The sequence below is a fragment of the Bombus pyrosoma genome, linkage group LG6 (genome assembly GCF_014825855.1).
Source record: "Bombus pyrosoma isolate SC7728 linkage group LG6, ASM1482585v1, whole genome shotgun sequence".
NCBI lineage: Eukaryota > Metazoa > Arthropoda > Insecta > Hymenoptera > Apidae > Bombus > Bombus pyrosoma.
The window spans coordinates 13191440-14344872 of NC_057775.1; the positions used below are offsets into that span (position 1 = coordinate 13191440).

The window sequence follows — 1153433 nt, forward strand, 5'->3', positions numbered from 1 at the left end:
ACTTCGAATAAGATAACACGAGGTATTTGTTGATATTACTGGTTTACCGATGGTAACGTGTCCTGATTGCGTTTGTCACTCGGCGTTCGGAAAAATAAATATCGCGGGAGATTTAAACGACGCGTGGTTGCGAAATGGCGCTTTACGAGAACATCCTGTACATAGTAATAATTAAACTGTAAATGCAACGTGAAAGGATTTACGAACTGGAATTGGAAATGAAATGGAAAATGAAAAACTCACTGAAATGATAATTACAAGGTAATTTTCTACCCGTTGAAACAAATCATAAATCGTGCTACAAATCATTTATTGGAAACTGCGCAAGTTAATTAAATTCTTTTCCGCCGCGTGCTTCAAACAACAAACATTTCTCTGACAGCAATAAATTGCCGATTTTCATAAAAGTCTTTCCAAATGGCATAACGCGTGTTATTTATCGATTGGCTACGATACGTTTTTACTCGCCGTGAAATTGCGTAAAATGAAACTTGGGAAAACGTAAGTGCTGCGCGAGTACGAGTAACGATAGCTGCTTGAAATAGTAACGAATGCTCCTTTTGAGTTTCGAGCAGCGTACGAAATGTTCATTGATATTAACCTATATATTCGTCGATAACTTCGTGTTTTAATTGTATTTGCACTTGATGATCGGCGAAACAAATACCGGGTACAGTTTAAACGGAAGCATTGTTAAATCGATGTTCTGCACGTGAAAGAATTACTTTCGATGAAATAATGCGTGTCATTTATCGATATTAATAGTTGAGCGACGACAACGCGTTTTAATTCAGGCCAGGTTATCGCGCGCCGAAATAAATATTGCATGAATTTAAACTGTCGCAGATGATAAAACGTTATCATACATGCACAAAAAGACCGTCGAACGATGTAATACGAGACAATTATTCGTGTTAATAGTCACTACCAGCGACATATTTTAATTGCGTTTTAACATTGCTGTGTGGCAAAAAAAAAAAAAAGAAAAATCAATACGGCATTTGGGTTCGAACCTCCGAACGGATTCCTACTGAAATGTAAAAATAAAGGGGGAGAGGGAAAGATGATTTTAATTAAAATTAATAAGTCGTATGAGTAAAATATTCCAGTTTCACGAGGCATTCGAAAGCTCTGTCAGGTATGAATATTGTTTCAATTTTAACCGATGAGCTTTCTATGGAACTCCCTAAAAAAAACATCATACGCGTGGAAATCGATGTCCGCTAAAATTAATGCTAAAATACTAGTGGTTAACTGCTCCTCTCTCAGAATGCACGGACAAATCTCTCGAAAAAATACGTAATGAAAGAAGAAAAAGCGTTCGTTCGTATTTTTCGTGAAATATCGCCGAAAGCTTAAATAAATGTACCGCCATAAATTCAAATAATTTTTATACAAAAATATGAGAACAAAAGTACGAATTGACTGGTTGCTTCGTTCTAATATCAGGTAACGATCAGATATTTCAGTTTTATTTAACACGCAGGTTTTGAAGGAACGAACGCTGAAAAAATATCGTCGCTTTACATCGAGAATATACGAATTGGAAGGGAAAGAGAGAGAGAGGAAGAGTAAGAGAGGTTCCCTTAAAAGCCTGGAATCGAGGTTAACGATACAAGTTAGGTATGTGTATTGGCTACTGGTATCGAATGCATTAGAGAAATGATCGGCTACGTGATTCGCAAATCCATTACCGTAAAATTGTGCAGATTTTGCACGGCCTTAAAGTCGGACGTTGATATAACGATAGGTTTTTTTTTGTCTTTTCAAATAGGAAGCTGTGGCGAAACAATACCGTATGATTTATCATGGACCTTGGTGGCTCCTTTATTGTTGTTATCGTTGTGCACGGGTAATCTGTAGAGAGGAGAATGTGTTGTATGCGGAGGAATTTGCATTCGATGCACTTCGGATACAAAATGAGAGCGGAGAATGCAAATCGAATGTTCCACCGTCGGCATGATTGAGGTTTTTAATTTTACGCTACCGAGCAATTTCAATTTAACTAATGAAAAATAGCCAGGAATTAACCTGGTTGTTAAAACGTATTAAAAGAACAGAAAAGCGACTGAACTTTCTAATGAAACCTAATATGTTTCGTTTTCGTTATTAAAAGAGATAAAAAGAGCTAACAGATGTATCTGGACACTTCGCGTTAATGGTTCGGAACAACGACACATCACAGATAACACGAATGATAACTGGCCATTGTAGATACAGCTCACGATTTCCACGCGACAAGGGAACTTCTAGATTTCTGGTTTGCACTTGGGCGCAGGTTAACAGCGTGTCATGTTTAAACAGCTGTCACACGTTCAACTTTTTGTTGGCTGCCCCGATCAAATAAACGTCCCGATAGTTTCCATATCTAATCGTATTATCGCTGTTTACGCTATGTAAACGTTCGTCCGCCTACGTTCGCTCGTTTTTTTTTCCAGTTGTCCTTTTTCACGAATTCGCGCGATCCAGACTTAATTTGGTACGAGTCCGATTAAACGTAAGCATGTCGGTGCTAAGCCTTATACTGACCTGATTGAATCGATCATTAAACAAAGATGATTACACAATTATTTGAAATTTTATCTTTACGGGGAGAAAGCTTCTTATCTATTTATCTGATTTGAGAGGTGCAACTTTTCTCAAACGAACCAGGTTATTCTTCGTTCTTTATTTTAAATAGTTAATTAAAGATAACTTCGTCGGATGAATTCGCAGTCAGAACCATCCAGGAAGAAATGACCTAGATAAATCAATGAAATCAATTAATCGTCACTGTTGTAAGAATCAACTCTTCGAGAAGTCTGTTTATTAACCTTTGATCATAGTTAACAATCTGTTTATATAAAACGTTATAACAAGTCGAAAACACAAAGACGATGAAAGTCATATAAATTTTTCTATTTCTTAGAATGGATAGACCGTGATTTCCAAAAATATAATCAATTTCCCTACCTCGACCAATAACTGTATCGCTGAACTATAATATGAATAACTATAATATCAAATCAATTATAGTTATTCGTCAAATCGAAATACTAATTCCACCATATCTCCATTAACCGCCTCATAACTTCCCCACGAGATAACTCATAACTTCCTCATTACTATTACATCGCGCGTTTTATTTCTGACAAAACGCGATGATATTACTGAACGCTAGCGAGTACACGGTAGTAATAAAAGTAGAAGTATTTCCAGCGGAAACGGCGGTGGTATACGCGTCGTCGTTCGCTATCGTCGCGGGAACTTGAACGATTTACATCCGAAATATCTCACGGCAACTGCTCTCGTTGGCATTATTATTACAGAGGAGACGGGAACGGGTGGTCGCGTTGCACAGTTTGCCGCGACATCTCGCTTTGGTTTCGGGCTCTGGTACGCGATATTTGAAAGCCTGCACACACTGGCGCAGCGTCGCTTTCATTCCGGAAAGCTTGCCGTTGCGGGTGCTCGGTTCACGGGAATTCGACGCGTTGGCATCGGTGGAAAGGGGCTTGGTAGTTCACAGGAACGACGCGCGAGTCTCATCAGCGAGCTGAGACCCACGCCGATGACGACGACGTTGCTCGTGGATAGAAGCCAATTTTGTTGGCCCGTCTTTGTAACAAGTCAAAATGCTCATTGCCTGGGGTCACGTACTACCAGCCCGATGCATCGAAATGAACGCGAGTTTTGTCGCTCAAGGATTCGCTTATCTGGCCTCGAACAAGGTTGTTTCTCGCAACATCTCGCAGGCGCAGGGTATGCTACGAGAACGACAGCGAAAGGGAAACCGATTTTTGCTGAATAGAGACAAATTTGTGAATTGTAATTGTTCGAGTGCTGGGGAGCTTGGTAATTGCAGGCGACAGCTCTGAATGGAGAGATTACGAATATGGCTGGGAGGTAATAGTATGTAAAAGATGGTTGAGAATCGTCCTGTTTGCTTCGGTTCTTATGCATTGAAATCCCTGAAGATTTTGGTCTAATTAACTGTTGTCACAGACCTGGAGATACTACATTTCATATTGTCTAAAGGTATTTTAGTTATTAATTGTTGTAGCTCGTAGGTGGTAATTAAGACAATTTGGATTACATTTGAATTTGTTCGCTTATTTACGATTTAAAACGAAGTACTTCAAAAGTATCTAATGTTAATTTGATTAGAAGAAATTGTTACGAAAGAACGGTATGATATGATAGAAGATGCACGATATGATAAAAATAGTGCTCCCATTGTATGTAGATCGGAATGAGTACATTGTTATCAGTTTGAAGAACGTTCCTATTCAAGCAAGAGAATTATGCGAAACTTTTTGTTACTATCTAAATGAAATATTACTATTTGCCTGCGAATAATTTTAATCCGACGCTTTCGTTAACGTTTTAATTTGTATACATACGAGATAATATTTTACTGTAGAAGTACGGAAAAATTGTTACACGAGTATACGCTGTTGTCTGTATAGCTTGCAAATTGTAATGAATTTAAGAAGGTATGACGCTTTTATATTCATGAAAAGAATACAAAGTATGTCTATATCAGTTCACTGGAATTGGAAAAATTAATATTCTGCTGAAGCATTTTAATTCAATTCCAACCCTCCGTTCCCTTTCTTTTAATCTGAAAGATTCCACGAAGTGTTTATCATCGACCGCAATTTAGGATATAACAACAAAAATTAGCACGATTCGAATCGTTACATCTGAAGTTTTCTCAGTGCAGTCGTGCATCTCTAATCCTGTTCATTGATTAAAACCCGATAACTAAAGAGCAGACAAGAATGAAATCGCGTCTCGATCGATAGAGAGTCCCGTTCTCATTGCGATTTATTTCAAAGCAACTTGAAAAAGAATCGAGTTTCTCGTCAACAGTTACTGAAGTCTCGATACAAACGATTAATCAACGGTAGGCAAAGCAAGGTGTAAAATCATTTTATTTGATTTAACAATGTTCTCTGTAATTGTTTCTGTCGAAGCAACTCGTTGAAAAGTTGCAGTCAGGAAGAACTTTTTAATTTTTCTGGAGCAATCTGGAATATAACGCGAATTGATAAAAATGTCTACGAATAATTTTAATATTCTATCTTTTTACAAAATGAAATCGTCTCATCTTAAAGTTCTTTCAAGCTTTGTTCTTTAAGGTAACGATTATATTAAGGAATTTTTTTTTTAGATATCTCAAGGTCGTTTCTAAATAATTTCAAGTTCATTACCTAAGTGTTTTCAAGAAAATTTCATGGTCGTTTTTCATTCGTTTCTCATTGTTAAATTACACGCAACGCATTTAGCGGACGCACGCGATAGATTTAAACATCTCTTCGTTTGCACGAACCATTACGAACCACCAAGTGGTATCACAGAAACGTTTCCGCAAGAACTTTGATCGCATTCGCCCTGTACAAATCAACGATCACGTTTTCTGCTCCACGGAAGATAACTAATTAACAAAGTATCGTACTGTTGGCCAAGCTGTAATTAATTTACAGGTCGCCGATTAATTTAGTTGGTATAAAACAGAGTATTCCAACGTTTGTCGTTCCAGATTCGAACTTGAATATCATTTGGCAGCGATACCGTCTGCAGTGTCGTACTACAAACAGAAATTGTAGAGCGACCGTGGAAAAATAAAGGCGTGTTAAACACTGAAAGTAACTCTGCACGATTCGTCGTTTCGATTTCATCAGCTTGAGGCCAACTATGTGATAATTGATTAACGCAGTGACGGTTAATAAACAGTACGACGAGTAATAACGTTCGAACCACATCAAAACACCACACCGCGTCCGGTATACGCGAAATATCGAAATATCGAAAGTGATAAATTTACCTCGATGAAATTCCCTTTGGTCGAATTTCGATCGTTGCTCATTTCATTTTCCGAATTTTTCATGATCGTCACTGACGCTGCTCGTTTGTGTAAAAAACAGGGCAATAGAAAATGAAAGTTTTCGTTTATTCGTCAAAATTACGCATAATACGCGAGATATCGTGATAATGATACTTATCAATTATTAATGCACGCAGAGTACCAGCGGTAATTTTTTTTAATTATTTCGATGCACTCAGTATTCTCTTCGTGTTCGAATAAGATAATTATGCATTTTTCAAGCGTAGTATTAGCGTACTAAATAACTATACTGTAACATGATATTGTATGAGAATACAATACAACGAAATTCATATATGAATATGAAATAACAGATTTTCATACAATTTGAAATTCTGTATATCTCCATAATTACTCTACAAAGTAAACTAACAAATTAAATTAATATCTTCCGCTTGTTACGAAGGAATAGTTCGAAAGTTGCATTTCCGCAACTAATATCACAAACGAATCTCTCAAACCCCAGCAGCAACCCCAAGATCATTGCAACCCACGAAACACCTGAAACGCAGCTAAATTTACATACACGCGTCGAGCCAATTTTGTTTCTCCACGTAACGCACCACCATAATTTACAACATAACACGGGGTGCATTTCATATTCACTATCGCAGTAGTCTCCCTCGCGAAACATGACGCGTATATCACGTTACAATCGATAATTATTAAGACGAAATAATTTAATCAGTTTTGTCGGTTGTCTCGCATGTACCACAAATATTAAAAAAAATATTAATATCCTAGCTTTTCGTTCGTCGAAAATCCGACGCAAATGCGAAGCGGATGCAAATGTTTCGGCCGACGGGCGTTATTTTTCACGGTCGTGGAACACGTCCGCGGAAGTTTAATTTCGTGCTCTTTGAAACAGCCTATAGGCGCTTCTGGGTTCGCTCGAAGTAACGCCGCGAGATTAATTGTCTCGTCGTCCCGTTGTTTTTCACCTTTTCCGCATTGCCCAAGCGGTGAATATTTCTTTTCCCGCGGTTGTTTTTTTTTTTTTCGTTCCCCCACGTCGTCGTTTTGCTTCATTTCGACGATGTAAATATTGAATGAAATTGAGCGTCGGGATTTACGGCGCCTCGTGCACGCGTAACGAGTGTTTATTTTTCTCCGTCATGACCGTTCTTCCCCGCAAATAATACGTTTTTTATTGCTTGCCCGTGGCGAATAAGTAAAAAAGGCCTTAATGAACTGTTGTAGGTACTTGTAACGCGACACTATCAAATAGCGAAACGAAAATGCGTTTATACGTCGCTCGTATCCGCGTTTTGGGCGTGTCAACTTGTCGAAAATTGATAGGCGGTGGATAAAAGACTGTAAGATTGTAAGGTTTTTGTGTCTCTCGAGAGGAAAATAAATTTGCATTTCATTGGCTGCTTTAATGGATATATCGTAATTTCTCAAGCCCCAGAAGATCTCGTAACTAGAAACCTTAGTAAGAAACATTTCTGCTCCCGTCACAGGGTCTATGCTTATACAGACCATTTAATACCCACTTTACCCCAAAAACAATTAATCCTCAACGCACAACCCGAACCTATATCTTTCTGTACATATACCTTATTCACCGCAGCATTCCCTGTACAATACGTCTTTCACCAACCGCAACCCACCAAACCTCATCAAACCAAGATTTCCACAAACTGAATACCATTGGTTACGAATTTTCCAAGTCATGCTTACCCATAGCTTCTCTCAAACACCGTCAATCAACACCTTGAGATGCGAACTCGGACAAGCACCGTAACAAACCCGCTTAATCGAGATAGGGGCGGCAGGCAGAAAAGGGTAGAATCGTGTTATTCAACGGGTTGATTTGCCAGTCGGTTGGAAAACACACACAGGCTATCGAAAGTTGGGGCGACAGGGTAGTTAGATACAGGGGCCACGTAAGTTGGTAGTCACTTGGTAGCGAAGGACGCCTCGGAAGGGTGGCCACAGCAGGAGGAACACGCTCGTCCAATAGCCGTCCGGTAAAGTACAATATCTGGAGGGGCAGGCCAGCCCATTTAGATATCGATTTGCAATCTCGCCGACAATTACACGAGGCGCAGAATATGTTCGTATAGATTAGATCAGATTAAATTAATATTTACGAGGAGGCCCGCGCTGCGAACGGCCGACACTAGGTGCGTGTAATCTGCCTTGCAAACACCGCGATGCCGCCGTTCATTGCTACGCGCTTGCACCTTAACCCCAACAGAAATCAGAGTTTTTACCATTTCTCAGGTCGTTTGTTGCGTTCTTCGTGTCACTTTATTTGATTCTCAGCATAAAGTAAGAGGTAACTCGTGTAGTTTGAGAATAAGATTTGGAGTAGAACTTAAAATACCAGAATACCGAACATCGAAGGTGACGATGTTGAAAGAGTTAGGAAATTCAACTGTAATTGCTGAACTGCTGTAGCTGAGTTAGTAAATTTTGTCTCGTATAATGTATAAAATAAGCTTGTACGTAAAAATTTGATGAAAGATTGCGATGCCACTTTTCGAACCGACGTACAAGACTTAGTTTCATAAAGATTTCTGGGTCAATGGAAGAATAAAAGAATCTCTCATAAATCAATCATGAAATTTTCGACAGAACATATGGCTTATGAATAATCTGGTGCTTAATTCTTGTATAAATTAATAAACATTAGGTTTCGCTATATATAAATGATACTGGATTTTGAGTGCTTCATAAGGAAGCATCTTAACTTTAACTTCTTAACTTTATAGCGTCAAACAGCAATGCTAAATGAAACAGAGTCGAATGTACTCGTTCGATTTGGGGATTTGGGGAAATAGAACTTTTCTGCCGCGTTTTTGGGTTTTCCTGTCTCATTTCCTGTCACTTTTATTATTTATGGTTCTGTTTTCTGTCTCTCCCTTTTTTCTTCTTTTTTTTTTGTGAAGGGAGCTCTTTTGGTTTGATCGAGTTGGTCGAGAACGAAGGCAGAGGACGGAATGAGAGGGATTTTAGTTGTAAATTGGAAACACGATACACGGTCGGAGAAACAAAAGGAACAAGGGGATCGAATTGGAAATGGTATTTAGTCACGACGTTCCAACAACCGTGTCCTAACAATGTCCCTTTTTCGACGATGGTGCCTTTGTTCGTCTACGCATGTAGAGGGTGTCTCGAAACGAGCGTTACGCTAATAAAATGGTAGAGAAACAATTCAATATTTTTCTTCGTTATTTCTAGCCGAGGCGTTTCGTTATCTTGTATGAACCTGTTGCTTCGTTACTTCGAGTTTACATAATCTTATATATCTTTGAACGATTTCGCATTACGAAGAGCAGAAGGTAAATTTATTTCTGTATTCTTTTATTAGTTCTATGTAATGTCACATCTTCAAAACTGACTTTAAATTTTATCTCGAAACAATTGCAAATAAGTAAAAATCCAGATTCTATTAATATGACAGTTATCAACGAACAACAATAAAAAAGAACGAGATATATTTTCATCGCTGCACCAATTATACATCTACAAACGTTTCCTTTGTCTCGAAGTTTTAACCACTGCATGTTTGGTCACAGTGACCGTTTACAACCGAGCTTTATCATATTTATTCATTCTTTTCATCATTCCTATGTGCGCTTCAACGAAGGAAAATTACGAGAAATAATGGAAACTTATCCAAAAAAGCGACACTTACGTATCTATAGTTCGTACTATCATACAAAGTCATCTTCACGTTGTATTACGAATCAAGCATTATACGTAATATTCTATATATGTTGCTACAGCGGTGTTAATGGAGAACAAATGGTAAATTTCTAGTTATATATATAAATTAAGATTTTTCAATGACATGCGGTGATATCTGTAATTGATAAATACAGTGGCTACGAAAAGTATTTACACATACGCTTCTAATTCAATGAAGCGTTTCTTTGTTAGGCGAATGAAATAAAAAAACAAAACTAAAGAACAAATCGATAGATCTTTTCTCGTTTTTCAAAGTAGACACCCTGTATAGAGGATAACGGCGAACGTTTTCGATCATCTTGTATCGTGGACAGTGCGTGTTGGTCCCGGATTGTGCGTGCGTTGTACATACTGGTCGTTGTAATGGATTTTAACTCCTACATGAGCGTACAGTTTGCGCATGTACCAAACTAATCTGCGATAAATTTTCGAGGCCGCGTCGTTACATCGTTTACGATCGGGGAGATTTTACCGAAGAACTTTTGATTGCCATAAAATATGCTTCGCTGCGTTCCCTTCCTGTTCCTTCGTCCTCAACCTTTCCACTTTGTTTCACGAAGCCTGGCTGAGCCTCCAATCGACGAACGATATTGAGTTAACGGCGTGACGTCACGGGCAGAGGAGAATCGAGCTTTTCTATTTTATCCTCTAAATGATGCCTCGATAAACTCTTTTATTGAGTAACCAGGATCGGAAAGGAGAGAAGCAGAAAGAGGAAGGATATAGGTTTCTTGTAATACCGTGTACCGAGGATATTGTATCTACAGCCTCATCTTTATTTTCTTGCTATTCCCTACGGGATATGGCTGGATAACAACTCGATAATTAGGTAGAGCAACGAAGGCTTGTAATAATCCTGGAACAGCCGTTAATACTGGTAACCTTTGATACCGGCCTCGGTGATAGGATCAATGGAAGTATAGTGAGAATGTATAGCTTCATCTTTATTTATTCTTTAGGATGAATCGACTCTTCACGGGACGGTTGGCTATTGTCGTGTTTCTTTTTCTTTTCGTAAGACGTTAAGCGAATGGCAGTGCGGTAAAGTTAAGCCTTTCACTACGAACCATCGTAATTAACATTTAAATCAAAATATCACAATTTTCTTTCTTGTATCTTGAATAGAGAATTATCGGATATTTCGTCATTGATAGATGGCTACTTCCTGGCTTGTTCTTGTCACGTTTCACAAAGCAACGAGCATCGATCGTGCCACCAATGTCAATAACGCATATTACACGGCAGAGCATTATACACCAATATAGCTGATATATAGAATAGAGCTCTGCGCTTTCCGTATATACATTACGAAAGGGTTAAACGCAACCCTGGGAATATCGCGAGGATGTGATAGGGAGTAAAACGGTGCGGGGAGTACCTAGACCTATCGTAAATTCTGTTGCCGAATTATTAAAGACTCTCTGACAGAACGAGATGCTTCAGAACGACAATTTTCGTAATGGCAAGGAAAATTTTGACAGAACTGCTACGACAGCTACAGTGCGGTAAGATGATCTACGACAGAATCAGATACTTAACGAAAAATGAATCTATAGTTCCAAGTACGTTCGCAATCGGGAAACAAGCGGCTCGTGCCACGATTAAAATTTACTTTGCAGCAGGTTCGTAGCACCATGACCACGATTAGTTGCGTGACCAGCCTAGCTGATATCTAATGTCAATCCAGCGTGTTGTTTGGAATATATCGTACACGGGGACCGTGGCGATTCGCAACATGCCTGTAAATGGCGCGAACAAGTGCAACACGAAAGAAGAGGAAGAGAAGTAACCGAGAGAAAGTGTGATACAGTTGAAAAAGGGATGGAGAGAGTTCATACCTTTCGCAGGCGCACCTGTGTACCGCACGGGAACGTGATTTGTACACGGACCAAAAGGGGAAATCGATCGAAGCAAAGCCGGTAGCAGGCTGGGAGCGTTTTCAAGGATTTCCTCGATTGGTATTCCAACGATTTTTATCCACTCGTGCTAACCGATCTGATCCATTCGTGCGGGTAGCCGCCGCAAATTAGCATTTTACGAGCCACCGTCGGCACACCAGACCCTGTGGGGACAATGGAGGGCCGCGTTAAATTCGCTGGAAAGAAGGGCGGAGAGCAGAGAATCCATTATCTGGATTGAGGAAAGCCTGATACTGTCGGCTGTTTTATGCAAAACAAGACGTAAAATGCCGGATGCAAATGTCAGGATTCGGATTCCATCTGAAAACGTGGCCGAACGTAGAGACCCGGACGAAGGAGGAAGGAACGATGGGTTAACTTTCCCATCCTATCAAACAGTGTTTTTATCGTGTCCCATGTGAAATTAAATGGATCATCGTAGCCCATTTTCTTCTTTTTCATCTTTTTCCTTTTTATCCTTCTCTCTTCCTTCTTCTATTCTGATCGGTTTCCTGGGTTTATTTTCGTTCCATTCGCTCTTCTTTCTTTCCCTCTTCTTTTCTTCACGTTTGATTCGCTCGTTTCAAATGTGGAAAAGATTAGCCATTCGGTGCGTGGTGTAATTAAATTTTCTTTGCCGAGTTGAATTTTCAATTGGATTTCGGTGATTGAACGCATCCAACAAAATTATCGGCCCATTTTGTATCCGGCGACTGTCTGCGTTTGACGGAATCCATTACCTCGCAAGATCGGTTGAAGAATTTGCAAGCGCGAACAATATTACCGCGAGGAAACTGCCGCGCTACTTGTTTGGAAACGAGCTATTTAATAAACGCAGCTGAGATTTGTCGAGTGAATCGAGGTAAAAATAAAAATTCGATAGTAAAGTCTCTCTAACTAGCAACATTAAATTAGAATAAAAGTCAGGTATTCATCTTGCAATTTAATACTTGTTGAGGTTATTAGATGTATAATAAGAGAGACGCGTGGATAAATTATAAGGTAGAAAATATATTTGAAATACGTAAGTGAAAAAGATACAAAAGTTGAAATAATAATATGAGCTGGTCCAGATCCGCTGACTTAAAGAACCTCTCAAGTAATTTTACTGTTGAAAATATCAAAGCATCAAACTTTTCTCAAATTCCTTCTTAACGTCATCTACATGGAACTTGATCGTACAGAGTTCAATCGTGTAATTCTCTAAATAATATTCAAACTCGCAATCAAACCGGTTCATCATCAAAAAAAAAAAAAAAAAAAAAGAAATGAGAAATATTTCGCAACGAAATCATTCCTGAAACGCTTATTTAATAACGTACAATCCAGGTTAGCATTCGACGAGGTAATATCGGATTGTTGCTTCGGCGAGCGTAAACACGAGCAAATATAAGAAGGATCGGTGGCCGGGTCAGAGACTACGGTGTGTTTCCACGCGAAATTCATTTCGCTGAAGGCATTTTGAAAGGCTTTTTTCCATCAACATTCTTCTTATATCATTCACTTTTAATTCTCTTCGAACTACATTTATCTATGCTCTCTCTTTCGTATACTCACCTACCTAGGATGCGTCGATAAAATTCGAGGTTGTTTGAACGTTGCATAGATTCGTCGCGAAATAGTCTATTGCGCGAAAGCGGAGGTCGGTGCGTTGCAAGTGAGGAACGAATTGTTCGTTGAATGGTTCGTTCGATCTCTGCACCCCGACGTTCCGGTCACGGAGTTCGATGAAAATTTCACATATTCGAACGTTCTGAGTTCCCGATACTTTGTTGCTGCCTCGCATTGTGTCTGTATTTCCGCGTTGACGAATTTATGACGCGTGTGTCAAGAACTGATACAAGACATGGTCTTTTTTTGCGAAGAAGTCTCCATCGAACTGGAAATTTTGTCCCTTTGCACCGCCCCAGAACAATTACTTTTTTCGACCAACAAATATGTACAAGGATCTTTTGAATTTTGTTGCGTGTTTTTTCTGCGATGTAAATTTGATTCTATGTGAAATGCTTTATGATGGGATATTATTTTTTGATGTTTCTTATTTAAAATCCTCCCATGTTAATGTAATTATTTAACACTAAGCATCTTGTTAATCTTTATATTGATAACATTTTCTAATTTGTGAATTAATGGGATTGATAGAATTTCTTTTCCTTTTTTTTTCTTTTTTTTAAGTGAAAATGTCTTTGGCGCGGCCTTGAATTCAAGTTTAAACGACCTCGAAATAATTGGGTTAAATTCGAATTAGAGTGAAAACATTGTACAGTGACAGAACATTGTTCTGTTGTGCATTTGTAAACTTTTTTATATCTTTGTAATATTCTCTCGCCTTTGTACTGAAACATGTCGTAAGCTTTTAGACAGTATAAAAATCGCTGTTTTCAGCATAAAAATCTGCGGTCAAGGATGGAAGATACACATAGAATCTGGCAAAATAGAAAATCCTTTTTAGATTACTCGTCCCTTGATAAGAAGAATTTTAATGCGAAGGTCATGGGAATATAGCAAAGCTGGAAGATTCAACTGAAAGAGACTCTCCTTGATATATTGTTCGTGTAATCTGTTTCATTTTTCGCACCCACGAACTAAGCAATAACAAACAACACTATTTTTGTTTTGTTCCTTTTATTCCAAATTTATAGAAAATTGTCTTAACTACATTTTAGCCTTGACCAACGTTTCTTATACGTATGTAATGTCTATCTTTCTTCAAAGAAGACACGCAACATTATACGATATTTGAAATGGAAGGGGATAGAAGAGCTCTAAACACGCTTCGAAATAATACATAGTTTCTCTTTGTCATTTACATACATACGATCATCGGTCCGTTACAATCAAACATTAACAGACGTCAGTTAAAACGCGGTATAATCTATTTTTCTTGCGTTATAATTTATCCTCTTTTCCAGTGTCAGAAGTAAACGTAGCAAAAACATCTTGGCAAAAAAAGGAGGCGGTAGTGGCGGCACGATGGCAGCAAGGGAATGGGAAGAAAGATTTCAATGAGCATCCGTGGATAAAATCTTGAATAACGTTCTCGCCCTCTTAAAACAACGGTTGATTTATCTTCGAGAAACGTTTCCTCCGAGGACGGTTTCGTTTCGATTTTTTAAAAACTACACGCTGCATCGATTAGCTTGCGAACATCCCACTGCGGCGAACGTTAATTATTAAAAACGTGAAATCACGGTGAATGGCGATTACGTGTTTAAATGTGAAATGCGTTTGACGCGGCGATTAATTCAACGTGCCACACTGGATTGTTAAGTCGGCAATGTTTTGTCCCAAGGCGGAATAAATTACCCACGCCTGCATGAGACGTTCGCCGAACGGGATCTCTGATCGACCGAGGCTAATATTTTCTCTTGTTTGTTTCGTTGAATCAAGGTAATCTACAAATGCTTACAAATCAGATGATTAAATGAAGGTTCAACGATGTCCAGGTTCATCTTAAGTTCAGAATTTAATTATACAGTCAAAGAGATCGTGACTGGTTTGGTAGCTACGTACGAAATTTGTTTATAAATGAAGATCACGAAAGAAATATGAGAAGCAGAGCTCTCATTAAATTAACGTTTAATTAAATAAAGTTTAAATTTAAGCCTGTATTATAGGTAGATACAATAGGTGGAGTCCAATTTTCCATCTATTATGAATTTATACTAATCGTTTATATTGTTCCTCTTGGTATGTAGTATATGTTAATGGGCACGCTACGGTAACAATGGCCGGCAACCATGGATTAGAGAATAAACCGATGATAGTAACGATTAAGGAGCAAATTGTTCATTACGGTGCAGCTGTGTGCGACAGTTATATTTAGAACATCTGGAAATATTGTTTGCAAACTCTTGTCTCCATTCTCTTTGTCAAATGTCTCGCGTTCATTTCATTAAGACATTGAAAATTCTACGGTAGCTCGTTATCTAAAATGAATTGAAATTAGAAGTTCTCGACGGTTCAACAATTTTTCGTCATTTCGAAATTACTCAATGTTTAATATCCTGCATTTTCGATAAATTATGAAATATTCTATATTTACCGAAATATTGAACTATGCACGCTTGTAGTTTCTATATACATTTTCAGATTCGTTACGAATTTCGTTGATATAATTATATTTATGAAAATGTCAATTTATAAATAAAATGTATAATTTATTCAATACTCTTCCATGAGCCGCTGTATATAAAATTATAGAACGACAGAAATAGCGTTCGTATAAACTAATTTTCTTCGCAAATAAAGCTTTTTTACAAATATCTATCATCGGAGTATTATCGGAGAAACAATGCATTTCGCTTAACGAAATCGAAAGGCGATGAAATTTATGGAAGAAAAGGTCGATCCCTACGGATACCGATTATCCGGAATAAAACTTCAATAAGGAAGGTGGTGTAGCTATTCGACGAGTTAAATGTGCCATAAGTAATGCATCTCCGATCGAACGTGTGCTACGGAAAAAGATTACCTTCACTTTCCATTCGCTGAATTTTATTCGTCGATACTAAATACGTGTGCATAGTTTTAGAACAATTCGTCGATACTGTGGACAAAACTGTTGCTATATACTAGAACGTTGGTAGACGAGGTGATCTGTTTCTGTTCATTTATCGGGATATAAAAACGACAACGTAAGAGGAACGGAAGTGATTCGTTTGAAGGGAAAGTAATATCTCACCTAATTTCGGTCTCCGTTATTTGCAGGATTGATCGAATCGCGTAAAAAACTGCTTCTTACGTTTCCTCCTTTAATCGAGTCCACTGATTAGAGTTTCAACCCGACTTTACTTATAGCACACGATAATGGATAATGGAATTGTCAAAATAAAGCGTCTTCACAGAATGAGGATAATTTAGTATTTCAGATTGCAATTTATAACACGGTACTTCGTGGCTTCCCGGTATTCTTCGTACGTCTCTGCCTAGAATTACAAAGGGTTATTTCGATTATCTTCCGCTTTCAATTTTCGAGGTTTTAGTTTCTACATAATCGCTTATTATTTTACAATTATTACAATTGCATTCTAAATTACTTGTAATTTAATTTAGATTACATGCTGAAGGAAATTAAGCGATCTTTCACTTTCTTTTTTTCTATTAGATATCTAAAGAAACAGCAACGCATCAAAAAATTCTACGTCCATTAAGGTGAAATACGTCAACAGAAAATTATGTAAAAAATACAGAAATATTATGAAACATATCACGGTAGTAGCATTCATTCGATGTCGGTGATCCAAAGGTTCGCAAGATGAAGTCGGTATTTTTGTAACAAACAAAATCCTCTATCTCCCGACACAAAGAACTTGGAGAAATCCGTTCGAAGAAAGCAACCAAACCGATCCAGTTCACACCTCACTCGTTTGTTCACTTTAGAACACGTTTAGTGTCTCGTCGGCCATTACCCAAGGAAACAGACGGACTGGAGCACGCGACGATCTCGAGGAGGAGTCTTATCTCAGCCGTCGTGAACGCGACACGTGTGAGAGAGAGTTTTACGCTCGAACGTTACACCTGATGGATCTCATTTACCGCGCGTATCTACACTCGCGAGTGGAACTGTCAAGGATCGCATCGATTCACCTCTGAAACGCAATCTTGCTGGAACGGTTTCCGGTCGTTAGTACTTTTTCCAGGATTTAAAGCGTTCTTCGTTCGAGCTTTATTGAAATTGCGGCATCGATCCTTCAGCCAGCGCGTTCATTTGTTACAACTAAGACGCGCCGCGAAGAAAGCCAAAATACTCCCTTCGTTTTCATCGATTCGATAAAGAATTCTTCCTTTTTATTTCGTGTTTCAGTGAGCTTCAACGGAGTCCCTTTAAATTTCGACGATGGTCGTGAAACATTTTCCGAGAGATCACCGCGGTTACTTTTAGTTTATTTTTTTTGTTTGTAAATTATTTTTAGCACCGACCTTTTAGTGATAATTTCGACGGGTTACGGTAAATCGGAAGTTAAAAACGATAATTGTTATTGCATAAAATCGAAGGCTTCGTTTTTTGGGAAAAATTCGCTTGAAAATCAATGGATATATTCCTGACTGACATTACAACATCATTTGGCGCGACTTTTTATACCTTGAGCGTATAATTCTAAGACATTCTAGCCCAGCTATTTCTAGATATTTCACCATTCATATTATTACTTTACTCCATATTCCTTTTAGACATTCACGACTTTGCATTTTTGATTGTCGGTATTTATTTATTTTCATTATTAACAGATGTCAAAGTGATTTATTATACGAAACAAAATTGGCCGTGTCAGAGATGCCTCCTTAAAACGGCGCATTTAGCATGATGGGACGAGCAACGACCTGTCAGCCGACGATATACGACCGCCATTGAATTTTGCTTGTGCAATAACGCAAAGTCGCGGGAATATTTCTCGTTCTACTTGACGCGTGATAGAATCGGGTGAAATGAAAAATTGTGTGGCTGCGCGACCTGCGCGATGTAACGCATCAGTGTTTACGCATCAACCCCTTCCGTTCGTTTTCGAGTTGAGCATCGGAGGACTGAAAAGCAGCCGATTCACCACGACTGACACGATGGAAAGTTAATTGCGCGTGAAACGAACGGAATGGGTTGTGACAGGGTACTGGCCTCCATATATACGCAATATACATATGTATCCATAGTATAAGGAACGTCGCGAGTATTTTCATACAGAGCAAATGAGATTGCGTGGATAAAGCAGGTTAAAAAGAGGAAAAAGAGATAGGGTGCGTCGTTTGTTACGCGGTAGCTACTTTATCAATTCAGTTATTTAGGAGGCTTAGGGAATTTCTTTTAAAGAGGGAGGTTACGACCCTGGGGGAATGTTGTTTGAATAAAATTGGGCTTAAGTTGTAGGGGAGGATAAGTATAAAAGTGTATTGAAATATTTATTGCCTGTAACCGTGCCAATTTGTTTGTGAAAGCTTCTTTGAATATTGAACGTTTGAAGTTGTTGAATTTTACTTTTCAAGTTGTTAGATCGCGTTAGATTTTAGGAAGCAGAGGATTTCTGTCCGAAACATTTAGACGTCTTGTCTTTTTGTTTCCACGATTTTCATACAAATATTTTTTAGCACGTAACGAACATAGTAATTAATTTGTAATTTCTTCGTATATAGAAATTAAAAATTGAAGATATAATATCTGAGTATAAATAGAGAGTGAGAAACTTTCTATTTGTTATTCTACATAACAAATACTCTCTATAATAACGTACATTTCAACATCTGAAGAACGTCAGTTAATCATTCAGAAATTCTCAATCTACGCACCTCTTCCTTCCCGAAATATTGACAAACAGAAGTATTACAAATTATTACAGTTGTTAGAAATAAAATTAGATTTAACTAAATCAAACCAAGCTATATCAATGCCATAAATTCCCGTCTACTCGAAATCCATCGTGACAAGATTTTACATCCACGATATTATTCTTCTTCCTCCTTGCTTCAATCCTCCTTGAAAACATAAAAGTGGGGGTCGATTATCCGAAGAGTGGCACGTTTTAATAGCGTGGTTTCGCGTCGGAAAATAAGGTTAAACCAGAAGCGGGATGACGAAAGACGAAGTTTGTTGGCGAATAGTCGGAGGAACGATCTTTCGTGGCGACTTTTAGCAAGGTCTGTGTGCGAATCCGCGCAGAGCTCTCGTAAAAGCACTCGTCGGCGAAACAAACGCGCGAGCACAGCCTGCCGTGACTTCTGTTGCGAATTGCTCGCGTTTTGTAACGCTAATATGAAAACTTGGCCCCGGAATAATTCCTACGGCCAACCCCACGCGATATTAGTTTATTTCCCTCCTGTAACAGGGTGTTTCTAGCCAACATTTTTTAGTACGCAATGTATCATCTTTACGGTAACAATTTTTTCTTGTAAGAACAAATTGTAATAAGATAGGACTTTTTGAACCATAGAAGCTTCAACAACTTAAACTTCAATTTTGAATTTTTACATAGAATAAACAAATTTTGTATATTAGGAGACACCATTAATCTATAGTATAATGACAGAGATTGAGAGAATATCGCGTATTTTCTTTAGATACAGCAAGAGAAAGAAAGAAGGACGAGAAAATTATTTCGATAATAAATTATTTGAATAACTGTATGATAAATAAGCACGAGATAGTTATCTCACTTTATCCCACGTCAAGTAAAATAACTTTTATCGATTTATTACACTTAAAATACGTCGAAAATTTAAAGGTTTTTTTGCCATTAAGCATTTCAAGAGCAAAAGTTCCTTTTTTGCTTTTTCACGTGCCTTTGTCCCTTTCGCTAGTATACTACCAGCAGCCTTTATTTAATTACTTTCATCTTGTATCACGGCGCTCGCTGCTCTCCATGTTCTGACCACGGCCGAAATCCGCAGCCCTTCTCTCGTTTGCTTCTTTTCTCTATGCTTATACGGAAATTCAGTTATGCTCTGATACCAGCCTCTACTTGTCGATACTCGTTCCGCCCCGTAAATTCCGCTCGACGATGAGGAAGCTCGCGCTACCTCGGAAATCGAAACTTTTTATCACGAAACCTCGCCGAACTTGTTCGTCCCGCGCGAGTCCACCGTTGCAACTTGCGGCGTGGCATCTCGAAATCGCTGACCAAGTTCAGAGAAGAATTAGTGGATAAGGAATAATCGCATAAATATCCGTAAATATCCGTTTGCGACACTGTTTTCTTTTGGAATGCTATTTTGTTGCGGGATAATATTGCACGAGAGTGGAAGTTGAGGATATGTTGTTCTGTTTATGGTATGCGCAAAATTATTTGAAAGTTTGGTAGTACAAATAGTTCTACGTTAATTAGTGAGTATTTGAACGTGTACCACAGGAAAGTTTTATGTCCTGTAGTTAGAATGCTAGAATTTAATTATAGAATTCATTTTAACAAAGTTAACAATTATTTAATGAAACTATTTTGTAATCTTTGGATTGTAGGGCACAAAGATTTTGGAAATATATTATTCTGAATCCTACGATATTCCAATTGAAATCTCCTTGTATATTATTATAATATTATATAATATATAATATAATACAATATAATATACAATTTATATATATATATATAGTCAATTGTCCATAAAAAGCATCCTCTTCCATTCATCTCGCCCCAAGTTCTATCACACCATATACGATATTACTACAATACATTATTGTTTCCAAACTCGCCTCCCATACTCCATAACTATTGCTCCATCGAATCCATCACCCTGGAAAATCATGTTACACTTACGGAGACGTTTATATAGCTCATCGAAGGCATTAAGACGTAATAATAAATGGTCCTCTCCTATAAACCACAGCGATTAAGGTGAGTTAACGAGAATTAGCTGACGCGGCTTCTATTGCCCTACGAATTACGATGGGACAGTAGTTATATCTACTTTTTATTACTGGCACACTCTCAGTCTATTTACTCGTGACATACAACGTTTGCTGTAAAAACAGTAGAAAAAGAAGAAAAAAGCGGGTGTAAGTATAAAGACACGGAGAAACTTCTTATAGTGGCTGGTAATGTCTTCCCATTAACGTATCCTTTGGAACGATCGTGGAATCTTGGAGAAAGAGGGACTGAAATGACATCGCGGCGAAACTTCCGCGAAAGTTGTCGCGCAAGAAGACTTGGATGGTGTGCTAAAGCGGTCCGGTTGTTTCTATGCTAATGTTATGGAACCGTGGAAACGATTCTTCGGTGAATCTAAATGAAATCACCGATCATCGTCTTACTGCCGCTGGAACAAGTACGACACTCGAGTTTTGTTTCAGTGCTTGATAATTCGTTCAATTATGGTCTTTGTATGCTGTTGCGGAATAATCGGGGTTTATGCTATTTCTTTTTTCATCTCGTTTAAGAGTAACACTCAGCCCAAAAACGTTAATTGTTTAAGAGATGCGAAAAACTGTCTTCCAACATTATGACTGCCGGTGAAAAGAATAATGATCATAGAACGAGATGAAGTTTCAGTTTCGTTAGAAAATAGCACTATGTTTTAATTTTTCCAGTAAGAGGAATAATATTCATAAGAAAATCATCGTTAAAAATGTTCACCGAACTGATAGTTTTAAAGACACATTTGTAACAATGCTCGACAAAATAATTTCTATAAAGTTTAATAGTCAAAAGCAAAGCGACATGGCCATATATCAAGGTACTGCTTAGTATCTCCACTTCACTGTATCGTCGTTTATCTCCACTTGGTTTCCAAGTCTGAATGAAAGCACTGTTGTCATTGAATTTCGAATCGAAGCAATTGAATAAATCTAGGTTATCCCTAGGTTCTAACAAAGGTACCTTTGTCCGACGATTCTACTTTGCTCACAACGACCACTCTGTGCAGTTCGTCGTTCCTGGTAAATCCATCACGAGCGAGTTGCACAATCGCGTCATGTCGTAACTCCTAAGTATGCCGCATTTACGGCAACGCTTTTCCTTATTCACGAATATTCACGAATTAGATTAGCATTCAGTGGTGGTAAACGTGATAGCGTCGCCGAACGTCGGTACGTACCCGAGATAACTTCGAAACTCGTGCCGGAATTTCGTGATATCGTCAAAGATTTCGCGACTACTTGCATCTGGTTACACAAACGTTCACGTTCGTTTCAAATTCCAAAAAAAAAAAAAAAATAGAAAAAAGAGAAGAAGAAAAAACGTGAGTAAAAAGAAGATAAAGGAAGGTCGATTTTTTTTGTCGGAGTTACGATAACCGAGGTCGTTTTCCCTTTCTACGGATTGCGTTTCAGATATTAGCCTGGCTTTGTTCGCTGGGATACGAGACGAGAAGTTTGGAAAACAAAAATTGAAGCACTTTCGTTGGCCCGTTGAAATTCGAGCGGAAAAAATTAAAAGTGAAAGAGGGAAAAGCGAACTAGGAAAAGTTCCCGTTCCTGTGAAATTGTTTCTTTCGTTCGTTTCCACCGCTTCAGGGAAGCGAGTCGCGGCATGGAAAATAAGTTAATTCCAGAGGAAGAAAAATTAGGATTTAATTTTCAATTTGAAAACAATATTACAAATCTGTAACCGGGAAACTTTTCTCAAACTTCCGGGATCCGGCCTGTTCTTTATCTACTAAGAGAACACCGCTTAAACGGGTTTTCTTTTTGCCTCTGTCCGCGGTTATATGCGAGTTCTTACACTTTAACGGGTTTAGCAGCGGAGACGCTATTTCTTTCTTCGTTCCCGTCTTTGCATTAATCAGTGTTCAAGTTTTGGTTGATGAGTTTTGACTGAGCTTCGGATTTCTTTTTACCAATGTCGTAGGAGGACGGTTCTTGGAAGTTCTTCATAATTTAAACACATTATAAATAATTTAAAACGCGCCATGGTATAAGATAATTAAGTTTGTCACTCAGCTTATTCCTGGAAAGTTTTCCAGCGTCGTCCATGTATATTTTAAGCATCTTACTTCTACGCAATGTACTCTCGTAAAATCAAGTAATTAGCGAATTATATTACATTTATTTCAATCTCCCAAGATTCAAGCTCATCTTTTACTATTTTTATACCAAAAGACATTTTTAGCTAGCAACCGAATAAATAATTACAAAAGACCAAGCAACCTCGAATGTTATCACAATAATTTTATATTATATACATTAATATTTTTAACATTTATTATATTTATATGCATCAAAGAACCCACTCAAGAAATCTTCTTGAACAAAGACCAAAAGAATCGTCTCGTTTGTAAATCCCACTCTCCCTCAAAAAAGCAGGATAAAGGAAGGAAGGAAACACCCTTTGCCGGGATTAGAAGCAACCACCCTAGCTGGGGTACTTTAAAGCAGCCATAGGCAACCCCCTTCTCACCGCTAAGCTAAAACTACAAGCGAGTTCGTTACAAGGTATTCATCGATGAAACTTCCTCGACACATTCTTATCAAGCACGTCGATTCTTCGACGTGAATTAATTCCAGCGTGTAATCATTCGCGTCTTACGCCTTTACAGCGGTCGTTACGTTTAATTTCTGAGGGCATCGTGACCCGGTTTCGCGTTTCCTCCCTCTGCTCGTTATTACACCAGGAGAACGGTTGATCCACTCGACAGTTGGAGCAGCCACAGCTGCAACCTAGCCAACCGAGGCCCCGTATCTCTCTTTCTCCAGCAATGCTGGCTGCAACTGCTGTGCTACTGCTTCTCTACCGCTGTAGAATTCAAACCAGCCTCGTTCATGAGAATTGTATATATCCATGGAGCACCTGACGCCGGCGATCGCCTTCAAATTTGCACACTCGTTCATCTTTTATTCTATTTCGCCCCTCTATCATGCCTTCACACTCCCGTTCCATCGACGTTTCTTATTTCGTCTCAGCCATGTCGATCTTTTTCCTTTAACCCCGAGTCCATATCAAGCCGGGTAGCTGCCACCTGACCTTTCTTCCTCGAATAATTCTAAAGACAAGTATAGATTCTACATCTTTAGAACAGGAATGATTCAGCAACAGTGATAGACGCAAAGATTGTTTTCATCTGCATTTAATTCAGACTGAACAGTCGATATTCTGGATGAATGGAACGGCTGCTTTATTCATAGTAAAGCAACAGCGACAAGTCTAAACTTAACAAGTTTGGCAATAAGGAAACAATCGTTCGGACATCACACAGTTCTACGGATTAATTAATCGTGTCAACAATTTCAATAGTCGATAGTTTGAAAACTTATGAAACGAATTTCAATATTGAACTGAGGCATGAATACAGTTTTCACTTTTGACGTTCACCGTGGATGAATCATCTATGACGCACATCTGAAACGTAGAAGTGTAAATACGCCTTAACTCCGATAGATGGAAGATTTTTGCACGCACATGGAGCCATGAGTCTTCTCAAGCGGAAATTATAGCTTCTGGTTAGGCGGTTCTTCGCCCTGGCGATACCCTTCGCTTTTTCCTTCATTTACATCCAGCATAATTTACGCGAGCTAACTGCAGAAACTTCACGTCCCATTCCTCTCTCTCATGCAGGCCTGCTGTTGCATCGATCGATAACGGAAACTCGTTTCTTCCGTTTCCTTTTTCCTCATCATTTCTTTTTCTCTTTTGCTCTTTTGTTGTTCCTCGTTTCGTTTCAGTTTGTCGTTGCCTCTGTTCAAACGCGTTTTCATGCCGCTGCTTGTGAAACTAACATAGTTTTAGCAGATGTGGTTCGTGATGTCCGCAAATGTTCAAAAAACGGGAAACTTCTTGTAGTATTAAGGAGAAGTATTAAGTTTTTACACTGTCGATTTTTGTTTTTGATTCGTTGGAGCATGTTGCACAAAGGAGTTCGGTAACTCGAGACATCAGCTTTAACTTCTCGCTGTCTCGCTGGGCAATTTTGAACGAGAACGATTTGAGAAGCTTGTTGGGTTTTACACACTAAATGTTACTGACTAAGAATATAGAAGGAGTTTATATTATAATTTAATGATTTACAACTTCTTTGTAAAAACAAGATTTAAGTTTGTCTCCTTTGATACATTGTTACTTTCGTTTCTTTCTTTCCTCTCGCAAGGCAATGGAAAGCGGAAATATGTATATATTCCGTTTCTTTTTTCCATACATTAAATCCTATTTCTCATGCCTTTTGATTACATTTCCTATCTTTTATCTGAGACTGTATAAAATATATATTGATCTATAAATTGAAAAAAATGGAGATATTGAATGTACCGAGAAGTTCTTAACCTGACTTAAGAATTTATCTGACAAACAAATTAAATGAAGGATAGGTGACACCAAAGTTAGGCATTATTCGAATTGTCTCGAATAAATATTTATCCAAGATAATTATCTGAATAAATTCATATCAATCGAATAATTTATCTGTAGAATAATTACATCTTATCCGTAACAAATTATTTCCTATATTTATTCGAATAATAATTGCAGAATTATTGGAATACTAATAGGAATAATTGTTTGCTTCCACGTAATTTTTTATATTATAAGTATGTAGATACTGTAGAATTTTTACTATTAATTTATGTGAAATGAACAATTGTCAGGAGTAAATGTCAAATGAACAATTTACTAGAGAACAATAAACTTTTTAATTTGACATGTGAGAAAAATTGGTTATAAAAGTCGATATTATAAGTGGACAATATATCTCACGCTCAATACCATGTTCATCCTGATGTAGCATAAATATCTGTATATAATATATAATTTTATACGAATAAGATTTATTCGATTAAATTTTTATTCGGATAAATCTTTATACAAATAATTTCTTATTCAAATAAATTCTTGTTCAGATAAATACTTGCTCGAGCGCATATTTATTCACTAATGGCGAATAAAATATCATTTTTTATTTTTATTCTTTATCAGTTTTTCCCAACACTGGATAACACTACTTGTCCGCACACGTTCCCTTTAAAATGTTCACGATTCAAACATTCTCCTAACTGACTATTACTTTAGCCTCAAAAACGTTCAAAATAGCTACATCCAACGCAATAGATATTCCTACTACCACGTAGCAAAATTACAGTACAACATCGACTTCCAGCATCGATTTTCGAATTCCATAATGAACAATGATACACGCGACACAATCGAACGTGCCGTCGAAGATCAGCCGATCAGAGAAAGCTACTTACGTATTACAATCGAGTCACCGATGATACATGACTCTTTTTCGGTTTCGGATCAGTGTTACAGCCTTTTGGCAAGCTGCCCATCTTCTATGGCTCTTCTATAAGTCTCTACGAAGAGCGCCGTGGAAGTCCTCGCTGCCTTTGCCCTCTATAACGTTCAAGACATATAACTCCGGTGTCGTGATTGTGAACATAACTCGTGCCGAAATTTTTCAGCGCCCGTTGAATTGGAATATAAATCGTCTGTCGTCCGGGTGCGCGCCGTTTCCGCTGACGATCCACCACCACCACGATTAACCGTGTCTGTCACGCGTGCGTGTACCAGTAGTGCACCACGGCCACGAGAATTGTTAATGCCTATCGTACTGAGGATTATTGCGAATGTTTCCGATCGAAAAGCTGCCTCTTTTTAATTTGATTTTCTTGTTTCTTTTAGGTAATTGATCGAATGTATGGTTAGTGTCGGATGTGACGACGTTCATTATTGCTCATAATTAGACTACAGAGATTTATGTATTTATGAGAAAATTGTAAGTGCAAAAATGCAGGATGTAAATGATTTACAAAAATGTATACAATATTCAGAGTATAGCGATCTCTATAATATTTAATAAGTAAAACAATCTATCTAAGTTTAATTATCTCCGTAAGAACATGAATTTGCATAATAGCTAGAGATCCTTACTTAACTTACATAATACAAGTAAACTACAAGAAGTGCACAAGCTATTCAATAGATACGTTACATAGTAGACTAATAGTTGTATAATGATATCATTATGAATTATTTTATATAATTCCGTATAATATAATTTGGATGAATAATTGATTAGTTAGTTGCAAGCATTACATGAATCCTTTAATTTAAATTTGATGCATGTTGATGCATATTGAAATAATTCGTAAAACGGTATCCACAACTCAAAAATGAACATAATATAACAATTAAACGATGTTCACATTATAAATTGTAACAAGTTTTATTTGTACAACGAATATGGCTGTATATGAAAATAATTTATATAACGCGAGGAATGTCTTTGTTAATAGCAACATCATTAATAACTGACATTAAATTGCATTAAAGATTTAATTACGATTATCCAGGTACGTTAATTAAATTTAAAACGGGGATTATTAAAATATTAACATTGACTGCAATATCGAAATGCTATTAAATAAGGATGAATATTTAGACACGACGAATATTTTAATTCGGGACAATTAAATCTGATTTTTAAATAATACGCGCATTTTAATAATAATCCATCATACGTGACAAGATCTTAACTAATAACGTTAAAACGTTTGGTCGATTCTATTCATTATATGATTTATCGTTTAACTACCATAGTTTGAAATTTTTCTTCCACTCTTAAACGACAGAAGCCTTTCTATTCATGATCGTTAGAAGGCACCCTTCTATAGCTAAAGAAGACAAAGTACAGAGAAAATTGGCCTCGAATTAGTATTCTTCGAGCATAGAAATTAATTCCTGATCGATCACTATTTCGCTACGGGAATCATAATAAGGCAAAAGCTTATTCGGTCAATACTTTCTCTACGCATCAATAAAGTGCAGAAAATTTCATCGATCAATTACGGATATTATACTTTCAAAGTTATTCCACTGTAAATTAATTTCTCCTTTTCTCTTTTTCATCGTTCATTTGCTAGTTAATCAGTTATCAATTTTTCAGCTAATTTATTTACATTAAAAATTAATCGAAGTACATCTCGATAATTAATGATTTTTTAATTACACCACGAAGCATAGTTGAAAATAGCCAAGTTATTTGAATTCATGAGGGTAGTAACTTGCAAGGATATTTCAAGCCATCTAAATCACAAGTTCACACTAGCAACGTCGTTTCAGTTTGCTCGAATTTAGGTGACTTGACTAAACTAAACTAGACTTAATTGTTATTCACACAAACTTTGGGAATGAACTGTTATACATCTCCTTAAGAAAACTCGAAACCAGCTTCGTATCTTGACAAACAGAAGCAATATTATTTGTATCACAAAAGTCGCGGTAGCTTTTTTCAAAGTGTTTATAAAGGTGAAATAAAGATGTCTCTTCAAAGATTATTTCCCCAGTCTGTTGTCGACATTCAAAACGTTCTCGTATAGTGAGGAACGTTCGGTCATCCATGCGCTGGCACATCGTAATAATCTGGACGTGATAAAACATAGTTTTCGTTGCGTTTCATGCTGGAGAAAATACTGCTCCGTTTGCTGGATATACTTCCGTCTGTCCGCAAAGAATATTTTCTCCGTGTACACGAAACGTTCCGACGAAACTACGAAACGATGGATCGTCCAATAGCGAAACAGTTTATATTATTCTTCACTTCTCCATCCTTTCCACTCTAGATACCAAATGCAACAATAACAGTGGGCAAATATTAAAACACAGAACGTTTCATTCAATCGATATTGCAAGCGTAATTTATTTTATCAATTAGGTTCATAGCAAAATGGGGTATTTCTCTTCCTGTAGATATTCGGAAGAAGTTTTTAAGGATACCTATTTGAATATTCAATGTAACAAAATTTTTCAAATTTTTTCCTAGCAAGCATGACGAGCGTGCTAATACTCTCTAAAAATTCCCTTTTACAGTTCAAAAAACTTATCCTAAAATATGTATACACAGAAACATTTACATTGCGACTATTGAATATGCTGCATATATGTGCTTGTGTCCCTGGAATTCTAATTTCTAAATATCGTAGTCGTAGCCCCTTCAAAAAATTCTCTTACTGTTAATCTTACATGTTTTATAGTAACATAAAATTATTTTACTATATGTAATGTATTCTTAACGAATAAAAGAAATATGGGAACATAAAAAATATAACAGAGAACATATACGAAAAATGTACAGATCATACATCTTTTTTAGTGCTGTTAAAATTTTTTAATTTTTTTCCACTTTGCTTAATTATACTGAGCTTAATAAATAAATGAATAAAACATAACTCGGTAAAAAATTAAATCATTTTTTTTCCTTTAAACAAATCATCCCAGAGGTAGCTGTGTCCAGATACAATTTTCCTCGAAAGAAGATTTTTGAGGAGAATTTTTCACACGTTATCTCCAATAATGGATTAAAATACACGTTTATCGTCGATAAAATGTTACAGCTGCGCGATATTATAAGAATATATACAGCATCGAAGAACGTTTGGTATTCCCCTGTATTTATCTTTCGCGCCTTAAATCATCTTCGTGAAACAATCTATTATGGACCCGCGAAACACCCTGTATATCGGGTCTATTTTCCATCCGCAAAAAATTTATCGGTTGCGGAGTCGCCGATTCTAACCGGCTCGAAATCCAGGGATACAAAAATGCGTAGTCGATAGATCTAAATACAAAAAGCTGCAAACCTTTGAATCGCCTGTGATCAAAAAACGAATTCACGCGAGATATCGTGCAGTTGATCATCCTACACCGAGTTAACTGCGAACCATGTCCGTCGATTACAACAGAAAAAGAATGGAAAACAGACAGGCGAAAACTGTCAACGAGCCGATGTATCGGGTGTTTGAATAAAAAAAAAAAACAAGCAGAGGAGAGAGATTCCTTACGAATTATCGGAAATACGATGGAAAAAAACCCCTGGCTTCAGTTCAAACGAAACATGTAATTAACACCGGGAAACCGTGACGATTTACGCCAATTAACTGATAATCTATTTTCGCCCAGTTATTGTCGATGCTAACGCTATTCTTTCTGTTGCAGGTGTTTTTCACGAAGGATGGAGTATCATAGCTGTCGAGCTTATTCATTTCGAAGTTATGCATCGTAAGGTGAGTAGTTTAAGCAAATTTGTCATTCTAATTTCGGTGACATTCACTTGAAAGATCTTTTCATTGCATGTTAGTATTCATAAGGAATTTTTCATTTCACTTTGATTATCAGTATTTTCACTTATTAGAAATTATACGAGTATTCTGCTTTGCATATATTTTATGTAATTTTACATGTTACATGCATTCTATGCACTTTTGCAACTTTCGAACTTCACACGAATGCATAAAAATCCGCGATATAATTATCAGAACTTTGTTTAACAATATTTTTTTTAACCTTCGTTCTCACGACTGGCCACAAAATTTATTCCTCGCATTGAACGTCGCCTAATTTCGCCACTATCAGTTGATTCTGATAAACTATAACACAATTTACTTCACATATAAGGATACAAAGCGTCTGCCGTAGGTTTCCCGACGCGACTTTCATTCCCTAGTTCCGCGGAATAAATATTCCATTCGTGCAGTCGTCGGGGCTCACTGTCAATTCGGTGGCCTCTCAAACAATATTTATTTAGCCGGTATCGATTTTGTTGGCATGATATTGGTTTCCCGTACCGTTGCTTGTATTTTACCTCTCTCTTTCTCTCCCTATCCCTCTCTCCGTTTCGGTATTTTCGCTCGCTAAACCTCTGACCCGCGTTCGTTTTTAACCGTTTCCATCGTTATTTCTTACACGACCGATGAAAAATCGCGCAGAAGCTCTAGGGTAAACTGATTTATAAACATTCAAGATTCGGATCATCGTGTTCGTCGCGCGAGGAACGCCTTATAGGCTTATATATACGTACCGTATTTTCATGAAGAGACGGTAAAGATTTGTCACGGGGAAAAAGAGATGTTAACGGAATAAAAATAAGGGAAAAAGAAGAGAAAGGGAAAAAGCAAAATAGGAACGTCGAGTGTACTGAGAGAGGGATGAAAGCTGTTTCCGCGTGCACAATACTATTTCCGGCACAATGATGGATTCAATTTTCGATAGAAATACATTCGACTCGATGGGTACAATATTATCTTCCGGAACTGATATTGTATGAAAGAAACTTCGAAATAGTCTAGTTGCTTGTCCTCGTTTTCAGACGAGGAATCGAAAGACGATTAATTTCGGTCTTAATGTGTGTAATTAACCGCGTTATATTATCAGGTTAATGCGTAAGTTTGTATATTTCTATACGATAGATACGATACGTGAGGTACGATAAGAGATATATTTTTGAAATTTCGTATCGTTTTATTAAATTATTTCGAAGTAAAGGTCATAATCTTGAAATCTTGTATGTGGACCTGATTTCATTACGTCAATGAGATGCATTTAAGGAAACGATTTATTTAGAATACTTACACACGAATATGCTGTGTAGATTTTCGTATTGAAAATGGATTAATTGCCCAACGCATTAGAATTTCGCCGATGTAAATTTTAGCGTGCAAATATTTCTCTAAAACGGTAAATGTTGACTCGAGTATATTTGAATACGAATTCGATGTAATTGTATACGTATGAATCTAGCAGTGATTTTATTCTTACAAAATCTAAGTGATGACACTGAAATTACCGAGTGAAATTGAAGCAATGTCAGTTAAATATTCTGCTAAAAAGTATTCGAATGCTTTGCAACTTCGTAAAATTTAAAAATTTGTAGATCGTTTTTTATATTCGGATGCTTAGCAAATGCTTCTAAAAATTTGGGAACGTCTAATCATTCTCTAAAACACCAATTTGTCGTACTGTAACAAGCCGAATGGATTTCGTGATTTTCCCACTAGTCGCACGTTGCAGACCACGTGTAAAATATTAAAACAACCTGCTCGATAACACTGAAACGATTAGCCGCCAGATTCGTGCAGCGATTGCGGATGCATTTAAAAATTCGTTTAGATTGTCGTCTCAATTTTAATAACAGAGTACAAGTTTTCTTTTAGTCTTCGCATTATCACCGTTGACACGCGAAAACCGACACGGCTTAGCGTTTTTAATTAACGATATTAATGCATCTCGTCGCGAATGTGTAGTGGGTAACATAAGATACACAGCGCGCAGCCTGTAAAGCTTATTTTTGTTCCGATAACGTTGAAACGCGTCGAATACACCGTGACGCTATTCGTTCCGTTTTATACTTAATATAAAAATGTCAGCCGATACGCAATGTAAAATTTTCGAAATTAATCTTAGATGGCATCGCGTGCGTGACATAGGACATTTAACAAAGTTTTCACGTTTTTACCTGATAACTTGATTTATATCAACAAATGGTGCTGCTATACACGCAAAATGACACCCAGTCGATTTATTCGAAAGTAATTCAGCTTATGGATTGATTATGGCGGTAACAAATGTTTGCCAACGATACACATTCGAACAAGCTCGTTCTAATAAACGCGAATAATAGGTGTCACAGAGGGTTGTCACGCGAGCCTCTAACGATTTTATCGATACTGCGTATACGAACACCTCGTAATAAAACACTTGTTCATCTTCGTTAACCATGACCCTGTGTAACTACTGTCTTTTTTTAGTTATAATCGTAAAAAATTCGAGACTCTGACTGGAACGAAATCACAATATTAATATTTTGACCCGAAGGAAATTATAATCACATGTCGTTACTTATACACATTTATGTAATGAAATAAATGAGAAATCGAGGAGACATTGGTTGTTTTATGACTTTGTCGTCAGGATAATCACTTATCAAAATTAATTAAATATTCGGTTCGGGAGACGTACAAATGTTGATAATGGAAATTAGTGCATTAATTAATAAAGGTATTGTAAACATTTTTCGTTTAACGTGATATACTTCATAGGTGCAGCTTCGGAGAACCTCTCGAATCGGATACCAAGGACTAATTATCGAAGAAGCGTGTATTATAAGAGTAATTCTGAGATAATCGATCCTATTACCATCTATTAAATTGAACACTCACATATCCAGTGTCATCGTGTTATCGTGTGCGCCAACGATATATATAGTCGAATACGTAATTTTTCTTCCCAGACAAGTCACCGTAATGGCACGAAGGTGCGTCCTCAATATGTTGCGCGATGAAGCAACGCATTTGCATAACGATCGTCGTTATTGGAAGCCAAACTGTGTATCATAAATAGTCCAGCTTGAATTGGTCCAGACACAACGTGGTAATATTTTCCAAATACGCACCAATCGTATCGAATGACATTAGTAATACGAAAAGTGGGTTCTGGCCTGGACTAAAAGAGTACTTGGAGATATTTGGAATAATTTTAGAGTAATTCTTAATTAAGAGTCTCGGGTGACGTCGCTTATACAAATTCCGTAATCATCAAGCACGACCGATATATCGTGACTTCCGGTACTCCTAGCTATTTACATTGCCAGTCGAGGTCCACTCGTGAACGGTCGAGCAAATTGAAGGATCACTCGATGAACTTATCGGATAGGTCTCTGCAGTCGACATTGTTGCTGAAAATAGATTTCTCTGTATTTCTCTGCTTCGATCGCACGACAATATTACCTTCGCTTCTGAGAATTTTGTATCCAACAATGAAAAGAGGTTCCACGTTATCTTGTTTTAGCATCGAACGTAATCGAGGAAACTAACCGATTTTAACGTAACAACATTTCCAGCAATTATTTCATATATTCTTTAATAATCTATAGATATTAGGTTGTGTTTTAAAGATATTTGAAGGATAGTTGGACTGAGCTGCTTCTCTTTCAATTATAACGTATTGAATCTTCTGCTTGTAAAGCTTGTAAATGCTGCTTCTAAATTGTTATCTAATTAATTATCGTGATTAATATTTTCGAATACGTAAATGTAAGAAAGCAGGAGAAATTTTTCTATAGCCGCTTGTAATTCTTATTCGAAATATTCATTCGTTTTAAATGAATACAGATTAAGCATCTTCGAAGGATGCGTTTCATTTACGGTATGAAATTTCAACGATACAGGAGCTTTCCATTTAACCGGGGTGTTAAACGTCACGCGTCGTTCTATCAATCGTGCTTCGTCAGTTCGATTATCCTCTGTGTCATTCGATGTGATCTTCAAGCGTTTATGCGTCTGTCCGTCAGATAGGTTTCTCCCTCTGATTGGCTGTAAATAATCGCTTTCCCGTCACAGTGGCTCCTCGCCCGTACGTCATGCCACAGACATTCAAGATATTACATTGATTCTCCGAGTGCCAATCGTTTCGCGACGCTACCAACTTTTTGGATAAATTATCTGTTTCTTTTTCAATCTAACAAAACGATCATACGAAAGTGACACAGTTAAGTGCTTGACAAAGTTTTTACTGTTTTAATGGAAGAATCATATTGGCCTCTTTATACTTGGTTACGGTAATATCATTTATTTCTCGTACGACATTCTATTCGATATTCAAATGTAGGGAGAGAATGGATTGGCTAACTTGAAATTCTCTCCTTTCGAAAGAGATTACTTGTGATCCAGTCTTTAATTTGTTAAAAGAGAAATTCCTATGCTAAGAAGCTGACTTGATTTCATCATCGACAATTCGCAATTTAAAAGATACCAGCCTCTTAAAAGACAAACTGATCTAGTGCAATTGCTCTGAATTTCTCAATTTTGTTACGTAAGTACATAGTTAATATCCAATTCTCAGGAAAACAAATTATATACTTACTCCATGAGTTCTTTTGTGACAAAATAATTACATAAATAATAGCAAATTCCAAAGTAAATTCAAAAAATAGCTTTTCCAACATCATCACTCTTTTCTGTTTTTCAGCCAAAGGACTGTTTCACAGAATGATTTATTTTATCATTAAAAAATTCCTCCTTCTCGTTTTAACATCAGGGAAGAATTGCTAAAATCGTCACGCGAAATCTTGGAATCCTCGCTGTTCTCTCTCTCTCTCTCTCTCTCTCTCTCTCTGTAAAGCAATCCTCTACGATACAACGCAAGTACCATGGAGAGGTACTAGGAATTTATCAGTAGCCAGATATAATTAAGCGTGTAACGGATAACCGTTGCGCTCCTAAGTTCGACGGTGCATATACGTTTCGCTGCGCAAACAACGTGGGCCAGGCCACTGTTTCTGCACCTTGCAGCCGAATTCCGATGCTGTCGGCCAGCCACTTATCTCCGACTAATCTGAATGTAATTTTAAGTGAAACAGTTTCCGAGAGTTTAATAAAGCGGCTCTTTCTCTCTCTCTCTCTCTCCCTCTCTCTCCCTCTGTTTCTCTCGCGAGCGCTTACGGCAACAAGTGCAAATTACGCTGCTATTCCGGCAAGAGGACGGATCGGTGACTCGGTGAAGGTAATAATTCTCCACTGGTTCACCTAACACTTTCTACCACCCTTGTCTTATTATTTGCACGTTTTAGCGTTACCTATTAGTGAAACCATGTGTTTTTCTGAACGAATCTGTATCTTCTATCGCGAACATTTTCTCAAATAATGAATATTTCGAGAGATACTTGCGTTTTTCATTGTCTAGTGAAAACATCATAATCCTGAGATAGCGATTCATTAAAAATTTATATGTATAAGTTCCAAATTAAATTTAAAATTAAAATTAAAATTAAAGTTATAAATTTAATCGCCCACTTATTGGGTAACCATTTATCATTTTGGCATTTTGTTGGAATTTGGTTTGACCTTTTGTTCACCTACGTAGGGGTTAAAGTAAAGCTAAAACAAAAGTCTTAGAATTAAGAAACCTCTATAAGCAATTTTTTAATTAAATTTTACGCGATACCGAAATATTACATAAGAATTGACCAATCCACTTACAGCTGTTTTAGTATCTACTATATATTTTCTTACAATATTCATTTCGACACGAACCGGTGCCTTTCAAAATATTACTAGCTACCCTACGAGTATGGGATTTTCATGTAGTCTCGACGATGCCAGACTGCCGTCATTCGGGTGTACACCCTCGTTCCCTTCTTCGACAACACGAAACTGCTGTCGCAGTAGCCGAGGGTTGCCAACATGGGTGGTTGGTCGTCGAATTCGTTTTCTTCGCCGTGCACTCGTGGTACTGTTCTCTACACGGAATAAATGGCGCGTTTTGGACGCCCTTGCACGACCGTCTCTTCCCTCATTCCCGTCTCGACTGGTTTTTCCACTTTGTCACCTTAACGCCGGGTGTAAGAGTGGCTGGGCTGCAACGAGGGCCGGCTTTATATCCGTGGCCAGATAAGAGCGTAGGGCACGGAGATTTACATGGACAGAGTGAAATGCAGGCACACTGGAATGCGGGAACCGGGCCGGAATGCTTGGATTTTTCGCCAGCCGGAAACAAGGGTCTGCGAACGGCTATTCCGATGAGCTGCGTGCGAAGGGAAAGAAAGCGCCACCGGTCCGCAGATTTATCCATGTTAACGTCCACCCGCCACGCTGTTGGACCTGTCTTTTTACGGCTTTTTCCCTCGACCCTTGATCAACGTCTCTGTGAGATTTTTGTTTTTAATTGCAGTGGTTTAACGCTGAAATTAGCAAAGATTTTCAATTTTTTGGATTAATTGCTTTTACTATTATTATCAACCAAGATTTCTAACGCTGCAACTAGGAAAGATTTCAAGTTTTTTTAGATTAATTGTAATTGAAGAATTTTCAGGAATAAGACGGCAGTTTCAATTTGTTATTAAGGGAATGTTAAGGAATTTGACGAAATCAACATTGACTTGTATTGAGATAGACTCGTTGATTGTATAGGTATATCTATTTATTTCTTAATAATCTAAGTAGTAACATATAATATAATACTTATATACATATTACAGGTGAATAGTTTGGTTATACCTTTAAATCCTGGTTTCCCATGGTTCTGTTAATCTGATTTTCATTATCTGCTTCACATTCACCGTTGATCTGCTTTTCATTATCCTATACTATATGCTAATAACTCACACAGACAAATAATTCATACAAAATCTCAATTTACATACGTGCTTTAAATGAATTTATCATTAATTTTTTATTTTGCAACGTCACGTATAAAATTAAATACTTACGTGCTAACTGAAAGTCTTACGCTAAAGTTCTTGCACTTGTTTACTTTACTCTTCACATAGGACATTGTATTTGTTGAATAAATACAAATGTTACGAATATAAGTTTAGAATTATCATAATAATCGATACGTTTACTCACGGATTAAAAATTACTCGTTGCTTGTGTGGTATTTATTGACACGTACTGTTCCGATTCTCGTTGTTAGTGTTTAATTGGTTAATTAAGCGACTGGCGTTATCTCTTAGATAAATAGCGAGTGTGAAGTATGATACATTCTAAGTAGTGTAAATTGTATGTTCGACGAAACTAATTGTCCTTAAACGTGACCCGTTCGAGAGTTTCTAATAGTGTTAAATATGAAGTATTTGTATTTAGAAAATGGAATTTTTCTACAATTTCTAGGATTTTTTTTTAATTAGTTGCAATTTAATGCAGTTACGACTATATATAAGAATCTTTCTATTATTGACTTTTACTACTGAATATTATACGATATTGCTTTCAGTATCATATGCGAACAAAATTTGTCGCATCGAAGCGTAATAATTGAAGCGTAAGATATACGATCTTGAAAAGAAATACCCAACCAATCGCATCGCATATTATCGACATTTTCCATCTGCTTCGTTATCGATAAAGCGACAGACAGGCGAAAAGCGCAAAATAGGTCTTCGACCTACATTCTTGGTGATTCATCTTTGAAATGCGAAAGTTTTCCACTCGGTAACCTACGTCAGTTTCAGAGAGTACGTGGATTCGATCTGATAATTAGTAGCAATTTCCGATGAATCCGTTGCGGATAGATACGAGCGTGCATGAAAATGCGCGTCATGGATTGTAAAGCGCCTAATCTCTAAATTAAACTTCGTCGCCAATGCTCGTTAAAATCGCCTTTTATGTTTCTCCATTTTTTTCTTGAGTGGTGTGCCTTGACGTAATTAATTATACTCATATGCAATATGATATGCCACGCAGAAGCTAAACTGATTAACTCCATTTAAGACTAAGTTGTGAACAAAATTTTACTGTCATTAAAAAAATTAAAAATTTACTTGAAAATTTCCAGAAATACAAGTGATAGGAAAGCATGGAAATGTGATTCTCAAAACGAAACACTAGTTGTCTATTGGTATTAAAAATAATAAATATTCAGAATATGTACTTAATCGGTTGGATTTCTGAATGACTCTCATGTGTCACGCTCTTATGACGATAACTAATTCGAGATAATCGGAGCAACTTCTACCTACCGATATCCGAATTGAAATTAAATTCCTGGTTTAATTGATTAAACATTACTCGCTCGTTGTACGTACGCACGGCTCTTTAGCCGGCATGCAATAAATCTGTGAATAGCAACGAGACGACGCGTGATGATGCCTAATGTGTCTGGGGAAAATAGTTACGCTAAATATTATTTGCATTATTGTAATTGCCATTTGCATCGATGCAAATCGCCCGGATTTTAATGATGTTGGGGTGTGGCCCGTAATTAATGGCTTATACAGCGTGAGACATAATTAGAACCATTTTAATAATTCTATGATAATTTTACAACTGATTGATTTAGCTAAATGAGTTCATAGCCCGAAAGAAACCGTAATTTAATCTTTTCCCGTCGCTTACTACTTTCGAAGTTTCAACGTCAATTTTTTAATCTCTCAAATGGGAGCTAATTCTTTGTCTAATGATCAAAATTGTAAATTTGCATTTAACATGTAGGTTCATTATTCATATACGATTTATTCTATTACATAGTGAATATTTTGCAAATTGTTGAATTGGACGTAATGGATGTAATTGTCAGCACGTTTATCGGATTTGCCGCCATTAGATATTTATGCAAATTTCTTTTCAGATGGAAAATTTCTTTATCTATTATATTTTGGATATTTTATATATTTTTATATCTTCTACTCTTCTTCTCTTACTTCTGCATCTTCAAATTCTCCAGAAATACATAAAAGTGCGGAGTATATTAATAACTTATGTCATAAGCAAATTTAAATCATACCAAGATCTGACTACTGACCTATTTTTATAAATGAAAATACTCAGTGACCTATAAACAAGAATGTACGTACTTCCAGGAACTATTTCGCATTCATTGATATTACCGGATTCCGAGAACAACACTGCAATTTAATCTAATTCATCGTGGCGAAAGTTATTTCTTCGATCGTGAACATACCTCGTGCTGCACGTTGGCAGAAATATGATGCGTTAATAACCGTGTGGCAATCAGTCGGCGTTATTTCGTTTCGAGGAAATTGTCGGGACGAAACTTTCGAGATCTCTTATGTATGCGACTGGCTTTGTTATTTGTTCCATTAAATTGACTCGGGCCACGCATTCGCCCGCAGCTCAGATTATTTATGACGAGGACCAGTGCTATCTCCGTATCAGTGGTCACTGGGTGTCTCATTCGTGTCCGAAATTAGGAAAACAGTGGCGGTGTAATTTCCGGTCGTTGGCCAAATACCGGTGCACACAGACATTGCGCTGTTTCAATTTCGTCTACGCCTTTACTCGTCTTGTAAAGCCGAGCGGTCTTGTATCATTTGCATAGAATTAGCTTTATCCAAATTATTTTCGTGCGTACATTTCGCTAATCTTTACCACCGCGTGTTTACTCTCGTAGGAGCAGACTCTCCTCTGTGCTTTTTTGCTCCGATGCTTTTTCAAGCATTTTGGCTCATACATTTCATGTTTAGAAAATAATGTTGGTGATGGCATGTGTTGGAGATCGAGAAAGATAATTAAATGTGTTGAAGGTGATAATGATAACTATTGGTAGATGAAACTTTACACGTACTTGTAATTTGTAACACCTGCTTGTCAATTTGTTCAAGTCCAAATTTTACTATGAAAAGAGCTCGTTGAATAACGGTATACGTAGGCACACACAAAATGTAAAATGAACCTACGTCTGAACGTGAATTTGTGTTATATAATTTGCAGATATTATCTCTTGCTGAGATACCATCAGAATTATATCTTTTCTCAAAATCATCGCTTTCATAGTGATAGAACACCGAAACTCTTAGTTCGGAATTGCGACCAATTATACGCAAGTTAGAATATACAATTCGGAATGTGCGGTGATTGGGATGTGGATGTGGCAGGGAGGCATGCGGGTAAAACGCGTTCAGAAAATTAACAGTTCGTACCGGGTAGTTTATGTACGAGCGAAATCGTATTTCGCTCTAAAGTAACATTATTCGAGGCGAATAACGCTTTCGTTTCCGGGGGAACGCTACAAGTATAATGCAGTGCATCATTTGCCTGGGGTGGTGGGCCGCATTTAGCGTTGCCCCCTCAGGTACACATTCGAGTTTCCGGTTTTTCATTGCGCTCAACCAACTCCCAGGCGGCTTTTAACGTTAAAAACGTTATTCGATTATTCCCAGAACGAGAGGGGATCGCAATGAATCCGGTATGTGAAAATACGATTCGCGCGTTGCGATGTCTAACCGGTTCATACATATACATATTAGGTCGATAAAAAATACACATAGCGTGTGTTAACGGGTCGCTTATTTGCAGATATCGCGTCGTTCACCAGCAAGGGGTGGTGGGCTTAAAGTATTTCGGCGTCGAGCGCCACTAATTTAATCGCATCTAACTCTTTCCCGGAATCGACGCGTCACTCGCAGCTGTGCGCAATTTACCTTTAAAAGTAACGAATTATGTACGCCAGACGCCGCTGGATATAATTAATTTTTAGCTAGGACAGGGAGCGTCTTAGAGACGCGTCGTAGACCGTGTTCCTGTCGTTGGTACGCGACCATTTTCAAAACGGAGAAACTCCCCACGTTCTTGGATATTAACGTTAAAAGCGCTCGGGGTAAGTAAAGCGTCTTCTTCGTTCTGTGAACGCTTGGTGACCTTCATTAAGGAGTAAGCTCTAATCTTGTGGCAGCGTGTACGGATAGCCGGAAGTTCGCACGATTTCGACAACGATGATATTCGCAAGGTAGCCACAAGGTGGCAATTACCACGTGTTGGGTGGTCCGGTTCTAGCGCCCAGTGCACCACCGCTGAATTAACCAAGCCGGGACGAAATACTTCTGAAGTTTGCTCGCCGGCTGGATTGCTGGCTAGCTTTCTAGTTGTAGTTACACGTTGAAGCTATATTACAGAAGCGCCCAGACGACTTGTCTGGCAAATTCTCGAAATACCTGCCAGCTGCCACGGTCAAACGTCAAAGCGAGCTTCTCGTCGTCTCTTGGTTCTCTTCTGTTTCCCTCTACCCGCTCCTATCCAACGATCTCTATATGGCACGATATAATTCGAAACATTAATATTCCCAACTATTAAAATTTTTACCATATTTCTATGGATAGTCGTACTGTATAATTCGCCAGCTGCCTGCTAAAAATTAAACGCGTCACCGGCCTACGTTCGCTGCTTGAATTACACTCGAATCTGTGTAATTAAGTTTTCTCGCCCCCTATCAGACATTAAACGACTAGTTCCTTGAATTTTTGTCAGAATATGTATAATTTGCGGTCTATGACCCGTTATTTCAGGCGAAATTAATTGATTAATGCGGTCGTTCATTGGAAGAACGTGAATGAAGAAGTTTTCGAGGTAAATTTCGTTAAAGCGGCAGACCTCTAAAATCTTTTATGAAGGTGTTAATTATTTCTTTAATTATGAGGAAATTGTAATGGATTTTACTTTTTAATTGACACGAAGTTTTATAATATGTACGTGATGTCGAGTTTGAAGTGAGACGCAAGTGAACTTCGTATGAAAATTATTTACTAGCAAACAGCATGGCTAACAGACGTTTGTCATGTTAGTGAATATTAAGTTGTAAAGTAGGATTATTTTATATAGGAAACCATGTCGCCGTGGTTCCCTACTTTCTATAGTACAAACGAAGATTATTAGAGCATAAAACAATAGGGGATGATTTTCACAATTTCCATAAAAAGCGAACAGAATGGAGAAAGTTGGAAATAATATATTACATTAAAATCGTAAAGTAACATTTTCTGCGTAGAAAAATAAATATTTGTTTTCTGACCTCATTATAAAATTTATTTATTCGGAACTATCTGCAAGTCACACTATAAAATTCTACCTTCGTTAAGTACGTTTTAAAGTTTCTCATTGAAAATATTCTATGTCAAAATTATCTTAGTCCAGATTTGTTTAGATCAAGGAAGTTTAACAAAACACCATGGGATCATGGCATGGTCCAGGAAGTAATAGTCCAGCTGAATGGTATACGATTCTGTAGTTATTCTATACCTGGTGTTTACAAAAGATTCCAGGTGGTCGTGGTTGAATGCAAACTGAGAGGAGCTGGAGTGAATGATGGAATGAAATTGCCGGTTATTCGATTACTTTGAGCCACATGACAATCCCAGGTGAATATTTGGTATAACTCAATAGGACCAACTATTAGCACAGGCAAATAGTAAACATCTGTTCGAGGCGAGACAGAGGAAACGTACAATTAAATCACGGAATACCGAGGTTAACCACGTGATTATTACGTTATCGTGCTTTATCGCACTTTAACGTAGCTTTGTGCGGATTACATCTTTCTCTAATGTCAGAAAAAATAGGAAGAAAAGTGATAAAGATGAAGGGATCCCTATTTGTATGCGTCTGCTCACTGTCACAATCTTTGCTCTGATATAGCGTGAAACAGACCTCTCTTAAAGTACCACGCTTTGCCCAACGCACGTTTAATAATGTATATAACGGTACATGTATGGGACGCTGGAAAAGTTTGCGGAAAGGAAAGTTTTGTTGGGTATGTGCAAGGAGTTTCTGTTTCGGTTAGTATATTCGAACGGCGTCTAAATCGTACGAACTACGGTGGTTTATCTTTTATCTTGTTTTATTGTTTCGGATATTGATCCAGCATTCTCTGGAATTGTTTATTCTTTTTTACGAAATTTTGCGGTGCTTTTAAAGGCAGTGGCTACGAAAAGTATTTGCAACTCGTTTATCAGATTCTATGTTTCGTTTTCATAGTCACACGCGAATAATATCTATACTTTCTTAAATTATTTATGTACACATAGATACAACTTTCCATTACGATTCCAATGATATTTTATTCTTGTCCATTGCTAACAATCGTTTTCTAATAGCATAACTTCGTGGAAAAGTCGGTAAATTCGAGATTCGAGTCGCGTTGGTTCGGCTGGCAGCAGCATAATCTAACCTCGTTAGCGTTGCTCGCCGAGTGCTTCAACACTGTCGTCACTGTTACACTCGATGCACCATTAAGTTCGTCAACCTAATTCACGGTAGTTTACACTCGCCTGCTGGCATGCATAGCAGTCCGAAATCTCTTTGAACGACTCTCGCTAGCCTTCCTCGAAAGAACCCGGATTCCACCTTTCACGAACCACAGAAGCATATCGATCGTACTTTCGATTAACCAACGCCATAGTCTCTTTCCATTCCTTCCTCCTCTATTTTTTCTTTTTTTTTATCTTTTTCCTACTTCTCGTACTTTTTCTTTGTGTTTCTCTACCGCTGTTCTTTATATTTTCTCTCTAACTTCTACGATCGATCTACCATCCCATATCACTATTTTATTCCCCTTCTTTTTACCTTGGAGCTGGAATATTTTCATTCTTCAGTCTTTCAACGTCCTTTTCTATTTGTACTATTTTTTAACTATCTCACCATACCTTGCAGTTTTCTTATTTTCACCTAGTTCTTCTCTTCCTTTCGAATTTTTTAACTTTCTTACTCTCCTTTTGCCTTTCTTTTCTTCCACTCTTTTATGCTTCCCAATTCTCTTCAACTTTGATTTACTTTTCCTCCTCTTTATCTTTCTTTTGTCCGTTTCCTCTCTTCCCTTTTTCCTTCCTCATTTTATCCTATAATTCTATATAATATCCCTTCTTTGGTCCCGTCTATTTCCTCTGTACTATCATTCGCTGATTTCTTACTTTGTCTCTATGAGAGCCATATCGAGATGCAGTTTTAGGAAGTTGGTCCGCGCCGATTCGAGCGGTTCGCGTTCGAACTAAGGCATCGCTTTAAATCGTTCGATCCAGCCGCTGGGTGGTTCGCGTCGGTGTTTTCCGGCCACTCAATTTCTTCTCCTCACTTTCGATGCCCGTCCTTTTCGAGGGTGGTCGCCTGACTCGTGCCATTTCTTTGATATCCTTTGCTCTCACCACCCTCGCGCGATCAATTACAAACGAGGCGTTATTAAAGATTATCCAGTTCGAAGAAAGTGCACTAACTCGACCCGTTCGTTCGTTAAAGCTTAATAAATTCCCTTCTACTATATACGTTTATTACAAGTTTCCTGCTACTTGCTGGCTTGAAGCGAAAAATGATTTTTGAGTGAATCAACTGACTCGTTTAAACGTTTCGAATAAATAGCATTGTATTTGAAGCGAATTCAAAAAATATAATTATTCTGAGACCTGTAGATGCAGAAATATCATAATGAATCTTGTCTACAAGAAATACAACGAGAGAAAAATTTTTGGAAATAAATCAACATTTCTTACTTTTTAACTACTAGTATCGAAAATGCTTCTTCATCTTTCACATACATTACCTAGCAGCTCTATTATCGTGAATATTACACGAATAGTAACCAGCGTCAGCTCGGGGAAATCCGAACGGTTAAAATGGTTAAATCACGTTGCGATTTTCCGACTGCCAGAAACTGACGGTCACGAATATTCTTTCAGCATGTAGACGCCACCGAGTTCCTTCACCTGTCAACCTACCCCGTCCTCCCTTTGATTATTCACGAAGAAAATTCAGCACGAAGTCTGTCGAGAGATACTTTACGCGCCCTGTTCATTGTTCAATCTCGTATTTCTCTCGTAGCTTCGGTAACCAACCCTTAACCGTGTTATTTCGATATTCTTTCTATTATCAGTTGTTATACGTTCGATCCTCGTTCTGAACCAAATTCATATTTTATCCAAATGGTTGTGAGTCGCCTATAACCGAACGATACCACTTAAGGACTACAATAATTTATAGAAGTTTCTATTCTTTCATTTTCTATTATTGTAGAGAACTTCTGGATTTGTAAATTTTCAATTTTGTGAACTTCGCAGAGAAAATCGCACGAACAGACTTCTTTAAAATTAATTCTTTGGCGAAAATGCCACGAAAGAAATTCGTCACTAACATGTCCCCTGATATTGTTCGCGCTTTGTTGGATAATCCTGTCTTTATGACAGATCGTTCTTTGGTTGGATCGTAACGCATGTGTAATCCGATATCCAACTCTTTCGGCAACCAGACATAAGACATTTTGACATTTTCAATGACCACCCGTAGTTTTAGTATTAAACGCGTTTTAAAGACAAAAAACATTTGTTCTGCCTTCAACTTTCATATCTCATACGACATAAAACAATGTATTCGTCAGCATTTTAGTAAGTTTGAATCTTTGAAAACAACGGTATTTCATTAACGATGTCGGTGATAGACAAACAGATACGAAACAAATCCTCGTAAACTCGTCAACGTTGTGAAGCGCATTCCTTTCTAAAGGTATTGTATTTTATGGTGAACGAAACCAGCCACCGTGTATGCGTTTAACAACATTACGTTGCTGTACAAGCGTAGAACTTTTGTTCTGTGACAATATAACGCGGATACCTGTAATATCCGTCACATCCGGATTACAGATCCGCAACATTATCCGGATAACGCACACATCCAACGCTTGTCTGCTGCCGGATTACGAATGTACACACCGAACATCATCTCCCCAACGTTACATTGATATTATAATGCGTAGATGTTCGAACGTCTGAGGTATCTTGCCCGGTTTCGTCTCTTGCAACCTACCTACGCCGCACACGATGAAATTATCTTGAGCGAACATCGCGAAGGGAGATCGTTTCCCGAGAAGCTATTTCGTTGGTAACTTTGATATTGTAATATTGAATTTTGATAGGTTGATGCTGTTCAATTTCGTTGATAAAACGAGGGAGGAGGGATATTTTATGGTAAAGGTTCCATGAATACATTATTCGTGATTTTTGGATATTTTATTTTTGTGGTTGTAAAATATTCCTGTGGTTGCTTCTTGAGAGGGAAATTGATCTACCGAAGATAATCTTACTCGGTGTGAAAAAAATATTGTTCGTTATACTATACCTGGAATAATTGGTCTAAGTTATAGTATAACTAACTTTAGAGTAGAAAGTTGTAACCTGAATGTTATAACGTGTATGCGCGTAGTTACATCTGAGGATCAACTGGAACGTATTTTGCATTAATTTATCATATAGATGAGATTTCGTGCTGTGGCTGATGATCAACGCGAAAGATGTTATTAAATTTAGAAATTATACCCTTATTTATGACATGATTTACATCGGTGCGTGAACGGTGAACATAATACCTGTCAAAACAAATATCTCCGTTATTGAAAAAATTATTAAAAAATCGACGGAGCGTTCATTTAAGAAATTTTAAATAATAAATTTTATAGATTGCATTGTTAACTGTCATTTTTTAAATTGTCATAAATTCTTTTCGAATTTATTCTGACAAGTTGTATAAGTATATCATTACCATTACTTATGATACCCAGCAAAATCTCGTAGTCTCACGTCTCACAGAACTCGGATCGACGTTTACCATTTTTCAACTGACAAATACCATTTTATTTACATTAGTTTGATTGAAATCTCGCTTTAAATGTTTCCTTCATTCCATCACCGTTGAAGGAACATGTCCCGCAATGATATCTTCCCTCCCATCTTACAAAACCGACCCTCATGGTCGAATTAATATCTGCAAATCACGCGATACAAATAAGAGCTTCATTGTTCTTTGAAGAAGGGAAGATATTTTCTTTCAAAGACCGTTAAGTTCGCAGATCGTTGAAAAGCAGCGTTCGATCGACGTCGAACGGAATTATAATCCAAACTGTGGACAGCTTCATAAAAAATTCATTCAAACCAGACGTGACATTATACTCAAGAAACGAAAGATGTTGAGTGACATCTACTCGCGTGAGTAATGCACATATAAAAGCAATAATCCTGTAAGGGTATCTGGATCAATTTCAACTTTATAGTTTTCTTCGTTCGTTCAGAGATTTTTTAAATTAGGGAAATATGGAACAAATTTTTGTTAATACGCGAGTTCTTCGTCACGTTTAGATCTTTAACTGCAATAAAAATTTCTTTTAAAGAAACGACAGCGCGACATTGTGCCAAAGTAAATTTAGTAATTCGTACTTGCTTTACTTTGAATTTTACTATGCATTTTCGGACACAGCACAATTTCCAAATGTAAGAAATCGCTACTGCATAAAATTATTTATATTTTGCATAAAATTTCTTTTACTTACTAAGTAATATAATTTATAAATTTTGATTCAAAGAATTTTAAGTCAAAGAAAACTTAACGAAAGAAGGAAAAGGCAAAACTCTGTTGACAGAGCTTCTGATTGATCACATTCAATATGTATTTCCTTTGTTTCAATATGAATACCTCTATTAATTGCGATCCACGGAAGTCTCTTTTATTCTTGATCACAAAACCTGTGGTTTTCAGCTTTCTCGTTCAATATCATCGAGCACGATACAGCCAAGCCAGCAGCATAACACCCCAAATCATCCCTCCATGTGACACTTCGTTTCTCCATGGCGTCTCTATTATATTGCTTTCACGGCTGTCTTCCATCGAGTGTTCTTCTCTCGTCATTCGATTTTCTCATTTGATCGAGGAAAACGTCCGATATGTTGAACCAAGCCTTGCACCAATGTCTTCTCTCATCATTTTTATCCCCTTTCTCTATCTATCTATGAACGGCAATGGATGTTCGTTTCATGTTTATTCTATGGAAGCCATTATCATTTTGGGTCATGATACAATGCATTTCAATTTGAGTTTAATCATCTATACATTTGGTAACCCATTATGCGCGAACAATGCTCGACTATGGATGTGATTTCGTATTTGCCTTTTGAATGATATTCGATGTGAGTTCTGTGAGTCTGCTCGTTAGTCAGCCTGCTCGATCGCTTGTGTGTCTATTTGACACCGATTAATAGGCCGGGGAACCGTAGTGGTTTTGTTGAAGACCGACTAACCGAAGTGGCGATTATTTTTTGTTGTAATAGTTTGGTAGGAAATAAAATTTCCCTACATTTCCTAGAAAAATTAGAAGTTTGTTACCATTAAATATTCGTCTAGCTAGTTCATTCGTTTCTCACGAACATCTATCGTATTTTGAAGAACAGAGGGACGACATTTTAAATCTGGTTTTATTAAAGTACGTGTGATTTTTAAAAAATCTTGACATTTGTCTATCTTCACGTGTCATAATTCTCTTCAACCGACTTCGCTTTATTAATATTTCCCAAGCACATCGTATTTGTGCGTATTCAAATGCAAGATAAACACTCATTTCTACTGGCACACATTTCTCATTATATAATTTATATTATTCCATAGAATACCGAATTAAAACCGACGCATAAAAAATAGGAAGAGGCAAGTTTGTCGGAGTAACTAGCGACGGCTACCCAAAGAGTTGCGGTCAAATTAAGGAGCGAAGATTCGAGTGAAAATGCAGACAATATTTTTTACAATCCACGTCGCGACCGTTTTTCCAATCGCAGCTGCGAGAAATCCATTTCGACGGTAATAAAGCGCTGATTTTTTTGAGCATCGACGAAACGTCTGTTGCCGCTAACGATCATTCCGTGCGCGTTGCTCTACTTCTATTTTGCTGCTTAGCTCTAGTCATCCCTATCTACTAATCTTTCTCATTTTTGTTTATGAAAATTCATCGATATTTGCAATTTCGTCATATAATGTAAACCAAAGATGCTTCACCTAAAACATATTTACTTCTAGAAATCCATTTGACCAATGTATAATTTTAACTTAAAGCCTTTGGTACTTTAAACTCCACATCGATCATTTTAGTCGGTAGAAGCTGCCACTCACTAAACTTGATTAACATTAAATTCTAAGCCGTACTTGTGGTTAAATAACGTTATACGAGCAACTTGTTGGTATTCTGCCCCAATCCCAACCAGTTGCACGCCATTAAATTAGATCGTAACAATAGTAACATGTCTTTCTGCCGTATAATGTGCTGCAAGAGTAATTAAAACGTGGACAATTTACAAAATCAATAGGAAAAGAATTCTTTCAATAAATCTTATATTTAAAAAATTGTACTTTCATCATTTCAAAAATAGCATTAATATGATTTATTTTAAAAGTCATATACACTTTCTGGGAAAAGTTAAGAAACGTAATGATGCCTTTAAAATTACTATATACTTTGTATCTTCTGAGGTACGCTAGAATTAAAAATACCATAACGAGATAACAGTCCATACATGAATACACGATAGACTTTAATGTTAAATACTTAAAAAGAACGTGAAATTCGTTGATGATAACGCGATGGTATGAGCTTATTTCTGGCGTAATGGTTCTGGTACACTCGTGAAAATAAAAGAATCTATGAAAAGCTTGTTATTTCGTGATATTTTACAAACTCATACGTTATCATTCGTAAACGAGAGAATACCAACAAAATGTTCATTTCAACATGAAAATGATTCAAAGCATTCCTCTAAATTAATTAAAACGAAGATTTTTTTTCCAACAAAATATTAATATAATTCAGTGGTGAAGTTAATCTCTTGCCTTGAACCCATTTGAACACTTGATTATTTTAGTATGTTGTATTTTTGATGACTAATGGGTTCTTGTTCGTGCGAAAACATTTTAAAAGGACAAGAATAAAGATACGCAATTAACAGAGTAGGTTTACTAAACATTTGAAACACGTTGGCTGACAAATTAATTCTTCATCAACATCATCGTTAACATTGCATTTTAGATTCTTCGCAAAGATCACATTGGGTAAGTTAACAAATTGTTATAAACTCATTGAAATTGTTCAATTTTTGCACCGATTAGTCGGATATGCATAGAAACATAAAACTTCAACAAATGCGCTTTTTCTGAAAGGTAAACGTGTCCGACTTTTTGCACTAAAATTTACAATTTCACGGATGGAGGGAGTATGGTTTTTTAGCTACCGAGCACATAAAAATCAGAAAATCAACGAAAATGGACTTTTCATGTTTTTCTCTTGATATTTCTGCATATTACTGATAAATATATATTCATCGAGTTCCACGAAGTTACGTCTACGTCAACGATGAAAAGCATCGTTATGCAGTTTTAAGATGTACATATTCAGACTTGTCAAGCATCGTAGCGTGTTTAACTCTTTAATGTCAGTTTTGCATTCGTACGGCGAAGTAAGTATTCGATGGCAATATTTTTGCTTCTTTACTGATGTATTGTTAATGCGATTTTCAGACGCTTTAAAAGTTTTGCATACTTTTTCATATTCTTCAATTTGAAGCGATCAGCGAAATGGAAATATGCTGATACATCTGATTTCTCATGAAAAATCACAGTCTACTCGATACCATTATACATACTTTGTGAGACGCCTTAAATATCATCAATACTGTTATAAACACACATAAAATTTGTTGTTTAAAGAGTATTACTCTTCATTTTTTATTATTTTATTCTTTCATGAAAGATCACGTGTTACTCAATGATACTATACTTTGTAGGACATTTCGTAAATCAAATGTTATTAATGCTAAATTTAGGGAATATCTTTGCAGAAACAGGCTACAATAAATAATTCAAATTAATTTCCAAAAACAATTGGCTAACAAGCAAACAATTTCCATAACTACGTCCCAACTACAAATTGTTTCCCTTTCTCTCTTTCTCTTTCTACTAAAATGTTAACCGGTATCGCCTATTTTCGAGCACGACATTGCGAAAACCGGCACAAAGAGAGATCGTACTCCGTTTTAAAGGCGGCGTGAATTTGATGCTTATGAATTCACGATATATATATATATATATATATATATTCCGACGAGGCTGCGCAAATGAGCGAGAGACAGGTACATCTGAAGAGGAGAAAGTCGGAGAGAGAGGGATGGAGCAAGAAGTTGGAAGAGAGACACGAGAGAGCAGCGCAAGCTCGTAAGCTCTAATCGTTCAGGCCAGGGTATTACTACGCGATTCTGGAGTATGCGCTTCCTGCGAAAGCAACGTAATCCCGATTTCATACTGTTGCATGTTTAACCTGCGTGCAGTGTTTAACGATGCCATCGATCGGGATAACATAGTCTGTTAACGAAGAACCGTCGTGTCGCGAGAGTAAAATGCAAACGATGCATGTTTGAATAGGGACGAAGGTTCGATGCTCGTTTATACGCAACCGTTACGGTTTTCGACACTTCGCGATGCTCCGTCCGCTCTGTGACGCGTTGCGTGTTTAACTTCTTCGATGTTACAGTGGACTATAGTCGTTCGTCTTTAACACTTTAAGTACGAAATGTAGAGTTAAATGTATACAGTGAATGGCGCGAGGGTGCACTGCTTATTTGTGCAACTTCATTTTATAAATGTTGTCCAGTAAAACAAGATGCTTCTATGATACTACGATTACAGGAAAGTAGCTGTAATATCGAGTACATTGTCACTCAACGCTATGAATATTAAGTTCGTTATTGTTCTTTCTTTCTTTTTTGGTTACATCGATTCTTATAAATGAAACATACCTCGTTTGAATTTGATCAGCGCTGTTATGCAATTCGTAAATATGATAGATTACTGTTTGAAATTTCTAGGTATGATTATAGTGTGTAATAGGAAATTTCGCGAGATCAAATCGTAAAAATTAGAAGGATCACTTAGTTGCTACGATGGAGCATTAATAAGAAATATTGATTATTCGAGTTCTTTATTATCTGTGGATTGATTGCATTATTCGGGCGATAATTCGTATGAAGGATAAGCCATTATATTATTCGATGATATTTTGTGTCACAAATTCGCTGGAATATCGCCATTTTCCGTTTCGAAGTTTTTATAATTTCGTTCACGGAACATAAAAAAGAGCATTTCGACAAAATATCAATTTCAGGAAAATGTACAGTATAATGGTAGAAAAATATTGGAGAGGTAGATTGAAATACGAAGACACTGTTTAAAATGTAATCGTGTATCTATCGTCCAATTATCTGATTTTGGGCGCATTAATTAATTCGGATAATCGAGTGCATTAGCATTGCTACTATTGGCTATACAATATGTCCGATACAAATAGATCGCCGTAATACCTCTCATTCAATTGATGGTATCAAACATATATTATTGGAAGATTAAATTCGTTTCGTACCACTAAATGACTGTTTGAAATTTATTTGACACGCGGTTGAATGCACGAGTAACTTTATCCCTGTTCAAGCAATGTAAATTCTCAGAAAAGTTATTAAGAAAATACGACAGAGAAAAATAATAATAATATTTTCTTCTTGACTCAATCGATCAAACGCAGCAGGTAATTCTTTACTATTGATAAGATTCATTCGACTCCATTTTGTTCATCCCGGCGAAAGTTTCGAAAAGTTACGTGTCGTAATGATCAATTTAAAGTGTAAACGAGAAAGCGAGAATCATGGATGTCGAACGATTGATTATCATACTTTCGGTACATAAATTGTCCGAAACAAATGGGGTGATATTCCGATTGAAAATATCGATGGAAAAAGTCGTTGAATCTCTGGCATTGCCTTGAGCTTTTATTTAATTCAATTTTTTCTACATAAATTCAGATTCGATTTATGCACGATTATTATACACGATTTCTTTATAGAAAATCACTTTCAAAATTCAAAAGGGTCATAAAAACACCGAACATGAAGTCCATTCTTTTTACAAACTCTAATAATATTTCCTTTTCTACAAAACGAAACAAACGTACACGAATGTCACATTTCATCGATATTCCACGTCAAACTCGTACGAGTAGAATAAGAGTAATTTTCTACCTCGAATTGCCAGCAAGAATACACCTTTGAATACAAGGTTGCTCGTTCCACTTACGTGATTCAGTCCGTGTTTCTTTGCAAAACGGATAGCGTTTATTAAATATAACCTGCGTTTCTCACACACCGCGCGGCGTTGTACAGTCCGATGAAATGTCGTTCGACGAATTACTCGGAATTACACAAGAGACAAAAAAGAGGGGAAAAGAGAGATAGATACAGAGAGAGAGAGAGAGAGAGAGAGAGAGAGAGAGAGAGAGATCAGTGGTTCGAACGGTCGAAGAGTTTAAAATGTGAAATTAAATAACAAAACGGATAGCAGATTAATCGGGTCGACTGGTTAATGCTTGTGACCCAGTGGCATTCGAAGCTTCGATAGTAGAAGGGTTTTGGATGTGGATAATCGGTGCGCTAATCTGGCGGTAAGCCAGACGCGATATTCCAGATGTAACCACACCTCGTCGCGCGCTGTCAGGCCGAACTAATCGAAACTTTGTTGGTTAAGGCCAACTTTACGTCAAACTAATCGGTCTATAATTTTATGACCAACTTTATCCTCTCCTCGTGTTCATGCCGAACCATATTTTTCTTGTCTATGTACGTTCCGATGATTTATGGATTTTCACGTTGAAAAACCTGGGAAACAGGGTGCTGCACTGGAATTCATATTTCAGACGTCGCGTGACATCATCGATGTTGCTGAATTGAGAGATGAATATTCGGTGAGAAGAAAAAATGAGTTTTCCGATTACAATTATTTGTGATTTTTCGTGGAAAAATTTCCACTCTCCTTCAGGCGAAAGCAAGGACGTCGCGTAAAATTAACGGGCGAAACAAAACGACCTTTCCCCGAGCTACAAATTTTGATAGATACAGAATTTTTCTCGCGACGGAGGCAGGTTCTCGCGAACACGATTTACGATGTCACTACCGGTGTAATGCACTCTAGAAAGACACATCTTCTCTGCTGTAGGTAGCTCAGATCCATAAAAACTCGGAGCGGAATGAACTCGACTCTCCTCCCTCTAATCACGGCTGTTCGTAAAACAGCGAATTTTACATCTTTCGAGAGAAGAGCGTAATCATTCGATCTAAAACATCCTTGAGGTATAACGGTTCACTTTTTTGTGAACATTTATGCGAAGTATAACCAGAAGTATTGTGCAAGAGGTATCTGTATAAAAATAAATCGAAAGTGTTGTGATCGAAAAGGAAAAATCAGAGAAAAGTAATTTTGCATAAACGCTTATATATATATACAGGTTCACGAATGTATTTGAATTTGACATATTTTACAAGTATATCATATACGTTATACAGATTTACGAAGTGACATAATTAGATTGGTAATGACAGGAGTTTATTTTATCAGTAGCTTTAATATCTCTGAAAACGAAGTTTCTACGAAATGAAACCCCAAACGAAAATCTTCATCCTACTCTTTTGACGTACATTTACATAAAGAATCTTCTATCCGATTCTTCCAACGTACTTCCATGCCCTTTATGTGCATATAAGACACGCGGAGAATAAAACTCGCTCAGTATCGATTCTACATCGAACATTTTTGGATCCATTCGGTTCGACGGATTATCCGACATTGAGTCGACGGAATTCTCGAAGAAAATTGGATCACGACGCAGCCGGAATTCCTTGACCCGTGGTCGGCCTGCCGGAGCGTGCGCACGAGTGCTGATAGAAAAATTGCGCGACGCTCACGAACTCCGATCCGTTTTTTGTGAAGATGCATCTTGCTTCGTGGATCGCCCGGTATTTTCGCGTCTCATTGTGCATCGACGAGCGGGGAATGCCAGCTCGCGGCCATATTCCCTCCTCGTTTCCAACAGGTTCCAGGCTTTTTTCCTGCACCTCGAGTTCCAACGGTTCCGTGGAACGTGAGACGGCGCACACGGCAGACGCGAAAATTCCGCGGCCGATGACAAGTTTTTATTGCGTCATGGACGGAATGCGTGACTTGTTACGTTCCGGCAATCGTAACTTTCAGTGGCCATCAGCAGAACTTCGAATTCCGTTTCTTTCGTCTGTTTAACACATCGCGTTCAACCCATTTGCATCGAAATGTATAGAACGCGTTTGAAAATTTGCAACGTGTTGTTACGTCGGCTGACTTTGATTTCGTTTTTCAATGAATAATATAATCTTTATACTTTTGTTAATCTTTAAGCGCTTTTCTATGCGTGATTTATTATTATCCTGTTTTTAGATTTCAAACTTTAAATCCGAAAGATCTGTTCCTCTTTTTTTTAAGGAACGATATGCCAAGTAATCTGGAGGATTACGATGGTTACGAGAAAATACGAATTTCTGTAGTTAAAAGTTAACGTTAAATGATTTTTCTTCCGATGTTTATTCTCATTCCTTCTTTTTGCACCAAACAGAATTAACGCGAAGATTGTACTTTTCTGATCAATTGCTCGAAGGTTTAGTCTTTCGAGAAAACACGGACGAGCGAACAGAAAGAGAATATAACGGTCCAATTGGTCGACGATTGATACTCCAGGTTCGTCTCACAATCATCGTGGGTTGCATCACGCAACAACATCGTTACACGAAACAATGATCCCGGAGAAGGGGATCGTGCATCGGTGCATGTGCTTCATAATGCTATAATACATAGTGCATAACAATGCTTTTGTTATGCGAGGGTATCGTTACACGAACCCCGTGTTTTCTGATATTTCGTATCCCCTGGCAGCAGCGTGTTTTCCAAAAGGACCTCGTTATTATTTGTCGAAGCGTGGCTTATTTTCTTTGAACTTACCAATCCACCAGTGCTCCAAAACTGGCACCGTCTTCGTGCATATTTTCACGTTCATCGTTTCCAGATTATTCGAATTTATTAACAATCTTTACTTTTGTATTCCGAGCTTTTTTATTATTTTTAAAAAATATATACGAAGCATTCACTTTGCCATAGTTCCCGAATTTTTATGTACCAATCTCGTTATCATTTTAACGAGTAGAAAAAATGTTTCTCGTGTTTAAAAACTATTTTTAACGATAGAAAAACGCTATTAAATGGTAAATAACAGGGAAGAGTATAACAAAACTAAATCCTTTTAGGCCCAATTTTTCGGAGTGGTATGGCGTATACACTTCGAATAAAAAAATTGTATGTAAGAAAGCTTCTGTAACGATACTACTATAGTAACGCTAAGTTAGTATTATGGATTAATAAAGTCAACTCTTAAACTGGTGACAATGGTATATGGTACTACTTAATTCTTCGCAGAAGCAATTTAACAGGTAATGACTATCTATATCTCTCTATACCAGGATAATGGGGTCAAAGCATTAACTCTTTAGTTGTGTGCAAAGCTATTACATACTACGTATATGTACCCTTAGGAAGCTGTATCGTGTACATTAGAAGCTTACATATAAGGTGTGTACAAGAATTGAGTTCAACACGAAAGATGAAAAGAAATTCAATTAGGAATGATTATCCTATCCAATTATATATCTGAGGAATATAAAATAGCGTTTTATAATAAAAATTCTTGATACAGGTGTTTTTACGTATTAAATGAAACGATCAAAAATTCACGAAGAAATATTGAGAGCAATATTTTCGGAGTGTAAACGCCTATAAGATAAAAAGCAATCGTATCCAATCGATCGATCGTATCCAAGTCATTTACAAAATTGTGTTTATATATTGTTATACGTTTCATGGATATCTGATATATTTATTTACATAATCTTGAATATACCGATGCATACTGACTCCGAACATTGTATATCATTGTTAATAGTTGCCTTCGTTGAAACCTGACACAATCAAGGGATTAAGTGCAATTTTTCCAATGCGTTTACACAGTCTTCCACAGTTCTGCAGTTATATGCACTTGGCAATTCCTATCCCTCTCACCCTCTTCCTCTCTTTCTCCCTCTGAATATGCTGCATCGAATTTCGAGTAGAAGCGTATTCGCGTGTGAGACGAAATACCGGCTTAACTCTCGTTGGCATCCGTACTTCGTGGTTATTCGACGCCATCCTGGCAACCAGTAACGGAAATTGCTAACGACGGTCCTACGGATAATCAAAACCGTACACGCTGGTATATCATCATCAAGAGCGTGTGTTTCCGTTTCCAGCCACGAAATCATAGCCGATTGATCTTAAAGAGATTTGCGACTTATACAAAGTGATACCCCCGTTTCGCTTAATTAACGTTTCTCGTTATTCTTTGGATTTCCACGTACGATTGAATTAGACGAAATTAAGACTAAATATCTATAGATAGAGTTCACTTTAAAAAATAATACTAACATATAGATGTGATAAACGTTTTAATTTGAATGTTGAAACATTTTTATCAAGATCACCCATGTGTAATGCAACGCTCGATCGACTATCTAGTTCTCAAATTAATTGGTTATAGTTTTATACTAGAAATGAATTGCGCTTCAATTGTTTTAGCAAACTGATTCATCGAACCGATATAGGTTACGAAACACGAACAAATCGGATCGCTATTGCGAAATGTGAATCGTTTCGATATTTAAACCTAACTTTCTGACTCAAAGACATTTCCTTCTTTTTGTTTTTTAATAATTCAAATAAAGTATTAAAAAGATTCATAGAGATATGTATACAAATAAAAGATATCAGTTTATTAAATATCATTCCATTCACGTCAGTAGCAACAAAGATCCTTTAACGTGTCTTTAATCAGGAGACAATCATAGCGTCGCATCGAACAATTGTGAAAATTCGTATTTATCAAATATCGTTTCATTCGCATTAGAATGCACAAGGTTCACGATTTTTACACAAAAATTCCTCACCAGTCTGTAGTCAGAATAAATTCACAGGTTACATCAAACATCAAGTCATTTCTCTTTGCAGCTAGACCACTTCTCATCTGGCTCAAATTGGATCCTTTCTAAAATCGTTTTCCGTCAGGTCAGCCACGACTCCGGCAGTTGCCTCGTCGACAGAAAAAAAATCGATGAGGGCAGTTCTTTGGATGGAACGCGTTACCTTCTCCTTGCCTTATTCAACATGTCTGAGACACGTTAAGTTTTCACCGTACACCGAACGAATGACAACACTCCGTTAACGTCACCTCGCAACCTTTCTTCTTGCCTTGCTCTCTTTCCAGTTGTTCGTCGTGCGGAATCGTGAAAGTTTCAAGAGGATCGGTCGCACGTTCTCCGGTGCCCGTGTTTTACGCTTCCTTTTACGAGCCTTACAGCCGAGTAATCGCGTCCGAGAATTCGAATGCATTGTTAACGAGAAGCTTATTGAACACCCGACCGTCTATTAGTGTGTCTTAGTGTGACGGATTGAGCACGGTTACGTGCCACCGATCTATGTCTACGAAAACTTCCCAAGATAACAAAAGCACACCCGCGTAACTCGATTCTCTTATCCTGGCTAATATAATTATTCGGCTTTCATTGGATGTAGAATTTTGATGAAAAAGAAACGAAAAGAGGGAAAAGATTTTTCGAGTTTAGCTGCGAATTGTACTCTTGTTTCTTAGTGAGCGAAAGTATTTCCGATAGAAGAAGGGTATTGTCTCCGGCATGCTACTATAAACGTAAAGGAGGAGGTAGATAAAAATCGATTGTAGTTTAGCCAGTAGAACTAGGGAGAAAATTGGACCTGAGATGCGACACTGAAAAACAGGTCTCGAATTCTTTGTCTTTTATATACATTTGCCAAATTTTCCCAATTATTTCTTTGTTTATTTTTTAGCGATTACGATACGTGTATCAGTAGCATGAAACTTGTGCTGACTTCACTATTAATTACTATATTGCTTCTTGTAAATATCGTTACTTGGTTATTTGTTGGAAAAACACATCTATTTGTTTAATGGAAGTTTTACTTTTGCTAAACATCGTGGATAACTGGTAACCCAGGTGGCACCGTACCGGCTGCGTTAATGATAACGTGTTATATTCTATGCGAGTTTTCGTCAGAAACTAAACTCATTCGTAACTCCTATTTCGAATTTAAAACAAGATACTGTCCCCGGCTTTTTATTAATTAAAACATCAAATAGTAATCCGTTTTAGTTAGAGATTTTTATGCCTCGTAATAAAACAGTGAAGTTGATAATCACAAGGAGTACAGCTGCTTTCGTATTCAACAAGAAATTTATGTGTTTAGTGAGAGTGGAAATATTATAGCGAGAGACAAACAAAATGGAGAAGTTGGAAAAAATGTTGTTCATTGGAAGCAGACAATGCCCCACATAAGCTTTTATGTATTACTCTATTTAATGATGTGGAAGATATGTAAGCAAAGAGCAATATTTCCTTAACATCTTTTAATGTAATTTAAGATTTTGTAGCTCCACCTTTAAATTCCTAAAACAATAAAATTAATAATATAACATAAATTCCTAAACGATATTAATTTTTAATTACAGCGCATTCATATCTCAGACAAATTCTCTTTTTGTCTGCTGCGCATAATACGCTGCGCGAATCATCTTCTCACTTTTCCTCTACGTGTAATAATCGTGTTGGTATGAAACGTTTTCCCTTTGGTTCACCCTCTTTGTATACTTCGCACAAAGAGCCCCATGGCATCTTCGACTATTAATTGAATTGAACAATTCGAATGATGAAATGAGAATTTCGAGAAGGATGAACGTTTCAACACGAACATAATAGATTTAAATGCACACAGCGACAATACTCGTCGTTGTATTAGGCTATTAAGAGGCTTTCGAAAGAAGTTGAACCCGCTCGGATCTAATTTAGCATCATTAATTACAATTGTCGCTGTGGTCGTGGGAACGGCCAGCCCCCGGCGCACGTGACGAAAGCGCTTACTAGACTAGTAACTTCTGTTGTTGCGAGCACAATGGGTCGACTCTCTACCATGCTGCACCATTGCCACAATGTGCTTTTTAGAAGCGCCGCCATCGTCGAAGAACGCCACGGAATAATTGGCCGGCACTGGATAAGCGTGTAATGAAGCTAATTGCTCGATAGACGTGTGTAATTTCAATTAGAGCTGTGTCCAGCATCCAAGGCGAATTTCTTTATCTTCGAAGCAGGCAGAGATTGAGAAATGTTTGGCGAATGAAAAAACCATGTTAGTGTTCCGGAACGTCGAGCTTTTACAAGAATATAATCCGCTGGTGAAATAGGTGAAGCGATTTAGATATATCTTCTATATGGTTTAATCGATGACCAAGAATTATTTTCATTTCACAATTTAGGTTGTTTCTTAAAATAAATTTGTCTATGCTTTAATATAGGCACGAACGTCTACATAACGACAGGAAAGTGTAAAAATATGTATAAAGTTAAGAAGATATATTTCTATCGTTATCGCTATATGATACTCTGATTCGGAAGCTACATATTGTGACTACAACAGTATGCATAGTAGAATAGTAGAATAGTCGTAGATTCTTCGCTTCTCCTTTCACCACCCGTTCGTTAGAGTAATTTAATTAAAAACGATTCGTAATCCAAATAAATTGCGAAAGCTCGAAATCAAGCTCCGAACAACAAACTACATAACGTGGAAGACTGATTCATCACAGTCGACTCTGGTATCCTCGTCGCGTCTCCGTGCTCTAATCTCATCGTGTCATTAAATTCTCACGCGACGCGTACGTCGCAATCCGTAAAGTCGATAAAATAATTTTCTTCGTACGCTCTGCAGAGTATTATGATACAGGACGACATTAATAATTCATAAGTCTCAACAAGATAATCTGATACGCATTTAACGTAGAAACGGCGATTCAATTTCCATTTGTTATTCATTGTTTCACGGGATTGTCTTACTTTATGTGCTCTGCTAAGAACTGCCAGTCTCCGAAACACGGAGCTTGGTTACCTCCATGTTTTGACGTTCCTATTTTCTGTCTCGACATCATGACGAAACTTTCACTACGTGAGCACACGTACAAGCTTACGCCAAAGGATTTGTACGAGATTCGCCATGATTTGAGGGTTAAATTTTATAAGTTTATTCTATAGGTATAATCAAATGAAAAATGTTATATAGACAGAGAGCACTAAAGCATCGTGCTCCTTGTATTTTGTATTCTTACTAGAAAGCTTTAAGCTTTTAATAAAAATACTCTCGATGCAGTTTTAAATGAGCTATGTTTATATAATGTCTTTTGCTCTATACATAAAAAACGTTGACAAAGTTTGATTGTTATACCCTGCTACACCCCGTATAGATAGAAACCAGACAAAGAAATAGAAATGGCAAATTTCGTCAGCGCGTGCTCCTATTTCTCTAACTCTATTACTCCGTAGTGGTTGCTACCATTCCTTCTGCCTCCTTTCGTTCTCTACTCTGCTTCTTCCCTTTTGTACCCCTGTAATCGTACAATCGCTGGTTAAGCAAACGTGGAAGTGCACCAGCTAAATTATGGTAGACGATTCCTTGAATCTGAATCGGCACTGCGGAAAACGCAGCAGTTGCGCTTTTTGCGCTCTGTTTCGCAGCATATAAACGTAAAATACCGAACTAATTTCGTATTCCCCTTCGATTTCGCGACGCAACGTTGCTCCTTGCAGATGCGACCCCAGATAAAACAGCAACGCTTCCTCCTGGACCGTACCTTTCCACTTGCGTAAAATTATTTATGAATTTATATGGCTCTCGGAAGATAACTCCGTGGTTTATTACGTGCTCGCCGGTATCAAGCGCAAAAGTTGAATATAAGAAGTTATTAAATTGGTTATTCGTGATTTTGTTTCTTAATTACGATCGATTCTTGAAATTATAAACTACGTATATCTCCTCCTCTGAGTCGATCGATATTGAAAGATTTTTTTACTGATTAGTAAAGACTCGTTGAGGCGCATAAAACGCCATCGAACGCCATTATCATCTATGACCTTCTCAACATTTGATCGCTAACAAACGTGTCGAACCTGAACTTTAATTAACTCTTTGGGTTAAGTGGAAAGGTCAACGAATCTTGACTACACTCACCGATTCCAAGAGTTGTAACGTATTTCATTCAGTAATCACGTTTCATTCGTACACGAAACAGATCGGTTCGATTAACACAAATTCTGAAATACATGACCACCTTCTGACCTACTAATTACGACTAACCACTGTTGAAACCATTCACAAAATAGGGTCACTTGTTTGCGAACTCCCAAGCTGGTTCAGAGGCTCAGCCATTTCCAATAAACGCACGTTCCTTAATTCAATCCTCAATTACGCATTTGCATGCAACTGTACAATGGCATCAAAATAGGAATAGAAATAATGTAGATAAGTATGGTAACTAATTAGTCATTCAGTCGAGTCACGAAAGATGTGAATTCAGATTTTAAAGAGACATTCACTGATACGACGAATAAATGTCTAAAATTTATCTTTAGGATATCTTGAAGGTATTGAACACATCCACATATAATAAAAACATTGTTTAACTCAATCTTCGAACGAATTTAGTAAAAAATTTAGTCAAAAAATTATCCACAAAAGTGATCTAATTTCATCCAGTTATACGAACCATTCATTATAATAACACGAGCGTTAACAAGATTCTGCGAACCTATATTTCGCCATCGAAATATAATTTTCATTCAACATTTCATTAGGCTCGCGTTCGAAAACATATTCCACTTCGATATTGAAAGCAAATTCGGTTCTCGGAAAAATTTAACTATGAATCGTTTCAGAGAACAGGATAGGCCGCGGAGCAACAGGGTCGATTAAATGTGCGCTTGTATGCGGGAACAGCGGAACGAAGGAAAGAGCGCGGAATCCGCAACGACGGAAGTTGGAAACCACGTTCGCCGGCGTAGCAGAGGGTGGCCCGGTGAAATTTTCAATTCACTTTAACGCTTCAAGGCTCGCATAAATACGCGATGGCGCGGAATGCCAAATAGAGGCGGTCGATGCGCGTGCGTGCATACAAATTCTGTTCTGTCGCTTTTCGTAATTACTGGCCAAGCAAAGACCCCCGTCACCCTCCTCCCAGTCCATGTACATTTTTTCTGGCCAACGGTGCAACTCAGGCGACGAAACGAATTCCTCGTACCTTGGCTCTGGCTCCATGCTACCCTCTCGTCGTGTCTTTGCTCCAACACGATGTCGCACGCGCGTGAGCGATCTTTCCACGCTACTTCCTACGACTCTCCTCGAGGTTGCGTTAAATTATGTAGGAAATAAACAATTCGACTCTGGCAGATCCTTCGAAAGCGCGCCAGCTTACCAAGCATTCCGGCAGACATACGGCGCGGCGTGATTAAATCGTGCTTGTGGTGTTTTGGCAGATTTTCAAGTGTTTGCGTGCCACGCTTGCCAGTTCTAAGCCCCTCTGACTGTGTACACCGATAGGAGACACGTCAGCGACCAATGTTTGGGAAAAGAATCGAAAGCCATGTGTCTTCGTTCACCTTCTTTTTCTCGGAGCGGATTCGTTTAATGGAAATGTTTTCGTGGAAAGTCTTCCCTTCCAAACATAGATATTAATCATCGTAAACGGGCTTGAGGAAGTAGTATATAGAGGATTAACGAGTAACAGCATCTAGCTGAGTATGTCCTTTGTAAGAATCACAATGTGAAAGGGTTAAAAGATGTGTACATACGAGATTGGAATGCAGATGAATTACGAGGTTTGACGTCAGAAGCCTGTGTTCTTTGCATAGGTGTATTTTGTTAAACCCTATGGAGAGATATTTCGCGATACAATGTTCTTGTATGTAATTTATTTGCAGTGTTCTTGCATCCTCTTATGTCCGCTCTATGCGACGCTTTGCTTGGGATATCTCGTGTGTTCTTTCATTAAAACGCGAGATACGATGTCCATAGATTCAAGTAGAAAGCAATTCACGAGACACTTTACCCGCGGATAATACGTAGAACACGTTATATTTTTGAAAAGAAATATTTAAATTTTTTTTCTTTTGCATGAAATAATACACATTCGGTTAAACGTATCGACAAAAATAGAATTTTCGAAAATTTAAATTTAGATTGTGACTCGTTGCATTTTCGGAGTGAATGGTCCCAGGAGCGTGAAACGAATGAAAATGTATGCTAAGTAATGAAATACGATAAAGCTACAAAAACATTAGACGGCGAAGATAGAATGCCGGAAAAAGAGGTTGCGAAATCCGAAGCTAAATATGTTCATTAATTTTTCAAACATTAGCACACAGATTTGCACAGAATTATATTAAATGTGAACAGGAAAATGATTTTACACCTTGTAGTTTCGAAAATATCTTACACATAACTGTATTAATACAGAAAATATTTTCTTTCACATATTACTTGTACATAAAATATGATACAAAATTACACTTGCCAATTACTCCTCGTCTTATTTAAATCTGCAAGCTAGGATTTTATTTTTTGGCTACTGTGTAGTAAGACACAGAATCTCCTTGGAGGTCACGCAGCCTTAAGGACCACACAGATCTAAGCATTAGCTGGTAAGAATCCAGTAAGCGGGTTTACAGCGACCATATGGTACACCTGTATCCCCTAAAGTAAATCCGCCTAAGATGGTTTTACTAAATCGGAAGTTCAACTCTTTTAAACCATCTGCAATCCGGAAACTCAAAACCGCGTATTACTCTACGAACATTTATTATTGAAGCTATAGCATGTACCAAAACCAATTTCAGTAATAATTAAATAAAACTGATTCCACTTCAAATCTGGGACTTCCAATTCCATGTATCTACGATGTTAGTTTATCTTCTCTCAAACAGAAATGAAATCTCGAAACGCAACGGAGATTCCGAATTTCCAGCGGAAATTGAAACGCGACAGATGATAGCTCTTCGTGTATCAGGTTAAATCACCGGAACATCTTAATGAATCTATGAAAAATACAAATTCCTGAAACCACTATAGAATCGAAACAAAGAACAAAAGCTATCGAAACTCGTCGGCTGTTCATTGAACAGCTTGATGGATATCCTATTCGATAGAACGAGAACCTGTGGATTTTCGTTGCTGAGAATTTATGACAATTTTGCGAAGATAAAATGTGTTATGTTTGCGTTCTAATATTAGTGCACTGCACAATATCGTTTGCTGTTTGTGGTAACATCTTTTAGAATCTTTATGGTCATTATTCCGAATAAACGTAGCTCTTTGCCTGACGATCGTTCCAAACCTTCGAAATAAATTCTAGATTCTAAGTCTAATTTCTAAATTCGTCTTTTAAACAAATTTAAGATGCACTAAAGGTACAGGGGATTCTTCTCTGTAACACAAGCGATAAACAAACAATTAACTTGCAAAAAGTTCATTAGCAACTGGTTAAGTATGTATTCTAAAGATGTCACAGACATCTGGTGACAAAAGTAACACTCTAACGAGACAAATAAAAAATCTTTCAAAAAAATATCTTATATTAATGTCTTTACATCTATCAACGATTTGACCTGTACCATACTAATTAATATATTAATACAAAAATTTTAATTCTGTTATTGCATTACACAACTCAATTAATCCTCTCATTACATTACACAGACAGCCATCGGCTAATAATCAAAGCTCTGCAAAGTCGTGTCGTATGTTATAGTCACTTGGAATTCTGACGCGCGCACCAGAGATAGAACTCTGATATATTGATGGGCTCGCAGTTCCAGTATAATTAAATCCACGCGTCAGGTTGCGATGACTCTCATTGCGGATCAATCCTACTCACGGATATTTTACGTCTATTTGGATGGTCAGATAAGCGCCGTTGTAACTCGCGAACAGCTAACCTATAAACCCATCGAGCGTTGTCAATTCGCGGATTTGACCAATAACCTTCCGAAGAAAACGCGATTCCATCGGATGTGAAATTTGCATATTGTTCGAACGCGCAACTGATATTGTCATTGCTTCATCCCAAACAGCGTTTCGCATCGTTGTTCGAAGTGCAGGGGGATGTTGAATTTATTAGTTTATGAACTTAAAATACAATTTCGCGAGGTTGCAGGATAGTGAAGTTTGGTTGGGACAATTTGGGTTAAATATAGAGAAAAGAATTTTTCTTTGGACTTTTTCGTCTTCGTAGAATATTTAGAGATATAGTAATTTGTATACGCGAAGAGTAGCGCAAGGATTGAGACGAGATTGGATTAATAAAGTACTAGAAAATTTTTATTTCCACTCCTGTTAAAGCTAAGTTCATTATCAAAACAGACCTGCATAGTAAACATCATCCTATTCTACTGCAGATGCTAACGCGAGGGAAACAAAATTACTAGCAACCTCAAAGAAGTGATTAAAAATGTTAAAGCAAGTTGGAACGTCTTTAAATTCATCTTGAAATATGTTAAATCGTTTAATTTAATCTGATGTGTACATAGCTTAATGTCAGTGAAACTAATGACGCAGCCTTAAAAATTAAATTAAAAAAAAAAAAGAATTTATTTTGAAATATCTTTCGTAAATTGCAAATGACAAAGTGTTTATTCATGTGGTGATATGTTTATAGATACGGATGTTTTGTACGTCGAAAATTAGTTCGTCGAAACGTAGTTACGAGTTTTATGATGCACGCTATAACATTGCGCAAAACGATAAAATACGATGGCTGCTTTCGATCTCCCTTCAATTCCATCATTTCTCATTGCTTTTAATTACAAATTTCTGAATTAATTAATTAATGCAGGATTTCCATTGTACCGTACTTCGTGACTGCTCGTTACTAGTAAAATGATACAGAATGCTCAGACTAGACGTGAAAAAGAGAATAAACGATCACGCTAATAAAACGCGTAAAAGGAAAATATTTCCTATTTGCATGACACTGCTTGTTCACCGCATAGTTGATCGAGACCGCGCTTTGAATAAGAATTTATGGCGCATTTAAAAATCAGCCATAAAATATCGTACCGGTACACAATAATCTACTAAAGCTATTTATTATTAATCGCAACTCTGTAAGAACAGCTTTTCCCGTATTTACAAATTAATAAATCAATAATTGAAAGATAGTGATGAAACAACGAAAAATAATGAATACATATCGAAATTAATAATCAGAAAGTACAAATAATTCAATTCGAAATAAAGATAAAACATGTGACATAATAAAACAGAAGTTATTTTATATTTACCAAACCATATACCAAAACATACATTAGATATGTTATAATGTGCCATAAAAATTAAATATAATAGCTTCAATATTGCACAATTTTATTACTCGCAGTACAATTAGTATCCGATTAAAATTCAATATTTATATAAAATTCTAGTGTATTAAATATAAACTGTATCAAAAATTATAACGAAGTTTCGACGCATCATAAAAATGAGGCACAATTAATTCGATATAAGAATTAATAAAAAAAAGGAATGTAGCGACACATCTTGGAATCTTTCAAGATGTTGCACGACCCTTTAATCGTCGATTACTATTTACATTTGCATCGGTTCGAGTCCCTTTCCCCGTTTTTCCGTTTGTCTGCTCGAGAAAATGTATCGCTATTTTCAATTGGATTACGTACACAATTGTACGATAGGGAGAGAACTGGTTCCGATCAGGCGGATAAACACTGCATCCATATCTATCGGAAGTATCGACGAATGCACTCGGAGAGGAGGCCCTTCGCGCTCGTGTATTGCAAAGAAGGGTAAGGATCAAGTGCCATTTCCTCAAGATTTAGACTAACAGCGGGCCGAGCGAGTGTCGCTTTCCCTTTCCGAACAGAACGAACAATGTGTACACTTGAACCTCGTAAACAGAGAAGAGGAAAAGGATCGTGAGAATTTTCTTCTACATTGCCAGTTCAATTTATCGCGTTTAAAGCTACTAGTGCGTTAACAGTTCGTTCAACGACGGCCAGTAATTCTCGTGAATTGAGTAATTCCAAGGGCCGCGCGATATTCGACGTTTTCCACGGTTCGCTTGAGAGAAAATCTCCTACAAAAGCTCTCAACTGCCAGTGGTGTGTAGTGTACCTCGCGACAAACGTTTGCGATAGCGGTCAAATAAAACGGAATTAAAAGGAGTTATTTGGAAATTAAACTTTTGCACGTTATATTTCGAATAATTAAATGTTTCCTATTGGCATCGCTGTGTTGGAAATAAGTTGCGTGTGATTGTATAAAAGCCTTTTACAGGTTATATGTGGCATTCAAAGGGAGATTTGATAAGAATTGCATAAAAGATTCGATTTATATGTTCGATTCAGACCTTACAAGTCTATAATGTGAATTACATATGCAACATTGAAAGTTATTCGATCTTATGTGGAGGGTTAAAAGTTGTTAGTTATTCTATAAAATATTAACAATTTTGCTAACAATTTCACAATTTTATATCGAATGAGATAATCATTTAACTTAGAATTACTTATAACTTTGATAATTTTGATGGAGTTTTGTTATCCAGTAGGATAGATATAAATCCCGTGTATGCATGATAGCGAGAGTGAAATAGTGAAAAGAGAAACAGAGAGCAAAAGCGTGACTATGTCCCTTACCGATGGATCACATATCAGACCGCAAAATCAACTGACGCGTTCCGCCGTGACGCGTCCAGCTAGAATGCAAATCCTATTTTCGCTTCGCGGCAGCGTATTCAAGCGATAGAAAATGGCTGCTGAAAGCTCGACAAATACAGGAAGTTAAAGACCGAATCGAGCTACCGATTGCCGGAAATTAAGTGCCAATGGATCACGAAACTCTGCCGTACGATTTTACGAGCAACAAAAACCCTTGGCAAATCAAATTAGGTTACCCTAAGTTTCGGTTAATGTGTGCGATTTTTTATTTTTTCACCTTCTTCCCTTTCTCTCTTTCTCTCCCTCCCTCTCCTCCCGTCCTTCATCTCTCCTTCCTGGTTCGTTTGGTCGTTTTCCCAACCTTTCATCGAACTTCCTATATTTCCCATCGATTTTCTTCAGGCCACGCGACAGAAGCTCGAGAGTGGAGATTCGATTAACATTCGAGGTCGCAAATGGCTGGCGAAAAAGCGATAATTCGATTATTGCCGGGAACCGGAATTTTCAACGTAGAATGAGCGTGATAATGAAAAACAAATGGAAATTTAGGGCGTCCCTGGATCCTGGACGCTTTTAAAGATATTGAAACGATGTTTCACGTAGAGATGTCGATCGTGGCTGTCCACGGGGAACCAAATGAATTTAAAAACGACACGATCCTAAAGTGAGTTATCACGTCCCCGGAAAAATATGAATGCCCTCGATGCATGTTATGTTTGAGATACACGGAAAGCGGACTGGTTCTAAGTTTGTATAAGGATTTTTTAGTCGTCAGATGATTGTCTCGCAGGTTGCTTATACGTGACGTGGCTGAAAGAAATTTAAGGCGAATCGTAAATCCAGTCAGACGTCAAATGTCAGAGGATTTCACATATCGACGTTTCTTCAAACAGGGACGTATATATATATAGAGTCTTAAGATTAGAACATTTATGTTCCAAAACGAGAGCAATGAAAAAAGAATTCAGTTTAAAATTGAACTAAAATTTAAATGTTGAAAATCCTCTTTTTGGCTGCACATGTATATAATAAATGAGGCTGGAGACATGCATATATTTCATATTTAACGCTATTTGCGATTCGTTCTACATCCTTATCAGCAACGACGCATCAGTAGAGATAAATTTTTTACAAGATGTACGACGCATAACAAACCGGAAGTCTTTAACGAGATAATTTATAAGAAATCGGGAGAGCCAGGAAGAAAGCTCCTCCACGTCGCAAAAAGAGACCAAGAAGGTTTCCAAGAAGACTTGTTAGGAAAAGTTGATCAAGTTTATAATGAGTCTAACTCGACGTACTTGAGTGTATAATTTATGTAGAAGTAATATTTGAAATGAATGAATTTAGAAAAATTGTAAACTATAATCAACTTGATTATTATTAATTACCCGCTATTCTGAGGTTGAACTATGTTAACTTTCTTGCAAAGTTCTGGGATATTTAAGTAAAAAATTACAAAAAATTATGAAGATCACCCTAATTTAAAGTTAATGAAACATCATTATCATACGTTGCGTGTTACTTAGGAACGAAACGTTTGATATCCTTAAAGGACTAGTTAAATATTACAATTATTCCTTGTACATATAACATCTATTTAAAGCGATCCTTTCACAAGTGTTGCAAGTACATCGTGCAAATGTCGCGCAACGTCGACAATAAACCGCGCAAGAAACCGTTGCGCTGCAACTTTTTGGTAGCTAACCGAGAGTACGCGTATCTGTTATCGCGCCGCATATCGAGTAATCCTTGTTCACTCGGAATTTTTGCTATTTCACATCTCCAAGAACGCGAAAGGAAAAGAGAGACCTTGCGAACCGCACTCTGATTCGAGCGGGACGAAACGCAAAGGAACGAGGATCGCCGGGGTTAGGAGAAGAAAGTAACGTTAGAAAAGTTGGAAGGGAGAAGCTCGACCAGATAAGCTAGGGAATGGAAGAGGGATGAGTGGCTGGAGTAGGATAGAAAAAGTGTGCATTTAACGCTCGCGAAAGAAGAAACGGAGGGAGCTTGGCCGATAATCCTCTCGTTTATATTACTTTAACGGCGCACGGAGTTCCTCTTGGTTTCGTGCCGTTGCTCTTCCTCCTTTTCTTTCCTTCCTGTCTTGTTCTTCGTTCTAGCTCGCCTGATGGCAACGCAGCTTCGAAATGACAATAGTCTCCGGTTCTTTCATATTCCGTGGACCGGCAAGACGAAACGAACCGCGGGATACTGGGATTGGTGCTAATTAAATTTCTGCCATGGAACGCTGGTTTGCCGTTTTCTTTCAACCGAGCAAAAAGAGCTGGCTACTTGAAACGCAAAGCGCCATCTTGGAGAAATCACTAAGCGCTATGTGTGGTACCTGGGAGTTCACCGATGGCCATTCACTTTTTTTGCACTAGTGAAAGAATTCTTAGTGCAGCTGAAGATAAGTTGAAGTGACATGGGTGGGACGTGTTTATTAATAATAAGTCGTTTCGTGTTCGCGGTGTGTGAATGTTAGAAGATTGCTTTTGGCGGTCTTGTTATTTGTTCCGAGGATGTGAATATGATTGTTTGGGAAAATTATTCGAGATTTTTTGTTGAAGAGTTTTGAGAACTTGGAAAGTGGTATTGTTGAACGATCTGACTAGAACTTCTTATAGGTATGTACAAAACAATCTTTGACTTTCAATCAGTGAACTCCAATGTATATATCGGTTTTTACATTTTTTCCTGTAGGTATAAAGATTGATTGTGTCGTTGATATTGTTTAGAAATAATTAATTGATCTTCAAGTAGTAATATTATTCTCTATTTGAGTAATATTTATGACAAGTATCTTCGAAACAATACGTTAAACGAAAGGTAGTCCAGGGGAAACGAAACAGTCTTACTCAGAACCGAAAGGATGTATCGATTCCTCCTTCACCGATCGCTCTCGACGTGAGATTAATTTTCATGCAACATGTTACGAACGTTCAATGCTTTTAAGATTTACAATGCCAGCTTCAGTTCATAAATTCCGTGCTCGCCGCCTCGAAAAGAGTGTTTCTCATTTTTCTCTTCCGCTTCTCTTCCTCGACGTCGGACGTTCGTGTTTTCATTTTCCTGGATTATCGAGAACTGATCGGATAAGGAAGTTATGAAGGGCGCAGGTGTTCGAGATTAGGAAGCTTCTCACTCTCTTTCACTCTTTTTTTCCGTGATACCTTCATAACGTTCGAGAAGAATTCTCGCTTGCATCAGAAAAGAAAAAGAAAACAAAACGAAACCTTCAGTGAAAAATCCAGCGATTATGTTTCGTAATTCATAATATGATGTAGGAATCTCTCTTATCGGTAATGATAACGATATCATGATCGTATATTAATATATATTTTCTTTCGTGCAAAATTAGAACGCAAAATTAAATTACAAGGCAAATTACCTTGCTTGTCTCAAATATCCTTCTGACTCGAATAATCCTGTCTTACCTCATTTTTACAGATCAATGATAGTAAAAGATCTAGTTTCTTTTTCAGATTCGTGTTCACGATGACCACGATTCGACCACAATGAATGAAAATTTCGCGACGAAAGCACGAGTCTGTGTCGCGTTCCCATCGATCGACCGCGGGTAGTTTAAAATCACGCCCGTTCTCACCAAAGATTGCCGTTAACCGGCTTAATTAACTCGCCTTAACGAACTTACAAGTCGGTGTTTACACGTTAACGCGCCGTGGAAAGGATTATTATTGCGCTGGACGGAATACCGGCTTGAATCGAGTGAAAAGGAATTGGATAAATAACTCGTAGGGTTTGCGAAGTTGATCGAGTAACAGAAATTACTTTCGCAAGGATCGCTATTAAAATGTTTGAAGTCGTTAAATATTCGATACTTCATGAATATAAAGTTTAAAAATTGCTTTTAGTTTCATGGAAATTGTAATACTTCAAACACAACATTTTTCTCGAGATGATCCGATAGATGAGAAAGTAAATTCAATACAGAACAACGAAATAAAATTTGTGGTGAAAATTATTAACAGAGAACTTGTATCAAGTAAGTACGACAGTAACGAGACGAATTAATTCTACGTTATATAATTTTGTAATAGCACAAGAAACTGACTTCTTTCCTCTGAAGTTTTCAATTATACTAAACTCTTCGAAGCTTAAATCACAGAAAGCTACATGAAGATATATTCCGTAATAAGAATAACGATCTTGATTACAACAGAATATTACGTGGCATTCAAAACGTACTCAACAATCGTGGAACCGTACAAAGCAAGAAATGTACATTTTCTTCAAATACTGAAAAGAGGCGAAAAGAAGAGATCCAAAAAGGTATAATTCAATTTGTTACTTCTGGTACACAAGCATCCGCAGGAGGGTTATGTAAATTCTATTTGTTCCCGCAGAAACGTCGTGGAAAGAGTGCATTACATTTCATTTATCCCCGTTTAAATTACCGCACGCGAAAGGTATCCCGAGGCGTATTCTCGTTCCCGGAGCGTCGAGCTGGAAGCAATTTTGGAAGTTCTAAAAGGACCGGCAAGAATTTTCTCGTTCGCGTCTCGAAAAGAGGTTCTGGCAACGGTATGGCCGGCGTTATCCTTCGGGGAATTCGGAATGCTTCCCCCTTTTCTCTCGATCCTTCGAAAACCGTGGATCGGTACACCGCGAAATGGCAGTGTTCCTTTGTGCTCGCGAGAAAAGAGAGGCCAAGCCGTTACGTTGTTCCTTCCGCCTAATTCATTCCGTTAAAGCGTGCGCGCGGACAAGAAAAGGGCGAAGAAAGTCGTGAACACGGTCGTATAACGCGTGGAAAATAAGGAGCACGTGCGAATATGAAAGCGCGCCGGAGTAAAAAAAGAGCGAATAAAACTCGGTCGTACTAGCATAACAGAGAAACCGGGCACGAGGTGTTCTCGAAGAGGAGCCTTCTACTGCATTCTTTTTTCTTCCTCTTTTTAACTTTTTCTTTCTTCTTTTAAAAACTCGAACGTGTTCTGGTAGTAACCAGCGTTCCAGTGGGAGGTTCTTCGTGAAATTAAATCGGCTAGATCATCGAGTCGCAAATGGTTATTATCGCGCACTCGACCGTCCAGGAAACCAAAACGTCCTCGCGGCATTTAATTGTCCAATTCCGTTGTCGAACCAATGGAATTCCCGATTAAGGAATTCCGCGACGAGGGTAACTACATAAAGTCGCGGTTTAGGATAGTGCGTTCTACTTGTAGAGTGGAATGGTATATCTCGTCAACGAGTGAGTTTTAGTGTTCTTTCGGCTTTTCGGTTTTGCGATGTGGGATTGGACAAGTGTTATTTCTTCGAATTTCTGTGAGCTGGTTGAAAGATAAATCTAGAGGATATTTTCTGTTCTTATTTTTTTAACTATTAAGATAGAGGTTCTTCTGTGTTTTAAATTTCTGAACGTAATTGATTTGAGATCAAGATTTGTTGTATTACTATGCGAATTATTATACTTTAAAGGTGAAATAATTGTACAATCTATTATTATAGTAGTAATTATAGTAGTACAGTCTATTCGTGCCAAGAACTCGTATCAAGTAATCATACACAACATAGTTTTACACTATGTTGAATATAACTAAGAATTTTTTTATTTTAGGAAGGCGTGATGATTTATTAATATTACTTCACATGCTTCTCACTTAGATAAAGGATCATAATGACGTCGATAGAGTTTAGAAAGCTACGGTAGAATTAAAACGAATGGCTTCTACATATGTAACTACAAGCAAATCCTTGTGTGCAGTACAAACTTTCCCGTAAATTGACAAACACAAAACTTCCATAAAATTGATGAAAAGCAAATATTTCGAATGTTATAGTGTACAAACCGTCAAATTCGCAAGTGAAATGATTTCAAGCGACAAACTTCGTGTGCAGTTTCTAAATTCAGGGCCAGCATTTTTCTGAGAGCAGAACTCAAAATGTTCTTCCCTTAAAAATTAATACAAGATTGTAACCTCTGTTCCTCCCTCTGGAAATATCTCGGGTGCCAAACGTTGGTAAAATACTGAAAATTTCAATGAAAATTGTCAGAATTGGATTTTCTCAATTTTTGATGCCTCCCTGTATAAATCTTAGATACACACAATGCTAGAAATCCTGGTTCACGACTTCAAGTCGTCTCAAATAGCGTCTGCCATTGTCGTCCCTTTGCGATATATCAATTGCTTGGAGACTTCTATATCTATTCTGTTCATAATTTCAAAAATCACTTATCCTTTATATAGATCACTTCGTGAATCTGTTGAAATGAGGTGATAAATATATCTTTTTGAGAAGTTCAGAACTCACTTTATTATCACTTTTGTTGCAAACAGAAGTTACTAGATTCCTATTTAGAAAATATATAACACATTATCGTCCATAATATTTGGTATTATGTTTAATTTTGAGAAGTTTGTATCACCATAAATTATCGAAAATTTAGCTCCAAACTTTTACCATTATATATCATTTTTGTAAATTTCCATCTCGTCAGAAAAAACGGAAAGAGCAGAGATGAAACACTGGTAATGTAAGAACAGATAAAAGCAACCCCTATTTACCGTAGTCGAAACTATGTTGATCAAAATGAATTCCGATTCATAAATAAATCCGAGCGTTTTTAATTTTTCCTTTCGATTAAAAGAACAGTCGCGTAAAAATAGTAATATCATTTTTGTGTTAGTGTTTTAAAGCTCAAACCTTTGCGATCAAATGTCAAAAACAACAGTAGAATCGTACTTACACCATACGTTTTGATGCGTCAACGAGCTTCATCGAGCGCATGCAATTCGGAATATAAATCTCTAACATTCAGCAAAGCCAATTACACAACAGAGTGCGTTCGATCGTTGTAGCATTTTCTTGTGTGTGACTGTTTGCATAGGAAAATCCAGTGAAATCGATAAGCGGCTCGGAACGATGCGCGAAAGCTGACGCATACACACAGTTATCGCGATGAATGTTAAAGTGGCTAGTTTTTAATAATTCTTAGCGCGATCTGTCTGCGTTTGAACCTGGAGGAACGAAATGATATCGCGCAAGCCTGCGCTACATACGTTGCACGTCAAAGAGATGATGATGTGCAAACATTTTAGGGGAAATTTAGTATTATCCTCGCGAGTTCGTAACTTATGTTTCGCATATTAAATCGTGCAAACTAGGTCGTTCTACGACCAGTTCCTCGGCTTTGGTAAATTGTTGATCACTTGCGAAAATATTTTATTTCTTTTTGATTTAACCGGGTAGTCGAGATAGCAAAACTAACATTTAACGTACGACGTTTGTTATATAATGTAAGGATATAAATGTCACGAGTTTAAAATATTTCCATTCATTATTTCAATAAGATATCTCTATTTATACCTTCGAATACGGATGAATGTTTGAGAACTGATCTTTCTTTCCTGTCAGACATTATGAATAATCTTCTTGGTCATTTATCAAAGATATTATTGTTGACTTTTTCTAATTACGACTGTTATCTGACCCTCTTCATAACGTCATCCGAAGTCTGGTATAACGCCTCATTGGATTAACCCTTAGCAACGTCAACAAGTCACATGGTTCTTTATTACATCCTTGTCACAGTTGATTACATTTTGTAACGTATACGAAGCTCATAAAAGTTTCATACACGAGTTAGAATATCTCACAATTAGCTACCATAATTGTATTCCAAGAATACTTCACACAGGTACAAATACAGAGATCCAGGATTTTTCACTGTAACAAGGTTGCAAATGTGCAGCGACGAACGCGCGCAAAATACCTAACGAAGGAAGAGGAAGGAAAGTACGAATAGAACGAAGTCGGCGAATAAAAAGAAGAAAGAAAGAAGGAGGGAAAAAAGTTAGCAAAAGGAATAAGAAAAGGAAAGAGGAAACGAAATAGCCGGACTTTGCGCAGAGCATACCGACAGAACCGGTGAAAACTTGTCGTGTCTGATCCCTTCCGCTTTATACGGTGAAACCAGGTCAAGAAAATGCGGCGGAAAAATTCGTCTCTGCCTACGTAGACACGGACAGCTTTTCCTCCGTGGAAGGAGTGGAAACTGGGCCGGCCGCCTCGTTATCGAATACTCACGTTCTATTTTCTCTTTCCGCTGTCGGTGGCACGGGACACGGTCTCGGCGAGCGAGCTGGCATCTCGGAAGAGAAAAAGAAGAAATAGAGTACGGTGGTGGATGCCACGGCAGGAGAGACCCTCGGCTCGAAAAATATTCTTTGAACACGCCGCGAGAAATTCAAGGAACGAAAGGACGCGCGCGGTGAAGGCAAAAGAGGGCGAAGACGGAAGGCGAAGGTGGCGAGGGGGTTGGTGACGCAAGCCCGGGATTCTCTCGATGAACGGGGGTTGGAAAGCAGCGGAAACGGGGGAACAGAGAGGGAAGTCTAACAAGACGTTGCGATTTGAGATAAGCCTGGCGGTTTGCTTATGCCGTGGCTCTCTCTCGTCGAGGCCCTCGCCTAACCCAACAGCTTCATCACGCGCTTGATAAACGAGGCGGCCTGCCAGTGGCTTGAGGGAAATCTAGCCGCTCTTCCACTATATCCGACTCATCTGGAGAAACATCGCGCTCACGGCCGGTGGTCAGTAAAGTAACCTGGCTGTACGCGTCTAAAACATCGGCAACAACGATGCACACCAACGCGATGCTTCACCTATCGTTAGCGTCAACGTAGTTGTCTACGTAGTAGAGTCCTTACCAGCAGATATAGTTTCCTTCGTTCATTCGGTTCTAAACGTTATACTTGATTCAGCTTCTTTTCATTGAAGCGTGTGCATACGCGGTTGCATGAGGTTGTACGTCGGGATGCGCACTCGAACGAGTGAATGATGGATCGAACCGCGCCACTGTACATGGAACCAAGCGTGCGCGCTGCTGCAGCACCCAGCGCTGCCACCCTCGCAATGGCCATTCTATCGTTATCGCTGCTAAGATAACGATACAGCTTGAACCCGACGTTTCTTGGCCTACGTCAGCCAAGATAAAGCATGCTCACCTTATATTCCTCTTCCTTTGGTTCGTGCCATCTACCAACCACCCACGTCTCTTTCTTTCTGTCCGATCTATGCGCCGTGTAGTCTCGTCTCTTCAGCGCTAGCATTCTTTCGTCTTCCTTGTGACATCGAAAGTGGTTCGTCGAAAAACGAGAGCAATTGAACGACGGTATTGTTATGGCCACGAGAATGCTTTTCTTTCGTCTCGAGTGAAAATCCATATCGCGGCCTTCACGTACGCGGAACTATACACTATCAACCTTCCCGCAACTCCCTGGCTGAGTTCTTTGATCGGCTTATCGTAGCATCGCTCGCGTGGTTCTCGTAGTCTCCGAAGAAAGACAGGCGTCCATTTCGCATCTTATCACAGCTCCGGGGACGAGGCAGATTCTTTCCATCTCTTTCGCCAGAGGCCTACCTATTTTCGTAACCCTTCCTTGCCGCGATCGAATCGACATCCCTGCGACGCATCACCTTCGCAGTAGCTTCTCGGTTTCGGTGAAGTGGTAATCGAGAAACCCTTTCAAAAGCGTAAAAATTTAGATCAACGGTGAAAAATGAGATAGAGCTTGTCGTCTGAGAGATCTGCCACGATACCAGTTAACTCTTTAGTTAGAAAGCTATAAAATGGATTATGAATGTGCCATTTGTTAATGTCTGTGTCCTTCTGTTGGGATTTTATTAAATCGTAATGTGTTTTTTCAGGTATAGGTGAGAAATAAGAAAGGTGGAGAAAGTGGAGGGCAATTTTGCGCGTCTACTCAAAGAAAAATGGTAAGTACTGTATTTTAAAAGTGCTTGCAAGGTGTTTTAGTAGAATTTTAGGATAAATCACAATTTTTCTTGTTTAAATATAATTATGTGAGATTTAAAGATAATTATGTTGGGAATTGAAATATAATTTTTTGTATTCATGATTTTTCTGTATTCATGATTCGTCTTTGCCATAATGCATTATGGCAAATTAACATTTTCAAGACATTCACTTTTTTATTGAAAGTGACGTCTTACGCGCGGCGGAAAATTGTAATATTCTTCGCGTACTAAAATTTAAAAATTTTCAAACATTCAAATATTCAAATTCTTAAATATTCATACCTTCGACTTTTTAAACTTTTTCAAACTTTTAAATACTCAAATATTCAAACTTTCAAATTCGTATTTTCAAAATCTCATTCACTGGCATTGATTTCATCTGCGTCTCGAAAGCTAACTAAAAGGATACCATTTCGATCAATTGTATTTGTACCACTTCTGTTTAAAAATATTCCTCTCTATTAATAACAAATCATTCTACTTCCTAATAACTAACTCAAAGAATCCAATTTCATATCCGTCATTGACTTCTAACCTTGAAGTAACGAACTTCATCACGCTTGACCATAATACTTACTGCGTCGTGTGATCATCTACGTGTTCGAAGCTATTTTTCTCCGCTCGTAAAGACCGATAATAAGCCACACACTCATCGACGTGGAACGTTTTAATGAAACTATTATGGCGTTTCACCGGTCACCGGTCGTCGGTTCACCGGCGATAAAATAGTTGGCCGTGACGTGTGATCACCGGCCTACACTGGGACCGAAATTCGTCGCTTCCAATAATCGCCTCATTAATCCGTCCCGCCGTAACAAATTCGTCTCCGGGTCGCCGTTTCATTTCGCAGCAACCATCACGCTGTTAGAAACGCATCATTCGCGGTCGCGTTTATATCCACTTTTACGCATAAATTTCTCTTTCGCGTTGTTGAACTCAACCGTGTTCATATAGTTAACAGACTCGTTTTCAAACGTTGAAAATTAAAACTTTGTAACCCTTTAGGAAAGTTATACTTCTTTTTATGTACAACGAAGCTTTTTAATCCAAGTTAGAGAATTCAACTGAAATTTTTACGCGTTGGAAATTAAAATTTATGGCTCTTTAGAAAAATTGTAACCTTACAAGTAGCGAGGCTTATTAACAGGGGATAGAGAATGCAATTAAAAAAGGTTTAGGATGTGGAGTAGTAGTATTGTTCAAGTAGACTTACATTAAGTTCTGAAGATTTTTAAAACAGAAAAGAGATTTATATGTATGCGTTTGGGTTAGGTAGATAAGATGATATCGAAAATAACGAAGAATGGGGCTCTATTATAAATTTATAGATAATTTATTTATACAATTTTATTTTACAAATTTGTTTCACAACATTTTCTTTTTCATTGAGTATCTTTTCTCCAAAGAATATCGGCAGATAAATACAGAAAATATGGCACGATAGTTCCTCGGTCATCATTTCCTCGAATCAGATAAGTGTTTATAATTTTCGAAATAAGAGCTACTCGTCAGTTTTCCTATTAACAAATTGATAGTTGTTGCGATCATCGAAACGATTATTCTATCCACTATATGAAATTTAATAGCAGTTCCTATCAGCTAATGTAATTCAACAGTTCCCAATAGGCTTTTTCTCATCAAATTATCTCAACAATTATATCTTACGTTGGAACTATTTCACATTTTATCGCGTCAGTTTTTAAATTCTTGTGCGTCAAGGTGAATTATTAAACTGCGTGGAAACCGTGACAGATGAAAAATATCCTAAAACGTTAAAAAAGTCATATTTCAGCGTATAATATGCGTCCAAAACGTGACACGTGTTTCTTATATTCGACCATGTATTCCAATATCGCAAGATGATAATATAAAATTTTTATTTCAATTTTATCACATTTCCATTTTTCACTCCCACTTTATCGAACCTTAAACATGCAACAGTGGCGTGTATTTCTTGCATAGAATACACAGAGAGCGTGCACTGTGTCAGAAGAATATACAGTACTCGAGAAAATTACAACTTCAGTATAATAATTTTTTATGATTAATGTAAGCAGCATTTTATTTAATGGCTAATGCACTTTTACTACCTTTTAGTAACGTTTCAAAAGGGAAAAAGTGCGACATTTATCGACTAATTTATAAAATAAATTGAAAAGATTAATTTTCTGATATATAAGATTTACAATTTTCATTTTTCTTTTTACTAAATTAATAAGAGCTACATTGTTTAGTTTCTCCTACCAGATTAATTTTTTCAGGCCGCGTAAAATAATAAGGATTTTCATTATTTGATACCTATAATATTATCAATATTATTATTATAATAATATTATTAAAACATATTTCTCGTGTCTTAAGTGATTAGATGTACGAAACATTTAACGGGTTAAAGAGTTGATGAAATATTGAACGACTAGAGATAGAGGCGTGTTTTTTTTTTCCGGCGTCGATGGAAATTTCACGAGGCGTTTACGAAATAATCACAGTAAAACCGCATAAATATGAATGAGATTTATAAAGCTACACCGGCTAAACGGCGCGCGTCGTGTTTTCATTACGCGATCTCTCACGACGCGGGATATTCGCGATACTTTCTCGTTCGGTGTCCTTCGTCGTTCTGTTTCAACGAGAAAGTCGATACGCGTTTTTGGTGCCCGTTCCGTGACATTTTCATCGCGGTTCATTGTGTCACTTGTTCATTGCGATCGATACTGAATTCTTTTTTTTTTTTTTTAATTTACTTCATGCTCTCGTTTACTTTTTAATCGGCTTTGGCGAGAAACGCGGATAAGCTCGTTTGTTGAATTGCTAACTCCAAAATAACGAACGTTTATCATTTAACGAGGTGAATCAACGAGCTGGAAAGAGCCAGGTTTTCAATGAATGCCTAATTTCCCGTATAATTTCATTGAGAAAGAAATTTCGAGCATAATTTAGAACAGATCTACAATTTAGCATATTTTCAGGTTTCCATTTGAACTTATTGTAGTTTTTATTGAGATTTTTCGGCGTGAACTATGAAATATTTACTATGTGTAGCACTATTACGTATAAAACTATTGCTTAACGCTCGAGTAAATAATTTCCTTTCATTCGACCAGTCGTTAACCCCTGCAGTTGAGATTTATTTTATTTATGAAATGGAAATTACGATCGACTATAATTTTTTGTCGAAATGAAAGAAACGACTGCTAATAAGTATTATAAGTAAATTGCTTTGTAGTAGTAGGTAGCAGCGTGATAAAGTTTAATGGCACAGTGATAAGCATAGTAATTTTCAGGTTGTGACTCTTTAAATACACAATTTAAATTCATAATATATGAATTGATTTTATAAATAGATGACAAGTATTGCTTTTCGTCATCAATTTATCGCTAATTTATATATTTTAATACTATTCTCGCAACGTTATCGCATGAGTTGTGAATATAAATGTTAGATCAAATACGAATTACACAAGCACTACTCTCAATCTTATCCAATCATTTCCCAACGTCATAAGTACATTCCACTATATAGGGCGATCTAAAAATACGAAAGATAAGTAAAATATAAAAACAAAGAAATATTACACTGTCCTTTCTTATCTTTCATACGATAAGTTTTACAATATTAAAGTTAAAGGATCTCTTAGACTAACTATTTCTCGATCAAAGTACCTTCATACTTTTTTTTGTAGATAATTACAAAAAATGCATCGATTGACATATAAAAAATTGTATTGTTCAGTTTAGAAAAGTAGAGGTGACATTGAAACTTTTTAACGAAATCAAACTTCTTTTTAAATTCTTGATACTGCAATTTGTAGTAGTTCGAGAGTTGATCCACTTATACGCAAAACATTTTTTAGACCTTATATATACGATGATCTTATTACACCGTTATAAATGTACACGATGAAGAATAAAAACCAATGAAAACCTATAACAAGAATTTACAATTACTAATCTATTGTTCTAATTGTTACCAATTTTAACTCTAACGGCAAATGTAGGAGAATTATAATACAGAAGATAATTTTCCAACAGATATACTGACTAATCACAGTTGATTACAATTAAACGTTATTTTATCATGGATCGTGCATCGCTGGCCCAATTCTATGAGAATATTTCATAGCTCGAATCACGAGTATCGACGCGTTCATACCACTGTCCGGCCGATTACCAAAATACCACTGTAATAATATCGTATAGTATATATATATATTAAACATATTCGGTATTTTCGCGTGTACGTTGACACGGGCATTTCATGTGGCACGGATATTCGCTCAGTTATGTTACGTACCGCGCGTGTCACCTCAAATTTGCGAGACGGCGCGTCTAGCACCCGACAGTCGAGAGAATTCGTTGGAAACGTATGTTCAACAGATACTCCAAGGAAAATTCCACGGGAAGGAAATCGTTTCATAACGTGCATGCAGCTATGCGTGCTCTGTGATACAAATGCGGCCGATCTTGCGGCTTACGATTCCAATAGTCAAATTAAATCGAATAACTGATATTCCCTATGGACAGTTTCGATCCTTCCCACAGAGGTCTTCGACTTGTGGGCTGCATAAGGAGTTGTAATTGCGATTATGCGATTCTTAAGATGCTGCTTATGTAAAAATAATTCGAAAGTGTAGAACAAAATTGATATTGAAAATTCAGTAAGTACAGATGCATTTATACAATCCCAGATCTGCATTGTAGTTCATTTAACTAAATCCTACGTCTACTTTCTACCTACTTGCGATAGAGCTTAACAAAGACGAGTATATACTAAATTCAATTTACCGACACACAATAGCTCTTAACGTATTTTTATTTTTTGTCATTTATGTATTTCTATTTTCGCTCCAGTATTTATCCATCAAATAAGCCAATCATTCACACACGTTACATCTATACCTCAACACTGAAAATAATAGAACCGCCAGAAAATCAATTTACGCGTGTCCCATTCAACACGGCGAAAACTTTCGAAACGCTCCAAACAATATTTGGGAATAAATCAAAGTTCGTGTCTCGAAATTTCCATATTCACTGAATACGGAGGCAGAACCACATGGTATAGAGCAGATCTTTAATTTAGGAAGCAACGAATGCGCGAGAACATGGCGACGCGACGCGGTGTGGCGTGGCATGGCGCGTGGAACCCGATAGGCGCCCTAATGGATCGTGATTTACACGATGGATCCGTGCACCGCGGTTTATCCATCTGCGCTTTCACGTATCAGCGGATTCCCTTCCTTCCGGTTCATGGGGACATGCTCGCAGCGCAGCTATCGCTTCCCGGCGGAAACGCAACCGATATCGACGACAGTCACGACCTTTTATTGGCCGATACTCTGCCCGTAAAATAAAACAAGCCGGTACGAGATAAAAAGCGACATCGATATCGTCGCAGCGTCCAAACCTGTTAACGATAATTGCTTCCTCTGCGAGACGGATCGTAATTAGAAATGAGCGAAAACCAGTTCCGCCGATTGTGCAATTTAGTTGAAAGTACAATGGCTCCAAAAAGTAATCACATACTTGTAAAAATCTTGTCCGAATATATTATATACAACATTTGGAAATTTCATTAGCACCGTAATGAGACGCAACTGTCGCCATTATATTGGTTAAACTTAAAAACAATCTCGAGAAATACTCGTAGAAGCTACAAGATATTTAAATAGTCGATTATCTATTAGCATTAATAAATCTCAATGATCAATGGAACCTATTGTATTTGATATCTATTATGTATTTAAATTGGCTAATCATGCTGCGTACCTTCTTTTTTGAAACTTTGTAACTTTTTGTAAACTTTTTGTAACTTCTACACAAAGGTGTACATCTTCAGGTTAATGTCAAATTTGACCAATATAATTAATCGTGACAGTCATGCTACACTACAGCGTAACTGACATTTTCGAATTCTTTTGTGGGCTACCGCAAGCGTGGTGATACACGTGCGAGTTAGTCGCAGAGATTTCCCTTTGAAGCCTAGGGAGTTTCGGGATAAAACGACGGTCCCTTGCTGGGATCCTTGTTATTGGAAGGGGACCGACGATTTACGGGTAAAGTGTCAATCGTGAAGCGGATACCAGCGCTACAGTTAATTCGCTTTGATTCTTACCCTCGTATACGTATCCCACCCTACTCTTTCCTACACCCCTAGTCCTTTCGTACGACCAACCCTCAACGTCGCCAACTTCGTGCTTCCGAAAGGGCAATCGGTCGACTGCGTACCACTTTTTGACCCATTTAGAATTTTGTCGGGAATATCAGGACGTGAAGCAAAGTTTCGGAAAGCCAGATGGAAACCAGATTTTTCGACTACTTGTGTGATTTTATTTGCGGTTTGTGGTATTATAACGGGGAAACCGAGAAGGGAGATTGAATGAGTTGTATGCGGGTCGATGGGTTTTAGGTTAGTGGTGTAATATTCGAATTATTCTAATCGTGTTAGAGTGGATAAAATAATTGGTGAATGAAGTTAACAAATAAAAGTTTATGGTTTGATATAAATTAGTTTAATACTGGGATCATGTACGGATCTCCGACATGGTAAGGAAATTAACTTGTGCATGTACTTTGAGAAGCGAGATTATCAACAGAGATTTCTAAGAATATTTATGTATTTTGAAAACACCGATACATAATGTAGTTTACATATAACATGCAAATCTAGTCTGCAATGGTGTTGTAAGAAGCCCTTAATTCGAGGAAAAATACTAGTACGTTTGATATCAAGGACGGTGTTAGTGGGGCATTTTCTAAAAATATATTGATTTAACAGATCAAAGATACCACTTTCATTATGTCTCGTATTCACGAAATATTTTGTATAGCCGCATACAATGTTAGCAATTATTCGAAAAACGAAGATGTAGAACGATCTCGTTTACTGAGAGGAGGCTGTTACCATTTACAGCAAAATTCAAAGGCATAAAACTCGTGTGAACCACACGTGAAAAATCGTTGGAGAAGAATTTTTTACCTCGACGATGTGAAAGTCCGTACGGTAGAAAAATTTGAATATCGTCGACCCTGTACATAATTAAACGAAAACCACGCATGTGCCCCCAGAGCGAATAGTAGTGGGCGAATTAGGAACTTCGTCGTCCAGAAAGGTTCGCTTTTAATACCGACTAACCAACTGCTCTCGATTGCCCTCGAGTCAAACACATTTTTTTTGCCAATAAACCGCATAGTCAGAGCACGCGTATCACAAGTTAAAGCAAATGTAACAGTATTACACGAACCGTCTATATAACAGGCCGTTAAAATGCGCAGTATTCGTTAAGCGAGGACTGACACACTTCTAAAAAAGACCAATTTGCAAAGGGTCGGTCGATTTTCCACACAAAAATACAGGCACGTGTGTTCGCTATACAGAATATTTACTCTATAGAATAACGGATAATGTATACGAATAGATGTCTACGTTACAAAAACGTTTTTAATTATCGTCTTAAATAACTATTTAACTGCAATACCTGCGATTCTTTAGATTCAATGAATTTTTATACGAATTATTCTGTTCCGTTCGCTTAAAATAAATTTAGATCTTTTTCACCCTTGAATTTCCAATCCACCTATCGACGTACGAATCACGTTTACCGTTTCACATTTTGACGTGTGTTTCCCAACGTGATTCACGCGTTTAACGATGCACTTAAACGCGATGGTTTTCAGTGAACGAAACAAGGAACATGAATAATCGGCCCTAAAACGACCGTCTTTTCCACGAACGATTGACGGTCTCGCGTCTAATTCGCCGCGGTCGTTCGTGCCGGGGAAAATAGGTTGGATTTGAATAATAGTTCTCTTACATCCGTTTCACACTAGAGATCCCTGCACGGACATGCAAATTTTCAGTAACTGTTTTAGAATTTGTGCCGACGCGAGTGGCTCGTAAACTGCGAGCGTAGTCAACCGACATATACCGTACTACCCTATATAATATGTTAATGACACATCATTAGATCTCGACCTCACACAAACGATCTCGTCGAATGGTTATCAGATTTTTATGGCGAAACAAGATTAGGTGTGGAAAAGAGAAAGAGTAAAGGTATAACATTGTTATTGGATAAATCAAATTACATGTGATTGTCGTGCTATTTACATAGTAGCGATTTGCGATATTCTTTTCTTTCGAGAATTCCTTAAGTACTTAAGATTTATTTAGTCATTTATTCGTCATTCTCTAAACTTTTGCGGTTTGCCTTCTTGTACTATATTTTTTATATCTTGCACTATATACTATAAAATAATTTGTGCCACATGTAGATATAATGAAGTGATAGTATATATAGAAAAATAAAATAGAGGTGAGCTATATATAATGTTCCTTTATCCCGTGTTCCCAATTATTTCAATCATTTATCTTAGTAAAATATTACTCGAGCTTCGGATATGATCTTGGAACAGATTACTTCATGCCGTGGAAACAATATGACGTTTCGAAGGTGTCTGCATAAAAAATTGCACAAACGAGTTAAGAACGAGCTTTTTAACAATAAAACGTGGCTAGAAATTCGAAATTTGTGATAGTAAATATATACTTTTTCTTCAAACATAGTTTTAAGCTATTCAGTACAGCGTGTCGCACCATGAATTTGTCAGTTTAGTATGTTTGCTAACAGCCAACTCGTCGATCGATTGATCTTGTCTCCTTACAGACGAAAATGATTAATATCGACGTTTTACAGAGCATCGGCATAATATTAAATTTCATTCTTTAAATTCTTGCAAAATTCCTAGAAATCTGTCCATAGCAGACAGTTCGAAAGGCTTCAAACATCTAACACATTTCTGCTACATCGCTCACAAACAATCCCATGCGTGTCGCCAATCCAGAATCTTTTATATAACCCCAAACAAGCACGAAACATCTGAAAAACATTTCTACAACATCGTTTAAAAGCAATTTAATCATCATCAAGCTAAAAGGTTGGTACCCATCCGATCGTCATACATACTCAATTTGCTGATACAATGTCACCTAATGCAAGATCGTCTGTCGTAAAAAGCATAATGCATGTTCTCAAAGACAAGTGGTAGTAGTAGCAGTGTCGCGTTCCCTAGCGTTTCGCACCGACAGGAATTAATTAAAAATATGCCCGTCATTAAAGCGGCCAGCCACGTTCTTCCGCCTCACGTGGCCGTGTCGCGTTCGACCCGGTTTCTCCCGGAAAAATACGTCGCGTATAATTTACAATTACGGAGGGAATGCAGCGGAAAGAAAGATAGAGATGCGAGGGGATTTTTGCCAGAGCGCAACGTGGCGAAAATGCGAGCACGGAATTGTAAAAATTTCACAGGCTCGCGCCGCTATTTCTCCGGGGCAACAACGTCTCCATTACGAATAAAAACCGGTGGCCTAGCCGGGCGACCACGACAATGGGACGCTTTTATTGCCGCGATCCACAGTTCGGCAATCACGGTCGGGCAAACAGTATCGGTGTCGCGGGCCGAGGGATTCCCTTTTATATCCCGTGTGGATACGCGTGTTGCACGCGTGCACACCGCACGCTCCATCCCTTTCGCTGCGTTTAACTCATCGATCCGGCTGAAATACTTCAGGGCAACCAGTATGTAGGTCATCCGCTTAGAAAGCTTCCGTTTCGAACGTATCGCAAATTTGCTACTATTTCGAGAATTTTAAATTCGCATGCGTTTCCCACTGGTGCTGCGTGCGTCCATTTCGACATTTTTCGAATTTCTAAAGGAGTGTTGTATGTAATGTTACTAATGAATAACGGAGGATGGTCGAATGGTTTTTTGGTTCCATCGGCTGATTATAAATTGGCTGATACTCCATGCTACGCAATTTTATCTTAAAGAAGATTCGAAATAGTTTGTTTTATTTTTCTACAATATGATTTATGTGCTGAAATTAAATTTTAAATGAATAGTATACACACTCATAATTTTTCGTATTTATAAAACACCGTGAAATAAGCTTCGTATATAATCCCTTTAGAGAAGTATTAACTGTGGTTGAGAAAAGACAATTATTGCCCTGCTTTTCTGAAGAAAATCGTATACATACATAAAGGAGCAAAAGGATTCAATGTGAAATATACACGGTAGAAATATAATTAATTCTAGTTGTTTAAAGTATTATCTCGTTAGAAATTGAACCAAGAGATTAGAGATTAAATCAGTATATTTTAACATCCTTGCGATTGAATAACAAGCACAGTTCGCCGTACAATGAGCTCGATATTTCTCGTATAAAACGTTCTTCAAACACGTCTTCGAAATTCTCCCGTGGCACACCTATCGCACAAAGCGTCAAATTCTTCACGAAGCTAGCGGGTGCGGATTTTTACGAGTTCTTTTTACCTCAGTCGGTTTGTCGATTCACCAACATACACGGAAGAAGTAAAGAGCGTCTCGAACGTCGAACATTTCCGACATGGCCGCCACGGTTTGATTCTACGCGACGGGGATTACCCAGCAAACCGGGTGTACTTACACGAGATTCCTTGTCGTCTGGCGAATGAGACTCCACGTTGGAAACGACTCGACGCGACGCACCCTCGTTTACGCAATGGATTCGCGAGCACGGAATTCAGAATCGGAAAGCGATATTTATTATACGACCGAGCTGCTTTTATGACGATACTCGAACGAAATTATCGCGATACGTGCTTCCAGCTATCGTCGTGGATTTGATTCACGATTACTTCTCGACACGTAAGACCTCATTGATAGATGAAACTTTTTTTTGGATTCGATTTTATCCGGACATTGTTATGGATTTGATACGGCAGATTCGGCACAATAAAATAAAAGGAAACATTCGTATAAAAATGTGTTCGCTATATAACCTTGTTTCTGAGTTACAGATCATTTCGTAATGCTAGATATTACCTTGATCAACGATTTCTTCGCAAATGGATAAATCATGTTGATCTTACTTTCTGATTCCATTCGATTAGTTATGGGGCATTTAAAATCTTTTATCTATGAAACGTCAATCGACAACATCGTCAACGAGACGACCAAAGTCGCCGACAAATTCGTATGAGCTGTTCCAACAAATTTGACAACCTATGATGCCTTCACGCTTCTATTGAAACTGGACCTGGTCACTACGAACAATTTCTCTGAAGGCAGATAAGCAACTATTGCAACACAAAATAATTTGTTATTCGAAAACAAAGTCATAATTGGGCATATGTTTATATGAATTTTTCATCTTATTTTAGTGTACTGAATCAAGTTCTGCCGTACTTCACACGTTCTTTAAGTCACTCTGTACATAAGTGGGAGTTGCTAGAAAAAAATTCTCTTTTTTAGATTCGACATTATCCAACTGTTATTTACTTCTAGGTGGAGAACGTTGATGCTGGAAAAATAAATATATGTTTCCTTTATTCAATGTAGATTCTCAACGCGGAGAAACTCGCTTCTCGACAAAAAATATTTTGTTGAATTCTTCGTCGTAAATTCGATCCATCGATTTCTCAACGCCGGAGGATGTCGTTAGTAGGAAAAAGAAATTATTTTAGTTTCGATTTTATTCCCGTAATCGTCATGGATTTGATCCGTATTTACTTCTCGATACGGAGTACCTCGTTGGAACAAAATTTTTTTTTTATTTCGACCTTATCGTTTCCGCCTGTCGACCGCGAGTCGCTCGATCGTGCTTCCATTCGCTTTATCGAGTACACGGCTCGATAGCCGTGTGGCGTAACTCTCGTTGTCTCGACGCGTCGTCGATGTCTCTGCACGCGCAATTGAATCGAATCGCGACTCGTCTCGGCTCGCTCGAAAAAAACTGGGACACAACAACGTGAATCGCGTCCTTGTTGTGGTGGTCGCAGGATGAAATGTTAAAGAGACAGGGGATGATGGCATATAGTACTCAATTAAACTGACAATGGACAACTTTGGAAATTATACCAGCCCGATATGTCTCGCTTGTTACACTTTGACCGTGTTACCTATGCTTATGAGTTAACGTACTCTTGACCTGAATGGCGAATGTTGTTTCAAGCTTCGATCATCTATTTTGTTGCTCTATGTATACCGATGAAATGATATAGCTCTAGTAAATGAATGGCACTTGTTTAAGTTTTGTAACGAATATTAATCAGTATCAGCAATATACAAAACTTTATGATTATAACTAAAGAAGGGGAACCCAGGCAGAAATTTCTTTCACTCGTTAAATATTATAACAAGTACATATTCTAACTTTCATATTTTATATATTCTTGTACATTGTATGTATTCTGTATATTTCTACATCTCCAAATTTGTATTGATCGATCTGTGATTACACGAATTTTATGTCACAAATACGATATGATCACAGCAATTGTATTGAATATCGAAAATCTATGTTGCGAGATGTCAAACGTTGTGGAAGAATGGTTCTTACCACCTATCGATACATGAACGCAAGGGCTTAATCGATATTTAATGTAATTTACATGTATGGTCGTTGGTTCGGCTAGTCAGCGGACCCGTCTCGTTGTTTCAGTTGCAATCATTCCGTGATTTCCATTATATAATGACAATCAGGGCTGCGCAACTGTTACACAACGCTGTTGATATTGGGAAAATTGTTACTGTCGCGGTGAGTGACAGGTTTCGGGCATGGAAAATTGTTTTTTTGAAAAATATTCGATATTCCTTAGTGAAATATATATTTCCAAATAATATTGTGCCAAATTTGATATGTATTTTTTAATAATAGAAATCTTTCGATAACAACGGCCAACTGTATCATAAAAAATTATTTAAGTAAGTATTTTACTGAAAATCATGTACTGTTAAGTCGAAATTTAAAATAATATAATCCATTGTTTTGACGTGGCATGGATCGTGATACAGAACATGTTCGATAAACTTGAACAATATTGCATATCCTGTAAATTAAACAGGAATCCTCGTGACAACAGTTATGCAAAAATAGTTCCGATTTTTGCGTATAAATCTGCTACCATACAAAATATGGCAATACAAAATGAGAAAAGTATTCATGTAAATTCATAGTTTATAATCCGGATTCAATTTTCTGTACAGCATATGCAGGTTTACTTTTATCGGAGACCTGCATCCATGTTTATGACGCGTTAATCATCAATGAAAATAAAATATTCGCACGATTAAACTTCGGGGAACAGATGTGTACAGATTTTTTTTATTTAATACCAACGTCATGGGATCGATTTATTAAAAAAAAAATTGCTTCTCACGGATAAATTCAATTTATAATAATCTATAAAATATCTCTCGCGAATTCTAGTCAATATTATTCGGTTATACCAAATTTGTATGAATTTGTCGGATCAGTTTGATTTCCGAGAGACTCAATTATTGACTCATCCTTCTAAAAAAACACGACACGAATTACGTAGCAAATCCAATACGATCAAGATATATGCTAATTATTCGATCAAATCTCCCCCAAATAAGCAGACCATATATTCTTCCAATAAAATAGTAAACAATGAAACGAAAAGAAACATTCACTTTAAGTGGAAGCTACTTCACACTTCATGAGGAAAATCATTTACCGTATTCGAGAGACGATTCTTTTCTCTGCCAGTGCCTTGACCTTCGTACCGTTAAATCCAGATTTATAGGACACTATTAATTTCCATCGTGAATCCGGGCTGGCAGCCGCGTTCGCATGTTTCATGCTACGTTGGGTAATCAATTGGTCCGAGTATGATTAGCTCGTAAAGTTGTATAACGGTAGCACCTTATCGCGACGCCTCCACGCTGTCTATACGTCTGAATACGTTTAACGCTTCACCGGCGTGGAGGTCCCGGTGCAATAATTGAGCTATAGTCATGCACGGATGTAGGTATGTACATTGACGAGCGAAGGGTAAGTCGAGTGGCTAATGGAATTCATTTGTGCCTCGTTACGTGCCGTTTACCTTCGATAACTTTGTTGTCGTCGCTCCATGACCACCTATTATTCACTCGTATTTCATATTTACTTTCATGGAAAATCGATTGACAGTGTCATGATAAAAACGGAGAAAAAATTATGATAACGTTTCCACTACCTGGATATTGGAATTTCTCCGTGTGATAACATTCGCGTTTAACGAGACTATTTTGATAATGGAGATTTTTTAATATACATATTTGTAGCAAGCACGTACATATGTATGAATAAGTAAATAATATTTTGTGAAAATAAAATACCAAATGTCTAGGGGGAGGAGGAATTAGTTTGAAGAATTTATAATGGTGTCGTTCATAAATAACATTTCATAACTCCAGAATCACCAGCAGCTGCCTAAACACGGCTCAAACGTGTTCGCACGAATTTCCGTTCCATTTCTTCGAGTCTCTTTCATACACGTGCTATTCGAGCGCGGAGAACTATGCGTGGAGCAAATAACTGACGGCGTAGCGCAGGCGAGTATTGATTGAAATTGTCTGGAAGCAAAAAAAAAAAAAAAAAAAAAGAGGGGAAAAGGAAAAAAGAAGATCCACGATGTGCATCGTACTCGGGGAAATGCGTCGTCGCGAATGATTCCTCGAGAGATCCACTCGCGTAGAAAGCTTAGCGGACGCCGTGTTTTATTATTCGTGTCTTTCCGAATATTAAAATCGTTTATCGAGGCACGGCCACACTCGGTTATACGCTATACCGTACCCGGACACGTAATAATGGTTTGCCTCGCGGAACCAGCGGATGTGTCCATATTTCTTCCCTGACTGCTCTTTTCTTTCTCATCCTCGCTCGCCATCTTTCTACTCCACACTCTATATAGAATAGACCCTACTTTAGCCGGTGAAGTTCAAAATTGCGCGCCCAGAAAAAATTCTCAAATATCCGTTGGATGCATGTGTGCCGAAAAAAAAGGAAAATCTGATCAGCCAATCTTCCTATCTACTCTAACCTTCGATCAGCACGAAGCAGATTGGAGCTACAACAGGCCGAACTCTCGCACACTTGTCCGACTCCCACCCACCACGCTGATTCTGAATTCACTTTCCCGACGAGTTCCCGAACCAATTCTTGACTCTCGTCATCTCCTTTCCCTCCTTTGAAATACTTAATTAAAGTGGAAGAAGAGGCGAGCAGAAGGGCGAGAAAAGTCGAGGAGAATATACACGCGTGCGCGCACGTCTCTTAAAGTGGATGATCGACCACCGATAAATTGAGCAACGTTCCGCTACATTTATGAGAAACGAATCTATTATTCGACAAGATAATTACACCGCTTTTAGAGGGCTGTTTAAAAGGAAACATTTACTTTGCGCAACTCGCGAGCTCCGCTCCAGCTTCAAGCTATTGATTTTAAGCGCGCTATTTCTCCCTCTTTTTCGTCATCGAACGGCCGATACGATCCTATGATTATTTAATGAAACTCGAAAACGAGACGCGCGCGCCTCTTCACGATATAATTAGCCGGAATGAATTAGATTGTGTAGAGAAACGGAAGTTTGATTTTCACACGGCAATTTATAATGGATATGGAGGGCTGAGAATTATGATAGTGTACGTCAGTCCACTGATTTCTCTCTCTGCTATATAATTTTACTATACCTTTTTACTCCGCGTATTTATTCTTTCGAAACGTGCCTATATTTTAAACAATATTCCGCAATTTGTTTCCATCTATATATGAAGAGAACGTTAAAAAGATTTATCAAGTTGAGTGCTATGGTTCATAATTTATACGTACTTTTATACCAATTTGTTGACATAAAAGTCTCGAAATAAACAAAGTGTTCAACAATAAAACTCGGCTAGAATTTGTTGCGTCGTGAGCACCCATTTGAATTAAAACGATATAGACAAGCATCGAATAAATATCCAAAAATAAGCTTCGAAAGCGATACAAGCAAATTACCGTATACAGATAACTACTCTTTTCCAAATGCACATAAATTTTAGAAATAGCGCTTACTCCATGTTCTTTATACTATCCATTCCTTCCTTTAAACATAATAAACATATAACATCAATTAATAAAAAAAAAATGTATCTGAAAATTATTAGATAAATTGAACTTTAAGAATAATAAGTATTGAACATATTTTCTTACTTATACGCTTGCCAATATGAGTTGTGGAATATGCCTGATTCGACACGGTTTGACGTATTCTACTTATTACTTATTCTATTTAACACTTTGAGGGCTGTATTTTCTGCTAAGCATATAGCATGAATTCCCGCGTATTTTCGGAGTAATTGAAAAGATTCAAAGCAACCAATGTTATATCTCATATATTGAGAACGATTTCGTATTATTTAAGTATGTAATGTAAAAACACATTCATAATATTTTCTCTATAGTATCCATTGATTTTTGATTGTTTTATTTAACAGTAGTTAACATTTCTATAGGATACCGCAAGAAATATGTAAGACGCGAATTCGCGTCTCCGATTCTCAAAATGTTAAATTAAAAAAGCGTCGCTTGATATTATATCGTTTTTTTCTGACAGAGCATGTTTATTTGCACATCCCAGTAAACAAATAACTATTTAACTGTAAAATATACTCGGCCATTATCGTATAACGTAACACAAATAATTTCGACGAAGATTAAAATTGCTGTAATAAAAAAAAGAAGTCTAATTATTAATCAAACCAAAATCCTCCTACAGGTAATTAAAATTCTGCCCCAAAACGTTCTTCGATTCAATACCGATACCTCGAACTCTATTTTCAACCGTTCTCAAGGAAAATAATTCTTCGATTGTCCGATACGATTTTCCCGTAGCTAATTAAACCGCACACGGGATCTTCGATTCTCAATTACTTTCCTTAATCGGTTGGCATCGAAGTGTGGACCGGATTCGATTCTTCGCTGTGCTGTTACACGGCGTTGCAGGAATCAGGGGTTTCCACGGTGCGGCGTAGCCCGTGGCCAGACCGGTATCGATATTTATTGTATTTAATACCAGCTGCCGCGTTTACGTTAATTGCATCGCCTGCTGTGGTTACGTGCTGTGTGTGTAGGTCGATGCAACGGTCAGAGATAGTTCTCACAGTCGCAAACGAGCGAGATCTCCCATAGGTCTGCAATCACAGAACACAGACATAGAAACGAAGAGAATCTCGCCAGGTGTCTTGATCCAGGAGGCTGCAGCTCCGTTACCCGGTCGCGATAGAACAACACAGCTTGTCCGGCGTACAATTAGTAGAGCGGAAGCTACCAGTCGTCGAGGCGGAACAAGAGCTGACAGCTAAGCATCGTTCCGCTTAATATGTCTACTTAGCGGCACTATTCCATACACTGAGCGTGGGAACAAAGACGATCGATCATGGATCGGTGTTCTGACAGTGCCAGGCTAAGGAATGCGAGAAACCGAACCAAGGCGGCGAAGTTTCTCTTAGGATCGCGGATAGTATTCCACGTGAGAATGGCCAGGCTGAAAAGGCGAATCGGAAATCGATTTGCTTGGTGTACTTACGGATGAATGATGTTCTTCCCGAGGTTTCTAAACGGGCGACAATTTGGGTTCCGGAAATTGTTTGTTGTATTTAATTGAGATAGACATGGATTTTTTTGTGATGATTCAATTTCCTTATTTGGGCTCACAATCGAATAATGATCATGTTGACTAACGTATCATTACGATTAATTGAAACTCGAAAGATGACCATTCTATTAAAAAGAGAATGAAAAATCGCAAGATGAAATTAAGTAGCTTGTAGTCATTTGAAGGTACGATAAAGTTATTTGAGTTCAAATGAATTTGTCGTTCTTATACTCTCATTCGAAATATTATAAAATTTCTGTTTCTTATAACAGAAATGTTACTGTGTACTTTAACAATCTTCGATAAAAGGAAGATAAAAGAACGGTTCATACAAAAAAGGAAGAAACGGGAAAAGAAGGAAATAGATCCAATTAAACAGCAAGAAGGAAGGAGCCACTCATCGAGAACCTACCTTTATTTCAGGTATTAAAGTGAAATATAGCCCGTTGGTAGAACATTTAAAAAGAACCGAGTGACTCTTTAACCGGAACTCGGAGACGGTAAGGATCGACTCAGGCAGAATTTTTAATCGAAAAGTTCCAGCAAGGTTGTCCTCAACGGACAACTAATCGTGTTCTTCAACCTTTCATTCCTGTGTTCCGACAAAAAGCCTAGACTGCATAATTAGCAAAGGAAACGAACAGGTCTAATGAAACGGTCTAGGGGGATGATTAACTTCACGGCTAATATGTCTGTTTACGAAGTCTCTGTAAAGGCGTCTCACGGCCGATTCCACGCGCCTGTCGACGTTCGTTTGTCGTTTCTCTTCTCTTTGAGCTTGTACCATTGATTTTTCGATACGGAGATTGTGTCGCGATCAGAGAAGACTACTCGAGACAAAGGTAGATTTCATTTGTAAGGTTTAACGAAGTGATTTTTCTCGATTTGTGTTCCTGTGTCCGCAAATTGGCGAAATGGGTGCAACGTTGTGTTACACGGATCTTTGTCGGTGTTTGAATAATGCAGAATTGCAGGAATTAAGGAAGATCCAGAGTTATTAAGGCGATTTGGTTTATAATACGATTTAACACCATAATCCTAATGGACGTTAATTTTAACACGATTCAACGATACAACGTGCACACTCGACGTACATTAGCAATGTACCAATCATAGGCAATATAGAGACTAAAAGATATTCGTTTGAATATATTTATGTTCCCTTTCCAAAATCACGAGATAGTTTAAACTATACCGCGAAAATATTGTGTATTACAAAAATAAAAATTCTGAAAAGGTAATTTCAACGAATTCGCATTTCACCGGCCCAGATATTGAAAAGTATTCACACTTGAACGATTGAAGTGTATTGAGGCCACGATTTAACCACGAAATTTATAAAGAATTTTTCTATTTTTCATTGGCGGTTAGCTTGATCGTCATTCCAGCTCGAGTACCAAAAAACCCATTTCGACAAGCATCCTTGAAGCTTTCCACTAAAGAAAGCAAGTGAAAAAAGATCGGTTCACCGTGAATCGATTGAATTTTTCATCGTCGAGGGTACTTGGCGGAGGATGGCAAATAAAAAAATAACCGTGGAACGATATATACGTATATATCTACGATATATATTCGATATACATACCCGTAACCGGTCAGAGAATTGCCTATTCTTTTGTTTACATCGTATTCATGGGCACCGATCGCGGCACGCGTCATGGAATAAACGCCCCCGAGTTTTTCAATGGTGAAACGTGAGTTATTAACTTTTCAGCAAATACGAAATTGCTTTATTTGTATCGAACGTTGTATTTATCGCGATAATTTTCCACCAGAAAAACATTCCCAAGCGTCCGTTGTTGATATCAAATTGATACGCCGAGTAAATGACACGTTAAAAAAATTCTCGTATTTCGTGCCAAATTTACTTGAAAACTTTTCGAAAATAGCATTCAATTGCGGCTGAATAACGTATCGAATGTTTCTTTGTTTTAGAATTTATCTAACATATTGCAGAAAATAATTTTATCGATCTGTTTATAATTTATTAAAAAAAATCCAACGATGGCTGCTACGATCTCGTTCCATTCTTCTTCTCAAATTTGCGAGGTTTCAGGAGCGTGCGCTTCAAAAGAATCAGATGAAAGTAGTCTTCTGACGTAAGTAGTCACCAAGAGAACGGTAGGCAGGCATAATTTAAATTAAAACGATTCAACGCGTTAAATTGCCGAGATATGCAATAAGGATACGGGAAGTTCCAACGTAAATTTCCGCTGGTCCGCGAAAACAACTCTCGTAAAACGAGTATTTTATCAAGGTACTTTTAATTCCACGCGTCGAGTTATTTAACGTGCAGGTGATTAAGGGTTTTGCCCGGGTTTTATTCTTTCGTCGATACCTTCTTATGTATACAGCATTCGTGATGTCGTTTCTGTTAAGGATTTCTAATGCGCTTGTTAGAACGAGCAACTTTGGTAATGAAACTTTTATGAAATTATTTTTAACGTTCTTTTTACATTTCAGAATGTGCGATATCATTTTTATAATTTATTTACACTGATACTTGAATTTCACAAATGAATATATAAGATCAGAGCGATAGAGAATACATAGAGATAGATCTGTTGTAATCCGTCGATTACAACGCGTAGATGTGTTTGTATAATGCGTTTTTTCCCTCCTCGATCATTTACCAACTCTCCACGCAAACTAATTACGAGAAGAAGGTTGTATGGTGATAACGTGAACACCGTGTATACAGATTATGTACAATACCAATTACGGGCTTTACGTAATGCTAATGTACTACGTATGGTGTAGGCTAATTACTAGCATCAATCCTACATGTAGCGCCGGAACCCTTGTCATGATCATCAATAGATCATTAAATTGATGACGTTGTACCTGTGTAAATATGTATTGTTTTTACAGAACAGAAATATATAAAGAGTTCCGAACAGAAGATTTTTGTGATGGTAACGATATAATATTAAAATATAAATTAATTAAAAAATAAAGAAATATTCTTTAATTCCCCTAAAATTGTATATTTTTCTATCAACTTTTCTATTTCAATTCTGAAAAAACTTCGGTGGTAACAAGTTGCAATACTTTAAATTCAATTCTTAGGAAAACCACATTATATTATCATTAAACCACGATATATTATTATATTGAATAATCTAATATATATATAGAATATTTTAATACACTTATAATATAAACTATTTTTACACCAAAGTATATGAAGTTAGATATATTTATAGCTAAATTAAAATATATCTACCTTTATTTCAAATTAAAGACATAAAAATTATTATGTCTAAAGACTTCCATGTTACTGTGGTTAACTGTTAAATGTGGTGGCGTTGCAGAGTGTTAAGTCACGGATCGTTTAACGGCATTTCGTGTTATTCAGCCGCCGCGGACTTATTACGCGCGAACCTCCGGCCGAAATACGTCAGACCCTTATGAAATAACGTTGTTCAGCCCGTCCCCCGGACGACTGTTTGTGTCGTCTCGGGGCGCACATTAAACATTTACCGCGCGAAATATGTGTCAGGTTTTCACACGAGTTATTTTCCGTTTTGAGCCACTTCCGTGTTACGCCACCTTAGCCCCGCAGTCGCTGTTTCTTTCCTCTTCGTTCGTTCTTGTCGCTTCTTTGAATGCTTATCCGCACGGTTTCAACGTCGAGCGTCGCCCTTTTGGATAAGTGACTCGAACATGCGGCGTTGAGCTTGATAAATTTAAGATTTACTGCGTGGACCGCGAGAAAAATCGCCCCAACAATCCGACCAACGCTTATACAGACGATCTCCAGGCTTTTATGAGATTGTCTCTTCCTTAGCATCCCTTCACTCAATGAAGTTGTAGGTTAGAGGAATCGATGTAGCACAGCGTTAATTCATCGAGATATTCATCGTGGATTTAGGAAGAAATATTTATAAAATATTGAATGAAACTTTTCATGAAATTCTATTTGAATTATGAAGTGTTTCAAGTTAGGGTCCTTGTTGAAATTTTGCTATAATCAACTTCTCCCTTAGTGCGATTATAATTCTCAAATTTTTTATTGAATTTTCTTTGAATTATAAAAATATATACCGTATGAAATTTGAATTTTTCTTAAAATTGTATCACCTATCTATTTCTCCCTTATCAAGTGTAAAACTGTTGTTTTATGACGCGTCCACAATAATATGAGTTTTTGACCACTACAAGAGGTTTTACACGAGTACCCTAAAGTTGAAAAAGAGAGATGGATTGTTATAATATATTCAAACTTTTTAATTTTATTAATGATCTGTGAAGTCTATTCCGTTTTGCGTTTTTTTTTTTTTAGGGAGAAATACGGAAGATGCATAAGTTAGATTTCATCCATACACCAATAGCAGAGTATATTATATGTGCACATGTTAAAGGACTTATATGGATTGTAGCGAATGGAAAGAGCGAATGGAAACCGGTGGAAAATATTAAAGTACACGAGCAAATATATATGCTAACGAATCAGGTATAAGTTAACTACGGAGTAACTACGCAAACGCAACTGCTACTCGAAGTTCCCTCCTTTTTCTTTTTTCTTTTCTCTTTCTTTTTTGACTTGCATTACGCATAACCGTAAATTGCAATTTTCTGAGACTTTCTGTCATGTAGCCGTGTTCTAAATTGACTTTTTTACGAAATGTATGCCCTCGTTTACTCTCCAGAGGGATATTCACACATGTATATTCATATGAATCGAATTAGTTAACTTCTGAAGGTAAACGTATCATATATTGGACTTAGAGTATAGTTAATAAAAGCAATATTTGACTACCAATATTATATCAGAATTTTGTTCGTGTACAGTGAACTGTTCAAAGAATTTTCAGTCAATGAAATCCTATTTACTGCTTCGAATAATAAGCAATCTTTTATCTCCGTATCGTGTAGACCGTTTAATTAGTAGACTGCGAATATTTATAAAATCCTATATTTTTATAAGCATAACTAGGTAGAGATTCGCTTTGCCAAATATATGTTATAATCAATAGCTTACTTTCGATATTTTGTATATTATTGTAAATTATGTATATTCTATGTATTTTAATATTTCGAAATTTCTCATAAATGCATAAATAGCCTATTAATTGCTATAACTTTAAGAAATAACTAAAATAATAGAGGTCTCTAAGTATATCCTTTATCTATAACAGTATAGGAGAATTCAAAGTGACAAAAATGAATACAACGAAATAGAATCCGTAATCGTCTCAAGAATTTTACAGCCGTGTATTTCCAGTTAAAATATTTGAATTTCACCGGTTGGCACAGTTGGAGATTTTGAAGTCCACATTGTTGTACGCTTGAATTTCCGGAGTTTTGAGGTGTGACGGGTCGCATACAGGCGAGAAGGCAGGCTAAAATATCCTCGCGCTGCTGTCATAGGCTTGCTTAGGCGTGCCTGTGTTATTTCTAATTCACGAATTCGCTCAGGAGCTTGCAGTTCAGGCATGCAACCCGATGCGACACCGTGCACTCTCTTCCGAAATAGAATTTCACCTATTTTGCTAGTCGCGGAAACATTTAGGATGCCTGAAATTCCATTGGGCTCGGCGTTTTTAAGTCGACATTCATATCGAAAGAACTAACGATACTACCGGTTTAAAATCGAGAAAGAATTTATCAGTGGTCGTGTTAAATGATATTAGAATTACTTTGAGTTCTGAGAGTGATTCTTTCCTTTTCTATTAATCGTTTAACATCCTTGCTGAATACGACATGGATCTAAATCGGCATGTACTTTTAAATTACAACACTTCTCTGATTCTTATGATCTGACTCGCTGTTTGAAAAAAATTAACTCTGCAGACGACACGGTTTTAAAAGTTACTTGTTAGGTCGCGATGTATCTAAGAATTAATTTTTATAACCTTTGATCTGATAACAATTTACCAGAAGCAAAATTCGAAGAATTCGTAGCTTTATAAATCGGTTTACGAATTGCTACGCAGGCGCTACATTTATACATACACGGTAGCTTCTATTTACCTATGCCTGACGCTAGAAAATAAACGAACGTACGAAATCGACTTTGAGCCGTAGAATTGAAATTTACTCTCGTCAGAGGAGCATGTCAAAGGGGTTTTAATGTTGATCGAGCCAGACGAGCGCGGAATATTTGCGAATCCAGATTCGCGTATGCGTTATCGCTTTTTCTACGGTCTGTGATTGAACCCGCCAATAAATAAGGGAGGCTCCGTTGAAACGTTCATTGAAAATCAGCCAGGTTCAATTTCACGACTCGGCCTACCATATGTGCACGCTGCGCCTACAAACCGACAATATTAACTCCATTCGTTAAAATGTCACGACATTTTCCTTACTCGGAAGAACAATGATTTATTGTATTCAAGTTGAAATGTTACCTTATTGTGATATTATATTAGGCTGTGTCAAGAAAATGTCAATTTTTCGTTAAAGGTTGTAAATATAGTACTGGACAAAAATCTTAATAGTAGACCGCCTGGTTGCACCAGTAAATAGAAGGAAACGCATGACGCTGCTTTAATCTATCGTTCTTTGGAGGAGAAATTTAGGATTCGTGGAATCTAGGAATTACTGAGTGTCTAAGAAAATATTGATTCTGTTGGAGAATTTTACGTCAATATCGTGTATCAACTTCAATTACTTCAACATTCTCTAAAATTTCTATTCCCCACTCGTTCTCGAATGTCTGGAAACGTTTTACTCGTAGGACCGAGAACGAGTGAAATTTTCGGTCAAGCTCTTGGAAACTGGTTTCCAGACATGGATGGAACCGCCTCCACGCCGGTTCTTCAGGGTTCGAGTTTCGTTCGCACGCAGCGCGCGCTATAGAGGGCAATCGATCCGGTGCTCGAGGCTCCACCGCCTCGTCTTTCTCCTATCTTCGCCGATGCAGTGCTCAATGCAATTTACGTCTCTGCACTTTGCGTGGACGGATATTTTAGCGAAGTTCTTCTCTCCGACCAGAGGCCGTCCCGGCTATACTATAGGCAGTCCGCCTACTCGCCGCGTACATATAAAACTTTCAAATGGGGTGGAACCCGTCGACCGGATGCTTCATGCAGATATCTATATATTTATCCAGTCGACCTCGCATAGCTCACTATACCGTGACTGCTGCTAGCGAATCATCGCGCTTTATATACTTTATACGAGTTCGATGATAAAAATGGTCAGCTTTTTCTTAAAACGCGTTGGCGTTGTTGCTCATTGCCGATGTTTTCATTGGCCTAGACATGTTGATCAACTTTAGGGATAAATGGTTCCGTCGTTTGTAGGAGAACGGTATTTTTAGAGAGCGAGAGAAGACTATGGGATGTTTGGTTATTACGGTGCTTAAATTTCATTTGCTTTTACTTGGTATAAATAGGATTGAAATATCCGGTCTAGTTTTCGAGACCAACCTCCTCCGAATGTTTATTGCTTTTGCGATGATTTGATATTAAGAACGATATTTTAGCTTTTTCTACTGAACACGACTTCGACGTTGCCGGGTAAACACGCTATATTTCTACCGAAATTGTGTAAGAACTTAAACTGCTTCCGAATACATAAAAATGAGTTGCCTTGGTTGGTTAGTCACGACAACTGGGCAGATACTTCAGACTACGCTACACTTTACAGGAGAATTTGGAAAATAATTATTATTCGACAACTAAAATTCTAAATTAAATGCATAGAAGTTCTAAGCTAGATTCCATTAAAAAAAAAAAAAAAAAACACTTCTTCCAATAAAAAATGGTTCGAATTATAGCTAGAAATAACTTCAACAAGATAAACAGACAACGCAAACAGAACTTTCTCCGTATTTACTTCGTCATCGATAGTCAGCATTGTCATCGAATTCTCGATAATCACATGACACGTACTGCACGCGATAAATTCGAAGGCAGTTTATAAATGTCCATATAACCACATAGTGAACGTTGTGAAAGAAACTACTATATAACATCGTTCGTCAGAACTTTCATATCTATACATATATTCGCGCGACTAGTACACAAGCAACGATTCGTCGCGAGTATTTTCGCAAATTATCGTGCTCAGTGACGTCGAACGAGGGACGACAAATAGGAGAAATACAGGAGAAGACGGGGCCAGGCAAGTTTGCCAATTTCGCGGTGCGATTGAGCCGACGGATGTGCTCGGCAAGACGTGAGTAAGCCGCTTTATTACCAGCCGAGCGAAAGTTAAGTCCGCTTTTCAAACCCCTCGAATCTTTCTTGAAGTATCGATTAACTTCTCGACTGCGAAGCTTAAAGCGCCTTGCCTTAAACACAACCAACACGCGGGCCAAGCGCACGCCGGAATTTTCAAGAATTCCAGTGGGAAGAGGCGGTAGGAATTAGAGAGCTATACGAAGAGAACGCTTCAACCTCCCGAAGACCTTTAATTTATTTAACTTCACCCTGTAGAAGTGCCCGTTTGCTAACTTCGCTAGATAACGCCTTGACAAAGTGGCGTAGATTTGGACTTTCGAGAATGTTCTCGCCGCTTTCGGGAAGTTTTATTTCCGTTGATGAATTGGATTCTTCGGTACTGAGATTTCTATTCGGATGTGAGAATTATAGTCCTAATGTTCGCGGTGTTTTACTCGAACACGACTGCGTTATTTATGTTTATGCTTGTTCTGGAGATATTTTGAGTTTAGGAATGACAAAGGTAAGTGGTCTTTCTATATTCTTTATATGGTAAGTATCTTCCAACTTAAGTGGCTGATTTTAAAGTACTGTTCAAACTCATCAAAATATTGTACATAAGGGCGTTATAAAGGAAATTCTTCGTTCGACAACATCAAACGGGAATTAGCAGCGATATTAATTTTATATTAACGTCATTTATTTGAACCTATCAATGACGAAAATTTAATTAATTAGTCTATTTACTAGGATTATGTCAGTCATTCGTAACTTACCCGAGACGTGTGAACGTATCGCATTATCCTAATCCGACCATTGTGATACAACGCCGTTAGTATAAATCTTTCCAAGGTCATGCCGAACAGAACAGATTGAGAGAATTTATGCGAAAACGTAGGCGAAAATAAAAAAACTACTCAGCGGGAAGATACAAATAGCGTTCGAGATGTATGGTTCGGAAATGGAGGAGCGGTTGATGGATCGATGGGCTCGTGTGGGACGTAATAATTTACCGAAGAGCCAGAAGATAGAAAGGAGCGCGACAACGACGCGCAAGAGAGGTGAGGCGTCAATGACGTGCCGGAATCCAGAGTATTCGTTGAACGACCACCGACGCCAGCCGATGAAAGGAGGAACTTCGATCGTTTATCACACGGGTTTTGAGGCCAAAGTTTTGCTCAAGTTAAACTGTTTGGACGAGCACGAGGCATGTGGATTATGGATCCAAATCGTCGATTGTTATCGTCCCAACCGAACTTCTCGTGCTTTAATCCCGGCGTCTTTGAGAAACCAAGCTTCGTGACCATGCGATTTCCCTGTAACATTCGAATGCCGCACCCCATTTAGCTTTTAATAAGCAAACCTTTAAATTAAGCGACGTTAGGCTTTTCTACGTCCTTACGAACACCAATTTTTCCTTTATTACTGTACTTGTCGTTTTCTCGTGCCCTTTCCCGCTTATCCTTCCGAACATCTTGGCCTTTTGAAACACCACTTCACCACACCGCTTTCTTCGCTTCCTATTGGCTCAATCGAAATGTTCAATCGTGTTTTATTTCAGACGTTCGTTCTTCTTATTCGAGCTCTGTCCTTTGCCTTTTGATTGCGACGCTCTGATTGAAGCTGCGAATACGAATATAAGGTTGATTGTGAGCGTTGTACGATCGATTTTCAGATTCTCCAAGTGGATTCGTTATTTATTTTATATCCATGCTGAGGGCAGAGGAAGCAAATTAATAAACGTAGAATTGCTAAAGGCTGTAGAATGGAGTTGACAGGTTTATAGAATAATCTAGAGAGCACGAGATGAATCGCATTCGTGTCAATAAATCATATTCTTCAACAGGTGTATGTCACGTAATACAGTATTACTATGGTGCAGAATCCTTTAAGTTTCGGAGCTTACAATTGGAGCCAAGATTTTGATGAATAATTCTCCTCTTTCCCTGGAATTTCGTAATCCTATCATATCGTTTCATAATATCTCCACTATGATAGTTCCATCGTAGTTGACAATGAAATTATAATTTATTTTTAGAAGCTTACAACTCGCCGTTGCATCACTCGACGCATATATTTCCTCGGCGTTGAACCAATTTTCATTAAATTAACATAGCTTAGTCCGTTTCGTCCTTAAATCTTTCTGTCTACATTTGCATCTTTCTTTGCATTGTACTGTTTTCCAAAAACACAGTCGACAAATATTCTTGCAGCATGGAAACGCAGCTCCTCTCAAAGAAAAGAATTCTGGCTGCAGTAGGTCGGGTCAGTTAATCAAATCACGGAAGAGGCGTGACACCGGCTTTGAATATTCAGCTGACCGATATCGCGTTATAAAAACCAACGGTATATATGTTCGTTTAATCAGTTAATGACTTTCTCCACGCAGGAGGAACGCGGGTGGATCAACGTCGACCTTCGTAGCCCCGTTCCTGCTCGCGCGTCCCCTTCTAGATGGCCGGAAGTGTCGACTTGCGACCGAGGAACGCCTCTAGAACCGGCTCGCTCCGCTACTTCAGTTAATTCTGTTACGTATATTTGATCATGCCAAGTAATTGTTAAATCTGCTTGCGTGTCATCGATATTTTTTCATAATGCACTTTAGCATAATATGCATTCTCAACGCATTTTCGTTAAAGGCTCTCACGGGTGAAATTTCCACATGCAAATTTTCTGTCAATATTGTCTTTTAAGAATACAATGACAACGCAAACGATAATTTTACATTTTTCATTTAGTATCGAATAATAATAAAACATTTAATTCTCTGCTTTGAATATTCGTTAGTTCGTGATCCTTTTGGATATTTCTTTTTTGTATACAGAATGTTGGAATTGAAATAGTTCCACCGTATGTCTCTAACACTATTTTTCTAGCCACAAGTAAAGTGCGCTCGTATAAACTGACGGAGGTATGTTCGTTGGGAAATGGTATCGTTTACACTAGAACTTGATTTAACCACCCGGAAATTGCGACTGATTTGACAAATACACATAAAGTCTGATCTTAAATATTTTTAAGTTCATACTTTATATTTAAATTCGTAATTCTGTAGTTTATACGTACTGTAAATATATCAATGTATATTGTATTAATTTTAAATTATTTATTATTGCTATTTATTATTATTTTATGTTATTAATTGCGGTTATTATTTTAAAAAATAAGCACCGTAGCATAAATTTTAAGTTATCGTATCTCTCAGATATGACTTAATGCGACTTCTGAAGCAATTTTCACGATCGCGACCTCCGCAGGCTTAATGAAATATCATACGTGCATCGAGTTAGATTCTAACAATAATTCATATGTTAGAAATAGCCCTTTCTAGGAATTAAACAGAGACTGTTATTGCAGATTGTTAACACGAATGTACAGTTATTAAAATTTCAAATATTATGTACAATCAATATACACTGCATGCGTATAACACGCATAGTACGAATTTTTACAAATTTATGGAGATATTAGGAATACTAAAGCGTTCTCTTCGTAATATTCTCATTTCCGTGAAAATTGAAACAGAAAAATGAGAAATTTAAGAAACTAATGATTGAATAACGAAAATAGAAAATTTCAGCCAACGTTTATGGTAAAAGTCTGTCAATAACGGTAATACTTTTCAGCTTGTACAATTAACGGTCTATGCGTGCGCAATTCATAATAGAAAAGAACAGTTTTGAAAAATTAGCGGCCACGTGTATTTAACTTCAATTACATAGCATTAACTACAGCTACAACGCAAAAAGTACACGTCTCATTTGATTATCAAAGTTAAGCTGCTTTAACAACGGTTAGAGTTAAAATGGCTAGCTATCTAGAAACTACACTGGGCTATTAGTTGTCCAGTAACCGTAATAGCATTATTATCACAATGAAGGAAATAAACCAGCTGTAATTATAATAAATTATCGTATAATTCACGTAGTATTTATAACTACATAGATCCTGTCGATAATTTCTGTAATGAACTAAATAGAATATTTTCTATTCGCGTATTACATTCGACTCGATTTGTGCTGTAGGAGATTATAGTAAAATTAACCTGTAATTGAAATGAAACACAACATTAGGAGCTCGAATTACGAAGCCGTTTGAACATGAAACGTATGCTTTAGGAACGTATCCATTGAAGGCAGCTGAAATGTGATTCGTGCGCGTGAATGGGTGCAAACTGTACAGTAGTTTCGTTTGACGAGGCATTGATCTTGCGAGATGAGATAGACAAGAAAGTTCAAAATATCGAGAGAAATGTAAATACGATTTATTGGTCATGTGGTTCATTGATCAAACATTGGAAAGTTACAAATTGCTTTCGTATACCCCTTTTTGAAATCCATAGGATAATTTAATTTCTATTCTGGACAGTTAGTATAGTTATAACCCCGAGTACGTATGATAAATTGTGACAGAACATACAGTGAATATGATTTATTTGTCAGCAGAAAACGGCACACTTAAACACGAATATCGCAGTCGCCGAAGCACGAACTATGGAAATTAATTGATACATAAAACGAACAGTTTGCAATTCTTTGGTAAAGCCGAACCAAATTAAGTCCATTTATTAATTCATTCAACCCTATAGGAAGTAATCGCAGTAAAGAACCGGCACCTCGGTCGATAATTAAATCGTTCGATTTAACCGAACGTTTCATTTGTATCCGTAAACTCCAATCTCCAGCAACCCTCGAATCAATCGGTTCTTTCTCTCCTCTCGCTCCTCGAAGATCGTTTATAGCAAGTACACGAAGAAGTTTCTCGTCGGCAGACGAGCAATTTACCCTACCACTGCGAAAAAGAAGCCAAAATTACGTACGAAGTACGTCGAACAGCCCAGTGATATCCAATCTTTCATAAGGAAGACCTGAACGATATCGTAAGTTATACTCAGTTAAGGGTTTCATCGGGAAGCACCGCATCGCCATGGAAAATACATCGTGTCGGTCGAAATAGCGCGCCGATCGTCTCGATCTTAATTACGTAACCTGGGCGTGTATTTATCTCAGGCGGGAACGAATCGCGCGGAATTCGAGCGTTATCTAGCTGGCAATTAAGCGGTAGCGAAGAACGGAGAGAAGCTATTAACTCGCGACCATCCTGCGAGTCGAGGCCTCGGTTTGTTGCTATACTTTCATGATAATGGTGAATTAATAGAGTGGCAGTTAGGGGAGCGCAGCTCGGTGGGGTAAAAGTTCTCGATATCCGTCCTCTTCGTCGTTCTCTTCGTCGTCGTCTTCGTCGTTTTCGTCACGAGGAACGCGAACCGCGAGGCAGTACACGGTTAATTAAGGAAACCGTTAACTGAGGAGACCGACTTATCTGCGACGATTGGCTGCTAAGTTACCCAACGGAGCAAATGTTTCAGAGTTTCAATCAGCTTCCCTGTCGCGCTCCTCCCGGCCATCTCGGGCCTGCACCGCGTGGAATAGCTAGCTACTTTGCAGTCGTTGCCATAAGACGCTCTTGAATGCGATTATAATAAATTCTTCGCTGGAAGTTACCGAAGCGCTCGAATCCGCTTTCGATGATAATAGGAGAAAGAGGTAGGACCGAAAGAGAGGGATGCTCGTCGGTGGGGCCGCCTTTCAATCCTCGATGCCAGGATTACGATTTACATGACAAACCTTGAGGCTTCTTGTCCATGACGCTACTTAAAAGCCGTCGAAATTACATCGAGATCTTTCCATACGTTATAATCTTTTGTAGCCTTTTCTTATCGTACAATTTATTTTTTCGTGTTTATCGCTTTCTTGTTAATGCGTTAAATAAGACAACAGCTCACTCAATAGCTCAATGGTTAGGGAAGGTAATTGTTTGGCCAAGTGTTTGGCTGTGTTGTCAGTGTTGAATAAAGCAGTGATTAATTTGCAATGGATGGGATCGAGTAAAATATCGCTTATCTTTAATGTCTGCATATGTTATTTAATCTCGTTTATTTTCTTCTGTTCCAGGTGACTACATAGATTCTACTTACACGAAGATTACATGCAGGTATGCTTCTTGTTCTTTTCTTTCATGAAATCTACTCACGAGCAGATGTTGCGAATAGTAGCAAATATGCTATAATGCTTTAAACCTTTCCTACATTTTTACAATTTTAACCTCGAGTCATCGAACTTCGCACTAATTCCATAGATACTAAACAAAATACTTTGTGTCTATAGACTCGAATAACGTGTCAAAAGTTAATATGAACGTTACACATCCTATCTAATATGAAGCTGCAAGGTAGAATTTCAAACATTTGCTAATAATAGTTGCTTTGTCTCCAATTATCGTCGATCTAGATACGAACGTACATATGTGAGAAGACCGACGATGATTTATTCGTTTTTCTTTTATTATTAAGTGTCTTAATATAGTTATAATCGCAATGAAGGGATCACTGTCCGTCAAAGTTTCGCAGCCAACGAAATGGCTGGTGGTGAAACAATTTACCAAGTGAAAATTGTAATGAACAACGTATGAAGCCTATCAGTTTATTGTCTCGATAACAGGGTCCATTGGTACGCCGCATATTGTTCCACGTATCATTGCAAACGAATTAAAACTTCGTCTCTTATGCAACGTATAACAGGATGTTCTGTTTGCTTGGTCTCGACATAGGCGTTCGAAATGAAAAACTGTAGTAATATTTGTACAGTACATACTGTAAAAGCTTTTTGTGGACTCAAGTACACACTAGCAGAATAGTTTGTAAAAAATTATAGGTATATGTTCACTATAAACGTAAAAAGGTGACAGCTGAATACGAATAATCGCTCATTAACGACAATCGTGTTTCACGAAATTTTCACTTCGTTAAGAGATTAATTTGGAAACATATTTATGTTATGCTCACATGTGCAATAAAAAAAGATCGAAATACATGTAGTTAATCGACACGCTGTATATACTATGAGCTATGATTAGTGTAAGAATAATCGGAGCGACAGCGAGGCTATTGAGAATTAAATTGATGGAACGAAAATTGGGAAATTGCGTAATAAGCGATCCTTCGTTTTGTGCGTGTTAATGCAGGAAAATGCGATCGTGCGACACGCAGAATCTCATCGGCCCGACGAATATTTCCTGTATTTTCGAAAATGCGATTTCCTTGCGGGCGGTCGTTGGTTTTTTCGAGAAATACGATTGAACGTGAATTATTCAAATGTCAGCCGATGAGTCGCGTTTTTCGTTTCGATAGCAACTGGGATATCCGGCAAAGTGCCGAAAGCTATCGGTATCCAATTCGAGTAAATGTAGAAAGAAAAATAGCGAAAAAAATAAGAACTGTGGAAAGTATAGAGGGAAGGGAAAGGAAGAAAAAGCAAGGAAAAAGAAACAAAAATTATTTGCGGGTTGCCTTGATATAACGGGACGAAGCTTGAGAGAAACGAGGTCGCCGGCGCCGTATCCTATTGAACTTTCGTATCACAGTAGAAAAGAATTGTCTGTATCGTCGGGCTAACGATGCAGCCATCGTCGTTTCGAATCCCCGGATTTAGCTGTAGAATATTTTCTTCGGACTCGCTGGAACACAAATCGTTACCAAAATGACCTGATATCGTATTTTCCAACATTCCTTTAATAGATTTAATTAAATCTGCAATAAAGTTTTATCGGATTTTATTGGATATTTTTTTAGGAAGGAAGTAATTAAATTCAAATTACATAAAATAGTTCCTTCGATGAAAGATAATTTAGAATAGCTCGTGTGAGCAATCTATTTTAGTCTTATGAAAGAAGATCTATCGATTGAAGAAGATAAGATGTGCTACTAAAAGTAGAGGTTTAACGATTCTTGAAATTAATGGACCTTTTTGATGAAACTGAAATCTACGAATCAGCGTAAATCATCATCAAACGAATTAACCTATGATTAAATTGAAATTTATGTTCTGTAAAGACAGTTCAATTTGAATGTCCATATTTTATTAAAATCAATTTCATAGATAAACCGAATTTATAATTGAATATATACTTTAGTCTGTACGACTGTAACTTAACTTTTGACAATTACTCGTACATTCTCGTTATTGCTCCTTAGTTCGAAATTCTTCAATGGTGGTATCCGCCTCCACCTGCCGTTATACATTGACAGTGACGCATATCTAATGCTATAAACAGTGTCAGGACTACCGATTAGATCAAAAACGTTATATTTGATCATACTATTTCAACACAAACTCTACTTCAAAGTCTCCTTAGTTATACTATCTATTGTGATCATCAATAATCACTTCGTAAATTAGATGATCGAATGTGGATGCCAATATTTTAGGGCTACAGTATTGCAGAATTATCATATTATTCCAACTAAAATAAATATTATTGAAATATTTTTTAAAAATACCAAATATTTCTGCATTTATCTAATTACCATATTGTGATAAATACTTCGTCTGAAGCATCTAACTGAGGATTTGCGATTTTGCAGCTGTACCATGATTCTTCCGAGCTAACGATATATTTCTACCCTTAAAACGTACAAACTTGGCTTCTGACAAATTTTACGACCGCGCTATATCTATTCCAACTATAGCTATTTGTATAAAGTACTATTCCAAAGAAGCCTTTCGAAATGTACTTTCATTGCATTACGTATTCCTGTGTTTCCGTATCGCTTTACCTAATCCCGGTTCGAATCTCATCGGTTCCCAACTGGAGAAGGCGTTGCAGTTCCAAGTATAGACTATCCGAGCTGAAGCTCATATATTTCAACTCCGACGTTTCTTATCTCGGGTGAACTCTGCAGATTCGCGACAGAAAACAATGCCCGAAGCCGTTTCACGGGTCAAGGAGCCGCGAACCGGCCAGGTGAGCACGTGCTCGAGGAAGTCACGTTTTCGCACATGGGGGCCAACACATTCATCATAAAAAGCTCGTTACGACACCACTTGTTGTCCGAGCCTCAAGCCTTTCGACGTGTCTACCGTGCTACGAGCGAGTGACTCGCACGCGTCAGAGTGCCGTCGTTTTCTACCTAGCAAATTGAGGATAAAATTGCTCGCGGTGGATCACTTATTCCGTATCCTCTTTGTATATCGCGGCATCGTCCTAAACGTTGTCGAGTGTTGCTACCTGTCGCTCCTTCTGTTTTGCCTTTTCTTCTTCTTTCGTTTCTTTTCTACGGATGTGCTTCATTTTTTGACAATTTTATGTGTTTTGATGTGTTGGTAAAAGTCTTGAGATTCGAGGGGTCGCGGGATCATTTGATATACAGTGGTTAGAAAGCATTTGGACACTGGTCAATTTATCATAAAAGACTTTTACGTGTTGTCTGCGTTGATTTTGAAATTTTTAAATTACATTCGCGTGAGAAAGTCTCAGTTGTCGTGATTATACTGGTAAAATTTCCAGCCAATCTGAAAATGTAATATAGACTTGCAAGATATTTACTGAAAATATATATTTGGTAGAAAAGTAGTATACAACATAACTAGCCATCTTAAAGATACATTCATTGAGAAGTTTGTGTATCAAAATATTGAAAGAAGTGCATCATCCAAGGATGCTCAGCGAGCACTGCAATCGAATTCACGCGGTACTATAATGACAGTGATATAACGTCAGTTGGTGTCATCCGCCGGCAAACGGATTTACACGTTGATTTATTTGTCTCTGAAAGGCCTGGAGTCTGGTTCTCGAATCGAGTTCGAAAGTTCATCGCGTTATGTCTCGAAGCAACGGCCCGTGCAACGGTACGTCAACCGGATTTGATCGTTCGTGCGTGTGGTTTCGCGTGAGAATCGAATTTTTCCCGCAAAACACGAAGATTCATCTCGGCCACAAACAGGCGACCAACGCGCAACGTGACCATCCAACGAGAATGGTTTCATCGACCTTCACCACACGTATTTCTCCTTTTTTGGACGACACTCAGTGAGAAATGTTAATTACTATCGATCAAAAGTTTTACAAAGATATAGATCTAATTAAATGCAATTGTAGATTTGGAAACACAGCCACGAAGGATTTCACCGAATAGAAGCGCAAATTTCGAAATCTGGAATGGTAAAAAGAAAAACGATTAAAAATATAATTGAACAATATTGAATATATTCTGTAAATATAAACCCGTACGACCCATTTCAACTTGCCCCTCGCATCGGCATCGCACAATATTTACCCAAACTACATTCATTTTTAGTTTGCGAAGAAGAAAGAAAAAAGAAAGCACGATAACCGAGTCAATACTATCTTTTCTCTCTGCGTTTTTCCCGTGAAGTTTGCTACGATTCTCAATTTCCTCGTTTATTTACAACAGATATTAATATCTCTAATTACCAAGCAATCCGTTATTTACCCGACGACGTATTATTTGCACGATTATATTTAATGAACAATCTCGAAATATTGATTCGCTCGGCTATTTCCTGTACGTCGATGATCCTATCGTTCGAAGGGATGAAAGCTTTCACGCGCGTCTGCTCTCTGATCTGAAGGTTTCGAACCTGGCGTTTGTTCGTCCCTCGGTATCGTTCTAAAAAGAAAGAGAAGGAAAAGACAAAGCAGGAAACAAAAAACTGAACGAAAGGAAAATCAAATTAAAAAATAAAATAGATAGAAACAGGTTTACGAGATTCGGACGTTTCTACGCAGATCGCGATCTATGCCAGCTTTGAAATCGCCGTTTCACAGGGAATACGCGTGGCCATGGCAGTCGTAGATTCAGCTGCTTTTTTATCATCTATTTTGTCAGCGCGACAGAACGGGCCACAGGCGGCCTGCACCACGGTAGATGGATATAAAATGGGTAACGCGGCTGGAACGATAACACACAGCCACCGGCGCGTTCCCATTTTGCCTGAATATCGAGTGGCGGCAGCGGGAGCAGTCGACTTCTCGATTGTGTGTTATTGGGTGCTTTTGACGCGTCCGACTTCCAGCTGGGACGGTAGAGTCTAGAAAAAAAGAGGAGAACTTTCCCCCCTTACGCGTTCCATTTTCGCACAACGCGTACTCCGAAACACGAAGGGAAAACGAGAAATAAGACGAAGTTTCCGAGTCCCGGCACAACGCGAACTTCCATTCTTCGAGCTCGCCTACCTTGGCTGTGTTACATGATGCAGCTCTTTTTTTTCTTTTTTTTTTTTTGGAAAACCTTTGTGGAGCTGTTTCCTCGTTTCATTTTATTCTTTCCGAGATTGCATGTGTATTTCATATTGCAACCGCTGTGGGATAAATGTAATTTTGCAACGATGTACGCGAGTTACGTTTATACCCAAGTTGATGGAATATTGGATCCAATTAATAGTCGTGTGTCCAGCTGTTTCTAGGAGTGAACGATTCTGAACGATTTAGCAATTTTATCATAAACTACTTGGAATAGGTATAGCAATCTGTAACGTTTATCTGATCATAGATACTAACACAAATAAAAACTGAAGGATAGACGGTACCTAATTATCCGTATCTTACCTGATTGAAAGAGAATTGCGAAACGGAGTCATTGTATTGAAAAATCCTTTTACAGTATAAAATTCATCAGTATGATACAAAATTTATCACCGGATTTATTTTAACCGGTAATTAATAATAGTATTATCTATATATATATATATATCTATATAGTATTATCTATAGAAAATGTCAATTAAGTTCTAATTCCGACTGATCTACCTATTTTAATTTCTCATATTAAGGAAATGACATTTCCTCTGGTAAATTGCATTTCTCATTTTAAATTATGAAACTATGAAACATTCACGACTCGTTTCTCTATAATCGGAGCATACACGTATAAGATTCATTGCAAAACGTTTCTAACGATTTGAATCGGATCTGCATGGTACAGGATCGTTTATTCAATGTTCCGGGAGGCTGATTTTCATCAGCCGACAATATGCGGCATCTGGACGAATAAACTTCTCTGATAAATAAACGCGGGACAAGCGTGACGACAACGATGTCGACAAGGGTGACTAGGCTGAATTCGGGGTGAACAGGACATATTTGACGTCAATGAGGGGGAACAAAGTAAAGTGGAGCACCGTTCCTCGGTCTCTGGCTCGCAAATTTTTATCGACTCGACAAACTTTAACCCTTCGATTGTTTTCTGTATACCTCAGAAAGTTCGATTGATCCGACAGTGATCGCGCTTTAAATAATAACCGACATGTCACAAAGAACGCAAGTTCGTTCAGTCAGCTTCGATTCTTCCTTGCAACTGGCCTGACAACGTCGATCTTCTAAAGTAAGATAAGTTTTACACTGCTGCATTGTAAGGAAGAATTGAAGCTTAGCTAGAGAGGATCGATTTTCTGGAGAGAATCGTATTTTCCTCTGTATTTTTTACTCTTATTTTCAACTAATTTCATATTATCAAAATTGATCATTTACTTGATCCTGGAATTAAAATTAAATGCATTTTTCTTAATGAAATTTGATAAATTCGAGATGATTTTTAACATTGATCGTTCCTCTGAAACATTAGTGACTTTATTATACTTGCTTTTAAGGAATTGTATTGGAATTAGGGAAATCGAAAACAGCGCTGTTCATTCCAATGATATATATGTATAGAATAGAGAACGAATGGGAATGGAACTATACACTTGGAGCATGTATACTTCTCGGTGGTTGAGTGATTTCGAAATCTCTCACAGTTATAACAATGCAACTTTGTACAACAATGTACATTTCATCGTGCTCTAATGGCAATTGTAACAATTTCATTACTACCATAATTTATTTCGTCATTTGAGATTTCGGTAATAAGCTTCAATTTTCTACACACAATTGCGTTTAAAATATATCAACACTGTCAGGTCATTTTACTTTTCCAAAACTACGAAAATAATTAACCATTCAACAAGTTCGTAAAAACATTTAAGGCTTCTTGATTTCTTCTGAATTCTTTTTTGTCGAAATTGTTTCGATATTTCCCCGTAACGAGATATACGTTTTAAACATGACGATATGAATTTTCAATCGAATATCAAAAGTCTGTCAAGTGTCTTCCTTTCACCTCACTCCATCCGCATTAATCCATTTTTCAGCATGAAGGAGTAACTCTGTTTACGAAAGATTATCCAGGCTTACACACACGTAAATATATATTTTTAGTAAATATGGAAGGTGACTGGGAAGGCAGATTCGAGTACGCCAACTCTCAATCTATTTCACTGGAGAATTTCATTATGTGCTGCCGTCATTGTTCTATTTACATAATTTTAATGGATCACGACGGGGGAATTGAAACACCTAGGCGCGATTCAGCGGACCCGCGCTTACGGTTGAGAAACACTGGAACCAGGGGACAAAGATAGAGTAGCGAATTAAATGTTGGCGGGGATATAGTCGCGCCAAATTTGGAGAGGAAAATGAAATGTAAACTGGGGCGCGGGACGTTTATTTTTCTGTTCTTTTGCCTCGTTCTGCCACCTCCGTTCCTTTCCCTTCGCCACTTTCTATCCTTGCTAAACATAAAAACGCGCGACAAAGAAGTCAGTTTTCCGGATTAATTATTTACCCGCTATTATTGTAGATCAGTATGATACTACCGAGTGATCTTCTTTTCGTGCCTAACAAACCGGAACGGAAGCATGCGCGCTAGATAAAAATAAAGCCAAATTTACGCTGTTTCAGTTTGGAGTAACACGACGGATGAACGCTGCTTTTATCCTCGTTTCATCCACGAATGAAAGCAATGTTCATCCGCAGTGTTCCTCCAAACTAAAACCGTGTAAATTCTGCTAAACATATTCTTCAGTGTCGTTCCGTTTTTTCCTAGTGCACTCTAATGATCCAAAATATCGTTCGCTCTTAGTGAGGATGATTAAAAACGTTTGTTTGCCATCGATACGTTTTATTTCTTTTTAACACGTATGGTTTTTCAGGTAATAGTAATTATAAATATTTCGGATAAATTTTAGAATAATTATCATACCTGATAGAATTATTTAAATTCGAAATGTAGATAAAATTGAGATGAGAATTCGCTGCTGGTAGATGATTATTTTTGAAACTCAATCAATACAACAAACGGCAATTAAAAATCGAAATGGATTAAACGAACATTTTTCTGTACGAATTTACAAACGATAACTGTACAAAAAAAAAGGATATCTGGAATCTTGTAACGATTCCATTTAACTACAATTACTTACGTGTTCCATTAAAACTTCACATCTTCAAATGTACGTACTCGTCGAGTGAACTTTAAATAAAATCGTGAAAATCGTTCTACGAGATTCTGCAGCAATTTTCTCGTCAAATTATCGTTCGAGAAATAACGAGATGCGCGTTTCTCGAGCACGTTCGGGACACTTGTGGTATGACGACCGTCTCTCACGAAAAATGATGTCGGCCATTATGTCCGACAAACGTATGGATTTGCTATTTCTCAGCATAACTTCTGAGAATTATAATTACAAGTAATTTTGAAGCGAACTCTCCGAGAAATTGGAGAAATAGATATATTATTCGAAAAGCACCTTCAGCATCTAGAAACGCTGCGAATTTCCAGAAATTCTCTGTTTGAACCTCAATAACATCGTTAGATTGCGTTAGAAGATGCTTGACAAGAAGCGCTGAATATATATTTGATCCATAATATTCTGCGAAGCATATTGTCTTTTGACAGAGCCGGCTAAAAGCTTGAATCAACAATTTTACAAATTGCATTCAAATGTACAATGAAGCATTTTGTACGATATTCGCTGGACCCTGACATTCTAATGAAGATAGACTGGTAGAAGGTAACTTCGGATGAACTTGAATAAATGTAAATGGGTATAACAAACTCGAGAGAAAATATTATACGAAAGTAGCAAATGTTGCCAAAGGCAAAATTGATTTATGATATTTCTGCGAAATTATAGGAATTTACCATTTATGAAATTTTGTAGTTTTCTCCTTTCCATATTTTATTATGATACTCTAGTGAACTGTTGTTAAACGATATTAAACGACACCAAGTAATATTAAACAATATTAAATCAAGACGACGTAAAGTTATTATTCTATAATGAGAAATTAAAAAAATAGATAAAATACACCGAAAAATATCCATAATAATCAAATACTAATAAATAATAAAGAATAGTTCCGGATTTTTCGAATTCTCGACTTTCAACCCTAGTGGCGCATAACCCTGATTCCTATCTCGATACAGAAACTGAAGTTTCATTTTCGTTAGGTTTTAATAGCTTCTCCTCTGCACTTTACATCCCTGTGCAAACTAAAGTTGCTCGACATACAAATTAACAAGAAACCAAGGACAACGATCAACAGACCGCTTCGAAATTGAAACACGGGATTGAATGCATAAAAGCAAGATAGACATCGGGGATTGTATACATAACAAGAAAGAAAGAAATACGTCCTGTTGCTAGAATTTCGCGAAGAAAAAGTATCCAATTAGCATTGTTGTGCAAAGATCGCGTCGGAACAAAAATGCATCATCTCTCGTTCTGTTTTCAAAACTCGTGAGTTCACCCACTTCCACTCGCATATCTTCCTTTTTATGTTCATCGCGCTCTAAACGCCATCGCTGCTCCACATTCGAACGCTCTGCCGTCGTTTAATTTGCATTTTATCGCTTTGTAGCATATTGTTTTCTCCAATTTAGCCGCCATCGCATCTCGAAAAGAGATCTCCTTTCGTATAACTTGGCACCGAGCTCCGCTTTTCCCGCGAATTCGCGCATCTCTTTCGACCATCGCGAAACTATCAAATCTCAATTTCCTCGATCGCCGATGCCCGATGTTGATGCGATTGTGAACGAATCTCTTGGACCGTGAAGGTAATTACATTTTGATTTATGCATCGACATTTGGAAAATTGGATAAAATATTATGTAGATACTGATCTTCGAGAAAAATTGTTCTACTAATGAATAGGGAGTTGAAGACTCTAGCTTCATTTTACAAAATACACGAGGCTGGTAATCATGATATCTACTCATACATCGGCTATTAAAACATAATATCTGTTGTACAATTTATCCAGCAAAGAATTGTACAAGAAAGAACTGAAATTCTCTTAAGTGATATGATTGTATGATTGATCGTTTCTCTCCAACGCAGCGCAGTCAACTCAGCCCTTTGACGTGACTCTCCGTAGAACCGATACGAAGCAGCAAGCCATTTCAAGCTTCTGAAGAATTCTTATCGTCAATTGGTGGCGAGATAATAAAAAATGGTTGCTAAACCGCACGGTTCACGCACCGAAACCCACGACATTCCCTAGTGGGAGCATAAATTAGTGATTCCAAGCGGTAGAAGTGCTTCAGGCATAGCGATATCGATCGTGACACGCACGCGACGCATCGCACGCAACTAGAAAACTGCAGTTGTGGTTAAATTTTAATAATAACAGTAATATTGAGAATGATAACCACCTTTCCATCATACGCATAATACTCTATATTTATTAAATACAATTATTTAAATTGTAAAAAGCCAATGAAAGAGATTTTCATATCATAAAGATATCCAACCATCAAATATAAGTAACGAATCAACCCCTATAAAGCTAGAGGTGCACAAAATACAAAGTAAAATAATATTACAGCCTAAGAACACTGATACAAAAATAGAATTGGGCACTATAAGATAATATACGTGACAGAAATTTATTTCTTAAAAGCAGCATGCGAAATCTAGGATCGAATGCAAGTAGAGAAACGAATCAGAGAATTGTATAAACCAAAGAAAATTCGAACATTCGAAGAAACGAACAATGGATGATGATGATTTCGCGGTAGCAATCTGATGCGGTTTTTCCTATACCATTGATCCCATTTCTCTGTTCACGGAAGCGAGTTCCCGCGACATAGACCACCCGTGGATTTCCACACGACGGAGGAATGAGTAATGCTTAATTTGCATTTTGCGTGTGACTTTGTCTTCGACGTAACGGAGTTTATTAATAATGCAATGGACGCGACGCGAATACGCGAGAACGAAAGCGTCGACTCTTTTCTAGTATGTACATCGACGAGCGTATAACAGCCATCGCGTACTCATTTTTTCTTTTTTCTGTTTCTTTCTCTTTTTAACCCTCATTCTGTCTACTTTTTCTTCTTTATTTATTTATCTATGTTTTTGTTGTGTTCGTTTTGACTGGAATATAGCAATCAAGAGAGGAGGCTCGATAGAGTTTTCACAGAGGAGGTGTAATCCATGCGTTTTATTCCTTTGATGAATTTCCATTTTTGTATATTTTGCTTGTTCCGTGAATTTGAATTTTCAAAATATCGTGTTGGTGGAATTACTGAATAATAATAAAAAATTATTAAAGAACTTATTCGATTAAAAATATTAAAATGTCGGAATATTAAAAAGAAGAGAACTTAACAAATATTTAATTGCCTTCTGAAGAATACTTTTATATAAAGTCGCAAACATCAGCTGCTTTATCATGGTAACATCCTCCATCCTCAAAAACAACATAATAAAAATGTTGGATAAGAAGCTTCTACGAAAGCTTTTAAAAAACACAACTTACACTCCAGCAACCACTGACAGTGGAAAGTTGCAAAACCTTCCTTACACAGATTTCAAAGTGCAACTTTTGTTTTGTGCCCAGCTTAACCTCTGTTACAAGTTGTACCATATTTTCTTTAAAATCCCTTGAGTTCCCTGTAATACTAAAAGGTATGCAAACTCGACAATATCACTAATTAATCAAAAAATGTTATCAACACTTTTCCAAATTAATTAACTCAGACTGATAAAAGCACAGTAAATTTTTTTTATTTATTTAAAGTCGCTTGCACCTTTCCGTATACACGTTCAACATATTATATATTATATATGTCACGTAACGTATCCAAATTCATTTGCAAGTAACTCCAGTAACCACGAAAATTCTCTCGTCTCGTAAATTCCACGATATTAATAAAGATATATTCAATTAACAAGATGCTGCGTATACAGAAGTTCATCTCACGACATCTCCAAAACCCGTGAAATTCCTAAAATCGACTGGTCGCTCGTTTAAACACTCCGCCCACGTATTTCGCGAATTCCCAATTCCTCGACTAGAATCGCATTACGCGACAGAATAATCCTATGTCCCAAAAGAGCGGCAATTTTATTTCCACGGATATCGGTTCGAGATTATGGTACAATGGTTGGCAGCAAGCATCTAGTTAGTTGGAGGAAATAAAGAGCATCCCGCGGGATTTCAATAACCGGCTAAACCTTCCGGTGACTGTTGATCCTCTGTTATCAAATATCTGCTCCATTCACCAAAGTAGTTACTTATTTCACGCATCGATTCACCCGGCTTCGAACTTCTCCTCTCTTCTCTATCTGTGTTTCTTTTCCACCCCTTTTCGCTTACGCGAAGGCGCGCGGCATTCAAAGAGGTCGGAGCCACGACGATTTTACAGTTCGTACACCATTCACAAGCATCTCCGAAGTGTATGTCGATTCTTATCCGAACGACAATGTCGGCCGTGAGGGCGTGAGCGCGCAAAATAAGCTGCGAATCTCTTTCGGCCACGGTGAAAATTGTTCGACTCAAGAACCGGACCAACCCCCTCGGTTTCCCTCTGTTTCCGACGATGCTCCTCACTGGTAATACACTTCCCCGTTCCTGCTTCTCCGCTTTTATACGCGTCGATAAAACGCGTCTACGTGGTGAGAACTGTTTCTATATTTCCTGATATCCTGCCGCGCCGTTTCAGCCGCGCATCGAATTCTGCTCGATTCTTATCCGCCGTTTCGATGTGCACATAAATCCGTCGATATATGTATATGCCTATATTGGCTATATCAAGTGAGTTTTTTGCCTGACTGTCCGCACGAATTTTCGAGATACGTATGCCGACGAATTTTTGGACGGATACCACATTTGCGAGAGAATTTGTAATTATAGATGGATACGTTTTCGAATTCGCTCGGTATTCTTAGCGGGGAATTTTAATTTCATACGATGAAGTAATATAATAGTAGTACGTATAACAAAGCAAACAATGAGTTTAAATATCCTTCCATGAAAAATATATTGAGCGTACGAGTGTACGGTTTACGCTAAATAATCATATCTTTTTATATTTAATATCATGGTATTTTATTCTTGATGAATATAATTTTTATCATAATTTTCCATCTTCTGACTTTAACGGTTAGGTCATCATTAACTATTATTGATCATCATGAATTACCTACGTTAATGTAACCGTAATGTAATGCAAACTGTGTTGAGACGATGATGATACGTGTTACGAAGTAATTTCTACGACAGTTTGTTAACTTTGCGTAGGAAATATATTACCTTGGTAAAATCTCACATAATTAGAATCACAATGATATACATTTGGAATAGTAACATTCATCTTCGTTAACATATTGTGAGAATGAATAATGGATACATATATAATTATTGAATACTGTCAAAGGTATTTAAAAATAGTTTAAAAACATCACAGGAACCATCAATCTCGTAGATGGATGTAAAACAAGAGTTTTACCTTTCGTGCTTTTCTGTGATACATGCATCAATCCACGTTGATCGAGCGTACCATATCAGACACCGTGGCCTTTCAATCTCGATCATTTGTCTGGAGCGAGCGTCGTCACCTCGACTCGACTCTACTCGCTTGGAATCGAGACATCGGGATTAGATATTATCTAATGATTGTATGCAAGTTTCGAATCATCACACGTATCTCTCGAAATTGCAATTTTTTCAACGAAGTGGAAAATAAATCACGATTTATTCCTTTTTCTCTTTTTTTTTTTTTATTTTTTACCTTCTTCGCGTAAAAATGCTTGAACTCGAATCCAATAAAAATTCAGCAGAATTTATCATTCATCATTATAATATTGATATCTTACATTTCTCATCCACATTGCAAATTACAACACGAATCGCTGCTTAAATTACGGATCACGCAAATAAGTATGCGTAAAAATTACTTCTGTAACGTCTTTACGATATCGTAAAATTAGTTGAAATAGAACGCATTATCGTACTGACACCTTGCTCAAGAGTTGCTTAACAAGATTCGTATATTTGCATATAACAACGAGCGGTATGGGTGTTACAGTCCGACTGTGTTGCATCTATAACTTGTTAATGTGTTCTCCTGGTGCTTCGCTACGTTCTGTCCGTGCTGTCTCGATGTACTTTCAGCTATGATATTGATTTTCTTTCCTCGACGTTAATTCCACGGAAGATACCAATGAATATGCATCGTTTATTTATAAAACATGCGCTATAACAAATTATTCAATACTACATTCTTTTTCATCGACCTCAATTAAATTTCAATGAAAATAAGTTTAAAGTTATTCTATCTTTAAACTTTACATACGTAGGTAAACCTAATATATGTATAATTAAAAATTAATTTGCGTATGATTAAATATTCCAAGTAATTTCTAATATCCTAAAATACTCCATTTTTTGATCTTGAAATGTCTCTTGAATACATCTACGTTAATAATAGATACTTCACGTATCATTAGATACATAGACAATGTTGTAAATACAATTATAAATTCCAGCAAACAACCAAGAGGATCCCTATGGAATTGTTAAGCAAGATTTATCAAGAGTATGCATGTAGCTAACTAGTCTAACGTGCTTTCTAAGACGAACGTTCGAGAACCATCGATTATAATCGAGTCTAATCTGCTTCAGAGCAAACTATGTATTCATGAGCAATATTAGACGTAACCTCTAATGTTATACCAGACTCTTATCAGCTCCCTTCGAACATTCAATATAAATTAAATTAAAATATGAGTGGAAATTGATGCGTTGTGTTCGATGCATAGTTTAATACCTGAGCTAACATGAATTATTCAATACTCTTGTAACATATTAGGAAGGTATTAAAAATGTATAGTTGCTTGTAATTTATAATTGAATTTTAATCTTAAATGAAAATTCAGATTCGTAGAAATGTATATTCTAATAATATTAGTGACATCAGAAAATGATTCAGAGCATTCGATCACTCGAATTTTGAAATTTTCAGTTTTAATGTACGAACTTAAGTCAAACTATTAAATATGAAAATGGAAAAAAGTGGTAAAAAAGATTTTAACGCAAGCTTTAATCTTTGAAAATATGAATATTTATGAAATTAAATTATAAAAGATAATATGACACCGGTGATCGATCGAATTGCTTGGAAAGTACGCTTCTCAAATATTTTATAATCCGCGACAGACTGATCAAGTTTCCCAAAAATCGTCCACCACCGGGATAGAGTATCCCCATGACTGTCTTAAAAATGAATGTCGTTTTTAAAGAAAAGTAAACTTTCCAGTTATCTCATTTCGCTGGTAGCTGGCCGTTCTAGTCGCCCACGTTCGTTTATCTCTTTCGTTTTCCCGAGAATTAATGGAGCACCTTCTGTTACATTCACGTGGGAGGGAACGTCAAAGCAATACGGAACGAACGGTTCGATCCTCGTCGGACGATTCGCTTATTCAAGTTCCGAACCGCGAGAACTGGCTGTTAATTGGCTAATTAATTAATACATGCCAACAAAGCTTAATTATCATACCGAATGTGTTCTATTGATCCGCCATTCAACTACAGATTATCGTGTGCCGAATATTTCCGAAAATATTGTACTATTTAAATCGTAATGTAACTGATACAATCACTTACAATTGATATCGCTATGATAATTATGCGCTTCGCAATGGCCAATTTGGAAGAAAATGAATTGGTTCACTCACTAGCCTAGAGAAATATATCGTTAATTATCAGCGATTCGCAAACAGTCTAGTAATTACTGAATCTGTCTACTTGATATTTATATAGTTCCAAAGGTAATTTAATTTGGATTGAAATTCTTGTCGAATGAAAAGTACGTTTCAGTTATCTTCAAAGCAATGCTTAAAAAAAATATTTCAAACAGAGATATGTAAAGAATTAAGTACTATTAGATATCACTTGTAAATAGATATAGGTATGATCTATTTCGTATTTACTCATGTCCCAGAGGAGGAATTATTGGTAACAAAAGTTACCTTAAAACAAAATTGCCGTGTAATAAGATATAACCTCTTTAAGTTATAAAGTATTTATGGGTGGCTGTGCGCCAACCCATTTTTCTACGAGTGTCACTTTGCGCGCCGTGGATTCTTCGCTCTTCCTGTAAATCGCGAGCGAGTGACCAAGGAAGAAATTTTCCTTCTTACGACCCTATACGTCCTCGGATCTGAGCAATAAATTTAAACAAGGCTAGAATTTTATCGACGTGGATATATTATATTTTGGTTTCTGTTAACAGAAATATTTGAGGCTCGTTGTACAGACATTTCAAAGACTTTCAAATTTGTTATCGATTGTTTCAATCTGAATTCAATAATGTTACGAAAAATTACTCTATATAATATAATTTATTACATCAAGCCCGTTCCAAAATCAACTCTGTTAGTCCACATATGGCTGACGTAGTCTCACAGGAACTCAAGTGTGCTAACCATATATGACTGACTCAGCAGTCGACGTGTTAATGTTAATTGCACTTTCATGCGCGGTAATTCGCTTTGTTCTGTAATTTATTTTTGTTAGGAGCAATGTTCTGAAAATCTTTCGCTGATCAGGTTACCGCTTTTAATGTCACTTATGTGCTTCTAGTTAGAGTTATTTTCAGACGAAACTGTTACTAGTTAGCGACGTATAAAATCTTCGGAAGGTTTGATAATTTTCACATAAAGGAGAGTTAAGTCCAAAGGCAAAGAACTGTTGTCTCACACTCTCGTATCATTTCGCAACGATTAGCCGCGTTTTTAGTTAGTCGGATAGCCAAGAAAATCTCTACACCCCTAACAAGAAAGAGGACAAAAAAGAAATAGGAAAGAAAAGATTGCATTCCTTGGAACTGTCGACATATCTCGGACAATGTGCTTGTATCCCTTCTTATCGATAGCGACCTATTATTTCCGTTCCACATTCTTTCTCCATACTTCGTATCCGACGCGTAAACGTACAACGGTGAAACGTGCGTCGCATCGTTGACGATAAAGATGACTTCTCGTTACCCGCTAGAATTCAGAAAGATCGCATCTGGCGATAGGAGCGAGAAAGACTACCGAAGAAAAACGATAGTGAAAAGAGAAAGGCGAGTTGAAACGGACGGTTAGGAGACGTTGCAGGAATGGAAACTGTATAAAAGTCTGTAATATCTAAATGAAACGAGCGAGAAGAAAATTCAACCGGCAGGCGAGCACACGTCTGCTTTTCGATTTATCGTCTCTCCCTTCTTGTAGCTCCCACTTCTTTCCATCCTCGAGGAAACGTAGAACGGCACACACTTCTCATGCCGTTTTTCTCTGATGTTCCTCGCATATTTTTTCCGTCTTTCACGAGAGAAATCTCGGCGTATGATCGAACGACCGAAATACATCGGCGACGTTGGCTTCTCTTCGATAAAGACGAATGGATAAGATATCGAGTTTTCGTGTATTTGCGAGGCAAACGTTAAACGAACGAACTAAATCGTTTCCCATGTATCGAACATTTTAGAGTAGGTATTTAAAAGGACAGTGAGAACCGATGATCGACCGCCATACATCTAGTGGAAATGAAATTTCATTTTTCACGACTTTCATTGTTAACTATTTCTAACAAAACTTTATACGTCGAAATGTGTCGATATCCGAATATTGGCAGCGCAATCAGCGCGTGACCAACGGTCTTTTTATTTTTTTATTTCCTGTGTTTTTCGGATGAATAGAACCGTATGAATTGTGCCAAAATTGTGTATATGAAGTGTGCGATATTAAGAGGAATCGGTCGATCGTATTTCGATAGGAAATAGGTTTGAATAATTGAACGCAATTTCTTTTTTTTCAGCCAGATTAATCGCGAGGATAACAATCTCCTTTCCTCTGTTTTTTTTTTTTTATTTTTATGTTATGTGTATTGAAATTAGAAACTTTCTTGATGGCTGTATAAATATTTTCAGTGGCGTGACTCCAGATCAACCTTGCCGTTTTACGCGATGCTTTCGTTGAATATATCGTTTTTATAGGTATGTCCCGATTTCTCTGAACACTTGTAATACATAAATCAACTGAATTCGTGCTGTTTAAAGATCGATTGACATGATACATAGAACGTAAAACGGAGGAAGTCACTGGATGATACTTTCGAGCGTGTTGTGATAAGAACTGATATAATCGAATACGTTAAAGTGTGTGCAGAGTGCTGCAATTTGTGTGAATTTTTAAACTGATTAATTAGATACTCTATATAGCGACACAGATAATCGTTCATCTGTAAGCTAAAATGGAAAATCCATTTATGATTTCAACCGTCGCTTAGCTGTAAGGTATTATTAAAATAGCAACTGTTCGTATTCACATGACAGTATAAGACCATAATGCTCGATGCTATTCAGAATTATATATATATATATATGCATAATATGTAGTTCGAAATATAATTATTAATAGGATTAATCACGATCTCTTGTGACGCAATACTCTACTTATCGCATATATGACGTTAATAACAACGCATATGAAATTATCGAGCATACAATGCACCTTTTAAAATAAATAATGATGTTTTATTTAATACGTATATTAAAATTTTGTTTCATTTGTTTAATCTTGCTTAGTTAACTACTTGTTTGTGACTATTAATTGTCACAAAACGTTTGACAAGTTCTATCTTCATAACTTAAGATCAACTATCTCAATTATGTCGTAAGTCATAAGTACTGAAATTTATATCCTTCTTACTCCTTACGCCACTTGATAGTCACTCTTTATTTATAACTATTAAAAAAACTATCTTTCCTTCGAAAGAAATCTCCAGATCAAAAGCAACGAACCACTCTTTCCGTTGAAACCTTCTACGTCCCAATGATCGGACATTCATATCAATCGCTGTAAAAACGTTAACCAGCTCGACACTTTTCATTTCACACGCTATGCACCGTAATCACCAATCCACACATACGACGTGTCCCTGTCGTACGTTCTTTTTCATCTTTACGCGAGCTTCGTCATAGCAATCGATACGTGTTCCCTCGTTTTGCAATCGAGCACCTACACGATCCTTCGGATGCTAACAAATCGGAAGTGCAGATCGCTGGTCAAGTTATCCGTGTCATGATCTCTGATCCTTCCTGGGAAGGCTACGCTTAGCGCTACTTATCTCCTGACAAGTCTCATATCGCTATGGAAATCTAGGTGGCGGGAGGGGAAGGAATTGGAAACGATTGGACTGCATTATCTTTACTGTTCGCGCCTCATTCGTCACCAGGTTTAATCCTGACTTTTCCAATTGCGTGGCGGATATTATCGCAAACAATCGGCGATAACATAAATCAAGTCGCGCCAGGGACAGGAAAGACGAACGACCAGATGTATTATGGTGAACATCGGTCTTTTCTATCGGTTGGTTACAAGGTGGCTACAAGAAATCCCAACGAAACGGTTTAAGGAAATTCTAAGGATACTATTTCTTGGTGTCATTGTATGAAATTAAAATTCTGGTTTTGATATTTTAACTGAGAGAAGTGGTTAATAATGGCGATTGTTAGTTAGAAGATAGAGGACTGGCTCTCGAGCTAAGATGCTCTAAGAGTTCTTAACTCCAACTCTCAAGCATGGGCTTTAGAGTAACGTACTACTATCGTACCAACTGTACAGTGAATAATACAGATCGGTTTCGTTAGTTAGATGGACACTGAATATTTCTGTTTTTAAATATTGTTTTATGTCGTCCATTATACTACATTCCATATTGATACAAAGAAACTCATTGCTCTAAGTATTAGCTAAATGAACTGATTAATAGGCGAAGTGCAATTTATTCAACTCCTCATCCTCTGGTGGTGCCAGCTAATGAGTAGAGCGGTGATTTTGAGGTAACGTGAAAGCATTGCTACATATTAGAACGAACGTTGTCGTGGCAGAAGTTCGTTGAGTAGGAGACGGATATGTTAGTCAGGCAGAACAGAGCGCGCGAGAAGTAAAGGGACCAGAGAAACGATTCGAGACCATGCATCGTGAAACTCAACAGAGCGTATCTAGTCGAGTCGATACTAGCCGCGTATCGATTTCACCTCGGTTTATACGCCATCGGTAACCGATTCTGCATGATAGCTAGTGACTTCGATATATGTAGTGACTCCGATCGCGAGCCATGTTCGTCGCATCGCGCGCGCGAATTGGCTTCGAATGGCAATTTTCTAGCACCGCGAAGATTGATACGGGCGAGAGGTTCCGAGGTACTGACTGCTATATTTCAGAGATTGATCTCGAACAAATTTTTGAACGGTGTATGCGTAAGTCATTCATAGGAAGAAGAAAAAGACAGTTTATGAAATATGATATACTGTTCTTTATCTTATTTGTAATTCCACAGCTTCGTATTTTTTCTTTTTTTTTTTTTTTTTAAATTATGGATTCGATGAAATATCATACGTCACGTGTGCAAATGTAGCTTAAGTTTTAAAGTTCATGCACGCACACTACGCATCTGATATAATTTGAACGAATTGGGCAACGTTTCAGGGAGATTGAGGAATTAAATTATCGTTCTCCTTTCGGTCTTTCTTTCGACTCTTTTGTCCCGGAGAGCGGAGGAAGACTCACGTACATTCGATTTCAATCGATCGCAGTACAGAAAATTACGTGGTCCTTTGTCGTCTGGCTAGGTGAATGTATTAGTTCTAGCCACGCGCAACAGCCTTTGTATATTAACAATACGTTGTTTTATCGACATTGACTCAGGAAGGTATTATTTTAAAGGAAGACTTCCATGTTTGTAAAATTCCTAGTCTTCAAATATATTTAATAAAATACTTTAGTTTATGTTATACCTCTAACATTGCCCTTAAAATTTTGATATTCCTTCTCGTAGAAGAAATTTTCATTTAAATGATTCGTGCAAGCTCGTAGAGAGAAATGGATTTCTCAATCCAGTGGCACGTTATCGCGAATCAATCCGCCGATAGTTTGAAAAATTGGATTCCATCAGAGAGCTTCTTAAGTAAATGAGATAGACAATTTAGTAAAACAAATGAGTAGATCGGAAATGCCGTTATTTAAGGATTAAAATGTAAATACTCTTTCGTTTTGCTCTTTACTCAATTCTATCATAGATTTCATGGGAATCGATCGGTCGCAAAAGTGACATTTAGCTGATGAGGTATTCTGTAAGTAAGCAGCTATCAGACATTTTTTTTAGTAACGTGACATTTATAACTCGGCATTCAGAAAGTACCACAACGTGCGTTACCAATCGATACAAGTTTTTAAAAATGCATACCTGTAGGGAGAGATTACTAAAAATAGGTATAACATTAAACGTCATTCTTTTATAAACTAATTGGATTCTATTAACGACTAAAGAACATTGCATGTTATTTGCTCTGCGGCCCATATTTATAAAAAAAAGACAGTCGAACTGCAGTGCACTCGCTATGTAGTGCGCGTGTTTCGCATCGTAACTACTAAAGACAAAACGGAAAAGTTTAAATAATATTGAAAAACGTTAATTAAATTTTCCGTGGTTTTCGTGCTTTGAAAATTTCTGTATTCTGATAGAATCGATTTATTCTGTAACATACAAATGGAACCATTTTGAAAACTATGATGAAACCATGTCGAAAACTAAATCGATTGTGTACCTTGCGAAATTCAATGATATTTGTTTCTTTTAGCTTGATTGTTTCAATTTCTATACGTAACTAAATATTTCACTGTTGATTAGATATATCGATCAATGGAATATTTTACACCAAAAGCTTGCAATCGGAGATGTGAAAAATTTATGATGGTACATGCGAGTATATGCGATGGAAAATAGAACTATCAAGAGAAAAAATAATTTGGAAACATTGCGAGAACTTTCGAGGAAGAAATCCATAAAATGAAGCTCTGGTATTTCACCTAAATTTCGATTAACTAGGACGTTTCTGAATTAAAGGTATTCCCTGTACGTGTAGACGGCGTTTAATTACAATTTTTTAGCAGATACGCGTAATAGAGTTTATTATTTATCATTGGAACACTGTGACAGGTGAAAGACGTGGAAATGTAAAACAGGTTCAGAGTTCTCTATTTTATGAATTGAAACTGAAATTCCGCTATACGTTTCCAGCGTTTAAATCATAACCTGTGTCGTGAATACAATGTCTAAAGCTTTAAAACCATATAAATAGGAAACTTATCACAGTACACATAAACGTGTCACAGAATCGAAATGTAAACAATAAGCGTAAAAACGTACAGACAGAAAGCCACATGATAGTTTTAATCCTTTCAAATATGTCTCTCGTTCGAATTGAATTTTTATGACTAGTCACGTTCGCCGTAGTGAATTTCATCGCTGAACAAGGTAAAACTTTAACAGCAGTTGACAATGGTTTTTGGCAAATAGTACAGTTATCCGTTACGGGCGATTCGGCGGTAAGTACATCAAAGGAATATAAAGGACGACAATCAACACAGAAACACTATTCGGTAGTATTACGTCTTTCACGGCTTCTATTACGTACTAGATTTTACGATTTTCAATACGTTTTTATCATTGCAGAAAGTATAACGAATTTTTAATAATATGAAACGCGGAATACTATCTTATAAAAAAATAGCAACGATCTGACTTATGTCAGTGTGATTCTCAAGCTCTCAGATAGCAAAGAGGAAAGTGGAAAATAGAAAGTACAACCGAAACAGTAAATGTAGCAAGTCAAATTAGCTGACATTAAGTATGAAAGTTGCAGAAACATGGCAACCAGAAAAAGAAGGATCGAGTATAATTGCAAAAAACGGGAAGCGGAGTGAAGCGCGGCGGAAATGCGGTTCGATCGTATTTACATTATCAGACGGATAATCGACGATGCAGCGATTCCGCAACAGAACCCATTGTCTTCGGTTTAACAGCTTAAAATTGATTACGCTTTGAAACGCAGCACTCAGGGGAACCGAGACCCTGAATCGCGACGGCGACTTCCGGCCCGGGGGAAATCGAACGACACGAACGATACATCCGGCTGAGAAGATGGCGAAGGATTATGAGACTTTCAATACGGACTGGCTATTGTTACAAGCAAGATCGTTAACTTCATAATGACACAATTGATAAGGAGGCTGGTTCGCGTCCCGTGAGCACACGGGTCAGTGCCCTGCAGAGGAGCACGTTCTATTACGGTTCAGTGGTTCTCACGTGCCGGTTTCTTTATTCACTTACCAGTACCAAGTTCTTGCTTCGTTTCTATTCTCTGCCCATTTCACGATACAACGAACCATGGCAAAAAATTAGGAAACCTTCTCGCGATTGAGTTTATTGGGACGTGCTGTAACAATCGTGTTAATTATTTCGAGTCCCTACAGGTATTCGTGTTCTTATTATTTTATTTCCTCTCGTTATTTCCAGTAAGAATGTTTCTGATTACTAAATTTATATGGAAGTGAGTGAAATAAATCGTTTTTCTTCGTGTTCAAATTTTGTGTTAAAATTTCACTTTATAATAAAGAGATAGACTTTCTGAAGATGAAAGTTAATAGGTTAAGTCATCGTACACGTACTAAATAGCATGATGAATACGTCTTTGAATGTTAACACATCGTAATCTTGAGTCATGGCTCTCAGTTCTTAATCTTATTCTTTGTTTTCACTGTTTAATATAATGTGTCGGCTGATTTTCTCTGCAAAGCACTTAGTTCTCGTTAAAAGTTCATTAATTTGATTCATCCTCGAAATGCTCGCGCTGCAGCAAGAAACCGCCACCGGAATACGCTTCATTGTTACAACGAGTCTTTGAGCTTCTTGCCCGGATTCCCGTAGCTGGATCATTAACTGCTTAGTACTGGAGTTATGCTCGTATGTCGCTGTTTTAATTAAGGTCTCCTCGACAACGCTGTAATAAATTACCTTTACTTTCCTAGCGCTGTTTATTGAATCCAGCAAGAGAATTTCCAACGATACGTTTAATCATCGTGCTTTACAAAGAATAGATCGAAATTTATAGCTTTATCATCAATAGAACTATTCATCTACATAATGCACAGTATGTATTTTAGTGTCACCTAATTTTTTTCTCCTATGCATAGACGTCGAAAGTTTTGTTTTTTTTTTACGTTATGTGTGACCTTCTACCGTATTTAATACTTTCCTCAAAAGATTAGTGATATAATCTTGTATATGACTTTTATTAAATTTGGTATAATCTCGAGTAGTCTTGGCGTGACCCTAAAATAGTTTGCGGCGACTTTTAATAATTTTCAAATGACCTTAAACGAACTTGATTGCAACTGGATATCTGTTGTATAATCTTTAATTAACCTTGAAATCACTTTGGAATAACTTAAATGACTTTCTCCAGAAGAGACTTCCCGAACAGAAACGACCTTTGAAGCACGAAAAGACAATATCACAACTCATCATCTCGTGGCGAGGAAATTTATTTCACTCGCATTCGTATTGCATAAATTTTCTATTTCATATTTCGTTACAACCGAACTCTGATTCAGCTTGAGCCCGTATAATTCCACAGAAAAAATATTCATCAGAAATTTATTCATACGAGTGATTCAATTTAAATAATGTTTATTAATAATATTGCCAAAAAATGAAATCTGAAAATAATGAGGCTATGTCTTTTAATCGTACCAATTTAAATTTTTCAAGCAAAGAAAACTGAATTTCAGACGCAATATTCACTAGCGTTTGAAGTGTTCGACTCTCGTTTCCGCGTACTCCTTTTACTCGCAATAGCCAGGGGCATAATTACCAATTAAAATTGCCAATACAGTGCCGTTGGCCCGGCATTGATTGATCATATTGTGCGTTGAATCACCTTCTTCTAGGTACATTATATCCTGTTTACCAGTATATTACTCCGAATTAGTCCTTCGCGAATATTTTATGAGTCTCTTCGATGAAATTCCACGTTTTTCGTGACTCTTTTTCTGTCAATTACTAGTAATAACGAAGCTATCTTTTTCTTAAATTGTCCATTTCCCATCTAAGTTGCTTCTGCTTAATATCCCGTTAAAGCTTTTTTAAATAATTTCGCGTATTTATGCTTTGCTTCTCTGCTTGCAAGATAAAAGTGCTTTGTGAAAATAGATCCTTTTAAAATGAAAATATAGCGATCATAGCGTGCTATTTGCATAGATATCCAACTGATTTTATATGGGCAGTCTGAAGTGTTTTGTTTTTCATGTATTGCTTTTGAAATACAATAGTTCTTCGATACAGGTATATTAATATGTTGTACACATACTGCGCTATACCGATATGAGTTTCATCTGCAGTTTTTGCGCTGTGTATCACATAATCCTGTTTCCATACGCGTTAAATTACTAAATCGAAAGGAAATTCGAAATTAATGGACGAAAAACAAAACTATACTACGACACCTACAAAGTATAACATAAAATATAACAATAACTGTAAGATAGAAATGTGTTTCAATACTGCTGCGACCAAAAGTATAGTATTTCAATCATCCTACCCTTTCTCACCCTCCATCACCAACCCACACAATTATCAGTAATCTCACCACGGAAATTATCCCGATCCGTAGCATTGAGGGTGACCAGCCATTTATACGATATATATCACACAAATAACGTGTTTTAATCCGTACACTAAGCCATACTTTTACGCTAATCCGTATGATTTATTCATCGACCGTCGTTCATATACCTCAACTTGACACATGTCATCCGTGGACAGAGTCGTTCATCCATGTTCATCCTAGTCACACAGCAATCTCCTGTAGGGTCTTTCTTGGCCCCCGGTGACTCGTTCTCCAGGGCACAATCTGGCGGTTGTGTCGAGACGTCTACCTGACGGCCGCGATTTCAGCACGTATCCACGGCTGTAAATTGCATTTTGCAGGGGGCAGTGCGATTATGTGCACGTGGCCTGTCCCTACAAAGGCGTATTCAGGGACCGCATTATGTGTCGGTCTCTTGCATCCGTCGACAACGGCAGCGTGTCGCTAGAACACGAACACCGAGGCCGTTTGTGTGACACACTAGCTCATAGTGCATCACGGCTGCACTCATATCGTGTCACGGATGCACACACAAACTGTATCACGGATGCACTCATACCATGTTACGGATGCACGGATGCGTGCATCCAGGCTGTGAGGTCCGCGCGGATCTCTGGATCGACCGGATTTCAATGGATTCCGAAAACGGCGTTCTTTTGTGCGACTCTCGCTTTGGGATTCGATACTTGTTGCTTCCTTGCACGGCGGCTTTCGCGCGGCTGGCTGCGTTTATTGCACAACGTTCTCTCTCTCTCCAACGACGAACCAACGACACCGTGAAATTGTGCGCACCGTGTGGATGACCGACAAGCCGGGAATCGCCCGGGTAACGCCGATATCGCGATATTAACTCAATCGTATCACCTAGGAACGCGCCACGCACGCGGAATAATAATAGGATAGAGCGTCGTTGGTAAAGGCTAGTTGAAGTCGCCCTGTTTTCACCAAGATTTCCTAAGTCTCGAGGAGGATACGGGCGGCGCTTAGAAATGGCGCTGTAAGACGGTTAGCTGTTGGTCACGATACTGCTTGCTGAACTTTTCTGGGTATATATGGTGAGACTTAGCGAAAATTGAGGTTATCTTATTGCCAGGTTAACGATGGAAGAATTCGAGGTAATACGAAGGTGATGGAAATTTTTGGAAGGAAACGGAGCTATTGCAGTTTAAATTGGGAGATACTGAATGAAAATTGTAGAATCTGTGACAATAGTTTAGAGGAGAAATATGAACTGATATTCTATTTTGCCATTGATTTTCCATCGGTGTTCAAGCATATATATTTGTTAAAAATACAATTAAACTTCAATATCTTTTTTAAATACATATGTAAATACGTAGTTTAGACGCGTTCGCTGTATTGGAATTGAATAGAATCTATATTCCATTCAGTTTCATCAAAATAGTCGATAAAAAGATACAGTTCACTTTTAAACGCGATAACGTATGGAGATGATATCACGATATCCCATTTAATAAACAAAATATGTGGATATATCTCATACATATATTATATATATGTTTCCCGGACACTATCACAAATAAATAATGTAAAATACTGTCTTCTAATATAAACTTACATTTTCTACAATTGAATACTTTAAATACCTATCTAACAATACGTTCCGCTTATACATAGTTCTCAACAGACAAAGACATTACCATTTATTAACGACCACATAGACTACTGATAAAATCACCCCATTCCCAGTTCCACCACTTATTACGCGGTACCATGTACATCCGTAGTACTTTACTAAATTACTTCCACTGAGCACACGATACATCATTCAGCATCTTACTACGATCAGCGCAAAAAGTAGCGTATATCAGTATCCTACAACGGCATACCAATTTAACGTAGGAACGTTAGAATTTATAGACGCGCGATGGCGTGAAACTTGAAGCTGACACGGCGAGCACGCGATACGCGCGTACTTCAATTTTTTCGGGAGGCTAGTGTTTGTAGATTATCAGTGCGTGGTGGGGCGTGGGGTTCGCGACGTTGCAGCTGCTTGAATCAAACATTTAAGCTCGTCAGAGTGCTGAATGTCTGAACAGTCGCGCGCTTTCGTTGCACAAAAAAGTGGCGTGCGCGAAATTTGCTCGCGGGCTCGCGCGGAAACATGCATAATGCGGATTTAACCGCGCGGTCGGAACAAGCTTTCCAGAAGCTTCCGCCGCGAACGGTGCCGCCTATCGATCCACCGCTCGTCGAATTCAAATCGCCGTCCGTGGAAATTGTAATTTCGTTCGTCGACTCGTATTAAATCGCCCTGTCCGTTTGCCGACGCTTTTCCGCTGCAGCGAACAACTCTCGAGGCACATGGACGTATTAACGAGAGTCAAGCTCTCCCGCTTTTCCCTCGTCGATTCTCGTTTCGAGATGTTTGGCGTCCATTAAGATGTGAAAACAGTCTGTTCATCGGGGTGTTTGAATTGTTGCTGGAGAAATCTCGTTGCAACGTCGACATTTCTTTCTTTCGTGTTCTTGTTAACGTTCACGGGCCGTGAAAATGCTTGATAATTTTAGTTCTGTGTAGGGAAATGAAATAAATAAACGCATGTACTGTAGACCTTTTCCATTCCTTCTTTTTTCATATTAATTGGAGATTCGAGATTTCATGAGTTGGACTCTCTTGTGTAATAATATTTATCAACTAATAATATTAGTAAATTGAATATAGGTGAAGTGTATTTTTGGAAGAAATTTTATTTCGCAAGTGTTATAGCAGCTTCATCAAGAATTGCGAGTAGAATTCACCGACAATTAGTTTTTAATTTATCCACGTATAGTCCTTTTGCACCAATATTATCCTTCGAAAGTCTATTTCCAATGTTTCGTATAGAAGTTTTTTATTTAACGTTGTTTGTTTGTAATCCATTAAGCAGAGGGATTAAACTTACTTGTTTTCTCTTCCTACGTTGTTTCTTTCTTTTATAAAAAAAGTTAGAACTTCGTTAATGGATTTTATGATGAGAAATATTAGCATTGTCGGTACGGTTGACTGTGCAATTATTGTAATTTATGTATTTTATTTAAACCTTTGTTAACTATCTATTATTGCACAATTTTTTGGAATTGATACATTGGTACATATACTGAAATACATACACTCGGAACGATAACAACTCATTTGAATACTCTCTTCTACATACCCAATAAAGATTAATATCAACGATATAAACGAATGTGAAATATGCAAATTATAATTAACATATTTATTTATTTTTGCGAAAGAAAGCAATATTTTACTTACTCGATGACAACTAATTTCCATTTTAATTCAAAGTAGAACTCCATTTATTTAAGCACGTTGAGGGACAAACAGACCTATAATTGAAGTTCATGTAATAAGCATTCACCGACTACCCACGTTCAAATTACAATAATAGAAGTTCATGTTTAGATAAGTAGATTCAATCGTCACTAACTAAAATTTCCTCGCAATAAACTCTGGACATGTAAATGAGCTTCCACTATACTTTCAACCCTCGTACCTATCCTTCAACGCTTTCACGGAACCTTCTTCCCCAATTTATAAAAATCTCACATCGTCGCACACTACGTCCTACGTGTTTCTAAATTTATTCGCTGGTCGCTATACAAACATATACTATAGCTATACATATCCACACACGTACTCAGTCTCTCACCCACGACGTATTCTCCCTTAAAAAGCCTCACTCAGGCATTATCCTCGGTTGTCTCGTCTGCCACGCGTTTCCACCGGTGTTCCGACACGGTTACATCCCGTGAAGTCGTACATAGGATGGGGAGTACGTTCGTGGCCGGTTAATTCTAACCAGTGTTCGCGTGCGAATCGACGTTTACATCATTTCGCTCTTAACACGTCACTGTTGGCCCCGGTCGAAAAATAGGATTCATTTGAATAAATCGCAGCGAATCGCACCACTTCGAGCCACGTCGGTCCCGTTTAAAATAAAATCAGGGATTTTGAGCGCTACGAAGGGTTCGAGGAACGGCGGCTGATCGACTCGAGCCGGAATAAACCAGTGGCAATATCGGCCGAACAAGTTGCCTCCCGCAGAAATTGAAAATCCGCATTCTACGCTCGCTCACGGTATAAACGTTCCTTATTCGCTTATTCGCCGGCGTCGTTGAAATACCTCGCACGTTGTCCGATCGTCGACGCCGGTGTTTACCGAGAAACGAAAGTCTCGGTGAATTCGGGATGTTGCCAGCGCCAACAGCGACAGCCACGCACGGATCCCTGGGAAAATTCACCTCGTAACTTCGGACCTGGCTTCCTCTTCGCCTCGCTTTCTCTTCCCTGCTCTTTCTCTTGCTCTCCTGTCATTCGCTTTGATCTGCGAGTATTTGCGAATATGCAGGCAAATTCACGTGCGTGCCTACACGCAACCGTCTGCGCGCCTGTTCGAGTACGGGTTCTGGAAGATTACAGAATTCGCGGAATTAGGCGCCACCAAGGTGTACACGCGTGTTCTCGTTGCTGATGGCTTTGCGAGCTGCATGCACGATCGACCCTCGTGTAAAGAGATTCTTGATGGAAGTATAGAATCTTCGGGTGGAAGTAGAGAGAAAAGAAGAATCACTAAAATGAAATTCTTGTGCACGTTGACCTGCGGTATGATGGAGAAATATTGGAAACTAGAATTATTTGTTGTCAGACGTTTCGTTATAAAAATTTCACGTTTTAGAATCACTTTCGTTTCGATTTATATCGTTATTATGTTCCATGTCATATCGAATGCTATTGACAATATCGTATAAATTTCTACTGAAGTACAATTTGTATTCTTAAAAGTATAGACAGCTGATGACAGATTAATTGATTCTACTCTTTGCCACTATAAACCTAAAACACTCGAATGATCTTAACGTAAATTAAAAAATACATCCACTTCGATCGCTTTCTCGCGTCTTCCAAAATATATTAGCGGAACTATCGTAAACGAGTACGCGTCCGAATTCATGCCAACAACGTAAGTAAAGCGTAAGCAACTAAATGCATAGAACTACCTGTTTATCGTTGCATTATACGGTCCTCGGAAAAGCCGCATTACTTACGAGATAGCCTAATATTATCCTTGAGTTCTGGTTGAACAGCGACCGGAATTACGATGGAATGGGTGGCAGGCACGCAATACTCTCGACAGGCGCTCGCGGTAACTGCTCTATCCGGTGTTCTCTTTTTCGAGTGCATGGTCAGCGACTATGTATATTATTATGCGGAACTGACGATAACAATGACGGTAATAAAAGAAAAGATCGTATCTGGAGAATTGTTCATCGATTGGTTTTCGAACTTGCGACACGCGACTTTATTTTACGAAATAAAGTGAACGATGGAGAAGGAAAGTTTATTGACTAACATCATTTCGAGAATTTCATGTTGAGAATTCCGTTCATATTTAATGATTGAATCTTAATTACTATCAGTGTAAAGTAAAGTGTTAAAATGACACTGTAGGATGTCAGATCTTTGTTTTTATCAAAATAACGGCAATTTAAAATAACAATACATTTATTTTTATTCTTACTTTTTTTTATTAGTTCTGCAGTGATATTTATCCCCGAATGGGATCATTATTCATTAAGTCGATTAACGAAGTCTCTTCACTTTGAACAGAAGCTTCTTGATGGATTATTGTTGTAGAATATCATCTCATGGAAGATAATTTCCGTGTTTTTATAATTAACAGTACTTCCCCCCTTACTAGCTTGTTATTAGAACACGAAATTAAAAAGTCCAGAAAGGAGAATAAAAAGCAATCTTTATTTTTTCTGTTCCAGGTTGGTACACTATTTCCCTGACATGAAACTACAATCTAATTTTCGAGAATCAGATCCGTGTCTCAATTTTCCATATCGTGGGTTCTCATTTATAATTGGGTAAGAGTAGACGTTCGACATATTACGAATACACTTTGAACTATAATTCGTTTCGAAGTAGTTTGCGAGTCGTACCGAGTGAAATTGAATGTTAAGCCATGATCCCGCGTGATTTTTTCATCACAAGCACGATGAACACCGAGTTAACTTCGTTTAATTTCTCGCTAACATAATCAGATTTCGAAATATTACGAGCCGTGTTTGCCGTGCACGCAGTTTATCCGAATATTCAGTTAAATCAAGCACGTTAATCTTACCAAAGGGAACGCTGGTCGATTCGCGGTGCAAATTATTTTTAAACTCCACGTTCGAAAATTAACTTAATATATCCACGAGCTACCATTTTTTACTCTCCCCTTTCTTTCCTTTCTCTATTTTTACTTCACGCGCGTAGTATGTTAGTTCGACGACGAAAAAGGCACATATTTGCAGGTACAAAAGTTTGCTTAAAGCCACGCGTCCTACCCAATTAGGAGGCTTAACAACGCCAGCCAATAACGTAACAAACAAAAATGTTATTTTAAACGTATCCGTTAATGCGCATCGACGCGTTTTATTTAATTAAAATTCTACAAATCACTTGCCTTCCTGTTTGTGCGTTCGTCAGTCCTCTCCCCCTATTTACCACCGCTCCTCTTTCCGTCTATTTGGATGCGTTAATTAAAACCGGCAGTAAATTAATTTCGTGTTTTTTCTACGGCCGCTTTGACGAGAGGCACGGAGCGTCTCGAAAATTCGAAGGCTCATCAAATTACACCGTTAAACGTTGCAGCAAAATTTCTCTCCCCACCTTTGTTCTTCGTAATCGCGCACGTTCCTGTCTGCATTTAAAATATCACAAGGGACGAGGGGAACTCCGCGCGGATCAGAAGGGTCCTGTTGATGTGGTTCCTCGCGATTCTCCGTCCCCTGGAATGTCGGATTGACGTCGGAACACGTTTATATAATGAACGACGATTCATGTTGGATGTCCTCTTCGTGCTTGCACGAGGTTTATTTAAATGAACGGGATGAGATGTTACTACGGAAAACGTAACCGGGAGAGCCTTTTCAAAGGGGTGAAATTAGGTAGGGTGTAATCAGGTGGAAGATTGGTTGGTAACTGGTCAGAAATATGAACTGTAATTAACGTCAAAGCATATTGCGGTTTACAAGAATGGGAAGACAAAGGCTTTTTAAGGTGTTTTAATAATACTTGAAAATATCTAATGAAAGTTTTTTGACCGTGTAATCCTCAAGGGGATAATAAGAAATATAACGAAGTCGGCATTCTTGGCATTTGCCGCTATATTACGCAAGAAAATGAGAATCGCAGTTGAGCTTTTGACACTCCGACTTCTAATCTCATCTAAATTCCCATTACGTTAATCGCTTCTTAAAGATGTAATCAAAAGCGGAGCGTAAATCTCTCTTTCCGTTTCGTTATTATTATCGCGGTGTATTATGTAGTATTATGTAGCATGACAGTAATTTTCTTTCATACATCCCCTTTGTAAACGTAAAATTTATATATCAATTTATTTCATACTATACATCGAATAATGACTTAACAACAAAATATTTCAGAGTCACGACGCTATATTTATTTCAATCCGGCACCCTCGCCCTATCTAACAATATGTTCGTGAATACTTTGCCCAACCCCCAAACACCCCAATACGTCTTTCGTTTACATAAAAACCCTGCCATCAATCAATTTCATTTAAACAGAACACACACACCACCACAAAAAAGTGTCCATCCCATACATAGGACCCCGCAAGAAGTTTCAGCAAATCTGTCAGGAGACGGAGCTCTGTCCCTGTAGTCACAGCACATAGTGAGCGAGTGTTGTTTCGGACATTGACGAATTTGATTATTGAATATTAATTCTTCTTCGCTTATCAAATCGGAGATTCTCCCAAAGACAGACTCGTTAGTTTTGAAATATCGACACTGAGACCCAGTTCGACGCTTTCGTATCTCTAGATCTTCCCTTCGACAATTCATAGGAGAGTTAAAAAGAAAAATATATGTACTATTACGCGTCTGAAGACGAATACTCACAACAGGCGAGCGTATTAATGGATCGTTCGTTTTAACTATTTTACGCAACGGGAAAAGCTGTCGCGAATGAATAATAGCCTGGTACCCTACCCACCCATTTTTCGCCATCTTCGTCTGTGAACACGGTGAATTAATCGATAGTCGGCAAGTGTTTTCCTTTATTCGCGGCGAATCTGCCCACTTGCTCGATTTAATTGATCGTAGACAAGAACGCGCCGCCTCTTTGGTTCGGAGAACGCAAGACCCGCTCTATTCCGTGACGCTTTAACGCAGCCGGAATTATTCATGTCACGTAGCCCGCGTTTTATGCGGTATTGACGCCCTGCTCATACTCTCCTTTCGTATCTCCTCTCTTGTCCTCTCTGTCCCTCATGAGGCGGGGAAAAACGCGCGCCAAATGCTTCATGAAAAGAAGACCGTGCACGGTTTTATTCGTGTAATAGGGTATAGCTCGCAGCGTATGGAGCTTGTTGGAGCACCGAGACGAGCTATTGGATTCTCTCTGATTAATTTTATCGTTCCGAGGAAATTTGCGGGCGTTAACGATAATGGAGTTGCTTCCGACGCCGCTCGCCGCTATTATGTTGTGATCGTTCGTTCCCCGTTCCCTATTTACAGGCATATGAATTCGTTTTTGTTCTCGTGAAAACTTGACATTTAGGCTGCATTCTTTCACCGTGGCAAACTTTGCCTGTATAGATAGGGGAATTTTGCATTTCTACGTAGATGAAAATTCGCAATATCTGGTGATACGATATAATTGCCATCATACCTTCAATAACGAAATTTTCAGGATTTATAGAATCAACAATCGAACTAAATTTGATTTCAAAATCTTGCAATCCTTTTCCAAGATTTTGGTATGGTTTAAGCAAAAATCGCGAGCTTCGAATAGATCATATCACTCTGTTTCGATCACTAGGGTAAGTAATTAGAATTACTCGTGTTGATTTTTCCGATGCTGTACTTGTGAACAATGATAAATTAGACTGTGGACAGTTGTGAAAATTGATCACACCCAGCGATATCTCGTAGAGATAGCGGTTTATGGTAGCACTTTGTTATAGTCAGTACTGTATATCGTGGTGGTCTTCTTGGTCAAGCACGAAAATATTTTAGTACAATCGAGATATCTTGAGCTTGGGTAATTTTGAAATAAGTTATTTAGATGAGATAGATAGAAATTCTGATCTTGTGCTTTAAGCGCGTATTTGTATTATTCGTGTAAATCAAAATTCATTTATTTTGACAATATATAAGTTAATGAAACTATAGTAGCACAAATATCTTTTTAGATGTTTTAATTATTTCAAGCTTCATTATCTCTGATATCGTATTATTTATTAAATTTAATCAAATACCGTCTTCAGCGTTAATTAATCGTTGATTGATCTCTGTATTTCCAGAGGATTAAATAAACAGTATTTATCCAGAACTCTATCATGTTGTACCTACCTAGATCCCGAATAATATTTGTTTGACACTCGATCAGTACCGATACAGGATTAATTATTGAGATTTTAATTTCATTCAATTCATTTTACGATAAATTTATTCTACATATATAGATGAAGTCATTATGCCATGTTATGCATATTCGCATTAAAGATAATATAGACAGTAAATTTTGAAGATTCGTTTCTTCGATCACGTATTCTCTTAACATTCTTATCAAGTACCCATATCAAAGTAAATTTACCCAATTATCATCGAAACTCTGTCTGTCGAAACAATTCGGTCAGATTTCTCCTTTCGACAATTATACACGTTAACTTTCTTCGCAAGATGATAGACACAGGTGACGAGAAACTTTCGCAGAAAGGTGAGCGAATCTCGGTTCGGTCGTAGGAAACTCGAAAATATCGCGTCTGTCGCACTCGTTACTATACCCGCGCGAACTAATTACGACAAAAGGGAATATATGTTGCGTTACGGAATTATGAAAGTTCTGTTGTAGGTACTTGCCCGCGTCAACTAATTGCGACACTCTAAGACATATAGATACCTACGCCGAGACAACGAAGGAGCAACGTCGCGCAGACTTCCCGACCAAGTTTCCAACGGTGTTTTGTACGTTCTGTACGTGTACAGAGCCACGAACAACAGTAAAATACAGAGACGTTCTGGGCCTCTGTATCTAATTTAAATGCGAACACGTCTCAAAGTAAGGCTCTCTCGTGCCACCTCGATAACACCGCGCTTGTCATCGGTTGTAGTTGCTTGTTCACAAAGCTTGCCAAAGGCAACAGGTATACCTCTCGTTTAAGAAATTCGTGGATTTTTCAATCGAAAGTTAATTAGCGAATGACCTCTTAGGCTACTTCGAAATAAATAGATTAGAATAGAGCCAGAAACAGGCTCACGAAAAGTATACGAATGCTTTCACAAATACATTATGTGTGTTACGCGAAACATTTCAAAATTGTAACAGTGCTATTATGAATTGGTATTGGTAATATTTGAAACAAATCTGAAAATATATATGTAGAAATTGCGCGAAAGCTTTAACAGTGGTGTAATATCGTACGAACAAGAATCGTTTCAAATAGCACGTTCTTCATTTCTAAACGTTACATACGCGCGATAGCAACGAACTTTATCGTACATCGTCATCAATGCGTCAGCGTTCGACATATTCTTGACGTATCGAACAATGCAAACTTCAGATAATGCAACACCAAAGAATCGAGAAACCATACCAGATTAATCGAAATATTACTTTATCAAAGGATATATGAACAAGTATTCGAGGAATCAAAAGCATTAAATGCATCCACCTATCAATCTCCTACTGCTTTATTCATAAAAATTTTTTATATTTCTACAACTCGTTGTGGTATAGGTACTTCATGAAACGCGCGCTCTAATAAAAAGTTGTGGAAAAGGAAAATACGCAAAAAAGGTTGAAAAGAAAAGAAAGCTAGACCTTACACGTAGCTGTACAGAGTACATATGAACGATAAAAAGTAAGCCAAGAAATAAAACCAAATTATTCCCAACAAATGTTCGTGAAACAAATGTAAAATATATTATTCAATCTCGATATTAGGTTGATATTTTGTTAATCCTCGACATCTTCAATATTTTTCGCATAGAATATGCGGTTCTTTCATTTTCCTTCTTTTTTAATAAAGAAAACTTCTTTAAAGCAACGTCGCATAATCATACTTTTTTTTACCCCCATCGGTATAAATGGTTTTCTAAGCACGGCCGGGTTGAAGTTACGCTTTAGAATAAAAATTCTCATTATTCATGCACCGTCGGAATAATCCCGTGGCAAACACGGAACGTTTAAGCCGCGTTCTGGAAACGTATTCTTTACAATGCACATACGTGAATACGCGGCTAAAGAAGTTTGTCCGCTTGGATATTTCCTTCTTGTGTCGCTTCTCTGTTGCTTGTCTTACGTGTAAAGCAAGAAGAAAATAAAGGCCATGATAGAACGAGACGTAATTTTTTCTTGGATTTCTGAGACCTCCAAGAGACTCGCGGCGGCCGCCTACGAAAACCACCTTCTATTCTTCTTTACTCGCCGTGGGGAATTCATTACGCTTCAACTACAACCTTGTTGCATTCCTTTCCCCGTTTCTCCTATTATTTTTTCCTTCTCGCTCTCCCCCTCTTATCCCTTTTTCCTTTTTTCTTCCGTTTCTTCTTGCTCTTTTCCAGTTAGTAATTCGATATTTATACACGGTGATACAGTTGTCGCGTAAAACGCCTGGAATTAAACGAATTAACACATTCCACAATCATAAAACAGCCAGACACACGCTTAATTTCAGCTAATTTCACCTTTTAAAAATGTTACACCGTTCTCATTCTCGTTTAATTCGTCCTAATATCCCATCTTCCTCCTCGCCTTTAAAAACCAAGCATTTAATTAAAGTTTATTCTATCCATCATCTGTCTTCTTAAAACGTACCGGACTTACTTTTATTTCCTCTCACTGATCGTCGTTCCGTTTCCCTAGCATTCTTGCTATCACGCACAATCATCTGTCCATGTGATTTACATGGTTTTCTCCAATTCGAACAAGGTTATCCTAGTTTGGAAAAGAAATTTTTACAACACTTTTCGTAGCTCGATCGATGAGCCATAGAAATTTTACGATCGCTGTAGCTTTATTATCACCATCTCCATCCCCGTTTTACGAAACGAGGTCCGATTACCCACTGGCCGAACTGGTAACAAGAAATCTGCACAGAACTCGATTAGTTCGCGTTTGCTTCTATCGTTTACAAGATTATGTAAATTTGACCGCGATTTCACGGTCCAACTGCGTTCAAAGAGTTCGATTGAATCGTTTTTGGGGAGTTTTCAAGTTGCTAGTCACGGCGCGTATGGTTCTACGCTTTGCTACTACGTGATCCTCGCGAAGAATTCCGAAAGTTCGCTCCGATTAGAATAAAAGTACTTAAAACTGTTTTCTACTTGATATTAATAGTTTCTTTTCTACATCATTGATGATTTCTTAAGAATTAATATTATTACAGTGATCATCGTAAAAGTATGGAGTTTCAAAGTAATTATTTAAAGCTTCCGATTCATTTTTCCCTATTTATTATGAAATTCTATTTTTATACATAATCTAGAAATTTCGAGGTTTAACAAACCCGACAGAAGTTCCGAACGCAAGGCATGAAACTTCAAAGGCATAATTTTGAGAAATAAATCGATTTGAGCGAAAGGAGGGTAAGTTGATTTGAAGTATCAGGGAGTTCGGTTATGTGACAAAGAAAGTTGTTCCAAGAAATTAGTTTTGAAAATGATTAAAGAAGTTGAGGTCGTCAAAGGGTTTTGTTCGAAAGTTTAACACTTGATCGCGATTCTCGCATTTTCATAATTATTATAGCGAGGTAGACACGCAGAAATTCATAAAGTAATTATTATCGATCTGGTGATTTAAAAAATGCTCCATCATCGGATGTACATTCTTTAAACCCAACATCTTTGTCATTTTAACAACAAATCCGTTGATCGCCTTCCTGTTTTATTTCTCCTTTCTCCGACAAATACACGAACGAGCTCTTTACAATTCGATCGCCTTCGATCTCGCGCGAAAACATTATAATCCTGCGCGTTACGTACAGCAGCACGTTTTTTAATACGTCGTAATCAAATATTAAAAGAGCGGAAAAGAGGGCCAATTGGGATTTCTCTGTAAAAGATAAACCATCGGATATGAGAAAAAATCGTTGTTTGCCCAATCGATTTTGTATATTTTCGTTGTGTGTTAACAGCGTTGATCGTCCCTTGAAATTGAATCGCTATTTTGATGTAAAAACGTTTCTTCCGATCGAACGCTACGGATCACGGTACGATGGAAATTAAAGATACGGATACGAGAAAATATTCGTTGAAAGCGTTTTTCACCTATTGATCTTGCATTCGATAATACCCATTACCAAACGATAGAAAATATCTCGTTCCCACGAAATACTCTTTGCCATTCTGGAACTTGTCGATTCGTACTACTTCAACGCCAAGTATACCCCTCGGCGACGACCAGATTCGACATCCTTTTGTATATTTTATGACATACGACAATGGAATCGAATTTTTGGCCCAAACTTTCTGAGTCGATTGAGATATTTTTCTTACATCGTGTTTTTTTTTTTTATTGACAACACTTTCGAAGAAAATGCCAATCATTTCTGACTGACGCATATTATAAGAGAAGAAAGTATTAGCTAGTTTTTGACTGACACGATGTTCAAGGATTAATTGTTGCTGCTTGAGTTTCTGTTGTGAAATTATTGGAGTGGAATTATCGAAGCTAAGCGTTTAATTGCGATGGAAGATTTTGTTTCTCTTTAATCCGTAATAGGTAGCTCAAAGGGATGAAATAATAATTAAGTGTTGAAATAACGAAGAAATGATTGTATTGAAATTCATTTTACATGGAGATTGATTAATTCTCGATCGATTGATATAAAATTCAGTACTTAAGAAAAAAATCACATTTAATGACATTCGCATTGCAATCAATAAAGTAATATCGTCAATTTCGATAAATGATAACGCCTGGAAATGACAAAATAATGACGCACTTTGCAAGTACCTATTTTCCAAAATAACACAATAGGTATCGCGAGACAATTACTGTCCACCATAATTGCAGTTAAAAGCAACTTAATGTCCAAAACCGTCTATTAACCGACTGCTGTGACCTAACAAATTATCCGCCTTGCATTCAATGGTTAATGCGGGTCACCTCATCAATTATGATTGCGAAATAATGTAAAAGCGCGTCAAAAATTCCGATAAAGATTAAAGCGTATATAATGTACACAAAATTTATACCTTCTATGGTTATAAAATACCATATCTTTTTCCCAAATATATTGTTTACAAAAAATATATTAACTAGCAAAAATAGTAGCCAATTTATATTCAGCAGATTTTGAGACAAGAAGACTCGGTCCATCTTGAAATATTCTTTCCCTAAATTACGTTGCCAGTTTGAGTGTCCTTCAGATTCAGGCAGCAGGAGATGGAACATAAAATTCATCCTTTTATACCCCGTTACGAAATTCAAGATCGTATCATGCATTTCAGTTTCGTTCGAGCAGACAGTGAAGTTCGCGGTGAGGCGAAAGTCCGGCGTTACTGAATGCTTCCTGAAATCACGATGCGAAAGATTAATATTCTCGTTTCACCGCCTCCTTCGGCATAGAGGCATTCAGAGATATCCAACTAAGGTTCTCTTCGGACTTCGCTACGCAATTAGAACACGAGTAACTAACAACAAGGAGTTCGTAGCTCGCGTTGAAACCTACTGGATTTCGTTGCCGAATAAATGAAAACAATGCGAAACACATAGACTAAGGGAGAAATCACGCGAAGAAGATGAGGAGGTAGAGAGAAAGAGCGAAAGTAGAATGAGCATCGCTCGACTCTTCTCCTCATCAGATACTACGATATCGAATAGCCAACAGCGATTTTATAAACGTTACTTTTTCATGTGGTTAGATAGCGCCGACTTGACGCAATTTAACCGATCCTCCCGGTCTTTTTCGACGGTGGTGAAAATACAACGTCCGGCGGCGATCTAGCGTCCATTAAAACGCGAATAAAAGCGATCTGTTGGGGGAATGCGGGTGGAAATAGATTGAAATATACCGCCGACCTGCTTGAGCGGAATTTGTTGATCGTGTGGGTGTTAACCCTTTTCTAGCGTAGCACGAGAGTCCCGGGCAGCTTGTGAAATATAGTACTATAAAACTCATATCTTTTAAATATCGTTACACATAACACGATTGTTCAGATTTATTGCCCATAAAAGGCTGAAAATATGTATCTTTTGTGTACGGCGTTAGGAATGCAAGAGATCTTTCCGATGAAGAAATAATTATTTTCAAAGTTGTTCGTTCTGAATTCTTGGTTATTTTATTGCGTCGTGAAAAGATTAAGTTCCAAGAGAGATAATTATGCGTATATAATTAAAAGGGCACATAGATAATTATACTTTCAGCTAAATCAAAAAATTCGAGGATTCTTCATTGAGATGGAAGTAGATTTCAATCTATTTTGTTAAATTCGGAAATTGGTTTTATTTATGTTGTTTTTAGAGCTTTGGATTCTGTGTGTAATTGAGAGTAGCTGTGTCCATGCGATGGTTGGAACATAAACATTAAATATTTGAAAAAGCGTGCATACCACGGAGGAATTAATTGGCTTTTGTAATTGGATTTACTATTTTTGTTGTTGAATTAAATATTTATCTTGTTTTTCAAAAATTGGTTTCACCTTTTTAATTTTGCATTGCCTGATTAATTCATATTAATCGTTGAACATTATACGACTGATAGCCATTGAACAGTAGAAATTTATTGCCTTTCCACATGAGAATCAGCTAAACAGAGAATCGATCTATTGATACCGAAACAAACAAAAAATCTAACCACAAACCATACATTAAAAACAGCAAGATTAGGCTGCTATCTGACAGATAATCGTAAAGCAAGCTTGTATCAGGGCCATTCAACGTACGTAATTTAATCAGTTCGCGCAGAACGCCGCGGTCATCGGCTATTCAACATAGTTGACGGAACATTTCGACTTTTGAATTGATGATAATCTGCGAGCGTTCCTAGTCATGGAAATTTGCCTCTACAACTAGCTGTACAACCGAAGCCGCAGGGGACGTTTACTCGAGAATATGGAAATACGCCAAAGAGACGAGAAAGGAAAGCAGGTAAAGAAGGGAAGAAGAAAGAAAAGCACGAGAATGAGAAAGAAAAGATGGGAAAGATGAATCGGATGAAGAGACGTGAAAAGATGTCATCGAAGTGGCGCTTCATTTATCGAGGGACACGTTTACGTTCAAGACCGGGCGTGTTTCGAGTTCGTTTCAGCGTGCATAAATAATTAACAAGTCTTCTGTCCGGTGTGTACGTGTGTTCGTCACGACGATACCATTCGAATAAGTTCCCACGTTCTATGACGTTTCGATGCGTATTTTCAACGCGTACATCGCTAGAACCGGCGTGAAAATGCACGGCTGCCGAGAGGCGTTAAATGGAAAAAAGTGGCGGAATGGCGATCGAAGTCGGGAGCGTAATAAATAGAAAGAGGAGAAATTATAGGGTGGCCGATGATCGTCGACAATTGCGAAACCATAATGGCGGTGGCCGTTGTGAAAAAGGCAGAGTGTGAATACGCATACCCGATAGGCTGTCACATTCATAAACGGTGAGTACCGTGTAATGAAAAAAAAGACTAATCCGAATGGTGAAAAAGGAAGGGGTGGGATTGAAACCGGTGGGAAACACAGGGAACGGAAAAGAGCGTGCGAAATGAACCATGAAATTAACGAATGGCCCCGAATTCACATCCGCGAGTCCCATTTTGCTGGCCAATTAATTATTTAAAACGCTCGCGTCGCTGCGCTGGTAACAACACGACCCTGTTGATACTCATATTCCCGCTTGCAAGATAGATGATAGGCTACACCCCACCACCTGTCCCTACCGTCGACCTGGTCCTCTTCATCTATGCACAAATGCGTGTGTACGCTACTACTCCGCCAACCATCGAATAGCAATATTATTCGAGCGATGTTTATTTTCCATAAAATTTGATGTTATGCGAATTATAACTCTTTGCAGAGCCATAGTTTAAGGTTATAACGTTATTAGTAATGTTACTCCTAGCGGAGTATAGAGTTGCGAGTAGATACGCATGTATATTTCTAGTAGTATGTTTTCTTGTCAATATTCATTCCTGAGCTATGTTTGCGTGTGTGCAATGATATGAACATTGTAAGGCACTTGATTGATACATTTGGGTCGTACGAAATTAAGCTTCAGCATTGCAGTACGTGATACGAAATGTTAGAAGACTGTGTGCAAGGTATTTCAGATTAATATCGAATTTCTACATACGATATGTAATAATTGGCAAAGTAGCGAGGATCGTATTAAACCCAAAATTCTGTATTTCTGTCACGTGTGTGCGTACGGAATAAGAAACTGTTTCCTCGATTCGGAATTAAGCTTCGTTTCGAAGTTCAATTTATGGAAGATTGTTTAGACGGAAGATTCCTATGAATGGAACACGTGGTGTAGCATACTCGAGAGTAGAATACTCATTTTATACACAACCTAGGGAGTATATAGGGTGTACCGATATTCGTGGTACAAGTCGGAAGGAGAAGGTTCCGCATGCAACATGCACGCGTACCTGATGAAATTTCATCGCCGATTTTCTCGAAAACGAAGCCTTGTTTCAAAAATTGTTACTCTACGTTTTCGATATACTTTTGTATGGGGAATCACCTCGTTTCGACTCGTACCATGATTTTCGCCGCATACTGTATTGGCATACTAAAGTCTGTCGTATAGAGTGCTGGTACTTCAGAGTGTCTCATGAAACGTTAACCTTTTTAAGCAGACGTTTTCGATACAAAATTTATTTCTGGTTGCCATCTTACATTGCGGTAAGTCTTCCGTCAAGGACGTTTTTCAAGATTTTTTTTCTAATGAAACAATTTAATTCCCATATAACTCTCGAACTGATTTATCGAAATCGATAAAATAATTTCTTTCATCGCGCATCACGGTCGTTTGATTTGCTCGATAACGTTCCCGAAGAGTCACGTCTTACGATCTTGAACGGTATTAGAAGACCCTAGCGGATCACAGAAGTTTTAAGAACCCCATCCAATGATATTGCTGTCACAATACCAAATTGAAAAATGTCCTTGCAGCTGAACAGCCGTCTTGCTGCTTTTATGTTCTCCAGTACGTTTCGTCCGGAATTGGATTTTTAATAAGGGGCGACCTCGGTCGATCTTCGTCGGAGACAATCGCGCGACTGCAACGAATTAAATGAAATTATACATCATAATTCGATGGATTTCGTAACGGACATTATCGATACTTGTTAGTAGCGGTATACATAAAATGAATGAATATTATAACTATGACAATTATTAAAAATGATAATTCTTTATTGAACAGAAGTACGAGATGATATTAACGGAGATTCTGACATTGTCTTTCTTGTATTTGTTATATCTAGGAACTTAGTGCTGTATTCCGATTACTGAAATTAGTGATTAATTTCTTTTATAGAGAACGTCGAAAATTAGCTGACATATATTGAACGTTACATTACATTTTACTACAATTTGTTGTATAATTTATTATTAATTTCTATAATCTAAATATATCCTCTTTAACACGCAGTTGACTATTTGACCAGTTTCACCGTATTCAGTAGAAAATCACGTTAGGAAAAAAACAAAAATTTCGAAACAAGATATTAAAGGAAATCAATACAGGGAGAACTAGACCAGTAACAAATGGTTGGCGTTATCTATGCTTATTGGAAGTTCATCGATCGTGATTGGAAACTGGTGAATGAGACAAAGATTTTACAAATCGACCACCGTTGACTACTGGTTGTAAAACAATAAACGGAGCCAGCAATTTTGTCCGTATGGACATTCTGTTTTCCACGATTCAAAGCTAACGAGCGACGGACGCGAATCGACGCACTGGTATTTCAGATATTCAGTCGTATTGCAATCGACATTGTCAACGGCACGATAATACCCGATAGATAGGACGTGTCCAGTCAGCGTCCATTCTGTTCTCGATTAAATCACCGATAGACAAATTATTTTCAGAAAATCTAGCCTGTGAATATTGAACAGATGTTTGATATTTCATCAAAATTAATGGTGGAAATGTGCGGCAAAAAGAATCGATTAAATATTCCGTTTGAATCAAGTAGCAAAATCATAAAGTTTATCAACGAAAAGAAGATAGGAGGAAAGTAGAGAACGATGAGTAAAAGCAGGAGAGGAACGTGGGAAAAAGATGGCAATTATTTCTCTTTCATTCTTTCATTGTTTGTATTTCCCTTTAACAATAAATTTCACAAACAAGGTTCGTGAAATTCGGAGAATCAGATTCCACAAATCGACTTTACGTACATGTTTTACGAATGCATACAAGTAAAGATGAAAGCGCTGAATTAAAAATAACGATTGATCGTGCGTGCGTTGCGTATATCCGTGTCCGTCAGCCTTGCAGACCGTATTTCCAACGGAACGATGAGGCCACGGTATTGCCGAAACACGATCGTTCGTTTTCATCAGGCCACGTGCTTTCCAATCGAAACTGCGCCGATGAATTGATTCCAACCACTAAAAGCGCTCAACAACACGGGCGGTATACAGGATCGCGTGCCTGTCTATCATAATTACGCATAACCGCGTTGATGGGATGGGCATCTTCTATCAAATTTTTAAAAAAATATCTACTGATAGAAACTCGGAACTGAAATTGAAATAAAATAAAAGATAATTTCTTTTCTTGTGTCCACGAGTGTTTTCTAATATTGAGATTTTAAATGTTCTTGAGTCATATTTAACATGTTGATGACTAATCCTAAACAAATCGTGGAATTTCTAAGCTACACTGAATCTTAGCAAATACAATCTGAAATTGCCTAGACGAAAACAAAAACTTATTCATACGAATCACTTGTATTTTCTTTCACGGTTCTATCTCCTCGCATATTCCTATCACTTCGTCACCCAGTTGAAATCCTCTTCCATTTTCCTCATTCTTCCTTATTTACCTCAATGCCTCAGCACAAAACAGCAATATTCCTTTGACTTTAAACCGGACCTTTTTTCCAATACGTTGCACCTAACTTTGCAACAGAAAACCAGCGAAGTACGAGCAAACCATAAAATTCAGGAAGCAAATCTTCTAAACTTTACATCAAATTTGCAACATCATACGCTTCGAATATAGCGCGGTAACGATTTATCGAAAACTGAGTGTTTTTGAGAGGAATGAAGAAAGTTGTTATCTAACAAAGATTCATATTTGAACTGGTGATAGTCGAAATAACAATAACAGCAAAAATCTTACGAAAGGTATTATTTTTCATTGTATAATAAAACACAGTTAGACTTGCATTTGGACTAGGTTCCAGCTGGCTTGTACGAAACTGGTTTCAAAGCGAACGCTACGTGGAATTTATTATGAGGCACGTTCGATTGCCTTTGTGATAGGTAGTTATAGAACGTCGTCGTAGTCGGCTCGGATGAAAGGCAAAGCAAGAAGTATTCCTCTCACCGAAACCGTTTCGCTGCAGCGTTGGGATTCAGTTTTCGGTCTCCAAAGGCTGGAAATGTTCCTTTGTTTTCGTATAAATCGCTGTCGAAAAGCGTTCCACAGTGACGCCGATAACAAATAGGACAAAGGCAGATGCATGAAGGTACACAAACGCGGTAAATGCATCGCGCGTGGAACACAATTTCGAATTGTTTGGAAAAAGGATCGACGGAAATAGCGCGACGTAAAACATCGGGGCTGCCGTTCCATATCGAACACGATTTCCATTTTAAGCGACTACAAATTCGTCCGGGTAATTCTATGCGTGTATAATCTATGAGAAAGATTTTTGATTTTAGATCGAGAGACGGAAATATCATTTCATATTCTGCTGTACGTACATTGGAAATATTGGAAATCTGGAGTTGGTAAATGTGTTTTTAGCTACGTTGTGATAGCTAGGATTTTCAGCTAGTTCGCGTTCAATCCTGTTTATTTCACTTGTGCTGTCGAAAACTGTGCTGTATCTATTTAGTTATAACATATTTAATTTCTCGTTTGGTTAATAAAAGAATTATCATTTAACACGTTCACGCTTGCGATTAGTAACACAAACGCGTGCGTCATAGTAGTGTTGTGTAACGATGCAAAAGGAATTTGTGTACTGTACAATTATCAATTCACATCTGTCGCATAATTCCTCTTCAAATCAAGTCACATTCTATTTTATCAATTTTTTTTAATGCTGTCTGTAAGATATAAAAATTGTTGACAGATAAAGAATTTATAAATTCTTTTAGAAAAAAACCATCAATAATTCTTTCGCATTTTGCTGAACATTAAAGATAACGATTTCCGCGAAAGGGAAAAAGATATAAGCAACAGTTTGGACAAGTTCGGTAAACGTATAGAGGGGGTGAGTTTTAAACTAACCCTCTGCTGAATAATATAACCGATTCCCCTACGTGACGTCGTCAAAATATTTCATGATGTTTGCTCACTTTTTCTCTTCGCGCGTAATCACGCGTGAAAGGCTTTAAGAAACTTTTAACGCTTCCCAGGTTCGAACGGTTTCCTTTCCGCTGATTCGATTCGCCATAGTCACGTGTAAGTACATTAATATTAATGCCATAGAACTTAGTCATTCACTGGAACAAATCTGCCCTCTTAAAAAGCAGGAGAAAGAAAGAAAACTTTCGAACTCATCGAAACTTATAAATCTTCTTGAAGCTCTTTATACGATTTTCAGATTCGTATACCTTTTATAGGCTGTCAGCATGCAATAAAGTTTTCTGATGTACTTGTACGTGAAACAGTCATACAAAGTTATATAAAACCCTCGAATACCGAACTGATCAATTCCACTTTTTATTAATTTTTTCTTCACGTTACATAAAATGCGCGGTAATAATACTAGATCCTCGAGGACCAAGTTACGTATTCCTATAAGTTCATTCGCCGTAAGAATATGCCTTGAACAATGGTAAATTCTAAGGTATATTTGATGAACAGAATTTCCAACACCTATATCTTTTTGTATTCCTCAGTTTATAAAGTTGATCAATAAATGGCTTTTGAATAATCCATGTATTCGTTAATGCGTACACTTCTACGCTTTAATCCTATATTTACGTTATATCTACATACATATGATGCATTGTCAGCCAACTCTGTGTGGTAGTATGATATTATAGTACGAAGTAGCGTGGGAGAAGCTCTATAAGTTCCGGTGCTTAACTTATTCGCCAGGGGATTAGAGTTTTGAGTTAAACAAGAATCCGTGCGCGCTGAAAGCAAGTTCAGACGGCTGAAAAGCGGTGTTTAGAATCTAAGTGAATTACGAATCGACTTTAACATTCTAGAAACGAAACTCCAAATACAATTCGTGAGATCTAGAAGATATTATTACCCCATATGAAAATTCGAATGGTGACTATTACTTGTAGCAGACCTTTGTCGTCCTTCCCGAGAATTGATCTTGACAACGACCGGCCATCATCTCGTATGCCACCCAGAGGCCTACGTCGGAGAATGACGCGCAGCCTCATATACGCGCGAGAGGAGCACAGGAATGCGACGTTGAATGGGCAGAATTAATGGGAACGACGGAGACCGTGGTAATAACCGGCGGCTCTTGCATCTGGCCATTGTTGCTGGTCTTCTGATACGAATCTCGCGTTTGTCCTGCGACGTGCCCACTAAAAATCGCATTAATCGCGACAAACGTGGGGTACGTGATATGAAAGTCGTTATGGCTAAGCCACTAATTGGAGGATCGCCTGATGCGTCGTAATATCTTTTGATTGAAAGTTGCAGTTTTGTTGATAAGTTAAAAAGATTGTTTGAGGGAACGACGGGTGGAAGATTTTGGTCCAGCTTTCAGAAGTAAGATTACCCTACGTGAAGTTTTCGGAAGTAGGATTTACTTCCTCTGGATACGTTGTTTTTGCTTGACCTCCGTTTTACTTCGGATCTCTAGCTCTCTGCTACTGGATAAGAACGATCGTAACCAGGTGATTCAGATGTAACTTTCTAACGTTAAAGTTAAGAATAAGGATCTGTTGATATCTGGAAAAACTGTACTTTGATAAATAAAATGTAGCATTACTGATATTTGAGAAGAAAGTTGAATTTTGTTTTTGAATTTACGTTTGATATTACCAACTTCGAATTTTTCAAGCTGTTTGCGTTCTCCAACTTATAGAAGCTTTTTGAACACCGATCTCGCTGATAAGAAATTATGAAGTTTATCATTTAAGTATTATAGTTCAATAGATTAATGGAATTTTTGATAAGAGAAGAATTGGAAAACTTCCAATCTTCTCTCTTACGTGATAAAATATTTGTACAATTTAATACTCTTGGAAATTGGGAACAACTTTATTTCGTATTCTTTTTTTTTTGGTAATTAGATGGCTCGGTTCCTTCTGGATCGAATCTCAGACGGTTGCCAAGTTTTACGACTGCTTCGAATCGCATCGACGGAACGAATATACTTTGGTAAATGTTATCGTCTCTGAAATTGCATCGGGAACAAAGCTTTTTTATTTCTAGAAATCCGCGCAAACGGCTGGGAAAATTTTACGAGCGAATGCGAAACGAGTACGTTTTGAGGTAACTTGCGCTCACCCGAAACTTTCGTCGTACTAATAGAATGCAATTAAACTACGTGAGCGAGCGTAAACAACTCGTCCTGCCTAGATCTTTAAACAGTCTGTTATAAAAATAGTATAAAGCGGAATTTATGTAAAAATATAGTTTTTATATCTCCGTTATGTTTACTGTAAAAATATGAATAATATAGAATCGGCAACAAAAAAAGTATAAATGATGCTACAATCCACTAATAATAAGCCTCTTACTCGGCACAACAAACTATGGTAAACAGTCTTTAACTAGATGCAGAACTTCAAAGTATCTTATCATTATTCACGGTGCAATCAACTTTTCTACAAAACACTCGGTGATCACTAAAATACAAGTAAAAATCAAACGAACATTACATGCTTTTACCTGGAGAATTACATTAAGTACTTTAATGTACATAATTGAGCCTTTCAAAGGATTAATTAAAACCATAACAGGAATATCACAATTTCATATCATAAAAACGTATTCTCGGATAAAGAATTATAGGTCAAACAGGACATACTCCCAAATCTACAAGCGGATGAAGTATAATGCGCATTCATTAAACGATCCTTTTTTTTCGTCCAAATTACCGCGCCTTTAAATTCTCTACCAGCGTTTGCTTATCCTCAAAAAGCTCGATGGTAAAATAAGGTCAATGATTCGACCCGAGAAGTTTCGAGGTGATCGTTTTTTTTTTCGTCTGACGTAATTCGGTGTGGAAATTGGCTTAAGCTTTGGCTGTGCTTGCGCAACACGCGCACCACGTTTCACCACGTCAAACGATCCTGACATGTCGCTTTAATTACCGCTCGATCGTAACATCATCGCGAGGGCCGCTCGGAAATTAGATGTTTAAGTGAAAATCGGCGCGGCTTAATTGTCTCGAAAGCCGAATTGATCCCTCAAACCGATTAAATTGCTCCGTCACCGTGGTCCCAAAGCGATCTTGTCAACCCTCTGTCTCCTTTGTGAAATCGTTTATAACCGTTCGAATCAACGATACTGGCAATATCTCGTGTCGTTAAAATCCTGTTCCAGGAGGCTTCCATTCGTTAACATCAATTAGAAGATCGTTATTGTGAAAAATATTAAAGTATCTCGGCACTACGTTGAAAAATGGATAGAGATTGAACCAGCGCAATGACGCTTAGAAATGGTTTAAAATAAATTAGAATTGATGGAATTTATTTAGTTAGAATAGATTTAGGAATAGATATATAGGTTACTTGAAATTATTGTTGTTAACGAAGATGCTGAATTTTGAAGGGAAAGTGGAAAGTAGTAGCGACAGGTACAGTGTTGGAAATACTACGTAAAATAAGGAAGATACAGGAGAATCATTTAAAATCAATTAAGGCTATTGCGAAATTGATTTGAAAAAGGTACTGGTTGCGTTAACTCGAATTGGCTACTGTGCGCAATCTTTCAGACACCCTGTATCGATTTCTATATTTTTCTAATCAATTTTTACATTATACTGAAAAATATCGCAAAACATTTTCTGACAAAGCTCCGCTATTGTAATACGTCGAATTTTAATACATGAAATATTTACGTGGGATTTTATGCAAAAGTTGTAAATATTAGGTAAATCTAAGGCCCTAATAACCGCAAGATTTTGATTATCCGTATATAAGGTTAATAGTTTTAGGAGGTTACGCGCCGTTAATTGATGATACCCTCTAATCCTCTGCTATATGGATGGCTTTATCAACCCTCTATTATGTTTCAAGGCAGAATAGGCTATTATGATCAATAGAAGTATATTTGTCTTATATTTAAGATTGTGTCACGGAAAATAGTGAATAGGATCTTATTACACAATAAACCAATCAGACCTGCATTTCTTCTGGTAGTTAAGCTTCCAGCCACGAACAGTAGTTCGCTGGAAATAAATACCCTTTTAGCGTGTACGCGAAGATGGGGATGAGCACGGAGGGTTAACAAATCGCTGTACATTGGCCTATCGGAAAACCGTTCAGTATGGGGGAATATATTGAAGCACCGGAGACCCTCTGATCAATATGGAGACGACGTTACATTTGTAGCCAGTGCGTTCATGATATTGCGCGGCATGTTACGTTGCCATCGTACTCGTTCACGAGGAAGTGGTAGATCGTTGATCTTCCGAGGTGATGCGAGGGAAGATTCGGTATCTTTGCTGGAAGATGAAATGATGTCTTTTTGGGGACGTTTTGGAGGAAGATCGATATTTAAAGTTGAAAAGAGAATTCAAGGCAGTAGATCGTTTTATGGAGAGATGTACGAGGAAGCTGATTTTACGTATAAGAAAAAGTTCCATACTAGGGAGGAACGGTTTATCGTTTTAGTAGATTATTGTTAGACATTTTTATGTTTCTATGGAAAACAGACATATATATATATATACTCATTGCAATCAGGCTAAAAGCTTTGGCTCTCCAAGGATCCAAGGCTTTTCTAAGCTATTTCTTTAGCCATTAGGTTCGATTTTCCTATTGTCTTTCGTTTGTTCGCTATACCATGAGTAATAATTTAGCCGGATTCTAATAATAATTTATCAACACACGTAGATGACGTTATATCATTTATGTATGTGGAATTGATCAATGAAACGATACAATCTATGATCGAATGTACACGTATGGTACTCCTCAAACGAGAAACAGATTCTATATGAGAATACAAATTAAATATGTGAAAAAAGGTTTTCGTAGAAATAATTGGTTAGTAAATGTTGTTGTAAACTTGTAGTGTTGGATATAGAATGAATAACATACAAAAAAATATTCTACACCCTTGACTTATTTTTTCATGAAGAATAATCTCTTTTTATTTGTAGCTACCATTAATTACAGTACTCCCCATATTTATTCAAATATGTTACTATGTACTGCGATACTAGGTATGTATATGTTATCTAGATACGTTCAGACATAAAAAAAAAAACATCCTATCGAGAACATGATTCATTGCATTGCAAAAGGAGACTTATCCCGAAATTCCCATAACAATCTATCTTATACACTCACGCATCGATAACTCTATGTACGTCCTCACATACACGAAGGAAGCAAACAAATGGGACAAATAGCGATAGAAAGACGAAGTTTTATCCATATTTATGACACGAAGGGGACAGAAGAAATTCGGAGATCGAGAAACGGTGTACATCACGCAGAAAAACATCCCCAAAGTTAGTCCTTTAGACTGCTTCAATGATCAGGATATCATAAATAAAGACGGGGGCGACGACTAAAAGAGGCTTCGATGGCGTCATCGTTGTTTTCGTATGAGTTCCCACTGTTTGTTTCCGCGGAAAAGGAACTATCTGAACGTAAACCTTTCTCACGGTAAGCCTAATGTTCCGAAGAAAGTGGGGATCAACCACGGAAGCATCGATCTCTGTGCGAGTGCGGAGTCGTCCACGATATCAAACTCGTTCTTTCTCTAACGGCGAAGGTGGAACTCGGAGACCGATCTATTTCCTTTGTACGGAAATCTGAGTCACTTTACTTTACTGAAATAAAGTACGATGGTTTTCCAATGCGTAACACGTAACTAAAATTGGTAAAATCGTACACGAAGAAATCGGAACAGAGTTATAAGAAATTTTGTTTTCACAATTTCAGTGAGTAAGATCATTGGAAGTCCGATTACTAGAATCTGCTAATTTGATGTTATAAATTTTATAGTTCTAATCTTAATGATAGATAATTAATTTTACGGTAAAAGAAACATCGGGCATTGAAATTCGAGCAACATGGAATTAAATTGTCTAGATAACCGAGGAATTCTTTCCGGGCGAATGTTATAATCAAAATATCTGCCAGATGCGAACAGGAAATCTTGAATTGATCGAAGCCGCAGGTGCAAAACTAGACGCATGATAACACGCATGTACGATCGTGGTTGGCGTAACGAAATGCCAACGCCTGATGGTCGGTTGTTCCGAGTTTTTCGGTGGTACCGCAATCATGTTGTCGCAGCATTGCGCAATAAAATCAATAAACGGCGATTTGACAGCGAACGAACTTTCTGCAGACCGGAATCGAGCGTTGATTTATTTATTTATCCCAACGACAGACGGAACAAACGCTTTGGCACAATATCGCTGTGATATATTACAGTGTGATACTCTGCGGTATTTCGGCGTTTCACCGATACACGAACATTATTTCAATTATGCTTTGGTCGAGTGATTCGAACGAAAGCCCGTTTTTTATATAGTCGATAGAAAATATTCGTAATTTCTACGTGTGCGTTTCTCGAAACTATAACAGTTTATCATGATGCTATCGTAGTCGAGAACGTATTTCGAGATACATATGTCCATTAGGTTTCCTGCTATAAATCGTAAACTGCTGGTTTTGTAATTACTTTCATGGTTAATTATCGTATACAACTGAATTCCGTATAATGAAATTTGGCACAATTAAATACAATGTAAATCAATGAACGATATAAATTTAGGTAGAAAGCGATCATGAGATAATGGTATAAATGTAGTTGTTTCTCTTTGTGTACTAAATTCTTTAATATTCTGTTTAAATCTGAAAATATTATAAGCTCAGAATTTTCAAACTGAACATCAAAGTGCAATTTTCCGTTGTTCATATTTCATCTTCTCCTTTTTCCATGGGATTACCAGGAGAATTCAACCAAAAGAGATTTATGTCTTTACTAAATACACCTCGCAAAAAACAAATGAACATATTTCACTTGATTTCATGATTTAGTAATTTCACGGGCAGGGAAAGGATTGCGGGACTATCCGTCAACTAGCTGGCTCTCGACTTTTTTTATACACGCTGGTTATCCACCCAGTAAAATATCATACCACGAAGTACGTTTCTCAGTAGTTTATATTGCGAGTATAACGTACGCTCGGAAGTCGCAGCGCATTTGTTATCTGTACGGTTGCCTGCGAGATCTTTCGCGGCTCGTAATATCAACGGCACTCGGGATTCTCAAAAAACGGCGATACATCAGCGTAAAGCTTCCTGTGGACGTCGCGAAACCGACAAAATCAAGGATAAACAGAGAAACTCCAAGCCTGAACTCGAGTGTGTTTGAACCCGGATTATTAATTAACGTGGAAAATCTGGCTGCGTAAATATTTATGAACGTTGAAAAAAGACGATGGAAAAGAACGAGAGTTTATGAAAAATCGTGCTTGAAATTAATTAAATTTTTACGACTGATAAAAAAGGAGGACGCGGAGGAGAAAATATTCAGCTGCAATTTTAGTTAATCTCGTAATGATTTTAAATCCCTCCGATACGATTGGAATTACGTTCGAGCATAGCAATAAATGTGTTCAACTTACGACTTTGATGGCATACAGTCACGTTTGAGATTATCCGAGGGTTGCACGCGTTTCCTGGCTAGTCGTTAATTACGTCTAACGTCAACATCACAGAGCCTGGCAGATGTAACGTCCTGATTTCTGATGGAATGTAAATTAACTAATCGACTCAATCATTTGTGATATTCTCTGGATTCCCGATCGATCTACCATCGTTGATTGTGACGAACATGCTTGAGTATGTAAATTAATTTCGATGTTACGATAATTTACAAAGAGAAAAGATATACTTTGTTTAATATACAAGCAGAACATGAATTTTATTAAAGATACTATTATCACGTGAAAAAAAATACGTACATTTGGTAATACAAAAAGTAAGAAACGAGTTGTCATAACATAAGTAATGATACTAATAACGAATTTCGCGTATTATTTGTGTTGGTACAACTACGAAATTACCATTATTGACCGCTATAATTTTCGATTTCCTATATTTGTATGTATTACTTCCTGTCGCTAATAATTTTATCTCGTGCACGATATATTAAAGTCAGTGCATGGAATAAATGTGTTCCCTACATAAAACGGACACTTTAAACCGAATCAATTTCCCATGATCCATCTGAAGAGTATTTACTGCGTACATTCTAATAAATATCACCGGTTCCGACAATTACGCGTATTCCATTAGCGAGAACCATAAATTCTTCAGATTAAACCCCTCCATAAATCGAGCTTCTCCAAGCGGATCTCTTTTGTTCCATCTAATTGCTTCACACATTCGCAGCTCTTCGAGTCTTTCTTTCTCTCTCTCAAATTCGATAGATGGTTTGAACGGATGAAAGTGAGAGAGCGAGAGATCAGTGGGTGGAACTTTTCTCTCTCTCTCTCCCTCTCTCTCTCTCTCCCTCTCTCTCTCTCTCTCTCTCTCTCTCTTCTGGTACACACTCGCGAGGGTGAATAAGATATTTACATCAGCACATTCTACCGATTCGACGTCCGTACAGATATCCAGCCAGAACGTGGCCCTCTTGAAAGTGGGTAACTACCAGGACCAGTTCGAAACTACTGGCGAAGTTTCCAGGACTCTCCTGGCGATCTCCGAGCCAGTGTAGAGTCTCATTTCCTAACGCGACAAAGTAATCTTCGTCGAGGGGAAAGTGGAATTAAAGGGAAGTTATAATTAAACACGTATTCGAGCGTGCGAGGGGAGTTGAAAGAGCGAGAAGACACCGCGGGAATAACAATCGGCCTTTCTCTTTCAAGCGGTGCTGCTGTCGAGAGTTCGGACTCTCGTCGAAGATCATCAGCCTTTGTACGATTCAATGTTTTTCCGAGACCCGTTTGTCCGCTCTGAAGTTCCCACTCCCCAGACTTCGACCGTCTTATCTGCCGACTTCTAACGTCCTTTTCTCTTTTCCGGTTCTACTCTTTGTCCGCGTTTCTTTCACCTTCCACTAGTCTCTTTCTCTTTCCCTTATCGCGTTGTCGTTCACTGTCCGACCTCCCTCCTCTGCGTTCTCTGTATTTCTGTCTTTCAGCTATTTCAACCTTCTCGTCCCGAGGCAATTCTCTTTTCGCCTACCACGCTCCTCCACGTTCTCACCGTCTCGTCGCGCGTTCCTTCAGAGCTCGCGTCGTCTATCGCTTTTCTTCCACGTCTGGCAACCCTTTGTTTCTCACCGTGCTTCTTCGCCTTAAAAGGAGCTCCGCGGCACGATCCTCGCGATCGTTGCGAACGAATTTTCAGCGAGAAACTTTCGGCAATTTAATTATTAATTACAAAGGAAACACCAGAGCTTCGACTTTCGTGGCGAGCAGGAGTGACTAGCTGGCAAAGGATCGGGAAACAGTCGGGGAGACGCGTTTCGACGTGACAAGAACTTTAATATTAATAGATCAACTCGTCAAAAAGCGAGGAAGTCTGCAGGGGTAGAGATGTGCTCGGGTGAATTTCTACAGTCCTCGTTCGACTTCGTTCACTTTTCGTCGGGATGCATGTGATTAGACGGTCCGAAGCAAGGGGATGAAGGCGCGATAGAAGTTTCGCGAAACTTCTTCCCTGCGAACGACTTTTTCTCAGTCGTCGAATAACGACGAAGCGCGCAAACTTATTTCTTGACTAGCTTAATTTGCGACCACTCCTATATGCCACTCCTGATTGAACTCACTCGGATCGTCTTCGAAATCGAGTTACCGAGATAACGAGACACTGAGACGCAAAAGGGAACCGAAGGGCGGGATATATTTCTTGGTAGCACGCAATCGAACAGTTTGTAATTAGAGGGAAGCAGCCCTTCCTCCAGTTACCGTAGGACGGTTCGAAGGCGATATCCGCGGGGCTGCATCGGGAAAGCGGATCGTTCCATGGTCGCGTTACGCGTTAATTTAGGAAGTAAGAGTCAACCAGGTCGACAAAAGCCGCAGTTAAGGGAGCGGAGCACGCTCGAAAGGCCGTGGCCCGAGCTTTGGCCGATTGCCCGTGTCTTTAAGCCCTCAACTCCTGCTTTTATCCGCTGCCTCGCGCCCCTCCCTTATCCAGCTCGACGCCTAGAACCGCGTCGTTTCTCAAGGGGCCGGATGCTACGATGCGACGTTTAGACGGAAGGGACGTGACGTTAAATGGGTACACCTAATATCCAGCGACGAGGCTGAATTATACGACAGTCCTTACCGCTCATTTAGTATTCCGCGAAGATAATTTCACGTGAATCCATTAGGCAGCCAGCGGCGGCAGGCGTTAAGTTTCACCCTTTCTCCTTAGTCACGCCGAGCGGATGCTGAAGGAAACGCGGCCGGACGAGAAGAGACGGAGAACACCGTATTGTCGCGATGATCCGCATCCGTCCGTCACTCTCACGGGGGATGAAACTACCCGTGATTTACCGGTTGAGTCGGCGGGTTTACGTATTGAAAGATGCCATCGTGTGAACTTGGGGAATCGAAGGACTTAATGGGATTAAATGTTGGTAATTATTGTCGTGGGAGTTCAGTCATTTTGCGACGGTGGTTTGCGTTGTGTATTAATGTATTTATCTCCTGTAGACTAATTCCGAGGTCTCCTCTTTTTAGAATTTAATTACAGAATTCTTGTTTTCATATTTTATACTCTGTCTTCTTACGTTTTTTCTTCGTAACTCTGGTTGAATTTTGCTCTTTTTCTTTCCTATCTTTCTGTCGATCAGAATTGAAAGAAATTATTTTAAAATATTTGAATGAAGTAGTTTAATGGAAGCGTTTATTTTTGACAAGCTATAGATCTTTAAACGCGGATAATGAATTGTACATACGACTATCCAGGAATTCGTCCTAAATATATGCCGTTATACCTTCAATTTCAATGCAAATACAGTTCTTTTATTTAATGTATATACAGATAAACTATTTTTATGTCACACCGTTTGCGTAAGTTGTAGATACGCCCTTTGATATAACACGGCAAAGCTACTTTTCGTTCAGGAGGATTTGCGCCAGAGACAAGTTTAATTCGTAACATTATGTATATTCGTATGTGTAACATTGTCACAAGACAAAGAGATTTAAAATGATCTTCAATGGCTCTATTTGCATAATTAACCTGTATTCATTTCTTTCGTGTGTTAAACAAAAGGACATAATACCGTATCCATCTTTCATCTTAGAAATACTTCGTCCTACACGAACTGATCTCTTTTGTAATTATAATATCTAACAAGACAATTTGAATGAATAATTGCTCGAGCACTCTATATTCATAATACAGATACTACAATAATATTTATAAATCGCCCTGAGTCACATGAATCTAAAAAAAACTAGTTTATTGTTTCATATTCGTCATGTCAATAAAACTTACCTATTGTGTAAAAAACGCTTGATATTTTCCAAATATTTTATGTGCTTGTCCAAGTTTTGTCGCAATATCGAAAAAATGGACAGTTTTTAAAGGCAGAAATATGTAGATTTTCAACTTTTCGATATCGGTGCGATTTTAACAATTCGACCAATTGATACTTGTACACCGTGAAATATTTAAAACGTTCCGAAATAAAATTTGCAGGAAATATTTCTGCCCTTCTATTTTCATCGCGAAAAATTGCACGGAGGACAGGCTTCAGAGAGAATTAAGCGGTTCGTCGTAATTATTATCAACTGCGGTGGTCTTTCTCGTTTTTCCCCTTAAAACGATAATGACATTGAGGTAGACTTTTAAACGAGCTTACTAAGCATAGAGTGCTTAAAAAAGACCCGGTATCCGGCTACGATCGAGGCGTACTGATGTAATCTATCGAATTCTGGTTGTTATTATGTCATATCGTTAAACTGATGCGTTCTAACGAGCATGGTAGGAACTTCCACGTTATTATCGCGAGCGTTTCGGACAGTTTTTTGAAAGACGTGTATTGCGATTCAGATAAAACTGGTGGATGGAACGCTTTCGTGATGTAATATATTATAGTGTATATCTACTAATGCAAACGGTATGGATTGGTAGTATTCCAGGTTTTATTTATATCGAAGATCGAATGAAAAATATGGAAATTGACGAATGGATGCTATATTCTAAATAATAAAACGTATAATCCAAGTTTAGCTACTGTATGTGTTGAATGATCCAATTAAATTTCAGAAAATTGAGATCACGTCAATCTATCGTCCATTAGTTATTTCATGAATACATTTACTTCAATCGAGAGACGTGTCATTTTTTTATATAAGAGTGAAAATTTGAAGTAGGTCGTAAGTTCGATCCAACTGACACGAAAAAAAAGATGTGAAAATGAACATTCAAACAATTGAGGATCGCATAGATAATTCTAATTCTGATTTCTTTTGTCACTCGACTCTGTCTTCCCTAAATTGTCGTTACATACATTTCGGCCCATGATGCACATCTTGTAGAATTACGATAGCTATACAATTTCCCTGTTAGAAATAGCCCTCACCAAATTCAAACGCCCGTTCAATCTCTCCTAGCAAAGAATCACAGCAATCTGTTTTTCATGATGGCCGCAAAAACTTTTCGTGACTTTTCTTTCCCGCAATAACTGCCTCGAAGCTGGAGTCAGCGTCGTAGTCTTGTGCATCAACAGGTGTAGCCAGCAAACCAGTGCGCGTTTCTTTACAACTCCCGCGTGTGGTCTTCGTTTAAAAGGTCCCTTAATCGCCGATAAAGGCGTCTCTGCCTCTTTCTCTGAGATTTCACCGCAGTTCGGTATCGGGATTAAAGCCAGCCATAGAATGGCATTCGGCTGGTCTCGCGCTCGGTTGCGTCCTCGTTTCCATCATCTGTGGAGATACGAGCGGGATGCAGGCACGGCGAGCGTAGATAAACGGCATAAAAGCCGTTCATTGAAAGGAACGTTCTTTTCCCTCGTGGAACAACGGAAGCAACCCTGAAACGGAAGAGGTCACGGAGAAAACGCGCACGATAAGTTTTTCACAGTGTGTCTGGTCTCTCTCACGCTTCTATGAAGCCGAATGCGTATTAAACGCCGAGAATCCGGAAACGGGTTCGTTCCTTCTCTACTCGCGAACGAACGAGCGTACAATGTCTCTCTACGGACACGTTTGGTACGCTGGTTCAATTATCACGTTTTAACATTGGAACATCGTCACCATATATCAGCCAGAGAAACTGTGGAAGAGTGGTTTAATCGCGGCTGCGTATCTGCAATCAAAGAGGCGATTTTGAATTGGGCCAACGGTACCTAGTATACGCTCACGCCGACCAAAGAAACTTTTACTTGCGGCCTTTGGCCAAATTGAATATTTGCACGGAGCGCCGGTGGATTTGATTAACGTACAAAAGACCGTGTTAACCTTCGATCGGTCGGGTATTAAAAGCGATCCACCACCGGTTATTTCGCCGTTCAAACGATCGTTTCTGGAAAAGATAGTCGATTATATATGTACGTGCGTACATACATATATACATATATGCATGTATAGCTAGTTTCGTAGCTTTGCATTTCGTAGGTCGATTTTCATGGTAGATTTGTCAGCTGGGATTTCATGGTTCGGCTCTTTGATCTGTTGTTTGGAATTGATCGATAGCGAATCGTACGCCGTATTTCGTGGATGATTCCGCGGGCAATTTGTGGGAGGGAAAAGTTAACTTTGATCTTGCGAAATTGGGCGTAGGGTGTGTTTTATGTAGTGGCGAGTTGATTATTATCGTTTGTTGTGAGTATGGCTTAAATGATAGTGAGAGGAGGTTGGAATATAAATGAGGAAAGGGGAAGAAAAAATATACGAGTACATTTAAAGAAACCTTCTTGAATTATTAATAAATGCTACGGATTCCAGCATTCACCTCTGGATTACTGTTTAAAATTCGATCCTCGCTTCTTCCTGAGTATAATAGATTGTGCAAAGAAAGAGTCCCATTACGGTGATTTTTCTCGAGAGCAGGCACGCCACTGTTTGCTTTTCGTCACTTAGTATTTCGCTGTTATTAATTCTATGTCGCGGTAATTCTTTGAATCAATTTCACTTTCGAACAATACCTTGCTCGAACGCTCGTGAATCAATTATTCTCCAGATAATAATTATTCAACCATGAAATTCAGCATTTCTGGCACTTAAATATATGTATATGGATTCATTATACATACAGTGACTTCTAGAACTGTTGCAACACCCTTTGAAACTGAATAATTTTTACCGAATTTACTGGATTAACTGCATTTTTTAGGGTTGGCTCAAACGACTTGACCTTTTTTTCTAGAAGTTATGAAGATTTATTTCCTAAATGTCGTTGTAATAGAACTTTAACAAAATTACAGTTAGTTGGAATCACGGGGAAAAAGGTGAAGATCGGGTTTTTCGGTATAAACGTTGTAAAAGCAGAGCCTCAACTTTATTGATAAATTCTGCGAAATGTTACATTTCTGTAGTTTGCGTCTTCTCTTCGTTCGTTCGTTAATATCCATAATTAGCATTAATTCGTATTCATGATTGAAAAGCTTAACGTTCATTGCATTTCGCTCAAAATCGTCGTCTCAGTCGGACGATTTTATATCAACTAGTCTACTGGATAGCGAATCGCGAAATGTTATTCGTGCAGTTAACCAACGTCGTCGGATAAACGGCGGAATTAATTCACTCCCGAAGCAACGCGATAGTCGCGAAGCTGAACGTTCGCATAATATGCACGTAACCTATTAAATCGCCACTCGGCCACTGCTGCTGTTGCTGCTTCGTTCAACGTTACACCACGGTTCTACATACCCTTGTCCACTCTAATCGAATGAATGACCAACCAAAAAAAAATTTGCATAATAATCTGCTTTTGCAGTAAAGAGAATGTCGACGTGCAACTTAGTCGATTGCGTTCTAGCATCACGTATCAAATAATAAATATTACATTTTCTACGACGTATATTACTTCTAAAAAAATATAGTAGAATTTTGGTAACTGAATATGGAGAATTGTAGTACAGAACGAAAGATTAAGAGTTTTAGATTTGGCTGTATTATGACGCTCTCTTAACATTCGTACATCATGGTATTAGTTATGCTTTTCATATCCTCTTCAATAATTTTCTATTCTCTTCGAATTACACGGTTTTTTTGGATTGTACATATCTATGTATTTTTTTTTTTTTAGAATATTCGTATACAAATTCGAACATGTTTAAACACCTATATCTCCCACGACTATTAAAATTCCATTTTATTTTAATGTTCGACAGAAGGAAATGTCTGTCAATTAGTAGAAATTTCGCTTCAAATAAACGTGCCCAGTATACCATCTGATCCAAATCGCGTGAAATACATTATTCGAAAAAGCTGGAAATAAAATTTTTTCCTTTAGGACTTAATACTCAAAGCTCGAATTAACACACATTGTAAATTGCAAACGTATACTACTGCGTTTGGGCTCGAAATATTAATTAACAAAGTATAATAGGGTTTGGTTTCGTAGAGGGGAATTATCGATACACGATAAAATTATCGTCACTATTTTATTACGAAACATTATCGAATATTGGACAATATCAAAGGATCACAGGAATAGTTGTACATATATTTATACGATGATTAAACCATTTACGTTGCAACTGTATTCTCGACTGATACTGGCACTGTGTCAGTATCGATATAACACTGCAGTAATTGAAAGTCCACAAAAACAAAATGTGTTTGTAGCTTTTGCTATTTTTGTAATTTATATTAATTAGATACTTACGATTATATTGCTATTATACAGCATTAATCCATTCAAAGTAACACACATACGGTTTACCAATATCGTCACCAAAAATATTTCTTTCTAATAATAGACCGATAAAGTACCGTTACTATCAATCAATTTCTCTATTACTGGCAAAGCTTCTTCTTCTTCTTCTTCCTTTCGATTCTCTGGCTTTGACTCATCTCACGAGTCAACGTTCACGTGTTTTCGTTGAAGGGACTTCGCTCACTGCTAGGATAGATATGAAGGGTGGTTTAGAATTCAAAGAAGTCTGATCAGTTCGATGGAAGAATGGCTGCGGGAAGATGGGCGACAGATATATGAAGAAGGGAAGATAATACGGGATGGAGAAAACGAGGGAAGAAACGTCGGTGGAAATGTCAGTGGGAAGATGGGCCGGAAAAGGGTAGGAAAACGGGGAGGAAAGGAGTACGATATCACCACGGAAGATTGTGGTGTACCACGGGAAATGGAGTACGCCAATGAAGAAGAATGGCCGCCAAATTCCCGACAGGTTCTTTATTACTTCTTCGCCTTGGGTTCCTACTGCTTTCGAAAAAGAAAGCGTACATAGAATCGATTCCGACCGAATTTCTTCCGCCTGTCAGTGCAGCCTCGCGCTAAATCGCGAGAAGTCTTTTTCTAAAAGCGTCAGTCAACGTGATACCGACCTGTTACGATGCTAAGCCGAGTCCATTCGATAGGTATTGTATCGAATCCAGCTCGGTCTATCGACTTACGGTACGAGTAAAAATACTATTCATTTAGTTCTGTCGACAAATTGCGCGTTGAAGTTACTGCTACCTATGTCTTTTCTCTGATATAACGAAATACTATTATTTTCCTTCTTAATGGAAAAATCTCATAAGAGATTTATTATGACAGTACATATTACAACATTACATAATATTACAAAATAATACTATTGGATATCAAAGATCTGTACATACGAAAATACGCAATAGGATTATGCTTCCTTTTTTGGGGGGGGGGGGGGGGGGTCTTTCTAGAAAATTGCAACTATTCAAGGAGGTCAGAATGTGAAGACACGCTCTGATATTTGGAGTAGCTACCAGTGTTGCAACGTCTAACGGTAGTTTGAAAGTTATCTTACGAACATTGTATATTAATTTCGCTCTTTGGGCATGATATAGATTACATTGCCATAAGACATGAGCATTTCATTTTCGAGATTACATCTACATTTGCGGCTGTTGATAATACGAACGAGAGAAGCGGTTAAATGGTAATGATCTGCTCTACTTCTATTTACAGTTACAATAAATTGACGAGATTATTTCTTATGTTCGTAGCACGGTTCAACTTTACCTTTATATATCTCTTGATCTATAATTGCCTTAGCTGTATACGAGGAACCTCTTTTCCTAAACAATTCAACTGTAAACACCGAGATATTTTGGTCTCTTACTCTGTTTTGAGTAAATATTGACATCTGGACACAAGCCAGCGGAAGCAACATGATTAGAACCTGAAATTTTACTGCCATCAGAAAATATAGAGTAAATGTACTGCTATTTGATCGAGTTCGAATGACTTGCTTTGAATTTTATTACGTATAGAGGCACGAGGTAATCGTTTTAAACAATATAAGTACGTGCCAGCATAATATCTTAGTTTTACTAGAATATGTCTCCCATATGGTAAAATGAAGACATATTAATTTTCACGGTGTATATATATAATATTATACTTGAATTTTTCACAAGTTGGCAAATCCAATCGATTTTATTATAAACCATGGTGTGCAAGTAAAGAGATCGATTCGGAATTATTAAATGCTCGATTCTCAAAAAATTCTCTTTTCTTCGTGCTTAAGTTTTAAAATAAGCGTAACGCAACACTTTGTCGGATTCGTAGATAGTTTATCAGAGTTCATAAAACTCATTGCTACATAAGAAGCATCTGTAGCCACTCTTGATTAAGCGTTGAAAGCATTCTCCAATCAGCATTAAAAATCTACACCACTCATTACGAAACTATTTCAACGACCAACACTTCAACTTATCTCCGGCAACGTCCGACTTAATCACGATACACATTTCAAGCAAACCAAGGTGAATTATCCAAGACGAATTTAAGAAGCAAAATACCTCGGTAAAGATCGAAGTTTTTCAAACTTCCTACATACTTACACTTTGGTCTTATTGAACGTGGAACTTCGGTGGAACAAGTGACGACGTACGGTTTCGATGTTGTGCCTGTGGCTGTTCCGTGGAGAGGCGGAGTCGACTATTTTCTTTCCTCAGTCATTATCTATGCATCCGGTGTGCCCCAACTAGCCGGCATGAATCAATAAAGGCTAACGCTATGCCGGGGGCGAACCAGTTATACTTCAACACAACGGATAGCAGAGGCTGCAAGTCATCCCCCAACGTTACCAGGCCACTTCGACACTCCCTCTTCCCTCCGCCAGCAGTCCACTACTCTAAGGCAAAGCTAAGTTGTATTTAATTACACGAGGACAATATTGTTTCTAGGCGAACGCTGTTCCCTTTGCAGCGCGTGATATCACTTTAAATAACCGCAGGCATCTTTTCTACTGACAATCGACCTACGCCGACATTACACGTCCTGCACTGTCATTTTTCTCTGACACTTTCTACGCCATCTTTCCACCTCTAAACTACCGCCGACCTGGCCGACTTTCGCTCTCCTTTTCTTCCCTCCTATTTCTTCCTATCGATAAGGATTGCATCGTGGAGTTATTTAGATATTTGGGCATGTTTTTTTACATGGTTCTTAAGCGACGCGATTCTACGAATACTAGATGAAAAATTATCTATTAGTAATTGATTAATGATGAATTTTTCAGTGCATTTTTCTCTAATTCTTTACCATTTTCTGTTCCAAATCTTAAATATTCTGTTCCAATTTTATAAAGCTTGACTTATGTACGCCGAGCTTTACCTTCAATCTGATTAACTAGCTATTTAAATATCGAAATATGTATCTAGTAGCCATCAGTGTCACAAGAAGAACACTGAAATATGAATTGTGAATGTAGAACCAGCAAATGCTAATTAAATTAATGAACTTATATCAGAATTGTTTGGAAAATAAGATACGATTCATTTTATAAATTTAGTTATGTACGACTGTGCACGGGTCTATAGAATTCATTTGCAGGAAATACGGGTATATTTAAGCAAAGACCCAGTTATTTCGTAATATCTTATTCGTTATTATCATATACATCTATTCTTCTTCGTCAGGGATTTGCAATCTTTCGTTATTACAATGGTGCTCATAGTTAGCCAGATTGAGTGTTTGTCATCTATAAAAAGAGGAAGATGCTTCTTGCACGGTAAAAATCTCAGAAAAAGGACTGCCTTACGTCGAAATAATTAAGCGTCTTTCACTTTGACTTCTTTGACGATCGTGAAAATTACGATATGAACGCAATTTGTCGTAGGATGAACTCTTGAAAGTGCAATAAGAATGAAATGACACGATCTTCGCCGTAGTGAAAGAATTAAATGGAGGGAGGCATTCGTCTTTGACATGCAAATATAATTTATTAATTCATCGAATTCTCAGTGTAATTATACGTAAATCTATACAATACGGTAATCTTAATCTAAAATTAGACAAAATATTTATATTTGCCCCTGTTTCTATCGAATCCTGTTTCTTTGAAACTTTCAAGAATACTTCAATAAGAGCGTTTGCTTCTCTTAACGGTTTGCTCGTTGACTCCAAAAAAGCTATCCAAGGACGTGGTCGATCTTCAGGCTACAAAGATGAGCAACCATGATTTTCTTCTCGCAAAGTTCGCCTCAAGATGAAATCTGAAGCTAAAATCAATGTCCTTCGATGTTCTTCCATCATGAAGCACTCTTATCCTTGTAACAAGTTTCTCGAGTAGTATTAGGGCATTTTCAAGGGATGAAGTCTAGACTATGAATTAAAAAGGAACGCTTCGTTTAATGTCATCTGTCGCTGACATTATAATCAAGAGATTATTTCTTAAAATGTTTTAAACCGTTCATAATTAATTACCGTATATTTGTGTAATATGTGAAGCTCAACACTTTTCTAAAAGCATTGCATTACTGTAATATTGATTATTGAAGGGTTTAAACTGATAGATGAATTCGAAACGAATTTCCCAAGATAAATGGAACGTCTGTAAATGGCAATTGTAGTTCATAGCTTGGTTCCACTTGGAGTAACATTGTTTTTGAATCTTTTCCATTTATACCAGCGACCATTTGCATTATCGTATCATCGTATTTCTACGTATCGTTGTAATAGAAACTAATTAAGAATTGCAAATTAATTTATCGAGAAAGAAAGATATTACACAGAATTCTAAGAATAATAAGTCATATAATATTTACGTGATTCTTTATTTCATTTACCGAATATAATACTCAGAAATCTGTTTTAAAAATACATATTACCTAATCGTTTTATACAAAGGCTCATTATTTAATCAGACTAAGCTGTATAAGCTTCGCGATTTATCAACAAAGATAACAAACGCGTATAAAAGCGTAAATCATGCGTGTTTTCTCACTTGCATCTTGTTTGTAGCAGGCGTGACTTAGCTTCGGTCCCGCGATCAAGGTTGACTAAATGTAAACACAAATCCAGCGTTCCATCTCTTAGACTCCCCTTCTTCATCGTTCTCAACCGTGATATTATGAAAGCAATCACGTTACGAGGATTCGTTTCCGGGAGAACGGATACGGGATTGGATGTACTTTCGTAAATGCGTTTACGACCTGCAATCCAGTTCGTTTTCATCCTGCTTTGGATCGCGGAGAAAGAGGTAGGGAAATCTGGAAGAATAGCATTGCCATTCGTGTAATATCTACGTAAGTGTCTATTCAAAAAGGAATAGCCTTTTTTAAGGTTTGGTTTTGCTTGTATTATTTATTATGTTATGTATTAGTTACTATTCAGCAATGCGTTTTGTTAATTATTATTATCATACAATATTGAAACAGACAGTAAAATTCCAAAGATCAGGCCCATATTCAAAATTTGGGAATATCGATTTTGGGAAATTGTCTTTTATTAGGTTGTCCGAAAAGTTTCTTTCGTTTCATAAGGTGATAATAGATAAACAACAATTTCTGTTTTATATTATTTTATTGAATTAAGTATGATCCATTTCGTTATATTTCTATTATTATGTTCGTGCATGATTCAGTAAACTAATATAAAACAAAAAACATGGTGCGTCTATTATTTCCTTATAAAACAGAAGAAACTTTTCGGACAACCCAATGATAGAAATCAGTCTCGAGAGCTAATACTAAATTCATAATGTCAATGTAATCGTACAATGATATTTTATATCGTAGTTGTGGTCTTCGGGTTCGACGCAACTCCATTCATCCGAGATCATCGTCATTTTCATAGGGAGGCGATAACGATTCTACAGTGTCGTAAATTTTATTGTCAACTGCCTGAGCTACAAGACTGAAAGGTTCGTTTGTATGTCATTTTATTGAAAGTTGCTTAGAATAGAATTCCTTTGACGTCAAGTGCTGAGTTATTCAGATTTATGGCTATTTAGTTTTAGGGAAACAGAATTGGAGTATGTATAAATGAAAAAGGATCTTTACGAGGACTCATTTCAATATTTCTTAAAATATTTTTATATTTTACATTTATCTATAGTTTACGTGGCAATTGTAAATCTGTTTTCGTATCGACGAAAACTTATCAGATGTAGATATAAATATATCCCCAAGATATAGAAATACGAAAATGACAATTACCTAGTTTCGTATTATTTATGTGTTCCAATTGAAGGGAAATGAAACTTCGCGAAATGCATACATGATTCAACAAGAATATATCTTCAAAGTTCAGCTTAACGACAAATTAACCACAAATATATATGTACCATATGTCTGTGATTTTTCCCTCCGGAGCTCTCATTATTTACTCGAACACAGCAGCTTGCCTGTGCAAAAACAACAGTTTGCGCAACTGATCACACATTAATTACCGGTGCTTGGACGTGCGTAGGTAATCAAGTCGAGAATGCGAAATCAATTTCCGATCCATAAGTCGTTGCAGTTCTCTGACGCGATTGAATTAAACTCGCCGCCTGTTCGAATGCACTTCCGCTGCTTCTCGTAAGGAACCGGCGACGATCGAGAGGACAAGAAATTAGGGCTAAACTAAAAGAGATGAAAAGTTGATAGATAGACAGATTGAAAGCAATACGATACGAATGATAATGATAATGGACGAGTGGAAATATAAAGTAACAGGGGAACAAATGAAAAAATGGAGCGAAATGGTAATAGAATTAAGGAAGAAAATTGAAATTATATGGTTCACGACGAACGTGGCATTGCGGCTTACTTTCGATTTAATCGGCTTTTGGTCCGGCTTTAATAATGGTGCCGGTAATGAATAATAATGAGCGTTATAACGCGATCCCCATCTCATCGACCTCAGCCACTTCTGATGTGTATCGACGTTAATTTAAAGCATTTCCCAGGTTGCTTTTGCCTTCTGTTGAAATTCTAATATTTTCGGGGTTAAGTCGATCGTGTCCCGCGAACGTTAAGTCGTTCACCTGGAGAAGTTTTAAGTAGATGCCTTGTCATAACGTAAATGGTACGATAAGAATAATTTGCATTGAAGTAGAGAAATAGAACGGAGCGTAAGGTTTTGCGAATAAGTAGATTTTCACGAGTACTTTAGCGAGAGGAAAAAGAATTAATTTTAATACATATTAATACTAAATTAATTTGCTACATATGTATTAACAGAGACAGTATTCGTTTTTAAAATAGTTGCAGAGTAAACGACTGTATAAGTTTTAATCCCTTAACTGTTCATTAAAATAAAGAAATATTGGAGAAAATATTCCACTTCTTAATAATCTAATTTAACTAATTTCCTGATGGAGCCATTACGTAAGTACTGTGGGGAGCATTTTCACATATTCCGCATTAAGCGTTTATCGATTGATGTCCTCCGAAAATGAAAATTAACGTCCCTTGATACAACCGCTTTTGACGAAGATCGAAATTGGAAGGGAGGTGTTTTGCGTCGTATTAACGATCACGACAAGGAACTTCGCGATCAATTCGTTCCCTCCTGTAACGCAACACCTGCTACACGAAGTTCAATGAACGTTTCGCGAGTTACTAATACCGCTACTTCCGCTTTATTGCTACGATGAAGACGTCCTTAGTTTACGATGTCTGCACGGTGAAGATTGAACCGGCTACGAATTACCCAAATGCCACTTCGAGCGTTTAACGCGGAGGTAAATGTTGTGACATAGTTTGGACGAGCCCCGGCAAGTTTCGTATTTCTCCATGAATAGACGTATTAATGACTTTATCAAAGTATTTCTGGTTCTCCGGATTATCAGGGTTTCGATGAGAATGTTAACTAACACTCGGTGCGTTGAAACTGGAAAAATTAGAATTTTAGTTTCTCTGTTTAAGATGAGATAGGTGATGCCATATATAATACAAAAACAGAGAAAAAATGAATAGGCAAAGATATTTTTATCGCTCATTGAATTTCTATAAGAAATTTGAGACACGTGCCACAATAATTCCTTAAAATGTAATTTTTCTCAAAATTAAAAAATACTTCGCATTCGAATTAAGAGAAAGTTCCGAGGATCAAGCCAAGATTTAAATGGAATTCATCGTTTTATCCTTCAGTGATCTTAAAGCGGCCTCAAATTGCTTTTAAAACAACTTACATGCAAATAATCTTGATTTTTAATCAAAATAAAGAGAATATAATTACTAGTAATTCTGAACAAACCACATTTTCATCTACAGATGCAATCGTTAAACACGAAAACCCTGAAACTCACAAAGCGAACCCTTTATATACATTTCTACTCGCTTACAGCAAGGACTACCTTGAGACTTTTCATCCACAATAGACCTATATTAATCCAGCGAGGGACGAAAAACGAAAGCGAGTCAGTTTGCTTCGAACAAAGACACGCTCCCTGACAATATTGTTTCTTAGATCAGTTCCACTAAGAGCAACAAAGCCCACCTCCATTCGTTTCAGTCGCTGATCGAGTCTAACCATCGAATCGACCGGCTTCAAAGACAAGCTGAAAGTATATTCTGATGTTACGACGATGTTTCATCACGATATGCTTCCGTTCGCTATTTCCGTGTTCGCCATCCGCGCGATTCTCTTCTTTCCCTTCTTTTCTCTCTCCACCTTCATCGAAAACACTCTGGCGAAGTTCTACGGGCAAGTAATACCGGGGCTTCCTTTTCCCGACATTGGCGCAAAGATGAAACGTCCTCTAACGTTCTTTAAACTGCGAACAGAGTCGTCCTAGATTCACGAGTCAGGATCCTTTTGTTCTATAATTGCGTGCCCGATTATGATAAGGGATATCAAACGAGGAAGGGGTCACTGGGTTACGCTCTGTCTTCTTATCCTTCCTCTTTTCACCTCTCGCCATACAGTATATAGGGTGTTGCATAATATATTTATAAGTTTAATTCTGGACATGAAAACGATGGAAGTGTTTCATGTGGAAATATTTCGTCTGAGGTTTATTTTTCGAATCGTAAACAATTCCATTTTGTGCTAGAAATATATTGATATGAATAAATCCGTTTGTCGAATCTTTATTTCTGTTTCACTTGCAGTTTTTATTTTGTCACAGTGAGACAAACGAACGGAATTATATAACAGCCGATATCCTATTGTTATTTATATTTGTCGGAATAGGAAACACGAAGTATGAGATAGAAAGAGAGGTCAGCCGATTCATTGATATCAATAGGTATATTTCTAACATAAAATGAAGTTGCTTATAACTCGAAAAGCAAGCCTTGGACGAAACTTTTGTACATGAACTTTTCTCATCGTTTCGATATCTAGAATTATGTCTATAAATATTCTCCACATAGGCATTTTGTGACGCTGTATGAAGCACAGCGTTCTGCGATTGTCGATCACATCGTGACGAAATGGAACAAGAATTTCAAGTTTCGTTCCTTCTTTTTTCCCTTGCCCCTCCCCTTAAATCTCGGCGGGTAAATGAGGCGAGAAAAATTGGCGCGATTCGAAACGCTCGTAGAATGGAAATGAATTTCTTATCGTTTAGAAAGAAGAGGGTAAAAGTCTTGGACTCGCGATTGGAAACGCCATAACTTGCTCCCTGCCTGCCGCCTCGTTTTCTTCGTTATTTACGTAACGTCTTCGACCGGTGAAATTTCCTGCCACGTCGAAACTCTATTTCGCCCGGTGATTTAGGGATCTCGATAAAAGGCTAGAACAAGAAACTGATTCGATACGGCGATTTGCCAATGGCGTCAACGTCATGGTTCGTTTCTGATAAGCTATGAGAGTTGTTCGTGACGGAGGTAATCATTTTTGGTAAGGTTCCTAAATTTACATATTAACTATCACGAATCTAATCTCGCGAATAAGAATTTTGGAGAAGAAAGTGATTGGTAAGGAAGAAATTGAATTATTGCTAACTCTAAGAAAGTGTCTTTTTATCTACTTCTACATTCTAGTTTTATAGTTCTTATCATACTATTAAATAACGAGATTTAATATACTGCGCTTAAATAATCAATGTACATAAATATTATAAGAGATACTATGTTACACAAATGCTTTGAAATGCTAGTCACTGTACAATAAGTTACCGAATCAGTATAAAAGTTTTTATTATTCTCAATTACGTTGCGTTCTCAATATAAAATGAGGCGTAGCCTTATCAGATCTTGTGGACTTCGATAAATAGCAGGTTGGTCGTGTCATAAATCAACTCTTTAACTACATATTTGATCTGTCAACCTATTCTATTGTAGAATTTCACCGTCGAGTAGTTATAGGTACACCACACGAAGAATGCTATTTGGCATCTAGCAAGAATCGAACAATGGTTAAGACAGACTGGAAAAGATTGCAGCGTTTAAGGGTTCTTTATCCTACGTTAGACTTCGTCAGAAACCTTTGAGGGACAAAAGGGATTGCCAGGATTCGGGATAATCGGAAAATCTTCTGGAAGTTTATAACGCTAAAATAGAATTGGGAGCTTGGATGGGGAAAAGAGAGCAGCGCAAGAAAAATCATTGATTCGTTAGATCTCATAAAATCTCTTTGTAAACAACCTCCTTAAATGTATCTTTCTGTACATTTTTGCACTTTTAGATTTTCTATAAATGCACGAAAAGACAGGAAAAGGGGAAAGTAAAGGGAGATAGAGAGGCAAAGTCAAATAAAACCATTTCAATTAAAGAAATCCCAGCGTCGATTTTTATTCCTCTTCCAACTTTGTTTTCTCTTTTTCACTATCGAAAAGCGACTCCTCTAAACTCAACTCTTTATAGACCGACCATCCCGTATCTCTTACGAGGGGTTGGCTCGATGGACTCGCGTGGAAAAATGCGTGAGCAATGTCGCACGCGTGACCATCGTATCGATCTAGGTTCAACTAAATGTAGTCGGGAAAACACAGGGGCTACGTCGATGGCCACGGTTAATTAATAAGCACGCACCGGCACGGAACTAATTATCCATCGTGTGTAACGAGTCGTTGACAGGTTCGATGAGTTGTTGTCAGAGAGGGGTTGGATTATAGGAGGCTCATACTACGCTCATTGAAAGAAGATCAGCTGTGGGGCTTCGTTACGGGATCCGTAGTCGGGGCTAATGTTTCTGAAGCCGGACGACCGCCAACTATCAGTTAAGTTTAATTGTCCACGATTAATTAGATCAGTCCTGCGTGTGTGTATGAATGGTAGTGAAGTATAAAGATAGACTGGTCTAAAATGCGGGAAATAGGATTAGAAAGGATGGATTGAAAAAAGATGATGCAATTCAGGATTTGGAGAATTTGAATTTAATCGCACGTGTTTGAGTTTTCGAACGTATCTTCCCTCTAGTTCCATGATTAATTAAGTTACGGTTTTATTTCCTGTCACGATAAGTTTCTATAACTTGAAAAATATAATCAACCTTTTATAATAATAAAAAACTGAAAAGACTGTTTTATAAAAACCAGCAACTAACTGATTACGGAATTAACAAATTAAACGAATTACATACATTACTACGATTCTCAGACCTCGAAGTGGCTTAGAATTTATGAACGACCAATTTTACAGCGAGTTAAAATTTCTGAGAAACATATATAGGTATTAGACAATTTAAGAAACATTTTATACACCCGTTACGTAAAATACCATATTATCCAGCACTTTAAGCCGTTCCTTCCCAAAGAAGTATCCTTATAAAAATGAAATCGGTATTACCAACATTTCAAAAGGATTTTCCTTTTTCTCATTGAAATCGTCGGATCGTGTGCTGGCTACAGCGACACTGACGCGTACTCGTAAATCGCGATTCTTTTTGCAGCGAGAAAATTTTTACTTCCATTTGTGACACAAGAATCATTTAAACGTGGTTACGTTATAAAAGACTCGTTGAAAGAAGCCGCGATATGCTCGTAATTTCTCTCTCTCCTTCTTTCTCTATTTCTCTCTCTGTCTTCTGCGAGTAATTGGACCACAAACGAGAGGACGATCTTTAGCGTGTTTCTTTTATCATGGCAGGAATTTCGGTATACTTTGGCGCAATGTTCCCGGTAGCCAGTCGGCAATACGACAGGACGTCGTCTTTCTAGTAGAAATAAAAATTCTGATTCTTCTTTCTTCTGTAAGACAACAACGAGCCGCGCTCATCCTTGCTCTTGGGACATTAGAGCCAGCCGAGGCTGCAAAAAGTTCGGGAAAAAGGCGTCGAATCTGCTGTAAGACGATACAGAAGAAGCTGCTTGCACGTGGTTAAAAGAATACTGGACGAAAAGTGGTTGATTACGTGTTGGGGATATTTAAGGATGTCAACGAGCTAGATGAATGTGGAGAATTTAGTTTTGTATTGTGTCTCTCTTTATTCTGTGTGCAATAATTAAATAGTACACAAGACATTTTTCGAACGTTTTAATTACGAGAATCATATTATGTTTCATGATTCAATAAGTTCTTATTTCTATGATGTAATAAGTTCAGCTATTTGATTGCAATTAGTTGTCTGGAAATTATAATGGGTTCTGAAAGGAAACTTACAGCTAGTGCATGTTAATATCGGAAGTGTAGTTATTACGATGTAATATTACTTTTAATGACTCCTAATATTGCGCTGATAACTTTTAACAACGTGTTGATTATATTACATGCAGTAAAGTAATCTTTTAATATAATCAAGCTTTACATCTCTTCGGCTAGTGGTGTATATTTTTCCGATCATAAAATCAGGTTTTTATGTCTTTTTCAATTCTCTGTACTAGCAAAAAAAAAAAAAAAAACAGTGACTCCTAACAGTAACTCTTGCTATTTGTCACGATTACACGTTGCAAGCTTTATCTATTGCAAGTCCCCTGACTAACAGCCACGATTAACGATCATGTTTTCAATGCTTCAAATTGCTATGAAAATATCTTTCGTAATTATCAAAAGGTTATTTATAAAAATACCTCGAAACGTAATCACAGCATAGCGTGGTATATATTCGTATTATATCACGTATAATATGTGTATAATGGTGGTCGAAGAGGTAGTTAGCCTCACCTTGTCTGCTACTTTCCAAAGGCGAAGTCTAAAGGTGTTCGGTAGAGCACCGACAACTCTGGTAACCGATCACCTCTAAGCATTCACCGAGTCGAGAGAACCGTAATTATACCGACTTGATCGAGTAACAACTTAGAGCTGACACAGTGGAAGCGGAAGATTCGATTCGCTAAGAACTCCTTGCTGCAGAATCGTTTTGCCGTCTCTCTCGCGAAGACGATTATGGGCTAAGGGGCCCTCAGGTTAGGACGCTTTATAAGAGTCATCAGGGTATCAGCATTCACTGTGAAACCGCCATATTAAGCGACTGGCTCGGTGCATACTTTCACACAATTGATTCGTTCACCGGGCGCCTCTATGCCCCGTGAAATCGAACAGTGCCCTGGGCTGCAAGAACAATGGGACTCTTTCTCCCGTTTTCTCTTCTTTTTCTCATTTTCCTCGTCCCCTTTGCCCTGACCCTTTTTAATTCTCTCTTTCTTTCCTCTATTCCCCTCTCTTTCCATTCCACTCGTATTTTTTTTCTTCTTTTCTCTCCCCTGTCTTTTTCTCTTTCGTTCTGTCGATCGTTCGTTCTAACCTGTTCTCGCCTCTGTCTGAACCTCTCCCGTCCCACGGTTCGGTTCCTTTTCTTCTAACCTTACGCGCGTCAATGCTGACGACCGCTTTGAACTTTTCCAATTTTCGCGCGATGAGATTCAGAGTAGGGGGAACAGAGCGAAATTCCGGATCTAATATACGGAGAAACGTAGCTTATCGGGATTTGCTCAAATACCATTAAAACATCTCCATGGAACGATGCTATTCGTCTATCGATCAAAATCCGTGATCGATGGTTATATTATTTCACTAATTAAGAGCCGATTAAACGTACGATTTATATCGTAACAGCGATTTCTTTTGCTTTCTTCTTTTTTTTAATTCCGAAGGTTAATAATTTTGATCAGAGTACACGTTGACCAGAATCTCTTAATAAATCAAAGGTGTCACTGTAGTAGCGTAGTAACTGTGTAATGCATATTCATTCCATACGTCCTTTTTTATATACTCACGTAATATTATAACACGCAACTAACGTAGAATGTACCTTAGGAAAAGAAAACTCCGGCCAACGGTTTCATTATGTGTAACCAAATTTAGTTCAGAGGCTTTAACCTTAATTAGCTTTGTTAGTACTTACTTATTTAGTTATGCACATATAGAACCCCTGCTGTACAGTTAATCAAATGTATTTCTAGTCGAAAAAAATTAAAGAGCGCATAAATCACTTAGTTGAATAATTAAAAGTTGTCTTATAGTACTTGGCTACACATTCGCAAGTACATACACATACGTTAGAAAGTTACATTTATGATAAAACATGCCTTTCATCATAATACACATTAATTCATCTATACATACACATCAAAACGTTTTATAAGAATTTCAATTGCCTCGCGACGATATGTAACAATTTACTATATAATTATTAAAAATCGAAACTAATCATGGTCCGTAATCCTCGTGACGGTCTAATAAATTATCGTGTCGCGCGCTTACACCAATGCATAGTTAACAAATCGACCATAGAATTTGAATAATTTAAGCAGTTTGCCAGAATTTCAAACAAAGCCCGGTGTGTCACGCGTACAAATTTAGCGAAGCAATAATTGCATCGGGAGGATTTGTTAATTGAATAGAACCGTCGTTCGAAAGGCACAAAAGCGAGCGAAACTCGTGGGTTAATGCTTTCAGTGATTCGAGATCATTCGATATAGTAGCGTTACTGCCTCGTTCCTGTTATCGTCGACAAATCGGATCTACGTTTCTTCTTTTTTTTAAAAAAATATTCCAAACGGTACAAAATGGGAGAAAGCGTGCGATTTATCAGTCGTACATCATTATCAGCCAGACAGTGTTACATAAATTCTTGTTCGTTCGAACCGTTTTGAAACGACATCGCAAGTTCGTCGCGTTCTCGAAACAATAAACGTATACCTTTTATGGTCGATATTATTCGAAACCGCCTGCTTAATTACAGGAGCACGTGACCCGCTAATCACACGTCCGCAACACTTTTATTAACGATCATCTATTATTTTTCTCCCGCGTAATTTTCCCGTTGAAATATGTCACGAACAATCTTTACCTTCATTACTGGACGGCTTTATCGAGACAAAAATATACTACGTTCCGACGTCAGTAACCAAGTCAACGTACAAATTGATGGTTATTAACGAGTTTATTTTGTGATGGCCTAAGAAAAGAAATGAAAACCTCCGTTCTTATTCTGACGAATTTGGAATTCTATATATACTAAATCATTCTTTCTGTGCTTCAAATTTCAAGAGTTAATCAATATTAGCTTCTCGCTATTTCAATTCCACCAAGTATACACGAAATAAAAGGAGCGTTACATCGAAGTCGAAAAAGCGTGGTTTGCGTGTTCCGTCGACTCATTTTCGACACGCTTGTATCGAGCGATAAAATGACCTACACTATTTTATTACTGCCAGTAATCTATCATTTAACGAGAAAAAAAACTGGAACACAAAGCCACGGGAGCACTGTTCACTGGTTTTTGTCTCGTCGTGACGCTTCCTTAACGATTATTCTTACACGGTTAGTTTCCGCGGTTAGTTTTAAAATGTAGAGTGATCGAACTGTGGAACTTTTCGAAGTTGGGAAAAAAATGTGCTCCACTAGAAAACGCCAACTTGCAAGCGTTCCAATCTTTCGATAGATCTCAATTTAGAAATAACGGGAAACTTGGAGAGTGCACTTGTTGATCGTCGATCTTGGTTGAAACTAAGATTCGTTCGAACTGCGCCAGTGTAATTGAAGGATCAAACCTAACCTAACTTTGACTTTAGGCTAACTCGATTTAGGTTAGATTTGCCGTGGATGCAACTTTGACGCAAGAAAGAATTTCCAGTGGTTTGTTCATTGATCACGGGGTTGGTTTTAAACGGTTTTGGGCTGCCGATGTTGTATGTGTGGAAGAAGGACGTAATTTCAGTGTAAGTGAAAATTTTCAGCGATCTACTATTGTAGTTAGTTCAGGTAAGGTTATGCCGACTTGTAATTATGTTTTATACGTGTTTAACGACTAACGAGATCTGGTTAATTTAAACATAACGCAAACCGAATTTGATATAAATTAAGTATAACTGTGTGAAACACATGCGTGCGTTTGCATTTGACGCATGTCGAATTTCAAATGGCCTAACCAAAATTTAATGCGGTCAAATGCTAATTTACCTCGTATTTAGTTTATACATATATAACCACAACTAAATACTGTATCGCTCTAACATAACTCTCGCAACCTCTAAACTTCGGCTTAAAATATATATATCATTTGAAATTAATTCTCAACAATTGAAATATAAAGGTAATTTAACTATAATAACTTAACGTTGAAACGATTAAAATTTCAATCCATACTAAACCTAAAGCCAAATTTGTTTCGAACTATAGATCTCGATTCGAACATAATTCCCAGACATACCTCAATTTAGGCCTAACCCAGCAAAGCCTATTTGAGTCCTGATCTAACTCGCAACCCAAGCTCAGTCCGGATCTAATTCAAAAGCAGAGTCCAGCGTAGGTTCAAACCCGACTCTAACTTATTTCAAACCGAATTTCAAATCTAATCTAACCTCAACTCAAACAAAACTCCAAATTCAACGCAAACATATGCACGCGTGTGTTTAACCCGAAACGTGTGCGGAACCCGATAAAATACTTGTTGATCCAGCCCATCGATTATATTGCGACATCTGATTGTAGGACTGAGACTTTGATTAAGATCTATCCATCCTGTTAGGTCAGATCTTTCACGGAAACAGCGAGAAGTCGCGTGAGAATTTGATTTCTCAACACTGGTCAGTGTGTTCTCCGTGGTTAACCTTGTACGGTATTCACGGACAACAACGAACGTGGCGCGTAGCCACGAGAATGAATAGGTTTATACGTGGTTGTGTACTCCCTGATTGAGTCCTCGTGGTCCGGCTGTAGTAGCGGCATACGTTGGCAAACACGCGCGACGTACACAATTAAGCCGGGCCAATTATCGTGCATTCCATTCGATCGTGGAGAGTTCGAGGCAATCGCTGCGTTGTTCCTTCATAATCGACGAGACCTTCTCTCTGTGCTCGTCGTCGTTGTTATTATTGCATCTGTTAAACCGATGTGTGCTCATACACGTCGAGCAAACGTGTGCCTCGACGTGCTTTTATATCGTCTCGTAGCATGCGATCGTTCTCGAAACGAATCGCTGATCCCATAGTCAAGACGAGATTAAAGCATTATAAATAAAGCTCCACAGCGCGGTTTAATATTCATGGACATGAGCTTTCCTCCCGGACCGAACCAAGTCCATTATTCGACCCAGCTTTACACGGATTTGGAAACGTTTTCGACCTACCACGCCGCTACTGCATGCGTAATATTATTAGTAAATAAACGGGAACCCGTGCGCTTACGGTATAAAATATAATACAAGGAACGCGTTTCCATGTGTTTAATTTCGTCGTGGCTTAGCTATCGGTGGTATCAATACGCGACTGGCCGGTCATAATTTAATAACGGTAATCGCAGATTGCCATGTACGATTAATTCAGCTAAAATGCGCGCGCGTGTGTCGGGCTGCTATCTCTCAGTACAATAATCATTGGAATCACGATTAGGGGCAGTTAGCTGCGCCTGTACGGACGATTATGCGAAACTTATTATTATGTGTAATAAAATGCGTCGCGTTTCGCGTGCAACCCTCGTCGGATTCGGAGGAGAGATTGCACTCTTTGAACGCTTGCGCCTTTGAAGGACACGGCGATCGATGATGTAATTTAGTTCTTAATATGAAAAATAATCGACTTAACGTTGGATTCGTTGTGATTGATGGTATAAAAAGATACTTCTGAAGGTTAATAAATTTGTAATTTAACTTGCTTGTAAAGTATAATTTGCAATCGCGATGTATAGTATAGGTCATTACCCCGAACAGTTACAATATTGTAGACGAGCCATTCTGTTACAATTTCATTGCGTGTTTCGACTGTTTTCTGATATACTGAAGATAGAGAACGTATGCTTGTAGGTTGCCGACCGTTTATCTATACAATTAATAATAGAGTGCAACAACTATGAAACAAAAGAAGATTCAGATCGATAGGGCAGTTCGATCATCGCAGTGGAGGTTCTTCCTGAACTGCTGCACTTGATCGTAGACTGTTACGATAAACAGATATCAATTTCAACCATAATACAATGTATTTACGTATAATTCTATAGAAGGTACAACATAATTAAACAGTCGGTAATTCGTACAAGAGTCGTTCGTCAAGAGTCGTAATTCGACCAATCCCATTAAACACTTTACAAACGCTTGTATCCGGCGGAGTACGTGGAACTTCTATGATACACGAAACAGCCACCGGAGCACATGACTTCTCATCTACCTATAAACTTGATCCAGTAATTCACAAACTTTGTTGCTTGCAGCTCAGCTCAAAAATAGCTATATTCCAGACGTCTCAACCTCGTAAACTTAATCTTCAAGCAGTCTCGACAAAGATATCGCGCCGAAGTCACGTAACGTCAATCTTGCTCGTAATTTCGTTCAGTTCGACCGCCCTATTTCGTATTCCCTTCAATCGTCTACATTATACATATACATATTTATATGTGTATATACATATGAATCTCAATGTCTATATATGTACACGTATGTAGAATATCATTAGCTAATTACAATTCTATCCAGGATCATCATTCGTAGCGTGCTGCTGTTTTGTTCGTTTTATCGGTTTACTTTGATATATCTTCGTTGTACCTACGGGTCGGTATAGTCGGCTCGATTTACGACTGATCCCAGGCACCAGTCAGAGTTTCATTTCAAGAAGTCGCGTCCGCTATCCTCTGGGAGTCGTGCGCAGTTCAAGGGAAAGAGAGAGTCCTTCGTCTCTTGGTTGGACTTTTCGGTAAATTTAAAGAACCTCCAGCCGTTCTGACAAATTTTCCGCTTCTGCTCGGCGATCATAAAAAATGATTTAGGAGAGCGGAAGGAAACGCGCGCGCAACCGCGTCTGCGAACGTGATAAAAATATATTACCGCCACAAGGAAAATCGTACGGAGAGCACCACACACCGTTCAAAGCTGTGAAAAAGCCGCGTTTTATACGGATACCGATCCGATTTCCACGTGAACACTGCCTGCTAAACTTTCCATGCATCAATCGAGATTAATGCTCTGGCCGAGCGACGCCATTCGTCTTCCTGTAACGGGAGGGATCCTACGAATACGAACCATTTTTACATAATGTCTTGTTCCTGAGCGACGCAAGATTTCGCGGCTCCCGACCCTTTAACCCTTGAAATATTGCCTTCGCTCTTGCTTTCGTTCAACACCACCTTGGCTGACGTGGATCAAATTCTACTTGAGGGATAAAACTAACTAGAAACCTTGAGATTTCTTTCTAATTTTTCTTGCGTAACCTGTGACCAAAGATTTTTTTTCACTTAGATAATATACATATATATAGAATATTATGTATATGTATAATATCGTGGAATTTGATTTAATTCATTTTAATCTATTTTGAATTAATTGCAATGATAATTATTTATATATACATTTCGATACCTTGTTTCTATAATACTCTTAGAGGATTAGTACTGTGCGAATGTTATCACTCAGAATAGTGTCCAAGTGGGCTGTGTATTTCATTGGCACATAGAGGTTGAAGATACACAGCTTACAAGTGACTTAGACTGAAGCAGAGTTCCGTTCAGAATTGAACTGAAATTCGGATGGAATTCGGCTTGTACTAGAATAGAATCGGACTAGAACTAATTGATACCGAGCTGTCTGAACAATTTTAGAGTTTCAAGCTTTGTAAACAGAAAATAGGTATGCAAGTCGATGATTCCGAAAACAGAACGATACCACATTTGAATATTTTGAAGACAGTTCCAAATATGATCTATAATGTACACTGTATTGTACTAGCAATAAACTTTTTTTTCAATTCTCACATCGGTTTGAATTTCGAAGACTGATGCTTACCAGGTATGAAGCATGCGCGTGTTATTCGCTCGATTTTCTCAGAAACAGTTTTGACATAATTTTTTCGCGTGTTTCAGTTTAAAACAGCCTAATAAACCCACTTATTAAAGACGAAAGTATTCCAGTAATTTATTCCCTTTCTTTTATTTTTTCCTCGTGTAGCATTGTGCCATTGTTCGATACTTAATGGTGTTTTGAATTCAGGCTCGTACAGATTTACATAATTACTGCGTTACAAGTATACAATAAGTATGCACTACGTAAAACGCAAAAAGCTATCTTTCAGTATGACTACGTGTTCGGCAAACAAATTACAATCACGCTAAGTTTAACTGTCTAAAGTTAATATTTTATTAGATGATTATTACGATAATAACGTTAATTTACTTAAATGTTCAAATACTTATGCGAGCCAGCAAATCTGATAAGCCAAACAGATTCTTCGCCAATTCTCACTTCATAACTCGCCCTTTCACCTACTAGATTCACAGTAACAAGATAATCCACGCATGTTCAAACGTCTTGGTCGCTATCTGGCTATGCGATGGCACGAGAAACGTCTAACTCCTCATGCCCACTTATCTTCCACGCAACTTACAACGCTCCCCTCTCGTCGTGCAACAAGTACCCTCCATAAAATCTCGCTAGCACCTATACTCGTTATTTCGTTCCGTAGCTAGCCTTTAATCCGATATCTTTATCCGGACACAATCTACCTTCGTTCCAACCAGTTCGCGTTAAATCCACTGGCGGTATCGCTGATTCGCCCCGTTGATCGTTCGCGTCCTTCCTCTTCTTCCACTGTTGACCTTAAAACCAATTCTACCCGCGGAAAACAGGCCACTATCGCGGTTCGATACTCGAACGACCTCGGCAAACCACGGCAAGTGGAAGTGTGGCACGCGAGCATCGTGATATATTGTGGTTTTCAGTGCGGATATATAGATGCCAGGATACGGTGCGTGGATATGGAATGATTCATGGGAAATCGAGAGAGAGCGATGGAAAATAATTGTGGAAATTGCAGTTAAAATATCACTATGGTTGCAGAATTGGTCGAGTTTTGGTATTGTAACGGCGATGATAATTGAAAATAATTGGATCGATTTCCATTGTTCCAGGTTGCACACGCTTTTATTATAGTTCGCCATTTACATATACATAGTTGAATAGGTTTTTTGTTATTCGTTCGATGAAAATTGCATGTCAAGCTGTTTGTCTGTGTTGACCGTAGTATGAAACGCTGTTTTCAATATTTTCATTTGTTATTTTTGCTAAAATATGATCTTAAGGAAAGAGAGGTCTGTGATTTTAACGAGGAAATTGTATTTATAGCAAGAAAACTGGCAATAGATTACTGAATTTGAATTGTTGGAACAGTGTTCGTATTCAAATTATTTGGTTATCGAAAGAGTACTTTAATCAGTTAGAATATTTATCAAATAATATCATGAATATTACATTATTAATTATTGATATTTCAGTATTTAATCCACGTGGAAATTTCCTGCACAAAATGATTATGGTTGGACAAATCAAAATTATCCGTGCGCATAAATTGAAATTCCAAACAGCCAAAAATAATTTCTCTTACGTAAATAACAAAGTCAAATTTAATATTAAAGCAAATTATTGAATTGAAATTTATACCCGGATATTTCTCTTGTTACATTCCGAAAATTAACGCACATAGAGTTTGTTTACGTTTTCCAAAATTTTAGAATTTAATCAGGTACATTTTGCAAGAAACTTCATCAATGAAATCGTTTCCTTTTATATTAATTATTACCTAACAAACAATCTAAGCGCATAGTATTAATTTTTTAGAACTATAGTTTTATTTTACCTATTTTACTACCATATTATTACATTGAAATTAGTCTTCTTACTAACTGAAGTAAAAAATTCTAATTAATTAAAAAGTATTTTTTCCCCCGCAAAGCAAACAAAATTCCAATTCCAGACAATTGCGAACCTTTAACAAACTCAAACAGTTATGAAAATAGGAATAATGAAGAGCACCTTTCGCTATCTGTTAACGAAACCGTAAAATCCAGTTATCGTCTTATTCAACAAGTTTCCTCCACAAAACAGGGCGAGCTTTTCCCTCGATTCCTTTCGAGCAGGAGTATTCAAAGAAGCGTATACGCCAGCTGCTGGTATTAAGCAATCCAACGTGTATATCGCGTTACAGCCGAGATAAGCCCTTATACAGTCTGCTTCCGTGACGCGTTCGCTGTCATGCCTAACACGGTACTGCTGCCAAGGGCATTTATTACGAGTGAAAAAGGGAAACAGGATTCGCCGATCCATCGGGGGTTGTATCTGGAGAGTCGAACGTAGATTGTGAACGTGGCCACCGTTGCTATCAGCAGTCGAGAAATATCTCGAGTATACATTCGAATAAGAAAAAAACGGTTAAAAAAAAAAAAATAGAGAATTACAGATAAGCGTAAGAATAGCCGAACGATGTGCGCACTCTTAGATATAAACGCTTGGAATTCTTTGTCGCATAGCAGCAGTTTTAGCATCGTCAGATAACGCTAACCCCTAGTAAATTCCGCTTCTTTGCCGCTTCTAAGCACGCGGTATTGGAATTTATTCCAGCCCGTTCTGCCATTCTCCTCGGTTCTTGTGTATCAGCCAACTTAATTCGAAGAGTGTTGTAGGTGCAGAATGTAGCAATCTATTTTGCTATACTATGTGTCATTAATCGTGACAGAGTGGTATCTTGTGTGTATAAGGATGTTGAAATAGATTATTTTTGTTATTTATTTGTTGTCTAGTTACTAGATAGGTTTCTTTGTAAAGGTAGTAGGACACTCCTGCGTTTAATTAATAAATATTTAATTTGTAAAAGTACTTTGATGTAACGTTAGAAACGAAAGTTTTCTTACTAAATGACAATGGGGAATAGGAACTTGTAGAGTTGTGGATCTCACGAAGAAATGCAAGAGGAACACGGTTCAAAATTGAACGGGATGCGTTTATTCAATTTTGAGTTACGAGACATGATGCGAACGGAAAAATCTGATACATCGATTGTCGAAAGAATGAATTACCTTGGACCATGTTGTTCTGTGATAAATAGTCGAAGGTGTTATCGCTTTTGTTCACTTCCCGATAGGAAACCATTGTGATATTGACGATTATCGTTGATCTATCGTGAAATAAATACCTTTGAATTATTGCCCGGTAATCTCGCGGTTTAAACGTGTTCCGGCTTAGTTCGCGTACTGAGAAGATAAAACGGGATACGTTTCGTTGAGATATTGTAAACTCATCGCATTCGATTCTGAGAAATAACACACTATAAATTAAGAAACAATTTATATTTTTGACACAGACGTATTTAACGATTTGTAGCAAAATATTTAATCTTAACTTAGTTCAATATCGAAATAGTTGCACGATTAGACCGCTCCATTTTTTAAAAATAAGAACATAAAAATGTTACTGCGTTAAAAAATCAGGAAACGGAACGTGCCTGGATCCTGAAATACTCGGCTTAAACGGGAATTAAAGCAAATTGAAAATTTTCCACACATTCGCACTTTCTTGCAAATAAAACTTCCTCGCGCGAATAAAAGACCGAGATGGAATAATTCTTAATTACTTTTCGATCCTTCTTCAGTGGAAGCAACAAATGAAAAATGAAACTTTATCCACGTCAAAACGAGGATCAGCGACTCGTGAATTCTCTAGAACATGGAAGACCAATAATTGTTCGAAAAGTTTCGGCGTCTACGCCGTAGGAGGACCACTTTTCTAACTCAATGAAGCTGAATTAATAGTCACTCGGCCGATTTCTTTTGTTCATTGTTCTTACCTCCATGCACGTTCTTTTTCTTATGTCTGCATTCGAAACTTTCTTTCATCCTCGTCTATGCTCCTCGTTACGTTCTTTATGGTCTCTTTGCATTGCCATCGAATTGATCTTTACCCGGAAATTTTCATTTTTTCATTTCCATTGGAGAAGTATATAGACGAAGATACAGAAAGGAAAAACAAACCCATTTTTTCGAAGTTAAAAATGTACGGATAGAGTGATTTAATAAACTTGCTGTTCTCAGTGGATTTTTATAATGAAAAATAATGTCTGGTAGATATACCAGAATTTTGAGATTCAAAATATGTTCAAAACGAATTTTATATGAAATAGGTATGCATGTGTTTTATAGTTAGTTTTATATGTTCTACAGTTCAGTACACTGTACTTTGGCGCGGCTGCAATTTACGATTTTCAGGATCAGCGTTTTACAATGAAAATTCGACCGAGCACGTGCTCCAGCTTTCAACAACAGCAGTTGTTCCTAACGAACTATCCAAGTTCGTTAATTCATTGTTTGTGGCTTGATCTCAATTCGCAGATTCTCAAACATGTGAGAAGACTGGCAGTGTTTAACAAAGATTTTACGATAACAATGTGAACTCTTGCTTCTTACTTGCTCTAGCAAAACCACTTTTAATTTAATATTTCTGCAATTGTATCTCAAAATCGATTCGAATTTTGCTGGAAATTTCGAAGTTTTCCCTAGAAATGATAGCTATCAGAGTTCTAATTTCTTTTCAGTTTCATTCTCTCGAGTAGTATCATAGAATAGAATAAAATAAAAATTATTATTTAATCTAACATATTTAAACAATATATGTTCTTTAAAAATTCCATATCTGTAAAGAACTAACGCAAGAAGCTCCCATTGTGCATTTTATCGGAAAAATCTTTACCCTCTATGTTCTAGAGAACGAAACTGTAATAATCTCGTTTACAACTCTGTTTGTGCTCTATTTAATTTTTGCCTGACAGTCTCATTAAGCTTGAGTTACCATCGAAAACTTGCAGGAACGTAAAAACGGTGACAAGTACGATGACCATTTAAAGCCAACAGAGCTCTCTAACTCTAGAGTTGTAGAACGCGCTCGGGTTACGATAACTATACCTCTGTCCGATAATCAGGAGGCACGACCGGCAAATTTGCACCTCCGTGTTGCTTCTTGCGGTCGTACATTGCAGTTCAATAGCGGTGCTTCCTGATGCTCGATAACGGCTCGCTAGATAACAGATGGCCTTGAACCTTGTTGTGCCAGGTTGTATCTTACTTCACGTTACACCGAAGGCAAAGCGTTTGGTTATCGTTGGTCATGCAATTAATTAAGATTATCGTTCACGTGAAATATTTGGGCAAAATCCTGTTTTTATAATTTAATTTAATCTATGTTTTGACTTTGTAGACTATAGACAAATCTCAATTTCGGTTTATCGAATATCGATTATTAACTTTCTTATAATTTAATTTAAATTAATCTGCATCTCGATGTCTATAAGCAAATGTGAATTCCTGCATAATTGGTATGACAACTGTAATCGTTGGTTTTATTTGAACTTCGCAGATAAATGTTTATTCTGATATATCTTCCTGCAAAATTTTGCGTAGCGTTTTAAAGTGATTTAAGAACTTAGTGAGAATCTGGAATCAAGTGATTTGGAATTGGTAAAATATTTATAAGATGTCTTTAAAAACTTGGAAATTAATTTTACTATAGAGGAATGAGAAATGAAAGAATGAGGAAGTCTTGTGGGTGTAATGATATGCAATTAGTTCGATACTACTTCATACGTTTCTGAAGATATATGTCATTCGTGATATATAGGCAGCATGTGAAATATTAGTAAGATCGTGCAAATTTCATTGTAGAGAAATTGCAACGCGTAAAAAATAATGAACAAAAACAAAAAAGGAAAGTTTAAGAAAGTTCGAACAAGTTCATTTGAAATTAACTAGCTTTAACCGCTAATTATAATGGTTCTCGTGGCGCTTCACAAACTTTCTGACTCCCCGGAGTCTCTGATAGCGTTTATATTAAACTTTCTGACGTAAAAAATTGCAAATTATTGCAAGCTCATTTATGTAATATTAAAAGTACGCGTAATGTAATTGCGTTAAGAGAATGATAAAATATCCATGAATATTCTAATATGCCTTCGACTATAAGTTTATTAATAAAATAAAACGATTTAACTTACATTAATATTTAAAAATCATGATGTTTCAAAGATTATCGTTGTATAAATTTTTTGCACTAGTAGCGTTATTGAATTGCTTCTTTTTTAATATATTAAAACGCTTATTGTAATTAGTAGAAACGTAAATTTTATTTATTTAAAGCACATATTTTTTCACAATAAACGACAAACTAAATAATGGCAAAATTTAATATCAGAAAGATATTCGGACAATAATCAAGTTACAAATTAATACAAATCGACTTACAAACAATTTCCCGAATAATTTCTCAAGCATCTCGACCTAAAGCAAAACACGATGCATAACTACAAGCACCGTGGTCCGTTGATAATTGGCATCGCCGCAATTCAGACTAATTTAGCGACGAACAGAGATATTTTCATTCAAAGTTGGCCCGCATGAATAGTCGATTGTCTCGTACTATTCCATTGTTCTCGTGACGCGGTCGTCCACAAGCCTTTCCGCACTCGCATCAGCGCACAATCAGAGAAAGAGTAAGATAGATCGAGCCAGAAAGCAAGAAGGGTGGAGGAATAGAAGGGTTTGCGTAAAAGGTGTCGAGGGATGAGAGTGATGCGCTTAGAAAAAGGGTTGTACTCCAAAGAACGCGATACATAACTTACGAACACACTGTTGGTATATATGTTGGTATGTTGATATAGTCGCAGTTATACTTATATATACATATATACACGCGCGTGTGCGCGTGTTTGGGTGTGTTGTCACCTTCGCGACGCCAATGAACCACCCCTTTTAAAGCTCGCCCCTATATGCCTCGCGCGCGTTTAGATAACAACCGCGCCGTGGTTATACACAGTCTCGTAACTACGGTTTCGCGTACACATAAGTACAGTTCCATCTAACCTTACCCTCATCTCTTGTCATCGGGTATGTTGGATTTCGACCAACCACAGACGGCCGAACCCTTCGTTCTCTCTCTTCGAGCTCCTTACTCTGCTCCTCGTTTCTTCCACAGACATCGACGCATTTCGTCGATTCTTCCTGCCTTATATCGTGTGGCTATGGAAACCGCCGGCGGATTCAAAGGGCTGCGAAGAACCAAAAGAAAACCGGAAACGCGCCATTCACTTAGGGAGCGCGGTTACGACCACACAATCTCACGTACGTTTCCATGAACGTGCAGTAAGATTCGAATGGCCGTGCTACGGGGGATTGTACGTGTATGAAGATGTACTACGTGGCGATTACATCGTGGTTTTTTTTATAGGTGTCTAGATATTTTGAAGTTACACGTGATTTTAGGTTTCGTTACTGCTCAAGTTTCCTATGCATGTGTTCCATTATATTTACTAAAAAAGATCTTAGTGTGTAACAGCTGGTGTTTGGATTCGTAATTTGACAATTCTTTTTTCTGCATTCAAAATTCTTCGAATTATAGTAACTACGGAAAATACTATTTGTACACGACAAATTAAGTCCAAAAATTTCGTATCATTTAGTAGTAATTTCATATGGCTACTCCAGAAATGTTCATTCTATGAAACACAATATTGAAAAGTATAAACATTTATTTTTCTAACAAATAAAATATAGGTACATGGTATAACATTTGCCTATTTTTTGTTGGATTACCTTACAGAGAATTTCGTAAAATCCTTACTACAACTGTGGAAACAATGTACGTCCTGTCGTTAAAATTTTCTCCGTATCCATGTAAATTGCACCCATGAAATTACATCCACCCGCAATGGTATAACGTCCGACTGATTCGCGCATTTTTTTCTTGCAGCGACAGAATTGATGGACTGCTTTCCATTCATCCAAGCCAATGATAAACCGTCGTAAATCAATCTTCCTTTTATCGTCAGCTTTCGTCCATTTTCCTGTGTGTATCGATTTACTCACAGTCGCTGCCCGATTGACCCCATATTCTCTTTTGTTACATCTATCTGCCCTAGCCTTTGTGCTTCGTGACTATTTCAACCAGGTTGCCACGCTCGCGCGACAGCTAATAACATAGCAGTTGTTGGCCGCTTTTGCAACTGACAGTTCCAGGTTTGTCAAAAAGTCCCTTTGTTCCATATAACTTTTCCTACGATTGTCTATTATTCCTTGCGCCGAAGTTGATACATTCAAAATTTCATTACAGGCACATCAATAGAACTCTATGTAATAATTAAAGAAAATCACAGTATAAATATTATACGAAAATTGAGATGATAAAACATTCCTCTGGATAGAACAATTCGAATTAACCAAACATTCCCTAGACTTACCAAATTAAAATTGCGCTAACACCTAACGTCGGAATTTCCCAATAAATCCGCCAATTGCCACTGGTCCTCCCCAGTGTACTTGCAATTTACCTAACAGCCCATTCAACTTCTTTCGCAATATCGCTCTCGTGTTTCAACCGGGTTGCCATTCACCAACGGAACGAAACGAACGAGCGAAATCACGCTCGACGAGCCAGTTTCCCGCAATTTCGGAGCTCTATCCGAACCCGAAAAGGTGCGGCTCCCTGTCTCTCGACAATTTCACGGTCGGCGCGAATAAAGCTGGCTGGTTCGTCCCGCGCGCGCCTTAAATCCAAATTAAAAGGGTCCCCGCGGTTCGTTTCGTGGTTAGGTGCAAAACTTTTTAATCATGCAACGCAATGGCCTCTGCAATGGCCGACAAGTTTCGCCGAAGTCTCGAACGGTGGCCGCGGGAAAATTAGTTCGGCCTGATTAAAGCGGCCACATGATACAGCGTTGCAATTAAAAGTGTCATGAAAAATGCATAACCAGCGTTAATTATCGTTCGGTGGAGTGCGCGCACGACGAGTCGCACCTATCAGGAATGTAATAATATCTATGCTCGCGGCGACAGCTCGACGTGAAAACGCGAGCGTGATGTTACACGTGGCTGCTATGGAACCTATCGATATCGATCGCATCGTAAACCTGCCCACCGCGAGCTCATCTAATAGGGGACCATTCGTCTTTGGTGTTTTAGTGTCACGCGTCTGCGGGGATTGCCGCCACTTACGTCGACGAGGAATCTTCGAGTCAGCGATCAGGAGCGACATATTGATGCGCCGGCGATCGATCCACGGACCAAGTGACGAGGCACCGACGCGCCGCCAAGAAAATCTCCACAGACGTGAGTAAATCTGTTCTAACCCTCTGTAAAATTGAATTCTGCTCGTTGATGTTGTCGGAACATGTGTGGATTTATATTTGGGTCGATTTCATGCTTCTTTCCTCTTTGACGCTGTTTCGTGCGTTGACTGATGGATTAGGCTAGGGTTACGGTAGATACGTGACGAACTATCGTTATGAATGCGTGAGAACAGTTAGATATATAAATTCTTATGAGAATGTGCATTTCGGTCATCAGATATTCCATTCGTCAGAATACTGTAACTGTACTGTAGTCTTGAGAAAGGTGTGTTGCCATTATAATTACGAGAGTTGTGATATTCTTGTAAAGATATAGGAGGAATTCGGAAATACAAAAAGTTTATTTTATTTACACACAACAGCTATACATATATATTACACACTGAAGACCTCGAAAACCTACTCGCAGGCACGCTTGTTGTCAATTGACTCTTCCAGATGCTTCTAACGACTGCCAATCGTCCTTTGTCCCAACTAAGGCCTGGACGCCCTCTGACGCTTACACACACATTCACATGTACAGTGTAAATGTATCATCTTCCTAACAATTTTTTTAACTGAAGAACAATTGAAATGTTTTATGATTTGATTCGTAACCATATATGACATAATAGGCGACATATATTTTTTTACTATCTATAATAATTTCATCGTTCGTCACCGTAATATACAATCGTACAAAATTACGATCTACAATTATTAAAATATAAATTGCAATTAAAATATAGCAAACGCCGACGAAATGATTTACTGTCAAGAAATAAATGGAATTTCCTTTTTACTTCTTTAGTAGCGAATTTGTACCAAAGAGCAATAGAAATAACTGCTATTAAGTTAACGAGTCCATTTAGCGCGTAATCAACGCGGACTATACTTTCTTTCCCAATAAACTTGATGAACCATTTTAATTAATTCCTTCTCTTGGTAACCGTATAATTTTTCGATTAATTCGGCCATCCTACACGACTAGCCACCCTACAAAAATTAACCTACGAAATTTTAAATTTTAAATTTCCAAACTCAATTACCAAATCCAGTCAGTTTGTGTCGCGATACACATATTACTTTTCCTACGGTGATTATGCGACAAGGTGACTAATCCTTTACGTTTACCTCAGAAGAAGCATAATAGATATTGTGGAAAATTGATAAGTTTCTATTATATGAACTTAAATTGTACAATATAAGCTGTTTGCTCGCCGATGAGTTCAGATAAACGGAGTTCTACTGTATTCTCTTGAAACAAAACGGCTGCCGATGAAACAAAATGGTAGCAGTGTAAAGTGTTCCTTAGGGAAAGAAGTGGACTGCTAAGGGTTGATTACATTACTTGGTATAGGCACAAACGTGGTTACGACACGACCAAAATTACTGGGCAAGTTGCGGTGTACCGCGGCGTGTTCTCTTTCGCACTTGCATTCGGATTCATAACTGTGTGCCATGACCATCACGGCACGGTTTCAACGCAAAATGCAAACGTATAACGAATGACGGAATTACCAGAAAGTGGAATTATATTGGGGCTATCGTGGAGCTCCAGCGTCCCGCGGGAACGATACTTGTATTTTTAGTGCGAATCGATACTACCGTACCCTAGCAGATCGAAGCTCGAGGTGAAATTTAAATTTACGGAAGAAGAATGTACCCGCTCAGATTATTACCTGCGCGTCAAGACGATCAAGGAGTTACTCATTTACTACCCTTTTAATCGTAATTGAATATCGATTGAGATAATTGTGGAATTAGTTGGTTTTATCCTGATGAATTTAAACATCGAATTATCAATTCTGTTTTCAGTATAATGCTTCCAACAAGCAGATCAAATGCGTATAAAATGTATTTGCGTGTATACTTATTTTCCAGTACAGTTCTTCTTTATTAGGTTCTACATTTCTTCATTCTACGTTTCTTATCTTCGTCAAATTTTCAAATCTATCAAATTTCAAACCGGTATCAGTAAAGTATCAAATTTTCGTGATCATAATAATTGGTAATAATTTCGAAATGTATTAAAACAATCAAAATACGGCATTAAAATTAATTATTATTGTTATTATATAATTATACGCGGTTGTCAAATCACGAAATCCAAAATATCAAAGAAATCCTAATCGCAATTCCATTTGATAAAATTGAAGTTCGTTTCACATAGATGCTGCTTTGATGCATCAATGTATTAGTTTGAACTGTTGAAAGTAGCATTAGAATATCAGATGATCCTTTGGCCGCAGAGTGGAGGACGCGCCATTTGCACTCGTGCCTGCACACGGCTGCGTTGAAAACGCAACAGCGTGATTGCGAGACCTGGAGAAACGTTAACGGGTGTCAGTGGGTGACTTGCGGATACGGCGAACATCCCACGTGCACGTTTATTTCCCCGTTATGTTGATTACAATCCCGTCGTGTTCATACATTGGTGGCGAACGTATGACCGATAACGCATCTGCTGATCCTAAAGGCACACGTTTGCCACGTTGCCCATTTATTCAATCCCAATGCCGTAAATTTTGCTTGCAACGAATGCCTCCCTCCGCCCTATCGTATGGGGTGTGCGTATTATTCTGTCAATGCTGTTACGCGGACGCAAAGGATGCGGTTTCTGTCAGGCGTAGACCGCATCCAAGTAAAGCAAAGTTGGTCGTCATCAGTGGAAATTGGATGCATCGAATAGAGTGTGCAGAGCTACGGCCACAATGACACACAGTCCGTGAACGTTATTTACTGACTTGGCCAAACGCGTAATAATGCCCTCCCTGTAGGATGTACCGGGTGGATGTAGAGAAGAAGCTTTTTCTTGAATGATTTAGAGTTTTAGCATTTTAATGTTGCGAAAAAGTTTTGGTATTGATTAATTTCTATCTCAGTTTTTTTCTTCTAAAAGGGTTTCGTTTAATCGTTTCAAATTAACCCATTAAAAACCAGGAAATAGTTTATCATAACATTGTAAATACTTCGATACGTTTAAATTTCATAGAATCGTGGAATGCAAATAGCGAAAGATACAGCGGTAAGAAAATGTTCAACGAAATCTTGGAATTTCAGAACCACAATTTTAAAGACACGCAATTCGGTAGCGTAGATTGATCGAACAAGATCGCCATTGAAATGTTGCGAATAAAACGAAAAGGAACTTTTTAACGGAACTTCAAAACTTTTTGCATTTCTTCAAAAGAAATATACATTTTCTGCTGTTCTCTGTATAATTTTAGTAAATATATTATTCGTAATAACAACGAAGATATAAAATGTGTTGCGGCAGATATCTTCGGCCACTTACATGAATCTCTCTCGAATTTCAGATATCAAAGGTGCAGTACGCAAAAATCAGACGATTAATTGATAAGCAGAAAAAGAGTAAAAAGTCAGGAGAATAAAAGAGAAAACGAGGTGCACTGACGCGTTGATCACGAAATAGAGAATGCAGCAAGGACTGAAAGGTAATATCCAGTGACCCTGTTTTAGACTCCTTTTCATACGTAGCAACATGGTTGAAACGAAACTGGAATACACCCCCGCGGAAATACGTCAGTGGGTAAATGGGTCCGGGAGTTTCCCTTGAAAAATATACGACTATGTGAAATCGACATAATGGCCAGCTGATGGAGCCCGTTAATCGTGATTATTCCGTCCTGGTGCTGTGCATATATCGACCTTACAGCCAGCCGATAGCTGGAGTTAATTGCGATTATTTCGTACTGCTACAGATCATCCACATCGTGGTTAGTTGATAGCCGCAGCTAATAGCGATTACGTGCCCCTACGTGCTGGTATCGATCGCAATTCGTTTCATTTCACTGCCACCAAACCTGCTGACTACGTTTCGGCGGCAGTTACCGATAGAATTGGGATAAGTGGTCCGAAGATTGGCTACATTGCGCGAATTTCAGCGATACGTTATCGTTTGGTATCGTACGTTGATTTAAAATATAGAACTTATAACTTTACTATACCACGAACATATACCTTCGTCAATGGTCAAAATTTTGGGAACGCTATGTATTTCATAATTGTAGAATGTACAAGAAGAACGGTTCCTCGAACAAGAAAAGAGAAGAGTACTATTCTAGAAAAGTAGTAAACTTTGTAGATTTAACGTACTAGAAGTTAATTTTGGATCTGAAATGGTAGAAGTTTTTTTATAGGTCAGAGATTTTGAGTTTATACAGGTAGATTCTCGTCGTTCTTCGACACGGTTCCGTTCGTTATACGATGCCAGTTACTGCAAATACGTTTCCGTGGAAATCAATCTAGGAAAGCTCGGGTTCCACAAGAATTATTGGAACATAAAGATAGGTATCATTCGTAAATCAGGTCAAATACATCATACGATCTCCGCGAAATCCTTCCTCGTTTTACGCTATCGAATTCGTTGTGGAATCGAATTCTATCTATAAAACCCGTTTTCATATATATATACGCCAGAAGATAATTGGGAAAGAACATACGGTAGTAATATATCCGTTTTGTTTCTGCGTTCATAAGTCGGCCTTTACGCCAATTTGAAGTGCCAAGGCGGAAAGTTAATCCGGTGACGAACGATGCTCTAAAACTCTGGTTCCCTGAGACTCTAAAAGGGCTTTAAAAATAAAGGATGAAGTTTTTATTTTAGTCCTTCGAAACGGCTCGAAGAAAAGCTCTTCCACTTTTCTGGCAAGCAGCGCGCACATTAAATTCTTTACGAACCCTTAGCGCAACCGGTAATAGTTATCTCCGGCGCAGCGTGGCTTTCACCCCCTGCGCTTTCTTTTGTTCGAAATTACATTTTCTTCGGGTTAACGGCCAGACTGGATTTGCTGGCTGAAACATCGACCGATATTTTTCCTCCCTCCAGTATATATGTAGTCGCTTCACGGATCAAGCTGAAAAGGCTGCTAAACTACAGGGCAATTTTATAGGCACCGGCTGCTATAAACTCGTAAAAGTGTAATTCAATTCAACGACTGGGAACGAGGCCGTGTAACAATAAAATATTTATACGCAACAATAATATATGTCGAAAATTCCTGTCGCTTTCTTATTTTTGTTTCGCGTAAATCTCACGTGAAATTCCCGCACCGATTGACGTATGTATCGATGTATATGAAACATAGAATCACGGAGCCGTGACCTTTTTGTCATGATTGTCGAGATAGAACGAGTATCCCAACGACACGACGCGAGTTCTTCGTTCTCGTTCAATAATGCATATTCGAACGCACCTTCGTCGACAGATTGCACTGGAAATTCAACACGTCGACTACGCGAAACGTCACTGATACTTTTGTTTATCATACCTAGACCGTTTTGTACAGTATGAATCTCGGTCCTCGAGACACTCTCGAGAGATATAACTCCACGCCGCGTCGCGTCGAAATGTCACGTTTGCTCGAGTAAATCTTCATTCAGTGAAACGAGGGTACCTACACCGACGTTCAAAAGTTGAGGATCGGTTGATACTTAAATGGAGATAGTTTGATACATTTTTTTTTTTATATTGATCAGTGCTGTTAAGTGTTAGACGATTGATAGAACAGGAATAATGAGATGGTCGATTGAAGCGTTCAGTACGTTCAGTGCGTGTCTTGAATTGTAATCAGTACTTAATTTTATGTCATGCATCGCAAATTCAAAATTTTGGGAAAGCATCTATGGTAATTTTTTAGTCAAATACATGATATCAATTAGCAAATTCAATCAGCAGTGAACGTATCAATTAGTGTAACAATTTCCATGGTTTCGTCGTTCTAATCTCTACAGTACTAATTCAACCTTTACTCTGAAAAACAGAATGTGAGGAAGAAAGGAAAGTGTCAATCTATTTCGTCTCATAGTTCATTCATATGACGCTGTATATTACTCTTACGTGATAGTACTGTACTGTATATGACACACTTCGTACAGTTTTGAAAAAAGATCGCTAAAAGACTAGTTTAACAATGGAAATAGGAGTACTTGCAGCATCGTAAAAAGTTTTGTATGTTCTGTAACGACCCTGTTCTGAGGAATACCAGCTGTAAATCACTCCTCGTGGATAAAACTTGGATACCTCTTTGATGAACTCATTTACATGACAATGACGTGTTTTCCAATTCATCTCAAACAGTAATAGCCTCAACTCGATTCTAACGTATGTTTCGTACCAAAGCAAATTAGAAACCTATAAAAAATCGAAATTATACATCTAAGTCGAACTTTTGCAACTATTTTCCATAAAAATAAGGTTTCTTTTCCAAGAAATTGAAGAGTGAAATTTCGTTTGGCTGGAAGTAATACTTTTCTCGATCAAGGTCTCATATGACTCAAAACTTTATCACGCGCGTACAACTAATCTTTTCACGATACGTCACTCTTAGTTTTACGTTGCATCATGATTACAGAAATACTCTAAACGTATACAGATATCAAGACGAGACGAGAGATAACCAACGAGAGACGAGCCGCGCGACAACTTTGTCGTTATCGTGGCCAAAAATGTGACCGTGTAGTAACCGCGAGAGCGTGCAATTATCAACCGCTATGCAAAATGTTTCGGATAGCAGGATTCGTCCGGGCAAACAGTTGTCAGTGAAACGCGTAACATCACGCGTCATTCCGCTCGACGTCGCGAAAATCAGTGCCACGCGAGCATTCGACCGGATTCAATGTCAACGAAGGAAGTAACGTGGGGTGAAACTGCAGTTAAATAAACAGCGGCTCCGTTCTCCATCGTACATCATTTATGACGCAAACGTCACTTGCCCGCCGGAGAAATTTATTTCTTTTTGCAGGGCGTCACCGGGTTGCACCGACCGTTCCATTTGTCACGATCATCTTGAATACACGTCTCCATTCCCCTTTCGCTTGGAGGAAGAAATTGTTTTGAATGGAGAAACGCCGGTGCTGCACACTATACGTGATCGATGAATCGTTCCGCCGAGACCGAGTCCTTTGCATCTTGTTTTTTGACATTGTCAACTTTATGAACATTTCTTGTAATGTAGGCTTTCGTTACATATCTTTGAAACCACAAAATTTCCTGAAACGTACTTTTTAAAGGAGCTATGAATTGATCGATTTAATTAGTTTGTTGAGGTCGATCGAGTCGTACACGAAAATATGTGTTTATTATAGTCAGAAACAGAAGGATATCAAGATTGATAAAACTGTCGTTCGAAGAATATCAATGAAATCATCCTGAATCAATTTTAAAGAAACCTTGAAACGTTCTTCTAAACACGCTTGAAATATTCTTGAAGCAATTCTGAAGCGTCCTTGAATTATCCTTAAAACAGCCTTGTACAGTGACGTAAATTGCGTTAATCGATGTAACGTACAGCGTACTTGTTCTCGAAAATGAAAATATACTGTACAGTAGCTACTAGTATTGTATATCATCGAATTAACAAACACGTTCTCAAAGAAGTTTGATCTCTTTCAAACGTTTCTTTTTGTACTGACCGGAAGTGTATAGGAATGGGGAGTGAGGCGAGGGGAGAAGAAAGAAGGTCCGGGTAGTTGAGTCGGTATTCGTACAGATAGCCAGAGCAGTTGCTGAATGCCAGGGGAGGGCAGCTGTTGCAAATTCTAACAAGAAGTTGCGATCTCTCGCTAGATCGACTCGCTTATCCCGAGTGTACAGATGGAGGCGTGCGCGGCGTAATTTTTAGCAATCAACCCGGCCCATTTTCCCGGCCCTTCTTATTCCTTTTCCACCGAGTAATCGTGTCCACTCGGCACTGGGAAACTTCTTTGCTTTCCCAAACTCGTAACTCCTTCTCGATCCCCGCTGAGAAAGTTTCCCAGCCTGAAATAACCTATTTTCCAACGATCCGTTTACTATCGAACGAATCAAGGAGAAAAAAAGAAGAAAACGAGGAAAAAGAGAAATCCAAGGTCGATTAGCGAATCGATAGTGGTAAAAGAGGGAGTGAAACACGGTTGAGATTAAAATCGAGTAACCGTCGAGAAAGTAGTAAATACAGACTTTTATCTTCGACTAATCTATGTGTTTTTCAACTCTGCCGGAGCGGTTGCGTCTTTGTTATCGTGCAACCGGTAGTGTCGTGCTCGGAACTCGATACATTTACATTTATTACGTTAAGCTGAAAAAATGACGTTCGATAAGACGAAGTGTCGCTCATTTTCTTTTGCCACTATGTCGCTACTTTCTTCGAGAACGTAGTAAAACTTAGAAATTCTTGGTCACAGAGGGATTCGAGGAATACATGGGACTATGGTACACAACGATATTCCGAGTACAATCGACGCGATGATATTCGTGCCGTGACACGAAGGTTAAATGCCTGTTAAAAAAAAAGTGTGCTAGCTGCCAGATTTTAATCGTTCACGCGTTTACGAGCTAGAAACAAAATCACAAGGTCATCGACCGAATACCGTTTAGCGCGTAAACCCGCAACTCCATTTTCTCGCCCCCGTCATCGCCGAATGGAAATATCTCGTGCGTTTCCATCAACGATCGTGCGTCGAACGCGTCGTGACCAGCTGTCACTCGTTTGGATAAGATATCGCGTTTCTCCTACGTGTTGTGTGCAGTGTGGTTAATATCGCGGACGAAGACAGGATGATTCGAGAGGTGAGTTGAAATTTCGGTAAAGACCTGTTGACAGTTTTTAATGTTGATTGTGTAAAATGTGAAAGATTAGAGGGAAGGATGTGGTAGTGATATAAATTGAACTTAAATTCATGAATAACAGAGACGAAAATAATTATATAGTGGAAAATACGCAAGAAGAATAATCGTGAAGTAAAGAAATATTATTTTAGTTATATTTTGGTGCAGTGGTGTTATAAATTGGGGTATGTAGACTTTTAGGAATTTGAGGAAGTTATATGTACACAGTATGTACGAGTAATACCGGTTGAGGTTTCAGTATAGATCTATATGTTCTTTTATGATTGAGTTTTGCAATAAATTTAGCTATCTCGTCCCTCCGTCTATCGGCCTATCTTGTCGTTATCATAATTGCTTTGATGATAAGATTTAGTCATCGAGCGTGCATCAATATCATGTCTCTGCGAAAGGTAGTGTTATGAATTATTCAGCGATTGACAAACCATGGGTAATATATCAGTTATAAAGGTTGTAGGATATATTAAGTTTTCTTGTGGTAATTTTTATGTCTTCATACACATTATAAATAACGAGCAATAACGATAGCAAATAAATTTTCAGATAATTTCTTTTTATGAATAACGATATACTTACGGTGCACTTGCACAATGAAACTCTTGTATACGAAATTTGGGAACTTTTTTCTGGAATCCAGTTTCATTTTTTATTGCAAAATATTGAATCTCGCGTGTTCGTCACTCTTGAATTTAAAACAAAATGCGTCATGAATCTCGCCATCTATAAAAAATTTAATTTGTTTTTTATATTTGTAAAAAATTACTCCTTTTCTTTTAAATAATTGTACAAGAAAATATTCAAGTCTGAGAAAAACGTGCAATCTTTCAGGCTATATTTATTATGTTATTGTTCATCGTATGACTCACACGCTATCGTAGATAATATACCAGAGTTCCATGTGAGTCGCTTTTTATTGCGAGTGACAGTCATTTCCGAAAGTAAAAAGTAGGGTGGAGAAACCTGTCAACGATTTCAGCAGCTTAATTTGTCAGACAGTAGTTTCACTAATGAATATGTCAGAAATTAAAATCTATTGACTCTTCCCCTAAATTAAATGTAAGACTTTAATTACAAAAAAAAAAAACAAAAAAATAATGAGACATTTACATTCAGATACGTATAATAAGCTAAGATGCTGAAATTAGAAAAAGTAATGTTCATCCTAAAAAGGTTACCTGAACCCCAATGTACTTCATAAAACTGACAAATGTGACCTGTTTACATAAGCTAGTATACATCTGCTATTAGCTGTTATAAAAGGTGTTTTAATTATAAAAGCTCTTATACAAAAACACGAAAACATATAAACTAGCTTTACTTTAATTTTGGTGGCTTAGGTACGACATAAACTAGCTATTAAATAGTACCACTTTTAATAAGTTCATCGATCATAGTTATTTTTAACTGTCTTTATCGCTTTACATCTTCATATTAATCATTTTCCTCAAGAATTTTTCTAAAAATACACAGGAAATCTATGTTACATAGCCAAGGAAAATACCTCTTACATACCAGAGAAAAAATGCCATAGAATATATTATTGATAATATTATTAATGATATTATCGATAAATTATTACAATGTTATTAATGAAAATGTATTATCATACATACATTCTTAGAACATGTCAGAACTGAATTATAATATATCAATAATATTTGTAATTCTTTCCAATTTCACCTATTACGATAAAAAAGTGTTCGTGTCGTTCGCCCATTCCATTTCTACCCACAGATCGATCACCGATCCTGAAACCGTGCGACTCGCTTTTCCTCGCTTTAATCTCTCCGGAAACCAGAGGCCTGGCATCGCGGTTTTTAATTCTTTCGCAGGGTCCGCAGAGATCCATCTCAATTAGCGCATGTTATTACGCCGGAACAAGGTTCAGCTCGCATTACAAACTACAGCGAGGAACCGGAAATGATGGGCCAGGTCAAGTTAGTTTCCGTGGAAGGTCGGTGGAGGGTGAACCACGAGAGAATGGGATAAAGCGTGCTTTCGTCCACATATGACCGGCAAGATAACTGTGAAATTTCAGGGTTGCCGAATGAGCTACGGAGCACCGACTCATGGCATATATTCCACGTCGGACCTGATAATAATTCTAGCGACGTAACCACGCCAATCGAGACTATGTGTCTACGTGGTACATCTAACGACATAGCGGTCGCTCGTCATTCGCAAGATGAAAGTTGCTACTAACCGTGCACTTCGATGGAGTTCATTAATTATGATAACAAAGGCCTGTTTCGGTGCAATTTTCAACCCCCTCGGTATCTATTGTAACTGGCGAATAATACATCATTATTATTTCGTTGCATAATGGGTGGTGGGCGTGCTACCACTACCGCAACCGCGGACCCATCGATGGTCGTATAGGCCGGAAAATGGACTGGAATTAAATTCGTGTGAATTAAAAGCCGACAATGACGAAGAGTCGTAAATAGCCTGAAACACTACCGCGGAATGGATATAAACGCTAATATCGGCCCTGGTATCTAATTCGCCTACAGAATTGTACGTTTTTGGGGTCATTTCCGTTATTTTGTCCTTCGAAATAAAACAATCTTTTTCAGAATAGTTCCTGTGGTTTCAAAACGCATTGCTTCTTCATTCTCATTGGTTTCTTAAGTGCAATAGTGGTGCGTTGTTTTATCATTCTAGAAAGAGAAATTTGTCTTATAAATATGTTGGAATTCTCAGAGTTATAAATTACGGCTAGCTTTTCCTTCAGTGTTAATTTCGTTTCTTGTCTGCTTCTTATATGTTAGTAGTAAATGAGTAAATTAATGTTCTTCGTAGTTCATGATTAATAACGTTACTCAACCTGTCATTGGTTATACATAATATACACGTGTCTATTAAAGTTTCAAGAAGGTCGAAGCCACAATTATACTAAAGTGGTTGCCACCATTTTAGTTAGTCCGCGGTAGTTCGACGCTGTAACGATCAATCCAAAGACTATCTTGCGATGCTAACTATCCTAGTTGCCGCTAAGTTGATACTAAATCTTCTAATATACATACAAATACATTAATCGAAGAAAACTAAAAAAAATATCGCATGACAAGTAAACATCGCCATAAATCATATACATATACATCTTCCTTTTTCATAAGAGACATCTAATATATCTATTTTTCTTCCATTCGAATACACCATTCACCGAAGTATATTATGATTATTATAAATCGACTTATGTACATATATTATCGAATTACCTCGTTACACATTGTCTAACATATATACATTATCTGCTCATTGTTCTAATTCAGCTACATTATTTCGTTAAGGAGTAAATTAAGCTAATTATATATTCCTACAAGATACAATATTTCTACGGGATATAAGATTATATTATATTCTATAAGTATCGATTTTAAAATATATGTTAATTATAATCTTGTCTCATTAATTTGAAACGGTTCTACAACAACTAACGAATATGGAGAATGCTTCATATTAATTTTCTATTTTAATTCTCCAATCTTTTACTGTAGTTATAAAACTCATATATGCTGGACCATTGTTCTGCATTCTACTGAAAAACGATTCCTTTTCTTTCAACGAGATTTAAAAAGAAATACACCGATAATCACAGCATTTAGTGGAATATCAAACGAGGTTACGGGAATAAAGAAATAACTTACGGTTATTAAAAAGTACATAAACTTTGCATTCAACCTAATATAAATGCTTTCAAACCCTCTCTCTCTCTCTCTCTTTCTCTCTCTTAACACCTAATTCTCACGAATTGGACGTAGTGCATGATTGGAGTCGTACGGTCTGAAAAGACGTAGCAAGAACCGAACCGTTTCCGTTGCAATGAATTCACCTCTGGTCGATAGAGTCGTTTCATCCCACGTACGGGATACGTTCAACCCTTGTTCGACTACTTTTATCTGTTTATCCAGCGAGTTGGCGAGTCGGTGGGCACGAAAATTCGAGCGCAACGGAACAGCACAATGAGGCGGCAACGTATATGTGAAATGTGTCGGCAGTAATTGCCACGGTAATTACAGTACGTCAGTTCGCCGACCACTGTCTGTGTAATACGAGTACAAACGCGGCTTCCTGCGTGCACACGTTCTCTGCTTCTCTTTCGCTCTCTCTCTCTCTCTCTCTCTACCTTTCCCTGTCTCTCTCGTTCTCACGCTCTTTCGTCGCGTTTGTATCATGGACATCTACGACTAAAACGAGTAAAAAAACTAACGATGCTCCCAAAGATGCCATAACGACAGTTGATTACGCTGCCGCCCTATCTTTCCGTTCTTAGTTCGCGAACTAACGACGAACCTTAGAACCCCTTTGCATCTTTCTCATCTTCACTTCATTGAATATTATCTTACTTGCAAGCCTTTCACACTGGAATATTATTTTACAATCTCGTTTCTATTTTAATATGGAATAGAGGCCAGAGATTTTTTTTAGATCGGAGCTCATCGAATTCAAATTTTTCTATCCAAACAAGCAACTTTGTTACGCTATACTCCTCTTTAATAGAATATAGACACCATTTTTAACTGTATAGTCATTATTTCATGTCTGGGATAAGGTATTTAATGTATCATTTATTAAATACATATTCTCGTGTGGTAAAACAGAATATGTAAAATTTGATGAGACTTATCAATAATTTTATTATTTCGTAACTTCCTCCAGGTGGTAGTTGCAATCAAGCGTGTCCTCGCGCTGTCGAGTATATACGAAGACAATTAGAAATGAACCTATACATTTTCAATAATTATATTAACAATGCTAGCTTTGTATTAAAATCGTTAATTACAAAGGAAGATTTTTCTGGTATGGAGTTAAGCTACGAGTGTCCGATTACCATCGTTTACGTAGATTAAAGCTACCAATCATGCAGTTTCCGAGTTGGTAGAAAATGCATTACGAAGTTTGAAAGGAGCCTTAAGAAGGAAAAACTCGAATGCCCGATACAAAGAAACGTCGATTATCCTTAATGGAGTTCCCGATCGTTCGAAGCTTGCACGGGGCTCCTTCAAATAAAACGGACTCTCTGATAATCGGAAATCGAATAATCGAAACTCCATTGCAAATAATTTAACTTCCTGGCTACTTTCCCGCATTTATTCCCGGCTGCGTAGTGGCCTATATTCGATAGTTCACTAAGCGAAAACGTATGAAGTTGTTCGAGCTGATTGAGCCTGTATCGAAACAACGTCAATTCATTGTTTGGTCAAGCATAGTACCAAATATAAAATCAGACATCCGATCCCTGTTGCCTTGCAATTTCGAAGTCACTTTCGACCATCAAATTCCAATTCATGGAAATTTTTCATAAATAGGTTCGATCCATATCTTTGATACAATGTATCTTCTGAGAAAAGTCGAAATTTCCAGAACAAAGAAGATCTATATCTCGTTCGAAAAATGATATAGTCTTATAGTCTTGTAATTCTCTCAAATTTTATGAGGATTGATAATTTCGATTATATCGTAGCTTAATATCTTTATCTTATCTTCATGGACCTATCTCGTATTCTACTTTTAGCACTGAAATTAATTTTCACAATATACACTAAAAGAATTTTATAAATCACAACTCATAAACAATAATGCAGCCTACGTACCATTAGAAAGTAGTCATTAAATTTGCAATCTCTTTAAAAATGCTGCGTCGCATCGCACATGTGTTTCAAAAGTTCCTACATCATTTTCCGTTTTTCGTAAAACAGTTGTTTAAGTTGAGTCATTTTTTAAATACACGTAGGATATCCGACTTAGCAAGTTCTGCGAAGCATTAACCAGCAACGTAACTCGACTGTCACAAAAGTCACGTTTCACATGGACGTTCCAAACCTCTGCGAATTATTATCGGTACTCCTGAAGGATTATCGAATCGTATTACGGGAGACTGAACGGACCGCGTAAGAGCGACGCAGAATTTCCGTGGCTGGTTCGTTAATTAATCAGGTCGAAACGATAATTTCAGCGTGTACTCGTTTTACGCGGCCGGTTTTATTTATTGCTCCGGGAAACTGTAGCGTTAAAACAAATCGTTCGTAGTCCGCGTGTACTGGCGCGCCAGTAAATCATCGGCGCCGTTACTATCGAGACTGGGTCTTGCACGTGCGTGAGCATGAATTATATTATCTGCTGGATCACCATTAACGCGCGTAAACCTCCAACGATACTATAGATGAGAAATTACGATCTGTTGAGAAAAAATGTTATCGCATCTAATCGATTCGCATCTCCTACGATGATGCTGAAAGATCTTAATCGATTGCACCTGCGAGTGATGAATTTCCCTATTCGATTACCGATAAGATTTATAGATCGTGGTATGTTAAGAGTAATGATACAAGTACCATCATATTTCCTATAATTCCACAGTGGGGGAATTATGGATTGATGCTATATCGCGTATTTGTATGATCAATGTTGACTCATGTTCAAATTTGCTTCGAATTTATATAAAATTACACGTGACGGGCAATTTCAATAAACTGGTTATTATTTAAATTGTTTAAAGATATATCGTAATATTTCAAGTCGTTTGTACACTACTCTTGATAACTACTTTCTAGAAAACGATGTCTCCTCTTTCATTGGAAACAGTGCGAAGTTCAAAGAGAACGAAATTGTCGATTGTTCGAATAATTCAACCCTTGAGAGCAATCATCGACAACTGACAAATCAGTTTCCCTGCATCTAACCCAATTTAACGGAATTTTTCTGGGATGTTCATTAATTTCAACGTACGGTTAAAGAGAAGTTCTTGCTCTTTTTTCATCTATAAGAGGCCAAGTAAATGGATTCTGCTCTTCACGGCACATCAGCCGCGTTTTTAAAGCACGTAACACAGACGAGATTGCGGGCCGTTGCTCTTTTTTCGTCTGCTTCCGTTTATCAATCTGCTTTGCCCGTCTTTATCCTGACAGTATCATAATTGCCTTCATTGCAATTAGTTCCAGCAAGACCCCGGGAAGCCAACGATCCTGTAGTAAAACGCAAAAGCAAGAACGGTAATGCATCGATCTCGAGGAAACATAATCTCCTCGACAATCCCATCGCCACAGAACAACGTGATTTTCTATTCGCTGTTAAATGACCGCAGTTACTTATTAGGAGAATCGTATGTGCTACTACACTTGAATTTAGACGAAATGAATGAACATAAAGAATGTTATTTATATAGTAGGAAATACCTCGATACAATAAAAAACAGATAGTATCTAATTGGAAAAAATGTATTGGGAAATATTCTAAAGAAAATGTTCTATACTTTGTATAAGACTTTTCCCTGAGAAATTTCCAAATCACGAAAATATTTAAACACTTATAAACCTTTTTATGAATATGTTATATGTATAATACAGAATATGGTTAATATGTGCAATGTAATACGTTCAAATACTTTCACGAGCCACTATATATCCAATTGTATCATACAACATTTCCATACGACTTTTTGATGAAGCTAAAATCAATTCCACAAACTCTAGCAACGTAAAGTCTTGAAGTCGTTGTAATCGTGTCTTAACATACAACTTATTTACATATAGTTGATACAAGTTCGAAAACTTTGTAAGTATTAACCAAAATTATTTATAGCTGATATTCCCTTCCAGGCGATTAATTTCTACAGTGTAGTCTACGAGTCTGGAAGCGGAACAACTTTTCGCCCGGAAGTAGTTCGCAAGTTCCGTGCGTGTATCACGCGGCCTATACGCTACTCGCCATTCGCAGTACACAATTGCTACGGTGGACCTAATTTCGATGAGAAGGTCGATAGGTTCAATTGCTGGCCTGTGCATGCAACACCACGCGCTCCTCTTGCTCCGTTCAGACGTTCACGCGTTTCGCCAATCTGCTGGCTTATCGTACGATATATCGGTCCACGTCTCGCATACGTTAAACAGATCCGCGCGATCATAGTTATTTGCTAAACTCGTTTACCGAATCTATCGTTTCTCTAATTCCATGACCCGATACAGCCGTTTTCTCTTGGAATTGCGCCATGGGTTTAACGATACAATCAAACAGTATGAAACGAAGCCTTTGTCTTGTACATAATATAATGATCTTTTAATAGATATTTGATTAACACTTCGATTAACACAAGCATTAAGATGTCCGTTGGGACAAGAAGAAAGATCGCTTACACTGGCTTAATATCTGTGTATCTTTCTTTATTTTTTAGAAACACGCATAAGAAATTAATGCATAATAAAAGCACATCTCTGAAAATCTTTCAAAATTTGCAAGTATTCAAGACAACTTTTAAAAATAAATTTACATAACTAGAATATCAGTCGGATATATTCGTAAGAAAGAACAAATATTTAAAAGTAGAAACGGATGTATCGTATCGGCAGAAACTTTCGTAATAAACTACACAGAACATCGTGCTGCTCGTGTTTGTCGAACTCTTTTTTGATATTAAAATCGTTACAGAAAGCACGATATTACTGTTACTTTATTCTGTAACGGTACGTTCGTTCGCAGACAGCAGCTGTTCGGATATTAGCCTTAGCTGGAAAGGATTTGCGGATGACCTGGATAGTTTAATCCGCCCAGTTATCTAACGGATAGAAGAAGGTCTGAAAAACCGTTTAACAGATTCATTATACATCTTCTTCTTGTTTAACTTACTTGCGATATCATGTTACAGATATTTTTGGAATTAAAGTAACGCTTCCCTGTATTATGGAAAAGATCTATTTTGATCTTCTTTTACATAACAGTAAGATATTGTATTTTCCAATCATGTCACGCATTTCATAATACAATATCGTATTCTATCCACTCTTTCGAAAATAACTTCTACTCCCACATATTAAATTGTCAATTACGTTTACCAAGTAACGTCCAGAAAGGATTCTCTCTGTCCGACTAAACGCGATAACGACAAAGTTTTCAACTTTTACGACCTTCGCAACTCCAGCTATATGAAAGTTCTATTCCGGAGCTCTATAAAAGGGATATACCTTCCGGAAGTCAAATGTCTAAAGATAAAATCAATGGTCGATTCAGGCTTGGTCATTCGGTAGAACAATCGCAGCTTAATGTCAACTTGGTATTGCTTGTCGCTTCGGTTTTAATTCCGCCAGAAACGATTACAAACCAAGAAATATAACAAGAAATATATACTACGTCCTGAATATTTTGCCTTCTTGAAATATATAACAATTCTGACATTTCCTTGTGAAAGCTGCTCCAATATTGGCAGAAATGGAAAGAACAAGGAACACAAAGAGAAGAACGTGGACTGGTATTCCATGATTTTTCAATCTCGTTTTAAAAATTGGTAGGGAATCTCTGTTTCTTTGATTACTTACTCCTCGCGATCTATCCTTAGCCGGATGTTATTAACTTTTGAATGAATCGACAAACATTGAATTATGTGATACACAGACCTCCAGGTTCGGTCGGTGCATTAATAAAATTGCGTTACATTCACCAACGCGTGTTCGCCGACCTACAAATTAATTACGCTGAATTATTACGCTTTGAAACCATGATAACAATAAATATCGCAAGCATGGCTCAACCCCCTGCCGCTTTACCAGTTAAATTTGCCACTTACGTTTTAAAATCCAATAACATATTATTAATTATCATATCCGCGTCGCACGTTTACATGGCGATCCATAGATTACCGGGAGCGCGACCGGATGCTCGCAATTGCGATTTCATCCTGCTCGTTCCGAAACCTGTTCACCCGCGATTTATCTCGATAACGTCGCTTGATAATATTTCCAATCACGGATGCGTTAAAATATAACGCGTTTAGTGGTATTTGAATTCACAATGCGTCAAATAATAAAATTCGGAATTTCGAACGTGTTAAATGACGTGAAAAATTATTTTATGGTGATGAGAAATAAAATAGAAAAATTTGAATCCGTACGTTTGAGATAAGGGAGTTCGCCACATATTCTTAAAATTCTATACATAGATAGATTATTATACCTTCAAATAAAACCACGAACCATTATGTACGTATGTACCATCATACATACCATGTTTCTTGATATCTACAAATCCTAACTGCCTAACGAAACGATTAGTCGATATCAAACGATACATCGAGATACGGATATGGCTTATATCCAAAAGCTCAAGCTATAAAAATGGACTGCAACAAAACCCATATAAAATTCTGTATTGTCCAGAAACATGTCAAATCGAGCTTGATGTCCCACTCCTGCTTAGAATCTTAGACTCATTGCATACCTGGAACATCTCCATATTTCCCCGTGCTCATGACGAAAAACAATGAGCACACAACGCCCAGTGAAACAAAAGAAAAGGAAATAAGAAGAAAAAAAGAAGCTTTTATATAGTAGTTGCGCGATACGTTCTACAATACCACGAATATTCATCGTTGTACGTCGAATTCCTCCCATTAAGAAAACGAAGGCGCGTTCCTTGGAGAATATCATACACTCGCGCGTGCGTCGCACGCATGTGTTATACGTTCGACAGAATTTTACAGCGAACAAGAGGTATCGATACTTTTATGAACGAGAGCACTGGCTGTGCTCAAATATTCGCGTGTCTCCTACTGATTCTCTCTTACGATGCATCTACGATATAGAGGGGCATAGATATCTCTGCCGTATCCGCGTTATTCAAGCCTGTAGCTCGTTCACAACTAATGGCTCGTGTTCCACAATCTCTTTCCATCGCAGCTAATATCGCGAGTGCAGTCGTTCCTTGTTTTTCACCAGCGGTTGGTGTCTTCGACGTTCTAACTGACGAATATTTAGTGGACGAGGCAGTAGGTATATTGTGTTCGAGTTGGTTCAATATTGGGTTATACATGGCAGTTGTCACTCAGAAATGTAATAGTCGTGGAATATTTTATGACGAATATTATTAGACAGATTAAACGCGTATGTTAAGCCGGAAGAACGAAAACACGTAATCGTGTTTTGCACAATGTCAGAACGCGTTGAGACGATTTAAAAGCATCCACAACGCGTCGTGATTCTCTGAATTCGCGGTGTTCTAATTATTTTTCTACCGCATAAGAGTTTCTCACCTTTGGACCTACCATAGTATGTACAGTATACTATAAATCATCGTGCATGTTAAACAGCATTTATCGTTGTCCAATTGTAAAAATAAATTCTAAATTTCTATTTCTACTCTGGGTATTTGTAGTTTGCTCGTAACGAACGTTATTCCGAAATATTCAGAAATAGCTTCAGAAAGGTTCATTGAAATTATAAGTTAAAATTCGAATATAACCACATAATATTCTCTGCGTTAATCTTTGACTTTGGAACAGCTGGCTTCAAAGGTTGACGCGTTTTAAGGTACTCCGCCATGATCACACGATATCCGATAGTACGCCAGGATTGAATAAATTTAACAAACGAGTTCGGTTTTTGAGTTTAAGCTCTCTGAAATTCTAGTGGCTAACTATTTCTTAACTGGTATCCCTCTTTGCTTCGAACCGGCTTTACCATAGCGCAGGGAGAAGGTGGACTTGGAAAAAGAAGCAAAGGGAACCAGTAACCTTGACAATCTAATGGAATTTCGATATTATACAGTATCGGTTTCATAGCACGGCGTACTCCATAATCTGGCCGGTGCATAACTACACCCACCGGTGTATCGGAGTTTCGTCGAACTTCTCAGAATTTTACGAGATTAAATATTCGAAGCCGGGTCAATTGCTGCCTTTTACCTTGTCGAATATCGACCCTAACAGCTTCGATCTCTTTTTTTTCTTTGCCATAAAGGTATACTATACAGATGATCCATAAATGTATGCAAATACTTCAGACGATGAATGTACGCATTAATATAATTAAAAAGACGTCATATATTATAGCCGAAGCATGTCTTGATATCATCTAAAGTTTACGAACATCGATCTATATGAATCAGGCAGAACTTCATGCTGTCGTTATCTGTTTCGCGAGTTCGTTGTTGTTTTAAAAGCGAATAAATAAAAATTATATCAAAATTTTGCATAACATCAAAATCATCTATAACTGGAAATCTAAGATACGTAGGATATATTCTCATACGACATCCTTTTACTTATATTAACGTGTAAATTCATCCTCTAAAGTATTTTCATACATTTATGAATCACCCTATCTGATATTCTCTCCTCTTATACTCTTCGCAAGATTTTATCTTCGACTTTGCGCCGTATCCCACATACTACTATATTAAAGATCAGAAAAGAAACCGAGAAAGAGAAAGCAAGGAAAGGAAAGATGAAAACCCTTCGCACCCCGAAGTGTTACGAAGTGCTTTCATATCACGCGCCTATAAGGATCCTAACAAAGTAGCATTGGGTCTCTCTCGGATGCAAAAGAAACGCGTTGTTTATGAAACGCTCGTTTCTCTCGAGTGGCACGTCTGTGCTACACGTAATAGCAAAGTGCTCGTAATAGTTTCAATTTTCCACTTCCTTTCAACTGGCATTCTCTAATGAATGAAAAGGAGTCTTGTTTGCGCAAACAGCGACGATTACAAAGCTATGCCGTTGTTGTTACTCACACCAACCCTCCGGTTTGCCATAATCGACCATCGCTGATTCGACGTGTCCCACCGGCCGTGAAATGGAATAAACAGCCAACAAAATTGCATAGTTTCGCACGTTCGTTTCGAGGGTTCAGAGATCGCGTGACGTTTTGCATTTTCGACCATGAAACGTTGAATCGCCTGAATGAGATTAACGCGAACTAATGTGGAATTTGCATTTCGTTGTTCGCCGTTTTTGGAACGGATCAACAGCCACCGGTTTGTTCGTTCTCTTTTCTGGAATTGCCGGAAAGATACGAGACGAGTTTCCGTCGTTCGTCTTATTCCTCGTGGTTGCGCTGATTAGATTGCTTACGCTTGTCGCTTTTCATACACGCTGCTTCTCTTCCTGTTGCATATTTTCACACAGAATTTATATATACAAATTTTGAGAAGGTTCGTATCAGTGTATATCATCTTTGTAGAAAAGGATCCAATCTAACCGTACATCAAATGTATATTTGGATTCACGTTGCACAATAAATACGTGTTTAGTTCGTTCGAGAAAAATAAGAAATGTTCTATTAAATAAAATTACATCCAAGTAGCAGCTATGTAGCAAATTCATATTATTAATTCATCTCTTTCATAATACGCTCTTTATGTGCATATTTTATAGTTACACCTTCATTTAACTCATTCTAAATCATCTTAATCTAAAATACTCCAATCAAAAGCGAAGATAAATCAAGATATTGAAAATACTCTTCTCCCTTTCGATCCCAATCAATATGTACGTCACAGCGAACGAGTCAAGACATCGCATACAAATCGTTTAAAAGCGCAAACCAGTTTGCTCCTCCTTCGACCAGCTATTATCCCCACATTCCCTTTACGCTCTGCAAATAAAGGCCGTCGCAATCGAGTCTTTATTTGATTGCTCTGATGGTCTCTCCGATGGTCGCGGCTGACTAGAACGGAGCAATGTGTTTCCCGCAGACGTGTTCTCGTCTGGCCGCGTTTTCACAGCCGTTTATTTGCTCGCCAAGCACGTGTGCGCGCGTACACCCACGCAAGAGGAAAGTCGCGTGCGACGCACGTGTCTTCGACGCCTCGCGATTCGCTTCCAATGCAAGTTGCGCACGAATTGCACGCGAGTTGCTGGCGAATGTTTCGACGATTGTGTTATTTCGTTTTGTCTGGCGTGTATTCCAAGCGTGTTTATTTTCACGATATTAGAACCATTCTCTGCTTGTCTTGTGAATAATGGCAACGAATGAAGAACGAAGAATAGTTGGTTCTTACGTCTGGCCTTTGCGGTGAAATGTATATGTGTCTAACGTCGATGTGTTTTATTGATGTATCTATTCCGATTGTTCTAGTACGTATTTTGAAAAGACGATTATTGAAAGTGGTATTGTTTAAGCGATTGTTTAAGAGAACTTGATGTAAGCAAATTTAACAAAATTAAATCTAATTGTGGAATTAAATAGTCTGAAAACTTGTTATTGAGATAATAATTATGGAATATCGATCATATTTTTGCAATATGTGGTAATTGAAAGCAACGATTCACTATGACACCGAGTTAACTATTCCGCTGGAGATATTGTAACCGATAGATCCACAGATACGTTGTACATATTTGTATTAGAATTTTTAACGTGATCGAAAGCATTCGATAAGCTCTTCCCAGCAGCATTTCCGCGCGTTCGCAATTGTTCCGCAGCCGAATTCCTATTGCGGCAAAATGAGCGCGTGTCCATTCACCGAAGGATACGAGTAAGAACGCTTTTCACCGTTCGAATCCTAGAATCTCGTTGGACAGTTGCACCAATTTCAGCCACGACCCGGCCATTACCGCGACTCGTATAATACGCGATTCGCATTCAGTCGCGATCGAACGATGTGGCGGCAATTTCGAAAAGCAGCACCAGAGACGTGGCCAACGACGCTCGTTGTAATTTCAAGCGAATCTCGCGGCGCATAATAAAGCCACTTAGGTGGATGATACGACGCAAGCCATCGTGTGTCATCGTATCGCGTCTGTGTTGCGTAATGGCCAGAAATAGCACAGACGTTTCCGTTATAATTTGAGTTGAATCGCAACTGCTCGGTCACAAGATTCACTTACGAATCATTTTCTATTATTTTCGTAAATCTTCTTTCGTATAATAAACGTAAGTAATGATAAGATAACATACATATGCATTTTGTCTAGCTGAACATAGAGAAGTAATATGCATATACGTAGTTAGACAAAATTTACCTTCCTTCGGCTCTTTGTCTTTTTTTGAACATTCTCTTACGAACCTAGTTTCCTTTCAAACATTTATTTAATTACTAATTAGTAATTATTAATAATTATTACTAATTAGTAAGATTTAACAAGAATCATAAAAATCTGAACCGAATTGAATTTACAGAATTTAAGATACTTAAAGTATGTAAATAGAGATCGTCCGCAAATAAATTTTCAATTAGTTAAAAGCAGCTGGTAATAATTGCATTTCGGCATTGCTTTATCCGCATGCCAGATACATTGCGCTCAATTATGACCTCAATGCCCGCCTATTTACGGATATATTATTTATGTTGCCTCGAGACGATTTACGCTATCGTGATTTATTCAATCGTTAAACGTTACAACTAATACTAATTATCGTTTCATGGACTAGTCACCGACGGATAATTTATTTAATTCGTCCTACCGATGTTCTCGCGGCGCTATTGTATCGGTTTCGATAATTTCGCTGATTAACGTTCGGTCACGATGTTATCTAGTCAACGACACGGAACTCGCCGAGCACCCAAATCGATTTGTCTTTATTTCGCAAAATAACAGAAGCATCGTTAAATTGTAACCGAAATTACCTGTACATTACATGTATAGTTACATGCTATAGATCGCGTGTTCAATTAATTCTATTATATACCATTAAAAATACCATCTTTTTACCATCTTTTTGTGTATTTATAAATTGTTATTTGTATTTAATGAATTCAGCTAAGAAATTCTTAATTATTGTATTATATCGCTAATGTTGAAAATAGTTATTTAACCGAATAGTTTCAATATTCGGAAATGGTAAAGCAAATATTAGAGTACGACTCTCAACAAATTTGGGAAAACAATTTCGAAAGAACAATTTGATAGGAACGCGCGTAGTAGTAGCTGAAGCAGCTATGTAATAGAATCTAATAGAATGTGAAAGCGATTGTTTATTTTTATAGCTTGCGAAGTTCGAGGAAAGGAAGTTAAGAGATTTCTATGTAAAGTGGTGCGATTCACAATATGCAAAGTGCGATGCACAATATACAACGCGATTTCAAATTGTGACTTTTCCTATTCGCTAGTAACTACGCTATGCAAATAAAATTTCGAATTTCACTATCAAAAAGTACTTTATTGCTTTCTTTCAAATGATAACGATAATTTTACAACAATACTAGCAACATGAACCAAAATCGTGTTCCGAAGAGCAGACCTCTATATTTTTGATCACAAAAATTTCAAACTAGCAAACCGCAAAGACGATTGCCTCAAACCAGCTCAAACCACTTCAAACCCTCTGGTTTCAACCCCCAATTCTCGTGTCTCCTACTCGTTTCCTCTTTAATTCGCCGAAATCGTTGCTGGAACCCGTTTAATCCCTCGCAAGCCCGATATCAACCTTCTATCAAGCAGGTCCATCGTGTCACGGAATCGTTTTTCTTTCGTGCTTTACACGCGTTAAGCGTCGAGACACGCATCTGCTGGCGGATATCCTCGACACTGCTGTTTGCGAAGGTCTCGAAAACGTGAAAGGTCCGTGGGACCAGATACTTACGAGACCGCAGACGATGATTGACATCGTCATTAAGCCGAACTTCAAACGCACCCATGGCTGGTACGCGCGAACCCGTAGGCGAGCGAACCCGTGTACACGCTCGCCGTGCATCTCTTGGCCTGTGCGTGTGCATGATCGCTGGGCGAACGTTGGCGCGGTGGTTGGGACGAGGTTGAACGCGGAGGAAAGGAGATGGCGAGCAGCGATGGCTATAACCAGGGTCAGAGTCCAGAACAGGCTACGATGGTATGTGGGTGTTTAGGAGGAGAAGGGGGTAGGGAGGAGCAAGGGTGTTCTCGATATGATTAATGCTTAGCATGCGTGCTCATATGCGGAGGACAGCTGTGAGTGACTTGCACTCCGCCCAAACGACGTCCGTTCGGCCAATGCAGCTCTGTGTGCACTCGTACGTGCGCTTACGTACGCGCGCGCCTCGATTCGCGACGCCGCGCGATACTATGTCCCGAATGCGCGACGTGTTCGACACGTATTAACTCGTATTACATCTATGATGCGGGATAGCTATTGCCTCTCACAGTACTGACACCTCCACGACGACGACTCCACCTTCTCCGTCAACCGCACGCACGTATGCCAACTCTATACCAACAGTTTCGAGCTTCTCTTTCAGTGGCGTCTCCCTGTGCATGTAGGTATGTGTCATTCTCTCTCTGTCTTTGTCACTCTAGGACCTACAGGCCGTCACACCGAGATTGTATAGGACGGTGAAGTACCTGTGCGCGGGTACCGATTTAACGCGTCACCTATTTACATGTTGACGTCGAAAGGGGTCAGCGTGCCGTTAAAAAGCGACGCTTACGTACAGCGTACTACTACGGGTAGCTCGGTTCTCGTTAATCCGGCTGTTCCCTGTTGGCGAACATACAAACTTTCCCTGGTCGTTCGTTGACCGACCTTCGCGCACCGTGTACACTTTTGTTGAGGTTTTTCCCCGTTGTTTTCCTCGGCCCTTTTCTCTCCTCGTTTTCCCTCTGTTTTTTACAGCTTTGTCATTTTCACGTTTGGACCTTTCTTCTCCTCCTTCCTTTTTTTTCTCGTTTTTGTCTCTCGTCGGGAGAAAGGCGAATGATTGAAACGGCGATGAAAGCAACTGGATTTTGGCACGTTTGCTGGTTTCGGTCAGCAATTTTTATTCGATTAATTTGTTAGATGAAGAATGATTTAAAACTGTGAAAAAAGGAGCTTACGGTTTTCGTTAATGATGCTATTAAACTGCGTTCTAGGTTGTGGTATGGTTTAAATATTTCGCATCTGAAATATTCACTCCATAACATCATAACGCATTAACATTATTTGCAAACTTAATTGAATGAATTAATTAATTCTGAGACTTGAAATAAATATATAATAACTCTTACAATCAATTAAGATTAAGAAACTCAGTTTTTCTCAACTTCAACTTTTCTCAAAAACGAGATAAATATACCAAACTCACTGAAGATTCTACTTATTACTTAAATATATTATAGTATACATAATATTCACCAATTTTTTATATGCCAATACCGCACAAGTAACTACGCCCCATTAAAATATTCTTTATCCTCCCGAAAGTATGATGATCCCGAACCATCTTCGCTCCACTGTTTAAAAACACATTAACCCATGAGCACCTCAATTTTATATCCTATAAACGTTCCCCACCCCAGACCACGCTACCTAACTCTAGTCTAATATCGTGCCTCGACTCAGCTCCTTCTAATTATTACGTCATAATTAATTCCATGGCCGTGACATATTAATTCTCCGTCCACTTAGATCGCTTCCCTCGTTCTGCGTTTTTCTCTTCCACTTAACCAGCATCGAGAGTTCGTATATTGCATCGCGTCGCTGTCGTTGTACCCATAAATTATATCGAACGAACACGTAGCAACGAAAAGGCACGAGGAAGGAAGGAAGGCGCGCGTAAACTATTAATCGATATTCCATTTGCATCGACTTCTGTGGGACACGCGTCGCGTCGCGGGTTTGAAACACGATGCGAACGAGCGACTTTTTTTTCACGCGCGTTATTGCATCGGTCACGCAGCGTTAACGATCAAGGAACATTGCAATGACTCGCGAAAATATTCGAACACCTATGTATGTTCAAAAGAGTAGAAGACCGATGATGTTTATGAAAAATTGAAATCTGCCCCGTCATGTACATTACCTTTTTGCTATGAACGCATTTTTTGCAAAGATTAGAAATTAAAATGATAAAATTTTAATTAAAAATAGAAGATTTGCATTTCTCCAAAGATCATGAAAGTGAAACATCGGTTGCTTGAGAATTGAACAACCGAGTATTAATCGTGTATCTGCGTAATGAAATTAAGAAACGATTAAAAAATGAAGTAGATTAGCCTGACTTCTGAGAAGCTCATATAATACAATAGACTGCCTGAAACGCGCGTGACGTTCTCGCACGACAGAACTCGCTCCGCATCGAGTTTAAAACGCGGATGAATTCGCTTTGACTACCTTTGGGTGCGCGCGAGCGCACAAACTCGAGGACAAACGAGCCCCTGTTTCTGCCAACACTTTCTCGTGGCTTCGCTAGAGTCTCAGATGGAAAGATTGTGCCCGTAATTACATTGCTGGTTGTTTTAACGCTGACGAGGAAAGGGAACGTGCGCGGCCCGGCAAGAAATGATATCGATCGTAATTCAAGAGCGCGCGGGAGTTGGCCGTTACGCGATACAAAAGAACAGTTTTACGGCTGTCGGGGTTATTACCTCTCTCGTCGGCTTCTTTATGCTACGCGTCATTAGAAGTCAAATGGAACGAGAAATATGGGAACGGAGAGTGGTCTTCCGCAAAGTAGGCAGTGCTTAGAGATCGGTGCATGATTGAAGGACGTATGTGATGGAGAACGATGCGTGGTTCCAGGTTATCTGGATCGTTAAAATATTTTGCTTATTCGTTGTGTATATTAATCTTTTTATTGTCGTACTCTTTAGTTTGGACATGACTCTGAAGGTTATTTAAGCATTCTCTATAAATATCTCTGCCATAACGAAAAATTGATTCTTTTAGTAAAATTATTGTCGACTACTCGATAATTGGGCTGTATATTGTACATTCGTATTTAGGTTCCTATTATGCACCCGTGAAGTTGCTACAACAAACGAAGATGTTGTACTCGAAGCAGATTATATAAATGTCGGAACATACGATTTAACGTAGAGATTTTTCATTAGAAACTGAATCTCAAAAGGAAGATTGAGAAATGCCACCGATGATAATGTTTACCAGGAGCTATTAGTGAAAATAATTCAGAACGAACGGCGAACAAAATAACGTTTCAAACGAAAATAAGCCGTTTTACCATTATTCATCGTTCGACTAAAATAAAAAATATAAGGCAGACGTACGAATGAGTTTTGTACAAGATAAACGTTATATATTAACGTTATATATAAACTTAGAAGATTGACTCGTTACAAAATATTTCTTGGAAAATATGGTCAAGGAAAATATTTTTTTATCACTCTGTACTCATCCACTAAAATTATTCAATTTCTGCTCGAAACAGTTTTACCTGTCGTCAGAAATAAAGGGGATTATTAAGTTCTGTTTTTAATGCTACGCTTTGATTATGGTAACTAGGCCAAGCTGTAACTTTCCTGTAATTGGATAAGAGAAAAGAGAAATTGGCGAAAAAGAAATTTGCATGATGTAATAATCTTTATCTCGCTGCAACATAATTCTGTTACAGCAATTCTTCATTAAATAAAACTATGTAATTTATTTGAATAAATCTATTTTACAGTTATTTTACGTCTTATAAAATACTATCTTATAAAATAGATACATGTGAAGATACTTTAATGCAGAAAATTGTTTGCGAAACATTCGTTATTGATTCTCCTCTCTTAATTTCGAAATAATGAAGCAGTTTTGTACATCAGTTCTCGGAAGTTGTTAGTCATTTCGATTATGAAACATCTCATACTCTTATAATATTCACTGCATCTAATTTCTCCAATTTTTTATAATATTCACTGTACCTAATTTTTCCAATTTTTTGTAATATCCATTCAATCCAATAAAATACTTCATTTTCATGGAATGTTTAATGGGACTATTCTACTCGAGCAAGTTAATAAAAACAGCTAAAATTCAAACAATGGAATAATCATTATTATTACAAAATAGAGAATTATAAAAAATAACCGTATATTCTCGATGGATGTAAAGATACAAAATCCTGTTAATTCTCAGCAAAAAGATCTAGCTATATTTTTTTTAAAATTGAGACGGTCCGTAGGAATGGAATTCGTACAATGTGTATTGTTCCATTGGTACCGGACTGACACGGTTATCTGGCAGAATTATGTCATTAGGCTGGTGAAGTAGGCCATCTTTTTCAAGCACAGAGCATCCTTGAAACGGGGCACCATCCAACATGACTTACACCACCAACATAAACTACACACAAAATCCATTTAAGCGTTCTTGAGTAAAAAGTTATTCGTAAAAACGGAAAGAGTTTCAACAAACGCGGGATACAAACAGCTCTCTCGAGGAGGTGGTTCACAATACGTTCTAGAAGAATAGGAAAAAGGGGAAAGAACGAAAAGGAAATAGGAAATGGGAGGGGGTAGAAGGAAAAAAGATTCCACTTTATTCTTTCGTGTTTCTCTGTATTCACTCTGCGTTCTCGCTCGATTGTTTGTCGTGCTTGTTTCGGAGATTGATTCGAAAAGATTTACAATCCCTTTATCCAGAGATTGTTGGCTGTACGTGTATATGCAACAATGGCGCACGATAGTTCCGTAGCGAAAGCAAACGGAAGCTGGTGATACTTGTTTGTTATTAGCAATATCTTCGAGAAGTTTTCCACTTGCTTACCTAGGAGAAGGATCGATAGAGCGAATTTCGCGAGGAAGGATTATTTGTTCATGTCTTACTCCTTTCCATTTTTATTTCTAAGACGAAATTAAACAACGTCGATGTAGATATAAACACCATAGTTAATAAAATGTGGTAAAGCTGACGCGGAAACGATGAAACGGACTCTCTTTTCATTTCTATTTAGATGTTCCATTTAAATATTCATAGAATAAAGGAAAATATAACATCCGATTTTCCCCTAAAATAATTGGTTTTTATGAGTTAATAGTTTCTATCGAATTGTAGTAGTTCACATCGCAATGAAGCTCGACAAGCTTAACCAACAATAAGGGGAACTCAACCTAGAAACGGTAAGAAGCGAAACGAAGAAACGTGATTATATGTTGTGTATAACATATTGGATGGTAACTATGAAAAATTATAACCGGTCACCAATGCTGCTCCGAACCATTCATCCTATAACATGACTGAGCACCGGGAAAACCAAAAAGCATGCGGTCATCGGATACGGTTTCTGTAGTATTTTCCAGAATGCGAACAGCGCGCAATGGAACTTGAATACGTAGTTATAAAAAGTCGATGGCCAGTTTCGACACGAAGTATCCATTGTAAAGGAATTTTCTACGGCACATTAGCATCATGTCGGCACAAAATGCTTGAATGTCAACAGATTTTTCAATTTTATCAGCAATTTTCCAAATGATTTATAGATCGACTGCTGAAATCACAGAGTACGTATGGTACCGATAATAAATCTAATACGACAGGTGTTTTAACGACGCAGCCTACATCTTTCTTTCTTTTTCTTTCTTCAAACGTCTACAAAGGGAGGAAGTTGACAAATTGATAAAGCTGCACAAAAAGTTGCGCAAGCAAGGAATTAAGAGGATGGATATTGATCAATTTTTAAATAGCATATAGCATTCTGTTTCATAAAAGTGCTCGAAGATATATCGTTTTATATCTCAACGTTGAATATCGACTATCAAGGAAATTAGAATAGGAGTTTCATAGACAACCATGAGAGGTTATTGATCATGTCGACAAATATTGACGATGCTTTCCACGTTGTTATTCCCTATATTTTCGATCTCTGAAGTATTTATGGTCATTTTACTTGCAAAAAAATATGATGCAGATGAAAACACGTGAAAGCACGTAGTGTTCTTACAAAATGTGAAAAAGCTTTTATAGAAATTTGACTAATTGTAAAATGGAATTAATTCGAGTAAATAGCTTGCTGTACATAAAAGTATCATCGAATAAAAAATATCATCGAATGTCAATAACATTTTAACATGACGAAACGTACCTTATATTTTATATAAAATCACAATATTCGAAGCTCTTTAACTTAAATTTTAAAAAAGAATTCTTTGATTCAAGACGCGATTCTTTACGTATATTGAGACTGGAATTCTCTAAAATCGAAGCTACGATATATTTTTTAATAAAGTAGCGAAACAAATGAACGAATTTTTCCTCAAAATCGAGCACCTCGGATAGGTTATTTTCTCTGCCACGAGCATGCCGTTTCGATCAACGGATAAAATAAATAAACGATGGAAAACGTGACCGCAAGTCGAATTCAACGAAACAAAAGCGGCTTTGCTTCCCCGATTAAACAGCACAGACGACGATCGTGGAGAGATTTTAACTGAAAAAAAAACTTTGCCGCCCCTCCGCCCTCCGTGGCGCCAATGCATATCTTAAACAATAATCAGACACACGTTACGCCGAAGAAAGTATTTTCGCAAAGAAAGCATTTAAAAAACTCTACGAGACCGTGTTTCGAACAAACACAAAGCTAGAACGAAATACGTTAGGCCATAGGAACAGAGGAGGAAAGAAATCAATGCTTTCTGTACCCTTTTTGCTTCCTTAGCTGCTTGCTAAAAAGGTCTTAATTTAATGACGTGTTTCTTTTAGCACCTTGCTACCTCCACTGTTTCTTTGCTCCCACACTAATGATACAAAACGAGATGAAATTCTGGTTATTTTTGAAAGCTACTTCTATTGAATTTATTCATCTTTTTACGACGGCTTTAATAATCACTTTATAAATTAATCGTAAATTTATAAACTAAAATTGGAAACGTTAAAGAGGAACATATCGGATTGACAATTATTCATAAATTTGAGTAAAGTAATAAACATAAAATCATCCTAAAAATCGTTATAAAGTTCATTAAAGCATGCGAACATATATAGATATAGATATAGATATAAGTATGGTAACCTTTGTATGGAGGACAAATAACGATTCGCGTGCGCGCGAACGTCAAAGTCGATTAAACGTTCTTATAGGCGATACCACGTAAATACACGCGTTACAACGGCGAAAATTATACGGAGGGTACCACATACGATCTGCGGTAAATCTATAGCTCACAAACAGGAACGCGAATTATAACTGGTAAGCTACAGTCTACTAAATTTCAATGATTTTTAGTTTTATGTAATATTTACATTTGTATAATTTTTATTTTTATGGTTCTTTCAAAAGTACTCTTCAAGACATCGTACACATTCAAAGTTTAACTTAATTAATTTTTAAAGTACGTAATAAAAGTAACCCATAATATTACTTTTCTTTATTTTTTTTTTCATTATCTCTTGTAATAACCTCTTGTAATCATCGCCTCGGTACCAATATCGATCAGCATAACCACGATGGTGAAGGTTAAAGGAATTCGAGTGAAGGTTAAAACACCGAGACGTTGCGTCGTCGAGTAAAAGTGAAAAAGCTAAAGTGTAGAGGGCAGGCAACCATAAAATTTCGAGAACCCTGCCTCATGTCTGTGTGGATCTTATTTATGGTTGTAGACCTTTGCGAGGTAGGTATAGGCAGGAACAATAACCAATCAATTAAGTGTACTTCTACCTCTTCGTTCAGGCACCAAGGAAGAGAATTCCCGCCATAGTGACTGTCTTCGAGAAGTAAACAGTTCCATTCTAACGTTGGAAGCAGAAACATGTATACATACGTAGATGTTTTCAAAGAACGAAAATACGTCCAAGCGTGCGCGAATCTTGAAAACAAAAAATATTTACGATCGGTCGCTGTGCAAAATGTGTTACAGTTTCTTCTAACGTGATCGTTAAAGTGGCGTGTTTATTTGACGACAAATAGAACGTGAAAGGATGATCTATTCAACATTCGAAAGTGCATATAAGAACACGTATGTATTTCTAAAAAGTTAATTTTATTTCAAAATAGACATGTAGATGTATAAGTGTATTCTTACAGATATTTCAACATAAAGTTTTATAGAAAATTTCGACGTACATAGTACTTGCTTGTTTCGAAGACTTCATCTTACACCATCTTATTATATGACCCATAGAAATCCGTGTCAGAGAATTCAGAGTATACGGCGTGTTGGTACAAGTCCAGCTTTGCACGCGGTGTGGAATATCTGAATAATATAGTTGCTATATTGTGTTTAAATTGCGGCGGTATTGCGTCTGACTTGTGTTTGAATATTTGACGTACGTGCCGTGTGTTTTCGTGTATATATATAACAAAACGTTTGGATAGTATAAATCAAATATAACGTACACTATACATGGCTGTTATGGAAAGTGACTTATGTTCCATTTGGATGTTTGAATTGTGAATCTGCTGGACTCGCAAGTTAAACAAAAATATTCCTTTCATCGGTTCACGTTGAGAATAATTCCGAATAATTGAGGTACTAGTACCGGAAAGCAGAATTCCTACGGTCCATTAGATTTATTGCAATGTTATTACGTTAGCGTGAAAAGGTACGACGTCCTGTAATATAGAGAAGTGTAAGATAAGTGGATTACAAAGAACCGAACAGGAGGTAACGACTGGAGCCAATTTTCCGATACTCCTAATTGACGTTCGTTTAAATCAATTAAAAAAAAGGAAGCCTCGTAATTGGCTGAACCTTAAAATCTGATTTCAACCGCGTAAAAGTGGCTGGAATAAAAGTTACTTCACTGGCTTACTATACTGCCTCTACCGGGTTTAATCACATTTTTCGTTGTACATTTAAATTGAAAAAATATCTGGTAAGTAGAGATCGATATTTGTAATATTCTATTCTCGCGTTCATCGTAACTTTTACTATATTAATTTTCATTTTAATTTCAGTACAATAAACTAACATACACGTTTAAAAGTATAGAAATTAATAAAAAGGTACGGAAATTCAATGTATAAAATAGTGGTGCAGGAAGATTACTCTTTCAAAAGAAATCCGATATCAGAAACAGAAATACTCTTATAAATATTAGCCTTCTGATATATTTTCTCGGTTCACAAAAATATCCTTCTCATACACAAATAATATCTTCTATTTCGATACTAAATTCCATCTTTGAAAGTAACTATCTCGCTTATCCCAAAAGGTGAATTCATCAAGATAGAACATGAATCGTGCAGATTCAATAATAATCTTCAATAATCCGAATTACCGTAAATCCTGATAAATTTCTAGCCATTTAAATTAATTTCCTGGAAAAGCAAATCGCATTAAAAACAAGCTCTAACGGTCCATCGATATTCGTTGATCCCTTTGACGATGATTCGAAATAAATTAAAGGTGAAATCTCATCGAGAGGCGTAAGAAAGAGGAAAAAAGTAGAGTAGGACGAAGGCAGATTACGTGAAATCGGGGGTATCGCGGTGATCGAATTCGATTTGCAATGTACAAGGATCGGGTCGGGAGTCGGGCCAATTGAAAATAGTTCGGTTTCAATCCAACCCATCTCGGAACTTCCCGAATGCTCCTGAATAAACACTGACTTTCTGTGCGCGAGGCTGAAATCAATTCAACGGAACAACCGAGGCGTGTTAAAGGTAGCTTGAACGCGACAGAGAAAACGGACGCGGCCATCCACTAGTCAGATAAGGAGGCAGAGCGGGAAAATTTGAACGGAAGGACCGCGAGAAGATCGAAGAAGAACGAAGTCAAGAACCGTCGACGCGTTCTATCCGGTTGAATAAAAAGCATCGCGTCGGCCAAACGAGATGGAAACTTACCGCTTCTTCTGCGCCCATCCCGAATCGCATTTCGGTTTCGCTAGCAGGGAGAAACCTCCTGGAAATCTTGTTGCGCATGCTATCGATAATGCATCCCCCTAACACCGACTTACTGACGCAAGAACCAATGCACTCGTGCCACTTCGTCGATTCTCACGCGGTAAACTCGCGTAACAAATCCCTCCATTCACCGGATAACTGGTTGTACGATCCTTTCTTTTTGAATAATCTTCGAATTGGATGAAACGGTTCGGATGAAGATATAATAAATTCCGTATTTTTTAATTGGTTTTAGTTTTAGTTAGGAATTCTTCTAATGATGTTTTCGGAATAAAGTAAATTTTTTTACTCGTGAGATTTGGTACATCGGTGTATATTAATCGCTATTTGATAGAAGAAAAGAATCATATTTAATTAAAGAAATAAATCCTTCGAGACGTAGAAGATAGAATACACAGAAAAATATCTGTGCCATTCGTTAAATATTTACGAGAGCTCTGCAAGAGACAAAAACGATATCGAATAGTAACTCACGTTTTTTAAATTATCGAAACATAAAAGCGCGTATCGATATGATTGAACACGCTTGCGATCGATGCGCTAATTTAATAATCCAAAAAAGGAAGAATGGAAGACTGAAATACAGAAACAAAGGGAACAACAGTAACTGAGGCAAAACTATTATAGCCGGCGTATTGTTTGGTGTCTAGCAGTAGAAGACAGCTCGCACCATTAGACCGCGTTGTGTTTCGACTCCGACAAATATTTGCCGACGGTGAAACAGGAAGACTGACATAGAACGCGTCGTGCACACAATGGAAAAACCAGCGTTGCTTCGCGATATAAGGATCGATAGCGTGTCGGTTATTTATATCATGCTCGTTAATCCATCCCGCGATCCGTCGTGCGACCCGATAATGCGTATAATTCGACTATCGGTAAATCGTTGCCAAGGTTGGTCGAATAACCGCGCGAGATGGACGACATCGAAAAGCGCGATGGCGGATCCGGTCTGGTAGCCGACGACACGAACATCTGTAACATGCCCGCGTTGCGAAGAGACACGGAAGATATACGACCAGCTTCGTGCGATTGTCGGATTCTGTTCAAAAGTGAGGGAAAATTTGTTCTATAGAAGCGAACACAGAGGAAAAATGTTACTTGTTAAAAATTCCACCGACTATCATATTGTATCGTATAAACGCAGTAGTATATGTATATTATTTTATTTCTCGAAGTTATTTTGACGTTTATTTTATTAGTTCGCGTATAATACCTTTTTATTGACTGAAATAACCCTAACTATACGGATTATTTGAATTTTCTTCTGTTTTTGATATTCTTCCTCGTTGAACCTGATGCCGAATTTTCACTGTTTCGAGAAACTCGGCAGATGGACGTTGCTTTCATACTCGTTTTGTATGCGACAAGCGAAACAATGTAAATTCGGCTTAAAGTACGCGATATTTTCTCATTCCTTCGTTATTAGGTACATTAAGGACTAATGATGTCTCTATAGTATACAACAAGTTTAATTATTTTGTGCAAAATTCGAGATTGAAATGAGATGTTGAAACTTAGGTCCCCCATCTTGTCATAAATTTGCTTTGCCACGTCGTCGTTGGCTGAAAAGGGAGATTGAAATAAACTGAAGGGACGATGGACTGTCAAATAGCAAACGTCACTGAACATGACTGATCATTTGAGTTTAGCAAAGGCATGACTTACCAAAGCAGTTGCTTTTACACAGAAGATTGCAATTTCTGCTCGCTTTGATTCGTCGAAAGGGCGCGGGACACTATCGTACAACGTGAGACGCTCACTAATGACTGGTTCTTTAGAGACACGGATCTTTCATGCTTCTATGCTTCTGAGTTACATCGTTGTACTATACAATGCTGTTCATTGTCGTGTACAATGTTTTCAATGTTCTTACGTCGTTAATTTTTGTACTTCTTTTTTGCAACAGCATGATGCTGTTTTAGCTTCCATATTACACCGCGTCCCAGTTTTTTCCCGCCTGAAAATATCGTGTCACATATTGCACGATTTCTCATTTTTTCTACTTGCTTCCGAAAGATTTTTACGATTTCGAGACATCTTACCATTTTTAATTCCGCTATAGCGGCATAGACGGGTTCTCCAGGACAATGGAAATTAAAAATTTCCTCACTTCCGCTTAAACCGAACTTCGCTAAACTTGTGCTTAATCGAGCAGTCGTATACTTTAATAAAAAAATTTTCCGTAATTCGATGTATTCAATGGTGTACTGACATTACATTTCTAAACATTATATACCTTCTATTTATGCTTAATAAGTGACGAACAAACTAGAAGAAATATTCGACTCCTCCATTTGCTCCTTTCAAACATCCTTTGCTAACACAAGTTATTACGACAATGTTGCTTATTCTCAAGAAGATTCTTCTCCGCTTATACACATATACTGTTCTCCCTATTTTGACGTTCATTTCTTGCATGCCTGACTATACTCCACAAAATTTCCTAGTTGCTAGCACACGATCATAGCCAATTCGGATGTAACTCGAATATACTCGAATATAACATCTCAACATTTTCAACGGACGAATAACTAAACAGCGAGGAAGAAGCATTTATTCTTCTTGCTTCCTGATGGTTATGGGTCTTGCGAAACTCCTGCAGCGCATAAGTATGCATTTCTGCAGCTTATTACACGTATAAAGTATCCGATTTAACGTCGCGCTTTATCTTTCTTTCATCCCTTCCTTTCGTTCTTCCGGCGCCGTGGCTGAGAACCGTCGCCGGCCGCCAACCTCCTTCTTCTTCTGCTACGTTTCGTTCGTTCCGCGGTTTCGTCTCGCTTTGTTCACCCGGTTCGGAGGCCACAGCGTGCTCCTCCTGACCTCTTTCTTCCCTTTTCGTACCGGGAGAAATAATTTAATTCGTATTACGGCCGTTACCGCGGCAAGAAAAGCCACATTGTCGGCGCGTAGATGTTCCGCATTTGAAATCGAGAGAAGAAAGAGGAATTCGTTGGTTGGTTACTGCCGTCGCTGCTACTGGCTGCTGCTGGCTGCTTGGTTGCTTGGTTGCTCGTTGGTGGCTCTTTTCACGCGGCGAAGAAACAGCCTGAAAGAAAAGGCTGCTGCGGTTCTTGCCTCGTAATAGACGTTGCAAACCGAGATTCTCAGAATTTCTACTGATGGAATATGTCGAAAATAGAGGACTTTTGAATAAGGCTTTGATTTCGTACACTGGGCTGCTCGTGTGTTTGTAAATGCGCCAACCGCCACGATAAGGTTTTGTTTCGAGGTGTGCTCTTTCCACCTCTCTCTCTCTTTTTCTCTTTCTTTCTCTGTATAGGTCCATGGCTTGAAAGAGCTTCTTGTTGTTCGAGTTAACTTAATTTTCAATTTTTTCCTTTTTCGTCTCTCTTTCGTTCGAATTTTTAAACAAAGGCACAGACGGCTGACAAGACCGTAGAACTGGCATCTTTGATTCAAATTTTACTGCAGGCTGTAGACTATATCGGGGAAAATGAGCATAAATGTGGAAGAATTGCGGTTTGAGAAAAATATGCTCCAAGAAATGGGAATTTGATGTATTACCCAAGAGAAATATAAACGTTTTACCGCGTTTTACTCGTTAGTTTCAGTCATGAAACGAGCTACATAGCTTTTTTAATTTGTTTACCAATTATTACGTGTGTCCAAGTCCTTTCAATTTGTTTTTATTTCTATAACTATTTACTGTATAGGTGTAGAATACCACGATGGCATTAATTAATGTGTAATAAGATGTGCTTAGCAAGAATGATGTACGAATTCACTTGAAATATCGTTGATTTCCGTGAAATAGATGGAATTAACTGTACGCAATTGGGTGTAAAGTTATATTTTCGCGCCTCAGCAATAATTGGTTCCATAATGTCCACCAGCGAAACTAGCAAGAGAACTCGATACAGGCTATGCTGTGTCTTCTTCGATGACACCCATTACGAGCTCTTCGTTAGTAAGCCACGGTAATTAATTATCATGCTCCTATGAAGCTGGCGAACGCTACAAAGAGAAAGCGTATCCATGCCTGATTTCTCCGCTTGGTAACAAAGCGAGAAGTGCCCGCGTTAATTATTTATTTGACCGCGAAAACACGAATCGAAGTCTCTGTTCTAATTCATAGCTCTATCATTTCTCTACTGTGACATATCGTAATAACATTATATAAAATATTTTTTTTATCATGAAATGATATCATATATTACGTATTGCATGTGCAACTAAAAGAATGATACATGTATGGACAGAGGGATTCTTTGAACGTTTTCGTTAACGCGTGGATAAAGAAAGAACTTATATTATCATTAGACGAAATTATTGTATTCATTATAGAAAAGAAGTTATACTTCATACATTTTTTTTATTTATTTATTTATTTAAATTTTACAATTTGTCCAGTGGGACATTTGATAAAATATTATAGCTGTAAATGATAAAATATGGCATGTGGATGGTTACCCCCAGCGGGGCTCCATCTTCCAGGTTTTATTGTGTTTCTATTGTGAGATCTGCAGGATGCTTCTTCTTCAGTCTTCTTTCTATTATGGTTTAATACTTCATACATTAAATAGTAACTAAAAATTAGATTAATACGATCGCATCTTTATAGAAATAAATGAGCATAAATTCAGTGATCAAGTAATATCCGGCTTAAGGGTGCTTATTAAATAATTAATCAAACTTCCATAAATGTTGATTAAAGTTAAATAATTAATAGGTTCGGGGAAGTTGTTTGTTTGCAGGACGTAAGACCGGTAGAACTTATCCGCTGCATTACACATGCCGTATCTATAATAAATTAGGTCTGCATTAACGTGGATAATGCACAGATTACAACCTACTTTCCATTTTAAACTATAATCTGCTGATTAAGAATTCCACGTAAGCGCAACTCGATATCGGATCCTATAACCGGTTTTGTTCTCTTTGTCAATATTCGTCATATCATTTAGCATTAAATTACGAAAACAATGAACAGAATAATAACATGAAAAATCCAAGGAAAGAGATTGAAGATAAAAGAATATTTCTTTTTACTTTCTAAAATCTTATTCTCCCGAATAGTTGAGAAAATTAGTTATACACTCATAGAGATAGACCTTCTCTAGTGATTAAAACGAACAATCGGGTATAGTACGAAGGAAACGAGATAAAGGAAATTAAGGAAAGATTTATTTAATAGAGGCTGGTCTGGGCAAAGGGTTGTTAGGCCTAAGATAAGAGCATCGTTCAAAGTCAACGGTTGAGTGAGAACATGTGGGAAAAAGAAATTGCTGGAAATCCCGTCACCGGTGATTGCTTAGGCGAAATAAGGCGGGCGCATCTGTGCAGAATGTTTATGACTCGAGACATCTGCTTGACAGACGTTATACTTTCACGGGTACTTTCCCGTGTACGTCGGCAAAATAATGGTCGTCAAAGTTTATGAAGTTTTGTGGCTTATGGAAGGTCCCAACCGTTGTTCAATTTTTCTTCATCCTCGATGAACTTTTTGAAAGAGTTATTCCGAAACCACGAACGTACCAGGCGATTTAAATCGAGTTAGCTGAACAACTAGGTATGACATATCACATTTGTTGCTTCTTTATCAATCGACATCCCAAATAGAATGAAAAAGATAATATATTTTGTATAATTATACATTATGTGAAATATCTCTAAAACTGAACTTCCTTGCCTTGATAACGATCTACAAGTCACAAAGTAAAAACCACTCTTCTTTTTGTTACATTAAAAAAAGAAAAATAGACTCTGCTCTAATTTAAGAGACCGCAAATGTTGCGGAGAGAAGATAATTCAAGATGTCCGATAGGGAAATGTAAACCATGTGGCATTGTACGTCTTTAGAATAATTAAATACCTCGATTGGAAAGATGTTCCTCGATGTTGGAAGGCTAGATTACCCTCGTAAAATCCTATTTTCTCAGGCTTTTCGATTTTGCCCTATAAATGAGTGCTTGCTATTCCTTGAAAACAGTCCATTACAAGACGGAGGAAGGGATGAGAATAGATATCCTCGAAAGACCTCGAGTCCTTGCGAGCTCACGTCCAATCAGATTCGATCGATAACTCTCAGATGTTATTCGTGATAGCGTATTCAATTAATATGGCTATGAAAGTGGAAAGCACTTTGTTATGACTTTGGGCAATATCTGCGAGTCTCTTATTGCATACCCGTCTGCTATAGAAACTCTGGTAGATCTTCACTGGCAAAGATAAAGTGCTGGTATTTAATGCTCGGAATTTTAATGATAATTTCCATAAGCTCATCACAATAATACATTCTAAAATTTAAATTCGAATTTAAGTAATCAAAATTTTTATAAGTCACATTTACAATTCTATATTTTTCATATTTTATATTTAGTGATATTTACTGTAAATAAACAGCAGGGTTGAACAAATTTTTAGTGATTACTAGTGATTTTATCAAATAAATATGTATATATTTTATATTCCTTTGCAGCACGAGATTGCGTTCGATATTATTGAAAATAAAAATTAATAAATATAGGAATTTAATAAATAAATTGCAAACGTCCGCTAAATAGTGATCGAATATTCTGGAAATGTAGTATTATCAACGTTTTTGCGTTACCGTGATATGATTATGGCTTGAATAAACTTGGTAGTTTCTGTTGTATTGTTTTTAAAGTTAATGGGAGTACGATCTCGTAAAGAGAGTTTACGCGACAATATTTTATTAGCTTTTCGTCCTGTACAAATTCTGCAATTTATACGGTATTTAAATTTGCCGGCTTTATTAATAATATTTAATGAAATTTTGTATGATATTGTTATGTGATAAAATGTCAAATAAAAGAGCGCATTTTATGTAGAACGGAGATTATCGTGTCCAAAAACGAACAAGTTGCTAGAATACATAAATGAGAGTGTTCTGCCATAAATCACATTACTTAAAGTTCACTTTAGTTATTAGTATTAAGGTAAAAGGTAGAAGGTCTCAATTGTTCTACTTATAATCTTCATACATTGTTTAGCTCTAATCTTCTGTTTTATCGTGCTCCCGGTAGTTTGTTTATTTGTTGCAGTTGTTTTAACTTGTTTTTAAATTTTTGCACTTTTAAACTCACAGCGCATTAATACTGCTCATCTTATAACCAAACTTAAGCTAAATCAAATTTTAATATTTTTACAATTTATTGTACAAGTTTAGAACATTTTTCTAAGACTTAAACTCCTCTTTCACCATTGCTGCTGATAATAAAAATAGGTCACGCTCAAAAAAAAATTATCCTTTTGAGGCTATATAATCTCTTCTAAAATTCGTCCATCCCTAATCGCGATATTCTTCCACAAGAAAAACTTAGAAAATCAACAAATACTTCGTTTAAGGTACACTAAGTACTCGCTCATTTTTCACGCGAGTATACATAACACAAACACTGTGCAAATCTATAGCGCAAGATTTATCCCACAGAATTAATCTATGGTAAAAAGTAGCACTCGCCAACCTAGCCAGGCAAATAAATCTTGGTCACGAAGTTGGAGAGAAGAAAAGGTAGCTCTCGACCGGGTCTCGATTTTCTTATCTTCTTCATGGCACGTCGAGGCGGCTCCGAGTTCCGCTCACCTGAAGTTTCGTGGTGCCGTAGTTCCGTTCCAGTTCTCAAGACAAACGATTCTACCCCGATCCCACCTCTGTTCGCGAGCATAGCTTGATGTTGTCACCGATTTCGTGTTACGAATCGCACAGAATAGAACAGTTACCTTATCGACGTTCGATCACAAATCGTGATTCGAGCTCGACTTACTCCCAACATAGCGAACGTACGGGGTTTCAATATACGTTTCGTTACGTTTTCCAAGGGAAAATCGAGCATTGTAGCAGTTTTCCCGCGAATATTCAGCACCAAATTGAAAGCAGCCGCCACGAAAAGCGGCTTACTCGACGTATAACTCGCGAATAGATTTCGACCAGGCCCCTTTGTTCCCATTAATAGAAAGTTTTTTGTTTCGCTGTTTGCCGAACCGTGCAACATAGAATGCCACGTATCGCAGCCGTTTCTCGGTCCCTTTTCGTTCCTGTCTCTCATAACCGGACAGGGGAAAAAGCTCCCCTTTGTCCGGTCGGTACTTTCGCGTGGACGTTTGCTCAGTAAAATAGAATTCGCGAACACCCAGAAATCCTCTTCGAACCCGATGAATTATTTACGCGGTTCTAGTTTAAAAATTCTTGTCTCCGGGGATAAGTAGACTTGCGTCTGTTGATCTTCTTTGCGGAGTCGATACTTGTTGCGGATTCACTTGTAAGTTAGCATTATACTAAATTAGTAGTAGGTTTGTGGATTAGGTGACATATAGGAATTATTCTTTTTTCTTTCAGATTAGAATGACAAACGGAAAGGATAATATATTTGACATTTTATTTATTGGAAATCGCGACGTATAGTGTTCTACCGTGTCATTGTGTGACTGTATGATTGTTAGGAAGAGGAAATTTATAAGGAATAGATGTATAACTCCCTCAGAAGGTTTAATAAAGTTATACGCATTACCTTCCTTATTTTTATAAAATTAATGAAAATGTACTTCTTTGCTATCAATTTTATAAATAAGATATTTTATGAGCTATTTTAAGTAATAACATTTTGGAGAACGTGTGATACAAAGATATAACACCAAATTGACATAAAACATCTTAGATTGTTATAATTTATTTATCAACAATCATCAATACCATTAACGTTTTTCCTTTGGTTTCTATTTCAGAATATTCCCTCGGCAAAGTGACGCTCAAGGCGGTCACGGATTTCTCGCTTCTGTCTAAATTAAGGGTAAGCGTTTCTTATTCTTATATTTACATTTATATGTACGACTGTGTTAGCCCACGAAAACAAGGTTGGAAAACAACCGGTTCCAATTTGTTCGAGAAAGTTCGTGGCCAAGCCGTTTCACCCCGGCGGTTTTCTTACTCTGAAACGATTAAGTCGATAAATTCCAAAGTTTCCTTCCTATTCGATGGCTGTCCTAGTATTTGTATTTCAGTATACCATTTTGCATTTTACTTGCAGCATCTACTTCTCCCTCGTCTTTTGCGAAGCCGACCGACGAGGTTGATTTTCTAAACATAGCAGTGAAATTTTTCTTTTCCCGATAAAAAAAGAAAAAAGAGAAGCTAGCGAGCGAGCGAGCGATACAGAGAGAGAGAGAGAGAGACAGAGAGACAGAGAAAGAACTCTTTGTTAACGATTGTTTGTACAACTTGCGGCAGAACTCGTGGAACTAGCGATGATAGGACAGTACAACGATATTTTTAAACTCTCCCGCTGTGAATTCTTTTTTTCTTCCCTTTTGGATTTTTCGAAACACAAACGTCAAGCATCTCGAGTATGCATGCGGACATTTAATGACAGCTCAATTTCAGGTTTCTTGTCTCATATTGCTACTGCTGCAACGCTTTATATCCCGAAATGAAACGTTTAAAAATTAGCGAATTTTTATTCATCGCGGCTTGTGAAACGTACTAACATGAATGTTAATGAAAATCCAAAATCTCGCTGGTTGAAAGAATGGTATAATCGTTTGTGTGCCTTTTTAAATGAATGCGGGTTAAATTATCTAAGACATCGACGAATTGTTAATTTCCAATCCAAACCAAAAAATTGAAAATTATTACCTCTACATACATAGCATAAAATATCCAATCGTTTCGTTAATGAATTTAGTGGGGAAACGTTCGAGGAATGTGTAATTCTACGCGGTGATATAATTCCCTGAAAAAATATCTCGATAAAGGAGCTCCGTTCGATTTACCTTCGTCGTAGAAGTACTCTGAGGCAAAGTAATTTGAAAAATAATTTCTTTTCGACAAATAATATTTGATAGAGGAAGGAGATGGATTCTGATACAGGTTTCTGAATATTTCACGGAATCAGAAGTTTCTCATTTGCGCGTCTACGGCTGACACACCGGAACTCTTACAGCGATGTTGAAAGATCAAAGGATCGTACAAACGAAAAAAAATGCACAGTCCCTCTACCTTTGCCAGTATCTTGGAGCTTTAAAAACTAAGTTTTGCTTCTGAATGTTCAGCATGAAAAATAACGCGCGCCTTTAAGATGTGGTCTTGATATCCTTTTTACGGCAACCATCGTAGTTAACGGGAAAATAATCGGGTTATAGGAAAGGCGATTGTTAAGAGGATAAACTATGTATGATTTTACAAAAGCAAGAATGTGGAGATGAGAAGTCGTTAATGTTTCTGTTGTTACAAGCTTTTATGAAGTTTTTATACAGGAAAACGATATTTGAAGGGTATAGCTAACATTAGAATACAAATATTTTATCCTGTATGAAGTAACGTATGAATATTAATTTCGGTAATATTCTTTCTTTAATTACGATACGTACATTGCTCATGAACGTACATAATATTATTTCTAATATCTACAGAGAGAAGTACTGTAAAGTATTAAAAATAGTACAGTGTTGTACTAATTTAAATGAGCTTTATTAAGGCCAGTATTAAATTACAGTTGCACATGAAATATGTATGAATACTTATGTTCTCTATACATATGTGTATATATAATTTGAATTTATAGTACAAAAACGCGTATACCAAAGAAGAATATTCTTCTTCTTTCTAAAGTTATTTTTCAAGTTCATTACAACATCGGAACAACTTTGTTGTCAGGAATGAAGGATTCGAAGAAGAAAACTCAATAACACAGAGGTTCTAATCAGCAACTAGAGTTTTTGAAATTAATCTCAAACACGTCAGATACACCTCAGAAGTGTCTTTAACGAGCTTCTGATTAACGTTGAGACGAAGCGAGCGGTAGCAAGTAACGCATTCCTTGAATGGTTTACAGTATTTACACAATCATCTGGCTTATTTGAAAAGTTTACGCAATTTCCTGTCGCGTCACGTGGCCTGAAATATTCAGAAAACTTCTCGGAGAACAGGGTGGCTCCACCGACAAAGAAGCAAACTCGCGTTTGCTGGATACGTTTCTATATCCGTAGGAACATGAAATGCATGTTCTCCAAACCGGTTGCTTTCGATCAGCTATCCGGATCGACTTTTGCTTTGAATTCTTTTATCTAGTGTCGATGTACTACGATCGTTGCGTTGGTTTACTGTGACTACATGATACTACATGAATAATAGATTCGAATTGTTTATGAAATAGATTGTAATAGATTGTAATAAATAATAGATAAGAGATTTTAATCGATGATTGATTTTAACACGTGCGCTGTTAATCGGATTTTCATTAGGTGCTTATATTATAAACATATCCATGAATTACTGTTGATTGAATTGCATGATTTACATTGAATTTTTCATAATTTACGTTCATTACATGCATACATTACATGCATTTACTACATTACGTTCATAGCTTCTACGAATATTCTGTCGATAGAAATTTAATGTAAACGTCGTTTCAACGAACATTCCACGTATAATACTCCGCATATAAAAACCAAATATTTTCTTATACAAAATAATAAGTGTTTGTCAACAATTGCAACAAAGATAAAAGTCACAATCGAAGAATAATAAAACGCGGTAAAAATGGTTTCTTGCTGAGATTAAGGATTCACGAATCCAATAAGGAATTACATTTCGCGACAAAGGACATTGTCGTCGCATAACAGAAGGAATTAACGATTTCCAATACGATATTAACGAGATCGAGAATAATAGGGATATACTGTTACGTACTACATAGTGCAGACAACGTGACAGCAAATACCTACTTGTTATCCTCGGCGTTCTTCATCGCTTTCTCTCTTTTTTATTCATTTGCATTCGCTAGAAAAGCGAATATAGGATAGAATGAAAAAAAGAAGATAAGATATACAAAGACTGCTAATCATCCTTGCAAACCATCCCGATCCTGAAAACTAGACATTAAGGAGAAAAGGTTTTAGCTACGGGATTAAAAGGAATTTCGTTTATTGCATTGCCTCCACTTTGTCTCTTTGTCGCCCGATTATCGTTCACTCTACAGTAGGTGTAATAACGAAGAAAGAAGGAACGGAGAAAAAAGAATATCGTTGATAATTACACCGACTGGAAAAATGGCCTTGCTTTTTCCGTTTTACGTGCTTTCTCCTGTCGACCCGTAGTTTTGATGCGGGAACGAATCTCTTTCTCGTGCTTTCTTGTACCAGTGAAAGAAAATTACCGAGGACATGGCCTCGTAGAGTAGGTTTTAAATCCCGCGTACACCCCCCTCGGATAAATGACCACGCAACTGAAGATTTACGCGAGCAGTTCTCATTATCTGGCCCGTTACCATAACGTGGTCATTATCGTTTGTTCGTAATTTTCTGGTCGCCACTCCACGTTTTTTCTACGAGAGATCTCCGTACCGATTAGGACGAACGAATGCAAGATTGTTCACCGAGTTTTTCATTTTTATTCTGTTGATCCTTGACAGAATTGTTAAGAGGAACACGCGAACGATGATGATCTAATCAAATCTCAGGATCTCTCTCATTTACAATTCACTGAAATTTCTTTTCAAAATCATTACAGTTGGTAATTTGACCTTTGGGAAATTCTTTCGTTTGAGACTTGATTCTTCAGAAAATCGAGTTTGAAAATTTATCGAAGACATAACGCGAATCTCTCAGAAGCTAAATCGATCAACTCCACGTTTTGTCGAATCCTTAAAAATTATATTTATTTTGAACAAAAGTTCGATTCTCCTCCTCCAATTTATTTCTAGAATAACTAACTGGTATATTCTTCTTTTCTTTCATTTATTTTTAGAACAGTCGTCTGAAATTGAAATACTGTACACCCTGCGACTGTCCCAGTAAAAAGCAATATGTCTTACCTCTTATTATCTTCTTAGACGTATACTCTGATATATACCCGTTTCGATTGTCCAGATGAAGTTGATCCCCGGGGATATCCCATTAGATGGATCAAGCCGCGTAATCTTAACAATCCGCTGAAAAATACAAGCTTCCTACAATGCACAGCTGCGCCTTGTTTGACATCTGTGCACTTTATTGTATCGCGTGTCTATGTGTTTATACGAGCAGAGATAGGAGCGGAAATTATAGTGTAGCGCTTCAATCACGCCGCGTCAATAACAAAGGCGCGCCACAATTCTTCCAATTAGTTTCGCAAGTTACTTCGTGCCGCGCGAGTATCTTCAGAAACGGGAGATCCCATTCGCAAGACTAAATAGCGATGATTAAAGTATATCCGTTATAAACTGAATTGCGTTTATGGATGAAAGCGTCTATCAAAGAATAATTGATAAAATAATAATTTGATCCTAAAATAATATTCTTCGAATACGATGAAATTATAATCTTTCCAATTCTTTTGGAAAAATAGCGGATAAAGTGATAGTGTGTATTTTATGTTCTATGCGATCGATATGTGTAATGAAACGAACGCTTGCCGAATTTGTATTATAATCTTCGTGTCCTACCTGAGACGGTGGATATATTTTTCTCGGTTTCACGTTTCGTTATGACGTTGCCTCGGTGCATAATTACATCGACGAAAGTTGCAACATTATGTCGATCAAGTACTTTTTCTGTGGACGTTTTTAAAAACGGTCGAGAGAAACAAGTGAGTCTGCTCATGTAAGTATATGTTGTTAATCATGAACACCTTTGTTCTCTTAACCTTCCTTTAAATTTGACATTGTTATTAATATCACGTGTATTTCTCCCTAGAATATTTTTCTACCAAGTGAAACTATCAATAAAACGATACATACTTTCATCCTTTCCTCCGTGAAACTTACTCTGTTTAATGTATCAGAGCCAAGCCCAAACATTAGCTACAACTAAACTCAACCATCACCATGATGCCAGATCCATGCATTCTCCACCAATCTAACTTTCCAGTAGCTACTCGTAAATTAAAATTAGACTGTTCAAAAACTAACGTAGGACCGCCCCATTTTCATTTCCACACTCCAAACAACATATGAAGGAAAGTGCCTCGAGAAACACGAAACACGCATATACATACAGATTCCTTAATGTATATAAAGAATCATGTGTGACGTTTCTAATCTTCGTAACACCCTGTTCGTCCCAGTTAACACCGGAAAGCTCGGCGTTACCAAAATCCTCGCTTTTCCCTTGTTTTTTTTTCAAACGAGCTGTCAGCCCCTTCCATTTAAACCGCTTAAGGAACACGCGGAGATAGGACGCCGGAAGGACGTCGGTAGTGACCCATATGATCCTTCATCTACTTACGTAAATACATAAGTATACATGTGCGTGTTCCCTCAGCGTCGACATCGTTCTTCCTTAGAAATCTCCCCGGAGACGGTTGTATCTCGTAATCACAAGCGGTATTCCGGCGTTCGTCGGTGCTTGTGCACATGTAACACGACGCACATGGACGCGTTTCGTGCGTGTGACCAAATACACGAGGAGAGGTTTAGTTACCTAAAGGGTGCGATCCCAAGAGGGAGGCAGCAGGTGTATATCGACTCCTCACCCATATTAATATCTTGCTTCGAGCCTTCTGGGGTTCCGTCTTGGTTTTCCCCGTATCGCTGTCACATTACGGGAATACGAGCTGCAACCTAGAAGCGAACGTAATGGCGAAACGCTTCGGTGCAAGTGTTATCGGCGAACGTTTCTTAGTCACGTCGAACTCGTACATGTGCTCGTGAATATTTGCTAAGTTTTGTCTCTGATGGAATATCTGTACGTTCAATAATTTTACAATTATTTAGGAGACTATATCGTTCGATATATGGAGCGGCTTTATTAGCAGATGAAAAGATTATATTCTCCCGTAACACGATCATGTAATTTCTTTCCGATTGAAGTATTATTTTAATACAGTGAACTTGATACCATTGTTCTCTGTAATATTATATTAATACCTTTTTTCGTTGTCAAACGTACGCGTAATTAAAGTATTACTATTCGTCAAGAACAATGGTACAAAAAGTCTCTTTTATATTGTAATACTATGGAATCATGAAATTAACCGCTTTTATATTACATTACATAAATTATATTTTTTATATCCATTCTCTCAAAAAGAATGAAAATTCGTATTCGCGATAGCATCGATCATTCGTTATATGAATCACCATTTATACAAATTTCTTCATCGTACCATGGATATCATCGATATTATTTTCGAGATAATAACTCGCTTAACCTCGTTATTGACCGCGCTTCTCCTTTCAAAAATAATCGCGGGATTGATCATAAAAATTTACCGAGCTGGGGCAAACAGAAAATGTGGAAATAATTACGGAAGCGTTTCGCGCAGGAGTCGATGGAATCGCGTTATCAGCGAACGTCATTACGCGAACAACTGGCGTCGACAGTATCGACATTCATTGGTAATTAAGTATTAACAGCTTATCGGTGGAAAGTGACCTCACGTCGAGAGTTCAAGCTTCCCTTCGTGCACTGTTCGCGCCGTCTCTCATTTATAATTAGAAAGTTGATTACTTGCGGTGGCTGCGCCATACATTCGGCATATATACCAGATACGATCCCTCTTCGAAAAAGAGCTCCAATTCTCCGATCTCCTTCTGGGGGAACGATTAGATTATTCACAGACGCAGACGTCTGTTCAGAGACGCTTATAGTTCGTTTCCGTTCTTTAAATAGAATTATTTTTGATAGGAAATAACGATTAAGATATATTTTTATACAATTAACTCCGCTACGATCCTTCCTTAAGCTCGTTCTCACATCGACGAAAGAAAAGGATTTGAAAATTGCTCTTAAATTTTGGTGTATTACGTCTTTATAAAAATATCGGGAAAGATATGTTTCTGTATTTAGGAATTGATGAAATAATGTAATGTGTAAAAACATAGAAAAAAGAAAGCTAAGTAACGTACAAGAGAAATAGATCGTACTTTTTCAACCTTTAAAAAGTCGTGCCTGATACTATTAAGCACAGATTACAAGAAGGATTAATTATCTAAATTTTCATTGATTCTTCATTATTCCTGAGCACGACAGCGTGCTCTCGCGAACCTGGAAACGAGGTTGAACGTTCGCGCGTGACATGCAGCTCCTCGAAAAATAGTCAAATTATGAAATATCTTGCGAACTCTGTTCCGCCATAGTGCATCGACCGTATAGTATACTATTTTTATTTTTCGATACAACCGCGTTGAACGCTTGGAGTATCCATTATTGGGTGAATAACGTATTTTGTATCGTTAATATACAGTGGTCCATTAATTTTCGCCCGGGGTTACAATTACCTCTCGCTTGCAAAGCTTTCCGATTTTTAACGGAACGTTCTCGGTTTCCACTCGGTTCTCACCGACCAATGAAAACATGAAAATAGCGAAAACTTTTTGAGCATCAAAACATCGTCGAAGTTTGGACGATATTCGGATTCTCTGTCAATGGCGCCGGTGTGTTTTGGATTTTTAAATCGATGCTGGTATGCTTTTTCCTGAAAGGAAAATGTTTCCATTGTTTGTGCGTTCGATGAATGAGCGTTGAACGTTGTTGAATTATTGGCCATGAATATGAAATGATTATTCGCAATTATTCAAAAGTTATAAAGAAAAACATTAGTTTTTTTTATAGATTTCCTCTGGCATTGAATACAAAATAGAATTTTTTGATAATAAAATAGTAATTAAAAGTAAATGATGTAAATGTAAATGATGCATTGGTACTAAAGATTGGGAAAAATTGCATCGTATGTATTACACATACATATAACTCTTTCACGTCTTCCTCTTTTGACGAAAGATTTAAGAAAAAGATATTTTCTCATGTCCTATAAAATTCAGAATTTAATTTCACGCAGAAGTGCTATATAATAAAATATTCTTTAAATTACTCGTTTTATTGTAAAAGAATCTTACATCTTACGATACAAGATATATGCAATTTCCATTTCTTCAATCGATATTCAAATTTGAAGAGCGAATATACCTCTTGAGAGTTGGAACTTATTATCCCTGAAGCGTACTTCAGTCCCTCAAATTGAAATTTCTCCTCGGTGTAGCATATTTTGAACTAAAACGTAAATTTCAAAGTAAAAACAATGATCGATGATAATAAATGATGATAGTATATACCATATTATCCAGCACCATTTTGAAATTTACACTGTAAAACGAAGCCACGCGATAATAAATCGGGTGTCCTTTTAACTTAAAAAAAAAACTCTATTTCTAGCTTGCTTTACGCTTCCTACAGTTACTGTCTTTTTCCATAATTAAACACAATTCTCCTTTTTTTGCACAAAGTAGTACCTCCTACATTATGTTCGTGTTTCACTTTAACCCACTAAAGATCAAAAAGTAATTTATCATTATGTTATAAACACTTGAATTTTCTTTTAATTTCGTATAACTACTTCTACGTGGGACAAACAACAATGGAAAAAATATTAAGCAAATTCATCTCCCCTTCATAGTCGCAATACTAAAAAATAGCATTTGATAATGTATCTTGACTGAAGAAAAAGATAGCAAATAAATTGTCGTATTAACGTAACGTTGGTCTTAATGGATTAATTGAAATTAGGTCGAAGAACGATACAAACAGAGAATGAACGAACGCGATGCGGTTCGAATGAGATAACATAATCACACCAGGGAAATATAGAAACTGGTGGTGTCTATGCGGTTTGCTTTCGACCGACCAACGATTTGTATTTCGACCGAAGCAGTTTAGCGAAAACTTTTCCTCCGCCGTTTCGTTATTACGCGCCCCGGTGGTGGCCCACTTTGAAACTGAATCTTCCCCCGGAGTTCTCGCTCTAACTAGAATATAATGTACCGTATATAGACGACACCGCCCCTGGGAAGAACGAACTCCCTCGATGCTCTCTAGATCTCGACCTGCGTTCGTTTTCTCGCGAATCGATTCCGCCTCTTCGAAAGGCACTCGGTCCGTGAATAATTACCCGAAACTTCTTTCGTAACCAGCAGCTATCCAGAACACGAGCCAGTTTCCTGGTTCGCGACTGTATGAAAATATCTCTCGTTCCTGATGGAACTTTCGCGTAATAAGGGACAAACACCCTCCGGCTTTTTCTTGCATCATCGCGGGACCGGAGATCCGATCGATAGCTCGACCAAGCGTGAAACCTGTGAAACTTTTGAAATTTTTATTCCAAGATACAACACGAATTGGCTCGTTTCAACCTCCTCTCTCGTTCTTTCTTCTACTTTCTTCTTTGCTCTCTGTCCGATAATATGGTCGTGAATTTTGCACGAAACGAATCAAGTGCCGCGGATATTAAATAAAACGAAATGGCGGATGGTAATCGTTTCGAGAGCAGAGGTTAAAGGGAAAGAATTCGTTCACGGTCTGAACGATTTAATTGACGGCAGCGATCGTCCGAGAGAGAGAGAGGAAAGTCTTGATTCAGTGATCCGTTTAGTGAATTTTGTTCCCGTGAATCGTTGCTACAAGATCTTTATGTTTTACCGTGGTGTCTCTTTACCGTTGAGTTTGAGGTTTTAAAAATCGTAAAGTTGCCGCGATTTTTATTATTCTTGAATCTGCAATATTTTATAAGATATAAATTCTTAGATTGACATCGATTTGTTAAAATGCACTAGGAGCAAAAAAAAAAAAGAATATAAATATCCTATCAGATTCTGTATGTCTGTTGATATACAAAAATGATTGCTTGTTTTTTAATTATACTGTTTATAATTCAAATGAATATCCTTTTATATAACCATTGGCTCGTATTTTCATTTAATTTCATCAAACAGAATTCACTCGTAACTACATTTACGTTACTCACTTATAGAAAATTTTTCACCAATTTTAAAACCGTATTCTGTTATGGCATATAATAAATTAAATCGAATTAAATGAGAGAATATTTCCCAGTAAACAGCACCGGTCCATTTCATTCTCGTGTTGCTGTATTCCATCCCGATGAATTAAAAAGCTCGATTAGCATCTCGAATATCCATGAATTTATATGAACTATTTTATATAACAAAATTTAATTAATACCATAGACTGCAAGTTCTAAAATTTTTGTTTGAAGAAGACGAATACGTCTTATCACATGAGCTGAGTGAAAATAAATTCTTTAATATTGAAACTATCAAAATGATCAGTTCTCAATTTTTCATAGAAATTTGATAGATTTATTGATGCGCACTTTGGGGATTCATACAATTTTTTTGAAAATATATGGACGAGAATTTTTTTATTTGCATTATGTATTTTTCCATTTGATTTGTTTTGTATAAATTGTTTGTATAAATTGCTACAGTCATCGATAGCTTTAGCGTTAATCACAATGCGAGTACTAACGGTGTTGTTGGAGATATTAGAAAATTCATGTGTACAATTGGTGAATGTCAGAATCGATAGAGTTTATTCGATTGATTCGGTCGAGCATGACACGTTGCTATATCGAAACTCCACGGACCGTGCAGGTGCATATGCAACGACAAATTTCTGCGGATGATTAAACGCAACGAGCTCTCAAACCTCTACTCGGAAAATTATGCATGGAATAAAATGCCGAAGTGGGTAATACGATCGCTTAACGTAATCGGGGATTTATCGTGAAAAAATCTACGAACGTAGTCAGCTCGATGCATTGACGAAAGTAGTTTCATTAACGCTGCGTTTAATTATTGCGTATCGTTACTTCGTGCGCTGCGGTGAATTTCATGGTATAATTTAATAATAAACGCATTATTCGTATATGTGTATTGATCGAAAATAAAAAAGGTAGAATTCTTTTTTACGCAGTTTACAGAATATTATTTCAGAAGAAAGAAACGAATCAAAAATTAAGATAAAGAATACAAATCTGCGACGATATCTCTTTACAAAGATATCTCAATACATTTTAATAATATTTCAGATACGCTTAAAAATAATAAAACAATTAACTGTTTGCAATCAATTCTCAGACAACTTTCAGTTCTAAATATCAGTTTAGTTCCAAACAGAGTTTTAATTCGGCTGTCAATCGTTTCCTTTCAAGATAATTAAGAACTTAAATTTACCATTTTGTTTGGATCATAACAAATTTACGTGGATATCAATTAATTATTCAGTCATTCAAACAGCGCATGAATATTTCACGGAAAATATTCTCGGTAAGGAAGGAAAATAATTCCGATTTTGGTGCCAATTTATGGAAAGATGTCATCGAGTTACAGTTTACGATATGTGCTATTGACAAATAAATCTCGGTGCATAAGCGAATTAACACACAACAGGTTTCCGAGGAACGATTTAATTAACATATCGTATAATTATATCGTCGAAACTAGACAGTACACGCAGTATGATTGTCCGAAGCGAACGTGGCATTCGTATCGTCCGAACGTATCTATGACAGAGGCGACCGATAGGATTTATAATGGCCTGGCAAACCGGCGATCACCTCGTAATTTATTGGCTGCCGCTTCGACGATTACTCGCGAAATAGCGGATATTAAGCGAGGAGAGTCTCGTCGATGAGAGGAAGCTTTTTGCATGTGAAAAGATCCGTTAATCGACGCTCGAGTATACGTATGAATCGGTTCCTAGGAACCGTGGATCGTTTAAAATCTTGTTCAGGATGGAAATGTTGCGAATCACTACTCACACTCGAAAAATTCAACATACATACGTATGGGTGTATATGCAGACACGAAAATAAAATACGGTGAAAATACGAAATAACTTTTTTTCCGACTTAAAAATGCTACGAAGCGAACGGACCGTTGAATAAAAAAAACTAGGAAAAAAATCGCGAACCTCGTTGGCAATGGCGAAGATTGGTTTAGCGGACGGAATAACGATTTTCGAATTCAGTGTGGATGTATTAACCGCAAAGCGTCGAATACTCTGGAGCTCGGGTCTCGCCGTAGCGATTTTCCGAGATTGGAAATTCAATTTAAACGTTCCTGTAAATAAAATCCTAGCCCTCCTCCTGTTTCCCTCTGGCTTGCGTCGAAACAGACGCGTTGTCTCATTCCTGACGAGCTGATAATTCTGCCGGGATGCGTTTTGTGCGAGAAAAGTTTTACTCTCGAGATAAAATTTCATTGGCAATCGTAGCCTGAACCTTCGATTTATTTAAACCAACGGCTGCTTTATACTTGCTTACCCGACAGATTTAAATCTTTACGATTTTAGGATAATATGGAACTTTGCGTGTCATGAAAGTAGAAGTGCCATGAAAGAGAATCAATAATAGCCGCGTTCCTGTATGATTCATCGACTAGATATTGACTTTTATAAGAGAATACATTGGTTAGCTTAAATTTTTAATATCATCGTAAAAAGATCAAATTTTTAGTAAAATAGTGCGATCTTCTGAAAGAAAAATGCGTTTATGAACAGTACTACGTAAATACCCATTGCCAAAAACCATAAGACGAGATCACAATCTTACTGAATGTGGGCACACATGATCGATGAAGTTTTTATGAAAACTCTACAGCGGAAGAGGCAGCATGACCAGGGATGATTTTGATTGATAAACCTAGTCTGAATTTGAAATTTCAGCCGGTGAAGAGAAAAGCAGGATTCGTTATCTGACATTTTTCCCGGCTATGCAAAGCACCGCGAGAGGGCTGGACTTGCATGCACGCGTGTCTAACGTAAAGGACGTATGTCCACGTCAAACTCCTTCCGAGTGTGCACGTTCTGGAACAAGGCACGTAGTACTTCCCTTCCGGATGGTGTTTCCAAAGGACACACCACTACCAGTTCGCCTCAAAATTCAGCCTTTCTCTATATTCTATATAGAGGAAGTTTCATAATTATAGATCAAGTAGAGGTTGGTGACCGTCAGTGGGAACAATTACGTAATATGCATGTGTTTCATATTGCTTTAACTTTTAAGCTTTAAAGAATTAAAATTTCGATAGCTGTTAGCGATATAGATACGTACGGGTTGTTTGTAAGGGACAAATGGAATATTGTCAGAGATATTTTCTAAAATTTTAAGCTTAGATATCAACGTTTTTATTCAAGATCATATTTTCCGAGATTTTTAGATTTTGGACTCTCGATGCTTCTCCAATTTACTTGGAAAAATATACTTGGAAATATGCTTTAACAGCATATATTTTGATTGTTATAAAATGTTTGTCAGAATATTTTTCCCTCTGTAGCATCTACCTTTGCCCTTTTCCCAGTATTGTCGATATTTACTCCGACAGAAGTTGAGGTCCCAGCGTGAGATGATTAACGCTGTACATGCGCGGGAGGCTATATAAACTGCTTACTTTTGCCTTATGCATATCTAATGTCCTGGTTTGCCGGATATTTACAAGTCAAATGCGAACGATCGATGCACGTTACAACGATCAGGTGAAACCAGTACGGCGCACAGACGCTAAGAGAAGAGGAAGAAAAAGCTCGCAGTGTGAGTCTTGAGACTGTAAAAGAGACATTAGCAAAGGAATAGGAGCATAAGAATAGAAAGAAGAAAAACGAAGACAAAGAAACAGATAGTGGCGGACGATGGAAAGAAGGAATGGAAAAAGAAACGTGAAGAACGATGTAACGAGCAATGAAGCTCGGAACCGTATTTATTTTGTCTTGTAACGCTGGTTCACCGCAAAAGCCGGCACGAAAGAATCGTGCCCCTAGTACTCCGACGATAAAGTCCACGGGAGGATAGGACGAGGTGAAGTACGCGAACCATGAGTTTTCCGTAGCGGGCGGAGACTTCGAAAAGTTCTCCAGCACGAAGGCATGGGGTTGCACGCGCACGACCCATGCACGTGGAAAGTTCTTGCGATCCACAAGGGCTCTGCACTCCCTGAAGGATCTCGATTCTCCGCTGAAATAAATACTCGAGAGGGAATCCTCTGCTGGCCTTCCAGCGTAGTTTTCTATGCTTTTCTGCATGCTCGAGGTTAATCAATTTAATGAACCTTACTACCGCCTGAAAGATACTCACGAAGTGTGTCTCTTTTATGTTGTATTCAGAACAGTATATGAGAATAGGGACGTTGTCTCGAGTAATCTAGTTGTTTTATTCGTTGATAGTTATCACTGAAGTTCTGTCGAAGGTTGTACCGCTGGAAGCAGTATTTTCTAAACGATTTTCACTTTAGAATAATTTTAAAAGGCTTTTTAGTTTCTTTTTTGAATAACTTGCTTGTAATGTTCATTCCAAGGTAGGTACAAAATTTTCTATCAAGATGCTGAACGCTTTGAATATCATTCAAAGCGTTCCTTGTTATATAGCGTGTGCTTTTATCTTTATTCTACCGTTGTAGTTAAATATTTATAGACTTCATATTACATGGAATTTAAAATTTGCTATTATTTATAGGACACCCTGTATATCCATAAACATCGAAGGGCGATATTTTTGCTATTATTGTGAGTGATAAACGGTATCAAACGAGGATTGTTTTTTCGCTGTCAATGTAGAAAATCTCGTCGTTTCCTATCGGATGACGATCGTTCGCATCGAGCGTTAATTCCCGTTGATAACGCCATTTTTTCAATTCCGACCCGATTATCACGTAACACTGTTCGCACTGTCAATTAAGGGAGCATTTTACGATGTTTTTATATTCGAAACTGGCTGACAGCTTACCGGGCGCAGTAAATAACACGATTCGAAGATTGAGCGAATCCTCGCTGTACTATCAAACGAGCGGCATTGATCGAAAATTTTACCGCAGTTGAAACGCGTAAAAACGTATAGAAAATAATGCTGTCAATTTTATTAGTGAAACCTTACTATATTAACATTTGCTGTTATTGTTTGTTGTTAATTGATATAGAGAGCTATTGGTGATTAATCAGAGACCTAATGTTTAATTTTGTTTTATCATCAAATTTTTATATTTCAATCTTGCTCCCATTTTAGTAAACAAGAGGGAATTGTAATATTTGTAATATCAAACATAAAATTAGAAAAATATAATTGGGTAGAATATGATCGAAAAGGCGTAGTAAAGATAAGGTGTGTTCTGAATCATCAACGATATTAATATTGTACAACATAACGCAAGCTAGCTATGCTACTCTTGCATAATAATAAGTTTGATGGGGAAACAAGTCAAATTGCACGTAAAATGTTGAAACGATAAAACTCCAACACCCTATGTACATATGTATATATGCACCGAACTTGTTCCGATTGGATACGGAATTTCAGTGCAAAACGATCGGAACGAAAGTCAACCGGCTGACACGGCGTGTCACCCAATTACACGATCGGGTTATAAATATTTGATCATGGAAACCGCTACACGTAGGTTGCGTGGCGGCTACTTGATAAACGTAGTTTGTCGAGCGTGTACAGGCCACGTCACGGTCGCGGAATAGAAGCGAACGATAACCGAATTGGTGTAACCGACGTAAACGCACTCGCTTATGTCGAGTCCCGCGTTGGGAATTGACGTTGTTACAACATGTTCGAGGGTGTTCCCAAAGTAAATCGATTCATCTCGGTACACGGGATCACATTTTTCCTATTTTCTTCGCTTTTCATCGTCACATACGCCAGAGGGAAAATATGACTCGGCCTTGTGTTCGTGCGCGCTTTCCTTCCATTCTGCCCTTTCCACCCTGGAGTTTTGGAATAAATTCAAATAGTAAGAACGTCTAGCGACATCGTCGTTGTCGTCGGTGCTCAGTCTACGTTTCCACGACCCCTTTCTCCGGCCTCCATTCCCGTCGGGAGGCACAAAATGAATTGTACCCGCTGGTACCCGCCGGTAGAAAGAGTAATTTGATGCACAACCTCGAACTCCCGGATGATAATAAAAGGGGTAAAGTGTGCTCGGCGTCGTATTGTATTAATTTAAGTTCAGCTATCCGGCGCGGCGTCTACGGTCGGATGTGTACCAAAACGATATTAAGTTAGATTGCTAACAATGTACGTTAAGTTAGCCCACCGCAAGTTTCTAGTTTCGAGATTAACAGAATGAAGTAAGATATATAGAAAAGAAAAAAACGGACCGAGTATTACTGGATAAGAGGGAAAAAAATAAAATATGAAAAAGAATGGAAGGCTGGGTGGAAAAAAACGACGATAAAAAAGGGGGTGAAAGAGCACAACTAACGGAGATGGCAACCGATGCTGACGGCTCGGAAGCATCGCAGAGAACCGCACTCGTAGACTTCCCCTGATAACAGGGAAAGTTGAGTTTCCTCCTGTTGATCGCGCTACTCGGCTTTCCAACTACACGACGACCGAGAAGAGGAAGGTTTTGCGTAAACCTTCCAGTTAAAAATGCTTTTAATTAAAAATCCTGCTGCTAATACCCTGCAGATACGCCGACTGGATTACGAGCTATGCAAAAAGTACCAATTGACGATGGCGTGCAGAGCGTTGCGCTGTCTAAACTTTATAGTTTGAATCTACTTGGATGTCGTATATAAAAGTCCCCGCTAGAATAGCAAGTGTTTGACTTGCTTTTGATAATAAAAAGAATGTCACAATGATCCTAAAATTTAATAAGCAAGAATTTATAAATCGATGCGATTGAAATATGCAGGAATTTTTATTTTATAATATAATAGTACCGCATTTTATGCAGAAATTTTTATGTACATATAGATTTTCGTTCATGTACTCATACAAGTTAATGCATATAAGAAAAAAGGCCATTAATATCAATAATATAACATTAAATTATTATTATTATTATTATTACTACTACTACTACTATTATTATTATTATTATATTCTCCACTTTACCCACAATGGATAGCTAATTACCGTCCTGAACGATAAAATACGAGACAATGAGACTTTAATATAAACCTCTTAGTGAAACGACCAAGTTGCTAACACAAACGGGCGATTACGTCCCCAAATTATATATCCAACCCCTTTCTACCCTTCGGAACGAGTAACACGCCCGTAACCAGTACACACTTGAACATGTTCTAATCTAGCCCGTCATGTTTCTCTTGTTAACAGAAATCCTCGGGATGGAGCTAAGAACGGCGAAACTGTTACTTTACTCGACACTGGTGGTCGTGGTGTGTTGGAGCCAGGAATATTGGACGGCGCAGTGTTCGTCGTCGTGCAAGTGCAGATGGATCTCTGGCAGGAAGACCGCCGAATGCATCAAGCAGAATCTCACGCAGATACCCAGCAGTTTGTCGCCAGAGATTCAGAACTTCGATTTGACCGGGAATCGTATCATGCACCTGATGCACGACTCGTTCAGTCGGGTGCATCTAGTCAATCTTCAGAAGCTGGTGCTGCGAAAATGCGAGATCGAGTCGATCCATACGGACGCATTCAACGGCCTGAAAATCGTAATTGAGATCGATTTATCAGGAAATAACATTAAAACCTTATATCCCGGTACGTTCAGGGAGACGCAACGATTAAGGGTGCTGTTGTTGAACGAGAACAAGCTAAAGGTGTTGGAAAACGGGTTGTTCCACGATCTCGCGTATCTACAGAAGGTGATGTTGTCTAACAACGAGTTAGAGCGAGTGGAGGAGGAAACCTTTCGCGATCTTCCGGAATTGCGATTGTTGACCTTGGATGGAAACAATCTGAGCGTATTGAGGGTGCAGAGCTTCGAGACGTTGCCGAAGCTTGGCAGCCTAGAGCTGCATAACAATCCATGGAATTGCAATTGCCGTCTGAAGAAATTTCGCGATTGGACGATAGAAAGAAAGCTGTATACGAAACCCACTACATGCCAGCAGCCAGCTACCCTTGCAGGGAAGATGTGGGACGAAGTCAGCAGCGACGAATTCGCTTGCCGACCTGAAATCTTTACGATAGGACCATCAGTGAAGATCGAGGTTGGCAAAGGCAACGTCACCTTTTGGTGCAAGGCTTCTGGGATCCCACGACCGCAGGTATGATATCGTGTATATACATCGTTTGCGTTTTTATTCGTTGCATAGCATGGGGAGAAACTCTGTTAAACGACGAGGATAAAATAGGACGGAATGCGCACCGTAAAGTATTGTAAAGCAAGACGCAATTAAGCCGAGAAATGTTGACTGCGGTAATCTACAGTAGCTTACAAGCTATTTAGTATACAATCTGGCTCGATGCGAAGGTTAGATCCGTTGGAAAGATTGTGCTGGTTAAGCTCGCATTCAGGCAACTTAGCCTGAAAGCTTCTAAACGATCTCCGACTCAACATTGTTTTCGGATCTCACCGTGGAAGATATCTTTTTCTTAACGTTTATCGTCTATGATCTCGTGTTTTGTAATTTTAATCGTAATCACTTGGATAAGAAACGAGCTAAGAACGTTCGTTTGTAGAGAATGTCTCAGTAATTGCTAGTACTTTCGGTATTTTCAAAGGGTTTATAAAATAGATGTGTCGAAAAAAGTTTTTTATTATAAAACAAATGAATACTTTGTATAAAAATGTTATAAAACACGAAATGAAAATGGTTTCTTTTAAAAAGGTCCATTGTCTCGCCATATCGATTTGTTTCCTCGACGTATTATACTCCAGAACAATTCGCGCAAGGTCCGCGGGAGCCACTGGCTCAAAACTGTGTGGCGAAATTTCTATGATTTAACGAAAATATCCTTCAACTTCGCGAAGAATAACACATGAAATCACGTCGTACCAAAAAAAGAACGCAGTTGGGCGAGCCTTTGCATACGTTAGCCAAGTCCTTTTGAATTTTCCGTAGCACGAAAACTGAAAATTAAGGACATCCTTAGAATTTTTTCGTTCGTATGTACACTTTATTGCCATCTGAGTAAGTTACAACCCTCTGGTGTAGTTTCTGACAAAGATAACAAAGATACAACAATTTTAGATTATCAAGACACAATTACCATAAATTCGAAGATTAATAGAATGTTTCAATCGTTTTACTTTTCTATTTCAGTTGGTCTGGGTACATCGGTCGAGAATCTTGAACAATCATACGAGACGACACAACGGAGAGAAAAACTACATCCTGAAATCGAGCCACGAATGGCTGAACCTCACGATACCGGACGTTATTCCTTCGGACAAGGGTGATTACGTCTGTCTGGCGAAAAGTCCAGGCGGAAATACAGAGAAGAACGTGACCCTGACTATCGCTGGTGACGCCATGGGCGGCAAGGACAATATAATTAGTCTGCCTCTCGCGCTCGGTTTGGGCGTGACCGCGTTGCTACTTCTGGTGGTGACCGTGTCCTTTTGCGTGTGTTATTGTCGTCGTCGACGAACGAGGCACGACGAGAAGAGCTTAGAGGCCGCCTCGATGGAGCACCACGGCCTCGGTGAACAGGAGAAGTCCCTCATCACGACTATAAATCCCGTGGTGAAGCCACCCAGACGATACGAAGCGCCTTCGGTGACGTCGCACGGCACCGAGATGACAGAGCTGAACCGTACATTGCTCGACAACGACTCAGTCTTCGGTCAGTACACTGCTTACATTACTAAACAGTGCGTGGCCAGGTGCTAGCTACTAACCATTTGTTAGCTTCCGAGCGGCGATTACGTCGAGACGTTCGCGAAACGCTCGACGATCAACCAGGCTCGATGGTCGTCCACTGCTGCTCGCGTGCATCGTACACGAACACGAAACGAGGAAATCGAACGAGTAATGGGTTTCCGACTGTGAAACTTCCGAGGATTGATGTTACGTAAATATTTCTTTCACGTTTGTTCGGAGTGGAGCGGAAGTTTTTAAAAAAATTTAGGTTTCGATTAAAATTCCAGCAAATTATTTGAACGAATGGTAAATTTACACGGGGTCAAGAAAACATTCGAAGAATCGTGGAAGTTTTGTACGAATAAGTTACGTGTATTATACAAAGGACGTTGAGTCGTGTTTGATTACGGTGCTAATGAAATTTCGATGTTTTTTACATAAAGCATACAATATTACGGACATAAATGTTTTCTATGGAAAATGTTCAAATATTTTCACGAGGCAGTGTATATTAAACAGGGTTGCTCTTGATAGGGTCAAACACTACATACATATCGAGTAGATGGGGTCAATTTAATTTTTATAAAAAGAGTAAGTGAAGAGAAAAGTAATTTAATTGCGGTTAACAAAAAAAAGTATATGTATGTTTTTTTTCAGTATCACAAAATACATACTTGTGGTACGATAATCAAAGAAAGGTATCTAACAATCGTAAGAGTATAAAAGGATATCACGAAAATGTACATGTTATAAAGTATATAATATACATATTTCGTAGGCGTCTTTTATATTTTTCATTTCGAGAAAAATATAAAACTGCTACAAATATAGAAAATATAGCTACTACTACAAAAGAAATAATATTGTAGAAAGTTATATAACTAAACGTTCCGTCGTTTTTTCTATTGGCTGTTTTATTACTAACCGTAAAAAGGGATATCATTGCGGCAAAAATTGCGTAACTGGGTGTGCGTAAAGCAAAAACACTGAACAAAACGGAGTTGCTTTATTTCTTCCGCGAAGTATCCTTTAACTCGTTCTATTGAACAGCGAACTAGAAACTATGAATGGAAATTTATGAACAATGAATTCATTTTTAATTAAAACGCAACAATAGGCCATGAAGGATAGATTGCACTCATTTTGACCCCAAAATTTACCAATATAAAGGTCTAAAAACATTTTGTTTTCAAAAAAAAAATTTCTTCGAATATCGAGAGTTCAAAATTAGAGTATGACAAGTTGTCTCTGTTCGTGTACGTATTCGTGGTACAACGTAATACGATGTTTCGTGGCAAAATCATTGCTGATATTGACACGAAGATCAATCAACGGAACCGTGAACAAAGGAATTTCCCCGATAAACGGTGCGCCGAAACGAAATCCAATTTAGATATTGTTAACACCGCAGCCATTAATCTTCCGATTTCCTTCGAAAACATACGTTCGCCTCCGTTTCGGAACTGGGTATCGTCGCTAATTAAAGGACGGAATAGATTAATTGAATCGTATATATGGCGAGTGTATTTAACTTTAAGACAATCGTGTCGGCCGTAATGCTGGCGAGGTTCAGTAATCCCGTCGACAGATAAATGAGGCGCCATCGATCCTGGGTGAACGAATATCGACCAAGACTGTTGCAAGATTAATGAGAGCGTGCAACATGTAATGATACAAAGAGAGAGAAAGAGGAAGCGAGAAATATAGTGAGAAAGAGAAAGAGAGAGAGAAAGAGAGGTGAAAGGCATTCGTCATTTGCGTCTGGTCGTTATTGATAGCGTTTTTCTCCGCGAACAACCTCGTTTTCCGTAAAAGAAATGCTGCATGCGGAATGCCTGTGTCCGACGTCGGTCTGCCGTTTAATTAGACACGACGTAATCTAATCGTCGTGTTTCACAGACGTATCGCGAAAACGATTATTTTGATAGACTTGTAAATATATGCATATACGATCGTTTAAACGCGCGGTATGGATAAATTCCATGTATAATGTATGTCGATGCGGGTAACCGTTCAACAGAGACCCAAGTATTTTTGTCCTTTAGCTTACGGCTGATATCGTGGCGACGGCGTTGTACATAATCTTTTTCTCGCAGAGAGCAACGATGACGATAATAACGGCGATCAACGAGAAAGACGAGTCGGGGTAATTGCGCACTCTGTAGTTCAATTTTTGTGTATAGCGTAAGAAGGGAGAACGGCGCAAAGAAACGACGTCGGTGAGTCGCGTCGAACCATAAGACGAAAACAGAACGGAACGAAAAGATAAACCGGTGTGGAGGGACAATGGAGGGTAAGCGAGCGAAGGATCAGGACGAGGGAAAGAGATGTTGCTGTTAATTGAAACATGGTTACTCGCTCTCTACCGTAAATAATGAAAATACTGGGAACAATAGGGGAGCGAGTACTGGGGGACTGTTTTACGCATAGAGTGGTGATTAAAGCGATAAGGGAAAAGGAAAATACGCGTTTTGCGACGTTTGCCTCGGATTCTACAAAGAAGAGTACAATAATAATCATCACGCACCGCTTCCATCTGAATTAGCAGGTTCTGTCGCTTTATTGAGAACGATTCTTCCTTGTGCGTTCTCATCGCGAAATCTCTTGCACGTATAATACGTATATGTATGCGATACTCGCGTTCCCAGCTCTTTGTCTATACACTTTCAAAGACAATAATTGAAATTGTCGAGGATCTCGTATTTGAACAGTTACCTTCCGCATCTCAATTACCTCCGCGTACACCCGGTGTCCTTTTGTATCCACTTGCCGGAAGGTTAGTCGTGCGCAATCTTTTTCTTTCTACCTCTTGGCCTACATCCTCTTTTCACTCTGCAATTGAACAGAATTCGAGTACTGAAAAAACACGGGGTACGATAAAACTTCTATGATCACTGGTCCTTTTCTTTACCTCGTACCGTTTTAGTTGACACTCGCTATGATTTTGCGCGAATCCACGCACAGATATACGCGGATAGTATACCTCGAAATTTAGATGGAGCGGCGAAATGTATCGTTGTTCGTGTCATGGCGCACGAGGTCGAGAAAATGGCAGAGCATCGAAAACGAAGTCCTCGACTGTGAGTAATATTCGATTAAAAGAAGCCAAGTGTACATTTTCTTGACAGATTTGTTACGCAAGAAGATGATGGAATCGCTGGTTGTCGTTTAAATTATAGCTTCGAAGTGGAGCGAGTGAAACACGTAAGAATCACGACCCACTTTTCTCCCGATGAAACTTTATCTCAAAGGACACGATCGATTTACGTGTCTTTGCGTTATAAGTCGTGGCAGGTCTTGTATATTACGTAATCTCCTCCGATGCGCAGTATCTAACTAAAGTAGCTCACGAGCAAAGGAAGTATCGAGTATGGATATTTTTATCATTTCGTTGAGTTCTCGACGAATCGTGAACTTTGCGTTTTAGCTGCGGGGAAATGTAAAACGTTTGAAAGGAAATTTCTTGTGATAGGTTTCGCTTCGATAGCATACTAAAGAAGGTACTCGAATAGGGATGCAATCGAAGGATGCCAGGGGATCTGTGACAATAATCTTCCTCATATATGTTTTCCATAATCAGTTCTAAAGCTTAATTTTATTTTTATTACTTTAGGGTATTTCTATTATAAATCATTTTCTTATTTATATTATTGAGTCTTAGTATCTTAGCCTTTTACGTAGCACCAGGTGAGTCGAAATGATCTATAACATGATTCTGGATGATGTTTAAGCTACATATAACTCCAAATTTGTCTGTCTGCATTTTCTCAAATATTGGAGATAATTTCCCAATTGTTAGATATAGACGAAGACATTTTACGAATAACTCGGTCGATCGAACTACGCAAGAGTGTACATATAGTTTCATAGAAGCAACGAGATCTCCTTGTCCTCGTTCCAAATTGCGCCCCGATTCAACGCAAGCCGTAAAACCGCGAGGCGTATCCTTCCCACTTAACAACTGTACTAATATTTATACGTCACTGAATTGTTATCGCTTTTATTCGACCGGCGGCTCTTAAATCTCTTTTTTTTTTCTGTTATATTTAATTATGATTATCGCGTCTTTCACTTTTCTTTCTTAACGTTCGTCCTTCTTTTTTGTTTATGTTCTGGCAGCTGATGGTATCGGTGGCGGTGTCGGCAGCGGAGTGATCGGCGGCGTCGGCGACGACGAGAGGGAAGAACGAGCGACGCCAGAGCTCGAGAGCGGAACCGGCACCATGTGCCGCGGAGGAGGCGGAAGCTACCGCCAGTATCCGCCAGATCTGTTGGCCTTCTCCGGCGGTCGAGGCGCATCGCCGACGAGCCAGGCGTCCACCGCGCCCGACAACACGCGTCTTCCGAGTCAACATGTGACACCCACCACAGCCGCGTTTGGCTCACCCTCGAACCAATATCCAGCAGCTTTCAAGACTTTGCCGCACAACCGTAGCGTTACACCCTATGGAATTACGAGCTCGTCGATCGCACCCGTAATGCCACGTCATGGCTACGTGACGATACCACGCAGACCAAGAGCACCCAGCTGGAGCAGCGGACCACCCACATCGCCTACGGACGGATTGGAGCCGGTTTACGATAATTTGGGATTAAGGACAACCGCTGATGGTAGTTCGGTCCTATCGTTGAACAAAAGTCCCGAACCGTTGTCCACGATGAGGAATCGACCTCTGCCTGGAACGCCAGGCTCGCACTACGGTACGATACAACGAAGCACACCGAATATATTGACCAGCAGTCCACTCGATAGAGCCGCTCCGGAAGGTGCAGCCGAATGGCCAACCAAACTCGCTGACGAATCGACTGACAGTAATCATCTTGTTGGACAAGCACAACCGCAACAGCAGCAACAATCCGGTAGTAGCAACACGTTAGGAAGAAAAGTACCACCGAGACCACCCCCGAAACCTAAGAAGAAGTCAACCAACGGTCCCCTGTACGAGGACGAGGGCGAAGACGGCACAGAGGTATGATCGACGTACGTCGGTCGACGAAGATGAGGCCGCGAGGTCGTGGCCGTGCTGAGGAGGAGAGACGCATGACCGAAGCCACATTAAACCGGTAGTGCCTTTCAAGTTGAAACGACCCCCTCGATACGCGGCGGGTCGATATTCGGTTGGAGCGCGTAAGTTCCGCCGGCGAACGTGCTGACGAACGAGCGTGCCGGGGGCTTCCACATCCGGTGAACATGGTTCGTCGGGTAAACCGCTGACTTTGGCGGAGAAACACCAGCGAAATTTTTCGGACGAGACGCCTTTGCCGGTTATTCTTTCTTTGTTCATCGTGTATCCTCTCTGTCTCTTTTTATGTATTTTATAATTTATTCGGTTCGCGGCGCATGACAGGGTTTCCGATCGCGTGGAGGACAAGCATATATTATGTGATCCGTGAGATCGACACACGGATTCTCTACATAGGTCGACGCAACGGTGGATAACGCGAATAATGAGAAAAGTGTCGAAGCGATTGATCGAAAATCGACTATGTCTTTCAAGATCGTTTTACAATTTCGGGGAGGAACGTTCGATGAAACGTTTTTTTTTTTGGAAGAAACAATCTCGACGATACGATGGATACAACAAAACGCCACGAACGCTCGTGACTGGTTTTACTACGTGTAACGAGAAAATTAGTGGATAGCGGGTTGTGCCGTTCACGGACGATCATAGACAGAATTCATGTAAAATACAACGTAACCGGACATTAGCATTAAGGATAATGTCTCCATAAGGAGACGTTCGTCTTATTTATTGACGTGCTTGTTGCATGCCTAACGAAGATCGCGTTCAAACCGCAGCATCGTGAAACGATGCGTTCCTTTATACGATCTATTTGCGAAACGATCATGTGATCGATACCTCTTAATTTTTACTATTTCCATATATTTCCTCCTTTTTTTATTATTATTATTTAAATTTTGTACTTCTACCGATGTGTACTATGCTATCGATCATTTTTACACGATATTTCGACTTTGTTATTGTCCTTTTTTATCCTTCAAGGAAGTGCAAAACGATGCTTTGGTTTTCTACTTCTCTTAAGTTTAAGATTATGTTTCTTTATTGTTTTAATTACATATTACATATTACGCATTGGTACTTGACCGCATCGAACCGGTATCTGTTTTAGCGATATGTAAATCGGAATTAAGAGTAACGCACGGGAAACCATGTGCATGGTTCCGCACTATGTAAAAGAAAACGTATTCAAGTAACGGAGATGTTAGAATAACTGTTTCTAGTAACGTTGACAGAAACGCATACGTAAAATCTTCCGATTATATTCGTTGTTAATGGTAAAATATCACAGATGTTTCAATCTGAGTGTTACGAGGTCGTAAATCGGTATGAAAAGATCGGTCCTATGGATTTTCTCAAGAGTAGTGGCGCGGTTTACACGATCGACGTTATAAGATACCGTGATCAAATTCATGTTATTCTCGTCCCTCGAAACTACTCAGAAATATTTTAATATTTGCGCAAGGCCATGCTACTTCGTATCTACGAAGAGAGATCTCAGTGTACGTGCATTTTTTCTGGCGAATCGCCGAATGTATGTTGTAAAAAGAAATCATCGTACAGCTTGTACATACAATGTGTATTATACTACTTAAGAAATAGCTCGTCTATCCTCTAATGGTTCGATCTGACTAAGGTTTCGCCAAACCATACGTGAAACAAGTGATTCTGCACGAAAATTTCTTTGAAAAAAAATGAAAATGGCGACACGTGAAAGCAAGGCGCGTCTAATCCTTGAGTTAAGGATACAACGTAAATCGATCTTAGAACTAACGAAAGAAAAAAAAACTGTCGTATACGTAAAACACGAAGAACTGCATATGCGATTCGCGCTTAATTAACAGATTTAATTTTAAAAAGTGTACGAGGAAAAGAAGCTGTACATTCAAAGCGATTGATCGTGAATTATTTCTTTCGGCTCCATAGAACGCGCGACTCAAACTTCCTTTTCATCGAACTTCGATAGTTTCGATTACGTCCTTCGTATAGGTTCCTCGAATTTTGGGGAAATTCACGATACTTTCCGGCCATCGATCTGTCTCGCGTGTCAAACGAAATGCAACATGACCGAAAGGCAAACATTTTTAGCCGATTCAGTATTCTAATGGCCTTACAGATATACAGGAAGGATCATTCTTGGACTAAACGTTTATCGCTCGTAAGCTACACGAACTCGTTATACTTTCTGTACGCTTTATCCGGAGCTTAACGTTGCATTCCCGACTTTGGCGAGGATTTAGGGATCGATCGTTCGCGCAACTTGTTGCGAACACACGAATCCTCATCCTGTAACGCTAGTTCTAACGGAGGAGTCCCTTCAACGACTTCGAATATTCCTAACAGGCTTCCCGTGTTCTCAACGAATCTTCCAAGCACCAGGAAACGTTTCAAGATAATTAAACGGTTTCGAGCGGCTTTATTTTTTCATAAAGCATTCGCTAATTCTGAATTTACAACGAACAAACATTTGCTTTTGTGGACCTTTCTTCACTGAATTTTTCCTCTCTGAAAGCGATCTTTTAATTATTTAAAGCAACGTAGCTTGCGCATTATAAGCTGAGTTTGTTTGTTAAAAGCACAGGATGTGTCACGTAATTGGAAAGATTTGAACGCTCTGTTTGTTTGAAAATAGTATAAATGGAAGAGAAAAATGTTGAGTGGTACGAATTATTTTCATATTCTGTCTTTTGCTTGAAACAGGAAGACGCATACTTTTGTTTAATCAAGCCAATCCCTCGAGTATTGTATTAAAATAATTTTTCCAGAATGTTCCAATTACTACAAACTACAAACTATTCGCAATTATTACTTTATACGATAATTTTCATAAAGTTAAATAACGTTAGATAAAGATAAATACGATAAAAAGAACCGAGCTCGATTAAGAACATTTTAAACCATATTAAACGTTCTTTGCTATGTGCTAAATATTCAAAAGACTTCACTTGCAACAAAAAAGTGATATCGTATCTAAAAGATCAGACGTTACATTCTATTATAATTAATAAAAGAGCGAAGTAATAAATTTTCGAGATAAATTTTGTCAACTCTTTTTCTATCACTTTATCTATTTTCAGTCAAATAGAAGGTACGATTCTTTATATGCATATTTGAAGAAAGAAGTCTTATTCTTCTTTACAACTACTTGGGTAATGATAATGACGTGTCAATTTATGAAACAAAGGGTTTCGTGATAGCGACGAAATATCTTCCCCGAGCGTCATAACGCACCTAACAGTATTACGAAACGAATCTAAGGACGATGATGCGATGCCGATGGGACGGCGCGGAGAAAATCGCGGCGCGATCGTGTAACTTCGTTTCCTCAGCTACGTTTTAACAAATATACAATCTATTAACGTAATATTCTTAAAAGGAGAGCAAGAAGAGAAGTTAATATAAAATAGGTGCCAATGTACAGTTATCTCTTACTAGTTGTTCTGGAAGTAAGAATTTACTACGAATAGTCTTTGAAAACCTTTCTAAGGAGAAAATTTAATGGAGAAGAAATTTGTGTGTTTTACTCGTAATTGTTAGATAATAGATGTTAAACTTTGTGAATAGAGGATTGCGATGCTGTAATTCACGTTGTAGGGATTAATTGAAGGAGGACTTGTAACAGAAAATAAGAATCATTTTCTTCTTTCGTTTTTTAAAGTAATTACGCTCTTCAATTATTTCTATCATTTTCGTTCCGATAAACTTCACTTTCTACGAACGCAATTATCTATAAACGTTAAATTTAATTTCACACTATCCTCCAAAATCATTTATGTATATAAATGTTTCCTGTTTCCACTTCAAATTAAAAGTCCCTAAGATGGTAATCAGTCTTATGACTCAACCTACAACATTGGAGATTTGTTACGTAAAATCTCTAACGCTTGAAAATCGAAGGAATAAGGAAACCAGGAATGTGTAAGAAAATTTCCGATGAATGATCTCGAACGCTTCTTCGCACAAAGATCACCACAATCGACCGGAAGCGAGATTACACGAACGAATCGTCGCGAATTATTTTAAGCGGCCTAGCAGAGTCGCGGCTTGTCCGATCCAATTGTTGTGCCACGCCCTGTAAATACACACGGACCTTAATTGCACGCTAATTCACGACGTTGTTTATATGTAAATGTAGGCACGTACGAAGCAAGCGTGGCACGACCGGTTGGTACGGCGCCACGAGTATATTTTTGTAATTTTGTATTTTGACGAATTCTCCGACTACGATTCGTGCCCACGACAATCGCGCGGGGAAGATACGCTTCGTCTGTATTCCACGTTCTTAGTCCCAAGGAATTAACCGGATCCAGAAATCGATTCGCGCAGCTGTAAAATATGTCGAGACGGTCGTTAGATTCCTAGGATTTGCCTCGTCTGCGATCATCTCCTCGTTTAATTCCTCGTCGTGTGTATGCACACGTTCTCTACACCGATTTCTTGATTCGCACTGGCGCTTACATATGTAACGGTGTATTTGTCGAGATTACGATTCGATTTGAATTCCAGTATATAAGGGACGGTTGGTTAAATATAACGTCGCGTGGATGTATTTTGAAGCTTGATTCTTCATCCTTGATTTTTCAAGAGCAAAAGATGCTTAGTTTTATTTGACATTTAAGAAGATACAAATGAGAAATGATCTTAGTTTGTTTACAAATATAAATATCGACGTAGGGGGAATCATTGTCGTTTATTTTCACGATGCTAAGGATTTATTTTCATTTCTTGAAAATATTCAGCATACTTTACTGTTTGTCCCATAATAATGATCATGTCGTCGAAGAACTAATTTTGCAACTTGAAACTTGTAGAGACTCACAGAGAAATTCGTACCACGTGTCATCGAAATTGTCATCGAAAATTTACCAATTCGAGAAAAATTCCTTTAGCCCCCAAAGAGAGCAAGCAGGAGAAGCGCTGTTCGTCGATGAGATTTGTTTCGCATTGAACGCATTCGCGTGAACGCAACCCTTCTCGATTCCCCGCCATAGTTTCCTCCACATAATGAATAGCGGTACGATCGTACACGCGAAAATAGAACGTATACGATCCCCGCAATTATAACGTAGGGGGTCAACCCCGTCTGCTCTATGTACTATTAGCTGTGACGTGTTTACCAGGGATGCGCATGACGAGCCAACACCAGTCAGCGTGTAATTATTATGGCGAGGATACTTCGTGCGCGCAGTTAGGCTGTTCGTCGCTTTAATGACACTCCCTCTTTGATCCTCGAACGTTGCAATAACATGGTTTATGCGTCTTTCTATTCTATTCTACCGACTGAAAGCACGACTTAGAGGCGATATCATTCGTTCTCTATCGTTCTTCGTGAGCAGACCATTTTTCCAATCGATAGACGCGTACAGATACTCCGATCCTTCGTCAACGTCTATCTTCTAATGACTCTGCGTATCTACCTGTCAGGTATATATCCGCTTGAAGTCATTACGCCGTGGCGGAAATTAAAGTCGAGGGGGAGACAGAAAGAGAACGTGAAGCGGGTTGAAGCGGTGGAGAAAGACGGTGCCTAAAGTCCGTGTAATTGCGAATGTCGATGCGTTCTCGTGAGGACACGTCTCGGTTGGTATTTTTAATGAGGTACACGCGAGATTTTCTCGTTTCGAGGCTAGAAACGATCCGAGGGCGTTGGAAACAGGTGAAAAGACTGCTCGCGACGTCGACGAGGACATTAATAGAGCGACGCTGAAAGGACGACGTCCCGGCACTTGTTACCGGTTTTCTGGTTGAATTGTGGAATTATCGAGCGTCGATGGGAACGCGTAACGAGCCCTGTTTCTCGTCCGCCGCTATCGACGAACCACAGGCCGAGCGAACGCGGCTTGGCCACGTTTTAATTGCCAGATAAAGTTTGCCCGAGGTGGAAATATTAAAAATTCGATTCGGTCAATTGTTTGCGATGTCGATTTAGTTCGACGATTACGGGAGAAAAGGGGTAACGAGAACACGCAGTGTTTAATGTAAAATTATAATTGGGCCTTGACCAATTATATTGCGCAGTTTGCTAATGAACTTGCATGGGCACAATAATAGAATCACTTTTTGATAGATATACCTGGGATGATTGCATAATTTCCTGTAACTTATAGACACGTTTTACGGCTTAATTATTCATGGGTTACAACATAATATTCGAAAGGATGAAAATTTTTCATAATACAAGTTTTGGCTTTTTACTCCGTGATATTAGAATAATTTTTTTCTTAAAAAAAAAAAAAAAATGAAATCGCGTAAATCGACCAGTTGCATTCTGCGTCTTATGCTGCCAGAGATGTACTTAAAAATCGCGTGGTTTTTACGTCCATCTAATTTTCAAAGCGCCACAATAATATGGTCTTCATCGAAGATGTACCGAAAATTGTATATAATATTCTTAGTTTCGTCACCGAGATATTGGCGCCATGTTCTTGATTTACATCCGTAGGGGCGCAGGCGAAAGTACCGTCCAATACACCGATCCGACTATAACAATCTGGAAGTTAGACGCGTGTAATTAATTTTATTTCACTGATAGATGCGAATGTTTCAAAATGTAGTATTTCGAGAGAATTTCAAACCGATCGTTTTTTTGATAAATTTTTTATATAATGTATTAATATTATTTTTATTAGGGAGAGATTTATAAATTTATCTGCCACGCATAATCGACGAAAACAATTTCTTTGGAACAAATAAAATTATAGGACTAAATATAATAGTACTCATTTTGGAAGTTGATAAATTACTGTCGTTCAATTATAGACATTTAAATGATAAATTCGGTAATATGAATACATTTAATACTTTTAGAATGGAAACTAAGTGTCTCGCAAATGTTTATTCTATAATAACGTATTCATTCGAGAACCATCCACGAGAGAAGCGAATAATGTTGAATACATTCCAAAAGGGACGATAATAATCTTCCTAATTATGCTATTTCCGTTTTTAAACGCATTTTTCAGCCGCATTCTCACTGGTTCTTTCAAGTGTAGTCCATAGTCCGAGAGAGTTTATAACAGCTAACTAATTCTCGGAAATGAAAGATAAAACGCTAATTCGATTCAGTAGATGGCTGGTGGTATGAAAATCGCTAGCAACGATACAAGTCTGACAAAAAAAATTAAATTTCTCTTAACGTCAAAAGTCATCTAAAAATCGAAATTATAAACTTCTGACCGAGTGATAAACTCTTAAACTTAATTTCCGAGCATTAAACGTACGCTGCTAACGATATTCTTGCTTGATAGTTTGAATCGTGTAAATTTAAGTGTATCATGTGCGTATCATATCTTTTTAAATGCCGTTCCTTTGCATATGCTGAGAATCGCGTACAATTTTGTATAATGTTCGCATCTATTTATTCATCGAACTGTTTCAACCATTTTTCGAAGACTGAAACTTTTGTAATTGAAAAACTACGTGATTCCATTTTGTGTAACTTTCTCGATCCAAAGGAATTGCGCTCACGACAGAAACATAAAATGGTTGAATATAACTCCCAAGGTGATCTACGCGACGTTCGCGCAAGAACAATTTTCTTGGGTTAATTAAACATTGACCGGTCATGCTTTGAAAGCTGTTCGGACAAATGCGTGAATACACGCTTCTATGGGAAGACTTCATCGCGACTCGTTACATAATGCGATAAAGGTTTGATGTAAACCAGCGTTGTCCAGACTAAATTATAAACTTTAGAATGTTTCCCTTAAATGGTTAAAGTCTCCTTCGTCACACTATGGAAACATTGGTTGATGCCACGTTATGTATAAAAAAAATACATATTGGTGAATCCTCTGTTTCTGGTGTAGATACGAAGGAGCTTAAAAAAAAAAGACAGAGATATATATATAGAAAGCTTTTTTGTTTACGGATGATGCTGGTATAAGTCTCAAATCAATTAGTTACTCAAGGCTACTTCTCTGAATTTTGGAGCATGTTTGTGACAAAGAGATAAAACATAAAGTAGCCTTGAGCAGTCAACTGATCTGTAGAAAATACTATTTCAAATAGTTCTAAATGAATAAAAGATTATGCTTTCTCGATTGATCGCTCGAATCGTGTCCTAATCATCGTTGAAACTGCCTAACTCATTCCATCGCCACTTGTTTAAAGAATATACATATTAAAATAGGACTTTCCACATGTATACTGTAACGTGTAACGATAGTACCGTGCAGAACGCGAAGCATGTTCCTGACGAAGTGTTGTTAGGGCGCCGTTTTCTGTGGATCAGCCGCGTCCAGGTTTCTCGTACTTGATGAGCGTGTACGCGGACTTTTATGGGGCCGAGTTATGAATAAATGACGTTTCATTAACATATTTTCGTATCTCGTACAGCTCTAAGTTGTACAGGATAAGAACGCTTTAAAGTGTTTTTATCATAAATAGGGATTATTATAAATGTAAAGGAACTGTTTGCGTGTCACGATATAGGTGTAAGAAACTCTAGGGAAAACGTAGCGATCAAGAATTTTTCTTTTACTTTAGATTCTAGACGACATAGGAATGTTAAGGATGGATAATCGAGATAAAAATCTTTGCGAACGTTGATCATGTCTTCTTTTTTCTATTTTATTACATATTCTCTTTTTATTCATTTTCGCGTTATTATTATTATTACTATTATTATTGATAATATTTACCGTCGTTAACATTTAATATTTCTATCGATCTATTGGATTTATATCGTTATGTTGCGCTGTTATTATCATTGTGATCATTATTATTTTTAGGAAGTTTTGCCAGAGAAATTGTACTACTTGCCTTGTAACGAAATTTAGTTTTATTCTGTCAACATTTCGGCTGATTATAATTTATACGCTATTGTCAATGTACTATGTATATCACTGTAAATACTATACATATTTTATAAATGAAATATTTAGCGTGACTGTAATATTAAGAGAATGTACTGAAAGCACCACTCTGTACACTCCACGATGGTTAAATTTTAATAAATATTTCCCAACCCCATCATAGTGTTTCAATCTTGCTTTACCTAATATTTAATTAATAATTAACAAAGAACATAGAAAAACATACCCATATTTTTCGATATCTTTTTATTGAGAAAATAGCTATAATATTTGCGTCCTTGTAATCTCTATTATCATTACAAATATAATTGATTACTTTTTGGTTTCAACAGACTTTAATATTCTCTCTTCTTTGGTCATTTTCTTTAACTTCAACAACGTCTGCATGCCATATTTCCTCACCAATTCTTCAACGAATTCATCCTTCAACTTTTTTAGGCATCTAAAATGCAAATTAACGATGACAACAAATAACAGTTATATACCATAATTTATTTATTCGTTAAATATACACAGTGCTTAAAGTAAATAGGGGATATAGAATCTTGAAGTACAAATAACCTTACTATTGAATAAATTCGTATAAGCGAGGGACACGACATTTTAAATTTTTGTCATTAATTTCACTCTTCCCCTAATTACTTTATTGACATTATATATTTATTGGCATGTTACCTTCTATAAATAGAGTCAGTTCTGAACTTGCCGATGTCGAGACTAGGGGCGTGAGGCCGATGGATAATGAATGTATCCGGCAAGACAATGTACCTATATAAATCTCCAATTTATGGTATCGCGCTATAGTGTTCGGTGTTTTAAAGTCATTTATAAAGGATATTTATGAAACGCTTCTTACTTGTAATCCAATACCGTCAAGTGTGTCAGATAGGATACCTTGTTCCATCCAAAACCGATGAATCTGGTATCATATCGAGGCGCCTTTCTTGAGACCACGATGTAGGGTTCGAAATCTGGTTCCCAAGAAACCTACGATGATATCAGCTTTATTATTTACGTACAAGCGAGATGATTCAAATTGTTTTCAGTATACGTACTTCGTATGGTTCCATCGTATTTCTCCAATAACTGTAATTTGTAGCAGCGTGCCCCTGCGTCCAGACATGGTAACGAAAGGTGTATAGAACGCCACGCTTCAAGAACTTCAGAAGTTCATCCTTGTTAGCAGGAAAGATAAACCTATAAAAAAGATAATGATGTGCATCGCGCGATTCTTTGTTCCGATTTTAACAAGGAAATACCTATAACGCTCGGTCTCAAACGCCGGAACGATCAAAGCTACTTTGTCCGACTCGCTGATATTCAGTTTAATGATATAGTTCATAAGGGATTCGTGTAATCCGTACTGCGGCAAAAAGTCGACGTCCAATTGGAAGATAAACGGTGTCGATATATACGACATCGCAGTATTTCGCAAATAATTGATGGGATAAAGTTCCTGGATGAAAAGAGTTCTGTATAATTAAATATCAATATATGTATTAATATCTTATCTTATAAAATATTTTAAAGTGTTTTCTTTTTATTTATTTGTATTTTCTTTCGTTTGAACGTTGCAAAATTGACTTGTAACTGTCTGCATACATTTACATAAATTTCGCTGAATTTGATCATCATAATGCGCGAAGGAAATGTTATCTTTTTTTTTCAAGAATCTGTTGGCCATTCTAGCACCAGATTCTGCATCTCTTAAACTTCTGGCGCCAGACTTTGCCCCACTTGTTAGAATACGTAAAAACTTATGTATACGTATATAGAGGATCGTACGACACCCAAATACGAGAGAAAAATGACTGTGCATCTGTTACCATTCAAGCAAAATCCATTCGTATACTTTTTCGATAATCTGATGAAAATCATATTTTGAATGCTTCTAAAAATAATTTACACGAAAATATAAAAATCTGCAATTTTCTTTTATCCCTGTCATATCTGAGAATTATCTTATTTTAAATTATCATGAAGATTATTAATTATCCACAACGAAAGTAATAAGGGTATTAAGACGATCAAACAAAATATGCAAGAACTAATAGAATAACTCAACATCTTGTAACTATTTAATAAACTTTACTATTGAAATACGTGTACAAGATGTAGACTCTCGTAGATAGACATACCCCATCCTTATACACGACATGGTATGCAATGTTCTTCCTGTTTCTCAGCTCGATGGAGCCGCGCACGAACTCCAGGAAATTCTGCACCTCAGCGTCCGTAAGGTATAGCGCAACGCTTATGGTACCGGGCCAATGTTTCGATAGGTCTTCTAGTAACGGTATCCTTTCCACGCTACACTGAGTTGCTAGAGCAACGTCTGTTGAAGCATATACATTGTACTCATATTCAAGTAGAAAAGGATGAGTACGATACAACGTGGTTGCGCCTCTTGTAAATTCTCGACACAGAGTCGATTCGTTGTACTAAAAATCCAAAATCTCTATTTTACTAATGTTAGTTGCCAAATCGTACTATAAAATGTTCCATGCAATGTCGACTATATTATATTATAATTATAAATTGAAGATCATTTAATTTGCAAGTTATTGGATCGTTTGCAGGTAAGTATAATTAACACAATTGTGGGGATAGTCAAATAGAAAACCTTGTAATAAGACAACGTAAGTAATGTAACAAATTAATTACATTAAAAATGAAGCTTTTCTGATAATATTCTGCTAATATGTACAAATATTCTTTATTTTAACAAAAAGGAAACTTACTTGCGATACAGTTTCGTGTTTATCACAAGCAAATAAGCGTTTACGTAATAAGTTTCCGTCCATTTCAAGGAAGACTTTATGCAACTTACGAAATTGGTTAATGTGCTTATTATATACATCTTGCTTGCGAGGGGAATTCCAATGTACGATCTAAAAAAAAATCGCTTAGTGCTGAGGAAGAATTTGTTTAAAAAGCAAAGCCCTGAAAATGTGTTCCAAGGAAAAATCGCGTTACGTACATTTATTTGACTAGTGTCGCGATAACAGATATCGCTAATCGTGTGATCGCTTAACTGAATATTCCATGTGCACTGTATTTTATATACGATAGATGAATGCTCTTTGACAACAGCATTTATTATATCCTGATCGGCTAAACTAGTTTCCGGTATATGGACCAGAACACGCTTCGCAACAGTTTCCCACAGGCTCATAAATTTCCTCTTACGGAGTTGTTGCAAGTGCATTAGCATCACGCCAGTGTTAAAGCCTCGCCCCAGAGCTGGCCATGGTCGCTGACCGTAAGACAATGCCTTTATGTACCAATGACTCTGATTTTCCGTCAGCCCTAGGGCCTGATCGCTCGTGAACTCCTCGAACATCTGCCAGAGCAAACTAACATCGTTTAACACGGTCACATCCGTGTCGAATACCAGCACTTTATCCTCCCGCATCGCATCCGGCAGAATTAATTTCAAGAGACCGTAAACGCCCGAGTAATGTTTGTTCGGTATCCAGGACACCTTTGGCACCCATTTTTCTGCTTTGTAATACGTTAAATTCACTGAAACGTTGCAAACATATAGAATACGTTGACATCGCTCAAGAATAATTGCGCTTAAAAAAATGTTTATCATCCGTTCCTTAAATTTAAATAACAGAAATTTTATATTCATGTGTTGTTCAAATTTATTTCACCAGCCGACAGTCATGTTACATGCTTGTTATAATTGGATCAACGACTGTTCGACGTTTTTCATATCCAATTTTCCATATTAATGGATTTGTATGTATATTATTTATACATACATGTGTGATGCTCGTTCATAAGAGGGAAAAAGCATAATTCACTGTTTTAAATTAAGAGCAGTGAAAAAATTGGATAGGATTTCATTTTATATTAGCATGAAGAGTGTAATGAGTACGTGACCTAAATTAATTGCTGGATAGATGTATTATCTTGAAAGCTTCATTTTGTTGAAAAAATTCAATATTTTTTCAAAATTCAAAATTCAATATATATATATATTTATATACAGCGTGTTTTTAATATATATCTAAGTGAAAATATCCTAACAATACGTTTCTTATGATTTTTTTAGATGACATTTTTTTAAAAACATTTAATCTAAGAAACGGATGAGACTACATCCGCGGTGAATTTTTACGAACCGTGTGGTAAATCCCACGTTTGAAATACTGTTGTCAAGGTCCTGTTTGCAATTTCATCAACAAGCAAGTGAAAGTGCAAAGGTTTAGTGCGATAGAATAAAACGGATTTTACCACTGTCACCAGAGCAAACGTTGAATTGTATCCGGCACATACCATCGCAATGTGTATAGTCTCGCATTTTACCTTAAAACAAATCGCTAATCTTCATCGTCTTCATATTTAAATTTTTTACAAATTATATAGCGTGATTCTTAATTGCACGATGATATTTTATAACATACAAAGAATATATTCTATCTGGTTTTACATTAATACGGCTTAGTACAAGTCATTTAATCATTTTTATTAAGTGTTGAAATATCCTCTCTCCTCCTGCTGGTTTAATGAACATATGTTCTAATTAATCGTAATTAAAAAAGAAGGTTGAACAGCTTATTCATATATAGTAGTATTTTTTACTTCATATTACAAGTGTATCTCTTGAAGAAATAGAAGAAAGAATAAATCAACATAAAATACAAAAATTGGAAGAAACTTATTAATTTCTTTTTTTTTTTTTTTTTGAGAATGAAAAAGAAACAAAATTGTGTGTGTTCAATGAATTTATAGGACGAACTACATTTATTTATTGCTTGCATAACTTACACAACCTACGATATCAAGTAATATTTTCTTGCTGATCATAATACATGAAAATCAACTAACTAGCTAAAGACAGGACACAATTAAGAATCACTCATTAAATGTACCATATTTGAAAATATTTTTAAATGTTCATTTTTAATTTTCGATTCAAGATGTACCAAGGAACGGCCTAAATTTGTGTACCTCATTATGATTATTTTCTAAGTGCAGCTTTTCCACGCGTGGACTTTCTTTCTCTACGTCCATGGGCGAGCTCAATTTATTGTTAAGTTTGAAGGAATTGATATCGGCAGAAGGAACTATAATAATAGACGAAAGGTCAATATTACGAAATATTGTAGTATGAACTCGAGTATTACCGTTCAATAGTAAATACAGGTAAAAAATTGTAGATAGTATTAAAACACCGAATAAACATCCTAGCCATGATCGAGCCATTGTAATATGACAGACATATTTCCCAATTCGTAGAATGATTAACGAATGAGCTCTGTTATGTAAATACCAAGATCTATAAACAAAAATGAAAAATCAATGTAGCGATTGGACGAACAAGTTACACGTTCAAATTTTAATGAAGTAGACTAATCAAGAATTAAATTTTGTGCAAATGAATGATAAATACAGTAGTGCTGCACTAATTGACCTCAAGATCCTGCGTGGGCAGTTAATAGTAACGAAGCGAAATCCTGACCAATTAACACGACACTACTGTATGTTACTATGTTATGCTGTTTTTGGAGTCGTTCTACATTTGTCTTATTTTCTATTCTACCTAAAAATTATGCAAATATAAATTTCCCTATAATGTTTTGTACAATATTTTTTTTTGTCTATTACAGTATTGTTATATATACTCTCATTATACGTGTAAGATATGTAAAAACATCTAAAAGTTTATAATTTATACAGATATTTTGGCAATTTAAATTACTTGACATGCGCAAACGTGACATGGAACAAAAACAAAAGAGATAGGTTAATGCGCTTTGTTGTAATACAATTGGCTTAATGGAAATAACACCATGAAATAATATAAACTGGATATAGGATAACTAAATATATAGGAAGGAACACATACCTCCAATGTCGCAGTTTTTGTCACCGACTGTCACGCACTCAAATCCATTGCTTCAACTACTTTGGGATACAGGGTTCGAACGTGATTAATTCTATATGTAAATTTGCAGACATAAATCTCCTCGGGCACCAGCACTCGTTTGCGTTTCAATGAATCACTGTTATGTCTGCGAATGTTTGCTGTAAACTAAGCAAATTCGCGTAATTACAGTTATCTAGGAACAATGACGGGACAGCACGCATCCTAAACACTCGAAGCCGGAAGTCTAACATAAATAGTTTAATCACTGGATAACGTAGTAGTAGAATTACTACTCTGCCTGAACAACACAACAAGAGACGCCGAACAGTCGGTAACTCGTTACGTAGTTACCCACTTTTGTTACAAGAGGGCAACATCAACACTGTGAACTGAAGTTAGTCGCAAGTAACATAGGATACCAGGATGCCACATACATGTATGTATGTATGTATGCAGTGCATGTTAGATTTTAAAAACTAGATTTTCCCCAAAAGTTGGCTATGTAGGTATAATGTAACAATTATTCACGATGAGACTTTTGAATATATATATTCTTAATACTTAGATTAATCTAAGTTCATTGAACTATGCATGATACAACCTTCAACTGTATGTACATCACAGTTATCGCATTGTACATTGCATTAACAGGTAAAGCGGTAAAATAATAGTATTGTTGTATTTATGGAAGTATGATCGCGGTTTGATAATTATATGTGATATTTAAATGCCATCTTTTTATTTTATAAAATTTTATAAAATACTTTAAAAAATTATATTTCATAACCCGTTTATATATTTTGTTGATTGTATAAAATTCTAATTATACATACATACACAGAGTGTCCTACTAACTCAATTATAAAGCGATATCTCAGTTACTTTTAATGATACAACCTATTGCTTTGGCATTTTCACGTATCATTAGCGGTAACGGAGATATCACCTCATAAGAAAGTGGGATATCCTGCGTATCGAATATTTTACATGTACAGTATTAACATTAATATAAAATAATACTATATTAAATATGCTTTCCACCTTATGCAGAAGATTTATGTCATAAAATGTAGTCTGACAGAGAAAAAATAGATCTTTAACTGCACTGTAAAATAAATGCTTTATGTCACGTTAGCTACTAACTAAACATAATCTGAACAATAACTATAAAAGTAGTTGTACGGAAATTATCTTATGTATTAAACATATTTTTCTAAAATAAATATAACTAAGTCTTGAAGTGAATAAATGATAAGAATACAATGTGCAATGATATGAAACAAGTTATAAAAAAAATTTGTATAGAAATACGTCCATTATTTAATTTATTTCTGTTGCTTTACTGGTGTACGAAGCAGGTTCTTGTTCATCTTTGAGCTTGCGTAATCTTTGGAGCTCTGTACTTCTCGCTCTGTAGAAAAAATAAAAAGATTAATATTTGATTAAATTACCATTTGTAACTTACGATACCAATTGCAATACCTATGCAATGCTTCCTCCTGTTCTCTTTGTTCTTTCTGTTTCTTTAGAAGTCTGGATGCCACAAAAATAATCAGTACTATAACTGGTATTAGGCAAGCAAGTACTATACCAGCTGTGATACCGGCTTGACGAGAACTATATTCCTGTTGACCTGTGATTTTCAATACAATTTATAGTATTAATATAATTGACGATTACACAAATGAAAAACATAGTAATCGATATAATATATACACATATAAAAACAAATATAATTAAGAAAGGATAAAGGATAAAGGACGAGAATAATAAAAAATGAAAAAATAATAACAATATTTTTGGTGGAAATTTCCATTCCACTATGAAGATCAAGTAGGTATTAAAACGATTTATCAAACGTGTAGTAAATGCATGTGGAATAGAAATTTCCTGAATATTTAAAGGTATAGAAAAGTTTATTGAACTGCATTTTTTTACATTAATTAGCAAATGTTTATATAAAAACGTTACAATAAACTTCCATTATTCCAAACAATAATGCATTTTAATGCAATCAAATATTTATACTATACATTACATATTATAAAAGTATAAAGCTTATGTGCGGTATAACAACGTAATAATGCATCGTTTTGTAAATAAAGAACATTTCTATTCCACAGCAAAAACAGTATATATATATATATATATACACGTTAAATTTTATTAATTCTGGACGTAAAATTTAATTCATTTCCTATGACGAATGAATTTATTTCTTATGCAAATGATATTCGAGTGCGTGTGATTTAATTCGGGATTATTTTGAAAATATGACTGCGAATAATTACCAGAGATGAGATAAAAATCGATAAATGTCTGTTATGGAAGAGATGTTCCCCAAAGAAAAAGAAACATATAAATAACGAACTTCTGAAATGTCAAGTATATTGCTTGAATATTATTTAAAAATCTATGAAAATCTAATATTATTGATATTTTAGACGTCACTTTCTTTACTGGGACTTCCAGTTTTTCTAGTAGAGTTTGTTGTACTTTTTTCCGATTCTGTCAGAGAAGTGGGTTCTTTTAGATCCCAATCTTTATCCTCAAAATCAATATCTGGTCTGTTAGGCAAAGGCTCGTGTGTACGGTAAACTTTGTCATAAGAATGAGGCTTTTTAATCATACTCGAACTAGTGCTAGTGTCGCTAACGGGTGAAATTGGTCTATCGAATGATTTTAACCGAGACAATAGCGTTGAATCATTGTCAACACCAGAACCGCGTTCAGAATAACGCCACGATTTCGAGGAATTTTCCTGCGCTTGATTCTTTCGTATATAAAAAAAGGCGCCAGCAACACACGCTATTACAGGAATTAAAACGGCGCAAATAATGCCCATTGTTGTCCATGCTGTACGTTGAGCATACTCGATCTGACCTATATTTATGTAATACCAAAGAATTTTCTTTTATTTCTCTTGTAGATGGGATAGCCGTTTTGATAATGAATTATTATTTTCAATGTGCGAAATGTAGCCATGGAGATCAATAAGATTTTCGAAAGATAAGTATAGATAAGTTATAGAAAAACAACAAGTGATTATTGTCTTGTTAGAAAACAAATATATAAAATTATAATTCAAATACTCACGTAGACACTCCGTATATCCGTACTCCGGTACGTTCCAACGACCTTCGGGGGTGCATACACGTCGTTGATCGCCAACCAATATAAAGTCCTGATTGCATTCAAAAGTTACCTTCGTACCTGGCACGAAAAAGAAGTTACTCTTGCGTCCGAAGCGTGGCGTCTCCAATACACCGCATGATACCACTGAAATAATAAATAATAGAACGTGAAACAAATTATACAAATAGTTATTGACTTAAATATACTCTAAAAACTTTTGTAACTCACCTCGTTCATTTATATTGATATCCCTTATTTCAGTGTACGTATTGTAATAATTTTTCGTAAAATGAGCCATATCACGATTGAGCGACATTGCGTAGTCATATTGACACTGATATGATTGTCCACAGAGATCAGCAGCTCGTTGTATATCGTACGACCTGCAATGGAGGAAGATAAATATTTTCTTTATAAACAATTCGATATTTCGTTATTCTGATGGATAAATAGACTATTAAAATAATAGTTACCTGTTTGATGGTAGTATCTCTGCAGGCGTCTTACGCCACTCGGGCTCGAAGGTTCTATTGGAATAATAACTCGCAGTTCTGCCAAACTCTCTAGTGAACAATGGGCCTCCTTTATCGTCGTCTTCTTTATCTTCCAACATCCAATGAATCGCAAAGTCTTTATGTACAGCCTCAAAGTGGTTCAAATTGGACGCTGCTACTTGTTGTCCATCCGGATTTGTCAAGTCGTCCGCAATGTCAAAGTTCCATTTTCCAAATAGACCACTTGTTTTATTCTAAGATGAAATAGATAAATGTATAACTTCTATATATTTGTCAGTATCTATTATATAAATCCATATTTATTTTTTAAATCGTACCAAGTACGTCCAGGGTAAGTAAACTCTGGCTGACATGTATCCTTCGTTTTCGATTACTTCCACACCTGCACCAGTATCAAACATGATGATCACTTCGCTCTGATTTAAAATGTACGTGGGTGTATAAACAACAACGCCGGTAAAATGTTGGAATTTTATGGATGGCCTATCGAAGTATACTCGACGATTATTGGCGAAGACATCGAGGCGATATCTCCATTGCGAGTGTTTTGGCCTTAATCGAACTTCTATGGTTGCTGAATTATTTCCTCTTGCTGTATAGAAAAATATTAAATTAATTCCAATAGGAATTATCAAATTTTTATAATTTTATTAGTTCTTGTAAATTAATTACCTGCTACAGATGTCAATTGCGTAGCCCTAACTTCACCGTACACGTTATTCGGCAACTGCTCGAATCTACCTTGCACGTCAAGCTTATCTTTCAGATTATTCACACGTACTAAAACGAACTCTCCCTTTCCATTAAAGGTGTATTCCAAGCCATCGAATGTTGCAATATGAGGATCACCAAACACCGTCGCGATAGCTGGAGACTGATAAGCGATACAATCTTGACTTGGTCGTCTTTCAAATCTGAACGTTTCACAACCGACTGCGTGTTCTTCTTGCCACATACAACACATGTAGAATGGTATTATGTCGTGGTACCAATGAGAAAGAGTTGGTACTTTGTTCGCCTCGTCCCATGGATAGTATCCTAAGTTGTGGGACCTATGTGGTCTCGAACCCCATTGCTGATCGTAAGTCAACATTAGATAACCATTTTTATCGTAGCAACATTGCTGCTCAGAACCGTCCATGCTATAATTAAGAAGTAAAGTATGATATAAAAGAAAAATCGGCAATGTTGAGCTATATTAAAGAAGAATTGGGAATAGTGGAGAGGATGAGAAAAATGTTTCTTCCGATTGTATTATTACTTCGTTCTAATAACAATTTCAAGAAAACGTACATTAAAAATTAAAATACCTTTTGCCTATAAAATTCTACTTCCGTACTAACAGAAATCTTACTTACTTTGGCGCCCCTGTTCTCACACAATGATGCGCATGCAGATTATACATGCAATCCAAATTCGAATCTTTATCGCAATCGTAATCCGGAAGGAAACGACCTTTGTCATTTAACGCGTGTTTTAAGGTACACGGGCACAGGGATATTTCCGCCGCAAAATTTTTCAAATATCTGTCGTTCATGATCCACTTGTCGCAAAGTCGTTGAGGCCATTTTGATCCATATCCTCTTTCCCATTGCGGAGCAAAGTACCAGGCTAATGGAATTGGCCTACTCCATAGGCTCCTATACAAACATTTTTTGTAATTCCACTATCCAAATAATATCTAAAAGTATTTTTTCTTTTACATATAATTTACGTACGGCGTGATGTTAAGGCCAGTTTGTTGCTGCGGATCTGTTAAATTGAGCTGGAGAAAACCGAAAGTCATGTCTTGCTGATAAGGATTGCTTAAGTCACGGTATGCTGCTGGTCTTATAATATAGCTGCCCAAATTCGTATATGCTGTCTGCAATTTTTCAATTACAATATTTTTTTTAATTGATAATCAAATTACATATTATGTCGCGGGCAAATGATTTCTCGAACCAACCTCCAAATTAGTGATGTATTCAAATTCGGGAGTAGTTTTCGTCTCACGATATCCCCACAAAGATATTTGTACTCCCGCGTTTAAATTGCTGGTTAAATTGTATCGATCCCAAGTAATTTTTATTTCAGCTGGATATGCTTGGTGAACGCTATTGGACACGAAGATTTTCTCGGTCGCTGTAGCTGGGGTTTCTGATAAGAATTATTATAATTAATATTTATCTTTTGAAGATCATAATTCTTTATTCATCTTTATTTCGAATTAAATAGATAGGCTTCATCAAAACTGTTATAAAACTCAGAGAAATATTATCTACTCTTTTAAATTATTATAAAAAAAACCGTAAAAACTATGACAATGATATTTCTTAGTTATATTCCTAATTATATTAACAAGTCAATGCGTATGTTATCATCTTACCAATGAAATATTTTCCCTTCCAATTGTATGTTTTACTGTCACCAATGCTAATCGCAAATCGAATATATCCTTGTGCCTTCACGAACGGTTGAACACATATCGCTCGGTTTCTGTCCACTACAGTACCTATCACCCATTCACTTTCGAACATACATCGAATTTTCTCAGTCTCGTTGAAACACGGACCAGTAATATTCACGATGGTACCGCCTAACATGTTTCCGCTTTCGGGTGCAAACACCAGAGGCAAATTTGCTCCAGCTGGAAAACGTATTATTATATACGACATTATCATTAATTATTAATGATTCTTCGCTACGTGTTATTCAATCTTACAAATATCTTTATTGCAAACTGCAGGCATTATGTTTTCATCTATCCTAAACATATGACGTCCTGGAAAACCGTTCGCCCATCCTCTTCCGGTTAAATCGCGAATCGTCGACATTTGAGAGAAGGGCTTGTATTCGTAGCTTCGTGTGCCATTTCCAGCGTTAAAACCGACCTACGCAGAGATATAAATTATAAAATTAAATAGGCAATGTTATATGAAGGAAACTAGGAAACTTCTCAAGTTTCATTTCATCACTGAAATATGTCGCCGGCAATAAATTTATCATTACACGATAAACAATTATGTTCCTAAATAAATCATAAAATTCTTATATTAAAAGCGTATATGTATTTAATGCAGTCATATCGCGCAAAATATAAAAATTGAATAGACTTACTAATGCTGGGACTCCACCTTCTCCATACATTGTATCACCACCAGCTTCCGTGTGACTGCTCCATTGAATATTCAGGTAATTAAATATGACGTAGGTGTTCACTTCATCTGTGGCCAGAACCATTTGAAACGTGTTCGTGTTGTAAAGGGAATTATCGATACCACCGGTGAAGGACATATTTTTCCACGTTACTATGACTGCGTGTTTAGGGTCGAAGGCTTCTGTACCAATAATTCCTTCGCGGATATCCCATTTGAGACGTTCACGCATTTCGACGCCAAATTGATCTGTTCTCCTTTGTAAATCTCGTTCCAGTCTACAATTCGTTTTCGTGATAAATTCCAATATTATCTAGAATGTTATTTAATAATTTTTGTAATTTTTAACTCGCCTAAAGTATACACCGGGTCTCCTCTGATCTATGTCGGTTGGTCTTATTTCTCCTATGCGACATTTACTGAAAAATATCCCTATAAAACTAGGATCGTTCTTCCTTGGCCAATCTTTGATCGGGAATACGAGAGGATACGTATAATGTATCGGAGGATCGCTAAATTCTAGGAACCCATTCATTGATACCTGTAATTTTTTAAACAGACAATCAGTTATTTATTAAATTTTTTAGATTAGATTATCTAATGATAAGAGGATAACAAATAGGAACATACTCTGGTGTAATTGAATCTGAAGCCAAAGAATGGTAATTGAAAATTGAAATTCTTGTGTACTTGTGGCGTCGAAGCTTGGATTTCACTTTGATAATCGCCTTCGTCATCGTCACCACCCTTGTCGAAGTACCAATACATGAATTCTGATCGAATTTCTTTCAGTCTAGTCTCTGTTAAGACATAATTTGGAACTGAATCATCCGGACGAGGCGCGTATCTGTCTGCTTCCGGTAAATCGGAGTCTGCAAGGATACACGAATTGCAATATTTTAGTATCGATATTTGATATCACGTGCAATAATTTCAAGCATTTGGATCTTTTAGTAGCTTGATTAATAACTTTATAAGAAAATGAAAATACTGCTACCAATTTTAGCAGATTTTCTGTTAACATCGTTGTTACGTATCCACAAACAAAGTCAACGCGCGAAGTATGTTTACAGGGCCGATAACACGATCATTTAGATTAGACCAAATGTAGAAGTAAAAACAAACGAAATAATTTTAGTGTAGATATGAGGAATATATCTACGTGGAAGGAAGATTGAAAAACGAGTTACAAAAGATACAATCCAATGATTCATTCGATTCATACTAGAGTGAGTAACTGATAAAATAGATAAGATGCGATTCGTTAGTTGGGCTATATATAACAAAATAATACATCCACTAATTAAAAAGAATGTATTTGACTTACGTACAACGTTTTTTCACTAAATAAATTTCCTAGAATTTAAAAGACATTCTGTCTTCTTTTATTTTTTCACATTCTTTACAGAAATAGAAAATGAAATAGTGGTCACGCCCTTTGATATCGAAATACTTACCGTACCTCACATACTTCTCATTCTTCCTTCCGATCATTTTCTTAGAGAAACCAGACGAAGACATGATTTTACCCTCAGGTATATTTTTTTCGTCGCGGTTGTCACTGGTACTGGCTGGGGCATCTTCCGCTCCTTTCTCCATTCCTTCCTTATGATCATCCCCATCTCTGGTCAAGTCCACTACCTCGGATAAATCTTGCGTTTCTATCGGAGATACTTGTTCGGTATTCTTGTTAATTTCTGAGTACATCGGTTCCTTGTTATCCAGTCTATCCAGTCCAAATACACTCTCGAATGTTTCATTTTCAACATGTGCTGATATGTGACTGGTCAATAGAACAAGAAAGCACCAGAAAACGATCAACTTTGGGAAAGCAAAAACACGACCGAGATACGATTCATTCCGCATTTTCAATATCCAGAAGTAAACTGTACCGATTTGTCTGATTTAGTAAAAGAGACTGAGCTTGGTTTCAGGTAACGAGTAGTGATAGCGGTACTGATATCAGTAATATTGTGATAAAGCTCGTTTATCTTCTTACTACGGATGGATAAGGTAACGTTGAAACTTGAACGAATAAAACGAACGAAGAACTAGTGACCTATTTTCAAAAGGACACAAAAAGCCCTTTAAAAGAGATAAAATTGTGTCTGCATTTACTCTCGATTTCGACAAGCAGAATTTGGGAAAAACGTCGGATTTTAAAATGAGAGATTCGGATGCACGAGCAATATAAATAATTACAATAGCTACACAAAGTTTAAACATAATCCGTTTCAGGTACGGTTATCGTCCGTCCGGATTTCCCGAACTTGTCCTAAACTTTTCTTGAGGACGTCCGATTTTTCTATCGTGATCTGTGTTTCTTAATTCTTGTTTGATGTCCAAACCGTCGTCCCCACTGATCAACCGTATTATCATGCTATGTGTGCGTTGCGCGCGATGACCTGGCTTGTGTCAGACGCACCTAACTAATACAGTGGAATCTCTGATGCCGAACATAATTACGAACTGTTCGAAAATGAATTTGTTCGAAAACTGAAACCATTTTCCTATAAAAATTGACATATGGATTAATCCGGTCCCGATGCTTTTATAACAGAATTTTAATGCATAAAATCGTGTATAAAAAAATAAAAATACATAAAATCTTACATAAAAAGAATATATAAAATCAAAAAATATCTAACTTTATTAAGGAGTGTTTCCTTTCATTGAATCATAGGGTCCTATACGTGAATTGTCTTGGATCAGAGATATGTACAAACGCCATCCTCATATTTGGATATGATTTTTTTTCACCTTTATCGTGGCTCTAACAACTTTTCTTTTCGATTTGCTGCTGTCCTTTGATCTCATTTTCTTGACATTTTTGTTCGAACATCGAACCATTCGAATTTCAAAGGTCTACTGTATCTATTTGTACAATAAAGCACAGCGTAACAATGCAGTGGAATCTTAACCACTCGACAAACAAAGAATACATGGCTCACTCGTTTTCGTCTGCCGAAAACTGTATCGAAAAACATAATGATAATGCTTTGTGGTTTGAGGTTGCACGTGGTCAGGCGCTGGTGCGCGGGATAAGGATTACACCCACATTTGCACAGCAATGAATGCCTAACCCATTTATTTCTACAAAACTATATACAAAGGACGATAACTATGATTATAACTGCACATAATAAACGCTTAATAATATGCTTAATAAAACTTAATAATATGCTTAATGATATTGAAAGTGTAAGATCTAAAAGAAAGTGAGTGAGATGAAAGGCTGCTTATCCTTTGGTGTCTATGGTAGAAATATGGCTATAGTCTTATCCGCTTGTGGCTACTCCATATCTGACGTCATCACCGCGTGACGCTTAATCGAGGGATGATTGAGAAATAATTCGCGGTAAAGGCCATGCTGTAGCCATAAACGCCGAGATTACTGACGCGTGCCACCTGGTTCGTGCCACCAGCGATCCGTCTGCCACCAGCACTCGAGGAATCATTTTTTGCGTAACATGACCAGCAAGGTTTTCGGTGATTTGGATGTAACTTCAATGTCTGATTGAAAGCTCTTCCTAAATTTTCGATACTCAATGCGTAACGAACGAGGGTCACCTAGAAGAATGTTCTTGGATCCAAGCTAAGATCACTTCCGAGTCAGATCAGGCATAAAACGGTATCTTTGAAAGATTAAAAATGGACTTGAATTCCCTTTAAAAGCCGGGTTAAAAGAACAGAGCTAGTTTTGATTTAGCAACGAATAAGTTAACTGAAATGTAGATCCTCGCGATAGTGCGTTTCCTGGAAGTGACTTTCGCAGAATTTGTCCTCGTCTGAGGGAAGGCTCCTGCAACTGACATCTTCCATCTCCTGAAATTTCTGTAACTGGTCCAAAAGGCGCTCGTTGCTAAGATAATGTAACATAGGCCTAGATTCCCAACAGGACCTATAGGGCCCGCTAAAACCCAATCAAATATGGTAGACCGAGTTGGAGACTACTTATGTTTACCCTTCGGACTGCGCTTCCAACAACCACTCCGTGTACGTCTGCCCCTGGAATTGCATCCGCTTACTCGAATTTATCGAACTTGTGGTCAGCTAAATGAAGCTCTCTGACATGAAATCATCGGGTATATTTCATTCGAACCGCTGGAAAAACAGAATATAAACTCGGCATAATTAAAACTGTCAGGGGAAAGAAGCACTCTCGTGTCTTCAAGGATCCTACCTTCGTTTCACCGATCTTCGGTGGGGATCTTCTTAACTGGCCAAGTTTTAATGGACTCTTCGAGTCACTGATGCACTCGGATTCGGAAATTTCGAAGGCCTTAAATTTATAACATTTAAAGACGCACCTGAGAGGTGAAACCGCGGAACTTCTAGAAAATGTTCCAATTTCGAATGTTGGCTACTACGGCGCATGATTGGATCTAGTGAATATGTATGAAAATTCACATCTACTTTTATTCAGTTATATTCGGTGTGTGGTGAAGTACCGTCCCTCATTCCCAACGACCAAGTCTTCCGCAGCTCAACTGAAGCGGGTTTCACAGTTTTTTTTATTATATTATTTGCCAAGTAACTCGGAATGTTCTTTTTTCCTTGTTTTGGTTGTGTAGTTGATATTAAAAATCACAAAGCTTTTATTTAAGATGTTTATTGTATTTTTGGAACGATGTGTTATTTACAAAAGAAATGTATTTTACGATATTCATTTTTAAAGTGTGGCAAAAGATCTTCCTAGTCACGTTACTAATTCGTTTCACAATAAAAAGTACGTGTAAGAGAAATACTACCTGCAAAATAATGTAAAAAAATGAAGAGGAAATTATTTGCTGATTGTATCTGCAAAATAGGATAACAGAATTATAGAATGTTTCTCAAATACTACGCAACAATATTTTATTCTGTTGATCTAAAATTGCACAAAGCGTAATTTTGATGAATATTTATTAAAACACTAATTATAAGGAATTATCAGGCATAAAAAGTAGTGATCTATAAATGCATTGCATGATAAATGTACATATGAACACTGATAAACGTACTTAAACAATGCAATCTTGCACTTGTTTTTCTTAATCTTTTTGTTTTTTTTTCTTTGCATTATTCTTAGCCAACCTTCTAGATCCCAATAGAGATTTTGCAAAACACTTAAAAGTAGATTTGTTTCCTTTTTTTTCTTTTGTACTGCAATTGTATCTTGTATACCAATATTGTCACAAACGCTTGTAAAGAAACTATATTACACATTTTATGTTGCACAGTATTGTAAATGTTCTCGATTAATAGCACGTATCACAGAAGAAACCTACGAAAGACTCAAATTGAAGGATACAAAAAATGCACAAATATGAAAAAATGTTCCTATAGTTTCATTTTCAAGTAGTAATATTTTTTGATCTACAGCAGTGATTTGAATGTAATATTGTGGATATGAACTATACGCTTGACCATTAAGTGAAACATTATTTATAACATTTTATTTGTAATGAAATAATCTGTTGCGACTGAGATGTGGTAGTTTTTAACATTACGAAGACGAAGAATTATCTCCATTACTGTCTAGGTATCCTCCTGAACCGTTTACGACAAATGATGTTCCCAAACCATATAAATGGCCACAATATTTTGCATCATCAATATTATCTTCAAAAAACATCTAAAACAACATATATAATTATAAAAATAAAACAATATACGGTTTGTTGGTTAATATAGTTTTATTCGAAATATTTTTTTACCTCTCGCATTTTAAAGAAAACCATTCCCGTAAGTAACGAATCAGAACCAGCCTGATGTTGAGGACCAACTCTTTGAATTTCCAATTGCTCTGCTACCTCTTGTAGGCCTCCTTTCAAATTTTTGCAAGATTTCATTAAATACTGTGAACAAAATGTCACATATTAGAGGTAGAAATAGTTTCTATTATAACAGATGTCTATACAAAACATACTTTTACATCATATATTGTTGGAAAATATATCCTAAGAAGTTCAAAGAATTCACTTTCTTCTTGGGGTAAATTTTGATCTGTAAGAAGTTTCAATAGATAGCCAAAATCGTAACCAGAATGAAAGGATAGCCATTTTATGTCGTCAACAAGAACAATTCCCGATGTCATTAATAATTCGGCAAAATCTAACGGATCAATACCCTCTTCTTCGTGTTTTTTGAACTGTATACCACTGTTTTGCAGCATATCTATACTATCTTGCGCATACATATCCTCTCTAAAAAATTGTTCAACATTAGTACTGCTATATTTTATGCCTTTATATTGTTCTATATTGAATTATGTATAACTTACTGTAAATTGAATTTGAAATTAAATTGCCATGTCGTATAACTACCACCAGGTGTATTTCCCGATTCGTCGAGAAATGTAAGACCAAGTTGGATTATCCGCAAGAGATCTACATTACATCGTAATAACTGATATTGATAATCGGCGCTAGTCCTGAATTCGCCTATAATAAAATATCATATTTTACTTTACAAATAATTATTGTACAACTAAATTATAATTTTGTTATATTATACCAATGGGTCTAGCAACTACTCCTGGAAATTCAGTGTCCATTGCAATATATTGATACTGCTGCACGACTTGCCGAATTGTTCGAAATTCTTCTTCGAGATTATGTCCCCAAACATCTCGGATCCCACATTCTTCATTACTGGGCATAGTCGCCCCACCCTTCTGTTGCCCTATGGGGTTATTTCCTCCTGTGAAAATGTGTAAAGATATAAGTATTATTTTATATGAAACAAAAAGAAAAGAACTGACAATAACCATTATCAGTATTTCGTTGGTCCAATACTAATAATAAACCGATACATTATATGTGTAAGTTTACATGTAGTGTTTTTTTTTCACTATTTGAATAGTTAGCGTTAGGTAAATTATACTTTATAGTGTAATTAATTGTATCATTACAGATAGCAGGAAAAAACATTTTTGGTTGGTACTGTTTGAATATCCATATCCACTCTTTTCAACTGCCTTGAGTAAGCATTAGTTCTTGAATAATATAAAAATAATTTGATAGTATTACATATAGGTACAGACCAACCATAAATGAAGATTTTAAACTATATAATATATAGTCATATTTTAATATAAAAATTGAATTCTATAGTTATATTCTAATCAATGGTCATATACCTTATGTTATATTGACATATAAACTTGTTACATAAAGATTATTTAAATATGTTTCTGTACCAAATTATATGAAATTATAACAGATACTATGCAGTAGTTTGTAGTATTTTTTTATAAATTAAAAATTTTATTATTTATTTTACAGAGCCTATATAATGGCTCTATAACTGCACCTTCTAGGATTTGTGCATTCTTCTGAAATTCTCTGAAAGCGCACACCTTTTCTTGCAGCAACAGCGACTGAATATTTCTTGGGAACTTCATTGCATGTTTTAATCTATTCTACTACTTTTAAAGAGGACTTCTATTATGTAGTTCTTCTGGAAGTATGTTTCACGTAATATCATCCACACAAATCCAAAGTACTTTATTTATTTTGCTTCACAGTTCCTGCAATATGTATGTGCCACATTGATTATATAAAGGTCAGATATTGATGTTACACCTTTGGTATTCATTATACGATCAATTATCATTTAATTTCAAGAAATATATGTCAAGTCCAACACTTCTCAAGGCTTACTTTGATAAATTTTATTATAATAAAGCTGAGGAGTTAATATAAAAATTATTTGCAGAACAGTACCTTTGTAAAAGAGATAAATAATTATATATTTACAAGCTGTTTAATACATACCGGTAGCTGAGGGCATAAGGTTAAATATTCTTGTCGTCACCGGGGTTATTTTTATGTTTAATTCCCACTGTCACAGCTTTACTTTCTTCATATCACTGTAAATATACACATAAGTATTATGACTTGTTGAATCAGTTTCACTACATGATATGCAAATTGAATATCAGAGATGTTGTTTATGTATATTACAAACATGGAAAATTAAAGAACAATAAATAAATTTGAATTCTGTGGTGAATAAATAACATTTCTGTTTACAGGTTAGAAATCCGCGCAAACAAGTATTATTGTCTTATAATGATTGTATGCTAGAAAGAAATTCGGAAATGTAATATTAATGCAAAACATGATGATAAAATGATATTAAACAATAAGAAATTTTCTTAGCATACGTTACTTTCTAAATAAATCTATAGCTGAAAACATAGGTTATGTATTTCAGATAAACAAAAGCGATTTGTTCACGCGAATATGAAGGAAATAAATGTTACAATGTACCTCTCGGTATGGTTGTTTTTCCACACGATGTTTTCTTACGTACTAAGCGAAATAAAGCTTTATAAAACACTTATCGCGCTTTTAAATCTTCTGTCACACTACAAACAGGTTAAACGAGTGTCCAAACTTAAAGCAATTCCCTCTATACATATACATACTAACACTGTCTGAAGTTAGGGCGCCAAAATCGCTACAGCGGGCATTTTTGTTCCTACCGTTGTTAACATGCTAACCTAACAATAAAACCATAGATGAGATATAGGTAATTGCTAGGATTTATATTTTACTATTTAAAGCAGTATGTATAGAAATTATTTTCATTTGAACTAGCAAAACTGATTAAGTCAATAGAAATAAAAATTTGCTACATTACTATATAAACATCACATGTATTATGTACCACAAACAAACTATAAAATAGATGTGATACTCAATGCATTTTTAATACCACACCATTGACTAAATACAATATAGTTACGATATTTAACATACATTTTTTGTGTTCCATGTTTTGGTGATCATCTAACCTCCTTATCATCGTCGTGTTACATGCGACGTTATCGATCCAGTGTAATAGTGACATTAACTAAAGGCAGAATAGACGTAAATGGGTCTTTGTGTCTCAGGTTCTGAAATACCGACCTAGAAAAAAATTTCAGTGTTTCTTACGCCCTCTACAATTTGTTACAGCGAATATAGGAAATATTACAGACGACTTGTTTGTTATTATATTCAACTCGTTTCATTTCATTTACTTATTTTCTACAACGTTCAGGTTTTATCTCTTTGCGCGAGCAGCACACTTAATTACCCACTATGGGTTAACAATAAACATTGTTTATGTGTGTTATTATTTATTAATTATTTATGGAGGTAAAGGATTAAAGAAAACATTAATCTTCTAAACTTGAAAATTTTATGAGACAGTTTCCGATATGCTGTTATGGATTTTAAAAAATAGATAAATATAATGTTTAATCTACGATTTTACTTACAAAACGTCGCGCAGGATGGTTTATGCCTTCAAATGTCATAATCTTCTTCTCTACGACTTGTACGAGATAAACTATTACCTATGCATCGTTCGATTTAAGGATCCCTGTGTACCCCGTTGCTTAGACTGATCTACTTTCGCTTGTGTAAGGAGGTTTGCTCGTACACAAGGATATTTCGGCTAATTTTTAATTGACAATAACTAAACAGCCAAGCCAGAAGCGCAATTTTTTAATTTTTGATTTTCATCTTATTTTAGCTTAAAGAATTATCCCTTAAATTTATATACACCTGTAGCCAAACATCCTGCATATACGAAAGGTAAGTGTGAGAATGTGAAGATTTATTTTGTATGAACCATCACGTTAAATTTCGGTAAAGATTAAAAGTTTGCGGTACCCCAGTACCCGTACTGGCATCTGTTATTGTGATTTATAGTAAATAAACTGGATCAAATGCAAAAGTATCGTTAGGTATAATCAATAACTGCCATATTATGTCAGATAAGGATAATCTTTCTTAAACAACGCAAGTTTAACAAAATAAACAGTAAATAATGATCAATTGATAGATAATGATGATCAGTGTATTATTTTTGAACAAATGAGCGGTAAATAAAATTGACCACAAGATGTTTATTGATATGAAGTTACTAAATACTCATAATTTTCTCTTCATAATTTTTTTGCAAAATCACTATATGCATATAATACAGAGTTAGTCGTCGAATTGGAAATGAACGATGTATACACAATAATTCAATGTTACTTAATACATAATCCTACTGGTTCACCCTCATTAGTCCTTACATGTTTCCCATACCATGTGACAGCGCATTTCACTAATTTTATTGGAAAATGCTGTATCCCGCTGCGCTGAGACGTAATGCCATTGGTATCAACATTAATTGTATTTGATATATATCAATTATACATAACATTATACATACACGATGTTCGAATGTGTAAGAATGTCTATAGTTTGCTCAGCGAGTCGAGATAACAGCTATAAGCATCTGTACGTGGTAATATTTAAACGAGACAGGTGCATAGTTCTTATAGTACTTTCTCTGCGAACAGACTAAGAATTTTAGGGTCTGACAATTCCATCCCTGATATAAACAAACAGGCTTTAATAGAACTGATATCAGAGCTAGTGTCTTCAACTTTTACATAGAACTATGTATTTTCAATGTAACATGTGATTAGTGTGTATAATCGAATAGGTAGAAGACGTCGTAGTTTAGAGAGTAATCCATTGTACCAAATTGCGTTGTACCAAAGAATGTCGAACAATATTCCTTTTCTTCTGATCAGAGAATTTGTTGAATCGTACGATGATTTTCCTCAATGGTATCGTATTCTTTTTTGAAGGCCGAATTGATGGTTTGGTATTACGCCCTTGTTGTTGACAATAGCAGAGATTCTTTCGTGTATAACATTTTCTACAAGGTTGTAAAATTGGAAAAAGGTTAAAATTTGTTAAGCAGTGATAATTAATATCCAGTGGAAAAAGCCAAAACTAATTTTGCTTGGTACTGTATGCGCGGCTCTCTCCTAATCCTAAAATCTAAATTTTTTCAAACGCTATAGACTAAAAACAAACAGGACTTACTAAACTAAGCATGATCGTCGACAATCTTCCAGATTTTCGAAATTGTTCGAGTTTCCAAAGCAACCTCCATATATAAATTGTATGCATTGACGCATATCTACACTGTATCCGAATCTGGGGATATAAGCTCTGCACTGGCCCGGGTCCAATGGTAAAGTACAATCTGTTAATGAAAAATCCTTGTATTAAAAGCGAATATGACAATTATAAGACTAGCGTAGAGAATGTAATCTTTAAGTTTATACGAATTATTTTATAATATCGACAATACACTATTTCACAGTAAGAAATTCGTTTCTAAAAAAATTCGAGAACCTGCTGAACTAGTCATCCGTATCTAATAAATTTTTTAAACAAGAAATTTAAATACAAATTATGGCATATAAGTACGAAATATAAGAATAAAGTTCCTTACGTGATGGTACTTCGGCTGACACTTGATGCACCGTAAGAGCGCAGCAAAGGACGACCAAAAGTAATGCTATGAATTTATCATTCATTGCTACTTGTTGATTAACCAGCGCAATTTCTAATGACTATGCTTGCTAATTCTAACGTGGAATATATATATATATATATACGTGCCGATAACATTTTTATCGCTATACCTTTTTATATAATACGTATTGATGACACATGCGGAAAAAGTGAAGCACTCGAAAGATTAAATATAGATTGTGGGAACTCATCTGTGCTAGTAATAAAGATAAGTACTTTTGGTAATTTAGAATTTCCGAGACAGGATATGAAAATCTTTTTAAGCAGATCTTAATGCATAAACAGCTAGAAAAAGACTGACAATGCATGTATACAAGAATGATAAAAAGAAAGTACCTATGTATATATGTATATATGTCTGTAATTGTCTTATTACGCAGTATGTGGAAATTTGCTTCTTTGATTCACTTTAGCGTATAATAGCCCGTCAATATCGGAAATGTATAGTATTCATATGTGTATGCGTGACTGACATTTCCTGACTATTCAAACTAACAGTTTCTTTGCTACAATCGAATGTTGGAAAGTCCCGAACCGTGATCAAGAAACGGTCACAAGTGCGTGTCGTGTAATATCGTCCGGGTGTTATGTGTGTTCTATTTGTTGAACCGGAACCGTACGTGTCGCTGGTGATACCAGCTTCCACTCATGTTTAAAATTATCCAATTTTTCTATTATCGTCGTAACCATGGTACGTGCGTGCCACGGGAATGCTTATTATTTGCCACACCTTAGTCGAAGAAAATACTTTAACGATCGCATACTGGCTACTATACCCGCTATTTGTTTATAACTCGTATAATAGGTTGTGCATCATCGTTTCCCCGGCATTTTTAACCATTTACATGATATTACATTGTTTCATTATGTGACACGTTAACGATCCGACGATCATTTCCACGACTTTTCTTTAATAACGACTTAATGTTCTGACGTGTTAACAAGAAACGTTAGCCATGTTATTGGTTTCGTGGGAGCAATCGTGTTATTATTGCACTTGGACTTTGCACTTGTATTTTGCGGCGAGAAGGAAAGCGTCAGATTGCGGTGTTGGAGAAATTTGTTTATCGAGATATTAAGGGAAAAAATTATTCAGCAATAAGAGATTAAACTCTTTTACATTATTCATATAGTTTTATTAATGTTATATTCTTCGATTTATCTATGTATGCAGTTACTTCTTATACAGTATAGTACGTTCTGAAAAGAAGGGTAAAAACACTATCCGCAAATATTAAAAAGTACGCTGGCTGAGCTCTGATTAGAGGTAGGTTGTGCTCTCGTTGTTTCACATTCGTCGTTCCGGGTCGCGATAATCTTACACACATTATGAAATGAATGCACGATCAAACAGAATGTTTTCGTAGCGTATAACGTCGCAACGATTCACTTTTAACTATCTTATCGAGCCACTGCATCACACCGCACCGGCTAAAACACATTTCACGCGTTTCCCGGTATTTTATTGACACTCTGTTTACGCTTTTATCGCTTGCTTCCAGATTTTCCGCGAAAAGTTGCGAAACTACGAAGAAAAACAAGATGCCGAATAAAGTCTTTCTAGAAAATCTTTATTTCTGAAAGGTTTCAAATTTATGATCTGGAACTTAATTCGAGATCTGATACTGTTCGTCGTTCCCTTTCCGATTGATTGACGTTCTGTGTAATTTTGTATTTCTATACCTCAACTAAACATGCAATTAAACGATAAAAATATCAGAGCATTCTTTTCTCGAATACTTTTTCAGATTTTACCATTTTCTCAACGCGTGTCCCTAAAATAGGCACAATGCGAAAAATTCGGTAAAATATAATCTATTTTGGAACGATGACGACGTAGCAAACTACTTCAAACAATCTATCTCCGTCAGGAACGGTGATTTACATACAACAAGGCACCGCAATGATTGCCTTCAGAATACATTAGCTCGCATGCTCTGGATACAGGGGAACAAGCAAACAAAGTACAACCGAACTCGGACCCTGTACTAGCCGAAGACATATCGAAGGAGTAACAATCGAATTCAAATCGTCGCGCGGCTCAATTGCGGTGTGCTTGAAAACAGCACAAGGCTTTCAGGATCAGTTTCTTGCACAATGTTTTACTAGAAAACAACATCGCACACGCATACTATACAGAGATAGATAAATTTCCTCTTTCAAGTTGTAACCGTTGATTTCTCTCCAATTTGTTGAAATTCAAATTTACTTTGCCTGACCGTGGAACATCGGAATTTTCATTAGCACATTATAGCACATACGAATAGAAGTATCGTAAATCCACTTATTCGCGACTTTTTTCGCTTGTTTGTCTCTTTTGTACAATTTTATTGAATAATATCGTTGATCGTCCGAGTCTTCGTATCAAGATCTATCTATCGTCCCACAAATCGGAACGTGTATCCACTTTTAAGCACAAACCTCACTTGCAAATTTAAACCTACTTTATACTTGCTCATAAAATCTTTCTTAATTTGAATGCCATTCTTTATAACAATGTTAATCCAATTGTTCAACAAACTGGAATAAAAATTTTGTTCGGAACGGGTCAAACAAATACCATCTATCTCTATGCAAATTTCTGGACGGTTAATTGAAAAACCGGGTACCCGCGTATCGTAACGTAGTATCCACCATCTACCTTCTAAATATAATTCCATTCTACGTAACATTGCAACGCAACATGTAAGTACATAGATAGGTATGTACGCGTGACTAAGTTTCCGTGGCCGTAGATTAAGTCGCGAACGAGCTCGGCCTATCGCGGGGCCCCCTATTAGAATTACTTTCAAGCACCCATTGTGATCTGCTGGTTTCCATAGATCGCTGACACAAAAGAAATATAGCGTAGGACACGCCGATAGTGCCTTCGGCTATTGCCACACACGTGGCTGATAACCTGTACGATCTTTCCGGAGCAAAGACGTTGTAATTGCATGAGTTCCGCATTTTTCCACCGACATAGAGAGAGACTTGTCCTTCTCTATCTCCGTCCGTTCTTCTTCTCGAGCTTCGTGCTTCCATGCTCGCTGTCTATAACACGCTCTCCTCTCAAACACCCGTCCGCCATTGCTATTGCCCCTCGTACTACTTATCGGTACCAGCTTCAGGCGTCTGACCGAACCTAGAATCGACTTGCGGTTCATTCATTCTTCCAGTCTTTATTGTTCGTGTCAGAATGTCACGAATTTTCTGTGTATCGTGGTCTTATGCTCAAGATATCAGCGAGGATATTCCTCGTTGTTTCATGAATTATGTGAGTGAATTAATTTTAGTACAGATAAAATAATATTTCAGGCGTTCAGAAATTACGTATATTGGCCTATTTCATATATCGAAAAGTAGAGAAGAGTAATGATGTCACAAATATTATTTTTTACTTTAATTTGCTTTAGTATTCGTTACTATTTATGCCATCTTCTTCCGATAAATGAACTTATGGAAATAAGACATTTGTCCGTTGACAACTGAACATCTCTTAATTATCCATCGATGTAATGAAATTGGGAAAGTTAGAAAATGTAGAGTTAGTCAGTTTCACTTCTGAAATGTTCATCCAACGTATTGTATTTTGGATCAACTTGAAGAGTTTCTCTTTGTAATTTATAGCTTAATCTTAAAGGGAAAAGTGACGAAGTAAATCTACCGGATGATCGAATTTACTTTTGTTCCAAACAAAAACTTCAAATATATCAACGATACAAAAACGGCGGTTCAATGTCAAAAATCTTGCGCTAAAATTCGCACAATATACGAAAGCCTAGAACTGTTTGTCCGTTAACTTTTGACGGTTGATAAATTGCTGTAACAGCTGAGGAGACACTGAGGTCTGCGTCCTCCTGCAAGATTCACGAAGCGATATTAACGATAAAGCCGTTGGTGAAATTTACGAGTCACGAAAAGTATAAAACAGCGTGTCACTATAAAACCGGAGGCACTATTACCGATAAAACGACGACGTCAACCGATGGGGCCAGGCCGAATCGTGAGCGAATCGTGGGTAATCCAAGCAATTTTGTCGTCTAAACGGATACAAATAGAACAGCGATAATGCAGTGACACGGTTTTGTATCGGCTGTTCTGTATCTTCATGATTTAATGGACGTCGAAGTCGGCGCTGCACAGGTAACGGGTGTTTTACGGTAATATTATACAGAGCCATACACTCCCATAGACGCAACGGCATTGTGCCCGAATCTGTGAAAATAGGCTTCCTGACTCTGCTCTGGAACCATTTTCGAACATAAACAACGAACGTTAGACTGATTATTCATTCTCGAATACAAATGTTCATCCGCTCTATGACTGTTGTTAATTTACTGTTCTTTGGAAGTAGTTAGGATTACTTTTAGTTACGGTCAGTTTTTGATTTGTGAATTTGGATTTCCTTTAGGACAGCAAAATAACTTCTTACTATGCTTCTTGCGAGAAAAGTAAAATAACAGAGAAGTGAAAAATTTGACATTCTCATTTTACGAACAGCATCGTTATTCGAGTGACAATGAAAATATTCAGCTGTTAAATATCAAGATTTAATGAAAGTCGCAAAACAATTTCATTCGAGGCGAACCGAAATTGATTCCCGATTGTTTTCTATACAGAATCGTCGCGTGACTAAAGTTAAGCTAGTTTCACTAAATCTCACGAGTTCGTATTAGGTTCCTAGTTATCTTGGCGAATTGAGAAAGTATTCGCAACTATTGGCAATTTTCCTTATTAAACGTTACGTTCGTTGGCACGTAGAAAAGTTATTGGGACAAGACGAGGACAAAAAGAAGGCTGCTCAAAGTTCCTGGAACGCGTTAAAAGCGGTAGCCTGTAATCCGAGTTTCGGGGATCGTTCAGAAGAGTAAAACGACACACGCGTGTACTCCGACGGAATTTCCATAATTAGTGGGTGGCAAAGGTACAACTATTAGCACGCGAAAGTTGGCAAGTTGCTAACTGATTTGCATCGAAACGTGGGCCACATCGTATCAACATGGGCTCGTTCTACTTTCGTTATTACTTCATCAGAGCGTGCTTTCCTTGGCTGCGTCGAATGGACGAGAAATTAATTCGTGTCGGGGGAACGCGCTTTCGAGAACCAATCGGGCAAGAGAAGTTCCGCCGTCACTGCTGGAGGACACGCGTAATCGTCCGATTTATGGGACAATTTGTGGAACCAGAGAAGGAGATCAAAAATAATGATCGATATATAAATTTACCTCTTGTCGAATATATCCTTTATTGGAGCGCTATATCCATTTTCCGCAATTTATATGGACTAATTTAGTTTGGTTAACGATCCCAAAGCACGAGAAATCGTCCGAGATTGGGGACATATGGCCCACTCATCAGCCTCACGCTATTTTGTTCTCTTAATGGCGTTTGGATCATATATAAAATTCTTTATATTAATGAAACGCGTCCAATATTTTATCGCTAAAGTATCCATTTGTAGAATGCTTTATGTTTACGAAGTTAATGTAACGAGATTGTCAATGTTATAAACCATAGATTTGGAAGAAAAATAGACGAGTAGATTTTTGTTTGTTATTTAAAAGTTATTCGGAAAATATAAGATACGTTTCACGTTAGTGTTCGAAATTGATTGGAATTAAACGACGTAAATTTGCATAAGGAAGTGTTTAATTAAAATCGAGTATCTTATTACGATACCATGAACATTTTTTTGTATCTCTGAAAAAGGCAACAAATTGGTAATCTTTTGGTAGATCATCGATAATTTGAAACGAAACGCGATTGCAAAGTTTGCATAGTTATCATTCGGTTGCACCAATCGCTGTTAAGCGTCTCTCATTTGACGGTCGACTAGTTACTGCGTTTATGGAATATGATTTACGATAGGAACGCCCAAGGAAATTATGGCGTCTTGGGTTTCCATAATGCCGAGATTTGCCGCTCCTGGAGCCACCTAATCCAGCTGCATGCAAGAAGATCCTCTTATCTTGAGGACACGTTCCCTAGCGGAGTAAGACGATTATCTTCGAAACCTTGCGTGAAGAGATACCCGGCCTCCCGATGAAATTCAAAGAACCACGCGATGTTATTTGCCGCTATTTTCCTCTGATGGAAATTTTTAATTACTTTTAAGTCGGGTATTTCGATGATCGCTGACACGATTGAGGAAGGAATGGTTACTCGGACAGGACGAATGAAAATCTAGGATTGAATTCTAGACACGTTCTAGTCAGAGTGTCGAACAAGATCGATTTACCAGCGAGAAATTATATTTTCCGACACGGTCGGACCGGTATCGATCTGCGGATTTAATTGCACAGGAGCAAGGTATCTTACAGTTTACACCAGTAGGTTAGATCCTGATCCTCCATAATCTCTCTTCAAACTGGTAACCTGAGATGCTTCGGTATTACAGGAGAGATTTCTTGGACATTGGAGAACCCTTTCAAATTTACGTTTGTTTACTTATACAAGTATCTTACGGACTATCATATCGATTCCAATGATTAGCATGCCAAAAGCAAAACTATGCACACGAAAAGAAAGATATAGTTCACTAACGAAAATAAAATATTGATCCTACTTTTCCCTACCATTGATCCTATCATTTTTTAAACTCTTCGATTCAGAACTTTCTCAAGCTGATCGTTTCATTTTCCATTGAAATTTTGCTGAAATTAACGGTACAATTGGTATCAGGATCTTATCTGTGATTCTCAAATACAAACAATTCATGATAGCTAAGCACAAACGCGTGCATCTATGCGGGTCGGATTCATCCGACGACAGGGCTAAGACTTTCGACCTCGAAACTCCACGAAGGGTGCTCCTATATCACAAGGCATAGACCACGATGCGCATAAATGTTTACTGGCGTTTAGTCTTTAGCGACGTGTTATTTGATTTATAACATTCTCTCGCATTGATTCAGCAGCGTAGCAGTAGCAACGATGTCAGGTGTAGGAATTGTGGAACAACAGCAGGCGTCTCCTCCTAGTTGCGCACAGAATTGTGCTGAGTTCGTGCTGGCAAGGCGACGTACGAGTGATTTGCATCGAACTCGCAACCCACGGGAGGAACGAGAATAACGGGCCGGTTAGCCACTCGACGCCGTTTCGTGTCTGCCACTTGGTCACCGGTAATTAACAGGCTCTGTGAAGCACTGTATGAATCGAGTGGCGGCGCGCGACATGCTTCTGAGGCCGTGTCAAGATGCTCCCCGGCCGAGACGCGTCGGCTTTCCTTGTGCCCTCTGCTACCTGCCATCTCACCGACGATTAATTGCCACGGAAACGCTGTTGTTTCAACGGAACCAAGCCCCTCGACCTTCTTCGGGCATCTATATAGTACATAGTATATCGGTTTTTCTAGGTTTCTTTGGAATTTCTGGCTCTACACGTTTGGAGAACTTTTTGGATCGAATTTTATCGTCATCCGAATTCACATCGTAGTCCTCGATGATCGTCTGTTAACTTTATGAGTTCGAGGAATGAGCGAGTGTTGATTCTTATTAAAAAATCGAACATTAGAATTGAACATTATTACAAGTACGTAGATCTTTGTGGGATTCCAATATAATAATTGTTCGATTCTTACGTCGGCACTGATTAAGTATAGAAATTAAGTATGGAACTCCGTAATACAACCAATCGAGAAAGATATTATCGAACTTACGAGTCAAATGCTTAATATCGGGATTATTGATAGTTTTCTATTATATCGTAATATTTTTCAATCTACGATTGATCGTTTGTCGATGTACTTGTATATCGTCAAAGAACCTCTTGAACGTCTGTTCTCTTCTCTTCTCTTTCATCAAGAACGCACAATGCGATCCATCGAGTCGTCGCGCCTTTAAACACTGTATCATTCCGCTGAATCAGGTTGAATAAGTGTGGAGAAGTTGCCGGCGGGCTGTTTACTCGAGAAGCTTATAAATTGGCTCGACGGTCGAGAGAAGGCATGCATTTCCAATTTCAAAGAGTGTGTCTGATTGTATAGAGGCGCCCTGTTTGCTAGAGAAGCTGAAACAGAAGGCGATTCTAGTTGCTAGAGAACAGAGTCGCCCGTGAAGAGGATTCCACCTGATACTCGGCTATCTTCTCGCGCCACCCAGTATTGTGTTCCTGCCGTGAAACCCATTTGCTTTCTGTTAGAGGGCCGTGTAACGGTGGAGGCGGAGAGGACGACGTAGCAACCTCGGCTACTATCACGAGGACGAGAAGAAGAGTGAGAGAAGAGCCGGCTTCGAGAGCGACGACGGTGTTCTATTTAATTAAGTTTGCATTGTATCGAAGTGCATGCTACAGGAAAAGATCGTTATCGAACTTTCGCGAGATATGACGTTCACTGGCCCACCGCACTTATCAGGGCCGATCTGCCGGAGCAAATGAACGGTCGCGTTCGAACGCTCACTCCTAACGAGATCGAGAGCTTCCTTCGCCGACTTTCTTCTTCTTATTCCTGACGTCGTCATGTAGCGTGCTCGTTTCAGAAGTCTAACGTGATTTCTCTACGCTTCCACATGCAGAAATGCCTCTGTTCGAAGGGGAGTACTTACCTGACTCGCGGCGCAGCGACGACATCTGTATTGCGGAGGCGCGCGGGTACAATTAACATCCTGCAACGTCGACGTCCGACGTTGTGCTAGGGAATCTCGTTTTCTGGAACAAATGTGCCTCGACGGGTGTTTCGACGTAGATATACTGCGCTGAAAACGATACATAGGAAACGGCGACGATAAAACCGGCCGAGTTACTGACAATTGTGAATATTGACGTCGAGAATGGAAAGGATGCTGGACAAAGCAGTTGAATCGTCCGTGTAATCTCGTTACGTGAACAATTGATGTTGGCTGACGAACGTTTGAAAATCACAAGATACGAGTGTTAGGGAATATATTAATCTTTACTTTTAAAACTGGCGTGGAGATGAAGACATTGATTTATAGAAGTCATCAACTACTTATGATCTTTCCCGAAGTTCATATTTACTATTCAGCTCAGCGTGTCTTCGATGCTTCAAAATGTCTTCTAACTTTTAATAACATTTACAGCAATAAAGAGATAGCTTCGATGTTCGAATTCTATTTATTACGTTGAATTAAGTTTGAGTTTGATTTTGAGTCGAATTTTGCTGGTTTACTCAAATTACTAATAGAAAGTGGAGCCGCTTCCTTATTGCAACAGTAGTCTTTCGAATTCGAATTTTCATTTTTTCTTTTAATATAATTTCTTTTAATATAAATTCTATTCTTTTCTTTCTATTTGGAAAAAAATCCGACGAACAGGTTTTGAAACAAGCATCAAAGAGCGTGGCATACATTAAAGCCACATTTCTCGAAACGACTTTGAGATTCGGGGAACGTGCTGATTCAAAATGCGGCCTGATCACGTACATTATATTAAAAAGGGTTTCGTATACGTGTAGCCTTTTCAGAGGCGCGTATTATTGCGAGTTATTAGCCCGAAGCATCACGTGTGTCGCGTTAAACACGCGGGCAGATTATTTGCATTCATGAGTACGTTACGTTGGTAAAAATGTAAACTGTTTTCACGATGGAATCGTGACAAAATATTCCAGGAATGCAACCGTTCGTCATACATCGTGATCACGTCTCGTTTAAAAAAATTTCTATACGGATAATTAAAATCGGCCAAGTGTACGCGACATAATAAAACGCGTGAACGCGCCCTGGACGTGTTCGAATTTCTGTATCACGACTAATTGAAACAAGAACGGCCGCTTTGTCGGAAGCTGCAGATAATAAAAGTTTTTCGCAAGTCGCTTTTAATAATCCCGAACTATTATGAAGTAAACTTCTACGGAGAATAATATTTCAAGTATAAATCTCGGGAAGTTTCGCGTGTTTTAAAGATACCAGATGCTTGGAAAAGTTTTATCGTTACTAGATGCAAGACAGGAATTCAAGCTTTTAAGACAATTTATTTAACGTCAATTTAATGCGTTATATATGTACAAGTTTGTGGCAGATTCGTGGTTCCTGTAAACTGATATAAAAATTAAAAATGTAGTTTTAGATGTACTTGTATAAATCATGATAGATACTTTCATAGTAGTTGTTCTGGAAAACCTGAAACTGTACAACGATTTTCACAAATGCTTTCATAGTTCAAAAGTCATTCAATTATATATAAAAAATGAAAAGAAAAGACAAAAATGTTATTTATGGTTATAAAAGTATGTATCTAAAGTATAAATAAAAGTAAGTAAAAAGTGCACAACTATAACTTTATATACTCAATTTACTGTACTTAATATAGTATACTCAATATTTATCTGCTAATGAATAATGGTTATTATTTAAAGAAACTACAATATAGTGAACTATAATGTTTTCCATTGTTGATATTTAGCCTGTTTTATTAAATACAGTTATCCAATATTTATTTGTAACGTTCCCAATATTATTGTCAAAGATAAAACCATCGTTCAACATCCAGTCGAAAAATTTGCAAATTAATAATGTCAATGCTTATTACTTTCGGACGCTGTGTGTATATAGGGTTAATTTATCGTAATATGCACATCAGTTTGCTGTCAAAATCATTCAACCGAATACATATCGAACCAGAAACTAAGGCGTGACATTACTTTCATACAGAATTTCAATTTTCCTATTGTAATATTTATGAGTTGCATTCATTTTGCATCGGCTATTGTAAAATTCCTTTATTATGCATAGCGTTGTTTCTGAAATCACGGCAAACGAACAAAATTTTAATGCGAACGCTGTTTCCAATCAATGCGATACCGTTAACATAAATTACGACATAAAAAGAATAACGAAATCTCTTTTTATTTAGTTCTTTTTGTATGTTAAACTTCGCACAACAAATATAAAATTCCAAATTCGGAGCGATGAAATTGAGAGAGACGAAACATGAAATTTTGTATAAATTTTGAACAATTGCTGTAACGATTCGGTTATTCAGATCTCACCTGACTGACTTTTAGAATTTGTTTATTTCCTGCCCGCAAGATACATTGACAATAATTTACAGATTAGACGAGTCACGGTTATTATCGATCATGTTAAATCCGGATTACAATGATATTTGGGTTATCAGAGCAAGCATAAATGATCCGTCCTATTATAATTAAATTACAGGTGGAAGTCGGCCATAATATTCAAATTAAACCTAGGAAGTATCTAAATAATCAATGAAACCAGGAAACAAGCAAACATAGTTGATCGATATAGCGATTAGATCACAGATATAATATTCAAACTTAGATGTGAACCAAAATCGTGCTCAACATATAAGATTTAAATCAGCACTTGATTTTTATATTTTCTGATTGAAAATTTCATTTTCTTCGTTTCACATTCTTATTACAATTTCTGGTGTTTTGTGTCTTTTGCTTACAACCTGATCAACGTGTATTACAATGATTTGCCAGCTCATTCGATAATGATGCTCTCCACGCAATAAAACGCGTCACTCGTTTAGACAGGGTTATTGAACAAGAGTTAGTCGAGTCGCAGTTATGCAACAAATTTAATAGCAACGAACACAAACGTGGCCTGTTTCGTTCAGAGTAATGCAGTAGCTTGCGAAGATCATCTCCTGTCGTCATAACTGCACGGTTAAATGCCTTTTCATGGCAGTAATGAATTTCTCGAAAGATTAATTCGAAAATCTTCATGCGTCACGCAATTTAACGAGGGCCCGCGACATGTGTTTCAGTTTCGGCTGTGCACACGCGCCCCGTATGCGTGCTTCATGCACCGACGTGTACTTTATCTACCACTCGAATCGTAAAAAATACGCTCTAATGAGCCGGCCAGCATCGTTAAAGTAGCCCTTTAAAGATTCAGCGATGATAAATCATTGTGATTACCTGTCAAGATATCAGGTCCTCTTTCCTTCCGGCAATCGCCGATAGGTACAAATTAAAAGGACATCATCTCTCTGTCGCGGCGTCATTAATTAGGATATTTACGCCATTAGCGAAATTCTACGTTTTCTTTCATTTTCTTCGTGATAATCCTATTGTTCGTTTCGTTCGAAATTTTTAATTTGCAAGCATATTGATCAAATAGATCATAAATGTACTTAATATAGACAATGATCATTGTTAGATCAGGTAAAACAGATGGTGATAAAACTAATATAAGTGTTGTGATTAATCTTACACATATATTCTAGTGTCTCCAGATGCTGCAGTATCAGGAGTCAAGAATAATAGGTAACATTGGACAAAAGAATATTTATTTGTAAATCGAAGAAAATTGGAACAATTTTTTAAAAAATTTTACAAGCCACATTAATTCTGAAGCCAATACTAAATTATTTCCTCGATAACAAGATTCAGGTTTTATTAAACCGGTGCTTTATTCAAGCTAATGGCTCTGTTAAAGTCAACAAGAAAAAGAGTTTCTCGCTCTAGAATGTTCTTAGAAAGTTGCCTTATGGTCGTAAAATTGGCACGTTCCGACTTATATCGTCAACGAATTATCCGGTCGCGGTAAGTTGCGAATCTCGTAAGAAATCGATGGAGCCTAGTCGTCGCGATGCTCTTTCCGGCTTAACACGGATCTAACGCGTAAATACGCAAACCAACGTCGTCCTGGTGAAACGTATCACGAACCGGTCGACACGCCGTTTAAAATGTATGTCTGAACGAAACGAGAAGGAAGGACGCTTAAGATTACGTTTCAACTGTGGAACACTTAATTGTATTTATGTTATGTCACGAGTCCTGTAAATTCTATCAAAGTAGCTTGTTATAATTACCGTGGAATTCAACGACATTAACGCGACAGTATTAAAGTTAGCCGCCGATCAACGTTAATCGCGTGCTCATCTCCGGTTCATTAGCTGCTACTGACAGAGTTAAAGAAGAAAAGGCTAGTTTCTAAGTCGCTAGAGGCTTCGGGAAGATCTGGACAAGGAGCGGGAGAAATTGGCTTGGAAGATCGGTTAGATTCGCTGAATATCGAATTTATGGTAATTATTGGGTTGTGAGGTATAAAACGTCTGCCTGATGAAGGCTTTAACGATGAATACGAAGTTAGAATCTCAACGAATGCAGTAAATAGACAGGAGGTTCGGGTTACTCTTTCGTATAAAATTTGACTCTACTATATACTATTTTATATACTCTGTATATAATATGAATTTGACAAGTGGAAATTCGATTATTAAATCATGTTTTTAAAAGGCTTGAAGATATGAGAGAGAAGTTTGCGAGAGAAACAAGCAATACAATAAGGCGATAAAAGATTTATATTAATCAAGAAAATTAGATATTGTACCGCTTTATTCAGTGACCTGGCTGGCTTCGTTTACCATATATTTATACCTTGTTCCATCGTTGTAAAATCCAATACACCTATTACAAATTAATGATACGTAATCAATAAAAAGGGTTTACTTCAACTCTCTTCAACGCAAGAGAAGAATAGTTACCTCTGTCTCATAAATTCACAAACCCGCAGCCTAACCACGAAACGAAAAGATTTGTTTTCCAAGATTCAGGGAACGATCGCGAGACACGCTATCCCTCGAACAAATTTCCCGAAGAGTCCCTAATCAAAAACCTGTAACGATTCGTCTTCCCTGTATCCGAAGTCGCTGGCATTCTACAACTTTTGCAACTCGTTCGCGAAAGTGTCTCGGCTTAAACGTTGTATACCTTGATTAATAGAGCTGCTCAGTTAAGAAGACAAAGTGTTCAAGCTATTCCACCGTGCGCTAAACTTCCTCAGCTCAAACGAGGCAGTCTTTACGATGGCGGCACGTCGCGTCGTATGGAGGTGGCATCGATCCGGGTTACTGGTCCACGTCGGAAGAACAGTCTAGGTTCCGGTTGAACAGAGGTTGGGCCCTATCTCACCGGGGTTAAGTAATTTGTCGTTGCCGATGGGTTAATGTTATCCATCACTAAGCGGGAATTTACGATGTAATAAGGCTGCAGACCGACTTCCACGATCTATCTCGGGAACGTCTCTTCTCGATTCTCGATTCTGTGGCTCGTGCTGTTTCCTTCGGTTCTTGTCGCAGTTTCCATCGTATTCTGTGTAAGTTTCCTTGGCCCGAGGAGTGTCACTGCTCCACCCAGAGCTGGATTTCTTGCCGTGATTTAACTGATATTCCGTTACCTATTAATTAATATGATCGAGACATGGATAACGGGCAATAAGAAAATATCGTGGCACCTCATAGCTCTTATGTACGCGACTGTCAGAGATGCTTGTGATTCCATAAGCTGCAGAGAACTTTAGAATCCCCAGAATCCTGAGGATTCTAAATATTTGGAAAACCTCGAAGAATGTAATTTAGTACAATTAAAACTTTTATGTGTGTTAGTAATTAGTATTCGGAATTCCTTAATGATCAAATCGATATCGAATGAAATACAACAAAATTATCGTATCCTCTATCGTTCCTCTGGATTCCAAAATAGGAGTTTGGGTGAAAATATCGACAAAGTCGAGTGTCTGAAAAATGAGTGGAATAGTCGGTTTGCTGAAAGTTCCTCGAAAAGGAAACGACGATGCTTCTTCACTGTGGCAAAGGAACACAACTAAAACGACGGTTTCTTCCTCTACGAAAGTTTATCGAATTGCGGAGTCTCGAGTTGGACTCCCTTAAGTATCGTCAAGCGTCGAATCGAAAACATGACGAATGCACTTCTGTCCGGGCTGTCGCGTGGGAGAAAAAAAAAGTGCAAGTTAATTTCAACCGAATGGAAGGAGGAGGAAGACACCCGACGGAATAAAGTACTCTGACGGTTTATGCAATGAGATTTATTCTCGATCCGGGACTAGCGACGAATAGTACCGTGGTCGTGGTGCTCAAAACGCATTCGACTTCCGTGTTGATCATTTTTACCGAGAAATGTACGATAGGCACGCAAGTTTTATCGTAAATCCTACGCGTCCCGCGGCGAGGCGGAAATAAACGCGACGCCGAAGATAAGTTGGACGATCGTCTCGTTATAACGCGTCGTGGCAATTAAAAAATGACAAACGGGAAAGCTATGAGGTGTCGCTACAAATTCAGATTATCCGATAAGCGTATTATTATTTAATGAATCGTGACTGGAAATGTTGCACGTAATATAACTTTTTTTCGCTGGACTGCGCGTTTTATATATTTTGCGTCATTCTACGAGTGTAATATTTAAACTTTCGCCATAATCGTATACCAATCTTCTTGGATGATAATGATATAAGATATACTGCAAGAAGATATGCGACAACATATTCGATACACATTCGATACTTCTACAACATGATGTAGAAAAATATTGCAGAAAATTAATCGTATTAAATTCACAGTAAATTGCGATTCAAAGGCGAAATAAGTATTAAGCGAATCACAGTATTCTACGAATTGAAAATAATAGATCGACAACAATATATATAATATATATTAGTAATATCGATTAAAAGGACACAATTATAAAATTTGTATTTATTGGTCCAATGTGAAATGAAATTCATTATTACGATGGCTACTTTCTACAACATTAACTCGACAATTTATGAAAATGTTCTTGATTATTTTCCAATTTCTCATCCGATAGTAGACTATCAATTTACAAATAATGAACAAATTCATTAGAAAACCATAATTATAATAAGAAAACTTTTCTTTATGAAATTACACACTACCCTATTAGCGAAATTGCTGCAGTAGACATAATGAAGTAAAAATTCTAACAGATACGTTCTAAAACCTTATAAAATCACACTTACTATACATGTATGGCCTATAATCAGCGTCATTTCAATTCATGAATTCTGCTTTCAATTAGTAGTATTCGCTGAAAAAACGTGCACTATCAGGATCAACGACCACGATGATCGTAAAGACCAATGAGAATTGCACGAAGGAATTGCGTTTCGCTTTGAAATTGAACAAAAAGGAGTCGCGACACACGTTGCGTCGTTGGTGAATACCGAATGTTCTCTCGAGATTGCTTTTAATCCGCGAACGATCAGGTCAACCCTCGTTAAGTACGATGTCGTAGTTTCAGCTCATGGAGTTGGCTTACACGCGTCGTGTACACGCGTGCAGGCTTGCTCATATAACGCGGTTGCGTGATGATACCAAAATTAATTGGAACCTTTAAGAGGGAAGGAAAGGAGAAAGGAAGGCAAGTCGACGTTTGTAGCAGAGATTACGGCGTGTGTGCGAGCACCTTACGAGGGCGATGCCTCGTTAGTCCTATTCCATGTGCCACGTGATACGGAAAACGCGCGCGCGGTCAGAGTGGTCGAAATAAAAGAAAATCGTGAGATGATGCGCGATCCTGGTGGTCACGTGTGACCGGATACTTGGACGCGAAACACGACCAACATGGCAGAAGGCTCGCTTTTTCTTGTTCGAGCTGTGAGCTCGAGTTTCAGATTTGGGGCCTTCAAAAAGAAACGTACGTCGCGTGAGAGAGACATATTAGTTTGGAGGAATGTATTTGAGACGTTAAAGATAATCATAAGGATTTTAAAGTTTGTACTTGTTGATATATCGAATTGAGAGAGCATACATAGTTGGCTTAGGTTTGTTGGGCAATTTGCGTTTCGTGATATTTGATAATTTCTTGGTTTCACAATATACTTGACTTTTCGTCGAATTTAATATTGTTTTTTGTAGTTTTTTTATATAACATATTAAAATTCGAATTTATGCAAAGATATTAATATTCGTAATTGAATATTTTTAACATGTTTAATATATAAATCACCGACAATTACTATTTCATGACATATTTGCAAATTTATTTTACCTAAATATGTTTTACTCACACCTACTGGTTAATTTAAAGCCTCTAATGCTTGTTCTTAAAAATCAGGTTCGAAATTAAAGTCTCCAAGAGTAAGGAAGATATTAAGCTATTAAGATATTCGAAGAAAAGAATCTCAATTTGAACAGTCCACGCTAAAACAAAACTTTCGTTTAAAAACTGATACGAATATTTTTCAGGAGCAACTCAGTACGGAGAGGTACCCGAAGAAAGCAACCGATCCGATCGTGTCGCGCTACGCGAACGCTGTATTAATTGACATTTAGTATCGATGTAAAACAATTTGAAATCATTGCTCGAAACGTCAAAGTTACGGTTATTGCTAGTGGTACACATGTCGTTACCCTCCGGCCCGGCTGTAGGGGTGACTTTATGAGAGCATCTACTGACGTGTTGCCTCGTTATCTGGCACACGTAAAAGCAGTAATTGATAATAGACACGGTGGCTAAAGGTACAACATCATACCTGGTTATTAATTCTATTTGATGTCCGACGTGTATCCGACACAGATAAATGCCTTAAATCGGTAATAATCGTTTATGAATATTTTCTCTCTGCTCGTACGTCAAAAACAAGCAACGTATTATCTTTTATCTTGTTAGAGAAAATCAAAATAAAATCCTCAAACGCGTAACATCCTTTATTTCAATAACTCATTTTAACATTTCTATCTTTTAAATCTTGAATTCTCTGTGGACTACTCACACTGTGTGACAAGCGCATCAGAGTGGCAGATTAAGCAAAGCCTTCAAACAAATAGAGTCCATTATTTCAATAATTCGTTCTTAACATTTCTGTTTTTTAAATCCTAAATCTTAAATTTTCATGCGTATTAATACTTCATTATATAATATGTTAATATAATATGCATAGAGAAGAGAAGATGACCAAGTAAAGAAATGCTAATCTGATTGATTATTTCTGGTACATTCAACGATTGAGTAATAACGTGCAATACTTTATTTATATCCGTTCCGCTAATCGTCTCCTTAGCTCTGCAATATATATTTACAGGCATAGTACGCGCACGTGACAAAATTGAATAGTTAATCTTGCGAATACGTCGAATACCGATAAGAAATATATCAATACTCGCAGTCAAAGATTGGATAAAAATTTTCGAACGTATAGTAATAAAACGTACAGTATAACGATTTACAAGAGAAGCAATTCAAGGTGCATGATACTGAGAGGCCTCGCGAAGAGATGCTTCCATCACATTCGTGAAACACCGGTTACGACGAGTAAATAACCAGATAAGATACCATTTACGTTCAACTGTTCGAACAACATCGTACATCCCCGCATTTCTCAACGCCAGATATCTAGGTACATGGATATTTTCCAAGTAATGTACGTGCATCGTTTCCATTTCTAGAATAATCAATTCTTTAAATCCGTGGTTAATGAACCGGAGTGAGGACGTCGCTGTTCACGGTACGTGTAAACGTGATTCGCGTTGCTTTCACGATTCGATCGACCCGTTAGAATCGGGTAGAGAAGCGAGCCAGGAACCGATGAGTTCCTGCAACTTGAACCCTTGTTGGCCGTGATTCCCGCCTTCCTGACCATTCAACTGTCATTAGAGTTATTTATCGGCTCTGAAATGAATTACACTCGGTGTAAATTCTAGGCTGACCTACCTGACCAATGGTATTACCGGATGAGGCGCCATGAAATCTTAATAATGACGACAGCGCGTCTATCCAATCGTTGCCGCTGTCTATTCCGGACTTGTTCTCTCTATTTCAAACGAAGTGCTCAAAGAAGAGCGTCAATCCACTTTGTAATAGAAAGAAAAAACGGGACTACTTGAGAGAGAATAATATGAAGATGTACAATCATCGTATGCTAAAGGATGAAGAGTGAAATGAGAATGGGACAATCGAGTGAAAGAACGTTGTGTAATTTATTAATTTTGATACTGTTAGATCGAATACGACGGTAATTTTCTTACTTTTCATGTAGAATAAAAATCGAAGATTACTGTGAATAGTATCGCATTTTCTAGAAGAAAAAAGATTTTTTTACAAGTGGAATAAAATTGCTACTACATTGGAATCATATAAAAAAACAAGAAGGTGAGTTTACATGGACTATATGTGCTTTATCACATTACAATGTTTGCTGTATAAGAAATTCATAGAAATTACATAAAGTGAGAGACTCGAATTTGTACAATCATCACGAGTGCGCAGTACGGATCATGTTCTGAGCAGAAACTTATGAGACCTAATGTCTTGTAATATAATAAATTAAAGGTCTAACTCAAGCTATTGATACTCTCACATAGAAAAATTGAAAAGACGGTGTCCTCAAGTAGATTCGTGCTTGCAGTGAAAGCTGAGATCTAAAAGCAAAGGAGATTGAAGAAACTAAGCTGTAATCGTATCATTAAACTGTAATTGTAACCTTTGATCGTACCAACGCTTCTCAAACGTTTCTTTATCCTCTTTAAAAATTGGGAGATTTCAAGAGATTACGAATAGCCAGATGTAATCTCTCGAGTTAACGATAGAATTTAGTGCGCGTAATTTAATGATGATATTTGTACGTCGATTAATGGCGTTTGATGAATTTCCACTATTTGAATCATTCTGTCGATCATGTGACCGGTCAAACGGATTATTATTTCGCTTCTATGAATTACCATCGACAACGTCAACTGTTCGGCGCATGAAGTCATTCTCGTTCATTTGGCTGCTACACGAATGTGTCGCCTATATTTGAAACTGATTGGATACTTCAACAGCCAGAATGTATGTTTCTCTCGTTATTTACCGACGTTCCAATATTTTGTTCGTTTTTCGTGAGAGCTAGCTGCAATTAACATGAAGCAAATGCGGGTACTTCGTAAATAGAAAAAATACGCTTAAACCTGGCGATATCAATTACGGTTATTTTGTGGAAATTTGTGTCGAGAGTTTCTGTTTGAAATATTCATTTCTTGAAAATTGTTTAAATACAATTTGGAAAAATGTTGTGACTATGTAAACGCATAAATATTGACTGATGAAACTTTTTAGTACGAAGGTCAAATACCATTTATTTAGAATATGACGACATTCTTTAAAATAATGCAACGTGCTGAAATAAACTTTATAATATTAGTGCACGTTGAGTTGCTCTCGTAATTCTCTACGAATCTCATCATTCTCTGTGAATCGTGAATGTGTTTTTCATTGATCATAAAGTTAGAGAGAATTGTTTGCCGAAATAGAATTCCACGTAATTGAAGGTAGACAGAAAACTGGAGTTTGGTGTTATCTACCGGTAATAGAATACAAAATTCCATTTTATACGGATAGCCCAGTTGAAAAAGGATTATGCAAACGCAGTCTCGCGTTACGTCCTAATATTTGTACGCAACAGAAATTATAGTTATTCAAATTTATTCATAAGGTTTTTCTATCTCGCGGACATAATTGATACCTACTGGTGCCGCGTAGAGTCTGCGAGTCTAGAATGAAATTTATCGATACGAGGGATGGGCGAAACTTTCTTGGTAGACAGAGGAAAAGAGAGAAAAGGAGATTACGTGTCAAAATAAGAAACAGGTGCGACAAAAAATGAGAAGAAAAATGAGAACGAAAATAAAAAAACGGGAATGAGAAGGAACGAAGAAAGAAACAAGAAACGAAACGAACGAGTTACCGTAATTTTCGCTCAACTTCTCCACGGTACTCGGCCAGCGTGCGTCCTTTTCGTTTCATTATGTTTCAACTTTCGTTAAAGGGGGAAACGAAAGTAACGCTCTCGTAAATGAAAAGGGAACGGAACGAATATTTCTGCGGTATAATGAAAACTTCAACGCGCTGGCTCATTAGCCGCGATATTACGTGACTGTTTTAACGTGACCGCGACAAAATCGTTCCTCTTTTTATTTTTCTTTCTCTTTTTATCGTTTCCTTTCTTTGTAACCAATACGTACGCATTACAACATGTGTATGATGGAGTGCAGGAACGTGCCGAAATATGTACAACGACAGGAATTAACGGCGGAACAAAAATGCACGCGCCGATACTTCTGTAACTAAAGTGCCGTAAAACGCACCAATTTAATTAAAAAATGTTAGCACGCGTTGACGTTGATTCTCTGTTACAATAATATTGAGAATATTGAATACATAACGAACTCTCGAATCCTCTGTTTTTCTTCTCTAATTGTATTGTTTGTATTGCTGTAATAATAAAGTTTGAATGGAGAATTTACGATATAATCAATTTGATTGGATATTGAATATTCCAATATCTATCGAAACACATGTAGAGTAAAACGAAATGTTCCTGTTTCTTTGGCCTTTTAAATACATATAGGCATTTCGTTTTCAGAAAATAAATCGACGTGAACCATGTGTCAATCGCCCAATTCAATACAACCAGAAAGTAATTTAAGTTTGTTCAATTTATTGGAGGATGTTGGCTGTTCTTAATTCTCGTTACAGCGATTTCCAAGTTTCCCAACAATGCTAGCTCTTACAACAGTTTAATTGAAATCCGGAAATAATCGGCGAACGTGCGTGGAGTTCGAGCTATTCGCCGTTCCAATTGCCCCGTTTTTACAATTTATTGAATTTGTTCAAGCTGGAAGAAGCGCTGACTGTTTGGTTTTCAAGAGATTTGTCTTTTCTTCGTTCTCTAAATAAACAATCATTTTTTCATATATATCGCTTGAAGGGGAAATATCTGCCGATACTTTGAATAGATTGATTAATTGAAAGTTTTTCGATAAATGAAAGATTTATTATAAAATCATAACTCGACAATTCGATTAACCATTTCTAAATATTATTATATATGTTTTATTTATTATTATTACGATTCATATGGTGAATTTACATATATGTATATCCTGTTGATACAGTTTCGTAACGTTTATAAAAACATTATTGTCGAGATCCACCCTTGTATGTACATTCATATATGTTTTGCTTCCTTCTAAAGATATAACACTAAAATACTTTTCGTGGCAGTTGTACCTATGTAGTTATTTGGTACGATTATTCCAAATTTCCTTGATTTAAGTCGATCTGCCGTTTGAATAATGATAAAAGAGTTATTAAAAATATTACAAAAAGAAAAAAACGATGATTTTATACTAAAGTAATTTTATAACGAATTAATAACGATAAATTTTTGAATGTTATTTTCTGAGAGAAAGCGGTGGCCTTGATTTTATTTTCTGTGAAAGTTCTTTATTAAATTTATTAGCATACTCTTTTTTTTGTTATTGTTCCATTTCAATCTTGACAAGAGAAAGAGAAAAAGAGAAATAACCGGGTTATTGCGGGAAATTACGTTCCTCCGATTGGAGCCAGCCTGATATTAGGTTCGAATCGATGTCGACGACGCACTTCTATGTGCTCGCCAATTGTCAGCTAGGATACAATCGTGATATCTGCATGTGCCAATCCGTCAAATTCTGGCTGATTTGCCCACTTGCTATGATTACTCTGCCAATCTGCGTCGCGACGATACGTTAATTTGCTGATCGTGCTTCAGGAATATCGAAGCAACATTCTCGAAATGTTGTGCGCGTAGTACATAACAGTTTTCCCTGTTAATTGCACTTTCTTTCATAAAAATATGCACGTGAACGAAAAAGGTTTGATAACAGGTTCTGATAAATTTTCTGAGTACTTTGAAACAGGCATAGTCATTAATACTTTCTAAGGAACTTCTTGACACGTTTCTTAAGGAACAGCCTCTTGTCATTAATGGCGGTTTTCTGAGAATATAACTGGTAAGTGTTAATGATCCTGTTTACGGAGAGCTATAGTTCCTAGGCGAAACATGTAGAATACAGTCTTAGAACAGATAAATTGGTTGTAAGAAAACTTGTTTGAAGGTAGTAAAATGTGTACCCTGTCAAAAGTGAAATTCCCTTATTTTTATTAAAAAATTGAAATCTATTATTTTCTAAATCAATTGTCATATTTTTGTGGAGGAAACAAGATCCAATAATTAGTGGTGTGTATTTGCATCTGTGTGTATTTATTTCTAAGCTGTCGATTCAAACAGAACATATATTATTGGTAAGTTTGGACATTTTATATTTGCTTGCCCTATTGATTAAATTTACCATCGTTTGTTTCTTTTCAACAAAGTGGAGCTTTCAAATTTATAACATTCCTCTGAAACATTCCAAGAGCAAGGAGAAAAGGATTACTTTCCAACAAGCATAAAAAACACTTCTTAAACTTATAAGATTAAAACTCTCAATAACTTTGAAATACAACCAAAAAATGTATAAAAGTCAAACTTTTAATCGTAAAATCATAAAATCCGCGAGTACTTTTTGACCTGATCATCGTATAAACTTTCACAATTTTAATCACTGAACTGAACATCTCGTGTATTAAGCAGTCATGTTCCGATTTTTCGCCTGAGGTTATACAAACGTAGTTGTTACGTACTTGTTATTACACGTGTTTGAACAGAATGTACAAGAATAGATATTCATGACGTATAAAAAACTGGAATTACGTTCACCATCCGATATTTCATACGCCATGAGAGACACGTTATTCGAGTGTGCACCGACCCTTTTCCTCGCGGTTGAATCGTTCCTGTCTCTCTTATAGGGTTGGCCACGACGTTCAAAATTATTGCTCTCCACCTACGAACAACTGGAACTCGTGCATTCTCTCATGGAGAACAAAGCTAGGACCACGATCTGCAGAAACACGTTACGCTGGTAGCAACAGCACCTTTGTGATGGAGAAGGTGAACCAGCGGTATCATAGAAAGCTAGTGTCTTCTTAAAATGCTTGATATTTCCTGGCAGTTCGCAGCTGCTTAGTTTACGTGAATAATTAGGAACTCTCAGAAAGCTCCATTCCTACGATCGAGCTGGTGTAGCTGTATCCTTCTTTGTCATGACTTGGTACCAGCGTAGTAAATCAAAAATTCGCATAGTTCGCATTCTTGGATACCATAAATTACATTTCATTCTTCTTACGGCGCATTGTAAAATCCCAGAAAGCTCGTAAGCGCTGATTAATTAAACTAGCACAGGAACATTGGTTAACCGCGGCTGGGATACACTGAAAGTGAAATCTAGCCCGCGGCGACAAAACATTAATAAGACGAGTAATTTGCTTCGAATTATCGAAAAAGGTACAATACCGTTGCTGTTACAAAGTCGTTTTTTTAGTGTAAAAATTGGTGCGTTTGAAGGCGTCAAGCTTCGATATTTGATTTTTCAATATGTAATTTTTGTTGAATTTCGACATACGTAAGACAAATAATATTGTATGTTTTAGATGAAACGTCTACGAACACCACGGAATTTGAATTATCCGTATTATTTTGCATAAAATGACATGCTAAATAGAAAGGAAACCAAAGGTTATGGAAAAAATTTCTGAATCTCTCCATCAGAAAAGTTTGTCTTAAATGTATAACCTTCTTTAGATTAATAAACAAAAAGAAAATATCCAAATAAAGGAATCAAATATACGTAAAATTAAAAAATGACGGTATCAGTCTATTATTCCAAACTGACGTTTAAGTTACTAAATATCAGCTCTCGCTTCGCGGCATCTTAAGTATTCACCCGCGCTACAGTGAGTCCGGGATCAAAGTGGCTCTGTTTCATTAAATTGCAAAGCATTTGTAGTCAAACTTATGCGCCGTGAACATATCAAATTTATTATACGAATTATACGTGAAATTGGATTCAGTCACATAGCTCTTGACGTAACAAGTGTTCGAGAATCACAGAAACGGTACACAGGGACACTGGTGATCCTTGAAAGGAGAGAAGCAGATAGAAAATAGATAGAAAGAGTAAAAGGAACGTGTGCATGCAACAGAGAGGACGTACAGCCTCGGTCATCTTATTTTTTGATCGTTTTTGACGACTCTCCTCTCGATGGGTCGACGTGGCCGTTAATTAGACCGGCTGGCGACTTGCCCTCGGCTGCACTTGGCAATTGCAACAGCGGCTTAAGAATTCAAGGTGGCGTAATCTCTCTCCCATGCGAGTACGGACTGGAAGAGGCGTGCGCAGGTTAAAATAATTCAGCGTATTACATGCATAGTTTAGCACGCGAGCCGACGTCTGGCGTCGTAACCACCGACCTTCTTTACCGTCCCTTCTTCTGTTTCCCCATTCCTTCTTCTCTCGATTTATACTTCCCCTTTCTCTCCCATCCTTTCGTTCTCTCATTTATTTCTTCTTTTACCTTTCTTGAACTTTCCCTACAAACACTGCACTCTGAACCACGACTTTAGTCCACCATGAAAATGGTAAGCAAACTTTCGAAGCTTTAACCGAAGTGCTAGATTTTTCGTTGCTGGCTACCATCAACTACTGGCAAGTATCAGCTTCGTGTATAGTTTAAATAAAAACGAACTGTTCGTGCCATGTGGACCATAGGTGAGATACCGTAATCAGCGGGATACAAATTTTCATTAAATGAATAAGTACTCGTTCAGATAATAACGTATGTAAACGAAGATCAGTGTTAAGAATACAGCATATTTTCTCTTCATTTCTTAATTATATAGGATATTTACTCCGACGCAGGTTTTTCACTACAACTTAAAATACCTTACAAAACCTTTAGCTTTCTCTTTAATTGTTAGTCGTGTTTCTGCTCCAGTCAATAGATACGCATCTTCGATAGAATTTGCGAATTTACAACGTTGCTGGTCGTTGTTTCACGAGATTGAAAACAGCGCTTTTTCCTGATACGGTTTTCAATAACATTAATTTTATCGAAGTCGTAACTGAATTTGATGGAAAGACAAGGAGGAGTAGTAACTGGAAATTCTATTTATTTTCATGTATGTATTACCATAATTTTTATACAGAAATTGGAACTGAAACAAACGTTAAAATCATTACAGATATTTCACAGGTATACCGTGACCCATAACGGAATATTTAGGACCACTGCTACCACAGTTTAATACGGAACATCATCGAGCCGATCGATCGAACCCATAAATTCTGCGACCGAATTCCCCATGACACACCGTGCCGCTACTTCGGTTCGGTCCGTTGTGTAATACGTTCTTTCCGGCAAAGACACGATTACAAAGTCACGTGATCGCAAATGGTCGACCCAAGTCCGCGTTGATACAGGCGCAGACGCGCGAGTATTTAATAATGTGCATTAAAAAATAATTACGCATTCCGTAGAAAGCAGGCTTTTAAGCCGCGACATACATTACGAGTACGGCCTGCCCAGTCGGATTCACAAAGGGTCCCGCCACATGGAATTTTTCATGAAGGTTAAACCCCTCTGAAATTACTTATTCGCTCCGGCTGTTCCACTCGAATAAATATGCTTTGAAGTGATACTCTGACCGCGTCGCTTTATTGCGAACACCAGTGCCTGTTGACGTGAAGCGTCACGGAGATATATACGTATGCAGCATCAGAAACAACGAAATCTAGGACTATTGCGGAGGCTGTTCCCAGATAGACGAAATGAGAAACACGTCTCGTAGAGTCAAACTTTAGATCTCTTTACTTGAGTTTGTCGTATTTTGTCGATTGTTTGTGGATATGGTCCATGTTTTATATATAATACATTATCGGTCATAAGTATTGAGACAGCTGCTGATACTTAGTACAGGTTGAATGCTTTTCACTGCTTTCATTTCCTAATTATCTTATTATAAATCTGTTCATTCGCGTAATACGAGGCTTATAATATAAAATACTAAACGACTTTGTTAACATTTCTCAATCATTGTAATAAACAGTGCTAATATACATAGAAAGCGATATTCATTTATTTGTCAGCTATTTCTTTTATAGTAGATAAATGTAGTTTCAAGACATCTTTACACATAAATAAAATGAAATTCTCTATTTATTTCAAATCGTCATTATCCATGGTTACGTAAAACCGCGTAATTGACCGTGTAACAGAGAGTATATATATCGTTGAACCAATAATTATCGTGCATCTCTAAAAGCAGATTTAATATGATGGCCTCATTTTTTTCCGTAATAATCCGCAATATCGTTTGCGAATCGTTCGTCACACACGACGAACGTTTTTATCATTATCACCTGATGTTATTCCTTTTTGTTTTTTCTTTCGCGAACTTACCCGGAACTTTATACAATATCATTTTTACGCCGCGGTTTAAAAAAAATACACCAGCGAGAGAGGTCGATACTCAATACAGCGAGCAACGTTTCGCCGTGCGAAAAAGAAAAATTGTCACGCAGCGAAATTGACGCGAATCGAATCCAATGGAAAGAGAGGATCGCGACCGCAATGCAACGAGACCGATGTCCCTGCAAGACGAGATCCCCGTGAGAATACGAATGGACCATTCGGTATAATATCCGCGGCCCTGTGGCTTCGTCGAGCATTATTATCCCCCTCGAAACGCCCTTCGCGCACTTCTACGGCCACAATCTAAATCTTACTTGTTAGTTACGACTTAGCAACAACCGACGATTATGGTTTTGCGGTAATTATAATGACGGACAACGTAACAGCCCCTTTGACAATCTCGCCAACCCTATTGCAGCAACCATGACCCGTGCACTTTGATATCCGACCCGTCTTGTTTCGCGGCACAAGAAAAGACCGGTCCTCGTCTCGAAGGCGAGCCAGTCCCAAGGCGCGCTTTGTATGAATTTGTATATACGATAACGTGCTCGGATACTTATTGCATCCTCTCGATAAAGTGCGGATGAAGAGAATGATTAAGCGAATGAATCTTTGAGGGGATTGCTTTTTGTACACTTTTTTTTGCTCGGTGCTGCAGTAGAAATTTATCGAAGAAGTATTTCTTGAGCAATCGTGGATTTAAAGGGTGAAAGTCGATGTATGGACATGAAGTTTGAGATATTAGCTGTTAATGGACTGATATTGTTGCGAGAAGTAGCTATAAATATACTTTATTTTGTGTTGGAATCGTGTTCGGCTGTAGAGTGTTTTAAATTATGAAACAGGTAGATTGAGTGTTCGAATAATCGGTTAATGAGTAGTTGGATACTCACTCGAAGTTACATAATGACTTATGCAGTAAGTGTTAAAGTTCCTTTCGATTAAATAATTGTCGTTAGATGTATGTTATACATATTAAAGAGAATGTTAGAGATCTGCGAATATATTGTTGTAACAGATTCGATGATAAAAGTATACTTATACCATTCTCCATTGTTTAGGTCAGATTTAAAGTAATAAAAGTTGTTTATATAACATAAGAAGAACAAAAAGACGTCTCTAAAAATTGAATAATGAATCGCTTAAATAAGAACTGTGTTTGACCTACAAATGAATTCCCAGTCCACGAATATATCACCAAGTATGTAACTTTATTCCCTAGAAACCATCCTTCCATTCTTCCGTGGCATCATTGACTGCAACGTTACCCGTGACCGCAAAACACGGCAGTATTTCATAATACCAAAAGAACTACATCTGCCGGTAAAAACTTGGAAGAGTCAACGGTATTGGCAAACTTTCGGATCGGGACAACACGTATCGGAGAAATATTCCTCGAAAAACGAAGCATAGGAGCGTTTCATTTTTTTCATTATCTTCCTACGACGTAAAAGCTCTTGAAACTCGTCGCTGAGCGGTGTTCTTTCAGCCGCATCGAGAAATTAATAATCCCATAACGGAGCAACTTTTGAACGTTACCGCGGAACTGTCGCCACCAGCTCGGTATCGAAGAATTCCCGATAGCGTGTCGGTTAATTTGGAAGGCAGAGTAAAAAATAAATATAAAAAAAGGAGAAAAAAAAAATCGGGAGAGGCCTTCAACGCCGCTAACGATACAGAACGTCCGTTTGAAAAATAACTGTGCCGTAATGGCAACTGGCTAAGTACCTCCAGTCGCGTCGCAGACTGTTCGTCATAATCTGTTCACGTTCTCTGGTGTGCTCGGATCGTTCAAGTTTGCAACAATGTCAAGGTAGGTCGCCGTGGGTCAATTGGACAAATCTGGAGCAGAATTTTTGAAGTCTCTGTTTCAAAGAAAGTTCCCTTGACGTTTGACGAACGAGACCAATCCCTGGTTTCTCGCGAGCTCGAGTGGATGCCTGTGAAAAATCGTACCTCCGTGAATGGGGGTTAAATACGTAATTAATGTTCCAGCGAGAAAAGCTATATCGTTAAGGGCAGCTTTATTTCGAACGCTGAACAGTGTTTGGTTTTCATTATTTTCAATGACGCTGCTTTGCGAAGTCGCTATCCATGTTTTATCCCTGTCCAAGAGTGTAATATCGACCAATTCATACTGTATCCACGTTTTCGCAGTCTTATTATATTTCAGCGTTGAATTGTCCTATTTGCGCGATTGTTCGTTGAAACTGATTGTTATATAGAGCGCGACTGTGATTATTTAAATGACTACTGATAGTGTGGTTAGTTCCTATAGCGGGACAATTATTTGATATTGATATCAGAACATTTTAATATTTGAGGACGTTTCTAGATTCTTCTATAGAAATATATTTTTCAGCGAGCGATTCTTAAAAGTTCTCGACACATGCAAATTTCTATATACGTGCATGAAAATTACATATCTAGGATTTTACAGAATATTTCCATGTGCGTTGATCTGAACGAGCGTTCTAGTATTTCACTCAAAGACGAAGAAAAACCGCAATGCTAATAACTTCACTTTCTTGCAAGGTTTGTATTTTACAAGCAAAGATTGCACAAGTTTAAGAGACGACAATATTTATGGCTTATTTTACTAAAGAAGTTTAGAATGCTCGCCAATCGTTTTCAGTAAAACTTATACCTTACCTATGTATATACATAAATATTTACGAGGAAAAGAAATACTTCGCTCGTATTAACATTTACACACACTATACGATTTGTCAAATACTCGACAAAAGGTATCACCGTCTACGTTCTAAATACATTAAGCGTCTACGATATTACACTTTTTTCCGTATGATACGTACAGCTCCTATTATGGTTCTCAGTAATAATATTCGTAGATTTACGATCACGTAAGTTCCACACCGAAATACACAAGCGCATGTGTATTACGAGCAAAAAAGCATCGTTTGCTTGTAGTAAAAACTAATGAAGTTGTAAATAGTTCCAGCTTTAATATTAATATTGGATTAAGGAGAGAAACGTCTTACGATTTATTACTTGCATCTTTTACGTTCGACACACTTAAACCGTGTCAGTTTCCGCTTAAGGAAAGCAAATATGCGTAGAAGGAGGATCCCGTAAATTGCTCCTGAACGACATCCGTTTTTTCGCGATTTCCGCCTCGATCCATTTCATTCGTAAAACCTAGGAAATCGCTGTCAAGATTCATTTGCGATAGTCAGCTGCTTCGTTGAAGAAAGATAAGAAAATTTAATTTCAACGCTTTTTAATATTTAGACGAGTACACATGGATTAATGAAATACGTGTTCAGTAATTTGCGTAAAACTTATTATAATCGGTTCCATCATTTTCTGTTGCTGTAACGCAGGATAAATTTTCGCTGTGTCGATGATCGGCACGCGTTAATGGTAGCGATTAAACATTATTGATTCGTCGTTAGCGCGTTAACAGGTCCCGTGCCCGGGGAAAATTAAGCGTTCTGGCAAAATTTCAAAATAGAGAGAAAAGGTGAGTTTGAAAAGTTACACAGAATTATTTAAAGTCCCAGATATTCTGATCTTACTTTCTTCGTACGTACATCTTTTTCTTACTCATCATTTTATTCAAGTAACGTTTATAAGAAAAATCTATCTTTGCGTAGTAAATCTTATTTCCATTAATTATCATGAGCCATTGCGATACGAAAAAAAATTAGATTTGATTTCAATTTTGATTGTCGGACACTTCCTTTATCAATTGATATCAATTTCATTGCATATCTCACGCATGACAGATTGTTTTGGTTAGATATTGCATTATGAAACGCATATATAACATCGTTGCCATATGGCTCGGACACGTTAAGATTTACCCTCCGCGACCAAAGTTACAACAGAATGTGCGACAAATGGACCGCCAAATAACGATGGCGTTAATATTTATTTCTCATGCTTTCGTACTGAGCGTAGCGCCCACCCATCGAGTACAATTTTATTCGTTGCCTCGCCCTGATTCAGCGTCGACGCCCTCTTTTGAAGACTGTTTTCGTACCTCCAGTTTAACGTTATAATGAATGTCGTTTCCGTAAAGCTGGATGAATTTAATCTCCCCGTTCATGTTATTCGACTCCACTAATTTCTGCCGAGCCTGACATTTCTATTTTCCCCTACTTTCCTTTTCTCTTCGTCCATCTTTGCTTTTTGTGACCGAGCCACGAAAGCTTGAATAGAAGCCGGATGAAACGTCGAAAAAGAAAAGTTCCTGCTAAAAAACGACGTGCAGGCGATTAACGAAATAAACTACATAAATTAATAGACATATTTGTTTACGGAAATGTAAGGTACGAGTGAGCTTGAATTTTAGAGAACTCAAAGATATGGATACTTAAAATACTTGAAATGAAGATTTTCATGTTTCAGCGGATAGTTTCAGGGGATATTTTCAACCGTACAAAACCTTTTTTTTTTCACGTTAACGTTACTATTCTAAAATAACAAGACATAGAAAAACATTTTATTAGTAAAAAAAAAATATGATAGAAATGGATATCGATCGTGTTAACGCAGTAAAATGGACTGAAAGCTTGGTCAAGAATCGTTCGTTTCCAAATATTTTCCGTTCGTTTCGGTATTTTTTCTGCTGAAGCACGATTATTATTGATTCAAGTATCAGCGATTGTTTAGCATAACCAACTGTAGCACACGCGCTGTTCAAGAAGCAGCGGAAACGACCCGAATACATGCACGAATATATTAACGCGGATTCCGTGCTCTTTCGTCGATGGAATTTCTCGCATGCACGCCGACGAACGTCACGAACGATAGAGACGTACAAAGGGTCTTATTTTTCAATTTCTTCGAGTTCGAATCGACTTTAAAATTGCTTTTCTTCTTTCTTCCATTTTCCGTATTGCTGTCTTTATCCCTTCTCTTGGAAGGGTTCTAGACACGCGACGATAAATACCGCTTTATCGAATATTAGACTGGCATTGTTCAATAAAAATAAAAGTACATTGTAAATCCCAATACATTTGAGTTGTTTGATTATAAATTCTCAAGGTATTTTTATTTTATGGAAGTTTGGCGATTTTTTGGCTGATCATTTTTTTGGTTGATCATTTTCGATCGAATTTATTTTTTAAAAAGTCGTGACTTTGTAATTATCTTTTACGCATTACATATTAAAATTAACGTACCTTACAATATTTTCAAAATACATTAACTGAGACAAGATATATTTCATATTGTTTCGTTATTAACTTATTCGATAGAACTTCTACTGTTACTTACAGATGACCCATTGATCTAACAATAAATTTCTTGACAAATTCTCAACAAGGAATGTTAAATTCATTGCAATTGTGTTTTTACATTTCTTACGAATACTTTCAGGAAAGTATCAAGGTTCTTGAAGCAATCGGAGTTTTTGTGGAACGCAGTGAATTTAATTTTAATTTTGTGGTGTGCTTTGCGGAGCGGCATCAATTAAACATTCTTTGCCGAAATTTTGCAGACAGCCCGCAATTTTCGGGGTAACGAAGCGAAAGGAAAACCGTTTGTAATGAGGGAACCGACGTTTCGTGTTGCGAACTACATGAACTTGTGGTCGTTCTCGCTCGTGTATACAACATTTCTACTAGGTTGAGCTTGTAGTTTCTTCCGCCGCGAAAGAAACATTTCCGTCGTGTAGGACGTCGAAATGTGGAAGAGAATTGCTTTACTTGCAACATATTGAAAGACAGCAGGAAACAGAGTAGAAATAATGGCTACTTATACCATGGAATTTCTACGGAATTTCAATGAAATTTCAATGAAATTTTCTACGAATAGAACGTAATATGTGCTGTGTGTTCGTGTATGTGAATGAATAAAATATGAATGGTGTTTGTAACTAAGTGTTACTTTCGTTCTTCTTAATTCGAGAAATTATAAAATCGTGTTTATACGTGGGCTAATTACACATTGAATGTTTTCGAATTTTAATAGGAGCAAGTTATTAATTAAGCTCAAGCTGTTAGCTTGCCTTAATCAGAAACTACTGTGAGATTAAAAATTCATTAATTTCAGACTCCAAGAATATACTGTTGTTACAGAGACAATGGATAATTGATAATCTCTGGATAAATAAAGTACTACGTCCAAAAGATATCGAAGAAAACGTCTTCAATTCGACGGTACGAATTTTCCGCAAGCAAAGCTCAAATACACGTTCCCTTGCACTCTTCGTATAGTTTAGCCATAATGTGGGCGAATTTCGCGAATACATTTTTCCTCTAAAATTCGTGTGTGAGGCGGAATATCTTCCTATTAATTTCTGTTTGATCTACATTTTAAAATCAATTCAAACAGATGCATTTAAGCTCAGTACTTGTGGTTTAAGTTCAAACGGCGGACAAACGAGTGTATAAATCAAGATCTTTTTTCTCATTAATTCGCCAATTAAAATCCCATCGATGATTAATGATCCATAACACTAACATGAATACTCGAAGCGAAAGACAACCATAAAGCGCACATCAACCTTAACGAGCCGTTAAATTACAAGCGAAGATGCAACCATGGTATTAAAGATGTTTCCGTTTCCAAACACAAATATCTTCATCGTCAACAATTTGATGCCCAAACGCTCTTAAAAAAGTCTTAAATCAATGCATTTAATATCTTTAAATTATTTTCAATCCTCAAACAAAATATTTAGGTCGAAGTTTGCACGCGACAGTTATGTTTGCTCAATCTTGCTTAAATTAATCATCAATAAATTACATAACACATAGAACACGAGTGAAGATTAAATACTGTAAAAATATAATGTAGTGGAAAACTTTAACCTAAACTACCTATCAAATATTATAACGAGTACTGCACATTGGATATTTTATATATTTTTGCATTTCTGTATTTTTGCACCTTTAAATTCCTCATAAATAAAAAAGGTCCGTGGTTTATCTCCAATCAATCTAAAGTTATATCAAGAGGAATAACTGTTTAGTGACCGTACTAATTCATACACGATCGATCGCAACAGATGTCTCCTCTGAGCGGTTTAATTATTTTATCATCGGAGGAGAGAAGTTCAGCTGCTACTCCGTAGATCTGGTTCGAGGCAAAGGAGAAAAGAAGCGGATACAATTAGACACGACGTTCCTTGAAGATCGTAGCGCAGCTCGTCTATGCCGGACAGTTATTCTTCCACTGACGTATCCATCAATCACGGTTGCCATGCCACGTTGTTTCTTCGTCCATGCGACGTAAGAACTTTATTGTTTTAATTAACCCGCCTTTCTTTCTTCTACCAGTGCGCGTTTTCTTCGCCGTAACCGCGAGCAGTCGCGCACGACTGGCTCCCTTATTATCGCACGGCAATGATCGTTTCGACGAAGATCATCACGATCCGAAAACACACGGCATTCCTCGCGTCCGTGGATGGAGCAAATGACTGTCTGCAAGCCCCGATACCAGGTCGAGTCGTGCTCGTTTACGGAACATACGGTTCCTCCGTTTCTACTTTACTTTGTCTCCAACTCGTAGACTCATAGCGGACCACAGTTGTTAGAATCTCTCCGCACGAAATTTTTGGAACGTTTTAAGTATTGCTTCTTGTAGTTTATTTTAGTATTTCGTTTAGTAATTTGTTTGTTATAGTTTGTTATGAATATATGGTTCGTAGAAGTTTGCGATGATCAATTATTTTTTTGAATAGTTATTTCTTAATTCTTGGTTCCTCATTGGTATCATTTCGAAGATACTGTTAAATATTTCTTTGACGGATTATGTTACATTTTATATCAGTATAAACTGATAAAATTGGTATAAACTGTAGCGGTATCTTTCTTTTTATTTTTATTGATTGCGTATTGATATGTACTTCTTCCAAAAAAATTTGCATCCCAAAAAAACTGTTAAAAACCCGTGCTACATGGTTCCACGCAATATCAGAGTTTTCGATTACTTTTTCAACTTTGTATATTGTACTATACTTCCGTCCACTGGCATTCACTGGCGCGATACAACGACGAGCCCAACAAACGCAGAGAAAGTAACGCCGGCGGATAGCGTTCCCTGAAATTTAACGACCGCTAAAACGCGACCGCTCTGCTCCACGAGGATACCAATTACAGAGGGATACGGCGTCGAAAGCGTGAAATAATGCCGCAAAGAGAAGTTAACGGGCGACATTTACGGTACGCTAAACTTTCGTGACGATCGAGTCGCAGATACAGGCCAGAATCATTTTCGCTACTTAGCCCTGTAACTATTCACGAGCATCGTCCGTGCATCGGTTAGAAAATGTCACTGGTCGTTCACGATTTGTCACGCTTCAAACGAAATCAATGATGTTCGTAACATCGCTCGAGTACTATTCTGCGGTATTTATTGATCCCCTCGTAGAACGTCTCTATTCGCATCAGTGCCAGTGAATAAACGTTCTTTTAGGCGCAAAAGATGCAGGATGTGTCGGGCCGAGAGTAAGAACTTTGATAAATTGCTCGAGAGATTGTTTCGAGCAAAACGATTCGTATGAATTGCTATTCTAAACGTGTTTACAGCTAAGAGTGTTTAAAGTATTATCATGATTATGACGGAAGGCGGTGTGCTTGAGCTTTTAATTGTTTAAATATTAATTATATAAATTGTATAAACGTCGTCGCGTTATACTCGATGTAGTGTTTATTAATGACATTAATCAAATAAAAACATGAAAATTCAAGTTTTCCGCTATTTTGAACGGTTATGCGCTTCTTCCTGAAGATTAATACTTAACAAAACATCATTGCAGGCTCTCTCTCGGTAGCTTGTAGACGACTTCTCTATTCATAATCATAATTATCATACCATGAAAATAAATAATACAACCAATAATACTTAGGCGGCAAGCTAATATCGAATTAGGGAAATAAATCGTCCGAAATGATTAACGAGCGTCCACAGGCCGGTATGTCGGTGCGGTTAATAGCTTTCCCCTTGATTGCCTCGAAAACGAAGAAATTAGACCGTGCTTTTATAGAGTTAATAAATTAACACCGTTCGGAAGGATCGCCGGTGAAGATGTGCTCGCTAATTGCTATTCACCGCCGCAGTCGGTTGGCAAAATCGTATGCCAGAAAACAGACGATCGTGATAAACTTGCCATTACGCGTCGTTATTTTCTCGCGTTTCAATCTCGTGGCATCGTGTGCACGTTCGTTGCGCGATTCCCTGCCGGATGAACGGCGTGTCTTTTTCACGACTCTCCTTTTAATGGACGGCAAATATAACGGTGGACGGGTCCCTTTAAGTAGACTGCGCACTTCTAGAGATGAGGTATTAAATTAAATTACTGCTCTTCCGTCTGTGTTTTCACGGCCTCTTTAACGACTAGCACTCATTAAAATTCGCGGTACGCCCTTTACGAAGACGACTTATAGAAGAAGAAGACATCTTTTACGAAAGGGTAACCGGAAATTATTTGGTGTACGGGATTTTCCTACTGTATCTCAATTTTCCACCGCGTCATTCAAGAGGACTTCTTGCCTGTTTCTTTGTCGGAGAATACAAGAATCGCAGGTAGCGATGCATGGGGAGCTTGTTCGTGACAGAATATACGAGCGACAATAGATTTTATGATATATCGTGATCCAGGATTTTAATAAAATCTTTTGTTTGATAAAGAAAGGCGCGAACTAAAAAATATTAATGAGAAATCTTTAATAACGCGCGCGGCAATTAATGAGTGTACAGCGCTTCTCTGAGTGACGATAAATTTCGTGCATATTGCGCGCTACTGACACGAATGATAGTAGAAATAATAATAATAATAATGATAATAATAACGGCAACGATAACAATAGCAATGTCAGAAATGTGTGGTGCGACAGGTTACGCTCGACACACATTCGAGCGTAAACACTGACCTTAATAACTGTATCGCTTTGTCAAAATTGCCTGCTCAAGATTTGTATTATCACAATTTGTTTCAGATTATGCGAAATAACATTGATTTTCTAGTTTTTGAAAATTTCTTTCGAATAATTCTTTATTTCCACTTTTTTCCTTTTCTTATCTTTTTCGTCTTAGGAATATTTTATTCCATATCTTACATACTTTAATATTCTATATATTTTTACTTAATTTCAGATATCTTTAAACAGCAATTTAATCAATGAACATTGTAACAATCATGATAATGACCATTGTAAACGTTACAATCCATCGTTTCGATGGCGATGCAATATTTTTTAACGTTACTGAACGATTATGCACATTGATGATGTAGAACTCTGAAATTAAGAAAAATATTTAAAAAACGAAGGAACACTTTAGAGCATCAAAATGATCGGCGGTCAAAGGCTCGAATTAAGACATGATTTAATAGGTAGTAAAATATAATGGCGACAAGAGCGTTTTATATCCTTCGTGAAACAAGACATCAATAACAATAAATTTGTTTCAAACTTCACTAATATAATCACGGTCGTCGAGTCCCATAATAATGCTAATGAAATTTCAAGTTTCGTACACATAACACACATAATTCAGCCATAAAAGGTGTCTACAATTATTCGAATATTTTCGCGAACCTGTGTACATGTATGTACACTGTACAGTGACTACAAAAAATATTGACATACCGTTGCATTTACTACAGCATTTACATACCAATTAATTAGGTTTAAGTATATTAAATTTCGTATCATTTGGTACTCTCGTATAACTACAAAAATTATGACAATATATATTAGTATGGCAATGAAATATAGAACCTGTTCAAAAAATCGTTTCACCGACAAATAAGAGTGCGCGCCAATACTTTTTAACAACCCTTAGGAGCGAAGTAAATCGTGCATGACGTACGCTAAAACGCGGTCGTGTTCACCGAAATTCCTCTAACTGTTTCCAATAGCGACAAGCGTGGAAATAAGGAGACTCGTGGCCGAGGCGACGCGCAGGCTAATTTATCGCGTCTGTCCGTTCCATGTAGCCGATGTTTCGAGTTTTCGAACGTGTCCGACGCCGACTATTACCGTGAGGGGCGGGCGCGAAGAATGCGACAAGTGGCACACTGTAAACGTACACACAGAAACATTTCCATCTATTCGTATAGTTCTTCGTCCTCCGCGTCCTCGTCGTCTTCGCCATACACGCACGTCGTCGTAAATCTCGTTACGGGCTTATAATTTCGTTCTAGGGGAAATTAGGCGCAACGCCGCGCCATAGAGTGCGCGGTGCAAATTGAATTTGCATAACATATCCACCGATCACCGCTAGACGAGGCTTGTGCAACGTTCGACGCGCATCCGTGCCTCTGTCACGCAGTTCAAAATAGGTCGTCAGACGGATCCTGCTGCATCAGCCGATGCGATCGCCCGAATCGTTATCTTCGCGTTCACGATCCGTTATGTAGTGGGACGGTGGAAAATTTTGCGAGATATTTAGAATTGATTTGCATTTTGAGTCGGTGAACGGAGATCCTGCTTCTCTGGGTCTTTCATGGGGTTTAGACGGGAGGATGGTAACTGTGTGGTTTATGAAATTCAGGGAAAGATATGTATTAGTAGATGGAATTATAGAATAGAATGGCTATTTGCTTAATTTAATATAAAAATGAAAGATAAAGTAATATTCTCAGGTATATGTTTGCTGATTATTTATTTTTTAATAATGGTACTTTGTCTTCAAGTTATTTAAAGTTTTAGTTATGTTAAAAATTTTGTGATACGATATTTATGTCATTTAATAACGTATAAGTTAAGCATTATGTCACGATATATTTGCAGTACTTTTGCGTTAGTAGTATGTAGTAATTAGTGTTTTAAGAGACATTCATTTTTAATATTAGGGAGAGCTTTCACTAAATAATAACCCACTGATGAATTGAGTTGGGAGAGAAATACACTTGTTTCATAAAACTCGCGCGTGTTAAATTTTAGATTAAGTTTCAGTTCGTAGCTCATAATTTTTTATTGTGATTATAATAGGTAAATATTGATACTATTTCATTCGGTCCTATTTTTTTAACGTAATGTATATTCTATTATACATTGATATTTGAGAAGCAATAAAACGATTAGTTGAATTGCAATATTCTTAATAAATTACTCTTCTCTATTTGTATATCATGTTTCGTAACAACATAAATACAACCACGTGGGAAAATCAAGTTGTAATAAAAGAATCGATCGACAAGGAGCTTTGGCAAAATGGCGAGTGAGAGGAAGAAAAAAGTAATCGAAGAAATGTTGAGTACGTTGAGCTGTAAAAAATATTCAGGGAATATTAATTATTTATGGTGATAAGATAATTATTCCATTTTTAAAGGTGAAATTATACGATGGTGGGAAGGAGAGTTCAAAGTACAACGCGTACGAAATTTTACGATCGATTGGTTACAACATTTTCTCCTTTTATCGTGAAAATTTATGAAAAGAAGACAAATTCCTTCCGAGTAATTACACTTCGTTAAGGTTAACAAATTACCTACATTAATTCAAGAGGAACAGCCGTAAAAGGTAAACCGAAAGTATGCAAATTCATAATTTCTAAGTAAATTATTGAAATAATATTCGAGTTTCTTCTTTAATGATAGTACTTGAACTGATAGCCTTGATCGTTTCTACTTTAATTTTTACATATTTATACGTAATTATAGGATATAGATAAAACATATATATACGTATAATATGGATAACAGAAAGTTGATATGCATATGAATGCATAAAATGAATTGCTAAAATCTTTCTACCTTAGAAACCTAAAGGATCCCATTCTACTACAAAAAATATTCTGATAGTTTATTGCTATAAATATAATCATTAAAACAATACCACTTTATTAGATTCAAATTTCGATTTTCTATCAAGAAAAATGTTTCTAAATTTTCCAATTCAGTCCCGAAACTTTACCGTCATTATTCTATTATTGCTGTATCCCGTTTGTATGTTCTTTCCGCGAGTATAATAATATCGATAGTCGTTGATAAGACAAATCGGCACAAGGCACGTTTTCTTTATTTCGACTTCGATGCGGATAATTTCGGTCATCACACGTGTCTTTGAAGTTTCGCGAAGTATTTATTGAGAAGTCGTCTTATCAACTGGAAGGCTCTAGCGCTTGTAAAAGGATACGAGCCAGCCTGTTTGGAATGACAAGTATATATCCGATATAGTTCACGGTGCAACTAGTTCCCCTCTTTTCTCTTCGAATCCGTGGACCGTTCGAAACTTTTGAGACTTTCATTCTCCGCCTTTCGGAAAATGCAGTTGCAGGTGCACTCTTATTCGAGGCAGAAGTTCATGGAGTAGACAGCGAGATTTACTATCCGGATCGTCAGCGTTCCGCCGCGAATGAAGATTACGGGAACGTCATCCGCAGCGGTATCGCCCGCGCGCTGATTAATTATTCAATTAATCCGCAGCTATTTTGCTCAGTCGTTGCCTGGAGAAGTCGTCGTCTCGTTTAGAATTTTACTGTCCAGCAACGGCGTGGCAGTCGATTACGCGATTAGATTCGAGCTGAGGGATTACGCGTATTAATCAATTAATTTAAAATAATTGGTTGAAATCAAATGTAATGGTCCTTCGTCATTTGCTATCCATAAGTACGTTTTTAAAATAGTTAGGAGATTAAATGGACACTTATTAGTTATCTAAATTACAAGTGGAACTAAATTATAATGTATTTCCAAAATTTTACCAAAAAGTAATCTCGCAAGATGATGTTACTGAAAATTTATTTCATAAAATTAATAATAAATAATGTGATAAATGTTTGACGACCTACGACAAATATACATATGTGAATTATTTTATTTGATATATTTCAAAGACGCTGACTGCGAGATTCTCGATACAGATCCATCTACCTGTACATCACGCTCTCCGTGAGCGATTCCCATGAATATCTACGATAATACGATCGTGTAACCTCTTTGGTATGAAGTTAAAATTATTTGTAACACTCTATTCGTAAAAACCACACGGGTGACATACACGCAGATACATACTTTCTTGATAGGAAGAGACGAAGCAAGTTCAAAATTTGTTCTCTACAAATAAGGACATTATCCAGTTAACGCTGGATACAACTTATTACGATGGTAACTGTGGTTATCTCCTTTTAATGTAGCTTTGCCAAACACGACGACGTTAAAGGGGATTAAGAGTCGCGGTTCCGCGACGGGAATGGATGAAACTGGTAACAACTAATGCGAACATAACGTAATGTGACACTACAGATATCCTACGTCCCCGAGACCCGTTTGAACACGTAGCTGTATACTGTAGGAAACTCTCCAGCACTCTTGGGAGTCGACGTAGAAGAAAGGAGGGAAAGAAAGGACGAGCCTCTCCTCGTTCTTTAACGGCAGTCAACCTCTAGACGCCTATTAGAACCAATTATCCATTGCTCCGTAACATAGAGAGAAAATATCGCCCTGCCTTCGGTCAGCCATCTTCCATCGTTAATGTCCATCATATGGGTCAGCCGAACGAGGAACTAGTTCTTCGCGTCTGCGTGCCTATAAGCGGAAACGAGCGCCAAGTGGTTAGATTTCGACCTTCCTTTCAATCGAAATATCTGTGCCACAGTGTCTATTAATATTCCTGACGTTGGCCTGCATCTGTCGATACGCTACGATGACGATTTAATAATGAATCGACAGAACCAGCAAGAAGCGCGAACAGCCATTTCTCAATATTGTTCGGGAAATTGACGATAGCGTGCATAGAGAGAAAGAGAGAGACTCTATTGGACTTCGGATACTTTTATCGTTCCTGACTTGAGGAGAAAATGGATATGGTTAGAGTTTGATGATATCAAGGCAAATATTATGAACGTAAAAATGTGTCCCCCCTCTTTGGCGAAAAAGAAAAACAGGAAATGGTACCTTTTGTATAGTAAGGTAGAGTTATTTGAATTAGCCGAGTTCCAGTATTTTCAAATTCAATCTTGCATTCTACACAGAATAATGGAATTTGTTATATTATGAGAATTATGAGAATATTAACATTAGCCGGGCACATTTTTCTTTTGACGAGTAGAAATTATATTTTCGTTGAAAACTATGGTTTCCCAGGTGTCAAAATAAGCACACGATATATTTAACTATTTGTCATGCCGCTGATAACGAGTTAAATAGTATGTTTTCAAATAATGTAGATAATTTAATTTGGCGAATTATAAGGTAAATTACTTGAAATTACTTGACTTATCTCAAATATCCCTCTAACTCAAATAACTTTCCTTAGCCGGCTCGAAGTAGAAATAAGAAAGTTGAATATTTCAAACAACCAATGTGTTATCCTGATCGTTACGATAGAAACTTTGTAAGAAAGAGTCGATGGTTAAAAGTTACATATAAACTGTAAGATTTTTGGTTATCGAACTGTGGAAACTCGCGAGAACAGCGGTTGGTTACCAGAGAAACGCAACTTCTCTAAAACTTGTCGTTTCAAACGCGTTCCGCCGCAAACGTATACGCGTATAAGGCATAACATAGTTTTCTTACCCTTTACTTATGCATAGTTGCTGCTTTCGTATGTATTCATTCGCAAACAACGCGCTGTCTTACTTTTAGCCGAGTAAACAAGTTTATCCAGTCGCGACGACGAGTTCCACGAAAACTCTGCCTCTACTTTTACATTATAAATTCTCGGTTCGTGCTCGTATTAAAATATGAGCGATGCAGAGGTCGGAACAGGCCTGTAACCGCGAACGTTTAAGTTTCCTGGGTATCGATACGAGAAACTACGGGTAATGGTATCAGATCGACCGAAGAAAGATTAATGGATTATACTATCCAGATAGATAATTCCTAAGAAATCTTCACTAATTTTTACGAGAAAATTTTTTAATCTTCCTTGTATTTGTTGGAAATTTAAATATTTTCTACAAACACAGGTGCATAAATTTTTGTGAAAAATATTTCTATAAATTCTATGCATAATTTGTTTTTATATTTCTGTCCTGACAAGTTATATTTCATCTTCTATATACTGGTTTTGGTATACGTATATTCAAACAGGAAAGAGTAGTAGAGAAAATAATACAAATTAGAAAATAAAATATCTACGTAAAGAAACATTAAACAAGAGGTAGTAAAATGTGACTTATGATATAAATGAATAGAATGAAGAATTATTACTATCTAGTGGACCAAAGAGTAATTTAATTGACCAATCCGTGTGAGGATTATTTGTGTTGCAACTCAACCTAAAAAATATTAAAATATATATAACATTTTTTAAAGCGAGGTACCTTCTATACCTTTATATCCGACTGTCCAACTTATTCTAAATGTCAAGCTTTACACGTGATCGGGAATAATCACATTACCGTCGTTTTCGAAAGCAGCGCGAGAAGGAAGAATCTGTCGATAACCTGGATAATTCTGTTCATAGAACGCTCGTCAACGATCGATTCTTCTCCTTCACAGACAAAGGGCAAAAGCAATCTCGAAGAGAGCTCGATGTTCCCGATCTTTCTGTTTCATGAAATGGGACACGCGTCGAAATAATACGGATAAATACGTGGCTTGCCAGTAGCATTCTCTTTGTAAATCCCGTTAATCAATCTCGTTCACCATTGGTTTGCGGCCACCACATGGAAGCCGATGAGAGGCATTTCTAATTGGAAGTCCTTGATCCTTGATTACTTCCACGACCTCTTGTCCACGGTGTGTAGATACGATATTGTCCGGTTTTAATGAAGTTTACGAGTCCGATGCAAACGACTCGCGTTACATCCCCTTTTGCGTTTTTCTCGCGCCATCAATGAAATCGATTAAGCCGGATTACGCGTTCTGTTTCCTTTGCATAGCTTTCTCGGCTTGCGATGAACTTCCTTGTATTAGATTAGTCGAAAGACAAACTTGTTTCATCAAGAGATTGACTCGACTGAGTGGTACGAAGAGGATTGTGCTGTTAATAAGACGAATGAATTTCCAAACTTGAAATAAGTAATGTAGGTATATTGGATTATGTATTATGTATTTATTAGAAGATAATTACAGACAAAATTGAAAATTGAATTAACAGATTATGACAGGAATATTATTGTTAAGCAAATTTAGTAGTTTCGGTTTATCATAACAGATAATGTACGATGATAGGAGACTGTGGAAATTTGTATTTGTTTCTAGCTAGGATATTCAGTTAACGAGAATCATTAATAATAAATTATGCTGAACGAAATTAATGCTTGACGTTCTACACACTATGATATATAATCTATTTCAAAGTCCATTAATCCTGCCTTCAGCTTGGTACTTAGCTTGACCGCATTTTAAAGCTACGTTTATCCAAAACGAATAATTATGTACAGAACTTTTGATTTGCACTTTCCAGTTACCTTCTCCCAGAAGAACCGCCCTACTTTTTCCTTGTTCCATCATTTTTAACCCATCCTCCGTAAACAAGAATCAAACATTCAAGGCAACACACCTCCTGCATTCGAACTAATACCATTTTTCAAAAACTCCACTGCATCTCGTATAAATCAAGAAGCACCGAGCTTACGCGAATAGTTCTTTCACGATCGATGGATCTTCCATTTTCATGATTTCATAAAAAAGAGTACAGAGAAAACGAACGATTCCAATATGTATGTTATTGGAGAATTTGCAAGTCCTACACAACAAAAATTCTATCGTTCCACGTGATTTGTCGTTTCAACTGAATTTTTCCAAGTATTCCCTCCATATTCCTATATTATATATTCTTCGTTACAGTAATTCTCTGCATCCTGATAATGTATTTCCTGAAATTACAATTTTTGTACTGATAGATAATTGTTGAAGGTAAGGCGCGATATGTTTGGTGATTTATGTAACATGCTTTTATTCATCAGCAAGGTTATTCATGTAAATTTTGTTTTAACTACTATTTTCAGAAAACAACAAATTTTAGATAAAGATAGTTATTCTCACTTCACAGATATCGATTAATTGTCTTCCTTCCTCAACTGGAACTCAGACATTTCCGTGACCATTCTATGCTCAAAATCAATTATCCGATTCAGGTCACCTCTTAGACTTTGAATGACAATCCAAATAAAGCATTCATTCACGTAACTTCTATATAGAATACATCCTGTATTTCGAATAAAGAAGTAGATATAAAATATTGATAATTATCTTACGTATAATCATATTTTTTAGAATATTTAAATGTTTAATTACGCTATAAAATTAGAAAATAAAAGCCTAGATTTCACGCACCAAACAAGCTCGTAATTCATGAAACGACTAATTAATTAGCACGGCTACCTTACCAACCGCGTCCAATAAATCGAATTCGTCGATCGAATCCACGGGAGTTCACCGTTTCACTTTAGCTGGTTCGGAATGTTTCCAGTTTAGGAGCGTTCCACACAGGAGGCAATCACGGAATTGAAAATTTATCGGAGCGTCGAGACAAACTGCTCCCCCCTTTTCTTCTTCTTTCTCTTTCTTCGTCGTGGGTGTCATATTCTCTTGTCTTGGTTAGTCACGAGACGAACACGGTTCGAATGCCCTGCAGAAAACTTTTGTTCGACTTCGAAAAGGTTTTTTTCCACTGCCAAATGTCGTCTGACAGCGAACACTTGCTGTTACGTTTCTTGTGAGTAAGATCGTAAGATCGCTAAATTGTTCGACGACCGGACACGTACGAAAATGTCTCCGAAAAGGATAGCTTCCTCCAGGTAAGTGGTTTGGGTAGTAAAGTAAAGTGATCAAGCTATTACAAACACAGTTGTCTTAAGGTTTAACGAGATAAATACAAGGAGAAAAGAAAGTATCGCAAGTATGTGTTATAATACTGTTTAGATTTTGTTCGATTAAAAAATTTTCCCATTGAATCTTCTTTTGGAAGTATATTTCATGAATTGAACAAACGATACAAATAATTATTGTATCATGATAATTTATAAAGTTGTCAACCATCATATAATCGATTTATATTCCCAATTATATAAGAAATGTCTCAATTGCGTAATATTGGGCTTATTCGATAAATGAAACATTAGTTCAATAAAACATAGTCTTTATGGTGTTTTCATATCGCACATATTTATTCTAATTTTTCTATTATTTATATGAAAACCTGTAAAATACCGTATTTATAATGTCTATAATGTGTAGTGATACTCTCAGAGATTCTACATGATTCTGAATATTGCACATTGATATTCCATTAAAGGAACGTTTCCATGTTGGAATACATTTAGTAATATTGAAATTAATTTCTCCCATAAAAGACTATCTTCTCTAAAAACAATCCATAGGAAACGAGGAACGAAACGAGCTCTTCCTTCCCGACCTTGGCGACGTTCATGAAACGATCGAATAATGAAACATTACAGTATAGAGAATGGAGAATAGAAGGTAAACCATTGACGGACATAATCATACGTTTCACTCGTTATCGGTCCATTAATCGATTTAGTGACCGGTCCATTAATCGAATTACTAGAGCATGGAGCCCAATGAATAACAGCAAGATTCGCCATACATAAGTATCTACACACGTTCGAGATAGCATCTTTTCGAACGTTGAAATTTACATAGGAGCTTTTTCGAACAGCCGTAAAAGAACGCGTGCTGTTATTACTTGGAAATTCATTTATTACATTTTTTTTCCTGGTTGCACGATATCTATCACACGTTATCCGACCCTCAATTTCCAGGCTCGACTCTCGGCGATCATTTATTTCGCCGCGTTTATTGCATCATAATCACGTAGAAACCTTCACTCATATTTTAAGTCAAGTGGCATCACGTAATCGCGGCAGCTATCGATCTTCCTAACTCGGCTGTCTGCCGCAACTATCCGTCCAGTAAAATGCAACCTCGATAAATTTTATTCATTGGAATATTACTCCTCTAACCTCTTGCGGTAATCATATCGTAGAAGATGTCGGTGAACCTTTCAATCTCCGGTCTTTGGTGACATTAATCGAGGGAAAAATCGGTAGAAATAATTGATATTACGTTTATGCTTAATCACGTACCACCGATCGCTCGTCTCCGAGAAGATTCTGACTTTTTATTTTCTTATTATAATCTAGAGAGGAATTTTATTTTAGTCAATGACTGCAGATTCAGTTTACGATATAATTTATATCTGGCTGTACTAATTATGGCTAACATTGTATACGTGACCTTCGATGAAAGATAAAAGATTAAATGAAGAGATTAAAGCATAAATAAGGAATTAATGCTGCAGAAATAAATCAGATCAAGGAAAATCTCTATAACTATCTAATTATGGCAGGCAGGAAACCAAATAAAACTAAACAAAAGATAGGATGTCTAATAAACATGTGTTTACAAGGACAATGTGGTCACAATTATAAAAAAAAAATTATCGAGAGAAGACAGTATTATTCGACCAATCGCGTGGGGAAAGTACGTACTACGTGTGGAGAGAGTATTCCTTGAAAGCGCTGTAGACGGTACAGAAGAAGGAAAGGAAGCTGTAAATGTGAGAGAGAACGTCGAGGAGGAGTGCCACACAGTTCTCATTATCCCAGATCGTTTTAATCTTCGCCGGTGGCGGCGAGAGTTATAAACAGAGAAAACCAGTGAACTTGCATTACGCGACCGGCCAGAGAAATGAAATGAAAGAATAAATTATTTGCCAGGACTGTTTGCACCCGATCTCTTAGTTTTATTTCTGTACCGTGTTTATTCGTATGTAATTAGCATGCTATAGGTATTGGGAATTATTCAGGTACGCGACGTGATATCTCGCGAAGATTTCAACGGGTCATGCATCGTCGACAGCCAATGGCTGCTCTTTCCTCACCTCTCATCACCCCCGACGAGACGTGCCATCCTGTTTTCCATTTTTAATTACGATTTCCGCGACGATAACTCTCCAACTAACGCGACCTCTATCGTTGAATAATGCGATGAAGGTAACGCGATGCGTCTGTCTCGAAATATATGAGCAATCACAAATGGTCGATATATCTATCGGTATCTTGGCCATTTTTCTTTAGACTTTTGGACTTGTTCACGTCACATTTGGTGGTAATTCTTATAAATTTAGAGCAACAGTCGTAAATTGTTGCCTTCATGAATTGCTAAGAATTTTGTGATTTATAAAAGATAGAACGTAGATGTTTTCTTTTGCGGCAATAGCAAGCTAATCTAGCTAACATTATCTTTATTAACTCAAAATTTCACAATTAGGAGATTCTCTGTCTAAGAAGCCAGCCAAGATAATAATTCGAAGTCTCGGACACTTTTATGTAACTCTACAATTTCAGTAATTTTATCATATCATAACTTCCCAGAATTTTTCATCATTTTAATTAAAACCAATTTATCCCAGTTCTAACTTTCTACTTTAATTATTCGATTCCAATATCTTTTATCTGCAATTTCATCAACTAAATGGTCGCATCGCCTCCGTACCTTTGATCTGAATTCGCACGGCAAACGTAAAAAAGCGAAAGAAAGAAACGATTATTATTGCCATTATTTAAGAATGGTTGTCGTTAACAAACGCAATATCGATTAGCAATGTAACCAACGTGGGTCGAATACCGGTGTGTCCACTTTCACCCTCGTCAGTTTAATATCTCGGGCGGAAGTTTTTGGTTTGCCCAACTGGAAATATAATGGCGTGTTATCGATAACCCGGGGACAAGCTTCGAATTTCGATTCGACATTCTGCACGATTTCGACGCTTTGATGTATTCCGCCTCTCTTGTTAACGCGAGCAACCGATCGAAATAGTTGGCTACCGAACGAAAAGCAAAAAGAGGGCAACACGTAACACCGTATTAGTTCCACTTGCGTCACGTTCACCCCTTTCTCCATTCCTTTTTCGTTCTCTAAGGGATTTCTAGTTCGCTGTACGATGACGCGTGTCTGCCTCCAATCGGGTTAAGAGCGTCAGCTTATGATATTTTTCACGCGAGCTCGAAAGGTCGTAACGGATATTTATACAGATATAAAATGATCATGAAATTGTATTTGTTTAATCCCGTTGGTCGTGCACATGGCAATGGTTGATTCCAATGATTCCGATAATTAATTAATTTACAGAGCCGCCATTAATTAGTTATCAATTAATTAATTAATTAATTTCTTTGAAGCTGCTTTACGTTCGCACTGGAACATATTAACGTCATCGTTGTATTTTATTTTATATCCTTAATTCTTCTTTCCAAATCTATTATTTTGTTCGTCTGTTTGTACTTCACGCTAAAATATTATTGAATAAAGCAGTTAGTCTCTTGGTATATTATTATCGTAGAGATAGAAATATGAATACTTCTCCTGTAATATATCTAACTTATGATGACTACAAAGAATATCAAAAAGCGGATTCCTGGCTGAATATTGAAATACTTCGGATATATCGATTATCCAGGGAATTTTGTGAACATTTGAATTAATCTTGATTTATATGAAATAACAGATTTAATGTATTAAATGAAAAATGACGACAATATTTCTTTTGGTCAAAAATACCATCGATAATACTAACATATTTTACCCTTTCCCCTATTTATTCGTAAAACGCGTGCTTGCGTCCAGGATTGAAAGCGAATACGTCTCTCGAAGGAGAGTTAGCGCGCGTTTGCATCAGAAATGTTCGTAAAAAAAGGCGGACAGCTTCGATGGAAATCCTTCAGGTATAATAAAAATTTATACCCCCGCTGTAACTGTATTTCATCTTAGGCAGATTCCGTATTCTCCCGCTGTGCCACAAGGAAAACAATTTATCCGAGGACGAGCAACTTGGACGCAAACTTGCTTGACGTGTCGAAAAACAAAGAGGAGGAAGAAAAGAATAAGGAAGATACCAAAAGAAAAGGGAGGGAAAGGGAAGATGTTTAAGAAGACTGGACCAGGGCGCGTTCGCGTTTTTTCATGCTCCAAATTGATATCTGTGGTGAGCCATGTATGCTTACTTCTATCAAACCGATACGATGCTATAAAAATATAACCTTCTGCCATGTTACAGCTGACAGTTACGATGGACATTATAGCGAAGCACTTTTAATAATGCACTCTCGTAACAAATGCGTTGCCTTAAAATATTCCGTCTTTTTTTCTTGCCTCCGCGCCCGATGTTTGCATAAGCAAATACGAGTATACCTTGCCTTGGTGACAGTAAAACAACGAAAATACATAATACAGCAGAGGCGCGTTAATTAAACTTGAACCGTTGAATTAACGAGTCCCTGGTGAATTTCTCTCCTAAGGATTGTTAGGGCTTGGGAAGATACCAATGGAAAATGCGTCCAAGGGAAAACACAAATATCCCGACTATTGTAGAGGATGGACGATAAAGGAACAATAGAATCAAGAGAGAGAGTCAAAGAAGAGTTTTTTAATTTTTTGATAAGGAAAACAGAAGCACTCGTTATATTGCGATTAATCATAGTCTACGGAGATTGATATTATAGATATAGTATCATACTATACATAAATACTGTGGATAGACAAATATAAAATCCATTTTAATTAGATTCTTTGGTTAGTTTGTTTCTAATGCTTGCAGAAATGAAATCCAGATGATTCGATTATTCAGATGACGCGTTTCAGAGGATGAAAGCCACTTTATGTAATTAAAAAATCAACTATCACCTAGGATTTACGTGGGAAGCTATTAGCGGTATACTATTGGAAACCTTGTTATTAGAAATAAAGTTACTAAATTTTAATGTTATTCAAGTTTTAAACTTAGTCGAAAAAGCCACATTATTTTAATTTCCATTAAATAAGCAAATATGTCTAGTACGTATACATTTAATGCAGCTGTAGAGTACACCGCGTAAAATTAAATTTAAAATTTGACTGATAGTGCAGGCACCTGCTACGTAGTCTATACCGCGTAAATCCTCGGGAATAGAGACGCTTCCGTCGAATTTCGCGCGTTTTAAGCTGCTTGTCGAAGAAAGCTCGCGCGGATTTGGTACGAAGAAATATAACGTTCATCGTGATAAGAAGAAAATTGCGGCTGAAACGTGACGTGTAACAAACGAACGCAATTCTTAACGTCAAAAGGTGGCTAGCAAGGAAATAATGTCCGAGTTGTTCACCTTCTAAAGAGCGTACAATAACAATCGCTTCAATCATCGATCGCCGTAACGTTGCAACTTCAGTCAAAGACTGTAATTTATTTCATGATACTAGTCACGCCAGTCACAAAATTGTTTAATCATTTCACGACTATGAACCGACATATGGTTTTAAACGATACAACCCTACGGTTCAAAGACCTATATTATTTTTTCTACCAAAAAGTTATTAACGACGCATTGGACGAAATATTGTTCTAAAATATTCTTGTAAAATTTCATATTAAAATTCATTAAAACAACGAGATTATGGCATTTTATTTCGAAAATTTGAACTGCGGGAGATATTCGATATGCTTCAAAATTATCCTCTATACATTTTGTAAACCACAAACTTCATGGATTTACCTGGTGGTTCCTGCGCGTTGCATCAACTAAGTTTTTAATTAGATTTGCATATTTGTGACATATCATGTTCCTCTCGTTTTCATTAGATCTATCAAGAGATAACTCAGAGAACGCTAGATTAAAATGTATTTCGCTAACTTTGAAATTAGATGAGCTCTCTGATTTAATTTCATTAGACCTGCGTTGTATTCGTTCATACTGAAGGCAACAGCATAACGATTACATCGATGTTTTAATTTACGTTGAAAGCTTTCAATTAACGTAATCAATTTTCGCAAATACTCGATCGTTAAGATTAATTTCATTATTTATTTAGTCATTCCTTAATATTATTTATTGTTCATATACTTAACAGTCATTATGATAATAGAAGAAATAATAAAAACTCGTTATTCACACGATATCGAAGCTTTCGATGTCCTCAGGTTTTACTATGTATATTACGGTCGGAGCATATGACTTTTACTTCATTTAATGGAGCAAGGACGATAAAGGGATCCATTCGATTTCGCAAGCAGATCGTTCGAAGAAAATATAGACATTCTTATATGAGTGTCAGGGAATAGTTACGTTATCATGATGCACAGATCAGTGGCTAATTGCTTAGTATGTTACAGCAAAAAATGGGGTACGTGAAGTTTCATGGTAAGCTCGTACGGTGAGAACTTGTATCATGATCGAGGTAATCGTGTCGATTGTTACCTTGATTGACAAGGGTAATAAAGATATATGTATGAGCAATGTGACGGACGTTGTTATTAATATAATTACACGAGTTACATAGTGCTACTGTATAACAGGTAGTTGCTAAATTGTTCCAAGAAAATTACCGTTCGACGCAAAATTAAAGTGTATCACATCAGAAACGATTTCGTAGAACGTTGTCGGATAACGCGATCAGCCCACGTCGGTCTATAAAATAAATATAAAAATTAATTAACAGCGCCACGTAATTCGTTAAGGTGCCCAACCTGTAGGTTCATATTTCACGAGTATTTTGATAAGTAATAATTACAGGCTTAATCGACGTTAATCTTATCAACGGTGAATCAACCGTTTCAATTGTCCCTTTCCTTTCAATAACACAGTCTTTTCTTCTTCTTTTTTCCTTTCTTTTTATATTTTATCATTTTTTCTTTTCTACTTTTTAACCGCGTTAATGATATATTGCACGAAGAAGGTGTATATTACAGCTAAACGACGGAGCAGGCGTTAATTAAAAGCAGACGTCTTGGAATTTTGAGTGCGTCCCAGATGTTGAACCTCGATAGGCAGAAAATTAATAATAACTTTAGCGAAGTCCCGGAATTCTTCGTGAGGCGAACACGATATCGCGTGGCACGGGAGAATGTGGCTCGTAACGAGTTAGAAAGCGATAATTATTGGATTGGACAAAACTTTTTTATTGGGCTTTCGTGAAATTACGACAAGAAGAGGGAATGGTTAAACCTAATTTGTGCTCGTTAATACATCCGTTCGAGATAATTACCTACAGCGAGTAATATCCGCGAATAAATGGAGGGATAAATTTTGGAGAAGTCGGTAGGGGTGAAAGAAACCAGATTTTGATTAACGAGTCGATCGATGCATCGCATTTTTCCCGATCTCGATAGCCTACGAGCATGGACTGTTTCTTCGAGAACTATAAATAAAGCTGACTTTTACAGCTCCCGCCGGATTCATTTGTTAATTTGCTCTAATGCGTTCCACCGTGTTCGGTTACACGGGGACCATTATTAATTAAATTATTGAATGCACTACGATTCAATATCCGCTCGCCTACTGTCTACTATTGTTTCCTTACCGATATCCATTATGGTGCTTGTTGTTTATCGATGTCGATTAACACAGAAAATACGAGCGTCTTCGCCCATTTATCGTTAAAGTTTGCAGTTAATTATGTTGGATTTTTTTAAATTTTCTTAAATAAGAGTAGCAAATGTACGTTTTAAATATGATAGTACGAGAAAGGTAGCTTTATTATGCTTTTCGAACTTTTTACCTAAATATATTGTCATTTGATGTGTGTGTGTGTGTGTGTGTGTGTGTGTTTGACATTTTCTATAATACATAATTTCTGTTTGCTTCCATTACTGTTTCTCTTGTTTGTATATTTGTGTTATCTAATACCATAATACTACATCAACAGTGAATGTAATAGTCCGTATTATCGGTATTTCGGATACACATGTAATAGATATTGATCAATGGCAAACATGAGTTAATGTCCATTGTCAGTACGAAGTCTATTTACTTCGACGAAACAAATGAACGTGACATCGATCATTATCGATAAACAAAATTGAGAATGTTAGAGGATATTTAATAGTTTAGTTGATCTATTCCAATCTACACTTCTACGTAAACCTAATGATTGAAACAAATGTGAAGCTTTCCACGTTTACTTACGAGACAGGTGAAATTTTATTTAGATGATGCGACAAGAAGGGTGACCTAACAGGAAAGATTCTTCTCGGTGTCATGCTCGAAGTATGTTCAACCCCCTAAACACGATGTCACCGTGAATGCACTGATTTTTCTTCTTTTCAACGGAGCGTGAAGCGCTCACGAGTGGAGACAGACGGAAAAGGAAGGAAACGGGGAAACAAAATTTTGTTGGACAGCAGAAAATGTGGTGCAACCCGAGTACATGCATTCAGCGGAGAGTTACGTCATTGGAGAACACAAGGGCGCATACCCTGACGAAAACAACGTGTTGCTGGCCAACGAAACTTTCCTACTTTGCTGGAGACACTGACCAAATATTAATCTTCATCTGATGGTAGAGTTAAAATTCCCATGAACTCGTTTTCCTGATATTAGTTGAATAATAAACGTTGGATAATAAAGTCTTTTAGGTAATATCCTTTGCGAGATTTGAAAACTTAAACAGTTTTAAAGTAGAAAAAATAAGTTTGAGGAAAGTGTTGCTATGTCCTAATCTTAAAGTTATATTTTAATTCTTCGACAATTACGTTATTTTGCAACAGGTACGTTTCCATTTATGTTATAAATATTTTAAATTATCTGTTCACTATCTAGTACAAAAATACATGCACTTTTTATGCAATAATGCAACTTTATTATCGTTTTCGAATCGAAACATTGACACTTCTCATTATTACGTAATCGACAGGGTTTAGTTCTCATTTCCGTCTATCTGAAACTTGTTTTTTTAAATCTTCGACTCAAAGTTAGAAGTTATTTTATGCAAATTACTTAAGTTATGTTGTCAAAACATGATTATCGCGAACAGGTGTAATAATACTAGCTCGATCATTTACATACACAGACAATAACAGACAGAGCATCATATCATACTGTGAAGTTAATTAAACGCGAGGTACGCCAGCAGAATACAAATCGCGTAAATTTACAGGCGATGAAACGGTGTTGGTCTTTCAACTATTCGAGTTTCGCCACGATACGTACGTATACCTGGTATAATAGAGGATCGAGGAAGCGTCTCTTAATTTGAGATACTCGCTTCGTGAACGGTGAGTTTGCAAAATTACACGCCACTTTATCAAACGAACCTTGAACCGGCCAGTATGGAACAAGATCTTTTCCTATTTTTGATAAAATGCCCATAGGAAGATTATACTCTCCGTTCTTATATTTTAATACTCGTCAAATCTTTTCTAGAAATTTGATCGAGCTTCAACTAATTTTATAAGTTAAGACCTTGTTACATCTACTAATTAAATTGTGATGTTCGTAAAAAATGGAGTTGGTCAGTTCCTTTGTTTTCCTATATTCGCTGCTAACAAGTAAGTAACCGAATCGAATTAATAAATCTTCTCTCTAATGCAATTTTGTTCCACTGTAAAATAAGCTTCTCGACGATCACAGTACGTACTTTTAATTTTATTAGGAACCTACATCTCATAGAAGAATGATAATAAAACCTGAAGCAATATTACGAAATGATATTAGTCGAGTGTGACAACAGTTAATGCAATTTCAAGCAATATCGTTTTTAACTGGTCTTTCAACGCTATTATTCTTTCCATATTATTACAGAGAAGGTATCCGGTTTCTGTGCGACGTTAACGGATATTTATTCTCTTATAGCGGTACTTTAGATTTTCAGCCATGAAGATGATTCACTGGTAGAAGAAAGACAGAAGGAGGACGTATATCGGCCGTATTTATGCGCATGGAGGTAATTAATAATTGTTGTCACCGACATACGCTGTAACGTCCATAAATTAGCACCCTTCCTCTCCTATTTTCTTTTCATTCACCCTCTGCCACCACCCTTCGTTCAACGATGTTAGCATTGAATCTATTGCCCATTCTTTACGTACCTAGATGACAAACTCGTACCTTTATTATTAATTGACTCATAAATACTCTGCAATGCGCTTTGTCTTAGGTCTGTTATACCTTCTTCATTAAAGAAAATTCTTCTTCATTGAACTACAAAGACCAGTTATACCCCATCTTCCTTTTATAATTGAATATTTCTAATATTGGATATAATTAATATATTCTAGACTTACTCTTTCTATATTTTACAAATTTAATAGAAATTAATCCATTAAAAAATTTGTTCCCGTATAGTAAAATTTGATATCAAAATAGGAAATTTAATACATCCGTAAAAATCCAAAAGATTTTAAATTTGATTTTTATTCTTTTATTTATTAATTCAATTAAAGTGGATTTTTTTGGTCATAAGATATAATATTGTGTTATCCGAAACAGTGTCTTACAAATTATTGGACCCGTATTGTAACGATAAAGTTCTGTGGCTATTATCATCTTATCTATCTATGACACCAGCTGCTATCAATGCCACGTAAATGTCGGTGAAATCAATGATATCATCAAACGACGTTCCAGATAAGATTCGGTAGCTTTATGGAATGATACGATGAACTTATTATTCATTATTTTTTTCTTTTATTTTATCCACATATTTTTCCTAGAAAAACACGAGATAATTATAAATTGGTTAATCGCGCCAATAAAAATCATTTATTCCGATTCTATCTGAAAACGCGATATTCGTTACCGAATATTTTCGAAAATAATTATCACAAGAAGATAAGCAAACGGATAAATAAACAAATGAATCGTATGTAGAAAGAAATCTACAAATAAAATTGGATCGGCATATGTTTTTAATATCGACAATAAATCGAGTGGCTCTGATTATGTTCGAAATTAACTCAGAGGCTATTATATCACGCGGATTCCATTATATTAAATGTCATTAGTTCCGACAATTTTAACTTGAATCGAAACTCAACGAAATCTCGATTGATTGTCCCGCCATCCGTTTAAAATATCGAACGCCTGCCGCGAGCCGCGTCTGTGTGTAATAAAAATTCGTTCCCTCGTATATTTGAAAAGCCAGGATTACCCGCAGATCCCCCGGGGAGCAGCAACAATGTTCCATATCGATACCGTAAGATTAAAAGAGACTCGTATCATGCTACAATTTTTCAATATTGGCAACGGACAAATTCCTCCCAAGTTTACACGTCGTGAACACTTTCTAACTTTATTCGACGACTGGTGACGGCTAATTAAAAGTCTCGTCGAATGATTAACCGGAACAAACGATTACAACGCGGTTAATCGTGAAAACGTTCGTTGTCCGGGACAGGGTGAAAGTTTTACGTGAAATTCATTCTGCTCCCTAAACCGGCAGCTCCTATTAGTTTGTATCACGTCGTTGTAATAATCGATGTTGTAAATAATACCTCGTGAAACCGTGCCTTTCGCTCCCGGTTATGCTCGTTAGGTATATATAGTGTATTCGATATGCGTTGATCACCCTCAAGGATCACCCTTGCAGTCAGACAGGAATACCGAGAAAACTTATTGCTGTAAGGAAATTGGTTTAATGGAACAAACGTGTAGATTCACCGTAAATAATCCGGTGTATCGTGTTTGTGATTTATAGTCGTGTTATTATGTGTGCATTTGCACTTGATGATATTTAATTCGAAGCAAAGTTGCGGTTCGGTTTAATGATCAAACATGTTAGAACTGCTTGAGATGCATTGGTGATAATGATATACGTAGTTAATAGAATTTTTATAATAGATTTTCTACCACGCATATTTTAGTACAGTATATATATTTATATACGAACATCAATTCTCTGTACGTAATCTTCGAGGATAAAAATAATTTCGTACCAATATATGAAATTTTTCTACTTGAAATACGTATATCGAAGAAATTAATATACAATCGTGATTAACTTGAACCTGTCTTTCCAGTATTCGGAGAAATCGAATCAGGTAACTCAAATAAAAGTAACACAACGTACTCATTGCATTCGCTCTATACGTTCTATACATTTCTTCATATTAGTTCCACCATATCCATCATGCTTCTTTGCTGTTCAAAATCATGTAACCAAAGAATCAGTAAATCCTTTATAAAATTTATTTTATCAAGTGACAAATCAGAATAGTAAAAATAAAACAAGATCGGTGGACCACGAATAAACACACAAGTATAGTGACATAAATTACAATGGTATAAAGCTATTCTCACTTACGTCTTCGCGGATCGTCAGAGTGATTTCGACCTTGAAGACGTATAAATGAAGGGCAGGAAGATACGTGCGATGGAAAATCGCGGAACGAGGCGATGAATGTGCGAAGTTCGCCAGCTCAGTTCGTACTTATTGTCTGGGAGAATTTTTCCGATTCAATTTTATTGACTCATCGGGACTTTATATCGGTAAAAAGGGAACGACGCGGGGAAGGAAAACAGGTTCGAAGCGGGCGCGAATACGAAATTACGAGCGGGAAACGAGTCCCACGGCTGTTCTCCGACTTCCGTTGATGGCGCTTTTCGAGTGGTTCGTAGCGACGCAATATCCTTAGGGTGCCGAAAGTCACATCATCCTCGCGACGGTAAACGTTTCGTCGAACTTCCGTTTGCCGCGCACGCCCATCTAGATCGCGTGATTTCGTCCTCCACTCTTACCGCGCCAAATGCTTTCTTTCGTTTGCTACAAGTCGAAGTGGCACGCGCATGAAAACGAACGATTTTTGCAAGCTGGCATTTTCATAAGATTCAATGGAGAAGAAAGTGAGATAGTTTTATGTTTCTATTTAGATAATCATAGGTATCGTCATCCTTAAAAGAGTGTCTTAATAATGGTTGTTGTAGTTAAGTGCTAAGTAGAATTTGAGGCCTGTAGTTTCTACAATTTGAAACTCGTTTTGCTGGAAGTTAATGAGCCAAGTATAATTTTAATTTGCTTGAATTCATAAATGGAACCAAAATAATATAGCTTAATAATATAATTTAATTATAAGAAAACAGAAGTTAAATCTGTACCTATAGAAAATGTTTCATTTATATTAGTCAGTGATATGGATTGTTCGTGATATGGAGTATGTAATTCCCATTGTTCATAAGTGAAATGTAATTTTTTGGAACGTCCAAAAAGGAAGAAGTTATAAAGCACAAACAAATGGTCCGCTTCTACAGAATAAAGAACACTAATGGCCATAGGAAGTCGAGTATTTAAATTCACGTGTGTAGCATTTTCAAGATTAATAATCTGACGCGTATTTTAAAATCTTAAAAGCGTTACACCTTCCGGATCGTGTTTCACGAAATATTAATATAATCGCGATGTCTCATTAACATTCTCGAACGGGTAAAACGATACACGGAAGTATTCAGCTCGTGCAAAACTAACAACCGATTCAACGTATTAACCGATCATTGCTTTAACCATCCTTTGCAAACTTTGATCATAAATTCTGCTTTTTTTTTCTCCCGTCATCGTATCTTTTAATGCAAATAAATGTAGTGAACGTTCCCAAGTGGCTGCGTACTTGGAGGCAACGAGCATAAGTTTCATTTCCATTTGCACATTTTATCGAGGTTTACTAACGAAATTTGAATCCGTGGTGTGCCTTTTGCGTTAGGAAAACGTATGCGTTAGGTAAATGTAAATGTATGTCAAATTATAGGCAATGTGCTTCGTTTGCTATTATATTTGATGTAATGTGATAGAGTAAGTTTGATCGTGTTTCGAAACATATAATATTGGTGCTGTATTGCATTCGCAAATTTTATTGTTACGAATTTTCGAATAATTATAATGTTCGATTGAACACGTAATGCAAGCAAATTAGAAAGAATATAGTTGGACTAACAAGTATGAAATTGTTTTAAACGTAATAGGAATTCTGTATTATCGAACCAATGAATGAAGACATTAGATGATATTAATAACAATTATATACATATAAATCTCGGCCTGTTGTTGGATATTTCAAACAGTAAGAAATTTATACGAATAATAACTACAAAATTCTATGTTACACTGTTTACGATGAATATTCATTTACTGTAATTAGTTGAACACATGATAACGATACATCTTTGAGAATATTATGATATATCATTATAAACAATTCATATATTAACACCGCAATGCTGATTTATTGTAATCAAGATAAATATCGCGAAGCAAATGGGATTTGAAGAAAATCAATTGGAATTCATTAAACCGAATGTAGTCATCCGTAGAATTCAATGTAGACGATGTTGGAATTATAAAAACCATCGCAGACGATTTTCAATTAGCTGAATTCGAAGCGGATTATAGCGGATCAATGAAATACATTACAGCCATGAATATATATGCATAAAACTCTCACAAATCGAGTCGTATCTATAAATCTTAACAAAAATAATGCAAAAATAAATGTTTCATTTTGATATAAGATGGTTTAGTGTCCACTGTAAACTGTCTAGTATTTTATGTCATACGTCTATTATTCATTGCTCCATGTTCAGTATTCAATATTTATTATTCATTGCCAAGCGTCTACTACCCATTTTCCAACTCCAGTATCTTCTGTCCAGAATCCGGCGTCCAGGGAGCAGTATATAGATTGTAAAGTGCAAAGTTCAGAGCTTCCTGAGTCTCAAGATGATCCCTGCATATGACAGAATTACGATTGCGTTAACGGTCTTCTAAAAGTCCACCGATTTTATATCTCACATATTTCAAGCGACTTAATAGTTTAAAAATTATCAGCACTACCTCGTGAAATATTGCTCCATCCGTGAAAAATTACACACACTTCCCTAGTTTTCATCAAATTCCTATTAAACAAATATCCGTTTCCCAATATCCTAAAACGACAAACATTTTCAATTATGCTCGACGAATCTCATAAAAAGAAGACAAATACATCCTTCCGGATGGAACTCCATTAATAATTGGAACAAAGTTGCAAACACATGTAACGGGAATTAAAATATGAAAAATATCCATCAAACGAAAACAGGTTGTCAAACACGCGCCACTCGAATCGTGTTTTACACGATCGTGTCATTACGCGTCATTGCGTGTACTACAATTAAAATCCGGTCGCTTGGAAAGTTTCGCCAGCGTACCACGATGTACAACAGCTGCAAACAGTGTGAACACTGCCTAAAACACGAGCTTCGAAACCGAAGACAAGAAGTTACAAGCCGCGCATCGTTATCCGTGACCCTGTACGCATTTACCATACGCCCCGTGCAAAAGGTTTCTTCAGGGTTAAACGCGGGTATTTGTAGGTACGGTAATTTACGAAACGACAACCTTGGGAGGTTGTAACGATCCACGGGAGGCGCTATCCACCGCAGAGAGCGTCTCCTGTTTGTTTTAGAGGCCGTTATGAGGAACGCGTAAGAATTGCCGACTCCGCTTAATGGCTCATCCGCCGATTTATCGCGAACCTTCAGACGCATACTTTTATGGATCGTAAAGAATCCAAGTTTCGACGGCAGCCCAATTACTTCGACGATAACTTTGAATCGCGGTCACATTGTTGCACGCATTTACTTTCTTTCGCCTCTTAGAAGAGCATACGCCGCACTTTTCGCTTAATGAGTATGTAGGTATGCGCCCAGAATCTGTTCCTGTTACTTTGCCAAGTATGAGTTTTAGCTGTTTCTGTTTAGCTCTTAAGGTAGACGTTCTTTACTTCGATGAAATTCCACTTACTTGAATCTGTCGAGGAACAAACAGTTCATGATTCTCCTTGCTATCTACAATTGGATATATATGGGGTTTTATCGTTTCGTAATTTATCTACTGGTTAGATATACAGAGTCGGTGAATTGGTAGCGCGATGGTAAAGATGAAAACGGTACAGATCTCGGGGATGGAAACATGCGTGCTATATAAATATTTTCGAGTGGCAGAGCAGCCAGATTGAATGCAATTTATTATGCACCATTACATAAAGGCTGTGGTTCGCCCGGCACGAGCCCTCATATTTTATGATAAATAACAGGTTGACCCCTCGACACACTGGATATATGGTGAATTAATGGTCCCCGTTTGGGTAAAAGTACATACGTCCGGTAGATTAAAATTATTAGCGGTGGTCGCGAGTCGAATAACTCAATGCACGGAATGTTTCCTTTTTTCGCTTCTTTTTCTCCCCAACCACGACAGGGGTTCTCAAAATTTCGTATTCTTCAGGGAGAATCTCTTTTTTACTAGTTTCGTGCGATTCTCCTGCAAAAGGAATATTTATTTCTTCTTCTCCTTTTACCCTCGGACCAGCGACTGCTTCTCTATGGCTCGTAAATCATTCCGGGTGGCTCGTCGATAAGCAACTCCCGACTCGAACGTTCCCCTCGCGATGCTTGAAATTAAGAAACAAACCACGGGACGTGTGACGAGGAATGCTCACGAAACGTAAATACGTACGTGTATGCATGTCACGCTCGTGCGATAAATCACGCGGACCTTCCGGAATCCCTGACTAACAATTAGAACACGAGGAAGGACGATGATTCGTCGCTAGAGTTCTAGATTTTCCACGGGTAGTCAGAGCGGGAACGAGGTCGAAGAGAAATTTAGTAATTGATTAAGACACGCGAAAGTATAATAAACGGCGAAATCACGAGAACCGGAAAAAGTAGGTATGGAAAATTTAATGGGAAAAGTAAGTGGAGTAGAAATGACATTTGTATTTGAAAATATACATACCTTATACAACAAAAAAAGGAATATATTGAGAGAAAGGAAGCTAAAGAAAAGATGAAGCGTTAAAGAGACCTGATAATAAGAATGAGAGAAAGGTACAGATGAAAAAGATAAGAAAAAGAAACTAATTTGCGTATGCCCTTTCAAACACCCGCCGGGCATGCCATCAATAACTAAATCCAAGAAGAAAAAGGATCGAGCAATCAGTTTACTGGACCGACACTCGAACCCGAATCATTCGTTTGATGGACGATTACTCTGATCAATTGAGCTGTCCAGCCGGTCGAAAGATTCTTTCTTCGCTAAGAATAATACTTCAAAGTGGCCACTGCCTATTAAAATCAATTAGTTCTTCGATTACGGTCTTTATTAGCAAGTATCACTTTGCACAATTAGCGATTTGCGAATGACTCGACTGTTCACCGAGAGTATCCATCGAATTTTTAGGGTAATGCTGATTCATTCGATCGGTAAATAAAGCAAATTACAATGATCTTTATAATTTTATCCAATGAAATGCGTGTAAAACTACTTGTGTATATTTTAATTAACAGAGACAATTTTTAATAAAGATAATTATAATACAGATATTTGGATTCAATTGATACTTATATATCCAAACAGAGGGAAATTTTGTACACTCGATAGATTCTTTAATGAACTTCGACTGACATCATTACGATACTCTTTGCGAATGAAAATTGAAATCTTCTCTAGAGCCTTAATTTGCTTCCTCTGCGCACTGAAGTTTTGGCTTTCTAAGTGATTGAGTTATCGTCATAAATTAAACATCAATAAATCTTCGTGTCAACTTATAAAAAAGAAATGGAAAGAGTAATAAAGGGAGAAGGGAAACGATCCCAGGGAGAGGTAAGGATGTAAAGCGAAAGATCATCGAAAAGACAGAGAAGAAACGAGACCGAATCAGGAAGAAGAACCGAAAGATGGAAGAAAGTGTTAAGAAAATATATGCATTGGTAGGAATGAAGGCGTAGAAGTAGAAGAATCATAGAAGTACATGCAATGAATAATTACACGCGGACTTGGTGGTGCAAATAACGAATGATTGATCGTCCGTTGCTGCGGGCGGGGAAATGTGAATTCGAAATTCCCTAAGGTTCTAACAAAAATAACATTCCGCTTCTCCAGAAATTTCCACCAACATATATGTACATATAAATATATCTATATTCATACATGCAGACTCAAGTATTTATGATAGCGCACACGAGCGGCAGGAATAGGCGCTCAAGAATAACTGTACATAATGTGTACCGAAGCACAGGAACGCGAAAGATAACGCGAATGAATGATTGTCTGAATTCGTGTCAGACCGTTGAATAGCTTACGATAAACGATCGTAGGAACTGTACTGAATATCGAGTCTAATCGTCGAAGAGGCTGAGGAAACGTTAACACGGTGCTTCGACGTGTCGCGTGATTCGTGATGAAACCTAACCGAGTACTCGAACGATCCTAGAGTGGATCATCATGGCTTGCGATTATGGTGAGGATCATGTTGCGAACTTTCATGAGATTCCTGCTAAAATTCGCTTGAAGTATCTAAGTATATAATTAATTGGATAGCGAAGAATTTTTGTAACAGAGAATTGTGTTAATCTATGGATCCTTAATGATGTTAACGGTTGATGCTATCTACGTTGGTCAATTCGATCCACGAATATGATCCGTCGTTTGAAAGGAGGGAAAAATCTATCCAGAATTCTAACGACAAAGAAGAATAATCAAATTTATACAAATATAGATCCAAGTCTTGATTGATGTCACAGCAATATGTCCACAACGACATTTTGACACATTGAGAATAAAAAACAGAGTGTTATAAACATTCGCATATTAATCTTCTATAATGCCATATAGCTTGCAAGTTACCGTGTACCTATATTTTATACGTATTATCTTGTTTGCTTATCACTGTTACTAGTATGTATGTTTTATGGCTGCACTACTGTGCTGTCACGAAGCAATTAATTTGAAATTATTCTACCATCAGAAAGAAAAACTCTAATCCAGCTCAATTTCGTTTCTGATAAGGAAACGAAAAGTCCACTTACGAGCATTAGAGTATATAATTCACTTAATAACTTTTTTGTAACAATTGCAGATTGATCAGGTACCAACGTTATCCAACGATACAATGTGCTTGATTTTGCTCTGTTTGATGTAGAAGCCTCAAACCTTTACGAAGCTGAACGAAGACTTCTTGATCGCTCGTGTCGAAGCGCACTCCAACGGCGAGCTACCTTCATTCCAATCTCAGTCACGTTTTCCGATCGAAGTTTCTGCCGCTTTTATATATGATATTATGGCAATCATTAAGGAAGAGGAAGACAGCTTTCGCCCGAAGTGGATCACTTTGAATTTTAATCAATTCCCAACGTCTTTAATACGTCCATGGGGCCGCGATTACGAAAAAAAGAATCGCGACACGTCCTGCGACGAAACGCGGCGCCTCTGGCTGACATGGAAAATTCGTTGCACACCTCGACCTGCGGCCATTCATGCTCTTGGCTATCTAACTCTCCATCTCCAGATTATGGAAGATCGATATTTCTATCATAAGCTATTCGATTCCCCACGTACACGAAGTGTAATTAATCCTTTGGTTCCTAAGCTTCACTATAGTGCCCTTTTACCAAGTGTTAATATTTGCTTCGAACGAAATATTCTCAGAGTGACGATGTCGTAAAGAATTTTTCAGAACAAAGGAATATGTATTTTTGCCCTTATATCATACTTTTTATACTTATACTTATACTTATATTATACTATATTATTTTATACTTATACTTATACTTTTTATTACAAGCTACTACTAGAGTGAGATGTTTTAGAAATTCTTAAATCTAAAAATTAACTCAAAACGTGAACTATTTTCTAGGATAGTAATGTCTTTATTTTAATGATTAATAAGAAGAATGTGATACACAGCAAACCGATATTTTTTTGTTGTTAAAATGAAACTTGAATTTTAACGATTTCGAATTATTTCTTGAACGACCATGAGCAGACAATAGATTTCCACCTTCTTGAACATCAGTTGCGTGATTTCTGAGAAATATGATGACATAAACTCAACACGTGTAATTGAAAGAAGAATCATTAGCAATTAAGGATAAAGATAGGTGTTGTAAATGGGACATAGCGGGATTTAAACTCGGAGATGCAAGAAGTAGGTACATCGACTTGGTAGCTTCGGGCTTCGTTTTCAAGAAAATCGAGTTTGGAACTTAGTTAGATAGATGGCTATTTAAGTATTAATAAGAAAATTATTTTTGTTATTTGCCGAGATTTTATGTGAAGTAAAGGGGACACACCTAACGTAATAAACAACCTCGTGATACTACATTTTTGAAATATAAATTACACTTTCAAGTATAAATTAAACTATACTGGCTTTCCAAGACCTTGTTCAGGACTACCTGAAGAAATATTCTCCTCGCAATTACTAAGTGTCCAGTGACTTACGGATGAACGTACATGAGAAATTCTACGTAGAGACACTAATACCCTAAGCTGATTATCTAGTCATAAAACCCTGCTATTTGTTTGCAGTGAGCGAACTTCAAGTGGCATTGAAAAATGATCAACTAGCCACAATCATAAATCGCATTCCGGAGAAAAGAACCGGTGACTTTGGCGACTGTAAAATTCATAAAAATCTAAGAAGTACATTACACGTCACGTGGCTCTCCTTAACAATCTGCTGCTGACGCTCGTCAAATGAAGTGTTGCTTTTTATCGAACCTCTCTATTATTATTCGCCGTTATACCGGTCCTCGTTAATGTTACAGCAATGAGAGAGTTCTCCAGAATGGCATACGATGTTTGAAATGTAAGGGTTTTCAGGATGCCTACTTATGTGCATTCGAAAGACCATGTGACCTGCCTGCAACACTGATTACACTGCGTACAAATGAATATTTAAAGGCGAATGAAACGAAGAAGAGTTTAGAGAGTTTTTAAAAAAGGATCTTTATAGCTTAAAAACAAAATTTACATAGCGATTTAATGCTACCCTGAAAAGAGAAAACTCAGTCTTGAATTGATTATGAGGCAAAGTATAATTGATAAGGAAATAAATGTGTTCGCTTATAATACGTTGGCCTCCTGGTTTGGTCCTCGATCAGAAAAACTCTGATTTGAACGACGAGGCAAACAGGCGAAAGATTTATCAGTTTCAACACGGCTTAGTGTTGCTTTCACTTCGAAAGAGATGTTCGATGCGAATGCCGTTAACTTCAATGCATTCCTCAACGGTATAAACGTATAACTATGTTGCACTTTCAACTGTTCCTCGAGTGATATACACTTCATAATCCGGAGCTACGAAGCGGTATTTTTTATTGTCTAACATTTACATATATCAATTTCTCGGATTAACCTTCATCGAGATATCAACGCTTTCTAATCTAAAATTTCCTCTTCTTATTTTTGAAAGACACAGTAGTAAATAATGTGTAATCACCTAATCACTGGACAGAACGTCACAAGTTTCCTAATTAAAAAAGAATTCATAGAAAATACAAATTCTCAGTCAGCTAATTCGTGTCTCAATTATGATCTTCTGCCAAGAACAATATCATCTTACTCGTTTCAAACAAACGAACAAATCGTACGAACCATTTGGAGCAGCGTTCGCGAGACATCGAGTTTCAAGAACATCGTTTCTTGAATTCTTTTAACGTGACAATTTACGACACAAGCATACTTACAAGCGTAGTACGCGACAAAGGCAATTTCTCGGCAACAAAGATACAGACTCGGTATTCAAGCATTTCATACGAGGCTAATAAATGAACAGTATTTCGAACTTTGCCACTAATGACGTTAATTTCGCGCCGTCTCTTTCTCGCCTGAACTTCCGCGAGAAAATCAGATTTATCACGATCTCTCGCTAGAGAGAGAGTAAGAACTCGTGAAATTATATCCGCGTAAATAGCGGCGCGGAAAGCTCGTGTACCACCAGTATCCACGTATTTCACGCGTGGTCGTCGTACTGGGCGCGGATTTTTCCTCTCCCTTTAAACGTACCGCGATCTCATACAACCGCAACAACTTCGATGCTTCGACTTCGTTAATAAAAAGGAAACGGACAAGCTAATTACCGTTATCGCAACTTACGTGAGCGTACTAGTACCTACGTATCCGCAACAGGCAAATCGTATTGCGATTTACTGGTAGGGTCAACATCGTTAAGAGCTTGAGCAAGCGCGTTATTTTCACGAAGGCTTGCGAAACTCGTCGGAAGAAGAAGGATATACCGATTGATACATGCTTGACGGTTTTCCCAATTCTCCACACCATTTTTCAAACCGCCGACTGCGGTTACTACGACAAATTCAGTTGCGTATAGGGCCGCGATTATTATCGAGACACGAGCTTTTCCCTTAGGTCGGAATGGAACATCGATTAAACAGACATTTTGCGGTCCGTAAAACAAAATTACGTTTCGAGATGGTTTCTTAGAAATCTATTGGAAACGTTTACGACAAGACGCGTTCACGGCTAAAATTTATTTTCTAAATCATTTTTTACTAGGAAACGTTGTAATAGCGCGACCGTTATGAGGTCATTATGCGTACGGAATCGCGAGAGGAGGTAACGCGGTGTAAATCACCGATTTTAACGAGCTTTTGCACGGCGATGGAGCTTGAAACGGTGAAGCTAATGATATTGTAATTTTAGGGGCCGACAGTTAATAGTTTAGTAGATATTTAATGTACGAGTTTCTAGAGCTCTTTAAATGTCGTAATAGATGCAACGATGATTGACTGAGTAAGTATCCATTGTTTTTGCGTGGAAATTCTATTTGCATCCTGCGATCATATTTAGCGAAACAGTTACATTTTAGTACAGCGTGTAATTGCAAAAGTTAATTTATTTGTATGAGACTGTTGCCAGTTTAATATTAACTTACACAGAACACACAATATAAGCTACAAAACATCCCTGTTAATATTTTTCGATATTTCTGTAAGCAGAACTAATTTTCGAAGTATTAGTTCTTATTAAATTTATAATATTAGCATAAAAGTAGACTTTTACACAAATAATATTATTTTTTTCGTGAAATTTCAAAAAACACTGTTTTGTACAATTAGAATATTTATACTAGAAAATTTTATTCTATATACAATGTTAACGGACAACATTGTTACGTTTATTACACAAAGTTTTTTATAACTTGTAAATTGATGAAATCTGTATTGGAAATACAGAATCTGTTTAAAAGATCCTGGATACAGCTTCTATAATAGATACCGTTTTGAGGATCGATAACAAGGTGGCAGATCTCTGCTTTTATAGACAGCCTCCTACAACATGACTGGCGTTTAGAGGGTCATTGTTAAGCCTTTAAACGCATGCTAAAAATGAAATCACATTTCTTGGCAAACGTCGTAATTCATACGTCCAGACGTTAGGAAGTCTTGAGACGCGGGGATAAATGAGCGTTTCATGAACATCGTCCGGCCCGTCGTGCTTCTTAACGATCGTAATAACGACGTCCGATCTATATTTTTCGCGTGGCATTACATTTCCCGCGGGGGAATGTAAATTTCACTGGAACGGGATAGAGCTTGTGGAATTCAAGAAGACAGCCGGCCCTGTATCGCGGGTAGAACTGTATAATTTATGTGGCATCGCGTATCATTACCGTTTCAACTTGGAGCACCATTCGTGGTCTATTTAAACGATGCGCGGAATCGATCATATGGATATTTATGCGTTCGTGTGTCGGCATATCGCGTCCGGTTAACCCCCGAAACACCATGGTTATGGTATTATTTTGAAACGTGTATACAACCGTGTATAAATACATCGGGCGATGGGAATTCCCTTGGAACTCGAAATCATGCTATGAAAATATACATAAATTTCTGCAAATTGCGGTTCTAGGAGCTACGTTGCTCGCGGTAATCCCGCGAGGCAGTCGCTTTAAAATTAATGGAAGCTAAAAGCTAATGCCACGCGTGGCTTCGCGAGTGGTATCGCTGTTTCTTTGTGGATCGAACCGAGATCTTGAAAAGTTAAGCGGAAGAACAGGCTAGAATTTAATAAAGAGGAGAGAACGCGCACATTTATATAGATTTCCGTTACGTTTCCTCGTTATTTTATTTTTTTCTGTTGTCCGTGGTAAAAAACAGGATATCCTTTGACGTGGCGGATTCTCGTCGCCGCATAGCCCGCGGCTTTAACCGATATTAATTAACATATTATAAAGACGAAGGGGGCGTACCAGGAATTATCATAATTCCTCAATTACCTCTTAATTGCAATTACCTCTTGGTCGATATCTTAATTACGAATCTATTTACCGCCCATTTCCTTCCCTATCAATAAGCCGTGGTGCGTGATTTAGCTGGTCTCGAGGCGTCGTCGGCCAGCTCGCTGACGCGCGCCGCGACGTTGAACCACTTACCGGTCGAAGTAAAGTAGTGCAGCGACCGGAAAACTTATAAGAGCTAAATAAATTCAATTACGGACCCCAACGTTTCCCGTAAGAAGCTGTATCTGCCGCTGATCTTCTTTCTACCCGCTGATATATCTGCCGTAGCTTCTAGAAAAGAATAAGAGAAAGTCAAACCGAACCAACAGCCAGAAGAAATGTAAATTTGCAAGAAACGCTGCGCTCGTAATGTTACGTTGCAGCCGGTATTTGCGAACGGGCGAACAGTCGTTCGTAGCATTGTAAACCCGGGGCTGGAACGTGGGAACCAGCTACGTGCGATTTCCGTCCGATTCGTTCCGCGAAATCGCCAAACGCTCGCCGATTTCGAATATTAGACCCACGATGAAAGAATCCGTGTTCGTTGTTGATCCGGCAATCGACAGAATAGTCATTGGAAGAACGAGAAATGCAAGTCTAACAATCGACTCGATTGCCCGATTTCTTCACCTTTCCTATAATTTTCACGAAAGGCAGATTCGATTTGCATTAGGAATTTTGATAATCGTTCCTGGGAATGCTTGGTTTTACTAGGGCGTAGTCATTTATAATTCGAACAGGTGTCCTGGTAAAAATGAAATATTACTTTTCAATTCGATATAATTCAGTCGAATAATTATATGGATAGTTAACATCGTTGATTGCTTGAAGGAGTGATTTAACCAAGAAATTTTACAGAAAATCAATTTAAAATAGATATTATATCATTGCTGTCTTAGTAAATATTTCACTGTTGATTTGTTACAAACATCTGAAGATTGACTCACCGAAGAATGGTGTCATTGAATAGTTAAATTGACTTGAACCGATGATAAGAAACTTTCGTAAATTGGAACCGGAAATTGGAAGCAATTACCAATGATATAAAAGATAACGGTACCACAATCTAAATACGTCTCTAACCAGTCTATAATTATTTTATGTGAAAGATATACTTTAAACGTATTATTTATTTTCAGTAATCTATTTCACATCCTTTCCAATTATCGTCCATTATAATAATCATCAACGTGTACCAGTCGCTCGATCCGTCACTTAACTTGGCAACAATCGTTTCAAACAATCAAACTTCCCTATCAAATGAAACCGCTCTATGCAGTTGAAAAATTCGAATATTCGAAAATTTCTCTATTCAATGCCTTGATCGATCGATTCTTTTCATTCTGACGAAATCAATCTTGACACGAACCTCGGAGCTGCGCTTTCAGACGCCCACATCGTGTTATTTTCACACACGGACACGACAGGATATCACGACTCAAGGAGGTACGATATATATTTAGCCAAGAGAAATTGACCTTTTCTTCCGATCGAACAGAAACGTCGACGTTTCCGCGAGCGTTTGCCACAAATTCGCGGACCTCGCCAATAATAAGCGTGAACTTCCAGTTGCGTATCTCTGCGCTTCGTCAAAGAACGAACAATCGACCGACGAGGAACTTTCTAATAATCACGGGTCCGTGCCGCTTTCACGATCGTGGCGAGTGTACGTGCCAATGCGTTTCATTAAACGATGCGATGGTTTTCGTCCGATCGGCTACGAGGAAATTATAGATCCGCAGATGGGACGGCCCTATCGATATCGGTAATCAGAAAATACTCACAATGCCCGTTCTGTGAAAGATTCTTCCTATCTAAAGCCAGATTCACACATTTGTTAAACACGAATATTGGACATTCTATACGTAAACATATAGATAATTACGTGTCTTATGATCCGCTGACTAATGCTCGTTGCATGATTTATTGTATGCAGTATCGATGATTTCAATCGAGATACATATATCTATTCGTTGAAATATCAATGCTTAAAATTCCAAATTCCGTGCAATGAAATTGTTGACAAAACGTCATATTAGAAGATTTTAATATATCTGAGAATAAATCAATAACATGGAATCATATTTATTTTCTACAAAAATGGAAACAACGCAAAGATTGACGGAGAATATACAGAACTACTAACATATAATGCGTTGTTTTAAAGCCAAAGAAAAGATAACAAATTTTCAGGAAATTGATCAGCTTGGCTCCTGAATATTCAAATGTTTGTCGAATCGTATATATTATACGTTTGTACTTATTACGTTCCTATTATAAATTCGTTCAACATCAATGTGTGAATCTGGCTTAAATGTAATGTTCACCCTTAATGATATACCAGGCTATACATACACGATATTCTCGTTTCGCTGTTATTCACAGCTAGTGTTTACTTTGTACCATGAATATCCGTGGAATGGTAATAGAAACATCGGCGGAAGAAATTTAAAATGTGTACACAAAGTACGTCCGAAGTTTGCGCTTGTTTCCTACATGTACAAGGAACTGTATGGGTGAGAAAGAAAGAAGAATATTGCAGAATCCCCTCAATTTGTTATTTTTCAACGAGTCTCCGAGCTTTTTCCTCGTCGGAACTGCAGTTTGCATGGACGTTATCGGTTACGAATTTACGGAACACGTTTGATATCGTGGTGATACTGGTTTTTGCGACTCGAAATAAACGAGTCTGTTTTTATTCTATAATAACGCGATTGGTGCGCATCAATGCATCCTACGTAGCATTTCGAAACGCATATATGAAGAATCGGAAATATCTAATTGCTTCAAGAGCAATTCATTTGGGACTTTCAGGAATTTCTAAGTCGGCGATATTATTTAGCTCGTCTACTTGATCTACTTTCCGCGCGTATTCTTTTTTCATATGAAATATATTTTATGTCACTTGAGAAAGGTATAAGAAGGTAGAATCATCGAGATCTCTTTACACCATGTTAAAGATCTATTTTTTTTTTTAATTTCGAAACTTTTTTTAAAAACAAGAGCAGGAGGCTATTATCGAAGTTAGCATCGTTCGGTGAGCTTGAATCGCAATAGATGAGCTTTCAAAACTTTCTCACGATTGAAATTATTGCAGGACCGTATTTGAGATAACGCGTAAATTAATCGAAACTTCTCAAGATGTATGGTACGAATCTCAAGGGACAAGAGGAAGTCCGCGGGTCAGTCGCAACTACATTTGTTACGAGACCATGTTCCTTTCTTCAGCTCGTAAAAGGACTTTACGACCGTTATGGATTATGCAGGTTCCTTTTGTGAACGGCGAACTGTAGTCCAGACTACGTTCTCCATTAACCCGGCTGCGTCTTCGGGTGTTAAATCCCTTGATTCTTAACTCGTGACACGGTGTGAAAATTCATCAACGTATTCTTGGCCAGAAAGCATTTCTGTAAAAACAGAGTTCCGAGTGAAGGTTTAAGTACGTGATTCTTTCTTATTCGGCAGTGAAAGATGCTGAGAATCACAATGATATTGAAGAAATCGAATTATGGAAAATACTTGATGGGAATATCTATCGAGTTATCCTGTGAATTTGAATACGAAAAGGAGTAAAATAATTTCAAATATACTCTACGAGTAACGAAACGGTTGGCGAAGTTTCGACGTTGTAATTATTCTTGTATTACATAGTATGTTCGTGCGATGTCAATGACGTTGAACCAGTGTTGCTAACGTTAATTCGACGGCAATTGCAAGAAAGTCGCGTTCAAAGGAATTATGCGTGAAAATAATTGAGTCTTAGGACTACTGTGCGTCTACCGCATTTTCATTGCGAAGTATTACATTTTATCTGTTATAATGTAATTAAGCGGCAAATAATTTATCAGTAGCTATCAAAATGTTAGTTTAAATACTTTCAAAAGATAAGAGATAAGATATCGATAGATAATAAGACGGATGTAACTGTATCTCCACTCAAATTTTCGATGTGTTGAGCGAAAGAACGGCCACGGTTAGTTTCGCTAATTGTTCGTTTCTTGCACACGACGTGACGTCTTCGTTCACCATGAATGAGACGCGCCGTTTATTCTCGTTTTCCCGTTAAACAATTTAATTAGCGACGTGTCGCGAAAGAACTTCCGGCCTCGAAGCCAGTCTCGCGACTTGACGAAACTTCTAATTGCCTTCGCGAGACCGCGTTAACAAGCAGAGGCATCCCTGCAGAAAACGCTGATGGATGCGGTGCGCCGGCATTGTTGCGCGATCAGGCCGCGTGAATGCGGCTTTCGAAGTGACCTGCCCATCAAATACGATCATTAAGCTTTTATGTTACTGTTCTAATGACGTGAAGTATGAAGATGAATAAAGCAAAGATACAAGTTGCGTCTCTATTGTGTTTAATGTATAGCGAAGCGAAGATAATTAACCGAGGAATTAACGAAATTTAAATTAAGCATACACGAAGTTAAAAGATTTAACACAAAAGTAAATAATATTCATGGAACACGATAAATCGAATTTGATTAATATTTCTCCACGTTCTAACTTATGAAGTTTGTTCACGACATTTTTATTGCGAATAGATTTTCTTGCTTCCTTAGCACGCTGTGTTGGCTGTTTTTGCATAGTGTTGATGTTAGTAATAATTTCCAACAATATGTATGTATGTTTGTAGTTTCAAAAGTAAAATTGGAGTGTATGAAATCTGGCGCCAGTGAAGTTTCACCGCGTCTTCGGCTTCCTGTTTAATTGAACTGTTGGCAAACTCATTAGCAGACTCTAGACAGTGCAGTTCAGCCGAGCTTTAATCTAGTTTTAGTTCAGTTCTACTTATAGTTGTGCTGCTAGGTTTTAGATAGTTCAATTATCTTGTAAAATTTTGTACATTCTAATAATTGCTCGCAACTAAAATTCTCTAGAGAACTGAGCACGTAATAGAAGACTAAATTGCTCGTTCATAGATATACTCCAGTTTATGTTCTTGTAATATACAAATTTCATACTGGCGTATGAATATAGAAATATCGCGCTGAAATAATCAGAAAGTTCTTTGACCTAAGACTTTCCAATTAATTTTTAATATACTTCCTGCGATGTTCGTCATGTTTTCAAAGTTTATAAAAATATTCTTTTAATCTTGCTGACGATCGAAGGATTTTATATAAAGAAGGAACAGCGAAATTTGATGCGATATAGATTTCACGAACCCTCAATTTCATCATGCGTCGCAAACTGGAACGACGTTATGCGTACAGTTTGTTACCGATGCTATTTCCACGGAAGCATGTAGCCGGAAGCATAGTACGCGATAACACACATTGTCGTTTTCGTTGTATGTAGTTTGATGTTGCCATAACGGAACTCGAGAACTACTCTCGATATTAGTAGGTGGAATGCGTCTTTCTAGCATAGTAGATTAAATTCTCACCAATGTTACCGGTACGTCAAACGATATTTCGCACTACTTCAGTATCTAGGTATTTTAAAATATCTGACATCTTTTATTAACCATATTCTATCGAAATAATCATTCTCTACTCCTATAAACGAGAAGTATCCTTTCATTCTTCGAGTCTCTGCCAATTCCGAATATTCTCATATCTCTCTAACATCTCCTGTTCAAATTTTTCTAAAATTCTCGCGTAATCATTCCATGCATACAAATACATCATACAACTTGATCTTCATCGTCCATGTGTCTAACGATAAGTGCACACAACGAATGGAATACATTCACCTCCCCTTTCTCATCCTCTCTCTGTCCTCCGATTTTATCCATCCGATTTAAAACCATAATTTCATTGACTAATACGTAGGTGTTGTGAAAAACAATTAACATCGGAATACAATTTTATAATCTCATATTCATCCACTGTGTGGATCTATAAACGTTCAAAGATCAGTATTCACGATCCGATTCAATCACGACAAATACAACAACGGTATCGGTGTTTGACGCGAAAATTGAAATAATCCGCTGAATCTTTTCTCCTGCGATCAGCAAGCATTCGAGGCAATTCGTACAGCGCACAAAAGGGATCTCTGCAGCGGCGTGATCGCGCGTCAGTGGCAATATTGAAAGGATGAAATCCCCATTTACGCTTTCAGCGACCGTCGTTGATACATCATTCCGTGGACTAGCGACAGAGTTTCATGGACCGTACCGGACCAGGCAACAATGGTTGATCCGGGCGAATGGTATTTTTATAGTTTCAGGGCCTCGCGACGTTGTCCGGATGGACGAGTAGAATCCAGACGCGTTCGCGCGCTTATTCGTTTCGGCAGCAACAAAAGCTCGGCAGATTGATGCGCGATTGCTCTGAGGCAAGAGCTTGAAACATTTCAGACAGCAAAACGGCTTTCTCGTAAAAACGTGGCGCAATTCGTATCGTTGCTCACGTTTGTACGCGTGCGGTTGGAAATTTGTTGTTCCTCGAAATAAAAAAGAGAACAGAGAAAAATAAATGAGAAAGTAACACATAATCGATAAAACAGAACTGTTAATGTACACTTACAAGAATCAAACAGTGAAGATCCATACGAGTACTATCGAGTAACAAATTCTATATAGAGAAATATTAAAAGAAAATACAGAAAACGGAAAAAGAAAACAGCACCGGAAGCGAGTCAAGTACAACTAACAAATAACATCCGCAGTAGATGCTCCTAAAAGAGAAATAAGAAGAAAATAAGGGATGAAGTAAAAGAAGGAGGGAGGTAAGAGAAGAAAAAGGCAAAACACTTGTCGTTGATCAAGGTGAATCGATGAACGTGTAAGAGCACATATACGTAGTTGGACACCGGTTTAGTTGGGTTCGATCGGAATCGAAAGGGGTGACGCGTGTATCGGCCTTAAACGGCTGCTCGTTTACGACATCGTGGGGCCAACACAGTAGCTACATCAGGCGGTACAGACTTGGTGTAAGTGGCAAGAGTTGCCAGTGAGCCGGAGAAACCCTTTTTAGGTTAATGCAGAATGGTATAGTGCACTCGAGCGCGCAAGAGTGTCCCAGCGGCACTTAAATTACACCGATGCGCCTGTAAAAGCCTGGTCCCATGCAGGATGAATGCAACTAGAAGTAACGTTGCCGGCTACAATAACAAGGTCAACGTTTTTTATTCTGTCTATAAATTTTCCTTGGCTAACATATAGGGCTGCAATTACGCATTGGCGTTTGTTGCAAAAATTGCGTTTCGCTTGTGCCTGCGCTGTTGTAATCTCGTTGAAGAAACGATATTCGGAAACGGTGCACTAAATATTCCAGCGAATTGCGCTAACTTCTGGCGATTTCTTCGATTAACGCATTCGCACGTTTCGCCTTTAAAATCTTTCTCTAAAAAAAAAAAAAGAACAAAACTATAGGTACATATTTTTCTTGAATGTTGTTCCACTTAGAGCTATGCTAATTTCTCTTAGAGTTTCTTCTGTATTTAAGAAGGAAGCGTGGAATAAGAAAGAAGGGATGCAAGAAGCTGCTCGTATTATTTAAAAATCAGCAACAACATCAAGTAGATGTTTTTGTTGAGAAAGTTTTGTTTGAAACCAGACAAGTGTAGAATCTCGCGAACAAGATTAAATCGGAATGTCAGACTTCGATGGGATAATTGATTCTATGTGCCATAATACTTTATGAATGATGGAATAGTTAAAGTAAATGATTCGTTTATTGAATAAGTATATTCGCAATGACATAATCTATTTTTCGAGATCCTCTTAATCATTCGAAAAACGACCACCGTGAAACACTTCCTATCCCGTGCACTTGTCACCAACTTTAGTATTCTTGTACACAAGGATCGCTGTTTGTGCAAGTTACTTACAACTAGTCATTTGTCATTCGCTATCTTAAAGTAACTTCTACATAAATCATGCGTCATCGCTTAGTATCTGATTCTGTGTACAAAAAACCGTAATCCAATGCTGCTTTACTCGTTTATTAGAATCATGTTCGTCGCTATCGAGTCTCATAATTTCTATATCTACAATATATTTATATATATTTCCATGTTAATTAAATCCGAATATTTCTTATTTTAACTTCCATTGCTCAATTTCATGGTATGAGTAAACATTTTAATGAAATCTGAAACGCTATTAAAATATTTAATTAGAGGGAACAAGCGTTTGCGCTAAATTCTTGGAATTCTCATATTCCTTTACTCTCACTCTGCTTAAACAGAATAATAAATAATATTTTTGGATTTTACATTTTCGTTAATTATTCTACTAAATATATTTTCGCCTAACACTATTTCAGTTCTTTTATACAAATTTTATAGCAAACTTTCACCACTCACAAGTAAAATTTGGAAATCATTTCTTCGCGTACTATTTTATGATTCACAATGCGAATGGATCGGACTTGAGCGATTTTTCTTGCCCCGGGCCCGTTCATCGACTCAAAACGTCGTAGTCAACGTTGGTGGCAACCGGCGATGGTGAAAAACGGGTTTAGTCCGGACATCGTTAGCTGGTTTATTACCGATTAAAGACTCGACGAAAGACGCACGCGGAATTGGCGTATTTGGGAACTGATTGCGACACGGAACGATAATTATAAATTACGCGCTTCTTACGCTTTACTGCGGTGGGTTACGGTTCTCTTCTCCTTCGACTCGTAATGAAAATCATTAATTCAACCATTGTGCGTGATCGTATAACTCACGTGTTTGCCGGTCAAGGTCCGGGAACAGCTATTTTCAACCACGACTAATACAAAGACGATTGTTCGTTCGAAGCGTAGATCATCGACAACAGCTGTTCGAGAAATGGCAATGCCTGTTTGCTCATTGACTTAAGATCGTGGAATACGTTTACGAAATAATGAAACTTTATTTTCAATGGTTTGAGCGAGATAAAAGGAAAACGATTAAAGAATCTTAACTGGTACGGCGCAGGCTTCATTGATTCGCCATTGGTATTATGAAACTTACTACTTTAACTTTACAAATTCGAATAATCGAGTGTCCTCACTTCTACGAACCAAGTGAAATTCGAATCTCGCGTGCTTGAATGTTTCAAACATTTGGAGATTGTATACTTCAGAAACTCGAGAAAATTCCATATTATTCAATGTAATTATGAAACAAGCATTTTATTAAAATGCGAAGTTCTTCTTAATCGTAGATCCTCGTAGAACGCGTAGTTGCTTTTATCGTCTTGCAGAACCTTAGATTCCCTTCAATATTCCTCCATACGAATCTAAACGTTATTAGAAAAATGGATGCGTTGGAACCAACTTATTCCACTATATCGTTAAGAATCTATGCAAAAGCCATCTCTAAAAAAATAAATTCAAACCTCCAAATACCTCAAGAATTAATCCAAACCGCGTTTCGTCAGAAATAACCCCCAAGCTACGAGTATATCAAATAAACGTACATACTCATCTCCCAATAAAACGTCTAAGCGAAGGAACGAACCAGTACTACTATGCCATACACCGACTATAATTTCACCGTTTCAGAGACGTTCGAGTCGAATTCTAGGAAATTCCGGCTATTGTCGATTCCCGTACATTCGCGTATATTTCGCTCGAACCGTTTCGCGGAGAACGTGTTTGCCAAGAAGAAGACGGCGACAATACCGACGTTCGTATTTCGATATCGAGAAGCATCCTTATTCACTGTTCACCATCGGATTTATGCGACGACTACAGATATGCGCGTGTCGTAGGTAACGGCGGATTTATCCAACTTAATTCGAGCGAAACTCCCTCGAGTTTCGTCGCAACGTCGCGTCGCGCGCGATGCCTCGACTACGTCGTTATCCGCGCGACGATGCTCGAACGAGCCTCGCTATTATTTAATGGATGCAATAATCCGTAGCTTTTTCCCTCGTCGATCCTCGTTCTTCTCTCTTTCTCGCTTCTTTTCTCGTCTGGTCGGCCAACTTCCACGTTGCTGTCCGTTATCATCGGCGAAGAACGCGGCGCAAGTTAATTAATTTCCCCGTCGCGTCGTCTCTCGCCGCGGAACGTGTGTTCTGCCGTTGCGTAACGCGACGAAAAGACACGACGGGATTACCAGGGCTGCAACTTTTAGGATTACGCAACGACGTTAATTAATTTCGTGAGAACGATTCGATCGATGAGCCGCGGCGAGAAACGACGACGAATTACGAAGTTCCTTCGATGCCATGTGGTTCACGGATTTATGAGCGAATTAATCCCTCCTGAGAGCTAGAGATGGATGTATCTACGATCACGCGGATGGCAGGGGTCATTTTGATACGTAATGGAAACATTTTCGCCCGTGTTCAAGAAGCAATGCTATATTAATCTTATATAGGATGTTGTCACAGTGATGAGCGAAATTTTTGATACAGATCGAGTTTCCTGGCAAAGCCTTGTATAAATTATTGAGGATTTTTCATTTAATTCCTTTCTGTAATTACTGCGTCATATATAGTAATATTCTCCATATGTATAATTGCGATTTTTTGTTGCATTTAATTTTAGTCTATGGATTGTAATTGCATTTTGCTTTTTATTATTCGGAATATATATGTCTAAAGGTATTATAATATCAGGAGTAATGTAAATCATAAAGGTTAAAAGCCGATTTCTTCGAAACAAGCGCTTAACTGCCTGTCGGAGATAAAACCATTATACCTCACATATATTCTGCGTTTTACTATCTCGTTATTTAAGTCATAACGAGAAACAAATATAGGTGTAATTATTTTCCAGAGCATAAACTTTATTATATTAAATGATAAAAATCAACAGCCACATTCCCATTTACATTTCAATTTGTCATCAACCAGGATCAGCCGAATAATTATGTTTCGTCGTAGCGACAAAATTTGCAACACATCCATCAAACTAGACTTAAACCAGACTTTGCTGACCGTGTTTTACCGCGGATAGGAAGCGACACTGTTTTAATGCATAATTTAAAAGTGTACTCTTTATCTCCGCGAACCGTTCTTTCCTCCTCCCGGCGACTTCTTATCGTTCCGTTATCGCCGTCACGCTCGGAACAAGAATATTTCGCTAATGAACCTCCTCGTCTGGGAATCTGGTCGTGCGATCTAAATCGTAATTTTCTGTGTGCGTAATTTCGCGGTCTTGCCCAACCACGTCGTCAGACGAAAGGAGAAAGAGGAAGGGAAAAAGCGGAGAGATCTCGAACGAGTAGAACGCAATTGCGTGACTGAAACGATCATTCGTCGGCCCTTTTATTCGAAAAGCGGAGTTCGAAAAGAGATTCGAGGGCAAAACGACGAGTCAAAGCGCGAAGGATCCTCTTGAAACGACGCGTTCGCTGTTCATTGAAACGCGGACCTCCGACTCCTTTCTTAGACTCTCTTTTTCACCGTTTCTCCACCTTCTGCATAATACTCGATCAGCACGCGAAATGAAACACGTCGCGTGTCCCGCTACAGGGTAGAAAAATAGAGGAGAGGCGTATATGCACGAAGAAAGAAAGAGAAGAACGACGATGTAGCGCGATAACCGGCGTCGAAACGCGTCTATAAATCTTGGCGATGTGTTTGGCTGGTGGCGCGCGCGTACAGCGACATAATTACCGCCCCCATTCGCCACCCCGCGAGATATATCGCGGCTCTTTCGTCGGTAGGCAATCACGTTTGTTTGTACTTGGCGTTCTCGCTTTCTTATTTACGACAACCGCGATCATTCATAATAAATATCTTCGCGGCAACGATATAATGAATGACTTCCCCGATCTCGGATCGGTGGAGAAGAAACGAGGGGCAGCGGTCGAGGACACGCGAAACCGAGAGAAGGTATAGCGTAGGTACGTACTCGACGTGCGTACAACGATAAAACGAGAGAAAAAGTCCGGTTTCCTCGAGGGGCAGGGGGCAGGGTAAAAGAGGAAAGGAGCGAGTCTACGAGCATAGACATATACAGGTATTAAAGCGAAAGAGGGAGCAAACGGTGAGAAAAGAGGAGGGGAAAAAACGCGAGGCGGAGATCGCCGGAGGCATCGCGCGGGTAGGTACGCCGTTTTTACGTGATTTATATAGAGGCGGTGGAGCGAGTAAAGTTGCTAGAACATAGATATTCTAGTTAAGAACCGGCTGAGTCGATCTTCGAGGAAAATTGCCCGCGAGTTTCGAAGTTAGGTTAGGACGAGCGACACGAAAACCGTACGAGCCCTCTACGTTCGTAAATGATGGATGGTCGCAGTGACATAGATCAACCAAGGGTCGAAATTTATAACAGCGGACGGGATCGGAGATCGTTTCTGTATTTGCTAGATATGTGGTCGTTTTGGTTTATGCGTTGCTATTGGAAGGTTAATAATTCTTCGTTATTAATTTTGGTGATTACTTGCTGTTTGTATCGGAGTTGGGTAAAACGACGGGTTTCTGAAATGAATAACTCTGTCGATTGTAAACGATCAAAGGAATAAAGAAGATAAATGTGAAAATGAATCGAATTCTCTGTTTTCATCAAAGCATGATGTATTGCCGATAGCGTTGAATGAAAGTAACCTACGAGCAAAGGATCTAGATTTGAAGTCGACATCAGTAAATCATACGGTGCGGTTCTTTTTCTCTTGCGGTGATACGGCCTTTTCGCCGAGTTATTTTGTTATTACACGCGTATAACAAGATTTTCTAATATAAGGTTTCGGAGTAGTTCGGAGAATGAATCTGTCGATAGCCTAGATATCTTAACTGGTCAGTGTGACAAGCTGTAAATAAGAGGTTCGATGTCCCATTTATTAAATAAATTGTGCAACTCAGTCTTATTCTTTTATTCTTTAATCTAGATATTTAACATTCTCTTCTCTCGATTGCAGATAATATCGGTGTAAAATGCAGATCCTGTATTTAGCATTATTATCTTGACTCCAAACGTTTTGTTACCGTAGAAATTAGTTTCTTTTCTATTTAAAGTGTATGGCAACTTTTCGAAGCACATAACGCAAGAGATTCGTGTACTTTTCTTAAAAAAGTTTCTTGCGATAAAATAAAACTTACCGTCTAACAAACTTTAGATACAGAAGAGGAGTTTGAAATCTTTCCTACGGGTCAAGAGTATTTAAAGAAACGTCACCGTCCTGTGTTTGTGACAATAAATCTTCTTCAGCCGTGTAGAGCACGAGAGTGCTCTTTACAATCAACTATGCTCGAAGTGTCTGTAACTCTTTTATACTTTATTTTGTAACAGTCTTCATGCTTCGAAACAAGAAAACAAAATCTTAGCGCGATTTAACAGAACGCCGCTGAATTTCTTTCTAGTAAATTGTCAGAATTTATCCAAGAAACGTAAATACCGAGCTCTACGCGACAATAAAGGAAACTTGGCTCCCTCGCGACGTGAAACACAATGGAGTTCGAAAGCGACTCAACGATTTTCTTGCGCGAAGTATTTGTTGCAAATGCCAATTTCCAACTATACGTTTATCAATGTTGGTATTTATCGAGCAATATTGGTAATCTCGCTCCCGTTTCGAAAAACAGAAAGGCTTTCAATGTTTTAAAAATCATTAAGTTAACGATAACAATAAACGATTTTAACTTTGGTCTTTAATTTATCCTACTTCGTTTTATTCCTTTTTTATTTCTTCTCGCCCGGTCGATTTTCTTTTCATGCAACACTCGTATCAAAGCTACGTGTCACCGGTCCCCAGTGTCCTGCTGAAAATTTACCGCTTCCTCGAGACGAGCGTAACCGTAGACGTCGCGTTTCCGCCGTTAATTCGCTCAGCCGTTCTGCGGGACGCAGTGTACACGAGCCACGAAGTGGTCGTGATTCAAGTGACGCGAACACAATAAGTAGCGTCGACTCATGGCAATTCATCGCACATGGATATTTAGAGAAACAAGTCAGCCACGTAAAATGAGGTACGCTAGTCTCAAAAACACTATGTCCAGCGTCTAAATTAAATCAGCAACCAGCAGCGCCAATCGCAGTGATGTAAGTCAATTCGTTAAAATTTGTATAAATCAACGCTTTGCGTTTATTATTCCAAAATCTGATAATTTATCGAAACGTGTTTTAGAGAAGAAATTATATGCTGTAGAAAAAAATTTGATATGAAACTAAATCGTACAGATAAATTGACCTAAACAAACGACTTTTAGGAGTTCAAAGACACGATTAACTTAGACTCATACTTAAAACATTGATTTACACTACTGTAGTTCTCGTTTCGATAATTATGTAGTGACATTAACGATAAAGACAGTGATTTACGCTTTTCCAATTGGGATAAAAACAAGACTGAAATATAATACGATTCCTCTTTTTTCCACATTTCTTTCGATTTACTCGTCCAGGCGCTCCTACGTTTACATTTTGTCGGCTGACCGATTCTACGAACTCGCTGTAGTAATGGCGGAAATTGCTACTCGATACCGCCGTGGATAAGGTGTTACGGTCGTTTCGTAATATTTAATCGTTGATGGTAATCACATACAGCAACCGGCAAAAACGTCTCTAATCGATTTCCCATAATTATCACGACGCCTGCACCCTGATCAATGATATCTCGTCGACGGTAATAACGCTCTCTAATCCGCGTGTCGAATTTCATTCGATCGACCGCAACACTATTGCCGCTATCTAATTATGCATGGTACTGCTCGCCGGAATTGCACTCACAGTCGTCCGGCGTGTAGACGCGATTCGTCGCGACGCGTTACAACATGCGTAATCGAGATCGGTGAACGTAGATAATGTCTGTTCTACATATTATGGTTTTCAGATCACTGTGGAAAAGCATTTTGCCGTGATGTATTACGAAGATATAGAATTATGCAAATGTCCAACTCATTTGTATAATAAATAATAAACTTCCTTTTCCAAGATATCATGCCAGTTTTACTATTCCCTTTGCTAGAATCTTTCAGGATTCCCTATCTTTCTTCTTTTTCTTTCTATTTGAACTTTGATGTTCCCTCGTCCTTTCTTCTACATTATCTCCTTCCGCCCCTTTCCATTTTCATTTTATCTCTTCTTTCTCTAAAGCTTTTCAGGGCCAAGTATTATTATAAAAGATTCTAAGGAAATTAAATCCCTTTTACTACTTAAGTAACGCAATTAAAACAAACCACCCCGTTTCAAACAAAAAATTAACATTTTCAGGGGAAAATGCTATTTTCCTTCCTCGTCTATCCCATCTTTGACTTCCTTTCGTTTTCGACTCCTTCGTTATCCTCTCATGAAAAGAGGCAATCATCGTTGCAGAACTATCGATAGATGGAAGGGTGCGCTGGACGTAAATTAGCCCCGAACTGGTTTAGCTGAATGTGTTAATTGCATCACTCTCTCGGTCTTGATTCGCAGACCGGCGATTATACGGTCGATTCGAGGCTATACAGCCAGCAACAATTACCTCACGAGTTAGTCGAAGCTTCTACCTATCTACGTGTGCCTCGCGCAGACCAAAGGACCTATCCTCGTCTCTATTGCCGGCTTCGTAGATAGGTGCATGTACTCTGATGGAGAGGATGAGCCGCGAGAATTAGACCCGATCGAACAACGCGTTCTGATATTACTTTCCGTTGCTCACGAGATGCTCGTCGTCTCGCGTGTCTTAACCCTCCATTAAGCTAAGTACCTCGGGTATAACGATTGGCCGATTCCCCATCGGAAAATAAAGAAAACATCGAAAGAAAAAGACCAGACACTAAGAGGAGAGTATACGTAAGTACGCCAGGCTGGAAACGCTGCCACGAAGAGATTCCTTTCCTCGATTTCTTCGTCGCTTATCGATAAAGTCGGCAGAGGGAAAGAACTTCATTATATGGAGTAATAAAAGATCGTCAGCTCGTCCCTCTGGGCTACGAAGACAATCGAGCGAGAACGTTGGATTATTACGTAAATGTTGCCCCTGATAGCGAAATGACGTTCTCCGGCTTCGGCTAAAAGAACGAAGAAAAGTACGACCAAGACTAATCGTGAGATTTAATTACTCGGGTGCCTCCAAGCCCGACGATAGTACTGACTTTTTAGTTATCTGATTCGAGGCAGTCGTGGTTCTTCGCGATTGCGAGATTATTACGTAAATAGCGTTACTTTCTGCGGTGTTGCGAAAAGGGAACAACGGAAAGATCGCGTACATCGATGCAAAAGCGCAAAGACAAAGAATATTATTTGACGTAATAACTACTTGCTGGAGGAGGTGCATGAAATTGTACAGCTGGCTTTAAAACGTATGAAGCTCGCAAGCAATCGCAAAATACGAGAAATCGCATTTGCTTTACAACGTAGCGAAATGTAATGCTACCGTTGGATATCACTCTGTGGGATACACTGTTTCGAAAGAGCTGCTGGATTCAGTAAAATGGGCAAGGAAAATGATAGCGACGATTATCTGGAACGGAGATACGAACAGTGTGTAACCATAGCTCGAGATGAATATAGTCGAAGCATCAAAAGGGGAAAGCATCGAGAATGATAGATCATAGATATTAATAACGTTAAGCTCGCGGCGGTTTCACGTAATTTTCAACAATTTCATTTTAATTTCTGTTATAATAGGCCCGTAATTGCGGCCTACTTGCTATCAAGATGCATTTAATTTACACTAAAACGTACGATACTTTACGTTGAACTCAATTCAGGAAAATACAGAATCTAGAATGTAGCGAATTAACAATGCAAGAGTGTTGAACTAGTTGTAACCCGATATATTTAATGAAAAAAGAACTTTAAAAGATACATTTAAGTTGTCAGAAAATTGATTGAAAAATCTTAAGACCATCATCATTACGTATCGAGGAAGACTATCGATAGATACTCTACCTACGCTATTCCACTTCCTTTTCACAAGTCTTTCGACTAAAAACGCTTCTATACATCAGACTCAAGTATACCTTAACAAGTGCAATTAGTCGTTATATTTCTATGTAAAGATCTTCAAGCTGAAGAAGCTCGTTATTTTAATACGATTAAATCTGAAGGATTGAAACAAATTTCTCTGAATTTTATTTCTATCGATCTCGCGAAGCTTTTCATTATTAGGTTTTCTAATAGGTTAGCGTTAATTTAATTCGTAACATAGAACGATCGATATCATCCCCAATAATCTTAAATTGAAAAGACAGATCGAATATCCTTCTACGACCTGTAAGTGGCAGCATATTTAGAATAAAGCAATCAAGAATAAAAAATTAAAAGAATATTTACGATACCATCATCCCTAACGCGAAATAACGGAAACACGTGCGTGCATGAATGATTTCTTGAAGGAGATTCCAGGCGCAGAAACAAGTCGATGTCCGGTGCCATTTCGTTTCCGTGGTAATTAAAAAGGAAACGGGCCAAGGCGCGGTCGTCATTCCGTTCACTCGTGCCAGACAATATATGTAATACACGCTTTCGTCCGTGTCACGTACAACCGCGTCAACTTTTTCCAATGGATCTCGTCGACTCGAGCCCGAGGCAATTTCGGGATTTCGCAATTTATATCGCTACGTTAACGAGAACACGATGGGAAGGAAGATAATTCGCTCTTCGAGTTCCTCCGATAATGCACAGGTCGAAATCAACCGGTGATCATTGGAAATAAATTCACTAATTGATGCTTCCGTATAAAATTTATTATATGCATCGATTACGCAGCTACGAGAGTAATTTGCAAGTAATTCCTTCGCGAGCAGCGATTGCAGGAGTTTTCCAGCCAAGTTGTAAAACGTGGAATATTGTGATGCAACATAAAAGTGAAAATAAATATTATACCGTATGAGCGAAGAGTGACAGGGCGCAGTTAGTTTACTTGTTGTTACTTTTAATATCTGATTTCTGTCCATTTTACTCTTTGGGAAATTTTTTGTGAGTTACAAGCGATTTTGGAACACTTCGATACGCGCGATCATGTGCGTTTTTCATGGTTACGTGATGTTGTAAAAACAGGAAGTTTAGATGTTTGTATCGATTTCTTCTCGCAAGAAAGTTATGCGTATGTTCCAGAGAAGATTAAGAAAGCGTGTTGGTCGTGAAAGGACTTAAAAATGGTAAAAAATATAATAGATTCTACATGTAATTAATATAACTGCACCTCGTTCTGCAGAACATGAAAATATTCAAACATAAACATTATGCAGCATCTGAAAAATAAAAGTGATGCAACAATAATGATAAACAACAACGGCGTTTGTTAAAAGTTTCTTCTGTTAGTTGAAAGCTACGATTTGTCACAACTTTGTTACAACTTTGCTGCGACTTTTTCTCATAAATAGGAACGTGTTACGGCAATGAATAGATCGGTTATAACAAGCAGTCAAACGACGAAATTCCTGCGTTTCCAAGATCAATTAGATTATTCGAGACAGACGATGAATTGATAAAGACACACCATGGCAGTGCGCCTGTATTCGCAGTGAAGAAAACTCCGTCCCCCAACCGCGTTGTTCATCATTGTCGAAACGACAATGTTCTCAAGTATATTACGACAAAGAGGGGAGTTCAATTTACTGCTACAAGACACGAACCATTTTAATGGCGTCTTTTAGGAAGCCACCGGCGTGATTCGAGACGACAAAATATTAAATTAGCCGACGAGCGAGAAGGATGCTGTCTGGTTCCTTCGAAATTTATACTCCATGCCGAAAACTATGCCGAAACGTCGCGCATCGTTCGTGATAAATCGCCTGCTTGGAACTTGCTGTTGCGCGACGCGAATCGACGAGCAGCCGGCAAGAAATTATCAGGGGACGTATCTCGTACGAGCATACTTAATATCTAGGGGGAAATTGGGTCGTCTAATGTTTAGAGCAGAGTTGAGAACTCTATTTCAAGGCTACTTAAGAAAATGCAAATGGAAATTTAATAGAAAATATACTTGAAATTTATGAATACATTGCAAAATATTAATAATATCGTGTAAAAGGGAAATGATAATTATGTGTTTATTGTAATGAAAGTCAATGTTATGTCAAAAAAATTTGGATACTTTTATGTACTAACTGGAGGAAAAAGATCTGAAACACGGTATTTTGACAAAGGATAAACCGTAGGAGTCGTACCATATCATCACGAAACAATTAACTCTTTCGTAATTCTAATATCTATAGCATGTTAAAACTTAAAACGTAGAGTTTGACTTTAAATGGTTTGAAACAACACCTGCGGCTCTATAATTTTCTAGAAAACGATGCCACAATACTTTAAAATTGAAAACCCCATGACTCGGCGGTTACTAACAATAAGTAGGACGGTATTTATTTTTTAGATCATCCAGGACTAATTTTATGTCCTCGTGGCGATGCACGCGAGGCTTCATGACCTCGATATTGTACTAAGTGAGTCTTGCGGCTCTAGGGTTATAAAAATTGAAGTCATAATGCTCTGAGACGGTTGTAAATAACTTGCATAGCTTTTTGCTTGTTCGAGATAATTCACGTGAACTCGAGATATCGTCGTGGAATTCGAGATAGTTCCAAATGAATCCTGCGTTCTCCATAAAACTAACAAACACGAACACTTTTCTACAAGGAATTTTCTCTCTAACAACGAAATATTATGATACTTTAGCCTATTTCTCAAAATATTGACACTCGATATCCTCGTCAAACTTCTTTGATCAATTAAGGTCTGTCTCATCGATCTATTAATTCATTCTCGCAAATTATCACTCGCAATCCTATAAGCCAATCGGATTAAAGGCTCTGAATCGTACACGAACTAATTTCTCGGAAAAGATGAAGGACTAGCGTTCAATCTTATCCACGTCAATGTGTAATACAGAGAAATGACATCGTCAGGTCGAAGGTACGCACGGTTACCAGTGAATTTTTGTTTCGCAAACGTCCGGCACAGTTTCCGAACTTCCTATCTGACACAATTATATTGAGAGAAGTTTAGATAGTTCTGGTTGGTGAATCGGGAAATTGCAGCGTTCTGGTTTCGCTTACAATATAAGGAAATGTCGGACGTACCGGCGACAATGCCGCTTGGATTTCATTATAACCCGAGAAAACGTTTCTTTGTGGTCGTGCGTATTGAAGGGAACATCGATTGTGCCCGAGAAATATTGTCACGAAACAATGAAACGTACTCGTTCTTTCAATAACGAAATTCCATCTCAGGGTTGATTTAACATTTTCTTCGTAACTGTAAAATTTCTATCAAATTCTAACCGTAACGCGTTCTACGACCTTTACGATCGCTCGTCGACTGATTACATCCAGTTTGTTACTACACTGTTGAAAAGATTCAGAATTATGTATCTTGAAATAAAAACTGCGACTCATTGCTGATACAGTGGTGCATGTTAGAAGGGACATAGGAATACTATAAACTGATTCTAGAAGTTCGTTCATTAGTGTATCTGTTCGCTGTAACGTATGAAGACTGAAATATGTAAATGTATTTAGGGATAATCCGTTCTAAGTTCATACTTTGAAGAAAAGTTATCATCCGATAAAAATAATATGAAATGAATTTATTCAACTTCTATACACCGCATATGGTAGCCATATCAAACCATGAACAAATTTTTTTTAATCAAAAGCATAAACAACTTTATACATACGATCGTTGTAGTACCTTGATTTTATTGGCAAAAATAATACAATCTAACATACTGTATCTTAACGAAGTAGCAGAAATAACATTGCCAATGATCAATGTTACGCACATTACATCGGCCGTTCAATTAAGCTCCCGACATATTTAAACATCCGCAACAATTCTCGCAGCTTCGAACATTCCCTTGCTGTTCTCCCTTAACGAACCTGATAACTCCTATTCGCCTACGATAAACGAGAAAAAAGGTACAAAAATCATTCGTGCAACGAGATTGAGATAGACCCGGAAATTGACGTTCATCGAGCGCATCGCAAGTCGATTTCACGGTAGCCAGTATGTAAACCTGCCAGAAACTTTGAGCAAGAGATTTTTTATTGCAACCGTATGCGGTTATTAGGTATGTTTCGTTTCAATCGGCGGTTTTATTCATTTTTATTTGGCCGAGTAATTAAAGATTTCCGCGTTTCGCGGCTCACGTACGATATTGCCTGTCTAGTCTGAGGCCGGACCGGAAGGATGGCCACAAAAGATTTATCAAACCAGTTTGCCACGGCGATTATCAGCCGGAATGAGTTACGATCGGCCGCTTCCAATCTCTTTAAATCTCGTCCGCTCATCACGCGTTATCTCCGGCCAATACGTTTTCCACTTTCAAAACTGTTTACATCTATTTGCTCGCAATAATTTAATGATTCGGTGTTCCGGGGGAACGATCAATGCCGACGACGCGATAAAACGCAGTCGCAGGATCAGCGAATAAATTAGAACGCGTGTATAATGCTCGTATATATTATTCTGGTCCAGATACACGACCGCGACATTCTGTTACATTATTATATTATTAATAAGCGTAATTTGTACGGGAAAATTAATATTTCGTCGCGAGGCGCGACGACCGCAGTTCGGAACATCATCAAATTCTATCACAACGACGCGCCATAAAATATTCCTTCCGGAGGACGAATCCGTCGAGGCTGGATCCTGTAAGACGAATGTGCGCCTTACTCTGTTTTGCGTGTACCAATCGATTGTCCTTATTCCTTAAGGGACGTGTATGTAGACGCAAGATTATGATTTCAATGGTCTACTTAACTTCGCCCGTCTACACTCGCCGATTGTTTGTTCTTCTTTTATATTTATATTACATTTCGTTGTTTAATCGATAATAGGTTGCAACAAAAACATTTGCTATTATTGTTTGTTGGTACTAATGATTAACAACATTCGGTAGAGTAGATATATTTGTCAGACTCAAGACATGATATCATTTGATGCAAATATTTTGATTAAGTAGATCATATATTTTCCGCGGTTTACATTAATTATTTATACTGATTCGATATAACGAGAAAACACACTTAACAAGACCGAAAACCTCTTGAGAAGATTTTAATCGCTTTACAAGGATAATGCTTCTCTCGATAGACACAAACAGTTAAGTAATTTCAAATAGAAAATAGAAACTATGTCGCTATATCGCAAAGATCGTGACAATGCTTCAATCAGTTCACGCCCCTTTTAATCCGTTGGAATGGCAATTCAGCCTAAAGTGGCAAGCGACGCTTTTCACCGGGTTGGGGAACAACAAACTTTCGACGAACAATTCCAACAAACTCCGTGAGAGAGGCAGCCCTTTGGCCTTTCTGTTTCTCTGGCTCGCGAACGCGGTCAGATTTCAGACTTCCGGTTACCTCGATCCTGCCTTCATCCTCCTTTCGCACAGACCATTGCCGCTGTATGCCGTTTACCACGAAGGGAGAAGTCTCGGCTCTTCTTATATCGAAGCTAAAAGCTCGTCCCGTCGACTTCCAGAGCTGTTTAAAGAAAGTCCCTCGTTGCAGGATAACGCCGGAGGACAGAGAGGACACTTGTAGTAACACGACAACGGACAGTCCAAGAACTAGTAATTTTTTTCTTTTCTCGCGCGTGAACCGATTTTATCCACTGAAAACGTCGCTCGTTAAATCCGTCCCTCGGCCGCTGTTCTATTCCACTTACTGAAGGAAGTAGCTTGATTTTTTGCGGAAAGGGAATGATGTTCTTTTTAAACGTATTGTTGCATTCGCGGACTTTTATATTGTTAACATACGGAACTGGATTATTCTACTTTGAATAATACTGTGTTCATAAAAATATACACAAAGATTCTTATGTTTTACTTCAGTTATATTAATTATCGTTTGTTATTTTATGCAGTTTACTTCTCATTAGTCATTAGCATTTCTTATAAGGAGGTATACGAACTTGTACGTAGAGATAATGAGCAAGAGAAACGAGTGCATATTATACATATATATCTGATGCTAATGCAAATAAATTAATCGATATTTCCTGTAGCAAGAACCGACAGCTTCCTGTTCTTAAACAGGGGCAAGTATTCGGTGAAATCCACCGTGTAATCGCAACGATGTTAATGTAAAACGTAATCGACTCAACGTAATACGTACCCATTTACTGTAAAATTCCTCTTTCGTTTCGGAATTTTTATCCTTAATCGAAATCGTCGCGTTTGAAATTCGAGACATTGTACGGCGATAACTTAAAACCTTCCTTTCAGTTTAGTGGAGAACAGCTTTTGCGAGCCAACGAAAATCATGCTTTATACACGTCCCTATCTTCCATTTACGCTTTTACAGCGTTATTCGCGAAATGATCATGTCCAAGTTGAAATTCATTTAATTGCACATTGTAAAGCGATATTGGCCGTAAAGGTATTCGGATAATCACGTTAGATGCCCTGATCACGGGCGAGGTTCGACGAGAGAAGATAAGCGATACTCCTCCAAAATTGAAGCTATGGCGTCTGACTTTACGATCCCGTTGTTCTTTTCCGTCTATAAACCGGTTTCACGTATCAGATCGAGAAAGAGAGAGAAACTGAAGCGGACCTGCCTCCGCTACGAGTACAAAGACCATTGCACGGGATGCAAAGGTGCATCTCTCTTTTCTCGGTAGAGGAATAAAATGATGCGTATCGAAGCAAAAATTTATGTGCCCCGACCACGTTCCCCTCGAGATCCGCCATAAAAATGATGACGCTATATTATCTCTCAATTGATAGATGAAGTATTTGTTACATAACTGATAGGGCATACGAGATTCCATTACGACATAAAGTAGAGGTGAAATGCGAAAATAGAATGCTACCTGAACGATTGTTTCCGAAGTTCTTACTATCGAATCAGATTTCGAAGAATTTTTCAAGCAAAACTTTAATACAGATGCTAACTAGATTAACGCTAAAACTATCCGAATATAGAAATAACCAATTCCTAAGTCTTTGTAGAAATTTTATAGATTTTATAGATGCATTTCTAGAACTTTCTGTGATTGTACTATGTAAAGAGAATAAAGGCTTGTATTTATTTGCATTATGTCTTAACACAGGAACCGTTTCATAGTAGAAACCATTCGCGATAAACTGTTCGTTTACAATGCAATTAACCAACTTTACAATTATCATAGATCTCGATGAAGCTACGCTTTTAACGTTTCAACAGACTCCGATAAAAGCTACATTTACTCAATCCTTTCTACTAGACATCCTCGCGACTAAATGTTCGATTCAAGCGGCAATGGCGAACAAGCCGCGTTTCCGTTAAACGTAACGCAATTATTCACGAATCGTTATTAGACAACCAAAGTTGACTTTCTCCACGATTTATATGCTACTTGTGCTCGTTCGACCGCGTTTCGAATGGCGTCTCGTGCACCGCGACCCGCGCAAACTCCACTCGAGACTTGAATACGCTGGATCACGAGAAATCGAAGAACGCGTATACGACAAATCGAGAGAGAACGAATCGAAACTGGCCGAGAGAAAGCCAGAGCAGGTTTAAGGGATCAAACGAGCATCGATATTTTATATTAGGAGCTTAAACCTACGTCTGACAAGGAAATCTGATTTCACGAACCGGGTAATGCCGCGTAATTGCCCGTTCTTATTACGACGCCTGCCTGGCTGTTACTTTAACGACGCGTAATCCGGAACGGAATCGACCAGCGATATCTGACCACGCGGCAAATTCTGTTTTCCGTTTCGATCGGCGCTCGTATTACGCTGCCACGCCGATGCTTCTCGATTGAATAGCTAACCAGCCAGAAAATAGGATGATCGATTCTTTCAGAGATCGCCCTTGCCTCGCTTTTTTCTTCTATCCTCTCTTTTTCTTTTTCCAGGACGAGCAATTGCACATTATCGATGACTTAAAGCGGCGCGAAAGTATATAAAAGTGTGCAGCGGAGATCTGTGGGGTTGGTAGATAAACGGAGGTTACTCGATTGGAAATCAGCGTTTCAAGTGTTTGAAGTTTATTACGTGGATTACTAGCTTCGAGTGTTTATATTCGATATTTCATTGAGGTAGCGCAAGGAAGTTTTATAAAATACAAGAAAATTGAATCTCTTCTGAAAGTAAATTGAATCTCTTCGATTGCCACGTTACTACGAATATAAACGCTAATGAGTGTTCTGCTTTGCTATAGGAATTCGAAATTAATAACGATCTGCATTCAAAGTATAGTAGAGCTTCTCAGGGATTTATGTAATAAGAGCTCACCAAACTTACCCCTAACCCCCACTTCTATGTTTCGTTAAATAATAGGAGTTCACGTTCAGACAAATAGATTTAACCGGTAGAAGTTCATTCCATCAAACAATAGCTAAAATTTCGTTTAATTAAATGAAATCTTGTTAATACATACTGCAGTAAAATTACGTTGATATCAAGAAAAGTGCATCGCCGCTAATAAATAATTATCAAAAAAATACACGTAGACTCATCCTCAATTTATTCACTCGCGTATAACTCTGCGCTATAGATCGCTGTAACAACCGTTCACTTTCGAGTTTTTCTAACAGTGTCGATTTCATTCGTGAGAGCTATTCGACTGAACAGTGTAAAGTCTAACTAAAAGTCTAACAGATAGGTGGGAAACTTTTCATGGTTGAACGCATGGTGACATCGGCGCGGCGTGACGCGATATTCTTCGCTAACCTAATTTCAGTAAAGGATGATATTTTAGCCGAAGACGTGTCTCGAGGTTAGAGAGTTAATGGGTGCCTTAATAGGCACCTTCGACTCGAAGGAGATAGGGAGTACCATTTACCAGTCGACCGAGCGCTGAGCGCCACTGAAAACAATTCAACGTAACGGAATAAGACGAGGGCGCACCTGTACGGAACGATTGTTCTCTATTCACTACGTCTGCTCGATACTATCTCCCACGGCATCTGCCTCGTAATCATTTCTCTCGATACGCGAACCAGGCAACAGCTGCATCACTCGGCATTTGCGAAAACATTTCTCAAGATGACAGTCGATTAGCCCGATGAGCTTTCCATCGACGATTCTCCCCGCCACTTTCCAATCTACTCTGCACATTTTTTCACGCAGACTTTCTCGTTGCGTCAACGTTCGGTCGTGGTTTGCCTAACGACGCGAGGAATCCCCGTCTGTTTGCTCATATTTTACCTGGTAATGTTTTACGATGCGTCGGCATAGGAAAATGGAATGAGTGGTTTTTTGTTAAATATTATCGTAACGCGCCTCCGTATCGTTGAAACCATGCTAAACATCCTTTGAATCTCAAGTTCTTCGGTCATTCGGATGTTTTTCTTACGCGCATCGTGACTCTGATTTGTTTGCTTAAAGAATGTCATATGTTTTGTTAACGGCGTTTTATGATACAGAAGCGGCTGGAGTGTTCTAGAGAGGAATTTTTGAAAAATATGGTTGCGAGGAAGGTTTCCTTTGAAGATTTAACCAGCCGGATAGCCAGTTGCGTCAAAAGTGGAAAGTTACAAATCGTTTATAACTTGTTCCAATAACAACGAAGCTATTTATTTAATAGTTGAAAATTCAACGATCCAATTACGTAATTCATTGTTTTTTCTTTCAAACTTCTATCTGTAGCATTATTTCGAATTTAACTACAAAAAGAACGTTCAATTTCTAAAATTAATCGTGCAGTAATCATATACATATATAATTACAAAGAAGCAATTGCAGTAACTAAAGAGATAATTCCGAATAACCTGATTATTCCCTATCGCTGCTTATTTAAAACGAGATAGAAACGAGCGTATCGAAATTACAGAGAAAGCAAGAGAAATCTGTTAATGGAAGCTTTAAAAGAAGGAGAAGAAGAATCACGAGAGCATATTTTATTGTATCGATTGTTTTTTACGGATGGCGAGGTCTGAGAATGTTCGTGCCGTGAAAAGCGGTGCGGCGAAAACCAAGGATCTCGTGGTAACTCAATTGAAGAATCGTCGAATGTGCTCGACCGGGCCCGGCAGTCTGTTTGCATGAGGAACGTCCTCCATGGCTGAATACCGCAGAAGTATCACTCCGAAATCTACAGGCGCGCTTCGGAACATTTGAGAACGGCACTGTACTTCGTTAGTATAACCGCAGAAGTGGAACGTGATCCAATCGTTCCTCTCTTGTTGCCGTGACTGTGGACGATGCGGTGCAATGCCCGTTGCACTTCGAAACACAATATCAGCAAGCACGTATGATACGCGGCCGCGAGGCGTATACACGTCGAATAGTACCAAACAGAATAATTGACGTTCCTCGTCACGGCAGTCATCGAAAGGTCGACCGTGAAACCTCACGAAGATGCAGTAATTTTTGTTCTCATTTTTCTTTCTTTCTCTAATCAATCGTGAATAGGATGCTACGCTACGAAGGCGGTAAAAGGAAGTGCTTCGTAAGCTATTAAGATTTCTTTTTGCTTCTCAAACATTTAATGCGTCTTATTGTTAGTGTTGTCTTACTAAAAGTATAGCGCATAGTATGAAAAAGTGGCTGATTGGTTATGGGTTTCATTGGGTATCCAAATTTTGATTAGACATTGATTATTAGAAAAGAAGTTGTTAGATATAGTTAGACATAAACTCTATAGCATAGTTAATTAGAAGTAATATAAATTCATTTATTTATCGTAAAATTTGTGGAAGCGGCAAAGTCTTTATCGGATTTAAATTGAGCATTTTTGTGCACAAATACAAGATATTTTCTCGATTGTATCAAAAGAGATTGGAGAATTTCAAATTACAAAGGAAGTTTTTGTTCTTCCTTTGTGATTTCCGCGAACATTCAGTCACACGAAAGGTATACAACAATACATAAAATATAACTCGTCCAAGTTGGTTATGATATCGTTTCGTTTCGAAATATGGCGGAATACACAATATGCGTCATTACAGTTCCTCGTTTAAATACCGTTGCACGCGCATCTATCTGGTCCCTTTTCTCTAGCTACTTATTAAATGTAGGTTGTCACTCTTAATAGCATCGTGCACCGTTCTCTGGCAGAATTAGCGATGCATCCGGATCTAATTCATGCAATAAAACGGGAAAGAAAGTGGAGTAAAATTATCCAACTAGCTACAAGTAACAAGAGACAACCTACCGATAAATTAATTTGATTACTCTTTCTTTTAAAGTTCAAGGATATTTTGTAGTTTTGGTCTTCTAAAATTACAACTATGTTTAACCATTAAGAACATGTTTAAATAAATATTACGTCAGGAATATTTTTTATCGCGATCTAAATAACGTAACATATTGTTTAAACATGTCTGTATTAAACCATTTTAAAAAATTGTATATAAGAAGATCACATATTCTTCCGACATCGGTTAAAAATGTTTATCTTACTCGTATAGCATTGTTTGTTAAAAAGTTTGCTTATCACCTCTAGCTACTATTATTCATTTCATATCATGGAATTATATAAATTCAATTCGATCATCTCCATAAATAAAACACGATATACCAAAACGGTTCCTAGCAACAGATGTTTATCTTTATAACGATCGAATTAATACAATCTAGAAATCATTGAATTCCGGCAATCAAGGATCGGCACTTACACGAATAAGACGTTCGCCACATCCATTACAATTATCGTCTCAATATATTTCCTCATCTATCCCACACATGCTACAGATCATATATTTTTATCTCTTCCATCCGAACTAGTCCATCAACAAACGCAAAAAAGCAATCTCTAAACCAGAAACCATTACCAATTTCGTATCTCATATTCACCGCAAAATTCCAGCGAAATTTTTACAAGATGCAGAAAAACCAACTCGCCCATTCCACAGCTCCTATCCAGCACATTGCACGATGCACCCTGTGCACGTCGCGACGGTTCCTCCGTTTGGCATCAGCTGAAAAATCAATTTCGCGTAGTCGAGAAAGCACATCCATCGCGTGCTTAAAATTTCTTCGTGAAGACGGAATTCAGGGTCGACGATGGTACGGCCACTGGCAAAAACGAGGAGGCGTTTCCATGGTGGAGCGCGGCCTCATGAGAAATCGTATACGGAGTTATCGTTGAAATTTCAGCCAGGTCCATTTATCAGCTGGCTCCGCGGCCTCCTTAGTCCTGGAGTCCGTGGTGTGTATCGCGGTGAACCGACCTGAAAGGAGCAGAGAGAGAAAGAGAGAGAGAGAATAAGAAAAGGAGCGGGGGGAGAGGGAAGAGAGCGATGAGAGAGCGTCCGGTCCGGTGGAGAAACGTTACGTGGTCGGTACCGTCGGGCGCGGACGTTGCCCGGCCGATAACGATCTCTCGCGGGGAATTCTCAGTAACATTATAACTTCTCCGCTTTGAATAACTTGGGCATTTTATAGATTCCGTGAACGGCGGACTCGTGCTACTCCGGGAGCTGTCGACGCAAGCCCCTCTCGAGTTTCGTACGCGTCAGCGAAAATATCAAAAGGATAAAAGGCGGGTCCGTGTGCCGTTGTCCTTCGCGGATCCGCTCTCGCCACTTCCGGCGGAGATTCCTCGAGTTCCTCGATGTTCACCGCGTAAGCGAGATACGGCCGCGATTTATAAAGCCAACCGCTTGGTAATTGTCGGCGTCTTAATTACCGCGGCAAAGAAATGTCCGTAGACTTCGTAAATGTCGTGTTTGCGATTTCAGGTGATCACCGGCCATCTGTCATTCGCGTCAACGGCGCCCTGCTACCGGCCGCGTCTCCACTTTTAAACGTGAGTTTGTGGCATGTGGTGATGAGAGTTTCAGGTAAATATTGGAAAATATGGGAAACGTGTTGCGAGAATAATACAATAGTCTTCACTTTGTAATATCGGATGGAAGGCTAAGAATCATAGCGATGTAAGTTAACCATCTATCGATATTTTTCACTACTTTTGTGTTCACCGTTACTCTATTTTATTTATGGTATTTTTCACAATATTCATATTTATGATAGCATAAATCCTATTCTTAGTAAAGGTAATTTTATGCTGCACTAAGATAAAATTTATGGAAAAAATTAATCGATTAGTATTTTTTACATGTAACTATTCTTGAAACTATTTGAAGCAATATAGTTTGCTTTTACACAGTTTTGCGAATCATTAACCATTCATCCATTCGTCACAGGTACAACTTCCATAAACATTAACGCTGCGGCCTTCGTCAGAACCGCTTCCAGTGTTTCCATGTTGCAGCGTTGTTCACCGGTTATATCAACAGATAACAGTTCGCCGTACCTGTTGGCAGCCTGATAAATAAATTGTTTCGTTAGCTTTAGAGATTTCAGAATATTGAAATTGAAAATCTCTGTCAGCAATTTGTAACAGCTGCACCGCGCAATAACAGCAATACGGTCTTCTTCAATACTTCATTTCATGTAAACGTTGATTGAATTTCAACGAAACATGTTTTGTTTTTGAACGTTCACTTGTAACTAACGATGATTTTCGAAATTTTATGATAGAAATATTTTGCGTTTGAAGACCAAATCTATGGAACATTATAATCCACACATTTTGTGCTCTTTCACAGAAGAACAATTTAAAAATTTAATACATTGTCAGTCAATCCCATATCCCCAACATTGTCTTTTCATGCAATTTACGATTGAAATATATATTTTATCAAAACTATTATTCATGGCCTATTTTTAAAACGATTATTCTTCAACCTAACGAATTAATCTTCTTTTCGACAAATATGTCATATTAAAGCATACTATTTTTCCGAAAAATCAACAAACACGAAACTAACCGATGGTTTTTCCTCCATAGTCTTCATATAATACGATCGACTCAATCAAACTGTCTACGATCATTTTTTCGATCGGCGGAAAAGTGATTGAAGACCGATTGATTAAACGCCTTCATAGGAAAACCACGCGATTAATCTTAAGAATCCCGGAATGATCGATGGTAAGACTACAAACAGAAGCTAGTTACCCGGGACATCTCACCATTCGTCACACCTACAGCCCAGTAAATCACAGCCTCCCTTCACGAAGATCGCGTTCGATGTGTCATCGACTTATCGAGGGGCGACCACTTAATGAAGCGTACCGCGATAATTTAACGAGTCTGCCCGGCAGATTGACCACGTTCCACGGCGCAATAACATTAATTAGCTCGGCAAATGTTTCGAGTGTCGAATGGTCGAAGGATAGGCGCAAGGCACAATAACTCAAACTCCGCCCCGATCGACGAAGACCGAGACGGCTTTTGCGCTCGATCAGCTTCAAAGAAGCGCATTATCCGCTCACGGTGGATCTAACCTGCGATTTACGCGTTACTGGCGCTGAAATTGGCTAAATATTTTGCCGGTTGCAAGTTACTTCACTGTTAGAGGTATCGATACTTTAACATCGCGAGTAAGATGCGTTGAATCTTTTTTATTATATTTTATTTCACTGGTATAAACAGAATATTCGAACGATTCGATCGCACGAATTTCGTAACATCAATTGTAACGCTATTAAAAATAATTTGAGCAATGGAAAAAATTGATTCAGACTCAGGTATCTTGATTAACACGATAAATTAAATTCTGTATACACGCAAACTCATCGACCTGAAAAGAAACTACGTTTAATGAGTGTCTTTTATTAAAAGAAAGTCGGAGAGAAAAAAGAAACAGTTATCGCTGCACCGACGTACTGCCCGTACAACTGATGACGTAAAACAATGTCGATTATCTTAATTATCTCGTCTCATAGACGGTTAAGGAAAGAACGTTTGTCGTACGCGTACACGTAGATTGTAATCATTCGCAAGTGTGAAGTATACTTTATGGAAATATAATTGCCTTCGAGGTATGTTCGGAGAATAAATACACGTAGATTGAATACGAAGCATCGTTAAAAATGCTATATGAAAACAACGGTTAACGATCCAGATGCACGTATCTACAAACATTTCGAAAATATAATGAAAAACTGATATGTATCTATTAAAAGCTTCAAATTTTGTATTTATTCACTCGTACTGTTTGATTGTATTCTTATTTACTTTCTTCCTTATTTCTTAATTTATTTTTGCTGCGTACACCTGCCTTAAAAAAGGCATGTTTAAAACGGTCTTTATAATTACATTTCCAAAATGATTACTTGGCGAACGTTTGCTCGTAAATATAGAAAGCGATTTCGTTTGAAAGTAACCGAATCGAACTGATCTCTGCTGTCTGTCGCAATTACTTTATATAATTTTTTATTAATCAAACTTTTTTAATTGCTCGAACGAAAACTCGTTGCCAACGTATAAATTTCGCAGTCCTCTCAATGTTTTGCCAGAAATTGAATTTCGAGATTAATGCACCCGTTTCATTTTACTCGAAGATTTATCAAAATTGTATTTTCGAACCTGCCCGACCACGTAACCCCGACTCACGACATCTCATTGTTCGTTTTCCATAAAAGAGAAACTAACTAACAGTACCGAGGAATCGAAATGCCGATCTGACGTGACACGTGTGGTATTTTAAGGTGAGAATTTCAGGAAGCTGAGTATGAGTATCTTAAGATGAATCATTTCTGACTACATATATGCGTGTGTTCAATGGCGATATACTGAGAATTTCTACTTTCTTAGTCATCACCGCCCAAAATATTAATTTTATCAATCGTTAATAGATAGTAGAAACTGGACGGTTTGATTAGAATCGTAATCTTCTAGAATCTAGAATCTTGGAAATTCATAGTCACTAAATCAAAATTTCTAAATGTATAATGCCATAAATCCTCTGAATATGACCACCGGTATACCATCAAGTTCAGCTAGTTTTTGCGAAATCTTTCCTTAAATAGACCTTCCGTGGTAAATAAGGATTCCCATCTATAATTCGCTGGACACATTTTACGAAGATAAATACTCAAGGAAATTCTGGATAACATAAATTCCTTTGCGAGATAAACTAAAAGAAAACGTACATATAAATTCCACGCTAAAACAAATTGAAATAAAAATCCGTAACTATAACGATTCCATTCTTCCTTGAAATTTATCAACCGTCCGAGATCCCGCTGTATATTTATAAACCGCTAGAAATTCACATACTTCCGTGGTTTGCCGCTCCATCACGAAGAACATTTCATAGGAACTTTTCCGCGATTCGATACGCGTTACCGTGAACGCTACAACAGCCGCGACTAACGAACTTTTTGATCCAAGTAATTGGCCGACGATCGTCCAACTTCTCGAAGAACGGTACGCGGTGATTCGACTTGACGAGCGTCCGTAAAACCCGACGACGAGAGTCCGGAAACGTTCCGCAGCGTCATAGGGCGGTAATTAATTCAACTCGCCGGCGTTGGTGATCGTTGCACGATCTCGACGATTGCTATTAATCACAAGCTGGTAAGAACGTCGAACCGATGACCGACGAAAAACCGGAAGCCGAGTTCGAATCTGCCTACGCACCCCGCAAATATTAGTCAACTAAGTTCGATCGCCATTTTGGTATCGGTTCCTCGCACGTCACGCGATCGATTTCACAACTGGCCACGCTAACGAGAACGCGTTCGCCATCTTTGAATGCTCCTCTACGATAGCGCGGTAAATAAATATAATTTATGTGCTGCCGACGCAGATTGGCATTAATTTCACTTCGTTCGGTTGCGCAACGTTGGTTGCTTGGTTGGTTCGTCGAGGACTAGGAGATTTCGCAAAGAAAACGGAGGATGCCGATAAAATCTGTTTACCGTCGACCCGCTCTAGAACCGACGTCGACGAAGACTCTGTCATTGGAAGAGTTCTTCCTCGGAGCACAGCTGCGCCACGGGATAAAATGTTTACGAGCGAATCACCGCCACACGGAACACATACCAGCCGTGCGACACGTGTTTGCGTAACTTCACGAATATTGCCGGAGTTGAGATAGCTCGCGCGAGAATACGTAACGATATCTGAGCAATGATCTTCGCGTAGACGCCCCGGCAGCGAGCGTAAAGAACAATTTACGCTGGCGCAGAGTCTGTCGGTTGCAGAGGGTACGTACGCTCATGGGCCTGAAAAGGCTGGCTCGCCTCGTAAAATGTTACATTGCGTGTAATCGAACCGTGATAAACAGTCTTGTACCGTTTGATAATTTATTTGCTCCTGCAAGAACCGACGTGAGATCTATGAAAGACTTGCCTAGTTTCTCGTACTACCGAAGATCGTAGATCGCGATGATGATAATGTGTACGTAATTGAATGTTCGACAGCGATATTCGCAATTCTGTGGAAGAATTGTTTGCAAGAGGTGGTTTGGGCAATTTGTTACTATAGTATAGAAATTTGTTCGGATGGAATTGAGATAGTCTTTTGCCGTTCTTTAAATATCATTGGCTATGCTGGAAATTTTAATACGTAGAATTCAGTGGAAAACGAGATACGTATGAATGAGTAGTAGAGGTGTGGCTTGCTAGTGCGTTCCGTATCTACTCGACGCTCGCGCAACCGATAACGCGGCATGTATTGCTTTGTTTAGCGAACAAAAACTGGTAACTGATAACACCGTACTATTCTATAAATTAATACTAGCGACTGAGGTACGAGCTACTCGAAATTTTCCGCTTGTTCTATTAATTTTGACTAAATAGGAAGAAAGGTAGGTGTAAGGAGACAGGGATAATGGAATGGGCTGAATGATACATCTGTCTGCAAAGGAAAGGTAAATATAAACATCATTAGCGTAAATTAATCTTTCTGTTTGTTAATTTAAAAGTTTTAATACTTTGCCTACTTTGCAAGAATGATCATCCTCTGAGTTCTAGCTAAATATACAGTCTGTAGAACTTCGAGTAAACAAATTATGTTTCATAATGATACAAGGATACTTCAGACCATTCTACCATGAATAATATCTATCCAGCAGACAAACTTCAATTTTGTATTACGCGAAGCTCGTACTCGATAAAATTTACAGAACTACTTCTAGTTTTAAACTTCGCTGCAAATCACGCAAACACGTGAATTGTCTAAGTCGAGTGTAATTCACGTGGAGTTTAAAACCGGAATGGTTTGCAACTTTCAATTTTAATCGTTAAAATGATCCAATATAAGCAGCTCAAGAATCGCTCGAACGCGACGAAGGAGCACGCTCAAGTATTTTGCAATCTCGTGTTCTCGTACTCTCGAAACTCGAGTCTCGAGTAGCAAGCGTCCCTTTCGCGCGGATCTTGATTCAAAACGCACAAATAGGAGAATTGTAAACTCGCGCATCAGTTGATGAGCATTTCAATATGTTAACGAGCATTTGAGACGAATATGTGTCGCGTATTTCTGCTTTGAAATGTTAATATAATAAGAATGTTTGTAATTACACGAGCACAAGGAAACAAATATTAAATGTGGAATCAAGAGGATGAAAAAGGGAGAAAAAAGATAATTATAACGAAATTATATCCAGAAAGAAGAGCTGCTGCAATTATCTCTTATTCTTAGGAATTAAAGTAGAAAAAAGGAAAAAACTTTCCTTAAGAGCACTACGGCAATTGCTTGATAATATAATACGTTGTCCTTAATGGAAAAATGTCTGCTACTTACGTTCAAATGGAAATTACGATTTAACGCGTATCCATCCACATCCACTATCCAAGCAACAATTATTCGCCGACGTTCGTGAACCACTTGCTCCGCCGACAGATAAAAGAACAGAAGAATCAGCACGATCAACGCGGCGAAACATTAGAATCACGAGCAATTTCAATTACGAAAACCAGGGACAAGCGAATCGTGAGATTGCCAGACGGTAAAGGAGTGGTTCTTCTCGGACGAGGATGGATCGTTTTACGAGTGGTTGTCGCGGCTCGTTCCGCAGAAAGCGCGAGGCAGCCTTGCAGCCCCCGTAAAGCTAGGATATTAGAGACGTTACCTGGATCCACCGGTGTAATGACTATTTAAGTAATCCAGAAACCAGCTACTTCGAGTTAATCTAATTGACATAACTGCCCGTTAACGGATCTATTACGAAAGCCGCACTTAAGCGTCGGTCTAACCGGACCGAGCTTCATCCTGGAGCAATTTTGCAATTTCTGCTGTACCAAGAAACGTGTGCACGTATATACATCTCTGTCTCGATGACGAAATGTCTTATCTAGCAGATATCGATTTTCAGACGACGACAAACAAAGGCGCGCCATTGATTCGGCCTCCTCTTTATCAAGCGACTTAATTTCCTACTACAATGTAGAGTGGCTGTTTGAAAGTTCGTTTTACCGAGTTAACAGAATTGAAGTGGTCTCTTTTTAATCTTTCTTCTTCTTTTCTTTTCGGTTGCTGATTGAAATCGCGAAAGCGACAGTACGTGACTGTTATTCATCGTGATAAGCGAGTCGAGAGTTTCACCGACGATCGCAAAGTTCTCAGGAGTGGACCTCGCATTGACCGAGAATGCGACAAAAGCCGAATTGAACCAGGAGGACACTTTCGGATTGAACGGAGTATAACATAATTAAGGGGGAAAAATGAAACTTTCAAAATTAGCGCCGCACATAATGACCGGCCCCGTATTAAACACAGCGATACGTGTTCTTTATACGCGTGTACGAGCCGACGTTAATTACGTGTCGCACTTGCGATATCAACAACAGCCGCACCGCGTTTTATTTATCGCTGCGAGCGCGCGATATTCGTATACGCGCGCCATTTCGAGCACAGTAGTTAGCCTGCCGTGCTCGATGAAAATTACACGCGCGTAATTTCTCTCCGACACAATCCTACTTTGACGCGAGAAGAAGCTGCTCTCTCTTTTCGTTACTGGCAATTTACGACTTAAATTCGCAGCGAACGCGCGACTCAGTATACTACAGGTGTTGCATTGCCTTTAAAAGATGACGATGATCACTGGGGCTTGGTGCAATTTTCAGGTTGCAATTCGAATGTTGTAAATTTCGAAATGTTCTCTCGGTAGTCTTTTTAAATATTCTCAATAAATCTTTACCTTTTTTAAAGAAAGGCTAAAGAGTTCTGAAATATTTCTTATAATATGTACCGTGCAAGAGCTCGCAATGTTGTACATAGAGGTCATTCGTAAAATTGACTGAATTTCTTCATTTTCTTCGCGATTCTGCAACTTACGAAGAAAACACTGGAAGCTAATAACGAAACGGAAACAATCTGAGCAAACCGAATATTCTTAGGAATCATATACTAATTGATAAAAGAAATGAATTCATCGATTCTATCTTAGAATTACAAGAAGCTCAGATTGATAGCATCTATCGGACTCCCAGTGAACAAAAGTACGAGCAAATATTAGCACGATATTAAATCCACAGACGTAACAACGCGCGTTATTATGATTTGCAAACCACCGACTGTATCTTCTTTTTCATGCAGGCTGAATGCATTCATCTCAAACGATCCACTCTCTTTCATTAACACTCTCACCTCTGGGTCGGTCCAATTGGCCGCTCGTCACATAATAATTACCTTTACGATTAATGGAAGTGCAGGGTGTCTCGGCGGCGTGGCGGACAGAAGGCCGATGAGAAGCAGGAAACTTATAATAGTCGGAGACCTCTTTTAAATTCCGCCCACGAGGTTGCAGTTGGCGCAATGACCACCAAGGGCCGAAACCGTCTCTTGGCAATCTGCCGGACGAACGTAGCGTCCTTCTACGTTTTATCGTCACCCTTTTTGCTCTTTCTCTCTCTCCCTCTTCCTCTCGTTACTATGAAACATCTTTCCAACAAGGACGGAAATCCACTTGTTATACATCTTAGAACGTGATGTCCAGAAGAAAGAGATACGAGTACATGGAATGAGCCTGGATTTTCCGGCCGTATCTGTACTACTCGACTCTGTGACGGAATTAAGCTAGGTTCTACCCATGTTAGTAAGTGGATTAGCGACCTTAAAATACGCAACGTGTTATATTTCATGTTGTGATCCGCCGGTGTCGTGGTAATCCGTCTCCGGGTTGTCGAGTCAGACATGGTTGTAACGCGGTTCACCAGGGAAACAGATGATTTCGTGTTTGTCGAGATAATTTAATATCATGAATTCGAATGCCTTTGTCTTTGTACCGGAGTGTGTTTACCTTGAAGATTTAGGAAGACGACGGCAGTTCACGAATTGTCTCCGAAATAATGTTCATGTAGACAAAGCATGTACATACCCAGTTAGTACGAAGAATTAAACAAACTTTTTCGTCGAACTTGCATTTAGACGAAGGTAGAATATTTTATACAAAAACAAATCTGTGACATCTGCTAATATATTAGGCAGATTACATCGCATTTTTCTAACTTTAAAAAAGAACGGCATTTGTAAGGATTCGTTTAAAATAACACGACAAGAAATGTTATATTACTCTTAATAACTTCGCAGCAGACCTATATTTCAACGTAAGCTTCGAAGCCTATAGTTCGATGACAGAATGCAATTGATACACACTAAATCGAATCATCGTAAATCTCGTGATCGCAAATATTGGTTAGGCCTACACTGGCGATAGATCGTCGCCGTTATTGCCACCAATTAGTCATGCCGTTACGATATAGGTCGAGACACATTCTCACACATATTTTCAGACACGAGAATCGTGTAGGAAGGAACGATGTGCTGAGTTTGCTAATCGAGAAACGATGCAGGTAACTGTACACGCAGTCAACGTTTAATCGAATTGAATGGCACATTGCATTTATTCGGAATAAGGTTTAACGAACCTTGGAAATCAAATGTTTCCAATAATACACTTATAAAACATAGGAAGCTCGTATTTCTCGAATTTATTTAGAATTGTACAGTGCGATGCTTCAGAAATGAATAACAACGAGTGCTCAAAAATTGTATCTCACACTTCATACATCGTATTTTCATTTTCCATTTCAAAGTTTATCCAATTTCATATTCAATCAATAAAGTTTATGAATACAGAAACTTTCGAAATAAGGTAAATTGAAATGAAAAATTAATCTTCGTGCAAACGAATTTCATACAAGCGTTGTACGATATTTTATAAAAAAATTTCACGATTTCCTCGAGAACTCGTGGATCAAGGGTTGCTATATCTTGCAAGAAGAATCTATGAATTCTCTGTTCTCTATTCCCTCAATCACGGTGTTCGTTTACATTTTACCTCTTTGTTTCGAGCACCGTCAAAAAACATCACCATGATTGAAAACACGTGCACACGCTCGTAACCGCTGTCTAAACACACGCACACGGTGACTAACTTGGCTGTTCTGGCTTACACGCATGATTGATACGAGAATGGCGATCCGGTAATTTAACAGGATCCCGGTTATCCTTATACATAAATTCGTCGGTGACGTTGAAAAGCATCATTTAAAACTAATGCGTCGCGATATCATAATTCATGGTGCGCGTACCGCGCGGTGCCATATATTTTGAAACCGGTATGCGCGCAGTGCGAGCGTGCGCGGTACAAATTTAACGTTCATTTAATCGTTGAATTCTGAATAACGGAGGCCGCGTTTAAAATAAATGAAATACACAGGGAACTACTAAATTTCGCATTTCGATACTGTCGTCGCAATCAATTATGCTTCTCCATGGTTTTTGGCTTGTTTTCTCGCGAAAGCCCGCGAGTATCGCAACATAATATACGCACCCTAATCGCGTGCGTTTATCGCATAATTTGCAGTGGCTTTACGCGACGGCAATATCGTTAAGAGGAATTGATCGAAGGTGTGAGAAATTAAATTTCGGCTCGGTCAATTGGAATTCCTTGTAAATCTGTGTTGAATATCTGCATAAATTTGCACGAGGGGTGGCAAGAAATGGGTACGATAACGTTGGTTAATTATTAAGGCGGCCTATCCTAAATATTTCACATTTTCGATCACTTTATTTCCAGTCATTTGTTAGTCGCATCGCGGAATAATGTGTAGGCTATCACATAGTTTTTGGTGCGTTTCTACGTTCACTATTGTAGGTTCAGCAATTTTTAGTACTCAATATTTTCCGTATTTTGTTAAATAAGATAATGTTCATTCATTTTGCTACTTATTTAGTAATATTTTCTCTAAATATCTGATAAATTGAAAAACAGCTAACATTACAAAGAGCTAAATTTCTTTCTCGCCGCTCGCTCGCTTTTTCCTTCATTTCTTTCAGTTCGCTTTAATAACTTCTTTTTTTAAAAAGGCATTAGAATTGTTGATATACATTCTGTATAACATTATATAATGTTTACTCCATCGTGTTGCGTAAGAACATCATAAATCTTCTCGAAGTAAAAGTTGACAAGATCCTCTAATGTCGGCGTCAGAGAAGCAGACTCTCATCTTACAGTTGCTGTATTATGACAAATATCGCGTACATTTTCTTGTTTCTTATTACAATCGTTTTAAAAATAAAACTTTTCTTGACTCGACACGGAGTTTTCTTCTGCTGTCCTGCAAACAAACGAAACTTTTATTTGCAGGAACAAGAAAGCGAATCGCTCCATTTTCGCTTGTCACGACTTCCATTTTACGTAATAAATCTGATGAATTAACCGGCAGTGAGAAGAGTTACTCTGACACTATATCACTAGATAATTAATCAAGTATCAATCTAGATGATGAACTGTTTTCATCAAGTACGATTGTTCCATCTGCTATGTCGATTTAGCTTGCTCTTTTAGCTTTAAAAGAAAAGAGAATAAAAAGAATTGTAAAATGTAGTCTTTCTATAGAAATGGACAAGCGTTGCTCGTGTGTTTCACGACAATGTGATTATCTTCTTCACAAATACAATATTGTAGTATGTCTATTATTTTTGACCTAAATTATAAAATTTACCGCGGCAAGCCTTCTAATGGCTCGACAGGAGAATGGAATCGATCGTTCTCGTAAAGAGCACTCTAAAATAAATCAGGTTTATGAGAGATTCCGAGGAAATAGTTGCTTAATAAAAATACGCGATGCGTTAAATCCACGGGATAATGTAATGCTTAAATTAAAGTTAAGAGCACAAAATCGAGTAATTTTTCATTTTGCTATTGGCTTACTATTTCTCACTTTCGATTTATTACAATTTCTCAGAGCAATATTTACTACAACTGTGAAGCTGTATTTGTGAAGTCGAAATAACTACTCTTTTTAAAGAAATTACAGCAGGTAACATTGATAAGTTTGTTAATTTAACGAAAGAATCTTCGTGGTGTTTCGAAATTAACGAAGTAAATCGTTACCCACGTTGTTCGTACGATGAAAGTATGCCTCGTCTTCCAAAATTATGCGGAAAATTTGTTCTTCCATTTACACTTGCACATCGATAAACTTGCTACAAGCTTGTACAATTCCAGCAAAGGAAACTCTCCAAAACTCCTTTAATCAAACACCACAAATTCCGAGCTACGTTTAAATATCGCAACCTGCTTATTCGAATCCCATGGAATATTTACAATGCAGCAATTAACTGCTAAATCCACATCGATTACACCTAATATGCGCGTACAATCCCAAGATAGTCCGCTTATTTCTATCTCTGTGCTACGATGGATAACTGCAAACAAGAAGTGCAGCTACAGATCTGCCAAACGTGTCCGAAGGTAGCTACATCCTGTCAAGCACCGCTATAAAAGGCACAGCTATATATTATTCCTCGAGTTGTAGGTCGAGGCTGAAGCGGAACAGTGCTTTTCTTAAATCACTGCACCTTGCAAAGGCCGGTGATCGATGGCCGGACGACGAGGAACAACGCGACACGTCTCTGTAAGCTCCTCTGGAACACCGTCACGATCGTTGGGACATCGTGTAATAAAGCGAATACTATTCGTGCCTACGCATAGATCCAGCCCGGAAGCGTCTTTTAAAGTGTCCCCTCTCTCGACTGAAAAGGTATCCTTAGACTAATTATACATGCTCGTGGCGATTACACGTTGCTCGTAGATGCAGATGTAATAGCCGCATACATTAGCCCTATGCACCAGTATGAATATTTCAACCGCGTCGAGGACACGACACATCGACCACGGAAAACTCGAATTATTCGCCAACTTTCGTAAATATTGATCGCGTCGTCGGTTCGGTAACAAATCGAGGGCCACTCGAGTCGAATCTGGACTCCCGTAGAACCGTTTGTTAACAAATTGTAATAATTCGAGAACTTCTTGATTCCGGGCAAAGCGTTCGACTTCGCGACTCTTAACAACGAAATTATTTCAGAGCCAGTTTACGCGAAACGTTAATCGTCGACGAAATATTTTCCCGATGCTAATTTTACGTTGCTTACTTGTTTAGTTGTTGCTCGTTTGTTGAACGTTGCAAATCGTTAGCAAGCTGTTAATTGCGACAGGAAATTATGAAACTTTGGTTAAAAATGTGGCGTAAAGTAAAACGAAATGGTAAGAAGGGAGGAACATAGAGACGTGTAAAAGTTGAATTTACGGTCGTTCGTTAGGGATCAGTTTCAATAATTCTCGAGGCGGTGCTTCCCAACTGGAGTTTGCCGTAATTGCCAGTTCTGAGTTCGCGATGCCGCCAGAGAAAATTTTTGGATCTTGATAGCGCATAAGTAAGGAGCCGCGATAGAATCTTTATGTCGCGCCCTAAAAACGCGCCATATTGCTTGTTTTATACGACAAAAAGAACATTTTATCGCGAGATCCTCTGCTCGATATGCGACATCTTCTGCGAGCGTGTCGGGAATGAAAAAACGCTAAGAGAAAAAATACCCCTCGTATGTGGTTACTTGAATCCATCCAGAAATTTATTACTAAACTATACCTCTCTACTGTGGCTGCTTATATGTAAAGTATGAAAGTTTGGGATATTTTACGATGGCTAATTTTATTTCTCAAACTTCGGATATGTAGAATTCCATAAAAAGAAATCGATATCGTGTCCACGACACAGGTTACAGTAAGTAAACGCTTCATAAAAACAAGCGATGAATTTTTTACTCTTTTACTCAGAGTTATTTAGCCACAAAGCTTTCCTCCTGCTTACAAAATAATCCTATGTCAATTACGTTTCATATTATCGTCTCGTATATCATCTACGTTCTATATAATAAATGAAAATAATTGTAAAAGATACGCATTTGTCACCGTAATTGCTCGAGTTTATATTATTCCAAGTGTGTAGCAAATGTTTCCGCGACACTTTATCAGACACGGTTCTGTACACGTATTCCATCGATTGTAAACCAGTCATCCATCATTTGAAATTCATTTGCGTCAAAAGTAATGTTTTCGTCGGAAATGAATTTTCTTCGCGTGAAACTTTCGCTCTCTTATTTATATTATACGCGTATCACGTCACTTATACGTCCATGCGTGTATATATTTTGCATTGATCATATATACTCGATAATTCAGGTCTTTTTTACTCAGCAGCTCACACCACTTGCACTCTTCCAAAATACGTACATAAAAGATACTGCACGTTCGATAAAATGGTGACGTATACGGTCGATATAAATCCAAACGATGCGACATAAATATCTCAGCGACACTCGAAGACCTTCGGGTTGTCTTTCGTGAAAGTAGACACGGTGCAGTTATTTACCACGACCATACGTCTCAATCTCCATCTAATCTCGCGGAACACCCTCGATCGATCGATACCATACCTGCTTCTTGCATTACTCTTCTATCTTCGACCTTGTACACTTTTTATTTTCATTCTGTCTCCTTTATTTCCCCTCTTAACTCTCCTTCTTTCTAATTTGAAATGAAAATACATGCAAATCGACGAAGAAGAACTTTTTCCGGCCTTCCCGCTTAGTTTTTCGACACCGCTAACCGTATTAATTTTCACTGAAGAACTTGAACGCACCACTTAACATACGAATCGTCGCCGGTTAACGAGAGATATCATCGACGGGAATTCCTTTATGCATAATATGTACCATACAGAGAGCTATTCCTCTCTCGAACGCAAATATCACGATGTTCCAATTACTTTTATCTCGACTGCGACGACTGCTCCTTCCCAGAAAACTGCTGTATAGATGTCTTGAAGATCTAACTAGCCTCACCGTGATAACGATGGAAGGAAGATTTTGTGGTTGATCGTGTCCCAACGAATTCCAATAATCCTATGAAAATGCACAACGCGTGAACTTGTTGCTTCCTCTTTCTTCCTTTTTTTCTTTCTCATCAGTGTTAGATATAAGTAATATTTTCAAAATTATTAACACAATTAGTTATACAGTTATACAATCTGGTCAGATATTCATAATTATCCTATAATAATTTATACGAATATATAATTAATATATATGTCGGGGATGGAAGGACACTGGAGCCTCCCGTTTGGAACTATGGGAAAAATCCCGTAATATTGTAATCTAGATTCTACTATAGCCGTAATTAAGCAATTGTCATTCAATCCGATTGTATTTGTTCGAGACTTGTGATAGTGGGATTGGGTTCGAGGTGACACAACTGGTCGCCGAACGTAGCCACGGTCACGGGATGGACATTTTTCCTCGGAGATGTCAATATAATGGGACACACGTTGTATTAACAATCAAACTCCAAGCAGAGATTGCCTAGCAACGGCGATTGGAACCTTCTCGAAGCTTCGGACCAGTATATAACGAACGAACGCAATCGTGAAGGGAGGAAAAATTTCCATCAGTCTATTATTCGTGCGATCGCTTTGAAGAGTTACACATCGAGAAGTATATACAGAGCGTCCCAGTAAACGTGTTTGCGTGTTAAAGTATTTTACGTTTAATAAAGAGTTATCCTGTTGACCGTGGATTCGTTATCGAACCTAGAACCATAGTCACTAGCGTCTCGAGTATCTAATTACCACGGTTACTTGTCGATATCTGTAACAATCGTGTTTGCATTAGTCAATATCTTCTCTATTGCATAACGACAAAGTCTAACCATAACGAAGATTCGTTTCACGCCCTTTAACCCCAACCCTAATCATAATGCGAATCCGACATATATATATATATATATAGAAGAATATATAAAATTTAGTCGAAAAGGAACGTTATATTCTATCGAAATGGCTACTGATTGTAAGGACTACAAATATTAACTGCGTTGAACATAAATTCTTGTACGATGAAACGAAATTAATTTGATAAATAGCTTTGTTTAATGATGTTAAGGTAGTGTACGAATATCCAAATATTTGTACGATAATTTATACTTTTATTCGCTTGTATATACGATATGCGTAGAAGAATCGAAGCTGGCATTTCGACTGTTTTGATTAAATTTATCTTCGCAAATGCAACAAAAATAAAAAAGATAAAATGTTAATGAAACAAAACATATAGAACGAACGTAAAAGGAGAATAAATACATTTCTCCTCGCAGAAGCGTAATAAATCATCAACGATGTTTTACAAATTTAATATCACCTCATCAACGAAAAATTGGAAAAACCATCAGATCTAACAGATAACGTATTATATTTTGCGCTAGCGAAACATCTCCCGACATTTACACTGAGCAATCACGGATTTTATTTTGATTAATACGAATTCCTAGAAAAACTGCTTTCCCGATATTGGATTGCCCGGAACAATAAAAAGTCCTACGGAAAAAAGGAGCGAGATATTATTCTTTCATTGAATAACCACGCTCAAAAGCGGAAACGGCGAACGACTTGGTTGAACCTGCCTTTCATTCATATAATAAAATACGGCTAAAACCGATTAATCGAAATGTCTCTCAAAAATTCATATCCGCACCCGTATGCAAATGTGTGACAATCCGAGTCGACATTACACGCTATAATTTACGAGTTTGAGAGCTCTCTCCGTAACTTGAAATATAATTGGTCGCGGTAACGAAATAACGTGCATGTCAGTGCAGAGAAGACGAGACTCCAGAGACAAACGTTTCAGTGGAATTCCTCCGGACGATAAATTCGCCATTGTGGAACGAGACTTCGGGCTCTGTAAACGTTAATGATGCATTGACTCAGGCTCGTGGATCGATATTAAGATGATTCACGCTGTTCTAACGGTTAGCCGTGTTGAATAACGAGGACTATATCGATGAGAAAGCGAACATGGTGCGAAGCGATCGATGTTTCTACGTGACTTGAACAGTCCCTACTCGAAATCGAGTTAGTATTACCACGATCGATGCGACGTTTAATACGATTAATAATCGTACGCCGTGACGGTTCAACGACCCGAAGTCATTCGTTTCGTCAATTAGTAACGATTAGTGGCTCGTTTGACCACAGATGGAGAACTCACCGGAGAAAGTATTTGTGAGTCTTCACTCGTCGCTCACCCTTCGGAACATCCCTGGTAATACCTTGAAACGACTCAATCGGCTTTCCTCGCAAAGATTATTTACTCGTTAGGAAATTAGTTGCTTTATTATCGAGCGGTATCGACTGATTCTATCTACGGCATCGCTCGCAATTTCGCTACGTCGCGTCGTAACCGATCGCCAGCTATTACGCGCCCTGCCGTAGCTTTCATCGTAGCTTTTTATCCCCTCTCCCGTACAGTTCACCGTGACGAAGTAAAAGCCGGTGAAGCAACCCGTTCGAAAACTAATTTTTACCTCGTATCGGCTGGTTGCCATTAAATTACCGATCCGATCGATCCCCCTTGGTGCGGCCAACGAACGAGCAGAAACATTGCACCGAAAGGAAAAACCGGCACTTTCGGGTTAATGCGATAGCCGTACGTTTCCGCGGAAGCTTTTGTTGAAATTTCATTTCCACCGGTATCGTTTAGTAAACACATTAGATCCGATTTAACCGGCTATCCGGTCAAAAAATATTTCTCCGCATCGGTACACGCCCACGAATTCTCGCTATTCCGAGGAAGCTGTTCGCTTTATGGAGGAACGTTTCATTTTCGACGCGGAGAAATTGTCACGAGCCTGAACGAACGGGAGTGGAATCAAACGTGAGACGAATATTGTCGAGTCGCGTTCGTTTCGGCTAAATTTTAAGAATTTTTCCTTCGATGTACACCTTCGTGCATGATGGGTACGACGACGACCAGGGACGAACAAAGTTCCTTGATCGTCGCACATAACGAAACAAGCTTCTTTTCCATCCGCCTGGCGTTCCTCGTATACACTAGGTATACTCACTTTCCAAGAGTGAAGAAACGACGAGACAGGAAAAGAACAGAAAAACTGAAAAAAGAAAGAAAGAATGCCGCTTCATCCAGTGCAGCCGAGCGGAAAATAGCTAATATTCTAGGACATGGGCGACATCGTGCTGGAGATGAGCTTTGGCTGGTAGTCTGTGTATTTTGGAGAACAACCATCCCTTCCGAACTATTTATTCCGGCAGAGGACGAGATTCGCCAGCAATGAAAGACAACTCTGCCACGCTCCGTACGTTTTTAATTTTAACGTTATCGTTTGATTCCACGGTAATATTCAAAAAGCTTTGCATCAACAAACTTGTTCAAAATGTATATTAAATATTTATATAACACCCACAGCATACGTACCATATCTTTCTGCAAACATAATCTGCAAATATTTCAAAATTGTATAATAGACGTTACATCATTCGATTAAAGGAACACGAAAAACATGAAAGAATACTGACAAGCTATACGAGAGATGAAATCATATTGAACGGTATAATATAATAATCTTGATTCTAAAATAAATACGTATAGTTTCATGTATAACGCAATGAAAACATATTATTTATCAGTTTGAAGCAAATTGAAATACTCGTTATATCGTTTATAATGTTTAATCGGGATTTTGCAGGGATACAATTGGAACAATTGTAATATGAAATATGTTATATAAAATACACGATAAATTGGATTGAACGTAAAAGAATTCTTTTTAATACAGGATACATAATACGATTTTGATCATCGACGAATATTTGAAATAATCTTTATCGCACATTTAAAAATAAATATAACGATAGAATCCTTCCATTTTCACAATCCATTCCAATTGATCATCGGACAAATGCATAAACGTCTGTAAAAATATTATATTTCATGCCCAATTACCTAAAACCAATATGTCCTCGGATTCGATGTGTTGGAAATCGATCTACGCCAATGAATACGATAAGCACATTAAACACTGTTATCTTTCCAGAGATGCAAGTTTCAGGAAGCCATAATTTACACCCTTGCTATTATATTCTGTGTAGTAAGGTGTTTTTGCAACTGTGAAACAGAGTATATAATCGACTAACTGGTCCGTAACCGTCAGTAGTCGAGACCTGGTGTAACATGAAGGTGTCAACGATAATATTGGTGTCTTTTGCGTCGTGGGTAGCGGCCCATCCAGGTCTTCCGCACTCGGAAAAAGTCGAGAACAATTCGGTATGTAATGCAGTTAAAATATTTTATAGCATTTTACTAAATTCTATACAAATTATAGTTATATTAATTTTACGAGTTAGATAAATTTTTATCCATTCAGGAAGACGTAAGGGCAGAGAGGCAAGAGAAGCCGAATGTATTAATTGAAAATTTAATATCATTGAAGGATAAATTTACACCACTGCAACTGATTGAAAATGAAAAGCTAGGGGATCTGGGGACATTTAATATAGCGCAGCAGAGTATCGGTAATGTGGTAACGGATTAAACGAGACTTTAGAAAAATTGATAATATTTGTGTTGTTTGATTACGCAGAGAAATATGGAATTCCTACGTCACCGATAGCGTTCTTTTTTGGTAAGGACAATTTCATCATTTCGACGATTTTAAACGTGATCGGAACAGCCAAAGAAGTGATTGGAACAGCCAAAGAAGTGCTTGAAACAATCAAAAGCAATGTCAAGAAAGGTGATTCGATTCGTACATAAAAATACAAACATTTAAGCGCAATGTATTTCTTTGCAAAGTGCACGTAAACTTCGATATTTAAAAATAAATAAAACGCATCCGTAACGCGAACAAACAATTAATTCGCGATCAAATGGGGCTGAAAAAAGCAAATTCGACAAAAATGCGGGAACAGTACAACGGCAAAATTAATGAAAATGCAATTTATATTTTTCAGTGATAAAGTTGCCTTTCCTCGCGCGTGGAGAAAAGACATCAGGTAATGTAGAACGCCTACGCCAAAAGTTACATTGAAAATGTTTACTTTTAAAGGAGCAGATAAATAAAGAAACAACTACATATTACTTTTTAAAGGAGCCAGTCTGGGCTTCGAGAAAACTGATTCTGCTCAGTTGAAAGGGCATGAATCAAGTGATAAAGACGATTCTCGACTATCGACAGAAATTGAAGGAATCGATATGAACGAGGTGAAAGAAGGTTACAGCAATGGTTATCGGAAATCAACAGAAGGTGACGCAAAAGAAATTGCCAACGAAAAACATGTTATTCAGTCTGCTGATTCTCCGGTATCGTGGAAAGAGAATGCAAAAACAGATACCAGCGAGAGAAAACACTCGGAAGGGTCTCAGATATCAACGAAACTGGAAGAAAAATCAGCTAGCGCAAAAAAGCAGAGTCATTCCGCCGAAAAAGCTGAGAAAACGTCGTTAACTAACGCGAAAGAAGAAACTTTTCAAGGTCCGATGAATGTTACGGAAAAAGTAGCTGCCGACGAGAAAAAGGACAATTCGAAGAAGAGTAGAAGAAGCGTAGTAGCATATTGACGATCGATCGATCGAACAGAGAAGTAAATGCATTAGATAAGAATATAGAACAATAAAGGAGAACTTAATTTAAAAGGGGAAAAACACGATTGTTCGTTTTTGTCAAAGTTAAGAAAAAATCTTCCAGAAAGTAACAAGGAAAGAAAGATAACCGGATGATAAAAATTGATCAAGAAACGTCTATCGTTGAAAGAGAAAATAAAAATGCTTCGCATTTATCTGGGAAAGTTGCTAAAAATTTCAAGAAAAGACATAGAAAACGCTGACACAACGACATCTGTCGAAAATAATATAATCACGCACAAAATACTCGAACATGAAAGGATGAACTCCATCGAGTGAGAAAATTGATGAAAAATCATCCGCTGTCATGTAACGATCGATCTGCTGGAAAAACAACTACGGCCAGAAAAAGGCGACAATCTTTACAGACTATTTCAAGACATCAACAGAAATTGATGAATAAGCAGTAATCTAGGAGGAAAAAGATGGTTGCTTGAGGAATTTTATATCATCAACTGGAATTTCTAAGCAAGAAAACTAGAAAAAGACGGTCACTGGAGTACCTCTAGTGAATCGACCAAACGTGTCATGCAAAACATAACTTTCAGAAGAAAATAGTTTTAAAGTATCAATCGATGTCGTCGGAGATGGAACCGAGAGCATGGAAGAAAACGAACGCGTCAGGATTTCTTGCGTATTAGCTAGAATTGATGAGTAAGCGATTGTGGACAGCATTGATGTCGTGATAGAACGATTGTGAAGGACTTTAAAGAATAAACGTCAAGTGCATAAGGAGGAATACTAACTAAGGCTATTCAGGAGAATGAATAATTATAAAATCATTTGCAAATATCAAAATGTCATATGTTTGAAATATTAACAAATGCATCTATAATCGCCATTGTATAAAATAGTGAATAGTATAGTTAATATTGCATAAGCTAATGGACAAATTATTTCAAACGTTATGGTTGCAACTTGTGATTTACAAGTACATGTATTAGTGGCCTGGAAAGTTTAATTATTTAATTATTTAATCTACGTTACATATATGGATGTTTCTTTATTTTTATGTATCTTAAAGGTAATACATATCTTGTGTACACATTACCTGCTTGTATTTAATTCGTTTATTCACCTTGTTTCGTTAATTTAACGCTAGTTATTAATGTGAATATCTAATATTAATTTACCGCGAAAGTTACATACTGTATAATTTATATGATAATTAAATATAATCCAGTAGAGATAATGGTTTCTGTATTTCGACAAAAGGGAATATATTTAGGTTCGATATATTTTCAACGATTAAATTCTCTAAAATTTCTAAGCTCACCAGTCTATATAGAAAAACAACGCGACAGTAATTAACTGTAAGCTTCACTTTGGCTAGTTTCCTCGTATTTATCGAGTTGCATTTATGTGATATCGCAAGTGTGACAATGCGACTGTTACTAGCTGCAATTGCGGATGATCTATATCGAATGTGGACGTTACGCAGCATGTAGGAAGTTCTACGGCTACGACCAATTACGCATCTCCGGATATAAATCATCGGAAATATGAAGCCTACTGACGCAACCCGTCCATTGATACATTGTTACCATTGTGAGAAAGTGGCGGTGCATCTTTAAAAATGTACGCCTTTAAAACGTCAACTCGTACTACGAAACGCATTGCACAATATTCAGAATACTTTCTCTCGATTCTAACGGAAGAAAGTCTTCCTCCCGTCAGAGTTTCGTAAAGAAAACGATACAACTAATCGTTTTACGAATTTAAATTTGAAACGAAAATATCTTTCAACTAACGCATAATGTAGCGTTTGAACTGTTTCATGGTGTCGTGTTCCAATTCTAACATTTCAAAACATTAGATTTATTAATCACATACTGACCTTTCAAAGACCACAGCAGACAATAGTATATACTAAGGCTAGAATGCTAGAACTCTTTCGTTCGAACATACTTCCTGTTGACCGACGGATACAATGTAATATACAATTTATTTCAAAAAAGGGTTACGAACATCTACGAAAATGACATTAACTGGTTTATCCAAGTTTAACATAGGTCAGATAGAAAGTCGCTTACAATAAACATAGTAATTTCTTGAAACGTTAATCTCGTTCAAAGCTTCGACAGAATCGGAACAATAATCTACCAGGAAACCCAATTCGACTGGAACCTTCTACTAACTAGGAGAGTGCAAGCTTTTCCCGTCACCGACTTCATTGGAAGTTTGCGCGCGAGTAGATTCTATTTTTACAAAGATTACTACAGACTACATTCTAGGATTAAGTATATGATATTTTACGAAACATTTATTACTGAAGTTTTTCTGCATTAAAGTACAATTAAATTATAATTTTAACAAGAGAATAAAACGAATACGTTAAAAACTCTTTCACATATACTATATCAAATCGTTAAAAATATTTCAAGTTTCTATCTAACTAATAGGGAAAACAGCACAGAAATCGACGCTGTTTCACAGGAACGCAAAACAGACAGTTTATAGGCGTTCGATTTTCTGGAGGTTAATAGGCGATCGATAGTCAGTAACTAGCAGCGACGCAACGCCAGTGGCGTTTTTCCCGCGTTTATCTGGTGTCGATTGGTTTAAATCGCGATCCATCTCGCGGTGGGCCGCTGTTAACGCTCAGCCCGGCGTGAATCGCGCGCTCCGCTGGCGGCCCGCAAATTACAGACTTCGTTAGAATCCCCGTTATCTCGATACCTCATCTCTTCCCCGGGAATTATAAAAACAATTCAGATTTATACCTTACGGCTTATCACGCGGGAGAAAGTTATCTACGTGCGCGGGCCTGGTTAGTATGTTGCGCAGACAGCGGCCGATAAATCTCCACGAGGGAAAGGTTTTGTTTCCAGTAAAGATTACAGCCGTTCGATAAAAAGTCATTGTACTTGGTCAGGCGGAGAGCAAGAGAAACTTGGAAGGAAAGAAGGAGACGCGACATGTTCGCTCGGAGCCAGGAATTAGAGTAATTTGAGTAAAGATGGATCAGAAGAGACAGGCCAATTAAATTCGTATTTCTCAATCTATTTGTCAGATACGTAATTCGTTGATACTGGCTGTTATAGTAATTGCAATCGACCTTGTAACAATAATGATCAGCATGTAATAAAAATTGAGGTAGACTTCGACATCTCACACGCATTACTAACTTGCATTAATTTTATCAACGAACTGGTAAATACAATGCTTAGAACTTTCAAAATATTTCAGTTCGAGACGTGTTTTAAAAATAAAGTCCACCTCTTTCTTCGTTCTGCCTTACGATGTAACCGTAGAAAAATGATCGAAATATCCGCCAAATTGTTAGGCGACGGTAAACCTCGATTTCCAATCGACCGTTCATCAGACACACCGTGTGTGGGGAACGTGCGAAGGAATGTATGTATCCTGGCGCCATTCGCACGGCAGCAAATTTCGCCAGGCTCTCCGTCTCGGGACGCCTTTCTGTCTTCAGGAGAGGATACGGGCGCGCGAGATGGGACGCGTACATTCGAATTAATAAACCTTTCATAACGAGGCAAACGTTACCGTATAACTAGCTGCGCGTACACGGGACCCTGTCGCGGTTGCAAAAATACAACCGTGTACGAAATTTACGCGCGTCGTGCTGCATAAACTGGCGGTGGCCGCGTGCCTTCCCCTTCGTGAATCGGGACCAGCGCGAGTACAAGGTGGTGCGACAAAGATACGCTTCCTCGTTACCAAATGGAGATCGAAGTTCTGCTCTCTATGCCCCCACGTGCTCGCGAATCGAGAATCGTAGTCGGCCCATGCACGAGATTTATACCAGTGCACACGCATTATGGCGTTGTTAATATGCAAGCCAGCTCGCTGGGTGTACGTGTGTATGGCGCGCGAAATGGAGAAGGTAGAGTGCGAGCAGCACACGAGTCAGCGACCAGAAAGAGAAGAAAGAGGGAGAGAAAAGACACAGCTGAGCCCGCGTACTTTAGTAATTTATTTAGCTGCCGTGCCGTAATCCGAGATATTCATCCGGGTAATGGGTAATCGTAGACGCACTCGCAACCGTGCCTCGGAATCGCGGCAATTATAACTGTATACACCGACACATCGGTGATACACTCGCGTACGGGTTGCAGCTACGAGAACACGCGAACGCACCACGCTCGATCTTGCACCACAAATCCAACGATTCTGTCTCTTCTATTGCTCGACGATGTCTGTTTAACGATCGGTTGAGCCGTAATTTTGCGTTCTCGGCTAGCGTGCATTCTTAACGTGGATACTTTTAACCGTTCTATTGTCAGATGTAGAGTGTTTGGAAAGTTCAAAAGTTCAAGTAATTTGTAAGGGTGTTTTATATTTTGAAGTAGAATGTCAATTGAATTTATAAGGGCGTTCTAATGGATATGAGTCGAGCGATCTTGTGTTTTATTTGAAAGATTCGTGTGCAAAAAAGAAGGACAGAGAATGAGAACAACTAAGTGGTAGTGAAATCTGACCTTATGAATTTAGAATTTTAAATTAGCCCGAGTTAGGGTTAATCTAATGCTAATATCGAGCAAAATAGCTCGGTGAACTGTATTAGTTATATCAAACAGGACTTAATGGCAGGTGATTTCATAGAAGACATTTATAGCAGTCTCTCCTAGAAGCCACACGTGCGTTGTTACACATAATACTATATACATATGCGAACCGTCACATATATTCTAACACGCCCGCTTGATTCCAATTGAGTTGCGCGCATTGATCACGCATTTTTGCAATTCCTGTAATGTTCGTATCACGCGAAAAATCAATATCACGATATCTCTGCCATTCTATCTGCTTCTAGCTGTATAATATGTCCGCAAATTATTCAACAGCTCTTTCGAAACATTTCTTATAGTAAACTTACCAATCAGAGGATGAGGTTCGTGAGATGAATAAAAGTCGAAGACGATCGTTTCTGGATACTTGTAAGAAATTAATGTTCATTGTTTTGCTGTTTGACGAAGGAAAAGTTGCTTCGTCGAAAGTTAACGTAAGTCGACTGAGATTTATACCGGTAATCCGGTAAGCCATTTCGAGCAATGAACAGCGAAGCACTCCGGCGACGAAGTACCGTGGCGAGATTTAGCTCGAGATTAAAATTTTAAGTGCCACGGAAAAGCCGATGAAACGCTCGCGTTTCAACGTGATTCACTACCGTATCCTGTTTAGTTGCATTTGCGACGAATATGAAGCTTTCTTAGAAATTTCTATACGCGAAACGTAGACTCAACTAAACAAACAATTGCGAAATTACTCGCGATTCAAAAAGAAATACGTAGGCTGCAACGTATCCACGACCACGAATTTTTAATATCGAACATAACGTATCCACGGGCTCGACCTGTTTCTCTTCTGCTCATCGTTCGATCAATTTTTATCATCAAACTGAACGTAGTCCGAAGGAGAACCGTAGGGTAGGCGAAGGTTAAAAAAGTCATGGAAAGGTCGCCTTATCGAAACACGTGGGAACCATTGATCTAGGTAATACGTACATACAGGCGAAGTTGGAAACATTGTTGAGGTTGATCCATCGAGGAAAAGGAAGGAGGAAAAGAAAAGGGGAGGAGGAAGAAGACGACCCACGCGCCTCAATAACGATCACGATGCGGTCGTGGCACTAGCCCGAAGCGGGCAACGAAGACAATAGCCGTAAATACTGGACACGAGATGCTCGTCATCGTACAGGGAAGCAAGGCATAATTCACAATGGGTATATCTCTTTAAATCGCGCGAAAGCGTAAAAGCTCGTCGCGCGTTCGCCCAGCGAGACCGTGGCTGCACCGGCTATGATATATTATCGCGGCTGAACTTTGCACGTTTCACCGGCTGCGATCGAACGTGACTTTTCCGCGGGCAATTGAACGCCGTTTCGCGCGAAAAGACGCTACAGGGATCAAATACGTACGAATGATCCTTGACACTGCAACCTGCGACAAGAGAGCAACGAAGGTTGATAGATTAATCTCGTACCTAGTTAACGTCAGCTTCTCCATTCTTCGGCCTTCGGAAAACGTGAAACGTGTACGTGAGCCTTTTATATATCTCTAACGTATCGCGACGTGCGTTAAAAAAGAGTCTGATCAATCATACCATGTGCCAGAACGGCGATTATTTTGCAACATTTACGATCGCTTTAATAGAAACGAATATCCTAGGTGATAACAACATTTCGATGTTCGTGTACAATATCTTCTGTGTTACACTGCGATTTATTATTAATTAAATATTCATAAAATACATTAATTAAAAGTGAACATAATAATAGCATTTCGACGCAACAAACGATAGAGTCTGTTTTCACACATATAGGAATCGCGCACCATATTTCGCATAGAAATTTCTAGAGCATCGGGTAGTTAAATGGACAACGATATAATGGAACAGACCGTAAAATAATACATTTGAAGCGTTATTGACACGGCCATTAATTTAGGCGTAACAAAGGATATAGAAAGTACGTGTTTGTTATAACTAATGAACTGAACGTCAAATCGCGATTCTATATCGCAGCCGCGGCATTGTTTTTACGGGTTCGTTTGAATACCGACGTGGCGCACCGCGAGACGAGTCGAGCGAAGTTTCCTGTGGAATGGAAAACAGATAGCCGGTGAGTTCAATAGCTTCAACAAACGTGACTTTCGACAATGTCGGCATTCAGCCGGTCGACTACTCTTGTCCCTGGAACGGCGACCAACGTCGATTCAGTCGCTGCGTCGTTTTCAACATGATAATCGTTTCCCGCCGAAACGTGCATTCGTCTGTCACCGTCCGCCAAATGAACACGGTCTTTCAAGCCGGTCTGAATCGCGACGCTGCCTTGAAAACTACGTCGAGCAAAAACACAGTCATTTAATCAAAACCACCGTGAATACGCCACCCTCTTTCGCTCTATCTCGCCGTCACTTTTTCTTTCTTCTCTTTATTCGCCGTATCGCGTGTTGCGAAGCACCGAATTCAACTGAATTCGCTGGAACGCCAGATTTTCGTCGTTAAAATACAATCCGACTGTAAACTCCCCCGTTGACAACACGCTCGCGCGATTTTACCATTTCTCGCGACACGTCTAATTAATTGAGATGATAAACGTATCCGATTCTCGAGCCAGTTGGCGCGGTGTGCACGTCGTTTCGAGGCGATCAGTCACCGAGGCTGGACAAAGATGCGATTTCCGTTAGCCACGCCGCCATTGAAACCCTGCCTGCCGCAGCTCGATTATAAGTCGAGGCTTAAGAAGACATCAAGCGGTATTCGCGGCTATCGCCTCGTATGTCATCTACCATTCAATTCATTCGTCATTCCTCGTAGGCATAATACCACGCGTATACAGAGACAAACGGCGCCATCAGTTCAATTAAAATTGACGGCGACTCAAGTTCCAGACGTAACACCGTAAATTGTACGTTGTGTATAGGGAGGGAAGGATATCAAGGAATAAAATAAATTCTGCGACGCTTTCATTGTAAGGTATTTACGTTGATAGCATAAATTTGCTGAAATTATCGAACAGACAATATGCTACGACACAATGAGCTATGAACAGGTTCGATCGGTAAAACATAGAACTGTCAAAGAACGTTGAATTTAAAAATATGCTTAATAAAATGAATCGTTTGATGTTCTGAACGATTGACAAGGAAAGTTCGCGAACGACGAGTGATAGTGGTGCATAATGGGTGATAGAGAAAACTAACCACGTTAACGTATAATTCTCCTATTCGTTCGTTTGCAATTTACTGTCAGGTGTTACGACGTCTTAGAAAATTGCTCAGGAGCGCCGATCGCGGCTACGTAACTGAATACATTTAATATTTCTTCCGTTCCAGGATAATTTAAAGACGAGCCGCGTTATTTCGTAGCTATCGAGCCTCGAAACTAATTGCCGCGGAACAAACGCGACTGACAAGTGAAAGTGTTCAAGGAAATTATGCGAGACTAAATTGAACTTTATTAAACTTCGATACGCGTTAAGAGGGAACGTTGGAGGAGGATCGGGCCGGGCATTTAGTCGCTTTCACGTCGAACGTTATTGAAAACCGCACGGAAAGCAATCGAGAGAAAACAAATACGTTGCAATTTACGTTAAGAAAAAAGGAAGAATAAGAGAAAAAGAGAGCAGAACGAATCGACAGAAAGTGGAGAAGAAAAGGGGTTAACTGCAAATCGAACAAACGTGATTCGTCGAGCAAAATGGCCGACCCGATCGAGGATTTTTCCCCATGAAACGCGACTTTGAAATATCCGTCATTCGTTGTTCATAATTCATCATTGCGACGTGTATCATGACAAGAAAGTATATTGAAGCGTGAGCATAAAACACCAGCAGCGCTGAACGATTCATGCATTATAAATGTCGCCAATCAAGCAAGTCGAAACGACGTGAAAAGACCGAGACGAAGGAAAACTTGTCTAATCGACGTGCATTCGTCGCAATAAAAGATGCAACGGGATGGTTGTACCGTAACTGGAAGGGAGCTGTCGTCGATCCTAGACACGACGCTATCGTCTGTGAAAGACTAACGACTATCTGGGAATAAGCAGCTGCGGCGTAATGTGTTTCGTTGTACACGCTGTTTGACATTCGCGAATCGTTTTCAGCGTCCGATCACTTTTCACCTGACAGTTAACTATACGAGGTATCGTGGTAAATGTTAATAATAACTTTCGACCAAAAATTTGCCGTAAAACGACATATAAATTTGTATTTAGTATTCTCTTAGAAAATTCTATACACGCGGTTTATTATCGTCCGTATAAGAGGTAAAAGTAATCATAGAGAATTCTTTTTCCCTGTCTCCGTGTCCTCTTCAGATTGATTAGGAACCGAGAGTTACGCAGCAACAAGGAAGATGACCGTGCACTATCGAAGTTCCCACTAACAAACCGTGTTGCAGTAAATGACGCGTACAGATGCGCGAGTTTATAAATTATGTAACCATAATTTAGAGAGAGGGTAGACGGAGCTACATATTGTCAATGGAATTCAAAAGAATCCTAACACACGTCTGAGAGCCAATCTTTTCAAAAACATTGAATTTTACAGAAATCAGTAAGACTACGATACAAGCGTGCACGTAAATCGCGCGCTCATTGTCGGCGCTCGCCCATTCGATCTGTTATCGTCGTAATCTAAATAGCGATTCGCATCTTCCGCATCCATAGAAATAAAATTTTATTCGACAAAATCGAACGATTCTACGAACTACAGGAGGGCGTTACCAGACTTTAAAGAAAATATCCGCTACGTGCAGTACGCGCACGTGTGCATTTATTGTTTTCGTTGTGGCGGACAGTCATTAGGTGGGTTGCGAGCTCGACTCAATCCCTCGCGCCAGCGAATCGTTCGTACGGCCGTTTTAATACTCTCCGCCGGTAAACTGGGAATTTCTCCTGCGGGCCGGCGTGGCTAACGGTAAATTAACAACGAGCAACCAGCGAACAGCGCCCAACCAGGATCGAAAGGCTCTGTCCGTGCTTCAGAGGATCGTACACGAGAGACTTGCGGCCGAAACGCGCGCATCGGCGCCGTCTCATCCTCTTCCACTGGAACAATGCGAGACCCGCTTACCACCCAGAAGTAATTTCGCGAACGCGTAAAAACTTTTTTACGATACTTTAATCGTCCTCTTTGCCCCCGCTTTCTCCACGCTGCGCCAACGACGAAGATGACGATGACCGGTCGTTTCATCGCGCGTTCTCAACCGTGGCCGAACGATTCTGCAACGTCCTGCTACCACGTTTACCGTGGACAAGTGTAACAGCACGTAATTGATGATGAAATACGCGGTATTGTAAAGATTTAACGTTTCTATGCTGGTTCGGGGTCTCCGCGGATGGGAGTACATTGTATTTTTAATTTTATTATAATTCTGGATTACTGGAAGCTGGATTAATTTCTCGTAAAATTGCGACAGCGTCGTGAATCGTGGTTTGAAAGTGGAAATGAAATGTTAAATCCTGTATTATGGAAGAATCTGGCGTTATTTAACGTTCTGCTCACAAAATCTAGGGATTCGTATAATTCCTGCGGACTGTTTGGTGATATTGAAACATTTAGGTACGAAGTTACGACGTACGCGTGATTGAGTATGCACATCTGTGTGTACGAGGTGAAAATCGGGTTAACCAGTATGATATGAAAACAGGGTGAAGGGTAGCATGGAATGGAATTAAATACTGTATAAGCCATAAAGAAGAAAGACAATTGTGAGGAATTTTTATCTTGTATTTTTAAAAATTGTATTTTTTTTAGCTGTGTTTCAAAAGAATTCAGAGAAAGGACTCCTATTTAACAAAAGTTATTCTACTGAAATCATAAATATTCGATGCATTTCTACAGATTATTCATTTAACTGCAGTATTTGGAGTACTGATTGTGACTAACTGTGTAAAAACTTGACACATCTTTTATGACATTTTAGATTAGGATTGATATATACTATTTACGTTGATACTATTCGGATTTTTCGCGTACGTATAATACACAAACATGTTAATTTCTGGGAATTTCTGGAAATTTCTGCAAAATTTTCAAACTTTATAAATCAGCGGACTTTTCTTCCTCGCATTTGCTCGAAACTTTTGCTGTTGAATTTGAAGTTTTTCTTTCAGCACGAATGAAGTCGGAAGTCGAGCATATAGAGAAGATTGCAGTACATTTGTGTTAATTTCTCTGTTCGTTAAAAGACATCGCAAGGAAGTAGATATCTAAAAGAACGAGACGACAGTTTCTGTCTGGAGTTTTAAATACATCTTGTTTCTTTTCTTGATTAGAAATATTAAAATATTTGAAGCATTCTCAAATATTTGCATAACCATTATTTTGTATTTATATTCTATTTAAATTTTACATTAATATAATAATTTATATTCTATTTAAATTATCGCTGACATTTTAACTTCTGTAATCGTCGATCACTTTAATCATTTTATAATGTAACGGGATAACAGGATATACGACGTGAACGTTGCTTATCAACAAAATTTCTCTTACTCGCGGCATCAGATATAAATAATACATGTCACGTATGACATATTACATTCTCAATAACGAATTTAACTACTTACCCGATCTCTGGATGCATTATAAAAGGATTAAACTGTGTATATACGGATATACACAGATCCATATAAGAAGAGCAATGATCTCGGATCGATCTAATTTATTCTCTGTCGTTCACTTGCAACCGATTGGTCAAACTGTCTACAAAAGAATGACGAACATCTCGGTTGATTAAACGTTAACCCGTTTCAACCAATATCCGTACACTTTACTTTACGCGGGGAAACGGAAAAGGAAAGGAAACCACATGTACACAACGCGTGGCACTGTACCGTCCTTCAAACTTGTACAACGTGAGCACCATCGACGAGAGTTGTCGGACGTTCGAGCAGCTCGGGACCAAAGGTAAGGAGACGGTCCTCGAATCGTTTCGTTTATCTCGAGCAACGTCGTTTCGCGATGAATAAACAGCAGCGGAGCTTCTTCGAAACAATTTAATCTACATAAGCTAACAGCTACCTGTCTGGCCTCGTGGCCAATGGGGAGATTTGAAGCACTGGCCGGAATATAGCCCGGAGCATCGTCTACAGCAAGTCTTGGACCTGTATGTACGTTCGAAAGGACACGATAGCCACGACATCGTGACTCGAAACACGAGAAGAATCGTGTAGACGGAGGAAAGTGCGTGAACAAAGAGAAGAACGTTTCTGAAATCTACGAGGCCACAAATAAGAGATAAAGCTGGCCTGGCACTTCCTATCTCGGATCTGGCCGTTGGTATCACCGAGAATCCAGGGATAAGATGGAAGACCTCCCAGAGGAGCGTACACCTTAGATTGAATTATCGAACCGATCGATTCCAAATTTAACCTTGCACCGTTTTCTCGTATGTCGGCAACGTGCTTGCAATGTGCTTGCAGCGTACTGGCAGCGTGTCGCGTTGTCATCTATCGGCGTTACATAGTTCGGCGAAGTTCAAACGAAGGAACGTCGTTGAACAAGCAACAATTAATCGTTCGTATACGAAGTCACGGTACGCCGAGTTCGACTCGAACAACAAGTCACGCGCAAGATATTAAAACATATTACGCGCGGTATTAAACGGTAGGTTGTGGGGCCCGCACGATCTTCGAGAATGTTATTCGGCTGTGAAATATCAAGCAAACGAGCCGCCCGCGGCGCACTTTCGAACGGGCTAATTGAAATAACAAGTGCAAACGAACGATTTCCACGGGGGCATTAATCTTTTAGCGCGATTAATTAGGGGTGGAGCGTAAAGCTCTTTGATAATGAAAACGTCGAAGCTCGTTAGTAGTGTTCAACGATCATTAGTCACACATTCGTGCGGCGATCGTCGCGGAATGAAACGAATTTAAATGATAAAAATTACGGTGAAACCAGTCGCCGGTGTTTCGCCCGAATATTGATCATCCTTCATTAACGGATTCATTAAAATTTGGCAGACATATATTTTCAATAGGCTCGATTTATTCTTTCGCTTGCTAGTGATTAAACATACTCTTCTCGATTACGACAGTGTGATCGTTGAAGGTTGACTGAGAAAGTTGGAACTCGAACAAACCCATGAATATGTGTATGTACACGTAATCTTAGAGCCGAAACGTGACTGTATCTCTTTGCAAAAATTAATTATCGAGAATTACCGGTTTGCAATATGTACCTAGATACACTATAGATACATAGACGATTATAATTGAAGCGTACATACATATATCTAATCGTATGTTTTCCTCGATAAAAGTCAATATTAGCTTTGTGAAAGGTGCGTGTACGTACGTTTCCAATAACTGCAAAACCAAAATATCTGTTACTCGTCGCTTTAACGTTGAAACACTTGTAAACAATTACATTTGTCGGATAAAATCTCCATACGCATCGGACGAAGATAAACGACGTCGATATCCTTCTCTTCGTGTTCGGAATTGGCAGATTGACGGTTAATCCTCACGTTGTATCGATAATGTTCGTCGAAGTAGCAAAAACCGGCCAGAAGTAACGTTATCGAGTCGACGAGGGAACAAAGGCGTTGAAGTTATCTTCTCGATCCGTGTCAACTTGTCTCGACTCGTCACGACCCACACCGAAAATGTCTGAACTCATCATAATCCGGCTGAAATCGTTTTCAGCATACGCTGACTCGTCGCAACCGGTTCTGGCCCGTGTGCGTCCGTCCTAACCCATCTCGACCCGTCCAGATTCGTGGCTCGTTAAACTCGTTTAAACCTTCCCAGACACAGTTCGCCTCGCGTCACCCTGTTTGGATACGTTTACTTTTGCCGTTCAAATTGACCTGGACCTTCTTCTTTAACGTTTCAGATCACGTGGATCAACGTGGATTTGTCTACATTAGCTTGGATTGTTTTCTCGTCGCTATTATTCGCATCAGACTTAATCCCTCTCGTCGATCTTATCCTGACGATGTACGTATTTTGAAATTTCAATGACTGATGGTCTCCTTGATCGATTCGACACAGTGGTTTCGTAAAAAATTTTTGATATATTTATTATTATATGTATAAAAGAAGATAGCACGATATTTTCAAATTCTCGATTCGTTCCGCAAACGTAGAATATATATACGAAATAAATTTGGAAATTGCAGGGGAATGGTTTGAGATTGCAATATTCTATTTTATTCAAGTATATTAATTCAAGTACTTTTTCTAGCAAGTAAAATTTGGATTAGAAAAATAACAACAACAACGATATTAATATTAATAAATTTTAATTTTGAAATGAGAGTATTATTATCGTCACGCTGCTCTACATACTTAAAATAAGCTATTATGCTGATTCGAATTCTTTATAATAAGAAGAAACCGGGTAGATAAATCAGAAGATAGATCCATACGAATAAAATCTTTTGATCTTCTATTTCGGTAGCCAGCAGAAATTCATAAATTCATAAAATTTATCTGCAATTCAACTCGGTTCGCTAATAAAATTTAATTGGAATCGGATTCCCATTGAGCGGAGCGCGCGATGCTCCTAATAGTTAAGCAAAGGACAAGAATTTCGTAGCTGGACGTGTAGTAACAGAGAGAGAATACCGAGGAACGTAATATACGCACGGACGTACAGTAAGCGAGAGAACCGCCCGTTTTTCTCCGTTTCCCGCAGCAAGGTTTCAGGGTGGTTCGAACAGCCAGCAGGGGTCTTTAATTAGCGGACTATTTAGCTTTTATCTTATCGCAGCAGAGGATCGGATAAGTTACGTGTGGCCACGTGTAGCTTTCTATCTGGATAGCACGTCGACGGAGGAAAGAAGAAGAAAACTGTTCGTTGGACGACCTTTTAACTCCACCGTTGAGGAATACGTTGGTGAAAGAGGACGACAAAAGTGGGAAGAGGAACCGAACGGTAGGATGCAACCGCGAGGCACTTACCTTAACAACTCGACAGATTTGTGAAGCCCGCCTTGATAAAAACACACAATTACCGGGACCGTCCCGGCACATACGTTCACCGTAGCCCGAGCCTTTAAGCATTTTTACCGAGTCATTGCTTTATGCGCGATGGCCGACATTATTTCGAGTTTCCTGCGGCGCCGTAAACGTCTCCCCCTTTTGCTTTTAAAAAGAAATCACCGTATTCATAGGTCGCGCAGAGAACGGGCCTGCGTTTTTGCATAGACCGTGTAGCAAACCTGCGACTCTGATTCGCCAAAACGTAGTGAAAATTAACATTTTTGCGTCGCGTGCGCGATACGAATAATCGACCGTGCGTTTGGTAAATTAAACGAAAGTTCATCCGACGAGTGAAGTCGGTGCAAATAAAGAAAAGATACGCGTGAAAACACGCGGCTAGTTGCGGTATCCTCCGCTATGCCAGCAGATATTGCTCTTGAATTTATATCATTATAATCAAATATCAATTGCTTTAAATTTGTTATTTACTTTCATGTCGATAGCGAATAATTTCACTATATGTACTATGAATATATTAAGATTAAAAAAAAAAATGGCTCTCTATTTCGTGATGCGTGTAGAATATTATTATAACGTGTAACACATCACAGGAATTTCCTTAAAGTTATTAACTGGACTCGTTAAACAAATTATACGCATTAAAACGTATTTGCGGTTAATTATGTACTTGTTTTTGACCATCGATCGTGTGGTAGATAGTAACGATCGTCTGAAAATGAGCAAGATTTTTCTCCAACCGGGTAAACGACAACGATCGGTAATTAAAGTCCGTTAATGGATTCTAAACTGTAAATTACGAGTTTTTAGCATTCGTTCACGCACGATATCGCCTTTACCTACAAGGTTTTCATAGCACATAAAGATCGCGGAACATGGAAACTCGTCCGTTTGCAGCGCGTAACTTGTAGTTAGCATCCCACGTAATTCGTTAGTCGAGCGAGACAAGCTCGTAGAAAAGCTGTACCTTAGCCGGAAAAACTGGGACTACATCGGACGATGACTATACTTCACCTGGGATCGACATTTACTCAGAGTTCTTATCTGGTTGCGACAAAAACGGTCCTTTTTAACGAGCCTTAACGCTGTTCTAGCTTTATCGCGGATATTTTTCACGTTTCTGCGAGATTTTCATCCATGTCGAAATTACTCGGATCGTAAATATTAATGGAGCGTGCCAGGTACTGCGCAGCGATGTGTTCTTGCGTTCGATTTGCGTAATTTGTCGATGTTCGATCAGCTATAATTATTGACAGCGGACGACAAATTAAATCGTCGCGTGTATCTCGATCGAAGCCATTCAAGATCCGATTAAATACGCGGATGATAAGCATTAGATCGAATTCAGGTCTCTGTTGGCCATTGAAATGAGACGCGGAGCGCAGTTTTCCATACGATACAGCTAGGTATAGCCGGCAATTTCGTCCGCAATCATAGAGACAAATGAGAATTGCCGAGTGACATTAGCACTGATTACGAACAGGATTGCTAATCTATTTATAATTGTCCCGGCTGCATCGTGTCCCTAAATGCGATGCCAATTAACCGTTGGAATCGTTTGTGCGCGCATCAAGAATAGTCTATAGACACAGAATACGCCAAATGGTGAAACTTGCACCAAAAATGGGACCACGTTTACATGATCGAGCATGTAATTATCAATCGACGTTTGTACGAATCGTTTATTTGATCGTTAATGTGTAAGTAAACGTAAACTACGTATAACGTAAAGTAGGTTGAGTCTTATTAATGTAAGTGGAATAACCATACTTGAAATCCATCTTTCTGTCTTACTTTTTGGTTTTTTACAATTTTTTACTCTTAATCGCCATCCCTTTAAACCTTAACTAAAACACAAACCTTCGACTATACAGCTTAGTACCGCAAAACACTTTCCGTATAATTAAGGATTTATAGTAGAAAAATCTAGAATAAGGTCTTAGTAAGCGCATTTCACGTAAAAAATATAACAAATGTTGATTAGAAAATGAATTTTACAATGTATCTTAACTGAAACGCAAAGAGATATTTATATTTTAAAGACAAGATCGTATAAAGATTTATGGCGTATAGAAAACGCTTTAGACAGTTCAAAGGCAACTCTAACGCGATTATTAAACGTATAGGTACTAAAGACGTAAGACTAACTGACAGTGAAATAGCAATAATTTGCTATCATTAAACGAACGCTAAATAATCACATTAAACGTAGCCAGGGTTTCACTATCGCTCGTGCAATCTTATTGTCTTTCCTTCCCATATAAAGTAACAATGCATTCAAGTAGTCCCGTGCCTCTAAATGATTGCGCACGCCCACTAACAATAAAACATGACTTGTTGTTGTGCATACATAGATTATCAAACAATTTAATGAGACATCGAATTAGAAAATTGTTTACACGATGGACAACTTTACACGCGAGGTTTTAGCATACTTAATTTGAAAAAAAAAAACATAAAATAGATATAATTCAAAAGAAAGTTACAAATAAATTTCATCCGGAAAAGTCTTCTGAATTTCTAGATATCAAAGCAATAATTTTTTATCAGCCCACCCAGTGCACGATTTGCCTAACGTTTACTTAACATCTTCGATCAATTAGCCAAGGCAAACATTTACTATCCGTGTTTGAAGTTGTTGCATCAAGCAATTATCGAACAGTTGCGAAGTTTAATGAATGCGACTTCCCGACAGGATTTCTCGATTTCAGATCGAAATCCGTCGGACCTCGGGACCGCGTCATTAATTCCCTGTTCGTTTCTTGTAGGGCAAACTTGAACGAGATTTCTCTACGAAATTAGCACAGCGCTGTTTGCTGGTGCCACCGCAAAAAAGGATTCCATCCAGAAGAAATTGTTGCGCTCGGTCGGATAGTTACCAGTGAGATTGCAGCTTTGTCCCCATGACACGCTGTATGCCGAGAAAGCAATTTTCTGAATTCGTTTCTTTTTTTCGTTGAAGTTTTGCATAGTTCGAATAACGAGCGACGATAACGCGAAAAACGACACAATTATTTCGAACGAAGTCTACGAGACGAAGGGAGGCGAAAAAGACGCTCGTGAACGACATAAATGGAAATTATATTGCTTTTGTCCGCGTTTACTACCAGAGAACCGAACTAATTTTCTATAAGCATCCTCGCGATAATAACTTTGCAATTACCATTTTCAAGAACAATATGAAATTCTTGCGCGGTGTTACACGCGAGTTAAACACTGTTTAAAGGTCGTTTTTGTCCCACGACCGATCTGTTCGATCGTTCGGCTTTCCAAACTGTGTTTAAACCCCTGTTATATCTAACCTGCTTGTAAAGCATGTTAACTTTTAGAAACATACAATTTTCTGTTTCCCTGCGTGTATAGAATCTGGTAGAAGAATTTTTCCAGTCTTTCTCTGAAATATTGCCGACATGTAAATATACATATAATTTCTTTTAAACCGTACTATTTCGTGATAGATACTGTTAATGAAACGGGTCGTAACTGTAACGTAACCAATAAGTACTCGATAATTCGCTCTACCAGCACGCCCATAAAAAAGAGATAATTGCAAGATTCGTTAGTAGATCGTGTGGATACTGTCAGGAAGATGGTACACGATATCGCTGAATTGTGTGAGAGGCAACTTGTTAACCGTACAACGGATCGTGAGTGTTCTTTCAGTGGAAGGACCGATGTAGCACGTTATGTTCGCAAGAGTAAGAAATCAAGACTAATAATTTTGATTTAATAGCCACGGAATGAAATAACTTTAGCCATGATGACTCGTAACAATTAAAACTTGCCGCGTTATCCTCTACGACTTACCTTCCATCTTAGACTAAGGGGCACTATCCGCACTGGCAAACTTTGTATCATGATCCACGGTTATGGCGACGTTTTCATGGGATTACGATGGTACTACTCTTTCTCATTTCGTCGACCAACCAGGAAGATACCTTATTGAATCTCGATAGAAACTCACTTCTTCTCTCATGTATTGAAGCAACCATTTTTAGTGATGATACATATTTATAGCCGTATGAGGTAAAGTGCAGTTCATCTGGCATCATGTACCGTGTAAGAAGGACAGACTGGTCGTGTTGGCGCTTTAATAATGCTTGCTACTGAAATATTAACTTTTCTAACGTAATGACTGATATTCATCTCTCAGTTTTTTAAAGCAATAAAGTTATTATTATTTGTTTACGTATCATAATGCGCATTTGCGTATAACACGCTCTCTAATTTTCAGTGAATTAAAACGCAAACAAAATCGAATAACGACTAATGAACAGAGGAAAGAGTTTCCATTTTGATTAATTAATTTTTGTCGGTCTTTGCTTTTAGAAGCTTATTGTGCACCTTACCTTCATACAGATGTGAAATGATAGTTACGAAAGCGTGATAAAATTATATCAGCCTTAGGATAAAAATTTCTCAAATTTTTTTTTATCTCATAAGTGTTCAATCACGAACGGTATACCAAATAAAAGAATTAATTTCATTTGAAGAAAAACCTGTTGCTATACATTTACCGCTATTGACACCTAATGACCAGATGTTTGATCGTTGAATCGTTGGAAGCAAACGATGAATCACAAATTCTGCTGACTCAAACAAACATTCTTTATCCGATAGAATCCTTCCTCTCAGCCACTTGACACCGACACTTCGTCGGCTCAAATGAAACAGTAAATATCCGTTTAGTTCATTCATTCATTCAACGACAGAGGTTGTATGTTGTACTATACTGTGCGAACAAGTATCCAATCCATCCAGATAAACGAATCGCATTAACCTACACGTTGCCTATCGTTTAAAACATTGTTCGTCAAAACGCTATACAAGACAATGAATAAGGTCGCGTACACAGCCCAAGACAACTAATAAATTTGTATTAAGCTTTGTGAAAGTACAGACAAGGCGGTATCGTATTTCGTTGCAACACGCACCAGTAGTTTCATTGCTCACGCTTTCGCGATAGTAAATACGTTTCGGGCCTCTCCTTCTCTTTCAAAACCTGCGTACCTCGTAAACCGGATTTTATTCGAAACACTTATCTCATCAACGATATCGAGTGCAAAAGTCTCGCGTTCGCGCAAATTCATCGTAAATCGTTGCCCGGTCGTTCGTTAAGCGGCCAAGAACTCGCGGACAGTACGTATGACGCTCAATTAAGCGTATTTCGTGCCGTGTTTCTATGCGTTTAATATTAAACGAGTCACACGCAACACGAGAAGCACATGGAATTCGGATAACGTGCGACTAAAAGTCGTGCGATGATTGTTTCCCGGTAAATAGTTAAAACTTTAATCGTGGCGCGACGTTACACTCGATTACGGTGAAATATGGCCTGTTTCGAATAGCGAAAACGATTATCGCGTTTCACATTGGATAACATACTCAACGCGTTTATTCGATAGAGTCTTCTCATTCGTTTACACCCATAAATCACCACGTACATGTATTTTACAGTGTTATCGTTTGGAGATTAAAAGTTTGTGCTATGAAATTGCAGATATAAAAGGTTGAAATAAAATTTCGTTTTCGAGAGAAATTAATCCAATATGTTGCAGATATAATTAACGTTTGTCGGGATTGGACTAAAATCTGTGCCGTGAGTGCTATATAATTATTAAAAACGATTAAAAACGATTTAGAGATTTACTTGATAAATCAGAGAGAGAACCGAGTCTCCGGATCTCCTAAATAAAAAGACATCTATCAAACGAACATTGTGTTACGCGCAGAATGTCGCTCTTGGAAGTTTTCATGAGTTCTTGCCAGATTTTCTCTCACTGACGCTAAGCTTCTTTTGAGTCTTAAAGTCCGCAGATAAAGTTCTTCCTAGTCATTATAGAAGAATTTAACAAACAAGATGACATACCGGGTACTTAAACAATCCAGCTCTCGACGATTAGGGGGGTTGCTCAGGTTAACTGTTCCGAGCACGTGCGAGACGACGTGAAATTACGGTTTAAACTACAGACGAAGCTGATGAATAAAACAGACATGTCGCGGACTGAAAAGTCTCGGCCTCTCGAACCGTTCTGAGATGGACTTGCATTTCAATGCAAATTTATTATACAAATGTCGATATTAACGACAGAGAAAGAAAACTTGAGAAAGAAACTGAAACACGACTTTGTATGTAATTTCTTTAAAACGTGGTGAAATTAATTCTACAAATTGATTGAGCTAAAATAGGCTAAGATCCTTTAACGCTATGTGAAATTCACAAGTTGTCAAAGGAAATATTTGACAATTATTTGAACGTTTTGATACGTAAAAAAATTTTCTATTGGTGCAAATATAAATTTCGACGATACCACTGTAGAGTCATTGTTTTATAATATTCTTTTGTAACGTTCTTTGTTATAGACGTCGTGGAAAGAGATTATTCTTTTTCTCTACGAAAAAGAAAAAAGCTTCAGTGTTGACATTATCGTAGAAGCTTCTATGAAACTGAACCGTCAGATCTTTCAGCAAAATTTGCACCTTTAACTAAACGTGCGTCCGAGTTGCGCCGTGACCAGTGTGGGCGTAACCTGATATCAGAATACCATGCGCGGAAGTAGAACGTAAAGGCAGCTCGTTTAGTACGAACGTTGCATCACAAGAACGATAGCACCGCATAATACTATGGATGAGAATAGTTTGTGAGCGTAACGTAGAAATTCGCCTAGCTTCGTCTGTTATTTCGAGGTATTTTATTAGCCGGACTGACCGCTTCAAACGTAAAACTCACCCTCATTCGCGGTCGTCTAATAAAAAGCCTTGTAATTCCTTGCGCCGTTTTAACCTTCAATTACATGCATTACGCTGTACAGATGAGTCGAACAACGCGGCACGATAACAGCACACAAACAACGATCTATGGGACGATCTATGTTCCGAAGGGTTTTACGATTCGAACGTCTGAAACATGAAAACGTTTGCATAGACGTTCGAAATCTGACTAACAATTTTAGAGAATTTAAAAATTGTGTTCTTTCATTAGAGACAGTCATTGTCATCGATCGCAAAACGCGTTTTCACAAAATAACGATAACTAGATTAACAAAAACAATTTAGTCACACCATGGACAATTCTGAGTAGAAATGCTAGAACTTTATCTCCGCAAAACCTTCAATTCATACATCATTCCCTCGATCTATGAACGATGTCCTTGAACTCTTTATCAGACCTTGTACTTTCGCAGCCACTTTCTCGCGTTAATCTAATTACATGCATCTAGGTGATCAACCCTCTCGTCGACAGCGTAGATGTTTCACGGTCCACGTCCAGAGTTGGCACAATGCGATTTGCTTAGCTATGGACGGAAGTAGGATGTCGTTTAACACAAGCGCTGCGTCGTAGCTATGATAGCGCCACGTAATACTACGGATGAGACTATCTGCAGAGCGTAATGCAGCAGTAGGAGGGCTCGGGGGAGTCAGGAGCATGGGAAGTCGAATGAGTGGGGTGCGAATATAGGATGATTATGTCACGGTATGATGTATGTGGGTTGGCAAGCAGCCACGCGGTCACCCAGCCGCAGCATAACGCTCTCTTCTCGTGTCTTCGTTCCACCATCGTCTTCCTTACAACGCGCCGCTACCTTCGCCGTTTATCCGAGCATCTTCCTTCGAGCACACTCGCGCGGAAGTTGAAATCTGATTTGGATTCGTCAGACTCTTCTGTGCCGTAATGAGAAGTTATTATCGACGAACGTTATCGGATACGAATTTTAACGAGGATATCGACAGAACAAATCGATATCCTCTTGGTTAGCGTGTATGTACCAGTGTACACCGCGAAGATACGACGTAGACAGAGAGCTTAATGTCGTGTATAAATACGAAGCAGATGATGCACAATACAAAACCGACGCGCGAAAAATGTACACGTACGCGTAAGAATTCAATTTGGATTTATTTGCATCGGTGGGCAGGGAAACTCGCTTTGCGTGCCTTCTGGAAGCTTTGGAAACGTTAAGGAATTCGTAATTTAATATCATCACGAGAAACCACTTTGAAACTACGTAATTTGAAAGCTGCGTGTGTTTTAGAGCCGCAGCACCACCGTTACGACATCGTATTAGGCTTATGGCAGGTGATCACACCTCGGTGAATTGCAAGCAGCCGTTCTTCAGGGACGATTCTGATATGCTATTATACCGTTTTAATATACCCACGCGAGATTCGGCTTACGAAACTTATATGTACAGGCTCGATTCCTACGTAAATGTTACAAACAGGTTCATTTGAACGGAGACGGGGATAATGTCGCTGCGGCCGCAACACGATAGCGCACGTGAAACCAATTTCTCGTAGGAACCAAGGCTTTCCGAACATTGTCGCCATCTGTTCTGGAATTAATCGTTCGTTCGCGTATTATGACAACGTTGTATATGGAATTTATGGAAATTTAAACGGGCCAAAAGTTCAACCTATACAGTATGGCACACTAGTTGTATTAATGCTCACCCACTTTCCTGCGCGACTAACCCAATTAATACAAACAATACAAATAAATTTTGATACACGAACCGCTGTACCCTGTTTACTGTTTCATCTGTACAAATCATTTTCGTTAATGGTCGACATTATTTCCTCAAGTACTTGACTCAACCACTAATTAAAATGATTTTATGGCATTTCACAGAGTAAACTGATTAAACAGAAGGAATCGTTAATTTAATTAATTTGCGGATCGCTAAGCGGAGATTTCGGGAATTCTCCGGAGTTTCTTGGAAAGTATCCGTGGCCAGTGCCTCCGCGAAGAGGTCGACCGGTGCGTCCCGTGAGTCATTCATTCTCACAAAGAGGGCAAAAATGGCGCCAAGTAGGAACACCTTGCAAGGTTTACGCATCCAGATAAGACATACACACACGCGTCTGTTAGCGAAGGAATCGCTACTTTCATCTCTCCCCTTTTCTTTATCTCTTCCTTCATTTTTTAATTTATCACACGCGCGTCCCAGCTGCATTCAATTTAATCGAACCGATGTTCCGTTACCTGCTAAAATACTGTACGCTCTTTTGAATTCATTTGAGTCGAGAGGGGCGCGCATCAGCGTCGCCTCCGTGTTCCGCGCTCGTATTTATGAGCCGTGGTTCGAGTTATACGCGTGCATAAACGCGTGTACGAATCAGACGCGAAGCAAGCAAGGAGAGAAAAGAAGAGAGAAAAAGAAATGGAAAGGAAAGAAGAGAGTATGGTGGAGGCGGGAGAGGGTTTCGTAAAGCAACAACACCGGCTCTGTTGGACAGTTAGAGTTCTTATGCCGGTGCTGTGCATTTATTACGTAATGCTTACAAGCGTACATAAACGCTCGTTCGTGACTACATGTTATTACACAGACCGTACAAGCCTTCAGATTGGACTATTCAAAGAGCCTCGTGATAAGCTTGAATTGCTCCGTTGACAAGTAATTCGGATAATTTAATTGCGCCCGCCACACTGTTGCGTCCTCGGCGTTTGTGGAAGAAAACCACGCTCACCTCTTTTACCGTGTCGATCCGTGTAATGAGAGCGACGAACCAGAGCTAATTTTAATCCTGGTCAGGTGGAAACTGCGGCTCGTCTTTTATTGATGGTTATTATTTCGTCGTCGTATTGCGTTCACCTCGAATTACGAGCATTTGCAGATTGCTTTTTATTACAGCGTAAAACGGATGGCGGTTTTGGCTGGAGACACGTAGAGGCTAAGATTTCAGCGACGATAATTTAGAGTGGAATAAAATGTCGTGGATGTTTAAACGTCCGTGGTGACAGGCTGCTCGGTGTGCTCGAGGTGTCACGTTTACAGTACGACGGGCAATTTGGCCAGGTCTACGTGTGTACATATACACATATATATTTACAATATCGACAATGTCTTATTTCTTTGACTCGTTTAAAGGCGTTGAAGATAATCTCCATATTTCTCTGACTCTTTTATTTCCCGTTATCATTGTTATCGAAAAAGAGATACAAAGATTGGCCATCTTTTCGCGAATGTTAACATCTTAGCTCAACGAAACGATATACTTAACACGTACAAAATTCATTTATAAATCTAGACGCGAAAGCACAAAACACTTATACATCATGAATCACGTAACAAAAGTTATACACCATATTTCCATGTAACAGAAGTTATCTCGATTCCACGGACGATTGCACGAGCAAAACCGTGTCGTTAGACAGCAAGGGAACTTGTTGCGCGATTCTGTCTCCGCTAATGGCTTTCCTAGTAACGATGATCGAAGAAACAGTCCCTATGCCACGCCGCAAGGATTCGCTGAACTATGCGTCTCGCTGCGAGTCCCTGGTCAATGACGAATTCCTGCGGAAGGAATTAAAAAAGGAAAGAAAAAGGGGAAAAACGGGATCGCCGTCGGTGCCTGTTAAAGTTCACGAGCGGCGCGGCGGCATGAATTCCCGCAAACGATCACGGATCCTAGGAATTCCTGTCCCACGATCGTGAGATCGGGGAAAAACGGGCCACAGACGGGTAGGGTCTTGACGGGACTTCGCGGTTTGGAATCGCGGTAGTCGAGGTGACACCTTCTACCCCGAAGGCCGAAAGGAGTCCAGCGGGATGACTCAACCGGTCGTGCAGCGTGCCGCAACCGGTCTGCATAGAAACCTGTAGCATGCTCAGCATCGAGTATCTAATTACGCTCCGAATTTGGTAGTCTTTTGTGCGTAGGAGCCAATTAACGTCCGAAATCGGTGGACGAACACGGAAAATCCCTGGGATGCTATTACACGCAAGCTTCTACCGGTTGTTGCTCGTACACGTTTACGACGAAGGAAAACGATAAAACGACCCTAACGGATGTACTATAACGTATTGTCGAACTGTTGTAAATACGGGCTCGTCCGTTCGTCCGAGAGTCGGTCGAAACCAAGCATAGCCACGGTAATCGCGAGCGCTCGCACGAAAGAGCTCGAAGTTGGCGCGAGATAAGTGGCGAATTCTTGGCGTCGTGTCGTACACGAAATATGCATTTATGTTGACCTACGTATCGTTGCCTCTGCGCTGGGAATCACGGACGACTTTTGCGTTAACTCGAAACCTTCTGCTGAACGACCAACACAAATATACACCACCAGGAAATTAACTTAATATTTCGCGATTGTGGCCATTGAACGCTATAAATCTGGTAAAACGAACTTGAGATTGGGTCGAAAAATTCGTCGCGAAATAAATCGAATCGAGAAGGTAAACGCTGGCTCGTCGGCTTCTCATGACAGCACCGTTTAGCTTTCTCTTTTTCAGAAGCTGCCGGCGGCGTCGTTCGATAATAATCCGATACCTCAGGAGTACACGTATTTCACAGCGTCCAGCCATCAAACGAAACGTACACCGGCGAATGTTGCTCGAATTCGCACGGTGATGGTAGGCGCGGGATACAAATGAACGATTGAAACAAGCGAGCAGTTGCATTTACACGGACGTACGTATCGGTTACATTAATTAAATAAAGTCTGGCCCCTGGTATCAGGCGCAGCGTCAGTGGTCGAGCATGTATACCATGACTCTGGTATACGTTACAACATTTATTGCACGGCATGCGATTCGCGAGGGCTCGCTATAAGTCTGGCCATACTATCGGGGGTTCCGATCACGTAGGCCCATCCACTCCTGCACTCGAATACTTCGCTTCTGAATACTATTGGTCGTGGCCCGATATGTGTGCCGACTTACACTACACGGAACCGTGTGCACGCGCAAACATGATCGTGAACCGTGTATCCGTTTTCTGCCTTAAACCACCGTAATCCCCGGACGAGGATCGTCCTCGTGTCCCGATGCACCGAAGTGGCCGCTCGCTTGCACGCTTTACGAGCTGGACCAGACGATCGACCTCCTTCGATTAAGCACCACCTCGTCGCCGTGCGTGTAATTAACACGTCGATCGCGAACCGGCCACCTGATCCCCTTTGCGCTTCAGGGCTGCTTCCACGTATATTCGTTGGTTCGCGGAACTCAGAGAAACCATCGTATGCAACCGTATATACCTACACACGTGTATGTATGTAAATACATTTACTAGGTCGATCTCATGACGCCTGTCGGCAAAGAGCACCGCATGAAACAACCGCTTTCAAAAATGGCCGACCTTGTCACGGCATACCTCGTCGTGGAAACTGCTATTTGCTTTGCGAATACATGTTGATTATCGATAGTCGATCGCGTACCGCTACGCCATACAAATAAAAGGAACATGTTCATATATCGGTCAGAGAAACGTTGAAAGACGAAAAACAGCGGGCAAAAGAAGAATAAGAAGAAGAAGGTAGTTCGTTCGTTTGCAACAGACTTTCAGTTAGTTCGCAGGTTGATATAAACACTTGGCGTTTCCGCAGGATACGAACCGCAACTTGAACATAACCGTTATAGGGTATAACCGGCTGGTATCGAGCAACGTTCAATTTGAGCGTCCCAACGGTGAAGTAATGGTACCCCACGGGTGCGTCTACGAGACCCGAAGAATCTCGCGGTGCATCGTCATTTTCGAATACCGGTGTCTAATTACGCGTTAAGAAACACTGGCTTGCGAATTGACGCTCTCCGCGCGAAAGAAGTGCAAAATCGTCGCGCGAACTGTTTTATACGCGGAACCGGCGAACGTACACGTGTAAGTACGCGTCGAGAGAAGCAACGAGGAGACAGACTTAATCACACGTTTCGCGGCATTATTAAAATTTTCAAGATTTACACGGACGATAATAACCTATAACCGTACTATTAACTGCGTTAAAGGGAATTTTTACGACGCATTAAACAGATAGACTCCGCGCGGCTCATAGCTACCGGTAATTATTCTTTATCGCGGAGTATTATCGGTCGAGAGACGCCGTTGCAAAGTGGAAAACGAACTAGATTAAAGTGGACGTGTACACTGGTCTCGACAAGTCCACTGGTTAATAGGAGAGGTGTAACAGATCATCGTGGAAGAGGCGCGTGAAATTTCTTTTCAAGCACCGGTCGCGTTCTCTCTCTCTCTCTCTCTCTCTCTTCCTCTCTCGCTCTCTCTCTCTCTTTCTTTTTTCCTCGCGTCGAGATGGCGTCAGTGATAGCGATGACGATGGCGGAGAGCATGATTTTTATTACGGTCGTTCGAAACGCCGTTAAAAATTAAGGCATCGATGCGCCCGGCTATGCCATGTTGAAAAATAATTCAATTCGTCGACGGCAGTATCAAAGAGCGTTTAAGACCGCTTAATTCGCTTTGCTTCGAAGCGGTACTGGCACCTGGTGCAGCAGGTTGAGCGGGAGACGTTGACAACCCCTTACTAATGTCCGTAATTCCTTATTCTCTGGGGATCATTTATAAAATGCCACTGGCTGCATGTCCGTCGAGATCCAGGGATAATTTGTTTGAAATTTGGTCCGTGGATCACAGAAAGTGTAACATCTTGATTAATATTGTAACTAACTTCGAGAGTTGAGCCCAAGCTGGATTACCAAGTAAAACGTTACCTGAACACGTTTGATTTGTCCATTTCTTTGCTTTCACCTCTGTTTCGCATTGTCCCCTCTGTTGCAACAGTGACGCGAGCGTCGATTACCTCATCCAGGCTTTCGCTGTTGCGTTTGAAAATGTTTCCTATCTTGAATAAATCTTCTTAGACAGGATTGTCGTTGAATGACACAAGAGGGGAAATTTTACTGTATATATTTAATGGTAACCATAACTGACAATTTTAATTTAATTTCCCCATAACAACTGGAAATCTCGTTAAATCCTGACCGATTACTATTCTTCATAAGTACTTATTACATGGCGTTGCAGCATCCGACATAATTATTTCTTTATTAAATAAAAAAGTTCTAAATGTTATAGTGTATTAAAACATCATAACTGCAGGCTAGCTGAGTATTAAAGCTAAAACCTCCTTTATTTACGATACAAGAACGAATATAAAGTAACGTGGCCGATGACAGTCGCGGTCAATTAGATACTATTCGCCGCATGTAATAACTTTAAAACGATTATATATTGCTTTACCTTGTTGTTTTATGACATTTTCTAACTTACGATAAATGTTACGATTCGATTATTTATGCCTATATCAACATGCTATAATACGAGGATAAAATATATTCAGTTACTATACATATGTACAATTCTGCGGTACTTTCAATATCGTAATTACTGTTACGTCTTCTCGTTGCAAATCTTGTTCGTTTTTTTCTATTTTCTAATTCCAAAATTAAAAAATTAACGGAAATCGTTCGTCGCTAAAGCGCATTTCTCTGTCAGGTCGATGTAACAGCAGTAGTAAATTACAAGGAAGGAAACCACTGAAAATTAGTCACGCTTTCGCGGTTCTTTGTAAGTGAACTCCACGATATCGAATTAAAGAATCCTCTCAAGGCAAAACCATCGCTTCGAGTACCTGTAGGAAGGGTAAAATCCTCCTGGAACGAGTCTCCCTTTGAATGGAGATTGAGCGAGAAACTATAGGGCGTCGCGTGACTCGACGAGCTTAGAATAATTTCGAACGCGAAAGCGATCATTCTCCGTTCTTTTGTCGCGACGAGTATTCCGCGAAGCTTTGAACGAAAGTCTTTCACGAGCGATCGATCACACTGAACGAGACTCGCCTTGATTTGTACCCCGATCGTTCGCTCGCCTTCAGATTCCTCTTCGTAAAAGGGACGCAAAACGCGAGGGGGGTGAGGAACGATGGTGCGTTCGCGATAGGAATGTACGCCGTGGCAAATGCTTGATATATGATGGAAATGATACGAGGGGGAGTAGAAGACTGGATGGGACAAGGTCGTCCCATGAGCCACTATCCCGGCGTGTATTGAAATATTTGCAATGGAATTCCTGTAAAAGGTAGCTGGGATACGAGTGAATGAATGGACGGACGACCGGTTTACACTCACACCTACAACCTTTGCACCATTGGGATTCATAATTCTTTCAGGAAACTTTTTATCGGTATTTTCCACCTGTACGCACCCTGAGACATAGGGTTTCGTCTTCGGAATATCTTACGGAGGTCGAATCTTTTTCACTGGCGTCTTTTCCCCTCGGTTACTTATCTCGCTTGAAAGTGTTCGCGTCAGACGAAAGCGTCAAAGCAAATCTACGGTGCTTTATTTTTGTGATCCGCCAGTCATTTACAATGCAAAGGATACAGTCCTGTTACGATCGTGATACGCGTGACAAAGTACAAACAGTGAGGTAAAAATCTTCGTATTCCTATATAAACAGAGAGAACCTGTCTCGTTTTGACATATGATGAACGTACTGGTAGATTCGAATAAATCTGAATAATTAAACCGTACACAAATTATCGTTCAACTAATGAGATCACAACGAGAACATCGACGGACAGAGCATGTAATTACGTCGGATTCGTTTCCAATGAACAGCATTCCATGTAACATTTATTTCCACTCTTGGATCTACGGTCAATCCAACAGTGGAATACAGTCAAATCCAACTAACTCCTTTCGAATGTGTGATTGTCGGCAAACTTTTAAGTTATCCGCGTTCAATCGCAACTACGAACCACAACCGCCATCGATTTATTTTACCTGGCCATCAGAGACAGAAAGACGTCTCGGCTTCTATCAAATCCTGTGGTTGACAACAATAATTACAGTTTTAATCGACATCCTACTCAATTCGTTTTGTTAGCAGTCATTGAAACGTTACGTGATCGCCGTATATACAAATTCCAGAATACTAAAATCGATTATTATAATCGCATTGAGCGTTTACAAACGAATCGACGATTAACAAAAATTAATTCAATCCGAAATCAAAAGATTGGCAAATTGGATACGTGGAGAAACAGAGCGAGCGCGCTCGGTCGCCTACGATCGTTAAACGAGAGAGCCGATCGACTCCGGAAAATGGGTAATAATGTAATCAAGTATGCGTTGAACGAGATACTCGAAATAGCCTAGAACGTATATTGCTTTTAGCGAGGATGAAAAACTTGTTACACTAAGGAAAGTGATATAGAAATTGCCGTATATACATTATATATACATTACGTCTGTCTATAAGTTAGCTAAAAAGCTTGTTCTTAGAAGATGGTTAAATATCTCGTTCGTATAAATGCATTTCAAGTTCGTAACATTAGTTAGCGGCTAAGTAGAAGTGAAAGCTTCGATAAAAATGAAAATGCAGTCAAAAGCTTACCAAATTTCCATCTGATGATAGTAATAATCGATAACTTGCTCGTTAGAAAGTTTTGTGTATGCACGACATCGAAAACAGCATAGAAGATAACACAAGCTTCGAAACAAAATACGTCGGTAGAATTTTGAACATCATGGTTGTTGAGTTGGACTCGACGCTCCGAAAATCACTAAGCCGTAAGGCTCATTCCGGATCATCGTAATTCCGTGAAACCACGAAATCCATTACTTCTTCGCTGAAAGAGCAACTGCGGGAAACCAAGGGTCAGTGCCATTTCAAAATCCATGAGACGCCACACGACTACTACAAGGCCGAACTCAATGATCCTGGAATGGAAGAGTTAAAACGCGAATTCCAAGGTTCGTGTAACTGAAACCCCAACACTTCAGCTCCATAAGAAACAACATGGAAATCACACGGTCTTCGGAACAAGGATTTTCATTATTCTCAGTTTGCAAGTTTTGTTCTTTATTATTTTGAATTTGGATTATTTTGGTTTTAACACGGGGCTAGAATTAAATACGGGGCTCACTTCCAAATCTTGGACCGAAACTTCACGTTGTAACTTTGAGATCACAGGCTCCAACACCGAGTCGTCAGAATACTAAAATCTAGATCTAGAAACTTGAGCCTCAAACCCATGATTTCAGATTTCAGACCTCCGTTTAAAACTCTAAATTTGAGATCCCAGGCTAGTTAGGAATCTAAAATCGTGAATTTGGAATTTTGGTACTGGCTTCTAAGATACTCATTTCGTTTAAATTAAATAAATAATGTAATCGTGTCATTAGATAATCTTACAAAAAAACAATTTTATATTATATAATATATATATATATTCAATTTGCATACTACTGTGTATGTATATTCAAAATATATATATTCTGACGGGTATACATATATTAAAATTTTTATAAATTATGAATTACAGATGTAAAGATGCACTGCAACTTATTCAAATGCGGCATAACTATTTCCTACTGTTATTTTTATCCTGTGGTGAAGATGAAAATCTTAATGCGTGTAATGTTAACGTTGATTACACTGCCGCCCATTTTAATCAGTTACGGTATTCAAATATCTAATCAACGATAAATTAATCAGTCTTCATCATTTTCTATACAAGCGCAACAACATACCTGTAGCAGAGGTTAGTTAAAAGTAATAAAGATATTACTTCATTTATACCGAAAAATTATCGGACGGTGCTTAATGTTGAGGTTTGATTTTTTCTTTTTCGTTTCGTCGTTGTAAGAATGTGCATCGCGTGTTCGAATTCGACCTGGATGATTACGAGCGGAGTCACTACAGCTTTCCCGAAATGTACGTATTTACCTTTACACAGAAATCGAATCGATAGTCTTAATGGGGTAATCTTTCGGGACTTTGTACAATCTTAGCTGGAACCGGCAAGGAGACTGTTTCGTATGCTTTCATGGCGAATATTCTCTTATACACCGACGAGTAATTCTCTCATCACGCAAGCTTGCGATGTAATTTCGCCGAATGATTTATGACGGCTATAATGACCCAACGAAGGTCACGATCCCGACGAGATCTTCTGGAATCGATCGAAGATCGAGCCATACCGAGCGAGCCACACTGTTGCACACAAACCAGAAAACTCTATTTAGTATTGCTTTTCGTAGTTGATTTTGTAGCTGATTTGCTTTCAACAAGATCATTTATGAAGAAGCTGTATAAATTACCTTACCCTTTCTTCATGAAAATGTTAAAGTACATCGACGCAAATGCGTAACCTTCAACCTACTTTTCTTCCACTTATTAAGCCGCCAGATATTTCATATAAAAGAATATCCTTCTGCCCATAGCAGTGTTAGCACATATATGTATACTTTTACATATATACATATATGTATATATACTTTATACATATATGTAACTTTTTATAATATATATTGTTTAAGCAATAGAAACACAGAAAGAGGCTTGTTCTCGACTCGGAGACGAATCCAGCCTATATCCTAATATATTTTGTTCCCACCGCTTGACCGGACTAGTTTTTACGATCGGGCATGACTCATTGTGAGATGAACCTGTTAGCGCCACCCTCTGCGTCGAACCGATGTATCTTACCACCATCTTAGCCAACCGTTCATTAAAAAAAAAAAAAAATTCAACAGGTCTAACAAAAAATGACCATTCCTCAACATTCTCTGAAGTTATAGCCATGTATAATACAGGTAAAAACGATGGTCGTGATCATACCGACTATGGATGCTGGAATGATCGATCAGAGCGATCAATTTCCAATGAACGAACCAAACAATTTAATGGGTCCATTAAGACAGGTCCTCGTCGAATTAATAATACGTGCTCGCTGAACGTGGACGTATCTGTATATTCAAATGACGCACATTCGACGAACGCGATAAAAATTCTTGCAATGCAATCAGTCGGCTTGCTTAGGACCGCAAAATTGCGGGCACCAAGGGTAAAATGCCAGGGAATGGGTATGACCCTTCGGACCCTGTATATGCGGACAAGGGTCGCACACATTGACAGCGCAGTAGTTAATGGAAGCTTAGAGGTTGATAACCTTGAGTATGTACCGCGGCTGGTCGTGCCATGGCCGACCGATTCTTGGACTCTCTCTTGGGCTCGTCCGACTTGACCGCTCTCTACCTCTAGAAATCCAGCCGCTTCTCTCACCCTCCTGCCAGCTGTCCATCCCATTCCATCCCTATTTCTGCGGCTCCCTCCTTTTCCAGGCCATCTCACTGCTTCCCTACTCCGGATGTGTTGCTGCTACAGGAACGCCAGCCGGCATTCCACGTAAACAGCGAGAAGGTTTTCGCTTGCCAAATTGGTCGGATAACGAGTCGACCGCTAGAGGGATAGAAGATGTATGGAAAGCCACGCAGGATCCCACGCTGTTGTCCTAATAAGCATTCTACAATGTTTCCCACCTAAGGGAATATTATTATGTATCAGCTTCCTGTAATTCCATAATTATCACACTAATTTACAACTTTACAGCATTTTGTGTATGTCAACGATTAGATCGTTAACCTTGAACCTTGAACCGTGATCATCATAAGATTTCACATCTTTCACCGGGGCAAAATTAACGGAAATTCGCTTTAAGAAACACTTACGGGAATGCGTCCAGGAAAACTTGGCTGTGACCGAGCAAGCAACGCTATCCCAACACAATTTCAAAGCAATGAGCGAGGATACTTGAGAACCAGAAGCAGGAGGGAACGAGAGAAATATATAGGGGTCTTTGATCTGTACACCCTTCCTGCAAGTTCCTGGTACATGGCCGGTCCGTTACTCTAGTCACTACCAACTACTGGAGTAAATAGTATCGTGGTCACGTGTTTGTTCAGATCCGGACGCAATTTACCATCGTTCGCGGTGTCTATAACTAGTGTTCACGATAGGTGTTGCGGTGACCAGTATAAAGGACACCGTAAATGAGACATTTGGAAACTCGAGATTACGTTCGTGAATGTGTTGTACAAGATATAGTTAGTTAATTCGCTCATTTATAGTAGCTCGTGTTTCATTCAAAATTATTTATCAACTACACACACCAGGATAACGATGATTTATCGAAATCAAATTTCACGCACGTTAACGAGATACGAGATCGAACAATCGAGGATTATGGTACGGAAAAATATTAACGGTATTCGTTTTTCAAATGACAAACAAAAAATATTAATGCAACAGTTGGAACGAGCAGCGAGTGAGCTAATGTTTTAACTACTATAAATATCGCATTCCTTCTTCGAAATGGATAGCATTGAAATTCCAAATCTGTTCGTCCGAGGCGCATAAAGATATCATCTTTATTATAAAATTTTCTAAGAATTAGCTTCGCATATAAATTACATAAATCTTACATAAAAACATAAATCTTTATTGGTGAAAGAATTTAAATAGTGTCAAAGCTCTAATCAAAGAAATATTCTGCATTATCAATTTCAAAGTATTAACGAAATCAACGACAATTGTCGGCTATTCGAACTTTATATTGCGAACAATATATGAATAGCGTGACCATTGTTAATTCGATAAGTTGGTTGCAAGGCAGTTCTAACGAGGCAGTAAATAAGAGAAAACTAAGGAAACACAGGACAGTAATAAAAAGAAAACTGAGGTTATAAGTAATGGTTATGATTAAGAGAGGAAGAGAGAGGCAGACTTTGGTTGATTCTGAAGATTCTTTCGCTTACAAATTGGCTGTCCAAAAAACAAGCAAAGAGTTTAAAACCGATCCTAGAGGTTCTACTGGTTCTGAGATGCCCGAAGGTAAGAGACAGTCGAAAAACTTTCTTAGTCATGCAAGATATAGGTCGCAAAATTTCTGAAGATGATTTCAGGAACACAAAATTTACTTAAAATGTCTCGAAACAGAAACTCTTATTATTATTTTGCTTCCAATTTACATTAACTTAGCATACATTATTTGATCAGACTATCGTTTCGATACGTGTAAGTCGTATTATGCAAATGTTTCTTGTTTCAATTTTTTCTTTACTGAATGACAGAACTGACGTAAAAGTTGGTCGGTAAATCACAGCACGAGATAAAACAATTTCCTAACATGTAAATTTGACAGTTAACGATTCAAACATCTGGTCGATCGACAAAGGAACTGTTTTATATCGCTCGCAGATGTTAACGTTGGCCATCGATGATTTCTCGAAACGTCAAGATATTGTAATCGTAAGTACACTGATACGCAGCGGTACGATACAAAGAACTCCTTTCTGGCGCCACATCGATAGCCACGGGATTCTTAAAAATTATAAGTCATAATATCTCTACAAATATCGTATTGCGACGGTACGATGCTGTCACTTTGGAAAAAATGGTATGTCGACATGATATAAACCGTACTAAATTTCACCGATGATGAAACGATCTCATGACAGCTTCATATTCAAACTTGTTTTCTTCTTTCAAACGACACGCAATCGAATAAACCAAATGAAATTCATATTTTTATTTCATTCTTTATGAGCAATCATTGCCCTTTTAGTCATAAAAGAGTTCATGAGAGTACATTATAGAAATTGATTTTAATTCGGAGATAAAAATTTTTGGCGAATAAAACTATACGATACAGTGTATGAAATTCATAGAAAAAAATCACATGGAAAACTAATTTATTTCGAACCAAATTATTTTACCCGGACACTGGAACAAAACTGAACAATCGAAAAACAGACTTTAACACGTCCCTAACTCGAATTCGTGCTACCTACCCGTTCGCCTCACTCTAGCGTCATGAATCATGTTATATGGAGCAACTTATATTCTCCATATCCACACAGAGGCCATCCATTCATCAAAACTCCGAATATCAGGTCGATCGGCGTTGGTGAGATCCGCGTACACCAGAGAGAGTATCGTTCCCGATGTTGCGTGCACTGTGTGCAGTGGTGCATAACGTGGCCGAGGTTCTCCCAAGTGGGGAGAACGAAAGAGCACGGTACACACAGTGGATGTGGATATTCGTGCCGGACTAGAGGGACTCGGCTGGAAAAGGGATCGGGTTGGCTGGTCTGTGTAAAAGATCGTTCGTGGAGAAGGGATCGTCGTCGGCTGTGGAACACGGTGCAAAGAGGAAGGGATTGCGCGTGAAGGGGAACTCTGGGTCCGTAGAGGGGAGGAGGACACCGAGTAGACAGAGAGAAACGGTGCGACGGTGGGAAAGAGAAACGAGGGTGCTAGAAAGGAAGAGAGAGAAAGAGAGTTGGCGCTCGAGAGAGATGGAAGAAAGGCCTGCTAGGCTCGCCTTCGTTGACTGCCGCGCGGCGCGCTAGTTTCGGCTTGCCGCTCCGACGTGACGGACGCTCTTTTCCAGTGGTCGCCGGCTTACACGTGGAGACGGCCTTCTCCGGTGTGTCGTAGTTTTCTTTGTTTTGATCGCGTGTGATATCGGGTGCACGGCCTCGACGTACAGTGAAAATTCGGTGTAATAGTGAAAACAAACGAGTTACATGCGGTAATTTCGTTTTTTGACCGCGTGTACGCAACTCGAGTGAGTTCAGTGAGCACAATACGACGCGTTGAAGCACGCGTTTGTGAGACTCGGACGGTGCGTTTTATTCGAGTCTGTTCGCCACCAACTACCTCGATTTGGATTACCTGAATCTGAAGCATCGGAACGTGACGAGAACCGTGAGGGAGAGAGCAGCCAGAGCGAAGCTCGACATTCAAAAAGGTGCGTCTCGCATTCATACAAGTGTCTCGAAATGTTCGAACGTAAAAACAGTCAAGGATATACATATTACATCAACCCACTTGTCGGGGGATCATTTGCAAAAATATTCTGTGCAAAGTGTCTGGATTACGTGAGCGGTACTTGATTTCGATGTGCGCAGTTCTAATCGTCGGTGATCTCTAACTGTTTTGGTAGAATGTTTATTTTGAAATGCTCTTGGCGTTCGGTTTATCGATCAAATATTCGATCGTGTATATGCCACAAAATGGCGTCGTCGATCCACTATACCATAGTCTTATGGCGCGGGAAAGAAAATTGACAATTTCAAAAAACGTTTTGTAGTGAAACTTCTTTCGGTGCAAAGCTGTCGTGAAATTTACGCGTTTCTTATTTCGTGCACTCCGAAACTTGTTGCAGAGAAGCCAAGAGTATTGATGGTAGATTTTTTCGATAATGAAATCGCGACAATCGATTTTCGTTATGATCAAAGGCAAACTAGAGTGACCAATCAAAAACTATGACGTATGTGCATCCATGACTGAATGTCAAATCGTTAAAGAACTCGTGTAAATTCGTTGAATTTATCCGATATCTTGATCCAGTATCAAATGTAAACATATGTATAGGTTTTGTTTGGCGGTGAATTTTTTTTTTTAAATTGACCTGGGGCGTATTTTGTAACAACAAACATCGTTCCATTTTGCGCCGCAGATGGTGTCTGGCGATTCTGGGAATTTTAGATTTAGGGGAACACCTGAACCATTTGTTTGGCTTGACGAACCTTAGCAATGCCATGTTTTTACTAAGGGCATCGAGAATGTGCTCGTCTCGTATACAGTGTCAACAAACTCGGTCGTTCGTTTACTTCGCTCGTTGCTTTGTGCTGCTCGTAAAAGTATTCATAAAAAGAAAGAGAACGTAAAAGAAAGTAAAGTTACATGAAATTTTTAATAATGCTTTTTCTGATACTCGAATTAAAAAATGCAAGGGCGTAGATAAAAATATAACATTGACGCAGTCGGAAGAATTTTAAACGAATATGCACAGGATCTACCGAGGGTTAGAGTGTTATTTTACGATGCTTGTGCTGTTTTATCATCAAGAATGTTATTTTTTCATTCGTGAGAGTCAAAAAGGAAGAGAGGAGTCGCGGAGGAAAGAAAATGATAGATGCGATATTTATTCGCATTAAATTAACGGACGACGAGACCGATCCGTGTTAAGACTTAACGAATGTGTACCTTTCCATGGACGTTGAAATCCTTCGGGGCCACTCTATTATGTCGGAACGAGTTTCTTAGTTTCAAAAACCAGTTCTCGAAAAAAACATTTTTTTTACCGTGTAACGCGTCGTGCAGGCAAGAAACATTGGAATTCGTCAGGCGATGAGCAAACTTTTCTTTCGCCCGGAACGACGGAACCACGACGTTTTAAAGCGGATAGATCGTAGTTATAAAAGAATGTCTATATTTCATTATCCTTTAAACGCGAATTGTACGCGCGTTTAAAAGTCGCCACTCGAACATATTATCGTAGCTACATAGATCGCGCCATTGAATATGTATGTATTTAGATAAATTGTATTCGTGTTTCGACGTTCAGAGAAAATAATTTTGTTACAACTTCAAATGAATAAATATATTCTAAAGTCACATGTAAATGGAGAGATATTGCAAAATTTTATTTTTAGGATCGTTTACCATTTTTGTATATGTGATAAACGCAAAATGGTTCAGTGCTTTCAAGTGTTATGAAAAATATACCTAACAGTTCGTTTTTCCAAAAATTGGCATGGAATCGGAAAAAAGATTTCCGAAAGTGGTTTTATTCAAAATTATCTGTTTAGATTTTTGCTTTATGGTTAAGCTTGGGTAGAAAAATAGTTTATTTCAATCATGCGAACGCAATAGTTTTTAAACGTTGGACGTGAGTAATATTCTTCGATTTGATTTTCCCTGATTATCTCATAAGCTTATTATTATCAGATATTTTTCGTGTATAATAACATTTTGATTGTTATACACATATTGTTTGTGACTTCAATCAAGTAATTATCATTTTGTTGGTCGAAACAGCTGAATCATATTTTTGAATAATTTAAAAGAACGCATTAAACGTCAAGAATAAAGAAATCAACATGTTCAATTCTCTGATTTATACGTAATACGGTAGATCATTTGATGTTTCAATTGCTTTATTGCACAATTGTCCAATTACTTTCGAGCAATATGTTTCAATAAAGAGCATAATTCTCCGTTTGCAACCAATTTCTGATAAGCTTGGCAAGTTTGTATATTTTAACAGTAACATTGAGCTAGAATAGCAATTTATGTATCTGATCAGGAATTTATGTATCGCTGTTTTTTAAAACTGAATAGACGTGATAACGCGTGCATGCCACTTTACGAACCACTAGAGAATATCATAAAATTCAACACAGCGGAATATCTACATAGACTGTATATAAAAATAGAAACATAATTTTAAAATGCAATATACTGTCAACCTATTCTATTTATTATCAAATAACTTATACTTTTACTTAAATATTACTATTCATACAATATTATATATATTAAAATAATAATATTATTTTGAAGTGAAGTATATATATTTTCTTTGTCCTTTTGAAAGTTTCAAAAATATCAGTTGTCATAACATCTTTGAACCTAACAAGCTTTCGACTGTATCATATTAAGCTACTCCCATTCAAAATGAGAAAACAAACAGAAATGGAGTTGTCATGTATTCGTTCTCAGTTGTCTTCATCCGATATTGTTGTTCGTAAACTGACTGATATGTTTGCGTGCAAACAGGCACCACCTAAATTTATCCAACGATAAGATTCACCGTAGAGAAATCATATAGGAATCGAGGGTAGTGCTATATACTTCGAAATCGTATCGTCGGTTATTTCGTCTATTAGTAGGGATCCACGGTACGTTGTTAAAAGCTACGTACGTAGTTTCCACGGGTGCTTTGACCTCTTGTCTTAGTCCGCATGTTAACGAGGCTTCGTTAATTACACCTCGTGGGATTACGACAGGGACAGGTGGCCGACGATTATCCATTATCCGTCCTAGAAACGTTGCTCAAATGGACACAACCAAGCATCGGAGATAACCGCTGATTAATACAGTCCATTCGTGACGACGGAATCGATGCCCAATTGACCTGGTCGGTTTAACAGTTGAATCTATAGAAATGAAAAAGTGGTAGAACAGGTATTTTACGATTTCACTGTTTTACCGTGACATTTCTCGGAGCTGCTTGCCTAGATAAAAATTAACTTCGTCAAATGAAAGAGAAGAGAGAAGGAAAATTGTACCTATAGATCAAACTTCAGAGAATTGAAAAACAAGTGAAAGCGTTAGTTAGGATTCGTAAAAAAACACCGATGCCAATAGGAAAGCGAAGAGAAGGTATCGTAAACTCGACCTAGACAATAAATAAATGGTCGAGTAGAAGCTCGGCAATAAATAAGCTCGTGTATAAAGACGGCAACGATGGGTCGGCTCTAATACACGGGAACAGCTGGCACGGTCTTAGCTTCAGCCTCTCGAGAGTGCTGATCCGAAAGTGACAAAGGCTAATTTTACGAAGGAAAGAAACACGAGTGGTAAATGCTCTGCTCGAATTCGTACTGGCTATTCCATTCTTTGCGTGTCTTGGTCGATCGAGATCCTGATTTTTATTGAAGTAATATATATTCTTTCACGACGCGGACAGGGGTATTGATTGTCGCTGTTATCGTCACCTTATTTTTGCTTTGTTCCAGTTCTTCTTTTATACGTACTTTGAAATTGATATGTTCTTTTTCAAATGGAGCTACAGCTCAATTGTATTTTCATATGTAAAATTGCTTCCTTTTATGCGTCCTTTGAAGTTGATATGTTCTTTCTTAAACGGAGCTGCAGTTCAATTGTATTTTCATACGTAGAGTTGCTACGATAAATAATTTCAAATCGGACGTTGTTATAGTTCGTATTACGTTCTCGAATGATATCGTATCGCGCTTTTAAACGCTTGTAAGAGGCCGGTGCAATCTGAAGTAAACTCGCCTCCACTCGTATCGTAACCAGAGCATGAAAAAGGCGAGGACCAAACAGCGACACGTGCATCGGTAGAAAAAAGATGGATTTTTGAAATGCATGCTCGAAGCATAGAGAAATGTCTGACGCACGAGCAACGTGGTCTAACCTAGCCTCGAGTTCCATGGATTGTTCGACGTTCATTGAATATCCTGTAACGAAGTTTTCGGCTCGATTAAGAACACCGTCGAGATCGATATTTTACACGCTTTTATGGTTCAACGGCGTCGGTCGCGCAACCTTTCGTTTAATATTCTAACAAACTTCCATTCCTTCGCGCCTTTTTTTAGCGTAACTTGGTCAAACACGGATTTTACTTTCGTTGCTGGCTCATTTTTACATCTTACAAATTTAGTCGATTAACAATATATGAAGACACTTGGGTTACGATCCTTAATATCTTTTTACTTTAGTAGGTTAAATATAACATGGCCAAATGTAAGCAATTCTCCAAATATCGCTAAAAATTCAGTGAATACATTTTTTCAGCGAATACCAGTAATTTTACTAGAATTAATTTGATCTATCCGCGAGACAGTATAGTTATTACCATCGAAGTGGTATTGCTATCCAGAGAATTAGAATGCGTTATATGACATTCTTAGGATATAACGAAGAGTTAAAAAATTCGCGAATAATGTTCGAACGTAATACATGATGTCCTCTTTATACGGGAAGAAATAATAAATACTTGAGCGTCATACGTTTGACCGTAATCGAGGAAACCGCCGGAAATGAAATATTACTTGGCGTATTTACCGGCTTTAATAGCATCGCGGAAAACGTGGAAATTCATGGTGTGAGATATAACGATTACGTGCATGGTTTCGTTGGGAGAAAACTGCCACCTTGCATTCTCGTTAACATTTATAAACTACGTCACATTGGCAGGAATTTTTCTGGTCTCAGCAATCTCGTGTACTCGCCATTTCTTTGTCTCTTATTTGTCTTTTTTTTTTTTTAAATATCTGCCTGTAACATACAATAGCTCACGAAAATATTTGAACATATTTATAAATGTATAATCTCATTTATATTTTTCCGAAAAAATGTGACTTCGATAATCATTACGAGAAATTTCGAAGAGATCTCAAAGGTAGACGTGATTCGATTCGATCCGTCACTGCTTTTCCTTTTTATTTAAACTCATTTACCGTGAATAATGGAAGACCGTTTCGGTCGAATAGGTGATGTAGCGTTGTGCTCAGTTTTGCAACAGGTATACAAAGTATTCAATAGGAGATACAGCCACGGACAATGCGTTTGCTAGGTGTACGCATTTTTCTTTTTCGGAAAAAAATTGATCGAAAATCGGAACGTAAAATGCGTATAGACGTGACTGAAATATGAAATCGTTTTGCTGCCTTTTTCGTAAGAAACTCGTACAAATTGAAGGTACGAGATGGAATATTTTGCATGAAACGTGCATTTCACGAGCTCTTATGCATTATATGCTACCGAGCTATACTTGGAGCTCCTAAAAGATATTGTAACGTGGAAGATAGATTTTTCTCTATAAGATGCACTTGTATTGTTTCTAACTCTTCTTGTTCTTGCCGTCGTCGTTGTGCGTGAAATGTTAACGAAGAAGATATATTCTTCCTCGATTTTTATATTCATAGCTATTAATTTCTAATATAGCTTAGAAATAGTTTGACGTTGAATAAACAGTGTCGGAAGGTTTTTCTGCTATTGAAATGTGACACGGTATTTCGTCAAGTTTAATTAACTTCGATATACGTAATTCGCGATAATGCCCTGAAGAACGTATCATCCAATAACATGTACTAATTGAACGTCATTCGCTGTAATGTATACAAAATTAATGGCATATAATTAAACATAAATTGTGTTAATTAATTTGTCATTCATAATACGTTAGTTAATTGAGATACATGTAAACAAATTAACCGTGGTTTCATCCATTCTCACGTTGTTTATTTAATTATGTTCTTTGACTTATTACGACCTATTTTACATGCGCCTCGATCTATTTAATATAAAGAGGAAAAAGTCGCTGAGTCACGAAAATTATAATCCTCAATTCTTTCATAAATACTTGATTTAGTAAACGTCTGTCTCGTTTACTTCCCCCTGGATTTAATCTTGTTTCCTACAATTGGTTGCAGAGCCGCTAGATCGTTTTCCGTTATTGTTAAAGAGCGTTATTGTTTCGAGATTATACATATACGAACATTACTGTTATTCGAAACAGTTGCTGGTATCCGAGAACCGCCAGTTTCTTTCGTTTTTATCGGTATTTCCGTGCCGGTAGCCGCACGAGTCAGCACGAGATATATGGTACCTTGTAAGACGTGTAGTTAATAAAGTATTATATATAACCCAACTGTGCAATTTTCCTACCTATGCAACAATTATCAACTAATTCCGCCGCTATTCTCGGAGTCGAGCCACTCCCGGCATGAATATTTCGTAAAAGTACGTTTCAGATAAATGTTGAAGCACTTAAAGTAATCTGGGCTTAGCACGGTATTGCGATTATTAAGCTAAGTCCACAGGATGTGCGACGAAACGATCGCAAATGGGAATGCGCTAGAACTCCTGAGCTGATTAATAACCTGGAAATTACGTAGACCCGTCTCTGTCTCCGCTTCCCATCTTCTATTATCTATCGCTTCCTGCTTCTCTATATTCCTTTCGTTCTTCTTTCTTTCAATTTTCTATCTTCGTCTCGCTCCTTTTTGCTTCTCATCCGTTTCACGTTTTGTTCCTCTTATCGTTCGCAACAAAATCAGATCGTTGAAAATTGGTCTGCGATGAAGGTGAAGCAAGAAGTGCGAATACAGCTCGCTGGATGGACCAATTCAGTCGCAGACGCGAAGACGCCGGTAATCGTGTCGTAAAAAAAAAAAAGATAATAGCTCGACCAGTTTCGCGCCGAGTACGCCTTATTACGAGGCGCTCGTGAGATCGTTCTCCTCGTAATGAACAGAGATGCCGTTTCTTTCACTCAGCCGATGATCGTTGCCACGAGGAATATTTAAACCCCATTGTTCCATAAATAGTTGAATTTTCGGTTACTCAAAAATACCTTTTATTGTCGTTCGAGCGGTACATGAAATCTATTTTTTCGACGTTTCCTAACTTTCGTAGTCAATTTACGCAGGAATAGCTTAGGCTTTACGTATGTAACCGACGTGGAAACAGTACGCTTGAGTTGAAACACGTAATTGCATACTTAATTAAGTGTTGGAAAAAGTGACGTCTGTCAGGTTCTGTTCTTTTCATACCACTCCTTGCGTTTGACTGACAACGTATATCTGTTAGCATGTTTCTCACTTGATGTTTTGTACATAAGATAAAATATTTATTGAAATTTGTAAGGAGAATTTGCTTGGCCGACAACCTTCTTCTTCTGGAATCTTCTTTACCTTTTAAATTACTTGTATTTGTAAAATCATTGACATTTTCTGTCGTCTAAACGAAAGAATCAGTTTCAAACATTAATGCATTGAAATCTTACTAAATTATCCTAAACGAACAAACTATCTATACCGTAACATTGTGTAAGTAGATGATTCAGATACCTTGATACCATATTTCCTTTTCCCAGTTCACACCAAATATCCTACGTCGTATAAACGTCTTCCTTACTTGTTCCTACAATTCCCTCGGCTTTGCGTTTAAACCGACACAAATCGCTTAGATCACTATCCCGACCATCAAGGCGCGATATATAACACCAACTGAGACGGCCGTTACCCATATAAAAGAAGCTGTGAAGCAAGTGCTTTACGATTCATTCTCTTGTGTCTGATTCGTCGTGTCGCAGACGTCTGCCACGCGAAGCCGTGTTGCCAAAGTCGAGGGAATCGGCGACAGAGTCGTTGACCGCCACTCCGAGGAAGCCTACGCGTATTCTGCACGCATAGCTGACCCTATATAACCCACGTAACCTCGTTCCCCGCAACGAACGAGGAAACGAATGAATGAACCGAGCCAGTCACCCGTTCACCTAGCGTACACGAACGACTTAACACGGTGGCGTCTAGTTTCTACTTGGCGCGACAGGAAATCGTTGCTTTAAATTAGAAACAATAACCATGTCTCGTTGTAGACAGAGAGAGAAAGAGAGAGAGAGAGAGACTCGTAGCTGGCTCTGGCGCTTTGTTATACAGTCGTGGAAAGTGCGGCCGGATTATAGAGTGCACAACTACAGCCACGGTAATAAGCTCCTCCTCTAATTCGGTACATGCCGCTGGAGTAGGTATGCGCCATGATACGAATGTCGCTAATCTTCGCCGCTACCTTCGCTCGTTTTTATACCAGTGGAACGCCTTACGTAAACGATCCGCATCTCGAAACCGTCTTCGGTGTTTCTTGGTTAAACGAGCGCCGCTCGACAGACCGGTCAGCTTTTTTCGTTGCCACCGTTTTTTGTCACGCTTTCGAGACGCGTACATGCTTCTCTATGTAGGTACCTACCGGACCGAAGCAGCTTACGATCGTTTACGATTCGTTTTACGACCAGCGTTTTGCGAGTAAATCACGCAACGATGATGTACATACTTAGTACGCGAGGTATCTGGATAGTGTGTTTCGTTATATGTATGTACACGCAGTTGGGTGATGATTGCTGGAGCGAAGGGGAAAGAATTTGTCGGTAGGTTGGACGACTCAATTCGTCGTTGGTCGGGCTAAGCTGTTGGGCTTAGGGATCTTCCCCCATTTTGTCTCTATTATCGCAGGTCGAAAGCAGTGGGTGATGCCATGAGCGTGTTGGCGAATACAATGGATTCTTCGGAGAATCGTTGGGTTTATATAAACTTGTAGTAGCATGTAGGAGATATGTGATTGTTTTTTTGTTGTGGACGGTATCGGTACATGGGTCGCAGGATGTAATTGAGGGAGAGATGGAATAAGCGTCCTTTGTAGGGAATTTATGGTGCTTTTTATGATCTCTTTTCGCATTTATGGATGCATTGCTATGTTATACTTTTATCATCCACGTTTTTATACGCTCGAACAAATTCTATATCGAATAACAAAATAGTGTAGCATTTTTATGAAGAATATTTTATTTTCATTTCTGAACGATTTCTCCTGGTAAAATTTTAGATAGTACCCTCCGTTTATATGAATTTCATTTATTTGAACGAGCTTATAGTATCGAATTAAATGGATGGAAAATTGTAAACAGACGATGGAAAGAATATGTGGCCCCCTGTTATATATCACAAACTATTTGTCGTCCAAGTTCATATAGATGGAGTTTACTGTACGCACTTTTCATAAAACAATTTTTATCGCGATCACATTAGTTTCTACTTATCAATACAGATTCGATTTCGATTCATCAACACAATCCAATAATTCCTAATCTTCGCAACAGAAGAATCTTCACGCGCGCTTTCAGACGATGATTCCTGACACGACGATCCTAAGAAATCGACAATGGACGACCACAGGGGAAATCTACTTTATTGGTTTCTTTGAGACGCTCACCTCGTCGTGCCCGCTTTTGTTTGTTGAGTCGGCTTGCGAATTTTATCGTCGGTCATAAAGCGCCGGTATAAAAGCAAAGGATACGAGAGTAACGATACGAGGGAACGAAAGAGCTGAGCTACCTTGCTTCTCTGGTACGCACACGCCTGTGCGTTCTTCGCACTTACAAGGTACTCGCCGGATACGCCAGCCTAGTACCGTCAGACTCGCCGGCATTGTTCCCTACTAGTCGAGTTACGTGTTCCGCGAAGAAGTTTCGCGTTATTTCTATAATACACGCGATACAGTGTCCCGTGTATGGAAGCACGACTCGCGCGATACCACTTCGCGTGCTCTTTACGCCAGCTTACACGCACGAAGTCGACCGAGAGACACCGTGAATTCTACGTCAAATCTCGGTTTCGTGCGTGATGAAACTTCGTTACGATGTAATTGCCTAATCGTGAAATTTAACGGCGCTTTCTTCGGACTAATAATGGAACGGATTTTATCTTGGATGAATTTTAGGCAAATCGTTCGGTAATTTTGCAGTTTTAACATTTTTGGCGTGTTATACAGGATGTGATAAAAATAAGCGAGGAATTGTGTATGGTAGTGTATTAATGAAATTATAGTGATTACGGAAATTGATGCAGTTTTTGGAAAGATTAAACGGAGATGGTTTTACCTCTGATGAGTTCTAGATGAATCGCTGTATGATATTGGTGATTTATTTTAGAGTAAGTTTTTTTGTAGAGGATAAAAAGGTAAGGATATAAGTTTGTATAAATTCTCTCTCTCTCTCTCTAGGTACGACTTGTTTTTGTGTTACGGGAATTTATTGAATTTTATTAATTCTCGAGTGGTATACGAATGGAATAATTTTTCATATTTGTTTTAGAAATAAAGAACTATGAAAGTGCTACGTAAATTTATACGAAAGGTTCTCTGTAACTCGATAACAAGGTGAAACGGAACACACGTCCGTGCAAATCTTTTTTATTATCTTTGAGTTTAGAGAACGATTCTTATCTCATATTCATAGCATAGTTAGATTCGATACAGAAAATTGAACAACCGTATTGAATTAATAGACGTTGACTCAGATTCAATCTACAAGAGGAAACAGATTATAAAGCAAGCACTAGGATCGTGAATATCGCAGTGGCTGGAAACTACCAGTCATCGTTTCGATTATTTTAAATTCATTGCGTATCGTTCGTAGCCTGTAATAGAGTATTAGTCATTAGTCTGTGCAGTATGCAGAGCAGGTTTCAAATGTTCATGGAAGAAAATGCATTTATATCCAGATACGTACTGTAGAGGTCATACGGTTTAGATAGCTGAATCGTTTCTTCTAATTCGTCACACTAGTAAACCACAACTTGGACACATACACGTGCGATTTTACTTTTATTATTCCGTATACACCTCTCAAGCGTTAACATATGTTTAAACAAGCATTTTACAACTTTACACCATTACAGACGCAACCATACGATCGACGTACGAACGTGTATAGCCATACAGTTGAATTTTATTGCACACGTTCCTCGAAGCAGTATCTTGATATTACATTGTCAATAACCATTCCCTGAAATAGCATTCTGTGTATTCTTCGATGCTCGTTGTCATTTTTCACCAGCCAGGTATTGACTATTTTTTGTATTTCTTCTTTTTTCCCTTAGATTTATCAAAGATAATGAGTCTCCGTTTCTACGCTTTCTCTCCTTCGTTTGCTATCCTGCTTTTTGTTCTTTCTTCCAACGTCTCTCTCGTTTTCCATCGCGACGTTGCCTGTTTGATCTTCAGGTTTTCTTATCGGGCATCGCGACGTCTCCACTCGAAAGTTCATCAATATCGACCTGAGATGCTGCCCACTCCACGCTTTGCTTGTCCCATTACCGCTTCTACTTCTGAAACAATTTCTTTGATAATCTTTACACGGATCCGTCGATCTCTTCCGCTGACGAAGACGCTCCGCCGGCATTGGTAATTGGTTCGAGGGGAAAGGACCATTCACGATCGGCTCGCAGCGCCAATTATTCATGTTCGTGTTGCTGTCCGATTATGATTAATGATTCACGGACATTCCTATCCTTCGATTATGCGCTTGTCCCCTGTCCTTCCGCCGGCTCCAAAGCCAATTTCATTGTTTCACATAAAATGATATCGACGATATCGCTTCTTGTATCGATAATACAAAGTTTCGGAGTCTAAAGGAGAGAAAATTTCACCTAGGATCACGAACGTCTAGACGCGTTTGAAGAATGATTTTTAGATTATTATTTAACTTAGGTACAATCTGACTTGTTAGAAGTATCGATATTCGATAATTAATGAAATGTATGCAAAATAAAAGACAGTCATTGTCGATCGTAAGGACAGTATTTAAATGCAAATTGCTAACTTATGGGAGTGTATCCGGAATCGTGAGTATCTCTCTTACTTGAAAGATTACACAATTTCTACGGTGAGATACCTGATGATGATAATATCAATGTGACTTGTCCCAAATAGAGTTTGGGTAGCCGAGATCACAGTAATTCCTGTTACCGATCATATGTCAGTGTCACACGCTTTCGAAATCGTAGTTCACGAACGGAATGCTCGATGCTATTCAAAACTTGATACTCATATACATGTTTCTAACTGTTAATTCAATTTTCAATCGAAGCAGGAGGAGATAGCCATCGAGCCGTTTCTTGCTAAAGCCAGATCTAAAAGGGAATTGCCTCTTTTAAAACAGTATATATATATTAATATTTCTCGCTATCGAGGATTTAAATAAGTATCAACAAAACTAAAAGGGCGAAAGAGAAAGGAATTAAATTCCAAACGAATTTCATTTGTCTGATAGACAAATCATACAACAGAAGTTTGTTGATTCTCTCCATTACTTACGACTCTTCCTTCGTATATTCGTATCTAGGTAAGTGAATTCGATTATTGTTTCTTTAATTCTACGTATCCAATTTTATTAGAGCTAGAAAACTCGAAGCTTTAATCAATTACCTATTGATAATGAAAACATACCGTGTTTAAAATCCGCGTTCGTGACATGTTGTATAATCTGTTAAAAATTCGAGCCAGTTTTGTCAAAAATAAATCAAGTTGAAGGCTTATTCGACCACTGATTACATAGAGTTTCGTTCGAATAAACGAAGTTTCACTGTTAATTTAGTAAAACGGTACTACAGTATCGAGCAAGTTCTTTTCTGCCCGTAATCTATAAAGGAAGCATATCTCATTGCCAAGGTTCCGCTAATATACACATTCATCGATACGATATAATAGCGTTGCTCCGTAGAGGCTCATGGAGGCCGGTAAGTCGTGACAACGACAACGTGGAATCCGGCGAGTTGACCGTTCGCTTGTTCCGACTGCAATCTAGCGTCATTACCGACATCACAGAGAGCTCGTTAGTCTCATTTATATTCACGTTGCTGGAGTACAACTTATGTTGCGAAGGAGAGGAGGAAGTTGGCCTGGACTCTCCTGCGCTATCGTTGTTGCGCCGAGAGTAGACTATGTTGCTTTTGTTGCTCTAAAGTGAGCAGCTGACAAAGTGCTGGCCGGTTCCGGCCTTCCGTATGTTCTTCACGTTCCGTATAAACTTTCCACCCGGGTGGTAATGCTGCTTTTAACGAAACAACCACGTTCTCATGACCCGTTGTCGTTGGCGTCGTCCCGTTCGTCGAGATTGTTTCGGAAACGTCTTAATTGTACGAGGGCTGTATTACTCCACCGTGTACCACTTGTGCTCTCTTGAAATTCAATTTAAGACACAAGTTACAGACAGACCCTACTGAGGAATCCCGTTTCACTTCCGCGTATCGATACTCCGATTATACCGCTTCTCAGATAAAATTGGCTAGCTAAGACTCATCGTTTTTGTTTGATTTTGAAGTTACACGTGTATTTCCCAATCTCTTCAAATTATCGAAGCTGTTAAAATATTTCTCGTTTCATTTTTAAAGAACCTATTTTTGTACCAAACAAATTATTTTCTTTTTCAACAATGTGATATCAGAATTTTCAAGTTTAATCAAAAAACCGACAAAAAGTTATTTATATTTTTCTCCTATGATCTTTATTTTCGACCCGCCAATCGCCTTTATTATCGCTAATCTTTCCATTTTATTCGCTTGCAATCTCGTCGCTTGACCTCTTGCTACCTACCAGCTCACCGTGTTTTTTTGTAAACTTCAGATACGGGTATATACCGACATTTTTGCGTTCAACCCTGTTCCAATCGCGACACAGATCACGATAAAGCTGCACCCGTTGGTACACACGCGCTTTGATTATATCACACGATTATACACGCGTCCCAATCGCTCTCTTCGTTCTTGTCCGCCTGGATTTCCCCGGGGCCTGATGCGACTGTAATTAGTAGAACGTGCCTGGATAGCGATTTCAGCGAACACTTCGGCAAGCTAACGCGCAAACACGGTGAAATTAGTAAGCCTACAAAATTTTCGGACCGTTTGCCCCAAATTATTCGGCTCGATGGCGTTTACGCGTGCTTAAATTAGATGATATTTTAACCCCTTGGTGACAACGTCAGGGTGATGGAAACCCCATCGTGCCGCTGTTAAGGCATGCACGAGCGACTAGGCTGTTGTGCTTAGGTTAAGCTTATGTTTGCGTCGTTATGTTTGGGCAGGTTGTTTGGAAACTGTTAAGTTTGGGTCGTTTTATATATAACATATTATACAAGGTACTAAGTAAGTTTCCTTATGTTTCTTTCAACCTCCCTTATTATATAGGATACTCATAATCTAATATCTTGTTTAGAATCAGACTATATATACTTAGACGAACCAAGTTCACGAAGAACAACGAGCACGTTAATAACGAGATCGCAGTACAAGAGTTTCCAGAAAAATTAACATTTAATCTGCACCTTCAAAGGAAAATTCCGGAATTGGCGAAAGCTCTTTCCCTATTTTGTTGAGTGCAAACATTTATTCTAGCACACCGTTTTAAAACCAGAAATCGCAAGTTAACCATCGGCGAACTTTCGTCCTTCATTGTGCGTATTAATTCCAAAACTTCTCCTCTAACAAGAAATAATATGTACGTACTACATATTCTAAAACTAGCTACAGAATTACCTCAGAACTGATTCGCATGAACTTACCACGAGCCAAATCGAATGAACAGTTACATTTAGAAAATTCTCACTCCTAACACCAATAGCCCTGACAAACGAAAAATACGAAATAACGTAAGGAATAGGTAGGCGGTCATGAGAATATTAACGGCGAGTATGTTCCTGCGCGAAGATAAACGCCAACTGATTCTCCATATAGTCTTGTTACCGCGTGATTTCGTGGCGCTATCGTGTAAGCAATTTAATCGTTGCGAGAGTCCGGTGGCGGAGGTGCATGCTTGCTTCTCGTGCAAGCGATACAAGACACAATTAAGCGGTACGGGTGAATCTCGTTTGTTTCGCTAAGATTCTGCGTTACGACGCAGTTCGTCAACACCCGAGTCACGAAAATCCCCTTGTAACTATCGCGAGTTATAGAGCTACCCCTGAAACGAGGGCGGCCTTGGCGCGTTCCTTTATTGTTCCCGAATGTGCCGGACCTCGCGCTGTTTATCATCGTGTGCACCCTTTTCGAAACGATGTACGTATCTTGTTAAGGGAGCCCGACCCCCGGGATGATGATTCATTCGTGCATCACCATCCCTTCGAGAAGGGCGGGTGGGAGAGACTACGTTTAGGAATATGCATGGTAGTAAGCCTCGCCCTTGGATACAAAACGAAAGGAAATTGCCATTGCCGCAAAACTTCCCCTCGGTACCCTTCTTCGTTCGGCTCGTGCCTGATCTTCTCTTGACCCTCCGCTTTTTGTTTCGCTTATACTGGTCCCTTCTCTCGTAAAGGCTCAGGATATTAAGTCACATGGGAAGCTTGGGTGGCCGAATCATTCGTTTGCTTGTGAATTGATACCCTTCGTAGAGTTGGGGTGCTGTTTCGTTTAGATTATCGTACTGCGGAATTAGTAAAATAAATTTTTGTTGGTTTGAGGGTGATTTTATTTTGAAATTTATTTATTTATTATTTTTCACACGCAATATGAATCCAATGTTGGAAGGTCTAGAGAATCGAAAATCAAATTGATCAACTCCATTTTCTATTCATTTCTTAATTTCATTATATAAGTACAGGATTGATATACAATCTTCAAAAGACAAATGACTTGGTTCCATAGATTAGTTCATCACAAGAGATAACATAAATTATGGTAGATTCTAAAATGAATTTACAAAATGGTGTCTCTAACGTCATCATTTATGGACTCCATCAGTGTTGCTTCTGAATAGCTCATAATTGCATTCCGACTCGTATTTGAAATAAATAATTCTTCGATGCGGCGCATTGCAAGGCAGCATGAGACGTGGCGTATGCTGTGAATGGCACATGGTTTCCGCTTTATATACATCGCGATTGTAAACGGCCTTTGCACCCTTTCCTTTCCTTACATTTTTCTCTTACATTTCTCTCTTTCTCTCGTATTCTACATGCACTGCATCGCGTTGCGCTGAACTGCGTTGTCCGGCTTTGTTTGTCGTTGCGACAAAAGCGTTTTGTTCAAACCACGCGCAAGCCCCTGCGTCAACATTATTATAAAATGCCGCACGCATTCCTTCCTTCTTTCTCGCCGCTTTCCGAGAGACGACAGATGCGTCTGAGAGAAATAAAGCCACCAATTCGTGATTCGCGATGAAGATTTACGTAACGACCGCTGTTTTCAATCTCCCGCGGGAAACCATCAGTAAACGGAGGAGGAGGGGCAGTCCAGAATCAGGTTTAATTCGACTTAATCAGACTGAGTTCGTTCGAGGTTCTTTGGAGAATTAGAGTTGGAGTTGGATATTGATTTTTGAATGCTTGAGAATGGAGGGTTGAAGGGGTGAAACGCGCCTCGAAGGGGTTGAGATGACTACTGAGGTCTAATGCTGTATTTTTCGAAAGTTAGGCTCAGCGTATAATAGTCGATTACTGTAGAGACAAATTGAAAAATCTACGATATTAAAATATGTAATTTTAAGTTTAACATAAAAGAGCTGAATATAGTAAGAGCCACTGAAATACGATATCTTATATCATTTTTGTGCATCGGATAAAGTTTCGTATCAAAGACATTATCAAACGAATGAATAATAATTTATATATTAAAATACCTACCGGTAACTGTGTTTAGGAGCTACTTCATTGTAAAAGATCAAATATTTCATAAGCCATTTGTGCTCTGTTTGAACAGTCGCGTAAAGATTTAACGTTTCGATCCGATATTCATTGTTCACAGTTATATCGAACTTAATGCCTTTTTGCTATTCCACGTTATCTTATATATAAATCGGAGCTGAAGAAACTAATAGAGATTCGATGGAAGGCGAATATTATTAGAAACGCCATTTCGAATTCTTAGTACTCATTAACATAGTGGGCCTATAAAACGGTGTGCAGTGACACTTTCCGTGACACGTGCGCTCGTAAAAACATACATACGTTACTCAAATACAGTATATCAAAGTAACTAAAACTAGTACCATTCTTTCTTCACGATAATACGTATTCAAGAGGAAGAGGTATCCTCGGCAATATCTGAGACTGTATGTCGGACAGAATTGGCTGGATGCCAGCCAAGAGCCCGGAAATGTGGTCAAATTAATTGATATCGACGTGCCAGAATTGCGCGAAGATAGCGCCATTGCTTCCGATCACATCGTGTAATGCTTTCAACTCCGCTCCTTTGCATAAGGACAGCTTATTTGCTACCGAATAATCGCAGTTCGTATCTTTTTCGATTTAATGGCAATGTTCGACGAATAATCGATTCAGAGTGTCGAATAACTTCTATTAGCGGTGGGAAGAGAGAATGAACGATTCTAGTCGTTAAAAATCGCTATGAAGTACGTCCGTATTCCTCCGAAATCTTTTTATAATATCCTGATGTTATCACAGTTTATATCTGGAATCCGTCGATCCACGATGAGTTTACAATGTGCATTGAGAGACACCACACGATAAATATGACGTACGCGATTCTTATCGTCGATTACTCGTGTTCTGTCTCTCTCTTTCTCTCTTTTGTTGGATATTGTATACATTACGAGGTATGGTTCATTAAGCAAACGCAAGCTGCGTTTCTACGAAGCGATATGATACTCGTATCGAGACCGTCTTGTCTGTTGCAGTATAAGTACTATCGGTCGCTGATTTATTGTGACGCCAAGCAATAAAAATGAAATCGTAATCGTGACCGTGTTAGTCAGCGATCACGATAATGGCCGTTATTTTGTCTCTTCTCGTTTATGATATCTGTTGCATCCACGACGTAATTAAATAGCGCGTAGCCAGCTCGGTTTCACATTCCGCTACTTTGCCGAGCAGCGTTCAACGCTATGTCATAAATCAACTCCTCTAACCACTTAACCACTCAACTAGTTGTCAACGCATGATCTCCATATTTGAAATTTCGCCACCTAATCAGGCGATAGATTGCTAAATTAACAATTATGCGTGTCTTTCTTCGTCGTCGTTTTCAGTCAAAAGATGCAAAAGTGAACAAAAAGCAAGGAGAACAGAAGGATTACCTCGATCATAAATTACATATTAAATACATATTATAGGCATTGTTTATTCCTTTTTGTTTCACCATATGTTTTATGCGACGAAGTCAGTGTTTCGAAATGAACGATATTTTACGAGACACGTTAATGCTTCACTGACTATCGTCAGCCATAACACAATCAATCAAATGTAATTACAATTGAAACCGACGTTGCCACTATAACCAATGTCGTAACACGCACCTAGGTATCGGGAAATCATTGTAAGTTGCCTTACGACCTTAATCTCGAATATGCTATTTGATTTGTTGAAACAGTAAACTATTAGCACGCAAAATGCGTGATATAATATGTTATGATAATAACATATAGGCGAAGGTAACAATATTAATGCTAAACACGAATATTATCGCTCTAACTAATTAGACAAATATTCCTAAAGACAAATTCTAACGTAGGTAGCGTGTTAATTTTAGTTACACTACACGCTTTGCCTGGAGTACCAATAATTCTTCTCGCCCATGACATTCAACGATATCGTAGCCATGAAAAAAAGACTTGAAATATAATTAAGACGGAGCACTTGGATCTCGTGTAGATCTTAACTAGTTTTCTCGAGGGTGAGCGTGCAATTTCCAGCGACGAATGGCATGACTTTGATTCTTGAGGGCTGAAACTCTGGCGCATCGATTGTTTCTTTGCAGCGGGCGTTTATCATCGGTTGGCCGTTGACATCCAACGCTTCGTGCTCGGAACACGCCTATTCGCCGGTGACTCGCAACTTTTGCAAGATCCCACCCACAGATGCTGCTTGCCTTACCCTTCCTTTCGTGAGTGGTAATCCGAAAACTTCTGACGATTTGATAAAGCCACGGGCTGCCTTAGATTGCATCGTGAGAGCAACGTGGAAAAAGTAAGAGAAGTAATCGTTTCGCGAGATTTACTGTAGCACTTAGGAAGTTGTTTCGTGTGTACGAACGCGTTCGTCGGTGGCGAAAGACGAAACCGCCGTACCGCCCCTCAACTTTTACCGGCGCTCGTGTTCCGAATTTCTCAGATTTTGTCGCGTCAGAACCTCGAGTGAACTTTTGATAAGGGGAATACTACTCGGCATTAGTGTTATCGCGTTACGAGGAGACAGACTTCTCGGCGAATTCAAGCGTGTGCCAATCCCTCGGGAGAGTAACGAGGTTGATCGTATCGATCGTGCGCGATGCTCCAGATATCGTTATTTCGGTGGTTACCTGGCGTGTGGCGAGAAGTGACGTTATCCTCGTATAACCTTCGACTTAGGAATGATTCAGACAAATTTTCTTGGCTCTATTGTGTTCTGTCGCGGTACGAGGGTCGTTGGCAGAAATCTGAGTAGTGTCGATCAGACGCTGTTGCATTGGTTAAATTATGTACATATTTTGCATTCAATTCTTAGGATATTATTTGAAAAATAATTGTATGTGGGATGATTTCGATTTTCCAACGGCGTTGCCAGGGAGTTAATTATGCAATGCAGACAATTCAAACGAAGCGATACAACAAAGCGATAGAAGGATGTATAATTTACGATCGACATTGCGTCAGAATCCACGAATTCATTTTTAATTATAAGTCCCGTTTCACAATTTCACTACCTAACATAATTAAATTTTTCAATAGGAGCGTAATCACAGAGTTGGTTATTCTCGATCGGTGTAACGAATTTTAAAAAGTAATCTTCCCTTCACGAACTTTTTATATGAATTTTAATCACCCTTTTAACGTAACGATCTCACGTTATCAATTTGTTTCAAGATAAAGTTAAATAAAAATATGGCTCTTTAATGGAATGATCTCGTAGAAATAAACGTAGTCGCGAATGAAACAAAGAAAAAAAAAGAAAAGGCACGTGAAATGTACCGGTGTCACGCACGAGACCTCGCACGATCTCCAAAGGTGATAGCATAAATTCTTTCGAACCGGATCCGCTCGCTAAATACCTTGAATCGAATTAATTAAGTATCACCACTGGCGGTGATAATTTTGCTTAACCGTGGGATCAAACGGCTGTTGTGCATTAACGATCCCTTCGGTGGTCTGCCGTTTTATAGAAAATTCAGCTATTTGTGGCGGATGTACCGGCGTATTTACAGAAGGAAATGCGTGCCGTGCCAATTGAATAGCAATTAATATTAAACGTCCGACCGCAACATGACCTGTGAATTCGGCAAAGCAACGCTCTGCTATCGAAACGGTATCTCTCTCACTCTCTTTCCCTTTCCCCGCTTTCTCTTCATTTTCCATCTCTCTTTCGCTTGTTGCGGTGCTCGCACTACGGTTCGCTGATTTGCTATTTGCGAATTTACGCAATTTTGGTTTTAAATTAGACCAATCGACACGTACCGCTGCACGTACGATATAATTAACAAATATTTATCTAAGAAATTATCGCGCGCACACTTTTGCATAATACCCGCCAATGTTTTATTTATCATTCCCATAAAATATGCAGTTCTAATAAACGTGTTCGCCTAAGAGGACCATCGATATGTAAATATCGCGTGCGATAATCTGAGCGCGATATTTATAAACGCGATTAATAATATCTTTAGTAATATTGGTCTTCGACAAGGTTCTATTCACAATCGTGAAATCTATTTTCTGATCTCTATAAACATTATCAAAGATTGCCATTTTGTGGCCAAATATAATACGGTCAAATATATATAATGTAATAACATTGTTTTGTATGTAGCGGCACATGAGTCAATGGAAGATTTGAATCGGAAGAGACTCATATTATTGTGCCTTGGAATATCAACGTCGTTTTGGTTTGCTAGGTTCAAAGGCAAATGAACTCTGGACAAAATATTATTGCCGTTATTTGTAATCGTCAACCGGAGTTACTTTTTTTAATAACACCGGTCGATACAAATAGACGAACGTGTACTCTAAATCAGCCGGTATAGCGAGTCATACAGTCGAATAGCAAGCGTATAGTTGAACAGTGGCATTGAGCGAGCGACGATTACGACCGGCATGCAATATCTCTAAACTTGTGAATTAAAGTGATTTTAATATACATTGGCTATTACAATTTTATCACTCGTCTCTTTAATAAACTAACCAACACGTATAATAATTTACCTCGTGTACGGATTAAAATTATCATTATCAGATCGTGGAATCTTAGTTACCATTTCAGCTAGTTAGCAATTCAGTGACGAAATCCGAGCACAACAGTCGGAGAATGTGGTCCAGTGGTACTTTGACCAACTCTCTTTAAACATGATTTCGCAAAGCGGAATCAGCGAACGAGCGCTAGATTAAAAAATTCTGCGTGGACAGTGCCAAATACCAGCGTGCGCTCGTAACCAGGACTTAGGCGGAATGTAAGGGAGCAAACATTAAGAGAACAAAGTGTACTGTAGGAAATACGCTTCCGCGAGAAGTCGTTCAAAACGAAAACGCACGTAGTAACCTTAGGAATTGTGTGGCAATGTAACTGTTTTTAAAGGAAGAGAACGCGGAAATATCGTGTGTAGTTTTGGTCCGTACTATTCTACTGGGAATTTTTGGTACAATGTGAATAATACAACACATGGATGTGAAAGTAAGATGTTTTCATAGAAATGGTATTTTACTAATCTTTTTTCTGATTTTATATTTTTTTCATATTAACAAGATTTCTCCAAAATTCGAATCGTATCGTTAGTCCGTCGGAAAATAAACGCAGATTTAATTATGCGTGTGGCTTATAAAAAGTTCAATGATTTAAAATCTCCAATTATGTGCCTCGTAAAAATATAAATCTTAATAAAAGTATCTTACTTTCTTAGCAATTTATTTATACCAAATGTAAATCGATAGTAGCATTATAAAACTTGAATGAGGCGCAAGGTACCTACGCGATATTTATTTAAAAAATGATGCTTTCAAAATAGTACATTCTATCTAGTAAGTATATCTATTTGCGTCTTGCTAATAAGGTCGTCCGGTCGTTCGACATCGTCTCGCATACTCGCCGGGGAAATTAGTGGAGTACAGTCTCGGAAAAAACACCGGTGGAATGGCGACGGAGTATTGTTAGCTAGCCAGACACCGATTTAATGTTTGGTTGAACTACCACGGCCTCATTAAACCTCGGCCTCGTACGTATTTTCCGTCTCCGAGATAAGGAAGTGGGAAAAGGAGACGGAAAAACGTTTCTTGCGAGAACGCGCCATTGCGTACTTTCGTTCTTCGGGTACAGGAAACAGGGATAGTAATCATGCTTGTTGTTTTCACTGATCTCTCTTCTCCTTTAACGACGAAAAGCACTCGATGCTGTTTCAGAAGATATTCATCGTAAGGTGTTCCTCTCGTCCCCTTTAATAATAGTTTCTGTTGTTACGAGCAAATAAAAGTCTCATTCTACTTTAGCGAAGAATCTCCGTAATCGTGCTCGCAAGAAAATTAATGTCGCTTAAGTAGATAAGATTTGCGACAGAACGGAATTTCTTCCGGTATCTCAGTCTCTGCTTCTTTTGCACGTAATTAAAGCCATCTGAACGTTGAGTATACTTGAAACGTAGTTCCTGTTCTCTCCTTTCGCTTATTTGACGGAGAATTACCGAAATTCGCTTAAATATGAATAAATATTTAAGATTCCTTTCTTACGCTGAACAATTTTTACTCGTCTTGCGTTCCCTCGTCGTAAATACATCGCAACGACTTATCGTTTGATCTTCCTCGGCTACGTTTAAGTCGCGATTAGTACCGGTAGAACGGCAGCCGTTCACTTTAACAATGACGAATGTTAGGTATTACGTGTACGAAGGAAGATTTGCATTGCAAAGGCTGTTAGGTACAGGGCGCAATTGGCAACGTTTGCCACGAAGTGGCACACACGGTGTATCTACTTGTGTCGGGTATACTTGACCGGCAAATAATTGCGGAAAATTTGTATTCGTAATTTTTGTTCTCTCAATTTCAAACGTTTTTCTACGAACTTCGTAGAACGTACTTGCAAGAACTTGAAAAAGTAACGAACGAATTGCGTTCGATTAATAAAGAGAACAGGTTATACTCGCGATGTACTCGTTTATTAAAATACGAAGGGGATAATGATAACGAAGAATAGAAAAAATTCAAGATTAACTGTCTATTAAAAATAGGTTGAGATTTTAAGATTAATAACGTGACACGAAGTTCATTCAGATCATGATATGTTATTTGGTCTGGCAGTAAATTCCGCATAGTCGTAAGAAACTCGAACGAACGACGAAATAAAATAAGATTCGTACGAAACGAATTTCATTAAAAAATACTCTATTCGAACCAAACATGAAATATATTTCTGGATTTAACACTTCTAATGAACATCGACAACTGTCTCCCGAATAGTACACACAGCGGATGGACCTTTTATAGATCAGAACGGTTAAATCGATTATCAGAACAATTCTCAAGGTATCGATGTCTCCACTCGGCATTGTGGTTGCGAGCAATCTTGCGCATATTGATCCAAGGAATTATAGAGACACCGCAAGTGCAAACGTTCTGATTTACGTTGATTAATTACGCGATGTTTGACCTAATTGAACGTCTTGCCGCGCGATTCGATAATTCCGTCTTAACGATCCAACACAACCTGCATGTACTGTACACATATCGTGCTTGCTCGATGATGGTCGCTATTAAAATTGAAAAGCCAGGGGAACACCGGGTCGTCGAGGACTGCGCGGAGAATTAAAAATCGTGGCGCAACGGGTCGTTTTCGCGAGAAAGAAATTGCGCGGCACACTTTTTCCCACCGCCCTTTTATATTTCGCGAGTTACGTCATACGCGTTTAAATCAAGCGCGAACGGCCTGTTTGCACACGCTGGCATTTTTCTCGAGCAGGAGTCTCTACCTTGGTTTGAGGTTGGTTATATTACATGTTAAAACGGGCGAATTATGTTACTCGTTGTTCTACGAACGGAATTTACAATAGTTGTAGCCAGTGTTGATCATTTTTCCCTGTATAGTCGCGAACTTTTTCAAAACGAAGTTTACTTTCAAGGTTGCTATACTTTATCATTCAGTGAGCCACTCCTGCGAAACAAATTTTATTTCGCCGATTTATTTCTGCCTCCGTTTTCCTGTTTTTTTTTTCTCGCCTGTTCTTCCTGGCGTTTCACTCGTAACGAGTTGAGAGAAATTAAACTGTGATCTCGATTCGTAACGCACCGTGAAAATGTTTTTTTATCGATCGATATATCGGACAGACTGCGATCGTTTTTGCTATGAGACGCATGACGTGTCATATACAGTTGGCAAGTTGGCATGCGGAAGGAATGTTCGATAGATCCACCTGTCACAGGATCATAAGAGACACTAATTTTTGTTCGTGACCAAAACTGTCGTATCTCGAATCGAATGATACAGCATCGTATGACGAAGAGAATGAACGAGACACATCTATCAATTCAGAGGAATAAACAATTTCGAAGTATTGGAACTACTACAGACATAAACTCTGAATCCTGACCATTAATATACCATAAAAACTGCGAACACACGTGATCTATCTTTGTATATCATCTTATTCCATCAAGAACCTAACAGGTTTGGGTCTTTCGAAGTATCAAGTTTCTCGTACCTGTCATTTTATTAGCCATCTTCTCGTTTCTATCTCTTCAAACTTGCCACTCCTTCAAAATCAAAATTCATATGATCTATCATAAATTTGTTGTCCAGAATTAATTACGCAGGATGAAACTCTGGCCAACGTTTTTATCGTTTGCCCGTGAAAGACAGACTTAAAATTGTAACATCATTGAAACGGTTCGTTAAGTCGCGTTTTTGTTAGCGACGCATTTTCGGGCTCTGAATAGTCGCTGCGAACCTCGTATAATTCGTATGTTTAAAATGATACCCAATTATTGCACCAATTACTCGGCCAGATTCCGCGTTGCAGCATTTGCCTTCATAAAAGATACAGAATCGGCGCGCTCTGATAGCGGTGTTAATTAAACGAGAGGTTGAAGGGCACGCGAATTCCATTGCGAACTCGCCGGGAATTCCCATGGAAACATCACCATCGGTTCGCGCTAATAACGTCCTCGATCGATCTTTATGTACAAATGACTTGCAAACGATGATACGCGTATGGATACTTACTATAGAGTTACTGTTGCCACCAACGAGTAATAAACGGGCTTAACGGGATGGTTGATGTTTGTTGACGGAATCTGACTACGATTCCACCGGTGGAATACAGGAACTGGTATTTTATTGCAGCCAGCTGGAGTTGGATCAAGAGAAGCAGCTTGTGGTTGCGAATGGTTTTCCGCATGGTGTGAATTCGGGCAAAGATTGATTTTTTCGAAATTGTGATCGTTTCTAGAGCATTAGAAATAGAATTTCAGTTTGCACGTACATTTGCTGAATAATCAACTGTTTAACGCCTGGTATAGATTATGAAAACTCGAGGATATCTTTCTACGTACTTGAAATTAGTAAACGTAATGTATAAAGTCGCAAAGAATGGCATACGCTTCGTTCCAGATTGGTTTAATACACAAAGACCCGTCACAAAGGTTGTTTAGTAAACTCGATTTATTGATAGACTGTTAATAATTTATTTTCCCTTCATACGACACTCGAAGGACAAAAGTGAACCACGCGCTTTACTCAAACAGTATCTCGTATGTTCTAAATCCACGTTAACTGAACGTATTTTATATAATTTAGAAGAGATGCCCGTAAATGAATTTTCTTCGTAACGTACAGTATTTGATGACTGCAATACAAGCTTCCGCTCACTTCAAATACTCCAATTGCAAGTATGTAGATATTTGAAAATTCACGAAGCGTAACATCTAACAACCCACAATTAGCATCAGTCTGCTCAATCATACTGCCTTAAGAACTGTCCCATATTGTTTGCAAGAATATTACCATCTCGAGACACTTAGCGACTAGCGCTATTTGGGTTTCGCAAGCGTTCGCTAGCTGCAACCACAGGTCTCAGGTTACGTTTGTTACGCCAACTTACATATGTCCGCACGCAGCGAACATTCGTGCGGGCAGGTGGAATGTGCGCAAGTCGCATACTTAGGAGCCAGATATCTGACTGCTCGTTAAATAGTGGCTAGATGTTAGACTACCCGAACACGCCGTGACCTATGTGTGCTACGTATTACAGTTCTAGGCTGTTGTAATGTTCCGATATTCTTCTTCGTGGACAACCCCGCGTGCAGCGTGTGCATGCATGCTCCACCAGGTCACCGATAGAATAGAGGCTGACGTGAGCAGATCTGCAGGGGTTCTCTGACCTTCCCCTTCGTAGGGTCTCATGTCGAAGCTGGTCGACTATGTTCTGGAAGCTTTATGTGGTGCACTGTTATGCTGTTCTCCCGTGACCCTATTGGAGCCATTACCAAACCGTGCATTTTCTCTTTTCTCCACATGTGCTTTTTTCTCATAAGTCAATGTCGTTTCTTGGTTCCTTGTCTTAACGGCTCGGCTCAAACTTCACGGGTGTTTAGACATTACGTCAAATATTTGAACTGGACTCTAGCTTTGATTTATCCAGACCCCATCAGCGGGTAATCTGAAACCCCTTGATCCCGTATAGACCGCCCTGGGTTCCTCTCATATCCTACCAGCTTGAATTAGTTCCGACCCGCCTGTGAACCTGGCCGCCCTCGATCAGTTTCGCCTTGTTTGGATCCACCGGCTTCACGGACGGATTCTTCGACCTAGCAACAGTTGGGGAGGGTCAAGAAAGGCTTGGGTAGGTAGAGGAGAATAATGGAAGGAAGTTGCGGAGGGTTCACCTGCGAGGGTATTCGTAAAGTACCTCGTAATCGGTTTATGGCAGTCCCATTGGAAATATTCTGTCGATTCTTTAGTCCATCTAATAGAATTTTCAAGAAGACGAATTACACTTCTTTTTTTCTTTTTTGAGATTTGATATTTAGCTTTGGAAAGTAAGCCGATGTAACGTTGCATAAATTACCTTGTTCTCTTCTTAAGGAAACAAGGAGTTAGGTTCTACATGTAACATCTGTTAGAGGAAACCAGAATCAACCCAAGCGAACTACGTATTAAGTCTTGAACCGTGACACGTGATTTCCAGGTGGTAAGGATCCTTCGATAGAGGCGCCCGGTTTAATCTAATGGTGTATAATACACGGAGCTTTTGACATTCAGGTGTGGTACCGTTTTAGCTTTAGGATCTTGGGTTTACCTTTGAGGTATGTAGCGGTTTTAGTCGCGAACTAATTAAGTCGCGCTTCATCTTAACGCTTGGCGATAACTACTTGAATTTCTTACTTACAGAATATCATTTAAATGTTGAACTCGACATTTAATTTCTCCTTCATATCCATAACTCCTTCCTTTTTCATTAATTTCTAACCTTCTGCCGCTACCATACCAGCAACATGTATACCGAAAGTTGACATCAATGCTATACCAAAACAAGCACAATAACAACCTATTAGCCCAACATCTTTTTCAATAACATCAACGTACCTTGTAAAGGTTCTCGTATCCGTATATGTAAAAGAATTTCTCCGAAGAATTCAATCTGCCTCTTTCCAATCAGACATCGATAAAAGTCGAGATTCTCCTCCAAAATTCCACGCTTCCTAGTAAGAATACCATGCGTGCAACGGTTCGTCGGTTTTTCTTAGCAGGTATGCATCAACAGTCGTTTCCTATGAAAAGGGGGGCCAGCGACTACTTTTTAACGGAGGCTCGGTCGTAAGCGTTAGAGAACAAAGGTGGTTTGGACATGCAGCCTTACATAGTGGCAAAAGGGTAGATAGATAGATCGGCGGTTCCGTTGCTTGTTACGTGGTATGTCTGGGACAATATATGCGTGCACACACGAACCGTACTCACTCCGTACTTATACGGCATTACCATTGCAGGTAATCCGGACGATAACGTACCGTATCTTGCGCTCCACGACTCGTTGTTCGGCATTATGAGCGGAGATACTAATACGGACGGTCGCGAAGATATTGCGCTCCCAGAAACACACTATAGAAATCCAAATCTCCGCACAGATGGCAGATATTTCATAAATAATTCGCGTAGCGTAACTCTGGCCGCGTGAGAACCACCAGGGGACACTTCCTGCTCGGGGAACGTTGCTTTCAATAGGGCTCGCTTTTCCTTTCGCTCGTTATCCTCGTTGTCCAAGGGTGATTTTCCGATGGTAATCTCGATAGTAAGCGATCAAATGTTAAGTATCGGCGGATATGTTATTGGGGTATTTATGAAAGTTCGCGGAACGCTATCGAATTATTTTGCCTATACATATGGCGTTCACTATGTAGGAAATTGTCATACATTGGGAAACTTGGAATAACGGAACTGGGATACTGTTTTCACGTTAGAATAAATTAGAATTTACTCTCAAATGTGTGTAGTATTTCACGTCGTATTTACGCGTAGACCGGCCGCGAGATTTCCTGCGGTGAAACATTAATGTTGCGCTGCGCTGTCTAGATCGTAGTCGATATTTTAGTTTCAACTCGTGGACATTTTATCGTTCGTACACTATGTTTTCGGGGATATTTGCATTCGTATTGTGCGTTTTATGTGCTACATTTGCATTGAAAACGAATATAGTGATGTAGTGGATTTTAATTTTACTTTCCTGTTTCTCAATTAGTAACAACATTTATATTTATGCGATCCAGTTAGACCGGAAAATGTAGCTCCTATAAGATAGCTGATTTTATTGTCTACGTTTAGTATACGGAAGAAAAGTGATCGCGAGGAGATTTCGGATTTTTCCTTCTTGGAATTTCGTCATTTGGACGCGCGTTCGTGATTGGCGTCGCTGCACAATCAGTGACCGTTGAACAGCCCAGACGGTTACGCTCGACCGAGCGAAGAAATGCACGCGCCCCATTGATTTATTTATTGTCGAACGCATGAACCGCCCCACGAGCCTCTTATTCCAAGTATTTTAATTGCCTGAATAAAACGCACGAGTGTATCGACCACGTGATACAAGAAAAACGTAGTACGAGTAGTTTGGAATGCGCTGTCGTCGTCTTTCTTCTGCACTTTCCTTCATATTTGCTTGATATTTTCTTAATTTGACATTGAGATTATTGTTATACATCGTTATATATATTTTTACATATATCTTTCATTCTAATATATCCGGTATAAGTTTTGTGGTTTAGTTGTCGATAGTTTCAGCGTTAAATTATGAGTTTGCCTGAAATTTCATGGGGATGCTCTACGGGATACTTTAAAATGAGACTTTTAGCTAAATAAGTACGTTTTTTGGTCTAATGGATGCGCGGTACCAGTTATCAGTTGGTTATTTACTGGTTACGTATTACAAAAAAAACGTCCCACTTTCTTGCGTAAGTGCTGTGACTAAGTGATAAGAATAAATGTAGGTTGAAAGATACGAAGTAACTTCAGGAAATAAAAATTCCAAGGTATTTTAAGAAATAGTAGTTGTTCAACGTAATAACTTATCATGTTACGAAGTATAGTTAACAAAGAATGTCTATAGTGGTTTAAATCGTTATGCAAATCGAACGTAGCAGTTGTAACGAGAATAAGACAGTAGAATTACAATGAGAGAATTCCGTTCGAATATGTATCGTTATGAATATAGATAAAAAGGTATATTGAACTCGAGCGAACATGACTTATTAATATCGAGAATAAAAATAGGTGGTGAAAAAATAGAAATTATATCAACAAGATAATTACTTGTGTACGGTACGAGGCCATTGACTTATCAAGTCCGATATTTATAATTGCAAGTTGAAATTCAATAGTTTCGATAACAAATTTTTCATTAATTCAGTAGTTTTTCAGGAATAAAATTATTCGCACTAATAATTATTGATACACTGAACCCGGAATTTCAAAATTTTGGTAGAGAATAGTTATCTACAGTAACCTTTTGAGCATCGCATAATTCAAGAATTATTCGTAAAATAAGATTAATTTTTGATCGCTATTTAAGTCAGCGCCGTCCAAACTTTTCTCCCGAGAGATGCCATTCCAATTATAATCTTAACGAAAACGTCGCGCTTTTCGTTTGCTAGGTTGCTAGACGTTTTAGACCACGAAATCGTGGATCTTTCATGGTTGACCTCTTAGAATCGTGTGGTTTCTTTGATGACGAAGGAACACGTTGAGCAAAACAACGGGTGGGAAAGTATCTCCTCGTTTGCATATATCCGACTACTAATTAAAGACAGTATTAATAATGAAACGCACGGAGCAACACGGTGAATTCTATTTCGCGAAGATTATTCAGCAACGGATGGCGAAACATGGTAAAACCTGGCTACGTCCACAAACAGGAAGAAATTTATTGCTAATTGATTGCACCAATTAACGTGGCCGATACTTTCTAATTACGCTGTCCGTCCGTTTTTCCGTTGGTCCGTCCGTATGACAGACGAGAAACGTTTTTGCAAGTCAAAACAGCTGTTTTTACAGAGCAACCTGGACTGATAATTGCGCGAAGCAATCGGCGCGACGCGACGTTCAATTTCAACGAATTGCCGTGTGAATGCGTGATAAAGGCGAACAGTTATTTGAATATTTTACCGGGTGCTCATTAATTATGCAACGCTTGCCGTGTTACGAGTCGGAGCAGAGCTCAATTGTGGTAATCGCTCGACCTTAATCGCGCCGTCGATCGATCTTTGTCGATCATTGCGAAATCGATTAATGGTGGGGAGAGCAGAACGATGAATCTGAAATTTATTCCTATTTTCTCTTTTAAGGCTATGGTTACACTGCTCCGAATAACTGTCGTTCTAGGGGATGAAATAACTGGAAAACGATATTATGCGCGTATCTATTCTCATAAGGATCCATGTATGAAGATAGCTGGGACAATAGTTCATCAGAAAACGCATTCTGTGCAACCATAGCTTTAGCAGCGATGGTGACAAATTTCTGGAAAGTACGTGATAGTGATCAAAGTCAGAAGCTTGACAGAATCTACACGAATGCCTGGAGGCTAATGCAGTCTAATAATTGTTCAATGTGGACGTTGGACATATATCTTTGCTTGCAGCATGGATGCATTAGAGATATCACGTATCGACCCGATTGCAACGGCGGAATTGGAAATGTTGAAGCGCTACGATGCATGATTTTGCGAATTCAAGTGAAAGTGAAATTACGTGAGTTAGGGTTCGACGCAATGAAAGATCCATTCTATGCCGGTATCGGTACATGACAAAGTTGAATTTGTCTGTATGAAGAAAATGGCTGGATTAATATGATGAATTATCTTAACCATGCATAGATGGTAATGTCACTTTCTCTCTGAATGGCTGTAAAAAATTTCAACAAAAAGACACTCGGCACGTTATCTTTGTTCATCAACGCGCGTTTTCGTACTGTTGATTTTCATCGAAAGTTTAACGAACCGCAATATTGGCGTGTTTTACTAAATATTACTTTGCTCATTGAATTCATTTCGGGATACTTTGGAGTTTTCCATCGAAATAAATAATACTACGTCGAAGTAGACTTCTTTTATTAGAAAAGAATTCTTCTAATATCGTTAGGCCATCTATCATCGATCGAAACGTATTGGAACAGTAATTACGAAAATAAATTTTCCTTCCAATCTACTAGCCCAATCAGACAACGATGAATCGACGACAGATTTAAAGCAGAACGCGTTGTAGCTCCGTCGTTTATATCTCGTCCCCTTGACATTGCCATTGCATTTTGTAACGCGTCACAGTGCTTGTTTCGCGCGTGTTCGCCAGTCTGCCGCCAGTTTACGCATGCTCGCGTGATGTTCCGGTTAAGAGAGTGCTCGCGATCCACGATATTCTATTTCTGATCCGTCACGCTGGACGCGAAGATTTGTCGGACACTTTCCACTCGAGATTGCGAATGTGCAGATGTCCTTACTGCGCGTCACAGAACGTAATTTTCGTTGTATGACTTGTTCCGCTCAGAGTTTCCATAATTAAACTAACTAGGGAAAGATGGATGACTTGTTGAGATAGAATTATTGCCCTTTGTCCAGTTTTCTGACACAAATTGGCTAAATTCTAGGGAAATTGAAATTTTAGAACAATTGAAGAATTACAATTGAATATTAATATATAACCATCATGATCGATGTGAAGTAAAATTTTTTGAATCAGAACCCGGAAAATTTCAAAAACTAGTTATATCGTAAGTTGAGATTTCTGGCTATTCGTGTAAAAGAAATTATACCGTTGTTTGTATCAAAACGTTTAAAATTTTTGAAGACGTTTAAAATTTACAAATGCTTCAGTCTTTTACCTTTAATACACTTATTAATAAAAAGACTGAATTTTTAAGCCTCTTCTATTACTTTACCCATTGTTTTCTTCCACTTGTTAGCCAAAAAATTATGAATGACAAAATAATTCATCATTTGTAACCGAAGCGAAGAATGAAGCGATCCAAATGATAGAGAACTTCGTTGATTAATAATGCACTAGCAAAGGAATGGGAAAACACGTTTCGGAGTAAGTGAGAGGTGAACTTTCTGATTTAGTTGACGGGAAAAATTGTCAGCAAAAATGTTTACATATCATTGCCTGTAGCAGCGCAATATATCTGGGATGAAATAGAGTTGGAGAATTGTTCGCGGATCCCATTTCCCTTTTCTCGCACGAGCAGAAGTTTTCCGGTAGTTGAAGATTGCCTCGAACTGGAAAAGAGCTACATAATGCGGCTGGCTGAAGAAGAATGAACAAGATGGTACTTTCGATCGCGATTGTAACGCAAGACGATCCATTTATTAAACCTTCTGCTCCTTTCTATTCTATTTTTCTTGAACGTTCTCTCGTTTCGATAAACTTCACAGCGAATTCCAATTGAGTTTCGATCGAAAGGGAACGAATATAGCGGAACACGGCGCATTATGTAATACTTTCTTAAGAAATAAAAAAAGAAGATTCGCATCTTTCGAACTCTGTGCAAAACGCGTTCCTTTTTCCAACGAACGTTTTTATTTTCGCTCAAATAATTCTTTGAAGATAATACGCTGTTAGAAACGATTCAAACACGTTTATACGCATTTGTGAGCATATAAACACCGGTGAGAACATCTCGAGCGTTTTCAGTAGAAAAATGTCAAATGCAGAACAGCTTGGCCGTGTCACCCGCCAGACACAGCATCGAGATTTTGGCTGCTATGAAAAACACTGCTGTTGTCAATATCATTTTCTCGCGTGAACTGAAAGGAAGCGAAAAAAGTTGCTCGTAACTTGGTCACTTGGAAAAAGTTGAAGTATCCAATTATTTATCTGTTTTTCCAATGATGATATAAGTATCTGTAAGAAATTATTATACAACATAAAAGATTCTAAGCATGCGAACGCGTTAGTGATACGATACGTTTGTCGTCCGATGATTCTTATAATAATCTAAGTTATATTCTTTGTATTTCTATATATGTATAGAACATCTGAAGTATTTGGTTCACAACATACCGCTAGATAACATTGAGGTACTTCTATAGCGTATTGAGGCAGGTTGCCAGTGAATTCGAGCAGTACTTGACAGTTTCGAACAAGAGAGATCTATGATAAAACGTTTAGAAACTTATATTCGAGTCTGGAATGTGGCCACTGGAAAAGATTTCTATAAGACATGTAAACAAGTGGTACAAAGACAGAGATATATAGAACATCTAGCTATATGTGAACTATTCTTTCTTTGTTATGTTCATTTATTTTGAAACATATTATACTTATTATTACCTCAGATCGATAGAAACCCAGGGAACATCGCAATAGTTGCAGCGTTTCGGTCGAGACCGAAGTATCCGAATGATACGCGCGGTATAAGGAAACAATACTCCAAGAATCCATAAAGTATGAGACCATTGTGTACTAGAACGATAGTTACTCCGGAAAGAAGTATTATCGGTCAGCATTGATTCGGAACTATACATCGTACATTATCCTTTCCATAAACGAGTATCGACGCGGTCACGTCATCATCGATAATAATCGTATTAATCGTAAAATATGGTGTTGCTCGATAGAATTTCTCGCATCTATACGATCTCTCTGGGTTTCACGCGTCGAACGGTAAAACACCGTACTCTCGTGCGTATCGCCGGCAATATCTCGGGTTTGCTTCATTTCGAGACGCAACACGGTCTTGTGTGCTCATCCCTTTCTCCTCTAATTGCGTACCGAGTACAAGGCAGACGTTCGGTTCAATTTTCTGGCCAACGAGTCGGACGGGGATTGTCAGGATATGATAAATACCGTGTCTCGGTTTCACGGTGCGTGAGACAGCCTTATCGTCGGCATCGATCGTAGATTTATCGACCGTTGTTCGTTCGACTCTTCAGAAAATCAATTCCACGCGCGCGAACCAGGGACTCCATCTCGATTTCTCGAGCGGAGAGACCGACTTTAATACGGTCGTGAGTAGTGGACCGTCCGTAATCGCGACGAGGTCATTAATCTGGCGAGCATCGGCCACGTCGTGGCTCTTCTGTCTCCTCGGAGCACCTACTGCTCGATATTGATCCCTTGGACCATCTTGGATCGCTGTCTCCAACACCAACTTAACTTTCCGTGGCTACCGTCTTCGTTACACGCCGTTTTCCTTAACTTCGTCGTGTCCTCGTCGTTGTTTTGAAGAGGGCACGTAGGTATAATCAAACGCACGATGGAATAGCCCTTCGGTAACTGTCGTGCCAACGTAAGGCAGCAGAAATGTAAAGAGAAAGAGAGAGAGAGAGGGAGAGAGAGAGAGAGAGAGAGAGAGAGAGGGAGGTCACCGACTGCAGGGCAATCTTGCTTGAACGTCGGTCCCCGCGGTACTCGAGATTGGATCAGCGATTTGAATGGGGAATGAGAAGAACACGGTCGTCTCGTCGAAAGGAACAAGCGTACGCGCATTGGAAGAAAAGATATCGCGGGTACAAACGATCGAATCGTAATTTCGGTAATTATCTTAACAGCGATAAGGTCGGATGACCGTTACGCCGGGCAGATTATCTATTCCTTCTACAAGACGACGGTTGTTATTGAATTTCTTCGTGTTCCATTAAACGACCTTACCACGAGCACGAATGGAATACGGGTGGGAGGACGGTGCCACGACCGGTCAGCTAGAGCTAGAACGAGTTTCGAGTTATTGGGTAACCCGATAAAACTCGGCCCAGACACGGAATTACCAAAATTTATATTTCGCAAGTTTCGTCTTACGATAACGTGGTACGGCCTTTCTCACGTGCCGTTTTCTCATCCGACTCGGTTTTCTCCGTTTTCGTTTTCGTTTTCCATTTTTCCCTCTTCTATTAACACGGGCTATTCGAACGGGCGCGCGCATGTTACGCTTCGCGTGGCCAGCGATAAACCGTTTCGGCTAATCGCACCTGATATCTACCACTTCTCGCGTATACCGACGGAACTTTACACCAGATTTCTAACATGTGTAATGGAGTTAGGATAGCGGGACGATAATGCAGGTGAAATACTCGGCCAGGTAAAGTTTCGCAATCGCAGCTGAAAAGTTCAGCCGCGATCTTTGTTTCGTCGAACGATGGCTCGATGGTTAACAACGCCATAGCGCCTTGATCACAAGGAAACCCTTTCAATTCGTATTGCGCGCTGTTCCTGGTTAATTAAGAAACGAATATTGTTTCATCGGAAATTGAAATAATATATTTTCGAAACTAAATGACATATGTGGTGTATATACTACTCCCTGTGGGATCTCGTTCGTTTGGAATTCTGATATTTTAAAATTTGCATTGAAAACAGATGTCTAATTACTTTAAAATGAGAGTTTTGAGGAATTACCTAACACAGGAACATTTAAGTCATCCAGAAGCCATCTAATAGCGAAGGTATTAATTCTTTTACAACGGATAGTAATTAACATAACGATAAACACTTGTTCACAAATACCATGTGGTTATACCGCTATAATTATCCGAGAAATTACATGAAATTCGTGAATTCTCTATGATAGCTCCGCAGTTTCCACATAATTCTTTCAAAGTTCGAACATGACGTTCCATAAGTAAGGTACCGTTGCGTTCGCGCGACAAAATTTCGCCTCTCGGCAACACAGCGCATGCATACTTTGCTCGATTATCCGGAAACGAACGACGAATGAAATTCTGCTTTGATTTGACCCTCGATCGCCGAGGCCAACGGAGCATAAAGTGTAACGAGCCATTCGCGGTTACAACACGCGTGTACGCGAACGTGTGTACACGTATGCGTGAGTTTGCGTACGGTAATAACGCGTTCACTTTGACGAGACGTGTGTAATAATCAATGGTTCCCCCCTTTTTTCTTCTGTTACAGGTGAGACTGACAAAGGGCTCATTGAAATTAACGAAACGTCCGGTAGTTATTGTGCCTGGGTACAAAAGGACCCCACTTCACACGCAGGTAGACGATCTTGTCCGTTTTCTCTCGCGCCTCTTTTGTGCTTTTTAAACGTTCCTCGTGCATTGTACGAAAACGCATCGGATCTCGTATGCTCGAAGAACGACGCGTACTTACACGATCCCTCGGGTTAATCGAAGCATCGACCGGTCGATCGAAGAGCTATAATTATCATTGGCTCGGTGCGTGATCGCTGAAGAGGGGAATCGAATATATCGGACGCGGGGAAATTTAACCAAATACAAATTTACCGCCGAATCCCTTCGGTACGTAGCCCGGTTTAGGCAGGTCGTTCACCTAGGGATGTTTCGAACTCGCGTTTCGCCTGAATACCTTGGATTAGCACGTATTTGGAAGATTTCGAATTTGCACATGCTCGGAGATTCCATTGTCGCGCGTTTACTCAAGATAGCGTCTACCTGCTGACGGCTCATATTGGAATATTTCAGATGCGATAGCTCAGAGATAATATTGGTGTAATCGCTAAAGTATTCGCCAAGTCTCACGGTAGACGAAGTAACGATCTTATAAACGAAGTATATGAACACGTAAACTGTTGATTAAAAATTCCACGCGAGTTATAATTGTCGTTATTAACGGAAAGATTAACAAAGACTTCCATTAATATCGGCATTCTTTTCTCATCGTTCTAAATATAGTAACAAATCAGAACACGTTGTCACTATTTACTTGCTCGAAAAAAGTTGCATCTGACTGAAACCTTCGTCAATAATAACGTACCATTCCCATCACTCTGGACCTAATAACAAATCGAACCACACTGTGATAATTTAATTACACGTTCGTTTCATAAACACACTGACGCGGACGTAGGAAAATCATTCGTTTCGTTGCTTATCTGAATGATCTGCCTACGTCAGAAATCAGCATACAATGCCGCGAACATCGACGGTTTCCGTGGATATTTACCGGTGCCGTACCCACGCGGCGAGGACCATCTGTTCTTCGCAACGCTGATGGAGGTTTCACCAGGGGGAAAACGAACGCATCTCAAAAATCAGCATAGCCGTTTGCGTGCGGGGGTACGGTCGGTCGACGTCTGTCAAAGTGATCTATGTTAATGCGAACGCGTATTCTAATCTACATTTTATGCGAGACCATCGGATTTGTGATTATAATCCCGGAGTATATAGCCGGAGGCGCAACCTTGCCGCGATTTCTTGGTCCGCTTCTGCCCTGTTCCGCGCGAACCGTCGATCGCGCACGAATCAGGAATATAATGTCTCTCCTCTCTCATTTGCGATTCCAGCCGCGACGGAAGGCCGCGAGAGACGGGAACGGAAAGGTGACTAAGCCGTGTTCGCAGAAAACATTGAATTTACCGGGTATTCGACATTCCGGAATCGATTAACGCTCGAACCGTGTCCTCCGTGACGAGCGACGCGACTGCTTCTTGTACTCGGCTGGGGTTGACGCTCGAACGTGCGCGGAATCCTGTCACGCCGGTCCTTTTCCAATCGAATCGGCCTATTTGCGAATCCTCGCAACTGCCTAATGAATGTGAAACTGGGAATAGAAATTGGGATTTGTCCCATTTGATTGATCCAAGTATGTTACTACGTCTAGGTCATGTAAAAACAGAAAATTTTCTCGGTTTTGTTTTGTTGTCAATTCGTATTTCGCATGAATTCGTATCGAAGAAAGGAGACTTACTTTTTGCGAAAAAAACTCGCATTTAACCTCTCGAATGTTCGCTAAAATAACCAAATATGGTGGAAGGAGAAGAGAACTTCTTTTTACATCTTGGATTTCAATACGTGTGTTTCAGTATATTTTAATCTTCCTCTCTTGTTACTTTTTTGTTAATCTTTAAATCTTTTAACAATTTTTAATAATTCCCTTTTATGTGATCTATGGACTATGCGTTGAAAGGGTTAAGAAACTTTGCTTTATGACATTGTCAGATGAGCATAATGAAGTTTATTTTTACATCTCATGTCATCTGTCCTCGTAAGATAGTATTCTTTAAAAATCTCGAGATATACGAGCGTAACTCACGCGACTGCGAATGTGTCAGGATATCGCGATGTGTATCTGCTACTGATTAAAACTCGTACCACGTCTCGTTACCTTGAACGGATTAATATCTAGAAGTATTACCTACGGCGCAACGCCAGATGCGGCTATAAATATTGAGATTAAGATTTCTCGGTGTTACCTGATATTAATATTCCTTAATGATAGGACGGAATCTAAAAACGGATGAATAAAAATGAATAACTATATCGACTGGGACAACTTTCATCCTTTCTGCGTATTCTTTTTTTCATACAAAATCGTATTTCATGGGTTTTGCAAGAGACTTTTAACTCAAGGTGTTCTTTCTTTCTTTTAAGTTGTTAGCGCCAGACTATTCCTGGAACTTTCACATTCTCCACATTCTAAACCATCTTACGCTACTCTTTTCAGGAGAAAAAGCTGTTCCTTTTCTCGATTTATGAGATGTTCCCGTTTAAAATGTGCATTAAGGAATTTTATAAAAATTCTGTGTTATACGTTTCTGTTTATCTTTCAACTCGAGAACGTGTTAACCCATTTAGGATCGAGCAATGTTCATCGTAATGTTGTAAATACGTTGATTTCTTTGAGTTCCATAAAATTGTAAAATCTAGATGGTAGGAACAGTGACGTGAAAGATGTCGAACCAATCCTTGGAGTTTTCTTTCATAGCTACAACGTTAACAAACACGATGTCGTAATGTAGATTGATTGAAAAAAGTTTCGAATGAAACGTTGCGTTAAAGCAACGTTGGCTCTCTATTCCCTGGATTAATGTATTATTCTACATGGGGTTAAAAATATAATCCTATTGGATAAGTTATTATAATAAAAGGAAGATTTCGTAATTTTCGGGTGATGTAAACATAGTTTGCATTATTCGGTTTATTTCCCTTTACCTCGATCGTTTTCTCAATATCCTGCAAGTTTCCCAAAGATTGTAATAACGCGATAATCTGCAATGTCAGATCCCTAATTAACAGTGAAACGTAAACATAAACATTACGCGAAATTTGATATTCGTCCGATGTTCTTTAATTGATTCTCGTTTTCATATCGACCAAAGACGCAACGTTTTTACAGCCAACCGGTATTTCAAGATTTGTAGCGTTGATTTGCGTTAATATTGGTGCTATCTAAAGACGTCGTCTAAATTATCATAGCTGATAACTGGTTTGCATGCGACGTTTGAAGAGACATAGAGAAAATTCGTCTTTGACACCTTTCTGGAATAATTGTCTTGTAACGTAGCGCATATTTATCGCGGCACGACTGGTATATTAATAAGAAGGATGAAAAGAGTGAGTATTTTTAATTATTTCTAGAAACGTTCTTTTATTCTTTGTTCACATATTTAGAAGTTTATATCTATAAATAAATATTTGATTAAGGATTTATAAATAGTCACTGCACATAGTTGAGACTTGTGCATATTGGAATTACATGTGTAGTTTAAATATTGGCTCGATAATCGATCAATGTTACGAAGACTGAACTTATTGGATTGGTCGAGGTCGTCTGAGATTGACAAAGGTCGAAATATCCTATGTTAAACGTCTTCTGTACATGGATTGTGTATTTGCGCATATTTTTATATATCGTTAACTTCTTTAGGAATTTACCATTTAAACATTTAAGATCTATTTGAACGAAAGAGCAGAACAGTTGCTTCGGGAACAAGTTGCGTAGTCTGATTCAAGTATCCAACATTAAGTTGTATGCTCACGGAACACGCATGTTATCAAGAGAAAATTAATTCCGACAAATTAAACGCTCGATGCTCCTAAGACTAGCTACGAGTTTCTTTCGATTCTGGGATTCACAGGCAGCATTAGAAGCACCGACTAAAACGCTGAAATTATTCCAGGAGCATGGCCTTAATTGCCGTTTCCCTCGCGAGTTACGCGCTTGCCATTCAACGGAGGTTAGCGGGTGACCGTTAAGTCAGTTCAGCAATTATGACTTCTCGTTATTCTTCTTGCCTCTCCATGCGCGGCGAACGTTGACAATCCCACCAGCCCGATAGAATGCAAACGATCTTTCTCTTTCCTTTGTAATGAACGCGCCAGCTATTTACACCTTTCCTCTCTCTGCTAAGCTCTCGAGCTACTAATACTCTTTTCCCTTGATCCGCGCGTTTAACGTCGATTACAATGGGCCGTATTTCTTTCGAAGCGCGGACCAGACCTTTGTGTGCAAAGTCGTTCGCGCGCGTTATTTGCAGTCGCCAGTTGCCAGATTTATCTCGTTGTGCCGCTTCTGCTTATACCAGCTGCTCCGTTGTTTACCTGCAATATCTGCTCCCGGCCGACCCTCATTACGGAATGTCGTGGTCGCGTATAAACTTAAATTTCTCACACTTAAATTTCTTTCGTCAGATTCCACCGCCCTTTTTCGCGCTGCCCTCGTAGTCAGGCTGCCCTAACTGGGCTCCTCGTGCGCGCACATGAGTCTGCAGCATGGATCGTTTGTCTTGTCGCGACAATGCTTCAGGTAACACATCCTGGTTAGGTCTGTGGCAGCCGACACGATGTTGGTTGCAGGTGTCACGATGTGGTTTTACATGATTTTCTGTTCTGTCCATGGCTCCCTCTCGTTCTCGTCGTCGTACTTTCTCCCTCTGCCTCTGTCGCTCTCGCGTGAAATTCACCTCGGTGCTCGTGACACCAGCCGTGTAGGCGTGAAGCGAGCGATATTAATGCATTTATTCATGGGAGTAATTAAAATTAGCGCGAGACAGAGAGAACAACGTTCATATACGGCACGAACGCGACGCGATCATTATCGCAATCAGGATGAAGTATTATCGCGCGTGCCATTAGCTCGTACAACAGCCTCGGCCGTGAAGATGCCCAGGATACCGAGTAACATCGAAGCGAATCGACTTGTTCCACCGGCAATATCGTGTGTGGCTTTGCGGTTTTGGACTTTTTATGCGCGCGTATAGGAGGATGCGTGGGCTCATCGGGGAAAAAATATGCATCGGCTCATCGGGGAAAAAATATGCGTCGTCACAGGTGTACGCCGTTCGCAGAATCAAGTCCAGCCGAGGCTTTTATGCAACAAAAGCAATGTCAGGAAATGGTAACGAGCGACGTATTTTATTGGCAACAGGATGAAAATATAATATTTGACCGATCGTACATATCACGTGCCATTTGTGGAATTTGCTAACGTACTGTGATCGAAACGAACAGTGTCAACGTACAGATATCGAAAAACCTATTGCTTCGATTAAACAACCGCTTTATTGAACAAATACCATGAATGATTATCCCCGAGTCAAGCATTTGTTGCGCAGTTCTCGTTATTTAATGTCAACCGCCTTCGACAGCGCGATATAACGCGGCCTGTGTAATAACGTCGGTGATTTTAGCAACGGGGTTTGAAATTTAATGAAACAAAGCGGATGGGATTCACAATGGATAACATTAACGTTCTTTTTTGGTTCCTGCCTGTCGTATTGATTCCCCGGAATGAATATCTCTGCTGGTAATTGTTACAATAATTTGTCAGCCATTAAACGTGAAATATCGATGTCGCGTATAACAAAGAGCATAACAGGCGAAACAGGATGCTCAGTTGGTTCGTAATTATAATAGAAACTGAAATTGTCACAACCTGACCAAGAAAGAATAAAAGTTGTATGCGGAAGATCACAGTATGGAGAAAGTTTTTGGTTATCTCTACCTTTTCTCGCGCCGTGTTTCCTGAGACTGACTTGTCTGAGACAGGAGCTCGAAGATTGGCCTCGTCACAAAACTTTTAATGAAAGTTCGCCTAACCCCCGCCATCAAATCTTACCAGCTAATTCACGGTATAGTTCCGCGTTTATCTGGTTGCCGGAGACCACAGGGAAGCCGCTTTTCTACGTGGTTTCACAGGACAAGACGCAACATGCGCGACAAGCTTTAGGAAATATTAATTTCCTAGAAGCTTCCACGTTGTGACTTCATTATCGTCTAACGCACGTTACATTCGGTAGTGGTAGGACAAAGTATAATCCATGTAACGTGGTAGAAGTGGTTTGAGTAAAAAATTGTATGAGCTTTTTATAGAATAATTGATATAAATTCTGATAAATTCAATATTTATCTTTCTTTTCCTAGTTTCCTTCACTCTCTTCAGTTTTTTCTCTCTTCGGTTAATTGTCTTGATAGTAGTTGAAAGTCATGATTGTGTTACATTAAGGTTATTTCAGTAGATAACATAATCAGTTGATTAAATGGTGTCCGCGTGTCAAGATTATCTCAACGTTTATGACTTATGATATCATTCGGACGATAGTTGTGACTTTATCTATAGTGGTTTTATTATTTCTTAATTTGTCAGAGGAATTGAAGCTTATCAGCTCCACTTTTCATTCGTGTTGCTCAAATATACTATGCAAATTCAGGAGATTAAAAATCATGATATCAATTTGTTATTAGTTGTATCGATACTCAAATTCAGGGAAGTAAACCACAGAGATGAGCCGTGTTCTTAATTTACACACAGCATTACTAATCAAGCCGGTGAATGAAACCAGCTACAATTGTATATTTTCACGCGTGATCTTTTATTGAAATTAAAAAGTAAACGTACTGAATACAAAGAATCTAATTTCATAGTAATCATGCGAGACAAATCAAATTTCTAATTTTTCCTTTATTTCGTAACAAATAATACGATCCGATTGTTCTTTAAACTACCTAATCACATGGAAATTGTTTGCATTTTAGCTTTTTTTTTAGACTTGGCAATTAACGGGACGAAAGCCGTGAATTGGCACGCGTGTGCTAATTTTCTGAGTTAATTGAACGATAACAAAGGCTGTAACTTGTCACGAGTTTTGTCGAGTACTGACGAAATGCGTTTTAATGGAATAGAAATGCGATGGACGTGGTCCAATGCAAACATCGAAGAGAACAAAAGTCAGTTGAAAAATTACATACGAGACTCGTCAACTAGACAACGCAATTTCTACGTATTTCCGTTGCTTGTATACGCCAACTTTCCTTCGCCTGCAAATGTTTGACGATGTATCGGTTTCGCGTCGAAGAAACGTCACGGGTGTTTTATTGAAATTGCTCGTTTGAACAGCTTAACTTCTTCTTCCCCGTGTTGTTTCGCCGATTACGAGAATAGTCGTGGGAAAGCTGCGGCTGGGATAAAAATCGCACGCAATATGCCTGTTAAAATTCTAATCGCACAGTATTCTTCTTTATTTTGTAGATCTATCGATTTCTATTATATATATCATTATTATTAGGCTAGATAGAATTATTACTATTATGATATTGTTGAAACTTTTCTATATTCTTTTTCCGCTTTTTATCGCAATATTTTCATTAGAAATCCTGAATCAAAAGTCAATCAAAGCTTCAATTTCTAATCAATCTTGTTTCTAAATCACAAAACAAATTAGATCACGTATTTCCACTTTTTTTCAATTAGTCTCAATTAGTTGAATCGTAGATAGACCTCTCGCAGTAAGTTACACCACCTCGACGTGACCGAAGCAGCTTATTAGCGAGCTGCTTTCTCCTGTTCGACTTTGCGCTGGATTATACGTGTTCGTGTGATCCCATTGATTCAACGCCACCATTAAAATCTGTCAATTAACGCGACGCGGCGGTTCGAATATACCACGAAATCAATAACATGTTGAAAATACCATCTTGAAATTTGTTTTACGCAAAGTTTCGTGTTACGTTTACAAAATGACTAAATATCAGGTACTGATCCTAGAGTCAGATTCTGTTAAATCTGTCAAACAACATGTAGGTTACGCGTATGTATTTTTAGTCGATCATCTAACCACTCGTCCATCTTATCAACAAGTTTTCTTATTACGACCGCTTTCGAAAAACCTTGTAAAAATATTTGAGATGATTCACGTTATGCTGACTTGGTATAAAATTACAACTGGAACTGATATCAATCGCGCAACAAGAACCATTAATCTTTCAGTCGGCACATTTTTTGATTACAGACGCTTTTCGACCGAGTATTAAATCGTATCTCTCCACTCCATTTATAGCACACGTGATTCTTAATGCGATGTCTACCATAGACGTATCAATGTTAAAAATAAAGACGTTCGTTGACTAATGATAAAATAACTTATTCGAAAAAGGAAGTATATTTTCAAGTAACAGGTCAACTCGTCTTCGCCAGTTAAAATATAAACTTCTGGCACATCATACATCTTGTACTTTTCCAACTTTAACATATACATCCACTTTGTAGCAAGTTATGACATAACTTTGTAGCAACTATGTTGCCTTAACTCGCAGTACAGATGGCGTACGAGTTTTCATCATCATGATGTACTTTACTATACATGACGTACTTTATTAGCGTTGGTGCCACTCGTAACTTATCGACACAGTCACGCAACAATGTATTTAATTTCATTAAAAACCTTATTGAGACCTTCGTTGAAGCCTTTTAATAACTATAAGTCTAACTATCGATCACCGCGATGCAAATACGCGATAGAAGGAAACCAACGTGGCAAGGGTCCTAATTTAATAAAATGGGTCTCTGTGTACGCGTTGAAAGCACAGAAATAGAATAGCTCGTACAAAGTATGAGTTACGCTTATACTTATTTCATGAAAGCGCCTTCTTCGTAATAACGTATAAAGTAGCTAACACCCGACCAGGTCGAGTTTATCCGCGTTGACGAAGTTTTACGAGACACTACTTAAACGTGGACACGTAGCTTGCAATATTATTTGTGTATCGTCACCGCTATCCCTGTTGCACTTTTAACCTTATTATCGTCTCTTAACCGAGGTTAACCATCTATTAAGGTTAACTCAAATATTACTGCCAACGACGAAGATACCAGAAACGCCAATCTTAGATCTTGCGCCACGGGAAGAGTTCAATTGTCGTTTCTTGGATATTGCGAACGAAATGAAATTATTGCAAAGATTATTCGATCTTCAGAATTTAGACATATACATATGCGGAAATCGTTTGGAAATTTTGGTTTTAAATATATTGGAATTAACTGAATATTACTATATATGATACTAAATATTAGGTTGTCTCGCTCAATTTTTACTGTTGTATAACAACTACGAATTTCTAGTAATGTTTCCTTTTTCCGTATCGTTAATTTTTTTCTCACGCCATTAATAATATCAGAAATAATATCCAACACGACGTATAAATACAAATCATCGATAAAATTCAAGTCGATCGCTATCGATTTTTGATAACTCTTTACGACTTACCGCACCATATAAACCAAACATACAACTTCCTGTCACTATCTTATTATTATCTTCTCAACGATGTTATACAGTACAACCTAGCAAACTTTCCAAAATCTTTGTTCCGCGACCAGTAGAGCTACGCGAACTTTCTCCGTAAATATGCAAAACACGTTAAAACAAGCATGAAATGCAGGGACACGAGCCAGCTGGAAGGCAACACGTGCGAAAGCCAGCCAATAAAGCGAGAAATTTGTTCGCGCGTGGTGATAAACCGGTCGACCAGACGAGAGTATCGATGATCTTGATTTTGACAGGGAAACACACGGTGTGGATGGGTCTTGCTAGCAATAAAGCCATTATCGAACAGCGGTGTGGCGCTATTAGCGGTGACACTCGCATGCACCAACGGTGCGGTACAACTAGCAATGCAAAATAGCGGCGCGGCACAGTGCGAGGTCTCTCTCTCTCTCTCTCTCTCTCTCTCTCTCTCGCAGATATATCGAGGTCCGTGTGCCGTTTCATCGTCGTCTTTCAACGCCGTAAGTTTCAGCAGCCACGGTTGCCGGTAGCCCTGCGACACCCGAGAAAATCTACTCTCTGACCGGGACGCGATTAGGTGTATCGTGGTGTGTGCGCCTGTGGACAGGGAGAATCGTCGCCGGTCCGTCGCATAAATCCTTTGTAAACGGAATAGACGTCCGCTGCATCGAATTAGCATCGGATTAGCCGAGTTAGTGCTCGTGCCGGTCTGTATCCACGGTCTAGAGCCTAGAGTCTAGAGAGTGGATAGTCCCTAAGCCGGCAATGGGACGATGCGAGATCGTGAATTTATGCGGCGCACGTATCAGTCGTTTCGGTGCTGCTGCTTGCAAAACCCGCGGACAAAAATCACGCCGCTTTGATACGTCGTTGCTTCTGCTACCACTACCGAGCGCCGCCGTTCCTCCTAGTACTTTTAATTAGCATACGATCGATCCCCCAACGTCGACGCTGCCTCTACTTCACTGTTTCGCAACGGTACACGCCGACTGTGCCCCTGACTAGCGCGTTTCGACCCGGTTCTTCTCTCGATTTTCAATGAGTGCGTGTACTGCGACGAGCAAATGGAAATTTCATGGATTGTAGAATAGATATGATCGTTGGTCGTATATTCGCAAATTTTATTTATATGCACAGGATAGTTTGACTCTAAACACATGTTTTAAATTAATTGGTAAACATATTCGCGCATTACGAAACACCGTGTGCCTTTCTCGTATATCTATTGGATGTCCATTGATTGTAACCTTTGATTGCTTTCTGAATCCAGTAGCCATTCATGTGGTTCTGACTACGAACACACGCACAGAGTACAACCGGGGATAATTAAAGGTGCATCGAGTAGATTTACGAAAGTACTCTCGCAAACGCCGCCTGTTCGAGTATCGGGGTTACGTCATCGCGTCGAAATGTCGATACGGTTCGACCGTTTATCGGGACACCCACGGAACGCGATGTAAGCGCACTTTTTTCCTACAGTCGAAATACACCTTTAACAGATTTTCTAGGTACGTACACTGGCTCATGGAAGTCGAACATTTATCATAGAAAATTCTTGTAGCTATATTGTATTCGTTATACGAAACTTTTTAAAATTTCATTGCAGTGTAGTAAGACGCGACTATCGTGATTATAGTAGTAAAATATGAAATCAGTTCGAAAATGTATTTGGAAATCGTAAGGTGTTTTCGAAATATACGATACTAAAAAATTAGAATACAGTACGAATAGGCATCTTAAACATGTAAAAACTGTTAAAGACGATCTTACTGAATATCAAGACTTATTAGTATAACAGATATCTGACTGACTACTTAACAATTTAAATATTTTTGTGATGTTGTAGTTGCAATTTTTAGATTCGTTTCAAATTTTACCAGTGTTATCGTGATTGTCGTGTCTATGCATAAAAGATGTCTATAAATATTCAAATATTTTCGTGCACCATCGTACACGGTACAGAAAAGTACTGGTCGGATATAAACAGCAAAGCTAAAACGAACATGGAAAGGTTACGCAGCGTATCTTTCGAAAAATTCACCAAAGGTAGGTGAAACGTTGCGATAACGTTACACAAGCGAGATGACAATATTTACCGATATTCGTGTCGACCATTCTCATGGATTTACTTTCAAAGGTTGAAAAAGATTTTTATCGCATGTTCATATATATACTATGATGGAAATCACTTACGACTTCACGACGTTCCCACTTTTCTCTTCGATTATTTTTCGAGTTCGTGTTCTCGTCTGTTTGTTTTGGTGCAGGCGTACCCGCCTTATTCGTCGATTGCCTATGTGTAATTTAGGCAGCGTGGATCTTGCTCATGGCGTGAAGTTTTAATTAGTGCTACGAGAGTTATTGATATTTTCAAGTATTTTCATTAATAGTACGCTGCCACGCTGGTGACAGTGATCGATGGCATACCGCACGTGTTACTATTTTTAAAAAGTTTAATTTTTGACAACATGTTTGATTCAATTCGACGAAATAAAATGCATTTCAGAGAAAAGAATGCGACATGTGTAAAGTAAGCACAAGAATTACTAAAAAATTATTTAAAAGACTTATCCTCACACGACCAACACATTCTATCCCTTCTAACTTTCAATTATAACTATTTAATACCAACAAATTTGAACCAATAACCATCATCGTTGCAAAATAAAAAAGAAAAGAAAGAAAAACGCACGCACAGTGCTAATCATGCAGTTGTTACAACAGTGAATTAGATCTGTGGCGTTTCAATTGGTCGTATCCTGACTACGAGATAGGTTCTTGACTAGGTTCGAGCTTTCGCGAGCGTAGCAGCGGTAATGAAGTCTTTGACGAATCTGGTTGCACGCGATCGGCCGGTCAATAGGATTGGCATCGATTATCAGGAATCACAAAGGGGAACGAAACTGGCGAGGTCAGCGATACCCCTTCAAGCTAGCTACGCGTTTTGTTTCGATTTCCTGAATAGTGTAACCGGTAGATCCAACGCGAACGGGTCGATTGCGGATGTAAAATGTTACCGTCCAAGCGTCCGAGAAACAGGTGTGCGGACTATATGCAGTCAGTCGATTAGACGGGTGTCCAGAGCGCATGTCGCCTAGCGGTGGAATTGTACGGTCATCGTGTGCGTACCGTGACACACGAGTCCTCTGGTACATACCGCGGTCCACAATACCATAGCGCGGTATGCTCTCCTCTGTAAGATCAGCAACACGTATATCCATGTACTTACACATATACACTTGTGTATGTGGCGTAGTCGTGCGTAGAAATAGGAGGTAGCAAGTACGAGGAAGCTGAGAGCGGAGAAGCATGGGATTGAGCATAACCAGTTTCTGTTACTCGTCGACCGACCGTGTGGCGTAACGTGGTCAATTGGTCAATCAGTTCGCTCCAATATACACAGCCATACCGCTCGATTTTCTCGAGAAATGCACCGCGCTCTCTGCGAACGTTTCGACCTCTTGCAATAAAAGGTAAAAGAAGATTCCGAAGCTCGCCGGGACAATCTTTTAGCGCCGCGTAATTGCATGGCCAATTACCGACGCCACCCAGTTGATCCACGCTGATCCGACCGGGATCACGGTTATTGCTTCTTCTGAAAGAAGTCGAACCGCTTCTACGAAATTTGCGGGCTGCCAGGAAACTACCCTGATAAGATACCTGCTGCGATCAGCTTCTTTGTTTCTTTTTAGTTCTAATCGGCTGACTGACTCTTTTATTCTGACAACTTTTGTTGATTTTTCTCATGGTTGCTGAATTCTTGCTGGGTTTTTTTCCTGATTTTTGAATAACTACAGTACAGAAGATGCATGTACTGCGTTAGGTTTGGTTCAGTACTAAGTGTTCTTCGACACTGAAAAAATTCTTTTTTTTTTATCAATTAATGATAATAGAAACACATTTTTCTGATGTTTTCGTCGGAAAAACATCATACACAGTTTTTGTGAGGAGCGAATACATTTATTGTTTAGTTAGTTAATGCGTTGTTAAAGTAGAATATTGTGTGGATATACGTAATACGGGAATGTGGAACAATTAATAATAATAATAGGTACGTATATTTTTCCACGTAATTGTTCCAGTTTAATATATTAAATGATATACTTAACGGCGAAAAGTGTATTTCGCAGCATTTAAAAATTTATTACGTTCGTTATGCGGAACCCACGGTAATTCCTTAACTACGCTATACGAGGGCTCGCTATAATAGAAGATACAGTGCGCGTTATCTTGATATGATTTAAATTTCTCGGCATCGTTGTATACGAGTATGTTCAGTTGAAATTTAGTTGGTAATTGTCGGATGCGAGGCGTGAGTACATTGATTGTCACCTGGGTAACCAGCGTCCAATGATATTTACCAGGTACGGAACTTTCATTGTACGGGCGGACATATTTCGGATTTCGATAGTCGAGTAAAGTAAAGATAAAACGTGGTTATGAATTATTTAACGTAATTTCTACTTTCCTATAATTAAATGCTCCGTTTCTATCGGAAACCGCAAATTTTAATTAACTTATGATGTAACGGTTAACGCGCGATTGTACGCGTCACATGCATGGAAGTATTTTAAACTAGAGAGTATAAAATTATGTATCGTAGCTCATACTCTTTAAATAACTGTTAAACGCGATTCTTTCTTATCTCTGTTTGTTAAGAAGGGGAAAACTCGTTGAAGATTGCTAATAACTTTGACCTTGTAGAAAGAAGATTTTAAAACACCTATATCTTCAACGTATAGGAAATTTACCTGTTAAAGGGACAAAGCAATCTCTTGTCTATCTATATCTAAAAAAAAATCTTTATTTTAAAAATGAAAATAATCTACCTCGTAACTTTACGTATAATCACTTACTAATTTATCTTTCTCAACGACAATACTCGAAGAATAAAACGATAGATACTCATCATTCACTCGTAACGTGTTAATTAGCAAAGTAAACAATTATCGCTTCTTCTCTAACGATTTAAACGATCTACTCATCCGACTATGTTTTAGTCGTCGTTATTCGTCCATTGAAGTTCACCTGTTAATCTTTTATCTCGGCACGAATTGGTCGGGACACGGGAATCGGCTTGTACCTCCTGTGTTTTCGGTGTCGCGTCGATAAGTCTGACAGGGCCGACGAAGCGCATAGCACGCTCGGTTGAGCTATGGGTGGTAGGTGTTTTCCATACCTGGATCCAAATGGCTTATCTGGCCTGAAACGTCATGCTGCCAAGGCTAATGTACCTATGTACGTATATCTCGACTCGTTGGAACTGAAATAACACGAACGATGATGTCATAGTTGCGCCGCGTGCTCTCGCGCGCGCCTTTATACGCCAGACTCGGCAATGAAATACACTGTTTGCCTATGTTAAAGCGTGCTGCATCGCGATAGCGGTAATCTAGTCGCTTAATGAATCTCTTCATCCTTCCACGTCGTTCCGCCGATATTCCGGCTTTTCAAGACGCCACATCTTACGTCATTTCTCGCGAATGCCTCCTCGCGGCGCACAGGTGCGCCTTTGTGCGGCTAAAGCCGTCGTCCATTTGCATGCGAATGAGCGTCCTCGCGTCCCCATGCCTCTTTCGTGAGTTCCCTGAATTTCGCGATTGTTACAGAAATCATGGCCCTATGCGGCGCTCGTCGTCGACAGCCACGAGTATATGGCAAGTGGGGAAACTGCGGCGAATACTTGTTGCTTTCTCGGTTCGCTCGCCACCGGGTGTATTCAGCCGTGGATGATGTTTTTAGCGAGGACCTCGAGTTTAGCGAACATGTTACTATCGATGAAATTTTCCGAAGAACTCGGAGGGTGTTATTCGATGAAACGGCGAACGTTAGAGGGAAAGCGGCACGTGATGTAAATCGGCAAGAAGGCGTTAGTAGAATCTGTGCGGCTTTGATCGCTCGATGAGAAATGGTTTTGTAGGATATTACGGTGTTATCTCCGCAGTGAAATATCTGGAATAAAAGCGAGGTGTGTTATAGGGGACTCGTGGTCGCAAAATGGAACAACGTGAAGAAGAGAGGAAAGGGTGAGGCGCGTGTAATCTCGCGTGTCCAGGGGATACCGTGGCGTTCGCTATGAAATGAAATTGTCGTTCTTCCCACCTCGCCCGGGATTGTACTGGTAATAATGCCAAACTGCGCTTTACGTTGATCATTTTTGGCGAGGGAGATTTAGAGGTTCGTTTATGTTGGGGTAGGTAATCTTTAACTCGGATTATTCTTTAATCCCTTGATAAATTAACACGACGGTGAATACTCAGACGAATATTCAGGTCTTACTGTGTTTAAAGAAACAAGAAACGATGGGATTCTTTTCTCGAATATATTTTATAAAATAGTTCTGCAGTTGTTTTCTCTTATCTGCATCGTTGAAACAATGCCGTTTTATTACAAATAAAATGCAATATGCTCGGTCTACCATTAGCGTAGTTAAAACACCAACCACTGGCTAGAAACAACACCAGGTTCTCAAACGTGGAAGAACGGTACACGGGACATACGGTTTTCTTTTTTTACACGCCTCTCGATTTCCACGCAGACTTTCAACGCGACACAATAACGCACGGTCGGACAATTAGAACGCATGAGAGTGCTAGCAAGTGACCAGTTTAATTTTCCGGCAATCACGTAGTCATCCGGCGTATCGTAAATTCACCGAGTTATCAGAGATTATAAAGGGAGTCTGTCAGGAGATCTGTGTAGATTCAGAAAGCATGAAATCCGCGGCTTGAGAAGCATTCCATCGGTTCAAATTCATTCGTGCATCTGCACAAGCTGAATAGATCTAGGGCCAACTCTCTCGAATTTTGCAATCGTACCTTGCGGCATTTCCTAATTCCACTACACTCTACGGCATCGACGTTTATTCGAACGCGACCAATATAATTCATTTAGCGAGATTTCTGTGTGGTACCGAGAAACTGCATTTCTCCCACTTTGTTCCGGTGTGCTCTCGATGCTCGAGTTTATAGATCATCGCCGGGGACGGCTTTGTCGTATTGTGTTCGAAACGCGCGCAAGTTTGTCTGTGCGGCTCGCCAGCCTTGCATAATAAAGTTAATCTTTGTAATATTGTTGGGCTGCCTATGTAAATAGGTATCGATCGCGATACCTATTGTTGAATTTGTTCGTTGCGTACTTGATTCGAAATACAATTCTGCGGGTGAGTGAAAAGACTTGCATTAGAAAGTTACCGTCGTGCAAATTTGTTCGCGTATAATGCGAACGTTGACCAGTCACGTTTGATGTTTATAATTTTATTCAGATTTGAATAACGAGTATATAACTTGACGCTTTCCTGTCTACTTATGCAGATCTGTCCGGGAACAGATAATTTGTATGATTGAGCCATCTTGCAGGATTATACTACTATCATTAGCGAAATTTTACAAGTCACTCGTGGATTTATTATTATTATTAGTTGGTGAATCATATGGAAGAGCGCTCAGGAGTTCACCGATTCTCCACGTTACCTATGATTTTTCCTTCAATTAAATATACGGAATATCGCCGTCCAATTAAATTTCCTATATGCAGAACGTTCGTATAACTAGTACCTAACGTACCACAAAGAAGAGCTAAAAGCAGAAATATCTTAATTTCATATTCGAACAAGTCGTATAAATCGCTTAAGAAGATCACAATGGAATATCTTTAATTCTCGTTGAACAAATCCGGCCACGAATACACTAAATATAGACTAAATACGCAAAATGGAATTTCGATTCGTTACCGTTAAAACTGGTAGTTTTTTAAGTTGAGTTTGTATTACGGGGCTTTGAATTGTACAAAAGAGGGATATGCCAGTATCGTAATGTTTCGTGGATGCACGCGTGTATTGTTATTGCCTTCAAATTTTATCGAGTGCGGTATCCCCTTGGTTGCGATGCACTTGTCTCGGGTTTTAACCGTGAAAATATCAATAGCAGGATCAACCATTGCCCGGAAAATGGGCACTGAATTGCGGTTTTATACGTACTTGGAGCTGGAAACACTGGCGTGTGCTGCATTCGCACTCCTATATTCTGTCAATCTATTTATTAGAAAGAAAAACACGTTGCGCGAAAATAGAATACGCGCTGGTGAAAATCCGGCCGGCAACGAACGCCCTTTACAGGAACAAATTCGCACGGATAATCCCGGGACCTGTTTTTCACGCATTTGCATCTGCTCGCCACTTCTTCCCCCCCTCTCCCCCCCTCTCTCTCTCGACCCCCGTTCCATCATAAAAAGAGAACCATCGTGAACAATGATTTGGCTACCATTTGATACGCTGGATTTATTTCCGTCGGTTTGCGATTCTATAAAAATACATACATATCGTATCTCTTTGATTTGGTTGGTTTTTACGCCTCCTTTTTTTCCTGTCAATGCAGACAGTCGGTATTTCATTTGCCCGTGAAATTCAAACTAACGAATGTATGTATACGTGTGTACGTGATTTTTCGAGAATGTTTCTTTCCTCGTTAAAATTGCTCGCTGAATGTCGAGTTTTTAACACTTGGCTTTGCGTGATTTCGCTGCTTGAAGATTCAAGAGTTGTTAGGATGAGAGGCGGGGTTTCAGTTTCTTGTAAGAGGTCTTGTCGTTTTGTGTTACGCGCCCAGCGATTTTTATTGTATCATGTAGGTTAGTCATGTTTGACGAGAGATCGCGCTTCTGATATCTGAATTCATTTAAATAAGCGTCGATGATAGTACGCTCGAAGGTTGCTCAAGATCTTAAGATTAAATTTTTCAAGTTAAAATTGAATGCAAAGTAGAGTGATATTTATGCAAAGATGGTTATTCAAATTATAATTGCTTCTGATAGAAATGCATAGATTGGAAAAGCGCTGTGTAATTTAAAAACGTTCTTTCCTATTTAAGACATGGCTGGCGAAACCATTTCAGGTCGTGAAAGTCATTTTTCCTAACTTCCTTCGTTGAATCTGAATTTGAATCGCCATTAAATATCGTCTTGGCAGGCCAATAAAGGAAAGGGGAAGCGAGCAAAAGCGGTATGCGTTTCATCCGAAGCGTGTTAATAGACTCGCCAGTAAGGCCATCTAGCATTGTCCTGGACACAGGGATAATCGACATTAGGACATCGGAGCTATATCAGTTCCATTCTTGGTTAGCTTGGGAAGCAAATTACTTCTCCCCCTCTGTCTCCGTCACTGTGCCATAGAAACGGTGTGCTTGACACGGCATTACACGTATGAGAAATGTATACTCCCCACTGTGTTTCCAACAAAATCTATTGCTTTTAATAACGGCACATGGTGGAAGTCAAAGCAGCAAGAGAAATCAAATATCAGTGATCTAAAAAATAAATTTCAGTGGAAAAATTTATGAAAAAATAACTACGAGATATATGTCAAGAATGAAAAAAAGGGGCATAATATAAATTCACTTTATGCATAGTTTGAGAATAAATATTTTTGTATATAATAAATATGTATAATAAATATAAATATAAATATGTGCGAGGAATGTCATATTTTAATGCATACATATGTACAATTTCCTGAAATTTTTTAAAAACATAAATCGTTAAGAAAATCTGACTTGGACATAAACGATCCAGTTGTTTATGGAAAATTGACAATCAAATAAATATCATAAACGCACCGAACCGACTTTTCTAATATTCCTCATATATTTCATCCTATAGCAGATGTTGGTATAAAAATCGCTATGGTCTCGCGATCCACGGAAGTATACTTTCGCATTCCCTTTGGTTTCCTGTTTTGCTGTTCGTGGCCGATGACGAAACAAAAGAGGAAGCAGCAACCGTGAGGCGGATTCCGGTGGTAGAACGGAAAAGGGAGCAATTCGCGGGCAACATTACCTAAAAGCAATCTTCGTGCTAAAGTAAATCGCTTTCGTTTTTGAGGCGGCCTGACTGCTTGCCGCACTTCATATACTTGCCATATACATACACGCGTATATACGACTCTTCTCACGAGTCTTACACGTAAGTGTGCTTTACATAGAAGCTCGCGAATGTATTCCAACATCTGCAGACAACTTTTACGCGTGCATATATTATGCCTGTTATGCGATATATTAAAAAATTTCATTAGCATTTTAATAACACCATAATCATAATTAGAAGGTGTGAAATTTGGAACGCGTCCGAAAATACTTAAGATGGCTCTGTTCGTGCTATATTCTTACTAACTTTTTACTAAATACAGGCTTGCTATGAATATCTTGTAATTTCTACATAGTACATTTTTATGATTGGTTTGAAGTTTGGCCAATGTAACCATGATACGCAGTGTTAATGAAATTTCAACATTTTTTATACAACGTATACGAACACCAGAGCTTTCTATCGTAAGCGTTCAAATACTTTCGTGAATCACGTATATGCGTGTGTTTCTTTTACACATGTATGTACACGTGTGCGCAGGTTCAGGCATATGTATAAGAGTGTAGGTTGTTGCAAATGGGCAGGCAACGCAAGAAGATTGTTAGCAGTCAAGCCAGCCTTCTGGCTCTCGTCCAGAATCGATAAAGCGTCGCGTCGACTGATGAATGAATAAACAAAAAAGAAAAAAAATGCGAAGAAACGGCGGTCGCGCCCCCGCGTAACCGCACAGCGTGGTTCAACATCGGCGTCGACGTCGCTCGTTGCTCCACGGCTTGGTTAATCCGTAAGATCAGCTTAAAGTAACCACACACGGTCGCCTCGGCCTTGTGTAAGCGCGAGCGTTAGACCGACGTCGTTTTAATCTTACGGCGCCGATGAAAACACAACGTATTCCGTGTGTGCCCAGTATATCGGTTGATTCTTTACTGTGGCTGGCAAACATAATTTGCGGGTGGAAAAATGGCGAGAACGAGCGGATTTCGAGGAATTTCAGCGAATTTCGCGTGGAACGTACACGGGGTTTATAGCGGCTGGACGAGACGATTAGCGAATTCGTGTTTAGTAATGGTTACTGTTATTTATCAAGCCGCTAATACAGGATCTGACCGCGATAACGAATGCGAATTTGATGATTCATTGTATGAAAATAGATGTACCATATGTAGAGCGCCATTCGGAAAATTAGGGTTTTGCAGGAAGAAAAATTTGTTAAAATAAAACGGTATCTTAGAAAAATATTTAGTAGGTACAATAGAAAGATCGGATATGAATTTTAAAATATCTAGTTGTAAATTTCCTGTGTAAACTTTAGATGAAGATTGCGGAGATATAAGGGTTTTACATGAAATCTTATTTTAATTACGATTTCTGGGCTATAGTTTACACACTGTATTCGTTATATTCTATATATACATGGTTTGTACGTTTGCAGTTTGAATCAGAGTAATATTTCTTGCTTATAAACGCGGAATTTAAACTGTCCTTTCATCTCTCGAAGATGATTCATGGTGTATACGGCGATAATTAATAGGTAGCCTGTGTTTGCTCGAGGCGTTACTTTATCACGATTCGCCGTCGCTATGAGACTTGAATATGATTTAATACTCTATATTCCATACACTTTTGTAACACGAGGTTAAATACCGTCAATCTTCAGCATATAATTCTATGCATTGCGTATACAGCGTCAATTACTGTTCTTTGATTAGTGTTGAAAGGCTGTTTTATGCATTTTCCTTATCGTTTAAGATCATTTACCTTCATATGTTATCAATCTCCATAATACAGGAACTGGGGAATTCCGTTCCTTTATTTATCATTTTTATATTGTAAAGTTCGATTAATTACCAGTCACGATTAAAGATAAGTCTCTGAATCAAAATCAGTCACGATGAAACGAACGAGACGGAAGATTATGAAGATTCACAGAGTTTTCAAAAATTCCGCGTTACCTTCTAATAATCGTAAAGAGATTTCGATCAAACGAACGGTGCTCCTTAAATTGCGTTACATCTCTGCGTTAAGTAGTCTTACATTTATCCCCTTCTCTTCTTCTCCGTAGATAAAATCAAATAAAAGTTTCTCGTTAATTGAATTACGTTTCTGCGTTAAGTACTTTTACATTTGTCTCTATCTCTCTCTTTCCCCGGATAAAATACCAAGGCAATTTGCAAATCTTGCTCCCTGACTTTCCAATCGATTAATCATTTTTTTTTTTTTATCCCGTACTATCGATGTGATAAATTACTTGCACTATACAATGTTGCACGCATATTCATTATCACGTCGTCCTTCGGTTTTTTGCAAATCGAAAATGGACGTGACGCGCGACCGGTTTAGTTCTGAAACTTTCGATGCGTTAATTTTATCGCAGTTGTGGCGTTATATCATTCGATGCCTCAGGGTTCTATCGTATAATTACGCGATTTCAACGGCGATGCGCTTTCTGATAATTGCTAGGATTTGTCTGTCCTCTTCCTCTCCCTGCCGGAGTTGTCTGTGTTTATGCGTGCACTTCGAACGCATTTATTCCGAACAAGCGGAATCATGGGTACGTTTTATCCCCGCGATGTGTTAATTGGTAATCAGTCTGCTGCAATTAATAAGGCCGGTTACCGTGTTGCGTTGCCGCCGATATCGCGGAATACGCATCGATGATTCTGCTACGACTATCAGAATGTTATCGCGGCCAAACGAGTTTAAAAGGCATTCAACTGTTATTTACCGTGTTACTTCTTCTATAGATTTCGGTTGTTAATTATAGGAGGAGCGTTATCTATAAAAAAAACATTGCCTCCTTTTAATCTACCCTTTGCTTTCTATATTTTTTCATCTCTTGTAAGATATTGTTTGACTAGTATTTTATATTCTAAAATTCGAGCAATTCGAACAAGTACCGGTTACAGATAAAGATCAATATTCATGGACAAGAAAAGGATGTTGCGCGACGTGCAACATCAGATACCAGACATAATTAGAATAAGCATTTTTAGAAGTGAATGTTACCGTACGGTATTCCGCGGTTTTTTTCTTTTTTTTTTACACCTTCAACTTTTTAATCGTCAGTATCGCACGTTCCACTTTCCTCACGATGTGAGAGAAGTATCCCTTTGAGCTTATCGACGAAACAACGTGCATGCTTCGCTGACGCAGATTTAGAAGTCTGATAGGGTGAAACGAATCTCAACGATGTACTCGTGTGCTTATTAAGTATCACTTGCCGTACAATTAGGCCAGCAACAGAGGCTCAGTTATATTACGTAATAGAGCTGAATAGGAGAGATTCGTCGAGGCAGGAAACTGATTAAAATGAAATTTTGTTCCTTTCCTCTTGCGTTTTATTTCATATCGGAAACATTTAAGCCCAAATATACAAAGTTGCAGAATAGAAAACAATTTAAATTATATAGTAGTCTTTTTTCTGTCTTTCTTTCTCTCCAAATTTTTCAAAGATAGAAATCCATCATAGTAATTTACCAAATTGTGCAGTGCAATTGAAACTGTTCAATTTATTGCCTAATATAATCAGATATTTATGGTTATCCCAGTGACCAATTTATCTGATTTCTATTCATCTTGACGAAGGACAGAAACGCAGAAGACATTAGACGAACAAATCCTAATCAGGAAATATTCGCACACAAATTCTGGAGAAAGGCAATGTTTTGGCCAGAGTAAACTTCATTTAATGTATGCTACTAATTAGTTGGAATATCTGTAGTATGTCGTCGAGGGGGTTTACAAAGCTGACATTAAGGGCAAAGAGCGCAATGGCTCGGGACATGTAATTAACCGACGTTGATTCGTAAATATTTGCACGCACTCGAGGTTAAAGTTACAAAGCTATGACACGCGTTAGTACATACTATATGGACCTTGACTTGAGTCGTACCTAATATTCCGGCTAACCATCGTCAGGTTGCTGCTCTTTATTGATGTCATAAGACAAGGGGAACAGTTACAGAGGCGAAAGTTACGACAGAAATTTGACAGTAATGCGATTATTAGTTAAGATGTTAGTGATAATATTACATCATTTGTAATTCAACGTTCGTCGTTCTCATTGATAAGATAAAGTGTGATTATCCGAGTATTCGCAATCGTGATTAATACGCTTCTTCTGGTTTGGCAGTGATGGATCATTGGTGTTTATCCAGAGAACAGTAAAGTTCTCGGTGGTTGCTTTTTGTTTGTTCCCTATGCAATCCATTTTCATTGGAGTGGCTGTTGACTACAAGCTCGCTAATAAACAAAGAATTACTAATAAAGAAGTTTTATCATCGTATTGATCCTTAATCATTCGTAGACGAACAATCAAGATCTCAGCCTTGGAAACAGTTCTTATTTTCATTGCAAAAGTTCGTACGAGTATTCTATTGCGTAAATTTGTCTCTACGATAAAAGCAACGATTCTCTTCAAATTCTTGCATTATACCTAAAGTTTAATAGCGAGTCGTGTCTCTTCACGGTTATTCTTCGTAGCAGTGAAAAATGGTAACCAACTCCGAAACAAAGCGCTTTAACACAAAAGATCCACGACCAACATGTAAATTAATTACTATATCCATCTTGATTTCTCGCTGTTGCTGGTGAATTGTACTTTCTGAACTTTAGGCAAACGTAACCTATGCTCTCTGAAGAAACGTGCAAAGAAAAGGACACGACCGAACGAACGCGTTCGAAGAATATTCTCGTCGAGCCAGCAAGATTTTACCGTGACGGGATCGTGTAAACGGCGAACGTAACCGCGGGAACATCGAACCGTTCGCTTTAGCGAGACATTACTCGCGCCGTAGTCCAAGATTGCGTACGGATTGTAGGATGGACTCGTTATACGCTCGATGCACCTTTATAGCCGCATCAATTCGAACGTAACGTTCTAGAATAATAACGTTCGCGGAACTTAACGTATGTGTACTTGAACGCGTCGTTCGTACGAGATGATTCGTTTCCTTTGTTTACCTCCAACCTCAAAAACAGAATGCACACGATTTTCAGAAGAATAGTCAAACAGTGAACAGAAGCATGTTCTTTATTAGAACTGTGTTCTTTCATTTTCTTTTTATTTCTTTATAATGTAGTTATTATTGATGTCGTAAATATATACAGAAATAATCTGTAGAATATGCTTAACGCGTCAAAGTGCGATAAATAAATTACTTGCACAAGTAGATATGTACCTACTTGTGAAACAGTAACTGGATTAATCTTAAAATAATTGACGTATGTATAATCAAGTGTTGTATAATATTTGGTAAATTTTAAATTTTCTCTAATTTTTTAAATATCATTCTCACAGTATCTAACTATTATATCTAATGATATTTCTAATAACTTATTTCTAATAAAACTTTTAAGAATTACCCACTTTGCTAAAAATTCTTCGAGATGAATGATCGTCATAGTTTCTGCATGTAACAATAGAGGCCTCGATGTAAATGGAACAAATGAATTCCTCTGTATACCTCAGACGCGACTGTTGGGACACATTTGTCTAGAAGTGTCATAAATACAATCGCTTACGCGTCGTGTCTATCTCCTAGCGGTTGCTGTAACCTATCCATCTTGTCGATGCATGCTCGACACTGAGAGGGTATCAAAGTGACCGCGAGCACGTCGAATAGACGCGAGCGAGTGCTTTGCTTGATGTACGATCGCGAACGCAGCGTGTCGCATTGCTCTTGCCCTTTGACGTGCAATAACACTGCTCGATCGCTACAACAAAATGCGTGTAATACCGTAGTCTCGTTAACTGCCCCGATTTAATGGCAAAGTCTCCATACCCTTTTTATTTCAGCGCTATTATGAGTACTATATATATAATAATAATACGATGCATTGGGCTTTCGTGCATCTATACATTTTGTTTATTGTGAGATGAATTTATCGTTTTTCTTATTGAGAATCTATTATTTCGAACGATGCAACGGTGACGCGTGGAAAGTATAGCGCGATGTTAATTATATTTTTTATTCTCACACAAAAGTGGTATAGAGCTCTAAAGTACGAATCTAAGTCGAAAAATATTCGAAATACTTTTCTTAAAAATGTATTTTGTTCGAAGAACGAAATAAGAAATTACGAAAAAACAGTGGTATCTTCAGTGTACAATAGCAAGCGAGGTCATTCATCATCGTGAAAAAACATTCCGAAGTTGTAAAATATGTAACAGTGTATAGAAATGTCTATAAATCATTTCAGGCTAAAGTAAATAACGTAAGTGGTACGCAGTTAAGTCATTTGCAGCGGCGGTCGTTGTAGGATAGTTTAAACGTTTTGGCAAAGTTTGTAGATAGACTAAATATTGTACATCAGCAACACACCAGTCTCTGGCGGCTTCATCGCGATCCTGAGGACGCTGGTGTCCGATGCAGGTGACTTAATGCACTTTTAACTTTTGGCTTTAGCACGAGGTAGCTTGAATACTCGGTACATACTAAGAATTGCGATTTATTATAACAACATCGTGCTACCGCGCGGCTCTTCTACTTGTTCGAGACGTTTAACGAGTCTGGAATAAACAGAATAATCTACAAATATTTTGTATAAATCATATGAAATAGAACAGATATTTATGCGAATCATTTTCATTACTTTTAAGAATTGAATTCTTCTTTAATTTGGGTCGTACATTTAACACACAATAATCTGTAATTTCATATAGGTAGTGAAACTCCACAGATACAATGAAAATCAACATTTTCCGGAAAATTTTCCACATAACCGTCTCTGTTCGAATAAAACAAAGTCGTTGCCCAATTAGGATCGGAATCCTCTCAAACGTAGTACGAGAACCTAGTATTCTCATGAGCTACAATTTAATATCTGCCGCGAGCAATTTGCGAGATCCTGTGTTTGTGGGTTCGTTATAACAGCCCGGATAATACCGGCAAGCAAATCTGTTCCCCTTTCCGGCCGTGACTTCAGCGTAGTTCGAAAGCTCCCGCGACAGCTAACGAAGAAACGTCCCTCGACGGCTCGACAGGACGCCTCGACGGATCGCGAACTTGAAGGAAGTCGTAAATTAACCGTCGTCCGCTATACTCGCGTTTGTTGGCGCGCTACCGAGCGTAAGACGCGGCAATGTCTCGACGAAATTGCACCGGTACGGCCAAAGCATCGCCAAACAATGCACTCGGATGTCCAAAGATGGATAGTTGCGAGCTGAATGGTCCTCGACGAGTCTTTGAACGTATACGCTACACGTGGAACGCGGGAAACGCGAAGGATAATTCCCCTGCAACGGTGGATACGAGGTTCCTTGCGAATTTCTAGGCGCACGTGAGACCAACGATATTTTTGAGAATAGCAAGCGTAAGATTTTTGGTATTTCGAAGCACACGCGAGTGAAAGGAAATTTTTGAAATAGGCGGATATGAGATTTCCCGAGTTTTAAAGTATATAGAGCAGGCGTAGTGTATGAAAATAGCGAGTATAAGATTTTTCATATTCCAAGGCACACTCGAGACAATGGAAACTTTTGGAAACAGAATGGACGTTGAATTCGTTGAACATTGAAACACATAGTGGAGAGGTCGAGAAGCATTGAAAATTTTCAAAGCAGTGGGTATGAAAGACTTTTCGCTACTCTCATTCTTAGACACTTACGCTTATTAGGATTAAAAAATTTGTTTAAGTAAAATTCTCAGTGGTGTTTTATCGTGATTGTATCTTGTTCTTTACGAAGAATTTTAATAATACGGTATTGCGTGACGAATATCTCTGAACCAGGAATATCAGCACGTTCTTTGAGATCTTACGAAGTAACAGATAGGATTACCTTTATAACTTTAAGAGATCTACGAAACTCGAGAATTTTGAAAGCTTTGTAAATACAGATTTCATAGTTAACCCTTTGGAACTTTCGAGTCTCGAGATCTCCGGTCTTTGAAGTTGTATCATAGTTTATTGTGTTTGCGAAAGGCAGCGTTACCAATCCTGCCTTGCCAATCTACAAGTGTAAATGTATATATTTACCGCAAAGTCTTTTTATACAGATGATGCATACACTTGAACTCCTTAACTCCAGTCCATGTCTTACTGCAGTTGTAATTGATACGCTTTTACCAGCGATTTATTTATTGCAGCAGTTGAAGTGACCAATGTTTATGATACACTGAGATAGTGGATCTGTGCCTTGCAATTAGACTGCCCACACTTCTCATTGTATACATACATCGCTATATAAAAAACAGCTACAACATTCGCATTCCAAGTTGCATTTCTTACGGATCAACGTGATACAATTATTGACATTTGTATACCGCTAGAAAATCTTTATTTTAAAGAAACGTGTTTTTCGTATTTATAAAAGGACTGTCGCCTCTTATTTCCTATTATATGTTGCGTTTCCTTAAATTGTCAAGAAGGTTGCATCGAACATTTTTGTCAATTTTTAGGTTGAAAGAAGCATGAACGTATTAAGAGTCACAAAGCTTAACGGTGCTGGTAATTTTTGCTCGCATATAAAGACTTCCGGAAGTAATGAGTTAATATAACGTTCAATTGGAGAATGTCCGTGAAACCTTAAAGTGATAATAAAAATGGGTAAAATAGTATATGTACCGTTTCCGCCAACAGGTTATAGTGATCTTCCAGGCAATAAGGAAGAATCTCGAGTTTGGTGCCGGACGGAAATTTATTGCTGGCAATAGCCAATAAACATGAACAAGTAATTTAACCGTTTACACGTAACTGTGCTTAACATACACACCCGTAGTAGTCGCATAAAAATAAAACGATTCATCATGCTGCAATAAAATGTACGTGTATTTCATTTCGAAGCAGTAAACGTGGGAAATAATGATTTAAAAAGCTTTATACGTTCATACGAAATAATTTTCTTTCGCCATTGTTCGATCTCACTTAAATACCGTATTCCCTATCGTGACACACAACGACCACCGATAAATATTAATTTAATATTCATAAATGAACCGGATCCGCCGACCCACAATTAATAAACCATTTTGGTATTTCCTGTTGACGCTGTTTTCACCATCGATCAGTTGCTTATTTTTCAATTAATCTTCCACCAATTCTCAATACTTTGCGCTCGATATGCATTCATTTATTTAATCCATCGATGATTCTTCTAAAAAGAACGTCACAGAGTGTTATTTCCCTCGATGATTTCATTACATTACCTCGTTGATCTATAGAAGCGCTTATTAATTTGCACGAACGGAGGAAATAAAAGGTCCGGTGTAAATGAATGGGATTTGAGAGAGACGATATTAATATGGATATGGAAACCTTTCATATTTTTCAAACATTTGAAAATGTTCTCGTCCTGAAAATGGACTCGTCCTGTACTAAACTTGATATTCAATAATTATTTTAATATACATCATCATCATCATTTTATTTCGTATTTAGGCTGCGTCACAACCGCAAGAATCGTTGATTCCTACGAACACCAAATCACTGATTCTAGATTTCTCGTCTTGGTCGATCTGAAAAATTGGCGCGCAAGTTCTTGGACAATTCACTGATGAATTACATTACACACAACACAGCGGAATGTCTTCGCAGCAGCGCTTTATTGTTTTAGCTGACGGAAGTCGATTGAACTCGCGCGTCGAAAGGAAGAGCTTTGTCGCCCAGACAAATAATGGGAATCCGTGGGTGTCTCACGCCAGCACATGTATTCCATGGTGAACACTGGCGAAGTTGTCGCGTTACGGACGATAATTCGCTTAGCTGTCGCGACCCAGTCGCCTGTTCTCATAATGAAATTCCGTTCGAATCCACGGTGGCCCCAGGCTGACGCGTTTTGCTTATGGTTTAAAATCAAAGGTACCACCAGCCATCGAGTACGGTCTCGCCGGAGACAATAAACCAGAAACTCGAGCAAAACGTCCCGGCTTTAACTGCTCCGCGCAGACAATACACCCGGGAAAACCAAGACGACCGTGAAACGCGAAGTATGTACATTTTCCTGCCTTCCTTCTTTCCCAGATGATGGTGCACAGGATTTACGTACTGATTCGTCGTTGCAGAAAATGTTATTCGCTTTATCGACATAAACGTTAATAAAACGTATAACGAGTGATGGATTTGCGGAATAATGAACGTTTATTCGTTTTGTACGTAGGCGAGATTAATATTTTGATTTCAATAGAAGTAAAATGCATACGTAGTAGGAAATATTAATCGGTTATTTGTCGTTATGGATTTACGTATTTCGTAATATTCATTGCATAATTGCAAAGGCAAATTGGAAAGTCCTTTTGATATCGACACACGAAGTTAGGAAAAATAGGACTAACCGTATGGCAATGAGAAGTAATTAAAATAATTAAACGAATACATCCTATCGTTATTGATTACGGAGCTCTATAATTTAAAATTCTTACAAAATCAACGATACGATATTTTTTTAATATTGCTACGACAGAAAAGAATTAACAAGCGTCCTGAAACTTTGAACGTTAGTGTAGATTGTAGACGCAGTAGAGCGAGCGGTTGGAGAACGATCAGCACGCAAGAGCGCTACGTTTACGAATTCTTTGTTCAGGAATACGGCTACGCCTGGAGCGCATAAATTCCCAGAGGAATTCGCGAGGGTCGACGTATTGGAAAGCAGCACGAAAAGTAATATCGAAAGAAGAAGATATCTCGTTTGAGTTATAGCCATGCGGAATCGGGGCTACGCTTCGCGACGACTATCGTTTTAATAAAACGCAGTTTCGCGATCCGGTCGGCATGTTCGTCGGATCTTTAAAGGGGATGAAACGAAAGGAAAAAAGTTGCGCCGCGGGGGATGGCGGGGTAAAAAATGAAAGAGCAAAGGAGTGGAAGAGAGACAGAAAGCAGAAAAAAGGCCGTGTAACCGCGGGCCACGCGGGCGAAAAAGAAAGGAAGCAAATAAGGAGAAACGGACTGGAGAAAAGTTAGAAAGAGGAAAAAAGACAGTGGGGGGACGGGCAGAGAAAACGGGCGAGTAGGATGAAAGAGGCCAGGCCAAGCTCGCTAACTTGAACAATATCTCTCAAGATGCCGTGCCGCCCGGAGATCTAGGCTCGAAACTTCCTGGGTACGCGCATCTCGCTGCCAGCCAGCGAGAGACCGAGTTTTCTACGTCGGAGAGAAACTTTCACATATTCCATTCACGAGCAGCGTTTTAGATCGGTGCTTAAAGAGAAAAACCGCCGACGGGGGGTAAAACGAAGCTCGAAGAGAGAAAGAGAAAGAGAAAGATAGAGACAGGAAGATTTCCGAGAGAGGCGGCCGTGACTGTCTGCCTGTCCGCTTTTCAAACTTCCCGTTTCTCTGACCCATTCAAAGCGGTGGTAAACGATCCAAGAGATGCCGAAACGACTGGAACTCGTAAATAAATTACGGTGGAACGCGCGAAATCTCTCTGTTGACGGCCTTTCAATTCTTCATTCGATTCCCTTGGCCCCGAAGGAACGCTCCGAATTCTCTTCAAGGGGATGAAATTACTATCCCTGCCGTGCGGCTACGACTCTCTTTCGTGCTGTTTCGCGTTCGACGCGAGAATCGCTCGCTTTCACGGTGATTTCGCGCACCGCGTAAAGTCCAAAAGGTAATCCTCCTTGTTGTTCGTAAAAGTTTTATTTCAACGTCGTCGAGTACACCGTGCGCAGATTCTAACTCCCTCACAAACAGCGAGCTTTATTTAACGCGTCAAACGACCGCTACCGATCGTAAACTTGGCGAACGATCGACATATGCTTCCCTGGCAAACCATCGACGCGCTTTTTGGTCCGTAGACTCCGCGACACGATACATGCGAACGTGAACGACGCTCTGTTATGTCTGTCGCGGCACTTTTTCGTTGCTTTCTGAACCAGCATAGAGTGGAATGGCCTTATTCTTCTACTGGAATCCAGGCAAGAGGTTATTTCCGGGTTTAAAAGCATGATTCTTTAAGCTGTTGTAAGATGTTTGAAGTTTGAACAAATACATAAGAATGGTCCTTAACTTTCTTGTACTGGATGAACAAAGTAGACTTTGAATGAGTTTTGATATTGAGCAATAATTTCCAGTAACGTTGAAAATGTTTGCGCTCGATATCTTTTTATATCTTTTTATTCGATCAACCGTATATGTTGTGGATTCTTTTCTATTACCAATCGCAAATATCTACCGCAAACAATGATATCATGTTAAGCTAATTTAAGATGTTTACACTGGTATACCTATAATTTGTCGATGCTCTTTGGTAACTTGTACAATTATCGTCCAAACTTCAAGAGTTCTAATTTATACTGTCAATATTGATGTACGGTATCTACTAACGTTACGAAACAGCTTAGAATATACCTTTTTCTTTACACCCACTCGAGCGGTTCGAAGGAATTTACGTTTGTTTTTAGCCGGGTATTGCGGATTCGAAGGTGTAGGCCACGGTCTATTTGTACTTTTCAAATTGAGATCCCGTTACGGTCGAAAAGTTTCCTGCTTGAAAAGTACGAAAGTCCCTTTATTACCTCTCTACTTTACCTCGACATCCCCCCGTGCCATCTTTCTTGCATCGCATCAGACCACTTGACTCGAAGACGCTCCACACAGTCGTCAGAGTTTCGTATTACTATTCGCATCGTTTTTCTCGTGTATTCGCAGAAGCTCCCATCTCTGGAACGCGCAAATCCACTGAATAAATTGCGCAATCATGTCGTCGACCGAGACAAAAAGCTGCTTCAGGATTCGTTTTCACCTCTGCCGTTTTCATATTCTCTCCAACTTTTGTCTCAGAGGGATTTTCTTTTATAATTTACGTAATACTTAGATTACCTCTGATATGTAATATCTGAAATATCGTTACCTCTAACGTAACGTGACATTAATAATTTTCCGTTGTAATTATCAACTATTTAATCGATGTTATAAAAAATGTATCAATTTGTTTAATTTAGTCGTATAATTCCAGTAATTGTAAAATCCTTTAACACACGTAGCATATTTAAATATTAATACGCGATTGAAGATTACAGAGGAAAAGCATAATAAGAACATCTTTGTGCTTTGTTAAAATTGTTTTCCTGTACAAAATAAGAAACGTGACTTTTCATGTATTTTTGTGTGTCTGCGACTGTTAAAAATAATGTAAGTGATTTTTATATGCATAGCGATATGATTATTTTAGTGCAACTAATAATTAGCGCACAATTCAACAACAATTCCATTGCTTCCGATTTTGAAAATCCCATAAACTTTTTAATTACGAGTAAACGTTGCAGACTTAAGCTTAGTTGAGAAAGGAACTTCCAATCTCTATTGTCAGGCACAGAGTGCCTATCGCAAGTGTAACGCGTTCGAGTAACGCTAACGAGGGACACCGGCCGAATTCAATTGGTTGCGAAACTTTCGTCGTTTCCGCGTGGAGTTTCGACCCGTGGTGTATTTAAAGGAATCGGATTTATAATCCATTATACGGCCGGTGACAAAAGTGGCGTCGCGGAACGAAGTTTCCGAGGAAACTGCTCGATTCATAACCGGTCGACGCGAATACGCGGCGAGCGTCCGCGCCACTTCCAGCCCCGAAGTTCAGGGTGAAGTTAAGCGGGCGTAGCTTTATTGAAATTTCATCTCGGTGGCTGACACGAACCCCTGACTCTTCTCGTTCTCGTTCTCAGCCCGCGGGCTAGTTGCAAATAGTCTCGTTTCATCTACATTAGCTCATCCGGTTCCATGTCTTTGAATCATCTGAAATCTGAAATCAGTGTCGGGTTGAGCGCCGCTACTTTCATCCTAGAGGCTGTCATAAGATTAGTTTCGCGATGTTGTACTATTTTTCGAAAGCTTTTACTTATACTTGGATATAATGTTCATTTCATTTGGTTATTTTCTCTATCATAAAGAAACTATCAAATCTGCTCTTTTATAATTCCTGTATTTTAACTAGTCGTGCTTTAACTAATTTTTGATGCAACATACAATACAGTATAGCCTTTCTAAACAACTTTGCAACGAAAAGGCGAGTTTACTTTGGAGTGCTTAATCCATATGTAACGTAAGACATGAACAATTTCACAGAGGATTTGTTATGTAAAGTTGCTATTCAGCCTTGTGTTCGGTAGGTCATAAAAAAGCTTGTTAAGCGGAACGCTTTTTGTGTAAATTTACTGTTGACAAATATTCCAAGATATTCCAAAAAAAGGGATACCCAAAGAGATACAAACATGAAAAAGCAAAAAAAAAAAAAAAGAAGAAGAAGAAAAGAAAGAAAGAAGATAGCAGGGTTAAGCTATAAAAAGATTCTTAAGAAATTATTAATATAAGAATTCGTAGATTACTTCTGAAATCGAACAACAATCAAATTGACGAAAGATGAGCATACCGAACGAAAACAAAGCATCTAACCAGTATCGCGGAATCTACAGCTTAACGATCTTGATCGATCAATTGATTTCAACTCGTCTATAGTTCGAAGCGCCACGTTTGGATCGAGAAGTCCGGTTCGTGCTGGAATTCGATGAACTAGACTCGTCCGTGTGACAACGCGCGTTGGATCGCGCGCGTGGATCACCCACGCTTCTCGCGCATAAGGGCAGAGCGACGGGTGTAAAACGGGCATCACGTCGGTCCGTTCGTTCTCGAGATCGTTAAGCCTGACCCCCCGGCGAGCGAACGTTAGCTACGGAGAAAGAGAAACGAGCCTCGACTACCGGACGTGCAGGTCGGGCGACGTCGTTAGCGATCCACCGCTTGCACACCGACCAGATATCGAGGCTTCCCGCGAGATCGCCGTCTCACCGTATTCGAATGTGACCGCTTTCGCTTTCTAGAAAGAAAACCTTTCGTTTTTACGTAACAGACGTTGTTGCCTTATTAATGACCGCTTTTATAGAACGAATCCGTGGGAGGATAGTATTTTCGTTTTATTAACAGATTCTGTAAATCACTTGTTACTCGCGATATGCATGTAGTATGAAAATAGTCTAGAGCAAGGACAAGTAAGGATGTTTTATTTTAACAAGCAATACCCAATACAAAAACTGATTACATCTTCGTACGTCTTATACGGCTCCCAACTTGTGTCTTCTCAGGTCAAAAAATGCTGACTCTCAACCCTCGCATCTTTCTCCCACTCCTTTACTCATTTAGCTTTGACGTCACCAAGGCATACACTCTTACTTACACTCTCTTTCTCCTTCTCTCTTTCCCAGCACTCTTACGATTCTTAGTTTATACCTTAAATTTACAACTTATACTTAAATATATAATAGACCAAGCGTATACCCCCCTTTTATTTGATATTACATACATCAAAGAATGATTTGTCTAGACAAAAGGATAGGTTACTAGATCTGTTGTTCGAGGTCGATATTTTTAATAGTATATGTATATAATATTCACTGAACCATGCATCTTTTCTGCTCTTGGCTCCTTGACTTCGTTCCTCGACGATCATTCGTTTCTACCTTCTGACGTATCTAAGTTGCAAACAATCGCTGATACAAGTATCAACTGAAAAACAAGGAGGTACTGGCCCCCATAAAGAAGCCAAACAATCTATGTGTATCAAAAAATCTAAAATAAATAAATTCTTATACCGAACTGAACGATATTAAAATATACGTCACACTTTGAGAAGAATTAATTTGTATCGATCACGTTAAACTTGGTCCGTCAATTCCATCAAATATCCAAGTCGATCCTTTGCAGCGCAAACGCGTGCCATGCATCTCGCGACCATCTTCGCATACGGTGGAACACTTTAAAAGATAACGCCCCGCGAGCGAAACAGCCAAGAGCCGTTAGAAACGGAATACATTAGCCGTAACAAAAGGTTATTGGCGAAGAGCGGCACGAGGGTGAGCGCGAACGTTGCCAGCACAATCAATGCGGCCGTTGTGACAGAAGGAAACATTATGCACGCCTGTCGAGCCTTGCACTTCGCCGTAACCCCTTCGACTGCTCCAGACGTGTATTTACGGGCAAACTTTGCTCATTGGCCGCGCTTGAAAGGTATACTCTCTTGTCGGCAGAATAAATACTGCGCAATGACGCCATGACGCCTGGTTTCGTTCGGCTCGCCCGTGTTCGCGCGCCTGTATATTCGATTCTGGCGTGCAGTATTTATCCAACAGCGCGGCTAATATCAGTAAACACAATATACGAGTTTATCGTTTCCCGTTCGAATCGATAAAGCGCTATTGCTTTTGCATAATGAGAGGGGCAGAGGTTAACGTAAATACGTTTCTCTAATCTGTACTTATTAAAAGGAAATCTATCCTTGTCTACGTTTATCTGCTCGTACGACGACCTTTTCAGATAATAATCGGTACACGAGGCTTACGATCCAGGATAAAACGGGGCTCGAAATAAGAACGAAAAAGTCGGGAATGTTTTCGTAGTTATCTCGGTGCACCTGGATTGTAGTATTCGATTGGAATATATGGGATATACATGTGTATGACGGGATTGATGGATTATATGGAACATAGGTTAAGAACACGAAATTAAATCTTCTTTACACGAGATCCTTTAATTTGTCGAGTAATAATTTGTATGGGATACAAGAGCGATATTTTTATCAGTTTATTACTTCACGAAATAATCAAATGAATGAAATTCTTGAAATGATTAACGCGAACAGATATGGTAGACGAGTTTAATGAATCAAAATACTCATCATTTACCAAGTGAACAGAAAATGAAGAGTGAAAGGGAATAAAATGAATGATGCAACTTTAGAACAGAACGAGCGCTGATTCGACTGCTGGAATTCGATCATTCACCACTTATACCTATTAGCTCGCCTCCACTATTATCGCTATAAATTATGATTACGTACAAAATGCCGTACACTGTGTACACGATACTCCGTGTAATCAATCTACTACACTTCAACATTTACAATCTGGGATGAAACTGCAGAAAGACTGACTATCCTCCGATTTCGATGATTTTTGGATATGTTGCGAGACTCAACATTTCGAACTTCTACCTACATATAAATACATATGCCGAGATATTCACAAAAAGCTGCCGGTACGAAACATTGAACTCTGGCTATATTTATGCGTCTGTGTCAGCGTATGCTAGTATTGGTTGCCAGGCGCCGTGAAGCGGCCGGATAAAATAACACCTAACTCACGTCTCATTCTTATCTTTTGTTTATACTTTATATAAGTTTGGGTTGGGTGTCATTTTATCCGGCCGCCTCACGGCGCCTGGCAACCAAACTGACGCATACGCTGCGATAGACGCACAACTATAGGCGGAATTCATCGTGTGGTGCTGGCAGTTTATCGCGAATATCTCGAAAGCTAAGCGAGTCCAGTCCTAATGTGCATAGGAAAAAACTGTTCGTCATATCGATTTCTATAATATTGTTATCCAAAAGTCACCGAACTCGGAGGATAGTTTTTCTACGGTTTCACCTAATCTCGTTATATCTTATCCAACTAGGTAACCAACAAAGTGAATGCCACTGCACGTGCTAATTCTACGACCACACTCGAATTAGATATTTTTCCACGATCGAAAGCAGTGTTTCGATAGTTACGGTATTCGACGACGCGGTTGGAAGCGGTGAGAACGAAGAGAAGCGAACTTACGACCAGACGCGATGATGTAGTGGGTTCGCGCGAGCATCGCAGCACGCGATAAGATAGACTAAATAAATAATTGAACGTCCGGCTGTTAGCCAGCCGCGGGTTAAGGCGTTGATAACCCCAGGGTGAGACGACTCGGTTCTGGGAGTTTATCTCGGATCTGTCCAAGTTGGACGACTCGGGATACGTCCCAGTTTATAGTCGTCGCGCGGCAGTCGCGGACGACAGTCAGTCACTTTGTGTGTCCAAAAATTAGAGCCATCTTCTTCAAACGGATGATTATGAACGATGAAGACGAATAGCTTGTGTCGCCACTGTTCTGAGAATAATAATCGGCGATGTGGAGCGCGTTGAAATCCAATGGAAGGGAAAGAAATGTGTTATCCTAGTGACTTATCGTGACATTTTTTTAGGATTTTCATTGTATCCGAAATATCGTAATTTTAAGAAACTATAATATTTTTGTCGAACTTGTTGTTCGAGTTGAAAGATAACTTTGAAAGATGTTTGCGGTGTGAAATGTAATTAGAAGATAGTATTCTTGTGAGTTCTTAGCTGTTAACGAGACACGTCTCGATCAGAACCTCTCATTCAACTTGGGATTAAAAATTAATAAACAGAAGTTCACTTCTGCCATTGCAAATGTGAATACGATTTAACGTATTTTTAATAGGAACATAAGCGAGTAATAAAAAAGTCTCAAATCTCTAAATCGATAAATCATTACGTCCAAAAGACGTAAACCACTTAATCTGAGAATAAAATGTGTGTCAAGACTTTCTTTTAATCGTCTTTCGTTTGAAACAGGGATTTTCAGAGTATTTCGCAAATAATAAGATCGAAAGGGAAGTTAAAACGAAGAGAATATTGAATATTGAAAACAACCAGTAATAACGATTCGTACCACTGCAATCACGTGTGTATGCAAAAGCAGAAAGTTCGAGTGCACAGCATCACGAGAAACAAAGTTATTAACCGGAACCGAGGTCGTTCAACAACGGAATACGATACTCCAGGGTCTTCGAACTTTCGAGATGCAGTTTTAGAAATCAACGCCAATTGCTATACGATAATAGACAGACAGTTCCATTTCCGTGGTGTTGCCGTGTTTTCCAGCCTAAATCTTGGGGGATCGATAGCGCGAACTACTTCTGCATAGCAATTGTAGCGGATCGTCGAGTTTATGCAAAAGTTCTCGAGGTGGAGAACGATACTTACATGGTCGACGGCGACTGGCGTGCAGTTTCGTTAGACGATTGTTAAGAGTTTACGATGTTCCTTGGAAAGAATATATCTAGGAAAGAATCGATGATTTTTCCAGGAATAAAATAAGCTAGGCAAACTCTTCTACGACTTTAACAACGAAATTACCAACCTGTAATGTAACAAATATTATAGTTGAGTCGTTCAGACGCTGGTCAACTTCATAGATCGGAGGACCAGATATTACAAATTTTAGTTATTAAGATCTACCTTGAAATGTACGATTAAAATCTACCTTGAAATTTGCGATTTAAATTTACCTTGAAATTCACGCCCCTTCTGAGCCGCGAGTAATCTCACAGAAATAAGATATTTACTTTCTGAGAAGTTGGACGCAAATCATATAACTAGAAAATGGAATTGAAAAATGTATGAAAAGTTCTCGATAAAAATCAACATCAATTTCGCTAAAATCGTCTGCATGATTTTTCGTACTTGTAAAAATAACAATCGAAAATTCCGATATTTTGATGGATTTGGTTGCTTTAGTATTACTCACAGTTAGATCATTTTCTGCGGTTCATTCAGGATGAGAAAGATCTCGGTTCGATTTCACCTTCACCACGTTAGACGGTTAACGCAAGGCGGGAAAGGCGTTTTGATCGACTAGACACGTTACGGTATCGTTTCATTTTACGGCCAAGCGATATATCGCCAGATTATAATTATTAGATGTCAATATGTGAAATGTCAGCCGTTAGACAGTTTTGCAACGTTTATGTATTATAAAATGTAATTAGATATAGTGTTTGGTTACTCTGTTTCTCTTTATCTGACTTTTATCGGCACGGTTTCTGTTCCTGACGTAGAACTAACCGGCATTTATGAAAGAAGCCGATCTTATCGGTTTCCTTAGAAATACTCGACCCTGCCTTTAGTAGCATGGTAAGGAGACAAGTATCGATCGATCATCGTCCCACTCACAACACGGAATTTTTACTGCTACCGTTTTCACAAATTATTTGTATCTATACTTCTTTTTTCCATGCGTCTTGCTTAAAATAATGAGCAACTGTCAGCTGTCACTAGAAACATCCTACATTTTCTCATTTGCATTAATTTGCCTTCGTGATGTTTCAATATTTGTAGAAAGTTTCACATTCAAGCCTCACAGTGCCAAACTAATCAACTCCATTTTTGATTAACTCCTTAATTTCATTACATACATTATACACATGATTAATATTCCATTCCAAAGATACAAATGACGTACTTTCATAAATTTCGTTCATCGAAAGAAGATAATATAAATAATGGTAAATTTGATCGTTCGTCATTTTGATATTTAAATTCGATTCTAGAAATATCCTCCGCATATTTATTGATACCTCGTATGTACATAGTACTGTATCGTATAATAAATATATAACGATTATATAAAAATCGTTAACTTAGAAAGAAAGTGTCCCTTGGAACGGTGATCGCAAGGACTTCACTCATCGCTAATAGGCTTCAATCGGATCCGCAAGATTTCTATCCAGGCGCGATAACATAGATTAGCACGCGCGGCCCTTGTATGGATACACATACCGGACATATATACATACATATGATACACGTGCGAACTCTCGACGCGGTTGTTCGTAAATCGATTTCGATCGGCGTGTAATGCTAGTGCAATTCGTATCAGCGATAACCGGCGCTCGGCACTCCTAGCATTAAGATTAATTACGGTGTACACGGATCCTCGCGTGTCGATGGAAATGCGCGTTTGATAAACCCGCCGCCGTGTGAAAATTAATTTCGACCGACTATCGAGGAAGTAATCGCAATTACGGTAGGCTGATACGTAGCGTCGCTGAGATTGCGGACAGATACCAAAAATGACGTACAACGCGTACACGTTTGATTAAACGGATGAACAGGCAGACGATACATACTCGCGTAATCAGAGAGGACGACAACCCCCTAGCGTTTCACCATCGTCATTCGTTTCGTCGTAGTTCAACCGACGTCTAGTCTGTAGAGGACATTAACAGTTGTTATCGGTTTTATTTAAATAAGCATCGATAGAGCCTCTCGAAACACGATACCGTGGATATCGAGGTGCAATCGGGAATCCCTTGTGTACACTGGATGTTATGTCGGTTTGTACATATGGTCGATCCTAATCTTCAGTATACACTGGTCGTGACGAATAACTATGCGCGTAATATTAATTATAAGGATTGCGTGGCTGGAGAAGATGCAGCCTCCTGCAGAACTTGGTACACTGTCTTTTACGGATAAGTCTCGCAGATGGAAATGGAGCTGTGAACCTTGCGTTTGAGACACCAGAATTTGCCATGAATTCTATAGTTTGTGATAGCACTAAACGAGCAGAGTTCAAGTTCTGAAAATTTTTAGGTTAAAATTTACTTCTATTTCAAGAGTTATAACGAAGTTGGAGGGAAAAATTACGAGCAATATACAGTTTTACTAGATTCACGTTGCACGAGCATATAGAAATTAATCAAAACTTGGCGCAACGATGTTGCATCGTTCTCACGAGGCAACGAAATATGTTGTATATTTTTCGACCTTCCGCGCTTCTTCCGCTGTAATCGATCATAATCGAGCCACTGCGACCAGCGTTCAAAATTAATTTAGCGCGGTCGCGTGAATTCTCGCGTGTCAATTGAAATGCGGCTCGCTTCGTTCCCTGTCGTATAGCGAGAATTAATTCGGAACAGATGCGGAATAATCGTGGGCGTGCACGCCGCTGGATAATTGCGATTATGACTTGTAATCGATCTCCGGACCGTCATCGATCATGTTCGTGCTCGTGCACGCGTGATCGCGTCGATCGAAACTCGTGCAATCATAAGACTAGTCAGACGTGTAATTTCCAGTAGGACAATTTTAATTTGAATGCCCGGTTGTTATTTCCTGGGCCATGATTTCTTAGTTAAACTTTAAAGTTTCTCCGACTGATTGGAACCGAAATGCAAATACGTACGATATCGCGTGATATCGAGAGGAATGTTAAAATGCAATCGAGCACTTTTGTAGGATGAGAGGAAATTTTATTTAGATGTGTAGTTTCTCGTAGTTTTAACCTTAATCCCAAACTAAATCTAGACTCTGAGCTCTAGACCCAGAACCTGGAGACTTCTAGACTTTCGAGAGACTTAAACCTCAAAATCCAGATGTCGAACTCCGAATCCGAGGATTCTATATTCGGTTGATCTTGGTGATTACCGCGAGGTAAAGCCGAACCTCGACAGTGTACGCTCATAGGGTGGCTCGTGATAGGTTCCGCAATTTTAGATTCGAGTTTTGTGGTCTTGTGGCCTAGGAATGGTTCCCAAGATAGGTTCCATATCTCTAGATTATGGTTTTCGAATTTCAACTATCTTATAACTATTCCAGACTTGAAGATATCTTACCACCTTTAGCTTGCAGACCTTCTACAACTTCCTGATTTGAAATTAATCGCGTGTCTTAAAAACACAAGGTTAATAACCTTCATAATTATCACGAATCTAATATAATATAATCTAATATTAATAATCTAATATAATTATCACTTCACTAATTATAATTTTGTTTCTTCGTTAACATACCGCCTAAGCCTTTACTTTCTCGGTTCTCTAATTTCACGTTTATTTTCATTATGTTCACAGGTATGTACGAATTAACGAAAATTGAATTGGACAACACGGTTACAGCGTGGAAACTGACCATAGTCACGCGCGACCGTCAGTTTCGTGCGGAAGAGCAGCGGGCCAGCGATGAACGATAAGTAAGGATAAACGTAAATCACACAGATTGACTGTACGTCGCGTACAGTTTGGTTCGGTCGGTATCGGTGCGCGCGGTGTTATTCAAATGTATATGACGTGCATATGCCACGAGTAGGTCGTACTCGTGCACGTGGCCACGCATGCACGCGTTCGCCACGGAAGTGCATCGTAATGGATGCGGTGCGCGATACATGGCTCGCGTGTCCCGTTCGATCTTTGCCTATTCCGCTTCGTAAATTTCGGCAACGAGAATTCGTTGTAAAACGCTTGGAATTTGGTTATCCTGAAACGTCCTTCGACTTTATCGCGTTGGTTGCGTATCGGCACGCGTTACGGTACTTGGCGTTGTTTAAAACGCGCGTTTAATTGTACCCTATTGTGTTCGATAGTTGGCTCGCGTCGATTATGGCGCGTGACGTTCTTTAAGCGTTCGCTTAATTGCGTCTCATTCGCCACTATCTCGGTTTGGCAGGATCGATCAGTAACGTCCGGCCCTCGTTTCGATTCTTTCTGCTCTACTGCCACAGTGAACCTTGAGATACAAAAGCGATTGCCGCTTTTTCGAGTGTGAAACTTCTGCTGAAATTGATGTGTATATATTTAAACTTAAAAGAGCGAGTCGCGCTGTCATTTTAAAGTAAGGCGTGAGGGTATCGATGTCTTTATCGTCAATGTTGGTAATATATTTTGGGGGGGGGGGGAATGAAAGGGAAAGGAAATGAGGTGGGAAGGGAAGAAGAGGAAGGAAAGAGAGGAAAGATGGACGTGAGGGGAAGAAAAAAAGTGAAAAAAAGGTCGATGGAGAATGTAGAGAAGCAAAGCAAAATTAAAGGAGTTGAAGAGAAGAAGAATAGAAAAAGAAAAGAAAGAATAAGCAAGGGGAAAAATGGTGGATAGAAAGAAGAAAAGAGTATGTAAAAAACAAGGGTAGGTTATGAAAAATTGAGAAAGTAGTACTCTGTTAGGTCATCCGTGCTTTCCACGAATGTCTATTTATTAAAACACCGTAAATTTGAACTAATTGCCAGTTTTTTTTTGTGTTAAAATTGTCCTAAATTCTTGCAGTATTTTCATCGTATTTCCAGTTTCTCTTCTAAACGACTGCCTACCATTTTTCCTGATACACGGAAATCGTTCGAACAAACTCACGGCCAGTGATTCCTCGTTATCACGACGTATTCAACGACATTGATCCAGCTGGAACGCGCGGCGAGATATCGCGTTACGGCTAGCGAAAAGGTGTATCGTGCAATGTCCTCTACTTTTCCCGGCACTCCTGTTTTCCATGCTCCGGAATTCAAATTCCAGATGAAATTCTATCGCGTCATACTCGTTAACCGATGGAGTTAGATCGTGATGATCGATCGAGCAATTTTTCGCGATTTATTTGCGTGAGATGCGCGATTCAAGGAAAAAGAGCTGTGCTATGATTCGCGGCAGTGATAAATTTCGATCGTTAAAATTGTTCAACGAGATATTTCTACGCGTATACAGGTTATATTATTGTAGAAATATTCGTTAAAACTTTCGACGTGGATTCTGTTTTATCATTAATAGTATTTTTCGCTTCGAAAAATCGAATTGAACGAATTTTTGTAGAATAAATAAAGTTCGTGTAGAAATTATTAAGCATAAAATAACGATTTCTCCGTAATTTCTTCTCATTGATATATATTTGAAAATAGTTTCGTTTCAAGTTATAATTATATACTTACAACTTTTGCTTCAAATTTTTACTTTATATTACTAAATTACAACAAAACATTAAACCAACACTTTCGATACACCCTGTACACTGACCTAGCCATACACGGTACAAGGAAAGATATTTTATATGTTATTTACTTATTAAAATTCTTCGGTTTATTATAGTGCTTCGATAGGATCGACGTGAATTTACAGTTCAATATAACGTTATACGTGTCAGACGGAGAACCATAAAATGGCGTTTTGAAAGGAGGTACTGTAACGTGTAGCAAGATCACAGATGGAGGAAATAGGGTCGATAATTCGAGTTGAATAACCATGATTCGAGATTAAATTGCGTCACACTTGTATCGTAATTACGATCTTTTCCACGGTAACGCTTTCGCCTTTTGCCCGTTTCATAATCGACCATTTACAGAAGCTTATGTCGATTCAGTTCGAACAAAATACAGTCTTCTAGAGAGCTATAGAGCTGGAAACTGTGAGATACGCCGAACGAGCGTTGTGTCAGAAATAAAAAGAACAAGCGTGATATTTTTAGAATGTAGAGATTTCTGTAATGCGGGTATAATGTTCGATAAACGTTGAATGAGAGTCAAATATAACACACCAGGGTCACGTTCTATATAGAGAGCTGTATTTATATGAAGCGACTGTACTAATCGGAGACGCATCGGAGAATAATAGTCCTTTCTTGCTGTGCGAACGTCTCAATACGTGAGACTTGTTAACATTGAAATGCATGCCGTGTTTAACTTCTGATGTATTCTTCTTTGAAAAGGCTAGATCTACGGTGATGTCTGTAGAAAAAAGGTGACAATGCGTAGGTGGACAATTTCTAAAATCATAGTTGTCAGAGAGGAACTTGTGTATTCATAATCGTTCGCTTCGTGCATCCGTTGATGTACGATTTTATTATGAATCAAGGAAGGGAAAAGAGAAGGAAAAAGAAAAGTTTTCGACAACGATTGTAGACGTGTGATTGGCAGGTTGAAAATTTGATGGGCTTTTTCGTAGAACCGGAGATTGGTTTTTGTCCATATTAGAATGGAGAATTGAGAATCGTAAACTCTAGATTGGTATAGCATACAGAATTGCGTAAATTTCAGGTAGGAGAAAAGTTGCAAAGAATTTCTCCCTTGTAAAAAATTTAAATTCGAGCTTCCAAGAATCTACCATTTAACGCTTGAATTCCAGTTATGTACTCCACCATTGAAAAAACATCTCGTTTCTGTGGCAATCCAATTAACGAAATTTTGTTTACTATTGCAAAGTTTGAGGAAACCACAGAAAATTCTACTTGTATATGAAAATTGCTTTTCCACGAATGTAGCTAAGATTCCCCTTTGAAACTTCAAAAAATAAAAAAGAAAAATAGGACAAATTCGAAACGACAAATATGAAACAATACTATAAATATATTACTTAAATCCATTCGCCGGAAGAGCAGTATAAAAATGAATTTGATCGATTCGGAAAATTCGTATTATCGAATCGATAAATTTCGTGTTTGCTTGCAGCCAAAAAAAAAAAAAAAAAAAAAAAAAAAAAAAAAAAAAAAAAAAAAAAGAAACAGAAAAACGAAAAAAAAAGACGCGTTTAAATTGAAATCTCTCGTGAGTCAATATAAATATATACATACATAAATAAAATCGCTAACGAACTCCACTCCTTCGTAGCATATCTTCTCTCTCGCTTTCTATCAGGTTTTTTCCACTCTCTTTTCCTATTCATCTTTGAGGTGAGTCGCTGACGCGCAAGAGGGTAGTCGGCCGCACGGTTTACCGATTACTCGGTTGGCGGATAGAGTTCTGGCCTTTAGGCGCGAGAGGGAAGCCTCGTTCCTTGCGAAACTAAGGGGTGAAAAGCACGTGCACTCGTTCTACTCTGTCGAGCGCTTAAATATGAATTCAGGTCAACGGCGGAGGCTGCGTTGCAAAATAATGCGCGAAAACAACGGCTCTGCATAGCTATTCCCATCAATTGTCGTTGATTCATAATCGTAAACAGTGATCTGCAATGAATTCTGTTTGTAAAATTAAATCGCGAGGGACGCAAAAGATTCCTATGACGATGCGACTGCGTTTGTTTTTGTCTTTGCTAGTATTCAATATCGTTTTGACTTTGTGATTTTAATTTGGTCTGCTATAAACAGACACAAATTATCTTTCTGTCATTTGCGTATCGTGGGAATTGTCTGTGTACAGTATAGGATACTTAAAAATATTTCCATCAAACTTTAAAATGGTGTTCTAGAAAGTAAATAAAAATATTTAGAAGATGAACTCCAAATATCATTTGTTCTTGAATTACAGGCCGTGGAATGAGTATGTATATTCGTATAGCAAGAATATGAAAACAAAAGAACTACATTTTTTCTATTATTTATTATACTGACGTAAATATACATACTATGATAATACAGCGTACACTTATATTAGTAACATCGAATAATATTACGAGCAAACAAAAGTTAACTATGGTATACACTTCGTAACTTATGACAATAGAATATTCACAGTTTATAGCACAGTTTATAAATGAAAACAATGAAATCCAACACAACGAGATAAACTTGACAGTACTGAAACGAGAGATGAATATTTCGAATAAATATTTCATTAAATGCAATAATCGCGCCTTGTCACTTGGAAATAAATGGTTCTCGAACGCACTTTCTCTTTATTATTACAAACGTTGCATGCCTTTCTAATTTAATGCAACCTTTTTTAAATCTAAGAAACCATCTTCTTCTGATCAAATCAGATCTTCTATTTTCTTCGAAGATTTATCGTACTTCTATTATCTCAAGCGTAATAGATTTTCCAAATCATCCGGCACGCACGCGCGTCCTGATTACACGAATACATACTTATTTGTAGACATTAGCATCCAAGGGATAAAATTTTGCGTTGAAATATGTACGGAGCGTGTCTAACGGTAAGAGATTAAATTCCGTTTGTTTCAATGTACGACTTCGTAGATGAAACAAGGCGCGAATCCGCGTTTCTGTCACGACGATAATTTTCTCGCTCGAACGATCTTGCTAGCTATGCTTCTGCTTAAAATATTTCTTCGTACCTCACTAGGTATACATAGACAGACCCATAAAAATATCCGCGCACTTATCACAGGAAATTTTTATCAATATATTATTACGAGTATATTATATATAAATACTTGCACTACACATCTTGTAATTTCTATACATACATATGTATGTATGCTTTTTCAGATTTCTTTAAATCACAGTCAAGTCGCGTAACAGCGCTAATGAAATTCCAAAATGTTTCGTAGATATAATCTACATGACATATTCATAAAACTTTTCACAAGCGTTCGAATACCCTCGCGAGCCCGTGTATATTCAAGAGCCTCCAAGCAGAACATACTCTTTCCGATCTATTTTCTCATTCGATTTCTTTTCTCCTCTTTTTTTTATCTCAACGATCGTATGCATTTGTACGAATAGCACACGTATGTTTATGTTTGTGTTTGCGTTTGCTTTCGTGTATCTGAAACTAGAATCGATGAGAGTATCTGGCTGCAAGGGCATCTAACGGGTTCCTCGAGGCTCGTATCAATACGGTCGGTTGGCACGCTCCGCTTGGAATTTCCTGTCCACGACTGGTGTGTAACAACTTTCAGTATTTCTTCCCTCCGCGACGCGGGGATGTGACGCCGGGAACCACGTTTTTTTCGCGATAAATCGTCGCGTAGAAACGATGTCTCGTGGCTAGCGAAAAAAGCCGCGCGGCTAACGCGAATTAAAACGAAGCCCGCTTCGTGAACGAGCCTCGCGAAATCCTGATAAATAGCTGGATAATATTGTGCAAACAGCGTGCAGTATCCCCGCCATACGTCTTCGGGTGGACGCGGCGGAAATAGCTTTGATACGCTCGCGTACTGTCCGCTCGAGCCTTCCGCAAATTATGCTCGAACGCGCGCCGTAAGTGAATTTAATCGGCTGTAGCCTCTTCGGCCGACTGCGTTCATGACATTACCTGTTCATACAGGACGACTATGAAAGTATACTGAAATATATTTAAACATCGCCAATTTGTTTCGTTACTGTGGCGGTGGATACGTGGGTGCTCGAATCGTGCAATTCGTAAAGTAGAACTTATGAGTAGATTAACTTTGAGATATAAAGTTTTCGTTCTTCTTTTGACATATATGTATAAAACAGTATTTGATCTTTTACAAGGACTTTTTTTTTTCATCAGTCAATTGGAGATCTTAGAGACATCTCGTATATTTCTTTGGTCTGGTATAATGAGTACAATAAATTCTAGTATTTTGTTGATGCAAAAGTTACGATATCAAGAACTTTTAAGTGGTTAGTTTTAAAATTGGTACTGAACTGAAACGTTCATTTACGAATCGAAAAATACATCAATAATCTAAGTCGATCAAGTTAAAAATTTTTAGTAATATTCTTCTAGGTGTGCGAGCATATTATATCACCGTTAAAGCCAAACTTAATTTAATTTTGCTGTTTCAGTATCTGCCGAGCGATAGTAAAACGAAAGTTTTCATAGCGCTGTGAACCCATAATGTTATAAATATTAGGTCAGCGAACTTTTATGTGGAGGGTAATTTCGATGTCAGTGAGTTGACGGTCAGCTACTTTTAACTTCCGTTCTCTTAAGGATCATCGGCCACCATCGCTCGATATAACCTCGTAAAGATCTCGTTCTCCGTTCCCGAAACGCTGGCTCGTCTCGTGATAGCGCAGCCTTTCATCTTCTCACCTTTTCATCATAGATGTTGGTCATGTAAAACTACTCGGTTTCATTAAAGCTCGCGTGTTCAACTTTTGACGCGATACGCGATTAATCAACGCGGCGTTAATCACCAAAAGAGAAATACTTGCAGCCTCCCCTGGTATCTCGTCCACGTGTCTTTTTTCTTAAATTATGTTATACAACATAGATGAAATTTCAAAATATTTTGTATATCATACATATTATCTTAATAAAAGAGAAGAGAAGATGCACACGATACATTTATAAAAGATGCATCTAATTTTCATTAAACTTTTGCTGTTTTTGAAAACTCAAGTTGCTATGATTATCAATCATGCAGTCATTATTACAGTGAAAATAAGATTTTGATCTTGCATATTCACGATGATTGAATGTAAACCGATGGATGGCACGAGATAATGGCTCATTACATAGAAAAGTAGTTAATGTTTTGTAGAATTAATTATGTCAGTAAATCTATAACGGGCATGATCGCCTGCTATAAAGAATATATAAAATACTTTCGGAGTAATTGTTCATTTCCTAGAAGAGAGGGAGTACTTGAGGAGTACTTGCACCGTAAGTTTCTGAAGCACCATTGTCGGGTAGCTTTTATGACTTTCGGGACAATAAGATTGAGAGTTTACGAGCGAGCATAAACATCCTCGAGACCGTTTTATCACAGTGTTAGAGAATATCGACCATATTCTCCTCATATCTATCAATTAGATACGTATAAATCAGGAAATAATCAATGGGATCGTAAATTCTTCTAGTCACACTAGGTTGTTTGAACTTTCCATGTTTCACTACTTTCCCTTTCCACGGAATATTATCGTCCTTATCGCACGTAGAATATGCTTCCATGGTGAATAGAAAGAAATTAAAAATTAGAAACTTGATTAGAAATCTTTGCAATCTTATCGATCCATCCAGGACCGACTGGTGAAAAACTTTATGTGCAGTAGCGAGAGCTTCTACGTACATATTCAAATTTGTTTGAAATTTTTCCAAATAAACAGGATAGTCGTGTCTCGTTACAGTGATAATAAATATACATAAATATATAATGCTAGTAAATATATTCATAAAACTTTATATAAATGTTCAAATATTTTTGTAAGGCATTGTACACACGATAGCCAAAAGATGACGACGCATCGTGATAAAATCCATCATGCTCCTTCCTCCACCATGTTCCACGAAGATTGCGTGACATTGTAAAATTTTTGAACCATTGCATCTGGCGATTCTCTCTCTTTTTTTTTTTCTGTACGGATTCTCGACTGGTTTCCAGAGCTTTTTTTCTTTGTTCGACGCGGCGGTTTCGCCGCCTGGTTTCGAGGATCGTTGATGTAAAGACCTCGAAAGCCTGGAAACTCTTCCTCTGTGTACTACAGGCTGAATTAAAGCAGCTGTGCGCGAACTTTCACGTGGGTCTGGCTACCATTGCCGTGCGTCGGTCTTTCGCGGACCAGCCTTAATATTCGCCGCGTAACAATGGTCCACTGACCCAGATGCTGGCACACTGGTCGTGATTTACAGTTTTCTTTCTGGCCAGTTCCGTCGTTTGTGTGGTCACGTGACTTTGTCTTCGCTTTTTCGAGGCCAAACCGTGTGTACTCGCAGCTCCGCCCTCGCACGGGTCAAGAATGTTTCCCTAGAATCTTGTAAAAGACCCGGAAGATTTCTTTCAGAGATAATATCAATGAGAACGTCTTTCATGTTTTCTCCTGAAGGGGCAGCTACCTTCACGTGAATAGAGAAACGACTGAGCATCGCCTTCATGTTATAATCAGGAACGTGTTTAAATGTTCGCATTCGTAAAAGTGAGGTTGTCGGGAGAAGCGGAGGCCTCGATAATTGAGGTTAAAAATAATGATTAGAGCAACATTAGATGGGCCGAGCTAAAATTAATGGTACATTAATCATTAGAGAGCGGTGACCCAGGCGGTGAGTCATCAGACTGACACCAAAGGTTGGGAGCTCATTGACCGGGTCATTTGTAAAGATTTATGTTACTAGCCAATTTTCGGATTGCAACTGAACAAGGTCGTTGAGTCGGAGAAAAGAATCGTGAAATGAAGAGTCAGAAGCATAAAATAGATGGCTTTAAACTTAAGTAGGAAATGAATATTCTACTCAGCCACTGGGCAGAGCCCCGTTAGTATATGCTGGTCACATATGTGTTAAGATCATCGAACTTGGCTTCTGGATAAAGTCATTATCTTATCAATTTCCAGGTTTAATATTTATTTTTTCGTGTCCTTGTTCATTCACGAAATATCTCGTACGTTTGTACTTTTATATTTCACTATATTTTTATATATCTACGATAATAATCGTGCGTGTCACGATAACTGACTGGATAGATAGTCAAGCGTGTGTACATTGGTAAGATAACGAGGCAACAGTTGCATGTGGAATGTTAAAAAGTTGCATTCTAATTGAACGGCATGCACAATGACGGAGTGTCAGCGCGAGGGTTGAAACTTTTCTGCTCGCTAACGCGCGTTTACCTGTTTGCCAGCGGAGAATAGCGCCGGCCCCCTCGGGGCTAGGCTCCGTTGAAGCTAGACAATCTGCTCTTTCGACTCTGTTTATGAGGAAACTTCGCGACGAGTCGCGGCGAAGAATAACTTGAACGAACACCGGACGGTCCTTTTGTTCGTTTAATTGCGTTTACAGTTGTACGTGTTGGTTGTTGCGACGTCTGGTAATTAGACAGACTTCTCCGTTGAAATAGGTTTAAAATAGGTTTATTCACTGTCACCATTTCGTATTTCTTTTATTTCACAAGTAGGTTACGACGATTAAAAATATTTCATAGATTTAATTAGGTCAAACATTACGTTTCCTAATAATAAATTGTTCGTTTAGAGACTTTCGAAAATCATTGGAATATCGTATGTTACAGTCCGGATTTTTAAAAAGATTGTTACGAGTAAAATTTTTATTTGTCGTGGACAAACTATGGTGGAGTACTACTACTATCTTTACCAGAAGTGTGTCTGACTATTATAAAGCAAAGGATTAAAACTGTATTCAGTCTAAGTGGAAGAGTATGTTTCTGAAAAGTAGCTTGACAAAAGGACGCTTCAATTTTTAAAAGACTGTCTTGTATTATTCGCGACAGCCTTCAAGTTTCCAGGTGTCACGAGTCACGACGCCAGGTCTCTCGCTTCATGACGTATTCTTTGTTCGAATGTATTCTGCGTTTGTCCCGCGGACGGATCAATATGTTTGTCGTTGGGGGAACATATTTTTCCACAAAGAACTAGAGACCGCCATGAATTTGTATTTGCAAAGTAGCGCGAGAACGAACGGCATTAAAATTGATAATACCCATTGAGATGCAAAGACTGTATTTTAACGACGCTTTCACGTGGAAACGATCCTTTTTGAGCTGCATCTGGTTTGTCGATAATTTTGCGATACATTCCACGATTCTGGAATTACATGTTGGGATGTTGCGAAAAGCAACCTTTATAAAACAGCTTTTCCATTGAAAATATCATTTATAAATATATATTTCTTATATCACAATGTAATCGAAGTCTAGCACAAGCTTTCGAGGCTCTTAAATGTCAGACTGAAATAGATCTGGATAACTCGTAGCAAATTGATTTCTATGAATTATAGTGCTTTTACATTTAAAGTTACAGATATTTTTGCATGTTTACTATCACGATATTAAAACACCAGTAATCATACGAAAGAAACAAAATCGGTAAGTTATTAAAAATTATAAATTTTATTAATATTAAAAAGTTTGATCTTCTTTCAGTGCTCGCCATTGTATGGTATATCGACGATTCGGACGTTCCTACGTCACTCTTTTTCAAAAGCAATATTTGTCACCTTTTTGGAACTAATTATTTATAATAAACCCGTTACAAGATAGTAGTAGTTGCTTTCAATGATTTTCTAAATATTTAACAATCTTGATCAGCACGCATAGTCCCACCATATAAAACCTGTTCAAATCTTTTCTAATATTCTATGCCAATCAATTCATAAAATCAAACCAGAACAACAAATCACGTGTCATTTAGCGTTCGAAATCCGTCAAGAAGCAATTACGCGATCTTGTAGTATTGTTCGAAACAAAAGCTTAGCCAGTCACGGTTGTCTACGAAGCAAGAAGGAATAGAACGAGCTGTAACGCGTCGGAATGCACGCAACAATGCATCTTGGTTGGTTGATTAGATACGAGTGGAACGATAACGGTCGTCGAGCAACCAGTCACAATTTGCTGTCAGGCAAACGCTGTTGGGACTCGACGCCACAACTACGGTGGCTGAGGAATGATGGCGCCTTCGGCCACGAAGATGCGCGCAGACAACGTTGCAAATTCGTGGCCGTGGTACACGCGAGCTGACTAATGCACGCGTTCCACACTAGGAAATGAATCTCTTGCAAAATGTAACACGGCTGAGTCTACTAATTTCTACCGATCTTCGACTTCTGGATCTTCGATTATTATTCATGACCGCGTGAAACAAATATCGCTTCGATCTATCCTTCACATATGAAACTAGGCGAGAAGAGAATGAATCTGCCGGGGAAGCTGATTATTCGTTCACGAGTGAATGATAAGTAAATATAAAGCTAAATTTACAATTATGGTTACCGTTAGGACCTAAGTGTTACCTGTTGTGCGAGAATAAGATACATATTTAAGATCGTGTTATACTTGCCGCGTTGCATTTATCGCAACCCACAATGTGAACAAATTCAATGATCTAAAAATCCGTTGCATCCAGTCATTGTATTTATTATAATTCAAGATGAAACGTTGTTACGTAGAGTTTAGGTGAGTGATAGCTCGGGCCGTGTTTATTACGGCAGGTAACATTTCTACGAGTCTTCTTCGAAATGAATTGCATATAAACTCCTTGTACATCGTATACAGAAAAACTGACTTGTCATTCAACCGCAATCTCTCATTGTAGAGAAACTCTAGACAAAAATTCCAACTTTCAAAATCTAATTTCTCGGCAGTATCGTACAGCTCTTTCAAATGAACATAAAATAAATCGTTCTGAAACATTCGAAGTGATATAATCCTATAGAACAATCTTTCTCTTAACCAGATACTTAACAATTTCGACTTTCGATACTTTAACAATAACGAAACTCTATTATATCTCGGTTTTGATACTGTACCTATCTACGATTTGATAAAAACATAGATTTTCCTTGGTCGATCATTAAGCAGAACGCTCGTGTGTCGTGTATTTTGTTTGTGTGGGGCGTGCAAATCGTTCAACGGGGGATTTAGCTAAAATCATCCACGAACGTCAGCGATCTTTGACCTTTTGTGTCTCCGGTCCGTTGATCCCGTCGGCGCTTCGTCGAGGTGGTCTCGAGCAGCGAACTTTCTCCGATGCTCACGAATTACACGCTTCGAGGTGTTTCTGACATTCGAGCACGTGCGTCACGCTGATATACGCGCGTCGAGTTCTAGATTCTAAGCGCGCGACGCTCGCGGCACGATACCAACCAGCCTAGCCGAGGCCTCGTCGTTAACCTTTAACGAGCGCTCTTCGTGTATTTGGAAATCTATTAAACGCGCTACGCTGATCTTTCGCCCAGCTCGAGCTCGCGCGATCTAGTGCTTAACTGTTTTCACGATTTGCTCGACGTTGATTAGAAATAAGATCTTTGGAAAGATTATCACAGGGTGTTTCTTAGAATATAAATAATTATGAGGTTCAATTAAATTATTATAGGCTATGATTGTATTATTATAAGGTATAATTATATAAATAAGAACATAAATAATTGTAAGGCTCGTGTTAGTCTTATCGAATTTCTGATAGTTCTCTAAAAATAGCGTTCTTCAATAAGACTCGATTTGTATTTTTCTTGTTTAAACAAGTTTTAAGGTACAGATGTGAAATATCGTGTTCCGGTTTTATGGGATCTTCCTCCCAACAGAACTGGAATAATTTTGATACAATTTACAAATTTCAATTCTAGTAGACAACAAAGATTTTCTGAGGCTACTCTACCCTCCACTTTCCACATCTCTATGCGAGGGACAATACGTTAACAGGAAGAAAACGCAATAGACGAAATACAGAAACAGAAAAGATCGACCAGGATACAGCGTTAGAAGAAAAGGAACGAAACTTCGTGTCCAGTTACATTGTTAGAGATTTGAACCATTTGTATATAATACACGAACTACGAGTCGAAGCACGTGATGTGACTGTGAACGTGGTCCACATACTCGATCAGAGTTACACTTCAGAGAATAGCTCCGAGCGATTAAAATCTTTGATTTTGATCGTCACGCTCTACAGATTTTGTCCCTTTAAGTGTGTTATCATTGTCATTATTGCAAATCAAACTAAACATCGGATTCCAAAGCATCTAATACAGAATATCTTAGCAATGTATCTAGCGATGCTAGATAAACATCGAGTCGTTTTTTCAAAAGCTGGCACACTCGATTCTCTACTACTGTATAATCACAAAACCGTGAGTTGTAGAAGCACCGAAGTATAGAACACGGTTCATTTGTCAAACTGAACGAACGATCAAGATAGGAACAAGTATGTACTTCTTCCGCTCTGCGGTTTTTATACTTCGTTGAACAAATGTGTCGTTATCGATGATGATAAATAGTACATTTATTTAGTATTATAAAATACCAAAGATATTAGAAACATAACGCGGAAAATATCAGAAATACCAAAAGTATCATGCACAAAGTGTCAAAAATATCGGAAGCATAGCGGAGAAAATATCAAAAAAGGAAAGACAAATATAAATTACACATATAGCGAGGAAAATATGAAACGTACAGAGCGCCAAATATGTCCACCTTTACCTACGATATCGAAGCAAAAATAAATCCATTAACTAATTCACACCTTTAATCTTCGCTTTGGAAAACAATCTAAGCAATACTTGGCATAGCAGTGCCAGTCGTTTCCATAATTGCAACTCGTGTTCAATTTTCCAGTGGTTGTAAATCACCTGGACGTCGTTGGGCTTGCGGGCACGTATCTCGTCGGGGGGATCGACGTTGCTTCAATTGATATCGCGACCGGTCGCGCTCGATTCTTTAAAGCGTGATTAACGCGCGACTAATAGGCGTCATTAACTTTCGCCGCGGCACGATAATCAGCGACGACCGGGTTCAGGATCGTGTGTTACCTTAGCGACGCGTGTGAAAGGTGGCTCGACGACGTCCAGAGAAAGAGAGGATGACTGTCGAGGAGGAGGACGGGGCTAATGAAAGATAGATGCGTTCGTAATTATCGGTTCCACGCTGGGAAAATGTTGTTGGTTCGATGCGTCGCGGTTTTTCACGGATAGAGACGCGGCCACGGCGGAATTTATCAAAGCGGAGAAAACGAATAGTCATCGTGGTAGCTATTTACAGGATACTATTTTGCAACGTTTCCTGGCATCTAATAGCGTCTGCCATTCGAGAAAGGTGACTGTGTATCGGCTACAGAAGATGCTAATGATCGAGACAGTGGTTTTTTTTTTTTTTTTTTTTTGGTAAGTGTGATTGAAACTAAGAATTTTCTTCTTGCGAGTTTGTAAACACTTTGTTGGCTGCACATATTGCGTTTTATCAGTGTTACATTCGTTGGTCATTGCATATCGATACTTGCGATATGATTACGATGTTATTTATGATTGCGTATTATTATGAACTTTGTCGAATGGCAGAAGTTAAATAATTTTTTCGAGAAGCAAATAAAAAAGGAATAGATTAATTCTTTTTTACTTTGTTGTTGATATATCGATACACGAAGGTATTTAGTAAGTAAAAAAAATTTCAGTTTAAATACTATTTTTTTAGTTGCGTGCATGAAAATATTTTCATGAAAATTTGCATGAAAATCCGCTGTCAATTAGTTAATTGTCGTTATTCGCAATAATAGAAATTCCTGCTCACAAACGAAAAGAGATAATAGGAATATTTTATCGACTTTTATACGGATCGAATGGCAACGAACGATTAAGCGTAATCGTTCCTGTTTCGCGTTCAAAGCGATTCGAGCTTTGAGCACCGTTGAAGTGTAACCTTTACTATCCTACGTGGCATTCTATCCTTTGTATTTCTGCCCGCCCGTTTACTCCACCCTGTTATTTGTTTTAAGCATAGAAATTGTTAACCTGCAGGTACTCTTTCTTCTCACGCGTATTGAAAAGCGAGACGCGTAGTCGGATTACAAAGAGTAATTTCTGACTACGGGAATGCTTTAGCGATGTGGGGAAAATGATCCTGAGAAACTAGTTTATTTTTAGATTGTTGCCCCTGGAAAACTAATCAAGCTATAATATAGTGGTGGACTTGTTCTAAAATTGCTTACAGAGTCGATGTGCTATCCATACAAAAACTTGCTCGTATCAAGCTGAATATCTCGTCCTGTCATTTGCACGGTTGCTGGAGCTTTTACACGAAATGGCATTTAACCAGTGTTGTAAATCCTCGCAACGAGATTCATTGATCTTCGTGAAAGTAGAAAATTGAATAAACGTCGCTTGATCGTTTAAATCGATCGTATGAAAATAATCTTCATCTTGATGATCTGTCCGATTTTCGGAGAGACAAACAAATAACTTAAGAAAGTAAATAGATTGAAAATTCCAATCAAGAAATTTTTACCAATTTACAAATTGCAACAAGGGAAGGAAAACACAGACCGAAGGTTTCATAAATTGCCTAAGCTTCTTATTAGATATACCATCTAAGGATCCCATTAAATCTACCCCATAAATATCCGTTGGATGTTCATTTAGGAAAATATCCATGACGTTCCTCTGGGAATTACAGAGCTTCGGATCATTCCACGGCTCCTGGCAAAAAAACTTAATCATTTCTAAAAACTTCAACTCGCAGGGACAATTACAAAAATCAACGCAATCAACGTTCCTCCAGACGCGATCAAGTAAAACCGAAAAACAGCAAAACCGATTCGCATTCTGGGGAAAAAGTCATGGCCGTGGTTAATGTTAACGCAGTGACGTGACAGGGGCTCGATATCATTGAGTAAACACGGCCGAAAGCGAACACGGCGGCATGAGTCGGACTTTTAAAAAAACCTGTTCGCGACAGCTATATCTCGCATGGTCGACGACACCGGTGTCCGTGAATGGTGATGGTAATATTTGTAACAATGATGGCTGATCCCCGGCGTCGATGAGAGGCTCTGCTCGCTTCTACCTGGACGTACAGACGTAGAATCTTTGTAGTCGATAGTAGCGTGTAGTGGTCGAGGCAACACCGACGGTGGATTCGAGCAAGGAAGGAGGCTGGTAGAAGGGCGAGAGAGACTCGAGGTAAACGCGAGACGTCCTACCGAGTAACTGGACGAGAGTGGAGGCCGCTACTCGTCAAACCAGTTTTATCGGCTACTTCCTTCGGGATGAGCAGGTAGAACGATATTCAGCTCGGAGCCACGGCACCCACCTTGCGCCGCTCGTTTTCGTCGGCTACAATGTAAACGGGCCACGGTGGTTTCTTTTATGAGGAAAAAGAAATTACCGTGCTCCGACTGGATGTAGGAAATTCCACGTCGAACCACCAAATTCTCTTGTTCGTTCTTCGATCCCCTTTTTCATCGAACGCTCTTTTTCCTACATCGTGGAATCGCGTTGTCAGGATTCAGCTGAAAAATCCCTGAACATTGTGTCGAGTGTCGGAGTTTGGGGCAGATTCCGTGATCCGTGCGACACGGGTTCGCGTCTAGCTCTATTGAAATTCATTCGGTGGAAGCTGGAACGATCGTGTTGGAACTGGTAGTCGGACGGCGACAAAGAGGCCGTCTACGCGCAACGACCCATCTCCCCGAGAGTCATCGAGAGTTGCGTATATATACGTATCCTTGGAAACTGCAGGATTTTTCTTTCATCGAGTTCTCCGTCTGGAGGCCGAGTCAAAAGGTCAAGAACGTCCACGGTTTTGCTCGAGGTTCGAAGTTCGCTGTGCCAGACGACTAATTAACGCGTGGATCGGAGCGTAAATAGAAATTACGGTAACCGGATAGATAAGCCTTGACGAGAACTCGGGAGTGTCGAATAAGCGTTCCGCGCGCGGCGAGCTCGAACGCCACGGGGATTATCAATTATGAGCTACTGTGTCGAAACGTGATATACGTGCACGTTCATGCGTCTCGGTACGTGGCCGCATTTATGCGCGCGGATTATACGCGTGCACGCGCCAATTGAAGCGGGCCTGTGTCGGTACGCGCACCCGCTCGCCTATGAATGATTATTTGGCACGCACTGTTACGCGGAGCTGATTGAATAAGTAAACTGATGGACCACGGTAATAATCGATACACGCCGCTCGTTACGAGTGAACGTATCTCGGTCTAGACATTGCGGACTTTCAATTGGCGCCCCGTGTCTGACGAGAGCAGCCTTAGGCACGCCGCTTGATAGAGGCATTGTATTTTTTTGTCTCGCGCGGAACATGCACTGGGAAAATTGGGTGAGTTATAATACTCGATAGTGTTGGTAGTACGAGCTTGTGTGTGCGTGAGACGAAACGAAAGAGCAATGTCATTTCTGTTGGTTAAGGGAACACGCGTCGAACGAACTTTGATATCTTTTATTCAATGGTGTTTTGATGTGATTCGAAGTTGTCAGGCGTGGTTTATGATCCTTTGGAAAAGATATCTGACACGAGTGTTTAAAGATGTATGAATGAAGTACGGTTACGAAAAATTTTGATATTAGGATTATGACGTTACTTTCACCTTTTAGTTTGTAACATATATTATACATTTTATATGAGAAATATTAGAACGTATCTATGGCAAAAATATAATTGACAGATATATAGGAGTATATTTGCTATATTCAAAAAGTATTTGTCGGAAATATTTCACGGAAATCCAACAATTCCTTTTCTTATTCAAGTTACGCGACACCTGTCGCATTCGCCACACCAGACTCCTCTACATCAATTCTCTCTCCATCTGAAACCTCTTATTCTAACCTCTCACTTTATCGTCGTATAGACTCTCGTTCTAACGTCCCTGGTATAACGCCGGTATCCCTAGGACACTGATCGCTAACAGACCTTTACCATTGCACCCATCTTTTTCTCCTCTCCTCTCCGATCTCTCCATCAAATTCTACGATCGTCGAATTATTCGCGATCGTCGTCCATCAAGTTCTCTGATTCACTGATCGTTCAACCGTAACAACACCGAAATAGTCGGAACATTCTTGAAACATTTCCTGTTCCGAGCCTTCTTCTCGCTTGAAAATCACGGCGACAATTTGCATTGCATCGCGACATTGCGTCACGACGATTCTCTTCTCGCTGTAACCGCTTGCCTTCCATGTTTCAAAGACGTTCCGACGAATTGTTTTCGAAGGAAAACGAAAACTCCGAACGACGTAACGTTGATTTCGTTACTTTCGTACGCCGCCTGTTCTTTGCCTTGAAATTCACTCCGGTCGTTCCGTGTACCGTTTCGAGAGTGGTTTCGCGATATTACAAGCTCCGAACCTGTTCCCGACGCGAGCGGGATATGAAACGAGCCCTTGCTCGCGACACACGCATCGTCTTCTCTATCTCCGATCCGCGGAATGTACAATTGCTCAAGAAGACGGCGAGGATCGCTGGATGTCTGCGCGATGACTCATTGTTGGTGAGCAACACCGAGATCCAGGGACCGGTTTCTCGCGACTCGCAGGCCTTACGATCAAGGTCAAAAATGTGGAACATTTTTAAGGGATCGATCGAAGACAATAAAGCGATCGAGCAATAAAGCGAACGATCGAAGCCAGAGAATTGCTCGATCGTCGATGATTGCCGTGCCGATGCTACAAGAGGAAGTATCGTCGTGTTGGAAGGATTTCTTCTCGGTATGCTGGATTTACGATATTATGTGCAATGGCTGGTCATGTTTCGAGGGAAAGATTGAGAATTTGGACGGATGATCTGGGAAGTTTGACGAAGTTTGAAAAATTGGACAGATTAGAGAGTTCCAGGTTGTTTGATCTTATAGCGTTTGGTTTGATAAAATGGAATTCGCTTGGAAACGTGAATTATAAAATACTTTAACCGGTATCTCGGCTGTAACACATATTTTAAAAAAGCAGATTGCCAAGTTTCGCAAGTTACACAAAGATAATTCTCTTTATAATGAAAGGAACATGACTTTACGTATTTACCGAAAATTCGATACGTTTGAAACGATCGAGCAAATATTTAAAGAACGGGCAAACAGAGAGCGTATAGGAAGAATCGTTTTCAATAGAGTGTTTCAACTGTTAAGTCGCACAGATAAATTTTCATTCTACATGAATAACGTTTATTATTGTCTTATGTTTCACGAAACAACGACAAATGTTCGAAGCAAGCGATCGATGTTTCTTCGAGAAATGCAGCCAGAGTTGAACGTTAGGGTCGAAAACAAGGAAGATAATTGCTATTACCCTGGAAGCAAAAAACGATCATAAATTGGACGCACGCAAATAAGCGCAAATAAAGTCCGCGTATGGACCGGTGCAACGATTGACACGATTGTCGCGTTGACTTCGCCCACGTTCCCAATTAGCGAAACAGAGAGGTGTAGCGCGATTCCCAGGGATGTTGGTCGAATCGTTGTGTGTTTAGCTTGCAATTAAGCTTTTACGGCAGGAATATACAAGCTATTGACGACAGACTGCGAACCATACTAGTATATTTAAACAACCGGGACACGATACCGTTCAGGGAGGTTTCAGCACTAATCGAACGACTGTTTGCCATCTAATTGACGTTTGTTCGTTCTAGAAAGAGCTCAGCTTGCCTTGTAATATCCTGAGTTTCACTTCCAGGCCGGCTACTATTTGAATTCTGGCTGTTTCTACTTGGCTAGCTTGCTGAACGAAGGAATTTGATCGATGAACGGTAGAACGTGTCGATCGATCGCCAACGGTTGACGTTTCACTGAATGCGCTTTTTGTCGATGTCTGTGCAACTCTCTAGGAATGCAAGTGGCAAAGATTTATGTGCGGGAAGTGGCCTGAGCGCGACGGTCAACGAATGGTCAGAGGAGGATTTAAGATTGACGTATCGTTCGAGTTTTCTAATCGATGCCAGCGACATATCCGGTGCGCGTTGTTTCTGAAAGTTGCCTGGAAAAGTAGCACGAATAGCGCATATGTATATACGATAGGACGACTATTCATCGTTGGCTGACGGACAATGAGAGATAACTTGTTTGGATAAATTGGAATCGATGTATCGGTTATCGATTGTCTGAACCAAGCTTCTACATAAAGGGAAAGGATATTAAACGCAACTTTACTAGTTTGGGAAATAGGAAATTTCTGTTAATGTATTTATTGCTAAATGATTAAGGTTTTTAGAGAGAAACGATTAAGACTATCTATCATACCGCTTCTCTTCATACGTATACGCTGCGCTTATATATTTCTGTAGAAAGAATTGTTCCAACTGTAATTCGTTGGCGAAGGATTTATGATAAACGGAAAGTTCGCAGGTGAAATTGGGATCTTTTCCCAGTCGAAGACATGGTGCAGTTTTGTGTGGTAATTTATGGTTATCCACGGCAATTTCCCTGCTCGCTGATCAAACAGCCGCGTAATAAATTTAACCCGGCGCCGTGGAAGCTTGTAAATAGTGCGCGAGGGCTAAAATGCCAGTACCCGGCCGAGGTGGAACTTCGTCGAGCCTCGTCTCTTTGACCCCTGCAACGGCTTAACTTTCTAATTAAAATATAAACTTGCTTGGAACTTGGTCTGCTTACACGCTTAAACAAGAAAAAAAGGAAAAACAGTGAACAAAAATCACTTCTGTCTAGGCCTCGCAACCACGTTCCTGCATTAACGTACACGTTATATACACTGCAACAAACAGTAAGACGGAAAAGGGTGTAACTCGAGTTCTGTCCTGTAAATTCCTAATCTTGATCTGCTCGTTATCTCACGTCGCTATTAACGTTGCTTGTTCGCGGATTTATCGAAAGTCCGATAACTAGCTGATTTTTCCTGCTCGTTCGACCTTTTCTCTCCGCGACACGCGCGTTACTTTTCGTTTTCCTCTTCCTTTCTTCTCGCAAGATAGATCCCGCTTCTATTTCGCTTCCATTCCTTTCGATCCGCGTCCTTTCTTCCTTCGAAACTATCCGAAACTCCATCGGTCGTTAATCTACGATTGCAATCGAATGCGTTATCAAAGGGGAACTTGCGGTCGTTATAGTCGACCACGTTTCTATCTATTCGGCTATTAATCTGCGCGAATCGTTCGCGTTGCTTTCCCGCGACTATACCGCTGCATAGCTTCTTTTATCCGTGGCTGTATCCTGTGTCGATAGCTTTTTCTTTGCTTTTTAATTTTCTTTTCTGGTCTAGCCGTTGCTGGTTGGTTTTATTCGAGTGAAAGTAAAATATTGTTTTAAGAGAGACGGAGAGTGGGAGCAAGTGGTTGGCCTGGATATTGTACTGTCGCCCAGCAATTAAACCGATGAGAGAGAATTTCGGAAATTTCTCGGTGATTTTACACTGGCTTTTAATTTCCTCGGTAGAGATTTGCAGATTGTGGTCAGAGAGAGTTTTTGTAGATGTCCGTTTCATATAAATTTGATGTGTAAAAAAATTATGATGGTGAAGATGGAAATTCCTTTAATCGTAAAAAGTCATAATTTAACTCCTCGGCTTCCTTGTCGCAGTCAAGATTTGCGAAAGTCTTACGTATTTTATGATCATTCAGTTTGACTTTTCGTGTCTCCTTTGTGACCATACTTTTTACATTACCTCAGCGTTACTTTACGTTTCTTTCACTCGAGTATGCATAGAATTGACACGCCCCGTTCGAGTCATCGCTATCTACAATATCATTAGAAAACAAAGCGATATTGAATCGCCCTGGATAATCGTTCACGGGTATATTATACCTAGCGTGTAATCATTCAAGAAATTTCTATCACAAACCATCGTAAACGCTAATAAATGTTATTTGCGTGTACTTATATCTGACATATGTCCACGTCTAAAATATATTTACTCGATCGAGACAGAATGAAGTCACGTTCTTATATATAATATTCTACATTTATTCTCATAACTGTTTTCCATGCACGAAGGCTGAATCAATTTTACAAATTTTCTCTTACTGTTCATGCTAACAGGCGTACAAACTTTATTTTTCGAGATCTATGTATAAAAGCATTTAGTAACTACAAGATTATCTTAATACTTGCTTTCCAGACTTAACACAAATCTAAAACCTTGACGATACTTTTGGATAATATTTGCTAGGATGACGTGTTTATAAAAAAATCGCGTAAAATGCGCACATCGATCGTGATAAACTTCTTCGACGAATGAAGAATCCCAATCCCTCTTTCATCTTTAGATTTCACACTTAAATTATTGATTGACAATTTAGAAGCATTTATGAATCTATGCTTGTTTCGCGAATGGTATATTTTATTAACAACGATAATACAACTCGTTAATTATTCTCATATTGATCTTTCCCAAACTTAAATCGATCAAAATTCCATAACTTTGTTAAATCGCTGTATCACATGTCTGTTTAAATCACGTATAGTGTCTTTATTATAGACGCACATAGTTGCACAACGTGGAAATTGCGACAATAACCGTGATCGTTAAATCACCTTAGCACGACTCACCGATACATCAGTTTCGTTCAATCTCATTTTGCTCGATCCGGCTTTCCCAATTTGTTGCAGCGACGTAAGAATTACGGCTAGGTCTCGTTACCGAGCGCGTTGAAGTTACAAATGTAAGCTAGTCAGGGCAGAAATAGATCGCGTACTCTCCCGTGGCTCGCGAAGATAAATCATCCACGATCTCGATGAATTTCTCGGCCGACACTTTGACACTGTCAGTCACTGCTTATTAGTTTAAGAGTCGCTCGTTCCCCAGTCACTAATTTAACTTAACGAGCCTTTCATACCGTTGCCAGACATTTCGTAGGAATCCTGGCTAATAAGGCGTGTTCCCGCTGGTTCAATTATCATTTCGTCGGGGTATCGCGTGCTTATTCTCGACAATTCGTTCGTTTGTTCGTTACCACGTTGAGCACCATCGGCTGAAATTGCCAAGATGAATTGCGATCGCGTGTTTTGCCAAATTTCATATAATTATCTTCGTTTGATTACACTTTTTTCACGTTACTCGAAGCTCGAGAGTGTGAAAAGAATTTCTTTATGGCGGTGCCCTAGCGTTAAATTTGAATTTAAGTGTAGGTTGTTATGATAAATGAAACGCTATCTAAAAGAATTCGCAGCGAAGAAACGTTTCAGGTTATAGTAGTTAAAGATTGATTCGATGAAATTTTCAATTTTTGACGTTCAATCTGCTCCTATTTAACCCTTGATCGTTGGTTTATAGCTAATCGGAGTTACATAATTTTAGAATATTTAACTTTATCTTATAGGAGAAACTATCAATCACATTTATGTCAGATTCGAAATTGAGTAATTTCTACCAATTTCAGATTAAAAACGGCCGATCTTGATTAATAAAAACCTTGTTATATCGCAGTTTACAATGTAATCTGTCAAAATTCACCATCTTTTCGATCAAGCCGATGTAAAATCGCTCGCGAAAAGGATTACCGGGAACAGGTTCAAGCGGGGGATTGCCAATGATTACACAGTCGACGACGCCAACTTATTTACGTAATCATTCTCGTTTACTTGAGAATTTTTCAGTGCGATGTTCCGTTGCCATGAGCGTACGGTTACGTAACAGCTAATATTTGGTTAGTTTATTATCTACAAACGGTTGTTCCTGTTTGAGAGCACGTTGGCTCGTTACGTCGGATGCCAGACATTAAGTCCGTGAACCTTGCATTAATCCGACGAAGTGCCGGACGTTTGTTACGCTCATGCTTCGTCATAGACAGCCACGATAAATCTTATCGGTTTTAAGCGCCAACAAATTGATGAGCTTTCCTATGTTCTATTCGAAGAAACGGACAATCAAGTAAACGACCACTGTCCAATAAATCTACGAATAGTACAATAATTGTGATTTTACTGAGAAATTATGCCAAATCGTTAAATCGTCGAATTTTTCAGAAGTAGAAACCGGACGCTTACGAGATTGATGTTTTAAGAAACCCTGCAGCAGCTATAAGTATGTACCTAGGACAGGAAATCATGCAACGAATCCACATTGAAAACGATTCTTCCTGACGTACCTCGAACTTACGAAATCTATCAAACGATAAAGAGACAGAATTCGATCTAAATAGAACGATTCAAATAACATAAATGGATTAAAGAAACCAATTACTCCACCTCTTTTCCAAAATCATTTTATTCTCTTCAAACTCCATCGCTTGCGGAATCGAAACGATGTCTCTGAAAAGCGTTTCGCACGCACGCACGCACGCACGCACGCACGCACGCACGCACACACGCATGTATATTTATCGCGTGCGTTCAAGAAGGATCGTGCTCCGCGCGGAAACGTAGCGGAACTCGATTACGCTCGGAAGCAGGATGACATTCGCGGGTAGGCGTAATAACATTCATGGTAACGTGTCGGTGGTAGCGCGTGGCAAGGGATACGAGGGAAAATTCAATCGAGCCGCGGTCGTAATAAAGCGATATGTAAATCCGCGAGCGCGCGAGCCCCGCCGTTGAATTTGACATTGTTCGCATTCGCGGTGTAGCTCGGTCGCTTCCTCTTTGCCGCACGACCTACCCCTAAAGAGCTTTAATTGGAAGCCTGTCGCTTCAAATTACTGTCACTAGAGACGCTCCAGTTACTCCTTTCGACGCTTCGTTCCTAGCAGCAGCTTTTCCAGCTGCGCCACGGCGAAGAGGGCCGACATTATTTCAACAGGAAGTAGGTTTATAGGTCGTATCTCTCTCGCGGGGACAACGCGTTTACCTTCTCTTCCGTGGCGCACCGACCGCGTCGAAAGCTCTCGTTTTGGATTCCACTTATACCTTCGTTATTTTTCCTCGTTTCTTTCCTTGGCCTTGGCGCCACGCTAGCCTCGTCAGCCGGAGAAAATCGCTTTAACGCGATATCGACTCCCGACGACTGTCAGCTTTCTTTCTCTTGCCATCGTGTTTCGCGGAGATTTCAGAGAGTCGAGAGACGTTTCTACGAGGGGGTTGTTTGAAGCCGAGCTTCCTTTATGTCGACTTAGGGGATAGTCGAGGTAGCCTGGTTAACGAGCACCGTATTTCAGGATTGCGTAATGAAATGATTTCTGGGTCGATCGTATTGATCAGGGTTTATCCACAATAGGGTTCTTAGTCGAATTTAACGTGACAATTTCTTTCACGTTGAATTAATCGCTGATCTCGATTGATATGGGTGAAATTCTGCTAGAATTTCGTTACATATAGTAGGCTAGAACTAGGTGCCATTAATTTAAGTTATTAATACGGGGGTACAGTTTACGACTTTTTGCCTTTCACTATATGTGTCAAGGAAGAATAATGGCTGACAGCCTATGGTCAGCCATTATTCTCATTTATCATGACTATTTGTTATGTGAAATGTAGGAGTTATTTTACGCAACAGTGGTCCCTGTTATCTTTTATAAAAACAATCGTACCCTTTGATTTGCCTTGATAATTACGGAAATTATAGTGTGCATTTTTGTAAAGGTACAGCGATAATACGTACGTATAACAAATGTTTCATGTTTGTAATACAGTAGTTGGTTTTGATAGGTGTGAAGTTTGATTATTTACGAAAAATTTTCACTCTGACGCTAGGAAATCGCTGCGAATTGAAATTTTTATTATTAACGTGGCATTGCACGTTCGGTGCGCCTTCCTCATGTGCTTTATTTATGCTCGTTATTGTTGATAACGACATGCATACGTGCACGAGTACCAAACAATAATTCTACGCAGCAACTAAATTATTTTGTAGCCAACTGTTACCGACATAATTAATGAAAACAACTTAAATTAAGCACGGTATCCCGCGGAAATAATAACCTGCGCCAACAGTTGAAACTCTGTTTATGCTTTGCATCATTGTCATGAATATAAAACTACAATGTTCGCAACTTTCTGGGCAGTTCATTAATATTCCTATGTTATATGTTTGTGTACAAATAGAAGTAATTTTCACTTGCCTGACCATGAATTATTATACAAAATAATGAAAATAAATTTTATCAATTTTTGTGCCTCTGCAATTTGTGCTATTACCTGTTAAATTACTCTTTACTACGTTCGCACGAGATCAATGTTCTGTTGAAGAGGTCGTGTTCAATTGTTCGTTCGTTTATCATTTCATTCGTTCCATTCATACTTCCATTGCAGTCTGTGTTGTTGCAAATTACCCGAAGCAGAATTTACAGTCTCACGAAGTCCTGAATCAGGATTTTGTGTACTCGTTGTTACAAATAGTGGCGATTTTAATTTCTCATAATTGTACAGAGCAAAGCAGAGGAAATATACAGAAGGAAGTGTTATTAGACTTTTGAAACGCATAAAATGACATGTTCTGATAAACATCCAACTACAACTCCTTTCAAGTTATGAGATAACTCATGCTTGAAAATTGACGCGAATGACATTTGGTTCGAGTTTCCGATACAATCAGCGACACGACAGATCGATTCGAATCTCTCCGTCTTACATATTTCTAGTATCTCGTAGCTACATTTCGCTGTATGTATTACAATTTCCGTGACAAACAACATTCTTATCTATAAGTCACTAAATACGTACTTGCTAATTTTGAAAGTAATGTTTAACGTGATAGATAATAGTTAGATTTTACTAACACGATATAATTCCTGTTTCACTAAACAGTTTTCTACAAACTTACACCGGATAGCGTACGTGTCTAAACTTTACTTAAAAATTCACCCTCTATATCTATCAAATCATATAGCGCTTAGTAACACTATCCGAAAATGAAATAAATGTCACAATTTATCTTTCTATCTATCCCTTAAACTCCCCCTAAAATCCCAAGAAGCCATTTGACACTCAAGAAACTACCTTAAAATAGAAAAAGTCACGTTCCACCGAGATGTCGCGTCGCGTCATTTCGCTCACCCCAGCCTATAAACTACAAACTCTCCATCAACCTTGCGCGCAAACACCCCAACGTCATCTTACAATCACCACAGTCCCTCCCCTGTGAGGAGCATCTAATCCCTAAAAAAGCTAGTCGAAAATAAAAGAGGTGACACTCCATCAGTACATGGTTCGAGGGAGTGTTCGAGCCAAATTGCCCGAACACGATCACCGCGCGTGTAATTCGAGCGTTTTGCGTGTCGAGCGTCAGAAAAATGCACAGCAGAGACTGCAGCAGCAGCTGCCGCCGTGTTTTTCGTCGCGATGCGGCTGCATCGACGCGCCCTTTTAAACGCCGCGCTAGGACGCGAATAGAAGCGTTTTTATCAAACTCGTTGCGCGTTAGTTTTATTCTGGGACGACGATTCGAACGGGTGACTTTGGCCGGTAGTTTTCGTCGAGTGCGCGCAAACGACATTCACCACGTTGTCCTCGTCATCGTGGTCGCATCTCGCAGCGAGACACACACACCGGTGACTCGTTAAAGCGACATTTACGACACACGATTCCATGGGAGGGCTTTTTGCCCGACGTCGTTTGTCATGCTTTTGCTCTCAGAGGCTGTTGTTTCACGGAGATAGGACGTAGCTCCTTATGAAGCGCGTCGAGACTCCGGAAATTCAATTTTATACTTTTGCTGCCGGAACACGAGGTATCCGGCCCACGCCTCTTTCACGATTCGCCGTATCTCCGTATCTGGATCTCCTTGCGATTCTTTCTCTGTTAGATCGCTATCCAACGATTTTATGGAAATTTTGTTTGACGCTGTGTGTCGTAAATTAGGCGGACGACTGTGCTTTCTTCGTCTTTCTTCGAGTAGCGATACGATTCGGTGAAGAGTTATTGAGAGGAAAATTGCGAATGCCGTACTATAGTAGATTTTTTGACAGAGAATATCGTGTAATTTAATTTAGTTTTCTTTCGTACATTGATACGCGAACATCTTTTTTTAGAATGTAAGAATTTAGATAGTTTGTTTACGACTCTTCTAGAATTTTCTAATTTCTCTTATTGCATCGATGGTAATATTCTTTTACCCGTTTCTTGTCAAGAAACATACCTTTATATAGCCAATTTTAATAATCACGTACAGAACAATGTCAAACACACATTTGACTCGTTCTTCGAGACTACGAGGGAGCAAAAGTTCAGATCTCAGAATATTACCTATTTGCAAGAGAGAACTTATCAAAGAGGCAGGAGGAAAACCGTACAGAGAATCTCGAGTTGAAACAGTATCGCGGGTGGTTCGTGTCTGTCGCGTATCAATTTTCTCCCGAGCGAAGCGTGATTCACGCCTTTCCCTCTCGATGCCTCTCGTCTTTCCTTTACGCTCTACACTGTTTGATTAGGTCGGATAAGCTTGTACGTGTACCTAGCATTCCGGCCAAGGTTTATCTGGCTGAATTAGAGATAAACTTGAAACACGGTCCTACGTTTAGGTGGAACGTCTCAACGTCGAAGTTTGTCGACGCGGTAACGACCAGGTGAAAACGTATTTCGACGCGATGAACGTGGAAATCTTGTAACGCGTGTATACGATCTGGAAAACGAGTGGATTCGTTTCAATCCGATCGTTGGCTGGCTGCTGTGTTTCTGGCTGCTCTCTTCTGGCTCTCTCGACCGCCCACCGTCTCATTGATTTACTGTCCCGCGTCACGATCCAATCGATCGACCGATAAAATTAATCATAATTGCGCTTAGCACACGGAATGCCGCGGCTTGTGCAATACTCTCCGCCGAGAGTCTCGACCGAGTCTCGGCTTATAGATAGAGCTAGCGATATTAATTAGTTGTTAATAACATGTTGCGCGAACGGCTCCGTGTTTCCTTGGTTTTCCAGGAACTGCGTGATTGTCCGGTTGGATATGTTTCTCTTCTCTTTCTCGATCCTGAACGTGATCTTGTTACGAAATAACGAAGAACGATTTCGAAAGCGAAATAATTGGATGAATTCCTTCTCTGGTGGAATTTGTGAATGAAGTTCTGTATTGGAGGGTTTGGCATGAATGGAGTTACACATGGAGGATTTAGATTGATGCGAGTGACGAGAGATTGAGATTATGTCGAAGGGATTAAGTTAATCTGTTTAGATGCGATGAAATGGAAATTGGTATTTTGTGTTGCGTTCATTTGTTGTTCCTGTCATGCATTATCTTTCTTACTCGTTTATTTCTTCTTTTTTTTTACGTACGGTATTTTTCTTACCCCCCTCCCCCCTGACATATTGAAATAATTAATATAATATATTTATATCAGAGCAAATGGTATTGATTAGGAAATACGTAGACAGTAGGCTAATTGCTAAAAAATGTACTCCGTTGTTTCATATATTTAATTAAAATATCAAATAATTTCACTGTCTTTTTATTGATTAAATAATGCACGTTTCTGTAACACGTGGTTGATCTATATTTCTAAATGTCGAAGACAACCTAGTAACAAATAAGATATAAAAGTATATACGAACTAGAACTTAGAGGTTGACAGAGAATAGTAACACAGAATCAATATCTGTTCCCCATTTCGTTAAGTTCCATGTAAATTTCTGCTACAAACATAAGGACGGTTATAAATTACAACATGCATCTTCCTTCTAGAATCCGAAAGAAAGAGATTTCTTAATACAGAGATAAAATGGCCAGATTTATCCCGATTCAAGTTAACTAGAGTCTTCTTCATAATCCAATTAGTATCCGTCCCAGAGTTACATCGGTGATAATTTTTCCGTAAGGGAAGCAAATTTCTCGTTTGCAAAGAGGGATCCACGACAAACACGACGAAATAAGACGATGGAACGAAAACAGGCCGAGCGTGCAAATTTATCGCGTCGCTTTTGGATTACCGTAGGAGCGTAATTGAGAAACGATCCAAGTTTCGTGGGCTCCTCGACGATCGTTTAATTGAATGGGTCGAGGTTTGCAGACTGTTCCACCAGCACGTTCCCGTAACGGAACGGTCGCGATAAATTTTCATACGACGCTGCTCCGTTAATGCAATTATATCCAGCGATGAATTGTCGTGACGAGCGCTTTGATAAAGCTAATGCCTGTTTAGACTCGTACTCTCCCCGTTTTCAAGGGTATAACTGTGCTTAGGAAAAAGACGATGCTTTGACTCGAGAGAGTTTCAAAGAGATCCAGGACCATTGCGAGGTCTCACTTTGAAATTAATTCTTCTATCTTGTGAAGTATCGTAGCACTAGAGTTGTGAAATTTTGAGAAAATTGAGTTGGCCAATTTGACTTTCACGCACGAAGATCAGCGGGAAAATTATAATAAGTCAAATTATCGAACAATCAGAAATTTTTATTTCGTCTAGAGAATGCATATTACGATAAAACGCTTAAGAAATAATTCTTTTTTTTTTTTTTCGATATAAATTTCTTCCTACAAAATGAAGTTATTATTACTATTACAATGAGATTCAAACATCTCCTCTAATAGAAATATAAAGAGCTTACCAAGGATTAAACTGCTCAATGAAAACTATTATCTCGGGAATCAAAGAAATTTCAACGAAATTACACGAAATCAAGGTACATTCGATACACCATAACTTAAACGTGCGGCAATTGACGCGAGGACCGATGACTTCGCAAATCTATCGACGTGGCCGCCAGTAGGAGCCGGTTTGCACGCGATCGTGTGGGTGTCGCCGCTATGCAGAAGAGAAAGTAGCGTGCCGTTAATTTATGTAATGCTGATTTATGCCCATCCAGGATGATCTTTTTTAATCGACCGACCGTTGACGCGTACAACCTTTGTGCAGGGCCATCGTCGCGCTCGAATTACGTTCATCGTCGTTCTTCACGAACGACCTAAATCGACTTAAATCGAAGATTTGTCGACGAAAGTGCGACAATGTAACGATGCTCCCCATTTTTCATACATACTTTAATCGTGGCGTTCCCTAAATACCTTTAACACTAATTCTATATTATCCGATTAATCAATTTCCCAATATTTGTTAATATAAGAATTTACATAAAGTTGGATGAACGAAAGAAATAACAATGAATGTACAATTCTAAATTAAGTTTTGAAACCGGTCATTTGACTTGGCCTGGTAACATTAGTATTAATGTTGTTTGATTTGTGATATAAATAGATTAGTATTAGTGGTGATATAAGAGAGATTAATTAATTAGAGAAATTAAATAAGCAAGGAACAGTAAATTTTAAGAAAATATTAACGATATTTAGTAAAATTGTAATATCGAAGTCCGATTCAAATGATTTATGGGAATGAAAGTTTGGACAGGAAATTGCGAGGATAACGATTGGCAGACGAATAAATTCTATTCTTCGTAATGAGTGTGGGAGGTGTCACTGTAACTGGAATAGTCGCTTTACTTTCACTGTAGGTTAGTCACTCGCTCACAGCACGGTTAGAAGGTGAGCTCATATCGAAGTACTATGTGGGTTCTTACGTTGGGAGTTCCGAGTATACGAGAGTATGTATGTAGCATTCTTTTTGCTTCCGTCCCATCGCGTTTCATTATACTACGTGCCCGTTGAACGTATATTACGGATGATTTTTAAGAGGTAGTCGAAATGTAGAATGTAGATGAGAATAATCGAGATATAGATTAAATAGGTTTTAGAGAACAAGAAGCAAAGAATGGAATTGTTAAAACAGCCTCTGTAGAATAAGACATATCTTGCCTAATAACGTCCAATTACGATGTCACGGAGATTCAATATACATCCAAGAAACTTGGGGGATCAAAGTTATAAAGATAGCTACCAGCATCCAGAAAGTGACACACGAGGATCATGAGGGTTGTGCATTGTGTATCCTCCTTAGTCTTCCTTCTTTACAATAGCAACTTTACGATTCAATTTTCCGTCATTGTCTTCACAGAAGCAACGGAGAATGCTATATCTGGTCCTTAAGGGAACGCTGCTCGTACCGAAGAGCGTTCATAGCGAAGAACTTAAATAGAGGATACGAGGACCAATACCGGAAAGTTTAAATATCACGATCCTCCAGGCAATCTAAGGTTACCGAGGTGAGATCAAGTGGGATCGAGAGAGAGAGAGAGAGAGGCAATTTTCGGCGAACGAGGAGGAAGTTGGAGCGGGATAAGAAAATCCATACTCCTCCTGCCTCTGACGCGGCTCGAAATCCGGCCGTAAGTCGATGATCCAGCCGCAATTATGGGAATCCACATCCTCATAACGTTGCATCCCCTCGCGGTTTGCCCGTTGCACCTGCCGCTCCAGCCAGGCTGGTTCTCCTCCAGCCACTCCACCATTCTTCTTCTTCTTGTTTATCTCTTGCCATCCTGTGCTGCGCGCCCTTCCTCTCTTGTGGCTCTTTCTCCCTTCCTGTGCCGGTCCGCTCGTTCGTTTTTGCCTATCGTCCTCTCGTTCCGCGTCTTCCTTTCGCCCGTTGCCCTTGCCGTGTTGCACCGACTGCTCCTCGGAAAGAACCTTTTCCTCTCTTCTCCTCTCGTTCTTCTTGCCTCCGAGGCAATGCACCTCCGAAGAACGTTGACCTCGCCTCCATGGCTTCGCGGCTCCGCTGGTTCGGTCTGTGTTCCTCGCCGAGAGTAGGCCTTACTCTTCTCTGCGCCTCTTGCTGGCTGCTGCTGTTGCTTACTTGCTCGCTGTTTGCTTCTTCTTCTTCGCCCCTACTTCGTCTTCACTCTCGTCTACTTCTATTTTCTTGAGCTTCGCGTTCAGTGCCGCTGCCGCCGCGCCGCCAGGAATAAACCAAGCTCGACGCGAAGCAACCGCTCTCGCTCCGGGCCATCGGCGAAGAATCTCGATAAGCCGCGTGGAGAAATTAATTGGCTGGCCTCGAAAACGAGCCTACCTTCCCCCGAATCGCCGCGGATCGTTTCGCTTCGTCTTGAGAATCGCTGAATCTCTTCTCCTGGTTCTCTTAGAGGTGGTACCCATAGGGAACGTCGGATATAAGTAAATTGGTATCGATCGCTCGAGCTTCGATGCCAAATTGGATGCTGTTGTTTCTTCTTCTTTGCGTCGATATCCCCGCGCTTTCGGCATTCCAGTTATGCAACGTAATTTGCGCTTGATTCCTTTTCTTCTAGTATAATTGATATCGCAAGTGAAATTTAGTTGCGTACGTAGAAACAGATGCCTAAATAGATTTAGGTAATGTATTAATCACTCTTTCATGGTATTTCATATTTCGATTACAAAACTACAATTTAACGAGTCGGAGCAAGTAGTATTTAACCCCTTCTGCTAACAAGAACCTAGATATCGCGGTGATTGTGTAACTAAAGAAAGCTCGTCTTTTCCCTAATAAAATGACCTCCTTCGCTAATAAGTATCAAAGTATCGAGGTTATTAGTTAATTACAAGAGACACGAGGTTTAGGATTCATAATACGTCTTTTCCAGCTAGATAATTCTCTTTTCAAATCTATTCCGCAGGATACCCGTTATCGTTAACGCTTTAACGTCGAAATATCCAACACGAAATCTCTGAATACTTTTCACAAATTTCTCCAATCGGATATAGCTTCCTAAGGCATACGACGAACACCGAACTCTCTGGCTTTAAGATTTGAACCGAACGTGGCCCAGATGAGTGGGCTAATTGCAATTAAGGACGCTGGGACAGAGGTAGGAGGGAGAAACAGACAGAAGGTGGAGAGGAAGGACAATCCGTAATTGTCATTCGCGCGCTCATTATCCTGAAATCCGTGGAATCGGCTGAAGGTGCATTAGGAAGAGGCCGCAAGGAGAATTATCCGAACGGGCAGATATGACGTTAAAGTCTCCATTGTTCTCCGTGTCGCGTTTAAGGCGCGAAGACGAAATTGGGTCAAATAGCGATTAACCTCATCCAGAGTACGTGAGCAGTTGAACAGAACGAACTTGTTGAAAGGACAGGCACCGAACCAGAGAGAAGGGGAATCCGTCTTTGAGACGTCGATCGTCGAACGAAGGAAAGAGTAGTGAGTCGATGATAGCGCTCTTCAGACACCAACCACACGATGTTTGTGATATCGAAATAAGAATCTGTGAACGTGAACTCGGTTCTCAATGAAATTGCGAAACCTGGAACGCTTTTATGTTGATTAAAACCCTTAAAGGAACAGTGGATTGTTGTTTACGCTCCGCATGGTAATGGTTTTGTTAATATAAAAGGTGGAAAGATAATTCGAGAAGTTAGATTGGAAAATTAACAGAGGGATCTGGGGTTTAGTAGTGTCACAATAGAGTAGTTGAGAAGAGAGAATGCTTAATTTAAATTCTTGCAATATTTTATGTGGATACTTATATGATATTGATTACTTACTGCTCGAATATCATGGTAGATAAAAATATTGAGAGATTGTGTGCAAAATCTATGGTCGGCGATCCTTCTAGAAGAACTGTAAATAAAGTATTTTACAGATACAACTCGCTTTTGTCGAAGTAAAATTATAATTCGTGTTACAAATACTCGATATCGTAAGAGATATTTGTTTTCTACGAGTAGATTTGTGACAGTTAAGACGTTATCTCTGGTTTTATTATCAGCATATAGATCTTGTTAGGATGTCGACTCTGAATAAGCTCTTGGTGCTTTACACCTTTGTACGTGCTGCATCAATATTATCTCATTTACGAGTTCGGTAAATGCGGTGGTAGAGCAAGATTAATTAATACCACGAAGTTGATATCCGCGAATACAATTAATATTGTCCATGTAAATTTAATTCTATATATTTAACCTAACAAGATTTAATTATAATATAATATAACCGAATATATACTTTCCAAAAGACTAAGCTACTTAGTTCACCAGAAAGATAATTCTACTTCTTTCTGAAGATCCAATCTAAACCATAAATCTACAAAGTGACTTACCATTTATTTGACTGAAACAATTTATTACAAAACGTGAAGGAGCAATTCCACCTTTCCAGCGAGTAACTTTTATTTCAACGTAACTGAAACCTCAATTACATTTGGACATCTGTTTCCACGCGGCGACAGGTCCTCCAGAGCGGGTTTCCGAGATCGCGGTAACCTCCGGCATAACAGCAACGTCGTCGATCAAGCGGATCATCAATCGCGAATGATGCTTCTCGGAGGGTCCTTGACGGGTTCCGTTTACACGTCAGGAACATTGAAGGAGTGTCTGCTCTTCACGTCCATCAGTAACCTGACAGATTCCATCGGATCAAAGGACAGACCAACACACACGTGATTCCGTTCCATGGATTCAGTTTGTTCGGGAATCGACCGATCTCTCCCTTTCGCTCCGAAATTCCAAAAGCCACCAGCTACTCCGGCATTTCCCTTTGATTGGCTACGCACATGATAAGATGACTCGATACATGTCAAGGGTGAAATAAAGAAGAAATCTAAAGATCGGTGTTTACGATCCTCCGATTCGATTGATTCGAGTTGCTTCCACTGCGAAGTAGATTTTGCGGAACTGACGCAATTACAATCTACGCGTTGTCTAAGTATTCATTCCGAATTTATGCGCTCAGTATCTACGCGCAGAATTCACATGCACAGGATTCACACGTGCAGGATTCACTCACGCGGTTAAAATTCACGTACGCAACAGCATCCATATGTTCAGAATTTGTGTAAGCAAAATTCGCTTGCGTAGAATCTATGCATGCAGAATCCACGTGCTTTTAAAATCCACGTGTGCAGAATTTGCGCGTGCAAAGGACGATTATCACGAGAGTACGCGTCATCGAAATTCGTGGCACCTCTATTCTCGGTAAAGTATTTTCTAATTCGAAATCGCGATAAATAATCGTAATTCGAAGGAAATGGCCGAGCACTCGAATAACGTAGATAACTCGTGCTCGGAGAAATATGAATTTACTTCCTTGACTAGGTAGGTAATCTGCGTGGTTGCATCGCCACGTTTGTTTGTCTCGATGACACGCAGTTTGATTTGATACGCGCAGCAACAGGTTACAGACCTAATCGGCTCGTTCGATTATGCCGAATATTGCAGGATATGTTTACTGAGGGATGATCTTCGTCATCGTTGATCATTTTGTAAAAACTGGAGAGTATTTGCGAACGTTCTTCTTCGAATTTATTTTTCTCGATTTGAATTATTCAGTGACACGTTTTTCGAACGTTGTTTCGCACACGGTTTGATAAGTAAATGAAAATGATAATTTAATCGAATTTTCAAATACCAATTTTACATTGGAATATTAAATCAGTTGATTAATGAGTGTTTGGTGAAGGATAAAAGGTAATTTATATGCACCGAATTTAACGATAATTTAAGCAGCAACACGAATTGTTGGAACATTTCGTAAATCTTACTAAAATACATAACGTTCATTTCAATGGAATTATTCAAATTGTCTTGTTTTGAAAAATCAAGGTTCTTCCGTTTAATCTTCGAATATTTGATACGTCGCAAATATCAGGATGCGTTTCAACTGGTTTCAGAAATAATTACGAACCGCAAGGAACGGTTACATCAAATACAACGTATAGAATGGTGCAGAACGGGAGAGAAAATTAAAACGGAACAGCAATCAACGTTCATCCAATCAACAGACTCTCAAGTCACGAGCAAACGGTACACGTATATACCCGGGGCCGGCATTGCAATGACTCATTAACTTTTGCCGTGACCCGTTTCGTGGTTTTCGGTTCCTACTTCGTACAATAATTATCCATTTTCACGACGTCTCGTTATCTTCCCTCTGTGACACGATTACCAGTATGCCATTCAGTTGCAGTGTTTCCATTCGACAGAAGCGAAACGCGACCCGAATATTCGCGCCAAAGTAAAAGTGGGCAAGGAGAGAAAATGAAACGAAGAGAAAAAAGCGAAGGAAAGAAAGAAAGAATGAAAGATATGGAAGAGAATGAACGAAGGTAAACGGAGAAATAAATTACGCGGCTGGGAAAAGCGTTCAAACAATCGACACACACGGTGGCTTAACTGTACGCGCACCCGCGTCTTTTCAATTCTCCTACTCGGCCCTTTGATCACCGCTCGTCCGTCATTCGCGCGGAATTTTCATTGCGGACAGAGTTGTACCGCGTTACGCGGATCGCAGTCGTGTCATAACAAATAGAGAACAATGCAGCTAGCGCGCGGATGGATAATCTTTCACAGTTTTGCGTACAATAGCGTCACGTTCTAGCGCGGCGATGTGTCCCTCGGCCCTTTTTCCAGCCGGAGCTTCGCATGCCACTGCCACCCGCGTGATCTACGGCCGTGGAAAGTCAACGCGTGTTACTCTGTTTTATGGAGAAACGAGATTTCAAAAAGAGAAAACAGCCGGAGCTCCGCTCTTTTTTCCTCGTATAGCGTGCACGGTCTTGCTTTAATGGCGCGTAATTAGTGGTTTGAGAATAGCGTGCCTATACCTATGCCATTCTGAGGAATTTTGATGTGTAAAGATATAAAAGATACATGTTCGACACCTTGTTAGACATTTTCCTCGGTCCTATCAACGTGTTCAGAATCTTCAAACTTTATCGAATTCTGCGCTGGGTCACGAAAGTATTGGAACATTTATAGAAATCCTTCGAATATATTAATTATGCACGTTATAAAAAAACATTAACACACAGGTTCGAAAGTTCTTATAAGCATCTTAATGCTTTTTACAAGCCTGTGTCTGTTTATGTACATGCATTTTACACTTGTACGCTAATGGAACTTTGTTCTGTATATAAAATAAATGAATAAATAACGCGAGGGAATATAGAAGACGTCCATTATGAAGTATAATATTTAATGGGTTACGTGAATCTTTATTTGGTTTCTACTAGCCCTTGAAATATGTACACAAAAATGACGTAGACAGTGGAAGGTAAGAAGGTTCTATACAACTGGCCTTCGAAAGAGGAAAGAATACTTGGAAGAAAATGGAGCCATGTATTTGAATAAATATTCATAACAAATAATATTCGTACGTACCATCCTGAACTTTTGTCATATCCACACGCGCGCATCGAAAATGTACGGTGAGCGGATGTCCTGGCTTTGCATCACGTATGAAAAATTTACGAATTTTTCAGATAGCAAAACGTGATCTTGCACTTTTGAACGACAGTGTATTTCTCTGAAATTCCGGCGGTCTGCTGTATCACGAACCATTTCGGATATGATCTGTAAGAGGGGAAAGAATGTTGGGAGAAACGTCGGAAATTTTCGCTGGAAGACGTGAAAAATTCCAATATTCATTAATTATATCTCTTGCATGGAATGTAATATCGATATTGCTATATTAGCGCGATAAAAGCCAGTTTAAACCGACGTGATTCTCTGCCACGAATTATATTTTTATCAGATTGTGTAATCTATTATTTTTTATACAATAATTCCCCAGAAAAAATGGTGTCAAATATTTACACGTCGACTTATCTACTAATCTGTGAGTGTTAATCCTTCGGGACCGAATTTAATTCAGCACCGAGTTTTAAAACAATTGTCATACCTTTTAAGCCGCTGCTGCTCAAATAAATCTTTATCGTTCAAAAAATGTTTTCTCCGAGAGAACTTTATTATTGACAAATTCCGGAGCTTATCTTCTCAGCCCGCTTTTTGCTTTTTAAATGATAATACTTTTATATTTCCATTTTCACGTTATAGCTTTTTACTTACAATGTTCTAGGACAAAGTTTTAAATACACAACGATTCAAACCACGGGAACTTATTATTCTAAATTAATGAATCATTTCGGATGTCCTTTAAGAAATTAATTTCTAACCTTCAAATCCTTCAATATTCGCCATATATGTTCAAACACAACACAGTAAAATGAATGTAGTCAATCTTACGAAACATAACCGATCAAAAAATTCCAAGCTTTGAAGTTAATCGCATATTTACGTTGCACGTCGAAACGATGCTCGGTCGAGGGTCGTAACATCCACCTGCGGACGTATCCGAACCTTGATCGATTCCCAGAAGAGGCGTTCTTGCACGTTCCAACCGAGGCGAAATTAAAATCTTTCGTAGAAAGCGGGCAAGAACACAAAGCAGAAGAAACCGAGAGAGAACAAGACGACCGAGGGATTCAGCTTATCCACGGTAATCGCGACCACGTTTTTGGGCTCCATAAATCTCATTATCGCGACAGTTTTTGCCCCACGGCGCTACGTTACTGTTGCACTTCCCTCACCCTCGTTTTTCTCCGCCTCGTCCTCACCCTTGCTCGGACATTTGCAAGGTGAAGCTGCTCTTCGTTCCAAAAGACCTCTTTTCTTTTCTGTCGCGTAAAGCACGCGGCGAGAAGCCGTTGAAAACGACTCGCAAATTCGTCTTTCTCCAGCCGCGCAGCTATCGCATTATCTTCCCGCGTCTTTCGGGAACTCTTGAGACTTCTCGCGAGTTTGTTCCACAGGCGGCACCGCACAAAGGTGCTTGGTTTCGCGGCTGGTAATTACCAAGCAGCCGAATATCCTCTTTCTTGAACGCGGCCGTAATCGCAGCTACCAGAAACACGCGCGTGGCCGCGAGCATACGAGCAACGTAAAAAAACGTTCCTGCTTTTAAATCCGTCCCATATGACCGTGTAATCAGGCTGACTCTTTTCGCGTAATGGAGTGGAATTGAGAAAAGTACCGAGAATTCAACACGAGTACAGGTGCGAGCTGGTTTTAAGCTCCGCGCGAATCGAAATGACTCCATTCGTTTCGAAAACGACTTTTCAGACCCTTTGCGGTCTGTCCTGTTGGGTAATTGCTGAGATACAGCTGCAGTTGGTTGATGTTTCCTTATATGGACCTTTGTTACAGTATAAGAGACCAATGGATTCTCGATTGGAAATAAAAAAATCTGCTGATGTACTTAAATTCTGAATACTCTTTATCTATGATCAATTACAATTGAAAATTCTAATTAAGCTTCAATCTCGAATCTCATTCAAATTATTAATCTATCATCGCGTTAAAGTACCACTTTAAAATCACTCAGGATTCTTAATTACGTTCCTTCACTTTCTCCATAAAAGATTATCTATAGGATAAATGGCCAGACTTGAAGATGCTTCAAAATACCTACGTAATATCATACTCTAAACACCACACTTCCACGTTTCCCGTATCTCGTGGTACACGCAAGATAGCATCGGTACACCTATATCTGTTTGCTAATAACCGACATGACTCGCGTCCGAATGAATGATTATTTCATCAGACAACGTAGCTGCGCGCAGATGATATCGTGTCGCATCGCATGGAGCGTTGCCAGTCGCTAGTTTCGCGACGAGGTTTAATCGTTTTTCTTGCGGATAACGGTGCCGCGTCTACGCAACGGGTCTATTGTTTGCGCTAGCGGGGTGTGCAATAATTCATCGAACGTACGATCCCGTATAAAACTCTATTCGGAGCCATCCAATAGTTTAGTGAAGCTGTCCCAGCTTAGTCGAGCAGTTTAGTGAACTGGTTTGTCCACGCGGATTATACAGCTTGGTCGAGTGATTTAGTCCAGTTAGAATCGCCGTCCTTACGAGTTTCAGGAAAAGTGCTTGTTTACGATGGAAGTTGTTACTGTATCCTGGTTGAGATTTTATATCTGTATTCCTCCGTCAGACGTTTCTTTTATTAAATTGTTCGTTTTATTTCTTCGGTATCTTTTAGAGCGCTTTAATCCTGGAATACTTAATTTTTAACATTGGCCATTTTGATTCAATGCTATTGCAAATGTTAGATGATATTTTCTATTCGATTCTTATTGCTCTAATATGTATCGTTCGAAGATATGTTTTAAAAAGATAATTACTAGTTTTCCCCCAGTTACAAGAAGAAGAATCAATGAAACAACCAAATAAACTCAAACTATTGTAAGAAGGATCCTTCATCTGTCATAAATTAATCCTTCGTTAAACCTACTCGACAAGCAGAAGCAATCTATGTACGTACACCTATTAAACTTAATGGTTCTACTAATTTAGTCGAAGCTTCGTTTGAAAGCTACTTGTCTGTCAAGTAGACAATGTTTCGACTAAACTGGTAGAAATGTCTAAAGCTGTCTCTCGTCGAGTAGAAGGCAAAGAGCGTGATCAGGCAAGAGTTAGCGTGGCATTTGCTTCGACGGCGAAAAGATCAATTGACATTTCAGCGCACGAGAGGCGTCGAGTATTGATTTCATCGATTGCACAAACAACACGGCTGACTCGTGACTGAACGTTGCAAGGGGTGCGAAAATATTTCACCACGATTTCGATCCGAGGCGATACCGATCCTCTTTTCTCGCGCAATGTTTCCCAGCATCGAACGTTGCGCAATCTGTACATCCCAGCAAGTGTTTAACAGTTCTCGATGGGAAAGTTCTACGTAGAAGCTCGCGTTTCTGAAGTTAATTAATCCGAGCGTCTACGGTTTCCAATAAGGTTTGGTTCTCTGGTTGGAAAACCGAGAATCGACCAAACGCTCGAAATATTCTGGAGTATCGTCGATGCTATTCCAGCTTAGGCGGATACCAAACGTTGATTTTATGATAATTGCACGTCAGACTGAACGCGGCCACGAGACGTGGCGAGCATTTGAAAGGCAAGGCCAATAGCGTTAGCCTTCGACGAGGAACGCGCTCTTTATGATTTATGCTGGCAATGAAAAGTGCCAGGTATTATGGAGGAAAAGGTGAAATAGCGCTGGAGTTGTCGCTTGCACGGTGAATAGTGGAGGGTGGGTCGTTTGGAACGAATTTCTGACGCGGTTGATTAGTGTTCATGCAGGATGTGTATTCCAGATGATGTTATTTGAAATTGATGGTTTCTCTTGTAGATGTTACGTGAATGTGTATGTGAATTTGATAGATAGAAGTGATTAATTCGATCAAACTGTGAAATGTCACGTCAGTTATACCTGACAGTTTTTGACGAGCACTTTATCGGTATCCACGATTATTTTATTCAATAACGTAATAGTTTAATTTTCAATCTAATCTTGTGAACTTTGTGTGTTGCACATTTTCAGAATGTTTCGCGACATAACTTTTATGCATCTCATAAGTTTGGAATTAACTTAACAATCTTAAATTTCAATTTCAAATTGGAATTCAGATATTAACTACACACATGCTATGCTGCGTCGGAAGAAAATTACATATCAGAACCAAAAGCAGAATCGCAATGACGAAGAATCCACATCAATCATTCCTTCCCACTAATTCCAGTACTATTCACCTCGTACCAAGATATCTGATACCCTCTATCAAGAATTTCGAATCATCCTAGTGCCTTCAACACGTTAACACACCATTACACCATACACCATTTTCAATCTTAGAAGGTGATTTTCAAGCTAAAGGTACATCGTCCAACGTTCGCGATTTCTACCATTAATGTTCACGATTTCAACCGATGGACAATACTCGCGCAGGTGAAGTCAAATCGCGTGGCTATGGTTAACTATGGTGAAACGTCAATGGACGCATCGAGAATAACCAGATCGTATATCAAAACGGTTTACGCGTCCCGGATCTCGGATCTTGCTCCGCGAGCCCTTTCACCTCGTGACCAAGGTTGCGGGCCAACGTTACGAGACTCGTTGATTTGTGCACCGACATCGCGGTCTTCCCTTCAACTGGCCTTTCGGTCGTTCAAAGATCTGACTCTCGATGCTTACCGCGTCTACATTCGAAGATCTTCTCCGTACGTTGTGAATCCGTAGCCCGGCTGATTCGAAACTTAAGCTGCCTTATTGAACGATGGATAACGCGAACCGCATTTCACGCCGAATTGCAATTGGCTGCTCATCGATTTCGATTTTACCCTTTGAATCTGGTATTCGAAGATTCAGATTGATTTCTGAGTGGAGCATGATGAGCACGTCTTGCCCGTTAGGGAGATTTTCAGGGTGGTTGCGTGTGGAATTCCTTTAGGAGTTCTCGTTTACCGAGTAATCGAAGAATGGCGCTTGGCGGGAGGATTTTCTCGCAAGGGCCGTTTTAATTTTACTGCTAATTTAACAGCTGTTTCCATTTACTTTTCATTCGGAAACAGGCGCGTGAATAAACACTAAATAAATACTGGTGTTATTTTGTTTTCGCCGCTGTTCATTTATTGGGTATTTTTTCATCAAACTGTGAGAGCTTTTTGAAATCGAATGATTTTGATGAACAGCGTAACAAGTTTACTCGTGTTGTATGATATTTTAATACGAAACGAATAAAGTGCAAAAGTAACGAGGTTTTAGTTACGAGAAAATATCGATAAATTGTTTATCAAACAAGAAGTTCATATTCGAAGCTAGCAATGCCTATGCATTTCTTCACTGAGAAGAAATTTTCTTTAGACCGTAAAATAATACGCGAAAAGCAAGAAAGAATTCCAAAAATGCATATTCTACAACATGTAAACGAAGATGTTCATGATCGAACAAAACAGCCGCCGTAATTTATGAAAACCGTTCGACGTTAAAAGCTGTCGACGACAGGAATACCGGTTTTTTTTTTCAAGTCGTGAAAGAAATCCCAGGCCGGACAGCAATTTCCATTCCATCGTTCATCCCCGCAAAGCGTCTTACCATTGCGGACGTTTCCTAGTGCCCTGTCTCGTGGAAAATTCCGTCTTTCCGACTGCCAGCGTGGAAGCCCTCCGGCTTTGCTCCCGGAGTCATAGTTTTTTCCGTGCTTTGATCAGAAGTCCCAATCAGGATTCATTGCTCAAGATGAAACGGAATCTATTTCGTGTCCGACGAGATTACGGGGTAACGCGGGCCAGGTTGAATGTTAAATCAGCGACCGTCATTGGGTTGACGTGTCCCAGAAAGGCCGAGAAATGCTAACGAGCTGCCGATGCGGCGGCACAGCAATCGCCTTCAAAGCTTCTAAGTCCACGATTCCACCACGTATCCTTCTTGCTTTGCTTCTTCTGCCCTTCGCTTTCTCCTCGTTCGAATGAATTCTCCTCAATTTCTGCTATTCGTTCGCCTGAAATTTCGCCGAGTCTTCGCTTCAGCTGGCAACTAAGCTGGTTACGACGAGCCCGAACATCTCGTGGATTCGATGAATCTGCCCCGTTAAACTATCGGACCAAAGTGGAACAAAGGACCGGCGCTCAGCACCTTTCCCGTTTTCTCTCTCTCTCTCTCTCTCTCTCTCTTGCACATACGCTATCCTTCTCTTTCGCTTTGGTCTGAAAATGAGATCCAAAGATATCCAGCGAACAACAGCGTCTAGAGTTAGCCGAGAGTTGGCAGAGACCGAGGGAAGTCAAATTTCAAGCACCTCCGCTTTTCCAGCGCGCCGCATCGAAAGTTTCGAGTAATTGCGCCACCGAACCACGTTCCATATATCCGGATACTTGTTGCTCGGCCACATAACGATCTAATTTCGCATTTTTACCGAGGCACGCTCGTTACCGAGCGCCAACTGCGTTGTCGAACCAAGTCGAGGGAAAATCGCTGGTGGAAGTCCTCAAGAGCCAGCACGAGGGGACACACGGAGGAAATTTATCGAGCGTGGAACTCGGAACTTGTCTCGAACCATCGTAAATAACCGATAATCCGGGTGTAATTCATATTTTACGAGGAAGTGGGGCTGCTTCGTTCTTCGCGGGTAATCGAATGTAGTAAACGTTACTGCGTACTACGGATTGCATCGATTGATCTATGTGTCCGTGGCTCTACGTGATGACTTACGTGGTCTGTTCGGTTCAAGTTGCAGGATGTATGTTGAATTATGTGAGGTAAAATAGCACATACAGGTCGAAATCGAAATAATTGTTTCATATACAGCGGATACACAAAGTGTTTGCACAATGTCGTATTTAATGCAGTGTATAGTTAAATCCAAATATATTGAATTTCGTATCATTTCGTAGTAGATACTTTTGTGTGGCTAAAAATTTCGATGGTCCTTAAATGAAATGTAGAACCTGATAAACAACAGATCATTGGAAGCTAATGGCGTGCGCAAGTATTTCTGCAGCCACTGTATTTTTTAGATTCGAAAAATGAAATATGTTGCAGCAGTAATATGTTTTTGAAGTTATTACCACTAGAGTAAGATTTTTTTAAGCAAAATAATGAGTTCCAGATTTTTTTCCAAAATTAATGCTGGTTTTTATTAAAATGGAAGCTTTATATATGTACTTATTTTTATGAACTTGCTTTAATTATGATCATTCGTGTATGAAGATACATACATATACATATGTATATATGATTTTGCAAAGCAATAAAGATATGCAGGTCGTAAACAGTTTTATGGACGAAACAAAATGAATGAAACGGTGAAATAAATATGTATTTTTAATGGGAAGAAAATAGCGGCGAGGCTTTTTCGTTTAAAAATAGAATTTCTGTACCGAGCAGACTAAAATAAACTCGAAAAATTTGGGCGTGGGTTTGATTTGATACAAAACACAATGCATACGTGCGTGTGGTTATTGCGAATGAAATTTTTGCGTAGGAGGTAACCCGAAACTTTGGAATTGCGACAGCTGTGTCAATAGTGGACAATTTCTCAGGCTAATAGAGGATCATATTACGCGCAATTCTATGAGTTGATACGAAATACAAGCAGTGTCAATCACGCGAGTAACTGATGAAACTTCATAACTGTCCGCCATACAAATAATTCCAGTTGAAGCTCGGCTTGATTGAAATTACCCACAGTTTGTTACGCGTGTCGTTTCAATATTGTTTGCAACGCTTATGGAGCTTGTGTTACAGCTGTATGGATCATTGTAATTTAATTCGCAACACGAGCAGGTTAGAAAATCTGTTTGATTTTATTCTGATCATTCTCAGTTCGGTCATATTCAATTATTAATATCATCTTTCTAGCAGATATCGATTCCAATAAAAGTTCATAAATTTCCTCAACGTTCTTTTTATATCGTAGAACACGGTTTGTAATTGTGTTCATGAATACAGAAATAAATTGCAAATAATTTGGGAATAAATCACGGACGATCTCTTCGTTGCTCTGCAAGCTATTTAAACAACCGAAAGTTTCGACGCATCAGGAAAGAATTAGGGAATTTCTACTGTAATATTTCACCAGTTTCATAAAATAACAATTTTTATAAAATGCCCCATCGTGATTTACGAAATGCTATAACAGACGATGTATATAATAAATATCATACTATAGCGTTTTGCCACAGCCAAAAAACAGGAAATAGTTGAGAAAATAAATAGTCAGGGGACATATCGAATACGTCGTGAATTTGGTAACCACCGAAGAGTTTAACGAGTGCATGACCGACCCGATAGAACTGGCACATCCCGGGATTCGTCGACTCGTCACCCCCGCTTCGATCCGGTCAATCGAACCCGGAAACTAATTCGAAGTCCCGATTCGAGCACCCGGCTTCCGTGAAAAACCGTGCTCCTGGGTGTTCTGTATTATTCGAGCTATCTCGACGATAAATATCGGCGTGCACGCGGTGGCAAGCTCGTGGCGAAGTGCATGTACCCGCCACTACCGGCCGGGGCACAGGAATATTTACACGGCCGTTCGATTTATCGCATGCTCCGACCGCACCCTTCCCTCCGGCACTCCGCCTTTCTTTCCCCTGTCCCGATCGCGCGAAAATTGAAATATATTTCTGGCGAAGCCTGGCCGATTTTATTGCCCAATTCGATCCAGCTTCAGCCTCAGCGATTGTTCGTTGCTGTCGCGTCGCGACGCATCGCGCGGCCCAATGTGGACGAGATGTTATCGTGATTTTGTAATGGTGATGTTGGATTATTTGGCAGCTTCGTGTTTTTTATTGAAGGATTGTACGCTATTGTGCGCTATGTTTGGTCAAAAAGTTTCGTGATATATTCGTAAAATATGGAGAAATTGTTATTGGGGAGAGATTTTACAGTTACTAGGGGACTTTAGTATTTTTACTGCGAGTGCAACATATTTTATCGTGATAGTTTTCCTTATTAGGTATAATGGAGATAGACGATGACGTAACGTTGCAATTTTACAGCGGCGATGCAGTGTAGAATTCGGTATTTCTACATTTTGAATAGCAAGATCGTCGCATGTTCGTGCATCGCGTCACGTTTGCGCCTAAAGAAATCACAGGTGAATAAATCAAGGATTTGGAAGAAGTTACGAGCGAATGCAACAGCGACAGGATGATACAGGTTTATCTCGACTCTGTAAAACGATTCGGCCGGATTTCCTTCCGGTTTGGTTCCTTTCCTTAGCCCAGTCGCGTCTCGACGTCTTTGCCAACGTTTTCTTAGCGTCACCAAGCAAATGTGTAGTAGAACGCGACTTGAAGGAAAGTTCGAGGCTGGATAAATTCCAGCTACCGTAGGCTCCTTTGACGGTAGTTTGTTTTATCGGGATCGATGCTGCTTCTATCGGAGAATTTCGGGTGACGTTTAGTCGAGTAACGCGGAGACTTAGCACAGTGTAGAATAACGATATTCTTATGGTGGTAGTTGAGTAAATTTCTGATATTCCTGATTGGGAATTTTAACCTAGTATTGTATTTTTACAGATTCTTTTCGTGTGAAATATTTAATTCTAGATATACTGATTGATTTTTTGCATAGGTATACGAAATATTGAGATTTAATTGGATTTTTTGCTGGCTTTGTTCTAAGCTGAAATCAATATCAAATTTTAATAGAAATAGATATCTCATAGTGGAAATATTCAATATCACTTATTCAACTTACCTAGTTAACTCATTAAAGATCGAGCAATAGTTTGTGACAGTGTCACAAACACCGCAATTTCTTAAATTTCATAAAATCTAAGTGCTAGGCATCCATTCAAGTGAAAGAAATATGAAAAAAATATTACGCGAATTTCTATCCAAATAGTCCTAAAAATAGCCACGCTTCAACTTCGAACGTAAGTAACATTTTCTATCGTTGGAATCAAACATTCGTCGCATTTTTGACGATGGTTATTCTCCGGACGTCGATCAAGCGTCTGGCGACACGACGTGTACTCGAAATACCGGGCGCGCGAGTGGGCGTAACGATTAATTGTCTCGACGTTCAGGGATGGCGTCGATTACGAGAGTTCCGGACGCACGTGCGTCGGCATGCAAGCCGCTCGTAACCGCTCGACGATGTGAATGAGTTCACGTCATCGAGTGCCTCGAACGAGAAAAGACAGCCGTTCTCCGCGAAAGAGGCGTCGCGACGCCGACGAAACGCTACGTTTGCTACGGCGTTTTTAACGCCTATCGTCGACGCTCTATAAGCTGTATATTCAGTGATCAATGGATACGCCTCGACAACACTCGTCCTTGTGCCATTGAATCGCGCGCGCTGAGTTTTCTAAAGCCTCTGTTGGAATATATACGGCAGACCGTAAAGTGAATTTGCGCGAATGAACGTCGGGTAGGTGTGTCGGCGATGAGACGGATGAAGTATTGTGGAAAATAAACATTTAGAAACCAACGTGACATAAATAGCGACAGGAGTTGTACAGTTGATAAGTGAGACGGTTGTATCGAACTTGTCATCGGCCGATCGTTATGATTTTATCAACGATCGAGTTTGGAATGAAGAGATCAATCGAAGCAGCAAGGGATGTGCAGACATTGTTTATGAATTGTTTATGGAAAGAAATCTCAGTTATTATCGTCAGGAACTGAAATATCGTGATAAATTATAATATTAAATAAATATCGTGATAGGTACTTAATGAGAAGAGAATGATCTCGTGATATCATCGTGGTTGCAACATTCGATTTGATGTGATTGGTAGGTACGTTCTAAAAATATTCTGTATTACGATATCATCGAGTTCTCAATGAATAATGCATTATGATTCTCTGTAAGCGCCATCATAGATAGTTCTCGACAATTGCTGACGCCTTTCTAATGGTAGTTATAGTTAATGGTAGGTTTTCCTAACGATCGTATTTTACGGTACACTGAGTAAATATTGCATATTGTATGATAAAATGATTACGACGAACTGCTAGAAATGTATTAATCTTGCAAGTATTTGCGTTCTGTTCCTATATCGTTCGAGCACGTATTCGATCTACTGACGATTCAAATATTCGAAGAAACATCGATAAAAGATCAAAACCTTCGCACCAATGAATAAATCCAAACATTTACTAAACTGCGTTTCAGTGAAATAATCAGATTTAATTCCATTAGAATGTAGAATATAAAATATATTCATCCAACGTTACGTAGTTATAATCTCAAACGCGATTATTGAGGATTAAATTCTCTGCAAATGATTCGTATCTCTTCCCGAGACGGTTTTAGCTCCCACAGTTTCAAACGATCGCAGTTCTAAAACGTTTCAAAGCGGTCGGAGTCGCGCGTGCACGTGCGAATAATGCAGGGTCCCGATGCACGCGCGTCACTGCGAGACAAAACGCATCGCCGTCGACTAGCTGCAACGCGACGCGACGGTGAAACGTGCACCGCGGTTTCTATCCTGGAAGCCCGTCGCGGATTATGAGCGCCTGTACCCGATGAATCGGCAAACAATAAGTGCTACGGCTCCCCGTGCACTAACGCAGAAACAAAGGCATATTCACAGAAAGAAACGCGGTGATTTTGTCTTACACGTCGCTGAAAATAGTCTAAATGGATAAACACGAACCACATACCAGTCATGGAGAACAGAACGTGCTCAATCAGTTTGAAATTGGATTGTCGAATTTATTGGAAATAAAACTATGATATATAGGAAATTTTCTAATTTAAAAGTTTGCTTGAGTGAAGGGGAGTTTCACGATTGGAGTTAGATTAAACATACACATCTGGACGAGCTGTGAAATCAAGCCAATAATTTTAATCATTTTTGTCTAGTAACTATCGAATAACACATGTCTCGCAGAAGAATTTGCATAGGTAATTAAATTTAATAAATAATAATATAAAAGGTAATAAATTGTTTCGGATATATTATCGTATGTATTAAATACATTCGTGTACCTCTGAATAATTATCGATGTAAAAACATTTAGCGATTGTAATATAATTTAAAAGACGTTTAATATCGATCCACATTTACGACATACTGTATCTACGTGCGTGTAACGATATTAAAATATTCGAATAAAAAATTTATCAAAAATTATAGTAACAATCCTACGGAGCCATCAGACAGAAAGTATAAAGGACTTCACGTTTCTATACAAGTTTCACAATTTTTCCAATGGCAACTTCACACTGTCATGCGACGAAACGATCTTTGCGACTCGTAATACTTCCCAATTCAGAAACACGTACACGAACGAACACAGCTATTCCGCAGTTCCTATGCGGAAACGAACCCTCTCCATGGAGAACTACACCCGATGAATGGCTGGGCGGGACAAAAAGCCGCGCGCGTGGTACGAAAGTGAAAATAATTTAATTCGAAAGCACGTCGTTCCGTTTCCTTTGCACCGGCCGATTGTCCCGTTGAATGTCGCCTTCCATGACATCGGTATAAAACGGCCGACATTCAGAGAAGAAGCACGGCAGAGGGATATTGATGGCGTGGAAACAGAGAGACCGACGTGCATCGCGTATTGTTCCAACCGACGAACAAAAGCGCCCGCGATAAACAATTCCTGTTACACCGGCACGTGAACGCGCGCGTTCTCCACGTTCCAAGATAACTTCTGCTGTTCGTTCCGGCATAGTTGACAACAAGGCGTGGAGCTAGTAGCGTCCGTGTATCTATTCAGAATTTCTCATGTCACGACGTGGGTTTTCGCGTTTTAACGCTATAATAAGCGGTGACGCCACGGTGGCATCACGCTAGGCCCAACCGTTAGTTAAAACCATATTGGTATCACGTAGGTGTTCATTGCTAATGTGTAATTACTATTACTGAATTTTGTCAAGTTCACTATATTTCTATTGGTATTAAAAGTTATTGTGCTTTTCTGCAAACATAAATAACCCACCATTGTGAAGCGAATGTCCACGTTTATGTTATGTCTCGAAGGGATTAGGTATATGCGGTTCTAGGTTGCTGTATACGCGTGAAACGTGAATTTCATGGTAATTCTTACTTTGAATAAGAGATCGTTGAGTTGCAGAGAAGATGTAAAATGTTTAGAGTTAGGTCAATGGTTAGGGAAGGGATACTTTAAAGCATTTGAAATTAGGGAGTTTAAGTGGGATGAGACATTTTGATGTGAGGAGTAGGAACACAATTTAAGCGCACATATTCGGAGTTTACGTTCGGATAAGTAGATTCAGTCGGCAACAGTTCATTTGGTCAGACACTGAGCAAGATGTCGTTCCAATACATAAAGTTCTATCGTAGAAATGTACAGAAATATACTTTCTTATACATCATATACAAATATACTTTCTTATAACGTAGCTTTATGAACTTTAATGTACTTGTATTCTCATTTTCCAAACATACGATATTTCGTCACACTACTTATCAACGTACTGTTACATTTTCAATGTATTTTGGAAAAAATAATCGTTCATTAAATAATAGGAATATTTCTTCCAAACCAAACCTTTTCGGCTAAAATACAATCTTGAACCAGAGTAATCACCAGTTCGGTTTTCTTGTCTGTTACAGGTACACTGACTAAATTACAAGCTCTCCTGTCAACAGCTTCATCAAAGAGAAACATTTGGATTGGTCGACCTGGCCTTGCTTTAGCTCGAAAGGTAGCCCGTTCGGTTTGATTGTACACGATACCCGTCTTGAATCTCTAGATTTCCTCTGAAGGAACGTTTTGATTTTGCCAGTGGGAATTTCGATCGCAATCTCCTGGTAACGAATATGTTTATTCGACCGGGTTTGCGCGCAGTAACGCAAATCGATTTACTTAAGGAACGCAATGAGGATGGTTGACCTCAGTTACTTTGATTTAGCTTGCGTAAACGTACCTCGTAGTGTTAGTCTCCGTGAATAATCGTTGAATCGAACGAATAGTCGTTGTAGCAAATACATTTGTCCAATGCGTAAATGTAAATTCCGATAGAAATTGTGAAAAAGACAATGCGTCGGTTATTGAAAAGAAATTTTAATTCAGGAAAAATTCGTACCATTTTGGTTGTACTCTTCTGTATAAATGTTACTAACGGAATTCTATTTAGGTAAAAATGAAAATGTTTATTTTGTCTCTGTTGCCATGCTACAGGGATATCGACTAGATGTTATTTGCAACGAATTTAACGGACAATCGATTGTTGCCAACAATCATCTTAATGGTCTATCTATAGGCAGCTTTAAATTAATCGTCTCAATCTTCAATTCACTTTGACATTCTCTAAGTGCTTTTCTTATAATTCGAGGAATTCACGATATCTGATTTATGCGTGACATCAGCGTGCTAAAACAGTATTCGAACTTAAATGTTTTGTCTATTCGATCACTGTTCTCAAATCGAAACTGATAAATTCTCTTTCTTGAAACTATGTCAAATCTCAAATCTATCATTATTTTTCACAAGTAAAAGTTCCGTTTTTTTTAAATTAAAAACTGCATTAGATAGTACCAAGAAGAATAATGATCGCCAGTTAATTCCCCTATCTTTATGAAATGTATGATTACACTACGTCAATCCAATGTGTGAATGTTAGAATTCTACTGCAAAATTACCGATGAACGTAGCAAACCAAATATTACCTTTTCATAAATCTCTCGAGAATGAATTCTTCGTCTGTTATTAGCTAATATACGTTTTAAGTTTCCATCGAGTGTCTCAGTTTATACCAAACGTTTATTGGATCAATCGACGAACTACGTGAAGTTCGTCCGCTCGATCGATCATAAGCCGCTCAAGTATCTTAATGGATTCATCGGATTAAGCGAATTCGCAAAGTTGTAATTACTAGGTTCTGGGAATTTTTGGTGACTTTCAGCGAAGCTTCTCGAGAACGAACATTAGTCTAACTCCTCGGTGGTTCGGGAACTTTGCTTTTAGTCGAAGTTGACTTTCATCGGGAGCACACTCGGAGAAAACTCGAAACACTTTCTTGATAAGTGGTCGTAGTTCTATCTGGACGAATTTGTTAATCAGAGGGGCCAAAAGTAAACTAATAAATAGAGCGCAGCTTTTCTCTCGAGGATACCGTATCGTTGAAAGTGCTGCTCGTGTCGAAAAACAAAGATGTATTCTGTATCGAATGTTTGTGCTTTTCGAAAATTGTGAAAACGCTACAGGCGGAAAATAAGTAAAACAAACAAGCAAACAGAAAAAAGTAGAAGGATATCGATGGAACATTCAAACTCTTCTCGCACGAAACGTTTTCGCATTTTTAATCTAATTGCCCTTGCGAATAATTTGAGTGAATTGAATAGACGCGTGTTTCAAATTGAAATCAACGTATTTTTCCATAAAATATTGCTTTTTATATTTTGTGCTGATACTTAACAATTGGAAAATCTAGTCGCCCAATGTCATGTAACTGAATATAAAAAGTTCTTTGTCTCTTTTTTCATTGAGTGGAATTACCGATTCCAGAGTAACGGAATATTTTCTCTGCGACGGGGTATTGTGTGCAATCGATAAATAAATCCTGTCGGCGAAACACTGTTTTGTTTCCATTGTTACGTAACGAATTTTTCTCGAGTGTTTATACCCCGGGTCGAAAACTATAAACTATTCAAGGAGCGACCTGTACCTACTGCGTTAAAGCGCAACTTTCCTAAGTCGAGCAAGCATTTTATGCAAATCTACCTATTTTCAAAATGGATTGGACGAGTTAGAATAACGGTTCAAAGTAAAAAATGAAATTTGTATAAAATTGAGAAATATTGCTCTGCGATTTAGGAAGATTAATAAAAAGACGTAACAATATACTCTGCAACTATGTATAATACAGTAGATCACCTAAATCAATTTCTTAAAATATTAAACACAGAATTATAGAGAAAATACGAATAAGAAAACAAATTTACCCGTGAAAATGAACATATAATTTGTCATTCTGTAATTTGTAGTTCTAACACTTTCGAGGTACCACGAATGTTTTTACTTGGCAGGCAATAATTTTTCCACTATCAGTTACATCAAGTAGATAGTAGTTTCTTCTAATACGAACGCAAACCGCTTGTCACAGTTTTAATCTCATTATCTCCATTAGCGTGAAGAGTAATAAAAGACTTCACTCGCTTCTACCCAAAGAGTGTTCACCTTTTAACGCAAGCTAAATGAACAAAAGAGTTCCATTGCGATGCAAAAGGATCACGAGTACAAGCCCGTTCCAGTAATTACCTGACTATTGTAATTAATTCACGAAGCAGTTCGTTCCACGCGACTGCATCGAAATCTCTCGCTTCCACCAGCCAAACTCAACTATTCACATTTACAATTTTTATGACCCGTTACAACGAAATCCTTTTATTCTCCAATCACACGGTCGCGTAATCCATACAGAAAGAAAATTTCGAATAAACTGCAAACAATATTATAAAGTATATTTTACATTCTAATAGACATATCGTAAATAGGAAATTCTCAAATGAAATATATTTCTAAGGATTTCTTCGAGCCTAGTTTTGTTTAAACGAAAATTACCAATTATGCCTGCATTAACTGCATATTTATCATATTTAGTTTTTGAAATAGTATTAGGTAAACAATCCATCAAACGTCATTCTCTTAATGAGAAATTAACGCTGAAAACTCGCAATTCTTACTTGTTCGCTTTTAATTGGGAAATTAGTATCTGTGTAAAAGAGAAGAAGACAATTTCGGATTAATGATTATTTCTCCATTTCGTAGCGTATTCACTGAGAGAAATTTTAAATTATCACCATTCCATATTATTCCCTATATTATTCCGTATTGTTTTTGAAATAGTCGCTTACCTATTCATCTCGAGTCTGTTTCCACGAGGATATTTCCATCATGGCTGCGTTATGTAAGACAAGATAATTTCCTCTCGTCCTGCGACCGGTGCACAATCAAAAATTTTATTCGAAATAACGCGACGGGAAAAGTCGTAGGAATTTTTACTGGAAGGATTTATCGAGGCTGACATCTTCGACTGGAATTTACATAAGGAAGCGGTTGATCACCTCCATCGGGATACCGAACTGTTTGGATGCGCATCACTGAATATTAATTTATGATGAAATTGATACCTCTGCTTCACGCCTCTCATCTTTTTGAGTTACAATCTTCTTTAACCAATAATTTTGATGTATAGGGTATACCGTTCAATTTGCGTGGGTTGAAGACGTTCGTCGATAATGTACGAAATATTGATTAAAGATTACATTTTTTTAAAGGTCTTCAAAAGAGAATAACTTTATTTTTGTGTGGTCTATTTTTATTCTCGTAGTTCCATATAATCCGTAGTTATTCCGTAACTTGCGTCAGCAGCTGATTTCTTCTCAGTTTCGCAATTCTACAAAAATGTCATACTATGAAAATGAAGGGTAGAAGCTCATAAAAAAATGCTTTATTGAAGAATAAAGGTAATTTGTAACCATTATATTGCAAATTCTAATAATATATGAAGTTGATTCATTGAGATTCGAGCAGTGTTGTAATAGAAATGTGATTGCAGTCGCATTGTTGTGAAGTTTTCGATAATTTCGCAACATATCACTAAAGAAAAATGTCCCTTTCATTCTACGGCTCTAATTTCAATTCTCCTCCCCATTATTCATCAAACATTTTCGATTTATATCCACACATTTCGCATAAACGTGATGGAGAAACGAAGTTTCGCGAAAAAGTAAAAGGGGATAGGGTCGATTAAATATGGACCCGTTTAACCCAATTCGATGGTCATAGGGGCCAAACCAATAGTAGTAGACCTTCCCCCATTTAACGCGATTCGTGCATTGTGCAGGGGCCTTAACGGGCTTAAATATTCAAGGCACGCGCAGCTGCTGCCATTCGTGTGCCACACGTATGTCGTTCGTCTTGGCCGTAGTCCCCAAAAACAACTCGTCTCCGATATAATGCGCGCGAGAGTATTCACGCGGGTACTCTGCCACACACTTGCGTGAAAATTCTTTGCGGTCACGTCGATGTACGTCCGAAATTTTATCCAAATTTATGCTAAACCGTTGGAGAGTTGGAGGACCGAGCGGTCATCCTGTGGTCAGACCACGAATTTGTTGCGAATCGAGTTTGATCGAAGGGTAGTTGATATATGGCAGCTAAGTCGAGCTGGATCTTGTCGTCGCGTCGCTTCGGCTAAACGACAGGGACACGTTTATGGTAATCTATGCGAGTACTTTAATTCCTTGGAGCTTAGTTTCCTATTAGAGATTGCAGTTTGGGAGAAGAAGCTAATAGGATTGGTGGTTTCGATAGTGGACGCTGATGATTTCAGGGCTGCTGATCCTTGATCCTTTTAGAATTTGGTCGGAGGTTTCGGTGGAGATGTGGTTTGGTTAAGTGAACATAATAAATAGAATAAGAATGTTTCTGCTAATTTATTTTTATGAATATAACCGAGGAAATATTAAAACTTACGCAAAAATTTGTTTCACGCGATAAATATTATAATAAAGTATTAAACATAGGTGTAACTTTTTTTAATTTGATTGGACAGCCAGCATTTCTTGATTTTTGGGAAAGAAACTCTGCAGTTTCTGATGTCGAATCGATATTTTTAAGTACAATTACAGTTATGTGATTGACATTCACAAAGTAAAAGACAATGAATTATTTCGACGAAAACTAATCAAGAACCGCTAATGTGTAAAGACAATCAGTCACGACCGAAGTCATCCTCGATATACACAACAATTATAGTCATGCAGTAACGAAACAGTTAGCAAAATGGGGGCAGTGAACAACTAGAGCGTTCGATACTTTCAACAACGAAGGAAATCCTATATACTCTATAGCAGCAGAGACCAGTCTTAAAAGTCTATTGTACGGATTTTTAAACTGGTTCTCAGGGGTTACACAACAAGGAGTTCGTAAGGTTTCCACGGCGTGATCATTCGACGCGATCAGCTTTATACTCAATATATACACGTGATTTAAAAAGAATGCGAATGCTTTTGAATGAATGAAACAACGGTAACAAAATTATAATAAATAATTTAAAATTAAAAAATTACAAAATTCGAAAGCTCATGTAGCTACTTAATTACTTAAAGATATCGTAAAAGAAAATTTCAACAATTTTCCGTAATACACTGGTACAGAGAGTACAGTGATTCTGGCGAGGTTTGAAGCAAATTTAAAACAATGAAAAGAAAACATATAAGAATGAATTCTGAAGGCGAAGCGACGCAGCGTGCATGCTTGTTTGACAAAGCAGAAACACGTAGGCTGTTCGATTCGGTGTGTGCAGTTCGTGCAACACCTGGCCATCGAAACGCAGAGAAATAAAAGCTGCTTCATCGAGTAACCGCTTCGAAAGTGTTAAACTTTCTTCGGCATTCCAATGAAGTGTTTCCAGCCGCTTCGGTCAGAATGTAAAAGCACTTCGTAACCAGTATCGTTATAGAATCAGCAGGGTAGTTTGAAAGTATTCGCAAGCCAATGCAGACGTGAAAATTAGAAAAGAACCCTCGTTTTTCTTCCTGTAATTGTTCCTTTGGATTTTTCATCTCGCGTCAAATTATAGCATTTAATCATTCGACAATTATATCCTTACTGAAACATAAATTTCGAATACAGTGGTTAGTTTATCGAAACGTCGGATTTGAATTTTACATTTATATCATTTATCACATTTATTAATCATCGCTTTTTTTCTCGATTTTAATGTCTGGCATCATAGATAATTAAAAAGAGGAATAGAGAATAGTTGGAAAGATATCATCTAGAGGGTATTTGCACTTTTACATAATTTTACGCTTCGAACAGCCGACATCTTTCCAGCATGCAAAGATTTATCAGAATATTTAAATGGAAATGCGTGTTCGAAAAATTTCAATTCGAATGCTTCTAAGAGTTTGAAAATTCAATATTATTTGATTTAGTTCAAACAGACTTGTTCTTTATGAAGCAACAGATAACAAGTTGGACAAACTAGCACAACTCGACTCATCGACACCCAATAATCGATACAATATACTTAATGCACATTGAATTAACCATTCCATTTACGCGTAAATATTGCGCATCCACCCCACTCGTAAATAATTTTCATATACGCTATTAAAGAAACGGTATCGTAAACGGTTTCAGAAAGCTCCATTTCCTGTGTTCTTAATAACATCGTGAGACGATCATCTCGTTACATAACTACATTTTCTCATTCATAGGTGAACGGGTTTAGGCGGTCGATGAGGAGTCGATTAACATAACAAGCTGGCCGTTTGTTCACGTCCTAACGGGGTACGGGTATTATCGAGGTCATCGTGATGAAGCTCGAAGCTACTTGTTGTCGGGGTGGAAGTATCGGTTTCCTCTCTGTTGCCAACTTAACTAACAATAAGATAGGAACCCATCGTAGAAAGTAGGGAACAACGAACGAAAACTCTAATCTTGCTCCACTGTGCTCGTATACACGGAAGAAGACACTCTGTACAGTTAATCGACTTGGAGGCCACATTGCCGATAATGAAGTACGATGTTGCTGCACCGAGCCAGCGATCCTCGAAAGGTTCGTTTGCGCGGCGTTTGTTGATTTTTCAAATGGCCGCATCTTTAGTTCGCAGACGCGCAATCACTTTGACTTGGCTGTAGAAGTTTCATTGGCTGTATGGGATGGAAAACAAACGAAACGGAAACGTGAAACGCCCTGTGCCTGATATTTCGTTAAAAATGAAGGATACACCGTCGTAGTTACGTGAAACGAACTCGAAAGCAAGACCGATCAATGATGTAAATTGGAAAGCAGAGAAGAGCGAGGATATCGCGAACGTTCTTTCTTAAGAATTGACGAAATTTACACAGAAAGATAAGGTTGATCAATTGAATTTCAAACAGATACAAATTCATTTCCTTTTCGCTTCTGCATTGCATCTCGGTGATTCTGAAAAATAAACGTTTCCGTTAAGACGGCAAACAATTAAATACGCGTCTTACGAACTGTTTCGTGGTTACACTACACCGTAAGGGAATACTCAATCGTAATCCTCTTTCGATTCTCCAAGGGTGTTACAGCGAAACCACGTTGTAGAAACGTGGTATCTATTCGTGTTACCAGCATCCACTAATTAATTACTCGTCTATATGAAATCATCCACGCGAAGAGTTACAATTTAACTCAACGAGGATTAACAGCAAAAAAAATTACTGTCCTCGATACTTCATTCTCTCTCTCTCTCTTTCTCTTTCTCTTTCTATTTCATAATACCACCGCGCGTTACACGCGCGCAGCGTTCAACGTTTAAAATGCTAATAACGAGGCTGTTAGCGTAATGGCACGGCGTAATCCGGACGCTTTCGAGCGGCGAAATCTCGCGTGTATTTAGCCTGGACTTGGAGGTAGACGACAAAAGCCAGTCAGCCGCGACAAAAACGTTTAATATACGTAATTACTCGGCCGGATGCAATGACCGTTCTCGGAAACTATCGATCTGCGCGCGAAATTATGGAAAACAAGGATGGAAATCGGCTGGAAAAATGTCACCCGATCGTCGCTGTCGTAGAGAGGCGAGAAACACGGGGGCATGTTTTCCACGGGGGTTTATATATCGGCGCAGCTGGTCGAAACGCTCGTTTTTATATCAGTCGGAACGATGGCTCCACAGGACGAAATGTAAAACGAATACGTGGCTACCGTACTCTTCGATGCCAGCCACGCTTTTGTCATCGTCGATTAAATCCGCTTCATCGAAGAATAATTACGATCGAGAATATCGGTCGTGTTGGATCATCGATGGCGAAATGCGTCAATCTTCCGACCTATTTATTCCACGGAAAATAGTTCGACACCGCCTCGAAAGTAGTTCGATAACGCATCCTTCCGGATAGATTTTCAGTCAGCTTTTCCTCTCGATAATACGCATCCGTCTTCTGCGTTTCGCCATCTGTACGTGTATTGTAGCTTACGAATGATTGTTTGCGAACTTGTTTTTTGATCTCTGAAAGGCGCAATAAGGACGCTGTGCTTTTATTAAAAATAAAATAATGGTAATAATACGTACTTGTGTCGTCATTTTATCAAAAAAGTAGTATGCAAAAGTATTCGCGCTTATTTCTTGTCTCATAGAAGTAGTCTTGTTCCTGCTATATTACTATGTTCAATGATATTGCTGCCTAGTGGTTCTTCGACTGATACCTGTTGTTACGTCTGAATCACGTTCGTATCATCTGTCGTATCTGTTTCCCAGATTCTGAATGCGATTTCTCAATCCTTCTATCAATGTTTCGATGTCGCAGCTGATCGACTCGGTGTTCAATCTATATTTCCTATTATATATAAAACTACGTCTTTAGAAGTCGTTTAGACATTCCATTATATAATACAGCAAGAAATATACTATAAAAGAAGCTATAGAATATCTGTTCTTTATCCTTACAAACGATCGATTATTATATAACTGTTCGCAATACGGTTAATCAAGTTTTCATATTTTTTACTTTCACGTTACAGTCGATTCGAAGAACCATCGAATGCAACTTCCGCCAAATTACCAGGCTTCTCAAACGTGCAGTAAACGTAACCACATACTGCTGCTAAAATGTAACCACAGAACAACTTGGGCCAAGTTGTATTAAGCCATCTTGATGTATTAGCGGGGCACCACCACTGGCCAGTTTGATTCTGATCGGCCATTAAATTGAAACTCGGCAGAAATAATACTCATCGTTCCTAATTCAGCGCGTACCTCCACATATGGACAAGAAATTAAGCGCTGCAACCGGCTAATGCATGTAATTGTAACGTTATAAATGGACCTGAACCGAAAGTAACGACGGCTTTGTTAATCGTCTTTTTCTCGATCAGTTTGCGTCTTTCTTCGAAATAGCTTTGACCTGTACCTCTCTTTCTCTCTTTCTTTCTCCCGATTGAAAGTGCAATGAAACGCGTTAGCGGCGTACACTTTAATTTCAAGCGGAAAGCCGAGGAATAACTGTGGTTTCAGCATTTTTTTTTTTTTTTTTTTTCGTTTTAACTTAAAGCAAGGTTTAGTGGATTTTTTGTCAAGAAAGGAACAGAAACGATATCGAACGGTGTAATTTAACGCTAGAGCCACCGAGATAGACGAAATGAACGATTTCTAATTTTTAATAGAAATTTTATAAGTTCTCCAGAAAATTGAGAAACGATTCATTTTTGATAGATCTGAACCAATTTTTTTTTACAAAATATATACATGAGAGCCTCTATTTCTCTTTGTATTATAATATAATATTTCATTTTGATCTACTTGGTACAAGTCCCATAGTTGAGTCGTCGGTAGCTCTACTGTTAATACTTCGCGATTCAATCGCGCCCACGGGCATCTTCGTGTGTTCGCAGCGCGAGCACGACGTGTCTTGGAAGTGATATTAAAATTTAGATTAGTGGTGCTACGAGTGTAATGAATGATACCGGTTGAACGAGAGCAATTCACGAGAGCTAGAGGCGAGGGTGAGATCGAAAAGTATTAAAATGTAATTTTATATTCACGTCGCGGTTCGTTTGGTCATCTTTCAAGTTCTCGCTCGGGGTTTGTAAACGACTTTCATGGTTGTCGTACTCTTTCTGATTTATGCTAGGGTTTGCCCTATTTATCTTACGTTTATCCGTGACATTTTATATTATTACAACTCTCTGATTCTGTGGAGGATATAATTAATAGTGCGGAATGGATCACTCAATAAATTCTTTATTATACAATCGTTATGATTAATTGGTATTTGCGGTTTACAATCCAAGTCAATCCAATCGTCTGTTATTCTTGAAGAGAACCAACTTTTCATCTAAATTCTACCGTATATATGTAAAGATATTTTCACGTGACTATACATATCTAGGACCCAGAATGTGCTATACTCGGTTATTCGTTTGATAAATGTCAATAAAAAAGAAACTTTCAGTGAAGACACCAATAAGACGCCGAACATACCGAAGACCTATAAATCAACAAGTATCATCCCACTTGCCTATCCTGGGACCGCGTGTATTCCCGCAAAAATGCGAGCGCACGCCTCGAATTACGTCGAATACTATCCTGTCGAAACGCGAATTGAAAAATGATAGACACGCTCTCTCTGCGAGCGGAAACTATGACCGCAGGAATTTAATATCCCCGTTGAGCTCTCTGTATACAGGTTGCTGTATACGTTCCCAAAGAACACGCATCGTTGTCGTCGTCGATGTCGTCATCAAATTTATATTTCACCGGCTGGCGTAGGACCAGCAGGTGCCCATAGTAGTCTGTCGGTTATACTCGTTCGAATCGACATGGTATACGTGCATTTATCTATGTGTGTGTGTGTGTGTCTGTGCCGTAGGCGCGCGCAAAAGATGGCAATCATTATAAATAACTTAGCCGACAGCGACGTCACTATAGTACAATGGGGGCTGCGCTCGCGGGGGAAACGGCCGCGATAAATAACTGGGTAATAATAAAAAGCCGCGCGAAAGGGGCCAGAGATCGGTCGTTCGGTAAAGGAGCGTTATTTCCGACGAACGGGAACGAATCGGATAATGTACAGGGGCCACGGACAATGCGTTGCACACCGAGGGAGAACCAGAGAGAGAAGGGAGAGAGAGACAGAGAGAAATCAAACCGCGCGTGTCCCACGGAATCCAAGTCCCGATATTAAACGCTGTGGCGAGCAAGCGGTTCGGAAAATCGTGAACGAGACCTGTGGACCGTGGAACCAATGACTCAACTCCCCTCTTCCGCAACCAATTGGATCCGAGTCGAACGATGCGGGAATCTTGGTACTCGCCGTGTTCCTTGTGACGTTTATAGCTCGAGCCAAAGATTTAGGCCGCTCAAGGTCGCTGGTCCCCACTACTCGGACCATTGGAAACGATCGCCAATTTTATGATCTCGTTAGGTCCTTTTCTGCTTGTTACTAGCGTTACGAGTATAGGTAAATGATTTTCTTCCCCGTTTTATTTGTCTCCTTATCGTTTTACTCGTCTCTTCCTTCATGATACCATGATATAGGTGTTTATGTTAAAAGAATAAAGAGAATCGAATTTCTTTTTGTGCGGTGAACGTTGGTTATTGAGCACAGCGAATTTAGGATAAATTTGACGTTAAACGTCCCCGAAGAAACCTTAAGAATAAATTAAGCCTCATCATAGGATTCTTTCCGAAAATTCAAGCGTTCGCTATTGAAGGTTTAAACCGACTTCAGAATCTGAAAAGGTGCTTTCCAAGCGTTTCAATATAATCCATTGAACGGAACATGTTCTCGAGGAAACTTTCGTTCGGCAAACTTGAAATTTAAACTCGAAAATTACTCAAAGTTCCGGAGGTAGGTAGAGTCTATCGTCGAACGACGAGGCGACAATCAGTTCTGTGGAGAAGTCTGCCAACAGGTAAATACCTTTTCAACCCGTAACCCGCTATGTTTGTTTCAGATATTGGGTTTATTTTAGCGTCTGTTAACTATTCGCGAGCTATCGAGTATTCCCGGCTTCCAACGCATTGCGCGCAGAATTCATGGCTGAATTGAATTATTTCGAGGACGAGGCTAATGAACTCACCAAGGGATTAATTGACTCGACGTTTAAGCCGTATAACGGAGTGCGGTGGAAAAAAGTTGAATGGTAACTCGTCAGAATATAATTGCCGCTCGCGCATACTTGCGAGTTATATTCAGAATCGAAACGGGGCCGTCTCGAAGTTAACGAGTCTGTTTTAAGTTCATTAGCGCCCTGTTTCTGATTACATCCACCGGCAAGGAATTGAATATGCATCGACGATGTTTCCGTTTCTAATTAAGTAAATCTGATCGCTGACTCTAGCTAGAGGCACGTTCTTTCCAGTTGATTTTACCTTTGCTATTTGCCGTTAGGCGGCTCGAAGGATGTTGATACACGATATAAAATCTTGAATGTGCCAACTTGCAAGCTGAAATTAGACCAGAATATATACTGATAGCGCTCTTTTACCGTACGTAATCTTTGTTTGTATTTATCGTGTACGTTTCTAGTTTATTAATGAAAGAGGAAATATCATGGGTCGACAGTATCAGGCGATCTTACTCGACATAATTAAACTGTGAGATTTAATTTTTTAGAATACGTAAGTGGATATACGACTTGTACAGTGTAGAATAGTGACGGATTACAAAGATATTTAGATCATAGTTTTCTCAATTATGTAATTAGTTTCTTAATATGAAGTACTTTTTCGTTAAAGAGAGAATAAATGGATGCATGGTTGAGCTTAAATTAAATCACCTTTAGATCAATTTAATTCTTTACAATATTCACTGTGTAATTAGTGAAAGCTTACAGGAAATGTTGGTATATTTTCGTGTTATCTTTCACTAAACTGAAGACAAATTTTAATAATTTCGAAATAAATTCGTCGTGGTTATGACGTGATTTGAATAACAGGAAAATCTTAGTTCGTTTGAAAAATAGAGAACTTAAGCGCCAGATAGCTTTTATTTTTGGATTTACGTGGAACAAATTTTTAATTAAAATTAATTTGCTGTTAGTACGTGTAAAAGTATAAAGTGACGCTGTAAATTGTAATTTTACCTACTTTTTTAAGCAGTGAACAACGGTAAATATTGCGTGACAACTGTGTATAAAGTATGGTAGAAATGTGTAGTGTAAGCTTTCCCTAACAACTGTTTTGTGTTCCTTGCCGCGCGGTTTTGAGGATACCAGTGAGAACACAAAAAGAATTAATGCTCAGGAGGCGAATCCATTTTCAACGCTTTCCCCGTAGCTTTAATCATTAACGCTCGGTCTTTCTAACTTGAAATAAAATATTAAGCCGACGTGGCGCTGCATCGCGGAAAAATAAACCGATAAGAAAAAACAGCTTAATTTATTACACGGCGTTCTCTTACGAAAATAAACACTCGGAGACAATTATTTCGTCGAACGATAAATCAGACGTGCAATTTAAAAACTCGCATATTTTACGGTGATATATTCGCATTACCATAACTGTCTACAATATTTATCATATCATTTCTACAAGACTACGACCGAAGTTAATGATATCAAAGTTAAACCACATAACAGTCATGCAACGATGTAAATTTCATACGTAAAATATTTTTCCTTTGATTTGACGGAAAGAAAATACATATATCAGCTGGACTTTTATGCACTTGCTGTTGGTTTATTATAAAATGCATATTATATTTTTTATTCTTGCGTAAGAGATAGCGCGTGGATTCTAACACTTTCAATACCGGTCAAATGTTACAAAAAAAAAAAAAAAAAAAAAGAGAGAATAGGTCGTACAAACCGCAGCCCATTTTCATCATTTTTTTCAGCTAACTTTCACTTCAGTATTTTATCCAACTTCCACGATCGAACCGCGTATCCTTCTTACCCTCGGCACAAAGTAGCACGATCGGTACTTCGTAAACGTTTCGATCCAACCCCAGATGAGATAGCAATTGAAGTAAAGCGAGGCTCTTTTACCGCACGTCGTGAAATCCTAATATCTTTCGTAGAAAACGACGATGTTAGAAGAAAAGACAGACAAGACTTCGATCTTTCGAAGGGCGGTGTTTTCGATTTTCGAAATGAAAGGGCGCCGCTTTTCAATTCCAATTCGGTCTGCTTCGAATGACGCGGACGACCAGCTGCTAGGGAAATACGCGTCGATTTGCGTGCAAATTACAGCTCGTTGTTCGCGGCCGAGGCTTTCCAATCGCGCGCACGCCGAGAACAGCTTCGCGGCCGAAACCTCGTTCCGGAAATTGCAATGTATCCGGTCGGCGAAGTTGCCGACCGTGTGTGTGCGCTTTGCGCGAAAGTAATTAAAGCTTTCATGCTTCCGGTCCATTGCCGCGCAAATTTGTTGCGTCAGAACTGACCCACTCGCTATCGAGGTAACCGTGCGCGATAGAACCAAAAGTTTCGATCACCGTGTCAAGGAACTAATCGCTTTGTTTCCTTATCGAGTCGAGCGATACCGTGAAGCGATTGAATTCTCGAGCACTTTTTTCTTTTTCGTTCTGTCAAATCTGGGATATTGTAATACGGTACACTACGTTCTTAATTTATGAAAATAAATATAAATAGTTTGTTTCAAAGATTATATTCTGGTTAAAATATAAATTAAAACACAGTAGAACTCCGTTTATATGAACTGAACATTTTTATAATCGGAGTTTATAGGATAGCAGCCTACTAATTGCAATTATGATTTTTCGTTAGTATAATAGGAGTTCACGTTCAGATAAACATTGGTAGGTTCAACCCAGAGAAGTTGGTTTAATGGAGTAGATTTCGTTCAAATAAGTGGAGTTCGTGTAAACGAAATTCTACCGAAGCATAAATTATTAGAGAAAATATTTCATTACACTACATTTTTGCCAGATATATACTGTTACCTTCATATTTCAAAGAATTATCAATATTCTCTAATTAAATTGTAAAATAATATATATTCGTCGTCGAATTACAAATTCAGAAACAAACATCAAATTACAAATTCACAGATATATCTGTTCGAATCTGTTCTCGAAAAAACGATCTCTATTTCGCGTTGTCTCTTTTGACGTGACTCGAACAAGGTAACAATTTTCATGCCACGATTGCTAGATCGATCGGCCGAGTCGGATCGCGGAAAAAGAACGAGTTTGCAGAGGAACGAGAAGGGGGAGTTGCGCGTGGAATTTTTTCGCACACTTGCTTTATTGAATTCGATATTGCATTTCAAAGTAATCCTCTACCTATGTGGTTCATGCTCTCGACCAAAACATTTTATATCATGTTTAGTCTATGAAACGTTCTTTGAACGTTTACGACAGTTTGCAGTAATTTACGCCACGAAAACGAACGTTACGTCGAAAAATCGGTATAAAGTATATAGAATCCTTAGTACATAGACTAAGAATCGTGGTTGGATCGTTTCGATAAAAAATCAATTTTCCAGGAAAGGACAATGTGAAAATTCGTGTATCGATCTTTCGGAAGTATCGTCTCACGTAGTACCTACTCTTTCCAGTATTTCCGAACGATTCTGCGTGTATGTAATTCAAATATTGGATCAATGTAATTGCATCGGGTGTCGGCGGCAGAGGTAAAATTTTGTTCGACCGATGAAATAATTTCATTCTGGAAGCATAAACGTTTGCCTACGTACAAAGTCTAAACTCACCGCTGCAACTTCTTAATTTCCTTTTTCCTTGCTCTTTCTGTTCGCTTTTCACTAGCGTAGTCCGGAATTATTTGAATTTATTTATCTTCAAATTTTGATCTCGACTCCCGTTCTTTGATATAAATATTTCAGTTCTCGAATTCTTACATTTAAATTCAAGAATTCGCTGACGACCTATGTATGTACGATACAATATCTTAAACATAAAAGTAACAAAATACTCGGCAAATTATGTAAAGTTCGCGTTTCAAAATTATGACTTTCCATCGAGAAACTCCTCTCGTGAAAAATCGACTCTGTTTGAGTTACACGGCTTGTTAGCATAATTGTCACTCGCTGAGCTGTCACTTTTCGCCGATTTAGCGTCGCGGCGTCTCAACTTGGAAGCTGAAGGAACAGGAGATATCGATTTAACGAGTTGGGAAGCGTAGACGCGAAGCCAGACACGTCTACTCACCCTCGTCCCGGGTATCGTTTAAACTGGAGCGAAGCCCCTTTCCGATGTCTTAACCGGAATTTGGTCGCGGCGAAGAAGGCGAACAACCTCGAGGCCGCTTCATTTATATCTACCGTACGTGTTCCACGTCCCGTGACTCGTTTGAGGGATTTGTCTGTACCGGGGAAACAAAATAAAGGTTGACAAACATCCCCTTAGTCCTAGCTCTCGAGATTCAAGAGAACCGTCGAGGATAGATTGGCCCGTGGATTGCTTTACGACCTCGAAAATAAAAGGATATTTTCGTACGGCTCGCTTCGTGCTTTTAACGTGGAACGTGTTACGGACCGAGCGTGGGATTGCTCGTGTGGATTATGGGGGATCAAACATTTGGGTAGGAGAAATTTCGGATCAGCCACTCGGAAAATAAACTGATCAACTCTATTTTCTGGAAGAGTTTCTTGATTTTAAGTATAACGATACGTAAAGTTTAATTCTTCAAAAACCAAAGTGTTCATTTTGATATAGTTAATCAGATTGATTTCCACATGGCTCGTTTATCGAAGTAGTTTCCCGAGAATTTATTTCAGTGGATATTCGATGGTTATTCTATTGATTAATATCGATTTATTTTTGCAAACCAAGAAGGGAAGGGAATATTTTGAGAAACAAAATAGAGGTTCATATATATTTTACAATGTATTCAAGTACTATTTCGCGTCTATATAGTTTACATTGTTTACGCAACATTCTAATAAAATACTCGCGCATCGAGTCCGTTTCAATTTCTCAAAGCATAGTAATTGAATCAGTTGCTCAGGATACCCTTCATTGTCTATTTTCTTAGTAAATTAAGTTGCTTCCGGATTCTGGTTTCATATTGAGCGAAAGAATATCAGAATCCTCCAGATGGATATTGTGTTCAGAGAATCGTGTTACGCGATCGAAAGTATCTTGGAAAACTCGAACGAAAGGTAAAATATCATCATACGATTCTGGATGTTATTGCTTTAATTTACATAAGTTTGCGCTATGTCGTAAACGTTGGTATAATCTCTTGTGGAAAATTAGTTTTCCGAGTAACGTCATATCCAGAGGCATTCTGAAAAGCATCGTTTCATTTCGAACCGAATTACGCCAGACAAAAAGCATTACTGAGTCTAAGCAGCGACCGTCGAGAAATTATTCCTATTAATCGTCCGCTTCCTGCATCGATGCTCCTATTCATCGTCACCGTACGATGTAATACAGTTCGTGTTTTAAATCATATTAATCCATATTACGATTTAAACCATATTAGGACAGATAGAAACGAAATAGAATTGATTAACCATGACGTAACCATTACTGATGTATCAAATTTAATAACCTGTCCATTTGATCTACTTTGTTATATCTGCAATATTTACATATATATGCATCGTAGTCTTCCTCTTTATGTCACACTAGAACAGCTTCAAATAAGGGTCGAGACACATTTGACAATTTTGAATGAAGTCTAAAGACAAATATACATTGAGTTGATCATTATTATCTTTGTCGGTTCATATACATTCTCAAGAAAAAGTCAATTAACTCACTATCCTCCCTGATCAATCTACTCGAAACTTAATTTTCAAGTCCCTTGAACACCCAAGGGAATGAAAATCGTTTCGTTATTTTCGTTGTCCAAATACCTCAGCTTCGGCCTCAACGCGTGCGTTTAAAACGAGAAGTCAAATCGAATATCCGTGGATGTATTAAATAAAAATAGTTTTATAGAGGTTGTTTGTTGCTCTGTTATGCGTTCGGTGCGACATGCAATTAAATCTCAAGGGAGTCGGTCATTTTGTTGATTAACGTCTCTGGCCGATTTGAACGCCCACTGTCTCGATAATTACCGGCAACAAAATTCAAGGCGAATCTCGTTGGACGTTTTATCACCGGACTTGAACCACGCAAAAGGAGAGAGGCCTGGCCATCGAGAAGAGTTTGGAATCCCATTTGGAACAGATGCAGTCCAAGCTGAATTTATCGTCGAACCAAAGGAGCACGAAGTCCTTCGGGCAGTTTTTCCTTTCGGTGACGATTAACACAAAGAGCGAACTGGCTCGAGCTTGCTTTAGTATAATTATCAGTCTCAAAGAAGGTATAGCCGGTTAATCGGTGGAATTGATCGGTGAAGCGCTAAAATCGTCATCGGAGGTATGGGAGGAACGTTCGCGGTGGCAAAAGCAATTTAAACGAGCGAATGGCTGTCGATCGTTCGACCGTGCGTTGCTAGTTAATAGATCCTGCTCCTTTTCAGTGAACGCTTGATGAAAAGTGAACGAGACGTGGATACAACGAGTCCAAAATCAATTGCACGTTCAAGGTCGTCTCGTCTTCCTTCTTTTTCTGTCTCACCGTCTCCGACACGTTTTCACTGTTATCTGATACATTTTAAATTGAGAATGCGTGTCTAAATTTCTCGTCGTTAAAACGAGTTATATGAGAGAAGTGTAGAGAAAAAGGAGGTAAAATCGGGATTAAAGTTGTTGATCGGTACCGTGAGATTTATTCCGTGGTATATCGTGGCGTGCACGCTCATAAAATGGGTATTATATCGAAAATATGTTCGATCTTTTATTGGATCGAATCGTAACTCTATCTGTTAGAGTAAAACAGGTTCTACTGGAAAGTTACTTCTCACGTGCGAGTACTTCGCTAAATTCTAAATAAAGTTCGTGCGCTTATTTTTATACATTTTTGCAGATTAGTAAAATCTTTCGAAACTATAGCAAAGAATTATTAAATACACGAATATAACTTAATAAGATATCCACGTTTATTTATAAAAATATTCTCATTCATCGTAATTCCCAAATAAATCTTAAAGCATTAAGCATCGGCTTATTTTAAATTTCATTCCTTAGGAAAATTGTTTATTAATTGTTAAATAAAACATTCTAATTTCTCTATCAAATGAACGGATGCATGTAGAGAGACAGGGCATATCTTCTAGATTGATTTAATCGTCAGCGGCTGTTTGTCAAGGATGACGTCGAAATGCGGGTGGCCTGTCATCCCTTGCTCTCTGTCTTTCCTGCGGAACATGCTCTTCTCTCCCTGGGGAGCCGGCGACTCGATTAGGCTACTTATAGCTCGTTTGTCAACGCAATCGCTTTGCACCGACTCTCCACGGATCCTTCCTACTGGTATCCTTAACTTTAACGAATCCACTCGAGTTTTGAAGCCAAGAAGTTGTCGCTCTTAAGCTGTTTTCCAGAAAAGTTTGGGAAAGTTAGAGAAACAGGAGCTCGTTTGAACGGAATTTGATTAGATCTTCCTTGCATCGAGAGCCTTCTAAGTTATGTATTGGAATCTTTCCTTTGCAGCAAAGTTTCTGAATGTTTTTGCGAGAGAAAGGACACGACACAACAATGCTTCTTGATTATATCTAATTTATATGAACTTCTTCTTGATATTGTCGGAAGCTTTTCAGAGAATCACGTCATCAGTCTTTCTACTATCGATAAACGTACACATGTAACACTCTACGCGCGTTCATAAATATGCAATGATCACGTACTTCGAACCCATTGCAAATAATTTTATCCTGCTTCGTGCTACCATTTTCCATATCTCGTAAATTCTTTAACGAGCTATAACTACGATCATTTGAAATTGAACGAACAATTTCCTCATTCGTAAAAAATCTGTCGAATTTGTTCTGCTTAATTATTTCTGCGAGTTATTTTGAAGGCAACAATCCAATTGAGATTACATCGTGATTACAATGTGCCATATATCAAGACACTGCATCATCAAGATGTTACTATCTCTACGACTTCATTATTCTCGCTCACCTCATTTTTGCACCTTCCATCTTTTATCATTATCGCGATACGGATTGCCACCTGGAGGCTATACCGTTTCGAACTAATAAATCAATCATCCTTTCCACCCGTCCGTCCAGATCGTCGACAAATTCATCCTCCGGCTCCTATCCCCGTTATATAGTTCGCTTTATGAATGAAACATTATCGTCCGTAAACGATAGCAGCTCGATTCGACGCGGGCCAAAATGCCGCGCCCTATCGACCACGGCCTCGACACCTGCCAACTGCACGGAGTCGATAGTAAGACACGTTAATCGAGCCGAGTATCTGCAAAGGTCGAACGTGGAAGTCGATTCGATGGCGTGGGAACGGGCCAGAACTGGATCGTTCGTGAGAGACGTTAGGTTGTCATCTTTGAGAGCTTTGGTTGCTGATCTGAAGTAGTGGTGCTAGGGCGTATGGTCGCGTTTTCAACGTCTGGACACGTTGCTTTCCAGAACGATTCAGGAAAGTTTCTAGTATAGACGATTATTTTTGAGCTACGAGTTATACAGTTTGGCACAGAATTACCTGTGAGTAGATTGCAGATTTTTATGCATTTAAAATTAATGCACTCTTTGTAACAGCTTATAGATAAAATAAATTTCTGGTTAAGAAGTCTAGCTCTCCATGTTCATAAAAATATGGCATTGCATGAATGTTCGTAGTTTCTTTATAAGAGTGCAACTCTTTATTTTCTTTATGTTGTTATACTGTTGCGAAAACCACGAATCGACTCCTTTATTTTTCCAGTAGCTTTGAACTGTACGTACTGCATGTACTCGTTCATTTGTTTTTCATATAGCCAACTGTCCAATCCTTTAATTCTTCCCGATCATATTATCTGTTTCAAATTTCAATCCATTCTCTGTTAAATGTGAACGAGTTGTATAAATTCCGAACGACATAAATCATCGCGATCGAGCAATAGTATACATAGAATCTGAGCAAACACCGTGAGAAGTTACATAAACAGAGTTTCTTCTACGTTTCTCCAGGAAGCAGACACATGCTTACACCAGGGCTCACTCTTGAAAAGACGCGATAGTCGGAAGTATAGCGATCCCAGTCGTGGTCTGGTGATAGCGAGAATTTGATAAAATACAGCCATGGCAACTAGCGGAGAAAAACCATAAAGAGCACTCACGCGTGGCGGAAATCCGTGCACATGGAAGTTAGTCAAACACCAGTTCAGACAGATGGTAAAATAATGGCTTTTCCGGCTGGGTGGGCGACCGGGACTGCCGCGAGGTCAAAATAAAAGCAGCCTCGGTGCCGCTTTGATAGAAACCGCCAGCCGCGTTAGGATTATCAAATACCGAGAACGCGTGCGCGAGTTCACAGGCTCCTTGGCCAACGAGAAAAATAAGCGCGAGCCTCTGAACGATCTCTCGCGGGTGTTCTTGCGACTCGAGGGCCTAAGGCTGGCTGCTTTTTTACCCGCCTCTCCTATTTGCCGATTACAAAATGGAAGAAAAAATAATTGATACACGGAGAGTCCTTTTGGAACTCGAACGCGTGATTCTTTTGTAACAACTGTCGTTTTAACAAAAATAACAGCGAAAGCGTTGCTAGGTGCGATTCTTCCTCAATTTCAATTAGGATTTCAATGATTTCAAGTTTAAACTTATGCCAGGAATTGTCTTGACTGCGTATAATGTTCCTGATTCTATGCATATTTTTAGCGATATTTATTGTTTCGTCGTACCTGATTATCAGATGATATACGACGATTTGTTTTTATTTATTAGCCGATGAATTCTTTATTTTTTTATTGGAACGAGATAACGTATCGTCATTCGGATTCTACGTATAATTTACAAAAATTAATCTGTTTGTTTCATTTAAAATTCTGTACACGTCGGAGAATATTAAATTACAAAGAAATAATGATTTTAATCCATTACAAAGATTTTATGTTGAAAGTTGTTGGCTTTAGAATTTGAAAGTACAGCTGAAAGGCGAGATAAATGTTGCGGTTCTTCGTTTCTTACGCTATTAAAATTCAACAGGCATTCCATAATATTCCTTATCGGTTCAAACAAATGCTAGCTTTCAAAGCAGCGGAGAATGATCAACGAAGACGACATGGGAAAAATAAACAAGGAATTAAGACATTCGTTACAGTATCGAAACAAGCTTCTACTGCCTCAATATCGTGCTTCTAGTATCACTGAAAACGTTGTCGTACTAATCTGACAGCATCATCGTTCGTATCGACAACTAGATATACAAGCGTCCACCTGTTAATCGGATTTATTCCGAGTCATACGCGTGGCTCTCGCGAAATACCGACAGAACGGTTAGTCTCCTCTTTTATTTTTACACCGTACCGTGCACGTTGCAGAGAAACGGTCGGTCGCCGATGGACGACGTTTGTCGAAGCTCGAAGAAATTAATTCCACGCTCTGTCTGATTCCTCCACCGGTCGTTCCGTTAACGAATGCGGTCGCTCGTATCGTACGACCAAAATACCGACCGTGGTCCGGTCTACCATTGTTTTCATTCGTTCTCTGCCGATTCTTTGATCGCGATTGGAAATCACCTGAAACTTTGCCATTTTTTCACTTTAGCCTTCGTCTTAACATAAATTCACGTTATCTTCAGTTGAAATGTTTTATTTAAATTTAATTTATTCATTTATTCATTTCTCCAGATGTGTTGAAATATTTAGAGTTCTCGCGTTCCTTATTTTTTAACGCAGCGTTTTACGAAATAATAACTAGATAGTTTCGTTTGGCCAAAGAAAACATAGACTGTGCAAAGAAGAAAGATGCTAAAAACTTCGATTTTCTTCGATTTTGATATAGTAGACAAAACATTTTATCTAATGTCTATTACAAATATATTTCTTGATACAGAAGTTCTTTTCAAGGAATTATCCAATTCTTAAATCGTGCAGCGTCGTCAACGTTGCAAATTCATATCATCTGCACTGTATCTAATATTTCCATCAGCAGAATCACACGATCGCTCGTGTTGCATCATTAGAAGTATAAACTTGCTGAATGGCAGAACATCACCGCTGTCATATCGCAACGACATGACATTTCTCGTTGGCGCTAAGCTCGGTTTGAAACATGAATTCACTTCCCGGCAGACTTAGCTTGCCGTTGATGTATCGGGATCAGTCGCGCGTCTCCGTTTCTTTTCAGCGACGTGACGCGAAAATTTATTTTGCCAGCTGACATCCCGCGGGACCAGTCTCGTTTTCGTCGCCTTGGTAAAAGCATTGTCTCATCGGAACTCTTATCGTGCCTCCTCGCCTCGTTCACGAGGCCACCTTACGAATTGGAACACGCCAACACGAAGAAAACGTTCCTTCTGATAAATGGTTCAAGGTAAATCACTGGAGGGTGGATGAACTCCTCTGGCGTTCGGTAAAGTGAAGGCCGTTTAAAATGGCGTTAAAGTGTTTCGTCGGAACCCAAGGTACGAGGTATTTCATTTAATACCTGTTTTCAAACGTGCCATATTACGTGTGCGATGCATTTCTTGGGAAAGATGCTGATGCAGTTCTTGGGAGATGTTCGGTTAAAGTATATTAGACTTCTTTTTAGTATGCGAGCCAAGTTGTTCCTATTTTCTTCTTGAATTTTTATTTTCCGCAGTATTGTACGATTGCGTCTTGTATTCGTATTTTCCTCCCTTCTTTCGTCTAGCATTTTCCATCTTTTATGAGATTAATTTTTGCAAATTGGCTTCTGGGTTTAAACGTGGAAAAATTAGTACCTTTAGAAATGAAACAATATGTTCCAACGGATAATAAATGTAAGTTAAAGAATACAAATTCTATATAAAAAAAAAACTACAAGACGTTTTGACTATCCTCGTTCGTTGTTTAGATCGACTGAATGTAGAACGAAATTTGGCTATCTACCAAACTCTTATTGAAATACTAAATACAATATTAGGTATAGCGATTTTTTTTTAAATGATAAATTTCTAAGATTTATTTCTTACGGTAAAAGTGCACATACCATTACTCAGAGCTATGAAACGAGAGAAAGAAAATGTTTTGACATTCCCATGTTCAATAGTTTCACCGTAACGCTCGTCTCAGCAATATACAAGAGTCGAGCAAAGCTCATAATAAATCCCATAGGTGTTTTGCAACTATCTGTGTATACCACGCCCTCCGTCATCGGATCCTGCAGCAACTTAACACGTCGCTCGCCGAACATTTCGTATCGCTAGCACGTACGATGCCGCTTTGACGAATCGAAATGAACGATGCGAAATGTTGGTTCTCGGTACAAGCCATTCTCATAAGCAGGTGTGGAAAACGGGCGAGCAAGGTTGTCTCAGAAGGTTGGTTCAAGGTTGGTTGGTCGTCTTGCCGAGAACGAAACGTGAATGGCTGAGCGGCGCCAACCTGGCGCGCTCGCTATTCTCCGCTCTCGCCTTGTAACGTGGAAATCTCGAGAATGCCTAAAAATATACACCGTCGTTTTGGTGATTTTTATCTGAAACAACTCGAATCATAGTCTGTTTGTGCCGGTAGACAGGTTCGTTTCCTCTTTGGAAAGTGCGAGGAGTAAAGCGAATATGTCTCTGCGGGAGTTTAGCGAGCTCGTTTATGGAATCTAAAGTCACCTATCCACTGGTCGAACAAGCAATTCGCGACCGTTCCTTGTAATGTGGATAGATACGACTACGCAAACGTTTAAAGTTGTCTAAACTTATCTCACGTGTAATTCAATCGTTTTCAAGTATCTGAGTGTTTGCGACTGGTATTAGAATTTTTTAAATTTGAGTTCATTCGAATTACCTGTCCGTATATTTCTGCGAATAATTGCCCTGTTCGTTGTTTAACGTGTAAATATATGCGTTTACCTAGCGTACTTGACTGCATAAATACGTATAAAATTGTGTATTTCGGCGAATAGTTTATCTAAAGCCGAATACTTTCTTCGTATTTTACAATCATCGAAATTGGTTTTATTTTTATTCCCACACATACCACAATACTAATACTAATAATAATAATAATAATAATATGTGCACTGCAGGATTGGGCTTTATCCACGTGTCATAAAAATTTATTTTCTCTCGCTGTGAGGATCGACGATAAAATACACACACACACATATATATATGTATGTATTTTTAATATAGAAAATGCACCCAAGAAGTCAGATATTAAAAAATCTTTTTTCTCTTTAAATTGATAGATGTTTTTCAATAATAAGTGACAAAATTAATTATACACTGTGAATGTTAATTTATTAAACTAACTTTGTTCGTCGTTACATGCAAATTTATCCAGATGTTGGCGAATAATTTTAAATATTGTAGACAGTCAACGGTTACGCTGCTTATGAGTAGCGGCGCGAGCCGTAACACGATGCTGTTTATTGTAGTAACTGTACTGATAATCTCGTCGATTTTACACAGTGTAAGAAACCTGGCGAGCGGCGTGGAAACGCACCGCGATAATTAGCCGGTTTGTCTCGAACGTTTTTCCTCGACGAGGCTAAACGCACCGTTAGCAGGTCTGACTTTTACGTTCTGTGGAGGAAAACGTTGGTTAGAGCCTGTCCGGAGATTTAGCAAAGAAACAAGATGAGAGGGGGGAAAAGATTCCAGTGTACGGCGTCTTACCAGCGTCTTTCAGTTGTCTAGGCGCGCGCTTTGAAGTTGAAAACTGCTCTTGGTTATGCTGCGATCGCGTATTAACCGGTTGCTCTTTGCGGTTATACGGAAATAAAGGCTTGTGTTAATTCGAAGAACGGAGAAGAGGTTTAGAGAGTGGAAGATACGCCGGGTTTCTGACGAGAGTCTCTTTCGAGAATCGATATAGAAGCAAGTTACATGGAAATGTAAAGAAATTATTATCACTGTTTGCAGAAGTAGTGACGAAGAGTTATCGTTCATTCATTCATTGTAAGGGAATTATCGATGTTCGAAAACTGTAAATTTCAATGTTCTAGAAAGTTGGAATATTTAAATATTTGAAATTTTCAACATTCGAAAATTCGAAAGTTAAAACGATTGACAACTCGAGAATTCGAGAGCTTGAAAATTTAAAAGGCAAAATGTCATACTTGGAAACGTTCCGCAATAGTCGGAGAGAAGCCTGTGCTTCATCATCGTTTCCAAAAAATTCGTACACCAATCGATACGAATGAAGTAAATAGTCGGCAACGTGAGAGCCTACTTCATTTGTTTATATTCGAAACAGAACGCATTTTACTGCTTTTTCACCAATCGATGTATCGATATCGTATTTCCGGAGCTTCGCCGTAGCCGAATATATCGATCAGTCGGATCGTCGCTGCTGGATACGTTGCGTGCTGCAGGGAGGAACTACAGATTGAAGAGTGCGAGCGCCGATCGAGAGCTTGGTCGTGGAACGTTCGAAGATAGGCAAAATCGCGGCGCCTGTTATCGGATCCGACGTTTTGCATTGTTATCAAACTCGACTACTGAAACTGTCACAGTCGAAATATTCGTCGGCCCAGCTAGAATTCGAGTGAAAATGTTTGTGCAATGGTATGACACTTCACTGAAATTTGCCGACTCTGTAAGAGCGTAATTGTGATGTACAAGTCCGATCAATTAATCTCGAAATGGAAAGTCGTAGATTGGATGGGAAAAAAGCAAAATTTAGTCACGAAAGTTTAGATCTTCATTTGTATTGTTTTTATACGTATGGAAGTGAGAACTGAAAAGTTCCCTAATTTAAATCCAACCACATAATGTGTCTCGTTTGTGAATTATTCTTGTCAATTATTAAAATGTGGGAGGTTGCAATTCAAATATGAATTGAATGACATTCAATTTAAGAGAAGAATAAAGTGGGACAGGAAACAATGAAATTATTATACTTCGTTGTCTAGAACGACCAATTATGAATTAACAAGAACAGAGGAGATATCTTTAGTGTTTCTATTCTATTTCAAGTGATTCTACTGCAACTCAGTAAAACTTTAAAGGCATTAAAAGATAGATATGAAAGTTTTGTTATTAAAATATACGTGTGGTTCTACCAATTTAATTATTCCCTTATAACCCAGAAAAACAATTAAACGCATTAAACGACGTTAAAAGATATTTATAATCTTAAAATGGCGCGTATTGTATCTTGTCCACCTAAAAGCGAACGTACGAGCTTTATAAAAGTGAAAAGCAAATAGCAAAAAAAGAAAAACAAAAAAAAAATAATAATACGCGAATTAAGTTGACGATAGATCGTTTGTGCGTAATTGAACGCAGTGGCATCGGTTGTGCATCAGATTTACTTTTCATCGCGCTTAATAGCCGCGGATATCGCTCGAAATTGAGCGTTATTTTCCACGCTTTTAACAATCCTCGTTTCTGGATACGCGTTTCCAATTAATGTCAATTATCGTCCGACTATTGAATTCCGGCTCCGGTTACGCATGCTTCCAAAAAATTATCGCATGGCAAAATCAAAGGCCGATAAATTCATTAAGCGAAACGACAAATCGATAGTCGTGACAAGTCTGCCACGAACGCATTATATCGTGCTCTCACCGAGCATTAATCGCACTCACGTATCGAACTCGTATTAATCCTAGAACTAAATTTACAATTAGAATTTCCAATGAATCGTTTACGTTGTCTGCCATCGTTCGCATTCCCGTGAAACAACTTGTCTGTTACACCCTCGGGCGGATCGATTCTGTCACATTTGTAGGGAAGCCAATCGTACCACGTATTTAGTTAACAGAACCTCTTGTACCTTGTCAGATTGTTGGTTAAACCGCGATCTTTACTTTTTGTGTTCGGTGAAACCTCGGAAGGATTCAGTTTATCTTCATAGAGATTGCTTCGAAAAATATTTTGAAATTTATTATTATTACTCCGTTAATCTAATCTACAGTACAATTAAAGTGGAAGATAATAGTCATTAATTTGTCATGAAATATCTGTGCTTACACGTAAAAGTTCCATTTGGCTACATTACAAGATTCGTTGTTCCGCAACGCGTGCATCGATCGAGCCGCTCGAACCCCATCACAAACGATATAAACTCTTACCCTTCGCTGTCAATAGCCCTTTCCTTAACCCCTTCGGGTAAACCATCTACTCATCATGCTCGATCGAGCGGAAGCCAATAGCTGTCGTCAAGGATAACCCGGATTTAGCGCAGCGACTGCCACTTCATCCGAGCTTTTCTCTCGAATCGATCCTCTGGTTTGGTTCGGCTAAAGGCGAACGACGTAAAGGACGTCCCCGATTCTAACCGCCATATTATTTTCTGTTCACAGGTTCGGCCAGTTCAACAAGGACGGAAAGCTCAGACCACGGAGCCACGGTTCCCTCGTCCAGCCAGGGAAACGACGGATTTCACTGGCAAAAACCGCTGACGATGAGCTAGCGACACGACGATGAGGAGGATGAAGCAGCGCGTGCTGCTCGCCTGGCCATGGTTGTGGCTGTGGCTGTTCGCGGCCACAGCGGGTTCCCCGTCTTCCGACCCTTTCGCGTCGACCACGTTTTCATCGTCAGCCAGTAGCAGCAGCAGCATCAGTAGCTCGAACGCCAGATCGTTCTCTCCGACGCTACCGACATCCACGTCCGCGTCGTTCACCGAAGACTTTCCCTTCCCTCCAGGTCACAAGTTCCGCTTCACTCTGCCGTTGTACAATGTGTCGATTCCGGAGAATTCGATCGGCAAGACGTACGTGGTGCCCGAGGAAAGAATGGGCATCAAACTCGCGTCGCCCGACTCCAATCTCGACATTCGTTTCCGCATAATGAGCGGCGACCGCGACAAGTTCTTCAAGGCCGAAGAACGCACCGTCGGTGATTTTTGTTTCCTGTTGATTCGGACTCGAACCGGTAACGTTGACGTGTTGAATCGCGAACGAAAAGACCGTTACGTGCTCGAGGTGCGCGCCACCTTGAATAAAGGCGACGGAAAAAACCGGGTGACTATCATGGAGGCGGACACCACGGTCGTAGTGACCATCTTGGACACGAACGACCTAAACCCGCTGTTCTATCCGACCGAGTACGAGGCAACCATCACAGAAGACACGCCTCTGCATCGCAGCATACTCAGGGTAATAGCCGAGGACGCCGATCTCGGCAGGAACGGCGAGATTTATTATAGCTTCGCCGAGGAGACCGATCAGTTCGCCGTTCACCCGGTCAGTGGGGTAATAACGCTCACCAGGCCGCTCAGGTAGGTCCGCGTAATAGAATTCTCGTGTTTCGTTTGATGAGCTTGAGGATCGTCGGTCCACGCCTCGAGATACTCGTTTGCCTGATCGTTTACGATGCCTTGCGATGCTTTAGGCGGATCTTGTCATGTACTTGGACGGGTTCTTATATTTCCTTCTTTTTCTTTTGATACGACGTTATGCCGAATGCGTAAGGAGAATGTGAACATAGTAACGAACAAATCATTTTTCTAATTTTTGCATGATCTTGATTGATACTCGAACTTCTTGCTTACGACGGGATATTATTTTCCAAGGGTGAATATTGAATCATGAAACATACAGGAAATGCCTCTGAAATAAGCGATTGCAGTTTGCAAGCGCGTTAGCGTTGAAGTTGAAAAATTGACTTTTATCTAAAACCTTGCAACAGAGTTGTTTCAGAATCAATGGTACATGGCATCCGTATAAATTCGTTTGTAAGATAATACTCCATTTATCTGACCTCTAATTGGCGGAACATTCTTCTCATTGCCGAATTTACTGAATTTCTAAATTCGCGCTATGTAAATCCAAATGGCTTCAATTATGTAAGATCCTGCAATTCTACTCAAATTACGAATCAAGGTATATTTGAATTCAGTTATTCCAATGTAAACTCTGGTTATTTGAACGAAAAGCTTATGGGCAAGGGAAATTAACGAACTACTATTACGGAAACTTCAAACCATTCAGTTATTTGAACTATTTTATCTTCAAATGTAATGAAATAAATAGAGTTGGACCGTAATTTCTCAATTATCTATAGATTGGTCATACTAAATCATAAAACGTAACCAAATCGAATTACCGCTATCCTAAAAACTTTTATTAATCGAACAGTCAAAGGATTCAAATCAAATCCCCAACAAACTGATGCTCAACTCTTCGAAAGTAATTTATTATTATATATTTTCACCCAGATACTCGGAGCGAGCACTTCACGAGTTGGTGGTGTTAGCAAAGGACCGTGGAGCCCTTTACCGCAGCGGAGGGACCAGAAGAGCCAGCACAGCCAAGGTGACGATTAGAGTTCGTCAAGTCAATTTACATTCACCCGAAATCTACGTGCACCACCTGCCGGATATCGTAGAACAATCGAACGCCGACATCTACGCGATCGTTCGGGTGGTCGACAACGACGAAGGTATTCACGGTCAGATCGCGAGTCTGGACATCGTGGGCGGTGACCCAGCCGGTCACTTTAGGGTACGGCCAGCCGGTGGACCACATTCGGGCGAATACAATATCGAGGTGCTACATCTGCTGGATCGGGAGACAGCGGTTCAGGGTTACAACTTGACACTCCGTGCAACAGATCGGGGCGTTCCGCAACGTTACAGCTACAAATTTGTGCCCGTCCATCTGGCCGATCTGAACGACAACGCGCCAGTGTTCAGTCGAGAAATCTACGAGGTGAAGGTGCCCGAGACTGCTCCCATCAACACGCCGGTGATCAGACTGAAGGTGACGGATGCTGACGAGGGGAAGAACGCGTTGGTGTTCCTGGAGATCGTGGGCGGTAACGAAGGTGGAGAATTCTACGTGAACGCGGAGACGGGAATGCTATACACCGCGGTGAACTTGGACGCGGAGAAGAAGGCGTTTTATACATTGACAGTGTCCGCGGTGGATCAAGGGAACGCTGGAACGAGGAAACAGTCGTCCGCCAAGGTTAAGATCAATGTGGTCGACACGAACGACAACGATCCGACGTTCGAGCAGTCGGAGATGGAGGTGTGGATCGACGAGAACGAGCCAGCCGGCACATCGGTCGTGAAGATCACCGCGAAGGATCGTGACTCCGGCGAGAACGCCTACATCTCGTACAGCATCGACAATATCCAGAAGGTGCCGTTCGAGATCGACCATTTCTCCGGCATCGTGAAGACCAAGCAGGTGCTTGACTACGAGACCATGAAGAGGGAGTACTTGTTGCATGTACGGGTCAGCGACTGGGGCTTGCCATACCGGCGACAGGCAGAGATGCAGCTGCACGTGAAGGTGCGCGACGTGAACGATAACAGACCGCAGTTCGAGCGAATCGACTGTACCGGCCACGTGCCTCGATACGTGCCCATCGGCTCCGAAATCATCACCGTCTCGGCCATCGACTTCGACGCCGGCAACATCATCAGTTATCGCATTGTCTCTGGCAACGAGGACGGCTGCTTCGCCCTGGACTCGGCCAGCGGCGTACTATCCGTGGCTTGCGACTTGTCCGACGTCAAGGTTACCGAGCGAATGGTCAACGTCACGGCCACGGATGGATCACACTTCGCGGACGTGAATCCCGTACACATGCACCTCGTAAATGCAAAACGGAACCTAGGCTCGCAGGGAAGAATTCTAACGGATCAGAGCGGCGCCTTCGAGTGTCGTGACACGGGAGTCGCTCGAAGATTAACGGAAGCCATTGCTGCCGCAGAGAGAAACAACATGCCTTCCAAAGACGACGAATATGCTTTGACACCAAGCAGATACGGCGAGAACATTCACGCGCCGGAGTTCGTCGATTTCCCTAGCGAAATAAAAGCTAACGAATCGGTAAAGATAGGAACGACCCTCGTCAAGATACGTGCCAGAGACAGAGACTTGGACTACAATGGGAAATTAGTGTTTTGCATATCCAGCGGTGATCGCGACTCAGTATTCGGTATCGATCCTGACACCGGCGATTTGAACGTCATAGGCTACCTGGACAGGGAACGGGAGAGCGAGTATTTTCTGAACATCAGCGTGTACGATCTGGGCAAGCCACAGAAGTCTGCGTCGAAGATGCTCCCGGTCACAATTCTCGACGTGAACGACAACGCTCCGAAATTCGAGAAGTCCCTGGCAAGCTTCAGGATCTCAGAGACTGCACTGAACGGAACGAACGTGTGGCGGGCGAACGCGACTGACGCGGATCTCGGGGAGAACGCGCGCGTCACTTATTCCCTGGTGACCGAGACGAACGATTTCCGTGTAGACCCGGTGACGGGCGTGCTGACCGTTTTCGGCAGATTGGACAGGGAACGACAGGAGATCTACGAGCTAAGAATACGAGCGCAGGATAACGGTGGCAAAGGGACTGACTCGCCGCCATTGTACTCGGACGCTTTGGTCAGGGTGACGGTCGACGACGTGAACGACAATGCACCCAGTTTCGCATTGTCCACGTACACGGTGAAAATTCGAGAAGACGTACCGATATGGACGGTCGTGGCGGTCGTGGACGCGACCGATCCCGACGAGGCATCCGGTGGCGATATCGAGTACTTCCTGTCTGACGCCATGGAGAGCGAGGGCTACTTCAAAGTCGATAAAATGTCCGGCACTATTAGGACCACCCAAAGCTTAGACTTCGAGGAACGCCAAGTGCATACGTTGACGATTGTGGCGAAGGACAGAGGTGAACCATCCTTATCCTCCGAGACAATGGTTATCATAGAAGTGGTCGACGTAAACGAGAATCTACACGCGCCGGTGTTCGATGATTTCGTCGTGTCCGCGAGTGTATTTGAAAATCAACCAATCGGGACTTTAGTGACCACTGTGCGCGCTAAGGACGCGGATCCGCTAGGAGGAGATTCCAGGATTGGATACACCATTAGGGGCGGCGACGGCATTGGGATCTTCTCCATCGACAACGAAGGTGAATACTTTGATTTATTTATTAATTTACGTAGGATAGGTTTATAAGTTCGATCGTTTTGATTAATTCTGTTATTTTCAGAAATGTAGAAAATATGAAATACGTAACACGAAGAAAGTCAGGTTTTTCTAGAGCGAAGAATTTTTAAGGACTTCGAGATCAGTTCTTTTAAAGTGATGTGGTATTTATTTCATCCCGAGGTTAATGAATATTTGCATAATTTCAATGGGCTGTTAAAATCAATATCCATACACAATAACCGTAATTCTGGCATTAATTCATTGAAATGAATTCGATCAAGATAACACGTGTAGCTTTCTCTGCATTCGTTAAACTTCCTGACCTCTCGTTGATCCGCATTATTTCCACAACGATTTTCCCGACATGAAAAGGAAAGTTGCAAATCCACTGCTCTGACATGCGACCTGCTAAAAGTGCTAAACGCGAAAATTAAGCAGGATGAGGAATATTAACGGCCGGCAGCGTGGTACGACAATATTTAACTTTTTCATCCGATTAACTCCAATCCCGCGCGATAACGCAAATATATTGGCATGGAAAAGTTGCTGCTGGACAAGAACCGACAGCTTTCAGCAACCGGGTTCTTCGTATACCCATAAATTAATCGTACTCGATTTAAACTCGATATTCATCAGCTTTCTGTAAAGTAGTTTCTGTAGAACAATTTCACATTCCGCTCCCCTATATTGCGTACATGGTGTTCCAATTTCTTTCGCCATACGTTTCTTGAATTATAGAATATTCTGTAATCGTCGAATATTCTGACATAGCTTGTTCCTCCGAAATTGAGAAACATTGTTGTTTGAGAAATACAATGAGACAAGTGGATTTCATTTTATGATATTTGCGCCGTGCTCGTCTATTATCGATCTTTAATGTTTTAATCCCAAATTTCGTATACATCCGCTAGTCATTGCAACAAAGGTTTCTCAGCTACCGTTTATTTCGCTAAAACAAATGCCTGTTCTTTTACGAGATGTTCGTTAATGGAAAATTTGAATTTTAAACGAGGAACAGAAAATCAATCGGCGTGTCGACGTAAACGTTTATTTAAATTTTCACTCGCCTTTTGACGAGCACCCGCCGCATTAAACCATCCGGCTGTCGAACCTGTCGTTTGCATATTAACCTTTTTTTTTTCGCCGGCAACTTTTTCCCCAGGCGTTTCCGTCGCACCAACGGCCAATTTAAATTCATTTCTTCCCGACTTTGAAATTTCACGCGCGAAATTCTTCTCATGTACCGTTGGAAATGGTCGATAGTTCCCCGTTCGAACGCTCCATGAAAATGTTACTCAAGTTCTCGCATGCTTTTAGGCGACAACTTTTGTGTAATGCGTTCAATTCGGTTAGTTCCGAAGTTTCTTCGTTCGGAATTTGACAGTTTCACGATTGTACGAAGTTCGTGAATGCGTCTTAGGGAAAAGAAACTTGTAACAACGTTTCTTTGTGTTCCTTCACTCCTTCGGGTGTAATGTTGCAGGTTATCTTTTTCCTTTTAATATAAGATTTCTGATATACGACAGTATCTATCAAGCAGTCAAATTTGAGTTTAATTTTTTAAAACTATACATACAATTTTTTCGCTCTCCCGTTAACAAGATTAACCCACTTAGAACCGCGCAATAAAATAGTATAAATAAAAGTTGCGTAAATTTATCTTCCTCTGATAGTCTTAAATCCTTAAGTTCTAAGAGTAATTTAAAAACAAACAGAGAAAATTACGAAATTTCTTAAATCACCAAATTGAACTGAAACTTAATAGTATCCCCTATTTCTCTGCTACACTACATTCCGTTACTCACCAGAAAAAAACTAATTCGACTAATTCGCAACAGGTCAGTGGGAAGGTTGGAACCCGTATCCAGCGAGAAATCGAGTCGAACGAATCGTGTTTTCGCCTCAGAGGGTTCGTGTTTTCGTAGATGGGAATTCCGTTCGATGCCCGGAAGTAGATTCGAGAGCAACAATAGTTTACTTTAAAGTCGGGCTGTGGAGTTTGTCGCAACCGTGTTCCAATTTATTCTTCGAAACGGACGAGCCGTACGCCGTACGCCGTACGTCCGCGGGACATGTCTCTTTTCCGCTTTGCTTAGTTCGTCTATTTTGTTCCTTTCCTGCTTGCTCTGTGCCGCTATTGATCGATCAAAAGAAACGGAAGAAAAGCACGAAGAAAATGAACGAAGGAACGAAGGAGAAGAAGAAGAAAGAACAGAGAAAAACGAGTGAGTGAGAGGGAGATAGAGAGAGAGAGAGAGAGAGAGGAGAAAAAATACGGACGAAGGGGAATACACGCCCGTTGTGCAGCGCTTTTACATCGGACAGGCGAAAGCCGATGTTCCGTGGCACCAGTCCAAAACGAAGTTACAGCGTCGCGGCCCATTAAATACCGACGCAGTGGGTTTAATTGAATTATGGGACTCGCCACGGGTCCCTTTTTTCCCGGGCCAAGCCTGGTCGCGCATTAAATTCCTACCGCGGTCTCCTTTCACCGCGAAAACCGACTCGAGAAATAGCACGTCATCCTGTTTAATAGTTGATCCCTCTCAATTGGACCGCGTTCTTCGGCCACTTAACTCTGCAACAAGCTTCTCGCGGTCCTTTTTCAGACCGATTGCGACTAATTTTATAAAAGCACGAAATGGAATTAATGTAACATGTGCGTTCCTTGTTTTTTGGTATTGTTAAAAGAGCATCTTTGTTTCTGAAACTGTTTTATGAGTTAACATATTTGATAAACAACTTTTAAATAAAAGAGAACAAGGGCTTGTGTAACCAGCTTAAGCTTTTAAATTCTGTATTTTCACTCGCATTTTGGTCTACGGTTGTGTTAAACTAGTAAACATTAAATAGAAGCTGTAGTTTATTTGCTCTCGTTGAGTGTACAGACGACGATATAAACGTGACTGAAATTCGAGAGACATTTAAGAAAGAAGAGCTTGCTTATGCTTTGCTTAAACATTACGTACTTAGTTTTCTTATCCTGCTTTACTCTTTAACAATGGCAACCTGATTCACAATTTCAGTTCCAAGTTAGGAAGAGGAAACAGAACGGAGTTCTTTTTGCTTTGTATTCATAAATAGGAGCTTATATTTATAAAATACAAACAGATGTACAGCTTTAATCTCATCCTAAAAAGCCTAAAACGATTCTATACTTCAAGAACGATTACGCCGGAGTGCTTGAAAAACCTTCTTGGACGGAATCTGTCCTTCGCGTTGTTTCCTGCAAGACAGTCGCTAGACGTCTAATCCGAGATTGCTCGTCGGATCTTCTTATTTTTCATTTGCAGTTTAAACGCGCCATTTTCCGGAACGAGCCCCAGGAAAGGTTGAGACCAGTCCGGATTACTTGAAGCGCAGCCGGCTGAAAATATCTGCTAAAATCTCGTCGTGTCAACTCATCCCTTTCACCCTTCTTCCTATCTTTCTGTCAGGGAAAGAGTCTAATTGATATAAACGCGATGCAAACGATACGGAGCGCTGATCGCTATCGCTAGCAAGCCCGCTTACTTTTTCCTCCCTTTCTTTTCTCCTTTTTTTCTTTAGTCGCGATCTATTTGCTAATGACTAGTCGGCGGTTAGATTCGCGGAGAACGACTGTCGGCCGGTGCACAGCCATAAATCGAGTCGTGACGTTTCGATTCCAGTTGTACATTTCACGCGATAAAATACACCGGTAGGAGGTTGAAAAAAATACAGTGGCCATCGTCCACGTTTTAGTCACGATCGACGAGTTTCCATCGTTCACCGGAACAGAATGCGGTCGTGCGCGCAGCGCTCTCTCGCTTTGCACCCCGTGGCCTCGGTGCTCTCTTTGCGAATAAGCTTATACACGGTGAGCTCGTTCGAATGTTCCGTGACGATTTTACGTCAATATCGTTATTGTCCGGGATTGATATGCCACGAGAATATCTGCGTGATATTGAAACGGGAGGAAGAACACGTAGAGAAATTTTTTGGAAATATTTTGTCTTCAATTCTTGCGAAGGAATTTTTACGATAACAGGATCGAAATATAAATGTTATCCCAGTAAAGTTAATCTCATGGAAAAATTGATCAGAAATCGAATTGTCATAATAAAATTTGCGAAATAGTTCAACTTTATCTTCAAGCTTTCAAAGTACCTACTCTTATAAAATTTCAAATCCATCTTTTCACTTCTAAAATAGCACAATTTTTATACCATAAAACCAATCCAATAAGCCAATAAAATCGACAAAAGTCGTCAAGCCAAATTTAATGCAGCAGAATCGGAAAAATAGTTGGTGACTTTAAAACGCCTCTATAAAATTTTAATTCACGCTGTCTCCTTTAAAATTACACGATTTTATGCCGCCCAATCCTTCAAGAGCCGCTAATTTTAACAAGAGGTATCAAATCGAATGAGTTCACCCCGTATACTTGACCAGGTAACCCGCCTACTTACGTAGTTCTCTGTTGCGCGAGACTATATCAAATGGCGGGAGTCGGTGCGCGGTCGAATGTGTGCCGCGCGGGGGTTGTATCGATCCCCCGTCGAGCAAAAATAATACATTGTCAGTGGTATGCATATTCAACCGGTGTAAATATTCATAAGTTGTGCTGGTGTATTGCCTTCGTGTTTGAAACACGACCGATCGTAACGTCGTTCGCGGTATTGGTGCAGTTCCTCGACTGACAAATCTCGCGACTGTAACTCGCGTTCTTGTGGGCCGCAATGGAGGATATTCGTTGTAGCAAGATCGTTAGAATCGTTCGCGAGTTTAACGAGAACCATTCGCCGAGCAATCGTGGCGTTCTTTTCACCGGAGAGTGATTGCCTCCTGTCGTGTTTGATTACGAATCTATCGCATGTTTCCCAATGTGTACGCAAGTTTGTTTTCTAGTCTTTGGCGATGAAATTCACGTGGGATTGGCTGTTAATCAAGTTATGATATCGTTTGTATTACTTTTTAATTGTAGCCTTTCGAAACTGAATTAGAACGTGACATTTACGTTGTATGATTTATTGACGAGGGAATATATAACGATAGTGAAAGAAAGATAGTGAAGTGAAAGAGTTGGTGTAAGAGTTAAGTGAGTAAATAAGGCATAGTAATAAGAAGATGAGTTTACTATTGCACTCGTGCGTACACAATTTTAATACTTTATTGCCTTCCGTCGTATATTAGTTCGACATATTACGATTTGAAGAGAAAATTTGCATAAAGATCTTCATAAAAAATGTTCTGTTATCTACACGATTATTATAGTTTACAGTCTTTTATTCACATCCATTCTACATTACTATTCATCATAAAGTGGAACTTTGGTCACATACGTACAAACTTACCTCTTCTATATGCAACCACGTTAAAAAACGAGTAACAAATAAAAGGATAATAAAGGATGATAAACAATCATACAATCTTCCAATATAACAATATCGATCATCAAATTTCCGAAATCATTGACAAGCCTATATCCACCGGGTATCTTCACGCGCATGGTTAAATCAAACCTAAATCAGGTTTGTCACGAGCGGCCGTTGATTTCACAGATACGGAAGATTACATCGGTGAAATTGGAGCGGCGCGTAGATCCCGCACACCCGTATGAACACGGTCGTTAGTCGGCTGCGGATTCACTCGTCCGTTAGACGGTTCGTTGCGAGCGAACGACGTCGCCGGACGATAGACTAAATTTGCCATGACGCGGTTTACCCGGTCGCCACCGCGAGGAAAATGCAGTTAAACTCCGATCACCATAGAAAACTGGCGCACCTAGTTTGCGCGGGATGGAGCGGAGAGGCGCGCGTTTTCCAGTAAACGAGCTAACGCATTATTCCGCACGCCGCTGTCCACTTTGTCGCCCGCGGCTCTGGCGGCGTTAGTCCATTAATAAAGCGTCCTATACACGTGCACCTGTGCATACGCGCCCATATTACTCTCGTTGTTCGGACTACATCAACTATATGCGACTCAAAGCTCGATCTTGGAATATCGTGATTCTGTCTGTTTCTCGCTCTCTCTCTCTCTCTCTCTTTCTTTCTCTCGATTTTCTAAGGAACGTAACTTGAAAAATTCGAACGAGTAAATTGTTTTATTTTTTCGTATTTCGGTCGTTTGATGTGTGCTGATAAATATAGATTATGGGTATTTACGCTTTTTAGAGAATATGAATATACACGCAAAAGATTTAATCATTGAAACAATTCTCCCGTTTGATTCCATTTCCGTTATTGGATTTATAAAAATATGAATTTGCATGAACATGGTTTAGTAATAATACCGTGAATGTTTATACAGAACTGAGCTGAATGCGCATATGATATGCAAAAATGTGTGAAATGTCTAAAGATTAGGTTTCAGTTTTCTAGTTACGTATGCAAGGATATAAATCTGCATAAACATCCGCAATAATAGTCAATGTAGTGGAATAACATTACGCGTCTCTGTGACATACATCCATCTTTTAAACGAAGAAAGAATTTTCGCACGTGTCCTTCGAGTGATGTCTACAGAATAAGTAGATTAGGCAAATGCGTTTCAGACTCGCAGACGTGGAATAATACGTTACACAGTCTACTGATCAGACAAGATTGATATCAAAGATATACCATACAAGCGAATATGGAAGTACATAATACATTATGAAGATTTGTAGACTCAAATTATGATCGAAGACTGTGAACTTATATCGTGATTGAACACTTGCTGACTTATATTATGATCGAAAAATGTACGGTGCAATACGATGTTGCTCAATCTACTGATTTGATATTCTAGGGTATAGAAATACACTTTATAACTGTGTTTTATATTTTATAGTATTCTTTTTTCATTAACGATGTTCAACTAATTCTGTCTAACCACATTTTCTGTTTATCATACATTTTCATACAGAAAAGTGTAACAACACACGTATATTACATTTTCTTGAAATTTCAATTATCGCGAACTCTCTATATTTGACTCCGAAACGCTTTCAGGTCTGCCTTTTACGAGCACGGTGTCTCGCAAAGCAAAGGGAAACGTTGTCGCGCGGTCAGACCGCGTAATTTCAAGCAGATGAATCGGTATCCGGAAACGGTTGACCTCACCACCTTTTCCCCAGTTGGGCAGTTGGGACGTGTTCTCTTTTTCTCAAGCCGTGGCGAGTTACTGTCTCAGAGGCAAAAGGTCCGCCACGATTCGCAGCACTCACCACGATAAGACCGGTGATCCATTACGACGGGCATTCGAAGAATTTCCGCGGACAACCGACGTCGGAATGTAACCCTCAGTTGCCCTTTTACGAGAAAGAGCTCAATACGAAATATTCTCGTTGCAAATTAATGAGAACTACACGTCGCGCGTGTTTCTTCCTTCCATCGAGACTCGAGCAAATTAATTAAATCATTCGAGCGGGTCGCTAAAGATGGCGGAGTGAAATTTCGCGAGTAGAACAATTTATAGATTCCCTACAAGTTTAAAAAATGTTCAATATATTTTCTTTTTATTCCTTGTCAAATTAATCTCGTTCCGTTTATTCCTATTGCTTCGCTCTCTGATTATTTTCTCTGATCTCTCCGTTTTCCAGTCTTTAATCTAAACTATTAAAAACCTCAACGAAATCGTCCCTCTTTATTTCCGCTTACACTGTAGGTTTTCTTTTCTAATTTTCGTAAACTCTAAATTAAGTTAACTTATTAAATTCAACTCTGATAAAGTAGCCTCGTCATCGTTGTAAAGGAACGGATCAAGGACTAGTTCGATAAATACTAAGCTACTCGTCGGATAAAAGAATTAAACGATTCATCTGATCGAACATCTCATTAGTAACGCCGGCGTTATAAAGTAATTATCGATAGCGATACGTAGACGGGACGATGTCGATGGAACGAGAGAGTTCCGGTGACGTGAACGCGCGAGGAATTGGACAGGGAAGGAGGCCTCTCTCATCCCCATCGACGCGGCAAAAATCCAATTTAGCCGACGAGTGGTGCACAAGGCTGGGTATATTCGTAGCAGCTCGTGAATTATACCGAGCATAACGATCGTGCGCGCACCCGCCCTAAATTACCTCTATCGACAAACGCGATGTTTTTATTCCCCTCGAAAGTCGTTTCGTTCGACTACGCTCCGCGCGCACCGCTGTTCCACGTCCGCGTTTTGCAATATTGGACGATCTATCGATCCCACTCGAAGGAAACGAAAGGCCACACGCAATCGATGATATTTTATTTACATTCTGCTTTCGTATTAATTCAAAGCTTCTGCGATTTAAAATGGTGAGCAACAACGGAATTAAAGAAAATAGTACAATCCCCTGAAAGGGATGGTTCTGGAATTTTCCAATTTTTAATCGACGGAGAGTTTAAACGTATTATTTTAATGATTACCTGAATTGGGGGAATTGGATTAGATGTTTGCGTTCCAAGTATTTTTGGAGTTACAGAGTTTTTGAATTTGAAATATTAAGTGCACCGTAGATTTCTCCCTTTTATCTACATTGCGCAAGTTATTAGATTATTGGAAATGAACTTCCAATAAAATGATCTGTAAAGATTCCACCAAGAGAGGTAGAATTGAATTATGTAAGATGTTAATACTATTTGTCAATTGACTTTTTTTATTACAGTACCTTCGGTATCGATCGACATGCTTGACCTGAATTTATTTTACGTAACTCTGCCACTTTGCAATGGTAAATTCCACCTTTCGTCACATATTCTATTAACGCAACTAATTACGCTATAAATACTCATTCATAAGTAGATATTCGTTATCTAATATTTATGCATTCATAGGATATTCAAAGATCTAAGAAATGTACGTAATGTAGGTACTATTCAAAGATGTATAAAATACCAGAAATAAAACGTTTATTTTGATATGCGACGAGTGCAGCAAATTTCGACTTAGATTCCGTTTCTTTAATCCCATTCGTAAAAATACGAAATTGCATAAAGATTAACGTTCTAATAATTAGCGTCGTTATCTACTAAATCACTCATTTATCGAACCAAACGTTAAATAATTCCAAGACCCCAGGCATTCCTTTTATATCGTAATGAAGACATTCCATTTTCTCAGGGCAGAGAAATCACGGAAGCCAGATCGAGCGCCATCGATGGTGGTCAAACGATTCTAAGCTGTCGTTGGTTCTTGTCGTTCCTCGAACGAGCAACCCGGCATTCGGTGCATTGTGTCGTCGGAATTTCTAGCATTGTTAGCGGTGTTTTGCTGTTTTTTTCCCAGCCCTCTGCCAGGTGGGAAGAACAATCGAGGCGACATCGTGGTCGGGACAGTTCCCTTTGCCTCCTTGCGCGCCTCTTTTCTTCGCGGGTAACGTGCACTTACTTACGCGTCTGTCTCTCGCGACGAACACGCTGCGTAAGCCGTACAAAGGGTCGAGAAACGCGGGTACCGTTTTTGTCGTTTGAACAAGACGCGCTGGTGAACATCGTTACGATCCCAAGAAGAAACCCGCGATTGGAAAAACACGGTTTTGTACAGAGCTACTTTGTTTTAGTTTAGAATAGAAAGCAGCTTTTTTTTTAAGTTAGGTGCGCTGGTATTTAATTGAAAGTATAGGATTTTAAAGTTACTTTTATACGAAGAATTAAAAATATGTATTATCTTGGTTTTTCCGCATCTTTGATTTCTTCTGTCGTTGGAAATCTATAGAAGTTACTCATTTTAGTGGACGAACGTGATAGGTAGATAAAAATTCTGATCTTTGATGTGTTAACACTTCGCAAACTAAACATAGGTCTTAATTTAATAAAAGAGTAGATGAATATTTTCTTAGAAAATATATTTCTAAACCGTGTTAGTATTTTCGTGAATTTTTAATAATTTTAGTAATGGACATAGAACTTTAATATACTTTCCTAGAATACGAAATTAAATTTTTTATTCAGTTACTAGAAATTCCTACGATATTAAATCCATTCTTATTTTATCATAATAAAAAATGTCGAGTAAGCCACATACGTTTGAAAAATTCAAGGCATTTCATTATATGATCGTACTATAGCTCTACCTTGCAGGATGGACCAAGCAGCATCGTGACGAGAGGAAACATCGCAGTATGCAGAATGAAATTTTGTTTGTACATTCGTTTCGCATGAGCTCCGACGAGCGGTACACGATAGAAATGTTACTTTTTAATTTCCCTTTGAAACATTAATGATCGTTTAATGCATATCCTTTTGACAACTTCCCGAAAAGTGCAAATTCGCAGGCAAATTAATGAAACTAAAGAACATTCTTTTAGCGCGAAACTGGACAAGATTCGCTCGGCTGATGTATGTCCGGCCACGAAGCTCTACTTAAATATTGTGCTAGAATTAACAGGGCCGTGTCGAGCTGCAACGAAGCGAAGAAAACGAACGAGCACAACTGGAATAACGTATACTTACGCTCGACGATATGTTCGCGCCTCGAAATACTAACCACGGTTTGTAACTGTCTTGATATTTCTTTAATACGCTGTCATTATTATCACTTGGTCGAAAGATGGGCGGTTTAATGCTCTTGGTGCTCCTCGCGTGTGAATTTAATCTTCAGTTTGTTAATTTTAACGAGCTAATTATTGTCTCTGTTTTTGATGCAATGATATCTATCATTACTTGAAATTATGGAGAGAAATGTGATAAAATTAGGATTAATTACTCTTTTGCGCGTTAACTTCATTTTATTTAGGATATTCTTTCAATTTTCTTTTTCTATATAGATAAGACTAGAACGATAAGAATATTGAATTACACGCAGAACTTTCTTAAGACAACTATTTCAACCTCGTTTCGGTATTTTAGATTTAATTTAGAGAAGAATACTTAACATTTCGTCAAAGTAGCTTCGTCGAAGGTCTATAGATTTGTTCTGATATTTTTGGTTTTCAGTTTCAGGGGACGAGAGATGATCTTGTAGGAGGAAGTCGAATATTAGTGATTAATTGAGAATTAGCTATTTGGATCGAGCGAAATACCACTGAAACGATGGAATACCATTTTAAAATAAAATTACTTACATCCAAAACCGTGAAGTAGAATTTAATTAGACTCGTGAACAGTTCAATTAATTGCCAAGAGGACTAATTAAAATTGAATTCGCTTCCACGAAATTATCTCCATGTATAAATCCGATCTTCTTTAACGTGCGAAGGAACGTATTCTCTATATTAATTCCAGATTACAAAATGATTTAATATATCGAACTTAATCTTCTACAGTAGTATAGAATTTATGACCCGTTTAAAGCATCTCGAACACGCGGTTCGCAAGTAATCTTTCATCTTCGGGAGTGAAAGTATGCCACAAAACTGATCGTATTAAGTATTCAAAGTGGTTCGGCAAAGTAAATCAACGTCGAATCCACATAATACGAACGCTCTTTTACCGATGAACCCTCAATCGACAAACAATAAAATCAAACTTCCATTAAGCTAATATCCCTTCAAGTAATAAATATGCAAATACGAACTTTTGCCACGTAGTAGAATCCGAATGTAGAAGAAAATTCTTCGCCCGTGAAATATGATTTAAACGCCACATTAAATTCCGCGCGATGTTCCGCCGCGTTCTCGATATTATTTATCTTCGATAAATCGAGATTTCGTGTATCGGATACTGACGATACCAGAACAATATCTTGTCACTATCAGATGTCTTTTTTTTTCTTTACGATTTTATAATTTTTGCGTCAAATAAGATAATCAGATAATGTATAGCTTGTAAGGTTTCATTTATTTCACTACCAAACCTCTTAATTTTAAGCAAGGATATTTATTAATACCCGTAACTTGTAACTTGTGGTTTATAAAATTCCGTTAATATTAATTGCGCGAGGTGCCTAGGCAAGCTTTAAAATAATTGAAATCGCGTATATTAATCACGTTTGTCTCTTTCTAGGTGTTTCGAGTATTCTGTAAAAATAAACTGTAAAAGCAAATTGTAAAAGCGAAATTTTTAACCTTTGATGGTATCGAATAGCACGTAAAAGCGTTATCGGCAAGAAACGGGAAACGTTGAATCGAACGTAACTACAAAGGACATCTTTTTCAAGTCCATAAACTTAATTATTTACAAAAAGGCTATGTGCGCACAGCCCGCAACACGGAGAAATTGGAAAAGTAAATAGTGGAAATGCGCTTGTTTAGTTTTTTTTTCTGTGTCCTCTGAACGTCAAAGCGCAAGACAAATTATTTGTTCCAGCTGTTTTTAGTTCGGTAAAGCTAGATGTTGCTCCCTGTTTCGTTGAATACTAGAATATCATGGCTTTTCTATTTTCGTGAACGAGCTGCACGAATGCAAGCGTTATTTCTGTCACTTTTGAAACGACATAGTTCGATACTCGTTGTTTACGGTGTTTTCCGATGATGTATATAATTCGATCTAGTCATAAAAAGATTTGGGTTGAGCGGAAAATGTCGATACTGTTTCGTTTGAAGTTTGCTCCTGTTATCGCACCTGGCGAAGCTTTTTTTCAGATTTCTGTGCCAGTTTTTGATATTGATATATTATTGGCATTTTTCTCCTGACGTGTAACATAAACGTATTTGTTCATTTACGTGTCTCTATTATCTCTTGTATATCGACGTTTACCTTACGAAACGATCATTGTAGTCCATCTCTGATAACTTCATTAAAGTACAAGTTGATGTTCTATTTCGATGTATATCGAACATTTATCACGGAAATTTAATATCTAGGGTGAACGTTTATAAAACAATTTCCATTCGAAATTCTACATAGAGCGAACGTAATTGCCGTTAAAAGCACAAGTGAGACCGATGACAAGTGTCACGTTTGATGTATAATTACAAGTCACGTAGCATAACGTCAAGATTCCGGGCGACGAATGTAACGTTGTAAAACACATTTTCAACGGGCGGTCGTGCGTGACGCGCGTACGAATTTTCATCTGAACTTTTTATACGCGAATGTGTCATCAAACTCGCGTCATTAAGTCCACGTATCTTCGTAAATTGCTGGCTACGTTTAGCCAGCCTCGAGTAGAAGTAGAGTCGGTCGACGAAGGTTGGACCACCTGTGTCCCAGCGAAAGAGGCTCTAAATCAGCGTCACTGTAATTCACGGTGATTTTCACGCAAATTTCGGAAGAAGAATTTCAGAAAGCGAAATAATCATTATGGCGAGCAATAAAATGTTCGCGATAAAATTGAGCGATAAAGGTTGGTGCGGCTGTACGGATAATTAGATTTCATTGGTATCGGTTGGTCGATCTTGGTGCACGATCAATTAAGTCGTAAACGATGGTAGAATTCCAAGACCAAGTGTATTGCCTGAGAACAGAGTCTGGCAAAACGTGCAAGAATCTTGATCCTTTAGTATCAGGAGACTCCTGCAGCACCAGACTGTGGTTTTTTGTCGTTTCTTCTCGCGTTGCTCCATTCATGGATTATTTTGTTAAATCGATAATTAGTACTTTTAATATGTCGCTCAAGAGGCCTGCAATAAAAGTAATTCAAAGGTAAAACGTACCTGTATGTACGTTTAGAATTTTTTAGAAGGATGAAAGTGGTAGAAGAGCATGACGAAATTGCTATGACACGTGTCATGTTAAACGTTATTAAGACAACATCATTACGAAATAACCATACTTGTATTTCTCTAGTTATACGCTACGTTAGCGCAGATTTTATGAAGGCAGTTAAATATCTAGTATTGCAAGCTATTAAACACGGCTCGTTACATTTTGAAAATCTATTAGCATTCTCAACAAGTTTATGATCGGGCGGAATAAATCTTGGGTATACATATGTATTGAATAATTGAATGTCACTTAAGTATTAAATACATTTTGATAATACAGTGTTATATAGTATACTATAATTGTTCCGTAACCAATTTACATTATATTATTTGTTGTAACTCCTATGACGTAGAATGGTGAATGGGCACGCGCGCACGTCGATATATTATCTGTCATAAATTAACGCTACAACACAATATCGCGAAGAGCCGAATATGTTAAGTCAGCTTTATTGTCACGTATGATTATCCGGGTTTTAAAGCAAACAAGCAAATGGATAGAGAAATTATGCGAGCGGAACAGTTTATATTTCATAGGGTTGTATCGTTACAAAATGACGTGGCTGTTGATGAATCTAATCTACGCTGTTTGTAACCCCTGTTGTTGCGAGGGATGATTATAACCTGCGTGTCATAGAGCGGTAATAATTCAATATTCCATAAAATAGGTATTCTGATATAGAATTTTACGAAATCTTACGTATTTCATAATACATAGAAGAAATATAAAAACACAATTTCTAGTGAAAAAGAAATCATCGAGAAATGTCAAGAATTAAAACGAAGTTGTAATATTTTTGTCTCCGCTGTTATTCGGAAACATCTACACGACGGCGAAGTAACGACAGAGGCGTGAAATAATAATAATAATAATTATAATAATAATATAGCCGTTTAAGTTCTCAGGCGTATTTATAATCTAAACTTGCACAGCATTTGCGTCCGTGGCATTGATACAAAGCGATGCTTGCATATTTCGACGGGAACGAGTTCGCTAACGAGCTTGCTGAAAGCATTAAGGAGTACGGACGCGGAGCCGTGTCTTCGAACGAAAAAGGAAACCAAAGGAAACAAAACGCTAAGCGGGACACAATGTGTCAGTAATTACGAAGTCGTCGCGTACTGGTTGCGTGCGAAGCCGTCTTCGAATCCGTCACTCGGTTTCTTTACACCAAATAGTTTTCGTTTTACCGATGTGCAGCATGCATACGTGCACGTACTTGGGAAAACGTCAGCTTTTCGTCGTTTATAATAGATGACGTCGAAAATGAAACGGTCGTAAGTCACTGACAGTGACTCAATTTGGAAGTTATTATTGCTATACCTGGCTGAACGGGCCGAACGACCTGAATATTTAATTCCAGCCGTAGCTACCAGACAAGCCAATTGTCTGTTAACTGCAGCTTCCTTTGTCCGCCGTTTTCCGCGTCGAGTATTTTAAACGATGAAGTGCAATTTGCCCGGTGAATATAATAGAAGGAACGCCTCTTACCTCTGTTCCTCTGCAAGCGTTATTCGCCTCGGTTTTCATTTGGTTTCCATTGTAAAATACCGTTTGTCGTTGAAATTGATTGTGTTACGCACGGTCTCTTCGCGAGCTGTCCATCAGACAGACATCGTACGCTATGCCATCGTCTAACGACTCTCTCTAGTCGCATTCTGACTTGTGTTAAAACCGTAACTTTTCTTTCATCCTCCCGTCTGTCGCTCTCACCCCTACTTCTTTTCTAGATTTCCTTCCTTCTTTTTTCTTCTTTTTTTCTTCCCTTTCATCTCTCGACTAATGTTCTTCCCGACTATTTCCCCTTCGCGCTAGCCAACATAGCGCCCGTCAGGAGAAGGAACAGACCGACGAAACTTTTTTAATAAGTCCACCGACAATGAAGTTAGAATCGGCGCCCCATAAACCGGTGCACGTTTCAACGTGCAAATTTCATAACCGATTAAACATCTCGTCGAGAGTATTCCCCGTACGCGAACCAGCCGAGACGGACAAAGAGCTCCAGGGATAGACGGAATAAAGGCGAACGAAACGCGCGTCGCTCTTTGACGAAAGATCGAGAAGATACGTAACCTGCGCGCGGATAAAACGCGCTCGTAATTGACTGCCTTTTGAAAACGAGAGAAAGACAGGTATATGTATACCTGAGCATGGCCAAAAGAAAGGATTGTTTGGAGCGGAGAAGTTCCCGAACCAACAGCAAACTCTCTGTGTATTAAATAGAGTCCAAACTCGGGTGCGTCTGAATGATTTCGACGTCAACCCTCTAGAAGACTCGCCGAGCTAAAAGCTGGTGCGAGTAGCTTTTGGAGAATGGTCGCGGTGAAGATGGCGGAAGGGTAGGAAAAGAGGAGAGAGAGAAGAGGAAGCCAGGATGGGTCATTGTCTCGAGACTGTGCAGGCCGCGATATACGCGTGGACCCTATGTGACGTCACTTCCGCCGCCCCCAGCCTCTGCCTCCTCGAAAACCGGTATAGAGAGAAAGCGTGGTTCGCGAGAAAATCTCGATGCAGCTCGGCTCTGGCGTGGGCGGTGTTTCGCCGCTTCGGGGATTAGATTCACGAAGAAGCGCATACCGGTCATGCTCTCCTCACCCTTATCCGCTGCATTACGAGCACGTAAGTGCTGAGCTCTCGTTTCCTAGAACATGTACCGGCGGCTGAACGCGCTGAAAAGACCAACGATTTACCCCTATACACGTGTGCCTCTAAGTATATCGGAATCGCGCCGCGGCCGGTTATAAAACGGTTCTTTTCACGGGATCATCGAGTTTTTTTGCCTATTTACTAGATGTGTGTGTGCTTCTTTGCCTTGTACGTATTCCGGTCGCGTCGAGGCTTCCATCGTCGAGTTTCAACGTTTCTGAGAGTGCGGCCTTTCTCGCTCTTTCGACTCGTAGATCCAAGATCACGGTGTCGGGCCAACGTGTGAATACACGCGTTTAAATTGGTTTATGTAAACGGAGATACGGTGTCTCGTCGCGGGTTAATCCGAGCAAACCGATAAATTACACCCGGCGCTCGAGTCTTTCGGGCAATTAATGGTATCGTGGCATCGATGCATTACGCGCGCGTTACGTCGATACCCGTACACTGATAAACGGTGTGCGCGTGTTATAAATCTCGCGATGTCCGACCTCGTCGCAGGGGATGGCTATGGCGGTGCCAAAAAGGGCCAGGATATTAAGAATATCGTGGTTTTCTTAGAGTCGTAACCTTGTGTGAATATGTATGAACATTACTTTTTTTTATTATGTATAGTCCGTTTTATTCCAATAGAACAATATGAGAATAGAACAGTAATTCAATGGAATAATATGAAACAAAAAATGTTGTGCATCTACTATCTCCTTATAAAACGAAAGAAACTTTTGGGACAACCTGATATTAACCATATATCCATCTCGCATATACTTTGAAATTCTGTAATCTACCTGAACCTGAACAAATTGCTTCAGCAAATTCCTATTTCCCTTACCTTGAAGTTATTTTTATATATATTATCAAAAATATTCTTCACAGCATATGCGATTTCTATCTCTCGTATAGAAACATTTCTTTCGAATTTCTTCCGACCTTTCCGTTAGTCGCAAATCCATCTTTTACATCCTACGAATCGACATCACGTGAATCGTTCGCGGGGTAAAGGAACGCGCGGTGCGAATTCGCGAAGGAGAACGGCACGAACTTTCGCCGCGCCCATCGATATACATATATCGTAAGGTGCGGTGGGTGCGTGGACGTGGCGCATACATCGACTACGCGGGGATCGGCTACGTGGAAATGCACGGTTGGATGAAAATTATACGGTCCGCTGGCCACGGGCCGGCGGCGGTATCCTATGCCCTTCATTGCTTATCACTTCGGCTCGATAACCGGCGAACCGTGGAAAAATCTTCCTGTCCGATTTGGAACCATCAATTTTCACTTGGCGTGCGCCCGTATGCGCGCTGATATTGGCAGCTCCGTGCAAAAAGCTCAGCCTAACTCGAGCCGATACGCCTAGATAGATTCTATGACGGTTCGTACTATTAGTAATCATCAGATGTTGACTTCAAATATGATCGATGCTTGGATACATTTTCAATTGATAACTTGGTGACTCGATATTGATGGATTCATTTTATTATTGTCGATTCGGAAGCAATTCTCCATGAGAATTCTCCTTTCGAAACACTTCTTATCGTTCGCATACCAAAGAAATCCTATTTAAGAGACTCTATCTAAGTTAACCACTTTCTTTAATCTTCTAAAACCAATTTGTAAGTATTTGACTTCCCACTTCTGTTGCCAGATAGCATGACGTTCTGTAGTTTTACGATACTTTAGAGTGTAATAGGGAATCGTATAGGAGATACCATTTTGGGGCTAATGGTCGAAAAACCTTTGACGAGTGTTGCGTAACAGGATGAAAATAGGTAAATTCCGTGGAACTAACTCTTTTATTCAGTGTGGAGAATCTTTTATATAATTGTTAATGATTAACGTACTACTCAACCAAGCGTTTTCGAAGCTAGTATTAGTTGTCGAATAAATTAAGATCTCGATATACCTTTTCTTCGAACTCTAGAAATGTGCATTTCCAACTTGTTTACTACGTCCGTAAGGAACTGGTGACCAGAATTCCCGATGTATGTAGGCTTGAAATAAAAAAGTAAATCTGCGCTCTAAATCGTTCGAAATGGCACTAAATCGTATCTCTCATATCTGGTCAATTATCGTAAATAAACTTCTCGCCCGACGGCGATTAAAAACGAATAATTAAAACGAGCGCTCATTCCTCACGTGCAAATTCTGCACTTAAACCTTTCGAAATCTCCTGGCCAGAAGCCATTACGATGCTGGTTTTTAGGCTGTCTCATAAATCGGCGTCAATGTGCCGTCAGTTATACCATAAAATTTTACACGATCGTTCGCGACACGATCGTTGCATCTAGCGATCGTAATCGAAGCAGAAACTCGTAAAGATTAAAAATTTCATAGGCAATCTGTTAATATAATACTTTGGATGTTAGGAAAACTTTGTTATATAACCGCGAATGTTATTCAATCGTTCGACGTATCTTCCATCAAAATCTTTTGTTGAATTTTTTTTTAATGTTCCATTACACGCAGCAATTAGTCAGTCTTCGCCTACAATATGTTCTTAACATGTTTCGTGCTACGCGACTCATTCGTCATTCGCGATAACCATCAAGTGTAAAATTTTCATTAAACGGATAAAGATGTCCTTTGATTCAGTGTTCAAGCAAAGCTTGTATGAAGCATTAAAGTACCCAACGAGTTGGAATTCAATATTATTGTTGCTTCTCTGTAATCAATTCTATCCTTTAAATGCTATCATATCGTCTTCGTCATCTATTCCTCATTCAATTTCCTACGATTTCACGCGAATGCGATTAATCTTCGTGCATAAGTATCTTTGTTATTAAATGGTAAAAACCATTGTAATTATCAAAACATCGTTGCCTCGCATGTCTGCTCATATTACCGTAGACATTTTTCTTGCCAGCTTGGATAAATGAATTGCAAAAAAACTAATACAGTTGTTTATTAAAAATTCCGTCGCTTCATACGTTTACTCGTATCACCGTACTACATTTTCTAAATAAACTTTCCTGCCTGATGGTACTTGAGGTTAGGATAAAGATAAACGATCCATAGGGAGGCAACGATCGATGGTGCCCCGTCATTTCCATTGGAGCAGGGTGAATCGTTGTACGAGCACGCTTTACGAGCCCTTCCCCAAGCTCGTGCAAATGGTATACATCTAACGATTAGTCGGCAGAACGATTAACCTAAATTCGCTGCGGGCGCACCTGCACGCGTTGCACGGTTAAGCCGGTCTTTTGTGGTTAATGATACACGCTGTCTTGCAGGCTACGTAACTGCCGCGCGTTCACTTGTTAACATTCACCGACTTTAGGCGAAAGCAAGCGAATCCGGCTAGAACGGAAAATTTGGTTACCTCAGACGAGGTGTGTGTCGTCGTCGTGTTCCGTGTCTCTCATTTCTCAGCCAACATCGGGTTAAGCTCCGCATTATTCCATCTTATTATCAATTCCAGAATTAATCTCGACGAATATTTCGTAGGACTCGGCTAACTTCCCTATTGTTTGGAGATTTCGAAGTGCGTGGAATGGAAAACGTATCACTGCGGATGGAAGAAGTCACGTTGCAGAAATTTCAGCAAGTATTCACAGAGCTAAACGGAATTTACTAACGGTGTTTTATCAAAACAGTGTTTCCAAAGTACCGTATTATGCAAAGCTTGCTCAATTTTCTGGCCTTCTTATATCAGAGTCGTATTCCCAAAGTACCACGCCGTATAAAAGTTAGGCGCGTTTTAAATTAAAAGTGTTTTATGCTTTTTACTTAACAGAACCATTTCGTTACGTCCGAAGCATGTAATAAATTGTTATATCGTTCTTTTTTCTTTTTCTACTGACAAATAATCAAATTATCCTTCAAAGTCACATAATAATTTTCAACTCGTAATTTGAATTATTTTGCTAAAATTCTCGCCACTTTAATTTATGCATTTGGAACAAGTCCCACGAAATATTCTTCTTATATATTCAAGGTACGTGTGGGAAAAATTCATCCTGTTCAACTATCTAAACTGGCGAAACGTCTCGATAAGATATTTCCTCGGTAACAAACTTCGTCTCAAACTCGACAATTGTATCTGGATTCGTTAGAAATTCGCGACACCACAATACAAGACGTATTCATCCAGTTTGAAGACCTATTCTTATTTCTCAAAAGCGGCGCCGGAATGTCGCAACGTTAACTTCCGCTATAAATTTATCTGGAGTCTCGTTAGTCTCGCTTTTATAAGTTTCCCAACGTAAACGAGCAGTGACGCTGCAATGTGAAAACAATGTGAAATTGTTAGTATCAGAAGACTTATTTCGGAGACCATATACCGAATATTCATTATCAAGACTGACTTTCAATCGCTCCTGGTAACCTACACATTTTCGAGTTCCACAGAAGTGAAAAAATTGACGTTCCGTGCATATTTTTTGATTCGAATTGAGTTGAAAGATTTATTCTCTTTTTCCTGAATTTATGAACGGTTCGATGTATTCTAAGCATCGAGTTCAATAACGTTACGAAAAGCTACAACGATCGACGAGGGAGCTTGGCTGGGAAACCGTTTGTTAAAATATCAATAGAACGGTATTTTATAAACTTCGTGTATTCGTAGATAACTGGTAACATTGTTTCGACTATGCAAAGCTCGTAACTTTTTTCGGGCGCGCTAGGAAAAGAACGTTAGTCTGGCGCGAAACGTTTCTTTCTACGCAGACAATAAATCCTGTTTTGATTATGACTATTACATCATAGACACGGAATGGACAACAACACGCGATGCTGGGGAAAGTTTTACAACTCAAGACCGTCTCTCGTTCTTTTCGAATTCTCCTTAAAAAGCTTGGAAACTGTCGCTCCGTAGTTTATTTCGGTGGTCGCCTTGGCTCAACCTCGCGACGCTAAACTTCCCTTTAACTGTCGTCGTTTCAGCGAGCTTTTATGCCACGTTCTTCGCGTTAGCTCTTGTGGATCTGATGTTTTCTACCGTTCCATTTACGAGGCTGTTATGAGAGACGTGTCCCTAGTCTCTGCAAATTGTTTTTCGTACTTTTAAACGAACCCGACTCATTTTAAGGAGTTACGTTACATATACGCTTTTAAGCTTATAATTAAAACCAATGGTAGTTTTGTATTTCGTTAGGAATACATATACATGTATACGTATAATTTCAAAGTATAATTTTGTCGAAAGTTTTATGAATTTTAATTCGTAACTGGTGCAATGTTCTTTTTACTTACCAAATTCAGTATGGAGAATTTTATAAGGATCAAACGAATGCTATTTTTTAAATATAATGCACTCTATGTGTATTAGTAATCCACGAAGTTCTGTAATAATATTGTGACAATTTATATTTTCAAATTGTTCAACAGAACGCTTCCGAAAATATTTAATCCTAGAGCACAATTTTAAAATGACTTCATCAGTTTCTAGATTTCAGATCAAAATAAAACAGTCGTAATCCATTGCGACTCCTTTCTCGAAATTCGAGTTATGGAGGGTTTGGAACAAGATAGAGTTGACTGATCCGTGTCGGGTAATGTCACGTACGGGCAGAGGCGAACGAAACTAATGCTTACGATAAAACCGGGTGTCGAGTGCCGCACCGTGCACGTTTCCAACTTACAGAGCCTCGAAAAATACGTGATACATGCCGACGATCAGTCTCGTGATGGATGGCGTTTCGTGGTAACCGTGTGCCAGCCTGTACACCGTAGAAACTTCCGCTTCCTTTCGCGCACGATCTTCGCCAAGTTTCCGCGAAATCGTTTCGACGGCGGCGAAATTTCCTTAATTCCCTCTCATGAGCCCCGTGAACTGCCTTCTCGAGGAAAACCGACGTTACGAGAAAGATGCTAATAAATAATAAAATGGGCAGGGTTATTCGGCTTAGGGTTGTTTTATGATTGAAATTTTTAAAGGAACACAGGCATATTTGACGAAATAACAGCTCGTTTTAACGAGTAATCTTTCTCTGACGGTGTTGAATTTCAAAAGTTCGAAATCCTGTTTAAGCGAGGGCGATTTAAAGAGAAACGATGTAAGAATACTTTTAGGAAAAGTTAGGGTTGGAAAGATAGTAAAAAAAGTATATCGAATTAGCAACGATTGTTAAGAAAATCGATTGTTCTTTCGAATTTGCGTTAATTGGTCAAGTAAAAACTTGTTGAACTGTTCCAGCTTATAATTAGCCTCAGAAACTAAAGCTGAAATGTAAGTTTCGATAATTTAGACGATGAAAAACATTTAACACGTTCAAAGTTCTACTCTGGCCATTCGCTATTAGACTGATAGATTGCGGCTTAATAGAAGATTTTTATATAACCTCATGTACTTTTAACTCTGGAAAAACGTACAATGTTTCCAACGGCTTAACGATTATTAAGCATTCTTAATATCGTAAAATACAGAACGATTATGCCATTCCAACCTAGTTTCCTAAACTATAATCTTACACCTAACTCCGCAAGTCTACACCTTTATCTCTTTGCATCTTCTAAATCGCTAAATTTTACGTGCGAAATATAATTCCAAATAATCCAGCGCGGAAACACCACCTTCGGTCTTGTACCACGCGGACATTCGGAAGTTTCCTCGAGAGACTATCGGCAGGAGTTGGACAGAGAGGCGATAACGCGATGATGTATGTTCGTGGCCCTGCCTACGACGCGCCTAACGCCTAAAATATGGCGTAGGTAAGGCGCGAGTCCGGTCCGGCCCACATCCGCACATCTCGTTCGCGGGTCGCGGAAGTCGCTGCTTGCAACTGCAACCGACGGCGGCAGGAAAGAAGCTCGGCTGGCCCGGTGTCGGTGAAGTTCGCACGGAGGAAACACACCGTGAAGAAGGAAGAGAGAAGCGTGCACGTCGAGCCGGGAAGACGAAGAAGAAAGCGGAGATGGAGTCGTGTGGGTACCCGGATCCGATGGCGCATGCGGTTCGCAGAACCGATCGGGAGAACCGGTTTTAGGACGTGTTTCGCGCCGTATATGCACGCCGGATCGTCGATAATGGACGGAAGAGCTGTCCGCCGACGGTGCCTCTCGTCTCTTTTTTTGCAGCTGAAACGCAAGCGGGAGACTCGTAATAATCCGCAGATGCGACTAGAATTCGATCTCCCGTGAGCATCGAGCCCCTGTCTCGGCCACGTCTTGTCCACCGGGACGAAGAGGAAAGATCGTTTCTTTGGATGGCTGGCTGGTCGCGACGACGACGATGACTCATCCCGTAGACCTATTTCTCGTGTTTACGGTGCGTAGGTTCGACGCGTTCCTTCGCTTCTTTCATCTTGGCGTTCCTGAAATGATAAGTATTGTTGGATGTACTGCTTTTTCTATATGTGTAATAAGTAGCTGGTTAGTTTCGCATATTAACTATTTTTTCGTTCCAAAGATTAAATGTACGATTTCTTATAGGTTTTAAGATTGAAGGGGTTGCTGCAATAGGAAGATAGTTACAGTAATTTGAGTAACTCAGTGAAATCCAATTGATTAATTTACCTTTCTTTCATTCGATTTTATAGTTTTATAGTGGCAATGATAGTCATTAATGGAGCGAAACGTATGAAATTTGTTCGATCCATGGCTTAAAATAAAATCGTGGAATGTATAGATCGATTGTTCTTCGGAGATAAATTCGAATGATTAGAAATATGTGTATGATTAATTATCGATATATCTCTAGCGTGGTAGAAATCACTTGTTACGTTAACTGATCCTAATAGATCGATTGATCAACCTGACAAATAACCACATAGCCCGATCGCGGTTTATTGATTGAAAACTAACTATAATTGCTCGCCGCTTAATTAACTAGGAAACCTTGAGCGTTTCTTGATTAATCCATTCGTTTGTAATATTAACTACAATCACCCATCATTAAGCTTATATTAACTGCAAACGTATTATTATAAAGAATGCTACTTTCACCGTAACAAAAACTACGATATATACATCCTGGAATTATACTAAAGTGACTTATCAAGAGGATTATAGTTACACGAAAGTCCAAGAATCGATTGGTTTCTGATTAAATTCATTAGATAATTGGTTTGTTAGACAACATCCTAATTTGCAACAGCATCTCGAGAAGAAACTTCGGCAACGACGTAGCGGCATTTGCTATAAGATCTTTAATCCACCACGGCATTTATGCAGAACCGTCGTAGCTAATCCCAGCGTTAGCTTGAAAATGAATCGCATCTTCGTCTTGCTACAGATACAGTGGCTACGAAGAATATTGGCACGTGGCCTTATTTCTCAATGAAATATTTTTTTTATTAAGTTCTACATTTCATTTTCAATCGCCAGCTCACAAAAGTATTCAGACACTACTGAAATTTTTAAATGTGTCGTATAATGTATATAATATATGAATATGTACATAGGAAATTTTTCTATAATCAAATTTTTAGAAATTTTGAATGAAAGAATTACTAAATAGTACGGAATTTAATATACATGGACGTAATTGATTAATATGTAAATGTTATGATATAAAGATATGGCAATATTTTTGTAACCATTGTAGGAAATGGAAATTGTGAAAACGTTATGAATAATAAATTTCGATTTCCACCGGAACGTTAGGTCGATGATAAGTTTTGAAAAATGTCGTCGTTGCATATCCGTGAATTTCGCGTACTTTTCAATGTGGTATCTCTTACCTGCGTTTTTCGGAACCACTGCAAGTGGCTGCTTTGATTTATATCGGCGTTCCCGTCTGCACGAAGGAAAATGGGGCAGATAAAAGTTACATAGTTTTAAAAAGGACGCGAAATGGATGAAATAAAATCTTTCTCGGTAGAAGCTCATGGTTTGCGTCCTTTTTTTTACAAGATCCTCTGGATAATATAAGGGTAGATAGAGAAAAATTTTGAGTGAGAGATGCGAAGTAAAACATATCGATGTAATAACGTGGGAAATTGGATAGTGAAACATTGATTTATACATTGATTTATACATTAGTTACGTGAAACCTCCTGTTGGAAATGAAAGATGATTTTATCTTTCGATGGAACGTTGAAAACTTTGTAAGTAAACCTTCACAGCGATGTATAACAGACGCGATACATTAGAAAACATATATTTTAAAAATGAGCTTTTACATCATTGAAGTAGCTTTCAAAGTATATCGTTCGACCTATTTTAAAAGGTCCATTTTATTTTTGAAATCGTATCCTCTTCTTTCGAATTAAGGCTTGGCACTTTTATAAAAATCGTTAATTAGCTGAAATTACTTTTCTGCAATTGAAATTCAGGTTAGAATTATGCAATTAATAATGTATCGCGAAGCTTCTCCGTAATAAATCTCCTCGTTTGGTTAAGGATCGTGAAAGAAGATTAAGCCCGCTTCTAATTTCATGATATAAACCCAGCTTGCAATTTAGTTTGAGATATGCATCCACCGTAATCCGTTAAAAGATATAATAATCGATGCAGCGCATATTTTCAAGCTTTCTTAATAATCTTTAAAATGACAAAAATTGCCGAGGAATGGAATCGCAGAGCGAACGTTAGCAGCCGGATAACATGACCGAGCTCGTGCTACACGAGAGAAAAATTAATATCCAACGAGATAAGCGGCAGGAAAATATAGAACGGCGATAAAACTGTGGCAAACGTTCTTTGGCACTTAATGTCCGGCGTGTAATTTACCACGAGTTCGAGGTAGTTAACTTCCACTTTGAAGTACGCTGGCCCGGGAAATTAGCTATAAACTCGAGTTTATCTGTAAACTTTTCTAGTGGTAAAACCCACCACTAAGGCGAATAATAAATACATTCTCCCGGTAATTATTATTTTTAATTAAGCGTCGCGACGCTGCGGCGAGGCGGCGACGAGTGAGAAAATTTCGTCGAAGACTGTAATTAAACGCGGAAAAAGCATTTTTGTTTAACGTGAATTAAGGAAGGTTGTATATTTTATCAACATTACGGAAGTTAAACAATCCATCAATTAAGATTTTTAATTTCAACGTAAATATATTTTTGGCTTGTGCATTTAGTAGGTGCATCGAATTATCGCATTATGTTGTTCATATTTTATTCTGTTCAGGTAAATGTCTTCTTCTCTCGGAATTTTCAAAGATATATATTCGTACAATATTATTTCCAGATACACCAAACGATGTCTGACTGACGTTTCAAATCTACTTTAAGCGCACTGTTCTCCAGTTAACAACAACCTTTTTTTCGGACACGGAATCTTGTTCGTGGCACGGATTATGGATCAAATACGGCAAAAGCAGATTATTTATATCAAAGTACGATCTTCACTTTATATGTATATGCTACTTGAGACATAGTGTTCAAGCAGCAAATCACTAGTCCCAAGAGAAGATTCGCAATAAAAGTGGTTAAAATGACACGTGAAATTGCCAGACGAAGCTAAATAACTTACGAATCGACTACGAGTTAAGAGCATTCGTAGATTTTTCTTTTTCTGCCGTTTCTCATCCGCAAGAACACGTATCCTGGTTACGGTACTATCCTCTCGCGAAAACTGCTAACACGTATATAGTCGAAGGAAACGTGGACGCGCGGCTCGCATATGAAACTGTCGAGACACGTGGAACACTAATTCAACGCACGTGTCACCTCCTGACATCGCGGCACGTGCAAGTTCTTCCGTGACCACTGTATGTGAACATTGTGAAGCAACTTGCCGACACGCGATAAATTTCGTCGTTTGCAACATCCTCGCGAATTGTCCCGTGCCAATGACACGCTACAACGCTGGATATTGCGCTAGCCGAAGGAAACTAGAACTCTATTTGATCATATATGTTCCCTTAATCGTGACATTAATCGAAATTGAATTACGGTGTTTATGGATCGATCTTGAAAATTATTATTTTATGGCTGATGAAAATTCGAACGTGCAAGAAAAATTCATCAACCGCGTCAACTATTGTACATATTAGATTTTTAAGAAATGAAACGCCAATCGTATATATTATTATTAAAAGTGAGAAACTGCCAGAAAATAGAATCCATATTTCGATTTTTAACACGATCAAGGTCATCGGAACGTCGACTTTGCTTTCGGTATAATTACAGCTCGTGTATTTTACTCATGGACATTAATCGTTATAATCGCGTGAGTTCTCCAATTTCGAAACTGTTAAGGTTTTCATGCGCTCGAACTTGGCTCGATCGCCTTCACGGCCAAAATCATTCAAAGTCTCGAAAGGCCTCGCATGTGTCGTCTGTGCTCTCGAAAGCCGTGTAATTATGCTAAATGAACGGCCACGCGGAAATCGAGACAGGAAAAAAATCGATAAGTACGTAATGACGCGTTGCAAACTGCGTACCGTCAATTATCAGTAATACATTTGCGTATCGATACGTCACGTGAAACTATTTTTGTCTCGGCGGTTGTTTTCGACTTCCGAAGGCCACCTTCCCTCTTACTTCTATCTCGAAATTAAACCAAGATGCATTATATCCTGTAATATTAAACTGTTCATGGTTAATCTCGAGGAAAGGAAATTGTGTCCAGAAGGTGCAAACCGATAGAAAAATATTGAATTTGGTCTCGGCTCGGTGAACCGCGGTTTGGGTTCTACTCGTTTTGCCGCATGAACGCGTGAGAAAAGTCTGCGACATTCAGAAATCGTCGGGAGTTATACATCATCCGCGAATGATAGCGCCATGCCATGAAAGTTATTCGTTTCAATGCGTACATTCATGGCCGTGGCTGAAAGCACCGACATATTCCGCCTGCTTTTTCCACGCGATCTCTGTCTATACCGAACGAATTATATTTACGAATTTTCTCTAATTTATGTTACGATAAACAGAAATCAATAAACAAAATATATATTGACGAATTAGAATTTGCATCGTGCTTTATTTTTATTGTGGCGTAACTATATTAAAAAAGAATATATAATATTCGATGTATAATAATAATATTTTCGATATGTTCAATATATTCGATAGAATTCGATATACTCTTTTTTTATCAAGTTTTTATCGAATATTATATTATTAAAAATACTTTAACATTATAACAGAAATAAACACGATTCTTAAAATTACGTTTTTCCTAATCCTGAAAAGAATGGATATTTATCTGGAAACTTCCTCATTTCTTTCGACGGATTTTATGTACACTGAGACTTCTTCATATCTCTTTTATGAAATGTTCCTATCTTGCGAACAGCTTCCATTCAGATCCGGTGGATTCTTGCTCACAAGAATTTTCGCTTTCCTCGGCAACTATCAATGGCGAATAACTTTAATGGAAGTTGTTCATCATCGCACGATACGCCTCATCGTGGCAAGATCGCTCGTGATCGGATACCTAATCGAAAGTCACGGCACGTTTTCCAGCCAGATCGGCATCAAGCTATTTCGATCGCGATCATCGAACCGCATACGGTCAACAATGACCCTGTTGAGGTTTTCTGTCCATGAAACGAAACGTTTCACGTTCTTCGCGTAAAAGGAGGACGTTCATACTCGCTGAGACTTTCTTTTACGGACATAACATTCTAAAAGTCGAAAGTGGATAAATATAGCGGAAATTTGTTCATGTTTAAATATCAAAATTATTTTTAAACGTGATAACTTATGTGAATTATTCTTTTTTCTTTAGTCAATGTAAAAATTTAAAATTTTAGAAGTAGCTTAATGATTATAAACCGAGATCTCCGAGTGTTTAACTTAATTAAAATGGGATAAGAAATAAGAATAATTATATTTCGGCGATATAAGCGAATCAGAGAACATCGTAGCTTATAAACAATTTCACAACGTTGGTCGTAATTAAAACGAAAATATAAACGTGATTGAATTAAGACTGCAGCAAATCGCGAAACGCTTTTCGTCGTCCCGTTGTCGACGTCGTCGTCGTCGTCGACGTAGCTTCTAAATAATTTCAGTTGCTTCGCGCGAGCAGTAGTTGCGTTTCACTCGCCTTTGTCGTGTTTAATTCTCGACGAGTCTGAAGAAATCACGGAATCCCATCAGCGCTTGCCAGGGCGAAATTCAATTCGCTGAAAGAACTTTCATTAAGACAGAAATTAAAACGAATCCAATAAAACCCGATTAAGTATTAATTGTTTCATTCGACTATTTGCCGACGGCCGGCAAGAATTCTTCACGGCCACGCTCGACAGTTAATTTTGTCTGCTGCAGCTTCCAGCAGATGCGACCATGACTTTTTAATGTTTCCTTCGGAACGCTAATTGGAAATGAATTTACAACACGAATGAAGCGTTTATCGTGTTTGAGACGTTGAGCGTCAAAACTTGAATGTTTTATTCAGCTATAATTTATATATAATATAATGGTTTTAAAAGTTAAAAGTAAACGCTACCTGATCGCAGCGTAAAATTTTAACAGTGATAAATATTCTAATAAATATAAATTTAAATATAAATTATAATATTTGAGATTTTAATATTGAGGAAATATTTACGGAACATGTTTGCCTTAAGCTTTAAGTAGATAGAAAAATTCCAAGAGAAAAGAGAGATTATAATTTTCCTATAAAGCCCAATCTCAAATTTCATGGTTATTTTAATTTACTGAATCTTTCCAAGCATGTATACGTTGATCAATTTGAATCGATTTTCAATCTGATGCAACTCTTGACAAATATGTTCGTGCACCTGCTGAATCCACTAGGATTACTCGTATCCCGAAGTGTGTATTTGTATTACAACGTACTCTTGATACTCGCATTCGTCCGATATTTATTCATATTTCCAACGCAATGCAATCGTATTTGATCCGTATTTTCGTGCGTACCATCAACAATGGATTGGTAGATAAGACGATTAAGATGGTCGCTGTAAATTACGGCCGCTTTGATTTTACGTGAATGAGGTGGGATTTCACGATGTGAATGATGAAGCAAATATTTGTTTCTCCGCGAGCTCTTTCCGCTTATGAACAATTGAAAAATATCGTAATTCTTTAAGGAAATTTTGGGGTTTTCAAAAGCAGAATTAAATAAATTTAATAGGATTAAATATATAATTTTTAAAATACTTGTATGTAAATTAATTTGTTCCGATCATCGAATAGATGATATCATAGAACGTACACGTCTGCTTGTTATCGTGTCCAGCGATATCCTCCAGTAAATAACGTAACTCGTTCACTAAGTTTTCTTAATTAACTGGATTTTTCAAAGAAACTGCATCGTTTGCTTGTGAACAGGTTCTAGAAGGCGCGAGCAACTTTGTAAACAGAATTCTGCCAACTACTTGTTAAACGGTTGATGAAACACACGCAAAAGAAATGCAATTGCAGTTTTCTCTCATTGCCTTTCCTCTTTCTGTTTCTTTCGTTTTTCATTCGCATCGTTAGAAAACTTCGAGCGATTCAATTTCTCCATAAAACCTCAAGTATTTCAGTGTCTTCCGCGTAAGAAACGGTTCATTTTTTGATAAACGTAGTATATTTCTCGTATCTTACGAGATTATGAACTTTCCCCAATTTTTGCTAGTCTCGTGAAACGGCTCTTGATTGTTCTCGAATTAAATTTAACAATATTATAGAGAAATCAGAAATTGTTTGTGTAATTTGCTGTTATAAATATGGCAAATTAGTATAAAACTATTTTATGCATGAATGAATACATTTCATTAACCTTCTGTAACTAGCATTTCGTTTGCATACGAGGGGAACAGGTTATAATTCGTTACAATTCGTTCGTTCAATTCAAAATTTAATATTAACTATGCAAGTAGCAATTGTCGCAAATAAGTGATTTCTATCAAATGTTCAAGTACAGTATTGCATTAATAAAATGTATAATAGTACAATGGTAGACAAATAAAATGACATTAAAGAACAATTAGCACACAGTTATACAATTTCTGTATCACATAGCGTTATAATCTTTGAATCAATGTTTAAAACATACTTTAATCGCCAACCATTTAATATTGCTCCAATTAAAAAATATGCAAATAATCTCTCCCATAAACATTGTTTATGAAACATAATGTACAACGCGAGAAGTTGTGTAAAATATCAAATAATCGAACCACAGATTTACAGTATATATTCACCCCTTATTTCAAACCCTTCAACAGCACACTCTGACCCAAATACAAACGAAACTCAGTACGCTGTAAGCTCGATTCGTCGAATCCGTAGAAGTTCCTGATTTATTCGGTACGGTTCGCAGCTTCCGTGTCAACAGAAATCAGCAAGCCTGAAGTTTTTATCGGATTCTGGCTATCGTTGCTGGTTAGGTCGACGAGGATAGCCTATATTCTAGTTACTGTAAAATCGAGAAACCGACTGGGAATCACGTTGCGGCGGCACATCGAGACATCACTCAGAACAGTGTTAATTAACGAGGTTCTAGGTCGTTTTGCGCGAAAGCATCGCCTGTCTGTCGGATGTGCTCGGGGAACAATCACAGTTGCCAAAGTTCAAGCTAATCAAGTTGCACAGTTTACAGGTCGGTGATGAAGCGACAGCGCGGACTTTGACTAATTCATCACCGTACATTGAAATACTTCGCTCGTGGACTATTCGAACCGTTTCGATTATCGCGAATGTTCTTTCCTCTCTTGGCAAATGATACATAATTCGTTCTAGAAAATATGTATATGCACAACGAAGGTAGTAAAACTTCAGTGAAGTCGAAGACGAAGTTCGAGTGGATCGTGCGTGACTAGAGTTCGTTAGCTAGAAACTTTACAATCCGAAGTCGATGGAGCACGTACCTTTTCTTTACACTGACAGCAATAACGAGTTGGATGGTTTAGTGTCACGAAACGGTGTATTCATCGGATCAAATGACACGTTGCTCGTAAAAATTAAGATTTATTTTTCGGTTGTGCATTGTTTTACGTGCTTGTACGTCCTTATAGCGTTTACGAAGTATTCGATAACTTTGACTTATAGACATTATCTTGTTGATATCTTCTTTCCATTACATAAAAATGAATGCAGATGTAAATGACTATATAACGCATTGTCTCGAAAAGTCAGAAGTTAACGCAACATTGTTGTATAGTCTTCGGAGGTTATTCAAAGATACGTATTTTAGTTGACATCAGAAGGCACTATTTTAAAGACACTAGGAGTTTCAACATTGAATTCGTTCTAAAGAAAACTCTTTGAATTTCGTAATCTGTCATTTCACTTATCGCACTTCTACTCAACAATTTCAGCGACGATACAACGCATATATGTTATCTTCTGAATAAATTTAGCAACAGAAGAAGTCCTGTGGTAGAACGTTTACGTATTAGGTTGTCCGAAAAGTGTCTTTCTTTTACAGACACGTCTTTTACAACGTGACAATCTTTATACAAACATGAAACCTAATCTGTCAAACGTCGTGGTCTTTATTTTGATAGAACAAAATGGACCATACGTAATACGCTAAAATAATATAAAACGGAAAATGTTGTGCATCCATTATTTCCTTATAAAACGAAAGAAACTTTCCGGACGACCTAATACAAGCAATCCCGTTGCATTGCTCGGTATTACCGTAAACATTTTCTCTTAGTCACGTCACTGCAACTCGCATTTAATTGGTTTCTCGACAGGATCGTGAATTTTTTCGGTCATGCGATAATCAGCGAACTTTTCGAGTGGGGAAACCGACGAATAGCACGGTTGGCTAATAATTAATTAGGAAGCGGCCGATGCTCGATGATTGGGTCGGTGATCGCGTTATGGGTATCGCAGCGTAATCATCCGAAAGCATTAGGAGCATGCGAATAAGCACGGTATTATCCAGGCTAATGGGAATAAAATTATTGTTCCTGTGAGTCGATCGACCGTTCCAGCTAACGTCGCTGGTTTGTTGTTTGGCCTCGTTTGCGATGGTCGATTTCAGCCTTCGACGATCGCCGCTGATAACCGAATGATCTTCATGGTGTGTGATTTTCAACTTGCCTTTGGGTTTTTAACATCGAATTACCATTTTTGATGGTCCGCGATAGACTTTGTGGTCGTTTTTGCGGTTTTAACGAATCTGTAAATCGGTGTTCCTGTTTCATATCGAAATTATAGGTTCTCTTGTACGAGAACCTATTAGTATTATCACAGTAGGTTATTATAATCCGGGTTCATACTGGATGTTGCACTAGTATTATCAAACTTCCTTTTTCTCTTATCTTCCAAGAACATTGTAACAAATTTTTAACATTGCCAGGAAACATCTTCGTAAAGTAAAAACTTTGTCCTTCTTAGAAATACATTATTCGTAAATTTATTATTTTCTATCTTTTTAACTACATATTTTCGTTATACTTTGTCTTTCAATTACGACTCATCGATACACATACACACATATTTCCACTTATTGCAATACATCGTGACCAGAGTACATTAAATTTCTCATTTCCTGATGAGCCCAAAACGGATTAAAATCGGCTAATACTCAGTCAACTACTCGAATTATAAATTATTTCCTTGACTCGTTAAATCGCGAACTGCAGTTAATTTCACGGCGGGCCGACATATCCGACATACATTATCGAATTAAAGTAACTCTTTTTCTAGCACCCAGCAGCCACGCTGCTGTTTCTCCATTAAATTATCGCTGTATACTAATCCAAAGCGATCGATGATCGAGTAAGATAAGCCTGCGCACGGAATGTCGTGCGTTACCAACCTGAATCGACTATGTTTTTTCGCGTTTTCCATTTAACAAACTGAAACACGAGGAGCCACGATACTGTTCGCCAGATAGAAGAGGCGAAGCTCGGTATATCATTGAAATAGCGCCAAGACAGAAACGGTAGGAAAAGGATTTCCAGATAAAAATTCAATTAAAACGAAATCCTTGGCCAGCAGTTGTTCTTGAAACGTCGCAAATAAAAGTTCGATTGCATCGTGTTATTAGGATGCATTTAGAAGGCTCGGCGAGAAAATAGCTTGTGTGTATCTTTTTCTAAGAACGACATAAATACATACGGGAAACGATACATACGTCTTGTATTTATCTACAGAACATTTTTACAAATGTTTCTTTATGGTATTAACGACATTTAATTTCTTAATATTTAAAAACGTACAGAGATTTTTTTTATTAAAATTTCATTAATTTTTCCCACAATTCCTCCAACTTAATGATCTTATCTTAATAATAATAAAAGATTGGTATCATAAACCGATTGTCTCAAATATATCATCGAACAATAAGCAGTTTGAACGTATCATCAATTTTAATAGAACAGCCTACACAGACGGAAATCATATTCTATCGGTGTCACATCGTACTGTATCCTCCTCTCTAGTTTCTCGGCTTTTATTCATTTGTCTCGCATAATTGCCACAAGACAATCGATGTATCAATCTAATAATAAATTCAGTCGCTTCAATGGCGTAAAATGATCGTGAAAAAATACAGTAGATTGAAAATATATTTACAGTCACGGAAACGATCTTCGTAACATGGTCGATTGCTTTTACAAGAGGAAAAGTCGACGAGGACGTTGAAGGAGGACGAAATTGGAATTCAATCGAGACACCGGTGAAATCTTCACAATTGAAAAGTACATCGGGAAATATAATACTAATTGGATTGTTACCGGGATTGTATCGCGCAAACACAGTCGTCGCCAATAAAATCAATCTAAAAGCAGTTACGATTTTCGTCGCTTAATAACGTCGATTGATTTTACTTTTATACCTATCTTTTCTGTTTTCTCTGTTGAAGTTTAGCGGAACTGGTATTCGACCGCACTTTGACGAGGCAATAAACGTAACGTACACTCGGAAACCTATTTGTTTAAAGGTTTGATTCTTTGTTAAATTTTATACAAGTCACACTTATTTTATCTGATATTTCTGATGATAACGCGGCATCGACGAGATATGAGATATTACTCGTTCAAACGAAGAAATTGATACACGATAAGATGACGATTGATTCGTGATCACAATTAAAATAAAGCTGGTTAGTTGAACTATCGGTACGGCTAGTCGACGTACAAACTGATTTCGACGTTCCACTGAACGAAGTAATTTACGAATAACGTCGATACTTTTAAAAATAATACACTGAGAAAATAATATCCAGATCGATCAATTAGTAAAATTACTTGTAGAAATACAAGATTTGCTGAAATATTGCATATTCCACTCGTTCACGATGTTTCAAAGAATAATTCTTTATTCTTTTTCCGAAGGCTAATTTCTGCAGGCTAATATTACCTTAAAGCGATATTTTATTTACAATTTTTTCGATCAATTTACAGTTTACCAAATGCTGCCTTTTAACATTACTGCTATAAAAGGGAATTCTAGAAAATCACATCATTATTTCCGCCACGTAGATCTTACAATTTCATCAAATTTAAAAAACTTAAAATATGTTTAATATTATAACAAGCCATTGTTTGATCGTTAACGGATTAATCTTTTTTTCCTTCCTATCTTCCATAGTAGCAAAAATAATTTAGATACGCAACTTAAGACTCCCTTTAGAGAGACATTCGCTTGTAGAGCGTGAGCATCATCTTATTCGAAACAAAGGTGTAAAACAGAAGATAGAAGGCTTGGCCGAAGTATCTGTGAAGGCATCCTTTCGCGTGTAAATCACACAGGCACTGGAGCAGGCGAGTTTGCGCGTCACAAAGCCCGAACTTTTACGTTTATTTCCCATCGGCGAAGTAGCCGTTTCCTTTGCCTTGCAACCGAGGGCTAGCAGCCGAGAAAATTGTTTCTCCGATTGCTGGCGTCGAATTCGACTTTGTCAGCCACTCGAATAGTCTACATAAGCTGGCAGCCGAGCAAAAGGGTAGTCGGGCTTGGATGCCTTCGACGTAAAACTTCTCCGACGCCAAAGAGGAATTCGCGACGTTCCTTTGCGCGTATTCGATATAGATACCCCTTTTCCTCCTTATTACCATCGCCACTCACCATCTCCCTCTCGCACGTGTATTTATCAGAATGGAAGATCCGAGACTGTTTTATCGCGTGTATCAGTGTCGCTGTGCATCGAATTGAAATTCAATTAGCGCCCGGTTTACCTCTCGTTTGCACTGAAAACGAGATCCAGATGGGCGCGATCGGTCGTGTTAATTCCGTATTAACGTGTTGGCGCGAAAATACTGGCTGGTTTTTCGTTTCGATTAGCGTAGTTGGACCTTTGCCCCCTGTCTCGCGAAGGATCACGTGAAATGAAAGATCAGTGAGATTAGTTATATTTGGAATGGAAGAGTTGGATACGAACCACTTCGAAACCATGCTTTTCCATAAATACAAATGCATAGAATAACGACAATTACAAACATTGTTTCTAAAAATGTTCCTTTAAAATTTGGGAAACTCAGACTTACAGAATATCATTAGCGAAATTTTACAAGTCGCTTACAATACGCCGAGTAACAGTGCGAATAATTTTTCTTGTATAACAGTAATAATTTTGGTAATAAATCAAATGAAATTTTGCTATCAAATATTACGGACCCTATATTATAACTCGTACCCTGCAAGTTATCAATTTACCACTATTATTAGTTGGCAAGTTATTGTATTAGCGCTGAACATCTACATGCAAAGAATTAACAAACAAAGCAATGATTGAGTGAATTGCGATAGAATACAGAAAGATTCGTTTTCTCAGTCAATAACGATGGACGATGGAATCCCGACCTTTCCCTGTTGTTTCGCTTGGTAATTGAATTTTTCCCGCTGCAAAGAGAGACGTAAGGCAGTACACGCGAACGTTACGTAACATCGGATACAATGTGTATACAGTGGGTTTGAGCGTTGCAGACTGACCGAATCGGCAAACCAATAATTTCAGTTGGCGTAAATGTTTACGGATGTGGATAGGTAAGCTGCATTAAATCGTACTAGTCCAATGCGGTAACCCGCGAGTGTGACGTCGCATCCGGACCAGGATAATTCGTAGCTGGAATGTTGAGCGGTACAGATCACCCGAAGATCAACAGTGTACAGAATTACGATGTTAGCGTACTCGAGTAATATCGAAATCGAAACGTTTGTTTAACGTTTTCTATTTGTTCAGACTTATTACAGCAAATAATATTTTAATATTATCAATATTTTAGTAGCACGGCGAGCAATATTTAAAACATTTTTTTTAAATATGAAAAAAGAAGCACGTATTTAGCTCCAAAATCAAATAAAAAGACAATTTTGGTAACATGGGACAGATTGATAACATGCTACACTTTAAAACTGCTTCTCTCTAAAAGATACGTTATAAGTCTGAAATAGGCAATTCAGCTCATCAGCATAAGAAGCCGTAATATTTTTACGGTCAATATTTCTTTAATATCATAAATAAATATATTTTGAAAAAAAACGAGAACGTAAATTCTGACTTCATTTTCCTATGAAACCAAAGACTTATCTCCCACTTCTCGGGGAAACGGGGTTGATTACTGTAAAAAAGGTGGTAGGTTCGATAAGAGAGTTCTATCTCGAAACGCGTAGCGAAACGTTGGTCTGCGTCATGGAGGAAACAAATTGAGGACGATAGATAGAAGCGGCGGACCACTGTCAGGATGGATAGTCACTTAAATAAAAACAGCGAAAGGAATCGAGGCAAAACGAGTAGGAACGCTGACCCGCGTTGCGTCAGGTGTTAGGAGATTCATGGCCGTCCGTTCGCTCACAAATGACGTCGTTACATAAGTACACCCTTGGCCGGGGCCACTTCCGACGATGAAAGACACCCTTCAGCGTAGAGGTAATGGAAGTAATCATTCTATAAAGTCATTTGAATTTTTATCCCTTGGGAAATCGCCGGTCGGTTTATCTTCCTTGATACGCTGAGACACCGGTTACTTCGCTCTAAATGGAGAACGCGTTCTACGTGCCTGAAAATAATATATCCTTGGCGAGTTAACCACGGTTGAAAAATCCCCGAACGATTAAATTACTTCCTCGATTACGTTTTTCCCTCTCCCGTCGATCAATCGCCTCAGAATTTATAATGGAAATTTATTTTCCACTTGGTGAAAGGTAGACCGAGTTGTGCACTGTGTTTAATTTAGAAAAAAACGAAAGGAATATGTTTAATTAGGGACTGGTAATAAGCAGCCATCGAACCTTCGATAAAATTAAAACGATTAACTAATTCTCTGTATATCCATCCCGATATTATCAATTATTCCATGTAGTGTCGTATCGGGGCTCGGTATGCGAGGATGAAAAAGATTCGATATAACGTAGACTTCATCCTCGGAGACCCTTCGTTTTATTTCCATCGCGTCGAATGACTCGTTTCGCGTGGAGGTATCGCTCGTTGAAAGCAAGAACAGCATCCTCGGATACTCCGCGACACGTACCTCGAGCCGATGAAGGCTCGAAAGCAACCGCTACTCAGCGGAATCGAAAGTAATTCCAGCTATTTGGCTTGCACGTTACTGTACAGTTGATCGACGTTTTGTCTGACGGATAAGGTGATGCTCCGATGAACCGTTTGATCAATAATTGTTCCTCTTCTAAGATAATGGTCACAGTTGCTGGATGGGTTCGGATGAACTACTCTGACGAATACATACGTCACAGCAATTAAATATGTATATGGATTCTTACGATTGTATGCATATCGATTTTCAAACGTTTCGTTCGTCGAAATTTATATAACGAAGATATTTACAAAATTCATGAAATTAATGCAAATGATATTGCAACGAATATATCATAATGTAGAGAATTAATAAAGATTAATACAAGAATAAAGATATCAAACAGAGGTGACCAGATTTCTCTGGAGCACCGTAAACATCCCCGTAAACGTTCTCAGCTCATTTTTCCTTGCTCCAAGACACGACGTCGTTCCTTCTAAATTTTTTCCCGTTTTTGCGTTCGAGTAATAAGCAAGAGAGTGCTCTCTACCGTGCTACGTATCAGGATGCAGTGAAATCGTTTTTCTGGCAACCTTCTGTCCGAGGGAACTTTGAAATATCTGGCATGCTGGTGCCTGAGATGAACGGTCTCTCGTAATTAAGCGACGCCAGCGGGGGGGCAGCGACGGCGCGAGTACTAGCGAGGCGATTGCTCTTCCGGAACGAGTCGCCGCCGGAAGGAACGTCGATCTTTCTCGCGTGATTTTATTCCTTCTCTTCGTCTCAATCTCCGGTGCCCTTCCTCTTTTTTCCACCGATCGAGAGACGCGAGAGCGAAAAAAGAGTGTAAAAAGGACGAAAACAAGAAGCGGGATCAGTTGGAAAACATTTTCATGAAAATAAATTTGTTTTTGCTATTTTTCCACGGATTGAAAAGTCTTTTGGGGCGAGGAGAGGGGCAGAAGCCTCTCGGACCGTGAATTGGATCCCGACCAACTTTGATCCTTTCAGACTCGTCCCAAACTCCCTTCCTTCGGAAATCATGCCTGCCATGAAAAGAAACGCCCAGTCGACCACTCCTTCCTCCTCGAATTCATTTATTAATTCCCTTCCAACAACTTCTCTTTACCTTGTTTCATCTTCTTCTTGTTTGTTCTAACTGATAGCTGTTTGTTTCTCTACCGAGTTCTTTGTCACTTACGTTAATTTAGTCAATATGCACGATCGGGAATTTTATTCTTCGTCGTACTTGATCATAAATTATGATAGCGGAGAATCATCTAGGTGTTCCTTTTACGAAACTGCAAAATTATTCTTAATATTTCTTTTATAATGAATGATGATGGATCTTGGAAGCTTTTGAGCTGAACGTTAAATGCGAAACTCTTTTTGCCACTTAACTCTAGTGTAAGCAACCATTTCTATATTTCTTTTTTCTTTTAACAATCTTTTTATTCCTTATGCTCACCCTCTGGGTATTTTTATGTTGAATTTTGCTGCAAAGGTTTTAAATATTAAACTCGGTAATCTGCAGCATGGAGGTTGCCTACTTAAGTGTCAATGGAGAATTCTGAATTACCTTTAATATCTGACGTATTTCCAACGAAATTTTATTGTAGAAGCTTCATTGTGTCCCTCTTTCTTTTTGTACGTAATGAAATATTTATCAAAAACCTTTCAGAAAAACTCGTCCGAGGACACGTCTATTTAACAGAATCTGATACTTCCATTTTTACGAGACGTTTAAGCACTTAGATTTATGGATTCTATAATGGAGCCGGGAACACTCAGGTGACAATTTTGATTGCCTTACAGTTAAGTTGTTTGCTCACGTCGTGGAAAGAGTTACCCACAAAGTTGTCTAATCAAAGAGAGCGGCAGAAGATCGACAAACTCCGTTTTACGCTGTGTACGATGTGTATATAAGGAGAAAATTTCAAGCAAGAAGCAGTAGTAGACTTTCTTGGTTTTTTTTTTTTTTGTCAACTGTTAGAAGGCCCTCTTTCGTGATTGGAAATCTTCGGAAGCTAACTAGAAGTCACCGAAGTTCGTCTTCGTATCGAGTTGAACGGGTCGTAATTTCGAGAACTTCCTTGTCGATGGAAGATGAAAGAGAACGAAATTTGTCATATGATGCATAAACACGTAAAGATATAAGAAGGAAGACTTCGATTTCCTGGGAAAGAAATCAAAATCTGTTTACGTACAGATGATTTTTACACATCGACTGTTTTTAATCCGAGCTTTGCATGTTACTATTTTTATACATTTTTTATTAATATTACGATTATCGAATTATCTTCTATAAAATACTTTCATTTGCGAAAGATATCCTCTGCTGAAAGATTTTATGATAATTGGATTCGATCCGTGCAACTTTCTACAAAAGTGTAATTTACTCTTTTCTTAGAAAAATTCTTCATAAGAAAAAAGAACACGCAGGGAAATGTAAAGGAAACGAAGAATTTTCCAGCACGGTGTTCTTGCTACTTTTCATGCTTCTCCGTGCGATTGTTCTTGATACCTTTAACGTTTATTCAGTTTCAAACTCGATTCAAAGTTTCGCCTCGTGCGGAACATGTTGGTCAGTTTGCAATTCGAAAAATAATATCCTAGGCAAACCGGCGGGATATAACCGCGGACATCAAGTTTGTCAGCTTGTCGAAGAAAGTTCGGTCTCCGGAGCATCTCTGGTAACCGGATCCGCCGACTTCTATAAATAATTCTTATTTGGATTTATGGATGTAACGTACGTTCCAACTTTGGAAATCGACTTCTCGCAGGGCCGGCCGTGCTCGTGCGAGGACTCGCCAACTTCTTAACGAGATACTGGTGTTTTTCTGAAACGTATAGTACGTGCTTGAAATGTGGTCGAATATGGTTATTACGTGTTACCTCTTCCCATTCGCAGAAAAATATTTACAGAATTATGGAAACATTAAAATGTAGAATTTATCGTAGATATTAATGGAATAAATTATTCTTTTTATATATTTTATCCCTTATTAATTCTATACATTTTTATTCAGACCGCTTAGGACGTTTTCTATAGTATTCAGTGTAGCTTATGAATTTCAAATTGCATTTACGTTTCGATGAAGACGATGATATATTTGTAGCCTATACGTATGTTTCCTTCGTCCTATAAATATTATTTTTTAATGGCTTTACTACGTACTTAATGTTTCCAATTTTGAAGCTAGTATAGATAATATCTGGAAACTTTTGAACGGGAGTGTATGTAGAACGTAAAAGACATTTTCTTAGGCTTTCGTATAACGTAAAAAGGCTTTTCATGTAACGTGAAAAGACGTATAACGAGTTTCGTAAAAACCCGTATTTTTCGCGTTTAACCTGTAAACCTTGCCACGAATCTCGCGACAAAGGATTAAAGGGACAAATTTTCATGTCGCTGTAATCGCGAGAAATCCTCAGCGTACAAGGAACGTAGCTTGAACGCGTCGCATTAAGAAGAGCAAAAAGGCATAGACGGAATATAAGAGGATAATAACTTGTTTCGTTCGTTCCACTTGACGAAGTGGCAAAATTCTAGCGTGAACACGGGCGAGCGAGCATTTTTTTGAAGAAAGACGGCTACGATGCTATGAGACGAACCTTTCGAGGAAAAATCAAGGTAGCCAAGTTGAAAACGAGTAGCCCGGAAGATCGAATCATACTCGGTCAGGCGATGCTGTTCTGCATTATCCTCGACGTTTTTCCGCGCGGAAATAAAGCTGACAAGGACCCCGAAAGAAAGGCTGAGTAGATAGAGGAGGATCGAGGGACGAAAAGAGCTGGAAAACCTCGAACGAAAGTCGTGAAGGTGGTAACCGAAGTGTACCGAAAGAAAGCCTCCTACGACCATCTTTTCTTCGTTAAGAGATTCGTCGGAATTAAAGCGACGTTTCGTTCTCTGTTTACGAGGATCGGCCACCATCGCCGAATTCTCCAAACCAACCCGGAAGTCTTTTAACAAAGAATCAACGGAACTGGTATCGCGAGTCTCGTAGGCTGTTTCCGCGAGCCTTTCAACGTTGGGACCACAGCCGCTCGGCAAGACGACTACTACGCTGGCTATAGTCCGCCTGAAATCAATTGGTCGCTCCAGGCCATTCATGGCTCTACTCTAGCCCCACGTTATCGTGTCTTGGCTGTAACTAGGGATCGCGATTTTCACGAGTACCTCTCGAACGGAATTCCACTTAATCTTGAAAGTTAATGGCCGGAAATAAGTTTTAGAATATTTTTGTCTGTTTCTCGATTTAACGGTGCGCGAACTTCGTATATAATAATAGGATACGAGAGCGTTGAAAGAGATCGGACGAATAACGTGAAGGTTATATTGCGATGAACATTACGAGCTATAGAATTGGAAATGTCGAACCGTTAATTTTATTAAGTAAAACGAAGAGATGTTTGGGAAGGACAGATGCTTAAGAATTTGTCGTTGAGACAGAACTGTACAAGTAATTACTACCTTGGAGAGCTATTTTAATTGCTCGATTATATCCTTCCTACTACAAACCACTGAAATGTAATATCGTCTCAAGATATCGATCAGAAAATGGCTTTAAACAACGAACTATAATCTTGGAAATCACAGTGTTTGGGTCTTCGACGGCCAATGGTGTGTAGCTCTTCCGGTCCGTTCTCCTCCCGGAGCCAAAGCGATAGCAAACAGGCTTTTCCTGGCGAAATTCCATCTAATTAATTTCCTCGGCTCGGCGTAGCCAATTCGAGTCGACGACGAACGGGCGTGGTCGTTCTAGTCGCAACTGTTTTCCGGATTTCCGTCGTCTGGAACGTGAGAAGAGAAATGGTAGAGAACTATGGGAGGAACATGAAAGCGAGAAAGCGAAAGGGTATCCCAGAACACAGAGAGAGTCGACTGTGTCGGTGTTTGTCCCGGGCTAACCTGTGTACACACGTGCTTCCTCTCTTTCGGCGGCCATTTAAATTCAATGTTAAACCAGCGTGTTTCCTCTTCTTCCATTCGTTGGTCGTCTATCGCGCTACTACGAAGGACAACGAATGGATCGTCGGCTTTGTCGTTAGGAAATCCTTCGAAAGAGAGTGTCTGCTCCCTCGAACGTATCCAGCAAGAAGTATGTCGACTATCACGGAAGGTGGCAGACATCGTCTTCGTTCGACCGGAGAGAAAGAGAGAGAGGGAGGTCGAGCATGCAAATGAACAGCCCGGGAAGGTGCATTGATATGCAGGTGAGGCGCCATCGACGGGCGTCGAGGTGGCTGTGAATGCTCGTTGCATTTCGCAAGAGAATGAGAACCATTAACGCGCTTCCTGGCTCTCGTCTCCGTTGCTCTCCGCCTCTTCTCCTACTCCTACCGGCCGTCGCGCATTACGTCTACGTGTCGTGCCGCGCTTTGATTGACTAATAGCTGTTTCCTCCGAATTGCTGTCGCTCGCCTTAGTCCGTGTCACCAGTATACGCGTTCATCCTAGATGCATTCGAAATGTCGACGCCCATTCGTTCCCTATTCCGAAAGCGAGATTCCTTTACCATATTACCGGAGATACCGTTTTCCAAGTTCGTTACCTACCTATCGCTGCTGTATCCTCATTCTACAATGCCAATCGTAGTTTGTTTAAAATTTATGTTCAATCGTTGCGTAGTAAATATTCACGATTGATGCAAATTCCATTGTTTTCAATTCCGAAAATATAATTCTACCTCCAAATATTCCTCTCTTCCTCCAAGGAATACGTATTTCTTCTATCATTTGGTGCGACCTTCGACAAATATGCCCAGTGCTTTATCTATATTGCAACCTTATCTACTTCAAAAACACCATTCTCTGTCAGTGATTACAAAGGAGTCAAATATGCATCAGTTTATCGCGACTATTATTCTTCTCCCTTCACGAAGTAGAATTAGAATGTGGCGCATTGTTTGCCACGAGATCGTTTCGCGTCGTACAATAAGATCTTGTTCGAAATCCAGAATCCTTGGCTGGCTCGCGGTCTCCGAAGAACGAACGATCCTCCGGCAAAGGGAACGTAAGAACCAGCTTCGCCGTTATTGGCCGCCATCGCGATTTATCACGAGCTCGAGGGTACGAACGGGGAAACGAATCGTTCCCCGGAGCACTCAGCCAATAGGAGTTCCGTATCTCGTTCCGTCGACACTTACCGCAAAGCGCATTGCTATCCACGCGCAAAAACCATGCAAAAACAATTTCACGAATGCCAATCGCGGCTCCTTTTTCTCCCGATTTTCCTTTACCGTCTCTATCCACTTGCTTCCCACCCTGATCGCTTCGCGAACACGCTATTAACGTGACTGCACAGGAAAGCCAACTAAAAACTCTCGGATACCGAATTTTTAAGAATTGAAAGATGATCCGATTTGTGCTCGAAGATTGATGCTTTGGCTGATGGCTCTTGGATGGTATATTATGTAGAGTTTCACTCGATCTTTTCTTCGGAAACTTTATGGCAAATTCTCCATATTTTAGAGCTTTCAGACATGTCTTCTTATAATGTAGTGAGTATATTACTCTTTGTGAGTTGATATTTACTCTGTTCACTCGTGTTACTTTATCCGAAGATCTGATAAATTTGAAGAGTTCCTGCTTTCTAGCGATCAGGTTCTTAGCGCCATACGATAAAATGTTTTTTTCGTTCATTGTAATACGTACGAATTGCATAATTATGGATATATCTCTTATGGAAAGTAAAATGTTATGCGATATAAATATGGTAATATTATTAAATATGAACATATGGAAATTTAAGCTGTAAATTACCACTAAAAGCATCGTGATTATAGGCGGAGATTCCATATCACGCGAGGATTAAAGCAGAACTGTAGAAAACGATAAGTTGTATCATAAATAAATAATGATCATATTTTATCCTTTCGTTAGTTCTGCAACAATCTTCTTTGAAAAATATATTAACAAGTATTGCCAATTAACTAATATTTACCGTAGATTACCAGCGACCAACCTACATGTCGTAACCTATGCATAGTGAAATCTTGCACAACAGTTATTCTTTGAGCGTAACACACGTCTCTTGCTTCTAGTCACTCTGATAATAATGCAGCGTTAGTATATAAATGTAATTTGACCGTAACGAAATGCTTAATAATTACATTTCTCACGCCCAATCTTCTAACATCCGTCCGCCTATAAATGTCTGTTTCTACTGGGCGTTGGAATCCTGTCATCGAACGTGTTTGCATATGATTCACGACGATGACGTACGACCTATAAATACATATACGTATACGTATACCTCGTATTTCATTCATCTAGCTCTTGTAATACCGTTCGCAAGAGCTTATTTCGAGACTTGGAAAAATGGTAGGAAAAATGTATTTTAATCGTAACAGATAGGCATATCTTTGCAACTTCACGTATACGAATACACGTTTCCCTATCTACAGATTGTAATAAACAAAGATGAATAGAATTATTGCAGCATAGGTATTTGATAGTCCAAAATTGGTCCATTCACATATTACTCAAACGATCCTATCCACAAGAATATAAACAATCAAATCCAATATTCTACGCCAAATATACTAAACTAAACAACATTCTATACGAAATTCAAAATTGAAGCAGTCATCAATAAGAAGGCAGTTCCACTTTTCATTGATTTGAGAAAACTAACGATGTCCATCTCAAAATCTATGAAAATCAGACGACTTTTTGAAACATAGTCGACTAATGCTTGTAGCAACAAACTTATACACTTTTGAACATGAAACCTGCACCTTTCTTTTTCTTCCAATAACTACAATTTAAATGTTGGAGTAGCCACCTTCTTTCTGCAAATCTTTCAGTTCTTTTTCACCTGTTCGTCGAAATTGACATTCCTTGCCAAACTCTATCCAACCGACAGCTAACCAAACCGAACATATCCACATTTCTCACCCATAATTGCTTCCTAAATCAACACGCAACCAATACTCGACCGAGAGCGCATCAATAACGTTCCCGGGTAACCGATCTTCCTCAGGAACTAGACACGACACACGGTTCGCGCGCGGAAACAATTTCGTGGCGATATCCTAACGTAGTCATCTATCGATCGCGAGCCAACTCTGTAATTTGAATACAAAGGTTCCGAAGCGGTGGCGATACGATCGATGCTAGGAGAATTTTCGATTTCTAACGTTCCATTGAGAATAGCGCGAGCGCGGAATTCGAAGTGTAACGGAGGTTTGCTGGCGGAGCGACGAAACTGTGTCAGAATTCGAACAAAATTTCCAGGATAAATTTCATCGTGTGTTCGTACGATCCATAGCACGGATCGTAACGTTCCGTGAAAAAGACGTAGACGAGGTTCTGCCGTAGATCAACCGGTTTTCGATCGCGTTTTGAAATATGTAATCAACGATCGTGATTTATCCTCGCGTCCTGATTACTATCCTCGGCTGATCGGCCGGCGCTGATGCCGCGCCGCAGTTCGCGATATCGCTTGTTTACCGGAAACGGGTCGTGATCCGCTGTTTCGTTTCTGTGTTCGGTCTGGATGGTCTTGTTATGGGTCATTGGACAGAGATCGTCGAGTTTTTGACGCACACGTAGCGTTCTTGAACGTGGTTAAGGTTTAGCCAAGGTGGAATCGCTGAAAGAGTGTGTTATATCACAAGTTGAGCGGAGAGCTTAAGTATATTCGTAACAGGCACGAGTAAACTACGAATTTTTGTGAAAATTCATATTTTTATGAATAAAGATTTCGTTCACTCTCAAAATATTATAATGTAAGAAGTTCATTTGGATAATGTTATATAATTTCAAGGATTAGATATGTAAACTAAAACTACTCGTGGAGTGGCTTGATAACAGGAAAATTCGATCTAGAGCGATTGTAATTGGTAACCTATCCATTATGTTCTCAATAACATAATCAGAATATCAATGTTTATATTACGATTCATCTAACCCGTAACAATTGGTTGCGAATAGCAAGAATAGCATTCGATTCAAATACAGCCAGATGGAATTTTGAGGAAGCCACGGTTGAAAATTACATCGCGCTTATTCCCATTGAGTGGTTGTAATAGCGTTGCTCTGTACCGCGTTGGAGATCGTAATTAAACAGACTCGCGGCATAAATGCACGTCTGATTAAGCGGTTGTCGCCTGAATCGGTTCGTTAATTTGACATTCGGCGAATGCGGAGTCGCGAGCGGTGCGATTCTCTCTACGGCGACGTTTGTTATTTCCGAGCAGCTGTGTCCCCGATCGAACACGTTAATTACATCATTTCAATCGATAATAATCGAAATATTATCAAAAAATTCTATTTCGCGTTAATTCGAACATCTTCCCGCTAAAATCTGCCTTTTTCGTTCGATTAGCCATCCTAGTATCACCATAAATTATTAGCCATCTACATCCAAAATCAGATATTATTTATTTCAGTTTCTGAAACTTTACGATTATGTAAGGACTCATCAGATAGTCAACGTTACATCACGAAATCTATCCTTGACAATCTCACACGAGACACTCCTGTGACGTACATTATTTAACACCTGGACTGTGCTATGTAACACGCTGACATGTCACACCTCATCTGACCTGCTGCGCCTGTCGGCATACCGCGTTACATTATGGTATATCTTATTTTGTATTCTAATGTAACAATGACATGTTTCACTTTATATTCTATGTCTTACATCAGCTAATAGAACAAGTTATTGTTACCATTATATTTCATTTTCGTATTTCATTCGTGTTCTGAGGTTTGCTTTTACTTCGATTGAAGAAATTCCGAGATAAATTTATCATTTTGTTTACCATCGCACGTAGAGAGAAAAATAGAAATTGCAGGAATTGTATCCAATGTTAATATTATGTAAGGTTGAACATAGTTCCCATCATTCTATCATTCTACCTTCCTGGCGATTTTTCCACAACCAACATCACCGTGTTCCAACCACATCGCTGCATTGCATTCTAACGAGACGTTTGTTCGCCGATTAATCGGCCTTGATCCGGATCCAGCAACGGCAAACAGTTTGCACGCAGCGCGAAACGACGACCAATCACGCCCCGGAATAATAGAACAGTCAAATGTCACGACGAGCCGGATGACGCCACTCTTCCGTTCGGCCACTTTACGAATTCGCCGCGCAATTCCGTCCTCGCGCCGATGATATAAGAGGCGTCGTTGTTTCCCCGCACACGAAATGGCCATTTGGAGCTATCAAATACGAACAATCAACCGTTTCATTTTCCTCTTTTCTGTCTTCTCCCACTCTTCTTTTTTTCCTCTTCTTTTTCGTTTTTCAATTTGGTCAGCGACGATTCTATGGTGACGGTTGATTGTACGGGAACAGCAAGACATCAAGCAAACGCAAGCTCGTTCTTGGTTTACAGTAAACTGTACGCGTTATTACCACGCAATAATGTGGTGATTAATTAAACGTTGGTTTATATCGGTACTACGTTGCAAAGGAAACTAATTCACATGTAACTAGCTCGTCCGTGTATCGATCAATTTTCGAGTGGTTAATTAAAAAGTAATTACGAACGAAAAATAATTTCATCGGTGGTGACTTTCATGACGCCGCTGCTCGACTGTTTCTTTAACGAGACGCACGTGTTGCGTATTGACACGCCATAAAAGTGTTATAAAAGCCTCATCGTAATGCTAGTTAATTTTCGAATGACATTTAAAATATGTTATAAAGTATATTTAAAAATGCACGATAATCGTATAAAAATCGATCACATATTTATAGATAAACGCACACGTATATACAAAGTATTACGTAAGTATCTTCTTTGTCAGAGAAGTTCGAATCCTCACGGCTGATCGTATCTCTCAAAGCTGTCTCCTCGCTCGGAGAAGAACCGAATCCACCACAGGGAATTCGAAATTTGTTTCTTATCGAATTCACTCTGTCACATACCGAGCAGGCGTGCATACACGAGAAACAGTACGAGAATCGAGACACGTAAAGCACTGTTGTAGTGGCTAGCCGGGTATTCCGTCTTTCTATCCTTCTCTCAAAGTGGCAACTCCAGTTTCATTCGAGAATTGCAGCTCCGTTGAAGGCATTTTGGGGGGATCAGAATTTTCCAGGCTCGATAGTTTTCCAATAATGAAAGTACTCCAACCGATTTGAATTATTTGATGCATAGCAGAAATAGGAATTAGAAATATCTTTCATATTTGAAGTATCTTAATAGTTAGGAATTTTTAAGATGCTCAAACGAGACATAAATCTCTTCTTCCGCTTTTCTGTAAAATCTACAGCATTCCGTTTTGGATCTAGCGTTTGCAGAACTAAGGGTTTGCCGCGATTAAGAAATACAAAGAGAAGGCAATCAAAGGGTGAGTCGCGATTGTCAATAGCGTTATTCGATTCATACGTGATACATAAATCGGAAAACAGAGCACTTTCGGGGTCGAATTGTTCGTTTCACGACGATGTTTGAACGCCAAACATACGCGGCACAATTCCACAATGGATATCATCATGTCGAGTACCATTGTCGATTTGGCATCAATAAACAAATGACGTTTGTTTTTTAACGAACTGGCTCCAGGGAGACGAGTTACATCATCGATTCGCTCGATCAAACGTGCGAAATAATCGAAAATCACAATTAGTTGAAAGAACAAGGTTTTGAAACTATATGAGCTATTACTTCTTTAGACTTCACGATGGTAACGAGTAATTGCAAGATATTGAAACTAGAATTTATTCGTTCCGTTTCGGTGGTCAAGTAATTTTCGTAGCAAAATTTATTCTAATATCTCTCTATCCCAGTAAGCCGACGATTTTCTCGGCTGTTTTTCGTAACACGAGAAAGATTCAGGTAAATCACTAGATGTAGCATTATAAAGTTCACATCTTAAATGTCATCATAACGCAATGATTATTAATATTTAGGACGTATAAGAGTTTGACAAAGTATGCATTTCGTACAATAAATCTTAAAGGTAGAGAAACAATTATTTTCCAAATTCTTCATGCTGAATTTATCGTCATTTTTATTATACTATCAGAGGATCGAAGCTTCCAAGAATCAACTGCCAAGACACAAAATCAATCTTAACACTTTCCCAGGAATTCCCGTATATCTACTATCGTTCACTTCCAAACTATTTCTCGCTATCTACAAACAAGACGCTCAACAGAGTGGCAAATCATATAGACGTTCCTCGAACACGTCGAAACACAACGATCCGCGTGAAATCGCGCGGCGCTTCGAGCGACGATAAAAGACACCGCTGTTCTCCGTTTCTCTCCAGAGAGAGCGGCTTTTCATCGCTTGCAAAACCGCGTGTTTGACATGCCAGATTTAAGGTATCCGTCGTCGACAACCGCAGAATAATAATGTTCTCGTGGAAGTGAGCTACGAGGTAGACGTGTCTGCTCACGGTGCTTGGTGTAGATCTGCCACGTACGATCGCGCACCTCGACATTGCTGGCACATATTGAAAGCCCTCGCTAGGGGCTTCGCCGCGATTTGCGGATATTCTCGTCCGATTTCTCCAAGAAAATGCGTCGAATGTGTAAGTTCTCCTGTTTTCTAGTCGCAGTCGGACTGAGCCGATCGGCAGACGATCATCGGTGATCGCCAGCGGTGGGTCGCGTTGAAACGCGCACTGATTCTTTCATGCGATGCAGGTTGATGGAAAAATTAAAAGATAATCGCGCAAAAGGTAATCTCTGAGAGAACGTGAATTGGTGGACTGGTGTCTTTCACTGAATCTCGGAAAGTATTATTATTGTACAACTAATTTTGAATTTCGCAATCGTAGAAGTTTTTGATGAAGAGATCTAGTTAAGAAGTTAATGATAGAAATACTCACTTGTTAAGGGGAAATAGGAAATCTGTATAATAATAGTATGATTGTAACAAAACTATTCATTTTTCGTGGACCACTTTCTTTGTATGTACGAGTATGCGTCCAGTTTGAGAAACTTGAAAGTTCGGGTGCAAAAATTAAAAGCATTCATAGAGAATTCCGATGAATTTTCAAGAAGTTTTAATTGTGACCAAATATGGGTTTCCATATTCCCTCGTACAATAATTTAATAATTAATAAATATTCAAAAAGTTGGAAATCTCTTAATCGAATTAATTCAAATATCTCTGATAAACGTAAATCTCGTCGTTCTTGTGACATTTAACTGAAACAAAGCATCGACCTACCAAATAGTCAAGTCTCTCTCGTTCGACCTAGCTCCATCTTAGGAAATCAAATAAAAAAGTCGCTGTACCAGGTTGTAGTTGGTGAAGCATGGGTTGGAGCATATTCAAGCGAACTGAATTCTTGTTTCAACGATCGACTGAAAGAAGTTCGAGAGCAAAGGATCCGTTCTCGAGAGAGAGAGAGAGAGAGAGAGAGAGAGAGAGGTGAAATTCAGGCCCTTCGCGGCTCGAAAAGGTCAAGAGTATCTTGTGCGTTTGCAGGCGAAACGACGTGCAAGGTCGCGGCGCGAATTTCAAACGTTGCGAGCCCTTGTCCCGTGAAGAAGCTTGCTCCTATACCCGGTGACCGAGTTTCCGAGTGCCGCGATTATCGAAACCGTGTCTGTCGTTTTTGTCGGTCGTCTTGGTTTCCTTTGCTCCGCTGAATCGACCCAGCTGTAGCTCATTAGGCCTGCCAACGGAAAAAAGAACGAAAATCTCCGCAGCATAAAGGCTGCGCCGTTTAATTTAAACGATCAACGAAGAATATTCTCGCGGATATCCGTGACCGATTTTCCCCGAAGAATGCGAGAGTCAGAAGATGAATTTGCAACGACGTGTTCGAGCGATGATAATATGTAGTTTAATCTACAGTAACCTAGTAGAACGTTAAAAATTACACATATTGAGAATTTCTTATTCTGTATTAATTCACAATCAATGATAGCTCTTTTGAATGTGTTATATTGCTAGAACGATTCTCTACAATATGTTAAATACTATTAATTATTTATAGTAATGTGTAAAAGTTTGGCTACCTTGGCATGTTCTAAATAAGGATAGATTGACAAAGTAAGAGTGTAATAATTTGAGTTATAAAGTGTACGTTACAACTCTGAATAATTCGCATAATAAATATCGCGTCAACAGCAATGCTGCTCACGATAAAAAAAGGTAGGTTAAAACGCGCGAACACAAATTGAAACAAAAGAACCGCTCTTTTCCGCCGATATACAATTTTCTCTTTTTTATTCGGTCGATGGTATATAATTAGCGGAGTTCTCGCGAGTACTCGACAATGGCGGATCGAAGCGAAAGAACGACTAATTAAAGGGCGGGCTAGGAAATCACATGATCGGATAACCGAACAGATGCTCGTCGTCGACTTATCTATACGATGAGTTCAAGAAGCGTTCCTGCTCGGAAACTGGCCTTTCCCTTTCTGCTTCTTTGATCCGGAGCAGCAAAGCGCCAGCCGACGATAAGCGTTAACGCGAGAGGTTGTCGGATAAACGGGGGCCGGAAGCGTTATTTCGGATTGAAATAGTTTCCGTCAGAAGCGGCGCCAAGGTTTCCGGTATCATGAGTTTCAATTAAAACGTCGCTGAAACGGAAAAATGTTGATACCTTGCATCGTTTTGCTCGATGGCAATTACGCGGAAACGGTCGGCGGGGTGAAGAGACGAGGAGCCAATGGAAGAAATAAAAACGTGTTTCCCGTGACGGGTTGCCTGCGTTCTCAGTCGAGCAGAAAATTATATTTTGTCGTAGTCGGTTGTTTGCTCGAGTCTCGTTAAAAATTACAATTTAGTTTATCAAACGACAGACATATTGACTGACTCTTTCTAACTCGCGCTTTCTTCGCTTGACAATTTGCGAACAGAGAGAAGTTTTTAGATAAATACGTGACGCGTTACGGATGATTTTACGTCGTGCTTATGGTTCTGCGGAATATAGTAAAATTATAGTAAAAGGGTTGAGGTGAAGCGGTATTATCGCCGAAATTGACTCACAACAAATTGTTTTTTCTTCGCACATCCTTCGTGCTACCATATTTCATAAAACAGCAAGTGTAAAAAATCTACTACAATAGCAACAGCCGCAACATCTTATTCTCCTTTGAATTCTCTCTACTTTTAATTCTTCCACATCGCACAAACTATTAACTATCAGCCTCGTAACCTCCAAAACAACGTTATTCCTTCACGAATCTCCCATCTTATTAAATTAAAGTACCATTAGCATTCCTTGGCTACGACACACCCCCCGGCTTGCATGAATCTCCATTGCCGTGGTCGTACGTATTCGTAATAGCGTCTTTCTCCTGTCCTCTCTTCTCCGTTCGCGTTAGTCGCGCAGCTGGTTCGGAAAGGAGCCGCGGGCGTACACGGTCGCGGCGCATGCTTGACCTCTCGTACGCGCCCGTATACGCGGCTGGATAATTTGTAACGCGGTTTTGCCGGTCGGCCTCGGTAAAAAGCAACCCCGAGAGAGGTGTGCACCTTTTTCCTACGTTCGACTGGCTCCACCGCTACGGAAACCAGCGGCAGGTTACCTCCACACCGAGCTTGCTTGCTCGTGCACAGGCTGCGGCTTTATCGCAGTCCACATCAGTCTTGCAGCTGTCTGTTTATCGTTGGCTCGTAGCAACTCTGCGTCGAATTTTCATCATTTCGAGAACCAATACTGTCTTTACGTTTGTTTCCTTTTAACTTTCTGTTACAAGAATAGGAGAGTTACGGGAGGTATCGGTAGCTTTAATATTACTTTCTTGCGTGATTGATTTTTAATTCAGAAGAAGATAGATAATTAAAAGGTTTGCAGCAATAAGAAGCTCCAATATTATTTCATTTCCTCTTTGTGTTAATTCTCGTGAAACAAGTAAATTTGATATGCATCAATCCAATACTATGTAGTACGTTTTCGATTTTGCCAATAAAATAAGGCCGTAATTATTCCGTGTCTATTAGCAGTATTTGTATTTCGCAAACCGATGTACATGAATTCTTATAACGAAGAAACCACTTCTTATTACGTAGATTGTAGATACTGGTCTGTTTTGCGATTCGGCGTTGAATTCGAATTCCAGCCGCGTATAGACCAATATTTGCATATTCTACTCTCGGGTGCATTTCTCTGGAAAATATTCCGATTCTACGATCATTTCCCGCATCTAGGGCGAATCTAATTTTATTGTATCTCGTCTCTATTGGACCTTTCCTTATTTTTTTTTTCTTTTGATTCTATTCTATTTTTTTATTGAGGATTAAAGTTTAGATTTATATCTTATTGAAGGAAAAGACCAAAAACGTAAAATACTAAATGTTAAAAATGACAGGAATTTCTTTCGTACATAAATCTAATAAAATGCAGGTGACAAGCGTTCAGAATTTCAATATAAAAAATTAGGCATCAGTTGATCGTACAAAAGCTTTCCGAGACTTTAATCCGACTCCGTGTTCACAATAGCGGCAGGCATAAAAAATACCGACAACGGCACAACGAAGAAAATTTCCTGTGGTCTGTGCTACGACAAAAGGAAGCGTTCCCTGGGTGGGCCATAAGCAAGAAGATATGTGAAGGAACCAATTTACTGCTCAACCTGCCCTTTGAAACCGCAATCCAGTTCCGAGTATATCTCACTTTCATGAAAAGTGAATTTAGCGCTAGATTATATCAATTTCGTCTCAATCTTGTTTGCTTTGATTGCGTTTTATCGATTCCACTGAATCCCATTAACGAAACGTTCGAAACGGTGCATTCGACATTTTAAATACGAAAATACATGTCGAGGTGAATGTTGTGGATGTGAGATTTCATGTTGTGGACAGATCCCGGAATACGTTCGTTTTCTTCGCGTGTCGCCTTAACAAGGATTTCGATTTCCTCGAAATTTTATTTTCAAAGTTTGCCAGGATGCTCCATTTCCGCCGTGACACGCGAACTTTCGCACGCCTTCGTCATGCAACGCGCTCGTTCAGCCCTTCTTCCAGAACATATTCACGTGACCTCGCTCCTCAGAGACCGTCCGCGAATATCGTTTCGAGGGAGCATGACTCTGCCTCCTAATTTGAAGACCTGAAAACGTGACTTTCTTCGAATTCCAAGCAAATGCGTTTGAATTTCAGTGGTGGAATTCGTTGCAATTCATCCAACTTAATCGAACTTATCTTTTCATTCTGTTTTTCACAGAATTATTTTCGCTCGAACTCTTGTATTTTCTTTCTTTGTTTTAAGTATCAATTTGTTGAAATTGAGATAAAATTTCTATCTGCAGTAGGAAATTTTATATATACACGTGAAATTGAATAATATAAGTTGCAAATATTAAAATACAAGACGTACAAGGCGTAGGTACCTTGCATATTCAATACGGTTGAGGTAAAAGTAGAATACAAAGTACCCGTGGAATTGGTGCAAATAAAGAGATTATAGATTTAGTGCTGATAGCTATGTAAGTAATAATTTTTGCAACATAGTTGTGAAGTAGCTGTCGTTAAATCTACATCTATGATTTAGTGTCGAATAACGAAAAAAGGCTCTTTACCGAAACAAATTAGAATTTAACGAGCAGAATTTTTTAAAAACAGCCTAATCTATTTTCGATAGCATGTAAATGCGTTACAAATCTATCTAGGTTCTAGAAAGTAACGCATAGATTAGTTAAGGAGATTAGATTGCAAGTAAATGCCGCGCTGAGCTAAATGTCTCGGTGTTCTAGTAATTACAATGTTGTTCGATAAGCCGTTTAATTAATGAACTTTAATTAAGAGTCTATCAATTGTCAACGCAAGACATTTAAGTCTTCGAAGAGTTAGCTGATGTTGTAAAACTAGTTACTTACTGGGATCTGAACTAGTTATTGATCAAGCAGTGTCAATTAAAGTAAAAGGAAATTGGCTCCTAGTAAGTTAAAATCAAACCATGAAAACTAAACTTCCATAATTAATAATTTTGCTTCTTGTTCGTTTCAGGTAATGGCAACTCAACGTTTAATCAGTTTCGGGTCTTCAGTAAGCTTCAAACAGTACGTCAAAAATGAATATACATTTTTGAAAAAATTAACACAAGTTTCAAGTAAGTCGATCTTTTACATATAAAGTTTTACCTACAAAAATCATTACAAATGCAGGATTACGAATTCATAGCTAGTATTACTAGAATTATCTCATCTTGTCATCACATTTTCGTCCATATAAAACTAAATCCAAATCGTTAGAAAATTAATTGCACAATAGTACAGAAAATTCAATTTCACTGCAAAACATTTTACAAACCAAATAGCCATACAAACGCACCTACATAAACATTTACCAAGCTGAATTACCAGCAAAATTCTCCGAAATCAGCGCATAACTCTTTCTTCGTTGTAATCGCCCAACGATTCGAGGAAACGAGTTACTCGAGCCGACGAAAAATTAACTCGGACCCTGTTTCCTCCAAGCAAAGCTAGTCGCGACTGGTCTTCCTCGAGACTGAACGCTTTCTCTGGTTTGACCGCGGGACGATACTGAAATTATGCGCGCAATGCCCGAAGCGGCACGGCACAAAAGGGCCCGGCTGCTCGGGCATAAATTGGCCGGTCGAAATTCCTCGAGGCCGTGCCGACCGATACACGCCTCGAGTCGTGGAAATCTTCGGAGGATCGCAGCTTCCATCGAGTGGCTCGCGAAGAAGCTTCGAACGAAACGAGATTACGAATTTATGGGAGGAGGCCTATTAGCCTTTTGTTTCTTCGGTTTCGAATCGACGCCGCGACGAATAGTTTAAGCTTCCACGGTGCCATTTGGCGAAACAGCTGCCGAAGATCCCGTTCGACATCTGTTAACCGCCCGCTTCGAAAAGATAAATGCAGCCGCCCTTTACCGATTGTAATTCTTCTCCCGACTGACCTAATGGCAGAGAAAATTAGGACCCTTGAGCGGTGAATGGTACTGTTTCGTGTGCAACGCGCGAGCGCCGTATCGCACCTATACTTGACACCCATTGTGCCGCGGCCGGTTGATGGATGTTTATCCGTAATTTCGTTCGACGCTCTCGCCTGTTTTGACGAACGTGTGTTTGATGACTCGTGATGTGACAATGCTTTTATACAGTTCATTACCGGGTTCTTTGTGTCCTTCTGTTTCTTTTATGCAACTCGGCAAATCGAGCTTTCGGTGAGAGTTGTAACACGTCGTGTGCGTGCATCCTATTAAGAAGGTGTTTACTGATGACTCTATTGGCGAAAGTAACACGAAGCTTTACTGTGGCATATGTGAGGTTTTGCTGATTACTATGTAACTTGGAACACACGATGTTTCGATCTTGCGAATCATATATCATCACCTTTTTCATCATCATGTGGTGGTATAAATTTGATACTTTTTATTCAATTCTTATTTAATCAGTATTAAATCTTACAACTAATACTGAAAGAGGTTTGATTGATTGTAAACATATTTCTAAAGAGAACACTGCCACTTTTAAACCCCTTTTAGCTGTTAAAATTTTCCAAATTCGTATTGTCCATAGAGACAGCGTTCGTTCCCGTTGCGATCGTAACTCGAAAATCGGAAGTAATCAAATTGATTCTCGGCGTGGCGGTAACTTTCGCCGATTTTACTCGCGTCGAATTTACGAGTGGGCTTCGATCCCATCCAGGCTCTATTTACGCGCTGTCCACGACGAATATTTCCAAGTAGTATCTACCGGTGGAGCGATAGTCCGTGAACAATTACCCCGGTTAACGTTCGTAGCCGCGATAAGTCGCGGAGAGTAAATGCGCTCGATATAAAGTGAAATAAGACTGGGAGATTTTGATAGACTATCTCGTTGGCCGGTGATTTATAAACGTGCGCCTCTGGTTCACGGCTGAAATTAGTTATTCCCACTCTCTCCCGCGTGGCTCCCCGCCGTCGGTGAAATATGAACAGAAAATGAAGCCGGTTTTAGTGAACATTATGTCGTATATCCGGCGCCGATACGTAATCACATGAATCGATCAACGCGATTTCGAACGGTTCCGGACAATTTGTGCTTGAGGTTTTAGCGAGATTGTTCTATTTAATAGGAAATTTCGGGTGATTGAGGAAGATAATCCAGTAGTAAACTGCGGCCATGGAGATCGTAATTAAATGGAAAAGTATATGTGCGACCGAGGTCTAAACTTTAATCATGAATTTTTTATTTATATTGAATTAGGTGCAAATTTCGTTTCTTTGATGTTCGAGTTTGATGAGCAAATATTACCAGTTAAATTTTATCCTATTACATAATTTTGTCAATTATTAAATAACTACGTCAAAGGAACAATAATTTATGATAAATTATGTAGATATATTCTGTATACATATGAGAAGATTCGTAATAAAAATATCAAGATTGGCGCATGTAGCACGTATATTTCTTCTGATAAAATTGATAAAAGGAATACCGTAGATATATATTAAATTTGTCCCTATGAACATTTTTATACTATTGATCGTAGTGGATTCGAGAAGAAGAAATCAGTTTCGTCAATTTTCTATCAGCCTTCTGTTGATGATTTCTTACAAAAATTATGCTTGTATCGGACATCGTGACACTCTCGATTATCAACAACGTCAGATGGATATACGTACTTGTTCAACATGATATTACGAAGGCAGTGTTTTGAATTGTATCAAATGCTGCGTATTTATACGTGCAAACTCTACAGGTACGTTATACAGCGGATATAGATGGATCATATATGTCCACTCGTAAATATTCTCCCAAGCACAGTACAGCGTTTGTAAATTATTAATGACTATCAAGGTAAACTAGTCGTGTCGTTTCTGGTCGGTAATTTGACGTGAATCGGAGCTAAATATTCCAAAGAGCACTGGCATATCCTCGATATCGTAATTGTATCTACTAAACGATATCGATTTACCCTCCATCATTGATGTACTTTCCTAACAATTATCTCCAAATTTTCAATCTAAATGTACTTTTAACGAAACAAAATCAAAGATTCCAATTTATGTACGAGCAATAAATAAATAACTAAGTTAGTAAGAAATAGCTCTAAGTGAAGACGAACAGAGAAGAAAAATTACATATTTTGCAGCAAAATTGTAATTCATAACTATACTGCAGCATCTTCTTTCTACACCGTCGATATTCATCCGATTACATCACCTTGTCAGCCGCTTTATACTGGAAACCTTCCCTCCGATCGATTCGATCGGTCCAGTCGAGAATACTGGTGGTTCCGAGCATTACACGAAGCCCAGGCTGTCGAAGGAAAGCCGAGTGAAACCTTAGACTGCTACGTCACCGGAGAACAGAATCCATATTGAAATGGAAGGAAGCCGGGCCAGCTCGTGTCCGCGTTCAAGATAGAGTTACTCCGCAGACGACGTAACAGTGTGACGATAATAAAGCGGCATGAATAATTCATAATTTTCACAGCATGTCCGACAGGAAAGCTCTCGTGGTCGGCTACGAACCGATGGATCGCCTTCAAAAATTCATAAACCTGTCTCTCGATAGTTCCTTAGAAATCTATTCTCGATCTCACGGAACGCTGACATAGTCTCGACGAACAATGGTATTTGAATTTTACAAGATACCAGATCTTTAGGAGACAACGTTTTTCAAAACTATGAATTCACTAGCTTACACGAGAAGATGTAGCAAACGTTATCCTGAATAAGTATTTTAGACTAAAACCAATACAGTATTCTGTATTTATAAATCAGTTAGTGTTTTATATTTAAACATCGCTCGATTGAAAGACACTATAATGCTGTTTAACAGTCCAAGCGCTGTAGATTGTCCAGATTAGATCATCTCACAAGTAACGCGATTTTCCAATAAGTTGAGTTCGAGTCAACCACTGAATGGTACTTATCGTTGATTAATTTTACCAAAATTCTTTATCTTCGTTTGACATACGTATCCGAAGGAATCGAATTACTTAAAGAATGACCCAATAAAATAGCAAGCTTAACCCACAAGTACCGTGACATAAGCAGAATCGTGCCCTCTCGTAGCGCAAATAGTCGCTTGTAGAACAATACGAGAATCTTTTTCTGCGAGCGCAATCGGCATGTTTCTCGTATCATTCGTATCATCGAGGTTCGATAGTTGGCGAATGGACGGATATGTTCGACTCGATCGCTGCTTACTCACGTGGTTACACGCCGCCGCTGTCACGAAGATTCCCGTCTGTTTGCTTTATCCATGACCCTGGTGGCAGGCTAACAAGACCCCGGGGCCGGCGTACAAGACATCGACGATTCTGTGGACTTCGATTCGCCCAGTCATTACAACTATTACAACGGGACCTTTAATTCGACCCCTTGAGCGGATTAACGACTTCATCTTGCCTGACGGGAGAACACTCTGTCGCCGTGGCACGTCGCGCAGTCTCGCGTCCATCACCGACGATTGTTCCTTCGTTTCGTGGTTTTCTCCTGTCACGTGAACCTTGGTGCTTTCGCGGAGAGGAATTCGCGCACGGATGAAACCTGACAGGATTTATCGAGCCGCGTGATTTATTTTAAACTACGTCTCCACCGTGGAGATGTATGTCGAACGAGTTTTGTTACTGTCGGGTAGGCGGAGAGTAACTCAAGTTTTTCTGGAATACGCGACGCAATAAATTGTCGAAGAGGTATGACTTGGTCTTCAAAACGCTCGGAAATTATGGCATCGAAGGTGAGCGTATTTGCGTTCAGGATGCGAGACACGCGTTCGTTCTTCGTATTAGGATTATTGCATCTTGTATTTGTTATTGGCTTGTGTAACTGGGGATTTGGATATCAGTGAAAGATGTATAGTCCTGTAATATTGAAAAATATGGAAGAAATGGGAAAGTGTTAAACGCACTGATTTTCAGTCATGTCCTTCTCAATAGGGATTAGCGTATAGTAAAACTAGGTGATTGTCGAATTTCGTAAATACGTGAATGAGGAAATTACGATCGAACTGTTGAATGAAGCATGTGGAACATGCGTATGGCTTACCTACGAGGGTGCGTATTCTTGGTCAGGGTGATTCATACATGGAGTTCGTGTGATTTAGGGAAGTGTGAATAACCCCATATTCCCTATCGTTGTCAATGATTCAGAATGTTTAAAAAATTATTATTAGAAACTGATATGCACGAACATAAAAATCACATTATCTATAAATCTTTATTAATTATTACGTGCAATTTGAATTTATTTTAAAATTATACCAGTATGACTGAAGATCACGGGAATCTTGTTTACCGAATATGTTCGTATTAAACGAAGAAAAAAGCCTATCATAACCTACTTTGTACTTACTAATCAAGTAATTCACATTTTTCGATATAAATACATACTTCGGTTAATTGCAGGAGATGGTAGCTTACCAAAGAATGAACGAGCGAGCATCGAAACGGTACTCGGCAAGTACGTATCGCTCGAGCGGTAAGAAGAAAAACAGAGAGGGGAAATAAACTCAAAGATAAATAATAAAAAGAAGTAAGCCACATCGTATCCGTTGCAGTATCTCGAACTAATAAATCATGGTTTTCGATATAAATGTTACGTGGTCGAGTTACCCCGAGGAGACGTAACTCGAGTTCACGCTGAAAAATTACCCGCTCTTAATTCCCGCCGACATTTAAAGGAACGCACTTAATTTTTCGTAATGGCCAATCATGGTTATTTATATGCGCATTTATGTATGAACCATGCAACGATGGAGAAGTCATAAACGAGCGTCGTCGGGCGTCCGAATACCAAATTTTCCTTTCTTTCACCCTTTCATCCCGCTGTTCTCCCCTGCTGATCAATAGTTAATGTAAACGTGGCGTAACGAATAAAACTGGCCTGTCTGCGGGGGGTAAAACGCTTGATCGTCGTCGTATAATTAAGCATTTTGGCGTGGGTTCGATAAGACACGCTACGGAGGTAATTAAACGTCGGCGTGTTTTCAAGAAGCGTTGTCTGACGTCTCGACGCATCGTTCCATGTGGCCAATGTTAAGTTAAAATTGAGGACAAGTTTATTGGGCGGTATAATTTTCTGATTAAATTTGACGATCGAGGCAGAACGATTTTAGAGTTATCATGGCGAGAATTGAAAGATAGATAGTAAATATTCAAATTTGATAAAGATCGAATATAAGACGATAAGAAAAAGCAGAATATCGTAGCTATAAAGTAGTATGTAATGTTATTATGAAGAATTTGATAATTTATGTTATACGCCAGCTATTTAAGGTTATTGGTGCATAATGGAGTATCTATATACAATACACATTTTGTCTCGTAATTTTCCAAAGTACATCCTCAAGTTTTCAGCACCTATCTTGTGTTATATCTCTATGCTATACCCTCTGGATTATTCTATTATTTTATCATAAGCTCGTAAGATGGACCCGTGTAATAAATCATGAAATTCCTTCTAAGGATATTACTATTGTATAAAATATGAAGTTAAGTAGATACCACACTGCAGAAGAATATGTTCTTCTATTATTATACGTATATTATACAATATTAACTTAGCAACCTAAAACCTATCGATTAAATTCGTTACAGAATTTCCGTCTATATATTTGTATAATCTGCGATAGAGGTTTTAAATGTTGAATACAAACAATAACGTACACCTTATCCAAAATTACGATTACAATTCCAGAATAACATTTTTGCAAAATTTAGGGCCAGGGGTATGGGAAATATAAAATTTCAGAAGAATATTCATATATGTACATTTCAAAGGGAAATTCGACTACTTTGCAATTTTATTCGCGACTCCTGTACTAACCCACCAATTGGATGTACCGTTACTTTCCGTTTCTGTTCGATTTCCACTTTTCGCGTGTCGTTGTACAGTTCACGGGCCATCGGAGGAAAGAAGAAGACGCCGCGTGCGGTAAAAGGCAAGATTCGATATCGAAAGCGCTGTTTGGTAATCAAAGAACGGTACTGCGGCATGGGGTTCAAGGGTCAACGGTAAGTGGCATTGCGCCAGGCCAGAAAAACGGGACGAATGTGTAATTATCGGGATCGAGGGAACATAGTCGGATAATGAATGTCGACCAGATCGCGCGGTACCTTGGGCGCAGCTTTCGCGGTTTGTCACGCGATCGAAATTTTCAACGGTATGCAAAACATGGTATACCACTTTCGTCTGTTGCTAATGGGACGAGCGTACACGCTCGAGGAGACGTAACTCGGGTTCACACTGAGAAATTACACCGCCATCCATTCCTTCTTTGTGTTTACTTTGATTTCTTTGCTATTTCTTTTTAATTGTTTTTGTCGATTATTTTTTTGCATTTTCTTTTTATTTAAAAAAACGAGAAGAGATAGTCGATTTTGTATAAATTGTTGAATAGAATCGTAAAGGCAGAACATTCAGGGTTTTCAAGCTTGGATAGAAATAGATTGAAATCCATAGAAAAGTACTCCAATCTGTAGTATAATCAATGCACTGAATAGAAACGAGTATTTGCTTGCGTATACTTCATATGAGTATGTTATTTGCTACCATGCAACTGACCAGAATATACATCGCGCGGATAAATCTTTCAGTTGGAAAATAATAGTTTTTCATCGGTATCATTCTTCTTTGTTTGTCGAGAACCATTACAGTCACTAGATACATCTCAAATAAACAATCACGAAATTTTTAGAAAACTTCATCATATTTTTTTTCTACATGTAGTACACACACGTAATATACGTACAGTTTTGCAGATATTTTTTATACAGAAACAGATCTTGTATGGAAATTAGCGGAACATGGGTCATAGGAATACGATGAACAGTGAACGCATCGATCTAGCATGATCCGTTCTTTCAAAATACACACTTTGTATCGAGAAATCCCTGGTAAACGAGTTATCATGGTTTGCATAGGAAATAGTCGTTGATCCTACTGATCTTCGCTGATGCGCCTACAGGGAAGAAAGTTTCGATCGAGCAGATTCACCGGTGGAAACGAAACTATCGCGTGTAACGTCAATCGTCCGGTCTTCTTTAGGTTTTTTTCCGGCGATGATATCTCTCAGTGGGGCATAATTTCGCGCGGACAGGATCGGCTAAAACAAACACGCGGGGCCCATTTAAAATTTCTACTCGTGACGTCTTCATTTCGCGTGCCACGCCGCCACAGAAATAAATTGTTCGCCCGTGGCCTGTCGAGATCGAGTCGCGTGTTCATCGATTACCATCGACTTTGCATGGGAACATTACGGCCACGGAGAAAGTCGTTCGTAGGCGTTCATGCTCCCCTCGTAATAATTTCTAAAATCCGCTGTTGCGAGACCTCTTTCGAAGCTGTTTACCTTTTTAAACGGTAATTGCAGGCCTGCGTCTGGTAATTGTCCCTCTTACGGAAGGGACACTGTGTTATTTTTCCCCTTGAAATCTTTCGTCGTTGGTTTTTTACGAGGTAAGAAACGAGGGAAATAATAATAGCGTATTTTTCGAACGGTAAGTAGATCGTGTCAGAAGAGCCAGACATCGCCGAGAGCATGCTTTGCACGGCGTTCTCTTTGTATAATCTTTTTGCATTCTTGTCAATCATAGTAATCGGACGATGTAACGAGGCGTGATGCAACCAGGGAGAGAGGACAGACTTTGGTCGCGTAACTTCGCTCCACGTGTCGATAAGAGCCTTTGTATTTTAAGACTTGTCTGAATGAATGATTCGGTATTGCTTTTGTCTTATATAATTGCACGTTTAAAAGCTGCATTAATTTCAGAGGTTTATTTTAAAGAAGAAGTGAAATATGAAGGAACTCTTACAATATCTCTAGCCTGTATAAATGGTTCATTACTTTATCAAATTTAAATATGTCAAATCAAATCATCTATCTTAATTTAAATTACCGTTTAATCTACGATATCATAAAAAATAAGTCGAATTTTTACAATCGAGGAAATTTTATAACCAATTCTTTCCCTTGTTTACATACTTAATGAAAAACATGGTGCCAAAAGTGTTCATCAAATAGGAAGAGGCAAGACGAATACTTTGACCGGTATTAAACGACCGCGCAAATATATAAACCGAATAAAAAATTCTGAGAATAATTGTCTCTTAAGTTGGCCGACAGCCTAGATGTTGAGATATTCCCACCGGTGTGGTTTCCGGTCCCGCGGCCAATTATTATCTACCCCGGGCCGGATGCCAGGCGAAAGAAAACCACTTACGTGACACGCTAATAATAGGTCCTCGTACACCGGATTACGCGGAGCTTTTGTTCATTAGCGTACCATTTCGGTTTAATTGACACCTCTGACCCCGTCGGCGTCGGCTCATAGGCAAATAATGGATATCCTCGTCACTTTGTGGACGCCGGCACCGGTGGTCCACGCCAAAACCAATCAACCGGATGTGATTTTCCTTCGTAAGCCACGAATACATACTCCGCTTCTCTCGGCTTGCTGGTCAATCTTTTACCTTCTTTTTTTTTTAGTTTTTTTTCCTTCTCTGGTTTTCACAGAGTAGACGTCAAAGGGTAGAGTGGCTCGTTTGGCAGCGATTAGAAGTCGTCGTTAGCGATAAAAGTGGATTGGTCGGGGTGTATGGCTTTGATCTTTGATTGGTACGAACTAGTGCTTGTTACGTAGTTAATTGCGGTCATTGGAATCGCTGGTCGAATTAATAGTAGATAATTTATTGCTCCGAGTTACGTCTTGTATTCTATTTAATATGCTATCTTTTCTTTTATTAAAGAGACTAGAATATTAAATGGATAATAAGGATATATTGTTATCTATGAATCGTATTTTTTTAGAGAAAGGGCTCAAAGCTAAATTATTAAATCTGTTTGTTTCTCGATATACATTTTTAAAACGTACCATTTTAAATCAATATCAAATGAAGATCTCATTTTCATACCGCTATGAAAAACAAGTTTCTCGGATTAATGACCAGCCGCACGAAATACAAGGTATAAAACTTCCGATAATGTTTCAGATAAAGTAAATGGAGCGGTGAAAAAAGCGGCAGGCTGGCGACCGGAGCCAATCAAACACGATGTCCTAAAGTAACAGTGTAAATCATTTTAACACCAGCCCCATTAACCGACGTCCAATTAAATAATAAAAATAATTAACGAAAAATCGCTGCTGCGATTCTCGTCAGCGACAACCGGGTTGATCAACGAGAAAAAAAAGAAGGACAAGAAAAATCAAGATCAAAGAGGAACACCGTGTGTATCGATGATGTCTCTCGAGAATCTTGTTTCGACACTCCGGAGCCGGTCCATTAACGAATTAATACAGGGAGAAACTTGGTAATATATTCATGACCGGTAGTCGATTTTCTCGTCATCGACTGGCCCCTTTTGTACGCGCCTTTCAGCCAGAGATCACACACCACTCCGGTTAATCACCGTACTCGCCTCGCGGGATTATTAACCCTCGTTCGGTCGAGAAAGAGGCGCATTACCGGCGTGTTCGAGTAAAAAAAACAGTGCAGCTTTCTCGTCCAACGTTTCATCGATACGCGTACCGGTACAGAAATCGATCGATTCCTTCGGCCCTTGCACGCGAAACCGATTGTATCGGTGATTTCGTCAGACACAGCCTGGTGCACGTGTATCTCCATATTTTCTTCCCTCTTCTCCTCTTCTTCTTGCTCTTTTATTTCTTCTCATTTTTAGTTTTCTTTCTTTGTTTTTTCTTTTCTCTTTGACCATTCTCTCGATGGAAAAAAATAATGAGGCAATTTTTGTTCGGTCGCGTGTGTTGACGCAATGGACCCGCTTCTCTTAGGCAGAATTTTAAGCGCTTTCACTCTTGTTCGATCTCGTCCCAGTTTTTTCTCCTCGGCGAAAGTCTCCAGAGGGAAATAATAACCGAGAGCAAAGGTACGTAAAATCGGCGGATCGTTTTAACGGCGAGATCGCAAAGCGATTGTGTAGCGATAATGTGTTGCGAGTTCGGCTTGTGTAATGGAGGAATGGGATGATCGAGTATTGAACATTTACAAGTATAAAATTGAGAAGTAGAAAATTGAGAACTCGCCTGTGTTATTGTACTGGTAGATTATTCGTGTGAGTTTGAAGTAAATTAGTTTTTGGTTGTATTTATTGTTTCATGTTCAATTATTCTTAAAAATCTAATATTCTTTTCGCATCAAGATATCTTCTTACTGGAATGAACATTCATTATAGTAATCTTAGGTGATATAGTAAAAAACTATAATAAAAACTTAATATTCGTGTCCTGCATCGTATCACATAGAAAACACAATTATAGTTGTATATATTTTCTAGTAAAAAATAATTATCCTCGAGATCTCAAACTCACATTGGTATCATAAATCCTAGCGAGAACATCAAGAAGTGAAAACATACTATGTAAAATCTTCATATTTTCGCACTACTTTCTACCTATTGTCTCAAAGAAAATCCACCGAAAATATATCAAAATAGATCAACGACATTTGTAAAATCCTACAGCTATTTCAATCCTCGATAAAACACTGGTCTAATAACAATAATTTTCACCAACCCTTGGAAGCTTCGTTCAAACCTCCTGAATGAAGTTTCCACGCATAAATCGAAATAATATCTCCGCTGGAGAAACAACGGCAACTAAAAAGTGCTCCGGGAAACGCTTAAGCTTCTCTAATATATCACGAGACAAAAAGATTAAACGACAAAACAGGTAATCAAGGATTCGAATGAACTGAGCGCGATTCGTGAATTGTCTGGCGAACTGCTCACGCGATATGACCCGGCGGAACAGGACAAACGAGAATTGGGATAACTTGCCATTATTACCATGACGAGGCGGCGATTCTTTTGTTTCGTCCGAAATTGCTTTCACGTATATGCGCAACGTAATTCCAGTTGCAGGCCGAAGAGACACCGGGCGATTCGTCTTCGAGTTGATGAGAAAACGTCCTTTCCCGTGGACGAGCTTATCTCGCCGCTGCCAGAACCACTTTCGAGAAATGAAATAACATGGTAACCGTGTCCCTTCAACTGCTGGAAGTCGTGCGACGACATCGCGACGTCCTATTCGATGAACGTGTAAGTAGCAGCGACAGCAGCAGCTTCGGCCTCTCGAGTGTCAATCTTCTTTGCATATCGGACGAGAATCACCGAAGGAGCTACCGGTGATATCGTGTTTATGCATAGAATATTTCTATTTAACGTCCACGAGAACAGAATAACTCAATTAACGCGATTGTCGCTGAGAGAGCACATCTAATAGACGATGTCTGCCGTTGAAAGGACTTTCGTTTCTGGACTTACATTGCCAAAGAACGTTTCGGTATATTAATTTTACTTCGTCTAGTTCGTTCTTTTCGATTGTTACTTGGAGAAGTTTGTTTTAGAAGAGAAAAGAATTCCTCGACTTCTATTACATTTTTTACGTTGCTGTCGATTCTCACATTGAAAGGGGAATGAATTTTAGTTTTCGCTGGATTAACATCGAATTTCGTGCAGCGAATATAATGATTTTATAAATCTACTAGATCTTTGGTGTGAAATTTACGCATGTGACAAAACATAAAAATACGATTTACTTCATTTTCTTTGTCCTATTGTCTAGAATATTAATCGAAGCATCCAACACCAACGCTAATCACGAATTAAACATACGCTTTGGAACTGACTCGTTCTAAACGTTACGCGGATACCAAACGTCAAAGTATCAGGAAGACGAGTCTTTCACGTTCTGTCAATGATTCGCACTCCCGATGATCGTTGGTAATCGACGTTAGTATTCCCAAAACCGTGCATTACAAATTCCTCGTATTTACATAAAGGCGATTAGTATGTATATAGTCAGCGGGCCAATTGACGTGACCGTAGCAAGCAGAACACTAATAAATGACCAAACTTGATCTAATTATCCAGCCGTGCGGCAGCGTATTGACATGTGCATCGAAACGCACGTGCTGATTTCAATTCTCCACCCCGACGCGTAATTGCATCTATTTGCTTATGCTCGATTGGCCCCGGCGCTACTCGTCGCAGTTCGTTTCGTCTGTCCATCACCGGACAACGCTGTGCCAATCGTCTCCCCCATCGTCGATCATAAATACATTTCCATTTGCGAGACACTTTTTTTTCTCGCCATATTTTCAATCGTCGGGGTATCGATTGACCACGTACAAATGTTTGATAAAATATCGCGGAAATATTGAGTCTGGACGATTCATGTTTGGATAGTTTCAATTTAACAAAATTTCAGAGATCGCGATACCAGGGCCGATAGATTTCCACGAGGGAAGCCGACCGTCCCGTGTATTTTTACGGCCAGCTTTATACGATAAACGTCGTTTTAATAATTCCCTGTACGGGGCCGCGCCCCGATTTATTTCCGTGCGATTCCACAGCCATGGAAAACCGCGCCGATACAACGCGCTCGATAATGATCGTAAATATTTGAAAGCAAACATTTCGTTGCCAAATATTTAATATGTTTTCGCTGGGGATTGTGTTAAGCGGTGTCGTTCGATCGTTAGAAAATAATTATCGCTAAAACAACAAAGTTATTGCCGACTGTTAGCGAACATTATTCCCCTTTGTCGATATTTATCTACGTATCAAGCGAGATTCGTTCGTCGAACGTAGTAGGCTTTTTAAATGTTTGATAAACTGGAAAAGGAAAAGTCGTCCCACAAAAAGATTTCCTTGTTCGAGGATGAAAAACAGCGAACAAAGTGGCCTTTGGGACTTCAAAAATCGCCGCTCCTATATCCTACGAAGGAGAATCCACGTGAAATCTTAATAAATCCGGTAGAGATCTCGCGAAAAGATTGAACACAAATAACACTCCTTTTTTCCTTGTATCAGATAAGAAACGCTACGTCATGCTCGCGACTGACCGCGAACTCCATTCACGAAAACTAGGTTACGTTCTTCGAAGTAACGATAACAGTGACGAGTTATCGTCTGGTTCGACTCGTTCTTCAAAGACGCGAACAACGATAACGACGCGACGAGCGAGAGCATCGCGTCTTGTTGGCGGCCTTTATGTATCACCCTGTAACCGCGCCCCTAAGAGGCCCATTCTCGGTTGCATTACTTTTTGAAAGTGCGCCATTCTTGCCGCGACTCGCAGTGAAAAGCTCGTTCCATGCTCCTCCGGCGAGATACTATCGTTGTGTACGACCTACCCTTATTATCGGACTGCTTTATCGGCTCCATGCTTACGAGTATAAGAGCGCGAAGTCCGCTGCGCTGTTGTTACTATGGTTTGTAGGAGGTTAATGCGAGCGTCGCTAACGATTTGATGGACACGTGTGTTTTGTGCAGCTTGTTTAAAGTGGAATGCTGCGACGTTTAGATTATGATGAACGATCTTTTGATTTTGATGTTCGTGAAGTCAGTTGTTTGAACATTCTTGTAATCTGACCGTGATTTAGGCTACGTGTTACATTTAGTAGCATTTAGAGTTATAACTCTATTTCTCGAAGTTCGTTTCCTGCGAGTGCACCTGAAGATAACGGAGATTTAAAAATATAAAAAGACATTTTTTTCTAATTTAATCTTTGCAGCTTTTCATCGTTCCAAGTGACCATTTATCTCGCCTTTCACGGTCGATAGGTTAAACAACAACGCATCACCGGCGATTAGCGAGTCGCGACCTTCGTCGCATTCCCAGTGCGGCTCTGATAGTTGTTCTCGAGGTGTGGGTGAAATTGGGCGACTCACGGACGCGTAACGACATTAATTACCATTCCTCGAGAAAACGCAATCAGCGTTTATTGTCACGTGTGCTCGGCGTGGACGCTGGCAGGTGCCAAAACAAACGAACCTCCGACGCATCGTGCCGGCCATGCGCGCGCGGTTAAATTGGCAGCATAATCTGGCTAAATCGGATAAGCAATTAGAACGATTCACTTGATACGCTCGTTATGCAAGGAAATAAGAGCTTCGTAAAAGTAGCTCGTAAAACGGTCGATGCGACCGACCGGGAAACACGGTCTTTCTCCCCTTCTTTTCTTCTTTTTTGCTCTTCCTTTTCGCTCTCTATTTTTTTAGCTGTCGTCCTACCCCCTCGTTCTATTCGTAGTTTGCGGAGTGGAGTCGACGTACGCGACAGAGGGATTTATTTACTACGTGCGGGGTAAATTCAGACTTTGACGAGCGGCAATATTTACCAAGTCTCGCACCGGGGATAAACTGCGACAAACTATTGGATTAAAACTGTGAAATCGAACGCGTGAATTCGACATCGCGATGGAAGATAGGATTTCCTTTGGTTGGTTAAATGAATGGCGCATCTTTCCGATTGATTTATCTTTTGTAGGATGCTCCATGTACTTCTGACTGGTTTTTAATTGTCACTCCGGGCTTTTAAGGGCTAAGGATCATTCTGTTCCATTATATTTATATATCGATTTGAAAATTTCAGAAGCTCGAGGGATAATGTAGGAAGAAATAGACGTCGAACAAGACAGATCAGGTGATTATCTAGTCGATATTTCATCCAATTTATTCTTCGTCGCTTAACACACTTTTCACTAGGTCAAGCTCTTGTTTAATTCCTTTTCGATCGATCGATTATGTACACACACCTGAGAAATAATATTTTAACATCATTGAACGGTAGGAATCATTCTATTACGTTTCGACGTGTACGTGGAACCCTAATTGAACTGTATGCAGTTGCAAACGCGATTACGTCAAATCGCATATTTACGCGCGAATTTTTATTTGTTCGTCGAAAAGTCTGTAGGTCCATTGTAAGTTGAAACTTGATTACGAGGCTACACAGAAGATATCGATAAAAAGCACGGAACCACTCGTGGCTAGTCGTTGGGTCCATGAAAGCAACCACGTACATTGAAACTCTGCCACGAAAATATACGACGGTCTGGCTGGACTAAATGGACTAAGTGAAAGAAGATTTAATTGAAACGAGCTGGCCAACGTTGAAACTTTGCTCGGACGGAGATGGATATATCGATGGAGAAACATCTCATAGAAGTGCGATATAGTTTCCTTTTCAGAGACTGTAAGAGCGTAAATCTTATTAGTTCTCAAATTTATTTTTATTTATTTTTTTTTATTTATATTACACATCTTTCAATAAGAGCTTAAGTCACTCAGTCCATGAGGGAAAGGCATCACAAAACGTTTTCGCACAATAATTTGTCAACTAGTAACATCGGTAAATTAAAGATCAAGACAAGTTACAAATTTTAGTTAGACTTGTCTTTCATAACTTTTCAATTCTGCATCGAATAGAATATTCAGATAACCTCTGACTTGCAAAGATTAACGCTTGTAAAATTATATTCACTAACTTCGTCCTTATGTTGTAAGACCACCAACTAACTTCTGTAATTAATTTTCTTTTACACGACCGACGAACGAGCCATCTCTTCTTCCACTATTGTTTTCCCTATGTTTCGCGACGGCGTTCGTGAGCTTACGAATCCCCAACCAGTCACGTCCGATATAATTACCGGCTAATCGAGCGACGCGTAACGCGGCACAATCACGACCGCGACTGCTCCATTCGATTCGATGAGATAATTTAGCGACGTGACATCGACGAAACATCGTTAGTAATTAAATTCGTTCGTGTGTTTCGCGTTAGTCAAACTCTCTAACCATCGTTGGCTCTACGTTTATTTCATCGATTAATTATAAATCATCTTATTTTCTTGCGAATTTTCGGAGGATACATCCTCGATTAATATTATAGGAATTATTATATTAACAAGATCGCTATTATCATCAACTGTATTATTACAATTTGCAAGCATCTTCAGCATTTTTCACCTATCAAGGCTGAACGTTGCCATAGCGTAACATTCCATTTATAGTCAGATGCAATACCAAATCCTAATCTGAGTATCCATGATCGGTTCACTTATAATCTCACCAGCTACCCGTATGAGAACACGAGCGAATCTTCTTCTTTCGATTCGCGTTGGTTTAGTTTCGTTTTACCCCTCGCACGGTCCGATACGCTTGACCAGGCCGGTTTTCCCGTACTTTAGCCGCTCGCAGAGCGGAAAAAGCGGCGCCGGATTTGTCTTCTCACCCCATGGTGGCTACTGGTTCTCGCGAGCTCGTAAACATTGCCGGCAACGTAGTTTTTCACAACGTAGAGCGTTACGGAGGGCTGATAAGGCGAGAAAGATAGAGTGAACAGGCGTCGTTGGTAATACACGATCGATCGAGTCGTGTGGACGTTGATAAATCCTTCGTTCGATAAACGATGTACACGAGGCCTCTCGTGTTATGACTAACTCTATAAATAAATCCTGGTTGAGATGATCGCGATGTGGAAATTAGCGGCGTTTAGCTTTATAAGCTCTCACTTAACGCAGCAAAGAGTTTTGGAAAAATATACATGTCTGACGCGAGGATATTATTAAATATTAATAGAGTGCTAAATTTTAATAATCTAATATCTTGTAGTAGGATTATGACATATACATACATATGTATAGTGCAATAACTAAGGAGATGGCAGTGTGATATTGGCTTTTCAGGTAGGATACGAACGACGTTTTGTTTTCAAGCATCTCAGATTCTTCCTGACTGTTTCATTCAGCTTTGAATATTAACGAAGCCATCGGTAATGAAAGAAGATTTCAAGCTTCCTTCCTAAACCTCTATATATTATGCATTAGTTGCTGTTAACGTTTGTACTACGAAATTATATTTCTAAGTACTACAGTACCAAGTACCAAGTACTACAAAGATATATTTTAATGCAATATCTTTAAACATAATTTCCCGAACTTTTTATAATTTGCATTTCGCTTCGGATCCGAAAGGGTAATATCCACTTTTAAAAATATGTCCAATTACGATAACGGGACAAATTAAAATTCATTGGTTTAATACAATTTTTAATCTCTTAATCTCCATTAAATTTCCTAATCTCCAACTAAACGAGTGACCCACATACACGACTCTGGAAGTACCAAGAGTTAGACTTAAATTTCAGGAAAATAAAAAAAAAAGAGGATTGCTTCCATCTCCTTAACGTTACGCATACGCTCTTACGAATTTCCATCTTATCCGTCCGAATTCCACTCCATCCTATTTGCATCCCAGGATACTGAGAACGCGTTCCTACACAAATGCAGCGATCTCTACGTAAATTTTTTCCATCCGATGAGAAGTGACGCGATGCAGTTTCCATAGGAAAACTCGAACGTGTATCGCGGCGAATTTTACGATTTACGAAACTTTTTGACGCCTTCAGTCACCGCTTGACTGACGAGTCTATCTAAACTCTGCTGTCGGGATACTGGAAATGTTACCAAGCGTAGACGATAAGCGTATCCGTTGCTGAAGTTCTGATTGATTCGTGTGCTCAGAATCGATAGAAATAGTTTGGAGTACAAACTTCGTACGGCGATGTCGAGTTTTGAATATTTTGATTTTCAATCATTAACATTTTGGGATGAATTCAGACGTAAGGAGTGAATTGGTAATCGACTAGAATTGTTAATTTTAGGTGAAATTAATATTCGTGCAATTAGTTGAAATAGCTTTTTGTAGAAATTTATATTAAATAAAGATATCCTTTACGATGTGACAGTGGTTTAAAAAAAGATCTAAGAATCAATTTAAAAATCAGAATGTTCAGAGGAAAATATACTATCAGAATTCCTCCCAAAATTATTATTCCAAAATCTCCGGTACCACTGAAAATAGTCGTTTTTTGCTCGTTTTAAATTTTCCGCTCGTTAATCGATCGTTCCACGCTCTAAACCAAAATTTTAACGCGATATATCAATTTCCGAGTCTATTTGAAAATCTATTTTTTGTTACAGCGATAAAGGGGGGCGGGAGCAGCGCGAGAAAATCGTCGAGGTTTTTGAGTGAAATCGAGTGAATTTCATGTTGCAGAGAATGCATTAAACTCGAATGACACCGCGTCCAGGCTGCAGCGCGCGGAATAAAAGAGCAATTGCTGTAACGGGTTCGGTATTCATTTCCATTGAAACGCGACGTTCGTAAATGTTTTAAAATGAAAGACAGAGAGAAGCGATACCCAGGATCCAGGGGATCGAGGAAACGCCGCTCTAAGCTTCGTATGATTCGTTTTACGTATCATGCATGCATACATTTCGATCATGTAAAAATACATTTGGACCAGGTGTTCGGTTCCCAAAAATTATTCCGTTTGGTTGCTGCAGGCGATACAATTTCGTGTATTATTGCATTACCGCTCTTCATTCCATTGTAAAATATCGGTTAGGAGAATGCCTCGTTGTTTCTTTCATTTATTCTATTTGAATAGGCCTACATTTTAAAATTTTGCAACATGTCGTGAAGTTTGCGAGCAAGATAAGTAGGTAAACTTAAAGATATTAATCATCCTTTTAATAATTTTCATTGTTCATAATTCTCAGAAATGAAGCGCGTAAATAATAAACGGAAGCGTAAACGTAACAAAGCGTAATAGCCTGTTCATCAAAATCCGATATTCAAACATTCAAACATACACCGATATTTCGATATGCAGCAGCAGCTTGCCCCGCTTCAAAATTAATTACTCCAAAAGGAATATTCCATTAATACAATATTTCAAATTGTTATCGACGAATATCTTGTTTGAAATGCAAATATTTCTGTATTATCCGAAAAGATTTTCTATCGATCATTCCATAACACAAACTTTAAAAAGAAAGTTCTGTAACATACGTATGTACCAAGGAAGTAATCGTGCAAAAGAACGCTCGTAGAGAGAAGCACTTTTGCATCGGGTCGACACGTGACACGAAACGAAACGAAACTAATGTATGTACAGCTAAGAACGAGAATGGATATATAGCAGAGAGGAAAAAGCCATCGGGTGTCGTCTTTCGTCCGTTATGGATCATTCTTGGTCCGCTGATTTTCCACGACATAATAGCGGCTTTAGAAGGTACGCGAGCAGGATACGCGCGCCATGATTGAATGCCAGCGACGAAAAATAAACCAGGTCGACGAGCATGAAACTGTGCAACGTGACGCCATTGTCCGGCGAATAGAGTGAAGCGTCCCCGGCGTAGCCACACGGTGTCGTCCTGTTGAAAAATGCGTCCCGTTGACGCAAATAAACTTCCTCAACGTGTAATGGATATACCCTTGCGCGCCGTTTCTGCCACTGTCGACCCAGATAATAACCCCTTCGTCCTGCCTGAAACCGTTCCTTCCACCCCACCCATCGTCTTTTCTTCTTTTGCTACTTTTTCTTCCTCTTCGTCCTTTTTCTTCTTCCTCGTCTTCGACCTACTGCTTCGCGCATCTATCGCGGCAACGCGTGCGACAGGGCACGTCGTTTCTTATTAATGGTCGAACACGCATTCGTGGCTCGAACCATCTCCCCTAGCCGTGTTTTACAGCCCTTAATCATCCGCAACGGCAATGGAGAACTTTTAAGGTCGACGTCCGTGATACGTTCCTATGCGAGACACCCCGTGTGTAATTGAATGTTGTTAGGTGCTTCGCGTGAATATCGGGTACACACGTTTATGTTGTCAATTTTTGGATCTTGCGCGGCTTTTTGGTAAAGGGATAGAGATTTGAAGCTTTAGGGTTCTTCTCTTTTGTATTTGGAAAATGCTTGGTCAGTTTGAGGTTAAGTTTGAGTAAGATAGTTATTGGATTTAAATTACGTAAGATTTTATTGTATACTTGCGAGGTGTTTTGTTAATTACAGAATTTAATCATGGTTAGTAGGATATATTTCGTTGCAATGATCTCTTTCTCTTTATTTACGACTCACTGTCGTAATATTTCATTTCTCCGATTATTACATGGGGAAAAAAGCGATTCCTATGGAAATTTCGATATTTTGATACGGACTACGTAAGGATTATTTATGGGTGAAATAAAATTTATTTATAACTGTAGAATTAGCTTTTGACCGGCCGTTTGCCCATTCTAGTTCATAACTTTAGTTGCATAGAAATGAGACGGTTGGATGGAAAAGCGAGATAAAGTTTATGTGAGATGATAAATATTATTAGATGATTATAGACTAAATGTTCATGGTTCGTTTCACTCTCTGACCTCTTTAAAGACTCTTCGAAGAAAAACTTGACTCTTGTATACTTAAGCAAGGGGTCAAGTATGACAAATCGGTCAGGCCTGACCACAGTCACGTATACTCGATCATAAACTTCCGTTTTATGGAGGTATAGAGCTTGCCATTAGATTTATGGGGAGGCATTCATTTGTTAAGAACTCTGATTTCTGTCCGTTTAACACGTTTAACTTAACGTGACTCAGCAGTAGGTCACGAATTTCTGTAACGATCAAAAATATTTGTTAGAAATAATAGCGTAATATCATCAGATATTTGTATGCGTGTAAATAGTCTACAGTTTAAACGCGTTGATTTAACATTTTATATGTATTTATAACCTTATTCATGGTGAAAAGTTGTCAAATTTACTAATACTAACTTCTATTCCCTTTTGTGCAATATTTGTTCCATTTTCTGGAGTTTGATTTTCTTCAATGCATACACAGAGAAGCGAAGTGGTTTTCTTCGCTTTCATCGAAATTCAGCGAACGTCGCACAATTGTCTGCATTGTGGAATTTTACCATGAATCAGACAGAAACGCGTCGATCCATGTTTCCCTTCTTATAGGATATCACGGACAAATCACCTGCCCAGGAAAATCACTCATTCGCCAATATCTCGTATCCCTGATCTCCCTTTCTAAAGTCGACCGCCGCGTTCTACTGGCGTCCAATAAACTTCCCGTAAAACCTACGCGATCGAGACTATAAGAAGCAATCGACCCAATCAATCTTTGCTCCACTGTGCATTAACCCTTTCATCAGTGCTTAATAATATGGCGAAAGTCGAAAGCGTCATTTTTTGAAGCATTTAGATTACTTCTTGTTGATACGAACAATATATGTTTTACGTATACATCAGTGCACTATAGTTTACAGTCATTGTATTATCTTCTATTTTCTAGTGAATTTCTTTTCTCAATAACGAATAACAAATTCTATTGTTTCTAATTAAATAGTCGATCAGGTTGTAGAATCTTCGTCATCAGAAATCTTCATATTTTCCCATTGTATTTATAATAACGTTCATTGTCATTCAACGCAATATTATTTATTATGGAGATCATATAGCGATATAAAATACAGTAAATTATTTTTCTATCGTTGGATTAAATTCGCCAAGTATTCTTACAAAAGTTTGAATCAATCCTTGACAACGCTCAATAAGTACTTTATAAAAAATAATGCATCCACAAGTGAAAACAGCTCAGCAACTCTTATATTATTTTTCCAAAGCACTCTTATTTCAAGACTTCAAGTACTATTACTCTCTGGACTTCACCTTCCAATAAGAATTTCATGCAAGATATTCAAGCTCTTTCTCGCGCGTATAGAACTCGTATCGATACTTTCGCGCGTTAAACTTTAAAGTTGGTGAGCAGAATGGAATCGTTCGAGCGTGCTGTGAAATATTCGTGCCGGCTAATAACGCAGCAGATACGATCGTTTCTGGCTTACACTCACCAGGAATAACGGTTCCTGTATCCATGGAATAGAGCTGAAACGCTTCCGATATTCCTCTCCTGATACATGCTTAACAGTGACTTAGTAGTGTCGTAAAACATGATCGAATTTGCATCGTTCGGAGAAGAATGACGTAATCGGCAACTGGCTCGATATCGATCCCCGATCTATCGTTAACAAAACTTAGCTTTGTGTTACGAAACACAACGGGTAGAGAAGAATTTTTGTGATTTATTTTACGCGTTGATATCTCAGCATAGACATACATAAAATTTGAGTTCTATAGAAAATTATTATATTAAATTAACTATGTACATTAAAATGGATAAAATGGTTAGTTAGTAGATAATTTAGTAGTAGTTTCAAGCAGATGTATAATTGAATAATTGACAATTGTGTGAACATATTTAGTTTAGTTAAGTAGGGATTAAAGAGATTTCCGTTGATTAAATTGTGCGCTGAAAATTTTGGTATTCGTCCCAGCAGAATGATAAATTTAGTTAATAAATTTAGTTCATGCAGCATGATAAATTTAGCTGAAATTAAAGAGGTTGGTTAATTACAGTCTGAAATAAATTTTTCAAAACTTGGCACCGTTCAAAATATCTCGCTCTATGAGATTATATTTGAAGAGTAATATTCCAGAATCTTCTAATATCGTAGAATAGTAAGATTGAAGTTTAAATTTAACTAAAGCCTTCAAAATATAACATTTAATTAACCAACGTTTGAAGATTGAAAGAATTATTACTTAATACATAAAAGTTACGAAGCCAAGATTAATTACGATCAAAGGGCACCGATTAAAAGATGAAAGGGAAGAATAAATCAGTATATAAGAATTATCGCTGAAAGATGAAATAATACAGCGCGATTTTCATCCATTGTATCAGGGCTTAAATTAAGATTCATTACTTTTCCTGTATTATAGAGGATTCCAGTATTTAACCTACCTATTCTTTGTCCTTACACAATCTATTCTCTGTACCCTTAATATTGTTAAATGAAGCGCCTTAATTTTTTCACCTACAAAATGTATCTACCGCTTTAAAAAGAAAAGTGAAAGAAACAACACGAGTGAAATTGTTAAACAACATTTCCCTTACTTTAAAAGTGAAAAACATAAAACTCATCTATTATGAAATCGATAATATTTCACACGTCAGATGAACTATCGATCTATAAAGGATCGATACAATTGTAGCGTTGATTTGGCATAGTCGAAGGAGTTGATTTATGAGGCGACTTGCACCGTTGCAACTCGGTCGCCTTACAAATTCTAAACCATATATTGCAATGCGAGGGAGAACATTATTCAAGTATCAAGAATAGGACATCGCAAGAAATTTCGCGAACTCGTGTTGTCGAGCGCGTTTGCGTGGAACATGCGGTACGATATATCACGTGGCAAGTAGACGAGGATTCGGACGGAAATTAGTCGACGCTCTTTTTCAGAGACAACAAAATAGGTGTGCAGGGACAGGTAGATACGAGGCTGGACGCGGTTAAAAAGAAGAAGAAGGGTGGAAACGAGGGGAAGAAAGAGAAAGAGAAAAAGAAGAAGACGTTTGCCGGGTGAAGTTCTCGGCACCGTTAAACGAACTTGGGACTGGTCGTATTTTTTCTCCAGCTCATTTTTCCTTTTACCCCGGCAACTGCTATCCTTCGCGCTACCCGGCTGGGATTCATTGTCGCTGCCGGAAAAACAGGAAAAAGAATGGACAGACGAAAAGCGACGAGCAAAGGCGTCGCTTTGCACGCTTTATTTACCGCCGAATCTTGGACTCCGTTGTAAATCAAAATCAATTGTTTGATCCATTTTGTACGATTGGATTAATGTTACTAGCTACATTTTACAAGTCACGAATGTTGTATCGTGAGATTCGATTTATAGAATTGACAGAGCCTTTTGAAAGACTCGTATAAATATCGAATGTATTTTCCATTAGTCAAATAATTGAATTATTATGAAATTATAATTTATTTTGTATATATAAAAAGAAGAAAGCTGTTGAAAAATCGTAACAGTTATCGATTCACGAACATATATAATATCAAGAAAGTAGAACTAAAATTTTCAAACTTTCCAATTTTCCCAAGTTACCATTTTGTCTTACGTACCTTTCTTCTAGAAAACTTTTCAATCGTAAAACTTGTTGAATCGTAAATCTTGTCAAACTCTTGCCATTATTAAATTCCTCGTTCACTAGATATATGATAATACCGATATAATGATAAATTGTCAATAAATCGAAGGAAATCTTGCAAAACGTAGTACGAGTATATTCCACTTGCAGAAACGGATTGCGATTCGTTGCATGCTAGAAGACGCTGAAAGGTACTCCTAATTCTCCGACAGAGCTTCCTTGACGATTGTTTAGCCATGAAGAAAATTACATGTTTCCACGAGGACGATTCGCGTTTCTCGAAACGTAGCGAGCACACGGAGATCAGATTTTTCAGTAGAAAAAGAACCGAGTCCGGCATCAGGCAGCCGCCTGTATACGTTCGAATCGTTTTAAACTGGAGGCAGATATTTCGATTTTTAAACGGGGAAACACGTATCGCTGCTTTAAGTCTAAGGGGTTAAAGATCAGATAACCGTAAACGCTGCGGCCTACGTGTTGCTCTTTCCATGGAAATGTTATCCGCGAATGATTTCCGTTCGTTTCCGTCGATTGGTGAAATTGATATGCCAGGATATCTCTGTATAGCGGCGGAGAGGCGATGAATTCATGGATTGATCGTTGCGCAATGCTACGTGGCCTTAGGCTCCTATTGCTTTTTCTGTTTTATTCTCGGATATAAATAGAAGTGTAAAAAACGTGTTCTTTCTAGTTTCAATGCAGACGATGTATTACATAAGCTTTTAAGCACGCTGACTTTTTTTATTCAAACAATTTTTCTACCGAATAAAGACTTGGTAATCTGTTCTGCTGTTATCTTCCAACATAGTTTAAATACAGAGCGTAATTTTCTTCTTCAAAGAATCTAATTCTTTTAAAGAAACTTGATAATATATAATGTAAGTTCTTTGTAGAATATATTACTGAATTTTTGTAGGAATTTTGTACTTAAATAATCCACTGTATAATCTAATACGCAATTTAACTTGGAATGGAACGTTAGTCTGAGCGGTAACTTTCAGCGGTCACTGCATATGTATCCTAGCCATACTTTGAAAAATCTTTTTAACGTCACTTTGAAAAGAAACTAAAAAGAAAAAAAAAAGAAAGAGAATCGCATCACTAAATCCCGGTTACTCTAGCTCAAAGTTCCATTAAAAGAACTTGTTTTCGCGGCTCATTCACTCCGGCGCGAGACCAATCAGCTAACCCGTGCACCGAGACAGCTTCTTACACAACACGCTCATTCATGGGCGCAATTACCGTTTTCGTTCATGTTCCGGCTCGCGTATTACACCTAATAAAACGCGCGCAAACGAAGGACATTCACGTTAAACCAGGCAGAAACCGCACAATCGTAACGTGGTTGACCATCGAACAAAGCGAAACAAATTCTGACACGGGCCGGTTCAAGCGATGAACAATAACGGATCTTCGTTGAAGCACGCGTCTTCGACAGCTGACGCGAAGGATTAAAGAGCAGAGAGCGAACGAAAACGGTTGTGCAACGAGGGAAGAGCGTAGAGAACTCATTGAACAAACGGCGCGCCAGTGTGAATGACCTTGCCGCTTATTGCTCACCAGTCGAACGGGTTGACAGCGGATATGCAAATCCCGCTCATGGTCTGTCAGAGGCTGTCCTTCCGTCCTGCTTCCTCTCCCTCTATTTTCTTGCGCGCGGCCAGACGTTCGAAACTCGTTCCGCGCGGAACTGGGACTCGCACAATGCCCGGAGAAACCGAATCGCATTCTCTACCTTGTGTATTGTGACTGCGTTTATCTCCACGGGACATCTCAGCCGAGAGCATCGAATCGAGACGCGACGCCGATTCGGTTTTGCGAAACAGGAAGCAGCGGCTGCGAATGCCGAGGGCGTGTTTCTGCCGAAGTCTGGAATGTCGCACCGAGATGGTTTTATCGTGGTGGTTCCGCGAATCTTCGTCGGAGAATAGCTCACCGGCCATTTGCAGAGGTTCTTCTGAGGAAGATGGCGATGAGGTTTTTGTATGATTGTTTCGTGTACATAGTTCTTTGTATGTACATAGTTTCTCGTAGTATTCTATCTCTTGTAGCTTCTTTGAAATTGCTGTCTTTGATATTACGCAACTCGTTTCTTTTTATGCATTCAAAAAGATAATGGAGAGATTTTATTTGCCGTTTCTATTATCTTCTTGTGATTATTCATCGTTTAATGGATTCGTAATCTTTAAAATCGAAAAACTTACGAACACTTCTTATTGTTTGTATCGTACTTTCTCTTTATCTTGCGGTTATTTATTGTTTGGCGAATGTATAATCTTTAAAATTGGAAACTTTCCGAGTAGTTTTCTCGAAAGTCAGTAATTTTATATTATCAGGATAAAGCATTTCTAAGGAGATAATTCAATGGATACACAATCTCACAACCACTGCTTCTCTTTACAAGCAACTTATCTCTCGATACAAAAAAGTCTACGATCCCAAAGAAGAAACTTCTCGATGAAGTCGACGCATTCCATTATTCCTTTCGCGGACTCGAAATCGAAAGCGAGCGGGAGAGGCTGGCGAATACATACATAAGTATACTTGTTCGCTGCACGTTCGAGCAGCCGTAACACACGTGCACACGCACGTTCTCGGACCGGACCTACGCAGGCGCGTTTTCATTCACGCGCGTTGCCACTCGTGAATGGTACGGGAAACCGTGGGCGGACGTCCGTGGCTCGAGCGTGCACACAGCCCGAGACTCTCAGCTTCTCTCTGGTCGGCTTCTTTTTCCATGAATGAATTTACACTGAGTACGTCGCTTCTTCCTCCGCCCGTTCGTTTCTCAACCCTCGTCGTCATTGCCCGTTATACCTTTATCTCGACGACCCGTTCCGCTTCTCTCGTTTTCTTCTTTCTCCCTTTAGCGACTCGTTCTACTCGTGTGTGCTGTGTACGAGTGCAGCATCGATGTTGTTTCGTGTTTCACGAGCGGAAAAGATTACACAGATTTGGTTGATAAAATGTGGAAGATTTGGTTAATACCATTGTTTACTTATGGACATTTATACTCGCAGAATGGAATGTAAATAGAAACGGCAGAATTTTTACAATTATACGTGTAATAAAGCTAATGATTACGGTGCGTAGAGTAAAGTTCGAAGTGCGAAGTAGAGTTCCATACTTAATCATTTACACGAATTGTTGTACCACTGCATTGCGGAAGAGTAAAGTGAACCATTAACACAGATATTATGTACCTTTCCCGAGGGATAATCGCGAGAGAATTTTTCTTCCTATTTTACCATTTTTCTTCTGTTTGAACGGTTGAAATAATAAATGAATAATAAATAACGGCAGAAATATGTAATCCAATATATTGAATTCAAATTCCAAATGAAGGACACAATTATTTTGACAAATACGAAGAACAACCTCAACATTTTTATATCGGATATGTGCAAATATTAACTCGATGCAAACATGCAAAAATTTAATGAACATGTCCGATATAAATTCCAAATAAAGAATGAAATCATTTCGAAAAACATCAAAGAATAAAAGTTTGCATATGTATATGTATACAAAGAGTACCACCTGCCTGCAAACAGAGTTGAAAAACACATTTGCTTGGACGTCGAAACATCCTGTGATTTCGAGCCAGCAGGGCAGAGATCGGGATTGGATTCTTTTCCCGAGGGGTCGCGAGATACGTTTTACCAGCGTAGCGAAACTTGCCGCCGATTTACGGCGCTTTATGGAAAATCCGAGGCGGTAGAGATGCCTGTTGTTCGCCGCGTCCGTAAACAATCCGCCTATGATGTATCTATCGGGGAAGTTTCAATGGAAATACCGCGAAACTTCTATCCAATTTCGTCCACGTTGGCTCGCCATATCCATTTATGCATTGCGTCGATACGAGGCCAAAGTTTCACCGTCATGCAGTGTCATCGATCATTTGTTCAGCACTGGTTAACTTGTCGAGACTTTAATGGAAGGAACGGCGGTATCCCCCCGAGGAATAAGAAGCGAATGAATAGAAGTAACGACGCCGGAAACTGTCCGGAAGTTATACACTCTGGCTTTTACTTAAATTTTTCGTTATGGCTCGACTATCGGAATTTTGGTCGTTCGAGCACGTCAAAGTACTTCCATTAATTTTCTGCATCGACCTTTATATCGTAAAGCGTATGAATATATTCGAACATAGTATTGATTTTCCTTATGGCTATATTGATTTTTTCACAGTCAGAGGTTTTTGGAAATTCAAGGTGTTTGTTCTGCACCTCTTTGGATATCAAGGTAGTAGGATGGTGTATTCATTCGTTTCGATTACATTTTATAATTTAAATATCTTTTGTGTGGTTCAAAATTTTTAACGATTATATTCTACGATTATATTCTAACATAATATCGATCTTTCTTACAGTCAGATTAAAAGCTTCTAACATCCAAGTTCGTCTATATTTTTATTGATTTTGGAGATCGAACTAGCAAGATAGTCTTCTACTTCGTTCAACTTTGGTTTTATGGTTTAGAACATCTTTTACTAAAATAGTACTCCAAATTCGTCGAATAAATATACTGATATCTCCACACGTAACAACAATCAGATTCATCCGCATACTTTTAATTCCAAAACTCAGCACTTCGTTTCCTTCCATCTTCCAGTCATTGATACGTATCGAAACTAGGCAACGAGGTCAGATATTTCTCCACTCTCATCTTCTTATACCTTTATTTCACACTTATTTGACTATCTTGTTCTCTCTCCACCCCGACGTTTTCGCGAATGATCCGGATGATCCAATCCCACAGGGAAAGCATCGAGCTTCCCTTTCGAGGGGTTGGCTTATAGACTTTACGTAACGTCCCCGACGACGAGTAATGACGAACAGCTCCATTGAGAGATACTTTAGCCGGAAGATCAACGCGTTCCTCGTCTGCTTTGCACGCTTCCAGGGGGTGGTTAAAGACGCCACTCACGTGTCTAGAGAGAGGTTGTCGCTTCGAAAGGCTGTCTGCTCGGTCACTGTGTCCCTCGTTAAAGTAGTCAGGCCTCCATCATCGTTGTACAGTGTCCTGTTTGCTTTGGCAAACCTGCCATATAATGAAACCTCGTGAGACGAAGCTGAAGAGGAAGAGAGAGATAAACAGTTAGGGAACAGCAGCGTAACGCAACCGTGGAATTAAAGACGGAGAGTAGCTCTGTCACGGAACAAGTGTCAAAGCAAATAATTGCAATTTGCAGTTTAGCTCGGCACACTACCAGACTTTAGTAATTAAGGCTAGCTCGGACAGCGTGGAGACGTTACCGTTGAAATAAATCGTTCCGCAGCGGCAAGGGACGACGAAGATGCGTTCAATCCTCGACCAAGCTAAGCGTGTAATGAAAACTGTGGACTCCTCGTTCAGCGAGTCACGACGAAGAATTTTACTGGTTAGATGGGAAGCAGGGCTATTGAAATTTTTCCTTTTTCACGGATTTTCGTCGGGCAATTTGAGTAGGTTAAAAATGCTAGCAGTGAAATTGTAGAAAATTTTTGAAAATTTTAATTAACTACTAATTTTGCGAAGATTATTATGTTAGATAAGATATAATGGAAAATAAAGGTAAAATAAAAAGTTATAGGAGAAAATTACATGAAGAATTCAAGTGCAATGATAATGAAATAAAGTATAGTTTGGGGTATAATATGATATATATAATATTTTTACTATATAATTTTTTATTATAATATATATAATATTATGTTGAAATATGACACGAAATAGAAATACGTAAATTATAAATTTGTCAGGATTAAACTTCGTCTACGTGAACGTCTTCCCTCAAAGTACGTAGGTAAATTTTCCATAAGTCTTACGTTCGTACCTCGAACCTGCCATGTCTAAACACTTTATAGTCTCATTTTGGATTTCATCTACATGTTTCGAAAAGGAATTTACCCGAAATATTCAAATTTCAATTTTCACGCGCCGACCATTCTTTCAGCTACTTTTAACATTTTTCTATTACAATAAACGATCAGAACAATAGACATTAAACAAAAGATAGACACGTGAATTTATATTTCCAAATATCGTTCAAACATAAAAGTTGGAAAGAAAACCTATCCATATTCAATGGGATCAACTTCGTCTCTCAATTTACTGACGGAATATTCGGTAAACAGATAATCGAAACGCAATATGTTTCTCTGTGTACGATTCCCGTGGCATTGTCAAAACGTTTACTCGATCGAGAGCAAATCAGCATGAACGATACGGTTCGAACCTGGCGACCGAATAGAGAAGACTATCGCGATTTCGTTCGCCGGAAGCAGAGAATTCGAATGGACCGACGATGCTTGACAGTTTGAATTCCATCTCGATACGAGCTTGCGTTGGAATTTGCGTTCGCTAAATATTCGCTCGGATGAAACTGTAAAATAGAAACCCGTCGCGGTAAGCGGGTTAGTGTCAAAACGTCTTTCACGATTGAAAAGATGAGACGGGAACGATCGATAATTTCCTTGTAATCGGTGTATTCGCGAGGAAACTATCGACGGTAATGTGTGAAACCAGAAGATAAAAGAAGATTAAACGAGGTAATTAAAGGGAATAGACAGAGTTTGGAAAGAATCGGCGTGATATGTGAATCTTTTATCTCTAATTGCTTTGACTACCGTTTGTACAGTAGGATAAGTACGTGCAGGTACAGCAATATCGACAAGAGTTGCTGCGGAATGTTCTTTGCAAGTGTTCCGTGTCTGTGTGTGTAGTTATTACGAGAGGATGAGAGATTGTTCCATGGGAAATTTTCTGGGTGGCAATTTATATCTTGGTAGAAACGTATGTAAGGATACCTATATTCACGTAGATATATTACTATTGGGTGGTGTATTACGTAATTTCAAATTTACTAAGGAATAACTATTGACTGAATGTACGATCAATAACTCTGCATAATTTTTATTGTGTACTCTTTATGACGAGTAAAATATTCAAACATTTTTACGTAAATGACTAAAAAGTAAAAGTTTCTTTTTCCACGTGCAATCTGCTAAATAGCATTATCAAACGAAATTCATTAAAAATCTATTTATTCATCGAATTATTCTAAAATAAACATTCTACATGAAAGTCAATTCAAACAATCAATATGCCGATGTTTTCTAACAAGTGAGCTCTGATCGATTAATTTGTCCGAAAAAATAAACAAAAAATGAAATGAAACTGTAGAAACGTTCCGAAATTCCATGCCTTCTGCAGCGCAGGCTAGCAGCGTTTTCTCTGTGGAATCGTGTGCTCCTCGGTGAATAGAATCTCATCGAGAGGTTGTCGCTGGTGAATGTAAAAACCGAAAAAAAGCAAGAAGGACGAATGGAGCAACCGCGGTAAACAGTCGACGAAATAGCTGTTCGTCACTCGGTTGACCGCAGACTGCATGCTGAACGTAGTTTCCCTTCACAGCGACCTCGTCAGAAGTGCACGCCGACCTGTCATTTTTCTAGATGATAAGGATGATGCCATGGGTCGCCGTCGAGGATCAGTGGAAACGAAATTGTCGGGAAAATTATGGGAACCGTGTCCGTGAAGCTGGTTGCGGTTGCAGGTTACATCTTTGAATGTTCTGGGTGCTTGTAGGAATTTTGACTCGAGAATACACGATCTTTCTTGTAGTTTTAGAGGACGAAGATCGAGAGATAGTTAGCAATACCTGAATACTTAGATTTACTCGTGAACGATGAAGCTTCGACGCGGTAATTTTGTACAAATAAATTTTTAATAATTCTGTTGCTCTTAAAGGTAACTAAATATTAGTATTGTAGGTTAAGTTACCTTATATCTATTTTAAAAACATTTTTAGATGAATTGCTGTGAGTTGGAAAGTTCCTATTTGTTACTCCGTTTAAATTTTGCATCGTTGAATGTCAAACCAACTGGGTAAAATCGTTTCATACACTTTTTATAGCCACAACGGTGCCTGTGACGAATGACTAGAGCCGCACACATTTTGGAGAAGATTTAAAGCAAATACAGTGGTATAAAAAATATAAATGCAGTGCTCTGACTCGTACATCGTGAAAAAAGATTTTCAGTGGACGTATTAATCAAATATTTATTGTTGCTTTATTTTACCTTTGCGTACCTTTATTGTACCTTTATACCGTACATCACGTGTCGTGGAAGTGTCGCCGTGCATATTTGGCGAAATATCATGCATCACTATTTTTAATTTTGTATCATTTCTATCTTTGTCTTTACTATTTAAATATAGGTTTTTCCGTTGCAATTGCAAATGTATCTCGAAACTCTGAACAATTTGCAAATAGCATACATCGAGATAAAACTGCACATTGTATATATATAGATTACTAAATATAAATATATTCATACTCTGTATAGATAGAGATAGAGATTTTTTTAGGTATTAGTTTGTAGTTTGATTTAAAATATGGACAAAGAGTATCACAAATAAAAACAGTTTACTCACTGCCTACAACTTTCTTTACAGACTTTACCTTCTTTTACTTATTTCTATTATAAATAGCTATTACACCAACCCAAGTTGCAATCAATTTTTCACGTCATTGAATCTAATTATTGGAACTTCCATCCTACAGGCAGGTCGTAAACGTGACGTTAACATGCAGCAGACGTGTAGAACTGCACTTTCTCGTGCCATTCACCTTGTTCTACGCTCACCTGCTACCAACTGTGTTCTCAACTTGATTGTCAATGCCCCTAAATCAACGTAGTTTCCTGCTTCTCGAATTAGCCATCAGGCATCGTGATGAGACGACCGCTTTAAGCATCTATCTCCTCCTCTTTCGTACCCTCTTCCTCTCATCCTCGGTTTTGCTGTCAATTCGACGTAGTCTCAATTAAACGTCGAAAAGCGTCGGAAAAAACGGCTTCTCGAGAATTAGTGCCTCTTAAATTGCACTGAATTTAGTAGACGCTGTTCAAAGGTTGTTCGTATGCACGTTTGCTTTGTTCCACACAATTCGGACAAACGATTTGGATTTGAGATCCGTGTGTCTAACGAGATCCTGACGAATAAAAGCTTCTTGTAAGTTTCTCAATTTTATTATTTGAATACGTGATTAGAACTTCTCAAAGAGCTTCGATAAGTTTATTTCTTACAAAAAAAATCACATAAATATGAGGAGATTCTAAGGAAATTTTTAAAAACGTTCGTTACATTCAACGTGTCATTTTTTATTTTTCAATTTATGGTGTTCGTCATCAATTCCGCGCGATCATACCTTGGGCAGTTCTATTGTTTCATCTAAAATTTCATGATGGCTCACTGCACAATCCAACACTCCTACAGTTGCAGCTTTCCTTTTTACTTTTCTCCTGCTCGCTTCTATTCGATCCAACTTCTGTTAAATACACGAATTCGTCAAGCGTGTAATTAAAGCGGCACTATTGTGTACCTTAACGTTGTAGCAGTCGCGACTGAGTTACAAAGCGAAATAACGAAGCAGAGTAAACGTAATGAGGATATCATTTAGTACATACCGTTGCTACTAAACATCTTTATTCGCTAACGATATAGTTCGAAATTTCTTTTTATTTTTTTTTGCGTTTAACAATCGACGTTACGATATTCAATTCGGGACGATAGAACAGACGATAAATAACAGATATACATATTACAGATGATAGAAAATTTAGCCCGCAACAAGCAATTTCTAATCCACTCTGCGTTATATATTCACTAAATTACGATGGAGCTAGAGATAAGAACATCGTCCAGTCAGAGGTTCGTTTATCTTGCAACGATCGCCTGAAATTCAAAGAAATTAGACAGAAGATTGATTTATAGGACGTAGGTAAAACGTTTCTACCATTCTTTAAAAAACGAGCATCCGATTCCTCCTCATTTTAACGAAGACTCAACCATAAAAACTTTACAGTAGACTTTCTATTTATATTTATATGAGCCACTTAGTTTGTTAAATAAGTTAAGTCTACAGAACTGAAAGTAGGGAAAATTGATGAAATTAGCATTTTATTCTATTAGATAAGCATCGATCACTAAATCGTGGAAAATTTCAAAAATTTTAAACGGCTACTTTGACCTGTGAACGACTCATAGATGTAGATGTACTCCTTTCGCAAGAAATCGACTCTTCCTCGGTTACATCACAATTTCTTTTCACGATTTTATTGTCGATAGTCATCGATCTTGCAGACGTTTGAGATAGGCGTAATAAAGTACGCGAAGTTATGCAGGCGCACGGCCACTTCACGGCGGATATGCACTTTAGCCCGGGTGAAATTAAGGGCATCATCGTTTTAATTAAAATCCTCCGGTCGCGAACCGCCATCAGTTTATGTAAATCTCGCTGATAAATGGCCCACCGTGATATACGATGAAGTTTGGCCGGTTATCTCGATCCTCGTAACTAGCTCGGTCACACTTTTAAACGCCTTCACATTTTACAACTCACTCCTGTTTCATCGTACCGTGCGCCACGTTACCACGCGTCTATTTATGGGGGTGGCTACATCCCTGTTGCCTCCGTGTTTACATTCACCGAAAGAGAGAAAAAAAGAACAACGTCCCAGCCCAGCTCTGGCTTTCTCGCTGCATTTCATCGCAAAATCGCTTTTTTCTTCGCTGTTGCGAAATAGGAGTTAGAAATATATTACACGGGAATGGAACATTAATTACTCGAGATCGTTTCGCAAAGCGTAGCGGTTGTTCGAGTAAATTTTAGTCGATGAAAGGCAATATAAATGGCGTGTTAAAGTGGGGAAAAATGGGGAATGTTATATAATTGGTGTTTGAGATATTATTGACGTTAAAAGTTGCATTTGTGGAAGATGTATGAGGAGAAAGGGAAAACTTTGGGCTTTTACGTAATTTCACGTCTGGCAGTGTTTCGTGTTTCGAGTGAGAGATGAAGTTACTGCGGAGTAATACGTTGGTAGAAAGTTAACTTAGTCTGGTCTCGTTTATGTTTTCATAAATTGCTTTGGCTTATCATTTCTGGGAATATTGTAGCAACTAATGAAAGAAAATATAATTGTAGTGTAGTAAAACATTATCTTTTCTGTTACATGAAATCACTATATTAAAGGTAATTGTATTAAGAGAGTATAAAAAAGCATATTAAGTACGTATTAATCATCCCTACAACAGTTACGGTTTCCAATGATGTTTCCTGCTTCTGGGTTACTGTCTCTGCATCATTGTCTCGCCAAAATTCCTAGGATAATATGTACAGACACTTACGTAATAAATTACAATAATTCCAACGGAATAATACGCAGAATAATACGTTCGAAATTTTGTAATAGGAATTACAATAAAAATATTTTCCTTGGTACAGATAACTTCAACTATTCTTATTAAAAAGTACCTCTTGCATTCATACGTTATTAACTGAATTATTAACGCGATCAATATTCTAATTATAGTCAAATATTTACCAAATACTACATATTATATCAATATCAATATCGTAGCAAATTAGTATACCCTCATAATTTCATCTTCATAATCAGAATCTAAAATATACATAGCATAATAATTGAGGTAAACAGGTATATCAATGAAACATTTTCTATCATAAATTGAGTCGCATAGAGTAGATCATTAAGTCCACAAGATCGCTTATTCGGAGGCGACATTTTATTAAACCCAGCAACTTCATTTCTCTTTTTCCTCATTTCGCATTTCATTCCGTGCACCGCCAATACTCTGGCCAAAAACGCGGCCGTTAAAACAATATACAATCCCGTGGCGCGGCTTCTAATAAAAACAATCGCGCGGCAAGAACGCAAGGTAAGCATCGAGCGTAATAAACGAGGCGCCAAAAACTCGGGGCCGCTTTCGCCTCGTCACTTTACCAGAATACGTGAGCCAAACCTTTCCATTTCTCGAGGATGGAAAAAACAACGAGCTCGCCGCGCCACCCGATAACGTAAATGCAAAGACTAAAAGCGCGTGTTCCTGTTGACGTGTATGCGAGCATAACTTTCTGATAGGCCTATCGTGTTGACTGCGCAGTCGGTTCCGGTTCGCAGTTTGCGTACGTCCGCGGCGTCATCGTGGTATGCAGATCTCGTGTTCGAACTTGGTTTTAAGTGCCGTGTAATTCAGTCCACAATCGGCGACCCTTTGCCTGCATCCTTCCTCTCTTCTCCTCGTGTATTTTCCACTTCCTTTATTTTCCTCCGTATAATATGATTTTCTATATCACAATTTTAGAGAGATAAATAAACTTAATTATAACACGTGGGATCTTACAGGTGGTGTTATTTATTAATCGTCGCGAAATATTTTTTCAATGAATTTAGCTGACCGTCAAGTTCATACAAGTTTCACATGGAAATATGTTATCCTATAGATTTAATTAATTTTTTTGTAAAGAATCTGTATTGTTAGTTACACTTCGCTTTTCACTTGGCTCTTGCGATTAATTTGAACTTCGTGAGGATTAAAGCAAAACATCCACGTCCCAGATCATCGCGATCGAGCGTAACGAAACTTACAGCCTCGTAAAATTGAATACACGGAATCTCGGTTCTTTCGGTACGTGTTCCTTTCTGTGAAAAACAGACGACCGCTTGGCGTAACCATTAAAATGGCCACAGGACCTTCGAGAAGGCACAGTTTGTCTCGTATGAAATATTTTTTTTCCAAGGCCCGATCGTCCGACAGATAAACGGGCAAGATTCGCTCTGAACCAGATGCAGCACCGCATGCAGAATGATTTATCGCAGAGACGTGCCACTTAAATCGTTTCTTTTCGAGAGAAGACAAACGCTACAATATAGTCGATTACTGCCCTCGTATCGGTGCAATTTAGTTTCCGGTGCAACGTTCGGTACACGGTTAAATGAATTCCGTGAGTTATGGACAGCGGTTGATGGAAGAATTGGTTTGGCGATTGTAGGCTCAACGCCGGTGCTTTATAAGTCGTTGGAATTTTTATTTTCAAGAATTTTGTATTCGCGATGGCACTCTAAGATTGAAGATTCGCGCGAACAGAACGCGTTAATCGAAACTTCTGAACATCGTGTATATACGTTACGGCGATAGGAATTCGGATAAAAATTTCCCACTCAATTAAATTGAATATAATATCCTCGAATGCGTAAAAAATACTAAGATTTACTAGCACGACTAACGATTAACGAAAGTGTTAATTAAAGTTGACCTGGTAGCTCGATCGGATCAAGATTTATTAAACAAGCCTATCGACAAGATTATTGCCTACCGATAATTTACTGTCGTCGAAAAAGATCCCTGGAAGCGAATCTCGAGCAAAGATCTGAGGGAAAAAAAAGGAACCACGCAAAATTCTCAACAGAACTACTCTCCGTCCAGATATTGATTTATTATCTGTTTATATCTAGCTTTATCGGCGAGTGATATCAATTCGCGTTAGGCGTAACTCGATGACAAGTGTGCATATGTGCTTGGTACCGCGAGTCTCGCGAGAAGGGGTTCGATTTTTCGAAAAAATCGGCCGGATTCTGGTGTGTAATTTAAAATGCAAAGCGCACATTGAAAAAACTGGTTCGCCGGGTCGAACCACGCGGTTGCGCTTATAATTACACGCATGATATATCGCGCGTCCAGGGTAGCAGGGTAAGACTCGTTATATCGACGTGTCCAACTTACTCGATTCTCGATAATCGTGATACGCTTTCGTAATTTCTCGTTCGACGTCTTTTTTCATATTCCTTCTTTTTAATCTTTCTTCCATTTTTAATTCTCTTTTCGAGCGAAACTTTTTTGCCCTCTGTCCACGATTTTAGACGAATTACGAGCAGGCCGTCAGATAGATTTCGTTCGGTATTATCAATCATTGCCTATTAAGCTTCACCGTCGTAAAGACCACTGCGGTTTATTATTAAAAAAGCAATCTCGTTCTTCATCTCAAGCCGCTTAAGACGCGGCGACCGTTCAGATGCAAAAAGGACACTCATGCCCTGGTCGGGTGGTTTTTGAATTATTCATAGGTTTTAATACGAAGTGCACGCCTTCGTTTCGTCGATTTCCATTAAATTGCGATACTTTCATTTCGTTTCATTAACCGAGCCGTTTTCCCGGCACGTTCGTTCGTTCGTTCGTTCGTTCGTTCGCGGGGCTACCGGTTTTCTTGGTTTGTCGCTCGTCCTAGTTACGTCTCCTAGCTTCCTGTAATTGAGAAATTTCTTATTGCGCCGGATATGAACGACGTCCGTTTCGATTTCAACAGCCGTTGCGAGAATTAAACTCATCTCGAAATCTATAATTTCACGTTCCTCCGGTATCGTGTCTTTTGTATATTCAGAGGCGAAACAGTTATCCGGAAAAGTTTGACCGAATTTTGTTTTCAGTATAAAAAGCTATATGGCATTTTATTGTAGAAATCGCAAGGGAGAAAGTTAGAAATCGTAGAAATTTCTCGATGAATCAAAGAAAATTGTGAAAGAAACGATCGAGCAGTTTGAATACCAATAGATTCGTTTAGGTTGCTATTCGAAATAAGATTTCCGTTCATTAGAACGACTGAAAATTGGCGACGATGAGATGAGTGTGGATATCGGAAATGAAAAGATATTTAGGTCTGTCAGTGGTTGCCAGACGGATCGAAAATCGATAGGGAGAACAGAGGGAATTGGTGGAATGCGAATTGCTCAGTTGGGAAATTCCGTGTAGAAGGGAGGTGTAGAATTTGTAATAACAGAATGTAGAACTTGGAGAATTTAGCGTAATGGTTTACTGATTGCAAAGTGCACTTACTATTCGGAAATAGAGAGAAAGAAAAGATTCTTGCTTATCATTGATAAGAAACTATCTTATTACAAATTAATTATAGCAGTTGCATATTGCCAGAAGTTTTATCTCAACTTTCTCCTATAGTGTATATTTTCGGATTTTTTTAGAATTTACCAATATAATCGTAATAACTATGTATCATTATAATACTAATGTCTCAAAATGTGTCACAAGCATAATATTATGAAAGATATCTACGAGTTTTCTTATAGAAGCTGTACGCTACGGAGTCAAAAACATCTTTCTTCTTGTATATAACACTTTTCTCTCGTGACTTCTCATTAACCTAAAATCTTTTCATCGCTCTACGTAACATCGTAATACGAGACCAGTTGCCAATCTGTGGAAAATATAGGATTTTTACGCGCGGAACATCGCGTTAACCAATGCGCGCATTAATCCTTAATTTACATTTCAAAGACGAATATCTGGTGTAGCTTGCGTGTAATTTGTAAAGCGAGCGCTGAAAGAGCATCCGATTAAGAGTAGCAAGCTGCGATCGGAGACTGCGATACTTCACGATGCAGGATATGGGATGTGGTGTCAAGCATCCTCCTGTCGCGGATTAACGATCGACTGACAAATTAAATTTATTGCGAGATTTCGTTCGCGTGATGCTTAAAATGGGCAAACAAGCGTGAAAGGAACGCTACTTGCTTCCACGATTTCTACGATGCACATAAATTAAAAAATCTAGCCGTTTGCGCGAACGATCGAGAACTCGGATCTAATACTTAACATTTAAATCTAGCGGGAGCCGAGGATGATTTGCACTTTGAAAAGATCGTCTTGGGTATAAGTTCTATATTCGAGTCGTTCACAAACCATGTTGATCAACTTTATAGATTGAAATTATTTTGGACGCTTATCTTGCAATTTGCTGTTATTTATGTCATCAGTCTTTTAATAAATAAACTTATGCAACTAAATACATATTTAATTTGGTTTCTAAGAGGCTGATTTATTGAAACGTGTTGCGATTCTTCTGTATTTAATGGATCTCTGATCGATCGAGGCTAATGGTAAAAATGAAATCGTACCAAAAATTTCGTTTTGCTGAATCTACGTAACGAGAAAATTCTATGGTCGTTGATACGTTGTGCAAGTAAACGTGCACGTTAAAAATCCAAAATTCAACACAGCGCGAAGAAAAACAGACAGAGAGAAACGGAACAAAGCGCGTATCAAAAATTTTCATGCATTCGCTACGTTCCGAGGTAGACCATGATAAAAATTTTACACCGGCCGCGACCACGCGTTCAAATTTCGTCCACGAGACACGCGATGCACGCGGGCTTTATCGTACACCCAATGTTTCGCGAAATGTACACGAACCACACTACAGAATTAAAATACAACAAAAACACGGCGTACCTATTTTTGCCCTTTGTATTTTTCTTACTTTTATTTTGTTTTCCATTTCCTTTTTGTTCGCGCGTTTCGCCTCGCGTAACCTGCGGGAAAAAGCTTTTTCATCCACGATATCGCGGTGGGATCGCAATTATCGATGCATCGCTTATCGGAATTTCCCATTATATGAAAATCTGTTAGTCGAAGTATCGATAATCCGAAACAACGAGCGGTCCATGCAGTTTCGCGTGCAAAATATCGGCCGCGTTGGCTATTAAGGCTTCATCGATAGGCTAACGAATGCAGTTTTACGCGAAATTCGTCCTCTTTTCATGAACTCTCGACGAACGACAATGAGAGAACCGAACAATGATGCCATGAACATTAACTCGAGACCATCTCACCGCTGACATCGATATACGCGTGTCGCGATTTTTTGTCCGAGATAAACAGCGAAACTACTGATCGCTGATAACTTTTTTTTTGTGCAAGCAAATTTTGCTTTTTAACAGCGTTTTTTCTTCTTTTTTTTTTTTTGTCGGAAAATTGTAACGTTTGTTCGAAAGGGTAATTTTACGGAATGGTAAGTTCGTTAGTGAATTTGATGATTTGTTGGAAATAAACGACTGTATTATCGAACACCGAGTGCTGGCAAATTAACTGTAAGTGGAACTGTGTGCAAACAATTAATATTAAACACTTGTTCGAATTAGGATTTAATTGATAGTGTTGAATAGTATGATAAAAAGTGCGACAAATTATCCACGTTTCTTTTACGTAGAATACGTTTTATGAATAATAATGTTTTCGTTCGACAGAAACATTTCAATCTGTAAAGATAGCATCTTTACGAAATTGCAATTTACCATAGTAACGCAACATATTTTCATTTCCTTCAGACGGTGCAATTCACAAAGAACTTTATAATTAATTCTACGAACGACAAATATTAGTCTCTGCGATAAAACATTGTACAATCGATTGAAGCAGCCATTCTTCCGTATTTATTCTTCTGAAGAACACGATACTCGACTTTCAACAAAGTCGACATTCTCGGGGAAAAAAATTCATAGAGCAGTAGCATAATCCGCGATCAGCGCGTAGCAAGGTACACATAACGTTTCTCGCGAGCATCGCATTCTCCGTTCGCATTGTTCGACATTGCATTCTCCGTGCTAGCGCACGGCTTCTTTTCAAGACCAGGTCAACTCCTTGCTACATCGAAGCAGAAAGAAAGAGTGGCTTTATCTCAGAAAGGCACGGTTGGATAAAGCCACGGTTGGATAAAGCCTTTCACGACGCGTCGAACTGGCTGTTACGCGACGCAATAATGCAAAAGCTTAGAATTTGATGCGTCGATCCTTTACAAATAGCCATCGAGAAGCAAGCATCCTCAAGGATCGTGTAAATCAGCTCACCATGGAACGAGTTAATCATGATTGATATGGATTTGCTTATCGTCTGTCCAATCTCTATTATTCTGCTCCTTTTTTCGTCACACAACCCCTTTTCACGCTTTCTTACATTTCCCGTTCCTCGTTCTTCCTCTTCAGTTTAGTTTCTCTCTATCGTTGCTGCATTCTCTTTTGTTGTCTTGTGACTTTACTTTTCACCAAGGTTCTTCGCTTGAGATAAATTAAATTTTCAGAAGATTCGATAGAAGCCTAAGAAGAAGTATTGTGATTTATTATTACTATCGTGAGTTATTTCTAACGATGGATAATAACGATTTATCTATGGGATGGCACGTTGCTCGAGGTAGACGTGCATGCAAGCTTGATATATATGGAAATCGTTCAATAGTCTTTGCTTCTCTGTACTGGAATTAGCGGCAGGATTGGAATGAAGCACGTGAAAACGTAGGAAACAGATGCAGCAAGGAATTTGACTTGAACTACCTACGCAAAAATCAAAGCAATACGCATCTATTTACGAAATTAGTGTTATAATTCAACAAAATGACTCTCAGACATTATGCGTTCTTCTCTTGTTTCACACCGATTCGAACATTCTCCTAAAACGCAACATACAAAAGATTAAAAAATTATAGGCACTAACCGGTCAACTAGCACGTCACGACAAGATGTCGTTCAACGAGATCGCAAACGGAGAAACGGAACGCTCGCCATTTCGCGAGCTCTACATCACCGTAAAGCTTCGCAGTAATATTCCGCACTATGAAATCGCGTAGATAGCAGCAGCTTCGTTGTCGTTTAGATGCTAGAAAAAGGCCGTGAAGCCCTTTCTTCGCCGGATAACGTCGAGGGTGAAAAAGAGATTAATTCCATCTGCTTGTGTATCGCAAGCAAACGTGGCTAAAAGGGGTTGCCTGCCCTCTTTCTCTTGCTCTCGCTTTGCTCGCCTAAAGAATTGCTAATTAGCCGAGACTTGCTCTTTTTTTCTGGTCGGTGTTACACGCGCGTGTTTTCCCTTCAACGTTCCAGCCTCTTGCATCAATTTCGCATCTCTTTTGCCTCTGCCATATCTCTGCGAACATCTTTTGCGTCCATCTTCCCGGACATGACTTTTTTGGACGACGGTTCTTAGGAAGCCGGACGGTAAACAGTTTTCGGAACGTGTTCACGGGACTCAGACCGGGCTGAAGATTTTGGAGGGTAAAGGATTTAGGAAAGGGCTGTTACGTACTTCGGATGATGTGAAATAGGAATGAAGGGACGTTTGTTAGGATTGCGTGAAATGTGTTTGGAAAACGTTTATTGGATGAGGAATAAAGAACGAATTTGATTGTTACTTGAGGACCTGATGTTCGTGCGTTTATGGGAAATTTAAGGGTGCAAAAATGTACAGACTATGTATGGAGATCACGAGATCACAAGATCGAAGATGTAATAATTTCTTGCTAATTTCCTGATGTTAATGATACCTTTTCTTAACTATGATCGATTGCGCATTTGCGGGGACTTGATTAAATAGCGCTCAACTAATCGTCGAGAATCTCATTCCTCGCACTTTCACTGAGATAATATCGACGATTTCACCGGTAGCTGGTTACTTCGTGAATAGGCGTGGATCGATCTTCTGTGTTCTTTCTTTCTCTCGTTCGCTCAAGAAGACAGGCCTTTGTTTTGGTATTTGCGATGTTGAAGACAGGCGAAATAGTTACATTAAGAGATTGCATAAAGATGAGAGGAAAGGTTGGCGAGTTTATGATTCTCTGGAAAGAGATTCCCACGAGGGAGTCAGACAGGCGTAGTATCATGTTAAATGAAAGTGATTTGTTCGTAGATATTTTTATATTCCTTCGAGAGAGATGTTTAACATTTGATATTTGAGAAGATGCATATTGTTACGAGCGTTTGAACGTAGCGTGGAAGGAACGCAAAGAGCAGCGGTGGAAGATGCATATAAAATATTTGGCTGAAAGTAAACTTCGCTTAGATATTCTTAGATATTCTAAGTAAGGACTATGTCGACCTAGAATCCTCGAGTTACCGTGGACGATTCCGTGAGCTGTCAAACGCGACGCAAACACTAGACAACTGTACAGGCAGCACATGACATCCAATACTGATAATTCGGGATACGTAGAAATTGATATAGCTCCGCTTCGTGCCGTTAAATCCGATACAGATATTGCTAGGGTCATAGAATTCGATATAGATCACGTAAAGTCTAGGAACTGGATATGTACTAAACCCAAACCTGCGGGATCTCATCTAGACTACGTCAAACACGCGAGAGCAGATGTAAATGATTATTAACCCAGGAGATGTTGACGGAAGCAAACGGATTCGTATAACCTAGCTCCGACATCAGAGGATTGGGCAGACCTGATAGAGACGTTACCCAGATCCATAGAAACTGTCATACGAAAGACGTTCCACCTATGAAATATAATGTGCGAAATATATGCGTATAATATAAGCGACCTTTAACACGCAAGATACGATATAGAGGATTCAAAATTGGTAAAATTACACATGTTACTAAATCTGTCTATGAAATTTAGACGTCTCCAAAATTGTGCTATTACGTAATTAAACGGCAGATTTTTATGTATTTGTAGGAAACTTGAAAGAGCAAGATCTAATAAAATACACATAGTATGGAGAAATTTGTAAATAAATTTGTAATATCCAAAGTATAATCTTTTCTATGATAATTGATGGGTAAAACAATTTTCTACCGAGGTTCTATGTTTTTTTAATTGTATTCTCGAAAATATGAATTTGTATAAAAATCCGTAATCTATCTGTTAAATTCTATAGTAGCCACTTGTTCTATTCTCCGATTCCAGTTGCATCTCAATTCTCGTTCGATAAACCCATTATCATTACGATCATTCTATCGACACATGTAGGTCTAAATCGTCAGTCAATGGGCAGTTTGCAACAAGATCTGTACGTTCAGAGTCATCTGTATCCTATTGTATAAACGTGACATCTGTATCGATTCTCATGAATTCGAGGACGTTTGTGACGTGTCTCTGGAGTACATATCGTCTGGTCTAGTAATCCGCTACTTACACGTGTCGACTTTCGTTGTTACATAATGCACCGTTGTTGTCTTACCTTATGTGTCCGAAAACATTCGTTGTGCTTATAACTGTAGCTTTTAGCGTGTACAGTTCCAGATCTTGCAGTAATAGCAAATACCACTGCGTACTGACGTTAATTATTCTTTCAGCTTTTTGGTTTAAGTTTAACAAACAAGTAAAGTAAATTGTAGGTTCAACATAAACTTGAAAACGTAGAAACGCACTACAAAGAAAATCATGTACATACTGTCAGAAACATATAAGAAATTAATTAATATCGTAGATTAATACTCTTACGTTTTACCTAGAATTTAACTCGGCTGTAAGCAACCGGGAATACGTTTCTATATTTCTTTTAAAAACTCTTTTATTTTCAGAAACTTTAGAATATTAAAAAACTTATTTATACGCTAACTGAATAATCATAGAGTTTCGTTGATTACATAAATTTCAGATCTAAATAAAATACATTAGAATGCACAAAGCTCCAAGAATATTTCTACGACAGAAAAAGGAAAGAAATCGCAGTAACAACGATGGAAAAATTTCATAGGCTCTTTTGGAAAATGTAAAGGCAAAGTTTCGGTGACTTATAGACCATAACTGGTTGCCTAAGTTAAACGACTGGAGTTTTGCACCGGATAGTGACACGATGGATTAACGATTCTCCGCGACAGCAGAAAGAAACTTTTAATTTATACCGAAACGGGCCGTCCCGCACAGAAGAGCTTTTCCTTTGCGATATCTTCGTCCACCCATCTTCCACCATGACCATCTGGATATGGGACTTTTATTTTCCGACCAGTGTCCGCGTTCTCCTTTATATTTTACCAGCAAACGTCAAACGATGTGGAAACTAAGATATCGTTCCTATCGGACGTTTCTTCTTATTCTCTCAGCCAGCCGAATATCATCGATTGCGACTTCCCTTCAGGTTTCGAGGAGTTTCTACGATTTCTCCGCCAGACTTCTCGCAATGCTATATTACCTACTTTTTTAAAGCTTCGAAAGGAGTAGTTGAAACGTGAACTTTCGTTTGAATGGATCAAGCTTCTTGGTTATTGAGAAATATCTTTAAAGATGGTCAGAGTTTTCTAAGTACTTTCTTCGCTCGTTTTCTTACTGTGATTATCCTTCGGCGTGGAAATACAGAAAAAGGAGAATTGATTAACGAAGAAGAACTTGCTTATTCTGAAAGATATCCGGAAGTTAGACTATGTATCAATAAAAAATATATATCAAGAAAGACTATATTAAGATTCTATCCGGATGGATGAGAAAAGATAGATTTCTTGCAACACAAAAACTTCAGAAAATTAATTATTTAATTAAAATCTGATTGAGCTGTCGGAGAAATAAGAAACGTCAAGAGCTGATAGTAAAATTTTCCTTACGAAGACCGAGTGCCGTTGACAACCTAACAATAATTTCGACTTGACGAACGATTATGTTACATAATGCGAGAGATACGTCGATAAATATTTCAGAATCCTTTTTAGATTTTTGAGAACTTATGCCAAAAATTTGTTTACCATTGAAACGTTATATAAAATGTAAATTCTTTTTAAATAATTTTTCTACAAACTGAAAATCAGTACAATATTATTTAATATTTTCTGTGATATATTACAAATGCCATTGCGAATTTCCATCAGTCTATTTCACTCAGTTATCAACTATTAACTATCCACCGCAAATTACTTCGTTAATGTTAGCATTGGATTCTCGTGATGGTTTCTTTGACTAAGATCTTGCTGCACTATTCGCTCTGAGAGAATTTCTGTTGTGAAACACTAGTTTCCACAAGTTTCGAGTTAACAATCAATCACTTCGCGTGGATCAGTTGCCTGAACGCCAGGCACAGTTGCATTTAAAGCACGAGCTTTAGCTAGTAGGCGGCTTACTGGCGTAAACAACCGTTTGCTCCATTCTCCGTCATCGTTCCGATATATCCCATCGTTATCATTTCGTTAGAAGTCATTAGTTTCTAACTGGATTATTCACGCTAAGTGAAACCAAAATTTGTACTAATATAATAATACCATAATATGTTAATTTCCGCGTTATAATTTTTTCAAATTCAAAAATTTCATCAGTCTTTCATAGTTAAATAGATTTTACAGAATAAAGCAAAGTGAGTCAAAGAAATCTCGTTGAGAAATTAATTGCTATACAAGACTGAAATGTTCTACAATTATTGCTTTAGTGTGAGATTAAATAGAAAGGCTTGTGATGCAGTGAATTTAGGTCAATGTAATTCTCATTTGAACGTACTCCCAGTATACAACGTCATATCGAAAAGGGTGAAATATATGAGATCAAGTGTCTGCACCTTTCTCTTGTTACGTTGAGAAAACAATTTACGTTTTCTTAGACTAATAATTTAATACAAGAATTATAATAATTTAATAAAATAATTTATTACAATCTTCTTTCGTGAAATCTCAAATCAAGCGGTATTAAGTCTCCATAATCATATAATAACAGGTTAGAATATTCCAAAAATCCATTCATCCTTGCTTCTAATCTCGCTGAATCGCACGACACAACGATCAACCCTCTTTCACAATCCCACAAACGACATAAGCAATTACTAATTCCAATTCACGTGGCAGTCACGTCAAACAGTTATAACCCGTTTCGTTAACAATAGATAAGCCCGTCGTTCACGTCGATGAAACAATTATTAAAATTCTTCTTACCTGACATTTTCCACGGCGAACACTAGGAACGTTTGCGATTCAACCCGCTGCGACCCTTGCAGTCGTAATGTATTCGCGTCGTACCAGAGCGAGCAATATTTCAGCGGAGACTGAGATAGCGTCAATATGGCGGCTACCGGGCCCGACACCCATTGACCCCGCATCCCACTCGTTCGATCTTAAACGGTTCATTCATAAACGGACGGTGGGCGTAAATGAATCGTATTCCGGCGTTGTTAATATCGTAACTCGGTGGCGTGGGCGTGGTCGCGGGGTTTGTTAATCGAGCGTCGTATCTACGGACGCGGAGAAAATGTATTACTTAGCCAGTCGGAAGGGCGTATCATAAATTTCCCAGCGCCACGGCCGAGATTTATATGAGACACGGTCGAACGCAGCGTCGCTCTACCACCGTCTAATCGCTCGCCCTTCTTATTACATTTTCTTACGACCTTTCTTACCCCCTGTTTCTTCGCCATGTTCTTCACCACGAATTTGTCCCTTGGAGAATAATCGTTTATCCGAGAAACCGATTTGGCGCGGGCCTGAATGATCGACGAGGAAACGTTAAAGATAGTTACGCTTGCTTTGAGAAGTTTTTGAAATCTCCAGGAATCTGGATGTCCGCCGTTGTTGGATGTAAATAAGTTTGGTTCAGGGTACCTTGGTAGAGATTCTTTTTGTTCTTACTTGGCGAAGTTTCAGTCGATAGTAGAAAGTTTCAGACATTTTAACTCGAATTAGTGATTTTCAAATGAAAGAAGGAATACGTATTACGAATCATAATTTGCATCATAATCGCGTATTACACTGATTGGTACCCTAGTTCTGTCTTGTCTAAATTAAAAGTTACCACTCGAATTATTAAACTATAGTTACCCACTGCTTAACTAATTAATTTCTGTCACATTCAATTTCGTGACAGTAACGTAGAAAATTAATGATAATTAGAAAGCTGAAAAGAACCGCGACAGGGATACTAGCTTGATTAAGCTATTACGACAATCAATAGAAATCTTCTTCCTAGTAGTTTAATTGAGTTCAACTAACTGCCGTTTACAATTCTACGAAATCAAAGGTCGCTGTTTACTGCTTGGAAAAGACAGGTTGTAATTTGTAAATCATCTTGAAACGATATGACAAAGGGGTTATACATCTGCTAGTAGGTTGATAGATTTACTTAGGCTGAATGAAGATATATCGATTGAACTAATGCGTATAGATCTCGCCTGATCTGATAACCTGAATTCAGTCCTACGATGATCAAAGTTGTGTTAGCTTCTTAAGATCTATTGTCACGAAACGCTATAAATCCCGACTCTAGACCAGGCTCTTGACGTTCTATTGTACAGTGCTAAACAGAATTTCCAGTTCGATGGTTCACAAATATTTTACTTAAAGGCAGTGATATGGATCTTATCTATTGCAGAAAAGCATTAAATCGGACTATTCTTTCCTTCTTCCTTTACTACAAAAATATGAAAATTCTAAATTTTATTCAATGCCTTTTACAATAATTAATCCGTGATACTATAATTATAATTTTTTGCACGTTCAGGCAATTCCGTTCGATTTTCGTCATTTTCTTTGCTTAAATACCGAGCTTCACGACAGGTTAAATGCCACATAGTAAATCACAAACCAAAAGTTTTTTTAATAATAATACCAGTAAACTGATAAATTACAAATTGTAGATTACAGACTCTTTTTTACGTGACATAAGTTGATCAAATAACTTGTAATTTGCAAAATTTATTGGTAATATTTTATCAATTCTATGAAACTCGTTACTCTGTTAAGATAGAGAATTTTGTATTTATATAAATCGTAGTTTATGACTTGTGTAAAGCTTCATTAATAATACTAACTCTATATACTAATTATGTACTTAGTTATATAACACTAATTGTGCAAGAGGATCCAGAACTTGCACAAAAGAATCACTTAAAAAAGGAAGCTTGTTCTAAAAACAGAATTCTAAATATAGAAGACCAACCATTATACACATATATTCGTGGCAGTTGTTGCGGCAGGTAGTTAGTCGAACGAATCAGGCTTTTCCCCGGTGCTACGGAGATAAAGTCACTGGGACACATCGGGTAGGTAAGACAAATAGAGGACAGCTCTGTCGGGCCTCCTGGTAAAGCCGACCAAACACTAATGAACCCGACGAGTCCCTTGGAATGGTATCGGTCTGGGGACTCGACCACGCTCTGGGTGATTAGTCGTTAATGCTTATCATTAACCCCCGGGGTTAATTCCCGCATTAATTACTCGGCCGTGTCGCCTGTTGGAAACTATCTCAACTCGGTGCACGCGTGCACACGCTGCCACACAGGTGCTTCTGGTTTCGCGTGGTTCGTGTGCGCTGCCACCGTGAAAACCAGACCCAACCTCCTGTTCACGAGAACCAGAGATCGTTCGTCTTCGAACGAATTACTCCACCAACGATTTATTTTCCTTCTGATAATTGTAATTTGAAATTATCCCATTAAATTCTACTTTTAATTGAAACATTATTTGTCCCTATGTTTGTTCCCTTTTATTGAAATTTTCTTTTTGAAATCTATGAGCTAATTTGTTTATTTACTAACATTATTAATCGGTAAATTATTACGTAAGAGATTTCAGAAGAAGATAAGATTTGCATACAGTTTCTATGTAATAGATCTACAATATCGATCATCATTTTTGTTGAAATTCATTTCCAAAACGCATTCACGAAAAGGTATTTTGAACAATTATGTTACATAATGCGCCAGTCACAACTCACAAAAGGGAGGAGTGAACTTTACGATATACAGATATCATCGATCATTATATCACACTGATAATTAAGGCATCGCGATGGTCAGCCAGTACGTATTAAGAGACCTAGCGTTTAGATCGACCAGAGCAGTTTAAGTTCAACGAATCGCGTGTCGAGAAAATATTACGACTGGCCGAGTTCCCCCGGAAATCCGCTTCTTTATGCCGACGCGATACACGTCCCCCACGAGGATCCTTTAATCCTCCAAAAACCTAGATAATACTAACAAACAAAATAACTATATAACAACCGCAAACGACACTCTCTAAATAATGTACTCATTAAAATGTCGTATAAAACTCTTTTTAAATCCTCCCTGAAAGCTCTTGGTCACACGTACATTAGTCTGAAAATTTTCCCTGCCACACAAAGTATGCATTTCTAACTTGCGCTCTGCTCGAAAACTCTCACTGCCGCCCTATTATTTCGACGCGTGAGTTAATTTGTTAAAACACCATCGTGAGTCACTCCGATGTTTTCAACGACGAAGTAATTAACTTGATCACTTAGTCACCGACCGATCTAATTCCTATCGAACCCTTTGTTGAGTAGAATTCAATTTGTCTCGAGAACAATTCATTACTCTTTTAGGGCTATAATTCAATTTATCTGTGAAGCAATTTATTCTCGTAAAAAGAACGATGGAATGGTTCGAACGAAAAGCTAATTACGTCGTGAAATTTGATAATGCGCCATGAATAAGGAATTTTCGTTCCGTTTGACGAAAAATCGCGGATGTTCTCCGGTGACGTAACGCCAGTGCGACGTATCGGATATCCGGCGCAATAACTTCGGCTCGCGGGACAAGTTTACGAGGGAACTGTCATGCAATAAAGATGTACAGTTCGGTAAATAGCATTTGGAATTCAATGCAATGTGTGCCGAAGGCATAATACACTTGTAACCGCCATACAGAGCCAATAAAATTTCTCCTGCGTTCTTCGCCCTCCCGAGTGAAGATGTCTGCCGTGAATAATCGTGCCACGAAGTTGAATCAATCGCGCGAACGCGGCTTAAATTCTGAAAGAAGTAGCAGTTTGTTGACCCTGAAAAATACGAATGTCGTTTACAGCTCGAATTCGGACTGGTTGCAGATCACTTGTTTAAACCAGAATCTTTTTCAAGATCTCCGTCTGTTTTGAATTGTAAATGAATGAATTTATAACGATTTCCATTTACCTTGATGTAGCAAGAATATTAAATTTAAAAGAAACCTTCGTCAACGTTTGATTTTTAAAAAATGTTTACAGTAACACGAACGCCACAAATATAATAATAGAATATTTAAAAGAATTCATTTATAAATGTAGCCTTTATTATCACTAGTTTTGCCGTAATATTTTATGCATTCTATTTAAATATCCTTCATCAAGAATTTTCCTTGTAGGTTCTTTTACCCAAGCACCTTGGCGACTTCTCACTGTGAATCAGGTTTACCGTTAATCGCACAAACAACCCGTCTGGCCTCCAGATTTTTTCTTCGTACGTTCCTCAATGTTCAACCATCGCACGTTCCTGAAACATTCAACCAAGAAGATATCCAACATATTCTTTCGAAACGATTTAAATTATACTTCACATATTTTTCACATGCTGTACACTTTTTACACTGTTGCTAATTTTATTTACTATTATTATTGCTTCCTATTCTTCTATTTACATCATATTGCAAACCTGTAATCAGTTTGAATAAAGCTCTTAAAATAATATGATCGATATCGTTGGTAAGCAAACTAAATTCCAGCAATAGAAAAGTAAAACGGTTCGAACAATACAAACAAGACGATACTAAAACGCAGGTGTTTTTTTAAAAAAGGCGTGGCAACAATATCTTTGATCGTTTGCAAAAATAGGCAGGCCGCGTCCGCTGCAACTCTCCTCGAGGAGAGATTTAATCGTCCGCAGCTGACCGAAAATATATATCGCCTAGACGGGTGGTGTACGGAGCTGAAAATTTCCTTAATTTCCCCGACGAAATTGCGCCGACCTCGATGAAGCCGGCTTCGCCTGTGCCTCGCGCCGTATATATCCGAGCATGAGACTGGTCTTTCCACCCTCGAACGAGGGTGATGGCTGGATAGACGTTGCCAAGCCAGCCGGGGTAACTTGAAGTATGCACTTGTCGCATGCAACCTCAACTACGCCGTGTATTTTCGAGCAGACGCGGAAGCCTATCCTTCTTTTCTCCTTTCCGGAATCCTTACCTTCCTTTCATTTTTCTCCCTCAATTATTTAACCCGCTGCCGTTCATGAAATGTTTGGTGTAATTTCGTCTTCCTTGCTTTTTGTATATCAAAGAAATTGGAGATCTTTTATTGTACTTCGTAGAAACTAAAATTGATAGGAAAATTAAAAGTAAACTATGCTTTACTCGTGTTGTGGAATAGAAATTCTAGGCAATTGAATTGACGGATACGAATGATACTATTAAAAAATGTACCGATCGAAAGTCAATATTTTCAAATTTATGACCAATAGTTTTCGGTATTTTGTTAATGGACAGTACATTGTCGCATAAGAAGTGACTGAAGTTCGTGGATTTCTCTGTGTTAAATACGAAGAAAGTTCAAGTACTAAACCTGAATTCTGAAAGATTCTGTCTCTGAGATACAATTACTTTGAAAATCGTTCCCTTGTTGTTGAACTTACAATCTTGTCTTATAGTTGATCACTTTGAGATCGCTTTGTGTTACTTAAAGCGGTTTGGACACGTAGTTGCTCTGTACTCTAGTAATCCGTAAGCACTGTGACGAGAAGTTTCCTCACGGGTAGGTGGATTGCAATGCACCAGTTACACGGTCTTCCTTTGGAATCGTAGTATATTTTGCTTCAGTACAAACGCCTCAAGAATACAGAAGTGCATAGAAGGGACTATGTTCCAACTAGAATTGTTTTATGTTTCTACGTCTTACAGCTTTAATTCTCAAACGCCATTATAAGATTTGACATGATATAAAATAGTAGTTAAAAGTACGAAATATACGAATTTCTATAGTGTGCAGAAATACAATATTCGTTAGTCGAACAAATACATTCTTCAATTACACTGTTCGTGTAGATGTAGCAGAAGATGAAAGTATCAAAAATTCAAATTCAAATTCCTCTAATCCTTTGACATACGATTAAATCTGACAAAATATTCTACACGAATAATACTTAATTTCATCGAATTCTCCATATAAAAAAATGACCAAAACGAAGGAATTTATATCATTTTAGAATTCAATAAAAATTCTTATATTCTTATAGTACGAATAAAAATATTTAACTTGTTGGCTACTGTTTGATTTAAATATTCCAACTTAAAGTTCTTCATTCCGACACCTGCTGCTGTCTGGTCACGAAAAGTGTTAAACCACGTGATTCGTTCAAACTTATCCGAAGTTTGAAAGTGGTGGTTCGCCCTCCGGTCCTTTGGTTCGCTATCGGTTCTCTCCCTTGGAGACACGTGTATCTGTCGTCGCTCCGGAAGTTCTTTTCATCTTTCTTCTCCTCTGCCTCCCCTCGAACGACACCTCGAGAAAAAGTTACGCCTTGGCCAACTTGTTCCCCGAGTTTCTTGTGTCAACCAGCCTCTGTACATGGCTTCCAGCGGCAGTTTGGCGATTGTCAAGGCGGTTTGCAGTTGGTTTCGTTGTCGTGCTAGGGGACTCTCGTAACAGTGTCGAATTAATTGGCCGTCGTCCCGTCAATATCCAGTTTCGCGCGCGTGTTAACTGATACACGAGATTTACGAGGCGAAAGCGCGAAAAAAACCAGATATAATATCGCGCCGTGGTGGTTCTGAATAATGAGTCCGATATCCATAATTGTCTATCAAAACTCGTTCGCGCTCGCGTGCACCTTGATCGTCGATTAACCGTGGCGCAGCGAATCGTTTCTTCTCGATCCTTCGCTTGCTTTAAAATGAAAAGGAGGGAAGAAGTCTAGAGACTTCCAGATTTGTGAAAAAAAAAAAAGAAAGAATTATGCGGGAGTTACGTACTCAGTGTGGGTCAATCCGGTAGGCGTTTAGTCGCGAAAAATCCTACAGGTTTTGTTTAGCTTGTTGGTGAAAGTTTCGTCAGGTTTGTAAGTGACCCGATATCGATGAATAAATTAGTCATTCTCGAGATATATGAATTTCATTGATACTATATCCTTTTATTCTACTTAGAATATAGGAAGAAAAATGTTGACCCGTTATGTGTACGAGATCTGGATCTCTTACAATTTTTTAGAATTTTATTTCTTTCCATGTTGTAAAATATATTCGCCTACTTCACATCGTAGGAAATATTTATTGTTCTCCAATTTACTCACAATGTTAGAACATTCTTGGTACTATTTTTATATCAGAATTTCGATACGAATACCTCCTTCGCAAATTCATAACTCGAAATATTATCTCTCTCAAAGACCAAAAACCAAATGGCCATCGTCCGCAGCCACAGTATCCGACACGTTGCAAGTTTAATCTCCCATTCAAGAATCAACCGCACTCGCGATTTCGTCGTTGTTACACGTCGTTGTGAACGAACCAACGGGACCACCAACGTCAAAAATATCCGCGTATTCCGGCAAACGGTATATGCCGTATGTACGTACTTCGCCTGCGGCGTAGCTCTGTCCGAAAACGAGTGAAACAAACGGCGTTATAGACTCGCGACGATCACCGGCGGTGAGCTCGTAAAACGTCTGGAAACTTGTGTGGGAGGAAACGTCAAAGTTAGTGAATGGTCCATTCAATGCACTGTCGCGTCCGGTCAAACCGGTCCACGATCTCTCGCTGTGTTTATTTGGTACGCTCGCTATCCTCGCGCGGACGAGACTGCGATGTGGAGACCGGAGGAAACAGAGAGGCCGTGAACGACAAGAAAACGAGACACGGAAACACTATAGAGGAAAAACCGACGGAAACGCATAAGGGACAGCGGAGAATGAGCGTTCGAGCACGTTTATCGCGAACCGAGCACGAGAACTTTCTTCGTTTCCAAGTGTTATCGATTCGTCTCGACAGGAAAGGAACACTATCGAAGGACAGGAAGTCCTGCTGTCAGCTCGAATCAGAGCGACGGCAGCCAAGTTCCTTAGCAACACTCTTACTGTTCGAAGACAATGGCTCGTGACTATGGCGCGTCTTCGAGGACCACCGCAGAATATTGTCTTCGTCGCTTGAAGCACAACTCGAATCGATTGGCTCGCGAGAGTTGTCAAGCACCGGATGATTCACCGCGTCGTTAGCATCCTTGACGCGACATGGATCGATTCGCAGCTGGTCGTGGGAAAAAGACAAATTTCATAGGAGCGCGAAAATGGGCCAGGGATGATGAATGTGCATTCCGAGGCTCTCTTCCCTGTCGCGTTCCACCGATCTTTCTTCCGATAAAAAATAACGCCGCGTCCGTGAACACGTTTTTCGGATCGCGCACATGAATCTTTGCGATTTGTTTTCTCTTTTCTTTCTCTTTTCATTTAACTTATTTGGAATTTGTCGAAATTGTCCCTGGAAATCCTCCCAGTTGATAAGTTCGATAAGAAACGTTGCACACGTTTTATATTTCTTAATGCTTTGTATTGTCGTGATTATGTCGAGTTATATCCATTTATATCGGCCATATTTACATTTATACGCAATAACCAGCGTTACCTTTTAGTTTCGATATTTCGAAAGTTAACGTTATGAGTTCATCCGTTCGGCGTATCGACCGAAGGAACAAAACGAGTCGTTTAAAGCAAATATTTCTTAATCCAGTGTCGCGTTTGCTCGTTCGATCGACTTACAATGACCATCATTTTTTCTGTTCCAGGTAAGCCTATGGCAAAACGTTTTTCATTCGCTCGATCAAACTCAACATAAGCCGTGAGTATTTGACGATAAATGCAGGTAAGAGCGTTGGAGCAGAACCTTCAGCGTGTGTTCATAAACAGCGGTTCTCACCCGATTTTCAGTCTACAATTTTGCTATGTTGTACACAAACGAGAAAAGAATCGATCGATTTAAAATATTTGACCAAAAATCGAATCGTGTCTTTTTAAAATTACAAAAAATCGTAGAATCGTGAAATTCGAATTTTTTCTTGATAAAGATACGAGTATATAAAATGTCGCGACGTGTGAAATCATACCGGTTTATACCGTTCTTGTCCGACAGGGCTATGCACTCGCGATCGTTGCGGGTCGAAACGGTATCGAGACGTTGTCCGTCTTGTTTCAAACTGCAAGCTTATCCAATCGAACTCGAGTCGAACGTGCTGAGGGCAATTGTTATTCTCGTATAACTTAATGCCTTAATCAACAATTCAAATCAGACCTCGCATAAAATGCACCAACGACAGCCGCTATCTCTGGGGTTGGATATTTCTTCCAGCTGTAAAATTGCCTTCTTGCTGACTATTGTTTATTTACGGAACTATTGCGTAATCATCAATTATGGATGAAGCTACGAACCGAAGGAGAGGAAAGAATATGACCTACTGAGAGGAATGTTTTGTTGGAATTGAAATTGAAAGGATCGTAGTATAACATCTTAACGTAGAAACTTAGAATTTAGCGTTCTCCTGTCTTTCTTTTCAATGACTGTTCTCAAACGTTTGTTTAAAATTCAAAGTAGAAATCATAATTATTTTCCCGAATGTCAGAAGACACGTAATATCGAAAGTTTTTTTCTTAAATTTATGTCAAAAATTCCTACGGTCAAGAATTACCTTACCCAAACTGCACCAATATTACATCAAGTAGTTAGTGTCAGTCATTAGTCAGACAGAAAGGCAAAAAGAACAATCGTGCACTAGTACCTTTTTTCACATACGTAATATAAGTTGTGCGTAACTTAGATCGACGAAAGACGCTATAACGATACGAAATAAACCCAAAAGATTTCTCGAATCGAACGGATAATAACTTTCGAAATGAGCATTTTTGTTACAAATGACAGACGTGCGAGGAGAAAATCAAAATAAATTCAACAATACGGGAGACCAATCATTGTCAAGATCACAAAGAAGAATGACCGCGTCATAATACCATACAGACATATGTATTCGTCACAATATACTTTCTAATTTCTCAACACCAACACACAGTCCAAAGAATCAGTGTGCAATCCCCTTTGACAGATTCCTTTCGTCATTGCTAAGATCATACACCGTCCTCATTATCGTCACTGTAGAAGGAATAATAATTTGCCGATCGTTGACTGATACAATTACGAAACTTGGACGAGGACGTTGCTCCTTGAACGTAGGCGGAAACATGGTTCTGGAAAGAACGCGTTTCTGGCTTCTGGCAAGCAGAGGAGGGCCGAAAGGCGGTTACACGACTGGACTCGCGCGTGTTACTAGACCAGCGGCGATCTAGTATGCGGATACAGACATTAGCCGTACACGGGGACCGATAAAACGCTATGCGTGTCGCGTTTATTATGCACGCTGTTGGCTTGTCGTGGAATCAGAGGCCGCGTCGTCCTCGGAATCTCGTTCCTCTCTCTCTCTCGATGCAATTCCCCACGGCGTGTTCCGGTTTTACGTAGCTCGCGTGCCCGCCCGCGAATCGCGTGCGGAAAATCGCTTGCCGGCACGCCCGTTAACGAGCGTAATTAACTTACAATCGGTATCACTCGCCAGATTACGAGGTTCGTGTCACTGAATACGATATCATCGATGCTCTTCTTGGAGATTGATTTAAGATATGAAGAGATTCCTCAAATTAATTTAAGATTGAAAGAGATTCTCAGGGAGAAAGCTATCGGGTGTTTAAGTTTTAGTCGATCTTTCTCTTGCGTGATAGAAAAGTACAAATACATGATATTTTCTGTACTCGATTGTTTTGCAATGGTTTTGTAAGCGAGTGCTTTATTTTGTTTGTTTCTTTGTGCGAGGATATTAATTGTAACGGTTAGTGACGAGAATAAGATGAGACGCTAAAATATTCGATGAACTGCTAGTTAGGAAAGCTTGGAAAGAAGCAACTGTTCAGTAATTTTCTTAATAGCTTGATCGATTAAAGTGGTTACTAAACAAGAGGAAGCTCCGAGTCGCGATTCTGATACCATAATCCAGTCGCTGATTACTTCAATTCAAAGAATTTTACAATTTTTCATTTCGCTGTTCGATATAGACTCTTACTGAAGTATTGCTACAAAGAATGCAAATATTTTTCAAAGATAAGTATCGACACGAATCTCCACTTTCGAAGACAATCACACTACATTCTGCTCCAGGTACGAACTACCACTGCTCTACTGCATACCGCAACCAACATTTCCCACAAGAAAAGCCAACAAACTTCCACGTACACCGTTGTAACAAATCTCACTAAAACTATTCACCATAAATGTTCTCTCGTTACAAATCCTGTTCACGGCAATGTCTGTCACGCGATAAACTTTTGCACTCGATCAACCAGCAAGCGATCGAGCGAATAGGCACATAATGTTGCGTTCACACTGAGAACAGAAACGTCGTGATAAAAACTTGGTGATTTGGACATTCTCGCTGCGAATTCGTTAGCGAATAGCTAACGCTTTTTGTCAAGGAGGCGGTATATTATGATAAGCTTGATTTTAAGTTGTTTGCAAGCTCCGCAATGCTACTATTCAAAATACATCAGCACTCCATTTATCTTAAACCATTAAAGAGCGAATAATTCGTGTAATAAAAATTTACTGATTCGAATAACTGAACCTAAGCGCCAGGAATATCAAGTTTTAAACTAAAATTTTGTTGCAATAAGTAAAGTTGAGTAAATAGAGTTCCACTGTAGAACACGTTTACTTTGTGTAGTGAATCCACAACTCAGTCATCTACATATCGGAGCAGCAGCAAGCGTAGCATATCCCTTACTCCTAATATAGTGAACTTAGTTCTAGTATAGTAATCTTACTGCAAGTATAGTACAGTAAACTTCAAACCAGTAAATTTCCATCCACGTATGGTACGTCGGTCTTCGATTCGTAATTAAATTGAAATCGGCAGTTGATATGAAATTGATGATGATAAATATTGTTGCGAAAGTAACGAAGGTTGGAAAATAATTTTCTGATGAAGGAAACAGAAGAGATGGAATTACATAGCGCAAATGAGCAGTCGTAAAATTCGACATTTCTTAATTACTGAATCATTGAAAAAATCACTGTGTTGTTAATTCGTTAATATACGTTATAGATTTGTAAAGCACTGAATATTTTTCATTTGCCGTTGAGTATTTTTAATTCAAACAATATTTTTAAAACGGAAAGTACCTACTTTCGATCACGATCACCATGAAACAAACGATACTCAAACAGTTCCGATCAATGTGAACGCTGCATAACGTCATCCCCTCGTCACAAGGTCGGAAAAAAATCGGTTGGACGCAGCAGCCACGGCGTTTAAGCTTCGATAATTGAATTCATCAATATTAAGCCGTATATTTCATATTAAAAATTCAGGCTTGCCCACGCGTAGCTCGGTTCCGCGTGGGCGGTTTGTGCGAGCTTGGAGCCTCTTTATCTCGAAACCGCCTCGACCCTGGGATCGAACGACATTCGAGGGATCGTTACAACTCAGATAGCATCGAAAGAGAGTCGCGTTATTACTGCGACGGGATGACACTCGTGTCACGCATTTTATGCACGCGATGCCAGCCGTGAAGCGGAAAGTTGACGTTCAAAAAGGGTCGACGGGCGTCGAAGCGATTTTCATTCCAGGTGTTTAAAAGGAATCGGACATCGGTTGTGACATGGCATACTGGCTACTGTGCTGATCGTAACGGGGACTGGTATTAAGTTCCAATTGACGTTGAACTTTTTCTGACAAAGATGCAAAAATTTAGAGATTACGAAATTTCATGATATGCAAAGATATACAAAATATCGCAAGTGCGCGGCTATTATAATAAAGACAATGAAGTGGAAATATTTTCTGTAGCTACTGAATGACGAAGATGAAACGAATCTCTGTTTAGATCCCATTTTTCTAATTTTATAAAAATATCTTTTTATAATAGTAGAAATTTCTAAGGAAAATTTTACAGAATTCTTTCTATAATAACAATGTGTTATTATAAAATCGAGATTTTTATGAAATCTGATTGCACAAATCAACGATGTTAACAAAGCAAAAACTCTCATTTCACGAATGTATTGTTTGCTATGCCACGTCATATTCAATCTTGGACGCAATATGTCACAATCAATCGTGAACGCGTTACCAAAGAACGGCAATCAACCGACAGAAACGTATCGAATCGTGACAGTTCATTCGCTCATCGTTGGGCAAACGTTTTTGGCATTTCACGTATGCGTTGTATATAGAGTTATTACAACTGCCACGAGTCGCAATGATTTTGAAACAAGATTTATCGGCACTATATTCCATGCATGTTTGCGCGAGAGAAAAAGCTTAATTTTTGTCAACCGCTATTTTTTGCTTGATGAAGGCATAGTTCTGAAACGTTCTCGTGTCAAACAGAAAATGAAAGTTTGAAAAACATTAATCTTTTTCCTCTCTATACGCGCTTAAAAAAGGTATAAGATAAAAATTGCTAATGAATTATTACTATGCTTATGTATAATCATTTTTTAACAATACAATACGATGCGACGTAAATCGCCACTGATAAAAAAAAAGGAAAGAAATTGAAATGACAATCAAAAAGGAGAATCGATATCTCCTGTAGTTGCCTTAATATTTCGTAGCTCGTTTTCGAGTCGCCTCGACGAAGAACGTCAACGTTTCCTTGTCGTTTTTACCTCGTACGAAAGTCACACACTTTATCCAGTTTCGCCGTACGAATCGTAATTAATTTCGATGGGAACGAATCAAGAGATTTCACGGACGTCTCGTTCGCTGGCAAGAGATGCGGCGCGCGAAAAAATAATTTACCGCGTGGCTCGATCGGACCGGATCGGGGCAATTTACGAACGGGTGAAAGTCATCGATTAATTTAATGACTGACGGCGTCGACTTCGTGTTCCCCATCGGCGTGTCTCGGCCAGGTTCGTTCGTTCGTTCGTTCTTAAAGGCGACAAATAATTCTCGACCGAAAGTAGAGTGTTGCACGCAAGAACATGTGGTGAAACTCTTTCCTCTCGCGGCGTTCTTTCATACGGTAAATTAACGAGGCGCTTCCCCCCTCTAGGCAACCAGTAAAATCGCGTAAAATGCCGGCGTCCGATTCGTAAATAAATTATTTATATCGCACACCCGGGGTAAATTACAAACGCTGCCAAGTAAAACGGATTACGCGCATCGTCTACGTTCAACCGTAATTAAATCATAAATTTCTCGGTCGTAAGAATCCATTGGATTCCCTGCTACGTCTCTTTATCGTTTCGACCGACCGACTCGTTAAGACGTGTAATTAAATTTTGTACAAATCGACGGGTAATTGTTCATTATACAGCTGTTTTAAAGCGAACCGCATCACGCTCCATCTTGCGTCCGTCGCTACTCATCGGTCGTTTGCTCGTAACAGAAGGTGCGAATGTATTCTGTACAAATCGTATACACCGTGTTTTATCGTTGCGATTAAAAGCATACCTAAGTGTAAAATTTGTCTGCGTTATATTTAAGATCAAATCAAAAACTTATCAAGTATGAGCATATTGTCGATTTTATAGTGGCGTTACGATAATATAAATTTAACTTTAGAATGGTTTCATAACTATGAAACACGATGCAGTTACAATTAACGGTGTATAGATATTTATAAATTTAACTCGACATATCTAATAAATTATTACAAAAAACACTGTGCTGTTGGTGCTGCTTCCGTAAGTCGTAAGTTGTTGAGCCCGTGTGTATTTACATCCAGATATCAACATACAATTTTCTTGACGTAAAATATTAAACGTCCAGCTCATTTATTGTCACTCCTTCTACGTTAGTAATTTCACCTCTTTCACATTTTACGATGAAATAATATGAATATGGGATAGAAAGCGAGATGCAAACAGAGAGAAAAAGTAAGGGAGCGTTAAAAAGAAGAAAAGTTGGCCTGCAAAGAGAGACGTTTTTGCTGTTTATGAGAATTATCCGATTGCACGAAATGTCATCTCGTCTGGACATTGTCATGTCGTTTCGCTCGATGGCACCGTTTAATCCGTGCAACGACGTATCGCGATCGTTTTCCCGATACTTATTCGTCGTCCGGTTTTATTGTAGCCTCCCCTTCTTTACATGTTGAAATTAATTAGAACACCGATATGGCTGGATTAACGACGTTCCGCTTGACAGGCCACTGAGATAGCCAATTTCTTCTTCGTTTTCTTTCTGATCTCTCAGTTTGTTTCCATGTTTTTTTTTTTTTTTTTTAATTATCATGGAGAATTCAATGAGAGGTGATTAAGCGTTATGGTAATTTCTTTCCTTTGAGACGATCGTCTTTATGTTTTTTATTCTATCACGAAGATCTTGAGTGATTTTAACGAACGGATGATAGTGTAGAGCTTCTTTTTTTCAGGTATGATATTTCACAATTTTTTCCAATTTTTTAAACGTAATTTATCATTTCCTTTATCCTGCTATCTTGTACGTGTTTTATTTGCCATTAAAACATTCAATGTTGGTATAAGAACCAATTTTTAATTATGCATTGGATTTCCCGTTGAAAAAATGCCGTATAATGTTTCTTCTTAACGTAGTTCATATTCCCTCGACTTTTCGCGTATATTTCTTCCATAAATAGGTAAGAACATCCGGATATTTAAGTAACTGGAAAACAAACAAATCCAAAATCCATCGTTTTAACAAGGAATGCAAATTTCCCTTACACCGGAGACTATATTTGCACATATTTATAATATCAGGCTAAACCCCTGCTTCTTCCAATAACAAAAACGTCCATGTCTAACTACCCAAACTTTTATATCGGCATAACAACACCATAAAAAATACCACTTGCCCGGCCATTCAGTCGACCATGGTCCCTAAAGATTCTCAACGAATTCGATATCCCCCCGACTGAAAATCGGCCGATTCGCCCAACGAGGGGAGAACGCTGAATGAATCGATAAGAGCGAGTAGCGCGTGGGACGAGATCGCCGGCAACGTACTACACGCCCGTCTCATTTCCCGTCCTTTTCTCTTTATTATCCGGTTTTTACCCATCTGTATTTGGAATTCCGCGTAGAACCAGTTTACCTTATGTTCCTTCCCCTCTATTTCACTCTGATTCTCTTCCTTTTTCTCTATTCGTTCTGTAACACAAATAAAATCCTCGATTACCAACGACGGAATAATTTCTCGATAATGCGCGCGGAGTAAATGTGGAAAATATCCCAGCAGTGTTTACGTCTTAGGTTTTTAGAGAACGTATTTCAATAAATTTCGAACCTGTAATATACTAGACAGGTATAATACTAGGCTATTTTGCACGGCTTTTATTCGGATGGCACATTGACGCTAACACGCACGCGAGGAAAAGGCATGTCGTTAACCGCCAATTACTTGGAACCAAATCTAGATTCACGATGACCCAAATGACTTAACAATTTCAAGAGTAGTCGATTTATCTGTGACGCATCCTATCCTAACTTTACGTTCCGAGCTTTCCTTCAACCGTTTCAGCTGCATACCACTTCTAACGTACAAACACACGTAGCTATCTCTAAATACCATACACAAATAAATTACCAGAATTACGAGCATTAATGGTTGGTATTTAGGTTTAATTGTCGCAATATAATTAACCAACGGTCTAAGATCCGTAGAATCTTTGCTACTTCCTTTAGACAAAAAATTCACACTCTAAGAAGCAATTTTTCTGTTGTCCACTAGAAGGAGTGGCAATTACCGGTAGTTTAATCGTGCTGGTTGATTTATGATCGATATAATTATTCGATTACGCCGGGCTCGATCGTCGAGCCGGTTTTATTACGTCCCGAGCGATGCTCCAGCCTCAACCTCGATACGCGTAATTAGGCTAGAGACGATAGCGATTTTAATTGGCTTAGGACACACGGCCAGTGACGAACGATTCAAACGGATGGAGAACAGTCGGACGGGATGCTCGTGCTCTCGTAACGAGATTAGGCGAAATAATAAAGCGCTGCACGCGACCATGACGCGTTAACAACGCGTCGAGAGGATATTTCGGCCGCGACGATTGCCGTTTTATTCCTGCACGAACCTTCGTCGTTGCTTGTTGACGTTAGGCTCGATGCGTGTGTTTCTGCGTCTCTTCATCTCTTTCTCTTTGTTCCATCCCAATTAGCAGCGAGTTTGTCGCGATCTCCTCGCTTGTTAATCTCTTGAGAACGATGACGTGTATCGTGTTGAATTCAAAATGATGGATCTTGCTGCGGTTAATAGCGATTCTTAGGTAATTTAATCGAATTGGATTTTTCTGGATCGATGGTGAGATTGGATAGATATTAGCCAAGTGGTAAGTAAGGCTGGTTTCAGAGAGGAAATTTAGAATTGATATCTTTGATCGTGATTGCATTATTAGTCTGTAAAGTAGAGCTGAGGTTTATGATGGTATAAAAATACGGTGCGCGGAGATGAAAGACATCTATGAGTTTATAGCGTCACTTTAATACTGGTATTTCAAAGTGTATCTACGGAAAGGATGATATAATATTGAAAAATGTTCAAAGAATGTTGAAAAACCTCTCGAGCGAACTAATTAATTCAATTTAGAAATCCGCTCAAAATTGAGAAATCCAGAAGAAATACTCTTATCAGCTAGTTGTATGTATTATAAGTTTCGTGTGTTTTTTATAGCAAATGAAAGATTACTTGTTTATCGATTGGAGGATTTAACGAAGGATTTAAAGTAAAGATATATCTATCGCTTTAATTATTGCAAATTCGCCTCTCGAGTATTTATGAACTGTAAGCATTACTGAACGAAATATCTCCGACGGAAGAAATAATATAGTATTAAAAATACGTTTATTACTATTTATATCCAACGAGCATTCTCATTGAAAATCTTAAATCTCACTATTGTCTAAGTTTCAATTCGACAGTGCAATCTCTTCCATAATTAAACTTATCTTTGTATCTTGATATTTCATTAATATTTAATACCCTCGTTTGTATAAAATTTCAATTTCATCCGTAGTCGCAAACAATTGCTTTTGTCATACAAATGACGATGTAAACGAGTATTCGCTGTAAACAACCGTTTTGAGCACTTAATTAAGGCGAGAAAGAATTTTGAAATAACTTTAATAACGCGGTTTAAAAATCGATTCCCTGCCAAAATTTCTCTTTTTAATCGCAATCTATTGGCCTAACCATTTACATTTAAGTGCACTGCTTAACCAAAAAAGGCAAATATAACATTTTCAACGCGCGATGCTCCAGCCTTTTGTATACCAAAGTACAATAGATAAATAGGGGGAAAAAATTAGTATGTCTGTCTCTTCGCTATTATATACTTTTTTTATATTCCATCAGATATTTATTTTCAGTTAAATCTTATTTCCTTCTCCTCGGCAATATAACTAGCTTCATATTACAATTGATCGATGGATAATTAAAGATATCTCATATTGTCATTGGTACCGTGGGCATTTTTCCCAGTAACACGCAACGAAATCATCGATGAACAGTGGACATTGTGATTTCTTTACGACTATTGCGTGTGATCTTTCAGAAGAAACAGTGTGACTCAGCACTTACGAATTTCTTATCTTTTAACTCCTCTCACAAACTTCTCCTTCTCTCGGTTCAGAAATATACATCACGTTTCAATTTCGCATTCAACTGCGTCGCTTAGTCCAAAGTGCCCCGGAATGCGTCACGAACAACAACGACGATAAGAAAATCGTGAAAAATCTTCTCTGTTGAATTTTTCACGATGCTTAATGGAGCCGCGTGTGGTAGGAAAAGAACACAATTTCGTTGTGTAACGTAACAGAGATACTGTAAGAATGGCGAGTCGGGAGAAGAGCCGGTGTTTATAAGAAAAGGGAATCGGTACGAATGTCGTCCCACAGGAACGCCCACCATGGGACGAGCTTTGCCAGGCGAACACGTCAGACAGCCTTGCCTTATACGTCGCTCGGCTGCATTTCCACGCTTGTAACCTGCGACACGGCCCTTTGCATCTGTTCGCGTCTCCGCGGTTTTAATGGGACCACCTCTGCGCGTTCTGTTGCGACACGCACACTGACAATACGCGGCTACGTTAGGAGAAAAAAAACGAGCACGCTTATCTTCTATAACCAAGGTGAGAACAGAGAGACTAGAAAAGGTAATCACAATGGTTTTCTGTCGTCTCTCGCCGAATCTTGCTCTGGATGAAATGACACTGATACGTTTGTAATTTCTATGTCTTTTCAGTTTGTTGTTTTCCCGGTACATAGGCAATGAATGATTCTATTATATCTATTTTATTCTGTTTCTAGTTTATATACAGTGGCGGGCAAAAGAGGGTTACAAATTCATACTTGCGTATAATAACTACACTACATTGATAGTAACATTGCAGCACTAAATATTTTCTACCATGTTGATGACATCGATGACAGTAATTTATGTTATATTTATTCGCCATTTAACTGTTTTTGTTGATTATAACTCCTTTTTCTAAAATTGTCGTGTTTTCGTGCTTACCCTTTAAACCTTTCTCTTTTCCTCCACTGTGTATTGCCATTCTTACCGAATAGAGTTTGCTGTATGAATGTTGACACAATTTAGACTTTAAAATGATTGCGTGTGGAAAAACAAATGAAGCTTGGTTTACGCCAGCCTAGTCGCTGAATCCAACGACTGCGTTCCAGTGGTTTGACTACAAATCGATCTACATTATTTCAGTCTTTTTTAAACTATTGATAGTGATATTATTACTGTAATGGTAACGGATTCACGCAAAAAGCGGTGAAACAATACATATACGCCTGAGCTAGCACTGGATATTAAGTCGTCTAGACGATTCCAGTAACGTTGAGATGTATCCTCACTCTTTCGATCTAGTCGTTGAATTGGATTGCTTTCTGGAATGACAAATACTGGAATGAAAATGCTGTTCACATTATTGCAGTTATGATTCAGCGTTGCAATTTCATTGAACTGGAATGCTATTGGAACTCTTAAATCCAGCTTAATGAAAGAGATGAGATGTTAAAACAAATCAGGAAAATAATGGAAAAGAGGCTAGATTAATATATCAGACTCGAAGTTGAATCCTTCGATCCGATCGTCGAAGATTCGATTTGATTCGAGAAGAAAGACCTCAAAGAGATGAGATGTAAATTAAAGGAGGCACTGGATTAACGGTTGAACGGTATGGATGCATTGTAATCGTGTATGTGCGCGCATGTACGTCGGTGTGAGACCAGGCACCCAAGGGAGTCACGTTGATCTTACGGATGTCACGTAGACGCTACGGGATCAAAAGGTCAATCTGTTCCTCTTTCTTCTCTTCCATTTCGATCCATGGCACATCAATTTCCTCGCCGCTGTCATAGAAGCACGTAACTTCGGTGTTAGTCCTCGCACTTATCGCCGGATCGAAACCCTCTTGGAACTTGCAACTTTTCATTTGCGTTGCGGCGCTTCTCTATCGAGCAAATACGAGTGACATTCGATCTCTTCTCTTTCAACACGGTAACAGTGTTCAGTTGAAACTCATCGCGAATTCTCGACGATTTATCGTCTTTTTCTTACAGATATTCTCGAACGGATTGAATCAAGCGACGAATATATACTTGACAGTTGCACGAAGGAAAGAATTATCTTTCTACGTTCTTGCATCAGCAAGGAAATTGTCTTCACGGTTGTTAAATCAGCTTAAAAGTCTTGAACCTTTTAGATAGGCTTGGCTAACTCGTTTTACATGGGCTATCTATTGGAATTCTCAATTTTTCAAATTACAAGATAGAATAATTGAGAGGTTTTCTTGGAAAATAACCCATAAGAGCAAATTGTGAATCGAGCAAACTACTTTGAAAGTTTTAGTTCTAGCTTTTAAATATTAGATACGTGTGAATTGATAATTGTAATAGCTTTAAAAGAAAAAATAACATTCTTTTTACAGGATAAAAGCTTCATAATAATTTTATGTATTTGTCATATTCCTTTCTTTCAAAAGTACGATAAAAAGATTACCTTGTTTTAACTTGATATATATGTTTCTTCTGTTTAATCCTCGCACGAATAACGAGTATCCAATAAATAATTTAAATCAATATCTCGAGTATAAAAATTGTTCGTTTAAAACCAAAGTAATATTTAGTTAACGTTTATTTGTAATATAAAACTTTGTCTCCTTTCCGCGCTTGTAATGAAACAGAATATTAAGCTTAATTTTCAGCGAATTTTCTAACGACCGGAACTTTTCGCGTTTTCGAGAAACAAACAAGGCAATGTTTTCTTTCCACCCCGTTCTTTCCCGTTCGAGCTAACCCGAAATAATTTAGCGCCGCTCGAAACAATGCTCGAGCAACCCGATGAGCGTATTTCATGCGATTACACGCATTGTGGTAAAACACTGCTCCCATTTCCGTTTTAACCTGATTGTATCCAATTACCGGGAGTTTGTTACCAATTGAACAGTAAGTTGTGCAGCATTCTTACTATACACAATGCCAGATCGCTGGCATTCAACGAGCCAACCTAGTAAGCAACGTGTTTATTAGTAATTCACAAATCGTATAACCGATACTGTACTGTAAATGACGTTATATTTTATTACACGTGTATGCATGCGTAAAGAGTATTGCATGTTTAACAATGTCACGGAGAGGCAAATGGCGAAGCTTCGTTACGTTTGCAGCGTTGCGTTGCGTTAAACTTTAGGATGATCGCTGCGCGTGAATAGAATATTATATTTGATAGTATCATTAATTGGTATCACGTGCTCTCGACTCCTGACACGTTTAGAATTTAATTGGATGCAACGAAACAAGTTACACCAAACGAATACCATTTCGATAGCGTATTTCTTTTATATAGAGAAAACATGTATTTCCCTTATGGAAATAGACGTTATATCAAAATTCTATATTGAAATTTATTGCGCAGAAAAGATTTCGCGGGAAAGTGACGAACGAACCGAAAAATGTAATCACATATCGTTCGTTTGGAAAAATGTATTTCAAGCTCTTTAGAGATTAAAAATATTATTGACGAAATAATTGTATATATTGTTGCTTTGTGCGCTTTGATATCATTTTCTCATATCGTTCCATTCCCATATTTTTCCGCCTTTCGTTCGTAAAATATAAAACCCATTAAAATCCATAATTTTTGATATGTAATTTAACATAGATATATTCTCAATCAATTAATTAATTAAGAAACAAATTCCGTGATATCTCGACAATTTACTAAAACTACATTTTTTAATAAACAAAACTCTCTCGTCGTACGATGTAATATTCTTTGATGGAAATTGTGTAATTCTCTATTTCTTAGATACTACCCATCGTATACGTGACGATAACTCGCCGCAAATTGCTAATCGTCGCTCGAGAGAGGAAAGTTATCGATAGAAGCTGGCGATATTAAAGTCACGGAACAACGGTGCCGGTCGACGATGCGGAGGACGATACAAATATCGAACACGTCACCGGCCATTAATCTAATGTCCTGTAGCTTTATCGTACCGTCTAATAGCGGCTATCGGCGCCGTGTCCGGCCGCCGATGTCTTCCTCTCTCCGTCGATCAACGCAGCTTATTCGCCACCTGCCGCTGCACCTGAGTGCTTGAAAATCGTTAGCCTCCGACGTGGATTTTCTCTATTATGCTATCGTTGAACATTAGGCCCGTTTATCGCGAAGGCTATGACAATTTGTGAAACGACGATCATCGAAATGGAGTACCATTTTCATCGTCACAGTATTGACTTCTGCTTGATTAGGCAGACTATTTGTTCGCATTTCGCTAATTAAAATTTAAACGTGGAAATTTGTGCGAAGCTTCGAAAATTTGAAGGTTTGAAAATTTAGAAATTTGAATGTTTGGTGATTTGAAAGTTGGAACGTTTGAAAACTCGAAAATTTAAAACCTTGGAGATTAAAAAAATTTATGAATTTGAATCTTTCTTTGGAAGTGTTGCAATCTTTCATATAGCATTACCGATTGCCAGATGATTATCGAAATCTGTTCTCGTTATCGATTTAGCTCTTGTACTATTTGAAACATATAACCGTATTCGAGTCACGCATCATTGATCAACTAGTCATACGCGATACGTAGCTTCTGTATTTTTTTATATTTCTTCATGCCTATTGTTTTCCATTTTGTTTATCCATCCTTCGCCGTGCTGAGATATGTCTGTTATATTTGTTAAACTGCATTCTCATATTTCTCTTCATATTTCTACATTTTTCCACGAAATTTCCAGAAAAAAATTCCATAACTGGTTTCGTTGTTTTGGGATAACGAAAATAATTTTAATATCGTCTCCTTTTTTTTATGCGGAAATAAAGTTTCGATATAGCAGATAATAAAAGAAATGGTGAAATTAATAGCAGCCAGCCATTTGAAAATTTAAAAGATGACCAGCCATTGTGGAATCGTATTCAGCGAGTTAATTTTTCGAGAATGTTAAACCAGCAGAATTGATAACGTTGAAATTCGAAATTTATGAATGAATGCAAAGCGAATCGCGATTCGATTTGGACGATAGGAAAAAGTAGCCGTTAGTCAGGCATGGAAATGGCACGGGTAATAGTTGATAATGGCTTGTAATATCGAAGCAACGAATACGTATTGCGCGTGGAAATGGAGGGCCAAAAAGTATTATATTACATAATACTGCCGAATAGTCAAACCAGACCATGCAATAATAATCTGGCTGCGCTTTGATACGGATACTAGCTACTCGTTGGAATTTTATTATCGTAGCCACATATCGGATTATTTTTCGATCGTATGTTATTATTCTCCTCCTACGTGTATTAATATTCTCGATTCAGCGAATGAAAACTTTCAAAAAGAATGATAAAGAGTATTTCATACGTAGGTGGCTAAACTCTGTAAATGTTATTTAGTCGTCGTAGGAAAAAATTAAGATCGATAAAGACATGGACCTATAAATGTTCGTTTCCGAATTATAAGCTTTCTATGATGACTTTTATATACAGACTATTTCATTTTTATGCCCTGTAATAATCGAAATGGACTTGCAATTTGAGATTCAAGATTTTAATAGAATATTCTTTTTCATTACAATTGGAGTTTGTACAAGAACTGCATTTATATAATTAGCAAAAGAGCGTAGTAATATAAGTATAAAACTAAAGTTGAAACTTTTGCCCTATATATAATTCTCATCAGTATGCGTCTATGATTCCTTGAAGTTTATAATATACAATTAAATGATACAATTAAAATAAACTGAAAAGGATGACTCAGATAAAAGCTCAGCAAGATGTTGGTGATTCAAGGAAGTGTATTACAATTCAAGAAAGTCTACGGCGTGCAATTATCTCTCGAACTATATTTATTATTCGTAAAAGTGTTTCGAACAGCGATAGATGAGGCGAGGAAGGTTCATCGATAGACGCCTCCATAGGTTACTCAACTAAAATATTACGAGAGACGGGTGCACGTCGTTTTGTTCCGATCGAACGCGTCGTTCCGTAGGCACGCACGGCCAGCTGCATGAATACGCCAAGATTTATGATATTCTTTCCGCGTCGAGGCAGGACGAGAGGCTTTGCAATAAATAACATTTCACCTCGAGGACACGCATACGAGCCACGGCGTTATCGATGCAAATGCACCTTGCCGCACCTACTCACGATGGAAATAAACAGGGTCGAACGATTTTCGGAGAAGCTCGGCGACACCCTCGATAATTTATCTGGGAAAATTTTCAAGATCGAACTTGCGTTTCACCCAGATGTGTACGAATGCTAGCTTTTCGATACCGTAGTTATTAACGATGTGCGAGGTTTAAAATGACAGCGCCAAGCCGTTTCAAGCGTGTGCTACTCGATTCTCGATGAATTTTCACGAATTCATTCTTCGCCTCTTTCTCTTATTTTTTGTTTCGTTTGTTCAATTTATTTCTATTTTTCTTTCTTATTATTTTCGTTTGCGCTGCAGGATATTGAAACGAACGCGTCATACCTTATTGTATCGACCACGATGCTTTTTCTATCGTTTCACGTAGAACGAATTATTTTCATGACGAAGCGATGAAATTTCGAGGTAGATGGTGTGAAATGTTTTTTTCTTCAGCCTACTGGATACATGAAAACCGTTAAAACAGCACAACTCGTACGATCTGTACAAAATTTGCACAATGTACATTCATACACTTTACATAAATTGTTACAATTTTAGTTGCATAAAAAGGAACTGCACATTTAAAAGAAATATTTATACCAGAGCCTTTAAAGTCTCAAAATATCTTCAACGAGTGCAGTCGGATCATTTCGAAATAACTGCACGGTATATTCCTCTGACCAGTTGGTTTAATCGGCAAAGACCATGACCACGCTTTTACAGCCCTTCTGAATATCTCCACAAAGAACAATTAAGTGAGATGACCGTGGTCGAGGACCGGTATATCGACGCTTCTAATTGCCCAGTCGTCCCTTTTAATTTTTCCACCGCGAGACAATACCAAGTGACGTAAGTCCCCGTTGAAACGTCGTCCGGGCAACCGCCCACAGCAATCATAATTCCACCTAATTGCCTCGTTTATTAGCTCCTCCAGGCATCCGGCTATTTATAGGGAGCTAGAAAGCCTGTGCCTCGCATCTACATTATATCACGGTATAGTCGACTGTTTTTCCATTTGCCTGGCCGTGTCTACTCGACGAAAAATCATTTCGAATGCTCATCCACCTTCGAGCGTCCCTTTTCTTCCACCCCCTTTCCCCTGAGCAGTGATCGATTAACTTCTAATTGACTCTTTTCACAGACTGGTCGAGCTTTCGAAGCTGGCGGACTCCTTGTTTCACCGCGTTCTGGCCGGTCCATTCCAACGAAATCTAGTTAAGACCGTGTCCGATTGGTTCTGTACCGGCCAGCCCCCCCTCGATGCCGTCCCTCTCTAATTGGATTCTTTTCCCTTCGTGTTCTCTTTTTCTCATCCGCCAGCCGATTCTTCGGCTACTTGTCCTTTGTCTCTATTGCGAAACGGTCTGGTTTAACGCCGGCGCCCTGCTCCGTCTTTTATTTATCGTTCGTGAAGCTACTCGAACGTAACAAACGTATAGATATTATTGTCAGTGTAACAAAAAGTTGGAAACATTTACTGGTCGAGATTATAGAGGGAAAAAAGAATTTGAGTTTAAATTCGGATAGATGATAGGTGTAAATATACCGTAGTATTATGTTAGGCTTGATATCGTCGAATCGAGATTTTTATTTCGATCGATTCCAACGATACCTGGTGTTTTGAGTAATAAACCTGATACGTGTTGGCAAATAGCGGAGATTTGCCTCCTCAAGAATACAACAATATTTGTAGCACACTAGCAATGCTATAGAAACATGGTTGGTTAACTTTTGCAGTTAAAACCCTATCAGAGGCCACAAACGGTTTATCTCCTAACTCTGTAACAGTCGAAGGCATTTCCATTTCGAAAACAAACGACCGCCTAGTCAAACGACGTTTCGTTTCGTTACCATTGGAACATCGCAAACCTAACCAGCTCGAATCGTTCGAGTTTCGTCGATCGTAGAATCGTCTCTTAATCGTGGCATCCGATCGCAATTGTACGCAAACGGGAATTTATGGTCGCTCGATTCCCGTGAAATAACATTCGCGCGGCGCAGCCTGTCCGCATCGTTAAACCGGAAACTGCCTTCTCTCTTCCTCGTGTGTTTATCGAGTCAATAAACCCGACCCCTCTGAATTTTCCACGGTTACGGCTGGATCCTCGCCGGAAATTATTCTCGTCGGTCGGCTTTATCCTCGCGACATAATCGACCATCGGCTCGACGACCTTCGAATTTTCACTGGGACCATCTTCGCCGCGTGCTCGGGACAAAAACCATTCCGTTGCCAGACGATAGCGATGACCGCGCGGTTCGTTGAACGTCGAGCGTTGGTAATACGAGCGAGTTTTCACCGAACGTCTCGCGGAGCGTGCACCGATTCAACAAGAAAGTTGGCTAGTGTCCAGATGCCGGCAGACGCCGCCGGTAGTTTTCGGTGTTTAGCGCGATCGCCACGATTGCGCGCGTAATCTCGCGTGCCAAATGCCTGCTGCCCTTTCAGCACCGCCTCCGTTGTTCCACCGTTCTCGATTAGTACTCTGCTCTACGAAATATGCAGCCTCGTTCCCTGGGATCGATATTGCGTCTCTGCAGTTTCACCTGATTCCCTTCCGGTGAATAGACAATGGATCGTCTATGGAGGATCTTGTAATTTATACGCGTGAACCTCTGCGTGGTTCACAAGTTACAGGGCACAGGGGCAGTAGTCGTATTGTTAGAAGTAATTAAGGTTTTGTCAGGTTTATGATACGGACGTGGTTCCTCTGCTATTTCTGACATTGGAACTCTGCTATCCGTTCTTTATTTTTCTTTCTTAGTTTCTCTACGATTAACAGAAAATTCAAGGCTCTTGTACCGCTGCATAGTAATCGACGTATCATGAACGTATTAGAGTCTGCAGTCCTATCGTTGCAGACGACTAGTAGATACTATCACTCTGGGGTTTTCCTACCTTGAGTAACTTTAATATTCCGAAGGCGATCAATACTTGAGAATTTTACTAATTTCTTATTGATCAATGCCTAATGCCAAATACCTGAATAAGAGAAATATTAGAAATGAGAATTTCGTATATCGTCTACTCTCATAAAGGAGAGGAATACGTGTAATGGTAGTTCTACAACGCTATAAACTAATTAGATTTGCATTCCTTTCACAGATCAACTTTCCAGCCACGAACATAACACTACGTAGTTAGGTTACGTGCTTCTTATTACGTGGTCGATGTCGATGAGCAAGGTTCGAAGCGGAAGTTCGGTTCATTGTGTACGCCAGAGGGTTGGATGAATGAAATGTGAATGAAGAGTACCTATTTGAAAAGTTGGCTATGAAGCAGAAAAGTGACAAATAGTTGCGTGACATGGTGAAAGAATTATGTTGGATGTACGTGACCGAATGATTTTTAGAAATGTACAAGAAGAGATTTAAAAGAGTATAAATATGCGTGAAGCATAGAGGGCTGCAGGAAAGACACGAAAGAAGTGACAAGACAAAGTGTCGGGAATCAGAGTCTCGGTTAAGGAATTCTAGAGCATCGTGGGAAAAGGCACGAAGCTTTTTTGCAAGTCTAAGAACTCGGGAACTAGGACTTGTAACTTGTATGAGTATAGAAGACTGAACGATTTTTATTGGAATTTATATAAATTCCAAACAAGTATAATAATATTATCGTAATTTAGGAAAAGGCGGTGCGTGTATAATATTATATTTCCGTGTTCTGTAATTGTTCTGGTATAATAAAACGGAGGAATTCATAAATTAGAATCAATTAGAGTTTGCTAATTGGTACTTGGATCAACACGAGAGACGCGTGTTGGAAAAATTATTTGGAAAAAGTTACATAGTTTGTCATAGTGCCTTAAATTCTTCAAACTTGAGTACTGTAATTACTCCGAAAGTTCATAAAATTGTAAAATCTCGTCGGGAGGATAATAACGAAATTGGGGAAATTCCTGGAATTCCTCTTCATAATCACAGTATGAATTTGAGAGAGCTTAATCGTGTGAATGGACTACATCGCAGGTATCTGAAAAATGTTCGTGAACCGTTAGAACGAGCACCTTGTGTATACGCTTTGTGAAATCGTGCATCGTCGAGACGAAGGCAGATTTAGCCCTTGGCAGTGAAAGTAGCGGTAATTTTATCATCGCATCGTCAGGATAGTTTGTCCTACGATCAGGTACTACGAGTTAGTAGAGAATTGCTTCTCCAACAAATTTAACACAACGAAGAAAAGTTTCCCTTGAAATTTACATAGTTTTTCGATAAAGAGAATATTCTGCGAGCGTTGTTTTCGAAAATCCTCCCCAGGGTAGCCAGATTCCTTTCGAAACGCGAATCTTACTAGAAGCAAAGAGCCGTAAATTTTGCCATCCTCTCATCTGAATTTCCAAAGCGACGTTGGCAATGCGATACATGTTGCTTGGTTCGGTTCGATGCGGCGGAAAGTGAGACATCGGTTTTTGCTCCCTTTTCCCGGTGGAGAACTTTTCGAACACGTGCGGACGTACGGAAATGTGACAAGTTACGTTTCGGTGACGCGAGAGACACTCGTTATCTCGAAACTTAACGCTTCGACTGGAGCTACGTGCTTGACGGACGCGTATAAATATCCGATGATAATGATCTTCGTTTAAAAACTGTCGACCCTCTTCTTCTCTGTTCTCGGTTAACACGAACCGACTCGAAAAATCTTCTGGCCTCTCTGTACTTTTACCCGCAAATGTTTTTTTTTATAATTATATAAATGTAATTGTAAATCGTAAATATAATTGCAAAATGTTCTAAGTATAATAATACAAATATTCTCATCCTCCGATTCTTCTGCCAAACCTAATCTTTAATATCAATTATTAAAATCCTGATGGCATAGAAAACTAAGAAGTGGCGCAAAACAAAACCCATATTTCATTGACGCTTCCGTTTTCCTTAAAAGTGATGCGTGCACCCTCTTGATTCGGCGTTCCGGAGCTCGAACAACCAGTCGTTTCACGAGTGATTTAACTTCGCGGGTGAGAGGTCGCTTCCCTGGGAAAACTGGTCTTTTCCTCGATATTTCATTGGGTTTGTGCGGGACTTTTTAATGCGAGCGTCGAGGGCTCGTTCGAAAGACGGCCTCATTAGGGAAATTGGGATGACACGCGACAATGAGCCGACGAACGGACCGTGACGAAAGCCACAGCGATCCCGAAAAGATGTTCCTGTTGCTGAAATGCATCAACCTCGTCCGAGACGTGCTCGTTTGTAGCGATAAACGTGACCACGACCCGGAAATTCGACCTCAACGAATTCACTGGTCCTTTCCGTTGACTTCAGATCTCCTTGGGTTTCGAAGATAGAGGTGGATGGATTTCAGAGCGAATGACGTGGCAAGCGCATGGTTCGAAGTATACGAAGAAGCTTCCTGGCGAGACTGACGATGAATGATTGGCGTGTATGAGTTTCGATGGGTGAGCTGGCGCAAGAACGAAGGTGAGTGAAGACGAGATGGCTGTGGTTACGGCAATGGCAAAGAGAAGCAAGTTCAGTGTAAGAAAATGTTCCTGTGAATTTCTATTTGATTGATATCTTTCTGTTTGAAAGCTACAGAGGAAGAACGTTATAAGATATATTTATTACCTTTTAGAGAAAAGTAGTTGTCAAATTCGATACATTTTCAGTCAGTAATAAAGATGTCTCCAAGATTTAATTATCATTATATCTATGGACATAATATGTCAGAAGTAAATATTTGTCTATCTCTTCTTTTTTGTGTCACAATTCAAATATAACCTGTTTTATTTAAAAATACAGACTAAAATTCTTGAACGCTCGTAGAAGGGGAGTACCACTTTTCGTTACATACGTGATACTTCATTTTAGTAAATTTCGATCTCCGGTATTTTTCGAGACCTTTGAATTACTAACTCGGACAACGTAGAATTCCATGGAAATTGGAAAAATCTTCTCCTATATTTAATGACAAATAAGTATATAAAAATATATTACCAACTGACTTCTAATTCTTCAAATTATCCCCGTCTATAAAGTGCTTGTTTCCAAAAAAAAGAATGATCGTATAAAAAAGACTCAATGATTTATACCATAAATTTTTTATTCTCTCGCGGACAAAAGTTCAAAAAAGAACCTTATCTTTCGTCGAATTTATTTTAGCGACGATAATTTACGAGCCGTGAAATTTTCATGGTAACGTACGCGACGAAAGTGAAGTTATGAATATTCATTCCACCGACTGTTACACGATTCAGAAAAAAAAAATCTATCTCCTCCAGCTGTAAATATTCCGAATCGATATTCCTCTCTGGTTATAAACGTGCTTTTCTTTCTGGCGCGCAAGACGCTCACGAACACCGTCTATTGTTGCGGAACCTGAATAAAAATAAGAAAAGACGCGGCGAACGAGCTTCGAATACGCTTTCACGCCTCGGGAATCGACTAACGAATAACGCTTTTCGCGAACGTTTGAAGACGGACCGAATAAAAATTGTCGCGAAGCGACGCTTTAATGTGACGTAAAACTGGCGGGAACCCGTCCGAGCGTTTCCGCGTTCAACCCAGATTCATCTAGGCTGCTGTTTATGCACCGACGAAGAAGCACCTGCAACGAACGATACGCTGAATAAATCATAACGAGGCAAACACGAAGGTTGCGACCGCGTTGCCCTCCTATAACAGTTAATGTCAGTTGGACAGTTTTGTCATACTCTCGAATAAAAGGTTAGAGCCTTTGCGAGGATTATCAAAGAGACCGAATCGAGAACGCGGCGTATATTCATCGCTAGTGATCGCTGTTTTTAGATTCGGTGTTTGCATTTTAATTCGCTACGACGGCGAAACTACGTGATTCTTTTTCGGACTTAGCGTAGGTTAACGTAACAGTGAAACACGTGTTCGTGTGTTCTGTGAATTTATGCCGATTCACCGTTTAGATATTTGCTTCGTTTTTGGAATCTTTTCGCTTTGGAAGTTCAGAAAAATGGCGGATTTTTAGAAGGTAAAATATAATTGTGTCGAATTTCTTGAACGTTACAGAATCAATGGTACTGCGAGAGAAAGTAAATACGATTTGGTAAATGAATATTCGATCTGTTTGAATATTAAACGATTTGTGTTTTATAGCATATGGTAACATTTTCATTTCTGAAGGAAGAAATTCAAGAGGAATAGGAAAACGATAAAGATAAAGTACCAATCTGTAAATTATAAGCAGAGCATGAGAAGTGGACAGATCATGAATAGCGAATATTATAGATTCAAATACGTAAATGGTACAAGCGTTAAATTCCAGTTCGATAGCATCGCAGCTATATTTCCCTCTAAATCGAACGATTTTTAGTTAACCTGTTCTTTCTGTCAATTTTCAATCAATTTCCGGAAAAATTTCACTTCGATCTTGTTCTCGTTTGCATACTGATTGTATATTATCTTCGTAACTGCTGTTTTTATTCATCCACAGAAATGATCCTTATAAAAGTTATTGAAAACGTTTTTTCCTCTAATTCGTGCATTAATGTGCCATTAAATTCGGTTGCTACGTTAAGTGAACGAGAAAAAAATGAACGACATAAAATTCGGATACGTACAGGTACTCGAAGCACGCGAGATGTGCAATTGAACGTGGATCACACTTAAAACTCAATAAAATAGCTTTGTTTCACGCTGGCTGAAAATGTACCGTGGCGCAAGTTTTAAAGTGTTCGACCTTTCGGCTCTCTGTGCATCGCGGTACTTTGTTAAAGGGAGACTCTCGAGATCCTGGCAATGCAACGAACGCCGTTACCGTGAGAACTCTGCAGCCTCCGCCAACTTCGTTAAGTTATAGACCTTCTTATGCGTTACTACGTTAAAACCATACCTTAGCCCGTGGCCGCAATAAAATTTTCAAACTTGCTGCCGCTCCTAACGCTTTCGCCGCGTTCTCTCCTTTCACAACTTCGTTGTTTCTTTTACAATTATTTGTCCGTGGTTTGTTCCCTGTTTCGGCACATGAATTTCGTATCGTTTAACTTCCCTTCGTTTCAGGAGGTTGCTTCAGTTTAACTAGGTCTTCTCTAACGGTTCTTTGAATTGTTTTCTGCCTTAACTGGAAAACACAATAAGAAGAAGATTTCGTCAAACGGGAAATCTTCGAGTTTGAACTGGAACGTTCGAGGTTTTTTAACTATTGTACGATCTATTTTATATAACTCCAAACGATCTCGAACTCCAATTATATGACCTCAACAACCTGCACGTGACCTAATATGAATCATTAAGTGACCTTGTTGAATCCTAATTATATGACCACATAGAATCTTCAAAGCAACCGCCATTCAAAGTTCAATAAAACACAAGACCGTAAAACGCAAAATCAGCATTAACTATACAATTTTCAATCGTCGATATCGTCGTCCAATAAAAAGCTTTAAGAAAACTCATTTCTTAGCGGGGAAGGTGGCGAGGCTGGTTTCCCAGACCCAATTTGCCGGGAGTCCTTTGAAACTGTAACGCGAGCAGATCCCTCGTCTCTGTCAGGGGGCGCGCTCGAAGACGATAACATTTATCATTCAGTTCTCGCCGAGGGATGGTCACGTCGCTGCCTATTACTCGATTGTTGCCTCGACTTCGCCCCGATCGAGTCGTTCTTTTTTCAATTCCCTCTCTTCGAACTCGCGTTCGATTCCTCGCTCACAAAAGAGACGAGCGCGAGATTCTGACACGGCACCGGGAACGAGTTTCGATCGCCGGCATCCCCACCCTTACGCTTTTTGTCGTTTCGCTTTGCATTCGCGAGGTCCATTTTCCTTCTTTCTATCCATACCGTACAGAAGGGGGAACGGTGAAAGAGGCGAAACTCTGTTCTTCCGCTCAAGTACCGAAGAAGGAGCTTTTATTGTGGGTCGATGAACGCGGAAATAAACGATATATACGCGCGAACGTGAACGCTAAGGCAACCCTTTGCCCTCGCCCCTCTGCTGCCACCTACGCCGCACCCAACTCTCCATGAATGCATTTCGCCTCTTTGCGTAACAACAATTTTTCCGCGAAATCGCTCTTACCTGGAATTCTATCCGAGCATCTTTTTTCGCTCGTCGCTTTTTTATCTCACAGGAGATGTGGATGATATCACATAGGGGATGTGAATGAGTTCATAACGCCCGAGGATGGGATGTTTTCCATTACCGTGTTGATATTCAGCTGACGTGGAAACGCTGGTTAGTAATGCGGTATTATCTAAAGAAAACGTGTGTTGGAGGGGTGCGGTCGTTTCTCTGGAAGAAAGATCGAGTCTTCGAGCTTAAGTGGCAATAATCTGTTTTATATTATACCCATGCAAATTTCAGTGGATGGACGATGATGGTATACTTTGTACGATGATATATGCTTTGTTTTTTTATCGTTTCTATCGGAAATGTACAAGTAGGCAAGTAGAGCTTTTTTTACATTCCATGAGCGAACTAGCTAGCTTTTATTCAAACGAAATTTTTTTCAGGGAGAAATCTAAAAAATTCTGGAATACTTCAGAACGTTCCGTAACCACGTTAGGTACGCCATAGTTCGCGAAGTCAAATAGCTGGAACTTTTTTCAATTAAAATGAAAACTTTTCGTTGAAATTTAAAGATGAAATTTCGCCAGTTTGTCTATGAAAAATTCATTATACGGAATTTTTTTCTTCCACTATTTTTTGTTTCAGCTGTTAAGATTAGAATTATCTTGCTTGATCTTCCACGATGAGAAATAAGAACTTCAAGATAATAAAATTATTAGACAGTCGTACACTGCCAATCGTACTTCTTGTAACAAGCTAATTTTTCCTATTCGTTCGCTGGCTAGCGGTGTTTTTCGACATTAATTTTGGCGCACGTTTTGAGCGCGAGTAATTTTAATTCAATCTGGCCGACCTCAAAAGCAAATTGACGTTCACGACGGTAGTAGAGCCATGTAAATACCGCTCGGTACATATTCATGTTCTCGGCACGGAGCTTAACATGACTATTTAATTCTGTATAATACCGGGAGGGACTTCAAACACGACCTGCATAGCAAATAAATTGTTAAAATCCGTGGTAAGCCATAGTGAAAATAGCGAGAGTTCGCGACGATGGTGCTCCCATGAGGAACAGAGAAAAAGAAACTCTTTTCCTTGCAAACAGTAGCCGCGTTACGATTCTCAAACTACGAATAAAAATACACATACACCGTTAACGAATAGAATCTCGTTAAAAATTCACTTTTTAGTATCAAAAATACCCTGTTCTGTATTATCTGATTGCGATACAATGTGTCTCTAATCCTACATCTAAAATTCCCTTCAATTGTCTTTTCTTTATTCCCTAAATATTTACATGGCTGATGACCATATTCTATGATTATGCGATAAATTAAATTTACCTGTCTATTTTATAACTTCGGTGTTTATTATTAGCACGAGAAGAAGAAATCGCGTATGTAATATCTCAATGGATATTGACGTTAATTAAACGTATCAAAATGAATAATACTCCCTCTCTTGTAATATTTCACATTTAAGAATCGGAAGTCAGTGCTATTAATAGTGTTTTGTCATGCATCGTCGTTTCACTACTTGCACGCCATATCTCTTACATTTAGTGATATCAAGCTAGAAGTTTATGCTTGAGAGAACTTTATCCAAGACGAGTGGAAATAAATGTGCTATAATTATCAATGTGTGTTATGCTATCACATCGGTACTCGCGCTTCATTCACTGATACGTTCATTCACCTCTCGCTGCAAAAAAATACACCATACTGGGTGGTCGTCGAGTTGATCTCATCCATGGCAATTAAATCGTCGGCAAAAATACATAGCAGCAACTTGTGCGACCTATTGATCCACGCTTATATATTATCTAGTAAACTCGATAAAATTAGATCAGCAGTCAATACGATAATCCTATTTGTTTTAGAATAGCGAAATAACATTCTGGCAATGGATTGCACAAGTTTGAACTAATAAATATCGTAGTAATCGCAAAAGTAAGAGGCGAGATTAAACAATTTTATATGTCAAATAATTTAATTTGAGATTTTCAGACTTACAGATCATTTATTTAGTTTCTTACGCTGTAGCCACGATCCAGGACTCGCGTAGTTCTGAAACCACTTGGCCATGAATTCACTAAACCCTAATCCCTAGGAAGATCTAAGGATTTATCATGCACCAGGATGCACCGAGATTAAAAGAATTCTGAGCCAAACAAATCGCAGATCGAGCAGTCCTTAGGATCAATGATACCTTGACGACCTTACCACTCTCAGCATCAAGTGGTTCCTCTATCTAAATGGATCCTTGAACCGTCAAGTATCCCAAAAGTCTGAGTCATTCCTGAACCTGAGTAGGGCCAATACAAACATTTCTTATAGACTACTCGAACGACCTAACAAATTATACGACATTGGAACCTCTGATATCAAACTATCTCAACATCACGAACACAGAAATCTACATTTCTACAGTGAATGTTAAAAATATTGTGAACGAATGGAATCGAAGCGATGTAAACGCGGCTAATAGTTGCGAATGTTCAACGTTAACGCCCGAGGGTGGCTCGTTATCAAATTTCTTCAATTTCATCTCCAGCAGGAGGGTGGATGGTTAACGTGGAATTACCGGCTGAAATTACTGAAACCCTCTCTCAAAGAACGATCGACGTCGTAGATCTGCTTTCACTTGCCGCGAAATTTCTCTTCCCTTGTGAAACATTCCCCGCGTCGCATCGTCGATGTAACGAAGCCCGCGATTAAATTCCATTAAGATAATCTCCTTGCCGCGCTGATCGTCGTTATCAGGGACAAGCGGCGAGCGCCGATGGCACGATTAAATCGCTGTCGGGTTATTACATTTCACGAGCTATCCTTCTTTCCTTCTCCTTCTCACATCCCTTGTGGTTCTCCCGTTCTTCGTTCGCGATTATTATTCCTGCGGCGGTCGATTTTTCGCGGGCCAAACGAGACGCGTTGCCGATCGAGAAAGGGGTTAGACCGAAAAACAGAGGTAGGCTTGCCAACGGAGAAAACGGGAACGCCGCCTCTGGCTGTTCGAGCCGGTCGGAATAATTGTTTGTAAATTATCGTGTGGTGGTGGTGGTGGGAGAGCCGGTCCTCAGACGCAGCTGCCACCCGTCGAGTAGCCCGCAACTCGAGAGGCTTTTAGCCCCGAGTGAATACAGAAACTTCGTCGAAATATCAGACTCCGTCTCGGTTTTCTCATAATTTCGTACCCCCGTTCCGTCTGAATGTTCTCTATTCGGCTCGTCTCTGTCGCCTTACTGCTGTTTATATTTACGCGGCGAGCGACGATTTTGCATACTTCGTTGTGCGCTTGGTTTTCAGAGAAACTGGAATTTGCTGCCGTGATGAGGCGAAGTAATTTTGATGAAGTTCCTGTACATAGTGATTGGTTGAATGTATGCATGGCATGTTGTTACTTTAATGTATTATCCCTGTGATTCTTGTTGTAGGCATGTATTTATTGTTTCAGCGCAAAATTATGTTCAATGAACCATAGTCTTAACTTCTTCAACTTTCGTTAAATTAATAGTTAACTTTAACTTCGTTGTATGATATTTAATTGCCAACTCACGACTCGGATATGAGTCGATATCGTACAGCCAGGAGTTAGGTCGACGATTAAGTGATCTGGAAGTATGTATTCTTCCTCTGAAATTTATAATAAAATATTTTTACTATAAGGGGATTTAGTGTTATCTTTGACGTCGATATCTTGATTTTATTTTTTATTTTGGGATATAAACGAAATTTAAGACATTAATTTAAGAAACGTATTGTTTATTCCTTACGACTGAGTAGTAATCTCATTGCAACTTTCCTAAATATCTAAAAATCTATAGGTATAACAAATAGGTATCTGTAGGTATCTAAATTCTATATGAACCTAGAATAAAATTTTCTAAATGTATTCGTTTTAACCTGAATTTCCAATTGCAAATGAAAAAAATACTATCGGTGTTTAAATCATAAATACGTGACAAAGACTGATTGAGGGGTGAGTTCGATCTTTTCGATGGGTAAACCGAAGAGAAGTGCGCACTTCGTCCAGACAAAGAACAGGGTCGTTGATTTTCTATCGCAATCGGATAATTTCTTTCCGGTTGGTTCGCGGGATTCTGCTTGGAAGATCCTAATTAGCGATTCGTCGAATGCCTTCAGAGAGCGATGTTACGGTACCAACGGCTTTCATGCAACCCCTGCAAACGTTTTAAGAAACAAACATTTTCCTGCCTTTTTAACCGAAACTCCTTTATTCAATTTTTTATTTCTTAAGACTTTTCCTCCTTTTTTTTAATTCTTTTTCGTCCCTCCCGAGCTACTTAACTACCGCTAATACAGGGAAATTGAGGAAATCTACAACGATCGGAAGGTAGTTTATGTTTCATCATTGGTCGATCCGATAATATTAATTTTTAATAAATGAATTTAGATTCGACATATTTCGTATTAAATTTATGTTTTTAGAAAGATTTTTTTTTTTGTCTAATTGACGAAGATTTTATGCCGGACGCGTTAAACAGGTAATGCTTCCCAAGACAGGATACGGAAACTCGTTTGGAAGTTGGAATCGCTGCCATTTTACATCGCGTCCACAAAGTTGCCTCCTTCCAGGAAAAATTTTTCTCCTTCGGCTATTTCCCTCTTAGCTTCCTTCTATCTGTCTCGTCGTCAAGGTTTCTCGATCCCCGGATATCATCGGGAGACGAGCACGATAATTAATCCTTTTACCGGAAGTCCGTGTAAACAACCGACAAGGAAGGGGACGGTGTGTACGCCAAGTTGCCAGGAACTGGTCTGACTTTCGAAGATAAACAGTTCTGCCGACACGGATATCTCTGACAGTAAAATCGTGTCCTGTCTAAAAGGCTGCCAACTACCGCAGCGTTCGAGTTGTCAAAGTCACATACCACTAAAATGATTAGGGATTATCCGTGAGCGTTAGCGCGAGACGTCGCGCCGTTAACAACCGTTGCGTTTCACTTGAAATTATATTGATAATTATTACGATCATTTGTGAAATTATCTTCGTTCGAATTGATCGGAAGGATTGATCATGTTGACATATGCAGACTGTGACGATTCGTTTAAGAGGATTTCTTTAGATATTAAAACTGATCTCAAGATATGGGTTTTCATATTAAATTTATGATTATTTGAGGTAGAATTTTCTCTTTTATTCTTTAATTCTTTGAAGTAAGAGCACTTTTACGAGGACTAAGCTTTTATGTTCGTTTTACATTGTATCTACAAATGAAATTTCTAAGAGATCTACTTACAGGCTGGAGTGTAAAACGAGCAGATGTACAGATGAATAAAAGATTACATATAAATACACAGAAACTGTACGTGGTCCTTTGATATTTTCTTGATTAAACTTTCATACCTTTACGTATCAAATAATCAAATCAAGTTATTAAAGGTGATAATATAGATGAAATAAAAAAAAAAGAACACCTTTGACGCGTGTTACAAATGTACGAAAAGAAAAATCTTGGTAATTTACGATGGTGCCTCCAGCTTTACGTAAATATGAAGGAAGAAACGAGGGACGTTCTACAAATCGTCCTTCTAAATCATCGTGTAACGCGATATCGGGTGGAATATTACGTGAAATAACGAGCCGGTGTCGGTTGAATCGATATTAATTACGATATTACCGATTACCATTCGGTTTGCGAAACCTAACCAGCACAGCGGTTATATAATATTATACGATCAAAGCGTTGGTTAATGCAATTGGTTATTGCCTCGTGTGCACTTGGTGCGAGGTGAGGATCGAGGAAGCGTGCGGAATACGCAAAGGACGCTAATATCTTTAGAGAAACGCAATTGAGAATTTATACAAGATTATGATAATTATCAGGACGAACGATTACGTTTGTCATCAGCGAGTCGCGACGTTACAGAGTTATCCGAGCTGATCGACTGTATGTTATTTAATCGCGTTTAATAGAAGTATTAATATTTGCCAATACGTAGGTACAGGATATGGTTATAATGATAACATATTGTATTTGCGATAATCGCGATCGTTATTATCATGGCTCGTAGTTTACCTTGCGAATAAACTTTGTAATTACACCTCATCGGGTAATTAATATTTTATACCGTTCGTGTAATCGATATTATATGAATATAGATGTTGTGTAATATCAGTTGGTTCTTTTAAAGTTAATTGATGTAAAAACAAAGTAAAGGTGTGAAAGATATTTTTTTAATAAGCTTTTGATAATTAACCGTTTATTGCATATAAATTTCCATTCGATATTCAGTTATGATTAAAATGTTACCAATACAAAATATTCTATAATACATGCAATGTATTCTATCGAAAATACGAAATGTAAACTTGCTGATACTGCAATCTAGCTGAAAGAATCCATTCCGTATGTGCAACGTGCGCAAAAAATGTTTACACATACCTTCTGTTGGTAGTTGAATCCTGCATTTTTAACATTTTTATTTTGGAACACTTTCAGTCCATGGAAAATTCAATTTCTCCTACCGCCTCCTACAATGAAAAATCATCGCTGTTGGACTCTACAAATCAAAGTTAAATCATTCTAACATTTACATAAGCTTCTTCAACCGGTAAATCCATACTTTCAGCAACTTTTACAGTGCATTTCCCAAGTTTAAACTCATAAAAAAGTTACGCGATCTTAAAATATCCGGATGATTCATGCCGTTAAACAATGAGGTTCCCAAGAATTGTATTACAGCACTTCTTAAAATTCAATACACGTGTAATATACATAGTAAATTTCTTTCCTTTTTTTTTTTTTTTTTGCTACTATTTCTGACAGAAATTGTATGTCGATCAAAATTTAGGACATCGTTATGGTCGACGTTAACTTCAAACTTTGAGAAAACAATTCTACGAATTAATCTATCATCCTATTCACTTGCAAAAGAAATCTAAATGTATAAACAGGCAGTCGAAATAATCGATCGTTCGAGAATAGAAAAACGAGGAAAGGAGATGTTTAACGAGGAGTACGTCGAACAAGAAGCACGAAACGAAGGCAAATGGAAGAAGTTACATCGCGACGAAACGCTAATGCAGACGTCGGATCAACGTTATATAAATAACGATTACCAAGGAACGAAGAGAGAAAGCAGGCACGTTCGCCACCGGCAAAATGCTTGGATCTCACGCGTTTTACCGTCGCTGCTCTTATGCTGATTTATCGCGGCTGATAAAACGCGACCGCGAATATTACGCCGCGAAAATTTATCCGAGACACGAGGTAAGAAGAAGCGCAGACTCGAGTGCTGCCTTTCAGCCAGCCTTTCACAGCCTGGAAATACGGCTGATCTTTATTGTTTCAAACAATCGGTCCACGATGCCGTTGGAAACATCGCCGCCATTTTGGAGAAGCACGGAAATTTAATTTCACTGCGAGTTTACCTGCAACTCTTGTAACTTCGTTAATATTGCGAATTTTCTGATAGAATTGCGTATACTGTACGTCCTAAACATTATTTACTTCAGATAATCTTTTTCACTTGCCGTATCTATCATCGTCATTTTGGAAATCTATAGGAATTTAATTTCGGTCTGAATTTATTTCAAAACTTTTGTAAGTCTGTTGCTATGTATTGCGATGGAATTACATAGATGTTCTGTAAATCTCGAACATTATATCATTATATTTATTATACTGCTCGAGCATTTCGTTACAACAGTTCTAAGCTGTTTTTTTTTATAAAAAGCTTGCGGACCTTCAAGCCAGACATCGGCTTCAGAGTATAGTCTCCGCTAAAATAAAGATCTTCTGTATTCTTGCCTTTCTCAGAAAATATCTTCCGAGCAGTAATTTCAATAGAAAATGTTCCCAGGCGCGAAGAATCAAATACTTGAATTTAAAGTTCGCGGTTTAAAAATTGCAACTTTCGTTGCAATTTACTCCATGACACGAAACTCGTTAAAGGTTCTCGGTAAAGACAAGACATTTCACTCGACGATAATTAATTTTGCTGGTCGGTGGGTTTGCGTCGTTTTTAACGTCTCCTTCGGCGACAGATAACGATTTAACTGCGGTCGACTTTTAATTCGAAACCGGACAAACGTTACGCGGGCTGTTGATTGCGCGCGGTTAACGAGTCTTTGTCTTTAATTGCGCGTGTGCAGCCCAGCGGAAAGATGGTTAGCAAATGAAAGTCGTTATAAAGTATTCTATAGCGCACTCTCGGTTATGGAATTTTTTCGCTATTGACTGTTTGCCTCCAAGTTTATGTATCTATGTTGTCACCGATTTTTGTCGTTTTCGCGTTCGAACGTAACAACAGAGAAAACCTGTTCGCGTTCAACAGTCGGTTTTGCGAGCTCGATGACCGAGGGTTTGATCGTTTGAAGATTGGAACGTGGCGTTTGATGGGCGTGAAATTCGTCGACGTGACATTTGTCAAAGAGTAACGATTGTAAAACACCAACGCTATCTCTCTTTGCGTTTCCAGAGGCGAGGAAACATCGCGCGTTCCTCGAACTGCAAATGGTGAATTCTTGGAATCAGGTGTTTCGAGTTTGGTGTACAAGAGTATCGATCTGCCGCTTTGTACACAGTGTATTGAATATCTCGAGCTAGTATTAAATGACGCTTTGTTCTAGAATATTGCAAAATCGAAATTATTTCAGACTACCTCTAACTTTTACGAGAATATCGAGGATAAAGTTGTGCGGCGGATTCAACGTCACGTCTATTTGTGATCGATAGCGCAATTAACAAGAGTTTCCATGGAAATTAATGGCTTCATCGGAACTTTAAAGCAAAATCAAAAAATGAGATCTTTAATGACAAAAACATGAGAAGTTTGCAGAATTTGTTTTACTTGTCTCGTACTTTATCTCTGATGACTGACGTTAATATGGAACATAGAACATAATACTTGCCTTTGAAATACATTATTATCATTTACATACATACATTGCTTATTTTCGTTGTATTTAGTAACAAAGAAAATAGATATTTAATATATATATACATTAATAATTTTAAATAGATTCGATATTGCAGTTCTATTACATACCGTTATAAAAGCAAGTCTAGTACCAGAAATATCAATACCTATTTGTGAACCAAATAATGGTAACGTTTAGTATAGGTCAGTTAAGTAGGTATACGTTTAATACAGATCACTATACATAGATCACTATTCTTGGCAAATCAGAATCATTCAATTTGTCGACACGAATGCTCCTAACAACGTCGTCAACTAAAGCTTGAAGGACACAGAAATATTTTTTAACGGTTTTTTAACACCTAACTGGTCTCACAAAGCAATGGCACGCGAAAGAACTTTGATAACGCTTCTTTTCATCTTGCGCAGTCGAGCATAGCTGACATATGGCGGCCCGTGTCGCATTTGTCACGAACCGTATCTGTTAAATCAACGTCAATTGAAACTCCTACATCTCAATACCGTTCCCCACTCTTCGATTACGCATGCATTTCATCATATTAGGTGTGAAGGAATCGTTACAACAATGGTAACAAGACAATCGGTACTTCAAACCGCGAATAATCGGACTGTCTGCCTCCTGACAAAAGCCACAGATGCGAGTACATTGTTCTCTCGTTGCGTCGTTGAACGCTTGGAAATTTGCTAAGATACATTATGATCCAATAAATATTAATTATCTTCGAAAGATTTATTATCAGACTTGTTACTGTGGTACGAAGATAATTATTAATATCCGTTGGTAACGTGTAATTCGTAACTCGTAAAATTTCGCTAATAATATTAACTGCATTGCGCAAGGTGGCTCTGATTTGGTTGACTCCCGGATTTGTATTTGTGCCGCCTTTGATAAATCAGCGCGGTTAGAAATTTTGTAGCCCTGTCGTCGGAGGAATCGACGAGTAAAAGGATCCGGAGATGAAACTCGCTTGGTCGGTCAGAAATCTCGTTTCCGAAAGTCGATATCGTGACTTCCGCCGGGACACGGCCGGGAACTGTCGTAACCCGCAGCCGTGAACCTAGTGGCTGTAAAGGCGCGTGCAATGAAAAGAGTGGAGCATAACTTAAATTTTCAGAAATGATGATTGTACGAACGGTACATGTAATATTAGGCCGAGTGGAAGAAGATGGAAAGTATCAAAATATTTGTTAGTACTTATTTAGGATGTATCGTGTTTCTTAAATTTTAAGATCATTGTCAGAAGAAAGTTCTTTTTATCGTAAAACGTAGAGAAGGGCGTTTAGAAGGATGTTTCATCTAACAGTAAGATCTGGTTCTATAATATTTCAATTATCTTTTTCCCCTTAGATATTCTTCCATATCAATAAAAATAATTAAAATACTGTAGAATCTAACCTTAGTGTTAGACGATACACTTTAAAATATATACATATGTCTTATTTTTAAAGCCTATATTAAAAATTCACTTTTCTCAAACGTAGAGAATAACATTGAGGAAAGAAGAATTAAGGAAGGAAGAATAGTAAGATTAATTAGGAAAAGATTCGGAACCGTAATCAAATATAGGGTTAAACGCAGGATCGAATACATTTTACCATGCATTTGCGTAGACGAGAGATGGACGTAGGTGGAACGTAACAATTCACGCATCTCTTGTTGCGGGTACGCTGGTTGAAGCTCTGTTGAACCGGGAATCTGCAAGCGAAACGTTCGTTCAGTTTGCGTTAGCCGCGTACGAGTAGACGCGTTGCCGCGCTGGCGAAAGATAGAGAGCGGCGTGACCGCGTGTCCTGCCGAGCGTTTGGTTTATGGCAGGTAAACGTATTTGCATGTAAACTCGTTTGCATGGAGCGGGGACGAACGCGGGATTCCAATTCCAGAGGACCACGGGAGTGCTCGTCTTGATGCGCTATCCGCCTGGGATAATTCCCGTGATACACCGCAGAAGGTACTTCATAATACCGTGTCCGATAATGGCACGTTGCTTTTGAGTCTTGTTCTCCTTTCTCTTTGACACGTTTCAACTAATTACGCCATCCGTTCGGCGTATAGAGATGTTACGTATTCGCTAATGTAGAAGAAAGATCATTTTGTCGTTGGGATATATTGAATATCGTCGAATGGAACGAATGAATTTGTGGACGTTGGACTCGAAGACTTTTAGATGCTCACTGTGGACGTTATTACATTATTGTTGATAGATAGATTGGTTATCAGTGGTAGAGAAACGATATATTGAATTAAAATGAAGATATTTGTGTATATTTTGACTTAGGATTTGTATTTTAATATAGAAGGGTAAATATCGAATTTGTTTAGTACAGTTTTGGACCTTTTCGTATGCGGCGTTAAATTATTCTACGAGTCTTCACGACACGTCTCCTCTACTTGCGACTCTCGTAGTTTAAATATACGTGAAGAGTCCACGGGAGAAAGGAAGGATTTTGGCATTTCTCACGAAACGAAAATTTATTTTTCAGTATATAATATCAAAACTTGTTGTTTTCTCGCAGACACTATATCAAAATAAAACATTTTTTTCTTCATTCTATCCTGCATCATTTACAATTTTTGCGTACAACTGTAAATAATATATAACACATTAAAATGTAAAGAAGTGAGAAGCACGTTGTATACTTCAATTTCTTATAAGTTCTGTAAAATTCAGACAATTGTAATTCAAATTAATACGACATAGCCGGTAATAAAGGGCAGATGCAGGAGCATACGAATGAATATTAAAGTCAAAATTTGTTAAAATCGACATTGCCTTTTTTCCCCGTTCATATACAATAAACCTGATAAATATAATATGACTAACAGTTAAATATGACCCGTTCGTATCGATCAGGTCTAAAAATCGGAAAGTAGAGCATGTTAAGTGCTTCAGTTTTTTTACGAATTTTTAATACAATTTTGAGGCGATGGTGTGGAAATCCTGCATAAATCAAAGATAATTCTGCGCTTGAGAACAGATCAAAGGCGCCTTATAAATTGATTTATCGAGTCAACTTTCATGAGTATTTGAAGACTTAGATAGATGATAGGTGAATAAACGTAAAGATTGCTATTTATTTGTAAAGAAAAAAGGCTTGACGAAATACTTAATGCGTCTATGTGGTATCGTACGCAAGAATTCACTTCCATTGGTACATTTGATCCACTGTTCGTAGGCAACGATAAAAACAGTTGATTGCGGCAGCAATTTATTGTAAATTAAGATGTGATCGCAGCGTACCTGTCATCAATCACCCCGGATTATGTTAGTGTGTGACGTATACATCTCTGTAATGTACGTACGTAACACATAATGAGTTCAAAATCGTAATACGAGATAAAAATCACCTTGTCGGTGTAATTTAGATCGCATTTCAAGAAACAACCGATGTCTACGAGAAATGATATTTATGATATTTATTTCTGTGGCATTTATATTCTTTCCTCGTGTTTATCTAAATTCAAGAAATTTCATTTATTTAGAAAAACGTTCTGCATATCTTGTATTCCGTCGTATCGTACAATTTCTGATAGTATCGTAATATTCGGTCCACATTGCACTTAATTATACATTTTCCAACCTTATTAAAAATATGTCACACTCTATCCTACGAATCGCGGTAATTCCCGAGCATTTGTTGGAACAGTTTAGATAATCCTCGCTCCCGCGATCGTTCGTTTTTAGAGGAGGAATAATTATACATCCGGTCGGAAGTGAGAGAATCGACACAGTTTCCAACCTATCTCATATTAGAGATCAGAATGATAATTTTAATCGACTATAGCACGTTAGACCTGTCCACTGGGAAACGTTCGCTGTAATGGACCAATTCAACATTCCATTTCTAGTATCGATATCGTGCCAAAAATTCCACGGTATCGTCACCGTAATGTCCCACCATTACCTATATCGAATACAAATCAAACGACCGCGATCAAATTCATTGGCAAACTTTTGCAGTAAGATGTTTTAGTCTCCCCAGGAAATCGGAATTCCCGGTATCAGGGATCTCTTCCCGACTCTCCGACAGTTCGTTCTTCGAGTTTCTTTAAGCGTTCCCGATTACCATAGACGCTTATCGATCGAACAAAGCGGTATCTTGTGGAAACACGATCTCCTGATACGCTCGCTTCCCTCTGAAACCACGGCTTCGCTGTTCACCGATCAAATATGGCCTCGTTCTTCCGAACAGCCGGCTTGTTCGATGAGAACCACCGATCCCAGGGGTGACTCGTCCGTTCACAAGGGGACAGTACGTTTCAATCGAATCGAAGAGACATCGTTCGCACCGGAGGATTGAAATTCGATGAAAAGGGGAAAAACGAGGCAAAAAGGTAGGAAAAAAGATGGTTCGTTCTAAGCTTCGTTTCGGACACTGGCTGCTGATTGTTACGAAGACGCACAAAGGCGCGATGTCCATTAGGACGAAATGGCCTAGGATCGCGATGAGTGCGTCGTTTGCTGCCGACAATTCTCCAAACTACCGTTGCACCGCAAATAATTCTCCTTTCACCCTCTTCGCAAATAATTCTCCCCCGTTGGTAGTTCGAGTATTCGAGGTTCGAGTATTTGCTTCTTCATCCGCCCAGGGGAATTCGGTGTTACTTCAAGATGACTGTGGAACATCTAGGAAGCCACGTCTTTGATTTAACTACGTCTTTGTGGTTCGGTCGTGGACAAATAGCCGCGAGCGCGATAGGTGTCTTCCCGGGAAATCTCATTAAGAGCCGCTTCGTGGCGGTCAGATAGCGGATTCTGCACAAGAACGCATTGACGATGGGCGTGTTCCAAAACGAGGAAAGTTATTAGCACGTAAAACGAAAGCTGATTTATATGCTAATCGCTGACTGTTTAAATCGAACGAATTAGGATGGTTTATGGGTCGGCGTAGCTTTCTAAATTCTATTCTGAAGGGATGTGTTTGACGAATTTCGCCGATTCCCCTTTCAAAATGATAAATTATATTATTACAAGTTTTGATTGATGTGGTTATTCGAATGTAAAAGGTTCAACGATTGTTCAACATGGAAAATGCTGGATAATACCAGGGAGAGAGAATGGTAGAATACGCGATCATCTTCCAATAAAAACGTAAATGGCAGTCAGAATGGAATTCGGTTCGATTATAAATTATCGTTCGACGCTTTTATCCCGTAAATAATTATTTTACACCAATACGATATCTTCGCTTGAATTCCTGATATTCCAGGAACAGTGTTCCGATTTTCATCATTTTCGAACGATGCAGGTCGCATTTTTCTCCGATTTCGTAAATATAGAAGTACGCCAATATCGAATATTTGAATATTTCAGATAGCACGTAAATAGAAAATTGATTGATCGCTCCAATTCACACGTGTTTTAATAAAAATATACCCGCGTCGTAAAACTTCAAAATAAACACAAACTTCAAGTACTTAACTTCACAGTCTTTTTGTCTCGTCGTTCGTCGACCTTTCGTTGAATGGTCACCAACGAATTCTTATGGATTTTTTCCGGGTGATAACGATCGCAGCGTGAGTCGAAGGAAAGAAGGAGAAGTAGAACGCGGGACGAAACAATGCGGTCGGTAGCGTTAACTTCGCCGAGAGTTCAGTGACGCGACTTGAAGCAGCCGAGGAGTTACGTGACGCGGCCATAATCGCGTGCAGTTTCGCAAACTTCGGAACAAAAGGGGGTCTGGCATAGAGGAGGCAGCGCGCAGCTCGACAAGCAAAATAGAGGTTCGCGATCAACAGCTTAGCTTCGTTGAGAGCCAGAACGTCAGCCGATTTCTGCCAGTCTAGCGTGTCTCGCTGCTGATATCTCGCTAATACGCGTCCCATAATTTCGAACTCGCGCATCCTACTTGGACGGGTTTAATAAGTTGGAGATAGAGGAAGTTGTTCGAGAATGATGTATTCTGAGATAAGAAAGTAATATAGGGAAAATAATGGTAGAATTAAATTTTGTTTATTTCTAACCGTTTAATTCTTTGCCTAGTTGGTTTGATGAATCTAATTCGATAAACAATTTTTTAATGTCTGCGAGATATTTTTTCGGCTTTCGAAAGGTTTCTTGCTCTTCTCATCGACGTGAGATTCTTCTATAGCATATTTAAATTGAGTTACATTTATACTATATACTATAATAATAATTTCAATCCGATACCCTACCATTAATAACGCGTATCTTCGTTTTTCCATCTTGTGCTATATTTCATATTTCGTGTTGTGCTATAGCAATTTATTTAGACACGAAAGGTATTAGCAGATTGATCAGGACTCGAGACGTAATCCTCCGTTTGCGAGAGGAAAAATCTTCTAGTTGTTGATAACAATACCTATCCATCGTATTAAAATACGAGCGCGGTTTCGGGCTTTTGTTTGAATTCCCCGCGCTACCGGGAATAATGATGATAGTAATTCGACGCGATTAATGTTAACGCAGGCGACGGTTACGTCGGTAATGTTCCCAACAACGGCCGAAACGTTGATTCTTGTCAGCCGAATTGGCCTGCGGTCGACCGAATAATCGCCATCCTCGTAATTTTCCGGCTATCAAATCTCCCGCGCTTTGCCGCGCCCGAAATGCGCGACGGTCGTGTTGCTTCTGAATTTGTTGTAACATGGTCGTGGAAGGTTAGGGGAAAATTGGAATGCCAGCGATATTTTATAAATATATAGTAATTTTTGGAAGAAGATAGAATAACATAATGACGTAGGTACGAGACGTAGGTAAATTTTTTGCTCCTGTATTTAATATTCTGCGATTTATAAATTTCGCGCATGCAGGTTAGGTATTGTCTTACAGTGATCTCACGTTCGTACACGCATTTCTCCCATTTACTCAAATAAACTCCTGTGCATTCCATCGATCGCGGCGTTATTTTTGTATTATTGAATTGTTCCAATTCCATTGGAGGAAGAGCTATTAAGATATCGAAGATAAAACGGAATGTTCCTCGCAGACTCTGTTCCCAGAAAGACTCTTCCTGAGAAATGTTTTCAAATATCACAATTCTGTCGCCGCCATTGGAAGAGATTTATCTTAGAACGTACCTTCGGTTTTTACCACCCCCGGTTCTAGGTGCTTTTCACCAGATGAATCCTATTCGTCTCCCCAATCGATGACCCATTCTTCCCTACCGCGACTTCCAGATCAAATCCATTTTTCCACCGCGATTAATGTCCGAGAAATCCGGTCGGAACGCGAGTGGACGATTAATGTCGTCCAAGATGACCAATCGGTGATGCGCGCGGTGTATCCAGCAGAACCAGAAAGCGGACACCATATTCTTTCTCCATTGTACTCCCACCTTTTCCTCGGTCGGACAACAAAAGCCTCTCCTTAAGATGACGTCCACGGATGTGTCTCCGATGGCACGCCTAACGGTTCCGTGTCGCGGAACACGGGCCCAGGCTCGAGCGCGTACGGTGCCATTATTTCAATTTCATGGGTGACCCGCGGTGGATTCATCTTGATGCACGCCTAATGAGTGTTGGGATTGTCCCTGATGCGGCAGGGATGAACAAAGAGCGGTTCAGCCTCGGCACGCACGAGCTGCTCATTAGAGGAAGCCCTCCCTGGAACGAACACGCCCCTACCGTTCTCACGACTCTTTGGTAATCGTGAATCGGTGCAAAATTGACCGTTTCCATTTACCTTTTTCTCGGCCCACGTACATCTTGCCAGGTGATGCTCGTGCACGGTTAATGCGTTGGTACGTTGGTCGCGACATTATGAAGCGGCGGAGAGTCTTTGGACGGAGAGTCGTCGTTCTTACTGGATCGTCGTACCTTCTTTCGAGATATTATCGAAGAGAGAAGAGGAAGAAGAGGATTCTTGAGCGAAGGAACGAGACGTGTTCGAGCGGAACTCGGTCGAGTTCGAATTATGTCTCGGCATGAGAATGTAAGACGCCTCTCTCACGAAATGGATATCGAAGTCGCATTTAACACGCTTGTCATTGGTCCACGGCGAGATGGCGTTTCGAATGAGCCGTTCCGTAAGGGTCAGCCGCGTTATTGATGGCCTTGCGTTGCTCCCGTGGCGAATCTTAAATGGCAGCGAACTCGCCTGGAATATTGAAGGTTTATTGGGATTACGAATCGCGAATGAGGTTGTAAAAGTACGCTTCGTGAAACGGTCCGTCGGTGCACTGACGCGAGATGCGGCCAGACATAGTTGCTGCGTGAGGTATGTTTGGTGAAATTTTCATGGTAAACAGAGAATTGGAAGCTTGTTAATCTGTATTATTTTTTTACTTACATAACTTTAGATTATATATTTTACCATATATTATTCAATTTGTCAAAGGTAAGAGAATTAATTGTATAATAATAGTAATTGATTTATGGAAGTATCATTCTTTTTACGTTTCGGTATTTATTAACCAATCATTTTTCTCATAAATACTTTTGAATACAAGAAGATACGATGACAATGCAGTTCTTCTTAAAAGAGAAAAGGTAACAACGAGTCTTAAAACATCGTTTCGCAAATATTTGATCACGATTGCTTTCATTTCCAACGTTAAAAATAAAACCACCTATCAGAGATCATTTCATTTTCGAATAAAACATCTGACGAAAGAAACGATCATTCTTCATGGTGTTTTTATTAAAATCAATCGACGGTAGAGCATTAAATGACTTTGGTTCTGGGAATGGCAATGGTGATCGCCTTCGGCGAAACGTTACGAAGTGTTGTATCGATTTACCGAACAATAGAGACAGGACGGTAGAAAATCGTGAACGCTAATTCGCATCATCGCAGTCGTTCAGATTTTCTCACGGATCATCGATTACGCGCATGTTGCGTGTCAGCCGTGTCGCGTGTCAACGACCGCCACCGCTCTTAATATTGTCCAATTCGAAGTCAACCGCGTCATCGTCTGTTCTCGGTAAACGACCACACGATTCGCGCGAACCGTCGATCTCGCCGTGCTCCCGTTACATAATTCTCCTTATTTTGAAATTGTCACGACCGATCTAATACGGGTACCTCCTTGGAAAATGTCAATATTGTCAGAAATTAATGCTTGGTAAGACATAATAATCGTATAATAATTACTGAGATTTTATGAATCAGTGTATCTTGCGATATTAAGAATATACGTGTACTTGAAAAATTTTATACGATGCCCATTATATTTAGAAAGGAACATGAGCAGAACATGATATTCAAGACCATAAAGTGACGATGCAACGATTACCTTATATTGGTGGTATTATTGAACCACTTCTCATATTATTTAAGAATCACCTAACGATACGCAGGCGGTCAAAAGCGGAACAAGGCGAAGCGTGACGAAAGCAATCGAAAATCCGCTACGAATCATAAAAGGAGTCATTAAATGGCCCCTGCTAGTCGTTCATCTCGCCCACGCGTCTCACCTGCAACGAAACACTGGACGGTGGAATTGCTCGTTTAGCCAGATAACGTCGTTGACTCGTCTTCTATTCTGTCTCTTCTCCCTATCTCTCTCTCTCTCTTTCTCTCTCTCTGCCTGTCCCCCTGTGCATCTCTTTAATGCCATGCTCGCATAAACGGCGCGCTGTCTTGCGGACTGTGACGCGGCAATTTAGGCATTTGACCCGAAGGGTCCTCGCTGGGTTCAGCCGTTTAACCTCGATGCAATGTCTCTGTCTGCGGCCGTGTCGGCCGCAGCGTGCCTTGCTCCTCGCGAACGCGCCCACACGATCTCCCCTTGTGCATTCTTCCTCGGCATTCCTCCGCTTGTCTTCCTCCCCGCGCCGACCGACCTTCCCGAACCAAGCGTCGACTGCTTCGTGGTTTGACCGCCTGCACCTCATCCTCCTTCCACTACGATCAAGTTGCATAGCGTCTCGTTAATCCTTTCGCGACAGAAACGCTACTGCTTCACCAGAGGATGTTCGTAGAGCAACGATAGACTCCTTTCTCACGCAAACTTACCGAAATTTCTTAGATAGATCGGCTGACATCGTTAGAAACACCGATCTATCGAAATGCGTGAAATCTTTTTGCAACTGAACGCGGAACATTCAGAATGAGAATTTTACGTTTAGATAATAATAACACGTGTGTGAATTTCAATGTGACTATATGTGCGAATATTACAAGTATTCTGGCGAATGATCTTTAAACGCATCACTGTCCGAGTGAAGAAAGAACGTGGCATCTCGCGAGACTTTAAACGCGTTTCTCGCCACCTTCAGAACGAAATGGCTTTCGAAAAAAGTGCGCATATTCCGGGGCTACATAACTGGGTCTTCGTAATTTGCTGCTCCCCAAAAATATCCTTAATTCTCCGGTCTGGTAATAAAGCACCGCTCCATGCTGTAGCTATACTCCCTTTTACCATTTTTTCTCTTCTCCCTCTTCTGTCCGAGTTTTCCTTTTTTTTTTTTTTTCTTTCTAATAGTATCCTGTAATTTTTGTTGGCGTTCTTTTAAACTCATTACAAACTGAAACTGCAGCCGGCGCTTTGCGTGCTTCGAAGAAAATTAGGCGTCTAGATTGTCCCGAAAAATACACGCTTGCTCTTGCGAAGTAAGGCCACTGATGTGGTCCAAGGATGATGCTTGTTCGAAGTTTACGACTTTTGTCATTTGGAGCGGAGCTTGTTCGAGGATGCGCAAGTAACCCATTAAGAATCGATAAACTTTTTGCGTTTGCGGGTCTCCGAGTAACTTGTTCGTCTGATACGCTGTTAGGTATGATAAAGATTCTATTATGTAACAGTGTTGTTTTATACTTCACATCTAGATTCTTGTCGTATGCAGTATTATCAAATATTTACTCAAAATTTCGATTTTTTATTCGCCTCCGATATGGAAATCGATGTGATATTGCAAAAATACGCCGACTTAGACGCGAGATGTACGCAGTAAACGTATTCGTATATTTAATAGCAGCTTATGAAACAAGAAAATAAAGAAGAAATTACTATTTGCAGAATTACTAACAATTATGATTTTTAATAAGACATTTCGTAACAGCAGAGAAATTTCATAGAAGGCAATCAGGGAGGAATCTCGGTAGAAAGTTCAAACGTATCTTCTCAACACGAGTCATTACTCAACGAAAGCAATTATAATGATTCAAAGAACTCTACCTCCAACAAGATATCTCTTTTCTTTTTCCCATAAACTTCATATATCGCGAACGTTTGACGGACTTAATTTTCTGTAAGAACAGACTGAACATGGCCGTACAATGCATCTTATTGTATTGGTCGAAATGCAGTAAACTGCATAACTGCGCAACACGCGTTCATCAGCATCGCGAAAGGATTGACGTGACGCTCGCATTGGCACAGACCATTCATCAACGCTGACCGACGGTGCATTTCGAAGCCGGATCATTCGTTTGTCGAACGACAGGTTCGACCAATTGAGCTATCCAGACTGCCGGTAGATCTCCTCCTTCCCCTCGTAATGCTCCAAACGAGCACCACCTACACGACTCTAGACGGGATTCCTCGACTCGCGATAATTTGCATAACCGCGTCTATCCGTCGAATATTAATACCAACGCCGCATTGCCGCTGTTGGAAATATAAAGCTGTGGAAATGTGCAGCATTTGAAAAGATTTAAAAAAATCTCCGGAAATTGCAACAATGTTACATCATTCGTTTACACTCGTGCTTGGTAGACGTTCTTTCACGACCACAGATTCGAGCGAAAATACAATTTCGCTAATCGTTATCGTATCATAACTCTATCGCCACAAAATGTTCGCCATCGTTAAGAATATTTTGCCCTACTTTCGGAGATCCTTAAAATGGGTTCAGCACCCACGCGTTAATCGCGTTTAATGATACTTTCAGCTACAAGCTGCGGCAAGAAAAATTTTCACGAATGTGGAAGCAGAGCGTTATTAGTAAGAACGAGGGTAGATATAGCCATAAATCGTAAGAAAAATTCCCAAGTAATCGCCGCGAATTTTTCCTGGTTTCTCCCTTCTTTTTCCTTGTTCTATCTTTTTTTCTCTCTTCGTTTTTTCTCGGTTTCCTTTCGTAACGCGCTCGTGCATCATCCCCAACGGCCTTCCAAAAGTGCAGCCGAGCAGAGCAGCAACCTTCAGGGGACGGTTAACCGCTGCTCCGTGAAACGGTTTGGCGCACCGTGAGTGCCTCGTTAACCCGTAAATCGAGTGTCTTCTCAAACCGAAGAGAGTGCACTTCGGTGTACTTAATGTCGTCGGCGAAAAACGTCGAGCTTGCCGATAAGCTATCAACGATTAGCGCCTTCCTCTTCTGGTGAAACGTCTTCCTGGTCAAGCGCGTTAACACGCTGAGAAGGTTCGAGCATCTCTCGAGGCTCTACGTGGAAATTTATCTGCTGATGCGAGCAAGATTTTCGTAATCATACTCGAAAGGTTAACGAACGATATATGAAATCGTGCAGCTATTGTTAGTGTTTATTTTAAACACAATACGTTAACCGAAGCAGACATATAATAATATCTTCGGATTTTCTTAGTGTCATGGTCAAATGATAGCGTAGATCAGCAAAATCCATGCAAAGATTTCCATAAACCTTCGTAATTCACATTTCTATGCTTTCTTCCTCTGATTTCTATTTCTATATTATTTACTGGGATGTTCGTACTTCTATGTCAATCTCGGTTTCGTTTCAACAAATGACAAGACTTTCGATACTTCGAAAAAGTTTGTAGCGCAAAATTGCAAGGAGAAATCAAGCTTATCAAAAACGATTTAAAAAAATCTTTGAATAGAAAATAATCCAAGAAACCAAGGTGGGATTGAATATCTAAATTTCCATCTAATTTCATCCATCAGGACGAATCAAAACACATATCTCCTGAGAAAACGGAATGTACTTACATCCTACATACGCATTACGCTTAATCTCTTTACAATCGCTGAACCGTGACTGAACTCAAGCTCCAAAAGTAGAATCTTCGGCATCTAGTCTGCTCTAATGCTGGCACAAAGGTGTCACATTGTGAAAATCAGGAAACTGGAAAGGACAACGGAGGTCCTCCGCCTAGTCTGGTAATCCTCCTTGCATAATCCTCTTGCGAATTTCGACAGTGTTCTACTTTGCCCTGTGTTCTGTGCATGGAACAACATAGAAACGATACGAGTTACATTCTAGAATTTAAACTCCGTGCTATATTCTCTGGATTCCGGATCTTGATAATTCGAATAATTATACACGTCTCGGTTAGCACATTCCAAGCAGTGGAAGCTGGTTCGCGAGGAGAAAATGATCGTGGAAAGTGTGTAGATGGATACGTTTCTCCGTGGGAGACAAACTCTGTGTCCAAGAGAGCACGCGTGGGTGGGATTACATCAGCTTAAATGTCGTTTGGATGTCTTCGTGTATGTCTGATGGATAGATAATGCTCGTGTTCATTACATTAGTCGCGTATGAATATTAACTCGTTTAGGTAGAAGGACGTGTCTCATTTGCCTCGCGACTATAATAACGAGAATTACATCTATCGTACGAGTCGAAGATATCATACTTCTTCCGTCTATCAGGATTTATTCTGAGAATTTTTTCAAAGGTTAATCATTTATTTCGAAACACCTGGTATACCATAAAAATTAGATAACGTTTCCAAAGTTCTATAGCCCCCGTAACAAATTTTTCTTTTTGTTATTGGAACGGTTTAAATCCGGGTTTAAATTAATGGGTTAATAACTTTGCCGAGGCAAATAGTTAATCATTCCGTCACGGGCCAATCCGACACGACGAACTTCTTCTATTTTCCGCCACGTCGTACGTAATTAGCAAAAAGCTACTTATCGTCTTCCTTAACGCTGTGTCCAACACAGGTCCAACTTTTAATGGAACCGTGGTTAATTATGTACAATAGCTATTTTCACCAAACGCACGAATTTACGGAATAATGCAAACGAGCGTGGTGGTATCAAAAATTTAAGAGTAAACGATTGCTTTACACGCAGACCAACACCATCAAACAGGCTCTACAGATTTGACAAGATGGGGTTTCGATCGAACTCCATTAAACAACGTTACCAATAACAAAACAACATATCTATGCGCAGTAATTATCGTAATTTCGTTTCCTACGAAAGATCGTTTGTCCAAGTTGTACGGTCGATCTGTTCCCCTTGTTTTTCCTTGGGTTTCAGAGTCGAATATCGCGCAAAGTCAGACGAGGCATAGACGGGTTAAAGTTAAAATTATCCATCGACGAGGTCCCTACGCGGCGAGTGGCGCTTTAACAACCGTCTGGAGTAGCAAGTAGTGCTAATGACGAGTCTGAAAACTGTGAAGATGCTAGAAGGGTGCAGTGAAAAGAAGGCTCTTGAAGCGGAACGTCGGCGTGGTTGCACGTGATGCATGAAGATCGCGTGCCATCGCTGCTCGTGAAAAGGAAAGAATAACGTTGCGTAGAAAACCGAACTGATTACACACTTAGACAATGACGTCTGGGGAACACGAGGCACTCCCGAGGTCGTGAGACGACGCTAAGTCCCTTGAAACACGACGCTAAGTCCCTTGAAACGCGACGCTTTGTCGTTCCCTTGGCAGAAAAGACGCTAATTTCCATATTGCGTTTAAATTCTTCAGATGATCGTAGACTCGACGGTATAAAACCCGAGCTCCATTGAGGAATTACCGTGTTGTGCGTTATTACAGGCTTACGGAGAACCTTGGTTACGTGCAAATTGTAATGACGGTACGCATAGCGTAAATTACGCTTTCTTTAGCCTTTTGGATTTCTTTCGTTCATTAGCGCAATGGGGAGTTTCCTTTCTTTCAAAGTTATTTTAACAAGCCGTGTACGTTCGTTATGTCTTTTTTGATGCGAGAATTTATAGTCTTTCGTAAGATTTACTATAGTAAAATGTCATTTCTTCGGATACAATGTCCGTTGAAGAAACACACTGAAAAAAGTCAAAGAATTTTCTCTCGTTTATAGATATTCTGATAATCCATTGCCTTTCATAAACCTTGCTGCTCGAAAAAGAATCGTTGAAAAAGAATCTCCTGCCAAATTTCACATGTCGCACAACAATGTCAAACAAATTTCACAAAAATGTCGCTGCCGTGGAATACACGCTAAAATTGAACAAAAGCATAATTTACTTTTGATTATCTGGAATTCATTGAAAGATTTGCCACGTAGCAGTTCTGTGCACGTGCGTCCAGTCAACGAGGAAGAACGTTCTTTCGTATATCGAAGAATCGAGGTCGCGTTGCAAGCCAATTGCGCGAACCGTGCTTTTTAAATGGTTTTCCATGCGAAAACGTCCGGTTGACGAGCGTTCTCCGCGCTCCGACGACCGACAATCATATATTCAAACTGCGCACTACCATTTACATAAAGAGTCACGGAAGAATGATTCCTAGATTTCGAGCGTTCGCCTTCACAACGTTGCCTACGGTTCAGGAACGCTTATTCGATGTAGCATAAAGCAGAATTATACGGCGGCCTTGGTTACGAATTGATTCTTATGTTCTTCTTACGATTTCTCGACTCGATAGATTCTTATTACTCTACGCAAATCTTCGATTCGCGATATTTTCTTTTCGCCACTTGGTATTTTCTTTGTCGTTTTGTAGATTATATCGTAGAGTGGTTGAAAAGTTAAATAAATTGGCTTGCGAATAGTAATTATATACCTACTTGTGGTGGTATTTAGAATACTTGAGAGTATTAATGTCTCTAATATTTAAAAGGATATACTTTGTGTAATTTTATCATTTAATTTTATTCAATTAGATGATTTTATAGGATTCTGCTTTCCATAAGATTAAACTGCAGCTGTTAAAAATATTTCACCGTATTACACGGCATGCCGAGGCAGCCTGCCTTTTTCCTTTGATAAAATGAAAATTGCTTCACCCCCGAGGGATACTATATAATTAAAGTGGGAAAACATATTTTCAAGTGTTGAAAATAAGAGAGATATTGCACGTAATAAAATTGGTGTATCCAGTAGAAAATAACATCTGACGTAACACCTGACATGTTCGTGAATAGATATAAAAGTCTTCTGTACTCGTATGCACTTTATGAAAACGAAGAATCCTATCTGTTAAATTGACTCGTATTTCATTACGTTTCCATTCGCTATCATTCTATCATTGTATCGTATATCTAAATAATTACCAAGAAAACCCGCAACCTTTACAACAATACTCCAGTCAGAAACATTGACCTTTTCACCTCCATGTCTACCATGTATATACGATCCATGTAAATCAACGCCAATGTAAAACACCGTCATTAATGTTGATTTAACGTAGCATTCTCTCGTTGCAATACTGAGCTACGAATCGAACGTGTGGCGTACCTATTGCGTCAGCTCTACCTATTTACGCGTTCGATCGCCAATAAAATCGGTCTAATAACGATCATCTACGATTCTTTAATGCCGTAGCATCTACCGTGGGATCGGCGCGTAACTTCCACTGGTAACTGGATGCTTCTTTATGAACACGATCGCGGTTTGCAATCGGGGGATAAAAAAAAAGGAAAGGGACAGAAATACAGGGGAGACTGTATCGGAAGCGAACGCAAGGTTATATTATGCTTCATTAGCCGAAGAAGAGAGAGGCCGCGGGAGCGTCTCGAGTACAAAACGAACGCGATCGAAAATTTACGGGGGATGTCGAACCGTCGAGAATATGGAAACGGAAGCCTGCACGATCCAAGTTAATGGCCGCTAGGATCGCGAACGCGAAATGAGCAGCCTTCCCATCGGCTTGCTGCGCCCGCTTGCCTTTGGTCTCATACTCGCTTTCAAATGTCACTGTGCGGTCTTTAACGCGGGCGTAACATGCGAACTTTGCACACCGATAACGAGGCGAATCTTAGCGGTATACCTGGCCTCCGTCGTTTAATCTAATGATATTAGAATGAGCTGAGTAGTCAACGAGATCAATACGTAATTTACCATTGAAATTTCAGAGATCAACAACGATTTGGGATTATATTGGATTCTTGAAGATTTTGTATAGTTTTTTGTAAAATATATTTTCATGCAGCTTTCATTTATTTTTCAATTTGATTTTTTTTCTGTAAAATTCAAAACGAATACGAAAGTAGCGCCTTACGTTTTTCCGTCTTTCATACGACAAGTTTTACAAAACAAAAGTTAAAATATCTATCAAACTAATATTTTCGACATAAGTAGATTAATAATTTCTTGTAGAGAATCTCGAGCTGTATTAATTAATGTATTAAAAAATACATGACTCTATTGAAAAAAATTAACTTGTCCTTCACGTGATCCTTACGCACACACCTGCAGAAAAATTAATAATATCAGAGCATGTCCCCTTTGAAGTCATTCAACTTTTGTACGAACCATTTTTCTATGTAATTCATAATATCGAAAATATTTCAGTGACTCACCCTGTATATTAGTCATGTGTCGTTGTGTTTGAAGGTCTTGGAGTTCTATGTGAATATGTTTGGTTTGCTTTCTATTTTTTTGGGAAGTGGAAATAGTTTGCAAACTATATATGTGAAATATAGATGGAGATTTAAAAAAGGAGAGGTAGCGGAATAAAAAATTTTATGAAAATATTTGCGTGAAATATTCGGTGGTAAAAATAACATTCTTGTTTGCTCTGATTGATCTTTTTTAACCTTGCATGATTTTTGAAAATATTTCGCTAGAGAGAATTTTTGGTTTAGTACGTTCGTTTGAAAATGAAATAGCAACTTGATGAGATAAACGAATGTTCTGCTTCGGACATTTTGCTCTCGAATGTAAAAAAAAAAGAACGTACGCATGATACGCGGGTTTTCAATTACACATGCATTAAATTGCGTTCTCAGTTAAAATTGCATTAATTCAAAAATATTAAATTGAAAGTGCACTTCGCTAGAAATAAAATATTTATAAAATCTACCTGTTTATATTGAAATATATTTTACACAATTTATTGTTCAAATAATAATATTAATCCTTCGTTCCTACCCTATCTGCATCGGAAAAATTCGAGAAAATATTTAATGCAGTCGAAAGATGAAGATACGTAGGATATTTCGTAAGTCTCGCGTATCTTGTCATATAAAATGTATCTTTTTGCTTCTCAGAACTCTGTAAACTTTGCGCGTTTGTTAAACTTCCTACACGATGTCACAAGTTTACGGCATATCAATCATGATCGGATGCTACGATGCAACATGGAGCTTTATGAAGCAACTTTTAGAATCTCTCCTTATTCGACTATAAATATCAATCAATTTGAGTCGCTTTTACTTTTACTTTTATTTAAAATTCTAATTTGGTATCCTTCCACGCATTCGTCGTTAAACCTTACATAAAATAAAGATCAAGAAATGGAGAGATAGAGTGACTGCATCGTTTTCTAGATTACAGTTTCATTATATGGTTGCAGTACACAGGAGTAGCTACACTATCTCGCAACAATCGTGAGAGGCTAATTGATTTTAGGCGCAGCACGCTGTATGTAGTCCGTGGAAGAGGTATAAAATAGATCGTAAATTCGAGCAGGCGTCAAACTATAACATGTTTCAATTACCGGTTCCTCTCGAGACAAGGACTCAGAACCGTATATATTACATTGCATTTCCTTGTTAAGCACGTAGTGCTACGCCTTTGTAATGGAGCTAATAGCAAGGACAGAGAACCAAAATATTAAATTCTTTCCCTAACTTTACCCTTTCTAACATTATACCTTTGATGAATATTATGCACGTTATATGAAACATTCTTAACTTTCATTATTTCATTTTATTCTACAAGCAAAGTTTGAAATAAATCTGAAAATGCATAGAAGCTATAATTTATTCTCAGAAATTTACTATTATTTCTATATTAAATGTCTAAACACGTTTAATTTCTGAATACAACTTTTACCCCCTATTCGAAAACATGCATTAAATTCCAAATCTTAATACGGCCAGCACCGCTCTAATAAACTTCCTCCATATAAACCCGCTCCCAAACAATTCTCTTAATAATTACATTGCCAGTACCAAACGAGAAAACGCAATTAGAGACAACACGCTGGAACTCTCGTCGATTTCCTAACCAAACACTCCCAACAACCACCAACGATACTTAGGCGCGCGCATCCTTGCTTTTACCCATCCTTCCATCCCAATTAGTCTTCGAACCACTTTTACCGCGGCGCAAGAAGAGTCGCGGAGGAACTGCATACCTGCAGTAGTTTCGAATAAATTTCTCGACATCACGTCGCAGCCAAGTTGCGGTTCCGTACGCAGTGAACTTTCTGGGAAAGATGTATGTATATTGTATACCTCCCTCTGGTGGAATCCGTCGACGGGACCGAAGTAATGGAAATAGCGAGGCGGTAGTGGTCTGCACCGTAGATACGTGCAGGAGATGGCGGTATCTGACGAGACGCAGCCTCGGGACTCAAGCGTGAGGCTTAACCATGGCGGAAGTGCCGCGAGATTCTCTCGGAGGAAAAAGAAAACGTCGACTTACGCACACGATATCGGGTTCCTAGCACGCTCCATGTATTTTTGAATCGAACTCCCTGGCTACGTGATCCAACACGATCTATCGTTCCGCCCTATCAATCATTTGCTTCGAGAATAACAGCATTCCACCGATTGCTTGCTGATCGTGTATTTTTTGTTGACAATCGACCACCGGTCTGATTTGTTGTGGCCACGGACAGCCAAGAAATTCACTTTTCGACCCCGGCATTTAGATACTGCTTTGTGGTAACCCGTGTCTGCTCGTTTGGTTACATTGGAGAAGCTTGACGGTTATGGTCTTGCAGGGGGAATATGAGATGCGCAAAGAGCGAAGGAAATGTTACAAGCGAATGGTATTCTTGCTGGTGCTTGGAAATTATGATCCGTTTTATGATAAGCTGTTTGAGCAAGGGTTATTGAGCTATCGATCGTGTGCTTTAAATTTTGGTGAAGATTTCGCTTGTTTGTAACAAAACGAAAACAACTTCCAAATAATTCCTAGAAATATTAATTCTCCGTGATGTCAGATACATCAGTGTACATTCACTTGAATCTACATAGCACCGGCTATATTTTAATGTCTAGAAACGTATCAAGCAGAAATATATATATATATATACTATATACTAAAACTGGAACAACTACGAAGTACGTCGAGTTCAATTGAACACAGAATGTCAGGATTTTAAAAATACTCCGAGACGAACTACGACTTTTAACCTCTTGGGAGATATTCGAACGCGCGTGCATTTAGTTCTTCTTTAACTCAAGCATAATTTAAGAAACTACAAAAATACAACAACTACGTATCTTCCCCTGGAATTTTAAATAATCATAAAATTAAACATCACCAGCATCTTCGTACCGGTCACGATGTTTCAAAGCGAATAAGTTTCTTCTAACTTCAATAACCATAAAATAAATCATGAACTGAGGCGTTAATAAAGCTACAATCTCTACTTGCAGCGCCATTCCAAACACCTGCAATCTCCAATGAATATCTAACCTAGAAATCCAACGAGAACCAGAAAGAAATAGAGAAAGTTCGAACCGCGATGCATCGAAGTTCGCCAGACGATGAAACCGGACGTCAGGGCACGAGTGTTGATCGCCATTGTGGGAACGAAGTTGCAACACGCCGCTTCCATCAAACCACGAATCTCTTTCTTTCTCTGGTTCTCTATGCCTGGTATGTTTCGTCAGCGGGGCTCAGGCCGTCGATGTCAGTCGGATACGAAAGCGCCCTGGTGTTTCAGAGAGGCAAGATGACTGCCGGAAAAAATTAGAATACAGCCGGGCGTGTCCGGTAATACTTCCAGCTGAACTACAATGAACCGATGTACCCTGGAAAGCGATTGCTACACGGAAATAAGCGTATATGCTGGCTGTACCGGCTACACGTATGATAAATAAGGGGAGAGGAACCATTCCTCGGCCTTCTTTCTTTATTTGCCCCGCTCTTTACCGCTCCCTCCACCTTCTGGAACATCGCGCGGATCGTTCCTGCGATTGTTCCTACGAGAGAAACTCGCTGCTTGCCGTAACAACCGCTGGTCAACGATTGTGCAACCGCGATCTATCGTTTCTTCGTGAAATATGCGCAGAATGCTTGTATAGTTTTCGTATCAACAGATTATCCCAAATTGAACGAATAAAATAATTTCTATATTTCTATTATTTTTGTTCGTGTATTTTTTTATGTCTCTGTATCGTTATATTTTATTATTGAAAAAATTTGCGAGAAGATTGTTCAATCGTTGAGTATCGTTTCACAGTGATTTTATTATATGCTATCGGAAATTACAGTTAAAAATTATTTCTCGTTTCGCTTCTACATTCGTGCCACTTCTACTGTACAGCGTTCTGGTTTGTTAATAATCAAGAGTCGCAATTATTGCTTCCGAGTAGAGCCAAAACTCCTTATCATTCTCTGGATGTCATTTCTGAGATCAAGGCGTTTAAGCAGGACAAATTATAATTCAGAAAGTTGAGAATCTCGTTTTATCTATTATCGACTTTGTTGATTCTCCAGGGGAAACATTAATTTCTCTCGAGCATAACTTATATTGCGTTCAACACAATTTTATTATCAATAGCTAAGAGCCGATTTCAACTTGTAGATATTTCATTAATTTTCCTATAGCAAGCTATTATCACTTATATATGTAGCAATCATTTAATCGTAATATTTTCACAAAATGAATTCTAATAAGCTTTGTAAAATTACAAACATGAAACTTGTCTAAAAAAGACTACAATTTAGAAAACTATTAACTACTCAGCTTAGACTTAACACTTTGACGTTATTTTTAACAACTTCCTTTTAAAAATCCTGGAAACCACAATTGTACCTCGTTTCTCACCAAGAAGAGATCTGCTCTGTAAATGTTTGTGTTGTCTAGTCTCGAGGTAAAATCGATTAAGTCTTTTATTGGAGAAGCATCTATCGATCTGAGAACAGGGTTTCGTTCAAACATCTTGGTTAAGACATTCTTTTATCTTCCCTTTATACTTTCTCCGAAGTTTTTAATAGGCACACAGACCGCGTAAATGTCAATTTTGCCAGAAACCGTGCGATCACGATGCTACTTTCTTCATGGTACTTCATTCCCCACCTTATTTTGTTATTCTTTTCTCCATCAGTCTCCGTTGAATAATACATGGCCGGAAGGTTCGACCGAGTTGTAATTCATTTATCAAAGTAATAAATCAAAATATGGTTTCCGAATTATTAATAGCTTCCACATTTCTGGTATAAGTACGATTCACCAGAACGTGGATAAAATGCGAAGAGCGACTTTCTCGCGCTTCCTCGAAACGCTTTTCGTTTCTTGACACCTTGAACGTGACTCAATTATACAAAATTTATGATCTTTCGCTTATGAGCAGACGCGAACAAAAAATATGTTTATAGCAATTATTGATCGTAATTAATTTAATTAGTAATCGTATAATAATGTTGAAAATGCTTCCACTCATTAAGGATCTAGAAATAATTTTCCATATTTATTTAAATTTCATAAAATTGTAAAATCGAAGTGGAAGAAAAATGGTGACGAAAAAACATTAAACAAATCCTTGGGATTAACTTTTAGATAGTATTTAACTCCTAGGGAGATAGATTAGAAAATAGAAGTCTATGATGTGTATTTTTCTTTCTTTCTTTCTTCTCTTTTTTCTTTATTCTTCCCTTTATTTTTTCTTCTTTCAGTCTTTTTTCCATACCCTTTCTTCCCTCCTTCATCTTTCATTCCTTTTCATTTGTCTTGTCTACATTTTCGATATTGCTTCTATAGAATTTCTTGGCGAAAAGTTTCTTCGCGTAAAATTTCATAAAAAAATGAATATCTTCGAACAACGATCAGGCCAATATTGCGTCTGTTCCAGCAAACCCGTTACCGTATCCTTATTTAATGCAGCGTTCGGTGTCGGTTCCCCGTGTACGAGTTTTCCCTTGGAAATTCCACGCAAACGGCGCGCGAGGAGGGCGTGTGATCAATAATTTTCACGTATACCGACGTTTTTATCTGCGGGAATAATTCAAACGTGCGCGTCGACAACTCTGTGTATTAAACGCGTGCACCACACACGAGCGTCGAACGCGACGTTACCAAGAAAAATGAACCTTTAAGCGGGCCGCAATCGTACCCGTTTTTATTCCCGTTTATCAACGTTGCGCGATACGTCACACGTTGACATTGTAGTTGCTCGCTTATCGCGTTGTTGCGATTCAAGTTCTCGTTTTGCAGTTCCATTTCGCGTTATTTTCTGGCACCGCGTGTGCGTTGCCGAGTATCGATGGGTCAATTGTGTTAACGTAAAACTGCATCGCAACAACCTAGTATACCGATGATAGTTGCTGGCATGACGTTTATCTCTTCGTTCGTATCGAAGTGATACAAAGGCATGAAAGAGAGGCTGCAAATATCGATGAACGTTATGATAAAATCCCACTAATAAAACGAACCCACGTTTTTATTTATTTTTCGGTTATAGAAGATTAGCTTAACCGCGACATGGTACGTATTAGAACGTTATGCTTTCTGTCGTAAAAATCGATTTAATGAATTTTCGTCACGAAATATCGGAATATGAAACACTTGTAACAAAGATTATCAAACAATTATTAAATAATTGATTAGCTATTAAGAAGAAAGTGATAACAAATTCTATTTAAATATCACAGAATCATCTTTCTTTAACCCAATGTCTACTAACCACAGATACATATTAACCACGTTAAAATAATAAAAGAAGTTTCTTCAAAGCTATTCCAGCATCCCCGCAGTGTTCCAACAGACCCCACGCAGTCAATTAATTTTGAATCCCGAGCATAACCGTAAAATTCGCCTGGCGACTGCCCATCAAGATCCCTCGCGTCCCCTTGGAGGGTGCGATATCCCGCATTATCGCTTCGTTAGTCGTTGAATGAATCATTAAACGAAATGGTCCGCGGGTAGGCCGCCTCTGAGACTACTTTCGATCGATCCGATAAACAAAGCGTTCGCCACGCGTCCTTTGTGCGTCGGGGCGTCGTGATTAAGCCCCAGCCAGTCCCGTGATGAAAAGGGCGACGGAATTTTTCACGCCGCGAAAACGAGAGAGGGCCGTTCTCGCGTTCTTTCGGTCAGCCCCAGTGAGTCCCATCGAGTTCTCCTCTTCACCTGGCACACCTCTTTAAGACGTTCTCTTCCCGTGGCCTGTAGGCGCGTCATCAATAACGTCCTTTCCATTCTCTCGCTAGCTCGAGGGTGAGAGAAGCACCGACGTAAGTAGGAGAGGCTAGCTCGAACCAAGAGAAAGGCACGACAGAGAAAGGGATAAAAAAAAAGAAAAGAACGGAGAAGTCTGGCGTGGCCCTGGTTTTTCGTAGGGAAGAAAGGGTGGGCTTGATCGCCGGGCATTATCTTCCTAAATTGCCCTGGCGCACCAATATCCGCATAAAGGCTGTACCAACCAACCCCAACGTCTCCGGGTTCAATCTCTTGTGTACCGAGGCAAGAGTGTCGAACCGGCTGGCGCGCTCTTCGAGAACGAGCTTCTCGCACCCTCCCCGTTATTATTATTATTATTATTAACGCTACTTCTCATCTGCGTCCCGTGGACGTTCCTGAGGCGCGTTACAGAGCTCAATTCAACCCCTGGTGAAGTTGTCTGGTCTTGGACCTCCAACTAGTCCTTATGTTTTCCTTATGTTCGTTGTACCGTGGCGAGCACATGGTGTTTGATATTGATAATTTGGGACTTGAAATCATTTGGGAATTGAGGATGTGTGTTGAGTATGTGGCCTAGCGAATGGAAGATTGGAACTTCAATGTTTTATTGCAATTAAGTTCTTAATAGCATTCTTAATTGCTCGTACGGATGCAAATACATATGATTTATCTATTCGTGTAACTTGGTGGATAAGTGGTTAATGTTCACATCAACGTTACATTTAATTTAAAATACGCAACAATTTGAGAAAAGTAGTGGGAATTTTCTTCAAAAACGATCAATTGATAAAGTGTGTATATAAATATGATTGGATTAATGATTAACAAAGTCGACTATTTTTAGAATCTCGTTTCGCAAGTTGTTCGTTAGCGAGACGCCACGTGTGCTTTTACCGATCAACTCGCGCGTACGCGCGTGCAACCAGTCGATCCAATCTAATGCAAGTAGTTTTTTCCGCTTCGCTGTTCGCTCGGCGAGTCACGCGCGGAAGTACACCATTAACCTGTCGGTGACTTATGGACAGATCACACATAATAGCGCGTTGATACACAGGGGTCACGTGGTATAATAATACGGAGAAAGGCCCGCAGGCATGCATTAAAATAGTCTAATCTGGCGTCGATGCACGCATGCCCTGCTACGAGCCGGTAATTATTGTATTCCGAGAAGGTCTTCGCAAAGTGGATAATGACTGGTAAACTTCATTGGCTCCTCGAACCTGTTAAACGCCGCCTGAGAAAATCGTTTTCTCGCTTAACAAGAATTTTCGCTCTTATCTAGCAGTGAGCGGCTCTTTCAATAAGACCAAGGAAAAGAAAACGTTATCTTGATTTTATATGTTATATCTTGGTGGAAATTTAATTAAGTACAAAACAAAGGAAAATGTAATTTTCTACCGTACGCATCTGGAATATTATATGCGTTATCTAACGATGAAGTTATTTTAAATTTGTACCGAATTCAAGTCATGTTACAGTGTTGAGATTCAATATGCCGTTCAGCAAAATCATCGTTTCGTGTTTCAACGTATATGTCGAAACAAATATTTTATCAAGCCGTGTTAATATTACAAGTTTTTATTTTAACTTATTAAGATTGCACTTAATATCACGAAGCACTTTACTTGGAAACATTTTGCCTCTTGATGTAGAAATATCTCACTGTAACTTATTCCTTGCTTAGTAGATTATGCTAACTAGTGTTTTAAAGCAAGTCCAAAAAACTACACGTGTGCTTGTATAAAATATGCATACGAAGAATAGGATTTAAGATTAAGTATGTTAAAGAAAACTCTCCTTTGTTAATATAACCAAACAAACTTTAACATTTTGAATTACGAATTCAGTTTATACATATTCAATAATAAATTAATAAAATAAATCGTTCAACTTTACTACCTTCGTATAAGCTAATATTAAATATAAAGAATATTAAAACTAGACCTTAATATCTTCTTATGTATTTTTCATGTTATAAACGTAATTAATATTCATTGAATTAACAAAACAAGCTTTTCAACGTAGCTATTTTCATCTTACATATAGCAATATTTCACGCTTCTCGCAACAAATCAATTTGCTAATTACACTTTTCTTTCTCTGCTTACAGGTAAGAATTAGCAACCCTACATCAATACCAACGACTCGTAGTCACAGGAAAAGCGAAGAGCACATGGTGAGTACAGGCTCACTCGATCATCCGAACGATGATGTATAACCGGACGGTTCGTCAGCGATTATGAGGATCTATTCTTAACGAACGGTACTCACGACCACCTTGTCAGCGTTTTTCCGTGATCCCATTCCCGCGACGTGACTCTACTCGTTTAATATTCGCGTCTCGCGGTGAAGAGTTTTCCGGTCAGCCGAAGAAAGGAGGAGGAGGAAGCGTGAAATTCTATGAATTCGCAAAATTCTTCCCAGACGCCGTAGCAAATGCTCGAAATCCGTTTCTGATAGATGGTACACGGTGTACAGCGTGTATTTCATTTCCTGTATTCAATGGAAATTCATGCGCCCTCGCTATATCATCCACGTGTTAGTCGCAGTAATATCTTTCTGCTTAAATGATATATTCCTGGCGGACCATTTGAGACCAACGCGATCGAATCGACGCGATTCGGAACATAGGTTCCGTGGTTTTCGTTAATTGAAACGTTAATTTTCATTTGGTTCGAAGTTTCCTTTCGATCTGTCTCATGTACTTATGAATTTGTTAGAGCAAAATATTTTACGCGTATCTCGTTTTACACGATGGTATAGTCATTTATGACTCTTTGTTTTTATCGTAAAAAAAGTACATTAATGTTCGCATGTCAAATACGACCTATATATCGTAGCACGTCCGTTCAGTATGCAGTTTAGTAACCCCACCCCATTATTTTCTTACCTCTTTACTACATAATAAGAAGCCATTATGGAAGTATTTATATGCTAACCGATAGGGGGTTTATAGCGCTGACAACATTCATTACTTCTCATCTCGAGCCCCTTCGTGTGTGCTATTTTTAATTCCATTACACGCTCATTATATTCAATGTTAATTACATTTCTCTTTTTACGCTACACGTAATACGTCGTCTCCGGACCCCCCTGCCCCCTCCGCTCATCGACTCTATAAATATTCTCATTTTTCCACCCTTCTCACCTGGCTTTATCCCGCTTCGAACGATCGAAGAAAACTTACATCGACGAATAAAGCCTCATTTTCGTGTTCCGTTCGATCGTTATCCTCGTAGGGACGTCGTTACAAGCGATTCAATTCGTTTTATCCGCGGATCTGGAGTCGTGTTCAAGCCATCGACTTCTCGTCGTTTCAGAAATTGAATGCACGATAAATGCGAACGGGAGAACGGGGATATGGAATTTCAGGGAATACGCGCGACGTTCTGTAATGGCGCGCCAAACGTCGATCCCTCGGTCGTGCGACTCCGGTGAACGATAATAATTAAGGCAAAAACGGGACGGTTTACTGGCTGTTGGTGAGGGCTAACCACGCGGCTGATTACTATAGTTAGAAGGACATCAAGAGCGGCGGTTTTCATGCGAGGGAACAACGTAAATAACGCTAAGTCGGTCTCCATCGACGGTTTCTTTCCTGCGGGAGCCAGGCGCGAAAGCTGTCGAGGATAGTAAACACCGGTGCGTATACATAAAACGAAAAACAAAAGCGACCGTTTCGAGAAACTACTTTGTTTAAGAGCTGTACTTTCATGGTCACGCGAACCTTTCAGCTACCATGGCTGTTTCCTTTCTCTAGACACGAGTTTAAATCGTTCTACTGGCTCTTTCAAAATCGTCTGTGGTTCTGTGCTATTGGTTAACAGAAGTTGGCAGAAATAGAATAGTATTAATCCTTTACACGACTGTCATCAATGGCCGATACTAAGATCTGAATCGACTTTCAGTCGACTGGAAATTTTATGGATAACTTTATTTCATAATTACTTTTCCTATACAAATAATTCAATAAAGTTTCGTGCTTATGGTACACTTCTATGGCATGCCTAAAGGGTTCATCCATCAAGCAGTAAAATGCCATGTAAAGCTTTTGTTTTCATAAGTAACTTCGAAACACCCTGTATGGGAATAACAGTGGATTTGTATTTTCAGTGAGGAAAATGATCATTTTGGAATAAACTATTCCTAGCTAAAACGCGTATGAATCTCGTTAGTGTTTGTTAGAAGATAATATTTACACGATGTTATTCTTCGTTAAAGTTAATAAATTCGTTATAAATACTTTCCGTTAGAAATTCAAGGAATTTATGGAAACGTAGTGATACAGGTTTGGTAAACGTCTTACAATTAGCATATTCGTTTTTTGCTCAGCTTGTCGTTTGGGTTGTAGAGTTATAAAATTTCTTGCATTATTTATACTGCTCGGTACCTGGTATAGTGCTTAGCTTGGCTATAACGCATAGAACTAAATTATAGTGCGCCGAGTAATTAATCGCCAGATGAAGTAACTTTATTGCTCCGCATGATGTTACAACCTACGTGGCGATTTAACACTTGTAACAGGATGAATATAAAATCAGGCTGGTAGAATGCGAGAACAGTTAGCTTCTAGGTGATGAAGAGCACGTGTTACTATTCTGTTCGAGTGAATACGGGAAATTTTCAATGAGGATCGGTAATTTTCCATTTATTGTACGATGCAAATGAATCTGAATAAAGGATGACCAAATGCTCGTGTAAGCAAGTTTGTTCGTAATAAAAGAGATTTATTAATGTTCTAAGAATACCCAGCTTGATAGCGGATTGCTTAATCTTAATCGAGACCTGCATATCGAAATGCTGCTTACGCTGCGCAAACGACTTTGTGTCGAGAATAACATGGAGGGACTCGTTCATTTCCACGTTTCGTTCCGATTATTATTAGTACAATAGCAGCGTACCAAGAGATCGAATGCTAAAGAGAAAAAAGTTAGACATACAATTTATGCAATATTTCTTTCTTGATATTTATATCAACTATGTACATAGAATCTAGCACGGAAATATTTTTAAAATATTATTCTAATTAGCTTTGTTATCGATATCCTAGACACATATATGCGAGAACAATCGAAAGCATCATCGTAAATAGCAATTTTGAACGTACGACGCGAAAGTTACATGGATTGCAGTTTTGCAGGCTGTCGACACGGAAATGGAGGGTGCAGGTGCACGCGGCGTCGTATCCGAGAATCGTCGAAAGGTGAACAATGTTTGGAAGTTAGAACGTTACGAGGAAGAATGTGTATGTACAAAAGAGTGTTGCGATAGAAGCAAGAGGAGGCAGAGGGGAGAGATATATAAAACGCTAAGGAAAGTTGGAAAGAGGTACGAAAAGTGACGAAGAAATGTGCGAGAAGGGAAGGTAGAGAGCAAGAAAAAAGCAAGGAAATTTAGAAGAGGACTAAAGGGGAACAAATGATGGGGATGGGGATGGGGAGGGAAAGAGAAGAGAAAAAGAGAAGGAACGAGGAAAAGAAAAGCGAACGGAAACAGAGGGATGAAAGAAAGGGATTTCAAGTGGGGAAAAGGAAAGAAATAGGAAAAGAGCAGGACAAAAGGATGAAAGGGGGGAATAGAGAGAACTTTGTCGACAACTATCGCTGGCTCGAAGCCCTGCAGGCACTGGGGAAATATGCGCTGTGATCGGAACGTGTATTGTATATCAGCGTAAAAATCGCACGACAGAGATGCCGAATCGATTCCCGCGGAACAAATCACGCTCTCTCCCAGGTTCGTTTCTTGCTCTTGCACGAAGGTGTCTCGCGAAAGGGAGAATTGATTTCACCCCAGTCGTGTCACTCGATATTCGCGATAAACGCCGCGAGAATACTTTATCTAACGAGCGCTGTGATCCTTCTCGATCTAAAGAAAGAGAGAAAAGCAAGAGGAAAACTTTGTACGTAGTCGGTGTATAACGTGGTTCGGATTACTAGAGTTACTTAAATTCGAGTTTGCGTTCGAATAAATGGAGTTACATGACTTGAAATCGTTTGAATTCAGATAATTTCACTTTAAGTGGATAGTTATTGTTAGTGGAAAATGGATATCTGAAATGGTCTGTGGTTAAACTCGATTTGGTTTAGAGAACCAATATTTGAGCGAGCACGAAACTGGAAATAGTAGGGAGAACTTAAAGCTCGCTCGAAACTTGAAAGAATATTTCAAGAGAAATGAAATAACAGGTTCACGAGTTGTTTAACTTTGTATCATTTGGATTCAAGTAATTTGACTAATTTGTATGAGGTGTAACCGGCAACGAATCACAACATTTTAATAGACAATAATAATAAATTGTACATGCGCGTTAGAGAATGTACAAAGGTTAGCGCCTGAATTATCCAATGTACCTGGTAAATACACCTGGGCTTATTAACGTCTCGTATCCTCTATTATATCGTACACGATGGAACATTTGAATGGCGAATACTTGAAATCCTTATTCGAAGAGCATTCCGGAAATTGCAAGGGTCCTATCGATCTTCCTTCTTCTCTTTCTAAAACAGCACGATCGATGTAATTGTTTCTTCAGCCACGACTCGTGAGAGGAAAAAGTACCAGCGAAAACGTACGGTACGCGCGAACACGTAGCCGACCGGCAAACTCATTAAGACCTTAAGTGCCGGATTAAACAAACCTTCCCGAAGAAAGCAAGCAGATTACAGGCTTGCGACGATGTAAACGAGTTGTTTCACGAGGTGTATATGTATACATAACTTTACGTAAGATACGTAATTGCGAATTAGTTTTCTTCAACGAATTCCTCGGTTGGCCGCTCGATAATCCTCGTTTACACGCACGATAACTATTATTAATTTCCTGTAGCCTAGTTGGTCGATACGGCGCCGGATCAGCACGAACCCTAACCGAAGCGAGAAATACTACATATGTACATCCTGCTGGCAAGCTCTGTACGTAGACATAGCTGTATTTGATATGAAACGAAATGCCTATAAAGAAACTGGCTTCCATTAAACCACGCGTATTCGACACCGATAGCATTTTCGTGTTCAATTTCCTGGTCGATCCACTTTTTTCTCGTCTTTCGGTTTTCGAACGAGCACCGACATAGCGAAAAATACGGCGAGACCATTCGATGAGTTTTTTAAGCTCTAGACATAGCTATATCTCCGGAGGACTTGCTGCGCGAAATTGATATTGTAGGAGTGGTTGGTTGAGCTCCCGGTATGCGAATAGTCTTTTGGTTTTCCGGTTATAAATTATAATAAAATTTCTCTGACTGACTGAAGATCGAGAATAAAGATATCGTGGCGCATTGGTATCTTAAGGGAAATATGATAGAAGTTACTTTAGAATCACATGTTACGGGTTCTACGATGTTATTGCAAACATATAAAAACTTTTCCCTATGGTAATTCCTTGAGTGGCATCGTATAATAAAAATCTAACAAACATGGAAACATGGAATTCAAGTTTCATAAAAGAAATTTCCAAAAAATATATTATTATTTTCTATTACGTCAATCAAAATACATATACCTTAAGAGAATGAAATAAATTTATCCTATCGACAAAATAGAGAAATGAAATATCGACGAAACTGTAGAATCCATTACTTGCCTTTAAAGCGAGCATTTTAGCACAAATTTCGAGAATCATCGCAAGAAACTCGAGCGTTTTTCCGCCGCAATGGCGATAGTCGAACTTTCTTTTTACTTATGAGTATCGCGAGTCGAGGATATCGTCCGCGACACTTATTATCAGAATCATTGAAAGTTCCCAAAAGTCGTAACCCAACGGACGTATTTCATCCGTCATGGCCAACCGCGGACCGTTATACCTTAACGATCCTATAAATGGACCAAACAGCGAGACCGCGGAAGCGGAACACTTCTAACGAGTTTCATTGAAATTCACGAGAATCCTGGCTGACCCCTCCATAGTACGGTCCCCGGCGGAACTTTCGAATAAAATTACCTTGGACGCACAGTGAATCGCGAGCGTGGCAAAAGGATGAGAGCAGAGCGTGTTCGTATCGGTATTTCGAGAGCGTAGAGAAATTCACCGGTGGAAATTCATCGATCGTCGTTCATCGATCATCATCCACCGATGACGCGATGACAATTGGTGCCAATCGAAGCTCTAGAGCTGCATATGGTCGCCCAAGAAAGTCTCCTAATGAAAGATGGCGTGCTAACGCCGCGAACAGCAGAAGGATGTTGCACGAGTAACAGAAAATAAACGAAATTTCGTTTCGAGCTAAAGTCCGTTGTGTCAGCAGTATTTGAATAGAGATATCTCGGGTGATAAACGTGTGGTTAAGAATCTCTGTTGAGTAGTGACTTATTAAACTTTTTTATTTGAAAATTCCTGAAATTCTCAAGATATTTATATCGAAATTTTAATATCTTTTATTTGAAATAAAACGGCAACATTTTCTCAGGATTACATTTGAAGTTTAAACATGATAAATGGCAAAATGAAAACAGGAATTACGCAAGCCACACCTAAGATTAAAAATATCTCACAGCACCTTGCTACCTAACTCTATGAATACGTATGACGCATTTTATCTTTGTACATGTATAAATTTATTTCTTAGAAATGTGATTACTCATATTCAAATGTTACTTGCGCAGCATTTTATCAGAAGTATTTTATCTCGTAACATAGTGGCACGTACTTATATACTTATAAATTATAGACGAGTATTGATAAATAGAAGTATTAAAGTATATTCATATCGCTTGCAACTTTGTTCCGCCACATTCTCGATAACCCCATGGAGAGAGTCGTTAGATCTGATAACCGATAAACATAATATGCGTGTTACACGATAATGCCACAGGGGGTCATGGTCTTCTTTGAAAAACGGCGCCAGAGTTGCACAGCGAGATACTGTTGCAGAGCTTAGGCCCTCATTCTCATACGTGCTATATGTGACGTATAAATATACCCGCATAAATTCCCATCCTCTTTTCCAATTGCATGTAAGTACGAGATTTTGATTCGAAACAACGTGCATTCCATTCTTTGAGCGTTTCAAGCTGTACGTTACACTTCTAGAAACATGCCTTAAAGGTAAATTTTTCGTAGCCTTAGACCGCATTCTTACACGTACGAACCGTTACTCTGTTTTCCAACTGCACGCACGTAAGAATATAATTTTGACACAGAACAAGAGTCCCACTTTGCACGTTACGTGTACAGAAACACGCCTTAAGGAAACGTTCTTTCACTCTTCTTAACCTAAACGATTCTCGGAATTCCGTTACTTCAGAATCTACATCCAACTACTGTATTTTGATTTACAATTCCGAGTACCATACAACACTTAAAAAAGATAAGCTTTCAACGTGTGATTTACTTAAAAAAATGAAGTTTAACTAAAGCTAAAAATGGGGATTAGCATTTAACATTCACCGAAAGTCTAATCATGTTGCACGTTGTATTCTTTCATCACACTCCGTGTAGCGTCAAAATTGAAGTCTTTAGAAAGATTCGACCTTGTTTATCGTCCAAACATTACAGCGATGGAAATTCGGCTTTTTCAGCCACGTAGTGGCTCCGGTTCTATCCGAGGCCCAACAACACTTTCACAGTTCGGTATTCTCCCATAGCGCAACTGTATAACGCGATAATCGCATCATGCTCGACACACAATGGCGGATTAGTTGCCGATTCTCCCCACGGCGTACAGCCAGTTAGTTGAAACGGTTGCACAAGCAAATTGATGCGTGATCGTCACATTGTTCCCGGAACTAGTCCTCGGAGACAAATATGGCAAGATTTCGCGATGCCGTTACATCACAATCCTATACACAGATCCGACAAAAATTTCTTAATTTATCTGTTAAACTGTAAGGTGCTTCAATCGTTAAGTATAAGTTGTGTATGTCAGATGTGTATAACTACATATACGTTGTTTATTGTTGTGCGATCGCAGCGCTCTATGACTAGCGTTCAATTTGTAAAACACACCTTATAACAGTAAGAATCTTATTCCCACCATAGTAGTGTTGGATCTGTATAATTAAGTACGAATACGTGCGTTGCAATCGAACGTCGACTAATCTTTTCAGGGAAATATCGTATTTACTCGCTCGTTCGAAAGACGATACTGGACATCGCGCGACCGCTGGTGATATTTCATCTCTTAATGTTCCTCGATCGAGCAACAGAAGATTAACCGTCGAATATGGCTGCTGCATAGATATTTCAATACGTATAATAGTTTGATGGAGTACACACAGACGTTAGTAAGAGGATTACTGAAATACACGGAATACTGAAATGAGGTTAGGTGAGAAATGTTATCTCGTAAGATAAGCCGCCAAATGTTACCGTATTTTTCCTGCGTGGTCATATATCATAGTCTATATCTTTTAATTTCTTCCGCCATTTTCTTTCCTAAGACGTTCTTTCACTGACATCTACCGTGTCCTCTCGCAAACATTTATTGCATATAAACGTTAAGTACCGTATTCCATTTTGAAATCCGCTCAAACAGTGTCTGTGAATTCCATAGAAATTGTTTCGATAAGAAACATCCTTCGAAACTAGTGCTCGCGAGTGCAAGCCTCCCGGCAATTCATAAGTCGATTTAACGAGATTAAGCGGCAGGTAATGGCGTGATTCGTACATACCGTCAGTGAAGAGACGCATGGCATCGAGAACGGTGTCGTTCGATCCGACGTGGCTCGTTGATTTGCTCGATAAATGAAATTTACGAGGTACATATAATGTGCGCGGAAAGTGGTGACGAGTAGTGAAACAGCGGATCAAGCGATTTTCCCGAGTAGCATCGTCTAACCTCTTCCGAACGACACGACGACGACGATGACGATGTTGACGAGAAGAACGGTGTCAATGGACGAAAACGCGAAAAGCGAAAGAGAACAGGGAGGAAGGAGAAAGATGGGCAGCGTGTACCAGGTAATGTATTAATGGGATGCAGAAGCAGCCGAGTTACCCAAGTGTCATTAATCTTTCGCTGGCGCCTCGCGCGCAAAGTGTCAGCTTGTATGGGTTGGTTCGTGGTGCGCGTCCATAGGTGCCGGCTGCATCGACCGGAAGTCGAGACAGTCCGACAAAAGTGTTCCCCTCCTTCAGATCGGAACTTTTTGCTGGTAATTAATGACAGGTCATGAAACAACGGCGCATGCAAAGAGATCCGTTAAGTGTGTACTAAACGCAGCTTTGTGAGCTGCTCGGACGGTCTAGCATCGAAGTGACGTTGCACCGAGAACAGCTGGCTAAGGGAATGTGGGTGTTTTACAAGAATGCGAGGATCTCTTGGACGAAGGGAAGGGTGTAAGGTGTTGAATTATTTTAGGTAAATAACGATACATTGTTTTAGATGTGAAGGTGAGGGATGCGAATGTGTATAGGGATTTATGCTGTTACTTGAAATACTGAAGTAGAAATTAGATTCTTGTAGTACGTAGTATGTTTATGTATGTACATAGATTGATAAATCGTGTGATTAAGCGTTGATTAAATATGGAAAGCATTTAAAATTAGAAATTTACATCAAAGCAAGTAAGGATCAGCCTTGATGTATTGATATTTGCACAGAAACAAATTTCAAACAATTTTGTCAATATTACTAGTAAATTTTAAGAGAACACGTCGTAATTGTACATTTTCTATTGTACAAAAGTCGAATAAAATATAGCATCAATTTTCAATAAAATTTTCCATATACGTGAAATCATCACAGATCCAGCGCATATGTATGTTAGCCAATAATATTGAAACTTTTATAGCTGAATCAAAATCCAAATAGGTCGTAGAAATTCCTCTTGAAAGTTCTACAACCTAGGCCATAAAGATCTCTCGAATAGCTTCTGCAGCTGGATGTTGATCGTTGGAATTTTCAATCATAAAAAACAGATGCATCAAAAACTGGATGAACTCAAAGTATGGTATTATAAGGAAAGGACAAATAAGAAAGAGATCCTCTTTACACGTCGATGGTAATATGTATCGAGAAATTCTCGATAAAGTTAACATTGGTCGGCCGACACACATAGCAGTTACATATTACATTCGTGCATTTACAGACAGATTCGATATGGTTATCTTTCATTCTGACGCAGATCGCTCGAATTGATAGCGTACGATCCCAAGGAGAAAGTATGCCGCCATCTGTGGTTTTATCCTTCGAAACAAGGCTCGGTTAAATACGAGTCTGACATCCTGGCGAACTTTCGCCATTTCGTCGGTCCTTCAAGATTTAATAAAAGCGTTTAGTTGTCTTTGCAAACCGCCATTTCGTTCCAATCACTTTATGAAGTCGCGTTAATTCTGTAATATTTACCAATTTTTATATCTTATAAAAAGGCGTAACTCTTAGGATATGAAGGGGTTTGATGACTTTGTTTGCAAAAACGAATTTTTATTATAAATGTCGGGATGTGATTCATATTATTTAACGAACAGGGTTTATAATATAACCAATTTTATCATCTTACAGTTTTTAAAGGTGTTGCGTAGGTTAAACGAAAGTTTCCAGATTCGAAGAATATGATATTGAAATGATTATCAACAAAAATTTATGAGAAAGATTTACATATCTCAGAAGTTAGTGTCTACACTTTTCATACTTTTTGAGATTGAAATGGCATTTAGAATTAACCCTCTTAGTGCAGAATGAAAGAATTGTACCTAAGCGAAGAATACCGAACCAGTTTGATGTAATTTGGTCAGGTTTGAGAAAAATATTATTCAAATTTGTGGAACATCTCACATAGGGCTTCTACAGAGAAATTCAACCATTTATAACGTTTCATAAATTTATTTTGAGATGAAATTCTCTCGTGATGCAAATGGTAAGACGCCATCGCATACGTAATGATGTATCGTTATTGGCACTTTTCGCAAGTGTTGCTAACAAGGATATATCGTTGTTCGGAACTAAAAGAATTAAACTAAAGATTAATGGGTTTTAAAATTATTTAAATAACTTGTACCTTTGAAAGTAAATTACTTATACATATAAATTCCACATATATACATGTATTTTATCGGTAAATAAACTCCTGAAGTACAGTTTTAATTATAAATCTTTTCCATGACATTGCAAAATATTTGCCATTTTTAAGATTCAAAAGGTTCATTCACGCGCACATTTATATACGAAGCATATCTCCAACACCTTTTCCCTTCTCTTGAAATTTCGATTTTCAAATGATATTCTTGGCGAACGAGTGGCAGCTGAGGGTCACAAGTGTAAATAATGATTTGATCGCGAGGAAGAGGAAGGGAAAGATGGCATATTCGCGACATGGTGCAACGCCTATCGGTTTTTATGCTTCCGGTGAAACTTCTTTGGATATACGAAGGATAACACGCGGTATAAAAGTGCGTTCTCGTAAAAGTCAATATTGTAGCGCACCGTGTGTGCCTGCGTATCACTTCTTTATGCCATATATACACTTTTTTTGTAACGTTTCAATAAAATCACTTTATTTAATCCGGATTACTCCTACGGATATCCCACGAGCTGCCAAATTTTTTTGGAGCAGGGGTCTGTCTAAAATATTATGTCAGATCGAGTTTCTATCATGATTTGCAATTTATACCTACCTCCGACTATAGTAAAAAAAAGGACGTACTAAGCTTGAGTCTCCCGATTTCCAAACGTTTCATGTTACGGTGCACCTTGAAACTTTTCGGCAGGGTTACTGACAGAGCTTCTGGAAGTTGCTTTTGAATACAAAGTTGTTAGCGTTCGCTCGGTATAATGAGTGAATATAAAGAAGAATTAAGGTTGCATATTTTATGTGACGAAATTAAATATTTTGCAGTGAATAGACATTTTCTTATGCTAAGCGCCTTGTATAACATAATATCCGCTAAATGAGCTTCATTTAGAGCACAAAGTACATACATATTTTATACATAAAGGATAGTTATACGTTACTACTATATCATATACTATTGAATAATTCATACAGTTGATCGTAATTACAATTTTTCCTGAAACAGGAAACCTCAACTAAAATCACTGAACATATAAACGATCGTCTTACGTTCACCCGAATTTCTTCCAAGACTTCGCAACATATATACATCCACGATCCGCTGCAACCATAAAAAGTCTAAAAGTTAAAGTCCTAAGAGGATTATACAACGGGAGGATCTGTCGCTTGGAGCAAATTTAAATCGCACATTCGATCCACGAATGGCGCGTTTAATTATCTTCAGCCATCTAAATGTGACAGCGTGCATGGCAACGTAATAAACTAGCCACGATGTGTTACGCCGATGCATTCGGTACGGTTTTATTTGCCCAAGGAAATCTCGAAAACCGGCTCGGGTATAGCCGGTTGGAGGCCGCTCCAATTCCGTAATAAGATCTGAAATTCCCGGGAGACTCCGACCCAATTTCCGTCTCCGCACAACGCGGTTTCATGCCTTCAACCGCGAGCGGATCGTTTAATTCGCTTCCTTCGACCGCGGGATTATCGCGTTATTGCTCCAGTTATTTCGCTATTCATGACCCAGAGGCAAACTTGCCTGTGTCGAAGGTCTTCTTGATTGCTGGGCTGTAAGTTCCCCATGTACTTTTTTCCGATTGATTCTTTTATGCTCATCCATTCCAAGTTGGTCGAATGTTACTGTGGTCCTTGGTTCGTAGACTATTGATGAAAGTTGGATGGAAATGTGTTGTTGCGTTCCTTTTTTGCAATTGATTCGATGTTAATGTAATGGTAGAGGGAAGATAAAGGTTGATTGAATGTAATGGATGAGGCGTGGACTTGCTGAGGGGAGGCATTGTGTGTTCAGGTTGATGAAGGTCTGAAAGTAAATGGTGAATACAAAGCAGTATTAGGCTCTGTGGTGTTGATTAAGAATATTTGAGGTATATTCTTATAGCGATCGTTGAAGTTGGAAGCTATTTTTGGTAGGTGGTTAAATATTAAATTTCTGAAGTTTACCTTCTAAACTTTTGAAACTTGATTTTTGTATAGCATTAAGATTTATATATTTTATATTATTTTTTATATTTTATATATTTTATATTAGGTTGTCCTAAAAGTTTCTTTCATTTTAGAAGGAAATAATAGATGGACGATATTTTTTGTTTTAATGCAAACGAAACGTGTCCTACGACAGCTAGAAGACGATCGAAGATAAAGACCACAACATTTGACAGATTAGGTTTCATGTTTGTATCAACATAGCCAGATAAAGCAGCTGCGTACAGATAGCGAAAGACATTTTTGGGACAACAATATAAATATTTATATATGCATAGTATTGATTACTATTTCGTATTTGTATGAATTCAAATATTCATTTAAAGACGATGCCTGTTTCTCAGGGAACATTCTCAGATATATGAAGCTACAAACTCGCACACTTTGCGCACAAAAAGCATTTAAAAATTTGCTGTCCGTATCTTGCGACTATCTTCAGTAGACTTTCTCAATTAGAAATAGCTATATTCACTGGTTTACCACCACGATGCCATAAACTATGTATCGAGTATACCTAACAACATCCTTGTTACTTCGTACCCGATTTTCTTCTCGTTTCTCCAGGAGCGTGAAGCAAAGGCGGTGATTTTAGTAGGAACATTGCTGCAAGGTTGAGAAGTATTCCCCAAGTACAAGGATACTCCTTTCACTTTAACAGCAGGAGCTTTGAAACTCTAACCTAGCAAGACGCGTTCGCTTTATAAATACCAGGGTATCGGGTTCGCTGGTGAATTTATAGCCGAGAATTTTGCGGACTAGAGATTACCTGGAAGCTACGGCTTCATTCGATCCGTTTCTGAGGTAGAGACCTTTAGTGAACCTATAGCGGATGTTCTTAGTAGATTTTTGGAAATTTTAAGGCTGAAAGTAGCTGAGACTTTTTACATTTTTCTGTCTATCTTTATCTCATGGTATTTCTAACTTACTAAAATTTAATATTTTTCTTTAAATTTTCTTTTCTAAACGTACTGTGAGTTCTTTCAAAATTCTTCTTTTTGGATCGATTAGAATTGTTTCCAAGAATTTACAGAATTCTTCTACAGAAATTTTGATGTTACTGATTTTTATTGTTCAAGTAATTATATTTTATTTATAGTCTCGTTACTAGAGACGAAAATTACTACAATAAAAACACCTAATGAGGTCAGCTGATTGCCAAAGCAAACAACTAGACGCGCCGCAATCGTGACCAATTCAGACACAGAATAATTTCAAAGGGATATTCATTAAGAATGGAAATCAGTTCACTAAACTGTACGAAATGAAAGAGCCTACATACATAATGCACATCGAGCTCTATCCAAGATTGCTTCTATGGGAAACACTGTTAATTTAGTCCACGGAATTAACTTTATGAAACTTCAGAGTTCTAAATTCACATCTACAGGTCGTGCCATAAAATCGTATTAAAAATTCTGAATTAGAAAATCCTTTTTAATTATTACGCAAATTCTTAAATCAAGGGAAACAAACAAAAAGAAAAATGCAGAAAGGGAGCAAATAGGGGGAATTTTGATAAATATTCTAGAGAGTACAGGAAGGATAGATACTGCAAACTTCCGTAATCGTCGGTCCGTTCGTTTTCCATGGATAAAAGAGGAACGACGACGTTCCCGTTGAACCAGTTTCAGAATTGTAATATCCAGGACGAGCTAATATTTACCGAGCTGATGCAGCACGCGATATATGCTCCCTTTCGGTTACGATTTTCCAGAGTAGAAACGGGCCACTCTTAAACAATACGACCACCGGTAACCGCGTTCGTTCACCGCGTTTATTGTGATTGCAGTCCTCCGTGAAGTCGTTTCGCGACGTCGCTAACTTATGCGAATATATTAGCCCGACGGTAATAGTAAAAATTAATTTCGTGTCTCTCGTTCCGTGACCGACCTCCTCCCTCTCTCCTAAGTCTTCCTTCCAAGGATGATAATCACGTCGTTCTCCTGCAAAAATGCTCGTCCATCTTCACTCCGTTGCCGATGACAATGTTGGTTAACCGACGACAATCCCCAGAGACGTGGATACAACGTTGAATTACCTTCCAATGTCGCCGCTACAGAACGAGAACGTTTTCAGTGGTGGAATCGTTTCGACGTAATTTGTTGCTTTTTAGGACGTGGTCTAAAGGTTCAAAGGTTAAACGATTTTGTAGGATTGTTAAATGTCAGAGGGAGATTTGATTATCGTACAGGAGAACGACGAGGCTGGAAATTTAGGATTAATGCACGAGTAATACGTCGCTCTGAGAGGTTTTGTGATATTCCTGGCGCTTTCACTTTGGACTAATTAGATAATGAACGCAACGATCCTCATTTATGACTCTTCTTAGCTAAAAAATTGATTGAAAATGATGAACTGGAGCTCTGATCTACAGTGACTACAGAAAGTATTTACACGCATCCCTATTTTCCAATGAAGTATTATTTTATCAGTTTCTATGTATTTCGTTTTTATAGTCATTTCGAAGTATTAAATAATATAAAATTGAATATACTTGGATCTAATTAATCAGCGTATATATTCTATAATAGATGCAATGGTGACACAATATATTTTCTAGCCAGATTAATTTCTGTAAAATACGTATGGCTTTATGTACTCAGATTCTGAATTTTAAAGCGAGCTAAGAGAAGATACAAAGTGAGAAATATTATTATTCATATTAGAAAATCTGTAAAATCAAATCAAGGAAAGATTCTAGACCACGCTTTATAACACTGCTGTTCACTCTGCCCTTTATCGTTCAACTAGTACTTATGTTTATCGTATTCCCCTTTAATTTCCAATTCTTCATTCGCAAGTTTCAACCAAATGCGCACACTTTTAATCCTTCAGCCATGAGATTCCCGCGAATTTTATGCATAATGCGTGCATACAAAGCCTGGTCGCGGTCGTTTAATTAAACGCGTAACGATCGCGGCGACGCCGATGGATCACGCGCGACGCGAGTCAGGGTCCAGCGTGACCCCCCGTGGCGGCCTGTTCCGCTTTCTCCCTTCCGGCGTGTCACGTTCCTACGTTCGGTTCACCGGCGGTCAACGAGTTCCTTTAACTCCGGTTTCGCCTTTGTTTCGCGGTCTGAAGCACGTGCTCCGTGACTTAGCGTCATAGTTTCCCTTCGGTTGAAGAGGAAAAAGGTAGAACGCGAAAGTTCATTAAATAGTCCTTCAATATACGCTTCCGAATCGAATGAGAATTTCAAAGAGAGCCGCCATCGTTGACGACCACCGAAATTCCTTCGTTTATTGCGTCGGAACGTTACGGCTCGTGACGCGCTCGAAACTTTATAGGTGGTCCTCTACGGCCTTCAATTTGGATCTATGTAGGTATACCGAGCTATACAGGGTGTCTTATTGTATGTAGGACCCATTTCAGCAATCGTATAGCCGAAAAGAATCCACTACGGTTAATTCATTTATTTGGAAAGATTTTATTTAAAAATTACTTACAAATTTCGAAAAACACTAGAATGCATTACAAAAGTCCGGACCAATGATAAGACGTCTACGATCTTATCTTTAAATACAAAGTATGCAATTATTTTGAACATCATCTGTAAATACAATCAGATAACAAATGACGAAACAGAAGACTCGTATTTCACGAACGAAAACAACAAATAGAACGTGTATATGTATGTATGAATCTTTTCCACTGTGTGTTCAGATGTCTAATTATGTAATTTCTGAAGTAGAAGCCACACATTGCAGGACACCCTGTATATGTAGATATCCTTTGACAGAGGAGAAAAACGAGAATCTTCATTTTTCGACGTCCCTTTATCTATCTCATTCCTCTTCTCGTTTATCCAAACTGATGATTCAGATTGGCGAGACTTTGCTTTATGGCGGAAATGCCACTTCGAACAATGTTCCAAGGGGATGGCATCTCGAACCGCGATGTTTGTCGAGTTACATTCGGATTACGGTTTGTCCGTGGCGTGTCGTCCACTCGAGTGGAAACCAAGCAGTAAACTAACGTTTGCGGTGCCATTGGGTTTGTTACACGACGCTTTCGTGTTTGCCCTGCCCTGAGGAGACTCGACGATATTTCTCTCAGTTTGGATTCGAGCATTTTACCTGCGGCACCGCTTTGCTTCGTTTAGATGCTTCGTCAATAAAAAAATTAATGATATTTTTAGATATAGATACAAATAATACAAAAGATAGTGTTTCAAAATATCTATATGAAACACAAGTGTCGTAGCAAATTGATACATACATAGCTAATTGGAACTGAAGTTAATCAATTTATTAGCTTTTTTCATATCTGTGTTCAGTCTTGAACATCAATGCGTGTATATGAAATTCCATGAACAACTGGAATTAAATAGCGGAAATCAAAACGAAACTGTATGATTACAATTCAATTTAACGCAGGAAAAGGATTATTCTCTGTATTTTCGGTGAATTCGGTGAAGATTAATTTGAAAAAATTTAGAGAACTTCAGTGATATGTCATTCATAACTTCGAACGATTATGAAAAATCGGTTTACAAGTAACCCTTTGCTTTCAGTGAAATAAATTCAAAATTGAAATAAAGACAGAAGGACAGAGATAAAATTATCTAGAAACGATGAACCTATGGAAAATCAAGTTCGTACAATTGCGTATATCGATTGCTAAACGTCCTTCTGACGCTCTCTGGCTACCCTTCCCATGTAAATAAATTAATGCCACTTAATCGATCGTCAACGCCGCCGACGATGAACGGGACATCTGCGAAAATTCATTTCAGTCGATGGCACGCCGTGTTCGCGTTTAGAGTGAAAAAAGAAAGATGTAGAGGCGTAACGTTGCAAACGCTGTATTTCGAGGGGTCCAACAATATTGGTAATCAACGTTATGTATCACACTGTTAGCGCGTTGCACCCGAAACTACGTTTTCCAATTAAAACTGAAAAAAAGAATGGTAAGAAGAATGAGGCCCATTCACCGTAAATGAAAATATGTTGACCGTCAAAAGGTAATGGTTTATATATGTACGTATCTAGATATAACTTTGTCCTTCGTTATGACGCACGTGAAAGAATCATTTAAAGAATTTACGCCATAGAGCAATATTTAAAACCAAAATTTAGGCATATTAATCAGGCAGTCGACATTTCGTTAAGGTAAATTTATTTGAAAGTGGAAAGTAATGCAAAACTAGGTGAATTTGTTAACCGGATTGTTCCTTAATCAGCAAATTTCATATATAGTCATAAAATGAAGAACTAATAAGAGCAAATTAATTAGAATTTAAACAGTTCTTATAAATACGAACGTATATAATACATATGATAATTTATTTTTAACGAAAATGAAAAAGAAAATTCCTAAGTGAAGAAATTATTATATTCAAAAGAGTAATAGTCTGCTTCAAATATGAAATTAAAAGGCTCTACCTTCTAATCAGAGATCTAGATCCTAGGCAAGAAGTTCAAATCGAAAACACAAAACGTAAATCGTATAGTGGATGCATGCAATTAGTTGAAACTTGCTAAAACAATTTCTGGAATTAACGGACGGTAGAACCATCCATCCGGTGACGAGAATTCCAGAAACGTTCGTTTGTGTTTAAACTGTTTAAAGTATCAAAGCGACCGCGTAACGTGGATTATTAACTTGGCGTGCCAGCCGATTACAGACTGTGTAATAGTATCGCGGGCAGCGGAGCAATTTTTTTCGCGGTGGAATGTAACACGCTCAAATGGCGGAAATTAAATTAATCAATAACATTACACACTCTTTGATATTTTACTTGTAATAATGGTGGCCAGCCATAGGGATGATTCGTTTCGTTCACGGACTATTTGAATCCCAATTCTATTTTTTATGGTCATGTGACGAGTTTACTACGTTATGATTGTGCTAAATGTATAAAATACAAAATATAATCATTTAACTGAGCTGTTATGAGAAAAAGGAATTGAAATACTATATTTTCTTTGAGAAATTCGTGGAGATTTTTCGTTTGGAAATATGTTTTGTGCAGTTATATTGGGAGATTTAAATGTTTGAAGTGCACGTATGCATTTGAGTTGTAATAATAAATTTGGAGGCCAGTGGCCTGGAAAGCTTCCGAAATAACGCTCGTTTAGAATGCTAATTCGCGTGTGTTTGACAGATCCCAGAATCGCGTGCATTGGAAAGATTCCAGAATCGTGTATGTTTGACGTAGGTATTTGGAATTTGCGCGAGTTCGGTAACTTCAAAGTTTGATGTGGATTAACGTTAAGTCTTAGCTGAATTTTCATGAATTTTAATGAATATTAATCGGGCTTAAATATGATGAATCTCTCTCTAATTGACGAATCGCCAGATTTAGAGTTGACCAGAATTCCAAAATATTTGCAATATTAACAAATATGCTTAATATAAATTTAATACAAACATATGTCACATAATATCATCCAATGACATATAACTGTAATAATAATGTTGAATAAAATCATCATTGATATCTATTTATATGTTTGTAATACTGCAATTGAATTACCTACATCCTGTCAGGATATGTAACATTCAGTTAATTAATACTATTGTAATCAAACATGTCAACAAAATGATGTCCGGAATTTCATGCTACACAAATATTAATGTAATCGTATCCTAAATAAATGTTCGGGCTCTTTCGAGCAACCTTATAAATGTTGAACAAATTCTTTTAATAAGTTTTCCAGATTAAATGCGAAAGTTTTCTCCGTAATAGCTTGTCTTCTTAGTTAGCATACACTGGCGAGCTTTCGTGCTCTAAAAAGTTCTGAAAGCTTTCGCTGAGATACCATTGACTGGATCGTCCAACGATCTTTGTTGGCTCTCGTTGTGTTGCGTTGTCTCAAAGCTATCGTAACTTCAGCAGTTTCGCGGTTGTTTAAGGAAAGATTTTAACGTAATCATGCTTCTCAGTTTCTTCTCTGTCTGGTTATTCTCAAGTGTATTTTCTTTGCGATCTGCACACAAGCTCGGTCCACTGGCGTGGCATCTCCATAATTTTTTCCCACTCACAGGCGCGCACACACATTCCTCGCGACTGTTCGTCGCCGTGATCCCGAAAGTTATCTTCTAAAATTGCCTTTCCGCTTACACGACGCGAAACTTTTTTCTTTTCCTACCTTTTTCAAACTTCCCTCTTCTTCCCTTTTCTTCCGACCGACGATCAAATTAAACTCTCGTCCGGATCGTTTGAAGTTACACATAGCAACCAACCCTCCATTATATGTAAAAATTAGGATTCAAATGATCGTGTCTGAGACGTTTCCGTGTTTTAACGAAACTTTCCTCGTTTACATTCGCGTATATCCTCCCTTAGATATTTACCTCTTTTTACTGCCAGCCTTGTTGAAACTTTTTTACTTTTCTCCATTCCGTCGCATGGACTGTAGATCACTGCGATTGTATAAATGAAACGCAATATGACATTTCGATTATAGAATTGAAATTTTTTGGACCCAGGTAGTTTTCAAATATGTTTTCTACAACTACCGTGCAGTAGATTTTCATCAAAATTTCTTGTTAGATTGCTATATTTTTTTTTCAAAATAAATCATTCCAGTGACAGCTGAAAATCGTTTAGAAGCATATTCTTACAATATATTTCAATAAAATATCTAACATTGATCGGAAATCTTTAAGTGTGAACACTGCGAACGCTGTGAAAAGCGTCTAACAACAAGTAGATGCAGACGTCTGACGTTTATTGGAAATCCCATTTTGACAGATATTTGATACATACTTAAATTAATACCCTACATTCGTCCGTGACACAAATTGTATTCAGAATGAAAATCAAATTCTATATAGACCATTTTGAAGATCATTCATGATCGTTGGGTGTTATGAAGGGCGGTGCGAAATTGTTCACGGTAATTGAATATTTTTTTTCGCACGAAATCCTTTCGACGTGGTCAGTCAAGCGACGATGCACGCGCAGTAGCGGCAGTCACTAACGATCACAGCTTTTAATCAAACAAAACGTCCGGTTTGACGGACGTGTAAACATAGGGCTGTGAATAAATCGTGGAAAAATAAACGGGTCGGCATCCGAAATGCAGGCACCGCCTGGTTCGTCTATTCTGTACCACGATCTCGCTCGTCTTCCTTTTTCTTTTCTATTTTTTACGTCCATTATTTTGTTGTTTTGTTTTCTTCCGTTTATCAGCATTTTTCCTTTCGTGTTTTCGATAAAAAAATTTCATCGATTACCGAACGATATTTTATCAACGGGGCATTATGAAGAGAACGCATTCTCGCGTGTTTCATTCACAGAGAAAATGGAAAACTATTCTCGTGGACGATTGGCGAGAATTTAATTAATTTCTCCGTCTCTTCGGCATTTAACCCTCCGTGGAAAAAGCTCATAGGGATGTTTTCATGGCCGATAAGGAAGCTCTTAAAGCGAACACGCATTCCTCCGCATTTTCTATCGTCTCGATGGCTGCTTTCGGTGTGCTTTGCCGCATTTAACGTGCCTCGCGTCCAACGATCGTTGAGGGTGAATTTGACGAACAAATCGAAGTTTGGAATGCTGGGTGGATTATTGAAGCAACTCGTACAGCGTAGAAATAATTTAGCACCGTGGTTTCGCGGTGATTAATCTGTTAAATTGTTGAATTGACGTTAATGGGCATCGAGTGCTTAGCGCTGAACGAGGCAATTAATCAATCTTCGAAACGGTTCAGAAATATCTTGACGAGTTAGAGAAGCTCAAGGAGAATGAATTGTCTTTCTCTTTTGTCGAATATCCGCTATTTGCAATCTCTGAAAATATACAATGATATTATTAGTGTCAGTTTTTTTATTTATATTTATATTATATTATTAGAAATGTATATTATTTGAATCAGTTGATTGATCAGGATTCGAGGAATATTCGAAGGAATAAAACTAAGAGGAAATGACATCAGAGAAAAGTATCCGAGTACATTCTGCGTTCTTCGACTCAATCATTCTACTTATTTTCATTTTCTTCAACTCATTTTGCCATTCATACATCACCAGTCATTAAATCTCGACGCTTTTCCGTAATAAAATTCTTATTTTAAACGCAATGATCAAACACAATCGTATCTCAATGAACTGTTTGAAAAAAAAAAAAAAAAGAACAGACCAACACAAGAAGCAGAAAAATGAAAAGAACGGGTTCTCGCAAGATCTACCATGAACGATCATCGAACGGAACAATTTCAATTCGTATCAAAGCCACGTCGTCTCTTGAAGGATCCATCGGCTCAGTTTGGTCCCGTTAGCGTAAAAACCGCTAGAAGTAGCAGCGTGTCGAAACGGCGGATAGGTCACGGCAATAATCGTAAACAAGCATAGAGGTTGGAAAGAAGGAAAAACGATGCGGCGAAATCGCGGGCCATGGCGCGGTCATTCGTTTTAATTCGGTGTGGACCGCTCGATTGCAGGGAATTTTACAATCTGTCGGCCGCAAGAACGCAGCGAAAAAACGCGGCAGAACGAAAGGGAGAGGGCTTCTCGTTCGTGGGAACGTCGCGGCGAGAGTTTGCCTCCGTTCGAAACAAAGAACGACCGCGAAACTTAACACCGGTCGCGGAATTCAGACAGAGAAATGGAGCTCCGGCGTAAAACACGGCTCTGGACGTGAAAAATAGAACAGAAGGGTGGAGGGTCTTGCGAAGCATTTGGAGGTCGAAGAGTAGGAAGTTAGGTGGAGGTGGTTGCTAGGTGGTTTGAAATAGTGTGAATGAATTGGAATCTAAATCCTGGTCAGATTCTTTGGCCAAGTACTTTGAGAATTTTAGTACTGTGCAGTAGGACTCCAATGTCTGAATTAATGAGGATACATTTACAGGCTAATAGAAAGGGTACTTATTCTTCTTTCTAATAATTATTTCGTACTTTATGAAGTATAATTCCAGTGTTACAAGTCCAATATTTTTCTTGCTGCTAGATCATCTAAGTTTTGAATACAATTGAGTAATTGGAACAAGGTAATACGCATAATGTGCCTAGAGCCATAATACAATATTATTCACGGATATTACTTTCTTAAATTTACTACAATCCTCTGAACATCTTCACTCAAAATTGCAACGGTGTATGTACTCGTGTAAAAATCCAGAACTAAAAGCCATTGTAAAGCTGCGGATGCAATCGAGAACTGTTTTAAATAAAATATCGAATTTCCTATTCATTCGTAATAACATTCGGCCAATCATTGCTCCCGAAGGGGACGAGTAAACGGCGAACAGGGAACGTTTCACGGACAGTTGGTTCGCAGACACAGGCGGTCAGTTTAAACGCGAGCACGCAGTTAGAATACGCTCATCGTGTCTGACAATCACCAATGTAAAAAAAGTAGGAAGAGTTTAAAAAAAGGAGACAACTAGAGATAGAGAGAAAGAAAGAGACAAAAAAAGAAATGAAAGAGCGAACCAACTCGAATGAAATAACCGAACAATCGAATCTCGCGGAATCGTCGTGGAACCTTCAGCGATGCAGAAAATTGTTTGCAACGTGTATTTTTTGTTTTTTGTTGTTGTTGTTGTTTTGAATTTTTTATATTTTTACACACGCGATACAAGCCAATTAGAGATGGGACGCGCGCATTGAGGGGAAATAATTATATTTGATGAGCGCCAGCTGTACGTTTCGCGTACTTTCCAGTTGGATGTCGTTGTTTCCGCCCCCATCGAAGCAGGCGATGCCTCCCTTTATGAGGTGCCGTAAAAAGGGACACGTTCATTCACTCGCCGCGGAATCTTTTTTACGCCTCTCTTTAATTTTACTACTGCTCGTACGATCGCACGCTCTAAAACGATTCACGACATTCGAAATCGAACGGCGAGCGGTCTTCCATTGAAAACAGACCGTTTCTGTACGATGATCGCTGCTTCTGTACTTCGAGACTCGAAAGCAGTAAAAGAGATTTAGTGGGAACGAATGGATGGTTTTAGATGGCATGTGAAATTTATTTCAATCGTGAATTAAGTGTTTGATATACACATTTTACGACGTGATGGAATTTTGTTACGTAATTTGATAGAATCGACGAGCAACGTACATACATAAAAATATCGCGTAGAATTTATTCATATTTTTGCTCTATTTTTTTTGCGTTATCGTTGCAATTTTATTTATGTTCGCTATGGTTATTTTTCCGTAATTATTTTTTTACGCAAATATTACAGTCTACGTATATTTTGAAATTTTTTATCTAAATATTTATATCGAAACTGTACTACTAAACTTTTTTACTACTTTATTTGAAAATGCGGTTTGAATGAAAGAATAAGAAAAATAAGAATAACATAGGGTGATAAAGGGTTGTTAACACTGAACGAGAAACATTTCATTTTAATTTTCATCTTCATTCGTGTTCCATTTGCCATTCAAATAATTTACTCATACTTATAATCTTTTTTATTGTGTTACTACTAAATCATATTCTTAAACCACAATCTTATACCAACTATTCTATCTATCTATTCAATATATAATACTAGCCAATAAAGTTTTATCTGCAAAACACGGTCGATTATATTTTATTCAAATCGCCTATAAATAAAACTACTAAACCTTGTTCGTCGCGGTTTCGATCCAACTAAATTTCGTGTCGAACGTTTAATAATCGAACGTAATAATTTCCAAATATCCAAACCGCGAACCGTCCTGGTCGAAATAAAATTCAACACTGATAAATCACTTTTTACCAGTGTACCAGTCTCTGAGCGGTTGTTGATGGCTTAATCTCCGGAGAATCGCGTATTACATCGCGATAGCGAGCTTGTGAAACCAAACACGTCAGAACATACCAACGATCACACACGAGATCGTTATAATTATCGTGCTTGTTGATAATTAGCGTGTTTAATTAAAAATCGGTTAATTTTTAATCGCAGGTAATACGATTAAAATACGGATGGTGGCCTTCGAAACGTGAAATCGACCTTCTTTTCGTTGGATTTTCGTGGCTCAGATTATTACATTAATTCTGTATCTCTGTTGTTAAAGATTCCGAGACTTCATTTCGATACTGTACAATCTTTATTCTGAAACTATAAATATTCTCATTATTTCAGCCAATAGTGGGAAAATTTAAATCGATAATAAAAAGAAGTGAACGAATCTTTTGAGATACATTTTCTAAATAATTGCACTTTTCCTTTAATTACGATTACTGTCAACTAGATGTCCATCCTTTCGGAGAATACATATTCACGATTGCGATTATCGTTGAGGAATAAGAAAATAAAATCAGATATCTTGAAGAATGTAATCGTTAAAATATTTTAGAATCCACTACTATATACATTTGCTTAGATTATGAAATAATAAAAGATCTCGCCTGTAAATATCTATGAGAATCGGAGAATTAATGCATCGCTGAGAACGGTGTCGTAATTTAACGTGGATAACGTCGTACGTATTTACATTTTGCAAAAAAAAAAAAAAAAGATGAAATAGACGCGCATCGGATTGCATAGGATCGGCAAATATATTCGCCACGAACAATTCCGTGGCAAAAAATCGACGGAGATCCGTGCGCCTGATGGAAACCGCCCTCGCGACCGGGGCAATAATTTCTTCATCAAAATTCGACGACATAATTCGCGACCGTGTGCCCGCTCGCACAACAATTGGCCCCCTTCAAAAGCAGAACGCCACTGCGACCGACCAGCGACCATTTCCATGTTCCATCATCCGCGTGTACCTGTGATTCGTTCTACGCTGGGAAATCGCTATCGAGGACCCACTAAAATCGAAGCCCCTTGTTGGGCGAACGTGTTCGAATCAACTTCGAATCGTCGAAAAAGAAGGGTTTACAGGTACGGCGAAATTTTCTTGTGAAATTGAACATTTGTGATTTGGGAGAATTTGATTGATCCATTGAAAATCAATGTAGACATTTTGGAAAAATTTAAATATTATTTTGCCGAAATATAATAAGTTCAGTAAAGTAAAATACAAGTCAGGGATACGAGAAAGATGTCTATGATTTGGAAAAAGGAATATTAAACCAGGAACATTAAAAAGTAGAGTTTGGTAACGTAGATTAATGAGAAAAATTACTTATGAAATGTTGCGTAAATGCAGCGTAGATTCTTGGTGGGATAAAATCAGTGGTGCTTTTTTGTTATTAAATATAATTCTAGCATAGACCTATTTACGCTATCTATACATCGTATATTTATGGTAACAATTTTTCCGTTCTAAATTCTCAAAGTGCACAATTTGTTTGAAACTATATTAAAGTACTTAACCAACAACCTCGAATAATAAACTACCTAATAAACTACCTTGGGCAACGGTTAGACGGCCGAGAGTAAGGAAATTACGAAAGTACAAGCTTCGTGCTCTGTCGCAATATTTTGGATTATATAAAAAGATGAATTTTATAGCCGAGATTAGCGAATAATAATAAACACGGTCGAATATATCGTAGTAGATAATTGTAATTATTAAACGAGACCTTATGATATGAAAAGTTTAATCAATAATTATGTACAAATATTTCATGTACCTTTAATATAGTATATACTTTCCAGCAGGAAAATAGATCACGAATTTGGAACGAGTTAAAAATAGCCTCGATTTAGAATAGTATTGGACAAACGAATGAAATAGTTTTTACACGTTCTCGATACTTAATCTACGTTAAATCATGTGCATACATTGCATATAAATTAACGATAAAAGCTGTGGTAATCAATCGATTGCCGTAATTAACAAGCTCAAGTCCGGAGTAGAAAAGCTGATAACGGAGGAAATTACAGCGTAATCGCGGCACATGTCGGAGGTTAATAAACTTCGAAAGCCGTGGATTGGAAAAATTTATGTTCAACACGTTCGGGTAACGTGAAATATTTCGTGCACCTGAGGATCGTTACGAGGAAATCTATGCAACAGTCGCGACACCGTTAACGAGTTATAAAGAGTAATTAGGGTACTGGACTTCTTAGAAACTCTACGGTTGTAGACATAATAAATTACAACCCTCTAATGTCATTATACTCTTGCAGAAGACCGAAAGCTGTAAGATGTAAAAACTTTGTAAAAAAAAATACCATTTTTACTTCTGGACAGGGCAAAGAAAACAAAGTCAGGATGCTCATCGATAGAGCCTCAGAAATTCTAGCTGACTGTCTGCCTCCACGCCAATTAGAATAAATTACTTCTCACAACGATAGCAAGGAGAGAAGCGCGATATACCGGGTAGGAAATCCGGATTGCTTGGTTCCCTTTGTTTCCCTGAATATTCATCAGTGTTCGATTCGTTCTGCGGGATTTAAATGAACTGCCGAACGAAAGAGAGGACGTGATCGCCGGAAGTTCAGCCGAATTCGATCGATCGTCGTATCGGGCGGCCACAGCTGCGCGATACCAACGGCAAAGATCGATAGATCACGCGTTATTCGACGCGTACTGACCCGCTAAAAGTGGATAGCGCACAGTTGTTAGACTCGGAAGAGCATAGAGGCATAGTACGTGCGCGCAGACACCGAGGAATCGTTCACGGTGGTTGAACGCTTAGACTAACAAGCTTACTGGTTAACTGGATCCCGATTGAGCGAAGTCGCGCGCATCTCGTGTCACGAATTCGCGAATTTTGATTGCTCTGAAAACACCCATACAAGCGTGTTGGTAGGCTGGACTACTATGTTATCTGATTTAAATTTAGAAGGTGTCGAATAGGAAATATTCGTAAAATTTAAATTAATCAACTCCACTTTTTATTAATTTCTTAATTTTGCTATATAAACTAAACAATTTAGTATTCAGTGTCCAAGAAATGAGTTGGTTCAGAGGATCAGTCGTCGCAGCAGGATGATATAAATGATGGTAAATTCGAAGGTAAATTTTAAAAACGATGATGTTTGTAACATTATCGCTTGTCTCTACCTTTTAATTCGTAGAATTGATAAACAGAAAGAAAATAGTTTTTAATTATAGTTAAATTTTTCTTAACTTTCCCTACGAATTTTCCAAGCAACCTAATATTTTGGTAAACGCCTATAAATTTCTACAACAGAGTGAAAAACATAAAAGACATATCACGCATTGGAAATCAGAAGATCAATCTCGAACATATATGGAGCCTCCTGATTCCCACATTTTGGGTTGGCGTACGAGCTTCAACTTTGGAGCGGTATTCGACGACTTGTTTGGCAGTTTCCACCGTGCAGTATTACTTTAAAGCGTGTCGCATGGTTGGTTCTCCCATCAGTTCCGGCAAAATGTCAGAGCCAAGAAACCTGTCAGCGTCGACAGATGCGTTGCGTATCCACGGCGTCATATTGAGCGTGTTTCAACGGTGCTCGCGCGTGTACTCGGGGTTTCCGCGGTGAAATCTGAATACCAGCCGCCCTGCTGAAGGTAATGGTGCAAAATTTCCGGTCGTGTGCTGCTAACCGGGTCCAAATTAATTTCTGTAACTGCCACAAACTCGCGGACCTTTGCTACCCGCTGTCTTAACCCTTTCACGACTAAGAAGTTCCATGTTGTCGTGTTCATGCTGATATGCGAGTGGTGTACACGGTACTTACGTCACTGTGAGTCAGAGTCGTAGAGGAAGCTGAGAAAATAAAGGGATTTTTAAACATAATATATGTACATATTTGGTATAATTAAAATATTATAGCTTCGTGAAGAGTTTTGTTTCTCCAATATTTTTTGTAGGCTGCTCGTATTTTGTTGCAACTAAAATGGGAAATAATATTTGGCTACATTTTTAAAAGTATATAGTTAAAGAATGTAGTTTAAAATATACTAACGAACAGGCATGCAATTTTCCTGAAAAAAATTATATATCCACTCAGTATATGAACAGAGATAAATATAGATCGCTAATATTTTAATTTCGACAATTAAAAACTGTCCAACAACTAATTTTTAAGCGTTCAGAACTACATATCGTTTTAATTGCGAATTACGTCGAATAAAAATAGCTAAAATAGCCTGACAAATAAAATAATCTATCAGACCACTAAAAAAAAAGTACAAAATTCAAGAAAATAGTAAACATAGCGAAAGAAAGGAAAAAGCAAAGGAATATACAGACAAGAAACGTACCGCGATTGCCTGTACGTGTATTGTCTAATTTCGCGGTGGCTAGTTTTATGAGAACGAGTTTTGTAGCAGCCCTTGCGCGCGTTACCTGCTTCTGCTCGTACGCTAGGCTGGCGCACGAGTCTTGATTACGTCGCTGAGTCACCGACAGTGTTGGAAATTTATGGCGCAGCGAACGATCAAATTTTTTTTCGTCCCTTTCTTCCCCCGCTCCCAACCCCCTAGAGTCGGATAAACGGGTCACTTCTGTCCATTAATCCGTTTTCGCGGCGTGCGCGTTCCACTTTTATCGGCGTTGCGAGATTTACAACGCATTCAATTGTCCGTTGAAGGCAGGGGAACCCCGCGACGCGCATTGAAAGGCCGAGAATCGGCTTTTATGCGTTCCCCAGCCCCGCGAGGGCACTAGATAACGCTCAGGAAGAGTTGATAGTTATTAGACAACCATCTGCTGAATGAAATACGCGCTAAAGTGATAAAAGGAAGTGGAGGGAGAAAGTTACGGCAAATTTTGGCGATTTCCTACATTAGAAATATTAGACGGTGTAGCTTTTTGGTAGTAAATATACTTAAACTAAAAAATGTTCATCGAAGAATAATCTATTATTATTTTACACAAGATATCGAGGAACGTTTATTTTCCTTTGAGCATGAAAAGCTTGCAAGTAATTACAAGTTGTTAATCGAAGTTAATGCATCTTGGAAAGTTCGATGATTTTAGAACCTCATACGTGTGTAGTGTTGGTTGCAAAAATATTCGTTCACATACTGTTGGATTTTTTCAACACACTATGATATCTCATTCAAGTTTTCGATGTTGTATAACGATTGTGAATTTTTAGAAATATTCTTCAAGTACAGAAAGTATTTGATTAATAAACTCTATAATTTTCTCCTCCATAGGGGTTGAATTGTTCTTGCGAACCATTTTAGACCTTTTTATTTCACACGACTAAAGAAAAGGATAGCCACCGGGAAAGAAATACGACGCTTTAAATCGCGTTTAGAATAATTTTTGCAATTTCGTTCGCCTTTATTTGCCTCGTAATTGCCACGAGTACACGGTGTTCGCCAGCGGGCTCGCGAGGAACGGCTCATAATACTTTCAAATCAGCCATTTCCAGCACACTTGCACTCCCTTCCCGTCCAGTTATGTTGAAAAACTCTCTCTTAGCGCGCGACGATTTATTCGATCCCCAGCTTGAAATTATCACCCACGGAAGCAGTTGACCGAACGTGTCAGCACACCCTTTAACATCGAGTTCATCGTGGTTTGTTACACGATCAACGGGCATAATTTCATGATTGACCGATACACGGCCGCAGATTAAGCGGCAACGTGTCGCAAATCGCTTAGAAAAGCCACAATGTGAATCTAAACCGTGCTGTTAAAACGCGACCCTTCGATTTCGATAGTTTCCACAACGTCGTATATTTACCGTGTTACTAAACTGCTGTAATTCTCAAACGAATCGGCGTTTGGTATGTTTCTTCGCTGTTTCACTTGCCGAAACGTGAATCACGCTGAAAATCGCTAGAGTGAAATCCAGTTCTACCAGAGGGTATCGACTGCGTATGCAGAGCTTTCCTTAAATATAGAGCCTGTTCGAATAATAAATATCATGCAGCCATTTGGGAAATCGATGGAACTAAAAACGTATCGTGTATGTACGTAGTTTACAAATCCGAAGACTGGAATGCGTTTTCATGAAACACATTGCTATTCAGGGAATGCGAGTATTGAGAAACCTTGTAAATTGCCGTCTTTTTCTTTGAAATTAAGTAACAAATCGGTACTGGAATATTTTTTCATATATCGCGCCAACTTCTCACATTTTTCTATCGAATCCTTCATAGAATAACAATCATACTGTTGTCAAATTTATATCATTACTATATTAGAATTATAACTATGACAACCTTACAATCAAGTCCACTTCCATCGTCTTCGGTTCTATCGTAAATGAACGTAAATAATATATAATACAAACTCCCAAACGCTTCTCAAGATCTTCCGACCTATCTTCAATCGTTCTTCTGCAATCTTCTTTCCCTTACCTATAACCAATCTCGATAATCCCTCAAGCAGTACCCGACTCTTCAAAAACCTATTACATCTCGATGATAAAGGAACGAAAAAGAAATCGCGGGTATATTATTTGTTATCATAGCAGCAGTTTTGTCACTTATCCGGTCCATGTCTGAGGGTAAGCCATCGTGAAAAGGGATCACGAACGCGATAACATTCGTCTTGTCGATGGTTAGCATCGCGGTGTATCGGTAGGCGTTTCCCTGGTAAGATTATTTGCATGGAAAGAGCTTGTTACCGAGCGTGTAATTTCTCGAAAGTTTTATCGGGGGCTGGGTCGTTCTGGAGGCCGGCTACGGGGATGAAGCCACGCGCACGTAGACCAAAGCTTAACCCTTCTCTCTGCTTTTGCTCGGTAATAATGTTGGCAGCATATGACAGTCACGACGTAATTAAAGAGTGGCGGAGCGCGGGCGCACGTTCTCTCTCTGCTTGCTGTCCACGACGCGGCCATTAAACGTTTTCTTTTTCGCCAGCTGACGCTCCTTCCTTGCGGGATACGTCCTCCGGATGGTTACGTGGCACGGCCACCACTTTGAGTCGCCCACTCCGTGGTCGAGCAAGCGACAAAGCTTTCGCGCCGCGCACCACATTTATTTTTCTCCTTTTCTTTTATTTTTTTTTTCTCTCTTTGTCTTGCTCTACCTTTTCGTTCTTCCCTTTTCTTTACCTTTCCCACGCTAAGAACATAGGGTTTAGAGTTAATTTTTGCTAATACCGGGAAAAACGCAAGTTATTTAAGTCGACTGCAGATGGTAGAGTCGCTAGTTTTAACTTGTTTCCAGCAGTGAGGATATAAATCGCCGAGATTTCTCAGAGATGCTTCGTTCGTTGTGCGACGTTGCTTTTCATTTGAATAAAAGAATCAGATAAGTTTGCCGGAATTTGATAATTAGAATCGTTTACTTGTTTAAATTTGAATTTGTCTGCATTTGTCCGGATCATTGAATATCTGCAAGCATAAACCAGGAATTCGAAAAGTCTCCGAGAATTTTTTAATTGTATCGCCCCCCCCCCCGCCCGTCCGACCTCTCTGAAACCACTACCTTCGATCATACAATAAAATCAGCCAACTTTCCGCTTTCTTAAAATCCATTACAGAACGGCGCAACCTCGGAATCGACGTGCCTCGAAACGGCGGCACAAAGCTAACGATCTAATAACCGTGACATACGGTTATAGCGATGCGAATTCGCCATTCGTAAATTCGCGAACCTCATCCCCGATATCGAAGGAAACGACCAATAAGCGTGATAGGAATGATCTTTATTGGCGCGATTCGCGTCGCAATAAACACATAGGGTAAACGTTGTGCCACGATAATTCGAGCCGTTTGGAATCCGCCGGTCGAAGAAAGGAAAATAGGAAAAAAGAGAAGAAAAATATCGTTTATCGGTTGTTGCAGGATATTTCGATTGGTTCAGCGGAGTATATGCCGGAAACGGTCGATGGCGAAATTAAAATTCAATTTGTACAGGTTTAGCCAGATCGTATCGAGTCGAAGAAACTGGAAAAAATCGATCTCCCCCTTCGAATTTACATATCTTTGTTTCTGGAACATGGTTACGGTAATGGGCACCCTCGATCGCCGTGAACGATACGCAGTCAACGATCCTTTCGCTCGCGAATCACGAGATGGAATAAGCGCGTCGATTATTTCGGAGATAATTGAAACCTGATATTTCCCGGCTAGAAATTTATAGCCCGCCTGGTTTTTACGTTTCTTGCGAAGAATGCGTTTTTACATTTACTAAGTCGACTAGGCTCCTTTCATTCGTGTGGAACACGTTCTTATAATCGGAGAGAGGAAAAAAGATTTTCTTTTCTCACTCTTCCGGTACCCCATTCTACTTCCCTCTTATATAGTTCATTAATCACTCGGTGCGTCTCTCGTCCGCGTTATCCGAGCAGATCTTCGCTTTACTGCACTTGCACTTCCGCTCATCTTCGAGTTTATTCAATCGTTTCATCTCTCATTTACGTTTTTAATTCGGTTCTTCTCGCGCCTGTGCTCGCAAAGTCGCTTCCCAGGCTGTGTAATTTCATTAAGATTGTTTCTCCAAAGTAATTTCCGCAAGGGTAATCAACCTTGGATTTTGCTCTATTTATGCGTTTCTCCCAGGGCAAACTGTTCTTAATCTCTTTGATAGCTATGGTAATTCGATACACTCGTCTACAAGAGTCGCAAGAAATTACCGGATATTTTTTGACAAAAGTGTAGCTTCTAAACTTGCGATGTACGTATAGAGTTTCGAAATTATGTACTAAGGGCGGTGAAACAGGCAATACTTTAGATCTGGAAATAAATAACAGAAACTATGATAGAAAATCTGACCTACTTATCAGTGTCAAAATTGATTAAGTGGTCGAATTTACTGAGAAGCGTGTCGACCATAGGGGGAATAATATCTGATTTTATTGTACATAATCTATGAAACTTGTATTATAACATCGAATGTACGATATATTCTTCCTTTGTCATACAGGTTCATTCAGATCAATGTTTGAAAGGAAATAGAGGTTCTTATAGTTGCTCATAAATATTTCAATATCCATGAACAGAGCCGTATATCGGCATCAAAGGATTAATCCTTCTATCTAAACCGAAATGATATTCTCCATAAATCTTGTCCTTTATATTAAAACGATTCGATATCCACTATGATGACACAATCAATTCGAATCGAACACAGGTTCTGTCTCATTATCGCGCTAGTCGGTTCTAGCGAGCGAGTTGGCGCGTAAGATTTAATTAGAAAGTGGATCGTTTAGCGCGTATTCGCGAGCTTTCCACCGTTAATCAAATCCTCGAGCAATGGTAAGTAATGCCTGAAACGAGCGGGTCGCCGCAGGAATTGGACCGATCCCAATACAAACGGCAGGTGCCGCTAGTTACGCTTAGGTAAACGAGTTTCTCGAGGCTGATCGACCGAAGCCTTCTTTTTCGTGGCTGCTATCTGCGAATTCCGTTTCTGCTTGGTGGAAGCCGCCGATAAACCGCTAGACACAGTCTTCTGGCCCTGTTTTTCCTTCCATCCTTTCCCTCTGAAAGTCTGAAATCCTTTGTCGCCACTTGTCGCCGCTTTTTCACGACCCTCTAACTCGTTCGCTCGAAAAACAAGGAATTCCGGGAAAACGGACGTTCCAACGACGAAAACAATTTCGTAGCCAGCGAGTCTATCGAGAAGAAGGTAGCGATGGAAGAGTCTATCGATTAGACGTTGAATAATGTAGCTTCGATTACTGACTCTTTTTCCGTCCCTTTAAAAAAGAAGAATAGAATCGATGCGCGCCGACGTTTCTTCCCTCTATCGTATTTACTGAATCGACCTAAAGTTCAAACGAGCCAAGCTCTCTTGTCTCTTCTCCTCGCTTCTCGCTATCTCTTTACGAAGAAACTTCATTTATTTCGCGTGAATGGGAGAGGCTGATCCTTGCGAGCGATTCTCTGGGAATCGCGAGGATCCCCGTGGCATTAGTCAAACGAACTTTCGAACGTACCAAACCGTTTTACGCCGTTCAAACGACGCGAGCTCCTTTAATCTCTGACTCGATCGCCTCTGCTGGATCGAGAACTCGAGCGCGAGATCGAGCGCTGAAAGGGGAACGAGACTCGACCCTGTCTGCTTAAGCAGTATATTTCCAGCTCGCGCCTAGAAGAGGGTGAAACTCGGCCACGCTGGGTTCTAAGATAGAAAACAAGTCTCGCAAGACGGTTTCGAAACCTTTTTACGATCTCCCGTCTTTCGCTGATAATTTTCACGCTCTACCCGGAAAATCTTCGATAATCCACAACCCCGCTTCGTCCTACTTTCTTTTGAACCTTTCCATCATCGTCGTCCATCGCGTCTTTCAACCTCTTTCTCCCTTCGTTTCTCCAATGGTTTATTAATCAGAGGAACCAAACGGCTCTGTAACCGTGTCGAACAAGAAACTCCGAGAGTCTGCGGTTTCATTTACTCAAGACTTGCCACGTTGATACGTCAAAGATATATTAAGGATGCGTAAGAAGCTCCTTTCAATTTCGCAAGGAGTAAACTCTAAGCAGATAACTGGAATGGCTAGATTCTTTGAGAAATACGCTGATAAACGAGATGCAATCTTGGTAGGATATTATATACACGTATACACTTATGTTATACGAAACATTTTACGAAATATACGATATGAACATGGAAGCTTTCCCATCATGATGAGTATTTAATAAATAAATTCGTCGGCCACTGTATTTGTTGCAAAAAATACCAAAATGGAAGATATTTGAAGAATTATTAAAGATCACTGTTTTAAGAGTAAAGAGCTTCGCTTTGTCAAACGTCGTGGATATCACGACGCGATTTCTCTTTCCAGGTTTTGATAGAAATGTTGTTTATAAAGGATGAAGCGCTGACTGCTGTTTTCCACGCCGGTGGAACAATGTGCCACGTCAAAGCTCGTAATGAAATATGATAATTTTATGCCGCTCTTTGTACTCAGAACTCGCTCTGTTTAAAACGCTCCTTCTTATTGATAGCATTGTTGCAGCGGATGTAATCCGTAAAATTTTCGCGAAATAAACTCTCCCCTTATTCTCGTTGATATCTACAAAGTAATAAATAGCAGTTGAAATGTTCCTAGAATTACTTCTTTTATTATGTCGAATCATTCGGTGTATTTTAAATATTCATACTTAGTTCTTAACTGTTAGATTCCACTTGGAATTATTAATTTATTTAGACGATCCAAGACTTCAATAGTTCCAATTGGTATCACTTAAAATTATTTTTATGGAAACACACTAAAAATATTTTTACATGTTCCCGTTTTTTGATATCTAAGGAATAACCTTCTCTAAAATACATTTTTCGAATTTGGAAGAAACGATTTAGATCGGAAAGGATTAATTGTTCGTCGAAATTTTTATCGGATATCGATCAAAACAGGTGTCTACAAATTATCAATTACTCATCTCACATATCACGGTACGAAAGCCATTTAATTTTAAATAACAATACTTCAATAATTTTTCGAATCGAGATAAACGAAACAACAATCTCGATTAAAGAGTTTATCCCTTTCCAAATGCCAGAAATCTTAAATCAAACTCAAAGAAATATCTCTCTAAGCTTTTAAAACAGCTCACAGTAACATGTTCTAAAATCAAATATTTCTCACTCGTGCAATTTGCGTGGCACGTTAATAAAACAAATTGGGGAAACGGGAAGCGGAAGTTTCCGGGTCTGAATGGCTACGGCCGTAGAAGGAGAAGCGGCGCTCGTAACGAGAAAGACGTGCAACTTCTCAAAAGCCGGTCGTCCCTTATTCCACGGGTATCTCGAACGAAGACACCGAGCGACAGCCCAACGGAATAATTAATTGGCCCATTTGAAGCGGCTCGGACCCGCTGTGAATTCCATCCTTCCGGTTAGAACGAGAAACTGTATGGTCGCATGAAAGAGAGAGAGAGAGAGAAAGACGGATGAAAGAACCGGTGGATCGGAAGGTCTGTGATGAAAAACGGTGAATTCGGGGTTGGTTCCGCGTCTAATGAAAACTTTTTGCATAAGACGGACACCGCGAAGACGCGTAATCAGCCTTAATTCGAAAGGACGTCGTTAATTTGTTCGACAGTAGAATTGGAAGTTGAGTCCCGAAAAAAAATTTGTCGACAAATGGTCGTGAAAGAAATTTGTTAAAAATTGTTTTATCGCTTGGGAGATTCGCGAGAGGGACTGTGAACACATCAGGAAATTCAGAATATTCGATACGAAGATCACAGAAGGGAAGCAAGTCACATTATTCACCCTTTGGAGGGACAATTTTAAAATTCAATATGTTGTCCATAAATTTTGTATTTACTAATCTTTTTAGATAATTTTACTATTAAATGCATCTTTGCTACTTTCTTGAATATTTCAGAAATGTTAATTGGTATAAAATTATACTACATTGTCAGCAATGAAATTTCATTTATCAGCTAAATCTTAAGAAAGATCATTCGCTATACCATCTATATTCCCTATCAAATGTGGAAGCATTCGAAGATCGAATCTATCTCCTGTTTCCACTTGCCATTCAACCGCCAATCGAATGGAGCTCTTATCAGTCGCTTAGAAATTCCGTTACTTCTTTCCTTATCGTATCGCGCTCTGCCCTAGAAACTTGCATCCTGTATCGTTTAAAACTTTTCTCCGGTGCAAACAAGAAGAGCAACGGAAAGGAGGCAGAGAAAAAAAGCCGACGTGGCATATCAAACAGGGTGACGTCTCAAAGGGAGCAAACGAAAGAGAATGAGAGAGCAAAAGAGAGAGAAAGAGAGAGAGAGAGAGAGAGAGAGAGAGAGAGGAGCGAGCAGAAAACGGGACAGAAGTCGTGGCAAGCGTAACGAGCTTGTCACAGCGTTGCTTAAGAGTTTCGTGTGGACATATCGGAGTGGAAAGAAGCGTGAAAAATGAGCATGCAAGCGCGCATAAAGCGTAGGATATCGCTGAGCGCACAAAACGTATGATCGATGAGCGAGCTCTCCGGACCAGAGAGAAGGTACCTTGGAACCTTCGGTCTCCGCCAAGCAAACCTACGAATAAGAGCTTACGGGTTCCTACGTCCTAGCTTGCCCTTTGACTCGTAACTTTCTCCTCGTATCTTACCGAAATCTCGATTCGGTACCTGAAGCTGTTCAGTTTCCTCCTGGCTATACTAACAAAACAAAAAAAGAAGATAAAAGAAAAAGAATAAGGAGAAGAAAAGAAAGAAAAAAGGAAAAAGAAGTTTCTTTGAAAATATTTAGGAGATATCGTCGTGGCACGCACAATCGAACGATAAATCACGATGCACTAACGGACGGAGGTCCAAAGAGACCAATAACGAAAACAATTTCATTTCTTCCATTTTCTACGAACGACTTCTACCTGATCTTCTTTTTACCAACGACGACCTCTTTGTAATCGTGGTTTTCCTCTTTCTCTCTATCGATGGTTCGCTTGACATTTTGCTCGGTGGAGCACCGGTACCACTTCCGTATCCGTTAGACACAAGGGAAAGGCAAACCGATTGCGGAAATCAAATTTAGACATCGCGAAAAGAACTGCCGCGTAACTTTAATTTCGTCGTCTTCGAATGACGAGAGAGCCTCCCCTTTGATCGTCGATTCTTGACTGGTCGCGAAACGACAGCGAAAGAAAACCATCTTCAGGCTCGCTCGTGTTCAAAAGCTCAGACTTCGTTCCTCCTTTTATCGAGTCCTTCGAAAGCAAATTCGATTAGCGGACGACAGATTGAGCCTTATTGAATCACACCTTTCGCAGGGTGGTCTTTGTTATCACGATTTCTCTCAGGATAAGTATACGTTTTATATATGTATGTATGCATGCGTGTATAGCATAGGAAGGTCGTAATCGCGATCACGAGCAAACGTCCACGAGCGAGGATCGGTAATAACGACTCGGATGATCGATCGCGATAAAAACATCTTTATGTCGGATTGGATTTCTTTCTTCTCCGACTGACTGCGTTTTTCTTTATTCTTTTACCACGACGATCGAGAGATTAAGGGATCGCAGAAAGGCGACCTGTCTAAGTTTACGTTTAAGCGGTGTGAGGTTGATTTTGGAAGATCGTTCTTAGGAATAACCAAGGTTTTAACGCTAGATTTACGATATGGACATGATTTCTCTGATATTTTCGAGTTTTAAATTTTCAGCAATATTTCCAGCAATTTATGGAAGAAGAATAAAAGTCGAGATGAGAAACTCGCAGCTTAGCGAAGTTTGGATTAATCCTTGTGTGTTCTTTGGGTCATTATTCTTCACAGAATTGTATTTTTTTATCGTTATAAAATTTCTCAGCTTTTTTTGTCCCAGGATCTAAACGCACAGGATTAAACACAAGTTTTGTAGGTACTTTGAACGCGCTGACTGGCGGATTGTTGAATAATGAACGTGGAAGGAGATAAATGTAGTAGATTCCGGATAATTTGATTTGATTGCATATGGTATGTGTTTATATGGGTGGTTAGGTGTGGGCGTGAAAATTGCTTCGCGTTTTACGCTCGTTTTCTAGTTCGTTTGCCAGAAAATAGGTCTCGCTTGCGTGCGTTGGTTAGTGGGTTGTTTAATGGTACGAGAATTTGATGATTGGTGAATTAAAGTTGTGTAAACTTTTACGATTATAGTTCTTGCAGTTTTGATAGTAGGCCAGTTTTCTCAATGCAGATGCAAGTTCATATTATACTACTATGTGGTTTGCTAATTCGTAGCTTCTGTTGATCTAGAGATTATACCGGTGATTTGAAATCTACTTATATAGGGATATAAAACAGCGAGCGAATTGCAATGAAAATGTTGATTTATTTCGAAAATGTATTTAAAATATCTCTCTGTCTCTAGTTCGAATAATTATTTCAATTCTATTGAAATTCAACGTGCGTTAACATATATGGAAGCACATCTAAAATGAGTTCAAAAATTAACATAAGAACTTTATCGACATGTTTCGATCGTCAGACGAAATTTATCCAAACGAAATGCTTATCTCCGTATCACATCACATCAAGGATATCACACCAACAGACATAACAATTGAGAAATCCCTCAGATAAAACAGTTTATCGTCGTCTCTTTAACACACGAAGCTCGTATCAATTATACAAATCTCATTTTCCAAACGTCTAGCCCATGGAAACTAACCGGCGTTCTATCAGAAGCATCAACTACCGTGCAACTGCTCGGATACGTATCCTGCGCATCAGGCTATCAAAAAAATCTCCATTAGTCCGCAATCATGCAGTTAACGAATCGTGTAAGCAGGCAAAGAACGAGGTATTCCCCGTGGTCCACAGGAGTCTCATCAAAAACACGTCTCCAAGGCCGATTCGTCACGGTGCACGGGTTGGAACTGGCGTAGTCAAAGCGACTAATTCTGATTAGCTCCCAAGCGATCCGAGTATATCCAATTACGGTGTCGCTCGCACGTCGCTCCGTTGGCCCGCCTTAATCCCGCGGAATAATTCGCCCCTGTACCACGGTGGCCTGTCATGTGTCGTAACCGACAGTGAAATAGAGGTAGTCGTCGGAACTATCGTACGTTCGCGTGTCTCTTCCTTGTACGGCGTTGTAAATTCGGCCGTACACCGACGAATCAATTAAACCCCGAGCCAGTCAGCCGATCGAACGCTTTCGCTGCAATTAATTCGGTCGACTTTGGTTTGATCGCCACCTTTTACACTCTGTACCTTCCCTTCGTCCTTTTTTCTTATCTTTTTTTGTCCTTCTTCGGATTTTTGGCTGTCCTGTTTACTTTCGAACCGATGAAGCGATAAAACTTGTTAAGCGGATCTCGCGTCTGCACGTCTATGGATGGCTACTGGATCGACTACATTATCAAAAGGATATTAATTTATTCTGTGAGGTTGTTTAGATGGAGAGGAGATTGGATAGGTTTTGAAGCGTTTTTTTTTAGACAGTGGACAGTTTTTAATGAGATGAATATTAATTGTTGGTAGGCAAACTAGGTCGTTGATGACTAGAGCGAAATTTTAATTGATTTAACGTATAATAATCGAACGTGTAGTTGACTCTACTCTTGTAACAATATCTAATAAAATACAGCCTTCAACGTTCCTATCAGTTCTCTGTCAACGATAACATAAATTGCTTGCTAGAAGGTACCTATATTAGTCACATCCAACTTGCTTCGGACTGATTAAAATGTTTCGCTTAGTCGAAAACACGCAAAGATATCGCCGGTATCTATCGAGATAACAAGACCCAAGGAGAAAGGACCGTTCTATATAATATACCTAAATGTCGGAGGCAATCAGGCGAATCTCATCATTTGTACGATCCTACTCCATTTTCCCATCTACTGAATCCATCTCGCGGACTCTTTCTACAAATTAAATATCGACTTGGTTGGTAGCAGAGCCGTTGGCTGGTAACTAGCCGTGTTTTATCGTCGTGACCGTTAATACGGTAACACGTGAAGCACACGCTAACGAACGACGCCGTTCAATAATTCGCGACTAACGCGAGGTCAACGAGAAGATCGTAGCATGACGCGAATTCGTCGTAAAAATCACAGAAATTACACGACCGATGTGTCACTACCGGCGATTTATTATTACCATTATTGTCCCTGACTTCTCGACGCGTTCCACCCAGTTGCCGCTTTCTAATCCGCCTTCGAAATCGATTCCACGCGTAGATAACGACGATCGACGTGTCCGCTATCGATCGACCGTCAACCAAACGGTTTCCAAGCGTTGGTCACGCCGAACACGGCCACAAAGGGGGATCATCCTTCTCTCTAGCTCTCTGGCCGCGGGACTATCCTACGGGATAGACAGACGTTGACAGTTTGTTCGCACGGTTCGACTCTCCACGTCGTTTATCGGTATTGTCGCGTGTTCGAAGGCCCGCGGCCTGTGATCGGCCAGAGAGGCGAAAAAGACTGCTTCGACTGTCGATGAACGCAACTTCGGACAATAGCTTCGCCACTTGAAAGGATTGACTTTTAATCTCGGGACTGACTGCGTGCCTCCCCGACGCCATTTTGCGCACCGTTGACCAGCCGGCGTCGAACAAATGGACTGGAAAGTCTCGCGTTCGCTGCGTGCTGCCGCTTTTCTAGATCCGCCGATGCGAAACAAGGGTTTCTTCAGATTTCCACCTGGCGCGGAAGTCTCCTGTCGTTTGATCGATGGGCGGTCCCGGCTGCTCTTGTTTGGGTGCAAGGGTCGAGTATTGTTGTATAAGAGTGTTTTGCGTTAGCTCGGTTTTTGAGATATTTCTTTTTGTCAGGATCCGGTGATTGGAATGAGAAGTCTTTACGTTCACGACTTTAAAGTGTAGGATTTTTATTATCAGTATGGAGGAATTAGTATTTTTATAATATAATGAGAAATGAGTAATAATGCGATAGCGTATCTATGTTGAAGTCTGTTAACGTTAAGGTCTGAGTATTCGAATCATAGAAATCTAGAAATTAACGTAACAACCACTTTGATTTAATAAAGGTAAAATATCTAATGAAAGACAATAAGAAATAACAAGATACTGAATTAATCTGCATTAGTAGTACGTTTGTCTACACGTGGTCTATTTTTAACTCTGTTGAAAGAATTTTTATTTTAAAACAGTTCTATCTACAACTTCGAAATCGTTAGTTTATCCTTCATCGTGCATCGTGTATTTTTGATTCAGATAAACCTTCTAAATTACTTTACCAAGCGTGAATGATGTACTTTGATGCGCATAAGGTAGATTCTCGACAAATCGGCTGCCCTGACGAGAAGGCCTGAATCTTTAAAAGCACTTCTTCACTTTTGGAGTAGGTTCTCGCAAGTGCATTGGTACAGAAAACGTCTCGCTGCTCGAGTGTTCTCTCGCGCGCTTTGAACTTACTCCTTTAAATTTTCAATTTGTTCATTCCGATACAATAAAGGACAACAAAACAGAAATACTTCTCTACGTTCTATTTATTTCTTATGAAGAATTAAAACTAACTCGAGAACTAATTTTGTAGTTCATTTTTTAGAATCGATCGCTTCTTATATGTTTTACTAATATCGATGTTTATATGTATTTCGAGACGTGATCGTACGTGTGTGACCGAATGAAATTTCGACCTTGTGTGGCAGCTACTATTTTTTAAATATTTTCTCAGTTCAAGAAAACTTACAACGCGGAAAGTTTATGAAGTTTCTTCGTCACAACGATATTTCCATATTTCGTAGAATCGTATAACAAAGTTGACGAAACGTTTAAAACGAAACACGGAAAGGGAAACAAAAAAAGGAAACTAATAAAGATACGTTTATGTCATAAATCACAAGATATGATTCCAAAATAGAAGACTCGGACACAACCATAAAACACGTATCTGATACAACGTAAAATTATAAATACCGTTTCGAATCAAAGTAAAAACAAACACACCGTCCAACCACAAGACCGTTACCCGGTACAAATACATACGTAATTGCTTCGCGTCCTATTAAAGGGCGTTGGGTCGTCGCAGAAACACAAACTGTAGCAACGTGTTGCGTTGGAATTAATCGGAAAGAGTCGACAAGGCGCCGATCGTAAACTTGCCTGCCAGTGCGATTCGTTACGCGTCCCGACGAACATCGTATTTCCATCCGTTCGAGGATCATTGCTCTTTATTTCCTGTTTTATAAATCGAACACTGTCGATCGGTTTTCGCTAATTAGAAGAAACCAATCGACGTTATCAACAGGAGCAACAAAAACACGAAATATTCCTCTGTTCGTGACCACGGAGATCTGCACGTTGGAAACCAGGTGATTCTTTCTCTCTTTGGATAATCGTTCGTAGTAAAAGTCACGCGATTGCTTGCAAAATACTCGTATCAGCTTTAGTTTAATTAACTAGCCTCGTGTTTCCTGCGTTTACTTATAATTAAGTATAGAATTTTTCGTGTTCTCCCTCTTTGTTTGGTTTTCTCTCTCTTCGATTCCGCAGGAAACAACGACTTATACGTAAATTTAATCGCGTCTCGCATGAACGAGATAGAGATTGCACGTGAACGAAACGAAAAAACGCGATTGCGAAACATCGGAATGCCCGATTGCGTTTCCTCGCGGAGGCGCGTTCGAAAGGGCAGAAATTATAGGGCAATTTCGCGGCAGAGCCTACGTTTCTCATGGCGCCGCCGGATTCCTTTGTAATTTCGAGCGCGCACTTTGTCCGCCGCTTTCGACAATCGTCGTTTTCAGCCAAGTTTACGACGAACGTTTTTAAAACCTGTATGTGTATGTATGTGTGTGCGTCCGCGCGCGCGTGTGTGTGTGTGTGTGAGGAAGACGAAGTAAATGTTGTTGCAGTTTGGGTCGATGTGAAACTTGGTAAGAGAAAATTATATAAAATGTTCATATTGTAAATTCTTACCTTGATTAATTTTCTTAATACTAATTATGAGATGCTATCTACTATCCTCGTTCATTTTTTGTTTTATTTATTTCTAAAAGATATTAGCACCCTGTCATTTATACTTTTTGGTAATTTTTTTAATACCAAAGCATTTAAACTATTTAATTACGTGTTAAAGCTTTCAACTTTGAAGATGAATATATCCCATTTCGATAAGGCTAGGCTCTCTAAAAATTGAATCGTGTATGAATAATATAGTACATAACGTATCATCAAAATTTCAAAGAAATTGTAAGACAGTCGATCCACGCTACAAATAATTTAAACTCTATTTGCATTTATTTTTGTTTGAAGTTATTTCTAGGTATATGATATATATTATTTAATAATATATCTTGATATATTTAATACTGATATTTGATGTTTGATATTTATTAATAAGTATTAATTGTGCGTATCAGTAAATGAATTAGAATATAAAATAGCGGGTTGTGTTATACGAGTAGAAATAGAGATTATGTTTAAAATATTACAAGATGAATTGAAGAAAATGGTTAATATGTTACTAGTCGTGTTTGCATAAATGTATCTGACCATTTCATCTTTTTATCACTCTAAGTAGTTGTACGGCAATTAATTTCAACATATACGTATAACATACCGCTCCGTTAATGGTAAATGTGATGTTGGTTGTTATCAGATTACGAACACGGCGTGTAAGGTATATCGCATGCACTTCCATCCACCCTTTTTACCTTTCATTTATTAATTCAGTACGATATCATTTTCCATTTTGCATCTGACATTATTAACGTACAATTAGGAATCATTTTATAACATCTAACCTCGTAAAGAACAAATATTGAAACGTTAAGTGCTACATGTAAAATTAAATATCTAGAATTCATGGATTCTTAGGAATATGGGCGTTCCTAAAAAAATGTCCTTCCTCATCTTGCTGTACGTTTAGAATTTACAGACTTGACTGTATATGTCAGTAAACCTCTTATCGCAATAATTGGATACGAGAAACGTAAAAACGGCGTTTCTATAGAAATGTCCTTTTTCCCATTTAACGGCTTGTTAATTATGACCTGTTCCTTTTGAAGCAAAACATGGACCATCTTCCATTTATAATTGGAAAGATACAGTCAAAATTATTAAATTTTCCATATGTATATTATATAATATAATCCTTTCCTTTATATATATATTTGCATAAACAGTTTTAAAAGAATTCTCGTAATTCTTCGTTACAACGTGCGTTTTTGTGTTTAAAATATGACACTACGTACATACATCTTCCTTCAATACTTTCCGTCAGGAGGAACCCCGATAAATGGAAAAAAGGCGAATGAATTTTCTATTATTCCGTCATTTGTTATTCAGATTCAAATTAACATATATTTTGTTGTCCTTTCATTCCTCACTAACGATAAACCTTACTCAACATTGTTTTAAAAAGTATCCTATTTGTACTACGGTTTTTGTTAATGGTGTAAAGCTCTGAAATCGGAATATTTGCCAGAAACGCCCCTATTTCTTAGAACCCTTCGTAATTCATTTCATATAAAAAGCTTGATAAATCGGGCAGCTATTCTCGTTATCTCAATATATTTCGCAATTTTCTAAATCCAGGACCAATGCTATTCACGAAAAGCAATAAATATAAAGGAAAGAATAGGAAAGAACGAAATTGATCCTTTCGAAGCGAAACCTTAGATGCTTTCCTCGAAACTAGTTTGCATTCGAAAGCCTCGTTAATTCGCAGCAATGTGACCAAATGGAGGGAAGATTGGCACGAAAAAGCGCCGTTAGCGGTGAGCTAAACGCGCCTTCAACAGGGTTGCCTACTACGTGAATCCAATACATCGCCTCATATGAGCGGGAAACGGAAAAAAGAAGAGGAGAAATTGCAAAAAGAATTGTTGCGTTCGTATGTAAAGCACGATTCCCTCCGACGATGGGCGTATACGGAGCATGCTCTGGAGGCCTGCAACTATCGGCAAATCTATAATTTTCTGCAGTATCTCCGATAACTACTTCCGAAACTACTTATATACTTTGGCAGATCCTCGAAACGCGATACCTGGGTAGAAACGAGGTAGAACCATACAGAAATAAGGGATACTCTTAGGGCATCGAGCACGGATCCAGGATTACCATATTGTTCGCTGAATAGAGGGAGAAAGTGATACTACACGATAAAACGAATAGCGTGGAAGAACCAACGCGCCCTTTGCGGCAAATTTCAATCAAATTTCACGCATTACGCTGTAGGCTTTTCTTTTCTGTCATTTTGGGTAATTTTATTATCATAATATGTGGATTGTGGTTAGGCTTGAACAATGACGATAAATTTGTAACAGATTTAGTTTAACAATTTAGAAATTTCGTTTGCTGGAATTGGCCTGGATAAAGAAGATCTTTCGTTAAGTATTAACCTTAGTTGGTATCTCTTGGTGAGCTTGGAAATCCTTAGAGTCTAAGGACTCTAAGGGTTCCGAGTCTGAATCCGCTAAGCTGTGGTTCGTTAGAAAAACAGTGTATTCTGTTTAAGGTTTAAGATTACACTCCGTCGTGAAAATAAGGATTAAGCTTCCCTAGCACAGGAATAAAAGTTGCAATGTTTTACAATACAATACTGATGCGTTTTATAATATTCTTTAATCGATAAAAATGTATTTAATGTATAAATTGTGATAAAATGTATTTAAGTAGGTACAAAACTTTTAAACCAGATTAGTAATATTCTTGTCAACAGCAACGAGATATTTTTAGAACAAAGATTTCAGCGATATTTGTCGTTTGCGAGAGTAGATAAACCATCGAGAGTTTTCGTTCTATGAAAGTGGAAACATTAATACGGTACCGTGAATCAAGGATTTTTTCGTTTCGCTCTTATTCGTTCTTCGTGCCTGTTATAGTGTAACGTGTTCCGTGGCATTCACAAGCCACGACGTTTCGTGATACCATACACACCGAGATACAATTTCGTTTAATCCGAAAATTAAAATAATAGCGGGTTGTAGTTTATCTCGTGCTGGACGTTTTTATGTATGTAATTACGACTTAGCGAGATCGAGGTTTACGATGGACAAGGCCTTAATGTAATTATTTTTTCACACGGGTATACTGCCTCTGTATATGTGTTCTGCTACTTTTCTTCGAAAATGTAATTTAATGATTATCAATCGTTAAATTTTATCATCTCGCGAGTATGTAACTTGATGCATAAATTTTAGTAAAATCGATCTTAAAATTGTATATTTCACTTACGAATAAAAGCGATAATTGAAAGTCTGGACCTCAGTATCGAAAATTTCAGGGTGGATATTTCGTGTAAACACATTGACCGTGGTAAATGTAGAGTATGGATCGAGAACAGTTTCGTAACAAGCAGCGAAGAGCAGGTTTGATGGTTTCCAACGTAAAAGTTCTGTTTTATGTACAATTTAAGCGTGCCTGAAGTAATTTGACATATTTTGTTCGAGATTATATCATCGTTATAAAATTCTATCTTTTTTATAACATCCTGAAGAGCTTCCTTGCTTTTAGGAAAATATGTTTATTTACATACAAACCCTTAATAAAATCCTGTTACATCTTTCTTTCGTTAAAATGTCTGTAATACCAAGATGTGACATACATCCTCAAGATGGCACATTTGTTACGAACATCGTAATACTTTACATCGTAATAGTGTCATATATGAAAACGCTTATTTAACGCGTTTTCGCCAAGATACATCGCCCGATTTACCAGAGCAAGTGCACACACACAAACTGGGCTAATACGTTTTTAATTAAACGTTGAATTAATTAAAACAATTTAATTAAACGCGAGCCATCATCATCCTAAAATTCTTCCAACAGAAAATGCGCCACTGTAGAATGCGTCCATGTAACATAACACTCTTCACTATTTTAGCTAGGAAATATTCACAAGTTTTTAGATTATATTCCTGTTTCCTCGATCGAACAAAAGTCAGAAATATTTTGAACGCATTTGCTAATAATTCGACGTGGAGTTAGGTCGTTTAATAGTTTTTCCTGCGAATTGGTGTCTCTAGATATTTAGCGATCATCGACGCGATTTTTAATTCACGTAGACGTTTGAAAATTATTGCGATAAGTATCTTAAACCTAGGCGCGTCACAAATTCGAAATTGCCTTGTGCTTGTTCTCTCTTTCTCTCTCTGACTCTCTCTCTCTCTCTCTCTCTATCTCTATCTCTATCTCTCTATCTATCTGTCTATCTATCTATTTATCTCGCGTCGTCGTGTGTTTCGAGCAAATGATAATTAATTAAAATTTCGGATCAACAGAGGACAATAAAATCGCTGGTTAAACATGAGAGGGTTTATCGAGTCGAACTAATGGAAATCGAGGTCACGACTTGGCTTTTACCATCAGCCAATTAAGTGGTTTCTCAGTGGGTTCTGAAGGGTACAGTGACGCTCGTGAGTGATAAAAAGCGTTCGCAAAAGTTGGGTTAGAGTTAAGATGGGCTCTTTGAGCGTGTGTTATGTACTTGAGCGCCATTGTTTACTACGAGTGGAGTTCTGCTGAACCGGAACTTCATTGATCCACGTGAATAGAGAAAAAGAGTTATTTGTAATCGTCGTTTGAGTTTCGAAAACTTCTGTTACGTTTTACAAATAATTTTTTCCCTTCTTTAAACTCAAAGTTTCATGCTTTCGTTATCGAGTAAGTATTTTTGACTTATGCTACAGAACATATCAAAAGTATAATGGAGATGGACCGAGGCATCGTACAAAGAACAGAATCGCATTTTCAAAGAAACGTAGTTGCGATCAATTGTAATCAACCTAACATCCATACGCGAATTCCGCTTTTCTTATATTGACGGACGGCACAAAGAAACGCCACTATCGAAATACATTTTCTTTATAATCTATTTGATGCGGTACATTACACGATATCTTTCGTTTCCTTGTTTCTAGAAAGGACGATCTATAAAGTTCCCCTTACATCATGATTCCTTTACTACCATTCGAATTACTTTATTATCGATACGAGATATATAAAAGTGGAAATATATATTTATTTGATCGATTCACAAATCGTTAAATTTTTCAGCGTTTCGGAATTTTGTAGCGCGATAAATTCGTATAATTCGAAAATATAAATTCAGTCAATTTTTTAACTACGGAATTTCTTAAGAAGCAAAAATTCCTTTCGCTCATCGGAGCACAAAGATTCGAAGACCGTAGCGGAGTTAAAAACAGTCTTGGCCCTATGTGATTTAGCAGAATCTGATAAATTCGAAACGGTGCAAGAAACGAACCGGGATCGAGTCTTTTTTTGCCAGGCCACGGTTGTCCGGCTCTCGATTGCTCTTCCCACAGGATACGCGTGTCGTAATTGATCGAGAAACGCAACGACCCGGACGATACGCGAGCAAGTCACGCGGCGGAAGTCGATAAATGCAAACGAGATCAAGTTCGGTCAGCGGTTCTTATCGTTCCTAATGAAGAAAAATTGCCCCGTTCACGTGGAAGCACGCAACTATACGGACAGTAAATAATAGTCGGTGTTCGATCGCGTGGAACATCAAGGGATGGACGAGGGAAGAAGCGTTTACACACGCGAGTCCGCAACAGGATCAAGACGAAACGGGCCGCATAATTGAGACGCGACGTGTACCGAAGACTTCCTTATAGACTGTGTTTCCGGTGGCGGCGTTCGAGTTGCGTACCGTAAGCGTCTCCGATTGATCCTCGTGATTGTTAAAGTCAGAATCAGAATAATCGAAATCCACGAGATTCCCCCACAGTGTTTCTGTTTGTCAAACCATCGATAAGCAACGAGAGTGTCTCTGTTTCTCGTTTGGACGCAGTGACGTTTGACCTCGGGTATCGAAGTGATCGTCCACGGTGCCGACGACTGCTTGATTACCGTTACCCTTCGATGAAAAATCTTCTACTTCGTACCGTTAGATTGATAATACCTGGCGATGTGTAAACATGTGATTTATTAGGTCATCCTTTGTGTAAGATGATGCGCGACCCAAGTTTGCCAGAACATGTTTCATTGTCGTTTTATAAATCGGATACGATGGACATTTGTTTAATGTTTGATGTATACCGATCGTTTATTAAAGAATACAAATACGATAATCGGAATAAGTACGACATTTCGTATTTGAAATAGTCTAGATTCATCAAAGCAATTTAACAAGCAATTAAAAACTGACTTGTAAAAATGTGCTAATGACACTTGGCTCGTTTAAGTTTACAAGTTCGTTTAATCGATCTTGCCTCTATAGTTTGCAATATGTTTCAGCAAACTCGTCTCCAAAATATTATTCCATCTTCGTTAAATTTCACTGATAAATCGTTTTTATCGTTCTTACGTTCTATATACTTATACATGAATTGTACAATTACGTACTTTACGATTATTCATTTCTACACTAGAAAACCCTTAGCCAGAATGAACATCTCCAATTTCTGTACTCGTGTTCTGCACTCGACCAATGAAATAACTCGTCTCAAGAGACGTGATTTCATCGTGTCTAACTACACGAACAATTTAAAAACCTTTCGTTCTCCTATAATTCTTCGAACAATCGTTTGTAATTAACGTAGCAACACATAATAGGAAAATAGTCCATTCTAAACGTACCGCGTAACGTGACGTTTAGCTGTAATAACAAGAACGTTTTACGATTCGTATTTTCCTACACAAGACTATAGAATTGGCATTGTATGTGGAAAGGTTTCGATTTCGTTTCGTACCGCAATGCTACAATTTTTCGTTCGTCTCTATCGGCAAAAAAAAAAAACCCGCTAAAAAAGGAGAAGAGAAAGCAAGAAGAAAAATGTGCATTATTCCCGACACTTAATCGAGGCATTCAGACTCACCACTACGGAGCAATTCTCCTTTTCAATTGCAGGTACGCGAGAAGGAAACTGTATCTGTGCCCATATTTACCTCGGTTCCCTGTACGGATCGTATTTTGTAACGACGTCATGGGGGAATCGAATACAAAAGAGGCCCATTCACCCATTCCAGTTTTTTATCGTTAATATTAGAGGGTTCTGGCTTTCATAGTTGCGTAATGCAATCACAGAGAAAAGAATTCGCCTATGGCTTATAACAGTGGTATTTCCTGCACTTGCCATCGATGGGGTTTTCATCGATTCTTGTTTGCCCGAGTACCCATAAGTGGCCACCATTTTGATTTGCCAACTACCGAAAGGGGACTGGCAACTCCTGAATTTTAATGACGGGATAAATGAAGGATTCGAATTGGTATTACGGTTGAACGACTTTTTGTTTTAATGACTTTCGAAAGTGGGATTATCCTTTTACATTGATTTCAGAACTGGAAGGTAGCAGTTCCTGATTATGAAATCGCGAAATTATCAGTAATTACCAGTTGGTTTCGTTTTATTTCATTTTATTTTTTGTATTAATATTCAGTTGATACTTTGACCGAAGTTAGAAAGATAATAATTTCTAGTAACATAAACATCTTCGATAACTTCATTGAATTTAGAAAAATTCGGACTTCAAGTTTCAAATAACAAGATTTTTCTATATTGTTTAGTGATTGGCTAGAAAGTAGCTTTCTAGTGGATTGACAATGTTTAAGGTTTTATAGAAGAATGAAGCATCGTTTCCCTTGAATCTGTTAATAAGTTTATCGATCAGGCCACGTGGCGATCTAACGTGCTAAGCATTCGACGTTGAATAAAGCATCTGCAATGTAGGAATCAATGGCCAGGAATTGATTTACCGAGAAGCTCTCAACGTGTGGGGGTTACTGACACAGATCCTTTGTCCCAGCATCACATGCCTGAAGTACGGGTCTGCTTGATTAGGGCAGTCCTAGGTTTACCTAGGAAGCTTCAGAGACATACCGATATTTGGATGTTGATCAATTGTACAAGAGTTTAATTAATATCTAGCAAAGTTACCTTAGAAGTTACTGCCGCCACAGAATCTTCGAGCATAACTGACATTTCCGACCCACTTCTATATTTTTTAATATTATCTACTCAACGAGTAATAACCAAAGATATAAATCTTAGTTTAGAAAATTATCGGTATTATAGTTTCTCAAGTGTTATACTGCACTCATTATACATAGAATCATACATTACAGAAAAGTAGAGTAAATTACAGCATTGAGCTTATGGGTAAGTAGATCTTCACTTTCGGTTAGATTTTGGCAAGCTTATATGAAGTTTGGGTTGGCATCCGAGTTTAAACTGCGGTTGAATCTAATTTCAGGCTATATTTCACAAGTTGCCCAAACTCAAAACTGGAAATTTCTTCTCATCGACTATTATTAGAAAATATAATAGTTGTCTAACCAGCAATCTTTAGCGGCTTAGAAGAAAATTCAATCACTATTAATAACATAATATACACTCGATCTAACCAACAGCGATAATTAACGTCCAGGAAGGCAATAAAACTACACGGCATCCTCTCCATCTCTTAAATCTAAGACAATAGAATCGACCGATAAACCGAACAACTTAATTGCTTAAAGAACCATTCCAGCAAAAAGACTCTCGATTCCCACTTTGTTCCAGCACTCGAGACCGATCCCTGCATTCTTCTCTTGAACAAAGAGAAGAAAAAGCGGAATCAGTTCTGGTCGGGATAAGAAATTCCTTGAACGGGGTTGTTGCTTCTTGCGGAAACGAACCGCCATAGTTTCGAGGCAAGGAAATGATATTACGCGTTCGCACATGAGCAACCGCCAGCAAAGGGCCTACCTAATTTCATTACAGCGTTTGATGTTTACTGCGCCCGGGAGACCGCAAACGAACTCGCTCCGCCTCCTCTTTCCTCTCACGTGCCACCGTTCCGTTTCCGCTATTATCGCGAGTCCTCGTGGCACTCCAATAACATCGTGACCCGTGGAATTCGGAACGACCGAGCTTTCCTAATTCGTCGAACATTACGAGTCACGAATATTCACGTAATCGGGTTAATTCGTGTGCGTCTCTGTCCCGCAGAGATTTGGCGTCTCCTCGATCACGTGGCTTATATTACCATGTTTGCTAGTGAGCGAGTATGAGATATTCTCAGAACATATTTGGACACGTGTACTTGAAACCTGGAGCAACCAATGACTAACACAACCAGCTCTTTTGCTCATAACTGAAGCATAGTAATATCATTAATAATTATCATAATTTCCAAACTTGTAATTCACTTGAATTCATATTCTAATTTTAGTTACTTATTGCTATGAGGCGGTACGTACTAGGTAATACACGTAATATGTGTTTCTTCTGGATTATGTAACAGAGGATATCGTGAATGGTATCTGAACCATGTCTCAAAGTAGGAATTTTTATTAGATTTTTTAACGCATAAATAAAATCTATTTAATCTTGCAGAAAAGATACAATATTTTTAAACGAACAAGACCACGCGTATATATTCCAATCTTTCACGATTTCTCACGACATTTTCCGCACGTTAACTTTTTACGTTCTACGTAATATTTCGCATTTCCCTGCGAGTCATCCATATTAATCCAGCACAGATATTCGACGTTGAATATGCGATAAGCCCCTGTGGTCGCGATAAGCCTCGTCCAATGAATAATGCATCCTCTGTGCACGTCTAATTTTTACTAAATCTCACCTCACGATCGATTCAAACAAGCCTAACGAAGACCACCGAATAAAACTATCTTCGATACAATTCATCACCCCATACACACACATGTATATTCAATTCAATTCTATAATAATATCTTGATGCCCGTCACTCGATCGAACACCGTCAGACTTTTCGTTTCTCATTGATTCGAACGATCGTTACGGGGTCATCGGGCAGGTTCGCTTCATTGGGATGTGTCGCAATTGTCATGGAAGATGTATGCCAATTGATCGTATGTCATCAATCTCCCGAGTAGCCGTGAGAACTACGGGTCCAATGGCGCGCATGACAGTCTTAACTGCGAGCTAGCAACGAATTTCTATACCCATTGTCTTTCCATGGCTGATGGCTCGCGATCGAAAGACCATTGTACGTCCTACGTGTACCTTCACGGAGCTCTATAATTGGAGGAAAAGACACAATCAGGTCGAAAATCGGCCAGGAGCTTAACGTTAAAATATATTGGATTTGGAACAAGTGTTCAGCTTAAGATATTTTTTGGAATATAAAAATTCGCTGCTCTAGAAAAGTAAAATTTGAAACACGCATATTTAATCAAAGGGCATGAAGGTTCTTACACTGACACTTGTCATTCTTTGATGCCATATTGTATTTTTGGCTAAGTTTCTCATTGATTTAATTGATTTCGTCCATAAAAGTTTCACGTTACAATTGGGCGATCGACAATTGCAAATAAAATTCCTCTGTGTTCCAATTAACCACAACCTTTATCAAAATCTTCATTTTTTCTCTATCAAGCTCATAGAGTCTCTTTTAATTAATTTTGAACAACTGCGTTGCCAATAAAGCAGTTTTTATCGACTAAAAATTAATATAGGCTGAATGTCCTACAGTTTTCATAAAATATTCTAGGTTTAGCAATAAACTTTTGTAGCCAGAGATTCAAAGAGATTAGAGTATACGACACGTCTAATCTAGATCGTCACTTCACAAATTCCCACTTACTACGTTACTATATCGATTGCTCTAACTATACCACGGAAGCAGAATCGACTCGAGGAAGAATCATAGAGTTAGGTGTCCGTGTGGATCAATGCATAATTTGCCGAAGGAAGCTTTAGTCGGATAATTAACGAGGAGGATCTGTTGTTCGAATATCGGCGAACTGGCCGTTCTTGCTCGTTCGAAGCATTGCTTCGGTTCGAATCCGAAGTCGAAATGCGTGTACACTGGTAGAAAACGAAACGAAAGGAATCCGATAGCTAAGCATGCAGTTGGAAACTGAAATCCGGCTTGAAAACAAGAGAGGGAGGGAGGACAGCCAGGTAACAGGGAGTTTCGAACGAACCCGATATTCGTGCATTGAGCTTTCGTTATACGATCTGACTGAAGTTTGTAATCGGATAAATAAGACGCATTTGCGAGCAGAGTGGGTGACGTTTTATTTGACGATCTCGTTCATCCTTTTTTGGCAAGTTTTTAGCGATGTTATTTTTAGACATCTTTTCCCCGTGTCTCTTATTGGAAATTGACGATGTTTTTCAATAGAAACGCTTCCGTAAAGTAGGTCTTGTAGAAAAAAAAGATTGTAACTGTTATGAAATGAAGATGTTTAAAATAAAAATGATGTTATGTTAGTATGTTAGTATACTATAAATACAAAATTATTTATTAGATAAATTATATTGGAAATTTTACGTTGGATTGTTGTCTACAGGAAGAATTTCTTTTACGTTGCAGAATAACGTGATCTATTGATGATTTAGCGTTGCGGGGTTCGCAAGTTGGACGATCCCCTTTGTCAAGCTTTTTAATTTATTTAATACTGTGAGAAATGCGGGAGAAGCGAAAGTTATAACTTAAACCAATATCTCGAGACTCATCCATCGAATATACTTTAATTAAACTTTGAGGCAATTCTGAGATTAATATTTGTAATACTTCAAAATTTTCGCAAAAAATGAGCAAAGAGAAATAATATACTTAAAACTGTGTAAGAGATAAAGAGAATACTTTTCGCTTTTCTCTTCGAAACAAGCTACATCCTGGATATAACAGTTTGCGGAGAGATCGTGAATTTTTTCGATGCTTTCTAGATGTTCCTTTTCGCTGGTAACGTCGACGAAGGCACGTATCCCTCAGCATGATTATAGGGATAGAATGTACCCCGTAAAGGAAACGCGAACTATCTAGCAACGACCAATTAAGAAGCTCAATGGAACGTGGTAAATAAGTTGGCGCGAAGAAATTCCAGTACGCACGGTGGCGTTCGAAGATCTGGACTTTTTGGAATGTCTCCTGTAATTTCCGACATTTCCCCAAGATGGTTGGAATTTATGGAATAACGCGGTCTATTAGATTCCGCATGAATCTATCTTTCGCCCCAGAGTTAATGAATTTCACACTGAAATATCTTCTTTGTCATTGAATATCGTTAACATTCTCCTCGTTATTCATATCACTGGCAATATTATGATTCATTGAGATTTATCTGTCTCGTGAAACTTTCAATATTAATTACGCGTCGATAAATTTCACTACTTAATCACTTATGCCCCGAGATAAAAGAACTTAATACAACATAGTCTATTTTAGTAGCTCGTATCGATATTAATGCGATTCATCTGGATTGTGCTTCTGCTTCTATTTATCGTGATCCTTATTTATTATGATTGTTAATGATAGCTCTAACATATGTATCGGCGATAAATTTCGTTCGCTTCGTGAGTATAACGCGAGTTACAGTTCAATGTATATGTTAATCCGTGGCAATAAATTATCGTTTAATTGAAATAAACGTTCGAGTTCTAGCAGCAACGTTTGATGTATCTTTGATCTTATGCATACGTTATGGTTAGTGCAATTTAACGTCTTCGTTTGTCTTCGTGTTTTGTAATTTATACGAAGAGGAGCGTGGATTCTAAAAGATCATTCGATTCCGTGAAAGGTAAGCTTCTCCTTAATCTCTGCTTAACACGTTGCGGGGGTGTGACTAGTGATTTCATTACAGTTCAGTTAATTCGCATCTCCAGAGTAATTTAGAATTCTGCATATTGCACGTTCATTACGAATTATGTTCTTTTCTTTTTAAATTGGATGTCTGATCAATGAACGTTTTAATTGCACTAGTTGTTCAACAAATTTGAAGAATACAATTTTGCTATACACTTTTCGTAATTGATTGGTATTCGAACGCTATTTGATATTAGATAATTAAACATAATATTTAAAATTATTTTATTTACTCTTAGCAAAATTTACTATTTATTACTAAATATCAACTAAAATGCCACCGTGTAAATGTCATTCTGTCACCGTGAAACACAAGAAATCGCCGCGGTACCAAATTAAGCGTTCTTCAACCGCAAAGGTCAATGGTTGCTCGCAGCAATGGCGACCTGTGGACGCGGGAAAGGAACGAAAGCTTCCGAACGAAGGCAATATCCCTCTTTACAATTGCACGAGCATGAAATTGATTCGTAATTCTCGGAAGACGGCAAAGGTGAAACTAATAGTAGGCATTTGCGAGCGTGGATCTAACATAGGGAGATTCCCAGGAATTCTTCGCGCCGACCCTATTGCGTTAAGCCATTAAGTTCATTACGTCGCGAGTAGAAACTTTCCTTCTCTCGACCTCCTTGACTCGAAACCAAGCTTGTACGCGGTGCAACGACGATAAGCTCGGTGGATCGCGTGCAACTCGCGAGTGCACGGTTGCGCTCCCGTTCTTTCGTCCGCCATTATTCGCCTTCGTCCCTGTTCCGGCGAATCGGTTTCCTTAACCACACTGACCGGACAACCACCTTCGACATAGGATCGTTTATTAATTATGGATGAAGCGCAGGTAGTAGAGGGCGAGGCAGTGACTGATTTAACCGTCGATCGACGCCCCAAGGAGGATGTGCCACGGCAGTTAATGAAAATAAAGGTGAAACGGCCGAGAGAGGTAGCAACGAAAATTGAGTCGATTGGTAGAGGCACGAAAGTAACTTGCACGCTTTTAGAAACTCTGGCTGCTTGAGGAATTAGCTAGAAATAGGTAGTTTGAGAGTTTATGTTCTAGAGGCCTTTGTATCGGATCGGGAGAAGAAGATGAAGTTTGGAATGAACTGGTTAACGGCGTTTTAAGTGTTAGTTGGATAGGTAATGCGTAGATTCTGCGATATCTCGAATTAGGTAATAAATTACTAACGAGTCTCGCACATAAAATGGTTTAGTATATTATCTACATTTACTATATGCATACATAAAGCTGTATTAGTATGCATACATTTAGTATATATATGTAAATATATAAAAATATGTAAAGTTCTCCTATTAAACAACTACATCAATCTCAATAAAACGTCGTAAATTTTCACAAATTTAAAAGTCAGCCAAACTAAATACATCTACCTGATAACTTCTACATCGAAGTGACTACACCTGTCCCGAACAGCTTTGATCTGTAATAGAATTTACAATTTAAAACCAATCCCCTTTGGCAAATAAACTTCTCGTGCCGCTGGCAAGCTTCAAAGAACATCCACAGCCAATTCCGGTTTCTCGAATCGACTCGTATATTTCCACTTCTGAGCCGATATATCAACTTGACCGCAAAGAAACTTCTTGGCCGGATGAGAGCCGATCGGCATGCATCGCGTAATCCCGCAAGCTCATGCGGCTAATATTAACACCGAGCCATAGAGCGTTGGAACCGTTTCGAAGCCAGATCGTCCATAGATCGCGATCGTGCGCATATGGATCACGAAACGCGTGCGGTCAACGTTCCTCTCGAGCCTAAAACACCTGGGTTGCGTTTAGGTGGGCGTGTTCCGGCCGCCACGCTGTAGAAACACTTATGCACGCTCGGTTCATTAGAGGCCGGTGGAAATGCGGCCCGTATAATCCCCCACGGAGGTTCTGCAATTGTTTCCCGCTTAATTGCCTTATCGAGCCGGCCTCTGCGGTACCGAATTGCTCTCTCTGCCCCGCGTCGCGTTACAACCAGCCGTAAAAGTCCAACGCCGAAGCCGTTCGATTTCTTCCTTCCCAAAGACGTCGAGAATATGCCAGGATAGCATAGAAGAGAATGAAAAGGAGAGAGAGGAAACCAACGACGAAGTTGTACCTATGATAACGAAGAAAAATACATTCGCAGTGATTGGTATTCACGTTCGATATCGTAAGAAGTTTTCAGAGTTATTTATAGAAGGGAGACAGTGGCTCTATGGATCGTTGATGAGGAACTGACGTTTTTCATTGCCCCTAATTAAAATGGTCGTTATAGTCGTATAGTCGTAAAATTGATCAGTAAAATTGCTCTCAGAGTTAAGCGGACAAATTTTTAACATAGGGATAATGCACTTTATTTAAATTAAAATTCACCTAGAATATATGTTAGGCTCATCGAAAAGAGACTGAGCTTGACAGACGGTTTTCATGAATAATGTGCTTTTTTTCAGCAATTCGTCGTATGCATTGAACTTGGAAGATTTTTCAGTGGTTGCGAGACGAGTGCGGAGGATAGTTTATTACGTTTTTACTACCGCGAACAGAATTTATGATGCGCGTCTGGATGGTGAGAGACTTTTATTCGAGAGGTTGTCACGTTGATCACCAGACAGGTTTTATGAGCTCTAGGGGTTGTGCGAAGCATGCAGGTGTTAAGTAATTATTACTTTATTATTCATTTGCTTCAGGGCAGATAATTCAAGTGCTTGTTATCAATACACGTCAAACTTTATTTGTCTAGAAACAGTCGTATCGTAGCTATTATCGTAGAAAAATAGTGATAAGTTTTGGTCTCGTAATTAAAATCCATTGATCCCTTGTGGTAAGCAGTGTTTCCTTAATGAAGAGAATGGAATCCTACAGAAAAGGATGAGCAGTACATAAAAATTTCAGATTTTACTATTATTCACTCGAAATATATAGTTTTTTACTACAATTCTCAAATCAAGAACTCTATTAACTGCAACTATGGAACGTCGTGAAAAATATATAAAGATCATTAATTACCGATTCTGTTGAGAACGAACACACTCGGAAAGTACCGTTTCTAGTTTACACGATTTTATAATATCTACGAAATCAACAAAATGTACATAAAATTTACACGGCACGAAGGACTTGCGGCAAACGTGTCAAAGCGCTAAAAATCACGGTAAAAGGCGAGGAAATTCAATTTCTCTGCAAAACTACCCTTATCCGTACGTAGCCCCCAAAAAATGTCAATCTTGTACAAAACCACTATCAAACGTCGAACCGAAGGAAACCAATGCTCTCTACAAGAACACCACTTTTATTCTCGAAAAGAATTCCCAGGTCCCTAGGTGTGCACATCTATTTCAACGTTCTATTGCCACCGGTCAGCGCCGGTTTAGAAACCGAGGACGTTTCTTGAGTTCGATCACACGGTACAAGCTTGCCACCGGCTGGACATAATCTGACATAATCTTCAGCGCGTAATATAGGAGGGTAAGGAGCACCAGATGGTGGTCAGACTCGCATAATCGAGAGCTCGCCGGGTCTATACAGAATCGTGGCGAATTCTGGCCACAGAAGTTGTACGGGAACATATCTACACGCGCACTGGCACCGGGCCATTTTGCGGCCGGCTTTTGCTTTCGACCGCAGTGACCGGTCACGATGATTTACGCGCTTCCGGTGGCCGGGTTACCGCGAGACTCCGCGATAATCAAAAGCCGCGTGACTACGAAACAACCCCGGATTGCTTTCCGCAGTTTTCCAACGATGGAACAGGAATTGGACTAGTAGAGATACGCAGGCTGACGCGTATCGCTGCCGCGGGAAATCTGCTCAACGATGCCTCTCGTTTCCATGTCGATCGAAAAATTGAATTATTTTGCGTTTGTTGGATTTTTTCTTTTTTTTTTATTTTTCCTTATTTTTTCGGATTTTTTAGAGAACGTGGAAAATCTTTGGTATCGATAAATTCTTTCGTCAGCGAATTGCAAGCGTGTTCGATGTTCGTTTGTTGGAAGTTGGACCATGTGTGATTTATAGGTTCGGTGATGGCGTCAAGTAAAGGGTGATTTATTTAGTCGCTTAAGGTGGAGAGTAGAGTTTCTATTTTTCACTAAGATAATTTTGTATGGTACGAAACAGTTTGTTAGTAGTATGTTATTAATGTTTGTTTAGAAAATCCTATTCCTGTATGGATTACTTCCAGTCATTTGACTATTATAGAACATTATATTCATACTCGTATTTGATATTGGAAGAGATTCCTTGAACTTACAATACCATTGGAAATTCTCAGTTGTTGAGTTTAACAACTCAAACAGTTACAACTTTGGTAGCCTCTCCTAGTAACAAGTCTGATTTATTTTTTTATTTTTCCAATTAAGTCTTCGGGACGAACAATGGTTCCTTTCTTAAGAAGTTGTTCCTTTAAAGGAAAGAAAAGAACAATCAAAGACAACAGATTTATTCGCAAAAATACGCAGCTGGTAATCTTGCATAAACAGCAGGGGATCGTTCACCAGAGAAATAAAAAGCATCGGCGCTTTAAACGGATAAATCGTCCTGATTGATTTTGTACGTGTTCTCGAGCTTCTTCTTTATCTCATGCTCGTTCAGGCCAAATACCTTTTAAGGGTTCATTGATTTTAGATGATCTACAAGTGAGCGACGCTCCTGAGAATCTTTCGACGCGAATTGACAGATCGACCCCCCTTCTCTCGTGCAGCTCGTTCCTGATGTCTGGTCTTAGCTATCGTCGAACGTATTTCTTCTTAAAGCCATCTTAAATTACGACCCCGTTTTCGCTTTGAGCTAGAATCAAGGGATTCTTAGTCTCCCGAAAGAATAAGGCTCGCTACCTAAAATCTCGCTCTTTATTTCCCTCCCACATCGTTCGTGGATCGTCGTGAAGCAACGAAATCGGGTTAAACGCGGCCGAAGAACAATCGACATCCTTCCACCTTCCCCCTAAGGCGTTAACTGCTGGCAAGTTACTTTAAGAAAAAAAAGGAATAAGAAAGAAACCTCGTCCACCTTCTCTCCGCGCTAAACTCGTTAACAATAATTATACCCCTTTACGCGGCCGTTTAAGGAAAGGACGAAACGTTTTGAAGAGCGCATTGGTCACGATTTTCAAGCGATACTTACGGTTTCCCTTTTATTCTCTCGCGTTCCTTCCTTTTTAACAATTTAACGTCCGCGACTTTTATCTTTCATCCTCCCGTTACTCTTTGTTCCCTTTGGCAGATAGTTTCCTCTCTTTTCTTCACCTTTCTTCTTCCATTCCTCGAAAGATCTCCGTGTGTTCATCCGCTCTTTATCTTCCTCCTCTCCATGCCTTGACTCCATCCCTTCGCCCTTATCTTTCTATTTCACGGTTTTCTCGATTTCTTAGCTTATTTCTGCCCGATCAGCGTGGAACTTATTTCGGTGGCCGAATTGCCGACGATTTTGTTCCGTTTTATCTCGTTACTCTCGTCGAGCACGCTCTCCAGCTCGTCGTTCCTCCTCGTTGAAAAAGTAATCTCAGATAAACGAAAATGCGAGATAACGCGAGCTTCGAATGGGCGGCCATTCACGCGCGTGTTCCCGGTCATCAGTGGCGAACACCGCTTCCGGTGGCCTTTTGTCAGCGCTCCAATTAGATGGAAGCGCGGCAACGACATCGACGTCGCGATAGAAACCGGCCAATGCATCGTCGGAACTCTCGTCGTTCGCGTTTCCTTTCCTCACCCCACGATTCCGACCGCCGCTTTTTGCGCCTCTCTTCTTCTTCCTGCTTCCGGTCCACATTGTACTAAGTTCGAGTCGACGGATGTCCTCGGAAGTTCATCTTTCAACGGCAAAATGGATTTCCTCGAGGTGGAAATTGAGTTCGGCCAGGACTCGGCTTATCGGAATTACGTCGATTTTAGAGGTAATATTTCGTGTTGATGGACGACGTGTACGTTTCCACGCGTACCGCGTTCCGCAACGAGATCGATTCGTCCCGTAGATTACGTCCCGTGGGCTACGATGATTATTTTTGGAACAATCTATTCGCTCGAAGCAAGACGTTGAGATCAAGGAAGTTTGGAGTAAGAGGGAACGATAGCTTGTTAATCAAAATTACGGCTGATCAAAATTTGGAATTGTTCTTCTACTATTTTTCTTCTTTTTAGTCAGCAGAGATTAGAAAAATCAACAAAAATGGACTAATTATATTTTGGTTTGATTGCGCCACGTTTTCATGTCGTTTTCGTATTATAGTCAATCCTGTAAGGTGACTATTGCTGCTAACAATTTAACGAACAATTATAATTAACTTAAGAAGTTAATAGATATTTGTATCGTGAAATATTCTTTCATATTATAGTAACTTACATAGTACAGAAAATACATTGTTATCTTGTTCCAAGTTCTGGTACCTTAATTGCTCGTATAAATTTTAGAGAATAGAGAATAGGCAACTCCTTCCAATATATAGCACACTACTTGGCACGATATCGCGCAATAGTATACCTAGGTTAATCCGACTTTTACAAGAAAATGCAGGAAATTATGTTCACACAGGCCAAAAGCCGCTGCGCTTATTTAATACCGTGCACGGGAAATGTCGACTCGATAACGGTTGGCGAAAGAAACATAATTCACCCTCTCGCGACCAATTAGGCGAGCCGCATCAGTGAGTCCGTTATTTTATATTCTTGTTTGCTCTGTGTCGATGTTTATTCGTCTCACAGCAATGAGTAACGAGCAATTAAGTCGGCAAGCATAACGCAGCGTGTAAATCATCGTTGAAATTTTGTTGGACGGCGCCACCGGTGTTGACTGGGTCGTAACGATATAACGAACCTTTTTCGACGTTCAATAGTTATACATAGGAATAAAATAAAGCTCACAGTAAGACGTATTCTATTCGTCTAGGTATTGCTGCCAAAAATCCGCTGAGTGTTTTCCACCGTCGCGATCATATACAGAATTGTCAGATATTCGAATTTTTTTAATATTCAAATTCTCAAACATTCAAAATTTTCATACGAATTTTCGAATCATGTCGTTCTTATCACTTTACCCTAGGAAAGCAAAATAAATGAAACAAGTGCAAGTACTTAGTTACTGTTACCTATTAGTAAAACGCTATCATAAAGTGGAATTCTTAATCATGGTAAATTGGTTTCCAAGGAGCCGAGAACAATTTGGAAAAGAAAGTAAAACTTTCACCTGTACGCAGAACGTATACCATAATCGGACACACCCAGCACAAACACATTTACCGGTCATCGATCAGCAACCCGTCCATTCACAATATACGAACGGTCGTTAATGAGAGAAAACTTATATGTACTAATATTAAGCGTGTTATAAAGTAAGACAGTACCGATCGATCATTTTAATTATAATATTTTGTGTCAGTCGACTGGTTAATTATTTGAGAGTTTCGTGACAGATGAAGAATTTATATTTATCTTTATATTTATATGTTATATTTTGTGTCGGCCGGCTGGTTGATTATTTGAGGGTTTTATGACAAACGAAGAACTTATATTTATATACAACATTGTGTTCCATTGAAATCTAAATATAACAGAGTTTGCGTTTCGAGGCGTAATTTCTATTTGTTACATTTAAACTGCAATTTGCGTCATGTATTATACATAATACATATTCACAGTGCACAAGTTCCATTGTTATAATGATTCAAGTTTAGATAAATTGAATTATTCGACCCAACAGAATCTAAAAATATACAGAACATTAATCCGAGTCAGTTAATTATATCGTTCCTTAATTACGATCTGCTATAATCATAAAATTAATGTTAATAAAGACACATTAATTTCAGTTAGGTTGTCTTAGTTATTGCAGAAAAGAAATTATATAATTTATTCTTAATAAAGATGAAACAAAGTAATTTTAAAAATAGTATATTTATATTTCTAGGTGAAGAAATTATAATTCAAATGATCAAGCGATAAGTTAAGTATCTCAATCGCTAGTCTCGCGTCCCATAGATCTACGATGTCATCCAAAACTGAATCATTTATAAGGAGAAAGAAAGCATAGATGTGTATAAATCACTTCAGAACAGCACCAGATACAAATTGTAACACGCATAGAATGTTACAAAATCCTATTACAATTTACCAGAACGAACCTTCGTTCTTGAGATATTTATATTCAAGGTTGTGTAAGTGTCTAGTAGTACATTTGCATAAAACTCATTCCTGTCAGCATCCAATCTCTTCAAATCCGTAACCACAACCTCATCACAGTACTCGTACAACAAAATCGATCTTCGATACATAAAGACACACGTATGTCTCGAGCTCGGTTCATTCTCCGCAAAATTTTGCGTTGTAAAGTCTCGGTTTAAGGTTTGCTTAAGGCGCACCTAGTTAAGGTAACGCCATTATCGATTCATAGAGACGGAGTTACGTAAGCCACGTAACAGTACGTGGCAAGAGGGCGGGAGATTCGAAGGGAGGAAGGGAAACCGCCAGATCGGTGCTCCTTACGTAACCGGAAATTCTGCGCGCGATAATCGCTGCTTCGGTTTGTAATTTGGACGGAGCCGTGCAATTTCGCGCGATAAATCAGACGAGACTGCTTCGACACGCGCGCGCGCGCGCGTCCGCGCGTTTCGGTCGGCGAAGAGATCACTGAGGAAAGAAATAATTACGTCGAAGGGGAACCAACCTCGATCATTATCGATCCTTGCCAAACGATACCAAACTGGTAATAACTTCTTTTGTCTGCTCGTTGCGTCTTCGCCTTGTGCATCTTTATATATCGTTATTTTTCAGAGTATATAATATTGTGAAGTTTATTGTATTGAATTGATTAGTTGTGATTTGATCATGAATGTTTATGCATTTATGCAGATTTACATTTATGGGAGAGTGACCGCCGTAGGAGAATATATTTCATTACAAATACAAAACAGCTGACAATTATAAGGGATAGTTGTTTTGATATTTATAGTTATAAATATAAGTAAAAATAGTAAGAATATATTAAATATTCAATACAAATTTTATTTCTCCCATTATGTTGTCAAAGATATGAATTTGTGTAAACAGTTTGCCAGTTAACTGTCCATATTCCATATGTAAATTAACAGCCAAACCTTTTCTGTTGCAGGTAAGCAAATTGGTAGATTTACTACTTCTCGACCCAAACAGCGTGGATTTCCGAGTGAGTCGAAACTTAATCATTTTATAATTGCGAAACTGTAGTCTAATTATGGATTTGTTAGTGGCATCGAATTATCGCGAATTAAATTTGTGCGAGTAGTCGACAAGTATATAAAACATTACTACGTATATTGCACTGTATGGGATAAATATTATGGGATTCGTAAGTTGTTGTCATGTCGGTGTTTCACTTCGGTGTAGGAAATTCTAATTTCGTCGATCGAATGGAAATCTGTTTGGTTCCTCGTGAACTAAAGAAGTGAAAGGAGAAAGGGAGAAAGGGAAAAACACGTAGGTTGCTCGCTTTGTATACGCCAAACTGGTTAAATTGAATTGATCTGCCGTTGCTTTGGATGCTCCTACTGATATTTTGCGTGTAAAATGAGAGGTTTGTTAGAAGAATGATTCGTTCTTTTGACTTGGTGAAATTGGGTATCTTTTGAGAGTTGCCTGGAACGTTTTTATACTTTTCATTTACTTTTTTTCGCATTGCACTCCGATTTCGAAGAACCGCTGTCCTACGAAAGTTTTATCAGATGAAAGCAATACCTCAAATTGAATTGATTTTGTGCATTTTGTTAAAAGGCAATAAGAAATTGAAAGCAAAAGAGAAGAAACGTAAACGACAGTATCAGATCTGAACTTGGGGAAACAAGTTCAAAGATTGAATTTCCCTAACTAATACCCTACCTTTCCATAAACTCGCAGCGCTTAACTTTTTACAGCGCATTTAAAATATATGTTTTTGACCACCTCGAGACCAAACGATAGCAAACAGTGCAGGAATGTCGACCAAGAGAATCTCAAAGACGCAGCCACCGTGTCAGCATAAACTTCTCGATCGTTCCTGAAAATTTACGACCCAGGACTTTATTACCATTTTCTCTCCTAAATTTATTATGTGTATCTCGAATTTCATTCCAAGACTAGAAGATACGAAAAAAAAGAGGCTACTAAGATCGAAATCATTACACACGCTAAAACGTGAAATCCATTATCATTTTACGGTCCATTCTATGGTTGCCCAGATGGGCTCATTGGAATAACTTCCAATTTTTCACCTTGTATAGCCTCGTCCTGGAGTAAAACCTATTCGAAACGTCCTTGCGAACAGGCTGGCAGCGCTGGGTGGCATTTTATTCTCGTCGGCAAAGAATCAACTCCGCACAAAGTTTCTTTATCGTCCACGAATTCCAACCATTTTATCGAGAATCCGGTAGTAAAGTTTCGTAGAAACCCGGTCGCGAGGATCCGCTCGAAACACACTACGTTCTCCTTGATCGTTAAATCTGAAATGAGTTCTTGACCCGGGATGCACCTTGTCCGTTGATAGTCGTAGGCAACTTTTCTATTTTCCTTCCTTCCATCATCTTCCACCAGACCCTTCCACAACCGTCCCTTCCACAAGACCAAGTAATTTCATTTTTAGTACGCAGCTACCATCAGTTGCACGTGCCTGGCACTTCGATATCATCTTCTTTCAAAGGAAAAAAAACTTTTCGTTCCCCTCGTCCTTTCTTTTCCGCACGTCGATTAATTGCCAGTGGAAGAGACTTCAAGTATTGTATATCGTTAAATTCGCCAAGTGGAAGTTTGCCCGGCTGCTTATTTGTATTCATGGATGAAAATTATTCCGGAAAGGGGTGGATATTCTTTATAGGCATCGTGTTTTGGTGGGAGAATTAAATTACGAATTGCTGGGTTTAATTCGTTAGGTTGGAATAATGTAGTTCAAGCTAGAGTTACTATTATCGATTAGGAGTATTGGTTAGAATATTGGATGCAGGTGGATCCGAAACGTGACGCGCTATTGTTAATTAACCCTCATCGAGTCGCTGTCGTCTCGAAAATTATATCTCCGATTCAACAAAGGTGGATTATGTTAAGCTTCGATATCGGTTTCAATTCTTCGAACTAATAAGAACCAAGCACAAGTTATATAGAATATTTCGACGTTATGTTATCTAACACGATATTGCAAAGTAGTGATCGTACGTCTAACGAAGAAAATCATCACGGTGTAGAAGTTGGTGTAAGAAGCGTGACATTAATCGAGGACAATGATCACGGAAGCTGACATAGGAAAAGCGAGAAAAAGTAGCAATCTGGAGTTTTCCAGGCTGGAACTTACAGTTTCATAAATTAGAATTTAAAGAAACTTGGAATCCTAAGCCCCTTCACTTTCTCTTCCCTCCTCTCTCTCTCTCTCTCTCTCTCTTTCTCTTTCTCGACGCGTTCCTTTTACGAGGGAGATTCTGTTGGCGGATTTCTAACAATCTGTTAAGTTTAATGCTCTTTAGCCGGACCGGGAAGGGAGAGGAAAAAAAACTGGCGGCCAACTCGTTCAAGTCGGGAAATTTACAATTTTAGGTTTCCCAGGGAGAGAAGTTTTCTCGTTGCCGCCCCGTAATCTTGCCGTTATTGATTCACGGGGGTAAAACCGCGCTTCAAGAAACTGAAACTGAATCTAGATCCTAATTTTTTCTTCTCGCGGGTAACTTTTATTTTAATACCCACTAGCTTGGAGCAAGCAAGAAACTTGACGACTATGGCGTGTAAAACTTTCCCTCTGGTATAGCTGGGATTTTACGTTTAATTAACCCCCGTATTCGATGTTTTCTCCTTTCGATGACCGGATGGACAAAGTGAGCGAAAAATGAGAAAACAAGTGTGCAAAAATAAATACGGTGTCTGCCGCGTTTGCCTAGTATGATTAATGGCTCGCCAGAAAGCAATACCGGTAAAGTTTTTCAATTTCATCGTTGCGTGTCACGACTTCGCTAGACCTGGCTAACGTTTAGTAAAGGATCTCGTTAAACGTCCTCGCAAAGTGCATTTTGATACGTAAACTCTTGTTCCACTGGTCGGTTTTATCAGAAATTCGATTTTCTTTCTATTCTTTTGTAATTTGTATTTTTCTCCGCTTGTTAAATTCAACTGTATACATTGGACGATTATTTTTATCTATCTACGATTTTTATTTTATAATATACTATGATCTATCTGCTCCGTCAAACGGAATTTTACTTTTATAATTCCAAAATATGAATTTCAAAATATGAATTTGTAATTGAACGAATCGCCGTCTAATTGATTACAATGTATCAGACCAACAGACTTCTGCAACTTTATATATTCATGAAAATTCATGTATCTTTGAATGCAATTAAAAAATTGAAACAAAATTGAGACAGAAACTGTTATTGTAGATGTTATCAGAAGTACTTATACTACCACTATATTCCATATATTTCTGCATCTGCATTCACTCCATTATGTTTTTACACCTTGAAATCCCACAAAGATATCCGTGATCTACTGTCTGAAAGCAAAGAGGAGAACGTCACATGATCAACCCTCGTATGCCTAAAATTCCCAATCTCAATCTCAAATCCAAAGCTCTAAGAAAAGAAAAAAAGGGAAAAAGCACAAATGTAATTTAACGAAATACTTTCAGAACACGAAATACTTTTAAAAAAATCTAAAATATGTATCTACCTTCTTCGAATCTACTCCCTAATCATATAGATTTACAGTGCGTATTGACGAGTTACGAATTCACATGATACAATATTGGCAGACGTGGTTCGTATCGTATCGTTGTGTAAGGCTGGAGGCCGGCCCACGGAGCCGTGCAATATTGAATTTCTTTCAAATAAGAAAATCGTATTTAGATAAGTACTTCAACGGCGTCGCGTGATCCTATCTTATCCCGTTCCCGACTAGCGGGACGTGAAGAGAAATAGCGGGAATCAGGGGATGAGAAAGGGCGAGAGACAGCGAGGGAAGGAGAAACGAGAGATTTATTCGTTGCACGCACACGCGAGACACTCGTGTACGTGAAGCATCTGGTTGGTATGACGGTGTCAACGGAGTCAGGAGAATTCTAGTTTCTTTTCCCTTTGCCAGGAACCCGCGAAACACACTTCAACCGCCACCGGTCCCCGTGAAACTGATTCGCATGAATAAATTTCTGTGCACTGCCGCTGACGCTCTTCTCTGTTTCTGCCCGCGCCAGCGTCTTCCAAACTGATCGAGGTTTCCTCTTCGATTTTTCTCTCGAAGTTGTTTTAGCCTGTTAACCGGGTCATCTCGTAACCATAAATTTTTGTAATTATTGAAGTAAAATATTAACAGAGATGGATCAGTTTTAGTAAAGCGTTTGATCGTATATAGATATGGAATTGTAAATTTAACAAATAAAAAAGAACAAGCCACGAGTATGTTTCTTAAGCTATAACATAAATGTACATGATTTGCAACCTCTTAGAGAAGAGTAAACATAAAAACACGCTGTAACATTTCTGACTATAGTAATAAATTTCTATCGATGTTTCAAACGATTAATAAAAGAGATGTTTAATTAAGTCGATCTCATATAGTTGCAATTTGCTAGAATTTATCTTATACTTATCGTAAATAGAATTTTACACGCACATTAGACTTCAACAATTAATACAACTTCATACGACAAAGTTCATCAATTTGTCTCATTCATATTATTTTTTATTCACAATGTATAATAGGACTTCAAGTTAAGATAAGTAGGTTTAACCAATAGGAGTTCAGATAAGTAGATAGCTAACAAGAATTCAGATAAGTAGATTCAACCAGTAAGAGTTCAGACAAGTAGATCGAATCGACAAGAATTGGTATAAGTAGATTCAACCAGCAAGAGTCAGAGAATCGGGTATTAGAATTTCGTTCCAATAAATGGAATTCTACCGTAATATAAGTAACACGAATATTATCGTGAACTAAGTACAATCCATATTATGTCAGGTGTATGAAAAAACAATCGAAAATCCAGGTGCTATACACCGAGTTATTTTCTTTATCGATTTTTAGATTGCAGTAAATGCATGGTCCATTGCACCTTAGGTTCCAGCATATAGCGTTGATTTGCTTGATTGTGATAGGTATATTGCATAATGTATAATGCGATACAAGCACTGTCACATGTCAACATCTGTTTGAGACTGTATAGAAATCGTGGGATCATACGAAGCGTTATGATAATCCTGGTATATAACATTTCGTAAACTTGATATATATATATAAAATATAAATGAAAATTGAAATTTCTTTTTATTAATATTTCAATAGAGGTATTTCAGAAAATATTTTCTCGTCATATAAAAAGGGTAATGGTAGAAATTCATTTATTCCGTTTTTGAATAAACCTATATTACATTCGTATTATTTTAATTTTGTATTAATTTATATAAAATCAATTGATTATTATTATTATTATAATATTTTATTATACGAAAAATGAAATTTTAAAAAGATAGAGAAATTACAGAATTATACATCGAGAAGTTGATGAAAGTAATATCGAAAATACATGGAAATATATTACATCGAACACACAATCCGAAAAATAATTTCTTCCATTAATGCGCGCTGCTATCGTTACATGTAATTACTATACGTTATATAGCGTTACACAATGTCTATGTATAACGTATCATGTAATACGTTTAATTGACCTATTTAAGAAATTTTACACGTGCAAAAGCGAAATTGCCCAGCATATTGCGTGAAATTGCTGCAACACAGTATGCTTTGCAACGGTTAATTTTCTACAAGCCGTTTATCAATAAAACCACATGCAATAAACAATGTTATTCGCCAATTAACGAGAAAAACTCTCAGATAATATTATTCCTAATAATTATATAATTCGAAAATCGTAAAATCGTGCCATTTTACACCAATCACCGTTCTCTGCACTGTGGCCAGTTCCAACATCGATCACGTTGAATGTATCCAAACCAACGATTTCTCACGTTTTCGACGATTCTATGGCGAAGAAACGTGGCATTTCGGTGGCGCGATTCGGTTTCTGTTTCCTGTGACATAAAAAAGCTGCACGCCAGTTTTTATTCGCCGGCGCGGTTATCGATTCGATTGAAAAATTCCCGACGAACTTTCGGCGGCACGGAAATGTATACGCGTGTACCTGGCATGCTCCATTCGACGAGCTTTGCCAGAGTAGTTCCCCGTGAAGTTCGAGGAAATGTTGCACACCGAGGAAAATTCTATCGCGAGGAAGAATTCGACGAGGATACTTCTACAAGAAGTTCTACCTAAAGAACCGCTTCCTCCAATTTTTCCTCTACTTTATTTTCCGTGTAATTTCGAATACAATTTCCACGAACGCCGAAGAGAAAATAAAGAAGAATATCTCTCACCTTCCAATCTATTTCATTTTTATGTGACAATTTAGTATTCTATATAGGATGGGGAAATTTTAAACATTTGAGTCATCGATTTGGAAAATAGTATTAATTCCTGTAATCATCATATTAGGTTGTCCGAAAAGTTTCTTTCGTTTCATAAGGTGATAACACATGAACAACTATTTCTGTTCTATATTATTTTATTAAATTAGGTATGATCCATTTCGTTATATTTCTATTATTATGTTCGTGCATGATTCAATAAACTAATATAAAACAAAAACATCGTGCGTCTATTATTTCCTTATAAAATGAAAGAAACTTTTCGGACAACCTAATACATATTATCCAGAATCTCTATTACTTTAATTTTATTCTACCAGATGTAATTCTTTCTATCACAAATTAAGAGCAGGAGCAAATGTTATTACAACAGGAATTCTCTATTTATGTGCTCCTCGTATAATTTTTTGAGATTTCCACAAACGTTAAAGGGGTATTGGAAAATATTTTCCATCTTTGCTTTAGAATCCATTCCATCCCTTTTTTCACCCCATACGATCTTTTACGATCCTGTATTTTATTTCGTCTCTTTTTTCAGCTGAAAAACGCTATTCGTCTCCTTTACAGTGAAAGATGACCAGGGAAACATCGATTCACGAACCTGGTGAATAGGCAAGGACAAAGAGCTCCGTCTACCCTTCTTCTTCACGCAAATCCGAAGGACGTGTCATCGTGCGACCGCCCGACTGATTTCAGAGGATAAATTTCCCTTGGAGACTTTCGAAATCCGCAGGCTAGCTAAGGGATTCGATTCCATTCTTCTTATTTGCCGTATGTTTGGCTTGCTGGTCGTCTTATCCCGGTTTTCGGTAGTCACTTCATCGCTCACATTAATCTCGAATTGAAAATGATCGCACGAAAAAGAGGGTTGAAAGGAAGTTTCTTATCGGCGGAAGAAGATTATTACGTTACTCTTTTTATTTCTTTCTTATGGATAAAAGAAGTAGCTGACAGAAAATTTAGAAACGGAATTCGATCGTCTGGCTTCCATTTATTTCGACAGAGTTTCACTCGATGATTAATTTACTAAACTTTCTCTAAACCGGTGAGCTTGCTTCTATATGAGCTTCAGAATATATAAAAATCGAATATTTTAATAATCTAAATTTAGTATCATGAAATGATCTATAGTATAAAGGTATCAGATAATTTATTTATCTCATCACTTTAAAACTTTTTATCATTGTATAAAAAATTCTAAGAAAATTATCTATATTCGAGTGAACAGAGCTCTGCTATAGTTAAATCTGCAAAGTTATCGGTCTCTTTTCTAGTGTGCTCACGCAATTAATTCGAAGCTTTCGATCTGTTTGCAATACGCGTGATCGATTCTCTGTCACGGTAAATATCGCGTCACTTTTGTAATGGAAATTACGCGGTTACGCCAGACGGAAGAATCATCGAGTGGCTAGATGTGATGCTTTTGACGGTGAGTTTCACACACGCGGTTCCAGTCGAATTTTATAGTGGATAGCAATTAATAGACGGCTCAACTATTCGACATATCAACGTCTTCCGTCTCGTTCTACGAACATAGTTGCTGGAAATATTACTTTATTCGCCTGTGATGTTTAACGATACGTAAAAAGCTTCCCTCGTACGTAGAACCTCGATACACGACTGCTGTATACGAACTTTTAGGAATTTTCCAATAGTTGTTCCCTTGTTATAACAGATTTTTTTACGTCTAGTTAAAATTTTATATTTAATATAGCCAATAGCATCATCTATATTTCATTGTTTAAATTTTGTATCTACTTTTTATTGTTTACATATTTTTGTTTCCAATCACTCATTCGAGTGAATTCATTAAACGGATTAATTATTTTTCAACAGTACGATTTATATCAGCGGTGTGCATGTTCTCATCAAGGTTCCTCCTTCTTTCGTATAATTTTTATTTGTACGGTAACACAATATATTCGTAAGGTTCTCCAATCGACCGCGATTCGGCTGTGCAAATATTCGAAGAGGAAGAGAAAGGAGGCGATGCATCGTTGAAAGGCTGGACGAGCCCACTTTAAAGGGCCACCCAAGAAATAGGAGTGGTCGGAACAGTAGCTTCTTAACCGAACACGATCCTCTTCACGTGTCAGCTTAACCACCTTTCATGTTGCATCTTCTTATACGCGATACCCTGACTGAATCCAGGACTGAATCCTCGTAAACGGTGTACGCGGTTAACATTGGCGAATTATATGGCGAAAAGAAGTGCCATCGCTTCCAAGTCGTTGGATATCGTTTCGCAAACTTCTTCAGAAAACACGCATCTGAAGTGTATTAGCTTTCTTCGTTTCAGGTTGGTTGCTCGAAGTTTCGCTATTTTGCATGGGTTTCCGGTTTCTGTTGTTTGTCAGTATGATCGAATTTATAGAGCTGCGACAATAAAGATTGCAATATCATTTGTGACAATCAAACGATGGACGTTTATATTAATTGAAATGTTTGTCAAATCCGAAGATTGATACTATTTGTTAGACGAATTTACTGTTCTAAATACAAGAACGCGAGACATTTTCAAAATACTATTATAGAATTAAATTATTTATATTATTTCTGTTCTTTCATATTTTTTTTTTTTTAACGACTTTTGCTACCATGTTACTACCATTAAATGAATGTGAAATATGAGATTCGCGAAATCCTGCTGCAGATTTGCTACTTGTTCTGATAATACCACAAAGTGGCATTTTCAATCGCGCGTATCTACTAGAAACAGTTAGCGATTAACGCTGCTTTCCAGCATCAATCATTTACGTTCTCTTTACACGTAATTACAAGGGATCATTACTCACTACTAATCAGACCATGATCTTAAAACATCAACGAGCTCGCCGACCAACGGAACTTCTCGAATCAAAATTAATTTCGTATATTAATTACATTAATTAACGAGCACGAACTTCATCCATTTAAAGGTCTTGCAATCAGATTGCAACAAGAAATGTAAAAATATCAGTGTGTAGTGCCGCTCGCGTTACACTTTTTCCTGGTTAATTGGGTCGAAGTCAGCGAAACAACTTTTCCTAATTAGCGAATCAAACAAGCGATTCGACAGAAAGAGTTCGACACGCGAAACGTTGAAACTCGGCCATTGATATCTGAAAACGTAACCTTTAAACATATATAAAATTATTTGCTATTTATTCTTCTTTTGAATCGCGCCGGAGAATCAAGTCAAACTGTCCAAATTCGTACAATTGAAAAGTTCAGCAAAAATCTTTTGAAGAGGTCGAGCACTGTTCTGGCTCGAAAATTGAAAAATTCGTGAAAAGTGAGGTCGATTGGTTCAGCTTTTGTATAGAGTTTTATTCCTTCCGATGCTTTGGACTTTGCAGGAAGTAATAAAAGGAGTGAAAAAAGAAAAGAAGTGTAAGTACCAATCTTGTAATCTTGTGCATACACTTTAATCAAAATTTTGTTTGCTTGCGAGGAAAGGATTATGATCGATTACTGTTTCTTATCGTAATCTGAGATCTAGAAACTACTAGTTCTTTACTGTTGAACAGGAACTTGGTTTACTTATGTGAAAAGAATTATGATTGATTACTTCCTTTTACCATAATCTAAAATCTACGAAGTATAATTGATCTAAATAGATCGTTTAGCAACAAATTTAGAAAAATGTAGAAAATACTTTCGAATAAACGAAATGTCGAATATTACTCAATAATTTTTCTATAAACGTAAATTAACTTTTGATATAGATAATAGCGTATATGATATAAATTAACTCTATAAGCAGAAGAAAAGAATTCTTTGATATTTCGTTCACATCGACACATTTTCGCTCCAAGTGCCATCTGCTCGATGTGATTTTTTTGTTAAGGTTTCTATACGGAACTTGGACGATTTCTGAAAGTTTTCCTCGCTACTTCGTTTTCCCTCCTACGCAAGCTCCTCCTTTTCACCGGTCTTCTTCCATCGTTTCGTCTCTGTTCGACGAACCGTCACGATGGTATGTGCGTTTGAAAGGAAGAAAGAACGACACGGTTAGTCGACGAGCGTGAATGCCTGGAAAATTGGAAGGTAGTCCGTTCGAAAATCGAACGACCTTCTCCCTTGTATCTCTCTTCTCTCTTGCTACTCTTGTACGAGCCGTTAATGGCTCTATTTGCGTCTATTTTTTTCGATCCGTCTCGACGGGAAAATCGATTATCGGAAAAGGAAAAAAAAAGAAGAAAAGAAAAGGCGGAAACGATATGAACGCGGAGAAGAGGAATTATCGCCTTTTGAAATAAACGTTGTTTTTATCCCCCCTCGGTAACGACTGCAGACGATATCATTCACTTTTATCGACAACTCAATTGAATTTGTAATATTGTTATTTTATATGCGTTTAAGAATTGGAAAACGGTTTTATTCTCTTTTATCGAGTTTATCAGGTGCTTTAAAACAAATTAACGAGGTAACTCGATGTTGACACTCACAGTTTTCTACTCTGAATTCTACTGAAGAGTTTTAAATGAATTAGACAAGAAAGTCCACGGAATTTGGCTTCCTTGCAATCTAATATCTCAAATGAAATAATGATTTTCATAAATTTTGATAACTTTTTAATAACTTTTTAGTTTTCTTATGTTCTCATAAATGTTCTGATCCTTATGAACGTGCTTGTACACAACATCTAGCTCACATGACATTCTATAGGGCTAACATTTACATTCTGCTTGCTGGTTGAAAACTCAGAAAGCTGTTCGAGGTTCAACTATCACCAACTCCGTGTCCCTGTACTACAATTACATAAGTTTTCTGCGACAACCGAGGAACCAGTCTCGGCCAAGTTGTTGACGATATGATCTCTGTCGGTTCCGTGTCGTAGTTGCGCGCTTCCTCTCGGCCCTTTTGATTCCCTTTTCTTCAGAGCTCCCGAGACAATTGGCCGCGTCCGGCGAAATTACACGAGAGGCTGTCGGCCACGGTTTCGACCGGTTTCTCGACTGCAAAAGCGGTACGTGTAGCACGTGTCACGTGAGACGGGCGCTATCAATCACACGCAAGGAACATGTTTCTCGGAAGCCCGACATGCTCTCGTGTCGTCTGTTTGCGGCCTGGAATCTTCCGCGACGTGCATGCACGCGATACGGAAGGGCATTGCGAACTGTCGAACACCCGTTGACATCTTAATGGCGGTTAATGTGTAACCAGCGACGCGTTATTGGATTTTCAATGGGGTACTCGGTGGGACTAGGGTGTACAGGGTGAATATGGGATGATCGGTTCCGTGTATTAATGGCAGAGTTGCAGAATTACACTTGCTTTGTCGGTTTACAGCGTTTTTTACTTACCTTGGTATTTTGTTGCGAGGTTGTGGTTATGTATTTTTTGAATTTAACGTTTGCATTTCCTGTGGATTGTTAGTATTATTACGGGCAAATATCGGCTGATTGGTTCTGTGAATTAATGGTAGACATTTCTTTTGTCAACTTGTAACATTTCTTATTTGCGTTGGTTTCTTCTCTTGAGATTGTGGGTTGTATTTTCTGTTCGGATCGTTAGTATCGCTACGGATGAACGTCAGAGGTAATTCGTTCCGCGAATTATTGGCGAAGTTAAAAAGATACGTTTCTTTTGTCGATTTGAAGTATTTATTATTTGCGTTTTCTTCTTCCCGACTATTATTATTTATTCATACAAATAGATATAGCAACGATTAACGCTGTTTTAAAAATTGCACGCGCAGTGTACGTTCCACGAAAGATCTGTTTAAATGAATCAGCTTGCTGGCCAGGGCCGACCTTATTCCATTTCTTCTCGAATGAAGCTAGTTTCTATGGAACGCCAGCAGCGTGTAATTTGAATCATGAAGGTGTATAGGATTTATTTATTACATTATTTTCTAAAATAATTGTCTAGGAACTTTCTCCTGATACCGGTGATATTTGAAATTACACATGGCGCGATGTCGTTTCGAACTTTTCTATTATTCCAAGAAAAATTGACAATTCGTATTGAAAAAAGCCGCCATTCAGAAAAGTCTTTCGCGACCTTTCACGTTGTAACACCAGCAATGTCGATCAAACGGACGTAAAATGTCGAATAGCTTCCGAATCGTGGCGAAGTAAAATCGGTTCGACCGATTCACTGTTCTGGTGGCTGTACGTGCTTCCTTTGTTCTGTCCTCGTGGTCTGCAACGAGCCACACTAGTCGCTTTCCATGCGATGGTTTTCCACCTTTACGACACGTTCGATTACTACTTCTGCCAGCAGTATTTTTACGTATTCCGACTGAGCATAAAACTTGCCCTCTTCCGTAAAGAACACCTCTGCATCCGGATGTTCCGCGTCACGTGATTGCATGCATAACGAGTTTTCTTCAGCACCGTGCTCCCGAATACTTGTAAAACCTCGTATCCCACGATTTTCGCCTCTTTTTCGAACCTGATATGAATGTATCGCATGAAATCGTCGGAACTTTTCGCTATTTTCTGGCTTCTGTCAAGGTGCAGAAAATGTTCAGCCGTCGCTGTGTTCGTATTTTCGTTTCTATTTTTATTGCACAATCCACAGATGTATTTTATCGCTTGAAAATTTTATTTGCTAATATGGAATTTTTAGTTATTTCTATTACAGTGATAGATCGGTTATGTGTAATTTTCGTTTTGATAAATTTATAGTAATCATCATTAATATATATATATATATATTACAGTACATTGTAGTTCTAGTGCTAAAAATTTGCATATTGTACTTGTATTTATTAATAAATAAGTCCCTATTCGCGGAAAATTACAGATATGAATTACAAGTAAAAAAAAGAACAAGAAAAAATACACAAAACACTGTTGAAGAAATATGTAAGGATGATAATTCAATTATTTAAAAGGTCTCGCAACTGCACATAAAAATTACGCTCTGCTTGGTCTGTGGAGGCAGAAAACGAGAGTACGAGATAGGAAAAATTGCTTGGTCGTAAAACGGGAAGAAAATTTCGGCGACGGGAGTAAAAAGCACTCGGAGGACAGCGTAATTGTAGCTTGATGAACGCCGTTACCCGAGCATAGCTATCCACCGGGCGACTTTTAACAAGGAGAGGGAGAGAAATGCTTTTCGCCCCGTAATCAGACAATTTTCTCTCTGTTCCTGTACTCTTACGTAAGTACATTGGCCTGGCCTGGGTGTTATTGACACCCTTATTTCTTCCTTTCCTCTCTCGAGGACCCTTGTGAGTATCGCGGCACCTCAATTACCTGAACGCCTATTATACGGAAGGATTGATCAACCGGACGCCTTTATTCTCCAAACGCGTTTCCCCCGAGTGAAACTCTATTAATCCTATTTCGTTCGCGCGAACCAGCAACGCTCTCCATCCAGTTCTTCCATTTATCTTCGATTCGATCAATGGAGCGCAGATATAACGTATGGATAGCTATCGATTTATCGGGTATTATCGACAAGACCAAGGCGATAAGAAGCTTTTAATACGATCCTTTTATTGTAACGTTTACATTGGCCGAGTTTAAGGTGGCAGAATATTAACGCGTGTGTCATAGGCGTTTACGAAGGGAACGGGGTAGTAATAAGTGCTTGTAATAACGCTGCGTGCACTACAAGTCTTGCAATCTTGTAATTTTCTTAATTCTGTGCGAACCAGTTTCTCAATCTTCGTTCATGACGTTGTCGGTACCTGGTTAACGCGAAGAAAAATTTGTAAAAATGAAGAAAGATTCGAGACAGAAATAGAAAGTCAAGAAGTTTGTAGAGGCTTGACCGACGATTTCTTCAGATTTTTCTAAATATTCCTTAATTTTATCGATGAATTTATACAAGAATATTCACCACAGATACATAAACCCTTGATCGGTGTATCAACCAAACGAGCACGAAGATCTTCGTATCTGTGCTGAATTGTAAAATTCAGCATCTGCGCATCATGGACCGACAAAGTCAGATATACAGTAGCAAGAATACCAATTGAAAAACTAAACTTCAGAGGAAAAGTTGAACGGTCTGGTTTCGAGGAAAGAGATAGAACGAAAAAGACAATAGAATATTCGGTTTTGATGGAAAATTAACCGTCTTGTCGTAAAAGGTAACGTTTTACAAGACTGGTGGGAGGCAGGCGAAGAGAAATACAGAAGATCGAAAGGGTATTGGCTTCTGAACGACGAAGGAACAAAGAAGATGAGAAATACACGACGAAGGCGGATCTCGTGGCACCCTATAGACGACGATAATTCACGGTAACCGACTTTGTCGTCGACAGAAAAGCTTTCTCGTATTAAAAGGAAATAACGACCTCCTTGGGAATGATTCTGATAGTTATTTTCATAGCATGGCGTTCGTTTTCCTTTCGTTACTCTGGAAACTCTTCGAACGTGATCGGAAATATCGCTCGCCAAGACTCTCTCTGCTCCTCGTCGATCGCTACTCGTTACACGGTTTCCATTAAATTAAATATATTTTTCCTCGTTTCATGACCGATTTAAGTATCGCCTTAGCAACATATAACACGATTCATAACCAAAAGACCAACTACGATGAATTTTGTTTTGTTTGATAAAAAGAAAAAAGCCACAGCATTATATATGGAGTGTTTTTTAATGTATATGCGAGCACAACTACAGGGATGAATTGAAATGTAAAGTAGGTGTTTATGAATTTAGAATAAGAAAGAGGAGTTTGTATAAATTGATGCAGTTTTGTTTTTATCTGTTTCAACTGGTGCTTTTCTATTTGGAACAGCACTAATTCTTTAGAATCCACATTTCCAGTTTCAAATCGTTCAGTCCGCCTGGTCTGAATTCGTTCACTCTTAATTCGCGTTGTTGCACTCGGATCGCCTTCCAAACTGATCAGTTTGTTTAGAACATTCGCCGTTCGCGTAATCCCTCTTCGATCAACTTCAGCTTGTCTCTGAACCTAGCTCCGATTTATAGTGTTCTATGATCGAAATCTTTGAACAGAATTGTACTCTAAAGATTCTAATAATTTTAAAACGTATAATTTAATGGTTTCTCTTTTATCTTGTACAATTGAAAAATGATATTATTTTATAAACGGTCGAACGAACAACCAGGAGACTGTCGATGATTTATATTTCAGTAGTTCAAGCGTTCATTCGATCTAATTAAAGGGCGAACGAGGAAACGAAGGATTTTTATGAGAATCGTGGCTCTCTCCTCGGTCGGTTTGCAACAGCCTCGGCACGAAGTAATTTAGGTTTAACGAAGAAAGGTCGAATGTACTTCCAATGAGATAGCAGACCTTATTTCGCCAGCTGTTAATTTTACTTCCGTTAATTCGTTCATAGTCATCCCGTTTACGTAGCCATGCCGTACCCGCCATAAAACCGTGATGCTACTAGAAATGGTATAATTATTCAGATAATAATGGAAATTGCCTAATAAATTGTTTTCACCGGCAGGATCTCCCTCGTAACTCAATCAGATAAGCAATATATTCTCACATTCAAAGATCCATATTTTCGCGTTTTTGAGTTATACTTTTATTTACAGATTTTCTATGATACCCCGTCTTCGCGCTAATTTCAAATACAGAACTTTCCATTATTCACATTAAAACTCGCCTTTCGCAAAAAAAAAAAATAATAACAAAGTGAGGAAAAGGAATTTACTTCGTTATTCCAACTTTTTATCTCTTATACATGCCAACGAAGTACAAAGTCTTCCAGTAACTCGAGCAAAACTTACATTGCCGTTTAAAAACCGAGACACAAAAGATCCTGCGGAATCAAACGAACTCGACGCGCTCTTCGATGGAACTTCGATGACGTTCGAGGGCATCGAGCTTGGCTGTCGAGTTATTTGCGTTCGCGCGATTGTAATGGCCCACGACGTAAAACCGGGAATATAATGAGTTTACGTACACCGATGAAAATAATGGTCACGATAGGTACGTGTACAGGCTCGTTAAATGAAAACTTTCGCGAGTCGTTCCCCATGAACTGCTGTGCATAACAGTAGACAAAGGAGATCGTGTCACAATGATGAACTCGTGATTTTTTCTTCTTGCCTCTACTTTTCCTTTTTCTTTTTTCTGCTTTTACGTTTGCTTCAGAGAAGTTCTCGTCTATTTCGTCTATAATTCCAATATAAAAGGAAGGAAATTGCTGACGCGGGAATTTCACGATTCGTGAGATATTCGAACGACCGATGATCGCTGAAAGAGTCCTACTATTCGAGAAATTCCGAAAGAGAAGCCGGCATTGATTATATTCTCAAGAATGCGCGTACTCGACGGGGTCGTTAAACCCGATTTACATGGCGCGACGGAAGAAAGGTGTACGAGACGGAAACGCGTGCAATTCCATCGTGTTTTCCATCCTGATTTATTCGACCGAATACGAACGCTCGACTAATTACTCGTGAAAACAGCAATATCGTTGTAGAACGCTTTAGCGAGGCCTGACATAAACAGTTTTAACAACGTTGATTATATGGTATTCATGCAAATTGTAAACGAAGGGGCTGTTTAGGAATTTCCAAGCTTTTATTCAAATACTCGACGAAATAAATGAAAGATGTCTGATTGATATAGATATTTCTAATTAACTACACATCTTGAAATGAGTGTGTACAAATATTTCAGTTTTATAACTTAGGATATCTTGTTTCCATATTTTGCTTGTTTAACGACTGAGCGTCTTATCTAGTCGATTTAAGTTTCAAATTTAGATTATGGATTTGGACTTGTACTGATTGAATAAATTGATCGAATTGACTTCTCTTGATACAATGTTTACATTAGATTTATCATTATAAATATTCAGTTTATATTTTAGTTAATATTTATGGACAAAGAAGCCAAATACTATAATTTCCAAGAATTATCATATACAATTTGATATCACTGTGCCTATTAATTATAAAAAGTAACAACGAATTGACTTCTATAGATGTACTAAAAAACGAAACACAAGGCTGGCGACTAAATTTGGTTCGAAACTTCGTACAAACGAACTAATTAGGAGAACGCGTATTAATTTCTACGTTATTAATTGCCATAGACCGGAAACATTATCGGGATTCGATAAAAGTCGTTTAAAGTAAAATACCAACGTTGCCGTTGACCGAAATAAAAAAGTTCTCCGCTAAAAAAAATTTTTTACTCGAAATATTACAGCGAGCGATACCGAAGTTTCGTAAAAGTTTGTCGAGTAAAAACTACGACTATGCCGTAGTTTCACAGAGTGTAAAATAAGTTTTCGTCCATGGAAAAAGACTGTGCTGAAAACGCAGCGATCACTTTATTTGACGCTAATTGGCCACCGTCGAATCTTCTGTGCGAACAATTTGCACGCGAATTCGATTAACGTTGTTCTCTTCGGAACGATGAACGAGAAATATTTGGAAACATGGAAACGCTCGCAATGCATGACGATCGGCGACGTCATTGCAAAGGTAATATTCCGACAATTGGTTTACGCTATATGAGAAAAAGAACAGGAAGATAAACGAGATATTTGCGTACGAAATGTCAATTGTCGATTACCTTCGGCTTCTTTTTCATCATCCAATGGAAACAAATTTAGATCGATTTTAATTTAATTGCTGATACATTGGACGAGCAACATGTACATTTTAAGTCAAAACAGAAATGGCGAAATTGTGCAATATTATCGAACAAACAATTTGAAACAAGACCATTACGCCACAGAGAGACACAGCAAATACTTTCTCATGATTTAAAAAATGATAGTTTGTGAATAAATCGTAGCATCTATCTGGCAAAAAGGAAGAGCGAAGAAAAAAATGTTAAACAAATCCGTAGTATTTTCCTCTATACCTACAATGTTAAAAAAGACAAAATTACAATAATATAAAATAATAAAAAATAAAATGCACATGAAATGTTGCGCTATCGCTTGGTCCATAATGGTTTCGAAAAATATTGAGCATCTGATTATCTGTCCATGGACCATAATGGAGTACATATTTCTATAAACAAAATGACAAATACCATCACTGGTCGAAGTTTGAATTAAATCGATGACTTGTGATGAACGTCTTGCACTTTTCTTGTTAGTCGCAACAGCATGAATGGTAATAGCGCGATCGTAAAGTCTTTGTCGGGTCGACGTTTTAGTCGTTAAAAGCTTTTCGTGAAAACGCGTTTTCGATTGAACCCCAGAACAATTTGCCTGTGGTGATTTGGATCCGGAACGCATGGAAGAATTTGCACGAGCCGACACGACACCGCGTCTCGTCTGTTTCGTTGCACCGCTGATGCTTTTATCTCGGAACGATTTGCCATCCTCGTGTTCTTTTCCCTCCATTTCACGCTGTCGAATTTCCGCCTGGCATTAAGTCGTAAATAACGCCGCGAATGAACGGATCCAGATTCAGAGAAATCGCGTACCGCATTATTTACTTGCGAGCAATTGAGAATCAGCGTTCGGGCTTTCACGCGGTGTGTTGCCACGAGAAGTTAAGAGGAAACGGCCTGTGAATGGTTATAATGGCCGTGTGTCTGATTTCCCTCTGGCATTTTTGGTTTATGGGGAAGCTACTGTGTTCACGGTTTCGCATGACCGCGCGAATTGAACGTGATTTCGAAAAATTATGTAGAAAATTGTACGATTAGGTCTACAATTAGTGTTGAACTGTGTTATTCATGGATCATGACTGTAACATTACATTGTACCATCTATTCGCCTGATCTCATTTGAAGATACTACTTCTCGTGACTAACGAAATACATTTCTATTAGGTCGTCCGAAAAGTTTCTTTCGTTTTATAAGGAAATAATGCATGCACAACATTTTTCGTTTTATATTATTTTATCGAATTACGTATGATCTATTTTGTTCTATCAAAATAAAGATCACAACGTTCGACAGATTAGGTTTCATGTTTGTGTAAAAATGCATCGTTGTAAAAGACGCGTCTGTAAAAGAAAGACACTTTTCGGACAACCTAGTATTTATATCTTTTTGTATACTTATCAGTATATTGCTCAATTTATTTCAATATTCCTTGGGTATACCTTTAATAGCATAGTTTTCCCATAGTACTTCCATTTCTCTAACATGTCTATCTAATTGCTGCTACAACTTTATCTCTATGCTAAGATTGTGGCCATATTTGTCTGCTATATTAGCAAATATTCTCTTAGAGTTTCCACAATAGCCTGTATTCTTTCGCAAATTAACATTATTGCTCGAAGTAAAAAGCACTTTCACAGAGTCGGCCGCGACTTTCTTCACGGACTATGATCGTAAATTCCTTCCAGAAATATAGGAAGTATAGAAGGGTACTTTTGTAACGTTCCATCGTCCATCTTGGACGTAAATTCCGCGGCTAGGGTGTAACGAGCTCGCGCGAGAACAGAAATTACGCACGTACGTTATTACGTTCCGCGTGTAACGTATTCCAAACATGCACAGAATGCTCGATAACGTTCTCCTTATTGAGTACGAGGCCGCCTCCGTGGAAATACCTCAACGACAATAGAGCAAAGGTTATTAGACTGTTTTATATCATTCTTCTGCTCTCTGGCCTATATTATTTTATTTTAGTCTTGTTACTGCCTTCGAACTTTCCTCCATACAATTACATTCTCAGTTCTATTGTGTCGTTACAAAGAAACGCGTGAAAGAAGAGGAAAAAAGAGGAGAGCTGTGTTTTGTCTGCCTTCTATATATATTTACTCACCAGTACACTGCTGATATTTGTACAGACTTATATATTTCTCCCTTTTTTCTGTTTTTTGACAGGCAAATAAGTGGAACTTAGAGATTTGTTTCGTCTACCAAATATTATAACGAGTACGCTACTTTGGACGTTCTGTTGTATCTTTGAATATTATGTGCAGTCTGTATATTTTTACATGTTGAAATTTCTAAATGCATTCTGGTCATCATTTTATAATACACCTTAGACACAAAGACAGCGAAGTCAAGTGTGACGTTTTCTTATAGAACTTGATGATTAAATAATAAGATACGATATCTCCATTTTTCTGTCTGTTTATGCAAAGAAATTAGACGGCTTTCGCCAGCCGATGAACGAAAAATTTTGTATTCGAGATTAATAAAAGGATTAAATATATCTACCCTTCTGCTGTGCGCCTTATCTTCACTCGCCGAGGAGAAACCTTCTTACGTTTAATTTTCCTCATTGTAGTTTAATCAACGCGGCCACCGCGCGGGAAACCAATCGCCTTATCGTGCGTAAGAGGCTTTCGCCGACCCTCGGTTCCGGCGCGCAAATGGGCTTGCATTCGGGAAATCGCTTCTTAGAAACGGTCGAAAGGTGTTTCCAGGCTATTAAGCAGAGCTTTAGAACGAACATCTCCGCGTAGTATGCTGCCTTTTTCTTTCCATATCCTCATGAAAAAAAAAGAGGATCAAAAAGGGTGGAAAAACATTATCGTATCCCCGTGGCCATATGACATGGATATATTATGTGAGAAAGGGAGAACGTGGATATATTGCCTGTCGAATAAACGTTAAACAAGTGACAGGGATAAGTTGAATACACATTTCCTTTCTTTGCGTGGCAATATTAGAGGCAGAAGTCCTTGCGAGCTGATGCAAGTAATAACCGAACCGTATAGAAATGACTTTCGGGGTAAATGGAATGGCTGGAGAAAATTTTGTTTATGGTGATTGGTAATCGAAGTGTATTTTAAACGTGGAAATATTTGTGGAAGAACTTTGCAAATTTGATTGGAATTTACATTGGAAGAAATTGACGTTCATTGTCGGGTTCTATTACGATATTATAATACGGTTGCAGAGCAGTATAGGGATGTTAAGTATGTATTTTCATGTGACTTAGGATACCAGTAACTACTTGCTGAAATAACCTTTCAACTCGAGTTTCCTTCACAAAGTTACTTCGAAGTAACAATGAACAATGTAGGGTAAAAGGGTATCGTTTAAGATTTCATACAGTGCTTAATATTCAAGATCTCTATACCAAATCTTACACATTAGTTAGAAACCAAAATTGACACAGTCAAAGCACGGGAAGGATAATTTCATCCAGCAAAATCTCACATACAGAAACAATATTCCAAATATATTTCTCAACGGAATAAATCTTATCTCTCCGAGTAAGATATATTTACTCTCTCTCTCTCTCTCTCTCTCTCTTACCCTCTCTTTTTATTCATTGGTCTCAATTAATTCCCGTATTATAAAACATCTCAAGAGTCGCAGCAACTTTTTATCAGATAATTAAACTCGCCCATTTCTGAACAAAAACTTCTCGATGACAATGGCGGATCCATATTTATCCTGGAAGTTTCCGTGCCAGTTTCAACGAATCTAGCTATCGACTACTAAACGTAAAGATCGATCACCGGAGAAGCTTCTTAGTTTCTCGACGTCCGTGGAGGAGTGTCGCGATCAAGACGTATACATTCGCGGGCTATTGGCGAAGCGTCTAAAGTGTCGCCGTTTCGAATCTGGGTTAACGATCGGCCATAGTTCCCCCGCGGTGGATCGAGAGTCGAGAGAAATGTCAGAGAGAAAATGAGGTAGATGGAGACAGATGGAATTCGATAAAAGAATGAAAGAAGGACAAGAAGCTGGTTCACGGGGGTTGGAGGTCGCGAGGATAGTTCGGGGATGGCAGGTTCGACTATAAAATTGCGCGTTTTCCGTTCGAAGGCTCATCGATCGGCTCGCTGCACGTTTCCGGCGAGCAGAGGCATCGTTACTCGGACAAAAGCTCAAAGCCCCCGCGAAAACGAATTCTGTAACTCTTCCGTGAAGCTCTTACGGATCCCGGACGCCAAATGGTATCAGCCGTTTATGAAATGGGATAGGTCGGCCCTGGCTGAAATTACCGAGAAGAGATTTTTACGATTCTTCTAAACATCGTTCTCTCTTCCCCTTTTCCTCGGGCTCTCCTCCCTTTCAAGATTTCGAAGATTCTTAACGCCTTCCAAGTTGTTACCCTCCTTCTCGCTCTTCACGAAATTGGCACACGATCTGGAAGATACGGAGGATGAAAGGAACTGATAATAGAAAGTAGGAATTATGTCGCGTTTTTATGAAGATAATTTTGACTCTCTCGATAGAAAATTATTTAAGGTACACGAATGTTTGTAATGTAATTTCTCTGTTACATTTTTTTAATTATCTTTTTTTGTTTATCGCTGACTCTGGAATGCTACAATGTCTTTTTCGGATTACCAAACGTTACGTTGGAAGTTTTTCAGGTTTGGCGTGATTCTCACGTTCCATATAAAATTCGTATGTTAAAGCAAGCTTGGCTATATATGATAAATTGAATGATAAAAGGAAAATAAAGCGCGTTCGATTTACTTTAATTAGAATTTTTTCATGTTGATATTCGATTCGTGATAGTTGTTCGAGTTCCTAGAGATTTTATTTCGCCGGTTTCGTGAAGTTGTAAAAGTTCATGGTTAGTTCGGAGTGTATACGTTACCAATTGAATATCGGACGAAAACGTTAGCCGTGTTTTCCACATCTTACGGAACTAACTCTCCTCATTCCCGGAGCAATACTTGCATCCGTGGCTTGTAGGTAGATATTTTTCTTTAACGTTATTGCTTTAAGTAAATGCTCAGTGTTCGATTCGGTTCCTATGTTGTTCTAGCTTTTCTCTCTTGAAGCAATGACTAGAAATAGTCTTTCAAACTTCTTTTGTTTCGTTGTAGAAAAACTTAGAAACGAAGAGATATCGTATTTCTTTATTTAATGCTTCATAAATTAATGTATATTCTGTAGAGACAATGAAACACGATAGGTCGTGCGTTTTCAGTTAATTTTCTTAAAAATCTACTTGTTATACTTGATGAGATTTCTTTGTCAGCGTTACCCCTATTATCCCTGGCACCTTAATGAGCTTTCCTCGCTTTATTTTCATTATGACGATAAGAAAGGTTGATCGATGTTTGCAGAAGAAAAGGTCATTAAATATTCTGAAACAATTATTAATTTCCATCACTATAATCGTGACAGTCGTGTATCGTTACAGAGTTAAAGAAATTTCGTTATATACGTACTTCACATAATTGATACGATATACGTGTATACGTAAAAAGCTTGTATGGTAAATACTTTCTAATACTTTCAACTACTTTCGTCAGCGACTGTAATTACATTTCATCATATATACAGCTAAAATCTATTAATTTCAGAAACTACTCAAGAAACTCTTCTCTGTACCACTCTTCGAAATCCTTTCCACATCGACTTTCGCAACAAACAGCGATTGCAAATGTCTCAAACAACCTACCAATCATCCGAAATATTATAGATCGTAGCAGCTCGTTTTTATTTGGTTCAATCAACCATAAGATCACTAAAGAAGTTATCGATGTACAGCGTGGTTGGCGAACTTATTAAATATTTGCCACGCTTCACGCTCTTCTACTCGACCCTCGAGTATCCGCAAGGATTATGCTTTCGATGGCCGATTCTGTAACAAACACGCGTGCCTTTGATCGCGAGTCGATGATGAAACGTTGGAACAGCGCCACGTCGCGAATGCTTTAACACACGCTCGTCGAATTTCCTCGCCGGCTCGTTAGAAACGCGTCGCGGCACCAAATTGCTCGAAACGAATCCTGATATTCTTCTTGACGTAATAACTGTGCGTTCGTCAAGGTGTCGGCTGTAGGGGAGATCGAACCGTCAGCTTGATCTCTAGAACTTAACTGCTTCCTATTACTTATCGCAACAAGTCGCTTTACGACCGATGAATTTAATGACCAACGGGTCGTCAAACTTCACGTGTCTCGCCACGATGATATTAGCACGAGTGGTATAGTTGGTGGAAATTCTTTCTCTTTCTGCTTGTCGTAGGTAGAATACCTTTGTTAGTTTCGAGATTAGTACGAGGTGGTTAAGGGAATGTTTCGTCGTAAATTTTCATTCGAAATTCATCGATGAGACTTTCCTGAATGATATTGTGGTTAAGAAAATTGTATTGATAAAGTGTGATTGGGAAAAGGAATTGTTGGAATGTGTACATCATTGCGCAATAATTCATCAACTTACGTTTAACGTCAATGAATCGACAAGTCAGAGGCTTGCAAATATGTAAAGGCACATCCAATAGTTAAATTATATTTATTGGAATAGAAGGAAAGATATAGGTTTGATATTAAAAAGTGTCAAAGTTTATTATTATTGAATATGAGTTGACTATAAATTTATAGCAGGTTTGGACAAAAATTTGATTTATAGTTAGTTTTTGTTGATTTGCTTAAATTATTGAAAAGTGATTAGCCACTTCGATCTATAAAGTGTAGATCACAGACTTCTCTTTTATAATGTTATTTCAAATAAGATTGTTACATGACGTGTAATTTGTAAAAATTACTTCTAAAATTGTATCGGTTTTATTATCAAACCTGTTATCACTACAGAAGAAAATATATTAATATCGATAATTTGTAATTTGTGAAACGTAACTTTGAAACATAAATAGATCCGATTGCAGAATCGTGTTATGGAAATGGTGGAATTGAATTCCTGAATCTCCGAATGGCGTTATTTGACATAATACTCGAAATAATATATCACTGACTGGCATCGATGTATTAATTGCGAACGATTTCGATCGCTATTAAACTTTCTAAATGGACGATGATTTGAAACGTTTGAGAATTCGAAGAGGTTAATTCGTGTGATCGAAGTGATTTATTGTTTATTGCTGGCAAATCGAATTGCTGGACAAGATTCAGGCTCTTTCATATCTGTCATTTGCCGGGTGAATGCTCCGATCGATTAAACTGTTCGAATTGCCTACAAATCCTTTTTCTGTAGGTTTGATATTGACAGCGGTTATCTGTACATCGATATACTTAATAAATTCGCAGTTCAATATAAAACAAAGTATATCATTGAAAAATTTTAACAAATTAAAAAAAGGGAGGAAAAAAGACGCGAAACATGTAATAAATAAAAGATGGCTTTTTCCATGCTTCACTGTTCAAAAATATAACGTTGACATTTATCTAAATTCTTAAAATTCTTTACGATTGTATTACGCACATAAAATGTAAGAAATGTGAAATATGCGATGAAAAAATATCAACCAAATAATACAGAAATGTATTCTGTCAGAATTTTTTAAGTTTCTTAAATTTACTTACCAGTCCTTCTATTTCTGTTTGCATCCGAGTATGCTTCACGAAAATTGAAGAGGGAGATAAAACTGGCGGGAAACAAGAATTCCGAGATTTCAAAAGATCGTACATTCGATAGCAACCCAAAATCAAAACCGTCGTTTCTTCTGTTCCCAAATCGATAAATTCCATCTTCCCTCTATCTAGTAACGAGCACGATTCGCAATAATATTACGGAGGGACGTCTCTTCCGATCTGGAATTTCGCTGGATTCCCTCTACCATTACGTAATAAAGTGAGCAGCAAGTTATTCGAAATCCTACCCGTCGTCGATTATAATTATTAGAATCATCGATGTTCCCGAGGAACAGAGAGTGCAGAAAGGGGCGAGCCGGCAACTTGGAAATTGCATGCTCCAGATGAACTTTGTACGACGAGAAACTCGATCTAACATTGATTATTCGAAAGTTGCTAATTCGTAGTGGTTGAAATGCTTCGATTTATTCGATGGAAGCAGCGAATACCGCGGAATGCTGGGAAACAGTAAAACGAAGTTGACATTGCAATTACATAGACGTCGATAGGGTTGCAAAATTAATTTAGCGACGAGCTAAAACGCGTCCTCTCTCTCTCTCTCTCTTTCTCTCGTTTTCTAACGCTCGTCGATGATTCTGTACGGTAAAGCACCGGGTAAACTCGTTTTCGCGAGAATGATTTAATTCTAATCCTAGATTGACCACTTTGATCGAACATAATTCGTGCACTCTCGTTTTTTCTCTATTGCCACGAGATCTTGTAGAATTAGAATACTATCTGAAAGTTTTATTATACATTTTATTCTCTAAATGTTCTGTTCTTGTAGTGGTATATTATCTTCGTTAAATCTTTTGTTTCTGGAAGAATACTGTCTAAGGTAACTCTTAAAAAGAATACTGAATTGTTATAATTTTTATAGCATCATTGAGCTCTATTGAGGTTATATATTCCATTAAAAATATTTGTTTTCGAATTTTGAGTATATCGTAGTATTGTATTTTATGTTCGTATCGTAGATTATCGGATTCGTTAAAGATAATTAAACGTAACTTCCTTAGACAGTGCGGGGAAAAGAAACCAGAGAATCCAGGCTTCATAAGTTAGAAAACGGAAAAAAGTGTATAACACGAAAGACATTCTCACTTTGAATGATTTATTTAAAAACGATTCCGCATAGACGACTTGAGTCCCAAAAGAATTGTAAATAATTTGGCGCTAATTAAGAGAACAAAAGTGATCATTTTTTATTTTTAGCTAACGGCATAAGCAATTAAAAGTAACTAAAATTACAATTAATTATTATGAGATAAAATGAGTATTTCTTTGTCCGAAAATTACTTCGTTCAACCAGTCGTGTTCTCCAATTATATCCTCGAACGTAGGTTCAAACGAATTCATTCCGTGTTACAAAGAAAATCTTTCTGTCTTTAACTTTTTCCATTAGCTACCATCTTCGCATCTCTCTTCTCGTTTCATCCTTCTCTGGTTTTTCGCTCTATCCCTGTCTAAAAAGTTCCGTGGAGCGTATCTTTTGACACGGAAGAAAGATAGTTTCTTGTCGCGAGAGAAAGCGACCGCCGCCCTGTTACAATCCGGAAAGAAATTAAGTCCGTAATGTTGTTTAGACGAAAAACTGGGGCATGAAAAGCGAGCATCGCATTCGACTTGGTAGCATATAGTCGTATCTGCTTCTCTTTCTGTCTCGTTCGTTCCACCATTATACGATCGCATAAACTGCTTGTACAAATTACGTTCACGGTAGCGAATTTAATTTATTCTCCCCTTCCACGGATCACTATTAAACGTGCAGCACGTGTCTGCGTCCCCGAACCCCTTCTATGCTTGAACGAGCCACGAAAACACGTGTAACGCGTGCTCTGCGGCTACGAAACAATCGCGGAGAGCGCAGAGTCAATGAGACGTTTCTTTCCGATTAATCAAAGTTTACTTGGACTTTTGAATTACCGTGAATATCGGAGATTAGAGTTAGAAATTTTTGAAAACTTCTCGATATAACCACTGTACAGTGCGCCGCAAGCAAACATTTGCATATCGTTCTCATAATTTTGTTTCTTTAATTTTGGAGATTAGGTCTATGTTTGAGCCGTTTAGAGACAACATTGATCAAACGTGTAAATTTAAAAGCAGAGAATGATGAGAGATAATGTTACGAAGACCATTTTTTATTACATATATTTTCTATATTCATCTTGGAATTTGTTATTATTTGTCATTTTGTTGAAATAAACGAACTCATGGGCGTAAGTTATTTGTTTTCGAGGTATTGAAAATTAAAACGTGTATTTATCTAATGCGATTGAGAAATCGACAGAAAGTTGAGCTAATGAGTTTAGCTTCTGAGAAAATCATTCTTGATTTATATCGGGTGGATTGGAAGTTCTAAAAAAATAGTATAGTATAATATACTCAATATATTAATGTAAACCAGCATTCCAACAGTCCTGGAAATACCAGTCATTGAACGCAAGGAATCTAATAATTTCCGTCGACCGAGTAAATTTTTCTATCTGAATACCGGATTATATACATATATCGAAGAATAAATTAACCATTGATATCTCAGGCGCCGCGCTATCCTTCAATTACATGTGTAGCCATCTTTTTTCTTCGGCCGAGGAAATCGTGAAATCGTGAGCGCGGATCACGATTCCACGGCCGTGAATTTTACGGGAACGAGGCCATAAATAACCGAGGACACCGACGTGTATCTGGCTCCCGCTGGGCTGAATTTCGCCTCGGCTCCGATAATTAATCGATATCGTGGAATTACGAGCTCGATATTATACCGATACTGTTGGGCACGCATACAATGTATAGCGATCGAGGAACTGGTGGGTCGAGCCACGCGAAAGATCGGGATTAATGAAGATGCTGCAGCGAAATCTGAAGATGCAATTACTGACAGAACAAATCGGGGATAATCTTGATTACGATCTACATCTGCTCTCGTACGTAACATCACGGATTGCTAATTAATCGAGGTCTCCACCTCTCTTTCTCGCTCCCTCTATTTGCTGCCTCGATATCTGTTAGCCTTTTGCCCGTTCGTGGACCACTGGTCGCCAGGTATCGAGACGTTATCGTTTTAATACCGCAATAAACCAAGCGTGTGTTCATTGATGGCGTGTATCGCGGTGCAAGAACCGACCGTAAGCACTGGAATGTCGCAAAAACGATCGAAGACACGCGGAACAACGTGCTCGACGTGTTAACAACAGGAATGCAGTCCAATTTTTGCGCTGACGCGCGAGAGCGCGCGCGCGGGTGCACGCTTGGCAAGTCGCCATCTACGTGCACGTCATTTCATATCGGTCCTTGTTGCTAGCTATCTGGCAAGACGGTAATAACGTCTCTTTCCTTATCTTTCCTGCCCTGTCTTCCTCTTCCTCCCTTCTTTCCTTTTCCCACCTTTCTTTTTGCTTTCCTATTTTTCGCGCATAGGACGACCTGTTCCTACTCAGCTCGCGTCCTCTCACGGTGATATCGAAGAGGTGAAAATGTTTCGCGATACCGTGGCTATTTTCAGCTATTCCGTTTGCATGATTAGTTACGCGATGAGACGTTTCGATCGAGCATAACTTGATTTTTTCTTAATTATTGACGATCGAGAAATGTTCTGGAATCGCTGTACAGGAGCGAATATTTCGTTGCGTTAGATTTATGTTTTATTTTCTCTTTTTTTTTTTCTTTTTCTTTTTCTTTTTAATAAAATGTGTTTTGGCGTTCTAGGTAACATCAAGACGAAGGTTATGTTGGATGTGGAGTCGAAGAGAGGATACTGGCTGACGGTGTACGCGCAGGATCACGGAGTGGTTCCTCTGAGCTCGAGTTTGCAGGTTTGTGCAATGCGGAAGATAAATTACATGTTTAATGTATTATACTGTCCCGAGATATATCTTCGTGTTTCGAAATTTTTGATTGTCCACACTCGGACAATGAAAATAGGAACAGGCAGAGAATACATTGGCACAACAATTAACGTGGATATATTTCCCAAATGATATTGGTTTGTTGGATAATTCTTAATGAAAAAGAAAGAAGAAGAAATAACTGATCTTCGAAAAATATTTTCTGGGACACCATAATACTAAAAATTCGGGAGAAGTAGTAGAATTTACTTAAATATTTTGTATTTTGTGAATATTATAGCAAATGTACAGTAAAACTTTGGGTATTTATGAATTTTTCAATTTAATACACTTTGTTGTTAATTCCTCGGTAAAAAATCTGTGTTTCGATCAATGATCAAGGAATTATTGAAGAATTAGTGCTTGTAACGTCGTTTACGTTAAACTAGAAACACTGCCATTACATTTTTGTCATTGTATCGGGAAAATATCACGAACGACTATTTATTTCGTACTTCCTACGTGCATAAGCTCCCAATAGAGGAAACGATGGCTAGTCAAAGAACCAATTTTCTCTATCGACCGCTACAAATTTTTCGTATCACTTATCTCCCACCATAATATCGCAACGTACATTACACTATTGGAAAAAGGCTTTCTGTTACCGACGTGACGCAAAGAGTTTAATTTGCGACACTTTTATAATTGCGTATATAGATAGAAATTGCACTAGTGATTTAACATGACCAGCTAAAATCTCATCGTGGACACTGCAATGCACTATAATCAATACTGTGAATTTTTATTATATATGCCGCAACTGATATTGTAGAAAATAATCAAGATAAGGAAATGAGAATTCAGTAATGATACTGTCCAACGTTGTGAAGTAAGATTATTACCGAATTGTTTAAAAATACGCTCTCTAATAATATGTATTCACTTTAAACTACGATTTTAGTCTTATGCGTAGTATCTATAGAAGATTAATACAGGAAGTGATACATTAATTACTATAATTTAAACTTCAAATATTCCTGCTCTTTTCGCTTCATTTCACATTAAAATCAATTTCCTCGATTACATTCTTGGGCGAAGAAAATAGACGTTCACGAATGTACATTTCATAACTTACACATTCAACGGTAATCGATAGAAAGAATAAATTATTCCAGGAATCTTTCAAACGATACCTTTTAGCAATTATTTCTTTCAAACGAATTGCGTCAATAATTTTGTACCGATTAAAATTCAAAACCGATCATTTTCGAACAGAATTTATCTTAATCTCTACTGCTTTGCACGCGTGATACAATATAATCCTCATTTCTCAAAGTTCTGCTATACTCGGTGCTAAAAAATCCGCCAATAACTCTAGTTTACAACAATATGGCAAATTTTTTTCCATTTTTTCGCAAACGCACAATAGCGAGGATTTATCTACCTCCCGTGAATAATTCACAGCCGATTTTCGTGCAGGTGTACGTGGAGGTGCTGGACAGGAACGACAACACCCCGTTGACTGAAGTTCCAGTCTATTATCCATCGGTCCTGGAGAACTCTCCGGCAGGTGTGAGCGTTCTTCAAATCCAGGCGTTCGATCGCGACGTCTCGCCCCAACAATTCACTTTTTCCATCACCAGCGGCAATCCGGAAGGTTATTTTCTCATCAACTCCACCACCGGTAAGTTCCACATGGTCAGTCAGAAAAGAGCCAATATCTTGTCACAGAATCGAAATAGATTGGCTACAACGGTCCTTGGCTGTAACGAGATCAATTTGCCCTTCTATGAATGAGGGTTTTAATAACGACGATTCGAAAATAAATCAGAGCAAGAAAATAAGTTGGAGTTTTTTTGAAATTTCAATCAAGAAATGTGGATTGAAGAAGACGGGAAGATATCAACACTAGAATTATCGGATTGGTCAAAATTCATGATACTTCCGAGTTATTTTATAGGTCTATAATGCTGCATTTTCGAAGATCTGAATAATTTTTTGGAAAATATATTTTCTTACTGCGTTATGTGTCTTTTCATGATAGCAACTTCGATAGTTGTAGTACTAACGTAAAACACTTCTTCGGTTGATACATTCGTATTTGAATTTATCGAGAAAGAAATTTTAATAAATGTTTGACTTGGACGATAGCTCCGATTAAACGTAATGGGTGGTAGTTTCGCCCTCAATCTATTTAATAATGGCGTTCTGTCACATAGATTGACCCCTGTCAGTTCTCGCGATGAATTAAAGAGATAGGAGCTAGTTGAAGCGAATATCGCAACGATGAATTGGCATAAAGACACAAGGCATGGTTTAAACTGCAGCGAACGATAATAAAATTGCACATTACCTTCGTTTAATTTTTATCATTGAGCTCGAAAGTTTCAATTTGCTTTCACTTCTGAATATCACAATAGTCTGGTTTTATAGCTCTTCGTGAACAATAAATTTTAATTATAGCCCATAAGTTATTTATATTTGACGGCTGGCGCGAGACTCTCTCTCTCTCTCTCTCTCTCTTTCTCTCTCTTTCTCTCGTTACATCATGAAACGATATTTTAATGAACGTACAGTCTATTTCCCAACGCTTTCTGGCTATTAATATTTTAATTCCACTTCACATAAAATTTTCCATTGAAAAAAGATCTCGATATTTGAAAGATCTTTACCTCTTCATTCGTGTCCTTTTAACAGCTCTGTCTTTGCACTCGCGGAATACATATGTAATTTCGATTGCAAGCCTGCCATTACGAGCTCTCCTAATTAAAGAGCTTAAATATCAAAGATGAAGAGTCAGGCAGGAAATTATCAACGCGGCAGGCGCGCGCCAATTTTAACGCTTCGAGCATGAAGCTCTCCATAATATTCCAATAAACAAGATTTATTCGCTGCGATTCGATATTTCCATATCGCTTAACGGTAAATTGACGATTAGAAGAAAGATTCGATTTAATGAAGATAGCAATAACCGGGGCCACTTGTACGAAGCCGACGCTCAAATTAAAAGTCCAATTTCACCCCTCTGGGTTCATTTGAAAGTCTGATTTAATCGGTCGCTGGCCCGCCAAGATTATTCACCGAGGGTCGAATCGAATTTGTATCGCAAATTGTCCCGCATTAAAATTGATTCTCACTCGTCTGGTGTACGCGTGCCTATTTACGCGCAGTATCATCGCCCTTTCATCTCCAGTTCCACTTTTCCACACCCCCTGATCAGTAATATAATCGCGTTCCGCTACCTTCTTCTCCTTTTCCTTTCAATAACGAGTTTCTGACTTTTCATCGTTTCGTAATTTCGCGGGCTAACACGACCGTTCCACCAGAAACGATGAATAATGAATGGCGTGGCTTGATCGGGCGAATTTGCATACGTTATCGCGTAAGTCGAAAACAATGACTCCGACGCTTCCGCTTCTATGACGCGAGTCACTTTCCCGGAACATAGAAGACCAGAGAAAAGGGGAAACTGCTAATAAATAATGATTGACGGTTTATTAATGGAGCGAAATTATAGGGAGATAACGAGGTAGGATAATTCTGAACGCGCGGTGATATTAAATCCATTTTAATACTTCGATAATGTAAAAAAATAACGAATAACTCGGAAAATAATTATTTCCTTATGTTTATAATTGTGTCTGCATTTCTGATATCGCATACGAAACATACGTACCATTAATATTTTATAGTAAATAAATGTCGATAGTTGCATCACTTATGATGATGTTTAAGACGGATATTTATAGCTTTTACAGTTTAGCTTGATAATAACCTTTGAACGAATAAATCTTGGAGATGAAAATCGAGAGATCGTTTCATTCGTTTTCTTCGTCATCCCAATTTTCTGCAAGAAATTCGCAATGGTTAATTACAAAACGGGCAAACGCGGAACGAAAGTCTCTGCAAATCGGAATTACACATCATTCATTCAACCGGTGTACGTTCACCTCGCAGCGGCATCGCCTTTCCTCCAGAAGTTTCGTAAGCGGTCATTTATTCCCAGTCATCTCGAAGATCGATGGGAGGCGGTGCGGAAAATTGCTTACACCGGTAGAAGACGGCTTGTAATTAAAAAGTCGACCGTCCGCTGATTCGTATTCATCAGTCTTCCCGAGCCACGGGAAACTTTCCACGGTTCTTGGATTGTCGGCCCAGAAATTACGAAAAGACACCTCTATCTTTTTCCTTCTTTTTCTTTTTTTGCGTTCGATAAGGGGAGAAAAATGTACGCGTCGAGGACGAACTGGGTGACCAAAGGAAACTGTAGAACGAAACGAAAAACGAGCTAGAAGAGTCGCCATTCGATGCTCGTACGAGTGGAACGCCGGTCAATAAAAAATGAGTCGTATCTCGTCGAGTGTCGTTGGGTTATCGAACAATGATTCCGCGTTGGTCCGCGAGAAATGGTTCTTCATCGTCAATTTCTGTACCGCATTCACATTGCGATAAGAAGCCTACGGACTTTTGTATCATTTCGTGTCTCTATAAACTAGAGAAATCGAACCTGTAGGTAGAGATTTGTTCCATTTGTTTTTTAATAATATAAATCGAAAGGGTAAAAATTTGTCTAAAAAGAATTTCTCTGTTGAGACCAGTACGAATTGCGATTTATGGTAAATTATTGATAACGTCAGGAACGATTCAGAAAATCATGTGATATATAAAAGTGTCATATAATTAAACAGAAAACAGAGTTTCATGTGAATCGTTGAAAAATACAGACGGTACTCCAGTCCAGTTGCCCAGAAAATATTTTGAGAATTATTATTATACGTATGAGATATAGTTTTTTTTTTTTAAATTTAATAAGCAAAATTCTACCTGCAATCCACAAATCGTACATAGCAAATAATTTAAACACTTTGAACATTCTATACATTTTCGTACCTAGATGTCCCATAAATTACATAAACATTCGCAATCTCTAGCTATAACTACCGATCGTTTCGTATTTTCATATTTTCTAGTTTTCCTTTCGATAGAATTTGATGTAGGTATCGTTGCCACGTTGAAAAGTCACTGATCCCGCGTTTGTTTCATGGAATGAACGATATTTCGGTTGGCCGAATGGCTTGAAAATAAATCGTACTCCACGATTCACAAAGTTTCTTGCACGTTCGCTGTATCGCGCGTTTCGATGTAAGTACCGACGATTCCAAGAGGTTGTTCGCTGGCCGGGATTGAAGTAGATGAAGAGAGTCGGCTTTTTGCTAGGTGAATACCTCGATGCGTGAAGTGGATCTCGGATTGGGGTGAGGTTATGATCCTTATTTATGTGAAATCATGATGAGATTGAAACGATGAAGATGTTGAGAACCATGTGCCTGCTGGAGATCGAATTTAAAAGTAAATCTTTTGAATTTATACTTTCGCTTCTTTACTCTTTATATTCACCAGACTAGTCACAGCTGACCTACATTTTTTAATAAAATTTGTGAGAGATTAGAAATTCGACTTTTTGATCCTTTAACCTGGGAATATACGGAATCCTGGCTTTTTTTATTTCTTCGTCGAGTCAAACATTAAATAATATTTTATACTAACTTCATGATTCACTATATTTTTTTTTTGTATTTTTTTAATGATCAGTATTCTCACGTTTTAATATTTTTTCTAAGGATTGGTTATATAATCAGTCGTTCTACTTATAATATTCAAAAGCTGGAATAATTAAAATGCTTGATTCAAAATTCCATGCATAGCGGACTGGTATTAAATAATATAAAGAAACTAAAAATTGTCAGTAATTACAAAAATAATTTATTCCGATAAAATGTATTTTTATAATTATTTCTTAGCTCGCCAGAAAACATAGTACAATGTAATCACAGCCACAATACATTAATATTTCCAAGTAATTTTTCTCGTATCAAAATTTCCTCTATAACAAAAAGAGTTTTAATGATTCTCTGTCATTTACACTGCTTTTCTTCTGATTCTCGCAATTACTGTCACGAGTCAAAAGATTAGTGTAATACAACCTCGGCATATTCCTTTCATCAACAATGCACGAAAGCATTTGCACAGCGTGTGTATATGCGACTTAACCTAATACAGTGATTAAGTGAAACGCGAACGCATTCGGTTGCTTCTTTTCCTCTAAGCTGTTTATCCGGTGGATCGTCTGTGACAAAGCGTAATAATCTCGGATAAATATGTAGGAGACTACAGGGTTGCGTAAAACGTTGCGTGGTTTAACGCGGTCGTCGAGTCCGTTAAGCCGATTTCGCGATCTCCACCGGGAATTCGATGCGTCGAGCACGCTAGATCAAATGGTAGCTGGAAGTTAAGCGCTTTTAGGCTTCCGCGGTTCAACCAGGATATATCCGCGGGATCGTCGGAAATGAATTTCGATCTCACAGAACTGACGGTTCTACGGCTGCTGAGCGACAAATTGATGGAGCTCCGGTGATGCTTGAATCTTGATGGAATAAGGAACAGGAAGATATAGATTTTTGGAATTGCTTCGAAATTTTGGCGTTCTTTAACGTTACGTTTTATTATCCGTCAATTATGCGAATAATCTCTCCACACGTTCTACCAATTTATTTCAACGAACACGTTGACTGTCAAGATCGTTAATGGTCCTTGCGATTAAATTTTCTAAAGTAATTAAGACAAGATCAATTTTATGAAGTAAAAATTTTTAATGATATGAGTGATTTAGACAACATTGTTAGAAAAGAAGTTTGTCAATATAACGTAATATTTTGCAAAAATTAAATATTATATCGTAGCATATTTCAATCTATTACAACTTCCAGGGAGAAATATATAAAATCCGCGTGGCGGTCAACGCGTTAATCTATAAATTTAACACCAATCTGCAACAAATAATTGAAAATGAGCGATCAAAATTGTAATCAAAACTACGCCATATCTTGTACGATGCGAGAGTAGAACATATCTAATATTAGAGTAGTCGACAAGTGCGCGTCGAAAATACTTATCAGAGTATCCGACTGATCATGCACGTTTACATGGATTCTGCTTAGTCGGCGAATACGCAGATTTAGAAACAAGCCGGGGAGATTCGAAATAAGCCTACAGATCGTCATGGTAACTACGATGATCGTGCGTGAAGAACAGATAGGTCGTTTAGCCGGGAATTTCACCCTGGCCATTTTGCAAGGTATAAACGTATGCTTATACGCGTACTTTCTCTTCGTCTCGCGAACGCGAAATTGATCGCCGCGATTAGGAACTACGCACGCGTGCGTACTGTAATCGCTCGGCGATTTGTGAACCGATGCAATCGCCGGCCTTTGTGGGAATCGAAAGACGCAAGATGGTAGCGATGCCTGATTGTATGAATTATCGTTGAGGGAATGAAGAGTTGGCCGGAGGTAATCATAAATGTTTCTGATACGAAGAAAGATGAACGCGAGGTACTAAGATGAATTATCTGCTCGTTAATAAGCATTTAATGTATTGATTGATGCTGATGGTGGTGATGATAAAACGACTAGAATTTATGTCTATTTCATTCAGTGTTACTATTGAACCAAGAATTGCGTCGAGTTTGGAAATTGGAAACATAAACTCTGAATCTCCGCCTGATTATCAATGGATATTTTACTATAGGAATTTTTGTAAATTTGAAACGAGGCGAATGTTAATGATATGAGAACAGAATATTTGTCAGAGCATTAATTAGAATGAAATTTTTCCTCCGATAATAATATTTATGAATTTTTATGAGATGCTACCGATCCGTAAATTTATTAATACTCTGTTTTCAAACTTTGCTACTATCTCATGTACTCGATTACAAATGTAAATTCTTTTGCACAAAGATAAGCTTGCGATTAACCACGCGTAGCCGTCTCAAATTTTCAACAAATTATAACTGTTTCTTCGCTACATCTCTGATATTCACGTGTAAAAACGAAAGAAAGAACTGTCGGCCGATAGGATCCAGTAAAAAGAAAAGACACTGCACAATGAACTGCGGCACGATTCCGGCCATAAAATATCCCAACAATCAGCTCGGAAAGAAGGTCAGAAATCGCATGTACATTGTACAGCATAACTCCCTCAGGTTCGTTATCGCAATTACGCGCACGTAACGAAACACTTCTCCATTTCCTTTTTTCAACCGTTCCCGATTCGAACGAAAAGCAGAACGAACGAGTTCGCGGAAACCAAAAGAACAAATCGCGAAGCCTAACGTAATTCGTAATTACGTGACGTAAAAGTAAATCGTTGGAACAAAAGCGGACAAATGGATAACTTCAGTTTAGACGATCACAAGTTGTTCGAAGGTTTCCACTTGATTGAAATTTGGTTTACACAGAAAACTTTCAACTGAGTTTCAATGATTCGAGACCGATCGAATCGGTCAATCAAGCAAAAGTTGCCTAACGTAAACGCTGTTTAAAGAGCCGACTACTACCGACGAGATTGCATAAGTTACAGCACGAGAGTCACCGCGAAGCGATCTAATTTCCCGCGGTTGTTACGTTTACGGTTTACCAGCTGTATTGTTTTTATTTAAAGAAACTCAGGAAATAATAACGGATAATCACGGCGTTTTGGGAATGCTATTGCGGGGATTAGATCAGATACCACGGCTCTCTCGGCTGTGTAATACGCTGCAGCCCGGGGAAAGCTGTGTGTACACATGCGCCAGTGAAACAGGTTAGTCGTATCCGGTGAACATCGCGTTTTATCACGAAAAGGTTTTTTTTTATGTCTGCTACAATCGAGTATTCGAACAGGCGAAAGGCGATAGAGATATTATTTTGCTTATTCGTCCGATTGAAAAAATATTTGAAGAGAAATTTTATATTTATGAAAAATAATGGATCATTAGTACATTTTTAATACTTTCAATGTATTGATATAATTTCAATCTGTTTTGAAAGATATTTACATTTCAATGTTCAGCTTTTAACTATGTACTGCTCGTTTTATCCTTCGTTGAATCTGATTAAAGTTTACTATACTTTTATCTGAAATCGTGATACTTTAATATCTATTATACAAAGTTACGTAACAATATGATGATCGGTGACGCGACACTATCGTCAGGCGAGTATTAACTAATAGTTCCCAATATACATATTTATTTATCTGTTTATACGTTTCTCTGGTCATTTATTGTTTCTATCTTTATGCTTTTGAAATATTTAAAGTTTCTGAAATTTCCTGCAAACATGACGAAAGCTATATTTTATTCGCATATCCTTAACTTGACGAACATAAAACTCGGTAAATCTACTTTTTCTTTCACCAAACTCTCGTCACACATTTCGGACGTGAAATTCAGTCTCAACCAGCGTGTTCAGCCCGGCTCATTCAACCCTACGATTTCGCTCTTTTATTTTTATCCCGTTCGCTCGTTCCTTCGTTTAACACCTGTTCACGTGGAAACTCAATACGAAAGTCCTATGTCGTCGATTGAGAGCTTCTAGAATCGCGTTCGCGAGTTTATCCGAGTTTATTCGACGATCGGAACCGATGGAATAAGGTCGATAGCCCGACATGACCGAAAAACACCAGCCGATCCGGCACGAATTTTAAGATCCCGCGACGCATTTGCAATTCAAAGCGATACGTACACGTCGATAGGTAGCAATTGTTTCGATTCTTCATACGCGATCAATGGCGGCTTCTGATTGTACCGGCGCTCGTTAAATTTCCAAGCGTCCTGATTTCGTGCCTCCAACTCACCGGAGTTTCACCTTTACCGATCTGTGGAGCAAGATGCGTAATTTGCATACCTAAATAACACGTGACCGCGATAAATCTCCCGATTCTCGAGTTCTGCCTTGATTTCGATCACATGCTAATTCTATGAAAATGAATTATTCTTGATGAACCACTTTTCATCAGGACGCTACAATAATATTGCAACTTGTTACTTGCGCTGCATTTTGTTCCAGCATCGGATTAGTTTGTTGTAGAATATATGTTACTGAATATTTCACGATATTTTAAAGTTTAAGCTCGGTTACGACCAGTGTTCGCGAAACTGACAAATAATATGCGACCATTTAACCCGTTAAAAAAGACTTCGATCATCGCGCAATTGGAAATTAATAAAGACACATCCGTTTCATTTCGATTCGTTTCACTTAGGCTTAGTCGTAACCGACGTATATATAGTGTATAATTCATTTTGAACATAAATCAAACTTGACCAATAACACAATGTATACAACTCTAACTTCTAAGGTGTCACTAACATTCCTCTGTCCGCCCAAAACCCTTTTCAAACTTCGATTCACAATTTTTCCCCGCTCAAATACGCAGCCTATATACGCGACACTGTTCGTTCAGTCGCGATATTTTCACGCGGCGGTGATGTTCCTCGAATGCACGTGAAAAGAACCTCTGCGACACTCTTCACCGGAAATCACGCTCGACGACGCGTCGTGAACTGTGCAGGGGAAAAAATTTCTCCGGGGAAGCTGGCTGGTCCCACGTTTTTCCACGGAACATTTTTTAGTAGTCGTCATAGAGTAAGCTGCCGGCGAGCTTCGAGATCTCGGGGATGAACGTCGTCGGTTGTGCTCCGGGGAGACGAAAAATAAATCCGTTCTGATCTGATGATAGCGGCACATCTTGGTATACCGGCGGAACCAGATAGTACTGTCGATAATATCGCGAATAGTTTTGATTTCCGATAACGAATTTCCCGCGGAGAAAGCTGTCTACGTGCGACGAACCGCGCGTTCATCCGGCTGAGTCGGTCGAGACGACGATGTCTCGATGTGATGAGACCGAGGGACCAAAACGAAAAGCAATTATTTAAATGCGTTCTACGTCGCGAACTTTTCTATTTGTCGTCGAGTTTTTACCGATATCAGGCTTTCCCTTTCTTCCCACTCCGTCTTGTTCACTTTATTTTTCGACAATCTCTCGTTCCTCGTGACCATTTTTTTCTTACGTAGATCGAGCCTAGAGGGTGACGCGAATGAATCATGGAAATAGAAGTATTGTACCTTGTTTTGTAAGAGTTTTGAATCGTTTTTGAACCGGAAGAGCGCCATTAAACGTATTAAATTACGTACATTGTATTAAAATGTTATTTAAATTGGTATGTATATAATGTAGTTTAATGTAAATCTTTTCTTTTCCATTTCAGCTTTTGTTACGTATTTCTTCAATAAAAAAGAACTTACGAGAGGAATGTAGGAATTAAACGTAGATCCCAGTAAAATCCAATAATTAATAAATATAAAAGAATCGTAGAGAGTATCTGTTATTATAAATTATTTAAATACCTAGAAAGAATGGAGCATTTTCAAAACTATTTTAATTTTCATGTTACGTAACTATAGAAAAATCAACAAAACATCAATCCATTCTTTCGCTCTGTTATTCGAATGTTTCTCTAAATTCCATATAAAAATCCATATCAGTGACCACACGAAAATCATCTCCAGTTGGACGTTGCAATGCGAACCGAAAAAGGACCCGACTCTATCGTGGTTCCATTTTATCGTTTACATATCTTAGCTTTGACACGCGTGTATCACCCTCGTAAATTTTCCAACAGCCTTTCAGACTCATCCTGTACATTCGTCGCGTCATCTCACCCTTCTAACCTTCCCCTTTTTCTCGTTTCACCAGTGATTCCAACGAGAAAAGCGCACGCTGGCAGAACGTCGACCTTTATTACCACGTCGAATCTTTTGGCCAGAAAAGTGTACGTCGTACCAGCGTCGTATTCGAGCAACGATATTGCATTTGACGACCGTACTGTAATTTCTTGTCAATTTTTTATATCGACCCGTGATTGTGATCTGGGCTCGATTCGATCAAATGACACGATATCGTCATTTTGTGTTGATGGCGCTGTGTGATCCGACAGCTTTGTGTTTCTAATTATGTAATACACACAAGCACGAGCTTTTGTTATTAGTAAACTGCGCATTTTTGTGTAATTTACACAAAATTTGCGAGTGCAAGCAGCTATTGAATATTAGTTGAAATGCGCCATAAACGACATGTTTGATTTCGTTATAAAAAGTAAATTATATTATCATGATGTTGTCCAACAGTAACCAAACTGAATTATACAGTTGAAGAATATTGAAACGGTCGAACTTTGTTAGCATCTATTGGAATTTTAATGTATACAAATCTTCATTTACCTACTGAAAATTTCATTTGCAATTGTAATTGATTCTTTACCATACCAAAAGCTAATTGGGTATTCATGCTCGTTTCGTCAATTATGTTCAATGTTGTAATTAATTTCTTTCTTTTACAGCCACAATTTAAATTTATATATAGATATTATTGGACGGACGTATCTGTAAATTGTTTTTTATCTCTGAAAGAAGTAGACAAAAGAAGGAAATATTTGAAAATAAATTGCGATTGAATTACAGAAATTTAACCAGTAATTCATTTTTACGCAATTTTTGATAATATTCCCTATTGAATAAGTCAGACCTCAAGGAGCTAGATAAAGCTTTCTAATTAGCGCATGCATTTGGTCGATAATTAGCTTCGTGAACACAGCCGCGTTCAATATATTTCGCATCCACGAAATTCAAACGTTCCCCACTCGAAGTGTAGTGGAAATGCACAGAATCAGAGGTTTGGTAAATTTCGCGCACGTGTGGCAAACTTCTCGCGTCTTCGCGAAATAGAAACATGCGGCTTCTTAACCTGATTAGTATTTCCGGTTGAAATATAAAATCTGTGTCGTTTGCTGCTGTTGCCGGAAGCCGGAGAAACCGTGCAGAATGAAAAAAAAGGAATGCGACCGCGGGACAATGTACTCTGGAAATATTTTCAGGGGCTTCGTTTTTGTTCTGCAATGTTGCTTTTAGAAACGTTCTCAGAGTCCGGAAACTGTCTGCATCCGGTTAAATCTTCTGTCATCCTGTCAAAAAGTTGCTCTGTTAGATGCTACATACTGAAACATAGTTAAAATTATTACGTTGTGGGCGTAGCTTAACGAAATGGAAAATTCTTTCTAACTTTCGAAAGAGGTCATTACAAAAATCATTGCAAGAGTCTGTAATACTAAATAGTACAGTTTAGATTAATTTTTCTTTCAACTTACTCGAACAAGAAAACATTCGTCCTTCACTTTTTTCTACAAAATTGTTGCATTTAACCATCGACGAGGGATTTACATTTGACTCTTCAAATATATTTCTAGTTTTACTCATCGACGGGCAAATTTTAATTTAATCCATTTAAACGGTAATATCAACGCTTCAGTCTCATTTCGATCATCCATTCTTCTTATAAATAATTAATCTTCTCTCTCATCTGTGCAGCATCAAATCAATCGTAAGAAACATTACCACTTTTCAGTCTTCCTCCGGATCGAATTTCTTTCGTTTCTGGCGACGAACATCGGCGGAAAAACGAGAAGGAACGCCTCGCGGAGAACAATTTGCCGCGAAATTGTTACGGTCTCCGCGACGAATAGAGGACCGAAACCCAATTACCACGTCGACGTTTCTCGATCGCCGACGTTCGAAGCTCGGCTACAGACAATGCCAGACCCGAAACTCTCATTTTTTCCCCCTTCCCTCAATTATTTTTCGACGACACTCGTCGAAGGCAAACGGATGCGCGAAACGCCCGGTGTCCGCGAGGCATTCGAGCCTTTTCGATTCCACGCTGTGACGGAAAACCGTTCGTTCTTCGCTGCGAATGGAACGAACGGAACGGAAAGGTATATCATCGTCGGTCATCGTTAGTCCTCGAATTTTCGCCAAGTGAAACCACAAACGAATCCCATCGTGCATTGAATCGTAGGTGTGAAATAAAATATACTGTATGTGCGTAAATATACAGTGGCACTCGAGAGTATTTAAACACATATGGAATCTCTTTATGAATATATTTTAATATTATGTGTGCTACAAGAAACACTTCGAAATTTCACTAGCACTATAATGAGATGTGGCTGTCATAATTACGTTCGCAAAGTTTGAAACGAATCTGAAAATGTATCGAGAAGATACGGATATTTTCTGCAGAAAAAGTCAATAAAGTAATTGTGCAGTCATTCATACATTATAGAAAGCCATAATATTTAACGAGGCCATCTTTAGCACTAATTATATATTTAAGACCTCTATCCGTGTCATATTAGCTTTTTACTAAATGTATATATACTTGCAATATATACTTTGTTACCAATATATTTCAGAAGTTTCAGAAAATCTTGTACAACACACATAATATATTCATGCAAATTTTCTACGATAAATGCACGAATACATTCGACAGCTACAATATGTATATCTATGCGTAATTGCATAGAAAATGAAAAAGAGACGAGAGGAAAGAGGCGAAGGGAGAAAATGTGAACAACGAGGGAAAGAATAGAGAGACGAGTTCGACGGGATCCCGGTGAAATCTGAACGCTATAATTTCGTGGAAACCGTGGGCATCGAGCTAATCTTTGTCCCGCTAATTGAGGCCTTTTCATTTCACCGTAAATTGCCACGGAGAATTGTCCTCCGGTTTGCTCGGTGGCGTCGGTTTACCGGTCGGTACTCGACGATAAAACGTCAGCCCAGAAACCTTAATTGAAACACCGTTTAATCGGGATTTATTAAGGTTGCTGATCTAATTCTCTATTTAATTATGTTTCAGGTTTGATCACGACCAGCGGCCGGAAACTCGATCGAGAGAACCAAGCGGAACATGTTCTCGAGGTGAGTTTGCATACAAATTATTGTTCGTAAACAGAGAAAAAGAAAATTTATACATTGAAATTTGATTCGGGACCATGAATCAGCCGTTATTTGTGAGAGTCCTGGATTTTTTGGGTGACGCGTCGTTGTCTTGCGATTAATCGAACGGGTCATATTACATTGAATACGGAATGATACATAAATTGCAGGTTGATGGCATTCCACGTATTTAACCTGTATGCAAACTTGTTATTTGAAATTAATTTTTGTCAGGATTTGTTTTTTGGAAATAAATTCGAACGTATATTTAATCGTATCCACGTAATATGCAAACGATATCAAAATGCAAATTTACATCTTCATTGCATTCCGTTAAATTTTCTCCGTGGCATGTACGTACTTTCAATTAAACATACTCTTCGTAAATTTTCTCTGGTTCTTTATATGCAACATCTAGAAAATTCAATCGTGTATAATTCCTTGAAACTCAATCTTATTTAATTCCTATATGAAAATCTAAATTATACTTCGCTGAACACATAAACTAGATTTATTTGGATACAATAGCTACAAAATTCATTAATTCCCAATCGTGTAATAGAAATTCATCTTCACGTAGTAAGCAACCCTTACTTAATTTCTATGTTTCAAATTCTAAGCTATGCCTCACAAAATTCATAAGTTACGCTTTGAAAATTACAATCAGGTCCTTTTCGCAGTGCATTCGTATGCAACACAAGTTCTGTATCCCCTTAATCGTTTATTTTCTGACGCGATTACCAGCAGATCCCGGAAAGTTTTGACGCGATACCGTACCCGGCTTAATACTAGTTGTCCGACTCCCAAGTAGCTTCAGCAAAATAATCACCTTACGCTAAGTATAATCATGCGTCGATGTGTACGTGGTCGCGTAGTTGGCTCTTTGCACACGAACCATGGTCGGGTTAAGCCGGATTCACGCGAGTCAGCCCATGACGAGGCGACGCCGAATTTCTCAGATCGCGATGAAACGCCATAATGCAGATTCTAAATCCTTTTTGCTCGGACTTAGGGGTTCTTCGCTAATTGCTCCAACCAAATTACTTTTTTCATTACTTTCTAATAATTCCTGGTTGTTATGACGAAATGACGGAAGAGGAAGCTAATAGAACTGAAATATAGCTTAATGCGAGGAAGTGGAATTTACGAATGTACAAATTTAATTTACCGTAGTGAAGCTGCGAATATTTGGAAAGTATAATTGAAATGATTGTATGTGCTATGTGTAGAATGTTGATATTTCAATTACGACTAGAAAATACTATTTAAGGGGAAAAATGTTTAATCAAGTATCGTGCATGGCTTCTTGTAATGTGCTCTGAGTACATTATTAGGAGACTATTCGCATATTTTCATAATTTAATAATTTACTGCAGGACGTAGTGACTAATTGCTTTTAATCCCTTTCATCATTTGGCAACATAAAACGTAATATATGCATGAGCGTATGCTGCGAGACTGGAAAATGTATTCTGTAACATCCAGTATAACTACAAACATTGCTACATATTTTCGTATGCTAATTGTTATGCAGAATTCTGGGATACCTGAGGTAGAAAATTCTCAAACTTCCTTTGATACGCTCACAATGAAAATAAAGAAAAATGTTTACAAAGCGAAAGTTCTGTATAAAACGGTATAAGAAGCTAGATTTCCTCCATTCTATTGAGCAATATCACTTTCCCTAATATAACAGTTAAGCATGGAAAACTCATCGAATCTTTATCCAAAACACGATAGCGGCTCATTTCATCCGCCGAGTTTAAAACGTTCTCGCATTTTCAAAAGCCTCTGGCGAAGCAGCGTTCTACGCACCCAAATGAAATCGCTAAAAAAAGATACAAAATACTAGAAAACATAGTGGAGAGGTTTAAAGCCATTCGGGGGGAGGAATCTTGAAAGTGTTGAATGGTAGCAAGTCATTAAGGTAAATCGAATTTCCTAACGGCGTGCTAACGCAAACAGGTGATAGGTCGATTACCGATGCACCCTTTCTATCTCTTTAGTTTCACCCTCTTCACCTCCTAGCGAATCTCTCAAACCGTTCCACCCTTCGATCTTACCCCCTCTTTGGTACCCATTCGCTCGCTTCATCCCCTAATATTGTCAGACTGGAAATGAGGAAGAAAATCGCATCCTCCCGAAGATTGAAAAGTAAAATGAGGAGAGAATCTCCTGTCTCGCACGGTGAAAGCGAGAGGACCAGCTTTAAGGGTGTCATTCCCTCGGAGAAACACCGAAAGAGAGCTTCTCTCCTCTCGGAGGGATGAATGGGAGAGATTGTGTTAGAAAAGGGAGGAAAAAGGAAGTGATACTAAAATGGACGGATGAAGGAAAGAAAAGCAAACTGTCGGACAGTGAGTGGATAGAAAATCAAGGACGGGACAAGGTGAGGCATTTCTCTGCGGCTCTCTCGTCATCCGGGGCTCTCAGGGATTTCTCTTCGCGTTCGGATTAAAGGAAGAGCACCGGTCTGGTTCCCCTGCCGTGTGTCTTTCTATAAGACTTCGCGTGTTTGTATGTGTGTACGTCTGTGTGTCGTGAAACACCGGAATTTCGTTACAATGGAAAGAGCAAAGGAGTGGTATAGCAATCTTGGAAAAAGCTTTCCCGGCCGCACCGAGGGCTACAGATAAATAGACGCTGCTAGAGACGACGAATACTTTCCAGCCTCGATAACGAGTTTTTACGTGTCAATAGATCGGGATTGCGTGGTCAACCACATCGGTTTCCGATACAGCAGATCTTCAAGAGAGGATAGAATTTATTAAGTCACGCGGTTACGATATGTTCGATTTACGCGTATCGGAATTGAGTTGGTGGGACGCGTTGCTTCCATATCAGCCTATTTGGTAACCTTATTTCATTAATTTGTAGTAGTTCATCAAGTTGAGTTCAAGGGGAGTGAATCGAGCGACTGACGGTATTGTTCGAATTATGGAATTTGAGGATTTAGTTTCGATGTTCGATATTGCGTGAAGATATTTAACAAGTGGATTATTTTCTAAAAATACTCGCATCTCTACCAGATGTTGATGTTGTCGCTAACAAATCATAGAAACTCCTTGTAATCTTCGTCTATGCTGTATTGCCTCGTCAATAACCAACTCTAAGCTGGTCTTCAAACATTTCACCTTTAAATATTCTTCCTGATGTCAGCATAGAAATTATTTGAGAAATATTGAACGAATGCTTATGCTATGTTTTATACAATGTCAGCGTAAAAGTTACGATACGTGATTATACGTTGTCTAGCAAAAGAAACATCAGTGTCAACTAGAAACTTGTTCGATGAAATTTGTTTAGTCTGTCGTCGTCGATCCAAAGTTGAAGTTCCGCCGCTCGAAGCTGGCTATCTGTTAGTGTCATCGTCTCGTGGGTGCATAGATATTTCAAGATCGTACGTTCGTAATAGAATTGAGATTGAACAGCTCGTACAAAGAGGATAAGACTCTAGCTTCCAGGTCTACTTTAATCAGAAAATTTTCTTTCATCGAGATGCAAGTTACTTCTCTGTTGAACGGAACGATCAAAGGTGGCATGATACGTAGCGACTATCGATCGATAAGAAAGTCGAAGCTGAAATGGGTCTGCAGCGACATGGTAAATGCATGTTTTTGGAAGTAGTTTTGGAAATGATGTTTGTGGAAGAAATTCAAAGTGACTGGTATCATCGTGCATGCATAGTTTTGGCAGCATGGAATTAATTATTGAATGTTAAAATTTAACTTGCCTGTTGCCTTTGTATGATATTCATTAAAAAATTTGAATAAATTAAACCACTTCCTGCTTGTATTCCCTAAATGAAATTCAGATTCAAACACCCTCCAGATACTTTCAAAAGCGGTCTGGAATATCTACGGTCCATAGGATCTCTCAAACTTCCGCTCTATGAAGCATTTCCTCTAAAACCACTGTTACCACTACTGTAACCACTTGGTGGGCACATGTACATATAATAGTATGCGCATATTCAGTGTGACTTGTGAACTTTTTCATACCAAAACTTTCTAAATTTAAAATGTGCAGCTTTTTATTTGTTAACATCATGCTGGAAATATTTTCTCAAGTATATAAATACGTATGATAAATAAATACGTATGTAACAGGCAGAGATATACAATATATTGAAATGTGCATGTTTATCTAATTGTATTCATAAAAATATAAATTTGCATACACATCCGCAGTCTAATAATGGCTATAATAAACAATAATATCTATAGACTAAAATCAACATTAGAAACGAAAAGGGTTTAGAACAAAGTAGTTGCGTGTTCGCCAGCGATTATAGCAATATATCAGAGATTCAATCAAACGCACATAAAACTACAAGTACTTAGCGTCAACGAAGTTTCCACGTAAAACTTTCCGGACGATCTAATAAATTACGATTATCAAATTCTACCATCGTGTTAAAACCCTGTGAAACGAATAATTACAGCTTAAGGGGACAACACGGTCGCCACACTGAAATCACATTAATTTAGTGGAAATAGGATATCCAGCGGAGAACGTCATCGAGATTCGTTCGAGTTACATTTCATATTGCGCGGAACTTTGCAATGCAAATAGACCGGTCTCTTCCTGAATATATCCGAGATTAATCTGCCACGCGAAATAATGATCCAGAACGATATTTAATATTTGAAATACAAATTTGTATTAGCATCGTTAGTTGATTGTAATGGCCGACGTTAATAAATCGCGCGAAGAAAATCAGGGAGAAAAAGAGGAGAAAAGGGAGAGAAAGAACGAGCGATTCTCGTTGAAGCAATAATTAATTATCGTACAGGTGACTCGGCGTTATTCGTATAAAATTAACCCAATTATCGTCGCAGTCTATGTTTTCCATAAGCGACCCGTGATAATTAATCGAACATGCTGCTGGAAGAGACACGGGTCTTCTTAATTGAATTACTATAATAGGAGGATATTAATTGTCACTGAAGTGATAAATCTCGATATCTCTGCAACTGGACCGGTATCGATGATTAGAAAGGTTAAATAGTTAAAGTAACATTTTATATTAATAAGTAATTGTTTATACAATCCAAATTCTCGTAGATAAGTTAAGAAAGAAAATCGCTTATGGGATGACTTAATATTTTGGCTTCGTCCCTATTCTGTTTCACCTCTGAAATTCGTTTATTCGACCAGAATACATGGTAGTCGTACGTAGATTCGTGCGTTGCTGCATTTTCGCAGAAACGTCGGCGAAGTTCGTGCCTTTTTTCATAATTCCGCTTCATAATTTACGAGCCTCGACTACCGCATTCGTAGGCATGCAGGAAACTAGAAACTGCTTTTCCTCCGCAACGGAAGCTCGACTCGTGCTGTCCGTTGCTTTTTGAACACGATAAATCCTGGAATCGTTCGCCGTTTCGCAAAAATCGGCATGATTCGATTACAAAATGTCGATATTACTCATAGACTTATTTATTACATTATCTTTATTTGGAAGAAAAGGAAAAGGAAGTAAAATGTATTTACAGGCAATCGTATCAATGGTATCAAATTTTATCTATCTAATTATCTATGCAAATAATCGGCATGTTCAATATATAACAACATGGAATTATTTCGATCGTGCATATTTAATTACAGATTTATAACATATGAAGATATGTGATTTAAATGGAATCTCTTATAATGATATGATTCGAAAGGTTTGATTAACAAATATTCAGTTTTGATGTTGAGTGGTGATATTTGACGTTTGACTGGTTGATTAATAAATCAAATACGTTATTGAACCATAAATCGCCCATCGCTCAATTTTCTAATCTAATAATGGCATTTCATCAGCTGATATTCAAAAGCAGGAATTATTCCCGATAATTTTTTATTTTAAACTGTACATTCATATAATTTCTGTCATGCTCATCTAATGACTACGAATTAAGGTTACTCTTCGACCTGCGGAACAAATGTACACTTCCAAAACTTGCACCGGTAATATTAAATTATGGCAACGGCAATTAGTTCACGTCGAAAATTTGTCGAGTCACGGTTACACGATTCAAGTTAATATTCGCTTCTTGCTCCGAAAGTCTATTAGGGTAATCATTGATAATAGTAATCGCAATAACTGCATTCTGTTTCGCAAATGCAATTGTCGTTTCATCATTGGATAAAACATACATTAACTGACGTTAATCCTCGAATTACTTCGATTGTCGCAAGGAAATTTATTTAAATTTTGAAAGGATAACTTGAAATTGTGTTAAAATTCGCTAAATTCCTTAGCGAAGACGCGATAGCATAGCGATTCGAAGAAAGTACTTTGCAAGTTGTTTTGAAAGATAACAGAAGAAATACCAGGACCAATGTGCAAAGACCTAAGAAAAATTGTACTTCTAAGAAGATTGAAGGATTGAAAGGATTATTTTTTGGACAGATCATATATATCATTTTAGAATTAAGTCATATTTATTCATACGCCGTCGATTAATGATATCGCCTCTACATAATAGCAAACGAATCAAAATTAACTACTACACGAAAAACGAACAGACACCCTTATGTCACCAATGGAATTACCCGTGCATTAGAATAATCTTTTTCCATTGAAAATTTAAATATAAACATGCCCGTAACCAAATAAAAATATGTCAAGGGAAATCTCGTCGCGTTTTATTCAAAGCGCGACTAAAGCCCCGTGCAACCACCTTTTCTTTCAAAAGGGCCGAATCCGTTTTAAAATACGGTTCCTGGCCGAAAGAACTGTTTATTCCCGGTTCTAAATCCTGCAATTTTGCATGGAGGTTAAAGCGCCACATTTTTAACCAACGTACGGTCGCAAAGGATTTCTAGAATTTGACTTGCACAACATTGGTGTGCAAGAGGAATGAGAGAATCTCATCAGTTTCTATTCTAACAACCTCCTGCTCAGTCATCTTATTATAGTAGGCTACTCGAAGAACTAGATTCTTCATCTTGGCATTAAACGTGCTACAACCCGCCGTTACAGCGATAAGAGACTATGAACTCCTGTAAATACCTCTTCTATTGAAAATTAGGTCGTTCGAAAGCTTTGTTGCACGGTTATTGCCTAGAACAATAAGGGAACCATGATCCTGAATACCTCTGCGCTAGGAGTTTACTGCTTACAGGCAATTAACGTTAAGGGATCATATGAAAGTTTCCCTTTAAACCATACTCAGATAATTTATGAATTGATATAGTTGAGGAACTTCTAATAAAAGGAAAAAATCAAACGTATAATATCGTGTGCTTTTTATCTAGAGATTAAAAAGTCAAAACTCTCTTTGAAGCGGGGAATAAATTTCATTTTATAAAGCTTTTCAAAGGATCCTTTGATAACAAGGAAAGGAGATTGATAGTTATTCGTCCCATTTCGTAATTAAAACTGTTGGAGATTAAAATCCCGGAAACGAAATTCTCTTATTTTTAATATTCTTCTAAGTCGCCTAACAATTTAAAAATAAGCTTCATTGAAGAAATATCTTAATTCGTGATTATCTTTCTTAGAACGATTCGTTTCCTATTTATTTCGATTAATTTTCAAAAGCAACTAACATATATCATGTTTCACTCTGTTGAAATTTTCATCCGAATCTATGAACACGAGATCTCACGTTTTAGCAAGAATACAAGCAAATCATCCACGAAATAAAGAATCGCTATAGAAAACTATCCCATGTAATTACATCCTATTCATCCATATCACAACCTTCGTCAATTTTCATCGTGTCCGTTTCATTCACTTCTTTTTCCCATCGAAGTTCCCATATTTCGAGCTCGAACATTAACGAAATAACGCGGAAAGAAAATGAAGGACGAACCGCGAATACTGGCAGCAAAGTTTCCGGTTTCCGTAGATCGAAGAAAGGCTCGCAGAGTTTCGATGGCTCCAGGTTTTCGGGGGCCGGTTTAGTGATCTTATTCACGAGGCACGCTTCCAGATACTCGACCGACGGTATTCGAAGTAGACCTGAAACTTGCTTACCAACGGCACAGGACGCCAAGTGTCTGCCGGATACAGTTTCGAGCATCTACTCACGCTATAGACTGTTGAAATTTATGATCGACGGATGGGGTTAAACTCTCCCATTGCAGATTCTTCGTTAATTGAACGAATATCAGGCACCCCGCTCTCTCTCTCTCTTTCTCTCTCTATCAATCCATCTATCTATCTTTCTCTCTCTCCAACTTTGTGCACTGGTATCATATATTGGCGCGTATTTCGTGGGGAATTTCATCGATGCGACGACGTCCCCACCGCGATATACTTCGATCGAGAACGCATTACGCGTAATATCCACCTGCTGCCAGGGAAAATATTTAAACGTTGTAATATCGCCAGCACAGTACGCGCAAGATACCATAAAGCCCTTCCCTTTTGTCGATAAATTGAAGTTGATGACGATTATTGAAACGGATAATGAACAGCCACTGACAGACGTTTGTCACTGTTTTGGTATCGCACCGATAGGAATTGCACGACGTAAACGCTGATTGTTCTCGCGGAATTAATTGACAAATTGTGATTTTATCTATAGAGATTTTTTGCAGACTTCCATTCCTGGATGTCGAGGAGATAGACAAATATTTACAGAATTTTGTTTTTCCCATGTACACAGACTGTTATTGCGAGATTTTACAGCAAAAATTGGAAATCATAGAGGAACGGAGTAAACAGAGTGTTTTGCGTCCGTGACAGGTTGGTGAATTGCATTGAAATGCTGATATTCTCAGGATGTATGACGTCATAAAATAATCTTTTATACATGTTCACATAGTGAGCGACAGTCTCGCTTTAAATTTAAATATTAAAATTAGAGTCAAAATAAAGCTTCGATACAAAGACGTAAAACCTGAATTTGTTGAATCTTTTAAACCGCATCATGCATTCAAAATTCTAAGGCCAATGGCTAAAGGACCAGAAAGGATATCGCAAAACTACATATATTTACATACACCTAGACAATGTAAAACCGTGGATTCTGTTCAATCAGACGATCTCGAAAACAAATCTCCGTCGTATATTTCATACGAAACGTTTTCATCGACGTAACGTATTTCGAGTGTACCACGAAAACACATTTCTCCTTTGCGGGGAAAGTCGTAGAACCAATCAATCGGGTACCTTTGAAAACCGAGTTCTATCTTTATGGATACCACGAGATACAGAAAAGCACGATCTTCTTGATAAATAAATACTCCTAACAAAGAAGATTTACGTCTCGACAAAACGGATGTATCTCGCCGGAAAATTACTTGTAGCACAACAGCCAACATCCGAGTTATTGCATCGTAGAAACGCATAACTGTGAAAGCTATCCAGCTTAGCTCCGCCGTGCAACTCGGCCGAGCACGCCGAAAGCTTTTTGCCACGGCTTTATTAATAGCCCCGATTTTTCATGCTTTTTCCTCATCTCGTTCCGTCCCGTCCCCGCCTCGCTGACAGTTTCTCGCGCGAGTCGCGCGACACACGCTAAAATATTTCAGCACCGTTGCAGCTGAACCTTTCCGACGTGTAGCAAGTGCATTAATAAGGACGCTCGCCGCCTAGCCAGTTCCGCTATCCTTCGCCTGTGTTTTTACACCCGGTTTTGCGCGTTACGTCCTCCACCTGTAAACTTAATTAGCGACATAATTAACGATACAAGCGGCGAACTTCCTTCGAGATTGCCTCCAGGATGATAAAATGCCTGTCGATTACGTGATGCTTGTGGCTAATTGTCATTGAAACTAAGATCGTATGTTTATAGGAGGTATTATTACTGTGGTTATTTGCATATATGAAAAAACGCACAATCAGTTTTTCACTGCTAAAGATACTGAGAAGTATGCCTGTAGAAATATAAATTTTTGTCAGAGAAGGAATAGTATAAAGGAAGAGAGAGGATGATATGGAAGAGAGAAAAATATACAAGCAGGAGGATTTAGAGTAAAGAATGAAGGGAGGATAGGAAGGCAAGCAAACCGGAAAACGCATTTAGAAATTATTGAAAACTTGTTTAGAAGCAAAGATAATAATGTACGATACCTTTCAAAATCACGAAACTTCTATCACTGTTGTAAATCCAAAAACGGTACGCACGTCTGACCAATGGCTTCCTACTCTACTTATTCAAGAGCGTTATCTGGACATCGGCGAAGAAAACGCCTTCCAGTGTACCATACTCAACGGCTTCGTAGCAATGACATCTGACAAGCTATTCGCGTAAACCGACCAAGAAGCTCATTTTCAGCTTTCTCTCGTTACCACGGTTCCTTGTGTCTCGTATAGCGTACGATCGCTTTCGGCTGCTTAGATGGAGCCCGTCAATTTCCAGTCGCAGGGTGCTGCTGCACCATGACGGAAAAATATCGCGCGTATTCAGCGTCTTTCTAAGGTGGTTAACCAAAAGGAGGGTCACGTATTACGACGACAGGCAAAAAGAGGAGCGGAGGAAAAAAAAAGGAAAAGAACCGATCGTAGAGCGCGGCGAAAAAGGCTCGTTCAGCAACGGCGAATTCCTTTTTCCCCCACCCCTATTTTTCATCGACTTCTTTCTCTTCCGTCTTTCTTCTTTCATGGCACTCAGCTTCTCGAAGAACCCTTACGCGCTATGAACACTCGAACTGGCCGGCAAAGTCGCTTAATTGACATTCTTCTTTTCCCCTTTGCACACCGGTTATGACGACACCCGGCTATATTTCTGAACTCCTCTCGCATTGTAATGAAAAGCTCCGCTTTCGTGCACATGACGGTTTGAAGAAGAGAAGAGGAAGCTGCGAAAGAAGAAGGATACACGGGCGGAGAACACTCAGACGATTTTTAAGGGAGTACTGAACACACAGGGGTCTCGAATGTGCTTGGTCTTTATTCGGCTTTGAGTCGCGGCAGGTCGGATTCTTTTGAAATGGCGACTGATGAACGGGAACGCGTGAAACACGGTTCTTAATTGAAGAATACACGGGTGAGGGATTGAAGTACGCGGAGGAAAATGGACGTTTAAAAAGATTCTGTCTTTAAGTAATTCTATTTTTTAGTATTTACGTGTTCTTGTTTGAACTTGCATGATAAATGGTATTCGGAGTGTAGTTGTTGAAACGGTACATTTGTATGAGTTCTCTAGATTTTACTATTGACTCTCTTGCAGTTAATACTGAATTCTTACTAGATTTTATTTTTAACCAGTTAATGCAATTTTTTTATTTTATTAACGAAATATATTCGATGGCAACTGATTTCTGCTGCTTGCATTGTCGAAGTAGAAATGAAATGAAATACTGCAACGCCTCATCAGCTTTACGACCTCACTATTTTTCTTTCATCAGGACTACACAAAGAAGGCATCTTTTTTCTAAGAGAAAAATTCTGCGTTTCAAGTTCCTACGAACGATGATACACTGATATCATCACGCTGACGCAAAAAGCTACGAAAGTGTAAAGCTCTCGTCGCTCTAACGAAAGGTCAATTATTGTCGCGTGCATATGAACGCCTTTAAATTGTTTCCGCGAGAAGTAAGTTTATCCTTTCGACGATAAAGTGTAAAGTGAAATTACGAGAACGCTGCCTTTTACATTATGTTAGTGTTCTTTTCCGTGACAACGAACCATGGGCCTAGATATTGAACTGTCTACCTAGGTATTTTTTCGTGAAACCATTCGGTCGCTTAGTCATCACGAACGACGTACGTGCTTCGTCGCCAGAGGATATAATATATGTACGTGTACATATATACGGCTCGCTTGATTTTCGTCTCGTTACACGTTTCTCTTTTGCTCGAGCTTCCGATGGAGATGGAGGAAAGCGTTTCTTTCTCGAGAAGCTTACACAGTGGCGGTGTAAATTGATGTTCTGACAATACGTTTGTTATTCTGTTCTTTTCCCTTCTCTCTTTTCTGTTCTCTGTTATGACTCGGCGTGAAAGGGATTCTTTTCTTTTTTCTGCTGGAAAGTAACTTTTGACGGTGGAAAAGAAAAAGAAGATGGAATGATAGGAACTGAATTTTGTAGACAAATTTTATTGCTTGAATTACCCAAGTAAGCTAGAAGGTTTGGTATAGGAGAAGAATAGAAAAGCTAATGAAATCGAAGATATTAAAATGGAGAATGAGTAGTGTACCTTTTAAGGTACTTAAAAACACGATAAACAAAATGGAAAGAATGGTGCGTAAAAAGATTTCTAAATAATCGAAACATTTGGAAGTTACGTGAAAATGTAAAAAATTAAAAGCTTGCAAGAGTTTGAAATCAATAGCGCAAGGGCAATGTTTAAAAGAATACTAACAACAACAATAGAAAGTAAAAAAATAGAAATTATCGCTGATAAAAGAAGCTCTTAAACAAGAATCACAAAATGTCTAAAAAATATAACACCAGAGCGTTATAGGAATGAGGAAGCGCGGAGGAAGAACAGAGAACCATAAAGGTTGACATAAATTAGCACAGATAGTAGAATACGCGTAATACGGCCATGGAGGAAAATGAAAAAATAGAGAAAGACCGACGCGAGGGTGAAAAATAGCAGACTACAAACACGAAGAATCATAATGATGAAGAAACATAGATACGGCAATAAACGGTAACAAAAACAAAAGAATAGCTGGCAACGGTTCCCAAAAATGAAGGAGCACAGACGGTTAAGCGGTGATAGGGAAGAAATAGCGGATCAGAGGAAAAGTTGGGAAAGGCAAGGAAGCGAGGAGGATAAGGGGAGGAACTAATCAGAATGGTTATTCAAAAATCTTGACGATGGAAAACGCCTGGCCGCGAGCGTTCTGCGTGGTACGGTCGAACGATCATCGGGAGAAAATGCGAAGCAGCCGCGGAAAAAAAAATCCGACACAAAGAGAATAGGGGAATGCGTGAACCCACCCGCTTCAACGTACCATTGTCTCGAATTCTAAAGCGGCTATGTATCCGCGATTTTCATGGCTGCCTTGATTTCCACGGAACCTATTCGGCGATGATTTGACCTCGTGCCCATTCACTCCCTTGTATCGCCATATGTACAACACGTATCACTCGTTAAACTACTCGCCTTTCTTTTTTGTACAGCAGCGTTTTTGAATATAGATTTTTGTTCGATTAAATATTTCAGTATGATTGCTGTGTTTCTTTCATCCTTCGCATGTAGTACATTTGTATGTTTTATACTTTATAAAGGCTGTTCGATTGTCTGATGAAATATCTTCATTCGTGTTTGTATTCAAGGAATACATATATACGTGGAGTGAGAGAATCGGTTCTAATTTAGATTGTAGTTTGTATCGCTGAGTCATAATGACATCACACAGACCATAACAATTTAGGATGAATTACTGTTAATTTTAGAGTATTTAATATTACTTGGTATTTTATATTTCACGCGGCAAACATTATTTTTAGAACTTAGAACTTAAAATTAGATAAATAATTTTGATTACCTGCGAGTTCTAATGACACGAACTGAAAGCATCGAGCATCAACTCTCATTTTATCAATCACGTAACTGCAAATCCTAATATAGAATCCCTTATCCAAACTAAAACGCAAGCGGTGCAATATAAAGCGCATAAAAATCCAATTTCACCCGTACGAAGAATGTATTCCCTCGGTAAAAATCCGAGTTATTTGCCATGATATCGCGCGGGTACACTGAGGAGGTAAGAATTTCCAGACAGAAATCGAAAGGCTGATATCTTGGAATCTGACTATATACTTTATTGCCAGAAACGTCAAAAATAGCCGGCAGATATAGGAATTCCAGCTCGACTTTGGTATTTCAGGCAGAAAACGGGAGCATGCTCGAGGCTAGTCGGCTCGCCGACGGTTTCACTGAAACTTCATCAACGTTGTCCCATTTAAAAGCGTCTTCGCGGCCAAGCAAACCGAGGAAGGAAGAGAGATATCGGGATCCGCGTATCTCGATAAATCGTTCCGCAGAACGCAAACTTCGCGGCAGTCAATCTCGTAAGAGCCATGGTTCTCGAATACCGCCTTCGGGGCTATGGTTATTAATTACACGATCTGGCTGCTCGTTAATTGAAGACAAACTTCCTCCGCGGGCAAAAACAAGTAGACAATTAAGAGAAATACCGGAGCGTCGGCGACGGTCGTAGTCAGCGGATCTTCGATACCGTCTGCCCTCTCGAGCCAGTTCTAATTATTAACGACCGCAATTACTACGGTGTTTCCTGTGATAATATCTTTCAGCCCTGTTGTAACTTCGTACGCGGGGAGTTAGGGAGCTATCACGTATCAAGAGACAATGGGAGTATGTATCTAGGAAAGGTAATACGGTTCGTCGAGTGACGATATAGCGGTCATTTTGGTGACTGTGCTATAGAGACGTTGATATACTTGGAGGAATATATTGATAATGATAGATAAAAGATTTTTATGTTTAGAGTAATGGCTTTTAAGAGTAAAACAATTCTTTAAATATTTAAAGATACCAAGCATTGTATATGTACAATTTTATATCTCAATTGATATCATCGGTGTAGCACAGAAATTTAGATTCCATTGCTTAATTATTTCTGAATTTCTTTATAACGAGGTAAAAATAATTTTGAGAAAGTTAATCTGATGTTCAGTTATTATTGCCAAAATATACCGAGCGTAATGTGTTGCTTTTTCAACTGACTGTGTAAATGCATTTCGTTTTAGTTTGCCTGGTATCAAAGTGCAGAACCCGGGGAAGTTTCAACAAGCTTTTTATATGCTTTTTTGCGCAGCTTTATTTTCTAGGTTATATGAGGTGTAAATAAGTTGCAGCTATAAAGTTTATGATGATGTATCAGGAGTTAGATGAGATTCAATCTTGATACGTGCTATCAAGAGTCTCGGCGAAAGTAAGCCAGAGTATATTCCTTGCAGATGTTCTTATCAGTTCTTGTCGCGCTCGATTCTAAAGATATGAACTGAAAAGAAACTATGTTCTGTTAAAAAGGACATAAAATCACTGTCAACTTGCGAATTACATGGATATCTCTAAGACCATTTTTATCAAAAATATCTTTGTTACTTCTAAGAAATTTCATTTAATCTTTAAGTTAGTTATTTATCATTTATTTTCTCTATTCTATTGCACGACTATAAATTCTATCAAGGATTTTAATTTCAAAAACTATTGAACTAAAAGTTTTTGCACTCGTTTTATAAATTGTCTCAGCAACGCTTAAAAGATACACGAGCTTTTCTTAAAATAGCGAACAGAGATATCGCGATTTTAAGGAAACTTTCCTTCAAAAGAGAACAAACATCTACGTAAGGATGGCTTCTTATTGGATGAAACCGAAGAATCGTAGAACAGCAGAATTTCGCTATCGCATCCATAAAATATCGTATTAGTCGCGCACATTTTCAAACGTCCCACGCAGAAGCTGGGTTTTATTTCGAAACCAAAGACACGTTGCCCGAAAGGATAACGTTTATCTAGCCACTTAACCGTCTTGTGTGGGACCTTAAGCGTTTTCCAATGCATAGCTACGAGCTAAACGAGACGTATCCTTCCAATCCTTTAACCCTATTTCGATCCACGCCCGCAAAAAGTCTGTCGATGGTCGAATCGAAGCGACCGTCGATCCTCCATTTGTCTTCCACTAAACATATTCTCATGTTTCATTAGCATAATTATACAAAAAATTGATGAAAATTAATAGACCACAGCGGTTGATGGAATTGAGCGCGTATTCTACCGAGAGACGCGTTTTCTTACACCCTTGTTGGCATTTTTTAACAAAAAGTCGATTGTACATATTTTTGAAATCATGCTCTTAGAAAAACTCTGCTCTACTTTTCCAAAGTTGTATAATAGGATACCCCTTTAAATAGTGATTTTCGCTGGTTTGAATTCGCAACACTAACCAGATGAAAAGATTCTAATGAAATTATTATGGGAAGCTATGAGTGATTGAAAACAAGTAGACGAACGAGCTCGAATTATACTTCGAATTTTAACGGTGCACTGTGAAATTTTGCATTCGTGGACAGCCACTTTCCGATGCTCTTTCTCGAGCTTCCGCCGGTGAAAATAATTCATCGTGACCCGGTACCCTTGCTCGAATGTAATGGAATAAAAATACGATATCTTGTCGTATAAAAGCGAGAGAGAATTTTTCAACCGCTTTCCTACAGTTGCCAAAAAGAATAACAAATAAGTTGGTCAGGAGGAAAATAACAGAAAAGGATTAATTCAATTGAAGTTTCAAAATGAATCGTTCATTAATCACCTTGGAACTCCACTTAACATAGTTCCAAGTTAGAACTACGTGCTTTACCTTTGTTTCTTACACGAAGAATTATTTTCGTATGAGAGTTTGTCGTTCACCGGAAATGGATTTGTTCGACGAAGGATAGAACGAATAAACATGACAGTGAACGACTCCGAAATTATGTATATTTTTCTACTGAAACAAACAAATGATAACTCTACTAATAATTTATCGGTGTAGGTGGAACGAAAACAACGACGACAACAAGATCTAAATGAAACGTTTCGTTAAATAAAACGGGAAAGCTTGGACCAACGATTTTCAGACACTTCGGTCTTTTACGAATTTAAAAACTTCTCTGTTCTATACAAATATTTTATGCTCCCTATAGTTTATGGAAAAACATAAACTTCCTCGTGTAAAATCAATAAAAAAAAAGTTTTTTTTTATCAAAATTTAAACTTTCCAGAGCTTTCTGTCGAATTTTGTAAATATATATTTTATTAATCAAGATAAAATTGTAAATATATTTCTATATTTTACATCATCCAAAATTATTTAAGCTCGGAACGTTGGAATAAAATAACAATAATATTGATTGAAGAAACGTTTGGAAATGTTTTATTTGTGAAAGGAATAAAAATCGTAATAAAAAATTTTACTTCGAAGTTACACAAAGGCAAATGATATAGCAGGAATGTCCATGATGGAATATGTTCACGATTAGTTATCCGGAATTTTCCGCCGAGTTTCACAAAGCTTTGTAGCATTGGAGTTTTCCACAAATGAATGAAGCAAGTGAAGCATTCTAAAACGTACAGTCAGATAAAATTCTGATAGACCTCCCGGGACAATTCCCATGAATCCGAGAAAATGAAACTGTGCATAAACTTCCTATAAAATTTAAATTCAAAAATTAAATTTTCCGGATAAAATCTACCTGTTATGAACTACAACGAGCATTAACGCGATGAAATAGAGAAATTTTCGAAAGAAATAACAGCAATATCTATGAATATCGAATGATCGATGTATAAAAGGCGAATACAAGACTTACAAAGGAAAAAGCGAGAGAAATAGAAATACGGTAAAATTTTGTTTATCTTGAGAGAAATTTCTAGAAGTAGAATCAATGGTAACGGTAATTGCATTCGGGAAACCTTTTAAATAAACTGGTTCTTGCGGTGGTATCGCGTCGCTTTTGTGCCCATTGCTAAGTTAGAAAGTTTGTAAGGAAGTCGTTGCAAAGCATGCTGTCTGTAACAGAAATTCATCGAGGCAGTTCCTTTCAAAATTCACTACAATTCTATCGCAAATTCCAAACGCAAGTAAATTGCGCGAGTTATAGAAAATTAAAAGCTATTGACTTTATTTCGATGACTAATACGTGCATAAAGAAACTTTCTCAATCTCCTTCCTCTTTAATTTGCTTATTCCAATTTTATTCGTAATTACCTGATATTTATTTTCAATATACATTAAGTTTTCTTCGGACAGTTATTATATTCGCTTAAAAATTGGAAAATGTTACAAACCTATTACATCGTAGTAGGTCATTTAGTTTGATACCTTATACTATACGTTAACAATTTTGTTTAAAATGGATGCAGATTAAAATTCGTAATTTACCATTAAAGATCTCAAGATTTAAAAATTATTATAATTGTGAAATGAAAAATGGCATGTGTCCTGGAATTTTTCAGCAGAGATGTATTGCTAATTTAGAGTTTGAATATTCTGTGCCATGATTCTTATCGATGATCCATTGTGACTAAAACATGATCATCTGCTTCAAGCCGATTCGAGGTCGATAAAAGCCTGGCTCTTGTTTCCACGATAAAAATGAAGATTTTTCTGTCTCTACGTCGCAGTAACTTCGGCATCAGCTACACAGCGATACGAGTGTGTTCCTCCTCTATAAAAAGGGCCGTAAAAGTACGGACAGCGGTTCACCGAGCAAGACAATTTCGAAAAGCGCAGGTAATGGCGCCTACCGGGCGCCATTGACGATTTACACAGTCCTTGAAGCAGGTTTTGCCGCCCTGGAGTGCCGCTTTCTTTCGTTCGCAGAAATCTCGACATCTTTCTCGGACAGGTCGCTACGTCTTTCAACGTGGCTTCAAAAGAAATCTTATCTGCGCTGAGTTCTGCGACAGTATCTGGCAACATTATAGAGTGGTATATTGGTCGGATTTGCGCAAGGTTGAGACGCAAAGTGCATGAGGAAATTAAGGGAACGATACGAGACGGGCTAGCGATAAGCTTGTAAAGGACGATGGAAATTTTATGGGCTCTCTTATTTGTCTTCTGATTATTTTTTAAAATATATTTTATATATACGTACGTAATAAAGTACGATAAGCTGCTTGATCCATTTAATTTGTTTCTAAGTGCTCCGCAATGTTAAAGGAAATGATAAGTTCAAGTAATGATACATTCAAAGATGATAGACTTGTATTTTTATTTATGTAATGAATATAACAGAATATATATATGCGGATAATTCAAGAAAGTTCAATTGTCTGGATAAATATTATTCTTACTTTATATCGCGTATTTAATAAGTAGAAGGAGTACATACCTTGAAAAGGAAGAACTCATTCTGAATTTGGAATAATCGCAGCCTGAAGGAAACATTACGTGGATCTCTGATCTTCTACGAAACTAGAGCTACAAACTCTCGCGTAATTACCTAATTTCCGTCAAACATTTTCCACAATTCAACAAAGAAAGCCCATCCAAAGTTTTAGTTACATTTACCTTCCGAATTCGTTCCAGTATGCCCCGTGTCTCTTTATTTTAACCAAAAACGAAATCACACAGAGGTTGCCTCTTCCATTAAAGAAAATAATAGAAAACGTTTCGTTGACGAACATGTATAGATCCACATAGGTAAAAGGTTACCTGCAAACACGGCCGTGCAGTAAATTGCGGCCGCAATTGCGCGTTCTCGTTTCGTCTATATTTCGTCAGATTCGAGAATCGTTTTAGCTTGGAGAAGCCAAGAACAACGTCGATTGCGTGTCTCAGATGAACGACATTTCTGGGATCGAACTTTATCATCGCGATATTTTACTTGACGATTTTGCTATCAACGTGATTTTCAACATTCAACTGATATTGTTGGCTTATGAATTAGAACATTTAATTTTAAATCATTTAATTCTATTTAGTGACTACATTTCGTAATTAGGATAATTTTCATCATATGAAATACAGGATACTAAATAAGATTTATGTGTCCCGCAGTTAAGTACATTGGTCGAAATTTGTATGTACCTAACTATATCAATTGAGCATTAAATCCGATGAAATCATTAGGAGCTATTCTCGTAATTGCCAGAAGGATACTAAATCAAAGGGAGAAGACGCTGAAGAGTGCACAATCACTGCTGCGTTGTTACCGGTAATCGTGTGGAAGACAGAGGTCCTTCAAACAGGACACGTCCTCGAAGATGGAATCGAGCGAGTTTGGAACGAGAGGTTTTGTTCCATTGTGCTTGCGTTCGCGGAGTTAAATTGTTTGTGACTTGTAATTCGTATAGAAATTGGTTGATAGTTTTAGCAAAACGTTATTGAACAGATGATGATATTTTTCAAAATCGACTAATCACTGTATAACAATTGGATATATATTAGAAACTACCAGACGAAACTGACCAGTTCGCAATTTTTCATAGAAAGTTTACGGATTTACAACGATGAATTCTTAAATGAATTTTTCATGAAGTGCATGAAAAGAAATTTGTTTTTCTCGTTTCATAACATATTTTCTAATAAATCTTCCACTTTTATCTTTTTTTTTTTTTGGTATCCACTTCGCGTTTCAGTCGTCAGTATTTTCAATATTAAATATTCCGCCAATTAATTCATCTCTACATGGTCAAAAGTATCCCAGCCATAGCGTCGAATTAACATCACTATCACAAGCTACTTAAATCGTATATTCAAATTTAGAGGAGGATTCGTTCCAATTTACACTTAACTACCCTCGTCACGCACGCCAACGATGTATACACGCGTTACGTTACCACATATAGCAACGTTAAAACTATACCTAGCTACTACAGCCAATGGAACATCGTTTCTCGTTGGTTAGAGTTTCCTGGACACACGAAACTCTCGAATCCACTGTATCGTGGTGAGGGAGACATTGTAACCACCGAACCTATCCTCTGTTCGCTGGATAAAACAAGAGTTTCGTAGTGCTAATTTAGTGCAGGTGTTACCAAACGGATGTGACGCGTAGCCTTCGCGAAGTGTCCATCGGGACGACGGATTTACGCTGGAAATGGCTGCTCGATCATCCGTCTATCCACGGAAATTACATTCCCGGATATCTGATCATTTTTGCGTTGAACTATAAGGTTCCGTTGTTTATTCATCGCTGCAGAGTACCGTAAAGCTCGCTTTTAGTCGGCTTATATTTCGTTGAAGACAAACGAGTAGGGACCATTGAAAACTTTCACTCAGTGAATAGAATGAATGGAATAATGATGCAAGTTTCACAAATGTGCAACTAATCTATAAAATATTTCACAAAATGATAATGAGAAAAGCATAACAAAATGAGAGAAGATGGACTGTGATGAAATTGAAACTATAAATAGAGAATTAAATTTAATTCATAATAAAATTTAACGATGCAACATAATACACAGAAAGGTTCCGAGAAAATCATAATTTTCGAGACAGTTCTATCTTTCTATTAAACTCGCTTCCTCCTTAACAGTTTAGCTGGCAGAGACATTTCGAAAGACTTGATATCTTTAATTAAGACTCAATAACTGCTGTACTTCGAAGAAACCGAGTGGGCATTCGCGATACTCAGCCAATTTACTCGTTTTCTCAAAACGACCCTGTCTTTCCGAGCTAAATTAATGAAAATTGTTGTGTCGCGTCGCCCGTCGTGGGAAACGTTCTAATTCCACAATCGTTATTTGAGGGATTTTTCGAGGCTTTCGCGTCGAATTAAGTGGACTTGTCCGAGAGATTCTCTGACCAATTTACGCTTAGAAAGACCTCTCCCTTTATTTCGAAGAGTAACAATCGCATAGCCGACGCCCGTCTTAAAAATCCTATTTAGAACGAATCACAGCGACGTCTTTCGTTATGTATTTTTCTCTCTTTTTCTTTTTTTTTTTTTTAAGCAAGATACCGAGATAGCAGTTTCCCTGATTTAGAAAAGTCACTTTTCGCGTTATCGAAGAGGACGAGGGAGGAATGGAAGAGTAATCGAATGGAACGCGAGGATTGTAGATGTCTCGAATTCGAGCTTACAAGCATCGAGCATCGTTGGCTTTGTGCATTCCTGACCGGTGGATGTGATTAAATATCGATCGGCTGCTATGTCAGGAGAATAAGACTGGCCGTGTAAATAATTTCGCTGAAAGTGCTTCATATCGCAGGCATAATTGAAACGCGTCCAGCTACGGTAGAGAATAAATGGAAAATAAAAAGCAGAAAACAAAAGGAAGAATAAAAAGAGACGCAATCAAAGTAACGAGGAAAAAGAAATATATTACCATGGACCGAGAAAAAATTCACATCAACACCGTGAACGAACGTAATGATAAATGAATACGTTCTTTAAGTTTCGATATCGCGAATTTCTTTTCGATCAATATACGCTAAGAATAATTGATAACTCGATATCGGTTAATCAATACCAGGGACGATGCTCACCGTAGCTGATACACAGTCTGGGGAACTATCGACTATCCGTTGATATATTGCATACCGGCTATTTTTTACAGAGACACGCCAACATGTAAAATCGTACCGTTGCATAAGGCAAAATAGTCACGTTTCCACGGCGAACGAAACAACCGGTCCAAAGTAATTAAACTATATCCTCGATCGTCGCCGCTCTGGCTATGACAGCTTCCGATTGAGCATTTTGCTAAATTCAATAAAACTTTTGCTTCTTCGTGCACACGGAATCAACTCTATTGATACGCGTTCGTTTTCTTCCTGTCTCAATCTCGTACTCTCTTTTGCGCTCGCTCGGATCGTTCTCGCGCCAGCTTTCAATAACGCGACAATAAAACCATCTGGTTCCCGTAAAAAGCGCTGCGATAGCGCGGAGGCACGCAGAAAAGTGTGCGACGAATTTTTCTCAAGGTTTTGGAAAGCACTTATACAACTTTGATTTAAGGGAGTTAATGGAGACTGAAGACGGCAATTTTAATTTTCGAGCGGATTGTCACAGAAACAGAAAATGTTTTTGACATGACGAGATGTCAGTGTGGCAGATAAAGAAATTTGTTTTTGAAACAGACCTCTTTGAGTTTTACTAAAATTCTATATATTCAAAGTTATATCGATAAATGATAAAATTGACCGTATTGTCGGTACAGTAATTTCTACTTCTATAAAATTTCAGACCATTCAATGAAACGAAAATGCGACCATAATTAAATAGCGCTTCGAAAAATTACATGAAAGTATTTAGCACAGAATGAATTTCTTTACTCGTCGAAGGACAATTGTAGAAAATTGTTCCTACTGAGAATTCACTTCTGAAATAAAATATCTAATCGATTCTATACGCAAGTACGTTCGGTTAGATAGAAACTGCGGAGGATCTTATCTTCGCAGGAACCTTTCTATGTCGAAGAAATAAGTTTTCCTTTTGCTCACCACGAGATTTCGTCGGCCTTTTACATTTACGATTGTGGAACGGAACCGGTCAGCCGTGCCGATTGTGCAGATCGTAGCACCCGATATTCACGAATGAAAAGCCGGGATTCCGCGGTACCACAGCGCAGGAAGTAGAAAGTGGGCGGAATAAGGGTAACGGCAGCGATAAATGGGATAAAAGAAAAAGGAAAGTCCTGATAAACTGTACGGGGAAACTAATCCTGACGGCAAACATTTTGAGATATTACAATTGGGATGGTTGCTTTCGTGTTTCATCGTACGATTAATTGAGATTGGAAGCGTTTAATTAATCAACATTATAATCGTAATTTCAGTGCCATCGCGATCATATAGATGTTAATTTAACAAAGTTTTTATTTCAACCTTTTGATGTAACGCAGTACAGAAGCATTTATAATGAAAAAAATTAGATTTATCAAACATACATAAAATTACAGATCTGTTTTTTTTCAAAATGATGATAATATACCTCCTTTCTTTTTTATTTACATAAAATGATTATTACAGAGGAAATGAAACTTACAGCATCAACGATAAACACGTTAAGACAGATCGAGATTATACATGGACGTTAAACCGTGTTTAATGTATGCAAATGCACGTTACCGTAACTTGTCCGTATCTAGGAATTAGTAGAATTTAGTTTGAGCAAACTTCCTGAATACTGATTGGCAATGGTTGAGTCGTAAAGACCGACCTATATTCCCAAAGATTGACCTCTATTCCCATCTATCTCGAGAGACCCGATAGAACATCCGTCTACAACTTTCGTACAAAAATGTATCACAATCCTTATAAATTCAAATATTTCTAACAATATCGTTAACTTCGACTGATGCATGTAATAAACTTTGTACGTAAAATGCATAGAGTACACGATTACAATCGATACTCCCTTATTAAAACTACGATTCTCTGTTTTAGGTGACAGTCAGGGACGATGGAAGGCCGTCTTTGTCCTCGACGACCCGCGTCGTGATCGCGGTGGCAGACATAAACGACCACGGTCCAGAATTCGAGCAAAAGTTCTACACCGTTCAGATCCCAGCATCACCATCTACCGACAAACCACTGTTCCAGGTAAGCTACCACCTCCGGAACTACCTTAAAATCGATCTTCGTAATTCTATCCGACCTTCTAGTTGAGAATTAGGAACTGGCATCGCACCATTTTCTTCGAGTCTCGATGTAACCGAGGAAACAGACGATCGTCTGTATTCTGTCCCGTTCCGTTTTTCTCTTTGTCTCTTTGTACACCAAGTAGAAGTAATCCCCCGTATCTTGTTGTATATATATCCGTTCGCTCGTGAAGAATCATCCCCCGTCCCGCGACAGGTGTACCACTCGTCCAAATGTACGTATGCCAAACCAAAGGGAGCCGCGAGAGTTGGAATGGACAATTAAAAAGTTGTAAAGGATTCGAGAATTTTCAGTAAATTCGAAAATTTTGATTCCAATTCGGGGAACTGTTCTCTTTTGGAACTTCAAGTTTCGACTCACGTGCTTCCCTTGAGTCGAGCGCAAGCTGATCAGAAGTGAACGTTACCGAGTGAAATTTAGCACAAGCTAATCTTTTAATAGTATCGACAAATCTATTGGCTTGAGAGTATGGATTCTAGTTTGATAGTTATCGAAGTTTGATAGTACGTAGCGCGATGTTAAAGTTTGTTGAACGTAAGGTATCTATTATTGGCTATGCTTCTCTTACCTAAAAGAACTATTATTGTACGTTTTATAATTATTGGACATTGTTTCTAGAGAGTACTATCTCTATTTCTGGGATTATTAAAATGAAATCACTCGAGAATTATGTTACTGAAAATTAAAAGCATTCATTTCTTCAATAACATTAATTTACGATTACCACTTTCCTGCAAATCAGTAGCGTTCACTTCGAACAGACCAGTTTCGCTGTCGACTTCGGTCACCCAATCAAATCTGAAAATAGTGTCAGAACCTCACGCTTTTCTGTAATGAAAGCCAAAATCTTCCAACAGAACCAACTGTATCGATACCGAAACGTCGCTTCCCAAACCCACCTATTTGTTGGCGATTGCTTGGAACCTGTCTTAATTTTGTACGCATATATCGCACGACGTACTCAACACGATACCGAAATGTAGAAAAAGTCTGATATAAAGCTCATGAGAAAATAGGAAGAAGGAATGAAGAATGGGTCGGTCGCTCGTTATCGAACGTGTTCTTTCTTGGAGACTTGTTTTCGATGTGATCAAAGCAACCAACCGGTGACTATCACAGCGTGAAAGGGTTGAGAGATTTAGCACACGGACACCCTCGCACGGAATTCTCCCGCAGACTTGTCGTTCTTCGAATTTACGGCGAGAAGATACACTCCTGGTTACGCGGTGGCGCGTTTCACGCGTCGGCAACTTTGGGATCCTGAGGACGGAAATCGCGGTTAACGAGTTCCCTTTGTGACGACCTTTGGTCCACCGCTGTTCTGAGAACTAGCGATCGATCCTGGCCTCGACTACCCTCAATTTTGCGCGTTACTATTTGTTTAAAAACATATAGAATGGACGTTGGTCGATTTATTGAGGTATTAACCGTAAATAATACGTCACATTGAATTTTATGTCTTTAATCGTTTCAATGGTTACGATATATTTCTATCGAATAAAGTTTCAGTCAGACATTTATTGAATAGTAAAATTGAAGTAACTAAAATTGTATTTGGGTCGCATTAGGATTGAAGGAGATTAAGTTTGTACAGAAATTAAGCGGACTGTAGTTGCATAAATTATTATTATTTAGATTATTTTGCAGGAAAGATGCGAAATATTTCAGTTTAGGATTATCAACATATTTGAGAGATATCTGTCGCCGTGTGCAGTACAGTATTATTCTAACCTTTGCAGCGTGGCTATTACGAAACATTCCATGAGCTGCGAGAATTTAGTAACAGTGTTTTGCAATGTTAAAAAATGTTCTCTGGCCTTTTGCAGCATGCTACAAGTTCCTCACGTTTTATAATAATGTTAAGTGTAATTGTGAAATATTCCATGTTATTCAGGGGATTTTACTACAATGTTTGCATAGTATTGTAATGCGTTTCATAAGAGTTTAAAGCTTTTCAGAATGTAAATTTCGACGACATTCTTACGTTAGACACCGCATACGTCACATTAAAATCGAAATATTTCACGTTGTTTTGAATCATTTTCAAACAAGCATAATTCACTTCATTCGCGTAGAGACGTTATTAATTGCTGTAACGTAGTATTACGTTACTACGTGTACGTTCGAAGCTTGTTAAATATTTGCGTAATTCGAAATTTCGCTAGGGGAAATAAGATAATAAATGCTGTTATCGAAGGCAGTAGAGGGAGGAACCTGATTAATCCGATGTCAACAGTGACAATAGCTTTCACAATATACCAGGAATATTCAATATAGTTTTCCACCAACGTCGAATTTTGTCCAGGCCAGATTCGATTTCGACGGATATAAAGTTACGATTGCTCGTTTTCGTAATTTCGGTCGGTCACCGTGTATTACGATCGAGTTTCAACTTCTACCCGGGAAAACGCGTTTTACATGCCGCGTACGTCACGCATATTCTCGTTACAAGATATACGATTAATCAAATTAAAATTCTTCCAACAAAGAAAAGATCTGCATTTGTTATAAATTTTATGCAATAAATTTGCAATCAATTGGAAATGCCCTAATTCTTACGCGCAGTAGTAGTACTTGAATCGTCAAAAAGTCGCATCATCGAAGGAAGAGGATTTAAAGCGTAGGTTATGGATCAAGTAAAAATACCATCTGTTTCACTCGCGTCGTTTAAAACATCGTTAACCGCAATTTCGATAAATTGTCTTTCGCATTTACTGAAGAAAATAATTCTCCACCGTATTCGCCAATAGTACGTTTCGAGCGGTTTAGTGATTGGAAAAAGATCAACTGGTCAAAGCCAGCAACTACTTTCGATCGACGAGGCAGGAGAAAAAAAAAAAAGAAAGACACGCGGAGGAGAGGGATGAAAGCGAATTAGCGGAGATAATGCGAAAGTTAAAAGGCTTCCTTCTCTCGTTCTCGACAGAAATCGAGGAACCGCTCGCGGGAGTTCGACCTTTCGATCGATACGTTACTAGAGAATGGAACTTGGGAGACATTTAGCCCCGACAGCTTGTCAGGAGATCCTATCTTCAGGGTAAGGACACCGTTGGCACGTAAAAAAAAAAAAAAAGAAACTAAAAACGCCGTCTCGTGGCACGGGAGCATAAATAATTTCTGCGTAAAAACGTGAAATTGGTCTCGGGTAGTTTACACGAGCTCTTGTGCATTGATTTATGACCCGCTTTTATGTATATATATATATATATATTTTATACATATACTATATGTATATCGACTGTAACGTTCGTTCTAATTATGATACTGCATTTTCATGCAACCCCGCTCTGTGCCCGTTTTTTTTATAAATAGGAGCCGCCATGCATTCCGTCTACTACTTGATCGATCGTCTTTTGTCCTTTTTGCCCGATGCAACCCTTCTTTTTGTACACACGAAGAGTCTCTTGAATCTCGTGCATCATGCGAGTCTGAGCGAAACTTTGAACGTAGAATCGAAAGATATCGGTGTGGCGGGGGGAAAAAGTTGATTTTCAATGAACGCAAACCACTGCTGCTGCTACTTCGTACGCTGAACCCCGGGTAATTGAGGCTCATTCGTAGCTGTCCGGGGATTTGGGTCGAGAGTGGAATTTATCTCCCCGAGTTATTAAGTATCAAGTGCCCACCGGCTTCTTAATTGCATTCAGAGTTCATTGCTCTCTCTCTCTTACTCAGGGGGGAGACTAAAAGAATTCGATATGCCTTCGGTATTTCTAATGCGTTCGAAGGAAAACTCGAGGACTTAATTATACCTCGAGTGCCTTTTAACTGAACCGTTGTTCCGGGTGTAAAACTTCAACTTGCTTTTTTTTCCTTTATGAATTAACGCGGTTCTTTAAATGCGTTTAGCGTTACGACGTTAATAATAAAATACTCGAAATAGCTTTAAACGATTTGCGCTAATTTCGAAAATTAATCTTAAAGTCCATAGGAATATATTTAATACGATTATCATTTCAGTAACACGTGAAAGCTTGTCAAAATGTCTTTTTAATTCTCTGCCAATTCAAATTCTAAACGTTATCCCACGATATTATTTAAAATGAGACCTTTTATGAATATGAAACGAGATGTTCGCTCAGAATCGCATCATGCGTGGCCCCTTTCTCCATCAGCTCTGTGTATGCGACCATCTCGAACTCTTCGTCGCGTCTTGCCCGTTTTGCTCGTTTCTTTGTATGTATTATATATATATACGTATGTATATTATGTTCTTGAATTTTTGCATTTGTCTGTACGAGGCTGTCGCCTGATCATTTTTCCGTCTTTTCTTTCTTCTTTTTTTTTTCTTTTTTTTTGTCGTAATTAATAAAAATCACGGCATCGGGGCAAGCCGCTAAATACGAACGCATGACGCGGAAATGAAAAAGAATGGAATGAAAGAGAATGCTCGTAGCAGACCAGTTTTCTTTCCCACGTATTGAACGGTGTTACTTCGAGAATGAAAATTGCTTTAGGTCATTGCAGCTATATTAATTACTGGGGAACTATACAGAATGTCTTGTTAGATGTCGTAGCTCGAGCTTTTTTAAAGTGCATCGTTGCTTCTAACCTATTAACTAACAAATTTAAACTAGGAATGTTAATGCGACATACGAATTACCGATATCTTGCATCAATTTGTTTATTATTTGTTTTATTTCCATGACTAGAAGTTTCAAGCATTCTTTACGGTATTCACTCAGAATATTCTATTGCAATGCTATCTATTTTTGCAATTGAATAATTGAATGCCATTCGTGTCATCCAAACTCGTTATCGCCTCAGAAACAGTGCCAAAACTCCATCAAGAGAAGTAAATTCTATTGTCTTAAATTTTCATGATCTATCAATCGAAAAGGTCATTCTGCTTACCGAATGACCTATAAAAATCCTTTGATGAAATCGAACGTCAAACGAGAGACGCCATCAAAGGGAGGCCTCGCGGATCAAGAGGAAAAATTCGTGGGTTAGAAAACCGACAGCCGATAATGAGCTCTGGCACACGGGGGAAACATGTTCGTTGCGGAAGAAAAGACGCAGCCCCGGCATGAAGACTCAGCCCGCCATTTAATGAACCGGCGACGATACATTTTTCCGCGCGGCTCCGCGTGCATCAGCTCGTAGCATCAACTCAAAACATCGCGTTCGATCCGCGCCTGCCCGCGGAAAGAGCGCGCGGCCTGTGTTTTAATACGCTTTAATGCAGATCGATATTTGGCAATCCGGGGAGGCGGAGGTTTCCGGCGTCTCCGTCTGTTCCGCCTCCTCTGTATTCTTTCTTTCTGTATGTTTTAATTCTCCCCGCTCTTTTTTTTTTTTTTCTTTCTTTATTCATTTCGTGTACCGCATGCTGTCGACTGTGTGAATGCTACGCTTCGAGGTCACGAGCGCAATGTTTCACGATGGATCCAGAGGGAGCAAGATTGAATGAACGAAGGAAAGAGAAAATAAGAGTATGAGAGAGGGTGTAAGTAAGGTGAATTGAAAAATTTTAGAGCGTGAACGAAATGTTTTAGACAGAATGAGTTGTTTTCTTATTTTAACATCCTTCTTTTCTTTCTCGCGCTAGATTTGCGTATCTACTTACATACGTAGATTTCATTCGTCGACGAATGCAGACGCGTTCCGCTTTTTCTCTTTCATTTTTTTCTGACGTTCACACTCGACGTTTGCACCCTGTGTGTGTCTGTATGTGTGTGTGTGTCTGTCTGTTTGTCTGTTTACGAACGCGAGTATGGAGATGTGTAATCGTACGCACACAGGGTATATCGAGGCTTTTCTTTGCGGACAATTTGCGGCCGCATTTCCGGAACAGCATTATGAATTAGAAGCAGCTTGATACTTGCGAATCGTTCGAGATTCCTTTTCTCTTTCTTTTGATACAGCCGATGGCCGATACTAATGTTCTCTTTTATGTCGTGTACAGCTATGTTAGTAGAGAATGAGAAAACGAAGGAAGCAGGCTTGAAAAGGTTGGTTCTCATTTTTCGTTTGTGTTCCTGTACGATAGGTACTCGCGAACGATAAAGACATTGGTGATAACGGGAAAATCCAGTACAGTATCAAAGGTGGTCGCGGTAAGGGCAAGTTCAAAATACATCCAACTACGGGAATGGTGTACTCGCAACGTGGATTCGAAGCTGGACAGGAATACGAGATGATGGTAAGTGGAATGATAGAGAAAATTACATATTTATTTATTATTATTATACATAGAAATATTCCTGCCTTTTCAAACAATTACTATTGTGAAACATACTAATTAAATATGGATAGACTCGGGAAGAATTAAACGATCGATTGTGGCCTAAATATGAAACAGATGAATATTAAAAATTAAACGTTAAATTTAGACAGAAAAATAAATAAAATATGACAATATATGGATGTATATAATCTACATGAATAAAGAAAATAAATAGTAACCCATCAATTTATTCTTCGTTGTTTGGATTACTATAAATAATTTCAATCCTTGATGAATCTAAATTGAAATCGATACTTGTTTGATTTAATACTTGCTACAAAATTTATCCTAATTTATCGCGAGTTCTCTGTTAACTAAAATACCGGCATTTAAAGTGTGTTCGACTTATAATTTCCAAAATCTGAATTAAACGCTTGTTACAATGGGTCAAAACGTTCCAGAGGGACAATGAATCACGTAGACTAATTAAACAATTCTTATCCAAAGAATTAAGCAGAAACATTAACTCTACGATGTAGAACCGTTTCGCCGCAAAGGGTTTCGAGGGTATTTCGAACGAAGCACCCTGTAAATCCAACGTGGTCGGTTCAGAAGTCATAATTCATGGTCGATTGGGAAGCAACGTTCCCTTAATACAATTTAAGTTTGAGCTTAACTTAGCCGCGCACGCTTCTGTTTGCCAGATAAGGGCCGCCGATAGCGGGGAACCGCAACGCAGTCATCAAACACGGGTATCCGTGCAAGTTGTCGAGGTTCCGAAGGAATCCGAGAATCCGCCAGTCTTCAAGACGAATAATCAGACCGTCGAGGTTACAGAAAGCGACGAGGTGGGCTTCCTCGTGGCGCTGGTTCAGGCCGCGGACAAAGATGGTGACTCCCTGTGGTATGATATTGTCGGTGAGTTTTGCTATTTTACGTTATTGCTGGGAAGAATAATTATTTCATATTGTATTCATGGAATTAAATTGGTTGGAATAAAATAATAGCAGTAGAGCGTACTGGTGGTTATAAGTTTCAGTCGATCAAGAAATTTTATTTTTTTATCATGGTTTTGTAGTCAGAATGTGTTAGAAACGTTTTTATAAATAAATATATCTAATATCTCTTTGTTAACAAGGACTAAGTTAGAAAAGGAAGTAATTTACAATTGAATGAATTTTTTAAATCTATCTCTCTGAGCGATAAAAGAATAATCTATTCTTGATATGTATTTTATGGCTGATAGCAATTTTATTTTCTCGCATCGCCGGGTAATTAATTTGAGTGCTGTATCCGTGTTAGCGGAGTTTGAAAACTCGTTAGAATTCAGTCGGTCACGATATCTTGTTAATTGGCGAAATATCGAGTGATTTCGTTGGAATACATTCGAGTGGTCGGAATAGCTCGGGGCCTGAATAACATTTTCAAAGTTGGGAGGATCGAAGTTGGAAAGTTCCACAGCTGGATCGCATAGGTAACAGTTAAACTTCGCGCCACCAAATGGCTAAACTAGTTGGAGACACATCTATGTCACATTAAAATTATAAGACATTTAGAGATCTATTAAGATCCTAAAATAGAAACAATAAAACAATTTGTTGTCTTTCTTTGTATTTTATCCTCTTTATAATATCTACATATAGTATAGCCATATTTCAAAATTCACACATGCTTGTGTAGCATTTTGTGCGTGCGAATTTTATCCAGTTTTACTCTGATATAACCGATAAAAATGCTTTTTGACACAACTCTACAGAGATTCATGTAATCATCATCGAATGATAGCTGACACAATGAATAGAGTCTTAAGTAATATTCCTTCGCCTAAACGTGAAAGCAAAAGTAACGAACGAGAGAACCACGAATCTACTTGCAGACGGTGATAAACGAGATGAATTCTTCATCGGTCGGGACAACGGAAACGTGCTGCTAGCGAAGAAGCTCGATTGGGAAACACAGAACTTCTACAACCTGACAATCCGTGTTACGGATAGCGTGCACACTGCTGATACTCAACTGCTGGTCACGGTGATCGACATCAATGATCACCGACCGGAATTTACCGAGAACATTTATCACGTAGACATTTCAGAAAACGTTGAAAAAGGCGAGAAGATTCTACAGCTGCATGCGACCGACGAAGACGAAGACAAGAAGGTATTCTACAGCCTTCACGCTGCCCAGAATCAAGCTTCCTTGGAAATCTTCCACGTAGATTCCGTGACGGGAGCCGTTACATTGAACGAAGTTCTGGATCGAGAGACTATCGAAGAACACGTACTTACCGTGATGGTAAAAGACCAAGGAACGCCCGCTAAACGAAACTACGCCAGGGTTATAATAACGGTACACGATCACAACGATCATGCTCCAGAATTCATCAGCGAGATCATCCAAGGAAAAGTCTACGAAACTTCTCCGATTGGCGCTGCCGTGGTACAAGTTTATGCTATAGACAGGGACAGAGGAGATAACGCAAAAATAACCTACTCGATTACTTCTGGCAACGTAGGTAACATGTTCGCGATAGATCCAGACCTAGGTGTTATTCGCGTGGCTCGAGAGCTAGATCTAAGTGTCTCCTCCGAATATATATTATTGGTGAAGGCTACGGATCACGGTTCTCCAGCTTTGTCCAACACGGTGCCTGTACACGTGATGGTCACCATGGCTGACAACGCTCCGCCTAGGTTCATCCAGAAAGAACTATCCGCCGAGATCTATGAGAACCAACAACTGGGTACATACGTGAAACACGTGGAAGCCAGAAGCACGTCCTCGTTGCAGTTCGAGATTGTTCAAGGCAATAAAGACGACACGTTCTTCATGAATCCTAGTACAGGTATCATCGTGATCAAGAACGAGCTAGACTATGAAAAGACCAAGTTTTATAACCTGACGGTGGCGGCGACTAACATGGCTAGCGCAAAGGCACACTGTAACGTAATTGTCCATGTTCTGGATCGAAACGATAACGCGCCCAGGTTCCTGCAAGCTACGTACAACGGAGAAATAAGCGAAGGCGCTAGCATTGGTTCCTTAGTACTCACTAATTCTAGCACCCCACTGGTCATAAAAGCAGAGGACGCTGACTCTGAATTGAACGCTCTTTTGAACTACGACATAGTCGAAGATTTACCTCGAAAGTACTTCCACATAGATTCGAGCACAGGTGCCATTAGGACCGTAATGGTTTTAGATCACGAGACCATTCCAAAGTTCACCTTCCACGTGAAGGTTTCCGATCTAGGGAAACCGAAATTGTCTTCCGAGACCACGGCCAAGGTCATGATCGTAGTGACGGATGTAAACGATTGTCCACCCAAGTTCCTCGAAAACGACTATAACGCCACTGTACTGTTACCTACGTATAAGAACGTCGCTGTGATCCAAGTGAGGGCCGTAGATCCGGACAGTTCCGAGGGTGTCCCACTCAGGTACGTATAACACCATTAAAACGTGCGTGCCTCTGTATTTACGGCCAGTTTAAAAGGCTGATTCATATTTATGCAGACTGCGCCGTGGCTTCGTTAGCATTCATTTACTATTATAATTGTTGCATGAAATTTGTATGATCGCCCTCTGATACACGGCCGTTTTTCCTGCGCGCAGAAAGAAAATTACTTACTGCCCACTTGTGTATACCGTTGGTGAAGGGACCAACCTTTCAATTTGCATAGAGGTGCTTGCGTCACTGTTCTTTCTTTTTTTTCTTTTTTTCTTCCGTCGGCACTAAAGCGGAAGGTTTAACGATCCTTTGCACCTTTACCAAGGTAGAACATCGTGTGTTATCCAAGTAACAACGACCTTTTCTTTTTGTTCCGGTTCAGGTACGACATCATCGATGGAAACAAAGCGCATACGTTCGACATAGACCCCCAGACCGGTGTGATCACGATTTATAATCCGGAACGTATGAAGAAAAGCTATTTGCTAAGGGTCCGTGTCTCCGATGGGAAGTATTCGAACGTTTGCCAGGTGAACGTGATGGTGGAGAACTCGGAGAACTCCGGGCTGATGTTCCAGAAGGACGTCTACGAGGGTACGATCCCAGAGAATTCGACGAGGATCACGACGGTCGCGGTTGTGAACGTTTTGGGCAGCGCGCTCAACGAGCACATCGTCTTCAGCATTCTGAACCCCACTGACATGTTCGTAATTGGACCGACATCCGGCGCGATCCGGACCACCGGAATTAGATTCGACCGGGAGGTTTGCGAACATTACGAACTGATAGTAGAGGCGAAGAGTCAGATGCCGGGCAAAGAGAAGCCAAGGGTGGCGCACGTGATCGTGAATGTCACTATATTAGACATTAACGACAACTGTCCTATGTTTGTTAACTTGCCCTATTACGCCGTCGTGTCCGTAGACGCGCAGAAGGGCGACGTTATTACCAAGGCAAGTGGATTACGGTTGTTCTTTATTTTACAATGTAAAATGTTAGGTGTAGAATAGAGATGAAATGACTGGGGCTTGACTAGCTTAGTATAATCTTCTTGATATTGTTTCCACTACCCTTTCCGTTATTCGTTTTATAAGATTATATTGTTATTTTAATTCCCTTTTACTACGGTGGTAAAAGATATTCTTATTTCGAAATTTAAGATCCTTTAAGATTTCATCTAAATTTTCTTCTCCTAACGCAAAATTATAAATAGAACATTCCACTTGGCTTGTAGGTACATGCAGTAGATATGGACAGCGGTGACAACGGAGAAGTCAGGTACGAACTGAAGAAAGGTCACGGAGAACTATTCAAGGTATGCCGGAAAACGGGCGAGATATCCCTGAAACAGAATCTGGAGGGTCACAATCGCGAATATCAGCTCACCATTGCCGCATATGACGGAGGTAAACTCGCTATTTACAGCATCTACATTTTAATTGGCGTTTAAATAGTTCTCAACAAGGTTTCGACTTTATTTCAGGCATAACACCGTGCTCTATCGAGGTGCCAGTGAACGTGAAGGTGATAGATCGGTCGATGCCAGTGTTTGACAAGCAATTCTATACGGACAGCGTGCTGGAAAGTATCGAGATACATTCGCCCCTATCTTTGTCTATACAAGCTGAGTCACCGTTGAATCGCAAGCTCATATATAGTATAACTAAAGGCAACGATTTCGAGGAATTCGCTCTGGATTTCAACACAGGTGAGCGAACGTTCGTTGGTCGCACGGCGAAACAGTTTTTCAAAACCGTGGATGAACGATGAAGCGAAGATTGAATTAAACGCGTAGCGCCCATGCACGGAACGATGAAGTTGCAACTCGAACAATGTAGCTTTCAACAACACACGACGATAAGATTCAAAAAAACTGCCACGTTTTCGGTCCTGTCGATTCTGCTCTTTCACGTATATATTTTTATTTCTTGCATCATCGTTCCATGCGAAACATGATACGGTCAAATGGTAGTGTATATACGTATATGTCCTACGAATGAGATTTTTCTTTTCGTCCCATACTTTCCTGTTTCTTTCTTTTTTTTTTTCTTTTTTTTTACGACGAAAGTTTCATCCAATGGCATCACGACAGCGGCGAACGTGTGTTACATTCGAAATTATAAACGCGCGATCGGCGAATGTTGCGCCCTAAATCCAGTCCCAAATAAAACATCTCCCGAGGATTGTCATTCCAATTCGGCTGTGGGACTTCTAATAACTTTTGACCTTTTCATTACTGAAAACGTCCGCTTCATGCTTTATGAAACGCGTTTCTAATTTCCGACGACGTAGTTACAGTGATAATCGTTGCAATGGATGAAGTAACTTTTCATTTCGTGTATCTCGTGACATTAAATCGTTCAACGCACTAAATTAAACAATTTACATTATTATTATTATATTATTAACGTTATAAGGTATGACGAACGAATTTATGCATTTCCAAATAGAAACAGTAATGAAGAGGTTAAATATAATATAAATGGTTACCTCGATAATCTCGTACTCAACAACCGCGCTTTCTACTTTAACGAACGACGTGTTGGTTCCGTTATACATGGTATCCGGTGACTAAATTCTAATCAAGTCACGGTGTAGTGGTGAAACAGTAGCAAATTGGGGATGTTGGAATGTATCGCACGTAACACAAGCTGCAGTTATAATCGTATGATTAATTTATTCGTATATAATTAATCATAAATAATTATATATACTTCTCGAGTTAATTCCATTCAACGTTGAAACACGTACGTTCGCCATTACATTTTATCGTAGTATTTTTTTAAATTAATTCCCCTTTCTTTACCCGTCTCTCCTATAATGTATTCTTTACGAATGCTTATTTGATTAAATTAGAAATTAAAGTGTTATTGTATCTCCCTGTTTCGCAGCCCCCGACAGTAACAATGGTCCTTGTGAGTATAAAAAAATACTAGTTCTATCGGTCTGCTGTGTTGCACTATACCATGCTACCGCACTGCTCTCTATCTTTCTTCATTCTAAGATTTTCATGCACGACTCAAACAGTAACAATGAGTTTCTTTCGGCCGCCAGTTTCTCGCGTCGATCTTCGAACGATAAGTCCCCACCCTGTCGCTATGCACTGAATTAATACCAACTTCATGACCGGCATACGACGTCATGCAGTAAGTTAGAATAACGGCGAACACCGATCGGGATTTCATACGAGGTATCGATCGTAATTCAAGCGGATGTCGCGATGGTGGAGTCGTTACGACATAGAAATTTAACTACAAATTATAGTCTTACGTATACCTGTATTTTGCAATCGTAAGGATTTACTGAATTTTAAGAAACAATAATTTTTAGGAACACCGTGGAAACTTTCTAAATAGAAATTCTTGGAATAATCGCTTTCAGACGTATCCAATATGAATCTTCTTCTATATATGTTTTATTATCTATCATTTTTGCACTATTTTTTATTTTTTAAATTGTCGGAGAAGATATCAAAAACACAAGGACCTCGAAGAGACCATTACGCTCGAGTATACACAAGGAACGGTTAAGTGTCAAGAACTGAAAATACCGGAAACTCGGAATCCCAACTCAAACACGCCGGAACCCATATCATCGGACGGCCGAAACTTCCGCTTGCCATACACAGCTTCTATGATTGCACGTCACTTACACAATATCCGGCATCCTTCGCAATTTCTAACCGCTTGTCAATCGATGCACGACATTGTCAAAAGTAAAAAAAAGCCATCGCGAAGAAGCGAGACTCAGCAACGATGCAACAATTTAACGGCATGTTGATCCTCTTGTCCGACGTAGAGAACGCTTCTGCTCTGCACTTCTGCTCTCACTTTTACTCATCGTTTTCAACCCAACCGGTCCCATTATCTCATGCAGAAGCAACGAAGCTGCGTGAAAAACGGGTTTGGAGCACAATGTTGCTTTTAAACGCGATACGCGGTTACATCGAGGCAGCAATTCGCCCGGTGATATATCTCGAAACCGCGTTTCAACGCTGCCTTATCGTCGGCACACCATTTTTTTTCTCTCTCTCTCTCTATTTTCTCCCCCCTTTCCCCTCGTTCTCGTTTAATTCTCCCGCCTCCCGTAATTCTCTTACGGCTTTCACTCTGTTCTTCGCATGGCGTGCCTGCACCTTACGTCGCGTGCGAATTGGGAAAGATACCGTGCTTGTACCTTAAACGAGCTACAATGCGTGGAAATAGCAAGAAAGGGAACAAGGCAGCTCGTTTGTAACAGGTTGACTACGATACGTGACACTTTTCGCTTGTTCGCTTCTTGAGATCGATCGCAAAACAACGAGAATAGGACGACGTGTAGAGAAATTGCTTTCCATTTTGTGTAACATATTCTTATTCTTCCTTCGATCTATTTTAATTGAGCAAATGAGAATTCTTAGAAATTTTATGCATGCAAATGTTTCGATTGGGATCAAAGGAATAAAGACTGGCAGAAGAATTGGCTAAAGTAAAAAGTACGTCAAGAGAATACCTAAGACATTTTGAATTTTTTTAAAAATACATACTCATTTAGTATAATGAAATAAAGAATATCGCCCAGTTACTCTTTTATTCGACAATGTCCAGAGTTGTCAGAAAATTTATAAAGATCTCAAGAAGCAGTCACGTAATATCGCAACTCCCAAGAGTATATACGTCCATTATAACATTCCAAGGCTCGGTAAACGTTTGCGAGAGAAAAATCGAAAACGTCGAGTTGAATGGAGTCAACCTGTTAAGTTGCACAACGCGCCGTCGTGTTCGAAGGTGCAGACATTCTGGTAGCATCCGCAAATTCATTCACGGTATCCGAGCGTCTTGTATAAACGTGTTTACCACGTGACTTGCATTCACCAATGTTCTCTTCTTGGTGTCCGCGAAACCGAGCAACTCCTTGAATTACCCAGTCACCATCATATAGACGAATAATTAAACCACGTTTCGACATCTCTACATAAAATTTGCATAAGTTCCGCATTAAGTACAAGCACATCGATAAACTATGCTGCTTCTCAAGATGCTCTTTGGTAAAATATCGTATAAAATGGCACACACACACACACGCGCGCGCGCACATTTACAAAAAAAAAAAAAAATACACACAAGAATGTCGGGCTATTAGTCAGCATCACGAATAAAAAGGAAAAGTTTCTCGGCTTTGTGGACGCTACGCTGCATAGACTGCTTTTGGGTCTACAATCTTCTCTTCGATAAATCAGGTGTAATCTACGTGGTGGACGAGCTGGATTACGAGCAAAAGAAACAGTACGAGCTGACCGTCCGCGCGACGGACAGCGTATCAGGCGTCTACGCGGAGGTACTCGTTAGCATCCTGGTGCTCGACGTGAACGATTGCCCGCCCGAATTCACTCAAGACTCGTACAACATCTCGGTCTCCGAGGCTGCGCCGTTCGGCACTTCCGTGTTGAGAGTCAGCTCCAGAGATAACGACACTGGTAAGCGGTTATTAAATTCAGCTATGCATATTCCTGTCCATATAATCATGCGCAAGAAGTGGAATGTTCTTAGTTCTTCTATCTGCCTATGTTTGAATTTGAAACACAGGTTCGCATAATATTTGCATATTGTGTAATATCCTTGCGTTTACTTTGATATATTCATTGGACATTATAATTTTATGAAACAATCGATATTTTTATTTTGTCTTACGGTAACTCAATAATTTTGGTCGGTTGTGATATTGCAGAAACGAATAGCTTGATATGGTTTTACGATAGTATTACGAGCAGATTTATTTAATGTTAAAATTATAAATTCATCCTGATATTTTATAAATTTCTAATCTTAATGTAGAAAATATTTGACGTCCTCTAATATCTTTTAACAATATCGTTGTATATTCGACTATATAACTTTACTCGAAAATTTCCGATATTCGTAATTTTTATCAACAAGATTACATTTATGAGCAGCAGTGTATATCGCAAGATACGCATTGAAAGATCGGATTGGCTTCGTGAAGCTTGAAGGCCCGGCTAAATTTGCAATTAATGTCGTGGCAACGGAAATTCGCTCCCTCTGTCTGTGTATGTCTCATAAATAACGCGAGGCAGTCCTGTTGGAGCAAGATTAATGTTATTGTAATTATTGTGAAGGATGCTCTTAGTGGGTACCGAGGCTGGATTATCGCGATGAAATATACCCCGAGTTGTTACATGATTGTACGAGAATGAGACGAGAAAAAGACGAGAAAAGGATAAATAGAAGCTGATGTTTCTCGTTGAGAGATTTTGTCCAGTGATTTATTTGGAAATTCGCTCACGGTAACTCAGAACTATGTCAGAAGTTGAAACGAAGCTTTAATTGGTTGAACTGATAATGGAGAAATATTAAACTCATAAAATCCTGAACTGTTCCATGTTTGTTACTTGTAACTATCGTTTATTATCTTAATGACCGTAGTTTATCAATTTGAGTTCTTAAAACATTCTTCGTACAAAATGTTTTTCTACCATAGTAAAACGGTTGTTCATAAATGATATCAACAGGAAATGTTAATTAAGCTTCGTTCTCGTGTACATGCCATAAATAATTTTCCAGCCATGATATTATTGGAAACTTTATAACATTCATGTAATTTGTAACAACATAAATGCATTAATACTTATTGTAGAAACCTCCGTTAACATAGCATGCTCCATTTATATAATTATATGTACACAAATACACATAGATAAAATACTGAACAATTCGAGATTTTAAAAAATTAGATCACCGATATACCAGGAGATGAGCTCAAAAAATGAATACACCCTAAGAACACATATTCTTTACGTATTACGTTCACATGTGACACATGTCTTCTATCTGTATTACACCATCCATTCCTATGTAAACATCACCAAATACCATAAACCGTAATATCATAAACTTTTCTGTGTTCAGACATCAACCAACAGGTTCGCTATGCGATTCAAAACGACACGGAAAACAGCACTGACCTGTTTCACATCGACCCGGAGGAGGGTGTGATCTTCCTGAAGAGATCTCTGGATCACGAGACCCACGAATCGCATCACTTTACGGTGATCGCGATCGATCGCGGTGTACCCAGTCTCTCGAGCACAGCCCACGTCTGGGTGACGGTGATCGACATGAATGACAACCCACCGAAGTTCGAACAACCCTCGTACACTTGCTCGTTGTCGGAACACGCGGAAAGGGGTCAGTTCGTGACGGTGGTATCTGCCAGTGACCCGGACTACGTAGACGACAAACTCACGTATACGATAGTCGGTGGTAACGAGCAACAAACGTATAACATCGACCAATCCACCGGCATCATTTCGCTGATCAATATGCAAAACTTTGGCGAGAAGAAGCTCAGCATGCTGAACGTCTCCGTCACGGACAACGTGTACACCAGCTTCGCGAGAGTCAAGATCGAGATACTGCCTGCTAATAGACACAATCCTACGTTCCCAAATCCTATAGTAGAAGTGACAGTTTTTGAGAATCAGTTGCCTGGCAGATTGGTGACGAGCGTGATAGCCACCGACGAGGATTTCGGGGAATATGGCACGGTGATCTACACGATAGCTTCGGATCTGATGAAGGAGATATTTGACATAAATAGACAAACTGGCGAGATCGTAACTAGAAAGAAGTTGAATCGAGAAGAGCAGAAGTTGTATGAAATACCCGTGATGGCTACCGATGGAGGTGGCAGATCAGGTTTCGTGATTGTTAGGGTGAAAGTTGGAGATGAGAATGACAATTCGCCCGTGTTTCTGCTGAGAGAATACAAAGCCAGCATTCATGGAAATTTGACTACTAATACGCCGTTCCTGAAGGTGAAAGCTCAGGATGCTGACGAGGATGACGCTGCGAGGATTGTTTATTCGATATACGAACTGCAGACTTCGGAAGCGAAAGCGTTATTTGGGATTAATCCTGATACTGGAGCGTTGTTCCTTCAGAAGAGTGCTATGCCATGGGGTAAGTTCTGCGCTACATTCTGTTGCTCATTTTATTTTCATTGGCATACTATATGACATTAATCGCTAAAATTATATTTCTTCATTTTTCATATTGTACCGAACATAAGAAATTTTTTTGTAATTAAAATTTCTCGTCGAACCATAAAATAATTCTCCGATAATGACCACAGTAAGTAGCGCAACATGTTGGATTATTATCTATCTAATATTTTAGAAAATCAACTATTTGAGCTCTTCATTCGGGCGGAAGACAAGGGCGGGGCGACGACACATCACGCTGACGTTCCCCTCAGCATTTACATAATGGGACCGCAAGATATTCCACCTCTGTTTGAACGTAAAGAGGATAAATTCTTCATATCAGAAGCGTCTCCTATTGGAACACCTATAACAAGGCTGAAAACCGTGACCAACACTACAGTCACGTACAGAATAGTTTCTGGAGATGAAGATTCTCCACTTTTTATGATCGATGCTCATGGACAAATTACTTTAGTTAAACCTTTGGATCGAGAGCTGAAAGATAATCATTTGATCGGAGTCCTCGCTGAAACAGACTCGAGTCCTCCATTGACAGCTCTAGCTGAAATTTCGCTCCAGGTGTTGGACGAAAATGATCATGCCCCTAAATTCGAAAGTAATCCTTATGGTATCAGTCTGGCGGAGAATATAGAGGAAGGAACATCAATTTTGAAAATTATCGCGCACGATGAAGATCTGGGTAGCAATGGAGAGGTTCGATATTCCTTTGGCTCGGATATTGGCGAACTGGCAAATGTCTTCACTGTAGATACGTACACCGGGTGGATATCGACACTGGTTCTACTTGATAAGGAAAAACAACCGGAATATAAGTTTCAGGTACGTTTAATTAAAAATTAAAAATTTGTCATAGACAGTTTTTACTATTTTCTGTAGAATATTTGGTAGGTTAGTTATTTAATAAAAAGATAGTCTAAACATGACGAGGATCTCTTTTCCTTTTAGAATTTTCAAAGTAAAATTAAAAAGGATTAAAATTAAGATTTCTCAGGGTTAGAAAAAAAAGAAAGAAATTTATTGTAATACTTAATATACATTTTTGTCGTGTTTAGGTGGTCGCTACCGACAATGGAAATCCAAAGCACTTCGCAAGGACTTCTGTACACGTAAAGTTAAAGGATTACAACGACAATCCTCCCGCGTTCGTAGACGATCGTTACGAAGCAGCAGTAAACGAAGACGCTCTACCAGGAACGGTCGTGGTCAAGTTAATCACCATGGACAAAGATTCGGACGTAAATACGCCCATAGAATTCTACATAACGTCCGGCGATTCGAGATCTCAGTTCCAGATTAGATCAACTGGCGAAGTATACGTGGCAAAGGCTCTGGACCGGGAAACGATCGATCGTTATGAGCTCGAAATAGTCGGCACCGACGGCAAATACGTCTTCAAGACGCGTGTAACGGTGCAAATACTCGACGTGAACGATAATCCGCCATATTGCCTCAGGTATCGTTATCGAGAGATCCTGTCTGAGGGATCGCATCCTGGCACGTACGTGCTCACTGTTCTGGCCACTGATTACGACGACGAACCGAATGCCAAGTTGCGCTTCTATTTAACCGGTGACAATAACGACAAATTCTCATTGGACAAAGAGACAGGCGTATTAAAGACGGTCGGTCAATTGGACCGGGAAACTCAAGCGAAATATTCGCTCACAGCGCATGTACAGGATAGAGACAAACCATCTTGGGAATGCTCCTCTCAGCTAGAAATTCTGGTCTCAGATTTGAACGATAACGCACCGAAATTTACTATGCAGACGTATAGCGCTACACTGCCTGAAGACGTCGAGGTCGGTACCTTAGTAACCAAAGTACACGCCACGGACAATGACATCGGCATTAATCGTAAGATCAGATATGAATTCATCGATTCTGCCGATGGTCACTTCCTCATCGCAGCGGACAGCGGCATCGTTACGCTTGGGAAGCCATTGGACAGAGAAACGAAGGCCATGTACAACGTAACTATACAGGCAGTTGATCAGGGTACCCCTCAGTTGATGAGTGTGACTTCGTTAATTGTCAACGTGCAGGATATTAATGACAATCCACCAGAATTCGCGTCGAAGGTCTATTTCTCAAAAGTTCCTGAGATCTATGCAGTTGGAACGGAAGTAGCTCGAGTTCTTGCAACGTCTAAGGATACTGGAGTCAATGCTGATGTTTACTATTCGATCGTTGGCGGAAATGAACATAAGAAGTTCCAGATAGATGCCCGTAGTGGCGTGATTACTATTGCAGAGCAATTAGATTTCGAACGTGCCAGAGATTATTTCTTGACCATCCAAGCTATAGATGGAGGCATTCCGCCTTTGAGTAATCACGCTACGGTGAATATTACCGTGATCGATAGCAATGATAACGCGCCGATATTCAGCGAAGTTTCATACAGAGCTTGTATACGGGAAGACGCAAAGATTGGAGAAAAAGTTACCCAGGTAAGCCTTATACTTATATATATATATACAGCTTATGTATAAAAAACTATTGATTGAATAATTGCTTTTATCGTACAGCTTTTACATATAATAAAATAAACGAAAATTTTAAAAAACTTAATATTTTTAGAGATAAATTTTAAAATAAAAAGGAACGAGATGAATTTCGAATAACTTAAATATTGTTTTAACTATACGCTAACTGTAAACTAATTCTATATTATAATAAATGTATCAGGTATTCGCAAACGACTTGGATAGCGAGGAGAACGGGAACGTGTCTTATTATATCGAACGAGGTGACAGGCAGAAGCAATTCTCGATCGATGAGAAAACAGGACAAATTACTGTCGCCGCACCATTGGATCGCGAAGAAGTCAGTATAAATCATACGCACCATTCATTATATATCTTAATGCGGTTGTAAGACATTTCGAATGCAATCTACAACGCGATATTTCATGTTTCCAGATCGGTAATTACGTGTTGGAGGTTCACGCCCGTGACAGCGGCATACCTAGGCTATCCAGCTTCGTGATGGTAAACATCGAGATTCTAGATGCAAATGACAACCCGCCGCTATTCTCCCTCTCAAATTATACCGCGGTAGTGCAAGAAGACAAGCCCCTTGGCCACACCGTATTACAATTCGTGGTCACAGATGCAGATATTGAACCGAACGCCGCTCCATACACCTTCGACTTCCGATCTGGGAACGAGGGTGACGCGTTCAGATTAGAGCAGGACGGCACATTGCGAACTGCTACCAAATTCAACAACAGGGTCAAAGATAAATACGAGTTGCACATACGCGTCTTTGATAACGGAAGCCCACCTCTCTATTCCGATGCATGGGTCGTGATCAAAGTGATCGAGGAATCCCAGTATCCTCCGGTAATTACGCCTCTGGAGGTGGTTATTAATTCCTACATGGACGAGTATCCTGGTGGGATCATCGGAAGGGTTCACGCAACGGATCAAGATCAATATGACACGCTTTCGTACAGTTTGGTTCCATCGTCTCCTATCCCAAACGACCTCTTCAAAATTGACAAAATTGATGGCACTTTGGTTGCCCTTCCGCGTCTCGATGTTGGCGAATACAGGATAAACGTCAGCGTAACCGATGGAAAATATCATTCGCATTCTATCGTTAAAGTAAATGTTGATTTGGTAACGGAAAAAATGTTGGAGAATTCTGTAATTGTAAGATTCAGAGAAGTCAGTCCGGAAGATTTTATACTAAGTCATCGCAAGGGATTCATTAGAACCGTGCGCAACGCGATGAACTGTAGATTAAAGGATATCGTTATTATCAGCGTCCAACCTTCTACAGACGAAGTGAATCTAATTAAATCTCGTACTATTCGCCAAACCGTTCACAATGATCTGGACCTCCTATTCGCGGTGAAGAAGAGCTCTACACCTCTGGGATCACCGACCTTTTATGGGTCTGAGAATATACGGGAGGCGTTAAATCAACGTATCGAAGAACTCGAAGAATCGACGAAATTAGTCGTGGAAGAAATTGTTAGATTTAAATGTAACAAAGAATACTGCGTTTATGGAGATTGTCAAGACAAAATTGTTCTCGACATCACACAAATAACACCTGTAGCTACTGACGTGATGAGTTTCGTGTCCCCGCGACACAGGCACAAGATGGAGTGCAGTTGCAAAGAAGGATATGCCGGGAATCATTGCGAGGTAGTCGTCAACGAATGCGCCAGAGATCCTTGTCCACTGTTTAAAGTCTGCGTTCCCGATTCTTCGGTCCAAGGATACTCGTGCCAATGCCCTGAAGGTTTCGCCGGGCAAACCTGCGATATTGACATCTCCAAGTGCCATGACGAGTCTTGCTACATTCCACGAAACCCCATATCGTTTAGTGGCAAGAGCTATGCTCGTTATAGGATCGATAAAGCCCTCATCAAACAGACTATCGAGGATCGTCTCAGTTTATCTTTGAGGATCAGAACAGTGCAATTGACCGGAAACTTGATGTATGCAGCTGGCAAGATCGATTACAATATACTAGAAGTCGTGAATGGAGTTGTTCAATACAAGTTCGATCTGGGCAGCGGAGAAGGTTTGGTTCGCGTGAGCAGCGTATACGTGAGCGATGGACAGTGGCACGAGATCCAGCTAGAACGAGAAAGCAACAGCGCCAAGTTGACCGTTGATGGAAAGCACGTAGCTCATGGATCTGCACCCGGTATCAACGATATCCTGAACCTTCAATCTGATGATCTTTACTTGGGTGCTGAAGTTAGACAACATCCATCAGTTTTGGGCTTCGAGGATGTTCAACGTGGTTTCATAGGATGTATGGATGATGTCAGAATCGCCAGAGTATCGGTACCATTACATATGAGTGGCGCTAGCAGTGTCGCTGTCTTAAAACGCTTTGCAAACGTGGAATTCAGCTGCGACGCTGCAACGGTTTTAGTGCCCCCAGGGATCTGTGGTTCGCAGCCCTGTCAGAATGGCGGAACATGTAAAGATTCTGGTGGCGACAACTATGAGTGCCAATGTCACAGCAGATTTGCAGGGCTCGCTTGTGAAATTGATACCGATCCTTGCGCCTCTTCGCCCTGTCTCTACGGTGGTCGTTGCAAAGTCGTACCAGAGGGAGGTGACTTCACTTGCGAATGTGTTGGACCAAGTCTGAGTGGGAAACGCTGCGAATTCGGACGATATTGTAGTCCAAACCCGTGCATTCACGGTGGAGTTTGCGAGGAAGGCAATAATGGGCCGATATGCAAATGCCAAGGATTCATGGGAGAACGTTGCGAAACAGACGTTAATGAATGCGACACCAATCCCTGCACAAATGGAGGGACCTGCATGAACGAAATAGGGACCTATAGATGTATTTGTCCTCCTAATATGACCGGTCTAAACTGTGGAAATCCGGCATACTCTACACCAATTATATCAAGCCACTTTAAAATCACATGGGAGCAGCTAATGTGGATTGGCGTTGCAATAATAGTGAACATATTCCTGATCGTCATATTCTTCGCCTTCCGACGGATCAGGATGAAACGCACGAGAGCACGGGCGAATAACATCAACAATGAGACCAGGAAGCAAATTGTTTTAAATTCAGCGCGACCTCATGAGCACGAGTTCAAACGAAGCTCAAAATTGAGCAACCTGGAAGTGATACAGGTATCGTATCTAAATCAGAGAAATAAATATACTTGTTTGATTTGTCAGCACTTAAGAGAGAAGACCGCATGCTTTTAATCATACCTCGATCGTACGCCAATGATAGACGATTTTTCTTTTTTTATTTTTGTCTTTTTTTTTCTAATGGCGTTCTTTTTCTTGATTTGCGATCATCAGCCGATAATTCCCTCTCCTGCGAGTGATGCGTGCATTGAGTTTAAGGTTTTTCGTGTGATTCTTTTTTGCAGAGAGAACCTCCCCAATGCCCTCCTAGACCCGCTTCCTATACTCCAAGCTCGAACAACGAGCCAGCCGCGTACGGTAACTCGGCAGCGGTGGCCTTAAATAATCTAGACACACTGCGAAGTTATGGCAGCGCCGGTGACGAGCTGGAAAATTTCCCGCCAGATTATTTGAGAAACCTAAATCGCAGCACACCTGTGCCCCCTCCGTCCTTAACCCTCGCTAACCCAGTCGGCGGAAACGCTACAGGCAGCGACACGGATAGCCTTCATAAGCCGAGCTGGCAAGAGCAGATGCAACTAGCTTCCTTCATCACGGACACGACAAAGATAAAAAATGGTGAGTAGTATGCGTCGCTGATTCCCCCGATTCATCGTAGCTTCTTACTTTTGTTTTCGCTTGTCGCATGCATTCGTGGGTGGAATTTATAGCTTGATCCATTGACTCGATCTCTCTTTTACTTATCCTATTTTCTGTGGTTCCTACTTATTTCTATCTCTCCCTCGTTTCTCTCGTTTAATCATTTCGTCGGACTTTCTCACCTTCCTTTATCGCCATTTTACGCCTTTGTCACTATCTTACATTCTACTTCTCGTTCTTCTGTCTGTTTCTCTCGATCGTTTCCCTCTTCTTAATACGAATGTCCGGAAACGTATGCTGTCTTGGGCGTGTAGCGAATCGAATTAACATTGGTGTTATCGTATTGTGTGCGCTAACAGACCTGAAACGAGCGAGCCCAGTGGTACCGGAGCTGACCACTGGAGGACTTCTACTAAATCCTTCTCGACGCGTGCCTCATGGAGGTGGGACCTCCGTTGCCTCCATGACGTCCATCGAGGATGATCCTCGTATAGTCGGTGGTAAGTCGAGATAGTAATGCCTGAAAGAACAGCCGAATACCTAAGGATACACATTTTGATATTTGGGTCGCTTCGCTTGTCGCTATCTCTTCTCTATCGGCTAGATTTTATTTTTTTTTTTTTTTTTTACCCTTTATATAATACCAGGCAGACATTCCGCTTCCTTCTCTCTCTCTCTCTCTCTTTCTCTCTCTTACTCTCTCTCTCTCTCTCTCTCTCACTTTCTTCTTTTCTCTCTTTCTCACTTTCGACTCCGTATCGCGACGTCAGATCGTCGCATGTAGCGTGTCGGAGTACAGTTGTTGTCTGCAATGCTTTTAGGGTATCACTGGGATTGTTCAGACTGGGTCAGGCCAAGCCAAAACCCCTTGCCTAATATCACGGAGGTGCCTGGAAGCGAAGTACCAGACTCGTCCAGCTTCCACAGCAATGAGAGTAACGAATCAAACACTCATCAGTTACCGTCAGGTGAGTACGCGACTGCATGTTTCGCAGTACAATTGCTTCCACTCGCGGCTAGTTGGAACAGTTTTAGTTCATTATGTCTGTAGACATATTATATCGAATCTTTTGTTTCCTTTAAACGATTTGTCGTCTTAAATGGATAGTAGCTGCAGAAAGGGATGCATGTGACATAGCACTAAGGTAGACTTGGTGGTTTGCCTTTTTAACCTTCGATTGGTAGGGTGTAATATTTGTAATAAATCTTTATAGCATCCAATGAAATTGATCTGCGACGTCAATTGTCCCCCTTTTTTTCTCAGAGAGCTGCTTAGTATTTAATTTAATTGTCAATTATGAATGAATCGCGTTATTAAAATAACGAAATGTATTCGTTTTAGTGCACGGCTCTGTAGATCCAGCGAGGGACATCGAGACGTTGAACGAAGATCAAGAATCAGAGTACGTCGGGGACTCGGAATGCGGGACTGAATTTTCTGAGCAGTATCAGTGCGCGGAAACGCAACGTTTAAATCCCTTGGATAGCGGCGGCGAGGGAGAATACAAATATAAAGGTTCCGAAAGTTATCTCCGTCATCCGAACTCTTATCTACCGCATTACAACATCCATACGGACACGGAGAACGAAACAAATCCTTTGAATGGACGTCTTAGTACTTTAGAATCCGACGAGGAGGAAGACGATGTAGTGCCTTATGGTTTCCCAAGCACCCGACGCAACCGATGCCACAAGGGAGACGAGGTCGATGAGATCGGTTCGGTAATCACCACGCTCGAAGAGAGAAATTCATTATTGGGCGGTGCAACCAGCAACAGCGATTTATCAACCAACTTATGCGAAATTGACGATTCCGAATACGAGATCGCCGATCAAAAGAGCAATGGCCGCTTGTGGTTGTCGGGGAATGGTATCACGCAGACCTCGGTGTGACAAACAGTGGTGCCACGACTTGAGAACAGACTGAACGTGATCGTGTTTTTCTGTGCTTCTTGAACAAAGACAGTGCGAATGTTATGTGAATATACGACGAAAAAATATTGTACATACGTATTATCGAATCAGAGGTAGAGAGAAAGATAGGGAGGTGTGTACAGAGGCAGCTATGAATATAAGGAAATTGATGAATACGAGCTAATTAAAGAACGGTATGGAAATAATCACATACTGAGCCAACGGTGTGCGCCGTTCGCACATCGTACCTCAAATCTCCTATGTAGGTAGAGCTTAGGTACTCTAACGTACTTAATTCAGCGATCCTCGAAACAATTCTATTGAGCCGCAAGTATGAAAATGAACGTACATGTATCTGGGAACAATTCTTGTTTTCATACGACACTTACGTTGTATATTTCATGGTAATTAAAATAGGGCCATTTAACGAATTGGTAAGGAGTTGGTTACAAAACATTGCATATTCTATCGAAGACGCATTCATTTGATAGACAAGTTACATTCTGACGATTTTACGATATATGGACCATTAGGAGTTTCGTTTAACGGTAAAACATCTTTTCAATTCTACCAGAGGGGATGAGGTTTAGTAAAAAAAAAATATATAATATACATATGTATATGTATACAATATGAAAAATATATGTATACATATATATCGTGACAACTATACGCAACTATTACGAGTAAGAAATTATCTTGATTAAGGATAAAATTTGTTACTTGAGAGAAGTAAATTTAATCACGACCGTGTTGTCAGACCAATGACTATTATTTAATGACCTATCGTTTAAATTTAAATCTTATCCACAACTATAATTCCACTGCAAAAAAAATACATAGGTACATTTATGTATTTTTACTATTTGCTAACCGACTTTATTTTGGTTACGTACGAAATAAACAGAAGGACTACTTAATAATATAGATATAAGTACAGCATAGTCTAGTGAGTAAATGAATTGACTCTAGTGAAAAAAACAGTGCTCTGCTTCTAGGGCGAATATATGTGCATGTCTGCTGGCGTTTACTGCAGCAAAGCACAATAGTTAAAGAGATATGAAATATTTTTACTGTGATGATAATAATGTTTATACAATGATCAAATACTATGACTTGTATGATAATGATTGTAATATTAACTATCCAACGTTTTTTAAAAGAAAAGAAATTAAGGAATCGCGGAAGATAGTATTCCATTTCCGCGCGTACGTATTGCTAAGTCAATGTTCTATTCGTTTAACTGCATCTATTTTATTTTCCCTCTCTTCTTTTCTCATTTCTTATTTCGAACTTTTCCTTTTATTAGTCACCATCAGTTCAACAGACATAACTGCATATATGGTGCTACTACTTACATCACGCTTTAACATTTTTATCTACTCGATAAGACTGCTCAGCAATGTGGATCGTACGCAATTCATCGACACTCTTATTATGAATTACATAGTTCTCACGCTGTTATTTTTCATCATGAAAATCTGTCCAAGTAACGATAATGAAACATTTTTTGAACTGCCAACTTAATAATAAATGCCGTACGAACAAAGGTATTTCCCTTGATTAATTTGTGTAGTTAAGCGTGACACACAAAGGGTCAAGAAACTGTTATTTCTGTGCCTAATGTCTTTTAAATACCGTGTACTTCCATGCAAGATACGTTTTCTTTCCGTTGGACAAATATTTTAGCGGCAGCTTAATTGGGAGAGGTGTACACGTTCTTTTTATACATGTAGAATTCTACTGGCAAATTTATTGTTTATGTTCCTGTTCTGTAAAGAATGCTAGCCATCTTATTCTACATTTAGTGGGATAAATCAGTAAATCACGTTAATAATAATGTGAAACAGGGTGACATATTCTTTTTTTGTTTTGACCAAGAGGAAAAGAAAATTGTCTTCTTCTTATATAAGTTTGAAACAGCTGTGCCTCTCCTTTCTGAAATTTCAATGCAATTACTTACACGGATACAATTGAACATAGACAATTTATTCTATATTAGAATGAAATATATAAGAATACTGTACAGTTTTAACTTAACAAATTGTATCGGAATCAACATCAACACGCAATGAAAATTTCAGTTTGCGTCGAAGCACAGCGGGGTTCGTAACTGTTAAGATTAGTTTTATATTTTACGGATTAACAATGAAGACATATTGGTTAAAGACTGTAAACTGATGCGGATGAAACGAGATCATCCATTTATAAATATTGTACCAATCAGTTTGTAATCACATGGACGTTACAAAATATTTGGTTGTAAAGATAAAAATAAGGGAGCGCAATATTTTATAGAAGTTCTGACCGATTAGCGATATTAAGGTTTGGACGAAACGTTTTCGTAAAGTAGGATTTAATAATTTCGCACTATTAATGGTTTAAGCAATCGGAATTGATCGAAACGAATATATTTCATTTGTGTGCGTTTACTTTTTTTATTTTCCGAACTACTTATTATGGATTTTTATACTTGATTATAACTTATAAAATAATAAATAGTTCCACTTATTTCTTATTTTATTGTAACTTGCCATAATTATACGACAATGAAGAATGTAGGAAATTAAACACGAAAAAGATGTGGGTACAACTTCCAAATTCACCGCAACTTAGCCCTGCTAATAGGATACATATCGATATCATGAAATCCTTCAAACAATGAGGAACTTGACTTGTTATAATTAGAAGGCTATAATTAATTTGTACAAGATCAACCTATTGTAATAAATAATACAATCTTGCCTACGTTTTCTCTTATTATATTAGTTTCAAAACCATTACCACACGAAGTATAAAAGTATAGAAGTTACTATGCCATTACCTGTCTCAAATGATTCCTTTCCATGTCTCAATTTATTAATTAAGGTGAATGGGACAATAAATGTAATAAAATACATAAAATAGTTTATTCTACTTAAAATGATAAACATAAATGATAATACAATGAATCTTTTCCCTTTCTATAAAATAGATTTTAATCGTAGAAAATTGTACAATGGCCAATTAATTGTTTTATTTGAAATGTTCATATATACAACATATTGGTAATTTATTAAACAATATTTTTGCAAATATTTTATGTAAATTAATGTTTCTCTAATGCTGCAGTCAGCAATTTATTCAGAGACGCTAATAATATACGTGGGTTATCAATTAAACCAGCTTCTACCATACTGTTCGTGAATAACTGGAACAGATTAAGAAGAGATTTAGAACACATAAAATCCGAGGCTATCAAAAATAACATAATAGATCATAACATAATACCTGTTCTATGAGAAGATCTGCTAATTCTGTATTGGTGTTCATTAATTCGCAAAGCCTTTTAATGAGGGAATGATTAGGATTTATTTCCAAACATGGCCGAAGTATGGAGTAAAGCATTTCATTTCCTAATTGACGTGTTTGTATGCGGGTAAAGTGTCTTGCACTTGCCATCTCTGGAACTGTAACAACACACGGATGTGACTCAAGTCGAGTCGTTGTTTTAATATCATGAGCCTTTCCGCACAAAACTTTCTTCATGTATGTTATAAGATTGTCAATTTCGCCTTGATTAATAATACCTAAACAAGAAGAAATATTAAAACAGAACAATTTATACAAATTCGAAAGCCATTCAGACATATCACGTACCAGGACTATCAGATTTTGAATCTGATTCACGTAACTCTTCTTCGATAGAAGTTAACTTATAAGAGTTAAACTGTCTTAAGTGTAAGAAAATCACATCGTCATACGCGTCATAGCAAAATAGTACTTCAATATTCCGTTTTTTTAGAGATTCGTAATATGGTGATTGTTCAGCTAAGTTTCGGCTAAAATTAAGAATTAAAAACAAATACTGCCATAATAATTTATAGTAGGGAAAAGTAATTAACTTACCTTGGTGCTAATAGGTAATAGATCTTCTTTTGATCAGAAGGCATTCGTTTGCAGTAATCTCCTAGACTTACCAATTCCTCTGGTGGCATTGCAGATGATTGGAATCGTAAAAGTTTAGCAATTTCTTCCTAATAAACAATAACACAAGAACCAAACAAAGAGATATGTAACATTAACTATTACAGAAGCAATGAAAATAATATCTACATGTATTAGTAAAAAAGATATATATATTACCTTTTCTTTATGAATATCAGTGCTTACAATACCTTCTTTTAAAAAGATACTGTAATCATTATAAAATTTGTCGTAATCTTCAGTATATTTTCGAGATTTTTCATCTAAAAATTTTAAAACTCGCGTGGTTAGAACATCACGCAATTTCCTACATTAAAAGTTAAAATAAATAAATCAAATTAAAATGATTATAACCATTCATATAACATTACATATTTTAATCAACTTTTGTCTTACCCAATTAAAGTACTATTCTGCAATAATTCACGACTTAAATTAAGAGGAATATCTTCAGAATCAATTACTCCTTTGATGAAACGCATCCATTTTGGCAAAAGATTTTCGACCTTATTTTTAATTAAAACTTTACGGTTATATAACGAAACCCCACTTGTTTCACCTTTCGTGAAATCAAATAATGGTGGTTTTTGTTCTGGGAAATATAATAACGCCCTTATATTAAGTGGAACGTCGGTCGAGTAATGTAATATGAATCGCGGAGAATCCAAACTGTTCCCAATAAATCTATAGAACTCATTATGTTGTAATGGTGTAATATCTTTTGGATCAAGCATCCACAATGGCTAAAAAAAATACATATAGCTACATAATTCAATATAAAATATCCTGGGAAATGTAAGCATTTCTTTTATCATACCTGCAGGGTATTAACTCTTTTGCCATTAACATAAATAGGACTATTGATAAAGTTGCTGTACTTCATGATGAGACCTTTGAAATATTAGTAGATTAATTAATAATCTAAAAATAAATAATCGCACGAAAATATTTAAACCACATACTATTAATTGTGTTCTCATCGCTATAATGCCGGCACTCGAGATTCAAGTGTATAACAACTTTAGTTCCTGGTTGAACTCCCTCAGCCTTTGAGATTTTAAATGTATCAGAACTGAATACAAATTTATATTTTAATAATATATACATATACCTTACTATATTTCATAAAAGTAAAAATTTCTAATTATTAAATTAATTATTAAAAAGTACTCTTTTTACCCATCAGAAACCCAGCAAAAACCTTCAGCATCTGGTGCATATGATTTTGTAAACACTTCTACTTTATCAGCAACCATAAAAGCACTATAGAAGCCAACTCCAAATTGCCCAATAATTTGTGACATATCACCGACATCTTGTTTCTCTTTTAATTTTTCTAAGAAAGCCTATATTAAAGAAAAATTTACATGATAAAATAAAAAGTTTCCGTGTAATATGGCTAAAATTGTAAAATACATGTAGTATATAATTAATTCATTTTAATTGGTATTGTTAATTATACTTACTCTAGAACCAGATCTAGCTATAGTTCCTAGATTTGATACCAGTTCTTCATGAGTCATACCAATTCCTGTATCCTGAATTATAAGTATTCTATTTTGTTTATCAGTACCAATATGAATTTCCAAATTTCTGTCACCAATAATATCTGCAGCTTTAGAATCACTTAAGCGCATATATCTTAATTTTTCAAGTGCATCACTTGCATTAGAAATTAATTCACGTAGAAATACCTTTAGATCAAAGTAAAAGAGGAAAACGTTTTTTGATTAAATGTTTATTTCCTAAAAATTAAGTAACATTAAGATAATAGCATAAGATAAGGGCAATGTTACCTCTTTATTTGAATACAAGGACTTTGCAACAATTTGTAAAAGCATCTGTGTTTCTGACTGGAATTCATGTTTGACTCCTTCCTCTAAAAAAATTAAAAGATGTTATATAAAAAATATATTTTGGATATTACAAGTGCAAATACCTGTAGGTTTTTCTACATCTTTTATGATATTATGAACTTCTGTGGTTTGTGTCGCTGCCTGAGAAGAATATCTTTGTGCTAGAGTACCAGCTATACCTATACATTCAAAAATCAATCATTTTGTGTATACAGAGGGTAATTATATAAATATTGTATTAAATTCATTTTATAGGATTAAGGAAAACATATTCACATAACCTTAAAATGTACGTAATTAAAAAAATAATATAGAAATGAAAATTATATGACGTGAAAAATATACAAACTTGAAAACCGCTGACATTGTTTTCCTAAAATTCGTCTTTCACAGCTCAGACTTAACGGTCTTGTAAGGTTTTTCCCGAATTTAATCGCGAACCTCAATTTATGAACGGTAGACATAGCCATGCTTTCGAAATAACTAGAATGCCGCTAACATTGACGTCGCACGGAATTGGTCCAAAGTCAGGCGCTTAGCGGCGATTCGTAAACGAGCGGTAAAACACTACATGGTGCCACGAGCACATTCATATAAGATTTTGGTCATCATTTTCACACGAGAAGAATTGTTTTAGCTCCATCGGTCGAGTAACAGAATTAAATTATTGTAAAATGATACAATTACACAAATTATTACACATAAGTTGTAAAATTGTACAATTATTGTAAGCTTACAAATAAAGAAAACATTTAATTCAATAAAGAAAATATTTAATTATATAAAATCCTTCCAACATCCATAATTCTTAAATCCTTTCCAATTCCTATTAGTTTAAGGAATAAATTATTAAAAAATGATCAAGAAGTTCGAGAAAATTGATAACTATTGTTAAGTATTACGAGAGTATTCAGAGAGTATTCAATTAAGAGTCATAAGAAGTATTAGAAACCTTCCAAAATTCCAGAAAATGACACACCATTTTCTGAGAAAATCCAAGAGCTGAAATTTGCCGTTCTAGCCACAAGTCTGTCAGCCAAAATAGCGATTTTGTATCAATAGAACATGATAGCATAGAAGGTGGTGTGATCTCGGCCATTGTTGGAAATAACATCATATTCCAAAAATTTCTCAAAACCAAAACTTTCAACTGATTGAAAAATTTTTCGGTCGACTTGTGATTTTGTATCAGGAAATCATAATAACATAGGAAATGACGCTATTTCGTTAAATGTTAGGATTTGACGTCATTTCTCAGAATTTTCGAAAACTATTCCTTTTTCTATACGATTCCTTTTTAAATTTCGCGCGTTTTTAACTATTTCCTGAGTTCACCGTTTGATTTTCCATGAGACTCTATAGCGAAAAGGATACTAAATAATAGGACTGTAAGGTGGTGTTAAACTATCCTTTATATATTATAAACTATTATATACTATTATACTATTATAAAAAGATGATCATACAGAAGTGGACACATTCTATTATAAAGTAAAGTAAGATATTCTATTTATTTTGTAATGCGGTTTTTCAATTGAAATATTACAATATGAATTTCATTAGAATGCAAAATACTAAATGTAGAAATAGTGATTAAACTGTAGATTTTGATATGCAGTCGTATTTTTGAGAACATCTGTAAGTAAAGTAGTAAAGAAGCAAAATCTCGGTAGCAAATTGGCTTACCTATCAAGTATTAGGTCAGATGACTCATTTCTGTTCTGTTGATCTCTGAAATTGTCTCTCATGCAAAATCTCTATAACATTGAAGCAAAACCTAACTTTCTGCATTACGTATTCGAACTGTTCAGTAATTGAATTTAAAAACTTTGGTTTTCTTTCTAGTTCTAAAAAAAATTACTTAAATACTAGGATAGGAGGTAAAGTGGGATGAAATTGAAGTAAATTAAACACAGGTTATGGCATATAAATTTGTTTATTATTATTATCTGTATAATATATTTGAAACAATATCATTCTACAACATTGCATAAAAATATACAAAGACATGACAAAATGTCTTGACTCTCGTTTGATAAAACATGTTTATGAATAATTTGATCAGCGTTGCACCGCTATCAGATTTAACTAAATTCATTCATTTAATAGGTCACTTTCGAATTATATTATATTAAACCGCTATTTATTTTTTTCCTTTTTTTCTTTTTCTTTCTCTTAATGTCCTCACTTAAAGGATTCGTCGACGAATCTAGGGCAAAACCAAATAACCTTCCGTGTTTTATTTGCGAACTGCCGTTCGCACGTAACATACGATGAAACAGAATCAAAATTAGAGTTCACGACTTTTAAGTGGGCATATTTCTCATTTGATAAACACTTATAAAATAACTCGATATAAACGGGACTTATAGCGACATAAACGATTATTTATCCTGTTTATGTTCTTTCTTATGCAATGAAAGAATGTATGGCCCAATAAAAAAAAGGAACGTTCATTCTCTGATCACGCGTCTATTTATCGTGTGCTTGAAGCCAAGAGAAGTCTAAGTGATCCGAGATAAATCGAAACGGAGGAAAGAATTCAAAAAGCGCGCGTTCATTAACTTTTAGAATGCACGCGTCGTATTAGAAGTGTAACGAAATTTACTAGAACCGGAAACGAAGCGCAGTCGTAGACGAAGAATTCGCTTCGAGTGCGTCATAAACATGTTTAGAGAGTACATAGGCCAGAAATAAAAGTAAAAGGAAGGAACGAACGAACGAACGAATGAACGAAAAAAAAAAAGAAAATAATTAAAAGTCGACAAAAAGAAAACACGAGAGATGAAGAAGTAGAATCGGTGTCTTGAATGTACGAACGAAAACGGTGATCTTTTTCCCACCGTGGCCTTTGATGAAAATTGAAATCGGCTCAGATTTAGCAACACTCTCATCCGAATACAATTATTATCTTTCTTTTGAGATCATTGGCCGAAGGATAACAATGGTAATTATAATATTAATAATGATAATAGTAATAAGTAATAATAATAATTAATAATAATAATAAAATAATAATATGACAATAATAATATGATAATAATAATAGTTACTTAGAAATAATAATAATAATAGTAATAAAAATAACTATTCGTAAACTATCCTTTACCAAGGGAGATATTACCCATTAGCTTATGTACATAATCTGTGTATATGATTTCTCATTTCTCTTCCTCCATTCTCCGTCTTAAATTACGAATTATTACAATAATTCACTATCGAATTCGCTTCGATCAGCAACATAAATAACTATAACGCAACACTGTCTTCTTTCTTTCATCTTTTTTTTCTGTTTTGTTCGTTTATTTACAGGCATTGTTTCCCTCGCGTCTCCATCCAATCAACGCGTGTCCACTCACTCTCTATTTCTAACTCTTCCTTTATCTCTTACTGTTTCGCTCTTTTTTCCCCTCGTTTGTTTCACTACTGTTTTATTGCTACCTCGTCTCGTCTCTCTCTCTCTCTCTCTCTCTTTCTCTCGGTAAACCGATCTGCTTTCACGTGTTCGCGAACGGAAAGAAACGGCGAAGCGTAAGTTTCACGGCACGGATCATCGAAAACTATATCGGCGAACACTCGCGAAGAATCTGCTTCATTCGAGTCCCCGGGATGATCGCTTGCTGCGCCCTCTTTTTGACTAAAACTTCCGCGCGACGAACAATGCGCCCTCTATACGTACGCGCATCTAGTTATCGCTACAGCATTAACAATATAATATATCACAATCTCGTTAAGAACAATAGCATGAAGAAAGAGTATTGATTTTGCGTCGATTGATCTGCGGCGAAAGCGCTAACACGTTCATCCCGTTTCGCGTATGATTCTTCTTTACCCTTCCTATCGTATTATTTTCCTTAATTCACAATTGTAATTAAAGAATTTAGAATTTCAATCAACAGAATTTTAATCAACATCGATATTATTCGCTTCTTGCTCTACATTATCTTTCTTCCGTTCTTTTTTTCTTCTAGTTATATATCGATTCATCCTATCCATTCATAAAATAGTGACTTTCAATAATCAATTTTTTAAATTTTCTCAATCATTAATTATTTCGTTTCGTTTTATTTCGCAAGATTGTCACTGTGCACGCCCGTTACGTACCGTCACGGACCGTATCCTATGACCTGTTCGAAGCGATTTCTCGCCGAGAAGGGAGAGAAACGGCTTTCGTTTGCATTCTCGATCCCCTCTCGCGCGCAATTCGGTCGAAGAAGAAAACATCAAGACTCTGTGGCGCGGCGGTGTTCGCCGATTATCCGTCAGCCGCAAAAATTACAGTCACGTGCTTCGCTCGCTTTCTCTTTGTCTCTACCTACCTCCCACCAACCGCATACTGACTTACTACACGCTATTTACAATATACGACGAAGGAAAAAAGAAACCGATACGTCGCTATGCTTCTGTCGCCGTGATTCTGAGTCGTCGTCGTAGCCATCGTTGTTGGTCAAATATTATTTTATCGCATTTATCGAAACCTCCTCGCGTATTATAAATACTGATCCCTCAAGCATTATTTTGAATTGTATTCATTTACCGCTAGATATATATAATCAATTGGTTCATTGGAAGGAATTGTCGAGAAAAAGATATCTATATCTATATATATATATATCTATATATATATATATGTATATATATAGATGCGTGTGTGTGTGTGTGTATATATATAGCTATATACTATATGTATAATTATTATATTCTCAAACTCGTTGAGTCACCCTCTGCTTTTTCTCGCCTCTTCCTCTCGTTGAATCGATTTCGTTGTTGCAAAGAACAGTCTCTTCGAACTGAAAATTCGCTATAGTTCAATAACCTCGACAAACTGAGAGTTTTAATAATTAATTCGGTATTAGAGTTTAAACTTGAATATAGTTTCTAATATAAGAAATAGGAACACGTAAAACCGATCGTTCATTAAAACGCAAATCGAAATAAAATTTTCGAGGATATACGGGTGTTCGTCGTAGAGACTGTCCTTGGAAAAAACGAAATTCCCTGGATAACGGTACATGAGTGAGGTGTATGAAAAAGAGGTTTCGATGTTTGCGACAACCTCGACGACTGTTTTTCGTATTCTTGTAAAGAGAGGATCAGTAGAAAATCATCTAGTCGACGCTCTACACAAAAGGCAAGCGAGTATAAAATAAACTGGATACAAGAACCACGAGTTGGTTTTATATAACCTTGAAATATAGGTATACCGTCCAATTTTTCACATTTTTATGCTTCATTTTTTTTTTTTTCTTCTTTTTTTGTTCTCTCGCAATATAGTGAAATTATATGTGTGTGTTTTTATTGTTACTGTTTCTTCTGTGTCAAGAACAAGAACTTAGAAAATATCTCGATACTTTTACTCTCGCTGACTTTTACGACGAAGGATGATCAACGTTTCAAATCTGTCGTCGTTTTAAGGAAAAAACGACTGTGAGTTAACAAACACGTTCCTTCTAGACAAAATATTTACCGTTACGTTGGAAATTAAAAAATCATATCTTCTCGTCCGTTTCAACAGATAATTCGCGAGATATTTCCGGAAGTTCGTTTTGCTCTACTGTACTTGGACTCGAGATTTTTACGCGATCCAAACGTCTTCAGTGTTTACGTAATTTGTAGTTGCTAGAATGTGCAACTTGGAAACGAGAATTTGTCCTAATCCAGAATAGTTACGTGAACTCTGCCTTTCTCTATCGCAAAGGTCAGTTAATTGATTTTTCACAGATTTTTCATGAGCCATTCGGTGTTGTGTATATAGTGGAGCGTTGCGTGCCCTGTCGATGTCGACCAGTGGATCGTCATTGCACTTACATGTTCTATCAATGAAATTTGCAAACTATTACAAACCGAATATATTATTCTACTTCGCTTTTGTCGTTTATCTTTAGTAATACTTATTTCTTACTTTCATCTCAAATAGTTGTAACCTACTGGAAATGGAAGTAAAGGAAAGTAAGATTGCCCTAACGAATTCACTTTCTTATATCGTTCATTATATACAACATCTAATGAACTAATTCTCAAAATCATGGTGAAAAACTTTGGTGAAAAACGATTGGCCCACTCGAATTTGTATGAAAGAAAAGACTTATTAATCACAGTACAACTTGCACAATATGCACATTGGTATATAGGACGACACTTAAGCAAGAATATAGTTATCAATACGATCAGATTATAAATCAATCCCTTTTTCACCTTGGCATACTTATATACGATTGCGAATCTAAGATCGATGACTTTATTCAAATACTAATACTATTTGGATTTTAAATAATATTTAATAATTACAAAAGCTTGGATAAACTTTGGTTGACAAATCTTAACGAGATTCTAAATAGATTGAAGATTCTCGAGCGAATTTCAAAATATTAAATAAGACAGTTAATTCTCCAAAAATTAATTTCGGAATCTATCTAAAACAAAATTCAATAAACAAATAAATCAAAACAGAACTTCGAATTAATAGGATACTGTAATAAAACAGAAACTAAAAGTATGATTCTATCATGTGACGATTTACATGAACGTAATTCTACGAACAACCCAAATCGATCAACGAAACACATATAAAAACAAATTACTATGAATCTTCTACATCCATATGATCCTCCGTGACCTAAAACTCAACTGAATCTAGTGGAGTTACTGCTCACAAGAATCATAATCCAATGCCACCGAAATATTTCTCCATCACCATAGACATCTGCTCTATCCGAGGGAAATTCTCCCGTAAAACCGTAAGAGTCCGTTTAGAGCTCTACCCTTATGCCACGATAGTAATTTCACGAGGAGCCAAGGCCGGCGAATTGACATTTTCGGGTTGGCTTCCCTCCTCTTTCCTTTTCTCTCTTCTCTTGTAATCCTTATCCCTCATCGCTGCTCCTACACTCGCTCCTATTTTCAGTCTGGTCTCTCCCTAACCGTGATATTGATCCTCCGCCCCTTTCCGCCCCCGCGTTCGTCGCGACCGTACGCGTTAGGCCGCCGCCGTTCGACCTAGTGTCGGAACGTCGAGGTGCAGATGAAAACGTCGTCTTCGTAGAAACAATGAATTCTATGAGTTAACCGGTTCACCTACGAAGATAACAACCAAAGTGATTCCTCCCCTCACGGAGAGTAATACCGTAATATTTGTTAATATAGAAATGTTCGATGAGGAACGAGGATTAACACGGAACGCGAGGAATCCGCTTAGCAACAACAGCCTCGAAGGAATCGATAATGAGCGAAGTTTCGTTAGGATTATCGCGCAAACAGCGTGGATACGCTTCGCGTGCGCCACCACCGGATCAGTCAGGATTCGCTATTTTCATTTGGTTTCTCTGTCTCTTTTTCACCGTGTCGATCGATGAGCGCTATCGTGAATTTTTCAGCGATCGCCGACAGTGTCCTCGAGCAGAAACGCATCCGCCTCCGATTCTCTCCGGAGAGAATCGATAAAAAGGTGAGCACTTCGAAAAATGGCCCAATCAGAGGGAAAATCTGTGTAGGCATGAAACGATCCCCGAAACGTTTAGTTCGATTGCACGAGAGACGTGTGAACATTGGAAGTACGTATAATACCGTGAAATGAATGGAAGATGCGAAATGGTTAGGATCGCGGACAGATCGATGAGACTCTGGTTGGTCCTGCTCTGTGTCGCTTTCTGGCTGTTGTTCTGTGTAGGAACTGTGTTTCGATTATATTCTTCGCGTGTAAATAACCGACATTGAAACGCGTTAAACAGTCCGATGGATCGCGGGTTTAACACGAGTCGACAATTAGCGAAGTTACGGGGAACCCGGCAAACAGTACCGTTTTATCGACATTTATGGCGCGTCCTGCACGCGTTGTTTATCATTGGGAGCGAAATTTCATCGAGTTACACGGTCGATTTCTCCCGTTTTAATCTTTGGTTTCTCCATTTGTTGTTGTTTTGTTGGAAAATGGAAAATCGATTTGGAAATATACGACTCGTCGTGAGATGAGACGATAATATTATCCAGAAGCGAAGTAAAGAAACGATTGTAGGAACTCAACGCTTTTTATTAATAACAGTTCGAAATTCAACATGAACTTTATTCTATGCGAAATGCCCGTGTATCATATAAAGTTATAAATATTATAAATAATTAGGTATATATTTATCCGGCACGAGACTCCTCGATGAACTGACATATACCCGGGAGCCTTTCTTTTATTTTCTCCGCTTCGGCTGAAACGTCATCTAACCAACATCGACTGTCGACAGTGCAAGAGAAAACAGCTCGATCGTTGTTAACTTTTTTCATTGATCTTATTTCAATCTTTATGTCCATTTTTCTCTTTCATTTTCTTTTCCCCTAAAACGTGGAAGATCGAGTGGCATACTCACGAGGACCGGAAACACATTTTGTATGCATCGTGTAAAGATATTCGTGAAAATAATAGAGATTAGAACTGTTAGTCCGGTATTCTGTCACGAAATAATTCGAGGCACTGATGTCTCACTTTCTCCATTGTTCTCTCTCGTTTTGTCGTGCGTATAAAAAGGAAAAACGATCCACCGCGACAATCGACACCACTGCACGCCTTTTTACTCTCTTTTTGGTTGGTCCCTAATGCTCTCTTTCTCTCTCGCATTCTCGCATTCTCTCGCTTTCGTTCGTTCACGAAAAAACGTATGTATATTCATTACTTCTATTAAGAATCATGGAAAAAAGCAAAGAGAACAGAACAACCACGTGTGGCGACTTCGTTACTCTCATCACTACGCTTGATTCTCTCCGTTTACATCATACGTCCTCATTAAATCAACGTGACACGATCAGAGCACCTGTCCCCTTCGTTCCCCCCATTTTTTTAATTATTATTCTTTCTCCACATTTTTCGCTTTTTTTATGTCGTTTTTTTCATTCTTTAGATTATGTTTCATGGCCCCAATATTTTACAAGACAATAAATGACGTCGTTTCGTCCGATTAAAGAAAATTTCTTCCATTATTTATTTTTATTTATTTATTTTACGTTAAAAAAAAGGAACCGCGCGACGCGCGTACTGTCTTCTTTTTGCTAATTTTCGCATGACACGAACATGCTCGAAATCGGAGATGCGATCTCCATTCGAGCGCTGAATATAACTGCGAGTGACGAGCGAAACTCCAATCGGAAAGTATTCGTGCACGCTTTTCGGCGAACGGTCGAGGATTATTTTACTTTTCGTTACTTTCCTGCACTCTCGTTTCTCTGCTGTCTTTCTTTTCTACTTTCTACCGGGTGTCCCGTATATTCACTCGGTGTTCTTGAATTCTAGTGCGTCTATCTTATCTCGATGGTTTCCTCGTAAACTTCGTTTTTTCATCTATTTCGACCTCTCTCTCTTTCTCTCTCTCTCTCTCTCTCTCTCTCTCTCTTTCTAGAAACGATAGTTTTGATTAGACGAACCGTGAATCTCTAACTCCATTTTCATTATCTATGGAATGTATTTACTATTTGGAAGATTAGTCGCGAACCCGCCATCTGGTGACGATGAACTGTAGCTCGATACATTTCATAAATCACCGTATCAATCGAACGTTTCGCATGAATTCTGACTGAAAATGGATCAAACGATAAGTACTAATGCTATCCTGTTACAACGATTCTTGGTATTTGGAAAGAGCCGAAAAGAACCGGAATATCCGCGAGAAGAGCATTCGGTTCATCGTACCAAGAACGATGTTCGCAGCTGACCGTAATTATTTCATGTGCAACCTGTCGAATTCGGCGACAGAGCACATTCTATGGAACTAAAACTCAATAAATACGCTCGGATCGAGGAAATGTGCTTTATCGCCGCGCGAAACACACATACACAATCACGTGTTGTCTCATTCTTTCTCACCGATTCATTCGTTTCTCTTTTTCGCACCAATTATATTCTTTTTTCCCATATTCTCAAATATTCTATCTCTTTCTATTTTCATCCGTATCACTATTTCTCGCCATTCGCTCTTGAATCGTGCGTTATCATCGATTACTATTATCATTATATATATATATATATATTCATTTATTTATATATATATGTATAATATTCACCTATATCGTAGGGCTCTTAAATTTTAATCGGCTAAAGTTTGCGAACTTATCGTCCTGAATTTTCTTCTAACTCGTATGTGTATGTGTGTGTGTATGTGTGTGTGTTTATGTAATCGTGTATTTTTATGTACAGTCAAGATTGTAATTTATCCCGTAGCAACACTAACACTGCGTTCTTAGGAAGGGTTTCTTCATTCTCTCCCACTCTTACTCGCTCCGTCTCTTTCTCTCCTCATCATCAAACGCGACGCGAACCCTGCGAGACGTGGACCGATCGATCGGGCCGAAACACTGGCCCGTCGTCGCAGGCCACGATGTAATTCATCGGGAATCGAATAATATATCTCATAATTGACTTTCTGTTAATTGTAGAATACGCGATCGTTCGCGGCATCGTTTAAATACGCTATTAACTCTAGCAATTGTCATTATCGTAATAATGTAATTAGCTGTAAATCGAAGTTCAGCGACGGTCGAATGTCAACTCGTTCAAGAAAATCGACGATTCAATGTTCCTTCGCTTGATCGTCGACCGAAAGGATAAATGGAACGTCATTGTAACAAAAACGACGACACGATCGATCGTGAACCGACGATTATTAGGACGATATTTTCTTTTGTTCGCCTGTCTGTTGACGATTCTCGATCGTGGATCATCGCGTGAAAAATCAAGAGAAAGAATTCTACCGTTGGTCGTTTTATGGAGTGCGCGTCGAAGTCACCGCGCAGTGTCGTCGACGCGTGCACTCGAGAGAGAAAGATCGATCGATCTTCACTCCGGTGCGACCGTCACTGCGAAAACTTGAGAACATGGGGAGCAGCGAAAGAAAAAGGATTCGAACATGCCATTTACATGGCAATTAAACGTCACTATATATATATTATTATATGTGTATATGTAATATAAAACGTTTGCGGAGCAACGAACGACGGGACGAATTTTTACGCGTGCCTCTTGATTTCCCACGCTGTCGACCGTCCGCTGGTTCTATTTCGATCTATTTACCTCTCTTTTTCTTACTCTCTTGTTTCTGCTGCTTCTTTGATCGTTTATCGTTTAAGAAATTAAATTTTACTAAAAGATGATTGCCTAGAAGAATAGTCGCCAGCCGAAGGATAGCTGCCGAAAATGCACTACGACCGGTTTCCATGCAAGCGAAATGTCGAACCGGATGCCCTCTGACGAACGAATTTTTCAACTCGCGCACCCTCTATCGTCGGCAAGCCGAACATCGAACGGCCTGAGAAAACTTACTACACGTATGGATCTATCATATGCACGTGTCGCGATACCGACCGTCATTTACTTCTGGTTCGACCGGATCAAACACCCCGACCGCGCGTTTTCAAATTAGATTAATCGATGAATATGTCTGATCATTGGTGGACGCGCGTTACAGGTAACCATGATCGTCGCGGTTCGACGAGTGGTCTTCACAACACGGAAATCAATAATCTTATATCTCCTCGCCCCCTTTCACTCGTTTCGTTTACTTTCGACTCCGTTTACAGTTCATTCACCGCTACAGTTTTGCCATATTATCATCAAGACTAACAAATGGTACGATCACGTTACACGAACCCAGCGAACCTGTTAACTTTTACCAACCAATTTTCTCTCGACGCGACTATTACGCCTCGTCGTTATTCATCGATCTCGAAGGAACTGTTAAACGAATTATCAGCACAGCACGCGACGAAGAATGCTGCGCGTGCAGTCAAAGCGAATCTACTTATGGACGTAAGCGTTTTTTCAGGGGGTGATCGATCCTAGCGCGTGTACGTATCATTATACGTGGTTCTTTTTCACATGTTCACTTTTCTTTGCGTTTTGAACCGATCTTCGAGTGGATTAAAATCCGATTTTCCGAATAGACCGCGATAGGCGTGGTCTTACAGAATATCGAGGTTGAAGCCCGCTGTAGAGTCGAGGGAATTCAGCAATTCCTGAGCGCTGAAGTTCGACGTGTCTCCAGTCGGAAGGTTCTCCAGAAATTCGAGGCTAAAGTCAGCTGCGGCTACGGAAGGGTCCGTAGTGGTGGCCGGCGGTTGCGCATGTTGCTGTTGCTGTTGAGACAGGCTGCGCACTCCTGGACTACCAGCACCGTACTGTTGATGCGGGTGCAGGGGAGAACCTGCAAGGGAATCGTTCGAACGTGATTGATGACGAGCAAATGACTTTATGATAATGTATAAGGAGGATGAATACACTCATGAGGATTAGCACAAATGATTTGATAGTGTAATAATATGGTCGAGGATAGAACGAGTTAAATTATTTGCATATTTTCGTATTAAGCATGAAAAAATATAATTTTAACTATTTCCTGTATAAATATATTTTAATAGCATCGTTGCGTGTGTTATGATACTATTATTAATTTTTAGAGATAATCAATATATCTTTGGTTTTGTTTTTGCGATACAGCAATTCCTTAAGATAATCTTGTATGTAAAAAGGGAGAACTTGAACTTTATTGACTGCTTTTGATCAATTACAATGGACACTTCATTAAGAAATAATAACATGAACAACTTAAATACGCATATAACAATCGTAAAACATGTTTCAATATCCTATTACTTTTCTAACAGAGGCCCGATTTATCATACTAATATAACAAAAATAAATACGAAAATATAAACTTAACTGTCGAAAACATCGTTAACACGATTAATTACTTCGTTATACGTTTTGGTGGCGAACAAATCACCACATGACTACTATTTATTATTATTCTATTTAATATATCATACGAAATTGTAATCTTTCACGGTAAACGCGCGTAATCGAAAGAAATCCATTTGAATAAATCACAAGTTTCATTGAATCAATCATAAAATTATCAGGTAACGAAAATTGATCAGGATCCACCATTTATCGGACGATTAATCACGTCGAAATCATTTTTCTTATTTAACGCAAGATCTCGTTCGATCAATATTCTCCGCGGTTTGGAATCAGGGAATGGTCATCGTCCAAGACTCACCGGTTCCGGTAGTGCTGACAGAGTTGACTGATGAGGACTGCGACATTTGCATCTGCAGTGACATTTGATTATTACTCTGCTGCATGGCTAATGTTTGCTGCTGGTGTTGCTGCGACAGTAGCTGCTGCATCTGAGTGCTGTTGGCCATACCGGAGCCAGCGATACCTCCACTCTGTGAGCGGATCAACTGTTGATGCTGTTGCATCTGTGCGGCGTTCATCTGCATTCCACCTGTGCCACCCATACCGAATCCACCTGGAAAATGAGGATAAGTAAAACGGTTTAACACGATTTACATTTCGTTGTGATAACTGGTATTTACTGTCTACAGAAACGCAATGATTTAATTCATCATTTATCACGTATAAAGATGTAACCTTAATGGCTTGACTCTTCGTGTTGCAATATGGAATGGATCATGAACTAACGTGACAAATGTACGTTACTGCAATCATACAGCTTGATTTTTTCATTGTAAAATATAGAACTACGAATATAAGAATTGTACAAAATATCTTTTTGCTATAATGGATTAATTGGTAGATCTATTATTATCTTGCTATCTGCATCACGAGTAAAAGAATAATTTCCAATTTTCAAATTCCACATTCCTGTCTCTAGGAAATATAGGATTATAAAATCCCATGAAACGTAACTCGCATTCTACTACTCAATATTATAATATAAGATTTAATTAGAGACGTATATAACATCAATTCTTAATATTCGTAATATCTCTGAATATTCCATTTTCTGCGAAGAAATTAATTATTAAAACCGAAGATAATTTTCAGAGTTATAGTTGTAACCGGTTAACCGAATAGAAAAGTTATTTGTTAATTCGATATCGTTCGAAACGGAGATTACTCGTACAAATCGCCTACTGCGCGCAGGATTACAAGCATGATAATGGATGTCCCAGGGAGACGCTTACCTTGGTGACCTTGTTGGTTAAATTGCGATCGCAAAGCCTGCGCCTGAAAGCCTTGTTGCTGCATGAGAACGTGTCGCCACTCCTGCTGGGCGCCGCGGCCCGCGATACTATTTCCAAGGCCATCAGGCGGACCCACGCTAACGTTAGGCGGCCGTTGATTGTTAGTCCTAGGATATCCAAGACGCTGATGCATCTGATGCATTCCGCCTATGGCAGCCATACCGCCACCGCCCATGTACATGTTGCCACCGGCAGCGTGCAACGCTTGCTGTTGCTGCTGCGCAATTTGCGGCCTCATCATCGGACCTACGACAAAACAAGAACAAACGGATAGGTGATTGTTAGTGGACATTGCCATTTTTCAGGATTTTTATGGAACTTTGTAAAAGATTGTATAAAAATACGGCTAAGAATATATTAAAGATTCTTCTTTAAGGTTTAGATGCATTTTCTTTCATGTTGATAGGGAAGATGAAATTTCAGACGTTGAGAATTTATTTTATTAGTAAATCGTCGCTCTCAAAGAAATTATATATGGCTTTCATTTACCTTTTTCTTTATAATGACACATATTATGTCTCTTAAAATAATTTAAACCTTGCCATTGAGAATTATGCCATTGTTGCTTAGTTGTAAATTTATTATTGAACAAATATATGTAAATTGTGTCTGACAGTATTTTTAAAATTGACAACAAGGCGGACAAACATAAAGAAACTCTACTAGAGGAAAGAGGGATATTTTTAAAGCTTTATCTTTCAAAGCTTTCAGCACATTTGCCACCAATGATGTATTTTGTATACAATTAAGTCGTAGAAAATCTTCGTCGTATCAAACAGGAAATCTCTTATCAAACCAGAAGAAGGATTTTCTTGTTACAAATTATATACGAAAATATCTTAGGTAAGATTTACGACGACCGAAACAGACGATTGAATCGCAGAGGATGGTGATCGATCGCGGGGAAACGTTTCTTCATTCTAGCTAGCCAGATACGTAAAGAAGATACGTATTACGAAGGAAACGTAGAACCTTAATGCTCTGTGGATTTTCGTTTGGATAGAATCTTATGAAAGTAGCTCCGAGCAGATCGATAGAGGAGCCTCGTACGAGCTACGATGTATAAGAATATTTACGATCCCCTTTCCACCACCAATCCACCCTCTCCTGCTCCTACACCTACATCTCGTTCTCGTTCGTTCTTTCTAGCCTCGAGCGGATCCAGCAAGAGATCGGGCTCATTTCCCTCGAATACTTATTTAACTGATCGTGATGGTTAAAAAGTGTATAAACATTATTCAAATGAATGCTTCGCGTCCGGTCAAATATTTTTTCTCGATTATTCACAGTTTACTCTTTACGTCTGCTCACTTCGATTTACCTAGCTCTATGTAATCGGAATAGTCCGCTTCCCAAAATTATATTTCCGACAAAAATACATCTATTACGCTTTATTTAACTTTTAATAGAAAAACTGTGCATAGTCCTGTCGAACGAGACAAGGTAACCCTTGTCTGAATTATGGTTGGATTGTTTGAGAAACTTAATGGAAGAAGTAGTATAAGTGTATTGACACAATATCCATATAGAGAGCATACAAATCTTCTTGAGTACGCGTAGTGATGTGTTTTAATGTTTAGAAATATACAAACAAATTTAGCTACAGTTTCGTTGAATTACAAATTTTATCACATATATTCTTCTTCTTCTGAACTTCTCATTTAAGACTCGAATTTTAAATATTGTTCTGTAAGCATAGCGGACAAGAGCGAACGAAATGGAGAAATGCATCTTTAACTAGGCTTCGAAGAAAAGTCTGATGGTCGTAATCTTTTCCTCGAGTACAGTTCTTTTATCTATGTTTTTCAAAATCTCGTAGTTTTACAATTTTTATTACACGGTATAGTTTGCATATTTCTGTAGTTCCCATAATTTTGTAATTTTCGTTATTCCGTAGTGTTCGCAAATAATGTAGCAGAGATAATAAATCACAAAGATTCGAGAACAGAAGAACGGGGAAATCAAAACTGCCGTACGGTGGTTGAACGCGTCGTTTCGACGAAAGACGGAGGAATCGATAGCAGCACCCAGCTTCTCATTACCCTAAGTGCCTTCCAACTCCGGCCAGTGCATATGAAAGTGACGTAACCGTCGCCACTGTCAGCGTAAAAAGCGAAACAGAGGATTGGATCGTGCCGACGTGGTTGATTTCCACTTTTACAAACGTATACATATTCGCTCCCTCGTTTTCGTACACGAGTATGCAAGATCGACGTGCTTGAAACTGTATGTGTTACTTTTTCTTTCATCTTTTCCCCTGTTTCTTTCTCGAAAGTGTACTCGTATTTAGAATTAAATCCCTGGTCCAACAAATAGCTAAATTATATACCAAATGATATAAAAGTAAGCAAAATTAGACAGTAACACATTTTAACTGTAGAGCTGTGAAAGATTAAGAAACGTCTCATACCAAATTTATGTTTTTCATTTCATTAATTACATAATTAAACTATGCGTAGCGGAGAAGTACACAATTATCCTTAATAATTAACTTAATCGGTATAAGCGAAACATAGAAACAACACTGACATACATATATGTATGAAGGAATTCTAATTAGCCAAACGAAGAGTCATACATTCATTAGTCGTGGACAGTACGATGTACTCACCTGAAGGTGGCATAGGTTGTTGTGTAACCCTACGCATAGGCCCGGTATTGGGAAACCTAGGCTGCTGACCCATGCCGATACTAGCGTGCATCATTTGGGCCTGTGCCGCCGCTTTGTATTCGGGAGGCGGTGGTCTCACGCCACCCATTCCTCCGGCCATGTGCTGTTGTTGCATCACCTGAAAGAACAAGTAAATAATGGATTTCAATTACATGAAATTACGTGCCTCGGATACTTTGACTTCGCGATTCGAAGCCCAGTGCGTGTAATACTATTGTTGTATTAGGTTGTCCGAAAAGTTTCTTTCGTTTCGTAAGGCAATAATAGATGAACAAGAATTTCTGTTTTATATTATTTTATTGAATTAGGTATGATCCATTTCGTTATATTTCTATATATTATTACGTTCGTGCATAATTCAATAAACAAATATAAGGCACAAAACATTATGCGTTTATTATTTCCTTATAAAACGAAAGAAACGTTTCGGACATCTGTACTACTGAACTACTAATAGTATGCTACTATTTGTGTATAACTAATCTGTATATAAAAGATTGTTTTTTTAATTATGAGGAAAACTACAAGCAATAGAATCAAATTCGCGTCAAGACTTCGTAAAATTAACAGACATTCACAAACGTCGAAAGTTCTACTCAAATACCACTCTTGCCCAATAGAAAAATATTGTAATATATCATTTCATTCGAACTTGAAGTTCTGCTAAAAACACCTGCTACCTGCTGCGGTAACGTCATAAATGCGCGATACTAAAACGGAATCGCGAATGAAGAACACGATATAAGGTTCGACTGACGAGTCTTCAAGAGCGATAAGGTACGAGCTAGAAAGCCGACCGACGGATTCCACGGGGAATAATTGCAACTCAGCTCACGGTACGCATCGATGACTCGTTAGGAGTCGCATTGTCGTCGAACTGGCGAGCACGGAAGTTCCGAGCATCGGTGTCGTTGCACAAGACCCCTTGGATTGCATTTCCACTTCCTGGTGTTACGCGGCCGTCGACGAAAGTCCGCGTATACGATGAGGACAATGAAGACGGAAAGGCAACCAGAGACAGTAGCCACACGTTTTCCTCATTATCAAACGAGATACGCATTCATCATGTTTCTCCACCATTTTCTCTGCGTCTTTCTTCCTAAATCTGCTGCGCTTTTCTACACCCTCCTGTATTTTTTCTGACACACAGTGAGTTACACAATTGTTTGTAGTATTTTAATTACTACCTTTAATACGCAGGTAAAATATTTGGCACATTTTCTTGTTTGCCACCTGTGAATTTTAATTTTTTGGTAATATTCATATCGATATAATATTATGGAACGAAATTTTTATTTTCTCAATTTCACAAGATATCTGTACACTAAATCTAAGGCTTGGAATCAATCATGAGCTTATATTAAGAAAATCTTTTATTTAACTGCGATTAAACTCCTTAACTTGCCCTGTTCTGCTACATTTTTCAGAACATGCAAATAAGTTTTAAATAACATAGTTATCACGTGATTGGTGCACTGTTCCAAACTTTCTATCTACGTATAAAAATTTGAACGTGTAAAATCGAAGCACTCTCGCCAGCAAACATAAGTATTTTTCCCGTTGTTGAACGTGCAACAACCAACGATTAAGCGAGCACCGCCCTGTTGCTCTCACAACGAGCTTCTGGTGAACGGAGGAAGCACTCTTAAAATCAGCATGTAGCAATTTCACGCGCGTTCTTCCACTGATTCGTACTTGAGAAGAAGGAAATGAATGGTTCTCTACAGATTAACTCTTGACTGGATCACTTAAAATTGTTAGTTTAACAATCTGCTTTAATATTTGTAATTTTGGCGACGTACGTAATTCTGATATAAAGGAAACTATTCAAGAAAATAAAAAAATATAGTTTAAAAATAGAGAAAATAACAATAATATAATTTAAAATCGATGCAATATTTAAATTAATCCCAATGCCTAAAGAAAGAGAAGAAAAGATATTCGTCGATACCATATCGTACCAATCGATATAATCGATTATCAATCGTTAAAAAATCTGATTTAAGAGAACCGCATATTACAGATTGATCATTTCGCCGAAGAATCAACAAATCTTCGTTATTCTTCGAAAATCGAGGAAACTTCGCCAACGTTCTCACGGCAATTAGGGACGCGATTGCACTTCACGGTAGCTCAATTACATAGAAAGTGACCCAGAGCTCGACCCATGCAATCTTGAAAAATCTTCCTTCATTTTGTAACACGATTCCAAGCGATTCTACCTAACATCAAGAACAAGCAATTATCAAACGATCTGGTGTTTAACTCTTCAACCTGTACAGCCTGCGTTTGTTTTATTCCATTATAACGAACGTACGATAAACAAAAAAGGAAAAAGGAAGAAAACGTGATCGAAGCAAATATCGAGAAAGAAGAAAAGAAAGATCCGCACTGATGAAGAATGACTAACCAATTGCGTGAGACCTACAATTAGTAATTGGAGCACGATCAGAGAGTTGCCTTCGATACTCTAACATCGTTAAAGTAATGCTTGGTATTACAACTGAGTCATTCGTTAATAAATCGTGCGGCGTGTCCGCGAGCGGGAACGTGACCGCGCCGCAGAGAACCCGTTACGATTTATAAATCGTTAATAATTTTACTCTGCTCATCGAACAGCTTTCGATTTTCTTCCAGTATGTATTTCTCGTGAACATGTTGATAAATTATCGTGATTCGTTATTTCTTGATATTTACATTCTTCTGGATCTATTCTCGATAGGTTGGAATAAACAGAATTATTAATTATACTTTGACCGATAAATCACACATCAGATATTTTATAATTATATTTTTATATTATATTTCAGATATTTTATATTTTTTAAACATTTGATACGTTAACTGCCTCGCGAATTTTTATATATTTTGCTCTGAGAACTGCAATAGATTGAGATATACTATATCATGATATTTAATCTTTGCAAAGTATTACGTTGTATTTGGACACTTTCTTTCGACAATGTTATTTAAGTCTTTGTCGAAATTTACCTTATTTTGATCATTCTAACAGATCTAGTAAAACGTGGCTCATCGATGACCACGATAGTAGCCAACGTATTGAGTACACATTTTATGAACGTTCCTGTTGAAGGAATATCGTATAACGTTCGTGTTATAGAATTAGATCGACAGGTGATGGAGCGAATTTATGCAAATGTGATTTCGATGACTCGACGTGTAATTTGATATTCAATGTTTTAGCAATTTTTCAATAGCCGAGCGAAAGAGCAAGTGTTCGAGGGGATAATTCGTGGAAGAAGACGATTCAGTGACAGTAATTGAGCTCGTGGACACAGTTTCTTCCGATGCAAATTGGAAATGCATAAAAGATGAAGAACACGGTGCCGGACAAGATGTAAATGACTGCATGCAAATGTTGTCTGATTGCAAAGTTGCCGGCGTTACATTATACCTCGAGTAACTAGAACAACAGGCTCGATACAGACGCACGTCTTTCGTCTCGTCTTTTTCTCTTTTCCTTTTCCTCTTTTGTTCGCGTCTGCACAAAGAACAATATGGACCGATAAACTCTACAAGTTCTAAATGGCTTTAATGCGACGTAATTCGTAAAGATGTAAAACTAACGCGTTCACCTGCAATTTAAAACTCTAATGAGCTGAATACGTACACGCCGATATGTATAAGTGCTGTTTATGGAATGAAAAGCAGAGGAGAACAAATTTGCACACGTAACGTCGTAATATCTTCACGACGGTCACTTTTTCACGTATATCGCTTATTAGCAATTCACCGTGTTTATTTTCGTCACAGTGTTTGTTAGTGCATGTTTTTTTTTTTATTATTTGCTATGCGACAGAAAGAAGTACTTAAATTGGATAATATAATTTTATGAAGATTCAAACACTGGATATAACTACTTCATTTTTCTGATTCTTTATATTAATTTTTATCCTCATAATTGACAATTAAAATTGTAGATAATGATACAATATGAAACATACGAAAAAGACAAATTCAAGTTCATCCTAGAATATTTTCTGAAGTTGTAAATATCGTCGTGCCTGATTCATACGAAGTCTAACATCGAAGGTAACCATATTGGAGTAAGAACAAAGTAATTACGGACTTTTATTAAAAGAATTATCATTCATACATTATTCTCTTTATTTAAATTAATTTCCATTTGTCAGACAATATTTTTTATGCTGTTAGATTGTTTATAACGTAAGTTTAACGTTAAAGTTCATTATATGTAAACTATTAAATTAATAATAATAATAATAATTAATAATTAAATTAAAAAAAAAATAAAATTTCGTATATCCACAAAATAAATCGTAACGCGAAGTCACAGTCAATTGCATACGAATAATAGCACATAATAAAATAAACATTTAATTTAGCAACGAAAATACATAAATAACAGGAACAAAAAATGGTGAATAACAAACCGCAATAATTTCACTCGATCGAACTCCTTCGAGCATGACAAACCGCATTCGTAAACATCGTAAAAAAAAGCAAGATCTTGTTTAGTCGCGATAACACCAGACATTACGTTCTCTCCAGGAAGTGCACGCGAATTCAGATTTCCCGGTTACAGAAAAAGTTTCCATTCATTGTTCCGCGGCTTCCAAGACGCTTGTCCTATTTGCGTCGTTTCTTTCAGCGCGATGGAACCGAGAAGTTGCAAAGGAGCCGCGATACCTGTTGCTCGCCATCACCGGATACCAACTTAATGTTTCGAATAACGCGCGTCGCGACGACTCCGCGAATTCTCAATTTCTTCCTTTCTATTCTATTCGCAGAATTTGACAAAAATTTCACTTCTCTCAAGATTCTTAACATTTTTAAATGGAAATTTTTTGTAAAGGCTACTTTCCCTCGCTACTATAGCTATCGCAATCTCTACTATCACTTTGTCCGTTGAATTAATTATTACAAAACCTAATTCTCCGGCGACCCCCTCTGTTATCTCCCCGATCAAAATTTAATAACTAATTAGAATCTTACAAATTTTCCTTCGCATAATCACGATTATTTACGATCGCGATGAGAGTATAAAATACCGCGACGTTCCTCGCAACCTCCAACCAACCTTATTCCAAGAACAACACCCTTATTCCTTTATCGAAATTAAAATTCCCCCGATCAACCGCAGATTAAACCAAACCCATCACGAATCAAGTTTCCTCACCCCTTTACTCGCGAAACACCATTTCTATTACCATAGATAAACATCGCTCGCGGTACCATTAGGTAATTAAACCATAAACCAGTCCCCTGGCTCACACCCTCGAGGCTCGAGCACACGACAAGACATTCTAGAAAACTTTCGATCGATTATGGAATAAGACACGTACCTGCTGAGCGCGCATTAGCTGCTGTTGCTGAAGAATCTTCGCGTGTTGATGTTGATCCACTTGATTCTGCGGCACTTGCTGGGGATGGTTGCGTGCAGCTGCAGCCCCAGCGGGTTGGGAAACGCCACCCGCGGCTGCAGCCGCAGCTCTCTGTCTCAGACTTTGTTGCGTGAAGTTGATCGTTTGAGACTGAGAAACCGAACAATACGTGTCCGTTTGCCCGGCCGGTCCTGACTGACTTTGGTTCTGTTGCTGGTTGAAGTACATGCCCTGTTGCGCCGCCACTGATACGCCTGGCTTCAGGTCGCCTGTTAGCTGCATATGCTGACCCGCAGACACCTAGAAACAAAAGATTCAATAATTAGTAATGTTCTGATCTGATTGGAAGATGCTGATTGATATTAAATAGTAAAATATTTCGTATTTCAACTTCAGTATGTGAGAATACTTCCTTTTGTGAAAATTTGGTAATTGGTAATATATGTATATTCTGAAGTTTAATTAGACGGTATTTGTATATAAGTGAAATAGCAAATTATCTCATCCGTCATCTTGGATATGTGCAAATACTATTTTAGAAAGATTTCATAATCAGTCATATCCTAGTTTGACTAAAAATATTGGTATCAATTAAGCATAAAAATTTGGAGATTATTCACTTGGGTCTATGCAAACAGACATTTATATTGTTACGAAGTTTAGGAAGAAACATTGTGCCTTAAGTAATAAAATAATCCGAATCGTAAGTGTAGAAAATATTTAAATTTCCCTCTCGGTGCAACAGATCCGTTTCTTCAAACAAAAAATCGTAAAATTCTGGTAAAATTATTTACCATACCGTTATGAATTCTGAAATTCTACATTTTTCCAACATACTGCGTTACCAAATTTATTGCCACTAATTTGCCTCCTAACTCTACTGTAATACTCGCTTACGAAATATACCCTAATTCTATCGAAGTATCTCAATCGCTTTTTAATCCTTTTACCACGAAAAAACGGCTACAAAGGGCTCCACAAAGGCGAATTTTATTGCATCTCGATTGTTCCCGGACGGTAGTGATCGCGTACGAGCTCGGTATGATTTGGCGCTAAAGGTATGATCCACGGTCGAACGTAGATCAGATCGACCGGTGCTTTTCATCCAGAGCTACAGAGGCGAACAACGGATCGCCACAGGCGGGCTGGAATTTGGTTTCTAGCAAAAAAGCAGTGGACAAGTGGCGACTATTGTCCTGTCGTCGCTCGTTGTCCGGTCAATGATACAAAATGGCTACCGTTCTTCAATATCTCATCCACCGGCTGGCGAAGGGAAAAAGGACGGAGAGGGAAGTAAAAGGCACGAGCGTAGTCCCTTGTATGGCTTCCATGACTCTTGACCTCGACAATCGAGTCGTGGTAATCTAGTCCGACTTTAAGCCTCCCTTAATTTTTTGTTTTGTACGATCCAATGGACATCGTGCGCTTAATTGTAATCCTCTAACGAAACTATCGTTTTGGAAAATTATTTAATTATTTAAATTACTTAATACTTCTATAACTCGAAGAATAAATCTCGATCAACATTTTTGCATATTGATTTTGGCGTCTGTTTCCATGTTTAACAGCAATCTTCCTGCGTTTCTTAACAACTTATATTTGAGGTTTAAATGTTTGGCCAACTGGACTTGACATTTTATTTCGTTCGATTTTTCCTTTCGATAATCCAAAGATACTGCGTAAGCAGAAAGGACGAATGGAAATAAAATAAAAATTACAAATCGACACGGTACAACCTAATCTCAAACATGAAAGCAACGTGTATGTACCGATAAATAATTCTTGTTCTATGGTACGTGTATCTGCGTGCATTATACGCTGCATCTTACATTATTCCAAGTTACGAAGATGAACGAATCGAAATTAGAATCAGATTATCAAACGACCATCATATCCTGCGAATTAAATTCGTTCTTTGCGAATTTCTAACGCGAAGCCTCGCATAATGAGAACACACGGCGTTCCTCTTTGGCCTCGGGCCACTTATTGGCTGTCTCCACCAATCCTTTGTTCGTACGCACCATATGGAAATTGCTCCGATCCGGTACCTCGTCAGTACTTTATTACAGCGAACGACTTATGACCGACGTACCTAAGTGTCACAAGGTCTTGGGCGCGTGCACCGGCCACGCATAATCGAGCCAAGCCTCAATCGTCTTCTATATATATTAAATTTTCAATTCTACGAGCTTCTAAATATATCTTATACGAATGTAATATCGGAACACGCCTTCTTCAACGCCTTCGTATCACTCTTTTCTTGTTCTCTTTTCTTCTCTTGCTTATACGCAATCCACGCACACGATCAATTATTGCAAAAGTACAAAAAGGTTTCCATCTTAATTTTTCTAGTAAATCTTGCATCTCGTTCTAAAATGATTGGATATATCAACATGCAATCAGTTTCAATATTGGATCGTTCGCGAAAAAGTTGAAAGTGGAATCACCTATGAGAGATAAGATGCGTTTCCTTGGTCCCGTCGGTATCTTGAAAACTATAATCATTGTATGGAACAAACAAAAGAACATAGTCTTCGATACTGATACACAATTATCTCACATGATTGCTATATAATGAACAGGCGATTTTTAGAAGTTGTGATAACATAGTAATTTACGACCAATACGCTGACTATATCGATTTGTTCGCAATTATTATTATTACATATCGTTCTTGAAAAGAATGTTTGTTAAATATTCCTTAGAATTCCTTAGAAGTAGAACATTTCACTTCGGCTCCAAAATTTCGAGTTAGTTTTAAATTAAATAACTACAGCTTCTTAGCGTAATTTCATTCTAGGAAAATCAACGCTTAAAAACCGTGACATTAGAAACAGCAAAAGCTCTTTCAAAATCCTTCTAAACACGCGCAGCGAATACCGCGTATTTTAGTAATTCAGTCTGCAGAGGGTAAAATATTTGAATATCAAAAGATGGTCGATTATTCTAGAGAATTTCTGCATGGTCACGCGTCCATTTCACCGAGACAGCGACGCACCCTTTTGCGCGGACCATGCCGCGAATAATCTTCATTACGGTAATTAGAGACTCGACGGTTGCGGACCTCCTGTTTCGACGCCACTCGTTCTACTGCTGGTAACTACCATTATGTCAGGTGCTGTGAAAAGTAAATAATTCTCTCCCGTGGAGTTTGTCTGACTGAGCGTAGTTGCTTTGTCTTTTTATGTTGTATCGGGCAATTTTTGTCGTTAAAACCCTTAGCATGTCTGAAGAAAAAGTTAAAAGATTTGTAGAGGACTGGTAGAGGACCGGTAGTTAGACTAACGAGAACTTGCTGTTGCAACCCGTCAAATATATTCAAATTAAATAAATAAATATAAACATAAATAATGTCGTTGAGACGCTCGTACAAACAAATTCGCTAAGACAATGTATAATCGCTGATTAGATCGCTGATAGATACTCGTCGACAACTCGTTTGACTCTAGATAACTGATTTGCTTGCGATCGTGTCCGTTTATTTATACTTGTCGGGGGAGAGTCGGAAAATTCAAATTCGATACTCCGAGGGAAAACAACATGATTTTAATTGTCCTCTAACTCATGTGCCGCTACAGATTCAAGGTTCAAGCTTATCCGGAGGATTACTTTTGGATTCATCCCTAGAATTTAGAAAGAAATTTCTTACTAAATGTTACAACCAGCCCTATCTTGAATATTTTATATATTCTTGCACATTATAATCTTGCACATTGTAGAATCTGTACGTTTCTGCATCATTTTTCCCACAAATTTATAAACATCCGCAGTACTCCTAAATCTGACCTAACTGCTTTCCATTCCCCCATCGCCAACCAATCTCCTCGCAACAATTATTAATCCAAATTTCTCTTTTCATCCTCCGTAATCCTTAATTCCTTTCGCATAACGGCAAGAAAAAGCCAGTAGTACAAGGGTAAATTGCAGGAAACCATCACGTAATCCGCATCGTCTCACGAAAACGAGCAACCGTGTAAGATGGGAGGGGGCGGAAACACCGTAGGCTTTTAGTTATGAGGCTGTAGGAGAAAGCTCGTACCCTGGTCGGGTCGCGCATAATTAGCCTAAATCACGACGGGATGTCCCGGTGGGAGCTGCTGGCCGCGACATCTGCATAGCACGTGTCTTGTTATCCGCTGCTTACAGAGAAGGAGTTTTGGTGAAACTGCTGGAGCTTCCGCGGACAAGGACGAGCTCTGAACCGACCATTCAGACGGGAATACTAATATGGAGAATGGGTCTGGGACAAGAGACGCCTTCTACGGGCCATAAGACACTTTAACGCTGCTTTAGCCTAATCGAGATTCAGACACGGTTGATGGTCGTTTCGTTCCTCTGGTTATTGTTGTTTGTGTGAGAATAAAGGCTTAAACGCGTTCACAGCGAGTCATGATCGCCAGTCAAACTGCGTGGATTAGTTCCTTTGCGGGGTTGCACCGTCAACATTTAACCAAAATGAGGCAAATCTTGTGATTCGCGTGTCCTGGATATTGTATATCACGTCAATCTTAACTGGTTTCAGCGAACAGTAAATTGATATCGTGATTCTTGGCGAACGAATTTTCTTATACAAAAAGGAGAATCCTGTGCACTTTTGCATTGTTAAATTTTACAGGATAAAATTACCAGGATTGGTGGATCTTGCAACGTAATAGATGTTTGGGTGTTCAGTATGAATTGTCGAATTTTTATTCTAATATCTATTATGGTAAATCCATTTCTTTCGTGGTAAAATGTGTATGGTAATTGATTTCTAGATGTGATCTCTCTATGTACTTATAGCTCACATTTTTTAGAGAAATTGTTTTAGAGAAATTCCTTCGGATCTTCCAGCATTATATGTACCATTACGCACCACATTTTATTTCATCCATAGTTTATTGTACATAACATTTTTCGAAAACTTCTTGTTCTCTCGAAGAATAAAAGAATTCAAAGCTTTTTGTCACATAGAATAAACCATTACTGTCAGCAACACATTAACGTTCTCAGTTTTGACATAAAAATAGCCTCCTTTTTTCACGAACGTGTCATAAAGTTTCCAATGGAAATCCTCACGTGCGGGATTCTGTACCATCGGATGAAATACAGTGTTCGATGCACTCACCAGTGGAAGTAAATCGAGAGAGATCGAAAGAGAGTTTAATGGTGTTGAAACAGGTTGATGAATGTAGCGTGAAATTGATGAGATGAAGTAGTGATGAGGAAGGTTTGATTTAGAATGCTTGATTGGTGGGGATATTTAGTTGCTGACGAAATAATTAGTTTGAGTAATTGGGGGAGAGAGATAATTGAAAGATTGATCTGAATTAGGTCTATAGAAACGAAGTGTTTATTTTCTTAACTCTCTATGGTACGTTTAATGAAACAGAAAGAAAAACAGTTTGCTAAAAAAGAAGAAACCTACAAGAAGCCAAAATTTCATAGAAAAATTCTTTAAATGAATGTAAATTTAATTTATCATTTTCTCCGCTTATCTCGTTTTTAAAAAAAAGTGCATTTGTACTACTTTCTCATTAACGGTAAATTCTACAAATAATAAATCGTACTACTTTCCTGCAAGTATCGTAACAATAAGAATTAACTTTCAACTTAATATATCCCTATAAAAAATCCCCAAAACTCAAAAAGGAGGAAAATCAACACATTCTTCGTTCCAACACTACGATCAAAATCCTATCAACCCTTTTTCCCTTCCATTCTTCCCCATCTTTCTCAACCTTCTCTGAAAATTCCTCGCGTGCTCCCATTTTCTCCATCATAATATTCCTCGATCGAGCATTATCCTTTTCTTTTTTTTTTCACCTACGTGGGTGAAACGCGGACAGTATACGGGAGCAGCGAGAATATTCACGCGCGAACGAGCATGTAGAGAACACGAACAAAAAGAGGGAACACTTTCCGAGATTTTCGCGGATCGAGTATATTTCCAGGGTATTTCCAATCGCGAACGCTGTGCAATCGAGCATCGTTAATGACGAACGGCAGCCATTAACGATCGACGCGTGTTCCTCGAACGATTCTGCACTTCGTGCATACCTTCACGTGAACACAGAGGCTTATCGATCGATGACTCGTGTCCGGGCGCAGCCATAAGCGCGGTTGCACGCGTTGCACCCGTGATACGCGTGTGTTTCGCATAATCGCCATCTTTGCTATTATGTGGCTTGTGTGCAGCAGGGTCAATTGGCGAACACGAGGCAGACAGGTTGACAAACTTGTTACGGATGATATTTGGCCGCAGGTATTGCAGGTATTCGAAATTAGAGGCTGCCTTGACTATTAGTTATTAATTACACGAACGGTTAGCGCCGTCTCGTGTAATTAATAATATCCATTCGAGCCGGTGATTGCGACTGACTAAGCGCCACGTTATCGATCTCAGGAATATTCTACACCTGTGCTGGTGTCTCGTCTCGTGTTGTAACCAGAAGCGAAATAGATGAATTTTAGATGAGTTGCTTAGTAACATATACAACGTTGTGTTTTCTTTTTTCTCTTTTGCTACGGTAATTTTGATCAGTCAACCGATCTTAAATTATTAGAAATTGTCGGTGTGAATTAAATTTCAATTTAGCGGCAACGATTACCGATCGCTCAGCTTGAAGATGATTCGATATTTATCTGTTTCTACTCGGTTAATCTGATGTCGACTGTAAGTAATCGTGTTAAGTTAAATACTGTAAAATCATAGATGACAAGCAATTGAGACAATAAATGCATCGCTCTATTCATTCAGTACGTTAGTCATCTCGAACAGTAAAAATATCAGACCTTCGTTCTTTCAGCTTTATAGTAATTTGTAACGAAACGCGTGCATAAGCTTTTACGACGTAAATATGAGTTTTCTACGAGAATTATTTCCAAGCATACAACATAGAGAAGCAAAATCCAATTGTATCAACAAGAAACGCATTAATCAATTCAAATATAATTCACTTAATCTCAATTATTCGAAACGATTCTATAAGATTGCACATCTCAAGTTCTCCAAAGTCCACCGAACACCTGATAGGCATTAGTCGACGCTAGATAAGATCGTTGAAATAATCGATCGTTATTATTAATCGATGTCAGGCTGGAATGCAAATTATAAGCGGAAGTAACACCGGTCGAAGCAGCTTTATCACGACTGGAAACGTCAAGTTACACGCTTGGATGCGCTTATAAGTCCGTCGTCGTCAACATGTTGCACAGCAACCTGACTCACGAGCAGACATCTCGCGAGAATCGCGTCGCGACTAATATCACGATGCAGTAATCGCTAATCATAGCGCTCGTGATTTGCATCACGATCTACGAATATATTCTTGCTGAAGGATATACCGGGGGACGACAAATTAGTAGGTCTTTCAGCTTCTGATCTTCGATCGTAGTTGGGTTGTAATGGCGAGGAGAGGATGGAGATGCCGGTATGAAGTTGAAATGTAGATGTTGGTTTTGTAAAATCTACAGAGGTTGATGACATGGGAAGTGAAATTGAACGTGGAATTTCAGAAGTTGTTGAAAGTAGCTTCTACCATTCTAAGTCGTTCTATAAATAAGTCTTTCTGTTGGATGCTTTGTTAAATAGTTTCACTATATGTGAATATATTTACGGTTGTGTGTCTATGAGATTGAATTTTAAGAAATAAAATTTTAGGAATAAATAAAATTTCTCCCTGAGAAGAAGTACGATAGAGATAAAACGTAATTTCTGCTATTTTATAAATTGAAATTGTTTTAATTTTCTTTTAGTAACTTTCAAATTATCTTGGCATAATTTTGACGGTCTCCTAAATAACATTTGATATAAAATCTGAACAAACCTTAGATCGAATATCTTTCGATTGTTTTATTTTAAATAACCAGATATTTTCATACATGCGACAAATCTATCCATTTTCTGTTATCTTCGTTCAAAATGATACTCTAACATAAAACCTCGATATAACTCAACTTGACGAAGCTTTGTGTCATTGTCTATTAGCACAAAATCATAACATTCAGCCATTTCCTCTTCCAAACGAAATGTATAATAAGGAAGTCGATTTACAATCAATGAGATTTTCAAACAATCAAACAGTAAGACGATCTACAGGAAAACATGACGTTGTCGATCGTCACCGGAAACCAAACATCCCGCCGCGAGGAAACAGTCGAAGCAGTTAGTTCATAGGAATCTGAGGCTGCTTAATGATCCACAAATAAGTATCGCTGCCTAATGATCCACAAAACCATAATGGAGTTATGTAGAAGGAGCGCAACATCGCGCTGCGGGAGAACGACTATCGAGATATTGAAATAAGTTGAAGACGAATAAAATCGTACGCACTTGTGCGTATCGGAACTCTGCTATTCTCGTCACCAGTGAATGCTACGAACATGATTTTCTATTCTTTCATTTTCCATTTCGTTATATTTTTTCATATGTTTCTCTACATCGAATCTTTTGCTAAGTTTGTTATTAATTGGAAATTAATTTTACACATATCAATAATAATTCCACTTATCTTCTATTACCGTTTCGCCTAACTTTTAACATTAGATGACTGGTAAGATCAAGATAAGTTCATTGATAAGTCCATTAGTAGATTCTCAACGATACCGCCACAGAGTTACAAACACTTTTCTCCAAGTAAAAAATGCGGAGAAATGTACATTAATATTCCACAATACATTGCATATCGTACAAAGAAATATTTTATTCGTTGAAACATTTTTGCACGCAGACGTCGCTCCGAGTCAGGTCGACCTTTAAATGGACATTTTCTGACGGAGGATCCAGTCTGTTTGCACGAGAAATCCGGATTGTACTCGAGAGAAGTAATCCTCTGCTTACATCACTGGACGCACGTGTTGCGTTGCTCAAGGTAGAGAAAGAAAAGAAGATTCTGTACATAGGTGAATTGCACGAGTCTCTTCAGACGGTGACCTCCGTCTTCGTTTCTACGCTGTGTGATGCTGACCTCCACGATGTACACATTCAGCATGGTAATTCGACTATCGTACAGCAAACAGTGGAGGATTCCGTTGGTAGATATAGTAATGAAGAGCGAAATTGAGAATTTTACAAATTGAAGATTTGTACCTGGAGAATTTGAGAGATGCAATTCAAGGATAGATCGTGAGGCAAAAATAGATGTTGAATTTAAATGGAAATGTGGATACTGATTCAAAGATATGTAGTAGCGCAGATTGTGGGCGTAAATGATGAATGTTTCAGAATGTAAATTGCTGCTATCGTAGAATATTTGAGATTGACCGCATATTTGAAATATGCGCGGAAATTTTGACGACCTTTTCGTTCTGAATGTGGGAAGGAAATATCAGAGTTCAGTTAGGTTACTATGTGTAGGTGTGACGTTCTCTTGTTACAAATCACTGAGCAAATTTCGATCCTGCCGAAAGTTTATTAAAGGCTAAAAGATATTTACGTCATTTTAAATAACGCTCGCGAAAATGTCACTGCACACACAAGAAGAAAATCAATTATCCCACGTAATAAAACCTGAAATTGTAATCACGCAATCAACCGGTTTCAGATTGTTACATGTCCCGTGGAATTCCGGAATTGAAGAAAAATAATCAACTAGCACGTTTCTTAGCTCGTAGAATTTCTAGAAAGAAGTCTAGCGAGATAAACGAAACTGTTATTGATATCTGTAGAATTAGTTTCCAATTAATAGGAAAGTTAGCAGAATATTCAGTGTTACATCTAACAACGAAGGTTAGGCAACCTGAAAGTTATAAAAGTTATGAAACTTTGAAACTACAAATAAAATATCTCATACGTAATACAACCCGATCTTTCGTGCTATAATTCGATTTTATGGGATGAAGTTACCGTCTGAAAAAATGCAGTATTTTTCCCCGTGAAATATCTCAAGAACGAAGAAAAAAAATTTCTATTTATATTAAAAATAAATGTAATTCTTTATGTTTAATATTAATCATGGGAATGTTTCTAGTTCACTGTCAGACAACATCGATTCATGGACCAAATGCTGGGATATTACAATACACAGATCGATGGAGAGGGTTCTCGTGAAATTACCGAGGGTCGAACGCTGGCTTCGCGATTCGCTTTTTATCGGATCGCGACATCTCACGAACGTAGGTGAAATAATTAATCCGAGGGATTAAGGCGGAACCGAATACTCGAGCAAATTGAAACGGGAGCAAAGCGTGCATTTGCAATTTGCGGTTCGATTCGCGAAAACCTGCTCACCGCCACGGTTTTCCACCAGCGACGGATTAAAGTGGAATCGATTTAATTGATTAGGCGTCATTTGAGTTTGTTAGGTTTCTATTAAGCGACACAGAACGTGTACACGATTACATGGTTTCCAGTATATAATAACTAATATAAAATAACTAGGTACGTTTCTCAAAGACGGACATCCCTCTTCATTTGAACGAACGTTTAAATAAACTCAAACTTCAGTACGCCACCACCAATACGCAGACTAATTGACACGTATAGCAAACATCAAAGATATATGTACGAATAAAAAAAGAAAATCTAAAATCATTGACTTTGTTTAAAAGATGTTATAAACAGTATCGTTATCCTTAAAAGTAACGAAACAGCAGTGGTCAAAATGGCCGTTGGCTAACGAACAGGAAACTGTGAACATTGCAGCGGAATAATCCGGTCGAAAAGTTAACACCGTGGAACAATGGCGTACTTGGTGCTTGCGCTGCTGCATCATGTAATCCCTCTCACAGAGAAAGAAACGAGAAACTGCGACGAGAGAATCCTTGATACTTGCTACGGCCGAGAGAATTGTAGCTGGACTACGCAAGATGAATTATACAACCTTCCCTTTTCTAATGCGCTTCCGTTGATCCTTTTAACTGTACAAATATGAGCATCGCGTGATTATCTTCGCGGGAACGATCTTCGAAATGAAGACCTTCACCGTGGACGTTGAAACCAGAAATCTTGGGTCTTGTTCTCGAAGGGATTTAATTTTCAGATTTTTCCTGATTGTATGGAAATAATTGCTCCTATCAGCATTTTGTGTTCTCTTCATTTGTGAAGTCAAATGTTTGCTTTGAGATTGAGGTTGAGAAAGCGGTTTGATAAGCATTCGGGGTAAAAACTAATCGAGATTAAAAATTAAAACTAATATGTAGGTATATTAAAGATAATCTGGAGGTGTTGATCTAAAAAGCCAGAGATAGCGTTCTCTATAAGAAAATTTACGTACTTAAATATTATTACTACAATGGTAATAAACGTAAAATAATGAGGGCATTTTTTGTTGAATAATTATGATATATATGTTCCAACCCTTTGAACAAATATAGAAGATTGTTACGGAGAGATAATTAGCGGAGAAGTACCAAAGTAGATATTTTTTGACATTAACTGCTTGAGTAAACTTTCGATACTTTGACCTATAGGTGGCCTATAAATAGCAGTGCTCCAACTTATTAACTTTTTTAACAAGTTGCTTAAAATCTGTCACAGTTTCGGAACATTTATGATAGTGAATATATTCAGTAAATGAAAAATAATTTCGATTGATATCTTAGAATTAACATCTATTAGAATAACAAATATTTCTAATTTCATGAATTGCTATCTACGTGAAGCAAGGGCGGAAACTAAACAATCCTGGTGCTACCTCGAAAGCAAAAAGGTACCCGTTGGTGTCCAACCACGAAACTACGAGAACCGTGCCCTACTGGCAAATAATCCAATTTGAAAAGTTAACCGAACAGCACAGCGATACAGTCGAGGATACGTGATAATTCCTTTTCCCATAGGAAATAAGGGAAGAAAGGGAAACGAGGAAATCGCTAGATACTTCATCCGATCTGGTAATATCTGAAATAATACATATACATCAACAGATATATTCTTCCCTTTTCTATCTTTTATTCTCTACACACTCGTATCAAGTATTCGTAAATCATGTCTCGAACAAATACAATATTTGCACGAAAATTTATGGTTACATAGTATATATTTTGTATTAATACAGAAATATGAATTTTCTGTGCTTTATTAACATATTACGGGTGTAGTGTGTGTCTTTTGTATCATATTTCGTGTTGACGTAATAATTGAAGTAGAGTATATATTTTTTGAAAGAGTTGTATGACTATGATGGTAGGATAAATTATGATTTCATGAAGTAGAATAGCGTGCATTTTAGGTCACGTAGTGTTAAGACTGAAACGTTTTAAGACTGAAATATAGATCGTTGGAGTTATTCACCTAGTTTCGAAGTTCCATCGAGCTATACCCTTTGGCGTACACTTTCCAAGATGTGTAAAATATGAAAATTATGCAAATGGATGGTAGGTACTTGCATTTAAATAAATTATTCGGAAAATTTAAAAATTCACAGGATTTTCTTTTCAACACAAAAACGATAGCTTTAAAATTCTTCGAAAGACTAATCGAGCTAAAAAAATAAAATGATAGATATCACCGAATAATATTATTTAAATTAAACAAAAAATGTCAATATTAACATTAAATATGATAAGAAAAATTTCATCGGATTCCAATGAAAATCAGGAAAAAAAGAAACTCTGTTGAACAAGCTGTGCAGCCAGCGATCAAAGACGAGTGTGCACTATATTGTCGAGAATAATCGCGGGAATAAAACGAGGGAAAAGAAACTGGACGGAGGAACGCAAACGCGGAGAACTGTAGCTCGTCCAAGAACCATAGAATCGTTATTTCTCGCGCCTAACCGGTCATCCACATTCTACTTGGAGCATTCACACGTGCATCCCGACAGCTTCAACTCGCTATGGAGAAGTTCATGAGCGCATCTCTTTCGTTACCAGTCAGACACATACTTTTCATACAAGTTTTCCTTCAAAGCGTTCTTATAAATTGTTTACTTTATTAAATAAAGTAAATTAAATTTAAAATTTTTTAATTTATATTATTCATAACATCTTTCTCCATCAATCAAATTATGAATTTTATTTTCAAAATTTCATGTGTTAAAATTTCATGCTTGTATAACCATTATCTTCAAAAATTTCTTCCATTTCCTATCTTATTGTACCCATTTCCTTTTCATTATCTTCATTGTTGCACGTTTCCGTTTCGTTAATCTCTATGCGCGAAACTTTCGTCCTTTTAAATTGAATTTATAATTTTTGCCTCACGCAAGGCGATCTCTTTACTATTCACGCTAACGTGTAACTTTCTTCCTCGAAAAATTTCACCGTCTAAATTTAACCATTTAAACGAGAACAAATTTACTAAGAAGTATTAATAATTCAACAATATATATCAATCCAATATTACTTCGCTTAAATATGTAAATTATTCCTCTACCCTTCTGAATTCACGCAAAATATTTAAGTTTATCAATCCTACATAAATTCATTTACTATAAAAACAGCAAATATTTCGCCTTACTAAATCTTTTATAAATATTACACACGTATTAATCTTCTCCTTGTTAACATTTTAATATATTCGTCATCCCTTTCAAACACTGTCTTATGTATTGAAAGCGCATCGTTTCTGCTGGAGATCGACGCAACAGTAGTACGTCACGTAAGATATCTCGCAAATCGATGAATGTTGCCCCACGGCTGGCCATTGCATCGTCATTTCAAGAAAATAAAATCTCGATACACACGACAGAATTCTCCGTGTCTCGCTTTCTTCGCATCTCTTTGCCTTGTTTCCGTGTTCCGATCTTTAAATCGCTCTTCGAGGCAACCCGGAGTACAGATCGCAGCAGTGGAGTAGCCCGACACGAGAGAAGCCGCTTTTCAGTAGTACAGCCGTACCTATTGTCGGACACGACAGCCTTTCTTCTAACCGAGCTACTCGATAAGCTTCGATCGGATCTGTTCGGCTAACCGATCAGGTTCGCGAACGAAACGGTTCCTCTTTATTCTCCGTTTACAAACTAAAATGGTGCTTAACCTGCATGCCATTCATAGCGATTGTAGATGATTATATTATAAGGTTCTTCTTCACTCTACATCGCTGGGAACAATCCGGAGGATTATGTTTTGTGTTATTTTGGACTTATATTTCAATGTTTATATATTTTCTATGTTCGAATATTTTTACATACTCGAGAATGTTGATATTTTCCATTCTACGTTTCTGTATTCTTTAAATTTTCAACGGTCCCTATAACTTCTATATTTTATTTATCGCTTCTTTTTCCAACGATTTTTCTATTTTCTAGTAAAAAAATATCACAAAATTGTCCCCGATTTCGAATATTTTTACATCGAAATTTATGCAAAGCTCCAATCTTATACGAGCATCCTTGCAATAATACAAATGTCCACTGCTTACTATCTACTTAAATACCTTCCAAAATACTGTCAAATCGATCGGTTCAATCAAAGACACGCGTCCTTAAAACCGCACCTTCGAACGAAGGCGTGCCCTTAGGAACACAGAAATTGAAATGATCGTTTTATAAACGTTTATGTAATAGGTGTGTCTCGCTCAGAGAAACAATTCCTAATTTCCTCTCTTCTGTTTAGCTACTCCCACGAGCAATACCAACAAACCGCCGATCAAAAACCAATAAAATTTGTCGATACGCAAGCGCAGAAGATGTTGTCACCGTGCAAATATATCTTCGTATTCGCGTAAGGAGTAAGGAATGGATGAAAATAGCGGTAACAACAGCTGCAAACATGAAACGGGGCGAACGTTAAAAGGTGAAATACAGAGGGTATTTTCCGGCACACGCGAGGGTGTGGTCACGTGACTGTGACGGTGACAGGGCTGGATAAAACGAAGAGGGTAGCCAGCCAAGTTCCGTGAAGAATTCGAAGGCCACACGCGACCCGCGTCTATAGCGTTCTCGTCTTTATCGTAACTTGAACATTTTTTTCTATCTCTTTTCTTCGTCCCCTGTCGTTACCCGTTTTCCATTGCTGTACTATTCACGAACCTACCTCCTTCTGTTTTAGCATCTTTCTCTATTTATCCCCGTCCTCTTCCGTCTCTCACTTCGTCGTGACTACATTTCCTTCGTTCGAGTGGCGACGAGTACACGTTCCGATTGCACGGTCGATTCGAGGAACCCGCCGTGTAGTAGAACTCTCGTGTAAGTGGCGAGAGAACCAACAGGCGAACGCATCGACGTTCCCAATATAACCTCTTGAACACGTCGGGGAAATCACCGGGACGCTGATAAATTTATGTACCGCGAGATAGCGAGCCGACTCTTGCGAGCTAATGTAAATTATAGGATCTTCTAATAATTAGAACTCCAACAATCTCGCGTATGGGCTACCTCTGAATACGAGTACCAATAGATTCGTATGCGTTATGATTCATTGTTTCTACGGTTCTGATTTGCCAAATGGTTTTTCGTTCGATCGCATGACGGATTTTCGTGTTGGTTTCGGTACACGACTCGTAGATCTTTGAGCTTACAATAGGAGCGAAGAAGAAGCTAATAAATTCAGCAGAAAATTCAGCATCTGATTAGAATTGTACTCCTCAAAGAACAAATAGCTGGGAATTGTACGTTCCAAGATAAAATTTAATTTCTATAATGTTCGGTAATATCGTCACTACTCTCTCACTTTCCTATTTATGGAGTTGATGAATGTGTAGCTTCTGAGCAGTTCATATGTAGACGTCTCTGACGAGAAAAACGTTTATACGTTAATTTATGCTCCACGCACAAACTAAAAGAATTGCAGAAAGCTTCTCCAGTATGCAACAGTACGAATAATAGAACGTACTTTTCTAAATGGACATCAATAAAGAAATGGAACAAGTGAAATTAAGCTAGCACCATGAAAGACTATGTTTTAAATATTATTATAATGAAAGACTCGAATCTGATTTAATCGTTGCGTTGCGTTAGGACGTTGATCACGATTTCATTTACAATGATCCTGTAATTGAAACATCTCTATAATGAATATTTCCATCGTGCCGAACAACCGCTTTCAACATCCAATATCCTAACATCAATAACTAAAAGCATCCATTTAACGTTGAATGAAAATACAAAATTCTATAAAATTGATACACTTTGGATAAAAATAAAAAATTCAAAAGAGCAGCTGTTCTGACATTGTACATATCCTTCGTATTCAACAGCGTGTTCGCATTTTCGAGCCGATTCTGTCACTGGCAATTTTCGTGGGGCGCTCGTTATCGCGTATGCAGCTTTGCGTCAGTGCGAACACCCGTAGCGACGAAAACGCCTCACGCCGCGTTGCAGTCGCGATAATTTTAATTTCACTGCACTCGATCCTTCGCTGCATCTGCGCATCTCGCGCCACGGTTGGAAACGAGCAACGAATAGAACAGGAGGAAAGGGGATGGAGAGGAAAAAGGGACAGGAAGGGAGACGAACGCATTACGCGTTTATCGTGGCTGCAAGAATGCGATTCATCGAGCGGCCTCGCGTCGGCGCCACCCCGCGGGACAGGCGGCGAGAAACCCACGTTTTAAGTAGCTAATTATCGCGCGGGGCCGCCACGCTCTCTGAAAAACAACGGCGCAAAATCGACAACCATTGGCCGGATGACTATGTACGTGGAGATGTGCAATATTTCCTACTGTATGCGTGGAAATATTGCGAGTAATTACTTAGTCTCTCTTTTGTTTTTCTTATTTAATGAATGATGGTTCCGTTTTTGAGAAAGTAGAATACAGAATGTTGATCGTGTACGTTGTTGGGTCGCAGTACTAATTTTATTGGTACAGGTTCTGTGTACACGTTCGTTCATTGTTGCGATTTTTGGTAAAATTTAATTAGAAAAATTCACGAAGACAAGTATATTCTGCTTTTTCGATGAGAAATAGCGTTTTTAAAATATATAAATGATGCTTAAGTTATTATTTTGATAATAATTCTGTAGATCAATTAACAATTCGATTTTCCCCCATTTCATCATACTGAAAACAACCGTAGACTTGAAATGCTTCGCAATTTTCAACTAATTTCGAACAACAATTACACGCAATTCTCGTCGAATGATATGTACATACGTAACACAGCTGGTATCCTCTAGTTGCACTAAAAATTCGATGAAAACCCTTCAGCCAAAATTCGTCGATTCTCTCAAGGAGAATTCCTTCGTATTCTCTCGCACGAAGGAAGGTAAAATACAACAAAACGGCGCGGCGCATCGGGTTAAACAGAACCAGTCGAATGCTTGAAACGTTTGAAAGATTAACACGCACGCGCTCGCGCCAGCATCCAGCACTTGTTCTATTATTATGATTCACACTGCGCACGATCGCCGGTGTTAAATGGCCACGCTCGTGAACCCTTACAGCGGTCAATTAGTCGCCATGCATTAACCGGCTCACGTTGTCCGGGACTTTCGAGCGGAAGGTAATTAAGCTGATTACCAGCAGGAATCTTTCGCGTATGCCCGTCGCTCTCAGCGTTCCATCATCATCGTGTACGAGGGCCCCGTGCCGCTTCCTGTATGCGGTCTCGAAACAAGCGCAATATTTCTGGACCTATACACGCGCACAGACTCTTGGCTACGTCCACAGTGAATCGAGCAGTTTTGACTCGAGGCGTGGAAGGAAGTTGATCGAGTTGATTGATTAAGGTGGGAAGATGTGCTACGAACATTTAAGTTTCATGGTATTTTCTGATGTCTCGTTGCTTGTCTTTTACATCAGAATACATATATCTTATGTTTGTACAAGTAATGTATTTTTTATGCGTTTTGTAGAGAGCTGTGAATTTTTGTTGGAAAGTGGATCGATCAATGCATCGAAAAGTACATGATTTTATTTTAGTTCGATAAATTTCATTCGAAATCATTGAATCAACGTTTGAAACATGTTTTCACATTGTCAGCGGTTGATACGGAGAAGAAGAGGAGAAAAGGTTGAAATATTTTTGCGAGAATTCGTAGAAAAGAATAGAAAAAGCGATTGATTTAAAGACGGACAAACCCGTGGTCGAAGGTCGATGCTCGATTTTATAAAACGATAAACGTTGGTTGACTTTTACTTATCGTTATCGTCCCGAGCGATTCTTTTAATTAACCCTTCAAACTAAAATGTAAATTTAATAGAGTACGAAACTCGCAGATCGTACAACCTGAAAATACCACATGCACAGCATACCAACGTAATAACACGGTATATTAATCAACTAGAAACTTTAAACATTCACGAGATCTTGCTAAGCGATAAAGTAATAAAGGCACAGCAAATCATCTCGACAACACCGAGCAGCTTATTAAAACAACTCCGAACGTACCAGCTCGATATTGCACCAACCAAAATTAGAATTAAAAGAACAATCCAGTGGATAAGCCTTGTGTGACGAGAAATACCATCATTGACAGATACTTAAGTATGTTTTTATGGGAAATATGTAAGAATGTATAGCATACACGCAACATCCTCAAATTTACAAAATAACTAAAATAAAATATCTGTTACAACATTTACTAGGTCAAACAATTTCACAAAGAAACGAGTTCCATTTCTTTGCGTACGTTCACAGAGATACAAAATAAATTCGCGTAAACATTTACAGTTCATTAATTAACAGCATCTGAGAAACACAGAGATTGAAATAAACAGTTGTTTTTCGTTTTTAGAAAATTTTTTAGAGAATCTATATGTTTCAAAATATTTTCTCTTAAGAAATGAAAAATTTTCACAGAAAGAGATGTTATCCTTAGGAATTTGTTTAAAATGCGTTGTATTTCCAATAGAACAAACTCGATTATGCACAATTTAGTAAAATAATAAAAAACAAAAGATGTTGTGCATCTATTATTTTCTTAGAAAACGAAAGAAATTTTTGGGACGACCTGGTATAATAGAAGTTCCATGCAAACAAGTTATTTTATAACGTGTGTTAAAAAAGATTTCATAAGATAAATAAAAATACCAAACTACTAGGTACTAGTTTCAAAGGTATGAAAATCATCATATAATGGACATTGACAGTTTTATAAGAAATATCGCGTAGGAAAAAGAGCTTGCCAAGAATAATATAATAACATTTTTTTTACAATTTACATGAACTAAAATACATAAAAATTCTACAATACAATTTACAGATAGTATATAATACGTAATATATTTCTATAATAGGATATATGAATATACGTCTACGTATTATTATACTAGTTAATTATTTCTATCCAGCGTGATAGTATTCAGTAACAGCGTTAACTTCCTCACTGTCCATTTTAAAGAGAAACACGGACAAGCTTGGAACTATGAATTATCTACGTAAATATTACAAATAAATGATATACTCGGAATGTCAATTTCACTGTAACAAATACTTAATTTATGTAATTAGTTTATGTAATAAATACATTATTGTAGTACTATTCATTGAATAGTATTTAATAGTTTTTACGATAATCGAGAACTTTTTTAATATTGATGAATGAAATATCTGTTTCTGCTATAGGAAAATTTTTATCTGTATAATTTATAAGTTCTATTCAAACCAAAACTTTTATTTTCAAGAACTTCTCTTTATCTGATCTCGTCGGAGCTTATAATGTAAGAACGTTCTCTAAAACTAAAAGAAGCTTCACGGTTCATGTGTTAATAAATGCAAGAGTTAATTAAGGAGTTCCATAGCTCTTTAGATTCCTGCAAAAGACATTCTTACCCCTCCCTCCCCCTCCCTCTACCCAACATATTTACGTATTTACGCATCGTAGTGATGATGAAAAAGGTAGTATGCAAACGAAAGCAGGGAGAGAATCGATTTGCTGAGAGTCACGATGGCGGTCAACAAGCTCTTCGAGGGGGTGGTGACAAATTTTCGGACCGGAGTGGTTCGAGAGCGTGTCCGCGTGTCGCTGCCAGGTAGAGGAGAGGGCGCTACAATTTAACGCGTGGTTAATGACTCGTGGAAAGGGGTGAGCAAGAATGTAGTGAACCGAAGAGGCCGGGTAACGCCGTGAAAGGGAAACGCTTGAATACGGTTCACGCGGGGGATTGCACGCCGTAAGCGATCCTCGTCGATGAGAACTTGAGTGAACTGGGCCTGCTTGTTGGTCACTGGCGTAATATTCTCGGACGTAGGGACACTTTCCGCGTAGAGTCGTCGTTGCACACACGGCTTCCTGGTCGATAGACACCGTATTCAGGCTGCACGCCGGTGCAGATATCGCGTAACTCGATGATTTGCTACCTCCACGACGACGACGTGGCAAAGGGCCCCGTGCATGTCCGATGCTTCTGACCCCGGTTGGATAGACGATGAACCGTGCGATCGCGCGCGCGCGCACATCCATCGGATCGATCGGTGCCTCTTCGTGTACCCTTTAAATTTCGCAGTGACGCCTCGCGCGACTAATTGGTCGACGGGTCGATCCTCAGCCGCCGGCTTGATAAGGAGGTATCGTGGGTTATGGTGTGTAATAGCCACGCTCTGCCAGCTCCGGCTGTAATTTCTAACGTTTATCGGCGCTGTCTCAGGGTTACGGGTGTTTCGGGGGGTGGGTCCGAGTAAGGTTTCGGATCGTAGATTATCACGGGTTTGGATTTGTTTAACTCTGAATTAGTGTGATGAGGGTTAATTTGTTATGGTTATCTTTGGATGAGAATTATAATTGATGAGATATATAATTCCTCAGAATACTTCGTTTTTTATTAATACGAGGTTTGGAAAAGAGGGCTGCTAGATTCGTAGTAGTGACTATTACATGGCTTGGTGAAAAGATTTCGGAAGACAAATCATACAGCAAGTAATGAAAATACACGTTATTTGCATTAGTTAAACGTGTATTTGTGCATATACTTGAAGAAGAAGGTAGCATGTTCTTGCACAGGAATAACAATGTGTTGTGTACAAAGTTATGTAAAAGTATGGTTCTCTTATATCGAGTATGTCGAGTATGTTTCAGTCATAGGAATCCTTTAAAAGATATAATTTCGAGCACAAAAAACTCAGTTTGAATGATAAAATTGAAACAAATGTTGCTAATCCGAAGTTTCTGGTGGCGCCTCGAAAGCTCTCTCTCTCTCTCTCTCTCTCTCTCCACAACGCAAAGTTAGTTACGAAATTAATGTATCTCAATTTTAGCCGTAAAGAGGAAGCCCGTTTAATCGAATTTAGTTGCGCAAGGATACATAAATAACCGTCGCGAAAACTTCTCCGCTTTCTGTCACGCGAAGCATAAATTGCATGCTTCAAAGGAAGGCGTTGATCGGTGAAGTGCTTTGAGGCAACATTAGTCCAGCGAATCGAGTCCCAGCGTTGGACGTAACGGAATGGACACGCATGAGACGTGATCGACACCTCTCTTCCTGCTTTCGAACAAACGGATATTAACCGGGGAACACGCTGCCGGTAAAACTTGCACGCGGAAAATCTGCTCGAGGACAACTTTCAGCGGCGTTGTTTCGTTTTCAACCGCTTCGATCGATGAAATTTCTGCTCGATCTTTTTCGTCTTCTAACAATAAACGTAAAAACAGTGGAGTTCCGTTTTGAGAGACAAAACGAATATGATATTATTTTTGTACCATTTTTATTTCGCAATTGTTGTACAATATTAGATGCAAATGAGAATTATGGACCTGTTTGTGCAAGTAAGTATTTAATAATTTCTTCATGTATACATAACTTACAGTATGTGCGTAAATAATAAACATTTCAAGTATATATTTCTTTTTTATCTTATTTATAATTCACAAATAATATTTGGAATATGTATATTTTTGAACTAAAAGACCAGTTATTTATGTAACTATATAATATTTGATTTAATAGAAGTTAAGTTAAAAGGGAATGTACTCGTACATGTAGTAACGGTTAATTAGTGAATTTCTTTTCCTGTGGATTCACATTAATTTCATTCGTCCCGATAGTAATTTAGTTTTTAAATTCAACGGCGATCCACGAAAGTTGCGGCTTTTTAATTAGAACCGTGCGTTTTCATGCGATGGACATTTAAATTTCCGCGTGGCGCGTATCTATTTGCGCTCCCCACTCCCCTGTCGTCGCTAAAGAGTTAATTAAATTTAATTATGCCATCTACGGAATATGTGCGCGTAGGGGTTGAAGTATATCGGAAACGCGGAAGCGTTCTTTTGCCGGAAACTGCGGGGAAAATGAACGTTTAAAGAATATCGATCGATCTATAAAGTACACCTTCACTTCTATAATATCGTTCACGTCTAAAAATAAAATATTTATGAAATGAAACCCTCATCCCATATCGACGAATATTTTAATTTTATTACGTTGTAGCAAGCAATATGTGACAAATATTGTAAATCTGTTTCGCGAGCTGGTTGTTTGATTAAAATTTCGACTGTTTCCACACGAAGTTAAGACGGACTACGTCTGTAGATTTGCATCTTCTATCATTAAAACTAACAGCGCAGTAGAACAAGAAAGAACAAGCAGACACGAGAATGACAAATCGGTCGAACGACTGGTAGGAGACTGATTTTCGTGGCTCCGAAGAGGCAATTTAACTTAACACACTATAACATGTATAAATGTTGCTAATTTCACTACAAGAATATAATTAATATATTGGAATTAGATCAAAAATATCTGACAAATAACATTATTTTGAGAAACGTTGCACAAAAATTCAGACATATCTGATTTAAAATTAGTAAGTACATATTCTGTAATTTATAAACGAGAGTGTAACTCGTATACGCATACGTCGCGCAGAAACGCGAAAGGGTTAAGCGATGAAACTCAGCGCAGTCGCTCAACGACGAGTTCCTCGAGGCACTCACCCCGTAAAGTGCGTGCGATCGCCGACGAATTAAAAGCGTGGCTCGCCAGGCCGCGTCTCAAAGCGTGTTACATCGCGTTACGTCGTTTAATGTAACAAGAGAACGTCTGTCTGCTATTTTCTCTGTGATTTCCAGCTTTCATCCCCTGCCCAACGTCCCCCTTCTTCCACCTTTCTCGAATTTCGTTCTCGTGCAGCCAGCGCACCCTTCCTTCGCGGCGTTCTCCTTTCCTCTTTACCTCCGACGAGCTCTTCTTCATACGCACACGCGAAAATGAGCGTTTACGACGGACACAGAGGATAATTGCGTGCGTTGATCGGTGTAGTTTACCAGTACCGTGCAGCAAATTATCGGATAACGCGCGCGCGTGATTCTGCTAAATGAGCAAGTTGGCATGGTGTTCTAAAGGATTTCTAGGATTTCTAAAAGAGCAAGCGGGAGAATACCTGGCGAGTGGCGTTAAGAAGAATATCATATCCGAATCAGGAAATTTATTTGAAGACAGTGTAGTTGTAACTATCTCTTATTTAAAATCGTAGGGACATCGTACGTTACGATAGGAATGGCTAAATAACATTTCTAAGATCATTCGTGGATTCGCAGTCGAAGAATTGAAGAAAATATTCGTAACCAAAAGCGAAACTAAAAAGGAAAGACACCTATACTTTATTTACCTCAGTCCAATAACGGTAATTAAATATTAGATTTATACCTCAGTTTTTAGCAATTTCGAAGTTATTTCGATGAAATCGATCATATTTTGCCAACCAGTAGCAAGTTTCCGAATACAAAAAACGTTATTTAAAAAATATTTACGTGTACCGCGTAATATCGATCAATTTCAACGAAGCCCTGTTATATTTGGCCCTGTAACAGGAACACCGATTTAGGCGAACGAGCTTACAATTCGTCATAAATGACACCCAACATCCCGAAAACACCCCTATCGCGCCAGAACGTTCCCTGCTCGTTCGTTCACGAGCAATATCGTCAATTATAATATTTCACAGAGGTGTGATCGAACGAGCGTTCTCCAACCGAGTGTTCCGACGATAACGTTCCTCGTTATCGAACGTTCGATCAATATGCTCGGTCGAAGTGCAGGTAACGTTCGTCTCTCTTTCTCCGTTGATGAAAGATTCTCAGAAAAAAGAGAAACAAGATAAATGTTGCTAAGATAACGATAAAATCTGAACGTCAGTCGTTTTTATAATATCTACTTTAACATATGTATGGATCTTGAATTAAAAATCTTGCTACATTTGTTCAAAGTACTTGATACAAAGTGCAAAATTCTCGTTCGCTATAGTATTGACGAATACTACTTCAAACATCTGCATATGTGTCATTGAATAGATTAAAGCTTGACGCAGGTCTAGTCTTAAATAAATATTCATATTACGTATCATTGTTTTAACTAATCGTTAATCTCCTTAATTCTCCCTCTATGGGGATATATTCTGTTGATTTTACGCTTCAAGTTTGTACGCGTATTCACACGTTTACTTTAAAGAAGTGGGATCTAAACAAAAACTTGATGCTACGAAAATGAAACGTAGAATCTGATAAAAATAATCGGAAAATTATTCTTCATTGGAAAATAATGCAAATAACGTGCTGTATGTGCAGATATCTTTTATAGCCACTGCATCGTCCTAGCGTTACTTGCAAAACTTTATAAGCAAGTTTCGAAAGACAACTTCCGTACGCAACAAGCATCCTCAAAGAATTTCGAATGGAGTTACGAGAATGAAACCGAGCGACTCTCCCCCGAACCGCCGGCTGATTTCAACCCTTTGAAAAATTCCAGCCGACTCGAGGAACGAGCGCGAACCGTCAGGAGCAACGGCAGGATCTAATGAAATTGCAAGAATCGAAAAAAGGGGAGACGACGAAAAGAAAAAGAGGAAGTGGTGGTTAGAGCAACGGAGGTAGGTGGAAGAAAAAGTGAAGGAAGGGTTTCGATAGGACATAGAGAGAGGTAGAGAGAGGTACAGAGAAAGAGAGAGAGAGAGAGAGAGAGAGAGAAAGAGTGAGAGAGGGAGGGAGGAAGGGAGGGAATGGGGTACGAAGAGTGGCTGCTGCCTGTGGCTCCCCGATATCGATTTCCGATAGCGGCATTTAGTGCTCTGTATATTCTGTCTACTCCCATACGTGTCTGATATGGGGACGCAGAGGCCATCACAGGTACCAGTGATGAGCGCTACTACGAAAGGGTGCGCCGATGGGGTTGCACGCCTCTGCCCGCTATCGCCTCACGCAAAGAGAGGATACGTCGAGACGCCTCAAACGAAGTTTGACGTTTTGGTACTTTGATCCGGGAAGCGTTCTTTGCACCGCGACGGAAGTGATGAGTGGAAAGGTAAATGCTGTACGATGGACCATCGGTGACAGCGACTAGGTGGATTTGAGTGGATGGAGAAAATAAAATTGCAGAGGGGTGGTTTAGATGAAGATGGTTTGGATCAGCAAGTATGTTGGTACATGAGTGGCTATGAGGACTTAACACTAGATATACCATATGATTGACTATCGGTAACCATGGTGGGATGGATTTGACTGGATATAGGAAACAGAATCAATGAAAGGTATATATTTAATGAAGATGATTTAGATCAGAAATTACGTACCGTGAAAAATGTTTAACATTATGTTTTAAAAGGACTCTGGGGTATATTCAATAAATTTTAATTATCCATGTTCGACTAATTCCTCGATGTAACTCGGAAAATTCTCACCTCTATTTTTCTGTTCGACTTAACTACACGGCAGACTTTAAACTGTTACGATGCCAGTTACCCGAGAACACTGTTCTGAAAACAAAAAACACTGTTCATCTCGGCCTCATTGTCACGCTGCAAGCGACAGGCGTCAAAACTAGAACAGTTTACCCTTCCATCGAGTCTGCAGTCGTCAGAGGATGATAGTAACACAGTCTAAACGCTAAAGGCTCTAAGGAAGCAGCGTAGGCTCGCGGCATCTTCTGATTCATAATACGAAGAAATTCGATATACTCTCGGATGATCCAGAAATCGATGTTTGCTCACGATCTTTCACTTGGACGTTGAAGATTTGATTTTTCGAAGAAAGTGACGTAGTGTTGTACGTCCAGTGAACAAAGACAGCAACGCCTACACCATAATTAATATGCGGTGGAAGATGGCCAAGGTGCTCTCGTGTAAACCGAGCTTGTGATTAATGACGAGTTTACCGGCTTCTTCGCCATTGTGCCGGCTAATTATGCCCTGGTCGCTCGGCGAACCTATTCGACGATGCCTTCTCGGTGTGCAAACTCTCGGATGGAAGTAGACTCTGAGATACAACGCCAGGAAGAAACGGTTAACGTTTAGCGCCTCGTTGGTTTATTTGTTGGAATTCGCCGAGATTCTATCGGTGGGATATGGTGTTGAGATTGGGAGAAGATTTTTAGAGTGATCGTTCGGAAAACAGTGAATAATTAAAATCGTGGATAATGACAGTGAGTTTAGAGTATGAATGGGATTCCTGTTATACTTGTGAAAGCAAGTTTATAATATCGCTAAAATCTGCATCAAACATGATACATAAAGTAACGCTAAAGCCAACATTAACCCTTTGTCGATCATAAATTCGGCGACTTTCCAAGCTTCCCTAAATCCAGACTGTCGGCCCGAGAAGCCAAGAGCATTGGCCAGCCAACTTACGTAACCGGAATCCTAAATTTTTCGTTTGTCGGACGAGCCGTGTAATCAATTGAATCACCCCCTGTCCACGTACTCTATCCTCCTATTTCCAACCCAGAAATGCCATCTACAAGACACGTATTACGTAACTGTAGGAGATCGATCGGCTAAAAATTGTCTTTCCTCCTGTTCTCCAAACCACTTCGCGTGATTACATACACGTAACAATATTCAAATATTCGAAACTATTCCTAAAATCATCTACGATACTCGCGATATTCCATCCTCCTTTCGATTGTTATTATTAACAAGTTGAGAAATTATCTACGAGAGCACGAGTTAGCCCAATAGTTGTTATGCCATCGATAAGAACGGACTTTGCACTAAGAAGGACTAAGGGGCAAGGAAATTGAGGGCCGCATTATTGGCGGCCGAGGTCTTCGAATATGGCAGAGAAATTGAAGGGGGAACGAGGAAACGCGGTGCATCGACACGGCAGGAGACGGGCGAAGGGGAAAGGTGGTCGGTAATCGATGCTCAGCACCAATTAGTAAAACCACCCTGCGTCGAACTGCTTTAAACCGGTTCACGGAGCAACGCACGGTAGAGAGAATGGAGGCCCGATCGATTTTCTGAAACTCCTTCGCGCCGCGAGAGAGACGATCCTCGCGTGATCTTCGCACGAACGTCCTGCTCCGCGATCGTGATTGAGAATTAGGAATGCTGTGTCGTTGTGATTTTAAAGTGGTAACGCAGAGTACCAAGATTTGGTAGATTTATATTTATATTTTTCATAAGACTCATAACTTTAATCATTGGAGTACTCGAGATTTTTCATTAGATGAGTTTCAAATTAGATAATGATTCTAGTTTTATAATGATCTCTGAGGATAACCTTACTTCTTATGTATGTCTTAATACATACGAATGGAAATGTATGCACAATGCATATCTGGAAAGTTCAACAGTAAGAAGAATACGAAATTGTAAAAAAGAGACAGATACAAATTCTGACATTCTGCTTCTTTATTTTCTTTTTACGCTCGCCATTATTTTCAAAGACCACCCAACAAATGACAAACCTGATCAAAGAGCAGGTAGAGTCGCTTTCAACGTAACAATACATGCTTTACAGAAGTCAGAGCCAGCGTCCTGAAGCGATATATCATAAATTACACATCACTGAATCAACCGGTGTAAATATACAAATTAATTAATTGCGTTATATCGCATAGCCAAGTACCAGCAATTGGATTCATTCGAAAGGGTGGAGCAGCAACGCGATTAAACATCGCCGCGGTTTTAATTTACCCGTTAAGCATACAAGGGCCGTACCACGGTTCCGCGAGATTTCATCGCAAACGGAAACGACGGTGAGTTTTTGCGCGACTGTAGCATGGAAAAATCCGCTGCATTTTCCCTCTGGCCGATCTAGCTCGCGGCGAGTATCCTTCTTCGTTGTCCTACTTTGGGGAACACACCGTGCTATACCACTACAAACATAGATGGATACATATGGAAATATATACCGTCGTTTTGATAGGAGCGATAGCAGAAAGAACATTTGGCTTCTTTCAGAATTTAACCAATAATCCTCTAACGTTTCTAATTATTAGAAAAAAAAAATAATGTAGTTGTCGTAAATCGTAACATTTTTCTTATTAACACATTAGCTGGATAAATTCAGTTATCGTAGTTGGATTCTACGTAATGTTACTAATGCAGCTATTGTTCCCAAGTTTGTGCATTTCAAGTTTGAAGAGGAGAAGGAAAACAGCAAGTATTGCGTTGAAACGAAATCTTATCACCTAAAACAAAGACCTTTCTGATGAGAAAGCTTTACTATTTAACACTTTGCTATTAATTTCTTCTGGAATATCTTAAAATTACTGATTTTTTAACATACGTTATAACTCCTAACGATCTAATGATATGGATGGCGTGAATGCGCGCGCAGTACACGGGATACGTGTGGAAAGTGTATCTTGGCAAGTTTCGTCGTCTCCTGGTCAACGTTCTTCCATCGGCGAGAGAGTTGGATATCGACCGGTATCCCGGAGGATGAGACGCGATTTAATCCTACGAGAGAAGAGCGAGCACGGAAGGGAGCAAGCCTGTCTAAGCGAACGGGCCGCTATCGGTTCGCGCGAAAGCGGATTGCCTCGTGAAATAGTCAGGCGACGGATGAAAAAGCCGGCAGAGCCCGACTCGCTTTTAAGCAAATAGACGGATTCATTTTTGAAAAGGCACGATCAACGGTGCAAACCCTCTCTTTGCCATCCCCTACCTTCTCCCGTCTTTTCGTGCGACTGTTTTCGTTGGAAAAATAAAGGATTCTTCGGTACTGATACTTTCGTACATAAAATAATATATATGTAAATATATATAAAATTAAGATATATAAAATATCCGAAGAAGAAACACGAAACAGATCACTATTTACGTTTTATTTGTTTAATCGAATTTGCATAAACGTCCACGATTTAACGACAAGGGAATTGTAATGGTAGTAAGTGACGATAAAAGATCTTTAACATAGCTTCTTAGTATATATGGTGACAGCATTTCTACATTAGAAAAAAGTCTGCACGAATAGTTGCAAGAATAACTTCGAAAGTTTCATGATTTCTAATTTATGTCCTATATCCAAGTTGAAATCACAGGAGGAATGGAACATTCTTTTTCATCACGGTGAAAGTGTTAATACGCTCGGGTATAGGAAGAGGGAAGTTTGATGCGAAACGATAATCGGTCTGACTGGTTTACTCTTATAAATTTTTATTAGAAATCAACGATTACTTCATCCCCAAGGAAATTCCAGAATTTAGAAAACGCGTTTACTGCGTTGACAAGAATTTAAAATCAACAGGAACGATTTCGTTTCACCCGATTATGCGAAACAATCTTCATTCTTGCAATTACACGAATCAGTTTTGTAATAATTTCTTCAAACGTGGAGCTGAAGTAAGCTTCGCAATATTATCGTTCAGAAAAGGGAAGCGCATTTCATAAATTCATACTAAGATTTCCAGTTTGTTATTTTGAGGATAGAAGGATGGAATTTTCATAGGATTAGTTCGCGTTAACGATTTTCCGAAAATACTTATCGATCCGTACCTTACCTAATTCTAAAGTTACCATCATGTTTGGTTATACTACTAGCCGTATAGAGAATTAGTGACTAGGGTCTAATCAAAACCAATTGTCCTCTCGAGACTCGAGTAATTCATAATTTTCCAACAACTTTGCCTTGTATCTGCAAATCAAATTTCGTCTAAAGCTTAATAATTAATCAAAGTTATCATTTAATTTCCACCTTTCACAAAACGCTGAGAAACCTCGCACAAACCTTGTAATCTTGCATTTCCAAACCTTCCTAAAACTTTCCAAACTTCAAAAATCAAAACCATCGTTCTCCGCTTCAAAAACGCGTACTTCCTCGAACACACCAATTACCTTTTAGCTAATTATTAATTATTCTGCCAAACTAAAATGATCACGCACACATACAGAAACATAACTGAACAATCTTGAGACGTCAAGAACCAAACTTATTGCTCTTTGCACCAAAAAACGTACACGTACTATCTCTCTGCTTCCTCATCCAACTCTTAACTCCGTCAAATCCCCATGACTCTGCCCCAGCCCGCAGTTGCATAGACTCGTCGTTTAGCGAGACCTCGCCTCTCGGTTCGCCGCGAAATAATCCTCTCAGGAATATTTCTAGCGGCTGGTAGCCGTAGTCGGCGTCGTCGTTATCGCGGTACGGTAACGATCGTTGGCGTTAAAGTTGCTGGAATGAGAAGGATAGGGAAAGCGAGCGAAAGCAGGAAAGAGATGGTAGGAGCACAGAGCGGCGAGAGTCGAGAGAACGCCTCTGTGTAGGCTGATCGCGTTTGGGTGAAAGAGACGGGTATATGCGGTCCAAGAGAAACGGCATACGAGGGCAAAAGGGGTTAGAGGTAGGGGAGGGAGCAACGGTAGCCGTGGCAGAACGAGGAGAAAGGGCGCTTTCCTCTCTCGCGTATAGGTGTGTCTACCAGAGACCTCTTCCGCAAGGGAATGTTAATTAATTAGCGTTGCGGCATTGATCACGGCGTTACTTTGCACCGGTGTGTGCGCCCTACGCTCGACGCTCGCTGCATCGTCCTCGTCGTCGACACCGGTGCCGCCTTCATTACACGAGAGGTAGCGCGGTAATGGCTGGCTATGTTCAACTCGGCACTACCTGCAAGTGCTCGTCGCAAAACCACTACTCGTCTTCGAGGACTCTACTTCCACTCCTCTCTTCATCCTCGTCCTGTTTCACTCACCCATGGTCTTGGCTCGCTTCACGCAGCGCGCACCGTGTCACTCGTATCGACGAATCTGGTGCGCGTACACGTGGTTTCCGCACTTCGGCTGAAGAATGGAGAACCTTGTGCGTTTTGTGGAACGAGGGCTTGTTAAAAACCAGGCACAATGCAATTGTTGACAACGCAGGCGGCGTGGGATATTTTTAGTGTGAAAAAGGTTGAATCCTAAAGGTTGAGAAGAGAAGGTGCACTGTAGATTACTTTTGATAACGTGAATGGTTGTAGATCCGATGGATGTGTAGTTTCTACACGCAGACTCGATAACGAAGAACATTGCACATTTTGGAAAACGGGCGCTTGTCAAAAATGAGGAAGAACGTAACTGTCGATGACGATGGAGATCGTGCGAGTTCCTTTCTCAGTGTGAACAAAGTTGAATCCAAGAACTTAAGACGATGTGTAGTCGCGGTTCTAATGGATGTTTTAATTTCATTAGCACAGGAAGGAAGTTATCACTGAGAGACAGATTGAGTCCGTTAGATATTTTATAGAATATCGATTATCTATGTTGAGAATAGACAGCGGATTAGTTCTCGATTATTCGCTTATGTATCCTGTATAAAGCTTCACCGAAATCGCTGCTCGATATCTTGTATAATATTCTTAATAGAAAGATTAATGTTGAAAATAAATGAAGGCTAACTCCAGTATAGGAGGTGTCTCCTACTCATAACCCATAAACCATTCTACAAAAATTAACATACAATGATAATATTATCATCTTACACATACTCTAAATCAACAATTACAGCGATTCCGCTCGCGAGTTCTTCCACCTCACCGTCTATAATTATTCACTTACTTAAATGCCTTGCTCCATCTCGCGAGATTAAACCCGAAAAGACTTCTCAAATTTGATACTATACAAACGTGATCATTCGTGATTCGTAAGGATGCACGTGATCGATTTATGAAGAGGTATACCTGTTTGGAAGATTGAACGTGGAGCACTGTTACCTTCGAGAAGTAGGTAGGTAACTTGTTTAACGACCACCCTTAACGGTAATCGATAAGCGACGCTATCGGGACTACGGATCCCAGGTCATACAGAAGCCTCGGAGACGATCGATCCTCCCTCTTCCTCTTCCTTTCTCTCTCTCTCTCTCTCTTCTTCGTTCCGTTAATGGCAAAAGGAATACACCGATAATCTCGAAGGTGCATAACGAACGAGGACGCAGGCAACTTATCGATTCTGCAGCTACGGGGCGGCATCGATGGATTCTGTGACCGTCGAACGGTATCGAAGTTTCGAACGGTCTGTTAGGTTAGAATTCTAAATACGCCGTACGAACGAAATAATTGGCGGATTTCCTGCACAAACGACTTTGTAGATTGGATAACCTGATCAGTATCTTCCTCAGACTCGCCACTAGTCTCCGCGGGTTAAGTGATTAGGAACGATGTTGCGGTAACCCTGGATGAGATCATTTTGGTAAGTAGCTTTTCGGCTGATAATACGTAAGTAAGATGAAGCATAAACTTTCCGGAAGGATGAAGCTATATCAGTTCTCGAAATTTCTATTCATTAACGCAGTTTATATGTGATGGGTTTTTATTAACTTTAAACTACCGTTATGTTAATTGGCAACAAACCTCCTGGCAAATTATATTTAATCCGTTCGTATCGCATTTTCTTTCTGTCGCCTTTCTTCGTTCTATACTTGACGAAGAAGATTCAATCAGCCCCCGTACTGTTCTTTCCGTTTAGAAAATCCTAATCGTTATTGTTTACTAGGAACTTTATCACAAGAGACTTATTGATCTCGATCCTCTCTCGAAACATCCATTGTAACTACTTAACACGATTGTATCTCTTTTACCAATTTGTTGCAGTTCAGTGCTTGCTGTCGTCTTTTTGTAGCATCACGATCAAACAACATATAGATAAGTAATCCCTTTACCTCGTCATAATTCGTAATATGTCGAATCAGTTTCGATTAAACCCCAAGAAAAAGGTACTCCTCTGCATATAAAATATTTTACAAATATCTCCACCGATTGAGCTTGCAGTAAAATTTCTCGCAAGCGCCCATAGACATTCATAAACACCTAAAAACCTGAAAGCACTGTACGTTCGTCTTTCGAACGCCTTCCAAGGACCTCGTATCAGCGATAGCCAAAACACGGAGGAGCTCTAAGGTCAGCCAGAGCAAGAGAGAACATCCTGCACGGGGGAACGAGGGTGAGATATTAGTCCTTCGAGTCCCTCGAAATTACAGGCGAGAAGACCGCGTCCAGAATAGGTCGGGCCGACCAGAAGAATCGTTTTTTTCCGCGGAGATTTGTGTCAGCCGGCAGCCAGTAGCGAGCTTCCACCACGCTGGTATCTGGGGCTCGGAACCACCCACCCTCTGATACCCACGTCTTATCCTATCCACCTACACGTGAAACACTCCCTTGTCGTATCTGCGTTTTCAAATCCTGTTCTGGCAAACCACCTAAAGTAACTCGTAGAAATATTCGGGCACGTGCTGAAGAAAATTTTCAAGAAACCGATAACTGTAATGAAAGTTAACTATGGTGATCATATGGATAAAATTCGAAACCAATCCGAAAACGCATAGTAATCCGAAAAGTTACAAGTATTTATTAGAAATATATGTCCAATAAAATATTAGTATATAGCATAAACAGTGATTTTAAACGTATAAGAAGCGTTATAATATTTGATGGGATCTTCATATGGATTCCATTTCATTAGTCAGTTCCTGAGTTAGACCCTTAGTTAATGAATGTTAGTGGTAAAAAGTCAATAGTGCCAATGGAATATTTTATATAATATATTTATATATGAAAAGTTTCTATAAATGTTTAGATACTTTCACGAGCCACTGTATCTTTCAAACGAAGTTGTTCGGTTACAGGAGAATAGACGGAGTCTTTTCTCACCGAGAGGCCCGGAGCTACCACCAACCCTAAGGAAAGTCAACAGCTTCGAGGCGAAATCGCACCTTCCTCTATCGTCTACGACTTCTATCCTGTTTTCCTATCCTGCCCTACCGAACATGACAGATTCGTCCTTCCAATCTGTACGGATTCGCGGTAACGAATAAAAATTCAGATTAAAGACCTATTTGAACGGAAGCGAGTCTGGATATTTAATGGCCGGTGAATGTTTTATTCACGAAGATTGGCGGCGTTCAACGCTCCATGGGATTGTGCTTAACCCCGTGGCTTGATTCGATGTAAGCGAATACGGTTCGCGGCGAGGAGGGTGATTAGTCAAATTGGAGGTCTGAATTTGCCGTAATTGGGTCAAGGGACATACACGATTGTGGTTTTTGGGAAATTTCCTTGTTGTAAACGCGTATAGAGTGAAGATAAAGAAAATCAAGTTGGAAGTAATAGTGATTATTAGGTTTTGTAATTCGGAAATTCATGTTGAAAATGATATAGTTGCAAATAAAAAAATGATATAAATATGTAGTAAATGAATGAAATCTTTTATTGCTCCTAGACGTTGGCTATAAATACGTGGCTTGATTTATGGAGTATATAAAGTACTGTGAAATAGTTTAATGCGAATCAGGAATTTTTCGAACCATCCTGTAGAATTTATATGAATTTAAAATTGAACAGAGAAGCAGGGAAGATCCTTCTCGCGAAATAGAGAAACTGGAATATCTGTCACAGAATTGTAGATTTGAAATACATGTATATGTTTTGATCTATCATTTTGATCTATGTCTAATGGAGTTATTTATATTGTAAATTTATGGTTCAAATTTTCTGATGCTTTATCATATGTTTCTTAACCAATCTCTGCTGCAAAATCTATCGGGCCTTCTACGTGAGAACAACCTGTAACATTCTACGCTAACAAGTAGCTCGAACCCAATCCCTGTATTTCGATATCGAAATACGAGTTTGAACGCCGCGTCCCCCAGGATCAATATTTGAGGAAACTCGAACGCATCTAGCTTCGGTAATAACATTACCAGATAATGAGATTAGAAATTAGAGCCCGGCAATATCGACGTGCTCGACATCATCGGGCCGAAGAATATCACGATTTAACATTACCGCGCGAAATTAAATCGACCTGTTCTGTCCTCACATTCTTGATCGACATTCCTGATATCTTAACCACATAACTTCATTCAAAAACTGATTTCTGTTCTACTCTTTTAATCTATCTTTGCGTAAATAATCACCGCTCTCCCTCTTCCCACTTCCTTCTTATACAATTTTCACGCTCTTGCGACCTATTATTACATAATCGAAAATCACAGAAGACCAGAACCCCATTCGCGGCAACCTTTTAAAAATTCAGATTTTTCCATCATTCGCTTACACCCTCAACGACACCCTAAATTTGTTCGCTCTCTCTCTCTCTCTTTCTCTCTGGTGGCGACCAAAGGACCAACAATCCAGCTTTCTGCTCGATACTTTGTCCGCGTCAAGTTACCTTTGACCCAGATGAGAAAAACTTGAGAAGCCGACGCACGGCTAACATAAACCGCGGCGATATTCTGAATTATGCGCGTTGGTTGCGGCTGGTTTATTATCGGCACGGCTTGAGGTGCTTCATGATTGGTGAACGATTCGCAGGGACAGCAACGAGGGTGGTAACGGGCGGGTGAACCGTCGAGGCCGTCTTTTTCTCTCGTTTCTCAGCCCCCGGCTGAACCATAAGTCCGCTCGTATCGCGTCATGTTGCATTAGAGAGGCGACGAGGTGGCACGCCGCGCCGTCGTCCTCGGGGCTTCTTCCATTTCACGTCCTGCCGTCCCTCGACGACCCGTTTTCCAACCCCCACAACGTCAGCCTTCGAATCGCCGCCTTTCTGCTCTCACTCACCCTCTGCCGCCCTCTACTTCCTTCATCCGTCTCCACCCTTGACACTCTCCTCGTCCCTTACTCGATATGCATGTCCTTCGTTCTACTTCTGTAACCGCGTTTCGCTCTGGTTCGTTCGAAGGCCTCTCTCTCTCGCGCGCACGGACCAACCCGCACCCGTTTTCATCCTTAAACCGTCCGTTCGGTATTTCCGGCCCGATCGATTCTCCCTCCCCTGCGTTTATTCTCGGATTTCGTCCGGCTGATATTTGCCGGCTTTTCCCTTTCTTTTTTCCTTTCCGTGTTCGTTTTGCGCCAGTTTCATGGAGGATGATTCTCGGAGGTTGGAATTAACGGGGTCGTTTAATTCTGAGATTGAAAAGACAAATACGAGGGAGGAATGAGATGAAGGAAGATGAAGAGTTACGCAAGCTTCCGGTTTTCCATGGGTTTCGGTGATTTCTTTTTCTTCTAATTTTTGGAGTACAGTGAGAGTTTAGAATTTGTTAGGCATATCCTGTTTTAAGCAACAGATACTGCTACTTCTTGATTCGTTAAAGATAAATATACCGTCACACGGTAACATAAATTTTCTTTAAGCTTTACCGTAATCGCTATATATTTTTATAAAAAGAGATGCTATATGCACACCTTCTAAACAATATCATATCTACGACCCAACGATACCACGCATCGCTCAGAAGAAAACCCCATTTCGAATTAAAACCAAACCGCAATCTATACTCTGTTACGAAAGAATCCAGCCAATCGCTGTTCCCTTATCGTCCCCATATTTTGAGAAATAATTCATTAGCCTTCGCCAAGTAACGTTCCCACAATAAACTATGTCGTTACACCAATCTCAAAAAGATCGTCGAAACTGGTCACTAACCCTAAATCACACGCGATAAACGCGGTATTCGCGAGAGAAAGCGCAGTGCAGTGTGTCGCCTTTCAGGCGGATGAGGAAAACGCGAGAGGATAAACCGAGAACCTTAACGCTCGGTCTGGAGGGTGTCGGTGATCACGAGGATGGCTAGGTATGGTGTTGCTGGCTGTGCCTCTGGTTATATTGCGGACCCGGAGAGATCGTGCATCCTCCGGGTGAAGGACGCGGCGGGACGGAAGCGCAAAGAATTATACTACGTGCCTGGAGTGTCAAGTCGTGGGGGTGGTTTATGGTGGAACCGTAGATGCGAACCAAGCCGTTCGAGGCTATACACTAGCGTGCAGTAGTGTGCAGCGTGCAGTAGTGTGCAGTGTGCATACGCCAACGCAGCCTGTTCTCTCGCCTTCGAGCCTGTTAATGGTCGCTACCCTTTTGAATACTTTGCCGAATCGCTTGCAGCGTTAGTTTCAAACATTTGAACGGGTTTCTTTCTGATTTTCTGTTAAGTTTCCTCGCGCTTCTTTTTTCATCTTATTTTACACGGAGTGTTTCGAAGAACGGATTCGGTAAGAATTTTTGAAGGTTTCTTCTTCTTCATGAAGTTTTGTATTCGATAATTGGTGATGTAACGTCGCTTTTATTTCTATATCTGGATTCAGATGGTATCGTGTTCCTCTTTTGTGTCGAGAAATATTCCGGGGATATTTAATGGATCGTTTTACTGAGATTTCGTATTCCGCGATTGGTAGTGTTACCATTTCGAAGTATTAAAGTTGGTTTGATAATTTCCGGAGCACTGTGCTTCGAATAACGATAACTATGGCGATTACTGATGTATTTGAACGTTTTCTACGTGCAAGTATGCAATAATCTAATGTCAAATGGCCTTCGATCGGCCAAAAATGTTCTTTGAACGACTTCTAAACCTTCCCATTTGAAATTCGCGAATTTTCCACACAGATTGTTTCTGTAGAAAGATGAAAAGTACAAGGTGGCACCTGCTCGTTTGGTAATTGAAAATCAATCCCGTGCTATTTGAGTATTTTTTGCCAAAGGAAGACAAGCCAAAAGTAGCTACGTATCTATAACGATGTTAACGTTGTCGCGTGTTTCATTTTGCACGGAAAGTACAAAAATATCGCGCCCTGGCGAGAAAAACAATGAGTGGGATAGGAGCGAGCGAACCTTAGTAAAAGGTAAACTAAAAACCAAACTTGACAAGCTATTGCCTGTATAGTTTGTGCTTCTCAAAGACAGCTTTAGGATCGGTGTCAAGTACTGGGACAAATATTTGCAGGATACGCTTGGCCTAATCTTTGAACCTTTTAAATCGTCGGCAAAGGACGTCGTCTTATAGGAGAACAAAGATTCCTTGACACGAGCCAACACAACACTCAACTTTTGTTTGAACCACCCGGAAACACGCGAATGTGGATCGATAAGAGCTTTTAAAGATTTTATTTTATAGAAAAATTTCCTCGCACCAATATTTTAATATGTTCGATATTAATGATTATCATCTCGAGAATGGTTAATATATACATTTTATATTAAACATGAAATACCATTTGAGAGTAGTATTTAATTTTGAACTTTATTCGTTGCATTTATAATGACGATACTTCCATAATCAGCTGTCTAAGAATATTTTATAGCCTGAAAATTCCCACACAGCTTTCATTCCTCAAATTGAGTTCATGATGATATTTACAAATTCTACGTAAAGATACTTCTGTCATATAATCTGCTTACAAGAATATTTTAAATTACCAAATGATCTTCGCGTTTAAACTGAATTCACGACAAAGTCGTCAAATGCTGATTAAACGTCTGTTCGTACTTTTAGACAATATGCAGTCTACGTGAATCCTCATTGATATTCCCTACATCTCGAACCTTCATCCAGAGATTACGCCTAGACAGTGATTACCTAATTAGCAAAAAGCGATCTCCGCGCGTAAATTAAGCAGACTATCGCGATGCTGATTCCGTAAAATGTACCCTCTGCTGGGAAATCGTCATCATCGTTTGATCGAAACTTTCCGTGCGATGTCGATTCGCGGAACGGAACCATTCTATTTTCAGTAAAACAGGAATCGTAAGCAAAGAGAGCGCTCTCGCGTACAACAAACGTTGGGACAATGGAAGAAGAATAGGCGCCGACGTGAGAGAGAGAGAGAGAGAGAGAGAGAGAGAGAGAGAGAGAGAGAGGACGATGGAAATGGATGGCAAATTTTTTTGACAAGCGCACACGAAATACACGTTGACGGTATGTGGCGTGTTTAAAAGCGTGTTTCTATTAGACGGCGAGACCCCAGACTCGCGTTTTGTACACAGTGTTCGCGAAAGTAATGGAAAATTCCATGAAAGCATAGGCAGCTCTTCTTACGAGATAAAATGACGGGGAAAAATGGGGAATTTTGACAAACGCGCGCAGATTTTATTTTGCGTCTGTCTCTCGTCTAAATTAATGAATTTACGTTCGTCTCGTTATGGTTTCAAAAAATCAATATTTGTTTGTCTTTAATTGACAATGAAGTAGTATTGAAACGATTGATACGAAGTAGTTCGAACAGTTCGATATTCTATGCTATTCTATTCGGAGCTTTTCTAGTCAAATTTTGCTAAATAGTAATAAAACAATGAGATTTTTCTGCTTTTTATTTCTTCGATCAAATCGACACGAAGAAACGGTGAAAACAGCCCTCCATAAAATGCGCTATGGCCATCTGCACATAGCTGTAAAATTTATCTTTAGTGACAGTACGAACTTGCTTAAAACCACGATTCATTTACCTCTCATCGTTCGCGCCACTCTTAAAATCCCTAATCGAAAGTTCCAACTTGGAATCGGTCTAATTTCACACCCAATCCTCTTTCGTCTACGAGAATATCCCTCATCTTTGCCAACTTGCGCCGTTTCACCGAAATAAATTCAAAGTTTCGGTATAAAATCTCGTAACGACGAGTGCAGAGCCGCGGCACATTCCCAACGATCGAACCGAAATCCTTCTTCGCCCGCCAAAAAATTTAACGACGTGACGTCGGCAAACTTGCGTTCGGAACTTTTCGTGCCGCAAATTTGCTAATCTACGCGAATATGCCTCATACTTGATTTCACTTCTTCGTATTTTGATATTCGCTCGTACTTTAATCCTTTCCAATCGCACTGGTAAAAGTTGAGATCCTATCGTGATTAATGTATCTAATAGATGGCTGATATTTAAGCAAATTTTAGGAACAAAACCGGATAAATAGAAATTTTAAAATTCTAGTCGCACATATGCCGACCTTTGCTGGACTACACGGTCTCGTGAAAGTTGATGGAGAAATGGAAAGGAATGACGAGATCGGCGTAATGCAATGTAGAATCTGCAACGACTCGATATTCGCGGCGACGATGCCTCGACTCGATTAAACTTTTATCACCAAAGGCAAGGACCACGCGAGAATTCCGATCGTGCAAGCCCACTTCGACAGTGCATTCTCATTTAGTTTAATGCTCCCGAGATCGCGCGAATTACCTTTTGATAGATTCACGATCGTCCCACGGGACCGGACCCCGGTTTGCAACGTAGATTCCGTTTGAATCAGACGACCCTATGAATATAGCCTGTATGTCTTTCGCTCAGTTTTATCGAGATTTAGTTCAAAAGTACCGTATCACCAATCATGTGAGAAAGTTAGTTTTGAAATTGAAGAATGTGGTAGAAGAAACGACGCGTTCATTTGAGCCTATTCAATTGCATTACTCTATGGTGTAGTCCTGTTTTCTTCCCAAGCGTATTTTGAACGATATTCGAATCTTTGACATTTTGAGTTTTTATAATTCCAATTTGTAGACTACTGAACCTAATGGGTAATTTCGAATATTTCCCACTTTGTCATAATTTTTGTTCTTCTAGCATCGATTCCAAGGCCACGCGCGCATTAGCGACAAAACTTTCGCTTTAATAGTTACATATAGCGTTATTATATCGAGACATTGAAGCTACAGACAGCACCAACATCATAAATAGCTACTAAAGCGACAATCATTTTGCTAGTGCCCACGTGGTCTAGCATAGCATGTATAACACGTGAGTAGCGATTTATTTAGGGTAAAAGAATTAAAGAATAGCGAATTGGAGGCTAACGCGTGAATTTCGATCCCCATGTGGAAAGCCGGGACTCCCGCGAGCGTTATTTTTCGGATCAAATGGAACCGAGTGTGTTATATTTATGAAATCGCGTGGAAAAAATGATATCAATGCTCAAACGGTTGTTCGCAGATGACAGTGTCGATATATCTGTCTTCAAGTTTCACACCAATCTCGATGATTGGATATGATGTTTATTCTCGTGAAAAATGAAAAATATTCGAATTCATCTGCTGCAATTTCCATGAGAAGGCTTCGGCTGTCGACTAACCACTCTCAGTCAATCAAAAGTCAGCCGAGGAAAAAAAGCACGTATAACCGGAACCAAATTTTCTAAACCCATCCAATCGTTCAAGAACATCAACCGCATCCAAAATTTGTCTAAACTCCATTGCACCCGTTAGCAAATTCCTTACAATTGACAAACTGTGACCTACCTTACCCTGGACATTCCACAAACAACATCTTTCTCCCCAAAATCAAAAGCGAAACCAAACGAGTAAAGACAAAGAACAAGTTGCAGAGTATAAAGGAAGAGAGCAAAGCAGAGGAGAATCTCACGTCGCACGGGTCACCAATGAAAAAAAAAAAAGGACAGGTAGAGAGAACGTGGACAATATTTGAGGCTGGTAATAAAAAGCGGCAGGGGAACAGTGGCTCTGGCTTTGGATATGGCATCGGTATTGGAGGGTTGACGGAGAACCAACGCTGGTGATGATGGTTGGCGCTGCTAAAAAGGACGCGGCGATGAAGACGGAAAAGCGGATAAACGCGTGGCGACGTTAGTTCGCGTGGGCCGGCACGTTGTGCACATAACGCGCGCGACGCCGACGCCGACGCCGACGCCGACGCCGACTGCTGCAATGCGGTGATGTCGGCATTTTAATTGAAAACGCCGGCTTGCTCTAGCGATACCACCACACCACCAATCTCCTCTCTTTTTCTCTCTCTCTCTCTCTCTCTCTCTCTCTTTCACGCTCTCACGGCTGCTGCCAACCAACCACTTCTCGCTTCTTCGCTCATCCATTCGTGGTTTATTAATGAACGTTAATGTCGTAGGTGCGCGGCTCGTTCCTTTTAATTGCGTCCCTAAATTATTCACCGTGGACGCTGTAACCGTCGTTGTGCCGCCACTGTGACGGGTCCACCTCATGGATCCTTTCTGTTTGCTGTTCCTCCGCGAGATCCAACACGGGGGCAACGAACTAAAAGTTCGCGCGGGCATCCAGGAAATAAGTCGGTTGGTTCGTACGTTTCTGTGGCTGTTTGGTAATTTATGATGAACGTTGAGTTTCTGATCTGTTATTGTCATGATGTGATAGTGAAACACCTTGGGCGTAAATATATAAATATTGTTTATTGGTAGTAACTTTACGTGACGTTTCTTGAAGATTATGCAAATAGCGTGGATCAATCCTCTCTGTCTCCAACTGTTGCTCTCGAACGAAGAAGATATTTTTTAGGTGTAGTTATGCTTCAGATTCCAGACAATTTTTAAATTATTGAGAAAATACGTTTCATTTACACAACTATTTACGCTACCTATCTCTACTTAAAAATTACACGTAAAATATATACTAGTAATGTAGCACTTAATTTTAGACATCGTTTGAAGCATATAATACATGTGATCTTCCTCTTCCCCAGCCAATCTATTCATAAAATACACAAATTACTTAAAAACTCCAAATTATCCCAACTTCATTCTAAATTCCACCAAAACTTCCAAAACTACAACACGCAACGTCCCTTGTTCCTAATCGATTATTTATTCACAAGAGCTTGCATCAAAGTCATCCTAAAATCCCGCTTTTTTCAGGCTCTGTATCAGAGCTTACTTTTGGGAATGGTAACGGAGAGCTAGCTGGATCGGCCAGACGAAATGGAATGGCGTCGGCGGACTGACAAGCCAGGAGAAAGGGGGATGAGAGAGAAAGAGAGAGAGAGAGAGAGAGAGGCCGGACGCAAAGGGAGACGCATTGTTTACAGTAATGAAGGCGTAAATAAGTGATGAACCGCGCGACGCATCGATCTCGGCCGGGCTATGCCTATGTTTGATACGGCACTGCTCTCGGGGTGGTCACCCCCACTGTCAGCCACCCTCCGACTGCACGCAGATGTCGACCGGTTCTTTTCCCGCCTGCTACCTCTTTCTTTCTCGCTTTACACTTCTCTCGTCTGACGGATTATCGAGACGTTAATTAACAATTAAAAATTTCGTGGATCTACTAGTTTCTTTTCTCTTCTTTTTTCTTCCTTTGTCCTTTCCCTTCTTTAGTTCACCGTTCATTTTTATCTTCAGCAATGGAGGTTAGCGTGACGACGGGTCAATTAAAGGGACGAAACGGTTCTGTTTTAGCTTTATAGGCACCCTGCTTGTGCTTGCGTTTAAATGTGTCTAAGAGTGGTTTTATTTTCTCTTGGAGTATCTGTTTTTATGCTCACGATAGATACACTCTAGTTTAATTATTCGTGTACGTTGACTGTCAGAGAAATTTTGTATATCACGTCTGCAGTAATAGCGTTCTGTTCGCATATTTCAGCACGATGCGATGCAACCTAATACACATTCACGTATAATACATATTTTATTAAAAAATCAATTTGTCCGAACATTTTAACACTGCATTTAGTACAGTCACATTGTGACTGTAACGTTGAAAAGTATTGGAAATTTTTAAACTGTAGATCACCGCTGATACTAGTGTTAAATGACAAAATATTGAATTCCATCATTACTTTAATTGTTTAGTATTTGCTCTTGAAAATAATTACATTTTACGATGACGTGTATTTTTCTATCATATTTCCACGGAAATTCTCACGAAACTAAGACCGTCCTTGCAAGTCGATGTTAAACACGGCACACTAACCTCGGAATATGATAATTCAGCGACTAGTCGTCTTCCGTTTGCCTTTCTAAGATGCATATTAATAGGAAACGTTTGTTATGTATTTATTATACCAGTGTCCGGTGTGTCATGTTTTCTAGCAGTTCGATTCGTATCGTCTCATATTCTATTCAAATTAACTGACGTGTAAACAATAAGTCTAGGAGAAATATTATAATGGCGAACTTAAGAATTGGTCATTTGCATTTGCATGAATTCCCCTTGATCGATTCGATATCGAATCAACTGCGAAGCAACGAGAAAACTTCACGACGATAAGGCAGAAGCGCGAAGCATATTATGCAATATCAGCGCAACTATAGCGAGCTAACGTGCAATCGACCTTGTCCATACGTTTCAGAAACCGGCGACAAACAGCGTGTCGGGTTTCGCGTTAGGCTGCTAGACGAGTAACCTAATTATTCAAGAAGTGGACTAATTTGAATGGTGCCGCGGACGTGGATTAATTTCTGCGGCGCGAACAAGGAAGAGCGCAATTATGAATCGCGTTCCAACGTCGGGAGGACGTAACACGTTTGTGTAGCGGAGCGTTTCGCGTTACTAGAAGAACACGTTGAAATTTGGGTTAGAGGAACGATAATGACATTAATAATATTATGTAAAATATATATACATAAATAAACAATTTTAATCCTATCGCCAGAAAAATTTGGAAAATTTTCTTTCGTTACAGAAACTTATCCTTGCAACAATTAGAAATTTATCTTTGGAGCAATTGAGGATACTCAGTGGGGTTATTCATTGGCCGGTTCGATAATTTTCGTAAAATTCGGGTATTTTTAATGTCATAGAGCGGAGAGATGTAACTGGATTTCAGTTTTACCAAGGAAACGTCAGATTAAAGAACCGGAGAAACCAAATTAAATGCATCGATTGCGACGTGCTGCTCAACGTTAGTTTATAAGATTTCCCAAAATTTAGATGCACTTAATTATATTTAAAGACATTGGAAGCTAGAAATTTTGATCCCTAGAACATGCAATCATACATTTTTTTAATTTAATTGTAATTTGAATGTAATTTTCTTGATTGCAAATTATAATATCGAGTGTAACCATAGTAAATGCAGCAAATTTGAATCTATTAAATGTTAAAAAATTCCTATTCGAGAAAAGAAGTAGCAACGGAAATAGCTTTGAATAATGAAAATATAATAAAGACGCTATTAAAAATGTCCTCAAAATATCCGGTTCGTATTTCCTTCGTTATAACAGATCATCCGCGACATTTCCGCTGTCGTCGTTCAACAAAAATAGTGTGCAAAACAATAGAAGAACTCCTTTGAAAATAATAATTGGCGAGTCGTTGTTACCAGAAAAAGATATGTTTCTATCCTGAACGATATATGCGTTTCACACCACGATCATGCGCTTATCATACATTCTACTTGTGCACATTCAGAATCGTGACGTCTTGCGATTCCCTGAATTCGACTTAAGCTAATTTCACTATACCGCGTTTCATAAGATTTTTAGTTGCTGTGTCCGTTAAAGCCCCCTCGATCGAATTAAAAATATAAAAAGCAAAGCAATGATGAAACATACTGCACAGGGTCGTGTTTAAACTTTCGTAATAAATGGATTAAAAACTCCGCTCATTATATTACTTGGTTACAGCAGATGATACATGTACTCCAAAACATACAATATTTTTATTTAATTTCTCATGTCTGTTTAATTAACGGAATTGCGAGGAAGTAATACGCGTATTTATTGAAGAATATCACTGAAGAAAGTATCATTAAGTTTAATATTATAACTAAAGACAATCTAAGATATGCAACATTCGTTATCCTTCGTTTCTCCGTATTGTTGTTAAATCTAACAGATTTTCACATTTTATGCGACAGAAGATTAAGAGAATGTAACGTGTACTTCGTTCGTTTACAATTAGATTGATGATTCATTAACATGTTGTGACATTACAATCCATAAACTTCAAGTATAATAATAATAAAACAGTAAATAATACTGAATCATGATATTGGTTTAAGTTAGAGAGGAACAGCATGTTGATTGTTATTCAGCTAAATTTATCGCAATATCGATTTCACACAGGAACGTTCACAAAGTTATGTAATTTTTTTCTTGACAGTTGAAGTCGTTCTTTTGCGTTAAGAATATTTGGCACTTTATTCTATTTGAAATTCTGCGTGCATCTGCAACATCCATTCGAACACAAATTTTTTCCACTATTCTAAACACTTGTCAGTCAACTCAAATACACAAACGATCATTCTCTTTTACATCAAATAGTATCATTCGTTGTTCGTTTTCTGCAATTCGCTACCTTTATATTTCATTCCACATGAAACAGAAATCAAGACACAGTTTATAAGATAAAAATAATCGTTCGATCATATTAATTACCTTAATTTGACGCTAATTGTTCACGATCAGATTAAGTTTAAAACAAACTTGTATTAACGTATAATAAATATTTATTCATTTCTCTTATTATCCATTTACATATTTTTCCTCGGTGTTATACTTAAATCATAGAGATATTTTCTTCGTGTTTCATATTTTTGTCATAACGTTCTAATAAACCTTGAAATTTGAATCTTAATAAAGCTTCCTTTACATGACACTGTCCTATTGCTTTCAAATTAAATCCTACTAATTTAGACGAAAATCTGTGAGACATTCTGCATAATATCTCGTTTAAACGATGCATTAATGCAACAACGTGACTTGTAGAAGTTGTACGCAGCCACCCCTTTTGCGATTCCATTCTTTAATCGCCGTGCAATAAATCATAAGTCGACCAACTCGAACAAGAGCAACACCGAACTACGCTTATGCAATTCTTCATACGGGAAGACGGTCTTCGATATCATTGAGAGCATCTCGACGTCATTTGCCGCGCCTAATTATCATCCCCCTATATATACAGTCAACGTTCATAGCAATGTAGCAACGTTCATAGCATAGTCAATGTTCATAAGCATCGTGGAACGATCGATAATGCAAGTCCTTTTTTCAACGTAACTTCTTTGTCTTCCGTTATCGCTCCAACTTCGTCTCTTTATTAAAAAATTGCTCCCGAATATTGTTGATATATGATTTTATAAATTGTTACCTCTTATTGTTAGAAAATCGAATCAAGGGACGATTATGAAATTAGTAGAGTAACCAAAATGATCGGCATAAAATTTTGGAAATTTTTCATACTATTTTATTAATATCAATTTACAACAACGTATTTTTAAGGACTTGACTTATTTTCTCGTCGAATTATATATTTTTTGTATATTTTCCTATTCATAAATCGCCTCGATTTATCAAAATGTTACCAATCGCTGGAAAACGGATAAAAAAGGCGAGAGAATTGTAACAAAAAAAATGACACTGTGCTAAATTCGTGATTTACAAGTGGAACGGAAGTGGCTATCGCACAAAGCCGTGCACGCGGACCTAATGTACTCGTAAACGAATTTTATTGTCGCGTGGTTGCGCAAACAAGTAGCCAGAGGCTGGTTGTGAGGAAAATAGAGCGGTGTGTATCGTATCGTCGATAGCGAGAGCAATAACGATCGTCTGGAGCTCGAACCTCTTGTTTCCTTACGACGTGATTAAACAATGTTACACGGTGATTACATGGCTCAATGGAAAATTTGAATCTTTGCACCAACTCCCGTGTATTACAGAAGTACACTTTATTTGAAAAATCACCCTTTCCTTTGTATTTTATTTCGTTTAGTAAATGTTTGGATTGTGTACCGATATAGGCTATAGATTATTCAGCGATTAATTGAAGAAATATTTTTAATAATTAAAATAAGAATTAATTCTCTATCTTAGTAGAAGAATTTTATCCTGGTAAAACGCAAAAGCAAATATGTATTAAAATATTCGATAATCACTGAAATATTTTCATATACGGAATTTTGACGATTAAAATAAAAGTAATGAAAAAAAATGTTTGGAAAAAATGTCGGAAGAGTTGGACCGTGACGTTTCAATTAAACGATGGACAAGATTTCCTTAGAAAAACATTTCTTCAGATTTAGTATTAAGATTAATCATATTCCGTGTTAAGAGAAAGTAGAGTGTCGTCACACGAAAAATGTCAACGTTTCTTCCGTTCCAAGTCGAACGATAGGATTTCTGTGGGCAAGAAAGTAGAAAGAGCAGCTTCCGTTCGATTCGAGAAGCGTGTTTACAACTTCGTGCATCCCACGTCGCGTCGGCCAGAAGCCGAGTTATTTGCAGTTACGCGATTGCACCCGGATCACGGTCTGCTTTCGCGCCAAACAGCAGAGGTAAAGAGCGATCGAAAGCATTAAGCAGTACGTTAAGGATCAGGTTATCGCATATTTATCTACATTCTATAACTTTACGTTCAATTATCGCATATTTATCTACATTTTATAACTTTACGTTCAATGCTACCGATAAACGCCGTCCTAAGAACATCAGTTTACGAAAGCTTGGCGTGGAAAGATATTCGTAGCATTCTTTAATTATTAAGCACATTTATTCGTTGATTTCATGAGACTAGAAAATTCTGTAGGAACATAGCTTTCCTGAGGTTTACCATTCAAATTTTTAAGTTTGAAATTTTTTAATGTACTTATTTAGACCATTGACATATTTCTTTTATATAAATCCAGGATCTAGGTTACAAATAATAATCTTCAAATATTAAAATTGACGATCTATCATTTTTACCTTATTATGCAAGTTCATAATTATCCTTAAACAAAATACAGCGGTACACAGGAAAAAAGATCCTCCCTAAATCGAAGATCTCAAGCAATTTCTCTTAAAGAACCAACTAATCCGATTTTCTCCAGCCCTTACATTCCTTGCAACAAATATCTCCCAAAATCAATCTTCTATCATCAAGAGCTTTTATCACTTCGCTTACAAAAATAAACTCGATAAACTTGCTCCGAGTTAAGCGCTACCAGGAAAAGAACACTTTCTTCCCTTTTAAGAATCCCGGGGCCACCACTACTCGTCAGTTTCATTGGTGAAATTTTTCCCACCCCGAAGTGGAGCCGCGAAGGATACGAAACGTCCCGAAGAAGAGCCTTTTACAAGCCAAAAATACTCGGCCGCCAGTCGGTTTATCGATAATGGCGGCATAATACGAAACGCGTGTAGAACAACCGCCTCTATCTTTAGAGGCGAGCCATCTCGGCTCTGCGGAAAGAAACGTACGAGAGATCGAACGAGCAGATGAGAGATCTCTCGAGCGCATGAACACGCCTGCAACTCACGAGCAGCGTTAACCTAAGAACACACATGGCGGTTTTTCGCTTGTGGTTTCTACTCGTCGATTGAGAAAGACGTTGTCGAACGTTAATGAATTTTCATAGAATGGCGAAACTTCACTTTTCGCCAATTTCACGACTTTCTTATTCGACTATAGATTAGGTTAAGAGTGATACATTGGCTCGCTTTTAACTTCCGTTAACTCGTTAAAAAAATATAACATACGTAATTGTAAGTATTTTAAAATGTCTGCGACATATTTCTTTATTTATTCCTTAATTTTCAGATACGGAATCTTCTGCATTTTGACAAAGAAACATAATATTAGCAACATTTCTCTTTTATCCTTTTTTTATTTTATGAAGTCGATCGCTATAGTTTCTGAACGATTCACGATGAACATATTAATATCGATGGTTTTAATTAGGTATATTTATAACGAATATGTCAATATTGGTACTGTTCATCCGGCATTCAAAAGAATTGCATTAGTTGTGTGCAAAAGAAACGATCGTCACGTCTGTCACGTTAAGCCAAGATTTAGTAAAAACTGGAGAAAAATTAACGAATTGATTCAATGATTCAGAATCAATATCTTGCTTTATAGCATCCGGCGAAGGCTTAACAAAGACAACGTGTTGAAAAGCATTTCGTGAATTCCTACTCCTACATCGTGTTGAACCCGTTCTCTCATTCGCGAGTTCTCGATGATGACTCCACTCGTTGGCTCGTCAAAAAGGCGAAAAAAGATGCGACAGACGCTCTTAGAAAGATGTATCGAGTTGGTGAACGCGGCATGGGCACACGGTTACTATTTTCGAGAGCAATGTTTATCTGGCCCGGATCAAATATATAGTTATGAGTTCCAGAAGGCGGTCGATAGTTCCTCGAACCGGTCATTATTAGCAGGGCTTACGCGGAGGACCGACCAAAAATACGCGTGGTCGCGCGGTTCGCTCTTGTCTTCTGAAGAACGTTCGGATTTGCGAGCTTCGGCGACACGCCAAACTTTTGCGCGAATCTTCGATCGTTAAATCATGAATGTAGATGGTCATGAGAGTAAACCTATAGTTGAAAATGGAGCGATAGCTAAAAATGGCATAAAATAATTGATACATTCATTACTACCGAGCCATATGTGTTGCATCGATTCAATTACTTCATTCATTGTTAGATCCTAATTAACTTCTATCGTCTTGTCTATTGGCATCTTCGTTTTTCATTTTGTGTCTTTTGTTCCAGTAGAATAATCTACAATGGTCTACAATACTAAAAGGTCTGCCATACTGTTATGATGCCATACGATTTTTCCCGCGTCAACAAACTTAATTAACTTCGAAATGATTGGATTTCACGTAGATCAATACGAATAAAGTATCGCGCATAATATTCGCAAATTTAGTTTGAAAATCTGGAGAAAGAAGATTGAATCGACGATGGTAACTGCAGACGCATAAATATGAATTGTAAAATCTCTTAAGAGAAAATTATGTAACAGGCTCGCATTTGTCAATGCAGTTTTTCTTCGTTGGTTCGGTCGGTATAGCAACGGTAATACGTATGAAGCAATTGAAAAGACAAATTACTTTGCATTCGAAAGGTTGTATTTACCAGTCATAAACGGTAGTTAAAGGATTATCATAAACGTTACTATGTAGCTGCCTCGCTTACCTAATGCCGCGCACGGATAATCAAATCAATTTGAAAACATTTTTTTTTTTTGCCTTCCAACATTCCAGAACTTACTTTACTTAAGCAATACTTGGCTTGTTGGATCTCTTGAGAGATCTCAGATCGCAGAGAAACTTGCGTTTGTACTTATTTTTTAACGCAATATGTAACAATCGTAACATATGTAATATCAGTTTCGAAACTGTTCGTATCTCTCTTTCTTTCTGTACACTTTCCCGACCGAATATTTGTGAGGTGACCAATGTGTCATTATCCACTAGACCGCGGATGTTTACGCACTTATGGCAAAACTGAATGTGCAAAACGACAAAATACACAGGAACAAAGTACTAAATATCCAAAGTAAATATAATATATACAAGGTAAAGCCGATCTCTATTTAAGTACCATTTCTCTATGCAGAAATATGAATTTGCATAATCACCCTCAATTTATTTCTAGGAAAAATATTTTTAGAGAATGGCAGGGAACATTGCGATTATTTCCCTAAAATCGTTGCGTGTTTTCAATTAATCGATACATCGCTATATACTTGCCACATATGCACTTCCTAGAATAGTGTATATATTTCTGCACATTTGCGAGAACCAAAGAGCTTCCAACGTTTACGCGTTGCAATATAATTATTTCACATAGCCAATTGGCGTTCCCGGTAGATAATATTAAACGATCGATAAAGTGTTAATAGCGATTAATAACATTTAAAAAATTGCCAACACTTTCAACTTTGACAACTACAAATTGCGATACACCGCGTTTCTAATTATAATAATTTTTTCTTTCTATGATGACGCACTTATACGCTTTTAAATTCTCATCTACTATCTCAAGGCTTGCATGAAACGCTTTAAATCGAAATACTAAAAATCAGAATTAACGACACTTCCGCGTATCCGATCCCTACAGACATTTACAGAAAATTATGATTAGCGTCATTGAAATAATGAATATTATATGAAGTTTGCTGGCGTTTTATAACTTCCTGTACAGTACCAAACAAGATAATAATTCTTAAAGATTTTAATCATTTCCGACTAATTTGTTACGTATTTCTTTCCTGCAAATGTTATAATATATGTACATATATAAATATTTAAAGGAAACGTGGTATGTCAAATTAAACTAAATCCTATTGAAAAACTGATACGTTTCTAAACTCTAAAATACATTACTGTATATATACTTAGCTATTTAGAAATTTCTAACATGGCACTTCAAAGAAACACTAACGATAATATTCCACGAGCACTCGTTATAATTTCTCTACATTCTCCACATTCTAATCGAACCAACTAAACCGAATAATTTCTTCTAGTTTTATTAACCCCTTCAAACACGTTTTCTCTTGGCGCGTATCTAAAAATTACAAATTACCGTGGCACTTACATCTCTAATCCAAACATAATTGCACAGAAAATACTATCTCGCGCCATATCTAAATACGGGCAAAACCTCTATAAATTTACAACCGCAAAACTGGACGTCAAATCGTAGAAAATGCTCAATGACTTGATGATGGGGCGCGCACGGCACGAGAAAATCAGCGGTGAACTAAATCGAGCGATAATTTTCGCGAGAGCGCGGTTTGAAAATTCGTGCGAGCACCATGGAAACGTGAGCCGGAAAAATGAGCAGGTTAAAGGGCTGATATTTGTTACGTGTCGAGCGCGTCGCACGGCCCAACAATATCCCATCGCTGGCTGCGTTTGTTTGTATCGCCTCGATTAATTACGATTGTCAGCCGTCTGCGCACTTTCGCGTTCCAATTACATTTCGTCGAGTCTCGCCTACCAATTTCTCCGTTCTCGCCGCCAAAGTCCGCGCCGGGCACATTAACCTGCGTTACATCGTGATAATTAACCGACGCTTTAATTAACCCCTTCGCGTTAACAAACCGAGTCTCCTCTGTTTCTCTTTTTCTTTCTTTTGTTATTCGTTCATATTCTGGAAACGAATACCGCGGGACAATCGTACGAGAAAACTGTATAGGCTCGTGGTCGTATTCGCGCGATGTCACGGTCGAGTTAAAATTAGCAAGTCAACCGGATTCTGACGGCAGATAGCGAGGTGTGCAACCGTGGCGAATGCAACATCGATGAAACTATCTGCGTCGCCTAGTTCCTCGGCCATTGTTTTCCTTCGGGTATCGATGAGATGGAACTGCGGGAACTGGGTGAGTGTCTTCTGCCACAAAGTTCTGATTGCGGAGTTTGATAAACGGGTGATGTGTCTGGGGAGTCGGAGTTTGTTCATGAAATCGATGATATTGCGGTGGTTTTTTATTATCCCTCGTTTTGTGATAAAACGATAAATAATTCGGAACCTATAAGATTATTGTTCTCGGTTATCTCTGATATTCAGAGGTATCTAAGATACTTTAGCTCGATAGTTTTAAGGATCAAATATGTTTTTCTCATAAAAATTATGTGAGATTTCCTATCCTAAATTTGAGAACCAAATAGAGAATTCTTTATATATTTGGTCAAATATATAAATACAACATAAAGTACGTCTGTCACTATCTTGGTACGGCAAAAATGGTTAAGAAATAACATTTCTAGACCAGTTCGTGTGATCCATGTGGTATGCCGTTAGAGAATAATAACTATAATAGCAAAGAATAGCAACTTGTCATTGAAAAATCACTCCTAAATCGTCCCAGCTACGAGATTTTCAGAAATTCTCGATAAAATAAAGAGCTTACTTCGCTCGCGGTTAATATTTATGCGTCATACTGTCGTATACCACATGCGAGTATATCTGGCGAGTGCGTACGAAAGTGTGGGATTGGAGAGAAGGAAGCGGAAAAAAAACTGGTGTCATTGCGCGACGCGTAAAAATTAAAGTGGTCCATGCGTGATTTATATTGTATCGTATAAAACTGGTAATGAATGGCGGATGGTGTACACGCGCACATACAATGCGCGCGAAAACTCGCGTAATCGATACGAGCTTTAAGTTCGTGGACCGCGCGTCGACGACCGCGCGCAAACAAAATGAGTTTAAACGATTCATTGTTAAAATATAACAGTGGGGTCATTGTACGTTCGATAATCCGAGAAAAGAAGAATCGAACACGTTAGTCCAATTTCATTGCACGGTATAAAGGCGTAGCTCGTATTCACTTGTCCTGATTCAATCCGAAATTAAAAAATTATTCGATTGTTACAGATGAGATGGCTGTTTTCGCGAATGCGTAAAATCCTTCGGAATTTAGTACAAATACGTGTTAAATGGAATTTATTATACCGGACTGTAGCACAAATAACTTCGGTCAAATAATGAAGAATAGTAAGTTTAACCGAATTTATTTATATCACAAGCCAATGTATCGATTTCAAGCTCGAAGATAATTGACAACAAGCAGACCCATGTTTTATTAAATTTATTATGAAGCGACGAATTGGGCTATCGAAGTGAACATCGAATTCAACGATGATAATTCTTCCACAAGTTTATTTTCGAGAGGTTATAGCAAAATAATAAATAACCTGATATTGTCGTGATGAATATAGATTGAAAAATTATGAATATGAAGAATCATTTTTCTCGAAACAACGAAGAAAATGAACAAGTATCATTCAGTAAGAAATCTAGCGCTGTAAACTATCCAAAAGTTCCTTGTGTCGATTCCCATCAAGAAATCAGTACTCTTGATACTAATCTTGTATTCATTCAGAATACTAATCACCCTCATCACTTTTTACTTTCCATTCGAGCGTCCACAAACATCCACAACCCGCATGAGAACGCCGTTCTTTCCAAATACACGAAGTTTCTAGCTAAAACCCAAAATTCCTGTCCACATCGACCACACTAACACCGCGGTAGATCCAAAAACCGGCAAAAACCCATGAAAGCACCTGACAACGCTGGTCCATTTGCTAAACAACGAACGTCGATTGAAAAACAGAGCCAACAAACGAGCGAGTGAGAGAGAGAGAGAGGGAGAGAGAGGGAGAGAGAGAGAGCGGCCCTTGCTACATCGTGAAAAATAAAAGAGAAAAAAGGAAAAAAGAGTAAGAACCGCGAACCCAAAATCCAGCAGTTGGAAAATGGTATCGCAACCGCGCAGCGCAACGGTCTCGAAATTGGAAGCGGCGAGAGGACAAATCGAATTCGCTGGTCTCATCCGCGCCATTGCAGCACTGATAGCGGCCGATTCGGAAGAATGGACGGGAGACAATGCGTTTTGCTGGCGACTGTACGAGCCTCGACACACCACCACGATGTAGGTTACGAACGGAGAGACGCGGGTATCGATTTCAGCGCGGTATGCGGCACCGTTGTGGAATGCACACCTTCTGACGTTGTGTCGCGACTCGCGTACCTGTAACCGCGAACGCGACTTCTGGAGAACACGCCTCGTGGACGTTGCATCAGGTTCTCGCGGGATTAGCGGAAGAAGCCGCGAGATTAGAGAATGAAGCCGCAAGATACGTCGTGCTTCCTGGCGAAAGATTATGATTTTTGTAGCTGGACGTTGTGAGTTGAAGATATATTTTCGAGGAGAACAGCAGCGATGTACGCATTCCCTATGGATAATACTGCTATAGATAATACATAGATATTAAGACAGATAAAAAGATACAAATTGAATGTTTATCATTTGTTTTCGTTTTCTAGGTATTTTATTATAAACCTACAATTTCATTGATCGTATAGCGTGAGGTACCAAATAAAGTAAAATTTCTTAATTTTCCAATACACACAACGAATTTACAATTATTTATACCGTCTTCTTAGAATAAATAAGTTTATGGAACTAAGTGTAATACTTCTCCTAAAGAAATTAAACATTAGTAAATTAGTAATTAACAAGGTGAAAGTTAAAATCGATATGTCTTCTTATGGGAGTGGTTCTTATTTCGAGTGGTTTTGAAAATTGATAGGATTGCTGGTTTCTTTTGTTACAGAGCTGATAGAGATTTAAGGTCTAGTAGACGTGTTTCGAAACATTGAATAGCGATATGGTGCACATTGCGCGTAAAGTGAAAGTTGGAATGACTTTTCTTACGTTATTACGCAAAGTAAATGAACGTCACAGAATCTTTAATTTATTTCGTAGTATGTATATTACAAAATCACATCCTTTATCTTCACATTTTCATTAGCGTGCGAAACAACACGGTACTTCATCATCCTGATCGACCAATTCCTTGCAAACACGCGGCTACAACGACGCCAGTAATTAATCGAAAACACTATGAAGCTTCTCGTGCGCTATGGAGAAGCTGTCGTGGACACACACGTTAATATCTGGACCACACACCGCGACTCTCCAACAACACGAAACAGTTCTCTCTACCGCTCGAAAGTCAGTTCGACGAGTACTGTCCCATTATCAAATCGCGCTTCAAGTGATGTACATCCGACGTAAAAGCGAAGAACGCAGCGTTAAACATAAAATTATGAATCGCACGCGTAGATAATACACGTTCACGTACAAAGAGTTGGAATTTTTCTAATTGGTTGAAACAAATTTGAGAGTTACGTTGGCGATTGTAATTGAGTTTAATTAACTTTAAATATATAATTTGATAAGGCTCTGTGTGTAACTCTCGCAACAAAAATGTCGACTTCGAGAAATTAATTTCGAGATAGATATCGTTACGTTTTACGAGTATTATTCATTGTAATAATTCATGTAATTTCATATATTTCATGTAAATGTTGTATATGAATTTTTATATGAGAATTTCTATATGAAACTTCATTTATACATAAAAGCTCAGTATGATTATTTTCCAATCTCAATTTGTAACATTTCCTAACCACGATCATTCAAATCAAACTCTGTTAAAACTATGAAAATACGATTACAGATTCATTTTTTTAACAATCATCGACGCTTGAAATATAACACTTAAAATAAACACAGTCTTAGAATATAACCACGCCAAAATTCCTCCACCAGAGACCAGGTAGTCGTTCAAAGGTCATGCTCTTTCAGATCAAGCTTCCTGTTAGTTCCACAGAACAATAATAATTCCGAGCGATTTATATTTAACGCAAGACCGCATGCCGACGTGGATCTGCTTGCCGGGGTCAAGATGAAGGTCAATGGAAAAGGAAACGCGTCCTTGTTGCCCGCTATTACAAATATGCAGATTGACGTTACGGGTCGATCGATAACTCTTCAATGTGAAACGCACCTCAGCAAACGATAACAAAAGCGGCTATGCATATCTTAAACAAATATCAGGATACCAACCAACGTAGCGAAGCAGGAAGAAGAACACGAAAAAAAAATAAAGAAAAAATGAAGGAAGACGAAGAAGAAGGTTATGTCGGAAAAAGCTCAGTGACGTGCTGTCATTATCATTTGAATGCGCGTTCAGAGCTTCTGACGATTTGAATATTTCGTCAATTAAACGGTGACTCGATTTGCATAGGTGAGACAGGGTCGCCAACAGACGCCGACGATTTATTTCCATGCATGGAACGCGGCGACCGATCGATACCGATTCTACGCCCAGGGAGAGAGGAGATACCATCTGGATAGAAACCATCCACCCTTCTCTTTTCCTCTCCTTCTCTTTTACTTCTTTCCATTTTGCTTTTTCCCGTTAACCTCGATTTTTCGACCGCGGAAATTGCTCCGAGGCCGAAAGAAAAAGGGAGAACCGTAGAAATTCGAGGGGTGGGGGGGGGGCATCCCCTCAGGCCGGGATTCTCCGCGTACCTAGTGACACGAATAAAATTTCAACGGACTCTTGTGAACGGAGTTCTTACACCTCGAGAACAGGTAGGTTGGTTCGTCAATGAATAATTCGCGATCCTATTCTTCGCATTTAAGTTGCGAGATCGTTGGCTATCGCGTCCAAAAATTCGGTTCTTATTGAGCTTTGGATTGAACTAGCACGTGGCTGAGCAGTGAGCCAGTAAGTTCGTTGTAAACGGAAGAAAAGATGAATTTTGAATATTTCTCTGTGACGTTATGCATGATTTTTGCTACATTATATGAATATTTTTAAGAAATCATGGAGGTTTCAGCTTGGATTCTCAAGAATAAAAATTCTCAACAATAAACATGTTCAGTAGCAGGTCTACTTATGACTACGTTTTGCGGATCGACTAGTGTTTCTGCGATAACGAAAGTTTTCTACGGTAACATTTTCATAAATTGTCTTCTATAATGAAATAGAACATCGAAATATTGTTATTTATAAACGATTAGCAGTGTATTTGAAACGTTATTAATAGCGGAGCATTCAGTGGCCCAAATCTGCTTATGTAATTACAACGTTTAATACGAACGCAATACGTATTATATCTCGGCGTAACGTTGTGATTGATACCTTAACATGTGAGTGAGATGTGGCGCGAAAGCCCTTGATTATGAAACATTTATCATTCGAATCGACATTAATGTTCGATACTCGTGATTTGAAATAGATTAACGTTCGGTTTCTGAACGTACAAGCAGCAGTATTCATTTTGGAAATTCGTCATACTGTTCGATTAGATTAAACAGATCTTTGACAAATTATCCTCTGATATTTCATTTGCGAGTCCGTTTCGAAGCATTGATTAACATATTTTTTACAAACCATGAGTTTTACAAATTTGGAGAATATTAATTAGAATAAATTGGAACAAACAATCGCAAGCTCGTCCGTCTAATCTATTTTCATCATACTTGAATGTAACGAAACCTTGTGAATTTTTTTCGGTCGAAGTTTCTTCGTAAGTTCGAGGTCGAATTCAAATGTTATATACGCATTATATATGAATACGTAATTATTGACTGAGACTACGATCGTAACGTGAGAGTGGCATAAATGGACAACTTATAAAAAATAACTGCGGTATTAAAAATTATACGTATACAGTGAGCATTATCGAGTGACCTATTGGTTTAGAAGAAGCGACATCTATCACAGAGCGATGGTCTGCGATACTTAAAGCAGTTGATTTATGGACTGACTTATAGTGGCTGGCGAACTTGCAGATTCCAGACTTTTAGGACAGCCATATATTCGAACATAACAAGTATAAAAGAAGAAAGAGAATTTTTTATTACGTTAAATTTCTTCGTAAAAAAATTCTTCTTGCATTTCAAACGAGAAAGACACAACAGCGGCGTGTTAAAAATAAAAATGAAATAAAATTGAAGGAAGATATCGTGGTTCTAAATATAGTATCAATGACACCGCATACGTTCGCGTGCATTCGAAATGCGTACGATCGAAGGTTTACGTAACCTTTGAACCCGAACGGGAGGCGCTTGCGCGTACGCTCAATTTCCGGTAATAGGCGAGTGTCCGCTTATTAACGCGACCGACGAGGAAAACACTCGTACTCGGATATTCCGACGCGGCGACACGCGCAGCGGTTGGAAACGCTCCAAAATACGAGCGAATCGTAAGCAGGGCAAACGTACAACACGACCTCTTCTTATTTCGTAACACTCGTTATATTGTTCATGAATAAAATACTAATTACCCGTCAAATCCTAATCGTATAAATTTCATAACGTATGTAAAATTATGATTTATACATGCTGATATTAATATTTGATTGTTAGGTTACGTAATAATTTAGTTTACGCGTGTAAAGCGTCGTATGTTTTGTTCAAATTATATTGTATCGATGTTGTACATAATTATACCGTTGCGTGTTCCATCGCAGATTTAAGCATTAATTCTTTTACAGTTTTATCTGTAAAAGTAAAACTAATTTCTTTTAATATTCAACGAAATAGTATTATTAAACGACCGCATTACGAATCATAGAAATTAATTTCATTTTGAATTTTACTTTTTATTTACGACAAGTACATGCGACTTTAATCGATTTCTTATCAAATAGAAAGGGGGAAAACGTGCATAGTATGAAACGTATATTTAGCAGATAAACAATGGTCGAATACAATTATCTAGGTTATTTTGGAAGTAGAATGAATTAGTGTTCTCTGTTAAAAGCGAGAACAGAATATTTTACAAAACAGGTATTATACGTACGCGAGGAGTCTACAGATCAATCAGAAATTCATTCTAACAAGGTATATTAATCCTGCAATTGGATGTTCTGACATTAAACGTTCCACGTATGAATATTTAACGCGATTCTACTATTCATATGTAATTCTCTTTGGTGTTCAACTAAATCCTTCTCACTTTCCCGAATCATACCATTTTCACGTAAACTTGCATACAAATACGAGCGGAACTCCAATAGCAACCCAAATTAAATCATTTAAATTCTGCGTTAAGAGCGATAACACTTCCTTGTGACTGCATTTACATAATTTTCGTCTTATCATAAACACCTTATAAACCAGGTTCGATAACGATGTCTGATCATTAGAATGCCGATGTTTACGCAAATGTGTTTTGTGAATACCACTGAACAAGTAATATGTTAATACAGTTCTTTTTGTATATTTTGTATTTTATTTTAATAAGAATGATCCTATTCTCTAGGGTTTTCGCGCATTTAAATTGTCCATAAATGCATAAATATTTGTAATTTAGCGATCGCTATAATGTCAATGAAGCAATGAACACGAAGAAGGAACGGCAATATACTTCGTTTTGGCATCTTTTCTAACTTCCGCCATGATAAACGATTGACCGATGCAAAAGTGGCTCGATTGATACGAGAAGCCGGAAAGCAGTGTGGGAAAATGGCTCGTTTCTGGTGTCGCAAAGAACGATATGCAAATTGACCGACAGATAACATTCTTCGACTGGCGATATCGTTGTTTTGAAATTTTCAACGCGTCTCGCCGAGCGGACGCGTGCGGGCGGCGTAACTAGCGCATGCAAATTGCCTTTCTCGTGCTTCTGATACGAAATCGTGAGATTGGAAGGAAAGTTTTTTTAAACGGGTTTGCTTACAAAATTCACCGACTTTTTATACCATTTTTTTCAGTCACGTTGAATATTAGTCATTTCTTTTCTACGGTTTAATTATTGGAAATTATTTATGGAATTTTTCAAAGATATTTTTGTAGCGAAAATCCTTTTCAGAGATCCTGGTTGAAATGAATGCAAAGACAATAGCGCGTAATATTTTTAAACAGGCTACCTAGTACTTTTATCTAAAAATTTATGGAATTAAGGGTAGTTTTCTTGTGATCGAAATAATCAAGAAAAATGGACAATAAAAAATTCATAACAGATTTTGCCGAGTTTCGGAACTATCCACATTTCTGACGATACAATAAATTGCCAAGCAATAACGTTTCTCGAGGAAATGCTTAAATCTGCTTGACGAGAGGAAAACAGGGGGATAAAACCGCGCCGCAGTCAGGAGACGAAAGTACATAGCCATAACAATAAAAGGACGCAGTGGAAAGAGAAGAAACGCATAAGAGGTAGGTGAGATCGAATCGTGGTAGAGAAAAACGCGGAAGGCAGGAATAAAGAAACGTCGGGGTAGGAGGCTTCGTTCGCCTGGACGCATTGAGATGCAAATAAGCGCGGTAGCTGGCGTGATTTACGAGAGACAGACGTGTCCATACGCGATTGGGTCCAAGAGAAGAACATTTCACCAACGCGTTCGAAGACGTTCGAGGGACGAACAGATAAGATCTCTTCGAAACATCTACAATGGAAGTGGCATTTTGTACGATCGAGCATTCATTTCAGGTAGCTATATGATTTCTTCTATGAGACGTGTCTTTTCTAATACTTAACAATATCAACGTGATATTTCTAATATTTCTCTGCTTTTCATAGAGAGTTAATCGATTTTATTGTGCAATGTTATACACCGTAGTTAGATTAATCGCTAAGAAATAGATCTCATTACTCGTTCATTTTATATTTGACTATGTCTACGCAATGGAAAGCTAAGAATATTTAGTAGCAGGTTTGAAGTCGTTTGAAATGGTTGTTATCTACGTTGCAAAGTTTTGTTCAAACTCACGAAATCATATCATGCGTTCACAACGACAGCTGTTTAGTGTTCTAAAACCTTCTTACAATTTCCAACGCTTGCGAATTACTTTGATCGTTGCTTCAAGTGTCTACAAGTGGATCGATAAAATAAATCTATTAGCGCGTAAAAAGGATCTAGGACCACCTGCAGAGGTTAGGCTATCCAGAACCGTAACAGAACTGCGAATGTTCTGGCTTAAGTGAATGAAAGCAAGATTGTCGAGCAAGATTTATACAGGCAGTACGTACTACTATTTTTCGTGTTGTAGCAATAAACCAGAATAACGAGGACTTTAGATCCCTACAAATATTTCTCAACTACATTAGACTAGCCTGCCATTCCAGTGAGGTGAAGTCATAATTTATGGTCTTTTTAGCGATTTCGTTACTCGTTTGTTGCCTGATAATGTAGGAAAATGGAAAGTATTTGAAACATCAAACGTATATGTTCGAAGTTGAAGACTTCAACAAATCAAGAACGGTTTCTCCATTTTCTTCGTACGATTTCTATGTACGTATTTTATGATAATAAATTTGGAATTATTATTTACTGAAACTAATTATTTCAACTATTATATTATATTGTCCGCGGTTTCTTCCTAAACTATAGACGGCGTCTCGTAATTGTGATTCTACGTAAAAAAATAAACATAACAACTGGAACAACTAAATGCCAGACTTCTTCACGGTTAAAAAAACATTTTAACATGTACATAATAAAGTCGTCCTCGAACGACGCTCGAAAGGAAATCTTGCCAGATGAATGAAGCGAGCTCGCTGGTCGCGTGCAGGTTGTCGCGAGTGCAACCTCGCGACTACCGTTCGGAGCGTATTGACGCGTATTGCAGGCGCAGGTTAAATCGAGCAGACGGTGGTGGCGTCGCGACGCCGGCTGCGCACGGCCACGCAACCCTCTCGATTCTCCCCTCCATCACCCACACACGGATCGAGGGTAGGGGCAAATAGCAAGAGGGAAAATTTATAAAGAGCGAATTGGAGGGGGAAGACTACTTGTTGCGCGTTGAGGCGCCCTCGTGACGCCAACATACCCCCTTCGTTTTCTCGACTGCTACTACTACTACTACTACTACTACTACTATTACTACCGACAGTACCGCTGGTGCAGATAGTACGTCCCTTCGCTAGCGACGCCACCGACGACGACGTCGCTACCACTACCAGCGCCGTCGCCACCACCAACGTCGAGTCGTGATGCCGCCCGACAAAAATAGACGCGTCGTCGCGACGCAACAGATATCATTCGGCCTCCACTAACTCACACGCGATATTTCCTGACTTTTGTATTTATCATTTTGCAGTCTATTTAAAAAAACTTTAGTTTTCTTTTTATGTTCCTTTGTTCTAATGATTGTAGAAGATTGTTACTGTTCTTGTGAATTAGATAATTTTTGAAGATTTAATCAACCCTCGCCCATCCTATTTTACTCTTCATTTACACTAAAAATTCTTGTTGTCCGCAGTTTTGAATCGTTTAATTACGTTACACTTTAAATACTGCTAAGCTTTCTCTACGAAACCAAAGTAAATTTCGTAAAATCTGACACGTTTAATCTTCGACAAACAACCGAATCAAGCAAACTGAACGAAAGAGACAAAAAGGAAAAATTATATCCACTGACCTGAATCTGATGTCCGGGGTTGTTAATGTGTAGCTGCTGTGCCTGGTTAATTTGTAGAGTGGATGTGCCAGGTCCTGAGGGAGGTCTAGGCGGTGTGGAGCTACTGAAGGGTCCTTGGGATCCGGTTTGATTGGGTCCGCCGCCTTGGGAGCCTCTTGGTGGAAGCGGATACCCAGGGCTGCCGTGATTCGGCATTGATCCTGGACTACCGTATGGCGAATACTGCTGCTTATATCCTCCGCTTGGTCCAAGCATAGTCGGTTTGCCACCGGTGGCAGGCTGCGGTCTCTTCATGTCAGCGAGGCCCGTGGCGAATTGAGTTTGCGAGCTGACAAACATGTCATTCGTCTGTTGACTCTGGAATCCGGACGTACCGTTGTTCTTGTGATACGATCCAGTGCCCGAGGTCGCTTGAGATTGTCCACCGGGTGGACCAGCGCTGCCAGGGCTGCCCAGATAGTCGGACGTGCCACCAAATTGAGGAAATTCCGCGTAGGGTGAACGTGCGGTTGGTCCTCTGGCAGCGGCTGCGGCTGCGGCTCCAGGATTGAATCCACCAAGACCCAACTGTTGACTTTTGTGTTGATGCTGCTCAGCCATTTGTTTCAACGTCTGAGCGGCGGGGCTCATCTCAGACTTGAAGTCCAGACCGGAATAAGGTAGCCTGGCTGGAGAATACTGGGCAGAGCCAAGACCACCAGGACTCGAATTAGCTGGCACGTTGGCGTTTCCATTATTCGTACTTGTACCGTTGTTTACACTATTGCTGTTCACGTTCCCGTGTTGCTGGTGTATCGAGTCCTTGTCATCCTCGATCTTGATCTGTCCGTTGTTCGTCCCGATACTGTTATTATTATTGTTGTTATTTGCTGCCGCGGCAGCAGCCGCAGCTACCACCGCGTTGTTCGCCAACGCCTCCACCGGGATCTTCTCCTCGAAATCAAAGTCTTTCATGAACTCGGGATGTAAGTCGGAAATCTCCGAGATGAGATCCTTGAACGCGTCCGAGGTGATGATTTCATCGCCCGTGTCATCACCCATGAAGTCGGAAAAGCCAGGGAACCCGGCGCCGTTCGCTGCCGCGTCTTTCTCCAGCGCGGCTGCGCACTGTTCTAAATCGACGAACTCGTTGTCCGGCTCCTGTTTGCATTCGACCAGGTTACCGATATCCACGCAGCCGATTCCACCGGGAGCTGGTGCTCCGGTACCAGCGTTCCCAGTGCCTGGCCCGCCTCCAGCCCCGTTTCCAGTCTGAGGCCTAGATGTCGCGGATGCTGGCGTATCCGGACCTGATTTCGGCGACGACGACGCGTTCAGAAGATCACTCTTCACCGACGCGTTCGTCAACGCCTTCACAGTCACGTTCGTGGAGATCTGTTGAGCCTGGGAGTTAGCCGCAGACGTAGTGAATTCCAGTTGTTGCACAATTTCCACGGAAAATTTGGTCAGTCCTTCATTTCCACCACCACCACCGCCACCTCCACCGCCGCCATGCGTCGGACCCGTGGAGTTCGCGCCGTTCCCAGCCGGATGCTGGCCGTGGCCATGATGGGGACCGCCACCACCACCGCCACCGGGACCCTGTTGATGTTGATGCTGTGCCTGCGTGCATTGCAGCTTCACGGGGGGCTCGCCGAAGCCACCGTCTCCGCTACCACCACCGGCTGGCTCCAACTCCTCGGCCGTCCTCTTCACGAATTTTTGCTGCTGAAACGAGAAAGAGAAAACGTCGATTAGTTTGGTTACGGCGGTTAGCCGAGGGTAAAGTGCGGTAATGTTTCTCAGTACTGACAGCGGAACTCATGGTTGAGTAAATGCATTTGAACTTATTGCTATTTTAACATATTTTCATTACATTAACAGATACATTCAGCAAAAGAAATATTTTATGTGGTTCCATGAAATGACAGTGTCATAATTTAAAGAAAGAGGAAAGATGAAAAGAAGCTTCTAATATAACGGTCAAAGAAGGCTGTAAAAGAAGACATTCCTTTCCATTCCTAGCGAAGAAATGACTTGAAGCAATCAAGACGTGCCATCACACGAAGAAAACCCGCGAAGATTTATCAGCTGTCACTTCGCCTGTCGAAGTCATCAAGTATCGACTTTGTTTCACGGCACTCTACTATCTTTAAAATGTTCGTCCCATTTATTAAGATTGTTAATAAATCCCATCAATTTCTTTATTTTCTAACTCCGCCGATAGAAATTTTAACTTTTTAATTTTAGCTTCAGATATCAACACAGGAATATTGATTTTTCAACAGCGTCACTAAATTCTTCGATCTAAATTATTGTGCTGACCACCCACGTAGATAAGATGTAAGAAAATCACGTTAATCGAGAGAAAGGAGCGCGAGGAAGCCCAACAACTTTTAAATCCCCGTAGTAGTTCGCGTTCCCCATTAAAAGCAGCCAACTGGTCGAACGAAGAAACAATGGAAGAAGGGAAAAGAAAAACAGGGTTGGGAGAAGCTGGCAGCGGCGTTCTGCTCGTAGGTCAAGGCAAAACGCGCGACGAGTGCTCTAAACTTGCCAGTTTTTCTTCGATCCCGACTCACTGGTAACCGGTACCGCAGGATATTTAACTCGCCGGTGCCTGGATGCCTCGTTCTGCTCACCCGTTTCTTTCGCAATTAACCCGGCAATTTCTCACTGTACCTGTCGATACTGCTAACGCTTTTTCCCATTTCGTCTTTGTACGAGATGCCGCAGTCCACGTTTCGATACAACGCGTTGACCAGTCTGTTTTATCGCCCGTGGATGTTGGTGCGAGCCAACTTACAATTAGAGAATAGATTTTGAAACACGAAACGCGATTTGATTCGTGACACCTGAGTCTATGCGTCTTGGTATAGTTGGCAATCGCTGGCTTTCATTCGAGTATCTTACTCATTAATAAATTTGTTAATCCTTTTCTGCGTACGCTTACTCTTCTAATTAACTAAACAATAAATATATTTTTCTATGAAACTGATCTCTATTGTACTTAAATAACTAACTGAACAATAAATGTATCTCTCCGTAAAACTGGCCTGAAATTCTCGTAATTCTTCTTCCTTTTTATGCGACACGCACGTCACGATCCGTCTATATCATGGATTTTCGGTAGATTAAAGGGTGCTTCGCGTATTATGAAAAAATTCACCAATAATCGTAGACAATTTCGAAAAAAAAAGCATTCATCCACAGAATCGTTTCGCGATATCGCGAATCAAACAAAGGTTCGTGCTCGAACGCGTAAAGGGTTGATGTTCGTGTATAGCCATGAGAGTATCCTAATCCACGAGGCAGTTGCCGTTGCGCGCTGGTACGAAGAAAAAAAGGCTGGGAAAAGTTTTTCCAGGGTGCGGCCGAACTAATACATACACACGTGCATGTATAAGCTAGCAGACAACCGGGCCACACACGGTAGTATACATTTGTCATGATTTGAACCGGGATAACCTGCGCCTCGTTCTAAAATCGATAATACGTATTACCCTCTAATAGGGGTCGCTCGTCCTACGTACGTTTCCGCGAATATCCCCCTGCGTGTTCCTCTTTTAGATGGCTCGAGCTTGAAAGAATCCACATCTTCGGCAGATGCAACGACATATTTCGTTGAATCCGCATTTAATTGTGATGGAAGAAAAAATAATGTTTTTTTCTTTTAGAGAAGAGTAGGATTATTTGAGATTTTATTTGTATCATTATTGTTTTGTTGATATTATTAATATCGCGTACAGAGTTTTATCCGATGTTGAAGTAATAAGATTTTCATACTTTCAGTCTGAGTGTTTCAGTAGAAAATTCTGCGACTTCTCAAATACGAGTGTTGGTTGATTACATTAGGTTGCTCGAAAAATTCGTTCGATTTACATTTCGATCCAATATACATTTATTGAATTATATAGGTGGCATTTTGTTCCACAAGCTTTCTTCATCTTTCATGCAACTTGAATATTCCATCCTTCCAGAACCTCTCAGGCTTCTCGGCGAAAAACTTTTCAATATGATTCTTTATGTCGACCAACTTCCTTCAAAATCGGAACGAACGTACCGGGCGATCCAATATTTCGATTTGTCGATAATTTCTAACGTATTTGTTTATAGTCTCGTTCGCTGAAGAACGATTCTTGTATTAAAAGATCTCAAAAATATCAAACATCGGACATATTTTTACCTCTCACTCCCGAGAGATGGCAACGAAATAAAATACAATACGCTGCAGCTTCACGTTATTCCATAAAGAAAGCTTCTAATTACAGATGCATCGACAATTACTTTGGTAAAATTCATACATTGTTACCACAGATCAACCAAAGTGCCCGTATACTTACGAGCGATACTGTACATACTTTCCAAAAACACCGAAGCCAACAAGGAGCTAAAGAAGACTAAAAATGAAAGTTGCATCCAAAAATCATCGCCGAGTTCATTAGGTAAATACAGAAAGCTAAAGGAGACCGCAACGCGAAATACGAGGAAAAAGGAATATCGACACGGGTCGGCCTGTTATCTGACGAGGGCCGTGCACTTTTCGCCCCTCGAAATTGCTCCAGTGAAGGCGGCACACCGGCGAAAACTACTCCCAAGGATCCCGTCTCTCGCGTCTATTACAGGGCCACCACCATCGTGCTCACAATCCAGCCCCAGCTTTCTCGTTTTCCCTGGGCGAAAAATACGGGCGTTCCGGTTCCGCTAGGCGACGGAAATGTCTGCATTACCGTGCGCTTTCTCCGCAATTTCCTCGCGGCTCACCAGAGACGTTTGGGACCACACCGTCTTGCGTCGGCCAGAGACCGCGTTACGCCGAGATTTATCGCGTTCGCTCGCGTCCCGCGATACGCTCGAACTCGCCTCCATGCGGAACCACCTTTCCGAATTCTTTGTCGAATTCTCCACCGTTTACCACGACAATTCTCACCGCTTTCGCGGAGATGAATCGATTTCTTGATCGAAATCGTTCAATGGACGTTGGGAAATGTGGCGTTTGGCGAAAACTGTCGTGAAGATTTTTTAGAATCTGTTGGAATAGAACGGAAGCTTAGAATCGTTGTCTTTTATAATATTTTCTGTCTTATCTTTGGAGCAGTTTATATAATAGTAGCGCTTTGATTCTCGCCATTATCTGCGATTTTTCGTTCATATAATAGGAGTCTATGTTCAGATAAATGGATTCAATTGCCAGGAGTTCGTTTAATCGGACATTAGCTAGAATTTTTTAAATAAATGGAATTGGCGTAAAAAAAGTTGCAGTGTAATTAGAATCCTCCGTTGATGGATGTGTGAATACATACTCGTTACAAATGATATTAATTCTTCTCTCTTCTTTAATAAATTATCGTATCCCAGGTTTCTTACAACCATCTCGCAATCCAATGAAAGTAGACATATCGTACAAGAAATCTTTCACGCCTGGTCCAATTGCTTCGTTATTCAGAATTCCATAACTTAGATTATTTTCAAGTTTCTATTTCAACCTTTCCACGCTCACAAATCATTTGAGATACACAAAGGAAGTCGGTAAAAAACAGCGCCATAGATGGATTAGAAAAATTCAGAAGTCCGTTATCGGTCTCCTTATATTAGATGTAGCGTACGTTCGGTCTGTAAGTTTCCAAGGCTGACTGGTACGGGAAATGGACTAGGAAGTTTCAACCGTCGTTTCGAACTTCGTAGAAAGCGATTCTTTAAGCTGTGTACAAAGAATTCGTAGAATCTGTGCACAGGAGCGATCGATCTTTCCGCGTCTGCCTCTTCCTCGGACTTCCACAACTGTTTCTAATTAATCGGTCGTTTTTAACGAGACGTCACTCGTTGATTCAACAAACTCGATAAATTTCATTGGAATATCTTGAATCTTCTCTAATTAATTTTTTCCTGAACTCTTAGCAACGACGCGATTCACGCATTTTCCTACGATATTACTAAAATTCGAAACGTTCTATCACTTTTGAAACAAAAGATGCTTTTTAATATTTCATTACTCTCTTATGATAATTAATTTTTAGCTTGCCAAAACATTGGTCAAAATTTCAATCAATCCCTTTTATCTTCATACTAAAGTTTCTTCGTGCAACGGCACAGAATTTTCTATGTTATTCGTGGAAAAACATAGAGGAATAAGAACGAGATTTCTAAGCGCAAACCTCCTAAACGCTGAATATTTCGAAAGAAAGTGCACTTTTATAACATTTGATACATTACATCCAACAACCATGGTAAATTACTCAACGATGTAGACAACTATAACTCCTTCAAAGGCGTAAACAACAATTGTCCCACGTACAACACGCAAAATTGCTCGCTTTCACGCATTCATCTGGCGAGAAGAACGTCTGTCAGAAACGCTGGAAACACCTTCTACGCACCTTTCAACACGGTCAATACGTGAAAGTAAACGCGCGGCGCTGTAGGGTGCACCGATTTTCCTCGGGCACCACGAGAAACACAATCGAGACTGCCGACAGCGATATCCCGCGAACGACGACGCAGTTATTAACGCGGACATAAATCTTCGCAGACTTTCATTCCCGTCGGTTCGGTTTCATCAACCTGTCTCTCCCAACGCATTCGCTCCTCTGTTTCTTCCTCTGTCACGCACCTTCGTTGCTTTGCCCCTAAATGCCACCTCATACAGACGAACTTTTAAGTATTTTCAAGTATTCGTGGCAATAAAGTCGGGAATAAATCTTGGAAAAATTTAACTTTCAATGGATATATCGTGAAACGTTACCGTAGAATCCTTGACAATTTCTTTCGTTACGAAAGTAAAATCGATCTGAAGCGAACCATTGCGAAATTCAGTACAATTCGTTCTAATTCGCTGCAATAAATATTTTTGCTACTAATATGTAGATCCATTGTACAATTTACTTACAATATTATAGTTTCTCAATATAAATTTCGTTAAAGCAATAGTTAGGAAACATCCAATTGCAAAATAGCGATTGCTCCTGGTAATTAATCTCTCATAGGTAAATAAATTTTACCTCTTCGAATACGTCTCGTGCGAATTTTTATTTTACCGAATAGTGCAGAATATTTACAGAATAGTGCTAAAATTCTTAATTATTCATATGAAAGAAATTCTTCGATTATCTAAATTTAATACACAATATCAATTGTAAAGTTAAACATACATGAAGCTTATAACATATTGATTTCGGTCTTCGATTTCTCACCACTGTATAAAGTAGTTCGTTCTTTATTACGCTCGAAGAATTCATACGAGCGATTACTTCGGCGGCTTAGAAATCGCGAATTAATAGTGAGTACTATACATGTAGGTATAAACGATGTTGGTTAACCGAGAACGCTCCGGCAACTGATTTAACCCCCGAAATCGGTTAACGGCTGCATCAACGAGTTTACCGAACTTGGATCCAACGTTATGCCACTTCAGCCGGAAGTAACAGTTCACCACTCGCTCATGCCCGCGCATTGAACACATAATTGTGTACTTCGAGTGGCGTAAATGATATTTTTCCAGGGTATCGCCAAACTTGATAAAATAATAATTAATCTCTGACCTTTCTTGTGACTGGTCGTCTAAGCGCAGAGTATATCAAAGATTCGTGCGTTAGGCTGGTTTTTAGATAAAATTGTTCTGCGAAACAGTTTTGAGAATTGATGATTAATGAACAGTACCTTCTGAAACGAAAAAACGATGGTACATGACGCTTCTATTAGGTTGTACGAGGCCAGTCTCATGCAACGCGGAGAATTAATTAGCGCGCGACGTTTAAGTAAGTATGAGTTTGAATAATGAATATTTACTACTAAAAAAAAAAATATTAAAACGTTTACACTGAATCGATCATTTTTCTGCTAGCATAATAGATATATCTCGATAAAAATTTCATTTGTAACACAGTTTTATATATATATATATTTATCCATATTTAATGGAGGACAAAACTTAAACCGCTATACTTCGTTTCATCTTCCTCTTTCCAATCTAAATAAACTATATCAGTTCCATTATAAAATATTCCCTCACGCTTAGCTCATCTCCTATGGTTGATCATTCATAGAACGAAAAAAAGGGAGGAACAATCGAAGGAAACTTCACGAGCAAAGAGAATCGGAACATGACTCGGCACCAATCGTGCAAACGACCCTTATATTCCTGTTGCAACGCAATCACGGGAAGTGAACTTACAAATAGTCTCATTTATCTTCGAATACTCGCGTCGACCTCGAGCCACGCGCAACTTCACGGTTTAGAACGAGCATATTTTCTCCGGCGATATTTCCCAGCGACGACATATCAATAATAGAAACAACCGTTCGACAGCGTGAAATCGAGCAATCTGTTGAATCTCGACAACGTGTTCTGACGATACACGAAAAGATAAGAAGCGTGTCAGTGAGTAACCTTGAGGCGCACGAGCTCCCTTCCTGCGTGGGAGGATATACACCGCATCTATTCAGCGTTACACGTTTCGTTAACGACGCTACTAGTTCTCCGCTAGTGAACTGTTAATGTGCGACCTAAATATCAGACGAGCCATCCACTGCCTGTGAATAATCCGATCATAGTCGAAATACGAAGATTGTACGTGGGACGTAACGGTTTTTGTTAGGAAACGTGTGCTGAGATATTTTATTCGAGCTTATTTTAGTTTGGCGATTTTTAGAAAGAATCTGTGTTTCTTGAACAGTTTGATCGTTGTCGAGATACGAAGATATTAACTTCTGGATGTAGAAAACGTGTGTTTAAATAGCTATCGTAATTGAAGTTACATCCTTATCCGTACGATAAATGGTACTTCAGATGACAAGTAACACGAGTAATAGGATAATAGTAATGGAAAATTAGTATAAACTGGTAGTATTAAGACAGTATCGAAGCCTTATGTAGACTGGCATTGTCGAGTATTAGCTTGTTTTCGGTGAAGAGCGTATCTGTGACTCGAGAGAGTGCGGTGAGCCCTTGTTACCTGTCATGACTGGGCGACTTCACGAGAAATCCAGTTTGTGTACGATATACTTCGTGTTGAAGGAGCAATTAATTTATAGAAAAAACGGTCAAACGTATAGTGATTTCTTGTGCAATGGAAAATTTCTCATTTCATCGTTCAAGTAGAAAAATATTTAAACTTCGTCATAGTAATTGTAAGTTTTGAACTTTGAATAATTCTAACGATTCTAAATATAATAGAAATAAAATAAAATAATAATAAAAGAAAATAAAAGAAAAAAGCTGCCGCATCAGAATACTGAATTAGACGAAATTATGTATATTAATAGCGACTAGTGTACTTGATATCACAGACATGAATGAAGCATTCGGTCTTCGTGTATAATGACCATCGTCATCGCTCACAATGGTAATGAAACTAAAAGTGGTTAAGTACGCACTTTCCACTCTTTATGAGGGCATACGTCCTTATGAAGATTACTCGTAATAAACATCGACAATAAAACATCCTTCTCCTGGAAAGTTATACACAAAACGAAAGTTAGTCATTTCTAAAGCAAAAGAAAGCTTCCATAGACGACTTTCTTTATGTAATCTACAAAAATCTAGCTTATTGTTAAGCGATAATCGGTCCAACAATTACTATATTAAGCCTTTTTATGATTGTATGAAGCCATTCTATGTATTCTATGCTTTGTATTTTATTCACTAGCCTATTCCACGGTTTAGTTCTATTATTTTTAGGCTGTGGCTATTTATACAAATTCATATTTTTATAAACAGAATTAGGAGCTAAGTAGAAATTCGTTCTAACTATTAAATATTCTAGCGATCGCTGTGCATTTATGTTCCCGTTAAACTTGACGAAGAATACGAATAGACAGATATAACGAAAATCGTACATTTTATGTCCTATAATCGTCGTAATAGAAATCTTGCATCGACGATCCTCTGTGCGAACTGATTTCGATATGCTAAGAATTGCGTGTCGATATTAAAATAATCCTCAGTTGCAAGAAGGGTTAAGAGAAAACAACTTTACAGCCTTCAAATCAAGACGCGTTTGATGAAAATAGCTATCCCCGTTTACAATTCAAATTTCCTCCCATGATATTAACGTAACTCCTCTGTTTATTCACTAAACTTAACATTCCAGACGTTTATACATATTCAACTGGAAATTGCAAATTCCTGGCGAGACACGTAGGAATCGTAATCTTCTTAACAGGCGATCGCTCCTCGCCCAAGGACGCATTTACGTTATCCTTTTTATCAGGGTAATCCAATTTTTGCTGACAATCTACTTGATTCTCCACCTCGCATGTGTCATCCGTATCTTTTTACCGATTTAAGACCTAATTAATCTAAATATGATTTATAATTTCTCAAAGTATATATTTTTTTATATTTTTCAAACAATGCTCCTTCTATACGAAGGATATTCAATGGTGTGAAAAATAAATGTAAAAATTACAAAATGTAATATTATCTTTCGATAATCCTTTTGCGTGATACATCGTATCGATCGAGAGGCATCGAGATTCGCACATTTCATAGAGAATATTTTCCAAAATAAATAAATTACCAAAGCAAAAATTGCTGGATTCCAGCGAAGTTATAGGTTAAAATTTACGAATGCAACACATGGAAAGTGGCGAAATACTGGAATTTTGGTGGCAGCGAAAGAGGTCGTCGCTTCGAAGGGTAAACAGTAAATAATAAACAAGCGTATGAAGTGCATCTCATGTGGTCGCACGTGTCGCGATGCCACACGCTATTTGCGGCCCGGGTATTTATAAGCCGTTCTAATTCGGTCGCAGATGTATAAATATCAATTTAGCGTGTGGTCGGAGTGCGCGATTACGTTACAATTAACCGTTAAAACGCTTTTAACCAAACCGATCGATTCTCCTGTTAATTCGTTCTCATCGGCGCTGCATCAAAATTGTTACTATTCTCTTTCTTTACAAACAGTTTCCTTTTTTTATTTCTTTGGAACTGTTGGTGATTATCGAGATGAGAGGGGAAAGTTTGAAACGTAGAAGTAATTGTTTTCCTGTTTTTGAATTGTTTGAAGCAATTAATCTAAGTGAAATCGTTTGGAAATTAGATTTAATTCTTTTGAAATAAAATAAGAATAAGGAAAGAATCATAGCGATGAAATGAAGGAGTTGTACCATGAACAGTGGAATTTTCAGGAAGCTGCAAAGAGTACAAGGTAGTGAACAGTAGTGGGATATTCGTTGACGAACCATGTTTAACAGATATAGATTTCCAATACGTAAGAAACTAACAGAAAATTTACAAATACATTCGTTATTCACACGGTGGGCCGTGTTATTCAAATTCGACATGGCGTAGCATCATCCATCGATAAACAGTACGTAAATTCCAAACCTGAAAACATCCTGAAATAGTGGCAACTGCACAAATAACACGAATACCCAAACCGACAGAATATTTCGTGTATTTCAATCAATTTTTGTCAGCAAGGTGCAATGGAAATCAGATTTATCCACGATTTTTAATCCAATCCGTCAAAACTTCGATTCACAATACCGTCATTTAACAAAATACATTATTTACCGTGATTTTCAGAATCAGCCACGATTTACATTACAATAAATGTTGAATAACGATCAGAATAATTCATAAAACAAACACATCGGTCTTTAGTACCACAATTCTATGAAAGTTATGGAATCCTTAATGATATTTGTATCGGTGATGAATAGACAATTAAAACGACGATTAACGACACAAATATTCAAAATCACGGTTCCGCGAAAAGCAACATAATTAATCATTATTGCGCTAATTAACGATGCAAATTCGATTAATTTTCGTAACCGCGAATTCGACGAAAATCGTCGATGATTTCTATCCTCGGTAGCGATCAACAAACATCGTTCACTCCCATTAGACTATTAGGCTAATAAATGATCGTTGATTGATCAAACAAATGCCATTCTCAGAACCGCCAGTATGTTGAGATGATAATTATTATTGGAGTAGTCCAGTCCGATAATAATTAACAAAGAATCTCGCTGTGACTTTCTTCGTCTAGCCTAAGTGAACATAGAGGATGCGATGAAGAAACAATTATTTATTTAAGTTTATACTAATCTCTATTTTAGGCACAAGTTGGATAGACTGTTATTGACAATAACTGTGGATATTTATAATAATAAATTATGTGTAATATTGAAAGTTTAAAACATTTGTAATCCAAGATCTATTTCAAAGCCGCTAGGTTTTAATAGAACTACCTATCTACCTACTAACCTATAGTTCATTGATCCGTACATAAGTTAATTTACGCTAGATACGTTACGCTTCTTGCGTTTACTTGAATCTCTACATTGAAATTTCGTTAGGAAACTAGTCGCATCTATCGAACGAATCTCTTCAAAGGAAAAGATACGGAAATATGAAAGTCCACGAAATCAGGAATATTCTCGGTGACGTTCAATCTGATAATTAACAAAGGATCTTGTTACGCACGTTTCTCGGTTTAAACGCGAGTGAACAAGGATGAAGCGTACAACGGAGCATCTACTATCTATGTAAGTTTATTATCAGTGCCTAGTAATATCGTGTCAAGCCACGAGTGTACGAAGGCGTGCTGTAATTGCGGTGGAAGCGATGCGGTTAATAGGGTGTGGCAGCCCCTGCTTCCGAAGTTATTACGCCCCTGTATTATTGATACAACTCCATTACGAAAGTCCTTGGAGAGTTCGCGTATAGGACACGTCGTGTCGAGGCTACTGTTTTCGAGACAATCACCCTTTCCGCGATCTCGAAACTTTTCGATCACCTGTGAACATCTCGGGATACCATCGCCACTTCGAATTCTACAGTTTGCTCCTCTTCGAGTATTTTGTTTGGTTATTTTGAAGAAACTTGAAATCGCGTGTTCTATATTCTTCAAGTCAAATGTTGTGCGATATACATGAGCATTTTGGAAGGAAAATTGATCATCACTTTTGATTGATCTCTTAATTTCTTACGTTCAATTGTCAGGAAACAAATGACTTGCTTCCATATGTTCCTTTTACTGCAATTTTTCAATTAAATGCATCGCGACGAATTTTAAAGTCCGTAGAATCGTAGACTATTTTCACGAAAAAAAGGTCTTAACATTTAGCAAGTTAATCAAACTCGAAGAATAATAGAAAATTTCGTATTTAACAAACAAGTATATGCAATTTTCACGTAAGTCAAAATACCGTGTGTATGTAATATAACATTTCCAAAAGTTTTCATCAGAAATAACAAATTCGAAAATGTAACACCACTATCACGATATTCGAAACTTTCGAATGTCATCTTTTCTCTGTCGTTGAGACTTCAACAGCTTATCCGCCATAAATCTACGCTTTCTACTTGCATCTCCTCGCCAGCATCGAGCAATCTCTTACCAGTGACTTTCGAAAAATCGACGTCCCTAACATCGTCGCGATCAGAACGCCCATAGTCGAAGATTTCGTGGATTTACGACGGGAGGAATCAACGCCCCTGTCCACATTCGAATCGGAAGCGGGCAACGAACCATAGCTGGCCGTTTTCCGCGGGGATGACGCGAAAAGGAAGGGCGCGCAAGTCTCGTCCAATTGGCAGAAACGCGTCTTTCGTTGCGAAACTGGGCCTCCAACTTTCTGACCCAATTTTTTCCACCCCTGAATTACCGACTCGGCGATATCCAAAGAAATTTCTCTGTTCGCGAGTAACAAGGTTGGGGGATGAAATTGTAAACTGAGCGAATATGACAAATAGAATGAGGTAAGAGGTGATCGTGTTTTATATAGGATATTTCCGTCATAAAGGGATTAATTTATATGGAAAAAGGATATATTAATAGGATGATATAGATATTTTGTCATGCGAAGCTTTGCATAAACTGTATCGAAAGACAATTAGCTATACGTGCAAGACGTGCTTCAAACGTGGGAGGGTTTTCATTTTCACTAACTCGCACACTTTTAACCTAATTACTTTGGGACAAAAATACTTCCTTGTACGGGATTAAGAATATTATACGTCAATTAAGACATGAAAGAAACATAGTTTCACGCAAAAAAAAAAAAGCTAGAATTAAACCCGAGTATCTTAATTTTCGAAGAAGCTTCATACACGGTGTGTTACTGGAAATCAATGATTTCAAATCTACAATTGCGCTCATTATCAGTTACACGAAATACATTGAACAAGCAGGCTCGTAGTCTCCACTTGCGCGTAATTTACATTCAGACAACATACGAGTTGAAATTAATTTCCAAATATCGTGTCCTAAACTATCCAACTCGGATAATCTCCAAATTGTATCCAACATCTAACCAGGTCTATATAAAGATAAGAATGATAAGACATCAAATTCGGAGAAAAACTATAAAAACTAGAAAATTCACCGCCCATAAAAATTCTTTGCTTATGGTGACTTTGCTCGTTCTTTCGAGAGTTGAAACGTTCCTTTTCAAGGTAAGGCAATGAATTTGAAAGAAGAGAGATCGAACAGAGAGGGAGCAGGGCTCGAACAGCGTTCACAAAGGCCAACGTACACGCAAATCCATATTTAGACTGGATATCGGTTCGGTTACTTTTAGACTAGTGGATGGTGCTCGGTGTAGGCGTACGCTTAATGCTTACCCATCGAAAATTCCGCTTGTTGGGTAGCGATGCTCAATGTGCCAGCGAACGATCGTTTATTTCTCGCTAGTCTGGTCAATAAAAAGTTAAGGCGTTCCTTGGACAAGCACGAAAATTCGTGAATAAAAACCGACGAGGAAACAGTGTCATCGCGTCGACGATTTTCTTGTTTTCTCAACAATCAACGACTCGGTTTAAGAATCTAATTCGAATTCCGATCTTTCGCGACTGAAACCTGTTTCATTTAAACGTGTTTGTAAATTTCACTCAATATAGAAAATATATTTTGTATAAAGAACATGGAATACTTCACGGCAATTCTATATTGAGGTTCGATTTCTGTTCATGATATTTCCACGATCTAGTGGTAAATGTATGATTTACGAGTCTGTATGGAATCAAAAACAAGCGAAGATTTTGTTATCATACTAGAGTACTTTCTACCTAAATAAACTCTTGAAGATAAGGTGGAGATCACTCGAGAAACCAATTATATATTATTATATTATATAACTTGTGACGAAATTCACATTAAATTTAAGAAGAGAGTTTCACGAATTACAAGTTATCTAATTGGACGCAAAGCTGTAAGATCTTAAAAGAAAAATCTATATAATTCGCGGCTTTTAACTTGTCCTTTCATTAATGCCATTAACTAATTAATCGTTATACCAGAGATCTTCATAGTTTCATATGCAATAAGAAATGTTTAACTGTTTTCCCTGGTGGATTTCGAGCACGGGATGGTTTTCGTGCAACTCCGTTTGATGATATCGCGCGTCAACTATTACGGCGCACGATAGATCCGCGTGTCACGATACAAAGCACAAGCCCGGCCGTAGACTTTCGTCGCTTGATATGCAGATTCCAGTAATTACAATAACAAATCGCGCGCAGGCAGGCATAATGGAATCACGTGATTGTAACGTGCGTAACCGGCACATACGCGATACGCGAACCAACCAGCGCGGCGCACCGATTCGCCACCTCTCTTTCTCTTTCTCTCTTCATCGTCCTCTTTCTCTGTTCCTTTCTGACTCTACTCATGTACCGAGGAGATTCTCGTAAATTTATATCATACAGAAGCTCGGTACCTTCTTGTGACTTTAAACAATTTTTTAACGTAGCGAATTATAATTATTTCTAGTCATATTGTGTAAAATATTTTGTTTTTATATTGTGACGTATTTAATATTTTATGAATGAGCTTGTTGTGAAATTTTATGTAACATGCAGAAGAGGTTGTGACAAGGATACATTTTTTGGTACACTTATGGGCAATTTGGAAGTACAGGTATGTACAGAATAACAGCTAATATATAAATAAAATATAATAAGCTAATATATAAATAAATATGTAAAATATACAACGTAAATGCAAGTAATAAGTGCCAAGTAAATGGATTCCATTCCTTTAACTTTATTCGTAAAAGTATGAAATTGCATAAACATCCGCAATCTAATTATTGTTGACAGTAGAACTAGCAATCTGTAATGTGTTCTATCCTATTGAAATCTTATTTGAATAATATTCGCCATTAATTTTGTAAAATGTCCCGGAGAACGTATCGAATATCCTTCCCGAATATCCATTCAGATATTCTCCCGTTTTCTTCGTTTCCCCATTCTATATGCGGCGTCCGCCGAAAAGAATAGAACGCAAGAAGGTAAGCTGGTCCCCTGTCTATCGGGAGAAATTACACATTCGCGTTTACCTCTTTTTCTTTTTTTTTGTTTTTTTTTTTTGTTCATCGATGCACGAGTGTCACCTTCGACTGACCGTGAACGAGAAAGAACAGAGAGAATTATGCAATTTCGTTCTCAAAGTCGCCAACAACTGCTTATTTACTGTACTATTATTGGCCTTGATTCGTCCCTCGATCGTCGAAGACGCAATCATTTCAATTCGATCCAGCGAACGTTTGAATATTTAAAAAGGCATAATTAGAAGATAATAGAAAAATAATGGGTGTCTGAAGCGTTTCTGGGAAGTTGGAGGGATTGGCGAATATTCACATGCGTGTACGTTAATGCTATGGGGGTCGAAGAGGGAAACGAAGTTGAATTCATGGAAAAAAGTTCGCATATGTACGTTTCTTTTAGAAGGTGTTATTAAAACCCTTTGCAATTGAAAGATCCTGCATTATTTAAAAAAATCCTCCCTATATCTGTTTCACTATATTTTATGCTACATACCAAGTGCAACGAAATATCACCGAAGAATCGTGGAAATTCAACGTTCATCCCACAGATCTATTCGCGATTAACGGGAAAAACCACAACTGCGATCGGTATTGAAAAAAAAAAAAAAAAAAACTAACGAACTGGTGTTTATTCAGAGCGCGACGTCGACACTCGATAATACTCGCGCATTAATTTCACGTCAGCCAATCGCTATCGCGTAGTGTCCGGCGTGCAACACACTGATGCTTCTGTATAATTCACGATGATACTCGTGAAATTATTCACTATAAGCGTGGGAGATTCCATTTGCGGGACGGAGGTACACGCGACAACTTGCAACCCTTTACACGCTGAGTCGTTGATACATATTCTGCGTGCGCGAGCGCGCGTGTTTGCGCGTGTGCGTACGCGAAAAACTTTCCTCGTTGCGTTCCTTCTCTTCGACGATATTGCGGCCGTTGATTAACCCCACGCAACGAAATTACGCGTGTTTCTCCCTTCTTTTCGGACAATATTAATTAACGATCGTACACACTATATACGTGTTGTAATATTGTAATTCCAATTCTGTCACCTAAATTACCTGTAAATTGTTATTTCTTTGTTATCTCCCTCGAACTGCCGGATCAAATTAGCTTCCAGCGTAGCTTTCATGTAAAAAATTAACAGAATACGTTTTATATGATATATTTCATATAGCATTTATTAATGATATTTTTTCACGTAAGTAATTGTCAAAATGGTATTTCTGCGCGAAATGCGTTAGAATTACGGTTTATTTACGGGCAATTAAAGTATGAATAATAACGTATAGAAAACGTTTCCATGATATTCGATACGTTTAATGAATGAGGAAATTTGATGAAACACAAATTTAGCGCAAAATATCAATCGACCCAGTCGCCTGGTAATTAAATATGAAAAGACTCTTATAAATCTCGATCAACCATTTTAACAGAAGGTTTTAACGGAAGATTATGTTAATAATACCGATTGCGTTTTACGTCGATCTCCAGCTAAAGAGATATTTGCGAGAATAGTAATCAGTTTGCACATATTTATGCACATAATGAATATTTAAAGCTATAGAAATATACAGAATGTATATAATGTAGGAAAACATTTTTACGATTTATTCCAGTAGTTCTGTTCATAGATATATGAATTTACATAAAATTGTACAATCTAACGATCCAGACAAGAATCAGTGCGCTATCAATCTAGTAACTTCAGAGTACAGAGCCTAATGTCTATAGAGTCAGACACATGTCTAGAATTTGCACATTTCTAACGCTCTCCTCATATTCGACAACATTACATACATTGCTAATGATGCAACGCGTATGAACATTTTGAGCTTTACGCTGATGTAATTAATTTCGTCAACTACTTCTGAAAAGTATTAATTCGAGCAAAGAACAAAGATTCTTTAATATTCGTGCTTTTTTATTATCATATAGATATATCTCGCAGAAAGAGGGAAAGAAATTTTCAAGTCACGTGAGCTAAACGTGAGAAAGCTGTAGGCAAAGTATATAGGCAACTATAGCCGTAATGTAAAGGTCAATAAAAGAATCGCACGCTCGTGTGCGTTGCACCATTAATCATTAGAAATATTCAGTTAGCGAATCACATACATCGCCACTGCTACGAATTCTCAATGTTGCATTGCTCCATTACACCTATAGCCATTTGGTTCCGACTAATTACCGTACATAAATGAATTCTTGTGGATATAATGCACGTGTATTGTTCATTGGATATAACAGGTGCAATAGCGGAATCACACAATTGTATTGTATGAGGTATACGTGTATGCAAGAGATATGTATGTATAAACCTGTCGAATTGCACACTATCATTGACGCAAAATCTCAACGAAGTTGAATGACTCATTTGTAATTTGTCTTACTCGCAACGGAAGCGTTCTCCAATGATGAATTAACTCATCACTCTTCGTTAATACTAGAATTACTAGAATGAGTGAGGCAAAATGATCTCTTAGAATGTAATTTTTCACAGAAACCATTCAGGTCTGGGAACAGCGCATTTTTGGGGATTTGAATTATTTGTTGCAAGAGTTTCTCTCCTTGTATCATATACTTTTCCATTTTGATTTTTTTGGTACAAGTTTTATATCTTAATTCTTTATACGTTAACCTATTTCCAGTGTTAAACCTTTTATCGAGCGTGTTTAATCTGCTTGTTTTCAACAAAATAAACCTGTTTCGTTCTTCAGTTTTCAGTAACCAATCAAACTAATTGAAACGTTAAAACTCCAAATTTTCTATACCAAAAACTAAAGTTAAAACATATTCCTTGGTCACTGAACGTAAAAGAGTTAACGAACTACTCGAGATATTTACGCCACTGATATGAAACGCTTTGAAATTTCACCGTATCGGTGGTGTACACGGTGTGCAATATAAAATTATATGCAAAATCATACGCGATTTTGCCGCTGAGACGTTTAGTGGATCCATGGTAATGGAATATTATGGGCGGCTGCCTTGACCTCGAGCACGCTGAACGAGAAACAAAACGTGGAAAAAGGAAAATATACGATGCACACGGCGCGCAATATATCGACTGGCTCTCGTATTACAATGCATATGCAAATTTTGATATTAGGTAGCCGACGTCCCGTACGCTTCACAATATTCGCAGCGATGAAGCGTGAATACCGGAAAGTAAAGAACGACACTCGTAAAGAACTAACAGGCTGAAGAATTCCTAGGGCGAAAACTAAAGGTGACATCGGTCGAAGATGCTCGACTTAAAGAAATAAACGTGAAATGATGTCATGCCTTAAATATTGTGTAATAAAGTACTACTAATCTTGGAATGCAGCTACCTAAACAATCAGATCCAAATTGTAGGATTTACTAGAAATATCGATTATTTTGAACCAGGAAAACCAACTCATTTATTCCTACAGCTCTTAAGAAATCACAACAGAACGCACGCGATTAATTTATGCATTATGCACTTCCTACGACGTAATAATAACGTTTGCAAAATTTCCATAAAATATTATCAGGAAGACTTACATTTTCGAAATTGATAATAAAAAAAGAACATTTATTTTCGTCAACTGCGGATCCCCATTATCCCAAATAAAATTCAATTTCTAAAATAAAAAGTTCGCGCTCTCCTAACATCGTAACACGAACCTTACGAAATTTCCATAAAAATCATTCACAAAACTGACAATAACAAAAAGAAGAAAAAAAAAGGTATAATCATTTGTAGATCAACTTTACACATCTATGAAACTTAATTTCCAAACTAAAAAAGTTACCTCTTCCTAGCACTAATCAAATTACCAGAAATACCATTACAAGCATTTTCCACAAAATGACAAAAAAATGCAATTCGTTAGTTGTAGGTCCCCGTAACGTAACAGAGAGGAACGCGTCGAGGAGGAAAGGCAGAGCGAAGAGAAAGCTTGCGGATCGATCGCGGGCCGGTGCAACGGCGCTCAAGCTGCGGCAGGCTGGGCCGCTTTTCGCTGTGACGATAAATTCTGACGAGAGTTCTCTCGTTCGCAAGCTCTCTCGTCGGAGAGAAGCAAGTGCTGCGCCCGCTCTGCCTGGCTTTCCTCTGCAAAATATTTCAGTATCTTGGCACGACTCCCATCGGGGCGTCGAATTGATTATTGAACAAACAGCGTGATACCTGACTTACGTCCACGTCGTCGCCGCGACTGTTTCTCCCCCCTCGTGAAAAGGAAAGATCGTCCGTGCCTATATTGGCTAAGACCCCGTTGAGCGTTCAACGCAGATAGAGCTACAAGGAAGGAAGAGAACGTCCACCACGAAAATTTATAACTCTGGCCATGATAGAGTCTTCCAAGCTCCGACAAGCATGTAACTTGCGATTTACAGCTCGCCTTATTACGTGGATACGCGAGCTGGCTTTGCGGCTTCAGATGGTATGACGCTTCTTCGTACATATATTAAGTGTAGGATGAAGTAAAGTTTCGTGGGAATGACGAGAATTTGGAATAAAGTTACATATTCCTTTGAATCAGTCTCCTTTTCCATTGTTTTTCCGTTGATTAACGATACAGCTATTACGTCTGCCAAGTATCTACAAAGTTACCGATCTGCCAAATTGTCCAAACTTAATTAAGGTTTTCTAGACTCTTTTACAAAACGAGAAAAAAGAAGAAAGTTACATATAATCTAATAAACAAGATGTAAAAGGTAAACTTACATTTTTGTACCAACAATAATGTACCAACAATAATTTACCACAGAAATTTGAAACGTGTCACCGCACTTTTATCCAGTTACCAAAAAGTCGGAAAAGAATAGATTCGAAAATACTCCGATGAAAACGATCTGACATTAGGAATGTTGCCAGCGTCGAATAAATATTCATTAGATCTTGTGGGTTACACACGCGCCGCGATTATTCCTACTTATCATTTATTCATCTATGTTATGAGAGACTGGCGTGCAGAGGACATTTAATTAAAAAAGATACCGCGTGAGCCGGCGGTGCGAATTTCTTCGCGCACGGACACACGGGAAACGGGGCTAATTTAACGCGCAACGCGGCTCAACCACGCTGTGCGCCCGCTCGAAAGGAACATTATTATTCCAGCTACCGAACTACGCTAATTCACTGGCAGCTAGGTCACCGTTCGAACTTCTCGCTACGCTGACTATCTTATCTCGTAACAGAGGGAATTTCATTCTGCGGCCCGTTATATTTAATTAGTCGTCCCCTGTCGATGAGGATCGTTGTTTTTATTCGACGGGGACAGTTTGTCGACGAGGAAACGGCCAGAAAAAGAAATTCGTCGGTGAGTTTCCCTAGAGTTTTCCACGAGGACTTAACACAGCGCTCTTTTTCTGTTCTTACGATTATTTGACCCGATTAAACGTGACGTTGTACTGTGTCTTTTTACATTACTTAATTAATTATAGTGTAATTTATATAATTTTCATTTAAAGAGTAAGCCTTATATGGGTAAGTAAAATATAATGATTATTTGACAAATATATAAATAAATAGTATATAAATAATTCGATGCTTTAGATCGAACAATTGTATATAAATTTCAAATATAAAGAAAGTATACAAGGAATTATGATTCGAAGCAGCTTTAGAATATTCTCACTAAAAAGTAAAAGTAGAAAAATAATCTAAAAAATACGGAAATGTTTTGTCCGCAACAGGCTTAAGAATCTATTTATAATTAATAATATCGGTAATATTCTTTTTCAGTCATTTCCAAATGCTATAAGCAATTCACTCTTAATATCACGCTATTTGTCAATTCTATTCGACGAAGACAATCTATCAATGAAAAAATGATTGAAAAAAAAAAAAAAGAAGTTGATCGTTGACTTTTCACAGAATTTTTAAGAAATATTGAACATGCGTGTTTTGCTTTCGTTATTCGTTTGATCCGGTTGAATGAGAAGTTACGCGGCCTGTCCTTAATATTCCACCACATCTGACACTGTGAAATAGTATTATGGCAGGGAAAAACAACTTGCAGGAAGTTCGTCGAGGCAGAACTTCCGAGGTTGAAACGAAACTAAATACGAGGAGAGTAAGATGTCGAGGTTGCTTCGACGTGGTCTCCTCTGAGGGAACGAAAGGCCACTGCGAAAATTTATGCACCTGTATCCCTTCCGACCTATGTATCTTGGAACTTCGACAAATGGTAGTCTCGAATTTTGAGAAGGATATAGGGTAGCTCCGGATGTTTCAACGGATAAATTTCCTAGGGGTAGTTCAGTGCGATTCCTCGTAAATCTGTTTGGCAGAAATGCGTTTATTTAATTCTTTAACAAATGCATTGGTTTGCTTTGAAATACGGTTGTTTCGAAGAATCTTTTTAAAAAATTTTTATATTACGTATTCCTCTTTTAAAACCCTACTTCAAATCTGCAATTACAAAGACGATTAAGATATAAATCTTTCCAAAATCTTAAGTCATTTCGTACATTATACAACCATGTAAATAAAAAAAATAAATATTTCTTCGAATCATCGCTATTTTCGAATATTGAGAATTAGTGCAGCACGTGTGATTGAGGATTCACGACGCGGCGAACAAATTGAAAGAACGGAAGCAACCGGAAGTCGAGGTTTTCAGCACCCTATCGTCCCAACGAGGGTTAAACGGTTAGACCAGCGGAACGATTTTCGCGACGTGCCGCCAGATATCGATTTCTCTTTGATCTCTTTCTCCATCCAGCCACCGCTGAATGGCGTTCACGCTCGCACGTTGCCTTTACAAGAAGCGTAGCTTTACACCACAGTCACATATGAAAAAAAAAAAAAAAATATAAAGAGAACCGAAGCTTAGCCGTCAACAAGCATCAACATCATGAAAGTAAAAAATATAAACCTGCCATATTTTACTCATATACTCTTCAAGTGTAATATACAAATTATCCTATTTACAGAACGATGAACTGTTCCAAAAGTGCATCTGTCCCTCTACCTTTGACTCCTTTTTCCACGACTTTCGTGTAGTTTTTTGCATGTGTAAGTGACGCACAGTGGAAAGTGGGGAAAGATTCAGGTACGCGCGGGAGGGTAGAAGTGGTGACACGGTCTCGTGAACTTCAGCCACGAGAGCCGACTTCCGGACGGCGACTGCTCTTTAAGTCGTCGTGGAAAGTTGTTCGACTAGCGAGATCAACCGTGGAAAGAAAATACCTTCGTTCACTCTCGTGTCTTTGCGCAGAAATGAGAGAAATTCCCGCGATCACGATCCAGTTACACAAAATGAACACCGTCACACGTTATGCGTTACTGTGGAGTAACCGTTGATTATCGCGATTTTCATTACGCCTGAAATCGATTTACAATAATACGGGGCAATTAACGCTTTAACGAACATAAATCTATTAGTCTATTAGGCTATTTTCGCGTTAACGCTGATATGACACTGCAAATTACCATCAAAACGAACACTTGTTCGATAAGCAATATGTTAAAACTTACTACTCGTGCAACTGAACATTTGTTCTTTGTTTTTAAACATTTTAACAGAAAGAGCAGCGAAATAAGCAAAATCGTTTAATGACGTTAAAACAAACGTTTAGTTAAATTAAATATATCTCTGATACAAAAGCTTGTGCTGCTTCTAGGGAGAAATTTTAGTGGCAACGAATGCTTTAAAGGTATCGTTTGGAATTCAAAATAACAGGTAATTTCCTGTAGCGGCACTAGGCCTCAAAGAACAACTCTTTCCAACGGTTTCGTCGGTACGTAGTATACAATAGCCGAAAGACTGTTTACGAGAAACCGACGGAACATAAGCAAGACCGCGATAAAGCGTAAGTGTCGACAGGCCTAATGGGCCATCGATATCCCTACGGCCCTTCCGCCAAATACTCGGAAGAAGGTGTACGTGACCGCCATCGTGTCACGTAAAATTTATGATAAAAGAGGAGTAATCGAGCAATAACTTAACTTGACGGTGCTTTCATAATTTTATAGGCTTTTATTCGCGAAAATGGTTAAGTATAATATTACAATGAAGTAGCGAAGTTAAAATATTTGTTCAAATTACGGCCAAACTATACACAAAACTGGCCTCATGGTCGAATGCTTGCAGTTTTTCTATGTTGCGTTTGTAGGTATTGAGGGGCAAGGAGAGGATCCTAATTGCCTTTCGTAATGTTGGGCTATGTACAAAGGTCAAGTCAAAACCTAACGGTCTGCTGTCAAGCAGTATGGAATGATGTGGATTTGGGTATGGTCGTTTTCACAATCGCTGATGTCTAACGAACACGTGCGTAGTGGGGATGTCGAAAGATGACAAATCAGTCGTAAGCGAGAATCGTAAGCAAGAGTAGTAAGTGGAGAGTTGTAGAGAAGCGGCTAGTTAATAAACGCACTGTTAAAATAAAACGCCGAGTATTTCTTTGCCACCCTACACATCCTACCACCTCACCGTATTTAATTAAATATAGATAACAGTAATGTTAATTGTTGTTAATGTAACATTAGAAATATCATTAAATACACCGAAGCATTTTCTTATACAGTTTTAGCGTTTTTCCGAATCCTTTTCGGGAAACTGTATAAACTGTAAAATATGTAAGAAAGAAAGAAAGATCCTAAATAAAAGTGCTTCGTGTTGAAGAAGAGCAATTAGGTAGGTTCCTGGGAATATTTGCAAATAATCAGGCGTAGGAGAGTTGAATTGGTGTAATTGCTCGTTAATTGTGCGTTCTACTATGTAGGCAACAATATGTTGTAATTTCCTCTTCGGTTCGTTTGAAAAGTTCAATGTAATTTGAAGCTCCACTGGACGGAATAAAAGACGCTTGAACTCGTCATTGAATATATCTGGCCGATTACGTTCACGAGAATCACGCTACCGTTATACGTATGTTCACGGTATTTTAATAGACAAGTGCAATTTATCTTAATGCAAACACTAGAAATTTGATAAGATTCGAGGGACACGCGTTTCATCGGATTCTTACAACAGATTCGTTCTTCGATAGAAACGGAGATCAAGATGTTGACAAAGTGTGTTCATCGAACTGCGCTTTTCTGCGATAAGGTCGATGTGACTGATCTTTCTATTTGAGAATTGCCACCTAAATTTGAAGAGAGAAGGAAGAAAATCATGGAATCTACGTGAAACGATTTTAATAGAAATACGTGATTCACCCAGCATCAAATAAATTATTAGAAAATTCAAAAAACCCTAGTAAGTTTCTTTCATTCACATACATCGTATCGTACATCGTTATTAAGAAACAACTTAGGTAAGCTCGATTTGATTAAAATCTGACGCCAATAAAATCACAACCAAGCTCCACCATGAAACTTTGTCACAGGTGAAGAAACAGGAAGCGGATTGCAAAGGTGGGAAGCAAGGGGAAAAATTGTAGCAGTTACATGAAGCAGTTTTAATAATGATTGGTCGTTAACGCAGTTTTCAGCTCGTCCTCTCGAATTTCTTAGCTGTCGGAAGGACTCACGAACGAGGAAGGCACGCCGAGAGGTTTCGTATGAAGTTGCCCCACCAAGCTTTATTAACCGTTTGTGATTTACAACGACCCTCGCGGCTGATATGTTTCCCTTCAAAATGAGCTCGCGAGCGCCCGCGCGATTTAATTGCAAAAGAGTACGTCGGCTGATTTACGGCTGTTCCGTTATGGCGTCGTTCCCGATACGGCTCGTTACAAATCCTCAGTTACCGTTCTCAATGTACTCGAAACGTAACGCGATTCGCGAGAGACCCGTACGATCGAAAGCGAGGATAAATCGGGTGGACTCGCTCTTCCGCGTTTCCGTTTCACGCTTCTTCCGTCTATGCGCTTTCTTCGTCTTTTCTCCTCTCTTTTTTTTCCTCACGTTGCACTATCGATGGCCCTTGATAGATTCTAAGAATTGAACTTGAACCGTTAGCCAAAAAGTATATTTTTCAATTTACTGAATCGTTTCGTAGTATTTTTATCTGATAACTGGACTGCCGATGTTACTGCGTTTATGGGAAATTTTAAGCTGCGAAAATTTTCAGAATACGCGTAACATGAAAAGATGTACAAAATATTTAAAATAAAGTACATATTGCAATATTTAGTAAGATGGATGTTCTATTCTTTTAATTATTTCGCTGAGGATACGAATTTACATAAACATCCGCAGTCCACTCGCAAGAAGTATATTAACAATTTTATAGAAAAACATATGGTGGTTTCTTGTTAGTTACAAGACAACCATTGTGAAATCTTACGTAAGATTCATATCTCGCAATAAACATTTCAATGTAATTTCGCTTACGACCTTTCGTAAAAACAAAATCTTTAATTTTCATGCGGCACAAAAAGAATGAAAAAAGATTCTCCAAACGAAGCAACAAAAGACTGGTTAAATAATTCAGAGAGGTAAAAAGATCGATGCTATACGAGCTTACAACGGTATGGCGCTAATTAATGCGATACACGGTTGATCGTTGATTGTAATCTCGCAAATCGTGGGTTCCTAGGCGCACGCCGAGAATCGATATACAATTGGTGCTGCTTTATTGATTTCGAGTCCGGCGAATTTTTTAGAGAACATTGAATTTCACGAAGTCGATTTAACTTTTATATCGCAATTCTTATCATTCAGATACCGCTGAAAATAAACTAGGGGTATCATAATTAAAACACTGGCAGCATTTGATTGGCCGATGAAAATTATATACCGAATGTGTTCCTACTGTGGTATTCTAAAATATATACAGAAAATTAAAAGTACCTCGCATTACAAGTTAAATTCTACTTAACGTTAGTAACTAATAACGCCAGTGAATAACAAATTTTACTTTACGACTTCACGCTCTTACATATCTTTATACGCATAGAAAGGAAGGAAAACCGAAATAGATAATTTCCGCGAAAGAAATTTTTAATTACAAGTTATAAAGTTAGAAAAGTTACACGAAAGAGTTAGACAGGTAGATTTTACGACTGCAAAGATAGAAAGTAGCTTTTCTAAATTCATGTATTAACGCGATATGAAAAGAAAAAGATGAATTATTTCAAAGATTAATATCAAAACGACGAAAAGTTGAACGATTCTAAAAGTTTGTATTCCTTTCGTTTTTATCTACTACCTATGTGCATTAATTTCATCTATCCTATAATTTCATTGTTAATAAAATTATCGGATACTTAATAAAGTCCTACGTTCGTTACGAGAACAAAGAGCAATCGAGGTTACGATCGAATTAACTACGAACTCATCCTGTTACGATATTAATTAATCTGAATTACTGATTAGTGGTGATTCCTGCGTTAGCAATTAAACCGTTGGTTAGCAATTAGTTAATCAGTAATTAGCTATTAACTAGATCTAATTTTACACAGCGTCTTTCTCTCGAAATAATCAGCCCGGTTACGTTCCGCGTACGAATAACGAAGTTGTATTACACATCGGTTCGCGCTGAATCTGCGCATTGCTTCCGGAGAATCCTCTTGGCTGTTTTACGGTCGTTACGTCGCGTCGCCTTTATTCGGTATTTTTCAAATGCTCGCGACTTCGTTCTGCGTCCCTCGAATAGTATCCGTTTCTGAACGTCCACAATGGAGACACTTCGTTTTCGCGATGAAGTAACTTTTCGGATTTCGTTTGGATTCGAACTAATTTCTACTTTCGATACTTTCGTTGTCCAAGTTTTATATATTTTACTTTCGAATTCTTTCATGTAACTTCTCTAACTCTTGTTAACTTGTAATTAAAAATCTTTTTTCGTACTGCAAATTATTTTTTACCTTTATCTTTCTCCTTCTCACGTACACGTGAAAATAACAGTTGTTAATTAATCATATAACCACCGTGAACTAAAAATTAAGACGAATATCTGCATCTTGTGAAACCGTGACCGCGCTAGACTTAACATTTTACGTTAACGTTTTTAAGATAAAGTAAAAGATACGTAAACTCGAAGACTCGCTACAGTTTTCCAATCGGCCAACATGTTAATCGAGAACGTGCCATATAATGAAAACAAGGGAAAACGAAACCATAAAACCGGATACACAACACCGTATAACTGCGCTTGTTTTACCATTTTATTTCTGATAACCCTTCATAAATATACATTTACTGTCATATTTATCTCTTTACCGATATATCACTATCCCTTAGCGTTTCCTGTATCCACGCGTACAAACTCGTTCATACGCATACAAATGCGAGAAAACATGCGGCACAACTATATTACTGGTTCGAGCTTCGTACGGCGCAAGCCAATATTTTGTCGGTCGCGCGACGCCGCTAATTAAAGATACTCGCCGCGATATATCCGACAGGTCGTGTTCTATGCACGTATGTATATGGCTTCCGTAATACTTGATCGATAACGCTGCATTTGTAACGACGAGAGAGCATGCCTCGCGCCACGTGCTCGTCGTTTTCTTTCTTTTTCTTTTTGCAAAGTTTTCTTCGAAGATACGAATATGGTAATTCGTTGAAAGGAAGCCGATTTGATAGTTCCTTTGGTAAAAAGAAATTGATATGATAATTCTTCGCCCGAAAGCAACTACATAATAATATTCCGTCAATTTTAGAGTTTTATGTAAAGAGCATCAGGAACTAAATCGTAAAATATTCAGTGGTTATATAAATGGCATAAGAAATATACGTACGTTCTTTAATAGAACGTTTCTCCTTATGCTTCGTGTTTTATTTGAATCAAAATATTCGTAGTTCCATGATACGATATTGAACATTGGATTAAGGAAATCGATATGTTTAATAAACACGGTGACACGCAAACGCTTACGAAAATGCGTTTTTTGCTTTCTACGAGCTGATTATTCAATAGCATATCAGTAATAGAAGGAAGAACGTAATCTGCGAAATTTTCAATTGGAGATTAGTCGAACTATCACATATAGATACTTTATAACTGATTTACTTCAAATTAGTGAGAATTATTGAAAAACTTATATCTTCTATAATTTAAACAGCCAACTTCCTATTGTACCTATATAAAACACAACAAAACTTCAGAAATATACACATTTCGTATTTTTGCATAGATTACGAAACTTTTCCACTACGTCATCAATAATTTCCCTACTGAGAATATTCATGTAAGTAACGAGCTTGCTTAAAAGGTCAACATTGACAAGATCGTTATCAGATAGATCGTCATCGTTCCGTTTTCCACGTTTTTTTCTTCGCGCGAATAAATTAGCCACGGTCGAACACGAGCTAACCAGCGAATAGTCGCACGCGCGTACACCGATTAAAAGTGTACGCTGCGCGTCGCCGCGAGGCCAGATAAACGCGCGCCGATTATTTCGTCGGCGTCGGCAATGAAAACATTAAAGATACCCGACGGCCGACACGGAGAGCTCGTTCTCCGCCGATATTAGCGCCAGAATTCCCACAACACGTTTTGTCACCGATAAACCGCTTGACTCCTCGTCACCCCTGCCCGAGATAACGTTATTCCAATAAAATCACTTTCAGTCGCGCTTTCGCTCGAACAGATACCACCGCTTAAGTAAAAATCAGCTGCGAACGCTCATGTTTCAACGCGCAAGTGATTTCTCACACGATTTCATTTCAATTAATCCTTTGATAAGGAGCACTAATCCTCGATACTTAATAGGTTAATGGTTTCTAGTCGTATCTAATTTTTGCAGATTGAAAAGTAAGATTGGCTTAGTAAGATGAGATTTTTTTTTATCAATGTTGTGTATTTGATTAGATGATTTATATATCGTTATTAACATTAAATTGTTTTGGTTATTGGTCGCTGGTTCGCAGTGATAAAGCAGTAATGAAAAAAGTGGAACGTTAGGTCAATTGCTTCGTCTAAATCGTGTTTAACATTTTATTGTTACTGGTTCGAAATCCAAATCTAGCCCAACGTGCTTAATGCTTTACATATCAAACAACGTCAGTGGATAGATTTCATGCCATGTACTACAGTTTTTCTACGAATTTATAATTGTTATTGACAAGTGGTGAGTGACGTGACAAGTGACGCAAAGATAACTTTTTCTCGATGCTTTTCATCGGGTCTCAATGGGTTATAACGAACACGTGATTTATAGTTCTCCTACTGATACAATATCGATTTGAAATAGCTGGTTCGATTCTCAAGAAGAGCTATTCTGTATATTAAGTGGAATTGTATCGTGGTAATCGACGAAATATTTATGTGGTTTGAGCTGTTTCATTTTCAAGATTACCTAGTTGTTATCTTCATGGAGAATGTATCATTTATCTGTGTTTATTAAATTGATTTTATTACAACATTATATTTACGACTTTCCTCTCATGATACGTGTATAAAATAAACGAATAAAATTATATTGTTTGGAGGAATTAAAGAATCGCTTAATTAACCACTACAAAAGAATGACATAGATAATATCACTTTCTTATTCTTTTGTATTAACGATTTCACTAAATACATATCTAATATATATAGCCACGTTACTTTAAAAAAGAAATTAAATCTTTACTCCAGCATATTGAAGAAAAATCAAAACATTCAAAATACCACGCCATCCCTAATCTCAGCACATAACAACCACATGTTTCCGCCAATATTCACTATCCAAGAATCAAACACCCAATCGTTTCCACACAGTCCTCCCCACACACGAAAGCATTTAAGAACATCAACCCTTGGTCATCATACATCGAGCATGATCACGGTCGATCAAACAGCGATATCGCGAGAATTTTGCGACCAATATAGTCGAACATAGGATGAAAGGCCAGTTGACGGCGTTTAGCGTGGCAGAGTTGGATTTTCTAGGTGGCTTTCGAGCGATTCCTCGTGGTCGGTGCGCGCGACACGAGGAGCGAGCACGGCAAAGGTTGGCTACGTAATCGCGAGTTCGAGCCAAAGTCTAACAGACACGACACACCTCCGACCTTCCCTATCGATCTGTGGCCGGAGGTTTTACGCGTCCTCCGCCCTCCGCAACCTCGTCGACCCTTTCTCCTTTTCCACCCTGCTCTCTACGCTCGAGTCCTCGCGAGAAGGAAAGCTAAGCGGGTAGAAGCTTTCGTGCGAACGTTTCTCGGCCACCTCTACTCGGCTCTTCACCCCTATCAGCCGTTCACCCTTCGTCCTCTGTCTTTTACCCCTTACCGTCTGTGCTCCGTTCACCCCTTCGAGAGAAAACCGAGGAACCAATAAACCGTCTTTACGACACTGAGATACCTACGCGACGTTTCGTGCGATAGTATGATTGAAAACACGTGATTCTGGCCCTGAAAGTGATATTAGTATTTGGTTCGGTTACTGGGCTGGCACTGGAATGATTTGGGAGAGTTTGGGGGTGAGTACGAAGGAGAATTGGATCAAGATAATAAGTGAGATGATAAGCGAAAGTTAATTCGTTTAGTAATTGAAATTTTGTGGTGGATTGTTGTAATGAGTTGGGTAATTGGAATATTACTGTAGTACTTTAGGTCAACACGTTCGCTGTTTACTGGATCTTTGTTATCTAAATAAGTGTATCGTAATCAATAAATTTTCTGTCATCTTTTTTACATTATGAAAACACGCATTGATTCAGGACCAATAGGAATCCAGTTAACGTGTTAAACCGTTTCGATACCGATTGTAACAATAAAAGGATATGTACCACATAATGAGCTATCGTATAATAAAAATTTATTAATCGGAATTCACAAGATCCACTTAATATTATGAGCACCCTTACATTCAAGAAGTTTCAAAGAACCATCAAGTTCGACTTTCTTCTTAGTAACGCGCCGATCTTGGACTCTGACGTGTCTAAACTTAAGATACAAGTCTTTATCTCTGATCCACGTCGTTCTTCGAATCATCTAATCCGTACGTTAGGAATACGTACGTTTCTTTAAAAACATCACGAAGAAGGATGGAGAAAGAAATCACTGCAATCGCAGGCTGCGATATTTCTGGGCTGGTTAAGATTCATGGCCGGAACGACTTTTCGTCACAGTGAAAATTAGCTGAGGAACACGGTAGTTTATCGGGTCATAAAACGTGCGACCGCGTCGCGAGGAGCGGCGCGCGCAAAAACACTCGACCGGACGACGACGACGTTCGTCGCGGAAATCGGAGTAGAGGAGCGGGGAAACCGAGTGACCAACAAGAGAAAACACTTTGAATGACGCCAGCGCAAGTTACGGTGCGCCCCGGACGCGTGCACCGCGAAGAATGTCTGCGGCTGACGCGATACACACGGATCGGTATCATTTGATTAAAGTTATTTCTGACATATGATCTTGGATTTCTAGATGTGACCTCGGAGATTTTTATTTTTTATGAGATTTTTATTACAGAATATTTCAGAAAGATTGGGCAGAGGTGTGGATATAAATTTTATGTGTCTTTTCAGAGCACGCGGTATTTATGTATGTCCTGTCTAACACTTTTCTTATTTCTCAACATATGTTGAAATATTTATTATAAAGCTAGCTTTCAAATAAAGTTATAATATACAGACTGTCGCGAAATATCGATATGATATTCTAAATTACACGAAGAAAAGCAAAGATGGCAGAAAGGAAATCGATAAAATTCTATTTTTCTCCAATTTCGAAATAACACATTGGATAATTTAAATACCGATGAATTAACTAAACAATATAATAAGGAGAAGGGTTCTAAGACTCTAGTATATTCTGGATATGATCATTTTATAGCAATTCACGCTGAATGATGTAGAAAAAAGAAATATCTCTCTAACCTTCAGTTTCGATCAAAAGAAAGAGGCCAGAAAGTCTCGGTGACCTAGATCATTCTTTCATGTTATCATGATATCGTTGGACAGTTTAAAAGCGAAGAAAACAAGGATTTCTTTTACCAAGTACAACAAAAAAGAAGCACGATTATGACCTTGTAAACGTTTCATCAGAATCTCATCGGGTTACTCTAAAACTTTCTATAGCAAATAGGCACCTCAGGAAGCGTTATTCGAAGATAAACCGTAATTATAGAACAGATCGGACGAAAGAATGTATCACCGGATAAATGGTATGTGCCAGCTTGGAAAATTCCATGGATCTGCAATGGGTGTATCGAAGCTGCAAAAATACACAATGAGATGCCAATAATTCATAAATATAGAGCTCGACTTTCCTAGAATGTTGAAAGAGCTAAAAACAATCTGATGCTTTCAATGATAGAAACCTTAGCTGCCTGATTCAATGTCACATGTTCTAGATAATATTCATATATTTATAGATACACTTTATCGTCATATAGGTAGGTACATACGTTCTTCTTGTTAATACATGTACGGGCAATATATAACATTGACGATTTTTGTAGAATGTTAAGAATATTTCATACTTAGATGTCGAAAATTATTATATTAGGAAATATTCTGCAAAGGGACATATTTTCTCGCGAGTACGTGTATTTGCAAAAGCCGATTCTAACACTGTCTATCGCCTTTTGAGTGAGATTCGCCCCTCTGCATCGTCGATCCGCGATACCCTGCTACGAAGCTAAATATATCGGCACAGACACCGGAGCTATCGACAGAACAGCAAGACGTTGAAATCTCGTTTAAAGCGTAGCCTAATAACGCGGCAAGGTCAACCGGGCGTATTTCGGTGCTTCGAATCGAGAATTACGGGACTCCGCGTGTACCAAGAGAATTAATAGTCTTCGAGTAGCTACCGATCTTGTTACGACGTATTTGTAGAAAATACACAGGAAATATGCATCTGATTCATCCGAATCTTGTACACGAAGATGCGATTCGAGAAATTTAACAGAAATTATGTCACGTGAGTCACAAGTGGCACACATACGTATGATTAATTTTATTAGGTAATTCCTCTTGGATGAATAAGAGCATAGTTTGGCATATTATTCACGTAAAATCGGCATGAAGAACCTACGAATATTTGGCACGATTCTTATTTTTCTACGTCGAACCATTTCGATATAATTTCTTGACCTAGTTCCAAGGTTTTAAGGAAACCTTGATCTTCATATATCAGAGAAACAGTTATGTAATTGTATAAATATCATCGATGCAAAAATATAAACGTAAACTGGCTCTATTTTTTGTCACTGTTAATCCAGAAAGAATAAAATAAGTAAAATATGATACAGAATAGAATGAAACAGAAAACCGCACGAACCAACCGAGAAGAAAAGAACCAATAAATTACCAAGGATACCAGCAGACCTGTTATCAACTTCTTCGCGATTCGACCGAATAAATTCGTTCTCTCCCGATGACCACCCACGTGTTTCTAAAATAAATTACACCGCGGCCGGCAAACAGGTTTATTACTGGTCGTGCATTCGCGAACTGGAGCGTCCGAAACGCGACCCTCCTGTGTCCATAAATATTAAAATGTCCTTAAAACTTTATTTAGGCGATACCGTTTCCGTGTGAGCGCACGCGTTTCACTTTCGCGCCTTCATGCAGTGGATTACAATATGAGATACTACTAATACTTCGCAAGAAACTTTTCACAAAGTATATCTACATTCAAGAAAAAACGTTATCCGCCAAATTGAACAGTATCGTGAAAATTAATATCCAGAATTCCCTATACTATAAAAATCGATAAATGAAAGAATATAGGGGGAAAAGCGCACGAGAGAATTCAACCGTGAAAAGCAGTCTCTTTTCCGTCGTCCCTTATTTCTTTCATTCCCGATGTACGTCGTCCTCGTTATCGTCTGTTCGATATCGCGAAGGAGAGCAAAGTATGTCGGATTCCTCGCATCGATGCCCGATAGAACGATGCGTGCGCGATAGCACGGCAAGCGTGGCTCGCATAGAACCTCCGAGCGAGCTTTCGGTCGTTTCCGTCGTCTGTTCGGCGCGGCTCGTCGCAACGCGTGTAATCAAGCGGTATAAATAATTCCGTGGCGCAGCCATGAGCCGGCCACCCGAGCGGAGAGCTCATTCCCCTGTTATGACACGCCGGAATCGGGACGCGCCTGGCCGCGCGCGCGACAACGTCCCACCGTGCAACCCCTTCGCCAAACAGAACACGCGACCGTCGTTTTTGCGGATTGGCTAATCGCCATTCGCTGTACACCGCATATGAAAATGATTTTCTTTCCGAATGCTTTACATTTCAAGCGTAATAAAAGCACGGCTTATTGTTAGATATTTAGATTGTCCATATTTTGAGAATATATTTGTAGAAATTCATTTGAATATCAGAGGTCATATCACGGGTCACAGATATTTAAATGTGTATATTGTCTTAGTTACTCCAATTTTAGTATATTATGTATATTTATATATTAATACTTTGTATGCTATATGAAAATATAGAATGTATTGTAAGATATAAAAGAAATATTAAATATTACAGAAAATGAATAAGTATCGATATATTTATCGTAATTGTTACAATATCAAAGAACAACTTCTGATCATAATACATTAACAAGTATTTAAATGTTAATCGTCAGACATTAATTATCACGATTTTAATTTGTTGGGTTTAGTTTCCATGCTTTGGAAACAGCATTAAAAATATATACAAATTATTTGAAAGGTAGAATCGATACTTTGAGAAAGAGAATTCGTATAATATAGTGGTATACGTGACTCTGCTTTTCGTCCGTTGAGAAGCAACGAACGGCTTTCAAGAACCGTGGAAAACCGCATCGTCCGGGATGGGCCGATTCTCGACTAACGCCCCGGATCGCGAACCAGTCATTAGTGCAACGGAACCGGTGCGCCTGGGACAGAGAAACGCGGAATGTCCGCAGAGCGCTCGCACTGGATGCCCCTATTATCGGTCGTCCGACCGCTAGAATGCCGTTAGACGACAGTCGATCTATTGTTCTACGTGTGTGCATGTGCATGCGATCTTGACGCTTCTCGGGCGGAGGGCGAAGCCAACGGCCTAACTACAACTAAATCAATAACCACTGCATCTCTTTCTCTCTTGTTTCCCAGATTTTTACTTTGATTTTCAATAGGAGGAGCGTCATATTTTTTAATTTCTCTTGCCTAAAATCTAGATCGTTATATCTGTGAATGATTTCAAGTGCATTGTGATATGTATCGCGATATTTGCAAAATTTTTTTTAGCAATCTAAGAAGCTCGACAGTTAATTTTGCAAAGAAAAGTAATTATCATATAAATAATATATATTATATAAATAAATGATAATTATATATAATATAATGAAATAAGGTTCTTAAAATTTCCAAGATACTAAAATTCTTTGAAATCCTCCACCATAGTCCCTATATATTATATTTATATTCGATCATCGACGAGTACCGGTGTACAAAGTCACGGTATAATAAATACGTCCGTGTTATGCTCGAAGAGACACGCACCGCAATTTCAATACAAACAACTGGTGTACGTGGTGCAATACAGTTATGGCTGTCAGACGTTTCCGGTTTCTTTGAATCTTCTAGAGTGCCTATCGCGTGGGTAAGACGTGTAATAGATTTCAACCAGTGTCGTTTTAAGAGAAAAAGGATCGAATATATGGATGATCGCAGATACACCAGCATCGTTTCGGTGAGACGAACGCGACTTTCCGTCGATTTTTCGGAGTTGAATCATTTTTATCGTCCCGGAACTTCCGTTATCTGGTGACATTTCGTGCGCGCTCCAAGTTTCGGACACGGTTGAAGATAAACAAAAAAATTCACGAATCGATATCTTTTATCTACGTTGCTATTGGAAGCCAGCAGAAAAACCTGTCTGTGAGTCGTTATTTTTCAAACTTGAACCCCTTTAATACCGATCCCTTTATTCTAAACTATGTAATAAATTATGAACGATTCTGACATTTAAATTCAATTAACTCTTCCCTCTCAGAATTAGAAATTCAACTTGTGCATTCACTGTGCACTACAAATTGCTAATATGCTCGTTATTCTTATCATCAATTATTATCAATAAAATAAATATTAACGATCAATTGTTAAAATTGCAAATGTTTCTAACCTCACATTAAAAAAAAAAAAAAAGAAAAACGAAAAGAAAAACAAAAACAGATTTAGAAACAGAGAATTATAGTAGTTTAAACCTTTCAAAACAACGACTGAACATTAACCATTCAATCGCGTAAAAGGCCGTTAAAAAGGTAATATTTAGATTTGTCAGTAAACACGCGAAACACAAAAGAGTAGGTAATAGTCCGATTGAATACACTTAAGAGTTAGTCACGCTAGACTCAAAACAAACGATGACACACGCGCGCCACGTAGTGACGATAGATAAGAAATATTATTTTCAAATGGACATACCATCATTCCAGGCAATGTAATGAAGCACGAACGGCTCGATAGCGAGAGATTTCCTTGTTACAGGGGGGCCACCCGGGCCTGTGGCCCTGGTTGGTGGGTGCCCACCATGCCCCTCCTCCGACGGCTTCTTCTTGTTATTAGAATATCTACACTAATACACTATCGTTAATCGGTGAATATGTCCTTTTTTTCACACGATGATGATACGCGTTAACAGTTGTCGTCGTTACAAATACATCTTTCTCTTCTCTGTTTGAAGTATGGAAGATTCTCAGCGAAACTTGAAGGTCATTTTCTGGAACGCGCCAACGCAACCGCTGTACTTTCGCTTTCGTCGTGTCTTCCGCGCTTTTCCGGAGACGCTTGAACCACCACCAGCGCGCCACCACCGGCAACAACTTTCTTTCGCGCGTAACCAAACCGAACTTGCAAGTCCCGTAACGGCGCATACACAACAAATAGGTGGCGAAAAAGTCACTAGTATTCTCAGATATTTCTTTCACAACGATATAATTCGATCAGCGCGACACAAGCATTTCTTGTTGAACGAGAACGATTCTTTCACCTTTGTTGCGTTGTTAATCCGTGCGTTGTTCTAGAAAAGATATACATGTACGATATATCTCTAGTTTCTTCTTCTTACTTTACAGCTTAACACTTTACATTGAAGCCTCTGACTCTTACTACGTTACTTCTATTGTACACGATGTAACTGCTCCGATGCCCGTATAATAAACGTAATGCCCTTCCGATCACTTTGACTAGCTATCACACCAGCAGCGAAGTAGAGGTTAGCGCGCGCGCGCGCTCGAGAACGTCACCGCGTACGGTTTATAATACTCTGTTCCTCGCCGCCAGTCGAACGTCACGCAACCGGCGAGAAAAAGACGCCGGGAATAGAATCGACGTTCCCGTGTCCCTCGACCAGCATATCACCACTGTTTCACGCCGCTATTGGCGTCCGGACGACGCGAGCGCGCTGCTTGGATCCGCGGGCCGAAATTCTCAGCTCGTTGAAACGAGTTTGCGTGCCGCATATCGTCCAACGGTTCCGTGACCTCCGAACTCCGTCGAGTCTCTTTCTTTCCTTCCCCCTCTTCCTCTTTTTCTCTGTCACTCCACTGATGCGAGCGACAGATAAGACGTATACTAACAACGTCTCGATAACATTCACTCCGAAAAACACTCGGCGCGCCGCACCACCACCAAAAGTTTCACCAGTCGCATATTCGATTTCCTTCCAATGACTAAATACTTGTAAAGCACGCCACCAATTTTTTGCACGTTAATGTTCTTCAACCGGTAATACACACGTCCGTGCGAAAGATTTCACACTGTTCCCGCGAAATGTTATCGAACACATGATAACAACGATTTCTGTAATATACCGATCTTCAGTGGTTCTTGTATTTACTAACACAATGACCGACAAGAAGGGAAGTTACTTAGACGGTTTTTGTGCCATGTCACGATGATACCACTGAATCAACTGCTACGAATAAACTCTTGAATGAATAATGAGAACCAAGCTGTCCACGTTACTTCCAACAACAGCACGACTGTTAAATTAAGTCGAAACAGACCGCGTCGATTTTCCCTCGTAAATCGTCAACAGGTAGTTCGGGAACATTGACTCGAAACACGCATATGAAGACGAGAAGCGTGATGGTCGTCGCGATCGAAGTTCGATCGATCGAATTTCGACGAATATCGTATCAAAAATTTACAACGGACGACAATCGATCAAACGGGAGAGAAGCACGGTGCACGTCGCGGCTTCGAACAGCTGATCGCGCGCGCATCACTCTCTGTCACTGCTGGCACTACAGGGAACGGGAGGAATGCCAAATCTTACTCTCGTCAGGAATAAAATTCTTCTTTTCTTTTTTTCTTCCGTCTTGTTCGCTCCACGCACGATTCGGGCCCTAATTTATCTCCGTTTTATTTTCGCTCGTGACGAATCTCGTCTCGTGTTTATCTCGAAAGTAGCCTGCTCTCGCTCTTTCTCACTGTCGAATGCGTCATCAGCACACCGAAAGTTGCACTCACTACAGCCGCTCGTATTATACGTGGTCTCCTTACGTTGATAACGTGCAAGTTACACGTGTGCGTGTGTATATTACGATAACTCCGATATTCCTATTCTTTCCTCTGGCACTACTATCTCCCTTCTCTTTTGGTTCGCTGGCTATCTCTCCTCCACCGCGGAGACTGAACTATTTTTGTTGCGTTGGAAGTAACAGCAGTAGTAGCACGCGTCAGCCCCCCACTCTTTATTTTTCTCGTCCGCTTTCCTTCCTCCTTCTTACGTTTTTCCCTTCCCACGTTCTTCTCCTCGTCGCTGTCGCCGTCCTCGTTCCTCGTCTTCCTCGTCGTCGTCTTCGTCGTCGTTAGTATCGCCGTTGGCCCTTTGTTCTTTATACAGCGATCGACCGGCACGTTGCCCCCCTGCCAGCAGGCGAACACCGGAAAGAAGAAGAGGAAGAGGTGGAAGAGGACGACTGGGTTTTTTCATACGCAAACATCGGCCGGCAAACCCTTTTTTTGCCCCCGTGTGTTACGATCACGTCTACCGAGCCGATTGTGAAAATTCACTGTGAGCTTTGAATGCCAGCCTTCCGACTACGGAAAGGTACTCTTGTTCGACGACCACGCGGTGTCCCGAGGCGCGCCACGCAGCGTGTTGTTCGCTCTGCTGTCTTCTCTAAGTGCGTCTATGCCTCTTTTTACTCGAATCAGCCACACTCGGTGCTATGCAACAGTTGTGAAACTGCGTCGCGATATATTCCGAAATTTCTCGATCTCAAAATCCGACCAAACTTTCGTTTCTAAGATATAGAAGAAACGAAAGGAATCACGAAACGAAAGGAAGAAGCGGAACGACAGAAAGAAAACAGAGTCAGGAGAAGATCGAGAACGCGGAAAGCACACGAGATCGCAGTGACACGAGGCGCGAAGAACGCGCTCGGACAGAGAGGCGTTCTAAGAGAGGAAGAGCAAGGACCTCTATGGTGCTCGTCCTATCGAAGTCCGCGAGCGATTGACTCCCGCGCGTCCCGGTCTCGAAACCGTGGCACGCGTGAGGGGCGCACGGGAGGGGATTCCCGCGGGAGGAGAAGAGGCACCGAGGAACGAGGGGAGATCGAGCGGGTATGTCGGGTAGTCGGACGAGGGGAGGGGGACTGCAGGAGGGAAAGGGGAGGGAAGAATCGGTGGCGGTGGCGGTGGCGGCGACGGCTGCGGTAGAACCAGGAGGTAACGCCAAAGAGGGACTGCGGCGAGAGAGGGGCCGGTGGAGTGCGGTGCTGCCGCGCGGCGAGGGGAACGGAACGTCCACGGCAGCGGAGGGGGTGGATATGGCGCGTGCCACTACACGCTAGCAGGTGGAGTGCGCGTGCCCAGAAATCTTCTCTCTCTTCGCTCCCTTCCCTTGCTCTAACAGATCGTTCTTTCCTTCCTTCGTTCTCGTTCTGCCAAACTCGTTTCTTCTCTTGTTCTTTCTTCCTCTTTCTTTCTTGCGTCCCCTCTATCTTTATTCGTGATTCCTCTTCGTTCTATTCTATGTCGTGTCACGATCGTGTCACTTCCTCTCTCCGTTCCTCTTCTATCTCGCCGCAGTGGTTATCTACGTCTACGTTCAGTCGCTTTGCAAATAAGAGAACACCTTCCCCTCCACCTCCTTCCGTCTGTTTCTTCTTCTCCTTCTTCTCTCGTTTCCTCGTTCTTCCGGCCACAGTCGTTATTATTCCGTTTCTTGTCGCAAACGTACCTGTTCCGCAACTAATTTACCCGCCTTGCATTCTTACCTTACCACGGTCCACTCACTTTGTACGTTGCCGACTCAATCACGCACCAATTGAGTTACTTTCGCTCGTTTAATTTCTTGTTAACTTTAGTTTTACTTAGCTCTTAGATTAGAAGGAAGTATAGGTGTTCGTGGAAATTTGAGTTTCAAGAAATTCGAAGAATTTCACTCGTTCTTGGCGACACTTCTATCCGAATGTACTTCGAGATTCGCAACGTTTGGGCCCCGATTAGCAGGCATCGCAATTTTAACTCGTAACACGATTTGAGGATTCCTGCATTCATAATATTTGCGCTGTGCGGTCAGGTTATTCTCGTAAGCACGATAAGAGTTGCTAACGAAAGTCTCAGCTGCGATAACCGTCGAGGGCACGTAGCCAAGTCTTCGTGACAAATTTTAATTTGTAATATCGAAGAATCTCTACAGATTGTTTAAAACGTGTTCTTGCGATTTATCGGTGGTACTCGTAATCGTCGGAGCAACACTTTATTCGTATTAATACCGAAGAGAAATTCCACATTGTATCCGATAGTTTAAACAACATCGCCTATCTGCAACATGCATTATCGCTCGTGCCTCGCGCGATACCACTTTTAAAATTTCAACTTTAACTTCACGATAGTATATAAAAAGTGTGTATTATAACTATAAACAATTTACACTTTCGAGTTTCAGTCCTCTCCGAGCAACGTTCCCTTAAAAACTTAATTTTCGACTAAAAGTATCTTCAGTTCCTTCGGAAATGTCAAGGAGTTCGATCACAATAAACGAAACGCCGTGTAGTATTGTAGCTCTGTATATTCTGAACGTCCGTTAGAACGGAGCTGTCACGGAGCTGCGCACGTGGTTTGCAAGGAGCGCGAAAGAACAACAAACCCCACACAACACAAACCTGACGCCCCGAGGAGTCGCCAGCCACTGACTCTCCTTCCGATTCGACTCGACTCGACTTGACTCGGCTCCGTTCGACTGGCCTCGCCCCGCTTCGCCTCGTTTCCCTCGCCACGCGCCGTCCCGCTCCGTCTCGTATCGTCTCGTTTCGTCTCGTCTCGTATCCTCTCGTGTCGTCTCGCTCGTCCCGTCCCGCTACGGCACGTCGCACCGCGCCGCGTCGTCGTGGTAAAGCGCGCACGTAGGCACGCGTTCGGCTATGCTCGTCCCGAACCCGAGGCGACCCGAAGTGACCCGAGGCAACTCGTCACGATTCCGACTACAACTTCGACTCCGATTCGCGCTCGTTTCGATCGTACTGTTGCCTCTTTGCCTGTTTTACACCGCCCGTATGATGCCATCGACTGCTGCAAAGAGGTTCACGGATTCAGAACCTCCAACCACTTGAACGGTAGGTAAATGTACCGCAACGCGTCTATCATGTATAGTTACCATAGTCCTACACACGCTGTCAGTGCAGCGGCGGCCGAATGAAGCCGAGTCGATATAATGCACCGTGAACTGTGAGAACAGCAAGGCAACGTGAGTGACGGATCGACGGGTATTGTTACGCGCTATGACCATGTGTAGTATTCTTTAGATTCTCGCCGTGACAAGGAAAGCTTTAAGAGAAATAACCTGTCGATAATGATGTTTCAATGATCGATACAAGCGATTTTAGATCAGTGTCAATAACGCGGACATTATTTCTTATTATCAATCCAATCTTTCAAAAGGTAAATTGATCAACCTTTTGTTAATTTCATTGCATAAGTACGCGATTAATGATATCAGATTCTCAAAGGTGGTATAAATAATAAAAAATTATAAGATCGATTTAAAGAACGTTACTTCTAATATTATCACTTTTCTGTACTTATTTGTCAATTTATTAAGTTGATCAATGTGCTTCCTGGGCGACACGATTATTAACAATATTTTCACTTTTCTCAGAGTGATATGTAATGTGGAACAAATTCAAATTTATTTATAAGGCATTTGTATGCACTTGTATTGTATATATATAATATATATATATAAATTTCATATCTAACAAAATACAAAATTAATGACTTGTGAAAAATACGAATGATAGGCACCATTCGCACCCTTGATGATGGGTCGCGAACGCGACTTAAGCGGCTGACGTGCAGCTGGCAGCGAAGCTTTTACACAGACGCATTCGCGACACGTCGCCCGCACTCCCAACCTCCACCAACACTTGGCCGTTGCGTCATCACGGTTTCACGGTGCGCTGGGATTCGACGGGAGGAGAAGGCGCGCGAGCGCGCAAACGGGACCACTGCGAGAGCGACGCATCTGTATCGCTCCGCTTGCACTTATTACAAATCCGCCAGTGATACTCAACCTAATTTAAACTTCACGCGAGCGTGACGTGTCGGCGCAACGGTATGGCTCCGAGTTAAACGTAGATTGGTATCTCTACGATCAATTTCTTATTTTTTTTTTCTTTTCTCTTTACATATGACATTTGTCTGAAATCGAATGTTTGTATATAGTTTAACAATATTAAAGGAGATCGGTTTATCGTAATTGGATATGTTAAGGTAAATTATATAGATCAAATACTATTATTCTAAACTGGATATAAATTTAAACGGCTTAATATTGAATCACGGTTACGTTTCATATTGCCAATATAATTCACGGAATAACGTTTGAACGTAATAGCAAATTAGCATATACCAACATATTTTAAACGTGACTAAACTAAATAAATCCTAAAGAATATCTGTGGCATCCAGAGATTATAGGAGATCAGTTGAAAAAATTGTTTACGGTAGACATTTTTAATTACTGCATAGACAAAGAAAATAACAGATCAAAGTGATCATTGATTTATTAATCGTACATCTAAACTTGAAAATAGAGTTGACCATGTTTTACTTCTCATTACGGTTAGATACATTATGATCAGGTGCTCCAACGTTCCACATCCTCGAAAGCGATAATTCGCGCTTGGCTTCGACCTGCGTATAAAGTAATTATCGCGGTTAGATCGAATACGAGCCAAGCGCGATGATTAAGGATCGAAGATTCACTAGAGCGTCTGTCCACTAATGTTAGTCGGTGATATGCATCTTCGAAACGAGAGGCAATATTAACAACGCGGATGTTGCGTGCAGATATTGTACGAATATCACGACAAGCTAGAATGGCGAGGTGGCATTTGTAATTAAATGTCCGACACGGTATCATAAAGACGGGCCTCATATCACGACATCACCCGCGCAATTCATGCTCGTCCGCTGCATTCTTTGCATGCTAGATACCGCGTGTTGCATTTCAATTAATATAAATTCCGGACCAGACAATTTTAACGATACTTTGGTGACTTAAGTCTGTGAATATAAAGTGGTGTATTTATCCTCGTTTTATCAAGAAAATTAATCCTCCATAAGCAAGCTAATCCGTTCATGGTTCGAGTGAAATTTCTCTACGTATTTTATTTCTTTCAAAAGAATTTTCATCGTGGTCTTTGTTAAAAAATTGTTCCAAATATTTGATTTATGGAATGGAAGATAGTAGACGTTTAGGGCAATGGAACATTTGAAAGAGAGATTTGATTTTCCCAAAAACTCTTTTCCCAAAATTAGAGTTCTATCTTAGCAGACAGTTACAATTTGCATACTTACTTATTGATACCAATTTAGAATCCATTTAACATTTTTAGTTGGAGAAACCAATTTTACGAGCTGAACCATATCTACCCTTTGAAGTAAATGATATAAGCGATGAGTTTTCGTTGAATCAAGGGGTAATCAGGATTGCTCTTGGAAGTAATGCGGGCTTCGATTAGTGGAGAGACTGTGAACATTTTAGTTTATAATGTATTACTCTGGTATCGAAATGGTAGATATTCTCGTCGACGATGGGGGAACATAGAGAAAAATACGGACTGATTTAGGGATATAATGCAGATAAGGGGAGATTAGGACGCGAGAAAACCAAAGACAAGGGGAAGAAACTTGGATGCGGTGACGAAGCGATAACGATATGCGTTTCACTATTCCTATGAAACATGTAAGTTACAAGATGAAATAATATGTTAATAGTACAAGGAATTAAACAGATAAAAATTTTTTAGTAATATCATACTGATTATGAAGTAACTTCTTAATTTTTTAAAATCTGTTTCTTAATAACAACATGATTGATTTTACTCGCGTTACTAGATAATAAAGTTACAAAATCATTGAAATAAGCCCTTGTAATTCTTTGAAATTAGACGCTGATTGTTTCAACGCTGACAGTTTCTCTTTGATCATTCGTTTTAACATAGAGAAGATCCTTTTTAACGTATATGACATTTTAACATAAGTGTTTATAAGTGTATGAGTCTACCGAAACGAATACATTAACTGAATTTTTATTTTTAAAAAATCCCAAGATAATATGGGTAATTGAAGAAAGCCGGTTAGAACAAAGAAAAATTTGATTATCCAATTAAGCACAATTTGATTATTCATTTTTTAGATAAACGTCTATTCGTAATTTATGTGTTAATACATTGATTGGACAATTAAATGACATTGTCGTTAATAAATAATAAATATTTTTTTATAGTATATGTATTGATGCACCAAGAATTTAATGTTCTAAATTCAATGGTATTATTATAGCAATAGCCGAGACAAATGTTAAAAATAGGCCGGTCTATAAGAAGCACAGTGGCTTTGTAATCAAAAAATATCAGCCAAACGTAAGACCGAAAAACTAGCCAACCGGAGTTTTAAATTATTAATTTTTTCCCATTGAAACGTAATCGTTATTCGAAAAAAGTGTCAACCGTTCGAATAGCTGCCACTTCGTGACGTAACTTTTTCAAACATCGATCAGCATTTCGCTTTCTCTTTATATTTATTTGCTCGAATTCATATCCAGTATGTAACATTTAATAAATATGTCAGCGAAAAGAATTTTGGCTGAAAATATACGTGAAATGATTTTTATGTTTGAAAGTTAATTTTAATTAAATCGTTATCAAATCTCTCCTCAAAAGATATCTTTTTACCACTCTCCTTGTAAGAACAAGAGTTGATAATATTTTTTTAACAAAGGGAAGTTTTAAAACATTATTAACAACCGAAGCTAAAAATCGACAGAAGACAATTATACCACATGGCTCGATTCTCATATGCACAGCTTGTCGTTTCATTCTTCGATTTCGATTAATTCGATTCATCCCCAGTGAAACAAGAGCCCCGGTTATCGATAAATCCAATTAACGACACCCGTCTTCCCCTTTCGTGACGGTGAATTATTAAAAGTTGTCAGTCATCGATAATCCTATACAGTCCACGTATCGAGATAGTCCGGCGAATCTCGAACTGCGACTTCTCTACGGGCGAACGAAAGAGTTTCTCTCCATGAGCCGCCACGCCTCCAGTACTCGCATATTTTTAGGTTAGACTATTTTCGAAAGTGCACGGAAGACAGGGGAGAGGCGCAGAATGAAAGAAGAGAGACGGGAAGAGGGGAAAAAATAAGGGAGAAGGATAGAGCGGGCGAGAATACCGATCGCGCTTCCTTTTTTTTTCTTCAGCGGTATCTGCTGGCTCGTTTTCGCCCACAGTCACGTAAAAGAAGCCAGCACCGGTATTATCCGCACAATGCACACACAAAAGAAAGGACTCTCGCGAGTGGAACAAGCAGGGGAAGGTAGAAAAAGAACGGGCGAAGAAGAACGTAGTTGGAGTAACAAAGATGGCGGAAGAAGAGGTCGATGCCGCCTTCCTACTGATTTGCGAGATCACTCTCTCCTTCTTTTTTCCTTTCTTTCCCTTCGTTCTATCCCTATCCTCGTCTTTTTCTCTCGCGATCTACCTTTTCTCTCGCTTTTTTCCTCTCCCTCCTCGCGACTTGTCACCCTGCCAGTCCCTCCTGTTTCTAGGTTTGCTGTTCATCGGAATGCAAGAGTACTTGTTCCCTCTTTCTCTATCGACCTCCTTCGCGACACGGCTGCAGCCAGAACCGACTGATTTTCTGTTCCATTGCTTCTGCCCGTGCAGCCACGCGCCTATTTATCGCAACAATTATTGCTCGGGACGCCTTTTCATCCTCCGTCAATGCAACTCCTGCCGGATTCTTATTGTTTGCGTGCTTCGGGTTAATCTTCCACACGCGCGTGACTTGTATGTTATGTACGTGTAGATTTTTCAGTCGCATTCTGTTTGTTTGTCATTGTACCCTTGTTACCATTGTTACTAGGCATACCATTTATGATAATTATTAATCTCTTTTGATATAATTGAAGGAGAATGATATCGACAATTTGATAAAAGTTATCATTTTCTTTGATATAAATATGATTCTTCGCTACTTCTCGATTTCTGACATTGTGTGAAGTTTCGGATATATATGCAGAGCACGTAAATATAAATTTCTAACCAGTCTCCTAATCCCAGTTTGTGCTAGATTATTAATTCAACAGATTAATAGAGATCTACAGTTAGAATTGATCTGACTTTTAGTTTGAACTGGATCTGTATTAGAATTTAAATTTGGATTAAGATTAAGACGCGGTGTAGACTCGAGTGAGGTTGAGCTTGAGTTTGTATTAAGTGTTTAGGTGAACCACGTTATAAGTTACAAGTACGCCTCCTTCTCTGCATCAACATAGACATTCCTCTTCTTAATTCCTTGCCTTATAATATCGAGTCATACTCGTGACACAGATAATGGTTCCGATTCAACAAACAGAGATTGTATTCGTAATTAAATTTTTAACTCTAATTCCGAAGCAACATTTCACCATTGAATGCCCTGAAAGTGTTCCGATTTCATTTTAAATTCATCGAGCCTAGTAAAAGTAGATTAATAGAGTAAAATCTTCATTAAAATTGGATATTTTCAATAAATAATACATATTTTGTAACATTCCTCGTCCTTACTTTTCAATTTGAACTAACAAAAAATGCCTCCCGTGATATTCAGCGAAGATCAAACGCAACCCGCGTGTCTCGCGAATTTACGCGAGGTCGTTCCACGCGAAAACCAGCACGCCCTGCAAAGGGTTAAATAAACGAGTCTCAAAAAGGAAGCACCGAAGAGGAACTGAAATAACGCGGAACATTTTTACATTCTTCCCCTCTCTAGCCTTTCCCCTGGGCCGCGCTAACGAGCCAACCGTTCCATACGGTTCGTGGCAAAAAGCCTCTTAAGGTTGACAAATTTCAATTACGCGCGCTCGCTCGGCAGCGCGCCGATTTATCTCGAGGCGTGCGCGATTCCAGCGAAACCTGTCGTCAGCGAATTCCTTCGGCGAACAAAGAGCCTCCACTTGGTCGGCCAGACCGAGATTTGCTCGCGACTAACCGGCGCATAACTGAAAAGTAAAAGCGTCAAAGGATCCAGGCCCGCCGATGTCTTCGCTTCTCGTACGCGACCAGCCAACGTTCCTCTCTTAAAGTCACGTTTATTTAAACGAACGCGAGGTATAGAGCGCGTGCGCGCTGGAACAAAACCACGCGCGTAACGGAGGGAACGAACGGGACAAGAAACATGGCGTGAAGATTACGCGTGCATAGTGATATCTACAGTGACGCGATAGAGAAACGTTTCATCCAGGTTGCGCTTTTTAAAGCGTTCTAACCTGCTCGTTGCGAGCGACGTTTTAACAGATCTACACTGCCGATTGAATTTTTATTGTATACAGTAGCTCATGAAAGTATAATATTTGAACAGTTTCCTTACTTTTATGTATATATCATGTGTGTTATGTAAAGCATTTTGAAATTTCATTAGCACTGTTATGAGAACCGAGCTTCTTCACCACGTACATTGGCAGATATTTGAAACAAATCTGAAAATGTATATCGAAATTACAACACGCTCACTGCGAACATATGTTTATTAACAAATTATGAATAGCCATTTTCATAATAGCGTTAATGTAACTTCCAAATATTTTGTATAACAAACATAATATATTTACAAAAGCTGTCTACAAGTGTCCGTGTATCTACATATGCTACACAGATAATAAACAATATTACAAATTTTTCTTCCACGAGAATCCAGCTCTTCCACAAAAGCCCGGACAAAAAGAACAGCAGAAATATTCTCAACAATTCAAGAACACTTCTCTCCAGACATATAACGGTTCGTGAAACGACATTCGAAATCACGTCGCGGAGATCGAATCTAAAAGGCGTTTGCATGCCAGACAATTTAAAGTATCTGGCTTGGCGCGAGACCGTTCCCATTGGCCACAGTTACGAGAGCGTTTATTTATTTCGTAACTCAACCAGACCTGGGATTATAACAATTTCCACGGATGCCTGGTAACAATGTTCTCCATTCTAATTGCCAGCTTCTCGGACGATCCTGGCTCACAAACGCATCACAGTTACGCCGAACGATCGACTGTGTCCTTCCAACTGTGTGTTACCAGGAGAGGAGAGGATCGGTTAATTACACTGCACGGTCCGGCTATTAATGAGAATCACTGCCGTGGAATGACATCTACTACCTACTTGTTTTCATTAGAGCCTTAGAAGTGAGCACGAACCGATGGCGTGTTTGTACAACTATGCCTCCTCTCGAGCAGAGCTCGGTATCGCACATCCACGTAATTGAATCACGCTCGTCGCCCCGGCTAAACAGATCCGTTCTCGGTAAATGGGATTCCATGGAAATAAGCGGCTAGGATTGACCATGAATGAGAAACGAACCAGTTGATAGAAAAGCGCGAGATATACAAAGAAGACAAAGATTCGATAGATCTCAAATAGAGAGTTTGTAGAAATAAGGTGGTAGCTGTAATATTTAAATTGTACTTATTCGAAGGGAAAACCATGCAGGCTTTACATTAAAAAATCTAAAATATCATTAGTCTGAATTATCAGTCGACTATGATTTTATAGTATGTTTGAAAAAGCGTTTTGGCTCTGATTGATTTTAAGTTGGTCTTTGTTGGTTTTTACGTGTTATTGAGACACAGAGCCGTGTCCTTATTGCAGTAATCCTTTCGATAATTATAAAATAAAATTTTGTCTTACCCATGAATCTACGTTGTTTAGATGGAGAAATAAAAATTCTGCTAGATCACTTACCTGGAACAAAAAGGAACGTTTGATTATCAGTTTATTCGTATGGTATGGACGGGAATGCAAAATCACAGTAGTTAAAACTAATTAGAGGATGTATGCTATGAACGAAGCTCTATTGCATCAATCAAGAGTATAATAGCGAAGTTCTATACATAAGTGTGATAGATTGATGTGCCAGCCGTATGATAATGCGAGAAAGATCGATGTTTCTCTGAAATTGGAAGTTCTACGATTCTGTGCATTCAATATCAGTCATATTAAGAATAATTTAACGATTAGCGAAATGGGACTATCTTGTATTCTATTATATTGAATGAAACTAAGAGAAGTAGATGCCCATAAAAAAATTCGGTTTTAAATTATCGTAATTGAATCTGTAATTCGATAAATTATGAAGAAAATTGTTAAAAGTACGAAGCATATACTGATATACATCATTATTATTAAAAACGCGCTTTCTTCTTTTATTAATAAAAATTAATATCATTAAAGTATCTTACGTGATACTAAATCGCAACATAGCGATATCTTAATTTTTTTAATTTCTTTATCTTCTTCGTTCTTTCTTTTTTTTCTTTTTTTGCTGCTCTACTTCTCACAGAATCGATATGGAATCGATATTGCTTGGAATAATTATACAATTTTATATCTTCATAATTTACATTGGCTCAGAGATAATTCATTCGAAGTCAAATCAGAAACTTAATTCCTATCACGATGTTTTTACATTCTATTCGTACAATAATAATCCTATATCTTAACACTGTAATATGCGATAAACTTCACAATAAAATTAATATAAATAGATGTGAAATAAACCACCGAATAATTCACTAACGAATGGACAAACAATTTAATCAAAGAAGACCAGGTATGTTCAAATAACCAGATAATTCGTGTTCGACATCTAAAATGGTTCAAACGACAAAAGAATTAATCAACGAAACAAGAGAAATGGATTTAGACCGATTTAAAACGTTCTCTAAACAACACATTGGTAAAGAACGTAACTGTGTATGAGCTGCTCTGACCCAACAATAGCACGACGAATCTCTAGTATTCTCTCGTTATCGAAGTTTTTTATGCCAACCTGATAACGAAACTGCAGAACTCTTACGTCAGCGCAGCGCACGGCCAACAAGCCACCGCCGCGCTGACGAACTTGCTTGATACAAAGTCGATATCTTGTTCAAGTGCAATGTCACCATGGAATATCGTTCTCATCGACACGAATACGTCGTCAACCAAAATCTTAGAATAACCATTGTTTTCGATTTGCCAAGTTTCATATAAATCAGAGGCCATCTAGACGTTTCTTTCAAGATCTTACGAAATTCTTTTCTTTCTTCGAGGCTGTCAAGGCAACAAATTTTTCCCCATATAAGTGGATGTCTCTTAAAATTGAAACACGTTTCTAACTTGAAACGTTCTTAAAAAAATAAAATTAAACATGATAATGACTTGTATCAAGGTCACAGGCTTCGGTGACGATCGAAGACAACCTGTGAATACAAACATGTTTACCACCGCGCGGCAGATATCAAATAATTCGTCAGCATATTGATAAACTCACAGCGTGCGACTCGGAGCAAGAGGAAAGTAACATAACTTTTTATGAAGAGAAATTTCTCTCGCTTTCTGTAGTTATTCGTCACGATTCCTATATGCAAAAATTCAAAGAGCTCGTTCCTTCGACAAAGATTAACGAATAAGAGGGAATCCGCAATTTTCAGCTGACCAATTCTAACACGTGAAACAATTACGTAAAATAATCATTATCTAATAATATTATATTTCTAACGTTGTAATTTCCTCCTAATGTTTTTAATTTAAAAAATGCTATCAAGCTCTTTGCATTCGTCCCATCCCTCGTTACGCATTTGCTTCGTTCCTAATAAATCATCCATGAACGAATTACAATAGTTGCTTAAATTCCGAATATTAGCAATTCCTCTTCTTCAATTAAAGAATCTCTCCTTTAACGAAGATGGCAGAGCTCAGATCGGAGAAGCAATTACACAAAAGTCATTGCAAAAGTCGAGCTCCTCCACTTAATTACAATACACAACCACGATGTTTCGTTTCGCTTTGGCATAAAGCTCTTTCATCCGAAATACTTTCTTTCACCGATGCTGCCCTTTCAGCGACTAAAAGCAGAGATAGCCTCAGCCAGGCGGAGGAAAACCATCGGGAAAAGGGAAAATGACGAAAGACGATGCTCGAGAGAGGATAGCAAGGAAGATTCAAGCAAGCAACAGTGTTTACACACGTCAGCCGAGGAGAACACCTTCCATGATCCCAAGAAACCAGGCCACCGGTGTATCCAACGCCTCCTCCACTTTTCTTCTTCAACATCCACGCGACTATACATACGCTCGACTTCGAAATATCGAAACGAACCTTTGGTGGAACCTATGGCCATGACGTGAATGCTAATTAATTTCGCTGAATAAATGGTACGAACGAGAACAGAAAACGAATTAAATATTGTAAGACTATTTTTTCAAACCATTGCAAATCGTTCCATTGCAATCGTACGGTGTTTCCTTTGGTTGCCATACCTGCAATACGTTGCCGTTCAATCGTATCAAGTTATTGTTCTTTGCAATCACGGATTTTTGCTTTGATGAAAAATTGCCACGTAATTATGTAACGAAGTTCGTATTGTTATGTAAATGAATTACAGAGCAAGGAAAGCGTGCTACGATTGCACTCGTGTAAGTTGTGACCCCTTTGTTCGTATTCCGATTTGTTTGTTCTTATTGTAAGATATACTCCAAGGTGGAAGAAAGATCGGAGAAAGAAGAAAATTTTTTATTTGGATGAGATGGAAATGGGACTTAGATGCCATTTGCTGAAAGTACGTGTACGATTAGCGATTATCGAGGATAAGATACGAGGAAATGTTTCGATACCGTGACACTTTATTTAAAAACTTTTGAAGCAAGGCGAGGCAAAGACAAATCAAGGACAGCAAAGTAAAGTAAAGATCAATTTACAATTTTATGACATCTTGTCCCGTACAATGTCGTTCATATCCTACATCCCGCGAAACAGCGACTTCGAAAAATCGCGAGATCTCACGACGCCCCTTCGAGGCATCTGTTCGACTTGCTTCGCATGTCGATCCCCTGGAATCGACTTGGAGATTCGTTCCTTCGTCAAACGTACGATTCGTTCGGTGGTTCGATTTATCGACGGTCGAAGGGATGAATCCGAGCGTTTTGGGGGGTAGGAGGTAGCGCGTACAAACGGGCAGGAGGGCGACGCTTGCATAAAGTGGTGGAAAATTCGGGTTGAAACCTGTGAAAGCGGGGAAAGAAGATCAATAAAGTGGTATGCCATACTGTCGGTGCCGCTGGTGTGCTGTTGTAGTAGCGGCTGGCTGGCTGGTGTGTATTATTAAGCGGAGGTGTGGAGCTAGAGAGTGCGAGGAAAAGAGAGAGGAGAGACGTGGAGGAGACTAGAGAGAGAGTGAAGATAAAGAGGGACGAATGGAGTGACGATAGACGGGAGAGGAACAGTCCGCACACCAGGAGAACGTTGGTCAGGGATGAACAGAGATAAAGCGTTGGTGCACGGGGGCGAAACGTGGAGCGAGAGGACGAATCGAAGGAGAAGAGGGAGAAGGTGAGAGAAGCAGTTGAAAAGGGATAAGGTAAGATCGAAAGGGGGCGAGCAGAGAATATGGAACAAGCGTAGATAATAAAATCTCACGCAAGCTGGAGAAGACTAGCGTAAGATGTCTGGAGGAATCGGTCGTGGCTCGTGAATATTAGCGGGACATTTAATATTGTTAATATCGCAAGCTATCTTCCAAAATATCAATGCGACATCAGGAAATTTGGTGCCAGAAATGACTGGTATCGATGACTGTCTATGGCAAGATGGTATCATTCAAAACAAAATATTCTTAGGGACCTATAACCTTCTTCGTGAATAGGATTTAGACTACTGAAATCGTGGTGTATTAATTGATATACATATACATTATTATATTAAATCGCTTAAAAATGTATTGTATTTCTTTATTATAATGAGAAATTTACATTGATACAGGATTGTTTTATTCTTTTTATACCTCCCATCTTTGTCTTTTTTCTTTCCCATTATCAACAAAATTACGATTTTGCGTAAATACTTATACTATAGAAACAGAGTATTAAAAAACAGATTTGTTTTATAAATTATGAATTATTTCGAGATATTAAGAGCTCGATAAACGAACAACGGATTAGAGGAACGAAATGCGTGTAATGGGCGATTTAGTGGAGCGGGAAGACGAAAAGTGAGCATCATGTGCCATACCCGCCTCGGTTACAACACGGTCTAGTTAGCAGAGCGCAGTTTTCTGCATGGTTTACACGTGGAATGGACGGTGCAACGGGAAGAGGTGAATTAGAAATTTGTTCTACATACTTATGCCGGTGTGAAGCCGGTGTTCTACGGGAGGCTGACCTCTCGCCGCTTCAATTCGCCTAATTTTGTATCTAGTAAATATCTAATCTAAAAAGAAATTCAAGTAAACCATCGAATACCTGATTGAAAAAGAAATGTAAATAAATCATCAAATACCTAATTTAAAAAGGAACTTGCATAAAGACAGAATTACAAAATACAGAATTGTATATCAGAAATTTATTTAAGATTTGTAATTTTCAGAGATAACGTTTGATGCCTATAAAAACCACCTATTTTTATACAGAAAATATCTTGTAAATTTTATCGAGAACGTGTCGTCTCTATAGAAAATTTTCGATTCTTATACGTGAAAAATTATTCAACATAGAAAATCTAAGGATAATCTACGTAACAAACAATATTTTACTTCTCACATCTTCTTATCTTCACTACAAAATAATCACGAAAAATCCTTCTTACCTAAAACACGAGCTTTTCCTCGCAATTTGCCTCAAAATCTTTTAAATTGTGGCGACAAAGGGCGACATCGAGTTCAAACAGGTTAATTTCACAAGATTCGGCTGAAAGATGGTCGGAAAACGCGTACAGCTACGAGTTGCCCGATATTTGAGTTTCCCCTTTAAGCCTGACTCATAGTCCCGCGATACGTGACCTCACGATTACTTTTCCATTCTGAAATTCGTCGTTACTACTCCATTTGAATTTAATTCTTCGAATTTTTTACCTCGTTACAACTAATTATCATCGAATTAAACTCTGACAATTCCAGTCGATCGACTGATATTAATTCGGTCATCGTAAAAATCGGTGTCAATTCGTTCTTTGTAAAGTGGACGACGCGCGTGATTACAATTTGCGATTAATAGTCAGTAAAATTCGTTATACTACGCGTATATTTGAACGAACGAGGTTTTTATTCGTATTGGTAGAACTTTTGATTTAGACTTTCAGAATTTCGCATTTTAAAATTAATTGCAGTTCCGTACATTCGTATGAAAATTGCTATGAGTTTAATGAGGAAACCTGAACAAATAGTCATCGCGCTAGATTTCCTTTACTGCCTAGTATTCTATCTTTGTCGAAATCAAATTGGAACAAATATATAATAAATATAGGATCTTCGAGAACTTCTGGATATTCCAAAACGTACGAACAAATTCACTGCGATGGTGTTCTAGCTTTTGCTTCTATATTCGTGTAAAAATTGAAACGCTTTTGGCTGAAGGTGTTAAGGGTAAGCGTAACTGCCCAAAAACAAATGCAACGAAAAAGGGCATAGATTCTGCTCTTCTGGTTTTCATTTGACGAACAACTGTTTCGTCAATCCAGCTGGTATATTACAAATAAATCTTCCTCTTTCAAGGATTTTCAAAATTTTCAAAAACATTGCCACTTAATCATTATTGATCATGAATGAATGTTTTTGAAATTCAAAAACATTAAAGAATTGACTCCTACGAAATTAAAAAGATCGAATTAACACTTCAAATAAAAGTTTGTTGTTTTTAATTATCGAACAATTATTCAATTACAAATACCATGTCCAAACAGTAACAATCATAGATACAGTTATGTATGTTAATATGATAAATCTTAATTTTGCTATGTGCTTTGGATCATCTTCCATTCAGTCGTATTTTTCTATCTATAAAACTACATTTTCAAACAATCTCTTAATATACGTGATTTCTCATTTATTCTAATGATTCTTTTCACAGGTTGAAAGTGTTCTTGTTTAACGAAGCACTCATCGTTACGAGGCGATTCGAACGTTGAAAACCAACCATCTATTACCAGAAAGTCTCAAAAACCTGAAAATCAAAACAACACGTTCTTCTCACATATTTCACTCTCGTCATTCCCTGCATCGCATCAAGAATCGCAATAGAAAAACGAGCGAGTCCCCAGCGACGACGTACGCGATCGACTTTGCGTCTTCCTTCGCCCTCTTGAACGTTCGAGGGTTCGAGCTGCTCGGCTTCACCTTCGCGCAGCCCCATCCGCCATCTCTTTTCCCTCTGTGGTTGCTGGAACCCGCTTTCGAACATCTTCCATCGGTCTCGCGCGCGTTTCGCTTCTATTTTTTTCTCCTCTTCCCTGTATATTTTCCTTGCTTCTCCCCCACGATCCACGGTCCGATCCCTCCTCCCGTCGAACGATTTTCTACGAGAACTTTAATACTACGCAAGGATTTATCAGTGTAACGCGTAGTTTAAAATAAGGTTACCTTGCTTGTATCGTTTATTTACAGGTTAATAAGATTTGAGCGATGAGTAGGAAATATTGCGACGCGAAGAGAATTTTATTTCAGTTTAATAATCTATTTTCATCGAAGAAATGTTTATGGTAGCGTGCGATTTAGAAAGGTTTTGCTTGCAGATATTTTAAGCAACGATTTTCTTCATTTATCGAAATTGTACAATATCAAGTTTCTTCGCAATTAGCGTTTTCATTACCTCTTAATTCTTCTTTCTATATGTATTTATTCTCTGCGTGTTAAATCCAAATTCTGATAACCTTTGATAGTTTAATTGTACCATGGTGTCGATTTAAATTAGCATTGCTCTTTTTTTTTGCAAGACCTATCCGTTTCCTACTGCCGATCATCAGTTTTCCGATTTACTTCTCGATTGCCGATCTCCCTGGTGATCCGTTCCGGGATGTGAAAAATGCCGTGGTCAGACGTTTATCTGGCAACCGAGAATACTCGGATTAATCGCGCCATCGTGAAACATGTAACATCGTTGGGATTCTGTTCTACGATGGATCAGGGCCGTCACATGAAAATTTGCTCGCTAGACTTTACCGAACGATCTAAAACACTGACTTCTTAAACTAATTAAACGGCAATCACTTGATCACTAATATAACAATCTTCTTATCGATCTCGATCTCTCTTTTTATCGAATAACTTTTTAATTTCTCAACACCTCGACTATCGACTTCGATCATCTCCTTACTTTACCTAATTTTAAAAGTCTTCTTAAACTGTGCTCGAAAGTCAGCTCGCCAAAAGACATTCTCACCCCCGAAAGATTCTTTTTAGACGGCGCGTAGCAAGAAAATAAAAAGGAAGCACCGCGAGACAGTAAGAGCATCATCGCGTTACTCTTTGGCGGAGAAACTTCAAGGCGAAACCGGTCTCTTTCTGCCGATCACGTTTCCGCGTGAAGATCAACCACCCTCGGCAACCTTTAGCAGTTACCACTCAACGACGAAATATCCCCACCAGCGACGGGATTTCCAGCAGATTCTCCTCTTTCACAAAAGCACGACCCTCGCGAGAAGCCGCGACCATCAAACCAACGAGTCGAAGAAAAGGGAAAGGAAGGGAACACATCCCGAAAGCAGCTTTTCGCTTTTTTTCTTCGACACCATCGGCTGGTTTCCGGCCTGCTCTCAACGTCCCGTTAGAGATCCATGGCCTTCCGCGTTTCTCTGGGGGAATGCGTTTTCCCAATTCGGTTAATAGCCGTATCTGATTTATCGACAACCACTCTATCGTGTTAAATCAAAACGGCGTATCTGCAACTTTCGTCTAAATCAAGCCACTGCTGCCAGGTAGCACGATGATAGCTTATCTATATCTAATATCAAATAAGAAACTGACGATATAATAGTTTATATCTCGATGGACGTGTGCGAGATGATCGATGTCTGGTTGTTAAATACTAAAATTCACTTTTCTCAAAACCACATTTTTCACCACATTCGTCCATTTAAATTAACACGGCAGCGTTGTACTCGCTTTCTCTTGATCTACCGATTCTAGTTTATATAGAATCGAAGTACTACGATTATCTTCCTTCGGAGAGTTTCTTGAGAATTGAGTTTGGTTCGATGGATCGGTTTCTAGATTCAAATCTCAAAAAAAACTGTCGAAATCTCTGTCAAGCTGTCGCCAAACGTCACGAATCTTGAACCTTCATAAAATCCTAAGATCTGGGACACGTTGAAATACTTGGTGCGTTTAAAAGAATCGATCAGTCGTAAAATACGCGCATAAACTTATAATATACACGACCTAACCCTGATCCTAACTCGAGCTAGCTTGAAATTTTTCCAGACCTCCACTCTCAATAGCATGTTTCAACCAATATGAAATAAAAAATTTATTCAAATATTCATGAGTATTAAAATTTGTTTACAAAACTGGCTATTAGTTCCCAAACTTCTTCCAAAAAACCACATACTTCCACAAACGTTCATAAAACCCCTCAAAATTGCAACGAACCGAACTTCAAATTAGTATACCTCAGAGTCCTTCAAAAGATTTTGCCAAAACTACTCGTACAAAGCCGTCCTAAAATCACCCCTAACTACTCCAGACAACAGATACTCCTAAAGTCCTCTATTCGGACCGAAAACTTCAACTTTCCATCCCTCGATGCATCTCTCATCCTCTTTTTAAAATTCCATTCAAAAGTACCAATACTACGTTCAAAATTCACATTTATCCATCAACCTATACACCTTCCTTATACAGAAAAACTCGTTCTCCATACTTGAAAACATTTACAAAGTAGTAAATTTGCCCTTTCTTAATTACCAAAAATTTCTAGAAACGTAGCGAACCTATTTTCTACTTTAGTTCCACCAAAATAAGAAAGAAATAAACCACGAATTTTCTTTAAGAAACAAAACCGTACCAATAGTATCATAACGTTCCTCCAGACTCCATACACCATAGTTGGAAGTATTTTTTGAAAAGTAAGTATAACGGATCTGTCTCTTTCTCCAATTATTAAAGGTACAAGACTCGAAGAACGAACTTGCTCCAACCATTAACATCGAAAAATCGTTTCTTGGCCTGCGTATCTGAAACGCATACGCAGAGTTTCGGTATCTCGAAAGCGTCGCGCCTACTTCGAACGCAGAGGGTTAGTAACGTTCTTCGGGTACGGTCGTCCTTTCGTCCCCCGCTGGCAGGCAGGCGACGCCGGTGGAGGCAGGGAGTAGGCGGCGGGTGAAGGCAGTAGGTGCCTCCATGTTATGCAACCCCACCACCGGCTCTATCCTGACCAACCGGCTGTTTACTGTTTGGCCTCCCGGGATATCGATCCCAGTAGCGTAAGAACCGGCAGCCTAGGGCCACCGAGAGATCGGCACACCGAGAGCTTTTCGTCGCGTCGACGGTTGCCAACCGAACCACCGACGAATCCACGCGACGCCTCCAACCCCCTTTTTAGTCTATCGTTACAGTGGGATGCGTGTTCTGAGAAACTATCGTTCTTAACAACTCAATACGAAGTAAACGTACATAAAAAGACGTCAATAGACGTTACCTATAGACGTATTTTCATCGGAATTATCCTGCTCAGTTTTTACAATCGCTTCTTCCGAGCGAGCGTTCGTGCGTATCTCCAATCCCCTCTGTTTATTTCATTCACACTCGGTGGTCCGTACTTTTGTCTTCCAGCTATACAGTTAGTTGTAAGTATTAGGATACTTATATATTTGTTTCATTTATTGGGGGGTTTAAACAAATTTTACGTTTTATATTATGAAGCACATGTGATATGGAATAATAGATTAATAATAGGAAATAGAAATAATTAGGAAATAGAAACAGTGTAGAGAGCATGCAATTTATAGCAAATATCGTTAAGTGTCCTAATACTTATAGCCGACGGTGTATTTAAAAGATGAGTTGGCTGACGAGAGATTACAGCTAGAAATTTCTAGGACAGTACCTCCCCTCGGATGTTTCATTCCACGCACACATCGTAACCACAGAGTTTCACATTGTAATCCGCAAACGGCATCGACCACTGTCCGACCAAAGAATTGACTTCCACCAACGAAACCTGCCGCCCCTGTCCTTAATTGGAGATACCCTTAGCCTCGCGATCAAGAAGAAGGCCACTTGACCCCGCGAATCGATTCGCGACTGAGTTGCGGATTTTTTCTACTAGTAGACGAGACAGACTGAGATTATGGGAACCGTATCGTAAGGTGAGCAGCGAGGAGGCGATGAGGATGTACCAGATGGCCTGTGATCATCGGGATGAACCAAGAGCTTGCACTGGAAAATTAGATACCTTCGCAGACCAGCGAACCTGTTTTCGGACGATACGTAAAGAGATCGAATCGAGTGGATAGCTCGAAAGTTGGGTAGCTCTGCGTTGGAGGTAATCGTTTATGAGTGTGGTGAAACGATATGGAGTATATATGTTGGAAGGTTAAAGTTAGACGTCTACTGGGGAGTTTAAAAATTATTTGTTTAAAGAAGATTGTTATTTGTAATGTAGCTTTTCTCTTGGGGAGACACGTGGGAATATTGGGAGGTGATATTTCTATTTGGGTTTCGTGACGCTACGATAACTAATCGTGGGGTTACGTTTGTGTGGTATAGGTAGCGTGTGATAAATATGTTAGAGTAGATAAAGAATATGGTAGAAATTCAAATTCAGATTTCCAACTTCAGGCTATCAATTTTATATCGTATGTATAAAGTCAAATACGAACTGCAGCTTTTGAATTTAGATTCAAACGGAAATACATGGAAATTTCAACGTGTATTCATTCGAACTATGACGCGATTAGAGGTATTATTATTACTGATTATCTCAAATTCATAAATTACCATATTACGCAACTACTTCACAACTTTCAGCTTTCAGAACAACGATTTCAAATTTCTAAAACGCTCCATCACATGATATTCTATACGATATACATATGCAATATGTACATAAGAACAGAAACCCATAGTTTTCACACGAGTAACTGAACATTTCGAGTCACCTCCTGGAAAGGAGGCTAGAAGAGACGATGGTGGTTCGCGTACGAGCCACCAGCTCTCGTTAATTAAACCGTGTAATCAGAGGGGTAGAGGCAAAGGCTCGCAGACAGAGGGTAGGGATAGGAAGAAGCGTCCATTTATCGAGAGGATCGCGCAACGGTGGATGATATGTTGAGAAACGGAAGCTGAAACGGCCATTGTTGTGCCAAGAGGGTCGAAGAATGAATCTTGCCACGAATGGATTTCGGCTGGGATTAAGCCGTCCCACTTTCGATTCCATTCGATGCCATCGTCGCTGCCGCGACTTATTATGCCCGCCATTTCGAATAACCTTCGCTGCCAGGCCTCGCAATTTCCGGACATGCAAATTTTCGAATATCAACGGGCAAGCGCCGCGCACGATTCGATATTTCGCCCTTTAAACGAACATTTCTACGCCGATCCGAGTCGAGTCGCGATATCTCGACATGGTTCCACCACTCGTCGCGACAAAGGAAGACCTACATTTCAAGGAAGTGGAATAAAAACGGAGAGTTCGTCTTGATCTTTCATTGTCCTCGCCATTGTTTCGACAGGTTTCTAATCGGTCGTTTTTTATTGGAGAAAAGAATTGGATATAAAGAAAGTATTTGTATAGAGTGGACTTAAGCGTAAGAAGAATATTAAACTGAGATTCGAAAGGAAATGAAATTTTTTTAGTAGAAGAGAATTTTAATAATCACGCGTCCTTGTATGTTCTTTTTTAAATTATTGGTAGGTTTCCCTGTTCGTAAGGCTCAAGACGTTTTAATTAGTGAAAATCTCAAGGATATTCTGAACGTTTTCGTTGGTTCCTCGTTTGTAATCTTTATTTTCTTTCCTTTCGTTATCTTCGGCTAGGATGTCAAGTTTCTACGAAGCCTGCCGTTGTACAATTATTACACTTTCGATATCTTTTTATTATTAGACGAATAATCTCACTGAATCTCATCCTGCTGCTCTTTTATGCAATTACACGCGTCTGCTCTCAAGTCATATTGAAAATTCAATCTAAACTTCATCTTCTTATATAAAAAAAATCTGCTGTTTAAATTCAATGAAGCTTAAAAAATTCAATACATGTCTAGATCTTTTTTTTTTTTAAACAAAAGACATAGCATTACATGCTTACCGAAAGATAATTTGCAAAATGAATCGATTATATCCATATACAGAGACGTTATTTCATGTCCGACGAAAAGTTGGGAACTCAAATGATTTTGCAAGATTCTGTGCGACGTGGCGCATGCTCGAGATACCCTATGCGGATGTATGCGCTTCGACTTGCATCGGTACACGTGTTCCGCAGCGTGTCGAACACGCGGTATCGGCGATGCAATCTTTCGACCCTCCGCGTCCGCGCCCAATTCTCTTCGCCACTCGCCTCGTGTTCCCTAACGCGTCGATGTGTCGACTATGATACGTGATTATCATTTCACGTGGACAAGTTTCAAACTGGGCCGACATTGCATAATCAGCGTCTGATTGTCTGGTTAATGACTGACGACTGAAATTCTGATTGTCGTTGCGTAACGTAATAAAAGGAAACCGTATCTCGTTTTTAGAAGAATACGACTAATTATAAGTGAAGTCGTCGAATTGCAAGAGCGTATAATTTTTAATTAAATATTACTTTTCACTAAAATTCATTGGCTCGTATTTTGCAGGAACAGTGCAGATAAAATAAAAGGGCAAATAAGAAGTTATCGAAATCGATAAATGTTTACATATTGTTCGAATAAACGAACAATAGTGAAACTGTTCTCCAAATTATTAGAACTTGCATGCTTTTTAACGTTATTCTAACAATAATAAAGTAAACATTCCAACAAAAATAAAATATGCGAATTGTGTTAACGGAATCGCCACTGATACGAAAATCGGAGAAGCCCGTGTCCTCGGTGTTCTCCAAAAACGTTGGTCGCCGAACCACGAAACTGGGTCAGTCGACCATCAAACGTCACGGCTGGTTAATTCAACGCGAAGAAGTGCCGTGTTCACAAAGGAGATCTGTTTTCGTTGTTCTTTTAAAACTAACTAAATTAGTTCGATCGATTATAAGATAAAAGTGTTTGATCGTAATTATTATAGTTATACACTTGAACGCATTAGAATGTACAAGAATCTTACACGTATTTTATCATATACTTCTTCTACTATGATTAAGCTTTCGTATCAACATACCAATTTCACCTCTAACTGCGAATCCCACTAATCGGTAAAATCTACTTACGGGTCACATACCTCCTGACCCTAACCTCAAACCACCCACTCGTCCAGTCGCATAGTCACATACAGTAGTGGCAAGTTAACTGGCCGAGACTTTGCCTCTTGGAACGTGCCTCTCATATTGCACATATAAAATTTACAAATGTGCATTCACTCATTTCAATAGAAAACGGAGATTCTCGGGATTTTCCAGAAATATAATATATAACACGTCTGGCGTACGACGCACATATTGACTACTACTACTATTTTTCCGATCTTCGTTCGTTCCCTTTACTGTTTTAACATCTACGTTCCATTGCACGATGAATTTAATTCCCAATTCTAAAAACGTTTCGAAGTAATTATCGAATCTGGCTAGCGCCAGTTACAGTTCGCCATACACAAAACATTTAACGTAAAACTCTTATCTTCCAGGAAATAATTCCGAATGTCACAATTCTGAAGATAAAGATCTGGCGATTTTCTCGCTGTGAACGCGTTAGCGGCCTTATTAAAATATTCTCGACGGCAATTCACCAAGAAAGAGGAATATAAAAAGAGACAAAGAGGGAGTATTATTAGACACGAAGTTGCGATGCGACTTCGAAGAAGAGAGCCTCTTTGCCATCGGCCCTCTTCTCTCTCCTCAGGAAGGAAAGGATCGAAGGAAGCCGTGTCGGGTTAGGAGAAGAAGCCTCTATTACGCAGTACAGGGACGGGGCAGGCAATCTGTCGGCTAAGCCGTTTCTTATTACTTTGCCATCATAAACGACTACCGGCGAAATCGGCGTGAAAACGTATACCTTCGTATACTATGCAAACGCGCACTATCTCGCGGTTCTCTAGCTTCTAACCCGTTTCTTCTCGCACGAATTATGCAGAGGCGAGCGTATGCGTGCGTAAAGGATACCTTGAACGTTTTATGCGACGCGTATCACCGTGACTGCATTCGCATTGTACGCCGCAACGTCCTATGCCACCCACGAGCCAGCTCGTGACTTTACTCTTCGCAAGTATGCGACGCGTAGAGCCTCCGTGCGCGTCTGTTCGCGCAGGTGCACGCGCAGATCTCCGATTTACGAGCCAACTACGACTCCGTGTCTCGTTTCGCGAGCCGATTTGCGTCGCGACGCAATTGATCGCTGGTTTAGATGATAGTTTTAACGAGCTGGTGAGTTGTCGTCGGGCGTTTACGTGCGTTTAATTGGATCGACGGTTTACGTAGGAGAATTCAAGATACGATAGCGAATCTTGTTAGTTAGTTGGATCACGTTAGGTTCACGCGAATTATTATCAGCATCAGTTGTACCGATTCGTTTTATGACGATTCGTTATTTTCGATTTTGGCTCGAAGATATTTGGGAATGTGATACGAGTGGCAGAGAAATACGTTTTCTTGATGCTTTCATTTGTTCTCTGAGTCGATTTCAATAATTGCAAGCTGGCAGATAAATGAATTAATTTGGTAAATTAATTTGATATAGAATTAGGCGATTTGTGTTATAGTTTATAGGAAAAATCGGGGAAAGAAGGAAGATGAGAGGAGAATAACGAGAGTACAGAGTCAAGAGCTTTGAATAAGTGAAATTCGTCGAACACACGGAAAGTGTAGCTCATAGTCGAAATCGCGGAACAGCTCGCATCTATGCGAATGTAAGAACATCCGGTGTCTCTAGTCGATGAAGACTGGCCGCTTTCACCACGCAAAATTTTCATTGTTTCGTCGAGCCTGACAAACGCACGAGAGTAATTGTAATCATTGGCACATGAAACAACAGTTTAACAGTTTCCGGTTTTCGTGTATGAAAGGACACCTCGCTCAGACTTTCTCTTGTAAACCGAACGAAAATTGTATGTACACTTGCTTTAAGAATAGTTTTTACACTATCCTATAGAAGTACTCTTGACAATTTAGAAATAATTGTAATTCGTATACACGTTTAAGAGTAGAGAACAATGGAAGAGATATTTAACTATCATACAAAAATATATATATCTATCTATATCGTGAAATATCAATTTATCGTTAGCATACAGTCTTCTACAATTTATTTCTTATCAATTAGCCTCGAAAGATTCTATTCTCCACAAAAGACCACAAAAATCTACGAAAATAAAGTCAAACTTTAGTACGCATTTCACAGATGCGAATCTATTTCTCATTATCTTCATATTACGCCTGCTTTATTTGCTTCATCTAAAATTGACTGCACCAGAAACAGAACAAATTACCATCTTCACCCTCTTCCGTTTGCCCTTCATCTTCTCGACAAATTTTGAGTAAAATTACAAAAATGACAAAAAACGAGTCACAATGAATTCGCTGCGCAATGCCAGGCTCTAAAATCTCACGAAGGCAACGCTGGTCAGCAAAGCAGCCAAACGTGACAACCGAGAAATCGTATGAGCACGACCGAACGAACCGTGTCGCGCGAGAAGAATCGATTTTCCCGGTGACTCGAATTCATCAAAGTGAGAACGAAAGAAGGAACGAAAAAGAGAAAGAGAAGGCGAATGGACAGAGAAACTAACAATCGACGACGATAAGTCGATTATAACGCGGTTCAATATTATCGGGCGCACGACGGAACTTGGATGGATTAATAGGAACGTAAGTAGGCCGATGGTTGCTACAAAACGCTTGGATTTCTGATCGTTTCCTCCACTCGTTGCCGGTTAAGTTTCGTGCGATCGTCATGGTCAGTCGAGTAGCTGGTTGACGTCTGACAAACGAGAATTCCACGCCGAGATTACTGATACCGCCTCTGTTGGGACTCCCTTGACCGGTTTCCGGGTACAAGAGGAAAGGAATCCTCCTTTTCTTTGTTTCTTCATGCGTCTAACGTGGATTCCACGCGGTTCGAACCTCGAGATGCGGAAGTAAACATTCTTTTTTTGTGACCACAACGACAATCGTTTCGTTGAAAAATGTATCTGTTTCTGAAAACTATGTTGTTTTATCTGGATTGTGGGAGTATCAGAGATTCATAGTATCGTGTTTGAAAATTGTTTTTCTTCGAAATGTACAAATAGTAAGACTGATGTAAGAATAAAGGGGATTTATAAGACAGAAAAATATGTATTAATCGTTTATGTCATTAGTTGGCAAATTACTGCGATAACTAAATTAGGAATCTTTGTGTATTCGTCCGTTTATGATTGGGACAGCGCCTCTCCCTTTTTTGGGAAATTCCGAATTGCCCGCTTTCCCGAGTGGGATACCTGATGACGCAGGGTTTAGGAAAAACTCTGGCAATACCGAAGGGTATGCACCTCCGAGAGTACAGGTAAACCTGGAAAAACCCAGGGATGGAAAGGCACGATGTACCGAGGAAACTCAGCGGCTGGGGGGAGTATCAACAACATACTGGGACAGTCTTCGTCAGATCGTCGTATCGTGCAGGCGAAAAACTACATCTTCTTCAGTCTCAACAAGATCTCACAAACGTCGTTCAAAATATCAAACTCTGCTTGTACGCAGCAAATGCAAATAAAGTGCCAAACTATACTAACACTCGATATATTACATCTCCTCCACCTCGAGCGTTAATTCATTCAAGGTTCGCGATATCCACCGATCGGTTGATCTGACCGGTCGCTATTTAGTCGATAATTCGCAACAATAGGGAATTTGAAAATGTAAGATCGCACATAATACGAAAAAATATATAAAATGCACAAAGTACGATGGTTTCTGTAACACTTGGTAGTTAAAACAATTTTCTATCGGGGTTCTACTTTCTTAATTATATGGTCGAGAATATTAATTTGCATAAGAATCCGCAGTATGCTGATAACGAATCGAATCGGAGCGACGAAATGAAAACGTTAGCCGGAAAGTATTCGCGGAGGAAAAGCCATAGGCACGCGGCGGAATCGATCGGAGGTCGATGTACTTATACCTGTTCCCAAGCGTGTCTATCTATCTGCGAATCTGGTGCTGTGGCGGACCACTCTTCGTGGCGTTGTCGATAAATCACCGTGGTCGTTATTAAAGGACCTCGGAAATCGGCGACGGACAAAGAGGAACGGCAAAAGAGGTGGACGTTCCACCAGCACGAGTCCACGACGACGACGACGACGACGACGACGACGACGACGACGACGACGCCCAACGACGAGCACAACGCGATAGCGAACAAGGATCGTAGATTGGACAATGGCCACCGGGCAACATGATTTTCCATTTAATCCGGGCTAGAATATTTATCGACGTTGGCAGTTGGACGTAATTTTTTAATCGAGACCGCTGTCGAATTCCCACGCCAAACGCTGCTTTTGTCTCGAATAATGACACCCACGTGGAAAAAAAGCGCGAGAAAATTCCTCGCAAAAATGATCGCGCGAGGTTTTTGTATGTTCGATGAAATGTTGCGTAGTTCGAATGAGTCTGTTTGTTTGTCGGTTATGATGACTTTTCGACAGGATAATGTGGAGAGATGATCGAACATTTTGAAAGAGAATAGTGTGATTTACAAGGAAATGAAACGACGTACCGATGTTGCGTGAAAACACGTGCTTTGGAAACGTGTGTTTAAAGAGGCTGTAATTTTTCATATGTTCTCTAATTCAATTTTAAAGTTCAATACTCTTAAATATGTCCAAGTAAATTGTATAAACCGCAGTCTTTCCGAAGCTCGTACCAGCCGCAGGTATTCGTAAGTTTAACCGTTTTAACAGCCTCGTTTAGTTTCTGCTAAATTAGACAAAATACTTGAAGCTCAAACTGTAGCAGCTTATATGTACACGAATTCACAGAAGTTTATTTTGCCTTAATGTCTAATTTACCCAGGTAATTTTATCATTGGTAGCTCTAAACCATTATTACATTACAACTACCTGTTGCTATTATCTTATTTCATCGCATAATCTGTACTTTAGCATTCGAATAATTTCAAGCATCTAAAGAAGAAATCTTGCGAAACACGCAAGTAGAATTTCCCTAAGGAAACAATTTGCATTTCGCACGACGCGTATATGTTGATTTCACGAAAAAAAAAAAAAAAAAAATACATACGTACCTTTTTCGATCGTTCGCTTGCAATTAATCGATATCCATATTTTAGTAACATTCGCGTATTCGTAGTATAAATCAACCAAATTGTCCGCGTATTCCCTGCAGTGTACATGTAACAAAGGGGTAATTCCTTAAGCAAAGAGAATCGCAGCCACGAAATGGAAACGTTTATTAACGCGACTGGCGGACGATCTCGTCCGATATCCCGGGGTGATCCGATCGAAACAAGGCGAAGCGACCACGAAATCGTTCTCTTTGACGGAAGTAAAGGCAGAAATTGCACGGTGAAAGGAGCAAGGGGTCGACGCTTCGTGTTGTCGGTTACCGAGGCTACAGTCGAGCTTTGTTAGCTTTATGTTGCTGATGAGAGATCGTATCATCGTGCCAAACTATCGCGGGCTCGTCTCTTCTTCTTGCCTCTACTCTGCCATTCCATCTTTCTCGTACTTTCGTAGTCGTTTCCGTTCTTTCCTCCGAGTCACAAAGACGATATGGTGTATCCCTGACCCCTGCGAGAGGCGAAAGCTCTCATTTTCTTGCTTCTGATAAGCATCGCCATCGTACCATGGAAAAAGTCTAGCCACGGTTTCGCAGAGTTTCGCGAATATCGCTCGCTTCAATTCTAATATCGTCCGTGTTAATCTCGTTATTTCTCTTGCTAATCTTTCGGGGATTAATTGAAGTGGTTTCGGCTCTTTTACGGCTGAATTGGTAAACTTATTTATCACTGTTTTAGGTGTTTCTAAGAGGGTACTTGGTTATTTTTTGATCATCTTCTGACATAAACAGATCGAGAGTATCCAGTAATACGTTTGAACTTGTTTGAGATGGATGTAGATAAAATTACGTTTCTAAATTCTACTTTCATTTATTTTATGTACTTGAAGCATGTAGCTTATGAATCATTGTATTTGTTAGCGAACGCAATAATTTTTGCTGATTTATTTCATAGCGAAGCCATCCCATAAATAGTATAGCTCGTTGTCATACATCAGACGAAGATAGAAAAGCCATTTTAATATTTTACTAGCCAACTTTACTTGTGCGGTAGAAATAATTATAATCATATACACATACGTATAACATAATTTAGAATAACTGCATTACTTACGATGGGAGGATCTAACATTAATTGGACAAAATGAACAGGCTGGTCCTTCTACCGTTAACGACGAGATAATCCAAGCTGACACGCAACAATGACCCAGAATGTTCTCGAATGATCGGTGATCCCGATTAATCGACGCGGTTAAACACGAAGACAGACGGTTTCGGCCCTTTCTTCCGGAGAAATCGCGGTTAATTCTGGTACATGGTCGAGTCATTGGTCCCAGAAAAGACAAAGAGGTCGGGCAACGGGGAGGAAAAGAACGTGGCGGATGATTCATCCGCGGTGTGTTCCTTTCCAGCCGCGCAATTGTCATCAATTTCGGGCCTGGCCGTTAGGTGTGGTGTAACAATAAACGACGCTCGTGCAACGAATACATAAAACATTCTCTTCTCTCTCTCGTTGTTCTTTTCCCGCTCGTAAACTCACCGTGCATGACCATCCACGGTGAGAGAAGGCTACTGTCGGTCCCGTCGTATGACACGCCATGTGAACCATCGCGATTTTCTTGGAACCTCGCGATTAACTCTTGTCTCGCAATTTTGTGCTTACTTTGATCTCGCTCGTGTACGGGTCTTTGACGATTTAATTCGGATACGCCCGAAGATTTTAACATAATGTAATTCTCCATTTATCCAAGATCTACGTTCAACGTATTAATTAATTCTGTTGCGGTTCTTGAGTTTCTTCATATGTCGCGATTCTACTTCGCGCCAACAAAGCGACATCTCATTTACCAAGCAAATAAAAATTACTGAGGCCTCGCTGACATCACCCTACCAATTACAGATTAAGAAATTTCTGTCACGACAAAATGCTGTTGGTTAGTTTCTCAAAAATGGTCATTTAATCCGCAATATATCGGACAACGCGAACAGTGCTGTAAAAATATAATAAAATTACCGATAATTAAATTTATTCCCGATCACCGATGGAACAAAAGGTTCCTTGACACTTCTAATCGTGAGTGTACACAATATGATTTCGATTTTCGTCATTGCAATATCGTTGCTGCATAATTTGAAGAAAGAATGAAATTTTTATTCGAGTATCTCTTATCTGCGCGAGATGTAACCCGTGACACAGTCTCAATTACTAATTACGATATTCAACAAGTTCCGGAATTCTAAAATTATACTGATCTTAAAACCCATCGTCATTCGTGGCACAAAAACGAATCGAACAATCGTTTATCAATGCGAAATACATGAAATTTATTTCCCTTTAACCTACAAAACGTCGGCGGAACGTTTGAATACGATTTAATAGCGTCGTCCCTCGCTCTTTGTCGCGTTATAATTGTGGTTACGCGTAAAATTCGCGGGCTATGCGCGAACTTCCGATCCCCCTTGGCAGGCATTAGCCTGATTACACGAAACGACACGATGGTGGCACTTCGCCCCGGAAAACGATTATTGGCCGCTGCACACCGCCACTTTGTATGCATGGCCCGTTTCGAGAGGGAAAGTTACGTTATTTTCGTACGGCGTCTCTCGTAGTCACCTGGCACACGTTTCACACGAAAGCCTTCGCAACGCTTTGATGCTTTGTCGAAGTTTAATTGTTACGGCTCAAGATACACAACGTCTACGTACACAGAGCGTTTGGCAATGATGCGTCGTTGTGATTTAAACGATGTTTAGTTACTTTTTGACGCGTGGGAAATTCTATATTAGAACCATTGTGAACACTTTTATGATGAAAATTAGCACCGATGGATCGATAAGTTTCGCCTATTATATTATATCGTGTATTCACGGTTCATGAATATATTTGAACAATTGTAGACGCTTTTGCCGCACATATACTTTGTGGCTTATACAAAAGGCTGTACGTCTACATGACACGATGTGGCATTGTATGGGCTATTATTGGGTATATTGTATGTGCACGTTTGTGAAGTTTGAAATACATCTGGAGATATATATAAAAGTTACCAGATACATATTTATTGCAATCATATATCTCGTAAAAATCATGAAATTATTCGTCATACCGTATTCATCGTATCATAATTCCAAACATTATTTACGAAACAAGAACCGTTCAAAAGAAGAGGAGCGGAATGTGGTTTTCGAAATCTTCCACATAATCTCTATATTCATAGCAAAAGTAACAAAGGTGTCGTTGTTTGGAGTCAACCTCATTTTTTCGTGGTTGATCTGTCGCGTCGATAAAAGAGGTCGAAAACGATGGAGTCTGCGGTGTAGACGCTATACAGTACACCGAGCACAGTATGGTTGTAATGTCGTCGGTTTATTGGTGGCGCGTGGAGAACGTTGGAAGGAAGGTTCGCGTGCTTGTATCTACGCCCACGCGGCCTAGGTGACGACAACGTTTCCGATATATCGAAGTAGAGACGTATCTTCATATTAGTCGCCCACGCGAGAAATCGTTTCTATTGTTTGGCAGAGTATCGCATTAATTCGCGAACCGTATAGAATAATTGATCTACCCACGATGAATCGACTTGATCCTCTCCTCCACTTAATTACACGACCGGCCACGTTGATCCGTTCTCGTCCATGTTCCGTATTCCTTGTTACACTCTGATCTCTTCACCAAGCTCCTCGATCAAGGAAGACATTATGAGTTTGAATTGCCGTTTACTCCTCTTTCGCTTCTTTTTTCGCTCCTACGCGTCTCTTTGGCAACCATCGGATCGACAGTTCGTTCGTTTCTTCCCAAAATACAAACAAGCTGGAACCCAACCTTGTTGGATGACTATCGACCAACGTAAAAAAACGTACATCGAGACTTCGTTTGAACGCTTATCGTATAAAATTTTTAGGGATACGTTATGTATATCGTGGAATATATTTTGGAAATTTATTAGCATTGAAATATTTATAAAAGCTACGAGATGTTTATCGCGAACACACACACGGTAAAATATTATTGTAACATACAGTGTGAATAGTTGGGTAGATATACGTATACATACATATACATATGATATACAGGAAATAGCGGCATTGCTTTAAGTATTGAATTTTATCAATATAACTGATAATTAATTTGTCGCCTCGCAAGAGATTACATGAAATTTTATTACGATCTTTCATTGAAGTTACACTTTTTCGGTACGGTTGAACGTGGAAGATTTCAAAGTTAGAACGGTTAATGAAAAAAGAAATTTTCACTGTTTTCCTATATGGAATAGAATTCTGCTAATGCATAGACAATAACTCCGTTATTAAAAATGTGGTATATACTGGAAAACGTTATACCTTCGTGTTTCCATTTCAACAGTAGAATAAACCCAATCTCTACAGACCACAGCGTTACAAAGTAATTACAGAACGAAGACCTTTTTCCATTTGTTTACCACGTGTTTGAAGCGCAACGTTGAAAAACTTTTTACTATGAAAGAGCCGAAGAAATAATATTCAAAGCACTCCACGTTAATAACAAAGTTACAAACGCGTATCGAAACCATAAGAACATTATATTTTCATCGCTGAAAGCCTCGAGCTTTTCCACAGAACCTCGACGCACGGATTCAAGTTACTACATAAATTACATAAAAATGTACACGTTGCGCCGTTTTCGCTGTTACAATGTTCCACACGGCGCATTGTACGCGGTCGAGAAAAAAAGAGAACGAAAATGAAATAAAAAAAAAAAAAAAACAAAAAAAAGAAAGAACAAAATATACACGTTGGCAGGAAGAGGCTCTGAAGGATCCCAAAAGAGAAAAACGAGCGTTTGAACTTTCATGAAAATCCAGCGTGTCCTGACCATATGGTCGGCGTATCCATCAACCGCAAAAGGCAAGCGAAAAATTAACGGGGTCGTTTCGCTGGGACCGAGGATACCGCAAAAGAATATAAAAAACAAAATCTGTCGCCCTGTGAATAGCAATTTTCGCGCGTCACACGAAATTTTAGTACATACGATGTTTGCACCTAACGTTTCATATCGACCGCGTCCAGTTCCCACGAAATATTCCAGAACGATCAAACAGATGAGTTCTTATGGTTGCTTTCGTGTATCGCGTGTATTATTCAGATAGAATAGAAATTCAGCGGGGAAATTGGTTGGTTGTTGAAACGATTTTAATTTGTTGTTTGAATTCGTACGAATTGTTATGGATATTGAAATGTTCGCAGGTTTATTTGAATTTTGAATACTTAGTTTTCCGGATCCCAGTATGTACGATGGTACGCTGAAAAACAGCGATTCGTTGAGTTCTATAATTTAGAACAGTTTTTTGATGTAGAAACTGGAGGATTTTATAATTGAAAGAATTACGACGCAAGCTGCAGGTATCTATTTTAATTACGAAATATATTAACATTTTGTCAGAGTATACATTTAATATATTTCTACAAATATATAGTAAAGTATGAGAGTATCATAGAAAGCTGTACAAATCAAAGATGAAAAATTCATATGATTAAAGGTTCTTTTACACTATTAGATATATCAGATTTGACATAGTATTTTACGAGGTTTCTTGGTACTTTTGTTTGAGCTATACATTACAGAAAGTAATATTTTCTGTTAATGGTTCTTGTACGATGAAAACAGGTTTAGTAACTCTTGCAACATTATCAATGATTCATTTACTTTATCTGATCGAATGCGTTGGTCATGTAATGGTACCAGTCGAAGATATCAAAACTCTTTCTGTCTTAAAATACGTTTCCAAACAATTGAAATGTATAACGGGATCGATAAAAATGGAACGGTTGATTCGTTTTAGGAAAACAATGGTTCTTTCCTGTTCCAAGAAAGTAACATCTTTATTCATGAAATTAATTATTATTGATAGATAAACGTTTCCTGTGACGAAAATCATAATCGTATTTCCGTTTCGATTAAAGCCAGAAATTTCGGAACTAAAATGCTCTTTCGGAACGAGGGATCTTGCAAAAGTTACTTGTAGATTCTTAGTAATTAAAAAGGCAAAGGATCTGAAATCCGCTATATTCACAAAATTAGTAGATTCCTTTTTAAGAATCAGACGCTCTATAAGAACAGCAGAATATTTCGTAATAAAATACTTTTTTTACCAGACTTGCATAACAGCTCGTCAAGTACAGTTACGTTTTATAACACCAAGCTTCGATCACGTAGGTCTACCGGTCTCTCAAAATTCTTCCTCGAGTCTTTCCCTGAATAAACCACGTAGAGGACAGCAAGCAGATACGTATCGAACGGAAGACTCGTTCTCATCTCGACCATAAGCGCAGTACATATACATGCTCGTGTGGGACGCAGAAGGAGTCATTACTCTGGGACACAGCGATCCCAGCGTGTGTGGGTGGAGATTTAATAATCCGGTAATTACCCATCCCCGACCGTCTAAAACCCTAATCACGGCGTCTTACGATCAATTCGATTTTTCAACGAGACCTGAACCGAACCGTAGCCAAGGAAGCCGCCAATAATCTTAATAACAGTAATAACAATACATGAATTATGCATCTGCCGTATCGATGAAACACGCGTAAACGGCGAGCGTGTTCCACAAGCGCGAGCGTCATGGAACATGGAACAGAGGAGTCGAGTTGTTGTTGGTTGCTCGGTTGCGTCAGGTCGGAGAGTAACGATTAGTCGCGATTAACCGTCGCTAAATTAGCGGACTCCGCCATGGCTGTGTTTCACAATGGGCTTCTCTCGGTCTCGTGTCTCATCGGGAACACGCTAGTCTAATACGTTGGATTATCGTAGGTGTGGCTCAACTTCCTAAGCGGACAAAGAATTATCACACTGTATCGTATATGTCGCTCGTGCGATATTTTATTTAATCGTTCGTTGTATACAGTTCTCTGGACCAGAAGGCGATATTATACTGTACGATGTCGTATATTATTTTTAAATATTCTTGTCCTATTTTAGAGTCGCCTCTGTACACTGTACACTGCTCGAAACAATGTAAAATCTACTATAGAAGATCGTTCTAATTCGATACAAGAATTCTTCTAATATATGTTTAGCATCTGTAACTGTAAATTTTTATTCCCTCGCGTCACTAACGATCCGTGAAAGAAGTCGATACGATCATAAAGAGCGCAAGAAGAAGGAGAAAAATTGAGTTACTTTGAAAAGGTAATGGAAAAACCTTAATCCGTATGTTTGAGGAAAAATCATTAACTGGAAATCAAGGAAAAATGTTGGTTATAATATCGAGCGTATAAAACAAATCACTGCTTCCATTCCTTTAATCCTCTTTATAGAGAACATAAATCTATCATAAGCACGATATAAGAATCCGCAGTCTGGTCATTAAAATCACCAAAGATACACCGTTGAAACTAATTACAATTCTTTCGGTAAGTTCCACGTCGTTTATAACGAGCAATTCAGGTAGTTCTGTTATTAAATCACGTAACAAGTCGATTGTGCGTTTCGACTGAAGGTGACGACGACGTCGGTAAAGCTTCTGATTTACACAACTGGCATTTACTGTAGGCCGATTGCGAGGCAAACGGATCGACCTCGTCAGGCTTTCCAGACTGTATTCAACCGTTTCTTGCAGCGGGTTGACATTGCGTAAGCGGTGACATCGAGCCTGAACTCATCGACATCGTTTACCGCTGTTTCAACGTTATTCTAACACCTTGATCGGCAAGTATAATAGCCGTGAGCGGCGCGCTGCGCAGGCCGGTGCATGTTTATTGAACAAACGGCTGTTCCGTATCACGCGCGATTCTCTTTTCGCCCTGCGGATGCCGCGATTGCACGCGTTACATTGTACAGAAGTCGCGTGGCGCGCCATTGCCCGCCTTTGTGCGGCCCCCATGCCTGCATTGAAATTTCCCGCGTTACCGATCGACTTTCTACGCACAGCGATGACAAACTACCGATCTCGGTGCATTTATGACAAATTTAAGTAAGGGTGTCTTTGTTTCAATCGAATTATATGGTTTTCTTTTTCTCTAACTGAATGTACTGTAACCTATTACGTTACGTATTTAAGTTTGTCTATTGATTTATGGTACGTCGGATTTTCGAGATAATTTATTGTCGTTTGATATTTACTTTCACGGTTATTGAAACATCATACATAATTTTTCACCAGACATACCAGTAATAAAATTCACTTTGGTAATAGTGTACGTACTAATTACACGCAATTTAATTGGACAAAGTGTAAAGTTTTTTGGAGATAAAAATAAAAAATGTCCATATGATATGTCTGAATAATGATGATTATCAACTGGTTCGAATAATTATGTACAATAGCGGACGTGCTAATTACGTGCAGTTTAATTACACAAATTGTAAAACTTTTTAAGGATAATGATGATAAAAGATTAACAAATAGTGATGATTATCGACTGACTCGAATAGCTATAGCGCACATATAATGTAATTATGCACAACCTTATTCGACAAACTCTGAAACCTTTTGCAGATAAAAATAAAGAGAAGTCTATAAATAATGATAATTACCACCAACTGGTTCGAATAATGATGAACGTACATGATAATTACACGCGACTTAATTACACAAATTGTAAAGCTTCTTCGAGATGGTAAAAAGAAGCATAAGTAACCATGATCGTTAAATCGTTCGAATAATTATAGGCGATAGTGTACTTGCATACGATCAAGCAGGAAGGCACGATACTAATCCCCATCTCGTTTCTAGAGGATCATGAAACGGTGTGCATTATCCCGACGCGAAAGAAGGTACAGATCGGTCGGAAGCTTGTACATTCGATAATGTTCAGCCGAGTTCAATTAAGTTCCGTCCCAGTTCGGCACCCGCCGTAAAAGCTCGAGCCACGCAAAGGGAGAGAGAGAGAGAGAGAGAGAGACAGAGAGAGGGAGAGAGAGAGAGCTTTGCCAGCCAGGGCGTCTATATGCGCTTGCTACATCGGCAAGATTACCGCAAACCACACAGTCTACGTACTATGATACGAGCGTGAATATTTCAGAGTGCGAGGATCGATTTATCTCGACCTAGCATTACTCCAGTCACCAAATATAATCGCCGCGAAAATCGACGCAGAAGTCGCCACTGTTTCGTCCTTCCGCGACATTTCGTGTCAAACTTCTGCCATGCCTTTTCACCACGAGCGCTTTGATTTTCTTCGTGCGATACGTCTTTCGATTGAGAATTGCTCGCGAGTACTTTACTTCTTGAATTTTAGCATTAGGAGTATTCACTTCCAAGAGGATTAGCTTTCAGATAACGAAAGTTGCAGTTCCACGATATTATGCAAATTATTTGTTCCTTTCAATGTTCAGCAACGTGTTTAACCGGTATATCAGAGTTTCCGAAATGTCACAAATCCAATGAACTTGAAGATTCGAATATTCAAAAATTCAAATGTATACTTATCATCGAGTCACATAGAAATCTGTATCGATTCGAGTTAGAAATTTGCATCGATTCATCGAACAATCCTTTACCAAAGTAAAATGATAGAAGTTTATTTATCAGAGAAAAAGATATGATTCGAGTATGACTCGTCCATTCAGATATTAAATATAGTCGAACGATTGTTAAAGTCAATTCGAAGAAGCAAAGAAGTAACTTTCGTGGAACTAACATAACGGTATTATATATATATTTATTTCATCCCCTTGGTGTTATCAATTCATGCTATTCTATAGGGTTTTTTGCGGTGGATAGCTTCCGATGCTTGACGTTTCAAAGCCTACGCCAATGGTTGACACGTTCGCACGGAGGATATGAAAATATCGGCAGATACCATCCGCCATTTCTGAAATGGATTTCGTGAACGGTCTAGTCTAACTCATCGATTGAGGGTCCATGCAACCCCCTCGTGTGACTCGCCTGCTTCGAAACGCACGGGCTCTCGTCTCTCGTTGCTTTCCTATCCAGTTATTCGTCGACAGATTCCTGTCACAGAAACTGGAAATTTTGAGTTCCACTTAATATCGACAGTAACGAATTCTTACGCATATTAATTGCGTAAAATATATTCCAGACAAAACACTGCTAACCTTGTAGTAAATTATATGCGATAAATGAAGGAAAAATTGGATTATTTCAGAAGAAATTGTCTCATTACGGAGTAATAATATTCAGTTGTTAACAATGAATTATTTCATTGGAAAGATCAATGAAATGCAATTGCAAACAGTAAACGATTAAATACAAACAGTAAGTGAAATTAAGTATCGACGAGCAATGAAACATTAAATTGCAACAAATCGATAAATTATAATTTATCATCCTTAACAATTACTTAACGATATGTATACAGACGTTCGTTGATCTAATCTTTTTTTTACTTTATTGTCGTATCTCTAATTTATTCGATACACTTTTTAAATTAATGTGTAATAAAACGCTTACCCATCAAACCCAACGCAATTACAACAATTTGTATCGGGTATATACGGTCTGTTAAAACGATTTCGATCAGTTGGATGGTTATCTTCTGCTTTTCGAGGGCATACCGTTCGCCATTGTAGGTCGTCCGCGTCCCATTGTCGGCGCGGCTCTTTTTCACGCTGCTTTATTTCGTCTCGCCGCAGAAACGGCATTTCACTTTCTCCGGGGCACGAATTCCAAATGGAATTCCAGGGAAAAGGGTGCGGACCGTGAACGCCCTCCTGCGACACGCTCGAATCTCTGCCCGACCAACCGATCAACACTGCCGTGCAAATCCGTGTCCCGTTTTGTTCGTGGAATGTTTATTGCTCGGTTTGTAACGTATGTACTGCGTTTTACAAGTGTCGCAGCATTTACGTCTATCGACATAATTGAACTACAGCAAATAGAGTAAGTTGGCATCGATAAAAATTCAATGATTCTAAGATACAAATTTCCAGATTCCGAAGTGTTCAAAGATTCAGAAATTCAGAGATTCTAGGATGCAAATTTTCAAATTCTAAAACATTCAAGGATTTCAGAAACTTAAAGATTCAGAAAATATTCAGATGACAAATATTCAGAGATTCGAAAGTTCAAAGATTCAAATATTCAAACATTCAAAAGTTGAAAATGCAAAGTTTAAATATTAAAATTGCAGATCGTTCTTTTCAAATTCAGAATAATTTCGACGTAGTCTCACGCAACTTTTCGTCAGTGGGCTGATTCATTTACAGTTGAATCATCGATGTGAATTATTAACAATCACCGGCTGACTTATCTTCGTGGAATCGATTTTAAGATACGGTGGAAAACAGTTCCGCGATACTTAACATATCTCAATACGGTCAATATATATGTCTATATTTCACGCCTACCACGTCGCCATTAAAAGCTGTCGCAGGTGACCGATGCATTACGCGTGAAAATCCAATTGTTCCTGTTTCGATCCTAAAACAAGATAAACGCGCGAATGCGAATGCGGAATTTGAAAACACGTATGTGATCCGTGCGTCAAGCTAACATAAAACACTGTTTTTGAATTAAGCCATCTAGGTGTGAGTTGTACTTTTAGTGAATTCAGCAGGTTGGATTTTAAACTGAAATTTTAAACTGTTCGCCGGAGGCAGTTGCTCTCCCTATTTAATTATATAATCTACTATTTTTTTTACCGATTAGCTACCTCTAATCAATTACCGATTCCAAACTTGGATCAAGAAAGCACCGAGTAATTAAAAGTTTACTTAATCAATCAATATGATTTATTTTACAAAGCTGTTGCATCCGAAATCCTATCAGTCAGGGAAATATTAAACTATTACGCGGGAGAAAGGGATTACTTTATTTTAAAATATTCGGAAATATGGAAGATTTTCGAACGCTTTTCTGATGAAATTCTATTTGAATTTTGATTTAATGAAATTCCTTCTATTAATTCTTTGTTCCCAGATTCGATTAACCAATACGTTGCACAGGCGTAAATATTAGCTTGTCCGAAAAGTGTCTTTCCTTTTACAACGACGCATCTTCATACAAACGTGAAACCTAATCTGTCGAACGTTGTGATCTTTATTTTGATAGAACAAAATGAATCATACGTAATTCGATAAAAATAATATAACGTTGTGCGTCCATTGTTTCCTTATAAAGCGAAAGAAACTTTGCGGACGACCTAATATAATAAATATAAATACAAACTTCAAGGCACCGATATTTTTCTTATCTACTGTCAGGAATACTTTCGAAATATGCGAGATATTAAATATGCGTTGGTATTAAAAACACAAATATTTTTTACTCGTCACCGCACGCGAATGATAAACATAGATGGAACAAATAACACGAGCTAACGTACGGTTTCGATTCGTCAACCACGTCTCCAGGAATCACGAGTTTTTCCTCTCCTTTCAAGCAATCACACATAATGCTTCCATCCATCTCCCGCATAGAAACGATCGCGTCGAATCGCGCTGGCCGTATCGTACATCGGCTCGACTTTGCCACGGCTCTAACAAATGGTTAGTATTTATCAACAACAGACCGACTCATTGTGGCCACGAACCACGATCCACCGTGCTCGGAGATGATTCCGAACAAAAACACGTTACTAGTATCGAGCTATGCGAGCAAAATAAAAGACGAGAACTAGAGGAATCTCATGAACAATAGAGAAAGCCAAGGATGGACAAAGGACAGTTACCAAGAATCACTGACGGTCACTGTTAGTCACTAACGATCAAAACGTTGCTCTTTGAAGTTTCTACTCGCCAATTATGTTTTGTCGAGGAATACTTGCAAGCTTTGTATCTTATACGTTTCAGCTAAGTCGATTCTCAATTAGGGAAGATTCACAGAAGATTCATGGGTCCTACGTTTGAGAAGCTTCGTGGAAGATCTATAAATTTTAGGGTAGAAAAGATTGATACGAGATTTATAAATTTCGAGTTAGAAAAGATTCACAGAAGATTCGGATAGATTGAAGTTTAAAAAAGATATACAGAAGATCGTATAGAGATTACATAGATACAACATAGAGCTTGGAGATTAGAAACGTTTCAGATATCTCAGTGCAAAGTCAGCGGTGAAAATCTACTTTCAACGTGAACCTTCGTTGAAAAATATTTGTTTCTTTGATTCAAGAGAGCAAAAATCGCTACCTTATATTCTTCCTTCTGTGTGTATATATTTATACGCTTTTGATCGTATTTACAGTGCATCAGAAAGGGAAGAAAAATGGCATCATTTTCGATCTTATTGTCAAACCACATTACCAAAGTTTCGTGTCAAAAGAGTAAGTGAATAATCGAGAAGTTTTCTTCGAAACCTTTCGACGATCCCGTCTTCCAGATCGAGATCTCCGATAACAAAGACCTTGGAATAAAACTTCACGAACTTCCAAGGAAAATCTTCCTTCGAATAAGATTTAAAAAAAAAAAAAAAAAAGGTGGTCGAATAAAAGGAAGTTCACAATCAAAAATCTTTTCCTATCGAGTAAGAAGCTCAGAGAAGTTTCCTTGATTTTCAGTGATCGTCGTTTCGTTTGTTCCCGACTGATTTTATAGGAAGGCTTGCGTCAACGTCGTCGTGTCGCTTTCTTTCGTCGCGGCCGGAAGTGAAAGATTGCTGCGTCACGCTCAAAGAAAGGCGTTCCTTTATTTCCACGATAACCTGTCTCTTTGTCGATAACGAATCACCGGAGAAAGTAAGATTCCTCATGATCCTCTATCGTTTACTTCTTCGTTTCTCTTGAACACGCTCCTGAAGCTTTGTCGAATCCACCTGAAACCTGTTTTCGATTCAAAACCAGCGCTATGCTCGCTATCCTTGCTTTTATGCAAGATACACCTGCTGTATTTGTCTGCCGAGTGATTCTACGACGATTACGCGGTATTAATCGGCTTTCGGTTGCGTTTCGCGATCCCTGCTCATGGATGCAGGCGGAAGGAACAGTGATTGGAGCGGAAAGCGAGAGGGTGAAAGTGTTTCGAGAGGTAAGAGAAACGATTGGCGAAGGATGAGATTCGCCACGGCGATTGTAACAATCTCCGCTCGGTCATTATCGGTTCAGATGCTCAGGTTGATTTGGTTGATCGTTGTTTCTTAGAAAGATTGATAACAGTAGATACGACGGAGAGGAAATGAGATACAGTTTAGACGCTTATACAGTAATATGTTGTTTGTCGCAATAGAATCTCTTTTATTTGAACAATTCGAGCTATACAGTTTGTGTAACTAAAGCTCACGTCAAATGAAACTTTGTTGATTCTCTCCTATGATCCTTTGTTCATACGTGAAATGTGAAAAGTTTACGTCCGGATGAGTAGATTGAACCGGCAGAAGCTTTTTAAGCGCTTCGCAAAACGTGGACGAGATATCTCGCGACACAATTTCGTTCGTATGATCGTCACGAACGAAGCACCCCGCGATCTGTTTTTCCGCAATTACAACTTTTGCCCTAATAAACAGACACGTGGGATAACTCGTCCGTGGCCATCGTACGAATGATATTGTATATCTCATCCATGCCTGCGAGGCGATTAATTGAAGAATAAATAAAATTTGGTATAAAAATAAATATACAAATAAGTGAACCCTTACGGCGCGAATGGTACAACGCGTCCCACGATCATTTTTATGATAGTGATTGGATTGTTATAATTACTCTGACATCACTGAGACCTATTGAGTTATGAAATTAGCATATTAGTTTCATTATAAATTTTTTCATAATTTTTTCAAACTTGAGCGTAGTATAGTCTGCACTATAATGTTATTATCGAGTGTATTCAAGCAAAGTCTATGAACTATCGAAGTCATTCGAATAATTGCAATACGATAATTCACGTGCTAATTACATCTATCCTTCTTGGACAAATTGAGCAACTGCTTGGATATGATAACGATCGAACAAGAAATTAAACGATCATAATCGATTCACGAAATTTATTTATTAGTTGTGAAACTATTGCTTCGAATCGCGACGAAATACGACTCTGCGTACGATTTCTAAGACAACGCGCGTACTGCACGAGACATTTTTGTAATAGCGTAGCGGGGATTGGAAATGCGTGACGAGGCCCAAAGTGCAGCTACGCAACGGTGACACAAGGCACAAGAACCGCTCGCAGACGGAGATCAAAAGCTGCGTGCAACGGCACACGCCTCTCACTATTGCGAAAGTTTGCTCGGCGCACCGGCAATTCGCAGATATATGAAACGCTCTGTCGAAGCAGATGATTTACCGTGTAGAAACGCATCGTTCGCTTCCTTTCTTGCGCCGCTCGATACACCGCGCTTCGATGCTCGTGACAGTTTAATCGGCGCGTTCAATTTATTACGATAAACGGCCGAAAATTAGCCTTCCTTTAATGGCTCGCAATGGCACACTTACGCGCGCAAACTAAACGATCGCGACGTATTGTTTGACGTATGTAATTAGACAAGTAGACAGTTTTGATGATTTTATTGCAAATGAGGAGAGATCGTGGGCGTTGATTGGCTACTTGAGAAACATCGTTTCTTTGAAAGTAAGCAGGATCGGAGAGATAATTGTCGTGATTAAAGAAAATCAATTATCAACCTGACGATCGATTAAGAAGCTGAATTTTGCGAGATTCGTGCAGTTAATTGATCGTTAATTGATGGTAGATGGTTACTTCGATTAAATAATTTGTTTAGATTTATCGATAAATCCTTCGTTACGCGTGGTTGATACTTGCAATTTGATTAAAGTAAGAATAGTTGTGAGGTTGAAATAAGAGAAGAACTTTAGTTGGAAATTTGTTAGATGAACTTACCAATAAATCTGCATGATTGTAATTCTTGTAGTATATATCTGAAGTACTTACCTGAAACAGAAAAAGATAGTTTCGATTAGATTTACGTGCACAAAGAATATAAATACTTATATACAAATAAACTGTATTCGTTACCATAGTCGAGTAATCTTTGCAATCTCACGAGTCGCCGACCAATGCGCGGAACACAATAAAGGAGATATTTCCTGTAAGCGTCAGACGTGTGCGTCTGAATGCTTTCGCTTAGACAGCGTTCAGGCGCAAAAAGTTTCCTATCAGAATTAGATACTTCATTTACGATGCATTGAAGTCTATACATTACTATATCACATTCCCATTTGAAAGAAGGCGTCAGGAAGAAATACGAGTCCGACCGATCGTAATATGTAGATTAAACCTTAATCTCATACGCATTCTCGGCTGCAACGTACGGTAGAATTCTACTTACTTCAATTTATCTAGGGCAAACGCCACTGCAGATTTTTCTTTCATATAATAGGAATTCGGATAAGCATAACCATCGAGCGAAAATTCATTTAATCGCTGGCTAAAATTTCATTTCTATAAATCGAGGATATTACGTATTTTTATATATACAATATAATGGAACATCATTTATTTGTCCAAATCGGATACACAAATTCAGATATACAATCGAATAGAATTTCACTCGTTTTAAAGCCCATTTATAGCAACGTAATTTTATTCAGTGCTCGAAATAATCACCTCCATATCGCCTGATGAGTATTCCTCCTGCCCCCTGTGCTGTCCTTCTACTCGTCAATCTACTTCTGCACAGTACTGACGCATCTGATGCTTATAGAAAATCTCGCCTTAAGAAAACTACTATGATTCCATACTACAAAACTACAAATCGAGACGATTCCTCCGAGGCGACTAGCTTCTCCGACATAAAACTTTCTCTCGGGAAAGGACAGGACGAGGTCTAGTCCACCTGAACTGGTCGAGCCGAGGAAATTATATCTTCGCGATCGATCGAGAGGGCCAAGCTAGCTAGCCATCGTTGGTCCCTTGCAACCAGCCGGCTGTTCAAACGGTTGGAACACGTTCTTTTCTCCCTTGTTCCGGGGTGATGTAATCCGGGCACGGTATTACCTTTGCGAAGTGTGCGCTCTAATCGACTTATCGTCTTAGCGTAATCGATCCACGCGAACCCGATGTACAAGTCAAAGAAGGAAGAATGGAGCTTGAACGTTTGCTAAACGCGAATAGAGGTGCCCATCTGTAGTTGATCGTGCCGGCTCTGTAATGTAATCGTTTAATCGATGCTAAGCAAGCGGGCACAGGCGAACGAGGAAGCTGACGAAACTCATGGAAATGAGAAACCTGTCCGCCTTGCGAACAATACCGTCTGTCGAGTTGCCATCCTGGCTGACCGAACCGAAATCAAGATCGAAGCTCCCCTTTCCAGCCCCTCGTACCGTTACGAGGCAACCATGCGCAGAATCCTCCAACGATTGATCGCGCTTGCTCAGAGATCGTTTCTTCGTAAGTTTGGAGTTTCTTTTTTGGAGGCTTTGGTTGTCGGGATTTTTCTATTTTTGATCTTATGATAATAGGACGAATGTGACGGAATGAGGGAAACGTTTAGAGTCACAGAGCTTTAGTGAGATAGCGAGATCGTAAAGCTGGCTAGATCAAAGTTAACTTTCCAGCCAGGTGGAGGCTGGATCGTTGTCACGAGCGTCGAATATTTTACTCTACAGCGATAAAACGAAGAATCAACTGCAAAGGATTCGTATCCCTATGTGACGAGAAGGTTTATCATACTTAAGTGACAATACCGTCAAGTCGTAAAATGGTCTGTTAAAACAATAATACGTAAATGTAACTTGGGATTGTATAAAATATACTTCAGCTATAATTATTAGAGCAAGCTTCCTCCGACACAGTCCAGGGACGAGTCCGAGACAAAAATTGCAAATTTAGATAAGTCGAAAATTTTTAAATCTGTTTTAAACTAGGTATAGAATTATCTTGTACCGTTTCATTGCCAAATTTCAATGGAATCCTCATAATGAAGAAGAAGAACCGAACCAATCCCTGTTTAGATTACTGCTCTTCCATATGAGTGGTAGAATGCAAATGCGAGCGTAGATGTCACTGCATCAATCAGTAGCGCTTATGTTACTCTGACACAGAATCGCGCAGCCAGTTTCTAGGCGACCCGGAGATGCAGAGGCTTGCTCTGGCTGGCTGGCTGGCTGGCTGGCTGGCTGGCTGGCTGCGTTTCTAGCGTCTATCGATCCTATCGGCGAGGCTTCGGCGACGGCACACACCGAATACATTTTCACGCTGACTGCTAGCGAAAATGTCTGTACACGCGGCGTAAAATCGACGCTCTGCCTTCACGTTTACGAAACAGCAAGATCAACCGGACGTTTCTGTCAATTAGTAGAAGCTGGGGGTTTCACTTGGTTGGTTGATTAATCTGGTACGATGATATTCGGTCCGGCAGATCTTTGGTTTTTCCAAAAACTCGATTAGCCTCGATCGTTCGCGCGGATTATATTTTTGGTTTTATATCTTAAATGGAGGGACCTTTGATATATAAAATAAAAAATGAATATTTTCTATACACATAATGAACAGCACAATGGTAACTGAACACAGAAATATAAAATTTAATTTCTTTGTTTATTATTTTTTGGTAACAGCTTGCATTAAAATTGGCCATTTCCCATACTGCATTGAACGAAGAATATTGAAATGTTACACACAACGAGTATTTGATAGACTTGCATTTCACATGTTAAAATTGAAATCAGGATTAAAATTAAATTTGATCACGAATACAGATTTATTCGTTACGTCCGGATGGTAGTCGGCAACACGAGCGTGATTCAATGTTACAAAGTAAAAGTACAGTACCTTAAATAAATTTGATTAAAACTCGAAATCTGCGACACTGGTCCTCGCCAAAAAGAAATACGTCATCGCGATGATCGTGTCGATTCTTTCCTCGAAATGAAAAGAAACTATGTCTGGTATTGTTAACTCGCAGCGAACAAACGGACGATTGTTGCCCGTTTGAAGATATAATTCTACTGGCGATCGAATGGTGCGCGGCGCGTGTAAGAAACATCCGCGGCATCCGATAGTATGCGGGCAAGAATGCCGGCGCGATGGGATACAATCGTGATCTAGAATGCGGAAGCGCTGAATTACATACTGGCAACCAATTAATTAACGGGCTAAGTACGTCAATCGAAATTCCCTGCTTAATCCATGCCGACTGCTGAAGCTCGTGCTTCGCGTTGTCTCTCGTTTCTTGTCGAACTTTCTAGCACGACGAGTCACCGACGTAACCGTGTCATTCTTCCGTGTTAGATACACGAATGATACTTGGATATGTCTAGTCAGCGAGGAACACGAATACATTTGGAGAAAATGAGAAAAATTTATTTGAAGATGAGAAAAATGAGCTTGAGGGTTGGAATGTTTGGAATTTTAAGAAAACTTGCAGGATACGACGAAGTTTGATTATTAAATTCGAGAATTAATAGAAGGAAGATTATGAGATTTATTATTTTTTTTTTTTTATTAATCGGTTTGCTTTAATGTAAGTGATTTTTTCCTTTTAGTTTGGTTTGAATGAATGTATTCTGTTTCCAATTTTACAGGCATTTGCGTTACGTCATTAAAAATACATACGCAACGAAAGCTGGTTTGCTTTTATTTTTTAAATAAATACGCTATTACACAGACAAAGAATAAACAGATAAAATATAAAAAATATTTCACAGTACAACGCTCGTATGCACAACTGGCAAATGAACCAAATCTTTGCATTAGCCAAATCTATATATTACGTAATGCTTGTATTATTTTATTTTTGCATTTTAACTTTTAATCTGTATCATACTTTCACCGGTTCTTTGATTGTAATTAACTTACTAATTCCAATTTCAATTTATCTTCAGTTTAGCATCTAACGTTCACTATAACAACAATTTTCTGCAATTTATTTATATAAAACAAATTGAACAATTCAATTGAAATAAAACAGATTGGATCTCCCTCACATTTATTTATAAGAAATTCCTTTCTGCGCAATTCGAAACCTCGAATAATTATTAATAGTAATAATATTAATAATAATAAATTATTCAACAATCTGAATAATATTCGTCTGTAAGGATTCGATATCACACAAGAAGAGCCCAAACTCTTTAATCTCATATTTCCTAAAGTTTCACCTGGTACACGCTCAATCGTGATACCAGTATCGCTATTCTCATCCCTTAGATTTTCATCCAGCGTTTCCACGAACCAACGTTCCACGTCCTGATTCACCATTTACTCCTCAACTTCATTTTCTTCACCTCGCGTGTAATCACCTCCAATCACTTCTTCAAATCCACTTACGTAAGCAGTAAGTACTTCTCGCCTTTCCTCGACATCTAATCCCGAAGCTAATCCAAACCAAACAGAAGGAGAAACAAATAAAACACAAATCAATGGAAAGCGAATGATCGGAACCAAAATCAAAAGCATAATCATCTCCTAAAATGTCGAGGCGAAAACAAGGTTTTATCGTTGATCGAAGAATTCGTTGCGAGGAGGAACCTCGCACAGGAACGAAGAAAATCGCGATCATGTTAAAAAAAAAAAAAAAGAAAAATGCGTGGCGGTCTCTGGCAGGTTGGCTGGCTGTCGTGGTATTATTTCGTGCGAGCGGGAAATTACCATGACAAAGCCGAAATTGGCTGCGCTGAAGCGAGCAGCCCTAAGCAGCACAGCATGTAGCAGTGAAACACAGGTCTCCAGCTTCATGCGCGCGCGCGCGCGCGCTTACTACCACGTTGTTGTACGGCGACCGTCCGCCTAATTGCAGGTGACGGCCGCTGCAAATTTGCCCTTTGGATCGGCCCGTATGTCTCCCTCTCACCCTTTCTTTTACTCTCTCTCCTCATTCTCTCTCTCTCTCTTTCTCTCTTACTTTGCTAAATCGAGCCTTCGAACCGAGAATTGCTACGTTGTTGCCGAGAATACAATCCACCTATTACCGCTCCGTTACAAACAACCTTCGTCGTGAATACCTTGTGTCACGGAGGCGAAAGAAGTAATGCAGCCTCTTTTGTGATGTCCATGGAGGATATTTTGCGTTCCTGGAATTGTTAAGAAATAGAGGAATTCGGGAAACGACGATCGAAGAAGCAGAGAATTGGAAGCGAATTTGTTTGGGAAATTCGTAACGGGGAAATGTTTTTTTTTTGGTATCTTCTATACGAGGCATATACAATTCGATTAATTTAATCGAGATTAAGCTGTTGATTTTTGACGAATTAAGAAAAGAAGCACGCGATCGAGGGTGAATTTGTTTGGCGTAATATGAGGACAAATTGAATAGCTTTATCGGCGTTATACGATTGTTGTTATTAAACAGAGTTTTTATCGGTCCGTTGCAACACCGATAAAATCCAATCGGTACGATAAAAAGAAAACGAAATAAGAATAAAAAAAAGAATGTAAAGAGTATACCAGATATGCAACATTCCAAGCTACAGAGAGTTGCAAAATGTTAATTTAAAATACACTTTTTCGATTGTAGCATTAATTACGCGGTACACTGTACATGTCGAATTTATCACACCACATGAGAAAAAAACGGTCCTTAATTTTAACGATTAGTCTCCAACGTAATTAAGAAGATGGTGAATGGGCGCGGTTCCCCTTTAATTTAGATGCCGTAATAGGTTATAAAGGATTATATGCTTATAATAGGTTATAAAACTTAATTGTAACAGGGGAACCACTTAACTCAAATCTACTTAATTAAAAACAAACTCAAATCTATACGAACTGTTAAAAACAAACGAGAAAAAAAAATATGAGCGTAAGATTAATTTATCTACGCTCTAAAATATATTTAGATATAAAATAAAATTGTTTACATGAATATTGAACATGTTTGCCAATATATGTAAGTTAATATCGTGAGGTAATGATTCGAAAAGCTTATTAATTATGTAAATTATTTTACAAAGCATCGATAGGGGGGGGGGGAAAAAATGGAAGTACTCGAACAGGTTCGACGTTCCGGATGGTTCTAATTCGACGCGAGGTTTCGCCTTGGCGTAATTTGCTCTCGACTTTCACGGAGATCAGCGAAGAAAGTGCATCGAAGAAATGGGAGCGCAAAAGGCGTCGCCTGAGAGGATCTAAGTGCCAAGTTTCTCGAATAATCGAGAACCTTTCGAAGTTGCTCTCTCGCCGTTGATTCATTCCATCATGTGGAATGTTCTTAAACATTAACCAACAAAAAAGACCAGTCTCCTTTTCTGGTGCCAATCATACGAATATATTACATCTATCTCGCGTCTTTATAAAATTTTAGAATCAGTTAAAAGACAGAAAACTGATACGAATTAAACGCTAAGAAATAAATAACGATGAATGGAATTTTATTTTTAGTAGAAATTATTTTGTTCTGTAGAAATTAAACTATATTCGTGTTTGTAACTTAAATATAAAGAAAAAGAAGCTAACCACGATCGTGATGCAAAAATATGTAACGTGTAATAAAATGTTAAACTTCTTTTGATAAAAAGTGATAAATAATGGGTGCTTGAAATTTTATTGGAAATTATTTCTTCTTACGAAGCTGCCACTGGCTCTGTTACTAACTTAAATAAAATTAAAATAAAATGCAATCGCTATGCAGAAATACATGACAAAATTTTGTAGTCATTTTTGATAGAAACTAAAAATTGTCCATAAATGGTAAATGACGAAAATATTTTACTTTATTCCATATAGAATTTACTAATTAAGAAATTAGGAAATTAAGACCGATGATCACACAAAAATAAATCATACGCACCAGCTATCGGAATTGACGTCGATTAAAATTTGTAATAATACTTATTTAAACGGATATCCATTATGAGTAAATATCGCTTACGCTTTAATATTAAGCACTCACTGAATGAATATTAATCATAATGAATGTGGATAAACAATTGGTTTATGCGACTACGTATAATCGTATGAACTGAAGAAGCACAAGGAAATCGTAACTTGTTATCTTTGATTCTACATAAATCGCTTCATTTCCGTCTCTAATATATTATCATAAAAATTACAATAAATCAATTTATCCAATACATCACACGCGCCACACTCTCTAATTTTACGAGTTCTATAACCATAGGCATCGTCGAAATTTTTATATTTTTACGTTACGTTACGTTTAAATTCTGTTACTTTACACAGATCTGCAATATACAAAGGACCTTATAAATGCATATATAGAAAGTGTTCATCGAAATTCAATTAGAAGAGCAGAACTATGTGTTCGGCAGAATGGGCAACATTTTCAGCAATTTTTGTAACAATAAACTTTATGATTACTTCATATTATTTCATTATGTATTCCTAATTTTCCGTTACGGCAAAAACAAACTTAAACTGCGATAATATGCATCGAGACAACGATCTACAGTGAGATCCGTTATAACGAGACGTGATAAAGTGCACGCGTACCGAGCGAAAATTCAAAGTCGATTTTCTCGAAAACAAAGCCTCGAACGAAAAATTTTTATTCTATATTTTCGACTTCTTTTTTAGCGTAGAATCACTCCCTTTCCGCTTGTACCACCAGTTACCAACCACCCTGTACATCTAACCTAAATACCACTTTACCTTTCTATATCTTCTATCATATCCAACTTCTTATAGCAAAACTATATAGTATAAATACAATATATCACTCTATGTAATATACTACAAAAGAGATGCGATATCTTTGTTCCACTTCCAACACATTCATTTGCAAAGAAAACGAAATTTCACCTAAACTATGTACATATTCACGTGTTCACATGATTTAAGATTAACATCTCTCCATCTCCATCTGCATCCCTATTTCATCCTCTTTTTCTTCACCCACTCGAAAACCCACTTAGTGCTCAATCAAAAAAGGAAGAGAAAGATGCAATAAAATATCCCTTATTCTTGCACTTTGCAACAATTTCATGGACGAGTTGAAAACGGAATCGAAATACGCTGGAATGTCTGCTGAAAATTCCCCCGGTACGTGGTAGGCACGACCGACACGGGCCAGAAACAAATCGCGGTAATGAAAATTGAACGGCGGATTACACCGAATCGGCGGGACAAACAGGCGAGCGAGGAGCTTCGTAACAATTCGCCGGTGAAATTGGCCACGTTCCCTTCTTTCTATCTTTTTCTCTTCCTCTTTTTTTTTTTACGTTCGTTGCTTTTCGCAGACGCGTACCACCTCCATTCTTCTCTTCCGAGCTTCACGGTTGAAACTGTTCTCTTTTTTTTCCCAATTTTATTTTTTTCCTTTCCCTCCTCCCCTTGTACGCCGGTTTCGCTACTCCCCTACTTTGCTCTCTTCGGTAGAGAGCAGCGGCAAGCTGCTGCTGGTCGATGCTCTTTTTTCCTGCAAACAAGAGCCGAGAGAGCGCAAGCTCGCGAATTTGCGTGCCACCTTTCTGCCCACGCTCGTTCAGAAACACACCGGCCGGAAATGTTAACACTTTGTCGACCTCGGAGAGGTTCCTCCTGAGCGCTCGCCTCTGATGACTACCGTATGCGAGTTTTATGGGACATGTGCGGTAGTAGCGCGACTTGCTTCCTTCATGTACGGATCGTATGTTCCTTTCGTAACCATATTGCGTTCTTTGGATCGTCTTCAATAGGCGAAAGAATCCGGGTCTGATCGACTATTTTTGATAGATTCAATTCGATTACAAAGATAAGCAAGCGTATTAGCCGAAAGTGTCACGTTTACAAACAAGACCAATGCCAAGAGAGATTTATTAAAAAGAAGAAGCGGCGTTATCAAGTTTCGTATCTTGCAACCTTACACGTTGCTGTACAGTGGATTAATTCATTATGAGTTCATAGAAATAACGAGAGGTGTGTAGTAAAAGCTGCATAATTTAGTGATTATCTTAAGGCTTTGGCTATTACGAGCGTGATCGTTCGCCACGATATTCTCTTCGTATACCTTGATATTACTACACTTACTTACGTACGATGGGAGGATTCTAAGAGACTTTGAAAGCTGATAATAGATACTCGCCAAGAACTATAACACAGAAATGTAGCTATGCAGCACTGAAATATAGTAGATCTTTAATAGGCTAACGAATCAAACTCCAACAGTGTTATAGTGTATAGTTGGCTATTTTTCTATCGAACGTATAGTGATCGAATTTGATTTAAGAAGGTCAACGTTACAACTTCGTCGAAATTTCTCGATCTTACGTCGACGATTCGTACGACGATATCCGAACGATGATCGTTTTGGCATTAAATTGACGCGACCAATACGTTTAGTTTTCACGTTTTGCTCAATTTAGATTATTTTTCGAATAATAACCACGGAAATTCGATCGGTATTTTTCGAGAATCGTGTGCACTGTAGCGCTTGTTGCCTAAAGTTGCTGGCATTCTCAAGGGATATGACGAAGTAACAGGAACGTTCCTGGACTTAGTGGAGGAAGTTGAGAGCACCGAGATAGTCAAACTGAGTAGCAGAGGTTATCCTTCGTCAGCCTTGACTAACCAAAACTTGTGAACTTCACTGTAGGCGATCTTATTTTCGATGTTGGTAACCGAATATCCGACTTTTCAACGATATATTGGCAACTGGACGTTTCTTCCTCGTGTTCCTTTCATTCGAATAACGAAGGCAATGAAATGGAATATTTAGTGAAACGTATGGTAAATCTAATGACGCTTGTATTACAGAATTGTTCGAGGTTGAGGTTTTGATGTAGGTTTAATTTAAGACAAGTTTTCAATACTCTCTAGAGAAATTTTGTTAGCGGTAGAAATAATGAGTTTCTGAAAGATTCGTTTCTCAGATTGATGCGTTTGGGATTTCACTGTTAGGATTCTATGATTTGTAGGATTCGAATAGAGGATGTTGAAGGTGATTTACTTCGCAAGACTATGTGTCGGTAGTCATAAATTCTACGCATGAATTAAAAGATATTCGGTACAAAAGATGGAGGAAAGTCGATTGATTGACGTATAGAAAGTGGAACGTTAGAATGGAAATTTTATCGTTTATCTACATGCATCGACGAAACACGCTTATAAATTATTCATATGTATGATAATTTGCGCAATTTTTAACAACGTTAACGTTCATTAAAAAAAAATCCAATTCCAATAAAATCCTGCACAATTCTATTTACTTTTGACCTTCGACAAAAACATGAGAATAGCTTCTTCAAATGTCACTCTATCGTTAATAATTCCAACTGGCAATATTGTACCCTACATCATCGCAATAAAACCATTAAAATAATTCCATTCAACGTTGCTCTTTAAATGTCAAAAAATATACGTCGGGCGACTCGATAATCTTTTCGATGAGCCTCAAAGCATCATCGACCGAAACAAACCCGCCTAACATTTCAAATCAATTTACCATTAAATTCTACGAAACTTCGTATCTCCGAGACCTCCTCCTTCGATACACGTCCCAAGGAAAAATAAATAAATAAGACTAAAAAGAAAAAAAAAAAGAAAAGAAGAGAAAAAGAGAAGGTAAGGGAAGCGGTGCTTCTTAACGATCGTAATTTACGAACGTTTTCGCAGCGTCGATGAACGCCGGAGGTATACATATTCAGCGCTGGTGGTGCGTGCAGCCGTCTCATTATCAACATCCCGGAAATCTAGCTCGCTATAAACGGGATTTTATGGATGCATGTAGACTGGCAAGTCGTCACCGAAACGCGGGTTAAGAGTAGCAGGGTTTAAAGGTCAACCAAACGATACGTATCCTCGGTCCACCTGCCGATGCACCTTAATTGCATCGTTAGAAGCTCTCGTTAGCGCTGACCAAAGGTGCACGCGCAAGGTTTGCAGCTGAACAGCGGAACTCACGGTAAGAATCTTTCAGTGAATAATATCGCTGGCGAGAATTCACAGGCGAAAGAATTGCTTCGGATTAGATTTCTTTAGAAAGAAATGTTCCGCTATCTTCTATTTTTCTATTTCTCTATATTGTTTTAAAAATATCAAAATATCAAAAAATAAAATTCGATAATAATATCAATTGACTGAAAAAGAACGTAATAACGAGATGTTGCATTAACACAATCTGGGCCCCTAATGGGTTAAGTACACCGTCCGATTGACTTTATGGCATCAGAATAACTATCACGAAGGCTATCCTTGTATCGTTATATGAAAGACGACCGTGAGAGCCGTCGCGACGCGAGATCAACAAGTCGAAGAACGTCCACGGGTGTTTCGACGAGGGCAGCGTTTCGACACGGCTCGTTCTCCGAATAATTGCCATGGGGACGACGTTAAAGTCTGTGAAAGCAGCCTGATAAGTAATGAATCGACGCTAATATGTATCACTCGCAATAATTTCTCTATATTAATATCGTCACCAATGTCGGCTCGTTGCACCTGCATTATCAGATTACACGTGCAGCTGCATCCGAGTGGGAATCGCGCCGCCACACTTTACGAGCAGTTTATGCGCAACGCACCGTGCCGACGTGCCTCTACTAAATTATTCTAGGACGATAAGAAAGCTTCGATCCATATCGTAACGCAGTTGCTTTGCATCGGCCGAATCTACTGTCAGCGATTAGAGTCCTATGTATAGTCAAATGGAAGAGATATGTTAAACATAAGTTGACGGAAGAAAAGTAACAAAATTGTACACTACAAGCCCATTGTTCTGTTATCAATAACGTTATTGATAAGATAGAAACGTAATGGATATTTCGATATATTAATAATATCGTTAAGTATCAATAAGATATCAGATCAACTGTGACTTTTGTTTCTCTTCGTAGTAGAATTTAATAAAATTTTATACGACATATAACTTGAAGAGTAGATAATTAGAGTAACGTAATTTGTTACTTTGCGCACGAAGCATATTCATTATGTACGAATTTTGAATATCTATTAACCAACGTAAATTTACTCCAAAATTTGCCGCAACATACGTAACTCCAGAAAACAATGGCAGAAAACCACTCGACCCGATCGAAATTCCACTGCAATTAACTTCTCCTTTCTCCTTCTAATTTTCCTAATCACATCCAACGAGCGAGACTCGAACTATTTCACCTCGACGTTCAGCTGAATACACGACAAGAAAACGGGACAGAATTTATCCCCGTGAAAGTACAATCAACAACGAGGCTCGGGTAGAAAAATGCAACGGCGCGAACCTTTTTGGGTCACGGAAGCTGCAGCGAGAAATTCACGCTTACAAAGTGCACCGGCCAACTGAAAAACCGCGGTCGGTACCATAAAATATCCAGCGAATGGTGCATCGTAGCGACTCTCTTTCCTTCTTTCTTGCCCTTGGTGGCGAGACTGCTGGAGAACCGCATTATGAAAATGCATCCGTCAAGCCTGATATTTCATGAACGATGCCCGTGCGAGGTCGAGCGGGTTCCTGCGACTTACGAGCAGCCATAAACCGACCACCCACCAGCTACTTGTACTTCCAGGTACTTTTCTGGAAAGACAAGACACGTCTACTATCTGTCGATCGATTACCATTTTAAAAACTTTTCCTAATCATAAGCTCAATGGTCAAACTATTGTCTATCCGATGCAATGTACCAGTAAATCATTTTAATTTTCAACAAAGAATTTTTTATCAATAACAGGAACACATTTTCTCTGATATTTTTGCAGAGACGCGGCGTGCTAAAATTTGACAGTAATATTTTATCAAGAATCAATACATTTACTGTTTAGTTAGTTAACAATTTGCTGAAATCCATTGCAAAATCATTTCCATACGATATTTATTTGTTCTAATCACGACATTTTTCCTTACAGATGTCAACGAACTCCTTCGAAACAATCGTAATAAATAATACATTCATTTTTACAAACATTTTAATCTCCGTGAGACATTGAAGAAATCAATACAGCGCTTTTCGTCTTTTTTTTTTTTAAACTAACGTTTCGCGCTGTAATTTGTGCAAAAATCAATCCAGCGGCTCTTAATCACTGTCGCGTGGCAAGATTTAACGGAGGAGAATCCTCGTTGACACGTTCTCGGATAAATGTCGAGGAAGGGAAGAAAAGCAGCATACCGGAGTATTTCCAAATCCCCCGACGTCCTCTAGCCGAGTATCGACAGGAGAGCGATGCCGATGATAGGGCCTGGCCGTAGGTGTAGCGCGAATTTCGTGACCTGGATAGCGACCGAGCTGAAATGGAGGAAACCTTCTACCATAGCTTGCTTTAACTATTCGTTTCAATCGAAAATTTCTCCATTTTCTTTCCTCTTTTACCTCTCTTTATCGTTCGATGCATTTTACCACGTTGGCTATCAGATAAATTTTCTTTCTGTTTGTTATTTACGGTCTCAATACTTTTTTCACGGTATAACTGTATGTATGGCTTTGAAATTTTGCTTAAAACAGGATAATACAAGTCAGAAAAAAATAAATACGCAGGGCGTTCGTTCTAATATTCCGCACGATTTGATTGATTTTAGTAAAAATTTCATTTCTTATTTTATTTTTCCGGTAACGTAATAAAAAACTCGTTATTAAGAAACGTTTGTCTGTGTCGAATAAGAATAAGGAAATACATTTTTCTTCGTAGTAAAGTGAAGATTAAGTTTTATCAGCGGAGATCAAATAACCATCTTTAGATCAACTTTCATAGCACTCTACAAATTCGAGAGTTATTGCGCAACAAAATTTTATCGACGTTTATTTCGTAATTCGCGAATAATCGAGCGATATATCAATGATAATATTAGGTTATAGTAGCGGGACTCGGCAAGATTAACTGGAAATTATGAGAATATATTCGCGTGGCGAACGGCTTCGTAAATTAATTTGCATCTAACTCGACGTTACCGATGCAATAAAATACGACACCGCCACGCGAACAACTCCGGGGAGTCGTTAAAATGGACATGGATAATGCGAAATTTCGGTTAATTGGAATAGGTTCAATGGGAAATTAAGGTACTGTAACTGGAATCAAAGATACTAGTGATTTGAGAATGATAAAGTTCTTTCTCAATATTAGTAGACTCAACCGTAGTTTCTTAACAAAACAAATTGTGCAAATATTTATTATTCGTTGCTATCTAAATACTAAATAAACATAATACTAGATACTAAAGCAACATTGTGATCTTTTAGTATATGCAAAATTATTATAGGAAATTGTGGCAAAAGTATCCTTAAGGTTAAAAATCACCATATAGACAATGAGATGATAGTTCAGTAGTAGAGTACAGAATCAGCGAAAGCATCAAAGATAAAATTACGTTTGGACCATATTCTCATCCGCCATCGTGAATAAGAACGATCATCCTCGAAAGCAGACAAAATCGCCGGTGTAGCACGATGTTGCGTGCGAGCAACATTCCATCGTTGCTCCACAATGGCCAGGATATTACGACAAAATGGGTAAGTCGAGGTTTCTTTCTCAAGCGTCTTTTCACCGTGTCGCCAGTTGCAAAGGAGGTCAATGTTTACCGCGACGAACATCCGAGAGTGGAGGCGCGGTAAAACCGCTATATGCGTTTTTTCGTACTCCGAAAGATACAAACGGAAAAAGAACGCTCGATGAACACGAAAACGACGACGATGATCGGCGAAGAAAAATCATGAGGACAATCGTCGAAAGAGAATCAACACTTATTATTATTTTTGAAATTGATTATAACGGATCAGTAGCAACTCATTGTCAATTCGAGTCATCGACTGAACTTTATCATATTTAGAAGAGGTGAATAAGCATTTTATTTCAGTATCAAGTATCTAAAGTATATGTAGGATATGCTCTCATTATACCGTATCTCGTAATGTTAACAAATATGCTGTAATAACGTTGTAATAATAACAAATCTTCGTAATCTGAATACGTCTAAATATACTGTTAATACGAATAGATTCTGTAAAACTTACATCAGATATTTGATAACAACAATACTCTACTATACACGTGCAACAACATCTTTTCCTTTTCGCTAGCCTCCCTCGAATATTTTTACGCATATTTCAAATTTTATTTAAAAATCATCATCATCATCATCATCATTATTATTATTACTTTGTTTTCGTAAGAAACATCGTTTGTATACGGTAGAGAAAATAAAATAGAATTATATGAACACAGAAACAGAACAAAAGTACGACATACTGAGACTACTAATCCGTTCACCTAACCTGATTCATAACGCGTTACAAACCAATTCCAATCGATCTTGGAAGCGGAAGCTCGGCAGAATCCGGGTTATCTTGCGCGTCAAGTAGAAACCTCGACGATTGTTCAGCCGGCGACAACCGTTGCTCGTTCAAAGGCGCGCGCGCGCCATCAAGATCGCCACAAATCTGCGACAGATCGCATTTCAAACCTCGACTATTCGTATATTCGATCTGGTTTCCGTGAGACGCAGCTGGTTCGCGACGAAAAAATAAAATAATTGCGGCTCTCTCGAGGTTGGCTTCGACGAATGGCTCGAGGACCAACTCTATCTCTCGTTTCCATCCATTCTCGTTGCCTCTCTTTCCTCTCGTTCTGTCTTTTTCTCTGTCTCCGTCCCATTTGTTCGGAGAGAACAGTGCAGAGTACAACGAAAACCCACAACGCTGGTACAAGTCGAGCATGGAACAACAGGGGAGGTAGATGGTGGATGATGGACTCTCTCTCTATACGCGTATTCGCCATTTCTAATATGTCTGAACATATCTGGACGTCGTAGCTGTACTATGGAAACCTAAATCGTTAGCGGAACTCGATTTGCAATCCTCTTATTACGAGTGGAAAGGAAAATGCATTTGGATACATGAAAAGAGATTGGTGCATCGAACATTGCTGAATCGAAACAACATTTCAGGGTTTCGAGTTTTGAAAGGAAAAACTGAATTATTGAAATTGGATATTTTATATGATCATTTTATACGGATTTTTAAGATTAAAGAATATATTTCTCGGGACAATTCTTCTCCACAATTGAGTAGTATATTTCGTCTATGACAGTCATGATACAATATCGTGCTAATATATCGTGTCTAATAAATTGAACTGATATTATAATTGTACCACAGATATGATTTATAGATATAAATTATGTATGTTCTTCATAGCTAAAATGTGATCGGGATTAAGTGAATTTTCTTGAATGCTTAAATTATGCGCATATTATTCAAATAGATAAAACTTTGTTTTAAACATTATCTACTTGCAATGTAATTTATAATGGAAAATATATCAGAAAGAACGATAAATATCTATACCGCGGCAAGGTGAATTATCGACAAGTTTGATAAACCGGTTTGGTGAACAGTATCGCGTTAATTGCGCTAAAATGATCGATCCTTAAATATCAGCGACCAATTGGCGAACGGCGCATACGCTATTATGTGCGCAGCGTGAAAATGGCAGTTTGTAAAATAGGTAAAGCATAAATATTCGCCATTGACCCTAGCGGAGGTAAAACAACGTTATTGGGCACACTCCCAATAGCCAGGTATCGGACTATAATTAAGCCCTATTCTTTGTGTGTGCGAGAATTAACTCCCACCACCAGCGAAAATTCGCAAATATCGTGAAACAACGTTCGCCATTGGATTTAGTAGTATAAAAAAAAGGAAAGGAGAAGATAGAATCATAATCATAAAAATAGATCATTCCTCTTGCATTAAACTCATATTATTACATTGCGGAGGTGAAAAATGAAATCAAACACTTATAAAGAGCCATCGAATTTTTCCTACACTGATTTTTGAAAGAACACGAACCTATAACACGATATCTCTAATATTATATTCTTCATCTTACAAGAAAATTCCATTCGTTCTTTACATTACTTTTCAACTTCGCGTACCAAGATCGGGTAAAGTATGATGGCGCATGCGCGTGCCCAGTCCAGAAAGTCTTCGACAATTTCGCGCGGTCCATTCGAATACTCCATTCAGAATCGATACCCCGCCCTACGAGTTTAACAATTCGTTGCTCGATTATACATACGCGAAACTTCCAAATCCCCTTGATAAAACGGTAGAAGCTCGAGGAAAATTCGCGACGATGGTTTTGCATGGAGTCGAACGACGTAGCCGAAGCGCAGCATGCTCGCCATACCGAAAATATCAATATGCACGGAATGACTCGACCAGTGATACAGGAAGCTGACTCACACGCGAGCGTCGCGTGCATACAGCCTCACACAGGCGAGTCGTGCCGCGTTCTAACAGTATTGCACACGCATTTACACGTTTTCGAGTTCCCCCTCGTTTCCAGCTACCAATTCCCCCACTATTATCCATTCCAACCCTCACTGTTACTCCTACCAACTCGCAACGCAACCCCTCTCTAACGCTGCAACCCCCACCATCGAGTTTCCATCCCTCCAACACCCGTCGTTTCCCCGCTATCGCCGCTCCACTCCTACCTTCTACGCTTCTCTCCCTTCCACAACGTTGTTTTCACTCTCTCGACGGTCCCACCTGCGGTGAACAACACCGAGTCCTTGTCTATGAACTCGTGAGTTCGTCGACAGGAAAGGACCTAGGGAGGGGAGGAGAGGTGGCGAGGCAGACGAAGGGCGAGGATGAAGGAAAAAGGAGCGAGAAGAGTGGACGTGGTAGGGGAGAAGCAGGCGCAGGATATGCAGAGCTCGACGTGTGCTAGAGAATCTACCGCTACCTTTCCGCATATCCTTTCTCCGTGAAGGCAGCGTGCGCGCGTACAGTCCGCGCCGATTTACCGGGGAGGAAAGGCGGCCGCGGCCTATCTTGTAGAGTACCTACCACTCTCGACTCGCGGCCGCTGTACTAATCGCGTTGTTACGCCGCGAGCTGCCGGCAACACACACGGAAAGCGCAAGCGTGTGTGCTGTACTGTCCTAAGCAAAAGCCTCGGGCATTCCGCGACTTGGCCTCGCTTTGCCTGACTCTAGCAGTGGCGTGGCGTGGCGTGGCGTGGCTTCGATCGTTCGCCACTGTTCCAAAGGCACGCTGCGCCGAGTATCGTGGAAAATGTAGACAAAATTCATCGAGCTTATGGGGTAATCGTCTCCGGCTTTTTACGATTCTATGCTATTAATTTTATCGAACTATGGACAATCTGTGTAACATTTGATTTCTGCCTTCAATTTTAATTTCTTTTCTCTCTTCCTATACAGTTTTTAGATAATACGCTTGTTTTTACTTTAATCTTGATCAAATTCAGGTCGTAAGAAATATTTCTATTACTCTTCGCTGTCAAATTTTTTTAGTCATATGAGAATGATACAAAATTTAATATAAAGAATTTGAACCTGCATATTTAATTAATATGTACATGGCATAGTAATTATTCGAGGAAAAGATAGTATGATATGCGAGGTTACTTTCTGTATATTTTTGATGCTCTAAAATACCGAGTTTGGTAGGCATCATTTTTTATAGAGATAGATGTTGAGCGTTCGATCAGCTCGAGGTAGAGTATACGATTAAAAGATAATTGGATCACCGGCGGGTAGGAGGATTCGATTTTTTACCCCTTTCATTTTAATTGGACGCGATATAATAGAAGGTGGGAGCGTGCCAAAACACGTTCATGAAAATATTCCGCGTTCCGTTGGCAATCGGTCCTGTAGTCCGCTGGCTCGCGATCAATCTGCTTCGTCGTGGAGGTTCGTCGAATTTTCGACCGAGATTTCACTTTTTATCGACTGGTTAGCATGTTATCTCATTGGATTAGTAATATTCGAATTCTTCGCCGATATTTCGAAGTGCAGACGACGTACACAAGCTCGCTAACGTATTCGAACACTTAGAGACAGCTTTTGTGACTCGACTATCAGAATTACGTCGTAAAATTTGAAATCGATCTAAAAATATATGCAGAAGCAAGAAATTATGCATAAAAATTATGCAAATTATAAAAATAATACAAAATATGTAATTTTTGTAGTCTATGTTCGAAAAGAAAATAATCCGAATATCGAAGAAAATAAAATTTGAATGTTCAATCAATTTCTATGATACGAGTCGTAGGAATGAAAAAGTCTGCCGACGATGAATAGGTAATTAACGCTAGTCTTCTACATTTAGTAGAAATACGGTAAAAATGTTTTGATAAGACGGGTCTGGAGCAAGATCTTACGACAGTATCACCTCTGGGAGATTTTAATGAAATTTTTCAAGATGAATCTAAAGGTTGCATAACGATATTCTAAGGAATATTTCATTTTCTTCGTATTTACAAAGCAAAAGTCCTGCTAAACAAATCACAGTTGGTCAGAATAAACTTCGTTAATCCTCTCCTTTTACTATAGCTGCATAACTTATAATTTCTTCCTTTCGATGATCTTCAAACTTTGATTTCCTATCTTTTTCATTTTTATTGCGTCCTTCGATCGTGATATTATGTTTTATAGATTACTTGGAAAAGATTTTAATAATAAAAATTCTTTCGCATATATTCAGGTAAAAGCATATTGTACACTAATAAAATCCTCAGGCTATGAATTTATGCAAAGGAAAAATTTGATTACGTTTTAACTTGCGAACCGAAAGGAAACTTGCACGTTCAACAGATAATAAAGGAACTGTTTGAACACGAACACCCTTCGTCTATAAAATTTTACTATGAGAGTGATGAAAACTTTTCAAACAAATATAGAAATGAATCACGAATATACTGTTCTTCAAACCTAACCGAGATGTAAGTTAGGTTTCTTGGTTGGTTTGATGCGAAGGAAAGAATTCCCAATTACAAAGGATCATTTTATAAAGTTCTCGTTTGGTTTTTCTCCAACTCAAGCATCACTCCAACAAATACAAATATAAAATACAATGACCACCGGAACAAGGATATAAAATACTCAACACATTTTCTGTTATTAGGTATTATCTGTTTTGACTAATTCTGTGTCTGAATCACTACTCGTATTGCCGCATAAAATCAAACAATGCCTGAAAACACGAGTACAAAGAATTAAACTGCAATTTCTCAGTCAAATATGTTCTCCAACATCCTCTGAACACTCCTTATTCTTTACCAACACGGTATTATTCACTTGGCACGTTGCGTGGCTCGCAGCATTGACTTCAACAACGAGTATACACAAGAATCTTCGTCGACTCGTAGTTGCTCGCGAATGAGAGCCTTGCGGCATCACGGACACGCTCGTTTTTCGTTCATCGGGTCCACGAGAGCGTGCATCACGGATCCTCTACTCGATCATTACGCTATTTACATAAAAGTTGGTGCAATTGTCGGGAGCAATGATTAGTCGGGATTACAGAAATCAGAAATGGAGAGGCGCAAGAGGGACACAGGTGAGAAACTGGGTAAACCTTGATATTATCTGCCCCTGCATTTTTCCATTTCCCCTCGCGATGGCAAAAACAACGTTTACTAAACGATACGTGCTATCGAGCACCGTTAAAATATAGTCCAGGTCCAAACGAGAGAACAACGATAGCCGCTTCTCCTAATTGGAAAGAAAAGATCGTACATCGAACACGTATTATCAGTGGCATTGCTCGGCCAGGAGAAGCTAACGATTATAACCACAGAAAAAACGTCAGAGTAGCGCAATGAAATTTACGGATTTGTGAAAAAAGATTACAGTGAGGCAGGTTTATACGAAATGCGGCTAAGTTTGTGGTATGTATATGAACTAACCGATTGCTCGTGCAAAACACGATAGAATTGTAGATTAAGTTTGTTTCTTGCTGCTTTCTTAAGCTTCTTAAAAAAGAAAATTTTGTTGGATTTGTATATTCTTAACACTTGCCTGACTCATTCTACTTGTGTTTATAATGATGCTTCCGCATTTGCATAAAAAGGCATTTTTAGTAGAGGAAGAAGACTAGACAAAGATGTCAATAACGTTGGTAAATAATTAAAATAATGTGATAAGCTTAATACGTAAGCTTCTCAGAAGCCAAATTGATCAAAGTTGTGCTTTTTCATATTTTTTTAAATCATCTATCATTGTAAACCTTGAGTGTTACGGTTAATAGCAAAATATGTACAATATACAGAAATAAATATCTGAGAAAATTTTCTATAAAAGATAAATCCAATTAAAAATAAACGCAGCCGCTCACCAAAAAGCGCTTAGCAACTTCATTGGTGGTCGCGATCTACATTCTGAGATTATACATAATTTGCAGCAATCTACAAGGCCGCAGTAAGTCGATTTTTATCGAGGCATGTGACAAGTTAACATGGATGCGTGAAGGTGCAAGGAGACTTTCACTTTGAAATGCAACTTCGCGACAGTGGTTTCAGGTTTTTATCGAAGGTCGGAGGTGTGACAAGTTTGACTTGGATTAGCTGCTTTAGATGGTAATAGAATAGTTTCAGTAAAAGACAAGAATGCACTTTCCAATAATAGTTTTAAACCAACTCTCCAACAACGTAATAAGATTCATTCGGATTTTCTATGGACTTAGCAAATTTTTTAAGAACAACAATGACACAATTGGGTCGTAAATTATCCAAATAATGCGGTAAAGTTAAACAGCAAAACATTGACAAAGATTTATTGAAAAAGAAAAAAAAAACACAGAAAGAGACACTTGAGAGGCGAGAAACAGACGATGGTACTACAAAATTTAACTGATAAATCTCCGAATCGTAGACAGTCGGTATTCGTTATCGGACGGACGCGGTTGCCCAAGAATATGCGCCAGTGTCCCTGAGTCGCATTTGCAACGGACAGAGAGATTATCATCTAGTGGTCGTTGCCAGCCTGTCCTTGATCGATAAAACTCGTATAATTAGCCAGGAGCCCAGGGGATGCTGTGTTCCGCCAGAAGCTCGCGAATTTTACACGCTTGAAAAACGTTTCCAATTTCTAGAACGTCGCTGAATATATGCACTCCAGCACAATGATGTCATATACACGTACTATAAGCTCTAACAGAACCACTAGCGATATTGAAAATTAATCGACTCTATTTTACGAAAATTTCTTTGCTTTGGTATTAGGGCACCTTAGCTTGATCAGTGTTTAATTCTTTAGAAACCAAACGATTAACCTCGCGTTTATGCCTTAACAAGAAATTAATGTTAATCAATAGTAGAATAATTAAGAAAATAAGTAGACGAGAATTTAATGAAAAATTAAAACTGAAACTTAAAGTTCAAGTATAAAATTGATAGTTAGTAATCAAATTTGTCTGGATTACGTGCAAACGAATGAAAAGCTCTCTGTAAATTTCTGAATTTCTTTCTTTCAGTGACTTGCATCAATTTATCTCGCGTACTTTTATGCAATCTTTTCACTCGATTTTAGAGTTCTACTGCTCGGTTCTACTGCTCTCAGAGCAAAGAGAATGTGTTAAACGTAATCATGAATGTTGGAAGAGAAGGTGGGTGGTTGCACAGGAGAGAAGGTCGATTCATCGTTATTACGTGACACCGTTACGCAACGCACGTGCTGGCGACGATCGAAAATGCTGGATTTCGTCTATCGGCATGGTAACAGAGAGGCCGTGATCACCGTTCGTATCTCATACTGTCGCTGCTACGATTCGCGAGAAATTTGCCTTGGAAACACGCTGGCGAGTGACTGGCGGAGTCGCTGCACGACTTTTCAACGATCATTCCTCCGATTATGTTCGGCTAGATATATGCCACTTATTTCAGTCATACGACAGTACTAAGGTTTTTCGAAGACTAATATATTTGACGATTATTACAGCTTCAACAGTGAGTTTGGTTACACAGTGGGTCAATAAAATGTTATCTGGAGTTATTTGTTTGTTTACTTGAACCATGAGTAATACGGGTCGCCATACTCTCATCGAGCCGTAAAAATACTCATGAATTTCTACGAAAGGAATTTCTATTTCTCTTGAAAATTCATTCAAACGTTGGATTTTAAATCCGATTGTATTACGTAATGTAATTTAGTAGATAGCTTGATAAGCGTCTTAAAAATTGTTTACGTTTTTCAAAAGTCTAGAATAGTAATAAGATCAGATGTGGAGGGATGAGATTTTCAAATATACTTTTTAAAGTAAACTAGAATCGTCATACCTAAATATTAATACAATAAATATTACATACGTACCATGATATTTGAATTTGTATAATATTCCGTATCTAATACTGTATTAAATATACTTTGATATTAGAATCGCATTTTTCTTTGTACATAAAATTAAATAACGATACAAAAGAAATAGATAAAAGAATCACTTTAACGACTTTTATCAAAACAAAATCATAATAACACTACCCTGGTAATATCAATGTCCATTTTGACTGCTAATAACATAAAGGAAATATAGCAAATAAATCTAAATAATCCCCTATCTCCATCGTTCCATTTAATTTCCTATCAAACATTCGCAATCCAACAACGACAGAAACAATCCTCAATATCCAATCACAATTCGATGCATAACCATAACCATTCAAATTGCTAGTATTTCTTCCTGAATGTCCAAAGCAGATAGGGACGCGTGCAGGGAAACAAGACGAGGGCGAGACACCGCGAAAGTCGGTGTCAGTAGAAAGGGTCGCAAGGAGCCAGACAAAGAGATGTAGTAAGCAACAAGGCAAGGCGTCGCATCGTGGGAGGGGTAGAGACTATCGGAAATACAAGTCGTAAGGCGAGAGGGGGAGGAAATAATAGAAGGAGGGCGCGGCGGTCGGTCACTTGTTGCGATCCTGTTAGTTCACCTCTTCGCAGCCGTCTCAACGTCGCGTCGCGTTGTTGTCTTCTTTCGTGTTCCCATGGTGTTCGTTTGCGCTACGAAGGGACACGCTAGAAACGAAAACGCCGCACCGCCAGACAGGGTCAAGCAGAATGGACTAAGGGAAACTTATTCGTAGAGAAGGTTTTATTCATTCGAAAGTATAATTACAATTACTGAAACTAAATAATTGCGTATCCAAAATAAAATAATCCGAAAACTACGATTTTTTGTAAATGTTCAGCTATCACTAACCCTCCATAAGCAATACGGGTCGTTTATACCATCATCGAACTGTGAAAATACTCGTGAATTTCTTCGAAAGAAATTTGTATTTTTCTTGAAAATTCTTTTAAACGTTTGATTTCAAAATTGATCGATCGATTATATTATGTAATGTAATGTAATGTATGTATGAATAGTAAGAAAATCTGACTTGATGGGATGAAATTGAGAATTGGAAATAAAATACGATTATCATAATTGAAATGAAACAAAGATAAGTGAACGCATTGAAATGGTGATGTGAACCTTCTAAGGTCTAACAAAATTCATTGACTTCATTTACATCGACCTATGGCCCTAACATTAAGGAAGCTACCGAACCAACGTATATTGCACAATTTCGCTATATGAAGTGTACGTACTCGCTATAATCGGCTGAGATAGGCGGCAGCAATGGTGTACCGTTACGTTTAGACTTACCTGAAACAAAAAGGAATGCGTGCATTAGAAACGGGCCTCCATATTGAAAAATCTCGTACCGTTCCAAGATGAGGAAAGAACAGATCGAGATTTTACATTTAGTGAAATATAATACACTTTAACGGTACAATTATACGTCGTTAAACAATAATAAATGTAATAAAATTAAATATATATAATCAACTACCGTTACTAATATCATAGGTATTATAGGTGTATATATATAACAGGTATCTACAGATATTTATATTTGATTGTTGCTCCGAATCGACAATATCATTTTCCACAAAATGCTAATAAAATTTTTTAATATTTTATTTCAATAATTTTACTGCAATTTAAAACTCATTTCATTTATTTTACAACACTGCAATTGCCGTATAAGGCTGGAATTATTTTGGGGCACAATACAAATAAAAGAATAATCAACAAAGCATTGCGAATCAAAGCAGTAATTTTTTTCGGTTTATCATAATCTAAAAACATATTTTATAAATGCAAAGTGTAGAATGGTAATTTCTAAACTTGGAATAATAAAATTTGTCAATCGTTGGATAAAATGGATATTATATAAATCGACTATACAATTCGAATTAACTGTGTGTAGTTAACAGTTACCTTAAGAAATAACGTTTAATGCAAATGTTTCTCGCTTATCATACGATGTAGTCGGTACACGAGATCGAAATACGAATTCATCAACGAACATTTGCTCGTCCGGCCGCGCAATTAAGAAGTCTCATTAAGAGCAGCGAAAAGGCTAATACGCGTGTCGCAGTTTACATGCACACGCAAGTATTAGTCGTAACCAGCACGTGATTATCGCCGTTCTAAATTCTAAACGAAGACAAGAACGAAGACCTTGCTGCAATATCGCGTCTGTGTTCCAAGCAGCTGATAACGATGTACCACCTGCCGACCCCCGAGATTACCGACAATCGAAAGAGGAACAAAGTTACACCTGATAGAAGAGATTGCTGGAAGGGACCTGCGCATTCTCTTCTCGCGAAATTATTTCTCGAATCTCCTCTCTATATTTAACGTGTCTGCAGATAGAGATTTATTTCTGTGAAATTAATCGAAATCGTTTTATCTATCTACTAGTGTCCCTTGGAATATTCTCGATCTCTGCGTCTGTGAGCAATTTTCATATTCTGGTCACACAAAATTTTTGTATAAAAATTGATATCATAGTATCAATTAGAGTTATTGTATTCTTCAGACTTATAATTACATTGCCTTGATATTATACTATAAGAATTACAATTTCAACTATTGTGTCTGTCAAAGAATACAGGCCGATACTTAGTAAGTTGGTCACTTGGTATATAAAAAGCTAGAATATTCTCTTTACGACGTATTCGATACTTTTGTATCATCTGGTACCCAAAAGTATCTTTCATTCACCCAACTTACGAAACATCTCACACAACGTAAGTAAGCGCTGAAAGAGTCAAGCTCTGTGACGATTCTGTGACGAGCGTAAAGCCCATCATACGCCAGCGTTCACGATATTGTCACTCGTCTCTGCAGCGTTACAACCATAGTTATTAACGGCGGACGCGTAATGTATCTTACGGCGGAGATTCGGCGCGTATAGTCAGTCAACGTCGTTGCGCATCGAGAACGACCGAACGCGACCAAGCGGCCTCTCTCGTTTTCCGTTCGTCTACACCAACACTCAAGCACACGTATTTATCCAACCAAACGAACGACGAGCGCGTTTCCCGCTCGCAAAGCTCCGCTACTGATCGCGGAACTATAGGCGTATCGGATACGTTTGATGGCAGCATACGCGATGCAACAACATGGTCAATAAATTCACGACCAAACGTGACTATGAACTATTGACACGACCTGCCAGAATTATTATTGACCCGGATAGTTCGCGTCTACGCGTAGTAAATGTGGACAACTGATTTGCTGCGTGGGAGGTAGTGGCCTCGCGAGCAGTGCTGGTAGTCGGGGATCTAATGTAGGCCGTATAATTATTGCGTAATTAGCAAATTTGAGCACCACGGCTGGATCGATAATCGTAAATTATTGGGATTGGTCAGCCGGAGCTGATGCATTGCTCACGGCGATGCACGCTCTACGCCAACCGCGATATTGTTGCTGGAACCTGTGCGCGCACATATGCACCGTACACCCCTGTTCAAAAGTATCAGGACGCTTAGACTATGGTTACGGTAGATGTTCGTACTTCTTCCTTTTTGCTGGGATGACTGAGCGTATTTCGTACAGAGAAATTAAGTTATTGAATTAGTTGCTTTTGTTTCTGTATTGTGATTAAGTAAAAGATATACATATTTAGGAAGTACGGATGTAGGAATTTCGGCGAATGAAACGCCTCGAGAAATGCATATACTCGTGCTGACGTTTATTATATTCATAATGACAGTTCATCTATCGTAACTGCAGGCTTAGGTATCATTTTTTATGGCAATTTTGTCTTTAAGCCTGAATTATCGACATTCAAGTATATTATAAAAGATCGTGTAGCAATTACTTGTAAGAATTACGAACTGGAGTTTTGGTATAGAAATATAATGGAATGACTACCCTAATCTCTCGATTTAAAAAGTACAGTAAAAAAGCTTTGGTGGTATTAGGGGCAAGAATGTATTCCAAAATTATACGTGAAAATATTACACGTAATACAACAAACAAATGAATATCCAGAATATTCAAAATTGCGAACACCTTTGTCAAACAATTTTAAATTTTAAATATATGTACTACGAATTTACGATTTTACACCGTGGCGTGCGTAAGTATCATAGCCATGAATATTCTCCGGTTATGGATACCGATAATGTAACGAAAGGATAAACGTTTCAAAAGCTTTTGAATTTTTCCAGAAATATTCCACTCGGAATATATCAAACTGCAGGAGGGAAATAATAGACATGTTTATGCTAATGTCGATAATATTATCATACATACATGGCATGTGAAATTGCGCGCAATTATACGCATCGAAAATATTTGATTTATGTTCGGTTCATTACCATAGACATTTGATATTCAGTGAATGCTAGAGGATTGTATTCTAAGTATTAAAAAATAAAATACAACGGTGTTCTCTGAGGGAAGACAACAATCTGGTAGTAATAATCAAAGATCCGTAATCAAGTATTCCTTGTGCCAAGTATTACCAAGAGCTATCATTTCCTTCGAAAATCATTTCTAACGTT

The 1153433-nt window shown here is 38.8% G+C and overlaps 10 protein-coding genes and 3 long non-coding RNA genes across 43 annotated transcripts in view; 3 read left to right on the forward strand and 10 right to left on the reverse strand.

The window, feature by feature from the left end:
• The first annotated feature begins 62441 nt into the window (after nucleotides 1-62441).
• LOC122568583 lies at nucleotides 62442-277004 on the forward strand. 8 transcript variants are annotated; one of them, XM_043728484.1, is made up of 9 exons: nucleotides 62442-62519; nucleotides 77851-77919; nucleotides 109493-109532; nucleotides 200683-200829; nucleotides 204149-204157; nucleotides 244396-244460; nucleotides 261503-262404; nucleotides 263404-263926; nucleotides 268063-277004. In XM_043728484.1, the coding sequence occupies exons 7-9, from the start codon at nucleotides 261514-261516 to the stop codon at nucleotides 268917-268919; spliced, it is 2271 nt and encodes a 756-aa protein (XP_043584419.1). In that variant the 5' UTR covers nucleotides 62442-62519; nucleotides 77851-77919; nucleotides 109493-109532; nucleotides 200683-200829; nucleotides 204149-204157; nucleotides 244396-244460; nucleotides 261503-261513; the 3' UTR covers nucleotides 268920-277004. The 8 variants fall into 8 exon arrangements, with proteins under 8 accessions (XP_043584419.1, XP_043584421.1, XP_043584416.1 ...); XM_043728483.1 differs by lacking the exon at nucleotides 204149-204157 and adding an exon at nucleotides 140755-140853 and having other exon boundaries at nucleotides 62505-62519; XM_043728481.1 differs by lacking the exon at nucleotides 204149-204157 and having other exon boundaries at nucleotides 62443-62519.
• On the reverse strand, nucleotides 261701-268041 carry LOC122568587. The gene is made up of 3 exons (XR_006317141.1): nucleotides 266855-268041; nucleotides 266471-266775; nucleotides 261701-261837 (listed from the first exon to the last, which is right to left on the reverse strand). It is a non-coding gene; the product is annotated as an uncharacterized LOC122568587 (long non-coding RNA).
• A 1005-nt stretch (nucleotides 277005-278009) lies between the features above and the next one.
• Nucleotides 278010-283927, reverse strand: LOC122568585 (LARGE xylosyl- and glucuronyltransferase 1-like). Of its 3 annotated transcripts, none has more exons than XM_043728491.1 (12): nucleotides 283641-283926; nucleotides 282919-283070; nucleotides 282743-282858; nucleotides 281914-282097; nucleotides 280761-281305; nucleotides 280522-280671; nucleotides 279919-280221; nucleotides 279040-279236; nucleotides 278836-278977; nucleotides 278637-278767; nucleotides 278456-278548; nucleotides 278010-278222 (listed from the first exon to the last, which is right to left on the reverse strand). In XM_043728491.1, exons 2-12 carry the CDS (start codon nucleotides 282995-282997, stop codon nucleotides 278093-278095), a joined length of 2070 nt encoding a protein of 689 aa, XP_043584426.1. In that variant the 5' UTR covers nucleotides 282998-283070; nucleotides 283641-283926; the 3' UTR covers nucleotides 278010-278092. The 3 variants fall into 3 exon arrangements, 2 of the variants coding, with proteins under 2 accessions (XP_043584426.1, XP_043584428.1); XR_006317131.1 differs by having other exon boundaries at nucleotides 278103-278222; nucleotides 278456-278558; nucleotides 283641-283927; XM_043728493.1 differs by lacking the exons at nucleotides 282743-282858; nucleotides 282919-283070 and having other exon boundaries at nucleotides 283641-283925.
• Nucleotides 283928-284184: 257 nt separating this feature from the next.
• LOC122568582 (protein mesh) lies at nucleotides 284185-292349 on the reverse strand. 3 transcript variants are annotated; one of them, XM_043728479.1, is made up of 16 exons: nucleotides 291906-292349; nucleotides 291079-291320; nucleotides 290802-290989; nucleotides 290411-290726; nucleotides 290016-290184; nucleotides 289680-289940; nucleotides 289260-289450; nucleotides 289030-289175; nucleotides 288670-288951; nucleotides 287984-288453; nucleotides 287629-287903; nucleotides 287270-287544; nucleotides 287025-287179; nucleotides 286758-286940; nucleotides 285144-285294; nucleotides 284185-285072 (listed from the first exon to the last, which is right to left on the reverse strand). In XM_043728479.1, exons 1-16 carry the CDS (start codon nucleotides 292312-292314, stop codon nucleotides 284982-284984), a joined length of 3804 nt encoding a protein of 1267 aa, XP_043584414.1. In that variant the 5' UTR covers nucleotides 292315-292349; the 3' UTR covers nucleotides 284185-284981. The 3 variants fall into 3 exon arrangements, with proteins under 3 accessions (XP_043584414.1, XP_043584413.1, XP_043584412.1); XM_043728478.1 differs by lacking the exons at nucleotides 284185-285072; nucleotides 285144-285294 and adding an exon at nucleotides 285714-286544 and having other exon boundaries at nucleotides 291978-292349; XM_043728477.1 differs by lacking the exons at nucleotides 284185-285072; nucleotides 285144-285294 and adding an exon at nucleotides 285715-286544.
• Nucleotides 292350-295336: 2987 nt separating this feature from the next.
• Nucleotides 295337-298933, reverse strand: LOC122568254 (CCR4-NOT transcription complex subunit 7). Its single transcript, XM_043727802.1, has 7 exons — nucleotides 298707-298933; nucleotides 298209-298303; nucleotides 296947-297132; nucleotides 296714-296873; nucleotides 296360-296636; nucleotides 296148-296288; nucleotides 295337-296065 (listed from the first exon to the last, which is right to left on the reverse strand). The coding sequence occupies exons 2-7, from the start codon at nucleotides 298222-298224 to the stop codon at nucleotides 295937-295939; spliced, it is 909 nt and encodes a 302-aa protein (XP_043583737.1). The 5' UTR covers nucleotides 298225-298303; nucleotides 298707-298933; the 3' UTR covers nucleotides 295337-295936.
• Nucleotides 298934-300314: 1381 nt separating this feature from the next.
• LOC122568255 (kunitz-type serine protease inhibitor Bt-KTI-like) lies at nucleotides 300315-301886 on the reverse strand. Of its 2 annotated transcripts, XM_043727803.1 has the most exons (3): nucleotides 301729-301886; nucleotides 301314-301476; nucleotides 300315-301143 (listed from the first exon to the last, which is right to left on the reverse strand). In XM_043727803.1, coding segments are annotated over exons 1-3 (249 nt in total). In that variant the 5' UTR covers nucleotides 301814-301886; the 3' UTR covers nucleotides 300315-301142. The 2 variants fall into 2 exon arrangements, with proteins under 2 accessions (XP_043583738.1, XP_043583739.1); XM_043727804.1 differs by lacking the exon at nucleotides 300315-301143 and having other exon boundaries at nucleotides 301313-301476.
• A 117180-nt stretch (nucleotides 301887-419066) lies between these two features.
• On the forward strand, nucleotides 419067-420452 carry LOC122568221. The gene is made up of 5 exons (XM_043727700.1): nucleotides 419067-419159; nucleotides 419260-419407; nucleotides 419476-419628; nucleotides 419846-419887; nucleotides 419983-420452. The coding sequence occupies exons 1-5, from the start codon at nucleotides 419067-419069 to the stop codon at nucleotides 420450-420452; spliced, it is 906 nt and encodes a 301-aa protein (XP_043583635.1).
• Nucleotides 420453-456787: 36335 nt separating this feature from the next.
• On the forward strand, nucleotides 456788-953504 carry LOC122568651 (fat-like cadherin-related tumor suppressor homolog). Of its 13 annotated transcripts, XM_043728616.1 has the most exons (27): nucleotides 568849-569001; nucleotides 569196-569254; nucleotides 586296-586387; nucleotides 614360-615279; nucleotides 616219-618932; nucleotides 886253-886359; nucleotides 887851-888055; nucleotides 900955-901016; nucleotides 924781-924936; nucleotides 927923-928033; nucleotides 930989-931141; nucleotides 931870-932083; nucleotides 933042-934602; nucleotides 934996-935566; nucleotides 935848-936019; nucleotides 936097-936321; nucleotides 937505-937528; nucleotides 939832-940068; nucleotides 941519-942571; nucleotides 942788-943434; nucleotides 943668-945065; nucleotides 945304-945441; nucleotides 945537-948239; nucleotides 948488-948821; nucleotides 949202-949342; nucleotides 949664-949810; nucleotides 950185-953504. In XM_043728616.1, exons 4-27 carry the CDS (start codon nucleotides 614480-614482, stop codon nucleotides 950733-950735), a joined length of 14424 nt encoding a protein of 4807 aa, XP_043584551.1. In that variant the 5' UTR covers nucleotides 568849-569001; nucleotides 569196-569254; nucleotides 586296-586387; nucleotides 614360-614479; the 3' UTR covers nucleotides 950736-953504. The 13 variants fall into 13 exon arrangements, with proteins under 13 accessions (XP_043584556.1, XP_043584561.1, XP_043584558.1 ...); XM_043728618.1 differs by lacking the exons at nucleotides 568849-569001; nucleotides 569196-569254 and adding an exon at nucleotides 493716-493763; XM_043728615.1 differs by having other exon boundaries at nucleotides 568849-569254.
• Nucleotides 661673-664452, reverse strand: LOC122568653. Of its 2 annotated transcripts, XM_043728632.1 has the most exons (4): nucleotides 664269-664452; nucleotides 662882-664209; nucleotides 662235-662815; nucleotides 661673-662116 (listed from the first exon to the last, which is right to left on the reverse strand). In XM_043728632.1, exon 2 carries the CDS (start codon nucleotides 664121-664123, stop codon nucleotides 663200-663202), a length of 924 nt encoding a protein of 307 aa, XP_043584567.1. In that variant the 5' UTR covers nucleotides 664124-664209; nucleotides 664269-664452; the 3' UTR covers nucleotides 661673-662116; nucleotides 662235-662815; nucleotides 662882-663199. The 2 variants fall into 2 exon arrangements, with proteins under 2 accessions (XP_043584567.1, XP_043584566.1); XM_043728631.1 differs by lacking the exon at nucleotides 664269-664452 and having other exon boundaries at nucleotides 662882-664262.
• On the reverse strand, nucleotides 727238-799452 carry LOC122568654. Its single transcript, XR_006317170.1, has 3 exons — nucleotides 798909-799452; nucleotides 767008-767107; nucleotides 727238-727394 (listed from the first exon to the last, which is right to left on the reverse strand). It is a non-coding gene; the product is annotated as an uncharacterized LOC122568654 (long non-coding RNA).
• On the reverse strand, nucleotides 888006-890608 carry LOC122568655. The gene is made up of 3 exons (XR_006317171.1): nucleotides 890292-890608; nucleotides 890048-890218; nucleotides 888006-888134 (listed from the first exon to the last, which is right to left on the reverse strand). It is a non-coding gene; the product is annotated as an uncharacterized LOC122568655 (long non-coding RNA).
• A 251-nt stretch (nucleotides 953505-953755) lies between the features above and the next one.
• LOC122568652 (heat shock protein 75 kDa, mitochondrial) lies at nucleotides 953756-957086 on the reverse strand. Its single transcript, XM_043728630.1, has 13 exons — nucleotides 956928-957086; nucleotides 956662-956757; nucleotides 956519-956601; nucleotides 956189-956416; nucleotides 955902-956068; nucleotides 955685-955794; nucleotides 955540-955613; nucleotides 955119-955465; nucleotides 954882-955029; nucleotides 954645-954772; nucleotides 954396-954577; nucleotides 954027-954325; nucleotides 953756-953946 (listed from the first exon to the last, which is right to left on the reverse strand). The coding sequence occupies exons 1-13, from the start codon at nucleotides 957046-957048 to the stop codon at nucleotides 953845-953847; spliced, it is 2085 nt and encodes a 694-aa protein (XP_043584565.1). The 5' UTR covers nucleotides 957049-957086; the 3' UTR covers nucleotides 953756-953844.
• A 1409-nt stretch (nucleotides 957087-958495) lies between these two features.
• LOC122568746 (neurogenic protein mastermind) overlaps nucleotides 958496-1153433 on the reverse strand; it is a 247455-nt gene continuing 52517 nt past the window's right edge. The window contains exons 2-8 of one of the 6 annotated variants that reach the window (XM_043728852.1): nucleotides 1138954-1139070; nucleotides 1041488-1043191; nucleotides 978599-978937; nucleotides 973212-973389; nucleotides 970541-970846; nucleotides 969607-969861; nucleotides 958496-968751 (exon numbers count right to left, since the gene is read on the reverse strand). In XM_043728852.1, coding sequence (XP_043584787.1) covers nucleotides 968510-968751; nucleotides 969607-969861; nucleotides 970541-970846; nucleotides 973212-973389; nucleotides 978599-978937; nucleotides 1041488-1043191; nucleotides 1138954-1139070 — 3141 coding nt within the window. In that variant the 3' untranslated portion in view covers nucleotides 958496-968509. Of the gene's footprint in view, nucleotides 968752-969606; nucleotides 969862-970540; nucleotides 970847-973211; nucleotides 973390-978598; nucleotides 978938-1041487; nucleotides 1043195-1078933; nucleotides 1083625-1138953; nucleotides 1139071-1153433 lie in introns of those variants that run through there. The other 5 variants (XM_043728851.1, XM_043728856.1, XM_043728855.1 and 2 more) reach the window with 5 other exon arrangements.

What these genes read in the sequence shown, in the direction of transcription:
- LOC122568651 (XM_043728614.1), top strand. Translation starts at nt 614,480, where the DNA reads ATGAGGAGGATGAAGCAGCGCGTGCTGCTCGCCTGGCCATGGTTGTGG. An exon ending in AAGCGGAACATGTTCTCGAG is followed by an intron (nt 901,017 to 924,780) that starts GTGAGTTTGCAT and finishes TCTCTGTTTTAG; the next exon opens with GTGACAGTCAGGGACGATGG. An exon ending in GACAGGAATACGAGATGATG is followed by an intron (nt 931,142 to 931,869) that starts GTAAGTGGAATG and finishes TCTGTTTGCCAG; the next exon opens with ATAAGGGCCGCCGATAGCGG.
- LOC122568585 (XM_043728491.1), bottom strand. Translation starts at nt 282,997, where the DNA reads ATGGCTCGATCATGGCTAGGATGTTTATTCGGTGTTTTAATACTATCT. An exon ending in AACACGAAACTGTATCGCAA is followed by an intron (nt 280,222 to 280,521) that starts GTAAGTTTCCTT and finishes TTGGATTTTTAG; the next exon opens with TACAACGAATCGACTCTGTG. An exon ending in TTTGAGACCGAGCGTTATAG is followed by an intron (nt 278,978 to 279,039) that starts GTATTTCCTTGT and finishes TCTTTTTTATAG; the next exon opens with GTTTATCTTTCCTGCTAACA.
- LOC122568582 (XM_043728477.1), bottom strand. Translation starts at nt 292,314, where the DNA reads ATGCGGAATGAATCGTATCTCGGTCGTGTTTTTGCTTTCCCAAAGTTG. An exon ending in GAAGGGAAAATATTTCATTG is followed by an intron (nt 289,451 to 289,679) that starts GTAAGATGATAA and finishes AATTCTTATCAG; the next exon opens with AAACCCCAGCTACAGCGACC. An exon ending in CGGATATACGGAGTGTCTAC is followed by an intron (nt 286,545 to 286,757) that starts GTGAGTATTTGA and finishes ACATAAATATAG; the next exon opens with GTCAGATCGAGTATGCTCAA.
- LOC122568653 (XM_043728632.1), bottom strand. Translation starts at nt 664,123, where the DNA reads ATGGAATCTCCGCCTATAATCACGATGCTTTTAGTGGTAATTTACAGC.
- LOC122568254 (XM_043727802.1), bottom strand. An exon ending in AGTAGTTGCTAGACCCATTG is followed by an intron (nt 296,874 to 296,946) that starts GTATAATATAAC and finishes ATTTTATTATAG; the next exon opens with GCGAATTCAGGACTAGCGCC. An exon ending in AATTTCAAATTCAATTTACA is followed by an intron (nt 296,637 to 296,713) that starts GTAAGTTATACA and finishes ACAATTTTTTAG; the next exon opens with AGAGGATATGTATGCGCAAG.
- LOC122568652 (XM_043728630.1), bottom strand. Translation starts at nt 957,048, where the DNA reads ATGGCTATGTCTACCGTTCATAAATTGAGGTTCGCGATTAAATTCGGG. An exon ending in ACAATGTCAGCGGTTTTCAA is followed by an intron (nt 956,758 to 956,927) that starts GTTTGTATATTT and finishes TTGAATGTATAG; the next exon opens with GTATAGCTGGTACTCTAGCA. An exon ending in CTGATATTCATAAAGAAAAG is followed by an intron (nt 954,773 to 954,881) that starts GTAATATATATA and finishes ATTGTTTATTAG; the next exon opens with GAAGAAATTGCTAAACTTTT.
- LOC122568583 (XM_043728480.1), top strand. Translation starts at nt 261,484, where the DNA reads ATGTTTCTCTTGTTAACAGAAATCCTCGGGATGGAGCTAAGAACGGCG. An exon ending in CTGGGATCCCACGACCGCAG is followed by an intron (nt 262,405 to 263,403) that starts GTATGATATCGT and finishes TTTCTATTTCAG; the next exon opens with TTGGTCTGGGTACATCGGTC. An exon ending in CGACAACGACTCAGTCTTCG is followed by an intron (nt 263,927 to 268,062) that starts GTCAGTACACTG and finishes ATGTTCTGGCAG; the next exon opens with CTGATGGTATCGGTGGCGGT.
- LOC122568255 (XM_043727803.1), bottom strand. Translation starts at nt 301,813, where the DNA reads ATGAATGATAAATTCATAGCATTACTTTTGGTCGTCCTTTGCTGCGCT. An exon ending in GTCAGCCGAAGTACCATCAC is followed by an intron (nt 301,477 to 301,728) that starts GTAAGGAACTTT and finishes TTTCATTAACAG; the next exon opens with ATTGTACTTTACCATTGGAC.
- LOC122568221 (XM_043727700.1), top strand. Translation starts at nt 419,067, where the DNA reads ATGAAGGTGTCAACGATAATATTGGTGTCTTTTGCGTCGTGGGTAGCG. An exon ending in AAAAAGTCGAGAACAATTCG is followed by an intron (nt 419,160 to 419,259) that starts GTATGTAATGCA and finishes TTATCCATTCAG; the next exon opens with GAAGACGTAAGGGCAGAGAG. An exon ending in GCGTGGAGAAAAGACATCAG is followed by an intron (nt 419,888 to 419,982) that starts GTAATGTAGAAC and finishes TACTTTTTAAAG; the next exon opens with GAGCCAGTCTGGGCTTCGAG.